Source organism: Balaenoptera borealis, assembly GCF_965194805.1.
Source record: "Balaenoptera borealis genome assembly, chromosome: 20".
Taxonomy (NCBI): domain Eukaryota; kingdom Metazoa; phylum Chordata; class Mammalia; order Artiodactyla; family Balaenopteridae; genus Balaenoptera; species Balaenoptera borealis.
This window is the reverse complement of record NC_138879.1, coordinates 31114577-32268009: the sequence shown is the minus strand read 5'-3', so window position 1 is coordinate 32268009 and position 1153433 is coordinate 31114577. Positions and strand designations below refer to the sequence as shown.

Here is a 1153433-nt window from a genome sequence, read left to right as displayed (position 1 = left end):
TATGCAAACTTATTTTTAAGGTGTTTTCCTTTTTCTATCCTATTTTATTTTATGCCCTTCTTTGAAATAAAACAATTCAATCTGACAATCTGTCTTATAACTGACGAATTTAGTCCATTTAATCCATTGTAATTATTGATATATTAAGACTTCTTTATATCTTATTTTGTGCTTATTATTTTTACCATTTTCCTATGCTTTTTTTTTCTGATGAACAAAACACATGATTTCAATATCCTTTCCAGCTCTAACATTCTATGATATTGTAAAGTAGATAAAACTAAATGAAAACCAGTATGGTTCAAGCTGTATATTTAGTAGCCACCAATGTGAGGGAGAGAAGTCAGGAATTACTGCACTTGAAATCTTTCTTGAAGGATAGACTCTATCTGAATAAGCAGAAAGACAAAGATTAACAGTAGGAAACAAGATGAAGGATATACATTGCAAAAGAAGTTTACAACTTTGGGAGTAGATAATAAACAGGAGGTCAGGGAAGAGAGATGTTAGGTCATGTCTACCAGAAGAAAAAGACTTGCAACAGAAAAGGAAGGTGAAAGGGGAGAGGAAGACTGGGTGGAAAGCTGATTATAACAAGAAGCACAAGAAATATTACAAACATATCTTGTAGATGTTTACTCCAGAGATTGGAGAAACAGCTTCACATCTTGCAGTGGGCTGTCCATAGTCTCAGAGTGGTCATGCGAAAGAATCTTTCCTGTCTTTTTGATACAGGAGAAGCAGGTTGGAAGTCAATTGTTTCTGGTAGCCTTGGGTGCAGGGAAACCACAGGTGTTATTTTTGACCATTGAAATCCTGTTTCCATAAGAATGGTGACACATATCATTGGAAGTGACATCCAAGTTGTCACAACACGCCAAGGTCCCCAAATGCTGTCAATCTGTGGACTTTTCCTTTGGGAGAGATGACCTTTTCTGAAATGTTTATTAGAAAGCTCAGAAAGTAAACTTGACTTCCTAGCACCATTTATAGTTTTTGTAAGTGTAAGGGCAAAGGCTATCTTACACAGTGTCATAGAAAATGTTTGTAATTTTGGAGGAAGGGAATAGAAAATACTAGTAAATAAATCTCATTGTAAGAGAGCAAGATTTGTGTGCCCTCATTTACATTCCAGCCTAGGAAATGATCTTTCATTGGATGATAAGAAAAAGACAGAAGCTTGTTCATGACCCTTCTATTAAAACCAAATTTATGAGTAAAAGGGAAATAATTGAAAATTTTCAGGAATTGTGAGGGAAGAATTGAGGCGTGTGTACTGCAGCTTTCGCTCTTGCTATCTCTAAAAAATCTGCACTGCCCAATTGCTACTCTTATCCCAGGGAGCTGAATGATGATGATAAGATATCTCTCCCACATGAGCAATCTGAACAGTGTAATAAAATGTCACTTTGCTGAAGATTAGATGTCAGCAGGGGGTCAAAAAAGCAAATGCAAGAGTCAGTTCCACAAAAACTCCCTTACTTCTTGTACCAGCTAAAGGAAACATGCTATTAGGGCTGAAATTTGTGTAACCTCCTTTAGGCTGCATTTGGTGTTTTGTCATCAGTGTTTTTAAAAGGTCACAATAAGGGAAGCTGAACAATTTTGTGATGCTCAGCTGTCAAAACTCTTTTCCATAAAGTCCCAATTATTAAGAGCATGCTACTGGCACAGAGGTAGACAGAATGATCAATGAACAGGCTAGATGACCCAGACCCTCAAATTTGTAAACACTTAATATACAGTTAAATCCTCATTTCACATCATGTATCTATAAAAGTGTTAGATTTTAATATAATGAACTACACAGCATTATAAGAAACTGTCATTGATTACTCCCCTGATCTCTGCACTGGAATAAAGTTTGTAGGGTGAATGCAGGCAGTATAGAATACTTTGATTAAGAGCATGGCTCTGGAGTCAGCAACCTGTGATTTAATTCTAGCTAGCAATTTACTAGCTTTTTCACTTCGGCAAATTGCCTAATCTTTCCAAATTCACAGTTCTGCAATCTGTAAAATGGGAGTGACAGTAGAAACTATCTTGGGCAAATTACATTTCCTCATCTCAAATAGTAGTAAAATAATAAAGATTGTCACAGTATATAGTAACTGGAATAATAATAAAACCTAGTTTGTTTTTGCCAGGACAAAATGAAATAGTAAGTAAAACTATAGCATAATAATTGTCTCGTAATCACATCCTTTGTCATCTAGTATCATTGTTAATTTATGCATTGGAACAAAGAAGGGAAAGATATGGCTATGTAAAATAGCAACAATTTTATAAAAGAAACTTAAAGGGAAACAGCAAGCAAAAATACTTTTAAAAATCTGTCTAATATATAAACTTCCTTTGGATCCAATTTTTTTGGTATAATTTCTAGTGGGTCTATTGGCAATACATTTTCGTGGCTTCCTTTTTTTTTTTTTCTGAAAGCATCTTTATTTTTTTCATTTTTGAAGGTTATTTTCACTGGATATAGAACTCCAGGTTGACAATTCTATTCTTTCAGATCTTATGTATATCATTCTATTATTTTCTGGCCTAAATTGTTTTTGATATGAAGTCAACTGTCATTTTTTTCATTATTCCCCTGCATGTAATGATTTTTTTCTCCTGGGGTTATTTTTAAGATCTTTATTTTTGTTTTCCAGAAGTTAAACTCTGATGAACATAGGTGTGATTTTCTTTGTATTTATCCTGATTGGAGTTCAATGATATTTTTGGATTTGCTAATATATTTTTGATCAATTTTAGAAAAAAGTTGGCCAAATTTTTTTCTACCCCATTCCCTCTCTTTCCTTCCAAGGCTTTAATTACATGGATATTAGAGTACTTGATACTGATTCAGATGTAACTGAAGTTTTGTTAGCTTTTTTCCCCCCAGTTTTTTTTTTTCTCTTTATGCTTCAGTTTGGATGATTTTCATTGACTTGCCTTCAAGTTCACTGCTCTTTTTTTTTGTTGTGTGTAATTTGCTATCAATCTCATCCAGTGATTTTTTTCAAAAAAAAAGTAAAATTTGATTTCAGATATTGTATTATTTAGTTCTTAGATTTACAGTTGCCCCTTGAAAACATGGATTTGAACTGTGCAGGTCCACTTATACACAGATTTTTTCAATAAATATGTATTAAAGTACTACATGACCCACAGTTGGTTGAATCCAGGGATGCAGAACTGTGGATATGGTGGGCTGACTGTAAAGCTATATGTGGATTTTCAACTGTGTGGGGATTGGTGCCGCAACCCCTGTGTTATTCAAGGGTCAATTGTATTTTTTTTATTATAATGTTGAAATCTCTTATTAAATTCTCAATATATACACTTATATCTATATCTTTTTATATAACTGTGTATTATTTTTATCAATATCTTAGTTATTTTAAAATCCTATCTGAAAATAGCAAATCTGGATTGTTCTGAGTATGTTTTTCTTGAATGACGTTTCTCTTGACCGTTAGTTACATGTTCCTGTCTTTCCCCTGTGGTCCTTCCTTCCCCACCAGGCTCGTAAATTTTCATTGACTACTGGATATTTTGAATGACACTTTATAGAGACTGGGTTCTGTTATCTTCCACTAGAGGACGTTTAGTTTTGTTTTAGAAGGCAGTTAAATTACTGACTGCTCATCCTGAACCTGTGAAGGCTTAGTTCTATAATCTGCAAGACCAGGTCCCCTTTCTTGCCATAATTCCTAGGGCAAATTCTTTAGTTGTGAAATGTTTCCTTTACTCCTTAAGTGGTTTTTCTGTGTTTCCATGAAAAGCTTGAGGCGTTTTCCAAGTTCCTCCAATTTTGAAGTCTAGAATTACACATTTTCCCCTTATTCATCTCTTTTAGGTTTCCAGCTACTGTTTTCACTCTGGTATCCTTGGCATCTCTCTCATGTATGTGCAGTTTAGAGAGTAGACAAGCATTTGAGGGAAAGCTCACATACAAAGTTGGGTCCTTATGGATTTCTTTTTTATCTGCAATTTTCCCCTTTAATTTCCAACCACTCTTGCAGTTCCAAACTCCTTTTCCTGATTCCTTAGGTCAAAACCAAACCAAACCAAACCAATCTGTGCCTTGCTTTGCAAGTTTTAGCCACTCCATGCTATGGAGTGCCCTCATGGAACAAATTATATAAACATATGTGATTTTCAGGAGTCAAATCCCTTCCATTTTCTGTTTGATTTTGGTTGCTTTCCTGTGCCTTCAAGCAGTTATTTAAAGAAATTTTGTCCAGAGTTTGTAATTGTTATTTGCAAGAGGGTTAGTCTGATATAGAAGTTCTTCCATTATTTACTGGAATCCTGCTTATAAATCATTACATATGTCCAAAATATTCAGAGGTGGAAGCATTTAGATAAAAAAAGAAAAAGTTCACTTGTAAAGAGTGCAGGAGAGTCAGACTTCAGGAGGACTGGCTCATGAAATACAGAACACAAAAAGCATTTTAGGGAATCAAAGTGCAAAACTGCATGGTTACCAAGTTTATGTTGGTCTTCTCATAGTGAAAGATGACAACTCTGTCACAATTATGAAATTCAGAAAGGTTATGACATGTTCTCAGACAGCAGCATAGCAAAAACCTAAGAAAATAATTTGTTAGAGCCCAGATTTACAAGAAATATTCAAGGTTTTATTATTTTAGAGACCAGAATCAGTCAGAGTAAATTTTGCTTGTTTTTTTGTTTGTTGTTTGCTTTTTATCTTAGAGTGAAAAGTGTTGATTATTCTTATGTTCTTTTTTGAATGATATTTGGTTATTGAGACATAGAGATTTGATCTTTGAGAGACAGAGATTTTATGAGTCTGTCTCATTTCTCATCATTAGGCCATGTGTAATATTCTTTTTAGGAAATTGAAAATATGCATCAAGTTCCTTAAAGCTGTTCATATTCTTTTGTCAATAATTCTAATATACAAAAAGCTCACACAAATTGTTGAGAAAAACATTAAAATTTGAATGGAAGAATAGGCATACATGAATCAGACAATTAACAGAGGAAATATAAATGAAAAACATGGGAAAATGTTCCAAATCATCAAACATCAAACAAATTTGAAGTAAAAAAATAACATCCAATTTTCCTGGTATTACATTAATGAAGAATATAATACTTAATATTCACAAGGATACCGTTAAATGGATAGTCTCATGTACTACTGGTATAAATATAACTTGACAAAACTTTTTTTTTTAATTAATTAATTTATTTATTATTAGCTGTGTTGGGTCTTCGTTTCTGTGCGAGGGCTTTCTCTAGTTGCGGCAAGTGGGGGACACTCTTCATCGCGGTGTGCAAGCCTCTTACTATCGCGGCCTCTCTTGTTGCAGAGCACAAGCTCCAGACGCGCAGGCTCAGTAATTGTGGCTCACGGGCCTAGTTGCTCCACGGCATGTGGGATCTTCCCAGACCAGGGCTCGAACCCGTGTACCCTGCATTGGCAGGCAGACTCTCAACCACTGCGCCACCAGGGAAGCCCCGACAAAACTTTTTTGAAAACCATTTGTTTATATGTTTGAAAACCTTAAATATTCATAAATTTTGACCCAGTTATTCTCTTTCCAAAGTGCTATTTTAAGAAAATAATCAAAATTCAGAAAAGAGATATATTTATATGGAAGTTAATTAAGAAATTTTTATTTAGTGCTAGTTAATTATATATATGCTAAAATGTTTGGAGATGAGGCTTATTGTTATCTACAGATAACTCCAAAATGCATCAAAATTTATTGATGGGTGTATAGAGGAAGAATAAATGGATGGATATATTCTAAGCTAAATATAGTCAAACATTAATTAGTTAATGTTTAATTAATAGTAAACCTAGGTGGTTGGTATATTGTTGTTCACAGAATGATTCTTTCAACTTTTCTATATATTGAAAGTTTTTAAGTTAAAATGTTGGGATAGTGCTTCCCTGGTGGCACAGTGGTTAAGAATCTGCCTGCCAATGCAGGGGACACAGGTTGGAGCCCTGGTCTGGGAAGATCCCACATGCTGCAGAGCAGCTAAGCCTGTGCGCCACAACTACTGAGCCTGCGCTCTGGAGCTCGCAAGCCACAACTACACTACTGAGCCCACGTGCCACAACTACTGAAGCCTGCATGCCTAGAGCCCATGCTCCACAACAAGAGAAGCCACTGCAATGAGAAGCCTGCACATCACAACAAAGAGTAGGCCCCGCTAGCCGCAACTAGAGAAAGCCCGCATGCAGCAGCAAAGACCCAACACAGCCAAAAATAAATAAATAAATTTATTAAAAAAAAAAAGTTGGGATAAAGAAAAGAATAATTAATAACCACAAATATTTGAAAATAGTCTTATGTATAATTAATTATAGTGCATACAAATGATATATTAATGAAATAGTTATTCAAATAATGTTTTAAATGAGTTTTTAACAAAGCTTGTTTAATGAGTTTAATATTAGGAGGGAAGTAGAGGATTCAGTGAACCCTTAATTTAAAAAAAAAACTGTATATATTATCATTTTTAAAAAGCTAGCTAGAGAGAAAGGTATCGACATTTTAATGTTTTTAAAAAGTTCTGGATGCTAGTGTTATGGATGCCTACTTTCTTTGTGCCTTTTTCCATATTCCAGATGCTCTGTAGATCACATGTATTCGTTTTTTATTGTTGGTGTAATGTATTACTACAAAGGTAGTGGCCTAAAACAACATACATTTGTTATGTTTCAGTTATCTTACAGTTTTAGACTGTAGACTCTGAGTCTGATGTGGGTCACTATGGGCTAAAATTACTGGGCTGTGTCCCTTTCTGGAGAATCAAAGGGAGAATTTATTTTCCTGTCTTTTCCAGCTTCTAGAGGCCTAAAACTTGGCGTGTGCCTCCTTCCTCCACCTTCAAAGTCAGCAAAGTTGCATCTCTCTGACTCTTCTCCCCTAGTCACATCCTTAGGTGTCATTATTCTGCCTACCACAGCGTGTATTACTCCTGTAAGCAAAAAAATATGTAAAGTTAAAAACCACCTTAAATTATTTCTAAAGTAGTTCACTTACAGGACACAATCTTAAGAAATAATAACAAATATAATCCATGGTTTATATAGAAGATTATTCATTGCATTTTTAATAATAATGGTGAAAAATGACAAATAATTACAATTCCCCAAAACAGATGACAATAAAATAGTTTCATAGAGTAGTATACCTCTAGTTGTTATCCTATGCAGTCATTAAAAATGTTTATGACTATTTCTATCTGCTTGGGAAATTCTCAGTTAAAATGTTGTATATAAAAAGCAGAATAAAAAATTTATGTACAGTTTGATTTCTACAGTGGAAATGTAGAATATATTGGATGGATGGATGTGTAATCTCTCTCTCTCTCTCTCATATGTATATGTATGACAGAGATGGAAGGCAGCACAATACAGCAAAATGTTAACAGTGGTGTCTTTCTTGGTGGTGGGGTTGCAGGTGATCAAGACTATCTCCCTCTTAGTTGTGTACTAGAAAATGAATTATTTTAAAAACATATACTTGAGTGTGTGTGCGCATATACATGCATGTACAGTTGACCCTTGAACATCATAGGTTTGAACTATGCAGGTCCACCTCTATGGGGATTTTTTTTCAGTAGTAAATACTACAGTACTATGTGATCCTCAGTTGGTTGAATCCAAAGATGCAAAGGGCCGACTATAAGTTATATGTGAATTTTCGACTGCATGAAAAATTAGCACCCCTAACCCTTACATTGTTCAAGGATAAACTTTATGTATATATGTGTACATACACACACACACACATATATATATATATATACACCAAATAATATATCAAATAATTAAGGTGGGATTCTCACTGTTCATTTTCTAATGAGGTATTTAGCTTCCCAATAGAGATAGGACTTCTTATTTTCTACTTAAGAATGCTGTGATTTGTTTATCCATTTATTTTATATTTATAGAGCTCCCATGATGTAAACTACATTGTGAGGGTCCAATAGAGCTGTTAGATTTGTCTTTATCAATTTATGTCTTTGATGAGCAAAGAAAATTCTATGTCTGTTTCTTCTCTCTGTTCTCTTTTTTCTTTTTTATCCTAAAAGTATATTTTAAAACATTGATATGTTTCTAAACAGAAAGTAACTTTCACACTTCTCAAAATAGCTTTCTACTAGCACTTGAAATTCGGGTGTTTATTGGAATTTTCATAGGATGATCCCCTTAACAACTTCGGCAAGAACACTATATTTTTCAAATAGTTTCTAATGCAAGCCATAATAGCAAGAGGGTATTTCAGAACTCATTCTAAAAGAACTCTATCCCCATTAGAATGAAACACTGTATAACATTTAAAGATGATGTTTAAAAAAGCTTGAATTTAATTTTTGAAGACAGTATAAAAAGAAGACAAACACAGAACCTCAGGTGCTTATAATCAAGATAATAAAACAACACTGATACACATAAAATATTTAGATACTATGATAATATTTTATTAATATACGTATTATTAACTATGACTGGCTCATCTCTGGGTGATGTAGCTTCATCTCACTAAGGCTGAAAGAGAAGGAGGTGAGGCTGTGGGTGGGGAAGAGGAACCCTTTTAATTTATCACAGCTCAATGGATTATTTTAATCCCTTAATGAGGCGTGGGAGTCCTTGAGTTCACGTTGACTTCTTTCCCATATGTCTCCTCTGCTTTTTTCCCTATGTACATTTTAAATTGTTCTAATTTTCTATTGAAAGTATAAAACTCCAAGTGGCCAGTTAACAAGATTCCAACAATTTTTAGAGGAGCAGTTGAGAAGCAGGTTTTGGCATCTGAGAGATCTTTATTCAGATCCAAGCTCTGCTGTTCTGTGCACACGCTTCAAACTTAAATTTCTTCGTCAGTAACAATACGAATAAAATAACAAAATAATTTAGTATTTTCTTGTGAAATAACAAGTAATAGTTATTTTTACTTGTAAAAGTAAATAAATTAATGAAAGTCTTAGAGTCCATTTACCTATTAGGTTCTGAACTTTTTCTGAGAAACCAACCTTATGTGGTACGCAAATTTATTTCTTGGGAAGGATAGATATGGGAAGTGAAGCTGTCCACAAAAAAGGATATACATGTGTTCACAGAATTAAGGGTACTATTGATTAGCTGCAAGGATACTCAACAATTTCCAACTACCTGTCCATGTACTCCATGTTAATAGAGCAAGGGTCACACCTTGTCTGTTTTACTGTTTTCTGTATCCCTCTCCTCTCTAAGTCTATCACACCTAATTCCTTTTTGTAGATTTAGGCTTACACCATCCAATACCAGAAGTTTGATCTGAGGCAGAAGGAATCAACCAGTTCTCACCTCACAGTCTCAGCATAATTTCTTCTAGGTATTGACACATAGGCCTGGGATTGTGTTTTTATCTTTATTTCTTTTTTTTTCAAATCATTTTCCTGTAAGCCATCTATGACAAGGGGCTAATTTTTGACCTTACTGGTCCTCCTGTAAACCAGAGTCCTTCTTCTGAAACTTTATCCAATGGATGTAGCTCTTCTATTCTTAGATGGAACATCCTAATTCTACTTACCTGTTTGGACTTGAGAGTATTGTCTGCCTTGAATACTTTCCTGCTTTGTGCCGTTCACTTGTGGGCAAGCTCGTGCATGATACTAACTTTTCACCGGAATTGATATAGTAGAGCTTACTAAAGAATGTTTGTTAGCCAGACCAAACCTCCTGTGCTATTTTATTCTGAGTTCTTTGAACAAATATTTATTGAACTTTCTCTGTATGCCAGGATCCCAGACTATGGAGTTGACTACTACTGAGAAATTCTGATGTATAGCACTGACTACTCACAGCAAGAATAAAACAACTGCTTGTTAAAACTTGAATGAGGGAAGGGAGTCTCTAAGGGAAGGGGTGTATTTGTGTGTGTGTGTGCAGGTACTATTTATCATGACCGACCAAGGGGAGCCTCGCCAAAATATTTGGAATTGGCTGATGGCCAACATCTCATTTGCTTTCCCCATGAAACCAGAGGACCTTCATTCCTAGGCTGCTAGAGTGACACTTTCTGAGGTCAGCTCATGAGCCCAGTGCTGGGAAATGGCATTTAGCACAGCTGGCATGTTCCTGAGGCAACAGTTACCTACTGAGAGCAGTGGTGGAGGCAAATTGCTTCTCAGTTTTATACGACGTTGACTCATCAACCCAGTGGATGCATTTCTTTATCTGGGACTTTGCTGAGGATTAGTCTGGACAGTGTATTGAGGCAAATCTGCCTATCAAAGCAATACTAGAGGGTTTTATTTATTTATTAAACCTTTTTCTCTTCTATCATAAAGAAAATTAAAAGCAGGAGAAAAAGAAAAAGTACAACTAAAAATGTTGGTAAAAATTAGAAAAAAAGAGAAAATGTAAACTGTCAGAGCAGTCCATTTTGTAGATATCTAGAACAATTTCAGTGGTCACTCCTTTGCCCTGGGAAGGGATTCATGTGTTATAGAGTGATGAGCTTCCCTATTCTCTTTCCTTCCATTTCCCTCTGGTTATGACTGCAAAGGAAGGATATTTTTGTGATCCATTCCACCATTTTAAGATATCAGGGTTTCTGAATTCTATACCCGTTTGGCCCCATTCTCTTAAGGATTGTGTCACGTAAGCACCAGGACCTGAACCCTTACAGCACCCTCCTTAATCATTAATCCAAGAATCCAGGAAAAACTGTATTCCTATCCACTCATGCACCAGAAGAGGAGGTTTTGGAAACTACTTCAAAAAAGTTTTGAGAACACTCTAAATAATAGTGGTTTTCAACTTTTTCTTAGTTCTGGAGCCCTTTGTTAAAATTAAAGTTTTCAAAAACGTGGTGGAAATGGATGGAGACTTAATTCCTCACTTACTACACTCTAGTCTGGACCCTTCAAGTAGCTCCTTGAACCAGTGCCTTAAAGCCGTCTGAATATGTTAAATGTAACTCATGCTTATTATGGAAAACTTGGAACGTTCAAAAAAGGAAATCACATCACACAATAACTACCTTTAAACATATCATGTATGTGTGCCTGCCTATGTGTGTTTGCTTTTAAAGTTTTGAAAACACATAATTTTATATCCCATACTTTATTTGGAATTTTAATATGAATAATATCTATTCTTCAAAAATACTTTATTTAATGCTATATCACTTGGCTCTGCCCTTTCCCTAGTGTTGTATATATAAGTTTTTTTCCCCAAATTTGTCTATTATTTTGACTAGTATTATGACAGATGTCTTTTTGTATATGTCCCAAGGATAGATCACAGAAGTGAAAAAATCTGTGGTCTCAGTAAAATCTTTTTATGAGAAAGAAAGAGTAAACCAAGCCTCATGTATGTCTGTATGTCCAGTGTTCTGGAGGGAGCCTCAGCCACCCCTCTGATTGGATATAGGCTTGATTGTTAAACCCAAGGGGTTTAACAGAAGCAGAAGTGAGCTGGTTGAGTAAGAAGGAAGTGCCCCTGCCTCTCTGCGTGCTTCTCAGCCTTTTCCTTGCTTTTCCACAGAGAGGGTAATTAGTAAATCTGAGTGCTCAGAGCAGGGCTTAGCAAACTTTTTTTGTAAATGCCAAAGATAAATATTTCAGGCTTTGAAGGCCAGATGATATTTTTAGCCACTATTCAACTCTACTGTCATAGAGTCAAAGTAGACATAGATAAGATGTAAGAAAATGGGCACGTGCTCATTTAAAACTGTGTTTGCATAAAACTTTATTTACAAAGACAGACAAATAGAAGGTGGGTTGGATTTGGCCTGAAGTCTATAGTTTGCTGACCCATGACTTCAAGCCTGGGGTACTGATTGGAGGTTCATGAGTGGGCAGGTTCACTGTAAATATGAGTACAGTTTACTCAGTCTGGTTACCACTTCTCCAGGCCTTGCAACTAGTAAACTGAGAAGGGCCAGCTAACAGGGCTGGCCATCTTCTTTTTTCTTTTTCCCCCTGAACACTGGTCATTGTGTTGGGTCCTGGGGTGGTAAAAGTTGGAACCAGGCTTGCATGTGAGAAGCAGGTGACCCTGCATAGGGCTTAAAACTAAGCTGCGTGTTATAACCCAATATTATCAGTACTTTTCTTTAAGGAGTATTTGGCAAAGCTCAGCTAAATACAAAGAGAGATTTTATAAATCGTGTGCTATAATTTCTTCTGTGTTAAGTTTCTCTGGAAATCTCGCTTGGTAAGAGGGTAATGGGGCATGTTTGCAAATTCTTGGGTCCTCTGGTTAGATACCATCAAAAATTCACCCCATAATTTTCATGGAAACAATACCTTTTCTGCATTCACTGTTAACAGGACATTTCAACACAACAGGCTATATTTTCTTCCCTGGCTAAAACTAAAAAATGTCACTCGAGTGTCCATCTGCATGTGCCTGTTGTTCAGAGAACAACATTTAGAGATGGCAGGAGGCCAGATGGACTAATCTGATTGCACGTGGAGCAGGGGCTTCTGGCCTGTCCCATGGGATCTTCTGTGAGGAAACTCTAATGAAAAATAGATTAGATTTTTACCAAGTGGAGCGTCGGGTGTCAAATGCCTAAATTGTACCATTTCCCATCCTCATTACAATTACTGTCATAAGAATTGATTCACATTGTGCTATCTTCTTTTTTTGTCCTTACTGCAATTTTACTAGAAAAAATAAGACCCAGGAGTGCATTATCTGCATGGCCCTGGGAACCACCAGTCCTTGTAATTATGAGGTTTATTTTCTTGCTCAGGCAATCTGTATGTGGAATTGTTTTATGAAAACTCATGTTCTCAGCTGGGAAAAACATGCCATGGGATGTGGAAGAGGGAGAACTTGTTTGAAGGAGAGAAAATAGAGTCAGCAGCAGAAACTGAGGCCTAATTTAAACACACAAAATGGTAGAGGTAGTGTGCTGGAGAAGCATTTTAAAAGGAAATAAGGATAACAACTAATAATAATAACCAAGGGAGCAAAAAGCAAAATGATAAAAGGATTCTGTAGTTATTTTTATAAGATCAAGGTATTTGAATAATGCTACCTCCAAGGGAATAATTTCAAAAAGGATGAATATTGAGAGGGATGTGGAGACTTTCTAGTCCATTTTCTGCATTGTGCAGAAGGGGACAGGGTTACAAAGCTCAGTATGATAAAAAATGTGGACCTGGAGGGGAGGGGCAAGATGGCGGAAGAGTAAGATGCGGAGATCACCTTCCTTCCCACAGATACAGTAGAAATACATCTACACGTGGAACTGCTCCTATAGAACACCCACTGGATGCTGGCAGAAGACGTCAGACCTCCCAAAAGGCAAGAAAATCCCTACATACTTGGGTAGGGCAAAAGAAAAAAGAAATAACAGAGACAAAAGAATAGGGACGGGACCTGCACCAGTGGGAGGGAGCTGTGAAGGAGGAAAGGTTTCCACACACTAGGAAGCCCCTTCGTGGGCAGAGACTGTGGGTGGCAGAGGGGGTAGCTTCGGAGCCACGGAGGAGAGCGCAGCCACAGGGGTGCGGAGGGCAAAGCGGAGAGATTCCCATACAGAGGATTGGTGCTGAGTAGCACTCACCAGCCCGAGAGGCTTGTCTGCTCAGTTGCCGGGGCGGGCGGGGCTGGGAGCTGAGGTTCGGGCTTCGGTGCTAGCTGGGAGGGAGTCCGGGAAAAAGTCTGCAGCTGCCGAAGAGGCAAGAGACTTTTTCTTGCCTCTTTGTTTCACGGTGTGCAAGGAGAGGGGATTCAGAGTGCCACCTAAACGAACTCCAGAGATGGGCGTGAGCTGCAGCTATCAGCGCGGACCCCAGAGGTGGGCGCGAGCCGTGGCTATCAGCGCGAATCCCACAGCAACAGGGGCGCAGAGGGAAAAACGGAGAGATTCCCGCACAGAGGGTCGGCGCCGAGCAGCGCTCACCAGCCTGAGAGGCTTGTCTGCTCACCCGCTGGGGCGGGCGGGGGCTGGGAGCTGAGGCTGGGGCTTCGGTGCTAACTGGGAGGGAGTCCGGGAAAAAGTTTGCAGCTGCCAAAGAGGCAAGAGACTTTTTCTTGCCTCTTTGTTTCATGGTGCGCAAGGAGAGGGGATTCAGAGCGCCGCCTAAACGAACTCCAGAGACGGGCGCGAGCCACGGTTATCAGCGCGGACCCCAGAGATGGGCAGGAGACGCTAAGGCTGCTGCTGCCGCCACCAAGAAGCCTGTGTGCGAGCACAGGTCACTCTCCACACCGCCCCTCCCAGGAGCCTGTGCAGCCCGCCACTGCCAGGGTCCCGTGATCCAGGGACAACTTCACCAGGAGAACGCACGGCATGCCTCAGGCTGCTGCAACGTCACGCCGGCCTCTGCCGCCGCAGGCTCGTCCCGCATCCGTGCCCCTCCCTCCCCCCAGCCTAAGTGAGCCAGAGCCCCCGTAGCAGCTGCTCCTTTAACCCCATTCTGTCTGGGCGGGGAACAGACGCCCTCAGGCGACCTACACGCACAGGTGGGTCCAAATCCAAAGCTGAACCCCGGGAGCTGTACGAACAAAGAAGGGAAAGGGAAATCTCTCCCAGCAGCCTCAGAAGCAGCGGATTAAAGCTCCACAAAAGACCTCATGTGCCTGCATCTGTGGAATACCTGAATAGACAATGAATCATCCCAAATTCAAGAGGTGGACTTTGGGAGCAGGATATATTAATTTTCCCCCTTTTCCTTTTTTTGTGAGTGTATATGTGTATGCTTCTGGGTGAGATTTTGTCTGTATAGCTTTGCTTTCACCATTAGTCCTAGGGTTAGGCCCGTCCGGGTTTTTTTTTTTTTTTTTAACTCAAAAAAAATTTTTTTTTTCCTAATAAATGTTTTCTTAATAATTTTTCCTTATTTTCTATTTTTAGAAATTAGGAAAAATTTTTAATAAGTTTTTTCATATTTTTTATTTTAAAAAATTAAAAATTTTTTTCTTAATGACTTTTTTCTTAATAATTTTTTTTATTTTTTACTATAAAAAGTTAATAAATCTATTTTTTAAATATTAAAAAAAATTTTTTTCTGAATACGTTTATTCTTAATAATTTTTTTCTTATTTTTTATTATAATAGCTTTATTTTATTTTATTTTATTTTATCCTCTTTCTTTCTTTCTATTTTTATCTCCCTTTTATTCTGAGCCGTGTGGACGAAAGGCTCTTGGTGCTCCAGCCAGGCATCAGGGCTGTGCCCCTGAGGTGGGAGAGCCAACGTCAGGACACTGGTCCACAAGAGACCTGCCAGCTCCACGTAATACCAAACGGTAAAAATCTCTCAGAGGTCTCCATCTCAACATCAAGACCCAGCCTCACTCAACGACCAGCAAGCTACAGTGCTGGACACCCTATGCCAAACAACTAGCAAGATAGGAACACAGCCCCATCCATTAGCAGAGAGGCTGCCTAAAATCATAGTAAGGCCACAGACACCCCAAAACACACCACCAGATGTGGACATGCCCACCAGAAAGACAAGATCCAACCTAATCCACCAGAACACAGGCACGAGTCCCCTCCACCAGGAAGCCTACACAAGCCACTGAACCAACCTTAGCCAGTGGGGACAGATACCAAAAACAACGGGAACTACGAACCTGCAGCCTGTGAAAAGGAGACCCCAAACACAGTAAGATAAGCAAAATGAGAAGACAAAAAACCACACAGCAGGTGAAGGAGCAGGGTCAAAACACACCAGACCTAACAAATGAAGAGGAAATAGGCAGTCTACCTGAAAAAGAATTCAGAATAATGATAGTAAAGATGATCCAAAATCATGGAAATAGAATAGACAAAATGCAAGAAACATTTAACAAGGATGTAGAAGAACTAAAGAGGAACCAAGCAACGATGAAAAACATAATAAATGAAATTAAAAATACTCTAGACGGGATCAATAGCAGAATAACTGAGGCAGAAGAACGGATAAGTGACCTGGAAGATAAAATAGTGGAAATAACTACTGCAGACCAGAATAAAGAAAAAAGAATGAAAAGAACTGAGGACAGTCTCAGAGACCTCTGGGACAACATTAAACGCACCAACATTCAAATTATAGGGGTCCCAGAAGAAGAAGAGAAAAAGAAAGGGACTGAGAAAATATTTGAAGAGATTCTAGTTGAAAACTTCCCTAATATGGAAAAGGAAATAGTTAATCAAGTTCTGGAAGCACAGAGAGTCCCATACAGGATAAATCCAAGGAGAAACACGCCAAGACACATATTAATCAAACTGTCAAAAATTAAACATAAAGAAAACATATTAAAAGCAGCAAGGGAAAAACAACAAATAACACACAAGGGAATCCCCATAAGGTTAACATCTGATCTTTCAGCAGAAACTCTGCAAGCCAGAAGGGAGTGGCAGGATATACTTAAAGTGATGAAGGAGAAAAACCTACAACCAAGGCTACTCTACCCAGCAAGGATCTCATTCAGATTTGATGGAGAAATTAAAACCTTTACAGACAAGCAAAAGCTGAGAGAGTTCAGCACCAACAAACCAGCTTTACAACAAATGCTAAAGGAACTTCTCTAGGCAAGAAACACAAGAGAAGGAAAACACCTACAATAACAAACATAAAATATTTAAGAAAATGGGAATAGGAACATACATATAGATAATTACCTTAAATGTAAATGGATTAAATGCTCCCACCAAAAGACACAGACTGGATGAATGGATACAAAAACAAGACCCATATATATGCTGTCTACAAGAGACCCACTTCAGACCTAGAGACACATACAGACTGAAAGTGAGGGGATGGAAAAAGATATTCCATGCAAATGGAAATCAAAAGAAAGCTGGAGTAGCAATTCTCATATCAGACAAAATAGACTTTAAAATAAAGACTATTACAAGAGACAAAGAAGGACACTATATAATGATCAAGGGATCGATCCAAGAAGAAGATATAACAATTGTAAATATTTATGCACCCAACATAGGAGCACCTCAATACATAAGGCAAATACTAACAGACATAAAAGGGGAAATCGACAGTAACACAATCATAGTAGGGGACTTTAACACCCCACTTTCATCAATGGACAGATCATCCAAAATGAAAACAAATAAGGAAACACAAGCTTTAAATGATACATTAAACAAGATGGACTTAATTGATATTTATAGGACATTCCACCCAAAAACAACAGAATACACATTTTTCTCAAGTGCTCATGGAACATTCTCCAGGATAGATCATATCTTGGGTCACAAATCAAGCCTTGGTAAATTTAAGAACATTGAAATCGTATCAAGTATCTTTTCCGACCACAACGCTATGAGACTAGATATCAATTACAGGAAAGGATCTGTAAAAAATACAAACACATGGAGGCTACACAATACACTACTTAATAACGAAGTGATCACTGAAGAAATCAAAGGGGAAATCAAAAAATACCTAGAAACAAATGACAATGGAGACACGACCACCCAAAACCTATGGGATGCAGCAAAAGCAGTGCTAAGAGGGAAGTTTATAGCAATACAAGCCTACCTCAAGAAACAGGAAACATCTCGAATAAACAACCTAACCTTGCACCTAAAGCAATTAGAGAAAGAAGAGCAAAAAAACCCCAAAGCTAGCAGAAGGAAAGAAATCATAAAGATCAGATCAGAAATAAATGAAAAAGAAATGAAGGAAACAATAGCAAAAATCAATGAAACTAAAAGCTGGTTCTTCGAGAAGATAAACAAAATTGATAAACCATTAGCCAGACTCATCAAGAGAAAAAGGGAGAAGACTCAAATCAATAGAATTAGAAATGAAAAAGGAGAAGTAACCACTGACACTGCAGAAATACAAACGATCATGAGAGATTACTACAAGTAACTCTATGCCAATAAAATGGACAACCTGGAAGAAATGGACAGATTCTTAGAAATGCATAACCTACCGAGACTGAACCAGGAAGAAATAGAAAATATGAACAGACCAAACACAAGCAGTGAAATTGAAACTGATTAAAAATCTTCCAACAAACAAAAGCCCAGGACCAGATGGCTTCACAGGCGAATTCTATCAAACATTTAGAGAAGAGCTAACACCTATCCTTCTCAAACTCTTCCAAAATATTGCAGAGGGAGGAACACTCCCCAACTCATTCTACGAGGCTACCATCACCCTGATACCAAAACCAGACAAAGATGTCACAAAGAAAGAAAACTACAGGCCAATATCACTGATGAACATAGATGCAAAAATCCTCAACAAAATACTAGCAAACAGAATCCAACAGCACATTAAAAGGATTATACACCATGATCAAGTGGGGTTTATTCCAGGAATGCAAGGATTCTTCAATATACGCAAATCAATCAACGTGATACATCATATTAACAAATTGAAGGAGAAAAACCATATGATCATCTCAATAGATGCAGAGAAAGCTTTCGACAAAATTCAACACCCATTTATGATAAAAGCCCTGCAGAAAGTAGGCATAGAGGGAACTTTCCTCAACATAATAAAGGCCATATATGACAAACCCACAGCCAACATTGTCCTCAATGGTGAAAAACTGAAACCATTTCCACTAAGATCGGGAACAAGACAAGGTTGCCCACTCTCACCACTATTATTCAACATAGTTTTGGAAGTGTTAGCCGCAGCAATCAGAGAAGAAACAGAAATAAAAGGGATCCAAATCGGAAAAGAAGAAGTAAAGCTCTCACTGCTTGCAGATGACATGATACTATACATAGAGAATCCTAAAACTGCCATGAGAAAACTACTAGAGCTAATCAATGAATTTGGTAAAGTAGCAGGATACAAAATTAATGCACAGAAATCTCTTGCATTCCTATATACTAATGATGAAAAATCTGAATGTGAAATTAAGAAAACACTCCCATTTACCATTGCAACAAAAAGAATAAAATATCTAGGAATAAACCTACCTAAGGAGACAAAAGACCTGTATGCAGAAAATTATAGGACACTGATGAAAGAAATTAAAGATGATACAAATAGATGGAGAGATAGAGATATACCATGTTCTTGGATTGGAAGAATCAACATTGTGAAAATGACTCTACTACCCAAAGCAATCTACAGATTCAATGCAATCCCTATCAAACTACCACTGGCATTTTTCACAGAACTAGAACAAAAAATTTCACAATTGGTATGGAGACACAAAAGACCCCGAATAGCCAAAGCAATCTTGAGAACGAAAAATGGAGCTGGGGGAATCAGGCTCCCTGACTTCAGACTATATTACAAACCTACAGTAATCAAGACAGTTTGGTACTGGCAGAAAAACAGAAATATAGATCAATGGAACAGGATAGAAAGCCCAGAGATAAACCCACGCACATATGGTCACCTTATCTTTGATAAAGGAGGCAAGCATATACAGTGGAGAAAAGACAGCCTCTTCAATAAGTGGTGCTGGGAAAATTGGACAGGTACATGTAAAAGTATGAAATTAGAACACTCCCTGACACCATGCACAAAAATAAACTCAAAATGGATTAAAGACCTAAGTGTAAGGCCAGACACTATCAAACTCTTAGAGGAAAACATAGGCAGAACACTCTATGACATAAATCACAGCAAGATCCTTTTTGACCCAGCTCCTAGAAAAATGGACATAAGAACACAAATAAACAAATGGGACCTAATGAAACTTAAAAGCTTTTGCACAGCAAAGGAAACCATAAACAAGACGAAAAGACCACCCTCAGAATGGGAGAAAATATTTGCAAATGAAGCAACTGACAAAGGATTAATCTCCAAGATTTACAAGCAGCTCATGCAGCTCAATAACAAAAAAAAACAAGCAACCCAATCCAAAAATGGGCAGAAGACCTAAATAGACATTTCTCCAAAGAAGATATACAGAATGCCAACAGACACATGAAAGAATGCTCAACATCATTAATCATTAGAGAAATGCAAATCAAAACTACAATGAGGTATCATCTCACACTGGTCAGAATGGCCATCATCAAAAAATCTAGAAACGATAAATGCTGGAGAGGGTGTGGAGAAAAGGGAACACTCTTGCACTGTTGGTGGGAATGTAAATTGATACAGTCCCTATGGAGAACAGTATGGAGTTTCCTTAAAAAACTACAAATAGAACTACCATACGACCCAGCAATCTCACTACTGGGCATATACCCTGAGAAAACCATAATTCAAAAAGAGTCATGTACCAAAATGTTCATTGCAGCTCTATTTACAATAGCCAGGACATGGAAGCAGCCTAAATGTCCATCATCGTATGAATGGATAAAGAAGATGTGGCACATATATACTATCGAATATTACTCAGCCATAAAAAGAAATGAAATGGAGGTATTTGTAATGAGGTGGATGGAGTTAGAGTCTGTCATACAGAGTGAAGTAAGTCAGAAAGAGAAAAACAAATACAGTATGCTAACACATATATATGGAATCTAAGGAAAAAAAAAAAAAAAGGTCATGAAGAACCTAGTGGGAAGATGGGAATAAAGACACAGACCTACTAAAGAATGGACTTGAGGATATGGGAGGAAGAGGGGTGAGATGTGACAGGATGAGAGAGTGTCATGGACATATATACACTACCAAATGTAAAATAGATAGCTAGTGGGAAGCAGCCGCATAGCACAGGGAGATCAGCACGGTGCTTTGTGACCGCCTGGGGGGGTGGGATGGGGAGGGTGGGAGGGAGGGAGATGCGGGAGGGAGGAGATATGGGAACGTGTGTATATCTGTAGCTGATTCACTTTGTTATAAAGCAGAAACTAACACACCATTGTGAAGCAATTATACTTCAATAAAGATGTTTAAAAAAAAAAAAAAATGTGGACCTGACCCCAGATCTCTGACTCTTGAACTCTTGTCTTCCTTTCGTCTATAATTTTCTGTCTTGACGAGCAAATGGTTTTGGGCTCACTTCTCATTCAGATCTGAGCTTTGCATTACTTTTCCTTGAGTGGAGATGGGTCAGCATTTTATTAGGTATTCTAAAGAATACTAGTCTTAAGAGATGATCCATGGAGGAAAAGAGTTTCTCGGTTGAATATATTTGGGAGATAGTTGGGAGAAGCTGCTTCCTACATCGCTCTCTTGGATGGAAAGACTCACATTAAAGAGCCTGCTTAACTTTATTTAACCCAGAGTGTCGAGAAAGTAGTTTGCTCTGGAGCCCATTTTTGGTGTGTGTGTGTTAATAAGACATTACAGAATACAATTTGGGAAACTGATTTGGATGGGACTGTTTCCATACTCTTGCTCCATGAGGGGCCTGGCCTCATTAAGAGTGCTAGTAGTAGCACTGATTTAAATTGCTGTTCCAGAAAGAAGAGTGAACTAGTAATATTTATTGGGATTCCATGATGTGACTTGCAATGCTCTTTATTTTATAATCATTGTTTCCTTTTTGTCCGCTCATAACCCCATACAGTAGATTTTATATTCTTTACACAAGGAGCTTGAGATTCTGAGAGACAAAGTGGGGTTTCCAAGGTATCTCATAAATTAGTTGTACAAAAGAGATAACCAACCCAGGTTATTTTTCTCCAAAGAACAGACTCCTTGAAATAGACTGTAGAAGGCAAAGGCAGGTAATCATTTCCTGGTAGAGTGAGAAACATCCTAGATTTTCAGTGCTAAAACCAAGAGAATCTCAGGGTAACTGAGGGTGAAACGTTGGTCACTCTTCGTTTCTTCCTCTTACCCCCAGAATAAATACAGATAAGCCATCCCAGCACTACTTTCTGCTGAGGCTGCATATGGCCTCAGCATCTTGACACTGTGTTCCAGGCGGCCACTACCAGTCAACTGAAACAGGGTGTGTGTGGAGGGGTGGGAGGAGGGCTGAGGTGAGGGTATTTTTCATCTCCACCCTATATTACTTTGGCTCATATGAAACCTTTTGCCTCTCAGAAGCCTGAGTGCTAGGGGAGGGCAGCTGCTCTGGTTCTGTATTTCAGACTCTAAGTTTTATCCACCACAGAATGAGTTAACATTTAGTGATTTTTATTTCCCTTCAGGCTGGTAGCTTTCATTTGTGACCCAAATCCATCCTTCTCAGTTCCCTAACCCATTAAATCTGGACTAGTCTTGTTCTTGTATTTTGTTTTAGTCTCAGCTCTTGGTCCTCAGAAGGTGCCTTAAGCAAGTGATCTACTTACTTAATATCAAAGAGCGTGATTCTACCAATTTGAAATCAGAGTCAATTTACTGAAGCTTTATTTTGTGTGTGTGGAGTAGAAATATGTTTCTTCTCTCCTTAATCAACATAAAATCTTAATTAGTTATATCATAGATCAAAATAAATATTAAAATGTATATGACAAACTAAACAACGTAGTCCTTCAAATCCCAGGTTATATGTTACCTAAGAGAACATTTTCTGATATCCAAAGCTAAAAACCAACCCTAATCCTCCAGTCCTATACAGTTTTTTTAAAAAAAATAAATTTATTTATTCATTTGTGTTTTTTTTGTTTTTTGGGGTTGTTTTGGCTGTGTTTGATCTTCGTTGCTGTGCATGGGCTTTCTCTAGTTGGCAAGCAGTGGCTACTCTTCATGCGGTGCACGGGCTTCTCATTGTCGTGGCTTCTCTTGTTGCAGACCACAGGCTCTAGAGTGCAGGCTCAGTAGTTGTGGCGCACGGGCTTAGTTGCTCCGCGGCATGTGGGATCTTCCCAGGCCAGGGACTGAACCCATGTCCCCTGCATTGGCAGGCGGATTCTGAACCACTGTGCCACCAGGGAAGCCCCCCTACACAGTTTTTAAGTAAGCTTCTAAAATAGAGCATACATGACAAAAAGAAACAAATCATAAATGTACAGCTTGATGCATTTCACAAAGGGAACACATTCTTGTAATCATTACCCAGATTAAGAAATAGAATACTATCAGTACCCTGGAAGTCCTCCCTGTGCTCTCAGCCTCTGCCCTCCTCCCCAAATCAGCCATTCTCCTGATTTGAATCACTGTGGAATAGGTTTATTTGTTTCTGAGCTTTATATAAAGGGAGTCTTTTGTGTCTGGCTTCTTTCATTTACTATTATGCTTGTCACAGGCATTCAGATTGTTGCGTGTAGCAATATTTCATTCTTCCTCATTACTGTATAGTATCTATTATTAGGTCACAGTGCATTTATGCATTCTACTGTTGAGGGGCATTTGTTTAAGTTCCAGTTTTGGCTAGTATAAACAGTGTCACAATGAACATTCTGTCACATGCCTTTTTGATGTATACATATAGCATTTCTATTGGGTGTGTACTTAGGAGTAGAATTGCTGAGTTATGGTGGTGGGTCCATAGGTTCAGCTTTAGTAGATCATATCAAACAATTTTCCAAAGCAGTTGTGTTCATTTACACTCCTAGCAGCAGTTATATGAGAGTCCCAAGCACTCCACAGCTTTCTCAACAGCTAGGAATTATTACAGTAAAGGAAGTATTTTTCTTCAGTCTTAGGAAAATCTTTGTGGAAGTTGATCCCCTCATTGATGCCTCTTGCTTATCTCCTTTTATCTCTTTTTCAGAAAATTCTCTACTGCTTTAAATCTCCCCTTTCTCATTCTGCATTTTCTTTCCTACTCTTTGTTAGAAACATTCTATCTGCCTTTGCAAAGAGGGCAAATGTAATGGTAACAAGAAAAATGAATCACTGGAATTTTAGACATCAGTATTGTGTGTGTATAATTTTTTTAAAGATTTCAGTTTTTAGAGCAGTTTTAGGTTCACAGCAAAATTGAGAGGAAGGTAAGAGAGATCCCATATACTCCCTGCTCCCACTCATGCATCGCCTCCCCATTAGCAACATCCTCCACCAGAGCACTACATGTGTTACAATTGATGAAACTACATCATTATCATCCAAAGTCCATAGTTTACATTAGGGTTCACACTTGGTGTTGAACTTTCTGTGGGTCTGGGCAAATGTGTAATAATATGTGTCCACCATTATGGTATCATAGACAGTAATTTCACTACCCTGAAAATCCACTGTGTTCCATCTGTTCATCCTTTCCTCTCCCCAACCCCTGGCAACCACTGATCTTTTTATTCTTTTCATAGTTTTTGCCTTTTCCAGAATATTTTATATATATATACGTATTATATACATATATATATAGTCATATGACACGTAGCCTTTTCAGATTGGCTTCTTTCACTTAGTAACGTGCATTTAAGGTTCCTCCATGTCTTTTCATGGCTTGTTAACCCCATTTCCTTTAAGTGCTGAATAATATCCCATTGTCTGGATGTACCACAGTTTATCCATTCACCTACTGAAGGACATCTTGATTGCCTCCAAGCTTCGGCAATTATGAATAAAGTTTCTGTGAACATTTGGGTGCAGGTTTTTTGTGTGGACTTAAGTTTTCAGCTCTTTGAATACCAAGGAACACAATTGCTAGATCCTATGGTAAGAATATCTGCAAGACTTTTGATTGTCCTATCCATGGCCTGTTCCACTCACTTCCTGACCCCCCATCTTTATACCAGATATTTCCACACAAATATTCTTCAAATCCTTTAAACTCAACAAATCTAACATTGAAATCATTATCTGCCCAGCCCTACTCCTGTCAAACTAGCTCAACTTCTGGATTCTTTCTTTTGTTTTTGATAACCTCCATTCTCCCATGGCTACCAGGCTTAGCAATGCCTCGTCATCTTCCTACCTCTCCCTTTCCCTCCGTACACCATTAGTAACCAAATTCTCCAACTTCTTTCATTCCAAGTTCTCCTTTTCCACTGCCACTGTCCTACTTCAGTACCTCATTTTTGCTTAAGCTATTACAATATCCTCTTCCTTGTTTCTAAGCTTCCAATTATTCCATTAATCTAATCCATTTTGTAAATTCCTATTTGCTAAATAATTCTTCATAAGTAATACTTTGATTTTATTGAAAAATTATCAGTTGTTTCCTAGTCCCTGGTGATTAAATTCAAAACTCACTCATATCTTGTCAGTCAAGACCCTCTATATTCTGGCTTCTACCTTCCTCTCTTGACTGATTTTTCTCTCTCCCCTGATATACTTTGTGACTTCCTGCCTTTGTGCTTAGCTCAACTTGTTCTATTTTAGAATGTTCCCCACACCTACATTTATCTCTTATTTGTTCCTCAAAACCAGATGAATAGCTATGACTTTCCTAATTGTGTACTGATCATTCCATGTATAAATTGTCTCACTCTCCAGCTAAACTACAATCTCTCTAATTGGAGCTCTCTCAAATTTGACTAATTATAAGAATCATCTGAGCTTTGTAAAGATATACAGATTCTTAGGTATACGGCAAGCCTGCTGAATCCTAATCTCTATGGAACATCAGGTAGGTGTGTGAAACATCATCTAATCATATAAAAGACACTGGTGTTCCTTTTCACATGTTGTCTATGGTGCCTTAATGTTTTTTTGCGTATAACACGATATTTTCTACTAGGTTACAAGACTGCTTAGGGCTCAGGACAGATCATTATCTCTGTATGCCTTGCATTTCTCAGCACAGTTATTTGCACACACTAGGTGCTTAATGAGTATAGACTGAATATCTGTTCTTGGCCTTGCCATCTCTTTCTAAAATGTCTTTTATCACACTCTGATCTCTTCTTTTGGCTGACAGGCCTATATTTCCAGGATCAGTCTTAGGTTCAAACATCTTCCAGAAAACTGGGAAAACAATTAATCCTGTGTCAATATCTCTTATGTCTGGGAAACCCTATGCCTGAATCAATGCAGGTACACTATTTTTGATGGGGAAAGGAGAATATTATTCACTCTAATAGAACTATGAGCCTAGAGTATGATAAGAAAATCATGAGTATAAAATTATCTTCCCCCTATGTGTGAAGACAGAAAGATATCGAAATGCCCTGGGTAGTTTGTTCTTACAATTGCTCATGGTGATTTATTCAACTTCAAATCCCTTCTAAGTTTTTCTGAAGAAAGATAAGGCCAAATTACCTGCTGGTGCCTACTCTTTCAGTACAATTACTTAAGAGAACACTTTGGGGCAGTTTTGTGCTTGATGATATTATGGTGCATTCACGATTTAACAATGGTGAGATGATTGTCATTTATGGGACCCATCCTCACTGCACAAGTGTTTCTGATTAGGATAAGACCGAAATTGTTGCTGATTAGAGTAACGCACTGCGGTTGGCTGTTAGTGCCCCATATCTCCTTAGAAAAAGGTGGCACCTGTAACAATCAATAATGCATGAGTTGAGAAAGCTCTGAGATGGCATTTCTGTTAAGTCCAGAAGGAAAGACAGAATCACTTTCTCAGCCTCCAAGTTTCTCATTTTACTCACATCAAAGGGTTTATATGGAACACCTGTGTTGTGCTTTTTACTCTGCCGGCTGTTGTGGGTTAGCCAAGAGAAATATGTCATTATTGTTACCCTCAAGTAGTTTATGATTTTATTAGGTGAGACAAGACATTTAAACATATGCAATTAAAAGGCAATACAAGGCAGTATGTGGACAGGTTGCAAAGCATGTTATGTAAGGAGAGAATGGGATCAGATTTAGAAGAGAGAGAAGGAAATGGGCCATCCTTAAGGAGAGTTGGATTTAAGAATGTTCCTGATTTTATGTGAGAGTAAAATGAAATAAGTAAGTAAGGAACAAAACCACTGATAGAGCTGAATATCTTTCATCTTTTAGGCAGGGGGTTGAGCACTGAGTAGGAAATCTATGAATTTTTAAGTGGACAACTTGGGTAATTCTTAATGTCTTGTATTCATTACCCTTGAAAGTGCCAGAACATAAACAACCTTTTTCTAATGGGGGTGTCTCATTTTGCATTTTAAAGTGATTTTATTTACAACTGGTCTAATCATTATCTTCATCAGTGGCAGCCTTTGAGCCATTCATTTGCAGTCTTTGCATTCTGGTATTTTCCTGCTATTTCTCTTTGTGAGTGTACTTCTCTCTCTGCAGTGATCTATGGTGCTCAGGAAAGGATTTTTAAACTGACAGCCTGAAAGATACCAGCACTGAGAGAGTTTATTAAACCCACAGCCAATGAACTTGGCTCAGCCAATGCCTTTAAAAGAATGAGTGTCTGAGAAACTGCAGGGTACTATATCGTTTTAGCACTGAAAAATGAGACGGAGATTTTGAACAGTGTGAAATGGACATTTTGTTCTGTAGTCGAAAATGTGTGTGAGAGAGGAAAGAGATTTTGCCAGTGGAAGAATGAAGAAAGTATGAACAGGGAAAAATTTATGTAAGTGGCAGTTTTCCAGGGACTCTTGGGAGTCTGTTCTCTCAAGGGTCAGGGCAAGGGAGCAGGATTCTTCTGGATAGAAACCAGAAATTCTGAAAAGGCAATCTTTGCTGCTTCTTTCTTTTCCTGTTTTAAGGGGAAAAAATGAAGCTTTAAATGAAGCCGAAAATGCCATGGATTATTTAGACACTCACTTACTTTTCTGTAGGCATGGATTGTACCAGATGGTCCTGGAGACTTTGTCCAGCCCCTGATTTTGAGAGTCTCTGTCTCCTGAGAAAGCAGTTTGTGTTTAACTTAGACATAAAATATAAACTGTTGAATATTCTAGAACATTGGCCAATCAGCTCAAATAATAATGCAGTGAATTGTGCCCAGTATGTTACCTGGATTACAGCTCCCAATTCCTGCTTTCATCTGTCTGTTCAGTCTCACTTATTAAGCACCTATACATGACACGAGACCAGGATACAATCAATGAGAGAGAGGCCCCTGACCTTAGGGAGCTTTGAGCCCAATAGGAAAATTACCAAATGTAATTTGTGGTGGAAACACAGACTTGGAGGTCAGAAAATGATTCCAGAACTGAGCTGAGTTTTGATGCCTTTTAAGAGTTAGCTAGGTAAAATGTGGAAAGGCCAATAGATTATGTATCACAGAGCTTTAATTAGAGAGTTAAATTCATATGATATCAGAATATTTTGTAAATTGCACTCGACTGTAATTGCTATACAAAAGTTACCTACATGTATATAATAATAATTATTATAAAAAACTGAAAGAAAATGCCCAAAGGAAAAATGATTCAGTTAGCCATGTATAGTTTGATTATGTCACATATATTCAAAACAACAATTTTATCTGTAATGAGCTAAACTCTGACCGAAAGGATACTGTATTACATTGTCCTGGCCACTTACTTACAAGAGACTCAGAAAGACTGAATACTAGCTCTACTGATACATATGTTCTCAAATGTTTAGTTGTTTCCTCTGGTTGCCTTTTGGGGTGAGGAGTGGAGCTGCTTGAATTAGTAAGTTTTAGTGGTTATCTGAAACAGGCGTATGAAGAGAAATTATATATTTTGTGGGCTTTTAACACGTGTTCTGGTGGCTTCAAATGTATAACATATTTCTTAATGTGTGACTTTGGTCACAACACTTATTGTACCCTCTCCATCTATTAAATAGGGCAAAATAACATCTTTTCTTCTTTATAGGGTTGCAGTGAGGATCAAAGCCATGTGTGTAAATGTCCTTCATAGACTAAAAACTTGCCACATTCTGTTTTGCGGTCAGAAGTATCAAGTTAAGCCCTCTCTGGAAAATTCTGACCTTTCAAACTATTCCACACTGCTCTTGATTTTCAGTTTTCCATCTTCTTACTTTATATATAAAATTAATAATTCTGGAATTCACTATATATGTATACAAACATGGAAGAGAACTGGATTTTAGTTATACATTCTCAGAATGTTCTTTTTTTTCTTTTTCCATCTTCTTATCAAGCCACCTTTCATATAAAATTAAATGACCACTTACGATTAACTGTTCAGGCCTAGCAGGCCACCTTCTCTTCTGAGAATTCTCCTATATAAATTGCTGCTCTGAGATCTCTCTCACTGTCATGTCATTAATTGCAGAGCTAATTTGTTTGCTCCCTTGCCCAAGTTTATTATCATTAAAGACTCTCTGTGAATTGTTGGAGAGTCTGGGGGCTGAATTGCTATAGGGAAAATGTTGTAAGTGTGAAACCTGCATGAGCTTAGAGTCAGTCAAACTCAGATCTGACAATACATCAGGAAAATATAAGGTGCAATTCTAGTTCAATGTCCTTCATGGGAATCATGATGTTTTTAAGCATGGAAGGGATCTTAGGGAGAACTTACTTCAGCCATATCTCTTCCTCCTGTTCTGGAAATGATGCTGAAATGAATGAAGTGCTTTGGCCCAGGTTGCACCTCAAGCACCAGAACTCACGTCTCTCAGCTTAGAGCTCTTTCCATGACATGCTTCTCCTTCCCCTTTTTGGTATTGTAAATTTCAGGGCCCAGGCGCTTCATAGTCGGATGCAGGATTTGTCAGGGCTATACAGTAAGAGTGTTGCTTTTGGTTCATATTATTCAATTTAGGGTTTCATCCTAATAGGCAAGAAAATGGATTTTAATTTAATTTTTCAGTATCATAATCTTAAAAAATTGTTTAGATGAAAACATTTAGCTCTTTATGTGGGTATGGTGGGCTCTATTGACATAAGTTAATGTAGCTTATAAATTAAGTACACATATGTGGCGTAGGATTTAGAAAACCTGGATTCTATTTCTCCTCTCTCTACCATTTGGCTGTGAGACTATCAGCATTTCAATGTTTCAGAATCTTAATTTACTTTTCTGCAAAATGAGAAGACAACTGTCTACTACATAAGATTGCCATCTGGTTTAAAATAATTTGTGAATGTGAAAGCTCATGTTGTCTGTAAAATATAATGCAAATACATTAATATTATTACTTAACTGTGTGCTCCAGAGCCCTCCAGCTTTGCTGCCTCCTATATGTGGTTGAATCAAGTCATATACAATCCCCGCACTAGGTAGCTCCATAGGAAGTATCAAGGGTCTTCCTTAAAGGTTTTTAATTCTGATCATCGATTATCTTCCTTGTTGAATTTTAGTCATATATGAATTCTAATCATTCAGAGCTTTGACTCTGGAAATGAACAATGTCAGGGAAAAGTCATTTATGTTAAAAAAAAAAATCACAAATTAAGAGAGATAACAAGGAAACTGAGGCGATTAAATGATAGAAGGCTTAGTATTCTAAGCCTTAAAAGAAACTATAGTTTATTTTGAATGTTCATTTTGAAGCAGAATTTTTGTGACTTTCCCCCATGCTCCATGTCCCTGCTAATGTTAACAGATGTCCCACCTTCCAAAACAGAGAGGCAAGCTTGGCACCTCTTCTCAGCAACAAATTTAATTATGACTGCAAATATGATAATGGAGCAACCTTTCCAAGTTTTAATTGGATCTGCACTTGGCAGAAGCAACCTTCGTTTTTCCACCATATGGGTAACAGTGGTGCAAGGTGCTGTCTTGTGCCCTTGCTGTGAATTAGTCAACTCTTGATTATCTGCAGAGGAACCAGCCATGTAGTGGATCAGTCATGGCTCTTTTATAACCCCATCCAGTTCTCCCTGAACCTAATAGGTAGCTGGACTGCCTCACCACATTGTCACTTGGTTTAGTCTTGAGAACTGTAAACTTATTTTAATATTTATTTGACAGAAAACCACATATTAATTCTATGTCAGCTTATTCATCACTCGTTGCCATCAGATTCCATTCTAAATGTAATATTCCCATGATCTTAGATGTGTACTGTGTTTTATGATTTGCAGAATATAGTACAAATTGTGTCATCCAGACACCAGTCCTATGGCTAGGAAGGGTAAACATTGCAGGTGAAGAAACTGAGTTTCAGAAAGTTTGAGTGACACCTCCAGGGTCATCTTATAAGTAAGAAGTGTGACTTCAGTCTTATGTCTCTAAAGTCAGAGCTCTTGCTTCTGTATGACACTTTCCCCAAAAGGACAAGAGGGTTATTTAGATGATCTACTATTTGGAACTATGTATACTATAGCTTCCCTTTATTAGTGCAGGTAATGGAGAGTTTGAGCTTGAATAAAGATGGGAAAAGATGGATATGTAGGTAAAGAAGCAGGGAAATCTTGTTATGGTTATGATATCCATTATCTTTCTAAACATTCCTCTCTGTCCCCCTTAGAACTATTGTCCTCTCGTAGTTTCAGGCAGGTCTATGGAGGTTCTTGGACATGAGGTACAAATGGAGAAGAAATAAGGTTTTTAGTATAAACAGTGCCCGAGGGCATTGAAATGGTTATCATGGACATGTAAAATTTTAATCCAACAACATATATATTGAGTAACGATTAGGTCCTTGCCAGGTACTTGATTAGGCTTCGGGGATAAAAAGATAACTAAAATATATTGTCTTTAAGACACTTATTGGCTAGAGGGAAAGGAAGACACAAATGATTTTGACACCTAGTAAACGTAAAGTTAAAAGGAAGTTTGAAGTGCTGTGGGAACCCAGAGGGTGGAAAAACTAATTCAGTGTGCTGGTGAATTTCAAGCCTTCCTGGCTTAATTTGCACATATGGGAGAGCTGAGACCTTTAATAATCATGAAATTAAAAAAAATCTCTTGAGTCAAATGAAGCTATAATTCCAAATTAAGGCTGAGTGTATAGAAATACTTAACCTTGTAACGTTAAGGCTAAATCTTTTATCATCAACTCTTTAGAGCCATATCTGTAAGGAGTCTTTTCGCTCATAGCGTGTATAGTCAGCATAAAAGCATGACGCAGAATAAAGCAGAGAAAGCGCTCTCAGTAGCAAAGCAGCATAGATCATTGTGTGAGAGGTGGGGTGCAAACCCAAATAACTGAAGGCCCTCGATTTAAAAATTTTGCTTTGATCACAGCAACAGTCTGGATGATTTCAAGGCATGTTGAAATAACAATGTTCCAAGGCATCACACGGTTCCAGGGAGGGCTCTCAACCATGTGGTCCAGGCTGGGCTGCGGGAGTGGAAGGAATGAAGCCACTTTACAAAATGCTACGTGCTGTCTAGGTACAGGGCAAGGAGGTGGTCTCTCCAATTTGTCAAAAACTCATTTTCAAGCTGCTAGGTCTCCTAGCAGCAGAATGGTTTCTGGAGCCTGCTTTCTCTTTCTTGGGCCAAAATAGGAGTATTTAGCCAGATGCAAAAGATGAAAAATAATGACATTAAAAAAGATTCGAGTGCTTAAAAATATGGACTTAATTAAGCATTTCTGTCATTTGGGGTGGAGGGGTTCTGATTTGGAGGTACATGTAAGATACAACTTCTGTCTTTTCACTGCCTCTGGAACCATGGTCCTAATAGGCCACTCCTTGGCCTTTCTCTTGGTCAAGTGGGTAGATAACATGGAAATGATCCTCTATTTTTGTTTTTTTGCTAAATATTACTTAGTTAAAACATTCCTCCTCTGGTACAAAAAAGAAGTGCTGTACGTGGGTGTGTGTGTGTGTCTGTGCATGTGCAGAATGCAGCAGAAATAGTGGACATTGCAGTAATTCAGTTTATTTTTTAATTTAAAAATTTTTTTTAGTAATTCAGTTTAGAGTAATATTCTTTCCCCATAAGTAGCCATTAGGGTGGTATGGGTACAATGTGAAGTAATTTGGCAGAATGATATTCTGAAAAAGGACTGGATCTTAAGACAGAGAAGTGAATTTGAATCCCACTCCTGTTGCTTACTAGGTGGTGAAATGTCCTGCTCCTGCTGAGATTGTTTTCTCCCCTGTTCTCATTTTACAGAATCATAGTCTCTTTCAAAGCTTCCCCTAGTTACCTCTGGGAGGCCTCAGGTTTTGGGCACTTGCACACATGTGCTCTGGGACAAGTTTGACCATGTTCTTTGGCTCTGCTTTCTTGTTGAGGCTCCTGATGTGGCTCTGCAGCTGCCCCACCCCCACACTCATCACAGTACGGCTTCAGCAGGTTAGCTGTCATCCAGGGTGGGAGGGATTCAAAGTACACTGGGTTTGTGGCAGTGGAACATGGATTTGGGGATGGGCTTGGTGTGATGAAAAATGGCTCTCACTCTGATTCTGTCTCACTTCATAAAATGTCCTGAAGAAGCACAATTTGTTCCCAGAATCTCACATATCCTTGATCAGACCTTATCTTGTAGCTTCTGGCCTTAATTTCTCTCTCTACAGGACTTTGAAACCAGTCCTTCTGGCCAGCAGGGAGATAGATGTCAAGCAATTCCCTCCCAAATCTAATTCTCCCCTCTATCTTTGACTCAAGCCTCCCTGTATTAAATTCTTCCCCCGCACTTCAACCCTGCACCATAAAGTCATACGAATAAATACCCAGCAGTGTCACCAGCCTGCCAGATCCACAAACAGCTCAGCTCTGAATCTCAGGTTTGAATCTTTGCAACCCAAAGAAACAGAAAAGAAAACAGTCAAGCTCTGTTGGTAACTGGAAGGTTTCATGACTTAGTAGTCTGTTACAGTAATAATTCAAGAAAGTAGTAATTCTGATACGTATCAGATCCATTTCAATGACAGATGAATATAATGTACTTGGTCAGTGAAAACTGAGTTTTTATAAGTATATACTGGATTCATCCTGTTATAAGGACAGAACAACAAAATTATAATTTGGCAAATAATAATGCTTGGAAATATACAGTACCTTTTAAAACACTTCCAGAACCATCTTGCTTTTAAAAACTATTTTCTAAATGTTTATTTGAAATACACCTTGATTCAGGCATATCACTTACCATATCTTTATTGTACTTGACAATAAAAGTAATAAGTATAATAGATAACATTTATTAGATATTTACTGAGATCAGGCACAGTTCTAAACATTTTACATATATTAATACATTTAATCCTCTTTACAACCCTATGAGACGGCTATTGTTATTATTAAACTTTTACAGATGAGGAAACTGAGGATCAGAGAGGTTAAGTAGTTTGTCAAAGACAGCCAGTGAGTGGTGAAGCTGAGATTTTTTTAAACCTTGGCAGTTTATTAAATTTCTTCATCTTTCTTCTATACTCCTTTTTCCTTTTATACTCTTTTATAAACTATTGCACTGCTTAGTAGGTATTTGTTTAGTTTATTTCTTTCCCCACTAGATGCTCCCTGATAGAAAGGGCTATAACTTAATGAAGCTCAGTGTTACACCTGGCACATGGTCAGGACTAAAACGTCTGCTGAACATAGAAAGGATTCATCAGTGAACCTTAGGACTATTTATCTATTTCTGTTTTGTGTATGGAAAAGGTTGTTAGAGAGAAATAACAAAGAACACATGGGCCATATTCTCATATTGTTCCCCACCAATTTGAGGAGAAAATCTCTTCCCAGATGAAGAGTGATGTGACAATCTGAAAGATGACACTAATACAAGACAACAAGCTGGTACAGCTAATGTGTGAGAAAGTCCCAAATGAATGACAAGTAAGGAAGGGAGAGCAGCCCTGGGATCTACCAAGTTGCTCAAAAACATAGAGTGAGTTAGCATTCAATCAAGGACTAACACTGGAGTCTTTCATCTGCCAGGTTATCAGGTTACTAGCTGTTAGATAAAACAATTGGATCAATGTGGGTCAGTTAGATCTGGGTGGATTAGAGCCCAAAACCTACAAGAGGATAAGAGGATAGAAAAGAACTAAAGTTACTGATTTCCAAATGCTTGAATGATCCAAATAGCAAATTCACTTGATTTATAAAACTCTGTAGCTTGTTAGTTCACTAAGTTATTCACTTATTCATTCATTCACTCACTCACTCACTCTTACTCACTCACCCATCACATTTATAATTAGTGCTTACTATGTTTTAGTCATGGATGTCTCTGGGTTTGAAAGAGAAAAGTAGAAAGCCCTAAGTTTCAGAATAACTTTTCTGGCTAGGCAACCATTTCTTGGCAGCAACGTGGCATTGTGGGAGGCGTTTAAGAAACCGCTGCTGATTTTGGACATGAATCAGGTGGAATCAGGCACCTGACTAGTTTTATGAATTCAACTAGCATATTTTGAGTACCCACTATATTTAAGCATTGTGAGAATAAAGTGACAAAAAGTTCCTGCAGTTAAGTGGCTTGCAGTATATTTAATTAGTTTGTACAGAGGGTCTATAAACCAGAAGCTGTGGGAGTACATAGATGAAGAGGATCTTTTCATGTAATATAAGCTGAAGAATTGCCTAAGTTCATTAATGCCTTGGCTGAGTGTCTGTATCTAGTGCTCACAACTATCCATGTTCTGCTCTCCCTCCTGGGTACCAAAGCTTACCATTTCCAGATCCTTTTTGTAGTTAGCTACGACAATGTGATTGGGTGCTGTACAACAGAATGTGAGCAGAAGTGTTGTACATCTGCCCCATCTGCCCATAAAATTCTCTCCTGGACTGTGCCTACTCTATTTCTTCACCAGCTGGTGGAAAGGAGAGGTCTCTATGAACCTAGAGTTGGGGGGAGTCATGAGATGCAAGAAGCTGGGATGAAAAATCACCTGCTGATGCATAATGGGGTGTGACATGAGTAAGAAATTATGATAAGCCATGATAAACCAGTGTGATTTGGGGGCTGTTGCTTGCAGCAGTTAGACTACCTGAATTACTCAGCATCAGTGCTTGACTTACACAGTGCCAAATCCTAAAAGCCAGGACACTAAGTCCAGGCATAGGAGGGGCAAAAATAAAACCTGTAATCATGAACTGTGTTCAAATTTACAAAACACTTTCATGTACAGTAGTTAGTTTTGTCATTGTGTCACATAATAACCAAAGGAAACAGGGCAAGTAGTATTATGTCTGTTTTTCCAATAGGGAAACTAGGTTGTTTGTGTTAGTTAGGCTACTTGGAAATATAGGACTATCAAAATAAACTTTAGTTCAGTTAGGAAAATGCTGCTCTTTAGGACTATCATCTATGAACTAGGATTTTTTCCTAACACAGAGTTTTACTCAAAAATTTTTCACAGCCTCTGCCTTCCTGCTTTAACCAGATACATGAACATGGGATGAAGGGAGAAGAACATGAGAGAGGTGGGATCATCCCCCTATGGGGGACCCCATTGACTGTCCTGGGACTGCTGTGAACTCCAGGAGCACAATTCCCATGGTAGCCTCCATAGTACGGCAGAACTGGGCCTTTTCCCTGCCTGGATCACTATAATTATTTGAGGGCATCCGGATTCTTTAAATATAGCTTCTGACAGAATACCCTTTCTCTTTTCACTCCTTATCCGGTACAGGCAATTCTATCCTCCCCAGAGCATCAAACCTTCCTGCAGCCTTTGGCATACCTTATCTTATTTTAGACTTTGTCGATATAATTGTGCATTTTATTCTTTCTTATAAAAGGAGAATTTTCTCATGCAACATTTTTACATAGCCTACAGAGACTCTGTACTGGCAATAACTCACTTCAACTCCTCCCACTCAGGGGATTTTTCTAATTCAATTTAACTTCATTATTTTATGCAACTAATACACCTAGCATTTTACTAGGGATGGGGCATATAAAGAGACTACAGTATGATTCCCACTGTTAAGTGGATATTTTTCACAGGAATAGTTTTTTAAAATATTTAAACCAATCAGTATTAATATTCATTTGGAATGACCTTATAAATATATGTTATACACCTTCAATAGACACCTGATTATACTGCGTTGTTCTTGTGAGAATAGAACACATGACAGCAAAGGAGCTCTGAGGATGAAAGAGCAGATTCTACTCAGGCTTGTCTATGTCTGCAAGACTAGATAAACCTACTGTTGTGGGTCAGGTACTGTATTAGTCTAGACTCTTTTGGTAACAAGTTATAGAAAATGCAATTCAAATTGTTTTGAGCCAAAGTGAATTTATTGGCTCCTATGTCTGAAACATCTAGGCCATAAATCTGTGTATTAGTGGGATTAGAAACAAATCTTCCAGTTTCAGAGGTTGGAATTAGAACAAGTTCTTTTCCTTCTAGATAAACAGGCCTTTACACACACAGAAATAGAATCACTTAATGTAGATAAAACAAAAACAAGCTTTAGGGCAACTATCTATCTTTCTTAGATACAGTAGGAAACAAAATAAAGCATTCCAGCAAGAGGACAGTTAAAAGTTAACAGATTCTCACCAATATGGCCAAGTAGATGGTATAGATGTCCTGATAGCCTATGGTCCTAAATCTTCAAAATAGTTGGATCATAAGATGAGAAAACACTTGTCTAGTCAGTGACTTCCAGCAGGTATAGTAGCAGAAGGACAGGCTGGTGTGTGTCCTCCTACCTTGGGCTCCCAGAAGAGATGGACCCTCTTTTTTATAGCCTCATCTCTGTATGAGTTAGATAACTCAAGCACACCAGGTTTTGCCAAGGCATTTAGGCAATGGGGCTGAATGCAAAAAAATTATAAATCTTTTAAATATTTAATTAAAAACCACCTACACATTATCATTTTAAATGTAGCAGTTGTACCTGAATTCAAATTGCCATGGTATTGTCAAATTGGACTAGCCACCTTTGTATCAGTGGCCAAAATCTTTTAGTGATGCTATTGAACTATCTAGATATCAAAGAAAGAAATTCTTTTTACAAAGAATTTAAAGGGCTTCAATGTCTTGTACCAAGATAATACTCAGGCCTGGCTGGATCCAAGTTCTCAAACAAAGGGTCATTCTCCTCATTTCTCAGCTATCCTTTCCTCTGTGTTGATTCCTTCTCAGGCAGATTCTCTGTTTAATGTGCAGATTGCTGCTCCAGTGTTATGTTTCATCCCCTCATTAACCAATAGAAAGAGAGAGTCTTTCTTCCCCAAAATTGAAACAAAAGTCCTAGAGTTGAGTTACTGAATCCGCTTAGGTCATGAGCCTATCCTGAAATAATCACTTCCAATGAGTCTCTAGGTTTTGATGATTCAGTTGGCCAGCCTGGGTCACATGCCTCCCAAGCCACATGGATTGGGATAACCAGGAGTTGTTGAATCAACCGCTGAGCATTACATTATAGGCTTCCCAGCTCAGAATCATGGGAGGGCCCTGCTCCTACTTTAGACCAGTTCCTCACTTCAGGAATTTTTACTTGTACCATTCTCCTTCCTAATACCTATTTCTTTTTGATTCAAAATTCTTCTGATTACAAGAAACAGAAAGCAAATTATGGCTACTAAGGCCACACACAAAAAACAGAAAACCCACAGACAATTATTGGAAGGATCCTTGGATATCTCACAGTATCAGGAAGAGTTAAGTATGCCGATGGAGGAGCAAGAAAGAAACAGTCCTTATTTCTCAGATGCAGGAGTTTATGGTATTTTCTCTAGAACAATGATATCAGTGTTACTCCACTCCAAAGACTTTCAATCTTTGTCTCTCAATTAAAAATGTCCAAATTCTCAGAAGAGAGCATTTGATTAGCCCATCTTGTGTCAAATGTAAACCTCTGGATCATTCAGCCATTGCTGGGAGACTGAGCCATGTAATACAACATGAAAAAAAAATACTATCACCTGTTTTTAAAGGTGAGAAAATTAGGTTCATGGAAATGAAATTTTCCGATGTTGCATAGCTAATAACAGCAGAGCCAGTATTTTCATTTAGTTCTGATTAAATGGTTTTTTTAATATTCTGTATGTAGTACCATGCCTGTTAAACTAAGTGTAATAGGATTCTAAGCCTATAATTGTTAAATGTGATGATTCTGTTTTTACATTTGTGTGCCCTCTTTGTGCTTTGTTAATTCTTTAGTTTTAATCATGTCACACTTAAATATTCCAGTCTTTCCCAATGAGGCAATGTCCCTAGGGAGTGCATATGGCTGGCATCAGGATTAAGAGTAGGATGTGTTCATCAAAGGCAAAACTCCCTTGGACAACTGTCCTTCCTCTTTCAGTGATTCCTTCTCAGAGCTCTTCCCTTCTTACTTGTAGAATTTTGAGTTTAGTTTTTTTTTTAAGAAATAATTCTCTTATCACACCACCCTACCCCCCATGAACATCCGTGATTTGAAAATTCCAAACTCTAACAGTTTCTGCTCACAATATGTGGAAGGAAGAGTCAGAAGCACATTTCACAGTAAGCACAAAATGTGGCAAAACTAGACAGAAAAACACCCAGTGATGGCACAATTCTGTTAAGAGCAATGGGGCTCTTTCCTTTACCAGGCAGCAAAACTTATTTTAGAAGCATACCTATATATCTATAAAACAAATTTAATTCTATACAATGTGGTTTTGTATGTTTATTTTTTAAGATGTGATTCTAAGGTTAACTTCTAACCCTCTTCACTAAAGAAAAGTTAAAGTGCTTATGGTGACCCTATTTGGCTTCTCTTCTTTCACTATTCTTTTTCATGGATGGGTTTCTCCTGATTTCAGGCAGCTCTTATCCCATACAGTTCATGCTGGGTTAGTCACTTCTTACTATTACAGAATATTACAGTACATAAGATTCAGGGTCTCTCAGATGACAGTTGTTCATATTTCACTATTAAGACACAAAGTCCTTGTCTTTGTCTACACATTCTGGAAGCTTCCCATTGCCACTGTACAATGTTTCAGTTTTCTGCTTGCTCTCTTTGATTTGTAGGACTGAATAAAACCATTTCCAAGTTGGGATAGCTTGAGGAAAGCTCCAATTCTACAGAAGTAAATTGACTCTGGCATAGCATCATCTAATATTCCTTTTTTCATTAAACTCCTTGATCCCCTTCTTTTCCCCCTGTCTCCTCTCTCCTCCTCCCCTGGTTATATGGATAAGTGGAGCGTTGTTGCTCTAAGAATTTCAGGCCAACATCAGTGTAGGCTACAAAAGCACATATGGACGTGGTCTGCAGACAGTACTGTGGAAGGCAATAAACTTACCAGAAGATGTTGAGGATAATACATACCTCTGATGTCTGACCCTATCCAGGGCAATCTGGCTCAAAGGAGAGTAGGGTCATGTTCATGAGATAACTTTCCTTTTCTGTACTGGGAAAGTCATCAGGCCAACAAATAACAGATTAGCATCTTACAGTCTACAAAGCATTTCTACATGCATTAGCTCCTTTAATCCTCACAACTCTGAGGTAAGTGTTATTATGATCCCCCTTTTCAGACAAGGCTCAGATTCAAAATTCAGAGCCAGAGTTGTGTCTGAATCAAGATCTTTTAGCTCTGAATCTCCTCTCTTTCCCTCATGCTTCATAGCTGTACCAGAAAAGGGTGTAGTTTTTGTGCCTTTTTAACACAGAAACATACCTTGCATTGCCTTTTGTGTGAGTATGGTGAGGTACAGGTCTGTTAAATGATTCACTTAAAGAGGGACCCAACAGGCAAGAAGGGACCTACTTATAGGGCAAATGCAAGGAAATTTGCTTTAGATAAAGGATCAAGAATAAGCTGTAGATGAAGATCAAATGATCAGGAATGGGGCAAAGAGGGGCTATTTTTTTCTGTAATCTAGGAATCCACGCAACTTGTACTTACTTTAACAAATAGAGGCAAATAAACTGCATTCTTCTGCATGAGAATAGTCTGTTTATTCAAAATTATGAAAATCAGTATTTTAAAAAGAATTGAAATATTACGTCTATTGAAAAAACTCTTGAAATTCTTTAGAATAAGTCAGCTAGCAGAGGTTATGACTAGCAAAGGCAAAACAGAAAAGAGGAGGATTTTTCTTGCCAAGAGAAACTGCTGCAGCAGCCAGAGAAGTCCCTTCACATGCACTGTGAAAGGAAGCCCAGTCTGTGCTTGTCTTAGGTGATAAAGGAGGAGGCTTGCTAAGGCCTTTTCTCCCTTTAAGGTTTTTGATTCTATAGAGGTGAAATAAATTCCGGACATTTAAAGACAAGCCTAAAATGTAGAAAGCAGCCAAGGCTCCTTTTCTCAGTGTGAAAGTGTTGCTGACACACAGCTGGAGATTGATTTATCTTCACATTTAAGGAAAGCCTTTAAGAAACTACAACACATATGGACATTAGGCAGTTCCTTTCCCCTGCATAAAACAAAGCGATAAATGGTGTGTGAATTTTTTTGTGTGTGTGTGTGAATTTTAAAGACATAAATTCTCCAGTAAAAACACTAAAACATGTGAACTAAAATATCTGAGAATTGCTAGTGATTCCTCCATTTCAAATGTACAAGGTGACTCATAGGAGAGGATTGAGAAAATTTAGTTGAAATCTATTAGTCTCTTATTTCAATGCTAGTCTTACATGACACTTTCCGTGCCTCACATTTATAAAATGCACTGTGATTTTCCTTTAGAAGACTAAGGTGGGTTGGATTTATTGTCAGTCTACCCCCTCTGCATGTCTATGATACCCAGCTTTTATTGTTGACAATTAAATTAGGATGATTTAAAGTCGACCAGATCAGAAGCAGACCTTTAATCTTTTTTTTTTTTTTTTAATTTTTAAATTTATTTTTGGCTGCATTGGGTTTTCGTTGCTGCGCGTGGGCTTTCTCTAGTTGTGGCGAGTGGGGGCTACTCTTCATTGCTGTGCGTGTGCTTCTCATTGAGGTGGCTTTTCTTGTTGTGGAGCACGAGGTCTAGGCACGTGGGCTTCAGTAGTTGTGGCATGTGGTCTCAGTAATTGTGGCTTGTGGCTCTAGAGCGCAGGCTCAGTAGTTGTGGTGCACGGGCTTAGTTGCTCTGCGGCATGTGGGATCTTCCCGGACCAGGGCTCGAGCCCATGTCCCCTGAATTGGCAGGCAGATTCTTAACCACTGCGGCACCACGGAAGCCCCAGACCCTTAATTTTTAAATCTTTGAATTTTATGGGAGTCAAGAAGACCAACTCAAGAGAAAGGTCCAGGAATATGTCAAAGTTTTATATGGCATCTGTCAACAATGCATCTACGGTAACCCAATTACCTCCAATTCACACACGTCTTCTTCTTTGGACATTTCAGTTTGATCCCCTTAGGAGTCTAAGTAGTCAGCTTGGCATCAACATCTAGACCAGGGGTTAGTAAATTAAATCCCTGGCCAAAATCAGCCCACTTCCTGCTTTTATGAATAAAGTTTTATTAGAACACAGCCAAGCCCATTTTTGTTGTCTATGGCTGCTCTCACACCACAATGGCAGAGTTGACTAGTTGTGATAGTTTGAGCCTAAAAAACCTAAAATCATTACTAACTGGCGCTGAATGTAAGTAGTTTGCTGACCCCTGGTCTAGTCCCATTCAGGCAAGTGTTATAGGGCTGCAAAAGGGATTTTTATCCTTCCTGATTCTTTGATTTATAGAAAACTTAATTTTTTTCAATTAAGTATCTATTATTTGAAAATTCATCAGACCTGGCTGTAGACCAGATTCCATTCTTTACATTCAGATGACCATTAGACCTGGCAGACATTTCTCAGTCTGTGGTTCTCTATTTTACCATTTAAAAATACTTTCAATAGAAAGCATATTTAATGGAAAGATTAAAAAAACATTTCTTGTCTACTTAGCTAGCTTACAAATCTCCGTAGTCCCTGAAAATATCCGCAGAAATCTCCAAGTGATTTTTTTCAGTGACTTGAAACCACTGTGTCCACTGCTCTCTGCCCCACCCCCCATCCCCACTCTAACCATGTCTTCAATGGTCAGAGTGCATGGTCCCAACAGAAATACGCAGGAGACACATAGGGCCCTTTCACGTAAAACAGCTTTAATTTTCACAGTTTTCCTTGTTGCAGGAATTGAGATTCCCATAAGGAAATAACATTCTCTCTAGTGGGTTTGAGTTGGATCCTGAAACTATAAAGTTTCCTCCAAACAGTCTGCTCATAAATCCTTTTAAGCATGTAGCCCTTAGCACAAGTTCCTACTAAATTAAATATCAAGCAGCGCTAGGAAAGAACTGGTAGGTACATTTGATTATTTTATAAGGTTGGGAGAGAGAAAGTGGCACAGGAGTTTGAAATTATGATTGCTGTTTTTCCCTTGTCACTTTTCTCATTTCCTGAAGAATCGTAAGAAGTTCCAAGCTCGTGCTCTCCTGGCCATGCATGGTCAGTCTTGTCCTCAGGTCTGATACCAAGTGCCAAAAGTGCTTACCCAGAGGACATAGGGAATTCAGGGTAGTTTTCCTTTGTATTGTTGAGATTCTTCCTTTAAACAAGGAATATGCATTATTGGGGCACTCCACCACATCATCTGAGGCAATAAAACAATTCACTAGTGACTCAGCAACTTTTAATTTTCTCTCCCATATACCTCAAGTCTCAATAATTCTGCAAGCCAGAAGTGAAATTCTCCAAATTTCCCCTCCTCCTAATATTAAAGAGGAAGATAAAAATCATATTATCAAAAGAGAACTAGAAGCGTGAGTATATCCCACAACACGAGGCACTTACGTTATTTGGATAATATGCAATCATTGAGTTCTAATCCTTGGGCTGCCTTTAATTAGTCATACAACCTGAGGGAGTCCTTTCATATCACTGGGTTCGTAAATGTAAAAAAGGAGAGAGATTAGGACATGATTTTTAAAGTCCTTCTGGCTTATATATTCAGATTAAACTCAAATTCTGAACTGTGAGGGCTGTCAATCTCAAACAGTTTTTTAGTGAATGGCAGTCTTGGAAAATTTACTGTCCTATGTCATCCTCTCTCTGGCCCTAAATAAACCTATTTAGAACTCGCACTGAGAAAGTACAAATCCTTGAATACCCTTGGTAAGATAAGTGGGCCTTCTGCTTGGAAGATTGTGCTTCTTGACCAAATGTGCATCTTTGGCAAGGGCCCAAGTAGAATGATGAGAAAAAGAGGAAGTAGCTGCCTTTCCCACCAGATCACCTGAAACCACTGTGACCCTTAGAGATGTGTTACAGATGGCCTCCACATACCAAAGGGAATTGCAGCATTTTACATATTGTCTCATCTAGAGCCAAGGGAATAGAGAATAAGCTATGCAACTTCCTTCCTAGGCCTATAAATATATGATTTTCTTAAGTCTACAATTGAAACCTTGATAAGCACACATTTTTATTGAAATGAATCTTGCCTTAAGAGCTGCAGGTGGGACATACTTTATTAGGGACCTCTATATTAAGGATTACATGTAATCCTCCCTTAGTTTTTATAGAAAAAGATCTCGACAGTAACACTAATATTTGACCTTAATAACTGCACCTGGAGTCATTCACCAAGAATACCAGAGGAATTTTGCCAACAAATTTAGCTCTGCACATTAACAGTAAATCACATTCATCTGCACTTTTTAGGAGGTTCTAAAGCAACTAAGTTAGCCTTGATGAATTAGTTCTTTCTCTGAAACAGGGAATCACATAACTTATTATTAGCACATTTTATGGAAGCGACACTAATCCAAATTGTTAGTAATTTAAGATGCATATTTCAAAAGTGCATGATTTAATTCAGTGGAATGAATGAAATTAAGAGTAAATTTCCTCCCACTTCTTGTCATGAAATACACGGAGATGTTATAATGCATAGGAAGCAGATTTGGTAATACAGCATGCTTGGGGACTTAAATCAAAAGATGTCTTTTTACCCTGGCATTCCACTCAGTGGTCCTATGTAGAAGTAGACTGCTGTCTGCCCCTGGAGACCAGTGATTCTTCTGCACTCTTTCTTTCTAAGTCTACAACCACTTAGAATGCATCATCCTTGAGACCATTCAGGAAAGAAATGTCTGTTGAGGAACAGGAAGAAAAAGAAAGAAAATCCACATTGTCCAAGCCCTAGAAAAAATGCGCAAACACCTTTCTTCTTACACCTTGAACCCTGATATATGAGTAATGTGTTTAAGATCAATCTTTTAGGAGGTCAGAATAAGACCTTTAACCCAAATGCCTCACCTACGAGAAAGTTGTCCATCTTCACTGCCCTGCCCTAGGTCAAGACCCTTAATATTTTCACCTGGAAATGTACTGCAATAGCACTGTTAACTGATTTCTTTGCAGCCAGTTTTGCCTCTGGCCCACATGCTTTCCACATTGTTAACGGAGTCATCTTGTTGAAATAGAATTTAGATCCAATCACTCCCATGCTTAAAAATCCATCAGTGTCTCCCATGACCCACAACCATCATGATAAAATCCAGATTAGTCAGTACTGGAGCCAGGCTCCTTCCGCATGATCTGGGCTAGATCTGTACCCCCAGAAGGATGCTCTGCTCCAGTCTACTCAATCTAAGTGCAGTCTTCCAAATGGTTCCGGGTTTTCATGCCCTTGATTTTTTTGTACATGCCATTCACTTCTCATTTAAGCTGAAACTGGAAGAATGAGAAATGACAGCCAAATTTGTTGGGCACTTAATTATGAGCCAGATAGAATTCTGAGGGTTTTCATTTATTAATGCATTCAGTACAGTCAGCAACAGCACGAGTAGGTACCCTTATTATCCTCACTTTATAAAGGAAGGACCTGAAGCACTTGCCTGACTTTACACAGGGAGGAAGAGTCAGATCTGGGAATCCACACCACATGCTCATGACGGCAGTGCTCTGCTGCTTCCAGGTCTCAGGAAGCATTCACTCACCCTTCACCATGCAGATCAGAGGTGATTCTCTGGGAAGCTCCTATGATGCCCCTGATCTGAAGACAGTGTTGTGTATCTGTGCTTTGTATCCTGTCCCCCTGTTGTAACTTGTCACACAACTTGCTAAGTTCCGGGAGAGACAGGCATCTTGACAGTATCTCCTGCCTTTTTATGCTTAGTACTTCATAAATATTTGTGGAATGGAGAAAAACTCATTGTTTCCTACCATAAACTATTTCTTTTTGTTTCAAGATTTTCTATATTTCTAGTGAATAAGTTAGCCCCTAGCAGACAGGAGGTATTCAGTAAATGTTGGGTGATGAAATTAAAGAACAAATGAGTTTATGGGCTATTTCTTGGTGCCCATAGGAAGTAGGAGATCAGCTTCTATAATGGCAGTTCCCTTAGTTTTCTTTATCACTTTTTTGCCACTCCCTTAATTATAAACACCCCTACTCCACACATCTATGAACTGTAAAGAAAATATTCTCTTGTGTAGAAACTAGAAACTTCTCTTGTGTTACCTTTGACTTATAGGGTATAAGTATATTTTTAATTTTAACACAAAAATAAAAAATTACAACAGAATGTGTTCAAGACTGCTATTTGCTATAGCAATTAAAGTGAAGGGAACCCCTACTATATGCCAGGTCCTAGTGTAAACATTTTATATGATTTTATTTAATCATCATAGCATTTTTTAGGATAAACATTATTACTCCCATTTTGCAAATGAGAAAACTGAGGTGGAGAGTGATTAACTATCTTACCAGCAGTGACACTAAGAGTAATCTGCAGAGTATAAACCCAAACCCAGATCTGCCTGACTCCAAAGTATCGCTCCGATTTAAAGTCTATTCAGTGGCCTGGTGTCTGAGGCCAGGGGGTGCCTATGTAACTGGCTACCCTTTGGGATTACAAATTCAAGTAAATTCACCTATGTTACAAACCTATGCACTTCATTCTGCAGTGGCAGGCTCTGCATTGAGTTTGCAGTGTAGTAGGAAGAAGGCATCATTTCCTAGTGATAAAGAGAAAAATTCTGGTGCTAGATTGCTGGTTTGAATCCCTGCTCGCTTGTTGTGTGTCTGGGCAAGTGGTTGAACTTCTCTGTACCCAGTTTTTCCACCTGAAAAACAGGTAATAACAATAAATGAAACAGTTTACAATAATAAAACCTACCTTCTGGGGTTGTTGGACTCTGGCTCCTGATCTCTGATTTAAGTTACAACTTCCCTGACAGCATTCCAGTGCCAGATAAGCCGGCATCTCCATGCCTCCTTAGTTTAGTGCTCTGTTGTCTGCTTTTTTCTGACTCTAATATGCCGTTCCTCATTCCAGGCTCTGCCGCAGGAGGGAAGCATGTGGTCATGAATGCAAACAATCCTTTTGCTAATGTATTTTCCCCAAGAAATGATGAAAATTTCTTGCTTCAGCTCTAACAGTCTTGCAGTTTATGTATACACTCTGCTATATTAATTGTAGTCAATTACTTAAGGTTAGCACCTGAAATTCCCAGTAGTAGTAAAGAAGCTAGCCATTTGTAAGTCATCTGCAGTAATCTTTAGTAACCGATGATTAGACACTCATTAGCTCATTTGCTTAGTGTTGTTTTTACTTAGTAAGACAGTTAATGAGCTAATTACAAGAAAAAGAATGGTAATTAAATGACAATAAAAGGGTTTTATATATAAGTAAACTACATTGTTTTAAATAACAACGTTTAAAACTAAAACAATGGGCTAAATGATTTAAGGTAATGTGATAAGAATTGTTCTATCCCTTATTACTGATTTTCATGGTGCATTAGTCTTGCTTGGTGTGCAAAAGACTAAGCAAATCTCAGGTTATCAGAGTTTTTCAACCTCAGCCTTATTGACATTTTGAGCCAGATAATTCTTTGTTGTGGGGACTGTCTTATGCATCATTGGATGTTTAGCAGCATCCTATTCCTCTACCCACTAGATGTCAGTAGTACTCTCCCATTTGTGACAAAAAAATGTCTCCAGTCATTGCCAAATGTCCCCTGGGGGGCGAAAACGCCCTACTTGAGAAGCACTGGGTTATATTAAATATCTCTTCCTATTTTTTTTTTCTTTTCCTCAAAGGTATTTTATTTTCACTACTTACCTGAAGCTGATTTTTTAATGCTCACTGTAACATCTATGGGCTCCACTAAGAATTAACTGATAAAGGGGCAAGAGCACTAAATTTGGTACCTGAAGCCTGACTCATAGTAAGTGTTCTACTTACACAGTGAGTAATGAAGCATTTTTGAATATTAGTTTCCTCATCTCTATAAGAAGGATAAGAGAATCATCTTTAGTTTTCAAATAGGGTTTAAGAGTTTGAAGCCAAAAAATGCTTTGCAATATGACATTTAACCTTTGGTCCTAAGGATCATCTAGAGCCTTCCCTGACCCACTGTCTATTTTTTTCTTTTATTGAAACATACTTATTGAGTGCTTTCTATATGCCAGGCACTGGGGATACAGAAGTGAACAAAACAGACAAATGTATGTTGTGTTAGAGTGAGAGCATGAAGACAAATAAGCAGAGATTGGGGATGGAGAATTCAGTGTTTAGTAGGGTGGTCTGAGAAGTTCCAACTTAGAAGGAGCCAAGACTTGAAGGAGAAGGGGAAGTGAATCATGTGGATATCTGAGGGAAGAGTATTCAAGACAGAGGGAACAGTCAGTACAAAACCTGTTTCTTTTTTTCTTATACAAAATTTGAAAAGTTCATGAAACTAAATAGACATCGTTACTGATCTTGTTGCTTATAAAATTAAAATTGGGCATTTTGTTACAAGCATCTCAGAATTTTTCCTTTTAAAAGTTATTAATGTACATTTTCAGGATACTTAAAATATGCATAATTATACCTTTATATTATAATATTGGGATAATTTGAAGAAATAAGTAATATCTTTTTTTTTCTTAAACATCTTTATTGAAGTATAATTGCCTTACAATGGTGTGTTAGCTTCTGCTTTATAACAAAGTTAATCAGTTATACATATACAATATGTTCCCATATCTCTTCCCTCTTGCATCTCCCTCCCTCCCACCCTCCGCATCCCACCTCTCTAGGTGGTCACAAAGCACCGAGCTGATCTCCCTGTGCTATGCGGCTGCTTCCCACTAGCTATCTATTTTACATTTGGTAGTGGATATATGTCCATGACACTCTCTCACCCTGTCACATCTCACCCCACCACCTCCCCATATCCTCAAGTGCATTCTCTAGTAGGTCTGTGTCTTTATTTCCGTCTTGCCACTAGGTTCTTCATGGCCTTTTTTTTTTTTTTTCCTTAGATTCCGTATATATGTGTTAGCATACTGTATTTGTTTTTCTGTTTCTGACTTACTTCACTCTGTATGACAGACTCTAACTCCATCCACCTCATTACAAATACCTCCATTTCATTTCTTCTTATGGCTGAGTAATATTCCATTGTATATATGTGCCACATCTTCTTTATCCATTCATCTGTCGATGGACATTTAGGTTGCTTCCATGTCCTGGCTATTGTAAATAGAGCTGCAATGAACATTTTGGTACATGACTCTTTTTGAACTATGGTTTTCTCAGGGTATATGCCCAGTAGTGGGATTGCTGGATCGTATGGTAGTTCTATTTGTAGTTTTTTAAGGAACCTCCATACTGTTCTCCATAGTGGCTGTATCAATTTACATTCCCACCAACAGTGCAAGAGAGTTCCCTTTCCTCCACACCCTCTCCAGCATTTATTGTTTCTAGATTTTTTGATGATGGCCATTCTGACCGGTGTGAGATGATATCTCATTGTAGTTTTGATTTGCATTTCTCTAATGATTAATGATGTTGAGCATTCTTTCATGTGTCTGTAGGCCATCTGTATATCTTCTTTGGAGAAATGTCTATTTAGGTCTTCTGCCCATTTTTGGATTGGGTTGTTCGTTTTCTTGTTATTGAGCTGCATGAGCTGCTTGTAAATCTTGGAGATGAATCCTTTGTCAGTTGCTTCATTTGCAAATATTTTCTCCCATTCTGATGGTTGTGTTTTGGTCTTGTTTATGGTTTCCTTTGCTGTGCAAAAGCTTTTCAGTTTCATTAGGTCCCATTTGTTTATTTGTGTTCTTATTTCCATTTCTCTGGGAGCTGGGTCAAAAAAAATCTTGCTGTGATGTATGTCATAGAGTGTTCTGCCTATGTTTTCCTCTAAGAGTTTGATAGTGTCTGGCTTTACACTTAGGTCTTTAATCCATTTTGAGTTTATTTTTGTGCATGGTGTCAGGGAGTGTTCTAATTTCATACTTTTACATGTATCTGTCCAATTTTCCCAGCACCACTTATTGAAGAGGCTGTCTTTTCTCCACTGTATATGCTTGCCTCCTTTATCAAAGATAAGGTGACCATATGTGCGTGGGTTTATCTCTGGGCTTTCTATCCTGTTCCATTGATCTATATTTCTGTTTTTGTGCCAGTACCAAACTGTCTTGATTACTGTAGCTTTGTAATATAGTCTGAAGTCAGGGAGCCTGATTCCCCCAGCTCCATTTTTCGTTCTCAAGATTGCTTTGGCTATTCGGGGTCTTTTGTGTTTCCATACAAATTGTGAAATTTTTTGTTCTAGTTCTGTGAAAAATGCCAGTGGTAGTTTGATAGGGATTGCATTGAATCTGTAGATTGCTTTGGGTAGTAGAGTCATTTTCACAATGTTGATTCTTCCAATCCAGGAACATGGTATATCTTTCCATCTATTTGTATCATCTTTAATTTCTTTCATCAGTGTCTTATAATTTTCTGCATACAGGTCTTTTGTCTCCTTAGGTAGGTTTATTCCTAGATATTTTATTCTTTTTGTTGCAATGGTAAATGGGAGTGTTTTCTTAATTTCACTTTCAGATTTTTCATCATTAGTGTATAGAAATGCAAGAGATTTCTGTGCATTAATTTTGTATCCTGCTACTTTACCAAATTCATTGATTATCTCTAGGAGTTTTCTGGTAGCATCTTTAGGATTCTCTATATATAGTATCATGTCATCTGCAAACAGTGACAGCTTTACTTCTTCTTTTCTGATTTGGATTCCTTTTATTTCTTTGTCTTCTCTGATTGCTGTGGCTAACACTTTCAAAACTATGTTGAATAATAGTGGTGAGAGTGGGCAACCTTGTCTTGTTCCTGATCTTAGTGGAAATGGTTTCAGTTTTTCACCATTGAGGACAATGTTGGCTGTGGGTTTGTCATATATGGCCTTTATTATGTTGAGGAAAGTTCCCTCTATGCCTACTTTCTGCAGGGCTTTTATCATAAATGGGTGTTGAATTTTGTCGAAAGCTTTCTCTGCATCTATTGAGATGATCATATGGTTTTTCTCCTTCAATTTGTTAATATGGTGTATCACATTGATTGATTTGCGTATATTGAAGAATCCTTGCATTCCTGGGATAAACCCCACTTGATCATGGTGTATGATCCTTTTAATGTGCTGTTGGATTCTGTTTGCGAGTATTTTGTTGAGGATTTTTGCATCTATGTTCATCAGTGATATTGGCCTGTAGTTTTCTTTCTTTGTGACATCTTTGTCTGGTTTTGGTATCAGGGTGATGGTGACCTCGTAGAATGAGTTTGGGAGTGTTCCTCCCTCTGCAATATTTTGGAAGAGTTTGAGAAGGATAGGTGTTAGCTCTTCTCTAAATGTTTGATAAAATTCATCTGTGAAGCCATCTGGTCCTGGGTTTTTGTTTGTTGGAAGGTTTTTAATCACAGTTTCAATTTCAGTGCTTGTGATTGGTCTGTTCATATTTTCTATTTCTTCCAGGTTCAGTCTCGGCAGTTTGTGCATTTCTAAGAATCTGTCCATTTCTTCCAGGTTGTCCATTTTATTGGCATAGAGTTGCTTGTAGTAATCTCTCATGATCTTTTGTATTTCTGCAGTGTCAGTGGTTACTTCTCCTTTTTCATTTGTAATTCTATTGATTTGAGTCTTCTCCCTTTTTCTCTTGATGAGTCTGGCTAATGGTTTATCAATTTTGTTTATCTTCTCAAAGAACCAGCTTTTAGTTTTATTGATTTTTGCTATTGTTTCCTTCATTTCTTTTTCATTTATTTCTGACCTGATCTTTATGATTTCTTTCCTTCTGCTAGCTTTGGGGTTTTTTTGCTCTTCTTTCTCTAATTGCTTTAGGTGCAAGGTTAGGTTGTTTATTCGAGATGTTTCCTGTTTCTTGAGGTAGGCTTGTATTGCTATAAACTTCCCTCTTAGCACTGCTTTTGCTGCGTCCCATAGGTTTTGGGTCGTCGTATCTCCATTGTCATTTGTTTCTAGGTAGTTTTTGATTTCCCCTTTGATTTCTTCAGTGATCACTTCGTTATTAAGTAGTGTATTGTGTAGCCTCCATGTGTTTGTATTTTTTACAGATCTTTTCCTGTAATTGATATCTAGTCTCATAGCATTATGGTCAGAAAAGATACTTGATACGATTTCAATTTTCTTAAATTTACCAAGGCTTGATTTGTGACCCAAGATATGATCTATCCTGGAGAATGTTCCATGAGCACTTGAGAAAAATGTGTATTCTGTTGTTTTTGGGTGGAATGTCCTATAAATATCAATTAAGTCCATCTTGTTTAATGTATCATTCAAAGCTTGTGTTTCCTTATTTATTTTCATTTTGGATGATCTGTCCATTGGTGAAAGTGGGGTGTTCAAGTCCCCTACTATGATTGTGTTGCTGTCGATTTCCCCTTTTATGGCTGTTAGTATTTGCCTTATGTATTGAGGTGCTCCTATGTTGGGTGCATAAATATTTACAATTGTTATACCTTCCTCTTGGATCGATCCCTTGATCATTATATAGTGTCCTTCTTTGTCTCTTATAATATTCTTTATTTTAAAGTCTATTTTGTCTGATATGAGAATTGCTACTCCAGCTTTCTTTTGATTTCCATTTGCATGGAATATCTTTTTCCATCCCCTCACTTTCAGTCTGTATGTTCTAGGTCTCTAGGTCTCTAGGTCTGAAGTGGGTCTCTTGTAGACAGCATATATATGGGTCTTGTTTTTGTATCCATTCAGCCAGTCTGTGTCTTTTGGTGGGAGCATTTAATCCATTTACATTCAAGGTAATTATCGATATGTATGTTCCTATTCCCATTTTCTTAAATGTTTTGGGTTTGTTATTGTAGGTGTTTTCCTTCTCTTTTGTTTCTTGCCTAGAGAAGTTCCTTTAGCATTTGTTGTAAAGCTGGTTTGGTGGTGCTGAACTCTCTCAGCTTTTGCTTGTCTGTAAAGGTTTTAATTTCTCCATCACATCTGAATGAGATCCTTGCTGGGTAGAGTAACCTTGGTTGTAGGTTTTTCTCCTTCATCACTTTAAGTATATCCTGCCACTCCCTTCTGGCTTGCAGAGTTTCTGCTGAAAGATCAGATGTTAACCTTATGGGGATTCCCTTGTGTGTTATTTGTTGTTTTTCCCTTGCTGCTTTTAATATGTTTTCTTTATATTTAATTTTTGACAGTTTGATTAATATGTGTCTTGGCGTGTTTCTCCTTGGGTTTATCCTGTATGGGACTCTCTGTGCTTCCTGGACTTGATTAACTATTTCCTTTCCCATATTAGGGAAGTTTTCAACTATAATCTCTTCAAATATTTTCTCAGTCCCTTTCTTTTTCTCTTCTTCTTCTGGGACCCCTATAATTCGAATGTTGGTGCGTTTCATGTTGTCCCAGAGGTCTCTGAGACTGTCCTCAGTTCTTTTCATTCTTTTTTCTTTATCCTGCTCTGCAGTAGTTATTTCCACCATTTTATCTTCCAGGTCACTTATACTTTCTTCTGCCTCAGTTATTCTGCTATTGATCCCATCTAGAGTATTTTTAATTTCATTTATTGTGTTTTTCATCGTTGCTTGGTTCCTCTTTAGTTCTTCTACGTCCTTGTTAAATGTTTCTTGCATTTTGTCTATTCTATTTCCAAGATTTTGGATCATCCTTACTATCATTATTCTGAATTCTTTTTCAGGTAGACTACCTATTTCCTCTTCATTTGTTAGGTCTGGTGTGTTTTGACCCTGCTCCTTCATCTGCTGTGTGTTTTTCTGTCATCTCATTTTGCTTATCTTACTGTGTTTGGGGTCTCCTTTTCACAGGCTGCAGGTTCGTAGTTCCCGTTGTTTTTGGTATCTGTCCCCAGTGGGTAAGGTTGGTTCAGTGGGTTGTGTAGGCTTCCTGGTGCAGGGGACTATTGCCTGTGTTCTGGTGGATGAGGTTGAATCTTGTCTTTCTGGTGGGCACGTCCACGTCTGGTGGTGTGTTTTGGGGTGTCTGTGGCCTTATGATTTTAGGCAGCCTCCCTGCTAATGGATGGGGCTGTGTTCCTGTCTTGCTAGTTGTTTGGCATAGGGTGTCCAGCCCTGTAGCTTGCTGGTCGTTGAGTGAAGCTGGGTCTTGATGTTGAGATGGAGATCTCTGAGAGATTTTTGCCGTTTGGTATTACGTGGAGCTGGTAGGTCTCTTGTGGACCAGTGTCCTGAAGTTGGCTCTCCCACCTCAGAGGTACAGCCCTGATGCCTGGCTGGAGCACCAAGAACCTTTCATCCACACAGCTCAGAATATAAGGGAGAAAAAAAAATAGAAAGAAAAAAAGAGGATAAAATAAAATAAAATAAAGCTATTATAATAAAAAATAAGAAAAAAAATTATTAAGAATAAATGTATTCAGAAAAAATTTTTTTTAATTTTTAAAAGTAGATTTATTAATTTTTTATAGTAAAAAATAAGAAAAAAATTTTTAAGAAAAAAATTTATTAAGAAAAAAAATTTAATTTTTTAAAATAAAAAATATGAAAAAACTTATTAAAAAATTTTTTAATTTCTAAAAATAGAAAATATGGAAAAAAAATTATTAAGAAAACATATATTAGGAAAAAAAATTTTTTTAAGTAAAAAAAAAAAAAAAATGGACGGACCTAACCCTAGATCTAATGGTGAAAGCAAAGCTATACAGACAAAATCTCACCCAGAAGCATACACATATACACTCACAAAAAAAAGGAAAAGGGGAAATTAATGTATCCTGCTCCTAAAGTCCACCTTTTGAATTTGGGATGATTCGTTGTCTATTCAGGTATTCAACAGATGCAGGCACATCAAGTTGTTTGTGGAGCTTTAATCCGCTGCTTCTGAGGCTGCTGGGAGAGATTTCCCTTTCTCTTCTTTGTTCCTACAGCTCCCAGGGTTCAGCTTTGGATTTGGACCCGCCTCTGCATGTACCTCGCCTGAGGGCGTCCGTTCCCCGCCCAGACAGAACGGGGTTAAAGGAGCAGCTGCTTCAGGGGCTCTGGCTCACTCAGGCCGGGGGAGGGAGCGGTACGGAGAAGGCGGGGCGAGCCTGCGGGCGTCAGAGGCGTCGTGACGTTGCAGCAGCCTGAGGCGAGCCATGTGTTCTCCCGGGGAAGTTGTCCCTGGATCACGGGAGCCTGGCAGTGGCGAGCTGCACCGGCTCCCGGGAGGGGCGGTGTGGAGAGTGACCTGTGCTCGCACACAGGCTTTTTGGTGGCGGCAGCAGCAGCTTTAGCGTCTCCTACCAGTCTCTGGGGTCCGCGCTGATGGCCGCGGCTCGCACCCATCTCTGGGGTCCGCTCTGTTAGCCGCGGCTCGCGCCCGCCTCTGGAGTTCGTCTAGGCGGCGCTCTGAATCCCCTCTCCTTGCGCACCGCGAAACAAAGAGGCAAGAAAAAGTCTCTTGCCTCTTCGGCGGCTGCAGACCTCCTCTTCGGCTCCCTCCCGGCTCACCGCGGCACGCCAACCCCTTCAGGCTGTGTTCACGCCGCCAACCCCAGTCCTCTCCCTGCGATCCGACCAAAGCCCGCGCCTCAGCTCCCAGCCCCGCCCGCCCCGGCGGGTGAGCAGACAAGCCTCTCGGGCTGGTGAGCGCTGCTCGGCGCTGAGCCTCTGTGCGGGAATCTCTCCGTTTTTCCCTCTGTGCCCCTGTTGCTGTGGGATCCGCGCTGATAGCCGCAGCTCGCACCCGTCTCTGGATTTCGTTTAGGCAGCGCTCTGAATCCCCTCTCCTTGCGCACCGCGAAACAAAGAGGCAAGAAAAAGTCTCTTGCCTCTTCGGCAGCTGCAGACTTTTTCCCGGACTCCCTCCCGGCTAGCACCAAAGCCCGAGCCTCAGCTCCCAGCCCCCGCCCGCCCCGGCGGGTGAGCAGACAAGCCTCTTGGGCTGGTGAGTGCTGGTTGGCACCGAGCCTCTGTGCGGGAGTCTCTCCACTTTGCCCTCCGCACCCCTGTGGCTGCGCTCTCCTCCGCGGCTCCGAAGCTTCCCCCCTCTGCCACCCGCAGTCTCTGCCCGCAAAGGGGCTTCCTAGTGCCTGGAAATCTTTCCTCCTTCACAGCTCCCTCCCACTGGCGCAGGTCCCGTCCCTATTCTTTTGTCTCTGTTATTTCTTTTTTCTTTTACCCTACCCAAGTACGTGGGGATTTTCTTGCCTTTTGGGAGGTCTGACGTCTTCTGCCAGCATTCAGTCGGTGTTCTGTAGGAGCAGTTCCACGTGTAGATGTATTTCTACTGTATCTGTGGGAAGGAAGGTGATCTCCGCGTCTTACTCTTCCGCCATCTTGCCCCCTCTCTCAAGTAATATCTTTGTATATTCCAACTAAGGATAGTGAAAGTAAAATTTTATTGAGAGTCAGTTAAAAAATAGACAAGCACTGTTGTGTTACTGTCTTTTAGTAACATTAATTAGTTGCTCTTGTCAATTTGAGTCTATTGACAAGAACTCGGCATGACATTAAGAAGTCATACTATGACCTATACAATTTGAAATCCTCAGGATACCTATAAAAGCACCTCTCATTTTAATTAGAAAACCTAATAAAGTAGATAAATATTGGTTTTAGAATCTTAACCACACAATACAAATCAGTCATAACTATAATAAAGACCATGTGCTCTTACTGCTAGATTTTCATATTCTTTGCAGGCCACAAAGTTCAAGGGTAGATCATAGATCTTCATTTCGTATTTGGAAGCATAGAGGTTGATTTTTTAAAGTGATATTTCCATCAGTTAACACTATGGTTAATTGTATGTTGGGCTGACAATCTCAGTCATTATCGGGGTCTCATAGGCTATCCGTTCTGGAACTCTACCAGTCTACCAGTCTTTATGTCAGTGTTTCTTGGATCATTTAGAATGTATTATTCTCTAGTAATTCTTCAGGAAAGGCACAAAGAAACTATATAGTCCTCAAATCCTTGCATGCTCATAATAGTTTATATGTGGGCTTTATACTTAAAAGTCAGTTTGCTGGTGTGTAGAATTCTTGGCTCAGATTTTCTTTCCCTTAGTAACTTAACATGTTATTCCATTGTTATTTGGAATAACACACTGGAGTAAAAATATGATGACACTTTTATTTTCCTTATAAGTGAATTGGTTGGTTTGCATGAATGTCTAAAGGATTTTTTTTTTTTTTCCTCAACAGTCCTGTAGCTTTTCTAGAATAGATCTCAGTTTGGGTCCTTCTGTGTTGATTTTCCCAGATAGATTGTGTACCCTTACAGAATATAATGTCAACTCTTTTTTTTTTTTTCTTTTAGTTAAAACTTATAGGAAAGTTTTATTCAGGTAAAGTTTGTGTATTTGTTCTGCTCCATTGCTTTGGTTTACTTCCTCAGGGATCCTATTAGAAGTTTTGTGTCAGATTGTAGTTTTCCAAAGATGGTCACACTCACCTACTTATTCCACCCACATGCTCTTCTGCCATTATGGCTGATACACTTCTCACAGAGAGGTGAGTCTCAGTTCCCTCTTCTTGAATCTGGATCATGCCTTGGAACTACCTTGACCAATGGATGACGAAAGAAGTGACACTATATAACTTCTGAGTCTAGGTCATAAGAATAATGCAGCCTCCTCCTGATTGTTTCTTGAGATACTTGCCCTTGGGACCCTGCCCTCATGCTGTGAGGAGCCCAGGCCACCTGGAGAGGCCACATTCCAGTGCTCCAGCTGTTACCAACCAGGGTTCTTGGCCTCCTTAATCAATAGAAATTGATCAGAAGCCAGACAAGAAATTCGGGCAAGGCTTTATTGGGGCCCCTGCTGCAGCAGAGGGGAGCGAGAATGAACAACAGGTTCCCTTGCTGGCTTGCTCCCTGAGTGGGGGCAAGCTTGTTCCTTATATGGGGTGAGGGTAGGAGTATGTCCAGGGGTCACCACCCCTTAGGTGGTGTTGTGTGCAGGGGGCATATGCAGGGGGCATGCACAGTACCTTGCTTTTGCTCCTGACCCCCTGCTTTTGCTCCAGGCTCTTCAAAAGTGGCAGTTTGATTTTTGGTCTCTTTGTATCTTTTGGGTGCAGAATTTGCCCCAACTGCACATGCGTGCAGTTATTTTTAGTACCATATAGTTGCTTTGTGTTTTCTTGCTTGAGGAGCGGTGTGTCCATGTGCAAGCATTGCAGCGCTGCAGCAAAGGGTCCCAGGTCCCAGCCTGTCTCACAGCCCTAGCCAGGCTCTCAGAAAAGAACCAACAATGACTGCCAGGCATATGAGAGAACAAGGGTTTAGATGATTCCAGCCCCCAAGTCTTCCAGCTGAGGCCCCAGACATCATAGAGTAGGAATAATCTCTCCTACTTATGTTCTGTCTGACGCTCAGAAACCAAGAGAGTAATATATGGTTGTAGGTTTGGGGAATATTTGATACATAGCAACAGAAAGCTAACACAGGTGTGTTGGTTCTTCATTTTTTAAAAAATTTCTATATCTGCTACTTTTTCAACTTCCATGGTCTTTTGTGTTTATTCACTTCTGTGTTCCTTCTAGTTTAGTCATTTAGTCTTCATTTCTGAAATGATTTTTAGCAATGTATTTTAAAATTTTCTTGAGCTCTGTTCTCTTATTTCACCTATTTTTATGCTGTACTCTGTGTCTTATATCAAATTCATGTGCTTTATAGCTTATTTGAGGAAGTAGGTCACCGTTTTGATTCGTTTTGTGGACCTGTCTTTCTGGTGTATTTTCATTATTTGTAGTGGTATTAGTTTGTCCCTCTTGTCTATTTTGCTTATGAGAACTTTGTAGGTCATATTACCTCCATCCTTTTTGGTTGCTCACTTTTATGTGAAACTAGTTTTCCTGAATGTTTAGGAGAAAGGGTTGGGTTGCAGTGGTCATTCTGGTTTCCTGTCTCTTGAGCTCCTTCTTTTATTCTTTTTCTTGAAGTTGTTCTGAGAGCTGCCCCTCAGGGATGCCCCCGCTCTACCTCTATCGGTGTCTCTTTCTCCCTGTGTGCCCACCGTCCCTGCCCTGTCCAGTGGGGATTCTCCTTCCATCAGCTTTTCCTCCGTGAGGGCCTTTGTCCTTGAAGGGGAGTTTATTAGTTTTGAGAGTTCTTAGGGGCATATTTTTCAGCACTTTCAGATCTCTCCACAGATTCCTTGTACCTGGATGGCTACAAGGAGGTGTTCAAACTCCTCCCAGGGTTTGCTGCTGTCCTCATTTGGCTTGCGATGTGTGCTGTCCAGTGTGCCCCTGTTAACAATTTTGGGGTTCCCTGTTCTCAGGTGTATGTGATGCCCTTTGGCTTCATTCCACATAGATGCTGATATCACAAGGGCCTTTTGGCTCTAAGTGGTCATTCCCCACCTGTTTATATTCTGGGGTTCATAGGAGTACCTTTGTTACCTGGTGTTGTCATGGGTGTTGTCTGTGTGAGTTTTGTTTTGCTATTTTAGTTGCTTTATATGTTTTAATGGGGGAATTCAGGAAGAATCATCACCATTGCTATGGTTCCAGTATTCCATCTATGTATTTTAATCTCACTCTCTTGTATGTGTTTCTGAGGCCACCTCAGAGCTGCTTGTCTATAAAGAGAGGATATAAATGAATTTAGAGAAAAGTCTGTGGCATGCCACCTCTGCCTTCCTAATAGTCAGCCTCCAGGAAGGTGGCAGGCAATGGAGCCATTATTGGCTCCCATTAGAGTGCCCTGTACATGCAGAGTGCCCATTAGAGTGCCCTGTACATGCAGAGTTTCTTTCCTTGACACAATTTCTTACAGTCAAAGCACTCTTTGTCGACATTTCCTCTCAAGATTTCAGAAACTTGACAACTATTTGGAATGTGAAGGGATGGGGTAGGAGGTGAAGTGAAGGAAAGGAAAATGGTGGGGATCATGCCAGCACTGGGTTCTTGTGTCCCATTATTTTCACAAGAGAACATACTGATAAGTTTCTTCTCTATGTTGACTTTTGCCCAACAGTTTAGCCCTTAACAGCTGGAAATAGCAGCTGGAAATAGAATAACTCCCATCAAGAACTGGTGGGGGGAAAAACCCTGGAGAAAATGAGTGGTAGATGTAATATCATGAGACCTTGCCCTTAAGCCCCTATCTTATAGATTCTCCAAAGGCTGGTGGAGTTATCAGAGTCCTCAATTCAAAAATCTGCCCGAGTTTCCTGATCTTCCCAAGCGCATGCTGAGTAGTCAGCTGAAACCCAGCTGCTTTTGACTTCACCTTACATTTAAGGTGTTAAGGGAGATTAGACTTAAATTACATTTGGGAAAAAAATCTCTACTTTACTACTATGAAGCAAATAAATCTTTAGTGGTATTAGAACGGCACTATAAGGTTTCTTTCTGCCTTTTCTTCCCCCACCAAATCTTACTTTCTAAACAACATATTGCCGACTTAAGTGTAAACCAATCAGTAGCATATGGCTTAATCTTCTCTCAAATCCCCTTTGGGCTCAAGGAATTAATTGACAAACTTAGCAGCAAAAGCTTCCTTGTAGTATTTGGAACCCCAAACTCAGGCAGCATGCCTGGAATCACTTAGAGACTCCAATTTCAGTTAATGCCCTTTTCTCTATTAAAAAGTCTTAGAGGGCTAATGGGAATGCAGACTTCATAGCTGACTACCTCAAGCTCCTGTGTTACACTTTCCCCTCTGCCTTTTTTTCTCTAAGATCTTATTAGGAAACAAGCATCTGTTAAGTTCAAACCAAAGGGCCTGTTGCTCTTGTGCAGTGAGGCGGTCAAGCAAGGGCAAATGCAGAAGCTGGGAAATTTGAGCTGTGCCGTTTATTTCCTGTCAACTGTTTCAGAAGTCCCCTGAATTCTAAACATCCCACAGAGAACTCAGAATGAGATAAAAGGGAGTAGGTTCATGTTTAATAACCCAAGATTATTTCTTAAAGTTTCGCACTACAGGCAAATGTTAATTAAGATTCTTCTGTGTTTGCCAGGGCTTAAATAGGAAAGTCAGCTGGTACGCAGGAAAGACCATGGACTTTGGAGTATTGAAAGACTGGAGTTCCAATCTCCTCTCTGCCTCTCACTGGTTACCTGGCTGGTTACAAAAGCTGAGCTGAAGTGGCAGGTGCATGACGGGGGCTGTTGGGAACCCCAATCAGCTCCTGCCTGAGGTCTGGCTGGGGATGAGCTCTAAGGCTGGGAGAGTTTGCGCTAAGAAGGCAACATCAATTAAGACCACGCGCATTAGATTCTGACCAATGTTAGAGTTGCTTCAGACATGGGGAATGTGTATAGTAATTAAGAACAATAGAAATCAGACTATCAGGGACCCAAAGGCAATCTGCATTCTACTTTTTGGTAACCTCACTCCCACCACTTAAGACACAAATAATTGCCCTCGGGCCTCTAAAATAATTCATTTTGCTCTTGCCTAATAGGGTACACTCTCCCTGTTAGCAGGAGAAAGGGGAGAAGCTGTTATCTATGCTGTGCATGTGGGGACTCAGAGACATGCTGGACTAGTCTTTTTGGCTACGGGTCTCAACCTCATAGTATCCACTTCTTCATCTGTAACATGGGCATGGTAACATGTACCTCATAGTATTGCAGTGAGAAGTCACTAAAGTACTGTCTATAATATGCTCAATGCAGTAAATGCCACATCATAGGGACTCATTGCTAGATCTCTTACAATCTGCTATCTCCTAGTTTATGAAGTGCTGTACATCAATGGCAAGGATTACCATATCCTGAAGGTGATAGGACAGGTGATTGTGAAGTTCAGGGGGTTCTGCTTGTGTATAATTTGATTGAAAGTTTTAGGAGTTGGAATGAATCTTGGAAAGGTTATTCCCAAAAGCCCTTTAAAAGACATAGCTATCAAAAGCAAGGTGCCCCTGAAACCTCAAGCTGCTGTTTTGTGACACTGTTACATGTGGGAATGGACCATCCCTTCCCCAAATAACCACAAATTCAATCAGTGTAATTACAGAAATCACAGCTGACTCATATTTCTTCTGCTTTTTTATGTTGCCTTATTATGTCTGTCACTAGTTGCTTTATAGCTGTTTTATTACCCTCATAATGTTTTGAGACATCAAACTTCAAATAACTTTTTTTTTAATTTGGGGGAAAAAAATGAAATAGAAAAAAACATGGAGAATAATATTACTAACACCTATGTACCCACCACAGAAAATGAATAAATGTGAAATTGATAAATTTCTTTTTACTTCTGATCTTTCTTTTAAGTTGAAGTCTCTATCTCACTAATCCTGTTCTCCTTACTCAGAGTCAGTCCTTAATATACCTTTTGTGTGAATCCTCCTAGCCCATGTTTTTGAAAATTTTTCACTATATACAAAAGCTTAAAACCTATGTGTATTTTGTATTTTTAAAAAATTATGTGAATGTTTTGAAACTCCCTGTTTCATTCAATGACATTTTAGAGAGTGAGCCACATTGATTGACACATGCAGATCTATTAATTCACAGTAACCACTGAATTATATTTTATTGTGTGACTGTGCCAGGAGACTGTTTATCTCTTATTGATGTCTATTGAGTATTTCTTAACTTTTTGCTATTTATTTCCCAAAATGCTTTAGTAGTTTAACAACATGTAAACTTACAAAGCTGCAAGATAAATAAAGCATTTTTTTTTTTTGTAACATAACCAGGAACAAACCATCACTTTCAGGACAGAATTCTGTAAGATGAAGCTTTGCCCACTTGGAGCACCAGAATCTTGACTTTAATGAAATTGGTTCAATATGTTTGTTTTATATCTGTGGTTCTCAAATTTATTTTTTGTTAGAATCACCCAATTTGTGTCTTTAAACAAACTCTCTAGCTTTTCCTTGGTTTATATTTCAGGAAACCCTGTCTTTAAAGACACGAGTTGGGTGTCTAGCATACAGAAATACAACTGAGTTTTTTAAATTGTGCTTTTATCCTGAAATTTTGCCAACCTCAGTAGTTCTGGTAGCTTGTTTGCAGACTCTGTATGACTTTCTACATATCATGGCATCTGCAAATAAAGACAATTCTAATTCTTCCATTCCAATCTAGGTGCCTTTATTTCTTGTCTTGACTTATTGCACCAAAGACAAATAAAATGAGTACAGGGAGTGAGTAAAGATACCATTTGCCGTGTTCCTGGTCTCAGGGGGAAAACACTCCATATTTCAACACTAAATATGATGATAGCTGTAGGTTTTTCATAGATGACCTTTATCAGGTTGGAGGAAGTATCGTTTATTCCTAGTTTGCTGAGAGTTTTCATTAGGAATGGATGTTGGATTTTGTCAAATGTTTTTCTGCTTCTCTTCAGATGATCATGGTCTTTGTTTTTAACTTGTTAACATGGTTAATGACATTGATTTATCTTTAAATATTAAACCAATCATATTTATGGGATAAACTCACTTGGTCATTATGCATTTTTTTAAAAAATATTGTTAGATTTGATTTGCTAATACTTTGTTAAGGTTTTTTGTATTTTTCATGAGGGATATTGTTCTGCGGCTGTCTTTTCTTTTAATGTCTTTATTTCATTTTGGTATAAAGATAATTATGGCCTCATAAAATCAATTAGGAAGTGTTCTCATGTATTCAATTTTCTGGAACAGTTTGCGTAGAATTGTATGATTTTGTTTTAAAGTATTTTATAGAGTTCACCAGTGAAATCATCTGAACTTTGAATTCCTTTTGTGGAGACATTTTTAAACTGCAAATTCAATATGTTTAATAGGTGTAGGGCTCTACAGATTATCTAATTATTCTTGAAGGAGTTTTAGTTATGCTTATCTTTCAAGGAATTTGTCCATTTCATCTAATTCATCAGATTATTTAGACATAAAGTTTCTGACATTCCCTTATTACCCTTTTAATATCTGTTAGGATCTGTAGTTATAGCTTCTCTTTCTTTCAGGTGTGTCTCCTCTCTTTGGGCTCGCTAGACGTTTATTACTTTTATTTACTCAAAGAACAAGATCTTGGTTTTATTGATTCTCACAATTGCTTTTGTGTTTTCTGTTTCACTGATTTCTGCTTGATCTTTATTTCCTTTTCTCTGCTCACTTTGGGCTTAGTTTTGTCTACTCACTAATTTTGATATTTTGTTTTTATTTTTTTAAATTCCAAATACTTTCTAATTTCTCTTTTGATTTCTTCTTTTGGATTTATTTTGGAATGTGGTTACATTACATAGAAACTATTTAATATTTTCTAGCCTTGCTTTAAAATTTTTAAGGTGGAATTAGAGCAGCCGTTAGTCTACAGCTTAGCTTTCTCCATCTTTCACAGTGGAGAAAGATACCCTTCTGAATACCCAAATGTCTGATGCATTACAAGGTTCTTCCACTCTGCCTGGTGGGAACACAAACTATTCTTGGTCCCATGTGGGCTCTGGAGACTGTTCCCTCTAGTCCTTTTGAATTGTTCTTTCCCTGACTTTTGGGTAGTGTTCTTAGTTGCGTACACTAAGTTCTCAGCTGGAGCCTGGAGGGGAACTCTCCACAGACCTCCAGAGCTTTCTGTCTGTGCAGCTCTTCTCTTTTCTCTGGCACTTTGCTCTGAGAGCTCTTGCCACCTTGACTTGTCTGGACTCCCCCATTCAGCTTCTTGACTCATTGCTCTGGAAACTCTGCAGATGGTAAGCTGGAGCAATTGTAGGGCTCCCCTTATTTGTTTCTCTTCTCTCGAGAATCATTACCCTGTGCTATCTAACATACAATGTCTGAAAATCTTTGTTTCACATATTTCACCCAGTTTTTAAATTATTTCAAGCAGGAGTCAATCTAGTGATTCTTACTTCATCTTGTCATGCAGTAATTTTTTTAAAAAAGTGAATATGACCCTAGATTTCCTTGCTGTACATACAGTATGCTGAGCAACTGAGGTACATACTCTCATACTACTTGGAACTGGTTAGACAACACCCAAAATATTATGCTTAATATCCATTTGAAGAAATTCATGAGTGACCTAGACTATAGCCCAAAGACTGTGATTAGAATGGAAATGTGTTTAGAGTGGGGGATGATGACTGTCTTCAGGAATCTATTCTCCAGGCAGCAGTCAGAAGTGATTCTGTTAAATCAGAAGTCCAATTATATTTCTAATCTTCTTAAGACCCTCCCATGATTTTTCATTATACGAGAATAAAATCTAAACTCCACACAAAAACCTATAAGGCCCTGCATGATCTGGCAAGAGCTGCTTTTCTGAGTTTCTCTCCTAACAGTGTATCCCACAACCTCTGAGCGTCACTCACGCTGACTTTCTTGTTGTTCTTCAAGAATATTAGGCTTGTTGCTACCTTAGGGCCTTAATTCTTGCTGTCCCCTCCACCTGGACCATCTTTCTCCATATGTCTCCAAGGTCAGTGTTTTAAAAAATCATTCATATTAGTATTCATATGTTACCTCTTCAGAGAAGCCCTCTCTACTCTATTTAAATAGCCAATCCCCACCCTACATTATGTTTTTCAGAGCACTCACCACTGTTTTTCTCTGATTATATTTTGTATTTATTTGTTTACTTATTTGTCACTATCTTTTTCCCCCAGCATGTAAGCTTCATGAGGGAAGGGACTTTATTTTTCCTGTTTGCCATTACATGCCCAGTCTCTAGAATGGTATCTGGCATAGTGTAGACATGCAATAAATTCTCATTTAACGTGTGAAGAAATGAAGACTAGATTTTTATGTGCGCTCCAGATTTAATTATATGCTCCAGAATATAATTATATTCTTCTAATTATACCAGAGATAGAAGAGAAAATGATCATTATTGAGCACCCATTAAACACAAGTCACTTTACATATATCATCTCACTGAACAGGGACAAAATAAAAATCATTTTATAGACCTCAGATAAGGTTCAGAAGGGTTACTTTTTTTGTCTAGTTAATAGAGGAGCAGAGATGTAAATCTCAGTCTGATTTTCTCCAAATGCCATCATCTTTCTATCATATTCCAGTACAGATCCTCAGCTTGATCAATAGAACACTAGTGAGTTCATTAACTTCATCTAAAGGAACCAGTCATGTAGGTCACATGGCATACTGTGGGAATGAAACAAGAGATGTTTTTGCTTTGTGGTGGTTGACTCAGTGCAGGTGAAATAACTGAGACCCACATGGGTAAAGTATGTGCATATCCCACCTCATTGTTTCTTGTCCCTCTTCTCTCTCTTTTTTTTCATCCTTTATACTCTCAAGACAGATTTAAAATCCCATCTTGAATTCCAAGAGACTTTCTAGGGAGAAATCGGTACAGCTAGTAGGAGATATTTGTTGTTGATGTTTAAGACTTTTTTTCCTGGAAGGCTCTCTAGTGAGGTAGAAAAGCCTTCTAAGAATAATTACTTCTCAAAGTCTTCAGCTAAAACATTTGTAAAAATTGACAAGCACTGAATTTATCACTGGGGACAGCTGCAGCCCAGTGGGTTTTCTTCAGGGTCATGGTTCTTAAGGGCAGGGCAAGTAACATGGTTACATTAGCACAACTTCTCATGTCCTGGATACACAATTGCAGGAATGCTGTGGATTGATCTTATAGTCAGTGTGGCACCTCCAAATGGGCTGAGTGACCATCCCAGGAGCATTTGAGCAGAAAAATAATGAGGAAGAATGTTGCATAAATATATTGGGCTGGGTAGTGGATATTTGATGCTTGTTCAGCAACTCAGTATCCATTACTCCATCCACCACCTGTTGCTTTGTAATAGTATTGCAAGTAACTTTTGAGCAATAATTTCTCTGTGATTGTGTGTCATCCTGGTAGCACTGTACATCAGTATGGTCTCCTCTCCCCTATCCAAGGAGTGGGCATATGTTCTAATGTTGACTAATCAAGTCAATATTAGATAGTGATGTTAGTCAACATTGACTAATATCAGTCAATTAGTGATATTAGACAACATTGACTAATGTCAGTCAATTAGTGATATTAGTCAACATTGACTAATATCACTATCTTGTGATATTGGAGGTGCTGTAAAGCATGGAAAAATACTTAGAGCTTCTTTATTCTAACGTGAGCACTTTGATCAATGTCTCACCGAGAATTCCTTCTCAGCGTCTACTTCTCCAGCCTTTCCATGGACTATGTCGCTATTCAAGATCTTTCCAATAAATGATCATGTTCTCTTTAAGCTTGTCAGAGTTCATTTCTTATAATTTATGAAAATAAATAAAGAAAACCTCATATAAAATAGAGTCAGGAAGCCCTGAAGCGGGAGCTCTTACACATTCATTTCAGGAAGAAGGAAGATAAGAATTATTTTGACAAGTGAGGACATGAATCACATGGGAATTTTATTTCCTGCTTTTAAGAAAAAGAAGGAAGAACTCTCCTGCCCCAGCAACAAAGCTTTAACTCCTGAGTGCAGCCAATGAGAAAACATCAAAATCTCAAACTCTTGCTCTTCTCCAAGGAAATTTTGTTCAAAACAACACTCCCCAGTTTCCTCCTAAAACCTAACAAAAACTGACCTTCCCTTTGTCCCTTTGGACTTGCCTATGTTTCATCATAGCTTGCTTGTCCTGAACTGCAATTTTCTGCTTTTCCCAAATAAATCCATTTTGCTGGTAAAATAACTACTGTTTTATTTTTAAGGCTGACAAATCAAAGAAGCTGTCTGCAGTGGGTCTGTGAATATGTTTTGGATGTTGAAGGCATTTTCCTAATTATGGCACCCTGATTTTGACAGAGAAATGAATGGAACAGTGAAATAAGTTATTGTGGGTTAGCAAGGAGTTTCCTTATATGGTAGTTGGTAGACCCTTGAGTGATGCTTTGACCTTTCACTAAGCTAATGACTCTGGGTTATTGAAACTTTGTGTGTTTGTAGATCACAAAGCTTTGGGGTCTCCCTGAGGAAAAAGAAAGTATTGTCAAGGTGTCTCCACTTTCTTGCATTTTAATTTCATGTATCCTTTTACACTGATCATTTGCTGATTTTGTAGCAAACTGAAGTGGTAGCAACCATGAACTAGATCTAAGTTATCATTCTCATACTCTTTGGAATTGAACTAGCCCTTTGTTATGTGACCTGGTTCAGCTTGTTTTCTCCTTGGCAATCAGCTTAAGACACGGCCTTGAGAATGGAGCTTTCATATTAAGAATGTGATTTATGCTATTTCTTCTTCAGCAAGAACACAGGGCACAGGAATCTACCTCAAATTCCAGGAAAGTTACAGACTTCCGGCAATACTTCCTTTACAGAAGTCATTTAGGGACATTCAGATTTTCAGCAAACCAGAAGTAATTTAAAAGCTCAGTACCCTGGGTTGTTTCTCATCAAATCTGGTCTAGGTGTCCCATTCCTTATAAGAACTGAACAGAAAAAGAAAAAAAGATTTTGTATTCTACCTTAATTCTGGGATACCTATTGCTTGAAACTAGATTTATATTTCAAAGTAAAATGGCTCTAGAAGGCAATGGAATCTAAGAAATGCAAATCAGAAACAAAGGAGCACGACTTGTAATTGCATTTCTGAAAGACTTCAGTGTAGTGTGTAGGATCTAGACTCAAAGATCTGGTAAGAGTGGGAACAAAAATGAATCAGGTTAGGTAGAGAGACACATTTGAGACATCATCAAGTGAAAAATATTACTAGATCTTTTCAGGTAACTGGCAGTAAGCAGTGGAGATTGCAATTATTACAAATATTTTTTCTTCCATCCATGCCCATTGTTTATTGGACCATGCTAATGCTATATAATAATATATTCAAAGACTCATAGAATTAAGAACACTCATTCTTGAATGGGGTAGGTGCTGTACTGATACTCAGTCAAGAGACATGGTGTGTGAATTTTCTTTATTTCTGCTCACTGCCCCTTTGAAGAGTGATTAAATCCTCTTCTCAGATTTACAGCTCAAGGAGAGTTTGAGGTGCACAGCTTCCAGCCCAGCTTCCAGTTTCTATCAGAGATTTATCTGGTTTGGTCTTGCTATACTGAGTTGAGATCTGATCTTACTCCCCAGTGGCTGTTCATGATACTCTGAACTACGAGAGAACATATAAGCAACATCAGCAATAACACAAATGAATCCAGAGAAAAACAAAAAGCTTTATACTCTGGCTTCAGCCTGAAGTTTCATGAGTGTTTTCTCTATTCCTTGCTGCCTCTGCTAATGGTTTGCTTGTGGGAATGTAAGGTAAACTGGAAGGCCACTGCTTTTCAACCCTCAAATTCTTTTTCTCTTTCTTCCTCCACTTTCCCCAAAGGATATCAGCCCCAATTTGGACATGGAAAGCTGTCTTCTTCAAATATAAGTACCTGGTCAGGAGCAAGGTAGGTGTTCAGTTTCTGGCTGGCAGCAACCGCAGGTGTCTGAGTAGGAGGGGTAGAGTGGGGGTATAAAGAACAATGTGTTTTCTTGCTTTGTTTGAACAGGATTTCATTTGCGGAATCAAAGTATGAGTAAACCATCAGCCTTATTTTTTTTAGGTTTTCGAGACAGTTGTACGGTTTTGATGTTTCCTATGTGTCACAAGTGAATATCTATTCATTAAACAGAAAATCAGGAAAGTCTATTTCAGAGCCCATTAGCCAGAGAAAATCTAAAAGTGTTGGTCAGATTGAAGCAATGGGTATGACCGTGCTTTGGATATTAAAAAGAGCAACCCTATGAAAGGCCTTGGTTCCTCATTTCATCTTTATCCAAAAATATGCACATTTGGGCATGCCTATTATCTTCTGATTTCCAAAAATGGAATTCAGGAAGGGACCTCTTGATTTTAAATATTAATACATGTATATGCAGTGATTTATTCCTGAGCACATGAGAATTTTTATAGTCTTTTATTCATAAATGGATTAGCTACATTTTACAATCACAAATTGATAACACTCTTCTCCTCAGAAAGCTTTGAGATGCTGTAGCTTCTCTCATGAGTCAGTGTATACCCAGTGTGTCATATGTACATTCATGTCTGCAAATATAATTAAGGAAATTCTGTTCCTTAAAAATGCTATATCCCAAAACCTTACAGGAATATTTTTGATTATTCCCTTCTTTGCATTAGTCTCCACTATACCCCTTTTCAGGGTGAGAGTTAGCTACCTTTACGGGAAGCTTAATCCTTCTATTTTTTAGGCAAATGGGGTCAGAAATAATTTAAATCACCTCAAAGGACCATGTGTTAACTCTTGGGAAATGCTAATCCCTGAGTTTATGAACTGGCTTTTTGATAGTTATGTGAACCAACCCAGCATATTTATTTCTTTTCTTTTCCCAGAACTATTTTAAATATAAAATCTAAGTGATTCTTTGGTGGGGGCCTGGATAGAAAAAAATTAAGCTCTTTTTCATGTTGATTACTTTCTTTTCAGAATGACAGCATCATAGGTTCCAGCTTGACACCAGACGCAATAAGCAAGCTATAAAGTGCTCCCCTTCCCAGATGCATTTTTTAGCAGCCCTTCAGACAGCCTTTCTGCTGTTTAAAGGTGTTGGAGATTTTCTGTTGGATTGGCAACTTTGAGGCCTGGTGAGGGTGGAAGGGTAGAAAAAGCTAGTAAAAGGGAAGAGCTTTGTTTACCTGCATCAAACTAATTCTCCAAGGTTTAGTTTACTCACTGCACTTCAGAAAATGCAGTAAGAGAGAAAGAACTCCAAATCCCTTGATTGCCCATCTGTTTCACCTAAAAATCAGGCTATCCTCCCCTGGCCACTATAATATTTCACCTTGCCTTCTGACTTTAGGACTTCAGTTCACATAAAGTAGTCAAGAACAGTATTTATAACAGAAAAGCTTAATAAAACCAAAAGAGGCAGAAAATGGGTCACTGATGGACAGTTACTATTTGTTCATGGATTTTTTTCTTTTCTGTTATTGTTGTTGGATTTTTTGTTTTGTTTTGTTTTTAGTTAGAGGGTAAAATTCAAGTCTTAGGAAGTATGTTGTGAAATCTGCTACAGTGGGACCATTAGACTCCTCCCCACAGACATGCTGCCTGAATGACTCACCCACATTTCCTAGATGGAAAACATGGAAAAAAATTATTGAAGCTAAAAGTGACTTTCACTTGGAATTAATCATTTTTTTAGTTACCCGTTTTCTTTCTCCCTCTTTAGGATCAGCATAAGAAGATAAGCAGGCTGGCTTTGTGGGCATGCAACATATGTAGTCACAAAGTCCCCATGCCCAGAAGGGCCTCTTGATTTGTTTAATGGTCTTCTGCCCCCTTCTTAAAATTCTTAACATTTGTTGTAAATTATGTAATTGGTCCTGAGGCTAAATTAGAGGTAATGCTTATTTTGATGGTGAACTAAGAATAATAACAGAAGCACCAGACTGGAGGGTCTCACCTAGGAGGTATCACTAATTAGCAGTCTAACCACTGGCAGTTAACCTTTTAATCTATCTGGTGAATTCTGTTAGTGAGTGGGCCTAGACTGGTAGTTTAAGGTACATGGTATATTCGCCTTGAGGTATCATGATTTTTGCTGCAGGGCAATGGGAGAGAGTGAGTGGACTGGCCTCTGGGTCCCTGTTCTTGCTTCAATGTGAATAGTGGGTCTTTAATCTCTTCCATGTTCCAAAGATCTCTTCAGGGTCAAGATTCTATGAATAGTGTTCTCAGAGGTTAGGACTTGTGATTGGGGATGAGGTAAAAACAGAGAAACATAGAGGCCAGTGATTTTCCAGGATGAAAGATTTGGATTGGGAGGGGCCAGATGCCAAGAAAATTATGATGGCAAATTAAACTTCTCTTTATTTGCCAGCTGAAATACTATCTTCACAAGGAATTCTTCCTTGACTCACCTAGCTTCTTGTGACATTTCTTGCTTCTGAACTCCCATAGGCCTTAAGATCTTATCACTCATTTGACACAAACTTATGCTGCTTTAAATAATATTTTGGAATAAAAATGCTAATATTAGCATTGCAGTACCATATATATATTTTTTAAAATTAATTTATTTATTTAATTTTTGGCTGTGTTGGGTCTTCGTTTCTGTGCGAGGACTTTCTCTAGTTGTGGCGAGCGGGGGCCACTCTTCATCGCAGTGCGCTGGCCTCTCACCGTCGCGGCCTCTCTTGTTGCGGAGCACAGGCTCCAGACGCGCAGGCTCAGTGGTCATGGCTCACGGGCCCAGTTGCTCCGCAGCATGTGGGATCTTCCCAAACCAGGGCTCGAACCCGTGTCCCCTGCACTGGCAGGCAGAGTCTCAACCACTGCACCACCAGGGAAGCCTGCAGTACCATATTTTTTGTTTCTGGTAGAAAAAAAGTTTCATTTGTGTGGCCTGCCTCCCCAGCCAGTTATAACTTAGCACATGGTAATCTATCAAAAATAGTTCTGAATGCATTTATGGAATGGATAAATAGATTATCCTTGAAGAGAGACAAAATTAATTTGGAGTTCATGTTTTTCTCTCAAGACCTAGCAGGAGATTATATTCTGCTATATATTCATAACCACTGATACTGGTTATGAAGTGATTTAACAGTTGCTTCCCTGGAATGTTGCCTGGGGAAAGTTTTATGAAGGTACACAGAAAGTATCAGTATACTATAAAATAGCAAGTTTATATTCATTTTAATTTCCTGGAGGAAACTGATTTTTCTTACAAAATATCTCAAATAAATAAACAAATAAAAAAGAAATGTAAAAGAGAAGAAAAGAAAAAAAAGCATTTCCTTCCATTTCCTAGCACAGTGACTTATGTGTACAGAAAACCCTAATCCTTCAGAGGGAAGTTATCCAGATGGAAATTATCCTCTAAAACAGTCCCACTTTCAGTGCTCAGGCTGTAGAGACACAGACCAGCAGCATCACGAAACCACAGCCAGGATTTTGCAGATCATACTGGAAGAAAAGAAAATTTCCCTTAGAAATCATTTGATTCACATTCAGTCCTTAAAGACTATATTTTGACCGAACATATAAACCAAGAATTAAAGCTTAACACCCATATATACACTACCAAACGTAAAATAGATAGCTAGTGGGAAGCAGCCGCATAGCACAGGGAGATCAGCTTGGTGCTTTGTGACCACCTAGAGGGGTGGGATACAGAGGGTGGAAGGGAGGGAGGCGCAAGAGGGAAGAGATATGGGAACATATGTATATGTATAACTGATTCACTTTGTTATAAAGCAGAAACTAACACACAATCGTAAAGCAATTATACTCCAATAAAGATGTTAAAAAAAAAAAAGTGCCAACAGAATGAGTCAACCCACCGTACATTCCATAAAAGCTTCCCTAGGACCAAGAAAAATTTGACCAGAGCTAGGCAACTAGACACCACGCTAATTAAGAATTAACAGTTCCAGTTCAAGATGGCCATAAAGGAGGAGCCTACACCCACCTCCTCCCACAGACATCCCGAATCTAGAGCTACATATGGAAAAATATCCTTTGGAAAAAAAAAACAACACACAAAACAAACTAGCTGAGCAACTCCTACACTTTGGGTGAAGAAGAAAAAAACCAAATCCAAGAAGGTAGGAGGGACTGAAACACAATATTGCCAGAAGCCTCACACCTGGTGCACGGTGACTCACAGTTGGGAGGGAAGTCAAATTCCTGAGCTTCTCTGTAAGGAGTGAAGTGATTTCACCCCCACATCTGGAACCCTAGCTTTTAAGACTTGCACCTGGGAAACAAGCCCCCAAAACATCTAGCTTTGAAGCCAACAAGACTATAGCAAACTGAGAAACAGTCCATAAAGGGCTTGGGTGGACTCAGCCACCCTCGATCCCAGCACAGAGGCAGTTGACTGAAAAACACCCAGTCTCTGTGGAAGAGGCTTATCTTAAAGCATTGGCCTGAGAGGCAGGCATCTAATTTAACACACATCCAGGGGCCTACGGAAATACCCTCCAAAGACAGAGGCTGATGGGTGCCATCTTTGTGTTCTCCCTATATCTATGAGGTTTTCTTTTTTTTTTTAATTTAATTTTTTTTTTGTTGGGCAAGAATCTTTTATTTTAACTAGAGATCAAATAAGTATTACCTTAATAAAGACAGACAGGCAGCCAAGTTGTAAAAATAAAACAAAATGAAAAAAGTTTATTATAAATAAATGTCTATTTTTCTTTGAGAATTTATCTTAGTAATAATTACTGAATGCATTAGTCATGGTGAAAATTATATTCTATTTTACATATACTTCTCTACTGCTACAGAAGAATGAAACTGGCTATGGTCACCACATGATACTGCTTTTGATAGTCCCAAGTTAGACGAGCCACTGGTTTTGTTATTGGCAGGAAATGTCCCATCGTAATTGTGAAACTCCTGCTGAAAAAAAGAAACAATACTGTTTGTAAAGCCACTGCAAAATAGAAATACTAAATAGAAAAAAAAAATCTTATAATTTGGTACCATCTGGTAATGATTTTCTTTTCAATTTCCACAAGAAAAGAAATAATTTGATGCTAATTGTTTGAAGAGGTTGAGAGAGGTGTTAACGACCAGTGTCAGTTAGTTGTCTCTTGGTAAGAAAATCACACACATAATACTTTAGATAAGGGAGAAAACCTCATGGTAAAATTGTGCTGGATGAGAGGACAATTGTTCTATCAGGTTTAAGAGTTTTTGGTCTATGGAGATAGGATTCACTATTGTTATATTAGATGAATTTCTTTTAATAGACTTCAGTAAGTTAACTTAATCAGTATGCATCTTATAGCAAGAGACACACTTTCCTTGCTATAGTATTTGGGGCATGGCTCTAGGGACCCCATTTAGCTTTTTTTTTAAACATCTTTATTGGAGTATAATTGCTTTACAATGGTGTGTTAGTTTCTGCTTTATAACAAAGTGAATCAGCTATACATATACATATATCCCCATAGTTCTTCCCTCTTGCGTCTCCTTCCCATCCTCCCTATGCGACCCCTCTAGGTGGTCACAAAGCATGGAGTGGATCTCCCTGTGCTATGTGGCTGCTTCCCACTAGCTATCGATTTCACATTTGGTAGTGTATATATTTCCATGCCACGGTCTCACTTTGTCCCAGCTTACCCTTCCTCCTCCCCGTGTCCTCAAGTCCATTCTCTACATCTGCGTCTTTATTCCTCTCCTGACCTAGGTTCTTCAGAACCAGTTTTTTTTGTTATTTTTTTTTTAGATTCCATATATATGTGTTAGCATAAGGTATTTGTTTTTCTCTTTCTGACTTACTTCACTCTGTATGACAGACTCTAAGTCCATCCACCTCACTACAAATAACTCAGTTTCATTTCTTTTTGTGGCTGAGTAATATTCCATTGTATATATGTGCCACATCTCCTCTATCCATTCATTTGTCGATGGACACTTAGGTTGCTTCCATGTACTGGCTTTTGTAAATAGAGCTGCAATGAGCATTGTGGTACATGACTCTTTTTGAATTATGGTTTTCTCAGGGTATATGCACAGTAGTGGGATTGCTGGGTCGTATGGTAGTTCTATTTTTAGTTTTTTAAGGAACCTCCATACTGTTCTCCATAGTTGCTGTATCAATTTACATTCCCACCAACAGTGCAAGAGGGTTCCCATTTCTCCACACCCTCTCTAGCATTTATTGTTTGTAGAGTTTCTGATGATGGCCATTCTGACCGGTGTGAGGTGATACCTCATTGTAGTTTTGATTTGCATTTCTCTGATGATTAGTGATGTTGAGCATTCTTTCATGTGTTTGTTGGCAATCTGTATATCTTCTTTGGAGAAATGTCTATTTAGGTCTTCTACCCATTTTTGGACTGGGTTGTTTGTGTTTTTGATATTGAGCTGCATGAGCTGCTTGTAAATTTTGGAGATTTATCCTCTGTCATTTGCTTCATTTGCAAATACTTTCTCCCACTCTAAGGGTTGTCTTTTGGTCTTGTTTATGGTTTCCTTTCCTGTGCAAAAGATTTTAAGTTTCATTAGATCTCATTTGTTTATTTTTGTTTTTATTTCCATTTCTCTAGGAGGTGGGTCAAAAAGGATCTTGCTGTGATTTATGTCATAGAGTGTTCTGCCTATGTTTTCCTTTAAGAGTTTTATACTGTCTGGACTTATATTTAGGTCTTTAATCCATTTTGAGTTTATTTTTGAGTATGGTGTTAGGGAGTGTTCTAATTTCATTCTTTTACATGTAGCTGTCCAGTTTTCCAAGCACCACTTATTGAAGAGGCTGTCTTTTCTACATTGTATATTCTTGCTCCTTTATCAAAAATAAGGTGAGTATAGGTGCGTGGGTTTATCTCTGGGCTTTCTATCCTGCTCCATTGATCTATATTTCTGTTTTTGTGTCAGTATCACACTTTTTTGATTACTGTAGCTTTGTAGTATAGTCTGAAGTCCAAGAGCCTGATTCCTCCCACTCCATTTTTCTTTCTCAAGATTGCATTGGCTAATCGGGGTCTTTTGTGTTTCCATACAAATTGTGAAAATTTTTGTTCTAGTTCTGTGAAAAATGCCATTGCTAGTTTGATAGGGATTGCATTGAATCTGTTGATTGCTTTGGGTAGTAGAGTCATTTTCACAATGTTGGTCTTCCAATCGAGGAACATGGTATATCTCTCCACCTGTTTGTGTCATCTTTAATTACTTTCATCAGTGTCTTATAGTTTTCTGCATACAGGTCTTTTGTCTCCCTAGGTAGGTTTATTCCTAGATATTTTATTCTTTTTGTTGCAATGGTAAACGGGAGTGTTTCTTTAATTTCTCTTTCAGATTTTTCATCATTAGTGTATAGGAATGCCAGAGATTTCTGTGCATTAACTTTGTATCCTGCTACTTTACCAAATTCATTGATTAGCTCTAGTAGTTTTCTGGTAACATCTTTAGGTTTCTCTATGTATAGTATCATGTCATCTGCAAACAGTGACAGCTTTACGTCTTCTTTTCCTATTTGGATTCCTTTTATTTCTTTTTCTTCTGTGATTGCTGTGACTAAAACTTCCAAAACTATGTTGAATAATAGTGGTGGGAGTGGGCAACCTTGTCTTGTTCCTGATCTTAGAGGAAATGGTTTCAGTTTTTCACCACTGAGAACGATGTTTGCTGTGGGTTTGTCATATATGGCCTTTATTATGTTGAGGTAAGTTCCTTCAATGCTTACTTTCTGGAGGGTTTATATCATAAATGGGTGTTGAATTTTGTCAACACTTTTTCTTCATCTATTGAAATGATCATATGGTTTTTCTCCTTCAATTGGTTTATATGTTTTTTCTCATTGATTGATTTGCGTATATTGAAGAATCCTTGCATTCCTGGAATAAACCCCACTTGATCATGGTGTATGATCCTTTTAATGTGCTGTTGGATTCTGTTTGCTAGTATTTTGTTGAGGATCTTTGCATCTATGTTCATCAGTGATATTGGCCTGTAATTTTCTTTCTTTGTGACATCTTTGTCTGGTTTTGGTATCAGGGTGATGGTGGTCTCGTAGAATGAGTTGGGGAGTGTTCCTCCCTCTGCTATATTTTGGAAGAGTTTGAGAAGGATAGGGGTTGGCTCTTCTCTAAATGTTTGATAGAATTCATCTGTGAAGCCATCTGGTCCCGGGCTTTTGTTTGTTGGAAGATTTTTATTCACAGTCTTGTGATTGGTCTGTTTATATTTTCTATTTCTTCCTGGTTCAGTCTTGGAAGGTTGTGCTTTTCTAAGAATTTGTCCATTTCTTCCAGGTTGTCCATTTTATTGGCATAGAGTTGCTTGTACTAATCTCTCATGATCCTTTGTATTTCTGCAGTGTCAGTTGTTACTTCTTTTTCATTTCTAATTGTATTGATTTGAATCTTCTTTTTTTCTTGATGAGTCTGGCTAATGGTTTATCAATTTTGTTTATCTTCTCAAAGAACCACCTTTTAGTTTTATTGATCTTTGCTCTTGTTTCCTTCATTTCTTTTTCATTTATTTCTGATCTGATCTTTATGATTTCTTTTCTTCTGCTAACTTTGGGGGATTTTGTTCTTCTTTCTCTAATTCCTTTAGGTGTAACATTAGGTTGTTTATTTGAGATGTTTCTTATTTCTTGAGGTAGGTTTGTATTGCTATAAACTTCCCTCTTAGAACTGCTTTTGCTGCATCCCATAGGTTTTGGATTGTCGTGTTTTCATTGTCATTTGTCTCTAGGTATTTTTTGATTTCCTCTTTGATTTCTTCAGTGATCTCTTGGTTATTTAGTAGTGTATTGTTTAGCCTTCATGTATTTGTATTTTTTTAAGATTTTTTTCCTGTAATTGATATCTAGTCTCATAGCTTTGTGGTCAGAAAAGATACTTGATAAGATTTCAATTCTCTTAAATTTACTGAGGCTTGATTTGTGACCCAATGTCAGTCGCTGTTAGACTGAGGAACAAGTCCTGAGAGGAGGTGAGGGGATTAAGAAGAGATGGGGTCAGTAGGGTGGTGTACAAGCACACACACACTTTATTTACCATCAAACCTCTTTTTATATATTGCAGTAGGCAATACATGTTTTTGTTAAAATCACCAGACAGATTCATCAGACAGTATTTCCTTAATGTTGAAGTTATAGTACAAAACATTCTGTGAACCAGAATACAAACATGCATGAGAACAGACTGTTACTACTGAAGCATGCCAAGGACAAACTATAGTTAGAGAAACCACAAGCAACCTCACGGGCCAAGACTCATATCTTCTCTAATAACTCTTTCGGGTCCTGTCAAGAATTAAGCAGGACTTTGCCATGCTTTAAGCTGCAAAAACTGTGTCAGCTTGCAGCTGTTTCCTGACAACCCAAGATATGATCTATCCTGGAGAATGTTCCATGAGCACTTGAGAAGAAGTTGTATTCTGTTGTTTTTGGATGGAATGTCTTATAAATATCAATTAAGTCCATCTTGTTTAATATATCATTTAAAGCTCGTATTTCCTTATTTATTTTCATTTTGGATGATCTGTCCATTGGTGAAAGTGGGGTGTTAAATTTCCCTACTATGATTGTGTTACTGTCAATTTCCCCTTTATGGCTGTTAACGTTCACCTTATGTATTGAGGTGCTCCTATGTTGGGTGCATAAATATTTATAATTGTTATATCTTCTTCTTGGATTGATCCCTTGATCATTATGTAGTGTCCTCTTTTTCTCTTGTAATTGTCTTTATTTTAAAGTATATATTGTCTGATATGAGAATTGCTACTCCAGCTTTCTTTTGATTTCCATTTGCATGGAATATCTTTTCCCATCCCCTCACTTTCAGTCTGTATGTCTCACTAGGTCTGAAGTGGGTGTCTTGTAGACAGCATATATACAGGTCTTATTTTTGTATCCATTCAGGCAGTCTATGTCTTTTGGTTGGAGCATTTAATCCATTTATATTTAAGGTAGTTATCAGTATATATGTTCCTATTACCATTTTCTTAACTGTTTTGGGTTTGTTATTGTAGGTCTTTTCCTTCTCTTGTGTTTCCTGCCTAGAGAAGTTCCTTTAGCATTTGCTGTAAACCTGGTTTGGTGGTGCTGAATTCTCTTAGCTTTTTCTTGTCTGTAAAGGTTTTAATTTCTATGTTGAATCTGAATGAGATCCTTGCTGGGTAGAGTAATCGTGGTTGTAGGTTTTCCCCTTTCATCACTTTAAATATGTCCTGCCACTCCCTTCTGGTTGCAGAGTTTCTGCTGAAAGATCAGCTGTTAACCTTATGGGGATTCCCTTGTATGTTATTTGTTGTTTTTCCCTTGCTGCTTTTAATATTTTTTCTCTGTACTTAATTTTTGATAGCTTGATTAATATGTGTCTTGGTGTGTTTCTCCTTGGATTTTTCCTGTATGGGACTCCCTGTGCTTCCTGGACTTGATAGACTATTTTCTTTTCCATATTAAGGAAGTTTTCAACTATAATCTCTTCAAATATTTTCTCAGTCCCTTTCTTTTTCTCTTCCTGTCTGGGACCCCTATAATTCGAATGTTGGTGCATTTAAATGTTTTCCCAGAGGTCTCTGAGACTGTCCTCAATCCTTTTTATTCTTTATTTCTTTATTCTGCTCTGTGGTAGTTATTTCCACTATTTTATCTTCCAGGTCACTTATCCATTCTTCTGCCTCAGTTATTCTGCTATTGATTCTTTTTAGAGAATTTTTAATTTCATTTATTGTGTTGTTCATCATTGTTTGTTTGCTCTTTAGTTCTTCTAGTTCCTTGTTAAACATTTCTTGTATTATCTCCATTCTATTTCCAAGATTTTGGATCATCTTTACTAACATTACTCTGAATTCTTTTTCAAGTAGACTGCCTATTTCCTCTTCATTTATTTGGTCTGGTGGGTTTTTACCTTGTTCCTTCATCTATTGTGTGTTTCTCTGTCTTCTCATTTTCCTTATCTTACTGTGTTTGGGGTCTCCTTTTTGCAGGCTTCAGGTTTGTAGTTCCTGTTGTTTTTGGTGTCTGTCCCCAGTGGCTAAGGTTGGTTCAGTGGGTTGTGTAGGCTTCCTGGTGGAGGGGACTAGTGCCTGTGTTCTGGTGGATGAGGCTGGATCTTGTCTTTCTGGTGGGCAGGACCACGTTCAGTGGTGTGTTTTGGTGTGTCTGTGACCTTATTATGATTTTAGGCAGCCTCTCTGCTAATGGGTGGGTTTGTGTTCCTGTCTTGCTAGTTGTTTGGCATAGGGTGTCCAGTACTGTAGCTTGCTTGTCATTGAGTGGAGCTGGGTCTTAGCGTTGAGATGGAGATCTCTGGGTGAGCTTTCACTGTTTGATATTACATGGAGCTGGGAGGTCTCTGGTGGACCAATGTCTTGAACTCAGCTCTCCCACCTCAGAGTCACAGGCCTGACACCCAGCCGGAGCACAAAGACCCTGTCAGCCACACGGCTCAGAAGAAAAGGGTGAAAAAAAGAAAGAAAGAAAGAAAGAAGAGAGTAACCAAACCAAAAAACAAATCCACCAATGATAACAAGCACTGAAAACTATACTAAAAAAAAAAGGACAGCGAGAACCCTAGGACAAATGGTAAAATCAAAGGTATACAGACAAAATTACACAAAGAAGCATACACAGTCACAAAAATAGAAAAAGGAAATAAATATATATATCTATATTTAAAAAGAAAGGAAGAGAGCAAGCAAATCAATAAACAAATCTACCAATGAGAATAAACTCTAAATACTGAACTAAGATAAACATAAGAGCAGAAAGAAATTAGATGCAGAAAGCAAACCCCAAGTCTACAGTTGTTCCCAAAGTCCACAGTCTCAATTTTGTGATGATTTGTTGTCTATTCAGGTATTCCAGAGATGCAGGGTACATCAAGTTGATTGTGGCGATTTCATCCACTGCTCCTGAGGCTGCTGGGAGAGATTTCCCTTTCTCTTCTTTGTTCGCACAGCTCCTGGGGTTCAGCTTTGGATTTGGACCTGCCTCTGCGTGTAGGTCACCTGATGGTGTCTGTTCTTTGCTCAGACAGTACAGGGTGAAAGTAGCAGCTGATTAGGGGGCTCTGGCTCACTCGGGTTGTGGGGAGGGAGGGGTACGGAATGTGGACGAACCTGCGGCAGCAGAGGCCATCATGACATTGCAACAGCTTGAGGCACACCGTGTGTTCTCCCAGGGAAGTTGTCCCTGGATCACGGGACCCTGGCAGTGGCAGGCTGTACAGGCTCCCAGGAGGGGAGGTGTGGATAGTGACTTGTGCTTGCGCACTGGTTTCTTGGTGGCTGCAGCAGCAGCCTTAGTGTTTTATGCCTGTCTCTGGTGTCCACGCTGATAGCCACAGCTCGCTTCTGTCTCTGGACCTCGTTTAGGAGGTGCTCTGAATCCTCCCTTCTCATGCATCCCAACACAATGGTCTCTTGCCTCTTAGGCAGGTTCAGACTTTTTCCTGGACTCCCTCCCCACTAGCTGTGGCGCACTAGGCCCCTTCAGGCTGTGTTCACGCAGCCAACCCCAGTCCTCTCCCTGGGATCTGAACTCCGAAGCCCGAGCCTCAGCTCCCAGTCCCCACCCACACCAGCGGGTGAGCAGACAAGCCTCTTGGGCTGATGAATGCTGGTCCTCACTGATCCTCTGTGCAGGGATCTTTCCACTTTGCCCTCTGCACCCCTATTGCTTCGCTCTTCTCTGTGGCTCTGAAGCTTCCCCCCCACCACTCCCCGTCTCCGCCAGTGAAGGGGCTTCCTAGAGTGTGGAAACTTTTCCTCCTTCACAGCTCCCTCCCAGAGGTGCAGGTCCCATCCCTATTCTTTTGTCTCTGTTTTTACTTTTTCCTTCTGCCCTACCCAGGTATGTGGGGAGTTTCTTGCCTTTTGGAAAGTCTGAGGGCTTCTGCCAACATTCAGTAAGTGTTCTGTAGGAGTTGTTCCACATGTAGATGTATTTCTGATGTATTTGTGGGGAGAAAGGTGATCTCCACGTCTTACTGCTCCACCATCTTGAAGGTCTCCCCTTTTTTAATTTTAGATTCCACATATAAATGAGATCACACAGTATTTGTCTTTCTCTGTCTGACTTGTTTTACTCAGCTTGATGCCTTCAAGTTTCACCCATATTGTCACAGTGGCAGAATTTTCTTCTTTCTGTGGCTGAATAATATTCCATTTTATATATATACCACATTTTCTTTATCCATTCATCCATCCACGGGCACTAAGGTTGTTTCCATGTCTTAGTTATTGTAAATAATACTGCAAGGAAAATGCAGGTTCAGATATCTCTTTGAGATAGTTATTTCATTTCCTTCAGATATATACCCAAAAGTAGAATTGCTGGATCATACAGTAATTCTATTTTTAATATTTTTGAGGAAACTCCAAATTTTTTTCCATAGTGGCTGTACCAAGGTACATTCCCACCAACAGTGCACAAGGGTTCCCTTTTCTCTACATCTTTTCCAGCATTTATCTCTTTTCTTTTGGAGAGTAACCATTTTAACAGGTTTTCATTTCTAACTGTGGTTTTCATTTCTGTTTCCCTGATGATTAGTGTAGTTGTGTACCTTTTGGCCATTTGCATATCCTCTTTGGAGAAATGTCTATTCAAGTCCTTTGTCCATTTTAAAATCAGATTTTTTTTTTGTTGTTGTTGCTATCAAGTTGTCTGAGTTCTTTATATATTTTGGATATTAACCCATTATGAGATATATGATTTGCAAATATTTTCTCCCACTTCTCTCAGTTTTATGGAAGAGTTTGAGAGGATCATCTCTGGTTGTACAAGATCAGGGGTTTGTTCCCTGGCAGGGCTGCAAACTGGGCTCCACAATCACTTCTGGTCAAATGGGGTCTCAGGCTGTGCTCCCGGACTGCATGGTGCTGCTGGCTGAGCTCTGTGTTTAGGTGAGACTGTAGGTAGGGCTTCATGATTGGAAGGGCCTTAGGCTGCACTTCGTGAGCAGGTAGGTGCCTGGCTGTGCCTGGCTGTTAGGTGAGGTCGCTGGCCAGGCTCTTTGGTTGAGCAGGGTCACTGGCTGAGCTCCCTGCCTGGGCAAGGCACAGACTGTTTTCAGTAGTCTGGTGGGGCTGTAGGCTGGGCTTTGTGGCTTGGGTGGTACTGAGGCTTTGCAGGGTCACTGTTCAGGCTCCCTGGCTGTGCCGGGCCAGTGGCTATGCTCAACATTTGGGCAGGGCTGTGGGTTTGACATCCTGCACAAGTGGAGCTGTAGAATGGGATCTGTGGCTGCCCATGCGTGACAGGAGGCTATGCTCAGCAGCTGAACAGACCTGCAACTTTGATTGCTTGCTTAAGTTCTGTGGGTTTTGGCAGTATTGAATTGACATGCATACTCTAAAATATCTCACTATGGTCAACACAGGCTCAGACAATGTTCCACAACCATTTCAGTTAAAATCTAAGTTAAAATATGAACTTATTTTAATAATTAAAATACTTGATCAAGAGCCACACAGCAATTAGACATTGAATCTGGAATTCAAACCTCTTCTATGTCTGATTTTAAACCCTGTTTTACTCCCAGATGTTGAGATATAGTAGTGCATGGAGCATTAATGTGTTTTGTTTGGGTTTCACAGTGTTTTATTAAAAATGTTTTAAATTATATATACCTAGGATATATATATACATAGGATATATATATATATATGTAGGATATATATCCTAGGATATATATATACATAGGATATATATATATATGTAGGATATATATATATATATATATATATATATATATATACACATACATATCCTTTACATAAATATATGGATTTTCAGATTTTGGAAGATGAAAAATAAAATGTCTGAGATGAAATACACACTGGGTGGGTTTAAGGGAAGATTAGATGGAGCAGAAAAATAGATTAATGAACTTGAAAACATATCCAGAATAGAACACAACAGAGAAAAAAGACTAAACAAAAAATAGAGTGTCAGCGAGTGAAGAGATAATGTCAAATGGCCACATAATTATGAAACTGGAGTCCTTGGGGAGACACACTGGCCATTAACACTATAGCACTATAGCATGTAGCAAGGAACTGTGGAGGGGTGAGGCCACTACGTCTGGTTAGGTGCAGTACAACAGAGGGCCCACATTTGTGTCCATCCTTTAGCAAGGAGGCTTCAGTGGCCATGCCAAGGTTGCAGGTGCTACTTCCATGAGACTAAGCATGAAGGGAAGCTACATGTGGAGGGTCACAGGCTCAGGGCCTTTAAGGACCTCTGTTTCAAAGAGAACCCAGTATGTAGTCAGCAATTACCACTTAATGGCACATAGTATGGGACCAAGGAAGAGGGCAGCTTCTTATCTGAGAATCCCATGGACAGCTTATGGCCATCATAGGTGGTCCAGAGACTCTGGGACACAGAAAGGAGTTTGCTAAAGTCTCTGGAATGAAGGAGTTTCTGGAGAGCCCTAAGGAGAGTACCTACTGTTTTGTAATTTGGATAGATTCTACAGACTTCCTTTGGAGGGAGCCCCATTCAAAGTGGGAAGATTTGCAAATAATGGCATTAAAGGGCTTAAGTAAAAATTTGTATATGCTTCTAGAACCCTCCAAAGCCTGAAAGATGTTGGGCTTGTTTTATAGCTGTAGATGTTGAAAGAGTCAATAGCTGTTTCCTGACAGCGTCAGGGATGGAGTGGCCTTTGGTTTACCAAATAATTTTAAGGAATTTAATTGAGGCTTTGAATCATGTTTGGGGCAATGGCTCATCCCCCTTTTTTGAGCTCTTTTATGAGTGTTTGTATGTATAACAAGTGTATTAAATGAGTCATCTTGGAAGAGAATATTATCAATGTAATGTCATATCTGTGCCCCAGGAGAAAGCTGAATGCAGTTAAGATGTTGCCTGTAAAGATTATGTGTGATTAAAAAGCTGTTGAGGTACCCAATGGCTAGCTGGGTATAGGTCTATTATGTCACTTCAGAAATGATGGCAAACTGCAGTTGAGAGACTGTTGAAAAAGGCACTGAACAGAACATAGCCAAATTAATAAATGATGAATATTTACCAGTTCCTGATTAGATAGAGTCAATAATTTCAATAATATGCCTTAATGGTGGGAACATGGCATTAAATTTGAAGTAATCTACTGCGAAGCACCATTCACTCCTACCAAGTTTAAGAATAGACCAAATTGAGCTGTTAAATGGAGAAGCAATGGGGATAATCATCCCTTATGAAATAGATGTCACTCTTTGAAAGCCCTGTTTTAATTTACTCTGGGCCATATTAATTGCACAGTCCCTACTGGGCTTACTTGTTTCCATTTACGTTAGCTGGCTGGATCCTTTAGGCGTTTATATACTACGCTGCTGGAAGCCGGCCATTTGTATGAGTTAAACATCCCCCCCCGCCCCGCAAACATACTAGCCTTCCTAAAGGAACTTCCATGTCACCTGTTTTTTTCAGATTCTCCATAGCAAACGGGATTCTTCTAGACACATGGCTGGCATGCAATCGATATGTTGAGTTTGAAACATACAGTTCCCTAACATCCTTCTGTGAAGTAAGCCAGTTTGGGAGACACTGTAATATAAAGGTCATAAAGGTTAGTATCTGAACTGGGTTTGGTTTTTGGCTTTTCTGCTTATTAACATTGCAAAAAGAGCAAGTCAGTTTCCTCCCTAAGCTTCTCATTTATAAAATAGAGGTGTAATAACATGTATTCTAAAGTTACCACGTGTATTCAATGAAATCTAGTTTATTGACTACAAAGTGGTTAATCAATGTGTAGCCTCCAGGGCATCCCCCTTTCCACACTATTTCAAAGGAATGTTCTCATCTTAGACATTGTTGTAACCAATTAATTACATTTTGATTGCTTGTGGGATGTCCAGAAGGGGCCTCTCCTCTTTAGGCTGACTCTGTCAGAGCTGCTTATAACTTAGTCGGCTTTACTTATACTGTGTTTAGCTACCTTGATCAGTTATTTCTAGAATTTCCTCTGATTTTCAAGTGGATAGTTTGAAGTAGAAATCTGAACTTGCTTCTACCTTAGGAAATTCATCTCCTGTGACAGTGCATGTGGCAGATGGCATCCTCTGATCCTTCTGCTATACTCTGAAGGGTGAAGGTGGTTTGCAGTTTTTTCTTTCTTGATGATACTATTTCTTGTGAATGAAGAACTTGAAAATAGAATTCACTGCCTACTCTACTTCTGTTTAGAAAACTGTCCTTCAGCTTTGCTCATCTGCATCTGTCCTTTAAACCTTTCCACAGCCCACTTCTCTTCCTCCCCTAAGGCAGCTGTACTCCCGCTTTCCATCTGACAACACATCTCCCACACACCTTATATAATACCGGAAAAGAAGGGACCTTACACATCACTGAGTCTAATTTTTTGAATTATTATTTTTCAGACTAAATTTGCTCAATTTACCTTAGCCATAAGTGAAAGGAGGATTAGAACTTCATAAGCCAACATTAAAGCAGGCATATATATCTAAATATTAGTCACTTAAATACAAATAATAGATGCAAACTATTATATATGGAATGGATAAACAACAAGGTCCTACTGTATAGTACAGAGAACTATATTCAATATCCTGTGACAAACCATAATGGAAGAGAAGAAAAAATATAAATACAAATAATACATGCCTGATGTACTAATTTAAACATTATGAAAGTATTTAGATTAAAATTAATAGTGTTTTTTCTCAAGCTCCAATTCTGCCCTCTTCAATGTATCCACTGTTAAACATACAATTCTTATCATTCTATATATTTTTATTTGTTTATGCAAGATTACATCAATTGTATACATATATAATTTTATTATAAAACCAGGATCACAGTATGTGTTACTCTGGAATTTTTTTCACTTCACTCTATTTCATGAATACTTTTTCAAGTCAGCACTCAAAAATATAACTCAGTTTTTAAAATGAATGCATTATATCCCATATTAAGAATGTACATCATTTACTCAACCATTCTCATATTGAGAGATGCTCCAATTTTCCCAGGATTTTGCTAATAGAATAATGTTTTTATATACATTCATATGTCTATATTTTATTTTTATTTTTAAAATAAATTCCTGGAGGTAGGATTTCTTGGTTAAAGGATATCTGCATTATAAATTTTAATCCATATTGCCAGAAGGCTATTCAAAAATTGTTGCAAGTTAAGCCTTTCAACAATGCATGAGTAGACTTCTTTACTTACTTCCTTGCTTCATGAAATGTTGTTAAACTTTTCCAATTGGAAGGAAAACTTTTACCTTTTAAAAATTTGTATTTATTTTGTGTTTTGTCAACTATTCTGTTTGAGAGTATTTTCATATTGGCCTTTTGCATGTCATTTTTTGTGATTGCTTCTTCAGATACTTTTGCTCATTTTTATTGGTTTATTTATCCTTTCTTAACCAGTTTGAAGGAGCTCTTTGTAAATTAATGATAATTATTCTTTGTCTTCATACATATTGCAAATAGTTTGTATTTTCCCAAGTTTATCTTTTATTCTTTGGTTTTGTATATAGTATCTTTTGCCATAAAAGCTTTTTTAAGTTTTACTGAATTAAATCATTTATAAAACACTCCCAGGCTTTCTGCTTTCCTTTAGAAAACTTTCACAAGGAGTGGGTATTTTAAATAGAAATGCATACAAGTTCTCATATTTTTTTCATTTTTAAGAACTCATTCAGACTTAAAAGCCTTAGGCTAGATTTTCAATGCACATGAAGAATTTTCTTACAGTGCGTTTTAATTTTTCTGGAAGCGTGTCCTCATGAATCACATCTTTAAATTGACTGTACCAGTTATGAATTTATTGCCTCTTAGCCTGAAATATACTCTTCTTCACTGTGCTTTGGATACTGGAGCTGGGCCCTGTAGACATTTCTTCTTTCCAGCTGGCACAATGTTTGTCTTTGATAATAAAGTGTGCTGGAGTGATTCTGCAAGGCCAGAGCAGGAAGAAGGGATTTCTTTTCCTTCTTCCAGTCTGCTGTGATAGCCACATGTTGGTTTGTGTGTGTGTGTGTGTGTGTGTGTGTGTGTGTGTGTGTGTGTGCACGTGCGTGCAGGTAATAGTGGGAAACATGCTCACCCCTGCAGCCCTCATGGTTTGTTTGCAGCCTTCACTCTTCAGCAAATATGTCCTCCATTCAACAGCTGTCTACCCCTGTAATCTAGCTGTAGTGGCTGCCCTTTGGCAAGCTGATTTTCCACTATTGGCTGGGTGTTCCCGTAGCTGCCATACCTTTCCTTAGAGATCTGAATCTCAGCTTGTGGGAAGGGCTGCTATAAGTTTCTAAATTCCTTTCTTGTTTGTTCTCCCTTAGTCCTAGGAATAGTGCTGCTTCCTGCCATTGCTGCTTCAATTGCTACTATGTCTTAGAATCCTCTCTTACTGCTTTTAGTATTAACCATTCTTTATTCATTAATAATTCTTTATATTAAATTTTCCTTGTTAAATTACTAGTGTGGTGTTTGTCTCCTGACTTGGTCCTATTTGAAATGTAAGCATAATTTTAAGGTTTCTGGGAGAAAACGTCTACTGTGCATCAATAAGGATTGGTATGTAGATTTACCTTAAAAGATGAAGTTACAAATGTTGACCACAGTGACAAATGAAGGCAACATGATAGGTAGATAAAACTCCCAAATATAGAACCTGTAGTAATTTCCCAATCTGTAGTAGTTTGTGTTTTGCCTTATAGTGTTTGCCATAACTATGGATCAACTGTGCTTTTATTTATTAATATTTTTCCTTCAACCAAACCATATTTAATTGTCTTTATTTTTAATACAGTTTTAGATTTACAGACAAATTAAGCAGATGGTGCAGATCAACCCATTTTAACTTAAATAACTTGTTTAAAAATTAACTTTATAAAATGGTAGGTAGTAATAATATATATTTGCCATAAAGTGTCAACTGATAAAAAGTATTTAATTATTAAAATAAAGTGTTCACATATGAACTAAAATCATATCTTGTAACATTGTATGTTCTATGTTTGAGAAAGAGTAGACCAGAATATCTCTGAGGGAAGTCTCTGTCTCTAAGCTATGGGCACACTATGTTCATGCACTTTTTGTTTGTTTCAGGAGAGTGTGAAGATCAATTGTTCCAAATACTATCTTTTATAAAGAACAAAAATACCTAACCATATATATATATATATATATCTACATTTGCATTTGTGTATGTATCCACAAATCTTTCTGAATATATGGCTAATATCTATGTCTGAAATATCTTAATCTATATACCATCATTTCCTTTTTCTTTGGAATTTGTTCACTTACTTGATGTACTGGCATAAATCAGACCCATCATTATCCCTCAGGTGTTCTTGACATTTTTATTTAAATCATAACCTTGAAAGGGCAAAAGCAAATTGCTTTCTCTATACTCTGTAACCCTATAGCAATCAAATAGTGCTATTCATGATTCATCAGCCATCAGGAAATGTTTTCAATGAAGATGATAAGGAAGAAATTTCAAGGATTTTCTATTGTTTATTGAGGTCAAACAAAGCACGTGGGGTTGCTGTTGCCACAGTAACAGATCTGTCTGCACTAGTTCATAGCTTTGTCTTTAATAATAAGAAACTGGGTTCTTTGTGTGTGTGTGTATGCATGAATGTTTGTGTACTTCTATTCCACTTTACATTAGATTTGTGACCTTTATTGTAAAGGCATATGCACATACAGATCCATTTAAGGACTAAACAGTCTTTTTTTAGACTCCTTCTGAGGCATAGACTGTTCCCTCTTTTTACTAATAGCAATAATATTGCAATGAACATACATGTACATATCTCCTTGAACATGGAAAAAAATCTTTAGAGAGCTTAAAGTGAAATTTCTGAGTTAAGGTTAGTATTATATTATAAATGTACAAGGAATATATGTTTCTATTTTCCCACATTGTTTCCAGAAGTTAATTTCATGAATCTTATTAATTTCATTCAGTTAAATGAATGTGTGAAATTGTATCACATTTTAAATCTACATGTTCTCAGGACTTCCCTGGTGGCACAGTGGTTAAGACTCCGTGCTCCCAATGCAGGGGGCCTGGGTTCAATCCCTGATCAGGGAACTAGATCCCACATGCATGCTGCAACTAAAAGTTCGCATGTCACAACTAAGGAGCCTGCAGGCCACAACTAAGGAGCACACCTGCTGCAACTAAGACCTGGTGCAACCAAATAAATAAAAATAAATAAATCTACATTTCTTATTTGGTAGTGAAATATAATATTTTTTCATATATTTATTGTCCATTTGTGTTTTTTTGTTTGTAAACTGCTATTACAATATCCTTTGCTCATTTTTATGATCTCATGTCAGCCTGAGGTATGTCTTTTCTATCTATTTATGGCAGTTCTATTTTTCCTACAAGGAAGTTCATCAGTAAGCCTACGCTGGGTTCTGCTGTATTAACAACCTTCAAATCTCAATGGCTTCATGCAACAAAGATTTATCTTTTTCACAGGAAGTCTACTGTGGGTTCAGATATCTCTTCAGGAAAGCTGTCCTCCACGTAAACACTCAGCAATCTAGACCACTCTGACTTTTCAGCACAAATTCTCCTCCACAATTCCTGTGCAGGAAAAGAGAGCTGAAAGGTTTCACACTGGCAATTAAGTCCTTATGTCTAGAAATGACACAACTCATTGGCCAGAACCAGTCACATGGCTTAGCTTAATTGCAAGGGGCAGGGAAGTGTAATCCTCCTACATGCCTGAAAGGAGAACAGGGCCACTTAACGATGATCACTAGACATTGTTATCAAAGGAAGATTTAAACCATTGTGGGCATTTATTCTTCCTGATGAACTTTAAAATTATTTTAAGTTCTCCCCCCAAATAGCATTGGGATTTTAATTAATATTGCCATATGACTTCAGAGTAATTGGTGACAAAGAGGGAGGAGGGGAACTGACATCTTCCACTATTAAGCCTTTCTATTCATAAGCATCTTCGTGTCTCCAAATATTTAAACTTCATTTATATCTTACAGGGAAGATTTACAGCTTTAGCCATATTTAGTGTCTCTAGTCTTTAGTTAATTTCTAGGCACTTTATATTCTATGTTGCAATTATAAACAAGGTTTTTTTTTTCTAATTGGTTGATTCTCATTTACAAAAGGACATTTAGGTGTATTTATTTTGTATATTACAACCTTAAGAACACTCCTTTTAGTTTGAATAGGTTTTAATGGATTCTTTTAGATTTTTCCAGGTAATAATATTGAATATAATGTATTCAATAATAATATTGAAAACAACAATACTTTTACTTTTACCCAGTTCTTTCTCACGTCTATATATTTTTCATATAAATAAATATTATTTTTCTGTTTAAATAACAATAGTTTCAAATAGTAGTAATAATCACATGCAACATTACCTTGCTACTATAAAGAGAATGACTTTAGAATTTTACAATTAAGAATGACATTTATTACCAGCTTGAGCAAGTCTCACTCTTTACATGATTAAGGTACTAACTAAGATGATTAGGAATGGATATTAAGTTTTATCAATCATCTTTTCAGTATCAAGATAATCACATGATTTATCTATTTTGACCTACCAATATGATGAATTATATTTAAAAATTTTCCTATTAAGCTCCTTTGCATTATATAACAAAGCCAACTTGCTCATACTATATTATACTTTTAATTATGTTTATGGACTCATTTTACAATTATTTAGAATTTTCCTGTGTTTTTAAATAATAATTGGCCTAAACTTTAGTTCTCTTTGTGCTATGTTACGTCTTGCTGTCAAGATTATGCTAGCTTTGTGTAATGAATTGCAGAGATACATTTTTTTTTTTTTTTTTTTACAATTATCACACTTTAAATTTATTTTTTTACTTATTTATGGCTGTGTTGGGCCTTCGTTTCTGTGCGAGGGCTTTCTCTAGTTGTGGCAAGCAGAGGCCACTCTTCATCGCGGTGCGCGGGCCTCTCACTATCGCGGCCTCTCTTGTTGCGGAGCACAGGCTCCAGACGCGCAGGCTCAGTAATTGTGGCTCATGGGCCCAGTTGCTCCGTGGCATGTGGGATCTTCCCAGACCAGGGCTCGAACCGGTGTCCCCTGCATTGGCAGGCAGATTCTCAACCAGTGCGCCACCAGGGAAGCCCTTGAGATACATCTTTTTTATTTGCACTACAATAGTTTAAGTGGCATCTGGATTTTCTGATAATTAAAAATTTGCAAGCAATCACTTATAACAATCTTTGGTACTGGAATTCATTTTTGACTATATTTCTCAATTCCTTCTTCATTCATTTTTTTGTTAAAACATCTTTATTGGAGTATAATTGCTTTACAATGGTGTGTTAGTTTCTGCTTTATAACAAAGTGAATCAGTTATACATATACATATGTTCCCATATCTCTTCCCTCTTGCATCTCCCTCCCTCCCACCATCCCTATCCCACCCCTCTAGGTGGTCACAAAGCACAGAGCTGATCTCCCTGTGCTATGTGGTTACTTCCCACTAGCTATCTATTTTACGTTGAGTAGTGTATATATGTCCATGCCACTCTCTCACTTTGTCACAGCTTACCCTTCCCCCTCCCCATATCCTCAAGTCCATTGTCTAGTAGGTCTGTGTCTTTATTCCAGTCTTGCCACTAGGTTCTTCATGACTTTTTTTTTTTCCCCTTAGATTCCATATATATGTGTTAGCATAGTGTATTTGTTTTTCTCTTTCTGACTTACTTCACTCTGTATGACAGACTCTCACTCCATCCACTTCACTACAAATAACTCAATTTTGTTTCTTTTTATGGCTGAGTAATATTCCATTGTATATATGTGCCACATCTTCTTTATCCATTCATCCAATGATGGACACTTAGGTTGCTTCCATGTCCTGGCTATTGTAAATAGAGCTGCAATGAACATTTTGGTACACGACTCTTTTTGAATTATGGTTTTCTCAGGGTATATGCCCAGTAGTGGGATTGCTGGGTCGTATGGTAGTTCTATTTTTAGTTTTTTAAAGAACCTCCATACTGTTCTCCATAGTGGCTGTATCAATTTACATTGTCACCAACAGTGCAAGAGTGTTCCCTTTTCTCCACACCCTCTCCAGCATTTATTGTTTGCGATTTTCTGATGATGGCCATTCTGACTGGTGTGAGATGATATCTCATTGTAGTTTTGATTCACATTTCTCTAATGATTAATGATGTTGAGCATTCTTTCATGTGTTTGTTGGCAATCTGTATATCTTCTTTGGAGAAATGTCTATTTAGGTCTTCTGCCCATTTTTAGATTGGGTTGTTTGTTTTTTTGTTATTGAGCTGCATGAGCTGCTTGTAAATTTTGGAGATTAATCCTTTGTCAGTTGCTTCATTTGCAAATATTTTCTCCCATTCTGAGGGTTGTCTTTTGGTCATTTTTTTATTAAGTTTTCTTATCCTTCTTGGGACAATTTTGGTCATTTTTGTTTTCTTAGAAAATACCCATTTTATCATAATTTTCAAATACATAAGCACAGAATTGTAGACTATATTCAACTATTTAAAATATACCTCTGCATTGACGGTTATGTTCCTTTCTATACTACTTTTGGGGGTTTATATTCTCTTTATATCATAACCTTATTATTTCTTTCTTCCTGCCACTCTTAGTCTAATTTGTTGTTAGTTTTTATAAATTACTGTGCTGAATACTTAATTTATTTTTAATCTCATTTAATGATAACACCAATTATAGTGTAAAATTTCATCACAATAAATTAGTCCATATCTCATAAGTTTTGACATAAACTATTCCCTTTCCTATTGTTATATATTTTGTCTTATAAAATCAGCTTTAATTTCTGCTCTTGCCCAACTGTTATCTTAAAAAGTCTTTTCTATTTTTAAATAGTTGATTTTTTGGTTGGCAATTTTGTTTTTATTTCAAGTTTATTGCATTATTAATAAAGTCTTTTTATGTTTTTTTCTTTTTTTTTACTTTGAAATATTTTGAAGTTTCTTTAGCTTGTTCTAGTATGTGCTGATTTTATTGTGTTCTAGGGAAATTTGAAGTATGTGTTGTTCCTAGGGTACAGAGATTGCTATACATCCTTCTAATTTGTGTCTCTATTCCCATTGTTGACCCCATGCAATCCATGCTCCATGCTGCTGTTGGGGAGGATTAAGGAGGAGTGTTGAGCTATAATTAAGCACAAGGATAAGGATCAAATGTCTGTGGTTAACTGAGACATCAGAATTGCCTCAACATATCTCTTTTTTATTTCCTTGTACATGCCTTAGCGTTCTGCACTTTTCATTATATCCTGAATTCCCTTCATCATAGAATGTTTTACATATTAAAAAATAGTGGGTACTAGTTAAAGAGTTGGAGGCATGGTCCTTACTCTTCTTATATTTGTTAGGTTTGTTTTATTTGTTGAAATGTGCATTGAGACATTGGGGAGAACCTTTATACTTCTGAACTGTTTCCCTGATGCCACTGAAGTCAGTGCATTTTCATCAAAATTGGGGTGTTCTTAGTTATGATTGGCCAAGGATATCAGTTTCCTGAAGACAAACACTTGAGAATTAGGAGACTGGTACATAATTAACCATCAACAAATATTTTTTGAGTAAATAAGTTTGGGGGGGTACTTTTTTAATAAATAAAATTAAAATTTAAAGTTCAAGTGAAAGGTTCTTCATTGTAAGGCTCATAAATGGTAAGACTTGGATTTGAGCCTAGGTCTTCTGACATTGGGTCAGATTTTCCCAGTGAAGTGTTTCTTAAAATTTTGCAAATTTCTCTTGCAACCCAGACAAGAACAAGCATAAAGGTAAAATTCTGCAAAATCTGGTTTTTTTTTGGGTTTTGCCAGTTTTGTCAGCAGAATATTGTCATTTGGGTTCTATCTCACATACATTAAGTTTTTGTAAAACAATTATACACACACACACACACACGTGCATACCTATATGAAATCTAAACAGTAATTAACTCAGTATTTTAAAACACAACAAAGGATTAACAAAGAATTACTGAATGGGAGAGAAATATATGCAGGTTACTAGTGAGTTAATCTATGCATGCTTATATAAGAAACAACCAAAAAATAATGTAAAGTTTTGTTCAAGGATGAACTTTTATTCTTTTCTTACAGAAGAGTTGGTTAAACCAAAAGTAGGAGACAGCAAAAGGCAATGTCTCTCTTGGTTTTATTTGGATAGCTTTAAAAATATTATTCTCATTCTATATTTTCCATTGATTCTTTTCTGCATTCTGTGCTATGTATATCCTATACCAACTTTTTTTTACAACTTCTTTTTTAAAGGGTTCTTAGTACTAAAACTAGAGAATTTTCAATATTTTTTCTCAGTCTGTAATTGCTGAAAGTTCAGACTTTAGAGAGTCATCACTGATTGTATCCCTGGATCTTCCCATCTCTATTCCTGTTTATAAAGAAGTTGAGGAGATTTTCTCTTCTCTCACATTCACAGCACACACACACACACACACACACACACACACACATTTCTAGAAGCTCTGTGTGGAGAAGCAGAATGTCTGCTTATTCACTGCTGCATATTTCTGCAGGCTCAACACAATGCCTAACACGGAGCCAGTGCTCAACATCTGTCCAAGGTCTCTCTGGCCTATGCTCTCTGTTTCTCTTTCTGAATCTTCTCTCTCTGATCTGGGCTAAAGCAGGAGGTGGGGATGAAAGTAAAGAGTGTTCAGGTTGGATACATCTTGAAAACAGCTTCCTTCTAGAACTCGTTGACTCTCTCTTATTTCCGTTGTATACTATTCAAAATCTCACATGTCCGCAACTGCACAGGGTTTTTCTATTAACCACTCATGTTTTCTGTATGCGAGCCAATGCTTCCATGTGGACACATTGTTTTAGTCTAATTTCTGATACGAAAACACAAAACAATATCACAGTTTGTTTTGAAAAATGGAAACTATCATATAAAATCCCATCACTCTATCACAATGTCCACTTTTGAGTATTCTTTGTTTTCCACATGTATCTCAGTCTTTCCAAAGTAGCCATCATCCTGCACATATTACTTTGTATACTCATTTAACACAACGTTGCAACATTTATTATTATTTTTTAATTGGCATATACTTGCTTTACAATATTGTGTTAGTTTCTGCCACACAGCCAAGTGAATCAGCCCTATGCATACACGCATCCCCTCCCTCTTGGACCTCCCTTCCCCTCCCCATCCCACACAACTAGACCATTACAGAGCACCGAGCTGAGCTCCTTGTGCCGTACAGCATGTTCCCACTAGCCATCTATCTTACACATGGTAGTATATTTATGTCAAACCTAATCTCCCACTTCATCCCACCCACCCCTTCCCCACTGTGTCCACACGTCGGTTCTCCATGTCTGCCTTTCTATTCCTGCCCTGCAAATAGGTTCATTTGTACCATTTTTCTAGATTCTACATATATGCTTTAATATACTATATTTGTTTTTCTCTTTCTGACTTACTCCACTCTGTATGACAGACTCTAGGTCCATCCACGTCTCTACAAATGAACCAATTTCGTATCTTTTCATGGCTGAGTAATATTCCATTGTATATATGTACCACATCTTCTTTATCCATTCATCTGTCGATGGACATTTAGGTTGATTCCATGTCCTGGCTATTGCAAATAGTGCTGCAATGAACATTGGGGTACATGTGTCTTTTTGAATTATGGTTTTCTCAGGGTATATGCCCAGTAGTGGGATTGCTGGGTCATATGGTATTTCTATTTTTAGTTTTTTAAGGAACCTCCATACTGTTCTCCACAATGGCTGTATTAATTGCCCATTCCCACCAACAGTGCAAAAGGGTTCCCTTTTCTCCACACCCTCTCCAGCATTTATTGTTTGTAGATTTTCTGATGATGGCCATTCTGACCGCTGTGAGGTGATACCTCATTGTAGTTTTGATTTGCATTTCTCTAATAATTAGTGCTGTTGAGCATCTTTTCATGTGCCTCTTGGCCATCTGTATGTCTTCTTTGCTGAAATGTCTATTTAGGTCTTCTGCCCATTTTTGGATTGGGTTTTTTTTTTTTTTTGATATTAAGCTGCATGAGCTGTTTGTATATTTTGGAGATTAATCCTTTGTCTGTTGCTTCATTTGCAAATATTTTCTCCCATTCCATGGGTTGGCTTTTCATCTTGTTTATGGTATCCTTTGCTGTGCAAAATATTTTAAGTTTAATTAGGTCCCATTCACTTATTTTTGTTTTTATTTTCATTACTCTAGGAGGTGGGTCATAAAAGATCTTGCTGTGGTTTATGTCAAAGAGTGTTTTTCCTATGTTTTCCTCTAAGAGTTTTATAGTGTCCAGTCTTACATTTAGGTCTTTTATGTATTTATTTATTTTAAAAATATATTTTATTTATTTATTTATTTTTGGCTGTGTTGGGTCTTCCTTGCTGTGGCTTTCTCTAGTTGTGGCGAGCAGGGGCTACTTTTCACTGTGGTGCGCGGGCTTCTCATTGCGGTGGCTTGCTGTGGAGCTTGGGTCTAGGTGTGTGGGATTCAGTAGTTGTGGCTCACAGGCTCAGTAGTTGCGGCTCGTGGACTCTAGAGCACAGGTTCAGTAGTTGTGGTGCACAGGCTTAGTTGCTCCATGGCATGTGGAATCTTCCCAGACTAGAGCTCGAACCCATATCCCCTGCACGGGCAGGTGGATTCTTAACCACCTTACCACCAGGGAAGCCCTACATTTAAGTCTTTAATCCATTTTGAGTTTATTTTTGTGTATGGTGTTAGGTAGTGTTCTAATTTCATTATTTTACATATAAACCATGATCAAAGTGGGATTTATCCCAGGGATGCAAGGATTCTTCAGTATACACAAAACAATCAATGTAATACACCATATTAACAAATTAAAGAGTAAAAACCATATGATCATCTCAATAGATGCAGAAAAAGCTTTTGACAAAATTCAACACCCATTCATGATAAAAACTCTCCAGAAGGTGGGAACCTACCTCAACATAAGAAAGGCCATATATGACAAACCCACAGCAAACTTCATTCTCAATGGTGAAAAACTGAAAGCATTTCCTTTTAGATGAGGTAGAAGACAAGGATGTCCACTCTTGCCACTATTATTCCACATAGTATTGGAAGTCCTAGCCACAGCAATCAGAGAAGAAAAAGAAATAAAAGGAATACAAATTGGAAAAGAAAAATTAAAACTGTCACTGTTTGCAGATGACATGATGCTATACATAGAACATCATAAAGGTGCCACCAGAAAACTACTAGAACTAATCAATGAATTTGGTAAGGTTGCAGGATACAAAATTAATACACAGAAATCTCTTGCATTCCTATACACTAACAATGAAAGATCAGTAAGAGAAATTAAGGAAACAATTCCATTTACCATTACAATAAAAAGAATAAAATACCTAGGAATAAACCTACCTAAGGAGGCAAAAGACCTGTACTCAGAAAACTATAAAACACTGATGAAAGAAATCAAAGATGACACAAATCGACAGAGAGATATACCATGCTCCTGGCTTGGAAGAATCAATATTGTGAAAATGACTATACTACCCAAAGTAATCTACAGGTTCAATGCAATCCCTATCAAATTACCAATCGCATTTTTCACAGAATTAGAACCAAAAATTATACAATTTGTATGGAAACATGAAAGACCCCGAATAGCCAAAGCAATCTTGAGAAAGAAAAATGGAGCTGGAGGAATCAGGCTCCCCGACTTCAGACTACACTGCAAAGCTACAGTAATCAAGACAGTATGGTACTGGCACAAAAACAGAAATATAGATCAGTGGAAAAGGATAGAAAGCCTAGAGATAAACCCACACACCTATGATTACCTAATCTATGACAAAGGAGACAAGAACATACAATGGAGACAAGACAGCCTCTTTAGTAAGTGGTGCTGAGAAAACTAGCAACATTTATTCTTGCATGTACATGGCAGTTATAAGTTTTTACCTTTAAGAATTTATAGTGTTACATCAAAATCAACATGGCTCTGAGCCTTGAAAGAAATGGAGAGGATATTTTCCTAATAAGTAAAATATTCAGTATACATATTGGGACAATATCACAAATTTAGTGTATGACTTAACTAGTTCTCCAACCCATGTTTTCCGACACCAAATCTAGAGCTTACTCCATTATACCACCTAATAGCTTCTCTGGATAAGAGGCATCAAAACACTTGCCTTCCATACACCACTATATTTGTTTGCCCCTTTAGTTTGTAAGAGTTGTAGCACTTTATCTGTACAGAGTGAGGATATAGAAATGTCTCTGTTCTAGTGCTTAGTTGTTCTGATAATGGCTCCTGAATTTCCTTCAGGAGTGCCTGCTTTGCTTTCTACCTTTCACCTTTAGTCTCCCTAGGTAAGTTGGGTTGGTTAACCACCATCCAAAGTGGGCCATTTTTCTCAGGTGGTCATAGTTGGGAAATTCTCCTTAAACCATGCCTGTCACAGAATACTTTTTGAGTATTAGTTTAGCAAGATTTTTTGAGGCTTCTCATCCCTTGCATCCCACCTCCTACCTACCGGGTCATACAGCTTCCTTCATGGTGATTATACAGCTCCAAGGATGCTCTGTCCTAGCACTGTAAAATGTCCTTGTGTAGCCACTTGAAGTCACATCCAGTTATTCCATCCAGAGGCAATGCTGTAGTCTTCCTTAAAAAAACTATTTTTGTCTCAAAGTTCACAATATCTCCTGGTTCTCTCATAATTCCATCTTAATATTCTACTCTTCTGTATAAAATGGCACACAATCACTAACACTTTCTGATTGTGGAGCAAAATTGCAATATTAGTAAGCTAAGCAAAAAAAATGCAAGTAGAATTCCTCTATAGAATAAAGGTCTACTAAAGATGACAAAAGAAAACAGAGTATATCTCAAATTTAAATACTCTGACAGTGAGCAAGAAAAGGAAATTTAAAACATAGCTTTTATTTGTGTAAGAGATTAGAGTCAGAATAGTTCCTGGAACAAAGCAGATGCTCAGTATATGTGCTGAACAAATGAATGAGTAAACAGCTGGTACATACAGCTTCCCTCGTTGTTCATTGATTCACAGAAGCCTTTAGCCATCAGTCCTAGAAAATGGGTTCTTTTCCTACTGAATGATCCTAACCTTCTTTTCTGAGAGATCTAAGCCCTAATTAGTTTTCTATTTATCTTTGCTGTTGGTTACAGTTTTATAGACGTTTCCTGGGCTCTAAAACCACTGTTCCAGCTCCAAGGAACAACAAAATCCTATCTCCCCTTTAGAATTAAGGTCGTTCCCATTGCATTGAAACCTTTATATTGTCACTTTCTGGATACCTTGTTAGGATGCTTTTTCTGGGCACTAAAACCTCTAAAGAAGCAAGGCCTAGGGGAATGGGTTTGGGGAGCAAAATATATTAAAATGAGTCAATAGATACACTTCTAATTAGATACACCTCCACATTCGTCAGCAGCTTGCTGACCTCTCCCTCACTTCCTATGCAGCTCCCATTTGGAGTTTCTACCAGAGTGTTCTCTGGGGCTAGGTGACATCATTCCTGCTCTTTGACTTACAGGCCAAGTAGGTGTACAAATGAGGCTAAGACCATACATGGCTTAGTTAACAGCACTTAGATGTGTCATTATATCCCTACCCCTTGCCATATTATACATCACTAATTGCAGGAAAGGAGTAGAGTAGGACAGAAAATCCTTATTCAATAATAAAAATTGAAAACATATGCCTTGATGCTCCAGTAGGTCATTCTTTGTATAAAAAAGGGAATCTAAAGATAATGATGACTTTTTCATTGTTTACTATTATATGCTTATCTTTACATAAATTCTGTTTTCAACACAGTTTTGCTTCTTTCTTTCTTTCCCCTTTCTCCCTTCCTTCCTTCCTTCCTTTCTTCTTACTATGTATGGGTCCTAATTTCTCTTTGCAGGGGTTGTAATTCCCGTTCCTCCTGCCATCACCCCTCTCACCTGTCTATGGTAAATACTCAATAACTATGTGCTTCTGTCAATGCTTTCAGGCTGATCTATCTCATTCTCCAAGTGGGGCTACATCATCTCCCAATAAGTAGATGGGATGAACTAATTAAACGTCAGACTCGGGCCGTTAGAGAACTGTGTACCTAGACTGCATTATTTTGACTCTTTATAAACTGTCTTTACTGAGCTAGGTTTGGAATGACACCAAGGTTAGTATTGAAGGATGTTGTACAGAAAACAGCTGTGTGAATCTTGCAGCTGCATGTCTTGTAGGCATGGTATTAAGGCTTTACAGTCTGTTGTATTATATAGCTTCTTCTATGTAAGGATGCAGAAGAAATTCCGTTCATGTCCGAAGCCCAGAAAGGCTGGACTTCCCCTCAACAATATTGTAAATCTAGTAATTAATCTTAATATTGTCACTACTTTTTGCCCAGAGAAATCAGATATAAATATGCACCTCCTTTTGTGAAAATGTATCACCTGTTACAAATCTTGTATCAGTCTTATCTTTGACTTATTTTTTGACTTCGTTACCTTTTCACACCAATTAGCTCACTTATTTCAAGATTTTATATTATTCAATTGTTCACTTTTCTGTAAGCTGCCTCAAATTCTTCCCCATTTTTTTTGAATGAGTCAGATAAGCATCTATAATAAAGTTTTTATAAGCACCCATAAATAAATTTTAATATTCAGTAGTTGGTTCAATTAGTTTAAAAAACTTTATAAGAATAAAATTGAATTTAAAACTGATTATAAAACACTTTTGATGTTAAACTCTTAAAAGACATGAAAATTATATTGTTTTAAATTTATATCCTGTTAATCCAAACATATATATTTTTCTACCATTAATTGCTTCTGAATTAATTTTTCCAAGCCATGTATTTTTAAATTATTTTAACTTTTTATCATTGGATTATTATTGCATTTTCAAATTACTTATGGAGATTCATTCTGGAAATATACAGATGAGATTTTATGTTTCTTGTTCACTTTTGATTTTTTATATTTAGGAATTTTCACATCTATATCATCTGTACCTTGAGACGGAAACCTCTTCAAGTTCAGGGCCGAAAATGACTCTATTGTTTATTATTAGTCACTAATAAACTGCCTTCACTACTTACTACCTCTGTGACCTTGAACAAATGGCATCTCAGCTCTGAGCCTCAGTTTCCTCATTGATAAAACGTGGATAATTATAATAACCATTTCATAATGTTGTTGTGGTTGATTTAAAGGGTTAATCACATCAGGAATTTGTAACTAGTGCTTTGGGTATATTAGTAATGGCAAAGTAGCTCCTTAGCTGACAACTCCCCAAATCTCTGTTGTTTTACAACATAGAAGTTTATTTTTCACTCCATAAATGAGAGCGGGTACTCCACACAGTAATTCAGGGGCCCAGGCTGATGGAGGCTCTGCCATCATCAACATGTAACTTTTAAGTTTTTACTGGATGATCTATTATCTATCTGCCCTATCTATCTATCTATCTATCTATCTACCTGTCATCTATTTCAGGTGGCAGTGGTGGGATATATGCCTGGAGAGGAGAAGGGTTAATGGAGAATATCAGAAAAACATCACTTCTGCCCACATTCCATATGGTCTTCCTTATATTTGACTGTGACTGGGAAATGTAGTACCTATGTGGGCAGCTTCTTCCCAGCAGTAACTCTTCCCTTCAGAAGAGGAGCATGAATCTTTGATAGACAGCTTGATATGACTACCTCACAGATACATGGGAAGTAATTGGTACATGTTGGGTATTGTTTATATATCTTTATATACCACTCAACACAATGTATCATACTTAAAATTTCCTTGTTAGACTCTCCAATTAGGCAGGAGTCCTTTGAAGTCACACAGGGACTATATCTTGCACAGAGTCCCTGATTGTTAGCAGAATTGAAGAACAATATAAGTTCTTAACAAATGTTTGGTGAATGGATGTCTGTGGATGGCACTCACTTAAGAAATAAATAAATATCTGATCTGTTGTTGAATATACAATCATATTCACCATTAGTATTAACTGAAAATTACAAATAGCTCCTCTACATTGGAAGTTTAAAGTTCCAAAAAAGTGAACTAGTCTCATTGCTTGGCCTCACTGAGTATCAACAATCTGAAGAAAAATAAGCCATCTGGGTGTGGATGGATTTGAAGAATAATAGATGCTGTCATGGCAGTTAATGACAACATGGTCACCCCTTTGAAGTATTGTATAATGGTTGCCACTGACTTCCCATTTCTCCACACATTTTTTGGGAAATACTCAATAAACCTAGATGTGTAGTACAATTTATCAATGATTTTGTAATCTAAAATCAATATCTAGAGTTATGAGAATCTGCTTAGATTGACTAAGCTTTCCTCCACTGCTCCAGTTATGTTAACACCTGCTTTTCCAATTAGATGACATTTAATCTAATGGGGAATGGGCTGTTGAACACAGTGTCACATTCCCTCACAATTTGGTCCTCATTACTTCTATTAGAATCACAAAAGAGGACTCCAGTAAGAGGTGAGTAACTTGTAATCTAACCTTTGCATTCTCAGAGCCTTATATCCATGTCTCTCATGATGTGCAATACTTTCTCTCCTCTAAAAAGGCGATATCTCAGAATGCTAGAGCTACAGAGGTAAAAATTGGCATGGACGGTTGTGTCACTATTCCTCTGGAACTTTCACATATCCTCCCCCTTTTTCTGGTTCTTCTGAGATCACGACAAAAGGAGGGTTCTAGTTGGTAGGAGAAAAGTTTTTTTTTCAGTTGTTTGTATTTCTCTTGTGGTTGTACATGCACTGTCTCATGGCAGGCATCCAGATATTGGCTCTTCTGTGGGTGTATCAATGAGTTCTCTAAAGGATCCTATGGGTACATCTCTCATGAACAGACCCCTGATATGGATGCACCCTCTGGTTGGACCTGCTGATACCGCCCAAAAGCTTTTGCCTGTAGCAGAAATCCCTATAGCTTCTTACTACTTGCTTGTCCTATGCCAGCAGGGCATCCTCTTTGGTAGAAGCCCAACAAGACAATTCAAACATGGTTACTTGGCCCCTAGGACATACATCCTTATCCTGCCAAATCATGGAAGAGCAGTTTCCCCAAATTCTAATAGACCTCTTTTAAATGTGTAGACAAAGGCTGATCCAGCCAGCCTCTCACCTTCAGATTTCCCCAGTGACTACTATTTGTGTTCATTTGTGCCCGCAAACTCCTGGGGATACATAGCAGGCTCTTCAAATATCTCTCCCCATAGCTTCACTTTGGCTCCACAGAGACTTGGGACAGGCCTATGAATTTTTCTTGCTCAAAGGTCATTAAACTAGTATTAACCTCACTTCTTTTCTGATATCACCTTAATCTTTAAGCTTTCTTTCTCTTGGCATGATAGAGGGGAGACACCACTCTTCCAAATCTTTTCCTAAGGGGGTAGGAAAAGAAAAAGAATTCTTCACTTGTATGAAAATTCTTCGACCAATTCTATTTAATAACCATTTGAATTTCTAGTCTTATAAGACGGAAGCAGAAGATGATGGAAGGTTTCATAGTCACTGATTTGATGTGTTTATGTTTTAGCACAGCATGGATTCGTCTTATATACAATAATTATCTGATAAAAATTGCCACAGATCAAGCCATTTCAGGGTCTTTAATTATTTTAAATTCCAAAATCCCATACCAAATTCAACTTTTCAGTTCCCCTGACTCTCTACTATATTCTTATTTTTGTGTGTTTTTATGTTTTGCTGCACGCTTGCACCATTTTTCTTTTCTTACAAGCCATGTCTTGTAAGTCTCTGTTTGGATTTAATTTTCTTGCATAACCCAAGGGATATATATCATGAAAATCTGTTGTTTTGCCACTAAGTGGTTCTGATTCTGAAAATAAATATAGTAACTTGTATAATTATGTGTATATTGGCTAGATTTTTCTGTGTTTATAAGTTAGGTATGTTGTCTTCTGAGGTTGAATGGCAACTATTACCACTTGTCTCTCCTGAATCAGTCAATCCATCATTAATTTCCTAGTCCATTGTGTCATTCATGGTGGTGCTTGGATATTTAGCCCTGCAGGGAGAAAAAAATAATCCAGAAATATGTTTTATTGTTTTCTGTGTTAGAGTTTCAGCCAAAATCCTGAGATAATAACAAATGTTCCATTTAATATACTGTTACTCTAATAGGAAATTTTAATGGCATATTTTCTTTTTTGTAAAGTATGAAAAAAAATCTTAACTAACCTACTTGAGACTTTTGACACATATTATCACTCACATGGCAGTTAGTTGATAACCATAAAGCTGAGTGAGATGCAGTTGCTGGGAGGTTGGGCTAAGTGTTCCTTTTCCCCACACCAGACTGACAGTACACACTTTCCAGCCTTCTCCTCAGCAAAACTGCAAATAGCCACACATCTTGAACCTTCAGAGTGACTTACAAATATTCAAAAATCTCCCATTGTTAAATAGTCAGATGCTGAGGGTCTGCTAAGTGGAAGTAATAGGTTGTTTCAAGGATTAAAAGCAATTAAATTTTTTTCTGACCCTGGCATCCTAAATATCTTCCCTGCTTGACTGAAACCTTTCTGAGGACTAGGGTTCACTTACTTATCTCTATCCTCTTCCACCATCCCAGTGGGGTTGAACATATGATCTTTAGAGTGTTGCCAACTTGGATTTTGCTCTGGAACTTAATGGGATCCTGAATCACCCTATGGTTCAGGAAACTAGCCAGTGGTTTGATTCCTTTGTCAGGGTTTTCTCCCTTTTATAGAGAAATTCCTCAAAACCAGATGTCTATATTTGCTGTTTCCATTTCCTCTACTCTCAGTCTCTTTTGAACCCATATTAATTGGTGTTTTGTTCCCTCTTCCACTGAAAGAGCAATTCTATAGTCCTTGATGATCACCATGGTACCAAATCCAGTAGGTGACTATTATTCTTCATCATATTAGGTCTATCAACAACATTAGGAAGAGTTGATCATTCTCTTCTTCTTGAAACACTTTCTTCACTTTGCTTCCAGGAAGTACCCTGGCTGAGTTTTCCTTCTATTTTGCTTGTTACCCTTCCTCAATCTCCTCTGTTTGTTCTTCCTCATCTCCCTGAAGCGCATTCTTCAGACCTCTTCTCCTCTGGTTCTATACTCACTCCCTAAGCTCTCTCTCCCAGTTTCAGGGTTTTAAAAGCCATATGAACTCCGAAAACTCCTAAATTTATATCTACAACCCACATGCCTCTCCCGAAATCATTCTCATACATCCAACTGCCTACTCAACACATCCCCCTTGATGTAAAGTTGTCATCTCAGACTTAATATGGCTAAAACATAACTCTTGATTTCTAAGCTCCCAATCTGCTTCTCCCACAGGGTTATCTTAGTGATTGGCAGCTCCATCCCAGTCACCCGAACCAAGAATCTTGGATTCAACTCGAGTTTCCTCTTTCTCTTGTAAAATTCTTTCAGTGGTACCTTCAAAACATATCCTGAATCCAATCATTTCTCAAGACCTTCTTTACTACCTATTTTATCTAAAACAATATTGTCATTCACTTGGATTATTATAACCTCCTAATTTCCCCTGTCCACCCCGACACTTGGCAAAAGTAAGCATTCCAATAATATGAATTAACTAAATTCATATTAAATTTGAATTCAGATTTTTGCTAAGGGAATGAATGAATCGTTGCTTATTGTTACTGGGTGGCTGTTTGGAGGTCATGTCCCCCAGGCTCGCCCTCAGGATTTGAGATCGCTTTGAGACTCCCTCACCAATCAACACGTATGTGTGCACGTCTGTGTACACAGTTCTCACTTCTCTTATCTCTTAATAGGCTTTAAAGACTGCCTTTTAACTCTTGGTAAGGTTATTCCAGTAAGGCAGTGAATGCCCCTTTAGGTAGAGGAAGGTGAGCTCCACCTTAGAGCAAATTATGGGGCTAAGCTGGCAAGACATCCAAAGGGTAGAAGTGAGAGCTTTTTTAATTTGAAGACTAAGATTCTTTTATAATAGATGATGGAGTAGGAAATTAACAATGAGTGGAATCTGGCAAAACTGCCTATCTAGGTGGGATCTTAAATCAGATATAATCGGCCTCTGACTTCCCAGTGACAGGAACAACTTCAAGATCAATGACCACTGGTAGACATTTTCTTCCTAAAAAGAGCCCAAATCAGCATTTATGCTGGCTTGGTTTATTTCTCACTCACTCTGACCCATTCCATTATTTATTGCCAGAGGTCTGAGGCTTGAATATTATCTCAGCCCTGATTTTCTCATTGCCCTACTTTTAGGCTTCATGCTATGTGGACTTGCTCTGCCTTTGGCTATTAGGTTCATCAAAAATGTTCAGTTTTCAATAATAACTTCTAGTTCTTTGTGCCAGGTGCCCTAGGGCCTTTGGATCCATAGCCAAATCACAAAAATGAACAAAAACAACTTTTCTACTTTCACTAATAGGAGTGCAAACTTCTCATCGCATTTTCAGCAGAATTGTCCTTTCATCAAAGTCTCTTATTTGGGGTGATTGGGTCTAAGATTTAATCAAAGGACATTTGGCTCAGACAGAAAGGTGTGGAATTGTTAACACTTCACTTCAACCCTGCTTTGAGTATTCAGATAATAATAATAATTATAGCTACAGTTAATACTGCTTACCTTGTGCTAGGCAATGTGTTGTAATTTTTACTTTTAACTCTACTGACAGCCTTATGAAATATGTACTATTTTTTAATCTCTTTTCTATATATGAAGATATGAGGTTTAGAAAGGTTAAGTGACTTGCCAAAAGTCACAGAAGAGACAAATTGCAAAATGGATACTCACAAATGTACTCCTAATGCCAAAGGCTATTATTTTAAAAAACTTCACACTACTATCTCCCTTCGAACAAGGAGTAGTGACTATGAGGCAAGGCATGTTGCTTTCTCCTCTTTCTGTAAGAGAAAAGGCCCAACACGTGAGTCCTCTCCAATTATTTTCATTTCTGTCCTGAAAGAATAAGGTAACAGAGTCATTTAGATGCACCTTTGGTGCCCAAGTTGAGACAAATGATTTCCTAATGTCCCCTACTTGATAGAAGCTTAAGGAAGCTACTGGCTCAATTATGTCATTGAACAAAACATGAGATCAGGATATTTTCTGTCCTGGCAGATTCTGAAAAAAATGGAGCCAGAAACCTTTTGGAGGAAAAAAGCCACATTTGAGAAGCATTCTCTGGCATTATCCTGTCCCAAGGCATCCACTTTCTGTGACTTATTAAAAGTAGCTTTGACTCAAATGTTAATGTTTAAATTAGATTTTTAGTATATCAATTTCACTATTTTTTAGAAAAGGGCTGTAATTCTACCCCTGGGCCTTTTTTAGCTACATTAATAAGGCCCAAACCTATATAAATAACTTTTGATTGTCTGAAAGTGAAAATACTTCATGAATCAGGCTGACAAAAACAAGGAAACCCAAACTCATTTAAACCAATAATTGGATCATTCCTACTTTTGGCACTTCCTTATATATTTCCGAATAAATTAACATGATTGCACTTGAGACCAGAGAACATCAATTTTCACTTTAAATTAAAGAGAAAGTGCTTTGATTGATCGTTTATCTGACCAGCAAGAGGTCTCTATAGACTCCAGGAACTCATTAATATATTGAGCTTTGAAGTTTTTGATTTGGTAGAATATCTATGTTGAGTCAGTATTAAGTGTTATAATGCTCAAATTCCTTCTCAGCTAGTTAGCTCCATGGGTTAGAAAATGCTGCTAGCAAAGCCATTTATTCTTTGTAGAGTAGAGAAAGTCGCTGTTCTGAACTATTGGTTGGATTCTTAACTCCAGCTTGTAAATATTTGCAGTGTTTCACAAGGCAGGAACCAGGGACAATCGAACCATGGCATTCATTAGGGCCTTTTGTACTTTGCTAAGCTTGATCTCATCACTAAAGGAAAACAAACAGTGTTGCTTTCCTTCTACCCCCAAGAATCTCATCTTGCTTTGTCAAATCCACACCACTTTTTAAAAGATAAAGCAGAAGGCTCTTTGGGTTATACCTAAGGGCATCAACATTGGGAGTGGCCTAGCCAGGGCAAATTACTTTATATCAAGGACCATTTTGTCAGTTACTCGATTGTATAGGAGAGACTCTTGTGACATCTGAGCAAGCATGGTTAGAGGAAAGAGTGGTTGAACTCTTGGCTTCCACCATCATGTGATTGTTTACTCAACATCTCCACTCAATAAATTCAGACAAGTCTCATATTTAACATGTAAAAATGGAACTCTGGTTTTCCCTTTGTGGACAGTTGAATGGTGCCCTTTCCAAAAGATATTTCTACCTGGAATCTGTGAATATGACTTTATTTGGAAAAAGAACTTTGCAGATGTAATTAGGTTAAGGATCTTGAGATGAGATATTCTGGATTATCCAGGGAGGTCCTAAATCTAATGACAAGTGTTTTTATAAGAGACAGAAGAGAAGATACACAGAGGAGGAGAAGGTCATGTGAAGACAAAGGCAGAGATTGTGGTCATACAACTCTAAGCCAAGAAATGCCACCAGAAGCTGAAAAGGCAAGGGAAGATGCTCCCCTAGAGCCTTTGGAGGGAGTACGATCCTGCTGACACTTTGATTTTGGACTTCTGTGCTCTAGAACTATGAGAGAGACTAATTTCTGTTGTTTTAAGCCATCAAGTTTGTGGCACTTTGTTACAGTCTACTACCTCCCTCTTCAAATCTGCTTCAGCCCCAGCCTTCAGATGATAGTAGCTCTGGTCTTCCAGCTCAGGCCAAAACCCTGGCAGTGGGGGAGGTCATCCTTGACTCCTTTCCTCTCATCTAATCCATCAGCAAATCCTGTTCCTCTACTTTCAAAATATTCCAAGAAGTCAATTATTTCTTATTATTTCCAATGCTACAGTCATCATCTCTTGCCTACCGTATTACAAAACCCTACTAACTCATCTCCCTGCTTTGATCGTGTCCTACTACAGTTCATTTTCAACAGAACAGCAGGAGGGAGACTTTAAAAACCAAATCAGATCATGACATTTCTCCATTTAAATAATGTCAGTGGTTTCCTATTTTACTGAGTAAAACCCAAAGTTCTTACAATGTCTCTAAAGCCCCAAGTCAACTGCTTCTTACCCTTAACTCGTTGTAAGAACTGCCCAAAACACCTTTTCAAAATGTGAAACTCCTCCCCTTAAACATGTCCCATTCCCCTTACCCTGATTAATCTCTCCCATGACACTTAACTTTCTAACTATGTGATTAACTTTTTAGTTAAGCATATTGACAGTCTTCTCCCATTAGAATGTAAGCACCATGAGGGCGGTGTTGTTTCTTTGGTTTTTTGTTTTTCCTATTTTTACCACTGCTGTATCCTAAGGTCCTAGAATAGTAGGCAGCAAATTCTTTCTACAAAGGGCCAGGGAGAAAATATTTTATGCTCTGTGGTCCATATGGTCTTTGTTGCTGCTATTTAATTTTACCATTGTATCAATAGTATGAAAGCAGCCATAGACTGGGTGTGGCTATGGTCTGATAAAATTTTATTTGCAAAAATAGGCATTGGGCAGGATTTAGCCTGTGACCTATAGCTTGTCAATCTCTGTTCTAGAACAATATCTAGCACATAATATTTGTTGAGTGAGTCAATACACGAAACTCACAAAAGTGGGAAGATTATTAATCCTCTGGGAGCCTCATTATATTTAGCTATCAAATCAGGATATTAATGTAATTCTCCTAGGGGTGTTTTAAGGTTTAAATGAGAAAAGATATGTGAGAAAACCTGGATGAGTGTCACATGCATGAAATTCATAACAGGGCTTTCTCCCTCTGCCATGTAGAGAGTAGGAAAATGTAAAATGGGTTATTAAAAAGCATTGTCTTAGTCCACTTGCCTTCAACAGTAAACAGTTATTTCTCCCACTTCTGAAGGCTGGAAGTCTGAGATCAGGGTGCCAGCGTGGTCGGGTTCTTGGTTTGGGACCTCTTACTGGTTTACAGACCACCATCTTCTCATTGTATCCGCACAGGGCAGAGAACAGAGAGTAAGGAAGCTCTCTCACTCTCTTATAAGGATGCTAATCCCTTCATGAGGGTTCCGTCCTCATGAAGCAAACAAGGCTCCACCTCTTAATTCCATCATGTTGGAGATTAAAGTTTCAATATATGAATTTTAGGGGGACACAAACATTTAGTTTATAGGAAGCATCTTGTATTTGTACATTATTTTAAATTCTGGGCATTTCACATGTATTACTTTAGTGGATCCTCACAGAAACCCTCTGATGGAGTTGGGACCCTCATACTCATAGAGCTTATGTGATTTCAAAATCCCTCAGTTGGGGGCAGGGCAGCATGAGAATCTTAGCTTGGGATCCTGATCTCTGATCATGTGCTATTCCCATCATGATGGCCTCAATCATTTAAAAGTGATTCTTCTTGAAAATAGTGCAGTTCTTCTAAAATATCAAGTTCAGTTTTGTTCCAGTACCACAGTCTTCCCACCGCATGCCCCAGATCTGAGTTATATAGAACAAAGACTTAGAGGATTCTCTCTATGTGGTGCCTGCAACACATCTAGCTGTACTTATTTGCTGAATAGTTGCCACAGTGGGCTATATTTCTAAGATTTTTTTCCCTTCACTGTTGATTCAGAGCAATGAGAAATAGAGAGGAATAATCAGCATAGGAAAAGCACCTCATAAGATGCAGAGGGGGCACTGAGATATGCTAGGAGTGAAAATTTTGATTACATAGAGAGCTCTGGCCAGAGGGAGTTGGAGGAAGTTTCTGCTGGGAATCCCCTTCTCCCACTTTTACTTGGCTGCACAGCACATTTGGATACCAGGCATCAAGAATGTTCTTCCTACTCACTGCGGGGATTTCTGGGAAGTCAGCTTGTCAATATGGGGCAAGAAAAATCATCATGAGGCCTGATGGCATGGAACCAGGAAGACTGCCCCAAAGAATGTATCTGTGGCTGTGTTTCCCTCATCCTTTGTGTGCATCCCATTTCCACAAAGAGAAAGCAAACACATCACTTTGCTTCTTAGTCTTTTTACTCCTCTGGCCAACTGTCAAAAAAAACCTAACCAATAAGACCTGTGTATTTCTATTTTGCGAGTATTATGTCTTAAGTATTATTTCTTAAGATCATTTCTCTCAACCCCTTTCTTGCTTTGTTCCTTTTTCAACCAAAAGAAATGCTAATTTCATTAGTTTTTGTAACCATAGTGGAGAGGTCCTTCATGATTCATGGATCATTGCTCCAACCCAGCCTCATTAATTTTCTGTGTCACATAAGTCATGAGGTCCATTAATCTCAGAATTATTGAAAAGAGGATGCAGTCACTTTTTAACATATTAATGCTGTTTAAATGGGCCTTTGTTTACTAATTTGGATTTAGTAAACGTAGTTAGGATTGGGAAGAAAAAGATGAAAGGGACACTGTGACTAAAAAGACAGTGTTAGCCAGGAGCTACATTGGTAATAAGATCATTTGAACATATTTTGATAATGTGCAGGCGCCAAAAATATTTGAAAAGCAGGATGAAGAGAAAGGATAATATTGGAAATGGCAGGGGAATGATTTTCTACTGTATCTCAGCTCTGCCAACAAGGCAACCAGAGAAGAGAAGGGTTGAATAAACACAAAATTTTGGTTGCTGCACAAAATAGGATCAAAGAAAAGGGAAGAATAATCAGAGGTAATGATGGTAAATTGCTTTTTAGTTCAGAGATAATTGACCCACACTGAAGACATAATTATGGTACCTTGAGGAGATTAAAAGAAAGACAAAGGCAAAAGCATGGAGTGACAACAAACATGATTCAAGATCCTATAATTATGATGTTTTTATAACCACAATATTTTGATAGTAGCCTTTCAACCTACAAAATGCAGGAACAGCAGAAAACCAAGCAGATTCCATTTCAGTTGTCAGATATGTTTTCTTTTTTTTAATTTCTATTTCTTCTCCTTTTCAGTTTCTTCTAACAGCTGCCGGTACTTGAATGGTATCTGCTAGTAGTAAAGATGTGGAAAAGTGGAGAGAAATGATGGTGTATTTAGATGAGAAGGGTGAGTCTGCAATGAGAATTCTCCACTTCTGCCTTTTCATCCAGCTCAAGCTAGGGTATTTTGGGCTCAGTCTGAAATTCTAGCAGCTTTCAGCTGGACTTTCTATTAGATGTGAATTTCCCAAAGTGTGACTTAGGCACATAAGATGAATTTAGGTCATGTGCAAACAATATTTTTGTTGTTGCATCAGTTATGGATTTGAATGAGCATTTAAAAAGTTATTCATCCCTTAAATCTGTGTTACCATGGTTGTTATTTGCTTAGGATGAGGCCAAGTAAACATAGCAAGTCAATTTAAAGGATAATACAATTAAATAATTGTATTAATGGTGCATGACTTTGGTACAAATCATGATAGAGGCTATCATAAATTACTGACATTTGCAAAATGCTGGTTAGTTCCTCCCTTTCCTTCTTCCCACGGAGCTGTCCCATCACTGCCCCATGGTGATACAGTGAGAGAGAGGTGGGATAGCAGTTCTGAAATACCATCAGAATGGAAATTGTACTGTTATATACTGACCACATTGGTGTTAGTCAAGGTAATCTGTAATCTCCAGAAATCTGGACTTGAATTATGTAATGAGTCAACTACTCACTGTTGGCAGGTTAGCTTTTTTTTTTTTTTTTAACATCTTTATTGGAGTATAATTGCTTTACAATGGTGTGTTAGTTTCTGCTTTATAACAAAGTGAATCAGTTATACATATACATATACCCCATATCTCCTCCCTCTTGCATCTCCCTCCCTTCCACCCTCCCTATCCCACCCCTCTAGGTGGTCACAAAGCACAGAGCTGATCTCCCTGTGCTATGCGTTTGCTTCCCACTAGCTAGCTATTTTACGCAGGTTAGCTATTAATCTAGAGAGTATGCACAGAGAAACCCATAGGTGCCACCAAAGCTGCATGGTGTAGCAGGGGTACATGTGTTTCCTGTCTCAATGTGTGTGTGTACGTGTGTGGTGACAGGTTGACTGCAGGTGGAATGTGCCTCAGTGTGGAACAGGTGGTGTGCTTTCCAGAACCAAGGAGACTCTTCAATCAAAATGGGATCTGTCAAGAATAACATACAGAACCCATTATAAGAAATTCAGTTTTTCCCAACTCAGTTCTCTCCTTACCTAGCTTCTCCTATTACACAAATGAAGACACACACCTTTTCTTTGATCCAGGGCTCAATCCATCATTTTTGGAAGTGCAATTCACTGCTTGCTTAGTTTTTTAGGAGGCTAGTATTCACCACTCATTGTACTTTCTAACTGAACTTCTAAAAATCTTTTCAATTACACAAAAACTAGAACTGACACCCAAACTACTTGCTCAGAAGGAAGTGAGACAATTTTTCTAAGTACACGAGGTGAGCCAAGTGGGTTGCAAAGTCTAGAACAAAAATGGTCTCCAGGTTGGGAAAAATAAGCATAAGAAATACAAGGAAAATTAGTTATGAATTCTTCTTAGATGGAAATATCTTACCAGGTAGACCTCAGAAATGCTATTTAAAATTTTTTCAAGATTAGGTACACAATCCTCACATACCATTCTCTTTATGGCAAAGGTTTCTGTTTTGAAAGTTCCCATCTACTGCTCTCTCTCATTTGGAACATCCTACAGGACTTGGTGTTCAGCTCACCAAGTCTACCCTTTGCTCATGTCTCCTATTGTGAGTATTCGTCTTCCCTAAAACTCTTGCAGGACATTTTCCTCATCCAATTCCTACATAGTCACCTTTGGTAGGGGGCGTTATTCAGCCTACAACATGTGATTTTCAACTCATTTGCCTTTCAGAACTCATGTCATAGAAATGTTTAAGGTTGAACAAAGGAAAAAGTCACTGGAAGTTTATATTTAACTTCAATTAACCATTTTATTTAATGTCCTTGCAAATTACATAAATTCTTAATTATCTGTCATGTGTAGCACACCTATCTGTCTATCTATCTATCTACCTATCTACCTATCTATCTATATTTGTAGTGTGTGGTATACTGGGTACCAGTTTCTTCACTGCAGTTGTCAGTCATACCCATATTCAGTTATCATTAATTAACAACATTTAGAGTGTCTAACTGGACCTTTCACCTTGAGCATCTTCCTCTCCATTCTCAGCTTCCATTTCAGGCTTGTGTAAAGGGCTCCCTTCCTCTCTATATCTTTGTCTCATAGAATTTCTCCAGATTCTTACCCTTGAACTCTCTTGCTATTTGCTTGACCAGTGTTATCAATCTTTTGCTTCAGATTCATTTCCTCCATCTTTTTTGACTTGATGCTTCATTTAAAAAATTATTTCTTCCTTACTCAGAATACAATCTTGACTCATCCACTTTGTTCCCATAAGAGTTTTTTTTTTTTTTTTTTCTTCCGTATAGTAATATCATTGGACGGGAAGGTGAATTTTGTCTAACAATAAACCTTTCCTTACAAGTCTACAACATTTTAACTTATTAACTACACTGAACATGGCCCCACACAGAAACAAATACAACAGATCTCTGCCATACCCAACAGTTTAGTTTACAGCCAACACCTGGCATTTGTGTTGGCATTTTCAACCCACACCTCTCTGGCCAGACTAGATTGTGATACTCTTTAGTTTTAGCCTAGAAATGGCCTCTCAACATGGTGCTTGAGACAACCATCACTAATCGTCAAAGGGAAACTTATATGCATCCTTGGAATAAATCCATGGAAGGAAACTTGGTAGAATCATATGGGCATTTGTAGAAGGAAATAATATATCATGTAATAATTTCACTTGCCCCCTTACTTCACAGGGCATTTTTGGTAGTTTTAATAAGTATTATTTTTCAAGTACTTTGTAACCCAGGTGCAAGTGCCTAGGTACATTAGTCTGTTTGAGGTCTGTAGGGAAAAAGTCAATATTAAACCTTCTAAGCTTGACAGCTCCATTTCAGACATGCCCAATTTACCACACTTCAGCTTTAAGCAACCTGGGTCAGCATGAAGGCTGTCTTCTGCTCCTGTTTGACACCTTCTGAGAATCCATTGTCAGCTTTAACAAGCTGTGTATTGACATTATTCAGTATACCTTATCTGCCAAGATGCATTCTAGCCATTAAACTAGGGTGTACTTTTAAACTGGCAATGGGAATGACTAGTATAATGCTTACAGTGTCAAAACTTGAGCACACAATGTCACTCATTGGCTAATAGGTGTAGGGAAGATACAAGATGCAACTTTTTAGTTTCCAGGAATTTTACAAGGAAAAGGTAAGGACCTCCAAATCTTTTAATCAGTTCTTTCTTTCAAAAGGAATTACTGGAAAAACAAACTATCTATCTATCTATCCATCTTTTATTTGTACTTATATACTTGTATATATGAATGTGTGTATATGTAGATATATATTGTGTGTGTATATATACATATATTTCTGCTATTCATTCTATTTCTGCACCTCCTCTTCTATTCAGTAGTGAGGGTTAGTTTCATATTCTTTTTGAGTCATGGGTTATTCATGGAATCACTGCTCCTTAAGGTCATGTGTTCTATATCTCACTCTGCTGAACACCACTTGTATCTCCCACATACACCCCCTTCCGTAGTATGCTTGGGCACCAGAAAATCACACTAGCCTTTACTCCCCATTTTTCTTGTTGTCCAAAACACCACTATGCAAGCCTTCATGGGTATAACCAACATTTTTAAAAGATTGGAGTCTAAAGGAAATTACAATATAATAAGGGAAGAACAGTCAATGGGAAATACAACTATTCCCATAGTGGAAAGCATCCAAGAATTTCAACTTTGGAGGGATAATGGTTGATTTTGAGTGTGGGGGATATCTTTGGAATGTTTTCTGTTCCTTACTCTGTGTCACTGTTCTCATATGCATCTCTTTCTGGGACCACCACCTTCTTCTACTTGCTGTGCTTCAGGCTACCCATGCTATTCCCTACCCACATGGAGGACATATGACAACGTTTTAATTATTTGTTTAAGTAATATTTAGAATAATGGTTCTGAGATCTCCAGCACAACAGAACCCCTGGCCCCTTTCACTTCAATCCCACTGAATAATGTGTTAAAGAGTAATGGGGTCTGGAGGACTTTATTACTCAAAACCCACACAAAAGTACAGGATGGTGTAAGGCAATTCCCTTTGAGCTTTTTCCACCAGTGGGAGTTGCAGATTCATTTCTTCATTATTTTGGTTGTCCAGTAGCTAACTATAAAATCAAACAAAGAGAAATACTTACCTTTCAAAAAGAAACAACTTTTAGGATAAGTATATTCTAAAGCAGAGGTAACAAACTCAGTTGCTTAGATGGCCAGGTAAGGAAATTTATTGATTGTATAGGGTAGGGGTTGCGTCAAACTGAAGACTATGTATTTCTTTTAAAGGTGTATTTCATAGATATCAGGACCTCAGAAGTTGCTCAGTTCCAGGGAGTAACACATTTGTATCATATAAGTACAACTCCATTGTATTAATTTTGCTTAGGTTACAAGCTAAGTGGTGCTCTTTGAATTTGTAAGACAACATGGCCCTGTGACATTATATTTGATTTTTAGTCTGTGGAAATTCAAGCTTAGAGTTGTCAGGACTTTCTTTCTTTCTTCCTGAGAAAACACAATTCTATGTGTGAAATCTCCAATTTAATATTTTTGCAAGTAATTCAAATAAAAAACAACTCTGTGTAATCCAACAAAATGTCTGCTGGCCAAATTTGTACTATAAGCAAAGCTACTGCAGTCCATCTAAATCCTTAAGGCAAGAGAAACATTTTCCTAACTTCCCTAATAAGTTGAGAGATTGTTTTTCTTACAGTGGGGATAGTATTTCACATTTTAATCAGAATGACTGTACCCCATGTTTTGCCTGAGGCTGTCCTGGTTTATGGCAATAATCATGGTATCCAGTTTCATTTAGCATTTGTCCTAGATTTTTCATTTTTTTGAGCATAATGTCATTATAGATAACTGCATTAAGATAAGCAGTGTGCCTTTGGTTGATTTCATTTCTACTTCTAGTTTCTGCCATCTTGAGTGTCAGATGCATGTGCAGTGAAAAGAGTTCTTACTTTAACATGTAGTTAAATATGAAAAATGGGCTAGTGATGACCTATTTCTCTTTTCTGACTCTTTCCAAATGTAAGGTAGCTAACACCCTAAATTCTTCCTTTGAATGATAGCATTAAGATGTTTGCTGGTGAACTCAAGTGCACTCTAGAGAAGCTAGGGACAGCTAACACTTACTTTTAGGCAGAAAAGGGAGAATTGTTTATTGCTGCTGTTTCTGCTGGCCAGTTGGTGAATTGCTGTGGGCCTGCCTTGAGGTGCTAGACACACAAAGCACCAATCACAGACAGTGGGAAACTAACAAAATTATAGGTTAGATATATGTGAAACATGTTTGAGAAATATTTATTGGAATGCTGTTGCTACAGTGATTTTTGTCATTTATTCTATGGTTTATCTACAACGATTTATTTATTTTACCGTTTCATTATGCATTTTTAAATTTTATAATAAATTATTGCTGCAATGAGCTAAAGCAAAAAAGTGTATAATTAATAAGAGATTAGAAATGAATTTTTGCTTCTTAAGAACACTTTAATGAATGTGAAGCTTTCATAAAATTTTATTGACAATTATTATTCACTAAGGAGGTTGTCATGATATTGATGACCGCATAAAAACCAGGAGTCAAAAATATACTAAATAAATAAAATATTAAAGAAGCATCATCATCTATTTTGAAAGTTAGTAGTTACTTTAAGAATACTATCTCGTTGGCAATGACTAAAAACGTACAGCTACAGAAAGTGCACTTACATTTCATCTTGTGAAGAATGACTTTTCATTTAGATCAAATGATGGCTTCAAATTAATTTCTTTTATTGTTGATTCCAACTTTCCTTGTGAGCATAATAAAAGTAGAGTAATTGTTGCTAATATGGTAATTTCATTAGCAGAAGAACTTTGTAAAGATTTAAATGATACCAGTTTTTTTTTCCCTCAGGGTAAACAAATAATTCAAGTAGAAAATAAATTTAGATAAATTCAACAATAGTGAATTTTTAAGTCCCAATTAATGGAATCAAAATCATTCTGTCGAAATTACAACATCTGACAGTATTGTGAATACTGTTATAAATTTAGTTAAATATGTCAACATTTAATATAAAATATTTATTATGTGGAGAAAAGAGGAATATAGATTTTGGTGGAGTATGGTGGTAAAAATAATGTTCTTATTAAAATAAGAGGCCATGGAGCAGAAATGTACTTGAAGTTGGTTGTGGTACACACATTATTTATAATTGCATCTAAACCAAACATATTATTTTACCGATCAAAATGGAAGCTGTAGAGATCAAAATAACAAATGTTGTCATATATATCCACTTAGAATAAATAAACTACAACTTTTTTTTTGGTAATGAAGATGGTATTAAATTTTAAAAAATACTTCAGCATGGCAGTACATGCTTACTGCTCTTAGTTATCCAGCATTAGTCAGAAATGTTGGATTTGTGATGAGAAACTTTAGAAAATAAACTAAATGTTTTATGATGCTTTTTTTTTAAGTAACTCCTTTACTTTTGATTGCATTTTGTTCAAAATTAATTGGAAATCTTTAATCAAAATATTTAACACATGAATGCTAAAAAACTGTAGCTTTTGAAGTATTTAGCAAGCTTGCAAACAGGAAGACAGTGAATTTGGTCTCTCAAAAAGGAAAGGAGAAACTGAACAAATAAAACAATAAAAACCTAGATTGTAACTTTACTATTCAAACTGTGTTCCCAGGCAGCATTGGCATCACCTGGGAACTTGTTAGAAATGCAAACTCTCACCCACCCCAGGATTACTGAATCAGAATCTTTGTTTTAACATGATTCATGGGGCTTTTGTATTTACATTATAATTTGATAAACACTGGTGTAAAAGGTTTCATTTAGAAATTTGGTAATTACACTTCGGAATACCTTGACAAATAAGAAGAATACTTTGATGACACTTTTTTATTAATTGGAAAAATTATTATTCTCTGCTAGGATGACATGAAATTGAAAAAGCCTATGAAGCTGGTATAATTTGGCAAAATATACAAAATAATCATAGAGAAAAAATCATAAATAGAGATTTGATGATTTTTTATTAAAGAAAATATCTAAATGGAAGCAAAAGTAAGAGTATCCATAAAAATATTTGTTCTGAAATATTTACACATTAAAAAAACCAAATAATTAGGATTGAGAAAAACATCCATTTATGAGACATTGCTCTGAGCTTGTCAGATACCTCAGTGTCTCTGGGAATGATTTTCTCAATTAAAGACATTTTGGTCTACAGAGAAAGGTCAACTGGAGGTGTCAACAATTTTAAATCTATTACATATAAAATGCAATGTTGAGGGTGATGTGTGACATTTAATTTTAAAAATTAAAAAATAACATTTTGAAAAAAGCAACTTTAAGAAGAATACTAGTGATAAGAGATTAGAGGTAGATATGGCTAAGAAAGTAAAGTAAATTAATCCATACCAAAATAAGTATTCTACTTATGTTATTTATACTTTTTTGCTATAACATCAATAATCAAACAGTAAAGTTTCATAATAATCAGTACAATACTGTTTTATTTGCAGCTACATGGATATATATTATTGTAATTTAGAGAAAGAATTTTATTTTGAAAATAATTTTTAATTCAATTATTTTAAGGTCCAGCAATATATTTGATAGTCAATAAATTATTTCAAAAATTATATAATTTTAAATTATCCCTCAGAAGTGTTTGGACAGTATATCATAATGCAGAACTGTGTTAGTTTCTCTCCATTTGTTTCTTTCACCTTACCCTTTCCAAATTATTCCTCTGCTGACCTGTTTAAAGAAAAAAAAAGGTAGCTTTAAATTACCTATTTTCTTAAGTGTGAAAAATCTGGTTAAAGCCTTGAAATTGTCACTTTTAAGGGCTCAACTAAATTAAATTCTCAGGCAAGAACAATAATCCTCTTCAGTTTTGAGGGGTGGGAAAAAGAATAAAGATGGGTAGTTTCAGAACTGCAGTTACATCTAAATTCATTTAAAGTGATTTTAGTAACTATGCATTTACATTGACATTATGCCTAATACGGCTATTATACCACATTAATATGTAGTACCTGCTATCACTACTGTCACTATCCAGGTCCAAATCACCATCTATTACAGGGATTATTGAGGTAGCCTTCAAATAATACATCTCCTCTTGCCCTATTACAGTTAAACGTTAATATAACAGCCACGCTTTTTTTTTTTTTTTTTTTTGAGACGGGCTAAAGTCTTTTTTTTTTTAAATTATTATTTATTTATTTATTTATTTTTTGGCTGTGTTGGGTCTTCGTTTCTGTGCGAGGGCTTCCTCTAGTTGTGGCAAGCGGGGGCCACTCTTCATCGCGGTGCGCGGGCCTCTCACTGTCGCGGCCTCTCTTGTTGCGGAGCACAGGCTCCAGACGCGCAGGCTCAGTAATTGTGGCTCACGGGCCCAGCCGCTCCGCGGCACATGGGATCCTCCCAGACCAGGGCTCGAACCCGTGTCCCCTGCATTGGCAGGCAGATTCTCAACCACTGCGCCACCCGGGAAGCCCAACAGCCACACTTTTTAAAGTCCACTTTATAACACTTTTCTGCTCAAACTTCTGGTGGCTTCCAAATTCATTCATAATAAAAGCCAAAGTTCTTACAAAGTCCTATAAACCCCCTCATGTTTGCTTTCATCTGGATTGTACATACCACAGTGAATGTAATAATGTGATGACTTACATTTTATTTGGTCTTATTTCAGAGATACTTGATTAGGATTTCTCTACGTAGGGACATCGTCTTTGCCAGAACTACCGTTGTTGCTCCACATCTCATGCTCTGCTATCTTTTCTCTCTCCCACCATGAGACTCATCCCACTCAGTCTCTAATTCTACCTGCTCCTCTTTTAGAGAGAGTTCCATTTAGCCAACTAGGCTTCCCCTAGAATTCTGGAAAATACATTTTTTCTTTCCTATTTTACTGCATGAGATTATTAGCCAGTGATCTATTTCTCCGGTAGACTGATTTTTGACAAGCATTTGTTCCCAGTTAGACTTCATCTTTCTAATTTAGGACTTGCCTTTCTGGCTACCAATCAATGACTATTAGAGCAATACAGATCTGCTTGAATATGAGAATGAGCAAAATGCACTAAGGCAGTAGTTTTGCTGAGTCTCAAAAATCATCCAATATCTATTCAAAGCCCACAATGTCTTTTGTTCTGACCTTCTCAATTAACTCTGTTGTGAATCATCCATGTGTATATTTGAGAACTGATCTGCTACAAAGATAGTTTTCCAAGAACGATATAGCTTGTGGCAGTCTCTCTATATTTTGATCTCTAAAAGAAACTATTTTCTGTACCATGCATTTGGACAATAGAATATACACTGCATTTTCTAATGTATAATTGTTTCACTCATTTAATAGTGCATTTCTACTAGGTGCTGAGCACACTTAAGTTTCAGAGCTATTTTCAGGGCACCATTAGTCAAATGGCAAATTTGTGCCAATTTAAAAAAAGGCAGCCTTTGTCTTAGAAGACATATTCCTTTGTCCTTGAGGAATTTCAGTACGGTTGGAAATTTCTGGAGGAGCTGGCCTCTTGTTTGATCTTTTTTATTCCCACTTATACCTAGAAGAAAGACCTGAACACATAGTAAGCTCCTGATAAATACTTATAGGGGTGAAATATCTAACTTACTAGAAATAATGGGATAGTATAGTCTAAAAATCAGCATGTGTGTTTTCACCAGCTTTTTTCTAGCTGCTGTGAAACTTTTAATTTTGACTGAAAGGGGAATATAAAAAAATTAGAAAGAGCATGAGAGAGAGGGAGAAAGAGGAAGATGAAACAAGTATCCTTACTTGATGAATTGAATTGCAAATGGGTTTTTGTTGTCAATATTAAAATAATATATAATTTCATTTGGAGAATACAGTAACTCTTTGATTGCTTTCAGAGGTATAAATCCCTGTGCATATAATAATGAAATACATTCTTTGAAATATGGGTGATGATAAAGATTCTTTGATTTCAGATGTCTATTCAGCCTCTTTTCACCTCTCTCTGCAGAGCAGCGGTTATTCTTGTTAGCAGAGATGTCAGAGGATCCATTTGAATTTTACAGATATCTTTTTAACACCCTACTCAACCAACCCTGGACAGATCCTTGTCTATCAATTATACAAAAAGAGATGTAACTTGAAGTAAAACCAATATCTCAGAACAGAGTCATACCAATTCCAGTTCCTGACATCTTCTCTCCTTTAGTGAGACTTAAGAACAGTTCTCTTGAGTAACTTTATCACTTGTTTATCATCCTTATATTTGCAATTGAAACACACTGGTGTACCAGAATGTCCATGACTTCCCGGTGAACGTAGTACCTGTTCATACCAGCTTTTCTCTAGGGGGCTTGTGGCAGTCATGAGAATGCTCCTTGCACACTATCAATTATGGGAGGTGTAATTGAACAGGAGCCCCAGCTGCTGTGTTCTGAAATCTACTGCCACATTTGTACCTAGTCCATGCTTCCCATGGCTACTTCCAGCCAATGACTGAGCTTGGCCGGGATACTAAGGCAGACCCATTCCTGGGAGATTTGGGACTGCTCTGATGGATATTTTGGCTCAAGCACTCTCTCAAGACCTTGTCAAACCTTCTTCTGAGAACATGGTGGTCTAGAACACTTCTATCAAACATTGGGGCATCAGACTGGCATCATGGTCTGATGGCTCATCCAGCATTTCCCATATCATTTTTCTATTTTTTCTCATACAGGTATTTCCCTAATAACTCCTTGTAAATTTAATCCCATCTTGGCACCCAGTTCTTGGATAGCCTGGAATAACACAGAACCTGACTCTTAGCAGCATATGCCCAGAATTCTACTTGGAAAAAAGGCATAGAGTCAACTGCCTTTGTTCTACCTCAGGTAGAATGTTGGTAACTCATTGAATGATAATCCCCATTTTCATAGTTTAATCTCATTTCTTCATCTGTTGCTTTTCACCCATTTAAACTAACCCCTGAGTCATAGCTGTACTCTAGAAAACCACATCTGTTCATACCTGTCTGTTGGGTCATTTGGTCACTGACTCTGTATGTGAGGCCCTAAATTCAAGTCCATGTGGTTGAACTTCCTAACTGCAGTCTGTCACGTGACCTTAATCTTGTCTATATCCTTGACTGGGATGAAACTGTAGGTTTGCCTCAGGGACCACAGAATCTCTGCTCAAAGGTAAATTTGTTAAAGGAGGAAAATAAAACTTCTATAATATTTTAAAATGGAAACCTTTACTAAAATCTTTATATACCACTTTATTCATATGTTCCAGGCACTCTGCTAATTAATATGCATGCATTATCTCTACTAATCCATATTAACCCCTTTAGGCTGGCATGATTACTGCTCCATCTTACAGATAATCAGCCTACCAGAGGTCTCACGCTAATGAGTGGTGGATCCAGGGAGTGTGACCACAGAAATTTGTTCTTGATTTTAATGTCTATATGCCATTTCTTCACCATTAAAAGCTGTGTGACCTTGACTAATTCACTTGTGGTAAGCCTATTACACATATGTAAGAGGAAGATAATAATACTACTGACCCTTTATTGAGTTTCTCTTTTTTTTGTCATTTTAGGTAATGTATTATCTTAGTCCTCATTACAGTCCTAGAAGGTAGGCATTGTTCTTGTACCTATTGCTGTGTAACAAAACATTGCAAAACTTAGTGGTATAAAACAATAATATTTTATTATTTCTCATGATTCTGGGCATGTACAATCTGGGTGGTTCTTTTCCTGGTCTCACTGGAAATAATTCATGTGGTTGCTGTCATCTAATGGCTCCACTGGGACTGGAGTTTCCAAGAGGGCCTCAGTCACATATCTGGCAGTTGAAGGGAAAGAGGCTTTTCAGTTCTTCTACCTGTAGCCTTTTAACCGTCACTGAGCTAGACTGACCTTCACAGCATCATGGCCTAAGGATTCCAAGGAAGTGAAATTGAAAAGTATAAAATAACTTAAAGCTTAGGTATCACACTTGTAAATATTGCTTTTGCTGGTCAGGGTAAGTCACAAGGCCAGTCCTGATGAGAAGAGCAGCAATGCCACATTCCAAAGTGGACATTATTACATACACTGGGAGTCATTATTACTATAAACCTCATTTTAAAGGTGACAAACTAAATAGAAAAGTCAGAATTAAAATCCAGATCTGTATTCTCGCCTCTTTGGTCTGCCATGCTATCTGTAGTACCTCCTTCTCCACAGTTTTGGTATTAGGACTAGATGAGACTGATACTAGGGAAGCAGTCTGCAAACTCAACTGTGTCATTCAGAGTCCTCTCAGGTCTATGTATTGAGTTTTTATTCTAGCACATATTTATTAAATGTAAGACACTGTTTCAGGGCATGGAGTTATAACCCAATGATAAAGTAGGATTGGAACTTGAACATGGATCCTCTGAATACCAATTCATTACTCTTTTTATCATATCAAGGGATGATAAATGCATGGAACTTATGCTGCCACTACCATTCTCCCATGTCCCTGGTACCATTAACTGATCAAAGTTAACAGTCAAGATGAAAGATTTTTAATATATAAAATGGGGAAATAGTAGTCTCAAATAGTGCTGGGGAAACTGGATATTCATATGCAAAAGAATTAAACTGCACCCTTATCTCACACCTCTCACCCAAAGTGACAGGAAATAGATTAAGGACTTAAATTTAAGACCTGAAACCATAAAACTCCTGGAAGAAAACATAAGGATTATGCTCCTTGTCATCGGTCTTGGCAATGATTTTTTGGATTTGACACCAAAAGCAAAGGCAACAAGAACAAAAATAAACAACTGAGACTACATCAAATTAAAAAAATTCTGCACAGCAAAGGAAACCAGCAATAAAATGAAAAGGCGACCTATGTAATGAAATAAAATATTTGCAAGCCATATATCTGACAAGTGGTTAACAATCAAAATATACAAAGAAGTCACACAACTCAATAGAAAAAAAAATATGATTAAAAAATAGGCAGAGGAATGGAACAGACATTTTTCCAAAGAAGACATATGAATGGTCATCAGGCACATGAAAATGTTCTCAACAGCGCTAATCATCAAGGAAATGCAAATCAGAGCCATAATAAGATATTACCTCATACCTGTCAGAATGGCTATCATCTTCCACAATATATGAAAATCAAACCATCATGCTGTACACCTTAAACGTATACAGTGATATATGTCAATAATTAATAAAACTGGAAAAATAACATCATGTAAAAAGGAATGACTATTCTCAGAAAGATAAGAGATAACAAGTGTTGGCAAGGCTGTGGAGAAAAGGGAAACCAGGTGCACTGATGGTGAAAATGTAAATTGATGCAGCCACTGTGGAAAACATCATGGAGGTTTCTAAAAAATTGAAAATAGAACTGCTGTATGATCCAGCAATCCTACTTCCATGTATGTATCCAAAAGAAATGAAAACACTATCTCAGAGAGATATCTGCACTCCCAAGTTCATTGCAGCGTATTCACAAGAGACAAGATATAGAAACAATCTGTGTTCATCAATGGATGAATGGATAAAGAAGTTGTGGTATATTACATACAATGGAATATTATTCAGCCGTGAGAAAGAATAAAATCCTGCCATTTGCAACAACATGGATGGGCCTTGAAGGCACTATGTTGAGTGAAATAAACCAGACACAGAAAGACAAATACTGTGTGGTATCACTTATATATGTAATCTATTTTTAAAAGCCAAACTCATAGATACAGAGAGTAGAAAAGTAGTTTGCTAGGAGATGAGGGATAGGGGACATAGAGATTGGTAAAAGGATACAAACTTTCAGCTATAAAATGAGTAAGATCTGAGGGTCTAACGTACAGTGTGGTGACTATAGTTGATAACACTGTATTATATAATTGAAACTTGCTAAGAGACTGGAAATTAAATGTTTTTCCCTCCCTCCCTCCCTATCTATCTATCTATCTATCTATCTATCTATCTAAATATGTGAGGTGATGGATGTGTTAATTTTATGGGAGGAATCGTTTCACAATGTATACTTATATCAAACCATCACAATGTACACTTTAAATATCTTACAATTTTATTTGTCAATTATACCTCAATAAAGCTGGAAAAAATAAAGATTGGTCCTACTTGAAATTTATCTATCTTTTCAGATAACACACAGGCAGATATACAGTAAAATCATTGGTCATTTTCTTCTTAAAGGATGGAACTGCCCAACTCAGGTTCCTAAAATATCTAAGACAGGGTACTTTGCAGTCAAAAGAACACTTTCTTTTTTTTCCCTTTTTAAATTAGGTATTTCCTTTCCTGGTGAGCTGGGCATGGAAATACTTGGGTCCTCTTTACCACTATTCCACAAATCCTTTTCTGATGGTTCCTTCTTTTCCTCAGCCCCCACCTTCCTTTTTTCATCATTTCCTCTCTTTCTCTCTCTTTTCTTCTTCTTCCATCTTTCTCTGTCTCTGCCAAAGGCATAATTAGCACATCTTGCATTTAGAAATGAAATCCTGCAGAGTGCACTGTTATACTACGAGTAATGACTACACCCTAATTGCAGTAAAATTGCCATTTGGAATAAGAAGTTTAATGCTCTGCACATCTGCAATGAATAAATCAAAGGAAACCATTGCTGATTTTGTTTCATGATTCCTGCAACAAATACCAATTTTGATCAAAGCAGTTGCTTAAATGTTTCCTTTTCAGCAGTACCTCACTGCAATAATGAATGCAAGCATTAGAATGATGGCCACTGTTTTTCACCATGCAAATGGAGACATTTCTCTGAGTTCCAGAGATCTGTTTGTATACAGTCGCTGCTGACTTCAAACAATTTAAGAATGCTGAAATCATGAAGGCGTCTGAAAGAAAATTAAAATTCTCAATGGTCAGAAAGTTTATCTGGACAAAATTGACCTCATATGTGAGTATTTATATGATAAACTGGATGTAACTAATCAGGCAATCTAAATTTAGTCACAAATCTATTTCTAATCTATGATTTTTTTGTCTGAATGAAAGTGAAAATTTACTTCCCTTACTATTGTTTTGAAATTTTAGAAATGGAAGTGAATTCTGAGGATCGTTTTGTCTAGTTTCCTGTTTCTAGAACTTCATTCAAAAAACTTTTATTAAGCCTCTATCATATATCAGATCCTGGTAGTTACAGGGACATTTCAGGATGAATAGAATACAGTATCCATTTTTACTAACTATACCACGTAAGTCAGGAGGGTATTTCTACTTATAGGCATCTTTAGGAATAAAAATTCCATTAACTCCTCACGTTATCCAAATGATCAAAGCAAGCAATTCTACTTCACTTATATTTCTATGCAACTCTAATTACTACTAGAGGATTAGAGGGGAAAAGAAACCCTTAGCTCTCAGCTTATACACAAAGAAATTAATTGTTATTTTCCTTTGCAACCAAGGAAAATAGCCTACTGAACTAGTGAAAAGAATTAAAATGCATTTGTTTCACAGTTGCTTGGCATGAAATCTATTTGGCATAAATTCAATTAGTCATTTATTTGAGAGAAATGCATTTCCATCTGTGGCCATGTCAGCTGAATCAGCTACTGGGAGTCCACTTACTGTGATGCTCCATCTATAATTATTTTTGTTTTTTCAACCCAGGTGGGATTTAACATACTCCAGTTAGTTGCTATATAGTTTTACGGTTATTTGTTTGCTTTTCCCCCAAAGATCTTAGTATTTTGTACTCTCTAAAATAAATAAATGTTGTGTATACTTTTACCTAATCTAAAATCACACACACATGAAACTATCATAGTGGTTTAAGCAATGAATTCTATGTGTATCACAAAGTGAAGCATGAGTAAAAATGAAAAAAGTGGAACCTAATTGTCCAGTTTACAGAATAGTCAGGGAATGCTGCCCACTGGTCCTTTCTGTGGAAGATGCGCTGGCAGCAAGCATAGAACTACCATTTAATTTGCTTTTTTTTTTTTTTTTAACATTTTTATTGGAGTATAATTGCTTTACAATGGTGTGTTAGTTTCTGCTTTATAACAAAGTGAATCAGTTTACATATACATATGTCCCCGTATCTCTTCCCTCTTGCATCTCCCTCCATCCACCCTCCCTATCCCACCCCTCTAGGTGGTCACAAAGCACGGAGCTGATCTCCCTGTGCTATGCAGCTGCTTCCCACTAGCTATCTATTTTACATTTAGTAGTGTGTATATGTCAATGCCACTTTCTCACTTTGTCACAGCTTACCCTTCCCCCTCCCCATATCCTCAAGTCCATTCTCTAGGAAGTCTGTCTTTGTTCCCGTTTGCCCTCAGGTTCTTCATGACTATTTTTTTTTACATTCCATATATATGTGTTAGCATACGGTATTTGTTTTTCTCTTTCTGACTTACTTCACTCTGTATGACAGACTCTAGGTCCATCCACCTCACTACAAATAACTCAATTTCATTTCTTCTTATGGCTGAGTAATATTCCATTGTATATATGTGCCACATCCTCTTTATCTATTCATCTGTTGATGGACACTTAGGTTGATTCCGTGTCCTGGCTATTGTAAATAGAGCTGCAATGAACATTTTGGTACATGACTCTTTTTGAATTATGGTTTTCTCAGGGTATATGCCCGGTAGTGGGATTGCTGTGTCGTATGGTAGTTCTATTTTTAGTTTTTTAAGGAACCTCCATACTGTTCTCCATAGTGGCTGTATCAATTTACATTCCCACCAACAGTGCAAGAGGGTCCCTTATTCTCCACACCCTCTCCAGCAATTATTGTTTGTAGATTTTTTGATGATAGCCATTTTGACTGGTATGAGATGATATCTCATTGTAGTTTTGATTTGCATTTCTCTAAAGATTAATGATGTTGAGCATTCTTTCATGTGTTTGTTGCCAATCTGTATATCTTCTTTGGAGAAATGTCTATTTAGGTCTTCTGCCCATTTTTGGATTGGGTTGTTTGTTTTTTTGATATTGAGCTGCATGAGCTGCTTGTAAATTTTGGAGATTAGTCCTTTGTTAGTTGCTTAATTTGCAAATATTATCTCCCATTCAGAGGGTTGCCTTCTCGTCTTGTTTATGGTTTCCTTTGCTGTGCAAAAGCTTTGAAGTTACATTACGTCCCATTTGTTTATTTTTGTTTTTATTTCCCTTCCTCTAGGACGTGGGTCAAAAAGGATCTTGCTGTGATTTATGTCATCAAGTGTTCTGCCTATATTTTCCTCTAAGAGTTTTATAGTGTCTGGCCTTACATTTAGGTCTTTAATCTATTTTGAGTTTATTTTTGTGTATGGTGTTAGGAAGTGTTCTAATTTCATTCTTTTACATGTAGCTGTCCAGTTTTCCGAGCACTACTTATTGAAGAGGCTGTCTTTTCTCCACTTTATATTCTTGCCTCCTTTATCAAAGATAAGGTGACCATATGTGCGTGGGTTTATCTCTGGGCTTTCTATCCTGTTCCATTGATCTATATTTCTGTTTTTGTATCAGTACCATACTGCCTTGATTACTGTTGTTTTGTAGTATAGTCTGAAGTCAGGGAGCCTGATTCCTCCAGCTCCGTTTTTCTTTCTCAAGATCGCTCTGGCTATTCGGGGTCTTTTGTGTTTCCATACAAATTGTGAAATTTTTTGTTCTAGTTCTGTGAAAAATGCCATTGCTAGTTTGATAGGGATTGCACTGAATCTGTAGATTGCTTTGGGTAGTAGAGTCATTTTCACAATGTTGATTCTTCCAATCAAAGAACATGGTATATCTCTCCATCTATTTGTGTCATCTTTAATTTCTTTCACCAGTGTCTTATAATTTTCTGCATACAAGTCTTTTGTCTCCTTAGGTAGATTTATTCCTAGATATTTTATTCTTTTTGTTGCAATGGCAAATGTGAGTGTTTTCTTAATTTCACTTTCAGATTTTTCATCGTTAGTGTCTAGGAATGCAAGAGATTTCTGTGCATTAATTTTGTATCCTGCTACTTTACCAAATTCATTGATTAGCTCTAGTAGTTTTCTGGTAGCATCTTTAGGTTTCTCTATGTATAGTATCATGTCATCTGCAAACAGTGACAGCTTTACGTCTTCTTTTTGGATTTGGATTCCTTTTATTTCTTTTTCTTCTGTGATTGCTGTGGCTAAAACTTCCAAAACTATGTTGGATAATAGTGGTGAGAGTGGGCAAACTTGTCTTGTTCCTAATCTTAGTGGAAATGGTTTCAGTTTTTCACCATTGAGGATGATGTTGGCTGTGGGTTTGTCATATATGACCTTTATTATGTTAAGGAAAGTTCCCTCTATGCCTACTTTCTGGAGGGTTTTTATCATAAACGGGTGTTGAATTTTGTCAAAAGCTTTCTCTGCATCTATTGAGATGATCATATGGTTTTTCTCCTTCAATTTGTTAATATGGTGTATCACATTGATTGATTTGCGTATATTGAAGAATCCTTGCATTACTGGGATAAAACCCACTTGATCATGGTGTATGATCCTTTTAATGTGCTGTTGGATTCTGTTTGCTAGTATTTTGTTGAGGATTTTTGCATCTATGTTCATCAGTGATATTGGCCTGTAGTTTTCTTTCTTTGTGACATCTTTGTCTGGTTTTGGTATCAGGGTGATGGTGGCCTCGTAGAATGAGTTTGGGGGTGTTCCTCCCTCTGCTATATTTTGGAAGAGTTTGAGAAGGGTAGTTGTTAGCTCTTCTCTGAATATTTGATAGAATTCGCCTGTAAAGCCATCTGGTCCTGGGCTTTTTTTTGTTGGAAGATGTTTAATCACAGTTTCAATTTCAGTGCTTGTGATTGATCTGTTCATATTTTCTATTTCCTCCTGGTTCAGTCTCGGAAGGTTGTGCATTTCTAAGAATTTGTCCGTTTCTTCCAGGTTGTCCATTTCATTGTCTTATAGTTGCTTGTAGTAATCTCTCATGATCCTTTATATTTCTGCAGTATCAGTTGTTACTTCTCCTTTTTCATTTCTAATTCTACTGATTTGAGTCTTCTCCCTTTTTTTCTTGATGAGTCTGGCTAATGGTTTATCAATTTTGTTTATCTTCTCAAAGAACCAGCTTTTAGTTTTATTGATCTTTGCTATCATTTCCTTCATTTCTTTTTCATTTATTTCTGACCTGGTCTTTATGATTTCTTTCCTTCTGCTAACTTTGGGGTTTTTTTGTTCTTCTTTCTCTAATTGCTTTAGGTGTAAGGTTAGGTTGTTTGAGATGTTTCTTGTTTCTTAAGGTAGGATTGTATTGCTATAAACTTCCCTCTTAGAACTGATTTTCCTGCAGCCATAGGTTTTGGGTCGTCGCGTTTTCATTATCATTTGTTTCTAAGTATTTTTTGATTTCCTCTTTGATTTCTTCAGTGATCTCTTGGTTATTAAGTAGTGTATTGTTTAGCCTCCATGTGTTTGTATTTTTTACAGATTTTTTCCTGTAACTGATATCTAGTCTCATAGCGTTGTAATCGGAAAAGATACTTGATACAATTTCAATTTTCTTAAATTTACCAAGGCTTGATTTGTGACCCAAGATATTATCTATCCTGGAGAATGTTCCTTGAGCCCTTGAGAAGAATGTGTGTTCTGTTGTTTTTGGATGGAATGTCTTATAAATATCAATTAAGTCCATCTTGTCTTATGTATAATTTAAAGCTTCTGTTTCCTTATTTATTTTCATTTTGGATGATCTGTCCATTGGTGAAAGTAGGGTGTTAAAGTCCTCTACTATGACTGTGTTACTGTTTATTACCCCTATGATGGCTGTTAGTATTTGCCTTATGTACTGAGGTACTCCTATGTTGGGTGCATAAATATTTACAATTGTTATATCTTCTTCCCTTGATCATTATGTAGTGTCCTTCTTTGTCTCTTGTAATAGTCTTTGTGTTAAAGTCTATTTTGTCTGATATGAGAATTGCTACTCCAGCTTTCTTTTGATTTCCATTTGCATAGAATATCTTTTTCCATCCCCTCACTTTCAGTCTGTATGTGTCCCTAGGTCTGAGGTGGGTCTGTTGTAGACAGCATATATACAGGTCTTGGTTTTGTATCCTTTCAGCCAATCTATGACTTTTGGCTGGAGTATTTAATCCATTTACATTTAAGGTAATTATCAATATGTATGTTCCTATTCCCATTTTCTTAATTGTTTTGGGCTTGTTATTGTAGGTGTTTTCCTTCTTTTGTGTTTCTTGCCTGGAGAAGTTCCTTTAGCATTTGTTTTAAAGCTGGTTTGGTGGTGCTGAATTCTCTTAGCTTTTGCTTGTCTGTAAAGCTTTTAATTTCTCCATCAAATCTGAATGAGATCCTTGCTGGGTAGAGTAATCTTGGTTGTAGGCTTTTCTCCTTCATCACTTTAAATATGTCCTGCCACTCCCTTCTGGCTTGCAGAGTTTCTGCTGAAAGATCAGCTTTTAACCTTATGGGGATTCCCTTGTGTGTTATTTGTTGTTTTTCCCTTGCTGCTTTTAATATGTTTTCTTTATATTTAATTTTTGATAGTTTGATTAATATGTGTCTTGGCATGTGTCTCCTTGGATTTATCCTGTATGGGACTCTCTGTGCTTCCAGGACTTGATTAACTATTTCCTTTCCCATATTAGGGAAGTTTTCAACTATAATCTCTTCAAATATTTTCTCAGTCCCTTTCTTTTTCTCTTCTTCTTCTGGGACCCCTATAATTCGAATATTTGTGTGTTTAATGTTGTCCCAGAGGTCTCTGAAACTGTCCTCAGTTCTTTTCATTCTTTTTTCTTTATTCTGCATTGTTGTAGTTTTTTCCAGTATTTTATCTTCCAGGTCATTTATCCGTTCTTCTGCCTCAGTTATTTTGCTATTGATCCCTTCTAGAGAATTTTTAATTTCATTTATTGTGTTGTTCATCACTGTTTGTTTGCTCTTTAGTTCTTCTAGGTCCTTGTTAAACGTTTATTGTATTTTCTCCATTCTATTTCCAAGATTTTGGATCATTTTTACTATCATTATTCTGAAATCTTTTTCAGGTAGACTGCCTATTTCCTCTTCATTTGTTAGGTCTGGTGTGTTTTGACCCTGCTCCTTCACCTGCTGTGTGGTTTTTTGTCTTCTCATGTTGCTTAACTTACTGTGTTTGGGGTCTCCTTTTCGCAGGCTGCAGATTCATAGTTCCCATTGTTTTTGGTGTCTGTCCCCAGTGGCTAAGGTTGGTTCAGTGGATTGTGTAGGCTTCCTGGTGGAGGGGAGTAGTGCCTGTGTTCTGGTGGATGAGGCTGGATCTTGTTTTTCTGGTGGGCAGGTCCACATCTGGTTGTGTGTTTTGGGGTGTCTGTGGCCTTATTATGGGTTTAGGCAGCCTCTCTGCTAATGGATGGGGTTGTGTTCCTGTCTTGCTAGTTGTTTGGCATAGGGTGTCCAGCACTGTAGCTTGCTGGCCATTGAGTGGAGCTGGGTCTTGGCATTGAGATGGAGATCTCTGGGATATTTTCACCATTTGATATTACGTGGAGCTGGGAGGTGTCTTGTGGACCAGTGTCATGAACTTGGCTCTTCCACCTCAGAGGCACAGCCCTGACGCCTGGCTGGAGCACCAAGATCCTGTCATCCACATGGCTCAGAATAAAATGGAGAAAAAAAAGAAAGAAAGAAAGAAGAAGATAAAATAAAATAAAATAAAATAAAGTAAAATAAATAGTCATTAAAATAAAAAATAATTATTACAAAAATTATTTTTAAGTAATAAAAAAATTTAAAAAAAGAAAGAAAGAAAGAAGAGAGCAACCAAACTAAAAAACAAATCCACCAATGATAACAAGTGCTGAAGACTATACTTAAAATTAAAAAAAAAAAAAGGGACAGACAGAACCCTAGGACAAATGGTGAAAGCAAAGCTATACAGACAAAATCACACACAGAAGCATACACATACACACCACAAAAAAAGAAAAAGGGAAAAAAAATATATATATATATCGTTGCTCCCAAAATCCACCTCCTCAATTTGGGATGATTCGTTGTCTATTCAGGTATTCCAGAGATGCAGGGTACATCAAGTTGACTGTGGAGATTTAATCTGCTGCTCCTGAGGCTGCTAGGAGAGATTTCCCTTTCTCTTCTTTGTTCGCACAGCTCCCAGGGTTCAGCTTTGGATTTGGCCCCACCTCTGCCTGTAGGTCACCTGAGGGCATCTGTTCTTCACTCACACAGGATGGGGTTAAAGAGCAGCTGATTCGGGGGCTCTGGCTCACTCAGGCCAGGGGGAGGGAGGGGTATGGATGCAGGGCGAGCCTGCGGTGGCAGAGGCCGGCGTGACATTGCACCAGCCTGAGGTGCGCTGTGTGTTCTCCCGGGGAAGTTGTCCCTGGATCACGGGACCCTGGCAGTGGCGGGCTGCACAGGCTCCCGGGAGGGGTGGTGTGGATAGTGACCTGTGCTTGCACACAGGCTTCTTGGTGGCAGCAGCAGCAGCCTTAGCATCCCATGCCCATCTCTGGGGTCCGCGCTGATAGCCACGGCTCACACTCGTCTCTGAAGCTCCTTTAAGTGGTGCTCTGAATCCCCTCTCCTCGCGCACCAGGAAACAAAGAGGCAAGAAAAAGTCTCTTGCCTCTTCAGCAGCTCCAGACCTTTTCCTGGACTCCCTCCCAGCTAGCCGGGGTGCACTAGCCCCCTTCAGGCTGTGCTCACGCAGCCAACCTCAGTCCTCTCCCTGGGATCCGACCTCCAAAGCCCGAGCTTCAGCTCCCAGCCCCCACCCATCCCGGCGGGTGAGCAGACAAGCCTCTCGAGCTGGTGAGTGCTGGTCGGCACCGATCCTCTGTGCTGGAATCTCTCTGCTTTGCCCTCTGCACCCCTGTGGCTGTTCCTTCCTCCATGACTCCGAAGCTTCGCCCCTCTGCCCCCTGCAGTCTCTGCACGTGAAGGGGCTTCCTAGTGTGTGGAAACCTTTCCTCCTTCACAGCTCCCTCCCACTGGTGCAGATCCTGTCCCTATTCTTTTGTCTCTGTTTTTTCTTTTTTCTTTTGCCCTACCCAGGTACGTGGGGAGTTTCTTGCCTTTTGGGAGGTCTGAGGTCTTCTGCCAGCGTTCAGTAGGTGTTCTGTAGGAGTTGTTCCACATGTAGATGTATTTCTGATGTATATGTGGGGAGGAAGGTGATCTCCACGTCTTACTCTTCCACCATCTTGAAGCTCCCCGGTCTAATTTGCATTTTATAAATTTCAAAGTAACTGAAAATATACCTCAAAGAAGTGTATCTCTGTGAAGTTTTCAGCCAGTATAATGCACAAAGAGAAACACAGGGTCACAAAAGTTCTCATGTACTCTAAATTGAAGCATAGAATCAGACAAACAGGAAGGTGAGTCAAAATTATCTGTCTTACATGGGTAATACAAGCCACTCAAATCCCTACAGTTCTGTCTTTTTGAAGGTATTTGAGACCACAAGAGAGTCTGCCCAACCCCCTTTTCTTTTCCACTTACCCATCACACATGGGCTCCATTATTCAGCATGCTTGCCTTCTTAAAGACTGATCAGATTACCAATGCACAGGCTTTCTCTGTTATAACTGGTGCCATCTCCATTGATACATATGATCATATTAATGTTCCCTTCATTGTTGGTCAAAGGAACAAATTCACCCACCATTGAGAAGTGGTGATGTAAAAAGAAATTCAAATAAATATAAATGTGCAATCTGATATACATGACTCAATCCACTTAGAAAGTGTATCTTTATGTTTTTGAGAAGTGGTAAATGTTTATTTTTTCCTCTTCTTTTTCTCCTGCAACATCTGTTGGCTTATGCTTGGCATCCTTTGTAATGCACCTGTGTAGGAAATGAAAATTTCAATAGAGAAGGGAGAAAGGTGGGCAGGAATAGGGAAGAAATGGGAAAGGCATTTAAAATGTTATCAATTTATGAATGCCAGCGTTTCATCTTGTTATACAAAAAAGTAAATGCATGTGTGAGTGTGTCTGTGTATATTGTCTTCGATTCACTTGCTCTTCTAATTAGGTAAACACAAGATTATTTTTAAATTGTGTGTCACAGCCAAAAGCACAATTGATGTTTAAAGTACAGGCTTAGTTCTGTATGACTCCCTCTGTCCCTCTTCCTTCTTGCTCTCTGAGCAAACACCCATTCTTCTGGAAGAATAGTTCCTCAGGGAGTAGATTTATTCCCTCTCTTCTATGTCCTTTGAGTACTTTGAATCCTCTCAAATTGCTGCCTTTTTTAGGGCTTTGTATGAGGATCAAGGATTCTCAGTGAGTCCTCTAGGGATATGTACATACAAACCAGATAAGTGCCCTTTCCAGGTCACCACTTGGCCAGTAAGTTGGTCTGATTGCTTTTGGTGCTGCATGTTGGGAGTCCTTGAATAGTATGGCAACAAATTAAGGATGCAGAAGAGTTGTTGGTGGCAGGGGAAGAGGCAGGTACTACTCTTGACTCCCACCTTAAAAAAAACCCTCCTGGTCCCCACAGGGAATTGTTGGTTGTAAACCTTGGCACCCTTAAGTTTTTCTTTTATATAGGGGTAGGCAACATCTGTACTTTAAGCACTTTATAGAATAACTATAAAATAAAAGAGAGCCTAAAATTAATAAAATACATAATGTGAAGGCATAGCAGGCATATTAGAATGTGCCACCTTAATCCTCACAATGTCCCTATAACCTCATTTTACAGATCAGGGAACTGAGCCACAAAAAGTTTAAGTACCTCACCCAAGTTCACACAGTAAGTTGTAGAGCTGGGATTTGATCTAAGAGTCAAATATTCACTACCCAAGAGAGAATCTTATAAGCCTGAAGCCGAAAAAGCAGTAAAAATAAACTGATATAAATACATAAATATTTAAAACCTGTATTCATCAAAAATTATAAACAAAATTGGAAATCAACAAACTGGAGAAAAATGCCATTGCACTGTATGGCAATATGTTTTGTAAAAGAGTAAAGTGCATTTTAATATTTGATTTGTACTGAAAAAGAGGAAGCTAAATTCTATTTCTTTTGCATATTTAGAAAATAAAAGAAACAACTTCTAATGATTATAGTTAATATCATTTTAAAGGAATTAAAATTTGGTGGTTCTAGAGATTATGTAGGGAGACCTATAAGAAAATATAAAATAGAGAAATCTAGCATATTAGAATAAGGAGAGACTAAGGATATTAAATGAAGCCAGAAATTAAACAAAAAAATTCAGACCATAGACTATTTTATCCTTGTAAATGGGCTACGAACAGCCTTCTCAAAATATTTATATCATTACAGCAATGACTTTCAAAAAGCTTGTTCCCACACAGTCCCTGTATATAGCTGATAGCATCTCAACAGAACACAATTCCATAAATGCACATCTACATTGTATAGGAATGAATATGAAAATTCTTTTAGGTACAAGGTAAATGTACAAAATCAGTAATAATTACAAACAACTCAACCATTTACAGAATGTAATGGATGAAAAAAATCCTTATTTCACAATTGCAATGAAGAAGATAAAAACCCAGCAATAATTTTAACTTAGACTACATGGCATCTATATCAAGGAAATCTATAAACACTACTGAGAGACGTTAAAAAAAGACTAAACTCTAACCAACATTGTAAGTTAACTATGATTCAATAAAAAAGGGTTATAAAATAAATAAATAAATACTAAGGAAAAAAAGACTAAACTATGGAAAGTCAATCTAAATTAATAGAAAGTTCCAATATGATAAAATAACATGCCAATAAATGTATTTGTTAAAATATAGTTCTCATTAAGGTGTGTGTATATATATATATACACACACACCTTAATTCAACATTTTATCATATATACATAAGATTTTGGTAATTTGTCTAAGTGATTCTAAAGTTAAATTGAAGAATACATATATATCACTATCTGGGAGAGAATTTTATCAACCTAAAGCCAATAAAGCAGTAAAAAATCAATTAATAAAAATACATAATTATTTAAAACATATATACATAAAACATTTATAAACAAAATGGGAATATCAACAAACTGGATAAAATATACCAAAAATATAATTGTGATAAATTGTAAAAATAGGTATTGAAGAAAAGGGAAGCTGGATCCACCAGTTCCAGTGTCTCACTGATTGAGGATTGCCCTTGGGAAGGTTGAATCCATGGCACTTTGGGGCGACCGCAAGCTCCCATGAACCTGGAGAGAGTCTTCAAGCAGAAAAACAGAGATGCTGATAATGGAGATAGGAAGCTGTCAGCCTGTCTGGGAGCTGTCCATGTGACTGCAGGTGAACTCAGGGAGGGTGGAGGCAATATGGGGCAGGGGAAATTCAGCAGTATCTCTACAAAGGAGAAGTGTCTTGATTATAGAATTTAATGAAAAATGCTGGAGAAAAACTGTATGTATGGAGAACAATGACCATTATGTAAGAAAAGTGCATAGGTTAAAGACTGGAAGGAAGCATGGCAAAACATTAAAAGTGAATGTCTTGGATTCTAGAACTATCACCAAATTTCATTTATAATTGTAGTAGCAATAATACAGAAATAAAGAGTTGTCATAATTATTGTTGTTAATTTTGTTTCGTTTAGAGCAGGTGTTGGCAACTACAACTCAGTTTCTATTTTTGCAAAAAGAGTTTTATTGGATGCATAGCCACACCCATTCATTTACATATTTTCTATGGCTGATTTTGCTACAACTAAAGAGTTGAGTCGTTGCCACAAAGACTGAAAACCTAATATATTTATTTTCTGAATTTTTTTTTTTTAATAAATTTATTTATTTATTTTATTTTTTGGCTGTGTTGGGTCTTCGTTTCTGTGCGAGGGCTTTCTCTAGCTGCAGCAAGCAGGGGCCACTCTTCATCGTGGTGCGCGGGCCTCTCACTATTGAGGTCTCTCTTGTTGCGGAGCACAGGATCCAGACGCGCAGGCTCAGTAGTTGTGGCTCACGGGCCCAGTTGCTCTGCGGCATGTGGGATCCTCCCAGACCAGGGCTCGAACCCACGTCCCCTGCATTGGCAGGCGGATTCTCAACCACGGCACCACCAGGGAAGCCCCTATTTTCTGAATTTTTAAAGAAAAGTTTTGCTGATCCCTAGTTTAGAACAATATACTGAACTAATAAGATAATTTGTGCACAATTTGAATATTTAGGGGGAAAGAAAATGGACAGGGCAGTAAAGTACTGTATTTATGTAATGCACATTGTGACATAAATTTAAGAAGCACAAAGGTAGGGACATAAACTACTCATAATAGCCTCTCAGGTAATAATCAAATTCAACTATTCTATCCTATATTTTGGCTGTTAATCTTTTATAGCACAGACTGGGAAAATTTGAGAACATCAACCATTCCTCTTGAAAGAGTTCAATCAGTGCTTGAGTTTCAAATCAATACCATCTTGAAATTATGTGAAGATAATGAAGTGGCCCACTAGCAAATTGCCTTTAAAATTGGGTTTGAAAAGCTTCAATTAAATGGCTTCATTAAGAAAAGTGAGACCCTAAATACCCAATAAAAGGGAGCAGGACTCTTTTGAGCAATGGGTAATTCCAGGACTGAGGCAGAGAATATACAAGGTGAACCTAGGAATATTTTAGTGCCTGAAAGTAAGAAAGTGTTCAAAAACTATTGAGAACATGTCAAGTGGATACAAGAGCTAAACTGATGAGTCTGGCTAAATTTGAGACAATTTGAGCATAAAAAATAATGATGGCAATGGAGTATAATACAAGTAAAAAAAATAACATGAACTTATAACAATACCAAAAAATGGGAGAGGGGGATGAATGCTTTTCTTCATAGAAGAATGCCAGCTAGTACATGTGGAAGAAATGATAATTTTAGAATATAACCATTTAGATACCACCAATATAATAATTCAGGCAAGGATCATCAAGGATGCTAAAATTACTTGGTGAAATAGGGAGCAGCATATTTCATGGTCTCAAAATATCACCCTAGTGATTGCTTGTTAAATGACAGAGAAAGGGTACTTTCATAATGAAAATATTGGGCACTAATCTGACCTGAATCAAATATTTAAACTTGGACCCTCATTAATAGAACAAATGTGACTCAGGAATTTACACAACATCACCTATGCAGTATTCTTACCAAAATGTTTACTCTGAATTTAATCATGAAAAATCAGGCAAATCCAGAATATGGGACATTGTACTAGCCAGCTGACCAAAATTATTAGGAGATTGTTCTAGGTTGAAGGTGATTATTTTGGTTTAATAGGAACCAAATGCAGTACATGTACTCTGGATTCTGGACAGGGGGAAAAACAGATATAAAGGACATTTGGGAAAATTTGAAGATGAATTTTATATTAGACAACATTATTAAATCCATGTTAAATTTCTTGACATTGTAATAACATTGTGGTTATATAGGATAATGCTCTTGTTCATAGGAGATAGACGCTGAGGTATTTAGAGGTGAAGTGTCATGGTTTCTGCTATGTACTGCACATAGTTCAGAAACCAGAGGGGAGTGAGGAAATGTAGCAAAAATGCTAACTAATATTTATTCAAAATTATCTTTATTCAAATTACTTTTTATTATTTAAATTGCATTTGTTTTGTTTTGTAATAACATTATTGCAAACATTTATCGTACAACTACTACGTCTAAAGACCTTTGCTAAGTATTAGATCACTAAGAGGCATAAACCGTAGAATCCAGTTCTCAAGAAGGCATCTATTTGCATGGCAAACATTTCCCAATTACTATATGTTAGATGCTAAATAGATAACTCCAGAAATAGGTACTGGAAGAGTTCAGAGGAGAAAGCAGTTTCTTGAGCTGAACTAATTTGATATGCTACAAGTAGTAAGTGAGTCCTGAAGGAATTACCACCATTTACTATGCTTAAAACTCCAACTAAAAACTTATACTCACCTTTCATGGTAAAATCTCTGAAATCCAAATTCTGATGAGCTCACCCTTACAAAATTCCAAATGTATTGTTTTATTCCTAAAATATTCTATCATACTTTCTCTGATCAAATATAGAAAGAATAAAAGTAAAGAGTGAGTCTTCTAATCCATTGGTGTCTGGATAACCCTCACAAATGGACTTATTTCCCATCTGGTAAGAGATATGCAGCAGGTTGTTCTGACACTCTGTTGGATCTTAGCAACATTTCCTCCCGTCTGTGCTTTCCCTTTATCACGAGAGACTAGAAGCCTACAAACTGCATTTCTCTGATTCCCTTGCCATCTGGCTTCTAATTAGGTTGTTCCAATAGAAGACACTGAAGGCATATTGGAGGGCTGGAGAAAAGAAGTCAGTCCCCCTGGTTGATTCCTCAGACAACAGAAGTCCAGGCTCTTGAGGTCCTGCTCAGGTAGAGTTCCACATGGTGCAGTGGCAGCAAAGACACAGCAGCCTCCACAGCACGGGGCTACCTGCTCTGGTTCTGGTAGGGGTGGCATGGCAGCTGTAGACACCAATGCCTCAGTAGCATAGCCCTGTGGCCTTGGGCTCCGACAGTGTCTGTGATGATAATAGCTGAGTATGTCTTTGGACTTACAGCAGCAACAACAGAAGAGCAGTGTCTTAGCTTTCTGCCAAGTAGCAGAAATGGGGTTCCAATAATGGCAGTGGATGCTCCAGCAACCTCAGTGACACAGCAGGGGCTTTGGGTACCACAATTTACCCTTTTGCTCCTTCAGTCCTATTAGAAAATAGAGGCTTCCTATCATTACCAATATCTGAACAAACTAAACTTTTATTTTTCTCCTCTAGTCAGTCCAACACTTTGGAAATGCTGTATTAAATTCTCCCTACTTGGAATTCCCAGAGCCATTCCTGCTTCGTTTTTGATTTGGACTGAACATTGACTGACACATCAGTGACTTTAAGGATTTGTGTATAATTGGGCTTCAGGACTTGGGGTCCTGGGAGCAGCAGATTTTAGGTTTAATCTAATACATTTATCTTTATGACTGCCTCTTAAATGTGTTTAAGAAATTGAAATTTGATTCACTCATTTAGATGGTTTCCTGATACCTTTTCTGCTGATGGCAGCAACAGCATGAGGTATCAGGAAAGCTTTGAAGCATGGGAGCAGCAGAAGTGGTGGTGGTTGATTTTGCTGGATGATACCCGTATAACTTTGGGAATTACTCCTGACAACATGTATTTAGCACCTCCAAAGTGCCAATACTGAACTACATGACTTCACATGTGTTACCTCATTTGTCCTCCCCGGCCCCGTGCCAAAAAACCCCTCAAATCCCTAGTCTAATGAGTATTATCATTTCCTCCTTAGGAGAAAGATATTTTGGCCACCCGCATTAGAATATCTTGGGGTGCCTATTAACAATCAGGTTCCAGGAACTTACACTACACTTACTAATCAAGAATCTCTGTGGGTGGCACCTGGGTGTCCTAGGTGATTCTTATGCATCCCCCAAATTTGAGAAGCACCATCAGAGAGAAGTAACTTGCTCAAGGTCAGAGTATTAGAGATAACATTTGAACTTGTTGGTCTGACTTGAAATCCGACGTTTATCCCACTCACCCCACTTACATAGTCCCATCATCTAAGGGACAGAATTGTTGAGCAAAGATGAGAGGCCACATTCTCTCAACTATTATATTAATGTTCTACATTTGATGAATATTTTGAGGTTCTGAGGTATGTTCATCCAGCTTTCCCATTTAACAAAGCATAATATGATTTGATTAAACAAAGTCTTTTTCTTCAAATTTATTCCGAGTACTGTTTCATATTTCTCCTCTCTTGGCAAGTGATGAAACAGCTCAAATTATCTATCATTAAATATATTATGAGAATATACCCCATGTCAATTTACTACATTTACTGGTTCTGAAATGGAGGGCAATTTACCTCTGTCTTCTTTATTTCTCCAACAATCTGCTTGTTATTTGTTGCTTTGACTTTTCTTCTAGTATCTCATCTAATTTAACAACCTTGATTCATTTCAATTCAGCAGGCATTTATTGACAGCCTATGTTTTTCACACTGTCTTAGGCCCTGTGGGAGATAAAGACTCTGCCCCCAATGGAGCATGTTCTCCAAAGCTCCTCTTGGCGTGGCCTCATATCCATGCTATGCTGCTTTTGGAGTGAAATCAATAAAAATCACCCTTTCATCTTTAAAATTATCCAGATTGACAGCATATGGCTCAGCTATTTGTCAATTAAGAGGTCATTGAGGGCTTCCCTGGTGGCGCAGTGGTTAAGTATCCACCTGCCAATGCAGGGGATACAGGTTCAATCCCTGGTCCGGGAAGATCCCACATGCCACGGAGCAACTAAGCCCGTGCGGCACAATTACTGAGCCTGTGCTCTAGAGCCTGCGAGCCACAACTACTGAAGCCTGCGCGCTTAGAGCCTGTGTTCTGCAACAAGAGGAGCCACTACAATGAGAAGCCCATGCACCGCAACGAAGAGTAGCCCCCACTCGCCGCAACTAAAGAAAGCCCGCACGCAACGAAGCAGCCAAAAAAAAAAAAAAAAAGAGGTCAGTGAAAATGTCATAAAATATGCTAGGAAAGGAAGTTGAAGTTTCCAATGTTAAATGTAATTGATGTTGAAGATGTTGCAAAACAAATTTCTTCTTAAGACATATTTCCCAGGAGTGGGACCACAAGCTGATTCACTTCACTTTCCAGTGTGTTAAGGTAAGCAGTCTTTTCCAAATCAGAAATTCCCATTTTAAAGGAAAGTCTCATTTTGAAAGAAGAGATTTCAACAGTACCTTACCTTCTAGAGCTGTTGGGATGATTAAAAGAGGTTTTGCATTAAAAATGCTCGGGATAGTTTCCACCTAAAAGTAAGAGCTCAGTAAGTGTGAGTGAGTTACTTTAAAATTGAGGGCTGTGCTTGATAGGAAGCATTTTTAAAATGCAGGAACAAACTTATAAAACATTTAGTACACGTTTCAACACACATTTATGGAATGTGCTTATGGGAGAGAATAAAAATAAGACCTGGTTTTAACTTACTATCAAGTTGCTTACCATCTAGATTTATACAAATATATACATAAATATTACCTAAAGCATTATTTTTAATGATCGTAAATGAGGACATGTCCAAATAGTGATGATGATGATAAAGATGATGATGATGATAAACAAAACAAGGACAATATATTTTTATATGGCTTTATAGCTTAAAGTGCTTTCACAAACATTTTCTCACTTAATCCCCACAATAATTGTGTGAGACAAATATTCTTTAATTGAGATAACTGAGCATTGATGAATTGATTTGTCTGTGGTTCAGAGCTTTGAGGGGACAGAGCTAGGACAAAAATCCAGTTTATTCCAAGGTTAAATCTGGACAAATAATATGAGAGAGAGGTATGAACTGTCCCTTGGAATTTAAGGGACAGTTCTAAGAAAAAAATGGAGTCCATTTGTTCAGATTAAAGAGTTAGGCTTTTTAATTTGCCAAAGGATGTACATACAAAGAAGTGATCTTGTTCTCTGGGCTTTTTACATCATCTAACAAATCATCCTACACTGCTTGTTAATAAACCAACATAAAATTCCTAACTCATATTCAAGTGTGATTGATGGTTGTGTGATATTATTATGAAAACAGTAAGTTAATATCATTAATTAGTCCATAATATCTCAACTCAGTCTACTAATTGGAAAATGAGCTTGGAAATGTTGGTCAAAAATAAATTACACCAATACAGTCATACAGTTTTGGACCTAGTTAAAAGAATTAAACATTTAAATCATTATATTTTCTAATTAAGCATCATCCTAGGACACCCTTAGAGAAAACACTGAAAGGAAGGAAACGCTGTTTGACTTTCAAGCCAATAGTATTTAAACTATGGCTAGGAAAGAGGGAGGGAGGAGGGGGAGAGAGAGAGAGAGAGGAAGAGATAGAGGTAGATTGAGGAGGGGATGGAGGGAGAGGGAGAGAAGGAAAGAGAGAGAAAATATTTAGCTTTTAAAGTCATATTCCATGATGCCTATGATGTAGATGTTTAAGACTGAGTTTCTGGAGAAAACATACAACTAAATAATAGTACCATGGCTTTTACTTTAAACTAGTAGAGAACTTCTGTAAAAATATTACAGAGAATAGATGGCATTTTTAATTCTCCCCTATGTTTAGCCTACCTGAAACAATAGAAGAATAAACAGTTAACCTCCCTTCACAATAAAATTAAGAAATAATTATAAATTCACCAACTATGAAGACAATTTGCCAATAATGGACACAGCAGCTAAAAACTGATATATGATTCAAATGTAAGTTAAAACCCATGTGATCCAGCCTTCGAGCAGTATCTCAGTCTAGCAGCCAGAAACAATTAAAAATTAATTCATTACTAAACTATTTTCTTTCAGAAAAGTCTAGCTCTTCCATTTGTAATCTGAATTTCTTTAATCCCTTCTAAACTCTTAGAAGACTTCAGTTCTACAGTTGGCTCCTCTCTTTCCTGCATCCCCATCTCTAATGGGATAAATCTAGTAAGCATATGAACAAGTTAGTGCTAACATCTTAACATGCTCTTGATCCCACAGCCCTCTCCAACTGTGCCTCATTTCTTCACTTTTCTCCTAGAAACATTATTTTCTTAGTTTTCCTCACACCCCATCTTTACTGAGATATAATTGGCATATGACATCATGTAAGTTTAAAGTGTACAAGGTGATAATTTGATACACATATATTGTGAAATGTTTACAACAATAAGGTCAGTTAACACATTCTTCACATAGTTACCATTTTGTTATTGTTGTTATGGTGAGAATATTAAAGCTCTACTTTCAAAGCAACTTTCAAGAAAATAATACATATTGTTAACTATAGTCACCATGCTGTACGGTATTGGTAACTATAGCCACCATGCTGCACCTGGGACTTAATCATCTTATAATTGAAAATGTTTACCCTTTGACTAATATTTCCCCATTCCCTCCAATCCTCATCCCCTAGCAACCACAGTTCTACAATCTGCTTCTATGAGTTCAACTTTTTAGATTCCACAGATAAGTGCGATCATACAGTGTTTGTCTTTGTGTGACTTGTTTCACTTAGCATAATGTGCTCAAATTCCATCCATATTGTCACAAATGGCAGGATTTCCTTCCTTTTTATGGATGAATAATATTTCATTGTGTATATATTACTGTTACTGAAACGCAAGTCCATGTGCCCAGTGCACAGTGAGGCCAAACAATACCAAAACGTCAGAGTTTGGAACAGAGAAAAGTTTATTGCAGGGCCATGCAAGGAGATGGGTGGCTCATGCCTTAAAAACCCCAAACTCCCTGAGAGCTTTCAGCAAAGCCCTTTTATAAGAAAAGTGAGAGAGGGGAGTGGTTAGTTGTTGCAGACTTCTTGATGTCAGATCCTTTGTTCTTGAGTTCAGGTCATGGTCAGGTAATGATGTTCCTGTAAATCTTCACCAAGCAAATGTTATTCTCTGTTCTGACAAGAAAGGGCAAGGTTCCAAGGCACAACTTTCACCCTCCAAGGTCCAGATCCTGGCTGAAGAGGCAGATCTCAGCTGGCGGCTCCCTCAGGGCCAGGTCCCCAGACCCTGCCCAGCCACCATCACTGAGGGAGCCAGGTGCCCAGGACCCAACCAGCCCTCAGGCTCCCCAGGCCACCCAAATGGCGAGGGCCAGGTCCCACAGACTGCATCCTATGCAAACTGCCACTGTCATTAGCTCGCAGAGGCAGGGATGGGGGATAGGTTCACTGCCCCCTCAAGGCCTGGGCCCGGCCAGTGGGCGGCCTTGGCGAGGGCTCTGGAGCCCTGCAGGACACAGCCCCCAGCCTGTTCCCTGGGCCCCACTAGCTCACCCACCGGCCCGAGGCCAGGTGAGCTGGAGGGCTCCAGGGAGAAGGCCGGGATCTGTCTCTTACCTCACTCTCTGCCTGACAACCACCACTCCACCGACCGTTGGCTGAACAGGCCCACAAACTGTTGCTCACTGACAGTTGCTTGCTTGGGGGAGAGGCCCACTGCAGCACTGACCAATGGCTGAGCAATGATTAGTGGTCTTGAGGTAACCATTACCTGGTAACGGTGTGCGGGGTATCGGCACACAGCAACAGCTGCCTGCTAAGGGCTGTACATGGCTGCGCTCTATTATATTACCACATCTTCTTTATCCATTCACCCATCAACAGGCACTTAGGTTGTTTTGATGCCTTGGCTATTATGAATAAAGCTGCAATGAACATGGGGGTAAAGATATCTCTTTGAGATAGTGATTTCACTTCCTTGGAATATATACCCAGACATGGGATTGCTGGATCATATGGTAGTTTTATTTTCAATTTTTGAGGAACCTCCATATTGCTTTCCATAGTGGCTGCACCAATTTACATTCCCACCAATAGTGCACCATAGGCTAGTCAGCACTTTTTATCTCTTGTGCTTTTGATGATAGCCATTCTAACAGGTGTTAAGTGATATCTCATTATGGCTTTGATTTGCATTTCCCCAAGGATTAGTGATGTTGAGCACCTTTCCATATACCTGTTGGCTATTTGTATGTCTTCTCTGGAAAAAATGTCTATTCAGTTCCTCTGCTCATATTTTAATAGGATCTTTTTTTTTTTTTTTTTTTTTTTTTACTATTGAGTTGTGTGAGTTCTTTATATATTTTGGATATTAATCCTTATAAGATATATGGTTTGCAAACATTTTTCCCATTCTGTAAGTTGCCTTTTCGTTTTGTTGATGGTTTCTTTTGCTGTGCAGAAGCTTTTAGTTTGATGCAGTCCCAGTTGTTTATTTTTATTTTTATTGCCTTTGCTTTTGGTGTCAAATCCAAAAACCCATTGCCAAGACCAATGTAAAGTAGCTTACCCTATGGTCTCTTCTAGGAATTTTATGGTTTTAGGTCTTAAAGTCCTTAATCCATTTCCAGTTAATTTTTGTGAGTGGTATGAGTTAGTGTCCAATTTAATTCTTTTGCATGTGAATATCCAGTTTTCCCAGCACCGCTTGTTGAAGAGACTATCCTATCTGCATTGATTATTCTTGGCTACCCTGTCAAATGTTATTTGAACATATATGCATGGGTTTATTTTGAGGCTCTTGATTCCGTTCCATTGGTCTATGTGTCTTTTTCTATGCCAGTACCATACTGTTTTGATTACTATGGCTTCATAATACAATTTGAAATTGGGAAGCTTGATATCTCTAGATTTGTCTTTCTCAAGATTGCTTTGGCTATTTGGGGTCTTTTTTGATTCCACACAAATTTTAGGATTGTTTTTTCTATATCTGTGAAAAATGCCATTGGACTTTTGATAGAAATTGCATTGAATCTATAGATGGCTTTGAGTAGTATGACATTTTAATAATATTTACTTTCTGATCCATGAACATGAGATTTTTTTTGTGGAGTCTTTAGGACTTTCTATATGCAAGATCATGTCATCAGCAAACAGACAATTTTACTTGTTCCTTTTCAGTTTAAATGACTTTTACTTCTTTTTCGTTCCTAATTCCTCTGACTAGGACTTCCAGTACTATGTTGAATAGGAGTGGTGAGAGTAGACACCCTTTTCTTTTGATCTTAGAGGAAAAGGTTTCAACATTTTACCATTTGGTATGATGTTAGCTGTGGGTTTGTCATACAATATATGGCCTTTATTATGTAGGAGTACATTCCTTCCATATCCAATTTTTTGAGAATTTTATCATGAAAACATGTTGAATTTTGTCAAATATTTTTTTCCTGCATCTATTGACATGATTATATGATTCTTGTCTTTCATTCTATTAATGTGGTGCATTATATTTATTGATTCATGTATGTTGAACCATCCTTGCATCCAAGGATAAATCCCCCTTAATGAACTCTTGAATTTGGCTTGCTAGTATTTTGTTGAGAATTTTTGCATCTATATCCATCAGGGATATTGGCCTGTAGTTTTCTTTTCTTGTAGTATCCTTATCTGGTTTTGGTATCAGGGTATCAGGGTGCTGGCCTTGTAAAATAAGTTTGGGAGTTTCCCTCCTCTTCAGTTTTTGGAAACAGTTTGAGAAGGGTAAGTATTAATTCTTTAAGTTTCTGGTAGAATTCACCTGTGAGACCATCTGATCCTGGACTTTTCTTTGTTTATATGCTCCTGGATTGATCCCATTAAAGGGCAGGGGTGGGGGACACATGATGTAGGAAAGAGAGGGTAACTGTAGGACTGAAGTTTTCAAAGAAGATAGAGGGGATTAGAGAAGTTCAGATTACAAACAGAGGAGCTAGACTTTTCTGAAAGAAAAAAGTTTAATTGAATTAATTATTGATTGTTTCTGGATGCTGGACTGAGATGCTACTTCAAGGCTGGGCCACATGGACTTGAGCTTCACCATCTGGCCTCTGCTCCCTCTCCCACTCACCTTGTGCTACTCTGCCCTCACCTCTTTGTCCACCCGGCCACACTGAGACATTCCTCATACCAGTTCACTACTCAGATGAGGCAAGTTACTTCCTGTTTTAGGGTTCATGCCCTCTGACAGGAACACCCCTTACCTAGCTTTACAAAAGGAAGCTTTCTTTAATCCTTCAGGCTGCAGTTCAAATGTTACTTTTTCCAAGAGTACTTCATTGACCCCCTCAACTGCCCTCCATCTCATCACTTCCATCTTACCATCTTGTTTATTTCCTTTTTAGAATTTACCACAAGCTGAAGCTAGTGTTGTTTGTTTGTATGTTTGTTTATTTATTAACTATCTTCACCAACTAGAATGTGAGCTTGAGGAAGGAAACTTGATGAATATGTTTACTGCTCTACCCTGCAGTGTCTAATATATAGAAGATACGTATAGAAGATAATAGATATTTGACAAACAAATAAATGGAAGAAAAACACATCCTTTGTGACACTTTGTAAAATCACCTTTGCTGGTTTCTCTCCTCCCATTTTCTTCCTTCTGTTACCACATTTTCAGTCTGGCTGATTTCTTCTATTCTCTTGTTGCTCATTATGGACATGTAGAAATTGGTCTAGCAAAAATCAGACTCTTTACTGGACTGAATGTCAATACTATGACATAGTATGAGTGTGTTTCATGTTTGGTAATTGCAATCATTGTTGCTTTTGTTGTGGTCATCCATGTACAATGCTTGGTGTCAGTCGATTTATCTCTTGTAAAAATAAAATACAGTGTATGTGTGAAAAAAAAAAAAAAATCAGACTCTACTCAAAGTGCAGGAAATCAGGGGTCGGGGTGGACCTGTGTTTGGAAGGGAGCTTGAACATGTTAATCAATTGACTCCCTTCATAGACTCATATTTTTTTAAACCTAAACAATGGTAAAAAATTCCTAAACACAGTGAGCTTGTCCTAAAAGCTCTAAAGAAAGAGTCTCTGACTAGGAATGAGGATGATCAGAGTGTGAGTCGGCCTAAGGAGAAGCAGGAAACACATCCTTAGGATCCCAGTTTCATACCATTAGAAATACATGCCATCTTCCCTTTTCTTGAGATAGCCTCTGATCCAAGATACATGAACTGGGGTGAGGCAGAGTAGAAGAGAGGGAGAAGCAGCAATCAGCTTTTTATTATAAGTTCCCTTCAGATTCAGCTGAACAGAGATAAATAACACTAAACTACAAAGAGGGCCTGGGAGCTTTGAATAATCTTCTTAACTCTAAAAGAGGGAATTTGGAAAACTGAGGAATGATATTCCCCTAAGAAAGAGGACACTGTTCTAAGCTCATCCATGACCCCAACTGCTATTTTTAGCAAATAATAGGACCAGAGAGAAATGCCTACATTCAGGGATAAATAATAATCTACACATAAGATGGGAATATATCTCATTACTATAAACAGTAACAGGGGAAGGACTGACCAAAGCCAAGAGAAAAGAGAAAGAAATGAGGGAAAAAGATTTAATAGAAGGAGGGAATTCATCATTATCTTTAGATGATGTAGTGGGATGAATAATGACAACCCTCTGTGTTACTTTACTTGGCAAAAGGGACTTTGCAGACATGAGTAAGTTAAGGATTATGAGATGCAGAGATTATATTAGATTACCCAGGTGGGCCTAAGTAATCACAAGGGTCCTTAAAAGAGGGATGCAATACAGGTAAGGAAAACATGTAAAGATGGAAGTAGAGGTCAGAGAGGAAGAAAGATGCTATACTGTCGGCTTTGAAGATGGAGGAAAGGGCCATGAGCACGGAATGTAGGTGGCCTCTAGAAGCTGGAAAAGGCAAGGAAACAAATCCTTCCCTTGAGCCCTCAAAAGGAATGCAGCCCTGTGGGCTTCTGTGCTCCAGAACTGCTAAAATTTTTGTTGCTTTAAGCCACTAAGTTTACGGTAATTGGTTACAGGGGCAATAGGAAACTAATACAGATGATGTGTTTATAAACCTGGAAAGCCCAAGATGATTAATTTTCAGACTCTCTTAGAGATGAAAAAGTTCATTAAAATATTTCTACTTATAAATCAATGTGCAGAAATCAATAGCTTTTCTATATATCAACAGTAGCCACTTAGAAAATATAATGGAAGAACAGATCTGATTTACTACATCCACAGGGGGAAAAAAAAGTTCCTTGAAATAAACAGTCTAGAAATGGGATACCTCAGTGGTTCTTAATCTTGGCTGCATATTATTATAATAATCTGGGAGAATTAAAAAATCCTGATGTTCAGACTGTACCCCAGACAAATAAATCGGAATTTCTAGGAGAGAGTCTTGACATTGATATGTTCCTAAAAGCTCCCCAGAGATTTCAATGTGCAGCCAGATTTAAAAACCATTGGTAAACTGTATTTTGGCTTGGGGGTAGGGGTTGCATGGAGTTATAGTCAATTAGGATAGAATAGTCAATTCCACACTTGAGGATTGAGCATCTGGACTGAGATGCTGATCATAGCAATAAAAGGAGATGAATTCAATAGGTGCTTTGCAGGCAACACTGAAAGGACTTGGCAACAAATTCAATGTGGAAAATGAAGAAGAAGGCTAATTCAATGATTATTCAAAGGCTTCACAATGGGCAGAATTTTATGTCACTAATTCAAACAACTATGTATGGGGATAGATGTCCAGATTGAAAGAAGAAAACATGCTGACATGTGGAAACTGAAGCGACGGTGAGGAAAACACGTTCATTCTTTAAGCAACTGACAATAGGCATTTGAGATCTCAGGAAAATCGGCAAGCCTAGAGACAAAAATTTGGGCATCACTAGCTCAGACATGAAACAGCAAGAGAGGGAGAAAAACAGCTTCACAGGAAAGCCTGTAAGAAAAGAAAGAGGAAACATAACCAAAAGAGAAAAATGAGTAGAAATAATAGAAGGTATGCTACTGCTACATAGAAGTGCTATAACTAAAAGAAAATATGATTTTGGAAAGAGGTGTCTTTCAGGTTCAAAAATCAAAAATTAAAATAAATTTTAAAAAGGAAAGGAGGCTAGGGAAAGTCCTTTGGATCCACCACTAGCAAAGCTACAAGTTAAGTGACATTAAGAATAGATGAGAATGTGAAATCTATCTACTGAAAGTACAAAGCATATTTGGAAATATTGATGATTTTAGCCAATTGAATCTAAGTTAAGAGAAATGATGCTCCTTCCTAATTGACCAATTAAATTCAATAAATATGTATTGAGCATGAAACACAGTGCTTAGTGCTATGGAAAATACTGAATTTTGAAAGCATCATTCACGATGCCATAAAGCACTTATATTTTGGAATGCGATATTTCAGTTGCTTTGATGGATATTTTGGTGGCTTTGTAGGTCACTAGTCACTTTGAATAAATGTCAGTGGGAAAGTGCTGGCATGTGCCAAAAGCCCAAATGTAATCAAAATTCTGTCTCATCTGTTGCATCCTAAAACTACCTCAAGACATGCAATATTTATTTTCTTTGAAATAACAACTTTTTTGACCATAGTTTAAAAATGCACTTTTAGTATTTCTGAAGATGTTTTCTGTGGGCATGTCTAACAAATTTATACTCTTGGCAGATAAAATTAGGGCTAGAAAGATTAGATGACTTTGCTAGGGTCAAGTAGCATTTGGGAAGAGAAACATCAGATTCCCAGACCTTTTAATTGGCCTAAAAATGGTTCTTATATTTTGGTAATACATCAAGAAATACATAACATTCAGAGACCCCATCCCAATTTATAATGGTCCAAACCCAGTAAAAGTTTATTTTTTCTCATGAGAAAGCCAAAGGTAGGTATGCTTGGTCAGTAGGAGTCTGACCTCCCTGTTGATGACTCAGGGACCCAGGCTCCTTCCAAATTGTGACTTCCCCATTCTGCAGGTCCTATGGTCATGCTATCTTCTGTATTCAGTTGATGGAAGGGGAAGCAGAGTGGTAAGCAGGCACACCCATTTCCAAAAAGCCTTGCCTGGAAAGTGATATAAATCACTTCTTACCACATTCCTTTGATGATAATTATTTACATGGCCACAACTCGATGCAAGGTGGGCTTTGTGAGAGAATGGATTTTAAGAATAAAGGGCAGCTTCTCCCATATGTTACAAATGAGACTTTAAAAATCAATAATTTAATTCAACATTTTAATAGTAATTCTGAGTCGACACATCTAGAAGCTAGTTGCTAAGGGAGATCATTGCATGATCACTAAGCCCCTCTGGTTGTTTGGTTTCATTTTACAAATATAATGAAACCTGATTTTTTTTTTTTAGTGGCACTTCTAGCCTAGTATCTAATTTATTGATATGCACAATTACTCACTGTTTGAATACAGTATACAAACATAGTAACATAAATTCTGCAAGTGTCATATCACTACTGTAATTACTTGTCATATTCTCACCTTTTCCTTAGCCTGTCAATGCTTTAATCATGCAAGAGAGATATTTGTGTTGAAATTTTATGTAAGCAGTTTCATTAACAATAATAAAATACATCTCTCATCCGATTTGTTTTGGATAGGGGAGGACCAGCATGGATTTTCTATAGCTGGTAAAGTGTAGGTCTGAAGGACAAGTGGCAGAGACCGACACTGAGGCTATTGAACAAGCGTCTGTGTATCTGTGCTGTCATTGGCCCCGGGTGCTTGGCTCTGCAGTTCTGCATTGTGACACAGTAGATGCCAATTTTAATAAGGAAAAGAAAGACAAGTAGTACTAATGTGCAAATATCTGAAGCATTCTAGTGGAGCTGAGCTGATTAAATTGCTTATTATACTGAAGACTGAAGCAGAAGGAAGAGAGAAGCAAGAAATATTCCCCAAAGCAGATCTCATCATAGACTTACAGCCTCCAGGTAGAATATATATCCCGAGTACTTTTTCCAAGCAGGAGTAGATACTGCTGGGTTTTATCCTTGCATGTCGGCAACTGCAGAGTGAGGGGGGATACTCATGTTTGCTCCCCACGGGTGGGGGAAAAAATATTCATTATGATTCCCCTTTTCACTGCATCTATGCTGATGTATTTAATTTAGCAGAATGAAATGAGTTGAAAGGAAAATAGAAATTGTGATAAAAATATTTTGGTATTACATGACAGCCTTTATTTTCAGAGAATTGTAGCCTCTCAGGAACTCTGAACTTGATTTCTTCTCTCAGTCAGAGAATGTGACTGTGAGGGCTGGAAAGGAAATATTTTGAGCATATCCTTTGGCCTACTAGATTCCTTGTCCATAAAATGAAAATAATAGTGTTGAGAAAGTTCATGGAGGAGAGTTATAATAGAGAAGAGGATGAGCAATATTGAATTTCCAGTTTTAAGGTAGAACCTGAGGCCAGCTATAATCTGATTTTTCTTATTTTTCCAGGGGTTTAAAAAAAATTTCTCCTTAACATTCTGCATTTCATTGTGCTTTAGAGCGTATTCCAGTCATCAACTTGTTGCCCCTAAGTTCCAAATCCACCTTTCTTTGTCTTCAGTAATACCTGGCAACCCTGGGCTGGTATATTGTATACATTCCTCCTTTGCCCGCTGGAACAAAGCTAGCGCTTGTCAGTAGAGGGCGCTGGAGGAACGCTGCAAGATGAAGGGGGTGTTCATTGATTCTGGTGCTTTTCTTACTCCTATGGCAGTGGGCAGCTTGTCAGTGAATCTCAGCACAGCCACCACCCTGAAGAGCTTCTCAGGAAGTCCCGCTGGTACTTACGCAGGCACTTCCTACTTGCTAACATTGACCAGTATCACCTCAGCAAACATCTTCCCACTCCAAGGAGCCACAGTCACACTGCTCCAAGGAGATCTGGCTCTTAACCTTGGGGGAGGCAGGACCTTTCCATTGTTCCTTCCTCGAGTGCTCTCTCAGCCTAAGGTAGTGGCTGTTTCTTAGGTTTGCCGTTCATTTATTCTTTAGCATTTACTTTCCCCCTATTAATAGTTAATCCCCTTTCACGTGATCAAAGTTCTTGTTATTAGTTTTTTTTCTGTGCAAATCACTCATGTAACTTTTGTCTTCTGACAGACCCTGACAGATACAGAGTGCTTCTAGAATTTTCTTTTGTGACTAGGGTTGTCTGAGCAGGGACTTTGGGATGTGCTTAGGATACTGGGAAAAGCACATGCAGTTGGTTCTAAATTCTATCCTTGTCACCAAGATGCCTTGGTACCTGGATCTAGTGGCAGGACCGTTTGATGTTGATGAATGGGTCTTATGCATTATTAAATATTAAGAACCTATCAGGAGGAGGTTAAGAAAAAAAACCCCACTGGATAAGATGGCAGGGGAAAATTTTATATCTAGGCTTGCACTTCTCAACTCTCTTGTCAAATGTCCCTGCTGCTCTATGTCATGTGGTGCATAGCGACAGGAAGAAAGTGAAATGGGGATAGAGAAAGATGTTGCAATGAATATATTTTGTTCCTTCTTTTTGAGTTAAGCCTGTTCATCCCATTATCTCCTTCCATTGAACTGGTGAACACTCCAAACAATCTGAAATACAGAGTGTTCCCTGTCGTCACTGTTTATCCTGATGACAACTAGGTGACCCAAGTCATGTAATTTGCCCTCAAGATCGAGCATTACAGCAAAGATAGTGCAGTATCTGAAATGTATAGCGGAGTGATTTTTGTAAATGACATGACATAGTGACATTCTATCTTTTCAAGGTATTGCAAGCAAAAAAAGTCAAATACCAAAGAATGGATTTACTAAGAAGTATAGATCACATTTGTGAGGAAAGCATAAAACTATTATCTATTTCTGTATAAAAATTATCCCAAATCTTAGCAGCTTAAATCTGTAACAATTATTAATTACCTAACAGTTTCCGAGGGCCAGGAATTTTGGAGAAGCTCAGCTGGATGTTTCTGGCTTGGGGTTTCTTATGAGGTTACATTTAAGATGTTGGCTGGGGTCATAGTTATTTAAAGGCTTCACTGGGGTTAAAAGATCTGATTCCAAGATGGCTCATTGCATGACTGGCAAGTTGATGTAGGTTGTTGACAGGAGGCCACGGTTCCTCATTAACTGGACCTCTCCATAGGCTACTGTAGTGTCCTCACAACATGATGACTGGCTTCCCTCAGAATAAGTAATCCAAGAGAGAGCAAGGATAAAGCCTTTGAAGTTACATACTGTCACCTCTGCTGTATTCTGGGGTCACTCAGAACAACCCTGGTAAAATGTGGGAGAGAGCTGTACCAAGGCATTAATTCCAGGAGGTGCAGATCATTAGCGACATATCTTAGAGGGTGTTTACCAATGGTATTTAAAGAAGAGATGAACACATTAAGAAAATTACAATGTTTCTGCATGGGAAGACCAATACTCTTCAAAATGTCAATTCTCCTTATATTCATATATTAAGTTAATGCTATTACAATCAAATTGTTTCTTTTTGGTCAAAGATTTTGACAAATTGGATATACTAGTTCATCTGGAAAAGTAAATGCATTAGACATATAGTTTTTAAATTCTGAAAAAAGGATAATTTGGTGGGCATTTGCTCTATTAAGCTGTTAAGTTTTTAAAAAGGTACAGTAATTAAAACATTGTATGGATCAGGACATGCTGGACGTTAAAACATGCTGGATCAGGAATGATTTAATAACCTGGTTAAAACTGTAATAAGGGGTCTGACTCTGTTTCTGATGTTTGCAGACAGTTTGAAGCCCCACCAATCTCTTCTCCCCTTCTGCCTTACATCTAGGCAAACTGATAAGAGAGCCCAGGTGTTCCCTTCTTTGGCATCAGCATGAAGTTGAGACCACAGAAGATTCTGCCTGTCCATGGGAAACCCTCACCCTGGCCCCATCCCTAACCACCATAAAAACCATCGTTATGTACTGAATTGCATCCCCTCTACCAAATTTGTGTATTAATATCCTAAACCCTACTACCTCAGAATGTGAACTTGCTTGGAGATAGGTTTTTTTTACAGAGGTAATCAAGTTAAAATAAGGTTATTAGAGTGGGCTTTAATCTACCATGACTGGTGTCCCTATAAGAAGGAGAAATTTAGACTCAGACAGACAGAGAGAATGCCATGTGAAGATGAATATGGCCATCCACAAGCCCAGGAGAGAGGCCTGGAACAGATCCTGCCCTCAAGGCCCTCAGAAGAAACCCACCCTGCCGACATCTTGATCTCAGACTTCTAGCCTCCAGAAATATGACACAATACATTTCTGTTGTTTAAGCCAAGGTCCCCAACCTTTTTGGCACCAGGGACCGGTTTCGTGGAAGACAATTTTTCCACGGACCAGGGGGGTGTGGGGGGATGGTTTTGGGATGATTCAAGCACATTACATTTATTGTGCACTTTATTTCTATTATTATTACATTGTAATATATAATGAAATAATTATATAACTCACCATATTGCTGACAGGAGGCGGAGCTCAGGAGGTAATGCAAGTGATGGGAAGCAGCTGTAAATACAGATGAGGCTTCACTCACTCGCCTGCCACTCACCTCCTGCTGTATGGCCTGGTTCCTAACAGGCCACGGACCAACAGCAGTCCGTGGCCTAGGGGTTGGGGACCCCTGGTTTAAGCCACCCAGTGTGTGGTGCTTTGTTACAGCACATGTAGCAAACTAATACAGACTTACTGCCAGCACCATTTCCCTGTTCCTGAGGCCATCGTTGGACCTGCTTTGGACCCTATTGTGCTCTCTCCAGAAAGCTTCATTGTGTAAATAGTAAATCTTTTCCTATCCTCTTGAGGAGTGTGTGTGTGTGTCTGTTATCATCAGTCTCAGCTTATGAATCACGTTTTGGATGTATGTTGCAGGGAGGGTCTTCCCACTTCTGAAATGACCACAGCAGGAGTCCAATTAAAGGCTCACATGTTGGCAGAGGCAGCATAATAGAGTGGTTTAGAACTTGCCCCACAGCCAAATGCCTAGGTTCAAATCCAGTTCTACCAGTTACTAACTCCATGACTGAGTAATTCAGTAATCCTTATAGGCTGCAGTTTTCTGGGCTTTATAATGGGAATAATAAGAGTAATACTCCATAGGGTTGTTTGGAAATAAAGTAGTTTAACTTTAAGTGTTAAAAAAGTACCTGGCATATAGTTAGCATTTAAATGAATTTGTTAAATAATATATACACTACCAAATGTAAAATAGATAGCTACTGGGAAGCAGCTTCATCGCACAGGGAGATCAGCTCAGTGCTTTGTGACCACCTACAGGAGTGGATAGGGAGGGTGGGAGGGAGATGCAAGAGGGAGGGGATATGGGGATATATGCATACATATAGCTGATTCACTTTGTTATACAGCAGAAATTAACACACCATTGTAAAGCAATTATACTCCAATAAAGATGTTAAAAGAAAAAAAAAAGTTAGCATTTAATTGAATTTGTTAAATAAATCTATGAAAATTTAATGAATGATAAATGAAACATTTCAAATCAGTAAATAAAAAAAGGATTATTTAATGTTTATTTTTTTAACAAATTTCACATTGTATATACCTCCTTATACAAAAAGAAGTTCCAGATGGATTCAATGTGTAATATTAAAAATAAAACCATAAAAGTAATAGAAGAGAGCCAGTAAATATTTTTATTCATATAGTTCCATTCTTTCATAAATAATACATGTGTATGAAATATGTATGAAACTAAATGTATGGAAGTAAAGCAATAGATATGTATTGTTTTATATTGTCAGGGGATGTGGTAAACTGGCTAGATGCTCTCAAGTCCTGTTTCCTTTTCTTGGAGATGCAGAGAGCCTAAATTTCTCAGTCTCCTTTATATCTGACTGGGATCTTGTGACTATGTTCTGGTCAATGGGATCTGTGAAAAAGGGATATAGACTATTTGAAGGCCTGACCATAACTGTTTGTGCAGTCTCCCATAGTCTTTCATTCTCCTGTTTATCTGCCTACAAGCAAAGGACTCTGGCAAGGCAAAAGCTACACAATGAGCAACCATTTCAAGCAGAGCCACTCAGAACTGTATTGTTCTGTGACGTGAATGAGAAATAAACTTTCATGGTGGTAAGCCACTGATACTTTGGGGTTGTTTGGAACAGCAAGTAGCATTACATAGCCTAACTAATTTGGGGGGGTGGCGGGGGTCCATTCAAATACAGGGAAAAATGTTGCCTTATAGAACCAATCTTTGTTAAAGCAAAACAGAGTAAAATAGTAATTAATTGCAGAAACACTACTGCAAGGTTAAAGATAGCTATGTTGTTGAAGCTGACCTTGGCTAGTAGGGAGTACAAACATACAATAATTAAAATGGAATGTTTATGACCTAATTTCATAAACACTGAATGTCTAAATATCTGAGTTCATTATTGGCAAGTTGGTTTGGGGACAGCAGTGTAGTATAGGGAACTCCAGCTTGTGTGAAAATTAAGCATATGAAGGTCAAGGGCTATCTATAATTTTAGTTGGGGAAGACCCCAAGTCAGAAGCCATCAAAGAATAGACTACAAGATTTTACCATACAATATTTTTAAAGCCTGCATGGCAAAATCATCATAGCAAGATTAAAAAAAAACTGACAAACTGGGAAAATAATTACATAGTATATAACTAGGTATTTTAGTAGATAAAAATGCTTATAAATAGCTAAGAAAAAATTAGTAGCTTAATGGAAAGGTTGATAAAAAAACAAGAAAAAGTATTTCACATACACTTACATACAAAAATGCTATTGACCAACAAACATGGGCTAAAATGTTTACTCTCATTTAGTATCAAAGAAATATAAATTTAAATAATAAACTGAAGATTAAAAATGAATAAAGCTCAGTGTTGACATGGATGTTGGGAAGTAAGCACTCCATACATATATTTTTGGAGGTCTGGTTGTAACTATCCAATATTTTTGGAGGGCAATTTGTGCATATCCTTTCATCTGTCAGGTTTACTTCTACCATTTACACATTTATTTTAAGGAACCCAGTAATTATGTGTAAAATTGTTTACAATAGTGAAAACTAGAAAAAAATCAGGTGATTAAATAAGTTATGGGGGATTCTTACAAGAGACTGTCATTCAAATGTCAAACAAAATGAGGTAGGTATTTGTGACTTGATGTAGAAATGTTCCCATAATACATTGTTCACAGATTGGGGAGGGGCACAAGCAGGCTACAAAACATTTTGGAAATAAATATATATATATGATGTACATATATTTCGTCTCCCTTTCTTTCTAGAGTTGCTTTCCTATAATGTTTTGGGAGTGGGATTCTTATCTTCCATTCACTCCTGAGGTATCAGGATACAACAGTGCTTCTCCACTGTTACCTGGCTCATGCCTTCTTTCCAATCTCTTTTGAAGTATCGTCCCCACTTGGGGATCACAATGTTTCTCCAGTATGATATTGTTGCCATCACATGCTGGCCTCAACATAGGGGCAGTGTTGGAAAAGAACTGAATGTTCCACACTAAGAACAATACTGTTAAAAGAAATTCAAAGAAGAAAATGACAGCATTTAAGTCAGTGTAGAGAAAGAAGGTAGTACACACTTGTCATTATGTGTGTTAAACGGAACAAGGAAAGGGGCATTTGCTTCTTGACAAACTGGCTTGAAATGTCCTTACTACAGGAGAGTGAAAAGAGAGGTGGAATGTTTTCCAGGGGAGGGCTCAATCCTTTACCTGAGGTCTCTCCAGTCTCCCTGGCTGGGTTGGTTCCAACATCTCCTCCCCTCTGCTAAAACCTACTTTGACTCTTGGCAAGAGTGTCATTAGTGGAGGGGAGACAAACTTGGTCTGACAGATTTTAGAGTTAATGGTACCATTAAAATAGCTGTCAAAGTAAACCCTGCCAGAATTCATGGCACTCATGAAATAAGAGAGTAATTTGTTCAAAATCTTATTATCCCAGGAGCATGTATATTAGGAAAAGGAAGATGAGGTGCTGCTTAATGTTCCTTGTAACTGAGTATATCTCTTCCCCTAATTCTAACTCATGGCCTTAGGGAGTTGACTTTCAACTGAAATGGGCAGCAGGATGTTCTTTATGGGGAAAAATAAATCATAAAAAAATATGTTTTTTTGTTTCCTCAGTTTTTCCTTACGGGAAGCCACACACATATGTTTAGAGAACACCACGATGCTCTTGTAGAACTAAGTCAACTCCTAGTCTTGGCTCTGTGTTAGACTAGGCGTGACTCGGTGGTTAGTGATGTACTGCCTAGTTAGGGTACATTGATGGAAAGAGAAATCACACAATAGAGGATGCTGTTGGGTGATGCCTTTCAATCACTGGAACTGTTGTATGATAAATATTGTATTCAACAGTATGTATTATTCATGCTTTCTGCAAAATGTCTGCAAACTAATCTCTGACAAGCACAGATGACAGGAAATACTTAATGCAGGGCATTGGCAGCTTGTAGACATGCTGAAATTCAGTGTAGGCAGAAGCTCCCTTACAGACAGAGAGATGAAGCGCTTCACAAATGGGATAATAATAGTCCTCAGTGCCCAGTGCATTTTTATTTATCCAAGAAACTGAAATGCTTCCCAAAGGTTGTCCTATTCCTCAGTGTTTAAATCTGAGCAGAGAGAGTTTAAATGCTTTTCCACCATCTGCCAGCAAATCTAATGTAAGTGAGAGTCCTGACATTATATGCACAAACACTCCAGTAGGCACCTGGCAATTTCTGTGCCCCCCTAACCTACATCAGAGGAGTTATGGGGGTATTTAAGTGTTGATTATAAATGTCAAGATGTTTGTAGGCGTGGATTTGAAATGGTCTAGGTGACATAGAATATTTGTAGAAGTCATGCTCTGAGCAGCAAAAGTGAAAATGAAAATGTGTTTCCCTGAGAAATAGGAGAGATGGGGAGGGTGTCAGGGAAGGATGAGGCTTGTCATCAGACCAGATCTTTGAGACCTAAAATTTTATCAGCTCTGAATTCACACCCAAAGGGGAGCCGAGAACTGAACAGGAAGGATTCAAGTACTTATACACTCTAGGGCTCTGAAAACTATTGAAAAAAATCAGAAGACAAATATCATTGATTCAGAGGGCTGGAAAAACACTGGGGATTGTCTCCCTTAAGCCACTGCCCCCTTTTCCTTTTACAAATGAAGAAATGGAAATCTCATAAGCCATAGTGATAAAGCGACTTACCTAAAATCATCCTATGGGTTAGCACGGAACCAGGAAAGAACCAATCCAGTTCTCTCTTTCTGCTTCTTGGACATTTATAGGAGTTAAGGAGACTAGATTGTTTTTAAACCAACTCTTCCTTGGAAATATAGAGAGGAGGTATCAAAGCTATCATTTCTTTGAACATTCTTTCAGACCTACTCTCTATCTCTTCTCCTTCTGGAATTCCAATAACAAGAATATTGGATTTTTCATCATTGTCCCACAGGTTTCCAAAAGTTCTACTCATTTTTTTCCTGTCTCTTTTCTCTGTTGTTCTGATTGGATATGCTCTTTTATCTGTCCTCAGTTCACTGGTTCTATCCTTTGTCATCTCCACCCTATTATTCAGTTCATTCAATGAGTTTTTTTAAATTTATGTTATCATATTTTTCACTTCTATAATTTCCATTAGATTCTTCTTTGTAACTCCTATTTATTAAAATTGAGTTTTGCTATTTTTAGCTTGCTTCAGAGAATTTATAATTAACTGTTTAAGTGTTTTTATGATGGCCGCTTTAAAATTCTGGCCACATAATTCCAACATCTAATTTGTCTCAGCCTTGGCATCAGTCGATTGTCTTTTCTCCTCCAAGTTGTGATTTTCCTAGTTCTTGGTATGATGAGTTTTTATCTACTGTAGTCTGGACATTTTGCCTATAACCTCAGGACACTCTGGGTCCTATTTAAATCTTTTATTTAACAGACAGTCACACCATTTAAGGTTTAAGCATGCAACTCCTGGCCTACTTTTATGGGCTGTGTCTCCAATGAGAGTTCCATAGTCAGAGTTTTTGCCATGTCATTTTGTCCTGTTTAGTGTATCTGGTGCCCCTGGGGCTCCATTGTTCCCTGCTGGTGCTGCCTGAGGGGACAGTAGGGACTTCTCCAGGCTGTGCCCCTTAGGTGTCTCTCAGTTGAAAAAGGGAGTCTCAGGACCACGGACAAAGGGGCTTCCTGGGCTCGACCACTTGTGGTGGTGGGAAAGGGGGATCCCCTTGCTAATGACTGGCTGCTGCTTCTTAGCTGGGCTCCCTAATGAGAAGTGGTGCCCAACTCTTCTGGTGCATGCAGGGGACTCCCGTTTGATACTAGAAGAGGAACGAGCCTGCCTGGACTGCCTTCTGTTGCTCAGTCAGGGGTCAATAACTCTCGTGCTTGGTTGCTTTCTTCTGTTGGGATGCACTGGTAGGGTGTCCTAAGACTGTTGTTGTGTTGTTCCTACAGTCATGGGGCTCCAAACAAGTTTGTCTTCCTCTAACCGCCTTTCAGAACTCTCCTTTGGTCACCACTGGCTTTATTTCCAGGGGTTATTGTATTTAATGGGGAAGAGCATGGAAAAACAGGTCTATGCCAACATGTCTGGATCAGAATCTGCTAGTTTCATTTTTATTACCATTTTATTCTTACTTATGGTGTGTGTGTGTGTGTGCGTGTGTGTGTGCGTGCACGTGAAAATTAGCAACAAAAAGAAGAGAAGCTGGGTGGAGTTGTGGTGACCTAAAGAACGGTATTATCCCTTTGGCCTTAGTCTGTCAGATCCTCAGGTAAACTCCACTACATTTGCTACAGTAAACCTAGAAAGCATAACTGAGTCACTGTTTTTGGGGATTGGGGTGTGGGGAAAGTGGTGACAACTCTGCAATGAAACAGTCACTCTGTGAGAATGTGATATGATTTCAGAGACTTTTGAACCCAGACATCAAAGAAGCTCAGAAATGAGACCATAGTGTTTCCTTATAACCAGAACTCTACCTTTCTCATATGAAGACTTCTGATAATTTTACGAAAGGGCTTGCAGTCACTTCTTTGTCCTGTATCATTCAAGGTTTCAAAAAAAAAAGTGTTTCAAGCGGGAAGTCAGATCTAGAGAGGTTTCACCCTAAAATTTAATATCTTTTTGGAATAATCTTATATTTACAGAAAAGTTGAAAGTACAGTACAAAGAGCTCCCCTTTTCTCCAAACGATTTGAGGGAAAATTACTATCACCTGCAAATGCTGCAGTATGTATTCCCTACACAAGAATATTTTCCTATATAACTAAATATAATTATAAAAATTAGGAATTTATCACTGATACATTGCAACCATCATATTCTCAGCCCTTTTTCAAGTTTTGCCATTTGTCCCAATAATATCTTTTCTGGCAAAAGGATTCAGTGCAGAATACTGCATCGCATTTGGTTGTCAGGTCTCTTTTGCCTTCAGTTGGGAGCAGTTCCTAAGTCTTCCCTTAACTTTGGAGACCTTGACTCTTTTGAAAAGGCCAGGCAGGGGCAGCTTCATGTGTGTGTGAGCTGTGTAGTCATACAGGACCCCATGCTTAGAAAGACCCTGTACTTTGTTTAGTGTTCTAATGTTACTTCTTAAAAGTGTTGATAAGTTTTGCACAAGTGTCCCTGCCTTTTCAGTGCGCACTGGGTTCCACAAATCACGTAGCTGGTCCTGAGTCTAGTTGTTTTACTGAATGTCCCTCAGCTTGTCTGATACTTTCTTAGGATTAGATTCAGGTTATACACCTTTGGTAGAATATCATAGACATGATACAGCATTCTTACTGCCTCCTTTCAGGGGGCACAACATTTTAATTTGTCACATTACTGACGATATTAACTTTGATGACTTAAGTTGGTGTCTGCCAGGATTCTTCAATTTGTAATTAATATGTATTTTGTGGGGGATATTTTGAGACTATGTAAATATACCATTCTTCATTACACTCTCAATTTATTTGTTGCTTTTTTTATATCAGTGTGGACTTGTAGATTCCAGTTTTATTCAATGATTATAATCAATTATTATTATTATTTTAATAGTCAAACTGTCTCAGATTTGACCAGTGGTGCCCCTGCAAAATGACTCTATGTCCTTTTGAGAAATCTGCATTATTTTGGCGGTGTTGTCTTATTTTCAGGTATAAGAAGATATTCCAGGCTCAGCTTGTATCTTCCCAGCCATCTTTCCAAAAAGTCCTGATCTCTATAGGTGGAGAATGGTATTTAAAATCACGATCTGGATGCTAAGTATGCTTCTTGGTATTGAGTGTTACTGTCAGTAGACAGAGCTAAGGACAAACACACACACCCACACCATATCTATACATACATGCATGCATACATACATACACATACACACATTTATCATCTCTCTATCTATATCTATCTATCTATCTATCTATCTATCATCTATCCATCCATCTATCCATTTTGAAAACCATGAGTTCACACTGATATCTACAACTCAAATCCTACACCACAAAATACATTCCAGTTTTCTCTCTTTCCATACTTGTAACTCCCTTCTCTGACAAAGAGAAACTTTGCTCTCATTATCTTTAATATATTCACTTATTTGATCTATTCCCTAATCTCCTGTTGCTGCTGCCTGCTACACACCCCTCTCCCCCTTCACTAGGATGCCATCAGTTTGTCCCCTGTGTGGGTGCTTCCTCTCTTTACTGGAGTCCCAAATCCTGGACCACTGCTGCTGCATCCCCCATGTGGATCCCCTCCTTTCCTCACTTTGGTTTCAACACCCATACCAGGGTCTACCTTATTCTGCTTCCAACATGATGCCTACCTGTTGAATTCTACCTAATAGCATTTTTTTGGATCTCGAGGTCTTTACTCTGAGTGAAAAAAGGGAACTCTCAAAGGTTACATACTATAAAATTCTATCCATATAACACTTTTGAAATGAGATAATTATATAGATGGAAAACGTATTACTGGTCGCCATGGTTTAGGGATGATGCATAAAGAGGGTGGATGTGCCTATAGATAGGTAGCATAAGATAGAACTTTGTGAGGATAGAACAGTTCTGAATCTTGATTTTGGTGGTGGTTACAGAAATCTACATGTGTGATAAAATGACATAGAACTATACACACAAACATTGTACTAATGTCCTTTTCCTTTTTTTAATATATATATATTTATTGGAGTATAATTGCTTTATAATGTTGTGTTAGTTTCTGCTATTTGACTGAATTGTTTTGGAAGGAAAAGAAGGGGAAGGAAAAGAAAAAGAGGAGGAGACTTAAGTTCAATCTTAATGAAAATTCCAATTATTTTCAAGTTCTGTTTCACTTCAAAATGTTACTAGCAGCCAAATATAAAAGAAATTTGTTATTTAAATTTTGAAAATTCCATTTTAATGCAGGAAAAGTTAATCCTCTTTCCAGCATCTTAGGTCTTTAAGAGAATTAAGGTTTGTTTCTCCTCATTTTCTACTTCTTATAGGAAATTTGGACAAAGACATTTCAGGTTTGTTTCTTCTGAGTTCTACTACTCGACAAGTTACAAAGTAAAAAAGTTCTGTCATAAAATCAACATCCAATGACAAATCAAGAAATTTTCAAAGAAAGAAAACATAAGTAAATGCATATTTAGTCTGTATCTGAGAATAAATGGTTATTCCAAGTTTCTTATATCTATTCAGGAGTATTGAGTTTGTTGATCACACCCTACCAAGCTTAGTACTACTCTTAGTAGGATATAAAAGAGTCTCATTACTTTCCTCTCCATTAGAAAATACTGTCTGGCTTCTCTGCCTGACTTCTATAAACTGCCTAATCCCAAGAAGGGTATTATAATTTAACTGACTCTCTACCTTACCTTAAGAAGTCATCAGGGGGCTTCCCTGGTGGCGCAGTGGTTGAGAATCTGCCTGCTAATGCAGGGGACACGGGTTCGAACCCTGGTCTGGGAGGATCCCACATGCCACGGAGCAACTGGGCCCGTGAGCCACAACTACTGAGCCTGCGCGTCTGGAGCCTGTGCTCCGCAACAAGAGAGGCCGCGATAGTGAGAGACCTGCGCACCGTGATGAAGAGTGGCCCCCGCTTGCCGCAACTAGAGAAAGCCCTAGCACAGAAACGAAGACCCAACATAGCAATCAATCAATCAATAAATAAAATCTTAAAAAAAAAAAAAAAGAAGTCATCAGGATTAACCTCATCATGATGTGTGTGCCCATCCATAATTACCAGGCCAACAATAATACTCTCAATATAAGAGAAACTGAAATACATATAATTTATATATATATTTGTATATATTATATATTTATGACTTATCAATACATATCTTATATGTATAAATTTAAAATTTACAGATATTTATAGACATTTCAGTTTCTCTTATATTGAGTGTGCTCATTTAAAAGAAGAGTATATCCAGTCTCCAGGAGTTTGATTGTGATTCCATCTGTGTAACTGCTAAATTTGAGGCTACAGAGTAATACTGACTTCATATGAATAAGAATTAGTACAGACTTCTCTGATTCCACTGGGCAACATCTGCCCGCATATACACATGTAAACACATGGCTCACATGCTACTCTACTTGTTAGAAAGACAGCGTGGTGGCATGCAGGAGAAGCTGGAGGTGACAAAGGAGTGAGTACCCGGAGGAGTATTGATTTTTTCAATGCTGGCCTTGGTTGTCTCTGATGAATTCCAGGTTGCTCTACAAAATAAAAGAATAGCTTTAGAACAGCTATAACTGAATACAAAATAGAGTTGAAGGTGAATCATTTATATGTTTGTTCAAAAAACTCTCCCTTTCTGAAGTGAGCCTGTGTGGATTTGTATGGCACAGGTGAGAACTACACACCCATTTGTTTTATGGCTAGCCACTCACCACTCCTCCAGTACCCTTCACATATTGGATTTCTCTTGAGGACTCAGCCCAGAAACACTGTTATTCCTTGAGGAAAGACACAAAGGAATGTAAATACAAAGTTTCATGGTATTAATAATACCATCAGACTGCTTGCAAGGAAGCAGCTGTCAGGCAGGTTAAAATATTACACAATATGTTCAGAATTAAAATTTGGAATTCATTTTAATAAATGAATTAATGTTTTAAAAACTATTCAAAAGGTCTAGAATGAGAATATATAAAAGCACGTATTATTGCAAGATGCATAATTAGGTAATAATGCATATCCTGAAATGTCTTAGTTATAGCAGTGCTCTATAAACTTTGTGTTGTTACCCCAAAAGACCCATTAAAATGAATAAAGGTTTGTCTTTTTCGACTCTGTTGGTACTATTGAATTCAGAGTAAAATTAAAGTGTATTGGAATGGAGGAAGAGAAACAGGAACCTGAAAAACCCTGAAATGCAACAGTCTGTCCTAAGGGGATTTGGGTAGAAGTACCTAGAACAGTGCTGGCTCTTGATAAATATTTGTTGAATAAATGGATGGAATATGAAAAAAATTAAAGCATTACATTCTACTGTGGTGAATCTAAACAACAGATGGAAAACAATCAATTTAAGGGGCATATTTTCCCTTAAATCATGCTTAATCTTATCTAACATGGAATCACTTAAGTATCATTTTAATAGTTTATATTTGGGTTTGTTTAAATTTAATGAAATTCATTTCATTAAACTTTCTAGAGCCTCAATATATTTTGTCTACCAAGTGAATGAGGTGAGAACACAGAAACTCACATTGATCCTGTACCTTTCCAGTATAAAATTATCATATTTTAAATAAAGATTTGTGTAAAAGATACTAACCATAATGCACTGTGATTGTTGCTGGTGAGGATGTGGCTGTGTAGGATATAGACATGAGTTAGCTTAGCTCCTTCCTTCAATGATCTCACACTCTGGTTTCAGAAACAAACAAAAAATTTGTTACTATAATATAGAGTTGAACAAACATTTTGGAGAGGTAAAAGCCACATGTTGTAGGGAGAATAAAGAGAAAGGGATCAAGTCCAGTTTCATGGATAAGGATGTATGTCAAGGTGATGGTGCTAAAGCATGCATAGGATTTTGATGGATAAAGAGAGCAATGAGAAACAGACAATTTTCATCTGGAACAGACATAATCATTTAGAGATGAAAAAGCAAAAGACCTGTTAAGGAAACCCAGAGAATATTCTTCCAGTTTGGATGGGACACAAGATACATACAAAGAAGTAAGTTCAAAATGTAGCTTGAAGTCACACTGTGGAAACCTTAACAGTCAAATTAGAATTCAACTTGATACAGTAGGCAAAAAATAAGGACATTCATCTGTTATGGACACTTAGGCTGACTGCATATCTTGGCTATTGTAAGAATGCTGCAGTGAACATTGGATGCATGTAACTTTTTGAATTAATGTTTTCATTTTCTTCAGGTATATACCCAGGAGTGGAATTGCTGGATTATGTGGTAGTTCTATTTTTTATTCTTTGAGAAACCTCCATACTGTTTTCCACAGTGGCTGCACCAATTTACATTCCCACCAACATTGTACATGAGTTCCCTTTTCTCCACATCCTTGCCAACATTTGTTATTTGTGCTCTTTTTGATGACAGAAGATGTGGCATATATACACAATGGAATACTACTCAGCCATAAAAAAGTATGAAATATTGCCATTTGCAGCACCATGGATGGACCTAGATAATATCATACCAAGAGAAGTAAGTCAGACAGAGAAAGATGAATACTATATGACATCACTTATATGTGGAATCTAAAAAATAATACAAATGAATCTATATACAAAATAGAAACAGACCAACAGACATAGAAAATAAACTTATAGTTACAAAGGAGAAAGGGGGGGAGGGATAAATTAGGAGTATGGGATTAATAGATACAAACTACTCTATGTAAAATAGATAAGCAACAGGGATTTACTGTATAACAAAGGAAACAATATTCAATATATTATAATAACCTATAATGGAAAATAATCTGAAATATATAAATATATAACTGAATCACTTTGCTGTTCACCTAAAACTAACACAATATTGTAAATCAACTATACTTCAATTAAAAAAAAATCATCCCCAAGATTGAATGTCAAGGAAAAAATCTACTCCAGAGTACAAAGTAGAGGAAACAGATCTTAGAATAAAGGGAAAAATAATCTGTGGAAAAGACGTAATTTGGAATATCTGAGTTTAAAATTTGGCCTTGTCTTTCTTTGATTTGTTTTATCATTGGAGGAATTTCTTTAACTTCTTTAGGCATCAGGTTGATTATTTTTAAAGTAATAATTACTCACCTTCTTATAATGCTTATTATTCTTCAATGCCAAGACTTTTATTTTACAGTCAATTAAAAATGTTCATAAAGAAAATACTGGAAGACTTCTCAAAACAATTGCTGAAAATATGCTCCACAGTATTGCCCAAACTTGTTGTGTGGGAAGCCATGGATGAAATGATTCTCAGCATGCAGTGCTAGCTTGTCTCTCTCTCCTCTGATGACTGGCTAGAACTCCTTCCACATTCAAGCAGAACCCAGTATACTCCCCGTTGTTGAAATTTTCTCTGGACTCATTTATAGTGCTTTTACTAGCATTCTAAAGTCGTCGCACCATTATTAAACTTAAATTATACCCCTCTACTTAAAAATAAAATGACATAGCATGGTTGAATGGATTTAAAAAAACCAAGATTCATATTTATGCTGACTACAAGAAACTCACTTCAGATTCAAAGACATACACAGACTAAAAGTGAGGGGTCGCAAAAAGATAGTCAATGAAAATGGAAACAAACAAATAAAAAGCTGGGGTAGCTTTCCTTAAATCAGAAAAAAAGACATTAAAACAAAGACTGTGACAAGAGACAAAGAAGGACATTACATAATGATAATGGGTTCAATCCAACAAGAAGATATAACATTTGTAAATATATATGCACCCAATACAGGAGCACTTAAATATATAAAGCAACTATTAGCAAACATACAGGGAGAACTTGACAGTAACACAATAATAGTAGGAAACCTTAACACCCCACTTCAATGGACACATTATTCAGAGAGAAAATCAATAACAAAACACTGGCCTTAAATGACACATTAGGTCAGATGAACTTAGTAGATATATACAGAATATTCCACCCTAAAACAGCAGAGTGCACATTCATTTCAAGTGCACATGGAATATTCTCTATGATAGATCACATGTTAGGCCAAAAAACAAGTCTCAATTAATATAAGAAGACTGAAATCATATCAAGCAACTTTTCTAACCACAAATGTATGAAACAGTTATAAGAAGAAAACTTGAAAAAACACAATCATGTAGAGATAAATGGCATGCTACTAAACAACCAATGGATCAATGAAGAAATTTAAAAGAAACGTTTAGACAAAGGAAAATGGAAACACAGCTTTCCAAAATCTATGGGAAAAGCAGTTCTAAGAGGGAAGGTTATAAGATACAGGCTTACCTCAAGGAACAAGAAAAATCTCAAACAATCTAACCTTATACCTAAAGGAACTAGAAAAAGAAAAAATAAACAACACACAAAGTTAGTGGAAAGAAGGGAATAATAAAGATTACAGCAGAGATAAATGAAATAGAGACCAAAGAAAACAGTACAAAAGATTAATGAAACTAAGAGCTGGGTTCTTTGAAAAGATAATAAAATTGATAAACCTTCAACCAGACTCTTCAGAAAAAAAAAGAGACCTCCCCCAAAATCAGAAATAAAAAAAGAGAATTTACAACTAACACCACAGAAATAAAAAGGACCATAAAAATTACTATGAACAATTATATACTGCTTGGACAACCTAGAAGAAATGGACAAATTCCTACAAATGTAAAATCTCCCAAGGTTGAATCAGGAAGAAATTGAAAATATGAGCAGATCAATTACTAGTAATGAAATTGAATCAGTAAGAAAAAAACTTCCAACAAAAAAAAGTCCAGGACCAGATGGATTCACATGTGAATTCTATCACATATTTAAGAAAGAGATAACACCTATCCTTCTCAAACTACTTCAAAAATTGAAGAGGAAGGTATTGCTTCCAAACTCATTCTACAAGTCCAGCAATACCTTAATATAACATACTCCACAATCAAGTGGGGTTTATTCCAGGGATGCAAGGATGGTTCAATCAATAAATGTGATATAACATACTAACAAAAGAAAGGATAAAAATCACACAAAAAATCTCAATATATGCAGACAAAGCTTTTGAAAAATTCAACACTCATTTATCATAAAAACTCTCAACAAAGTGAGTATAGAGGGAGCATATCTAAACATAATAAAGGTCATATATGATAGGCCTATAGCAACATCATACTCAACAGTGAAAAAGTGAAAACATTTCCTCTAAGATCAGGAAGAAGACAAGGATGACCACTCTTGCCACTTTTATTCAGCACAGTATTGGAAATCCTAGCCAATCAGACAATAAAAAGAAATAAAAGGAATCCAAATTGGAAAGGAAGCAGTAAAATTCTCACTGTTTGCAGGTGACGTGATACTATATATAGAAAATCCTATAGACAACACAAAAAACTGTTAGAACAAGTAGCTTTAATATAATAAAGAATAATAATAAATACATTCAGTAAATTTGCAGGATACAAAATTGATATACAAAAACCTGTTTTATTTCTATACACTAATAATGAACTATCAGAAAGAGAAATTAAAAAGAAAACAATTCTATTTACAACTGTACCAAAAAGAATAAAATTGCTAGAAATACATTTAACCAAGGAGATGAAGAACCTGTACTCTAAAAACTATAACATATTGATGAAAGAAATTGAAGATGACACAAATAATGGAAAGATATACCATGCTCATGAATTGGAAGAATTAATATTTTTAAAATGTCCATACTACAGAAGGGGATATACAGATTCAATGCAATCCCAATCAGAATATCAATGACATTTTTCACAGAACTAGAAAAAATAATCCTAAAATTTGTATGAAACCAAAAAAGGTCCCAAAGAGCCAAAGCCAATTTCATGTTGAATATAATACAGACAAATTATATTCATTAATTTAAAAAAAATATTCATTTAACTCAGCGGAAAAATAGAAGATGACTTTGCTATGCACTTTTTGAGGATAAGCCTTATTTCAATACTTGAAATAAGAAAAGAGTGTTAGGCTCTGAGTGAACAATAGTAAAATTTGACATAAATTTCATCTAAACCAAGAAAGGATGCTTTACAAAGGATTCTTAGTGGCTGATAGTTATAATATCTTGGTGAGATAATAACATTTTTTTGTTGCTTGACTTGTATGCATGCCTTAGGCTGTAAGGAATATAAAACAATCTCTAAGTTATGACTTTAAGCAGATTTCTCTAAATGTTGTTTATGGTGCAATTTCCTAGTAGTTTTCTCAAAGTAGGGTCCATGGGTTGATGAATGATCATCTCTAGGAGGAGTGGATTTCTGCTTCCAGTAGCAAAATACCTTTGCTCCCATGGTAACATGAGGCAAAAACAGATAATATAAGGATCATGCTTTTTTAAAAAAGATCAGGTTACAAAGTAGAGAAGGATGCCTTGATGAACTGAATTCTTGAGTGGGGTTCCTTACAGATGAGCAGAAAGTTTCATACCTGAGGGAAAGTGTCTGGTTTAGATATGTCCAAGTGGAGCAATTGATCTGATTTACATGAGATTTTTCAGGGATGAGGAGAAACCAGCTGAGTATTTAAATGAGAGTATTGTGCAATAAATTGAAATCTATACATATTCAGACTCAGTCTGAAAATAGCATTGCTACACCATCTTCCCACCAAAATTTTATGTATAGAGAATGTATAGACAAAGGGTTAGAAGGCAGATTTTGTGTGTGTGTGTGCAGGCTTGCACGTTTTCACAGTATTTAGATTCTATAGCTCTTGTGCATTTGAATCAAATGATGAATCAAAACTATCTGAAAATGTGGCCAAGTACCCCTCCCATTTCAAACACTGTCAAAATCAAAGGGATTGATCCCTGATCTTCCTAGCTGTTGCAGGAAGTTGTCAGTGGGGCTAATGGGGTAAAGTTAATGTATTTAAAACTGCAGCTCAGCCCCAACTAAACTCAACTCTTGAAGTAATGTGAATGCCCAGCCATCCAACATATCCTTCAGACATTCATTTTCTGAAAACAAAACAAAATGATATGATATTTCAATTCCCATTCTTCTTCTATATACAATGTCCAGAATACAGTTAAAAATTACTAGATATGTGAAGAAGTAAGCCTGGGCCTGGACCCCACCTAGATCAGCTAAATCAGACCCTATGGAATAACTAGTTGGAAGAGAATGCTTAAATGGAAGAGGTTTCATGTAACATAAAAGAAGGAACATAATAGGTGTGAAAGAACAAAGATTGCTTTCTGTCATGAATGCTGGGGAGGTGAAATGATTTAAGAAAGGAAGTGAAAAGCATCATATGTTGCATAAGAGAAGCTATAAACCAGATGAAATCATATTGGTTTCTTTATTCCTTAACAATAGTCTCCTCTTTTGTCCACCAGAAGTAGAATTTATTAAAACTCACAACTCAATCCATGGAAGTTCAAATTTGCTGTTACAAGCTTATAAGAATAACTTTATATTTCAAAGGTTGCTTTTCTTAAAAGCTTTATGCTTGTAAGATAAGAAATTTCTAATCAAAAAAGAGAAAGCACAAATTATATCTTGCGGCTAATTGTACTTTATCAAGCTATTAATTTTAATCAGAAAGCCAATATGGTAGGCTACAAGGAATGGAGAATTAACCAGATGCTCATTGATAAATTAGAAGAGAAAATTCTATGTGAAAAAGCAATGAATGCTTTCTCTGTTATCCTATTTAAACAGATGTTCTGCCTAATCTGCATTCACTTTACTTACTATCTTATCTTTGACCTTTTCTTTGAAGGTATTCATGGAAGAGAATGTCAGTATTTACCTACCTGCTGTGTTTCCATCTGTCTAAGCAGTGCATGGGTACACACAAATTATATTTTCTTTGTATGACTTTGAATGACAGAATATAACCAAGACTTCATAGACATAGAATGGTCAAATATTATCTCTTTAGTCCCAGGATAAACTATAATATCATCTTACATCTGAATAGTTTATGTTAGGAACAGGTGCTTTCAAACACTTCAAACTAGAAATCCTGATTTCCAGATTCCTCAGAGGCCTCTCAAAACAAATTTTTGTTGGCCTGCACATTTGGCCATTTTGTTATTAATTTTCTCTGCTTGGACAGGTGGGCTAGGGTAGAAAGAACAACAGTAATTATTTGTGATATGTGTTGATTATTTTAACTGCCCAGTCAAATAAGCTCTCATGTTTGCAGTCTCAGGTGTTCATTGATGGTCTGGGGTTAAAAGCTCAATCTGAAAAGAGCTTGGGCTATTTGGGATTTGTTTCATTGTTCGAATGGCTTGGTACTTTTCCAAGTGTACAGGGACCTGAAACAGATAAAAGTATCTCTGATAAGATGTCTTCCCATATATCTTAAATAAAAATGTATTTCTTGCCCATAAGGGGATTTAGATATCAGTTTCTTAGTTGGAATAGGGGAGGAGACATTGCAGATATAAATTGTTCAAACAAGAGACCTTAAAAAGTCAAGGATTCTCTTAAAGGTGATATCTTGGTATTCTGGACAAGAAAATATATTAACATTATGAAAATATTTCCAAGATGGTCTAATGATATAGCTCATGGCATAAATAAATTTAAGTTCTTAACACATACCTTATCTCTGACAAGTATATTGGGGATAGAGACTTTCTCCATCAGAAAAGGCCAAAATAAATTTGGGCTGGTGTTTATTGATACCATTTTTACATAATTTGGGCATAATCTTCTTGAAGTCTGATTTACTTTATAAAAGTGATACAATGAAATAAATCCCTGACATCTTCCCATCCTAATGCATCTGTCTCTGAAAAAACTAGCATTGATAGCAATGCATAAGAAATTATATCACAACTCAGTGTCTTAAAACAACAAACATCTCACGTATTCTGAGGAATCTGGGAACATCTTAGATTGTAATGGTTCATAGTCTCTCATAAGTTTCACTCAAGATGTTGGCTGGAACTTCTGTCATCTGAAGGCATGGCTGGAGCTGAAGGGCTCACTTCTAGGAGGGAAATTTTAGAACTGAAAAATATAATACATGAAATAAAAAACTCACTGGATGGACTCTATAGCAGACTGGAGAAGACAGAGATTGATAGAATCTGTCTAAAAAATATGACCCAATTATATGATATCTTTAAGAAACTGACTTATAATAATGTAGGTAGGTTGAACATAAAAGAATGGAAAAAGATACACAATGCAAACACTAATTAGAAGAAACCTGGAATAGCTATACTAAAATACTTTTTCTCCCACAAAGTAGATTTCAGAGCAAAGAAAATTACTGGGACAAAGAGGGGCATCAAATAATGATAAAAGGTCAATTTACAAGAGGATATAACAATCCTAAATGTATGAGTACTAAACAACAGGGCCTCAAAATTCATGAAACAAATGATAGAACAAAGGAAAAATAGACAAATCTACAATTGTTTTGGGGACTTCAACATCCCTGTGTCAATAACTGGTAGAACTATTAGTAAATCAGCAAAGATACAGAAGAACTAAACACCAAAAACTATAGGATGTAACTAGTATTTAAGGTACATACCATCCAACATTGGCATACACATTTTTTTCAAGTGCCTATGGAATATTTACTAAGACAGATCACTTCCTGGGCTATCAAAAAAAAAGAAAACCTTAAATTAAAAAAGTGAAATAATTAAAAAATATTCTCTTACAATAATGGACTCAAACTAGAAATCTATACCAGAAAGATAAAAGAAAAATCCTAAAAGCCCTAAATTTGGAAATTAAAAGGCATACTTCTAAATGTTCCATAGGTCAAACAAGATGTCTCAAAGGAAATCAATTCAATAGGTCTGGAGTAGATTCAACAATTTGCACTTCTTATAAGTTTCTGGTTGACACTTATGCTGCTGGTCTATTGTAGGTGTAGGGGTGGAGCAGTGGGGGACCACATTTTGAAACCTGCTGAGATAGAGCATTGGAAATGCAGAGCTCCTATTCCAGAGGTATTTATGCTGTGCATACAGACCACTATGCCAGGTCAAGCACTCCTCTTTATGGAATGATAAGAGCTTATGATCATGTGCTTCCTACTTGTAAATTTTTCTCTAATAAAGCTTAATTTACATTTATACCCCCATGACACTAGTGAACACCATGCCCCTTTGCCTGGCATCCTAGTTACTTAACATGTTTGTTACCTGTTCAGCCCCTGAAGACCTGCTTGTTATTCCTGTTTAGACAGTGTAATTGAATGATGGCACATAGAATGTATAATGTAATATTAGCCCTTACTTGATATGTTTGAAGTGAGAAAACCAGCAAACATATAATTTGCTCCTACCTCAGCACCATATTCACAATTAAGCTAACTTCTACTTAAATTTACGGTGGTGCCTGGTTTGGGTGGTTCAAATAGCTAGATGGGTAACTGAGAGTGATGGAGTATTGATTGCACAATCCCCATGCAGTTGAGCCTTTTCTTAAGAAAAAGGAAAAGAAGAAAAAAGAAAAAGAAAAAGAAAAAAAAAGAAGAAAGGAAAGAAAACAACAACCAAAAATCCTGTTTGTTAAAATTATAAGCAAATATGCAGCTATTCACGAGTGTCTTATATACCTTTAAAATTTAATAAAAGGCTCTGTGTAAGACAGGTACCAATCTACAAATGGCACAGATAAATTCAATAAATGGTTATTATGTCCCTATGTGTGGCAGACATTACATTTAAAATGTATATTCTGGTCTATGATAACCATACTATATTCACTAATTTTATAATGCTTTTATTTCAAATATTTTGATCCATGGAAAAATAATAATCTTGTATAATTTAGTAAATCATGTTCTATGGTTAGCTGGATCAAATCAGTTTTAGCTGCAGGGAAAAAGATCTCAGATTATGATTTTTAAAACTATTTTATGATTTTTAAAACATCTACAAGAATAAAAATTAACAGTGATTTAAGTTCTTTTTATCAATGTTAACAAATCACTAGTTATAACCAATAGAAGAGCAAGAATTAAAGAAGTAAAAACCAAATGAAGTTGAAATTGAGAGGAGAAATTTTTTACCCAAACCTTGTTTCCTTGTATCACATTTAAAGAGAAACCTTAAACTCTTCTTTTCTGTTGAGGTTTTAGGGCCTCCAAACTTCTTGCCCATGACTAGCCAATGAGAGCAGAAAAATACAGGCTTCAGTCTATAAGTCAGAAACATTTAAATTCCTGCTTGCACCTATGGGTTTTTAAGAACAAATGTAGCTACAGCTATGTTCAGGAGTAGAACCAGTGATGATGACTGCCAAAACAGGATTCTGAGAATGTCTTTTTAAAAGTCTTGTCAATTAATTTTAATGACAATAAGTATAGAAATTAACTGACTTCATTAAGTGACTCCCTCTGCTAAACGAATAACTTAATCAGTGTTGGCCAACTATTAGGTTTACTCTTTAAGAAACACATACGTAATACACACACATGTAGTCCATTTAATTACACATTAAGATAATTTTCAATTTCATGACAGAGAATACCGTTTTCCACTTCTTAGACATAAGTTTTAGTTTCATTTTTTTTCTGGCATTATTGGAATAAGACTGAATGAATGCATCTGTTTTTCCTTTAGCTAACAATCATTAAGCACCCACACTGTTTAGGCACTGGATCTTAATTACTCTGCAGCCCTTTTTCCATATAAACTGTGCAGGTTACATCATCCAAGAGGATGATGTAAGGCTTCATCATCTTGCTCATCACATTAGCACCTACTAGACGGATTTTCCAAGAGTGCATTGGAGCCTGTAACTCAGTGACCAGGATAAGATTAAGTGTTAAAATTTTCTGAAACCTTGATGGCTAGAAGGGAAGGTGGTTGGGACTACTATTTTAAAGTCTGAGGAAGTTTTTCTTTATCACTAAAGAAAGAGGCTTAAATTTGTTTAAATAAACTTTTTAAAAATTTTAGGATAGTTTTAAAGTTACAGAAAAAATTATGATGATAGTACAGAGAGTTCCCATATACCCTATACCCAGTTCCCTTATTATTAATAGTTACATTTGTAGTTCATTTGTTACAATTAATGAACAAATATTGATACATTATCATTATCGAAAGTCCATATTTTATTGACTCCTCAGCTTTTACCTAATTTCCTTATAATGTTCCAGACTCTCATCTAGGAAACCATATTATAATTAATTGTCATGTCTCCTCAGGTTCTTCTTGGCTGTTGCAGTTTCTCACGTCTTCCTTGTTTTTGCTAACCTTGATGGTTTTCAGAAGAAGTGATCAGATATTTTGCAGAATAGCCCTCAGTTGAGATTTGTCTGATGTTTTTCTCATGATTAGACTGGAGTTACAGGTATTGGAGAGGAATAACCACAGGGGTAAAATGCCATTTCCATCACATCATATTAAGGGGACATACTATCAACATGATTTATCACTGTTGATATTATCCTGATCAAACTTTGCAATATTTAACAATTTTGTCCATTTTAAAGTTATTCTCCACTCCCACCCCCCTTTTTCTATACTGTACTCTTAGGAAGCCAGTCACTATGCACAACCCACACTTAAGGAGTGGAAAGTTATGTTCCATCATTTAAAGAATGAGTATCTATATAAATTATGTGGAATTTCTCTGCATGGGATATTTGTCTATTCTCCCCCATTTATTTATTTATTCAATCGTTTATTTACATCAGTATGGACTAATGGGTACTTATTTTATTCTTTGTGTTATAATCCTATACTACTTTAATTGTCCTGCTTTAGAGATTGAGAGCTCTTTCATTTGGCTCTTTGACATAACATAATTCCTGTCCTTGTGTGTGTGTGTGTGTGTGTGTTTGTGTGTGTGTGCATGTGTATTTAATTCGACTTTCTTACTTTTTCTTACTTTTCTTATTTTCTGCCCCTATCTTAGAATCAGCCACTTCTCCAAAGAGTCTTGGTTACTTTTTTAGAGAATGACATTGGACATCAAGATCTTGATTCTAGGTATGCTTGTTGCTGCTAGAGAGTCATTGTTTCTAGACTCTCTCTGCTGACAGAGAAAGGAAATATATATATGTTTGTGTACTAACTGGTATATATGCATGTATTTGTAGATATCTCTATATGTAACCATCTATATCTATGTTAACTAAACATGAGCTCATATTGATGTCTCAATCTCTGATCCATTAACACATGGATTATTCTTGCCTTTTCTCCTTGCTTTTCTGTAATCCCTGACTCCGACACTGATATTCTGAATCTTTTCATCTGCTAACCATTTACTTGTTTAATTCTAGTGTACACATATAGCGGTTTCAGAATTGTTAACCTGTACCTCTGGGAACCAACTTTATCAATTAGAATATAGTGCTCACTACAACTCCTTTTTAAATCTAGTCTTACAGACTACGTTATTTTCCTGCCTGATTGATCTGTTAATTACTGATTGACACAGGACTGTTGATGTCTCCAACTATAATAGTGTGTTTTTCCATTTCTCCTTCAGTTCTATTAGTTTTTACCTCACATATTTTGAGATTCTATTGTTAGGAGGATGACCATTTAGGTCTGTTATGTCTGCTTATACAATTGACCCCTTTATAATATGTAATACTCCTCTTTATCCCTAATACACTCCCTTGTTCCAAAGTCTGCTTTGTCTGAAATCACCAATCTTTTAATTAGTGTTTGCATGGTGTAGCTTTCTCCAACCTTTTTACATTTAATGTACTTGAGTAACTGTATTAAAATGGGTTTGGTATAGACAATATACAGTTGATGTTTGTTTTTAAATTCAGTCTGACAGTCTCTGATCTGGTGATTTTAAACCATTTACATTTAAAGACGTTCCAGAAATTGATATAGATGTATTAATATCCATCATATATTTAACTGTTTTGTGGTTAACTTAAATGCATATATAACTGCATTTATTGTTTGTTTCTTTTTATTTCTGTTTTACCCCTGTTTTTCCTCTAGAATCAAAAAACACCAAAACCCAACTGGATAAGATTGAGAAATTAGATTAATTTCTTTGGCTCAGGTGAGTTTGTGTTGTTTTCATCTCTTGATGAAAAAGTGTCATTCAATCATACTTTCTCTTTCATTTATGATGTGCAGAGGACAGGAGCAATATAATGTTATTTGAAAGTGGACTTAGGTTAGGTTAGGTAAAGATGTATATTGTTAACTTTAGAACAATCACTAAAAATTTTTAAGAGAAGTATAATTGACACACTGAGAGGAGATAAAATGAAATAGTATAAAATGTTCAATTAAAACCAGAGAAGTTGTGTTGTTTGCATGGTGGTCATATCCTCATCTGTATTAAAATACAGTTGAGTTAATTTGCATATTTGATGGTAGGAAAACTCAGATCCCCAAAGAACGCGAAGTGACTTCTCAGCTACAATCTTTAGTACACCCAAAGGGAAGTCCTTCAGGATCATTCATTTTTAGTAGGCAAACGTTTTTATTTGCTCCCAGGTGAGTGGCCCTGAGGCTGTGCAGCTCCTCTATCAAGGACAGGCAGAACAGAAACTAGAAAGGGTAGATTAAAGAAAAAGGGAAAAGTTAATAGAGGTTACCAATATAATTGATACAAATGAGATTGAAAGGGTTTCAGGATTTCCATTATGCCAAAAAGATAGAAAAGTTCAGCTATTTTTTTATTTCCTGCTGTGATCTGAAATAAAGAGGTTAAAAGTGACCTTCACTAAATTAGGATAGTTTTGTATTGCCACTGGGAATACTAAAAAAAATTTAACAACATGTTTTGATTTCATGTTGTTTGAAATATGCCAGGCAAAGAAAATTAGGTAAACCATACAAGCTGAGATATTTGTAGACTGTTTTATAGGCTAACATTTGCCAGCTGTCTATGGTGTAGAAAGCATGAGATGGGTGTGTTGATTTCCCACAGGGTCTGTTTTATTGGAAGCCATTGCTCTACATACTCAGAATGTCTGTGCTGGAACTCCTTGGCCTTTTCATGTCCAATGACATGATACTGGCTCATTCTTAAGAGTGGTTCACGGTGATGCAGCCAGAGAGCTGAGGTTCTATCCCTGGAACATTGTGCTTGCTCCTCTACTTCTCAGGCAGCATTCACTGGTGTATTTCATGAATGGCAACATTAGCATTCCTCTCACCCTGCTCTGGTGTCCTGTGGAAACTTTTCAGAGACTTGTTTCCAGTAGCAATTTAGAATTTTCCCTATTACACTGATTAATTTATTATTTCATCTAGAACTTTGAAAATGGATAAATCAAAACTGTGAGCTTTGAGCCCTACTTTGTATAAGAAAGAACTTATTTTTAAAAAATATTGCATATGTGTTTTTTTTTTTTTTTTTTGGCTGTGTTGGGTCTTCGTTTCTGTGCGAGGGCTTTCTCTAGTTGCGGCCAACGGGGACCACTCTTCATCGTGGTGCGCGGGCCTCTCACTATCGCAGCCTCTCTTGTTGTGGAGCACAGGCTCCAGGCGCGCAGGCTCAGTAGTTGTGGCTCACGGGCCCAGTTGCTCCGTGGCATGTGGGATCTTCCCAGACCAGGGCTCGAACCCGTGTCCCCTGCATTGGCAGGCAGATTCTCAACCACTGCGCCACCAGGGAAGCCCCATTGCATATGTTTTTATGTCTGACTTCACATATTTTCTAATCAAGAAAGATCACTCAAATAAAAGTTTATATGGATTATGAAAGGGCCCCATTACATCACACCAATTAACACTATTTACAAAATTCTAAATATTTTGGCAAAAATTTTTGTTACCAGGGAGAAAATTTACCTATATATCTCCCTAAGCTAAGTGTTCTCTCTCTCTCTCACTCTTCCTCCCCTCTTTTCTTCTCTCCCTGTCACTCTCCTTTCTATGCTCTTCAACATTATTCTATTGTTTATAAGAGCTAAGCATCTTCATTGTCTTGATTTTTTTCCTAGATCTCATTTAGGTATCATTTAAGCAGCAGTTATATAGGTTATATGGTTATATGTTGTCAATATGGAGCTTAGTTTAAGATGGTGATTCCAGGTCTTATTTTCCTGAATTCTGTTTACCAGATGCACTTTTTATATTCTCTCTACCCAGCATTCTTTGAACACTTTTACTATATTTGGGGTATTTCCAGTCAAATTCAATCTTTCAGGTTTCATTAAGTTCCTTTGTATCTAGTTCCCAGGCATATGTCCTAGACTTCACCTGCTGATGCCTGCCTGCTGTGGATTGAATTGTGTCCTCTTCAAATCCACATGTGGAAGCCCTAATCCCCAGTGTGACTGTATTTGGAGATAGAGTCTTTAAAAAGTAATTAAAGTTAAGTGAGGTCATGAGGGTGGGGCCCTAATCCTATAGGACTGGTGGCCTATCAGTTTTCTCATCTCTTTTTTTATTGATTAGTGTGTCATTTTGATATATTAACAAAACTTGTCTTTTGTCTGTAATAGGTGTTTCAAACTTTTTTTCAAGTTTATTGTTTGCCTTTTAATTCTTTAGTGTTTATTCAGAAATTTTCTTTTTATTGTATAAACATTCAACCCTTTCCTTTAATGTTTCAATATTTCTTTGCATGCTCTGAAAAACTTTATTCTTGAAGATTTTAAAATTACTTTTTAAAATGTTTTATAGAAGTTTTAAATTATTATTTTTATATTTAAATTGTGATTCATGATGGATTCAGAAAAAAAAATAGATGCAGGATTTTACTTTTACTAATGATTGAATAATTGTCCCATGTATTGAATAATCTATTTTTCTCCCACCAATGTAAAATGCCACATCTATCGCACTCAGTTTCCTTAAGTTTTTATGCCCATTTTGGACAACCATTCCACTATGTTGATCTGTCTGTTTAATCCTCTGTCTGTAGCTTCTCTGAGTGTTTCTCTTACTTTTTAACTCTAAGGGCACTAGACTTTTCCTCAGAACAATGTTTCCCTGAAGCACTCTGAAGTGCTTTTCTCTCCCATGCTCCTCATGTCACAGAACTAGGGGGTAGAAGGTTTTCATGCTCCTCATTACTGCTTTCAGACTATTCTCCATTTTCTTCCTCTCTAAAGATACCCAAATTTAAGTCTGAAGTCTTCAAACTGATCTTTGAGTCACTCCCATTCAATCTTTGAAGATCTTAATTCTCTCTCCCTGTTGGTTTTAATATAATCTTGGTGGCTTCCATATCTATGTAGATGATCTCTGTGTCTGAACTTTCTCTTCTCTAGTGAGCTTATCCCACTAATTCCCACAATCATGTACTGGTCCTCTTCGTTTCCGCAATAGCAACATTCCTTTCCTCCAGTGATCTTCTTTTGCAGGTACATAAGTCAGTATTTCCACAGCCATGTGCTAGCCTTGTTAGTACCAGAACTACTGACCTCTTCATTATCTCAATTTAAATATTCCACTCTTCAACTAGCACCTCCTATTTTTCTAGCTCACTTCCTCTTGTCCCCCATCTCTAACATTCCTTCACACACTTGTGCTTAAAACCCATCAGTCATACCACCTTTTTACTGTCTCTCACCCTACTCCATACTGCATCTTCTTATCCCAATATTGGAATCTCTCCCTTGCATGCATTCTCTCTTTATCATACTGACTTGCTAAACTGATTAACTCCAACTCTCCATGGATTCTGCCCCTGCACAGGATTGAACTCAGCTGGCGAAAGCACATAGCCATTCTAACCATTAAAAGGTCTCCTTTTTTAATTCATGATTGTGGTTTCATGTAGGCTTTTAATACTGCCTAGCAGACGGACTATATTTCCTTGGTCTATTCAGTCTCTCACTCCCCTAGATGACCATTTCATCCATTCTTTTCTCTCCTCAAATCCCCCCAAGACCTTTTCCTACATCCTCACTCTCAGCTAAGAACCTTGTTTCATATTTCACTGAGAAAACAGAAGCAGCCAAAAAGAAATTCCCAAGCTTCCACCACCTCCTCAGTTCAGCTGCCTGCACCATTTCCTTTGCTTTCTCTTCTGGTTCTATGGATTTCCATCCATGTTCCTAATCAAAGCCAAGTCTTCAACTTGTGTGCATCCTTTGTTCATTCCTTCCTAGTGTCCCTTATTAGTTTCAGTTCATCTCCTCAGTCTCTAAGTATTTTAGTGCCCATGGCTATAACTTTTGGATCTCTTTTCTCTTTTTCTATCCACAGTCACCATTTGGTGATCTCACCTGATTTCTTGGCTTTTAATATTATCTACTTTTGCATGACTCCCAAATTTATGTCTCCAACCCAGAACTTTCTTCCAGACATCAGATTTGTATATCCAACTATCTCTATGAGGATAGATGTTATAGACTGATACATCCTCTGAAGTTCATGTGTTGAAGCCCTAATCCCTTTGTTACCTACTCTAATGGCTGAGGCATGTCTGTAGAATTCTAGGAATTTCATGAATCACCATTTGAAAGTCATAACTGTAATCAGTAAAGGATTTTTGACTAGGTAAGGAAGACAGCTTAGTCTCCTAGAACTTTCAAAACTTACCAATGCTAAAATGCTTATATTTTAAAAATAAACTTAGGTTTCATCATTTAGTGACTTTGAATGCCATTTCTTGCTGAGACGAGTACTAGAGTTTGGCAGATTATTTTGCATAGACTTTCCCAATTCACTTTCCTAGGATTCTGGGAGAGTTAGAAACTATTGAAGGGTATTAAGCCTTTAAGTTAAGTCCAAGATATGGCCAGTGACAAAAACTTTATATACAACCTATTTTTTTTTTTTTAAAGAATGTCTAATTCTATTCCACTCTATTTATATCCAAAATAGAGAAAGCTTCAGGGGAAAGTGTCAAACCACAGTATAAAGCCAACTCAAGTAGCTACAAAGAAAAGGGTTTTCTGCATGTGTTGAAAGTTATTTTGACATTTCTATAAATAAGCTCATCTCACATTTCTGTGCACTTCCTTCACTTAATAAGAATTTTAAAAGTCTATTAGCAGAGTTTGCTCTTTTATACATTATCTAAATTTCAGTTAACTTATTTTTTACTTTTAGATGAAAACTGGGTGGAAATATTGTTACTGAATTTCTACACTCATTAAAATAGTTTAAAGTGTAACTCTATCTCTTTGAAAAAGCAACTTGTCACTAAGGTGTCTATTTGAAAATACGTTTGATTAATTTTATACAGCTGCCCAATATAAATTGTCAAGGGTGCAGACTGAAATCTGCAATAAGACTGAAATCATGTAAACCAGAACATATTTATTCTGTTTGAAATTATTAGAATTTCATGATTAGACAACATGACAGAATTATCTGGTAATGTTCCAGGGGTCTATCTGATTGTTTCATAGAAAATAAGGAGCTAAGGAAAGAGAAACGTACAATCATAGGTGTTTCTAATGTCTGCAGTAATTTTCTAATTTAGAGTAGAGGAGATTATTTTCATGGTGTAAGCAAATGGGTTCTGTGTGTGTTAGGGTAAACAATCCTTTCATCAATTTTAAAATAAAAAGAGAAACAATACAGCAAAAAGATAAATGAAAGAAATGTGTGCACCATCTATCTAATCACCTCAGTTACTTCATATTTTTCTCCTGTAGTTAATGAGTATTTATTAAGTACCCACCACATCTCAGGAAGTATGACAGGTGCTGGGAACATAGCAAAAATCCAGGACAGGATTTCCCTCTGCATTCATGAAGCCTAAAGGGTGAGAAAAACACAAAGTGAACAATTACAAGTATGATGAATTCCATCTGGGAGGTGTGTGCACAAAGATCTAATTTGGCCTATGAAGACTTCCTTGAAAATTGAATTTTACTGAAGCTTGAAAAAATGAAGCGCAGGAGTCTGAGGAGAAAGGAAGGGAATATTCCAGAGTTTTACCTGCAACAGGAGAGAAATTTTCTTATTCCAGATACATAGAAAGTTCCAATGTAACTGCATACAATAAAGGGAATAAGAGTGTATGAGGTAAGCCTAGAGGAACTACCAGGAATCAGGGACTCATGTTATTTGATCCAAATCCATAGAATAATTCTAAGTGGAGAGGGGTAAGCATGACAAGATTTGCATTTTAAAAGATCCCTTTAACTGTTTGAGTAAAGAATAATGATTCCCAAAAGAGAATGGCAGCAGAGAAAGAGAGGGGTGGTTGAGTTTTGAGCTTTTTAGGAATCAGCCTCCATTAGATTTAGTAATGATTAAGCAGAGGTGAGAAGTGGAGGAGAAGAGGACAGGTGTGAATCTTAGGTTTCTGGTGTGGGCAAGTAGGTAGGCCAATTAATGGGATGAGGAAGACAGAGGAAGAACAGATTTGGGGGCTGAGAAACAAAGAATTCACATGCGTGGTTCTAAAGCTCAAATGACAATTTGAATCTGGAGATTTACATTTGGAGACCATAAGTGCTTAGATGGCATGGAAAATAATAAGAGTGGATAAGTTTGCCTGGGGAAGAAAAAAATGAAATGAGGAAGTGTGTGGGGTTTTTCAAAAGTATGGTGGGGATAAGTAGCATGAAAGCCTGAGGTAGGAAACAGGTGTGGGAAAGGGGAGCTTTATGTAGAGGAGACCGAGACTAGGAATTGAGAAATGTTGGTAGAGGAAACTATGTGGAGGGGTTTATTTTTGTGCTTTTCTCAGGAAAATGATGACCGTAATACCTAGCTTTTTTTTTTTCATATTCTCCTCCGACATTATAAATTCATGTTTACTGTCAAGTAGCTGAAATAACCTCTAAAGTTAGATGTACCTGTCTTTCTTTGCATGGTAGTGTGGAGGACTGAGGGTCATGATGACAACGACAAGTATGAACTGCCCCAAATGCACAACAGTTGACATTAAAAGATAAAAGTCACATGTGCACAAAGATAATCAGGGAGTACAATGTTAGGATCAGACAAGACTGAATGCACGGTAGAGCTTTAAAGGAGACAAACTGGGGCACTTTCTGATGAAAAAGATGTAATCCACAAAGAACATATAAGTGTCACAAGTCTTTGTATAGCTACTAAAATACCATCACAATACATAAAGCAAAAAAACAAAAACAAGCAAAAACAAAAATAGGACAAGAAATGAACATAACACATCTCTCAGCCAGCTATGGATAAAATAGACAGACAAAAAAATGAATATGGCTAAGGAGGATAAATAAGAGGATAAATAAGTCAATGATATAAATCTATATTCCAGACTCTATGATGCTAACAGAGAATGTCCCTTCAATTTAATCAACCCAGAGTGTTCGTACACATTCACACACACAGACATGCACACTCATACACACATATTATTTTGCTTTTTGGGGAGATATACATGTATATTTCTCTTTATATATGTTTATACATATGTAAATCATTGTTCTGCTTAGTTTATATATACACGTCTTTATCCTAAAAAGCATAATCACTTCCAAAAGTTATTGATATGATCATAAGCTATATAATAAAGGTTATATTCTCTAAGCTGAGTACATTGAAACTAGAAATTACTAATAAAATAGAAAAGTAACACAAAAACAACTACTTAGAAATATAAGGCACACAAAATAACTGGTTAAAATGTGAATTAAAGTAGTCTAAAATGTAAAAATAATAAAAACATAAATCACAATATAAATAATATTGCTGAAAATTGTACTCAGAAAAACTCATTTCTTAGACACTTGTGTTATTAAATAATATAATACAAAAAGAATTAATTATTAACTGAACCTAAGTTGGAAGAAAGATTTTTAAAAACTTAAGGAAAATTAAATGAGGAAATAAAGATAAAAGAAGAGGTTAGTGAGATAGAAAACAGAAAATAAATAGAACAAAGGACTAAATCTAAAAGCTGGTTCTTTGCAGGGCATGACAAACTACTTTCTGACCTATTGTAAACTGACCTATGACAATTTAGTTCTTTTTAATACACAAAGGTAGCTTCCAAAATAGTAAAATACGGTAGATAAAAGTAGCTTCTAAAACCTCATTACCAGTTATTGATGACAAGTCTCAGACTAAAATTTGTCATGAATATCAACATTTATTTTTTTTTAAATTTTACATGTGAAACAGAACATTTCAAACATTTGGCACTATAAATGATTTCATGTGCACTTGCATTTATTGGGTGAAGTGATCTATATATGTCTGTTATATCTAGTTGATTTATAGTGCTGTTCACATCCTCTATTTTCCTATTTAACTTTGGTATAGATATTCTATCAATTATTTAAGAAATCTCCAACCGTTAATGTGAAGTTGTCTATTTCCCCCTTCAGTTCTGTAGTTTTTGCTTCATACATTTTGGAGACCTGTTGTTTGGTGCTTATGTTTGGATTATTATACCTTCTTGATGAATTGACCCTTTTATCAATATATGGTATGCTTCTTTGTCTCTTATAAGAGTTTTTTACTTGAAGTCTATTTTGTCTGATATTAGTATAGCTACCCCAGCTCTCTTTTGCTTGTATTTGCATGAAATATCATTTTCTATCCTTTCACTTTTAATCTATTTGTGTCATTGGATCTAAAATGAGTCTCTTATAGACAAAATACAGTTTTTTTAATCCAGTCTGCCAATCTCTGACTTTTGATTGGAGAATTTAATCCATTTACTTTTAAAGCAATTGCTGACAGGAAGGACTTACTTCTGCCATTTTGATATTTGTTTTCAGTATGTCATACCTTTTTTGTCCTTCATTTTCTCCATTATTGCCTTCTTTTGTGCCTTCTTTTAGTTGATTCTTTGTAGTGTACCACTTTGATTCACTCTCAATTCCTTTTGTGTATATATTTTTAGATATTTTCTTAGTGTTTTCCATAGGAATTACAGTTACCATACTAAATTTATAACAATTTATTTTTAATTGATATTATCATTGCTTCAATAGTATACAAAACTCTTCTACAATACAGCTCTATCCCCCCTTTATACTGTTATTGTCACAAATATATCTTTATACATTTTGTATTCAACAACGTAGGCTTATAATAATTGTTCCATGCATTTTTCTTTTAAATAATGTAGGAAATAAGAGGAGGAATTGCAAATCAAAAGTATAATAATACAATTTTTATATTTACTTATAGAGTTACCTTTACTGGAGTTCTCTATTTCTTCATATGGCTTTGAATTACTGTGTATTTCAGCCTGAATGACGTCCTTTAGCATTTCTTGTAGGCCAGGGCCAGTCAGCTTTTGATGAACTCCCTCAGCTTTTGTTTATGCAGGGATTCTTGATTTCTCCTTCATTCTTCATGTATAATTTTGTTGAGTATGGAATTCTTGGTAGAGAGTTTTTGGTTTTTTTTTTCCCCTTGTAGCACTTAAAAAAAACATCATCCCGCTCTTTTCTGGCCTATTCAAGTCTTTTGCCCTTTAAAAAGTTAGATTGTTTAATTTTTGTTGTTTAGCTGTAGGAGTTCTTTACATATTTGGATATTAAACCCTCTTCAGATATATGACTTGCAAATATTTCCTCCCATTTCATAGGTTTTCTTTTCTCTGTGTTGATTGTGTCCTTTGCTGCACAGAACATTTTAAGTTTTTTTTAGTCCAATTTATCTATTTTTCTCTTGTCACCTGTGCTTTGGATATTATATTCAGAAATCATTGCCAAATCTGATGTAATAAGCTTTCTTTTTATGTTTTTTCCTAAGAATTTTAGTTTTAGCTCTTATATTTAGGTCTTTTATCCATTTTGAATTAATTTTTGTATATGGTGTAAGGTAAAGATCCAACTACATTCTTTTCCTTGAAGATATCCAGTTTTCCCAGCATCATTTGTTGAAAAGACAGTCCTATTCCCTTTGAATGATCTTGGTATCCATTTTAAAAAGCATTTGACTATATATGAGAGGTATACTTCTGGGCTCTTTATTCCTTGGTCTATATGTCTGTCTTTATGTTAATTTCAAACCTGCTTAGATTTCTGTAGCTTTGAAGTAAGTTTTGAAATCAGGAAGCGTAAAAACTCCAACTTTGCTCTTCTTTTTCAAGATTGTTTGGACTGTTTTGGATTCCATATGGATTTTAAAATGGATTTTTCTATTCCTGCAAAAAAAAAAATCACCTTTGAGATTTTGACAGAGATTGCATTGAATCTATAGGTTGCTTTGGGTAATATTGACATCTTAATAATATTGTCTTCCAATCCATGAACATGGGGTGTATTTTCATTTACTTGGGTCTTATTTGATTTTTATAGGCAACATTTTGTAATTTTCAGCTTACAAGTTTTTGCATCCTTGGTTTAGCTTATTCCTAAGTATTTTATTCTTTTTGATGCTATTGTTAAGATTTGGTTTCTTAATGTCCTTTTTGGATTGGTCATTGTTACTGTTTAAAAATGAAACTGATGCTGGCCGTCTTTGAAGATGATCTCTCAGGGAGGGCAATATTTTAAATATGTTGTAGCTAATCTATATGTATTGAGTGTAACCCATCTCTCCAGGAAGAGTCCACTATAACATTTATTGTACAGATAAATAACTCACTAATTTTATTGGTGAAAATTCATTTCTGATATTAACTATGCTAATTTACAAAGCTTCTGGTGTAACTGATATATCAATAGCTGAAGCACTTATATTAATCACATTTGAAACATAGACTTCCTGAATAGTATGCTAGCTGGGTCATGAATTTATAATTAGGCCTACGGTTTCTTTTTACCTTAAGTGTAACTTAGACTAATACATACATAGTATCATACTGTCTATGTTGATGTATATTGAAAGTAAGTTGCCAATTCTAATTAAGAAAAAAATGAGAGTAAGCAGAAACACACAGAGTTAGAACTGAAGAGTGAACCATTCACAGATACAGAGAACATTTTTAAAAATATGAGAGAACACTTTTTATCACATTATGCAAATGAATTTAAAACTTGGGAAAAATACTATTTTTAAAGGAAAATATATATCATCAAAACTGTCTTTAAGTAGTAAGAGAAAATAGGACAATAGCCATGGAAATACCTGAGAAAGTTATTGGAGAACTATCTTCTAAAATGAAAAGAGAAGAAAATAATGAACAACTAGCCTTATATGTTTCACTGGTTAATTCTCCAGAGAATTCATTAATCTGATGTGATTTGTCAGGTTCAGGGGCATGGAGAAAAAAGATAGACATCAAAATTCTTCTTATTTTTTGGAAGACAGTCAATTTAATACAGGATGCATAAAAAGAAAAATACATATAGAATTTAATTTATTAATCTTGATGAAAATATTCTAAATTAATAAATAAGTTCATAGAGTCTAGCTGTAAATTAAAAGAATACTGTGGCATGACAAAACAGGGTTCATTATAAAAATATAAGGATGGTGAAAATAACAATCTATTAATTAAAAGCATAACAGAAATAAAACCTTGTGATCATTTCAAAAAGTGTCAGTCTTATGTTTAATATGAAATACTAGAAACATTTCTATTAAATTTACAAACAAGACAAGGAGCCCACAGTCACTTTTAACACTGAGTGGAAAAACTAGCTTATTTTCATTAGATAAGAACACAAAATAAGAGATATGAATAGCAGCAAAGAGGGAGTAAAACCTTTACTTTCAGTTGACAAAACCAAAGAGAATTGATTAAAAACTATTTTGAAACAATAAGTATACTGACTAGTTTGAAAGTAATATATAAAAATATTACTTTCCTATAAACAAATGTAGTTTATACCTGGAGAAGTGAGTCTTCAAGCTTTTAGTGGATGAAACTGCTTCTGCTTCTTGGATTGGGAAGGTGGAATTTTGAAATATGCCTTTTTACCTCTTCTGAAAACACTTTAGAGGAACCCTTTGGTTACCCTAATTAAGGTAAAAACCCCTAACTGTTGAGAAAGGCTGTAGCAGAACTCCATATGGCCTGGCAAAAGGCCTCCCTAAACACTCCTCCATACTGAGTGCTGGTTCATGGGAATAAGCTGGGTACATTTTCATAATAGTCATGTAACCTGTTGGGAGGAACCCAACTATATTGAGACCCCAGTTTTTTTTTTTTTTTTTCTTTTGAAGCACAGTGTCATTAGAACTTACTGATGGAGTCAGAGTGTTGTGAATTCTGACTGGAAGTGACAGCTTAGCCTAATGTGGGTATAACTTTTGAGAAAAGCGTCTAGACCAGAGTCAGGGTGTAACACCCAGGTCTAGACTAGAGGCTCATAAGGAAAGGCTGGTTCTAACACAGCAAGGGGCTGAGACTAAAATCCCTAAGCTGACCCAGACATCAGACCACAGTAGCCCTGATTTGGGAATAACTGAGATTGTGAATGCAAATGTAAATGTGTAGCTCAATCTTGGAATCACCTAGTAGATACACATCTGCTAGCATTTCTAGTAGATACACATCTACTAGCATATCTAGTAGATACACATCAATAGGACCAGCTTTCAACAAAAGGGCGCTTTGAAGAGGCAGGAGAAATGGCAGTCGGGGTCTAATTGTACACTCTAGTTTCCCTACACCTGGCATCTGAAGGGAAAACAGATGTCTAAGTAAACCACCTGTATACCTAGATATTTCAATGGGGAAACTTCAAGAGGGAAAGAAGGATATTTCCTGCCAAGATGGGCAATGACAGCAATATACTGGAAAAATAACAACAGGGAATAACATTTTTAAGGTTATTGTCTTGCTGGATACATAAACAATACCCAGTGGATCATGGCACATTTATTCAGTGGGATATATATTAAAAAGATGAGGTAAAAAGGATAAGGCAGTTTTTTACATACAAATTTGGAAGGGAATTAGAAGTATGTATCAAGGAAAGAAACACATCTATAAGAGGATTCCATTTGAGGAAAGTCTGATCTCATCCCCTGCATGACCATACACACATACATATGAATAAACACACATTTGCTTATTGATAGACTACATGAATATATTCATTCTCAACACTGTTTACCATGATTTCCTCTAAAGAATGGAAATTGAGTAGCAAATAGGAATTTTATTTTTTATTCTCTATATTTCTAAGCTCTTCACATTTCTGTATAATAGCATGTGTTAGTTTTATGATAAAAGCAATGGATAATTTTTAAATATATTTTTTAAAATCTGAGAGTAGTCAGTAATGCTCAACTAGTATGAAAACTTAGTAATGGGAAGCATTCAGTATATTTAACAGAATGGAAGTCTTATTAAAAATTATTTCCTCTTAGTAGGAAAATGTACTCAGTTTAACAATTCTAGCAATGCCTATCATAATTTAGTAAGCATTTATTAATTTAATTTTAAAAATAAAGAATTTACAAATCCAAAAATTTTGAATTACACATATGTCTAATATTGTTCAGAGGGAAACATAACTTCATGGGATTTTAGAAAGGAAGGTTGACCGTTGCTTCAAAGATCATTTCAGTTTATGGAAGAGCATATCAAAGTGAATTTGATAGATTTTCTTATTGATTAAGACAGCCAACAAATAGATGCCTGAGAGGATAGACTTTTGAGGAAAAGGACTCATGATAGAAAATGAATAATGATAGTAAATTAATAGTGGTATAAATTCTTATAAATCCTATTAAATCAGTACAGCAAAAGTCTTACCTAAATAGCTGAGGTACCTTGAGGTTTAAATAACATTATAAATTGCTAGATTGACCAAAATTCTGTGGCAATGAGAAGAATTTTAAATAAAATTGTGTTTATCTATTTGATTTCCTTTGAGTCAGAAGTTACAGTCGTATTTCCCACTAAGAATCAATCTTTGGAGGAAGACAGCTTTTATTCAAGACCTTTGGAGAAAATAGATGGTGGTATGAGATGCTGATACAGTAGATTCTCATTATCATGATAGTTATATTCTATAAAGTTACCATGAGCACTGGATTAATTAATACTGAACCACTTCTCCCATATTGAAATATAGGGTTAAGTTCTTTCAAGTCTTTGGTCCCATTTTTTGTGAATTGATCAATACATAACTTGGTTTTGTGTGTGTGTCTGTGTCAAGACACCTTACTTAATATATATTGTGCATTCACAAACACTAAACTTCCAGTCAACAGCATCATGACTCATGTCTTAACTATAGTGTATATTTTCTCCATAGGGCACATCAAAGCCTCCTTGGATTTAGAAACACTAGGCAGCACTTTGACACTGTGCTTGGGGGCCATTTTAAACAGTAAAATCACCAATAAAAAGCACAAAAATGCAAAAATAAAAAAAAAAACCCAAAAATATGCCACTGAATAGAAAACAGAAAGGATACTTGCTAACACTATGAGAACTGAAACAAGAAGGTAGAGTTTTACCATGTTCAGCCTCAGCTTGGAATGAGCATGTTGGAAGGCTTAAATTTTCTGCTGTGCTGGGAATATCCAAAAGTGACCACAAAGGCACCATGGATATTGACTCAGAAGTTATAAATAATTGTTAGTGAGTGGGCAAATTTGCAAAACTCAAATCAGCAAATAATTAGGATGGACTGTATCTTCCAACCAAGATCCATGGTTAAAATCTAGATAACAACTTGAAGTCCAAGTTGTCATGCTTTAATCTGTAAGCTTTAAGTATGTATTTTCCTATTTTCTTTCCTCTTTCTTTGGAGTCAAATTAACTTTCATTTTATTATTCATAAAGCCCTTGTTCTTTGTATTGATTTTTGCCTCCTTAGTCATTTCAGCTATGAGTAAAACACCTGGCTAGATTTTAATTATGTGTTAATAAAAGACTGAAATTAACCAACATTTGGGTTTGTATACATTTTCCTTTGGGACCCTTATATCTAGTTTCCCTTTGTGCCACTTGGTATGGATCTTGTTTTCCTAAATAACTTGACTTGACAATTAAGAGGCTTTTTAGATTGCATATACTACAATGGGTCAGACAGCAAGAAATATAAAATTTAGAAATCTAAAATTTTCATACCTGGTTAGAGAGGTTCCTATCTCTACCAAGAACAGGGTCCTGCTGTGGGAGGTCGCTTTTGTAACTGAACCTTCACAGACACAGAACTTGAAAAAGGACTAGGGAATAGAAGGTGCCTATTTGGAGGCTGCTAACTTCCACAGACCTCACAAGTCAGATATGCTGGTTAAATTCAACTTAAAGCTCTTTTGATTTAGACTTACCTAATGCTCTCTTTATTATAAATTTCATTCAAAACTATTTGATAGCCATATATATATATATGGAAAATACATCATTAGTTGACTTTAGATGACTGTCATTTGATTGTGGTACAAAAGTCAACTGGTTATATTACCTGCAAACTAGAAATGGATTTGTCAATTTAGTAGATGGAATACCTGCCTTTAGGATAGTCCCTGATATCACTCGGGTTACTTTTAAATCCATGTTTGCCTTTGCTGAAGAAGAGATAATTAGATTCTTAATTCAAAGCAGAAAACAAATAAACTAACCTGAGCCTTGATTTGAAGACTGAAACTCCAGACTCTTAAGGGGAATTCTGGATCACTTTCTTTTATCCTCAAGCTTCTTTACTTCATGCTTTATAAATAGCCCAGAGAGTAGAGGACTCCAATGGGTTATGATTCAAAGAATGTGTGAGGAACAAGACAATGCCACCAAGACTATAGAACTCCTCACTAGAGAGGGTCATGAAATTGATCAGGTGTCAGTTTAGAACAGAAGCTCTTTGGATATAATTTGTCCTCTCACTGGGGAACATATGCTATTTTAAAGGAAGAATGTTATGCTTATACTTCTCCAGGATCTTTAATATTATAAAAATTACCCACAAAGCAAATAGTAAAGAAATTATATAATATAGCTAATAACCCCATTTCTGGTCTGGGTTTTTTCAGATTAGGGCTTGGATATTTCCTCTTGACTTACTTAGAGCATTCTTAGCTCCTGGTTGAGAATTACACTGCATACAAACTCTGATCATAATCCTTCTCTTAGTATTCATTTGTTATGTTCAGCTCTCTGATCTCCATGGTCTTAAATGCTGATGCATTGCTGTTATCCCCTAGCCACTGTCCCACCAAATGATCCAACAAAGGAGTACAGGAAAACCTGATACTTTTTAGAAGTTAAAATGGCCATCCACTAAAACTTCATGTGCAATCATGACAACTCACACAGTGGTGAAATTAGGATTGCCTTTGTTCCCATATTTAATGGTATATCCATCAGGGTATCCTGAAGAGTAACCACAAGGGGGGTCTGAGAACTGAAACCATTTACAATGGCAGAGCTAATTTACTATCCCAGGAAATTCCTGCCCAGGAAGACGAAGTTGAAAATATCTTTTTGTTGTTTCAAGAGCTTACTGCAAATCCATTTGTCCAAATAATAGACTAATCAACCAGCTCTTGTCAGCATAAATACCCCCTCTTCAGGACAATAGATAGTTCAACCAGGCTCGTCAAACCTCAGGCCTCCCCTTTGTGTCCACCTGTCCTGTACTATGTCACAGATTTGCTCTATCCCTATCATTCACCACACTGAAAGACACACCTTAAAACAGATTGTCCCCCACCAGGACTTCTCTGGAGGTCCAATGGTTAAGACTCTGCCCTTCCACTGCAGAGGCCGTGGGTTCGAGCCTTGGTTCCTGGTTGGGGAACAAAGATCCCACATGCCACATGGCCAAAAAACAAAACAAAACCAAAACCAAAAACAAATAAACAAACAAGAAAACAGACTCCTTCCCAAATCTTATAAATGCCTTGCCTTCCCCCCCCCCCCGCCCGCCTCCACCAAGACAGGACTAAGACTCTGTTCTTGCTTCCTTTAGTGAAGATAAGCAAAAATTCCAGTTCTGCTTAATCATCAGAGTTTACTTTGTTGGTATTTTTGGAGAGTTGGCAGCTTGCAAATGAGAAACTGAGACACACGGAGAAACTTACTTACCAAATACCACATAGCTAGTAAGGGTTACTTCAGAGGCTGTAAAAGGGTAGATGCAGGCAGTAGATTAATTTTGTTTGGTTTCATTCATTTAAAAAGTTGGAATTAGTAGCTAACACTTAGAAACTTGAAGATTTCATATAAAATCTGAATTTCTGACTTTTTTCAAATATTGAATTTGGTAAGCTGTGCCTGCTTTTTTCTGCATGGTAATAATTATTAGGTCCTTCAGATGTAATGAACCCTTGTTGGTTCACCACAGTCCCTGCCATTTGCTATTGTTTATTTCTGGCCAACTCGCTTACTTCAGGGGTCAAATAGTAAATGTTTTTGGCTTCAAGGACCATATGGTCACTGTCTCACTTTCTCAACTCTGTTGTTGTAGCAGGAAAATAGTAAAAGACAATGCATAGATGAATGAGTGTGGCTGTGTTCCAGTAAAACTTTATTTATGAAAACAGTCCTGAAGGCATCATTGTGACCTCTGAGTTGTGTAATATGCCTAGCCACAGTTGGCATTTGAATTTGGAACCACTGTTATGAAGGAACTTGGTCTGGCTTCGAGGAAGTGCCCATGGATTCTGAGGAAAAAGAAGCTGCAAGGTAAAACTAAAAATGTATCAGAAAGGTTTAAAACAAACTTATTGTTGGACTTCCCTCTCCTAAAAAATAACCCAAGAAAGGAAATCTATTGTCCTGACGGCTGGAGAGAAAAGTGAGTACAAGAGGTCAAAGTGGGTGAGCCTGGCTTTATGTGTTGTTGACATGGAAAACCAGCAGTTTAAGGAATGTTCAAGTTGCATTTCTAAGTGTTGTATACATATGCACAGCTGGTTGCTTCTAAATATGCATGAGAAAATATAGAATTGTTTAAAATTAATGTTAAATTTGGATGTAGCTAGGAAATAGACTTGCTTTAGATAGCAAACTTTCTTGGCACATATAAATTATGTTTAGATTTGTGAAACTTCAGTTTTTGATGACTTTTTTTTTTTGCAACAACTCTTCTAGCAACAAATTTGGGACCCAGAGCAACACGAAGTTTTATCTGAAAATACCGTATCTTGAAACTTTGTTTAAATATCGAACTTATTGCAATCATCATAACCAAAAAAAAAGATTTATTGTTACTCTGATCCTGTAAGACATTATAAAATTCTGTGAAATTTGCCTAAATAAAATAGAAATCTAGATAGTGAACATCAAGATATAAATTTTTAAAAATTTGTTAATTAACACTTCACTAATTCACTCTTGAAAATTCTGAGAACAGCTGGGATGAAATCATATTTGACTATGTATGAAAACGACTTGGCAGGAAATGCTTGTGTATTTACAAGTCTATGTACAATCCTCTTTAATTGCACTGGCAATTTTGTAGTCTTCTTAAATAAGAGGCACATTTTTTTGCTATTTCAATTTCTTCACCAATTTCCCATGTAGGCTCTTGAAAAGTAGTTTCTATTTCCATCATTCTATTGAAACTCTTCTCAAGAAGGCCATTTTCTAAATTTCTTATTTGCACATTTGTTAACCTTTTTTTCATTTTTCATTTTTCATTTTCCGAGACCTCTCTGCTGGGTCCTTGAAGTTTTTACCACCTTAACCTTTTACAACCAGAATGTTGCTGTTATTCTTTTATCATTTCAATGTCTCTTTCTGCTGACTCTATTGTTCCTCCTATAAACTAGTGAGTGAAGTATTCTTCTAGTGTCTATCTTTGGCTGCTGGTCTTGGTTCTTTCTTATTCTTGTCCTTGGAAATATCAAAGACTTCAAATCTTCTATGCCGACAGTACTAACCTCTTGCATAGACTACATTCCTTTACTTTTGCTTCCTGGAAATTTCCATTATTGTTACTATGGAGGATATTTTTGTTAAAGTCCCTCCATTGTGTCTGATACCAGCCATATGACATTTTCCTTCTTCTTTCTTTATAAGAATGGCGGATATTGAAATTATCCACTGTTCCTAAACAAGATAGTAAAACAAAATGATACAGCCCTTTTTTACTGAATGATGTTTTCCCTGTTTGCGCTACAGAAGGTAAATATAATTTATAGGTTACCTGTTTGAAATTATTTTGTGTAGAGACCTTACTGTTAATATATTTGTTTATCTAGGGTATAATAGGACTAGGCTTTACCTAAAGATGCACTTTTTTTTTTATCCCTGAAAAGATTATAAAGATGTTTATCACAGCCTTTGGGGCTGATGACCTAGAAATTCCTGCAGAGCATCAAATGCTGACTGCAGGAGTGTTCCTTTGTTAATCCGCCCGTTTGGGACTCAGGTAGTTAAGAACTGTAGATGATTTCAACTTCAGTCAGAGAGTGATGTGAAATACAGCTTTTACATCGTATTTAATAGAGAATGATATAGTTTTTTTTTTTAACATTGCGTTTAATAAGGAATAAAAAGACATGTCAATTTAAAAGATTAAAATCTGAAAAATGTTACTGAGTCCAAGCTCGTACTCCTCACCACAATAAATGGAGAGAGAAGTTGTTGGGGCAAGAAATAGTGACTTTATTCAGAAAGCCAGCAGACCTAGAAGTTGGTGTCTTAAAGAACCATCTTACCTCAGTTAGAATTCAGGCTTCTTTTACACTTAAAGGGGTGGGGGTCTGGCTGGTTGTTGCAGACTTCTTGGTTCTTCCAAGACCCCAGAGGGGATGTGATAATCCTTTGTTCTTGCAGCTGTCCATGTAGGTCTGGTCACTATGTTCCTGTAAACCTTCAACAAGACAAATGTTATTTTCTGTTCTGCAGCTTTTTATCTCTATGTGACTGAAAAAGTGTTATGGCTTTAAAGGTCAAGCCTGGGAGGCAGAGCCTTGAGAAAGGGCTACTATGTATATTTCGGGCTATAGGCAACATTCCTTTACAAAGGTGCAGAGCCAGCATGACTAAGCACAGACAACAGAGCACGAAGGTTAGAGCTAAAGGAGTAGATCCAATATGGAGTTGGGTTTGTTCTTCTTGTTACATTACTATGAGGCATAAACCTTATCTCCTCCCTGCAATTAGGTCAATTACTCCTACTAATATAGTAAGTCCAATATTTTACTGCTAATATACTGAGCCCCTAATGACCAGATGGCAGGTATAATGTTAGGTCTAGTGAAATCCTTACTTTGGTCCTAGTAGAATGTTACTCCAGGAACCATGACTGCTAATGAACCTATAGTAGTGATGACAAATTTAAGATTATTTAAAAATCAAAATGGAGTAACTATGGTTCAGGCATCCAAAATGGAGCCAGGTGGCCATTGTAGATAGGGTTTCAGACATGTTCCTACATTTCTGAGAACTTGAATTTTCTCTGAACTGTGTCAAACTCAAGGACACCATTAGCCCTTTTTCAAAACAGTATCTGCTAGTAGCTGCTAGCTGCAACCTTGTAGTTTCAAAGTCCCCCCACCTTTGCAACTATGTATTATTTCTGACCCCAACCAAACCTTGCTTAACAAGCACCCTTACTTCTTGCCATCTCCAATCCTAATTCTCGACAATTTATGTAACCTTGTGGGGTTTTGCCTTATAAAGCTCCCTCATTTTGTAGTCCAGTGGAACACAATTCAAGTGTTTTTTTTGGATTCGTGCTTCCCAGGCTGTAATACTAACAACCCCCAAATAAACACTTTTTTTTTTTTTTTTTTGCCTCAACCAGGTCTCTGTTCTTGGAATTCTTGGTTAACAGATGCATTGCCAATATAACAGTCTCATCGTAACTAAAAGCCAACTCACCGATTTTTTTCCAAAATCCTATCTCTGTATCACCTCCCCATAACTATAACACAACTATTCTTTTTTTCCAAACAAAGCAGAGAATAATAGTAACAAAAGCACTTAATAAATGCATGCTCTTTTCTGGGCACTGTTCTAAGTACTTACTTCTGACCATAACCCTTTGAGGTGGGGACTATTTTTATTCCTACTTAACAAATCACATATAAGTTGAAGTGATATGCCCCAAATAAAATGGGTATTAAATGACGGAGCTGAGATATGAACCCAGCCAGTCTTACTCCAGACCCATGCATGCTATTAACCATTTTATTATATAAACTCTCAAAACTTGAGATTACCTTGGAAGACCACTAAGTGAGTTGGAAAGGTCATGTGCATACTATCTAGATCAACTTGAGTTAAGCTCTATCTCCATCATTTTTGTGCTGTGTGACTTCAAGAAAGCTCGTTAACCTTCTTAAACTTCAGGTTCATTATCTGTTAAATGCAACTAATTATTCCAGCTTTATGGGTATCTTCAAAATCAGAATTAAATCAGGTAATATTTTTAAAGTACTTTAAACAAGGGTCTTGGAACATAAACCACTTAATTAGTTGCCAAGTTCTGTTGAATATTTAAGTCTTTAAATTCTCTTTCATATTCACTTATTCTTTTCAACCACTATCCTCATCACAAATGAAATAAAGCATATCTTTAATTGTTCTTCATTCTGGACAATACAGACTCCATATTCTGACATTCAATTTTTCTCATCGTCTGGTCTTCAATTATTGCACCACCCTAGAGTTCCCCCAGTGAACCCACTAGTCTATTTGGACTGGTCTTTCCACCACTGTCTAAGTGTGCTTTTGTTATTTCCACCTCAAAGCCTAGTTCACATTGTGGCCCCTGTTTCCTGCATCCTGGAAACAGTAGTGTATACAAGACATTAGGGAGAAAGAAGAGTGTTTTTCTCCTAATTTCTACTTATAAACCTTTTGTTGGGGACTTGGAAGTTCTTACTATGGTTTCAGATTTTAGAAGAAAAGCCACTGAGAAACTAAATCAACCAAGGTGTTAATTAGGTTTTAATATCTAGTAAACAAGTTGGTTCTATTTCTCACATCAGAATCTACAGATCTTCTTCAGCTTAAAGCCATTTTAAGACACAAAGCTGTAATGGAAGGGAAGAGAATGGCAGAGTAGAATACCAGACAGTATTCTTTCACACCTCAGTCTTTATTTTAAGGTAAACACACAGAAAAATAATGGAGTGGATTATGCAAGGAAATTAAAGAATGTAACTGTATATAAAAATATATTCCCACAATTCAAATTTTCACAAGTTGCGATTAGCCTTCCTCCCAATTAAATAAATGCTCCTGATTTGTTGTGGTATGAATGGTGAGAGGGTGGGGGGAGCTGATAGCCATGTCCTGGCAGAGGGGGCATAAAGCAGTGGTTCATGGAAATATTAGATCTGTTCAAAATATTAAGGCAAATTCAGGCATTAAGAAAAAACACCAAAAAACAAAATGAACACACAAACAAAAACCCACAGCTGGGTCTGTGTAGGTGTAGCTTGCTTCAGAAATATTCACAAGTTGTGCAAATTTGGGAATAACTAAATATTAATCAATCTAATCACCATATTTTGAATTTTCTTGTTTTAAACTAATTTTTATTGGCATATAGTTGATTTACAATGTTGTGTTAGTTTCTGCCGTACAGCAGAGTGTATCAGTTATATATATAGACATATCCAGTCTTTTTTAGATTCTTTTCCCATATAGGTCATTACAGAGTACTGAGTAGAGTTCCCTGTGTTATACAGTAGGTTCTTATTAGTTATCTATTTTATATATAGTAGTGTGTATATGTCAATCCCAATCTCCCAATTTATCCCTCCTCCCTCTCCCCCTTGGTAACCATAAGTTTGTTTTCTACATCTGCAAATCTATTTCGGTTTTGTTGAAAAACTTAAGATATCAAGACATTCGGATGTAATCTTTTTAAAGGCCAGTCTTTTCATAAAGCAAAGTCGTTGTGCAGAATTTTCTATGCACAAGTGTAGGTTTCTAGTTATTGGCTCTGCTCCAAGAAAGTTACTGTAGTTCAAGAATCTGTCACTTTTTTCAGAGTGATGTCAAATTGGAAGTTTGGCCACTTCAAAAAGAAAATGTACTTGAACCTGAGCAGGGTTCTCCCCACTTGTGGTGAGAGGCTATAAGCAACCAATGTATTCATAGTGGAAACATCACCTTTCAGTGACCCAGGGTGATGCAAACATTATTGCTCAGGCTTTTTCTTCTCTCTCCAAGTTCTTTCTTCACTGGATTACAAAGCAGAATAACATTACCTATAACAGCAGATTGCCAGGAATGATAGAATCTAGCAAATGGAGAACTGAGTGTTTGGTAATTATGTTAACTTCAAAGTCAAAAAGTTATAGCAAATGAGTATGATATGAAGTCTCCTATCCAGTCCCACTTTAAAGCTGGAATTAAAATAGATGTTTCTAAAAGCACAAGTACTGAGAGTATGGATTACAGAAAATGATGTCTGAGATGAAGTTTTTAATGTTTAAAGAATATGACTGCTACTAAGGGCCATGTAAATACATTTTTAAAGTCAGGTAGTTAATTTAGTGTAGATACGGCTGCTGTGAGACTCTTTGAACTATTCACATCTGAGAATCAGAAGAGATTTTAAAACAGTGGACACAAGTCCAAGTCCTGATCCCAAGACCTCTTAGCTGCAGGGATATTGGACAAGTTATTATGCTTCTTTAAGCCTCAGGTTTCCAAGGGAGTAATAATATTGCCTGCTTTACAGGGTTACGGGGAATGTTTAAATTGTAAAGTATGTAGAAAGGGGTTTTGTAAACTCTAAGGAATATTATTAGATTTTTCATGAATAAAATAGTTTAGGACTTATTTTAGGTACATCATCACCAAATAGCAGTAAATGTCTTGATTGCATTTGTAATCTCTTGCTTAGAGAAGATTCTCTTACTTGCTCCCTTGCTTCTAGTTTGCCCCGTTCCAGTTCATCCCTTACTCTGCTCTCAGGGTAGTCTCTCTTTCCCATCCCCTATTCTGCCTCCTCCTTCTCATCCTAACTTCCCTGCTTGTACCATCTCCTTCTCCCTCTTCTTCCCTTTCTTTCTTCTCTTTCGCCATCTAATATGAATACATAGACGGTTAAAGAGAATAATATAACGAAGACTTGTGTTTCCCTACTTAGTTTAATCAATTCTTAACATTTTATCATATTTTCCCCAGAATTTTAATGAAATTAAACATTTCAGTTGAATCCTTCTGTATACTTCCCTGGATCCCACTTTCCTCAGAGGTAACTATTACCATGTCCTGGTTAAGAGCAGGGTTAAAATTCCAGCATTTTATTGTTTACTAGCTATATAACAAGGACAAATTATTAATCTCCATGTCCCTCAGTTTTCTTATCTATAAACTTGGAATAATAATGGTATATATCTTATAAGGTTGTTATGGTGATTAAATGATAGAATTAAATATCTGTAAATCATTTGCAGCAACACATGACACTAATTCCACTCTCAAAAAAATGTTATAAACTAACACAACAATGTAAAGCAATTATACTCCAATAAAGATGTTAAAAAAAGGGACTTCCCTGGTGGTGCAGTGGTTAAGAATCTGCCTGTCAATTCAAGGGACACGGGTTCTAGCCCTGGTCTGGGAAGATCCCACATTCCATGGTGCAACTAAGCCTGTGCGCCGCAAGTAAGCCCATGCGCCACTACTACTGAGCCTGAGCACCACAACTACTGAGCCCACACGCCTAGAGCTGGTGCTCCACAACAAAAGAAGCCACCGCAATGAGAAGCCCATGCACCACAGTGAAAAGTAGCCCCCACTTGCCGCAACTAGAGAAAACCTGTGCGCAGCAACGAAGACTCAACGCAGCCATAAATAAATAAATAAATTTATTTTAAAAAAAGATGTTTAAAAAATGTTATAATTACTTACTGGTAGCTGATGAGGTAGAAGTATCATGAATTTTGGTATTTATCATTCCCATATATGCTTTTGCATATTATTACATATTTATGTATTCTACATAGTAAAAATATTCATGTTTTAAAAGTGTATATAGGGCTTTCCTGGTGGCACAGTGGTTGAGAATCTGCCTGCCAGTGCAGGGGACACGGGTTCGAGCCCTGGTCTGGGAAAATCCCACATGCCGCGGAGCAACTAGACCCGTGAGCCACAATTACTGAGCCTGCGCGTCTGGAGTCTGTGCTCCGCAACAAGAGAGGCCGCGACGGTGAGAGGCCCACGCACCGCGATGAAGAGTGGCCCCGCTTGCTGCAACTAGAGAAAGCCCTTGCACAGAAAAAAACGAAGACCCAACACAGCCATAAATAAATAAATAAATAAATAAATAAATAATTAAAAAAAAAAACCTGTATATAATTGGTATCACATATACATATCATCTTACAATGTACTTATTTTGTTTAACTGTAGGTTTTTGAGATTTTTTTCATGTTGTTAAGTACATTTTCAGTTCATTTGTTTTAATTGCTTTATACTGCTTAAGAGATTACATAAATGCACCACAATTCATTTATTGTCCTGTAAATGGATATTTGAGATGTTTTTAATATTTTTGCTGATGCAAATCAGATTACAAAAGAATAGCATTTTTTGTGAAGCATTTATTCCATGTATTAACATTGTCTTAAGGGCTACACTCACAGGTGGAGATGCTGGGTAAGAGGACATACACCTTTTCTGCTCCATGAGTATGACCAGGTTGTCCTTGGTGGTGGTTGTAGCAACATTTACTCTCTCCAGTAATATGTGAGAATTCCTGTTTTTTCAAAAATAGGAGGAATTGTTATACTTCTAAAATTTTATCTATTAGAATGGATATTAAGTGGAACTTACTTACTTCATTGTGGATTTAATTTGCATTTGCCAAATTACCAGTGAAGATGAGAGTATTTTTAAATCTTTATTGCCCACTTTGGGTTCCTTTTCTGTGAAATGCCTATCCAAATCTTTTGTCCATTTGCCTTTTGGGTTGTCTTCTTACTGATTTGTAGTTCTTCATAATTCTGGATACTAGTCCTTTGTCAGTTACATGTATCTCAAATGTATCTCTCACAGACACTGCCTTGTCTTTTAGATTTATTTTCAGGGCTTTTGTTTGAACAGAGGTTTGACATTTTATTGTAGTCAAATTTATCAGTCTTTTTCCTTTTCATTTCTTAGAAACGTATACCCTTCCCTAAGGTCTTAAATGCATTCTTCTATATATTCTTTGGACATTTAAAGATTTTTCTTTTCATACTTTGTTCTTTAATCTACCTGAAATTTATTTTTGTCTAAATATTAATGGGAATCCAATTTCCTTCTTTTTCCTACCTGATTAACCAGTTGTTCAAACACCATCTATTAAAAAATTCACACTTTCTTCCCAAATACTCTAAAACATAATTATGATCATGACAATGCTGTAAAATATATATTTGAAATATATTTATAATATATGCACACACAGGTGTATATCACATATACATATACTATATATACACATAATATATACACATATATATGCAAATATATATTTATATGTGTGTAGATATATACATGAAACCTAACCTATCACCTACATACTTAAAACCCTTCATTGTCTCCCTTCTTGTTTAAAAGATGAAATTAAAATTTCTCAACAGTGGAGATAAGTTTCTCCATGATTGTTTCCTTCTTTCCTATACTTCTTAATCTCTTGTCATTGATATCTATGCCCCTTACACTTCAGCTAAAAAGAATAATCTGTAGGTTTTGAACTTGTCTTGCTGTTTTACAGCTTCAAACTTATTTGCATGACATTCGCATACCTGGAGTTCCTGATCCTTCAACGTACACTTGGCATATGCCTTTCTAGTCTTTGAGATTCGGTCTGAGTCCTTTTACTCTGTGAAACCCACTCAAGCAGCCTTAATGATTTCCCCCTTTTCACTTAGCATATTTTCAATGAAATTATTTTTTAACTTGCCACACACATATATACACATCTTATTCAGTGCGAGGGTTTGTCTTGAGGCAAGAGTGCCTGGAACCCATGCATATGTTTCCATAAAAGCCTGTATGCACAACAAGTATTATAATTATATTTGTCAATCCTCCTACTACACTGGGAGCACTTTTATTTTTGGATCAGCACCGTGCTTGATACCTGATAAGTTCTCATTAATATTTGTTGAATGAATGAATAAATGCATTTTTATAGGCTGTGCATTAAAAACGTGAAATGTCCTTAGGATGCTGTTTCTAGTTAGCCACTTTATAGGAGAATAGAAATTTCATATTTGACTTTAAAACTGTAGGATTTATGACTTAGACTAGATTTTCTTGAGAAATAACATCAGATCCAAATTGGAATTTAAGCTCTGAGATCTGGTTATCTTATGAAGTATCAGGTGAGGCAAATGAATGATTAAGCCTTTCACAGTCAAACAGAAGTGAGGCTTCACAACATGGGCAGATTTCCTAATAAATCTGACAGATATTCTTAATATTCAGAGCCAGTTTATGTGTATACTCAAAGAGCTCCCAGCATTAATGAGCTTTGCTACAAACTTTCTAGCTTGTCATCTGCTACAATGATTTTGTCAGTTTTTAGTTTTTTGTTTGTTTTGGTTTGTTATTTTGAGCAAGACAGAGCCAGGAGAGAAAACTGGAAATCCAAGAAAAGATAATCTGGTGGCACTGTATGAAAAATCATAAATAGTATCTACATAGCACTGAAGGAATTTCTCATCTCTGGTCTTCAGCTGCCTCATCAAATGAAATGAAGAACCTGGATTTGTCAGTCTCTAGCATTCTCTATTTTTAAATATTCTATAATTTTAGGATGAAAAGTATTATGTTGAGTCAGTTTCCTGACCCTGGAGTGTTTATGCATAGTTTGAATGACCAGGTCAAGATGTTCAACTGTGGATTCAAGCATGTGGTGGGGATTCAAACATGTGGTGGGGATTCAGGCTTAAGTGATTTGTTAAATCTCTTCTCTCATTTGAAAGAGGGACAGAGAGCTGGAGTAGTGGGTGATAAGCAAACAGCAACTATTTTACTCTGCTCTTCATAGTACCCCCTGGGAGTATCAACAGAACTCCCATCAGTTATTTAGCACTTTAGGCTACCCCAAAAGTAGAAGTTGGTGATGCTATTCAATTACTATCATAAAAATCAAGAGCTCCTGGATTATAAGGAAGCCTTTTTTGATAAGAGTAGGCTTGATCTTTCAAACATAAAATAAGCATCATATACTTGAGATTAAATTTAGAAGGCTGGGCTAAAAAGGCAAATTAAGTACAAAGAACTAAGTAGATTTTCTATACTGATATTTGTGGGGGGAAAAAGGACCAAGTGTATATCAAAGAAGTGATTGACTTCTATCTAATGCACTACAGTCTAGGCAGTATTTACCTTTATACAGGATGAAGGGGGACATGTTGATGGGAAAAATATTTTCATCCTTATAACTGAATTTATTATAAGATTGAAAAGATGCATGTACCTTAACACTTAGCTTGGTCTGTTGGATCACAAAAAAAACTGTCTTAGGTAGGACCCCCTGGAAATGACTCCTGAGATAAGAATTCCTGTACAAGGGAATTATTGGGAGAGTGCTCACAGGAGAAGGGGAGTAAGGGAAGAGCAGGGTAAGAAGAACTAAGCAAGAGGTGTTGTCAGCTGGAGACTAGCTTCCATCTGATCCCTTGGGGAAAGTCTGGAGCACAGATTGCACCCCGGAGTATGCCCGATCTTGAGGCAAGGGGAATATGCTTTTCCTAACTTCAATCAGTTATTGGTCAAGATCTGGGAGTATACACAGAATGTATCAAGGAGGAAGTTCCCCTTTAAACAAATTATCTAATTCTCTAGAGAAAACGGGAGCTGTAAATTGTCATCAGCCAGCACTTTCATCAGACAGGGGTTTGGTGGGGTCTCAACAGCATCCTCTTCTCTGACAAATATTTCCCAGATGATGATCACGACTTTTTTGTGTTCCAGTCCTACTCTATATGTAATTTAGTTCTTGTCATAAAATTTTGTTATCTGTTTAGTTATGCTTCTGCCATCAACTGTGAGAGTCTTACATGAGGAAATATGCTTTCAATCTCATGCCCCAGAATTCAACACAAGTGCTCTTTTGGGGGGGAAATACAATTATTTTCTTTCTAATTGTTTCTCCTAGGAATTCCAAAACCCTAGGTATTAGTTTCCACCCTAAATTTTAAGTCACTAAAAATGTGTGTCCTGTGAACTCTCTGAACTAGTTTGAATAGATGATTATAATGTTTCACATTTTATTTTTTTAACTCTTGGCTACAGTTCATTGTATTAAAAATATGTTAATCGCATCCCATGGCAGCCATTAAGAAAAATATACATGGGATTTGTTTTTTTTTGTTTTTTTTTTTTACATCCCATCTGTTATTGAGCACTTGGTAAAATGGCAGGATTCCAGTAGGACTGTCATAGTCCTCTAGGTTTTCATGTGCTCTATGTCACCCAAAACTCCTTGGCCTACTTTTTCACCATATGGAATTCATGCCACATTCTTCTGATATTAGTGGAATGTGTGATTGAGATATATTTGCCCTGTTGCCAATATTCTAATGTGAACTCAATCTGAAGTCAGGCAGGAGCTGGTCTTTTCTGCCTGGTGCCTCATAAACCACCCATATCAAAACTGAACCAACTAATTAGAGCCATAATTTGTGTATGGCCAACTAAAGAGTTTTTAATGGCTCATAACATATTTGTCAGCTCTAAGAACAATTCAGTGAAAACCAGATGGCCCATAGTATTCTCCTTTTGTTGGTACAACCTACCTGTTTTCTAAAGCTCACAGTCAAGATTAGCTCCTCTTGGTACTATAATATTTTTTAAATTGTAATTTTCTTTCATTGTCAACATTACAACATGAACCATAAAGTAGGAGCCAAGTAGTTAAGATAAAGTGACAACCCTCGTGTCAATACGTCACTACAGGGAATTTTTGAAAGAAAGGTGATCGACAAGTTCCCTTTACAATGATTTATTTTAGATGTGGTTATGTAGGGAAAAAAATCAATAACCTGATAAAAATGGTCAAAGAATATGAGTGTTCAACATACAGAAGAACTATAAATCACTAATATGTGTATAAAAGAGTCAATTTTTCCAATATTCAAAGATATTTTATTCATGAAAATTGGGAGCATGCACTAAATGCTATTTTGCAATATTTTTTCTAGGTCACTAACAATCTATCACCAAAAAGGGTACACTTGTTCTCTATCAATTAACAGCACCACATTTGTTGTCACTTTATTATTTGTGTTCATTAAAATGAAACATTTGATGCAGGAAGTACCCATCGTTATTTGGTATTAATAATAGCTATTATTTGTTGAAAACTTCCTACATGATAGACATTATACTTTGTGCTTATACAAACATTATTTTACGTAATCCTTATAACAATTTTATTGTTTTACATATAAGAAAAATAAGGCTTATTTATTTAAGCTTAATAAGGCTTATGAAGAAAAATAAAGTTATTCTGAGATTTTTTTCGAAAATGATATAGTTGAAAATGGTGAAGCTCGGATTTTAAACTCTGTTATGTCTGTCTTCAAAGCACCTACATTAAGTCCGCTACATATGAACCTTCAAACTGTGAACTTTCAAAGATGCAAACGTGCATTCACATGTCCAGTCACGTAAGTTAGTTCACATGTCTGGCGTACATTGTCATGTGCATGCATCCTCTACAGGTGGTTGTGCTTTTGTGTACTTTACTGTACAATACTGTAGCTGTGCAACACGAGGAGCTTACTAATGAAGACCTGATGGAATTGGAGGCCCAGAGAAAGGACAAAGAGAGACAAGAGGAAGAAGTAGCTAAAAAACCAAAGAGATTCATGACACAGGAAATGGCAAGGGGATTTTCTTTATTTGAGGAGGCACTGTTAGTTTTTGAGGCATAGGACCCAAACATAGAACAGTACACAAAGGTTGAAGCAGCCATTCAGAATGCAATCCAGGGCTACCGTGTCATCAATGATGAGAAAAAAAGAGCTACTACCCAGACATCACTGGATTGTTTTTTCAAGAGGATAGATAGAATTGAATCCAGCAAGAAACCAGAACCTGTGCCAACAGTGTCAGCCATGAGTGAAATTGCAGCTTGCCCTCCATCTCCTATTGCTGACGATCCTTCAGCTCTACCATCTCCCACCTCCTCTCCCTCCTCCAGTCAGTAACTCTTCTTGCCTGTTCACTCGATGCCAGCCACTCTATGCCAGCTGTTGTACTGTACTACTGTACCTTTCAAGGTACTGTACTGTAAGATTAAAAATGTTTTCTTTATTTTTTGTGTTTGTTTGTTTTTTATGTATTATTTGTGTGAAAAGTATTATAAACCTATTACAGCACAGTACTATATAGCCAACTGTGTTAGCTGGGTATCTAGACTAACTTTGTTGGATTTACGAACAAATTGGACTTACAAACGCACTCTCAGAATGGAACTCATCCATATGTAGGATACTTACTATACTCTTTACAAGAAACTAAGCTCCCTCCTTAATTTGAGATGAGATTGCTTTTTGTTGAGTACATTTTTTGACTCTATATAAGGATATTGCTGTAAATTCATTCAGTTTGCTGAGTCAAGTGACCTATTGTCTCTACTAGAAATAAAGGGAGAGATTGAGAAAGAGGAGAGCAGTGGCCAAAGACAGAGAGATGAGGTTCTGAATGAGAGAAAATTTGTCCTTGACTACTGTACCTGAGTTGGGTCATGGTGTTCTCCTGTTGAACATAAATAAATTCACAGGACCCAGTATCAGAAAAGGTCACTCTGACCATCCTGGAACAAGTCAAAACAGTACCACTCTGTCATCTGAGTCACAGACAAAAACAACACTGTCCAAACTACAGCAATGATCAAACATCTCCCTGTTCAGCTAATATGAGTGACTGCTGCTTCTTTATCTATGGTTTTGCTCTGCTCCATCCCCCTTACCTTTTAGATAAAAGTTGGTAAAATATTGTGATGGTTAATTTTAAGTGTCAACTTGACTGGTTACAGGGGCTCAGATTAAACATTATTTCTGGATGTTTCTGTGAGGATATCTATGGATGAGATTAGCATTTGAATTGGTGGACACTGTAAAGCAGATTGCCCTCCCCAGTATGGATGGGCACCATTCAATCTGTTTCTCTGGAGAAGTTTGACTAATACAGATAACCAATCAGATTTTTTTCCCACTTTCTGACAGCTCCTAATACACAGCAAAACTATACGGTCTTAAACCCCCCCTCCCCAAATCACCTAACACATGCACAAATCCTACAACAAGCCCCTTCTAGTACTCTCTTTCTGAGACACCTTACAGTTTCCATGCTGTGTTCTCTTTCTTGCTGCAATGAGCCAAGAAATACAACTTTCCTTGACTACGGGTGTGTTGTTATTTGTCCTTAGTGGGAAGGTATTGAAAAGCTCCTTTTCTAATGAAGCTCTTGGATTTAAGTATGGCTTTGATACAGCTGCCCTCTTTGATTACCTCTCAAGGAAAGACTTCTGGTTTGACTAGAGGTTAGCAAACTTTTTCTATAAGAGGCTAGTTATTATTTTCATCTTTTCCCACCATACAGCCTCTGTTGCAACTACTCATCTTTGCCCTTATAGCACAAAAGTAGCATAGACAGTATGTAAACAAATGAATGTGATAGGGATAGAGTAGGATAATTAAATAGTCAGTTTAGAAATCCCACTAGGGGATTAAAAACAGAAAGGGAATTTTAAGGGAGTTTGGGAGATTGTTGTAAGCTAATGACCGCTCAAGAAAATAATCTAGTAACCAAGCAACAATCTATACTACCTTGAAGGAAGACCAGGTGCATCCAATTGCCAGACACACTCAAGCCACAAACCCAGATATTTAAAACATAAGACAATAACTATGGGGTCTGAATCTTGTTACATGAATTCAGAGAGTTAATAGTCCTTGAAGAGTATCATTTCTGCATGTAGCCAAGACAGAAATATAGGTGAAAGGGAAAAAAAGCTAGGTGAAAGGGGACATTATACTGAAACCTGAGATAAATTACCATATTTTAGTATACATTACCACCCTTTTGTTAATATGCAGATGATTTAAATAACACCATGACAGTCCTGGTTAAACCATATAGGGCCAAAGGAGGAACTAATGATGTAAGCATTGACATGTGCCCAAGAATGAGGAAGAAAGTGATCTTCTCCCCTCCCCACTTTTTCTTTGATTATAAGAACATGGCCCTCTCTGTTCTTGGGGCTGTTGCACTTCCTTGCCAGCCCACTCGTATCGCTCACAAGCATCCTATGTTAATAAACTCACTCTTTGCCTGCTGCTTTGCCTCACGCTGAATTTTTTCTGTGACAAGACAAAAGAACCTGAGCTTCAGTAAGTCCTGACACCAGGTGAGCAGTTTTAATCAAAAGACAGTGGGTTTGAGTCCCCTCCTAGTCAGGGATCGTGGGTTCAAGTTCCAATCTGAGGTGTGAGTCCCACCGAGGAGTGCTATTTCAAGTGCGGCTGAATTTGGCCTGCCCAATGGCTGTGTTTAGGTCCCTGGGTTTGGCTGGTTTGACTGGGGTAAATGTTAGACTCACACTGACACATTTTCTCTCAAGAACTACTCTTTCAATTGTCTTTATTTTCTTAATTAGAACCTGATTATTCTGTATAAACTTCTCCCCTTATGATTGTCATATAAAATGTCCTTTCATATAGGTAGAATTCTAAATTATATAACATCTATAGAATTAGCTTTGCACATTTGAGTGGTTCCACAGTGTTCCCTGCAAAATGAATCAATGTAGTCATTTGATTAAAAAATATTTTTAAGCCACAACTCTGCCCTGCATACTCTTTTAGGCACAGAAGGTAGGAAGATAATCATCTCCTTTAGGAACTCAGAGTATAGTTGGAAATTCAACCACACAGACAATTAATTATGAAGAATACATTTTAAAAGGCTAAAAGTTTGAACCAAATGCTAACAGAAACCCAGAGAGGGAATGAACAGTTCTGTTAGCCTAAGAGTGAAGAAGGAAGTTAGGAATTTACAGGTTTTGAAACCAGAAAGATCTGGGTTCTGGCCAAACCCTGACTCAGCTACTGATTTGCTGTGAATTTGGGCAACTTATTTAATCTCTTTTCTTCCTCTGTTTAAGGATGTTAGTACCCATTTTAGAAGATTGTTATGAGAATTGGAGATATTTAACATAAGGCCACCTATGCAACACTCAGCAAGGAGTTATAGTAGACATTACTACTATTCACCAATATTCAGTTGTCTGCTACCTTAGATACATTGAGTTGTTTTTCTCCATTCCATTAAAGTTAAGGCTAGCTATGTGGCTCTCTATAGCCAGTGGAATATTGTGGGCATGTGATATATATCACTTCTGAGTGGAAGTTTAAAATTTTCTGTACTCTTCTTCTTAGTGATAATGATGAAAGCTGTGTTGAAATGGAAGTGCTATAAAATCAAAGTAACCTGGAATGTTAAGCCAATACTTAGAGAGAAACCCATACCTGCAGTGGGTTTTATGCCAGTGAAAAAATGAACTTTTTTTGTTAAGTTTTTAGGGTCACTGGTGGCTGCAGCATATTCTAACCATTTTGATTAATACAATAGTAGATACTTTAAAAAATTGTACTTATTATTATTAGGCAGAGATGCAGGAGAGGAGGGACAGTGAAATAAATGAGAACTTGGATTCACACAACAATTGAATCAAATTAAAGGGAGGAGATTATAGAAATATTTTTGTTCCTTAACTCCTTCTCCATAGAAGAATTAGGAAAAAATGTAAGGAAGTATTAACTTTCATGATATATATTTCAAGTGACTTGGAAATTTAAGAAGTGCTATATGCTTGAATATTTGAGAAGGTAATACTTGAAAGGTCACAGGGACTATTTAGGGTAGCACTGTCTAATATAACATAAGCCAAAAATGTGGTCATTTGTATAACTTAAAATTTTCCAGTAGCCACAAAATAAATATTAAAAAGAGACAGAAAAAATTAATTTAATGATATATTTTATTTAACTTTATCTAAGACATTATAACTTTAACATGTGATCAACATAAAATATCAACAATATATCTTCCATTCATATTTTCATATTAAGTCTTTGAAATCTTGTGTATACTGTGCACTTCATGGCAGATATCAATTTGGACTACTCACTTTTCAAGTGCTCCATAGCCACATGTCACTAGTGACTCTCATATTGGATGGTGCAGATTTAGAGACTGGGTAAGGAGAGATGTAGGGAGAAGAGGAAAGATGTAGAAATAAACACAGTCTACAAATACACTTGTACATTCTAGTGAGTGAATGGGGAAAGTTCTCTTACTTTTCTGGGTCTTAGTTTACTCCCCTATAAAATGGTGATGATACTTAATGAGGTATTTTAAGGATCACACAATATTGTGCATATAAAAATACCTCATAAGGCACACCTACACAAAATTGTAAATCAACTATACTCCAATAAAATTAATTAATAAAAATATAACAATTAACTTTTAAAAATCTGTATTTTCCAAAATAAAAAAAAAAAAAATAGAATCTAAAAAAAAAAAATATGTTCTCAATAAATGGTATAGACATTCATTCATTTATCAGACAAGTGTTTATTTAAGGTCTAATGCTGTGTTGGTCACTGTTGAGGGGAACATGAAGTGAGTGCCCTGACTTCAGTCAGCTCTCTGTATCAAACATTTACAAAATGAAATTGAATAGGTAGAGAAGATACTGGACAATTCAGTGAGATAATAAAGGGGGATATATGGTGTGGGGAAATGGGTTCATGACACCTGGTTTCAAGATCCATCTTTGCCAATGACTGGCTGTGAGACATTCAGCAGGTCCCTTACACTTTATGCGCTTGCTTACTACTCTGTAAAACTGGACATAACAAATAGTAATTTTACAGGATTGTTCTAGTGTCTAAATGAGGATATATGAGGGAAAGTAATTTATCATCTGTGAAGAGTTACAGAAATTTGAGAAAGTATTAAGAGCTTTCATGGAGGAATTTTAAGTTTGTCAGTATTATCATTTATCCACAATTCAAGCAAACACAAAATGTGAGTGTTCCTGAGTTGAGGGATTTCTTCTGTCCTATGACTTGTCACATGTGCTTTTTCTTTTTCTTTTACATCTTTATTGGAGTATAATTGCTTTACAATGTGGTGTTAGTGTCTGCTGTATAACAAAGTGAATCAGCTATATGTATACGTATATCCTCATATCCCCTCCCTCTTGCACCTCCCTCCATCCTTCCTTATCTCACCCCTCTAGGTGGTCACAAAGAACCGAGCTGATCTCCCTGTGCTGTGCAGCTTCTTCCCACTAGCTATCTATTTTACATTAAGTAGTATATATGTGTCAATGCTACTCTCTCACTTCATCCCAGCTTACCCTTCCCCTGCAACCCATGTCCTCAAGTCCATTCTCTACATCTGCATCTTTATTACTGTCCTGTCCCTAGGTTCATCAGAATCATTTTTTTTTTTTTTTTAGATTCCATATAGATGTGTTAGCATACGACATTGATTTTCTCTTTCTGACTTACTTAACTCTGTATGACAGACTCTATGTCCAACCACCTCACTACAAATAACTCAATTTTGCTTCTTCTTATGGCCGAGTAATATGCCACTGTACATATGTGCCACATCCTCTTTATCCTTTCATCTGTGGATGGACACTTAGGTTGCTTCCATGTCCTGGCTCTTATAAATTGTGCTGCAATGAACACTGGGATAAGTCTCTTTTTTTTTTTTTTTTTTTTTTTTAAGTTTTTTTTTTTTTTTTTTTTTTTTTTTTTTTTTTAATGGCTGTGTTGGGTCTTCATTTCTGTACGAGGGCTTTCTCCAATTGCGGCAAGCGGGGGCCACTCTTCATCGCGGTGCGCAGGCCTCTCACCATCGCGGCCTCTCTTGTTGCGGAGCACAGGCTCCAGACGCGCAGGCTCAGTAATTGTGGCTCACGGGCCCAGTTGCTCCGCGGCATGTGGGATCCTCCCAGACCAGGGCTCGAACCCGTGTCCCCTGCATTGGCAGGCAGACTCTCAACCACTGCGCCACCAGGGAAGCCCCTAAGTCTCTTTTTGAATTATGGTTTCCTGTGGGTATATGCCCAGTAGTGGGATTGCTGGGTATTATGGTAGTTCTATTTTTAGTTTTTTAAGGAACCTCCATACTGTTCTCCATAGTGCCTGTATCAATTTACATTCCTACCAACAGTGCAAGAGGGTTCCCATTTCTCCACACCCTCTCCAGCACTTATTGTTTATAGATTTTTTGATGATGGCCATTCTGACCAGTGTGAGAGGATATCTCATTACAGTTTTGATTTGCATTTCTCTAATGATTAGTGATGTTGAGCAACCTTTCATGTGTTTGTTGGCAATCTGTATATCTTCTTTGGAGAAATGTCTGTTTAGGTCTTCCACCTATTTTTGGATTGGGTTGTTTGTTTTTTTGATATTGAGCTGCATGAGCTGCTTGTATATTTTGGAGATTAATCCTTTGTCAGTTGCTTCATTTGCAAATACGTTCTCTCATTCTGCGGGTTGTCTTTTTGTCTTGTTTATGGTTTCCTTTGCTGTGCAAAAGCTTGTAAGTTTCATTAAGTCCCATATGTTTTTTTTTGTTTTTATTTCCATTAATCTAGGAGGTAGGTCAAAAAGGATCTTCCTGTGATTTATGTCATAGAGTGTTCTGCCTATGTTTTCCTCTAAGAGTTTGATAGTGTCTGGTCTTACATATAGGTCTTTAATCCATTTTGAGTTTATTTTTCTGTATGGTGTTAGGAAGTGTTCTAATTTCATTCTTTTACATGTAGCTGTCCAGTTTTCCCAGCACCACTTATTGAAGAGGCTGTCTTTTCTCCATTTTATAACCTTGCCTCCTCTGTCAAAGATGTAGTGACCATATGTGCGTGGGTTTATCTCTGGGCCGTCTATCCTATTCCATTGATCTATATTTCTGTTTTTGTGCCAGTACCATACTGTCTTGATTACTGTAGCTTTGTAGTATAGTCTGAAGTCAGGGAGCCTGATCCCTCCAGCTCCTTTTTTCTGTCTCAAGTTTGCTTTGACTATTTGAGGTCTTTTGTGTTTCCATACAAATTGTAAATTTTTTTGTTCTAGTTTTGTGAAAAATGCCATTGGTAGTTTGATCGGAATTGCATGGAATCTGTAGACTGCTTTGGGTAGTATAGTCATTTTCACAATGTTGATTCTTCCAATCCAAGAACATGGTATATGTCTCCATCTGTTTGTATCATCTTTGTTTTCTTTCATCAGTCTCTTACAGTTTTCTGCATACAGGTCTTTTGTCTCCTTGGGTAGGTTTAGCCCTAGGTATTTTATTCTTTTTGTTGCAGTGTTAAATGGTAGTGTTTCCTTAATTTCTCTTTCAGATTTTTCATTGTTAGTGTATAGGAATGCAAGAGATTTCTGTGTATTAATTTTGTATCCTGCTACCTTACCAAATTCACTGATTAGCTCTAGTAGTTTTCTGGTAGCATCTTTAGTATTCTCTATGTATAGTATCATGTCACCTGCAAACAGAGACAGTTTTACTTCTTCTTTTCTGATTTGATTCCTTTTATTTCCTTTTCTTCTCTGATGGCTGTGGCTAAACTTCCAAAGCTATGTTGAATGATAGTGGTGAGAATGGGTACCCTTGTTTTGTTCCTGATCTTAGAGGAAATGGTTTCAGTTTTTCATGATTGAGAATGATGTTGGCTGTGGATTTGTCATATATGGTCTTTATTATGTTGAGGTAGGTTCCCTCTATGCCCACTTTCTGGAGAGTTTTTAACATAAATGGGTGTTGAATTTTGTTCAAACATTTTTCTGCATCTATTAAGATTATCATATGGTTTTTATTCTTCAGTTTGTTAATATGGTGTATCACATTGATTGATTTGCCTATACTGAAGAATCCTTGCATTCCTGGGATAAACCCCATTTGATCATGGTGTATAATCCTTTTAATGTGCTGTTGGATATTGCTGCTAGTATTTTGTTGAGGATTTTTGCATCTCTGTTCATCAGTGATATTGGCCTGTAGTTCTCTTTTTGTGTGATATGTTTGTCTGGTTTTGGAATCAGGATGATGATACCTTGAACAATAAGTTTGGGAGTGTTACTCCCTCTGCCATATTTTGGAAGAGTTTGAGAAGGATTGGTGTTAGCTCCTCTCTAAATGTTTTATAGAGTTCACCTGTGAAGCCATTTGGCCCTGGGCTTTTGATTGTTGGAAGATTTTTAATCACTGTTTCAATTTCAGTGCTTGTGATTGGTCTGTTCATATTTTCTATTTCTTCCTGGTTCAGTCTTGGAAGGTTGTATTTTTCAAAGAATTTGTCCACTTCTTCCAGTTTGTCCATGTTATTGGCATAGAGTTGCTTGTAGTAGTGTCTCATGATCCTTTGTGTTTCTGCAGTGTCAGTTGTTATTTATTTTTCATTTCTAATTCTGTTGATTTGGGTCTCCTCCCTTTTTTCTTGATGAGTCTGGCTAATGGTTTATCAATTTTATTTATCTTCTCAAAGCACCAGCTTTTAGTTCTATTGATCTTTGCTGTTGTTTCCTTCATTTCTTTTTCATTTATTTCTGATCTGATCTTTATGATTTCTTTCTTTCTGCTAACTATGGGGTTTTTGTTCTTGTTGTTGTTCTTTCTCTAATTGCTTTAGGTGTAAGGTTAGGTTGTTTCTTTGAGATGTTTCTTGTTTCTTGAGGTAGGATTGTATTACTATAAAATTCCCTTTTAGAACTGCTTTTGCTGCATCCCATAGGTTTTGGGTTGTCCTGATTTCATTGTCATTTGTTTCTAGGTATTTTTTTATTTCTCTTTGATTTCTTCAGTGATCTCTTGGTTATTTAGAAGTGTATTTGTTTAGCCTCCATGTGTTTGTATTTTTTACAGATTTTTTCCTGTAATTCATATCTAGTCTCATAGCATTGTGGTTGGAAAAGATACTTGATACGATTTCCATTTTCTTAAATTTGCTGAGGCTTGATTTGTGACCCAAGCTATGATCTATCCTGGAGAATGTTCAATGTGCACTTGCAAAGAAAGTGTATTCTGTTGTTTTTGGATGGAATGTCCTAGAAATATCAATTAAGTCCATCTGACCTAGTGTTTCATTTAAAGCTTGTGTTTCCTTATTTATTTTCATTTTAGATGATCTATCCATTGGTGAAAGTGGGGTGTTAAAGTCCCCTACTATGATTGTGTTACTGTCGATTTCCCCTTTTATGGCTGTTAGCATTTGCTTTATGTATTGAGGTGCTCCTATGTTGGATGCATACATATTTACAATTGTTATATCTTCTTCTTGGATTGATCCCTAGATCATTATGTAGTGTCCTTTATCTCTTATAATAGTCTTTATTTAAAAGTCTATTCTGTTTGATATGAGTATTGTTACTCTAACTTTCTTTTGATTTCCATTTTCATGGAATATCATTTTCTACCCCCTGACTTTCAGTCTGTATGTGTGTCTAGGTCTGAAGTGGGTCTCTTGTAGACAGCATATATAGAGGTCTTGTTCTTGTATCCATTCAGCCAGTCTATGTCTTTTGGTTCGAGTGTTTAATCCATTCCCATTTAAGGTAATTATCAATATGTATGTTTCTATTACTATTTTTAAAAATTGTTTTGGTTTTGGTTTTTAGGTCTTTTCCTTCTCTTGTGTTTTCCACTTAGAGAAGTTCCTTTAGCATGTCTTGTATAGCTGGTTTGGTGGTGCTGAATTCTCTTAAATTTTGCTTGTCTGTAAAGGTTTTAATTTCTCCATTGAATCTGAGTGATATTCTTGCTGGGTAGAGTAATCTTGGTTGTAGGTTTTTCCCTTTCATCCCTTTAAATATGTCCTGCCACTCCCTTCTGGCTTGCAGAGTTTCTGCTGAAAGATCTGCTGTTCACCTTATGGGGATTCCCTTGTATGTTATTTGTTGCTTTTTCCTTGCTGCTTTTAATATTTTTTCTTTGTATTTAGTTTTCGATAGTTTGATTAATACATTTCTTGACATGTTTCTCCTTGAGTTTATTCTGTTTCTGACTCTCAGCACTTCCTGGACTTGAATGACTATTTCCTTTCCCATGTTAGGGAAGTTTTTAACTATAATCTCTTCAAATACTTTCTCAGTCCCTTTCTTTTTCTTCTGGGACCCCTATAATTCGAATGTTGGTGCATTTAATGTTGTCCCAGAGGTCTCTGAGACTGTCCTCAATTCTTTTCATTCTTTTTTCTTTATTCTGCTCTGTGGCAGTTATTTCCACTATTCTATCTTCCAGATCACTTATCCATTCTTCTGCCTCACTTATTCTACTATTGATTCCTTCTAGAGTATATTTAATTTCATTTATTGTGTTGTTCATCATGGTTTGTTTGCTCTTTAGTTCTTCTAGGTCCTTGTTAAACGTTTCTTGTATTTTCTCCATTCTGTTTCTGAGATTTTGCATCATCTTTACGATCATTATCTGAATTCTTTTTCAGGTAGACTGCCTATTTCCTCTACATTTGTTTGCTCCTTCATCTACTGCATATTTCTTTGTCTTCTCATTTTGTTTAACTTACTGTGTTTGTGGTCTCCTTTTCACAGGCTGCAGGTTTGTAGTTCCTGTTTTTTTGCTGTCTACCCCCAGGGGGTGATATTGGTTCAGTGGCTTGTGTAGGCTTCCTCGTGGTGGGAACTGGTGCCTGTGTTCTGGTGGGTGCGGCTGGATCTTGTACCTCTGGTGGGCAGGGCTGTATTCGGTGGTGTGTTTTGGGGTGTCTGTGAACTTAGTATGAGTTTAGGCAGTCTGTTTGCTAATTGGTGGGGTTGTGTTCCTATCTTGCTATTTGTTTGGCATGAGGTGTCCAGCACTTGAGCTTGCTGGTCTTAGTGGAGCTGGGTCTTAGGGTTGAGATGGAGATCTCTGGGAGAGCTCTCACCAATTAGTATTGCATGGGGTCGGGAGTTTTCTGGTGCTCCAGTGTCCTGGACTCGGCTCTCCCACCTTAGAGGCTCAGGCCAAACCCCTGGCTGGAACACCAAGACACTTCCAGCTGCACAGCATGGAGGAAAAGGAAGAAAAAAAAAAAAAAGGAGCAGACAGAACTCGAAAACAAATGGTAACAGCAAAACTAAACGGACAAAATCACACCAAGAAACATACACACACACTCACAACAAAAAAAAGAAACAAAAAAAGAACAGGCAGAACCTTAAGACAAATGGTAAAAGCAAATCTAAACAGACAAGTTCACACAAAGAAACATACACACACACACTGACAAAAAGAGAATTAAAGAAAAGGAAGATAGCAACTAAACCAATAAACAAACCTATTAATGAAAACAAGCACTAAAAACTATACTAAGATAAACATAAATCCAAAAACAAATCAAACACAGAAAGCAAACCCCAAGTCTACATTTGCTCCCAAAGTCCCCCACCTCAATTTTGGGAACATTCATTTTCAGTTCAGGTATTCCACCAATGCAGTGTTTTATCAAGTTGATTGTGGGGATTTAATCTGCTGCTCCTGAGGTTGCAAGGAGAAATTTCCCTTTCTCTTCTTTGTTTGCACAGCTCCTGGTGTTGAGCTTTGATTTTGGCCCTGCCTCTGTGTGTAGGCTGCCCTCTGGTGTCTTTTCCCCACCCAGACAGGAGCGGGTTAAAGCAGTGGCTGATTAGGGCACTCTTGCTCACTCAGGCCAGAGAGAGGGAGGGGTACAGTAGTCATGAATGCGGGGTGAGCCTGCAGCGGCAGAGGCCAGCATGACAGTGCAGCAGCCTGTGGCACACTGTGTTCTCCCAGGGAAGTTGGTCCTGGATCACGGGACCCTGGCAATGGCGTGCTGCACAGGTTCTCGGGGTGGTGTGGGTAGTGACCTGCACTTGCACACAGGATTCTTGGTGGAAGTGATGGCAGTGTTAGTGGTCCGTGCCTGCCTCTGGGGTCCGAGTTGATAGCCACAGCTTGCGCCTGTCTCTGGAGCTCGCTTAGGCACTGATCTGCCTACTGTGGGCACACGGGAAAGGAATCCCCTCTCCTTGCACACCCCGAAACAATGGTCTCTTGCCTCTTAGACAGGTCCAGACTTTTTCCTGGACTCCCTTCTGGCTAGCTGTGGCTCACTAGCGCCTCAGACTGTCTTCACACAGCCAACCCCAGTCCTCTCCCTGGGGTCTGACCTCTGAATCCCGAGCTTCAGCTCCCAGCCCCCACCAACCCCGGCAGGTGAGCAGACAAGCATCTCAGTCTGGTGAGTGCTAGTCAGCACCAATCCTCTGTGTGGGAGTCTGTCAGCTTTGCCCTCTGCACCCCTGTTTGCTGCCCTCTCCTCTGTGGCTTTGAAGCTTCCCTCTGCCTGTCTCCTCCAGTGAAGTGGCTTCCTAGTGTGTGAAAACTTTCCCTCCTTCACAGCTCCCTCCCAGAGGTGCAGGTCCCATCCCTATTCTTTTGTCTCTGTTTTTTCTTTTTTCTTTTGCCCTACCCAGGTACGTGGGAATTTTCTTGATTTTTGGGAAGTCTGAGGTCTTCTGCCAGCATTCAGTAGGTGTTCTGTAAGAGTTGTTCCACATGTAGGTGAATTTTTAATGTATTTGTGGAGAGGAAGGTGATCTCCACGTCTTACTCCTCCGTCATCTTGAAGGTCTCCCCTCAGATCACTCCACATGTGATTCTTCTGAGGCTTATTTTCTCTGGGCAAGTACAAAGTTGATTGGGAAAATAAATAAAAAATAAATAAATAATAATGTTTGGATTCAACTTACAATCTTTTTTGGGCTCTGGGGAGGAAATTGGTTATGTAAAAGTAATTATTGGATTCTCTTTGCAAGTCTGAGTCAATTTTTTGGTCCCTTCTAGGACAACTGCACACTTCTCCTTTGAAGACTCACATTCTGTAACTGAAATGAAGTTCACCAAGGCTCCCTTCCCTTCCTCTCCCTGCAGTGCCCCTGTAGTCACTCTCAGCCCAAGTCAGAACCAGCACCCAGCCAAAACTCCTTTAGAGAAATTTTGCTGATAAACTTTAAAAATTGTCCTCAATCCTCAATTCTCAACTTCCCTTTTATCAGAAGTAATAAGTAAGGTTGGTGACTCTGATGACAATCCAAAAGCTCTGGAGAAAAACAAAAAAAGCATATTTTTCAGACTAGGTAACTTCCCTCATCCTTCATCCTGAAAGCAAGCCTTTTCCTTTCTTCTCTAATTAAACAGTTAAGATAGCAGTGATTATTCAACCAAAAGACACACAGACCTGTCAAACTCTCCCACCGTCCCTTCCCTTCCAGGCAGATTGTTGTGATTTGTGAGAAACGTGTCAGGAGCAGATGTTTGCTGGGCTTGGAGGTGGAGGTTGTTCTTCCAAAGTCTCCTTAGGGAGTCCTATTTCTTCAGCACCTCCACTTGTTCAGCAACGCATTTGGGTCAAGATTTGAGCTGGTGTAATTGCTGAATCCAAAAGAGGGTTATGTTATTAAAACTGCCAACAAGGAGGGCAGGTATTCTGTATTATTTTCAGACTAATGGAAGAAATGTTAAATGGAATTTTACCTCTTTTCTCTGGCTGCTAACAGGGGTCCAAAACGTGGGATAAAGGTGCATCAGGTACCAAACATTCTAAGGAGAGAGGTGAGAAGGAGTCACAAGAACTGGGGCCACACATGCCCCTCAGGCTTTGTTAAGAACCAGATTAAATTGCTCTCCTTTTTTCCTGCCCTCAGGTCACATAAGAAGGAGGAGAAGAGCAGGAATGAGATGTGTGTGTGAGTAGGGAATCTCATGGGTGGTGTATACATCCTGCTTTTAGGAGAAACTTGAGAGTCATTTATAGAGAATGGGGGACACCTATAAGAAGGAGGGAAAACTGGCATCACATTGTCTAGAAGAACACAGTGTTGACAACAGATTTGCATCTCTGCCCATATCTGCCCATTTGTAGAATGGAAGATGAGAATTAGAATAAGGAGAGGGAGAAGGGAGGGACAGTGAGGGAGCATCCTGTATGCCTACTGTTTTGATGGCAAGGATGCATGCAGGCTCTTCCTACCTAGAGCATTAGACTAGGTGGTCTATAATTCAGTGTGTTGAATTTTCTTTGTCCTTAATTGTGGATCTCTTAGTTCCATTAAAACAGAAACAATGTGACCATGTTGTCTTCCAACTTCACTCCTCACAAAAAAAGAGAAATAGAGTAGAAATCACCCCACACCATGAGGACTCTTAAAGCAAAGCATGCTAAATTTAAGAAGGGTTTGCTAATCACCATGCTTGGCACTTTCTAATCAAAAGCATATTCTTGACCTTGCCCTTCTTAGAATGGAGAAAAATCCCTAAAGTAATTCAGGGCTGTGTCACTTCAGGCTTGTCATAGAACTAATTCTGAGTCTTGGATCAGAATCCTGAAGTGCTCCACATCACTGACATTAAAAGCTTCAAGAAGTCAAATTCTGGGACCCTCTTGTCTTTCCCAGTCCTAAGCATGCACCTCTTCTCATCATTCAGTTGGCTAATGATCCCCTTCCAGCAGGTGTAAATGAGTTTTCACATTCCAACCTGGCTTTTGTCAAGGCTTTAATGTAAGTAGTTAATGAGTGCTATTGCTCTGAGTTTTCTCCTGTGAAAGAAGGGTATGTCTAACTAGTGATATAATGACAAATGCACGCTAATGTTATTCTGTTCGGTGGTGCTGAAGAGCACTGAGAATTTAAGAAAGATGAATCCCTCAAACAAAGGCAGACTAAAAACATATTAAGCAGAGCTGTGCTGACAGCCTAATTCCATTACTTCTACACGATCTTGAATCCACTCAAGCATAGCAAAGATATCTCAGAGGCGAGAGAGAAGGAAGCAATATCCTCATTAAAAATGCAAGCAGAGCCTAGAGGCAGGCCCAGCATGGTAAATTGGCCTGACTGGTGAGGAGAGACCAAGGAGGTGAAAATTGATCAAACCAAACATTGTGACTTCAGTGTTTCTGGGAACAGAAATACACAGAGATTTGACATCCTGCCAAATAGGACTGCAAATGAACAATCTTCTCCAGGACTCTTGATGTTCCTGCTGTTCACCTCTCCCTGAACAATAGGTTTTTATTTTGATGATCAACTACCAGAGCTTTGGAAAGTGCTAAGCCCAACAAAACAGTTTTATTCTCTTTGCAGCTAGCACGTGATAGTCATGTTTCAAATGTGATGGTGTGCATTTTAAATAACACAGGTAATACTTTTGGAGAGAAATATTTTTAAAATCTCTGTTACAATTTCCCCTGTGATCCTTATAAATTACTTGAAGCACAAGTTGTTCACTTCATTCAGTAATGGGTGGCAGGGATTGGATGCTATAGTATTTCTCTTTCCGTGTTAGGAAGTAAAGTTCCCCAACTCACTTAGAGTTTCCCTGGTATTTTTTAAAACATCTCTAGTGTTGTTTTTCTGTATCTTCCAGATAGGATTATGCTTTGTTCATCTATGTAGCCCTGGCAGCTTGTGCTGGCTGGCACAGAGCAGTTACTCATTGATGTTTGTTAAATAAATAGATGAATAAATGAGTGAATGAATGAAGTAATTGGTTAATCCAAAAGTCAAAGAAGAGACTCTTATGAAAGTATACATATATACTTTGTTTTATTTTAACCAAAGGAAATAAATTCCCATTTATTTGCCAGTCCTTTGATATAGGGTCAAGGGCTTTCTTTGGGTATCATTACACCCAATGAAGTCCCTTGTTTACTTGGTTTTTTCTTGCATAAAACACACCAGTAGTGCATCTTTCAAAATTTCAAATTTTGTTATCTTTGAAGGGAACAAGAACTTAAAGACAAATATCAAGCAATTTGAGTACAGATTTTTTTTTAGATTTTCATGATTTCTCCCCAAATGTTTTACATTTTCCCTCATACACCTAATTCAACAGCATTTTTAAAGCTATTGTACTAGTTTTTGAAGAATCTTTTGCTTTTCTAATTAAAAAACCAATAATAACAATAACAAAAAACCAAAATAAGACAATGTAATTAGTATTACCCTTACCCCTTTTTTTCTCCTTCTTTTTTCCTAGCATGATAAGGAAGACATGGACATGATAGCTGGAGTTTCAGCAAACATTTTGTGACACAAAGGAGAGACCAGTGCAATCCCATGTTCTTAACTGTGGGATCTTGAGTTACTGAACTGTAACTGCCTACCTCTGACTTCTCGTAAAGTGAGAAAAACAATTCCCTGGGGCTTTCTGATTCTTACTGACAAATATATTCCTAATTGATCTAATGGTTTCACAAATGCATGGACACACTAGAGAACTGCCTATTAGCTATGAGTATTTAACTGTCACGAGCATCAGTCAGTGGGTATTACAGAGGGATTGGAATGAGAGTTTACAGGCATGTTGGTTAAGTGGAGGTCACTTAGGGAACAGTCTAGTGTTCACTGAATGTACTATTGCAAAACAGTGTAAAGCACAGTTGCCTTTCATGTCAAGATTTTATGTCTATGGCTGGAAACTGTCATTTTTAATCAGGTTAAATTCCAATATTTAAAACAGTGTAGTATGTGTGTTTTGGTTAAATAGAGCCTTTGATGAGACTTCTAGATGTCCTAAATGGTAGCGAGGTCTACCTCCTGGCTCTTCATTCAATGTCCTGGAAGTGCTGAAACTATATGTTGTCCCTAAAATACCCTATGCTGGTTCATAATTATATCCCTTCAGATGTATTGTTCCCTCTACCCACAATGCCCCTCTTCCCTTGACAATGTGGAAATTGCCTATTTAACACTTCACTTTTCAGGTATACCTCCTCTGTGAAGCCCTTCCTTATCCCAAGATCCAGGACATCCTCGGCCCTCCTCCCCATAGAGCAAATCAGTTAATCACTGCTGAGCTACCTTCTGACCTTGGATATACTTTTACCATTATCCTTGCACAAACCTCTTCACATGCCTGCTTCTACTTCGAAAGAGTTGGGATCATGTTTGGTGCATTCATATTTGTAACTCCAGCATCTAACACAGTTCCTCATATATAGTGGTCCCTCAATACATTTTTAAACTAAATTAACTGTCCCTTCTTTCCTTTCCTCCCTCCCTCCTTCCCTCCCTCACTGCTTCCTTCCTTCCTTCCTTCTTCTCTCATTTACTTTTTTAATAGCAAGGAAGTACAGTATACCAGGACTTGCTCTGAAGTCCATCTGCTTGGTTTGAACCTGGCTGGGCCACTCACAAGTTTAGTGAGCTTGGAAAAATTACTTGAGATTTATAACCTTAGTTTCCTCACCTGCATAATGAGGACTAAAGTAATCTGCTCCATAGAGTTTTTAGGAGGTTATAAATGTAATTCATGATTATATGTATCTGTGTAGCATAATGACAGTCACACAGTATGTTAATGATTATTTATGTGTTGTCTTCCTTTAAGGTACTCAGTTTCACTTATCTTTCTTCCCTAGGACCTCTCTCACCTTTTTTTGTGGTCCCTAAGGTACCTTTAAGGAAACCTACACTCTGTGAATCTCAGTGTTTACCCAAAATCATAAAGCAAGTGACTGTAAAAATAGCACTAGCAATTAGTGAACGTTTTTATGGGTCAGGGATCTTGCTAAGAGGTTTATGTGGATTATTTTATTTAATTCTCATTTAAAGACAGAGAGAATGGGCTCAGAGCAATTTGATAATTTGATCAGTGTTAGTTACAGGGCGCTGGGTGATGTAGCTGGGATGAGAATCCAGGGCTCAGTTGGGTGCTCTTTCTTGGGACCATCATACCGTCCCTTCATTTCCATTCATATCCCATTCTCCTAGTTCAGAACTATGTCATTCTTTATAGCTCCTAGTTTGGCATGAGACACATCAAAGGTGCTAAATAAATACATGTTAATTGACTGATCAACTAATTCCTCCCCATTACTTAAAGGCCTTTATTGATACCTCTTTTAAAACTATTTATGTTTCTCATAGAAACTATGAAATTTGTGGCATATTTGGAAACAACATAAATTCAGTTAAGTTGGACATTAGATAGAATTGAATATGGCATTTAAAATGATGTTAACAAAAACCCTATTCCAACGTGCAAAAATATTAAAGTATTTTCAATGACAATAAACCCCCAGGATTTAAAACTGTACATGTAAGATAATCTGAACTAACTTAAATTACACTGCCATGCTAAAAGTTATTGATTCTGGATGGTGGGATTAGCGTGATTAACTTTTTTTTTCTTGTTTTATATGTATATACATTGGTTATAATTTTATAACTAGTAGAAAAACGTTTTAAAGAAGTATGCAGGAAGGAAATAGTCAATATGAAATTCTAATGATGTCTAAAAAATTAAAATGAGGTGACAGTCTTTTATCAATACTTAATTGCCTAAGAAAAGGTTGATTAATTTTATTGATCTCTAGCTAAGTCAGAAAATTTTAAAACCCTTTAAGGCTTTTTTAGTAGCATAACAACTGCAGCTTTTTAGGACACCTAACGTTAGGCCGCATGGAAATGCGTGATCCTCAACTATGGTTTCTGTCTATACATGATTGAAGTCTTCATTTACACTCTTAACAACTGATTTCTCTAACCAGTTTTTCAAGGAGTTGCTCACCATTTTGTAGAGGAAAGATTACAGTTCTTGTTAACAGAAGAATAAACTAATTTGGGGACTCTCAGGAAGTTGCTTGTATTTATGTAATTTTTAAGCTTATAGGTTGGAAGACTTACATAAAAGTGTTATGCTCACTTATCAGATATAGGTCCTACTCATCTTTTCGGGGGAATTTAAACAACCTATATCAAAGAAGTATTCCTGTCTTAATGAATTTCCTCATATGAATCTTTAAGAATTGTTATAGCATATCAGAAAGAGCTTGGGTTTCAGAGTTAGAGCAAAGTTATCATACTATATGCTTCATGCAACCCAGTAATTAAATATACCTACAGCAACAAACAAGTAAACAAATATACACAATGGCACACATTGCTTGTATTATTACCAAGATGTGGACATCTTCTTTACCTTGAATTCTAAAAATAATAATCTATTCTACTTGAATTGAGATTTCAGATGACTGCAGGAATCATAACTGTGCTGATACAGAAATTAACCCTTTAAAATTTAAAGAATCATATTTCCAAGTGTTACAAACCTTCTTGCCTTACTGAATTAAGAACATTGAATATAATTTATCCTTTCTTGATGATGTTCTGTCTAGGATTTCCAATACTATGCTGAAAAAGAGTGGTGAGAGTGGGCATCCTTGTCCTGTTCATAAAAGAGGGATAGCTTTCAGTTTTTCATCACTGAGTATCATGTTAGCTGTGGGTTTGTCATATATGCCCTTTATTGTGTTGGGGTGTGTTCCATCTATACCAATTTTATTGGGAGTTTTAATTATAAATGGATGTTGAATCTTAACTGCTTTTTCTGCATCTATTGAGATGATCATATACTGTTTTTCCTTTATTTTTTTAATGTGCTGTATTACATTGATTGATTTGTAGATGTTGAACCATCCTTGCGTCCCTGGAATAAATCCCATTTTATTATGGCGTATGATCCTTTTAATGTATTGTTGTGTTTTTGGTTTGTTAATATTTTGTTAAGGATTTTTGCATCAATGTTCATCAAACTTATTGGCTTATAATTTTTGTTTGTGTGTTGTCTTTGTCTGGTTTTCGTATCAGGGTAATGTTGGTCTCATAAAATGAATTAGGAAGTGGTCCCTCCCTTCAATTTTTGGAAGAGTTTGAGAAGGATATATTAAATCTTCTTCATTGTTTGGTAGAATTCATGTGTGAAGCCATCTGGTTCTGGATTTTTGTTTCTTGGGAGGTTTTTGATTGCCCTTTCAATCCCTTTATTAGTGGCTGGTCTATTCATATTTTCTATTTCTTTTTTACTCAGCCCTGGGAGGTTATATGTTTCTAGGAATTTGCTGATATATAGCTGTCATAATATTCTTTTATAATCCTTTGTATTTCTCTGTATTTGTTTCTCCTCTTTCATTTCTGACTTTATCAGAGCCTTCCCTCTTTTTTCTTAGTGAGTCTAGCTAAAGGTTTGTCAATTTTGTTTATCTTTTCGAAGAATCAGCTCTTAATTTCATTGATCTTTCTATTGTGTTTTTAGTTTCTATTTCACTTATTTCTGCTATGATCTTTATTATTTCCTTCCTTCAACTGACTTTGGGCTTTGCTTGTTCTTCTATTTCTAGTTCTGTTAGGTGTAAAGTTAAATGGTTTATTTAAGACTTTTTCTTGTTTTTTTTGAGGTAGACCTGTTTTGCTATAAAATTCCCTCTAAATACCACTTTTGTTGCATCTCATAAAGTTTAGTTTGTTGTATTTTCATTTTCATATGTCTTCAGGTATTTTAAATTTCTCCCTTGATTTCTTTGTTGACCCAATAGCTATTCAGTAGCATACTCAATCTTTACATATTTGTGATTTTTCCAACTTTCTTCTTGTAGTTGACTTCTAGTTTTACACCACTGTGATCAGAAAAGATGCTTGAAATAATTTCTATCCTCTTAAATTTATTGAGGCTTGTTTTGTAGCCTGGTATGAGGTCTGTCCTAGAGAATGTTACATGCATGCTTGGAAAGAATGTGTATTCTGATGCATTTGGAAAAAATGTTCTATATAAATCTATTAAGTCCATCTGGTCTAATGTTCACTTATGGGCACTATTTCCTTATTGATTTTCTCTCTGGATAATCTGTCCATTGACATAAGTGAAGTGTTAAAGTCCCCTACTATTAACATGTTGCTGTCAATTTCTCCCTTTAGTTCTGTTAGTAATTGCTTTAGATGGTTTTTTCCTCCTATGTTAGGTACATATATATTAATAACTGTTATGTCTTACTGATGAATTGTCCCCTTTATCATTATGAAATGTCCATCTTTGTCTCCTGTCACCTTTTTTGGCTTGAAGTCTATTTTGTCTGATATGAGTATGGCTACATGTGTTTTTTTGGAGGGCTGTCATTTGCTTGGAGTAATCATTCTCCATCCCTTTACTTTGAGCTCATGTTTGTCTTTAGAGCTGAGATGAGTCTTCTGGAGGGAACATATAGGTGGGTCTTGATTTTTAATCCATTCAGCCACTCTGACTTCTGAGTGGTGAATTCGATCTATTTACAGTTAGAGTGATTATTAATAGATAAGGATGTAGTATTGCCATTTTACCTTTTGTTTTCTGGTTGCTCTATATCTCTGTTATTTCTTTTTTACCCCCTGTGCTATACAGTAGGCCCTCACCAACCATCTACTTAATACAAAGTAGTGTGTATATGTCAATCCCAATCTCCAAATCCATCCCATCCCTTTCCTTCCTTGGTGTCCATACATTTGTGCTCTACATCTGTGTCTCTATTTCTGCTTTGCAAATAGGTTCATCTCTGCCATTTTTCTAAATTTCACATATATGTGTTAATATACGTTTGTTTTTCTCTTTCTGACTTACTTTACTCTGTATGATAGTCTCTAGGTCCATCCACGTCTCTGCAAATGGCATGATTTTGTTCACTTTTATGGCTGAGTAATATTCCATTGTATATATGTACCACATCTTCTTTTTTTTTTTTTTAACATCTTTATTGAAGTATAATTGCCCTACAATAGTGTGCTATCTAGCTTCTGCCCTACAACAAAGTGAATCAGCTATACATATACAATATGTTCCCATTTCTCTTCCCTCTTGCATCTCCCTCCCTCCCACCCTCCCCATCCCACCCCCCCAGGTGGTCACAAAGCACCGAGCTGATCTCCCTGTGCCATGCGGCTGCTTCCCACTAGCCATCCACTTCACACTTGGTAGTGTATATATGTCCATGACACTCTCTTACCCTGTCACATCTAACCCCACCCCCTCCCCATATCCTCAAGTCCATTCTCTAGTAGGTCTGTGTCTTTATTCCCGTCTTGCCACTAGGTTCTTCATGGCCTTTTTTTTTTTTTTTTCCTTAGATTCCATATATATGTGTTAGCATACTGTATTTGTTTTTCTCTTTCTGACTTACTTCACTCTGTATGACAGACTCTAACTCCATCCACCTCATTACAAATACCTCCATTTCATTTCTTTTTATGGCTGAGTAATATTCCATTGTATATATGTGCCACATCTTCTTTATCCATTCATCTGTCGATGGACATTTAGGTTGCTTCCAGGTCCTGGCTATTGTAAATAGAGCTGCAATGAACATTGTGGTACATGACACTTTTTGTCCTATGGTTTTCTCAGGGTATATGCCCAGTAGTGGGATTGCTGGGTCGTATGGTAGATCTATTTGTAGTTTTTTAAGGAACCTCCATACTGTTCTCCATAGTGGCTGTATCAATTAACATTCCCACCAACAGTACAAGAGTGTTCCCTTTCCTCCACACCCTCTCCAGCATTTATTGTTTCTAGATTTTTTGATGATGGCCATTCTGACCGGTGTGAGATGATATCTCATTGTAGTTTTGATTTGCATTTCTCTAATGATTAATGATGTTGAGCATTCTTTCATGTGTCTGTAGGCCATCTGTATATCTTCTTTGGAGAAATGTCTATTTGGGTCTTCTGCCCATTTTTGGATTGGGTTGTTCGTTTTTTTGTTATTGAGCTGCATGAGCTGCTTGTAAATCTTGGAGATGAATCCTTTGTCAGTTGCTTCATTTGCAAATATTTTCTCCCATTCTAAGGGTTGTCTTTTGGTCTTGTTTATGGTTTCCTTTGCTGTGCAAAAGCTTTTAAGTTTCATTAGGTCCCATTTGTTTATTTGTGTTCTTATTTCCATTTCTCTGGGAGCTGGGTCAAAAAGAATCTTGCTGTGATGTATGTCATAGAGTGTTCTGCCTATGTTTTCCTCTAAGAGTTTGATAGTGTCTGGCCTTACACTTAGGTCTTTAATCCATTTTGAGTTTATTTTTGTGCATGGTGTCAGGGAGTGTTCTAATTTCATACTTTTACATGTACCTGTCCAATTTTCCCAGCACCACTTATTGAAGAGGCTGTCTTTTCTCCACTGTATATGCTTGCCTCCTTTATCAAAGATAAGGTGACCATATGTGTGTGGGTTTATCTCTGGGCTTTCTATCCTGTTCCATTGATCTATATTTCTGTTTTTGTGCCAGTACCAAACTGTCTTGATTACTGAAGCTTTGTAGTATAGTCTGAAGTCAGGGAGCCTGATTCCCCCAGCTCCATTTTTCATTCTCAAGATTGCTTTGGCTATTCGGGGTCTTTTGTGTTTCCATACAAATTGTGAAATTTTTTGTTCTAGTTCTGTGAAAAATGCCAGTGGTAGTTTGATAGGGATTGCATTGAATCTGTAGATTGCTTTGGGTAGTAGAGTCATTTTCACAATGTTGATTCTTCCAATCCAGGAACATGGTATATCTCTCCATCTATTTGTATCATCTTTAATTTCTTTCATCAGTGTCTTATAATTTTCTGCATACAGGTCGTTTGTCTCCTTAGGTAGCTTTATTCCTAGATATCTTATTCTTTTTGTTGCAATGGTAAACGGGAGTGTTTTCTTAATTTCACTTTCAGATTTTTCGTCATTAGTGTATAGAAATGCAAGCGATTTCTGTGCATTAATTTTGTATCCTGCTACTTTACCAAATTCATTGATTAGCTCTAGGAGTTTTCTGGTAGCCTCTTTAGGATTCTCTATGTATAGTATCATGTCATCTGCAAATAGTGACAGCTTTACTTCTTCTTTTCCGATTTGGATTCCTTTTATTTCTTTGTCTTCTCTGATTGCTGTGGCTAACACTTCCAAAACTATGTTGAATAATAGTGGTGAGAGTGGGCAACCTTGTCTTGTTCCTGATCTTAGTGGAAATGGTTTCAGTTTTTCACCATTGAGGACAATGTTGGCTGTGGGTTTGTCATATATGGCCTTTATTATGTTGAGGAAAGTTCCCTCTATGCCTACTTTCTGCAGGGCTTTTATCATAAATGGGTGTTGAATTTTGTCGAAAGCTTTCTCTGCATCTATTGAGATGATCATATGGTTTTTCTCCTTCAATTTGTTAATATGGTGTATCACATTGATTGATTTGCGTATATTGAAGAATCCTTGCATTCCTGGGATAAACCCCACTTGATCATGGTGTATGATCCTTTTAATGTGCTGTTGGATTCTGTTTGCTAGTATTTTGTTGAGGATTTTTGCATCTATGTTCATCAGTGATATTGGCCTGTAGTTTTCTTTCTTTGTGACATCTTTGTCTGGTTTTGGTATCAGGGTGATGGTGGCCTCGTAGAATGAGTTTGGGAGTGTTCCTCCCTCTGCAATATTTTGGAAGAGTTTGAGAAGGATAGGTGTTAGCTCTTCTCTAAATGTTTGATAGAATTCACCTGTGAAGCCATCTGGTCCTGGGCTTTTGTTTGTTGGAAGGTTTTTAATCACAGTTTCAATTTCAGTGCTTGTGATTGGTCTGTTCATATTTTCTATTTCTTCCTGGTTCAGTCTCGGCAGTTTGTGCATTTCTAAGAATCTGTCCATTTCTTCCAGGTTGTCCATTTTATTGGCATAGACTTGCTTGTAGTAATCTCTCATGATCTTTTGTATTTCTGCAGTGTCAGTGGTTATTTCTCCTTTTTCATTTCTAATTCTATTGATCTGAGTCTTCTCCCTTTTTCTCTTGATGAGTCTGGCTAATGGTTTATCAATTTTGTTTATCTTCTCAAAGAACCAACTTTTAGTTTCATTGATTTTTGCTATTGTTTCCTTCATTTCTTTTTCATTTATTTCTGACCTGATCTTTATAATTTCTTTCCTTCTGCTGGCTTTGGGGTTTTTTTGTTCTTCTTTCTCTAATTGCTTTAGGTGCAAGGTTAGGTTGTTTATTCGAGATGTTTCCTGTTTCTTGAGGTAGGCTTGTATTGCTATAAACTTCCCTCTTAGCACTGCTTTTGCTGCGTCCCATAGGTTTTGGGTCGTCGTATCTCCATTGTCATTTATTTCTAGGTATTTTTTGATTTCCCCTTTGATTTCTTCAGTAATCACTTCATTATTAAGTAATGTATTGTGTAGCCTCCATGTGTTTGTATTTTTTACAGATCTTTTCCTGTAATTGATATCTAGTCTCATAGCGTTGTGGTCGGAAAAGATACTTGATACGATTTCAATTTTCTTAAATTTACCAAGGTTTGATTTGTGACCCAAGATATGATCTATCCTGGAGAATGTTCCATGAGCACTTGAGAAAAATGTGTATTCTGTTGTTTTTGGGTGGAATGTCCTATAAATATCAATTAAGTCCATCTTGCTTAATGTATCATTTAAAGCTTGTGTTTCCTTATTTATTTTCATTTTGGATGATCTGTCCATTGGTGCAAGTGGGGTGTTAAAGTCCCCTACTATGATTGTGTTGCTGTCGATTTCCCCTTTTATGGCTGTTAGTACTTGCCTTATGTATTGAGGTGCTCCTATGTTGGGTGCATAAATATTTACAATTGTTATACCTTCCTCTTGGATCGATCCCTTGATCATTATATAGTGTCCTTCTTTGTCTCTTGTGATAGTCTTTATTTTAAAGTCTATTTTGTCTGATATGAGAATTGCTACTCCAGCTTTCTTTTGATTTCCATTTGCATGGAATATCTTTTTCCATCCCCTCACTTTCAGTCTGTATGTGTCTCTAGGTCTGAAGTGGGTCTCTTGTAGACAGCATATATATGGGTCTTGTTTTTGTATCCATTCAGCCAGCCTGTGTCTTTTGGTGGGAGCATTTAATCCATTTACATTCAAGGTAATTATCGATATGTATGTTCCTATTCCCATTTTCTTAAATGTTTTGGGTTTGTTATTGTAGGTGTTTTCCTTCTCTTGTGTTTCTTGCCTAGAGAAGTTCCTTTAGCATTTGTTGTAAAGCTGGTTTGGTAGTGCTGAACTCTCTCAGCTTTTGCTTGTCTGTAAAGGTTTTAATTTCTCCATCACATTTGAATGAGATCCTTGCTGGGTAGAGTAATCTTGGTTGTAGGTTTTTCTCCTTCATCACTTTAAGTATATCCTGCCACTCCCTTCTGGCTTGCAGAGTTTCTGCTGAAAGATCAGATGTTAACCTTATGGGGATTCCCTTGTGTGTTATTTGTTTTTTTTCCCTTGCTGCCTTTAATATGTTTTCCTTATATTTAATTTTTGACAGTTTGATTAATATGTGTCTTGGCGTGTTTCTCCTTGGGTTTATCCTGTATGGGACTCTCTGTGCTTCCTGGACTTGATTAACTATTTCCTTTCCCATATTGGGGAAGTTTTCAACTATAATCTCTTCAAATATTTTCTCAGTCCCTTTCTTTTTCTCTTCTTCTTCTGGGACCCCTATAATTCGAATGTTGGTGCGTTTAATGTTGTCCCAGAGGTCTCTGAGACTGTCCTCAGTTCTTTTCATTCTTTTTTCTTTATCCTGCTCTGCAGTAGTTATTTCCACCATTTTATCTTCCGGGTCACTTATCCTTTCTTCTGCCTCAGTTATTCTGCTATTGATCCCATCTAGAGTATTTTTAATTTCATTTATTGTGTTTTTCATCATTGCTTGATTCCTCTTTAGTTCTTCTACGTCCTTGTTAAATGCTTCTTGCATTTTGTCTATTCTATTTCCAAGATTTTGGATCATCCTTACTATCATTATTCTGAATTCTTTTTCAGGTAGACTACCTATTTCCTCTTCATTTGTTAAGTCTAGTGTGTTTTGACCCTGCTCCTTCATCTGCTGTGTGTTTTTCTGTCGTCTCATTTTGCTTATCTTACTGTGTTTGGGGTCTCCTTATCACAGGTTGCAGGTTTGTAGTTCCCGTTGTTTTTGGTATCTGTCCCCAGTGGCTAAGGTTGGTTCAGTGGGTTGTGTAGGCTTCCTGGTGGAGGGAACTAGTGCCTGAGCTCTGGTGGATGTGGCTGGATCTTGTCTTTCTGGTGGGCACGTCCACGTCTGGTGGTGTATTTTGGGGTGTCTGTGGCCTTATTATGATTTTAGGCAGCCTCTCTGCTAATGGATGAGGCTGTGTTCCTGTCTTGCTAGTTGTTTGGCATAGGGTGTTCAGCACTGTAGCTTGCTGGTCATTGAGTGATGCTGGGTCTTGATGTTGAGATGGAGATCTCTGAGAGATTTTTGCCGTTTGGTATTACGTGGAGCTGGGAGGTCTCTTGTGGACCAGTGTCCTGAAGTTGGCTCTCCCACCTCCGAGGTACGGCCCTGATGCCTGGCTGAAGCACCAAGAGCCTTTCGTCCACACGGCTCAGAGTAAAAGGGAGAAAAAATAGAAAGAAAGAAAGAAAGAAAGAAAGAAAGAAAGAAAGAAAGAAAGAAAGGAAGGAAGGAAGGAAGGAGGAAGGAAGGAAGGAAGGAAGGAAAGAAAGAAAGAAAGAAAGAAAGAAAAGAAAGAAAGAATCTATAATATAGTGAAGTAAAATAAAGCTATTGTAAAGCAAAGCTATACAGACAAAATCTCCCCCAGAAGCATATACATATACACTCACAAAAAAAAAAGGAAAAGGGGAAAAATTAATATATCCTGCTCCCAAAGTCCACCTCCTGAATTTGGGATGATTCGTTGTCTATTCAGGTATTCAACAGATGCAGGCACATCAAGTTGTTTGTGGAGTTTTAATCCGCTTCTTCTGAGGCTACTGGGACAGATTTCCCCTCCTCTTCTCTGTTCGCACAGCTCCTGGGGATCAGCTTTGGATTTGGACCCGCCTCTGCGTGTAGGTCGCCTGAGGGCGTCTGTTCCCCGCCCAGACAGGACGGGGTTAAAGGAGCAGCTGCTTCGGGGACTCTGGCTCACCCAGGCCGCGGGGAGGGAGGGGTACAGTGGAGGCGGGGCGAGCCTGCAGCGTCAGAGGCCGGCGTGACGTTGCAGCAGCCTGAGGCGCGCAGTGCGTTCTCCCGGGGGATGTTGTCCCTGGATCACGGGACCCTGGCAGTGGCGGGCTGCACGGGCTCCCGGGAGGGGCGGTGTGGAGAGTGACCTGTGCTCACACACAGGCTTCCTGGTGGCGGCAGCAGCAGCCTTAGCGTCTCACGCCCGTCTCTGGGGTCCGTGCTGGTAGCCGCGGCTCGCGCCAGTTTCTGGAGTTCGTTTAGGCGGCGCTCTGAATCCCCTCTCCTTGCGCGCCGCGAAACAAAGAGGCAAGAAAAAGTCTCTTGCCTCTTCGGCAGCTGCAGACTTTTCCCCGGTCTCCCTCCCAGCCAGCTGTGGTGCGCTAACCCCTTCAGGCTGTGTTCACGCCGCCAACCCCAGTCCTCTCCCTGCGATCCGACCGAAGCCTGAGCCTCCGCTCCCAGCCCCGCCCGCCCCGGCGGGGGAGCAGACAAGCCTCTCGGGCTGGTGAGCGCTGCTCGGCGCCGAGCCTCTGTGCGGGAGTCTCTCCGTTTTTCCCTCTGCGCCCCTGTTGCTATGGGATCCGCGCTGTTAGCTGCGGCTCGCGCCCGTCTCTGAAGTTCGTTTAGGCGGCGCTCTGAATCCCCTCTCCTCGCGCACCAGGAAACAGGGAAGAAAAAGTCTCTTGCCTCTTCGGCAGCTGCAGACTTTTTCCCGGACTCCCTCCCGGCTAGCTGTGGTGCACTAACCCCTTCAGGCTGTGTTCACGCCGCCAACCCCAGTCCTCTCCCTGCCACCGAAGCCCGAGCCTCAGCTCCCAGCCCCGCCCGCCCTGGCGGCTGAGCAGACAAGCCTCTCGGGCTGGTGAGTGCTGGTCAGCGCCGAGCCTCCATGCGGGAAGTGCGGGAATCTCTCCGCTGTGCCCTCCTCACCCCTGTGGCTGCGCTCTCCTCCGTGGCTCCGAAGCTTCCCCCCTCTGCCACCTGCAGTCTCTGCCCGCGAAGGGGCTCCTAGTGCGTGGAAATCTTTCCTCCTTCACAGCTCCCTCCCACTGGTGCAGGTGCCGTCCCTATTCTTTTGTCTCTGTTATTTCTTTTTTCTTTTGCCCTACCCAAGTACGGGGGGAGTTTCTTGCCTTTTGGGAGGTCTGACGTTTTCTGCCAGCGTTCAGTGGGTGTTCTGTAGGAGCAGTTCCACGTGTAGATGTATTTCTACTGTATCTGTGGGAAGGAAGGTGATCTCCGTGTCTTACTCTTCCGCCATCTTCTCTCCTCCTCCCACATCTTCTTTATTCATTCCTCTGTTGATGGACATTTAGGTTGCTTCCATGTCCTGGCTATTATAAATAGTGCTGCAATGAATATTGGGGTGCATGTATCTTTTGGAATTATGGCTTTCTCCAGGTATATGCCCAGGATTGTGATTACTGGGTCATAAGGTAGTTCTATTTTTATTTTTTTAAGGAACCTCCATACTGTTCCCCATTGTGGCTGTATCAATTTACATTCCCACCAACAGTGTAAGAGGGTTCCCTTTTCTCCACACCCTCTCCAGCATTTATTGTTTGTAGATTTTTTGATGATGGCTATTCTGACTGGTATGTGGTGGTACCTCATTGTAGTTTTGATTTGCATTTCTCTGATAATTAGTGATGTTGAGCATCTTTTCATGTGCCTCTTGGCAATTTGTATGTCTTCTTTGGAGAAAAGTCGATTTAGGACTTCTGTCCATTTTTTGATTGGGTTGTTTGTTTTTTTGATATTGAGCTGCATGAGCTGTTTGTATATTTTGGAGATTAATCCTTTGTTAGTTGCTTCATTTGCAAATATTTCCATTATTTCTTTTCCTTGAATTTCTGTCTGCTATTTTGGTTCCATGGTTTTCTATGATGTTTTTCTGATTCCTCTTTTCTTTGTTTCATGTCTCTGCTCTAGTTTATGTTTTGTGGTTACCATGGCATTTGTATAAGATGAATCACAGATAAAATCGTGCTTTTTTTGCTGATATCATCTTACCTTTATTTGCCTATACAAGGTCTGTCCTTTTCCTCTTCTCCTTTTATATTTTTGTTGTCCTAAATTATATCTTTTTATGTTGTGAGTTTGTTATCAAATTGAAGTAGCCATAGTTATTTTTTCATACTTTCCCACCCTTTCACCATTATGCTATAATAAAGTGTTTTAAAATCTATTCTGACAGAGTTGCAGTTCTCTGATTCTGTCTGTCTATTTATCATGTTACTCAAAGTTTTGTGTATTTTTGAATTTTGGTTCTAGTAGAAGAGATCCTTTCAACATTTCTTGTAAGGTGGATCTAGTGATAATTAACTCCCTCAGTTTTTGTTTGTCTCAGAAAGTATTTCTCCTTTGTATCTGAATGATAGAGTATCCTTTGGTGACAATTTTTATGTTTTAGTATTTTGAGTGAGAATGTCATTCTAATCTCTCCTGTCCTATAGAGTTTCTGCTGAGAAATCTTCTCATAGCCTAATGAGGGTTCTTTGTAGGTTCCTTTTGCCCTTGCTGCTTTTAAACTTCTTTCTTTTTCATTGATTTTTGACAGGTTTAATATAATGTGTCTTAGAGAAGGTCTTTTTCATTGTGGTAATTAGGTGTTCTCTTAGCTTTATGGACTTGTATATCCAGTTCCTTCCCAGGTTTGGGAAGTTTTAAGCTATTGTTTCTTTAAATAAACTCTCTGCTCCCTTCTCCTTCTCTTTTCCTTCTGGTATAGACATTACCTTAATGTCGCCTTTCCTAAAAGAGTCAGATAGCTCTCATAGAATTTTCTCATTTTTAAAATATCTTATTTCTCTTTCCTCTTCTACTTGTATCATTTCTAGATTTCTATCTTCAAGCTTGCTAATTCTCTCTTCCATATGATCTCCTCTATTTCCAGTGTTTTCTAATGCATTCATCATCTTGTTTTTCAGCTCCAGAATTTATGTTTGTTTCTTTTTTAGAGTTTAAGTGTCTTTGGTAAAGTGTTTCTTCTGTTCATTCATTTTATTCCTGAGCTCGTGAACTGTCTTTCTGAGTTTTCTTGTAGCTCATTGAATTTCTTCATGACAGTTATTTTAAATTCTCTATTTGTTAGATCACAATATTCTATGACTGTAAGTTTGGTTTCTGAAGAATTCTCATTTCTTTCTGTGATACAGTTTTACTGTGGTTCTTCATGGCATTTGATGGCACCATGACTGTCACATGTGAAGTAAAGGTTGTCCGTTCTTCTTTAGATAAAGCTTTTTTTTTTTTTTCTTCCACTTGAGTCTAATGTTTCCTGTTAGAAATTAGGGTCTTCTTTTATTTTCCATTAGGTGGCTCTTTAGTGCAAGTTTCTGGTGTCTCTTTCCTGAACTGCCTCTGGCTATGTTTGAGAGTTGGCACTTTCCTCTGTCAGAGTGTTTGTTGCTCAGTACCCTTGATATCACTGCTGTGCTTCCAGGGTTGTTGGTGTCTTGCCACAGCAGGTGTCATTGGTTTTGCTGACTGGAGCACCAGGATGGTGGGTGCCTCTGCAATGTCCAGGATGTCCTGAGTCACAGGCTGTCACTGTAGGGGGAGTGGGGGAGGGGAGCCAGGGTGCTGGACTCCTGTGCCATGTCTTGTGTTGTTGGGTTCATGAGCTCCATCACTGCAGGGAGGGGGTGGGGGTCCAGAGTCTTGGGTGCCTCCACAGCTGGTGAGACAGGGTCACAGGCCCACTGCCTCTGCTGCCCAGTTATCTGTGACCATGGGTGCTTCTGTGGTCTGGAGTAGAGAGTCATTTGTGCTGCCTCCCCTGCTTCTACTGGGTTCTCTGGAACTGTGGGCTCAGCCACTGTGGCAAGGGAATTGGGCTTGCAGGCACTGCCTCCACTGTCCTCCCGGTTCTGACTCCTCTATGTGTTCCAGCCCACATAACTTTAGATGTACAGATATGGAGAATACTCTGCCATCCTGGTGTGTGGGGCAGAAGCACCTTTGTTGAGTTGTAGATGTTTTATTGGTTGTATGTTAAAAGGGGAGAGACAAAGGGAGCATCTCCCTCCAGTATGATGTTGATGTCACACCCTGATTTACATTTATTTAAATAGAAAATATAAATGGCATCTATATCAATATAGATAAATAAATAATATATATTCAATTTTATATATAATTTATAGATAAATTTATTATAATTTATTTATTTATATATACATAAAAGAGTAATTTTATAAAGTGCCAATCAATACATGCATAGCATATACTAAAAAATAAGAATTACATGTCAGTTTGTTAAACTTTTATTTCAATTTCTTATATGGTTTTGTAAGTATAGTTATGTGCTGGGCCATATATATACTAATATTTTTTGCTATGGAATGATCCGACATATTTGAAAGCCACTGCTCTTATACCACAGTGACTTGAGCAACAGAAGGGTCTATACAATCAGCAGAAAAGGCCAATAAAAGAACAACCACTCTTTCTGCTTTGCACAAACACAGAGTGATAACTCCTCAATGCCAGGCTATAATCACTCTTTGACAGGCTCATACTTGTTGCCTTGTCTTTTTAGATTTGTAGTCAGGCAGCAATCTTTGTTTAAAAGAACATCTCCCTTTTCTTATAACGACTTGCAAGGCTGGGAATTCTGGTCTTGGCTTCCAAGATGTTCATAGCACTGCCATCAGTTTAGAAGTTGTCATCCCATCTTTCAAATCTTTATTCTGCTTACTCAACTTAGAGCAGCCCTCTTCAGGAATAATGTGAGGATCCTACTGTCCTCGCCTATTCTACCATCCTTAATCTAACAGAGCAATTAAGAGTATCAACCTATAGACACAAGTGAATTTCATACTGTAATTTCCAAAAAATATATGGCTTATTTTAACTATATTATGTAGAAGGAATTTATGTTCATTTAACTTAATGCATAAGCAATTATGCTATCCTCTAAGAGTAAATCTGTAATTATTCTTATATCATTTCTTTTCTAGATAAGCTTTGTAAGTTTTTGAAATTGAGAAAATAACATTTAAACTAATAAAGTTGAAAGTCTCAGCAAAAAAAGTTGTTTTTTTTTTAAAATAAAACTACTAAAAATAATAAAGACAAAAAATGACTGTATATGAAAAGTAGGATATGTGTTTTCTGTAAAAGACAGTATGAGTAATGGAGATGCATTTTTTGTTGTCATTGTTGTTGAGGAAATAAAATAATGTTGCTCTAAACTAAGACGATTGCCAGAATAAGAGGGAAAAAATAAGATAGGACAATGAAAACAGTAAGTTATAGGACATTTATGAGAAAGGAGTCTTTAAAGAGGAATTTTCATATATGTTCAGTCTTGAGAAAGAAAAATGGAGCTAGAGGAATCATGCTCCTTGACTTCAGACTATATTACAAAGCTACAGTAATCAAGACAGTATGGTACTTGCACAAAAACAGAAATATAGATTAATGGAATAGGATAGAAAGCCCAGAGATAAACCCACACACCTATGTTCACCTAATCTATGACAAAGGAGACAAGAATATACAATGGAGAAAAGACAGCCTCTTCAATAAGAAGTGCTGGGAAAACTGGACAGCTACATGTAAAAGAATAATATTAAAACACTCTAACACCTACACAAAAATAAACTTAAAATGGACTAAAGACCTAAATATAGGCACAGACACCATAAAAGTCTTAGAGGAAAACATAGGAAGAACACTCTTTGACATAAATCACAGCAAAATCTTTTTTGACCCACCTCCTAGAGTAATGAAAATAAAAACAAAAATAAACAAATGGGATCTAACTAAACTTAAAAGCTTTTGCACAGCAAAGGAAACCTTAAACAAGATGAAAAGGCAACCCTCAGAATGGGAGAAAATATTTGCAAATGAAGCAACTGACAAAGGATTAATCTCCAAAATATACAAACAGCTCATGCAGCTCAATATCAAAGAAACAAACAGCCCAATCAAAAAATGGGCAGAAGACCTAAATAGATATTTCTGCAAAGAAGACATACAGATGGGCAAGAGGCACATGAAAATATGCTCAACATCACTAATTATTAAAGAAATGCAAATAAAACTACAATGAGGTATCACCTCACACCAGTCAGAATGGCCATTGTCAAAAAAATCTACAAACAATAAATGCTGGAGAGGAAATGGAGAAAAGGGAACCCTCTTACACTGTTGGTGGGAATGTAAATTGATACAGCCACTATGGAGAACAGTATGGAGGTTCCTTAAAAAAACTAAAAAATGGAACTACCATGTGACCCAGAAATCCAACTGCTGGGCATATACCCAAAGAAAACCATAATTTGAAAAGACACATGCCGCCTAGAGGGGTGAGATAGGGAGGGTAGAAGGGAGACTCAAGAGGGAGGAGATATGGGGATATATGATTATGTATAGCTGATTCACTTTGTTATACAGCAGAAACTAACACACCATTATAAAGCAATTATACTCCAATAAAGATGTTAAAAAAAAAAGGAAAAAAACCCAAAAAACGACACATGCACCCCAATGTTCATTGCAGCACTATTTACAATAGCCAGGACATGGAAGCAACCTAAATGTCCATCAACAGAGAAATGGATAAAGAAGAATTGATACATATATACAATGGAATATTACTCAGCCATAAAAAGGAATGAAATTGGGTCATTTGTAGAGACAAGGATGGACCTAGAGACTGTCATACAGAGTGAAGTAAGTCAGAAATATAAAAACAAATATTGTATATTAATGTGTATATGTGGACTCTAGAAAAATGATATAGATGATCTTATTTGCAGAGCAGAAGTAGAGACACAGACGTAGAGAACAAACGTATGTATATCAAGGGGGAAGGGGGGTGGGATGAATTGGGAGATTAAGATTGACCTATATAAACTATTGATACTATGTATAAAATAGATAACTGATAAGAACCTACTGTATAACACAGGGCACTCTACTCAGTGCTCTGTGGTGACCTAAGTGGGAAGGAAATCCAAAAAAGAGGGCATATATGTATAGTTATAGCTGATTCACTTTGCCGTACAGTAGAAATCAGCACAACATTGTAAAGCAACTATACTCAAATAAAAATTAATTAAAAACCTCATAATTTGAAATCGTTGATCTTAAAAAATAAAATAATCAGACCTTTAGCTTGCCAAGATGAGTTTACTTGGGAATAGCAGAGGAATTGCAATTCAGGACAAACCAACTAAAATGAACCATAGGCAAGTTCAAGGAGACCAAGGGACAGTCAGCTTTTATTATATTTTAGAAGGAAACTGGGGAGAGCTGTGGCAGTTTCTTATTGGCTGCAATTATAGGCAGCTCGTTGTTGCTGTCAGAAGGTACTCTTTCTTCGCCTGGGGCCTGAAATATGCAGTGAATGATGTGTGTGTTAGAGCCCTCTCTTCATGGTTTCCTCACTCCATTTTTTTTTTTTCCTCACTCCATTTTGATTTAGGTTTCCTTTGTGCATTTTCACAAGATTATAATTTCAATAAATTAAGTACAGACATACCTCAAAAAAATCATAACAGTGAACTGGGTAAATTTTTTAAAAAACTTTAATGGAAAACTCATTGATTCATAAAGTTGCTAACACAAGATCCACATTGAGAAGAATTAATTACAGAAGACTAAGGATGATTATAATTTTTATGACTTCTTATGCAGGTTCTCTAACGTTTTACTTTTCCAGATTTAAGGAAACTTTTCTTAAACATCTATGACTTACAGCAATTTGATAAAATATATATTTTTAAATAAAGATGAAACATTTATCTATCTGTTTTCCCTACCTGATCCCTCCAAAAATTGGGAACTCTCATTAAATATTCTTAGTTTTTGACAATATATGTATTTGCATAAGTTCAATAAGAATCTGCTCTCATTGTAACAGGAAACAATTGGAAATGTTGGTTATATTACCAAGGCTTGACTCAATTATTATATTCAAGAGAGGTGGACATAGACTCAGATATGACCAGGCAGCTTTAAGAAACTGTTTGAAAAAATTGGTCAAGATTCCAGCAAAGCAATCTTAAAAAAAGAGCTTATATGATCAATAACCATTCTTGCTGCATTTATCTAAATAATCAGGCCAAGTTTAATACAGACAAATTAACTTTGCTGTGATTATCTTTGATAAAATGGAGAATAATTATGGAGAGAAATTATGTTTGCACCTATATAGATATTAGATTCTTGTTCTGTTAATTGTCTTTAAGGTTTTATTATACACATGTAAACTGGACTGGGTCCTAGACTCTTCTAGTTTCTCCAGATATCTGACTATAAATCTCTAAACTAATATTTCCAATTTTCTCCCACCCATCTGATTTGAAATCATTAAGAACAAAGACTGCCCTTATATCTCCCTGGAAGGGACCATACCAGGTTCTCCTCACTACCCAAATGGCAGCCAAACTTCAGAGACTCCAGTCTTAAGTACACATCTCACAGGTAAAGAAGAGTCCATCTGACACCTGTTTCTATACAAGCCATGGAAATCTCTGAATCAAACTGACTAGGAATTGAAGCAGATGACAATTGAGCAAGACAGCTTTCTCAAGATGATCAGACCAGACCTGTATATCTTTTTCCTTCTGATAATTTTTACCTTATCCTCTTCCTCTTTTTCTTGGAAAGGCAATGCTCTTATGCACATTTTTCAATCTATTGCAAAAGGGGAAAACTTACCTAATTTTTGGGTTTGCCACCAGAAATTGTGATCTGTTCATGACAGTGGTGACTCTTTAGTCCACAATGCAACAATTTTTTTCACTTGTCCCAAGTGCCACTGCTGATTACACCTGGTGTCTCCTTGACATCAGCTACAGAGTAAGACTCTTGAAGCCTGTCATTGGTCCACTCTATTAAGCCTCCATGGCCTCTTAGAATTTCCAGGAGGCATACATGACTCCAAGTTTGCCTCCATAGGGAAAGTCCTCCTCCTTTGGGTTGGAATAAGTGCCAATTAATGCTTGATCAGGAATCTCTCCCTAACATTAGGAGAGGTGGCTGATTCCACAGCCAAGGCAATAGCGACCCAATGATGATCATTGGCTAAAGTAATTTTGGGCAATCACATGGCCCTCAGTTATCTACTTGCTGAACAAAGAGGCATTTATGAAATAGCAAACAACACCTGTTGCACAAGGATAAGTGTCTCTGGAGAAATTTAAAAATTACACAAAATCAGGAAACAATCACATTGGTTACAACAAATTTCACCCAATGACCTCTGGTCTTTTCACCTATTTAGCTGGTCACCCTCAGGTTTGGGCTCCTAGTTTAGAATCATCATACAAACTGAACTTGTCATATTACTTTTAACTCTGCTTTGCATAATCATTTTTGAGTTTTGTACCTGTTGCCTGTCAAATCTTTATAAAAAGGATGAACCCAATAGGGCGATGCTGGCTCAGCACTTTGAGATGATCTTCAGTGCTTATGACCTTGATAAGATATAGACTTTAGATGAGAAATGCCTGAACATTCTCCCTCCCACTCTTCCTTGTTACTCAAATGAGGCCTCAATGGTTTCCAGTCTGAACTTTCCCTCTGACATGGGACATGACAACTAGGAAATGTCCTTCCTCACATTGAGGGACAAAACCACTACATGCAGAATATCCAACTCTTGATCAGTGATGCTTTCAAGGAAAGATCTTGATCAAAAGAGGGAAATGTGAAAATAAAGGAAACCTCATTTAAAATGGAGGCTTGAAGGCCTGAAGGTGGAACTCTCAAGCACATACCACTCATTGCAGCCTGGATAAACAGCAGGAAAAAGGAATATAAGAATTATTTTGACTAAGGAGGATATATTTCACCTGAGAATTTTATCTGCTTCTTTTAAGAAAGACAAGGAAGATCCCTCCTACCCCAGCAGCAACACTCTAATCACTGCTTGCAGCCAGTGAGAAACCACGACAATTCCTGCTCTTCTCCAATAAACTTTTGTTTAAAATAGCTCTCGCCAATTTTCTCCTGAAACCTAATAAAAGCTGACCTTCCCTCTGTCTCTTTGGACTTGCCTATATTTCACTATAGCTTGAATGTCCTGAATTGCAATTCTCTGCTATTCCCAAATAAACCTGTTTTGAAGATCAATAAGCTTTAGAATATTTATCATAGTTTGTGTGTGCATATGTGTATGTGTGTGTGTGTACATATACACATATGCCTAATATTTGGTTCTTGGTCATGTTCCAGTTAGATGAGTTTGATCAATAATGTGAACTTCCAATAAGTGATACATTACTAAATATATATTTTCATGACAACACATGTTTTCATGAAAATAATATATTGAGGTCATTTAAAATACTTTACAGGTGATTTTGAGAGTAGTAAACTGTATTTAGAATATAGTATTCAATGTTTGGAGACTGGTGCAAGATACCATATATTCTATGGTATTTTGTTATGGCAACCAAGCTAGGACATCTCCCTGTTTAGATGGCCAGTTACTTGAGGGCAGTAATTGGATCTCATTCCTTCCTGCATCTCTAGCGTGGTGATTCAGAATCCTGGATGCACATCACAGAGTATTTTAAATATATCAGCATCTTGGTCCCATTCCAGATAATTGAATTTGATTCTCTGAGGTGAGGGCCCAGGCACCTTGTACTTAAAAATACTACCCAATTTGTTCTTATGTGTAGACAAAGATGAGAAAGACTGTTCTAGCAACTAGTAGAGTGCCATCACATCGTAGGCACTTGATACATACTTTGGGATTAAATTACTGCTCAAAACAGTGACTAGAAAACAAAATATTTAATTTTTCATTTATAAATGCTTTTCAATTTGGGAGCAAATGGCAAAAATATCTTCGTTTTTTTAACATTTATTTTATGTGGTATTTTACAGAGAATAAAGGAGTAAACTTTAATAGGAAATAATAATTAGAATGCACCATTTTTCAAATCCAAATGTACTGCATTCTTTCCCTCAGACGTAGTTATTGCATTGTTTTTATACATAATGCAAGAATTACTACCATATTAAATAATAATTTAAAGTTAGGCTTTTCGAGAAACAAGTCAGCCACTGAAATAATTATAAGCCTTGATAGGTAGTGAATGGATTACCCGACACTCCAAGACACTTTCAGAGGAGACTGTCTGGGAAGCTGGAAAGATCACTTTGAATATGTTCTCTGACAAGTTGTCTCTGAGCTGAAATAAGACAATTTACTGCTTACATGCAAAGCAACTTAAGAGGGAAACAGAACAGGGGCATGATCTTCCATAAAGAAAGAAGATAATTTATTTCTTGAAAAATAGGCAGAGGGACAAACTACCAGACTACTGCCAGAGCGTTTTGCAATTCAGAGAATGGCTATAGTTGGTTTATAATGAGTTTTTCAGGGAAGCAGTGTAGAGCTACTCTCTGGAACTTTGCAATATTAGTCTAGCCCTCAACCAGCTTTAAAAATGATAAATCTTTGTCCCTGAAATAGCATCTTTTATGTTTAATTTATTTTCTTTAGCTTGAACAAAGCCTCCCTATTTATTTTCTGTGGCCCTGGGGGTTAACAATTCATTTTCTTCAGCCTCAAGAATGTCGTCTTCATTTATTTTCCACAGTTCAAGGAGGAAACTTTTTAGATGCAGATCAAATGGTACCACTGACCATATAAGCTAAGGGACAGAGCAAATATGGAAGTTTATTCCTCTGTCCTTGTTATGCATTTTTCTACATCTGACAGCACACATTAGGTTTAATTGTGTGTAGTGATGTAGGCAGCTGCAGTTACAGATTTCTGTGACAATGTAATAAATTGCCATTTGTTATGAAGACTCCATACTGGTGTGCTAGACCTGGCTGACACCGTCTCATGAAAGTTGATTTGTGAACCTCTTCCCAACACTATGATCATTGATATCTTGTTCGTAGCTTGAAATTGACTGCAGTGGTAGCATTTACATCAAGAAATTGGCAAATCTCACAAATCAGGTCTTTTGTTTCTTTAGAAAGCTAGTATTAAACATGTTCCAACACATTACTCTCCCTACATGTGTATATCTGTGTATCAAGTATAATTGAACAACTTTATTCTGCTTCTATATGTAGCAGAGATTAAAGTCATAGCTTCAGAGATACTTTGTTTTTTTAGTCAGTTAATTATCCAGAAGTATTAACGTGAAACTAATTGCCATGAAGTGCCTATACTTTACTGCTCCCTCAGGTCTTTAACCGGTCAACTTTATGTTTGTTTTTAGTTGCTATGACTTAAGGAACTTTTGAATATTAGGCATTCACAATTTATTATTCTATTCTTATTTGTTTAGCACAGTGTCTCCAAACATCCATTCAATACAGAATCCCCAAATCAATCTATTTTCCTATCATTCTATCTCCCCATCTTCTCTCCATCCTAACTACCGCTCCAACTTCCACTGCAACCTCAGACAGGAAAATAAGAACTTCTGAGACTGACAAACAATATTTGTATTTATGGCTAAAACAAAATAGTTTAAAGCATATTCCCTAGGGAAAACAAAAATAAATACAGAGTGTCCAAACATTAATATTTGCCTTGAAGATATACCTAGAATAACTTATATTTCATTTCCAACTAGCATATTCAGAAGAGAGAGATCAAGTTTGGTAAACCACTTATAACCATGCCACATGAGAGAAAGTTGAATGAAAGGACATACTAATTCAGATGATGTAGTAGATACCAATTCAATGTCCTTCCAGCCACAATATGCTAGATATGGGACACTCATCCAAAAATTGTATAGTCTATGCTCAGAAGCAGGAACAATAGTTTGGAATTTTACCTACCTTTTCTAAACAAATGGAGATTTTGACATTACTTAATTCTTGCTAAAATATTAGCAAAGAAAAAACTACTTAAAAATAAAATCATCTTAAATGATTAAAGTTAAATTGAGTGGGAGTGGATTCTGGTATAAAAAGTAAATATGACCCAATGTTGATAAGAGTTTAGGTGAATGGACAAATTCATTTATGGCTGGTGGAAGATGAAACTGAGAGATACTTTGGCCAGACACCCCCAAATCTTAAATGTCAGCATACTTTTGGACATTATTCTATGTATTTTACGCTGTATGTGTGTGGGGGAGCTGATATGCATGAAGATTTAGATATAGGGGTGTTGATCAAAGCACTTTTCATCAAAGGTTAGAATAATACAGGTGTTCAGAAATAGATAACCATGTAAATAGTGGTATAGCTATTGTCAGAATGCTAACTATTTGAGCTTGAGTAACTTAAATCCCTCTGAACCTATCTTGCATTTGTAAAATGAGTGAAATACTAGTAGTTGACACTTATATAGTGCTGATTGTATGCAGCCACTGTTCTAAGTATTTTACATATATTAGCTCATTTACTACTCACAAACTCTGAAGTGGGTACTTTTATTATCTGAAGTGCCTAGAGAATGAGTGACTTGCCTACAATTACACAGCTAGTAAATGGCATAACCAGGCTTCTAACCCAAATTACTGGCTTTGCCTCTTCTCTGTGTTGCATAACTTTCCCTATGTACCTCACAGAACTGGAAGGAGTGTGTGAGATAGGAATATAGACTGCCAAACATTTGGAAAATGCTCAATAATACTTTCCATTAAAAAAATAGAACTAATATAAGCTAGTTGAACTTGGTCAAGTCTAAAGAGACAGATCAGAGGCAATGCAACTGTAAAGGGGATCTGAGTAAATTGGAAAATTCTTCCAGGAAATGTGTGAACAGGTAGGCAAATGGACCCAGCAAAGCACTCCTGGACAGATTTGGAATTGTCTTACAGTTGCTGTAAAGACTTGTAATATAGAACTTTTGAGGACTAGAAAGCAAGAACAGAAATTACTAGAGTACAAGAAGGAGGAAACAATTGTAAGAAATACCACAGGTAGTTAAAAAGTGCTGCATAGCTGCATAGCTGAGACAGAAGGGATTGAATTTGGAGCAACTACCATTGTCTATGAAAAGTGAAACAGCGGTCAGGAGGCTGCCCACTGGGCAGGGAAGACAGGACACTGATAATTCATTCAAGGCACAAGAAGTTCCAGGGCAGAATTGGGAAATCTGGTATCAAAGACTGGCTTCTCTGGATCTCAACACCACTACACTGGTTGGTAGTGTAGATATTCAGTAAGTGCCCATAAAAAGAGGGAAAAAACCAAGCCAATTACATTGCCAAGCCTTTTTTTGTTTTTGTTTTTTTTTTGCCGTGCCGCGCAGCTTGTGGGATCTTAGTTCCCCAACCGGGTCCACAGCAGTGGAAGCCCGCATTCTAACCACTGAACTGTCACGGAATTCCCTGCCAAGCCATTCTTGATTGAGGTTTTACTAATTTGAATTCTGAAATCTTAGTAATTAATACTTGACGAACACTAAATTGGTCAACTTCTTGTATCTAATAGGAACTTTTCAAATTACTTATGTGTTAATGTTTCTTGGGTCCTGGATAGATCTTATTCAACTTAATTTTTATTTAAGTTGAAAAATTTTGGTGTGTACCCACACAAAAGCACTTATACATACACATAGATTTTTCTGTGGGATATTAAACCCTGTAAGATATAAGCCTCTTTTTCACAAGCCTTAAATAACAGCATGTTTTTTCCTCTTTCAAACTATATGTTCCTTAGTAATATTCATCCAGTTCCACCATTAACCTAGCTTTATTCATGCCAAAATATACTACGAATTCTATTTTGTATACATATTTTTTATTTTTCTATATTTTAAATTTAATTACCTCTTGAATGCATGCTTGTTAATAAAGAAAATCAAAATACACAGAGGTTTTTCAGGTTTTATACCTGAAAATCCCTCTTCAGTGTGACCCATGTACTTAGTACTCAAAAGTAAGTTCTGACTCTTACACATATTCTCTGGGACAACAAATTTACATACTCATGTTTTAATATTTATATTTTAAAATATTTACTTAATAATATATTTTCTATTAAAAATAATATAGGCACTTTTTTCTCAATAGGAAATTTCAAGTCAACAAGGCTTAAATGTGTTATCTGATAGGTCATTAGCAACTTGCCAGTAACTCCCAAATATATTTGTTTGCTTCTAACTTCAATCATAAAAAATCAGTATTTTTATTTTTTAAACTTACTTTATGTCATTCTATTCTTTCAGGTGTCATGTTCTTTATATAAACATGTGGTAATATATCCTAGATGCTCTGAGTCAGATCTGGGCACCATGTGCTATGACTATTTACCTAAACAATTCACTTTTTGTGTTTCTTGAACTATATCAACAAGTCAACCTAGAAACATTTCAATAAAAGTACATATGGATGGCAGAGTTTCAGCATCCATTTTTTTCCTCCAGGCCAAGTTCTATTCATAAATTTACATTAAATTTATCATTTTATTTCTGGCCTCACTTCTTCTACTAAAGAGGAAAAAAAAGTTTTTTGGGGCATTCTCTCTTCCCTCATTTTTCTTCCACCATCACTCACTTTTGCCTCACAGCCACACAGCACGATCACTACCACTGCTTTTTACTATTAACTTACCTCACTCCCCCCAAAGGTGTTTGCATTTCATAACTGTTAATTTCCTGTTTCTCAAGTCCCTTGTAATTAGTTTTTTATGTGTATGTGCTAGCTTGCTTCAACAGGCCCTCTAGCCTAGGAGACTGTCATTCCTTTGGGATCTATGCTGGGTTGCAAAATAACCCGAAGTGCCCACCCAACCTTCAGTTGCCAAATGCCTTATCCTGATGGCATGGTTTGTGTTTTGTATGCCACTTCCAACATATGGTTGTTAGATGCCTGGGACTTTTTAATTTCATGTCAAGTGGATTGTTCAAATGTTCTCAGGGGTAGGGATATAGCTTTTATTGGGCTCTATATTGCTTCAAGCCTAATGTAGAATTTTCTACTCCAGAAAACTTTGCTATATTCTTGAGGCATAGAAAATAATGCAACTGTAATGTTTTCTACTATTATATGAATTTATCAGTTCCTACATGCAATTCTGTCAGATATGCTATTAGGTATATTCTACTTAAAATTGTAGACTCTTTCTAGTGAGCTTTTCATTACCAATTTTTAAAGACCATCATTAGCCTTATTAATAATTTTTTAATTTTTTTTTAATTTTTTTTACCTTTTGACTCCTTTCACCCATTTTTCCCAACCCCCACCCTCAATTCTGGCAACCACCAATCTGTCCTCTGTATCTATGAGTTTGTTTTTGTTTGTTTGTCTGTTTGTACATTTTGTTTTGTTTTGTATTTTAATTCTACATATAAGAGAGATCATACAGTATTTGTGTTTCTCTGTCTGACTTATTTCATTTAGCATCGTGCCCTTGAGGTCCATCCATGTTGTTGCAAATGGCAAGATTTCCTTCTTTTTTTATGGCTAAAAAATATTCCAATATATTTAATATAAATTTCTTTATTCATTCATCCATTGATGGACACTTATGCTGTTTCTGTATCTCTGCTATTGTAAATAGTGTTCTAATAAATGGCGGGTTGCATAGCTCTTTTTGAATTAGTGTTTTCTTATTTTTTTCTTTTTAGATAAGTATCCAGAAGTGGAATTGTTGGATCATATAGTAGTTCTATCTTTAATTTTTTGAGGAAATTCCCTACTTTTTTTCATAGTGGCTACACCAATTTTCATTCCCACCAACAGTATTCTCCACATCCTCTCCAACACTTGTTATTTCTTGCTTTTTGATAATAACCATAATGACAGGTGTGAAGTGATATTTCATTGTGATTTTGATTTGTATTTCCATGTTGATTAATGTTGAGCATCTTTTCATGTACTTGTTCAGCATCTGTGTGTCTTCTTTGGAAAAATGTCTTTCAGATCTTCCGGCCAATTTTTAATTTGATTGTTTTTTTGCTGTTGGATTATTAAAAATTAAATTAAAAATTATTTAATTTCTTCAGATATTTTGGATATTAGTCCCTTATCAGATTATGATTTGCAAATATTTTTTCCCACTCAGTATGTTGCCTTTTCACCTTGTTGATGGTTTCCATTGCTGTGCAGAAGTTTTTAGTTTAATGTAGTTCTAGTTGTTTATTTTTGCTTTGTTGCTTTTGCTTTTGGTGTCCTATTTAAAAATCATCACCAAGACTTATGTCAAGGAGCTTACCACCTGTGTTTTCTTCTAGGAATTTTATGGTTTCAGGTCTTATGTTCAAGTCCTCAATCTTTTTTAAGTTAATTTTTGTGTGTGGTGTAAGATAGTGGTCCAGTTTCATTGTTTTGCATATGACTGTCCAGTTATCCCAGCACCATTTATTGAAGAGACTGTCCTTTCCCCATTGTATATTTTGGCTTTTTTGTCTTAAATTAATTCACCATATATACATTAGTTTATTTCAGGGCTTTATATTCTCTTTTATTGATCTATGTGTCTGTTTTTATGCCAATACCATACAGTGTTAATTATTATAGTTTGTAATATACTTTGAAATCAGGGCACATGATGCCTCCAGCTTTGTTATTCTTTCTCAAGAGTGCTTTGGCTATTTGGGGTCTTTTGTGGTTACATACAAATTTTAGGATTAATTGTTCTAGTTCTGTGAAAAACGCCTTTGGAATTTTGATAGGGATTGCATCATATCTATAGATTGCTTTGGGTAGTATAGACTTTTTTTTAAATTTAATTTTATTTATTTTTTTATACAGCAGGTTCTTATTAGTCATCAATTTTATACACATCAGTGTATACATCTCAATCCCAATCGCCCAATTCATCACACCACCACCCCCACCCGCTGGCCGCTTTCCCCCCTTGGTGCCCATAGGTTTGTTCTCTACATCTGTCTCTAAATTTCTGCTCTGCAAACCGGTTCACCTGTACCATTTTTCTAGGTTCCACATACATGCTTAATATACAATATTTGTTTTTCTCTTTCTGACTTACTTCACTCTGTATGGCAGTTTCTAGATTGATCCACGTCTCAACAAATGACCCAATTTCGTTCCTTTCTATGGCTGAGTAACATTCCATTGTTTATATGTACAACATCTTCTTTATCCATTCACCTGTCAATGGGCATTTAGGTTGCTTCCATGACCCGGCTATTGTAAATACTACTGTAACAAACATTGGGGTGCATGTGTCTCTTTGAATTATGGTTTTCTCTGGGTATATGCTAAGTAGTGGGGTTGCTGGATCATATGGTAATTCTATTTTTAGTTTTTTAAGGAATCTCCATACTCTTCTCCATAGTGGCTGTATCAATTTACATTCCCACCAACAGTGCAAGAGGGTTCCCTTTTCTCCACAACCTCTCCAGCATTTGTAGTTTGTAGATTTTCTGATGATGCCCATTATTACTGGTGTGAGGTGATACCTCATTGTAGTTTTGATTTGCATTTCCCTAATAATTAGTGATGTTGAGAAGCTTTTATGTGCTTCTTGGCCATCTCTATGTCTTATTTGGAGAAATGTCTATTTATGTCTTCTGCCAATTTTTGGAGTGGGTTGTTTGCTTTTTAATGTTGACCTGCATGAGCTGTTTATATATTTTAGAGATTAATCCTTTGTCCATTGATTCGTTTGCAAATATTTTCTCCCATTCTAAGGGTTGTCTTTTTGTCTTGTTTATGGTTTCCTTTTCTGTGCAAAAGCTTTGAAGTTTCATTAGATCCCATTTGTTTATTTTTGTTTTTATTTCCATTACTCTAGGAGATGGATCAAAAAAGATCTTGCTGCGATTTATGTCAAAGAGTGTTCTTCCTATGTTTTCCTCTAAGAGTTTTATAGTGTCCGGTCTTACATTTAGGTCTCTAATCCATTTTGAGTTTATTTTTGTGTATGGCATTAGGGAGTGTTCTAATCTCATTCTTTTACATGTAGCTGTCCAGTTTTCCCAGCACCACTTATTGAAAAGACTGTCTTTTGTCCATTGTATATCCTTGGCTCCTTTGTCATAGATTAGTTGACCATAGGTGCGTGGGTTTATCTCTGGGCTTTCTATCCTGTTCCAATGATCTATGTTTCTGTTTCTGTGCCAGTACCATATTGTCTTGATTACTGTAGCTTTATAGTATAGTCTGAAGTCAGGGAGTCTGATTCTGCAAGCTCCTTTTTTTTCCCTCAAGACTGCTTTGGCTATTCGGGGTCATTTGTGCCTCCATACAAATTTTAAGATTTTTTGTTCTAGTTCTGTAAAAAAATGCCATTGGTAAGTTGATAGGGATTGCATTGAATCTGTAGATTGCTTTGGGTAGTAGAGTCATTTTCACAATATTGATTCTTCCAATCCCAGAACATGGTATATCTCTCCATCTATTGGTATCATCTTTAATTTCTTTCATCAGTGTCTTATAGTTTTCTGCATACAGGTCTTTTGTCTCCCTAGATAGGTTTATTCCTAGGTATTTTATTCTCTTTGTTGCAATGGTAAATGGGAGTGTTTCCTTAATTTCTCTTTGAGATTTTTCAACATTAGTGTATAGGAATGCAAGAGATTTCTGTGCATTAATTTTGTATCCTGTTACTTTACCAAATTCATTGATTAGCTCTAGTAGTTTTCTGGTGGCCTCTTTAGGATTCTCTATGTATAGTATCATGTCATCTGCAGACAGTTACAGTTTTACTTCTTCTTTTCCAATTTGTATTCCTTTTATTTCTTTTTCTTCTCTGATTGCTGTGGTTAAGACTTCCAAAACTATGTTGAATAATAGTGGTGAGAGTGGACAACCTTGTCTTATTCCTGTTCTTAGAGGAAATGCTTTCAGTTTTTCACCATTGAGAACGATGTTTGCTTTGGTTTGTCATATATAGCCTTTATTATGTTGATGTAGGTTCCCTCTATGCCGACTTTCTGGAGAGTTTTTATCATAAATCGGTGTTGAATTTTGTCCAAAGCTTTTTCTGCATCTATTGAGATGATCATATGGTTTTTCTCCTTCAATTTGTTAATATGGTGTATTACATTGATTGATTTGCGTATATTGAAGAATCCTTGCATCCCTGAGATAAATCCCACTTGATCATGGTGTATGATCCTTTTAATGTGTTGTTGGATTCTGTTTGCTAGTATTGTGTTGAGGATTTTTGCATCTATATTCATCAGTGATATTGGTCTGTAATTTTCATTTTTTGTAGTATCTTTGTCTGGTTTTGGTATCAGGGTGATGGTGGCCTCATAGAATGAGTTTGGGAGTGTTCCTTCCTCTGCAAGTTTTTGGAAGAGTTTGAGAAGGCTGGCTGTTAGCTCTTCTCTAAATGTTTGATAGAATTCACCTGTGAAGCCATCTGTTCCTGGACTTTTGTTTGTTGGAAGATTTTTAATCAGAGTTTCAATTTCATTACTTGTGATTGGTCTGTTCATATTTTCTATTTCTTCCTGGTTCAGTCTTGGAAGGTTATACCTTTCTAAGAATTTGTCCATTTCTTCCAGGTTGTCCATTTTATTGACATAGAGTTGTTTGTAGTAGTCTCTTAGGATGCTTTGTATTTCTGTGGTGTCTGTTGTAACTTCTCCTTTTTCATTTCAAATTTTATTGATTTGAGTCCTCTCCCTCTTTTTCTTGATGAGTCTGGCTAATGGTTTATCAATTTTGTTTATCTTCTCAAAGAACCAGCTTTTAGTTTTATTGAACTTTGCTACTGTTTTCTTTGTTTCTATTTCATTTATTTCTACTCTGATCTTTATGATTTCTTTCCTTCTGCTAACTTTGGGTTTTGTTTGTTCTTCTTTCTCCAGTTCCTTTAGGTGTAGGGTTAGATTGTTTATTTGAGATTTTTCTTGTTTCTTGAGGTAAGCTTGTATAGCTGTAAACTTCCCTCTTAGAAATGTTTTGCTGCATCCCATAGGTTTTGGATCGTCGTGTTTTCATTGTCATTTGTTTCTAGGTATTTTTTGATTTCCTCTTTGATTTCTTCAGTGATCTCTTGGTTATTTAGTAAGGTATTGTTTAGCCTCCATGTGTTTGTATTTTAATGTTTTTTTCCCTGTAATTCAATTCTAATCTCATAGCATTGTGGTCAGAAAAGATGCTTGATATGATTTCAATTTTCTTAAGTTTACTGAGGCTTGATTTGTGACCCAAGGTGTGATCTATCCTGGAGAATGTTCTGTGAGCACTTGAGCAGAAAGTGTAATCTGCTGTTTTTGGATGGAATGTCCTATAAATATCAATTAAATCTATCTGGTCTATTGTGTCATTTAAAGCTTCTGTTTCCTTATTTATTTTCATTTTGGATGATCTGCCCATTGGTGTAAATGAGGTGTTAAAGTCCCCCACTATTATTGTGTTACTGTCGATTTCCTCATTTATAGCTGTTAGCAGTTGCCTTATGTATTGTGGTCCTCCTATGTTGGGTGCATATATATTTATAATTGTTATATCTTCTTCTTGGATTGATTCCTTTATCATTTTGTAGTGTCCTTCCTTGTCTCTTGTAACATTCTTTATTTTAAAGTCTATCTTATCTGATATGAGTATTGCTACTCCAGCTTTCTTTTGATTTCCATTTGCATGGAGTATCTTTTGCCATCCCCTCACTTTCAGTCTGTATGTGTCCCTAGGTCTGAAGTGTGTCTCTTGTAGACAGCATACATATGGGTCTTGTTTTTGTATCCATTCAGCAAGCCTGTGTCTTTTGGTTGGAACATTTAACCCATTCATGTTTAAGGTAATTATTGATATGTATGTTCCTATGACCATTTTCTTAATTGTTTTGGGTTTGTTTTTGTAGGTCCTTTTCTTCTCTCGTGTTTCCCATTTACAGAAGTTCCTTTAGCATTTGTCGTAGAGCTGGTTTGGTGGTGCTGAATTCTCTTAGCTTTTGCTTGTCTGTAAAGCTTTTGATTTCTCCATCGAACCTGAATGAGATCCTTGCTGGGTAGAGTAATCTTGGTTGTAAGTTCTTCTCTTTCATTACTTTAAGTATATCATGCCACTCCCTTCTGGCTTATAGAGTTTGTGCTGAGAAATCAGCTGTTAACCTTATGGGAGTTCCCTTGTATGTTATTTGTCATTTTTCCCTTGCTGCTTTCAATAATTTTTCTTTGTCTTTAATTTTTGCCATTTTGATTACTATGTGTCTCGGCATGTTTCTCCTTGGGTCTATCCTGTATGGGACTCTCTGCACTTATGGGACTTGGGTGGCTATTTCCTTTCCCATGTTAAGGAAGTTTTCGACTATAATGTCTTCAAATATTTTTCTATGGTCCTTTTCTCTCTCTTCTCTTTCTGGGACCCCTATAATGTGAATGTTGTTGCATTTAATGTTGTCCAAGAGGTCTCTTAGGCTGTCTTTATTTCTTTTCATTCTTTTTTCTTTATTCTGTTCCGCAGCAGTGAATTCCACCATTCTGTCTTCCAGGTCACTCATCCGTTCTTCAGCCTCAGTTATTCTTCTATTGATTCCTTCTAGTGTAGTTTTCATTTCAGTTTTTGTATTGTTCATCTCTGTTTGTTTGTTCTTTGGTTCTTCTAGTCTTTGTTAAACATTTCTTGCATCTCCTCGATCTTTGCCTCCATTCTTTTTCCGAGGTCCTGGATCATCTTCACTATCATTATTCTGAATTCTTTTTTCTGGAAGGTTGCCTATCTCCACTTCATTTAGTTGTTTTTTTGGGTTTTATCTTGTTCCTTTATCTGGTACATAGCCCTCTGCCTTTTCATCTTCTCTCTCTTTCTGTGAATGTTATTTTTGTTCCACAGGCTGCAGGATGGTAGTTCTTCTTGCTTCTGCTGTCTGCCCTGTGGTGGATGAGACGATCTAAGAGGCTTATGCAAGTTTCCTAATGGGAGGGACTGGTGGTGGGTAGAGCTGACAGCTGCTCTGGTGGGCGGAGCTCAGTAAAACTTTAATCCACTTGACTGCTGATGGGTGGGGCTGGGTTCCCTCCCTGTTGGCTGTTTGTCCTGAGGCAACCCAACACTGGAGCCTACCTGGGCTCTTTGGTGGGGCTAATGGCGGACGCTGGGAGGGCTCATGCCAAGGAGTACTTCCCAGAACTTCTGCTGCCAGTGTCCTCATCCCCACAGTGAGCCACAGCCAGCCCCCACCTCTGCCGGAGACCCTCCAACACCAGCAGGTAGGTCTGGCTTAGTCTCCCCTGGGGTCACTGCTCCTTTCCTTGGGTCCCTATGCACACACTACTTTGTGTGTGCCTTCCAGGAGTGGAGTCTCTGTTTCCCCCAGTTCTGTCGACGTCCTGCAATCAAATCCCAGTAGCCTTCAAAGTCTGATTCTCTAGGAATTCCTCCTCCTGTTGCCGGACCCCCAGGTTGGGAAGCCTGACCTGGGGCTCAGAACCTTCACTCCAGTGGGTGGACTTCTGGGGTATAAGTGTTCTCTAGTCTGTGAGTCACCCACCCAGCAGTTATGGGATTTGATTTTACTGTGATTGTGCTCCTCTTACCGTCTCATTGTGGTTTCTCCTTTGTCTTTGGATGGGGGCTATCATTTTCATGAGTTCTAGTGTCTTCCTGTTGATGATTGTTCAGCAGCTAGCTTTGATTCTCGTGTTCTCTCAAGAGGGAGTGAGAACACGTCCTTCTACTCTGCCATCTTGGTTCCAATCAGTATAGACATTTTAACAATATTAATATTTACTATCCATTAGCATGGAATGTCTTTCATTTATTTGTGTATTCTTCAATTTCTTTCATTAATGTCTTACAGTTTTCAATATACAGGTCTTCAGTGTGCAGTGTTTCAGCAGGCTCCTAGATATGTGTGTTAAATTAGATGCCTGCCCCTCAGGCAGGTGCTTTAATATAAGCAGGTGATCCTCCTTCACTTTAAGTCTGGGAACGATTGGCTGCTTCTGAGCTGGGCCACAGGCCAGGTGAGTATGAGTGCACAAGTGCTTTAAGAGCCATTTCTTAGATCACTACAGTGTTGTGGTTCTCAGGACACAGGCCCTGTTGTTTCACAAAATTAGATGGTTTGGGGGCTCATCTCTCAGGTGCAGGTATTAAAAGCTGAGGTGCGAAATCTGGGATTTGAACATTCACTTCCCTGGGAAAAGCTCTCAGTTCTGAATTTTCCCCTGATCACTGTGCTGGGGTTACTGTGTTGAGGAGGTAGGGTGGGGTTTATGGCAATATTGTGTCCCAGCTTCTCCTACCAGCTTTGATGTGGTTTTCTTCTGTCTGATGTGCAGTCATCACTCATCCAGGCTTTAGATTTCTTTTAAGAGGAAATTATTCCATATGTAGCTGCTGACTCAGTGTGTCCATTGGAGGAGGTGAGTTCAGTATCTTCCTACATCACCATCTTGAAATGGAACAGATTATTCCATCCAAAAGCAACAGTACACACATATTTCTCAAGTGCACATTGAAAATTTTCCAGGATAGATTATATATTAGGCCACAAAACAAGTCTTAATAAACCTAAATGGAGAAACAGACAGCAATACAATAATAATATGGGAAACTTAACACCCCACTTACATCAATGGATAGATCATCCAGACAGAAAATCAATAAGGAAACATTGGCCTTAAATGACACATTAGACCAGATGGACTTAACAGATAAATACATGCACTTTTTAGACAGTACAAAATGATTTATTATTAAAAGCAAACAATGGCATCAAGTTAAAGATGATAATTTGAATGCATGCCTTTATCTGCTATCTCCTGAAATTCCACCAAAATGGTAGGTTATAAAAAATGTCAATGACAAGCTTGAAGAATTACACAGAAAACAATACCAACAAACTTCTGGAAGCAGGACAGTAGGAAGACAAGTTGTAACTGAATTAGTCAACTTGAGAAAACTGAAATCTAAGATGGCATTATTATAAGCTCACTAACAAATTAATTTGCTTTGTAAAACTTCGTAACTGAAATCAGGCACCTCTAAAAAATAATGGTGAAGATAAGGAGTTTAAAAAGTTCTAATTGAGAGATTCTTTAAAGCTTACTTAATTGCCAGATTCTCTCCCTATTATTGGCTCTCACCCAGGCTGGCAAAGAACTGGAGGTTTATCCTCTGGAAAACTTCAAACAGAGATTCTAGGGACCACAGGAATCTGTGCGCAATTGATGGTAGGGATAATGTACTAAAATACAAGGACACTAAAAGCCAAAATTACATCTGTAGGAAGGGGAATGGAAGTCTCCCTTGAAGAATATCACCATCCTCAGAGAAAAGAAAAAAAATCACCTTATAGTGAAACCCAGAGTAAACAATTCCCAGTCATATCCTCAAACTTCCAAAGATCTTTTTATTGCCAAATTATTTAATATGAGCTGACAGCCAAAGATCATGTTGTCAGAAATTTGAAAAAAGTCTTTAACGTGAAAGACAGAAACCAATATAAACAAAACCAACAATGAAACTGGAGAAATCAGAGATTATGCAGGGAGTTTAAAAACTAGAATTTGAATGATTTTTGAAAATCATTAATATCTTCAGAAAGATAAAAGATAATTTTCCTTTCATGAAACAAGAAAAACATGCTATAAAAAGTATCTTTCAGAGAACAAGTAAATTTAAAATATGATAGTAAAACTTAAAACATCAATAGAAATCTTGGATGATAAAGTAAAGGATCTCTTCCAGAAAGTAAGGTAAAAAGACAAACAGATGTAAAATGGGAAAGGAAATATAAAGCAAAGGAATAGTCTGAATCCACATCCATGTAAGAGAATTAAAAAAAGAGAAAACAATAAAAATGGAATGGAAGAAATTATAAATAAATAATTAAAAAATAAATTCTTGAATTTAAAGAATATATCTCTTAATTAAAAGGGTTTTAAAATGACTGAACAAAGGATGAGAAAAGATCTTTCCAAGGCACATCATCTTGAAATTTCAAAAGATTAGGGACAAACAAAAAAAAAAAGGGAAGCTTTCAGAAGAAAGGCAAAACATAATGAAGCAATAACAATGAGTGAGAAGAGGAATCAAAATTGAGTTGAAATTCTCAATAGCAAAGTCTCTGTTATACTGTCAGGAAATTATTTCCAATCTGGACATCCATAAACAACCAAATCATCAATCAAAACCTGAGAGTAGAACTTCTGTTCACAGTAATGAGAGAGTAGGTTATATCAGGCCAATCCTCCTACTAAAAACAAGCAAAAAAACTGGCTAAGATACTTTTTCAAAATCTGTGTGAAGGCATTAGAAAGCTATCAGGGTGGGGAGGACCTGAAAATTCCATATCCTGGTGGAAAAGGAAGTCCAAAGAGGGATGCCTGACATCTGACTCTGTTTTCTCCTGACCCATTTCCTACATCTAAAGCAGTGCCCTTAGAGGCTGGAACACTGACTCTGCCATCCAAAGTGCCTAAAGTGAACTGTGTATTATTTAATTCACTGAACCATAAAATTAGATATGCACAGCCACAATCCATTACTAAATGTAAATGGTAAATGGGCTTGAACAAGTCTGGGTAAAAAATAAGAGGGTATGTTGAGGAGTGAAAGGGGTAGACAGATGGATGTCTTCTACTTGCCCCTCCAGATCCTCTTTCCACCATTTTCAACTTTTTAAATCTGGAATGGTCTGGCTCTCAGTTGGGTTTGGCCAACAGGAGGCACCAGCAGCAGATCAGAGGAGGGATGAGGACTGAGGTTTGGTTCCTCTGGCTCTCTCCTTGTTGGCCTGCTGGTTGACAATGACTATTTCTCTTCTGTAGGGCACCCTGCCTGCCTGGAGGCCCTCTCCTGTAGCTACTAAGGAAACAGTTCAATCCCCAGCTTCCAGACTCCCTTCTCTTTGACCTTCAGACTTAGGATGGTAAAGGATCTCACTGTTTCTAGCAAAATGGTGCTTCTCTATTCTTACTAATTTCCCTTAATTCAGCTCATACCCTTGAAAATATTTCCTTTATTAAAATTTCTTCAATTACCTCATTTCACAGTGCCATCTGTTTCCTGTCAAGACCCTCTTGATATAATTTCTAATTTAAAATGCAAACTTTATCATAGTATTTACTTATCATATATATGAGTCTCTTTCTGGACTCTATTCTCTTCATTGATGTGCTTAAATGTTCTTGCACCAACAACACACTGGTTTAATTAATCAAACATTATAGTATAGTTTTATCTCTGATAGGGCAAGCAGTTCTTGCATGTTTTGGTTTCAGTATGCCCTTGCACTCTTAAAAATTGTTGAGGAGCCCAAAGAGCTTTTGTTTATTAGAGACAAAGTACCAAATTTTCCCATACTAGAATTAAAATGAAGATATTTAAAAGTATTTTATAGGGCTTCCCTGGTGGCGCAGTGGTTGAGACTCTGCCTGCCAATGCAGGGCACACGGGTTCGAGCCCTGGTCTGGGAAGATCCCACATGCCGCGGAGCAACTAGGCCCGTGAGCCACAACTACTGCACCTGCGCGTCTGGAGCCTGTGCTCCACAACAAGAGAGGCCGTGATAGTGAGAGGCCCGCGCACCGCGATGAAGAGTGGCCCCCGCTTGCCGCAACTAGAGGAAGCCCTCGCACAGAAACGAAGACCCAACACAGCCAATAAATAAATAAAATTAAAAAGAAAAAAGAGGAGTCTCTTTAAAAAAAATAAATAAATAACATTGCATTTAAAAAAAAGTATTTTATAATTCATATAATAATAATAATAAATCTATTACATGTTAACATAATATATTTTATGGAAAAATATTTATATTTTCCCCCCAAATTAATGAGAAGTATTTTATTGTTTGAAATTGCTTCAAATATTTTTAATATCTGGCTTAATAGAAAAGATTTGTATTAGCTCATCTGCATTTACACTGAATTTGTTGTAGCATGTTGTTTTCCTTGAACTATATGAAGCAAATTTCACCTCATACATATCGGTAGTTGGAAAAGGAAGGAATATTTTAATAGCCTTTTCAGACAATTGTGGATATTTTTCTTTGATCATATACACAAGTTTCACAAACTCGTTTCTTAGAGATTATTTTTAATGTGGAATATGAAACCACATCAATGAACTTCTTAAATTTAAAATTCATTGGTCTATCTCTCGCTTGAAATGGATCTTGGTCTCAAATATGATTTTGTAATATCATGTATTGGTCATTTGGAAAATATTGATTTTTTTAAGATATGCAGATCTTCCAAATGTTGAGATAATTTATTAGACAATGTCAAAAAGAATCACATTAATCAATATTACTAAGGATGTCATCAGAAAAGTCTCAACCATTGGGAAGGTCTCAAGCTCATGGTGGCAGATACAAGTTCCTCAAAATTTTAATTTTCACTTGAAAACGCAAATTTTATCATTGACAACAAATAATGGCAACTGTTTTTCTTGATGTGACAGGCTCAATTTATTTATTTTTGAGAAAACATCTGTCAAATATTTCAAGTTTGAATAGTCAGAGTTTGTCTGTTTATCACTCTTTGAAGTAAAAATGGTGGCTAGTTCAGTCCACAATTCAAACAATTTCACAATTCTGTTTCTCAAGGGTATTATTGTACTTCAATACACAATAGAGGTGCTTTAGTTGTACTTTCTATTTTTTCATACAGAATATTAAAAATGTATATTCTCAAAGGTCAAGATTTAATAACACTAGCAACATATACTTCTTCACCAAGGACATTCTAAGTAAAACTGTCTCATTTTTTTCACTGTTTATGTGTGGCAGTGAAACCATAACTTCTCGTACAGTTTTGTCTCCCTGTCTTGATTCGTGCAAAGGTGTCAACAGTTTACCCACCACTGCTTCCACACCATCAGTATAAATAGCAACACAAAAAATAGCAAATTACATCTTAGTATTGTTATGAAAAGAGTTTTGCATTTGTGGATCCTTAAAAAAGATCTTAGGAAACCCCAGGGTCTACGGACCATAATTTGAGAAAAACTTTAATGGGATAACTATTCTCTGCAATGCTAGAGGTAATATATAGAATAATGTTAGAATCTGGGTATCTTAAAGTGAGATTGTTTTGGAACCAAATTCTGACTTGACCACTTATTTTGGACCTTCTGACCACTCCCACTCTATGAGTTACAATAATTCTGACTCCCTGGAATGCACGGAAGCAGATGCCCAGTAAATTTGAATTAATGAATAAAAAAGGGTAAAAAGATGATATGTCTATATAGTTAATTATAGAGCAAAAGGGTCCAGTTATCTCAAAGTGAAGAAAAGTATACTTCCTTATGTGAAGGTTTTTTTAGTCCTCCTCTCAACCTCAAGATATAATCATTTCCAGTATTTTCAAAGTATTTTGAATATGTTCCTATTTAAATAATTTTGTTTTGTTTTGTTTTGATTCATAATGTTTCTCTCTCCCCCTTAAGTTTAGCTCCTTGAAACCACGAAAGGTATTATAATTATTATTTGGTTTGTTTATTTGCTTTGTTTTGTTTTTTGTTTGTTTTATTTATTCTATTTCCAAACACAGCCCAAGCTCTGACAAAGGGTGAGCATTTAGTAAATGGTGATTAAAATAATGATTGAATGGCAAAATCAGAGTTGACCCTGAAATCTTTTTTTTTTTTTTTTTGATTCCTTTTACACACATTCTTTTTAGAATTAGGTTAGGAAGGGGATATGGTAGATTTCTTTGTTTCTTAAAGACAAACTTAATTTGGTGATGGAATTATATACAGTGGCATCTGTTCCCCTGAGTGCAGAACACCAACAATACATACTTAGGTATCTGAAAGAAGGTTATTTTTTGTTGTTAGTTTCCTTTATCACATTTTTAGACTTTTGCCAAAAAGTAATTAGACAACAGAGGATAGAGCCATGGCATCTTCCTGGAGAAAGATGATCAACTATCCAGTGAGGAAATGTACTCATTTCTTCTGGTTCTTATTTTCCATAAGAATAAAAAAGTTTCTTTTTTCAAACAACATATAAGACGATTAAAGAGAAGAATCTGAAATTCTACTCTAAGATCAAAGAATAAGAAATGTTCTATGTACTATTCTGATTCATCCTTTAGGGTCAGTTGGGCCACAATAAGAACAATAACAGTGATCCAGAAAGAGAAAATGTAGATCTTTAAGGCCCACATGGAAGTGTTTCTACAGGAAGTTATGCTCAGTGGAGGTAGAGGTGGAGAGCCCCATTCTCATTACTATTGCAGTAAAAGAGCACAGGGTGACTATGCTGTAGGGCTTTTATTCTGCTTTCTCTTTTCTTTTCTTTTAGGAATAAACTATTTATAATCTTCAAGGGCAGGCTCATATCTAAATAAATAAGAAGGTAAATAAATAACTGCCTTTTTCTTGTAGCACATGATGAGTCCAACTGGGAAATGCCTCTCTTCAGTCAGCTGCCCTGTTCTTTGGGAGGCCTGATGCTGCAGAATATAATACATACTACTGCTACTCTAGCTCTTAGCATTTTTGTGATCTTTTCAGGTAACGTCAGTGTCTATTGATATTCATTCTTCCAATTTAGAAAAAGTAGTTTAAAAACTTTAGTGATTTAAAGGACGTAGTTTTTCTTTTTCTTTTCTTTTCTTTTCTTTTTTTTTGCATGGCCCATGTCACTGAATTTATAGGATTCAAATCGACATATAATAACTTCTCCAGTCTGTGTCCTCTACATGTTCTTGAAATCTCATTCAATCAGGAAACAATTTCATATTTCAATCATACAAAACATTTTTTTTTTCTTTTTTAAATGAGGGTAAGCTCTGAATTCTGGATGAAGTGTTAAAACATGAAGTGTAAACATGAGTTAAACTTTTCAAATGTCAGAAATGGAGGAACTTTAGAGATTGTTCAGTTCAATAACCAATTTGAAGATGAGAAAACTTTCTTTGAGAGGTGAACAATACCTATCATTATGGTCTATGTACTGGGAGCTAAAGATTGTGTTAAACACGGTGCATGTTTTATCTCCTCTGATTCTAACACCTTTGTTACTGGAAGGTGGACCCCCTCCCAGGGCTGGAGAGTGGGCTCTTGTCTAACACTCAGAAATGAAGTGTCTGAGACACATGTGCTAACAAGGCAAAAGACTTTATTGGGAAGGGGCACGCAGGCAGAGAGCAGCAGTGTAAGGGAACCCAGGAGAACTGCTCTGCCATGTGGCTCACAGTCTCAGGTTTTATGGTGATGGGGTTAGTTTCTGGGTTGTCTCTGGCCAATCATCTTGCCTGTGCCCATATTTGGTCTGACCTAGGGTCCTTTTTGGTGGAGCATGCATCTCTCAGCCAAGATGGATTCTAGCATGAGCTAGAATCTGGGAGGTTGGCGGGACATATTATGGGCTTGCATCTCCTGCCTCCTTTTGACCACTCCCAAATTCTCCCAGTTACTTTTCGGCAGCCGCACCATGTTCCTTATGGGGACCTTCTATTGTGAGACAACTCATGCAAGTGGTTATTGCTGTGCCTGGCCAAAGTGTGTGGTTTCAGTCAATGGTTTCCTAATACCTTTACAGACAGGTAAACCATCTCCAGCCTATAGAATTGGAATCTAAGGCTCAAAGAGGCTAAATAATTCACCTATGTGTCATATCTAGTAAGAAAGAGTCAGGGTGAGGATTTGAATCCAAGTTTTTCTGCTTGACATTCTAACTCAAGTCAGAGCTCCAAGGGCTTGTGCTGAGAAACTTCAGAAGGAGAAGGTCATAGCTCAGTGGAGACAGTGCCTTTAAGGTTATCACTTAGTTTCTGGGAATTGGTAGATTTACGATGTCAGCTAGTGAGGTGATAATTGAATTTTTAGCTCAACTCAGAATGACTTGGAGAATGTGATTTATTTTTCAGTACCTACGGGAATTTTAAGGTTCTATATTGAGCAGCAGCCCTAGCAGTTCTCTCTAACATGCTATAAACTGTATGGGTTGGGGGAATGTTGCTAAGGCATCTTCCATCCTAACAGTAATATCAGTGACATGTATTCCTCAGATTCATAGCCTCTGTCACGATTTGCTGTGTGATTTGGGCATATCATTTCACCTTAATATCACTTTTCTCATCGGTAATTTGGTGACAATAAGAACTGCTTAACAACTTAATGGTACTGTTGTGAAGATTTAGCAGAATAATGTATATACAAGAAAATTTTAAATGTGGTACAAATTTAAATATCATTGTGATAAAAGTCACCAGGTTTTTGTTAAGCAGGTTTGATTAGTGAAGTCAGCTCATGCAGAAACTGTATGTGCTGTAGATTAGCACACTAACTTCTTAATGTGGATAGGAATCACCTGGGGAGCCTGTTAAAATGTAGATTCAGATTAATTAGGTCTGAGTGGGGCTTAAAAGTTCCCATCTCTACAAAGCTCCCGGAGTATGCCAGTGTTGCTGGTCCACAGATACATTTTAATAGCCAGGGTCTAGATTACAAAATTTCAGTATTAATGTACCTTATGGAGTTGAAAATTTTGGCTGAAGTACCAGATATTTTTAAATAAAATTCTAAAAATGTTGGGGTAATAAAAACTGAAACTGAAATTATTTAGAAAAAGGATAGTTTTATTTAACTCCCTCATTTTTGTAAAAGAGGAAAATGGACACACACACACACACACATACACAAAGGTAGAGTTCCTTTCTGAATGCCTTCCCCATCCCCTACCCCCCATCTAGCTGGTGGAAGAGGCCAGGTCACCTGGCTTGAGGATGGTGCTCTCTCCACTGGGCTAGACTTCTACAACTGAACATCCTTCACACACTGCATCTAATTATCATGGACCCCAAGCATTTCTCAATTTTATGCAAAACTGGAAGGCAGTAGTGGGGGTGACCCTTCTCAGTCTGTAAGAGCTCTAGGAAGTGTACCATCTCTCTTTAGATAGAAACTGCAAGCCCCAGCTCCTAATTTTCAGTCTAGACTTCATGCAGCATCACTAACACAGCTCTTTCTTTCCGTGAGATTACATTCCAGTTCAGGGTGACAAGTGCTGGCAGTAATAAGACAAGCTGCTTCTTTCAAATGATTCTTCAAATTATACCTCTATCTACACACAATTCTGAAATATTCTAAAAATACAGAAAAGCTAAAAAGATGATATACCAAATATCTGTATTTCCATTTTCCCAAATTAACGACTGTTAACATTGTGCCACCTATGCTTTTAGTCTTTTTTACTTCATTCTTCTTTATTGGCTATGTGATCCATGTTGGATACTGTCCTGGGTACCTGGGATAATGCTGTGAAAAAGATGAACAATGTCTCTGCTCATGAACTTGCATCTAAGTGGGGAAAATGGAAATATAAACATTAAAAACAAAGGGAAAATATCAGAGTGTTATGTGCTATGCAGAGAATTCAAGCAGTGACATGACAGGGAGAGACTGGGTGATTATTAAAGATTGGGTGGTCAAGGATGGCCGCACTGCAGAGCTAATATTTAACCTAATGTTTAAATGGAAGTTCAAGCATGTGGAGATATGGCAAAAGAAGCATTCTGAGCAAAGGGGACCACTCTGACAAAGGCTTTAGAGGGAAGCAAGCCTGCTGTTAAAAATAGAGAAAGAATGTTGGAATGTAGAAGACAATGCAGAATGGTAGAGAAGAGGTCAAAGAGCTGGGCAGGGGCCAGTTACTTTGTGGTGAAGAGCTTGGTTTTTACTTTATATGAAGTCAGAAGCCATTGGAGGCTTTTAAGTAAGGGAGTAACATCATTTGATTTATCATTTATCACTGAGAACATGATTACTCAGCTTGCTTTGTGTGTAGAATGAATAATTGGAAGCTGGAACAGATAAGTTAGGGGTCTATGGAACAATTCAGGCAAGAGATGACAGTAATTTGCAGAAAAGGGCACAGATAGGAAATATGTTTGCATGTAGAGTTGATGGAACTTGTTTATGGATTAGATGTTAGGAATGAGGGAAGGCAACGTGTGAATGATTGTTCCTTTTATTGGGAGAGAAAATATTGGGCAAGCAGCAGGTCTGGAGGAGGAAATCAAGAGTTTGTTTTTGGCCACGTTAATTTTGCAATACCTATTGGATGGATCAACCTGTTCCCTGGAGTTCTAGAAAGAGATCAAGGCTGGAGATCTGAGAGTCTTTAGTGTTTATATAATATTTAAAACCCTGGAATAGGCAGCTGTCTGCTGGAGAGAACATGTTGACAGAGAAGTGGGTCCTGGGCACACTAACATTTTGGAAGCCAGACAGAGGAAGAGGAGCCGACAAAGAAACTGAATGGTTGTGGCCAACAAAGTGGGAAGGAGTGTGCATTACTCAGGAGTCTGCAGAAAAACAGAATAGTTTATATCCTATTGTGTGTGTATGTGTGTGTGTATGTGTGAGATAGAGAGAGAGAGAGAGAGAGGAGAGAGAGAGAGAGAGAGAGAGAGAATGTGGATATGTGGAGGCTGGCAAGTCCAAAGCCAGCAGGTTGAAGACCCAAGGAAAGAGTTGATATTCCCGCTTGAGTCTGAAGGCAGTTTTTTGGCAGAATTTCCTCCTCCTTAGGAGAACTTCATTTTTTTTTTCTCAAGGCCTTCAACTAATTGGATGACACCCACCTGCATTATGGAGAGTGACGTGTTTTACTCAAAATCTACTGATTTATATATTAATCTCAAATCTACTGATTTATATATGAATTTCATCTAAAAATACCTTTACAGCAACATGTGGACTTGTCTTACCAAATAAATATCAGGGCACCATGGCCTAGCCATATTGACATGTAAAATTAACCATCACAGGATGTTACCACAGAAACCCAGAAAAGAATATGTTTAAAGAAGGAGAGGGTGGCCAAATATGTTGACTACTGCCAATAAATTAAGTAGGATAAAAGATCTCACCTTTAGGATTCGATGTGTAGGAAGTTATTATTGTCCTAGACAAGAACAGTATCTAAGTGATAGGTACAGAGGCCCAATTGCAGTACGCTGAGAAGAAATAATATGCCTACAAATTTTTTTTCTTTTTTTTCTCAATCTTTGAGAAATAATGAAAGATAAAGTCACTTTTTAACACATCCCATTCCCCTCTCTCCTCTCCATTTACAGAACATCTTGACTAAAGTTATAAAGTTGGAATCCTGGAGATTATTTAGGTAGACTCCAAATCTCTTTTTCTAATGACAGAGCAAATGAAAATAAGCCATAATTGTCTCAGCTATTTTAAATCTTGGCATCCTATGTATATTTTTTTTTTCTGTAAACAGACAACTTCTTTTTAGAATGAATTAAGGTAGAAATAAAGCATAGTGAAACTACTATTTATTATAGTACATTGATCAAGTGAAATATTATATAATTTATACTAAAAAGTTCATATAATGGAATTAATGAATAGAAGTTAAATACCTTTTAAAATCAAGTCATAGTCTTCCCACAAAACTCATACAAAGACCTTATTTTTGCCATTGCATATCACCTACTAGATTTTGTACACACTCATGCTTTAAAAAGAAAATCACTGTTCTTAGGCCAAGGCGACTGAGTTCTGGTATGGGACCAGACACTAACTCTTTGTATGACCTTAGCAAGTAAGTCCCCATCTTTGGGGTTTGTTTTTTTAGCCATAAAATAAATGATGAGGTTCAATTAACTGATCCCTAATGTTTCCTGCAACTGGGACAAACTATGCTTCTATGCAGCTACAGCGCTAGGATTTTAAAAAAGGGAGACAGGTATAAGATTGAATAAGATCAAATTTTCTTTCTTTAAGTGTGACACATACATTAAATAATATCACAAGAAAGTTCTGCTGCTTTGTCATCAAAGGCATTAAATAATAAAACATATCAGATTAAAGTAATAAATCATGAGTTCCTAGAAAATATACTTGGGTAGAACTCTACCAATTTATTGAGCATAAAAATCATCTGGAGAGCTTGTTTAAAATGAAGATTTTTGAGTTTCTTCCTCAAGGATTCTACTAGACTATGCTATGGCCAGGCTAAAGTTTAAGTACCTACATTTTTAATGTTTCAGGTTCCAATTGGTTTTGATGTGAATGAGTCCAAAGACAACATTTGAGAAACAATGAGTTAGAAAAAGAATCAAACTAAGGTTAAAAAAACTCATGTCCCTCTCATGTGGGGAAGATAATGAGTTATAGGAAGAATTCCTCATTTGAGTAAGTTGAAATGCGGAGCAATATTTTTTTCTTTTCCAATCATATTCTGTTTAGGTAAAAACTATTTTATTCCCTAAGAAACTACAAATGTATGGCATTTGTTTGGATGGGTTAACGTGCTACATCAAATGATCTACGATATGGGCAAGCAACTAGGGCAAAGGATACACAACATTCCAAGTGTAAAGAACCCTTTATTAGTATGGACAAGATATGATACCTGACTTTAGAGACTTTCTCAGGATTAATGTCAATGATTGAATATCTCCTTGTCCCAGTCGGTGGGAGTTTAGTCTAGTCTCTGCCACTAGTTATTCTACTTTGTGCAAGTTAATTATCATCTCTGGATTCAGTTATTTTAGTTGTGTTATGATGACCAAGATGGTTTCCTAATTTTATTTCTGTTTGAAAGACAGTTATCTTCTAATACTAACATGCAGATGTTAAACAACTCCCAATAGGTTTTGAAGTACAATAAAGTTATTTGCTCTAAAACAATGGCCAAACTCATGGCCCTGGTCAATATAATATACCACACATGTTCATTAAATTTTTTTTTTGAAATGTATCATATATGCAGAAGTATACATAAAACACATATGCTCAGTGTAAGATCTTAGAAGAACTCCATGTGTCCAGAAAAAAACACCCTTCCTACGCCTAGAGGTAAGCACTATCCTGGCTTCTATTATAATCATTTTCCTGTTTTTCTTCATAGTTTTTAATCATTTACACATACTTACCTAAAAAATATTGTTTAGTTTGTCAGTTATCAAGCTATATAAATGGAACAGTTATATATTCTTTTGATTCTTTTTTCTTTCACTCAATATTTTTTTGTGAGACACATTCATATTGTTATGTGAGCTGCTTTCACATGTCTTTGTTATGTAATATCCCACTGTCTGAAAACATCATTATTTATCTATTCTACTGTTGATGAATATTATGAACAGTAATGCTGCTAATATTCTTTTATATATATATCCTCATGAGAGACTTTTATTGGAACATATTTCTAAAGAGTAGAAATGTGTAATTATAAGGTATTCACATCTTTAACTTTATTAGATAATTCCAAATAGTTCCAAAGTGATTCTGCTAATTTATAATGCCTTTGCACTATCTCATTGTCAACACTTCATTTTGTCAGATTTTTAGCTTCTTTTTGCCAATCTGATGAGTTTGTACTGATATAATTTATATTTTAATTATTGGCCTGATTGTTAATGCAGATGAGTACTGTTTTATATATTTATACTACTTGGCAGTACATCAGCATGTTGTTCCCCTAATGTTAGTTTATCAGTAGTTTTTCATATATACTGGATACCCTGTGGCTTGTCTTCTCTTTATGGTGTCCTAACTAAAAGTTCTTTTTTATTTTTTTAACATTTTTATTGGAGTATAATTGTTTTACAATGTTGGGTTAGTTTCTGCTGGATAACAAAGGGAATCATCTATATGTATACATATATCCCCATATCCCCTCCCTCTTGAGCCTCTCTCTCGCCCTCCCTATCCCACCACTTTAGGTGTTCAAAAAGCACACAGCTGATCTCCCTGTGCTATGCAGCTGCTTCCCACTAGCTATCTATTTTACATTTTGTAGTGTATATAAGTCAATGCTACTCTCTTACTTCGTCCCAGCTTCCCCTTCCCCCACTCCATGTCCTCAAGTCCATTCTTTACATCTGCGTCTTTATTACTGTCCTGCCACTAGGCTCATCAGAACCATTTTGTTTTAGGTTCCATGTATATGCATTAGCATACAGTATTTTTTTTTCTCTTTCTGACTTACTTCACTCTGTATGACAGACACTAGGTCCATCCACCTCACTACAAATAACTGAATTTCGTTTCCTTTTATGGCGAATAATATTCCATTGTATATATGAGCCACATCTTCTTTAACCATTCATCTGTTGATGGACATTTAGCTTGCTTTCATGTCCTGGCTATTGTAAATAGTGCTGCAATGAACATTGGGATACATGTCTCTTTTTGAATTATGGTTTTCTCAGGGTATATGCCCAGTAGCGGGATTGCTGGGTCATATGGTAGTTCTATTTTTAGCTTTTTAAGGAACCTCCATACTGTTCTCCATAGTGACTGTATCAATTTACATTCCCACCAACAGTGCAAGATGGTTCCCTTTTCTCCACACCCTCTCCAGCATTTGCTGTTTTTAGATATTTAGATGAAGGCCATTCTGACCGGTGTGAGGTGATACCTCACTGTGGTTTCAATTTGCATTTTTCTAATGATTAGTGATGTTGAGCATCCTTTCATGTGTTTTTTGGCAATCTGTATATCTTCTTTGGAGAAAGGTCTATTTAGGTCTTCTGCCCATTTTTGGATTGGGCTGTTTGTTTTTTTGATATTGAGCTGCATGAGCTGCTTGTAAATTTTGGAGATTAATCCTTTGTCAGTTGCTTCATTTGCAAATATTTTCTCCCATTCTGAGGGCTGTCTTTTCATCTTGTTTATGGTTTCCTTTGCTGTGCAAAAGCTTTTAAGTTTCATTTGGTCCCATTTCTTTATTTTAGTTTTTATTTACATTAATCTAGGAGGTGGGTCAAAAAGGATCTTGCTGTGATTTATGTCATAGAGTGTTGTCCTCTAAGAGTTTATAGTGTCTGACATTACATTTAGGTTTTTAATCCATTTTGAGTTTATTTTTGTGTATGGTGTTAGGAAGTGTTCTAACTTCATTCTTTTACATGTAGCTGTCCAGTTTTCCCAGCACCACTTATTGAAGAGGCTGTCTTTTCTCCATTGTATATTCTTTCCTCCTTTGTCAAAGATAAAGTGACCATATGTGCGTGGGTTTATCTCTGGGCTTTCTATCCTGTTCCGTTGATCTATATTTCTGTTTTTGTGACAGTATCATACTGTCTTGATCACTGTAGCTTTGTAGTATAGTCTGAAGTCAGGGAGCCTGATTCTTCCAGCTCCGTTTTTCTTTCTCAAGATTGCTTTGGCTCTACAGGGTCTTTTGTGTTTCCATATAAACTGTAAAATGTTTTGTTCTAGTTCTGTGAAAAATGTCACTGGTAGTTTGATAGAGTTTGCATTAAATCTGTAGATTGCTTTGTGTAGTATAGTCATTTTCACAATGTTGATTCTTCCAATCCAAGAATATGGTATATCTCTCCATCTGTTTGTATCATCTTTAATTACTTTCATCAGTGTCATAGTTTTCTGCATACAGGTCTTTTGTCTCCTTAGGTAGGTTTATTCCTAGGTATTTTACTCTTTTTGTTGCAATGGTAAATGGGAGAGTTTCCTTAATTTCTCTTTTGGAATTTTTGTTGTTAGTGTATAGGAATGCAAGAGATTTCTGTGCACTAATTTTGTATCCTGCTACTTTACCAAATTCATTGATGAGCTCTAGTAGTCTTCTGGTAGCATTGGTAAGATTCTCTATATATAGTATCATGTCATCTGCAGACAGGGACAGTTTTACTTCACCTTTTCTGATTTGGATTACATTTATCTCTTTTTCTTCTCTGATGGCTGTGGCTATAACTTCCAAAATTATGTTGAATAATAGTGGTGAGAGTGAGCACCCTTGTCTTGTTCTTGATCTTAGAGGAAATGGTTTCCATTTTTGACCATTGAGAATTATGTTGGCTGTGGGTTTCTCATATATGGCATTTATTATGTTGATGTATGTTCCCTCTATGCCCACTTTCTGGAGGATTTTATCATAAATGGGTGTTGAATTTTGTGCAAAGGTTGTCTGCATCTTTTGAGATTATCATATGGTTTTTATTCTTCAATTTGTTAATATGGTGTATCACATTGATTGATTTGCATATATTGAAGAATCCTTGCATTCCTGGGATAAATCCCACTTGATCATGATGTAGGATCCTTTTCATGTGCTTTTGGGTTCTGCTAGCTAGTATTTTGTTGAGGATTTTTGCATCTATGTTCATCAGTGATATTGGCCTATAGTTTTCTTTTTCTGTGACATCTTTGTCTGGTTTTGGTATCAGGGTAATGGTGGCCTCGTAGAATGAGTTTGGGAGTGTTCCTCCTTCTGCTATATTTTGGAAGAGTTTGAGAAGGATTGGCGTTAACTCTTCTCTAAATGTTTGATTGAATTCACCTGTGAAGACAACTGGTCCTGGGTTTTTGGTTGTTGGAAGATTATTTTTTTTTATGTTCCAATCAAATTTTATTAATCTGCAGTAATATCCAAATTTTATATAATTTTTAAGGTTCACACAATAGGATGTATCTTTTGATTTTATTTCAATATTATTTTATTTTTGTATACAGCAGGTTCTTACTAGTTATCCATTTTATACATATTAGTGTATATATGTCAATCCCAATCTCCAAATTCATCACAGCACAACCACACCCCCCTGCTGCTTTCACCCCTTGGTGTCCATACGTTTGTACTCTACATCTGTGTCTCAATTTCTGCCATGCAAACCGGTTCATCTGTACCATTTTTCTAGGTTCCACGTATATGCGTTAATATACGATATTTGTTTTTCTCTTTCTGACTTACTTCACTCTGTATGATAGTCTCTAGATTCATCCACGTCTCTACAAATGACCCAATTTCGTTCCTTTTTATGGCTGAGTAATATTCCATTGTGTATATGTAAAACATCTTCTTTATCCATTCATCTGTCGATGGGCATTTAGGTTGCTTCCATGACCTGGCTATTGTAAACTGTGCTGCAGTGAACATTGGGGTGCATGTGTCTTTTTGAATTATGGTTTTCTCTGGGTATATGCTCAGTAGTGGGATTGCTGGGTCATATGATAATTCTATTTTTAGTTTTTAAAGCAACCTCCATACTGTTCTCCATAGTGGCTGTATCAATTTGCATTCTGGCCAACAGTGCAAGAGGGTTTGCTTTTCTCTACACCCTCTCCAGCATTTGTTGTTTGTAGATTTTCTGATGACACCCATTCTAACTGGTGTGAGGTGATATCTCATTGTAGTTTTGATTTGCATTTCTCTAATAATTAGGGATGTTGAGCAACTTTTCATATGCTTCTTGGCAATCTGTATGCCTTCTTTGTGAAATGTCTGTTTAGGTCTTCTGCTCATTTTTGGATTAGGTTGTTTGTTTTTTTTGATATTGAGCTACATGTGCTGTTTATATATTTTGGAGATTAATCCTTTGTCTGTTGATTCATATGCAAATATTTTCTCCCATTCTGAAGATTGTCTTTTTGTCTTGTTTGTAGTTTCCTTTGTTTTGCAAAAGTTTTTACCTTTCATTAATTCCAATTTGTTTATTTTTGTTTTTATTTCCATTACTCTAGGAGGTGGATCAAAAAAGATCTTGCTGTGATTTATGTCAAAGAGTGTTCTTCCTATGTTTTCCTCTAAGAGATTTATAGTATCCAGTCTTACATTTAGGTCTCTAATCCATTTTGAGTTTATTTTTGTGTATGGTGTTACGGAGTGTTCTAATCTCATTCTTTTACATGTAGCTGTCCAGTTTTCCCAGAACAATTTATTCTAGAGACTGTCTTTTCTCCATTGTATATCCTTGCCTCCTTTTTCATAGATTAGTGGACCATAGTTGTGTGGATTTATCTCTGGGCTTTCTATCCTATTCCATTGAGCTGCATCTCTGTTTTTGTGCCAGTACCATATTGTCTTGATTACTGTAGTATAGTCTGAAGTCAGGGAGTCTGATTCCTCCAGCTCCGTTTTTTTCCCCTCAGGACTGCTTTGGCTATTCGGGGTCTTTTGTGTCTCCATACAAATTTAAGATTTTTTGTTCTAGTACTGTAAAAAATGCCATTGGCCATTTGATAGGGATTGCATAGAATCAGTAGATTGCTTTGGGTAGTAGAGTCATTTTCACAATGTTTATTCTTCCAATTCAAGAACATGGTATATCTCTCCATCTGTCTGTATCATCTTTAATTTCTTTCATCAGTGTCTTATAGTTTTCTGCCTACAGGTCTTTTGTCTCCCTAAGTAGGTTTATTCCTAGGTATTTTATTCTTTTTTTTGCAGTGGTAAATGGGAGTGTTTCCTTTATTTCTCTTTCAGATTTTTCGTCATTAGTGTATAGGAATGCAAGAGATTTCTGTGCATTAATTTTGTATCCTGCAACTTTTCCAAATTCATTGATTAGTTCTAGTAGTTTTCTGGTAGCCTCTTTAGGATTCTCTATGTATAGTATCATGTCATCTGCAAACAGTGACAGTTTTACTTCTTCTTTTCCAATTTGTATTATTTTTATTTCTTTTTCTTCTCTGATTGCCGTAGCTAGGACTTCCAATACTATGCTGAATAATAGTGGTGAGAGTGGACATCCTTGTCTTGTTCCTGATCTTACACGAAATGCTTTCCGTTTTTCACCATTGAGAATGATGTTTGCTGTGTGTTTGTTGTATGTCACCTTTATTATGTTGAGGTAGGTTCCCTCTATGCCCACAGTTTTTATTATAAACTGTTGTTGAATTTTGTCAAAAGATTTTTCTGCATCTATTGAGATGATCATATGGTTTTTCTTCTTCAAATTGTTAATATGGTATTTCACATTGATTTATTTCATATTTTAAAGAGTCCTTGCATCCTTGGGATAAATCCCACTTAATCATGGTGTATGATCCTTTTAATGTGTTGTTGGATTCTGCTTGCTAGTATTTGGTTGAGGATTTTTGCATCTATATTTATCAGTGATATTCGCCTGTAATTTTCTTTTTTGTGGTATCTTTGTCTGCTTTTGGTATCAGGGTGATGTGGCCTCATAGAATGAGTTTGGGAGTGTTCCTTCCTCTGCAAGTTTTTGGAAGAGTTTGAGAAGGCTGGCTGTTAGCTCTTCTCTAAATTTTTGATAGAATTCCCCTGTGAAGCCATCTGTTTCTGGACTTTTGTTTGTTGGAAGATTTTTAATCACATTTTCAATTTCATTACTTGTGATTTGTCTGTTCATATTTTCTATTTCTTCCTGGTTCAGTCTTGGAAGTTTTTACCTTTCTAAAAATTTGTCCATTTCTTCCAGGTTGTCCATTTTATTGGCATAGTGTTGCTTGTAGCAGTCTCTTAGAATGTTTTGTATTTCTGTGGTGTCTGTTGGAACTTCTCCTTTTTCATTTCAAATTTTATTGATCTGAGTCCTTTCCCTCTTTTTCTTGATGAGTCTGGCTAATGGTTTATCAATTTTTTTTATCTTCTCAAAGAACCAGCTTTTAATTTTATTGATCCTTGATATTGTTTTCTTTGTTTCCATTTCATTTATTTATGCTCTGACTTTTATGATTTCTTTCCTTCTAATAACTTTGTGTTTTGTTTTTTCTTCTTTCTCTAGTTCCTTTAGGTGTAACATTAGATTGTTTATTTGAGATTTTTCTTGTTTCTTGAGGTAGGATTGTATTGCTCTAACCTTCCCTCTTAGAACTGCTTTTGCTCCATCCCATAGGTTTTGGGTTGTCGTGATTTCACTGTCATTTTTTTCTAGGTTTTTAAAATTTCTCTTTGGTTTCTTCAGTGATCTCTTGTTTATTTAGTAGCGTGTTGTTTAGCCTCCATGCTTTTGTATTTTTTACAGATTTTTTCATGTAATTGATATCTAGTCTCATAGCGCTGTGGTTGGAAAAGATACTTGATATGATTTCCGTTTTCTTAAGTTTTCCAAGGCTTGATTTGTGACCCAAGATATGATCTATCTTGGAGAATGTTTCATATGCACTTGAGAGAAAATTGTATTCTGGTGATTTTGGATGGAATGTCCTACAAATATCAACTAAGTCCATCTGGCCTAATGTGTCATTTAAAGCTTGTGTTTCCTTATTTGTTTTCATTTTGGATGATCTGTCCACTGGTGTAATGGGGTGTTAAAATCTCCTACTATTATTTTGTTACTGTCAATTTCCCATTTTATGGCTGTTAGCATTTGCCTTATGTCTTGAGGTTCTCCTCTGTTGTATGCATACATATGTACAATTGTCATATCTTCTTCTTGGATTGATCCCTTGATCATTATGTAGTGTCCTTCTTTGTCTCTTGTAATAGTCTTTTTTTAAAAATTCTATTTTGTCTGATATGAGTACTGCTGCTCCAGGTTTCTTCTGATTTCCATTTTCATGGAATATCTTTTTCCATCCCCTCACTTTAAGTCTGTATGTGTCCCTAGTTCTGAAGTGGGTCTCTTTTGACAGCATATATACGGGTCTCGTTTTTGTATCCATTCAGCCAGTCTATGTATTTTGGTGGAAGCTTTTAATCTATTTACATTAAAGGTAATTATCGTTATGTATCTTCCCATTAACATTGTTAAAATTGTTTTGTGTTTGTTCTTGTAAGTCTTTTCCTTCTCTTGTGTTTCCTGCCTAGAGAAGTTCCTTTATCATTTGTTGTAAAGCTGGTTTTGTGGTGCTCAATTCTCTTAATTTTGCTTGTCTGTAAAGGTTTTAATTTCTCCTTCAAATCTGAATGAGATCCTTTCTGGGTAGAGTAATCTTGGTTGTAGGGTCTTCCCTTTCATCACTTTAAATATGTTATGCCACTCTCTTCTGGCTTGCAGTGTTTCTTCTGAAAGTTCAGTTGTTAACCTTATGGGGATTCCCTTGTATGTTATTTGTTGGTTTTCCCTTGCTGCTTTTAATATTTTTTCTTTTTAATTTTCATTAATTTGATTAATATGTGTCTTGGCCTGTTTCTCCTTGGGTTTATCCTGTATGGGACTCTCTGTGTTTCCTGGACTTGAGTGACTATTTCCTTTCCCTTGTTAAGGCAGTTTTCCTTTCCCATGTTAAGGAAGTTTTCGACTATATTCTCTTCAAATATTTTCTCAGACCCTTTCTTTTTCTCTTCTTCTTCTGGGACCCCTATAATTCGAAAGTTGGTGCATTTAATGTTGTCCCAGAGTTCTCTGAAACTGTCCTCAAATCTCTTCCTTCTTTTTTCTTTATTCTGCTCTGTGGTAGTTATTTCCACTATTCTATCTTTCAGGTCACTTATCCATTCTTCTGACTCACTTATTCTACTATTGTTTCCTTCTATAGTATTTTAAATTTCATTTATTGTGTTGTTCATTGTTTGTTTGCTCTTTAGTTCTTCAAGGTCCTTGTTAATGCTTTCTTGTATTTTCTCCATTCTATTTTAGAAATTTTGGATCATCTTTACTATCATTACTCTGAATTTTTTTCAGGTAGACTGCCTATTTCCTCTTCTTTTGTTTGGTCTGTTGGGTTTTTGCCTTGCTCTTTCATCTGCTGCATATTTCTCTGTCTTCCCATTTTTTTTTTTAACTTACTGTGTTTATGATCTCCTTTTTGCAGGCTGCAGGTTCTTAGTTCCCCTTATTTTTGATGTGTGCCTCCAGTGAATGAGGTTGGTTCGGTGGCTTGTGTAGGCTTCCTGGTGGGGGCTGGGCTGGTTGCCTGTGTACTGGTGTGTGGGGCTGCATCATATCTCTCTGCTGCACAGGGCCATGTCCAGTAGTGTGTTTTGGGGTGTCTGTGAACTTAGTATGAATTTAGGCAGCCTGTCTGCTAATGGGTGTGGTTGTGTTCCTGTCTTGCTAGTTGTTTGGCATGGGGCGTCCAGTACTGGAGCTTGCTGGCCGTTGGGTGGAGCTTGGTCTAAGTGTTGAGATGGAGATCTCTGGGAGCATTCATGCCGATTATTAATACATGGGGCTGGTAAGTCTCTTTTGGTCCAATGTCCTGGACTCAGCTCTCCCACATTGGAGGCTCAGGCCCAACATCTGCCCAGAGCACCAAGACCCTGTCAGTTGCATGGCACAGAAGAAAAGGAAGAAAAAAAAAAAAAAAAGAACAGACGGAACCCTAAAATAAATGGTAAAAGCAAAACTAAACAGACAAAATCACACAAAGAAACATATACACACACACTCACAGAAAGAGAGAGAGGAAAAAGGAAGAGACCAACCAAACCAATAAACAAACCTAAAAATGAAAACAAACACTAAAATCTAAACTAAGATAAACATAAAAACAAAAACAAATCAAAGGCAGAAAGGAAACCCCAAGTCCACAGTTGCCCCCAAAGTCCACTGCCTCAATTTTGGGAACACTTGTCTATTCAGGTATTCCACAGATGCTGGGTTTACCAAGCCAATTTCAGGGATTTAATCCACTGCTCCTGAGGCTGCATGCAGAGATTTCCCTTTCTCTTCTTTGTTAACACAGCTCCTGCAGTTCTGTGTTGTTTTTGGCTCCATCTCTGTGTGTAGGCTGCCCTCAGATGTCTGTTCACCACCCAGACAGGAAGGGGTTTAAGTAGCGGCTGATTAGGGCTCTTTTGCTCACTCAGGCAAGGGAGAGGGGCATACAGCAGTTACAGTTGGGATGTGTGGGCAGTGTGTGTGGCGGCAGAGGTCGGTGTGAAATTACAACAGCCTGAGGTGTGCCATATGTTCTCCCAGGGAAGTTCGCCCTTGATCATGGGACCCTGGCAGTGGCGTGCTGCACAGGCTCCTGGGAGAGTTGGGGTAGTGACCTGCACTCGCACACAGAACCCTTAGTGGCAGCAGCGGCAGTGGTAGTGGTCTGTGCCCGCCTCTGGGGTTGAAGATGATAGCCGTAGCTCTCACCCATCTCTGGGCCTCACTTAGGTGGTGCTCTGCCACCTGTGGGCACATGGAGCAGGAAGCCCCCCTCCTTGTGCATCCCGAAATAATGGTCTCTTGCCTGTCCAGCAAGTCTAGATTTTTCCCAGAATCCCTCCCATCTAGATGTAGCACACTAACCCCCTTAAGGCTGCCTTCATGCAACCAATCCCAGTCCTCTCCCTGGAGTCTGACCTCTGATGCCTGAGCCTCAGCTCCCAGCCCCCACCTGCCCCAGCGGGTGAGCAGACAAGCCTCTTGGGCTGGTGAGTGCTGGTTGGCACTGATCTTCTGTGTCTAAATCTCTCCACTTTGCCCTCTGCAACCCTGTTGCTGCACTCTCCTCCATAGCTCTGCAGCTTTCCCCCCACCCACCTCCCGTCCCCACCAGTGAAGGGGTTTCCTAGCGTGTGGAAACTTTTCCTCCTTCACAGGTCCCTCCCAGAGGTGCAGGTCTTGTCCTTATTCCTTTGTTTGTTGTTGTTTTTTTTCTTTTTTCTTTTGTCTTACCTTGGTCTGTGGGGATTTTCTTGCCATTTTGGAAGTCTGAGGTCTTCTGCCAATGTTCAGTAGGTGCTCTGTAGGAGTTGTTCCACATGTAGATGTATTTTTTATGTATTTTTGGGGAGGGAGGTGATCTCCACGTTTTACTCTACTGCCATCTTGAAGGTCTTCCTGACTAGATGTTCTTAATTTAAGGGGAACACATTTATCATCTCTCCTTTTATGGTTATTTTTTTTTTGTCCTTTCCTACTCTGAGGTCATGAAAATATTTTCAAAAACTCTAAAAATTTACCTTTCCTTTATTAACTAATTTTTATATATGAGATAGAAGTTGAAATTTATTTTTAATTTTTTAAAATTAAGCTAAAATTTATTCACAGTAAAACAAAAATATTGCATGTACAATTCAATACATTTTGAGAAATGTAATCAACACACCAAACAAGATGTTATAACATTTCCCTTATCCTAGAAATGTTCCTCTTGTCCCCTCTAGGCAACCACCATCCCCACAAGCTTCTTTTACTCAATGTATTTCAACTTACCCTTGCCTCACCTCTTCATTCCTTCCTGTAGATCAGAGTTTCTGTCTAGTATCATTTCTACTCAGCCTCAGGATTTTTTTTTTTTAGTATTTCTTATACTATAGGCCAATTTCAATAAATTCTCACAGCTTTATTTCATTAAAATGTCTGTATTTTGCCCTCATTTTTGAAGAGAATTTTTCCTGGATATAGATTTCTGGGTTGGCAGTTGTTTTTATTAAATATATTTACTGATGATGTTGAATTTTACCTAGTCCTGTACTCCTGGAAAACAGTGGTTAAAGGAATCTCCCCAGTGTTCTGTGTTCAGGAAGATGGCTTATTGCACAGAACACTCTTTCTCATATGACCTAGGTAAGACTCATGAATATCCCCCCTTTACCTATGATAATGACAGTCCTGGATCCTCCAAATTCCTGCTTTCTGCTTCATGAATGATTAACTAAACTGTTTGTCCCCACTGATCAATCATAACAAAATGCTTGTTAACTAAACTTGGGTAAGATTCTCTAATTCCCCCACGTCCCTGTACCAGCATATAGTCTCTTCTTAAGAGCTTGGGAAACAGGCTGGCCTCAGGGTAAATCATTATCTGATCATACCACTCTTCCATACCAAGTCCCTACACCCTGTTCTTTCTAGCCTGTTTACTCCTCTCTATAAAAGAAAAATCTTTTTTACCTGACCATTGAGATGCTTGCAGATCTTATGGTCAAAGTATTCTCTCTATTGCAATAGTCTCTCCCTCCTCTCCTTGCAATAATCATTTTGAATAAAGTGTCTCCCTACTAAGTCCATATTTGTTTTTTATTTGACACTGTGTAACAAACAACCGTGAAACATAGGCCTTTTAAAAGAAAAGCATTTTATTATATTTCATGATTTTGTGGGTTGACTGGAATCATCTGGGTGGTTCTTCTGCTCCATGTGAGGTCAGACAGAGATACACTAGTCTGGGTGCACAAATGGGTTGAAAAATCCAAGATAACTCACTTTCATGGCTGGCTGTTGTTGTTGGCTTTGTGCTGGGAGCTCAGCTGGGGCTGCTGACTGGAGTGTTTACACATGACCTCCATTTCAGCTTGGGCTTTTCACTGCATGGCAGCTGGGTTCCGAAGGGGAGCAAATGTTCCAGGAAAAGAAGGCACAAGCTGCCAATCCTCTTAAAGGCTAGACCCAGAACTCGCACAGCATCACGTCAGGCATATTGTATTGGCTAAGCAGGCACAGAGCCAGCACACCTTCAAGGGTAATTGAAATAAACTCCATCTCTCCTTGAAAGGGGTGATCAAGATACGGCCATCTTCCATCCAACATTCTTTCAACTACTTTAAAATATTTTTTCATTGTTTTCTGACCTCCATTGTTTATGATGAGAAACCAGACATCATGATTATCATTGTTCCTCTGTATGTATTTGTTTGCCCACCCCCCGACACTGTTTCTTTTAAGACTGTATCTTTCATTTTCAGCAATCTGACTATAACGTGCCTGGATGTGGTTTTGTTTATATTTATCCTGCTTGGGCTTCACTGAGCTTCTTGGATTGTAGGTTCCTGTTTTTCACCAATTTGGAAGGTTTTTCAGTCATTATTTCTATTTTTTTCTCCTTTTTTCTCCTATACTCACATACTACTTGATTTGATGGAGAAGGGAAAGCCTCAGGCCTTGTTCATGGATTTAGGAGCATGGTAGTTGGTGTGGGTTGAAAATGGACTGCCACTGCACTGCAGCCTGACTAAGGTAGTGCTGAAAGGTGATGATGAGGGAAGGGAATCTTCCCAGTGTGCAGAGCTTCAAGAAATGGACTTAGGCATCAATTAATTTAGAGAAAAGTGGACTGAAGAAAGTATATGCATGGACTCCTTGGCAATGGTAAATGGCTTGATTGGTTAGGCAGGGGCTTAGAGGAACATGATTAGAAATTCAGAGATGGAGAAGTCTGGGGAAGAAGAATGTGTATAAACCTTCCATAGGCCCAACCTGAATCTGTTTGTCTCATGTAAATACCTATTAGAGAAGATGCACTTTGGGCATGGCATCAAACAATCAGCTGGATATTAGTCACCCAGTGAATGCACAGTGAGTCCATGAATGGAGTAGCTATGTTTTCTAGGCTATAGTTTATTCATGGACTAAACAGCTTGGGTTCCCTCTCAGAGACTGATCGAGCTGACTGAGTCTGAGCTCATAGTATCATACCATCCATTGAAGAGACATCAAACAGCCATTTGGTTTCAATCTGATTGCAATGAAACACTTCCAAACTGGAGGTGACAGCAGTTTATCCTTACCAAAATTGATGCATAGTCTGAGGATAAGTTATTTATTCCTATCTGCAATGCCTTAACCTACTATTTGAGGACTCAGACAATGTCTGTTTTACTGACATAGGATCTCACATAATACCTCTATGGGCAATTGACCTGCTTAATAACAAAGAAGGGATAGTAGTGGGCATATGGCCATGTCATCCACTAGTCCTGCCATATACTTTAGCACGCTGAAGCTTCCAAGCCTGACAGAAAATTGGAAAGAGCTCTTAAATGCACACTTACATGCTTAAATGCAATACCATGTGGGGCTGGAGTGCTGTTCTCTAAGATGTGGTATTTGAGTCAACAGCCATTGTGTGCTGTTGTGCTCTGAGAGGTAGAGAATTCAAGGGTTGGTAGTAGGAGTGGTCCCTCTCATTACCACTTTCAGGGATCTTTTGAGAACAAACTGTGCACCCTTTCTTCACTGGTGTTAACCAAGAATGCTAAGAACAGAGACCTGGTTGAGGCAAACAATGTGTTTACTTGATGTTTGTTAGGATTGCAGCCCAGGAGACACAGATCCAAGAAGCACTTGAATTGTGCTCTGCTGGACTAAAAAATGGGGGAGGTTTGTAAAGGCAAAAAACCGCGAGAATTAGGTTTGTCAAGAATTAGGATTGGAGCTGGCAAGAAGTAAGGGTGCTTGTTAAGAAAGGATCAATTGGGGTCAGAAATAATTACGTAGTTGAAAGGGTGGGGGCAAGGACTTGGAGACTACAAGGTTGCAGCTAGCAGCTGTTAGCAGATATTGTTTTGAAAAAGGCCTGGTGGTGTCCTTGAGTTTGATACAGTTCAGAGAAAATTCAAGTTCTCAGTAATTTTGGAATGTGTCTGAAACCATATCCACAATGGCACTCAGATTCATTTTGGATGCCTGAACCACAGTTACTCCATTTTGATTTTTAAATGATCTTAAATATGTCGTCACTACTATAGGTTCATTAGCGGCCATAGTTCCTGGAGGACCATTCTACTAGGACCACAGTAAGGATTTCACTAGACCTAATGCTATAGCTGCCATCTGGTCATTTGGGGTTCTTTAGTCCAGTATATTAGCAGTAAAATATTGGAGTTACTATATTAGTAAGAGTAATTGACCTAATTCTAGGGAGGAGATAATGTTGACACCTCATAGTAATGTAACAAGAAGACCAAATCTGACTCCATATTGGATCAACTCCTTTAGCTCTAACCTTCGTGTTCTGTTGTCTGTGCTTAGTCATGCTGGCTCTGCACCTTTGTAAAGGAATGTTGCCTATAGCCTGAAATATACATAGTAGCCCTTTCTCAAGGCTCTGCCTCCCAGGCTTGACCTTTAAAGGCATAACACTTTTTCACTCACATAGAGAAAAAAAAGCTGCATTACAGAAAATAATGTTTGTCTTGGAGGTTTACAGGAACATAGTGACCAGACCTATGTGGATAGTTGCAAGAACAAAGGATTATCACACCCCTTCTGGGGTCTGGCCAGCATCAAGAAGTCTGCAACAACCTGCCACACCCTCTTCCCCTTTTAGTGTAAAAGAAGCCTGAATTCTAACTCAGGTAAGATTGTTCTTTGGGACACTAGTTCACCATCTTCTTGGTCTGCTGACTTTCTGAATAAAGTCGCTATTCTTTGCCCCAACACCTTGTCTCTCAACTTATTGGCCTGTCGTGCAATGAGCAGTGCAAACTTGGATTCAGTAACAGTAACGGTCTCACTGAACACAAGTTCATGTGTCCAGTGCACAGTTGAGGCCAAACAAATTAAAACGTTGGAGTTTGGAACAAAGAAAAGTTTGTTAGTCTGGGCGGCGCCAACCCGGAAGATAGGAGACCTAGGCTTGTCTCAAATATATCTTGCTGGCTATACTGGGGTGCAGGGTTTTTAAAGGCAGAAAGGGTAAAGGGGAGGGGTTCTTTGTGATTTTCGCTTCCTGATAAGACCTCAGTTGCAGACTCCCTGGATACATCTTGTGAGTCAATGTGTCATCGGTGATTGTAATTGATCTTGTTCCTGCAAAGCAAACTAGTAAATCATGGTCTGGTGATCCCTTAACTTCTTTCTAGGAGATGCAAAAAGAATGGTTAAGGAATATTATTATTTACTTAGAGGCTTCGTGATGGTTCAGGAGTTTCAGTTCTTTTTTTTTTTTTTTAATTTAGTGCTATTTTTATTAATCTCAATATTAGCTCCAACTTCAGTGTGACAGATTTTTTTTTTGACATCTTTATTGGAGTATAATTCCTTTACAATGGTGTGTTAGTTTCTGCTTTATAACAAAGTGAATCAGTTATACAGATACATATGTTCCCATATCTATTCCCTCTTGCATCTCCCTCCCTCCCACCCTCTCTATCCCACCCCTCTAGGTGGTCACAAAGCACAGAGCTGATCTCCCTGTGCTATGCGGTTGCATCCCACTAGCTATCTATTTTACGTTTGGTAGTGTATATATGTCCATGCCACTCTCTCACTTTGTCACAGCTTACCCTTCCCCCTCCCCATATCCTCAAGTCCATTCTCTAGTAGGTCTGTGTGTTTATTCCCGTCTTGCCATTAGGTTCTTCATGACCTTTTTTTTTTTTTCCCCTTAGGTTCCATATATATGTGTTAGCATACTGTATTTGTTTCTCTTTTTGACTTACTTCACTCTGTATGACAGACTCTAACTCCATCCACCTCACTACAAACACCTCCATTTCATTTCTTTTTATGGCTGAGTAATATTCCATTGTATATATGTGCCACATCTTCTTTATCCATTCATCCAATGATGGACATTTAGGTTGCTTCCCTGTCCTGGCTATTGTAAATAGTGCTGCAATGAACATTTTGGCACATGACTCTTTTTGAATTATGGTTTTCTCAGGGTATATGCCTGGTAGTGGGATTGCTGGGTCATATGGTAGTTCTACTTTTAGTTTTTTAAGGAACCTCCATACTGTTCTCCATAGTGGCTGTATCAATTTACATTCCCACCAACAGAGCAAGAGGGTTCCCTTTTCTCCACACCCTCTCCAGCATTTACTGTTTCTAGATTTTTTGATGATGGCCATTCTGACCGATGTGAGATGATATCTCATTTTAGTTTTGATTTGCATTTCTCTAATGATTAATGATGTTGAACATTCTTTCATGTGTTTGTTGGCAATCTGTATATCTTCTTTGGAGAAATGTCTATTTAGGTCTTCTGCCCATTTTTGGATTGGGTTGTTTGTTTTTTTGTTATTGAGCTGCATGAGCTGCTTGTAAATCTTGGAGATTAATCCTTTGTCAGTTGCTTCATTTGCAAATATTTTCTCCCATTCTGAAGGTTGTCTTTTCGCCTTGTTTATGGTTTCCTTTGCTGTGCAAAAGCTTTTAAGTTTCATTAGGTCCCATTTGTTTCTTTTTGTTTTTATTTCCATTCCTCTAAGAGGTGGGTCAAAAAGGATCTTGCTGTGTTGTATGTCAGAGTGTTCTGCCTATGTTTTCCTCTAAGAGTTTGATAGTGTCTGGCCTTACATTTAGGTCTTTAATCCATTTTGAGTTTATTTTTGTGTATGGTGTTAGGGAGTGTTCTAATTTCATACTTTTACATGTAGCTGTCCAGTTTCCCCAGCACCACTTATTGAAGAGGCTGTCTTTTCTACACTGTATATTCTTGCCTCCTTTATCAAAGATAAGGTGATCATATGTGCATGGGTTTATCTCTGGGCTTTCTATCCTGTTCCATTGATCTATGTTTCCGTTTTTGTGCCAGTACCATACTGTCTTGATTACTATAGTTTTGTAGTATAGTCTGAAGCCAGGGAGCCTGATTCCTCCAGCTCCATTTTTCGTTCTCAATATTGCTTTGGCTTCGGGGTCTTTTGTGTTTACATACAAATTGTGAAATTTTTTGTTCTACTTCTGTGAAAAATGCCAGTGGTAGTTTGATAGGGATTGCATTGAATCTGTAGATTGCTTTGGGTAGTAGAGTCATTTTCACAATGTTGATTCTTCCAATCCAAGAACATGGTATATCTCTCCATCTATTTGTATCATCTTTAATTTCTTTCATCAGTGTCTTATAATTTTCTGCATACATAAATGGGAGTGTTTTCTTAATTGCACTTTCAGATTTTTCATTATTAGTGTAAAAGAATGCAAGAGATTTCTGTGCATTAATTTTGTATCCTGCTACTTTACCAAATTTATTGATTAGCTCTAGTAGTTTTCTGGTAGCATCTTTAGGATTCTCTATGTAGAGTATCATGTCATCTGCAAACAGTGACAGCTTTACTTCTTGTTTTCCGATTTGGATTCCTTTTATTTCTTTTTCTTCTCTGATTGCTGTGTCTAAAACATCCAAAACTATGTTTAATAAATGTGGTGAGAGTGGGCAACCTTGTCTTGTTCCTGATCTTAGTGGAAATGGTTTCAGTTTTTCACCATTGAGGATGATGTTTGCTGTGGGTTTGTCATATATAGCCTTTATTATGTTGAGGAAAGTTCCCTCTATGCCTACTTTCTTCAGGGCTTTTATCATAAATGGATGTTGAATTTTGTTGAAAGCTTTCTCTGCATCTATTGAGATGATCATATGGTTTTTCTCCTTCAATTTGTTAATATGGTGTATCACGTTGATTGATTTGTGTATATTGAAGAATCCTTGCATTCCTGGAATAAACCCCACTTGATCATGGTTTATCATATGCTTTTAATGTGCTGTTGGATTCTGTTTGCTAGTATTTTGTTGAGGATTTTTGCATCTATGTTCATCAGTGATATTAGCCTGTAGTTTTCTTTCTTTGTGACATCTTTGTCTGGTTTTGGTATCAGGGTGATGGTGGCCTCGTAGAATGAGTTGGGGAGTGTTCCTCCCTCTGCAATATTTTGGAAGAGTTTGAGAAGGATAGGTGTTAGCTCTTCTCTAAATGTTTGATAGAATTCGCCTGTGAATCCATCTGGTCCTGGGCTTTTGTTTGTTGAAAGATTTTAATCACAGTTTCAATTTCAGTGCTTGTGATTGGTCTGTTCATATTTTCTATTTCTTCGTGGTTCAGTCTCGGCAGTTGTGCATTTCTAAGAATTTGTCCATTTCTTCCAGGTTGTCCATTTTATTGATATAGAGTTGCTTGTAGTAATCTCTCATGATCGTTTGTATTTCTGCAGTGTCAGTGGTTACTTCTTTTTCATTTCTAATTCTATTGATTTGTGTCTTCTCCCTTTTTCTCTTGATGAGTCTGGCTAATGGTTTTTCAATTTCGTTTATCTTCTCAAAGAACCAGATTTTAGTTTTATTGTTCTTTGCTATTGTCTCCTTCATTTCTTTTTCATTTATTTCTGATCTGATCTTTATGATTTCTTTCTTTCCTTCTGCTAACTTTGGGGATTTTTTGTTTTTCTTTGTCTAATTGCTTTAGGTGCAAGGTTAGGTTGTTTATTCGAGATATTTCCTGTTTCTTGAGGTAGGCTAGTATTGCTATAAACTTCCCTCTTAGAACTGCTTTTGCTGCATCCCATAGGTTTTGGGTGGTCGTGTCTCCCTTGTCATTTGTTTCTAAGTGCTTTTTGATTTCCCCTTTGATTTCTTCAGTGATCACTTCGTTATTAAGTAGTGTATTGTGTAGCCTCCATGTGTTTGTATTTTTTACAGATCTTTTCCTGTAATTGATATCTAGTCTCATAGCTTTGTGGTTGGAAAAGACACTTGATACGATTTTCATTTTCTTAAATTTACCAAGACTTGATTTGTGACCCAAGATATGATCTATCCTGTAGAATGTTCCATGAGCACTTGAGAAAAATGTGTATTCTGTTGTTTTTGGGTGGAATGTCCTATAAGTATCAATTAAGTCCATCTTGTTTAACGTATCATTTAAACCCGTGTTTCCTTATTTATTTTCATTTTGGATGATCTGTCCATTGGTGAAAGTGGGGTGTTAAAGTCCCCTACTATGATTGTGTTACTGTCAATTTCCCCTTTTATGGCTGTTAGTATTTGCCTTATGTATTGAGGTGCTCCTATGTTGGGTGCATAAATATTTACAATTGTTATATATTCTTCTTGAATCGATCACTTGATCATTATATAGTGTCCTTCTTTGTCTCTTGTAATAGTCTTTATTTTAAAGTCTATTTTGTCTGATATGAGTATTGCTACTCCAGCTTTCTTTTGATTTCCATTTGCATGGAATATCTTTTTCCATCCCCCCACTTTCAGTCTGTATGTGTCTCTAGGTCTGAAATGGGTCTCTTGTAGACAACTTATATATGGGTCTTGTTTTTGTATCCATTCAGCCAGTCTGTGTCTTTTGGTGGGAGCATTTAATCCATTTACATTCAAGGTAATTATCGATATATATGTTCCTATTCCCATTTTCTTAAATGTTTTGGGTTTGTTATTGTAAGTGTTTTCTTTCTCTTGTGTTTCCTGCCTAGAGAAGTTCCTTTAGCATTTGTTGTAAAGCTGGTTTGGTGTTGCTGAACTCTCTCAGCTTTTGCTTGTTTGTAAAGGTTTTGATTTCTCCATCACATCTGAATGAGATCCTTGCTGGGTAGAGTAATCTTGGTTGTAGGTTTTTCTCCTTCATCACTTTAAGTATGTCCTGCCACTCCCTTCTGGCTTGCAGGGTTTCTGCTGAAAGATCAGCTGTTAACTTTATGGGGATTCCCTTGTGTGTTATTTGTTGTTTTTCTCTTGTTGCTTTTAATATGTTTTCCTTATATTTAATTTTTGATAGTTTGGTTAATATGTGTCTTGGCATGTTTCTCCTTGGATTTATCCTGTATGGGACTGTCTGTGCTTCCAGGACTTGATTAACTATTTCCTGTCCCATATTAGGGAAGTTTTCAACTATAATCTCTTCAAATAGTTTCTCAGTCCCTTTCTTTTTCTCTTCTTCTTCTGGGACCCCTATACTTCAAATGTTGGTGCATTTAATGTTGTCCCAGAGGTCTCTGAGTCTATCCTCACTTCTTTTCATTTTTTTTTCTTTATTCTGCTCTGCAGTAGTTATTTCCACTATTTTATCTTCCTGGTCACTTATCCATTCTTCTGCCTCAGTTATTCTGCTATTGATCCCTTCTAGAGTATTTTTAATGTCATTTGTTTTTTTTTTTTCATTGTTGCTTGGTTCCTCTTTTGTTCTTCTACGTCCTTGTTAAATGTTTCTTGCATTTTGTCTATTCTACTTCCAAGATTTTGGATCATCTTTACTATCATTATTCTGAATTCTTTTTCAGGTAGCCTGCCTATTTTCTCTTCATTTGTTAGGTCTGGTGTGTCTTTACCTTGATCCTTCATCTGCTGTGTGTTTTTCTGTCTTCTCATCTTGCTTATCTTACTGCATTTGGGGTCTCCTTTTTGCAGGCTGCAGGTTAGTAGTTCCTGTTGGTTTTGGTATCTGTTCCCAGTGGCTAAGTTTGGTTCAGTGGGTTGTGTAGGCCTCCTGGTGGAGGGGACTAGTGCCTGTGTTCTGGTGGATGAGGCTGGATCTTTTTTTTCTTGTGGGCAGGTCCACGTCTGGTGGTGTGTTTTGGGGTGTCTGTGGCCTTACTATGATTTTAGGCAGCCTCTCTGCTAATGGATGGGGCTGTGTTCCTGTCTTGCTAATTGTTTGACATAGGGTGTCCCGCACTATAGCTTGCTGGTCATTGAGTGAAGCTTGGTCTTGGTGTTGAGAGAGACCTCTTGGAGGTCTCTGGGAGATTTTTGTCATTTGGTATTATGTGGAGCTGGAAGGTCTCTTGTGGACCAGTGTCCTGAAGTTGGCTCTCCCATCTCAGAGGCACAGCCCTGATGCTGGCTGGAGCACCAAGAGCCTTTCATCCACACGGCTCAGAATAAAAGGGAGGAAAAATAGAAAGAAAAAAAAAGAGGATAAAATAAAATAAAGATAAAATAAAATAAAGTTATTAGAATAAAAAAGTAAAAAATAATTATTAAGAAAAAAAGAAAAAAAATTTTAAGTAAAAAAAACAAAACAAACAAACAAAAAAAACGGACCGACAGAACCCTAGGACAAATGGTGAAAGCAAAGCTATACAGACACAATCTCACACAGAAGTATACACATACACGCTCAGAAAAAGAGGAAAAGGGGAAAAAATAATATATCTTGCTCCCAAAGTCCACCTCCTCAATTTGGGATGATTCGTTGTCATTCAGGTGTTCCACAGATGCAGGTACATCAAGTTGTTTGTGGAGATTTAATCTGCTGCTCCTGAGGCTGCTGGGAGAGATTTCCTTTTCTCTTCTTTGTTCGCAGAGCTCCCGGGGCTCAGCCTTGGATTTGGACCTGCCTCTGCCTGTAGGTCGCCTTAGGGCATCTGTTCTTTGCTCACATAGGACGGGGTTAAAGGAGCAGCTGCTTCGGGGGCTCTGGCTCACTCAGTCTGGGGGAAGGGAGGGGTACGGATGCAGGGTGAGCCTGTGGCAGCAGAGGCCGGCATGAAGTTGCAGCAGCCTGAGGCACGCTGTGCGTTTTCCTGGGGAAGTTGTCCCTGGATCACGGGACCCTGGCAGTGGCGGGCTGCACAGGCTCCCAGGAGGGGTGGTTTGGATAGTGACCTGTGCTCGCACACAGGCTTCTTGGTGGTGGCAGCAGTAGCCTTAGTGTCTCATGCCCGTCTCTGGGGTCCACGCTGATAGCCACGGCTTGCGCCCGTCTCTGGAGCTCGTTTAGGCAGCACTCTGAATCCCCTCTCCTTGTGCACCAGGAAACAAAGAGGCAAGAAGAAGTCTCTTGCCTGTTCGGCAGCTCCAGACCTTTTCCCAGACTCCCTCCCAGCTAGCTGTGGTGCGCTAACCCCTTCAGGCTGTGTTCACGTTGCCAAACCCTGCCCACTCCCTGCTATCCAGTTGCCAAACCCTGCCCACTCCCTGCTATCCGACTGAAGCCTGAGCCTCAGCTACCAGCCCCCACCCGCCCCGGCGGTTGAGCAGACAAGCCTCTTGGACTGGTGAGTGCTGGTCGGCACTGGTCCTCTGTGCGGGAATCTCTCTGCTTTTCCCTCCACACCCCTGTGGTTGCGCTCACCTCTGCGGCTCTGAAGCTTCCCCCATCTGCCACTCGCAGTCTCCACCCGTGAAGGGGCTTCCTAGTGTGTGGAAACCTTTCCTCCTTCACAGCTCCCTCCCACTGGTGCAGGTCCCGTCCCTATTCTTTTGTCTCTGTTGTTGCTTTTTTTTTTTGCCCTACCCAGGTACGTGGGGAGTTTCTTGCCTTTTGGGAGGTCTGAGGTCTTCTGCCAGCGTTCAGTGGGTGTTCTATAGGAGCAGTTCCACGTGTAGATGTATTTCTGATGTATCTGTGGGGAGGAAGGTGACCTCCGTGTCTTACTCTTCCGCCATCTTCTCCCGGTCTCCCCTCAGTTCTTAATTGACCTTCCTGATGTCATCAATTTTAAGTCCACTTGGGGCCAGCTGTTTGAAGCCACAGGACATTATCTCAATAGTTTAGGGTCATAAATCAAGGCATTAGTTTAAGTTAACAATCATGGGAAAGATTATGTTGGGCTTGCTTTTCCTTTGCTTCTACATTCCCTCACTTTACTCTTTAGTAACTGCTTGAATCTGCTCTTTGGAACTCAGGGAAGATCTAGGATCCTTTTCTACAAACAAGAAATGAGGAACACGGAAAGGCTTTTGTACCCGGGAAGGCAATGCAGAGTCCCGCTTGGTTTTGACAGCAGGGAGGAGTATGACTGGAACTTAGGAGATTTACTTGGCTGCCTCTTGATGCTTCAATGCATATTGATATCCAGGAACAGGAAATTGAAGTAAACATAGCTTAACAAATGTACAGTAACCAGCGACTTGGACATATCAGGACCAAAATATGTGTGTTATCCCTTTGGGCAAGTAACCAAGACTAGCACATGAGCCAGCCAAGGGTGTGGGAAACATATAATGGGCAGGAGAGAAGAGAGGCAATAAATATCAGTGCTGCCTCAAGACTTTCTACAACAGTGGGAACTGTAGCTCATTCATTCTCGTTTCATAAGCCTTCATTTTTAGAAATCATAACCAGGTCATGGGACAGAGTGAACTTCACATGAGGCATGTGTGGATCTGAGCAGTGCAAGGCATTGTCTGGAGCAAAAGTTCTGCTCTGCTCATATCCCACCAGCCCTGACCATATCAGTGTACACTAATACAACCTCCGAATGCCAGTACCTGCATGTCTTCTCCAGAGGGCTTTCTCTGGCCACCAGATTCTGCTTTATCAATGCACGCAGCAGGCCAGAGCAGCATGGGATTAATGTCCTCTGGAAGGATCTGTTAGCCAGTAACTGGCAGGAGTGGCTACATAAATATTCCACTTCCTTCATCACTTGGGTGGATGTGTACGTTTTACACCATATCCCAAATTTCACTGGTTCGATTAAGCTCCAGTTACCAATAGTAGTTAATTGTTTGAAAAACTGTATCATTATTTCTTGCCTCCCTCTTCCCTTTTTTCCCTCTACTCTGCCAGTGTTTTCTGACACCATCTCCCAAATAAACTGCCTTCACACTCAAAACCTCAGGGTCTCAGGGTCTGCTTCTGGGGGAAATCCAAACAAAGTTGACTTCTGAGTCTACCATTTTGTGGTGCTTCAGGATTCTAGAGATTTCTTGAGAAAAAAACTGTGTGTTAGGTTCAGTTCTGTCTCTTCTTCTCATTTGAGGGGACCTTGGCTCCATAAATCTATTTTGTCTCTTCAACCCAGTGAGACTGCCAAAACACTCTGCTGGTTTTTCTGCCTAAAGCTACACACTCCCCACACCAATTCTTTGCTTCCCTCTTCCCATCTACATCAGCAAATGGCTCCAGTAGAACAATAGCTGCCAAATATTATCTATTTTCTCTGCAATTTCTTACTCTCTGGAATCTTATTCCCTCTCATCCTAGTAGTATCAGCAACTCCCCAGTGTCTTTATACAGATGTTCAAATTTTATCTGGTTGTATCTATTCATTCCTAATTAGATCATTGTTCTATCATAAGCTACTTCAACATAGTTGGAAGCCTATTCATCAAATAATTATTATTTTTAATTCTAGAAATTCTACTTGATTCTTTTTCAAATCTTTTACAAATCTCATTTGTAGTTTGCTGTTTCCTGCAACATTTTCAAATTTGTTTTTAATTTGCTTTGATCATATAAAACGAGGCTATTTAGTAATGTTTATCTGTGAATTATAGGATCTAAATTCTTGGTACACATGTTTCAGGATTTTATATTGGTGCTTGCACATGGTGTTTTGTTTCCTTGTGTGCTCAGTGATTTTCTTTAATCTGAAGGGCTCATTTTCCTTGGAAAATTATCTATTTACCTGAGAAATTTTTGAAATCTGTTTAAGGTTCATTCTTCTAGAAAGGATTTACTTGTTTTTAGCCAAGTACTTGGAACATTACTAATCTGGACAGCTGGTGCTCATGGTTTGAAGTTTTTTGGGCCACACGAGTAAAGTGAATTTGAATAGAAATCTGCATTAAGGCTGACTTCTGCTTACAATTTCCCAAGGATAATGACTTCTGCTTGTCACCAAGGCACTTTCCCCTGGGTTCACAGAGGGAATAGAACTCTGGAGTCTCATTTTCATAGGGGAAGTTTCTCCTTTTGGACTTGAGTTTTGTCTTCTGCTGTCCACCCTTCTCTTAACCTTGAAAGTTGCAATCATGTTCCTCATATTTGACAAATGTCTTTAGGGTAAAAGTGACATATGGGCTCTCTTACTTTTTACTTTCATATATATTTTGGTGTGATAAATTACTTATTTATTAGTAGTTCTTATGTGGTTTTAAGAATATTTTCTAAAAATATAATTTATTCGACATTTTAAATTGCTTTCTTTTAGAAGGTAGGATCAGATGTCTAATACCTAATACCCTAATAAACATAGACTCACTTTTTAAAGAAGATTTTGAAATGTGTAGTATAATCTCCACTTGGTGAATCCTGATAAAAAGAAAAAATAAAATTTAGGTCAGTAATTGGACTGAGACAAATTCTCACTATAACATTTACTACTTTATTTAAATTCATCTAGCTAGTTTTCCATTCTATGGCCTCACTCATCCATTCTATGGCCTCATCTCAAAATTTTTTCATTGAAACATATTCTAAGAAGATGAGAAAATAAGAACACTATTGTTTTAGTCAGATATTATTCACCTAAATTGACTTGGGTTTCAAGCTTTGATCCACCTGCTTGGGCAAATAGCATCAAGTCTTTTGAACACAAATTTCTTCCTGAAAATGAAGATATCATCTTCCTGAAAATGAAAGAATATCTTACAGAACTATTTTGAAGAATAAATGGGAAAACTCAGTAATTTATAAATATTTATTGGGCAATGACAACATATTAGGTCCTGTGATTGTTACCAAGTCCAAGTTTGTACTGCTCGCCACAGTAAATCAAGAGGCAAGGTGTTAAGGCAAGGAATAAAAAACCATCTTACCTGAGTTAGAATTTAGGCTTCTTTTATACTAAAAGGGGAAGAGGGTGTGGTTGGTTGTTGCAGACTTCTTGGTGCCAGCCAGATCCCAGAGAGGATGTGATAATCCTTTGTTCTTGCAACTATCCACATAGGTCTGGTCACTATGTTCCTGTAAACCTCCAAGACAAATATTATTTTCTGTTCTGCAATTTTTTTTTCTCTATGTGAATGAAAAAGTGTTATGGCTTTAAAGGTCAAACCTGGGAGGCAGAACCTTGAGAAAGGGCTATTATGTGTATTTCAAGCTATAGGCAGCATTCTTTTACAAAGATGCAGAGTCAGCATGACTAAGCACAGACAACAGGGCACAAAGGTTAGAGCTAAAGGAGTAGATCCAATAAGGATTCAGGTTTTTTCTCTGTTACATGATGGTTAATTTAACTGAAATATTAGTTCTTCTTGGGCCCCAAGCCTGCCAGTATTTGGCTTTCCTGGCTCTTAGTCCTTCAGACTCAGACTGAAACTAAACCTTTGGCTCTCCTGGGTCTCCAGCTCACTCTGAAGATCATGGGATTTACCCATCTCCATAATCACATGAACCAATTCCTTAATATAAGTAAGTCTCTTTCAATATAGTAGACATCCTACTGGTTCTGTTTCTCTGGAAAACTTTGACTAACACACGGCCTAAGCTAAGCACCAAAGATATCCAGATACCTGACAGCATCTGCAGCTGATTAGCCTGTCATTTGTGGGCTTATGAGAAAGTATTTGTCACTGAGTAGATGGTCATAATTAGTTTTATTTTCCTTAAGCATGCTAATTAAATATGGATATAGAGGGACATTAAAATATTTAAAATGCAGAAAAAATTAAAGAATTAACCTCTTATATATACAATATATATATTTTTAACACCTAAATATTAGAGAAAATGAGTGATAATCATCAAAGAATTGCAAAAGAATGTGACCTCACAGGCCAAATACCAATGAGCTACTGAAAATGAAATAGAAAAACATTGATTTCGATACAGACAAATAATGTTTAGCTAAAGAAAATGAGAAGGGGAAATCACAGTTTACTAAATGCAACAATAACAGTAGCAAAAAAATCCTCTATCCCTGAACTCCATTTACTCATTTACTAGATTGTTGCAAAAACCAATCTGTATCCCTGAATCCTGTTAATCTGAATAATATTATTCATTAGAAAAGGTTATCTGAGAAGACTGAGGATCCTAAATATCCTGATCTGTTATTTTGAAAGAGACTGAAAGAGATTTACTCCCCAGACCCCTGTTTGTTAGCTTCCCTAAAAGTTACTGTAGAAATGTAGTGTTTTCAATTGTTATTAATTCTCATACATTTTATGTATATTTTCCAACTGAATGGCCTTCACTTCTATTGTGTGTTCTATCTTCTTTGTCCTGATGAGAAATTATTTTAAGGACATTTTACTCTCGTCTATAAAAACAATTAGGGAAAAATTATCTCCAAATAGTAACAAACACTAAATTTGTTTCATTCAGTCCAGCATTTAGTAGCATCTTCCAGCTGACATCCTATGTAATGAAAGAAAGCAAATTCCATAGTAAAGAGAAACAGCTGCTTCTTCCGACATTATGAGTCTTGTAAATCCCTTCTTGTGAACAAAATGTAATCATCCCCTTTATTTCCAAAGGTAGGGGAGATTAGCTCCAAATAATGACAGTCAGAAACAAAGGTGACTAACAATCTCATTCAAACAACAGGAATATATATATGACCCATGGCTCTCGATTTCCCAGTTCTCCTTTGGAAGAGAATTATGGGAAGCTGGTTACAATAAGAATAATATTCTTTCAAATGAGGATCTCAGATTTTGAAAAGTTCTTTCTTGGGATGTCAGCACTGAAGAATAGGTTCAAATTGTCAAAGCTTATTTGCAATTGATAATGCAAATAAGTTTTAACAATAGGGAAATCAGTTTGTGTCAAAGCAACTTAAGCCATAGTGACTACCATTTTCTCCATCTGTCAAACAAATAACATTGAACCTCTTTTGAACAGCTGTTCAAACTATCATGAGCTCACAGGCCTGAGGTCTAAATATGTAATTTGGCTGGCCCTAATAGTAATTGGGCTTTACCAAGTGAGTGTTCTTGAAAATACATTTTGTCATTTGTTTCTAACGTTTTCTTGACCATTTATGCCATTTTTTCTACTTTTGCAACTTGTGATGATATCTTTATTCTTTTATTTATGCATTTTCTTCTTTATTATCAGTTTTAACTCAGATCTTAAGCCCATTTTTACAACCCCTACTCATAATGGCTTAGATAAAATAGTGTATTAGATTTTTTTAATATTAGTTTTTCTATAATAAAGACAAACTCAAGTTGCCTGCAGCAAAAAGCTGGCATATTGGCTTCTTGGGAATGTTTGCTCGAGGCCCACACTCTCTATTCTCAACTTTTATACAGAAAACCAAAGGAGAACCATCTCAAGGGCAAAAATCAGAAACAAAGCTTATGGCATCAGACCCAAGCCACCACTTACTGCCTCCTGTTGGACCCCACTCTATATCTCGGGTGAGGAGATCTCTCTCTTCATGCACGGACAATATATGAAGATCATGAATCTGAAAAGATAAATAAGAAACCTTGAGAGTGAAGACAGGAAAAGAGAGGCAAGTTGGGGAGAGAAGAAATAGGGGACAGTTCTAAGAAAACTGGAAGATGCAAAGCTTTTATATCTCCCATCAACCCATCAATCAAATTTTTACACTCTAGATCCCTGAGAAGGGTCTCAAATACTCCAGGACTTACAGTGAAGTTAGAACTATAACATACAATGTTTGGGCTCCAGGGACATGGGGAAATTCTATAGAAATTGCGGCAGATATTTCTAGTAATTACAGTGTTGTAATGGTTGCTAAACAAATCAACGAATTTGTACTAGTAGTAGAACATTTAAGTAAAATAAATCAATATACTCATGCTGGTTATGGGAAATTTAAGTTGAAAGAATAAATCTTTAAATGGATACACTGATGACTTCCAAATGTTGATTTCTAGCATAGACTTTTCCACTTTAAAAATAGCACCAGGAAGAGTTAAACAGGCAAGAAGACTTTACTCAAGACTATTGCAATAGGCCCTCTGTGTTTGCTAATTGGTGCTTGTCAAAGTTAAGTTCCTCCCCTCCCACGGAAACTGGGAGACGGGGTGCTATCTTTCTTGATGATTACATTTCAGAAGGATGGCTCCCAGGAGAAAGACATTCATGGGTTGTAAAACTGGCAAGAGGCTGGGAGAAGATTTACATCTCAAAGCTGCAGAAAGAATTTACAATTGCAAGTTTTCTAAAGTAAATGCTCTAAGAAAAGGAAGCTTATAATCAGGAGGAAACCTGTCTAAGGATTAGTCAAGCTGAGGGGAATGTTAGGGCCACGTTGATTACCCCTGAATTGCATTTTTTACAACATTACCATTGGATGTCTAACTGGCACCTAAAACTTAACATGTCCAAACTGATCTCCAGCTATTCCTCCACAGAACCGTTCCTCCCACAGTCTCCCATCCTCAGAAATGATCAATCATCCTGGTCTCCACTTAAAAAGTGTCCAGAATCTGACAATTCCTTACCATCTCCACTACGGATGCTACATATGGATTATTAAAATAGGTCAGAAGTGGTCTCCCTGCTTCTGATCTTGGCTCCCTTTCATTTATTTTAAACCCAGAAGTCAGAATGATCCTTTGAGAGTATAAGTCTAATTATGTTACTCTGCCCAAAACCTTCCAATGGCTTCCATCCCACTGAGGATATAATACAAAATTCTTACAACGGCCCCCAAGGCCCTCCTTCCCTCACCTCACGTTCTCTCTCTCAGCTCTCCTCTTACAGCTCTCTCTCCCCTGCTCTTCTCCAGTCACACTGGCCTCCTTGCGTTTCCGGAAACACACCAGGACCTAGTCACTTGCTATTCCCTCTGAGTAGATTACTGTCCCAGGATATCCTGATGGTTTTCGTCCTCACCAATTTTAGGTCTTGACTCAAATGTGCCTTTTTCAGTGAAGGTTTCCATACCACACCATCTAAAGGACACTCCCTCTCCACTTCCCTCCTTTATTTTTCTCTCTAGCACTAATGGCTGCCTGTCGGTTAGCTGACAGTACTACAAACCAGAGGGCTGACGCTGCTGCATCATTTTATATAAGGGACTTCAGCATCCATGGATTTGGGTATCCTCAGTAGTTCCTGGAAACAATCCCCTGTGGATACCAAGAGATGACAGGTATGTTACATTTGTCCTGTTTATTATCTGTCTCCCTCATCTAGACCCTATACACCTCCTGTTGACTGCTGTGTTCCCACTGCCTAACATAATGCCTGACATATGTCAGATGCTCTATAAATAGTTATTGAGCATTGAATGAATTATTGTCTCTAACACACACACGCACGCACACACACACTCAAAGAGAAAATTCAGACCCAATATACCAGTTCAGCATCATTTGTACACCTTCTAAATTCTTCCCTGTATCCCTTCCCAGTAGAATCTAGGTTGATTCTGCCAATAAGAGGCAGTTAAGAGCAAAAGAGAAGAGAGCAAAAGAGAGCTTTTGGAGAGTAAAATAGAAGGCATTATCTTCCTCTACCTGCAGTGGACCAACAGGTAGGACAGAGCAGATGCGAGGTTTGTAGTCCGTCCTGGGCATTCTCCTGTGACTCATGTGTCTTAGAATCAAGGTAGCAGCCTCTCTACCTCTTGAAAGCACATGGCTGTTTTCTTTGACATGCAGTAGTTTGATAAGCCCCAATCTTCTTTATTAAATCCCTTCCTGTTCAATTTTCTTACCTGACCAAACTCTGAATAATACACCAAACTTACAAGTATGAATGCATCAATACGAATACATAGAAAAATACACAATTAAAAAAATCTTCAGGGCTTCCCTCGTGGCGCAGTGGTTGAGAGTCTGCCTGCCAATGCGGGGGACGCGGGTTCGAGCCCTGGTCTGGGAGGGTCCCACATGCCGCGGAGCAACTGGGCCTGTGAGCCACAACTGCTGAGCCTGTGCGTCTGGAGCCTGTGCTCCGCAGCAGGAGAGGCCGCGATAGTGAGAGGCCCGCGCGCTGCGATGAAGAGTGGCCCCCGCTTGCCGCAGCTGGGGAAAGCCCTCGCACAGAGACGAGGACCCAACACAGCCATAAATAAATAAATTAAAAAAAAAAAAAAATCTTCACCTACAACCATGACTCTCAGTCCCCAGGCTAAAGTTCCTTTCTGATCTTTAGTTCTATCATTTAATTGCCCTCCAGAAAGACTGCACCAATTACATTAGAATCAGCAATATAAGAAGAATGCTGGAAACTACTAATTTGGATGCTCTCACTCTCTTTTATCAGTTTGATAAGTCAAAAATAGTATATCTTTAAAAAATCTTGTCATTTAATTTATGGTGCATTTTTACTCAGAGGTTTATATTTTTATGCCATTCATATGTGGTTTTTTTTTATGGTTTGCCCTTAGAAAGGTATTTTCCCCCCAGGCTTATATAGGTTTTTTTCACTATATTTTCTTCTATCATTTTCTCCCTTATTTCAAATATCACCATTATTTTTCTCTAAAATATGGATATTTTTATTCCACTTCTGATCCCTCAGTTCAAGTCCACTGAACTGAGTATATATTCTGTTGCTAATTACTGTTTCAATTACTCTTGCATTAGAGTTTATACTAATTTCATAAGGATTTATGGATTTATTTCATCCTTCGCAAGTGAAAAATGGACTTTTCTGTAAGAACGCTGGAGAAAAACTGCACCCCTCCTGCCTATTCTCCTATTGGAACACCTGTGTTCTGGTCAGGCCCCTGTCTTACATTTCACACGTTGGGCTTTTCTAATAAGGTACTGATCTTGATTGGCAATGGGTGTGGGCTCCTATCTGATGCATTGTCATGGATTTAAGCACAGTTATTAGCTCTGTAAGTCTTGGGTAGATAAAGAAAAACCTCTCAATCCCACAGCCATTGCCAAAAAGCAGGAGGATCTGTAGCACTAGAATTGCATGACTGATTTTTCAATTGCATTAGTTTCTCCTGCTTTAAATCTGTTTCAGAGGTACAAGAAAACCCTACCAAAATTTACATCTTACATGTTTATTAGTTTGCTAGAGCTGCCATAACAGCTCTACAGCCACAGACTGGGTAGTTTAAACAAAAGAAATTTGTTTTCTCACAGTTCTGGAGGCTAGAAGTCTAAGATCAAGGTTTCGTTTGGCAGATTTGGTTTTTCCTAAGGCTTCTTTTCTTGGCTTGTTGATGGCCACCTTCTTGCTTTGTCCTCACATGACCTCTTCTCTGTGTATGCATCTCCATCACTTCTTATAAGGATACCAGCTTTATTGGATTATGGCCCACCCATATGACCCTGTTTAACCTTATTTATCCCTATAAAAATGCTGTCTCCAAATACAGTGACATTCTACAGCTTTGGAGGTTTATAAGTTCAACATATGAATTTTGGAGGACACAATTCAGTCTGTAACACCACGGCCAGTGGAAATATCATAATGCTCTATTTAAAGGAGCCAATATGTGTAAGGTGTTCAGAACAGTTCCCAGCACATAATTAGGGCTCAGTCATTACTGGTGGTGAGAGTTACTATTACTGTTCATGTTGTGGCAGTGATTGTTTTTATTAATTATTACTAGTATTTAGCAAACTAAGGCCATACAAATATCAACCTAAGGTAAAACTCTTTTTTACAACCATGTGTTGTTAGCCTCCAAGCAATAGCTGTCTTATGTGAGGTGCTATTTAATATTACAAAACCCAAGCCAGTGGAAGCATTTGGACAGAGTAGAAGAGGCAGTTTGGAAAAAGTGAAGGCTTTGGAATAAGAAGACCCATGTTCAAACTCCAACTCTGCAAAGCACTGGCAGAATCACTTGAAGCAAATCCTTTAACTTCCCTACCTGTCATTCTCTACATCTGAAAAACAAAATAACTAGTTTGTATTTGTATTGCAAAGATCAAGGAAGATAACATATTTGGAATTTTGGAAAGGCAATAATTTTATGTGTCAATTTGCCTGGGTTAAGGAGTGCCTGCATAGCTGGTAAAGCATTATTTCTGGGTGTGTCTGTGAGGGTGTTTTAGGAAGAGATTAGTATTTGAATCAGTAGACTTAGTAAAGAAGATCACCCTCACCAATAGGGGTGGGCATCACCTAATCTGTTAGGGTCTGAATAGAACAAAAAGGTGGAGGAAAGGTGAACTTGCTCTTTGCTTGAGCTGGGACATCCATTTTCACCTGGCCTCAGACATCAGTGCTCTTTGTTTAGACTTGGACTGGGACTTACACCACTGGCTCCCTTGGTTTCTCACACCTTAGGGTTTGGACTGGAACTACACCACTGGATTTCCTGGGCCTCCAGCTTGCAGATGGCAGATTATGGGACTTCTCAGGCTCCATAATTGTGTGAACCAATCCATCACAATAAATCTCTTTCTGTTTAACTCTATATATCCTATTGATTCTGTTTCTCTGGAGAACCCTGACTAGCAAAACAGCTTTGTCCTGAACCATAATTCTAACCATTGTTCAGTGCTAAAAGCAATGCAGATGGCAGATGAACACCCATTTTACCAAAAATAGAAAAAAAAACTACAATTGTGAAAAAATTGGCATCACCATCTTGACTCTTTTAGACATTGTAATTAGGAAGCAAGAGACTTTTCACTTATATTGTATGTTTATGGACACTTTTTCCTGAAGGGAAAATACTTTAATCATAAGGCAGGTAAACATGAAAGAGTGAAACAAACTCCATAAATGCTTAGAGCTGAGAGGGATGATAGAGGTTGTCTAATTCTACTATCTTATTTTTGGAGATGAAGGCAGTGAGGCCACAAAAAAGGAAGAAATTTGTCCAAGGTCACACAGTGAATTTGTGGCAGAATTGAGTCTGAAGTCCATTTTTCCTGGCTTTAAATTTACTGCTCTTCCTATAGAGTCACACTGTTTCTCTCTAGCTTTCACCAGTTACAGGCCTGAATATAATGGCCAAGAAGATACTTCTGTTAGGAGAATGTGTTTTATCTGTATACTGAATTTGTAGTCTGTGACTTGGTGCAATTTGAGGTTTCACTGATTTGTCACGGTAGCATTTGGGTACCTTTCCTATAAGAGTGAAATATAGATGACCTTTAGTCATTTGGTAGCATGGATTCACTTCCTCGACATGGCAGCTCATCTGATGCTGGATCTAAGGGAAAGGGAAGCAGGGACACAAGGAAGGGTTTTAAAGCCTTGAGACAAAGATTGATCATGGCTTGCATGGATTGCTATATTCATAAGAGTGGGGATAGATGTCTGAACATATAGGAGGTCTTCATTTCTAGGTAGCTGGGACTCAATACAACGACTCTTGATTCAAACAGGGAGTTAGGAAAAGAGGTGGCAGGGTCTCAGATAGAAGCTTCAAGAAGTTTTAAATTTGATGTGAGCCCACATCCAGTGTTTTTTTATGGGTATCCCTGGGCTCCTTGTTAAAATGGAGAGACAGCTAAATATCTTTTTGCTTGAGGATTACTGTGAAGGTTCTTTTGATGTTTCTAGGCACTTGCTATCCAGAGTTATAGACACTTTGAATATTTTATAAGAGAGCCGCAGATATTAATAGCATTTGGGAGGCTTTCATAATATGCACTTTTAGCAAAAAGTATTATTTTCCATGTCGCACTATTGTTTGCAGATTTTCTTATTTTTTATGTTTATTGAAAACAGAAAAAAATGAATGATATCCAACAGAAACTATCTTACCTATGGAGCACCAAGACTTTTGTACTTATTTTCTCTTCCTCTTAAGCATACGCCTTTGAAGTACAAAAGGCCAGAGAACCTAAAGAACAAAGGAATGATGTCAGTAACTAAGGATGGATAATGTCCTGTTAGAACGAACCCGTGGCTCCTGATGCTTACTTAAATTGGCAAACATTAAATGGAAAGTTCTGTAACTTTAGTGGGCATTAGAATTGCCTGGGACTTTATAAAATGCTGATTTCAAGGTTCCTTCTCAAGAGAGCCTGGATAGCATCCCTTGGATTGAGCTCAGAAATCTGCATTTTGTTTCATTTTATTTTTTCTACTTAAAACTTTTAAAACTACATCGATTATGATTATAAAGAAAAGTATGAACAAGCACCAAGAGTACCAGAATTATTTTTTTAACATTTTAATTTTTATTTATTTATTTATTTATTTTATTTTTGGCTGTGTTGGGTCTTTGTTTCTGTGTGCGGGATTTCTCAAGCTGTGGTGAGCCGGGGCTGCTCTACCTTGCAGTGCATGGGCTTCTCATTGCCGTGGCTTCTCTTGTTGTGGAGCACAGGCTCTAGGCATGCAGGCTTCAATAGTTGCAGCGCATGGGCTCAGTAGTTGTGGTGCACGGTCTTAGTTGCTCCGGGGCGTGTGGGATCTTCCCAGACCACGGATCGAACCCGTGTCCCCTGCATTGGCAGGTGGGTTCTTAACCACTGCACCAGCAAGGAAGTCCTTAACATTTTTATTGAAGTATAGTTGATTTACAATGTTGTGTTAGTTTCAGGTGTACAACAAAAGTGATTCAGTTATACACTTATATATATAAACATATATATATATATATATATATATATATATATATATTCTTTTTCAGATTCTTTTCCATTATAGGTTATTACAAGGTACTGAGTATAGTTCCCTTTGCTATACAGTAGGTCCTTGTTGGTAGAAATCTGCATTTTAAGTAATTGTTTAAGGTGATTCTGATGGTGGTGGTCTAAATAATACTCCTGCTAACAGTGGGAATGCCTCTAATTCTTTCACTCCAGCAAGAAATCTCAAAGACTCATAAATCATAGAATTTCAAAACTAGAATGCACCTTATGAATTATCTCACTAGTCCGTCATCTCTTTTTTAAGGTCTGTCCAGAACATCCCCGTTGGAAGTTGCTTTGTTTTACAAAGTTTCTTTTTGTACTGAATCAAAGTCTTTCTCCATGTGCCTTATAGTCACTCTCCTTCTACTTTTAAGACTGTGTGTAAAAAGTTCAGTTCCTTATTCATATATTAGAAGATAATCTTCCATACCCCTTTGACACTTTCATTCCCTGTGCAAAACATTCCAAGTTGTAAAGCATTCAGAATTTTTACCATGATATCACATTTCGAGACCTGAAAAATAGTTTAGCAGGTATTTCTTCTGGCTGCTCCAAGCCTGCATGTCCATTTGGGATGCAAGATAATTTTTTTTAATGAACTAGTTATTCAATTGCTGTGCCTGTACTAGTTGAATTGCCTCTAACTGCCCTATTCCAAGCCCTTCCTTATAGGTCAAGTTGGGCAGTGCAATTATGAGATACATTTCACCAATTTCCACTTCACCCATTTTCCTAAAGATGTATTCTCCAAGTGTTGATGAGATACTCCTGATGTGTCTGGCTATAATGTGTCAAGCACTGTGTTTGGTGTCACTGATGTGGTGTCAGTTGCGGTGATAGACAATTAGGATATCTCACTCTCTAATTCTCCTGTGGAGTGGCCTTCTTAACTGATTCCCTCTGCATTTCTCATAAGTTAGAGGGAGGAGTAAAAAGGACATGGAGCACCTTTATTTGCACTATTTCTTCTAAGAAGTTATTTCCTTTGCTTTTATTCCAGAGAACTAGGTCCCTCAGGCTTTAAGAAACTTAGGTCAGAGTTGTTATGAGATTTTTCCCAAAAGGACTGGGACATGATAAGCAGGACCAGAGGCATAGATAGAAGACAGATGGAGGAGAGAAGATGGGAAGATATTTCAGATAAAGCATATAATGAAAAAAATCAGGAAGCCAGCCTACGTGATTGTGTGATGGGAAGTGTATGCATGTGTGTGTATGTGGTGGGGGAGGGTCACAATTCAAGGACCTCAACCTAGAATACCACGTTCACTTTAGGGGACAACAGAAGGTAAATAGCATGCACAGTAGAGATAGGGAACTCTTCTCAAATGTCTGGCAAAAATGATTAAACTTTATGCTGAGGCAATGTGGACTTAATATGCTGATGCCCCATCTAACATCCTGAGAATGAGCTCGTCATATGACTGTCGACACTTTAGGAAAACCCAACTAGAAGTTAATGTGGCATAAATTTAGTTGCTTAGTCTGGTATTATCCTCTGTTGAAGGAAAGTTAGGGGTCAGCTTCTCTGAAAGACAGAACATTGACAAGAGGACAAATATGACTGGTGTCTCATCTAAATTAGGACATTCTAATTTGGTAGATAAGCTCAGGGAAAAATAGCATCTGAGACACTGACATTTATATTAGCAGAGCCATATATAAAAATATCACAAAAATTGGGATATGTACAACAATTATGGTAAAACTAAACCCAGATTAGATATCTGTTATTCAGTCTTCACTGGTAGCATAAATTCCTATGACTTGAGTATAAATGAGTATGTGTGCTAAAAAACTGTAATATATGTGTGTATTGCTTTAAATAGATTTGCTCCTAGAAAGCAGTAGTATATCTTTATAGATTGATGTCATATTTAAATAATATTTAAATCAATAAGGGAAATTTAATAATATTTTTTGAGCCAGCAAGATTAGTGGTACAAGTAAAAAAAAAAAAGAAAAGGCTATCAGGAACTGCATTAATTCAAATAGAGTTTCCAGATTAGGAGAGGTGATAGTTCAGTGGACTCTGCACTAGTATGATCACACACATTGTATTGTGTTAAATTCTAATCACAGCCTTTTAAAAAGGAAATAGATAAGAATGAGTTCTTATGTAAGAAAATTATTATGTGTTAAGAAAGGTCTGAATGTAACTTCATACGGAAAGGATAATTATTTTAAAGTTTAAATAGCTGTAACATGAAAGGGAGACTTCATTTTCATGTTTTCTTGCAGCTAGACTTAAGGCTAAATAGTGAAATTTAGGAAGGGAGTTTCTAGCTCAATATAGAAAGAGTATTATAAAAATCAAAACTTCCTAATACAGAGTAATCTAATGTAATGTCTGAATGATTATACACCTATGATATTACAGAAAGGCTTCCTATGCAAAATTTCATGGGAGATAGAATTAGAAGCCCTCAATGTCCTATTTTATAGAATTAGAAACCCTCAATGTCCTTTTTTATTATACATTTCGTTATACATTCTCTTATACATTCTATTACACATGTTATTCTGTAATTTTTATAACAGTAGCTTGAATCTTTTAATAAAAAGATAAAATTCATGGGAGCAAAACAAATAAAAATATTTGTTTTTACTCCTACTTAAAGTTTTATGTAACTATAATATTTACTTATATTGGTATCAAAAATTAATAGAGTTCAGAATCTGAGCAAAGTTATTATGAAAACAATATAATACTATGTTATAAAATCCTGCAGCCTGTGCAACAAAAACCACATTCACAGAAAGATAGACAAGATGAAAAGGCAGAGGGCTATGTACCAGATGAAGGAACAAGATAAAATCCCAGAAAAACAACTAAATGAAGTGGAGATAGGAAAACTTCCAGAAAAAGAATTCAGAATAATGATGGTGAAGATGATCCAGGACCTCGGAAGAAGAATGGAGGCAAAGAACGAGAAGATGCAAGAAATGTTTAACAAAGATCTAGAAGAATTAAAGAACAAACAAACAGAGATGAACAACACAATAACTGAAATGAAAAATACACTAGAAGGAATCAATAGCAGAATAACTGAAGCAGAAGAACAGATAAGTGACCGTTGGAATGGTGGAATTCACGGCCACAGAACAGAATAAAGAAAAAAGAATGAAAAGACATAAGACAGCCTAAGAGACCTCGGGGACAACATTAAACAAAACAACATCTGCATTATAGGGGTTACAGAAGGAGAAGAGAGCGAAAGGACGTGAGAAAATATTTGAAGGGATGATAGTCGAAACTTCGCTAACGTGGGAAAGGAAAAAGCCACCCAAGTCCAGGAAGTGCAGAGAGCCCCATACAGGATAAACCCAAGGAGAAGCATGCCGAGACACATAGTAATCAAACTGGCAAAAATTAAAGACAAAGAAAAATTATTGAAAGCAGCAAGGGAAAAATCGACAAATAACATACAAGGGAACTCCCATAAGGTTAACAGCTGATTTCTCAGCACAAACTCTACAAGCCAGAAGGGAGTGTCATGATATACTTAAAGTGATGAAAGGGAAGAGCCTACAACCAAGATTTCCCTACACAGCAAGGATCTCAGTCAGATTCCATGGAAAAATCAAAAGCTTTACAGACAAGCAAAAGCAAAGAGAATTCAGCACCACCAAACCAGCTTTACAACAAATGCTAAAGGAACTTCTCTAAATGGGAAACACAAGAGAAGAAAAGGACCTACAAAAACAAACCCAAAACAATTAAGAAAATGGTAATAGGAACATACATATCAATAATTACCTTAAATGTGAATGGATTAAATGCTCCAACCAAAAGACACAAGCTTGCTGAATGGATACAAAAACAAGACCCATATATGCTGTCTACAAGAGACCCACTTCAGACCTAGGGACACATTCAGACTGAAAGTGAGGGGAAGGAAAAAGATATTCCATGCAAATTGAAATCAAAAGAAAGCTGGAGTAGCAATACTCATATCAGATAAAATAGACTTTAAAATAAAGACTGTTACAAGAGACAAGGAAGGACACTACATAATTATCAATGGATCAATCCAAGAAGAAGATATAACAATTATAAATATATATGCACCCAACATAGGAGCACCTCAATACATAAGGCAACTGCTAACAGCTATAAAAGAGGAAATCAACAGTAACACGGTAATAGTGGGGGACTTTAACACCTCACTTACAACAATGGACAGATCATCCAAACAGAAAATTAATAAGGAAACACAAGCTTTAAATGCCACAAGAGGCCAGATAGATTTAATTGATATTTATAGGACATTCCATCCAAAAACAGCAGATTACACTTTCTTCTCAAGTGCGCACAGAACATTCCCCAGGATAGATCACATCTTGGGTCACAAATCAAGTCTCAGTAAATTTAAGAAAACTGAAATCATATCAAGCATCTTTTCTGACCACAACCCTTTGAGACTAGAAATGAATTACAGGGAAAAAACCATATAAAACACAAACACAGGGAGGCTAAGCAATACGATACTAAATAACAAAGAGATCACTGAAGAAATCAAAGAGGAAATCAAAAAATACCTGGAAACAAATGATAGTGAAAACACAATGATCCAAAACCTATGGGATGCAGCAAAAGCAGTTCTAAGAGGGAAGTTTATAGCTATACAAGCCTACCTCAAGAAACAAGAAAAATCTCAAATAAACAATCTTAGCTTACACCTAAAGGAACTAGAGAAAGAAGAACAAGCAAAACCCAATGTTAGCAGAGAGAAAGAAATCTTAAAGATCAGAGCAGAAATAAATGAAATAGAAACAAAGAAAACAATAGCAAAGATCAATAAAACTAAAAGCTGGTTCTTTGAGAAGATAAACAAAATTGATAAACCATTAGCCAGACTCATCAAGAAAAAGAGGGAGAGGACTCAAATCAATAAAATTAGAAATGAAAAAGGAGAAGTTAAAACAGACACTGCAGAAATACAAAGCATCCTAAGAGACTACTACAAGCAACTCTATGCTAATAAAATGGACAAGCTGGAAGGAATGGACAAATTCTTGGAAAGGTATAAACTTCCAAGACTGAACATGGAAGAAATAGAAAATATGAACAGACCAACCACAAGTAATGAAATTGATACTCTGATTAAAAATCTTCCAACAGGGGCTTCCCTGGTGGCGCAGTGGTTGGGGGTCTGCCTGCCAGTGCGGGGGGCGTGGGTTCGGGCCCTGGTCTGGGAGGATCCCGCGTGCCGCGGAGCAGCTGGGCCCGTGGGCCACAGCTGCTGAGCCTGTGCGTCTGGAGCCTGTGCTCCACGGCGGGGGAGGCCGCGATGGTGAGAGACCCGCGCAACGTGATGGGGAGTGGGTCCCGCTTGCCGCAGCTGGAGAGGGCCCTCACACAGAAACGAAGACCAGCACAGACATAAATAAATAAATAATAAATAAATTTTTTAAAAAATTAAAAAAAAAAAATCTTCCAACAAACAAAAGTCCAGGACCAGATGGCTTCACAGGTGAATTCTGTCAAACATTTAGAGAATAGCTAACAACCAGCCTTCTCAAACTCTTCCAAAAAATTGCAGAGGAAGGAACACTCCCAAACTCATTCTATGAGGCCACCATCACCCTGATACCAAAAGCAGACAAAGACACAACAGAAAAAGAATATTACAGACAAATACCACTGATGAATATAGATGCAAAAATCGTCAACCAAACACTAGCAAACACAATCCAACAATACATTAAAAGGATCATACACCATGATCAAGTGGGATTTCTCCCAGGGATGCAAGGATCCTTCAATATATGCAAATCAATCAATGTCATACACCATATTAACAAATTGAAGAAGGAAAACCATATGATCATCTCAACAGATGCAGAAAAAGCTTTTGACAAAATTCAACACCAATTTTTGATAAAAACTCTCCAGAAGGTGGGCATAGAAGGAACCTACCTCAACATAATGAAGGCCATATATGACAAACCCACAGCAAACATCATTCTCAATGGTGAAAAACTGAAAGCATTCCCTCTAAAATCAGGAAGAAGGCAAGGATGTCCACTCTCACCACTCTTATTCAACATAGATTTGGAAGTCCTAGCCATGGCAATCAGAGAAGAAAAAGAAATAAAAGGAATTCAAATTGGAAAAGAAGAAGTAAAACTGTCACTGTTTGCAGATGACATAATACTATGCATAGAGAATCCTAAATAGGCCACCAGAAAACTACTAGAGCTAAGGAATGAATTTGGTAAAGTTGCAGGATACAAAATTAATGCACAGAAATCTCTTGCATTCCTATACACTAATGATGAAAAATCTGAAAGAGAAATAAAGGAAACACTCCCATTTACCATTGCAACTAAATGAATAAAATACCTAAGAATAAACTTACCTAGGGAGACAAAAGACCTGTATGCAGAAAACTATAAGACACTGATGAAAGAAATTAAAGATGATACCAACAGATGGAGAGATACATCATGTTCTTGGATTGGAAGAATCAATATTGTGAAAATGACTATACTACCCAAAGCAATCTACAGATTCAATGCAATCCCTATCAAATTACCAATGGCATTTTTTACAGAACTAGAACAAAAAATCTTAAAATTTGTATGGAGACGCAAAAGACCCTGAATAGCCAAAGCAGTCTTGAGGGAAAAAAAACGGAGCTGGAGGAATCAGACTCCCTGACTTCAGACTATACTACAAAGCTACAATAATCAAGACAATATGGTACTGGCACAAAAACAGAAATATAGATCAATGGAACAGGATAGAAAGCCCAGAGGTTAACCCACGCACCTATGGTCAACTAATCTATGACAAAGGAGGCAACGATATACAATGGAGAAAAGACAGTCTCTTCAAAAAGTGGTACTGGGAAAACTGGACAGCTACATGTAAAAGAATGAAAGTAGAACACTCCCTAACACCATAAACAAAAATAAACTCAAAATGGATTAGAGACCTAAATGTAAGGCCCGCCACTATAAAACTCTTAGAGGAAAATGTAGGAAGAACACTCTGACATAAATCACAGCAAGATCTTTTTTGATCCACCTCCTAGAGTAATGGAAATAAAACCAAAAATAAACAAATGGGACCTAATGAAACGTAAAAGCTTTTGCACAGCAAAGGAAACTACAAACAAGATGAAAAGACAACCCTCAGAATGGGAGAAAATATTTGCAAATGAATCAACAGATCAAGAATTAATCTCCAAAATATATGAACAGCTCATGCAGCTCAATATTAGAAAAACCAACAACCCAATGCAAAAATGAGCAGAAGACCTAAATAGACTTTTCTCCAAAGAAAACATACAGATGGCCAAGAAGCACATGAAAAGCTGCTCAAAATCACCTATTATTAGAGAAATGCAAATCAAAAATACAATGAGGTATCACCTCACACCAGTTAGAATGGGCATCATCAGAAAAGCTACAAACAACAAATGCTGGAGAGGGTGTGGAGAAAAGGGTACCCTCTTGCACTGTTTGTGGGGATGTAAATTGATACAGCCACTATGGAGAACAGTATGGAGGTTCCTTAAAGAACTAAAAATAGAATTACTACATGACCCAGCAATCCCACTACTGGGTATATACCCAGAGAAAACCATAATTCAAAAAGACACATGCACCTCAATATTCATTGCAGCACTATTTACAATAACTAGGTCATGGAGGCAAGCTAAATGCCCATCAACAGACAAATGGATAAAGAAGATGTGGTACATATATACAATGGAATATTACTCAGCCATAAAAAGGAAAGAAATTGGGTCATTTGTGGAGACGTGGATGAATCTAGAGACTCTCATACAGAGTGAAGTAAGTCAGAACGAGAAAAACAAATATCACATATTAATGCATATATGTGGAACCTAGAAAAATGGTACAGATGAACCGGTTTGTAGGGCAGAAATTGAGACACAGATGTAGAGAATGAACGTATGGACATCAAGGGGGGAATGTGGCCCGGGGGGTGGGGTGGTGTGATGAATTGGGAGATTGGGATTGACATGTATACACCGATGTGTATAAAATGGATGACTAATAAGAACTTGCTGTATACAAAAATAAATAAAATTTAAAAAATACTATGTTATAAGAAAAGTTACGTGGGTGGTATTTATGTACTTATTTGTATGATTCAGCAGCAATGTCTTTTGTGAGATTCAAACAAACAAACAAAAATCCAAAGAGTTGATGATTCAGAACAAACTTTAAATCTTCTAAATATATAATAGATTTTTTAGTACAATTAATCATAGGAGTTACAAGACAATTTTAGTTGGCTGAGCAAAAGCCAGATAAAATCTCCTTCCCCCTTTTCCCAGTGTCTATTCATATCAGTTAATAATGTGTGAACTTTGAGGCCATGGGGAGATTCAGGAGAACAGCATAATGTTTGTCCTCCAACCAGCTACATGGACTGCATATAAAACAAAAGAATAATTACATGGGTTCTGGAGCCAGAATGCGTGACTCAAAATCCTAGTTTTATTTCTTCAAAGCTAAGTGAACTCGGGCAACTAATTCAAGCATTTATTATCTCAGTTTCCTCATTTATAAAATATAAAAAGAAAAGAAAATCTATCTTAAAGGATTGTTCAATATAATTACATTAACAGCTAATATTTATTAAGTGATGACTATGTACCAGGCACAATTCTGTGTACATTGAGTGTATTAACTCATTTAACCCTCATAACACTATAAAGTTGATCAATTTTTTTCTCATTTTTCTAGATGGGAAACTGAAGCACAAAGAGATTCAGCACCTTACTCAAAGTAATGACATTAACCCAAGCAATCTGGCTTAAGAGATCAAGTCCTGTAGTATTACTCTCTAACTATATCAAATAGATCCTAGAACAAAGTACAGAATTTGATGAATTATAGTTATTATTATTATTAGAGTGAAGACATGTTTTATATTCCTCAGATACTGAACTCTATTAATATTTGATTGCCATATTTTAGAAATAAAGATGAGATCTGGTTAAAGAGATCATGCTGGAATCTGGCAACACAGATTTAATGAGATGCGTTGTGAGACTCCAGACACAAATGGAGCTACTTTAGATTCTAAGTAAAGAACTAGAAAAGGCCATCTCTCTGCCTCTGTTCAGAACTTGTTTAGGGGCAACACAGCAACCAGTGGAAATGGTGAGACTTCACCAAAGACTTTGCAGTCAGTGAACACACACAATGGGGAAGAGGGTGAAAATTGTATGGCAAAAGTGGTCAATACACTGGTTTGTAGGCATGTTTAAGGTACCCCTTTTATGACGTCTTATAATAGCCAAAGAATACACTGAGGTGAATCAGTTTTCACCAGATATGCCAGGGGCATCTGAAGTTACCATAATTTGATTATTAAAAATAAATGTGGGTTCCATTTCTAGTGATAACTCAGAAAGATCCTGTTATACTGATTCACCCTGATATAACAAATATGAAATCTAAAAATATATGTATTGTAGGTGTGGTTAATACCTACAATACATATGAGTGAGTTTCCCACTTTAACTGTTTCCTGCCTGAGGAGAGGCCCTAATCTGCACATGTGGGGTAGTAAAACTTAGAAAGAAAATCTGCCATCATTTTGATTTGAAGCAACAGAAGACAGAGATGAGGGCAACCACAGTTACAGGAAAACATAGTGGGGATCCGGGGGAGACACCTGTGGAGGGAAAGTCCAATAATTAGTGTATAAACTCTTCTCAAATATCTGGGTGACACGTGAACCACACCTGTGTGTGGTCAACTTCAAGCTTTTAGCACAGCAAAGCTAAAAGGACAAAATTAAGATCAGAACTGCTGCCCAAGAGACAGAGTGTGCACTTTGAATTTAACCAAAACAACCTGATAAGACAATCAAATCAACACTGTATGGGGCAATGTAAGAGAATCCAGAGTCTCCACAACATTAAATGTGTAAGTCTAGGATACAATCCAGAATTACTCAACATAAGAAACATGAAGATGTGAATCATTCTTTTAGTAGAAAAGATCAGTAAGAAAAAACTGCCTCTGAAATAAGCCAGGTGTTGGAATTGTCAAACAAAGATTTTAAAGCAGATGTTATAAATGCTCAATGATATGAGAAAATATGATTGTAATGAATGAAAACAATAGAACATTTCAGTTGAGAAATGGAAAATATTAAAAATGGAAGTTTTAGAAGTGGGAAATACAATATCTGAAAGAAAAAAATACCTCCTGGATGAGCAAAATGTAGATGACAAAGAAAAATGTCAGTAAATTTGATGATAGAACAAGAAAGAGTATTTAATCTGGAGATGGAGAGAAAAAAGATTAAAAAATAAACAGAGACTCAAAGACATAAAATTTGTTTTAACATGTAAAATTTGAGTTCATGGAGGAAGATAGAAAAATATTTGAAGCCATGATGTCCCCCAAATTCCCAAACTTGACAAAAAGATAAATTTACAGATTCAAAAAGCTAAAAACCTCCAAGCAAGATAAATACAAACAAAACAATGCCTAGGCACATTATAATCAAACTTCTGAAAAACAAAGATAAAGAGAAAATCTTTCTATGGACAGAAGAAAAAAGACACATTATATACAGGGGAACAAAACATTGTTCTGAGCAAGGGAACCAGATGCAAAAGAGTACATGCTGTGTGATTTTATGTAAAATTCAAGAAGGAATGAAACTGATCAGTAGTGACAGAAAGCACGTCAGTGGTTACCTGGGACTGAGGGTGGGGATGACCTCAAAGGGACATGAGGAACCTTTCTGAGGTACTGGGCATGTTTTATATCTTGATTGTAGTGGTGTTTATGTGATTGCATATATTTATCAAATTTGTTGAATTGTACACTTAAAATGGGTGCATTTTATTTTCATAAGTTATAACTCAATAAAGTCGATTTAAATAAATGAAAGCAGTGTTTGTAAAACATCCCCCTAAAATGTAGCTGCATATCGACAATCCTAAGGGCCAACCTATGCTATTGCCTAATAGGTGTGGCTAAAAAGTATTAGCCATCTACGTATTAGCCAACATAGATTTGAGAATACGTCAAATGAAATGACAAGGGGTGCACAAAACAACTTCAGAGAGCACAAGTTTAGCAGGGCAGCAAATTTTCTGATTTGGTTTCTATCAGCTTGTTCAGATATTTAGAATTTTTTTTTGTTTTCAACCATCCTAAGTTGTTTATTATTACTATCAATTAAAACTTCCAGAAATCATGCCGTATTTTTTTTTTAACATCTTCATTGGAGTATAATTGCTTTACAATGGTGTGTTAGTTTCTGCTTTATAACAAAGTGAATCAGCTATACATATACATATACATATATTCCCATATCTCCTCCCTCTTGTGTATCCCTCCCACCCTCCCTATCCCACCTCTCTAGGTGGTCACAAAGCACTGAGCTGATCTCCCTGTGCTATGTGGCTGCTTCCCACTAGCTATCTATTTTACACTTGGTAGTATATATAAGTCCATGCCACTCTCTCACTTTGTCCCAGCTTACCCTTCCCCCTCCCCGTGTCCTCAAGTCCATTCTCTACATCTGAATCGTTATTCCTGTCCTGACTATAGGTCCTTCAGAACCTTTTTTTTTTTTTTTTTAGATCCCATAAATATGTAATAGCATATGGTATTTATTTTTCTCTTTCTGACTTACTTCACTCTGTATGACAGTCTCTAGGTCCATCCACTTCACTACGAATAACTCAATTTTGTTTCTTTATATGGCTGAGTAATATTCTATTGTATATATGTGCCACATCTTCTTTACCCATTCATCAGCTGATGGACACTTAGGTTGCTTCCATGTCCTGGCTATTGTAAATAGTGCTGCAATGCACATGGTGGTACATGTCTCTTTGAATTATGGTTTTCTCAGGGTATATGCCCAGTAGTGGGATTTCTGGGTCATATGGTAGTTCTATTTTTAGTATCTTAAGGAACCTCCATACAGTTCTCCATAGTGGCTGTATCAATTTACATTCCCACCAACAGTGCAAGAGTGTTTCCTTTTCTCCACACCCTCTCTAGCATTTATTGTTTCTAGATTTTTGGATGATGGCCATTCCAACCAGTGTGAGGTGATACCTCACTGTCGTTTTGATTTGCATTTCTCTAATGATTAGTGACGCTGAGCATCCTTTCATGTGTTTGTTGGCAATCTGTATATCTTCTTTGGAGAAATGTCTATTTAGGTCTTCTGCCCATTTTTGGATTGGGTTGTTTGTTTTTTTGATATGGAGCTGCATGGGCTGCTTGTAAATTTTGGAGATTAATCCTTTGTCATTTGCTTCATTTGAAAATATTTTCTCCCATTCTGAGGGTTGTCTTTTCATCTTGTTTATGGTTTCCTTTGCTGTGCAAAAGCTTTTCAGTTTCATTAAGTCCCATATGTTTATTTTTGTTTTTATTTCCATTTCTCTAGGAGTTGGGTTAAAAAGGATCTTGCTGTGATTTATGTCATAGGGTGTTCTGCCTATGTTTTCCTCTAAGAGTTTTATAGTGTCTGGCCTTACATTTGGGTCTATAATGAATTTTGAGTTTATTTTTGTGTATGGTGTCACAGAGTATTCTAATTTCACTCTTTTACATGTAGCTGTCCAGTTTTCCCAGCACCACTTATTGAAGAGGCTCTCATTTCCCCACTGTATATTCTTGCTTCCTTTTCAAAAATAAGGTGACCATATGTGCATGCGTTTATCTCAGGGCTTTCTATCCTGTTCCATTGATCTATATTTCTGTTTTTGTGCCAGTACCACACTGTCTTGATTACTGTAGCTTTGTAGTATAGTCTGAAGTCAGGGAGCCTGATTCTTCCAGCTCCGTTTTTCTTTCTCAAGATTGCTTTGGCTATTCAGGGTCTTTTGTGTTTCCATACAAATTGTGAAAGTTTTTGTTCTAGTTCTGTGAAAAATGTCACTGGTAGTTTGATAGAGATTGCATTAAATCTGTGGATTGCTTTGTGTAGTATAGTCATTTTCACAATGTTGATTCTTCCAACACAAGAACATGGTATATCTCTCCATCGGTTGGTATCATCTTTAATTTCTTTCATCAGTGTCTTATAGTTTTCTGCATACAGGTCTTTAGTCTCCTTAGGTGGGTTTATTCCTAGGTATTTTATTCATTTTGTTGCAATGGTAAATGGTAGTGTTTCCATAATTTCTCTTTCAGATTTTTCATCATTAGTGTATAGGAATGCAAGAGATTTCTGTGCATTAATTTTGTATCCTGCTACTTTACCAAATTCATTCATTAGCTCTAGTAGTTTTCTGGTAGCCTCTTTAGGATTCTCTATGTATAGTATCATGTCATCTGCATACAGTGACAGCTTTACTTCTTCTTTTCCAATTTGGATTCCTTTTATTTCTTTTTCTTCTCTGATTGCTGTGGCTAAAATGTCCAAAACTATGTTGAATAATAGTGGTGAGAATGGACAACCTTGTCTTGTTCCTGATCTTAGAGGAAATGATTTCAGTTTTTCACCATTGAGAACAATGTTGGCTGTGGGTTTGTCATATATGGCCTTTGTTATGTTGAGGTAAGTTCCTTCCATGCCTACTTTCTGCAGGGCTTTTATCATAAATGGGTGTTGAATTTTGTCAAAAGGTTTTTCTGCATCTATTGAGATGATCATATGACTTTTCCCCTTCAGTTTGTTAATATGGTTTGTTACATTGATTGATTTGCGTGTATTGAACAATCTTTGCATTCCTGAGATAAACCCCAAATGGTCATGGTGTATGATCCTCTTAATGGGCTGTTGGATTCTGTTTGCTAGTATTTTGTTGAGGATTTTTGTATCTATGTTCATCAGTGATATCGACCTATAGTTGTCTTTCTTTGTGACATCTTTGTCTGGTTTTGGTATCAGGGTGATGGTGGCCTCATACAATGAATTTGGGAGTGGTCCACCCTCTGCTATATTTTGGAAGAGTTTGAGAAGGATAAGTGTTAGCTCTTCTCTAAATGTTTGATAGAATTCGCCTGTGAAGCCATCTGGTCCTGGACATTTTTTTGTTGGAAAATTTTTAATCACAGTCTCAATTTCAGTGCTTTTGATTCGTCTGTTTATACTTTCTATTTCTTCCTGGTTCAGTCTCGGCAGGTTGTGCCTTTCTAAGAATTTGTCCATTTCTTCCAGGTTGTCCATTTTATTGGCATAGAGTTGCTTGTAGTAATCTCTCATGATCCTTTGTATTTCTGCAGTGTCAGTTGTTACTTCTCCTTTTTCATTTCTAATTTTATTGATATGAGTCTTCTCCCTTTTTTTCTTGGTGAGTCTGAGTAATGGTTTATCAATTTTGTTTATCTTCTCAAAGAACCAGCTTTCAGTTTTATTGATCTTTGCTATTGTTTCCATCATTTCTTTTTCATTTATTTCTGATCTGATATTTATGATTTCTTACTTTCTGCTAACTTTGGGGTGTTTTTTTTTTTGTTCTTCTTTCTCTAATTGCTTTAGGTGTAAGGTTAGGTTGTTTCTTTGAGATGTTTCTTGTTTCTTGAGGTAGGATTGTATTGCTATAAACTTCCCTCTTAGAGCTGCTTTTGCTGCATCCCATAGGTTTTGGGTCATCGTTGTTTCATTGTCATTTGTTTCTAGGTATATTTTGATTTCCTCTTTGATTTCTTTGGTGATCTCTTGGTTATTAAGTAGTGTATTGTTTAGTCTCCATGTGTTTTTATTTTTTACAGATTTTTTCCTGTAATTGATATCTAGTCTCATAGCATTGTGGTCAGAAAAGATATTTGATACAATTTTCATTTTCTTAAATTTACCAAGGCTTGATATGTGATCCAAGATATGATCTATCCTGGAGAATATTTCATGAGCACTTGAGAAGAGATTTTATTGTGTTGTTTTTGGATGGAATGTCCTATAAATATCAATTAAATCCATCTTGTTTAATATATCATTTAAAGCTTGTGTTTCCTTATTTATTTTCATTTTGGATGATCTGTCCATTGGTGAAAGTGGGGTGTTAAAGTCCCCTACTATGATTGTGTTACTGTCGATTTCCCCTTCTATGGCTCTCAGCATTTGCCTTATGTATTGAGGTGCTCCTATGTTGGGTGCATATATATTTACACTTGTTATATCTTCTTCTTGGATTGATCCGTTGATCATTATGTAGTGTCCTTCCTTGTCTCTTGTAATAGTCTTTATTTTAAAGTGAATTTTATCTGATATGAGTATTGCTACTCCAGCTTTCTTTTGATTTCCATTTGCATGGAATATCTTTTTCCATCCCCTCACTTTCAGTCTGTATGTGTCCCTAGTTCTGAAGTGGGTCTCTTGTAGACAGCATTTATACAGGTCTTGTTTTTGTATCCATTCAGCCAGTCTATGTCTTTTGACGTGAGCATTTAATCTATTTACATTTAAGGTAATTATCAATATGTATGTTCCTCTGACCACTTTCTTAATTGTTTTGGGTTTGTTATTTTATGTCTTTTCCTTCTCTTGCGTTTCCTGCCCACAGAAGTTCATTTAGCATTTGTTGTAAGGCTGGATTGGTGGTACTGAATTCTCTTAACTTTTGTTTGTCTGAAAAGCTTTTAATTTCTCTGTAGAATCTGAATGAGATCCTTGCCAGGTAGAGTAATCTTGGTTGTAGGTTTTTCCCTTTCATCACTTTAAATATGTCTTGCCACTCCCTTCTGGCTTGCAGAGTTTCTGATGAAAGATCAGCTGTTAACTTTATGGGGATTCCCTTGTATGTTTTTTGTTGTTTTTCCCTTGCTGCTTTTAATATTTTTTCTTTGTATTTCATTTTTGATAGTTTCATTAATGTGTGTCATGGCATGTTTCTCCTTTGATTTATCCTGTATAGGACTCTCTGTGCTTCCTGGACTTGAGTGATCAGTTAGGGAACTTTTCAACATAATCTCTTCAAATATTTTCTCAGACCCTTTCTTTTTCCCTTCTTCTTCCGGGACCCCTATAATTCCAATGTTGGTGCAATCAATGTTGTCCCAGAAGTCTGCAAAACTGTCCTCAATTCTTTTCAATTTCTTTTTCTTTATTCAGCTCTGCAGTAGTTATTTCCACTATTTTATCTTCCAGGTCACTTACCCATTCTGCTGCCTCAGTTATTCTGCTATTGATTCCTTCTAGAGAATTTTAAATTTCATTTATTGTGTTGTTCATCATTGTTTGTTTGTTCTTTAGTTCTTCTAGGTCCTTGTTAAATGTTTCTTGTATTTTCTCCATTCTATTTCCAAGATTTTTGATCATCTTTAGTATCATTACTATGAATTCTTTTTCAGGTAGACTGCCTATTTCCTCTTCATTTGTTTGTTCTGGTGGGTTTTTACCTTGCTCCTTCATCTGCTGTGTGTTTCTCTGTCTTCTCACTTTGCTTAACTTACTGTGTTTGGGGTCTCCTTTTCACAGGCTGCAGGTCTGTAGTTCCTCTTATTTTTGGTGTGTGTCCCCAGTTGCTAAGGTTGGTTCAGTGGGTTGTGTAGGCTTCCTTGTGGAGGGGCCTAGTGCTTGTGTTCTGATGGATGAGGCTGGATCTTGTGTTTGTGGTGGGCATGACTGCATCCCGTGATGTTTCTTGGGGTGTCTGCAACCTTATTATGATTTTAGGCAGCCTCTCTGCTAATGGGTGTGGTTCTGTTCCTGTCTTGCTAGTTGTTTGGCATAGGGTGTTCAGCACTGTAGCTTACTGGTTGTTGAGTGCAGCTGGGTCTTAGAGTTGAGACAGAGATCTCTGGGAGAGCTTTCACCATTTGCTATTACATGGAGCTGGGAGGTCTCTGGTGGACCAATGTCCTGGACTCGGCTCTCCCATCTTAGAGGCACAGCTCTTTTCCTCCTTCACAGCTCCCTCCCCAAGGTGCAGGTCCCGTCCCTATTCTTTTGTCTCTGTTTTTTCTTTTTGCTTTTGCCCTACCCAGGTATGTGGGGGAGTTTTTTGCCTTTTGGGAAGTCTGAGGTCTTCTGCCAGCATTCAGGTGTTCTGTAGGAGTTGTTCCACACGTAGATGTATTTCTGATGTATCTGTGGGGAGGAAGGTGATCTCCACGTCTTACTCCTCCGCCATCTTGAAGGTCTCCCCAGTCCTGCAGTATTGAGTTACAAGTCTTTTTGAAACTTAATTCCTATGCCAGTATCCTATCAAAAATACAAAATTCTTAGATTTTACGTGCCAAAATACCCAGGATAATATTTACATTGTAGAGAAACACTTATTCTTAATATCTCCAGGCAAAAAAAGCCATAAAGCATATAGATGCTGTGGTGAGCAAGAGAGCATCTCTGACCTCAGGAAGCAGATGATTTTATAGGGAGAATAAAGGAAGTAGCATAGTATCAAGTAGGGTTTGATAAATGCCACAGAAATTGTTCTATATCACTCAATACACTTCCCAATGCTTACTTTGGTGTCTGAGTACATAATATGATACCAGTGACCAGGACTGATTTCTAACATAGTCATCTCTGTTTCTTACAGGTATTGTCATTCCTCCATTATCTCTTAACCCTTCTGGTTTTCATGGTGCCCTTTTGTCTAAACCATATACAAAAGAAAAAAGAAAACAAAAGACAGTTTTCCCATTAAAGTTTTGAGTAAAGGAAAGACAAGTGCTTTGAATTGGTAGCTCTTTAACAAAGACATGATCTAGTTGAAATTAGCAACTCATCTAGAAATGCTTTATTGCTATTGCTGCTATTTGTTCAAGTTCCATTGAGCCAGCTTATATAAATTATCCCTTAATATGTTCTGGACAGTTTGGTTTGGTGAGGATGCTCACTTTCCCCAAGGAGCTAATGAAAATTCAGTGTTTGCCTATTCCCTTTACCTCATGACAAAAATCAATGCCTGAAATACAATAGCCACATTACAATGATCTGTGCTTTTGGTGCCTTCACAGAGCTGAAAATTATAGCTTGAAAAGCAATCTTTCCTTCTCTCTTCTGAAAACTTTAGATTCACACATCTGCTGCCTTCTTGACCCTGAGCTTTCTATCTTCTTACCAGACAAGAATGTTTTCTCCTTCTTTGTGTGTGTGGAAAGTGCTGACTTTTTCTGGAAGCTAGTCTCAGGGGGTTGCTACTTACCACCCACCTGTGATAGATTTGAAATTTCTGTAGTATGCCAGATCGAAGAACTGTGCAAACTGAAAATTACAGAGTAGCCTTCTGACTTTTTAGCAGTAAATTTTATTTGCTAGGGTGAAAACACCAGAGAAGTACTGTTCACTAGGTCAACAAAACCAAGGGATTTGTTTCTTTTATTGGAGTTTGTGGAGTTAGAATATTTGCTGAGGAAGAATGGAAAATAAGATTGGGCAAAAGAGGATATAATTTGGGTCCTATCTCTTTAATTTCTTTAAAATTGGAGTTTTAAACTTGAGGTCCAGGTAGGCTTACTGAGGATCTGAGATCAAGGATAGGGTTTCAGGGGTGTTTAAATCTATGTACAGGGTTATGAACTTATATGAATTTAGGAAGAGGTTGATTCCATCAAATTTCAAACGGTTATTGCCTCAAGGCATTTGATTATCATATGATTTTGTTTAAAAATATAGCAGTAACTGTGTGATCTTGAGAAATCCACTTACCTGAGATTCAGTTTTAAGAAACACACAATAGGAATAACAGAAATATCTCACAAAGCTCTGAAAAAATGCTTATAATGCATGAGATCACCACTGATATAAGTGATTATTGTTTATTTTCATTTTGTATAGGATAGTCCTAAAGACAACTAATAATTACTAGCCTGGTGAAGGGAAGTTTAAAAAGGAACCTGATATTTATTTTCCAATATATTAAGAGCTATATGGATGAAAGATGAGTCTTATTTTGAATATCCCCAAGAAGGAGAAATTGAACTAATGAATAAAATTGTATCAAGATGGCTTTATAAAGAACATCCTAGCATGCCAGTGTCCAAACATGGAATAGTCTGTTTCTGTTAAAAATGGATTTCCTGTCACTGGAGGTGCAAAACAACTTTGAGTAACTCAGAAAGGTTGAAAAACTTGCTCAAGTTCATGTACTTCATAAAGCCAGAGTTAGGATTAAAATTTTATTGTCATCTGAAAGCCCTGGCCAAATTTACCAGAGATGGTGATTCTCTCCTGACACACTTCTGGCACTCCATTAAAGGAGCACATGTTTGCCTGCAGGTGGCACTGTTGAACAATTTGTTAAATGACAACTGCTAAATTAAATAAGTATGTGTATTCTCTCAGCATCATTAAATTTATCTTAGATTCTAAAAACCCTAATGTACTTTACTTGAACCTGTTCAGGATAATGCATAATATTCCTTAAAGGCAAGCACCAACAGTTGTTCTAATTCCCATCATGGTTGCTACTTATTTGGCCGATTCAACCCCCGTGTTTTAAACAAATAGAAGTACAAAAGACCCACCCCCAATGCTCTCATTAGCTGAAGGAATGTTACAGGTTCTCCTTAATGAAAGACATTGTTCCTTCCTCACATTCTTCTGTTTCTCCCTGTGGTGTTTGAGAACAGACAGCAGGGTATCTAATCAACTGCTGCTTTGACTGAATTACCCTTATGTCCTGGTTCCCTGCTTATCAGCCAGCTGGAGGGAACTCCTTTGTTGTCATGCAGAGGTGGGTGGATTGCTTTCTTCAGTTCACGTTTGTGATGTTAAGCAATTATAGCATCTAATTCGACTGTATGTAACAAACCTCCTGTTTCACCTCAGCAAAGGCTCATTATGTCTTGTAAGTGTGCTACATGTTGAATTTGCACCTTTGGTAATTAGTATGACTGCTCTGCCAGCCCTCCTTCCTGCTTTTGCCAACATTTTCAGTGTTAGCAAACAAGCATCAATCACCAACCTGATGAGTAAAATTAAGGCTTCTCTGTGCAACTCGGTGCACAGACTGGACTGAAATTCCAGGTTGAAGAATTCATCTTTGCCAATATTGCAACAATATATAATAAAAGTAACAATAGTTCATATAACAGTAATCATGGCTAACTTTTATTGAGGACTACTATGTGCCAGACACTGTTTTAAATGCCTTCCATGGATTATTTCACATAATCTTAACAAGAAGCCTAAGAGATAGGTGTTGTGTTTGCCACTTTACAAATAAAAAATTGAGGCACAGAGGAGATAAATAACGTGCCCCAAGCCATAGAGCTATAAAGTGTTGGAGCCAGAATAAGATAAGCATCATCTTCCAGTTCAACATGGGAAAGTTAATTCTGAAACCGAGTCCCCCTAAAATTGATTTCCTCTGCTGAGTTTATGATTAACCTCTCTATTCAAAACATTATTTCCTTTCTTGTCCAATACCTGTTCCCCTCAAGATTGAGGAGTATTAAAGAAAATGGGGGACTGAAACCAAGCAGGACCCTGTGGGGCCTTACCAGGCACAAAAGCTTTTCCGTGTCCCTCATTTCTTGTTTGTACGAAAAAGGTTTCTGTGTCCTAGACCTTCCCTGAGTTGCCAAGGGCAGATTCAATTACTAATTAGAGGAGTGAGGGAACACAGAAACAAAGGAAAGGCAGTCAAAAAACAATAGTGCTGTGATGGGGCAGGGTCCTAGTTCCTTTTCAAGGGATATACATAACAATCTGATACATATCTTTGAGTTCTTCTACAGGAACTGAGGCCCCCGCCCAGGTGGAGGATGGTAAGTAACTTCAGGCTGAGGACAAGCATGTGGACCCCAAACTGATTGGAACCAGAGGCTGACGATTGAGATTCCTGGAACATCCCCTGTTAACCTCCCCACCAACCAATAAGAGGAAGGTCACACACCCTGCAGACCTCCCACAAATTTTGCCTATAAAAACTGTTCCCCCAAGACCATCAGAGAGTTCAGGGTCTTTGAGCATTAGCTGCCCAGACTCCTTGTCTGGTGCCTTAGAGTAAATGCTGCACTTTCTTTCACCACAAGCTGGTGTCAGTAGATTGACTTTACTGCACAGGTGTGAGCAGACCCAAGTTTGGCTTGGTAACAATTCTAACCCTTTGGAATAACAGTTCAGATTCTCTGATCCAAGGCTGGACAAGTTACTTCTGAATCAGACATTATTAACTCAGAAAAAGTCTGTGGTGATTACAATTATTAGATAAGCCTAAACAAGTTGGAAAGCACTGGTATCAAAAGTCAAGAAGACATGGAACATTTCCCAAAGTCTTGAAGACATTCTGAAAGGGGTTCAGATGAATATGGAAGCATAGCAGAGTTAGAGAAAAGGAATAGAGACTTCTTTTTTTAACAGTTGCTGTCATTTGAATTGATCTCCATGCTGGGATGAATTCCCCTGAAGGGTGTGTGTGTGTGTGTGTGTGTGTGTTATTGTTGCTATTGTTGTTACAGGGTGGGGATAGTGTAAAACTTAAGGGGAGTAAGTGAGTGTTTACCAATCATTGCCAAACAAGCTTTGCCACTGAACAAGCCTCTGATATGCAGCTCTACTTTCAGTGACTGGGTTTCTTTTTGTTCTTGGGACCACGTGCTGCTGATATCCTTTTTTTCGCCTCTTAGTGTTTGTAGTGTCCTTTCTGTGCCAAATTTGCTATCCCAAACCATTTTCACTGGTTGTTGGAAAAATAACAATGATTAGAGAAATTTTGCTAAAGCTAATTTTATTAAATTTAAAAGATGGACATTCATTTTGAGATTATGCTCTTACTTTTTGTTTCCCTGATGCTAATTTATGACTTTCCTACCGACCCACTTGGTGAATGTTTTAAGTTTTAGATTCCCAATAGCCATCGTCCACATGCTTTTTTTAATTAAGAAATATATTTTCTTGTTACTGAAGCACTCTAATGTCAATGACAACTATAGTTACTGCTATTTTCTAAGCAATCATTAAAATAGGCTGCTGAAATCTAGTACCTGGCACGACAATATTTAGAGTGATAAAACACTATAGTTGGACCATTGGGAGTAAAAACCTCCAAGCCTAAACATGCTATCTCTGGAAACTTGAGAAATGTACTTAATCTCTCTAAACCTCAACTTTAACATCTGTAAAATGGGAATACTAGTACCTATATCATAAGGTTTTCATGAAGATTAAATCAGACAATCCATAATTCATTTAGCACAACCTAGGATCATAGTAAGCACTCTTAATTGAAAACACTGGTATTATTTTAAGGTAAGTCATGTTGAAGTCCTTGGACCCCAATGAGTTAAAATTTTGAATAGAATCATCACAGATTATGCATGCACATTTAAACATCATTATGGTATCTATTAATAAAGAAACAAAGTTGTTCTTGAATTCAGCTTATTAGGGCCTCTGTGACAGAATGCAAAATTATCAGCATGTTCTGGAATCCACACTCCATGTTGTGATACTTCCTAACCTAACTTTAAAGCAAAACATTAAGACAAAAACATGTTCTCTGCATAAATAATTTTTAAAAATCATCCAACAAATTTGAACAAGGTTCTTTGTTGGAACTACTTAGGGTCTTTAAAATGCAAATGTGCATTGTGAATAGCCAAGAAGGGGATTTGTATTTGCAACATTACACATGTGTTTTTGACCAGACCATTGTGTTTTCAAAGCAGTCATGGAAGCTAGTTTGGGAGTGCAGATTGAGTCCCATAAGTCCTAGTTGGTGTGTCTATTTCCAGGTCGGACCCATCTTAGCCAGGGCTAGTCTATAACACTTAAATCTTTTGTTCTGGGTTATTTCCCCAAACATGAATATATAGACTACATTAAGATCTCAGAATTATTTATTTCAATTCAGAAACTGAATGTTAGAAAGGATAATTCTTTGATACTTTATGGGTCAGTAGGTAATATTACAGGTTAGTGAATGCACCTATGTGTTGATGGAAAAGAAATCCTAGAGTGATCCTTATTTGGAAGTCATAGTACTAGATCATAGGCCATCAGAGTTGAAGGATACCATTCCCTGTACTTTTTCTTCCTTCTAATTAAAATTTTATAAAAAATGTCTATCTGCCTTTAGGCTGCCTCATTTATCTCCAAAACCAATTCAATCCAGAAGGCCAGGTAGCAGTATCTCTTGACTCAATAACTTGTCTTCTTGTTTGACCACCATCTGCCTGGTTATCTTAGGAGGCTGGGCTTCCAATGCTCTGGGGAATGTCCTATCTTGAACTCAACTTTACAACATAGGTGGTGCTTTCCTGCTTTGCTCTGTGCCAAAGAACCAGGGGTTAGGTAATAACAACCTTAACACAAATATACTTAAAGCCTCCAACTGAGAATCTATTATTTGCCAAAAAACATATGAAAATTTGCATATGATCACCAGTAATCAGAGAAATGAAAATCAAAACATCAGTTTGGCAAAAATTAAAAAGATTGATTGTAGCCAGTGCTGATCAATTTGTGGTGAAAGGGGCATCCTTATATATTGTAATAGGAATGTAAATTGCTGCAAAAGTGATCCAGGGTCTGTCTTTTATATGTGTATATCTTTTGACTAATGATTCAAGAAGCTTCAGTACATAAAAAAATTTGTAGTAGGATATTTTTGGCCGTGTTGTTTTTATTGCTGTCCTCTGGGCCTGGAGAGTTCTTGGCCCAGATAGATGCATCTCTTGCTGGCTCTTTTCCTTCAGTTGTTGGCTTACACACCTTCCCCAATCATTTATGTAAAAGGGCAAGCCTCTCCCATACCCCTTTTCTCTGGAATCCCCTACAACACTCAATACCATGTGACAGGCTGTTATTTTATTTCTTTATGTGTTTATTGTCTGTCTCCCACATTAGAATGCAAATTCCGTGAAAGCAAGGATTTTGTCTGTTTTGTTCACCTGAATGTCTAAAGCAGATATCTATAGACAGTCATAATAAATATGATGAGTGAATTAATATATAAATTTAAAAGAATGAGTTATATTTGTATGTAATGACCCAGAGGGAAGAATAGGATATCCTGTTGACAGAGAGCAAGTTTTATAGAAAAGTTGTATAGGATGACCCAATTTTCATAAAAACATGAAATACATATGTGTGTGTATATACCTTTTCTGTCTATCTATCATCTCCCTATATTTCTAAGAGCACAGAAATATCAATAGGTACAGAGGATATATACCAAATTGCAAATTAACATAGGTTGCTCTGGGATGTTGGAGGTAGACTGGAGGGTTAAATAAAAACTGTTAATTTTTTAATATTTTCATATTGTTTTCCTTGTGACTACAAGCATTGTATTACTTTTCTAATAAAAAAAGAATACCCAATAAAATAAATGCAATCACAAACACATAAAATGACTCTGGGCTGTTTCTTTAACTGTAATATAGCAGATGATATTATTTTATTCTTGCACAGTTGGGCTGCTTTGCATCTCCATGATACCAATGTCTGCAGGCTTGTAACAAATAGGTAATTAGCTTCATTGTGGTTTACTAGAGTCTCAGGTTCCCATGAATGTGTAATTGTTGGCTAAAGCTTAGCCAAGAGGGCTACCTTGAACTTTAGCTCTTAATTGTCTGAGTCTTTGATAGAAGAAGACAATAGTCATGCAAAGGAATTTTTGTACCTCTCAAAAACAGTTTTGTACTTGAGGAAAGACAGAAATAGGGGTCAGTCTGGAGTGCAGACATATTGAGGATACATTGTCTGTAGACAATTAAAATCAATAATAAACAACTGAGTTCATCTACTTTTTATTATCACCTCGTGCTAGCAATTCTAAATAATACCTGTGTTAAAATTCTCCTCTGAAAATTTTCAGCCCAATTTTTAAATAATTGCTGCAGTTACTGATAAGCCAAGATGGACTCTACCATCCTCGATATATCACTACTCATATAATTTCCGGTTTTAATAATGAAAGGTAATATCTTAGTTTTATTAAGCATCTATCATATATTTAATGCACTGCTAGGGAATAGAAATAGAAAGATGAATAATATATAGCTCCCACACTCATGAAGCTCACAATCTAGAGAGAAAACAGGTGTAGATGTAACTAGATAAAATATGGAACATGTATTTTAATGAAGCAGTCTCTAAAGTGCTAGGAGGATACAGAAGAAAACAGAAGAGGAAGTGATCCGTTCTGCCTGGGGAATTCGCTCAGTAACTTGTTCACACATGTTTACTGAATGAATTGTCTACACTGGGCCAGGCACAGTGGACACGACACAAGATTCCTGTGTCACTGGAGCTTATTTTCAGGTAGGACAGTACAGGTCCCAGCGCGAGTAAGCAAGGTAAATTTAGGCAGAGAAAGGTGCTTGAGGGTGCCTCCTGAGGAGGTACCTTTTGGGCTGAGACTGAATGATGGCATGGAGACAGCAGTACAAAGATCAGGAGGAGTAAGTGCTATGAAAGTCAGAGGTGGCACAGGCCAGACCACATAGAATGGAGGTTCACAAACCTGTCTGCCCTGAGAATCACCTGGCGAGTGATACATCCTCCATAGTAATCTGGTGTGGGGTCCAGGCTTTGTTATCTTGTAAAATCTCTACAAGAGAGTCTCATGTGCAGCCAGGGCTGAGATTCTACAGGGTGTGATAGGAGAAGTATGGTGAAGACCATGGGAGGGTTTTAAGAAAAGAGATTGGCATGATCTAATTTATATTTTAAAAAATACTGTGTGCAAATGATATGGCCGATAAAGTGTTAATATTCAACAACTATAAACAGCTCACACAACTCAACATCAAGAAAACAAACAACGCAATTAAAAAATGAGCAGAAGAACCGAATAGACATTTTTCCAAAGGTGAAATGTAGATGGACAACAGGCATATGAAAAGATGCTCAACATCACTAATCATCAGGGAAACATAAGTCAAAACAAAAATGAGATAACACCTCACATCTGTCAGAATGGCTATCATCAAAAAGAAAACAAATAACAAATGTTGGCAAGGACGTGGAGAAAAGAGAACCCTTGTACACTGCTGGTGGGAATGTAGATTGGTGCAGCCACTGTGGAAAGCAGTATGGAGGTTTCTCAAAAAACTAAAAATAGAACTACCATATGACCCAGCAATTCCACTCCTGGATATATATCTGAAAAAACTGCACTAATTCAAAAAGATACATGCACCCTAATGTTCATAGCAACATTATTTACAGTTGCCAGTATATGGGGGCAACCTAGGGGTCCATCAACAGCTGAATGGATAAAAAAGATGTGGTATATGTACATAAAGGAATACTACTCAGTCATAAAAAGGAATAAAATTTTGCCATTAGTGGCAACATGGATGGATTTGGAGGGTATTATGCTTAGAGAAATAAGTCAAACAGAGAAAGAAAAATACTGTATGATATCACTTATATGTGGAATCTAAAAAATACAACAAACTAATGAACAAAACAAAAAAGAAGCAGACTCACAGATACAGAGAACAAACTAGTGGTTACCAGTGGGGAGAGGGAAGAGGGGAGGGGCAATATAGGGGAAAAAAGGTGTTATTGTGGGATTATGTGAAATTATGAGTGTGAAATTTTTGAAAATTGTAAAGCACTATAGAATTCAAAGAGTCCTTCATTCAATAAAAAAATTTTAAAATATCATTTTGATTGCTACATGCAAGAGTGATCACATGGAAGGCAAGCATTAAAGCAGGGAAACAAATTAGAAGGTTCTTACAGCCGTCCAGTGGAGAAATATTGATGGCTTGGACCAAGGTGGAGACGATGGAGGCTGTGAGAGAAATGTAATCAGAAAAGCCTTCATGGTTTTCTGAGGGGTCTTGAAGAAAGAGGAGTAAGATTTTTACTTTTGATGGAAGAGTGGGAACAAGGGCCCAGAAAAGGAATGAAAAGTGATGTGGATGTGTCATGGGAAGGAGTCATGGACTCTGGGTGACACAGGTGTAGACAGATGTGGGAAATAGCATATAGGAGCTGCTAAGTATATAAACCTCTTAAAAGTTACTCAATTACAGAAAAGTTAAGGTTTTGCCTTAGGTAAATTGTTAAGTGCAACAATAATCTTTGATTCTTCCTGGTCTTCCCCTTGGGGGGATCTCTAACCTCTTTCAGAATCCCTCTCTCATTGTCCATGTTAAAAGGCTTCCCACCCTGGAGTGCTATTTTCTTTGGTAGGCTTGCAGTTTTTTGAAAACTTTTCCTGTAGAGGTTGCAGTGATTTTAATGACTGCTCCTGTTTTCTGCCTGCAGTATCCATTGCTGTAGAGTAGCAGTGATGAAACATACAGTGAGTTCTGGAGCCTTCTGAAGTGGGCTTTCACCTAAGTCTCAGTGTGCTAATATACCACTGACGCCATTTGCTGTAAGACATTCCCAGGCTCCTGGTGCCGAGGTTCTCAATTCCCAGGTCAACAGCCCGATTAAATGTCTTTCTTGGACTCTCCTGCACTGCGACGACTTTATTATCCTGGAGACTGTGCTATGTTGGCACCAAATCTTGATCCCACATGCTATGACATCTCTCTGCCTCTCTTCAGTGGGGCAATGGTGGGACTTCACAAGGTAGAGCCATGAAAACAGGGCTGTATTACAGGGAGAAACTGTCTAATTTTAAGATTTCTGAGCTTGAGACATATACTTCCCAAAATGAGTGAGAGCTGACATGTCTGTTTTTTCCTAGCTTAGCAACCCATTGTTGTCAGGCTAACCTCTTTTTTCCTCAGAGAATGTGCTATCTGTGCCTATCTCTATGGGGAAACTAATGATTAACCGAGAATATAGGCTGTGGAGTCAGACATACTTGTCTTCCAGTCATGGTTTTACCACTTACTTAACCAGTCTGATTTGATGTCCTCATCTGGAACCTTGCCACTCAATAGGATATCCTTGACCAGCAGCATCAGGGTCACCTGGAGACAGCAAGAAATGTAGAATCTCAAGTCCCAGCCCAGACCTACAGAATCAGAATCTTCATTTTTAACAAGATCCTCAAGTGATTGCATGCACATTAGGGTTTGAGAAGCAATGATACAGAAAAATCCTTGCTGTGTATTAAACATTACCTGTGGGTAAAAATATCTATTCCTGAAAAATGTCAACAGAGGAAAACTTGGTAGTTGCAATTTTCAGTATAGAGGGAGTTTTTAAGGAGCTTATTTGAGAAAGATAGAAACAATGGAGGGAAAAGGATAAATCACTTTATATTTGGGAAGGCAGACAGGCCTTTAGTTACCCCCTCAAATTATGATATCCCAGTGGCCACTCAATTTGTCTATGACCTGAATTAGCATTCAAAAACATAGCGAAGGCAAAATTCTATTGTGAAGCCTCAAATCACATTTCTGAGGCTTTTCACTTTATTTAGAATTGCCACCACCCAGCTCATCTTGGAATACTCACTATTCTTGATAGAACTCATAGGAAAAAGAGCTTTATAACCAGTGCTGAATATATACACAAATATAACAAGCTTAGACATTTCATAAATTGCCGATTTTTATTGGCTTTATAACTGTATCTATTTTTACCTAGTTGGGAGAAGGAACAAGTAAGAAACAATACTGTTTCTAGAAGTTTCTAGAGTCATTCTTAATGATAACCACACTTGCCCTATCATCATCTTTTGTCTCCTACTTACAGGTATTTTATTAATCTTTTAACTATGGCTGTTTCATTCCCAGCACAGCTTGGACCACTAAAGAAAATGCTTTTCTATTTCTTCAACCCACCACTATTAATATTTTTCTCTTTTTAATTTTTTTTTTAAACATCTTTATTGAAGTATAATTGCCTTACAATGGTGTGTTAGCTTCTGCTTTATAACAAAGTGAATCAGTTATACATATAAAATATGTTCCCATTTCTCTTCCCTCTTGCATCTCCCTCCCTCCCACCCTCCCCATCCCACCCCTCTAGGTGGTCACAAAGCACCGAGCTGATCTCCCTGTGCTATGCGGCTGCTTCCCACTAGCTATCTATTTTACATTTGGTAGTGGATATATGTCCATAACACTCTCTTACCCTGTCACATCTCACCCCACCCCCTACCCATAACCTCAAGTCCATTCTCTAGTAGGTCTGTGTCTTTATTCCCGTCTTGCCACTAGGTTCTTCATGGCCTTTTTTTTTTTTTTTTCCTTAGATTCCGTATATATGTGTTAGCATACTGTATTTGTTTTTCTCTTTCTGACTTACTTCACTCTGTATGACAGACTCTGACTCCATCCACCTCATTACAAATACCTCCATTTCATTTCTTTTTATGGCTGAGTAATATTCCATTGTATATATGTGCCACATCTTCTTTATCCATTCATCTGTCGATGGACATTTAGGTTGCTCCCATGTCCTGGCTATTGTAAATAGAGCTGCAATGAACATTTTGGTACATGACTCTTTTTGACTTATGGTTTTCTCAGGGTATATGCCCAGTAGTGGGATTGCTGGGTCGTATGGTAGTTCTATTTGTAGTTTTTTAAGGAACCTCCATACTGTTCTCCATAGTGGCTGTATCAATTTACATTCCCACCAACAGTGCAAGAGTGTTCCCTTTCCTCCACACCCTCTCCAGCATTTATTGTTTCTAGATTTTTTGATGATGGCCATTCTGACCGGTGTGAGATGATATCTCATTGTAGTTTTGATTTGCATTTCTCTAATGATTAATGATGTTGAGCATTCTTTCATGTGTCTGTAGGCCATCTGTATATCTTCTTTGGAGAAATGTCTATTTAGGTCTTCTGCCCATTTTTGGATTGGGTTGTTCGTTTTTTTGTTATTGAGCTGCATGAGCTGCTTGTAAATCTTGGAGATTAATCCTTTGTCAGTTGCTTCATTTGCCAATATTTTCTCCCATTCTGATGGTTGTCTTTTATTCTTGTTTATGGTTTCCTTTGCTGTGCAAAAGCTTTTAAGTTTCATTAGGTCCCATTTGTTTATTTGTGTTCTTATTTCCATTTCTCTGGGAGCTGGGTCAAAAAGAATCTTGCTGTGATGTATGTCATAGAGTGTTCTGCCTATGTTTTCCTCTAAGAGTTTGATAGTGTCTGCCCTTACACTTAGGTCTTTAATCCATTTTGAGTTTATTTTTGTGCATGGTGTCAGGGAGCGTTCTAATTTCATACTTCTACATGTACCTGTCCAATTTTCCCAGCACCACTTATTGAAGAGGCTGTCTTTTCTCCACTGTATATGCTTGCCTCCTTTATCAAAGATAAGGTGACCATATGTGTGTGGGTTTATCTCTGGGCTTTCTATCCTGTTCCATTGATCTATATTTCTGTTTTTGTGCCAGTACCAAACTGTCTTGATTACTGAAGCTTTGTAATATAGTCTGAAGTCAGGGAGCCTGATTCCCCCAGCTCCATTTTTTGTTCTCAAGATTGCTTTGGCAATTCGGGGTCTTTTGTGTTTCCATACAAATTGTGAAATTTTTTGTTCTAGTTCTGTGAAAAATGCCAGTGGTAGTTTGATAGGGATTGCATTGAATCTGTAGATTGCTTTGGGTAGTAGAGTCATTTTCACAATGTTGATTCTTCCACTCCAGGAACATGGTATATCTCTCCATCTATTTGTATCATCTTTAATTACTTTCATCAGTGTCTTATAATTTTCTGCATACAGGTCTTTTGTCTCCTTAGGTAGGTTTATTCCTAGATATTTTATTCTTTTTGTTGCAATGGTAAACGGGAGTGTTTTCTTAATTTCACTTTCAGATTTTTCGTCATTAGTGTATAGAAATGCAAGAGATTTCTGTGCATTAATTTTGTATCCTGCTACTTTACCAAATTCATTGATTAGCTCTAGGAGTTTTCTGGTAGCATCTTTAGGATTCTCTATGTATAGTATCATGTCATCTGCAAATAGTGACAGCTTTACTTCTTCTTTTCCGATTTGGATTCCTTTTATTTCTTTGTCTTCTCTGATTGCTCTGGCTAACACTTCCAAAACTATGTTGAATAATAGTGGTGAGAGTGGGCAACCTTGTCTTGTTCCTGATCTTAGTGGAAATGGTTTCAGTTTTTCACCATTGAGGACAATGTTGGCTGTGGGTTTGTCATATATGGTCTTTATTATGTTGAGGAAAGTTCCCTCTATGCCTACTTTCTGCAGGGCTTTTATCATAAATGGGTGTTGAATTTTGTTGAAAGCTTTCTCTGCATCTATTGAGATGATCATATGGTTTTTCTCCTTCAATTTGTTAATATGGTGTATCACATTGATTGATTTGCGTATATTGAAGAATCCTTGCATTCCTGGGATAAACCCCACTTGATCATGGTGTATGATCCTTTTAATGTGCTGTTGGATTCTGTTTGCTAGTATTTTGTTGAGGATTTTTGCATCTATGTTCATCAGTGATATTGGCCTGTAGTTTTCTTTCTTTGTGACATCTTTGTCTGGTTTTGGTATCAGGGTGATGGTGGCCTTGTAGAATGAGTTTGGGAGTGTTCCTCCCTCTGCAATATTTTGCAAGAGTTTGAGAAGGATAGGTGTTAGCTCTTCTCTAAATGTTTGATAGAATTCACCTGTGAAGCCATCTGGTCCTGGGCTTTTGTTTGTTGGAAGGTTTTTAATCACAGTTTCAATTTTAGTGCTTGTGATTGGTCTGTTCATATTTTCTATTTCTTCCTGGTTCAGTCTCGGCAGTTTGTGCATTTCTAAGAATCTGTCCATTTCTTCCAGGTTGTCCATTTTATTGGCATAGACTTGCTTGTAGTAATCTCTCATGATCGTTTGTATTTCTGCAGTGTCAGTGGTTACTTATCCTTTTTCATTTCTAATTCTATTGATTTGAGTCTTCTCCCTTTTTCTCTTGATGAGTCTGGCTAATGGTTTATCAATTTTGTTTATCTTCTCAAAGAACCAGCTTTTAGTTTCATTGATTTTTGCTATTGTTTCCTTCATTTCTTTTTCATTTATTTCTGACTTAAGCTTTATGATTTCTTTCCTTCTGCTGGCTTTGGGGTTTTTTTGTTCTTCTTTCTCTAATTGCTTTAGGTGCAAGGTTAGGTTGTTTATTCGAGATGTTTCCTGTTTCTTGAGGTAGGCTTGTATTGCCGTAAACTTCCCTCTTAGCACTGCTTTTGCTGCGTCCCATAGGTTTTGGGTCATCGTATCTCCATTGTCATTTGTTTCTAGGTATTTTTTGATTTCCCCTTTGATTTCTTCAGTGATCACTTCGTTATTAAGTAGTGTATTGTGTAGCCTCCATGTGTTTGTATTTTTTACAGATCTTTTCCTGTCATTGATATCTAGTCTCATAGCGTTATGGTAGGAAAAGATACTTGATACGATTTCAATGTTCTTAAATTTACCAAGGCTTGATTTGTGACCCAAGATATGATCTATCCTGGAGAATGTTCCATGAGCACTTGAGAAAAATGTGTATTCTGTTGTTTTTGGGTGGAATGTCCTATAAATATCAATTAAGTCCATCTTGTTTAATGTATCATTTAAAGCTTGTGTTTCCTTATTTATTTTCATTTTGGATGATCTGTCCATTGGTGAAAGTGGGGTGTTAAAGTCCCCTACTATGATTGTGTTGCTGTCGATTTCCCCTTTTATGGCTGTTAGTATTTGCCTTATGTATTGAGGTGCTCCTATGTTGGGTGCATAAATATTTACAATTGTTATACCTTCCTCTTGGATCGATCCCTTGATCATTATATAGTGTCCTTCTTTGTCTCTTGTAATAGTCTTTATTTTAAAGTCTATTTTGTCTGATATGAGAATTGCTACTCCAGCTTTCTTCTGATTTCCATTTGCATGGAATATCTTTTTCCATCCCCTCACTTTCAGTCTGTATGTGTCCCTAGGTCTGAAGTGGGTCTCTTGTAGACAGCATATATATGGGTCTTGTTTTTGTATCCATTCAGCCAGCCTGTGTCTTTTGGTGGGAGCATTTAATCCATTTACATTTAAGGTAATTATCGATATGTATGTTCCTATCCCCATTTTCTTAAATGTTTTGGGTTTGTTATTGTAGGTGTTTTCCTTCTCTTGTGTTTCTTGCCTAGAGAAGTTCCTTTAGCATTTGTTGTAAAGCTGGTTTGGTGGTGCTGAACTCTCTCAGCTTTTGCTTGTCTGTAAAGGTTTTAATTTCTCCATCACATCTGAAAGAGATCCTTGCTGGGTAGATTAATCTTGGTTGTAGGTTTTTCTCCTTCATCACTTTAAATATGTCCTGCCACTCCCTTCTGGCTTGCAGAGTTTCTGCTGAAAGATCAGATGTTAACCTTATGATGATTCCCTTGTGTGTCATTTGCTGTTTTTCCCTTGCTGCTTTTAATATGTTTTCTTTATTTTTAATTTTTGATAGTTTGATTAATATGTGTCTTGGCGTGTTTCTCCTTGGATTTATCTTGTATGGGACTCTCTGTGCTTCCAGGACTTGATTAACTATTTCCTTTCCCATATTAGGGAAGTTTTCAACTAGAATCTCTTCAAATATTTTCTCAGTCCCTTTCTTTTTCTCTTCTTCTTCTGGGACCCCTATAATTCGAATGTTGGTGTGTTTAATGTTGTCCCAGAGGTCTCTGAGACTGTCCTCAGTTCTTTTCATTCTTTTTTCTTTATCCTGCTCTGCAGTAGTTATTTCCACCATTTTATCTTCCAGGTCACTTATCCTTTCTTCTGCCTCAGTTATTCTGCTATTGATCCCATCTAGAGTATTTTTAATTTCATTTATTGTGTTTTTCATCATTGCTTGGTTCCTCTTTAGTTCTTCTACGTCCTTGTTAAATGATTCTTGCATTTTGTCTATTCTATTTCCAAGATTTTGGATCATCCTTACTATCATTATTCTGAATTCTTTTTCAGGTAGACTACCTATTTCCTCTTCATTTGTTAAGTATAGTGTGTTTTGACCCTGCTCCTTCATCTGCTGTGTGTTTTTCTGTCATCTCATTTTGCTTATCTTACTGTGTTTGGGGTCTCCTTATCACAGGTTGCAGGTTCGTAGCTCCCGTTGTTTTTGGTATCTGTCCCCAGTGGCTAAGGTTGGTTCAGTGGGTTGTGTAGGCTTCCTGGTGGAGGGAACTAGTGCCTGATCTCTGGTGGATGAGGCTGGATCTTGTCTTTCTGGTGGGCACGTCCACGTCTGGTGGTGTATTTTGGGGTGTCTGTGGCCTTATTATGATTTTAGGCAGCCTCTCTGCTAATGGATGGGGCTGTCTTCCTGTCTTGCTAGTTGTTTGGCATAGGGTGTTCAGCACTGTAGCTTGCTGGTCATTGAGTGATGCTGGGTCTTGATGTTGAGATGGAGATCTCTGAGAGATTTTTGCCGTTTGGTATTACATGGAGCTGGGAGGTCTCTTGTGGACCAGTGTCCTGAAGTTGGCTCTCCCACCTCAGAGGTACGGCCCTGATGCCTGGCTGGAGCACCAAGAGCCTTTCGTCCACACGGCTCAGAGTAAAAGGGAGAAAAAATAGAAAGAAAGAAAGAAAGAAAGAGGCTATAATATAGTGAAGTAAAATAAAGCTATTATAAAGCAAAGCTATACAGACAAAATCTCCCCCAGAAGCATATACATATACACTCACAAGAAAAAAGGAAAAGGGGAAAAATTAATATATCCTGCTCCCAAAGTCCACCTCCTGAATTTGGGATTATTCGTTGTCTATTCAGGTATTCAACAGATGCAGGCACATCAACTTGTTTGTGGAGTTTTAATCCGCTGCTTCTGAGGCTGCTGGGAGAGATTACCCCTCCTCGTCTCTGTTCGCGCAGCTCCTGGGGATCAGCTTTGGATTTGGACCCGCCTCTGCGTGTAGGTCGCCTGAGGGTGTCTATTCCCCGCCCAGACAGGACGGGGTTAAAGGAGCAGCTGCTTTGGGGGCTCTGGCTCACCCAGGCCGTGGGGAGGGAGGGATAGAGAGGAGGCGGGGCGAGCCTGCAGCGTCAGAGGCCGGCGTGACCTTGCACCAGCCTGAGGTGCGCAGTGCGTTCTCCCGGGGAAGTTGTCCCTGGATCACAGGACGCTGGCAGTGGCAGGCTGCACGGGCTCCCGGGAGGGGCGGTGTGGAGAGTGACCTGTGCTCACACACAGGCTTTTTGGAGGTGGCAGCAGCAGCCCCAGTGTCTCACGCCCGTCTCTGGGGTCCGCGCTGATCTCCGCGATTCGCGCCAGTCTCTGGAGTTCGTTTAGGCGGCGCTCTGAATCCCCTCTCGTTGCGCGCCGCGAAACAAAGAGGCAAGAAAAAGTCTCTTGCCTCTTCGGCAGCTGCAGACTTTTTCCCGGTCTCCCTCCCAGCCAGCTGTGGTGCGCCAACCCCTTCAGGCTGTGTTCACGCCGCCAACCCCAGTCCTCTCCCTGCGATCCAACCGAAGCCCGAGCCTCAGCTCCCAGCCCCGCCCGCCCCGGCGGCTGAGCAGACAAGCCTCTCTGGCTGGTGAGCGCTGCTCGGCGCCGAGCCTCCGTGCGGGAATCTCTCCGCTTTGCCCTCCGCACCCCTGTGGCTGCGCTCTCCTCCATGGCTCCGAAGCTTCCCCCCTCTGCCACCCGCAGTCTCTGCCCGCAAAGGGGCTTCCTAGTGCGTGGAAATCTTTCCTCCTTCACAGCTCCCTCCCACTGGTGCAGATGCCATCCCTATTCTTTTGTCTCTGTTATTTCTTTTTTCTTTTGCCCTACCCAAGTACGGGGGGAGTTTCTTGCCTTTTGGGAGGTCTGACGTTTTCTGCCAGCGTTCAGTGGGTGTTCTGTAGGAGCAGTTCCACGTGTAGATGTATTTCTACTGTATCTGTGGGAAGGAAGGTGATCTCAGCGTCTTACTCTTCCGCCATCTTCTCTCCTCCCCCCCTCTTTTTAATTTTTAACATAAACACCACATGTTTCACTCTTCTCTTGCTCCTCACTGCCCTCACCACCTAGAAAGTAGCCTGTGAATGTTTTGGCACATATTTTGGATATAACTCTCCATAGTGGTAATTCATGGATGACCCTCAGTTCCTTTGTGTTATATTGTATTTCCCATAGGCAGGTGGTAGACAGTAAAAGTTCTTGCTCTTCCGTGTTAGGAAAAATTGATTACGATAAAAATGACTATAATCCTCTTTATTAGCCAGAGCTATCAGTCGGTATAAAGCAGCCAGTGTAAAGCATCAAGATAGTAAACTGTTTTGTTGAAAGTTTTACTTTCGTTTTAGGTTCGAAGGATTTGTTAACAAAAAGACACCAGTTGTCACACAAATAAACAGTTTTAGCTCAATTTTAGTAGGAAATCATCAAAAAGAAAGACATATAAAAGAGAGAGAGGGAAGTAAAACATTTACATCATCAAATTGGGCCGACACCTACATCCAGACTCGAACAGTGCTGGGAAGTCCTGGAAACAGCAATCTGGAGTCCCAGTTGGGAAAGGTCCCAGGCAGTGTGTCCACTCCATCGGTGAGACTTCAGATTGTACTCTAGGAGAGTCCGCTTCTAATCCCAGGCTGCAAACTGATATCATCAGTTTGCGTGCAAATATGCAGCTCTGGTTTTCTTCAACAATGCTGTTTGTTTTACCTTGTGAATCACAAGATTTTCCAGACCCTGGGTAACTGGCCAGGTTCTCAGGGCTCAAGAAATTCCAAGACCCACTCCCTTTCTTTATCTTAAGAGACTCCAGACTTCCTGATAGCAGCTTATGAGCAAGCATGTAGTCCAGACAAGGTCACGAATTGGTCAGAGGCCTAGTATTGCCTCTGAAGCCTGAAAAAGACTATTTCCATTTCAGTTTTCCTAAATAGACTCAGTGATTCAGATCCATCGTCCAATTAACATTCAACTATTTTATCATACTATGTAAAGAGCTTGCATGAGAAGGGGGAAAAAGTAGAAGTCAAAAATATACAGCTCAGGATAGTCTTGGCTATTCTGTGGTAACAAGCAACTCCCAAATCACAGTGACTTAACCTCCCAAAATATCATAAGAATTTAAATTATATGTCCAGTGTGAGTTGATATTGGTGCCCTTCTCATTATCGATACTCAGGGATGAGATTAAGAAGGGTCCATTTGACACATGCTTCCTCCATAACCATGGAAGATGGCAAGGAATGGTGGCTCTCAAAGTTTTTTCCCAGAAGTAATATGTCATTTTCACCCATGTGACATTGGCCAAAGCATGTCACACAGTCTATCTTCAAATGGGGTGAGGAAGTGCAAGCCTACTGTGTCCAGAAATACTTGAGGACCAGCACTGATGACTATCTGAGACTGTTACATGCACAGATATTGTGGGTTTGAGCTTTCCTACTTTATCACACACTAGTTTTATAACCTTGGTAAAACTTGACTTTCTCAACAGTAAAATAGATATAATATCACCTACCTTACTTACCTCATTGGGTTATTTTGAGGGCCAAATTCCCTAATGTGTGTAAAAGCACTCTGAATGTGTGAAGGATTCTCACCAGCAAAATTTTTAGTTCCTGATACATGACTTTATTTCCATCTGTGCTCTATTATGTTGGTTAAGCAATGGATGATTTGTTCTTAATATATCTGAATGTTCTTATATAATCCTAATATGAGATAATTAAAATATCAATAAGATTATTTATGTATTATAAAAAGGCAGACATAAAATCTGAAAATGCAATTAGTTTTGTTCTCTATATAGTGTAAGAATGTGAAATATTATTCTGTTTCTCAGAAAGCCAATATCACCACTGCTACCTTTCCTGTGACTCTACATACCCCAAAAGATTTGTCCTGTAAATCAATAGTTTAGTATGGAGGGAGGCCTCCAGGAGCACAAAGTCCCCAGGATAATGATTGCATAACTGTGAAACTGCTTTCTAAAAAGAAGGGATTTGAAAGGCTATGTGGAGAAGGGAAAAGGAAAAGAAGAGAAATTGAATAAATGGCTGGCTGCCAGAGAGAAAGTTTGGGGATGAGCAAGTGTATTTAGTCAGAAATTTTAAGTTTTTTTGTGGAGCTTATGATTTGAATCTTCTTTCATGTCTCTATACACATTTTACAGAATAGCTATAACACCCACTAAAGTTTTGTGGAAGTGAACCTTTGTTTTGTTAACTTTTTATTTTTCTTTTGAGAGGATGGTTTATTAAATGCTGAGTATGGGCTCAAGGTGGACACTGGTTGAGAACCCAGTCTTATTTTTGAGAAATCCACTAAAATGAGTGATATCAAGAATGATGAGAATGGGAAAAGCAGTCTTTCAGGCAAGACTCAAAACCAGCTAGCCAATTATTTGTGTCTTCCAAAATAGAATTTAGAAGTTTATACATTCTATAGTCCCTCTACTTATTTATCATTTGATTATATAAATAACATTTTTGATGACTCACCCCCATTAGGAAGTATACTTAGCCATTCAGTTTCCCAGGGCCAGAGCAGTGATCACTGTAAACAGGCCAGAGGACTGGTAACAAGTTCAAGATGGAAAGTGAATATACAACAGATCCTCTAAACTAGAGGCATTGGAGGAGAAAACAAGGAACAAGCATAGAAATGAAGCAGATTGGAACAGGTTAAATGGGAGGTAATCTAAGTTTATGCTGAAAACTGGACTCAGTGCATCTATACTGGCCAGCTTAGCCCTCTCCAAGTTGCTAGAACAGAACAGACACTAGATATATATTGGTCCTTTGGATTTCGCTCACCATTAACTTTTCAACAGGTTTTTAATTCACAAAGCATCTGGGTTTGTGCAATTGCTTACCTAATAGTGTGCATTACATGGTTGGTTGGTAACCAGGACAGAGATAAACTAGGGAATATAGAGTGTTCTTCAAAATATCTCAAGTGGTGGTGTAGAAAAATATGGTTTAGTGAAATGTTCAGTAAAATAGCAATTTCATGGCTTAAAGTCTCAGTCCTGTTACTTCTAAACTGTGTGACCCAAGCCAAGTCACTTCACCTCTCTGAGCAGCAGTTTTCCCATATGTAAACTGGATAGTAATAATAAACTCACTGCCTACATCACGTGGCTATTGGACAATGTACCAATTAATCATTTAAGTTCTTTTTTTTTTAAACATCTTTATTGAAGTATAATTTCTTTACAATGGTGTGTTAGTTTCTGCTTTATAACAAAGTGAATCAGCTATACATATACATATATCCTCATATCTTCTCCCTCTTGTGTCTCCCTCCCACCCTCCCTATCCCACCCCTCTGTGTGGTCAAAAAGCACCGAGTTAATCTCCCTGTGCTATGCGGCTGCTTCCCACTAGCTATCTATTTTACACTTGGTAGTATATATAAGTCCATGCCACTCTCTCACTTTGTTCCAGCTTACCCTTCCCCCTCCCCATGTCCTCAAGTCCATTCTCTGTGTCTTTATTCCTGTCCTGCTCCTAGGTTCTTCAGAACCATTTTTTTTTTTTTTTTTTTAGATTCCATATATATGTGTTAGCATACGGTATTTGTTTTTCTCTTTCTGACTCACTTCACTCTGTATGACAGACTCTAGGTCCATCCACCTCACTATGCAAATACCATACTCTCCTATATTCATGCTTCTTCATGGGTGTTTCCTTTGCACAGGCTTCACCGCCAAACTGCTGCATATGCTAACCCCTAAAGGCTCTTCATGCCTAAACTCCAGTGGCCTTCTCTGGCCAATGCCTTCATCCTCAGTTTGGTAAGATGTTCTTCCTCTATCCATTATAGTGTAAATTATACTGTATCATCATTTCCTAATGTCATTTTCATGATGGCAAGTCAGTCTCAATTTATTAAAGAATGAGCTCTATTCTCTATTGTCTTTTTCAAAAGAACACTTGATGACTATCATTGCTTAAAAAGTCAACATGAAGACAAAGATAGACAAAGACAAAAATGGCTAATTATTACCATTTTGTCACTAGTTTATGCCTTCTTAACATCAACCAAATGCTTACTAACTCAGTCAAGGTCAAGCTAGAACCCGCTCCCTTAGATCAAACATAAACATAAGAAAAAGCAAGGACACATAAACTGTGGATCTGTACTTGATTATAAATTTGTCACCTAGACAATCGAAACTATGCTTATACTTAATACTTTAAAGTATAATCATCAAAGTAAATACACACTCAACTCTCATAGAGATTTTCCTAATCCATAGAATATGTCTTTGGACACCCAAGGGCAACCCAAGGGACACCCAGTTGCAGAAAAATTGTCCTGGAGATTGGATGGAACAGAGTGTTACTGAGCTGAACTCAGGTCTGCTTGCCTGACACACAGCAAAATCAATCTACTGACACTGTTACCGAACTCAGGTTCAACTGCTCACCACTTGAAAGCCAATACTTGAGAGATGAGTGTTGGCTGGAAAGAAAAGTTTGCTTTATTCAGGAGGTTGGGAACCTGGGGAGAAGGCAGACTCATGTCTAAAAACCAATTCTGAAGATTCTGCTCAACCATGAAAGTTTTTAAGGGGAGAATCATTTGTGGAGGGGGTGAGAGTTTATCTTCCACTGTGTGCAGATTTTCTTCTAATTGATTGGTGGTGAGGTAATACAATGATGTTTTGGAAATCTTAACTATTAACCTTCTGTTTCTAACCAGTCTGGAGTCTATATGCTTGTGGTCAGCATGTAGTGACCATCCTCTACTGGGTGAGGGGTCTTAGTTTCTGCAGAACTCAAAGATATGCATCATATTGTTATCTATATTCCTTCAGAAGGAACTAGAAGTCCTGTGAGTCTATTGTTCTAATTATTAACTGCTTGTGTCTGCTCACTGGAACTCAGGGAAGGCCAGACAAGAAGCAAGGAACATGGAGGGGCTTGTACTAGAAGGCCCCACAGGTCTCATTCAGTTTCATTCCCCCCCCCCTTTTTTTTTTTTTTTGATAGTCTTCAATCTTGAGGGGAACAGGGGTGAGACAAGAAAGTGAATAAAGTTTTGGATAGAGAGGTTAATCATAAACTTGGCAGAGAAACTCAGTTTTAGGGGGACTCGGTTTCCAGAGTACAAATGGTGAGAACAGAGAGCTAAATAACTCACCTGAAATATAATATTTTAACAGAATTCTGAACCAAAGTTATGAAGAGATAATGGTTGGCAGACAATTTGTAGAAAAACTCAAAATATACTGGACATAAAAAGATTTATTCTGGAATGCAAGTAGAAGCCAACCAGAAAATCAAGACAGATATAATTAACACAAACTGAAGAAGACACAGAGAAGGAAAAGTAATTTCTTGGGCAAAGGATTATTGCTTGAAATTTCTTTACTGCTAGGCAACGCTGGACACTGATTTGATTTTTATTGCAATGCAGTGATAACAAAGTCACATATCATTACGTTTCCTCAGAGGATATTAAAAGGAACAGTCTCTCTCATTCTGTTATTTAAACACTGATCTTTAGCCTGGGTCAAGAGATTCCTTAACCCAATAACTGGCTTTCCCAAAGCATCCAGACTGGTGTCGACTAAGAATGCTGCCTGGGACCTCCAGGGCTTGAAGTTCTCAGAAAGTCCGCTGAATAAAACATAATTCTCAAATTTTAAGTTTTATATTTTTTTTCATTTGACAGTGGTCTCTCTAGGAAGTGCATCTGGAGGGAGATAGGAGGGTGAGTGTGGTTTGACAGCACTAACATTTGTGATTTCCTTAACAATGGAACACTTAGAGTTTCAAGAAATTCACAGAAGTGAATTCAGAGAAAGAACAATGGTTATCCCTGGGAGGGATATATGAGGTGCACCCAAGCATGGGCACGTTTGATGAATCCCCCTCATCCTTTCCTTTTTCACTTCTGTTTGTTTGATTAATTTTTAATATAACACAGAGGCAGTACTTTGTAATTAAAGCAAAAACATGAAGGATCACCAAAGTAATTCTAAAATCCTTTGATATCCTTCCTCTATTTTCTTCTGGAATAGTAGTAGTTATTACAATGGAAGAAATGACGTTGCTTAATACCTTGTTGAGCAAGAAGACACCTTATTTGTAAAGGACTATATTTCCATAACTTCAAAATCAGCTACTGCTTGACCACTGGGGAAGATTACTTTTAATACTTTTCCCAAGAGGGCTTCTCATTAAAATAACTCTGTGTTAGGAGCTAATGTAGAAACTCATTTTGCTCCTTAATTACTTCATGGGTAGAAATTGCTTCCTAAGCTTTAATTGGAACTGAGTTTTTTCCCCCTTAACTTAATTTCCCTTCATTCACCAGGTTCAATTGCCTGTGATAAATACAAAGAATAAAAACTCAGTCTGTCACCTGAAGTTCTCCAGCAACAAAAATTGTATTTCTCAATTATATCTGTTATGAACCACCTTTTCTATTCTATGTAAAGATGTGCAACCCATCTTGAAACTGCAGGCCTTTTATTTTCTCTCTGAGCCTGGACATTGTTAGGCCTATTTTAATTCAAGCACTGTTAGTGTCTCAGATTTCAGTAATGCAGTGAGCAAAATAATCTATGAGAGGTGAAATAGAAATGTATTCAGGCTGACCTGAACTTATCACATCTGATCATCATAAATAGCTTGACACTGTAGCGTGTCTTTTCCAGTTCCTACCTCAGAGAAATTTATGTTGAATTGGATGCTCAATTTTGCTACCTACCACTAAGAAAAGTCAGATGGAGCTCAGATAAAGTAACTTAACTTGGCAGGAGTTCCACAAATGCCACTTGCCTCCCTCTTTGGTGAGGAATAGATATTGCCTTTCAGAGTAGGCTTGAGTATGGATTCTTGATTCAAGCAGATCTACACAGCTCCTCTTGACCTTTATTTTTTTAATTTTTTATTTATTTATTTTTTTAAACATCTTTATTGGAGTATAATTGTTTTACAATGGTGTGTTAGTTTCTGCTTTATAACAAAGTGAATCAGTTATACATATACATATGTTCCCATATCTCTTCCCTCTTGAGTCTCCCTCCCTCCCACCCTCCTTATCCCACCCCTCTAGGTGGTCACAAACCACCGAGTTAATCTCCCTGTGCTATGCGGCTGCTTCCCACTAGCTATCTATTTTACGTTTGTTAGTGTATATATGTCCATGCCACTCTCTCACTTTGTCACAGCTTACCCTTCCCCCTCCCCATATCCTCAAGTCTATTCTCTAGTAGGTCTGTGTCTTTATTCCTGCTGACCTTTATTTTTGACATAGGTCTAGCCAGATGAAAAACTTGATTCTAACAATTTATTTTTAGAGAAAGAGGAAGACTTATTTAGAAGGAGAGAGAGAGCCAAGCGACATAGGGAATTGGGGGTTTCTTTAGAAACTTTCCTTTTGATGAGTAGTATTCTTTTCTTTATCAAATGCCTAATATACATTAATGCTAATGAAATGAGCAGAAGTTTATTTACATAAAAACTTTATTAAATCCAAAATTTAAATACAAATCAGTACACCTACCACATAAAAATACCACTCAATCTAAATGTATATTTACATACAAAACATTATCTTTTGTAACTAGTATGTTGATGATGATTGAATTATGAATGTTATCTTTCCAATACATAGCTTGCCTTTGAAGCTCATTAAATTCATTCCCTTAACTTGATAGGTACCATTGCTATGAATTACTTAATTATAAAAGATACAATTTTGTTTTTATAAACAAAACAATAAATTCTTTGGGAAAATATATATGGCTTATACATATCTGAAAAATACTTGACTTCTTTAGTAATCAGAAATAAAAATTAAATCAACAGTAGACATTCTCCACTTAATTGACTCACCAGATTAAGCCCCTCCATTTCCATTGTAAAACACAATTAATTAATGATTGTGTTTAATTTAATTGATTAATTAATGGGAAGGACAACTGAACACTATAGCAAGTGACAGTGTACTTCTGCTCTTAGCAGTTGAGCCCCATACTTACTGTGAATCAGTTGTGGTTGTACTCAAACCATTTTAAAATAGCAATACTTGTCATCACAATCACATAATTTAGTTATGTTAATTAACTATATACAACTAAAGAAGAAAGTGTTACTTCTATGTTGAGTGTGTTAGAAAGTCTCACTAAAAATGAGTTAGGAAAAAAATTGCTGGTATTGAATTAGATATATACATTTATATAGATGAGATAACTGTAAGAAAAATGAAATCAATAAGAATCTAGGACTGTGCATTTGGAGCACTTTAGATTTTCCTTCCACTTTATAATAGAAAATGGAAATCATAGAAGACCAATTAAAGGAGTGATTTATGCAAGAAAATCCAATCATGTACCTGAAAAAGGAAAAAAAAAAGGTTCCAATCCTGAAAGAAGTCAAAGTTATGTCATCTAGCATTTCTAATGATGTACTTCAGCAATTTATGTTCAGCCAGTTTGAAGCAGCACTTTGTTGGTGATGTCTGTACTAATTTGCAGTGTATCTGAATAACTGGTCCATCTTTGATGTTAACATTTCATCTAACATACTGATTGTATGTTTGGCAATTACTCACCCACACCTCTTCCCCTCCATAGAAGAGTTTATTTCCCCACCCCACTGACTTGGGCTTGCCCATGTGACTTATTTTAGCCACTAGAAAGGGATGGAAGTGACAATGTGTCAATTCTGAGCTAAGGCTTTATGAGGTTTGGCCAACTTCTGGGAGTCCTCTGGAGCCTCTGACATCCACCATGAGAAGATCATGCTCCAGACTGAAGCTCTTCCTTTAGCCTGAGTCTCAAAATGGAGGAAACCTGAATCTGACCAGCAGCATGGAATCAGGAGATTAGCTCAGCTAAGCTGGGTCAAGTTGAAGTTGAGTTGCAGCTAACCCATGAACTGTGATGCGAGAGACTTAACTAGGTGTTGTTGAAGGCATTGAGTTTTGTTCTGTGTTTTACCACATGATTATTGGGGCGAAAGCAGACTAACCCAGCTTTTAACCAATTTTATGACTAGTCTTACTTTTTAAACAGACATTCCTTTTTAATACTTTGTCTATAACATGTACGTAGTATCTCTTTTTCCTCACTGAAGATGACCCTTGCTCATAAATAAATATTTGAACTGGTATTATTTGGAACTATTTATTTCACAGCAAGTCCTAAACAATACTGTGAAATGTGTTTGTAATTCACTTGGGAAGTTTGCCTTAACAGACACATGCCCAAAATAGAAATGGCTTTGGCTGTACATCAAAATTTGAAGAATCAATGCATCTTAATATATTTTAAGTAAATTTAAATGTTTGAGACTCATGTATTATATATACGATTTCTTGTTTTATCTAAACCTTTTATGTTAGCCTACAACTACTAGATACAGTAGCATTTTATGAGTATATTATTATTGGCAAAGAACACATGCCTGGCATTTGAGAGAGTGTGAGGAAATGGGCAGTCTCTATATACTCTAATAGTTGAAGTATGTACCCTTTGGACGTGGTAAGCAAAGTGCCTCTGGTCACACCATAAGGTATGTGGAAGGAGTCATTCTGTCCTTATTGTGTGCTATACCCAGAAGAGGACTTGGCACATATTTGGCAATCGGCAAATATTTAATGAATGGAAAGATGTATATGCCTAAATCCTGGCATGGATACAACCCTCTGAGACTGGTTTTATTGACTTTCTACTCCTCCCCCCTTGCTTGCTTCCTCATGGGAGTATAATTGCACCCATAAATATACTACAGGCAGAAAAATGTGTCAAGAATAATGAAACGAAGAGAGTTGGTGACTCACTGATTGACTAGTCTTTTTATGGACTATTGATTGAATATCTAATAATATGCATAAAAATTGGAAATGTGCATGCAATTTGCAATGGTACAATCAGAATATTTCCAAAGACATTGTCTCTTCTCTAGTGTGTCTGTTTCTATCAGTTGAGTTGTAGGCTTACAAGGATATTCATTGTAGGCTTGATTATAGTAGTGAATAATTATAAACATAAAATGTCTGATTATAGAGAATTGGTTAAATCTATCATGGGGTATACATGCAATGAAATACAGCATGTCTTCATTTAGTAGGAACTCAGTAAATATTGTTGACTCACTGACTGCAGCCTTTAAAAACAAGGATGTAAATATATATTTTATTGACAATGAAAAAAGTCCACAATATATTAAGACTAACAGGTTACCAAGTGGCATGTATAATGTAGTTCTAATTCTGGGGCGGTGGGAGGGAACACCATACATATCTATCTGTCATCTCTCTCACTCTCTCTACATCTTCCTATCTATCTATCTATCTATCTACATAGAAATGTTAAAGGATTCTTACCTGAGTATTAAAAGTTGTTATCTCAAGGGGTAAAAATTTGTGTTATTTTTCTCTTCTTAGCTTAATGTTTTAATTATCTTCTGATTTATTTTATAATTATAAAAGGAGAAAGACAATACAATTTTGAAAAAAAAATAATTATGTATGTAAAGTATTTGGGGATGGACTTTGGTATAAAACCAAAGCAGCTGTTCAGCAGGTAAAGGATATTCATTATCTCAATTCCCATGTGTTTGGTTTGTCATGGCATTTATGGGTGAATTGACAAGTGTTGTAAATGGATGAGGGGTTGGAAAACTTAGGTTTTTCTACCAGATCCACATTCTACCTTCACACGTAGTAACAGTTGATCACTTATTCTATAGAACAAGGCAGAAGGTAATTTTGGACCATATTCCTTAGACCATTAATCGAAAATAAATACCAGAAAGAGACAGGTAAAGCACTGTTTAAAACTAAATTAGTTCTCCATTCTTCAAATACTTTCCCAAGAAATCTCAATGTCTGGAGAATACGCAGATGTGTGGTGTATGGGACATACTTATAATAAAATATTATTTGCTGTTTATCTAAAATTTAAATGTAACTAGGTGCCCTATATTTTATCTTTGATCAATCTAGCAACCTATTGACAACCCATATGTTTGGCCTTTCTCGTCGAATAGGAAATAAGCAAATCTGCCTTCAAGGTTATAGTGCCAGATGTAGTATATCTTTCTTTTACTTTCCCTCTCAGCTCCTGGCCCCTGACTGCATTGGCTCATCCAGTCCTAGCATTGACAGCTGTAGTGACTATGTTTTCCTATAATGCAGAGATAAGGCCCTATGAACCCATCCTCATTCTATACCTGATAGAGAAGAATAAATACTAGTACATTTGTTATGTAGAACAACAACAAAAATGCCCTAGTTTTCTCTTTCTCTCCCTTTCCTCCCCTACCAGCCAAGAAAGCATTAATGATATGGTTCTAATAATCTCCTTTATTATCTCCTAGTATGAAAGGATGTCCATTGTTGCAGATAAGTTACCTGCTGCCAAAATAGTACTGCATAACCAACCATCTCAAAAGATAATCACTTAGAGGGGGCAGTTTGAGATGGTAGCTGAAGATCCTGAACTCACATCTTCTCATGGATACAACAAATGTGTAGCTACATATGGGTCAGTTCCCTCTGAAAATGACCTGAAAACTAGTTGAAGAGCTCCTCCACAACAAAGGATAGAAGAAATACATTAAGATGAGTAGAAGAGGCAGAGACACAGTCCTGCCAAGAACCCCATATCCACAATTAGGAGAGATTTCACAAATATGAAACTTCTCCCTGAGGACTTCTGGGGGAGTATGTGTGTGTGCCCAACATCAGGCACAGATATTTATGATACTAGCATAAAACAAACACAGAGATCAGTGGAACAGAATAGAGACCCCAGAAATAAACCCACACATATATGGTCAATTAATCTATGACAAAGGAGGCAAGAGTATACAATGGGGAAAGAAGTTTCTTCAATAAATGGTGTTGGGAAAACTGGAAAGCCACATGCAAAAGAATAAAATGGGACCACTCTCTTATACCATGTACAAAAGTTAACTCAAAGTGAATGTAAGACCAGAAACCATAAAACTCCTAGAAAACAACATAGGCAGAAAGCTCCAGAATGTAATGACTTAAACAATAAGATTAATTTAGCTCACAAGTTTGCAGGTGAGTTTTTTTTTGGATAAACTTCAGTTTATTTTATTTTATTTTTTAACATCTTTATTAGAGTATAATTGCTTTACAATGGTGTGTTAGTTTCTGCTTTATAACAAAGTGAATCAGCTATACATATACATATATCCCCACATCTCCTCCTTCTTGTGTCTCCCTCCAACCCTCCCTATCGCACCCCTATAGGTGGTCACAAAGCACCGAGCTATCTCCCTGTGCTATGCGGCTGCTTCCCACTAGCTACCTATTTTACATTTGGTAGTGTATATATGTCCATGCCATTCTATCACTTCGTCCCAGCTTACCCATCCCCCTCCCCATGTCCTCAAGGCAATTCTCTACATCTGCGTTTTATTCCTGTCCTGCCGCTATGTTCTTTAGACCCTTTTTTTTTTTTTCTGGTTCCACACATGTGTATTAGCATACGGTATTTGTTTTTCTCTTTCTGACTTACTTTACTCAGTATGATGGACTCTAGGTCCATCCACCTCAATACAAATAACTCAATTTCATTTCTTTTTATGGCTGAGTAATATTCCATTGTATATATGTGCCACATCTTCTTTATCCATTCATCTGTCAATAGACACTTAGGTTGCTTCCATGTCCTGGCTATTGTAAAGAGAGCTGCAGTGAACATTGTGGTACATGACTCTTTTTGAATTATAGTTTTCTCAGGATATATGTTCAGTAGTGGGATTGCTGGGTCGTATGGTAGTTCTATTTTTAGTTTTTGAAGGAACGTCCATACTGTTCTCCATAGTGGCTGTATCAATTTACAATCCCACCAACAGTGCAAGAGGGTTTCCTTTTCTTGATATTCTCTCCAGCATTTATTTTTTGTAGACTTTTTGATGATGGCCATTCTGACCGGTATGGTGATACCTCATTGTAGTTTTGAATTGCATTTCTCTAATGATTAGTGATGTTGAGTGTCTTTTCATGTGTTTGTTGGCAATCTGTATATCTTCTCTGGAGAAATGGTTATTTAGGTCTTCTGCCTATTTTTGGATTGGGTTGTTTGATTTTTGATATTGAGCTGCAAGAGCTGCTTATAAATTTTGGAGAGTAATCCTTTGTCAGTTGCTTCATTTGCAAATATTTTCTCCCATTCTGAGGGTTGTCTTTTCATTTTGTTTGTGGTTTCCTTTGCTGTGCAAAAGATTTTAACTTTCATTAGGTCCCATTTGTATATTTTTGTTTTTATTTCCATTTCTCTAGGAGTTGGGTCAAAAAGGATCTTGCTGTGATTTATATCATAGGGTGTTCTGCCTATGTTTTCCTCTAAGAGTTTTATAGTGCCTGGCCTTATATTTAGGTTTTTAATCCATTTTGAGTTTATTTTTGTTTATGGTATTAGGGAGTGTTCTAATTTCATTCTTTTACATGTAGCTGTCCAGTTTTCCCAGCACCACTTATTGAGAAGGCTGTCTTTTCTCCATTATATGTAATTGCCTCCTTTACCAAAAATAAGGTGACCATATGTGCGTGGGTTTATCTCTAGCCTTTCTATCCTGTTCCGTTGATCTATTTTTCTGTTTTTGTGCCAGTACGATACTGTATTGATTACTGTAGCTTTGTAGTATTGTATGAAGTCAGGGAGTCTGATTCCTTCAGATCCATTTTTCTTTCTCAAAATTGCTTTGGCTATTCAGGGTCTTTTGTGTTTCCATACAAATTGTGAAATTTTTTGTTCTAGTTCTGTGAAAAACACCATTGGTAGTTTGATAGGGATTGCACTGAATCTGTAGATTGCTTTGGGTGGTACAGTCATTTTCACAATGTTGATTCTTCCAATCCAAGAATATGGTATATCTCTCCACCTGTTTGTATCATCTTTAATTACTTTCATCAGTGTCAAAGTTTTCTGCATACAGGTATTTTGTCTCCTTAGGTAGGTTTATTCCTAGGTATTTTACTCTCTTTGTTGCAGTGGTAAATGGGAGTCTTTCCTTAATTTCTCTTTCAGATTTTTCATCATTAGTGTATAGGAATACAAGAGATTTCTGTGCATTAATTTTGTATCCTGCTACTTTATCAAATTCATTGATTAGCTCTAGTAGTTTTCTGGTAGAATCTTTAGGATTCTCGATGTATAGTATTGTGTCATCTGCATAGAGTGACAGCTTTACTTCTGATTTTCTGATTTGGGTTCCTTTTATTACTTTTTCTTCTCTGATTGCTGTGGCTAAAACGTCCAAGACTATGTTGAATAATAGTGGTTAGAATGGACAACCTTGTCTTGTTCCTGATCTTAGAGGAAATGGTTTCAGTTTTTCACCATTGAGGACAATGTTGGCTGTGGGTTTGTCATATATGGCCTTTATTATGTTGAGGAAAGTTCCCTCTTTGCTTACTTTCTGGAGGGTCTTATCATAAATGGGTGTTGAATTTTGTCGAAAGCTTTCTCTGCATCTATTGAGATGATCATACTTTTTCTCCTTCAATTTGTTAATATGGTGTATCACATTGATTGATTTGCATATATTGAAGAATCCTTGCATTCCTGGGATAAACCCCACTTGATCATGGTGTATGATCCTTTAAATGTGCTGTTGGACTCTTTTTGCTAGTATTTTGTGGAGGATTTTTGTAACTATGTTCATCAGTGATATTGGCCTGTAGTTTTCTTTCTTTGTGACATCTTTGTCTGGTTTTGGCATCAGGATGATGGTGGCCACATAGAATGAGTTTGGGAGTGTTCCTCCCTCTGATATATTTTGGAAGAGTTTGAAAGGGATAGGTGTTAACTCTTTTCTAAATATTTGTTAGAATTCGCCTGTGAAGCCATCTGGTCCTGGGATTTTATTTGTTGCAAGATTTTTAATCACAGTCTCAATTTCAGTGCTTGTGATTCGTCAGTTTATATTTTCTATTCCTTCCTGGTTCAGTCATGGAAGGTTGTGCTTTTCTAAGAATTTGTCCATTTCTTCCAGGTTGTTCACTTTATTGACTTACAGTTGCTTGTAGTAATCTCTCATGATCTTTTGTATTTCTGCAGTGTCAGTTGTTACTTCTCCTTTTTCATTTCTAATTCTATTGATATGAGTCTTCTCCCTTTTTTTCTTGATGAGTCTGGTTAATGGTTTATCAATTTTGTTTATCTTCTCAAAGAACCTGCTTTCAGTTTTATTGATCTTTGCTATTGTTGCCTTCATTTCTTTTTCATTTATTTCTGATCTGATCTTTATGATTTCTTTCCTTCAGCTAACTTTGGGGTCTTTTTGTTCTTTTTTCCCTAATTGCTTTAGGTGTAAGGTTAGGTTGTTTATTTGAGATGTTTCTTGTTTCTTGAGGTAGGATTGTATTGCTATATACTTCCCTCTTAGAACTGCTTTTCTGCATCCTATAGATTTTGGGTCGTCGTGTTTTCATTGTCATTTGTTCCTAGGTATTTTTTGATTTCCTCTTTGATTTCTTCAGTGATCTCTTGGTTATTTAGTAGTGTATTGTTTAGCCTCCATGTGTTTGTATTTTTTACAGTTTTTTTCCTGTAATTGATATCTAGTTTTATAGCATTGTGTTCGGAAAAGATACTTGATATGATTTCAGTTTTCTTAAATTTACCGAGGCTTGATTTGTGACCCAAGGTATGATCTGTACTGGAGAATGTTCCATGAGCACTTGAGAAGAGAGTGTATTCTGTTGTTTTTGGTTGGAATGTCCTATAAATATCAATTAAATCCATCTTGTTTAATATATCATTTAAAGCTTGTGTTTCCTTATTTATTTTCATTTTGGATGATTTGTCCATTGGTGAAAGTGGGGTGTTAAAGTCCCCTTTTATGATTGTGTCACTGTCAATTTCCCTTTTTATGGCTGTGAGCATTTGCCTTATGTATTGTGGTGCTCCTATGTTGAGTGCATGTATATTTACAATGGTTATATGTTCTTCTTGGGTTGATCCCTTGATCATTATATAGTGTCTTTCTTTGTCTCTTGTAATTGTCTTTATTTTAAAGTCTATTTTGTCTGATATGAGAATTGCTACTCCAGTTTTCTTTTGATTTCCATTTGCTTGGAATATCTTTTTCCATCCCCTCACTTTCAGTCTATATGTGTCCCTAGGCCTCAAGTGGGTCTCTTGTAGACAGCATATATATGGGTTTTGTTTTTTATCCATTCAGCCAGTCTATGTCTTTTGGTGGGATAATTAATCCGTTTACATTTAAGGTAGTTATCAATATGTATGTTCCTCTGTCCATTTTCTTAATTGTTTTGGCTTTGTCATTGTAGGTCTTTTCCTTCTCTTGTGTTTCCTGCCTGGAGAAGTCCCTTTAGCGTTTGTTGCAAGGCTGGTTTGGTGGTGCTGAATTCTCTTAGCTTTTGCTTTTCTGTAAACAATTTAATTTCTCCAGTGAATCTGAATAAGATCCTTGCTGGGTAGAGTAATCTTTGTTGTAGGTTTTTCCCTTTCTTCACTTTAAATATATCTTGTCACTCCCTTCTGGCTTGCAGATTTTCTGGTGAAAGATCAGCTGTCAACCTTTTGGGGATTCCCTTGTATGTTTTTTGTTTTTTTTCCCTTGCTACTTTTAATATTTTTCTTTGTATTTAATTTTTGATAGTTTGATTAATATGTGTCTTGGCGTTTTTCTCCTTGGATTTATCCTGTATGAGACTCTCTATGCTTCCTGGACTTGATTGACTATTTCCTTTCCCATATTAGGGAAGTTTTCAACTATAATCTCTTCAAATATTTTCTCAGACCCTTTCTTTTATTCTTCTTCTTCTGGGACCCCTATAATTCAAATGTTGGTGCATTTAATGTTGTCCCAGAGGTCTCTGAGACTGTCCTCAATTCTTTTCATTCTTTTTTCTTTTTTCTGCTCTGCAGTAGTTATTTCCACTATTTTATCTTCCAGGTCACTTATCCATTCTTCTGCCTCAGATATTCTGCTATTGATTCCTTCCAGAGAATTTTTAATTTCATTTATTGTGTTGTTCATCATTGTTAGTTTGCTTTTTAGTTCTTCTAGGTCTTTGTTAAATGTTTCTTGTATTTTCTCCATTCAATTTCAAGATTCTGGATACCTTTTCTATCATTACTCTGAATTCTTTTTCAGGTAGATTGTCTATTTCCTCTTCATTTGTTTGGTCTGGTGGGGTTTTACCTTGTTCCTTCATCTGCTGTGTGTTTCTCTGTCTTCTCATTTTGCTTAACTTACTGTGTTTGGGGTCTCCTTTTTGCAGGCTGTAGGCTCGTAGTTCCCGTTGTTTTTGGTGTCTGTCCCCAGTGGCTAAGGTTGGTTCAGTAGGTTGTGTAGGCTTCCTGGTGAAGAAGACTGGTGTCTGTATTCTGGTGGATGAGGCTGGATCTTGTCTTTCTGTTGGGCAGGATCACGTCCGGTGGTGTGTTTCGGGGTGTCTGTGACGTTATTAGGATTTTGGGCAGCCTCTCTGCTAATAGGTGTGGTTTTGTTCCTGTCTTGATAGTTGTTTAGCATAGGGTGTTCAGCATTGTAGCTTGCTTGTTGTTGAGTGGAGCTGGGTCTTAGCATTGCGATGGAGAACTCTGGGAGAGCTTACACCATTTGATATTACAGGGAGCCAGGCTGTCTCTGGTGGACCAATGTCCTGGACTCAGCTCTCCTACCTCAGAACCACAGGCCTGACACCCAGTCGGAGCACTGAGACCCTGTCAGCTACATGGCTCAGAGGGAAAGGGAGTAACAATGAAAGAAAGAAAGAAGAAAATAAAATAAAATAAATTTATTAAAATAAAAAAATTTAAAAATTATTTAAAAGTAATAAGAAAAAAAAAGAAGAGAGTTACCAAACCAAACACAAATCCACCAATGATAACAAGTGCTAAAATGTATACCAAAAAAAAAAAAAAAAAATGGACAGACAGAACAGTAGGACCAATAATAAAAGCAAATCTATACAGATAAAATCACACAAAGAAGCATACACATACACACTCCCAAAAAGAGAAGAAGGAAAGAAAAAAAAAATATATATATATATATATATACATAAAGAAAAAGGAGGGCTTCCCTGGTGGTGCAGTGGTTGAGAATCTGCCTGCTAATGCAGGGGACACGGGTTCGAGCCCTGGTCTGGGAAGATCCCACATGCCGTGGAGCAACTGGGCCCGTGAGCCACAACTGTTGAGCCTGCGCGTCTGAAGCCTGTGCCCTGCAACGGGAGGGGCCGTGATAGTGAGAGGCCCGCGCACCACGATGAAGAGTGGCCCCCGCACCACGATGAAGAGTGGCCTCCGCTTGCCGCAAATAGAGAAAGCCCTCGCACGAAACAAAGACCCAACACAGCTAAAAATAAATAAATAAATAAATAAATAAATAAATAGAGTAGCTGTTAATTTAAAAAAAAAAAAGAAAAAGGAAGAGAGGAACAAAATCAATAAACAAATCTACTTATGATAATAAATTCTAAATACTAAACTAAGATAAACATGGAACTAGAAACAAATTAGATGCAGAAAGAAAACCCCTAGTCTACAGTTGCTCCCAAAGTCCACCACCTCAATTTTCGGATGATTCGTTGTCTATTCAGGCATTCCAGAGATGCAGCACACATCAAGTTGATTGTGGAGATTTGATTTGCTGCTCCTGAGGCTGCTGGGAGAAATATCCTGTTCTTTTCTTTGTTTGCACAACTCCTTGGGTTCAGCTTTGGAATTGGCTCCGTCTTTGTGTGTAGGTCCCCTGAGTGCGTGCAGGTGAGTTTTTAAGGCTGAGCTTGCCTGGACAGTTCTTCTGTTTTCAGCTGGGATCACTGACACGTCTGTAACATGACTGACTGGGGCAACAGAGGTCACTGGGTCCTGCATTCTTCATCTTCCAGCAGGCCAACTTGGGCAGAGACAAAGATGTAAGAGCACAAGTGGAAATATGTGAGCCCTGTTTTTAAGTCTTGGTTTGTGTATCATTTGATAACATCTTTTTATCTATACTAGTCATATGTCCAACTAAAATCAAAGAACAGGGAAACATAATCCATCCTTTGGTGGGAGAATGTATAAATTCACATGACAAAGGGCATGGGTATGTGAAAGATTGAAGGTGTCATTAAAAAATTGATATATCACAAAATTCATGTGATAATAATTAAAGTAAATAATGATTATTAGCCTTTACTAAATACTTGAACAGTTCTTTGGCACAGTATAAAATTAGTGAGGTCTCTCTACTAATGCTGAATAAATCTGCTGGCTCAACATGAGATTCTCATAACTGTTATATGCTAGGAATAACATCTTCTTAGGCATCCTGGAGACACCTGTGAAAAGAATAGGCCAGCGCCTCCCTAAGGAAGGTCTAGCAATAGTTCTGCTTAAAACTGAGCACGGTTTGCATTTTAAACTCACAAATTGATTTTCAGTCTGACCAGGCAACTATGGCACTGTTCCTTACTGAGTCCATCAAAATTATAAATCTATTTAACCTTTTTTCTCTAAACTTCTATTAAATACACAATATGCACTGCACAGATAATGTAACACAGAATGAAATGGAAAATAAGGTCTTCATCCATCCCTAATCTAATTGTAGCAACTTGCTGATAACTAATGAAAGGACCAGAAGGTAATCATTTCCTCTTTTGAATGAAGAAGAGTTTTGCAGCTTGACTGTAACTGTGAATTTTAAGCTCCATTTGCTGAAACTAACATGAAAACAGTATGTTTTACTCTTTTGGAATCATCATGCAAAATTGTTTGGAGACTACTGCAGAATTTTATATTCATTTTCAACTTCTCATAATCATTATGTCCCATCATACTTTATAATGAAATAAATATCCTGGATTTTATAAAATTAAGGCAGAATAAAATTGAATTATAAAGCATTTTCCCTGATGTTACTGGCAATTAACATTTAAATGAAGATTTAAACCATCTATAGCATAAAATTGAGGAAAACTATTACATTTAATTAAATGTATTGTTCACAATGATTAAAATAGAAACTTAAAAATTATTGACAACTAATTTCATTCTTAAAGATCAAATGGAAATTTTAATATTTTAATTATTTTTCTGTGTATACATGACATTTACTCAAATAACTAGAATCACAAATCAAAGAGGATTTACCCTATTTTCTGAATTTATGTGTATGGTCTTCAAGGAATGTATTACTAAACATATATAATGTGGGGATTGTTAATGTAGTCAATGGAATTGCAATGTTGTTACTGAAAACGCGTACATTTGAAAATTTACCTTGAATTCTGTGAACTGCCTCTGTAGACCAACTAAACATGTAGAATAATCAGAATAGTATTTTTTTTTCTCCCAGTATGGGCATATAGATTATACTGTAAATAACCCTCATAAAGAAAGCCAGTTGTGATAGAGTAAAAAGAGTATTAGACTCAGCATCATGTGTCCTAGCTTTGAGTCTCCAACAGTTATTATCTATATGACCTTGGGCAAATTTCACCTGAGCTTTACGTTTTTCTGCTAAGTTTCAGTTGTGATAAACCAATGGCACACTTCAAAAACACAACTTACAGAACAGCTGGAAGAAGAAGTACACAGAAAGAAAATAAAAGATGAGGCTCCTATCTACTTTTTCTGTAGTCAATTGACCTTTACTGGAGTTAGGCATAAAGAAGGTCAATAATTCCTCTGTTCAATAATATGGATAAGCAACAAATATTATGGACTTTATGAAAATGCTTTTGTGAAACTATGGCTCTAAATATAATGACACTATTCATCAAAGCTATGTCTAAAATGTAGATGAGAGTTTTTTTCAAAAACAACCTATAAGCTCATATAAACACCCTGATAATTATATAATTATCATTGTTATTAGTGTTTCTAAACTTTTAGAGGGTGTGGACACTTTAAGAATTTGCCAAAGCTTTGGGCTTCTTATACAAAACAAAGTATCCGTACATAAAGATTTAGAAATTTTGTGCACAGTTTCAGCAGGATTTATTAGACTGTCTGAAGCTACATAGACTTATGATTTTAAAGCCAGATATTGGCTCATCCTTAAATTTCAAGCAATTTGTTGGTTTAACCTTAGGAGTAATTTGGATTTTAACTTTTCCTCATTAATGCTATGGTGGGGTTGAAAACCAACTGAAAACTTATTCAAGAAGAACAGTATTAAAGGTTCATATTTATATAAGATGGATAAACAAAATGTGTCCTTTTAAATTAAGAAAAAATTTCTTAGTCTAGTGGAAACAAGATAAGAATGGATTCAATGTCAAAGAAAAGTAAAATTGCACAATGCATGGTTGCCCAAACAGGACTAGTGGTCTATATAAGGAAAAAGCCACTTCCTTTGCCTCTTCCTGAGGTAGCTACAGTTAGATATTTGACAGCCTTTTTCCTTGCCGGCAGAGTCCATTTAGCATTATGGAGGCTAAAAATGCTGGATGCTTATTGTCCTAATCTTCCTTGCAGCCAAGGCACAGGCAAGTGATACAATGATGGCCAGTGAGACAGGAAAGCAGTTTACTGAAGACTTGCAGGAAATATTTATTTCTTCTTGAATAAAGACTGTTCATGAAAAAGAAACCACTGCTCCTTCCTTCTTACTTTTGTATATTGTCCTATGAAGGTGTTATTGAGCTACTGTAGCCATTTTGTGACCATGAGTTCAAGGCCAGAGAAGCTGACATAGAGTCCTGACAACTGCTTAGTCACTTAACCAACCCTGATCTGCATATCTACAGACTCATTGTTATTAGGGAAAAAATTAACCCATATTGTTTATATACCCACTTTTAGTCAGATATACTGTTACCTGAGTCCATAAGTACTCTAATGAACTTCCTATCTCCCAAAATTTTCTCACTGCTAAACACAGTGAGAGGAAAGATACATTTTTATGTTATGGGAGACAGTGAAAAACAATGATATTTCTAAAATCACAAATACCATGGTGGGGGTTCTTATCTTGACTTTAAGTAGTGCAAGAGATAGTCTCTGATGCCATTGTGTTGATTCCAATATGAAAACTCTTTTTAAGATCAGTTAAGAAAACAGGCCAGAGAGACACACAGAGAGAGAATACCACAACACCACAGATAATAAAAGCTAAAATAGCAGGTCAGAGTAGGTGAAATATGCTATGATCTGAATGAATTCTGAAGTCTTGATTTTCATGTGTCCCCTCAGTGCATGTTTGTGTGACTGTGTTGGGTTTCTTTAAAAGCTTTATATAGAAGAGGATGACAATCCTGACAGTAATTTGGCTAAAAAACTCTCCAAAAATGAAAAACAAAACCAAAGTAATCAGGCATGCTATTGCCTATTGCTGAGGAGGAGGTAAATACAGGCTATATTTTGTTTTCCATTTCATACCTCATTTAGAACTTACTGCAGTGATTCCACAAAGTCAGGAGGCTTTAAAAAGTTAATGAGAAATATATAAGAAAAAACCGGTTGTGTGTTATTTTGGAATACCCTGTAATGTCCAGGTTTTGTTACACAAGAAAGCAAGGCTATTTTAATGGCTTCCATTTTTATTGCACTATATTTGCTGGGATCACCCTAAACCTTCTAAGTTAATAAATAAAAAAATACTGTGACCTTTACTTGGTTGGCAAATAACATTGTTTCAGGATTGGGATTTTCAAAGCTTGTTCTTCTGTAGTTTTAACCTTGAAGACTTTGTATTCATTGTTGCAAATTATAATGCTAATTAAATTAAACCCTGGCATTGGTTTTGGTCTTCTGATGCCATGGTACACTTGATCACAAAGGACTGGGTAATTAGTTTTACCCTTTAATCATGACTTCTTTTGTGTTAGAGTCTTAAAGTGAGTTTAACTGTATATTCCATTTTAACTTAATGTGAATATATTTTTCTCTTTGACTTATTTTTAAAAAGTCCCTGGAAGATAGAGACTCTATTATATCATTCAGTTTCTTCCAGAGCACAATTATTTAATATACGTCACATGGAAAACAACTTCCTTTGGATGTCAATAGGTATAAAATGAAAAAAAAGTTATCTTCTAAATAAGGTAGGAAAATCTTGGCTTAGAAAAAGGAAAGCAAGTCTTTCGTGTATAACATTCAAAACGTTTAAAATCCTAACACATCCCATGTCCCCAAGCTGGGGACATGTATGTAGGAAATCCCAAATATATTTGAACATAAACTTTTCATTTTTTTGAGGGGGGGGGGGGGACGTGTTTTAAAGGGATAAAATACCTCTAAAAAGAAACACACATTGAGAAATTCTGTTCTACATTACATAGTCTAGTATTATGAACGTGGTTTATGTCATATCCAGACATAGAGATTCTTTTATTGGTTTTAACAAAATTCTTTCATGAGGGATGATATTTACTTATTTTTCCAATCTGGGAAAAATAATTTTAGCATTATAGTTAAGTAAGTTATCTTATATAAACAGGTACAGGTTTCGCCAGCTATCTGAAAGTAGAGCGTTCCTATGAAGACTTTTGTAAGCCAAAATGGCATAAAACAAAGAAGCAATTACCTTAGGACACATCTTGCTAATGAATACACAAAATAAATGGAGATAAGGCATAGATGCTCGCACAAAGTTCAAAGCTGTGGTGGCTTGAAGCTGAGATGCTGTGTGTGGTTCCTGGGGAAAGAGCTTGGCGGTGCCACTCTGGCTGCTCCGGGTGCAGCTGCCTCTATAATGGCTCCCTGCAAAACAAACACTGAACACTATTTTCACTTTTTGGCTTTTTTTGTAAAAGTGAAAGTCCTCTTTGGATTTCTTTTGGTTAGTGAAAACAGGTACTAATGAGGGTCTCTTGTAAAAACAAAGTGGTGTAAAGAGAAATTTTGAAACGTGGAGGATACCTGTATCTTGATTAAGTGTTTCAAGAAATATTTAATTTTGTGGCTTTATAAAAGAAAGAAACAAAGTTTTTGGAAATAGCTGAATCCACATTTAATCATGCATTATTTAAAGCTTATGTAATGTGTTTATACACAAGGATTTATGGCAGATAGTCTGTAAATATCGGGACATCTACTTCCAGTACAGCCGTAGTTTATATCATCCAAACTTCTTCCAAGCAAGGTGGTTGAGAGGCCGAATCACTGAATAGAATTTTTAGCAAGTTTGTAGTGCTTGGGAGGCAAAATATTGGAGTTAAGGACCTGTCAAAGTGGATGGGGACTAAAATGCCCATCTTTCAGCTGGGACCTCTGAAGGGCTATACCACTAAGTAATAGCAATCTAGAATAGACCAGCCCTCATAAAGACTTTTAACTGTGAATCAGTTCAATCTCTGAATGACTTAAAGTGATCTGCCTCTCACCTAACTGCTTGCCAAAGGCAGAGTAAATCCTTTCTGGAAAAAGGTAACATCATCCAGTACTTCGGATTACCTCTACAATGTCAGGTAGTCAACCAAAAAATAACAAGGCATATGGAGAAAGAGGAGGAAAGTCTGAAATAACATGACAGAAACTTACCCACAGAAGAGCCATAGTTATCAGACATGGCCTTGGGAAAACTGAATAACATGTTCAAGAGAACTAGAATATATAAGAAGAGTCAAGTTGAAATTCTAGAAAAATTTCAGGAGAAAATGTTTAACTCATTCATTAATTGAATAACATTTATTAGCCGCCTAATATAAATGAAAAAGGACAAAGAGAAGAAAAGAGAACAAAAGAGAAAGAAATTTTACCCTTATGGCACTTATATTCGGTATATAAGAAGAGAAAATAAGCAATAAATGTAAATGAACAAATACTATATTATAATGTTGTAAGTACAATAGAGAAAATAAATAGATATGACATTTCAGTTAGGGAAGTAATGGATGGGGTGAGTGGGTACAATTTAAATACAGTTGATAGGCAGGCTTCATTTAGAAGGTGACATTGTAACAAAGCCTTGAGGGAGATAAACCAGACTGATATCTTTGGGGAAAACATTTCAGGCAGAGAGAAGAGCCAGTTGTAAGGTCCTAAACAAGGAAATTAACCGATAAATTCAAGGAACAGCAGGGATATTAGTATAGATAGAGGGGAGCAAGCTAGAGGGAGAGCACTGGGGGTAGGGGGTAGGGAGGAGGGGTTAAATCGTATTGAACCTTATTGACCAAAAGGACTTTGACTTTTACTCTGAGGGATAGGGGAAGACATCAGAAAATTCTGAGCAGAAAGGGCTATAATCTAATGTACATTTTTAAAGGATTCTTCTACAGCAACAAGAACAAAAAGTGTAAAAGGCAGTAGTGGAAGCAGTGAGAGCAGTTAGGAATGATTGCAGAAAACCAGGAGAGACGTTAATACGGTTCAGACAGAGCTGAAATCGAATACATAGGGAGAAGTGTTTGAATTCTGTACATGTTTTGAATGTGGAGCCAATACCAATTCCATATAGATTGAATATTGGGTATGGAAAGTAATTATTAATAGAACCCTCTTTTACTTTCAAAAAGGTTTTGTTTGGACAATAAATTGTATGATCTCCTTAGTTAAATCAGGATAAAACACTCTAGGTCATGGTGCATTATTATTTTAACACACTGCTTGTGTCTAAGTTATAATAACTTATATAGGATCTTATCATCAACATTCATACGAGTGCTTTGTCTTTCTTAATGCTTTGGAAAAGTTTAAACACCATAAAAATGCTTTGGAAAAGTTTAAACATCTTTATATTCGATAAAGATGTTTTTAAAAATTCAGTCTTGAATCTGTCTTGGTCTGATGGTCTTTAAAGAAGTAGCTGTACTTGTTTTGGGGCAGTGGTCATCTTTCTTAATTCTTTGTCTCATTTTAGTAATTTGGAAAGGACATATTCTGTTCTAAGTTCCAGTTAGGATTCACCTTTCTAATTTTCACTAATATACTCACACTTATATTTCTCAAGTTATCAACCCAGAAATGAAACTTTCTGTTGAAATTATACCACTTAAACTATCACTCACAACAGCTTGCAGTTACCTATGGGCTTTGTTGGAGTTACTAGTTACTTTTTTTTTTTTTTTTTTTTGTCACAGCCCATCATAAAGGGATTTTCTTTTCAATCATTTTACAGTTTTATATAAAAATACATAATAGTTTTATAACTATACATATTTATTTAATCTGATATTTATGTTCATTGGATTAAGGGCTTACATTTGGTGATATATTTATTCAATCAACAAACATTTATTGAGGTCTTGCCATTTGCTAGGCATTGTGCTTAGCAGTGAGGATATGCAGTGGACTGAATGTGTGTCCCCTTCAAATTCATATGTTGAAGTCCTAACCTCCAAACTGCTAGTATTAGGAGTTGGAGCCTTTGGGAGGTATTTAGGGCATGGAAGTGGGGCCCCTCATGAATGGGAATTAGTATCCCCAGAGAATTCTCTTACCCTCTTTCTGCCATGTGAGTATACAACAAGAATTCTGCAACACAGAAGAGGGCCTTCACCAGAACTTCACCATGCTGGCACCCTGATCTCGGAATTCCAGCTCCAGAATGGTGAGATATAAATTTCTGTTGTTTACAAGCCACCAAGTCTATGGTACTTTGTTAAAGCTGTCCAAAGATGGGATACAGTGAAGAACATGAAGGTATATGGTCTCAGCCCTCACCATGAGAGACAATAATAAACAAGTACATGCATATATCAATAAAGTAACCATACTCCATGGAAATAAAAAAAGATGCTTTGTGAAAAATAAGGGAAATGAGACTATTTTAGATAAAATGGTTAGAGAAGAATTTTCAGAGATGTGCCGCTGAAGTTAAAGGATGAGTAAAAGCCCACCACTTCCTGGAAATAGCATTCTAGAAAGAGAATAGCATGGTTGTGCCCCCGAAAGTGCAAAGAATTTGGCATGTTTAAGAAGCTGAAAAATGACCAGTGTGACTGCAGGAGAGGGAGGGACCTCAAATGAAGCTGAGGCTGGATATGCTTCCCTCACCTTAAGTTTCCGGTTTTTCTTGAATTCCAGAAAATGTTCAGCTATTATCTTATCATTTATTGTATCTTGCCCCTTCTCTCCATTATCTCCTTCAAGAATTCTAATCGGTCTTTTATTAGAATTTCACACTGAGTAGTATAAATAGCATAAATAGCAAGAAGTATAAATTCAGACTGCACAATGGGGCATGGTGCACTGCATTCTTAGGGCTTCCAAGGACAATTGATTGTGATTCCTAAGTCCCCTTTCAACAATCAAGACAGATAGGGGCTGTTTTCTGTGTAAAACAGGACCGTAACTTGATACCCTCTTTTCTAGTGGTATTTGTTAAAACTGTAAATATTAGATATCTAACAATTAATGTCAAGAACTGCTAAGAATATAATATTTTCACCCTATTTGCAAGGTAGTAAACCTTCCATAGTCTTGTGGATGTTAACAGAAGACATGAGATATCTTGGTCAGAGACAAAGGAGATTATTACACACAGCAGAGAAGGCAGCACGAGCTTCATGTTTGTATCATTCCTCCTGGTCCCCCAAGTCTCATGGAAGACATGCAGCATGCAGAAAATTTTGTTTCACAGCTGAAGAACCTAAACTTCAGTAACTTGAATCTTTTATAATGAATAGTAAGCAGACCTGCCTGATGATTTTTCTAGAAGGAGAAATTATTATATTGAACACTAAGCAAACATGTCCCCTGTTCCAGGGAGAGATATCATCTCTAATTTACAAGGCTATTTTTCTATACACACATCCTTGGAAAGATATTTTAGAGCAAAAGGGCATTAATGCCCCCACTCATTAGACACACAGAAATTTAGAGACTCGGAGAGAATTTTCTCTCAACAATTAATCTCTACGAGAGATTTTGCTTTCCTATAAGCGAGTGTGTAAATACTGTTTTTCTGTTTTGCATATAACTTCTGGAGTGGCTGTACACTGCTGAAAACTCTGTGTATGCTTTTTTAGTATGCTTTTGGCAGCTATACTAGCATTCTCTACGGACTGTTATTTCGTGCTTAATATCCTGTGAATTACTATGGAATTGAGCTTTAGTAAATATTTACTTAATAAATCAATTTCTATCTGTTCTCAACAAACATTATGCTCAAGCCTGCTTACAGAATATTGTGCATGCTTATTTCAAAAGACCACTATGATGAAAATAAGAGTATTAATAAACATTTGGCTGCTAACTGAATTTTGAAAAACTAAAGTTTATTAGATAGTGAACTGTTCCAAGAAATATTCCAAGAAAAATTCCTTCAAACTAATAAAATTTTTATTTTATTTTAGTGGATAGCCAAATAGGGAATAGTTTCACACAGTGGGTTAATTTATCTCTTTTAAAAGATATCAAATTTGAAGCTAAACAAAACAAAATAAACAAAAAAGGAATTATAGGATTTAATTTTCATCTCAGGTGGGATACTAAATGGATTTCCTATAGTCATGAAGGTTCTTTTTCCATTGAAATGATTGGCTCTGGGAATATAATCACGTAGAAGTGGAGTTTAGGGACATAGACTACCCAGTGGAGTTTAAGAATCCTCTCCTTGAAGAATAAGGACACAGAAGTTCTGTTTTCCCACAAAAAAAAGGCAATGGATGGTGTAGAAATACAGCACTATCATAAACCATAGAAGGAACTCACATTTAGTCTTTTATCAGCCATCTAGATTGGTAAGTCCTAAAGAGCATGGATGCTCAATTTTACAGGTCTATAAAAATAAAATAGTTGATAGACCATGGTATGCTTTGAAAGTCATTAAATAATAGAAAATGATAAATTTAAGCTAAAGCTACATTATACTTTTATCCTTTTCTGAGATTTTTTTTCATGGTAAGGAAAATGGTAATGGTGGTCTATTTTCAAAACACACATTAAAAGGATGGGAGTGGGAAAGTGAGAAATGTATCAGAAGCTCTTGAAGGCTTTTGGACAAGTGATTAATAGATTTGTTTTTAAAAGACCACCTTGGTTGCAGTGTGGTAAATATACTGTAAGGGATGGGACAGCAGCAGAAATGTGGAGAGAGAAGACTCTGGAAGAAGTTTCCATTAACCGAGGCAGGGAAGGGATTGAATTGAAAACTTGAGGGGCCCCAGAGGAGGAAGGCAGGAAGAGACTTCCACTTGGTCCCTCTGTGTGCTCTTCTCTGAGAGATGCAGGACAAGGCCTGCCTTAAGCCTCTCTTGATCCACAACTTCCAGATGGTTCAGGCATAAATTCATCTGTGACCATTCAAAATCAGGCAGCACAGCAGCATAATATTCTTCACCTCATTAAGGATGAATAAACAAACACAAATCAATAGGAGGCAATGAAAGTACTCTCTGCAGAAAAGAATATATTTGTAAATTAGAAAGCAATTTGAGAAAGCACATACTTTCTGTTCTCAACAAAGTACCAGAAACATGGAATGAGAGGTGCAATGGGAGGAGAATTTCCTACAGTCACGTGGTCATGTGGACAGGTGATTTCTTTAATAAGTGGGTGTTTGTTACTTTTGTTTGTGTGTTTTGTTTTTAGATTGAGGAAGGCTTTATAATTTAGGCACTTGAAACTTGAGGACTGACCATTTAACATGAAGTACTGGAGTCAGAAAGACCAGAATACATGTTCTCCCATCACCTGCACTTACTACCTATGTAATTTTGGACAAGTCACTTGACTTATTTTTTCTTTACTCACTCAACTGTAAAATAAGAATTATATTAACCACTATGCAAGTACACGGAATTTTGTAAAGATCAATGGGATCATGTGACTGAAAGCTTTCTCTATTGTAAAAAAAAAAAAAAAAAAATTGCTGCCTGTCAATATTATCACCTCCATCATTATAATTAATTCTAGGATTAATCATCTTAATGAGTATGAAAATTAAAAATTCAAAACTACAATGAGGTATCACCTCACACCAGTCAGAATGGCCATTATCAAAAAATCTACAAACAATAAATGCTGGAGAAGGTGTGGAGAAAAGGAAACTCCTGCACTGCTGGTGGGAATGTAAATTGGTACAGCCACTATGGGAAACAGAATGGAGGTTCCTTAAAAAACTAAAAATAGAGCTAATATATGATCCAGCAATCCCACTCCTGGACATATATCTGGAGAAAATCATAATTCAAAAAGATACATGCACCCCAATGTTCATTGCAGCACCATTTACAATAGCCAGGACATGGAAGCAACCTAAATGTCCATTGACAATGAATGGATAAAAAAGATGTGGTACATATATACAATGGAATATTACTCAGCCATATAAAAGAACAAAATAATGCCATTTGCAGTGGAGTGGATGGATCTAAAGATTGCCATACTGAGTAAAGTAAGTCAGAGAAAGACAAATATTATATGATATCACTTACACGTGAAATCTAAAAAAAATGAACTTATTTACAAAACAGAACTAGAGTCACAGATGTAGAAAACAAATTTATGGTTACCAAGGGGAAAAGTGGGGGAGAGATAAATTGGGAGATTGGCATTGACATATACACACTACTATATATAAAATAGATAACTAATAAGAACCTATTGTATAGCACAGGGAACTCTACTCAATACTCTGTAATGACCTATATGGGAAAAGAATCTAAAAACAAATGGATATATGTATATTTATAACTGATTTGCTTTGCTGTACAGCAGAAACTAACACAACATTGCAAATCAACTATACTCCAATAAAAATTAATTTTTAAAAAAGTAACATTGATGCAAATCATCTGGATGAACCAGCCAAGGTAACCAAAAACACTTTACATTTGTGTTTCTTCTGGAATGGATTTGAAAAAGTATATTTTTAGAAAAGTACTTTGCAAATAAGAGAACTTAGATGAAAATCATTTATGCATTCCAAAAACACTACTGAGTGAATACTGGGTGCTGGACACCATGCTAGGAAAGTAATAGTCACCAAGAAAAAACAAGTGAGGATTCTTTATGATAGGGTGTACTCTGGTAGAGAGGTTGAGATATGTACATGAAAGAACAACATATAAGACATTGATGGTTGCCCTAAGTGAGGTACTGATATGAGTTATGCAGTAAGGTCCCATTGAATTGTGGCTAATTACAGACATTAGTACACACAGTGGGTCAAATACTATTCTTTGAAGTATGCTGTCTTCATAATTAACATGAAATTAATAAAATATATTAGTCCTTTTTCCTAATGCCTGCAGTTTGTTATTATATCACAGAAGACTCAGTAATGCTTGTTTGAGGACCTCAACATTGGTATTTTAACATATGTCATTTTCCCTATTACCATAGATTAGTGAAGACTCATTAGGACACACATACAATAAAAGAGTGATGAAAAGAACCAAAAATAAATAGATACCATGTGAAAAATGGATAATAATTTGAATAAAATATAGTTTTTTGAATGAAAACATCTAAAAAATTACAGATGTTTTTGCTTTCCTCCAATTTCCTCCAACTTCATCATCTTTTATGAGGTATGTCATCTTTTTCTCCACTAACTGAAATTCTGATCCCACAATCAAAAATAATAAAAATGTTTATTGACTTCAGCATTTAATGGTAGAGAAGGAAACTCTAAACTGAATAAGTGGTGAATTGGAGGCTCACTGCTTCTTACAACAGAAAATAATGATAATGGCTCCTGAAGTTTCAAACTTTTAAAAAAATTTCCTTTAATATGAAGGTGGTCATCTGAATGGAAGTTTTTCATTCTCTACTAAATCATCTTTAGATAGAAAAGTCAAGAGAACTCACAGAGAACTTTCTTTCCACTCTATTTTAGAACTGATAGGCACATACAAGACATCCTACTCTTGGCAGAAATCTCATTTATCAAGGCATCTACTACAAGCAATCAGAATATCAACTATTTCTTTCAGATCCTTCTCTTTCCTTGGATAAGAAGACATCCCAGGTACACGGAATTATGCTTTTTCTAGGGGCTTGGCCTTTTGTTCATCAGTTCCAGGTTCTCAGATCATCGTAATTAAAGTTAGGCATAAACAAATTCAGAACACCAGTATCATGAAGAGAGGACTATTCTTATTTGACTATTGCTAGTCACAAGTTGGCTTTGCTCACCAATCACCAGAGCTCTTGAATAGCTCAAAATGGAATAAAACCTATTTCTCACAGAGGGAAATTTTGCATTTTGACTGTTTTTTTATTCTGACTATGGAACATAACTCAGTTTTTGTTTCCTAACCATTAAATTTTCTAAGCTTTAGAAATTGGAATTTCACATTGCCTGAGAATACACAATTTTGATAATGTGCAGAGAGTTGCTGTTGTCTCTCTTTTTCATTTTTTGTAATTTCTAATTTTGTTCCCTCACTTTCCAAGCACAGCTGATTTAAGATTTGGGTTTGTCTGTCTAATGGGCCAATACATCTAGTTTGCACTGAAGCTAGATTTGAAAGTTAATATGAAGATGGTATGGAATAGTAGGTGTATCCAAATAAGAACCTTCTTAGAGGGCAAGCATAAGTGTAAATTAATGTATAGAATTACTACTAGTTGTTTTTAACCAGAAAAAGCAAAAGAAATAACATTTTAAATGCATCATAAGAACTTTTTATGACATTGAATATTTTCCTAAGATAGAGGGCAAAATTCCCATATTTATTTCACTTAAATTTTCAGGACTTATGATTTGAAGATGATTAAGTAAAGAAAGACATTTTTACTATTTCTACAAACTTCTCTCAAAAATTACCCAAATCCAACAGAGAATGATAAACAAGAACAGCCTAATCTTCAGTGAAACTGAGGTAAGAGGTAGATGGGCCCCTGGGCTGAGCAGCTGGAGTTTGTCAAGCTGAGCAAATTGGAACTTGTCTCTCCCTGACATTTCAAGGAAAAGTTAATGGCAGGAGGAGAGAGGAACTAAGCTCTGCTGGAGTAAAAAGATAAGATGACCACATCTATCATTCTTGAGGTAAAGGAAACCTCCCTGATTGCACATGCAAAGAAAAGATTCTCAGGTAAAAATGGAGGGGGCATTATCCCATAATATGTGCTGTTAATCTCCCAGAGACCCTCATGCTGGAATCCATCTTGGTTAAAAGATGCATGTGCATATTGGGAAGGGCCCTGGGTCCAATCAGATATGGGGAATGAAACAAGATGATTGGCCAGAGGAAAACAAAGACCCGGAAAAACTGCTCTTATACAAATGACTTAACCACTTCTCTAGCATACTCCTCATTAGCAAGAGTGCCCACCCTCTTCTCTGGGTGTGTATTTCTGCTTTGCTTCTGTTTAAAATAAACTGCTTCTCTGTGTGCTCTCCCACAGGTGCTGTGCTTCTAATAATAAATTCTGTACATGTTTTACAGCTTTGGTCTCTTTGTAAAGAATTGTTTTTTCAAAGAAGATAAGAGCCAGGGCTCTGCTTCTAGCCATTCACCACTGGTGGACTAGTGGTTAGGATTCCAGGTTTTCACCCAGGTGGCCAAGGTTCGATTCCCAAGCAGGGAACTGAGATCTCGTTTCAAGCCACTCTTCACTGCTGTCACCCTGAGATCAAAACTTGGAGATATTGGTAAATCTGAAAGACAGTGTATGAAGATGGAAAGTACTTCGAGGAATGATAAATGATTTAAGAGGGAAAAAATGTTAAAATATAATGCTTGTAATGATGAGAAATTCACATTGTAGCATCCGAGGACAAACTTAGGAATTGGAGGTACCTTGTAATTGAAGACTTGGATATAGATGGGGCTGGGGTTAAAAACAGGAAGACTGCAGATAAAGTTCCCTTGTGTGATCCAGGCTGCCAAGTGACTTTTCTTTCCTCACCAGAGGTTTTCCAGAGGGAGGTCAGACCCAGCAGAAGGTGAGTTGGTGCCACTGTACTTAAACAAAAGAATGAGGTGAAAATCTGTATTCTGAGAGCTGATACACACAGCATCAATTTTAATTTATGGAAGCAGGCTGATTTTCTCCAAATAGTTTGATAGGTTAATATAGTGAGAAGCCCATCTTAATGTGGATTCTCCTTTAGGAAGTTGCTTCCATGCTCTAGAAGAAATACTCAAGATTCTTTGGTCCAGGTGACACAGCAGTTGTTATGGTAACTACACTGCATTGAATGACAGGCAGTAAGTACACAGATCTAGCTTTGGGCAGATCCACCTGTTTTCTTTTCCCCCAAACAAATGATCAACTTTCTTAAGTAAATAAATACATTTTTTTTCACTAGAAAAATGCAAAATACACAAATAAAATCCACTTTCAGTTCAAAAATTTTCAGCAGGCTGAGTCTAAAAGCCTTCCAGAAGGGAATATTTAGTGAAACTTGGTTTGAATAAAAATACAATGTTCATAACCTATCAAACTCAATTTTTATCAATATTCACCAATGTCCAATGTCCTCATCTACTCTGCAAATATTTACTGAGCACCTACTCTGTATCAGGCATGACATATGCACATTCAGAGAAAATTGAGGCCAGGGGAAAGAAAGAGAATTCCTTTTTGCAATATTTAGACTATAGCTACAAATGTCAGATAAATCTGCTTAATATTGTCTTAATCAGTTCATCATTAAAAATTTCATACTGATACTACATTAGTGACTAGAGCTTTTTATTAATTTATTTGAAATGCTTTATCTGTTTAATGTTTAATGAGATTTCAAGCAATCATACCAGCCAGATGATATTTTTTCAGTTCTTTATTATTTTATCAAAGAAACACAATCTTTGCTCTTTTGTGTAAACTTCTGTGTTTCCACAATTTTAGGATAAGAAAAATGGATTATGGGCCAGACGTAAGAGATCTTCTTAATGGAATCCACAAGATGCTGCACTGGGGATACCTTCATGGTGTGATGAGTCCTTAAGCACTTTCTTCAGTTTCATCTCTGACCTTTTCAGATTGTGATAAATTCTGATGGTTTATATTTTTTTATAAGGTAACATTTCCATCCTGAGAAAAATAAAGAAGAAGGAAGATAATTGATTTGAAAAGCACATCTTTCATCAAACCTGGAAATGCGTTGTGGCAAGGATAACTCAGAAAAACTGATGTGTCACAGGAAAGAGGTTATATCACAGCTTCCAAACACAAAACAAATGTCAAAAAATGCTGAGCCAAAATGTTAAATTGTCAAAAGAATGGTTTTGCTCTATGTATTTGAACCACGGGGAAAGCAGGCGCATTGACAACTACTGGTAGATAACATTATCTTAAACTATTAATTATAAGCTACAAAAGAGATAAGAGTTTTAGCAGTTGATGGCTAGGAAATTTCTTATAATTTTGTAGGGGCACTGAAGGATATTTTCTGTAGGTGAATCAGAGTATTTTCAGACCCCAGTTTACTCTAAAAATGCCTAACACATGACACAGTAAATCATGCCCAATTCTTTCTCTTTCCTCTCACCTCCCCACACATAGGAATAAGCATCGTTAACATTTAGTGTAAACTGAGCTTGCCTGAATCCAAAGAGTACTTGAATCCTTTTCTAAGTCAGTGGTTATCCTAAAGTGTGGTCCTTGGACCATTAGCAGTAATATCATCTGGGAACTTGTCAGACGTTCCCAGAATCTCCTGGGAACTCAGGCTGCACACCAGAGTTTTACAATCAGAACACATGGGGTGGGATCCAGAAATCACCCCGAGGTGATTCAGGGTTATGCTAGTGTTTGAAAACTACCATCTAGAGAACTTGAGAATGAGCAAAAATATAAAGGGGGAACACAATTCAGCAATTCCAACTGAGACTCTGTCTCAGTCAGTGATCTTTGCAGCTCTCAGAATATTCATTTCCATGGCCTAAAAAAGTTATAATTGATCAATAATTAACTACATTGATTGGATAATTGAACACTACCTTTGAGTAAATTTTTCATAGAATTTATAGACTCTTAGACATGAACAACAGGAAAGAGCTCATTTAAGTTAACCCATTTCATTTATACGGTGTCCCATTTTTAGTGGTTCCAAATACCTTAGTACTTGCTTTACAGAGACTTTCATCCAAGCAAGGGAAATTGTCATGTTTCTATCCATTCTTAGTGTTGAATCTACATAGGAATTTGGTTTTAAAACACTGTATAAGTTTCTAAAATCATCTTGTAAATTGAAAACTCAGATGTAAAACTTATGCTTAAATATCTTTTATGAAAGTACAGCAATGGAGTTCAACAGTCCATCTCAGAATATTCCCAGCACAGCCAGTTTTTCCTCCATCATTAATGAAAATTTTGTTTGGACACTGGCTGACGCATTTGGCTGGAAGCCATGTTGTATGAAAACTAAACATATTTAATGCAATTTAACACAGCTAGATGCTTAGATTATAAGAGTATAAGAAAATTGATGCTAACAAAGAAACTAGGATATTGGCATTTCCATCATGCTTGTTTCAGGGAATATATTTATTGATTGAATAAATTCTTTCCTAGTGGGAAGAATTTATAACACAATTGAAACTATTATTTTTCTCTCTTTTCCATTTTAAACTGAGTGTGTATAGTTTAATTCAAATAAATAAACTGCCCATATGATATATCATTTTGGCCATATTATTTAACTATATGATATATTGAGTAAAATCTCTTATTAAGAATAGCTTACAAATTAAAAAAAAAACCCTGAGACCCTGGGAAACTAGTGATAATTATAGTTTGAACAACATAACTAGCTCCATGATTTGGGACAACATAAGGCCTCAATTTTCTCATTTATATTCTTCTACGAATGAATCTTGAGAACTGGTTTGGAGGTCAGTGTAGTGTGTGTGTGTGTGTATAAAAGATTGTTCTCAGTGTAGAAAGGTTTTAGTCTTGCAAGAACATGAGCTCTGTTTTAGGAAGGATGTAATGTCTAACAGTGATTGGAGTTGGAGTCAAGTCATTTTCATATAACTTGTTTTGTGTACGAAAGATAGAGCCAGGATGATTCAACTAAATGACATCTGATGTATAACCTTCCATTTTTTTTATAAAAACAAAAAGAAACTAATCATCTAGATAGTGTGAATTCATGATATAGAGCATCCTGGTATTTGCACATCTCTTAACAATTTGCTAAATATTTTCAACTGAATACTTGGTATTCTAGAGATCTTGAATTAAATTAATCAGATTTCAATTTAACATGCATTTGTTGAGCACCTATGAAATGACAGATTATATACTAAGTTCTGGGATTAAAGTGCTACAGGAGATAGAAATAGATTCCTAACTTCTTGGAGTTTGAATTCTAGCAGTTCAAGCAGACACTAAATCAATAATAACCAAATGGGTTAATTTTTAATTTAGATAAGAATCTGTAAAAAACGAATTAATAAAAAATTCCACTTTCCAGACACACAAGATTGAGAGGAGTATCCGTCATATGCATCCTCAAATACCCTTAATTTATGCCATTATAACACTTACCACAAAGTATTACAGTCTCCTGTTTATTGGTATGTATGTCTCTCTCACTAGATTAAATGTCTTTGAAGGTAAACTCAAATGTCCTATTCATTCTTTGCTTTATAGGCTTTTTGTTTCCAGCTTTTATTGTAGTTACTGGTGAGATACTGAAAATATAATACTAGTAAATATTTATGTACACAGAAAGAAATAATGAAAAAAAAAAAAAAAGAAGAAGAAAAATTGTCTTATCCCTATGTATCTACCCATACAATGAATTCTTGCAACCATCAAAAGTGCTTTTTTGAAGGGGGTCAAAAGGTAAAAACAAAGCAAAAACAAACCAAAAATCTGCTTCCTTGGTGATCAGATCTTACTATGTTTCTGTTTCTTGGGGTTCTACTCTCAATGGCACTAACTGGCTTAATGTTAATGGAAATAGTAAAAGTACCAGAAATGGAGGTCAATGACCACATCTTTCTAGCCAAAGGCAAAATGAAGACAGTATTAGAGTGTGAGACACAGGAAGGACTTTTTCCTTTCATTTCAGTTTTTCTCTGTCTATAAGTTTTTAGCTCTGAATTCAGAGGACAAGGAAGATGATGAAATGGGAATGAGAAAGGAGGTGAGGGGTAGGAGAAAAAAATGAGTAAAAGTAAGATTTTTAAGGAAAAAAAAAACATAATAATTATAAACCAGTTAAGGAAAATGAAAGCATGAAGAAGTGGTCTACAGAATTCATGGAGATGGCCAACAGAACCCAAGCTGGTGACTTGAAATAATTAATCAATTAGAAAAACTCTAGGAATATGAAGTCAGAAAAAAGCAGATGGTGTTTCAAAAATTAGAAGTTAGAGTACACAATAAACAAACTGTTTTTTTAATTGTTTAAGTTAAATCTTGGGAATGCCACAAACAACTTTAGCACAATACATACAAGAATTTAGAACACATGAATCAAAATGGTGAAATCAACTTCAGAAGTAGAAATACTGAATAAGTCAATTATCATTGAATTAGTACTCCAAGCCTTTCTCAAAGGGATAAGAAAGTTTTACAAACATTTAAGTAACAAAAAATCCTTTATCATAACTGCTTCAGAGAACAAAGAAAGAAGGAATACTACCCAACTTACTTTATGAAGCTAATAGAAACTTGATAGCATAATTGATCAAAAGCAGTGCAAGGAAAGTATAAACCAATTATATATATGAAATGTATAGATGTAAAATTCTTAAATGCAAAATGAGTGAATTAAATTTATGCATAAACTAAAAAAAATCCTGACAAGCAAGGTTTATACAAAGAATATGATCATTGAATTTTTGAAAATATATTTTCATATTAACATCACATTAACAGTTAAAAGTAAACAGGAAAATTTGCTTGCCTAAATACATGCAGAAAAATTATTTAATAAAAATTCTTAACAAATTGGGAATAGAAAAAAAAAGCCATTTTGGTTTTTAACCTTATAAAGCGTTTCTGTGCAGGAAAAATGATAGCAAATATAAACTGGTAAAACTTTGAAGTACCTCAAGTAAAAAGACAAATATATCCACCATTATTTCTAATATTAATATTGTACTAAAGGTTTTAGACAATGAAAAAGACAAGAAAGATACAAAAGAAAAAGAATGGAAAAAATGGAAAGTTGTAAAAATCTTCTTATTTTCAAATAATGAAGTTGTATACATAAAAATTCTAGAGAATTTGTAGGCAAATTATTACAAATAATATCAAGATCTTCATATACTAGATCTACATACAAAAACTAAAAGTATTCCTAATTCCAGTAAAGTGTAATAGTTAAAAACATTCTCATTCACAATAATAATAAAAACTTAAAAAAACAAACCTAGGAATACACCTCGCAAATGATTTATATGGAGGGAAAATCACAAAATAGTGCTAAAAGAGACAAGAAAGAACTAAAGAAATTGAGACATACTATGTTCATATATGGGAATCCTCAATATCACAATGATATTAATTATCCCAAACTTAATCCATAATTTACTGCTATTCTGATAAAAATCCCAAAACAATTTTTGTGGAACTTGACAGAGTCATGAAAATTTTGAAAAAAGAAAATGTATAGGAAATCGTTGTGACCAATATCAAGATTATTATAAATCTATAGTAATTAAGAAAGTATTATAAGTGACACAGAAATGGATAATTAGACAAATAGAACAGAGTAGAAAGCCCAGAAAAAGACCCAGACATATGTGGAACGTGATATATGGCAGCAATAGTATTTTACATAGTGGGAAAATATGGGTTACTCAAAAAATGGCCCTAGGACAGTTTGTTATTCATCTGGAAAAATATTTCAAAATCAGATTGATACTGCATATCACAATACAGTTATAAATATAAAAAGCAAAATTTTATATATTCTGGAATAATACAGCAAAATTTTTTATTAGTACAGATTAAGAAAACATTTCTTAAAGTAAAGAGAATAAATCAGATATGAAAACACTGCAAGTTTTGAAAAATTAAAACAAAATTTCCATACAAATTACCATAAACAATGTGAAAATATGTCAACGACTAGAAAAAATACTTGTATATGGAGAATATACTAATAATTCCTAAAACTTATTAAGAAAAACACAATAGAAAACTGGGCAAAAGATATGAAGAGAAAATGTGATTTCCTATCCTCCTCCACGAAAAAGAAAATCTCAAAGAAAATATTCATGTCTGATTCTCATGATACTGACAAAATTAAATGCTTAGCTACATAAATTCTTGGTAAGAATATGACATAAAAAGAACTCTTTATACATTCTAGTTGGGATAAACATTGTTGTAGTCACTTTGGAGAACAATTTAGCAATATTTAATACATTTTAAAAAATGTACATGCATTCAACAACCTACAATGGATCACCACATGGAAGTAGAAATGGGTGAATGAGACCCATGTGTACTAACAAGGACAACTCTCACAAACATTAAATGAAAAGAAAGCTATATTTTGTTTAGGAACACATAATTATGTGGAGAAAATATAAGGAAACATGTGGGAATAAAACAATCTAATGGGGAGAGGATGTAGTCACCTTTGAAAACCCCTCTGTGTCATTATCAGACCCCCTGCCTCCAATCTCACTTCTCTCCAAACAATTCCAAACACCAGAGCCAGACCCATCTTCCTGAAACTGTTCTTTCCTCCTTAAAAACCTTCCACATTTTCCCTCTGACTCAAAATAATGCAGAAGCCACTGCACTGTAAAGTTATTGGGGGCAGAGACAGTCAAATTCTCTCTGCGTTCCCAGCCCTTAAAACAGTTGCATACATGCAGCAAATGCATTATGATTAAAAAGCCCTGAAATGATTGGGTTTTGCTCAAATTATTCAGTTTTTGAGTTTTTTCAACAGTAAATCTAACTTGAATTGTTTTTTGCAAATAACGTCAAATGCTTTGGAGGAAAATTAAAGTTATATCTTAAATTTAGCAAGATTAGATACAGAACATGAAGCATGAAGTAAGGCTAAAAGTATAATTTAAAAATTCCATATCTTATATGAGTATGTGGTTTAACACAATGTGTTCTACCAATAATGTACTAAGAGACTAGTCAGAATTGCCACAGGGAAATAAATAAAATGAAATAACATTTGAATAGCTATAGCAGACAAGATACATTAATTATAACATCAATTAAAAAGAAAGAACACTTGATGAACTTGGGATAAAAGTATTTTTCTCTTCCAACAGTATAAAGTAGCTTATATCCCATTAATGGATTACCAACTTTTGAATGAATTTTTTCCAGAATGAGACAGACTTGTGGAGAAGTGACCTTCATCTTCCAGATGTGTGGGGATTCCAAGAGCAAAGCCAGAGACTTCTTGGGTCTGCTCCCTTCAAAGGATCTGGCAATTCAGAATCATCTTCCCTGGCAGTGATATATTCATTTGACTATAAGGTGCATACAGAATGCAGAGGAGATATTTCCTGGTTGTTAGAATGGCATAGTAATGTAGGTGGTAAGAATCACAGGTGTGCAAGACACAAAACTTTAAAAAACTTTCATTAACTCAACTTCTTTTTTGACTAAAAGTCTCTATTAAGCTAGACCTTCAGAAAGTTGTCTCTGGGGATGTCAGTTCTTTCTGGGGTTTCTTCCTCCACCTTATAATCGTGCCAGAGTTCTAACACTTTAACCATTTGTCCTAGGAGGATAGGGGAAGAAATACGCAAAATAGCTCTTAATATACCAGTTGTGGCTGAGATATCCGGTCATCTTTACCCATCGTCTTTCAGCTCCCAGGAGCTTCTGCTCTCTGTGCTAAGCTGGAAGTACAGGAATCGTTTGCCATATTGCCTATGGTTTGGTCAAGCTGGATACATAAAGCAGACATACCTGTCTTGAGTCAGAAAATATCGTGGCAGCAAAACTTCCAGGAAAGGAAGAAGGTCCTCTCAGTCCCCTGGATCCACAGACTTCTCTTTCTGTCTTGTCGAAACACTACAGATTCTCATTCTATTTAGCCACTCTCCCTATTGCCTGAATAGCCTTGTTACCTCCTCCTGAGCATTTCTCACATTCTCCTACAAGCTCAGGCATGGGGAACTTAGAATCCTAATGACTCGCAGGCTTTTTCTCCTTTCTTCTCTGCACATCACTCCCCTGAGGTAATGAACCCAGAGCATTCTACCTTCTTGAATGAGAGAAAGGAAATGTGGCAAAAAAAAAGGAGAGAAATATAAAGAGTAATAGGTTAAAATAGTATCCTTTAAAAATACAGCATGAGACAGATATGAATTTGCTCACCAGTTCCAGTGATGTAGACAACTTGCCATACAGCAGTAATTCTCAACAATTATTGCACATTAGAATCACCCAGGGAGCTTTGGGGAAAAAAATGCTATTGCCAGACCCAGATTAATTAAGTCAATATATCTGGCAAGTGGAGACCAGAAAATAAGGATATTAAAAGTGTTCTGGGTGATTCTAACATGCAGACAGACTTGAGAACTATGGCCTTTGAACCATGCTACTCAAAATGTGGTCCCCAAAGTAGCAGCTCAACATCACCCAGGAGCTTTTTAGTAATGCAGAATCTGAGGTCCACCTCAGACCTACTGAATCAGAATCTCTGTGCTTCAACAAATTCTCCAGGTGATTCTTATGTACATTCAAGATGAGAATCTTTTCATATTATTTGTATTTTTAGATTTATTTTTTATTTTTTTATTAAAAAAATTTTATTTTATATTACAGTTGATTAACAATATTGTGTTATTTTCAGGTGTACAGGAAAGTGACACAGAATATTGAGCAGTGTTCTCTGTGCTATATAGTAGGTCTTTTTTGGTTATCTATCTTAAATATAACAGTGTGTAAATGTTAATCCCAAACTCCCAATCTATTGCTCCCCCTCTCTTCTCCCCTGGTAACCATAGTTCATTCTCTAAGTCTGTGAGTCTGTTTCTGTTTTGTAAATAAGTTCATTTGTACCATCTCTTTAGATTCCTCATATAAGTGATATCGTATGATATTTGTCTTTCTCTGACTTACTTTATTCAGTATGATAATCTCCAGGTTGACCCATGTTGCTGCAAATGGCATTATTTCATTCTTTTTAATGGCTGAGTAATATTCCATCATATATATGTACCACATCTTCTTTATGCATTCCTCTGTTGATGGACATTTAGGTTGCTTCCATGTCTTGGCTATTGTAAATAGTGCTGTAATGAACATTGGGGTGCATGTATGGTTTTCTCCAGATATATATCCAGGAGTGGGATTGCTGGATCATACGGTAGCTCTATTTTTAGTTTTTTTATGGAACCTCCATACTGTTCTCCATAGTGGCTGTACCAATTTACATTCCCACCAACAGTGTAGGAGGGTTCCCTTTTGCCCACACCCTCTCGAGCATGTATCATTTGTAGACTTTTTGATGAAGGCCATTCTTACTGGTGTGAGGTGATATCTCATTGTAGTTTTGATTTGCATTTCTCTAATAATTAAGGATGTTGAGCATCTTTCCATGTGCCTCTTGGCCATCTGTACGTCTTCCTTGGAGAAATGTCTATTTAGGTCTTCTACATATTTTCCGATTAGGTTGTTTTCTAATGCTGAGTGGCATGAGCTGTTTGTAAATTTTGGAGATTAATCCCTTGTTGGTCTCATCATTTATAAATATTTTCTTCCATTATGTGGGTTGTCTTTTTGTTTTGTTTATGGTTTACTTTGCTGTGCAAAAGCTTTTGAGTTTAATTAGGTCCCATTTGTTTATTTGTGTTTTTATTTCCATTATTCTGGGAGATAGATCAAAAAAAGATATTGCTGCGATTTATGTCAAAGAGTGTTCTGCCTAGGTTTTCCTCTAAGAGTTTTAGAGTGTCCGGCCATACATTTAGGTCTTTAATCCATTTTGAGTTTATTTTTGTGTATGGTGTTAGGAAGTGTTCTAATTTCATTCTTTTACATGTAGCTGTACAGTTTTCCCAGGACCATTTATTGAAGACACTGTCTTTTCTCCACTGTATATTCTTGCCTCCTTTTCATAGATTTGGTGACTATAGGTGTGTGGATTTATCTGGGGCTTTCTATCCTGTTTCATTGATCTGTATTTCTGTTTTTGCACCAGTACCATACTGTTTTGATGACTGTAGCTTTGTAGTATAGTCTGAAGTCAGGGCGCCTCTAGCTCCATTTTTCTTGCTCAAGATTGTTTTAGCTATTTGGGATCTTTTGTGTCTCCATACAAATTTTAAGATTTTTTGTTCTAGTTTTGTGAAAAATGCCATTGGTACTTTGATAGAGATTGCATTGAATCTGTAGATTGCCTTGGGCAGTATAGTCATTTTGACAATATTGATTTTTCAAATCCAAGATCATGGTATATCTTTCCATCTGTTTGTGTTATCTCTGATATCTTTCATCAATGTCTTATAGATTTCAGTGTACAGGTCTTTTGCCTCCTCAGGTAGGTTTATTTCTAGGCACTTTATTCTTTTTGATGCAATGGTAAATGGGATAGTTTCTTTAACTTCTCTTTCTTATCTTTTGTTCTTATTATATAGAAATGCAACAGTTTTCTGTGTATTAATTTTGTATCCTGCAACTTTACCAAATTCATTGATTAGCTCTAGTAGTTTTCTGGCAGCATCTTTATGATTTTCTGTGTATAGTGTCATGTCATCTGCGAACAGTGACAGTTTTACTTCTTCTTTTCCAATTTGGATTCCTTTTATTTCTTTTTCTTCTCAGATTGCTGTGGGTAGGACTCCCAAATCTATGTGGAATAAAAGTGGCAAGTGTGGACATCCTTGTCTTGTTCCTGATCTTAGAGAAAATGCTTTCAGCTTTTCACCATTGAGTATGTTGTTAGCTGTAGTTTTGTCATATATGGACTTTATTATGTTGAGGTAAGTTCCCTCTATGCCCACTTTCTGGAGAGTTTTTATCATAAATGGGTGTTGAATTTTCTCAAAAGCTTTTTCTGCATCTATTGAGATGATCATATGGTTTTTATACTTCAATTTGTTGATGTGATATACTTCACTGGTTGATTTGGGGATACTGAAAAGTCCTTGCATCCCTGGGATAAATCCCATTTGATCATGGTGTATGATCCTTTTAATGTATTGTTAAATTCTGTCTGCTAGTATTTTGTTGAGGATTTTTGTGTCCATGTTCATCAATGATATTTGCCTGTAAGTTTTTTTGTGTGTATGGTATCTTTGTCTGGTTTTGGTATCAGGGTGATTGTGGCATCATAGAATGAGCTTGGGAGTGTTCCTTCCTCTGTAATCTTTTGGAAGAGATTTGAAAGGATAGGTGTCAACTCTTCTCTAAATGTTTGATAGAATTTGCCTTTGAAGCCATCTGGTCCTGGACTTCTGTTAGTTGGGATTTTTTTAATAACAGTTTTAATTTCAGTACTTGTTATTGGTCTGTTCATATTTTCTGTTTCTTCCTGATTCAGTCTAGGGAGATGGTACCTTTCTAAGAATTCATCCATTTCTTCTAGGTTGTCCATTTTATTTGTATATAGTTGCTTGTAGTAGTCTCTTATGATCCTTTGTATTTCTGTGGTGTCCATTGTAACTTCTCCTTTTTACTTTCTAATTTTATTGAGTTGGGCCCTTGCCCTTTTTTTCTTGATGAGTCTGGCTAAAGTTTTTTTCAATTTTGTTTATCTTCTCAAAGAAACAGTCTTTAGTTTCATTGATCTTTGCTATTGTTTTCTTTGTTTCTATTTCATTTATTTCTGCTCTGATTTTTATAATTTTTTCCTTCTACTAAGTTTGGGTTTTGTTTGTTCTTCTTTCTCTAGTTACTTTATGTATAAGTTTAGGTTGTTTTTGTGATTTTTCTTGTATCCTGAGGTAAGATTGTATTGCTATAAGCTTCCCTGTTAGAACTGCTTTTGCTGTGTCCTATAGGTTTTGATCGTTGTGCTTTCATTTTCATTTGTCTCTAGGTATTATTTTGATTTCCTTTTTGATTTCTTCAGTGATCCACTGGTTGTTTAGTAGCATACTGCTTAGCATCCACGTATTTGTGTTTTTTACAGTTTCTTTTTCTTGTAGTTGATTTCTAATCTCGTAGTGTTATGGTCAGAAAAGATGTTTGATATGATTTCAATTTTCTTAAATTTATGGAGGCTCGCTTTGTGGCCTAACATGTGATCAGTCCTGGAGAATGTTCCATGTGCACTTGAGAAGAATGTGTATTCTGCTGCTTTCAGATGGAATGGTCTATAAATAACAATTAAGTCCATCTGGTCTAATGTGTCATTTAAGGCCTGTGTTTCCTTTTTGATTTTCTGTCTGGATGATCTGTCCATTGATGAAAGTAGAGTGTTAAAGTCCCCTACTATTATTGTATTACTGTCAATTTCTCCTTTTATGGTTGATAGTATTTGCCTTATATATTGAGGTGCTCTAATGTCAGGTACATATATATTAACAATTGTTATATCTGTTTCTTGGATTAATCTCTTGATCATTATATAGTGTCCTTCTTTTCTCTTGTAACAATCTTTATTTTAAAGTCTATTTTGTCTGATATCTGTATTACTACTCTAGCTTTCTTTTGATTTCCATTTCCATGAAATACCTTTTTTCCATCTCTTCACTGTCAGTCTGTATTAGCCCTTAGATCTGAAGTGGGTCTCTTGTAGACAGCATACGTATGGGTCCTGTTTTTGTATCCATTCAGCCAGTCTATGTCTTTTGGTTGGAGCACTTAATCCCTTTATGGTTAAGGTAATTATCAGTATGTATGTTCTTAATGCCATTTTGTTAATTGTTTTGGATTTGCTTTTGAAGGTCTTTTTTCTTCCCTTCCTCTTTTGTTCTCTTCTCTTGTGATTTGATGATGACTAACTTTAGTGTTGTGTTGGAATTCCTTTTTCTTTTTGGTGTGTGTATCTATTGTAGATTCTTGGTTTGCAGTTACCATGAGGTTTGATATAGCAGTCTATATATAAACTAGATTGTTTTAAGTTGTTGGTCTTTAATTTCTAATGCATTTCCAATATCCTGCATTGGTGCTCTCCTAACAATTGCTGGTTTGGATATCATATTTGTGTGTGGATGATTTCCTACCTTTATTGTATGCTTGCCTTTACCAGATGGCTTTTCCATTTGTAATTTTCTTGTTTCTAGTTGTGGCCTTTTCTTTTCCACCTAGAGAAGTTGCTTTAGCATTTGTTGCAAAACTGGTGTGGTAGGGCTGAATTCGCTTAGCTTTTGCTTGTCTGATTTCTCCACTTAATCTTGATGAGAGCCTAGCTGGGTAGAGTATTCTTTGTTGTAGGTTCTTCTCTTTCATCACTTTAAATATATTGTGCCACTCCTTTCTGGCCTACAGAGTTTCTGCTGAGAAATCAGCTGATAACCTTCTGGGAGTTCCCTTGTATGTTATTTGTTGCTTTTCCCTTGCTGTTTTTAATATTTTTCTTTGTCTTTAATTTTTGTCAATTTGATTACTATGTGTTTCAGTGTGTTCCTCCTTGGGTTTATCCTGCTTGGGACTCTCTTCACTTACTGGACTTGGGTGACTATTTCCTTTCCCATGTTAGGGAAATTTTCAGCTATTATCTCTTCAAATATTTTCTCAGGTCCTTTCTCTCTCTCTTCTCCTTCTGGGACCCCTATAATGTAAATGTTGGTATTTAATGTTGTCCCAGAGGTCTCTTAGACTGTCCTCATTTCTTTTCATTCTCTTTTTCTTTATTCTGTTTCATGGCAGTTATTTCCACCATTCTATCTTCCAGCTCACTTATTCATTCTTCTGCCTCAGTTATTCTGCTCTTGATTCCTTCTAGTATATTTTTCATTTCAGTTATTGTATTGTTAATCTCTGTTTGTTTGTTCTTTAGTTCTTCTAGGTCGTTGTTAAACATTTCTTTTATCTTCTCAATCTGTGCCTCCATTCCTTTTCTGAGATCTTGGATCATCTTTACTATCATTATTCTGAATTCTTTTTCAGGTAGATTGCCTTTCTCCACTTCACTTAGTTGTTTTTCTGGGATTTTACCTTATTCCTTCATCTGAGATATATTCCTCTGTCATCTCATTTTGTCTAAGTTTCTGTGCTTGTGGTTTCCATTCTGCAGGCTACAGGATTTCAGTTCTTGCTTCTGCTGTCTGCCCCCTGGTGGATGACATTGTCTAAGAGGCTTTTGCAGGCTTCCTCGTGGGATGGAATTGTTCCTGCACCCTGGTCAGTGGAGCTGGTTCTTGTCCTTCTGGTGGGCAGGGCTGAGCCAAGGGGCATGTTTACAGGGCTCTGGGCTCAGGAAGACTTTATGCAGTCTGTCCTGCTGATGGTTGATGCTGTGTTCCTGCCCTGTTGGTTGTTTGGCCTGAGGTGTCCCAGCACTGGAGCCCACAGGCTGTTGGATGGGGCCAGGTCTTGGTAAGAAAATTGCAGCCTCCTTGAGGGCTCACACCAATGAGTACTCCCCAGAACTGCTGCCCCCATTGTCTTTGTCCCTGCAGTGAGGCACAGCTCCAACCTGCCTCCACAGGAGACTCTCCAATACTAGCAGGTAAGTCTGGCTCAGTCTCTTATGTGGTCACTGCTATTTTCCCTACATCTTGGTGCACACGAGACCTTATGTGTGCCTTCCAAGGTGGAGTTTCTGTTTCCTCCAGTCCTGTGGAATTCCTGCGATCAAACCCCACTGGCCTTCAAAGCCAGATTCTCTGGGGGCTCCTCCTCCTGCTGCCAGACCCCCAGTCTGGGGAGCCTGTGTGGGGCTCAGAACTCTCACTGTTGTGGGAGAAATTCTGGGGTATAATTATTTTCCAGTTTGTGGGTTGCCCGCTGGCACGTATGGGATTTGATTTTATCATGATTGCACCCCTCCTACCATATTGTTGTGGCTTCTTCTTTGTCTTTGCATGTAGGGTATTTTTTTGGTAGGTTCCAGCATTTTTTTTTTTTTTTTGTCAATGGTTTCAGCAGCTAGTTGTAAGTTTGGTGTTTCCATAAGAAGAGATGAGCTCACGTCCTTCTACTCTGCCATCTGGTCTCCATCTCAAAATTGAGAATCTTGATCACTGAGGAAGTTAACAGAGGTCAGATGTACAGCTATTACTTCCCTTGCGATTGATTTAGAGTCATGCATAAGGGTGTGATCAAAATGATAAAGAACGTGATTGACATAATCTTGTGTGGTTAGAGATATTTAGTAGCACAAAAGTGTTCCAGAGTTAGGTAAACTTTAAACTTTCTTGGATGCCTCATTCTTCCTCACAGATTTTTCATACTGTGCATCTAATGTTCTTCCATTACCTAGGTATGAATTCCTAGCAATAAGCAGTGTTCGCAACTGCAGCAACTAGTGTTGAGATAAGATATTTCCAATATCCCAGCTGTCACTTAGCAATTATGCATTTTGTCTCATAATAATGTCTCCTTACTTTCCCCTTACATTTCCTAGTGCTCTACGGTATAAGTTGCTCTGTATACATGATCTCATCTAAGCCTCAATACATCACTTAATAGATATTGGAACTGAGGCTATAAGAATCTAGTGACTCAACTTATCTAAGACCTAGTAGTTGGTAAGACTCAACTTCTGAATCTAATTATAGAATTTTATCCCCCTCAACATACAAAAGTATTTTTGAGTTTAGCTAATTTCAGTTGATTCCTCTTGTTCCATTTTTATGGAATGAAAAAAATCTTAAGTAAGGCATTCTTAGGCTGTATTGTTCATACAAAATACAGATATTTAGTGGAGTCCCACCTGATGAAGCCACTGAAAACAAATAAGCTTTCATTACATGAAGAGCTCCGAACAAGGCAGCTTTGTTTTGTTTTGCTTTTAAAATGGTGGGAGCTTTGAGGGGGAAAGGGTTTGCCAGAAAAAGAAGAGGGAGCAGCATAAAATAGGCAAAATAGGTAAAAACAGGCAAAATAATTTTGAGATGAATAATTTTTAAAATTGAAATTGAGACTTATATACAAACATATGGAAAGAAGACCTGAGAATATTTCAAACCAAATATTAAACAGTGTCAATTAATACTATAGAACAGTACTACTAAGGTGTATTTAACAATAGGACAAAACAAAGAGTTTTCCCCAAAGTAGTATACACTCCCATGAAAGCTACCTTTTCCAGGTAAAAAAGCTCTATACATACTTGAGAGTAGAAAAAAGAAAGAAAAATACATTTTCGGGTTGGGAAGTCATTAGGATACCACTTGCTAAACTACTTCATATGAATTATTAACCTTAGGACACAGCTTTGAGCTTTTTCCACACAGAATATTGCATGTTAGATCTTTTCTTCAGGTCATTCACTTCAACTATATATTTGTTTTCTTTTTAAATTCACTGCCTTTGACAACTTTATATATTACTTGATTATTAAACTAGTATAGAGCATACAGTAGAAAGATATTGTGTTCTCTATCATTTGTTAATTTCTACTGTGCAGCTTGGGTACTTTAAATCCTTCTAGCCTGAGGAATCTTCTTGGTTCTGTGTTACACAGGCACTTTCATAAAAATATAAAACCTTACAGGTTTTCAGAAAGCAGGTGTGTCAGAAGATAATATGCTGCCCAAAAGTACCTTAAATCACCCATCAGCTTAACTTTTAAAAATGTACTATACATTCACACATCAGGATATTTTATGATCTAAGACAGCAACTTTAATATTTAAAATGTTACTTTTACTCTGGGAAGTCTAATCTAGTGTGGTGTGTTACTTCTTATTGCAGTGTTTCAAATTGTGTGTGAGTAGGGGACTAAATTTTCAGTTTGATTTATTATCTTGTGAGTCAAGTACTTTTAATTGCTCTCCTATAAGATAAAGGTTTACTCGTTTCATCTTCACAAATAATTCATGAGGGCTCATGAATATGCATATCCTGTCTTATGTAACATAACATTATTAATCAGCTTTTTCCTTAGATGAGAGTAATAGATTAAATAAAATGTGATTTAGAGTGAATAATGGATTATAAACAAAATGATTTACAGAAAATAACTTTCATCTTACTTGATTGTTTTAGAAAACACATTCTGATTGTCAAAAGAATGGTCAATTCTCTAACCTTAGGCATACTATATTATTATCCATCATTTTTCCCAACAGTACTTGTTGATTTGTGTACATGATAAGACTAAAGATATAAAATGATCAAATATATGAGCCTAGAAGAAAATGAACACATTTATTAAACATAATATTATTTAAACATCTCTTTGTTTCATCTAAAATATACTACTACTCTCCAAGGCATCTATATTTACTACAGTATTAACATGTGTTTGTATTTCTAAAATGCATATTTGGAACTCAAAATTCACTTTTGAGTGAATTAAGTCAAACTGACACTTGTAATTATAACATAAAACTCTTGCTTAGAGATAAAATTTGAATAATTTTTAGTGGAAAAATTTATTTTGGTGTTCTCTTGTGCCCTCACTGACTGTTCAGAGGTAAACAGTAGTAGAAAATTATTTTAGTTATTTTGCTTACTATTAGTTCTAGATACACCAACTTAAATGCACATAATAACATACAGACAGATTTGTTCAACAGTGCTATTATTATACTTCAATAATTAGGAGAGTATAAAAATATTTCAATCTAATTTTCTGAGATGATAATTATATGAAGTTTATTTTATCTATGTTGGTGACCTTAATTTATTACCTTCTTTGAAGAACACTGCATTAATATCTTCTGTTCTGTCATAGGATAATGTAGTTGTGTTATTTATAGAAAACCCATTACCAGTTTACTTCTTAAGAAGTTAGTCTGTTTTACTAATTGGCCAAAATGGAATTATGCAACTCAAAGGAGCTATCTTATATCTGTTTGTTCCTGAAATGAGAGAAATTTACCAGATAACATCAGCCATTTGGCCCTTCTCCTAATTTTTACCAGGCAAAGGAAGTTCTCCCAGTATATAACCCCTCTGTATGCAATGGTTAATAAGAAATTCCAAGCAGAATTGCTGCCTGAGAACCTTAAAGGGCTAAACTCTCAGGATTCTTCAAAGTCTAAGATAAATAGGAACATAGAATTTTGTTTACATAACTAGTAAAATAAGGACCCTGTAGATAAATACACATGCACAACTTTCTTTTACTTTTTCCCTTCCCTTCTCCCTTCCTTTCAATCTTTCTTTTGTAAATTTCTCAAAAAACCATCAAAGGGTCACACATTAAAAAGCTGTTGCTTAATAAATGTCTTTAGGATTTTTTTAAAAGCATGGATTTTTTTTTTTTTTTTTCTGAACTTCCCTGGAATCTTTCTATGTTTTAGGATACAAGTAGTGATTAAGCCAGTAGGTATTATTTTCAGGAAACCTTGAATACTAATGGCCTGTTAGAGGATTTTAAAAATCTGTGATGAGTCTACATTCAATATGTACTAGAGTCCTGGGTATTTATGTAAGAGTAAAAACAACCTTTGAAAAATGTATTTAAAACACAAAAATAAGGCACACAGAGATTTAGAATAACAAGTATTAAGGAGTCAGTTTGTGGGAAAAAATAGCAAAGTCATCATTAAACTGAGGAATGCACAAAACCCAGAAATGAATTCCTATATTCAAAGAGAATAACTATATTATTAAATAAATATCATATTAGAATTTTAGAACTGAAAGGGAACTTAAAGATTATCTGACCCTTAATTCTGGTCCTTGGAACACAAATTCTGCAGGGTTTGCTATTCAATTTGAAAAATATTGGCTTAAGAAAAAGCTAAAAAAAGTGTTTTTCTTTTGTTTCATTTTGTTTTGTTTAAGCTGTGGGACTCCTTAGCATCTGTAAGTTTCTCACAAGCATTGTGAATTAACAGAGTAAATACTTCACTAGTTGAAGATGGATAAATCTTTTATGAAACATCTCATAGGTCCTGTTAAATTTTCCTCCCACAGAACACTAGTTTGCTTGTTAATTAAGTCTAAATTCTCCTTGTACTTTTTTCTTTTTTTTTTTTTTTTTGAGATTTTGTCATTTTCAATTTGAATCTCCAAAACCTTCTAGATAATATGGTCAATGTGCAGAGATAATAAATAAAATCTAATGTCTTCTCAGTTGACCATACTTTAGACAAGTTTCCTCCAGATCATAGGCCTCTGACCTCCCTCTTCTTAGTGCATTACTTTAGAAAACCTGCAGTTGTGATTTCTTTCTCTGCCCCTTTAAGATGTAAATATTCTCTTGCCAGTTTTACAACACAGAAATGTCTTTATCAGGGACCTTGGAGCCATCTCCTTGAAATTTAATCATTAAGAAAGATAGCAACGCTATCCTCCAGTCTCTGAAGAGGGTCGGAACCTACATTTGACACGAGTCAAAGAACAAACACAGATGCCCTAACCACATGGACCAACCTCCTCCATACTGTTCTTCCTTACTCTTCCCACTAGCTCACCACGGTGGTTAAAACTCTTCCACTTTTCGCTTCAATGGATTTGAGTTAAATTTCTCTCCCCTATTGCAATAGTCTTGCCACTCACTGCAATAGTATTAAATAAAAGTCTTCCTTGCCTGTTTAACTTGTCCAATGCAATCTTCTTTGACAGTCCTTGAGGATCACACAAAAACATGCACAGCCATGACTAGACATTAAGATTCCTGAATACCAATGTCATGCTTTTCTTCTTAAATGGGTTAATATGAATGGTGCATCAGTTTGCTAAGAAAGAAACATTAAAGATGACAGTGGTTTCTCATATGTTTGGTTCAAGAACTTTTGCTCTATTCATTAATTTCCTGTGAAGAGGGAGAGATGGAGAGGAGGAGAGGTGTATACTAGCAGAATACAATACCTGAATGCTTTATTCACATAATTATATTCATTAGAACTGTTTTAAAACTCAGCCTTAGAAAGGTTCTCTCATGCCTTTTGTAGTAAAGAAAGGTTTGTTTCATTTTGTTTCTTAGTATATGGTCTGTTGAGAAACAGAAACAGTTTTAAAGTAATTGTCCAATTAAAATCAGAAACGAACCCTGAAGGCACACAGCCATACATTTGATTTCAATAAATGGTCGTCTCTAGTTTAACAAGCAACTTCATGTTTTCTGCAGCTATTTTCTTTTTATGACCTAATTGGACTATTTACTCAAATTCATTCTCCCTAAATCAGAGTTTTATTATCAGCCCTGTTTGGAGCATTGTAGAAATTTTCATTCAAAGACACTGAACTTCTTGACTGTATTACTTATAACTTCTGCAAACAAGAAAACTAAGTGATTACTAGGTGATTATGATAAATCATAGAATACCTTGGAGATACTTAAAATTAATACATTTCATTGTTTTACTTTTATTATTATGCCCTTACAAAACTATGTTGATATTCTGCCCTTGATTTTTAAAAATAAATTTGAGAAATTTTTAAATTGGCCATTCATAGAGGAAAAATGAGAAGTTGGATCTCTCTCTTTTATAACATACTAAGCATCCAATTGCTAAGTATGTATTATGTGAAATTTTATTATCCTGTTATTATACATACTAAACTATGGTTTAGTTGATACTTTACATGATGAAACATTGAAGAATTCATAATCTGTGAGGTGGGACACAACTTTTTTTTTTCCATTTTCTAAATGAAGAAACTAAGTCTTCATAGAGTTGAATTTCCTAGGATTATTCAGGCAGTGCCATCATCCAAAGGCAATCCTCCAACTCTGCATTCTTTCCATGTTCGATTATTTCCTTATGAAGTTCTATGACAATTTATTAGTGCAGTTCCATAAATTATTGAAAATTGCTAAGCATCTTCTTCAAATTTTAAGGTTGGGAAAAATTACAGAATGGCTTACCTCACCTTCATCACTTTGGTATAAACATATTTATTTATTTATCTATTCATTTAATAAACTGTTGCTACCACTCAACGTTTTTGAATGTAAGTGGAATAGTAATGTAATGCATGGGAGAAAAATAAAATGGAAATAGAAAATGTGTGTGTGTGAGTGGGGGAAGAGGAATAAGTTTATATCTTCTAAGGATTTTATGTTCCAGAATAAATAGATTCAAAACCAAGGCCATCAAAGAAAATGCGAGGGCCTTCTGTTCCTGAGTAATAGATATTGGAAATGCCTTCACATTGTAACAAAAGAGAAAACTGGACACGAGGCAGCACAGGACTGTAATTCCTGACAGAAAGGAAACAAATGAAGAAACCTGTAAGATCAGCCCAGCATTCCTAAAACAGGCACACCTTGGAGATATTGTAGGTTCAGTACCAGACAATCTCAATAAACCAAATGTGACAATAAAGCAATTTTTTTGACTTCCCAGTGCATAGAAAAGTTATGTTCACACTACATATGTAGAAACTATATGTTTATTAAGTGTGCAATAGTGTTATGTCTAAATATATCTATATATCTATATATATCTTAATTAAAAGGTACTTTATTGCTAAAGAATTCTAACCATCATCTGAGCCTTCAGTGAGTCATAATCTTTTTGCTGGTAGAAGGTCTTGCCTCAGTGTTGATGGCTGCTGACTGATCAGGGTGGTGGCTGCTGAAGGTTGGGGTGGCCGTGGCACTTTCTTAAAATAAGATGACAATGAAATTTTCTGCATTGATTGACTCTTCCTTTCACAAACAAGTTCTCTGTAGCATGCAATGCAGTTTGATAGCATTTTACCCACAGTAGAACTTCTTTCAAATTTGAAGTCAATTTTTTTAAACCCTGCTGCTGCTTTGTCAACTAAGTTTATGTAATATTCTAAATCCTTTTTTGTTATTTCAACAATTTTCAAGCATCTTTACCTGGAGTAGATCTCACCTCAAGAACCACATTCTTTGTTCATCTGTAAGAAGCAACTCCTCCTTCTTTAAAGTTTTATCATGAGATTGCAGCAATTCATTCACATCTTCAGGCTCCACTTCTAATCTAGTTCTCTTGCTGTTTCTACCACATCTGCAGTTACACTCTCAATGAGGTCTTGAACCCCTCAAACTCATCCATGAGGGTTGGAATCAATTTCCCCAAAACTTCTGTTAATATTTTGACTTCTTCCCATAAATCACAAATATTTTTAATGGAATCTAGAATGGTGAATACTGTCCAGAAAGTTTTCAATTTACTTTTCCAGATCTCTCAGAGGAATCACTGTCTGTGGCAACGTTAGTCTTAAGAAATGTTTTTCTTAAATCATAAGAATTAAAAGTCAAAATGACTCCTTGATCCATGAGCTACAGAATGGACGTTGTGTTAGCAGGCATGAAAATAACATTAGTCTCGTCGTACATCTCCATCAGAGCTCTTGGGTAACCAGGTGCCTTGTCAATGAGCAGTAATATTTTGAGAGGAATCTTTCTTTTTTTTTCCCTCTGAGCAGTAGGTCTCAACAATTGGCTTAAAATGTCCAGTAAACCATTTTGTAAACAGATGTGTTATTATCCAGGCTTTGTTTTTCCGTTTATAGAGCACAGGCAGAGCAGATTTAGCATAATTCTTTAGGGCCCTAGTATTTTCAGAATGGTAAATCAGCGTTGGCCTCAACTTAAAGTCACCAGCTGCATTAGCCCCTAACAAGAGAGTCAGCCTCTTCTTTGTAGCTGTGAAGCCAGGCCTTGACTTCTCTCTAGCTATGAATGTCCTAGATGACATCTTCTTCCAATAGAACGCTGTTTCATCTACATTGAAAATCTATTGTTTAGTGTAGCTGCCTTCATTAATTATCTTAGTTAGGTCTTCTGGATAACTTGTTGGAGCTTCTACATCAGCAATGGCTGCTTCACCTTACACCTTTATGATATTGATAGGATTCTCTTTCCTTAAACCTCATGAACCAAGCTTTGATTGGTTTCAAACTTTTCTTTTGTAGCTTCCTCACCTCTCTCAGTCTTCAGAGAGTTGAAGAGAGTTAGGGCCTTTCTCTGGATTAGGCTTTGGCTTAAGGGGATGCTGTCACTGGTTTTATTTTCTGTCCAGACCACTCAAACTTTCTCCATTATCGGCAATAAGCCTGTTTTGCTTTCTTATCGTTCCTGTGTTTACTAGAGTCACACTATCAATTTCTTTCAAGAACGTTTCCTTTTCATTCACAACTTGGCTAACTGGTGCTTAGTTTTCAGCCTATCTGGGCTTTCGAAATGTCTTCCTCACTAAACATAATGCTTTCTAGCTTTTGATTTAAAGTGAGATATGTGTGACTCTCACTTGAACACTCAGAGGCCCTTGTGGGGTTATTAATCGGCCAAATTTCATTATCGTGTCTCATAAAATAAGGAGGGAGACAGGGGAATGGTTGGTCGATGGAGCAGTCAGAACACACATAACATTTATTGATTAAGTTCACTTTCACATGAACTGTGGTGCCCTAAAATAATTACGATAGTAACATCAAAATTCACTGTTCACAGATCACCATAATAAATATAATGATAATGAGAAAAGTTTGAAATATTGTGAGACTTACCAAAATGTGACACAGTGAAATAAAGTGAGAAAATGCTTTTGGAAAGGTGGCACTGATGGACTTGCTTGATGCAAAGTTGCCACAAACCTTCAATTTGTAAAAAATGCAATAGCTGCAAAGTGCAGTAAAGTGAAGTGCAACAAAATGAGGTGTGCCTATAAAAGCACTTTCTAGATTGAAGCACTAGGAAGGGGAATACCGGTGCAACATTACGGTTCTACTGAGTTGAGGACACAAATATCAGAGTTCAGGGAGTCTGCTGTGGCTGTAATCTGGAGGGAAGACTAACACAGTGGGCAACTGAGCAGAGAAACAGCACCTGTCTTTGGCTGAATACTAAGCTGAATATGAATAGAGTAAGACTCGGGGAGGCCACACGAGGTCAGACAAAGCAAAAGTGCTGGGAAAGAATAACTTCTGGTAGATTATAAACTGAAAAGTTCCCAGAGATTATACAGGGCTGGGAGATAGTGAAGTACTCACCAGTCAGAAAGACTTTATCGAACAGTTAGGGAATTTAGTAGATTAGATATTGCAGAGCAAAATATCAATAGAAATCCAAACTGAAGAACAGAGAACAAAAAATTTAAAATAAATAAACAGAGCTTCAGTGACCTGGGACTTTAGCAACTGGTTTAACATATGTATAATTAGAGCTATATAAGGAGGCAAACTATGGCACAAAATATGTTTGAATGTATAATGACTAAAATTTTTCTTAATTTGACAAAAAGTATAAACCCACAGATCCAATAAACTCAACCAAACTCAAGAATGGAAATAAAATGAAAACCATACCAATATACAATCTAATCAACTTGCTAACAACCAATGACAGAAGTAAAATCTTATAAGTGATTGGAAATTCTGATCACACTGCAATGATCAGAATTATCACTGAGTATCTAAAAAAAGACAATGAATTGACATCTTTAAGTGCCAAAAGAAAAAAAAAAGCTTGGAATTCTATATCCAATTAAAGCAAAATACATTGTCAGACAAACATAAGTTGAGATAATTCTTTTGCAGAAGATCTACATATATTAATCACATTTCTATTTAAAAATTTTATTGGAGTATAGTTGATTTACAACGTTGTGTTAGTTTCAGGTGTATAGGAAAGTGATTCAGCTATATACATATATTCATACTTTTTCAGATTCTTTTGTCACATAAGTTATCACAGAATATTGAGTAGAGTTCCCTGTGCTATACAGTAGGTCCTTGTTGGTTATCTACCTTATATATAGTGGTGTGTGTATGTTAATCCCAAGCTCTTGATTTATCCTTCCCCACCATGTTTCCCCTTTGGTAACCATAAGTTTGTTTTCAATATGTGTAAGTCTGTTTCTCTTTTGTAAATAAGTTCATTTGTATCATTTTTTACAATTAGATTTCATATATGAGTGATACGATATATTTGTCTTTCTCTTATCTGACTTACTTCACTTAGTATGATAATCTCTAGGTCAATCCATGTTGCTGCAAATGGCATTATTTCATGCTTTTTTTATTGTTGAGTAATATTCCATTTTATTTATGTACCACATCTCTTTATCCATTCATCTGTCGATGGACATTTAGGTTGCTCCCATGTCTTGGCTATTGTAAACAGTGCTGCAATGAATATTGGGGTGCAGGTAAGTTTTTGAATTAGAGTTTTCTCTGGATATATGCACAGGAGTGGGATTGCTGGATCATATGGTAGTTTTATTTTTAGTTTTTTAAAGAACCTCCATACTGTTCCCATAGTGGTTGTATCGATTTACATTCCCATCAACAGTGTAACAGGGTTCCCTTTTCTCCACACCCTCGCAAGCATTTATTGTTTGTAGGCTTTTTTTTTTTAACATCTTTATTGGAGTATAATTGCTTTACAATGGTGTGTTAGTTTCTGCTTTATAAAAAAGTGAATCAGTTATACATATACATATGTTCCCATATCTCTTCCCTCTTGCATCTCCCTCCCTCCCACCTTCCTTATCCCACCCCTCTAGGTGGTCACAATGCACCGAGCTGATCTCCCTGTGCTATGCGGTTGCTTCCCACTAGCTATCTATTTTACGTTTGGTAGTGTATATATGTCCATGCCACTCTCTCACTTTGTCACAGCTTACCCTTCCCCCACCCCATATCCTCAATTCCATTCTCTAGTAGGTCTGTGTCTTTATTCCCATCTTACCACTAGGTTCTTCATGACCTTTATTTTATTTTATTTTTTTCCCTTAGATTCCATATATATGTGTCAGCATACTGTATTTGTTTTTCTCTTTCTGACTTACTTCACTCTGTATGACAGACTCTAACTCCATCCACCTCACTACAAATAACTCCATTTTGTTTCTTTTTATGGTTGAGTAATATTCCATTGTATATATGTGCCACATCTTCTTTATCCATTCGTCTGATGACAGACACTTAGGTTGCTTCCATGTCCTGGCTGTTTTAGATAGAGCTGCAATGAATATTTTGGTACATGACTCTTTTTGAACTATGGTTTTCTCAGGGTATATGCCCAGTAGTGGGATTGCTGGGTCGTATGGTAGTTCTATTTTTAGTTTTTAAAGGAACCTCCATACTGTTCTCCATAGTGGCTGTATCAATTTACATTACCACCAACAGTGCAAGAGTGTTCCCTTTTCTCCACACCCTCTCCAGCATTTATTGTTTGCAGATTTTCTGATGATGGCCATTCTGACCAGTGTGAGGTGATACCTCAATGTAGTTTTGATTTGCATTTCTCTAAAGATTAGTGATGTTGAGCATTCTTTCATGTGTTTGTTGGCAATCTGTATATCTTCCTTGGAGAAAGGTCTATTTAGGTCTTCTGCCCATTTTTGGATTGGGTTGTTTGTTTTTTTGATATTGAGCTGCATGAGCTACTTGTAAATCTTGGAGATTAATCCTTTGTCAGTTGCTTCATTTGCAACTATTTTCTCCCATTCTGAGGGTTGTCTTTTGGACTTGTTTATGGTTTCCTTTGCTGTGCAAAAGCTTTTAAGTTTCATTAGGTTCCATTTGTTTCTTTTTGTTTTTATTTCCATTTCTCTAGGAGGTGGGTCAAAAAGGATCTTGCTGTGATTTATGTCATAGAGTGTTCTGCCTATGTTTTCCTCTGAGTTTTACAGTGTCTGGCATTACATTTAGGTCTTTAATCCATTTGGAGTTTATTTTTGTGTATAGTGTTAGGGAGTGTTCTAATTTCATAATTCTACATGTACCTGTCCAGTTTCCCCAGCACCACTTATTGAAGAGGCTGTCTTTTCCCCACTGTATATGCTTGCCTCCTTTATCAAAGATAAGGTGACCATATGTGCATGGGTTTATCTCTGGGCTTTCTATCCTGTTCCATTGATCTATATTTCTGTTTTTGTGCCAGTACCATACTGTCTTGATTATTGTAGCTTTGTAGTATAGTCTGAAGTCAGGGAGCCTGATTCCTCCAGCTCCATTTTTCGTTCTGAAGATGGCTTTGGGTATTCGGGGTCTTTTGTGTTTCCATAAAAATTGTGAAATTTTTTGTTCTACTTCTGTGAAAAATGCCAGTGGTAGTTTGATAGGGATTGCAGTGAATCTGTAGATTGCTTTGGGTAGTAGAGTCATTTTCACAATGTTGATTCTTCCAATCCAAGGACATGGTATGTCTCTCCATCTATTTGTATCATCTTTAACTTCTTTCATCAGTGTCTTATAATTTTCTGCATACAGGTCTTTTGTCTCCTTTGGTAAGTTTATTCCTAGATATTTTATTCTTTTTGTTGCAATGGTAAACAGGAGTGTTTTCTTAATTTCACTTTCAGATATTTCATCATTAGTGTATAAGAATGGAAGAGATTTCTGTGCATTAATTTAATATCCTGCTACTTTACCAAATTCATAGATTAGCTCCAGTAGTTTTCTGGTAGCATCTTTAGGATTCTCTATGTATAGTATCATGTCATCTGCAAACAGTGACAGCTTTACTTCTTTTCCAATTTGGATTCCTTTTATTTCTTTTTCTTCTCTGATTGCTGTGGCTAAAACTTCCAAAACTATGTTGAATAACAGTGGTGAGAGTGGGCAACCTTGTCTTGTTCCTTATCTTAGTGGAAATGGTTTCAGTTTTTCACCATTGTGGACGATGTTGGCTGTGGGTTTGTCATATATGGCCTTTATTATGTTGAGGAAAGTTCCTCTATGCCTTCTTTCTGCAGGGCTTTTATCATATATGGGTGTTGAATCTCTCGAAAGCTTTCTCTGCATCTATTGAGATGATCATGTGGTTTTTCTCCTTCAATTTGTTAATATGGTGTATCACGTTGATTGATTTGCGTATTTTGAAGAATCCTTGCATTCCTGGAATAAACCCCACTTGATCATGGTGTATGATCCTTTTAATGTGCTGTTGGATTCTGTTTGCTAATATTCTGTTGAGGATCTTTGCATCTATATTCATCAGTGATATTGGCCTGTAGTTTTCTTTCTTTGTGACATCTTTGTCTGGTTTTGGTATCAGGGTGATTGTGGCCTCGTAGCATGAGTTGGGGAGTGTTCCTCCCTCTGCAATATTTCGGAAGCATTTGAGAAGAATAGGTGATAGCTCTTCTCTAAATGTTTGATAGAATTCGCCTGTGAAGCCATCTGGTCCTGGGCTTTTGTTTGTTGGAAGATTTTTAATCACAGTTTCAATTTCAGTGCTTGTGATCGGTCTGTTCATATTTTCTATTTCTTCCTGGTTCAGTCTTGGCAGGTTGTGCATTTCTAAGAATTTGTCCATTTCTTCCAGGTTGTCCAATTTATTGGCATAGAGTTGCTTGTAGTAATCTCTCATGATCGTTTGTATTTCTGCAGTGTCAGTGGTTACTTCTCCTTTTTCATTTCTAATTTTATAGATTTGAGTCTTCTCCCTTTTTTTCTTGATGAGTCTGGCTAATGGTTTATCAATTTTGTTTATCTTCTCAAAGAACCAGCTTTTAGTTTTATTGATCTTTGCTATCGTTTCCTTCATTTCTTTTTCATTTATTTCTGCTCTGATCTTTATGATTTCTTTCTTCTGCTAACTTTGGGGGTTTTTTGTTCTTTCTCTAATTGTTTTTGGTGCAAGGTTAAGTTGTTTATCTGAGATGTTTCCTGTTTCTTAAAATAGGATTGTATTGCTATAAACTTCCCTCTTAGAACTGCTTTTGCTACATACCATAGGTTTTTGGTTGTCGAGTCTCCATTGTCATTTGTTTCTAGGTATATTTTGATTTCCCCTTTGATTTCTTCAGTGATCACTTGGTTATTAAGTAGTGTATTGATTAGCCTCCATGTGTTTATATTTTTTACACATCTTTTCCTGTAATTGATATCTAGTTTCACAGCATTGTGGTTGGAAAAGATACTTCATATGATTTCAATTTTCTTAAATTTACCAAGGCTTGATTTGTGACCCAAGATATGATCTATCCTGGAGAATGTTCCAAGAGCACTTGAGAAAAATATATACCCTGTTGTTTTTGGGTGGAATGTCCTGTAAATATCAATTAAGTCCATCTTGTTTAATGTTCATTTAAAGCTTGTGTTTCCTTATTTATTTTCATTTTGGATGATCTGTCCATTGGTGAAAGTGGGGTGTTAAAGTCCCCTACTATGATTGTGTTACTGTCGATTTCCCCTCTTATGGCTGTTAGTATTTGCCTTATGTATTGAGGTTCTCCTATTTTGGGTGCATATATATTTACAATTGTTATATCTTCTTCTTGGATCGATCCCTTGATCATCATGTAGTATCCATCTTTGTCTGTTGTAATAGTCTTTATTTTAAAGTCTATTTTGCCTGATATGAGTATTGCTACTCCAGCTTTCTTTTGATTTCCATTTGCATGGAATTTCTTTTTCTATCCCCTCACTTTCAGTCTGTATGTGTCCCTAGGTCTGAAGTGGGTTTCTTGTAGACAACATATATATGGGTCTTGTTTTTGTATCCATTCAGCCAGTCTGTGTCTTTTGGTGGGAGCATTTAATCCATTTACATTTAACGTAATTATCAATATGCCTGTTCCTATCCCTATTTTTTTTAAAGTTTTGGGTTTGTTATTGTAGGTGTTTTCCTTCTCTTGTGTTTCTTGCCTAGAGAAGTTCCTTTAGCATTTGTTGTAAAGCTGGTTTGGTGGTGCTGAACTCTCTCAGCTTTTGCTTGTCTGTAAAGGTTTTAATTTCTCCATCACATCTGAAAGAGATCCTTGCTGGGTAGATTAATCTTGGTTGTAGGTTTTTCTCCTTCATCACTTTAAATATGTCCTGCCACTCCCTTCTGGCTTGCAGAGTTTCTGCTGAAAGATCAGATGTTAACCTTATGATGATTCCCTTGTGTGTCATTTGCTGTTTTTCCCTTGCTGCTTTTAATATGTTTTCTTTATTTTTAATTTTTGATAGTTTGATTAATATGTGTCTTGGCGTGTTTCTCCTTGGATTTATCTTGTATGGGACTGTCTGTGCTTCCAGGACTTGATTAACTATTTCCTTTCCCATATTAGGGAAGTTTTCAACTAGAATCTCTTCAAATATTTTCTCAGTCCCTTTCTTTTTCTTTTCTTCTTCTGGGACCCCTATAATTTGAATGTTGGTGCGTTTAATGTTGTCCCAGAGGTCTCTGAGACTGTCCTCAGTTCTTTTCATTCTTTTTTCTTTATTCTGCTCTGCACTAGTTATTTCCACTATTTTATCTTCCAGGTCACTTATCTGTTCTTCTGCCTCAGTTATTCTGCTATTGATCCCGTCTAGAGTATTTTTAATTTCATTTATTGTGTTGTTCATCTTTGTTTGTTTCCTCTTTAGTTCTTCTAGGTCCTTGTTAAATGTTTCTTGCATTTTGTCTATTCTATTTCCAAGATTTTGGATCATCTTTACTATCATTATTCTGAATTCTTTTTCAGGTAGCCTGCCTATTTCCTCTTCATTTGTTAGGTGTGGTGTGTCTTTACCTTGCTCCTTCATCTGCTGTGTGTTTTTCTGTCTTCTCATCTTGCTTATCTTACTGCGTTTGGGGTCTCCTTCTTGCAGGCTGCAGGTTAGTGGTTCTGTTGGTTTTGGTATCTGTCCCCAGTGGCTAAGGTTGGTTCAGTGGGTTGTGTATGCTTCCTGTTGGAGGGGAGTAGTGCCTGTGTTCTGGTGGATGAGGCTGGATCTTGTCTTTCTGGTGGGCAGGTCCACGTCTGGTGGTGTGTTTTGGGGTGTCTGTGGCCTTATTATGATTTTAGGCAGCTTCTCTGCTAATGGATGGGGTTGTGTTCCTGTCTTGCTAGTTGTTTGGCATAAGGTGTCCAGCACTGTAGCTTGCTGGTTATTGAGTGAAGCTGGGTCTTGGTGTTGAGATGGAGATCTCTGGGAGATTTTCACCGTTTGGTATTACGTGGAGCTGGGAGGTCTCTTGTGGACCAGTGTCCTGCAGTTGGGTCTCCCCCCTCAGAGGCACAGCCCTTATGCCTGGCTGCAGCCCCAAGAGCCTTTCATCCACACGGCTCAGAATAAAAGGGAGAAAAAATAGAAAGAAAGAAAGAAAGAAAGAAAGAAAGAAAGAAAGAAAGAAAGAAAGAGGACAAAATAAAATAAAATAAGATAAACTAAAATAGTTACTAAATAAAAATTTATTATTGGAAAAAAAATTTTTTTAAGTAAAAAAAATAAAAAATCAAAAAATGGATGGACAGAACCCTAGGACAAATGGTGAAAGCAAAGCTATACAGACACAATCTCACACAGAAGCATACACATACACACTCACAAAAAGAGGAAAACGGGAAAAAATAATATATCTTGCTCCCAAAGTAAACTTCCTCAATTTGGGATGATTCATTGTCTATTCAGGTATTTCACAGATGCAGGGTACATCAAGTTGATTGTGGAGCTTTAATCCACTGCTTCTGAGGCTGCTGGGAGAAATTTCCCTTTCTCTTCTTTTTTCACACAGCTCCCGGGGTTCAGCTTTGGATTTGGACCCGCCTCTGTGTGTAGGTCGCCTGAGGGCGTCTGTTCTTCACTCAGACAGGACGGGGTTAAAGGAGCAGCTGATTCGGGCACTCTGGCTCACTCAGGCTGCGGGGAGGGAGGGGTCCGGATGTGGGGCGGGTGGCAGAGGCAGGCTTGATGTTGCACCAGTCTGCGGCGCCGTGCGTTCTCCCGGGGAAGTTGTCCCTGGATCAAGGGACCCTGGCAGTGGCAGGTTGCACAGGCTTTCAGGAAGGGGGGTGTGGATAATGACTTGTGCTCGCACACAGGCTTTTTGGTGGCAGCAACAGCAGCCTTAGCATCTCATGCCCGTCTCTGGGGTCCGTGCTGATAGCCACAGCTCTCGCCTGTCTCTGTAGCTCCTTTAAGCAGTGCTCTCAATACCCTCTCCTCGTGCACCAGGAAACAAAGAGGGAAGAAAGAGTCTCTTGCCTCCAGCAGGTCCAGACTTTTTCTCGGACTCCCTCCTGGCTAGCTGTGGCACACTAGCCCCCCTTCAGGCTGTGTTCATGCAGCCAACCCCAGTCCTCTCCCTGCGTTCTGACCTCCAAACCCCGAGCCTCAACTCCCAGCCCCCACCCATCCTGGCAGGTGAGCAAACAAGCCTCTCGGGCTGGTGAGTGCTGATTGGCACTGCTCCTCTGTGCGGGAATCTCTCCACTTTGCCCTCTGCACCCCTGTTGCTGCGTTCTCCTCCGTGGCTCCAAAGCTTCCCCCCTCCGCCACCCGCAGTCTCCGCCCACGAAGGGGCTTCTAGTGTGTGGAAACCTTTCCTCCTTCACAGCTCCCTCCCACGGGTGCAGGTCCCATCCCTATTCTTTTGTCTCTGTTTTTTTCCTTTTTCTTTTTCCCTACCCAGGTATGTGGGGAGTTTCCTGCCTTTTGGGGGTCTGAGGTCTTCTGCCAGCGTTCAGTGGGTGTTCTATAGGAGCAGTTCCACATGTAGATGTATTTCTGATGTATCTGTGGGGAGGAAGGTGATCTCCGCGTCTTACTCTTCCGCCATCTGCTCCTCCTGTTTGTAGACTTTTTGATGATGGCCATTCTGATTGGTATGAGGTGATACCTCATTGTAGTTTTGATTTGCATTTCTCTGATAATTAGTGATGTGGAGCATCTTTTCATGTGCTTTTTGTCCATCTGTATGTCTTCTTTGGAGAAAAGTCTATTTAGATCTTCTGCCCATTTTTTGATTAGGTTGTTTGTTTTTTTGATATAGGGCTGCATGAGCTGTTTGTATATCTTGGAGATAAATGCCTTGGTGGTTGCTTCATTTGCAAATATTTTCTCCCATTCTGTGGGTTGTCTTTTCATTTTGTTTATGGTTTCCTTTGCTATGTAGAAGCTTTTAAGTGAAATTAGGTCACATTTGTTTATTTTTGGTTTTATTTTTATTACTCTAGGAGGTGGATCCAAGAAGATATTGCTGCGATTTATGTCAAAAGGAGGTCTGCCTATGTTTTCCTCTAAGAGTTTTATAGTGTCTGCCCTACATTTAAGTCTTAGGTCCATTATGAGTTTATTTCTGTCTATGGTGTTAGGAAATGTTCTAATTTCTTCTTTTTTTTTTTTTTTTTTACTTGTAGCTGTCCAGTTTCTCCAGCACCACTCATTGAAGAGACTGTTTTTTTCTCCATTGTATATTCTTTTCTCCTTTGTCATATATTAACTGACCATAGGAATATGAATTTATTTCTGGGCTTTCTATCCTGTTTCATTGATATATATTTCTATCCTTGCACAAGTACCATACTGTTTTGAAAATTGAAACAGTGATTTAAAAGCTTCCAACTAACAAAAGCCCAGGACCAGATGGCTTCACAAGTGAATTCTGGCAAACATTTAGAGAAAAGTTAACACCTATACTTCTGAATCTCTTCCAAAAATTTTCAGAGGAAGGAACACTCCCAAGCTCATTCTATGAGACCACAATCACCCTGATACCAAAACCAGACAAAGATACCACACACACATACACAAAAAATACAGGCCAATATCATCAATGAACATAGACACAAAAATCCTCAACAAAATATTAGCAAATAGAATCCAACAATACATTAAAAGGATCATACACCATGATCAAGTGGGATTTATCCCAGGGATGCAAGGATTCTTCAATATACCCAAATCAATCAGTGTGATGCATTACATTAACTAACTGAAGAATAAAAACCATATGATCATCTCAATAGATGCAGGAAAAGCTTTTGAGAAAATTCAACACCCATTTATGATAAAAACTCTCCAGAAAGTGGGAATAGAGGGAACTTACCTCAACATAATAAAGGCCATATATGACAAACCCACAGCTTACATCATTCTCAATGGTGAAATGCTCAAGGCATTCTGTCTAAGATTAGGAATAAGACAAGGATGCCCACTGCAACCACTTTTACTCAACATAGATTTGGAAGTCCTAGCCATGGCAATCAGAGAAGAAAAGAAATAAAAGGAATCCAAATTGGAAAAGAAGTAAAACTGTCACTGTTTGCAGATGACATGATACTACACATAGAAAACCTTAAAGGTGCTACCAGAAAATTACTAGAGCTCATCAATGAATTCGGTAAGGTTGCAGGATACAAAATTAATACACAAAAATCTCTTGCATCTCTTTACACTAACAATGAAATATCAGAAATAGAAATTAGGGAAACAATCCCATTTACCATCACATCAAAAAGAATAAAATACCTAGGAATAAACCTACCTAAGGAGACAAAAGACCTGTACTCTGAAAACCATAAGATGCTGATGAGAGAAATTAAAGATGATACAAGCAGATAGAAAGGTATACCATTATCTTGGACTGTAAGAATCAATATTGTCAAAATGACTATACTACCCAAGGCAATCTACAGATTCAATGCAATCCCTAACAAATTACCAATGTCACTTTTCACAGAACTAGAACAAAAAATTTAAAAATTTGTATGGAAACACAAAAGGCTATGAATAGCCAAAGCAATCCTGAGAAGGAAAAATGGAGCTGGAGGCTCCCTGACTTCAGACCCTACTACAAAGCTATAGTCATCAAAACAGTATGGTACTGGTGCAATGATAGACATATTAAATCACTTTCTTACTTACTGTGTTTTATGATGCTTTGATATCTTGAGCCTTGCAGACCCAGGGAGAGATCACCCCTCCCAGGGGTTAGCTAATTCCTATAGATAGAAAATAACTCGCCTGTAGCACACCTTTGATGTGCAAACCCTCCTATGCCCACCTTGTTTTTATCTGGCATGAGCAGTCCAGAACACTATCCCCCTTTCCTAGGTCCATGCACTGAACAACTAGTGACCATTCCTGCAGCCCAGACCACACCAAAACTTTCCAAACTATCCAATGCTAAACCTGCTCAGCTTTGTACTCTGCCTCATCCATTTCTTCCTGCAAAAACTACAAAAAAGGTTTTTGCCCACACTTTCCCCTCACTCATTCCACCTTCTGACTGACCCTGGTGCTACATGCCCCTGCATGGTATTGTGCCCCTTCCTCTTAGGAACTGAGTAACTATCTTTATAATGGCAGTCATCTCCTGCTCTGTTGTCCTCACCACAATCTAAATAAAAATGAAATCCTGGGTATGTTTTAAAGTACTATAAGAAATTCTAAGGTAATCTCAAAAAGTATGAAGAAAATGTTTCCAGATGAGCCCTCTGATCTATAAAAAGGAATAAAAAATATACCAAAAATGGTATGTGTGGGTATATATAAAATAAGCTTTATGTTTTAAATTTTATTTTAAAGATATTTGACTCTTTAAACATAAATAATAACAATGTATTCTGTGGTTTATAGCATATGTGGAAGTAAATGTTTGATGGATATAGCATAAAAGGAGGGTGATATGAAAGTATCTTACATTATACATGAAGTAGTATAATATTCATTTAAAAGTAGATTACGATGAGTTAGGGATGTATACTGTAAATCTGAGAACAAGCATTAAATAAAATTAAAATGAAGATGCACATCTAATAAGCCATTGGAGAAGATAAGATGGAATCTTTAAAACATATTCAATTAATAGATAAAAAGGAGGGAAATGAGGAACAAGAGGATAAAAAAATGAAATTATCAAAAATAAATAGCATAATGTTGGAAGTAAACCCAACCACACAAAAATTTATTTTAAATGTTAAAGATTTAAGTCCTATTAATAGGCAGGAATTATTAGACTGGATATAAATACCAAATCTCAACTTATTTCATTTAATAAGCTCTAAACAAAAAGATAAAGGTAGGCTAAAAATGAAAAAAAATCATTCAAAAACTAATATAAGAAAGACAGTATCACTATTTTAATAACAAATAATATATAATTCAGGACAAGGAATATTTCTAGGGGTAAAGTGAGATACTTTGTAATAATAAAAATATTCAACGTATCAAGAGGACGTGACAACCCTAAATGTAGACACACTTAAAAAGAGTTTCAAATATATCAAGAACTTTCAGAAAAGAAAAAAAAAAAAAAACAGAAATAGATGCAAGATTTCAATACAACTCTCTCCCTAATAGAAAGAACAAGTGGAAAATTAATGCATATGTAGAAGATTTCGATAACACACTCATTTATAGAACACTACAGACAATAACAACAGAATACACGTTCTTTTCAAATGTACATGAAACATTCACTAAGATCACATTTAGAGATTTAAAAAGTCACAATGTATTTAATAAGATTGAAAATGTAAGAATTATGTTCCCTTACCAAATGGAATTGAATTAGTAATCAATAACAAAATTAGGTCTTAAAAAACCCAAATATTTGGAATTTAAGGTCAAAGAAGACACCATAAAAACATTAGAAAATTGTTTGAACTAAATTATAATGATAATACAACATATCAAAATTATGGAATGCTGCTTAAGTAGTGCCAAGAGGGAAATTTATAGTTTTAAGGCTTATACTAGAAAAGAAAAAAGGCAAAAAAATATAATGATATGGGTATACTTCTGCTTCTGGGAAGATAGAGTAGACCTACTTTTTCCTATTATTCCTACTAGTAATACCTAAGATCCCTGGATATTATATATAAAATAAAAATAAGAATACTCTATTAGGTGGGGAGAAGGCAGATTAGCTAGGGAATTTGGGACCCAAATAACAACTTGGTGTAGTTCTCTGGGTTTCATTTCACCTTATATATCTCAGAGTTGATGCTGAAGAAGACAGCAAATCAAAGTCTCAAAGAGCACAGAAGGAAAAATCTGCAAGATGAGACTGCTCTCTCTAGCCAAAGGACCAGAAAGTAGCAACCTAACAAAACAGAAATCTTTAGACAATAACCACTCTACTCAAGCCAAATATCATAGGAAAAAAATATGTTGTCAAATACCCATCCATGCCAGCTAAGGTAGAATGGGTAGCCTAGATAGACTTCTACCCATGCAAGACTGTATGGAGGTACCTATCCCAACACACCTGTAGGGGTTGTGTCAGAAAAGGCCAAGGAGGAAGCTGAGATTTTCATTCCCTACTGACCTTTAAAGAGGCTCCCTGATTACAGTGTCAATGAAGACCAGATGAGGAGCCTGAACATGAACCCACACTCAGCAGTAACAAGGTGTCCCTCTACCTTCCTTCTGGAGTGGTATTGGAGGAGGCTACTTGGAGGGAGAGTCAGGACTTTACCATTGTCTGGTTGGAATAAGACCTCCTCCATAAGAGTTTCAGTGGAGACAACATGAAAAATTAAGACTCTCATCCCCACGTGGCAGTAACAAGTAGTGGCCAAGCCTCAGGTGTCAATAGAAGCCAAAAGGTGAACCTGAACTTCTACCTCTACCAGGTACAAGATGGTGCCCCTCTTCCCCTACTGGAATGGTGTCAGAGAGAATCAGTTAAAGCAGGTGTAAATAAGATCCAGAATCCAACACAATGCAAATACGACCAGTTTTATTGAAATCATTTTTCTTACCAAGAACCAGAAAGATCTCAAATTGACAGTCATTGGATGACAATACCAGGATGACAGAGATATTGGAATTATCTGATAAGTATCTTAAAGAAGTAATCATGAAAATGTTACAATAAGCAAATGTTTTTGAGACAATCAAAAAAAAAATTGAATGTCTTAGGGGAAAAAAAAGAGGATATAAAGAAAAACCAAATGGAAATTTTAGAATTGAAAAATACAATAATACAAATAAAAAGCTCAGTGGATAAGCTCCACAGCAGAATAGAGGAGACAAAGGAAAGAGTCAGTGAACAAGAAGATAAAACAATAGAAATCCCTAATATGAACAGTAGAAAAAAATAAACTGAAAAGAAATGAATGGAACCTTAGGGGCCTGAGAGACTATAATAATATATGTAACATTTATGTCATCATTTCAGGAAAAAGAGGGCAGGCTTTTAAAAGTATTCTAAAAAAAATAATGGCTGAAAATTTCTCCAAATTGGAAAAACACATAAACTTAAGGATTCAAAAGCCGAGAACATCCTAAATAGGATTAACAGAGAAATCCATGCCAAGACACAACATAATTACACTTCTGAAAACTAAAGAGAAAAGAAAAATCTTGAAATCAGCCAGAGAAAAATCTTGCCCATAGGAGAAAATAATTCAAATGACAGTGGGTTTTTCATCATAGACCATGGAAGCCAGAAGGAAATGACACAATATTTTTCAAGTGATAAAAGAAAATAACTCTCAAACTAGAGTTTATACAAAACAAAAATATCCTGCAGGAATGAAAGAGAAATTATAACATCTTTAAACGAAAGTAACCTAAGAGAATTTGTTATCAGCAGACCTACCCTAAAAGAACGCATAAGGGAAGCTCTCTAAACAGAAGAGAAATGATAAAAGAAGGACCATCAAAACATCAGGAAGGAAGAAAGAAGATAGTAAGCAAAAACATGGTAAATAAAATAGAATTTCCTTCTCCTCTTGAGTTTTTCTAAACTATGTTTGAGGGTTGAAGCAAAATTACAACACTGTCTTCTTGCCTCTAAATATATGCAGAAGAAATATTTAAAACAAATATATTATAAATGGAAAGTGAAATGGACATAAATAAGGTTAAGATTTCTGCGTTTCACTCAGGGTAGTAAAAAGATCATAGCATACTCTGATAATTTATGTATCAATAACATAATACCTAGAGAAACCACTAAAAAGCTATACAAAGATATATACATTAACAATAGTATATAAAAATGAAAATTGAATTTTTAAAAATGTTCAAATAACACACAGAAAAGTAGGGATAAAAACAGAAATGGAAAACAGTGAATAAGCAGGAAATTAAAATAAAATGGCAGAATTCAGCCTTATTATACCAATAATTAAATTAAATTAAGTATAAATGATATAAATAGAGATAGAGTGAATTTTTTAAATTACACAACTATATGCTATCTATAAGAAATTCACCTCAAATAAAAAGATATAGGCAGATTGAAAGTACAAGGATAAAAAAATGTATATCTTTGTAAGTATTAATCAAAGGAAAGCAGGATTGGCTATATTACAATCAGATAAAGTAGACTTTAGAGCATAGAAAACTACGATAGACAGAAAGGGACATTATATAATAACGGATTTGTCAACCACCAAAATGACATAGTAATTCTTTATGTGCCTGCACCAAACAACAGAGTTGCAAGTGAAGCAAAAAGTAATACAAATGAAAGGAGAAATAGACAAATTCACAATTTTATCTGAGCACTTCAGCAACACTCAACATTTGACAGAACAACTACACAGGAAATCATTGAAAATGTAGAAGGACTCAACACCACCACCAGTAGGATCTAATCAATATTTATAAAACATTCCACCCAGTAATAGTAAAATACACATTCTTTCCAAGTTCCGCCAGAACAAATATGTCAAGATCAACCATATCCTGGGCCATAAAACTTTTAAGAAGACTTAAAAGAATTGAAATTGTATGAAGTATATTCTTTAAACACAATGGAATCAAATTAGAAATCAATGAAAGAAAGATAACAGAAAAATCTGCTAACACTTGCAATAAATACCACAGTTCTATTCCATGAGTTTATGACAATGTCTCAAGGGAAATTAAAATATAGTTTGAACTAAATGAAAATGAAAATAAAGCATATCGAAATTGTGGGGCACAGTTAAAACTTTCCTGAGCACTAAATGCATGCATTAGAAAAGAGAAAATGCTCAAATCAATAATCTGAGCTCAAGGACCTAGAAAAAGGACCTGAAAATGGACCTAGAAAAAGAAGAGCAAAATAAAGCTAAAGCAAGCAGAAGGAAGGATATATTAAAATAAGAGCAGGGAACAATGAAATTGAAAACAAAAAATAGAGAAAATAGATAAAACCAAGAGCTGGTTCTTTGAAAAGTTCAATACAATTGACAAACCTCTAGAAGGACTGACAAAGGGGAAAAAAAAGAAGTCACAAATTCCAGTATCAGGAATGAAATATGAGATAACACTAAAGGCTCTGCATATATCAAAAGAACAACAAAGGAATACTGTGAACAACTCTACACATCTACACATAGAAATTTGACAATTTAGATGTAGACTAATTCCTCAAAAATCACAAACTATCACAATTCACCCAATATGTAATAGAATATTTAAATAGCCCTATGACTATTATGAAAATTGAATTCCTTATTTAAAAACTCACACAAAAAGAAAATGATGAACCCAGATAGTTTCACTGAATTTTATGAAATGTTAAAGAATTAACATTTGTTCTACCCAATCTTTTCCAGAAAATAGAAGAGGGAACAATTTTTAATTTATTTTGTGAGGCTAGTGTTACCATGATTCCAAATTTAGACAAAAAAAATACAAAGAAAGAATATTAAAACAAATATCTCTCATGAACACAGATGCATGTCCATAACAAAATATTAGCAAATAGAATTCAGTAACATATAAAAAGAATTATACATTATGATCAAATGAGATTTATTCCAGGCACATAAATTTGGCTCAGTATTTAAAAAATGAATCAATGTAATTTACCATTATAAAAGAGACTGTAGAAGAAAAATCATATGGTTATAGCAATTGATGTAGAAAGAGCGCTTGACGAAACTGAAGACATTCATGATTAAGTTTCTTGAAAAAATAGAAATGGAAACTTCCTCAGTTTGATAAAGAACATCTAAAAATATTTACAATTAACATATTTAATTGTGAATACTCAATCGATTTTTCCAAAGATTGTGGAGAAGGCAAGGATGTTCACTCTCACCACTCTTTTTCAGCATAGTGCTGGAAGTTGTAGCCAGTGCAATAAAGTAAGAAATAGAAAGAAAGTCATACTGATAGGAAAAGAAGAAATAAAACCATCCTTATTTGCAGATAATTGTTGTCTATGTAGAAAACTCTAAGGAATCAACTACAACAACTAAAAAAAACCACCAAGAATTAATAAATGAATTCAGCAAGATGGCAGGATACAAGATAAATATACAAAAATCAACTATATTTCTATAAACTAGCAATAAACAGTATACTATAGATTTAAAAATACAGTATTGGGCTTCCCTGGTGGCGCAGTGGTTGAGAATCTGCCTGCTAATGCAGGGGACACGGGTTCGAGCCATGGTCTGGGAAGATCCCACATGCCGCGGAGCAACTAGGCCCGTGAGCCACAACTACTGAGCCTGCGTGTCTGGAGCCTGTGCTCCGCAATAAGAGAGGCCACGATAGTGAGAGGCCCGCGCACCGTGATGAAGAGTGGCCCCCACTTGCCGCAACTAGAGAAAGCCGTCGCACAGAAACGAAGACTCAACACAGCCAAAAATAAATAAATTAATTAATTAATTTAAAAAAATAAAAATAAAAATACAGTATTGCTTACAGTTGCAAAAAATAGAAATATTTATGTGTTTATCTAACAAAAGCATGTTATAAGCTTTATGCTGAAAACTCTATGATGCTCATAAAAGAAATCAAAGAAGCTCTCAATAATAGAGGAGACATACCAGTTTAAGGACTGTAAGATTCAACATAGTAAAAGTGTTAATTCTCCTCAAATTTATATACAGCTTTAATGCAATATCTATCAAAATACTAGAAAGTATTTTTGTAGATATCAACAAAGTATGTGCAAGATCTGTACACTAAAAACCACAAAACACTGTTGAGAAGAAATAAAGAAATCTTAAATAAATGGAGAGACATGCCATAGTCATGGATTGGCAGGCTTAATCATTTGTAGATACCAATTCTTCCCAAGTTGATCTATAGATTCAGTACAACCCTCTTTTGCAGTTCTATCCCTGGCATGATCAGAGCATTAATGGTGATAGTGGGTATCAATATCTTATTTCTGATCTTTTAAGAAATATTTATATTTCACCATAAAATATGATGTTTGCTGTAGATTTTAGTAAATACATTTATCATGTTAAAGACTTCTCCTTTTATTCCAAGTATAAGAGTTCTTATAATAAATTGAATGTTTAATTTTATTAAATGATTTCTATTCATTATGTAATCAAATGCTATTTCTTCATTAATCAGTCAATGTGGCTAATTATATTAATGGATTTCCTTATCTTAAACCATTTTTGTATTTCTGAGTATTACAGGTTGAGTTCTCATGGGAGTAGACTTTTAGAAATAGTGTTTAAGATATTTATTAGGGAGTAGCCTTGGGACCAACACCTATGGAAGGGATGGAGAATCATCAGGATTGGTGAAGGGATAACTCAAGCTTTCATGTAAATCTCATAGTTTCGGCTGTCCATGAGATATAGGCCATTCCTGTAAAGGCATGACCTTACAAGATGTCTCTCTGAAACGGGGTCAATTCCTGAAGGGAATGCCAGGTGAAGGATGTCTACTGACAATACTCCAAACAGCTGTAGAGCAACAAGTTTTTTCTTGAAAGGCAATGTGGGCTTCATACTTCTAGGTTCACCATGCTGAGGTATATCTGGTCATGACAAGTTTTTTTTTTTTTTTTTTTTTTTTTTTAATACATGGCTGGATTAATTTACTAATATTTTATTTGGAATTTTTGCTTATGTAGTCATGAGTGAACTTGTTCATTAATTTTCATTTCTTATACTATACTTGTCTGTTTTTAGTAATTGAGGTTATACTATCCTCATTAAATAAGTTACAGAGTATTTCAGTTTTAAAAATATATTTTCTGAGATAATTTGTGTAAGAGAGATCTGTTCCTTAACTGTTTGCTAGAAATTACTGATCAACATGTGGCAGAGACTGCCAGTTGCACTCCAATTTTCTCCTTCTTTAAAGGAGCCTAATTCCTGACAATGACTAACTCCAGCTAAATGCCTTCATTTCAGTGTCCCTTACTTCTACGAGTGGCAGTTATCACTCAATTATGGCCAAAGATTGAGTGGAAGTGTTATGCGGAATCCTGTGGAAGTTTTCTTATGAAAGCAAGGCTTTGTGTGCCTTCTTTTCTCCTGCTGCCTGAAATGTAGGTATATTGCAGGCAGAAGCATGGTATGGCAAATCAGCAAGATAGAAAGAGACTAGATTTTTACGTGAGAGAACAGGCCAATATGAGCTTAAGACCACTGTAGCTGGGTTTTCTAACTGATGTCAATGTTGGCTTATATTTATCTTTGTATTCAACTAACTCTTTGCTCTACCTATTTGGCTCCCACATATTGTTTTGGAGTCCATTTCTTCAATCTTGAAACTGATCCTTTTTACATTACTTTAATGAGAGTTTATTGTTAGTATAGTCTCAGTATTTGTTTAAAAACATGAAAATACCTTTCTCTTTTTTTTGAGAGAGAGTTTTATTAGCTAGGCATACACTTCTAGGTTGGTAGCTATGTTTCTCTCAGCACTTTAGGGATGTTATTCCATTCTCTTTGCTCTTTGGATGCCTTTGTTGCCTTTATGAATCTTCTATCTACCCTTTTGTAGAGAAAATGTGCTTTTCTGCAGTTGCATTAAGAACTCCACTTTGTTCTTGGTATTCTGTGGCTTTATATGATGTGCCTAGGTGTAGATTTATTTTTATGTAGCTTGTTTGGTATTTATTGCATTTTCTGAATCTGAGAGTTCACATTTTTATTAATTTCTGAAAATTCTTAGCCATTGTTTCTTCAAATCCTGCCTCTCTCATTCTCTCTCGTCTCTCTTCTGGAACTCAAAATATAGGTGCATGTGAGACTTCCTCACTCAGTCTTCCATGGCTTTTAATCTCTCATATGTGAAAGATGATACCTCTTGTGTCTCTTGACAGCTTTTGAGTAATATCTTTATATCTTTCTCCTAGTTTCCTGCTTATCTCTTCAATTCTGTTATTCAATTCATCCTGTGTATGTGTGCATGCATGCATGCATGCTTGCATGTGTGTGTGTTTTAATTTCAACAATACTAGTTTTCATTTGAGGAAGTTCTATTTTGGTTCTCTTTCATATCTTCCTGGTCATTTTCTATAATCTTGTCTTCTTCACTCATTATTTTAACTCATTTTATTTCTATAAATTTTAAAATATGCTTAATATTCTATCTTTTTAATCCTACTGTCCATACTTCCTGGGGGTCCTGTTCTGTTTTGTTTCTGCAAACTTTCTTTCTGTGACTTGTTTCCTGTATACACAGTGATTTATTTATTGTGATATCATATTTGTCTGGTCTTCATGTTAGGAATCTTAATGGACTTGGATCCAATGCATACTAATGCAGAGAGGATTTGCATTTACTTCACTAATAGCTCTGAGCTGCTATGAATATGAAGGCACCTAACTAATTTGTCAGGTTAAAGTTTCTTGAACCATGCAGGTACTATAAATGCAAACCCCAAATCCACATGACAGCAGGATTATAATTGTGTGTTCTTAAAATAAAATCTCTCCTCAGTCCCCCAACCCAAATTTCTCTTGTACCTTTCTTTTGTTTGTAGACAGATTTTGTCCTAGTCTATCCTTTCACTTAGGATGTATAAAACTTAAGTTTTTCCTTTGTAGGAACAACTGCAAGTTTATGGGTCCTAGCTGAAACTTCTCATTTTAATCAGAGCCTTGTTTCCTATCCCAACAGGAGGTCATGAAAAACTGAGGCTTCGAGAATCAACAGATATCCCTAAGGCAGCCTGTGGCTCTGCTGGTGCTACCTATACTCCACATGAACTTTCCTTAATTTTGCATAAGCGTAGCTTTGCATTTGAATGGAGGTTTCCAGAATTTCTGGGTATTTGTACAGTTCTCTAGAACATAAAATTTTTCTAGAATATAAAATTGTCTAAATTTCCAGAAGTAATCCACTTTGACTTATATTACAGTCTCTATGTCCCATATTGCCCTACATATTCTACCATTTCACTTATCATATTTCATTCTTTTTATTTATTTATTTTTTGTGTTATAATTTCTGTGTTGTTTTCTCCCCTGTTACACTGTGAACTAATTCAAGGAGTGAAATTTGAAATCTGTTTCCATATCCCTCAGTTTATTGATATTTTCAGTGAAGAAGATAAGAAATCTACGCAAACTCTCTTTTCCTACAAGCCCTAACTAAGGGATGGTCAAGGGATCCCTAGTGAAGGGATGGCTAAGGATTGGCATGAGTATAGATCCACACTGAACCTGTTGCCTCTCTTCGTCTGTCCAGCTCCTGTAATAGTGTGCATGCCAGCTCTAGAAACATTGCTGTGTTCAATGAGATTAAGCACACGGCAGAATGAGGAAAGGGTAGCAGATGGTATATATTTCCTGGGTAAAGTTTATTTCTGCCTGACTTGTTCAGCTCTTCCCTTGTCCTGTTTCCCCAATCAATTTTGTTCATTTACTCTCTGTAAGCCTGATGGCAAGAGTTGTGAAAAGATATGAAAACCAACCATCTGCATCCAACTGAATAATGAAACAATATCTGCTCTGGCAGGATAAGTAGAGTTTGTAAGGGCCTTAAAAAAAGCCATGCCTGGAAATTGTCAGTGAGTATATTAGCAGACATAAGTTAAATCCCTGCGAAGTGTTGTGTACTCTTTGGTGTCTAACAAAACATTTATATTCCTATTTTTAAAAATTATATAAAATTTTAGTTTTTGAAAACTAAGTTGGATTAACAGCCTTACTCCATTTAGGAATTGATTTCATGTGACTGCCACTGACTAGCAAGAGACATAATTTGATTGAAATGAAAAGGAGAGGATTAACATTTTTGAATACTTAGTGTGTGCCCATATTCTCCTAAGCATTTTGCATACTTTACCTTAATATCTTCACAACTTTGTCAGTTGCTATGTATTATTATCCTATTACAAATTGGGGAAAGTGAAAATCTGATATATTAAGAAACTTTCTAGGATCCCACACCTTACATATGAGATGTTTTATTCCCAAGTTGATACTTGTATTACCCTATTATGAGATTTCCATCTGGTGGTTTGTGAAATCTCTTTGCATGAACTGAGACAATTCGTTCTGAATCTTCCTATTCAGTCACGTACAGCCATGTGGAAAATCACAGCCCATAAAATCTGTCATTTTATTTTTTCTTTTTGCTTCCTTCCACTGTCCATTCTTTCCTTCTTCTCTCAGGCCTCCCTACCTGCACCCTTAGAAAGCTCATAATAACAACTTAATAATTATCCTTACAAATTTTTGGTTATAGTCCTATGATAACATGTAAATGTAAATTATTCATACACAGACATGGAGGTTATTGTTTTTTTTCAATATGAGACTGTAAGTAAAAGTTCTGCACTCTGCTTTTTAATCACTCAAGAATAACTCATGGAAAGTCCTTCAAGTCAACAGTTACAATCCTCATTTCTGTCTTTTTATTGCTGCATAGTATTTCATTTCTCACTCTCACCAATACTCTAATAGTATATTTATATTTGAATACTTGTGTTTTTATTTTTGTAGATATAATCCTTGAAGGGGCATTGATAGCTCAAATGGTATATTGATTTTTAATTTTAATAGATGTTGCCTGATTGCTTTCCAGAAAAGCTGTAAACAATTCCAGTTTTATTTCTTCCTGTGAGGGCATCTTTACCAGCATCCCCTCCAACAATGTGCTATTGCTCTTTTTTAAGGTGTGGCTATTTAATGGTGGTAAAGTGATATCTCAGTTTTAATTAATTTGCATTTCCCCAACTATCAGTGAGTTTGAATATATATTTCTTGACCTTGGGATTTGCTTTTGAGGAATTTGTTTTCTCATATCTCTTGCCCATATTTTGGGGGTTATTTGCTTTTTTCTTGTCAATATTTAAGTGCTTTGCCTTTTGTTAAAGAAAAATTATGAATGTCAAAAATTTCTATGTCAAAAACATGTACATAGAGGTAACTCAGTCTATGCAGCATGAATCTTTGTAGAAGAAGTTTTATAGAGAACAAGGAGAAATAACATTAAGCTTTTAAACAAGTTATAGGACTGAATGCTTCATAATTAATTAAATGTTACATTGACCTAACTGGTCATGGGCTTTGTGCTCAGACTCTAAAGACAGCGTACATTCACACTGTTCTGTGGTTGTGGTTTAGGACTTGTTAGTTAAGTATATATTAAGTATGGATTATGGGAAATTATTTTACTTTTGCAAAATTCTTTCCCAACTTAATGATAGCAAATCTTTTTCTGTTGAACATTTTTACAATTTTCTTTCCAATCCAGTATTTATCTATTGCCTTGGCTTTTAGCACCTTTGGCCATACAAATGTTTAAAATATTTTATAGGCAGGAATGGCTACCTTTTATTAGTACATTCTGCTTTCCTATCTTGGTTAAGAAGGTATGCTTCTCCTCACCACCAAGGTATTGGACATGTCTCACAAATATTTCTTTAACATTTAAACCTATTTTTCATGTGTAATTTTATTTTGCATATGGCATAATATTAGGGCACAATTTTACTTTTTTTCGAAGAGCCAGTGTGACACAATCTTATAAATAATTTATTTTTTCATTATACTGAAATATCAGTATCAGTATATAAGAAATTCTCATGTGTACTCATGCCCATTTCTTTCTTCTGCATGCTATTTCACTCATCCATGCATCTATTTTTATGCTAATGACATATTGATCTAATTTATAGGAATTTTTTTTTGTTCTTTGACAAGCAATAGTTTCTTTTTTTTAAAAAAATTATTGAGGTATAATTGACATTAATATTATATTGATTCAACATTTATATATATTGTGAAAGGATCACCATGATAAGCCTAGTTAACATCCATCACCACACACAGTTACAATTTTTTTTTTCTTGTGATGAGAACTTTTAAGATCTACTCTGTTGGCAACTTTCAAATTTTTGATATATCCTGACATCTGTTAAGGCAACTCCCTCTTCATTATTTTCACTGTCTTTCTTTTTCTTAATCTTAGATAGTTCTTTTTTTTTTTCCACGTGAACTTTAGGATCTGTTAATAAAATTCAACTTAAACATCTGTTAGCATTCCAATTGGAATTGCATTAAACTGCTATTAATTTAAGGAGAATAAGTTTGTGATAGCAAATTCTCTCTTAAAGAGTATGGTATGTGTTTCCATTTGTTCAGATATAATTTTATCTTCTACAATAGATTTTATTGTTTTTCTCATATAATTCATGTTTCTTTCTTGTTTTATTTCTAAGTATTTTAAAGTTTTCAGTGTATAGTGAATGAAGTATGTTTCCCATTTCCATTTTCAGATTTATATTTACTTTAGTTCTGATACACACGTTTCTATGATGAGTTTACGGATATAATACATTTTTTCCTTTGTGAAATACATGAAAGGATGAAAGTGGAAACCAAAGTATACTTTTGCTTTTAAAAACTAGATAAAGTAATTTTAAGAGTGTATTTTTATTTTCTCACTAAAGGACAAACCTACAATTTTAACTTACTTATGTAAGTGTGACAACCTTTATGATGTCTTTCCTCCATACTTTTGTTTTTTGTATGTTCACATACACATGCAGAAATACTCATAAACACACCTCTATTTTAACTATAGCTCTTTATCAAGATTTCAAAATGGTAGCCTAGTTTGAAATTTTCAATAATATACAGAACGTTGTAAATAAAATCCTCTAACATGCATCTCTGCACATTCTTCCAAGTATTTCTCTAGGATAATTTCGAAAAGTAGAATTCCTGGGTTAAAAGGAATGCAATAATATTAATAGCTAAGTTTATTGCATGATTCCTCTGTGTAAGGGAGAGATTCCCAGTGCTCCTGCAAATCTGCTTCTCCTTTCCATCCTAAGTCCAAAGATGACGATATTTCCCAGACTCCTTGCTTGTACATGGAGTAATGGCCAATGGGCTGTGAGCAAATGGTTTGTGTCATTCTGGTCAGTGAATATCTTTCTGACACTCCATGTCACAAAGACACTGGAGGAAAAGTGTGGAGATAGTGAAGCCAGGAGATGCTGGACTCTCATCATTTGGCAGGAGAGTCAAACCTTGGAGAAATTCTGGGCTACAGGAGATTTTCCAGTGAGGGTAGACATAACTTGCCTACGTTTACACAATTTGTAAGCTGACATGCCATGATTCAAACCCAAGCAGTCTTGCTCCAGAACCCATTCTGTGAATTCCTACATTATTCAGTCTCACATTATGTTTCATGGTTAATGTTTAGAATATCCTTTAGAAGTATTATCCCAAACTATAGCCTCACCACAATTTTCAGAGAGTGTCCAGTTCTCTACTCAAACTCTGATAATAGGTATTATTATTAAGTTTAAGGGTCTAAGAGACCAGATGTCTAGGGGATTTCCTGAACGGTGATCTTGGTATCCTTCCACTGAATCTGAACCAAGATTAAGATTTGATATAGAAGGGATTCAAAGAGAATTACCAAGCTCATATCAATCTACAGGCCCTATGTGCATTTTTCAGTTCTAGAGAGTCCATTTGACTGATAATCATAGATTCCAGTTCTTTGGTGAAGTTCCTTACCATGACATCTATGTTTCTGAATATATCAATCACATTTATTTCAATATCTGTTTCTGAAAACTCTGATTTCTGTATTATCCATAAATCTGCTTCTATTTTCTCTTGTTCTTTCTCATAATATGCTTGAATTTATTTTGATTGAATGGACATTTAATGTACACAGTGTATTAAGAGCTCTGAATTAGCTGTTAGTTTCTGCCAGGAAATTAAAGCAAAGGCAAATAACAAGATTCCAAACTAAAATCCTGGGGTGTTTATCATAGTCTTTCTTCCTTGGCAAATCATAAGCTCCAATTTTTCTCTCTTTAGCACCGTGAGACTGCCAAAAGTTCATTTAGGTCTTCACTCTCTTCACTGCCATTTTTTCCTTGGCTTCTCTCTGCCCTCATTGATTACCTATGAATCATTAATACTTTAGACAAGAAAATCAGTTCAGACTGTCTGGCTCACTTCTCTACACTTTTCTTCTCCATGGAATGTTGGCTCTTAAGTTTTTGTTATTATTAGCCCTGAAATCCAGTTTTTATCTAGGTCCCATGGAATTGCCAAAAGTTCTGCACATAATCTCAACCTCTTCAAATTCTCTTTCTGCTTAACTTTCCAGTCTCTCTCAAATCAGGAATTGGTGAATGTTTTAAGGGAAAAGGCCATAGAATGTCAGGTTACTGCAATGAGTTTCCCATTTATCCATGATTTTGCTCCCTTAAATCCTGGCTATCTCCTTGAAGTCATCAAAAGATTTTCTTGTTTTTTTTTTTGTTTGTTTTGGTTTTGGTTTGTTTGTTTCTTGAATCCAGATGGTCTAGTTGTTCTTTGTGGAAGATTTGGTCTGCTACAAGTTATTTTACCGTTATCAGAAATGAAACTCCTATTCATTGACATTTAAAACAAAATTTCCAACTAATCTTGTGAACCAGGTTTCTGTATTTAGAAAGGATTGCTTGGAGTATTGCTAGTTTCCTTTTTTTATCAAGGGTCAGATTTGGAGACCTGGTTCAAAATTTTTACAGGTTAGGTCCAGACAGGAGGAGGAAGAAGAAATTCAGGCCCTTTTCTGGCTAATTGGTGTGGGAAAGGAAAGAAAGAGCTGGAGAGAGGGAAGCAGGGGAAGCCACAGAAATTTCTTCCAGTTTCTCCTCTCTTATCTTATCTCCTCTCTTATCTGGCAGCAAGGAACTCTTGCCCACTCCCCATTTAGGACTGAAGTAAAAGTGTACCTTGCAATGGCTTTGTCACTGCAAAGTTAACTTGAAAGTATAATGTTTCCAGGAAAGGAGGAACCCTGAGGTGCTTGTTTCCCTGGCAGCCCCTTGTTTCCCTAAATCCTATATAGGACTCCAAAGTAGCCAAGGAGCTTGCCAGAAGAGTATAGTATTCATGGCAAAGAATACTATGTAGTGAAAGCTGAAGAAGAGATTTCTCTAGGCAGAAACAATTGGAAGTCAAAGTAGGACTTTGATCCATAGTATCCAAAGAGCCAGGGTCAGGAGAGGTTAGCCAGGGATGCATGGCAAAAATGGTTTGATGCATCAGAGAATAGATAAAAAATAGACTTTATCTCACAAAGGTATTGGGACAAGCAGAAACCGTGTGGGTAAGGGACAGTGCCTCAGAGACTAGAGGATATCAAACTCAAACACTGGCCTAAACCAGAAAGTCCCTCCCTCCAATGATGCAAAAAGGGTCAACTAGGATTCTACAACATATATAAATAGATGACTCTTTTGGGAAAGAAGCAAAGGGAGGGGGGATTCCTAAGAGATAAAACATTGTCATCCAAAGAAGAGCTTGACTTTGCCTAAAGCAATTGCTTCAATTATCAGTTCAGGTTATGTTTTAAATCATATTGGACATTTAATTAAAAGTCATACCTACTGACTAGTGGATGGGCATGCAAGAGGAAGATGAGAAGAGCTACAAATTCCCTGGACATTGGGTAGATAGTTCCACAGAATGATTGCATGAATGAACGAACCAATGAATGAAACCAAATATTCTCATTAAATCAAAGAATACGGAGCTAAGACTAAGGCAGAGAGAAACAGAATGCAGAAAAGTCTATTTAAGCTTTGTATGGCCTTTCTGCATTTTTTCAGGATCAAGCTGGTCTTTTAAATTTTCTCTTATTGTGCAGTTGAGTCTTAGACTTCTCTACTCTCCCTTTAGCTTCATACTCTAGGTAAACTGGAAGTCTATACGTGGAATTAGCTAATAGTGGGGCACAATGCATATTGCATGTGACAAACAATGAGGTTCCTGATTTGGGGGCAGCTTCTTTATGATCAACTTCATTAGGTTATGGCAGAAAATGTTCCCAGAGGTTCTTATTAATAAGTAGCTTCCTATGAGATCTCTCAGATGTATATTTAAAAATCACTATCTACTACTTAAAATTATGTCCTTGATAGATTTTGAAATGTTACAGTGCTCCCCATTCTTAAATAAAGTCATTTATCTATAGGAGGCAGACACTGAAGTAATGAAAACAGAAATCTCCTCCAACTCCCAATGAAATGCTTATAATAATGCTCCTAATTATTGGCAGGAGATTACAAGTTTCTGCCTTGTGCTTCATGAGTGGGCTGACTGGCCACCAAAAAATGCGGCAATAACTGATTCCACTTGACTCAGAAAGCCACAGCAGCAAGAACCAGTACAAGACAAGGCAGAAACAAAGTAGGTCAGAACTTCCTTTGAAGACCTGTGCATTCTGCAGCATGCCTAACCATATGTCTCACAGGTGTCTGTACCTCTGTAGGAGGAAATCTCCTGCTGGGCTCAGCATATTGCTTAATAAATGCAATTTGAAGCTGTTTTCCTTAGAACAGTTTTGAAGGTTTATTTCCTTCCCCCCACAAATACCATATATATTTTAAGGTATCAGGTAATTAGATCTCTGTATTAATTGTTTTGGGCTTGGGGAGTTTATTTTTTCTTTTGACTTTAAAAAATCAACTACAAAGGCAGGGGATATGAAAAAGAGAATGCAATCGCAAAGCCCCTCACCAACATCAGTCCATTAGGACCATATAGTCACACAGCCTAAGAAAAAATGTCCTTTAAGCAAAAGGGCCAGAATACCTAATGAAGCTAATAGAAAATCAGTGCTGTAAATTATATCATAGTGAACAGTGTGAGAAAGCAAAGTCATTCCAGAAAAAAGCAAATGAATATATAATTATAACAATAAAACTGTTCCAGCAATTGTATTATTTTTTCAATGTGACACTGACGGACAGCAAATGTCAATGTGGCAGAAATTCTAACAAAGTAATCCAAGCACCCAGGTCAGTCACCTTTTGTTCTGTAGCTCAGGTGTCAGCATTTTCTCATTTTTGTGAGATTTGATTCAAGAATTCTGCGCTTACCCTGTAATGTCTGGGATGCTGAAATAAGCACTTGGTTAAGTTACGCTAAGGCACTCACTCACATTGAAAGCTATAGTGAACAATGAAAAATCCTTCTCTTCCTTTTTTCCTCCCTTCCTTTGGTTTCCTTCCTTTCCTTCTTTCTTTTATTTGAATAGATAAAGCATTTAATGCTCAAAAATTCAAGACATGGTGATGTCATGGAAGATGGTGGAGTAGGAAGTTCCAGGATTTGGTCTCCCCACTAAAACAATTATTGAGTTGGCAAAACCTGTCAGAATCAATTATTTCAGAGTTGAGTCAGATTCTTGCAGCAGTCAGGGTAGTGCCTGGTGAAGAAAGAGGCTGGTAAATTTTGGTATTTTATATAGTGACTATAAAGTAGTGACTATAACAGATAACTCTGAGGATGGTGGTACACAACTGTGGAGTTTCTTCCTGGTGCCAGGGTGGGTGATAGTGCCCTTGTCCTCCAAAAATTAAGGTTTTGATCAACCTGACAGATTGCTGAGGGGCTAGCACAGGACCTGACGATTGTTTGAATTCTCACAGACAGAAGTAGCTTCCCAACACTGTCAGTTGAGGGTACTTAGAGATATAAAATCATTTTTTCTTACTTTATTATTGGCATTTAAGGAAGTTTCTGTCAGGTCACTGGCTGACTGTGTAGATAACAGAACAGAGACTTCAATGGTCACACATGGCAAGGAATATAGTCCTGCAAAAATAGTTTGGAAGAAATCAATAAACAAGGGGATGGCTGAGGTCTTCATTAAGCAACAACAGCAATTACTGGAGAGGGAGAAGAATTTGATTTCCTGGTTTACCACATTATAATATTTAAAATGTCCAGTTCTCAATAAAAAATTACAAAGTATACAAAGCAACAGGAAAGCATGGCTCATTCATAGGCAAATAAGAAAGAAATTGACAAAAACCATCAATGAAGAAGCCCAGATATTGGATTTAATAGACAAAGACTTTAAATTAGCTGCCTTAAATATGCTCAAAGAGCTGAAGAAAACCATGACCAAAGAACTAAAAGAAATCAGGAAAATGGTGTATGAATAAGTAGGGAATATCAATAAAGAGATAGAAACTAAGTAGAAATTCTGGAGCTGAAAAGTACAATACCTGAAATAAAAATCCAGTAGGGGGTGTAATAGTAGAATCAAACTGGAACAAGAATGAATCAGTATTGTGATGAGCAGAAAGAGAAAATAATGAAGAAAGGAGAACAGAACCTAAGGGACCTACAGGGCACTATCAAGCTGACCAGCATACATGTTATTGGAGTCCTAGGAAAAAAAGAAAAAATCAAAGAAATGATGGCTAAAATCATCTCAAGTTTGATGAAAAACATGAATCTACACATTCAAGTATCTCAACAAACTCCAAGCAGAATAAACTTGAAAAAGAGATCTATACAGAGACATGTTATAATCAAACTATAAAAAGACAGAGAATCTTGAAAGCAACAAGAACAAAGTGACTTTTTACATACATAGGATCCTAAAAAAGATAACAGCCTCTTATTATCAATAACCATAACAACAAAAACTAAGGAAGTTCAGTGCTTGTAGACTTGTCCTATAAGTGCTAAAGGAAAAGAAAAGAAAATGCTAAAAGGAGTTCTTCAGAAGATGGTAACTTGAAGCCATAGACAGAAATAAGGATCATTAGTAAAGATAACTACACAGGTAAAGGTAAAGTCCCATATTACTGTATTTTGGTGTGGAACTCCTCTTTTGTTTCCTATGTGATTTAAAAGACAAATGCATAAAACAATATTTATAAATCTTTGTTACTGGGCACACAATGTATAAAGATATAATTTGTGACAGTTACTCCATAAAAGAGAATGAAGTTAAATAGGTGCAGGATTAATTGTATGCTATTGAAGCTAAACTGTTATCAATTCAAACTGGATTGCTATAAATTTAGGATTTTAAATGTAATCTCCTTGGTAACCATTAAGAAACTAATTAAAAATATACAAAAAGGGAAATGAAAAGGGAATCAAAGTGGTAACTAGAAAAAATCAAACATAAAAGAAAACAGTACTGGAGGAATTGAGGAACCAAAAAGATATATATATATACACACATATATGTATATTATATATGTAAAAGATATATATATATGTATATGTATACGTATATGTATATATATGTAAAAGCACAATGGCAAAAATATGTCTTTTATTCTCAAAAATCACTTTAAATGTGAAGGGATTAAGTTTACCAATTAAAGGCAAAGATTAGTAAAATTAAGTAAAAAATAAAAAATATGATCCAACTATATGCTGTTTACAAGAGCCTCCCTTTAGATCCAAAGACACAAATCAGTTGAAAATGGAAGGATGGGAAAAGATAACCTATGCATGTAGTAAACAGAAGAAAGCCTCATCTGACTCAGAGGTCATCCTTCCTGACTTCCTCCTTTTCCCAAGGAATGAGGTATCACATTTCTTGAATTCCCTCTTTGGTTATTTTCTCCTATCTCTGCCCTGTTGTTTACACTGGGAGAGCATTTTGTCCACCTCCCTAGGATACTACTCCCAGGCCCTGTCCATCACTCTAATAGTCAGAGGCTTCTGTGCTCTATGAGTCTTGGGGAATGTATACCTATCACTTGTTTTCATAGAACAGCATCAGGGTTCAAGAGTGATAACAGAAGGTAAAATTGCCAGTCTTGTTTACAAGAAAAACTTGTGGCTTGAGATGACATTGTGGATTTGTTCTCTACAAAAGTCACAACAAATAGGTGAATATATATATATGTATGTATGTATTCCTAAATTTATTGAAAGTTGTGTGATAGGTGTAAACAAATGTGGTAAGAAACCTAATAAGTTTGTTGATCCAATAAATAAAAGAAGTGATATAAGTATTAGAGTGCAGGTCTGTCCTTTATAGTTACAAATAGCCATTATTTGACGTGAGTTGAACCAATCACTGCTGAATAGAAATTAAACATTTATTAATCAATTGATTAGTTTAAGGGAATGGAATACTTGGGAATATATATATATATATATATATATATATATATATATATATATATGAACTTGAAACACTGTGATTATAAAGGTAAATGGCATGAGGGTTGGCCATGGGTCTGAGCATCCCACTTTTCAGGGCATATTTAGTAAGGGACTCCTTAGACATCTCACTGAAGATCTTGTCCTTAATGAATTGTGCTTATATGAACCTCCAAATCATTTATTCTCCACTTAATAGTACTCAAGAATTAGCTAAGTGTTTGTGAAGATATAGATCCTTGGTTTTTAGAGATTTTGCATTAGTGTGGCTAGAATGACACTTATCAATCATTATCTCAAACACCCACAGCTGGTGGCAGTGGTCTGGAGTCACACTTTAGCAAGTACTGTCTCAACCTATTGGAGTGTAACAGCCTCTGATTAGTTAGGAAGGTCTAAATATGAAATAATTGATTTTCACTAGGGCAGTGCAAGCTGCGGCCATAGAAGAAAATAAAACAGTGGGGCTTTGGTGCCTTTGAAACTTCAGACACCCTAAAGCCGTAAGGGGAAGCCCTGAAAGACTTTTGACCTTAAAGTCAGAAGAGCAGAGTTGGTTACAAAAGAACATTACAAAAGATGTTAGTTCTGAAAACACATTGATTGGCACTTAGCAGATAATAAATATTAATTTCCTTCCTTTCTACTCAGAAATCATTAATAGTTCTTTATTTCTGAACAAATTCACTTCAAACTATCAAGTGATAAATTTCAGACCTCTTACCTTTATCACTTCAGATCAGAAATATCTCTGCTTGAGGGTGTTATTTGTTTGAAATACTCATTCTGTCCCTCTGGAAAATGCTCTTTCTCTCTGACATGGGATGCTTGTTATGAAAATGAAAGATGATTGAACTGAGAGATGACTGGAAACAATTGTACAATGGGAAAAAGATCTTTTTTTAACCATATAAATTTGACTAAAAACATGCTTTTCAAAGTATATTTGAGATATTACAATGATTGCTCCCATGAAGCTGGTGGGAATCATGAAGCTAGTAAATCCCCTTTACATTTGTGTTGATCTGACAGATCCTGGCCTTTTTTATGTTACCCAGAGAGCCCAGGGCAATTATAGCTCCTAAGTGAGGTATCTTGGTGGTGATAAAATCTATTTGGTAAATAATGACAAGAAGATGATAAAAAAGGATAAGAACAAATGATAACTCATATCTCAAGTGCTCTCTTCTGCTGAATTTACATCTGGTTTGTTAGTCAATGTTTTCAATTTTCATAGAAAGAGTTTTTATTCTAGAAATTCTTTATCTCATATAAACTCTTATGTGGCTATGCAAAGCACCTTTGGAGCTTTATTTAAAAAGATACATACCCTGATTTTACCAGCAACTGAGGATGGGGATGAAAAAATGAAATAGTCCTAGGTCAATGCCATCAAGAAGCTGACACCTGTCTAAAAGACAAAGCTATATAAAATATCAGACAGCATAAAAATGTTGGCATGAACAAAGTTCTGTAAGAACACAGAAAAGAGAACAAGTGACTTCGGGGTAAGAACACAGAAAAGAGAACAAGTGACTTCGGGGATATCAATGAAGGACTTAGTGTGAAGGTAATATCCAACTTGAACTTAAAGGGTGAGAAATATTTCACCAGGCAGAGATAGGAATAGGAGAATGGATTCTTAGAACAGATTAAACTCTTGGGAACGATCTTGTTTTCTACCAGTCATTTATTGTGCTACCATGTGAAATGTGAAAAAGTAACCATTTGGGGTAATTTTTTTACTTTATAAGGACAACTTTGTACACCCAAGACCTTCAATATGATCTGAAATTTTATTAGAGAAGATTCTCAAGTATTCTTATGCTGAACACCTACACGGTAGATTCTGTGAAGCACATTTTAATTTTCAAGTTGCATTTACTTGTTCAGTACCTGGTCCACAAATGCCAATTATTCAACCAACATATAATTTGAGGCTATCTGCAACCTGAGCACAGTCAGTATATGTTAGGACAGCAATTCTGAATTGGGAGATGAAGTGAAAAGGGCACAGCAGAACATTAGGGGCAGGTGCGGCTTGAAAGAGAATATTTAATATTTTAACATAATTTTATGTCTGAAAAACGAAAAAGAAATTTCTTGTTTGTATAATGCAAATTACAAAGAGCATATCTCTCTTTGAGTAATCATAGCTGGCAGGCATACTTAGAACATAGAGTAAGAAAGAATTCAGAGTGAGCAGTATAGGATACATGTTAGTTACCTGAAATGTTTTCCAATGTATTCAGTATAATTTATACTGTCATTTCTATTGCATATCTTGCATATGTAAATACATTCTTTCTGAAACCATACATTTATTTTATTTAAAAATAAGTTTCATGTGTTGGCTATGAGTTAGATGGAGTAAGCACAGTCCATTCTGTCTCTACCAATGAATACAGATATAAAACCAGGACAAAAGGCATGGAGAGGCTATCTGATGACTTTGAGAAGTAAACAGTAGCAGATGGATTGGGGAGGAATACCAGAATTCAACGTACCGGCAAACTGCAGGTAAATTTAATGCTTTTTTTCTTCAGGTCTCCCACTGCTTGTTCACAGGCAGAGTTGCAGTTGAAGATGTGTGTGGAAGATTAGGGTAAATACTGGCTGGAGGACTGAAAAGGATTCCGTGGGTAAGTGGGAAGTACTGGGATATCACAGAGGGGAAGAAACTTGGGAAGGTGATTTCATAAAACTGTTTATGAACTCTTGGGCACAGCTGAAGCTGTCATGCCTGGGTCTAATTCTAATAAGCCTACCAAAGACACTGAGGACCTAAATAACAGATAGAGCACCATCCAGGTCCCAGACTGAACACTCATGGCACAGATCATTCTTTTTGTACTCATGGGAGTACATTCTTTTGAAGAGATTTTGGCCTTACTTGTTGGAGCATTGCTATAACATGTATCCAAGTCTTTGTCAGATAATTCCAACATCTTTAACATCTTGGCTTTGGTGTCTATTAATTATTACCTTTTCTCTTGTGAGTTGAGACTTCTATGGTTCTTCATTTGTCAAGCAATTTTCTATCGTATCCCAGACATTTTGATTATGTTATGAGATTTTGGTTTTGCATAAATCTTATGAAAAATATTGATATTTTTGTTTTAGCAAGCAACTATTGTGGTTAATTTAAGTTTAGGTTACAAATTTTGACCCATTTTCTGCTGTGGTTCTAGTATCAGTTCAGTTTTCAAAAGAATGAAAAGAAAGCAAGTTTCAGTAAAGAGAAAAAATGAAGAACGAATGGGAAATTTCAGAAATGAAAAAAGTAATTATCCCTCCACCCAAAAAAAGAAATTCACTGGATATACTCCAGAGCAGAATGGAGATGAGAGAGGATACAGTCACTGAGCTTGAAGCTACATCAATAGAAATTATTCTATGTGAATAATAGAGAAATAAATAATTTAAAAATATGGACAGGTCATGCAGATGCTTGTGGGACAATTTTAAAAATTCTAAGATTTTAGTCAGAGTTTCAGAAGAAGAGGAGAAAGAGTGAAGAGTGTGGTGCTGAAAAAATATTTGAAGAAATGTGGCTCAAAACTACCCAAATTTGGCAAAGACCTATAAATTCGAGAAGCTCAGTGAAGCCCAACCAGGTGGAGGAGAAAAGAAATAAATTCATGCTCAGGCAATCAAGCTGCTAAAAACTAAAAACAAACAAGCAAAAATGGAATAAAATCTAGAAAGCAATGATATTACTTACAGGGAAGCAATGATGCGAATGAGTTCAGTTTCCAAATCAGAAACCATAGAGACAAGAAGGAAGTTCCACACATTAAAGTGCTGTAACAGAGGAAGAACAGAACTGACACCATGTTGGAACTGCCTCCCTCATTCTTTATATTATGTACTCTATTACTCTAGCCCTGCACATAAGGAGTTAAATATTAGAGAAATGCTGCTTGTGCCCAAATAGCTCATTAAGTTCCCTGAAGTCAGTTCCCTGAAGAAAGTTCCCATCCCATGGTCCCGAGCTAGTTATGGTTACTACTTGTTATAGACAAGTTTGCTTTCAGCCCAGAAACCCTACTAATAAGCAGAGCTAAGAATGGCAGAATAAAAATAACTGTTAACAATTTGAATTTTTTGCAAATTTGCGATCCAGCCTACACGAGCAAGAAGAAGAACAAGGAAATGTTATGCTTCCCTTGAAGCATAACATTGGAGCCTGGTGGCTCCAAGAAGTCTGCACTGAGCTTTACCATTTAATCTTGAACCCTCCCATTTCCCCTTTCCTTTAACATAAAAGAAAGCTGAATTTTATTCTGAGTTAAAATTGTTTTTAGGACACTAGTCTGCCATCTTCTCAGTTTCCTGGCTTTCGGAATAAAGTCGCTATTCCTTGCCCAAACACCTTGTCTCTCCACTCATCCACCTGTTGTGTGGCGAGCAGTATGAGCTTGGACTCAGTAAAAGTGATGGGAGAAAAAAATTATTAACTCAGAAGGCTATGCTCAGTGAAGCTATCCTTCATGCATGCAAGTGAAATAATGACATTCTCCAATGAAGGAAAATTCAGAGAAACTGTTGCCAGCATCAGTGCCTCTTGGGCATCAGCATGGGTTCCTGTTCCAGAGCACCAGAATTGGACATGGACAGAGAAATGAGCCCTGAAATGTTTAAACGCCTTTGCATAATGCCACTGGCTCATGGACTCCAAGTGCATGGAGACACCTTTGAAGTGCCATTTGCATGAACCCAAGCAGATTTGCAGAGGGGAGTTTCCATCTCTTACCAGGGAATTGTTTGCTGTCATCGATAGTGCCAGTACCCGAGGTCCTGCTTGTGACAGTCAGCCAGACTGGCTGCAGCTTCTGGCTGGTGGTAGCTGGAATGTCACTGTGCTGGGTAAAGAGCTCCCTGTGGTGCCAAGCAGGTGTGGTGTAGAAAATGGGGCAGAAGAGACTGGGGCCAGTTGCTGAGAGGACATAAATGCTGTGGCTGCTTTGTGGGTTCTGTTACTCAGCACAAAACAATAGCCTTGTCAGACTGAAGATACATGTACAGAAAAAGTGCAGCTGTAAGCATGCACTCCAGCCTCAAAGCCTCAGCTTCATCCGGTGTTAAGCTTGCTTAGGCTCCAGTGCTGGCTGGCTTTGCTGCTGGAGGGAAGTCTGGCTTGCAGGGCAGCTCTCAGACCTGCCACGACCAGTGATCTGAAAGAGCCATCCCTGCCTGCCCACCTGCCTTGAGGCAACCACCACTTTGGTGACAGTGTTGTGCTATGACATTTAGTTCCCCTCCTTTTTTATTTTCCAAGATTACAGGAGAAAAGTGGGCTACAACTATTTAAAGAGGTAAAGGGTGAGTCAATTCTCATTTGATTTGTAAAGGAAACTACAGAAGGACGACTAACTCAGGTCCTAAAATGTAATGCACATAACCACCCACCTTGAGGGCTTGCCTTCTTTTCACTAAAGTGACTCAGAGCTTCCTCCCAGCCTAGGACTTCTACCGATTCTAGCTGTTCTTAATCTCTGAGAAGTTTTCTTGTTGTATTTCCTCTCTGCAATTGCCACCCAAGCCTCTTGCAGGAGGACAAAATGGAATCAGTCACATCGTTTCTTATCTTCCATTTCTTTTCAACAACAAGGCCACTGACTTGGCCTACAATGTGGATAAAACTCAAAATTTGAACAGCTCATGAGAGCAGGCCAGCACAGATCAGCTGCTTGTTGGGGTCTGGTGGAAGGGGTGGCTCTGGGTCCCCTAGCGGGGGGCAGATCTCACCCTCTGCCAGGCCCACCTGCCTCACCACCTCTATGCACTGACTACAAAACACACCAGTAACCCCTAGACCTTAACCACATTATAAGGGCATCAATTAGGTGAAGAAATGTTCACTGCAAACCAGATATTTGCCTTGCTCTCTGAAGATCTGAATGCACTCATGAAGTATTTTTCTTGTACTGAGGTTCTTCAGTTGTCAACAGGAGACAGCCTGGCTGCTGGATTTAAAAGTTGAAACATCTTTTCCCTTTTGTTTCCTAAAACCAGGAAGTGCTAAGTTGAAGACTAAGTGTCTCAATTATGAAAAAAGTATAACTTTCAGCAAAGCTTGGTATAGTTTTCTGACATACTGAAGTTTTGAATACATTATATCTGAAACACAAGCATTATTTCTCTTTATGATTTACCTTGAACATACAGAGTCAGAATCCAGCAAATTGTCTCTTAAAATGCCTCATCATTTTCTTGTCTTAATGAAGCTTACAAAGACAAGGCTCTTAAAAGCTATTTCAAAGAGAATATCCAAATCCAATCTCTGCAGGATGAATTCAGGCAATATTTTCCTGATGTTGTTCCTGAAAATGCCATTTAGAGGGTTATGAGGAAGACTTTTCTTACTAATGTTGAGTCACTGTCAGATTTTAAGAAGGGTTTTAGAATTCAAATTTGATATAACTGTCAAAAAGAATATATGGAACGTCACTTTGGAGATTTTTGGGTGCAAAATATCTCTCTGTAACAAGAGAAGATCATTTGAATGCCATCTATTTTCATCAGCATACATTTGCAAAGTTTTTTTTTTTTTTTTTTCTGTACTTCTGCCTCTAAAAACAAAGTGGCTCAGGGGTGGCCATTAAGGTCATTGCCAAATACTTCTGGTTCCCTGTTTTTCAACACCTGATAGGATTACAATTCCTGACTCACTTTAGCTTGTGTGGGGCTGTGTGAATAGTTTTGGTTAGTAAGTTATGAGTGGGAAGGAGACATGCCACTTCCAGCTTAACATTTAGACACTCCAGAACTCTCTTTCCCATGGCCTCAGTCACCTGCCATTTACATTTTCTAGGGCTGCCATAACAAATTACTACAGAATGGGTGGCTTAAAACAACAGGAATTTATTATCTCACAGTTTAGGAGGCCAGAAATACAAAGTCAAGGAGTCAGCAGGGTTCATTCATTCTGGAGACTCTAACAGAGAAACCATTCCGTCTATGCTTATTGCTTAGCTCCTGGTGGTTATTGGCAATCCTTGGCAATTTTTGCTCATAGACGCATCACTCCAAGCTCTGCCTCCATCGTCACATCACCGTCTCTGTGTCTATGTGTTCTCTCCTCTTCTTATAAGGGCACCAGGAATTGAATTTAGGGCCCAGACTAAATCCAGCATGATTTTATCTCAGTATTCTTAACTAGTTTCATCTGCAAAGGCCCTATTTCCAAATATGGTCACATTCTGAAGTTCCAGGTGGACATGAATTTTGGAGAACACGATTATACCACTACCCCAGCCATGGTCCAGAAACTTGATGTTCCATCAATCTGGGATCCAGAGTGAAGATCGCATGGAACAGAGCCTCAGCTAACTTACAATGTGCTGAGAGGATAAGTGAGAAAGAAATCTGTACCACTGGAAGCTCCTGAGATTTCAGGGATGTTTGTTACCAAGCATCCCTGGACAGACACGAGATTGGTGTTGAAAGTGAATCTTTTAAGTGTTCAGTCTTCCATCCTTCCTGGTGTGAAAAAGTCTGTTTTAAGCAAATGGACTCAGTGGTCACAATAACATCAAATGATTAAGATACAAACACATATTTTTGGAATAATATGTATATATACACAAACATATATATATATATACACTTTTCTTCTAAAATTCCTCTTGCTTTGATATTTTTGTCACAATGTTTACTTTGACATTCAAGTAATTCAGGTAAATGAATTTGTTATTCAAATGTCAATCTATCATTTTAAATAAAATGTCAGTCAAAATGCAAGTAATTTTTTTAAATATAAAAACATGACACACAGTTCATTATACAAAAAGTAGAAGAGCCATGACAGTACGGGTACCTCATATTGGCCTGTAGTTTTCTGTGTTCTCTTTTTAGGGTTTTGCTTATGCTTTCCTCACTGAATAAATTAGATAACTTTTTTCCAGTGCCTTGTAATAGTTTCAACATCACAGGAAATGCGTTGTTTTAAAGTTTGGTGAAAATATTCTGTACCACATCTGTATATGGTCTTTATCATAGGTGGTGTTATTCCACAAATTTGTTAATTCATATTGCTCTATTGATCTATTTAGATTTTACTTTCTTAAGCCAGTTTTGGTAATATAGCATTTTCCTTGGAAATAGAGCTTTTTCAGTAAGATTTTAACATGACCATGAATTTTTATATAATATGTATATATTTTAATATGTTATAGAATTATGATCAATATCACTAGGGTATTTTCCTTATTTTCTTTTTGTCTTGAATTTTTGAATTTTATTTTATTTATTTATTTATACAGCAGGTTCTTACTAGTTATCCATTTTATACACAATAGTGTATATATGTCAATCCCAATCTCCCAGTTCCTCACACCACCAACCCCCCCACTGCTTTCCCGTTTTGGTGTTCATACGTTTGTTCTCTACACCTGTGTCTCTACTTCTGCCCTGCAAACTGGTTCATCTGTTCCATTTTTCTAGGTTCCACACATATGCATTAATATACCATATTTGTTTTTATCTGACTTATTTCACTCTGTATGACAGTCTCTAGATCCATCCACGTCTCTGCAAATGACCCAATTTGATTCCTTTTTATGCCTGAGTAATATTCCATTGTATATATGTACCACAAATTCTTTATCCATTCGTCTGTCAATGGTCATTTAGGTTGCTTCCATGACATAGCTATTGTACATAGTGCTGCAATGAACATTGGGGTGCATGTGTCTTTTTGAATTATAGTTTTCTCTGGGAATATGCCCAGTAGTGGGATTGCTGGGTCATATGGTAATTCCATTTTTAGTTTTTTAAAGAACCTCCATACTGTTCTCCATAGTGGCTGTATCAATTTACATTCTCACCAACAGTGCAAGAGGGTTCCCTTTTCCCCACACTCTCTCCAGCATTTGTTGTTTGTAGATTTTCTGATGATGCCCATTCTAACTGGTGTGAGGAGATACCTCATTGTAGTTTTGATTTGCATTTCTCTAATAATTAGTGATGTTGAGCAGCTTTTCATGAGCTTCTTGGCCATCTGTATGTCTTCTTTGGAGAAATGTCTATTTAGGTCTTCTGCCCATTTTTTCATTGGGTTGTTTTTTTTTTTTAATATAGAGTTGCATGAGCTGTTTATATGTTTTGGAGATTAATCCTTTGTCTGTTGATTCATTTGCAAATATTTTCTCCCATTCCGAGGGTTGTCGTTTTGTCTTGTTTGTAGTTTCCTTTGCTGTGCAAAAGCTTTAAGTTTCATTAGGTCCCATTTATTTATTTTTGTTTTTATTTCCATTATTTTGGGAGATGGATCAAAAAAGGTCTTGCTGTGATTTATGTCATAGAGTGTTCTTCCTATGTTTTCCTCTAAGAGTTTTAGAATATCCAGTCTTACATTTAGGTCTCAAAACCATTTGAGTTTATTTTTGTGTATGGTGTTAGGGAGTGTTCTAATTTCATTCTTTTGCATGTAGCTGTCCAGTTTTCCCAGCACCACTTATTGAAGAGACTGTCTTTTCTCCACTGTATATCCTTGCATCCTTTGTCAGAGATTAGTTGACCATAGGTGTGTGGGTTTATCTCTGGGCTTTCTATCCTGTTCCATTGATCTATATTTCTCTTTTTGTGCCAGTACCATATTGTCTTGATTACTGTAGATTTGTAGTATAGCCTGAAGTCAGGGGGTCTGATTCCTCTAGCTACATTCTTTTCCTTCAAGACTGCCTTGGCTATTCGGGGTCTTTTGTGTCTCCATACAAATTTTAAGATTTTTTGTTCTAGTTCTGTAAAAAATGCCATTGGTAGTTTGATAGGGATGCACTGAATCTGTAGATTGCTTTGGGTAGTATAGTCATTTTCACAATATTGATTCTTCCAATCCAAGAATATGGTATATCTCTCCATCTGTTTTTATCATCTTTAGTTTCTTTCATCAGTGTCTTATAGTTTCCTGCATACAGGTCTTTTGTCTCCCTAGGTATGTTTATTCCTAGGTATTTTATTCTTTTTGTTGCAATGGTAAATGAGAGTGTTTCCTTAATTTCTCTTTCAGATTTTTCATCATTAGTGTATAGGAATGCAAGAGATTTCTGTGTATTAATTTTGTATCCTGCAACTTTACCAAATTTATTGATTAGCTCTAGCAGTTTTCTGGTGGAATCTTTAGGATTCTCTATGTATAGTATCATGTCATCTGCAAACAGTGAAAGTTTTACTTCTTTTCCAATTAGTATTACTTTTATTTCTTTTTCTTCTCTGATTGCTGTGGCTAGGACTTCCAAAACTATGTTGAATAAGAGTGGTGAGAGTGGACATCCTTGTCTTTTTCCTGATCTTAGAGGAAATGCTTTCAGTTTTTCACCATTGAGAATGATATTTGCTTTGGGTTTGTCATATATGGCCTTTATTATGTTGAGGTAGGTTCCCTCTATGCCCACTTTCTGGAGAGTTTTTATCATAAACTGGTATGAATTTTGTCAAAAGCTTTTTCTGCATCTATTGAGGTGATCATATGTTTTTTATTCTTCAGTTTGTTAATATGGTGTATCATATTGTTTGATTTGCATATACTGAAGAATCCTTGCACCCCTGGGAGAAATCCTACTTGATCATGTTGTATGATCCTTTTAATGTGTTGTTGGATTCTGTAGCATTTTGTTGAGGATTTTTGCATCTATTTTAACCAGTGTTATTGGTCTGTACTATTCTTTTTTTGTAGTATCTTTGTCTGGTTTTGGTATCAGGGTGATGGTGGCCTCAAAGAATGAGTTTGAGTGTTCCTTCCTCCACAGTTTTTTGGAAGAATTTGAGAAGGATGGGTGTTAGCTCTTCTCTAAATGTTTGATAGAATTCACCTGTGAAGCCATCTGGTCCTGGACTTTTGTTTGTTGGAAGATTTTTAATCACAGTTTCAATTTCATTACTTGTGATTGGTCTGATCATATTTTCTATTTCTTCCTGGTTCAGTCTTGGAAGGTTATACCTTTCTAAGAATTTGTCCATTTCTTCCAGGTTGTCCATTTTATTGGCATAGAGTTGCTTGTAGTAGTGTCTTGGGTTGCTTTGTATTTCTGCAGTGTCAGTTGTAACTTCTCCTTTTTCATTTCTAATTTTATTGATTTGAGTCCTCTCCCTCTTTTTCTTGATGAGACTGGCTAATGGTTTATCCATTTTGTTTATCTTCTCAAAGAACCAGCTTTTAGTTTTATTGATCTTTGCTATTGTTTTCTTTGTTTCTATTTCATTTATTTCTGCTCTGATCTTTATTATTTCTTTCCTTCTGCTAACTTTGGGTTTTGTCTGTTCTTCTTTCTCTAGTTCCTTTAGGTGTAAAGTTCGACTGTTTATATGAGTTTTTTCTTGTTTCTTGAGGTAGACTTCTATAGCTATATACTTCCCTCTTAGAACTGCTTTTGCTGCATCCCATAGGTTTTGGATCATCGTGTTTTCATTGTAATTTGTCTCTAGGTATCGTTTGATTTCCTCTTTGATTTCTTCAGTGATCTCTTGGTTATTAAGTAATGTATTGTTTAGCCTCCATTTCTTTGTGTTTTTTATATTTTATTCCCTGTAATTGATTTCTAATCTCATAGCATTTTGGTCAGAAAAGATGCTTGATATACTTTCAATTTTCTTAAGTTTACTGAGGCTTGATTTGTGACCCAAGATGTGATCTTTCCTGGAGAATGTTCCATGTGCACTTGAGAAGAAAGTGTAATCTGCTGTTTTTGGATGGAATGTCTTACAAATATCAATTAAATATAGCTGGTCTATTTTGTCATTTAAAGCTTGTGTTTCCTTATTAATTTTCTGTTTGTATGATCTGTCCATTGGTGTAAGTGAGGTGTTAAAGTCCCCCACTATTATTGTGTTAGTGTCGATTTCCTCTTTGTAGCTGTTATCAGTTGCTTTATGTATTGAGGTGCTCCTATGTTGGGTGCATATACATTTATAATTGTGATATCTTCTTCTTGGATTGATCCCTTGATCACTATGTAGTGTCCTTCCTTGTCCTTTTAACAGTCTTTATTTTAAAGTCTATTTTTTCTGATATGAGTATTGCTACTCCAGCTTTCTTTTGATTTCCATTTGCATGGAATATCTTTTTCCATCCCCTCACTTTCAGTCTGTACATGTCCCTAAGTCTGAAGTAGGTCTCTTGTAGACAGCATATATATGGGTCCTGTTTTTGTATGCATTCAGCGAGCCTGTGTCTTCTGGTTGGAGCATTTAATCCATTCACGTTTAAGGTAATTATCGATATGTATGTTCCTATGACCATTTTCTTAATTGTTCTGGGTTTGTTTTTGTCGGTCCTTTTCTTCTCTTGTGTTTCCCACTTAGAGAAGTTCCTTTAGCATTTGTTGTAGAGCTGGTTTGGTGGTGCTGAATTCTCTTAGCTTTTGCTTGTCTGTAAAGCTTTTGATTTCTCCATCAAATCTAAATGAGATCCTTGCCGGGTAGAGTAATCTTGGTTGTAGGCTCTTCCCTTTCATCACTTTAAATATATCATGTCACTCCCTTCTGGCTTGTAGAGTTTGTGCTGAGAATCAGCTGTTAACCTTATGGGAGTTCCCTTGTATGTTATTTGTCGTTTTTCCCTTGTTGCTTTCAATAATTTTTCTTTGTCGTTATTGTTTGTCAATTTGATTACTATGTGTCTCGGCATGTTTCTCCTTGGGTTTATCCTGCCTGGTACTCTCTGCGCTTCCTGGACTTAGGTGGCTATTTCCTTTCCCATGTTAGGGAAATTTTGGAGTATAATCTCTTCAAATATTTTCTTGGGTCCTTTTGCTCTCTCTTCTCCTTCTTGGACCCCTATAATGTGAATGTTGTTGCATTTAATGTTGTCCCAGAGTCTCTTAGGCTGTCTTCATTTTTTTTCATTCTTTATTCTTTATTCTGTTCCATGGCAGTGAATTCTACCATTCTGTCTTCCAGGTCACTTATCCATTGTTCTGTCTCAGTTATTCTGCTATTGATTCCTTCTAGTGAATTTTTCATTTCACTTATTATATTGTTCATCTCTGTTTGTTTGTTGTTTAATTCTTCTAGGTGTTTGTTCTTTAATTCTTCTAGGTCTTTGTTAAATATTTCTTGCATCTTCCCGTTCTTTGCCTCCATTCTTTTTCCAAGGTCCTGGATCATCTTCACTATCATTATTCTGAATTCTTTTTCTGGAAGGTTGCCTATCTCTACTTTATGTAATTGTTTTTCTGGGTTTTTTTCTTGTTCCTTCATCTGGTACATAGCCCTCTGCCTTTTCATCTTGTCTATCTTTCTGTGAATGTGGTTTTTTCCCCACAGGCTATAGGATTGTAGCTCTTCTTGATTCTGCTGTCTGCACTGTGGTGGATGAGGCTATTTAAGAGGCTTGTGTAAGTTTCCTGATGGGAGGGACTGGTGGTGGGTAGAGCTGGGTATTGCCCTGTTGGGCAGAGCTCAGTAAAACTTTAATCTGCTTGTCTGCTGATGGGTAGGGCTGGGTTTCCTCCCTGTTGGTTGTTTGGCCTGAGGTGACCCAACACTGGAGCCTACCCAGCTCTTTGGTGGGGTTAATGGCAGACTCTGGGAGGGCTCACACCAAGGAGTACTTCCCAGAATTTCTGCTCCAGTGTCCTTGTCCTCACGGTGAGACACAGCCACCCCCTGCCTCTGCAGGACACCCTCCAACACTAGTAGGTAGGTCTGGTTCAGTTTCCCCTGGGGTCACTGCTCCTTCCCCTGGGTCCCGATGCACACACTACTTTGTGTGTGCCTTCCAAGAGTTTAGTCTCTATTTTCCCTAGACCTGTCGAAGTCCTGCAATCAAATACTGCTAGCCTTCAAAGTCTGGTTCTCTAGGAATTCCTCCTCCCATTGCCAGACCCCCAGGTTGGGAAGCCTGACGTGGGGCTCAGAACCTTCACTCCAGTGGGTGGACTTCTGCAGTATAAGTGTGCTCCAGTTTGTGAGTCACCCACCCAGCAGTTATGGGATTTGATTTTATTGTGATTGTGCCCCTCCTACTGTCTCATTTTGGCTTCTCCTTTGTCTTTGGATGTGGGGTATATTTTTTGGTGAGTTTCAGTGTCTTTCTCTTGATGATTGTGCAGCAATTAGTTGTGAGTCTGGTGCTCTTGCAAGAGTGAGTGAGCTCACGTCCTTCTACTCTGCCATCTTGAACCAATTTTCCTTATATTCTTTATATCCCATTTCTTACTTTGAATGATACAAATTCTTATTTTAAATTATTTCTTAGTTTTTAGTTTAATAATGGTTTCTTTTCTAACCTCCTCTACTCTTTTCTTTCTTTCTTCAGATAGAGATATGTGTATGTAAATGTATGTTTGTGTACATAAATATATGAGGTAGAGAGAGCAAGTGCAGCAGCTCATCACTCTGACTTTGATTGTGTTGAGACCTTCTCCTGGGGTCTCTTTAATAAACATTTAGTTTTCTATTTGCATCCAGTGATTTGGAGGTTGGAAAACTTTCCTTTCATGTCTGTTCTATTTCTACCAAAATTTTATAGTTCTCTGACATTTTCTCCTTCCTGATGTTGATAAAACTTACTCATTAGAAGGGGCCATGGGTAAAAGGGACAAGAGAGTTAAACACATAGGCTGAACTCACTATTCTAAATCAGAACACTCTTTCCTTGATTTTGAATAATTTCTTGTTTCTCATGATTCCAGCCAAGTGCCTGGTACATAGTAAACCATTAAGAAATAAGTATTGATTGATTTTCAGTAGGTTGAAATTATCACTTTCTGCAAGAGAGTGAATCTATTAGAATTTAGAAATAGAACCTGAAATTTAAAGATTATTCTACTTTATAGTTTATTATTTTTTCTCATTTACCAAACATATATGAGGTGTACCTCATTTCGGCCAATATATGGAGCACAGAATAATACAATGGCATGATTCCTGTCATTGCGGTTCTTATAGGCTTCTAAGTCTCCACTTTGTATTCAGTGCCTAATGCCATCCTTCTTAATATAGTAGATATTATTGTACATCCTTATAGTTTAGAGTCATAAAACCCTTGATACTTTCCAAGGTACTTTCTCAGATTATGGTATCTCATTTGGTCCACACAACAACCTTCACAGGTTATTTTGGTTTTACTGGTTATGAAAAGGAGGCTCAGGGAGTTAAAAAAATATTGTCGAAGTTTATACAGACAGCAAAATGTGATGAAAAGGAATCTAAATTCAAGGTAGTCACATGTTATCATCTCTCTCTTTAATCAAGATTAAAAACACCAAAGATGTTATTAACCTGGGAAAGTTACTGAGCCTTTGGAGCTCTGAATACAGTGCATTATACTGGGCAGCTACATTGAGACCCCAAAATCACAAGAAGAGCTCTGAATGAACACCAACATCAATTATATGCGGGGAAGTGTGTTAAGTTTATCAATTGCTTAGATCCTCAAATGACATAAATCTTATGAAGGAAGGAGGATGAAACTCTGGCAGAACAGTAAGGGATGCTGTGATGCTGAAAGAAAAATCAGTACGCCCAATGGCCGTTATCACAGATAAATCAGAAGGGGAATTAGAACAGTGAAAGAGACAAAATATGGGAATAAAAGGTATAAAAACTGGAATAAAAGTGAAATTCAGTGACCCATTCACCTCTTTGGGCATTCCTGAATGACTGGCATTTAGTAGCTCTCCAGATGGACAAGAAAGGTGTTAACCTGTCACCAGGCTTTTAGCATCCTGTAGACAGTGGCCTACATGCCATTTTGTGGAAAAGTTAAATTAAAGCTAAACCATTCTTAACTGCCAGCATAATCAACTAATATTTGCCACTAAGCATAAAATGAAATGCAGTCCTTGAGGATTTTTCATTCAGTTACTTTGGGTTTTTTAAAAAATGAAAAATGAGTTTCTGAGAAGATGCTAAATTTATTTGTAACTGTGTAAAAACTCATCACCCTTTACAGAAGGGTGAGGAAAAGATTAATTTCGGGATACCAGAGAAGTTGGAACACTTGGGCTTTATGCAACATGGGACCTTCTTTTTTTTTTTTTTTTAACATCTTTATTGGAGTATAATTGCTTTACAATGGTGTGTTAGTTTCTGCTTTATAACAAAGTGAATCAGTTATACATATACGTATGTTCCCTTATCTCTTCCCTCTTGCATCTCCCTCCCTCCCACCCTCCCTATCACAGCCCTCTAGGTGGTCACAAAGCACCGAGCTGATCTCCCTGTGCTACGTGGTTGCTTCCCACTAGCTATCTATTTTACGTTTGGTAGTGTATATATGTCCATGCCACACTCTCACCCTTTCATATCTTACCCCTCCCCCTTCCCACATCCTCAAGTCCATTCTCTAGTAAGTCTGTGTATTTATTCCCGTCTTGCCACTAGGTTCTTCATGACCTTTTTTTTTTTTCCCTTAGATTCCATATATATGTGTTAGTATACTGTATTTGTTTTTCCCTTTCTGACTTACTTCAGTTTGTATGACAGACTCTAACTCCATCCACCTCACTACAAATACCTCCATTTCATTTCTTTTTATGGTTGAGTAATATTCCATTGTATATATGTGCCACATCTTCTTTATCCATTCTTCCGATGATGGACACTTAGGTTGCTTCCATGTCCTGGCTATTGTAAATAGAGCTGCAGTGAACATTTTGGTACATGACTCTTTTTGAATTATGGTTTTCTCAGGGTATATGCCCAGTAGTGGGATTGCTGGGTCGTATGGTAGTTCTATTTTTAGTTTTTTAAGGAACCTCCATACTGTTCTCCATAGTGGCTGTATCAATTTACATTCCCACCAACAGTGCAAGAGTGTTCCCTTTTCTCCACACCCTCTCCAGCATTTATTGTTTGTAGATTTTTTGATGATGGCCATTCTGACCGGTGTGAGATGATAGCTCATTGTAGTTTTGATTTGCATTTCTCTAATGATTAATGATGTTGAGCATTCTTTCATGTGTTTGTTGGCAATCTGTATATCTTCTTTTCAGAAACGTCTATTTAGATCTTCTGCCCATTTTTGGATTGGGTTGTTTGTTTTTTTGTTATTGAGCTGCATGTGCTGCTTGTAAATCTTGGAGATTAATCCTTTGTCAGTTGCTTCATTTGCAAATATTTTCTGCCATTCTAATGGTTGTCTTTTGGTCTTGTTTATGATTTCCTTTGCTGTGCAAAAGCTTTTAAGTTTCATTAGGTCCCATTTGTTTCTTTTTGTTTTTATTTCCATTTCTCTAGGAGGTGGGTCAAAAAGGATCTTGCTGTGATTTATGTCATAGAGTGTTCTGCCTATGTTTTCCTCTAAGAGTTTGATAGTGTCTGGTCTTACATTTTAGTCTTTAATACATTTTGAGTTTATTTTTGTGTATGATGTTAGGGAGTCTTCTAATTTCATACTATTACATGTACCTGTCCAGTTTTCCCAGCACCACTTATTGAAGAGGCTGTCTTTTCTCCACTGTATATGCTTGCCTCCTTTATCAAAGATAAGGTGACCATATGTGTGTGGGTTTACCTCTGGGCTTTCTATCCTGTTCCATTGATCTATATTTCTGTTTTTGTGCCAGTACCATACTGTCTTGATTACTGTAGCTTTGTAATATAGTCTGAAGGCAGGGAGCCTGATTCCTCCAGCTCAGTTTTTCTTTCTCAAGATTGCTTTGGCTATTCCGGATCTTTGTGTTTCCATACAAATTGTGAAATTTTTTGTTCTAGTTCTGTGAAAAATGCCAGTGGTAGTTTGATAAGGATTGCATTGAATCTGTAGATTGCTTTGGATAGTAGAGTCATTTTCACAATGTTGAGTCTTCCAATCTAAGAACACGGTATATCTCTCCATCTATTTGTATCATCTTTAATTTCTTTCATCAGTGTCATAATTTTCTGCATACAGGCCTTTTGTCTCCTTAGGTAGGTTTATTCCTAGATATTTTGTTCTTTTTGTTGCAGTAGTAAACGGGAGTGTTTTCTTAATTTCACTTTCGGATTTTTCATCATTAGTGTATAGGAATACAAGAGATTTCTGTGCATTCATTTTGTACCCTGCTACTTTGCCAAATTCATTGATTAGCTCTAGTAGTTTTCTGGTAGCATCTTTAGGATTCTCTATGTATAGTATCATGTCATCTGCAAACAGTGACAGCTTTACTTCTTCTTTTCCGATTTGGATTCCTTTTATTTCTTTTTCTCTCTGATTGCTGTGGCTAAAACTCCAAAACTATGTTGAATAATAATGGTGAGAGTGGGCAACCTTTTCTTGTTCCTGATCTTAGTGGAAATGGTTTTAGTTTTTCACCATTGAGGACAATGTTGGCTGTGGGTTTGTCATATATGGCCTTTATTATGTTGAGGAAAGTTCCCTCTATGCCTACTTTCTGCAGGGCTTTTATCATAAATGGGTGTTGAATTTTGTCGAAAGCTTTCTCTGCATCTATTGAGATGATCATATGGTTTTTCTCCTTCAATTTGTTAATATGGTGTATCACGTTGATTGATTTGCGTATATTGAAGAAACCTTGCAATCCTGGAATAAACTCCACTTGATCATGGTGTATGATCCTTTTAATGTGTTGTTGGATTCTGTTTGCTAGTATTTTGTTGAGGATTTTTGCATCTATGTTCATCAGTGATATTGGCCTGTAGTTTTCTTTCTTTGCAACATCTTTGTCTAATTTTGGTATAAGGGTGATGGTGGCCTCGTAGAATGAGTTGGAGAGTGTTCCTCCCTCTGCAATATTTTGGAAGAGTTTGAGAAGGATATGTGTTAGCTCTTCTCTAAATGTTTGATAGAATTCACCTGTGAAGCCATCTGGTCCTGGGCTTTTGTTTGTTGGAAGATTTTTAATCACAGTCTCAATTTCAGTGCTTGTGATTGGTCTGTTCATATTTTCTATTTCTTCCTGGTTCAGTCGTGGCAGGTTGTGCATTTCTAAATATTTGTCCATTTCTTCCAGGTTGTCCATTTTATTGGCGTAGTGTTGCTTGTAGTAATCTCTCATGATCGATTGTATTTCTGCAGTGTCAGTGGTTACTTCTCCTTTTTCATTTGTAATTCTATTGATTTGAGTCTTCTCCCTTTTTCTCTTGATGAGTCTGGCTAATGGTTTATCAATTTTGTTTATCTTCTCGAAGAACCAGCTTTTAGTTTCATTGATTTTTGCTATTGTTTCCTTCATTTCTTCCTCATTTATTTCTGATCTGATCTTTATGATTTCTTTCCTTCTGCTATCTTTGGAGTTTTTTTTGACCTTCTTTCTCTAATTGCTTTAGGTGCAAAATTAGGTTGTTTATTCAAGATGTTTCCTGTTTCTTGATGTAGGCTTGTATTGCTATAAACTTCCCTCTTAGAACTGCTTTTGCTGAATCCCATAGGTTTTGGGTCGTCGTGTCTCCATTGTCATTTCTTTCTAGGTATTTTTTAATTTCCCCTTTGATTTCTTCAGTGATCACTTCGTTATTAAGTAGTGTATTGTGTAGCCTGCATGTGTTTGTATTTTTTACCGATCTTTTCCTGTAATTGATATCTATCTCATAGCGTTGTGGTCGGAAAAGATACTTGATACGATTTCAATTTTCTTAAATTTACCAAGGCTTGATTTGTGACCCAAGATATGATCTATCCTGGAGAATATTCCATGAGCACTTGAGAAAAATGTTTATTCTGTTGTTTTTGGGTGGAATGTCCTGTAAATATCAATTAAGTCCATCTGGTTTAATGTATCATTTAAAGCTTGTGTTTCCTTATTCATTTTCATTTTGGATGATCTGTCCATTGGTGAAAGTGGGGTGTTAAAGTCCCCTACTATGATTGTGTTGCTGTCGATTTCCCCTTTTATGGCTGTTAGTATTTGCCTTATGTATTGAGGTGCTCCTATGCTGGGTGCATAAATATTTACAATTGTTATATCTTCTTCTTGAATCAATCCCTTGATCATTATATAGTGTCCTTCTTTGTCTCTTGTAATAGTCTTGTTACTTGTTACTTGTAAAAGTAACCACTAAATTAATTTGATGATTATCAATTATTTCCTTACCTTTTAGAAAATAGTTTACTACCTATGATCACAACTATAACAATATATTACTTTGTTTTGCCTCTTCTTGAGCTCGATATAAATGGATATTTTACATGATTCTTCTGTGACTTGCTTCTTTGACTCAACAACATATTTATGTTTCAACCTCACTGATATCTGTGTGTAGTTGTGATTCATTCCTTTTCCCTGCTGGATAATAATCCACTTTATACATTTGTCATTATTTTTTAGTCAATTACTGTTGAAAAGCATTTGGATTGCCTCCATCTTTTAAATTTGTTTTATGAATAGTGCTGTTATGAATACTTTTATAATAATACATGATGCACATGTGAAAAACATTCCCCTTTGCTGTACACCTAGGAGTAATATGTTCATGTGTTCCACTTTCCTAGGGTACGCCAAAGTACTTGTACCAATTTATACTCCCCCTACAAGTGTATAAAAGACTGCGTTGCTTTGTATTTTGCCATTTTACCTAGATGGTCAAAGTTGCAAATTCTAATCTTGTATATATATATATATATATATATATAAAATTATTTCATCACGCTTTTTTTTTTTTTAAACATCTTTATTGAAGTATAATTGCCTTACAATGGTGTGTTAGCTTCTGCTTTATAACAAAGTTAATCAATTATACATATAAAATATTTTCCCATATCTCTTCCCTCTTGCATCTCCCTCCCTCCCACCCTCCCTGTACCACCCCTCTAGGTGGTCACAAAGCACCGAGCTGATCTCCCTGTGCTATGCGGCTGCTTCCCACTAGCTATCTATTTTACATTTGGTAGTGTATATATGTCCATGACACTCTCTCACCCTGTCACATCTCACCCCACCCCCTCCCCATATCGTCAAGTCCATTCTCTAGTAGGTCTGTGTCTTTATTCCCGTCTTGCCACTAGGTTCTTCATGGCTTTTTTTTTCCTTAGATTCCGTATATATGTGTTAGCATACTGTATTTGTTTTTCTCTTTCTGACTTACTTCACGCTGTATGACAGACTCTAACTCCATCCACCTCATTACAAATACCTCCATTTCATTTCTTTTTATGGCTGAGTAATATTCCATTGTATATATGTGCCACATCTTCTTTATCCATTCATCTGTCGATGGACATTTAGGTTGCTTCCATGTCCTGGCTATTGTAAATAGAGCTGCAATGAACATTTTGGTACATGACTCTTTTTGAACTATGGTTTTCTCAGGGTATATGCCCAGTAGTGGGATTACTGGATCGTATGGTAGTTCTATTTGTAGTTTTTTAAGGAACCTCCATACTGTTCTCCATAGTGGCTGTATCAATTTACATTCCCACCAACAGTGCAAGAGAGTTCCCTTTCCTCCACACCCTCTCCAGCATTTATTGTTTCTAGATTTTTTGATGATGGCCATTCTGACCGGTGTGAGATGATATCTCATTGTAGTTTTGATTTGCATTTCTCTAATGATTAATGATGTTGAGCATTCTTTCATGTGTCTGTAGGCCATCTGTATATCTTCTTTGGAGAAATGTCTATTTAGGTCTTCTGCCCATTTTTGGATTGGTTTGTTCGTTTTTTTGTTATTGAGCTGCATGAGCTGCTTGTAAATCTTGGAGATTAATCCTTTGTCAGTTGCTTCATTTGCCAATATTTTCTCCCATTCTGATGGTTGTCTTTTATTCTTGTTTATGGTTTCCTTTGCTGTGCAAAAGCTTTTAAGTTTCATTAGGTCCCATTTGTTTATTTGTGTTCTTATTTCCATTTCTCTGGGAGCTGGGTTAAAAAGAATCTTGCTGTGATGTATGTCATAGAGTGTTCTGCCTATGTTTTCCTCTAAGAGTTTGATAGTGTCTGGTCTTACACTTAGGTCTTTAATCCATTTTGAGTTTATTTTTGTGCATGGTGTCAGGGAGTGTTCTAATTTCATACTTTTACATGTATCTGTCCAATTTTCCCAGCACCACTTATTGAAGAGGCTGTCTTTTCTCCACTGTATATGCTTGCCTCCTTTATCAAAGATAAGGTGACCATATGTGCGTGGGTTTATCTCTGGGCTTTCTATCCTGTTCCATTGATTTATATTTCTGTTTTTGTGCCAGTACCAAACTGTCTTGATTACTGTAGCTTTGTAATATAGTCTGAAGTCAGGGAGCCTGATTCCCCCAGCTCCAATTTTCGTTCTCAAGATTGCTTTGGCTATTCGGGGTCTTTTGTGTTTCCATACAAATTGTGAAATTTTTTGTTCTAGTTCTGTGAAAAATGCCAGTGGTAGTTTGATAGGGATTGCATTGAATCTGTAGATTGCTTTGGGTAGTAGAGTCATTTTCACAATGTTGATTCTTCCAATCCAGGAACATGGTATATCTTTCCATCTATTTGTATCATCTATAATTTCTTTCATCAGTGTCTTATAATTTTCTGCATACAGGTCTTTTGTCTCCTTAGGTATGTTTATTCCTAGATATTTTATTCTTTTTGTTGCAATGGTAAACGGGAGTGTTTTCTTAATTTCACTTTCAGATTTTTCGTCATTAGTGTATAGAAATGCAAGAGATTTCTGTGCATTAATTTTGTATCCTGCTACTTTACCAAATTCATTGATTAGCTCTAGGAGTTTTCTGGTAGCATCTTTAGGATTCTCTATGTATAGTATCATGTCATCTGCAAACAGTGACAGCTTTACTTCTTCTTTTCCAATTTGGATTCCTTTTATTTCTTTGTCTTCTCTGATTGCTGTGGCTAACACTTCCAAAACTATGTTGAATAATAGTGGTGAGAGTGGGCAACCTTGTCTTGTTCCTGATCTTAGTGGAAATGGTTTCAGTTTTTCACCATTGAGGACGATGTTGGCTGTGGGTTTGTCATATATGGCCTTTATTATGTTGAGGAAAGTTCCCTCTATGCCTACTTTCTGCAGGGCTTTTATCATAAATGGGTGTTGAATTTTGTCGAAAGCTTTCTCTGCATCTATTGAGGTGATCATATGGTTTTTCTCCTTCAATTTGTTAATATGGTGTATCACATTGATTGATTTATGTATATTGAAGAATCCTTGCATTCCTGGGATAAACCCCACTTGATCATGGTGTATGATCCTTTTAATGTGCTGTTGGATTCTGTTTGCTAGTATTTTGTTGAGGATTTTTGCATCTATGTTCATCAGTGATATTGGCCTGTAGTTTTCTTTCTTTGTGACATCTTTGTCTGGTTTTGGTATCAGGGTGATGGTGGCCTCGTAGAATGAGTTGGGGAGTGTTCCTCCCTCTGCAATATTTTGGAAGAGTTTGAGAAGGATAGGTGTTAGCTCTTCTCTAAATGTTTGATAGAATTCACCTGTGAAGCCATCTGGTCCTGGGCTTTTGTTTGTTGGAAGGTTTTTAATCACAGTTTCAATTTCAGTGCTTGTGATTGGTCTGTTCATATTTTCTATTTCTTCCTGGTTCAGTCTCGGCAGTTTGTGCATTTCTAAGAATCTGTCCATTTCTTCCAGGTTGTCCATTTTATTGGCGTAGAGTTGCTTGTAGTAATCTCTCATGATCTTTTGTATTTCTGTAGTGTCAGTGGTTACTTCTCCTTTTTCATTTCTAATTCTATTGATTTGAGTCTTCTCCCTTTTTCTCTTGATGAGTCTGGCTAATGGTTTATCAATTTTGTTTATCTTCTCAAAGAACCAGCTTTTAGTTTTATTGATTTTTGCTATTGTTTCCTTCATTTCTTTTTCATTTATTTCTGACCTGATCTTTATGATTTCTTTCCTTCTGCTAGCTTTGGGGTTTTTTTGTTCTTCTTTCTCTAATTGCTTTAGGTGCAAGGTTAGGTTGTTTCTTCGAGATGTTTCCTGTTTCTTGAGGTAGGCTTGTATTGCTAGAAACTTCCCTCTTAGCACTGCTTTTGCTGCGTCCCATAGGTTTTGGGTCGTCGTATCTCCATTGTCATTTGTTTCTAGGTATTTTTTGATTTCCCCTTCGATTTCTTCAGTGATCACTTCGTTATTAAGTAGTGTATTGTGTAGCCTGCATGTGTTTGTATTTTTTACACATCTTTTCCTGTAATTGATATCTAGTCTCATAGCGTTGTGGTCGGAAAAGATACTTGATACGATTTCAATTTTCTTAAATTTACCAAGGTTTGATTTGTGACCCAAGATATGATCTATCCTGGAGAATGTTCCATGAGCACTTGAGAAAAATGTTTATTCTGTTGTTTTTGGGTGGAATGTCCTATAAATATCAATTAAGTCCATCTTGTTTAATGTATCATTTAAAGCTTGTGTTTCCTTATTTATTTTCATTTTGGATGATCTGTCCATTGGTGAAAGTGGGGTGTTAAAGTCCCCTACTATGATTGTGTTGCTGTCGATTTCCCCTTTTATGGCTGTTAGTATTTGCCTTATGTATTGAGGTGCTCCTATGTTGGGTGCATAAATATTTACAATTGTTATACCTTCCTCTTGGATCAATCCCTTGATCATTATATAGTGTCCTTCTTTGTCTCTTATAATATTCTTTATTTTAAAGTCTATTTTGTCTGATATGAGAATTGCTACTCCAGCTTTCTTTTGATTTCCATTTGCATGGAATATCTTTTTCCATTCCCTCACTTTCAGTCTGTATGTGTCCCTAGGTCTGATGTGGGTCTCTTGTAGACAGCATATATATGGGTCTTGTTTTTGTATCCATTCAGCCAGCCTGTGTCTTTTGGTGGGAGCATTTAATCCATTTATTTTTAAGGTAATTATCAATATGTATGTTCCTATTCCCATTTTCTTAAATGTTTTGGGTTTGTTATTGTAGGGGTTTTCCTTCTCTTGTGTTTCTTGCCTAGAGAAGTTCCTTTAGCATTTGTTGTAAAGCTGGTTTGGTGGTGCTGAACTCTCTCAGCTATTGCTTGTCTGTAAAGGTTTTAATTTCTCCATCAAATCTGAATGAGATCCTTGCTGGGTAGAGAAATCTTGGTTGTAGGTTTTTCTCCTTCATCACTTTAAGTATATCCTGCCACTCCCTTCTGGCTTGCAGAGTTTCTGCTGAAAGATCAGCTGTTAACTATGGGGATTCCCTTGTGAGTTATTTGTTGTTTTTCCCTTGCTGCCTTTAATAGGTTTTCTTTATATTTAATTTTTGATAGTTTGATTAATATATATCTTGACGTGTTTCTCCCTGGATTTATCCTGTATGGGACTGTCTGTGCTTCCAGGACTTGATTGACTATTTCCTTTCCCATATTAGGGAAGTTTTCAACTAGAACCTCTTCAAATATTTTCTCAGTCCCTTTCTTTTTCTCTTCTTCTTCTGGGACCCCTATAAGTTGAATGTTGGTGCGTTTAATTTTGTCCCATAGGTCTCTGAGACTGTCCTCAGTTCTTTTCATTCTTTTTTCTTTATTCTGCTCTGCAGTAGTTATTTCCACTATTTTATCTTCCAGGTCACTTATCCATTCTTCTGCCTCAGATATTCTGCTACTGATCTCTTCTAGAGAATTTTAAATTTCATTTGTTGTGTGATTCATCGTTGCTTGGTTCCTCTTTAGTTCTTCTACGTCCTTGTTAAATGTTTCTTGAATTTTGTCTATTCTATTTCCAAGATTTTGGATCATCTTTACTATCATTATTCTGACTTCTTTTTCAGGTAGACTGCCTATTTCCTCTTCATTTGTTAGGCCTGGTGTGTTTTTACCTTACTCCTTCATCTGCTGTGTGTTGTTCTGTCTTCTCATTTTGCTTATCTTACTGTGGTTGGGGTCTCCTTTTCACAGGCTGCTGGTTCGTAGTTCCTGTTGTTTTTGGTATCTGCCCCCAGTGGCTAAGGTTGGTTCAGTGAGTTGTGTAGGCTTCCTGATGGAGAGGACTAGTGCCTGTGTTCTGGTGCATGAGGCTGGATCTTGTCTTTCTGGTGGGCAGGTCCACGTCTGGTGATGTGTTTTGGGGTGTCTGTGGCCTTATTATGATTTTAGGCAGCCTCTCTGCTAATGGTTGGGGCTGTGTTCCTGTCTTGCTAGTTGTTTGACATAGGGTGTCCAGCACTGTAGCTTGCTGGTCGTTGAGTGAAGCTGGGTCTTGATGTTGAGATGGAGATCTCTGAGAGGTTTTCACCATTTGGTATTACGTGGAGCTGGGAGGTCTCTTGTGGACCAGTGTCCTGAAGTTGGCTCTCCCACCTCAGAGGCACAGGCCTGATGCCTGGCTGGAGCTCCAAGAGGCTTTCATCCACATGGCTCAGATTAAAAGACAGAAAAAATAGAAAGAAAGAAAGAGGATAAAATAAAATAAAATAAAATAAAGCTATTACAATAAAAAATAAGGAAAAAAATTATTAAGAAAACATTTATTAAGAAAAAACTTTTTTAATTTTTTAAAATAGTTTAAAAAAATTTTATAATAAAAAATTTAAAAATTATTGAAAATTTATTAAGAAAAAACTTTTCTTAATTTTTTAAAATAAAAAAAATTAAGAAAAAAAATTTTTAATTTTTTAGAATAAAAATAAGAAAATAATTATTAAGAAAAAATCTTTTTAAGAAAAAAAATTTTTAAGTAAAAAAAAAATTTTTAAGTAAAAAAAAAATTTTTCAGTAAAAAAAAAAATTTTTAAGTAAAAAAAAAAAAAATTGGACGGATCCAACCCTAGGACAAATGGTGACAGCAAAACTATACAGACAAAATCTCACCCATAAGCATACACATACACACTCACAAAAAGAGGAAATAGGGGAAAAATTAATATATCCTGCTCCCCAAATCCACCTCCTCAATTTGGGATAATTCATTGTCTTTTCAGGTATTCAACAGATGCAGGTACATCAAGTTGTTTGTGGAGCTTTAATCCGCTGCTTCTGAGGCTGCTGTGAGAAATTTCCCTTTCTCTTCTTTGTTCCTACAGCTCCCAGGGTTCAGCTTTGGATTTGGACCCGCCTCTGCATGTAGGTTGCCTGAGGGCGTCTGTTCCCCACCCAGACAGGACGGAGTTAAAGGAGCAGCTGACTTGGGGGCTCTGGCTCACTCAGGCTGGGGGGAAGGAGGGGTACGGATTTGGGGCGAGCCTGCGGCGGCAGAGGCCAGCGTGACATTGCACCAGCCTGAAGCGCGTTGTGCGTTCTCCTGGGGAAGTTGTCCCTGGATCACGGGAGCCTGGCAGTGGCAGGCTGCACAGGCTCCCAGGAGGGGAGGTGTGGATAGTGACCTGTGCTCGCACACAGGCTTCTTGGTGGCAGCAGCAGCAACCTTAGCATCCCATGCCCGTCTCTGGGGTCCATGCTGTTAGCCGCGGCTCACGCCCGTCTCTGGAACTCCTTTAAGCTGTGCTCTGAATCCCCTCTCCTCGCGCACCAGGAAACAAAAAGGCAAGAAAAAGTCTCTTGCCTGTTTGGAAGCTCCAGACTTTTTCCCGGACTCCCTCCCGGCTAGCTGTGGTGCACTAGCCCCCTTCAGGCTGTGTTCACGCAGCCAACCCCAGTCCTCTCCCTGGGATCCGACCTCCGAAGCCCGAGCCTCAGCTCCCAGCCCCCGCCCGCCCCGGCGGGTGAGCAGACAAGCCTCTCGGGCTGGTGAGTGCTGATCGGCACCGCTCCTCTGTGCGGGAATCTCTCCACTTTGCCCTCCGCACCCCTGTGGCTGTGCTCTCCTCCGTGGCTGCGCTCTCCTCCGTGGCTCCGAAGCTTCCCTGCTCCACCACCCGCAGTCTTCGCCCGTGAAGGGGCTTCCTAGTGTGTGGAAACCTTTCCTTCTTCACAGCTCCCTCCAACTGGTACAGGTCCCATCCCTATTCTTTTTCTCTGTTATTTCTTTTTTCTTTTGTCCTACCCAAGTACGTGGGGAGTTTCTTGCCTTTTGGGAGGTCTGACATCTTCTGCCAGCATTCAGTGGGTGTTCTATAGGAGCAGTTCCACGTGTAGGTGTATTTCTGATGTATCTGTGGGGAGGAAGGTGATCTCCACGTCTTACTCTTCCACCATCTTGCCCAGACCCCGGGACCTTCTTTTGAATCCAGAGGGTTAACTTATAATCCATCTGAAAGAGCTTGAAGCCTAATTGAAAAAAAAAAAAAAAAGAATTACGAATGTGGAATAAGGAATAGTATGGAGGACTAGGGAATGTTCTAATGGTCACCTTTTCTGCCACATGGAAAATAGGGAATCATGTAGTCTTATTGTGCAGAGCATAGGTTTTACAGAGAACCCACGTGAACAAAATGAAAGTGGAGAAAGAGCCTCTTGTTCCTCATCTCTTCTTAACAAGTGATTTTCGAATCTCCACTCTAATGCTTTGTCATAATGAATAATAAAGAGATTAAAAATAAATCAATATCTTTTCTGATTCTACTCAGGGATTGACATGTCTAGATTCCAAACATGCACCTGTTTTTTCAAAGTGCCAAAAATAAACATGAGAGCTAACACTATTAATCAAATATTATGTGCCAGGTACTGTTCTAAGCAATTTACACAGATTATCTCAGGAAATCATTTCCCCCAAATCTACTATACAACCTTTCTGGTCCAGCTAGATTCTGTATCTTTCATGCTTCTTGCTGTGCACAATCAGTATAAACAAATGGCTGAATAAATACTCCCCAGTGACTCTTTTTTTCTCAGATACTTTCACATAAGCTATTTTGTTTAGTATTCACTATAATCCTCTGTAGAATGTGCTATTATTCCCATTTTTGCAGATGAGGAAACGGGCTCAGAGAGCTGGAGTAAATTGCTTATGGCTTCACAGCACAGAACTGATGAAGACAGGATTTGAACCTGAGCAGTCTGTCTCCAGAACTGGTACCCTTAAGACTACACTAAATTGCTTATATGCTGCCAAGGGGGATTATTGCCAATATTCATTCTCAAAATTATCCACTACAAGATCAAAGTGAGGCAAGCAGAACACTTGTCATAATAACTCCATTGAGCTCAGGATCAGTCACAAAAATCATTAAAACAGCAGCCTCTGTGTTCACACCTCATCCACTTAACTGCCCCTGAGGTTCCAAATGTCCACTATCTAGTAGAAGTGATATTTCATAGGATAGTGTGTATTTAGCTGAGCTTTTAAAGAAACTTCAGCTGGTTTATTTAAAGGAACAAACAGCATTGCATCTTTAAATAGAGAATATTAACACATTTCACCAGCATAAATATAACTGCTACTCTATTGTATGATCAAAATACTTCTAAAAAGTGTTATTAGTTGGCTATCTCAAAAGTGACAGAAAGACCTGGCAACAAAAGTGAGATTATAAATAAAAATTATCATTCTTACAAATCATCTGGGCAAATCCTCTCTGGAGGAGAAAGGGCAAAAAAACTTGTGATGATTCCTTCTCATTCCACCTCATTATGTGGTCTTAGTGCAACACTCAGTGAGGATCAAAGATTAATTTCACTGTTCAGAACCTTGGAAACAACACTACCCAAAACATGTATGCTCTGCTGAGCAGTATTATAGGGAAGCACCTCACTTACCCAACATTATATTATGGGGAGACAACATAAAACCCAAACTAGCGTATCTTAAATTACTTTCATATGCACTGATTTGGGGAGTATTTTTTAATATAAAGAACTTAATATATATTTTCTTTTAATTTTTTTCTTTTTATTGAGACATAACATATACAGTAAATGTGCAATCTGAAGTGAACAGACTGATGATATTTTAAATTTGTATACATTCACGAGACTACTCAGGTCAAGATGTGCAACATTTTCAGCACACCAGAAGGTTTTCTTATGCCAGTCCCCCTCATTACCAATCAACCTCCCCCAGCAGTAACCACTGTTCTGACATCCAACACCCAAAGTTAATTTTGCCTCTTACTGAACTTCATATAGTTTGAATCACACATTTTCACTTTCATGTCTGGCTTCTTTCACTCAACATCAAGCTTCTGAGATTCATGTTTTTCATGTATCAGTAGTTCTTTTCTTGTGTTGTGTGGTACATCATTGCACAAAGAAGCCAACATGTATTTGTCCATTTTCCTATTGATAGACATTTGGTTTGTTTTTAGTTTTGCCTGTGATTAATAAAGCCATTATGTATAATCTTGTGCATGTTTTTTGGTGGACATATGCACTCATCTCTTTTCTCTTGTGTACATACCTAGCAGCAGAGCTGATATGTCTTAGGGCAGCTGTGTTTAGCTTTAGCAGTAGATACTGCTGAATCATTTTCTTAAGTAGCTTAACCAGTTCATACTCCCATCAACAATGTATGAGAATTCCGATTGTTTCATATCTCCGCAAAACTTGTTATTGTCATTCTTTAAATTTTAGTCATTTTGCCGGCTTTGTAGAGGCATAGAATTATGGTTTTAAAATACATTTCCATGATTACTAATGATGTTGCACAGCTTTTCATGTGCTTATGGATTATTTAAATGGATTAAGACAAAATTTGTCAAACTGGGTTTTAAACAGATTCATCTATATTCTGTTTATAAGAAACAGACTTGCAATAAAAATGCAAATAGGTTAAACATAAAAGGACAGAAAAGATATATCAAGAAAACACTAAGCACAAGAATGCTGGTGTGACTACAAGACTATCAGACAAACTAGATAGATATTTCATAATATAAATAAACAAACAAATAAATAAATACATACATGTTTTTTCAAGGGAATATATAACAATCTTACATTTGTATATATCTATTTGCTTAGCTTCAAATATATAAAGAAAATCTGACAGAACCAAAAGAAGATATAGACAAATCCACATTGTCTGAAATTCTAATACTTCCCTCACAGTAACTTATAGAACAAGCAGATCAATCAGCATAAAGAAACTTTGAACAATGTCATGAAACAATCTGAACTTATTGTCATTTATAGGACAACACAATCAAAATGGAAGAAAAAAATTATTTTCAAGTGCTAATGGTACAGCTACCAAAAAGTATCATATGTTGACCGTTTTAAAACTGTTTCATAAAATTAAGGAACTTTCAGCTAAAAAAAATTCTCAAACTCTAATAGTTGAAATGTTATTACATATTTTTCCAAATTTTTTTCTTTACACACATATATATAATATGAATGAATATATGTGTGTGTTAATTCATATATAAACACGTATATACTCAACATGTACTTAAAAGTATGATATATATACATATATATATTTGTAGCATTGTGAATATTCATCTATATTACTAAATACAGATCTTCTTTGTGAATTTCTTTCCATATCCCTTGTCTATGTTTCTAGAATTGTTTTATTTTGTTGTTGATCTATAGAAATTCTTTATTCACTATGGATATCTATACTTTGTCTATATTGACCGTTTTGTCACCAATGTGAAAAATTGTGTATCTTTTATATTTCTTCATAGTATTTTTTCTATACAGAGTTTCTAATTTTTACATAATTAAATTTGTTCTCTTTTAGAGTTTCTGATTTTTTTGCTTTGCTTAAGGGACTCCACTCACCAATATTATGCAAGTAGCTTTTTTTTTTTTAACATCTTTATTGGAGTATAATTGCTTTACCATGGTGTGTTAGTTTCAGCTGTATAACAAAGTGAATCAGCTATGCATATACATATATCCCCATATCCCCTCCCACCCTCCCTATCTTACCCCTCTAGGTGGTCACAAAACACTGAGCTGATCTCCCTGTGCTATGCAGCTGCTTCCCATTAGCTATCTATTTTACATTTGGTAGTATATATAAGTCCATGCCACTCTCTCACTTCTTCCCAGCTTACCCTTCCCTTTCCCCGTGTCCTCAAGTCCATTCTCTATGTCTGCATCTTTATTCCTGTTCTACCCCTGGGTTCTTCAGAACCATTTTTTTGTTTTTAGTTTCCGTATATATGTGTTAGCATATGGCATTTGATTTTCTCTTTCTGACTTACTTCACTCTGTATGACAGACTCTAGGTCCATCCACCTCACTACACATAACTCAATTTCATTTCTTTTTATGGCTGAGTAATATTCCATTGTATATATGTGTCACATCTTCTTTATCCTTTCATCTGTTGATGGACACTTAGGTTGCTTCCATGTCCTGGCTATTGTAAATAGAGCTGCAATGAACATTGTGGTGCATGACTCTTTTTGAATTATGGTTTTCTCAGGGTATATGGCCAGTAATGGGATTGCTGGGTCGAATGGTAGTTCTATTTTTAGTTTTTTAAGGAGCCTCCATACGGTTTCCATAGTGGCTGTATCAATTTACATTCCCACCAGCAGTGCAAGAGGGTAAATGCAAATAGATTTTTTATTTGCTTCTCAAAATTTATCTGTCTCAGGCAAGATGAATCAGGTGATGTTGTAGTGAAAAACAACTCATACATCTCAACAGGGTGATACAACAAAAGGTTTTGCTCATGTTACATGTCAGGGCAAGTCAGGAAGGGATCTCTGTCTACTATAAGATGATGAAGGTTTCAATTCCACAAATACTATCTTCCCTATTTCAATTTCCATATGGCTTATTCTCACAATATTTTAAATTACAATGTGTTCCCTTCCCATGCTACACACACAGTCCAATCTATCCTCCTTACCTTGTGAATGTTTTTTAAAAAAATTTTTATGAATAAAATTTATTAACTTATAACATGCAATTTATGTATGTATGTATGTATCTATCTATCTATCTCTTTATTTATTTATATTGCCTGTTTCCCCTCTTTTACTACCACAAACACTATACTGTCAGGTCTGTAAGAGCAGAGACTATTTTGTTTGGGAGGTGTGTGTGTGTGTGTTTTCAGTTGATGCATCCTGAGTACCTAGACCAGGGCCTGAAACATAGAAAGTGCCCAATAAGTGTTTCTATAATTAACAATGTTTTTTTAACTTTGGGTTTTATTTATTTATTTATTTATTTATTTATTTATTTATGGCTGTGTTGGGTCTTCGTTTCTCTGCGAGGGCTTTCTCTAGTTGCGGCAAGTGGGGGCCACTCTTCATCGCGGTGTGCTGGCCTTTCATTATTGCGGCCTCTCTTGTTGCGGAGCACAGGATCCAGATGCACAGGCTCAGTAATTGTGGCTCACAGGCCTAGTTGCTCCACGGCATGTGGGATCTCCCCAGACCAGGGCTTGAACCCATGTCCCCTGCATTGGCAGGCAGATTCTCAACCACTGCACCACCAGGGAAGCCCTAGAATTAATAATTTAATGAAATCTTATAAATCATTAATAAAAATGGACAGGCTAATAGAAAAATTGGTAAAAATTTGAATAGGAAATTCACAAAAAAGGAAACCCAAATGACTAATAAACCAAAAAAGACACTTTGCCTCATTTTTAATCAAATAAATTCAAATTAAAAGCATGATGGGAGGAGTAGGGGCAAGATGGCGGAAGAGTAAGACGCGGAGATCACCTTCCTTCCCACAGATACAGTAGAAATACATCTACACGTGGAACTGCTCCTACAGAACACCCACTGAACGCTGGCAGAAGACGTCAGACCTCCCAAAAGGCAAGAAAATCCCCACGTACTTGGGTAGGGTAAAGGAAAAAAGAAATAACAGAGACAAAAGAATAGGGACGGGACCTGCGCCAGTGGGAGGGAGCCGTGAAGGAGGAAAGGTTTCCAGGCACTAGGAAGCCCCTTTGCGGGCAGAGACTGCGGGTGGCAGAGGGGGGAGGCTTCGGAGCCGCAGAGGAGAGCGCAGCCACAGGGGTGCAGAGGGCAAAGCAGAGAGACTCCCGCACAGAGGCTCGGCGCCGAGCAGCACTCACCAGCCCGAGAGGCTTGTCTGCTCACCCGCCTGGGCGGGCGGGGGCTGGGAGCTGAGGCTCGGGCTTTGGTGCTAGCCGAGAGGGAGTCTGGGAAAAAGTCTGCAGCTGCCGAAGAGGCAGGAGACTTTTTCTTGCCTCTTTGTTTCACGGCGCACAGGGAGAGGGGATTCAGAGCGCTGCCTAAACGAAATCCAGAGACAGGTGCGAGCCGCGGCTATCAGCGCGGATCCCACAGCAACAGGGGCGCAGAGGGAAAAACGGAGAGATTCCCGCACAGAGGCTCAGCACCGAGCAGCGCTCACCAGCCCGAGAGGCTTGTCTGCTCACCCACTGGGGCGGGCGGGGCTGGGAGCTGAGGCGCGGGCTTCGGTCGGATCGCAGGGAGAGGACTGGGGTTGGCGGCGTGAACACAGCCTGAAGGGGTTGGCGTGCCGCGGCGAGCCGGGAGGGAGCCGGAGAGGAGGTCTGCAGCCGCCGAAGAGGCAAGAGAATTTTTCTTGCCTCTTTGTTTCACAGCGCGCAAGGAGAGGGGATTCAGAGCGCTGCCTAGATGAACTCCAGAGGCGGGCGCGAGACGCGGCTAACAGAGCGGACCCCAGAGACGGGCGCGAGCCGCGGCCATCAGCGCGGACCCCAGAGACTGGTAGGAAACGCTAAGGCTGCTGCTGCCGCCACCAAGAAGCCTGTGTGCGAGCACAGGTCACTCTCCACACTGCCCCTCCCGGGAGTCGGTGCAGCTCGCCACTGCCAGGCTCCCGTGATCCGGGGACAACTTCCCAGGTAAAACACACGGCGTGCCTCAGGCTGCTGCAATGTCATGACGCCTCTGAGGCCGCAGGCTCGCCCCGCCTCCTCCGTACCGCTCCCTCCCCCGGCCTGAGTGAGCCATAGCCCCCGAAGCAGCTGCTCCTTTAACCCCGTTCTGTCTGGGCGGGGAACGGACGCCCTCAGGCGACGTACATGCAGAGGCGGGTCCAAATCCAAAGCTGAACGCTGGGAGCTGTATGAACAAAGAAGAGAATGGGAAATCTCCCCCAGCAGCCTCAGAAGCAGCAGATTAAAGCTCCACAAACAACTTGATGTGTCTGCATCTGTTGAATACCTGAATAGACAATAAATCATCCCAAATTCAAAAGGTGGACTTTAGGAGCAGGATATATTAATTTCCCCTATTCCTTTTTTTGTGAGTGTATATGTGTATGCTTCTGGGTGAGATTTTGTCTGTATAGCTTTGCTTCCACCATCAGTCCTAGGGTTAGGTCCGTCCATTTTTTTTTTTTTTTTTTTTACTTAAAAAAACTTTTTTTCCTAATATATGTTTTCTTAATAATTTTTTCCGTATTTTCTATTTTTAGAAATTAAAAAATTTGTTAATAAGTTTTTTCATATTTTTTATTTTAAAAAATTAAAATTTTTTTCTAAAAAAATTTTTTCTTAAAAATTTTATTCTTATTTTTTACTATAAAAAATTAATAAATCTATTTTTAAAAATTAAAAAAAAATTTTCTGAATACATTTACTCTTAATAATTTTTTTTCTTATTTTTTATTATAATAGCTTTATTTTATTTTATTTTATCCTCTTTTTTTCTTTCTATTTTTTTCTCCCTTATATTCTGAGCTGTGTGGATGAAAGGCTCTTGGTGCTCCAGCCAGGCATCAGGGCTGTGCCTCTGAGGTGGGAGAGCCAACTTCAGGACACTGGTCCACAAGAGACCTACCAGCTCCATGTAATACCAAACGGCAAAAATCTCTCAGAGATCTCCATCTCAACATCAAGACCCAGCTTCACTCAACGACCAGCAAGCTACAGGGCTGGACACCCTATGCCAAACAACTAGCAAGACAGGAACACAGCCCCATCCATTAGCAGGGAGGCTGCCTAAAATCATAAGGCCACAGACACCCCAAAACACACCACCAGACGTGGACGTGCCCACCAGAAAGACTAGATTCAACCTCATCCACCAGAACACAGGCAATAGTCCCCTCCACCAGGAAGCCTACACAACCCACTGAACCAACCTTACCCACTGGGGACAGATACCAAAAACAACGGGAACTACGAACCTGCAACCTGTGAAAAGGAGACACCAAATACAGTAAGATAAGCAAAATGAGATGACAGAAAAACACACAGCAGATGAAGGAGCAGGGTCAAAACACACCAGACCTAACAAATGAAGAGGAAATAGGTAGTCTACCTGAAAAAGAATTCAGAATAATGATAGTAAGGATGATCCAAAATCTTGGAAATAGAATAGACAAAATGCAAGAAACATTTAACAAGGACGTAGAAGAACTAAAGAGGAACCAAGCAATGAGGAAAAACACAATAAATGAAATTAAAAATACTCTAGATGGGATCAATAGCAGAATAACTGAGGCAGAAGAAAGGATAAGTGACCTGGAAGATAAAATGGTGGAAATAACTACTGCAGAGCAGGATAAAGAAAAAAGAATGAAAAGAACTGAGAACAGTCTCAGAGACCTCTGGGACAACATAAAACGCACCAACATTCGAATTATAGGGGTCCCAGAAGAAGAAGAGAAAAAGAAAGGGACTGAGAAAATATTTGAAGAGATTCTAGTTGAAAACTTCCCTAATATGGGAAAGGAAATAGTTAATCAAGTCCTGGAAGCACAGAGAGTCCCATACAGGATAAACCCAAGGAGAAACACGCCAAGACACATATTAATCAAACTGTCAAAAATTAAATATAAAGAAAACATATTAAAAGCAGCAAGGGAAAAACAGCAAATAACACACAAGGGAATCCCCATAAGGTTAACATCTGATCTTTCAGCAGAAACTCTGCAAGCCAGAAGGGAGTGGCAGGATATACTTAAAGTGATGAAGGAGAAAAACCTACAACCAAGATTACTCTACCCAGCAAGGATCTCATTCAGATGTGATGGAGAAATTAAAACCTTTACAGACAAGCAAAAGCTGAGAGAGTTCAGCACCACCAAACCAGCTTTACAACAAATGCTAAAGGAACTTCTCTAGGCAAGAAACACAAGAGAAGGAAAACCCCTACAATAACAAACCCAAAACATTTAAGAAAATGGGAATAGGAACATACATATCGATAATTACCTTGAATGTAAATGGATTAAATGCTCCCACCAAAAGACACAGACTTTCTGAATGGATACAAAAACAAGACCCAAATATATGCTGTCTACAAGAGACCCACTTCAGACCTAGAGACACATACAGACTGAAAGTGAGGGGATGGAAAAAGATATTCCATGCAAATGGAAATCAAAAGAAAGCTGGAGTAGCAATTCTCATATCAGACAAAATAGACTTTAAAATAAAGAATATTATAAGAGACAAAGAAGGACACTATATAATGATCAAGGGATTGATCCAAGAGGAAGGTATAACAATTGTAAATATTTATGCACCCAACATAGGAGCACCTCAATACATAAGGCAAATACTAACAGCCATAAAAGGGGAAATCGACAGCAACACAATCATAGTAGGGGACTTTAACACCCCACTTTCACCAATGGACAGATCATCCAAAATGAAAATAAATAAGGAAACACAAGCTTTAAATGATACATTAAACAAGATGGACTTAATTGATATTTATAGGACATTCCACCCAAAAACAACAGAATAAACATTTTTCTCAAGTGCGCATGGAACATTCTCCAGGATAGATCATATCTTGGGTCACAAATCAAACCTTGGTAAATTTAAGAAAATTGAAATCGTATCAAGTATCTTTTCCGACCACAACGCTATGAGACTAGATATCAATTACAGGAAAAGATGTGTAAAAAATACAAACACATGCAGGCTACACAATACACTACTTAATAACGAAGTGATCACTGAAGAAATCAAAGGGGAAATCAAAAAATACCTAGAAACAAATGACAATGGAGATACGACGACCCAAAACCTATGGGACGCAGCAAAAGCAGTGCTAAGAGGGAAGTTTCTAGCAATACAAGCCTACCTCAAGAAACAGGAAACATCTCGAAGAAACAACCTAACCTTGCACCTAAAGCAATTAGAGAAAGAAGAACAAAAAAACCCCAAAGCTAGCAGAAGGAAAGAAATCATAAAGATCAGGTCAGAAATAAATGAAAAAGAAATGAAGGAAACAATAGCAAAAATCAATAAAACTAAAAGCTGGTTCTTTGAGAAGATAAACAAAATTGATAAACCATTAGCCAGACTCATCAAGAGAAAAAGGGAGAAGACTCAAATCAATAGAATTAGAAATGAAAAAGGAGAAGTAACCACTGACACTACAGAAATACAAAAGAACATGAGAGATTACTACAAGCAACTCTACGCCAATAAAATGGACAACCTGGAAGAAACGGACAGATTCTTAGAAATGCACAAACTGCCGAGACTGAACCAGGAAGAAATAGAAAATATGAACAGACCAATCACAAGCACTGAAATTGAAACTGTGATTAAAAACCTTCCAACAAACAAAAGCCCAGGACCAGATGGCTTCACAGGTGAATTCTATCAAACATTTAGAGAAGAGCTAACACCTATCCTTCTCAAACTCTTCCAAAATATTGCAGAGGGAGGAACACTCCCCAACTCATTCTACGAGGCCACCATCACCCTGATACCAAAACCAGACAAAGATGTCACAAAGAAAGAAAACTACAGGCCAATATCACTGATGAACATAGATGCAAAAATCCTCAACAAAATACTAGCAAACAGAATCCAACAGCACATTAAAAGGATCATACACCATGATCAAGTGGGGTTTATCCCAGGAATGCAAGGATTCTTCAATATACATAAATCAATCAATGTGATACACCATATTAACAAATTGAAGGAGAAAAACCATATGATCACCTCAATAGATGCAGAGAAAGCTTTCGACAAAATTCAACACCCATTTATGATAAAAGCCCTGCAGAAAGTAGGCATAGAGGGAACTTTCCTCAACATAATAAAGGCCATATATGACAAACCCACAGCCAACATCGTCCTCAATGGTGAAAAACTGAAACCATTTCCACTAAGATCAGGAACAAGACAAGGTTGCCCACTCTCACCACTATTATTCAACATAGTTTTGGAAGTGTTAGCCACAGCAATCAGAGAAGACAAAGAAATAAAAGGAATCCAAATTGGAAAAGAAGAAGTAAAGCTGTCACTGTTTGCAGATGACATGATACTATACATAGAGAATCCTAAAGATGCTACCAGAAAACTCCTAGAGCTAATCAATGAATTTGGTAAAGTAGCAGGATACAAAATTAATGCACAGAAATCTCTTGCATTTCTATACACTAATGACGAAAAATCTGAAAGTGAAATTAAGAAAACACTCCCGTTTACCATTGCAACAAAAAGAATAAAATATCTAGGAATAAACATACCTAAGGAGACAAAAGACCTGTATGCAGAAAATTATAAGACACTGATGAAAGAAATTATAGATGATACAAATAGATGGAAAGATATACCATGTTCCTGGATTGGAAGAATCAACATTGTGAAAATGACTCTACTACCCAAAGCAATCTACAGATTCAATGCAATCCCTATCAAACTACCACTGGCATTTTTCACAGAACTAGAACAAAAAATTTCACAATTTGTATGGAAACACAAAAGACCCCGAATAGCCAAAGCAATCTTGAGAACGAAAATTGGAGCTGGGGGAATCAGGCTCCCTGACTTCAGACTATATTACAAAGCTACAGTAATCAAGACAGTTTGGTACTGGCACAAAAACAGAAATATAAATCAATGGAACAGGATAGAAAGCCCAGAGATAAACCCACGCACATATGGTCACCTTATCTTTGATAAAGGAGGCAAGCATATACAGTGGAGAAAAGACAGCCTCTTCAATAAGTGGTGCTGGGAAAATTGGACAGATACATGTAAAAGTATGAAATTAGAACACTCCCTGACACCATGCACAAAAATAAACTCAAAATGGATTAAAGACCTAAGTGTAAGACCAGACACTATCAAACTCTTAGAGGAAAACATAGGCAGAACACTCTATGACATACATCACAGCAAGATTCTTTTTAACCCAGCTCCCAGAGAAATGGAAATAAGAACACAAATAAACAAATGGGACCTAATGAAACTTAAAAGCTTTTGCACAGCAAAGGAAACCATAAACAAGAATAAAAGACAACCATCAGAATGGGAGAAAATATTGGCAAATGAAGCAACTGACAAAGATTAATCTCTAAGATTTACAAGCAGCTCATGCAGCTCAATAACAAAAAAACGAACAACCCAATCCAAAAATGGGCAGAAGACCTAAACAGACATTTCTCCAAAGAAGATATACAGATGGCCTACAGACACATGAAAGAATGCTCAACATCATTAATCATTAGAGAAATGCAAATCAAAACTACAATGAGATATCATCTCACACCGGTCAGAATGGCCATCATCAAAAAATCTAGAAAAAATAAATGCTGGAGAGGGTGTGGAGGAAAGGGAACTCTCTTGCACTGTTGGTGGGAATGTAAATTGATACAGCCGCTATGGAGAACAGTATGGAGGTTCCTTAAAAAACTACAAATAGAACTACCATACGATCCAGTAATCCCACTACTGGGCATATACCCTGAGAAAACCATAGTTCAAAAAGAGTCATGTACCAAAATGTTCATTGCAGCTCTATTTACAATAGCCAGGACATGGAAGCAACCTAAATGTCCATCGACAGATGAATGGATAAAGAAGATGTGGCACATATATACAATGGAATATTACTCAGCCATAAAAAGAAATGAAATGGAGGTATTTGTAATGAGGTGGATGGAGTTAGAGTCTGTCATACAGCGTGAAGTAAGTCAGAAAGAGAAAAACAAATACAGTATGCTAACACATATATACGGAATCTAAGGAAAAAAAAAGCCATGAAGAACCTAGTGGCAAGACGGGAATAAAGACACAGACCTACTAGAGAATGGACTTGACGATATGGGGAGGGGGTGGGGTGAGATGTGACAGGGTGAGAGAGTGTCATGGACATATATACACTACCAAATGTAAAATAGATAGCTAGTGGGAAGCAGCCGCATAGCACAGGGAGATCAGCTCGGTGCTTTGTGACCACCTAGAGGGGTGGTACGGGGAGGGTGGGAGGGAGGGAGATGCAAGAGGGAAGAGATATGGGAAAATATTTTATATGTATAATTGATTAACTTTGTTATAAAGCAGAAGCTAACACACCATTGTAAGGCAATTATACTTCAATAAAGATGTTTAAAAAAAAAAAAGCGTGATGAAATAATTTTATATATATATATATATATATATATATATACAAGATTAGAATTTGCAACTTTGACCATCTAGGTAAAATGGCAAAATACAAAGCAACGCAGTCTTTTATACACTTGTAGGGGGAGTATAAATTGGTACAAGTACTTTGGCGTACCCTAGGAAAGTGGAACACATGAACATATTACTCCTAGGTGTACAGCAAAGGGGAATGTTTTTCACATGTGCATCATGTATTATTATAAAAGTATTCATAACAGCACTATTCATAAAACAAATTTAAAAGATGGAGGCAATCCAAATGCTTTTCAACAGTAATTGACTAAAAAATAATGACAAATGTATAAAGTGGATTATTATCCAGCAGGGAAAAGGAATGAATCACAACTACACACAGATATCAGTGAGGTTGAAACATAAATATGTTGTTGAGTCAAAGAAGCAAGTCACAGAAGAATCATGTAAAATATCCATTTATATCGAGCTCAAGAAGAGGCAAAACAAAGTAATATATTGTTATAGTTGTGATCATAGGTAGTAAACTATTTTCTAAAAGGTAAGGAAATAATTGATAATCATCAAATTAATTTAGTGGTTAATTTTAGTGCAGAAGAAAATGAGATTTACCCGGAGAGGAATTCTAAAGTACTAGCAATGTTCTGTTCTTAACTGGGGTGCTGAATGCATAAGTATTCACTTGTAATTCTTAAACTGTTCTTGTGTATTTTATACGTTCTTTTTCTATAAAACAAATTTGTTCTCATTATCTTCCCAGCACTTTGTTGTTATTACTCCATTTTTCTCCTAGTGCCCTCATATTGCCAGATGGTTTGGGTGCCAAAGTCAGAGTAGCAGTTTTGCAGTCCTTTAATTAATTACTTGCTGAATTCCCCCTTCTGGCTCTTGCTATTTTCTGCTACCTTTTATCTTTTGTTATTCCAGGATTTTATGGGTGAAAATTTACTTTTTCATTGACCACATCTTAAGCATGCATACGTCTCAGTTTCTTTATCACATCTACTTGAATTTTCCAGAAATTCCTTATTATTTTGGCATGTGGACAGAAGTCTCCTCAGTGTCCTAGTACTGCTATGAATTTATAACCCCCATTATTTTTTTTGGATTTTGAGGAAGAAGGGAGGTAATGATCATTCTCAGACATCTTAATTTAGAAGCCTCTTATTGTCTTGGAGGAAAATTTTAAAACACTTTAGAATATCTTTACTTTCATTCTAAGATAATCTTTAAAAAGCAATGATTCTGAATTTTAGCTTTACATTTTTCCACCAACACAAATAATCCATTGAGGAGTCTGATTAGTAGTTAATGACATTTTAATGTGCTGTGAAAATTTTAACTCTGATTACACATTGCAATTACCTAGAAAAGTTTAAAAATTATTAGTGGCCAGGGTCCAACCCAGACAAATTAAGTCACAATTTCTATAGGTAGAGTCCTAGAATATCTATTTATTTTTAAAAAATGAAACAAAACAAAACTTTGCAGTTTATTTAATGTGCACTGGGATTGAAAACCACTAATCTAGTTGGTGAGATAAAATTTATGCAAAAAGATAATTATAAGATAAAATACCATTTGATCAGTATTTAGGGTCCTCACTACATAAACCAGTAGGACTGGATATTAATACTTATGCTAAAGACAGGCATTCCAACACTTCTGTAATGAGTCAATAACCCCTGTTCCCATCTTATATATCCAGGGGAGAAAAAGTCTCTTTTTTTTCCATTCATTTGGACATCTAAGGTTTCTCTGTTCTCATGGGGCATTGGTTATTTGAAAGGAATCTCTGCTATGTAACTTACTATTGAATGAGATCTTTTTCTCGTATTTTTACCTCAAGATTCATTTTCTGGAGATTAGGTTTTACTCTTATTTGGACAAAATTCTTATAATTATCTTGGCTCTGGCTTACAAACTTAAATTTTTCCATTCTAGAATTTCCAAATTGTGTTTATGCTCCTATAATCCAATTGGAATGGGTCTTCCCTTCAAACTCTAACTCAGGGATAAAAGCAGACTAAATAATTCTTACAGACTACTGATGGTCATTTCAGCTTTGCACCAACTCCTTCTATTCCTTTTTTTGTCCTCTTTTGTTTCCAGCCTCTAACATAAGCCCTTCCAGAGGAGCAGCTGTGACTTGCCTCATTAAAATGTAGTCAGCCTTTAAATTCAGCTCATAACTCACCTCCTTCAGTCCTTACCTGATGCTTTGGGCTTGGATTCCTAAACCCATGCTTAGTGACACCCCTGCCCTTTGACCTATCATTCACCTTGATTTTTCTGGTTTGATTCTCTACACAGAAGAGTAATTACTTCTCAGTCTCATCCCTCAAACCTTTTCTATATGTTTTAGGATCTCTATAACCAACTTTGGCCCTCTAGGATCCAATCCGTGATACTGGCTGGCACTAACAATGCCCTAACAAGACCACCTCTGATTCATCTCAAGGAGGGTAGTCTTCTCCTGTTCTCTGAGAAAGGAGACTTGCTGCATAGAAGCCCCAGGAATTTCTTGCCCAAGCATAGATGTGCCCCCTTTCACCAGCCATTTCCCCATTATTCTCCATTCTTAAAGAATGGATACCTTTCATACACTTCTCCTTATCATATTTACCTCTGTTTCATGAGTATCTCACATGTTAAATTTTTAGTAAACATTTGTCAAGCACACTACTGAATGAATGAATGAATGAATGAATGATTTAGGGTGTCAACTCATGTTTGCCTCCATATCCTACTCAATTTATATATCCTGTTCTTCTCCAGAGGTCAACTGTCAGGGTCAAGTGACATATTTTCTCTGAAAAGCCTCCTCCAACACTCAGAATGAACAGTACTTTGTTTACTTATGCTTCACATTAGAGTTAGTTGCGTCAGTATCTCCTTCGCCAAACATCAATGACTCAGCAGAAATCATACCTTTGTTGTCTTTGTACTTCCCGGTTCTTGGTAAAAATACCTTGTATGCTTTTTGAATATAATCGATGTATACAAAAGTGAATTTAAGGGTTAAATTATTTCTAAAATTCTTTCCTGCTTTATTTCTCATTGATTCAATAAACATTAATTAAACACCTCGATATCCTATCAAAAATATGCTTGACACCAGAAGTAACAAGATAAAAATGTCATGATCCTTCCTCTGGGGGAAATTCACAATAGAGTAGTAAAAACAGAAAAGAAAATACATGAGCCCCAATGTCCCAGGCCTTACCTGTCTGTAACTACATAATAAGATCACAATTCTTTTTCATACTCAAATCTCTGTCTCTATTTCTCTGTCTCTGTGTCTCTGTCTCTCCTTTTAGATGCAGCCATCCCCTGCTAGCGATAGCTACTACCCCATCCACCCTTCTCTACTGTAAAGGAGGGAACACTACTCAGTTATGGGGGAATTGTTCTCCTCTGCATCACTTTTCCCACAGATGACCACAGGGCTTCTCTAATTTTCTACATGTCACTAAGACCAGGCAATAACCATTAATAACATTTTACCAAACAATCAGGTATAATGTAAGGACAGTACAACAACACATAGAATAACCACTATACAAATGCAGAGCCATCCTAGAATCCTTTCTAGGCTGCTTTGTGATGTCTTTCTGATATGTTTCTGTAAGGCTTAACCCTGTAAATTGATACGCTCTAGAACTCTCTTTGGCCAAGAATTTAGGTCATATTGAACTCACATCTAAGGCTTATTTACCTACAGCTTCATTTCTTGACACAAGATTCACTTTTTATAAAGATAATACCTTCATTCATTTGACAGACACATATTTAGTGCCTACTTCTGATATGTACCAGACACTGAATTAAACAGATGTCAGAGGTTCTCAAATAAGTTCTAGCAAAGTGGAACAACAAAGATAAAGCCCTTATTCACTGTTAGCCAGAAGGTTAGAATGAAAGGGAGACCATCACTCTCTTTTGGTACCTACAGAGGATACAGCCACTTATGTTAGTTATGAAGAAAAAAATGGGCAAGAGACAGGAAAGTGAGGTGGGAATAAGGCTGAAATTAGTTAACAGTTCTCAGAAGTAGATGACCTAAGAGTGAAAATGTTTGGGAAAATATACTCTGTGGGATCTATTTCAACAAGGAGAAATGAAAGTTTAAGTAAGTCCAGAGAAACCTATTCTAAGGTTTTAGGTCTGGTGCTCATGTGTGTATGGAAACACACAGACACACAACACAGTCCACTTTAGTCTTGGGGTTTGCACCCCTGGTATAGAATTGCAAAAAAGATCTTAACACCTTACACAAACTAATTTTGTGTTCTCATGAGCTTGCACCCTATCGGTGATTAACAGTGGAAGTTTCAGTGCTCAGCAAGGACAACAACCCTGTGGTCTGAGCCTGTGATCCTGAAAAGAAAATTTCTAAATACTGTCACCTGGTACACTTCTCAAAGTCTGTATTATCCTGGTCACTTCAGTATGTAAAGGAAGGAACAACACTATAACAGAGGCTTTTCAAAGGGCGATTGGAATTCAGACAAGAGATTCTAAATCTGCCTGGAGAGGTCAAGAAAGAATGTAGAGGAATTGTAATAGCTGACTTTGGTCTTGAAAGATTGAGAAGACATTTTCTGGGCAAGGAAGGGGAGAAAGTCTATTTAGGAAGAGAAAATGACATTATCAGACCTTTGTTTTAGAAAGAAAATGTGAGGAATTATTTAGAAAAGGAAGTGACAGGATGTGGGAAGAAAAATGAGACAGCTACTGGGCCAGTCCAAGGAAAAAGAGACAGGAGGCTTGAAGGAAAGCATTAGCAATGGTGATAAAGAGAAGCAAACAGATTTGAATGACTTTTCAGAGATAGACTTGACAGGTTCTAGCTTAAGAGGGGGTTTTTAAAAGAGAAAAGAAGCAAAGATGGATCTGAGATGTAGGTGAGGATAAAAACTGAGAAGAAAAGCAGATTTAGATGTGTCAGAAGAAAGTAGTTCTGTTTTTAATGCCAAGGTACTGGTGGGATCCCCAAATAAGAGATGCAGTGGGCTATACAGCTGGGATCATGGAAGAAAAATCAAGGTTAGAGATAAAGATATGGGAGTCACCGACATAGAGGTAGTTGATGCCACATCAGAAGATGTTATTGTGTAAAGATAACTTACTGACTGAAAGGATAAGACGAGTACATTGCAACTAAAAAAGAAAATTGAAGTGCATGAATAACAAAAAACAATGACAATACAGAAGAGGTCCTTTGAACCAAGATTTGTCACATGGTTCTTTCATCTCTGTGGGTTAATTTATAGAAGGGAATTTGAAGATTGCATCAAAATGTGGTTGTTACTTTCGACTCTTGCAGGAAGTTGGATCAGGCCCTCTGCAATTTCTAATATAGGACATATCTGTGCTTGTCAATTAGCCAGAGCCCCTCACCAAACTTGGAGCTTAATAACCCTGCATTGATGTTATCCATCTGCCTGATGATGCTGTCTTGTTTTTAAGAGGTAACTTTAATATACTCATGATTGCCAGTTAACAACTGACCTGAATGTCACACCAGTATTTAACACATTTTATAGAAAAAAATCTTCAAAAAATGTGGAAAGATGTAGTGGGGTCTATTAATATAAAATGAATGAAAGTGTGTTATTGAAGTCTATGACAATCAGCACATCCTCATTTCATGGCAAATCACCAGTTCCTATCAGAGAAGATCACACATGCTATTCAATTAATACAGAATGAAAGGAAAGCTGTAAGAAATGAAGCTATGCATTGATAGAGGATTCCAAAGTCCATATGAAATTTATACACTAGCACATCTTTATTAATGCCTATAATACTCTTTTTAAAACAGTTTTCCTTATTCAGTATTTAAATAGAGAAGTAACATGGTGTAATAAAAATAGCAAATGAATAAATAAGCTATAGTGTTTGACTCAGAAGATCTGGGATCAAATGCAAATTTAAGGGCTTTGATGTTGGTAACTGCATCCTAACCAGAGTGTCACAAATGCCTCACAGGTGTGCTACCACATTTTGATCCATATTAAAATTAATTTTCCCCAGTGATCTACACATGCTGACATTGTGATCTTTCAAATGAAATGTTGAGCTGAGTGGGTTTGCAATGCTTATGCGGACAGGGTCTCACTTCTAGGAGATAAGAGAATATCCAACCAACATTGAAAAAGTTGTAAATTATCTCACTGCAGCCAGATTGTGATTTAGGTTTGTATTCAACCTGTTTCTCATGTTTAGGATGCCTCTTTCTGTGGTGTGATGGATAAATACTGAATATGTCATCAGATTTGGGTTTTTAGTCTGTTGTCATTTATGCATTACATAATAAAAAATCTTGGGGAATAATTTAACTGTTCTCTCCCCACTTTTTCTATATACAATATAGAGAGTGATATAGATAATCTATATTATAGAGTGATGTAGATTAAATGAAATCATCCTGGTGAAAATTTGCAATAAGAAATTACTCTGAAATGGAAAAATGTTCTATTAGCACGTTATTGTCATAGATCCACATTACAGAAACATCCGTAACTTCTTCATGGTGATCCACATAATAATAATAGCAACAATGCTTAACACAAACATGGTATCTACTCTGTATTTGGCATTACTGTAAGTGATTTCTATATATTAACTAATTTAATCCTTACAACAACCCTATGATCTGAGTCCTATTATTTTCCCCATTTTACAGATTAATCATGGTAGATCAGGATTTGAACACCAAAAATCTGCTGCCAAAAGTTGTACACTTGACCCTGCTGCCTACTGTAAATCTATATGTGAGTAGTTGTATGAATTTCTATTGATAATGTGTGAACTCTATACTTGGTATCCGCATCACTCTGACATTAGTTAAGAGTAATAACGTTTAGGGTTTGCTGGTTTAAAAAGCAATGCATTTCAAAGGCCTAAATTGCTTTTGAGTGTAATTTCAGGTGAAGTGAAGTTAATTTTGACCTGGTCTAGAATGCATGCAACTTCAATGCAAACTGGAAAAAAAAAAAGGTTGTTCACTATTATTTAAATTTATGTTGCTTCATTTTGTTGTAAATCATTTTAAAGAAGATGGCAAAAGCAAATATAACTGCTGGCAAGTGTTTCATTAAGAAATGAGGTTAGTAGCATACTGACACAAAATGGAGGAGACAACTAATATGCACTGAATGAACACAAACTGCCAGACTCTATGATTGGTTCCTTATACATATTGTACAGTTTAGACCTCAACAAGAAAGTGAAGTATTTCACAGATCAAGAAAATGGGAATTAGAGGTTAAGTTCGGAAGGGTGACAATTTGTTTATTACTGAAGGAAGATGGAAATACCTTAAAAGACAAAAAAGACCCCCTCTCTAGTCCACCTTCACCTATTTAGTCTTCATTCAACAAATATTTACCAAACTCTTTCAGAATCTTATACTAAACTATGTCCCGTGACTATAGCTCTAATGACAGTATGCACAGTTTTGTTTTCAGCAGCTTGTGGACAAATGGAACAAACAGAGAAATAAGAAGGCCACGCTTTCCTGCCATAGGGATAAACCAGTGTGCTAGAGAATGTGTAGGAGGGAGGATTTATCCTGTCTTGGGCAAAGAGGAAATTTTTAGAAGATATAATGCCAGATTTGGAGAGAAAGGCATTGGCCAGCATGAGATCAAAGGTGTCTGCAATTTTCTTTTTTTTTTCTGATGAGAATTTATTTTGACTTTGCTGAAACCTTATGACTATTGGCAGAGAGGAGATGGAGGTGAAGGGTTTTGAGTAAATCACTACATACCTTTGGGAAACACTGATTTATAAGTTGTTTCCAAGATTCGATGCTGAAAATTTCTTTGGAGCTGTGTCTTTTTATTTTTCTCATCTGTCTCTCTCTGGACACACATTGTCTTATTCCTCCTAACCCCTCTTGAACATCCTTTTCTTGTTCACCATGAGCTGATTGGTGAACTGATTCCAACTGTGTTTTCTATTGTGGGTGATGGATTCCCAATTAGCTAGTCCCCTGCTGACAATAATAATGCAGGCTGTTCTTTTAAATCCACTAAACTCTGCTCAAGATATTAAGTTGCTCGTTTTAAAAATTAAAACCCTGGCACTTTTATGTGATATCTTTCTCCATGGAATTTATTTAGACAATATATTCTCCAAGTTTTCCCTAGAGACCTTTTGACCCACTTTGAAAGTAGCTCAACATGCTTGAGCTAAATTCACTTATTCAATTTCAATAATTTCTTTGGTAATATGTAGAAAGGGAGGCAACTACCATTTATTGAATGGTTTGTCTGTACCAGTTCACTTTACCTATATTTTTCATTGACTCTGTGAGGTAGATAATTTGATCAGACTATAAGCTATTTGTCCAAGTCCACTCTTCTAAGAGTATAGAAACTGGGTCTGAGACCCACATCTGTCTGTTAAAAACCATTGCTCTCTCCTTTGATCAATAAATTCATCATCCAGCTAGACATCTGCTTTTGTAAATAAAATTTTATTAGGACTCAGCAATGACCATTTATTTATGGCTGTTTTGAGGCTACAATGGCAGAATTGAGCAACTGTGACAGAGACTATGTGGCTTGCCAAGCCAAAAATATTCATTATTTGGCCCTTCACATAAAAGATTTGTCAATCTCTGAATATACAAAGCTAACTTAATAACTTCTAATAATTAATGATAATTTTTTTACTTGCAAAGTCTTCCTGATTTTACTATTATTCCTGAGGTATTAGAGCTAAGAATTTTATGACTCATTCAAGGCATTAGGATAGTGTGTTTTTAAAAACACACAGAAAAGAACTGATTGTATTAGAGTTCCCAGAAATTTTGTTAAATTAAATTATTGTCTTGGATTTTGATTGGTGATTGTTCTCTCTTACATAAAGCTTTGGGTTTATTTATGATCACTCTCATATGTACATAGGTTCATACAAATAGTCTAACTCAGTGTCTATTCATTTTGGAGTGTATGAAAAACTAAAGTACACTGAAGTTTTTCTATTTGCCTCTGTGGAACCACTTTCCATCTTTCTTCATCCTGCCCTTGCCCCAGGAGGCTGAGCCACATGCACTTGAACTTCATCAACAACCTCCCTTGCTTTCTGACTTTCAGGTAGGGTTTGGCACAGGACGACCTGACAGCAGATTGGAAGGAGGAAGGGGAGAGAGGATGGGGATTTTATCATCCCAGTTCCTTCCCAGCAAGGTTGTCATGGGTTGGCTGGGTCACTTAACAAAAGGTCTCACATCTAGGGACAGCCCTCTGCACAAGTCCCCTCTGTGGGTGCTGGAGCCCACACAATCTCTTCACCTTTTCTGTCCTAAGAGTATAGGGAACTGAGTTGCTACTGAACCAGATACTGCACCATCCCTTGAGGTTCCCCTACACTTTCCCTACACCTTTTAAAATTGTCTTTTTATTAAATTTTCCTTGAATTCTCCTGATTTGAATGTGCCATCTGCTTCCTGCTGGGACTCAGATCACGAACAACAGTTCATAGCAGTAAACCAAAGCAGAACTCAATGAAAACAGCTACACAGTTTGCTTGTATGTTTGCTTTTCCTGCTTTCCCTTTAAACATGGTATAACTTGAGAAAATCAGGTGTGGACTAAATGAATATAGAAGCATGGAAGAAAGTTTAAGTGGACTTGGAACCTAAGAAAGTAAATTTCTTGGCTTCTATTTCTTGCCACTATGATTTACTGGTAAGAATATTCACATTCTCTGGGACAATAATTTCTATGACTGGAAGGATAACTCAAAGTACAAAATGCACTGGGATGATAATGATTCATTCATTCATTCAGTAAATATTTATTATGCATTTACTTTGGGCAAGAATAAGAATTTAGACTAACAATAAATCTGGTGACTGAATTACCAGTTTTATTAAAATATTTCTATTATTTCTTACCTATAGTATAAACCCCTTTAAAAGGAATCCTTAAAAGGGAAATACTTGAGGCTCTGTTGTTATGAAGAAATCAACAATTGTCCTTCTCAGCTGTCTTTTCAAATAGTTATATTCATGAGGCCATCTTAAGAAAATACATACTTCTATATTAAGATGAAACCCAGAATTTCTAAGGTATAATTCAAAAAAGAAAAATGTTCTGGTAACAGTAGTAATCAAAGTGAGAGAATCACAAAAAAATGTGAAAAGCAGGGCAACAGAGTAAGGGCCTTTCCCCCTCAAGGGATATTCCTTCCACAGAGAAACTGTGAACTTCTTGGGTTTATCTCATTGAAGAGTACCTCACAGATAGTAAAGGCCTTTTTATAATGAGGAGAATAAGTCTAATAAAACCTAATAAATAGAAGGAATCTCAAGATATTGAAACATACCAATATTTCACAGAGACCCTACCTAAAAATCAAATTTATTCCTGCCACCTTATTATTCAGTGAATGTGCATGAGCAATGGCTCTTAAGTGCTATAGTGAAATAATGACCAAACATGGACCCTGGAGCAAGGCTAACAGGCTTCACAGCCTGGCTCTACTACCTTCTTACAATGTGAACTTAGGCAAATTACTAACTGTAGTAGATTGGGAGATGTTCCATCCAGATGCCCCTTTGAGGGAGGACTAGATGCCCAACTGCAGAAGGTGTGGTTTAAAGATAGCCTTTAGCTCTCAGCTCCTTCAGGGTCAGCTGCAAGCTGTGGGGTCCATTTTGCATTTCCTGGGTCAGTCTGTACCTTGTGACTGGGCAGGGAAGGGTTATAAAGGGCTGGCCATTCTTGCCCAACGTGGGACACTCTGATGGGCATTATTCGGTTTAGAATTCCCTGCCAAGCTGGTGAAGGCTTTGTCAAGACTGCCTCATAAGTCAACTTATTTTTCTGTTCAATCCTGCTACTTCCCTATTCCCTTCACTGGTGTTGATCTCTAACAAGTTTTTGACACTCTAAACTCTGTCTCAAGCTCTGCTTCTGGAGAACCTGATCTGTGACTGTACTGGAAGTGGTCTGAGAAAGCAAGCGGGATGATAATGGGGTTTGGGAGCCCGATGCTAACACCTGGCTAACAATGAGGACCTCCCCCCACCAACCACCACCAACCACCACCAATCAACGATGGAGAACAGGGGGCTCTGTCTCAAGGCAGTGGTCTATTAAAATATTCAGCAGTGGCGAAATAGGAGGGAATATAATGGATGGAAATGCACTAGCAGCTATAATATATGAGACAATTGAGATATATGGAGAAAATTATTGATATAAGGATAATAGGATTAGAGAGTTATTGCTAAGCATCACTGATGCACTTCTGCAGTAGTTCTCAAACTCTAGTATGCGTCAGAATCACTAAGAGAGCTTGTTAAAACAAACTGCTTTTTCCCAACACTAGAGTTTGTGATTTGGTCAGTCTGAGGTAGAGCCCAAGAAATTGCATTTCTAACGAGTTCCCAGGTGATGCTAATTCTGCTGGTCCACAAACACTCTTTAAGAACCTCTGCCCACAGAAAGATAATAAAGAGCTAAGAACAAGTTACAGGCAATTGAAAGCCAAAAATGAAAGCCAGAGGACCTCTTTGCTTCCAAACAAAGTAGTTCTCACTTCCTCCAGCCAGAGGACTTAACAGTCAGAATAGCTGAACTTCAAAGATGGTTAAACACTCAACGAAGGCAGGTCATTATGTCAAGATCAGGTCCCTTGTTAGGAAAACCTGAAATCCTTACACTGGGAGCATCTGATGGGTGCCTTGAAGACTTTGCCTCTCTGAACTCCTCTGAATCTTCTGAGTCTGTAGTTGTGCCCCATCCCTTCCCTTTAAGAGTTAGCACTTCCCACTCCACCCTCACTCCTGTGGTAATACAGATGCAGAAACCTCTTCCACAGGCAACATGTGGCTCCCTCAGCACCCATCTACATGTCTATAGCACACTCTTCCAGTTTATCAGAATCTAGCCCTAGTCAATGCCTTTGAGATATTTTGAAATTCTGCAAATTGTAACTGATGAGAGGCAAACTCTGTCTAGTAGAAATTTAATTGACTTTCTCTTCTTCTTCATCAAAATAAACCCCCACAATTTTGGTACCTACCTGATAAATCCTGTTACCTTGCTCAAATTGTCAATCCTTTCCAAATTTTCAATTATTCCAGTTTTATTGAGTATCTGGATACAATTTCTCTGAACTCATTTTTCCAATTATTCACCTTCCTGCCCAACTTGGCATCAACAAAAACTATAACCCAACAGCCCAGAACCCTAGGGACTCTGGGTTGCCTTGCAGCTGGTCCCTTTCCCCAGAATCTAAAGAAGCCTATGAACTAAAGCCCCAAGACTTGATGTAAATTTTGAAGGACTCACCCTCCCAGCTGACCATGCATGGACCGAATTCTCCTTGGGCAATCCAGTCTTCATCACTAATGAAGTCAGGCAAACTGTTCAGGTCATGCCTGCCCTTATAGGAGAGGTAACCAAGACTATGGACTACATCACCTAGAGCATCAACATCCTAGCTTGAGAGCTTCAAGAAACTCAATGAGTGGTATTGGATGACCAGTTTTCCTCCACAGACTTCCTGGAATCCATCCACTAGACTGGTTACTCTCAGGGTTCAATTCCTGGTACTTTATTTGAATTCAACCTTTTATATGAATATTTTTCTTTATTATTTTAGGCATCTCTTTTTTTAAGATGCATGATCTCCAGGACTCTAAAACAACTGATCTTTGTCATTACCTGGTTCCACTGGGTTTGCAGAGACACGATAAGAAAGAGTCCCTGAGAGACCATTTCTTAGATTCTGCTTCACCTCATTCAAGGTTTATTATTGCCTCACAGTTGTTCAGCTATGAATGATATTCATTCATTTCGAACTGACAATGTTGAACTTTACCTGAGTCCTATGCTCACAGAAAACAACAACAGTTAAGAAATATCCCCAACATTTTGTTTTCCAAAATCCTCCCACCCTTTTGTATTTTGAGAAATGGCTAATCTCAAAAGGAACACCCTGCTCTCCCATATTCTGAGATAAGACCCACCTCCACCCTTCCTCAGTGATGATCTTGTTTTATAAAACCAAGTTGCCTCCCTCTTATTTGAGACATTTCTTATTAATGAATGTTCTCCCTATTAGGATAGCCTTAACAAAACCATTTCCTTAATTGTCCATTGCATTTTGTCTTTGCACCTGCTTTTTCTTTCCTCTACCTTTCACATTTTGTCCCCCAAACCCTATTTCAGTGTCTGCCCTTGAGGAAGCCACACTATGACACTAATTTCTGTGTTTCAATTCCCTCACCTATAAATAGAGATAATAGTAGTACCTGTCCTTACTCACCGATTTTTTTGTGTGAGAATTTCTGCTATGGAATTACCTTTTCCACCAATATTAATGTGTTGAAGCCCTAACCCTCAATGTGACTGTGTTTGGAGTTAGAGAGTTTAGGGCACGATTAAGGTTAAATTAGGTCATAAGTGTGGGGGTCTAATCTGATAGGATTGGTGGCTTTCAGACACACACAAAGAGGTCATGTGAGCACACAACAAGATGGTGGCCACCTACAAGCCAAGAAAAGAGGCTTCAGAATGAAACCAATTTTTCAGCACCTTAATCTTAGACTTTTCAGCCTCCAGGACTGTGAGAAATAAATTTCTATTGTTTAAGCCACCTAGTCTATGGGATTTTGTTTTGGCAGTCTGAACAGACTAGTAAAATCTCTTAATTTAATACATATAAAGTACTTAAAATTATGTCTAGCACATAATAAGTACTAAATAAATGTTAGTTACTAGCATCATTGAAAAATATGCAATGGGAGAAGGTATAAAAGTCACTTAGAAACTATGCAAAATCTCTCTACACACCTCTGCTTCTATACACCACTAATTAATCACATGGTAATGTCCCTTACCTTAGAGCAAAAACACAGGTAAAACACCTTTGATCAACTAGAAGTAGTACAGGCTTACTAACAGGGCATGCAGCCTTCTCCATGATAAAGCTGCTGCCTGCTTTCCCACCTTCATCCTCCCCTTGTCCCTACCACAATCTGCCCTCTAATAATTACAAAGGATTTTCAGTTTTTTACACACATGTCAGGATCTTGGTTCATGTCTTCATGATGCTAGAAATGATTCTCTGCCTATTTTTAGGGGTTCACTAAATCCTACTTTATAAAATCTTTTGCACCCTGCTCCTGCCCAGACAGAAGCACATACACTCATACACACTGGGCAAAAAACTGAAGTACTTCTTTTTTGTGTTTCTACAGCACCCTAGGTATATTTCCAACATTGCATTTGCCATATTGTAAATGGTATTGAAATTTCTTATTTATGTGTATTTCTTCCTCACCATACCATTAGTTTCTAGAGAGCAGGAAATATTTTGCATTTGTGGTGCTTTGTATACTGATGATACCCAATAAATATATTTTGAATTATTGCACTTAAGTGTAGGGTGGTCTATGCACTTTTAAATAACTAAGTATTTCACAGATCTTATAATTTTTTTTTTATTTCAAAACTACTGGTGGTGAGATCAAGAACATCCACAGGTGCGTACATACATGCGCAGACACACACACACACACTTTATATTATTTATTTTCAAAAATATTTCTTGCATTTTTGTTAAAAATCCAGGCATGGAGATGCTATAACTCTACATGTTCTTTTTAGTAATACATAGTCTCTCAAAATAAACATTTTAGCACTTTAAACAGAGAATTCTAAATGTTCAAGGAATAATGTGTAGAAGGTTTAATTTTATTAATTACATACATGAAAATGTACCAATGGGCTGGAGGAGGAGAAAACAAAGATATCTTTCTTTACCTTATGAAGTGGAATTTCACAGGCCAAATATTACTGAAAGAATTTTAATGTTGAAATGTTGATATTATCCTAAGAGGAGCCACAATTAAAGCATATGCCACAATTTTATCTCTTAACCTTCCTTTAAAATAAATAAAATTCTCACAGCAAACAGCATCGATTTCCTTATTTAATGTTTCCTGACTGAGTTTTTAATCTGTGACAGGTAATACACGAAGGGGTGGGTTATAGCTATAAATCAGGTAGGAGTTTAAAGTCCAGTGGAGAAGACAGGCAGGTAAACATTAATTAGAATTCAGGGAGACAAGTGCTAAGAGATAAAGTATGGGATGCTACCAGTGCATATGCTAAGATTACTTCCCCTCATGATGGGGACCAGGAATGGAAAAGGATGGGTGTAGAGAATGCTGTTTCCAGAGTGTTCCTCCTTTGCCTCAGCTGTCTCTTGCCCTTGCTGTTAGGCTATCTTCTTTTAGATCCTAATTTACTTTCTCTTCATATATTCGTATTCTAAACCTTCAGTGAGTTCACAAAATTCCCAAGGTCATGAGGCAGATTTCCCCTTCAATTCCTGGCAGTCCTAAAGCTTCTGCACAGAGTGGGTGCTCAATAAATGCCACCAACCAACACGAACCAGTAATCAGCTCTTGCCCACATTTTCCCAGAATCTTGCCACACAACTAACTAGGTGTCATCACCACTGGCTTACACTCAAAGCTACCTGGGAGGGCATAGGGGGAACCATTCCAGAGCTTCTCAGTAGTACCATCATTGTTAATAAGATTTACAGAGGTAATCTGCCTGGCATAGTAGAGAAACCCTGCCATTAAAATAGAAAGGGCAACACCTTCAGAACAGAACAAAGTCAAGTGTTTTACCTTCTAAGACATGAACATGATAATGTCACTGTTCCTTTAAGGTGCCTGGATTGCTAATAAATATGCAGGTGCCATTCAGAGAGACACAGATGGGCAGACTATTAGGATGAAATGTTTATATTCTATTGCTTGAGAGTGAAATAGGCTTTCTCCCTTCATCCTTTTTTTTCAGAACTATATTCTTATAACTATATCCAAGGGCCAGGTCTCTGGAAGTTCAGTAAAGCATAGAAGCAAAAAAGTTGAGATCTAAGTAATAGTGAGTAGTTTCCAAGAGGCCTGAAATTAGGACACCTGAAAAGGAGTAATGAAGTACTGCTGGAAATGAAAGTAGTGGTAAGAACTGAGGAACTTGCATACTTTTTGCCAAAGAATTTTGATTTTCCTGTAGGTCCTTTGTTTTCTGAAAGATTTTAAGCAGGGGAGAGTCCTGGATGGAGATGTGCTTCTGGAAGGTTAAACTAGAGTGAATGTGTTGGAATGATTCTAGATCCTCATTATTATTATTATTATTATTATTATTTCTTAATATGAATTTTCTCTGAAAAATCACTTATCCTATAAACTCTAACTACAATCAGATTATATTAATCTCCTCCTCAGAGTTCATTGCTGTATGGGAGGTGTGTGGTGACTTATGGTAGAAGGTGATTCTGGTTAACATCAGCAGTATCAATGTATCAAAAGAAAAGCTGAAGTGTCAGGACCCATAGAGAGCAAGAGTCAGAGCAGTGATAGAGATCCAAGAATCAGGACTTATCTAGAACTCTACATTTGAATTACTCAGCTCCAGTCATAATCAGTCCCTGTAAGGCTCTGCCCAAAATGTACATTTCTAGGCCAGGGCACCTGGTTTTAATTTGAGTTGCATGACTACTACTGGGGTTAGCAGATGGGTTCTCATGACTAAAAATCTAACAGAATGCCATGGCATAGGGAACAAATGTTGTGCAAAAAAAACTCATGAAAAACAATGAAAACTACACAGCAAAACAAATGCCAGGTCCACTACAAGAACATCCCAACACAACAAAGTTCACAGTCTTTAGCAGGACAATCAAGGCTCTCCATGAGAAGTCCCTATCCTACCTTTCAAATCTTATTTGTTAGTCTTAGTATATCCAGCCCTACATAAAATAATTCAAACCCATCAGATTACTTACTGCTTAAACTTGCCACGTGTTTTCACAAAAAGACTTATATTTGATTGTAATACTCTCTCAATCTTTATTGTCCACCTTTCCCTTCTCTAAAACCAAAATCTTACTCATCCTTACCAGCTTAATTTAAATATTATTTCCACAATCAGCTGTACTCAAATGACACTTTACTTGTATCTCTACTATGTCACTTATTTTCTTTTGCCTTATGATAATTTATTAATGATACTATTATTATAAGCAACTAACAACTGTAGAGAAGCTTACAATTTGAAAGAATTATTACCTACATTATTTCATTTGACCCTGGTAGTGCTCTGTTTGATCATACTCTATCTTTTATAGGTTAAGAAATGTTAGCTAGAAAGACAGCCTAACTCATTCATCTAGTAACTGGCAAGGTTTTATCTAAATCCAAACTGTTGTCGTTCATGCTTCCTTAGGTTATTTGAATTTATGCTGCCTCAAGATTTCAAGTTCCAAAGGCAGAGGCTTTTGTCTCTGTCTGTCTGCCGTGGTGACTACTAAAGGTTGGCAATAGCAGGTGATCTTATTGATGTGTGCTGAATAAAAGAATGAAAGAATAAAATGTTAACATTTATTATCAAATTTTAAGTAGTTCTGGATTCAGAAAAAAAGAGATCAATGAAGGCTAGATAGTGAAATGAGCCTTCCTCTTACAGGTAAGATTTGAGTCAAACCTCTAAAATTAGTATTTGGAAAGACAGGGAAATGGTAATGAGAATCCATGATAGCAGAAGTCTGTGGGCTGAGCCTTTTTCATTATCTGGAATGGTACATTTTCTTTGATGTTTAGCTTACAAAGACAAAATCCTTTCCAATGGGATGCTGAGCTGTTTATGGGATGAGAGGAATACGAGGCAAAGATGCCCTAAACAGTGATTTATTGTCCACTCCCCTATCCTCCTTATCAGGCTGATTCATCAGGCAGCTGTCAGGTCTAGCTCTGTGATCTGTGACAGACTTTAAGCTTCAGGCTTCCTCAGGCAAATTAAATTTGACATTCAATTTAAAATCTGGGATATAGTTTGACCAACTCTAACTGTAAGGGTGAATATAGCAAAAGGCATTCTGTTTAACCTGGGGGTTCCTACAGCTTCCTGGGTCTTATCCACAATGATAGAGCATTTAATTTATATTTCACAGAATCATACGCTTTTAGAACAGAAGTCTTACAAATGCTTGAGGGAAAAGTGTATCTTGCAATTCTTGTAACATGCATAGTGACTAATGTCTTACCTTACTGTGGGGGATCTTGTGTATAACAGCTAGAGTCCAGGATTTTGACCTGACATAGAGATTTATTTCATCTGTAACTCTGCTACTGACATCCTGGGTGAAACTTAAATTAACCTATTTAAGTTTCAGGTTCCCTCTCTCTAAATTGAGACTAATACCTACCTCATAAGTTATTGTAAAGATTCGCCAAACTAGCATATATTTTATGCTCTGCACATAGTAAGCCCTTAAAACATGTTGGGTCCACTTCATTTATACATAGGTGCTCAATAAATATTTAGTAATTTGGGTTAAAATGATTTTTCCAATGGCATAGAAATGCAATCCTGTACTAATCTGTGATTTGATTCCTCCTGGAAGTGGACATTGAGGTGGAGTGTAAGAACTTTATTGAGCAGAGAAATCCTTATGATCATAAAGCAGATCTGAAACCAGTGAAAGGAAAGGGGAAGAGAAGTGAGATTGGGCAGGGAGAGGCTCAGCTTCGAGCAGATCTGACAGTGTCAGCCAACCCACAGGACAGTTCTAGAACAAAGATGGTGTGTAAGAGGATTCCAGGTTTGGAGGAATGACGCTCAATTATTGGCAGAATGCTGCCTGGGAAGAGTGCGGGCTTGGCTCAAAAGGTGAGGCAGCTCCAGAAGGTGCTAAGAGCCGAAGGCTACCAGCTAACTACTTCCTTGCAGCTGAATGACAAGTTCTTTCTTGAAGAGAGGTCTGAGTGGCACAACCCAACGCTGCCACAAGTAGTAGCATAATGTTCAATTAGATCTAAGAGAAGTTATAACCTTTAAAGGTTCATATAATTCAAAGTTAAAAAAGACTTGGTAACTAAAAGATAAATTTTTTAAAAATGGAATGAAAATTTTGATGTATACGTCCAAACTGTGTCCAGAAGAGTATGGGACTGAAGAAGCAAAAATCCCTATATTTCAAGACTCAAACAGATCAGAAAGACCAGTAAAAAAAATCTTGGATGAATATTAATGTATAGACAGAGAAGAAATGAGAACATAGGAGACAAAAAGAAAAAAAGTTAACTAAATTATTTCTTTCTAATGGTGATGTAATATAAAGGAGACAGCATGATCTAGGGAGTCAGATAAATTGTGAGTTCATTCCCAGTTCTGGTAATTGATAGGTGTTCAACCTTGGGCAAGTTATTCAATAACTCTGAGCAAGTTTAGTTATACAACCCATTCAGCCAATCATACATCAAATATTTAATGAATGTCTTCTATATTTGACATTATAGATGCTAGAGTCTGCTATGCTGAAAAAAGCAGGTATGATTCTTCATATTAAACACATAATCACACAAATAAAATTCTGAGTGTAAATTTTGATAATTATAAAGAAAAAACCGAATAACACAGGAGGTTATGAGAGAATAGAATTGAGATGGGGCACTAGGACTGGGAGGTGAGGAAATATTTTATTTGTGGGAATGGCAATTAAATTGAACTTGGAGGGTGAAAATGCTTAAGTCAGATTAAAAATGTGGAGAATCTACTTTTCCAGAAAGAGGCGGAAGTATGTTTGAAGATCTTAAAGCAGAAGGAGGAAGCCATGTTTCAGGAATTGAAAGCAGACAAGTATGACCAGGAGTAGAGAGACATGAGATGGGGCATAAGCATGAGGGAGAGAAAATGGTAGTGCTCCTATCTGACTGCTTGTATTGTCTCTGTGAAGGTCAAGGTAAGTTCATCAGTAGAGAGAGGTTTATAGTGACTAGAAATAAAATTAGTAACAACAGGAAAATAAGCTTACTGAGAAACATAGTAAGATTGCTGATAGGTGTTTTGTGGCCATTAGAATTGACAATTACAAGTTTATATTCATAAACTTCATTCATAATATATATTATATTCCATACGCCTCCCTCCCCCCAGCCTGAGAGAGTCAGAGACCCCTAATCAGTTGCTCTGTTAACCCCCTCCTGTCTGAGTGAAGAATAGGTGCCAGAGGGCAACCTACATGAAGAGGCAGGGCCAAATCCAAAGCTGAACCCCAGGAGCTGTGTGAACAAAGAAGAGAAAGGGAAATTTTTCTGCGAAGCCTCAGGAGCAGCAGATTAAATCTCCACAATCAACTTGATGTACCCTGCCAATGTGGAATACCTGAAAAGACAACAAATCATCCCAAAATTGAGGCGATGGGCTTTGGGAGCAACTGTAGACTTGGGGTTTTTCTGTATGCAACTAACTCATTTCTGATTTATATGTTTATCTTAGTTTAGTTCTTAACACTTGTTATCATTGGTGGATTTGTTTATTGGTTTGGTTGCTCTCTCTTTTTTCTAATTAATTTTTTTATTTTAATAACATTAACAAAATTTTTTTATTTTAATAACATTTATTTTATTTTATTTTTCTCCCTTTTCTTCTGAGCCATGTGGCTGACAGGGTCATGGTTCTCCAGCCTGGTGTCAGGCCTGAGCCTCAGAGGTGGGAGAGTCAAGTTCAGGACATTGGACCACCAGAGACCTCCCGGCCCCATGTAATATGAATCAGCGAGAGCTCTCCCAGAGATCTCTGTCTCAACACTAAGACCCAGCTCCACTCAGCAGTCAGCAAGCTCCAGTACTGGACACACCATGCCAAACAACTAGCAAGAGAGGAACACAGCCCCATACATTAACAAAGAGGCTTCCTAAAATCATGATAAGGTCACAGACACCCCAAAACATACCACTGGACTCTGTGCTGCCCACCAGAAAGAAAAGATCCAGCCTCATCCACCAGAGCACAGGCACTGGTCCCCTCCACCAGGAAGGTTACACAACCCACTGAACCAACCTTACCCACTGGGGGCAGACACCAAAAACAATGGGAACTAGGAGCATGCAGCTTGCCAAAAGGAGACCTCAAACACAGCAAGTTAAGCAAAATGAGAAGACAGAGAAATAAGCAGCAGATGAAGGAATAGGTAAAAACCAACCAGACAAAACAAATGAAGACAAAATAGGCAGTCTACCTGAAAAATAATTAAGAGTAATGTTGGGCTTCCCTGGTGGCGCAGTGGTTGAGAATCTGCCTGCCAATGCAGGGGACACGGGTTCGAGTCCTGGTCTGGGAAGATCCCACATGCCGCGGAACAACTGGGCCCGTGAGCCACAATTACTGAGCCTGCGCATCTGGAGCCTGTGCTCCGCAACAAGAGAGGCCGTGATAGTGAGAGGCCTGCACACCACGATGAAGAGTGGCCCCCGCTTGCCACAACTAGACAAAGCCCTCGCACAGAGATGAAGACCCAACTCAGCCATAAATAAATAAATAAATAAATAATTTAAAAAAAAAGAGGAATACTTATTAAAAGAAAAAAAAAAGAGTAATGTTAGTAGAGATCATCTAAAATCTTGCAAATAGAATGGAGAAAATACAAGAAACGTTCAACAAGGACCTAGAAGAATTAAAGAGCAAAGAAACAATGATGAACAACACAATAAATGAAATTAAATATTCTCTGGAAGGAATCAATAGCAGAATAACTGAGGCAGAAGAATGGATAAATGACATGGAAGATAAAATAGGGGAAATAACTACCACAGAGCAAAATAAAGAAAAAGGAATGAAAAGAATTGAGGACAGTCTCAGAGACTTCTGGGACAACATTGAATGCACCAACATTCTAATTATAGGGGTCCCAGAGAAAAAGAGAAAAAAAAAGGTACTGAGAAAATATTTAAAGAGATTATAGTCGAAAACTTCCCTAATGAGGGAAAGGAAATAGTCAATAAAGCCCTGGAAGTGCAGACAGTCTCATACAGGATAAATCCAAGGAGAAACAGGTGAAGATGCACATTAATCAAACTATCAAAAATTAAATACAAAGAAAAAATATTAAAAGCAGCAAGGGAGAAACAACAAATAACATACAGGGGAATCCCCATAAGGTTAACAGCTGATCTTTCAGGAGAAACTCTGCAAGACAGAAGGGAGTGGCAGGACAAATTTAAAGTGATGAAAGGGAGAAACCTAAAACCAAGATTACTCTACCCAGCAAGGATCTTATTCAGATTCGACAGAGAAATTAAAACCTTTACAGACAAGCAAAAGTTAAGAGAATTCTGCACTACCAAACCAGCTTTATAACAAATGCTAAAGGAACTTCTCTAGGCAGGAAAGCCAAGAGAAGGGAAAGACCTACAATAACAAACCCAAAACAATTAAGAAAATGGTAATAGGAACATATATATCGATAATTACCTTAAATCTAAATGGATTAAATGCTCCAACCAAAAGACATAGACAGGCTGAATGGATACAAATACAAGACCCATGTATAGGCTGTCTACAAGAGACCCCCTTCAGACCTAGGGACACAAACAGACTGAAAGAGAGGGGATGGAAAAAGATATTCCATGCAAATGGAAATCAAAAGAAAGCTGGAGTAACAATTCTCATAACAAAAAAATAGACTAAAATAAAGACGATTACAAGAGACAAAGGACACAACATAGTGATCAAGGGATCAATCCAAGATGATCTAACAATTGTAAATATTTATGCACCCAATATAGGAGCACCTCATTGCATAAGGCAAATGGTAACAGCCATAAAAGGGGAAGTCAACATTAACACAATAACAGTAGGGGACTTTAACACCCCACTTTCACCAATGGACAGATCAACCAAAATGAAAATAAATAAGGAAACATAAGCTTTATATGACACATTAAACAAGATAGACTTAATTGATATTTATAGGACATTCCATCCAAAACAACAGAATACACTTTCTTCTCAAGTGCTCATGGAACATTCTCCAGAATAGATCATATCTTGGGTCACAAATCATGCCTTGGTAAATCTAAGAAAACTGAAATCATATCAAGTATCTTTACCGGCCACAATGCTGTGAGACTAGATATCAATTACAGGAAAAAAAAAAATGTAAAAAATACAAACACTTGAAGACTAAACAATAAGCTACTAAATAACCAAGAGATCACTGAAGAAATCAAAGGGGAAAACAAAAAATATCTAGAAACAAATGACAATGAAAACATGATGGCTCAAAAACTATGGGATGCAGCAAAAGCAGTTCTAAGAGGGAGTTTATAGCAACACAATCCTACCTCAATAAAAAAGAAAAATCTCAAATAAACAATGTAAACTTACACCTAAAGCAATTAGAGAAAAAAGAACAAAAAACCCCCAAAGTTAGCAGACAGAAATCATAAAGATCAGATCAGAAATAAATGAAAAAGAAATGAAGGAAATGATAGCAAAGATCAATAAAACTAAAAGCTGGTTCTTTAAGAAGATAAACAAATTGATAAACCATTAGCCAGACTCATCAAGAAAAAAAGGGAGAAGATTCAAATCAACAGAATTAGAAATGAAAAAGGAGAAGTAACAACTGACACTGCAGAAATACAAAGGATCAAGAGAGTACTACAAGCAACTCTATGCCAATAAAATGGACAGCCTGGAAGAAATGGACAGATTCTTAGAAATGCACAAACTGCCAAGACTGAACCAGGAAGGAATAGAAAATATGAACAGACCAATCACAAGCACTGAAATTGAGACTGTGATTAAAAATCTTCCAACAAACAAAAGCCCAGGACCAGATGAATTCACAGACGAATTCTACCAAACATTTAGAGAAGAACTAACACCTATCCTTCTCAAACTCTTCCAAACTATAGCAGAAGGAGGAACACTCCCAAACTCATTCTACGAGGCCACCATCACCCTGATACCAAAACCAGACAAAGATGTCACAAAGAAAGAAAACTACAGGCCAATATCACTGATGAACATAGATGAGAAAATCTTCAACAAAATACTATCAAATGGAATCCAGCAGCACATTAAAAGGATCATACACAATGATCATGTGGGGTTTGTCCCAGGAATGCAAGGATTCTTCAATATAGGCAAATCAATCAATGTGACACACCTTATTAACAGATTGAATGATAAAAAACATATGATAATCTCAATAGATGCAGAAAAAGCTTTTAACAAAATTCAACACCCATTTGTGACAAAAACCCTCCAGAAAGTAGGCATAGAGAGAACTTACCTCAACATAATAAAGGCCATATATGACAAACCCACAGCAAACATCATTCTCAATGGTGAAAAACTGAAACCATTTCCACTAAGATCAGGAGCAAGAGAAGGTTGCCCACTCTCACCACTATTATTCAACATAGTTTTGGAAGTTTTAGCCACAGCAATCAGAGAATAAAAAGTAATAAAAGGAACCCAAATCAGAAAAGAAGAAGTAAAACTGTCACTGTATGCAGATGACACAATACTATACATAGAGAATCCTAAAGATTCTATCAGAAAACTACTAGAGGTAATCAATGAATTTGATAAAGTAGTAGGATACAAAATTAATGCACAGAAATCTCTTGCATTCCTATATACTAATGATGAAAAATCTGAAAGAGAAATTAAGGAAAAGTTCCTACTTACCATTGCAACAAAAAGAATAAAATATCTAGGAATAAACCTACCTAAGGAGACAAAAGACCTGTATGCAGAAAACTATAAGAAACTGATGAAAGAAATTAAACATGATACAAACAGATGGAGAGATATACCATGTTCTTGGATTGGAAGAACCAACATTGTGAAAATGACTCCACTACCCAAAGCAATCTACAGATTCAATGCAATCCCTATCAAACTACCAATGGCATTTTTCACAGAACTGGAACAAAAAATTGCACAATTTGTATTAGACACAGAAGACCCCAAATAGCCAAAGCAGTCTTGAGAAAGAAAAACGGAGTTGGAGGAATCAGGCTCCCTGACTTTAGACTATACTACAAAGCTACAGTAATCAAGAGAGTATGGTACTGGCACAAAAACAGAAATATAGATCAATGGAACAGTATAGAAAGCCCAGAGATAAACCCACACACTTATGGTCACCTTATCTTTGATAAAGGAGGCAAGAATATCAATGGAGAAAAGACAGTGTCTTCAATAAGTGTTGCTGGGAAAACTGGACAGCTACATACATGTAAAAGAATGAAATTAGAACACTCCCTAACACCATACACAAAAATAAACTCAAAATGGATTGAAGACCTAAATGTAAGGCCAGACTCTATAAAACTCTTAGAGGAAAACATAGGCAGAACACTCTATGGTATAAATCACAGCAAGATCCTTTTTGACCCACCTCCTAGAGAAATGGAAAAAGAAACAAAAATAAACAAATGGGACCTAATGAAACTTAAAAGCTTTTGCACAGCAAAGGAAACCATAAACAAAATGAAAAGACAACCCTCAGAATGAGAGAAAATATTTGCAAATGAAGAAACTGACAAAGGATTAATCTCCAAAATATACAGGCAGCACATGCAGCTCAATATCAAAAAAACAAAAAACCCAATCCAAAAATGGGCAGAAGATCTAAATAGCCTTTTCTCCAAAGAAGATATACAGATTGCCAGCAAACACATGAAAGGATGCTCAACCTCACTAATCATTAGAGAAATGCAAATCAAAACTACAATGAGGTATCACCTCACACCTGTTAGAGTGACCATCATCAAAAAATCTACAAACAGTAAATTCTGGCAAGGAAATGGAGAAAAAGGGACCCTCTTGCACTGTTGGTGGGAATGTGAATTGATACAGCCACTATGGAGAACAGTATGGAAGTTCCTTAAAAAACTAAAAATAGAACTACCATATGACCCAGCAATCCCACTATTGGGCATATACCCTGAGAAAACCATAATTCAAAATGAGTCATGTACCACAATGTTCATTTCAGCTCTATTTACAATAGCCAGGACATGGAACAACCTAAGTGTCCATCGACAGATGAATGGTGAAAGAAAATGTGTCACATATATACAATGGAATATTACTCAGCCATAAAAAGAAACGAAATTGAATTATTTGTAGTGAGGTGGATGGACCTAGAGTCTGTCATACAGAGTGAAGTAAGTCAGAAAGAGAATAACAAATACTGTATGTTAACACATATATATGGAATCTAAAAAAAAAAAAAAAGTTGGTTCTGAAGAACCTAGGGGCAGGAAAGGAATAAGACTTAGATTTAGAGAATGGACTTGAGGACATTGGAATGGGAAAGGGTAAGCTGGGAAGAAGTGAGAGAGTAGCATTGACATATATACAGTACCAAATGTAAAATAGATAACTAGCGGGAAGCAGTCATAAAGCACAGGGAGATCAGTTCGGTTCTTTGTGACCACCTAGAGGGGTGGGATAGGAAGGGTGGGAGGGAGACACAAGAGGGAGGGGATATGGGGATATATGAACACAACAATGTAAAGCAATTATGCTCCAATAAAGATGTTAAAGAAAAACAAAAAAACAATATCTTTGAGTTCTTCTGCAGGAACTAAGGCTCCCCCTGAGTTGGAGGATGGTAACTTCGGGATGATTACAAGATTCCTGGAACACTGCCCTGTTATCTCACCACCAACCAATCAGACATAAGTCATGCACCTTATAGCTCTTACCTCAAAATTTGCCGCTAAAAACTTCTCCCTGAAAACCATCAGGGAATATGGGACTTCTGAACTGGAGCCACCCGTTCTGCTTGCTTGGTCCTGAAATAAACATTTCTCTGCTCCAAACTCCAACTTTTCAGTTTGTTTGGCCTCACTGTGCATCAGGCACAAGAACTTGTGTTTAATAACAAACAGATAGTAAGCGTTGGACGATTTGAATCCAGGCAATCTGACTCCAAAATTTGTGTTGACAGACACTTCCTTACATCAACTATAATATTTATTTGTATATATTTTTATCTTTTTAAAGGAGCAGCTAGTTAACCACTAGCATACTACCTGGTATGTGCTCAAGAAATATTTGTTGAATTTAACTTCAGTGATCTTTTAGATGGATTTTAAATCACAGTTGTTCTTTGTCAGATGGCAAAGGTAGAGTGAAGTGTCCTTATTCAAGTTCTTGAATTGGAAGAGAATCCTAGAGCTAAAAAATTACACCTGTTGTAAGAAATATACCTTCAATTTGTTATGAAGAGTATTTTACATTTCCTAAAGTACTTTTGGTCAACTCCTAATATATAATAAGCTCCCTTTGAGACTGACAGACAAACAAATATAAATAAGAAATAAATTTAAAGGGGTCAAAACAAAATAACAAGGACATTTTGAAACCTACAGTGCCTAGGATAGTTTTCTTCTTAGCCTCAGCATGACAAAGGGTTCTACTGCATCAGAGGACCATGCATGCAATCAGTGATGAGAGTTAAAGTTTTACAGGTTTGCCCAAGTGATGACAACAGTACATGAAAGGTAAGTCAATTCATGTTTCCCTGAAACAGCATTATTGTTTCTCAATTGTAGGTGTATTAGCAAGTTCCCTTTAGAGTGTAGGTTATTAAACAATTAAATAAATGTTGCTCATCTGTGCACCAGCAATTTAAATGACTTACGGTACAGTTAATCGGTAATGCTTAACCAGTGTGTCAATGGTTACCCACTTAGCTTAGGGGCACAGACGTTTTATTTGTGCTGGGAATTGCAGAAATGAAGTTGGATGAAATAATTTCTTCATGGAACAAAGACAGCCAGAGATCAAGGCATTTTGTCTTGTTTAATGTGAAGAATATGTAGGGTTTTTTATTTGTTCGTTTGTTTATTTGTTTCTGTAACATTTACCACAACCTAGACCATAGATTAAAAATGTGCATGACAAACATCTGGCCATTTTTCTCCAGGGTGTTGTCAGGTTTTCTCAGCATCCCATTTGACTCTGTCTGTAAAAACACTGTGCATTTACATTATACCTTTACCTGATGATATCAAGGAAGTGAAAATAATAATTACTATGTAAACCTGGGAAGGAATAGAAATTCTTATGCACATCTGTAATACTAAAAAAAATACTTTATTAATGTTGCCTTATTATCTGAAATTCCATATTCATTACAGTAATAAGGGATTTACTGCCAGTAACAACATCTTGCAGCCTTTTTCTTCTCAAAGGTGCCAAAATATTGGTGCTTAGGTACATTGATGGTATGCTAGAAGGCAGCACACTCTTTCTGCTTCACTCCAAGGATGCACGGGAAGATAAGCTGGGAGCTCTTTCCAGATGACAAAACTGTTTACTCAAAACAACCATTGCCCTTCATCAAAGACTTTATTATCAAGAGACTGATGTTAAAAAAAAAAAAAATTATTTCAAAGGAAAAGAAGAGAGGAGGTATAGAGTTCGAGAAAACAGAAGGGAAGTAAAGTGAGTGGCAGAGCATGAATCTGCTTTGATAAAGGTAATATATGTATATTAAAATTAATTTTAAATGCATGTGCAGGAAACTCAAAATATCTTTGATTTAGACCAAAGTTAAGAGCTATTTCTCTCTCACGTAAAAGTTTGGAGCTATTCAGTCTAGGGGTCATCTGCCAGCACTACTCTACTTTGTTCTCAAAGGTCCTAGCTACTTCCTGGTTCTACTTTCTCTAGTCTGTGGCTTTCATTCTTATGTTCCAAGGCAGCATTCAGGTTTCTGCTTCAGGGAACAAGGAAGAGGAGTATGTGTAGTAAAAAGGGGTAAAAAGGACACACTGGATATCTCTTATGATGGTTTTTCAAAGTTGCCACACATTTCTGAGCATATCTCCTTGACCAGAGTCTAGCAACAGGACCACATATCAGTACAATGGAAACTGAAAAGTGTTGTCTCTTTTGGATGGCCATGTACTCTACTAGGTATCAAAAAAATCTATGTCCATGGAAATAATATTTTTAAAATATGGTAAAGTAAAATTTTTGTATACTCCACGACTCTCATTCCACTCCACAAGGGTAATTCCTTTTGACCATTTCTGTTGGGTTCTTCTAGAAGTTATTTGCATAACTGTAAACTATTTGTGAATTCCTTTATTTATTTATCAATCATAAACTCTTCCCAGAGTAGGAGGAATTATTGTAAACTCTGTTTGTCTGGGTTAATTTGATTTCAAAAGTAGAGAGAGAGAAGGCAAGCAGTCTGAGTATCTACCTAAATGCTAAAATGAGGAGGGCCATTCCCTGAAAACCAATCCTCTCAATAAGAACTCTGAGTTAAGGAGGTCCCCAACTCCACCCTCAGGTTCAGTAATTTACTAGAAGGACCCCAAATTCAGCAAAGCTGTTATACTCACAGTTATAGTTTATTATAGTGAAAGTATACCGATTGAAATCAGCAATGGGAAAAGGCATTTAGCACAGAGTGCATGAGCGACCAGGTGTGAAGCCTACTGGAGTCATGTGCACAACACTTATTTCTCCCAGTAACAGCATGTGACAATATGCATGGAATGAACCCAGAAAGCTCACATGAGCCTTGGGGATTTTTATTGGGATTTGGCTACATAGACAAGATTGACCTTCCATGTGGCTGACCTTAGCATCCAGCTCCCCCAGAGCTCAAGCTGATACTACATGGCCCAAGGCCTTCACCATAAATCATATTATTAGTATAAACTATATGGAGTAGCCCATAGTCCCCAGGCAAACAAATACACTCTTTTCAGCAGGATATCTCAGGGCTTAGAGGTTATCTCTCAGTAGCTAAGGGCAAAGGGTCAAACTTTTCATTGGGCAAGGTTAATCCTTTACTGCACAGAGCCTTAATGCTCTTAGACAGATTACTCAGCTTCTCTAAAGAGCAGCTCTTTTGTTCATCCTGGGGACAAACATACACCCATACATGCAAGAAGGAGTAAAACCATTTAGGCTCTGCTCTCCTTGTTGTTATGACTTTCCTTTTCTTTCTACTACAAGTCTGGAGGTCCCCTGCAGGCTCCACCTGCATCATTCCTTTAGTATACTGTGCACTGATTCTATTTCTGTTTAGTTTGTCTATCAGTATGATGTCATGCACCTTCCATATTTAGGAAGTACATCAACTTACCTGGTACTCTAATGATCTTTCTTGCCTCATCTGCACTTTTATGAATGTATTCCCTTTTGAAATTTACCATGATTTCAATAGGGTTTAGGAAGAATTTGAGATAAATATGCTCAGAGCTCAGGTCACTGTGCCAAACTGGGAGTTCAAACATGAATTCTTGCATACATAATAACTTTGGAACAGTTTTTTAAAAATAACTTGTTCCAAAACACTTTACTTCTTGAAACTGCATTTCTGCCTTGTGTGTGTGTGTGTGTGTGTGTGTGTGTGTTGGGGGAGGAGTTGGGGGGCTGCCATGTAAGTGAAAGCCTGTGTAAGCAAAACCCTATGAGGCCTTACTTAAACAGACTTTCCCCCACCCCCCTCATCCGTCCTCTGCCTGCCTCTTGTTTGTAGAAAAGATTTAGTCTCCCAGGCCTCTCCTGAGTCACAAAAGCCTGGGTCAAGAATTAATGATTAAAAGAATGTGAACACGTAGTAACAAAAAATAGCAGTTGGGCCAGGAGAACTGGTAACAGTTTGAATAATAAATCAGCCATACTGCAGTCACAGAATCTTTGGTTCTTCCCTAAAGGACATAGATAACAGTGTCTGATGCACATTTCTGAGTTTTTATGCAGATACTAAACCCCCCACCAAATGGAAGAAGTTAACTACATGATGACCATGAGCATGTAGCCCCCAGACTTGTTGGAACCAGAGGCTGATGATTGAGATTCCTGGAGCACCACACTGTTACCTCACCACCAACCAATTAGAAGAAAGTGACACACACTGTAGCACTCCCTTCAAATTTGCCTTTAAAAACTCTTCCTTGAAATCCATAAGAGTTTGGGTCTTTTGAGCATGATCTGCCCATTTTCCTTGCTTGGTCCTTATGATAAACCTTTCTCCACTCCAAAGTCTGACGTTTCAGTTTGTTTGGCCTCACTGTGCATTGGGCACGTGAACTTGGGTTCAGTAACACCTATGTGAAGTCATGTCATGGAATCCTGCTAAGATCTTCCAGGTTCTGGTACATCATCATGGTGGATATAAGGTTCTTTAGCAGATTAAATATGGCCACAAATTATTTGACACTCCTCTCATTGAGAGAGAAGTCTATGTCCTCTTCCCTTGAATCTTGGCATATTTTGACCAATAAAATAAGGTGGAATTGTTGCCATGCAAATTTCCTAGTCCAGGCCTTAACATACTGGCAGTTTCCCCATGCTGTGTTTTGGAAATGTTCAGTCTTATAGAAGCAAGCCATTGCATAAGATTACTAATAATATGATGCTTTGTGGAAGCCCAAGCCAGACAAGGCTGCATGGAAAAAAAAAAAAAAAGAAGAAAGAGAGAGATGTCCATCCAATTCCAGCTGTTCCAACCATCCTAGTTAATGTATAAGGCATGTGAGTGAAGAAGCCACCTGAGACATTCCATCCCCAGAAAATGAAATATGCAGAAGAACCAAAGAAACTAGTTGACAGCCAGAACTGAAGCTCCAGAAACATGACCTTAATCCAACTCTCTCAGCAACCTTCATCCATTTAAGTCATGTCAGCTGAGGTCCTAGTTATCTTGGAGCAGAGGCAAGCTATCTTCTCTATGCTCTTCTCAAATTCCTGACCCACACAATTGTGAGCATGATAAAATATTTGTCTTTTTACTCCAAACAGATTTGAGGTGGTTTGTTATGCACCAATAGATAACTAGAACAGGTTCTGTAAGCCAGGGTTTTTCATTTTTGACTATGCTATTAGTGATATAAAGCTAACTATTTCCATTGCTCCCCACCTCCCCTTTCTGGAGAAGAGTACTGGAGGTTGGAGCTAAGGAAGGCATTTTCCAAATATGAGACTTTATTCCTTTTCATTCACTGAAGCTTATTATCTTTGTAGTCCAATAGATAGTTCATGTTATAAGATTTATATTTAGTTTATCAATCAATGGATTAGGATATTACTTCATTTATAACATGTTAAATGATGCATAAATGTAATACAATACAAATGAAACATGATAAACTGTAGAAACATATATACAAATTTGATTCAATATGTTCACAGTTTCTTTTGCCCTCTGTCCGTGTGATTGCCTTTGCATAATCCATGTCTCTAATTATCCTTTCTCCTGCTTTGCATATAAATAGCTAATTAAGTAGTGTTCCTGTCAGCTATGAAGTATATAATATCCAAAGACATACTCCTTTAGAAATTTAATTTTGGGAGAACAGATTGTGCTAACCAATTAAAACACAAGATTCAAGTCTGGTGAATCATTTGATGATTTAATTTGAAGTCAGAAATGTCACATATGAATCAAAATATTGTTCCAAGAAATGTACTTATTTTGAAAAATTCTACTTTGTGCTTAAGATTTTCCATTTCTTCTTCTTGCTTTATATGAATTCAATGTGTGGTAACATAAGCAATGATATTAAAGTTAAATTTTTTTCCTTAAAAGAATGGAATTTAAGAAAATTACCAAGTGGAGGAAAAAGGGGAGAACTAAATCTTACTCCTCAAGTGTAAGGATCAGCAGGTTTTATTTGTCAGTAGTATTGTAATCATTTATAATATGTGGAGCTTTCACTGAATTCAGTTTTTTATAGACACAACTCCATCCAAGAATTAGTAATTTTAAGAAATAACTGCCAAATATGGTGTACCCAGTGCTAGGGGTAGAAGAGGATGCCAGGCTATCAGTAAACTCTGTCAGAAACACTGTGATGGGAAATCTCCAAGATCTCTAAAAATAAGAATACACACTGCCTTTCCTTGTGGAAAGGACCGGAGTGAGCTTCTTCAATAAAATTGCATAGCTTGGAAGCCAGCTGTATCTTGTTCATATGCAGGGGTACTAGTTGTATTCTTGGCTGAAAATATCAGAAGTTTAATTTGGTTTATTTAGGCAGAAAAGGGATTTATAAGAAGGGTTTGTGGGAAGTGCTCATATTGGAAGTTTTGTGCATGCAACTTAAGTAGGAACCAGGAGAGGTCAAGCACAGCCAAACTCTAAGTCTGCTCAGGAAGCTGATCCAGGAACTGTCACCACTGGTCATGCATTTCCCCCTATCAAAATTGACTGCCCTGAACACTCATTGCCATACTCTTGATTTTGTGGATGAATTCCACTTGACCTTGAGCCTTTGCATCACTACTCCACTCTTCAAAGTCCCTGGTGAGAGTGTCTGAAAGGTTGTACATATCATTTAACCAAATTCTAGATACCAGGCAAGGAGAGAATCTGCTTCTCTTCAGATTTCCTAGTGGGGAGGCAGGAAATTCCCCAGCTATTAGAAGTCCTCAACTCCATAAACAGAGCTCAAGCAGGGGTCCTGGGCACTCAGCTTTAATAAGCCCTATATAGTACTTAGTCAAGAGTAAGCCCCCAAATTGAGACCTCAGCCCCCATCACTTCTACCTTTATTGTCTAAGATCAAGAGTAACACTTGGCTTCCCCTAGGATAACTCCATTCCATCATCTTGGTTGGGAGTGGGGTTCACCAAGCTCCAAGTACATTTTGTTCATCTCTGACAGGCACTGGGACTAACATCCCACTCTCTCAGACACTCAACCCAATATTGGCAGGGATCATGAGAGAGCCCCACAACCGCCATTCCCATCTTCCTACAGTTTTACCCTCATTAACACTATCTTCCTTGAGAATACCAGAAATCGTGTAATTTTGCTCTTTCTCCTTTATTGCCATTTTATGTTATCACAGCCTCAGACACCTTATCTCCTATGCTTTGAACTATATATGATCTGTACATTTCCTTTTCATCCATCTTCCACTCATCCTCAACTCCTCAGCTTCTCCACTGAGACCAATGGAATTCATTTTTATCACCAGTGAACTCCTCTATGTCTTCAATCTCTTCCTTGGTTGCACCCTGTCTCTTCTTGTGCCATCGTAAACCTGGAACTTTCCTGGGGTATTGCTTTCCCTGCAGCCCTCCTAAGTGGTAGTTGTTTATTTCCATCTATTTTATTTCTATCCCTTTTACCACTGAGCCTAGAGGTCTGTCATTCCAGATCTCTCTTCCTCTTTTTTCCTTACAAACCTTCAGCTTAAAATCTCAAGCTTTTTACATTATGTTACCCATTATTCCTCATTATTGGTATAATTTACCTACCTCCTCTCCTTGACCTATCATAATTCTTGTTGATTTCAGTATGTATATAGGTAACACTTGCAATGTTAATAATTCTCAGTTACTTGATCTCCTATTTTCTAATTATCTTGTCGTCCACCATTCTACCTAAGTCACACCCAGATCTTATCATTACTCCAAATTTCAACCGATCCATAATTTCAATTTTGTACAGAACCTCACTTTTCAACTCACTTTTCTATTTTTTTAAAGTTTATTTTTTAATTTAATTTTTATTTTATATTGGGCTATAGTTGATTTACAGTGTTGTGTTAGTTTCAGGTGTACAGCAAAGTGATTCAGTTATACATATGCATATATCCATTCTTTTTCAGATTCTTTTCCCATGTATGCTGTTACAGAATATTAAGTAGAGTTCCCTGTGCTATACAGTAGGTCTTCGTTGATTATCTATTTTATATATAGTAGCATGTATATCCTTCTATTACTCCAATTTCAACAATCCCTTTACTCAAATGAGACCTCCAATCTATTTGTCTTGATACCTTTTCTGTTCTCCAGTGTATTTCTTGATGTCCTTTCTTCTCTCCTTATCCAACTTCAATTCTGTGGCCAATTATTTTATTCACTTGTTTAAATGTATTATTTATTCCATTGCCCTTATTCTCAATTTTACAATTCACTTGACAAAATCACAACTCAGGTAAATCCAGCTCTCTGCCAACTCTGCACCTGTATCAATGCAAATAAGTATGGCTTCTTAAAAGTACTAAAGCATACTGATGGATCTCATTTTAAATTTATGACCACAGTGCCAGGTGTGCTCTTAATGCTGCTGCACAATCATAAAATATCTCCCTGGTCCATTCACTTTGCAGTGCTTTAGAAGTTTATTCACATCTTGGTTTTCCTCCTCAAACCACCAATACCTACTCCACCAGCCATATTCTCTAGCACTTGTTTATTCTTAGACTGATGTTGTTATTTTTAATAGTTGATATAGCAATAGGTCATGCTAATTTTTTTAAAAAAATATTTTCTACTTGATTGTTTCTGGCATATACCTATATACCAGTTTATTTTGCGTATTCTTTTTAAACTCAACTGCTTTACTACATCGTCTATATCTCCAATAGTCCAATTTTGTGGACTATTTGGAAATTTATAGAAAAACAAAAATATCACATACAAATGTGAATTAAATCCTTTTCTTTTCAATATTATAAATCCTATTTCTTTTTTAGTGGTTTGGTTGCAATGTTCTAAAAGTTTTTGCTATTTGTTGTAAGTTAAGTTCTGGTTAGTTAAGGAATTTTCTATCTATTCCTAGGTTGATAACTTTTTTTAATAGAAAAAAATCATATCTAAGAGCACACATTTAAAAAGCTAACTGGAAGTTAAATACACACGACAGGGATTTTTCTGCTTGTTGGCTCAGCTTTAGAATGTTGAGACTGGAAGTTGTCCATTTTCTACAGAATCACCAAATGCCTTTATGCTAAGTTGTTTTTTCCTAAGGCTATTCAAATGGGGAGGGGAGGGCTTCCCTGGTGGCGCAGTGGTTGAGAGTCTGCCTGCTAATGCAGGGGACATGGGTTCGAGCCCTGGTCTGGGAGGATCCCACATGCTGCGGAGCGGCTGGCCCTGTGAGCCACAACTACTGAGCCTGCGCGTCTGGAGCCTGTGCTCTGCAACAAGAGAGGCCGCGATAGTGAGAGGCCGGCGCACCGCGATGGAGAGTGGCCCCCGCTTGCCGCAACTGGAGGAAGCCCTCGCGCAGAGACGAAGACCCAACACAGCCAAATAAATAAATAAATAATAATTAAAGGTGCTAATAATTTAAAAAAAAAAAAAAATGGGGAGGGGAAAATCAATAATTGATCTGCATCTGTGATGTAAATGCCCATTTGCTGGCATTTTGTATGTGATAGAGAAGTTGAAATCTATCTGCATATTATATATACTTACGCTTAATCTCCAATTTTCAAGTTTTATTAGAGTCCTGAGTTTTTGCTGATAAATTTCCCTCAGAATAAACCTCTGATTTTGTACCTAAAGAGAGAGCCAGAGTAATAGCTGGCTGGAGTGAGAGGGTTAGACTGTTGTATACTGACTTCTAAATGAGCCCCTATGATTTCAGCCTGTCACCGCTTTTCAGCCTTCTTTTATACAGAATTTCTGAATTCTGAAATGTGGGATTTTTTCAAGGCTACTACTGTATTTCTTTTCTTTGTATATCCTCCACAGCATGTACTCTAGTCTGTGAATTCCTCTATCACTGTAAATATTTCTATTCCTTTATTTGCTTTCAACCTTTAAAAATTTTTGTTAAATTCTCCAATACGTAGATGCTCCTATTTCCATTCTCTTTTCCTTGTGTACTGATGATGCCTTTTATTTTTATTTATTACAGTCTTAGTGAGTTCTCTGGAGAAATGAGAGACACAGCATGTTTGGTTAGTCTGCCATTTTAAACTGAAGTTTTTTCCATTTTATAAATTTCATAACTGAACTATATATATAGTTTGGAGTTAATTATGCATTTTACTATTAATATGTTCTTTTGTTCTCTTCTTTCTTGGACTCAGTCTTTTTTTTTTTTTTTTTCTGGAGCACATACTTTAATAATTAATCAAGGAGAAGGAATTAATTTTAAGCCTCATTTCTTGAACTTGTGAAAATGTATTTCTTTTGCTTTTACATTTGAATATAATTTGGATAAGTTAAAAATATTTTTCATAAATACATTGTAGGCATCTTGGAATGTTTTCTAGAATACTGGAAATTTTAATTTTTCTCTCATTATTTTTCTGTTAGCTTATGGAATTTTCCATTTGTTGTTGAGAAGTAACAAATGTCACCACAATGTTACTAAGTGTCTTCTTCAATAATAATTTAAGCTTTCACTGACTCTATATGAGAACTCAAAAGTTTCTTCAGATTAGGGATTTTAAAAAATTATATTTCCTTATTATTTCTTTGACTCTTTCTTATCCATTCATCTCTTACATCTATTCTCTACATCTCTTAACTTTCAAAAAATATATATACTATTTCCTTCTTACTTTTCTTTTGTCTTGTGTTTTGAGAAAATTCCTGCCTTGACTTTAGGTCATTAATTTGATTTTTCACCAGGAGCCATTCTACTATTTGACCTTCAAATAAGTTCCCAACAGCCTCTCTGCCTCCCCAGCAACCTTATGACTTATCAATTACAGCATAAAAAATTTCTCCAAAACTTAGTGGCTTAAGAAAGTAAACTATCTTATAGTTTCTGAGTGTCTGGAGTCCAGCTAAGGATTAACTGTATTCCTCTGTTTCAAGGCTTCTCACAAGATTCCAATCAAGATTTTGTCCAGGGATGAAGTCTCATCTGAAGATTTGATTGAGGGAATATCTACTTTCAAGTTCACTCATGTGATTGTTGGCAATATGCAATTTTTCAGGGCTGTTGGACAAAGGGACTCAGTTTCTTACTAATCATTGCCTGTAGGACTCCCTCAGTTCATTGTTATGGGGGCTTCTCCTTATGTCAGCTCACAATGTGGCAGCTGACTTCCATCTGAGTGAGCAAGCATGAGAACAAAAGGATAGAAAGATGGAAGCCATAGTCTCCTTGCAACTTAATCTTTGAAGTGCTATCCATCAGTTTTGCCATATTCTATGTGTTAGAAGAAAGTCACTAGCTCCAACCCATATACAAAGATAAAGAATTAAGACATGAATACCAGAAGGTAGGGCTTGCTGGGAGCCATCTTGAAGGTTACCTAACAAGCACCTCCTACCCATTACATTGATTTTAATAGTTAAAAATTCTCATTGCTTTTTAAATAGTGATGAGCTAATTTTTAATAAATGTTAAATCCTTCTGAATCTTTTGGAGGATGCTAATTATAATTAATTTGAACATCTCTTCTGATTCCTGCAACAACCATTTTGTTCAGTGGTCAGTTCTTCCAGTTGTTTTGTCTGTTGATGATTATTGTATACCTTCACACATTTATAATTAAAAGACTGCTTTGATCAGTATTGAATGTACTCAACAGGAGAAAAATATGTATTCTGCTGGTAGTGAATACAGATTCCAATTTTAAGATTCTGGCTTGTGTGGTCATGCAGAGAGGGTCTGAGTGAAGACAGAGTTTGGTTGGTCCACATAACATTTGTCTCCTGAGCACAGTAGAAAAGTTATTTGAGAAACTCCTCTTTTTCTCTCTAGAACCAAGGCTCATGCTGGGTTTTTTGTGCTTCTAAATAGAGAAACCTATTTGAGATTTAACCTGAGGGCAGCTACTCTGAGAGGAGCCTCATGCAGCTATTTCTGTGGTCTTTAATTACACCAAACCTGCCCCATGGCTCACTGAATTTTTCAACCCTGCAGGCTTTGATTTGAGGTTAGGCCATGGCTTTTCCAGGAAAAACTTCTTTATGAGGTTCTGTGTCTCTTTCCTGTAGAGATTATCAGAGTGCTCTCTCTGTTGGGTTTTCTGATAAATCTCAATATATCTCCTTTTGTTATCCAGAGTCTCTTTAAATCTTGGTCTTTTAATAAGATACTTTCTGGATTTCTAGTGACCAAGATGGAGTTAATAGTCCCCTCAGCTTGACTAAGCTTTAGACAGGCTTCTTACTGACTCTGGGCCCTGAATCTACCTTTTCATAGAGCTATTACTTGCCATGCTCCCCAAACTGCACACACACATGATATTTGTGTGTATGATAAGCATCATTGAAGGCTTCTGGCAATAGAAGGCTTTTACATTAAAGCAAAACAAATTTTAAAATTTATTGTCAAATATTTACTTCCATAAAATTCTTTAGACTCCTGACCAGCTAGAATTTTTCATAAAATATTTTAATCTGCTGACTTTAACTCTCTGTCATTTTGCTGCACCCCACTTTGTCTCTCAATACCCTTCTTACAATTTTTGTTTTTCTGAGTTTGCATTCCTTCTTGTCACCATCTTCCTCAACCCCATTTCCAGAGAAATTTAGCTCTCAATTCATTGTACAGTTCCAGAATAAATTTTGCATACCCAAGACCCTATGTTCTCTGTACAGAAGACTGCCAGCTTGAAGGCTTATCCTTTACTTAGGACAGAAGAACTAATCAGGGTTTTGTAATTCTGGTTTCCCATTCTACTTTTGAAACTAAGCAGTTATGGTTAGTTTGTATTATAAATGTTATTTCATTATACTACAATTGAAATTGTCTAAATATTTTTATAAAATCATTTTTTAAATGCCTGAGACTATAACTAAAGACCAGAGAATATTTCAGCCTTAGTTTTCCTGAAAATTACTCTGTTATTGAAAATGTTATGTTGTGACAGAATTGATAGAATAGTATACTAAACTCCTTTTTCTCTCTTATGGATTTTCTTTGCTTTTATTTTTATATGGATAAGTCCAGGATGTTTGACGAAGCTATTTCCATATACTTTTCAAACAGAAAAATATATTAAATACATTTAGAAATTAGTTTGTTTCTATTATGTCTTAAAATAAATGGAGAAGAAACAAGGAGTCCAAGCTGGTGGTGTAGGAAGACCTTGAACTCACCTCCTCTCACAGACACAGCATATTTACAGCTACATGTAGAACAGTTTTTCCTCTGAAAAGGACCTGAGAACTAGATAAACAGCACCTCCACAACAAAAGGCAAAAGAGGCACATGGAGAAGGGTAGGAGAGGCAGAGACACGGCCTCACCTGGGACCCCACCCCAGATGTAGTGACCCCACAATCAGGAGGGATCCCCAAAATACAAAACTCTAACTCAAGGAGTGAAGGGATTGTGCCCCACATCAGGCACCCTGACCCTGGGAGCTAGCACTGGAAAGATGAGCCCCCAAAACGTCGGGTTTGGAAAATTAATGGGGATTAACACCAGGAAGACCATAGAACTGCAAGGAACGGTGATCCTACTCTTGAAAGACTCCTGCACAAACTCTCTGGCACTGAGAACCAGCACAAAATCAACAGATTAAAAAGTGCAGAGATTGATTTTAAAGCAGCTCTAGGAGAGGCAGGAACCTGCAGGGACTTGCTGGTGATGGAGCCTACAGGCGCCATTTTTGGTTCCCTCTCTCTAACCTGCTACTCTGGAGGGTGTGCTCTGCCCACCCATGCTATAGCAAGGCTGGGGGAGCACTCTGTGTCCCACCCACCCCCCACAAGCACCCAAGTCACAATTTGGCCAGGCAAGCCATCGGAGCCCCATCCACCCTCTGCAGGGACCAAGCTGCAACCAGAATGGGTGACAGTCCCAAGCCCCATCCTCCTTGTCCTGTTGCCAAGTGACAACTGGGCTCAGTGAGCACCGTGAACCCCACCCTCCCTGTGAAGCAGCCAAACTGCAACCATACTGGGCAGATGAGCCCCCTGAGCCCCACCTTTCCAGCGCAAAAGCTAGACCACAACTGGGCTAGGTAAGAGTCCTTAGTCCTACCCTCCCCATGCAGCAGCCAAGCCACAATCTACCCTGAGCTCCTCCCACTTGCCACAGTGCTTGAGTCACAACTGGGAGAGGCAAGAAACTCAAAGTTGCCCTTTCCACACAGTGGCCAAGCCACAATGGGGTGGGCAAACACCCTGAGCCCTGCCCTCCCTGGGCAGCAGCCATGGCCCTATTATAGCTGGTGAGCTCATGCAGCCCACACAAAAGATGCCCAAAGAGTGTCTGGCTCTGGTGGCCAGGGGAGACTGCACTTCTGGGCTACACAGAACAGCTCCTACACAAGACCACTCTTTCAAGACTGAGGGAGGTAGTTGATTAGCCTAACACATACGGACAAACACAAGCAAAATGAGGAGACGAGGAATTCTGTTCCAAACTAAAGAACAAGAAAAATCCCTAGAAAAAGATCTTAATGAAACAGAGATAAACAACCTACTTGAAAAAGAGTTCAAAATAATGGTTATAAAAAAGCTCACTGATCTTGGAAGAAGAATGTATGAATATTGAACTTCAAGAAGGAGATAGAAAATATAAGAAGTACCAAACAAAAGTTATAACTGGACTAAAAAATACACTAGAGGGGTTCAACAGCAGAGTGGATGAGGTAGAAGAAAAATCAGTGAGCTGGAAAACAAAGCAGTGGAACTCACCCAGACAGAGCAACAAAGTGAAAAAAGAATTAAAAGAAGTAAAAATACCTTTACAGAGTTGTAGGACAACATCAAGCAACATATTGTTCACATTATAGGGGTTCCAAAGGAGAAGAGAGAGATAAAGGGTCAGAAAAATCATTTGAAAAAGTAATGGCTGAAAACTTCCATAATATGAGGAAGGAAACAGACATCCAGGTTTCGGAAGCCCAGAGAGTTTCAAATAAGATGAACTAGAGGCAAGATACTTGTATTCAATACTTTGAAAACTATAAGACATTGATGAAAGAAACTAAAGACAACACAAACAAATAAAAGATATATTGTGCTCATGGATTGAAAGAATTAATATTGTTAAAATGTGCATACTACACAAAGCAATCTACAGATTCAAAGGCAATTCCTATCAAAATACCATGGAATTGTCCCTAGAACTAGATCAAGTAATCCTAAAATTTGTATGGAACCACAGAAAGACCTCAAATAGCCAAAGCTATCTTGAGAAAGAAGAACAAAGCTGGAGGTACCACACTCCCTGATTTCAAACTACTACAAAATTACAGTAATCAAAAAATATAGTGGCACAAAAACAGACACATAAATCAATGGAACAGAATAGAGAGCCCAGAAATAAATTCACACTCATTTGGTCAATTAATCTATGACAAAGGAGGCAAGGATATACAATGGGGAAGAGACAGTCTCTTCAATAAATGGTGTTGGGGGAACTGGACAGCTACATTCAAAAGAATGAAACTGGACAACTTTCTTACACCATATACACAAATAAACTGAAAACTGATTAAAGGCTTAAATATAAGACCTGAAACTATAATATTCCTAGAAGAAAATATAGGTTGTGAGATTTTTGACATAAGTTTTAGCAATATTTTTTTGGATATATCTCCTCAGGCAAGAGAAACAAAAGCAAAAATAAACAAATGGGACTATATCAAACTAAAAGCCTGCACAGCAAAAGAAACTATCAACAAAACAAAAAGACAACCTACTGAATGGGAGAAGATATTTGCAAATGATATATATGATAAGGGGTTGTTATCCAAAATATATAAAACGAACTACCATACAATCCAGCAATTCCACTTCTGGGTACTTATCCGAAGAAAACAAAAATAAGAATTCAAAACAATATATGTACCCCCTATGTTCATTGTAGCATTATTTACAGCAGACAAGATATGGAAGCAACCTAAATGTCCACTGGAAGATGAATAAAGAAGATGTTATTTGTGTATGCTTATACTATATATATATATATATATATATGTATATATATATATATATATATATACATATATATATATATATATATATAAAGGAATATTACTCAGCCATAAAAAAGAATGAAATCTTGACATTTGCAACAGCATGAATGGACTTAGAGAGTATTATGCTAAGTGAAATAAGTCAGACGGAGGACAAATAACTTATGATCTCACTTACATGTGGCATTTAAAAAACAAATAAGATAAACAGAAACAACTCATAGATACAGAGAAGAAACTGGTGGTTGCCAGAGGGGAGGGGTTGAGGGGGATGGACAAAATAGGTGGTGGTGATTAAGAGGTATGAACTTCCAGTTATAAAATAAATAAGTCCTGGAGGTGTAATATACAGCATAAGAAATATAGTCAATAATACTGTAGTATCTTTGTATGGTGACAGATGGTAGGTAACTAGATTTATTGTGGTGATCACTTTGTAATGTAAAAAATATCAAATCACTATGTTATACACCTGAATCTAACATAATATTGTATGTCAATTATAACTCAATAAAAATAATAAACCAATACCTAAATATATTTTTTAAATACTATATATTTTGAAAAGTAAAAGACTGAAAATTAATTAATTAAACATTTATTTCAGGTGCTCAGGAAGGAAAAAAAAATACAACAAAAGAAACCTAAGGAAAAAGAAAAAAGTAAAGATAAAAACTGAAAGTTATAAAATTTAATAAAGAAAAAGAATCAAAGATATTGTACTCAAGGAAATTGAAGTAAGTAGAGAAAACCTGACACTAGTGAAAGAGAAAAAAGAAAAAGGATGAATTAGTAAATAAACTCATAAGCTAGTTCTTTTGGAAAAGATACAGTTGATAAAAGATCATTATTTTAATCAAAGAAAGGAGAAAACAGAAACATAATGAGAAATAGGAATGAGAATTTAATTATAAATTATAAGATGTTATTCTGCTCAAATATACACAAGTATATTGAAAACCTGCATGAAATAGGTAATTTTGTAGAAAAAAAATTTATAAATTTATGATTAAAAATCATAAATTATTTCATACTTCAGGGATGAGGAGGACCTTTCTCAGCAAGAAATAAGCCTCAAAAGCTGAAAGGAAAATATTGATATGCTTGTCTACTTTATAAGCTTTTGACAGTAGGATAGAGAAATTCAAAAGACTAATGACCAACTGGAGAAGGAATACTTGCAACCAATATATAAAAAAAAAAAAATACTTCACTGGGGAAAAAATACTTGCAACCTAAGGAAACAATTTTCTTTAATATAAGAAAAAGTCATTTAATCAATGAGAAAAAGAACATCAACCCTATAGAAAAATGGACAAAGAAAACAAACTGGTAGTATACAAAAGATAAATGGCAGGTAAAAATAAAATCAATCTATGAATTAAATGCAATCCATTTTTCATCTATGAGATTGATAAATAAGACAATTACTTAACAAATCACAATATGGAGAGTTTGGGAAACAGAAAATTTAGTGAAATGTGTATGAGATTGTAAATTCTCAACTGTCATTGCAATTTGCAATATTTATCAAAATTGAGAAGACATGTCCTTTGGCCCAACCAACTCCAATAACTAAATAATGATCTTCAGAGATATTGACACATTTGAGTAAAGGCATGTATACAACGTAGTTCATGGCAGCATAATAACAGAATACTGATAGCAGCTTAAATGTCTATCATTGTAGAACTGATTAAATACAGAATGCTATCTTTATAGAGTGGAATATTGTATGGTAATGTGAAATAGTATACTAATATGAAATCACATTTAGGATATATTATTAAATACAAATTCAACTTACTGTTTATCTAATTCTCCCATACTTGTGGAAAATTTGTCTATAAAAACATATATGCTTGTATAAATGGAATATTTCTGGAAGGATACAGAAGAGATTGATGATACCAGTTACATCTAGAAAGGGAGTTTGAGGGGGTTTTAATGGTGGCAGTAAGATTAAATTTTCACTATAGTCCTTTGGTTTTGGTTGGCTGTTTTCTATTTGTGTGTGTGTGTGTGTGTGTGTGTGTGTGTGTGTGTGTCTGTGTGTATATATATATATATATATATGTATCTACATACAAACACATAAACACCTATGTATATATATATATTTAAAATAAAGATTAATTAATGAGACAAAGCCAAAATGAAAAAAAATAGTAGAAAATATATGGAACATATTTTACATCATATTCTTGTGCAGTGTTTAACACTATGGATTCCATATTTACTAAAAAAAAATAGCTAAGAACTTGTTTTTAGCCCCCATTTCTGTATTTATCAACTTTACTCAATAGAAATCCAATTAAATTCCTCTTAATCTAACTCAGGGAATCAAATATCTTGAATGTTTTAAAAGAGGAATCCTGTCATTTGTCATTTAGTTTTATCAGTTAGGTTTGATCTTATCTTAGTAATTCATTTTGCTTGGCAGTGTGCTAGGGCTGGTATGTCATATTTTAAGTCAGGTTTAATTTATGTGGTCATGTTTATTAATTAAAATGAAATTTTAGGTCTGTTAGAATCCAAAATATATAAAACTTATGAAAATATTTTAGTTCACATGAAACATTCTAATGAGGGATATTTGGGGCTTGAATACTGGACTTCACCAACTTGAGTACAAATGGGGTTATATTCCTGTCCTAGATATGTTAATGATTTCATCATATATGAGTTCTAAGTACACTGTGAATTGGCCTTAAGCAAAATTGTGAAGTATAGAGTTTGTCCTCATCACATTGCTCATTTGAGTTTCACATTCACATTCATACATATAGTGAATCTTACCTAACTGTTCCAGATATTCTTCCAATTTCTATCCTTCTAACAAGTCAAACTAGTGGAAAAATAGCTCACTGTAATAGTAAAATCTAACATTTATTGAACACTTTAATATATGCCAAGGGCTGCACTAGGTGCATTTCTTACATTATCTTGTTTAACCACAGCAACTATTTTTTTTTTCTTTCCTATTGTCTTTTATTTTTTATTGACTTTTTTTTTTAACATCTTTATTGGAGTATAATTGCTTTACAATGATGTGTTAGTTTCCACTTTATAACAAAGTGAATCAGTTATACATATACATATGTTCCCATATCTCTTCCCTCTTGCATCTCCCTCCCTCCCACCCTCCCTATCCCACCCCTCTAGGTGGTCACAAAGCACAGAGCTGATCTCCCTGTGCTATGCAGTTGCTTCCCACTAGCCATCTATTTTACCTTTGGTAGTGTATCTATGTCCATGCCACTCTCTCACTTTGTCACATCTTACCCTTCCCCCTCCCCATATCCTCAAGTCCATTCTCTAGTAGGTCTGTGTCTCTATTCCCATCTTGCCACTAGGTTCTTCATGAACTTTTCTTTTTTTTCTTAGATTCCATATATATGTGTTAGCATACTGTATTTGTTTTTCTCTTTCTGACTTACTTCACTCTGTATGACAGACTCTAAGTCCATCTGCCTCACTACAAATAACTCAATTTCATTTCTTTTTATGGCTGAGTAATATTCCACTGTATATATGTGCCACATCTTCTTTATCCATTCATCTGTTGATGGACACTTAGGTTGCTTCCATGTCCTGGTTATCGTAAATAGAGCTGCAATGAATATTTCGGTACATGACTCTTTCTGAATTATGGTTTTCTCAGGATATATACCCAGTAGTGCGATTGCTGGGTCGTATGGTAGTTCTAGTTTTAGTTTTTTAAGGAACCTCCATACTGTTCTCCATAGTGGCTATATCAATTTACATTCTCAACAACAGTGAAAGAGGGTTCCCTTTTCTCCACACCCTCTCCAGCATTTATTGTTTGTACATTTTTTATGATGACCATTCTGACTGGTGTGAGATGATACCTCATTGTCATTTTGATTTGCATTTCTCTAATGATTAATGATGTTGAGCATCCTTTCATGTGTTTGTTGGCAATCTGTATATCTTCTTTGGAGAAATGTCTATTTAGGTCTTCTGCCCATTTGTGGATTGGGTTGTTTGTTTTTTTGATATTGAGCTGCATGAGTTGCTTGTAAATTTTGGAGATTAATCCTTTGTCAATTGCTTCATTTGCAAATATTTTCTCCCATCCTGAGGGTTGTCTTTTCATCTTGTTTATGGTTTCCTTTGCACGGCAACTATTTCACCCTGAGGGGAGTGTAAATTGGTTAGGTCATTTTGGCAGTATATATTAAAAATAAAAATGTCTTTAGCTTATTCCACCAAGCTCTTTTCTTTGCTTTTACTTTAGAAGAACACTTTTATACCTGCATATTGAGACTTGTGAATATGGAAATATTATAGAATAGTTCAAAAAAATAATATTACTTTACATGTACTAATCTGGATACAACTCCAGAAAATATGCTGAATGAAAAAGCAAGTTAAAGAACATTATGTAGAGTATAATATTATCTGTATATAAAAAAGAAATATATGTGACTAAACTATCTACAAAATTGGTTATAACTGTACAGTAGAAGTTCTGGAATAAAATACCAAAAAAATCAATAAAAGTAACTACTGCTCAGATCAAACTAGGGCTGGGGGCAGTTGTCAAAGAAAATTTCTATCTGCAATGTTTAAAAGTTTTCAAAAGTAACATTTTTGCAAATGTTATTGAAGTTTTTCAAATTTTAAAAAGATTTTTTTGAGAGTTGCTTTTCACATAAAAAGAAAGACTATTTTTATTTTTGAAAACTATTGTTAAAGACACAAAATTTCCCCCTTTTGTCTTGGCTGCTTGGGACCTTCAGAATAAATTTAGTGTAGAATTAGATTTCACTTGCAGGAGGAAGTGGCATAGTCTAGACAGCAAGGAGCAACTCTATATACCAGGTTCTTTTCATCTCTAAGTCTATTTAATCTAAATAGCAAACCTGCCAACAAAGTGTGATTATTACTAATTTTATAGATCAATAAACTAAGAATTAGAAAGGTTATACAGTTTGCCCAAGATCCCATTTCTTGTTAGTGTGAGTATATAAGAGTAAAACATTGTTGTGGAATAAAGCTTCTAGCATATTGTACAGGCTTATGCTGTTAACAGAAAACTCTAGATTTCAGGAAATCAGGCTAATTTGTTGCTAGTCTCTCTTTCTCAAATGTTCTTGCTGTCCCTTGTCCATCGTCCTAAGTGATTACTCTTTTACTTTAATCCTTTGATTAAAAGCACATATGTTTGGAAAAGGTGTCCTCTTAAAGACAGCATTTTTTTTTATGTTGTGAACAGATCTAAGGTGATCTCCAGTGACCCTCGCCTCCTAGTGTCCATGCCTTTGTATGATTCCCTTCCATTGATTTATGACTTTCTTCTGACCAACAGAATACGGCAAGGATGAAAGGAAACTGCCATGATCACAATACCTTACCTGAGGCTCCATCTTGCTGGCTGATATGCTCTAGAGACTTTCCTTTCTGGTAGCCATGTTGGAGAATTCTATACGACAAGAAACAGAAAGTGGTCTAGGTGCTCGGGGAAGCCTCCCAGCAACAGCCAACAAAAAACTGAAGCTCTTAATCCTATAGCTACAAGGAAATTAATTCTATCAACCTGAGTGAGCTTAGAAGCAAATTCTTTCCCCAACAAGAATGAAGCCTGGCCAACACACTGTTTGCAGCCTTGTGAAACCCTAAGCAGAGGACCTAGTGGAGCCTGATGCCCAGAAACTGTGAAGTAATAAATGTGTATTGTTTCAAGCTGCTAGGTTTGTGGTAATTTGTTACACAGCAGTTGATAACTAATATAAACAATCAGGCATAAATTACCTTGAGGGAGTTTAAAATCTCCTGTGAATTCAGCTTAGTGATATTAAAGGACAGGAGAAAAGGGTATCTAGGAGTGTCAACAGAGCTGCCCCTAAGAGAGAGTGTAATATGTGTGGAAAGAAGAGATTGACTAAAGGTTTCTGATGATGATTCATGCTGGCTGCATGATTTTGTCCAAGACCATGTAGAGAATATTTATTGATTGGATATTCCAATTCTATTTTTTTTTAATATGAATAAAAGCCTCCACAAAATGTTTTTTCTAGGCAAGCATTAAATCCCTATATTAGTTCAAGCCAAATGAGTCAAGATGGACGGCTAAAGGTTATTAGAAGCATTTGCTTTTGAGCCTCTTGTTAAGATACTACAAATCTGATGTGAGTTACAATCGCTAAGGGATACCATGGCCTATTGGTCAAAACTTTAGTTATTTTCTGGTATCACACTGACCCTGACCATTCTGTCCCTTCTAAGCTGATGTCTCTGCTCTGGGATAATTAGCTGTCACTGTGGATTTTCAGAACTGCTTCATTGACTCTCTTTCTCAGTGATGACAGGGAAATTATAGTTCTCCTAAACATTCCTCTCTATCATGCCACAGCGTACTGCTACTGGTGAATTTTTCCATATCCTATTAAATGTCAGATAATCAACAGTCTCATCCTACCAAGCATCTTAAGGTTTAAACTCTCGGGTTTTATGGTTCTAGTTCTCTGCATAATTTCTTTAATTTTTAAGTAACACAAAAGTAATTATTCTTGCACCTGGTACAAGAAATGTTTGTGTCATTTGAATTTAGTAAATACATGAAGTGCAGATTGAATAATTCTTTCCTATATGAGTCTGCATCTATTAGCTTAAAGGAGTGTCAGGAAGAAAGAACAGGGAATTTGGAGTAAGGCAGACCAGGAATTGAATATTGGTTCTGCCACTTGCTTTCTGGCTATGATCTCCTTAGACCTCAGTTTTCTCATGAATGATGATAATATCTACCTCATACATTGTGAGTGAGGATCACATAAGGCATAAATATTAATAATGTAGGTGACTAGTTGTAGTTCAAATGAGGCCTTAGAGTAAAATAGAATGGGATTGAACAGAACTGAATGTCAGAAGATTCTGAAATCTCTGTCCTTTCCCTTCTTCTCTAAATCCTGAATTGAAATTCTCATAAAGAGTTAATCTTACTCGAAACATAATAAACATTATCCACTTCTGGCTTCTATTTAAAATCCTATGTGATGCAGAGTAACTTCCTCCACATATTACATTTTTCTTTATCTCAAAGTGGCATCTGATAGAAAACAGAAGGGTCTTTTATTTAACAAATAAAAATGTGCAACTTTACATTTTTTATGTGTATGTACTAGATGATGGGAGAACTCAAGGACTTGAAACATTATGATGATGGGGAGTGAGGAATCTGGAATAGTTTGAGATTATAGCTTAGCTGAAGTTGTTTTAAATCATAAAATGGAATATTAAAAAAAAGGAGAGAGAGAGGGAAGAAGGAAGGAAGGAAGGCAGGAAGGAAGGAAGGAGGAAGGTAGAAAGGAAGAAAAGGAGGGAGGGACGGAGGAAGGAAAGAAGGAAGGAAGGAAGGTAGAAAGGAAAGAAAGAAGGAAGAAAGAAAAAGAATAAAACCTTGGAAGGCAAATGTGACAAACACTCTTTTCTCTTTGGATGAAGGCTGTAGTTCCACATAGAATGTGGAATGCTGTCTAGTGGCTGGGTGGTGGGAGGGTGCATGAAATTAAAGGAGATAGTAGATCAAACGTGCAAGGGCTGATTCATAAAATCTCTGTTGGTTATCCTCCCTTGGGCCCCAGATCTATTCTCTGCCCTTCCTGCTCTTTCTGTGCACTGATGTCAACTGAGGTTGGTGTTTGTATGCTGCATGACCTGGGCTCCCCAGTGCAATGCTTAATACATGCTGGTCCCTTTCTTCTCCTCTCCCTGGTCTAGTTTTTCCACTGTCAAGAAGTAGTACATTTTTTCCAATAAGTCAATAATCTCTTGTGAAAGGAGTCTTTGCTTAACAATGAGAACCCAATATGTGTCCATGACTCACTTATTCACTAGCTTCCACATCTGTGGTGTCACACACACATTTCAGGTTGAGTGAACATTTATTTTTGTGTATTAATAAATAGCCTGTCATTTTAGCTTTAATGGGCTCTGCTGTGTTTAATGAACGGAGGATCCAATCAGCCTCTTTCTAGAAAAAAGTTAGCAGGATGTAACTTACCATATCTGGAGCCATATAGCAGCACAAAACATTCATAAAACCTTGTCATGCTGTGAAGTGCTTTGATACCACGTGAAGCTACATTCCGGTTGTTTTATTTTTTATTTTTTAAAATCTTTCAGGTATATCATATGAATGCCTCTTCAGATAATGAGAGATGATGCTTTAATACAAACATACAGAGAGCCAGACAAACAGACTCATGCACACACATTCAGGGACATACAAATGCAATCAAATAAAGCCTGGAGGGAACTGTTACAATGTATCTTGGTGTCTGAGACATCATGTTAATTGTGTTGAGTGAGACCTGGGCAAAAGCAAAGACAAAGAGGAGGTCATGCTCTATAACACTGAGCAGATGAAATAACATTTTGTGTCTGGTATGGACCAGGCAGTTTCAAATATGTGTGATTTAGTTCTCCTGGAAACGCTCAAAAATAAGTATTATTTTGTGCTTTTCCAGAGAAGGGGAAGAAATTCAGGGAAGCTAAATGATTTGGCCAACACCACGCAGTGAACATATCACAGAGCTCATATCTGAATTCAAGTCCTCTGACTTGGTGCCCATTGCTTTTAATATAACACTCATCTGTCTGCTTCCAGAGCTTTTAATAACCACGCATCTACATCCTTAGGACTCAAAGTAGGCTTGGGGTTCATTCATTATCCTTCTTGCTCTGATAGTGATGTCTTTGGAAGGCAGTAATTACATTACCTTCACTCACGGAGTCCTCATAACTCCTGTAATCAAGGAGAAGGTAGATGAAAATATAATGAGAATGAAGAGGTTGATTTAAAAACTGCCCAATGGGGAGGACAGGAAAGAAATTTGTCTTCAAGAAAATTACACAGGTTTATCCCCAAATATGATAGAAAGAACCAGAAGATCTAGACTGAAGTTGTCACTCCTTGTGGGCCACAGTGAGGCTCCCCAGAACATATACATGCAGAAAATATGACTGTAGCTAAAATTCAACTGCAAAACAAACAGAATCTATGAAAGTAAAAACATATAAATTTAATTTAAAGACTGAAAATGGCTTCTATAATTGAGATTTGGTGGCAACCTGCTTGTCTGTTGGGGATTAATCAGCCATGGAATGTTGAAAAAGGAGAGTCAGAGGGTGTATTAGATCCCTGTGAACCTACTCAGGTTCCTTCAACTCTACCTACCCCTTGGACCATGTGGACCCTATCAGGGACTGACCATCCACTTGTCTAGGGAGTACTGGGCCCTCTTGTGTCGCTCAGCTGCACAGCTGTGATGACCTCCCTCAGGTCAGGGTTTCTGGCTCCTCCCACCAGTTCCACATTTGGATGAAGCACACACTGCAGGATGTGGGATCCGGCATCCCAAATGGCCTCCAAAATGGCCAGATGGTAGAACTCAGTAATGCAGGAGATTCTTTCTGGGGAGAGCTTTGACTAAAGGGAAATAGACAGTGGGAAGAAACCAGGCAGACATATTCTCTCTTATTTCTCCTTCCCATGGTGTCTCAAGACATGGTTACTACAAATACATGCTCCAGGACATACGCTGCCCTGCCATCAGATGGGTTCCCAAACCCCTGATCCTCTTACTGCTGTTCCCCCTCAGCCCACCTAACTATTGGAGGACTGTTGCTGTGGCCACGCTGACATGCCCCCCAGGACAGATGCTACCCTCCTGCGATCAGGCTCCACACACCTGACTTCTTCTGCATGCCTGCCTGGCAGCCTCAGTTTGTTTCTACCTTGGAGAGGTGTTTTCTGATGACTGTGGACCAAGTCTGGCTTGTGGAAGCCAGTGAACTTCTACACCATCCAATGGATTATAACCACATCTTTTCCAGAATCCCAGGCTTGGAGGGGGGTCTCCCTGCCAAGTGGCCCTTTTTTTGGGTACTCTCCTTCAGCCATAGGGTATTCTTAATAGTTATCTCTATCTTTATAGTTACCTCTTTGGTATAGTTACTGATTCTCTATATTAAATTTTTTTCTGTTCAAATTACTGTGTAATTTCTATCTCCTGATTGGACCTTGGTTCACCAGGTAAATGGTGACCCAAAACCATGACCCAATATCATCATGGGACAAAAGGGGAATATAAACCTATTTGAACTTCCCTCTTTCAGGCTAAGTCTTAATACTCTCCTCTGTAAAATGGGAATAATAATGTACCTAATAATGTACCCAATAATGTACCTAATAATAATGTACCTAATGTAAGAATTAAGGGAGATGATATATACATAAGCTTTACAAATTTCAAAGTACTCTATTATATTCTGGGGAAAGCTCGATCTTTTAATGGAAATGAGACTCTTAACTCTTTACTCAGTTAACTCTTGTTTATCCTTCATGTCTCTTGTATATTTCACCATTCATGAAACCTTTCTTCAGTCATCAGAATTGGTTTAGGTGCCCCAAGGGCTTATCCTTATCACACCACTAAGGACGTCTCTCTATTATAGCACTCAGTCTTCTGCACTGTATTTGCCTGTTTGATAAATTTTATAGAGGTCAGGGCATCTGTTCACTGTAGAGTCTCTAGCTTTTAATGTCCAATAGAGAAAAAGCATCTTATAAATATTTGTTGAATGAATAAAATACATCTGACTGGGCAAATCAGTGTGTCACTGGGGGGAAAAAAGCTAGTTTAGAAGAATTAATGTAATTTTTCCAAGAGAAAAAAAAATTTAAATGTTATTTTAAGCACTGAGAATATTGTAAATGGTGGCATCAAAGTGCATGCCCTTTTGGCAAATTGTGGAGTAGTCCATTGTGCCCAGAGCTTATTGTACTTGGGAGGAGGTAGGGATGTTGGTGGGAAGTGATGTAAGAAAAATAAACTGAGGTCAGGCTAAATGCTGAGCTACTCAGCCTAGACTTAATTATCAGGCCTTGGAGAACAATCAAAGACTTAAACCTAGGCATGACATGAGAAAAAAGGGGAATATGATCCACTTGGTAACTCTTGCAGTGCATAACAATTTTCTATGGAATAGAGAAAGAAAAGGGCTTTAAATGGAAAATGATTGATCTGCTTTTTTTGGCGTATAATCCAAAGGGTTGCCATCCTTTTCTATGCACTAAATCAAGAAACCATAAGAAATAGTGACATCCTTCAAGACCTCAGTGACAGTCAAAAGAGAATAAAGTCATGACATGAATGAGCTGCACCTCAGTGCTAGAATCCTGGGATGAAATAGTCATAATTATATCATACTCGCCCTGGAGATGCCTATGCATTTGGGTCTTGAGCAGTATTCAAACAGAATAAAATATGAGTGGTGTCGTACAGAGCTGCAAAATCTAGTATCCCTGGGCCTCACAGAAACAGGATTTTAGGATTTTATTCATTTTCTTTAGAATGTTTTGTTATAATATAAATATTAACCAGATCTAGTCTTTTTGTTGTTGTTGCTTGCCAGATACCATGAAAATGTATGGTATTTTGGCAACTGCTGAGCTCTGAGATGAACTGATGACAAACTTGCATACGAGAGAGTCATTTGGAAATTTTAGTAGAGTCAAATTATCTCTCTTTAAGGCACTAATCTGCAATTTTTAAAATGAACTATTTTGAGATGTCCTATTTATGAGACCAGCAGAGTGTCTAAAAATTCCTACAGATTTCAATCTATTGAAATTTAATTTTGAGAGAGCCTATTTCATGGTCTCTTTTTATCACAGGAACAATCTACAAGATGGAAAGTGAACAGAATTGCTATGTTACATCTTGCTTTGCACCCTAAAATGTGACATTTAAAGCTAAAGGACTTTCAATAATTTGTAATTAATGTTAAATTCTGGCATTGAGAAGAGGACATCTGTGCTTAATCAGAATTTTGGGGGGGTTTGTTTTTGTTTGTTTGTTTTGTTTTGTGTGTGTGTGGTGCACAAGGAAAAAGCAGATCTTTGAACTTGTAAAAATGTTGATGTTATTACAGCAATAAATAGACAACAGGGTATGAATTACTAGCTCATTAATTCAGGCTTCTTGATTAAAGTCAATTTGATTCTACCATTATGACTTATCACATGCCTGAGGCACACATTAAAGAATCCAAATCACACATGTCTAGACTTGTTTTATTGTTTAATTATTTATAACTATTATTGCTTGATGTAACAAAGCACTCAATAAAATTTAATGGAAATTTTCTATTTTCATGATATAAAGTTTTCCTTCTTAAACTTAATCTGGGCAGCTACCTACTCTCTGCCACTCACCAAATTATAATCTCACAAACAAACTACACTAGCTAAGAAAAATGATGATACAACTTTTCATATGTATACACTCACTCAGAGTCTCAAAGCAATTTACAAACATTGATTATGTTTCAATGCATGCCCCTGGGTTACATAGCTGCTAATTTTTTTCATCTGTCAAATAGGATGTATGGAACTTGTTTAGACAACTTTTTTTATTCTCAATTTTTGCCCTTGGCTACTTAGAGTCTGTAGTCCTGTGGAGTTAAAAGGAGTTAAGAAGAAGATCATGTTTACTAAGAGAGAGAAAATGTCTGGATACAATTATACAACTAGGATGAAGTGAATTTTTGAAAAAATATGAAAAAAATATAAAATGCTCTAATTCCAAGTCCTAGGGTAATCCTTTTCAAAATATCATGCTTTTAAAAAGTCTACCTAACTTTACGCTTGCTATTGTTTCTTTCTTCTTCCCCCTCACTCCAATCCTCTATTAACTCAGTCTTTTAGACCCTTAGCAAAAAATTACTCCAGAGTGAAATTTTCTCACTTCTGTCCCCTTAAGCAGATTAATGATTGTTTTTTTCCTACACCAACTATACCTGTATAACTTAGTTTATAGCACTTACCTTAATGTACTGCATCTATGTTATATCAATGAATGTCCAGTCAGGAAAACAGAAATAGAAAGTGACTTAAATAAGGAATTGGAATTGGAAGAGCAAAAGGGAGAAAAGGATTTCTCCAGAGATGGGAACTTTGCCACAGTTCCTACTGTAGCCCATAAACCTGCCCTGGCTGCTGGATTGAAGGAATCCTCACTGTCATTTCTACTACTACAGTTTGAGTCACTGTTGTTGATTCTACAGGGAGCATCACTGAGCAGGAACTGTCCCCGCTGATGTTTGTATCACCAATGACACTGAAGCCACTAATGATGCTGGAGCCCTTGGTTACCTGAAATCTCTTCCTGCTGCTGCTGCAGGAACCAGAAGCAGAGAACATATATTCTCTCTTTTTCCAAACTGGTAAAATACCGCCAGTGCCTCTTATTGGCGTATCTCAACAAGAGCACAATTAGCCAAAGGGACTTAGAGTTGTAGTTTTCATGCTTTCAGCTCAGCAACAGAATGGTGAATATAGAACAAGTTCAAGTCTAAGAGCCAACAGACAAATCACGGACATTTGTTTGCATTTGGACACAGGATGATTCTTGCTGCTTCTTGCTAATACAATATAAGAGGGCAAGTCAAGAGAAGAACTATAACAATAATTTAGCAAGAGATTTTTGTGACTTGAAAGTAGTGGAGGTGGTGATGCCAACAGTGTCAGGCATGAGTGAAATTGCAGCTTGCCCTCCATCTCCTATTGCTGATGATCCTTCAACTCTACCATCTCCCACCTCCTCTCCCTCCTCCAGTCAGTAACTCTTTTTGACTGTTCACTCAATGCCAGTCCCTGTATGCCAGCTGTTGTACTGTACTGTACTACTGTATTTTTTAAGGTACTGCACTGTAAGATTAAAATTGCTTACTTTTGTGTTTGTTTTTTATGTATTATTTGTGTGAAAAGTATTATAAACCTATTACAGTACAGTACCATATAGCCAATTGTGTTAGTTGAGTACCTAGGCTAACTTTGTTGGACTTATGAACAAATTGGACTTATGAACGTGCTCTCGGAATGGAACCTGTTTGTATGTAGGGGACTTACTGTATCTGTAGCTAAAGAAAGTTTAGGGGGTATATCTTTTCTTTCTAATTATTATTACCTACTGTACCCAGGACCTAAGACAGAGAATAATAGTGAGTTTTACTTAAGGCAGTGTAGGTGACTAGGAAATGGAGATCCTAGAACCAGGGTAACATATTGCTTTTAAAACATAAAAAGAGAAACTTCCCACTTAATTAAATCATGGGAAGTTTACTTGTTTTACAAGCATCTTGAATGATTACAATGCACACACCAGCTCTTCTGTTTAAACATGGCTTATTCAGCCTGCGATTGGTATTGCAGAAACTCAGGTTGGTATCTTGTACTGACAGAATGTCAAGCAAGTTTGACAGCCAACTGCAATTTCCAAGGGAACTTCTTCACCTACGTCCTAGAGCAGGATTATAAAAAGTGTGACTTAAAACCTAAATTGAGTATAGTCACTTTTACTCTCTGATTTAGGTATCTAGTGTGAGAATTGCACCTCATCATTGCAACCTCCCACATAGAGTGACTTAGGTGGGAGGAAGGAAGGATTGATGAATTTTTCAAAGCCTTTGACAGCTCCTCAGACCTAACAAAAAGGAAATCTGGATATATGGCTTTTATTTTTGCAGAGTACATTACAGAATCTTTGGATATGCAAAGGTAGGTAGAATAATGGATGGAAAGCAAAATTATTCTGCAGATTTGTAGTGAAAATTGTGTTATGAGGATGGACAGTGAGAATATGACCAATTAAATGGCCATTGAGAAATTCTGTACTGTGGGGTGATTAAAGAACTCTTTTTTTTTTTTTTAAACATCTTTATTGAAGTATAATTGCCTTACAATGGTGTGTTAGCTTCTGCTTTATAATAAAGTGAATCAGTTATACACATACAATATGTTCCCATATCTCTTCCCTCTTGCATCTCCCTCCCTCCCACCCTCCCCATCCCACCCCTCTAGGTGGTCACAAAGCACCGAGCTGATCTCCCTGTGCTATGTGGCTGCTTCCCACTAGCTATCTATTTTACATTTGGTAGTGTATATATGTCCATGACACTCTCTTACCCTGTCACATCTCACCCCACCCCCTCCCCATATCCTCAAGTCCATTCTCTAGTAGGTCTGTGTCTTTATTCCCGTCTTGCCACTAGGTTCTTCATGGCTTTTTTTTTTTTTTTCCTTAGATTCCGTATATATGTGTTAGCATACTGTATTTGTTTTTCTCTTTCTGACTTACTTCACTCTGTATGACAGACTCTAACTCCATCCACCTCATTACAAATACCTCCATTTCATTTCTTTTTATGGCTGAGTAATATTCCATTGTATATATGTGCCACATCTTCTTTATCCATTCATCTGTCGATGGACATTTAGGTTGCTTCCATGTCCTGGCTATTGTAAATAGAGCTGCAATGAACATTTTGGTACATGACTCTTTTTGAACTATGGTTTTCTCAGGGTATATGCCCAGTAGTGGGATTGCTGGGTTGTATGGTAGTTCTATTTGTAGTATTTTAAGGAACCTCCATACTGTTCTCCATAGTGGCTGTATCAATTTACATTCCCACCAACAGTGCAAGAGTGTTCCCTTTCCTCCACACCCTCTCCAGCATTTATTGTTTCTAGATTTTTTGATGATGGCCATTCTGACCGGTGTGAGATGATATCTCATTGTAGTTTTGATTTGCATTTCTCTAATGATTAATGATGTTGAGCATTCTTTCATGTGTCTGTTGGCAATCTGTATATCTTCTTTGGAGAAATGTCTATTTAGGTCTTCTGCCCATTTTTGGATTGGGTTGTTCGTTTTTTTGTTATTGAGCTGCATGAGCTGCTTGTAAATCTTGGAGATTAATCCTTTGTCAGTTGCTTCATTTGCAACTATTTTCTCCCATTCTGAGGGTTGTCTTTTGGTCTTGTTTATGGTTTCCTTTGCTGTGCAAAAGCTTTGAAGTTTCATTAGGTCCCATTTGTTTATTTGTGTTCTTATTTCCATTTCTCTAGGAGCTGGGTCAAAAAGAATCTTGCTGTGATGTATGTCATAGAGTGTTCTGCCTATGTTTTCCTCTAAGAGTTTTATAGTGTCTGGTCTTACACTTAGGTCTTTAATCCATTTTGAGTTTATTTTTGTGCATGGTGTCAGGGAGTGTTCTAATTTCATACTTTTACATGTATCTGTCCAATTTTCCCAGCACCACTTATTGAAGAGGCTGTCTTTTCTCCACTGTATATGCTTGCCTCCTTTATCAAAGATAAGGTGACCATATGTGCGTGGGTTTATCTCTGGGCTTTCTATCCTGTTCCATTGATCTATATTTCTGTTTTTGTGCCAGTACCAAACTGTCTTGATTACTGAAGCTTTGTAATATAGTCTGAAGTCAGGGAGCCTAATTCCCCCAGCTCCATTTTTCGTTCTCAAGATTGCTTTGGCTATTCGGGGTCTTTTGTGTTTCCATACACATTGTGAAATTTTTTGTTCTAGTTCTGTGAAAAATACCAGTGGTAGTTTGATAGGGATTGCATTGAATCTGTAGATTGCTTTGGGTAGTAGAGTCATTTTCACAGTGTTGATTCTTCCAATCCAGGAACACGGTATATCTCTCCATCTATCTGTATCATCTTTAATTTCTTTCATCAGTGTCTTATAATTTTCTGCATACAGGTCCTTTGTCTCCTTAGGTAGGTTTATTCCTAGATATTTTATTCTTTTTGTTGCAATGGTAAACGGGAGTGCTTTCTTAATTTCACTTTCAGATTTTTCATCATTAGTGTACAGAAATGCAAGAGATTTCTGTGCATTAATTTTGTATCCTGCTACTTTACCAAATTCATTGATTAGCTCTAGGAGTTTTCTGGTAGCATCTTTAGGATTCTCTATGTATAGTATCATGTCATCTGCAAATAGTGACAGCTTTACTTCTTCTTTTCCGATTTGGATTCCTTTTATTTCTTTGTCTTCTCTGATTGCTGTGGCTAACACTTCCAAAACTATGTTGAATAATAGTGGGGAGAGTGGGCAACCTTGTCTTGTTCCTGATCTTAGTGGAAATGGTTTCAGTTTTTCACCATTGAGGACAGTGTTGGCTGTGGGTTTGTCATATATGGCCTTTATTATGTTGAGGAAAGTTCCCTCTATGCCTACTTTCTGCAGGGCTTTTATCATAAATGGGTGTTGAATTTTGTCGGAAGCTTTCTCTGCATCTATTGAGATGATCATATGGTTTTTCTCCTTCAATTTGTTAATATGGTGTACCACATTGATTGATTTGCGTATATTGAAGAATCCTTGCATTCCTGGAATAAACCCCACTTGATCATGGTGTATAATCCTTTTAATGTGCTGTTGGATTCTGTTTGCTAGTATTTTGTTGAGGATTTTTGCATCTATGTTCATCAGTGATATTGGCCTGTAGTTTTCTTTCTTTGTGACATCTTTGTCTGGTTTTGGTATCAGGGTGATGGTGGCCTCGTAGAATGAGTTGGGGAGTGTTCCTCCCTCTGCAATATTTTGGAAGAGTTTGAGAAGGATAGGTGTTAGCTCTTCTCTAAAGGTTTGATAGAATTCACCTGTGAAGCCATCTGGTCCTGGGCTTTTGTTTGTTGGAAGGTTTTTAATCACAGTTTCAATTTCATTACTTGTGATTGGTCTGTTCATATTTTCTATTTCTTCCTGGTTCAGTCTCGGCAGTTTGTGCATTTCTAAGAATCTGTCCGTTTCTTCCAAGTTGTCCATTTTATTGGCATAGAGTTGCTTGTAGTAATCTCTCATGATCTTTTGTATTTCTGCAGTGTCAGTGGTTACTTCTCCTTTTTCATTTCTAATTCTATTGATTTGAGTCTTCTCCCTTTTTCTCTTGATGAGTCTGGCTAATGGTTTATCAATTTTGTTTATCTTCTCAAAGAACCAACTTTTAGTTTCATTGATTTTTGCTATTGTTTCCTTCATTTCTTTTTCATTTATTTCTGACCTGATCTTTATAATTTCTTTCCTTCTGCTGGCTTTGGGGTTTTTTTGTTCTTCTTTCTCTAATTGCTTTAGGTGCAAGGTTAGGTTGTTTATTCGAGATGTTTCCTGTTTCTTGAGGTAGGCTTGTATTGCTAGAAACTTCCCTCTTAGCACTGCTTTTGCTGCGTCCCATAGGTTTTGGGTCGTCGTATCTCCATTGTCATTTGTTTCTAGGTATTTTTTGATTTCCCCTTTGATTTCTTCAGTGATCACTTCGTTATTAAGCAGTGTATTGTGTAGCCTCCATGTGTTTGTATTTTTTACAGATCTTTTCCTGTAATTGATATCTAGTCTCATAGCGTTGTGGTTGGAAAAGATACTTGATACGATTTCAATTTTCTTAAATTTACCAAGGCTTGATTTGTGACCCAAGATATGATCTATCCTGGAGAATGTTCCATGAGCACTTGAGAAAAATGTGTATTCTGTTGTTTTTGGGTGGAATGTCCTATAAATATCAATTAAGTCCATCTTGTTTAATGTATCATTTAAAGCTGTGTTTCCTTATTTATTTTCATTTTGGATGATCTGTCCATTGGTGAAAGTGGGGTGTTAAAGTCCCCTACTATGATTGTGTTGCTGTCGATTTCCCCTTTTATGGCTGTTAGTATTTGCCTTATGTATTGAGGTGCTCCTATGCTGGGTGCATAAATATTTGCAATTGTTATATCTTCTTCTTGAATCGATCCCTTGATCATTATATAGTGTCCTTCTTTGTCTCTTGTAATAGTCTTTATTTTAAAGTCTATTTTGTCTGATATGAGAATTGCTACTCCAGCTTTCTTTTGATTTCCATTTGCATGGAATATCTTTTTCCATCCCCTCACTTTCAGTCTATATGTGTCTCTAGGTCTGAAGTGGGTCTCTTGTAGACAGCATATATATGGGTCTTGTTTTTGTATCCATTCAGCCAGCCTGTGTCTTTTGGTGGGAGCATTTAATCCATTTATATTTAAGGTAATTATCGATATGTATGTTCCTATTCCCATTTTCTTAAATGTTTTGGGTTTGTTATTGTAGGTGTTTTCCTTCTCTTGTGTTTCTTGCCTAGAGAAGTTCCTTTAGCATTTGTTGTAAAGCTGGTTTGGTGGTGCTGAACTCTCTCAGCTTTTGCTTGTCTGTAAAGGTTTTAATTTCTCCATCACATCTGAATGAGATCCTTGCTGGGTAGATTAATCTTGGTTGTAGGTTTTTCTCCTTCATCACTTTAAGTATATCCTGCCACTCCCTTCTGGCTTGCAGAGTTTCTGCTGAAAGATCAGATGTTAACCTTATGGGGATTCCCTTGTGTGTTATTTGCTGTTTTTCCCTTGCTGCCTTTAATATGTTTTCCTTATATTTAATTTTTGACAGTTTGATTAATATGTGTCTTGGCGTGTTTCTCCTTGGGTTTATCCTGTATGGGACTCTCTGTGCTTCCAGGACTTGATTAACTATTTCCTTTCCCATATTAGGGAAGTTTTCAACTAGAATCTCTTCAAATATTTTCTCAGTCCCTTTCTTTTTCTCTTCTTCTTCTGGGACCCCTATAATTCGAATGTTGGTGTGTTTAATGTTGTCCCAGAGGTCTCTGAGACTGTCCTCAGTTCTTTTCATTCTTTTTTCTTTATCCTGCTCTGCAGTAGTTATTTCCACCATTTTATCTTCCAGGTCACTTATCATTTCTTCTGCCTCAGTTATTCTGCTATTGATCCCATCTAGGGTATTTTTAATTTCATTTATTGTGTTTTTCATCGTTGCTTGGTTCCTCTTTAGTTCTTCTACGTCCTTGTTAAATGTTTCTTGCATTTTGTCTATTCTATTTCCAAGATTTTGGATCATCCTTACTATCATTATTCTGAATTCTTTTTCAGGTAGACTACCTATTTCCTCTTTATTTGTTAAATCTGGCGTGTTTTGACCCTGCTCCTTCATCTGCTGTGTGTTTTTCTGTCTTCTCATTTTTCTTATCTTACTGTCCTTGGGGTCTCCTTTTCATAGGCTGCAGGTTCTTAGTTCCCGTTGTTTTTGGTATCTGTCCCCAGTGGCTAAGGTTGGTTCAGTGGGTTGTGTAGGCTTCCTGGTGGAGGGAACTAGTGCCTGAGTTCTGGTGGATGAGGCTGGATCTTGTCTTTCTGGTGGGCACGTCCACGTCTGGTGGTGTATTTTGGGGTGTCTGTGGCCTTATTATGATGTTAGGCAGCCTCTCTGCTAATGGATGGGGCTGTGTTCCTGTCTTGCTAGTTGTTTGGCATAGGGTGTCCAGCACTGTAGCTTGCTGGTCGTTGAGTGAAGCTGGGTCTTGATGTTGAGAGGGAGATCTCTGAGAGATTTTTGCCGTTTGGTATTACGTGGAGCTGGGAGGTCTCTTGTGGACCAGTGTCCTGAAGTTGGCTCTCCCACCTCAGAGGCTCGGCCCTGATGCCTGGCTGGAGCACCAAGAGCCTTTCGTCCACACGGTTCAGAGTAAAAGGGAGAAAAAATAGAAAGAAAGAAAGAAAGAGGCTATAATATAGTGAAGTAAGATAAAGCTATTATAAAGCAGAGCTATACAGACAAAATCTCACCCAGAAGCATATACATATACACTCACAAAAAAAAGGAAAAGGGGAAAAATTAATATATCCTGCTCCCAAAGTCCACCTCCTGAATTTGGGATGATTCGTTGTCTATTCAGGTATTCAACAGATGCAGGCACATCCAGTTGTTTGTGGAGTTTTAATCCGCTGCTTCTGAGGCTGCTGGGAGAGATTTCCCTTTCTCTTCTCTGTTCGCACAGCTCCTGGGGTTCAGCTTTGGATTTGGACCCGCCTCTGCGTGTAGGTCACCTGAGGGCGTCTGTTCCCCGCCCAGACAGGACGGGGTTAAAGGAGCAGCTGCTTCGGGGGCTCTGGCTCACTCAGGCGGGGGGAGGGAGGGGTACAGATGCGGGGCGAGCCTGCGGCAGCAGAGGCCGGCGTGACATTACAGCAGCCTGAGGCGCGCCGTGCGTTCTCCCCGGGGAAGTTGTCCCAGGATCACGGGAGCCTGGCGGTGGCAGGCTGCACAGGCTCCTGGGAGGGGCGGTGTGGAGAGTGACCTGTGCTCGCACACAGGCTTTTTGGAGGCGGCAGCAGCAGCCCCAGCGTCTCACGCCCGTCTCTGGGGCCCGCGCTGATCGCTGCGGCTCGCGCCCGTCTGTGTAGCTTGTTTAGGCGGCGCTCTGAATCCCCTCTCCCTGCGCGCCGTGAAACAAAGAGGCAAGAAAAAAGTCTCTTGCCTCTTCGGCAGCTCCAGACCTTTTCCCGGACTCCCTCCCGGCTAGCTGTGGTGCACTAGCCCCTTCAGGCTGTGTTCACGCCACCAGCCCCAGTCCTCTCCCTGCGATCCAACCGAAGCTGAGCCTCAGCTCCCAGCCCCACCCGCCCCGGCGGCTGAGCAGACAATCCTCTTGGGCTAGTGAGCGCTGCTCGGCGCCGAGCCTCTGTGCGGGAATATCTCCATTTTTTCCTCTGCGCCTCCTTGCTGTGGGGTCTGCGCTGATAGCCGCAGCTCGCGCCCTTCTCCAGAGCTCGTTTAGGCGGCGCTCTGAATCCCCTCTCCTTGCGCGCCGCGAAACAAAGAGGCAAGAAAAAGTCTCTTGCCTCTTCGGCAGCTGCAGACCTTTTCCCGGACTCCCTCCCGGCTAGCTGTGGTGCACTAACCCCTTCAGGCTGTGTTCACACCGCCAACCCCAGCCCTCTCCCTGGGATCCGACCAAAGCCCGAGCCTCAGCTCCCAGCCCCGCCCGCCCCGGCGGCTGAGCAGACAAGCCTCTCGGGCTGGTGAGTGCTGCTCGTTGCCGAGCCTCTGTGCGGGAATCTCTCCGCTTTGCCCTCCGCATCCCTGTGGCTGCGCTCTCTTCCGTGGCTCCGAAGCTTCCCCCCTCTGCCACCCGCAGTCTCTGCCCGCGAAGGGGCTTCCTAGTGCGTGGAAATCTTTCCTCCTTCACAGCTCCCTCCCACTGGTGCAGGTGCCGTCCCTATTCTTTTGTCTCTGTTATTTCTTTTTTCTTTTGCCCTACCCAAGTACGGGGGGAGTTTCTTGCCTGTTTAGAGGTCGGACGTTTTCTGTCAGCGCTCAGTGGGTGTTCTGTAGGAGCAGTTCCACGTGTAGATGTATTTCTACTGTATCTGTGGGAAGGAAGGTGATCTCCGCGTCTTACTCTTCCGCCATCTTCTCTCCTCCCTCCAAGAACTCTTTTTAATAGCTATTGCTAATATTTTAAGCAATACACTTTTCTGTGATGTAAACCCTTCCAATCACACAAAATCTTCAGTAAACTTTGCTGCTCATAAGTGTTTTACTGAAGAGCATTTTTGGAAAATTAAAGAAAAAAGGGCTGAGTGTTCCATCTGGGTTGGTACAGAACAGACAGAAGAGAATGGCTGATGGAGGTGATAGGTGAGTGAAATCAATCATCAGAGAGAGTGGAAAATCAGGCCATGAAAACTAAGCCCTTGGTAATTTACAGAAATGTTGCTGTCCAGAACAACAATATTGATTAAAGGACAAAGAACAGGGTGATAAGAGTTGACATCTGGATATAGACAATAATCCTAAAGTGGTGTGTGTGTGTGTGTGTGTGTGTGTGTGTGTGTGTGTGTGGTTTATATGTGTCGACTGTGCTTGGTGGTTTGGAGTTGGGAATAAGATAAAGTGATCTTTCCCCAGCATAATATGGACCGTCATAATTGTGTGATGTCTGACCTGGGAGTTAGGATAACAGGTTTTAAGTCTCAGTTAGTTAATTAACTGAATGAGTTATTCTTTTAAGTCTTTCCCTGCAGGGGGTATATGTTTCCTCAATTGAATAATCATGAAATTGGAGCTTGTTAAGTGATATATAAGAATTTATGTAAGTCAAATCCTATGACTTGCAATTTAAGCTATTTTGGTACAAGTACTTCCCCTGGGAAAATATATAACGTAGTTAAATCAATCATTTTCATTTTAGTTATGAAAGTATTTTTTTAAATTCTGAGGCATTACATAAATGTAAAGGTTACTATGGTTTTACTGGTTAATCAACTGCTCCCACCTCACAGAATCCCTCCTTAGAATAATGTTGGGAAGAAAAACACAACAGAACAAAATAGTTGGTTATCTTAGTCCAATTGGGCTGTGATAAGAAAAATACCATAGACTGGATGGCTTAAACAACAAACATTTATTTCTCACATTCTGGAGGCTAGGAAATCCATCAAAGTGCCAGCAGATTCAGTGTCTGGTGAGAATGGCTTTATGGCTCATAAATGGCCATCTTCTTGCTGTATCCTCACATGGAGGAAGGGGCAGGGACTCTCTAGGGTCTCTTTTATAAGGCCATTAATCACATTAATGAAGGCTCCATCCTCATGACCTAATAACCTCCCAGAGGCCCCATCTCCTAATACCACTACACTGGAAGTTAAGTTTCAACATGTGAATTTTGGAGAGACACAAACCCTCAGCCTATAGCAATTTCTGACACCCTAGCTGGATACAAGTCTAACTGCCAGAGCTCATACGGCGTAAGTGTGATTATTTTGAGATTCTTTCAATTAGAGTCAAGAGGCTTGGCCGAGGACTCAAAAGACCCATTCTGACTACTAACTTAGTCATTAACAAACTCTGAGACCTTAAGCAAGTTTTTCTTAAACTTTCTAAGGCTTGGTTATCTGATCCATAGAAGAAGTTAGAAAATATCTGCACTGCTGACTCACAAGTTTATAGTGACTTTAAAAGTTAGAATGTGAACTTGAAAGCACTTTGTAAACTAGAAAGTACTACATAAATGTAAGAAATTATTATAATATTTCTGTGTTAATTGCTGACTTATTTCCCTCTAACTATTGCTTACTCTATTGATTGGTGATATAGAAATACTGCTAAATATGAAGATGGCTTAGAACAAGATGAGTATATCTGTTTGTAAATGAGATTTATAGCATTCTTTGATTTCATAATGCTAATAAGTACAGCCCTTGACAGTTGTGGTTTTCCTCGTGGCTTCTTTATATGGATTGACTGACTCTTTTATGAAGATTTATGTCTGTGTGAGCAAGCTCCCTGTGCCACAATCATAGTTTCCATAAATCCCCAGTGTATTCACTGTGACAGTAGCCACAACTCCTGCGTCCTTAAGAGACAACAGAGGGATGTCTTAGATGCCATGTTTCCTGTGGTTGGTGAAGATTTCAGAGTTTGGCTGTGTTTGCAGGGAAGGCAGAGTTTTTGGGGAAAAACTGAATGCGCTAAATTAAAGTCAATCCCAGTGCATATGCTGATAAAAGCCAAATGGTCCTTCATGATGATTCCTTGCACAGTTGGGACCTGAAAAAGTCAGAGGGATGTCTGCTGCTTCCTCTCCTTCCCTATGACTTAGAATCCTGGATGCCAAATTAAAGAATAAAAGTCACTCAGCTTTTGCTGTAAGAACAAGGTTTGGACCCAACAGCAAGCATTGCACCAAGAAAACCATTTCAATGTGTGGTGATATAAAGGGTAAATCAATTAAATTCTCAAACTTGAGCCAGTGCTTTGGAAAAAAACACAAGTGGGCCCTTTGACTTTTATGTCTGACAGGTTAACCCAGGGAGTAACTGTAACATCATATTCCTTAAAAATAACTCAATTATTTAGGGAATACATTCCAAAGTCTTTGACAGTGTGGGCTCAGCCAACCTTTCCAGTTTAATTTTAAGCCGATCACTTCACATAACCTGTAAACTGGCAATGTCTAATTACTTCATACTTTATAAAACCTATCGTTCCATTTCTTGCCTCCATTCCTTTTTCCACATGCTATTCCCTCTACCTGAAATATGTTTCCTTCTTGTCTTCCTTGAAAATTCTTATTTATCTTTTAACATTCAGATTAAATATTTATTAAGCAACTTTGCTACACACACACACACACACACACACCAAATTCAGGGGTTTCCAATGATAAGCATTTGTTCTCATGTTCACAGGTCTATAGTTCAAGTGATCCAGACTGGACTTAGTTTAGCATCTCTGCTTCAGGCTGTCTGCCAGCTGGACTTGGTTCTGGACTGCCAATTTGCTCTGAAACCACAGCTGAAGTGACAGCATCTCTCCAGGGTATATTCTTCTGGAGTGTAATGGCAAGCTCAAATCTGCGGGCAAGTTTTACACTTCTGCTAGTCTTATGTCCACTAACGTTCCCTTGCCTGAAGTAAATAACATGGCCAATTTCAACGTTAAGGAGTAGTGAGTACACTCCACCCATCATGAGGTATTCATAGTGTATATATATTATTTTATCATAGTGAACTCTGATTGGGTACAGTTATTCAATTTAGCATAAATGTGAAGCTCTTCTTAGGCAGACTCAGAAATCTCCTCTTCAGTGTTCTCTAAATACATTTTATAACTGATCACACTGAATTGTTCTTACTTAATAACATTTGTTTCTTCCAAATATGTGGAAAAATGTAAAGAGTTTTTGAATTTTTTTTTTAGCATATAACACTGTATTTTGGTACAATAGAAGATCAATAAATGTTTGTTGGAGTAGGTGAATGAATGATCTATATCACAAGCTGTTATATGAATCCTCTCTATAGAATCTTTCTATTGGTTTCAAACAGATTTCATGCTTTCTAGGAAATACAGGAGAAACCAAATGTGAAAATTTCATATTATACTAGTTTTCTCTTTATTAAGGACGTCTCCGACATCACAAGAAACAATCTAGTCCAACCACAGAGTCTAGGATCATTTCATATGTGACTATATGACATCAATTTTCAAACTCACACTTCAGTATTTTAACTGAGCCATAAGTTATTTTATTGCTTTAGTCCACTAGGTATGTGGTTCTGGCAGTAAGTGTAATAGTTTGCAAGATTAATATTTACCCATACACTTCACGTCTGAGCTCATAAAATATAATATTCACTGGTTGGTTTTAAGCCAATGAGAAATGCTAGCATGAAATGAGAATATTCTTTCTATGGCAATTTAAAGCAAATTAACAGTGACAGTGATGCCATTTTGGTTGGCAAAACACTTTTTCATCCTTTTTGTCAATGACTTTCTAAAATTTTCAAGTTTAAACTGATTTTGAGTCTTTTATAGGGGGAAGGAGGTGAATAAATACATTTTTCATCCTTTTATTTTCAACTTCAGTGGAAGTATAAAAGAAACACTTGTATTCAAAAGCCCAACTTTTACAAAACTACCAATGAAAAATGACAGATAGTATATTATATCTATATTAAAGCTAGAACTACTTACCTTCAGTAAAGCAAGGAAACCAATTTACAATGGAAACCTGCTCCTAATCCCTTTCAAGGAAGAATCTTGGAATAAAAGATTCCAATTCATAGTTTTCTAATAAGATTAGAAAAAACTAAAAATCTAAACAACTGCCATATTAATTAATCCAATTTGGGGAATTACTGTTAAATATAGGTTTTGTGAAAGAACATGTCTGATATAATTTTAAAGTACCAAGTGATCCTAATTCAGATTTTTCTTAAAAGAACAGGGGTTTACTTTCTGAATAAGATATTTTTATTTTCCCCCTATACTTCCCTCTTTAAATTTACTCACTCTTCCCCATGCATCCTGCAACCCATATATACTGCATTCTCACCCATCCAAACCAAAACTATACCAAGTTATTTGCTGGTCTAGAAACATGTCTCCATGCTTTTACAAATGAGGTGGGTTTTTTGTTTGTTTTTGCTTTGCCTGAAAACCTATTCCCCACTCCTGCACTAATGCCTCCAACCACAATTCCAACTTCTCTGAGTAGATTAAGGCACTCTGCTTTCTGCTCCCATTGACCTTTATCTATTGTACTTTCAGCACAGCACTTATGGCAATTATGGGACCGCATCTGCATGCCTGTCACCCTTATGCCTTGCCCAAAGCCTATCATATACAAGCACTGAATAAAATTTTTGAATAAATAAAGATTAGAAAGACAAACTATGTTATTCCTAGGATGAATCTCATACTCTTTTAGGGTTGCAATACTCTTTTAGGGCCTAAAAAGAAAAACCTGTGATGTCAGCCAACTGTTTTTTCTCCTAATTCTCTCTCAGTGCTCTTCAGAATGGTGAATTTTCTCTTCCTATTTACCAAGTTTAAAAATAAGATCTGTGTGGAAGCCTTTGCTTGTCTTAGTTAAGCATGGTGAGAGTCTCAGTAATTAGTGCTTGTAAAACACTGCAAGGTTCTCAGATGAATTAAAGTGTGAAATCTTATTACAAGCAGTATATTGCTGGAGTAACAAACAGACATGGCAAATTATGCCATTTCCTAGTCTCTATTGCTTTTAAGGAACAACACAATTCATAATGATCCACAAGTATTGACTCGTTTGCCTCCTGTAATCTTTACTCACAAGATTAGCTCTCCTCCCTGCACTTGGTTGCCTGGTGGGGCTGTAGGAAAGTTTCTTCTTCTAAATGATATTTTATTTGGCAGCCTCAGATGTTCATGTCTGTAGAAAAAGCTTTCTGCACAAACACAAAGAAATTATTGTGCCCTGCAGAGACAAAATAGTTTAAAATGATACAGAATCTCTCTAATTACCGTCAGTGAGTACCTGTGGGTTCACAGCAGCAATAGCTATTTTAGGCTACCTCCTCACCTCCAGAGTGAGGGGCTCTAGTAATTTTTGCTTCCAGTAAGCAATTTGCCATATTAAAACTACACACCATCCAAACACTCTGTAAGACAGCAACAGAAAAATTAGCTCTGAACTGAGCTTTGCTGTTAGATTGGGCTGGGAGGTAGGTGGATACAGGAATGTGGAGCAAATCAACTTGACTTTGCACACCAACCAACACAAATGCTGAAGCTTTAGCTATATAAAGATTTAATTTGTATCTCATGCTGTGGAAGTAAAAAGAAAAAAGATATCTCTAAAACTCAGCAATAATGGGTAAATTAATTTAGTAATTACTGTCAAGCACATCAAGCTTGTAATGATTAATAGTCATAAAGACTTGTATTTCCCTTTGCACAAGTAACCACCTTATGTCAACAAATTTGGTAACAGCTATATTATCAAAGAGTGAAGTTTCTTGGATTTCATCTGCTTTTCTTTGACTCCCAGTAGTCATAATTAATATAATAAAATGCCCATTATAAAATCATTAGTGTAAATGTGAATAAGGTCTTGCATCGTTAATGCCCCCACCAGGTCCTTAATCACTTGAAGTGTCATGCTGCATTAACTACAACATCGATTACATAATGATAAAAACATGCAATGCAAAAAATATTAAAGTGGTATTTTCAAGTTGTTATCTAGAGCAGAAGGGGTTTAAAAATTAATTTCTTTTTGGAACTCTGAACACTTTAGAGGCTAAAGACCTTATTAATTTACCAGCAAAAGCCTTGGGTCCCCAAAAGACCTTTGGCCTTTTCTCATTTTCCTAGCTGTATCCCTCATACCTTATCCATTCCTTCTTCTTTCCGTTTTAGAAGTTTCTCTCATTGAGTGATAAATGTTTGGAGGGAAATTTCTACAGCATTTTAATGATTCTAAAGTAGCTTAATCTTGAAGATATATTCCAAATGCCTTACTTTTTAATATTCTTTAATTGAGGGAGTAGACGAAGGTGTGTTTTCAGACGTGACAGTGACTGAAGTTGTTGCAAAAATGTGATGACAATTGTTCTTCTAGAGTGAGTAAAGAATGCTGATAGTAAAGAAGCAACACATATGCTGCACTAAAAGAAATTACTTATAATTATAAAACATAGTAGAATTTACCCAGCACTGCCTCTACATTATCTTATTCAACCACCAGTTAGGTAAATCAAAACACTGAACATTTAAGTGTTTAACTAGCTTTTCTTAAATTCATTGAAAAGTCATTCACTTTGTTAGGGAAATTCCAATGATTCTGGTCCATAAACATGCAATTAGTTGTATCCGGTGGAATGCAATTTTACTTTACTTCTTTTTGTAAATTGCCAATTTACTTCTATTTGTAAATTCATTTCAGCATTCCTCATATGCCTATTATGTGTGGTACTTTCAATTCTCCTTTGAACCTATTCTAACATCTGACTGGTTCCATCATTAATTAATGAGTTAAATAAAATGCTTGATAGTATTATTTTATGTTTGTATGTGAGTAATGATTATATCTTTAAAAAGTAATCCTTTAACATCATATTCAGACTGGAGAGCACACTTATGAAATTCCAAGGAAGCTTTAAATCTTTAACTTATACTCTCCCCTGGTCCCATATTCCTTTGTTTTTCACCAGTGTTGCTGTAGAAAGCCAGCAGTGAATTTCATCCCCCATTACCCCCCTTTGTATTTCCATGTCTATAAAACTCTCTAGATACCAGATAACCTAAAGAAATGCTTAGAATATCATGGTGGGGCTGCTGTCAGGAATTTAGAGATTTGCTGTCAGGGATTTAAAGATTCTACCTCACCAAAAAGCCCATCACTTGCCTCCCTACATCTTTAGTAATCAGAGTTGTGTTTGTGCTTTGTCGGGGCTCAATGACTTCGACAGCAGTGATAACAGAATGCCAGAAGGTAGATTCAAATGACATTCTGCTTGGCACTTCTTTTTATTTCCTTGGTTTCATAAAATTTAAGTCTATCATTTGACCTGGTATTATCTAAAATTCTTGTAGCTCTTCTGTGGAAAGCACAAAGGCAAGAGAGAGAATAGATAAAAACTTGCTTTCTTCAAAAATGGGAGAAGCCATTTTCAGGGGATTTTCAAGGGAAAGAAAAATGATAGAATTGGAGCCCTCAACTTCCTTTCAGGACATATTAATAGATTAGACTTTTGTACATAGATGTGTCCATCCTTTGCAGGCCTTTATAAGGAATGGACAACCATTGCATGGCTTAGGTAAATTGTTTCCTACATAAACATAAAGCTTCACTGAGATATTGGTATACTATAGGTCCTATACTAGGAACAAAGGTGCACATTTCAATCTAGCAGATAAGAACCATGTCAGAGACATCATTCTAGGTATACTTTTCACAAAGATGAGATTTCCTCAGACTGGAAATCAGAACTGAAAGTGCTGGATGAGTAAGAGAGATCTCTTACCCAGTTTTTTGCTTTTTGACTGAGAAGGTGTCAGGATGTTTAAGTTGTGTCATCCTATAGGTGAGTTACTGCCCAACTTATAACGTTGAAGACTAGACAAAAGAGTAACACTCTTTCCTGGAAACCAGCTAGCTAATAAAAAAGAATCCTATAATTTGTAAACCAAGTGGTTTAGAGCCCTTGGAGTCATTGAGTTTATTTAACTTTTGTTATCCCTTGGTGTTTAGATGTCTTTTAGAAACCTCCAGTCTGTATTAGCTGTAATAAGAGGAATCAAGAAAAGAGATCTGGTTAGGTTCAATCAAAGTATTAAAGGGACTGAAGTAAACCCTAGGGCCAATATACAATGGCAGCAATTGAAACAGAAAAAAATCTCATGGGAAAGGGAAAGTCAGGATGATAGAGTGAATATCTATTTGACAGCCATTTCTTCCTACAAAAATTTTCTCCTACTTGTTAAAATACTGAATTCATTGAGTTAAGGAGGTCCTTCTTAACTATAGTATCTCTATCAGAACAAAATAGGGGGGATGGATGGACAGAGAAATGTATAGTAAGTTTTTATGATAAAACTTTTTTAAAGAGAGAATGAAAAAATTTTAAGTACATTTCATCAATCTTGAGCATTTTCCCTTTGCAACATACATGCAATTCATGTAGGCATGAATTAGAACAAATAAATTGGCCATGGTGCTGTTCCTGGTCAGGAAATGATAGTGTTACAACACAGGAGATTCCATGAGGGCTCTGGACTGTTGGGTGAAGAAGGTTCTACAAAGACGTAATTACCTTTCTTAAGAGCATTTTCCTCTTAAGGAAGAAAGGAAGGAAGGAAGGGCGGAAGGAAGGGCAGAGGGAAGGAATGGAAGAGAGAAAATATTACTTAGAGGAGAAAGTTGCTATATAAAGTGGAAGGTACTTCAATTTTTTTTAGTTATTCAGCTGTAAGATTCTATGATGAAGAGCAGTTTGCCCAGTAATCTGGGAAAACAAAAGAATATGCCTGAGGGGCAGAGTTCACTGTGGGTGTTAAAACATTTTGCAAATGAAGCATTTCATTAAGTCCTCAAAAAGCAGTTAGAAAGATACCCCAATTTTTCAGCACCAAAAGCAAGATGAAGGAAATTCAAAAGTATGGAATGTGGTGACCCAGAAATTTCCAGCTTTTATATATCTTCTACAAGTTATTTATTTCCCATACTTTTCAAATGTTGCATTTACTCTAAGCTAAAAGACTTGAACAAAACATTCCTATATCATGTATCAAATTTTTTTTTTTCAAATATTTTTATAGTTTGGGAGAAGTCACAAATAAAGGCAATATTTTAAGAGGTACGGTACCATGAAAACTCTTAGAAGAATGCATGACACTCAACACCCACTGCCTTTGGTTTGAAGTGATTATATGCTTATCTGTGTGCCCTACTACATTATGAATGCTTTGAGAAAACAGACCAAATTTTATTCTAGCACCTTTTGACGTATTGGTGACAATATTGTTAACAGTATTGTGCATGAAAATGTCTTAGCAAGTTTTTATTAGAATAAAAAACATATATTTTGCATCAACTTTATTGTAGTATAAATATATACAATATACCCATTTTAAGTGTACAGTTTGATGGGTTCAACAAATGGACATACCCCATAACTACTTCAACAATCACAATGTAGAACATTTCCTTTACAGCAGAAAGTTTTCTTATGCCCCTTCTCAGTCAATCACCTCACTCGCATCCTGTTGAATTTCTACCACCTTAGAAGTAAGTTGACTTTCCAGAGTTGTTTATAAGTAGAAACATGCAGTTCATACTCTTTTGTGTCTAACTCCTTATGTCTAGCATAATGTTTTTAATAGTCAGCTCTGTTATTGTTATTTTTTATCAGTAATTTGTTTCCTTGTATTTCTCAGAAGTACCCCTTTGTATAAATATACCACAATTTGCTTACTCATTCATCTGTAATAGAAATTTGGCTTGTTTTAGTTTTTATTTAGTACAGATAATGTTCTTATCAACCTTCAAGTACAAGTCTTTTATATGGAACGATGCTTCATTTCTGTTGGTACATGTTTAAGAACGGAATGGCAGCATAATACTTGTATGTTTAACTTTTTACTAACCTGCCAAAGTATTTTGAAAAGAAGTTGTAGTGCTTTGCTTTATATATTTTGAAGCTCTGTTATTGGGTACATGCACCCAGGATTGTTATCTTGATGAACTGACCCTCTGTCATTATGAAATGTTCTTTATACCTGTGTGGTCTTAAATATTATTCACAACCTAAAAGTTGAGAGCTATGTTTTATTCGATGGGAATTTTTAGGACTTCAAGCCTGGGAGACAGCATCTCAAGTAACCCTGAGAGAACTGCTCCAAGGAGGCAAGAGGTGGGGGGAAGCCAGGTTATATAGACGTTTTGTAACAAAGGACAGGCAGTCCGGAACATTAAAAGATTACTGTTAATTAAAGAAAACCACATATCCCAAGTTAAGGAATTTAGTGCTTTTCTATATTTGGGGAGATGCAAGAGTCTGGGCTCACTGAAATCATTCCTTTGATATGCACCTTAGCTATCTGGGGCCAGTATCCTGTATTTTCACATCCTGAGTTTCCTCAGGGCTCACCCTAGGGAGTGACTGCAGTCTGATGGCTGCTAGATGACAGGTATTATTTCCCTCCTGAGTTCCCTCAGGGCTCACCAGCTCACCGTGGAGGGTTGCAAGCGCGCTGATGATTGTGACATTCTTTGTTTACTTATATGGCAGGAAATATTCCATTTCTCAGATCCTCCTCTTGGTCCGGAATTCGACCAATATTTGGGAGACATTTCCTGACCAATTTTGTTGTTGTTGTTCCATGGCACCTGGAGGCTCATCCCAGATCAGGCGGAAATTCTTGTTGATATGTCATTCTGGGTGCTAATTTTTGGATAAGGCCCTGTTGATAATTAAAGTTTCTCTGGATCCTCTGTCTTAATAGCCTACTATGATCCAGAAAATGTTTTCCCCTTTTGCCTCTTCCCTTACCTAGAATCACACTATTACAATTATTCTATAAGAATCATAAATGTGATCTGTTTTTCAAGATGTTGAGCCATCATCAGTTTTTTTGGTGACCTGGTTACTCACTGGGTACTGCAAGAGACAAAAATCTTATAAAATAGACAGGATATAAGTAATGTAGCTAGTAACATTGACAAATTCATAGTGTAGCAGGGAGACACAAATCATAAACAGTTTGGAAACAAAGAACAAATTAAAACAATGATTAGTATAACAGTTGTAATCCAGTTGCAATAAACCATCAAGTCCACAGGATAGCCAGCTGGAGAAGCCAAATTCTGGCAGGATCAGGTAGAGGGAAAAGATAAATGTTTCATCTTTGTTTACAAAGACATACTTTATCAACTTGTTGTAGGTCATAGCATAAGAGAAAATGTTTTTCTGAAAAACAAAGATTAAAATTAGTATATTTTCCAAAGTCATAAAGTTATAAATCATATTCATCAGTTCATTCAGTCCCATGTAATTAATTCCTGTTGATCTGGATGAAGTGATCAGGTTTTCCATTAGAGTTTTGTCATTCGTTGCCCAGTTCAGTGATATTATCTAAAGGCCATCAGAAATTTATATTTGTTTTTTATGAGTCTTCTTGAAGACCTTCGTTTTGTAAAAGCATCAGGACAAAACTTAAAATAGCATGGTTAAAGATGTGAGTACAGCGCAATTAGCAGGAAACTTGGAGATTTCTGTGACATACAACATTTTAAGATAGTAACTAGAATTATGACTGATGCCATTATATCAAAACATATCAGATGTTAAGGATTCTACAAAAATTTTGGAATATCTATATTAATAACATTTATCCTTACACTATAACCTAAGGTTCATCTCCAATCACTTGACAATGTTTCTGAAGTAATTAAACATACAATACACTTAGTTGGTTTAATATTTATCTCATTTGAATATTTATGCTCCTTTGAAGCATCCCAGAGTCAGCTGGAGGCTAAAAGAGCTTTAGTTAGATTTTGATATTTGGGAAGTTTGTTAAAAATATCAAAAAGGTTTTAAAACAAAACAGGATCATAGGTCACTGTGAAACAATACTTATTCATTTAAACAAAGTTACAAAATTATTAAAAGAAAACAACAAATACGGATGACTTAAGGGCACAGAAACTCACACAATCTGTTTCATATATCTGTATGGTGCCTATTTCTCATGTGGAATTGTCTGGAAACAAAAAGTACAGGGTAAATGTAACCACTCAACAATGTCATCAGGAAATAAAGTCCTATGTGTTTTCTGACATCACTTCTGACATCACAATTATAACTTTCAGGATAGAGGCAGGAACACAGAGCCACTAGATATATTATAAGAAGACGTTCACTACACAAATTAGACCCAACACAAATATGGTAAAAACTGGAGAAAAGAGAGAATGTCAGAGATGGTCATTAACCAAGAAAGTATAAAATTAATGGTGTGGGTGTACATGTTGGAGCTTGCAGGAAATCCAAACTGTAGACTGGAAATAATGATAATTAGAAACAAAACTATCTAACATGCCAATAGTTACATATTTTAAAATACACTTCAGGGGGACTTTCCTGGACGGAAACCATTTTAAACAACACTGTCATTAGACAAGGCCACTGGGTGTGACGCAGTAAGGCACAAGCAAGAGCACCCTGTGATCATGTCATCACACAGGAGCAAAAGAGAAGTATGTAATCACAAAAATGATAAAATATTCTCCTAGTCTAGCTAACAAAACTGACTTATTTCCTTACAAGTTAATTTTAGCTACACGCTCTTCTTTTTGCCATCCAAATAAACCAACCAGTTCTAAGACATACTTTCTTTGCCCTCAATAAAATGTAATTTCATTCCTTATAGCTTCTTTACTGAAAACACACATTCTACTTTCCTACTGTACACTGAAATGTTTCTGTATTATTCCTATTAGTTTTAATTACATGTTTAAATTAGAACCCTCAACTCTTAAAAACCTAAGTTTCTAGTGAGAACTAAGAAGTAAACAATTATGAATTGTCTTTTACATTAGCATTCTGTAGATTGGCAAACATAAATACCAGTGATAATTTCTAAAAACACTTGTTTTCTTATAGAGAACACCTCAGGGTGGCACCAAACATTTTCAATAATAGTCTTAAATACCTTTAGTTTTTTAATTTAGTAATTGATGTCTCCGTATCTTAATTTTTGGGAAATCATCTAGCTATTCAATAAACTTCCATCACTTAAATTAATACAACTCTAGAATTTTGAGTTACCAAATATCTGTAAAGATCATTTTAAGTAGACATTTCTAAAATATAATTATTTTTAAAGAGTTTACCCAAAAGTTCTTATCTCATTTACATTTGAAGTCTCATCATATCAAGTTATTTTCCTTGCAACAGATATAATAAGGTCTTATTTGACTTCTATTAAACCTAGGTACAATACAGTATTATACTTAATGATGATGACTGTAATGACATGTCTATATTAATTAGGTCAACAAACTTTAATACCAGGTATCAACATAATATTGAATATTTCCCAGTTCACGTGAACCTGAAAGTCAATTTGGTCAGTTTTTTTAATATTTAAATTTTAAGCACTTCCTTTTAAATTGAATAGAGGTCTTTATAAATTCAATTTTGATCATACTTTTCAAAGTTAAGGATATCTCATCGTATAATGTGTACACAGACATATAAACAGGCAAAACGAGATCTCATGGCTTTACTTAAAACTTAGTTATGAATCAGGTATTACAATATAAACTTACTAGTTTACAAAGAACAGTTGGAATACATTAAAGTTGCTTGCTCAGATGACTAAGGCTTTACTATTTGTAATGTTTGGCTAAGGGAGCATTTCCAGTCGTTTGAATTTTAAAACTGCCACTTTTTTTTCCCTTGATTTCAGGTCTTGCCTGATTGAGGTAGTTAGGCTCAGTCTCAGGTCCTTGTGGCCTGTATTTACATTTCTGGTTTGTAGAGATTTGCAAGAGAAAGACAGTTGTTTTTAGTTCCCTAAAGAACAGGTCTGTCACCTAAAAGGTACTACAAGATTTTATCAGTGACAAGATTTCTTACTAAACTGAACTTTATTTTATGAGTTCTATGTTCTAGAACTTTAGAGTTTAATTTATTATGCCTTCAAAGGTTTGTCTAAGGCTTCAGCAAAGACCTTTTTTCTGAGTTCACAAGTTAAGCCCAGATCAAAATCATTATTTTTATTTTTTATTAGCCCTTGGATGTTTATTCCCAGTTTTTACTTATTTGTATGGCTCAGGTAGCCCTATTGGTTTCTTTTAGTATGCTTAATATTTCCTGAGGGGCAATCTATATGCCTTGTCTTGTAATACCACGCAGGGGAAGCATTCCCCAGTGAAACATGCCTATCCCACAATATAATTAAACAAAAGAGATGTAACCGCCTTATATAAAGCCCATTTAAATATACAGATTTTATATACGTTCATCTCAATTTCATCAGCTTTATACCCTTAACCTTAGTTTTTGTTAGGATTCAATCAACAACCTTTGATCTTACAGAAGGAGTTCTAGAAGTTTTTTTTTTTTCTTTCTGTTCCCTGTCCATTTTATCTATTTTTATATAAAAGGCCCTGGGATCCCCAGAGGGGGCTTGAGCTGAGGAGCTCAGGCCCTTTGGCATAACTGATGCCCCAAATAATTGCTGGTCATGTACTGATCTCAGTGTAAATTTTTTTTCTAGCCCCTTAAATGTATATTTTAAAACTGGGGTAAATAGAACGGACTTGTTTGGCTTTTAATGTTGGGGACCAGTAGGGGGTCCCTTTTGGCCCATGTAACCTTAGGTAGTGTAGTAATATCAAAACCTTGTGTTTTAATCACATAAATGTCCATTTTATTTATCCCATTTTAAATAACCATCTAAAGGTTTCTTTATTCATTTGAGATAATTCTTTTTAAAATTTCTACCTTGTTGGAAATAGTATCTAGATTTTCCTTACAGGATTTTTCCTGTTAACATTAATTATTCTAATGTTTTATTAGCATCTGTGAGACCCATTGAGGGGAAGCAAAGACCACAAATGAAGCTTCCCAAAACAGGTTTTCTTGTTTTAAACTAAAGAAGTTCTTAGGTTAACCATTAGATATATCTATTGTTTTTTTCACCTTTAGTTTGCTTTTTGTCTTATAGGTACTAATAAAACAGCTGTTTATAATGAGAATGCTCTGGATTCACCAATTTGTTAGTTTCTCCAATTTAAAATGATCCATCATTTGGCCATTAATAAAAATATATATTAATAGCGATTCAAACCAGTAAGACACAAGAGGCTTTCCCATAAGAGAGTGGAGGATGTCGCGTAAGTAAAATCCAGAGAGTTTACTCTCAAAAATAGTATGACAGGTCAAGTTTTCAAAACACATACACACACATTCACACAGAACATCCTACGAAGATCAGGTAGAACATTTATATCTCAAAGACACAGAAAAGTGCAAGCTCCCCCTAGAAGGACTTTGTTTAAAGTCAGAATTCTGAAAGGATTTTTTTACCAAGCCGGCTTTTTAACCTTAATTTAACTTAACTGTGTATGCAATAAAAGAGCCCTCATTTTTAGGGCGAAATTTCCTTTAATTTCCAATTAAGTAAATACTTGTGAGTTTTGTACGTACATTAACCTGGGTGGGGTATTAATTGGAGGCTAGTAATCTGTCGTTCCTTTTTCTTTTATTTTGAAACCTTTATTTCCCATTCTGAAGTTGCTTTGTCGAAATAAAATTGCTAGTGATGATCGTGTAGTGGGCTAGAGTGCTGCTTGAGAGCTTAACTCCTCTAGGTTTGGCCCCAGAGTTCTTTCAGCCTCCTCTTACGTGTCTGAGGTTCTCCGGGTGGCGGTGGCGTGTAAGACTACCATGGATGCTCAGAACTCAGAACGGCCAGTTCTTATTCACATCCCCAGTTGGTTGAGCAGGTTGTTAATTAAATGAGTGGGTTTCCCTATAGGGTCAGCTGAAGGGCATGAGATCTTGCCTCCACCACTCCTGTACGTTTCTCAGTCACCTAAGAAAGCCGTTGCCGGCCAAGAGGGGAGTCTCTTCTTCGGAGCTCAGAAGCTCTCATAAGATTTCAGTTTTTATTGCGACAAACTCTATTAATTCAAGGAAAAACGACAGTGCGGTCTTCCCCCTAATAACTCAGTCCCACCTTACTCAGTGTTTAACTGAGCAGTCTTCCCAGTCTCTAGACTGAGGATAACCACTCAGTATCCAAACTGAGTCTTCCCACTGTGTTTTACAGAGGATAACCCGCTTGAGCAAAATCTGCCCAGTCCTTCGACTGAGGATAACCCAGGTACCTCTTTTTGAAATAACCTATTCCCCCACCGAATAAAACTTAAGATCATCAAACCAATTACGGGAGATCCTAGAACCAGGAGAGACTCACCCAAATTCATCTGGACTCCCTGAGGAGGTGGTTGGGCACAAGAGACCTCTGCTGGCATCAAGGCTCCAGATCCTCGCAGAGTTCAGGCGAAAGACAGGAATCTGCTCTGGTCCCTTCATGGTCACAATAACTGTGGACTTAAAAATTATTCACAGTCTAAAAGTTGAGAGTTATGTTTTATTCGATGGGAATTTTTAGGACTTCAAGCCCAGGAGACAGCATCTCAAGTAACCCTGAGAGAACTGCTCCAGGAAGGCAAGGGGTGGGGAGCCAGGTTATACAGACATTTTGTAACAAAGGGCAGGCAGTCGGGAACATCAAAAGATCATTGTTAATTAAAGAAAACCAGATATCGCAAGGTAAGGAATTTAGTGCTTTTCTTTGTATGGGAAGATGCAAGAGTCTGGGCTCACTGAAATCCTTCCTTTGATATGCACCTCAGCTATCTGGGGCCAGTATCCTGTGTTTTCACATCCTGAGTTTCCTCAGGGCTCACCCTAGGGAGTGATTGCAGTCCAATGGCTGCTAGATGACAGGTATTATTTCCCTCCTGAGTTCCCTCAGGGCTCGCCAGCTCACCTTGAAGGGCTGCAAGCACCACTGATGACTGTGACATCCTTTGTTTACTGATATGGCAGGAAATACTCCATTTCTCGCTGGTAATAATTCACTTTAAATTCTTTCAATTGATTGATCTACTTTTCTGCAGTCTACTATTAATTTCACTAAGTGGAATTTTAATTTCAGGTATTTGGTTCTTTTTTATATTTTACTTCTCTTCTTATTGAGTCTATGTGCTCCTTAGATATTTAGGCACACTGAACCTATTTACAATAATTGATTTTAAGTCATATCTAAATTCTATCATCTCTTTAATTTTGAGTTTTGTTTCTATTGGCTGATTTTTTCCCCAGGTGATGCTATATTTTCCTATTTCTTGACACATCTAGAAATTTTTATTGGATTCCAGACTTTATGAATATTGCACTGCTTTGTGTCTGGATTTTGTTGTCTTCCTCTTAAATATGTTATGCTTTGTTTTGACAGACAGTTAAATTACTTGCAGATTAGCTGGATCTATTCAAGGCTCATTTTAAGCTTTATCAGAGGAAGTCTACACTAGTTTTTATTCTAGAGATAAGTTAGTTCTACTACTATGGCATGACTAGTCTGGGGTATCACTTGAATATTCCAGGTGTTGAAAGAGAATGCGTCCTTCTGGCTGCTCAGAGCTAAATTGTCTTCATGTCCTGTGTAAGCTTTGGAAATTGTTCAGGATATAATCTCCCAGTTGGACTTTGCCCAGATTCAAGGAGTTTCATGTTATGCATATGCATATGTAGTTTTATTTATTTTTTTCTTTCTTTTTTTTTGAACATCTTTATTGGAGTATAATTGCTTTACATTGCTGTGTTAGTTGCTGCTGTATAACAAAGTGAATCAGCTATACGTATACATATATCCCCATATCTCCTCCCTCTTGCGACTCCCTCCCACCCTCCCTACCACACCCCTCTAGGTGGTCACAAAGCACAGAGCTGATCTCCCTGTGCTCTGCGGCTGCTTCCCACTAGCTATCTATTTTACATTTGGTAGTGTATATATGTCCATGCCACTCTCTCACTGCATATGAAGTTTTCAGCAAAAATTCAAGGAAACCCCTGTGGAGATTTTTGGAGCTTTAAAAAAATTTTTATAAACTTAAATTTAATGTTATATTTTTCCCTGTGTGGCTCCCCCCTCTCCAGAATCCTGCCCAGCAAATTCCCGCTGCCTTGCCATATAATCTCTTGTCTCCTCCAGAGAGCAAGCCCAATGTGCCAGCGTGGACCCTACTCTTCACACTGCAGTCTGGACTGTGCCTCCGGGTAGAAAGCCAGAGCAATGGGCTTACTTTTTCACTTGTTTCCCATATATGAATGATCACAGTCGTAAACTACCTGTTGTCTAATCTCTGAAAACATTTGTTTTATATTTTTTCCAGCTCTTTAATTGTTTACAGTGGGATGACAACTTTTCTTCTTATTATTCCATCATGAATGGGATACATTTTGTGAATAATAATAAGAAAATATGAGGATGATTTGAACATATTGATAAAGATTATAATTTGGTGGTGGTCCTAGTATTTTAACTTTCCTATTGCAAATATGGCTGGAAATGATATAAAAATAGAAATTTAGAAGACGACAGCATATTTGTTTTTTATTCAGCAGAATTTTAGTTTACATAGTTTTCTAGATTGAGAGTAGGGTTAGTAGAGGGGATGGGGGCAATAATACCTTAATTTTTGCATATTAGGTACAATTAAGGCAATAGGGAAGAGTGGTAAGAGCAGCTTTTGGTGTCAGATAGAAGTGACTTACACCCCAGCTTAGGTGTTTATTAGCCGTGAAATTTCATTCAATTTCTCTAAGTCTCAGTTTAATTGTATATAATATTGATACAAAAATACTTTTATTATATAGCTGTTAGAAGGTCTACTTGAGAATTTATATAAATGACCTCCAAGAGTTCTTGAAAGTGTTGTAAAATGCTACTTTCCTTCTATTGGCCTGACTGAAGAGATATATTAAAGTGTATTAAACTTTGCGGAGACAATTTCTTTCAAAGCAGGGAAAAATGAAATTTAAGAAAGAGAAACATGTTTCTATACAGTGTTTCAGAGAATCATGGACTGTCAGAGTTAAAACAGTTCCGGGAAATAATCTGCAGAGATTTTATGCTTTTCTTTTTCCCAATAAATTCCTTTTAAAAAACTAAATCTTACTTGGCACTTCTGTAGGTTATTCTCCATTTGACTTCCCCCCGTCATCCTCTACCCTGCTCTGCCCCCAGAGGGCTAAACCCTGTGGGATGTAACCCTCAGTTTCCTTGCTCTCTGCTTCTGCTTGTCTTTGGACAGTGAGAGGAACCACCAAGCACCTGGAGGACAAGGAGGAGAAGGAGAGACCAGTGCGTTTTCTGCATTTCTGCTCTGGTTCCCTTGCTGCTTTGACCTTGCATTTCCTCAGTGCTGGTGTACCTCTACAGCAACCTCTTGGTAGTTCCTCCTGCATTGCTTCAGCTCTTTTAGCCCTGTAAAAATAAAGTTGTTTCTTCCTTTTGTGTCTTTAGGTCTAGAAGTGGCAAAGATTCCTTCTTGCTGTTGCTTATCCCCGAGTCCTTCAGTCTTGCCCATACCTGCCGCAGACCGGCTGCAGAAAGCTAGAAGTTCCTGGTGGTGAGGGGTAAGGAACTGAAAAGCACCAGTATGGGGTCAGAAGGGCCAAGACAACTGATGGTTGCAAGGCAAGTTTATTCAAAGAGCATGAATGTATATATAGGTTCAGCACGGAACGAACACTAGGCAACAAATCAGTAAACCTTGTATTTCCACATAATTCTGTCGCCACTATCTATGCGCCACTATCTATGCACCACTATCTATGCACCACTATCTATGCACCACTATCTATGCACCACTATCTATGCACCACTATCTATGCACCACTATCTATGCGTCAGCATGCCTTATGGGCTGTTCTTTGGAGATACAGACTTCCCCCTCAGGGCAGCACGTCCTTCTTCTGGGGAACAACCAGGGGCTCTTAGACCCAGAGCAGGCACCTGGAACGAAACTGGCCGCAAGCCATTTTCCTTTTTTACGCTCAATACCGCAGCGTCAGGAGTGCATACCAAGAAAGAGACAAGCAGTTCTCCGGAAAGCAGAAAGCTGAATAAGCTTACAGCTTGGGGGCCACCACATTTCCCCCTTTTTTATTATTTTTTAAAGCTTGATAATGTAGTTTTAAGCCATGAACATCCTGACGCAAGACAGCGAAGCGCCCCATTACAAATCTAACAACACAAGGTAATAAACCGATCACCAATAAAAGTAGTACACAAATTGATATCAGGCCTGAGAGCCCTCCATGAATCCATTGTATCGGATTTAGCCCTTGTAGTTGATCTAATAATCCTTGAATCAAATTCTGGGGTCCATCTTCGTCCAGGTGGGCCTCTTGAATAGCTTGTATTTCGGCATTTAACTTCTGAATATCAAGGCTAATGTGTCCATCAGTCCATACACTTAATATATGCATTTTTACTTTTTCCCAATCCCATTGTGAATCATTATATAAATGTTGAGTTACACAAATCCAGGTATATTTGGCATGACAAATCAAACGCATTTTTAATTTTAAAGCCATAACTTGATTCCCTATTCCTATTAGAACATTTTTTAATTCATCTACTTCCGTTTTTAGTTGGGTATCAATATGACTTTGTAGGGCTAATGCTACACTAGTATTTTTAGATAACTGATTAACATAATGAGCCTGGTGAATAGTTTGTGAAAGAGCAATCCCAGCAGTGGCCGCAGTAGCAGTTAAAGCTGCTAAGGCTAGGATTGCACATATTAGAACACCTATAAATCTCTTTGGTCGTTTTAATGCTTCAGTCAATTCCAGCCAGGCTTGCATGCCAGTGTTATGATACCATGGTTCAGACAAATTAACAGGTAACATTATATAAGAAGGTTGCTTTATAATCATAACAGATGTAGGTCCTTTAACGGGCAAAACACAACTACTAAAGATACAATTAACACAAGTAATATTATAACCTATAGGATTCATAGTGTTTTCTACAATTAAATCTCCAATCAATAAAGCATAAGGAGGAGCGACGCAAGTAATCACCGGTCTATAAGAAAAGGATAAGGCAAGTTTCCAGAATTCCCATTGCTCGTAAAAAACAAGGCTGTTATTATTAACGGGGACAGAAGAAACTAGTATGGTGCCATTATCATAATCTAAAGTACACCAGACAGAGGCTTTAGTCCATGTATCATTACAAACAGGAAAATCAAACTGCGGGAATTCAGAAGCCATAAAAGCAGGAAATTGTAGTCCTGTGACAGTCTTTACGACCGTAATTTGATGTCCAGCTAATAACGTCCCTTGATTACCTATGGTAGTTTCAATACACAAATAATGTCCAGTATCTTCAATCCTCAAGCGATATATGCATAGAGAATGATCCAACGAAGTATTAGAAGCAAGCTTAGTTACTCTAGCATTCATGTGAATGGGAACGTTATCCTTATACCAAAATACAAAGGTGGATAAATCTTCTCGTCTAGGAACAGTCTGTTTGCAAGGAAGACAAATATTAGATCCCACAGCTTTATAATTTTTACGTAAATGAGTAAAAAATTGAGAATTTACAGTGGTTTGGTAAGAAATAGAATGTTCTAAAGCAACAGCCTTAACACAACCAGAATTGGTACTCATAGGACTTAAACAAACAGGGGGAGTATTAAACCAATTAGAGTAATTAACAGAAGTATTAGTAATAGGCAAATTTCCTAGCACTCTTCCAAAAGTAGAATCATTATAGAAAATTGGAAGGTCAGCTTCAGACCATGTAACAGGTTGTAATAAAGGAGGATCGGGTACATAAGCCCAATAAGATTTAGCCTGTATAGGTGGGGCTGCCAATACAGCTATCATGGCTAAAAAAAAGGTAAGAGGAGAGCGAGGATGAGCACTCTCCTCCATAATCCTACGTGCTTGAAATACTAAACATTGCAATTGATACCAAGTAATTTGATTTCGATCTCCCCTCGCCTCCCTGACAAGTTGTCTCCTACTCCGTCGCCGCATTCTTCTCGTCCGCCGGGGGAACCGGTTGGGGTGTGCTGTGGTCGATTGCGAGAGCCTCAGGCGACGCATTCTTCGAGTCAGGGTGTTTATTGGTGACGGCATGATAATGTCGAACCAAGCGCTCCGGGAGCCACCGAGGAGAGTCTGCCTCCCTAGGGAAAACACAAACATGGCCTCGGCCCCATACTAAAACAGGGTCTGGTCCATGCCAAAGGTTAGTCATGGGATCTTTCCATTTAACAAGCGCTTTTTCAGGAGGGGTTCCAGAAAGACCTGTAAACAATCGTTCATAAGGCGTGTGACTAAATGCATCTAAAGTTAAAAAATTTAAAATAAATAAAGCATGATTAAGCATAATCTGAGGAGATCTATCATATTCCCCCTTTTTTATTTTTTGTAATGTAATTTTTAATTGTTGGTTGGCACGTTCTACAATACCTTGACCCTGAGGATTGTAGGGAATGCCTGTTTTATGTGAAACATGGAAAGTTGCACAAAAATTGGCAAAAGTTTTACTCGTATATCCTGGAGCATTATCTGTTTTTAAAGCTTTAGGAATTCCCATAGATGCAAAACAATGAAATAAATGACTAATTACATATTTAGTAGATTCCCCAGCCAAAGGCGTAGCACATATAAAATTAGAGTAAGTATCAACAGTTACATGAACAAATTGTAATTTACCAAAAGAGGGAATATGAGTAACATCCATTTGCCAAAGATGATGAGGGAGTAAACCCCGAGGATTGACTCCAAATTGTGGAACAGGAAGGTGGGGTAAACATTTAGAGCAGGACTTAACAATGTATCGGGCTGTTTCTCTAGAAATAGAGAATTGTTTTTGAAGCATAGCAGCAGATTGATGATGTAAATTATGTGACTGAGTAGCAAGATCCTGAGGTTGAGATAAACTTAAGCCTATAATCTTTGTATTTTTGTCAGCCAATTGATTTCCCAAAGACAATGGGCCAGGGAGACCTGAATGGGCTCGAATATGTAATATGGCTACAGGAAAGTCATGCTGACGAATAATCTTTTGTAGTTGAAAGAAAGTCTGAAACAATTGAGAATCAACAGTATTGCCAATTATAGCAGTTTCTATGTTACGCAAAATAGTAACCAAATAATGGCTATCTGTATAGAGATTAAAAGAACAATGTGAAAAGATTTGAAAAGCCAAGGAAATCGCATGTAATTCAACTCGTTGGGCAGAGGTATGATCTGTTTGTTCCTTATGAAGTAAGTCATCAGAAATAACCACAGCGATGCCATTGGCAGAACCATCAGTAAAAACATTTGGGGCATTGAGAATAGGAGTTGAACAGATAGTTTTAGGAAAAATAAATAGATGTTGAGTAGCAAAATGAAGGAGCTTATTAGAAGGATAATGATTATCAATAATTCCTGAATATCCAGCAAAAGCAAGAGCCCAAGAATCAGAGACAAATAATAGCCAAGAATATTGATAAGTAGTATAAGGTATAATAATAGAATTTGGTTCATATCCTACCAACTGAATATTTCTTCTACGACCCAATTGAACAAGGGTTGCTATTAACTCATAATAAGGTGTAATGACTTTATTAGGCGTATTTTTCATATGAATCCATTCAAGAATTCCTGTTTCTTGCCATAATAAGGCGGTAGGGGTATGTGACGTAGCACAGATTATTAATAGTATAGGTAAAGAAGGCTCAATTCTAGTTAGCTGAGCAGATTGTATTGCTTTGTTTACAAGCTTGAGTGCTTGTTGAGCTTCAGAAGTTAAAATACGAGGGGAAGAAGGATCAGGACTTCCCTTTAGGATATTAAAAAGAGGCTGTAACTGACCCGTAGTTAATTTTAAAGAAGGGCGCAGCCAATTAATATCTCCTAATAACTTTTGAAAATCATTTAAAGTTTTAAGAACGTCAGTCCGTATCTCTATCTTCTGAGGTGTAATATTATAATTTGTGATATACTTACCAAGATATGAGAAAGGTGGGTTCATCTGTACTTTGTCAGCAGCAATGACTAGTCCTGATCGTGACAAATGACTTTGAAGGGAATTATAAGCCTTAAGTAAAATATGTTTATCAGAATAAGCAAGTAATAAGTGATCCATATAATGAATAAAATATATCTGAGGGAACTGTTTACGAACAGGGGCAATAACTTGAGGTACAAACTGTTGACATAAAGTAGGACTATTAGCCATACCCTGAGGCAGCATTTTCCATTGATAACGTTGCATAGGTTCTATAAAATTTAAAGAGGGTAAGCTAAAAGCAAATCGCAACTTATCAGCCGGAAATAGAGGAATAGTAAACAAGCAATCCTTAAGATCAATAATAATAATCATATAATTTTTAGGTATGGCTGCAGGAGAAGGCAAACCTGGTTGCAGAGCTCCCATAATTACCATAGTTTGATTAACAGCACGTAAATCTTGCAATAAACGATATTTTCCCGATTTTTTCTTTATAACAAATATAGGAGTATTCCAAGGGCTATTAGACTTTTCTAGTCTGCCCAAAGCAAGCTGTTCATTAATTATATTATGAGCCGCCATTAATTTCTCCTTAGAAAGGGGCCATTGGTCCACCCAGACAGGATTATCAGAAATCCAAGTTATAGGGTCAGCATGTGGTGGAGGAGAATCCAAGGCCCCTAGAAAAAACCCAAGCCTGTTTTATCCCGTTTATTATCAGTCTGTAAGGGTAATTTATTTTCCTGTTGATTTTTTCCCAAACCATTCCTAGGATCATACCCTTGATTTAACAATATATTAGTTACAGTAGGGTTGGGACTAAGCAATAGGATTCCCATTTGTTGTAATATATCTCTTCCCCAAAGGTTAACTAGCAATCCGGGCAATACGTAGGGTTTGAATATTCCTTGATTACCTTCAGCATCCTGCCAATGTAGGTATTGCGAACTTTGTTGTGGAGAATTAGATTGGCCAATACCTTGCAACTGTGTAATGGTTTGGTGCACGGGCCAATTTTTTGGCCAATGTATAAACGAAATAACAGAAACATCAGCACCAGTATCTAATAACCCAGAAAAAGGCCTTCCATTTATTTTTAATACCAATTGTGGTCTTTCCCTACCAATTTGTTGAATCCAGTAAACTGCATCAGAGGAACCGAAAGCCCCAGTTCCTCTTTTGTTATGTTGGAAAATTTTTCCTTCTGGTATGAATGGAATTAATAGAAGCTGAGCTATTCGCATACTGGGTGTGATAAGAAAAGATCCTTTTGATGTTTGAACCATAACCTTTAATTCCCCTTCATAATCAGCATCAATCACCCCAGGAATAATAGTTAAGCCTTTCATAGACATACTACTTCTTCCAAGGATTATACCAACCGTTCCCTGGGGTAAAGGCCCAAAAGTTCCCGTAGTAAGGGCTTGGGGTCCCATATCCGAGGTTAATAAGAATTGGGTGGAGGCACAGAGGTCCAGTCCTGCACTATTTGGCGTGGCCCTTTGAAGGGAGGAGATTCCATTCCCTGAGGAACAAAGGTCTGAGCTGGAGGCGGTGGAGCAGGTTGTGAGGGGATTATTGACATTGCTCCAATTGTTTGATGGGGCCGGAGCAGGCCCCACCGGAAGTTTCCCGACAAGGGAGTTCCATCTTTATGAATCACTGATCGACATTCTTTAGCCCAATGCCGTCCTCTTTGGCATCGGGGACAAATTGTGGGAGGAGGAGATTTACCTTGAGGCACAGAATTTATGACAGGCATATTAGGAGTATCAACAGTACAATTTTTTGTAAAATGACCTGGCTTCCCACATTTAAAATAGTTTTTACTTTTAGCATTTGGGCCAAATCCTGCCTTAGTTAGGGCTGCAGCTATAGCTGCTCCCTGTAAGTAAGATGATCCAATATCAGAACAAACTCGAATATAAACCTCTAAATTTCCTTTCCTTTTCCATGGACGTATAGCTGCTTGACAAATATTATTAGCATTTTCGAAAGCCAATTGTTTGACGATAATTGCTCCAGAAGGACCATCAGAAATAATTCTATTAACAGCCTGTAATAATCTAGCCACAAAATCAGCATAAGGTTCATCTGCCCCTTGCCTTATTTTAGCAAGGTCTTCAGTCCTAGTGGAGGCAGGTAAATGTTTCCATGCATGTAGAGCTATATGATTGATCTGAGCATAAGCCACAAAAGGGAAGGCTAATTGATCCTGTAATAACTGATGTTGTCCTTCCCCAATCAACATCTCATAATTTACTAGCACATTATGTGCAGTATTTCTTTCAGCTTGTTCAGCAGCCTTTTCATAATATTCTGATTTCCAAAGTAAATAGTCGCCACCAGTGAGACAAGCACGAGCAATAGATTTCCAGTCTGCTGGAGGCAATGCTTCTGTTGCAATAGTATCCAACATAGTAATAGTGAAAGGGGCTATAGGCCCATATTGTGCACAGGCTGCTTTTAAATCTTTCAAAACCTTAAAGGAGAGAGGCTGATATTCCCGATTATTTTGTTGTGGATTTTGAGGATTGGGTCGTTCCACCACCGGGCAGCAGAATAAAGGATCCTCCCCTCTATTAAGAGCTCCCCGTATTGCTTGTTGTAAAGGACTAAGCTTAGGAGGGATAGGGACAGAGACATGTAATTGCTGTAACCGCGGAAGAATATTTTCATCAGGATATTTTTCAGCCTCATATTTGGCTTCTTCACCCGCTAAATCAAAAGAAAAGTCATCATCATCAAGTGAAGTAACACTCTTTATCCTCGGTGGCAACGGAGGAGCAGTAGCTACTGCAGCAATATGTTCTACAGATTTAGCTGTTAATTTTGGAACTGAATCATAAATTGGATTAAAACAATCTCTTATTAAATTCCACAAGCTAAAAATGGAAACTGAAACAGAAGATGGTCCATGAGCTTCATGATATTTAGATAATTCATCTCCTACACGAGTCCAAATTGCTAAGTCCACTGATCCTCCTTCAGGGAACCAAGGACAAGCATCATATACTAATTGCAAAAATTCCAGAAGTTGTGAGGTAGTTACCTTAGTTCCACGGGCTTTTAACATTGAAAGCAAAACCTGAGCAAATAAATCACGTTCCTTAGAGCCCTTTTGTCCCATATTATTTTACTTCTGACTCTTTCTCGAGTTACCCTCCTAAAAACGAAATTATTTCTTGTGGCCACACTATCTCACTCGAGAGTTCTACTTACCTGAAATCTTCCGAAATGCCTCACGCACTCAGGTCCCTGTGCGGGCGCCACTTGCCGCAGACCGGCTGCAGAAAGCTAGAAGTTCCTGGTGGTGAGGGGTAAGGAACTGAAAAGCACCAGTATGGGGTCAGAAGGGCCAAGACAACTGATGGTTGCAAGGCAAGTTTATTCAAAGAGCATGAATGTATATATAGGTTCAGCACGGAACGAACACTAGGCAACAAATCAGTAAACCTTGTATTTCCACATAATTCTGTCGCCACTATCTATGCGCCACTATCTATGCACCACTATCTATGCACCACTATCTATGCACCACTATCTATGCACCACTATCTATGCACCACTATCTATGCACCACTATCTATGCGTCAGCATGCCTTATGGGCTGTTCTTTGGAGATACAGACTTCCCCCTCAGGGCAGCACGTCCTTCTTCTGGGGAACAACCAGGGGCTCTTAGATCCAGAGCAGGCACCTGGAACGAAACTGGCCGCAAGCCATTTTCCTTTTTTACGCTCAATACCGCAGCGTCAGGAGTGCATACCAAGAAAGAGACAAGCAGTTCTCCGGAAAGCAGAAAGCTGAATAAGCTTACAGCTTGGGGGCCACCACACATACCTCTCTCAAAAGTGCCTTCATGAAATTCTCTTCCCTATAACCATTTTGAGTAGAACTTCAATACCAGCTACACCCTGACTATACTCATTTCCTATGGCCATTGAAACAGATTACCACAAACTGGGTATTTTAAGCAACAGAAATGTATTCTCTTACAGTTCTGGAGTCTAGAAGTCTGAAATCCAGGTGTCTACAGGACCATGCTTTATCTGAAGGCTCTAGGGGACAATCTTCCCTTGCGTCTTCATGATTCTGATGGTTCCAGGAGTTCTTTGGCTTGTAGCTACCTTTTTCCAGCCTCTGCCTTTGTCCTCACATGGCATCTTCCTCAGTCTTCTGTCTTTTTAAGGGCACTGGCTACTGGATTTTGAGTCTACCAGGGTAATCCAGGAAGATCTCATCTCAAGATCTTTAACTATATAGCCACCGTTCAACCCACTACACTCACTCATACAAGCTACTAATACTTAAAGCAGAAAATAGCTAACCTGCTCTAAATGAAAGGAGGGTAACTGGACCATACCCTTCCCCACACCTATGTTATATATAAGGAAACAGAAGCCCAGTGATCAGAAGTTACTTACCTAGTATCACAAACCTAATTAGTAGGACTTCTAGACAGTGGCTTTCTTCATGAAACCTTCACATTCCTGGTATTTGGGTAGCTGAGAGGCTAATCATGTGGTCAATATCATTTACTATGCTAGTAAGAAAATCAGGCATTTGTGGCAAGGTTAATTCTTGCCTTCCTGGTATTTTCTGTTTAGCAGGGGAGAATATTATGATTAATGCCTCTTAACCTAATGGGTTTTTTTAAAGCTATGACTAAAGAAATATGGAAGATTATCTTGAGCTGAATTACTATCAAATAAAGACAGTTAAACACATTACTTTTTCCCCTCAGAGTTCTGTAAATTAAAGTAAATTGAAGTTAAGAATATCAGAGCAACTTCTAAATGTGTTTTGTCAACAGACATCAGGGCTTCCAAAGTTATATGAAAGAAGTACCCTCTCCTTGTTTGACTGAGTGATTCTTAACATATGGTGTTTGTTATTTCCAGTGGGATTTCCAAAACTTAAAATCAGAGAAAGCAGCAGTTTTCAAGACTGTCAAGCTGGCTCAGGTATGAAAAAGAATTGTTTCCACATCTGGAATAATGTATCTGAAATAGGGAGGTGGAAAATTCTTATTAGTCTCCCCTTAGTTTGCCTCCCAGCAGTGTCACTTGTTTATCTATCCCAGAATGTTTGAATCAACTTTCTGGATCATGGTCTAGTAATCTAGGCAAAAACAAATATGCTTGTTTACCCAAAGGAATTGTCAAATAGCTTGGACTGCACTCCTAGGACTTCATAGCCTCCTCATTATGTTTCAAAGTCTGCCAGGCTAGCGTTTCTTGATCTTCAGTGCCCTGGTTTTTTTTTTTTTTTTTTTTTTTTTTGATGTGCTTTGGCTCAATAACACTTTCTATCAGACAGTGCAGATGAAAACTCCTTAGTTAAAATATTCAGGAGAGAAGAGAGAATTAAGCCTACAATAGCATTTTCCAAGCAGACTAGAAAATGCTAAGAACAAAATTTTGTTGTGTTTTTGCTCCTGGTAATTTTATTTGGAGTTTATGGGGAATAAAACAACACTTAATTGAATCTGCAGGCCATTGTTTTATTTAGGCACTTCACCTTAATCCATTCATTTCACAAAGGATTATTGAGAGTCTGTTATATACAAAATCACATTCTAGGTTCTGGGTTTCCTGTGGTAATCTAAAGAGACATAGCCTTTGCTGTCATGGAAATTACTTTCTAGAAGTAATAAAAAGAAAATAAGGCATAAATAATTAAGTAAGAGAGAAGAAATGAACAGGTAATGTTATAAAATAAAACAGGTTAGCAGGTTAATTGTGCCTGGGTGGCATGAGTCAGGAATATACTATGTGGTTCCTTAAAAAGAGGGATTTGAGGTCTTTTGGGTCAGGCTCCCAATGCAACATGCTGTTTCTGTTTCACCTGGTATAACCTGATGACCCAAATCCTAGTCTTCCCTCAACGACAGAAGGAAGAAATCAATTGCTTGGGGATCCAATAGACTGTTGGAACAAAAGATTGCATAGCACGCATTATATTCTATGAATGGTGAGATTGGTTTTCTCTTTATTCTATATTTTATCCTTTTCTTTCTCACTAGATTTTAGGAGTAGAGGAGGCAGAATTAAAGTTTTGCTCGTTTCACCCATAGGTTGTGAATGTATGTTTTTCCTCTGAGCAGATAGTCTTTAAAGTGCTTGCTACATGCTTACTTACCTCTTCTCTTAGGCAGATTTTTTTTATTGCAATTTAAATATAAAAACTTGTTCTTTAATAGGACTAATATGCCTATGCATCCTAAGAAGGATCACCTAAACAATTAGAACAATTGAGCTGATGCAATCAGCCCAGTCCTATAAATGTGCATCTCCACATTGATAAATGTTCTCTATGTAATTAAAATATATTGATCATGGCACATTTATCTTTATCAGAATGACCATGCACGGTCTTTTGAGGAATTATTGTTTATTGGTTTGAGAAACAAATAGGCAGCTTTAAAAGAATGTGTAGGCTTTCAAATTTATTTTCTGTCTTCTAAGTAGTTACATATTGCTCTTAGTTAAAATATGCTGTTTTGCCTGCTTAAAGCTTCCCTTAGAAGATATGTAGGTTGTAATAAACACTAATTCGTTCGTGTCACCATTCAGCAAACTGCTTGAGAAGACTCCAGTGATTTGCTGTACAAATATCACCTCTTTAATGGAACGTCTGATGTGAAGTGATTACAGATTTATAAAGGATGTAGACTTAAACCAAAGTTATAAGTCTCTTGTGATCAATTCACCTAATGTCATGGAGAAAACAATTTAAGGAGATGTTGTCTTAAATTAATATGTTAACATAGATCACACTGGAACTTGCAACTGTACTTGGGGGTATAGTTCACTCATTAAATGGAAACTTGCTAACAAGAAGGAAATTATAATTCACTTTTAAAAACAATTCTGAATAAAAATGCACTACAAACATATTTTTTGAACACTTTAGTATTTAGCTTGAATTTTCAAATCTCAAATGAAACAACTATCTAGTGCAATATCTAAGCTATATAGAGTAAATATTTTAGGGCATATTATACATGTGTGGTGGAGCTGTAAAAAACTCAAACCCTAAACCATGACCAATTCTTAGTGTCTACTCCAAAGCACTATCTAAGAAACATCCCAGTTTTAAACTGGACCTTCTTAAATAAGTATACATTGTAACTGTGATAAAGACTATGGAAAACAACCTTGGGATGCTGTTAGAACAGATAAGAGGGGGCTCTGACACACCCTGGAGGGTCAAGGAAGATGTCTTTAGAAAGTAACACTTGATTTGAGAGATGAAGCATCTCAATACCCCAGCCAAGTAACTCTCCACCTTAGTCTTACGTAGAAGTTACTCTTTACTGACTACCTAAAACCCATTTAGAATCCCTTTTCCCTTGCCGAAGGTGGTCCGTGCAGCTCAGGTCTGGCCTAAGTGAAAAGAACAGAAATCTGGGAAGATTTGCTTTCTCAATCAAAAGAAGAAAATGCAGTTGGAGAGGTCTCCTTCCTTCTAGCTTCCTACTTTTAATATGGCAGCAGGACAGCTATCTTGGTGTCCTGAAGCAACATGTAGGAGGTTATAGCCAAGGAAATCACGGAGATGTTGGCTAGAAGATTGTCAAGCCACGAAAACAACAGCAGGAACTGCTGGAGTCTATGAAATAGTGGGAATTAATGTTCTCTTGGGGCTTCCTAGAAACTTAGTTTGTGGAGAAGAGCAGACGTGTTTTACCCTCACAACATCTGAGATTTTCCTCAGGGCAGTTGAATCTTTTAAAGAGCTTGACACGTGCTTATTTACCATTTTTCCCAGGTTGATTTTTTTTTCCCCATTGCAATCTTCCATTGTAAAGCAAGAGAAAGTTGATGAGGCCGTTTAATTTGTCAAAAATCAATCTAAAAAGTAGGAATTGAAAACACATCTGCTGAAAATGCACATAGAACAATTTAATTAAAGTAAATCATTGTGTGATGAATCCTTTACATTTTGGGGGAGGTAGATTCTAATACCGAGCTTGGCAATATCTCAATATGATTTACTCACAGATTTAACTTCTGAGGCTTTATTATAAAGAAACGTCAAATCAATCATTTTACACTTTTACACTTTTTAATTTTACAGTGTCTGTTTTTCTTCTGTGAACATTTATTTCTTGATATGTAACACATAAGGCATTATTGATAAATAATTAAAATTAAATATTCCATCCTCAAAAGCTCACCATAAGTAGAAAAAATAAACTAAAACAACCCCTGATTATATTTTCAATAATAAAATTTTAAAGGATGTAAATATAATATGTATAATCTTCTTTGCAGGACAATCTCCTTTGGAGGTGGGCAGGGTGATATGCTGGAGGATCTTGAAAGCCATCTTGAAGGAGATGCTACCTGAGCAAAGTTTTGAAAGGTGGATAAATATTTTCCAGACAGCAGAGGTTGAAAGAAAGGCATTGAATGGGCGTATACAAAGGTGTGGAGGAACTAAATTGTAACACCAGTTTTGGAAACCATAGTCAGTTGAGACCTGAGAAACCAAGATGAATTAGAGGAGAAAGTGACAGCAAACGAGGTTGAAGAAGCAGACAGAGCCTCAAGAACAAATATGCAAATCTGTACTGATCTTTCTGTACTTACAGTGGATAGTCCAATGAAGTCAGCTCTGTTAAGCTCAGGCTCAGAGTGAGATGCTAACTCCAGGTAAACTGCATTGGGGAGTACTCAGGTACAAGCCCTTGATCGTTTAAACCCCAAATGAGCTTATAGGATATGTGTGTGTGTGATTTTTATTTCATTTAAGAATGAATCTTAAAAATATTTTATTGTTATAAATTTGCATCCAAATCAACATTTATCAACATGTAGAGTTGTCCCTCGGTATCCTGGCGGGATTCTTCCAGGACTGCCCCTCCCATGCCAAAATCCGAGGATGCTCAAACCCCTTATATGAAATGGTGTAGTACAGTCGGCTGTCTGTAACCGGCAGCTGGTTGAATCCGTGGAGGTGGAACCCGTGGATATGAAGGGCCGACTGTATAACAACTGTGGGGTTTTCCATTGTAATGGATGCCCTACAGTTTATTTAATCCCCCACTGTTGGCAAGGTTATTAAAATTTGCACAATGATGTGATATGTGCTTTCCAATTTACATAAATTTTTCAGGGTACATTTTTAGAAGTAAATTGCTGTCATAGAAATTCAAGATTTTTATAATACTGAAAAATTGCCACCCATTTATATTATATATAACTTATATGCCTGCCAGCAAATATACCTAATAGGATTTATGGAATTTTTTTCTTTCCAAAGTGAATCATTGAGCGATATGTGTTTCTCAATCAATAAACTAAATTTGTGTGTGTGTATACATATATATAGCCATGTAACATTAATATCAAATTAACAAATGAATTTTAAGAGGTGGCAGTCAAATGTATTGAGGAGAAACATTTCAAATTTTACATTTCAATTATTTTATCTTGAATAGTGAATACTTGCCCATGGCACAACACTCAAAAGTGACAAGAAGTGTGTAAAATTATGCATGTCTCTTTTACTCTTGTCGCCTCTCTCATACAATTCCCTTCCTAAGGGGCAGCAGTGTTACTGCACCTTGCTCATTGCTCCAGAAATTATCTTTATAAATATAGGAAAAGCAGATATATATAGTCCACGCTTTTAAGCCCAAATTATAGTAGCATATTATAAACATTGTTTGGTATTTTGCTTTATTCTATTAAAATATGTCTGTGGGTTTTTTTTTTTTTTTTTTTTATAGCAGTACGCAAGCTCTTCCTCATTTTTTTAAAACAGTGTTATACTGAACGGCATTTAAGATATTTTGAGTATTTTGCTATACAGAAAAAGCGTTGCAATTAATAACTCTGTATATGTATCATTCTATATATGTGCTAGTATATTGTTAAGATCCCAAGAAATAGAATTTCTGTGTCAAAAGGTGTGTACCAAATTGCCATTCACAAGAGCTGTAGTAATTTATAACACCTAAACCTACAGTATAAGAAATGCTTATTTCCCATCTCTCCCATCTTTTTTTTTTTAATTTTTGCCACTCTAAAAGGTGAAAAAGGTGTCTTTTGACGTGCATTATTGAGTGAAACTGAGCATCTTTTCATATATTTCAAAACAATTTATATTTTCTTTTCTCTTAACTTTCTGTTTAGATCCTTTGTCTACTTATGTATTGGACTACTGGTGTTTTCTTACTGACTTATAAGAGCAATCTTTGTATAGTAAGGAAAACAATTCTTTGTGATATAAATTCCAAATATTTTTTCTCAGCTTGTAATTTGCCTTGGTACTATTTTAATGTTTTTTCCATGTCAAAAAAATTTTTTTTTTATGTAGGTAGATCAGCAACATCAGAAACACCTCTAAATTCTTACCTTCTCCTTTCACCATGGATAGGATATGAAAAAATAAGCATGACTTACAAATGCAAGAGATTTGAATTAGAGATAAAGAAGTTTTAAGTAAAGGGTTATCATTTGAACTGATTTTTCAGGTTAGTGAGTACCTTTCTCCGGAGATAGACATTTTAGATTATGATTAAAGAATGGTCTTAGTCTTTGAGTATATCCAGGCTGAAATCAGCTAGATTATGTGCTGTTTTCTGATAAGATGTGGGTCTATGGGTGGAATGGTACTCAAAAAGTATTGAATAATATAGCACACTCCCAAAGTTCCACAGAGATCATTTGGTTTATTTTCCCCAATATCCCTATTAGGAAATGGGGAATAAGAGATGAAGCAACTTGTCAAGCTTCTCACAGTGAATAACTGGCAGCATTGGGGCCAGTTCTCCAAGACTTGGCCACACTGCCAATCTCATCAGTAATATCTTTTCTCTCTTCCCCATAAAGAGTGACTTCTCTCAAGCTGAAATCAGCAGTAAACTAAACAATAACAAACTAAACAAAATCACATCTGCTGAAGCCCAACTAGACTGGAAACTTACTCTGTTAAAGTTTCATGTGATTTGTCCTTTCACAACATTCAAATCAACAAAAGAAATACTTATATACAATGAACTTGAAAAGTGTGCTTTAGAGGAAAAGGTCTCCGAGCAACATATTAGTGTTTTCACAGCATTTATCTGTCCTTTTTGGCTAATTAGCTGGCTTAGATAAGAAAACACTTCTAATAAAAATGTGTGAATAGAAAATAAAACAACAACAACAAAAAGTTAAAACACTTCAGGGCTTCATTTACTTCTAGAATATAAATCAAATCAATATCTTAAAAACTACATGGGTTGAAATTCCTGAAATGAACACATGTGTACTTATATAAGCTTGTACATATCTTTAAAAATATCCATTAAAGGCCCTCCCCTCCCCCTCTGTGCTGGGGCCTCTGAGGTGCCTGCCAGTGGCTGGAGCAGATCTGAGCTGCAGCTGGGGTTTCATGATCCACTTCCTGGGTGCCAAGGGGCTGTTGAGCTGAGGCCAAGGTGGGCAGCAGCCCTCAGAGACTGTGGCACAGAGATGTTTCTGCCAGTTAGCACGGTTGGAGGGAAAACTGAGAATTGAGAAGAAGAACAGGGATTTCATATGATAATTCAGAGAAAACAATGATTTAAAATGTTGTGGAGATCGAGTATTTTTGGTGTCAGGAGCAGAAAGGTGCTTCAGTCTGGTGAGCCAACAAAACTGGGCATAGGAAAACCCAAGCACCAGCAGAGGCTGTAAATGTTGGAGTTTACAAGAAAGCACCATGAGAGGAACAAGGAAGGCCATTAAAATCATTTGCATGTAAGAGGGCAGACAGCAGAAGCAAGAAGAACTACAATCCTGCAGCCTGTGGAACAAAAACCACATTCACAGAAAGATAGACAAGAGAAAAGACAGAGGGCTATGTAGCAGATGGAAGGAAAAAGATAAAACCCCAGAAAAACAATTAAATGAAGTGGAGATAGGCAACCTTCCAGAAAAAGAATTCTGAAAAATGATGGTGAAGATGATCCAGGACCTCGGAAAAAGAATGGAGGCAAAGATCAAGAAGATGCAAGAAATGTTTAACAAAGGTATAGAAGAATTAAAGAACAAACAAACAGAGATGAAAAACACAATAACTGAAATGAAAAATACACTAGAAGGAATCAATACCAGAAAAACTGAGGCAGAAGAACGGATAAGTGACCTGGAAGACAGAATGGTGGAATTCACTTCTGCAGAACAGAATAAACAAAACAGAATGAAAAGAAATGAAGACAGCCTAAGAGACCTCTGGGACAACATTAAACACAACAACATTCACATTATAGGGGTAAAGAAGGAGAACAGAGAGAGAAAGGACCCGAGAAAATATTTGAAGAGATTATAGTTGAAAACTTCCCTAACATGGGAAAAGAAATACCCACCCAACTCCAGGAAGTGCAGAGTCCCATACAGGATAAACCCAAGGAGAAACACGCCGAGACACATAGTAATCAAGTTGGCAAAAATTAAAGACAAAGAAAAATTATTGAAAGCAGGAAGGGAAAAACAACAAATAACATACAAGGGAACTCTCATAAGGTTAACAGCTGATTTCTCAGCAGAAACTCTACAAGCCAGAAGGGAGTGGCATGATATACTTAAAGTGATGAAAGGCAAGAACCTACAAACAAGATTACCTGGCAAGGATCTCATTCAGATTCGATGGAGAAATCAAAAGCTTTACAGAAAAGCAAAAGCTAAGAGAATTCAGCACCACCAAACCAGCTCTACAACAAATGCTAAAGGAACTTCTCTAAGTGGGAAACACAAGAGAAGGAAAGGACCTACAAAAACAAACCCAAAACAATTAAGAAAATGGTAAGAGGAACATACATATTGATAATTACCTTAAATGTGAATGGATTAAATGCTCCAACCAAAAGACACAGGCTTGATGAATGGATAAAAAAGCAAGACCCATATATATGCTGTCTACAAAAGACCCACTTCAGACCTAGGGACACATACAGACTGAAAGTGAGGGTATGGAAAAAGATATTCCATGCAAATGGAAATCAAAAGAAAGCTGGAGTAGCAATACTCATATCAGATAAAATAGACTTTAAAATAAATACTGTTACAAGAGACAAGGAAGGACACTACATAATGATCAAGGGAACAATCCAAGAAGAAGATATAAGAATTATAAATATATATGCACCCAACATAGGAGAACCTCAAAACGTAAGGCAACTGCTAACAGCTCTAAAAGAGGAAATAGACAGTAAGACAATAATAGTGGGGGACGTTAACACCTCACTTACACCAATGGACAGATCAACCAAAATGAAAATAAATAAGGAAACAGAAGCTTTAAATGACACAATAGACCAGATAGATTTAACTGATATTTATAGGACATTCCATCCAAAAACAGCAGATTACACTTTCTTCTCAAGTGTGCATGGAACATTCTTCAAGATAGATCACCTCTTGGGTCACAAATCAAGCCTCAGTAAATTTAAGAAAACTGAAATCACATCAAGCATCTTTTCTGACCACAATGCTATGAGATTAGAAATGAATTACAGGGGAAAAAAACGTAAAAAACACAAACACATGGAGGCTAAACAATACGTTACCAAATAACCAAGAGATCACTGAAGAAATCAAAGAGGAAATCAAAAACTACCTAGAGACAAATGATAATGAAAACATGAGGATCCAAAACCTATAGGATGCAGCAAAAGCAGTTCTAAGAGGGAAGTTTATAGCTATAGAAGCCTACCTCAAGAAACAAGAAAAATCTCATATAAACAATCTAACCTTACACCTAAAGGAACTAGAGAAAGAAGACCAAACAAAACCCAAAGTTAGCAGAAGGAAAGAAATCATAAAGATCAGAGCAGAAATAAATGAAATAGAAACAAAGAAAACAATAGCACAGATCAATAAAACTAAAAACTGCTTCTTTGAGAAGATAAACAAAATTGATAAACCATTAGCCAGACTCATCAAGGAAAACAGGGAGAGAACTCAAATCAACAAAATTAGAAATGAAAGAGAAGTTACAACAGACACCATAGAAATACAAAGCATCCTAAGAGACTACTACAACCAACTCTATGCCAATAAAATGGACAACCTGGAAGAAATGGACAAATTCTTAGAAAGGTATAACCTTCCAAGACTGAACCAGGAAGAAATAGAAAATATGATCAGACCAATCACAAGTAATGAAATTGAAACTGTGATTAAAAATCTTCCAACAGGCAAAAGTCCAGGACCAGATGGCTTCACAGGTGAATTCTATCAAACACTTAGAGAACAGCTAACACCCATCCCTCTCAAAATCTTCCAAAAACTTGCAGAGGAAGAAACACTCCCAAACTCATTCTATGAGGCCACCATCACCCTGATACCAAAACCAGACAAAGATACTACAAAAAAAGAAAATTACAGACCAATATCACTGATGAATATAGATGCAAAAGTCTTCAACAAAATACTAGCAAACAGAATCCAACAACACATTAAAAGGATCATATGCCACGATCAAGTGGGATTTCTCCCAGGGATGCAAGGATTCTTCAATATACGCAAATCAATCAATGTGATACACCAATTAACAAATAGAAGAAGAAAAACCATATGATCATTTCAATAAATGCAGAAAAAGCTTTTGACAGAATTCAACACCCATTTATGATAAAAACTCTCCAGAAAGTGGGCATACAGGGAAACTACCTCAACATAATAAAGGCCATATATGACAAACTCACAGCAAACATCATTCTCAGTGGTGAAAAACAGAAAGCATTTCCTCTAAGATCAGGAACAAGACAAGGATGTCCACTCTCACCACTATTATTCAACATAGTTTTGGAAGTCCTAGCCACAGCAATCAGAGAAGAAAAAGAAATAAAAGGAATACAAATTGGAAAAGAAGAAGTAAAACTGTCACTGTTTGCAGATGACATGATACTATACATAGAGAATCCTAAAGATGCCACCAGAAAACTGCTAGAGCTAATCAATGAATGTTGTAAAGTTGCAGGATACAAAATTAATGCACAGAAATCTCTTGCATTCCTGTATACTGATGATGAAATATCTGAAAGAGAAATTAAGGAAACACTCCCATTTACCATTGCAACAAAAAGAATAAAATACCTAGGAATTAACCTACCTAGGGCGACAAAAGACCTGTCTGCAGAAAATTATAAGACACTGATGAAAGAATTAAAGATGGTACCAACAGATGGAGAGATATACCATGTTCTTGGATTGGAAGAATCAATGTTGTGAAAATGACTATACTACCCAAAGCAATCTACAGATTCAACGGAATCCCTATCAAATTACCAATGGCAGTTTTTACAGAACTGAACAAAAAAATCTTAAAATTTGTATGGTGAAAGGAAAGACCCCTAATAGCCAAAGCAGTCTTGACTGAAAAAAATGGAGGTGGAAGAATCAGACTCCCTGACTTCAGACTACACTACAAAGCTACAGTAATCAAGATAATATGGTACTGGCACGAAAACAGAAATATAGATCTATGGAACAGGATAGAAAGCCCAGAGATAAACCCACGCATCTATGGTCAACTAATCTATGACAAAGGAGGCAAGTATATACAATGGAGAAAAGACAGTCTCTTCAATAAGTGTTGCTGGGAAAACTGGACAGCCACATGTAAAAGAATGAAATTAGAACACTTCCTAACACCATACACAAAAATAAACTCAAAATGGATTAGAGACCTAAATGTAAGACTGGACACCATAAAACTCTTAGAGGAAAACGTAGGAAGAACATTCTTTGACATAAATCACAGTAAATCTTTTTTGATCCACCTTCTAGAGTAATGGAAATAAAAACAAAAATAAACAAATGGGACCTAATGAAACTTAAAAGCTTTTGCACAGCAAAGGAAACCATAAACAAGACGAAAAGACAACCCACAGAATGTGAGAAAATATTTGCAAACACATCAACAGACAAAGGATTAATCTCCATATACATAAACAGCTCATGCAGCTCAATATTAAAAAACAAACAATCCGATCAAAAAATGGGCAGAAGACCTAAATAGACATTTCTCCAAAGAAGACATACAGATGGCCAAGAACCACATGAAAAGCTGCTCAACATCATTAATTTTTAGGGAAATGCAAATCAAAACTCCAGTGAGGTACCAGCTCACACCAGTTAGAATGGGCATGATCAGAAAATCTACAAACAACAAATGCTGGAGAGGGTGTGGAGTAAAGGGAACCCTCTTGCACTGTTGGTGGGGATGTAAATTGATACAGCCACTATGCAGAACAGTATGGAGGTTCCTTAAAAAACTAAAAATAGAATTACCATGTGACCCAGCAATCCCACTGCTGGGCATGTACCCAGAGAAAACCATAATTCAAAAAGACACACGCACCCCAATGTTCATTGCAGCACTATTTACAATAGCCACGTCATGGAAGCAACCTAAATGCCCATCAACAGATGAATGGATAAAGAAGATGTTGTACATATATACAATGGAATATTACTCAGACATAAAAAGGAACGAAATTGGGTCATTTGTAGAGACATGGATTAATCTAGAGACTGTCAGAGTGAAGTAAGTCAGAAAGAGAAAAACAAATATTGCATATTAACGCATATATGTGGAATCTAGAAAAATGGTACAGATGAACCAGTTTGCAGGGCAGAAATTGAGACACAGATGTAGAGAACAAATGTATGGACACCAAGGGGGGAAAGTGGCATGGGGTGTGGTGTGGTGTGATGAATTGGGAGATTGGGATTGACATGTATACACTGATGTGTATAAAATGGATGACTAAAAGGAACCTGCTGTATAAAAAAATAAAATACAATAAAATAACACAAAATGTTGTGGAGAAAAAAAATACCCATTAAAGATTACATACTTGATAATAACTAGAATAATATCACTAACACTACTTTAGGACAAGAGCTACCCTTAAGCTGCACACATTCATACTCTAATACTTATTCTAAAGTCAGAAATGTATTAGAAATGACTGGTGGGGAAGAGCCTCACAATTAATTTTATAAGTCTTAGGCATACCAGGAATCTTACAACAAACATTAACGAAAACCTTCACTTTTTTATACAGAATTTGTTTAACCACTGAGAATAATCAAGAATGCCCATAAAATTTTAGCCCTTGGTCAAGGCGGCCAGATTCTTGAAAAATATTAAGTAAAAATATGGAAATAGATAAATATGATGATTCAGTGGACAGAAGGAGGAATGGAAGACATTGAACAGAATGAAACCATAACAGATGGTTAGTAAGAGATGTTCTGGTAAAAAAATTGGAACAAGTATAATTGGAAGTTGACTGGTGGAGAATGGGTAGTACATAGGAGTTTTTAAAAAATGGAAAAAAATTTTAAAGCCCAAGCCAAAAGAGACTTTAGTACCATGGCCATACATGCCAGTAAAAGCCAGAGTAACAGAGGGCAGGTCGAGTGTTGGGATACGTGTGTATGTGAAAGTATGAATGAGAGGAAGGGGGCTTACAGGGCTTTGCAGTCTACTCTCCTTTCTTCACGACAGACACCACCAATTTAGTTTTCCAAATTCAAGTTCTGTTCTTTGCTGCCTACAATGCATCTTTTGTATTCTACTATTGCATTTTTATTTTCTTACAATTATTTTTTATCTAATGTAGTCTCTTGGCTTATCTGACTATATACTTCATAAAAATTTCTCTTCATATTTGATGAAGCCACTTTGTTTAAGAAAAAAGTTTTAATATTGAACTTATATTAAGGGATATTATCTTCCTCTCATTCTTAAGAATGATGAGGGATTTTTCTTTTTCTATTTCTATTTCACAAGCCTAATGCTGAACGTTTGTTTGTTCATCATCCAATAAGAAGTGATCTTTTTAGACTCAATGGCCAACGTTTGAAAGAGTACATGGATTAGTGTTTAACTTCCTAAGTAATCAAGGGAATGTAAATTAAAGCCACAGCAAAGTATCATTACACGCCATCAAAATAACAATTTAAAAGCCTGACAATGTCAAGTATTGATGAGAATATGGAATAATGGGAACTCTTTAATACTGTTAATGGCAGTACAAATAGGTATAGTTACCTCTGCCAATAGGTATTTTCTGACAATGCTGAATATATGATCAAGAACCCAGTACTTACATTTTTAAAAATTTATTTATTTTATTTATTTATTTTTGGCTGCACTGGGTCTTCATTGTTGCTCTCAGGCTCTCTCTAGTTGCGGCAAGCAGGAACCACTCTTCGCTGTGGCACACAGGCTTCTCATTGCGGTGGCCTCTCCTGTTGCGGAGCACAGGCTCTAGGCACACGGGCCTCTGCAGTTGTGTCACATGGGCTCAGTAGTTGTGGCTCGCTGGCTCCAGAGCACAGGCTCAGCAGCTGTGGTGCACGGGCCCAGCTGCTCCGCGGCATGTGGGATCTTCCCAGACCAGGGCTCGAACCCACATCCTGTGCACTGGCAGGCGGGCTCTCAACCACTGCACCACCAGGGAAGCCCTACATTCTTAAATATAGAGAAATTTATGTACCAGGTTATGCATCAGGTTATGACTGAAAGAATATTTATGGCTGTATTCATAATTGTCCCAGATTTGAAACAACTCAAATGTCCTTTAACAGGAGAATAGATAAATACATCAAAGTATATCCCAACCATAGAATATTTTACATCAATGACATGAACAAACTACACTCATGATCAACAACATTAATAAATCGTACAAATAATGTTGAATAAAAGAAGCAAGAGAAAAAAGCATAGCATACACTATGACTTCATTAATATAAAAAACAGGAAAATGAACAACTTTTCAGTGATGATAAGTGATAAATTGGTGATAAATCTTTGAAAAAGTTTTAAAAAATGACACATTATAATTTTGTGAAAATTGTTATTTCTGTAGGGATGAGGAGTGGGAAGCCTGAAGAATTTTGGAGAACTAGCAATGTTCTATTTCTTTATAAAAGTTATGGGAAACATCAGTGCTTACATTTTTCATTAAACTGATATTATGCCTTATGAACTTTTAAATATATAAGCTATACTGAAAGAGAGATACAGCTAAATACCTATTAGAATGGTCAAAATCTGAAACACTGACAAAACCAAATGCTGGTGAGGAAAACAGGAACTCTCATACTTACCTGGTGGGAATGCAAAATGGTACAGTCACTTAGGAAGGTAATTTGGTGGTTTCTTACAAAACTAAACATACTTTTACCATATGATCAAGCAACCATGCTCCCCAAGGAGTTTTAAAACACAAAATCCTGCACATGGATATTTATAGAAGCTTTATTCATAATTTCCAGATATTGGAAGCAACCAAGATGTCCTTCAGTAGGTGGATGGATAAATAAGCTGTGGTACGTCCACACAATGGAGTATTATTTGGTGCTAAAAAAGAAATGAGCTACCAAATCATGAAAAGACATAGAGGAAACTTAAATACATATTACTAAGAGAAAGAAACCAATCTGAAAAGGATACGTACTGTATGAGTCTAAGTATATGACAGTCTGGAAAAGGAAAACTATGGAGAGAATAAAAAGATCAGTGGTTGCCTAAGGTGAGGGTAGGAAGAGATGAGTAGGCAGAACACAGAGAATTTTTAGGGCAGTGAAAATACTCTATATGATATTTTAATGATGGATATATGACATTTTATTTTTGTCCAAACCCATAGAACGTACAACACCAAGAACGAACTCTAAGGTAAACAATGGACTTTGAGTAATTATGATGTGTCAATGTAGATTCATCCTTGGTAAAAAAAATACGCCATTCTGGTGAGTGATGTTAATAATGGGGGAGCTATACATGTGTGGGGACAGGAGGTATATAAGACATTTCTGTACCTTCCTCTCAATTTTTTTTGTAAACCTAAAACTGCTCTAAAAGGATACAACTTTAAAAAATAAAATTAAATTAAAAGTGCATATTTTTCTTTGGTCCCATTCATTGTCAACTTAGACGAGCTTGAACAGATAAATCAAAAAAGAAAGAGCAACGAGCAATGCAATACATGGTAATTATTTGTTGATACATTCAGCAGACACTGACTAGCATTCAGTTTGATTCATGTATGCAACCCAGTGCCTAGCCTGGGCCTCGGAATGACCAATATTCAAAAATATGTGGTAAAAGTATGTGTGAATGAATAAGTGACTTATGGCAGAATTCTCTATGGTCAGCTACTATGAAACTTAGAAAGTCTGTGTGTGTGTGTGTGTGTGTGTGTGTGTGTGTGTGTGTGTGTGTGTGTGTGTATGAAAGATAAAGGAGAGGCTTGTTACTTCTGTATTGATAACATGATCTAATTTATGGTATAATAATAGCCTACAGAGTAAGTCACTGCTAAAGTGTCAGCAAGCCTGATGTAACATGGAAAGGCAGTGTTTTACATGCATCAATAAACAAGTTCTATTACATACATGTAGAAGTAGGATAGATGGAGATGTCAGGTAAATGGACACACCCAGAAATAAACTGAAAATGAAAGCATAAAGCTACTTGTGGATAAGGAGAATTTTGGGAGTCAGCTGCAAAACTGGGAAGTAAAGATGTGCAAAGCAAAAGGGAGCTTATGCTCAGCTGGACAAGTTTAGAATCGTTTTCTGCTAAGAAGCTTACAAATCCCAAGTGGATAGCTTTGGACCCATGTAGACGAGAGTTTAATAAAGACTTCCTTCTGAGGAGAGGCAGAGTATAGTGGTAATTGTTCTAATTTCACTGGCTTCTGGACAACATGTCCCATATTAATTGGTTCTATTTGTAAATAATATGTCTGTATTAAGTTATTCTAAGTACTCGGGAACATTCTGGAATAATATTCAAAATATTAATTACATTTCTCTTATCCTTTCCTGAACATATTCCTCTTCTTTCTTTCTGAACAACTGCACCCTGAATTCAGTGGGTGGAGCTGAGCAAAGTAGACAGAACTTAGGGTGGGGAGGAACACAATGGCTTGGAACAGTGGAGGGGGGGATCAATACTGGAGGGCGGCTTGGCAAGGAAGTCAGAGCTGTAGTAGGAGATCATCCCCTCAGGGAAACAATTTGGTGTTGGGGGTCAGAGTGCAAATAGGGTGAGGAAGGCAGTTCTGCAGATGAGAGTCTGAGCTTGGTGTCAGACCCCAAGCAAGGTGGGGAGAGGGTCCATGTGGAATGGTGGCCAATCATGTTACGTCAGGGACGTGCAGCTTGAGGAGGGCATCTGAATCAAGTCATAAGAAAACAGACAAGCTCAAATTGAGGGACGTACTACAAAATAACTGGTCTATTTAAGAATGTCAAGGACATGAAAGTCAAGGAAAGACTGAGGAACTGCTCCAAACAGAAGGGTACTAAAGTGACATGACAACAAAATGGAACATATAAGTTTGAATAGTATCCTATTATTGTAAAGCACATTATTGGGACATCTGGTGAAACTTGGAGTCTGAGGATGAGATGATAATTTATCATTGTTAATTTCCTGCTTTTGATGATTATGTGTGGTTGTGTTGGTTGCCTTTATTTATAAGAAATATACAGTATAGTATTGGGGCTGATAAGGCATCACGTCAGTATATGTGCTGCTGCTGAAACTCAAGCTAAGTTCGATAACTACACAGCTAGTGGATGAGGTGGGATTTGAACCTTCAGCTGTTGAATTATTTTCATTTATCTCCCTTGCTTCTCTTTGCTGGGTACCTTGTAGCCACTCTGCATCTCAATTTTTCCAACTGGGAGGTTCACCATAGAGAAAAGCTGAAGATAAAACATGAGATTACTGTAGGGAAATTTACAAAATGGCACTCCTCATTTGGTATAACCAGGCTCAGCACAAATTGTGACCACCTCAGAGAGATCTCCTCTGGTGTCTGTTGGGTATAAACTCCATGATAGCTGACACTGTCTGTTCAGTTATATCTTCCACAGCCAGCATGGTGCCTGGCAGAGAGGAGGTCCTCAATTAAACTTGTTGAATGAAGATAAAAGAAAGTGAGTACAGTTTATTCCAAGAGCTATCCCATAATTCTCCAGGCATCCCCATTTTGAAGGCATCCAATATCAAATAACCATTTACCAGCAGTCTTCTGGGAATGCTTGAAATTATGTGCACCTTCCCTGTCAGAAACCCCCGATTAGCCTGCCATTGACCCTATCATTTCAGAGTCTCGAATTGGGGAAATTGTCTTCCTCTGGCTCTTCCTCAAACTGGTGTAAGAATAAAGCTAAATATGTTATCACATGCATTTCTGGTAATAGCAGCAACTCTCTTTGGTCCTGGCTGACCTACATTATGCCTCAACACAGTGATGGGAAGGGTAGAGGTGGAAGTGAGACAGATAGAGCAGTCCAGCTATTAACACTCCTTTCTACAAGGTTAACTGTGTTCTCATTTGCAGACTGAAGAAAAGAGACAAAAAAGAGAGTCTCTTATTTAGCTGGATTCACAAAGAAGTTGAATTACTGGATTTTGTGAGAGCATAATTGTTGTCATAGCAACAGAACTCTGTCTATGTTGGTGATTTCACTATTGCATCAAATATTCACATACGGTTTTTATTTATTTTTTGGAAGGTGACATATCCTTATTCCAATATCTACATTGGAATCAAATAAAAGGAAAAATTCAAAAGTTAGTGATGAGGTAACAGACGTTTTAAACTCAATGTTCTCTCTTGTTAGCGCCAGTGAGAAAGTTGCTGTCGTTTAAGGTTTAATTTTGAAGCTTTCCTTTTCTCACATTCTGATGTGGTAAATGGCTGCATGCTATTTCTATCAGACTGACATGATCAGTCAGCCTTCAGATCACAAACATGTTTGCAAACCATCTGTTACATTTACTAACAGAGTGAAACAAAAGATCTGGCACTTGACAGTGTTTCACATATTAAATTTGAAGCCTAATGAATGTGTTTAAATCTGCTGGTATGCTACACTCAACTATCTACATCCCAGAAACTTGCACAGACCTCTACCTAAAGCCCAGTTATTATTTTCCTAAATGCTATCATTATAAAGAAGAAGGCAATCTGCAACCAGCCCGTTGCCTTTAACATAGAACCGTGTATTACTCTTGGAAAGGGAAATGGATTTGTAAATATTTTGTTATATTCTTCTTGAACATAAACATTCAATTATTCAAATCCACTCCTTTTCCTTGTACACTTGAACTGTGCTATTTGCCAGAGATCCATAAAGTGATGTCAGATGAATAGAATTAGGAGATTGGAGGATAAATAGCATTTAGCAGTAATTTGGGGGTAGATGATACTTTGTGTTTAGCTAATGGGTTCTCTAGAGTATGGCAGAAAATATTGCTCTGGTTGAAAAGAGATGAGCAACTGGGCAAAGCTTTTCATCATTTTAGGACTGTTTCTTTGCCAGAGAGTCCAACTGAGTAAAGTGTAGGATAAATATATTGTCAGCATGGTGTGGCCATGAGTTATGATGGTACCAAACCCATACATTTGTATAGTGTGCCACTATTTACAAAGTATTCCATTTACATTATTATGCATATTCCTTTCAAAGACACTGTGGAGGGTAGAACAGTCTTCTACTTTCTAAAGATGAGGAAGTAGACTTAGAAACAAGTGATAAGTTTCACTTGAAATCCCAAAGTTAATAAGAGGGAGAGCTGGAAGTAGGGTGACCAACCACTCTCCTTTTCCTGGGCAGACAAGTCTTCTGATATATGGGGCTTCAGTTTTAACACTGGGACCAAGGGGATTCCTGGGTCGTGAGACTTTCAGTGTTAAAACTAGAAAAGTCCTGGACAAACCAGGACAAATTGGTCGCCGCAGCTGGAGGAACTTGAATCAAAGAATTCTGAGCACAATCCTCTTTTCTTTCTTTATACTTCAGAGTTTCGCTGGTACTTTTCAATGGTTCAATTTACTCAATGTACGTTTGATCTCTCAGACTGCAAAACTAAAGTTTCTTGCCATGGGTTTCACTGGTTTACTTGTTTTAGACTATGCACAACAAACCAGGATTCATACCCAGGCTTTTGAATTGCATTCTTCCTTCACAAGAAACCTCAGGAGATGTGCAGGGAAACATTGCACCTTAGAACCTATAGTAAAATTCTTAATTTAATCAGAGAAAAGAAGTAATTTGTTATACACAACTTCCATTTAGAAACAAACCACTTTATCTACACATTGTTCTGTCTCAATGAAATATTTGTGTTGTCACAAGGCTATTGCATATCAATAGTTTACACTGTGAGCTACAAATTAATTCCAGTAGGAGCCCTGATGTATAGATTCTCATTTTTCACTGCCAAGTATAATTTTAATGTCAAAAGCTCTGCATCTAAACCACCACTTTCCATTAGAATGCTATCCTAGCACAAGGTGACATAATCAGGAGCCTTGAAAAATACGAAGGTCTGGTTTAGCATACAAGTAGGACAAAGAAAATTATATATCACAAGACACAAGACTTTGGACTCCGCTAGTGCTACTGGAAGGCATCCTCTGATGAAAAAGAATGGGAAGGGGCGAACTTTGCCAAACTCACTTAATTTGCAGCCTTTGGTTTCTCTGATTCTGTCAATTATATCAGCAATTTTTGACACGTTCCATTCAGAAGATATTGTTTCTAAATGGTAAACACATGATTTTAAAAAATTTAACAAAAAGTCCAAGTAGTAAACACTGAATATATAGAAGCATAGAGGCAAGAATGATTTGATGTCTGCTCAATAAAGAAATAAAGATTTTTATTGCATTCTGTTTTTTAAGAAAGATATGCAGGTGTAAATCTAACAAGACATATATAAAAATCATATGCTAAAATGAGTGATGAGAAAAAATTTTTAAAGATCTAAATAAATGGAGAGACAAACCGTTTTCATGGAATAAAAGCTTTAACATAGTAAAGATATCAATTCTCTCCAACTTGATATACAGGTCCAGTGCAATTACTATCAAAATCCCAGCAAGAAATTTTATAGATATAGACAAGATTATTATAAAATGTATATGGAAATGCAAAGGAATAAGAATAGCTAAAATAATTTTGAAAAAGAATAAAGTGGTATAAATCATTCTACTAGACTTTATGACTTACTATGTAGCTACGTTAATCAAGACATATTGGTGGAGGGATAGACACATAGATAAATGGAATAGAGTAGAGAACCCAGAAATAGATCTACACAAATATGTCCTACTGATTTTTGACATAGGGACAAAAGTAATTTAATGGAAGAAAGATAGCTTTTACAACAAATGGTGCTATAGCAACTGGACATCCATAAGCAAAACAAAACAAACAAGCAAAAAACCTTGACCTAAACTTCATAACTTATTAAAACAAACAAATAAACAAAACCTCTAAATGGACCACGGACTTAAGTGTAAAAGTAAATCTAGAAAACGTCTAGAAAAAAAGTAAGAGAAAATCTTTGGGTATGTATGGCTAGGTAAAAAGTTCTTAAACTCAACATGAAAAACACAATCTATAAAAGAAAAAATGATAAATTGACCTTTGTAAAAATAAAATAAAACAAAAAGTTTTGCTCTGAGAATGACCCAGTTAAAAGGATGAAAGATAAGGTACAGACTGGGGGAAAATATCTGCAAACCACACATCCAACAAAGGACTAGTATCTAGAATATATAAAGAAGTCACAAAATTCAACAGGAAAAAAATCAAGCAATTCAATTACAAACTGGGCAAAAGATTTGAGGAAATTTTTCAATGAAGAAGATGTACAGATGTCAAATAAACTCATGAAAAGATATTCAACATCATTAGTCATTAGGGAAATGCAAGTGAAAACCACAATGAGATATCACTATACCCCATCAGAATGGTTAAAATAATAACGACAATACTAAATGCTATCAAGAATGCAGAGAAATTGGATGTCTCATACATTGCTAGAAGGAATGTAAAATGGTACAGTCACTCTGCAAAACAGTTTGACAGTTTCTTAACAAATTAAATATGCAACTACTTTGGGGCCCAACAATTATACTCCTTTGTGTTATCCCAGAGAAATAAAAACTTATCTTCCCACAAAACCTGTACACAAATATTTATATCAGTTTTATTTCTAACAAACAGCCAGAACCAGAAACAATCCAGATGTCCTTTAATAGGTGAATGGTTCAACAATCCATACCATGGAATACTATTCAGCAATAAAACTATTGGTACATGCAACAACTTATATGAATCTTCAGAGAACTATGCACATGACTAAGTCAATCCCCAAGGGTCATGAAACATTATTTCATTTATATAACATTCCTGAAATGACAAAATTATAAAAATAGAGAACATATTAGTGTTTTCAAGCAGTCAAGTAAGCAGTAGGGGCATGGCTATAAAAGGGAAACATGAGTGATCCTTGTGGTAATGGAAATGTTCTGTATCTTAACTATATCAATGTTAATATCCTGGCTGTGATACTGTATTATAGTTTTGAAAGATGTTACCATTGGGGGAAACTGGGTAAAGTATACATAGAATTTCTCTGTATTTTTCTTATCACTATGTGTGAATTTATTATTTTGTCAAAATGAAAAAAGGAATTGCAGAAAAAAATCCAGCTATAATCTTATAGGATAGCATAACAAGGTGATTGCTGCTTCAGGTGATTTTAGGCACCCAGAATATCCCAGGTAGGTGTCTGGACTTCTATGTGAGATTTTGCTTACCTCCAGATGACAATGATAGAAGAGAATCAGTGCTGACTGGGAAACCGTGATGTTTAATTTTACATGTTAACTTGATTGGGCAATGATGCCCAGTCATTATTCAGACACCAGTCTAGATTTTGTTGTGAGGTATTTTTTAGATGTGACTAACATTTAAATCAGTAGACTTTGAGTAAAGCAGATTACCTTCTGTAATGTGGGTGGGCCTCATCCAATCAGTTGATGACCTTATGAGAACAGATAGAAAATCCCAAAGAAGGACTTTTACTTCCAGATCACTTTCAGCCTCAAGATTGCAGCATCAAATCTTCCCTGGGTTTCCAATATGCTGACCTGTTCTGTGGATTTTGGATTCACTAACCCCCACAATCACATGAAGCAATTTCTTAAAATAAATCTCCTCTTTCTCTCTCTCTCTCTCTCTCTCTCTCTCTCATTCCTATGGTTCCATTTCTCTGGAGAACCCTAATTAATACAGAAGCAGCCTAAGGGAAACTTTTATAAAAAAAATATCTTGAACCCCCTCAAATACCTATCTGGTCACAATGTCTGTTGTTTCTCTAAGGCTTCCCTCCCCTAGTGCAAATTTTCACTTGCAAGTGACTTCATTTGGGTCAGGGAGCAGTCCTCTCCGAGGGATTTGATCATCTACAGCCAACACTTCCATTCTATAATGGAGATATGGAGAAGGCTAGTTATTCTTAAGACCTTAATCTTTTTGTTAGTTTTCCTAAACAACTTTCTGAGTTCAGTGAAGTTTCTTTATGGGAAGAGTAAATCCTCTAAATAATCAAAAAGTTGCAGGAGGAATTATTTTGACAGTATCTAAGGCAGAAAGGTGGAATGGGGAAGATCTACTGCAAACGAGCAGAGACAGAAAAACCCACCAGTCATGTGTTTCTTTTAAGACATGCACATGCACACTCTCATGAGCTTGTGTGCACACACACCTTCACATGTACACAGTGTGGAAATCCAGGAAGAGATGCTATACAGTTAGCTATAGCCTGAGGAAGATCTATTGTTAAAATGAAGGACACTCCTATCTGAAGGAGAGAAAAACAGGACGATATATACAAACTAAAACCAAGAGCTCCGATAAGTGTGTATCGTTTAAATGCTGAGGATCTCTCCTCTCTAGTACGTGGCAGTAAAGTTTATGTTTTTATCTATATAAACCAAATGTTGCTAAGAAACATCTTGTTTCCAGAACATCTTGCCAGTTGGTTCTTTAAAAAAAAGGCAGCTTTGGAAGAGTGGGTAAGAGAACAAAAACAATAAGGACTTTATCCATGAAGTAATGTGAATTTTATAAATACACATTAGAGAACTTATGCATCCATATGAATATTGTCCTTTGAGCTGGCTGCTTTGTGTATAAGGATGAGGAATAGAGGAATAAATTATTGTGCAGAATATGTTTTGGCTTCTCTTTGGGAATCACAGCTTCAGGCAGTTTTCAAACCATGCAAGAATGGTGGTCACATAATTTATTGTGTGATGTACTACAAAAAGCACAGGCTTTGGAAATTGTTTAACCTCTATTGATCTTCATTTCCTCATCTGTAAAACGGATCTAACACCTAATCTTAAGATGTTATTGTGATGGTCGTGGATGATAATAGTAACTATCATTTTTGAGGGCTTACTTCAGGCACTAGTCTCAGTACCTTATTAAACCTCATAAGCAACCCCATGAAGTAGGTGTTATTAATTATCTACACTTAACAACCTAGGAAACTGAGGCTTTGTGAGGGTAATTTATCCAAAATCACAATTTAGTAATTGGCAGAGACAAGAGTTAGTTCCAGTTTTCTCTGACTCCCATCCTAAGTCCATATTCTTAGCCACTATATTATAATACTTATTAATAATTAAATTGGCCAAGAGACGTCTGTTACACTATATACATATAGTACATATTGAAAATTGATACATACCATCCCATCCATCTCTGCTCTCTTTTAGAAGTTCAAGGATGGTTGACTTGATTTATGAATGGTTCTTTTCAAATGTAAAAATGACTGGAAGCCATTAGGTAAATTTCTGTGTGACTCTGAAAACAAAATACTCAGGCCATTAAGGCAATTCAAACAGCACACAACTAAACATAGACAGGTGAGTCTACTTGGCTTTCCAGCTACCTGCTGTTGTAAACAAAGATGGAAAGATACTCCTTGTTTCAGGTCCTCTCATAGGAGTTTGACAAGTATGATAATTTTCTACTCTGAGAGGGTCAGTCTACCCACTGCAACATGTAATTGGTTCCCTTCATGTATTGGACTGGTGCCTGGCATTATGCATTTGTTACCTTGGTTAGCTAGAGGTGATTCCTTTGTGTATCTCTGAATATCAAGAAGGAAGATACTAAAGTCACATCTTTCAGAAAGTGAAGTCACTTCATCTATGATAGGAGATGGTGGTGGGTGGTGGGTCGTATTTATATCTTAGAATCTGGATTGTTTGCACTATTATTCAAAGACATTGCAAGAGGAAATTCTGGGATAGCTGATGTGATTTGCATACAAAATAAGGAGTACTTCCCAGGGAATTGATGCCTCATCACTTGAAAAAGACATCAGGCTAGAATAAGACCCTATTCACCTTACAGGAAGGGCTGATAGTCAACAGGTAACCTAGATATGGCTACACCAGTTGTTTTTTATTTTTATGGCCAACAACCCCCTGTTAATCAGTACCTATGCCTTACCAGTTGTTAAATGTTTTGAATATGAGTGAATACTGATGGTGCTCCTGGAGCCAAAGACAGAATTAAACCCAGATGAGAGTAGACTACTGGCTATGAAGAGGTTGTTGAGCTATAAAATACGAGGATTCCCAAGAAGATAATAAATACATCTGACCTGTTATTTTATTTCTATTCTGTTAAAGGAGATACAGTCCCTACTTAGATCAGGAAAACAACTCCCAAAGTCCCCTTGTTCTCACAGTATGGAGAGAAAACGGTTGCTATTTATGGTCAAATGAAAAAAGACACAGTTCAGGAAGCAGTCACCAGCACCAGCATAGCAGACAACTAGCAGAGTGGGAGCCCTGCTAGAGGAGGGAGGGAAGCAACACACACTGTATGAGACACAGGGAAAAGAGAAGAATCACACAGCTGTGAGGGCTGCAATAGGTGATTCCTGTAATTTTTCTCCAAACAAAATCAGAAAGTGACTGTGAGGAGTTTATTCTCAGGTCATTTGGGGACTTTAGAATGTATATGTTTCAGAATAGCTAATATTTACAGCTCTTTTATTGCAATAAAACTTATTTTTAAACCAATATGGTTTAAATTGGGGCTGCTGTAATCAGCAAAGTAGGCTGTCCACAAGGGTGATTTTCTGAGTATTCAAAGCCATTAAAACATGTCATCTCATAAAGTAACGTGGGCAATAGTCATGCATTCTGCCAAAATCCTGCACTGTAAAGCCAGTCCAACTCATTTAAAAATCCTGTGTTACATGGCCAGGATAAACTAATAGTGATATATCAGCCTTTGTCTTGGCATCATCCTGGAAATTACATAATTCCTCTCAACTCTTCTCCCTCTTTTCTAGTTCTTCTCTTTTCATTTCCACTGATATCCTTCATGTTTATATGCTGATCATTGTATTCTTTTATAACAGAAACCTAAGATTGTGTATGGAATAACATGAATCACTTACTAGATATGGAGTACCTACTAAATACCTCAAACTGTTCTAAATGTGGTGGAACTATGAAACAAAAACAAAAACAGAAACAAGAAAACGTTTAACAGTGGTGTCTAGCATAGGCAGTCTAGAGTAATGGAAAGTGGGGGCTTTGGGATCAATTAGACAGTCAGCTAGACCTCATGCTGTTACATTTGTAACTTTGTAAAGAAGATTACAATGTTGTGAAGATGAAAGGAAACCAGGCCTGCCCCTGAAGCTCAGGGGACAGGGTCTGGCACATAGTAAGTGGTCAACAAATGAGACCTATTCAAAGATGATCAAATCTTACTTATCGAAAAAATCATGAAACACTTGTTTTAGTTTAGTTCTTCAAAGACTCTCACTGAACACTTAACATGTCACTTATGGATTAATTTTCTCTTCTGTAAATACTTGGTACAATTAACCAGTTGAAACTGGGGTTTATGAGTCTAGTAACTATGACTATGAACTACTTCCCTCTGTGAAATACAGAATTAATATCAGAGGAACCTTGGAACAATAGAGAATTCTGAGATGATGGACAGAACCTAGAAATGGGACCAACAAGAGTTGTGGAGATATTTTGAAGCCCAATAATATAAAGAATTAGTGCAAATGTGCTTGTGATTAGAAGGCTGAACCAAGAGACGACGAAGAGTAACAGGATTGCACGCAAGAACGTTTTCCTACTTTCCAGACTCTGCTTTCTACTTGTAAACTTTGATTCAGATGTCATGATTTTTAGTGGTCCAAACAAACTCCTTAACAATATGTAGTCACAGCAAGAGCAAACAAACAAAATCTATAGAGAAAAGATAATTTCTTCAAGAGGCTCCCATTACTTACTTGAAACTTACAATCCAAAAAAAGGCACTCTATTCATTCATTCATTCAACAAATATGTATTGATTAATTACTGTGAGCTAGGCACAGTTCCAGGTGTAGAGAATATTGTAATGAACCAGATAACCATTTATTCTGATACATAAATCTTGGTCCAGTTAGGGTTACAGAGGAGATCACAAACAACTAAATCCAATACAATAAGTACTGTGAAAGGAGAAATCAAGCATGGCATGAGAGATGCAGGAAAATCACATCATCTAGATCAGCAGTTCTCAGCCAGGAGTGATTCTGCCTTCCTAGGGATTTTGGCAATATATGTGGACATATTTGGTTGCCATAGTTGGAGGAGGAGATGTTACTGGCATCTAGTGGGTAGAGGCCAGAGATGTTGCTAAACAGCCTCCAGTATACAGACATCCCCCACATCAGATGATTATTCATCCTAAAATGTTAATAGTACCAAGATGGAGAAATTCTGATCTAGATGTAAAGGGTTAGGAAGACTTCCTAAAGGAAGTGATGTTTGATCTGAGAGTTGAAGGTTGAGTAGGTGTTAACAATCCATTGAATTTAGCAAGAAGGAGATTGTTATTGTTAGTGACCTTGGTAGGGAACAGTTGGAAATAGTTTGAGGAATGAGTGGGAAGTGAGAATGTGGAGAGCCAGAAACAACTCTTTTAGAAAGCTTAGCTGGGAAGGAAACAGTGCAGAAACTGAAGTAGGGTGGGACGCTGATGGATAATTAAATTTTGTTTAATTTGGTTTAAAGATGGGCAAGATTTGAACATATGTGATGCTTATGAGAAAGAACAAGTGGAGGAAGAGATATTAAAAACTCAGGGGGTAGAGGGAAAGTTGAGTGAGGCCTCCGTATAGTGTACAATTCCATTTATATGAAATGTTCCCAGACAGACAAATCTATAGACAGGGAAAATAGATTATTGATTGCCTAGGGTTGGGAGGTGGAGGTGAATGGGTCAGGGTAATGGGGAATGACATCTAGTGGGTAAGGTTATTTTGGAAAGGGGTGACATTTTTCTAATATTGATTGTGGTGACAGTTGCACAACTGTGTAAATATACTAAAAATCACCAAATGGTACACTTTGATTAAGTTGGTGTGTGGAATGTGAATTATGTGGGGTTTTTTTTAAAATTTTTATTTATTTATTTATTGATTTATTGATTTATTGATTTATGGCTGTGTTGGGTCTTCGTTTCTGTGGGAGGGCTCTCTGCAGTTGTGGCAAGCGGGGGCCACTCTTCATCGCGGTGTGCGGGCCTCTCACTATCGCGGCCTCTCTTGTTGCGGAGCACAGGCTCCAGACACGCAGGCTCAGTAATTGTGGCTCACGGGCCTAGTTGCTCCTCGGCATGTGGGATCTTCCCAGACCAGGGCTCGAACCTATGTTCTCTGCATTGTCAGGCAGACTCTCAACCACTGCGCCACCAGGGAAGCCCGTGAATTATGTTTTAATAAAGCTGTTATTTAAAAAATAGAGCGAGAAGGTAGGGTTGGGAAAATATGATTCATTGGGGGGGCGGGGATGATTTTTAGGTAGGAGAAGGGACAGCTTTTAAGTGACATTAAAGAAGGGAGTACCTGATGGGTCCGGGTGAAGACTAAGCCTTAAGGTGGCAGGAAGTTGAAGGAGCTCAATGCCTCTTTGGGTGTGTGTGAAGCAAATGTGTAGAATAGATGATCAGTTGGGAGTGAGTGAGGAGCTGGTGAGATGGGAGAGTTGAGAAGAGTGCACAGTTGCTGCCACAAGGAGCAGAGAATGATGAGTAAGAAGTCAAAAGTCTTGTCAGGGAGCATCAGGAGACTAACTGAGTTTGGAGACCATGATTCTATAGTGGCTCCACTCTGCAGGTCGTGTTATTTCCACCAGCCAGCTTGCATATGTGGTAGTCAGAGGACAGGCAATGGCTATAAATGATTCAGACTCCAGGTCTCGTCAGTACAGCACCATGGAAAGACAGTGGGAAGGGTCTGCCGAGGATAATGAGAAGAGTGAGGCTGAAGCATAGACCGCAAATCTTAGCTGTGAAGAAAGAATGATGGGACAGTGCTGAATTTCATTTTTACAGTAGACCAATATTTTATGGCATATTGTGTACTACTGCAGCAAATAAAGTCATAACAGTTCAGGTTTACATGGTGCATTACAATTTGTAGAGCATGTTTGCATGTTTTGTTTTGTCTTTCCCTAATGGTGATGTCTGTTATGTTTTATGTCTGTCATTATTTATGCATGTAGCTAAAACCATGGGTTAAATCACCTACCTTAATTAATTAAGGTTATTTTTAGACTTGCATGCCCTACAAACTGCACAGTCTAAACAATAAGATGTTTGCCCAAGTTATTTTCCAGGAATTTGGGGTCAGCTGTGTCCAGTTTAAACTGAGTTCCTTAAGACTGGATAGGACCACTGACCCTTCAACTGGGCATGCACAAGTGTCCACTCAGTGACCTTTTGACATCAGAGGATTGAAAATTCCACCCCTTAGAACATGCAGAGGCCTGTAGCCTAGATACACCTGCGCAGAACCAGGATTACTGCACCTTTACCCAATCACCTTTCTCCACACTCCCCACGCCTTAGAGTGCCCTGCTTCTTTGTTCATTATCCCATAAGTACCCTGAGCCCCTTGCCTTTGGGGAGGAGAATTTGAGATTTGTTCTCCCATCTCCTCACTTGGCTGCCTTAAGAATAAACCTTGTTTTTGCTGAAAACCTCTTTGTCTCAGCCTTTTGGTTTGCTGTGCATCGGGCAAAATGAACCTGGTTCAGTAACACAACCATTATGAAATACGGAAAAGGACTCTATCCTTTTGCCCCTGTGTATCCGCTCTCCTAACACATACACACAGAGTCATGTCCACAGTAGGCATTTCATAAATGAAATACAACAGTTTTGCTAAGTGTATTTGACTTAAGCTCAGAATATGGTATCAAAATCATCTACATTCAAGTACCAGTTATAGCTCTTCAAGTTGTGTAGATTAGGGCAAATTATCTAATCACTCCCAATCTTGATTTATTATTTATAAGGTTATGTCACTTATCCTAACTTCTATTTATTCGTAAGTCTTTCCCAGTAGGATTGCTATTCAGAAGCAAAGGCCACTCTTGTATCCTCCTGTTAGCTGATGCCTTACCATGTTGTCTAGCCCCTCGGCTTCAAGCACAGTATTTGATCTCTTTGTGTTTTTTCTAAAGGCAAAAAATATTTATTCCAATCACCTGTTACTTAAACAAAAGGAGATGCATTATTTTTTAACTAAAAGGAATCTGTATAGCATTAAGATACACATTAAGTGAACAAGTCCCAGCTGAGCACTTCTTAGATCACCAGTCTTCCCCTAAAGACCTTATTTTCTCTGCAGTAACTGATGCACAGCTGTCAATGGCCCAGAATCAGGCCTCCAGCATGAAGCCAAGAAAGGAAGTCAGAAGCTTGTGCTCTGTCGATGAGGTGATATATTAGGCTGTACACCCTGGTCCTGATTTCTCTGACCTGTTTCTTTGTAGCAGTTTTACAGTGTGGGTAGAAATGGAATGTGCCCCAGGGTCTTCGCTGGTGAGTCCAGGCTTGTAATATCATTGCCCTTTTGATCAAGGGAGAGAAAGATAAGGGTGGTAAGCTCAGCTCTGAGCATGGCTTTGGAAAGCAAGGTCAGAAAGGGGTTAGCTGCTGCCTGGGGAAGGATACTGGTCAGCATTCTAAGCAGGCGGCTTGGTCTTTAACAGGGAGCCAAAATGACATGTCGCAACCACAGTGCAGAGTGAAGAAAAATATATCATCACTTGTTGTCTTTACTAAAGCTGCTTTCCAAATTCTTTGCACTAAAAACTAGGTTATAAAAGCCCTCGTTCTAAAAACCCACTTTTGTAGCTATAGGGTAGATACATCTTCTTAGGTATTTAAAATAACAAATGACAACACTTTGTGTCCGCGTGTGGGTTTATGTGTGCGTTAGAAGGTTGAGAGTCCTCCTAGAATACAGTATGTGAAAACACTTTGTAAAAGACAAAGCACTATAAACTTGTAATGGATTATTATTTCTTTAATTGAATTGACTCTTCCAAACATCGACTTCACTTTCTTTATGCCATCCTCCCCATCCCAGTGCTTAACTAATTGTCATAATCTTCCCTAATGTGTTAACTAATAATAGCTAGAGGTATTATCTTTCCCTGGGGTGTCTGGATATATATTCTCATATTTATTTAATTATAATTATTATTCTTTTAAAATAATGAAAGTAATACATGCTCATTATAAAAATTGGAAAATACATAAAATAATGAAGAAAATAAAATTATCTGTCATTCCTCCACATTGAGATAATCATTTTTATGTCATTTTTTTCAATCCTGTTACTATAGACACTAGGGTATAAAACATTTATATTTTACACTTTGTGATCATTCTGTGTATTAGTTATGAATATTGCTTTTTCATTTTAAAATATATGAAGAGATTTTTATCTCATGATTATATGTTCTTCAAAAATTACTTTAAAGCCTTCATAAGAGTTCATCATATGAACATAAATTATTTTAAAGCTAATTCTCATATCAATGGATATTTTTACTGTTCCAAATTTTATTATTATTTTTTTAAAGTTAACATTTTGACACAAATTTTTTGATTTGTTTTCTTAAATTTCTACTTATCTTTTCAGGATCATGCCTCCAAATGGTATTACAAGTTAATGGGGTGTCGAATGTGTGCATATTTAGTAAACCACTCTTTAAGGTACAAATCTTAATCTGGAATGTAAATTTTAGACATTTTGTCAAGAGCGGTGATGACAAGGACATGTAGTAATGAATGTTTCCTATACTGATCTATTATAGAAAGCATGATATGCATCCTTGGCATCTCTAAGTTTATCTGATTTAGCTGAAAGTTTTATACGTGTTCTTCAATGACCTGTACATTTGACATCCAATCCCTCCACAACTGGGAGCATATGAACTTGTATTATTTACTATTTGTAGCTTGCACTATATACTCTCAGACTTATGGCTCCTAAAGGAGATAGAATGTGTTACTTGTCTATGGTAATTGCCTCTGTGTAGGCTTAGAAGCTACATATCAAGAGTAAATATTATTTTCAAAGCATCTTTATGAGTATTATATCTAAATTTTGATATTATGCTGATGATTTTCAATTGTCCAAGATCAAAGAGCTGTATCCCCTCCTCTCCCCATGCATTCCTGACTGCTCATCTCTCCCCAACACAGATTATTTTATATAACATAAATATAAGTAAATAAAATGTGGGAAAATGATAATACTGGCATTCTTAATCTGTTTTTATTTTAAGATGACTCTACCCATGTAATATTGTTAGGGTCTGGTGGCTAAAGCTTGCTGGCCCTTGACCAAACACTATATCTAACGTTTTGGCTGACATTTTCTCCTTTTCCTAGGCTGGTTCTGCTACTGAACTCAGCAGGTTAATCATGCTTTACCTATCCATGCATAGGTAAAATATGATTAAAGTCATTGGTGGAGTAGGGGTACACATACCTCAGACATGACAGTAGTGATGTTCTCTCCATGAGATATGTTGCAGCTAAACAAAAATTTTGATATTGTTTCTATATTGTCTCAAATAGAACACTGATTTATGTTTCACAATTTGGTTAGCTAATTACATATACTTTTGACAATTCTATCTTACTTTAGTCAGTTATAATGCCTTTTCCCTAATGAGCCATTGGATTGTTCCATAAGAATGTTAACTGGAAAATGAGAAAGCCAAGGGCCCAAGGGCCCAAGAAGACAGCATCTCACTCAACTTTTATGGGTGCAGAGCATCTTCTATTGTGTTTACCTGGGCATTTGAATTTAGATGTTTGCTGGCCTCTCCAAAACTGATTCTATGTTCCAAGGTATATATTCCTACTCTGGGTTTGATAATTCAATAGCTGCTGGTCCTTGTCCTGTCTCAGTCCTTGGAATATTGCAGGATTACAAAGACCAGTCATGCTGATCCTGGGAAGGCATGTCCAATATTAGAGTTTTAGCCCAGGTTAGTAACAGAAGGACTTTAGAGAATCACTAAAGTCCTGTCCATGACATGAATCAAAGTTGGAGTTAGGCACAGAATCAAACGGCAAGATATGGCAAATCTGAGCAAGACTGTGTGTGAGGATGAATATCCATGGGTAACGCTGAAGTCCTAACTTGCAGGGGTTGACCAAAAAGTAAATATGCTGAATTAGGAAGATCCCAGGGACAGATTTAAGCCATGGTTCTTGGATTGTTCCTTGTTGAGGTGGAACCTATGAATTTTGAAGTCTCATGCTCTGTCCAAGTCCTCAGCTGGTCTTGAAGGCACACTATTTTGAAAACAATGCCTGTCAGTCTTAAGCCTAGTATTTCCACTTTGAGTAAATAGCAGAATCAAAGCAGCAGATGGAATGCTATGGTGGCTTCCATCTTCCAAACTGGTCTGGTTAAAGCTTGGCCTCCAAAGCTTTATCTAAGTTTGAAAAAACAAACAAACAAACAAAACTAAAGGGTTATAGAAATACATGAAGACAACCCAAATGAGAAGAGAGGCTATTTGAAGTTTGCTATAGCAAGCAAGTCAACTACCAACACCTGTGTTTAGAAGACTCAAAGACAGGCAAGAGAGTGGGAAAGGTTTATAGTGAAAAAAAAGAGACTTCAGGTATGTTTTTACTGGTGGTTACTGGCATGGGAAAGCTGAAGTCATGCTAAATAGATGCTAACAGGGCATCCTATGTGATTGGCTTGTAGAGCATATATAGCTTTCTTTGTTGGTCCTGAGTTGGAAGCATGAACAAAAACTAGGGAAACTGACAGTCATTTGCCAAGTCTTGGCTGTTTTGGACCAATTGCGACAGAGGTGGTGCTTTGGATTCCTGAGCTGATTGCTGCAGAGTTTTATTGTCATATATGGTCTGGTCATTGTCCATTTATATATTCAGTCTCTCAAAGTATATATATTCTAAATTCTTGTCAGGCAATTTTTGTGTATCCATATCTTAACACGAATTAATTCCAGTTACACTAGTTCAATGCTAAGGACAATATCTGCTTTCAGATATTGATTCAGATTAGAGTTTATAATCTAGCAAGGGAATAAATTAGCACTATTGGTAAGTTCCACAAGAAAAAATACTCTAGGAATCCAAGTATGAGCTATTATACCTAGTTTTGTTGAGTGGATAAATTTTCAAAGGGCTTCAGTTAGAATTTGAGCTGAGCCTTTGTGAATGTAAGAACAGCTCTTTATAGTGGGGAAAGAGAGTTGGGGAGATGGCCTTAGGGTTGAGAACAGTTAAGTAGAGAAGAGCCCAAAGATAAATTAACTGACTTCACTAGTTTGTATTGATCTGAGCAATTCCTTGTTCTGAATCCTGTTATTGATTCTTAACTCCTATACTACAAGTTCTTGTTCTGGATTCCATTCCCCCCTCATGTTATTCAGCTCTGATCCCAGTCATCACTTGCCACTTTTTCTATGAAAGTATGCTAAATGGTAAGGTTTAAATATACCTAATATTTTTTAGGTATATTCTTACCAAACTTCCTAAAAAGAACCTAAAGAAGAAGTCTTCAAAGCATTCCATTAGTGCAAGGGTCAGCATAAATCTTCTGTAAAGGTCCAGATAGCAAATATTTTTGGCTTTGTAGGCCACACAGTTCCTGTTACAACTACTGAACTTTGCCATTATACTACAAAAGCTCCAACAAATGGCTGTGGACATATTTGGCACCACCTGTGACTGAATTTAGCCTGAGGCCTGGGCTGTAGCTTGCTGATCCCTGTATTAGTGGATGGAAAATTTCCAAGAGAATAGCTTTGTTAATGCAGAAGTGGAAATTGAGAGAATGCCATAGCTTTGGAGGCATTCCAGAAAGATTCCAACTGCCCTTAATGGAACCTTATCTCAACTTCCTTTTACTAAAAAAATACACAGTTCCTTATTAAGAAATTAAGAGTATTCTTTTCTTATGAAAGATACACTTAATTCAATTACATGTAACAAATGTTTACTGGGCCCCTACTGCTGTTGTGGGTATGAAGAACAGACATAGCCCTGCCTTTAAGGATCTTACAGATTAATAGTGGAATAAGACAAGCACCAGGATTGAAGTACGAACACAGTTTATGGACATTTACAGTAAGGAGATACTAGGCAAATGTACCACACCATTCTTTTCCTTTTGAGATGAAATTTGAAGATAAGATAGAATTAATGAGTGAAAACATGTGAACATTAAAGGTTTAAACAAGAAAGTCAGGACATTTGGAGGGAAATAGTATATGATCTGCCTTAAATTCCTCTCAGGCCTCTTAATTTTTCATGTCCCAAATGTCAAACATGTCCCATGTCTGTTTCTTTGCCTCTAATGTAGGTATAATATTATATCCTTCCTCTTAATTTTTTACTGTACTTGATTTTTCCTCTTTTACCAATATACTTAATTTTGCTTAGGTATAGTCTCACTAAGCTGTTCCCAGAATGAACCTGAACAAAAGACGTTTCACCATCTTATCAGTTGTTCAAACTAGAAGCCTAATATGTCTCTTCTCTTCAGTGCATCAATTTGTTTTCTCTAAAATCCAAGAAATATATGTTTAATCTCTGTTTTTCTCCATCTGTACTCCATCAGGTCCCAGGCACAGTTATCTCATGCTTGGACTCCTGAAAAAGTCATCTAATGATTCTTTCTACTTCCACTCTTGCTCGGTTCTGATGTCTTGCTCACATAGCAGTCAGAATATTTTTTAAATCATAAAATGGAGTATTTTAAGGCCCTACTTGAAGTTCTTTAGGAGATTCCAGTTATGTCCAGGCACAGAGGCAAACGTTTAGTTCTTAAAATCTGCATCAGTCTTCCCTGCTTGAGGGTCTTCCTTTTCTTTGGACCACTTTTATTCTCACTCTTTGCATGGTTGATTCTTTTGCATCTTTCAGGCCTCAACTTAATTTTTAACTCCTCAGAGACTCCTTCCTTGCTTACTTTGTCACTAAACCCTGTTTGTTCATGGATTTCCTAATAGAGTGTATTGCTCAACTCTTTATTAGCCTGAGAGTCTCTGAAGGCAGAAAAAGGCTGTTTGGCTCATTGTAGATATCCAAAACTGAATACAGTGCCTGGAACTTAGTAGGTATTTATTTAAACAGTATTTCCATAACTATTTGTTGAGAATATATAAGACTACAAATGCAGTTTAAGGTTGTGAGATATTGAGGAGAGATAGGTGTAAGTTTGGTAGTCACTTCCATAGAGATGATTGATGGTTGAGACTATGAAAGTGAAAAAAATCATTGAAGGAGATGAGAAAAAGTTGAGAAACATTTAGGGTGCTTTGGGTGACTTTGAGCAAGTTACTTAACCACTTTGTCTTTCTGTTTCTTTGCCTCTAATGTAGGTATAATATTATATCCCCTGCAGGCTTGAATTGAAGGTACTTTCATGGGACTTGACATAGTAGGGCTTCATTTTATATCATGTCCCATTCCCTTCTCATATATAAATTACCCTACTCCATGAAATGTAAATAAAACTAAACATAAGATTCCATTTATATCGTTTAAGGAAAAGAAAATCTTCTCCAGTAAATACTTATTCAACTAGTACTAATTTATCATCTACTATGAATATCAGGTTTTGTGCCAACTTCTGAGAATATTTAAGAAGTAAAAAGGAGTTTACCATTTGGAGAAGCTTACAGACTTTGGGGAGAAATAAAAGACACTTATAATATGACAAACACAAGGAGAAGGGGGCAATACGAACACACAGAAAAGTGTTTTGCTCTTTTTAAGAATTTGGATAAACTTTTGGATTCAGTGTGATCTTGTCAGGAACTTGAATCTTTCCTTAGGCATTCACTAGGATGTGGCAGGGTACAATTTACTTAACTTCTCTGAACTTCACTTACTCACCTGTAGAGTGAAGATAATAAGAATCACATCCTTCATGTTTGTTAGGTATCAAATAGGTTAAGGCAAATGACTTGGTATTAGAATATACCAAGGCTTTAGCCAAGGATTTACCAATGTAAGTCAAAGGAAATTCTTTAGAATAAAGCAACTGCATTTGGCACAGGAATTATCAAACACTGTCAGCCCAACAGAGGAGTTATAGAATTATCCTTGCTTACCCATATTACTTAAGGCTCCTACCGTCATGAAAGTGCTTGTGTTTATATAAAATCATAGCCTTGATTAACTGGAATCCTCAATTAAATGGAATTTTTAGGCATGTTATTCTTTAGAGAATGAAGATAGTGATAAAAAGCAAGCTGATAATAGGGAATCAGCAAGGAAAATAACTCCAGGCTGTCTTGGTTGAAAATAGTTCATATTCAGAACAATCTTTCATATCTTGTTTTTAATATTTCCATGCTATACACACAGAGCATATTAATATGGTGACCCGGGCTTCCCTGGTGGTGCAGTGGTTGAGAGTCTGCCTGCCAATGCAGGGGACAAGGGTTCGAGCCCTGGTCTGGGAAGATCCCACATGCTGCGGAGCGGCTGGGCCCGTGAGCCACAATTACTGAGCCTGTGCGTCTGGAGCCTGTGCTCCGCAACAAGAGAGGCCACGATAGTGAGAGGCCCGTGCACCGCGATGAAGAGTGGCCCCCGCTTGCCACAACTGCAGAGAGCCCTCGCACAGAAACGAAGACCCAACACAGCCATAAATAAAATAAATAAATAAAACTAAAAAAAAAAAAAAGAAAAAAGAAAATGCTCCCTATTAAAAAAAAAAAAAAAATGGTGACCCTTAGGCAACCTAAAAGCATCATCAAAGAACATGTCCTTCATGTTCACTCTACACACAGTACAGCAAAGGCAGGAAAATGGATAGCTATATTTAGCACAGACTTTTGAACAACACAGCCAGGGGGAAAATACTATGCTAATCATCTTTCAGCTAAATTCTTTGATTTATCAGCACCCAGAATTGTAGGTAATAAGTTTTAACGGAGATTGATTTCAGACATCTTAGAAGAGGAGAAAAAAAATCTGCATCACTTGATCCCAAATTAGATCTACTGTTTTTCCTTTAATGCTAGTAGGTTTTTTTTAAAAAAATACATCATATTAATGAAAATATTATCATTTAAATAAGTTGCCATTTAAGTATGATACCTGGGTAAAACAATTATTAGGCTGAACATCCTTGACAAATTAAAGAGAAATAATCTTGAAACAGTAGATAACGTAATTTTAACAATTTCACTGGTGTCTTTGGAACTTCTCCATTAACTATTTTATTTTCACATTTCAATCACATATTAATGTTCAATGAATATTTCCTTTCCTTCCTTTCCTGAAGACTTCTGCCTTCTTTTGTAATAATGCTGTCTTTGTCATTTCCAAGTTTAGCTGGAAAGTTTTTGTGAAAGATATGTATATTTAGTGTAAAGAAATCTGAATTTGACAAATTCATAATTGAATTAATATTAAGTGAATTTATATTTTTTGCAACCATGGCAGCAAAACCCAGCTAGTTATTCCAGTAGGTGGCTCCCTAGTACTGCCTACTGATTTATGACTTTGTGTTTAAATGACTGTCAATATAAGTGATAAAAATTCAAATGGAGATTTTTAAATGTGCCTGAGTTCCCCAGCCGCTCAGATCTTAATGAATTGCAGCCCAAATGCCAGTTTGCCACCTGGTTTCACTGTTGATACAGTCTCTTCATTTAAGAAGCAAATGACACAAAGAAGTCTGCTAACAATGCAACAAAATTACAATTAAATAACTACCTTTGTGATTGTTTGGGGGTACTTAATTGACATTACATGTTGCATAAATAGGGATAATAAATGGCCTGGGGATATTTTTCCTCCTGCTTTCTTATTCAAGGATCAAAGATATTTTCAATAATTTGCATTGTTATGAATCATTAAGAGGAAAACAGAAATGAGAGAAACAGGATTGGAGATTGTACTTTTTTCTTTATCTGTTACTTCTGATGAGTAATTTTCTCTGGCCTGAAATCCATTAATAAAGAAATTTGAGGTAATAGAATGTACTTGTACTTTGGTAATTTCCTCATTGTTTCAAGGGAGACAACATGGTAGGGTGGAGAGAAGCGGAGAGACAAAGATAAGGATTTCATTTCAAGTCCAGCAATTATTAACTGTATGACCAGAGAAACATATTAAACTTGCAAAGTGGAGTTTACAAATATCAGTCTGGGGGATTGTTGAAAAGATCAGAGACCATTTCTGTAAAATATCTGGGATAGGTTAGATGTTCAACAAATTATAGTTATTATTCTCAGAGCAAACTTATTTAATCCTCACTATAATCCCATTTTCCTGAAATTTATTATTTCAATTAGCTTTGAAATGTGCAGAGCCAGGCATTATTAATTCCATTTGCTGATGAGAAAAAATTAGTTTGAGACTCACTTCTTCTCTTTTTTTTTTTTTGTCTTATTAGTCATCAATTTAATACACATCAGTGAATACATCTCAATCTCAATCACCCAATTCATCACACCACCACCCACACACCCCCTGCCGCTTTCCCCCCTTGGTGTCCATACGTTTGTTTTCTACATCTGTGTCTCAATTTCTGCCCTGCAAACCAGTTCATCAGCACCGTTTTTCTAGGTTCCACGTATATGCATTAATATACGATATTTGTTTTTTCTCTTTCTGACTTACTTCACTCTGTGTGACAGTCTCTAGATCCATCCACATCTCAACAAATGATCCAATTTCGTTCCTTTTTATGGCTGAGTAATATTCCATTGTATATATGTACAACATCTTCTTTATCCATTCATCTGTCAATGAGCATTTAGGTTGCTTCTATGACATGGATATGGTAAATAGTGCTGCAATGAACATTGGGGTGCATGTGTCTTTTTGAATTATGGTTTTCTCTGGGTATATGCCCAGTAGTGGGACTGCTGGGTCATATGGTAATTCTATTTTTAGTTCTTTAAGGAACCTCCACACTGTTCTCCATAGTGGCTGTATACATTTACATTCCCACCAACAGTGCAAGAGGGTTCCCTTTTCTCCACACCCTCTCCAGCATTTGTTGTTTGTAGATTTTCTGATGATGCCCATTCTAACTGGGGTGAGGTGATACCTCACTTTAGTTTTGATTTGAATTTCTTTAATAATTAGTGATGTTGAGCAGCTTTTCATGTGCTTCTTGGCCATCTGTATGTCTTCTTTGGAGAAATGTCTATTTAGGTCTTCTGCCCATTTTTGTATTGGGTTGTTTGTTTTTTTAATATTGAGCTGCATGAGCTGTTTATATAATTTGGAGATTAATCCTTTGTCCATTGATTTGTTTGCAAATATTTTCTCCCATTCTGAAGGTTGTCTTTTCATCTTGTTAATGGTTTCCTTTGTTGTGCAAATGCTTTTAAGTTTCATTAGGTCCCATTTGTTTATTTTTGTTTTTATTTCCATTACTCTAGGAGGTGGATCAAAAAAGATCTTGCTGTGATTTATGTCTAAGTGTGTTTTTCCTACGTTTTCCTCTAAGAGTTTTATAGTGTCCGGTCTTACATTTAGGTCTCTAATCCATTTTGAGTTTATTTTTGTGTATGGTGTTAAGGAGTGTTCTAATTTCATTCTTTTACATGTAGCTGTCCAGTTTTCCCAGCACCACTTATTGAAGAGACTGTCTTTTCTCCATTGTATATCCTTGCCTCCTTTGTCATAGATTAGTTGACCATAGGTGCATGGCTTTATCTCTGGGCTTTCTATCTTGTTCCATTGATCTATGTTTCTGTTTTTGTGCCACTACCATGTTGTCTTGATTACTGTAGCTTTGTAGTATAGTCTGAAGTCAGGGAGTCTGATTCCTCCAGCTCCATTTTTTTCCCTCAAGACTGCCTTGGCTATTCAGGGTCTTTTGTTTCTCCATACAAATTTTAAGATTTTTTGTTCTAGTTCTGTACAAAATGCCATTGGTAATTTGATAGGGATTCCATTGAATCTGTAGATTGATTTGGGTAGTATAGTCTTTTTCACAATATTGATTCTTCCAATCCAAGAACATGGTACATCTCTCCATCTGTTGGTATCATCTTTAATTTCTTTCATCACTGTCTTATACTTTTCTGCAGACAGGTCTTTTGTCTCGCTAGGTAGGTTTATTCCTAGGTATTTCATTCTTTTGGTTGCAATGGTAAAGGGGAGTGTTTCCTTAATTTCTCTTTCAGATTTTTCATCATTAGTATATAGGAATGCAAGAGATTTCTGTGCATTAATTTTGTATCCTGCAACTTTACCAAATTCATTGATTAGCTCTAGTAGTTTTCTGGTGGCATCTTTAGGATTCTCTATGTATAGTATCATGTCATCTGCAAACAGTGACAGTTTTACTTCTTCTTTTCCAATTTGTATTCCTTTTATTTCTTTTTCTTCTCTGATTGCTGTGGCTAGGACTTCCAAAGCTCTGTTGAATAATAGTGGTGAGAGTGGACATCCTTGTCTTGTTCCTGATCTTAGAGGAAATGCTTTCAGTTTTTCACCATTGAGAAAGATGTTTGCTATGGGTTCGTCATATATGACCTTTATTATGTTGAGGTAGGTTCCCTCTATGCCCAATTTCTGGAGAGTTTTTATCATAAACTGGTGTTGAATTTTGTTGAAAGCTTTTTCTGCATCTATTGTGATGATCATATGGTTTTTATTCTTCAATATGTTAATAAGATGTATCACATTGATTTATTTGCATATATTGAAGAATCCTTGCATCCCTGGGATACATCCCACTTAATCATGGTGTGTGATGCTTTTAATGTGTTGTTGGATTTTGTTTGCTAGTATTTTGTTGAGGATTTTTACATTTATATTCATCAGTGATATTGGTCTGTAATTTTCTTTTTTGTAGTACCTTTGTCTGGTTTTGGTATCAGGGTGATGGTGGCTTCATAGAATGAGTTTGGGAGTGTTCCTTCCTCTGCAAACTTTTGGAAGAGTTTGAGAAGGATGGGTGTTAGCTGTTCTCTAAATGTTTGATAGAATTCACCTGTGAAGCCATCTGGTCCTGAACTTTTGTTTGTTGGAAGATTTTGAATCATAGTTTCAATTTCATTACTTGTGATTGGTCTGATCATATTTTCTATTTCTTCCTGGTTCAGTCTTGGAAGGTTATACCTTTCTAAGAATTTGTCCATTTCTTCCAGTTTGTCCGTTTTATTGGCATAGAGTTGCTTGTAGTAGTCTCTTAGGATGTTTTGTATTTCTGTGGTGTCTGTTGTAACTTCTCCTTTTTCATTTCTAATTTTATTGATTTGAGTCCTCTCCCTCTTTTTCTTGATGAGTCTGGCCAATAGTTTATCCATTTTGTTTATCTTCTCAAAGAACCAGCTTTTAGTTTTATTGATCTTTGCTATTGTTTTGTTTGTTTCTATTTCATTTATTTCTGCTCTGATCTTTATGATTTCGTTCCTTCTGCTAACTTTGGGTTTTGTTTGTTCTTATTTCTCTAGTTCCTTTAGGTGTAAGGTTAGATTGTTTATTTGAGATTTTTCTTGTTTCTTGAGGTAGGCTTCTATAGCTATAATCTTCCCTCTTAGATCTGCTTTTGCTGCATCCCATAGGTTTTGGATCCTCGTGTTTTCATTGTCATTTGTCTCTAGGTAGTTTTTGATTTCCTCTTTGATTTCTTCAGTGATCTCTTGGTTATTTAGTAACGTATTGTTTAGCTTCCATGTGTTTGTGTTTTTACGTTTTTTTCCTCTGTAATTCATTTCTAATCTCATAGCGTTGTGGTAAGAAAAGATGCTTGATATGATTTCAGTTTCCTTAAATTTACTGAGGCTTGATTTGTGACCCAAGAGGTGATCTATCCTGGAGAATGTTCCATGCACACTTGAGAAGAAAGTGTAATCTGCTGTTTTTGGATGGAATGTCCTATAAATATCAATTAAATCTATCTGGTCTGTTGTATCATTTAAAGCTTCTGTTTCCTTATTTATTTTCATTTTGGATGATCTTACCATTGGTGTAAGTGAGGTGTTAAAGTCCCTCACTATTATTCTGTTACTGTCTTTTTCCTCTTTTAGACCTGTTTGCAGTTGCCTTATGTATTGAGGTGTTCCTCTGTTGGGTGCATATATATTTATAATTGTTATATCTTCTTCTTGGATTGATCCCTTGATCATTATGTAGTGTCCTTCCTTGTCTCTTGTAATATTCTTTATTTTAAAGTCTATTTTACCTGATATGAGTATTGCTACTCCAGCTTTCTTTTGATTTCCATTTGCATGGAATATCTTTTTCCATCCCCTCACTTTCAGTCTGTATGTGTCCCTACGTTTGAAGTGGGTGTCTTGTAGACAGCATATATATGTGTCTTGTTTTTGTATCCTTTAAGCAAACCTGTGTCTTTTGGTTGGAGCATTTAATCCATTCACGTTTAAGGTAATTATCGATATGTATCTTCCTATGACCATTTTCTTTATTGTTTTGGGTTTGTTTTTGTAGGTTCTTTTCTTCTCTTGTGTTTCCCACTTACAGAAGTTCCTTTAGCATTTGTTGTAAAGCTAGTTTGGTGGTGCTGAATTCTCTTAGCTTTTGCTTGTCTGTAAAGCTTTTGATTTCTCCATTGAATCTGAATGAGAATCTTGCCGGGTAGAGTAAACTTGTTTGTAGGTTCTTCCCTTCCATCACTTTAAGTATATCATGCCACCCCCTTCTGGCTTGTAGAGTTTCTGCTGAGAAATCAGCTGTTAACCTTATGGAGTTCCCTTGTATGTTATTTGTCATTTTTCCCTTGCTGCTTTCAATCATTTTTGTTTGTCTTATTTTTTGCCAGTTTGATTACTATGTATCTTGGTGTATTTCTCCTTGGGTTTAACCTGTATGGGAATCTCTGCACTTCCTGGACTTAGGTGGCTATTTTCTTTCTCATGTTAGGGAAGTTTTCGACTATAATCTCTTCAAATATTTTTCTATGGTCCTTTTCTCTCTCTTCTCCTTCTGGGACCCCTATAATGCGAATGTTGTTGCCTTTAATGTTGTCCAAGAGGTCTCTTAGGCTGTCTTCATTTCTTTTCATTCTTTTTTCTTTATTCTGTTCCGCAGCAGTGAATTCCACCATTCTGTCTTCCAGGAAACTTATCCGTTCTTCTGCCTCAGTTATTCTGCTATTGATTCCTTCTAGTGTATTTTTCATTTCAGTTATTGTATTGTTCATCTCTGTTTGTTTGTTCTTTAATTCTTCTAAGTCTTTGTTAAACATTTCTTCCATCTTCTCAATCTTTGCCTTCATTCTTTTTCTGAGGTCCTGGATCATCTTCACTATCATTATTCTGAATTCTTTTTCCAGAAGGTTGCCTACCTCCACTTCATTTAGTTGTTTTTCTGGGGTTTTATCTTGTTCCTTCATCTGGTACATAGCCCTCTGCATTTTCGTCTTGTCTAACTTTCTGTAAATGTGGTTTTTGTTCCACAGTCTGCAGGATTGTAGTTCTTCTTGCTTCTGTTGTCTGCCCTAAGAGACTCACTTCTAACCACACAACTAATTTGTCTGTGGTCCATTATTGGGTTACTTTTGAGCAGAAACCGGCAACTCTGGAGATGAACACTGGGTCAGCTGCTTTGTTTTTAACCTAAGAGCTTGTTTGGTTTTTCATCTAGTAATCATAGGAATATTTAAGAAAATAAACTTTAGCATTTGGGACAAAGAAAGTGACATAAAATATTTCTCATAATGATAAGTTTTTAGAATTCCCATTTTTGATTTGCTAGCTATCTTTTTGAGTGTATTGGACATTGCTGAAACAACTCAGTCATGAGCTACCGTCCATAGTATTATAACACCCTCAATAGAGGATTTTGTGCTATAAATTATATCTAAGGTAGCTGTTCCTCCAAAAAGAAATATAAGAGCATGTAAGTATACAATATTTTTTAATGATAATCGTGTCTTGAAGAGAGTTTTCTCAATCACCATTTTGTTAACAGAGGTATATTTATTTATTTATCTATTTTTTAACATCTTTATTGGAGTATAGTTGCTTTACAATGTTGTGTTAGTTTCTGCTTTATAGCAAAGTGAATCAGCTATATGTATACATATATCCCCATATCTTCTCCCACTTGCCTCTCCCTCCCAACCTCCCTATCCCACCCCTCTAGGTGGACACAAAGCACCAAGCTGATCTCCCTGTGCTATGTGTCTGCTTCCCACTAGCTATCTATTTTACATTTGGTAGTGTATATATGTCAATGCTACTCTCTCACTTCATCCCAGCTTACCCTTCCCCCTCCTCGTGTCCTCAAGTCCATTCTCTACATCTATGTCTTTATTCCTGTCCTGCCCCTAGGTTCATCAGAACCTTTTTTTTTTTTTTTTAGGTTCCATATATATGTGTTAGCATACGGTATTTGTTTTTCTCTTTCCGACTTACTTCACTCAGTATGACAGACTCTAGGTCCATCCACCTCACTACAAATAACTCAATTTCCTTTCTTTTTATGGCTGAGTAATATTACATTGTATATATGTGCCATAGCTTCTTTATCATTTCATCTGTTGATGGACACTTAGGTTGCTTCCATGTCCTGGCTATTGTAAATAGTGCTACAGTGAACATTGGGGTACATGTCTCTTTTTGAATTATGGTTTTCTCAGAGTATATGCTCAGTAGTGGGATTGCTGGGTCATATGGTAGTCTTATTTTTAGTTTTTTAAGGAACCTCCATACTGTTCTCGATAGTGGCTGTATCAATTTACATTCCCACCAACAGTGCAAGAGGGTTCCCTTTTCTCATAATTCTCTCCAGCATTTATTGTTTGTAGATATTTTGATGATGGCCATTCTGACCAGTGTGAGATGATACCTCATGGTAGTTTTGATTTGCATGTCTCTAATGATTAGTGATGTTGAGCACCCCTTCATATGTTTGTTGGGAATCTGTATATCTTCTTTGGAGAAATGTCTATTTAGGTCTTTGGCCCATTTTTGGACTGGGTTGGGTTTTTCTGATATTGAGCTGCATGAGCTGCTTGTTAATTTTGGAGATTAATTCTTTGTCAGTTGCTTCATTTGCAAATATTTTCTCCCATTCTGAGGGTTGTCTTTTAGTCTTGTTTATCATTTCCTTTGCTGTGCAAAAGCTTTTACGTTTCATTAGGTCCCATTTGTGTACCTTTGTTTTTATTTCCATTTCTCTAGGAGGTGGGTCAAAAAGTATCTTGCTGTGATTTATGTCATAGAGTGTTCTGCCTATGTTTTCCTCTAAGAGTTTTATGCTGTCTGACCTTACATTTCAGTCTTTAATCCATTTTGAGTTTATTTTTGTGTATGGTGTTAGGAAGTGTTCGAATTTCATTCTTTTACATGTAGCTGTCCAGTTTTCCCAGCACCACTTATTGAAGAGGCTGTCTTTTCTCCATTGTATATTCTTGCCTCCTTTATCAAAAATAAGGTGACTGTATGTGCATAGGTTTTTCTCTGGGCTTTCTATCCTGTTCCAATAATCTATATTTCTGTTTTTGTGCCAGTAGCATAATGTCTTGATTACTGTAGCTTTGTAGTATAGTCTGAAGTCATGGTGTCTGATTCCTCCAGCTGTGTTTTTCTTTCGCAAGATTGCTTTGGCTATTCGGGGTCTTTTGTGTTTCCGTACAAATTGTGAAATTTTTTCTTCTAGTTCTGTGAAAAATGCCACTGGTAGTTTGATAGGGATTGCACTGAATTTGAAGATTGCTTTGGGTAGTATAGTCATTTTCACAATGTTGATTGTTCCAATCCAAGAACTTGGTATATCTCTCCTTTTGTTTGTATCGTCTTTAATTTCTTTCATCAGTGTATTATAGTTTTCTGCATACAGGTCTTTCATCTCCTTAGGTAGGTTTATCCCTAGGTATTTTATTCTTTCTGTTACAATGGTAAATGGGAGTTTTTCCTTAAATTCTCTTTCAGATTTTTTGTCATTAGTGTACAGGAATGGAAGAGATTTCAGTGCATTCGTCTTCTATCCTGCTACCTTACCAAATTCATTGATTAGCTCTAGCAGTTATCTGCTAAAATCATTAGGATTCTCTATGTATAGTATCATGTCATCTGCAAACAGTGACAGCCTTACTTCTTCTTTTCTGATTTGGATTCATTTTATTTCTTTTGCTTCTCTGATTGCTGTGGCTAAAACTTCCAAAACCATGTTGAACAATAGTGGTGAGAGTGGGCCACCTTGTCTTGTTCCTGATCTTAGAGGAAATGGTTTCAGTTTTTCACCATTGAAAATGATGTTGGCTGTTGTTTTGTCATATATGGCCTTTATTATGTTGAGGTATGTTCCCTCTATGCCTACTTTCTGGAGAGTTTTTATCATAAACTGGTGTTGAATTTTGTCAAAAGCTTTCTCTGTATCTATTGAGATGATCACATGGTTTTTCTCCTTCAATTTGTTAATATTGTGTATATGTTGATTGATTTGCATATATTGAGGAATCCTTGCATTCCTGGAATAAACCCCACTTGATCATGGTGTATGATCCTTTTAATGTGCTGTTGGATTCTGTTTGCTAGTATTTTGTTGAGGATTTTTGCATCTATGTTCAATAGTGATATTGGCCTGTAGTTTTCTTTCTTTGTTTCATCTTTGTCTGGTTTTGGTATCTGGGTGATGGTGGCCTCATAGAATGAGTTGGGGAGTGTTCCTTCCTCTGCAATATTTTGGAAGAGTTTGAGAAGGATAGGTGTTAGCTCTTCTCTAAATGTTTGATAGAATTCGCCTGTGAAGCCATCTGGTCCTGGACTTATGTATGTTGGATGATTTTTAATCAGTTTCAACTTCAGTGCTTGTGATTTGTCTGTTTATATTTTGTATTTCTTCCTGGTTCAGTCTCGGAAGGTTGTGCTTTTCTACGAATTTGTCCATTTCTTCCAGGTTGTCCATTTTATTGGCATAGAATTGCTTGTAATAATCTCTCATGATTCTTTGTGTTTGTGCAGTGTCAGGTGTTACTTCTTTTTCATTTCTAATTCTGTTGATTTGAGTCTTCTCCCTTTTTTTCTTGATGTCCTAATGGTTTATCAATTTTGTTTATCTTCTCAAAGAACCAGCTTTTAGTTTTATTGATCTTTGCTACTGTTTCCTTCATTTCTTTTTTATTTATTTCTGGTCTGATTTTATGATTTCTTTCCTTCTGCTAACTTTGATTTTTTTCTTTTTCATTCTTCTTTCTCTAATTACTATTTGTAAGGTTAAGTTGTTTATTTGAGATTTTTCTTGTTTCTTGAGGTAGGATTGTATTGCTATAAACTTCCCTCTTAGAACTGCTTTTGTTTTATCCCATTGGTATTGGGTCATTGTGTTTTAATTAACATTTGTTTCTTGGATGTTTTTGATTTCTTCTCTGATTTCTTCAGTGATCTCTTGGTTATTTTAGTAGCATATTGCTTAGGCGCCATGTGTTTGTATTTTTTACAGTTTTTTCCTGTAATTGATATCTAGTCTCACAGCATTTTAGTCGAAAAAGATACTTGATATGATTTCAATTTTTCTTAAATTTACCAAGGCTTGTTTTGTGACCCAAGATATGATCTATTTTGGAGAATGTTCCAAGAGCACTTGAGGAAAAAGTGTATTCTGTTGTTTTTGGATGGAATGTCCTGTAAATAACAATGAACTCCACCTTGTCTAATGTGTCATTTAAAGCTTGTGTTTCCTTATTTATTTTCATGTTGGATGATCTGTCCATTGGTGAAAGTAAGGTGTTAAAGTCCCCTACTATTATTGTGTTACTGTTGATTTCCCTTTTTATGGCTGTTAGCATTTGCCTTATGTATTGAGGTGCTCCTATATTGGGTGCATAAATATTTACAATTGTTATATCTTCTTCTTGGATTGATCCCTTGATCGTTATGTAGTGTCCTTCTTTGTTTCTTGTAATAGTCTTTATTTTAAAGTCTATTTTGTCTGATATGAGAATTGTCCAACTTTCTTTTGATTTCCATTTGCATGGAATGTGTTTTTCCATCCCCTCACTTTCAGTCTGTATGTGTCCCTTGGTATGAAGTGGGCCTCTTGTGGACAACATATAAATGGGTCTTGTTTTTGTATCCATTCAGCCAGTCTATGTCTTTTGGTTGGAGTATTTAATCCATACCCATTTAAGGTAATTATTGATATGTATTTTCCTATTACCATTTTCTTAATTGTTTTTGGTTTGTTTTTGTAGGTCTTTTCCTTCTCTTGTGTTTGCTAGAGAAGTTTTTTTAGCATTTGTTCTAAAGCTGGTTTGGTGGTGCTGAATTCTCTTAACTTTTGCTTGTCTGTAAAGGTTTTAATTTCTCCATCGAATCTGAATGAGATCCTTGCTGGGTAGAGTAATCGTGGTTGTAGGATGTTCCCTTTCATCACTTTAAATATGTCCTGCCCCTCCCTTCTGCCCTGCAGCGTTTCTGCTGAAAAATCAGCTAAAAACCTTATGGGGATTCCCTTGTATGATATTTGTTGCTTTTCCTTTGCTGCTTTTAACATTTTTTCTTCGTATTTAATTTTTGATAGTTTGATTGATATGTTTCTTGGCCTGTTTCTCCTTGGATTTATCCTGTATGAGACCGTCTGCACTTCCAGGGCTTGGTTGACTATTTCCTTTCTGACATTAGGGAAGTTTTCAACTGTAACCTCTTCAAATATTTTCTCAGACACTTTCTTTTCCTCTTCTTCTTCTGGGACCCCTATAATTTGAATGTTGGTGCATTTAATGCTGTCCCAGAGGTCTCTGAGATTGTCCCTAATTCTTTTCATTCTTTTATCTTTATTCTGCTCTGTGGTAGTTATTTCCACTATTTTATCTTCCAGGTCACTTATCCGTTCTTCTGCCTCAGTTATTCTGCTATTGATCCTTCTAGTGAATTTTTAATTTCTTTTATTGTGTTGTTCATCATTGTTTGCTCTTTAGTTCTTCTAGGTCCTTGTTAAACATTTCTTTTATTTTCTGCGTTCTATTTCCAAGATTTTGGATCATCTTTACTCTCATTACTCTGAATTATTTTTCAGGTAGACTGCCTATTTCTTCTTCATTTTTTTGGTCTGGTGGGTTTTTCCTTTGCTCCTCATCTGCTGCATATTTCTCTATCTTCTCATTTTGTTTAACTTACTCTGTTTGTGGTCTCTTTTTTGCAGGCTGCATGTTCGTAGTTCACATTGTTTTTGGTGCCTGCCCCCAGTGGGTGAGGTTGGTTCAGTCTCTTGTGTAGGCTTCCTGGTGGAGGGAACTGGTGCCTGTGTTCTGGTGGATGATGTTGGATCTTTTCTTTCTGGCGGGCAGCACAGAGTCCAGTGGTGTGTTTTGGGGTGTCTGTGACCTTATCATGATTTTAGGAAGCCTCTCTGCCAATGGGTGGGGTTGTGGTCCTGTCTTGCTAGTTGTTTGGCATGGTGTATCCAGTACTGGAGCTTGCTGGCCGCTGAGTGGTCTTAGCATTGAGAAAGAGATCTCTGGGAGAGTTCTCACTGATTCATATTACATGGGGCCGGGAGGTCTCTGGTGGTCCAATGTCCTGAACTCGACTCTCCCACCTCAGAGGCTCAGGCCTGACACCAGGCCAGAACACCAAGACCCTGTCAGTTACATGGCTCAGAAGAAAGGGAGAGAAAAAGAGAGAAAAAAAAAAATTTTTTAACCTAAAAATATAATAACAATTTTAAAAAATAAAAAAAGAAAAGAACAACCAAACCAATAAAGAAATCTACCACTGATAGCAAGCACTAAAAACTAAACTAAGATAAACATAAATATCAGAAAGAAATCAGTCAAAGACAGCAAACCCCAAGTCTACAGTTGCTCCTAAAGTCACCAGCTTCAATTTTGGGAACACTTGTTTTCTATTCAGGTATTCCACAGTTGAGGGTACCTCAAGTTGATTGTGGAGATTTAATCTGTTGCTCCTGAAGCTGCATGGAGAAATTTCCCTTTCTCTTTGTTCACACAGCTCCTGGGTTTCAGCTTTTGTTTTGGCCCCACCTCTGCCTATACGTCACCCTAAGGCATCTGTTCGCTACCCTGACAAGAGGGGGTTAAAGCAGTGGCTGATTAGGGGGCTCTGGCTCACTCAGGCCGGGGGGAGGGAGGGGTACAGTAGTCATAATTGGAATGTGGGGTAAGCCTGCAGCGGCACAGGCCAGCATGATGTTACAACAGCCTGAGGCGCACTGTACTTTCTCCCAGGGAAGTTGTGTCTGGATCACAGGACCCTGGCAGTGGCAGCTGCACAGTTTCTTGGGGGAGTGGTGTGTGTGTGGATAGTGACCTGTGTTTGCACACAGGATTTTTGGTAGCAGCCTTAGCATTTCATGCCCGTTTCTGGGGTCCAAGCTGATAGCTATGGCTCATGCCCATCTCTGGACCTTGCTTAGGTGGTCCTCTGCCTACTGTGGGAACATGGGAAAGGAATTCCCTCTCCTCGTGCACCCACCCCAAAACAATGGTCTCTTGCCACTTAGGCAGGTCCAGGCTTTTTCCCCAGACTCCCTCCCCACTAGCTGTGGTGCACTAGCCACCTTCAGGCTGTGTTCACGCAGCCAATCCCAGTCCTCTCCCTGGGATTTGACCTCCAAAGCCCGAGCCTCAGCTCCCAGACCCCACCTGCCCTGGCGTGTGAGCAGACCAGCCTCTCAGGCTGGTGAGTGCTGGTTGGCACCAATCCTCTGTGCAGGAATCTCTCCACTTTGCCCTCTGCACCCCTGTTGCTGCGCTCTCTGCCATGGCTCCAAAGCTTCCCCCCTGCCCACCCCCCCATCTCCGCCAGTGAAGTGGCTTCCTAGTGTGTGGAAACTTTTCCTCCTTCACAGCTCCCTCCCAGGTGTGCAGGTCCCATCCCTATTCTTTTGTCTCTGTTTTTTTTTCTTTTTCCCTACCCAGGTACGTGGGGAGTTTCTTGCCTTTTGGGAAGTCTGAGGTCTGAGGTCTTCTGCCAGCATTCAGTAGGTGTTCTGCAGGAGCTGTTCCACATGTAGATGTATTTTTGATGTATTTGTGGGGAGGAAGGTGATCTCCATGTCCTATTTCCCTGCCATCTTGATGGTCCCCCAAAGTATTTTTATTTTTATTTTTTCCTCTTCAACATTTTCATTTTTACAATATTTTTAATAATATTTTTTAAGTTTACAGTTACAAAATTAAAGCAAATGGGACTTGGGGGTTCAGAGAACATTTCTTTTTACTTTAAAAAAATTTTGCTATGGAAAATGTCAAACATACAAAAAAATTGAGGGAAGAGTAAAATGAACCCACAAATACACTTCATATAGCTTCAATGCCTTGCAGCATTTTATCAGTTTTCTTTCTTTCTTGATGATGATTTATTTGGGTTTTATATATATTTCTTATGTGATAGAATATTTGAATTTGCAAGTCAGCATATGATCAATGATCATAACAAAAATAGACAATTAAGTCTCCTGTTTAAGACTGTGATCAATGAAAAAAGTTGCCTGCCATATCAGTATACAAAGGATGTTGCAGCCATCAAGCCATCACCCTATAGCTGCCTGGACATTGAGCTGTGAGGGAACTCAGAGTAGAAATAGAATGCCCTGCCATCTAGCAGTCAACCACTGCAGGCACCCCCAGCAGTGTACCCTGAGGAGACTCAGGATGAGAAAGCACAGGATGCTGGCTCCAGAGAGCTGAGGTGCATATCAAAGGAATGATTTCAGTGACCCCAGACTCTTGCATCTTCCCATACATAGAAAGCACTACATTCCTTAACTTGAGATATCTGGTTTTCTTTAATTAACAGTAATCTTTTGATGTTCCAACTACCTGGTCTTGTTGCAAAAATCCCTATATATCCTGGTTCCTCCCTTTCCTCTTCAGAGTAGTACCTTAGAGCTATCTGAGATGCTGTGTCTTGGGCTTAAGTCTTCAGTTTTGTCTGCCAAATAAAACATAATTCTCAACTTTTAGGTTGTGCATTTTTTTTTTTTTCAGTTGACACAATGCATATTAAATCCTTTGGATTCATTGAGAACATTTTCCATGGTATTTTGTCTCCAGTCTTAGCATCTCACCTGGAAGAGAATCAAACACTGTATTTTCCATGACAATGATCAAGCTGTGTCTTGTCCAATTAATCCTAAAGTGTGCTTTCTCTTTAAATGTCACAGGCTTCTTTAGAACAAGTCCTCTTTTAAATAGAAGGATTGTACTGTTAATTCAGAGTAATACTGCCTGTTTTCAGAAGGTAGCATATTTTCCCAGGAAACATCCCAGAGCCATTAGTCTATACTGGATAAAGGCTGTTTCTTATTAATTGGGTTATGCTAAGTGTACAGTATGTGAATAATTTATATTTTTGCTGCTCTTAACAGCAACAAGTTCCCTTTATAAACGAATACTCTGTATGGAAACATTTATTTTTTCTTCTACCTGGTACATTAAGGGGGAAAAAGGAGTTGTTACCCCTTTGTATTACTAGCTGTGATAAATATCTTCCTTACGTACATTGAGACAGAGTAGTATAATGCGTTAAGTTTGGTTTTAGAGTTAGAAGACCTAGATTTATATCTAAGCTCTGATACTTATTTACTACTTTGGTTAAGATCTTCCATCTTCTATGTCTAATTGTGATTCTCTGTATATGGGAATATACCCATTAGCTTATGTAACTCACAACTTGCCTACAAAGGAAAAATAAAATATATATATATATATATATATATATATAGATTGATTGAAAGGACTTTGGGAATGGGGAATAAGGAAGTAGCAAAAGGGCTGTGCCTACTGTTTATGAATAAACATGGCTTAACTCAGGATCTAAAAGCAGGAAGCAGGACAACCTGCAGAGAGCGAAGCAAAGAGACATCAAAATCATACAGTAAGTCCCCTACATATGAATGAGAGTGAGTTCGTAAGTCCAATTTGTTCATAAGTCCAACAAAGTTAGCCTAGGTACCCAGCTAACAATAATTGGCTATATAGTACTGTATTGTAATAGGTTTATAATTCTTTTCATATAAATAATACATAAAAAACAAACACCAAAAATAAAGAAAACATTTTTAACCTTTTAGTACAGTACCTTGAAAAGTAAGTAGTATAGTACAGCAGTTGGCATGCAGGGTCTGGCATCAAGTGAACAGGCAAGAAGAGTTACTGACTGGAGGAGGGAGAGGAGTTGGGAGATGGTAGAGCTGAAGGATCGTCAGCAATAGGAGATGGATGGCAAGCTGCAATTTCACTCACACCTGACGTTGATAGCACAGGTTCTGGTTCCTTGCTGGATTCAATTCTATTTACCTCGTGAAAAAACTATCCAGTGATGTCTGGGTAGTAGCTCTTTTTTTCTCATCATAGATGACATGGTTGTACTGGATTGCATTCTGAAAGGCTGCTGCAACCTTCGTGGACCATTCTACGTTTGGGTCCTGTGCCTCCTCAAATAAAGACAATCTCCTTGCCATTTCCTGCATCGTGAATCTCTTCTGTTCTTCAGTTACTTCTTCCTCTGGTCTCTCTTGGTCTTTTCTCTGGGTCACCAATTCCATTAGGCCTTCATTAGTAAGCTCCTCTTATTGGGCAGCAAGGAGATCAGTGAAGTCATCCTCTTGCAGGTCTAGCTCCATCTTCTCATTGAGGGTAATTAAGTTGTTGAAGATCTCTTTGGACTCCTCATCACATTCTCAAATCCACGAAAATGGTAGACAAACTGTGGGCAAAGGTTCTTCCAAACCCCACTCATGGTGATGGCTGTAACCTCACACAACGCAAAGTCGATGTTTTTTATGGTCTTGTAGATGTTATAGTCCTTCCAAAATTATTGCAATTTTGTTCCTTATTCATCACTCGCCTTTACTGCCTGACAAAGTGTGATATTAATAATATTTCTTGAAAGTCACTATAACTCCCTTGTCCATAAGTTGAATGAATGACATAGTATTCGGTGGCAGATGAACTACTTTGACACTGAGATGAAAGTCGTCCATGAATGGGGGGTGGCTCAGAGCATTGTTGAGCAGCAAAAGAATGTTGAATGGAATGTCCTTTGCCAAGTAATGTTTCTCTACCTCCAGGATAAAGTGGCAGAAAAACCAGTCCTGGAAAATGGTCTGTGTAACCCAGGCTTTGGGGTTACTCTTCCACACAACAGGAAGAGAGCCTTTGGCTATGTTTTTAAGGGCTCTTGGGTCCTCTGAATGATAAACTAAGAAAGGCTTCAGCTTCATATCACCAGAAGCATTGCCACCAAACAGCAGAGTTAGCCTATCCTTTGCTGCTTTATAGTCTGGCATCAACTTTTCCTCTTTACTGATGTAACTTTGGTCTGGCATCCTCTTACAGAATAGTCCTGTCTCATCCACATTAAAAACGTGCTCAGGTAAATATATGTTTTCATCAATAATTTCTTGAAGTGTCTCAGAAAATTCCCGGACAGCTACCGTATCTGCACTCGCTGTCTCACTACTTACTTTTATGTTGTGAAAGTTGGCTCTAGACTTGAACCAATGAAACCAGCCATGCTGGCATTAAAAGATGTGCCCTCTGATTCTTCGCTATGTTTCTTCTTCAAGTCTTCATAAAGGCTTTTAGCTTTCTCTTGAATCAGCATTATTAAGCTGAGCAGACTCGATGCTGATGTTGATCTTGCACGTCTCCTCCATCACTTTTCCAGCTTCTAAGATATTACTGTCAACATCATCAGCACAGCAGACTTCACATGTTCCATGATCTTGTCCTTGTTTTTAGAATCATGGTTGAACAGTTCATGTTATATGAACAAGCAACGTCTACCATATTTTTGCCTCACGCCACTCTCTCAGTTATTTTCATTTTTGTTTCTATTGTTATCACTTGGTGCTTCTTAGTACCAGCTACATCACTGCTGCTTTTACTCTTGCTTCTGGACATCCTGGGCTTGAAATAAAGATACTGTACTACTGTATTCTATACACTACTGTACTGTAAAGTACACAAAAGCATAACTACTTGTAGAGGATGCACACTCATAACAATGTATGCCAGACATATGAACTAACTTATATGATTGGATATGCAAAAACACATTCACATCTTTGAAAGTTCACAGCTTGAAGGTTCGTAGGTAGGGGACTTACTGTATTCAGGAAGGGAACTGGAATCAGGATTTGGAAACTTAACCCAAGATGTAGGTATGAGCAGCCTGGGTATTGGTTTGGTTGCAGTGTTAATTATGTAATTCCTCCCTAACATCTTTCTTCTCCCTGGAGGTTATTTTGGGATTGAAACACACATAGTCTTTTTTTTTTTTTTCAGAGTTTTGAGGGTAATGTTCAATCTTTGACACAATGTAGAGTGCTAAATGACTGCTAATGATTTTTTTTTTTTACTCAATATTTGTAATTGTCTGTATATTCTGATGAATAGAATTACTAAGATGATTAAAATGCACGTTCATTGCATGCAGGAATCACATCTTTATATTGTAGGGTAAGAAAAAATAATTTTCCCTTTACCCTTCTAGATTCTTGGCTGAGACCCCACTGTAACAACAACAAAAAAACATATTAGTAGGAGACAAATAGAAGTTTAATAATATTTATACCTCCTTTTTACATGGGAGATACTGAAATGGCCCAAGCCATCACCTAAAAACAATCTTAAGCTAAAGACAAAAGAAAGATTTTGGGAGTGAGGAGAGTCAGTTATGGGAGATTATCAGGCAAAGCGCAGTAAACAGGGTAAGGTTGGTATTGTAGATTTAGGTCTTTGCTTCTCAAATGATAAGAGTTTCTAGAGTTTAGTCATCCTCCTCTTCCTGGTACAGAAAGGAAGACACCCTCACAAATGGAAATTTTTCTTATAAATGTCTCTTACAAAAGGGTAATTTATACTAAGTTTTTAGAGCTTTTCCTGTGTCTGCATTTTCTTAAAAATAATCAGACTAAAATAATGTTTTTGCCAAAAAGGCATATTTTGGGGTGGCAAATTCTGCTCCCCTTAATGTTCTTTTGAATCTCAATTATTTTTCTACCTCACATCATTTTTCACTTTCCTTCCGTGACTTCAGTACAAAAGAGTAAGTATCAAAATATCATTTATTGGGGGGCCTACTGAGGCTGTGCCCTCTACCAGGTTATTTATATATATTTTCTAAACTTGCAGGTGAGGAAAAGGATTCCTTGAGACTATTCCTTGACTATGAACCATATCTGAGATACCTGGTAAGAGTGGGAACCTCACTTCAGGTCCAAATCTCTCTGGCTCCAAATTCCAAGTGTAACCAAGCAGGAACCTATGGGGTCTTGCCGGGACATACCCCTCTCCCATATCCTCTGTTTTAGCTCCTCTCTGAAGTACCTAGATAACAGTATCTGATGCAAATTTCCTGAGTTGTACAGATGCTAAAACCCCCACCAAAAGGAAAACATTAACATTAGACATTAACTACTTGATGACCATGAGCACATAGCCCCCAGGCCTACTGAAGCATAAGGATTGATGATGTTTACCCCTGTGATACTTCCCTGTTACGTCACCATCAACCAATCAATTGTGCATGAGCTGATCACATACCCTGAGAACCCCACTCCCTAACCTGGCCTTTAAAAATGCCTTGCTGAAACCCATTGGGGAGTTCTGGGTTTCTGAGCATGAGCCACCCATTTTCCTTATAATAAATGCTGCCCTTTCCTTCACTACAACCCGGTGTCATTAGATTGAGCATGGGTGAACAGACCCAAGTTTGGTTCTGTAACACATATGCCTTCTTCTGCAAAGCTTATAGGATAAAGAAAGCAAGATTATGAACATTAATGAAATAGTGTCAGACAATCAAATTGAAAATTGAATGTCTACAACTCTAAGAATTTGTTTGAATACATTCTTGGAATTTTCCAAGTAAGCTTGCTTTACTAAAAGATAACCTGTGTAAGTAAAATGGCAATTCACATGAAAGTAGTTGCAGCTCTCTAGTAGCTGGGATCTTTTACCTAAGCTGGTCAGAGTATTTGGTATATATTTTTCCATTGATGTCTCAAAGGAAGTAATGATTATCACCACCTTATTTTTTAAATTTAGTATTAAGCCACCACAAGTCCTTAGCACTATTTTTATCAGGGGGACACCTGGAATTGAATAACTCCTGGCAGATTGTTCACAAGAAACTGAACAAATCAGATCACTTGATCCTAAGCATCTCAGTTGCTCAGTAAGTACCAGTTACAATTATCTGATACAGTTTGCATCACATTAGACACAAGAAGGCTCACTCTCAGATGTCACATCATGTGTGAAGAAAAAGAATAAAGCAGGAAAGAAGTGGCTCATGTCAGCTATGCACTTCTATGTAAAGGAAGTTGTAGTTCTTTGAAAAACTTAACTCTTGGTCTGAGTTCAGAACCCAAAGCAGTATGTTTTTCCTTTTCTGACACCAGGCTTTCTTTTTTTAATCACCAGAGCTAATTCTAGAGCATCCAAGAGAATGATTAAATAAGAAGAGACAAAAATGTAAAATAAAATTAAATCCAAAACATTTTGCATCTTCTGCTTAGATGAACTTTCCACACTTTTATTACACAAATACCTTTGCATTCTCTATTTCTGATCTTATTTACAACCTGTTCTCTGGTTTTAAATGCTTTATATTGAAGTTCTGTTTCAGTGTACAGCTGTATTCTGGGGAAAGATATTAAAGTCACTCAATGGTAACATATCTAAATACCTTCTTGAATATATATACAGTTGCTAATATAGAACCAGGGAAATATTGTTACCTTTTCTAGAAGATCTTCAATGTCTGTGCTCTGCAGGTCAAAGTATACATAGGACACCTAATATAAATAGTTTTCAACTTAAAATACCGTGCAAAGCAATCAATTAATTGACTTTATCAGTGTGTTAAGGGTTCAAAAATCATTACTGCAGTGCAACTGAGACTGGAGGAAAAGGGGCAGGACACAAACACTAGATAATGAAGAAAGTGTGCAGCTGTTGAGATGTGATAGAGCCAGGCTGGAACCAGCTGAAACCAAGGTGGCTTTGAGAATAGTCTGGTCATTGACCTTTAGCTAATTATACCTTCATTGTAATACTAAAAATCACTTCCCCTCATGCCATGACAGTGCCAGGATGGACCATAAAAGGCCAAAATGTGGACAGTGGTCCAATTCCTGAGAAATTCCACTTGACCCCTGAAGTAGCCTATAAAATTACTTAACCCATAAATACCTAGGACCTCATGCCCTGGGGCCGCTCTCACTTTCTGAGATGGTCCACATTCTGCTTATGGAATATGTATCTCTCTAAATAAACTTGCTTTTCCTTTACTCTGGCTCACTCTTGAATTCTTTCCTGCTCAAAGCCAAGAACCCTCACTTGGAGGTCTGTCCTAAGGACTCCTGCAGGTCCCAGGATGTGACATTTCCCTCTACTGCATTGTAATGATAAGGACATAGGTTTTAGTGTCAAACAGATTAGTGGCAAATTTGGTAGCTAAGTAATTTGATGCCAGTGACTTAATCTCTCTGAGTTTCCTCATGCAAAGTATTGACATAATAATATCAATTTCAATAGATGTAGTTAGAATTAAATAAGATAATTTATGAAAAGTGCTCTGATTATGACAAACACACAGTGAACACTTAATGATGTTTGATGTCTTTGCTATTCTTGGCTAATATAGGCTACCTGCTTTTGAGACTTTCATATATCATCTGGGGAAACAGATATATAACCACAGATAATTAGTATATAATGTGATAATTATATATGCCATCTGCCATGGAGAAGGTAAAAAGATGGATATGTTTCCTTTTTCAGCTTTATTGAGGTATCATTGACAACATTGTAAGATATTTAAAATGTACAACATGATGATTTGATAGACATATACATTGTGAAAGGATTCCCCCCACTGAGTTAAATAACACATGGATCACCTCACGTATATACCTTTTATTTGATGAAAACATTTAAGTTCTACTCTTTTAGTAAATTTCAATTATACAGCACAGTGTTATCAACTATAGGCGATACGTCCAACATTAGATCCTCAGACCTTATTCATCTTATAACTGAAAGTTTGTACTCTTTTACTACCTCTCCCTATTTCTCCCACCAACACCCACCCCTGCCTGCCTCAGCCCCTGGCAACCACTTTTCAATTCTCTGTTCCTATGAGCTTGATTTTTTTTTTAAGATTCCACACATAAGTGATACCATACAGTATTTGTCCTTCCTCTGTCTGGCTTATTTCACCTGCCCTTCAGGTTTATTCATGTTGTTGCAAATGGAAGGATTTTCTCCTGTTTTAAGGCTGAATAATGTTGTGTACATGTGTGTGAGTGTATACATACACTGATAAATGAATAAAGAAAATGTGATATATATATATGTGCACATGTATATATATATATATATATATATATATATATATATATATATATATATATATATATATATATCACATTTTCTTTTTCCATTTATTCGTTTATGGACACTTAGATTGTTTCCATACCTTGGTTATTGTGAATAACCTACAATGAACATGGGAATACAAAAATCCTTTGGATATACACCCAGAAGTGAAATTGCTAGATCATATGGTAGTTCTATTTTTAATTTTTGAGGAACCACCATATTACTTTCCACAGTGGCTATACCAGTTTACAATCCTACCAACAGTGTACAAGTGTTCTGTTTTCTCCACATCTTCACCAGCATTTGTTATCTCTTGACTTTTTTCTCCTACCAACAGTGTACAAGTGTTCCCTTTTCTCCACATCCTCACCAGCATTTGTTATCTCTTGACTCTTTGGTAATAGACATCCTAATAGGTGTGAAGTATAATTAATTGTTGTTTTGATTTGCATTTCCCTCATGATTAGTGATATTGAGAACCTTTCCATGTACCTTTTGGCCATTTACATGTCTTCTCTGAAAAAAAAATGTCAATTCAGGTCTTTTGCCCAATTTTTATTTGCTTTTTTGCTCTTGTGTTGTATGCGTTTCTTGTATGTTTTAGATACCCTTATTGGATATGTGGTTTGCAGATATTTTTCTGCTATTCCATATGTTGCTTTTAATTTTTTTGATGGTTTCTTTTGCTGTGCAGTGGCTTTTTTGTTTGATGTAGTCCCACTTGTTTATTTTTGCTTTTGTGCCTTGCTTATGGTGTTAAATCCCCAAAGTCATTGTCAAGACCAATGTCAAAGAATTTACCTCTATGTTTTCTTCTAGCAGTTTTATGGTTTCAGGTCTTATGTTCAAATTTTTTACCCATTTTGAGCTGATTTTTGTGTATGGTGCAAGATAGGGGTCCAGTTTTATTATTTTACATATGGCTGTCCTGTTTTCCCAACACTGTTTATTGAAGAGACTCTCCATTCCACATTGTATAGTCTTGTCTCCTTTGTCAAAAATTGATCATATATGCATGGGTTTATTTAGGGGCTCTCTATTCTGCTCCCTTGATCTGTGTGTCTGTTTTAATGCCAATAACATACTGCTTTGATTACTACAGCTATAACTCAGGCTTTGTTCTTCTTTCTCAAGATTGTTTTGGCTAATTGGGGTGTTTCGTGGTTCCACACAAATTTTAGGATTGTGTTTTCTATTTCTGTGGAAAATGCCATTAGAGTTTTCATAAGGATATCATTGAATTTATAGATCCCTTTGGGTAGTATCGGTGTTTTAACAATATTTTTCCAATTCATGAATACAAAATATCTTTTCATTTAATTGTGTCATTTTCTATTTCTTTCATCATAGTCTTATAGTTTTCAGTGTACAGATATTTTATCTCTTTAGTTAAATTTATTCCCCAGTATTTTATTCCTTTTGATGTTATTTTAAATTGAATTGTCTTAATTTCTTTCTGATAGTTCATTGTTAGTATAAAAACACAACTGATTTTTGCATATCAATTTTGTAATATGCAAATATACTGCATTTGTTTATTATTTTTAACAGTTTTTTAGGTGGATTCTTTAGGGTTTTCTACCTATAGGATTATGTCGCTGTAAACAGAGATAATTTTATCTCTTCCTTTCCAATCTGTATGCCTTTCTTTTGGATTTCTTTCTTTTACTTGCCCGATTGCTCTAGTGAGGACTTCCAGTACTATGTTGAATAAAAGTGGTGAGAATGGGCATCCGTGTCCTGTTGTCAATCTTAGAGAAAACTTTTTACTGTTGAGTTTAATGTTAGCTGTGGGCTTGTCATTTATCGCCTTTATTAGTTGAGGTATGTTCCCTCTATAACCAGTTTAGTGAGAGGTTTTATCATGAAAAGATGTTGAATTTTGTCAAATGCTTTCTCTATATCTATTGAAATTATTATATGAGTTTTATCCCTTGTTTTGTTAATGTGGTGTATCAGATTTATTGATTTGCCGATGCTGAACCATCTTTGCATCCCTGGAATAAATTCCACTTGATAATGGTGTATGATCCTTTTAATGTACCATTGAATTCAATTCATTAATATTTTGTTGAGGATTTTTACATCTATGTTCATCAGGGTTAGTGGCAGGAGAAATGTCCACCAGCTTTCCCAGTCTTGGGAGGATCACAGCCAGCCAGCCACACAGATGAGTGCTAAATTAGAATCCAGACCCTCAGGCAGCAGTTGTAGAGTATGTAGTCAGAACCCTTTGAGGGAAATAATGGCAGTTGGGTGTTTCTGCCTGCTCCTCTGTGCTGAGCATTGGGGGGATATCCCCATGAGTGCTTATACTCTTAAACAACTGCTTCTTTGTTTGCAGCTGCCCTTTAGGATTCATAATTGCAAGTCCTATAGGCTATCAGAGCAAGACTATCTGCGGGCCCATCCCTTTAGCAGCCACAAAAGCTGGGGCACCAGATGTATGCACAAGCTCTTATCAGGGAGATACCAGCAACTTGATTTTTATTGTTGGAGTGGGTCAGAGGGAGAGGGTAGGGAAATGCCTGCCAGCTTCCCCAGTGCCTAGGAAATATTGCAGCCAGCACCTAGATGCTATTAAATTAGAAACTGGACCCTCAGGCAGCAGCTGTAAAGTATGGAGATGGATCCCTTTCAGGGAGACACTGGGAGTTGCTATTTCTGCCTGCTCTTTCTGTGCCAAGCCCTGGGAATAGCCTTGGAGAGTGCTCTATGCCGGTACTCCTTAGAAAGTGTTCCTTTGTTTTCTACAGTCATATGGAACTTGTGGACACAAGCCCTACTGACTTTCAGAGGGTGTTTGAGGGGCCCATGCCTCAGGTGGGAGCTATAAAAATTGTGGTGCTAGGGGTGCAGTCCAAACCCTTCACAGCTCAGGGAAGCTGGGAGTTGGAGATTCCCTTCTGATTATATGGCACTGTCCTGGGGATGGGGTTTGTGGCTAGAGTGTGTCTTAGTCTTTCCTACCTATTTTGATGTGGGTATTTTCTCATTCACCTGATGTGTAGGAGTTGCTCAGTTAGTTTATGGATTTCTTTCTGAGAGACTTGCTGCATGGGTAGTTGTACATCTGGTGCATCTGTGGAGGAAGTGATTTTGGGAACCACCTATGTTACCCTCTTGGTCAACTCTAGATCTCTTCCTTCTTGAAATATAACATTGAGATGGAGACATTTGTGCAACTTCTTGAAGTTTCAGAAGTATTTTAGGAGAGAAATGCCAAACAAATATTTCAAGTAGAAGGTATGGAACACAGTCTGCTATTTTGAGCTGTCATTACACTTTCTACATAAATCTCTTATAGCAGTTGTCCATACTATATGGTGCCGCAGACCGGCTGCAGAAAGCTAGAAGTTCCTGGCGGTGAGGGGTAAGGAACTGAAAAGCACCAGTATGGGGTCAGAAGGGCCAAGACAACTGATGGTTGCAAGGCAAGTTTATTCAAAGAGCATGAATGTATATATAGGTTCAGCACGGAACGAACACTAGGCAACAAATCAGTAAACCTTGTATTTCCACATAATTCTGTCGCCACTATCTATGCGCCACTATCTATGCGCCACTATCTATGCACCACTATCTATGCACCACTATCTATGCACCACTATCTATGCGTCAGCATGCCTTATGGGCCGTTCTTTGGAGATACAGACTTCCCCCTCAGGGCAGCGCGTCCTTCTGGGGAACAACCAGGGGCTCTTAGATCCAGAGCAGGCACCTGGAACGAAACTGGCCGCAAGCCATTTTCCTTTTTTACGCTCAATACCGCAGCGTCAGGAGTGCATACCAAGAAAGAGACAAGCAGTTCTCTGGAAAGCAGAAAGCTGAATAAGCTTACAGCTTGGGGGGCCACCACAATATGGCATGTTTCTTAAAATACCTCTGTTTGATATCTGTTAGTCTTCTTAAGGTAAGGATTCTGGCTTATCCATTTTTATATTTCCAGCACCTAGCATAGCATATTTCACATAGAATATATTGTCAAATATTTTGCTGTGGAGATAATTATCCCCAAATCATGAAGGTCTGAAGATACAGGTTGTGTTCAAGAAACACTGATAGTGCCGTTGACCAAGTGGTTGAGGCAAGAGGCCAAACAGACATGTCATCAATTCTATGCTAGAAATAGAAAATCGATCTTGTAGGCATTGACTGGCCATTGGCAATTTTTATCCTGATGGGACAAAAAGCTTTATTAAACAAAGAAAGTAAACACCACAATCCTTCGTTTTATTAAATTGCTACTTTATTGAATTTAAGGATATATTGGATCATTATACAAAACTTTGCATTGATATTTTAGTTTTTTAAATAACAGTGTTAAAATGCTCCAATCTTGTTTAGTTCTTTTAATTTGTATCAAGTCTAGGGTGGCTGTCTTGGACTAATTTCTACACAGGACAAGTATAACTGATGAAGGAGCACAGATCTAAACTGGAGTCTAATTAGGAGGAAAGGAATGAAGGGACAAAATGCACCTTTGAGACATCATCCCAGGTGGACTTTAATCATACTCTTTGCTCATATCAAGGCACATTGCTGATAATTTGCCTCCTGCACTCTAAATCCATCAGGTATTCTCAGGGTACATGTAACTAAGAAATCTGGAACACATCTCTGAAAAATCTATCATATTCCTTCTGGGCCCAGAAGAGAATTTTAGCAACACTTCTGGATGTCTTTTTATTTCTTAAAGAGAAAAAAGTTGGTAAAATTCCCCTAATCTGGAAGATATTATTTTTTATACTATTTGTGATATAAATCACTATTTGTAATTTTATTTTTATACTACTTTATAGTATAGGCATTATTATAATTTTGGTAGTACAGACACATTGCAGCTATTTAGTACTTCTGACATTTTAAGACATCTATGCATGCACAATGAATTGGACAGTTTTATAGGTATTATGATCTGATTAAATAAAATTATTTTTAAGGCAGGACAAGAAAATTCTTAAATTCTCTGCCCATTTGAGCCACTACCCCCTCCCACTTAATGTGCACTGTATATCTGTATTATACATTATCTAGATCCCCATGGAAGACACAGGAATGCCTACTTGCAAAAACAAAGAAACAAAAAAAAACAAAGAAAAAAAGAAAGAAAAGAAGAAGGCAATTTCCTTTTGGCACCAGCAAGGTAACTCCTCCTTAGGAGATAACATTTGTTTCTCAATCTTGTAAGGGATCATGATGACACACTACTCGCCTTGTTGGATTATAAACTGTCAGTATGTTACTTTGATGTACAAACTGTCTACTGAAGAAAAACACACAACCTAAAAATTGCGAGTTAAGTTTTACTTGGAGATCTTACTGAGGACTATATCCCAGGAGACAGCCTCTCAGGTCACTCTCAAGAACTGCTCCAAAGAGGTAAGGGAGAAGTCAGGATATATAGGAGTATTTTTGCTGCAAAAAACATGTAGTAGAACATCAAAAGATTACTGTTAATCACAAAAAAAACCAGACAACTCAAGTTAATTATTTTAGCATTTTTCTATACCTGGGAAGATACAAGGATCTGGATTCCTTGAAGTTATTCCTTAGATATGCATCTTAACTATTAAGAACCAGTGTTCAAAGCACAGAATGCTTCCTGTTTTTCTCCATCTTGAATTCCCCTCAGGGTGCACCATCAGTGGGCAACTGCTGTGGCTGATGGCTTGATCCTTATAGAACCGGGGTGCCAGGCAACATTCTTTGTTTGCTGGAATGTCAGGCAACATTCCTAGTCCACAAACCCTTTGTCTCAAAACCTTATATGACTGTGCTTTGACCTCTAACAGGCAGAACAGTCCTCAGAGCTTTCTGAAAGACTATCTCCCGGGTTATAATCCTTAGGTTGGCTGGAATAAAATTTTCCATTTCTTTCTTCAATTGACTATTGATTAATTTTTTCATTGACGGGTCTATAATTAGAAAATGTCACATATGAAAATGGGTATGGTTATTTATTTTCTATCGGGTTTCTGGATCAAGTCCAAGATGGGAGAGATTGGGGCTTTCCCCACACAAACAGCAAACAATCCTCCAGACACCAGCTAGGTATTCTACAATTCAACTCAATTCTGAAACTATTTACCTGGAGATAACATCATATCCACCACTCCCCACCACACTTCAGGTACCACCTTACTTGGGCTTTTGACCGACTGGCTATGAATCAGAGGTGCATTTGGTTTGATTAATTTGCTAGAGCAGCTCATATACCTCACAGAAAGAGTTTACTTACTAGATTATGGATTTATTATAAAGGGTATAACTTAGGAACAGCCAGTTGAAAGAGATATAGGGCAAGATATGGGGAAAGAACAGTTTCCATGCCCTCTCCAGGTGTGCCACTCCCTCTGAACCTCCACGTGTTGTTCCCCCACCCAGAAGCTCTCTGAACCCCATTATTTTGTGTTTTTATGGAGGCTTCCTTACATAGGCATGGCTGATTTAATCATTGGTCATTGGTGATTGATTCAACCCCTAGTCCCTCTCCCCTCTCCGGAGGTTGAGGGAGTGAAACTGAAAGTTTCAACCCATCAATCACTTAGTTGGCTCCACCTGCAAAGAGCCCCCATCCTTAGGTGGAGTCCAAAAGTTACCTCATTGACATAACCAAAGACACCTTTACGGATCTCATCACTTAGGAAATTCTAAGGGTTTTAGGAGCTCTGTGCCAAAAATAGTGATGAAGACCAAATATATATTTTTTATTATAAATCACAAAATCACATATTTATAACCAGATCATTTAGAGAGAACAGCTCAGTTTCATTCCAAAAAGTTGGGTGTCAACACATTCTGAAAAGGGTTATTACTAATGCTATGGAAGTTTTTTTTCTACATCTAGTCACTTGCAGATCTTAAAACAATGAAACTGTTAAGAGTATGAGAAATGGGAGTCTTGAAAGACAATGAAAGAGTAGAAGAAGGTGTTACTTGAATACATATATTTTTGTTTTAAGATCTAAAGTCCTAAGAGTTTGGGTTCTAAATAGTTGCTCCAATTTGAGAGTGGTAAAGCGGACAAAATATTTGCAGGTGTAGAAATATATAATTACATAATAATATTCCTGGAAGACATATTTGAGACCAAATTCAAATTTCGTACTAATACAGGTTTTGCATTGAGAGTCTTTATAACATTTGGACATCCAGCTGACTATGATGGAGGAAATCACCTCCATCACCTCATGGGGCAGTTTATTTTATTTGGGGGAAAGTCTAGTGATGAAGAAATTAATTTAACAGTCTGGAGGGATACACATCAAACCCACGACAGTGGTTATTTTTGGCAAGGGGTAAGGTAAGGGCAGAAATTGAATATGTTGCATAAAAGGAACTCTTGTTTTACCTGTAATGCTTAATCTTTTCAATTTACTGGTTTTATGTGCTTATTATCTAATTGAAATAGATTTTAAATATATTATTTCTTTGGTTAATCAAAACTATTCTCCATTTATTTCCTATGGTTTACATCTTTAAAAAAACACAAAATAAGTATATACCTATCTAAAAATGATAGCTTTTAAAATAGATGAAAGCAGTTATATCTCCCCTAGATAACCCTTCCAGGAGAAATATTTTCATTTAACCATTCTTCACATTCACTGAAACAAATATTTGTTGAATAAGAATAAGACATTGTCTTGGGGAGATCGACATAGGAACAAAAAGGAACAAACACATATTATTTATTTGTAATAAATATTCCAAAATCTGTTACAGAAATCTGTCAAAAGACCAAGTCCAAAGACCAAGGCAATCATCTGCCTGGGAGAATCAGAAAAGGCTTCAGCAAGAAGACGACATTTACGAAAGTTGGCAAAGTTAGACAAGAGCTGTGAAAATAGGGGAGAAATATAACAGATTCAAAAGATGGTTCTAAGACAGAATCGACAGAATTTTGTGTTGATTAAACAAAGATGACTGAAAAGAAGAGAAAGGTGTTAGTAGTGAATGATATCAAGATTAGTATCTTATGTGGAGCAGCTTGGACAGAAATTTTTAATTAATTGCACTTTGAATGGGAAGAACATTTGCATGGTACAAATCCAAAAATTTTAAAAGGGAGCACAGTAAAAATCTCCCTTCGTTCTCATTTTCATAGGCAGGGGGAATGTTTTTACATTTACTTTTAAAATCTTTTTTGAGGTTAATTGATATAGAAGCTTAGAATACATTACACAGCCGGACAAGTTTGACATATACATGTACTTATAAAATCATCACCACAATCAAGATAAACATAAAATCACCCCCAACACTTTCCTTGGACCACTTCATATTCTCTCCTTGCTCCCCTTTCTTGAACATTTCTGGGCTCCAGCAATCCCTATTCTGCTTTCTGTAACTATGGATTGGCATTTATTTTAAATAATTTTGTAAAAATGGGATTATATACAATGTGTTCTTTTTTATCTGGCTTCTTTCACTCAGCATAATAGTTTTAAGATTTATCTATATTGTTGTATGCAACCATTCTTCATACTTTCTTATTGCTGAATGGTATTTTGTTATATGAATACATCACAATTTATCTATTAACCTTTTTATAGATATTGTATTGTTTATAGATTTGGACATTATAAATATAGATTCAATAAACATCCCTGTACATGTTTTTATATGGACATTTGCCTTCATTTCTCATGAGTAAATACCTAAGAGTAGAATGGCTGAGTCTGATGGTAGGTGTATGTATAATTTTTTAAGAAAGTGTCAAACTGTTTATCAAACAGGTTGTATCACATTACATCCCTATCAGCAGTGTATGGAGTTTCAGTTGTCTTCACATCTTTGCCAACAGTTGATATGGTCAATCTTTCAAATTTTAGCCAGTTCAGTAGTTATTTCACGATACCTCATTGCAGTTTGAATTTGCATTTTCCTGATGACTAATGATATTGAGTAACTCTCCATTTACTTATGTGCTAATTGTACATCTTTCTTAGTGAAATTTCTCTTTATGTCTTGTGCTCATTTGCTATTGAGTTGTGTACATTTATTATTGAGTTTTGAGAGTCTTCTTTCCATTAAAAAATATTCTGAATATAAAGCCTTGATCAAATATGTAATTTTAAAATATTTTCTCCAAGCCTATGGCTTGTCTTTTAATTCTCTTAAGTGTCTTTTGAAGAGCAGAGGTTCTCAATTTTGATGAAATGTTATTTATTAATTTCAATTAGATCTTGCTTTTGGTGTCATATATATCATTGACTAAAGTTTTCTCCTGTTGCTTTTGGAAGATTTAATTTTTGTTCTTGAAATTATGTTTATTATATACCATAAGATAATTTTTGTAAATCATGCAAAGAATGGATTGAAATTCACTTTTTATTTTTAATATGGACTTCTAAATAATCATAACAATATTTATAGAAAAGACTATTCTTTCTCTACTGAATGGCCTTTGCAACTTTGTTAAAAAACAATTGACCTCATTTGTGTGGGACTATTTCTGGACTATCCATGCTGTTTCCTGGATTCATTTGTATCTCTTGATGTCAATACTGCACAGCCTTATCTACTTAAGCTTTAAAATAACTCTTGAAATCAGGTAATATAAGTCTTCCAATTTTTTTCTTTGTCAAATTTGTTTTTCCTACTGTAGGTCCTTTGCATTTCTAGACGCCTTCTGGGATTAGCTCTCCATTTTTTTACACAAAAATATATCTGCTTTGATCAGAATGGCATTGGAGCTATAGATCAACTTGAGGAAAATGACATCTTAAAAGCACTGAATTTCTCAAAAGATGAACGAATTGTCTCTCTCCACTCTCCATTTATTTACATGTCTTTCAGTTTCTTTCTGTGGTATTTTGTAGTTTTCAGTGTACAGGTCTTGCATATCTTTTGTCAGATTTATCACTAAGTATTACATATTATTTTAATATTTTACCACTTCTAGTTATTATTAGTGGATGGGTTGGTCTGTATTATCTTATCCTCTATGGCCAGAAGAAGTCCTATGGTCACTTATTTTTCCTCATCTTACTTAACCTCTCGGCAATACCTCACTTAGCTGATCACTTCTTCATTCTTGAAACCATCTCTTGTCTTGGCCTCTGTAGCACCATATTCTCCTGATTTTTTTCTCTTATTCCTCCTTCTCAAACTGCTTTACTGGTCCTTACTTCTCTGTTTGACCTCAAAATATTAAAATGTCACAGGGCTTAACCCTATTTCTTCCATTTTTCTACTCCTACAGTTTCTCATTATGTATTCTTCAATGGCATTGTCCCATCTATTTGCTGACATCTACAGAATCTGTATCATTGGATCTGACCTCTCCAATGAGCTTAATTTGTACTGAGTACATTAATATTGAATGATCTATTTAAAAACTACATTTGAATACCCAAATGATTTCTTAAATTTAACGTATGCCTACCCTATATTTCCCTGATTTAAGTAAATTCTACCACAATTTACCTCGTTCTTTAATCCCTATAACCAAGTGTCACTCTTGAGTCTTCTCTGCATCCTCATGTTTAATTTCTCACTCACTCTGTTTGGTTCACCCTCAGATTACATTCTAAATCCATTCAATTATTTTCATTTCCATTGACACCATTCTGGTCTAAGTCACAATTATCTCACCAGGATTACTCTTAATAAATTTCACTGTGTCAACTCTTGGCCTCTCACTGTCCTTTTCTCTGCAGAGAAACTGGGATGATCTGTCAAATGGATCCAATATAATCATATTACTTTCTTACTCAAGATGCTCTAGGAATTTCCCATTTCACTTGGGATAAAATCAGATTTCTTTTTTATGACTTGTAAAATTCTTAAATGATCTTACTCTGCACAATCATTGTTATCTTTTTATTCTACCACTTGCCACTTGCTTGACTTGGCCAAGCTCATCCTCCCCTACCTAAGGTGTTCACATATGATGTTTTCTCTGCCTTAAAACTTTAAATCCTGATTTTCCTATATCTGGATCCTTCCTTTTAGTATTCTGAGATCAAATACCATATCCTCAGTGGGCATTCCTGACCTAGCCTAAATTAGTCCTCAACACTACTTCTAGTCAAAATACTTTGAATCTTATTTCTATTTGAAATTATCTTGTTTATTTATTTGTTAATCTTATGCTACAACCTATTAAAATGTAAGCTCTAGAAGAAAAAAGTCTTTATTTTTCTGATTCACTATTATATTTCCAGTACCCAGAATAGGACATGGTGATAAATATTTATTAAATGAGTGAATGAAAATAAAAATTGTGAATAAATCAATCCTCCAGACATTTTTTTCATAGGACCTGCTATGAAACCAGATTTTGCATAATGGGCTGTGTAAGATTTCTTAGATTATTTTTATATATCTTTAATCATTATCTTGTTGATTTTGGTTGGAGGGACTTTAGCTGTTCGAGAACATCACTCTAACAAATCTTTGCAGTTTTAGATATCTAACTGATATTAAAAATTACTATCTGATTTGAAAATCATTTTTCTCATCCAGTCAATGATTAAGTGGTACCAAATAGAGTCAGAAAACTACAGTGCTGTAATTGAGGCTTTATTCAGCATGATCTATAGCCATTAATCAATACTTAAGTAATCCTCTTAAGAGTAATATTACTGGGGGACTTCCCTGGTGGTCCAGTGGTTAAGAATCCACCTTCCAATGCAGAGGACATGGGTTCAATCCCTGGTCAAGGAACTAAGATCCCACATGCTGTGGGGGTACTAAGCCCATGCACTCCAACTACTGAGCCCATGCACTCTGGAGCCCTAGTGCCACAATTAGAGAAGCCCACATGCTACAACAAAGAGCCTGCCCACCACAATGAAAGATCCCACGTGCCGCAACTGGGACCCAACGCAGCCAAAATAAATAAATAAATAAATTTAAAAAGAGTGAAAGATCCCACGTGCTGCAACTGGGACCCAACACAGCCAAAATTAATTAATTAATAAGAGTGTTATTAAAGTTAATATTTATTACTTTATTTCCAAGGGTATTATATGATACTTTTCTTTGTTGAAATTAATACATCATCTTGGCAGTGATTTGCTGATCAGTAACATTAAAAATTTATCAGAGAAAGAACATTATGTAACTTCCCCCCCCACACTGGAAAATAATTTTATTGAGATTCTACCAGCTGTGCAATCTGTTCTGACATTAGGCCCTTTCTTCCTTTGCAATTCTGTCCTTCTTAAGGGGTCCCATGAATACTTTCTTCTCCTCCACAGTCTGGAAGCAACCATGGCCAAATTTGGAGGTGGTGTCAATAAACTTGAGGTCAGTCTTCTTCAAGGCCCGCAGTTGGGTCTGCACCAGCAAGGACTCACGCAGGGTGAGCACTTGCTTCTTGTTTCCTACCACGCAGCCTTTGAGCATGACAAAGCCATTGGTCACTTCACCGCAGTGGACAAGGCCACACAGAGGTTTGATGCTCTTGTCAGACAGATCGTAATCAGTAGAGACATTTTTCTTGATCAGTTTGTGGTCCTTGATGAGGTAGCCCTGGCCAATCTTGTGGATCTTCTTGTTGATCTCGATGCAGTGATGGTAGCCTTTCTGTCTAGCCTGAGCCAGAGAGAAGGCCACCCGGGCAGGATGTCACGCCCTAATACAGGCAACTTTATGCAGCCCTCGGTGGGTCTTATGGGGCAGCTTCTTGGTGTGCCAATGGCTGGTGACCCTTATGTAGCCTTTGCCCTTGGTCACCCCAATGACAGCAATCATCTCATCCTGCCCAAACACTTGAATCATAGGGACCTGTCACTATAGCCTCTTGTCAGCCCAGTCCAGTTTTTCGGCCACAGTGCCTCTGTTCACCTGGATCTCCATGAGGTGGACCTTCTTCTGGTTTATAGGAAGCAGGCACCTCTGGGTGTGGGCAATGACACAGATGACCTGATAGTACTTCATGCTGCTGAAGTCCCTCTCCAGCTGCTTCTTGCCATTATGTCCTACCACTTCTTGCAGTATTTGGTAAAGGCCTTCATCTTACATTTATGCCAGTTTTTATAGAAGTGCCTTTTGCATTCATTGCTGAAATGCTCAGCAAAGATGGTCTTAAAGGTCTGGAGGCCTCGAGGTGTTTCCACATAGCCCACAATGCCCACAGTCACCACAGGCAGCGGCTCCACAATGGTCACAGCCTCCACAACTTCCTTCTTCTTCACCTTGCACCCTGGCCTATCGACCTCCCTCACCATGTGTGTCATGCCAGTCTTGTAGCCAAGGAAGGCTGTGAGGTGTACAGGCTTGGAAGAGTCATCCTTGGGGAAGCTCTTCACCTTCCCGTGGTGCCAGCTGCTGTGAGCTTCTGAGGCAGGAAACCCAGGGACCCATGCCTGGGAGGGGAGAACTTCCAGGGAGACATCCTGCCATAGGATGCTGCCGGTAGAGCAACATTATGTTACTTTGGATTAATTTCCTCCCAGGGAACTCATGTTGATTCTCAATTATCCTCACTTTTTATCCTACATGGTCATTGCCCATTACTTTAACAATCAGTTCTCAAGTTTTTTAAAAATAGCACATTACTTTCCAGAATCTGCCATTTTGGAAATGGAATTGTGTATCTGTCTTTGGTCATAATATCATTCGCATTTCCATTGTTTTCCAAGAATAATGATAGTGGCCATGAAATTGTATCTTGAAATTCACTATTCTGAAAAGCAATTAGTCAAGACTGGAATGAATGGATTAATTTAAAGCCGACAAGTGATTTCTTATGAGTTCTCAACTTACTTTGAGCTAGAATCCCCTCTTTTTGATGTTTACTTTTTCACTCCTGTTAAAAAAGCTAGGCTGTAGCATGCCATAAATCTTCAAAGTGAAAATACTGGCATGGATGCTATACAGATCGTATTTTGAACTTTGCTTTAAATTAGATTTCACGTTTCATTGAAAGCAGAGAATTTGAGGAAATGGGATACGTTAAAGACAGTATATTTCATATGTGAATTATCTGCAACTTTAAACATCACAGGGCAATTATGAAAGATGTTGAGAGCAGTGAAACAGGATAAGCTGTTTGTTTTGATAAGTAGTTGTGAAATCAGAGAAGAGGCACTAAGAACATAGAATAGAAAATAATGTTAAGGGATTAACGCTGATTCATTGATCAGGGGACACATTGACTAAGTTGGCAAGAATAATTAACAATGAATTATCTAAATAAAAAAAATTTCAAGTTAAGAATTTTCTTTGAACTTTGGAAAATATTCACATAAACAAGCGTTTTAAACTATTTATGGGAAATTTTTGTTGGTAAAGAAATAAAATATATATGAACAAATCCGTTAACAGTGAATGTAACCCTTACCTCCAAACAAACAAAGTCCAGTGACTGTAGATAACACCAGATTGTGATTGACTAACACTCAAAGAACAATTAAAAAATGTTTTCTTTTAAATAAATAATTTTATGCTTTTTATTCTTTTGACTATTCATTTCCTATAAATATCTAATGTACTGAAATATTTTCTTTGGTTATGAAACATTTTCTTAGACACTAACCTTCATGATAATTCCTTCTTTCTTCAGTTATGAGACAAGATTCATTCATTAAGAATAAAGTGTACACTAAAATTAACATGTATAAGAATGAACCCTGGAAAGGTAGACTCAAACATGGTAAATGTATGCAAGATTTTCTAATAAAAATTCCTAAGAAATATTTTTGTTTGTTAGAATTTACTATGGATTACGTTTTGAGAAGTTTTCCCCATACATCTGGTTTTCAGTTCATGCATGATAAATTTATGCAAAGTCTAAGAATTACTATATTATTTATTTATAAAACTTTTCATGCTTATCTCTAAGCGAATTTGGTAAAGCTCAAGATATACATAAAATAAAACTGATAAACAAATCATAGATTGTAAAAAATGTGGAGAGAGGCAGGTTAATATACTAAAAACTGTAGTTGAAGATTCAAATAAGATTTTTTGTCTCCTGGAAGTATTACAGAACATCTGTCCAACCCAGAGTCAGTTCTCACACAATGATAAAATATCAAAATTTTAAAACTCCTGGATGTCTAGTGTAAGACTGGGCTTATGTCAACCGAGTAAGATAAACTGTTATAAGTATTTCCTGCAAAAATCCCTATTGTAAATGTGGAGGGGATATTTTGTTTAGAATAATTTACACTGATTGCATATGCCAATTAAATTTATGAGATAATTCCTTTTTTTACTTTTGCCAAGGTTGAAAGAGTCTTAATTTTCCTATCCTTATTATTAAGCCTTGCTGAGAAGGCTCACTCTCTACCTTCTGACCCTTGAGTTGCCACTTAATGGAAAGGTTGACAAGGCTAAATCTCTTAAACAGGAAGAGGAGTAGAAAACCATAACTCCATGAATTCAATATTGAGAATGCAATCTGGAGCTTGAGAGAATAATTTGGCAAGGCTGTTAGAAGGAATATCCTGTTAACATTTGAAAAAATAAAATAAATAAATGAAAACAAATGTGGTCCTGAATTTTAAAATTCTATTTGTATCAGAGATTCAGAGAATGACATACAAACTAGAATGAAAGCTTGCCCTATGACTGTCAGAATTCTAACGGCTTTCTAAGCTGCCACATTGTGACATATATTCATCATAGAGTGAACAATAAATGCTATCAATAGGGAAAGATAAGAAAAATCAGAAGACACAAGAAAATTGGCTGGTTCTGCATGTTAATATCTTTCATTTGTATAGCATTTATTTACAAAATGCTTCTACATAAAGATTTTCAGTGTGTTCAGCTTGCAAGAAGCCTCATACAGCATCTTCTGCACTTAAACCACAACTGTGACCAGCCTCTCTAAAGAGCCACAGCTCTGAGCAGTCATTAAAAAGTCATTTTCTTTTGGTAAGAATTTTTTTCAGGTTCTACTTTCCATTCTTTATTTTGAATCATTTGTCCATAAACTATACCATGTGTCAATGGGAAGGCATTATGAGATTTTTAGTTAAGGGGGCACAGGATCTAGTTCAGAGTGCCTTCAAGCTGCTGGATATTATTAAGGTACTGAGGTGTGATAGGCAGAATTCTAAAAATGATCTGCAAGATTCCCTGAACAGTGTCTGGCACATGGTAAGTGGAATGAATGGATGAACAGAATTAATATTCTTGCTTTAATCTGGTGTTCTGATTTTCATCACTTGGCTTTGTATAATGATTATCGCTCTCTTCCTAGGCCTTTAGGATGATCCTTTTGGATCAAGATATTACCTCAAATTCTGCCAAAAACTTCTTTTCTCTGTTACTTTCTGCTTATTAGCATAAAATTCTCTGCAGCCAAGCCCAACTCAGCATTTCCTGTATCATCACCCAATACAGATACAGACCATTGCTTCCATTTCTTTGGTAATCTCTCAATACAATTGGTTCAGTAAAGTCAAGACAATATGAAGAACCAAGCTGGGGAAATAGCAAGAACAGAAGTCTACTGCCTCTAGAGAAGCTATATAGGAAATTACAGTTCAGGATGGGAGGACTGGAAGGTTAAACCACGAGAAACTGGCAATTTTGAGGTAGGAGATAGAAGGACCCCTGTGCTGGACAGCTGGTGTTTGTCAAGTGGAGTAAAATTTAAGCTTTGTTCTCACCTGGACACTCCAAGGACAAAGCTAGTGGCAGAAGCTGAGCTCTGCTGAAGTAAAGAGATAAGATGACCACTCCTGAGGTCAAGGGAAACTTATCTGTCTGCACATACACAGGAAGGCTCCTTGGGGGTCAAAAAGGGAGGGGGCCACCACCCCATAATCAGTGTGGATATGCACCCACAGGCCTCTGAAGTGGGATCCATCTTAGCGAAAAGTTGTGCACGCGTGTTGGGGAGAGTCCTGGGACCAGTCAGGTGTGGAAAAAGAAACAAGATAATTGGCCAAAGGTAAACAAAGACCCGGAAGGACTGTCCTATATAAGTGCTTTAAATCACCTCCTTACTGCACTCCTCATTCAGGATGGCCGCACTACTCTCCCAGTGTGTATTTCTGCCTAGCTTCTGACTTAAAAAAATAAACTTTTTCTCTGCGTGCTCTCCCATACTTTGTGCTGTGTCTCTAACAATAAACTTTGTACCTATTTTTACAGTTTTTACCTCCTTGAAACATTCTTGCTTTCAAATGGGGGAAACAGCCAGGGCCATTTTGCTTCTAGCCTCTAGCCCCTGGTGGTCTAGCAGCTAGGATTTCTGGTTTTCATCCAGGTTACCCCGGTTCAATTTCTGGGCAGGGAACTAAGATCTCTCTTCAGGACCACTCACTGCTGTCTCTCCGAGATAATTTGAGTAGATCTAAGGAGATACAAAGCCATAGACAGAAGAAAAGTGTTTTTAGCAAGAAATGGATTATAAGTGGGAGAAAGTGTGGTTGACATTAAAATTAGTCAGAATGTGAGAATGTACAGAATGAGGAATGTAAACAAGTAAAGGTCCAAATAGTGTCCTTTATCTGAGCACGCTCTGCCTGCAGACTCCTGTGCCCCAATTCATAATTTGAAATATCATTAATGTAGAAAGCACTTTATAAAATTTAACGTTTCTATTTCCAGGTGAAATTTGAAGTCTTCATTGGAGTAAATTAACTTCAATTTAACTTTGTACAGATTTTATTTTTTATTTTTATTTTCCTTAAAGGCAATAAGAATGGCACAACCTTACCTCTTCTTAGAAGAATATATTGCTTACATGTGTTAGAAGATCTTAAAGAATTCTCCTGTCACTTAGGGACATTTTAAGTTAAATAAGGTAAAGCTACCTATGGGGGGTTTATTAATTCTGATAAATAAGATCTTCTCTAAGACAATTTTCAATTTCTTCAAGATCCATTGAAGAGTCTATGAAGAAACATTACTGTAATACCTGAAATAGCTCCCATCTCTTCATTTTAGGACAGCTTCTCTAATGCTCTCAAATGTGACATGAAAAAAAAATTACCTAGAATGCCCTTTTCTCAGTTTCACTTCCTTCTTTCTTTCTGGGTAAAAATTCCCTTTCTGCTGAAAGCATCACCTGCTTAATTCCATTAAATTTGAATTTTATTTTGCCTTTCCTTAGTTTTTATGTCATTGCTTGGTGCTATATTAATTAATATTTATTACAGAGTGTGCTGTAAATGTAAAATATGTAATTGGTAATGTAAATGAAGTTATCATAGGTTTATTTTGTGCTATCTATGGAATTGCATGCTACAGTGAAAAGAGAGCTTTTGATTTTATATTCAAAATTATCTAGAATTGACTTACCTTCTCTGAGCCCTTGTATTCACATTTGCTTGAAGGTCAAGTAATGCATGGGCTTTTAAGAGTCAAGATGGCTTATTAAGTTCCCAGCTCTAATCTTTACTAGCTGTTTTAATTTGACCAATTAATCTAATCTTTTGGGATCTCAATTTTTCATCTGTAAATTAGAGATTATAATAATGTTATCCTTATAGGAATTTTTGTGAGGCTTAAGTGAGATATTGCATGCTGAAAGTGTGACACGTTTCTAGCTTTTATTAAGATTGATGTTATTATCTATAAAGTGGGGAATTCTAGTAATTGTCTTAATAAGCTGGTATAAGGAGTCAGTATGGCAGAATATCTAAACAAGAAAGTTTGGATAATATTAGCATTTGAATGTTCCTTTTTAAACTGATCCTTCCCTCCTAATCCCCAATGCATGCAAATACATATTTGTTGTTTTTAAAATATAACAGGACAAAATTGATCCAGCAGTGCATTTTACCTCCTTAGTGGAATTCTACTACGGAATAGCACATGGACATAGCAGTAGCCTTCGTTGATTTGTCCTCATAATAAAAACATAAATCTGTTATTTTTAGTGCACACTTGCTGAAAACTATGGCAGGAAGTTCTACTTCTATAGTCATTGACCATTATTATGTTTTCTTTAACTCACATAAAATAGTATTACTCAAGGCATAGGAATGTATCCAATAGTTGCACTCACACCACCTTTATGATTTCCACCCTAAATCTCCTAAACTGGTGCAGGTATTTGTTCAGAAGGAATGCTGGAGGCAGGTGCTATAAGCAGTCCACTCCTGGGAACTTGTTCCCTTAGTGGCAGGGAAGTCCTCATGTAGTATCATCAATGGAGGCTTTAGGAAGACGTATGGACAGACCTCTTATTGCCTTAGGAGCTAAAAATTTCACTTTTGGAGATGTGATCACAACCAACCCCTTCTGATTAGTTTGAAGGGATTGCACTATTTTTCCTGAAGCTAGTGAAAGGGGAAGACTCAGAACCTCTATTTATGTACCCATCTTTGCAGTGTGTAGCAGGGGGAACAAATAACATTTACCCAATTTAATTGCTCACTGTTATAATTCAAGTACAGTACTCTATACTCTGAACATTTATCATTTCAAAATCAATTGAAAATGAATATTATTGTGTCTCTCCTAAAACTTTAAAGCCAATTAAAACTGCTGCATTCCAATATTTGAACAATGCCTGGAAGTACAAAATTCAGCTAGTCTTTTAACAAAAGATGTAAAAATAAGGTTTATAAATCTGTTAATTGACCTTAAAACTGCTGCCTAGGAGAGCATTACAAATTTCCTCTCAAGAGCATATCAGATCATCAAGAAGAGCCTATGGTCAAACAACTCATGTGATACCACAAGCTAAAATTTATTGACTTTCCCAAGGTATGCCCTGCTTGTTACACACACATGCATATATAATTAAGTAGCATGTGTGAAATAATAGGCTATGAGACCTTAATCATTTACTTTCTCTAAATGCCACCAGGGTTCTTGCTAATAGGCTTGGATCAGTTGATAATTACAACAGAAGGAGAATGTTATTAATTAAACAGGCACCATAGCATAATCATTAATAATTGGTTAACTCTGTGGGTTTTAGTGTCAGACAAATCAGTGATTGGGATGCCCATTTATAATAGTGTCACCTTCTGTAAATTACTTAACATCTCTGAGCTTTAAATTTTTTCACCTATAAACTGAGAATAATACCTTTGTGTGGGGTTATTATAAAGTTTAAATAATATTACATCGTAAAAGCTCAGTGTATTCTTGTTATTTTTATTAATCATAGTAGAATTTGGAGCCATGCAAAATCTGTTCCACTAAAATTACACTAAGAAACTAAGCATTGTAAAGTATTGTTTACAAAAGTAAAATAGGTCTGGATTCCCTGATTTCCAGTAATATTGAAAATTTGAATTTCTCAGCAGAAAAGGGAAATGTATATTTGATGAAAGAGATTAGGTTCTGAAACTGATTTAGAAATATCAGTATGGATATGTATTCTGGATGTATTTTATGCTTATGGAGAAAAACATATTTCTTCACTCTGTACACTGAAAAGGTCAATTATCAACTCAGTAGAAATGAGCAACCTTAGTACACATGCTGTGGTCTCTAAATATCATTTCCCACTAAAAAGGAACTAAGGCTCATTAGAAGTCTGGCACACAAAATGTACAAAAAAAACCCTGGATTATTTTGTAATGACCAGAATGCAAGAAGATTATCACAGACGCTATGATTGTATTAAAAAGATTTTAAGAGAACTAGGGAAGCTTCCACTGGTCAAGAATGGGACAAATTGCACATTAATAAGCATAGTAAACCTAATGGATAAAAGACATCAAATATATTAAAACCCACGAGATCATAATGATATTAAAAAGAGAAGTGAAATTGGTTAAGAGTGATATCACTTATTTTAAAATTGCCAAATAAAGTTAAAGTATCAAGCTCTTTTCCTGACTTTTTATATGTACTCTTCCACTGGAAACCAAATGGTAGATGAGATTTTTATCTTTATGGAAGTATTCTAGCTAATAAAAGAAGAAGAGATGATGGTACTAGAATATCACCATTTCACAGCCCTAATGGATGAATGGATTGAGACATCTATTAGTGATGGCTGCTGCTACCACAAAAAGAGAAACAATCAGACGTGTGTACCTTCTGATGAAGGGACACAGCACTGTCTATGCAATACCCTTGCCAAAAATAATTCCATGAACAACTAAAACTTGGATTTGATGAAACTCTAGATCCAATTTACAGGGAATACAGAGACTCTGGTAGAACACCACCTCGGTGCCATAAGGAAGTATCAAACAAGACCCAGAATATGGGACACTTAAGATGAACAACCTGGTTTCCTTAACAAATAAATGACAAAGTTAGAGAGATAAAGGGATGGAGAGAGAAGAGAGGAAGAGGGGACATCTGTAGACTAAAGAGACATAAGAGCTTTATCAACCAATAAAAATGAACAGACCTTATTTGGATTCTGATTTTAAACAACAAATGATGAAAAAAAAAAAAAAGAATGTCATTTATGTGACAATTGGCAATTTGAACACTGGGTAGCCATTGGGCAATATATTAAGAGATGTGTTAATATTTTTATATGTGATAATGTATTATGGTGGTTCTATCAAAAATAGTAATTATCTTTTGAAATTGCTGTGACATATTTTCAGATAAAGTGATAAAAAACATAGTCTTCCTATAGAGACTTATTTGGCATGTGTTTTTCAGGTGCTCTTTTCACTTAAATTTATTTTTTAAATAATAAAAATATTTACTAAGCTTTTTTAAAATGTGGAACTAGCCTTCAGATTATGTAGCTATAATTGAAACAAGTCAACATTTCTGCCTTAAACCTTTCCTCAACTAGACTATTAGCTCCCCAAGGACAAGGACTGTGGCTCATTAACTCTCTATCCTGAGTGCATAGAATAATGCTGGTTATAGTTGGTGCTGAAGAAATATTTATCTGAACTGCTGTTGAACTCAACTATATATTAATCATATTATCACAGACAATAAAGATTCTTCCATATGAGCGAAGCACACACTGGTTTTTCCCATTCATTTGGTCACAGGACAAGAGGCTTTACAAAAGCATTGAGGATCATCATCCACTGGACTCTGAGTACTCCTATAAACAGGATTTCTGTGGAATACTTTCCTTTTGCAATAGTCACAACACAGCAAGCTTCGACCCCCACTACTCACTTATCCACAGAGACCAGTTGCCTTATTTAGATTGAATAAGGTATAGCTTGATCAGATATGTGATTTTTAAGACAATAAAGAAGCAATACATTCCATTTCTCTAAACTTTTCTGTCTGATTTTGGTAACATTGAAGAAAGAAGGTATCTGAAACTATCATCTTAAGATTCTCTGAGCTCCAAGGCAGATGTAGCCCTTTTCCAGATTTAAGAACACATTCCTACATTGCTTGACTGGGCTACAAAGTTTGAACATCATAGAAGTAGGAATGCCCTCACTTGTTACATGCTTGGGAAATAAATTGTGACATTCTCCATTCTAGATGGTACAAACTTTGAAAACAATTGGTTGGTTTCTTTTTCAAAAGTCAATTATTTCTTTGTTTTTTTAACTTGAGGAGTACTCAGGTAGAAAATAGAGCCAAACATAAGTTTTACTATAAGAAAATTTATTTCAATTGTGTGGCTGGATTAGACTTAATTTCGTGTTGTGTATTTTTCAGGACAAGAAAAGGAAACTGGAAAGAAGATTCACTTAATACTTTCTATATGCTGGGCACTTTGCATGTTATTATCATTTAATCCTCAGAGCAACCAGGAGTGGGGGACATTTTATACATTTTACAGTGGAGGAAGTGATAGCGTCAGGAGGGTGTATCAGTGAGGTTAATAGACTTTTAAACTTACCTCAAGAGTTATGAAGTAGATTCATACTGATTTGTCTGATTCCAGTACCTATATATGCTCCATTCAATTATAGTAAACAATATCTCTTGGAATAGGGAGGTAGGTGACTATTCTCATTGTGGTAGCCAAAAGGATCCAATAACTGTCTTTCATGTCATATTAAATATCTATGCATGATACAGATCCTAGGAAAACTTGGGTTGTGTTTCAAAGGAAATCTCTCCAGAGAGAAGTTGAAGGTGATTCTATATTCAGGTAATTTATAGCCACGGTGGACCAGGATATCATCTTTTCTGAAGTATTTTTTAAAATCACAAATACAAACAAAATTAGGAAAATGTATATAAGGCCTTTTATGAATATAAGAAAGTGGGTATACTGATCTCTTAAGGTCAACTGTGTCATAAATTAGTTGAAAGTATGATCTTACAGAGAAGCCTATATTTAAAAGCTATATTTTATAATAAATACCTAACCTATTCACGAGATAGCCAACCTTATCATTTGAACACAGTTCTCTAGCCAAACATTGCATCATTTATTAATTATACTAACTTTTACTTTGCCTTGCTTGCAAAGAATTTGGAATGCATTTATTAAATTCTACAGTACTCTCTCATGGCAGATAAAACAGTTTGTGGTGTTATCTTCCTGAGGCAATGTTGATTGTTATAAAGATGTCTCTATATTAAATTCCTTTTATATAAGTTAGCTCTACGGTATATCTAAAGGTTTTATTTACACCTATTTTTGTTCTTTGTCCATTTCTCTATGGCACCATTAGGAAATGCAATATGATTACAGTATGTTCCCAATTTTGGTGTTTCTACACAAAGAAATACCCTAGTTTCCTTTTAACGTGCACTTAACAGTAACATTGTTATTTGCTGAATGTCTCAGCTTGAGCAAAAAAGTATAGTTCATAGTGCAATAAAAGCAATATTCTTTTTTTTTTTTTTTTTTTTTAACAATAAGGACTTAAAATCCTTCATGGGTTAGGTTTTTTTTTTTTTTTAAAGCGCTCCTGACATTTATTTATTTATTTATTTTATTTTTTTGGCTGTGTTGGGTCTTCGCCTCTGTGCGAGGGCTTCCCCCGGCTGCGGCAAGCGGGGGCCACTCTTCACCGCGGTGCGTGGGCCTCTCACCATCGCGGCCCCTCTCGTTGCGGAGCACAGGCTCCAGACGCACAAGCTCAGCAGCTGCGGCCCACGGGCCCAGCCGCTCCGCGGCATGTGGGATCCTCCCAGACCAGGGCTCGAACCTGTGTCCCCTGCACTGGCAGGCAGACTCCCAACCACTGAGCCACCAGGGAAGCCCAAAAGCAATATTCTTAATCTGAATCAGAGGTCCCTGGGGTGGTGTGTTACTGTTATCATTTCTGGATACAACTTTAAAAGCTATGTTTTTTTTTTTCTCAAGCATTATTCTTTTTGGTATATGTTAAAAGATCTGATTTTCCTGAAGAGAATAATCCCACATCATGGTTCAAATAAGATAATGCATGCTGTGAAAATTTCATAATAAATAATTTGTAATTTCAAGTGGCTGTTCCACCTTTAGAAAAGCTTCTATACCTCAATCTGTGGATTGAGCCTTGGCTCAGGTAGAATTGTAGGAAATGCCATACCAAGTTGTCAAAGGAAACAAGGTCTAAAAACTGGAGAAAGTCAGTCAGTACTAAAGATGACTTACCTAAATGTTAAGAAGTAATTGTTAATTAAAAAGGATTAATTGCTTAATAGTATGGATTTGTTTGAATTCAATTTAAAAATGTGACTTTTCTATATAACTTGGTATTTTCTTTTAAAAGCAAAAATCTTTCTTCACAAAGCTGATATATACTAGTATCACACCATAATCACTCTCAAGGTCAGTGCCACAGTGTCTACATTTGAGGGACACTAACTTCTATAGAGATTTTTCTGTAGTTAATTGTGACAACTTGACTCACTGGGGAGATTTGGCTGTTATACCCATATCTGCGTTTTGGTGCTCCAAAGAAGTTTGGTATTAAAAGCATCCTAGAATTCCTTGTGCTACTACATTTAACTTATACAGCAAAACACAGGTTTTGTATTTTAAACAGCTTGCACCAAAATTCCTCTTGAGGAGAGGACTATCTTTGTCTATGAACATACCTTGGCTAGGTTTTGAAATTGTGAGCACCATAGTACCGAAAGCATGATCTAAAGAAAGACAGCACTAAAAGAGGTAATTGAACACTCTGCATAAGTGGTTAACAGAAATATTGGGCTTGGTAGATCAACAAGAGAGCAGAGCAGAAAAGATGGAAAGTAAGGTGGTGAGAGTGGGAGGGAGGAAATAAACTGCATGACAGATCATTAGAGCTTATAGAGAAATGCAGCTAAGGGAGAAGCCCTATGCAGGGTGGATGCTGATACTTTTAGGGCAGGAATGTCTTCTTTTCTGGGTGGCAATTTAATCTTTCTCCACTGAACAAAATTTTTAGTAAAATTTGCTACACAGGACCATTTTTGAATCAGGAGTATATTAAGGGGATACCATCAGGGCAATTGCCAGGAGGCTGATTCAGAGATGAGAGGAGTGATTCATACACAAAAAGAAATTCATTTATTCCTGCAGCAAATATTTATTTATTTGTCAAGCACTTTTCTAAGTTCTGGAGACGTAGTAGTGAATAAAATCAATGAAAATCTCTGTCCTTCAGAGGAGCTTATATTCTAGTGGAAAGACAAAAAGTAAACATGTTGATCAATAAGTAAGTTATCTTATTAACTTAATCGGTAAGTTATCTGGTAATGCTATGAATAGAAATAAAATAGTATGGATAATTGGAGATGGAAAAGAGAGGGGGATACATTTTTAAATTGTGTAATCAGATGAGGCATCTCAGAGAAGGTGAAGTTTGAGAGAAGATTTTAAGGAGGATGAGAGTGAGCCACCCTACTTCAGGTGAGGAGAACAACTGCGGTCCCTTAGACAGGATGTGTTTCCGGGCAGCAAAAAACCAGCGTGGTTGCAGTGGAAGGAGTGAGATGAAGTAGAGCAGTAATGGGACCAGATTGTACACTAGGGTTTCTAGGTTCTTGGAAGAACTTGGGTTTTTACTCTGAATGAAATGGGATGCTAGCAAAGGATTTTGAGTAGAAAACTACCTTTTCTGGTTGTCCCACCGTCCTTGGATATTCTGCTCTTTTTTTTTTTTTTTTATGTCTTTGCTCTGCTTTTTGGTTTTTGAGGATTCTATTGATACAGCCTCTAGCTCAGAGATTCTTTCCTCAGCCATATCCAGTGTACTAATGAACCCACCAAAGGTATTCTTCATTTCTTTTTTTTTTTATTGGAGTATAATTGCTTTATAATATTGTGTTAGCTTCTGCTGTACATTGAAGTGAATCAGCTATATGTATACATATATCTGCTGCTTCTTGGACCTCCCTCCCACCCCACCCCCATCCCACCCATCCAGGTCAACACAGAGCACCGAGCTGATCTTCCTGCGCTACATTGCAGGTTGCTACTAGCTATCTATTTTACACATAGTAGTGTATATTTGTCAATTCTAATCTCCCAGTTCATTCCACCCTCCCCTTCCCCCACTGTGTCCACCCGTCCGTTCTCTACATCTGCGTTTCTATTCCTACCCTACGAATAGGTTCATTTGTACCGTTTTTCTATATTCCGCATATATGCATTAATATACGATATTTGTTTTTCTCCATTTCTGTTACAGTGTCTTTTTTTATCTCTAGCATTTCTTTTTGATTCTTTCTGAAGATTTCCATCTCTCTGCTTATATGGCCCTTCTGTTCCTGCATTCAGTCTACTTTATCCATTAGAGCCCTTACTATATTAATCATAGTTGTTTTAAATTCCCTGCCTGATAATTCCATGTCCGGTTATGATGTTTGCTCCATGTCTGGTTATGATGTTTGCTCTGTCTGTTCAAATAGTGTTTTTTGCCTTTTGATATGCCTGGTAATTTTTTCTTGATAGTCAGACATGATGTACTGGCCCAAATGAATTGCTGTAATAGGCCTTCAGTAATGTTGTGGTGAGGGGTAGGGGGAAGGGAAGCCTTCTATAGTCCTATGGTTAGGTCTCAGTCTTTTAGTGACCCTATGCCTTTGGAATGTGAACTTCACAATGTTTCTCGGTTTTTTCTCCCCCTCTTAGGTGAGACAGAATGGCTAGAGTGGGCTGGAGCTGGGTATTTTCCTTCTCCTACATGAAAGCCTAGAATCAGCTGCAGCTGAGTATTTCCCTTGCCCCATGTCAGTTAGGCTCTGCTAATATGCCCACAGATTAGTATAGTTACAACTATAGTATGGCTAACTAGTTCCCCTGAGGTTGGACCTTGTTAAGAAGAGTGTTCTGGCATATTTTTAAATGGTTACTTTTCTTCTCTCCCTATTGGAAGCACAAGGGGATTTTTCTCTGATGTTTCTGTGGCACCTGGTCAAGCTCCTGGAAGTAAATCTCAATATTGTGGGGCTCCCCTCATGACTGGGTCCCTCTGGGGTTTTAACTCTCAGACTTGTCCATACTGAGCCTCCAGCAAATTGTCAATTACAGTTCAGGTTTTTCTACTCAGGAACTGGTTTGCACGGTGGTCTCTGCTGGCACGTCTGTGCTCCTGTAAGCTAGGACTGTCTGTATTTGCTCCCATATAAATTTTAGAATTTTTTTCTATTTCCGTGAAAAGTGCTATTGACGTTTTGAAAGAGATTACATTGCATCTGTAGATTGATTTGGGTAGAATGGACATTTTAACAGTGTTAATTTTTCCAATCTATAAACATGGGGTATCTTTTCATTTATTTGTGTCTTCTTCAATTTCTTTCATCAGTTTTATTGTTTTTGTGTACAGATCTGTCATTTTTTTGTTTATTCCTAGGTATTTTATTCTTTTTGCTTCTATGATAAATGGTATTGTCTGCAACAATTATGGTATTTGTCTTAAATATATTTTGAAGTGAGATCATATATGTATTCTGAATAGATTGGATAAAGGGTTTGAGAAAGAGAAGACTCAACATCACCCTAAGATTTGAATTCTGAAAAAGTTGACAGTTTGAATTATCACTAGGGGAGATGTGGAAGAATGAGGCTAAAGCTGGAGGTTTGAGGGAGAAGTTTATGAATAGAGTCTTGGCTATGTTAATTTTAATATAACTATTAGGTATTCAAGTGGAGATGCAAGTAAGCATTGGATAAAAGTCTGGAGTTCAGGGAGAGGAATGAGATAGAGATATAAATTTGGGGGCATGGGTGTGCATATGCTATTTAAAGCTTTGAGACTGTATAAGATCCCAAGGGAGTGTAAATAGAGAAAGAGGAAATCCAGGGTAACTCAAGGTTAAGAGATCAAGAATTTTGTAAAATCAGAAAGAATGAGAAATGGTCACTACAATTTACAGCCCTGGGAAAGAATAGCTTGACAAGAATATTGGAATTCAAGAAAAAGAGAATGGGAGGTTTGAGCCAAATCTCATAGACATGGTGACCTTATATGATTTCTTGACCCTATGAGAATACTATGTGAATTTGTTGCTGGAGTTTCTTTCTACAGTAATCATTTGAATTCAACACCGGTGAGATGAATACAAGTGTTTTTTTGCATTAGTAATCCTGCCTAAAATGCAGGGTTGTATGAATTTGTCAGAGACAGCAGTGGTAAAATCCCCAAATGCCAGTTGCCTAGAATTTTGGACATGTTTCTTGTTTCATCAGAATAGCCAAAGATGTAATTTACTCAGGGATCCAGAGAACATAACTTGCTCTTGATATGGGTTAGGGATAGATAATTCCATCAATTTGTTGCTATATCAGTTTCAGAGTCAAATGGCAAGGAATTGGCGGGCGGGGGGGGCGTCCAGGCATGTTGTTTCATATAATAAATGAGCCCTACTAGGTCTCACAGTTTTATAGAGTGATGAGGTGCCCCTGATTATATTAAAGTTTGTTGTCATTATTTTAGCATTAACTCAAAATTTTATAATTTATGATTCTTAGGAGGAAAAGGAATAACTGTGCTTTATACAGCTTGTGTGAATTTATCAATAATCCAACTATCATTCAACTCTGGCAATTATAGAATTTTAAACAAAAGTTTTGTTTTATTTATTTTAATTCATCTGCAGGACCTTATTACTCTTTAGTATGAAAAAGATAAAATCATATATTTTTGGAATAAGGCAAGTTTCTGGACTAAATATACAATATGGAAAAAAAAGTTTTAGTGCTTGGGTATCAATATTCTTCTGTTAGGCAGAGGAATAAGTTAAAACTATCCTGGGGTGGACATAACTGATTTGAATAAAATCAGCGCTTTTTGTTCATCACACACTCTCAACTTAAATCGCTTAAATATTCCCCTAATTGCCCAAAGGAAACCTATGGACAGGACCAATATTAGTTTCCAATATTATGAAGCTAAAAATAAACACTTTTTACTGTTTTATATTTCCTTAGTGTGTTACATCTATTTGATTTTTAAAAATACACTATCTTGTGTAGATTTTAGCTTGAAATTGTTTTCTACTAACATGTTTTGACACACATTCATACATACATATTTTCTCTGATTGCTTAAATTTGTTCAAGGAGCATGTCAGGCAGATTGGGAAGATGGAAATCTCATTGAAATATTCACCCAGCTTTATCTTATCCAAATCTTCCCTTTGCAGATTACTGGAATGATTCCATCAGATATGGATCAGAGGGATGAAGTTGGGCTCTGAAGAATTAAAATATCCTCCTAAAGAATCTGAAATTGGGACAAATCAAGAGAGGCGACTACAAGCCAGTGTTTTTAGAGAGAAATTAATGTCATTTACAGGGCAGTTTGAAGACTGTAAAAGGTTATGTCAATCTTTTAAAACTCTATTTCCAGGTGTCTGGCACCTACTATACGGTCAATAAGTATTTGCTGATAAATGAGTGGATGAATGAATGGAAGAATAAATACCATGTCACTAAATCCAAGGAACAGTAAATGAAACCTCTGTGGAAGTTAGAGACAAGAGCCAAAACTAAACATAAAATCAAATCAGAAAATGTACTGGGGACTGCCATGAAAACCACAGGGATAACCATGGTTTGTTTTACTGGTACATATATATTATATCAGACATGCTTAAAGGAAGAGGGCCAATATAATTAAATTATGTTACTTGTTTTCTATACTCTTTTCCCTTGTGATGTTAAGTCATTTCAGTACAGAGATGATTTGAAATAAGTTTTTGGTATGCTTATGATACTATCAGATACATTAGCATTATAAGTACTGAAAACAAAATACTAAAGTATAAATGCTGCTGTGAATTAAAAAATATACTCCTTTAAAGAATTAAAACTTGTGCATGGATCTTTAGTTCTTATTATGAAAAAATTTCAGACTTACAGAAAAGTTGCAAAATTAGTACAAAGAATTCTCGCATACACTTCACCCAGATTACCTAAATATTTTACCATAATTTCTTCTCTTAATCTCACATATACTGTCTCCTTACCTCTAAGTACTCCAGTATATTTAACCTAACCACAGTACAATTGTCAAAATCAGGAAATTAACAAAGACATAATGCTGTTATTGCAGGCCTTATTTAAATTTCACCAATTGTTATTAGTGTCCTTAAAAAAAAAAGATTTTTTTTTCTGGCCTAGAACTTAATCCAGATCATACTTGGCATGTATTTGTCATGTGTCTATAGTCTCCTTTAACTGAATAGCTCAATACTTATCTTTGTCTTTCATGACCTTGTTATTATTGAAGATAATAATTATTGTTTGGTAGAATGTTCCTCAATTTGGGTTAGCTAATGTCTTCTCATGGTTAGATTTAGGTTATACATTTTTGGCAGAACACCAAAGAACAAATACTTCTTGCTATTTCATATCAGGAGACACAGGATGTCCTCTTGTCCAATACTATGTGTAACAGTGACTTGGATTGGTCCCTTACTTTGCATCCTTTAGTGTGGTCATGTTATGTATGTGAAATACAGTTAGGTTCATTTGTTTCTGCTGTATTTCATTTTGGGTATAACCCCCCATTCATTTTCTTATTTTTAGAATATAATACATTTGAAAACTATACAAAAGTCAGAACTACACAAGAATCTACAAGTCAAGGAAATGATGCGAAGACTCTGCCAATGAGTCATGGGCCAGGGCTCTATTCATCAGCTGACTTGATATGCACACATTTCTATTATAACTATAGGAGCATCAGCTTGAACCTATATCCAACAACACTGAAAAGATCTGGTTTCCCCCTTCTCCAGGGCTTGGCTACCTGACTTAAAAGTCATAGGTCCTTTGGGGGAAATTACTACTGCATGCTCTTACCATGGTTTTGTAGAGTCTTTTCTCACTGGAATGCAGCCATGTTTTCAACCAGTTTGCCCTGAGTCTGAGGACTGCTCAGGGCTGGAAATTGGGCAGGGGACTGTGGCTTTCTATTGGGCCACTGACCTCAGCTTTCTGCACAACTATTATTGATTTCTTTGTATTCTATATATTAAAAAATGCCCTTGTTGGCTATTTATCTATCATGCTCCCAAGAACACCGTGTTCTATTAACCATCTTCATACATCTCTGTAGGTTAGGCCTTCCTGCTGCCATAATGATCTTTACCATTATAATTATGCTCACCTTGATTCTAATGGTTAAGTGTTGTCACCTGGCCTCTGTTTTCTTCACATTTTGTCATACCCACTGTTATTAGAGGGTGCTCTTTGTGGTAGTATCTCCTGCTGTCAGTACTGCTTACATAGCCCAGCCACCCCAGCCCTCTAAATGTTGCTGGAACCTCTCTCCTCAGAACATTCCTTATCACCTTTGTAAATAGAATGGAATGTACTCTGAACCCTAATGAGAAATGTAGTTAGCTAATGCTTTTTGGTTTTGTTTTTTTGGTCTTAGACACTAGACTTATTTTAAAAGACCCACTTTCTGAGCCTCATGATCTTTTTCTTTTTCTTCATGGTCTGCTATTGGTAGTTCTGGCATCTGTACTTCTACTTGTTCCAAGCTTCCAAAAGCCATTCCAGCAGCATATTAGAATCTCCTCCTGGGGCTCTTGCTGGGATGTTAAATTCTCTGTCATAATATAGGCCTACCTCAGAGATGTTGCCAGTTTTGTTCCAGAACACCACAATAAAGCAAAAATTGCAACAAAGTGAGTCATATGATTTTTTTTTTGTTTCCCAGGCATATAAAAGTTATGTTTATACTATGTTGTAGTCTATTAAGTGCAATAGCATTATGTCTAAAAAAAAAACCAATTTACATACCTTTGTTAAAAAATATTTTTGCTAAAAGATGCTAACAATCATTTGATAATACAGGGTTGCCACAAACCTTCAATTTGTGAAAAATGCAGTATCTGCAAAGTACAATAAAATAAGGTACAATAAAAAGAGCTACACCTGTCCCATATTACCAAACTCTTCCTTATCCTGTTATATGTTTTAATCTCCATGATCCAACACTCTCAGAATCCATCCCTAGATAGAATATCTTGGTTCTTCCCAGTATATTAGCCAGGTCCTGAAGCTCATGTGCTTATATTCACTCTTATCCTTTAGCAGACCCAAGTAATTCTGAGATTTGATAGCATCCTGAGGAGGGCAAGTATTATGCTATAAGGCACCTGTGTAATCTAAGGCTTCTGTATAATCATTTAGCAAGAGACAAGGGCTTTATTTTCCAACAAAAAGCAGTGGGAGGCAGGATCAAGATGGCAGAATAGGAAGACACTGAGCTTACTTCTTCCCACAAACACATTAAACTTACAACTACATATAGAGCAACTCTTGCTGGAAATGATCAAAAGACTCACAGAACTGCTTTTCTACAACTAAGGATACATCATCCAGACAGGAAAATCAATAAAGATACAGAAAATACAGAAGACACAATAAGGAAACATTGGCCTTAAATGGCACATTATAGCATATGGTCCTAATAGATATCTGTAGAACATTCCGTTCAAAAACAGCTTTGTGACCACCTAGAGGGGTGGGCTATGGAGGGTGGGAGGGAGGGAGATGCAAGAGGGAAGAGATATTATTAATTAAAAACAAAAAAACAAACAAAAAACCCAGCAGAATACACATTATTTTCTAGTGCAAGTGAAACTTTCTCCAGGATAGAACACATCCAAGGTCACAAAACAAGCCTCAATAATTTTAAGAAGATTGAAATTATATTATGCTTCTTTTCCAACCATAACGGTATGAAATAGAAATCAATCACAGGAAGTAAAATGGAAAAAACACAAACAAGTGGAGACTAAACAACATGCTACTAAAAATCAACTGGTCAACAAATAAATCAAAGAGGAAATCAAAAAATGCCTTGAAATGAATGAAAATAGAAATACAACTTTGCAAAATCTACAGGACATAGCAAAGGCCTTTTTAAGAGGGAAGTTTATAATGATACAGGCCTACCTCAAAAGCAAGAAAAATCTCAGATAAACAATGTAACATTCCACCTAAAGGAACTCGAAAAAGAAGAACAAACAAAGCTCAAAGTCAGCAGAAGGAAGGAAATAGTAAAGACAAGAGTGGAAATAAATAAAATAGAGACACCAATAAAATGGACAACTTAGAAAAAATGGACAAATTCCTAGAAATGTGTAATCTCCAAAATCTGAACCAAAAAGGAACAGAACAGACCAATTACTAGTAATGAAATTGAATCAGTAATTAAAAAACAAAACAAAACAAAAACAACTCCCAACAAACAAAATTTCAGGCTTCACAGGGTAATTCTACCAAAACTTTTAAAGAAGGGTTAATACTTATCTTTCTCAAACTACTCTGAAAAATTGAAGAGAAAGGGATACTTCCAAACTCATTCTATGAGGTCAGCACTACCCTGATGTCAAAACCAAAGATCCTACAAAAAAGAAACTTACAGGTCAATGTTTCTGATGAACATAAATGCAAAACTCCTCAATAAAATATTAGCAAAACTAATTCAATCACATATAAAAAGGATCATATATCATGATCAAGTGGGATTTATTCCAGTGATGCAAGCATGTCAATGTCTGCAAATCAATGTGATACACCATATTATGAAAACAAAGCATAAAAGTCACCTGATCATTTCAATAGATGCAGAAAAAGCATTTGACAAAATTTAAATCCATTCATGGTAATAACTCTCAACAAAGTTGGTATAGAGGGAACATACAACACAGTAAATGCCATTTATGACAAACCCACAGCTAACATTATACTCAGTGATAAAAAACTGAATGCTTTTCCTCTAAGATGAGGAGCAAAACAAGGATGCCATTCACCACTTCTATTTAACATAGTATTGGAAGTCCTAGCCACAGCAACCAGATGATAAAAAGAAATAAAATGCATCCAAATTGGAGGAGGAAAAATAAAGCTGTCACTATTTGCAGATGACATAATAACATATATTGAAAACCCTAAAGACACTACCAAAAAACTGTTAGAACTAATAAATAAATTTGGTTAAGTTACAAGATATAAAATTAATATACAGAAATCAGTTGCATTTCTATACACTAATAATGAACTACCTGAAAGAGAAATCAAAAAAACAATCCCATTTACAATCAAACCAAAAAGAATAAAATGTCTTAGAATACATTTAACCAAGGAGGTAGAAGACCTGTACTCTGAAAACTATAAAACATCAATGAAGGAAATTGAAGATGATACAAATAGATGAAAAGATACCTTATGTTTATGGATTAGAAGAATTGATATTGTTAAAATGTCCATACTACCCAAAGCAATCTACAGATTCATTGCAATCCCTATCAAAATACAGCATTTTTCACAGAACTAGAACAAATAATCCTAAAATTTGCATGGAAACACAAAAGACCCTGAATAGCCAAAGTAATCTTGAGGAAAAAAGGAACAAAGCTGGAGGTATCACACTCCCTGACTTCAGACTATATTACAAAGCTACAATATGGTACTGGTACACATAACAGACATGTTCAATGCAATAGAAAAGAGAGCCCAGAAATAAACCCACATACATATGGTCAATTAATCTATGCAAAGAAGGCAAGAATATACAATGGGGAAAAGACAGTTTCCTCAATAAGTGGTGTTGGGAAAATTGGACAGCTACGTGCAAAAGAATGAAACTAGAATGTTTTCTCATACCATAAAAAAATGAACTCAAAATGGATTAAAGTCTTTAAATGTAAGACCTGAAACCATGAAACTCTTAGAAGAAAATATAGGCAGTGTGCTCTTTGGTAGTCTTAACAATACTTTTTTGAATCTGTCTCCTCAGGCAAGGGAAACAAGAGTAAAAATAAACAAATGGAACCTAATCAAACTAAAAAGCTTTTGTACAGCAAAGAAACCATCAACAAATGAAAAGGTAACCTGCTAAATGGGAGAAGATACTTGCCAGTGATATATCTCATAAGGGCTTAATATCCAAAATATATAAAAACTCATACAACTCAATATCAAAAAAAAAAATCCAAATAAAATGTGGGCAGAGGACTTGAATAGGCATTTTTCCAAAGAAGACATATGATGGCCAAGAGACACATGAAATGGTGCTCAACATCACTAATCATCAGAGAAATGCAAATGAAAGCTACAATGAGATATCACCTCACACCTATTAGAATGTCTATTACCAAAAAGACAAGAAATAACAAATGCTGGTGAGGATGTGGAGAAAAAGGAACCCTAGTACACTGTTGCTGGGAATGTGAATTGGTGCAGCCACTATGGAACACAGTATGGAGTTTCCTCAAAAAATTAAAAAATTGAACTACCATATGATTCAGGAATTCCACTCCTGAGTATTTATCTGAAGACAATTTGAAAAGATATATGCACCCTGATGTTCATAGCAGCACTATTTACATTAGCCAATTCATAGAAGCAATCTAAGTCCCTGATGTTCATAGCAGCACTATTTACATTAGCCAATTCATAGAAGCAATCTAAGTCCATCAACAGATGAATCTATAGAGAAGATGTGGTGTGTGTGTGTGTGTGTGTGTGTGTATGTACACATACATATATAGAGAACATATATATGTAGTACATATGTGTAAATCTATTGCAATATTACTCTGCCATAAAAAGGAATGAAACCGTGCCATTGGTGACAACATGAATGGACCTGGAGGGTATTACACTTAGTGAAATAAGTCACATGGAGAAAGACAAATACCCTATGTTTTACACTTATATGTGGAATCTAAAATACAAACAAACAAAAACTGAACAAATATAACAAAACAGAAACAGACTCACAGATACAGAGAACAAACAAGTGGTTACCAGAGGGGAGAAGGGTTGAGGGAAGGGTGAAATAGGTGAAAGGGATTTAGAGGTACAAACTACCAGTTACAAAATAAATGTTACAAGGATGTAATGTGCAGCACAAGGAATGTAGTCAATAATATAACTTCATATGGTATATAATATATAAAATTTTTGAATTACTATATTGTACACCTGAAACTTTAAGTAAGTCAACTACACTTCAATTAAAATAAAAACATATGGTACAACTGAAGAAAAGGGGGCAGGGGGTGAGGAGTGGCTCACTTCTGCAGACACAGCATTATCAGAGTAATCAGGGGATTCAAATTTAAGTGTATCTACACACCCTGTTTCAATACCCTAACCCTTCCCTATCCAGGATCTGACTTTAGCATAAGAGGCTTACTGAGGCTGAAAGTTCAGCCTTCTCTGAGGTTCTTTCACTCTTATAATGACGTCTTGTGCCTAATCTTTAGCCCTGATTATCCACCAACTACAAGAGATGGGGATCTCTATAATGAAGCCAAAGAGACCTTCTGAACTTCACAGTGTGCTTTATATTGGTGATCACTAGATTTGAGCTTGTCATTTGCACTTTAAATGAATCAATAATACTTAACAGCACACATCCAGTACCATAGTCCTTATATTCTTTTCTCTATACTCCTCAGATGTAAGAGACATTCCCTGGATAGTGCATTCCCTCCACCTTTTCCAGTCTCTTTCCACCAGAGATGAAATCTTAAAAATTGCACAACTACAACATGCCACAGCCCATCAATACCTCACCTATCACCAGTAATGGGGTTCTCATTACAAGATATCCAAACTCATCTTTAGGATCTACTCTTTAAGATTTGTCCTGGTATTAATAGCATTGGGTCAAATTCCTTAGCCACGCCTGAGACAGGGATTCTTGGGCAATCAATTTATTGAGAGAGTGGTCTTAAGAGAAAGGTGAAAGTGCAAAGAAGAAAAGAACAAGGAAGATAAAAGCTAAGCAACTGTGTGGCTTCAGCTGGAGAGAATCTTCAATCTGATCCTGCAGGGAGCTCTGGAATACTAATTACCCCACAGAGTTGATTCCACCTGAGGGAAGGAGGGGGAAAGTTTTTAATTCCACTTAAGACAGTGATTGCCTTTTGGCTGCCCCTGGGGGCACAGGCATAATTTCCTTGGTAAGGTTACTCCCATTTTGTCAAGGCCAATTCTGCAGACAAGGGGCAGCTGTTAGCAACCAATATAACAACCAGGGTATGGAGACACTATTTCAGTAAAGAGGATCCAGGAGGCATGCCTACAGATTCCACTACTTAGAGGGACACATCCAATACATGGTAAGCAGGAGAAAGGCAAATGGGGAACAAATGGCTTAATATTACTTTCACCATTCCATCTTCTGTCAGTGCCTCCCATTAGCTCAATGCAGCTAGATGCAGAGGGAGAGCATGCCTGTTGATACCTTCTGTAAAGGGTAGTGGGCCATGGCACAGAGCATGGAGGTAGAGCAGAGAAAAGCGATTCTGGAGGGGAAAATGAAAAATGTCTACTACTCAACATTTCAATCAATAACAACTTGAATATATGTTTTATCCTAGTAATCACATATATGAAAATTAAAAACAAAATTTAAGTATCTTTATTCAGCCTTCAAACTGTCAACAGTATTAGGATGGGTTTGAGAATTCTTATACATTGTTGATGGGAGGTAAAGTTAAAAAAAAAAATTTCCTGGATGAAAATTTGGCAATCCATTTCAAATGTTTTAAAATTACATATATCATTTAACTTAGAAATTATACAAACAAAAATTTATCATATGAAAATGTTATGGAATTTCAGAAATATTTATAGAAATCCAGTCTAAGAAAAATATCATAGAATTTGACAAAAATTTAACTTCAAGAGGAGTCATATTATTGTTTATAGTAGAAAAATACTTCACAGTAGATGTTTAAGAGAACAAAGCAAGCTTTAAACAGTCAGCATAGAATTATCAAATTTTATTAATTTTTAAACATTTTTTAAATAAGATTTTTAAGAAGCTAATGTTAGGCTTACCTTTACAAATGGGGAAGGTAAATTGAATTTCAGTGTGCAAACTTAAATTCAAGTATTAGGAGGAAAAAAGATAAATAACCCTGACAGAAAATAAATCAAAACACAATTTTTGAGGCAACTCATGCTAAAAATTTGAACTTTTGATCAATTCTCTCTCACAACATAAGACTTAAAAAGAAGCCCCAATCTACAGGAGGCTTCATATATAGGAGTATCCTCATCAAGATAAGAGCAAAAATTACTTTCTAATTTCAGAAGCCTGCAAAATGCCTTTAGCTCTTTCAGGTTTTCAAGACATCACAAGAGCAGTGACATTTATATGTTACCCAGGACTATTTTCCCAGCTTTGCTCAGAAAGCAGTTACACTTCTGTTCTGTGTCCCCTGACCTCCTTGACTCTGCTATTTGTCTAGTGGAGACTGCTTGACAACAATCATATGATCTTTAATCAGAACTGTTTTTTACCAGTGATATCCCAACAATTTGACATGAAAACTTAAGATCCACCTGGTCTCCATTTATCCAATTCCACATATATTTAATAAATATCAGCTAGTTCAAGTCACTGTCAAAATATTATGAAAATTTGGAAATGACAAAAGAGATTATTGGGTGTTCTTTCAATGCAGTGCTGAGTTTGTCCTTTTGATTGACTTTCTATTGACTAGCATATTTTATAACTCTGGAGGGGCACAGATTAACTTGTACATTTATGCAGGGTAGAGGTGCAAATAATTTTTTCCACTAGAAAAGATACCACAAAAGTTATAGTTTAGTAACATATTGTACATTAATCAGTTTTGTATCTCATCCAGCAATCTTATCCTAACATTCCTTTATTAAAATTTCTATAAGTAGCTCTTTAAATTCTCAACTGAACCAGTTTTAACATTGCTTCATTAACTAGTTAAATGATATCTTTGCCATGTTCATTTTACATTTTTATGAGAGATATGTTATTACCTTTAGAAAGTTATACATTAGCAATGCTTTCCTAGGTTCTATGTCTCCAACCCTTTATTGAAACTGAGAACAAATTAGAAGCTCTGAGTGAAAACGAAGAACAACCTATCATCATGTTGAAGATGATGATAGTGGTGGTGGTGATGGTATTTGCATGTAAGAAGAAAAAAGAGAGAAACCAAAATGATAATTGATACAGGTTTAAAGAAAATATTACAGATTGGAAAAAGTAGTGCACGCAGCAACGAAGACCCAACACAACCAAAAATAAATAAAATAAATAAATAAATATAAATTTAAAAAAAAAGAGAATAAAACCCAACTTTGAAGAAAAAAAAAAAGTAGTGCATCTCTCTCATTACCATTTTTAATGGTTATTATTTTTATATTGCATATATAAACAGTTTTTTCAGTTATTTTTGAACTTTTACAAATTCTACCTTATGTTTATTCTTACAAATTTTCCTGTTGCTGTTTTCCTCAAAATCTTTAAAAGGATGTGGGAAGAGTAATTACATCTGCTATGGATGAGCAAACTAATGCAATGATATAAGGTGTTTCTCCCACCCACACAAAGGAAAATGCTATAAAAGGATCATATTCTCTTTAAGTCAACACAATTCATGGTGACAAAAGAAGTTTTCACAATGAAATTTCTCGATGGGAAGTTATTAAATTACTAGCTAATTTTTAAAGCAACAAAATTAAAACTCTAACCATTGAAATCAATTCTGTGTAATAAGTGCTTACATAGCTCTCTATCTAATGTGAGATAACAAAATTATGCACCCAAAACTGATGATGCCTGAATCTCCATTAGAGGTAACAGAGTGAATTTAATGCAAAGGATTTTACTACGTCGTCAACCTGTCCTTTCTGTCAAGTGTATAATACTAAAGATTTTTCCATAGAGTGATTACATCTGTGTTTCAAATTTAGATTTCTGTTTCTGGATAGTTAACTATCACAATTGCTTTTAATTTAATGACCTGCCAATGCCTGGATACTACATTTGTTCTTCTCCTTGAGGAGTAGGGTACATCTATATATATTGGCTCTTTTTTTAATTTTAATAATTATTTCAGCACAAGATACCTGCAAACGTTTGCCTGAAGATGTGCTCATTTATACTATTTTCAAAATTCTTATTTGGTAAAGGTTTTTTTTTTTTTTTTTGGCAATTTACTCACCTCTTCCTCTTCAACAACTCTTTAAGTAACAGCCTTTAAATTTAAAACATCTCAAATGTGATATGATCAACCAGGATATTTTGACATAAACATTTAATAATTTTCTTCTGTGTATCTAGTTTAGGCTTCAGAGGCTAACAATTCAGTTTTAGGACTAATCTTGCAGATTATAATATTATGCTTTTAAGAGAATACTGCCTTTTTTTGTGAGATCTTTTCCCCTTAGCTACCATTTCAGACATTTGGTGAAAGTGGATGTTGACTGACTGACAATTACAATTGTGAAAAGAAAAATGTCATTGATGAAGGCATGATGCCTTCTACAAACAGAGGGTGAATAAGAGACATTTGGGAGACAACTGTTATCAGATGCTTTTCTGGAAGTTTTTCAGTTATAAGAAAAGCTGTCAGGGTAAAAAAGTGATTGTTTAGTTTTTCACATTTAAACTTTGCATTTCAGAACAATCCTGAGAAAATGTTTGCTATTTGCAAAACATCTGGAATTGGCTCATCCTGTCCTCTGGTCATGTTAAATAATTAACCTCGATAAGGTAGAAAAGAATGATAAGTTTTTGGAATCCTGTGTCTTTTTTAAAAAAATTTTTTTGGCAATCACACTCCAAATTGTACTCTTTGAAGATATGCCATCACTCATGCTTTTATGGAAGTAGAAAATATTCCAATGATTTGTGATAGTTCTAATATAATCTCACACTTAAAAATCAAAATTTCAAGGTTAAACTTAAAGAGCGCACCTTACGCGATGTTTGGATACCAAGTAAAATATCTCAAACACTACTTTATTTCAGGCAGTCATTCCTTTGAACCAAAATCTATTTCCTTATTAATTCTATTCTGCCTTTTCCATATGCATTCACAACTGTACCTGAGTTGTGAATCACAGTGCTTTCTAGGTTCATAGCACCTTTTAAAGTAAGTTACATCACATATATATTTACTAAGGAGGTTATATAGATGATTTCATCTTTTATTAATTATTTATTCATTTATTTATTGAAGTATAGTGGATGTACAAAATCGTATAAGTCTACAGTATAGTGATTCACAATTTAAAGGTTATACTCCATTTATACTTATAAAATATTGGCTATATTTTGAACCTTTAAATGTTTGCATACTTGATCACTAGGCAACCAACTCAAAGGCTAAACCGTCAGTTTTGGTATGATCTTGTGCCAAAAGATGAGTTAGGTCAATGACATTCTTACTCTGGGATACTTCAATTGTGAATTATAAAATAGCTGGAATAAAATGGTAGTGGAATAAAAATGAAAATGCCCTACCTACAGAGCAAGGGTGAAACAGAGTGGATGTCATAATGAGTTTAAGTAAGGAAAAGGAAGATAATCTGAGTAAGCAGAACCTTGAGGATGGAGAACCACAGTACAGAATAGAGGACAACAGAGCTAGTTGATGGTGAAATAAGTATCAAGAAGAAGCTGAAAGGGAATAAAAAAAGGTACAGGGAATAGTGATAGTAACAGTAGTAAAGCATAGATTTAAGGGCAATGAAACCATGTTCCAGTTTCTGGACTTCTCTTCTTGGATGATTTCCTGTCTACCATATTGATTGTTATAATAACCACCATCCCTATTTTACTCTAATTTGTTTGAGAAAGGCTCTGTTGTTTTTAATAACAAAGACCTAACTAAAACAACATGAATGCTACTATAATGTTGGACACTAGTTTTCATGTCCCCATGGATATTCTCTATCCCATACTAAATATTTCATGGCACTCTAATCCTTAAAGACAGTTGGATATTCACTGAAATGGTCCCTCATGGGTACTGTTTGAGAATACCAATGTAAGCATTGTAACAAACACATTAAAACATGGCACTTCATGTGACATACCACAGAACTTTCTGCTCCTTGATGACTAAATTCTTACATGCAATTATAATACACAAATAAAAGACATTCTGAAAAACAAAAGAAAAATACAATTATTTTGAAGGTATGGTATATGGAGTAAGGTAACCTGCTAATTAGACCAAGAAAATCCAATTGTAAAATTAATCAATTATCAAGTGTCTTTATTTTTAGCCAAGGTGGCATAGTGGAGACCCAACTTATCCACCCACCTCAAGCAATCAAAACATTGGACAAGATATGTAAAACAATGGTTTTCTGACATGAGATATCAGGCAACATAGGACAGTGATAACTGACGGAGGGGAAATGAATGAGATGAGTAATATGATTGCCCCTGATTACAGGGAGGGGGAATGTGGGCAGAATATAAGGTCTCCTTGAGTTGAGGAGGCAGAGCTTTAGGAGTTCAGATAGTTCAAGGCAGGTCAAGGTCACAGAATACTGATTTGAAGAGAAGAGAGCTGCACAAAGAACTTCAGAGATCCACATAATGTCTCATTAGAGTCCTCACTGAGTGTTGCTCTGTGCTGATGTATGATGGAATGGTCCAAGACTCTGAGGAGAGAACCATCCACAAGAAGAGGGAACAACTCTCAGAGCTCACACAGTATCAGTGTTCTCACCAGCCAGAGTTGAAATCTCATTAATCCAGTTTCTCTGATGTCACCAAAAAAGCTTAAAAGCAAACTTTGGAATAATCGAATTGATTCCATGTGACTTAACGATGTCTCAAATAAAGCTAAGGATATTTATAGGACTATGAAATAATGAGCACACAAAAAGGTGAAAATCTCAATGTTTTTGTCATCCAGTCACAAATGTCCAGGCACAAAAATAAGCAGGAAAATGTGACACATAATGGGAAAATTTAATCAGTAGAAAAAATGCAGAAAGACACAGATGATAGAAATAGTAGATAAAGACATTTAAATAGTTATTATAATTTTAGATATCAAAAAGGTAAAAGAAAGATTGAACTTGTTAGAAACATAGAAGATTAAGAAAACCTTACTAATACTTCTAGAAATGAAAACTACAATGGTCAAAGTAAAAAATGCCTTGGAAGGTATTAATTAATGCCTTAGAAGGTATTAATTTTAAACATGTAGATGAAAGCTTAATGGACTTGAAGAAAAATTGGTAAAGACTATCCAAAATGAAAAATATAAATAAATTTTTAAAAACTAAAATATGAACACTCCACTTAACAAAAACATAATATACATTATTTTCAATGGCATATGGAACATTTACCAAAATAGACCATATTCAGAGCCATAAAATGAGTCTCATTCAGTTTAAAAGGATTTAAAGCATACAAAGCATGCTCAATGACCAAAAAAACAACAACCAACATATATTTAGAAAATACTTAAATGTTTGGAAACTAAAGAGCACATGTCTAAGTAACCCATGAGTCAAAGGGAAATCAAAGGGTAAGTACAGAGTATTTTGAAATGAATGAAAATGAAAACAATACATCAAATTTTGTGAGATGAAGATAAAGTAATATCTACAAAGAAATTTACAGACTAAATGCCTCTATTAAAAAAGGAAGATTTTAAGTGACCTGAACTTCATCTTAAGAAACCAGAAAAACTGAACTCAAATTAAGCAGTAGAAAGTAAATTTGGACAGAAATCAATGCAGCCAAAAATGAGAAACAATAGAGAAAAAAAATAATGAAATTTAAAAAGGGTATCTTTGAGAGGGCCAGTAACATTTATAAATCCTAGTCAGACAGACTGGGAAAAAATGAGAGAAAACACAAGTTACCAAATATTAGAAATGAGAAGTGTGTTATCACTGTAGATTCTGTACATATTAGAAGAATTCTAGGGAAATATTATAAACAACTTTATGTCAATAAACTTGACAACTTAGATGAATGGGAAAATTCCTTGAAAGATGCAAATAACCTGGAGGACATTATACTAAGTGAAATAAGCCAGATAAAGACAAATATTGTATGGTATCACTTTTACATGTGGAAACTTTAAAAAAGAAAAGGGGCGGGGGGAGAAAAAAAAAGTAAAGTTGAATTCAGAAACAGAGTAGAATGGAGGTTGCCAGGGGCTGAGGCATGAGGGAAATGAGGAGATGGTCAAAGAGTATAAGATGAATAAATTCTGAAAATCTATTGTGCACCAAGACCACCATAGTTAATAATACTATACTGGAAATTTACTAAGAGAGTAAATCTTAAGCATTCTGATCAAAAAGAAAAAAAAAAACTTTATGTTTCACGATGGATGTGTTAATTAACTTGATTGTAGGAATCATTTCACAGTGTATATGTATATCAAATCAGTACCTTGTATGTTTAAAATACATTATAATTTTGTCAATTGCACCTTAATAAAAGCTGCCAGAAAAATAATAGATAGCTTGAATATACATGTTTGAAATTGAATTTGTACTTAAAAACCTTCACAGCAGGAGTATTCCATACCCAGAGGCATCATTAGTGAATTCTCGATTGGTTTCAGGGAGGTAGACATATGTCAAAAATTCTCATATTGTACATACTAAATTTGTACAGTTTTTGTATGCCAATTATACTTCAATAAAGTTGTAAAAAAGAATCAACCATTTCTAAAAACAGAAAATTAAAGATTATACTCAGGTTCAGGTAATTATTTTTACTTTTGGTAATTATGAGAATAGCTTTTCCTTTGTAGGTTTCTCAATATGCCTTTTCCCCTAGGTTATGCATTCTTACATTTTTGCAATGTATTTAAATCTTCAAAACCACCACATTTTCTGTAGTAGGCACTCAATAAATATTTGTTGAATGAATGGATGATTGAATGAATGAATATTAAACTGGAGAAAAAAGTATCCATTATGTATCTTTATTTCAAATATTGTCCTTTTTTCTTCAGTATTCTCTCAGTTCAGATTTTAGAATTTTACTCTGTAATATCTTTTCTTATTTGTCAAGTCTGGGCATATCTCCATGGCTTATCCTTAAAATGTTCTATTCCACTGGTTTCAGGTTACCAGACGATCTTGCATAGGTTTATGTCTCAGCTGCTGTAGAAAAGCAAATGCGCACTTGGATTTTTCATGATAAATAAGTTATGTCTCATTCCCATGTAAACCCTAGAGAACCAAAGGAATTTTAAAAACAATTTTTTCTTGCTTTCTGACTTACTTCTCTTGTGGCTTTGACATAGGGAGCATGACTTTTAGAAGTTTCAATCTGCCTGAAAATGGTATGAGCAGTGTTGTTTGAGAAAAATGTGAAATAATATTTAAGTGACAATGAAATAGTAAAAAATATTCAGAGATAGTACTTTCATAGAAAGGCTGTAGTGGATATTTCATTTGAACAAGCAACTACATGTGCAGGAAACTGTACATAAAGAAAGATCTTTTCATTGGCCTTGAAGACTAGAGATCCATCGGGGTTCAATGAATGATAAAATGAGGTTGCATGGCAGAATGGAATCAACCCAGGTTTTGAGGTTAGAAGACCTGGGTTTGAGTCACAGCTCAAGGATTCAAACATATGTTTATTTTTAGAATCGATGTGCTTTACAGTAAACGTGATAGGAATCCCCACTGAACTGTGACACTGTTGCAAGGGATGTCATCTTTCCTTTCCACGGAGGGGGAAGTGAAACACCAGTAGGGAACCAGCACAGGAGAATGGAAGTAAAATTGATCTCAGAAGCCTCAGTCTGTGAATAAGCTTTGGACATTTACAGTGTACCTAACCCCAGCCCGTTTTTGTAGGTCAGAGCAGAGGCAGTGAAGCAGCTTCATGCTCTTTATTGTTTGACTGTGTTATTTGAGGTGGGGTGGGGGTGGGGGTAGTGAAAAGAGCAGAAGGGAGGAAGACTAAGTCTAGCTAATAATTTTATTACATAAGGAAATGAGATTAATAAGTCATGCTGTTATAGCTGAATTTTGGATTCATTGTAAATTTTAAGCTGAAACATATTCATTATAGATTCTAAACTAGAAATTATGCTTCACTGATTTCATCTCATCCACAAGGTTAAATAACCACAAACAGAGAAAATATCTTTAATACATACCTTCTATGTTTACTTGCCTCCCTGAGAAAACATGAAGCTCTATGAGGCCAGTAAACCTGTCTATCCTGCTGACATTTTAACATCAATTCTTGTCAGGGTACCTCAGAGTAGAAACTCAGTAACTGTGTTGCTTTAACAAATAAATGGTTAAAATGAAGAATGAATGGAGTAATATAATGTTAAAAGAACTTCACAAATTTCATTGTTCCACACCAACATTATTAAAAGTACTAAATTATTGGGGAATAAAACCAAAACACTTTACAAATGAGATATTTCAGCTGTTCTTGAAGATGTAGATGGAATTTGGATAGGAATAAAAGGAGAGGAAAGATGACAAATTCTGACCGCGAGAACAGAAAAGGCACAGTGAGGAGGTGTGAAAGCTGTAATGAGAGAGTCCTGAGGGTCCTAATATATCAAAATATTTGTTCCCAGAAACATCAAATTCCATAATTGACACTTAGTCTCTTAATGTCTCTAACTTGGATTCATTGCTGAAATTGAGAGAGAAAATTTTATTTGCTATCAGATTACATTTTTTTTTTCAGAGTAAATGCTATATATGGTCAGAAAGACAAATCATTTTAAAAAGACTTATAAAGAATTAAAACATTTTCGGGCTTCCCTGGTGGCGCAGTGGTTGAGAATCTGCCTGCCAATGCAGGGGACATGGGTTCGAGCCCTGGTCTAGGAAGATCCCACATGCCACGGAGCGACTAGGCCTGTGAGCCACAATTACTGAGCCTGCGCGTCTGGAGCCTGTGCTCTGCAACAAGAGAGGCCGCGATAATGAGAGGCCCACACGCCGCGATGAAGAGTGGCCCCCACTTGCCGCAACTAGAGAAAGCCCTCGCACAGAAACGAAGACCCAACACAGCCATAAATAAATAAATAAATAAACCCAAAGTTAAAAAAAAAAAAACTTTATAAAAAAAAGAATTAAAACATTTTCCTGTAACATCCCACAAGCCCACTCCCCAAAACCGACTGAGTTTAATTTTGCATTTCTTCTTGTATCTACCCTATTTTCTTATAAGTAATGTGCTTATATTATAACTTTTTGATTTGTCATTTTTAGATATTATCAATTTGGTATTATCCAGAATGTACAGTCTATTGGTGAAAACGTGTATAAACATTTAGCTCCTTTACCCACCTCTAACCTGAATTTCCCTTTTCTGTTTTTCCAATGTAGTTGCCTTTCAATATTTTGTTGTATAGAAATCAGTTTCTATATTATTATCACTGTTGTTTTTCTGTTAAGCCGAAATGTATGCTATAAACACCTTTCCTTTCATTTCCTTAAAATTCCTGCAACACAGTGATAGACCCTCATTTTGAGTGGATTTGGTCGTATATTTTAGTAAAAAATCTGTTAATGTTTCTGAACTCAAACATACTTAGAGATTGGTGAATTGAGATTCTTACTAGCTTCATTCTTTTCTGTGCTTTTGATTTTTCTTTTTTCTTTTATCTTTTTATTGAAGTATAGTTGACTTAAATATTATTTTAGTTTCAGGTATACAACATAATGATTCAGTATTTTTACAGATTGTATTCCATTAAAAGTTATTACAAGATAATGGCTATATTTCCCTGTGCTATATAATATATCATTGTTGCTTATCTATTTTATACATAGGAATTTGTGTCTCTTAATCCCATACCCCTAATTCGCCCCTCCCCCCTTTCCTCTCCCATTTGGTAACCACTAATTTGTTTTCTATATCTGTGAGTCTGTTTCTGCTTTACATATACATTCATTTTATTATTTTTTAGATTCCAAATATAAGTGATATTACACAGTATTTTGATTTTTCTTAATATGATGCTAAGTAAGGAAGTATACAATGTAACCTTCTAAAAGTCAATAATTGTTGATGCTCATGAATTAGCCTCTCTTGTGCGGCTTTCTGAGAAGTATCATTGCAGCTATGATTAACATAGCTAGAAATGTTACAAACAGCTGTGCAACTATTACAACCACCGATTAAAGTGTAGCTCCAGACGTTCCATACTCAGAACTACAGCTCTACAAGGTGGCTGGTGCATGGAGTTGGTTACATCACAGCTGTCAGTTTTAACATATGAGTGCTTATACTAGGCAACAATTAGCTCTCACATACTTACAATGTTGAGGTCCAAGATAATTGCGATCATAGGTCACATAGCCCAGAAAAGAGGCAAAGGGGATTTTTAATGGATCCACGCTTTACTGAGGCTTATAAGGATTTTCAGTAAAGATGGGGAAGCAGCTGGAAGCAGTCTTTCAAGTCACCTGATGTGTTTCCTGAACATTGCACCCTCCTTTCTGGCCAATTACTGTCATGATTTCAGAAAATAAGCAAACTACTCATCAGGAAAAATTTGTCAGCATTCTGTTTTTATCAAAAAGAATATTCACTTACAGAATTTGAGAGGATATATACAATATTCTCACATATACCCTCCTCTAAAGTCGGGTGACTATGGGTTTGTTGGCCAGAAATTTATATGGCCTAAGAAGAGAACAATGTTAATTGGCAAACTTTTGCCCAATATTTACGCAAACATCAGTGGATACACATTCTGATACCAATAAGTCCCAGAGCCCAGCCTCAAATTCAGAAAATTAATAAAGAGATCCAGAAGATGATGTGTGCTTGCTGGCCTTGGAAGGGCATTGAGAGTTCTCTGGATAATACTATAAACTATGATTCCTATTGTGAACAGGGGTCTGAGTATATATGGCATTGGTAAAAATCATTATTTTTCTGGATGCAGATTGCACAGTCACTGAGAATTAATATTTGCTGTTCAAGAGCTATTTTTATGTTTAATTAAATATTTACCCATTGGAAAAGCAGGAAGAATCCTCATTTTTCACTTCCAAGGTGTCAGAGCTTTGCTTGCTAATGTCCACCCTGGACTGTTCTGCTGAAGCCTAGGAACCCCCACCCTCTCCTACCACCTTCCATGGTATAAGTACTGGTCAATAATTTAAATTTGCTTTACACTGGGGTTCATCCATGCTCTGAGGTGGGGCTGGATGTTGGAGATATTGAGGGTGAGGAAGTAACTAAAGTAGAGCAGAGATTTATTCTGTGTTAGTTTGAAAAGGAGGAATGTGTTACCCTTCCAGAGATAAGTAAAATAAGGCTAAGAATTGGGATTTGTTTATAAAAGGACTTACAAAAGTTAGTGTTTTATTTTTTCTTATAACCCTGAGGAGGACTCAGGGTCCTCCTGAGTAAGGTAAGTACTCAATTAAATGGTTTTAAATATGTCTTTTGTTACTACTTCATAGAGAAATCTGACATACTGACATATCCTCTGTGCTGTGGGAAAAAAAAAATATCTGAGCTATAAAAAAGAGAGATGACTGCCCCCATATACCATAGTCTCTGTCCCACTGATGCCCATCTGAAGTAAACTATACCCTATAAAGGGGGCAGATTTATAGCAGATCTAGGTAACTTGAGAAATGACCCTCAGTGGAGCTGAGTCAATAAGGAGGTACAATTTGCTGTGATGTTTTCTGTATCTAGTGAAACCAGAAACAATCCCACTTCTCCTTCTGCACTGTGGACCAACGTCATCCCTGGAACACAAATACAGCCCATGGTGAAAGCTGTGAGGTGTTAGAAAAGCTGGGTGTTTCCAGAAAGTAGAGTGCCAGTTTCTGGAAAGGGGAAGCTTGAAATTTTCTATTTCTATTATTTTAGTAGTTGCTTAAGTTAAAATGTCTAAGTTTGATCAATTTCTCCTCCTCCCCGAGATGGAATTCTTTATCTCACAGGTCTGTGCATGATGACTTGGGGGAAGAAGGAGGATCCTGGAATGGATTAATATAATTTTTGATGACTTCTTTTTTGCTGTAATATAATACAATATAGAAAATGAAGTAATCTGTATGCTCCTAAGGTTAGAATAATCAGTCATAGAATAAGAAACCTGCACACTCATGCTAAGGACTTACCACTGCTCCTGCTTTCTCAATGGCTGCAATCATATTTGTTTCACAAGTCACTTTCAGGAAGAACTCACACCATTTCTGATCATTTTCTCCACCCTAAGTGTTCCAAAATCACTTTGTATTAGTTCTCTGTTGCCACTGTAAAAAAATATGACCACAGACTTACCGGTTTAGAGAACACAAATTTATGATCTTACAATTTCTGTAGGTTAAATATCTGATCTAGGTCTCACTGAACTAAAATTAAGCTGTTGACAACTGTGTTCCTTTCTGAAGCCTCTAGGGGATAAATCTTTTTCTTTGCCTTTTCCAGCTTCTACAAAGCCCACATTCCTTGGCTTGAGATCCCCTTCCTTATCTTCAAAGCCTTCAATGGCTAGTTGAGTCCTTTTTATATCATATAACTCCAACAACCTCTCCTGCCTTCCTTTATCATTGAGGACCTTTGTGATTACATTGAACCCACCCAGGTAATCCAGGATAATCTCCCTATTTAAAATTCAGCTGATTATCAACCTTAATTACATCTCCAAATTTCATTTTTTTTTGCTGTGTAATCTAACATATCCACTGGTTTGGGGCATTAGGATATGGATATCACTAAGTGTTCACTATTCTGTCTGCCACATACTCTATCATCCCTACCTCTTTCCTAGGCCCCAGATGCACATATTCAACTGCTTAAAGGATAACTTAACCAAGATGTTTCACCAACTCCTTGAACTCAACTCATGTTCTTTCCCAAGAAGAACTTTTTTTCATAGAGATTTTGTTTGTTGATGATTTTTCTCTTACTCACTTGGGCTTAAGGTTTCAGAATCATGGTAGAGTATTATTTTTTCTCCATTTTCTACCAAAATCAAGTGAGAAATCAATTTTGTCTACTTCTATAGTGTTTCTGAAATCTCTCTTTATTTCAAGTCCAATTGTCAGAACTAGAATTTGGATCCTCATTATATCTTAACCTACTTTAATAAACTCTTAACTGATTTCCCAGTCTTTACCCCTGCTCTCCACATTCTAGTTTATCCTATACCTGCTTCTAGGTTGGGCCACTCTCTCATACTCCTTCTTAGAAGTCTTTAGCCACATCCTTTCCGTATGATAGTCACATTTTTCCACAATACGGTCACAGCCTATATTCTACAACATTTGCACTCTCATTTAATCCTCAAAACAACAGTGTTAGTCGGGACTTTGCAAAACTATTTGAAGATCAGAGAGATCAAGTACCTTGATCAAGGTCATCCAGTACATCAGTAGCAGAATTGAGACTTGGATCTCTTGATCCCAAGTTCATTGCTGTTTTCATGACTACCTTGGTAACTTTATTTCCTGCTACTCCCCTAACGTGCAGACCATGATGGACTTTCATTTTTCCCCAACCTTTTCCAAGTTCTCAGTGTTTTGTTGTTGCTTAAGATATCTATTCTTTCTAGATTCCTTTATCTTCAAACCATCCCTGCCTACTAAAATTAAATCCATCCTTAAGGCCCATTTTATAAATTGTGACCTCCATGAAGCCTTTGCCATTGTTCCTTACTTTGATCTTTCTTTCCATATTGTTTTGCCAAAACTTATTGAGACTTGTACTAAAGTTATTTGGCCCCTTGACTTAAACCACAGTCTCCTTCTTGGCATGTAGTCTAAAGGTTAGTACATGTGTTACCAGGTCCAAACTTGTACTGCTTGCCTCATGCAAGCCAATAAATCAAGAGATGCAGTATTGGGGTAAAGAATAGCTACTTTATTCAGAAAACCAGCAGAAAGAGAAGTTGGTGAACTAGTGTTCCAAAGAACCATCTTACTGGAGTTAGAATTCAAGCTTCTTTTGTACCAAAAGGGGAGAGGGTGTGGCTGGTTGTTGCAGACTTCTTGGTGCTGCCAGGACCCCAGAAGGGATGTGATAATCCTTTGTTCTTGCAGCTGTCCACTTAAGTCTGGTCACTATGTACCTGTAAAGTTTTACCAAGACAAGTGTTATTTTATGTTCTGCAACTTTTTATCTTTATGTGTATGAAAAGTATTATGGTTTTAAAAGTCAAGCCTTGGAGGCAGAGGCTTGAGAAAAGGCTATTAAGAATATTTTCGGCTATAGGGAACCTTCTTGTACTCTTTGACTAGACAAAGGTGCAGAGCCAGCATGACTAAGCACAGGCAAAAGAACACAAGGGTTAGAGCTACTCAGGTTTGTTCTGCTCTATTAAACATGGACTTTGGAGCCAGACTTTCTGGATTTAAATCCTGACTTTGCTCTTATTGATTGTGCGACCTTCATAAAATTAATCAATATTTCTGTGCCTCATCGGTAAAATGGGATTGGTTAATAGACTTTTACAAGGATCAAGTGAATTGATATTCCTAAGGCACTTGGAACTATCTATCTGTCTCAAAGTCAGTACTCAATAATTTTAGCATATGATTGTGGTTATTACTTTCTTAGTTTTTGCATTACATCCTTCCCCAGCACACAGAACAGTGTTTTCCATATGGCAACTGAAAGGTAAAAATACATGTTTATGTTCTCATTTCATATGAAGCATGAATGTGATTTTTAAAATCTATTTCAATATAATTTGAAAGTAGGTGGGGATATTTGTCCAAGTGGAAAAAATATAAATTAAAATTGTATAATTTTGTCCTTTATATTGATTTCTTTACAACTATGTTGCTATTGTATTCCAATATCCTTGACTCAATCTTTGTTTGCTTTTCAGATCAGTTCCCTTTCTACTGTTACACGACTATAACTCTATCAGAGTTTTATGATGTTGATGGAGATACAAAAGCACCTATCATTTTTGCATATGATACTGAGGTAGGAAGAGTTACCAATATGATAGAAAAATCAATCAAGGTTTAAACTTATCATCAAATAAGAATGCGGGTCAGAATCAAATAAGATTTTTTATCAAGTAATTCAAAACCTTACAATTTTTATTCCAAGATATTTTATTCAATTTTTATTCCAAATTATATACACACAGGATGGGAGGCCTTGGCTCAGCAGAAGTTCATGTAAAAATGATTAAATTAGAATGACTACTGAGGTAGGCACTTTTGGTTAACAACGCCAACACCCATTCCCAATCATTTCTCCTTGGCCATGCTTTGTTAACCACCCTTTCTGCTATTGGTCGATATTTGACAGATTTCTGGCTTGTAAAATGTGAGTTGATATCTGTTAGGGCAGGAGGTTTCTCAGAAAGCTTTTCTTTTATTAAATCAATAGGACAGCTGTTGATTGTGACATCTATTTCTCTTTCATGCCTCAATGTTTATGATGCCTAGAATTGTGGCACTAATATTGTGAGAATGAGAAAAAAAGCTAAGAGAATCAGAGATGTGAGGCTGATATTTTAGAGATAGTGAGTCAATGCTAGGAGCTGTCTATTTTCAGAGTGCTTGCTATATAAGAGAGGAAAAAAATCTCTCTTTTTAAAGTCACACTTATTTGGATTCTACAGTTACTTGCTGCTGAAAAATATCCCTAATCAACACTACTTTTAAACTCAGAACTAACAGTTATCAGCTGCTGAAAATCAAACACGACCTTAGGTTGTGCTGCTGGAAGTAGAATGTACAGACCTTTGAAATTAATACTATAATAGTCACAACTTCCTATCATCTGCAACATTTAAAAAATGGAATATCAGTTTCCACATCAAAAGAGGTAACAGTAGGAAGTCAAGGACTTGTGTTTGAACTTAGAATTGAAGTTAGAATATTTCCTTCTCTTGCTTAATTTTCAGAATGAGATTTTCATCAAATAACTTTTTTAAACAACCAGATGTTATGTGGTTATATTCTGTCACACACACAAAAAGAGAGTCAATTTATATTTTTAAATTCTTCTAAGACCTTTGCATGTCCAAAGGAACATGTTTATACTAAAACATGTTCTAAAAGTGTCATGTTTGAAGTCATATAGGATGGACTTAAATATTGATGTCAGCATTTTCAAACTATGTGACTTAGTGTAAGTTATCTATTTTCTATGAAACAGTTTTCTCATCTATGAAATGGGAATACTAATAGTAGTAAACTCACACCATGGATGTGGAGATTAACTGAAATATGACAGTAGAATACTTAGCGCAGTAAAATCTTATTAGGTGTTGGTTAATAAGATTATTAACCCTCTCATGTTTTAGACAACATTTTCATACCTCTTCCTCTCTCCTTAAACCCCTACACATCTTCTGTACTCTCAGCTAAAGACACTTGCTTCTTACTTCACTGAGAACATAGAACTGATTTGAAGAGAATTTTATAAACTCCTATCAGCACATCTATCCACCCTCCAGCATCTGATTTTACATACTCTGTCTTCTTGACTGTTAACATAAATGAACTATCCATGCTCTTGTTTAAAGCTACTCCACCTTTTATATTTGATGTCATTGCTTTTTGCATCTTCCAGAACATTGTACCAGAAATGTTCCCTTCTCTCCTATTTTCTCAAATTTTCACTCTCTATGGGGTCATTTCCAAAAATATATACACATGATATTTTTCTACATCTTAAAACAAACTTTTTGTGATGCCTCTTCCAGTGCCAGATACCATTCTGATTCCTTACTTCTCTTGGCAGCTATGGTCCTTGTCTTTAAATCCTCTTCTCCCTTCTCTCTGAATGCATTCCCATCAGGTATTTATCACCCTTCACAAAAACCAATCTGGTGATGGTCACCAATGACTTTCATATTGCCACATCCAATGACTGATTATCAGTCATCATTCTACTTGATGTATCAGCAAGATTTGAACCAAATGCCCACCACATCTTCCTTGAGATATTTTCTTCATTTAGCTGGCAGGCCATCATGCTCTCCTAGATTTTTACTCCTCACTATCTCTCTTCTTCTTTTTCTAGTTAGGAATCACCTACCTAGAAGGAATCTTGAAGTAAGAATCACCATAGACTTAGTAGTTTATTATTTAATTCCATATTTTTGCCAATGAAACATATATAAGCTCTTATGTTTAAATCAAAACTTGACACTTAGCAGATGTGTAATTTCTCAGGAAGTCACTTCGATATATTCTGTAAAATTGGAATAATGAGGACAGATTTGAGAGTCAAATGAGGTAATGTATGTGAAAATATCCTATGTATCATAGACAATCTATTGTTTGTATTTTTTTTTTTACATGTCATCACAGTACAAGGCAATGCTCATGAGACCTAGTTTGGTAAGTTCTACTAGAGTTCAGAGGAAGGAGCTCAGGGGAGTAGTATTTGGGTTAAGCCTTGGAGGATAGGTAGAGTTTTGATTGTGAAGAATAAAGGGGAGAATTTCCCACATAAAGAGAATAAATGGCAGAGTGGAAAAATAATAGATTTTGTATTCAGACATACATGTCTTGAGTCTAGACTCTGCCACTTAGTGGCTATGTGACTTCAGGCAAAGTTTTTAATCTTGTAGTACCTCAGTTTTCTCATCTGTGAAATAGTTAAAGTAGGTAATTTGCAGTATTGTAGTGAGATGCTCTTTATTAACATCTGAAGTAGTATTGACCCTCAGAGGAATGTTGGAAGAGTCAGCAAGATGTAAAGGATAAAGGTCCTGGCTTTGAGTTAGACTTGGAATCACATACTAGTTGTATCTCTATAGGCTTTTGATAAATTATTCAATCTATATCTGTTTCCACATGGATAATTATCTCATTTCACTAAGGGTTAAATTAACGATATTATGTGTGAAATACTAAGTATGGTGATAGGCACACAAAAATAACTACAACTTCAAAATATTATTTAATATTTAAATATTATTTAATTATTATACCCTCAAGGTATAAAAGTGAGAAACAAGCAAACAAACAAGATGGCATTAATGTTCTTTAAGGTATAGACAATGGACTTGACACTTTTGGTAATAGTGTCCATGAAATGTTTGGGGTAGGGGAAGGAAGTGATGACTTTCCTGCTAATAAATGGAAGATGTGAAGAAAAAAAGAGAACTTAATTCCATTTGGGATACATAAATCTGGAAAGAACACATATGGTTCAGCTCTGAAACATTTGACACAAAAGCCATTCATTCAGATTGGAAATGTCTGATTATTTCACCCAGAACTCACTGTTACAACTATGTCATTCAAAATTAGTTATCTTTGGAGAGGAAATCTCACCAGATGATATGATTAAGCCTAATTAGTACAAGTGCCAAACATTTGGAACATATTAAAGATGACATTTCCACTTATTTTATAGCATAAATGTTTGTCTTCTGGCATTTCTCAAATATGAGCATTCAAAGGAAGTCTTTGAAACAGCATTTTAGGATGGAAGGTTAATGATAAAGAGCAAACTAAACACAGGTTACATGATGTAAGAAAACCTTGTTTTAACAATTACTTTTTGATGTCTCAAACAGTGACTTATACCTTAGTGCAAAGTCATTTCCAAATACCAATCTTTCTACCTGAAAGGCAGAAAGCAAGGAATTAAAGTCTACAATATCTTGACCAATCTTTAAAGGAATGTAATTACCGCTCTCATTATGAGAGAACTAGAAATTGGAGTTGACAGTGCTTGACAGGATGTGATGGAGAGAAGAGACCAAGATAACATACGGGATTTTTAACTCAGATACAAAATAGATGACCATATTATACAAATCCAGGGGGGCACCTTTTAAGTGGGATATTATATAAATTGCCCTCCCTTGCTTACTGCAAAATGAATGGTGGCCCCTGGAGTTCTTCACTGGCCATGCTATGCAATGTTGAGCTAAGGAATATATGACCAGCTCAGGGAAGCAGAAGATGAGTTAAATTTTATATGTGCCAAATCTAAGATTCCTGTAGAGATTTTAGGAGCTGAATAGATCTGGTACTCAGGAGCCAGGTTTCAGCTGAAGACCAAGATTCATAAATAATCATCAAGTGTATTAAAAGAATAGGGGTAATGAGATCAGGGAGACTTAGAAGAGAATTCTGGAGAACCTGACATTTAAGACTTTTAAAAACACTTAAAATAAAATTTTAAAAAGGAAACATGCAAAATATAGTAAGAAGAAATACCCAAAGGGTAGAAGAAAACCCAGAGTGTGACTTCACAGAAATAAAAAGAATAGAATGTTATAGGAGGTAAAAATGATCAGCAATGTCAAATACTGCCTAAAGTCAGGAAAGGTAAAGACAGAAATACCTGTTGGATTGAATAAATGTCTTAGCAAGAACATTTCACCAAATGTTTGACACAGCTGCCAGATTGCTGAGTGCTGAGATGGAGATAAGAAAGTAAATGCAACTTGCATTAACAGTCTTCTCAGGAAGTTTGGCTTAATTAATAATAACAAGGATTATTATATCCAATATTTATTAAGCATTTTATCTTCGAAGCATTTACAAATGCTTCATATATATTAGCATTTAGTCTATCCTATGAGGTAGGTATTACAGAGGAAGAAACCACAGCAGGGCAAATGAGTTGCTCAATATTACATTAATTGTAACTAACTAAAAAGTGGCAAATCTGGGATGTACACTGAGATAGTCTGCCTCTATAGCCTCTCTATGAGCTAGAGGAAAGAAATAGTATAGTGTTAGAGGGAACTGAGTTCAAGAGAGACTTATGGGAACAGAGACTTGAATATATTTAGATGCTAACATAAAGAAGTCACTAGAGGGAGAATATTTGAAGAGACAGAGATATCAAGAATGCATATCATGGGTAGGATGAGAAAACTTGGGTAGAAGGGACACATTCCACTGTCAGAGGAGAGATGGGCAGGATGAGTGCTAATATTGGCAGTTTGGTAGGAGGAATTGAAAGATTCATTAGTTGATGACTGCCATTCAGAGAAGGACATTGACTGAGAATGAGACAGTGAGTGAGTCAGGTATATGAAGAAAGTAAATATATTTGATATAGTTTCTGTGGTAAATGGGAAAGGAACATAACAAAAGAAATACAGGAGTGTTGTGACAAATTGAAGCCTCATGGGAAGTTGTGAATCATAAACAAATTTCAGTGTCACTAATCTGAGTAAGGTGCTATTTTTGTTCAATGTTTAGCAGCCTACAACAGAGAAGGTGAGTAGATGGAAACTGAGTATCATGTTTTGTTTTGTTTTGGTAGGGCAGGGTGCAAGGAGTTAAGTAAATGTGGTTGCTGAAGGTCTTGGCAAGAATGTTGTTGAAATGGAATTGGATGCACAGCAAAAGAAATCAAGTCAGAAGGAAATGGTAGGGAGACAGTGGATATAAATATGTATATGTTAGAAGTCCTAAGGAAGTGAAATGATTGAAGATCTGGGAGTAGCTTAGTAAAAGAACAGAAGGCTGTGTTTGAAGACGTAGATTTCTGAATTTATTATTTAAGAGGTAAAATATATTTCAAGTGATGGCAAAATCCAGAGAGTAACTATAAAAATGAGTCAGAGACCTGAAGGAGAATAAAAAGCTTTTGAAGAAAAACAAATTAAAGAACTGAGGATCAGGATGTTTTATGTCACTAGATGGACACTGATGTCTCTTGAGATATTGGTAACACAGGAGGTAAATAAGATATCTATAAACTAAGGGCTAAATCTTTCAATAAGTGAACATTAAACACCAGGAAATTGTCTATTGACTGTGATTGGGAGGTGTTATGTATAACAAAATGACTCAAACATAAAAGGAACAAGGGATTTTATACTTTACAAAGGTTCTGAGATAAGTAGGGTGAAAGAGCAGCTTTAATACTTCTCTAAGCCATGACCAAGCTCCTGGTTCCAGATTAGTTCTTCCACCATAATTAACAAAAAAATTTGGGCACAATATATGAAGCAACTGGTTTCAGACATTGAGCAATAGACAGCATAGGTCTGTGATTCCAGAGGCAAGGAAAACACATGGGGTTAGGGCTACAATTGCATTGATTTTCTGCCTGCAGGAACTTCTGGACCTCAGTGCAGGGAAGTGGAGCCTATGTTAAGCAGAACATCTTACTGAGCTAAGAAGACAGAGATCAGAATTTGGAGTTACTGAGAAGAATGGATATCTAGCTTTTGGGCAGACTAACAGAAAGGAGGAAGCTGCACAGGGAAGGGGATCCAGAAATCTGCATAGGAATTGTCTTGATTCTTCCATGAAGTATTAAGCAGTTAATGTTCAGGATGATTCTCTGTCTATAGATTTTGCAAATAATAGATAATGGGGAGCTGTGAGATGAACTAAGATTCTAAGTTGAACTGAGAGTCCAGCTAAGACATTGGAATTCTAACAAACCTGAAAAATAAGACCAAACAATGAAGCTGATGTGCTAATAAAGTAGTTTTCTAACAAATCAAAATTTAAATCTTTAAAACAAGGCAACAAAATCTATATTATCAACAATGTAGCATATGCAATGTGTATCATATGATCAAATGTTACTAGACATGTGAAAAAGCAGGGAAATATGACTCAAAACCAGGATAAAAAAATCTATGGAAACATATAGCAAGAAGACAGAGATCTTGCAATTATGACAAAGACTTTAGAATGATTATAATTATATTCTAAAATTTTATAGAAATATGAGAACATGGGACTTCCCTGGTGGTCCAGTGGCTAAGACTCCACACTCCCAATGCAGGGGTCCCAGGATCAATCCCCAGTCAGGGAACTAGATCCCACATGCAACAACTAAGAGTTCGCATGCCACAACTAAAAAGATCCTACATGCCGCAACTAAGACCCAGAGTAGCCAAATGAATAAATAAATAAATATTTAAAAAAAGAACTATATGAACATAGTAAGTAGATAGGAGGATATATATATATATATATATATATATATATATATATATATAGTATAATTGGGGTTACAGAATAAAAGAAGAGAGACATTGGAACAGAAAAATATTTGAAAAAAATGGCAGAAAAGTTTCTGAATATTATGAAAAATGTCAATTCTCAAAACCGTGAAGCAGAGCAACATCAATCAGGATAAAAACAAAGAAAACCACACTTATGGTAGTTCTTTTGCTGAGAACCAAAAACAAAGAGAAAAATTTGAAAGCAACGAGGAAAAAAAGATACATTATTATGATTCCAGTGGGGAGTGATAAGAATGGCCACTGGTTTCTCATCAGAATACAATCCATAAGTCAATGGATCATTTTTTTTTTTATGTTGAAAGAAAATAAATTCTCAAATTAGAATTCTATATACAGAATTGTTATTTTAAAAATAAAGGTGAAATAAAGTCATTTTCAGATGAAAGCTATGAGAATTAATAACCAGAATACCTGAACCATAAGAATAGCTAAAGGGGGTCCTTGATATTGGTGAAACATGATTTGCACAAAGGAATGAAGAGAGGCAGGACTGGTGAATATGTGGTAGATTAAAAAAGGCATATTTTTTGTTTTTTAAATTATTTAAATAAGGGATATTTATTTATTTATTTTTGTTGGGTAAACTTGCTTTACAATGTTGTGTAAGTTTCTGCTGTACAGCGAAGTGAATCACACATGTATGATATACATACATGTACACCATGTTTGTATATCATACATGTATCCCCGCTTTTTCTGGATTTCCTTCCCATTTAGGTCACCACAGAGCATTGAGTGGAGTTCCCTGTACTATACAGCAGGTTCTCATTAGTTATCTATTTTATACATATTGGTGTATATATTTATTTTATACATATTAGTGTATATATGTCAATCCAAATCTCCCAGTTCATCCCACCACCTCTTTCCCCCCTTGATGTCCATACGTTTGTTTTGTACGTCTCTGTCTCTATTTCTGTCTTGCAAATAGGTTCATCAGCACATTTTTTCTAGATTCCACATATATGCATTAATATACAATATTTGTTTTTCTCTTTTGACTTACTTCACTCTGTATGACAGTCTCTAGATATATCAACGTCTCGACGAATGACCCAATTTCATTCCTTTTTATGGCTGAGTAATCTTCCATTGTATATATGTACCACATCTTCCTTATCCATTCACCTATCATTGGACATTTAGGTTGCTTCCATGACCTGGCTATTTTAAATAGTGCTGCAATGAACATTGGAGTGTATGTGTATTTTGAATTATGTTTTTCTCTGGGTATATGCCCAGTAGTGGGATTGCTGGGTCGTATGATAGTTCTATTTTTAGTTTTTTAAGGAACCTCCATACTGTTCTCCATAGTGGCTGTATCAATTTCCATTCTCACAACAGTGCAAGAGGGTTTCCTTTACTCCACACCCTCTCCAGCATTTACTGTTTGTAGATTTTTTGATGATGGCCATTCTGACCAGTGTGAGGTGATACCTCATTGTAATTTTGATGTGCATTTCTCTAATAATTAGTGATGTTGAACATCTTTTCATGTGCCTCTTGGCCATCTGTATGTCTTCTTTGGAGAAATGTCTATTTAGGTCTTCTGCCCATTTTTTGATTGGGTTGTTTTTTTGATATTGAGCTGTGTGAGCTGTTTGTATATTTTGGAGATTAATCCCTTGTCTGTTGCTTCATTTGCAAACATTTCTCCCATTCTGAATGTTGTCTTTTCATCATGTTTATGGTTTCCTTTGCTGTGCAAAAGCTTTTAAGTTTCATTAGGTCCCATTTGTTTATTTTCGTTTTCATTTTCATTACTCTAGGAGGTGGGTCAAAAAAGATCTCGCTGTGATTTACGTCAAAGACTGTTCTGTCTAGGTTTTCCTCTAAGAGTTTGATAGTCTCTGCCCTTACACTTAGGTCTTTAATCCATTTTGAGTTTATTTTTGTGTATGGTGTTAGAGAGTGGTCTACTTTCATTCTTTTACATGTAGCTGTCCAGTTTTCCCAGCACCACTTACGGAAGAGACTGTCTTTTCTCCATTGTATATTCTTGCCTCCTTTTCCATAGATTAGTTGACTATAGGTGCGTGGGTTTATCTCTGGGCTTTCTATCCTGTTCCACTGATCTATATTTCTGTTTTTATGGTAGTACCATACTCTCTTGATTACTGTAGCTTTGTAGTATAGTCTGAGACATGGATCCTGATTCCTCCAGTTCTGTTTTTTTTTTTTTTTTCTCAAGATTGCTTTGGTTATTTGGGGTCTTTTGTGTTTCCATAGAAATTTTAAGATTTTTGTTCTAGTTCTGTGAAAAACACCATTGGTACTTTGATAGGGATTGCATTGAATCTGTAGTTTGCTTTGGGTAGTATATTCATTTTGACCATGTTGATTCTTCCAATGCAAGAACATGGGATATCTCACATCTGTTTGTGTCACCTTTGATTTCTTTCGTCCAATAGTTTTCTGAGTACAGGTCTTTAACCTCCTTAGATAGTTTTATTCCTAGGTATTTTTTTCTTTTTGTTGCAATAGTGAATGGGATTGTTTCCTAAATTCCTTTTCTGATCTTTCATTGTTAGTGTATAGGAATGCAAGAGATTTCTGTGCATTGATTTTGTATCTTGAAACTTTAGCAAATTCATTGATTAGCTCTAGTAGTTTTCTTGTGGCATCTTTAGGATTTTCTAAGTATAGTAGCATGTCATCTGCAAACAGTGACAATTTTACTTCTTCTTTTCCAATTTGGATTCCTTTTATATCTTTTTCTTCTCTGATTTCCATGGCTAGGACTTCCAAAACTATGTTGAATAACAGTGGTGAGAGTGGACATCCTTGTCTCATTCCTGATCTTAGAGGAAATGCTTTCAGTTTTTCACCATTGAGAATGATGTTTGCTGTGGGTTTGTCATATATGGCTTTTATTATGTTGAGGTAGGTTCCCCCTATGCCCACTTTCTGGAGAGTTTTTATCATAAATGGGTGTTGAATTTTGTTGAAAGACTTTTCTGCATCTATTGAGATGATCATATGGTTTTTATTCTTCAATTAGTTAATATGGTGTATCACATTGATTGATTTGCGTATATTGAAGAATCCTTGCATCCCTAGGATAAATCCCACTTGATCATGATGTATGCTCCTTTTAATGTGTTGTTGGATTCTGTTTGCTAATATTTTGTTGAGGATTTTTGCACGTATGTTCATCAGTGATATTGGTCTATAATTTTCTTTTTTTGTAGTATCTTTGTCTGGTTTTGGTGTCAGGGTGATGGTGGCCTTGTAGAATGAGCTTGGGAGTGTTCCTTCCTCTACAATTTTTTGGAAGAGTTTGAGAAAGATGGGTGTTAGGTTGTCTCTAAATTTTGATAGAATTCGTCTGTGAAGGCATCTGGTGGTGGACTTTTGTTTGTTGGAAGATTTTTGATCACAGTTTCGTTACTTGTGACTAACCTGTTTACATTTTCTATTTCTTCCTGGTTCAGTCTTGGAAAGTTATACCTTTCTAAGAATTTGTCCATTTCTTGCAGGTTGTTCATTTTACTGGCATACAGTTGCTTGCAGTAGTCTCTTATGATCCTTTGTATTTCTGCGATGTCTGTTGTAACTTCTACTTTTTCACTTCTAATTTTATTTATTTGAGTCCTCTCCTTCATTTTCTTGATGAGTCTGGCTAAAGTTTTATCAATTTTGTTTATCTTCTCAAAGAACCATCTTTCATTTTATTGATTTTTGCTATTGCTTTCTTTGTTTCTATTTCTGCACTGATTTTTATTTTTTCTTTCATTTCATTAACTGGGTTTTTTGTTGTTGTTCTTCTTTCCCTAGTTGCTTTAGGTGTAAGGTAATGGTTGCTTATGTGAGATTTTTCTTGTTTCTTGAGTTAGGATTTTATTGCTATAAACTTCCCTCTTAGAACTTCTTTTGCTGCATCCCATAGGTTTTTGAGTCATCATGTTTTTGTTGTCATTTGTCTCTAGGTATTTTTTATGTCCTCCTTGATTTTTTCAGTGATCTCTTGGTTATTTAGTAGCATATTGTTTAGTCTCCATGTGTTTATGTTTTCTACAGATTTTTTCCAATAATTGATTTCTAATCTCATAGCATTGTGGTCAGAAATGATGCTTGATATGATTTCAATTTTCTTAAATTTACTGAGGCTTGATTTGTGACCAAAGATATGATCTATCCTGGAGAATGTTCCTTGTGCACTTGAGAAGAAATTGTATTCTGCTGTTTTCAGATTGCATATCCTATAATTATCAGTTAAACCTCTCTGGTCTATTGTGTCATTTAAAATTTGCCTTTCCTTATTAATGTTCTGTCTGGATGATCTATTCATTGTAGTAAGTGAAGTATTAAAGTTCCCTACTATTGTTTTACTGTTGATTTCCCCTTTTGTGTCTGTTAGCATTTGCCATATGCATTGTGGTGTTCCTATGTTGGGTGCATATATATTTATTAGTAGTATATCTTCTTCTTGGATTTATCCCTTGATCATTATGTAGTGTCCTTCCTTGTCTCTTGTAACAGTCTTTATTTTATACTCTATTTTGTCTGATATAAGTATTGCTACTCCAGCTTTCTTTTGATTTCCATTTTCATGGAATATCTTTTTCTCTCCCCTCACTTTCAGTCTGTATGTGTCCCTAGGTCTACAGTTGGTCTCTTGTAGACAGCATATATATGGGTCTTGTTTTTGAATCCATTCAGATAGTCTGTGTCTTTTGGCTAGAGCATTTAATCCATTCACATTTAAGGTCATTATCAATATATATGTTCCTATTACCATTTTCTTAATTGTTTTGGGTTTGCTTTTGTAGGTCTTTTTCTGCTCTTGTTTATCCAGCTTACAGAAATTCCTTTAACATTTGTTGTAGAGCTGGTTTGGTGGTGCTGAATTCTCTTAGCTTTTGCATGTCTGTAAAACTTTTGATTTCTCCATCAAATCTGAGATCCTTGCTGTGTAGAGTAGTCTTTGTTGTAGGTTTTTCCCTTCATCACTTTAAATGTATCCTGACATTCCCTTCTGTCCTGCAGAGTTTCTGCTGAAAAAGTTAGCTGATAACATTATGGGGATTCCCTTGTATGTTATTTGTTGCTTTTCCCTTGCTGCTTTTATTATTTTTTATTTGTGTTTAATTTTTTTTTTGGTGTGATTAATATGTGTCTCAGCTTGTTTCTCCTTGTTTTTATCCTGAATGGGATTCTCTCTGCTTCCCGGACTTGGGTTGCTATTTCCTTTCCCATGTTAGGGAAGTTTTAGGCTATAATTTCTTCAAATATTTTCTCAGACCCTTTCTTTTTCTCTTCTTCTTCCAGGACCCCTGTGATTCAAATATTGGTGCATTCACTGTTGTCCCAGATGTCTCTGAGACTGTCCTCAATTCTTTTCATTCTTTTTTCTTTATTCTGCTCTGTGGCAGTTATTTCCACCATTCTATCTTCCTGCTCAATTATCTGTTCTTCTGCCTCACTTATTCTGCTATTGATTGCTTCTAGAGTATTTTAAATTTCAGTTATTTTGTTGTGCATCACTGCTTGTTCTTTAGTTCTTCTAGGTCCTTGTTAAAAGTTTCTAGTATTTTCTCCATTCTATTTCCGAGTTTTGGATTACCTTGTGTTTTTACCTTGCTCTTTCATCTGCTTCATATTTCTCTGTCCTCTCATTTTGTTTAACTTACTCTTTTTAAGGTCTCCTTTCTGCAGGCTGCAGAGTCATAGTTCCTCTTGCTTGTGGTGTCCACCCGTAGTGGGTGAGGTTGTTCTAGTGGCCTGTGTAGGCTTCCTGGTGGGGGGTTTGATACCTGTGTTCTGGTAGGTGAGCTGGATCTTGTCCCTCTGATGGGCAAGGCCCCATCAGGTGGTGTGTTTTGGGGTGTCTGTGAGCTTAGTATGACTTTAGGCAGCCTGTCTGCTAATGGGTGGGGTTGTGTTCATGTCTTGCTAGTTGTTTAACTCTAGGTGTCCAGCACTGGAACTTGCTGGTCATTGGGTGGAGCCGGGTCTTGCTGTTGCGATGGAGACCTCTGGGAGAGCTCTTGCCAATTAATATTCCCTGGGCTGTGAGTTCTCTGGTGGTCCAGCATCCTGGACTTGGCTCTCCCACCTCAGACACTCAGGCCTGGTCCCTGGCCAGAGAACGAAGACCCTGCAAGCTGCGTGGCATGGAAGAAAAAAAAAAAAAAAAGAAAAAGTAAATGAACAGATAAACAAAACCCCAAGACAAATGGTAGAAGTGAAACCAAGCAGACAAAAACACACAAAGAAACAGACACACACACAAAACAGAGAAAAAAAAGAAAATAGCAACCAAACAAATAAATGAACCTCAAAATTAAAACAAACAATAAAAACTAAACTAACAAAAACAGAAAACAAAAAAACAAATGAAAAGCAGAAAGCAAACCAGTTACATGGAGATTTTCTTGCCTTTTTGGAAGTCTGAGGTCTTCTGCCAGTGTTCAATAGATGTTCTGTGGGAGTTGTTCCACATGTAGATGTATTTTTGATGTATTTGTGGGGAGAAGGTGAACTCCGCATCTTACTCCTCTGCCATCTTGAAGGTTCCCCAGGGATACTTATTTAAAGTGAAAATAATAATGTACTGTTGGATTTAAAACATATGTATAAGGTAAATGTATTTCAAAGTAGCACAAAAGATGGTGTGGAGATATTAAATTTAATTATACTGTTGAAATAGTCACAAGTTGTTAGTGAAATGATATTAATTTGTAGTAGACAGTGATAATTTAAAGTAAAATATTGTCATCTCTAGAGCAAACAGGAACAAAAAAGTAAATCATGGAGATAAAATAGAACATGAAATAAAGGCACACAGTCAAAGACAAAGCAGGAAAGGAGGAAACATGGAACAAAGAACAGAAATAGTTCAAATAGAAAACAATTAGCCAGACAGTAGTCTTATAGTCAACAACAAACTAGTTATATTACTTTTAAATAGATAAAATTGTCTAATTAAAAGGCAGAGATTATCAGATTTTATAACAAAGTAAGACCCAACTAATTATATGCTGTTTCCAAAAGATAGTCATTATATATAACATCACAGATATCTTAAAAAGATAGGAGAATATTGTCATGAAAACACTAATTATAAAAAAAGAGTGTCTTTATTAACATCTGAGAAAATAGATGTTAAACATGAAGTATTTCCAGAAGTAAACATAAGCATTTCATAATGCTGAAACAGTCAATTCATCATGGAGACAAAATAATCCTAAATGTGTATATGTCTAAAAATATATCTTCAATATGCACAAAGTAAAAACTGACAGGAATAAAGGGAGAAATAAACATATAGTTGGAAATATTAACAATTCTCCCAATAAATGATAAAACAGATAGACAAAAAAAACCCAATAGGGTTATGGAATATTCAAACATTTTCAACCAAATTAACCTATTTGACATTTATAGAGTACAGTATCAACAGCTGCAGAATACCAGTGTACATGGTACATGCAGCAAGATAAGACCATATGTTGAACCAGAAAAGGCAGCTTTGGCTTGAAAAGTTTCAATATAAGTGACAACCTTTGAGGAGAACCAAGTTTCACATAAAGCAGTGTGAATGAGCTAATATTCTGGGAATAGGTTGTTTTTGTTATGTTTTTGTACTGTCATAAGAGGGTTCCAGATATCACTAGATGTATTAACATGAAGCAGAAGAGTAGGAGACTGGGTCTAGGAAGGAAACCTCAAAATAATAAAGTATCAGAGGGTATACATTATAATAAAATATCAGATGAGACACCATGTTAAGCAGTGACCAAGGATAGCTGGGATGTATAGTATGGTGAAATGTAAGATGCAGCAGGCATTTCAAGCAAGGCTGATTAAGTCTTTCATTGTTACTTTAAAATCCAGACTCAAAAGCATCAGGTGACCACTGCCCCCAACAATGCCGCCATATGATCTCATCTTCCTGGTCCTGAAGTATTTGCAGCATTCTCTGATTTTCATCAGACCTATGGCTACTCCTAGGTTTATCTCTCAACTCAAACTTTCTTTCTGACACCTGGATCTTTGTTCTGATGTCCATTTGTTTCCAAAATTATTCTACACATCAGACTTTTCTGAATACGTTAGATAAAAGGTTGCTTGTCTTCAGTACTATGTCCAGCGTTAACCCAGTCCTAAGAGATTAGCCCACATTCAAGTGAGAAAGAATGGCTCCCCCTCCCCCCCCCCAAAAAAAAAACTGTATAATTACTGGGAGTGGTGACTACTTGGGTCAGAATATTTCATTACTACTGTAATGATACACACAATGATATGTAGTGTGAAATGATACACACTACTCCTCAGCCCCTACACACTGGGGCTGAGGAGTAGTGTGTATCATTCAGTAATAGAAAAAATGATAAATACATTCCAATTCAAGATAGTACCCTCAGCATACAAGTTTAATCTATCTTCGTATTATCCTTAGGAAGAAAATGTCAAAATTGAAATGTCAGAAAAAAGATATGTGAGAAAGAATAATTTCATAACAGTGCTGAAACACAGGGAAGAGAAGAGCTGACAGGAAATTTTGAAATATATCTGTAAAATAGCAGCTTTGATCTGATTAAAATAATAATGATAATATATTTTAACACTAATAGAAGCAACACATATAATATATACTATATGTCAAGTAATGTTCTAAATCTTTGCTATACATTAAGATTAAATTAGTTACAACTTTATGAAGTAGGTAAAATTTCCTCATTTTAAAGTTGAGGAAACGAAGGCACAGGGAGATTAAACTACTTTAAAAACAGTAATAATAGAGATTGAGGAGAAGGTTCAATGATATTTGATTTTTTTCCTTTCCTTGTCACTGACATTTAATCTGTCAGGAAGTCCCATTTGTTGTATTCTAAAATATATCTAAATGTGCTCTATTTCCTGCCCTCTGCAATGTCACTCTTCTGACTTGTATTGCTTGAACAAGCTAATGGAAAAGCATACTACCTCATCCCTCTGCTTCATTCTTATTTCCCTAAAACTCAACCTCCATAAAATAGCCAGAGATACATTTTTAAAACAGAATTCAGGTTGTAACATACTCCCACTCCCCTTAAAAATCCTTTGATATCTTCCTCTTGCACTTAGAATAAAGTCAGCTCATTATCATAGCCTGATTGATTTGATCTCTGTAGACCTTTGCCATCTTACCTAATGCTCTTTTTCCTCTTTTCTCTTATTCTTTTATTTCATAAGCCTTCTACACTTCTAAGAACATGCCAAGTGTTTGTGACTTTGTAGGGACTTTGCATCTGCTGTACCCTAGGTATTGGAAAGGCCCTCTCCTCAACTATTTGCATAACTGATTCCACCTTATTTTTCAGATCTTAATCTAAAAGTTACCCCCTCTTCTGACAACCTTATCTAGTGTCAGTCCTCCTGATATCTTTACCACAATCTCTGATTGCTCACATAATTTAAAAAAATCTGTTAATATTTTGTTTCTTTACTTGTTTCTTATCTGTTTCCCCTATGATAATTTAATCTCTCAGTGGACAAGGATTTGATCTCATTCTCTGTCTCTCCAGCCCTTTGCACAGTGTTGGGCTTTAGTGAATACACAATGAATTAAATGGAAAAATACTTTGGGAGGGGGGAGAAATACTCTTCTCAGAAGGATTCTGGAGAAATTAACACATTAAAAAGGGCCATCTCTCATACTGTGGTGGGGAGCTTTGTAATTAGAAGTAGTTCTGGTAAAGCAACATTCATTAACAGGTAATATAAGATGTTTTGCAAAGTAATTCATTACTAGGAGGACGGAAATTCTCTCTTATCATAAAAAGGCCAAGGAAATTAGTACACAGGAAAAAGGATCATAGTGACTTTAATTAGAGGAGTAGAACTTTTTGTTGTAGAGAAGATGTGAATTATCTGAAGGATATTTAGCTTCTTTTTGGCACGATGCCTGCTTTTAGAAACTCTCAGGGAAACTGGCCACAGAGCTGTGTGAAAGTTCTCTCCCAAGGTCCCTAAGGAATGAGCTCCCTCCATTTCTGCACACTTTAGTGTGTGTGAGGGGATAGCTGTGTGAGTCACAAGCAGGAAGAGTGCATTCACTATTTTCCATTACAATGAACGCCCTCCTCCATCTAGAACAGCAGATCTAGGTGAGAGTAAGTCATTGGTATTCATGATATTCAGGGAACTGCTTTGTCTGTGGAGTCTTCAAGAATCAACAAGAGATTAGATGAGGAGTAAAAGAAAACCAGAAAACAAAGAGAAGGGAGGAGTTGGAAGAACTGAGGTAGGGATGAACAGTAAAGAAATGAGACTGTCCTCATGAGGTGTCCTCATGAGATGTCCTCATAGGTCAGAGGAATTTCCAAGAGGGACATCACTTTCTTTCACCCTGGTCTCAGGTACTGAACCTTGTGCTGTCTAAGACACAGAGTAGGCAGACGGGTCACAGGAACTGGTTCCTTCTTGTTCCAACTCCCGCACATTCCTTATACTTTGGAATATGTATCAAGGTCCCCAGAGATGAGCTAATTAAATTTTTATAGTCATCCAGAGGGGTTTCAGTCTGGAGAGAGGTAGCCCAGACAGAGGCAGAATAGTTAAGGATTTGCTCCTGAGCATTGACAGAACCTCATCATGGACAACTGACCTCAGACAATACTCAGCTTTAGAAACAAGGTGATCTGCCTCTCGCGCCCACGCACTTTCTTCTTCCTAAAGCTATTAGTGACAAACGTGAGGCATGTAGGGAGACAAAACACTTCCACAGTTTAAGGACCACCTGCTACATAGCCAGTGAACCATGCCCCACGCGTTCCTGAATACATAGAATGTGGAGTCCACCCAGGACTGAGACAATGAGAGTTTCCTAAATAAATAAATACCTCTCTGGAGGGGTCCATAGCATTAGGTTTAAAGACTAAACAAAATAAAAACAGAGCAAATATCAAAATACATACCAGAATTCGACAAAGTTAACTCTGCTGAGAAGTTAAATACCTTAAGCATTTTACCCCCAGAACAGAATGTCTCTAAGCTGACAATAAAATTGAACCCTATGTTGCCTATATACTCTCCACCAATGCAACTTAGAAGGAGAGCTGCCTGCCTGAATATGTCTGGGTCATTTACAAAGAGTTCACAGCCCTCCAATTTTGGGAGGCTTGCTGTGGAAACCAGCGTTACAACTGTCAAGGCAACACAGACCTATAATAATCAACCTGGAACTTCATTTATAAATACAATCAGAGAAGTTCAGGATCACCATATAATTTAGAGAAAACAACTTGAATGAACAAAAGAAGAGGAAAGAAATATTAAAGAATATCTCTTAGCATTGCCTTTAAAAGTAAATATCTTAATTACATATCATCTTTAATATTTTTAGTAGACAAGATGATTAATTTAGAAATGGACACATGATTCAAGCCAGGTCAGGGGAAAAAACCGTCCTTGAGATTTTTTCTGGAAATATTGGGGGAAAAGGGGTTACTTATGCATTAACAAGTTGTAAGGGTATGCTGGGGAACGTATTTTCCAGGATTTGAAAAAATAAAGATAAGAAAACTACCCCAAGAGTGAGGACAAAGCAGAAGAAATTGAAGTCTAGCAATGGGGAGAGGGAGTGGGAGAATCTTGATGACATGGTTTGAACTGCTGAATATAATTGTTTTGAGTAATAGGCCCCCTGCAACTTTTCTGACTTTTGTTGGGGGTAGCAATGGGGCTTGGAAACTAGGTTCAATCAGTTTTCTGCTATTTGTAACAAAAACAGAACTTAGTGTACAAATATCCCTTTACTGCAGAGGCTGTTTCCAACCACCCTTGAAAATCAACATTCTTTACTCCTGTTTCTCTCTACACCCCTTAATCTGTTATAGTTTTTTTGTAGAAGGGATCTCCACTGGACATATTCTGATTGTTATTGACTGTGTCCACTCACTAGAATGTGAGCCCCATAAGGGCGGTGATCATATCTGGTCAGTCCCTGCTGTGTCCCTGATGCCTATAGCAGTGTTTAGTTCATGCAGTAGTATGATGAATACCTATTGAATGAACTGTCTATTGGATTCACACAACTGTCTTATTGTGTAAGAATCACAGTACAGGTTTTACAAGACAGAAAACTGAGATTTTAGAAAAGTTTCCATAATGTGGTGTGAGGTTACACATTAGCACATTGTACGTTCAGAATTAGAATCTGGATTTGTGGATGCCAAGTATAACATATTTCCATTACTCCATATCCATGCAAAATGGACAAAACAGATTTGAGTTGAGATAAAATTATGAAATAAAAAAAATTAAAAATGAGTTTCTTGAGTGAAAAGATTTCTGATATTCAAAAGGCTTCACACAATTTTGCTTTAGATTTAATTACATTTTAGCTGAAGATAAGAATTACTTCTTAATGAGTGATGACCCAGCTCAACCCTTTCCATGTTGCACCACAACCTATAGTGGTGCCCTCACTTCTATAGTCCTTACCATGCTTCCCAAATCAAAAAGAAAGAGATTAATTTAAATTGCTCTTATTAATGATGGATGAGTGCAGACTAAAGTTATGTGGCTTATCAATCAGTACTAAAAATTGAAAATGAGGTGTGAAATGAAAAATAGGAGGAGACAGAAAAAAACCTGTATTACAAGTTTAAGCCTGACTGCTGTGTTATTCTTAAGCCTGTGACACCATGCCCCATTTTTATGAGACCCATAAGCTATGCTTGTCCCTCCAAATTTCATGTTTAAATAAACAAAAATAGAATTTATATTTTGAAAATACAGACTTATTTTCTCATTTCTTCCTGAACTGTCAGAATTTTAAATTTTACTTTAACATACTTCCTCCCACCTCAAATATTAACTACCATCACTCTTTTTGTTGTCAAAACCAAAAAAAAAAAAAAAAAATTGAGTGTGCATATTTTAATCTTATCATCTAAATTTTGCCTGTTTGCTATTCCCATAAGTAATAACATCTATTAAGCATATAATATAGCACATATAACTTTAAAAAGGTTTGAAAACCACTGATCTGGTCCCATTTCCTCAATGTAAGCATGAAGACAGTAAAGGTCAGAGAAACTGTGACTTGTTCCAAGTCACACAACTGGTTTGTGAAGGGTAGATCTTCATGTGGGTTCTCCTGTCTCTTGTGCAGTTGCATTCTTACTCAGTCATTCTATATTCCTAGCCTCTTACTTCGTGAGGTTGAAAGAAAAAACTTGAGTCATGATCACTTGGTAAGGCTCAGAGAAATGAATACCCATTCATGTTCTCAAGTATATCTCTTATTGTTGAACTGAAAAGTAATCGCTTGAACAGAGAAATAAAGTATCAAGCAGGCACAACCTGAAGGCCAAGGGCCTTCATAGCCTCCAAGTACTAGAGTCACCTTGTCTTTTAAGATTTAAGTAGAAGTGGTTTGAACTTGAATATCACCTAAGGTAGAACCTTGACATTACTCCAAATAACTCCAGGGACAAATGGAGGACTTCTCACTTCAAAAACTTATATTCTGATTATTTTGTTTGCTGCTTCTGCTAAATTGTTGTTTTCCCTCAAGTCTCTCCTCTCAGCAGATCTCCATTCTTCGTCTCAGCATGAACCTCACCCGAACCCACTCTGGCAATAAAGTGCCCTGGCCTCCTGCAGTTTGCAGAGCATCTCTCTCCCTTTGTCCTCCTCTCTTTCTCTTCCTAGCAGCTGTTCCAAGCCTCCCCAATCATTTGCGAAACTTAACCCACCATAAATCATCAATCCACTTCCCTGAACATTGTGCTATCAGCCTTATATTAATATATTATTTTCCTAGCAGACAGTTTTTCCACAGTCAATTTAACAGTTATTTTTTTTCCTTCCCTACATTAATAAAGTAGTTCTTCAAGACTCCATTTCCTCTGTCTGCTTTCTGCCCCCATCTTTCTATTTTGAGCCCTTTACACTCGAAAGTGCTTTCCTCCCATGGGATATTTATTTTGCAATATGGATCAAGGGTTTAAATTTAAAAGGATAAAACTAGATGAGTACAGGTAGATGGGATGGCAGTAGGGCTGTTTAAAGGTTTGGGCTCTTCTAAGATCCTGAGCTCATAATAGATACATAAAATGACAATATGTATAGTTTTACAATATATGATTCCTAAATGGCAACTTCCCAATCATAGTGATCTGTGCACTTTATGAGGAAGGACTCCAATAGAAGTTCAATCATGTCTATGGTCAGGTTAATAAAAACATTAAATTGAATTTTTTCTTGGAATTGAATCTTCTCTGAAAAGTAAATTTGCTTTTAAAGTTGTAAAGAAACTGGAAAATTCAAGCAAATTTTTTAAGCTCTAATGATTTTCAAGATTTGTCCCATTTTAGTCGAACATATCTTCTTTAACTGTTTCCTTTGGCCATGCTGAATTCAGCTTTTAATTCAACTATGCCATTGCTGTGACTGTACACAGACCTTGTAACCTATTATGATCATGAATTCCTCATCTGTAAAACTAAAGGGTTGAATGAAATTACCTCTATGGTCTTTTCTAACTATACAAAGTTTATAATTATATAATAATGTATCTATTTTTTCTGTGTTTTGGATGGGATTTATTCTGTTAATAATAATAATCTTACGGTTTAATTCTTGAAAGTCCATTGGAAATATTTCACAAGTTTAACACTTTAGAGTTTACAAAAATCTGCAGACACTATTTAATATTTGTAGTAACTGTAAAGCAGAAAGTAATACTGTAAAGTTTCAAATAGAAATTTGTTTCTGAAATTTTGGCAGACTTACAAGAGCTTACACAACTAGCTAGTAAGTGGCACAGCTGGAACTCAGAGTCTGGTCTGCTGATGTATCCAGTACCCGTTCTAAAACCTCATGCTTCACTCTCCAACCTAAGTAGACTACCATAAAACCTGTACTGTAATATGCCATCGCCACAATCCAGTGAGGAAGAGAGTCAAACAAACAAATCACCGCAACGTACTTCGGTGGATACTATCACAGGCATATGCTGCAGGTGCTATGGGAATAAAGAGGTGAGAGATTATTCTGGAAATTGACAAAGGCATCAGGGAGACAAAGATGTCTGAATAAGAAATCAAGATAGGGAAGGGCATGCTAGGCCCAGAGATCAGCAGAAACCAGAGGAATAAGAGCTACATCCTGGGAAGTCAGGTGTTTTACCATGTCTGGAGGGCAGAGGTACATGCGGCACAGTGGTTTGGTATATAAATTGGGAGAGATCTTTTGAAATTTGATGATAAAAGTCCATTGATGTCATGCTAATAATTTAAACTTCACTGAGTACATTCTGAAAGCTTTCAGCATAATGGTGACAGTGACAAGGTTACACTCCAGGAAGATCACCTTCCACGGTGAACAATTACTCCATGGTAGAGCTTGTATTGGGTCAAACACTTGGACACAGGGATACTAGTTAGACAATCATCATAGTAACTTAGAACCAGATAATATGCCACACAAAGATCTGCATGCAAATATTTATAGAAGCTTTACTTATAGTCTCCAAGCACTAGAAGCAACCAAAATATCCCTCAATAGGTGAATGAATAGACAGACTTTAGTACATCCATGCAATGGAAAATTATTCAGAAATGAAAAGAAATGAGTTATTAAGCCACAAAAGAATGGAGGAATGTGTATTGCTAAGTGAAAGAAGCCAGTATAATTCCAACTATATGACATTTGGGAAAAGAGAAAACTATAGAAACAACAGGATCAGTAGTTACTGGGGTTAGGGGAGAAAGAGGATGAATTGATGGAGCACAGGAGATTTTAGGATACTGAAACTATTTTTTAAAATATTGTAATAGTATATACATGAAAATATGCATTTGTCAAAAACCATAGACTGTACAACAGAAAGAGTAAGCTTTAATTTTTTAAAGTAAATGATCTTTTTATTGTGTGTCCATGAAAACAAGGTCAGGGTGGCCCTTGGTTAATCCCCCCATGGAGGTGAGAGTGAAGGGGAGTCATGCATTGACAACAACAACAACCATGTTCTTCTCTCCAGAAGAAGGGTCTTGCCCTCATAGGCCCTAAGGGTTAGAGGCAAACAGGGCCAGGAGGCTCCAGAGGAAGGCCTTCCCAGGCCCACCAGAACTTTACTTAATAATAAGGTATCAATATTTGTTAATTAATTGTAACAAATAAGCCACATTAATGCAAGAGGTTAATAACACAGGAAACTTTGTGGGGAAGGGGGAGATGTGAGAACTCTGTGTGCTATCTGCTTAAAAATATATATACATGGGCCAAATATAGGGGAATAGTAATATAAGGAAGAACTGGATTTCAGTAGACAGAGAAAGAGGATTATTGAAAAGGGAGGATAATCAGTTTATTATTCATACCATCAATTAAAACTGTGCAAGAAAATAAATGAAAATCATAGACAAATCAGTATTGAACTGAGGTGAGGCACAGTGATAATCTATTTCTTAGCTATACTTTCCTATGATAATTTATCCTAATTGGATATAATATCTGTTGCTGTTTCTGTTAAGAATCTATGATATAGTATTTTTTAGATTACAATATAATGTCTTATCTTATTGTTTTATGAAGAAATGGTCATATGTATAGAGAAAGTATTATCCTTGAAACAATATCCACAGTATACTTGCTTTGGAATAATCTCAATTACATGTTAGAAATTCAAAGGTACAGGGCCCATTATAGACTTTTGATATTAATTTTCAGTGTTGGGATTAAGAATATACATTTAAGCCTATATGAAAGATCTTTCCTATGCACATTACGTTCATTATTCACTGAAAGTGTTTTAGGATCTGTATATATACCTGTGAACAAGACGGCAAAAACTTTCTGCTTTTATGGTGAATATTATACAAGTAAGATGAATAATAAATGCACAGATAGACATATAAGGTAATTTTAGACAATGGAAAGCACTGGTGATGGTGTGTAGGGAGGTTACTTTGGGCAAGGTGATTAGGGGCAAACCTCTCTTAGGAGGAGCTAAATGGCCATCAAAGATCAGTAAGTAGATATCTACACATAGGTGGATGTTGTATACAGAAAGTGTTCTAGGCAGAAGTCACAGCAAGAGTAAAGGTCCCTAGACAGGAAAACCCTTTCATAGTCCAGGTGCCAAAGGAAGTCAGGGTATCTAGAGAATAACAAATGAGAGAGAGTCAAAGAGGTAGACTGATCTGGTTATTTATGGCTGCATAACAAAGAATCCTAAAGCAAGTGGTATACAACAATAAGCATTATTTTATGCTCATAGATTGGTAGGTCAATGTTTTGTCCAGGAGATAGCAGAGATGGCTTATTTCTGCTCCACCATGTCTGGGGCTTCATTTTAGAATCATCTGGATGCTTCTTTACTCCCAAGCCTGGAAGCTGGACTGGGAAGAATTAGACCCCGCTGAGACTACTGATTAAAGCATATTCATATGCCCTCTCCTTGTGGCTTGGGCATCCCACAGCATGGAGGCTGATTTCTAAGGAGGGTCCCAAAAGGGAACATCCAGAGAGTAAGCATTTCAAAAAATCTAAGCAGAAGTGGTACGGCCTTTGATAACCCAGCCTTTGAGGTCAGGTAGCATCATTTCAGTACTCTGTTATTTGAAGAAGTCATTCAGATTCAAGGGAAGGAGATATTGACCCTGCCACTCATTGGGAGAAGTATCAAATAATGTGGAGCCATTTTTAAAAACTTATACAAAGCCAGGAGCCAGAAAATAAAGGGCCTTTTAGACCACTATAAAAAGTTGGGTTTTAATATAATCTCTAATCTAATCACCTTATATAATTAATGAAGTGATCAAAGATTAATTAACCTAGTTAGTCAAAATTATAAATATAATCAAATCTATAAATATAATTTTGCCAACAGACATCAGTTAAAGGAGAGGAAGCTCACATTATTTCTTAATGTTTTTTTCAAAGAGCATTCCATAATAGGTTTTTTAACTTGTTTTATCACAGAATTTTAAAGGATAGAAAGGACCTTAATACTATCTAGTAAAGCTAGATGAGAAAAATGTGATAAAGAGAGGTGACTGACTTGCTAAATGCTACATAGCCAATCATTGGAAGATTCTGGTCTAGGATTACCTAGAATGAGACACTTGAGTAGGGAGTGGTGGAACAGCACTTAGGTATCATGCTCTAATACTGTAATAATGCAATTTCCCCCTACTGTTTTCCTAGTTATAAAGAATTTTCTTGTGTGTTATTTGATTGTGTTCTCATTACTCTATAAAATAGTAAAGATTGGTATTAATGTCTCCACTTTATAGATTAGGCAACAAAGGTTTAGAGAGGTCACAGAGCTAATTATATAGAAGAGGATGGATCACGCATGTAGGCCGCCTGCTCTTCAGGATTTTTACTGAAATGGAGAGAAAGGTGATATATTTATGAAAATAAAGGAAAGTAGTTATAAGGTCTCTACTCAGTGCCTAACATTCTGATGTTAAAGCAAAGCAATTTTCCAAGGATTCAAATGTTTCCAAGTATGCATATACTTGATATTTTATATACTAAGCATGGAGAAAATTGGCTACTTTCTCCCTTTCAATTAGACTTTCTGGCATCTTATTAACACATTTATATCAATATGCAACAAAAAGTTAGAAACATTGATATCCACATGGGGGAAAGTTCATATTCTTTGCAGAGGATTACTACTTGACCTTTTGTTTTACTTCAAACACTCTGCATCTGCTTTGGTGAATACAAAGCATCTGCTCTGTCCTAGATTCTCAACAGATGTCATAAATGAGTGAAGCAAAGATTTTGCAAAGAAGAAAATGGCACATCCATTATGAATGTTTGTTGAAAGTGTCTTAATGGTTATTCCTTATCTGTCACATTTGGCCAACTCCCATGTTTTACCAATTTTTATTCTCAACTCTTTTAAGCCACATAATCTATTAAACTGATGGTCTTGGGCTCCTTAGTTGAAAAATCAAAATATTAGAAGAAATAGTAAATTATTTTGAGGTAAATGAAAAGTTAATGAATATCTCATTTTGCATATTTTTATAAATAAAATCATGAAAAATAATATACAATATTTTATGGAAGAATAATTTGACATACATTTAAAAGACTCAAGGAAAACTACTGATAAAACATAAAATAAAGAGCTCTAGTCCTCAAGACATTTGCTTCTAATTAGGGAAAAAAGATAAACTTTAAAGAAGTGGTTAAATAAGATCCTAGTGAGTTTAAGATTAAGAGCAACAGTATGTGCTGCAGTGAATAGGTACTGTCTGAATTGAGGAAAATCAGTAGCAGACAACTCTCTTGAAAACAATTTGGATATAAGCGATTTGGGCTGGAGCCACAGTCATTTTCATTCAGAGTAATAAGAAACACGTGAACAAAAAGTAGAGCTTATGCTAAGCATTGAAGGATGAGCAAATCTCACTTGCAGAGAGAATTTAAAGGAAAGTTCATGTAACTCTCTGTCTAAAGCTTTAATACTAGGGAGTGGTGGAGAACAAGGTTAAGTGGCACAAACTGGGGAAGAACATTTTGTCAATTTTAATGGTTTAAGCTTCTTCCTAAATTAGTGGGGAGTTGAAAAGTTTTATCAATCAAACAGTGTCCTAACAGCAAAGTTATTTCCTCTTTTAACAAAGTGTAGTAGAGAATATTTTGCAGTTCCACCCATCTATTGAAAAATTTGATTCTCTACCTTTTGAATCGGGGTTTGTCCATAGGGCTTACTTTGGCCAATGGGGTGTTAGTAAATTTCATATAAGCAGAGGCTTAAATAGTTCTTGCAAACTTGGCCTTGCTCTCTCTTGCTGTTGGGAATCTGTAGGCTGCCATATGAACAAGCCTAAGCTAGCCTATTAGAAGATCAGAGACCAGTCATTTTAGATGCTCTAGCAAACCTAGTTGAAGGTCCTGACATGTGCATAAGGCCACCCCAGAGTGCCTATCCCCAGACAAGCTGACTGCTGGCAGCAGTTGAGACAAGCTGCTCAAGACCAGAAGAACCACCTAGTTGACCAATAGAATTGTGAGCAAATAAATGGTTGTTGTTTCAAGTCCCTAAATCTTGAGGTGGTATGTTGCACAGCAAAAGTTTACTGACACACAAATAATCATGGAAATGGTAAACATGTTAAACTTTACCTAGACACTGGCAAAGTATATAATTTAAAGAACTGTCAGCAAGATTTTTGACCAGACAACCTCCATTCTTAGACTCGGTAAAGCACCAGTCTTCCGAACTCTTATTGCTCTTATCATACTGTGTTGTTATTTCCTTTCATTGGTCTTCCCCCACTATAAACTCTGAGGGGCAGAGATCATTTATAACTTGATTCCTGCTGTATCCCATTATTTTTCACAATACCTGCCAATAGCAGGTATTCAATAAATGTTTGATGGATGAAATGACTTAGATAACTGCCATAATCTAAGAAGATAGCAAAAGACGTACATGATTTCTGCAGATATCTTAAAATTAGCCCAGAATCCTAACTATATAGATGACTGCCACAGGACCATCAAGTAGGACTTGCATCCCACCACTGTATAATAATCTGACACCTGTCATTGTCTTGCCAGCTGCAATCTTGACTTCTTAAGTGAGATGAATCCAGGACTCTATTTTGTTTAAGCCATCTTAAGCTTGATCTGATAACTCTCTTTCAGGTTTGACCCACCTGGACACTAATAGCTGTCAATGAGCTCATGGACAAAAACTGGATATTAATTTTTGTGCAATGTAATTGCATTAAAATGAATATTAGTATCCTTAACTATTTTCTGAATTTTTGTCTTTGCTCCATAACCAGTTTTTATTATTTCCAAAACACCTTGTGAACGACATGTTGAGCTTAATTTTTTATCAATTATAATGAACATCTTTTCAACATAAACAAGAAAACATCTCATTCCATTCAATAGCAACATAATACCAAAAAGAAGTCTACCCGATTTAATTTTACTAAAATCTCATTTCTACTACTTTGTTTTTTTCAGTGATGGATTCATTTTTGACTTTCATTTATGTAACCTCCTAAGGAAAAGTCAGTTAAGTAGGCTTAAAACTATGTTTCTACTTGGATAACTTGAAGAAAATATTCAGACCCACATTTTTTTTCTTTTAGTTTAAAGAAAAATCTTTAGTCAGTTAATGATAATAAACATGAAATTGGAAAACACATTTCCTCAATTCTATAGCCTGGAATGTCATTTGTTCTCTGTGATTTCAGGTTTCTTATTACTTTGAACTGATTTCGAATGTGTCCCAGATGTAATTGCCCTGCTTTGGCTCCTACCAGATGAAGCTGAACTTCAGCAGTTTTCGAAAACAACTCTACATCATCATCTTTTCTGCTCAGGGGCAGACCATTCCCTGAAGACAGTGTGGATACCTCCTTCTCATTTGTATGCACAGCTTTTAGAGGGAAGCAGCAATATAGGCTCTTATCTGAATACCATACATTTTTTCTTTTTTTCTTTTCATAGCTATACTACATTTGATTTACAGCTACTTCAGCAAACTGTCATTCTCATTATCATTGTAAGCTAAGGCACTTATATCCTTCTGATTTTCATATGCCCTGTACTATTGCAACTTTTAAGAGACTCTAGTGATATATCATTGACAAAATCAGGACTGCATTAAATTTTTCAGTCTGTAATTATTCCACACTGGATATAAAAGATGTCATGTCTCAATGCTGCCAAGGTACTCAGACTATACTGATAAAATTCTTAAGAATTAATTTAAACAAGAGTTAGGCAAGTGTTATCCTAACAAGTTTAATGCCAAATGCACACTGTCTAAAATATTTCATGTACTAATGCTAGGAGTAAAACTGTATATCTGGAATACCTGCCTACAAAAACATTGATCTAAGAGTTAGAGAAATATCTGTATTGACAAGAGAAATGGCTTCATTAATTAGATGGTGTGTTTACATTTCATTAACTGAAATGGTCAAAGTTAAGCAACTAGGAAACCCAGAGATGAATTCATTCATGTACCAAATGGTCTATGGAATCTTAGGAAAAGCTGATTTACTATTTTAAATTATCTCACCTTGCCTACTCAATTTATAAGCAAAACCACAAATCCACTGAATAGATGGATTGATTCAGAGAGCTAAGTTTTTTTATCATGTGTTCAGACAAAAGAACAGCCATTCTTCAATAAGTTTCAGGGGACTATTGTACAGCATAGTGACTATACTTAACAATACTGTATTGTATACTTGAAAGTTGCTATGACAGTAGAACTTTAATTTTCTCATCATGACAATAACAACAACAAAATGGTAATTATATGAGGTAAAGGATGTGTTAACTAACATTATTGTGGTAAACATTTCACAACATATACATGAACCAAATCATCACATTATATACCTTAAACGTCAATAATGTTATATGTCAACTATATCTCAATAAAGGTGGGAAAAAAGAGCATCCCTTCCATCCAGTCTGTGTGTTTCTGAATTTAGAATATTTCTAGAAGTTAAATGGGTAAATACTCCAATATTAGTATTGTAATTTCAGTATTTTAAAAAATTTTATTGATATATAATTGACATATAATGAATTAGTTTCAGGTGAAAACATAATGAGCCAATATTTACATATATTGCAAAATGATCAACACAGTAAGTCTAGTTAACATCCACCACCACACATAGTTATAATTATTTTTTTTTGTGATGAGAACTTTTAAGACCTACTCTCAACATTAATTTGACAACTTATTATCAAGTTCTCACTGTGTTATTACATGGCACTACAGTTTACAGTGAATATTAAGTGGAGAGCTGATGGCAGGTGCTCTTATTTTAGGAGCTGACTACAGAATTCTTTTGTGGGATAGAAATATTCAGGTATACAGGTTTGTGGGTCTATTTGGTTATAATGTGGAGCACCCTGGGATATCCATAATGGTTTTACATTTGGCATACCGGTATGGGGATCTACATAAAGACATGCACACATTGGGAGGATGCGTGGCAGAGAAAAAGGTGGTGCAAGGAGAACCTGGTGCTATGGGAATTCATAGGAATCCAGGCCAGCAGCATTTAGAGAAAATTCTGCCAATAGTATTTGTCTGAGGAAAATTTTCCAAGATTACAATGTCCATTTGATTTAACCTTGAGTTATGTCATATCATGCTTCAGTGAAATCACCCCTTCTCCACCTCAGTGCTGTTTATTTCAAATTTTATTTAAACGTTGTGCACACCTAAATGGCTGTGAGTGCTGTTGGGAATGGGGAGGGAGGGATAAAGGAAGATGGTCTGGGGACCACCTGGCAACTTAAGAGAGACAGGAAAAAGGAGCATCTGGAAATGTTTCTTTTAAAAATATTTTTCTTAAGGCTGAAAAAAAGCAAACTTTCAGAAATGTGGTATATACAAGGAAAACTTTATTTCTGGAACATCTGTGCATAAGTTGCAATATTATTTGATTGCACTGGAATATTTAGTGCATATTTTCCATAAACAGAGGCATTCTCTCAAATTACCCAATACAAACATCAAAGTCAGGACATTAACACTGATGTACTGTCACCAAATACTCCCTAGACCTCATTCAAGTTTTGCCAGTTTTCACAACAATGTCCTTTATAGCACAAAGATCTAGTTAAGCATCACATGTTGCATTTAGTTGCCATGTTGCTTTAATCTCCTTCAATCTGGGACAGTTTTTCAGTCTTCTCTTTACTTTTTTTTAAATCTCTGAAACTTTTGACGAATAGAAGCTATTTTGTACACTGTACCTCAGTTTGGTTTGTCTGATGTTGTTTCACAATTATATTTATTTATTTATTTAATTTTATTTTATTATTTTTTTAAATTTTTTTTTATTTTTTTAAACATCTTTATTGAAGTATAATTGCCTTACAATGGTGTGTTAGCTTCTGCTTTATAACAAAGTGAATCAGTTATACATATACAATATGTTCCCATTTCTCTTCCCTCTTGCATCTCCCTCCCTCCCACCCTCCCCACCCCACCCCTCTAGGTGGTCACAAAGCACCGAGCTGATCTCCCTGTGCTATGCGGCTGCTTCCCACTAGCTATCTATTTTACATTTGGTAGTGTATATATGTCCATGACACTCTCTTACCCTGTCACATCTCACCCCACCCCCTCCCCATATCCTCAAGTCCATTCTCTAGTAGGTCTGTGTCTTTATTCCCGTCTTGCCACTAGGTTCTTCATGGCCTTTTTTTTTTTCTCCTTAGATTCCGTATATATGTGTTAGCATACTGTATTTGTTTTTCTCTTTCTGACTTACTTCACTCTGTATGAAAGACTCTAACTCCATCCACCTCATTACAAATACCTCCATTTCATTTCTTTTTATGGCTGAGTAATATTCCATTGTATATATGTGCCACATCTTCTTTATCCATTCATCTGTCGATGGACATTTAGGTTGCTTCCATGTCCTGGCTATTGTAAATAGAGCTGCAATGAACATTTTGGTACATGACTCTTTTTGACCTAGGGTTTTCTCAGGGTATATGCCCAGTATTGGGATTGCTGGGTCGTATGGTAGTTCTATTTGTAGGTTTTTAAGGAACCTCCATACTGTTCTCCATAGTGGCTGTATCAATTTACATTCCCACCAACAGTGCAAGAGTGTTCCCTTTCCTCCACACCCTCTCCAGCATTTATTGTTTCTAGATTTTTTGATGATGGCCATTCTGACCGGTGTGAGATGATATCTCATTGTAGTTTTGATTTACATTTCTCTAATGACTAATGATGTTGAGCATTCTTTCATGTGTCTGTAGGCCATCTGTATATCTTCTTTGGAGAAATGTCTATTTAGGTCTTCTGCCCATTTTTGGATTGGGTTGTTCGTTTTTTTGTTATTGAGCTGCATGAGCTGCTTGTAAATTTTGGAGATTAATCCTTTGTCAGTTGCTTCATTTGCAAATATTTTCTCCCATTCTGATGGTTGTCTTTTGGTCTTGTTTATGGTTTCCTTTGCTGTGCAAAAGCTTTTAAGTTTCATTAGGTCCCATTTGTTTATTTGTGTTCTTATTTCCATTTCTCTGGGAGCTGGGTCAAAAAGAATCTTGCTGTGATGTATGTCATAGAGTGTTCTGCCTATGTTTTCCTCTAAGAGTTTGATAGTGTCTGCCCTTACACTTAGGTCTTTAATCCATTTTGAGTTTATTTTTGTGCATGGTGTCAGGGAGCATTCTAATTTCATACTTTTACATGTACCTGTCCAATTTTCCCAGCACCACTTATTGAAGAGGCTGTCTTTTCTCCACTGTATATGCTTGCCTCCTTTATCAAAGATAAGGTGACCATATGTGTGTGGGTTTACCTCTGGGCTTTCTATCCTGTTCCATTGATCTATATTTCTGTTTTTGTGCCAGTACCAAACTGTCTTGATTACTGAAGCTTTGTAATATAGTCTGAAGTCAGGGAGCCTGATTCCCCCAGCTCCATTTTTCGTTCTCAAGATTGCTTTGGCTATACGGGGTCTTTTGTGTTTCCATACAAATTGTGAAATTTTTTGTTCTAGTTCTGTGAAAAATGCCAGTGGTACTTTGATAGGGATTGCATTGAATCTGTAGATTGCTTTGGGTAGTAGAGTCATTTTCACAATGTTGATTCTTCCAATCCAGAAACATGGTATATCTCTCCATCTATTTGTATCATCTTTAATTTCTTTCATCAGTGTCTTATAATTTTCTGCATACAGGTCTTTTGTCTCCTTAGGTAGGTTTATTCCTAGATATTTTATTATTTTTGTTGCAATGGTAAACGGGAGTGTTTTCTTAATTTCACTTTCAGATTTTTCGTCATTAGTGTATAGAAATGCAAGAGATTTCTGTGCATTAATTTTGTATCCTGCTACTTTACCAAATTCATTGATTAGCTCTAGGAGTTTTCTGGTAGCATCTTTAGGATTCTCTATGTATAGTATCATGTCATCTGCAAATAGTGACAGCTTTACTTCTTCTTTTCCGATTTGGATTCCTTTTATTTCTTTGTCTTCTCTGATTGCTGTGGCTAACATTTCCAAAACTATGTTGAATAATATTGGGGAGAGTGGGCAACCTTGTCTTGTTCCTGATCTTAGTGGAAATGGTTTCAGTTTTTCACCATTGAGGACAATGTTGGCTGTGGGTTTGTCATATATGGCCCTTATTATGTTGAGGAAAGTTCCCTCTATGCCTACTTTCTTCAGGGCTTTTATCATAAATGGGTGTTGAATTTTGTCAAAAGCTTTCTCTGCATCTATTGAGATGATCATATGGTTTTTCTCCTTCAATTTGTTAATATGGTGTATCACATTGATTGATTTGCGTATATTGAAGAATCCTTGCATTCCCGGGATAAACCCCACTTGATCATGGTGTATGATCCTTTTAATGTGCTGTTGGATTCTGTTTGCTAGTATTTTGTTGAGGATTTTTGCATCTATGTTCATCAGTGATATTGGCCTGTAGTTTTCTTTCTTTGTGACATCTTTGGTTTTGGTATCAGGGTGATGGCGGCCTCGTAGAATGAGTTTGGGAGTGTTCCTCCCTCTGCAATATTTTGGAAGAGTTTGAGAAGGATAGGTGTTAGCTCTTCTCTAAATGTTTGATAGAATTCACCTGTGAAGCCATCTGGTCCTGGGCTTTTGTTTGTTGGAAGGTTTTTAATCACAGTTTCAATTTCAGTGCTTGTGATTGGTCTGTTCATATTTTCTATTTCTTCCTGGTTCAGTCTTGGCAGTTTGTGCATTTCTAAGAATCTGTCCATTTCTTCCAGGTTGTCCAATTTATTGGCATAGAGTTGCTTGTAGTAATCTCTCATGATCTTTTGTATTTCTGCAGTGTCAGTGGTTACTTCTCCTTTTTCATTTCTAATTCTATTGATTTGAGTCTTCTCCCTTTTTCTCTTGATGAGTCTGGCCAATGGTTTATCAATTTTGTTTATCTTCTCAAAGAACCAGCTTTTAGTTTCATTGATTTTTGCTATTGTTTCCTTCATTTCTTTTTCATTTATTTCTGACCTGATCTTTATAATTTCTTTCCTTCTGCTAGCTTTGGGGTTTTTTTGTTCTTCTTTCTCTAATTGCTTTAGGTGCAAGGTTAGGTTGTTTATTCGAGATGTTTCCTGTTTCTTGAGGTAGGCTTGTATTGCTAGAAACTTCCCTCTTAGCACTGCTTTTGCTGCGTCCCATAGGTTTTGGGTCGTCGTGTCTCCATTGTCATTTGTTTCTAGGTATTTTTTGATTTCCCCTTTGATTTCTTCAGTGATCACTTCGTTATTAAGTAGTGTATTATGTAGCCTCCATGTGTTTGTATTTTTTACAGATCTTTTCCTGTAATTGATATCTAGTCTCATAGCATTGTGGTCGGAAATGATACTTGATACCATTTAAATTTTCTTAAATTTACCAAGGCTTAATTTGTGACCCAAGATATGATCTATCCTGGAGAATGTTCCATGAGCACTTGAGAAAACTGTGTATTCTGTTGTTTTTGGGTGGAATGTCCTATAAATATCAATTAAGTCCATCTTGTTTAATGTATCATTTAAAGCTTGTGTTTCCTTATTTATTTTCATTTTGGATGATCTGTCCATTGGTGAAAGTGGGGTGTTAAAGTCCCCTACTATGATTGTGTTGCTGTCGATTTCCCCTTTTATGGCTGTTAGTATTTGCCTTATGTATTGAGGTGCTCCTATGTTGGGTGCATAAATATTTACAATTGTTATACCTTCCTCTTGGATCGATCCCTTGATCATTATATAGTGTCCTTCTTTGTCTCTTGTAATAGTCTTTATTTTAAAGTCTATTTTGTCTGATATGAGAATTGCTACTCCAGCTTTCTTTTGATTTCCATTTGCATGGAATATCTTTTTCCATCCCCTCACTTTCAGTCTGTATGTGTCTCTAGGTCTGAAGTGGGTCTCTTGTAGACAGCATATATATGGGTCTTGTTTTTGTATCCATTCAGCCAGCCTGTGTCTTTTGGTGGGAGCATTTAATCCATTTACATTCAAGGTAATTATCGATATGTATGTTCCTATTCCCATTTTCTTAAATGTTTTGGGTTTGTTATTGTAGGGGTTTTCCTTCTCTTGTGTTTCTTGCCTAGAGAAGTTCCTTTAGCATTTGTTGTAAAGCTGGTTTGGTGGTGCTGAACTCTCTCAGCTTTTGCTTGTCTGTAAAGGTTTTAATTTCTCCATCACATCTGAATGAGATCCTTGCTGGGTAGAGTAATCTTGGTTGTAGGTTTTTCTCCTTCATCACTTTAAGTATATCCTGCCACTCCCTTCTGGCTTGCAGAGTTTCTGCTGAAAGATCAGATGTTAACCTTATGGGGATTCCCTTGTGAATTATTTGTTGTTTTTCCCTTGCTGCCTTTAATATGTTTTCCTTATATTTAATTTTTGACAGTTTGATTAATATGTGTCTTGGCATGTTTCTCCTTGGGTTTATCCTGTATGGGACTCTCTGTGCTTCCAGCACTTGATTAACTATTTCCTTTCCCATATTAGGGAAGTTTTCAACTAGAATCTCTTCAAATATTTTCTCAGTCCCTTTCTTTTTCTCTTCTTCTTCTGGGACCCCTATAATTCGAATGTTGGTGTGTTTAATGTTGTCCCAGAGGTCTCTGAGACTGTCCTCAGTTCTTTTCATTCTTTTTTCTTTATCCTGCTCTGCAGTAGTTTTTTCCACCATTTTATCTTCCACCATTTTATCTTCCAGGTCACTTATCCTTTCTTCTGCCTCAGTTATTCTGCTATTGATCCCATCTAGAGTATTTTTAATTTCATTTATTGTGTTTTTCATCATTGCTTGGTTCCTCTTTTGTTCTTCTACGTCCTTGTTAAATGTTTCTTGCATTTTGTCTATTCTATTTCCAAGATTTTGGATCATCCTTACTATCATTATTCTGAATTCTTTTTCAGGTAGACTACCTATTTCCTCTTCATTTGTTAAGTATAGTGTGTTTTGACCCTGCTCCTTCATCTGCTGTCTGTTTTTCTGTCGTCTCATTTTGCTTATCTTACTGTGTTTGGGGTCTCCTTATCACAGGTTGCAGGTTCGTAGTTCCCGTTGTTTTTGGTATGTGTCCCCAGTGGCTAAGGTTGGTTCAGTGGGTTGTGTAGGCTTCCTGGTGGAGGGAACTAGTGCCTGAGCTCTGGTGGATGAGGCTGGATCTTGTCTTTCTGGTGGGCATGTCCACGTCTGGTGGTGTATTTTGGGGTGTCTGTGGCCTTATTATGATTTCAGGCAGCCTCTCTGCTAATGGATGGGGCTGTCTTCCTGTCTTGCTAGTTGTTTGGCATAGGGTGTTCAGCACTGTAGCTTGCTGGTCATTGAGTTATGCTGGGTCTTGATGTTGAGATGGAGATCTCTGAGAGATTTTTGCCGTTTGGTATTACGTGGAGCTGGGAGGTCTCTTGTGGACCAGTGTCCGGAAGTTGGCTCTCCCACCTCAGAGGTATGGCCCTGATGCCTGGCTGAAGCAACAAGAGCCTTTCGTCCACACGGCTCAGGGTAAAAGGGAGAAAAAATAGAAAGAAAGAAAGAAAGAAAGAAAGAGGCTATAATATAGTGAAGTAAAATAAAGCTATTATATAGCAAAGCTATACAGACAAAATCTCACCCAGAAGCATATACATATACACTCACAAAAAAAAAGGAAAAGGGGAAAAATTAATATATCCTGCTCCCAAAGTCCACCTCCTGAATTTGGGATGATTCGTTGTCTATTCAGGTAATCAACAGATGCAGGCACATCAAGTTGTTTGTGGAGTTTTAATCCGCTGCTTCTGAGGCTGCTGGGAGAGATTTCTCCTCCTCGTCTCTGTTCGCACAGCTCCTGGGGATCAGCTTTGGATTTGGACCCGCCTCTGCGTGTAGGTCGCCTGAGGGCGTCTGTTCCCCGCCCAGACAGGACGGGGTTAAAGGAGCAGCTGCTTCGGGGGCTCTGGCTCACCCAGGCCACGGGGAGGGAGGGGTACAGAGGAGGCGGGGCAAGCCTGCGGCATCAGAGCCCGGCGTGATGATGCACCAGCCTGAGGTGCGCAGTGCGTTCTCCCGGGGAAGTTATCCCTGGATCACGGGACACTGGCAGTGGCGGGCTGCACGGGCTCCCGGGAGGGGCGGTGTGGAGAGTGACCTGTGCTCGCACACAGGCTTTTTGGAGGCGGCAGCAGCAGCCCCAGCGTCTCACGCCCGTCTCTGGGGTCCGCGCTGATAGCCGCGGCTCGTGCCAGTCTCTGGAGTTCGTTTAGGCGGCGCTCTGAATCCCCTCTCCTTGCGCGCCGCGAAACAAAGAGGCAAGAAAAAGTCTCTTGCCCCTCCGGCAGCTGCAGACTTTTTCCCGGTCTCCCTCCCAGCCAGCTGTGGTGCGCTAACCCCTTCAGGCTGTGTTCACGCCGCCAGCCCCAGTCCTCTCCCTGCGATCCGACCAATGCAGAGCCTCTGCTCCCAGGCCCGCCCTCCCCGGCGGGGGAGCAGACAAGCCTCTCGGGCTGGTGAGCGCTGCTCGGCGCTGAGTCTCTGTGCGGGAATCTCTCCGTTTTTCCCTCTGCGCCCCTGTTGCTGTGGGATCCGCGCTGTTAGCCGCGGCTCGCGCCCGTCTCTGAAGTTCGTTTAGGCGGTGCTCTGAATCCCCTCTCCTCGCGCACCAGGAAACAGGGAAGAAAAAGTCTCTTGCCTCTTCGGCAGCTGCAGACTTTTTCCCGGACTCGCTCCCGGCTAGCTGTGGTGCACTAACCCCTTCAGGCTGTGTTCACGCCGCCAACCCCAGTCCTCTCCCTGCGATCCGACCAAAGCCCGAGCCTCAGCTCCCAGCCCCGCCCGCCCCTGTGGCTGAGCAGACAAGCCTCTCGGGCTGGTGAGTGCTGGTCAGCGCCGAGCCTCCGTGCGGGAATCTCTCCGCTTTGCCCTCCGCACCCCTGTGGCTGCGCTCTCCTCCGTGGCTCCGAAGCTTCCCCCCTCTGCCACCCGCAGTCTCTGCCCGCGAAGGGGCTTCCTAGTGCGTGGAAATCTTTCCTCCTTCACAGCTCCCTCCCACTGGTGCAGGTGCCATCCCTATTCTTTTGTCTCTGTTATTTCTTTTTTCTTTTGCCCTACCCAAGTACGGGGGGAGTTTCTTGCCTTTTGGTAGGTCTGACGTTTTCTGCCAGCGTTCAGTGGGTGTTCTGTAGGAGCAGTTCCACGTGTAGATGTATTTCTACTGTATCTGTGGGAAGGAAGGTGATCTCCGCGTCTTACTCTTCTGCCATCTTCTCTCCTCTCCCCTATTTTATTATTTTTTTTAAACATCTTTATTGGAGTATAATTGCTTTACAATGATGTGTTAGTTTCTGCTTTATAACAAAGTGAATCAGTTATACATATACATATGTTCCCATAACTCTTCCCTCTTGCGTCTCCCTCCCTCCCACCCTCCCTATCCTACCCCTCTAGGCGGTCACAAAGCACCGACATGATCTCCCTGTACTATGCGGCTGCTTCCCACTACCTATCTATTTTACATTTGGTAGTGTATATATACCTATGCCAATCTCTCATCCTGTCACAACTTACCACTCTCCCTCCCCATATCCTCAAGTCCATTCTCTAGGTCTGTGTCTTTATTCCCGTCTTGCCACTAGGTTCTTCATGGCCTTTTTTTTTTTTTTTCCCTTAGATTCAATATATATGTGTTAGCATACTGTATTTGTTTTTCTCTTTCTGACTTACTTCACTCTGTATGACAGACTCTAACTCCATCCACCTCACTACAAACACCTCCATTTCCTTTCTTTTTATGGCTGAGTAATATTCCATTGTATATATGTGCCACATCTTCTTTATCCATTCATCTGATGATGGACACATAGGTTGCTTCCATGTCCTGGCTATTGTAAATAGAGCTGCAATGAACATTTTGGTACATTACACTTTTTGAATTATGGTTTTCTCAGGGTATATGCCCAGTAGTGGGATTGCTGGGTCGTATGGTAGTTCTATTTGTAGTTTTTTAAGGAACCTCCATACTGTTCTCCATAGTGGCTGTATCAATTTACATTCCCACCAACAGTGCAAGAGTGTTCCCTTTCCTCCACACCCTCTCCAGCATTTATTGTTTGCGATTTTCTGATGATGGCCATTCTGACCGGTGTGAGATGATATCTCATTGTAGTTTTGATTTGCATTTCTCTGATTAATGATGTTGAGCATTCTTTCATGTGTTTGTTGGCCATCTGTATATCTTCTTTGGAGAAATGTTTATTTAGGTCTTCTGTCCATTTTTGGATTGGGTTGTTTGTTTTTTTGTTATTGAGCTGCATGAGCTGCTTGAAAATTTTGGAGATTAATCCTTTGTCAGTTGCTTCATTTGCAAATATTTCCTCCATTCTGAGGGTTGTCTTTTGGTCTTGTTTATGGTTTCCTTTTCTGTGCAAAAGCTTTTAAGTTTCATTAGGTCCCATTTGTTTATTTTTGTTTTTATTTCCATTTCTCTAGGAACTGGGTCAAAAACGATCTTGCTGTGATTTATGTCATAGAGTGTTCTGCTTATGTTTTCCTCTAAGAGTTTGATAGTCTCTGCCCTTACACTTAGGTCTTTAATCCATTTTGAGTTTATTTTTGTGCATGGTGTCAGGGAGTGTTCTAATTTCATACTTTTATATGTACCTGTCCAGTTTTCCCAGCACCACTTATTGAAGAGGCTGTCTTTTCTCCACTGTATATGCTTGCCTCCTTTATCAAAGATAAGGTGACCATATGTGTGTGGGTTTATCTCTGGGCTTTCTATCCTGTTCCATTGATCTATGTTTCTGTTTTTGTGCCAGTACCAAACTCTCTTGATTACTGTAGCTTTGTAATATAGTCTGAAGTCAGGGAGGGTGATTCTTCCAGCTCCATTTTTCGTTCTCAAGATTGCTTTGGCTATTTGGGATCTTTTGTGTCTCCATACAAATTGTGAAATTTTTTGTTCTAGTTCTGTGAAAAATGCCAGTGGTAGTTTGATAGGGATTGCATTGAATCTGTAGATTGCTTTGGGTAGTAGAGTCATTTTCACGATGTTGATTCTTCCAATCCAAGAACATGGTATATCTCTCCATCTATTTGTATCATCTTTAATTACTTTCATCAGTGTCTTATAATTTTCTGCATACAGGTCTTTTGTCTCCTTAGGTAGGTTTATTCCTAGATATTTTATTCTTTTTGTTGCAATGGTAAACGGGAGTGTTTTCTTAATTTCACATTCAGATTTTTCATCCTTAGTGTATAGGAATGCAAGAGATTTCTGTGCAGTAATTTTGTATCCTGCTACTTTACCAAATTCATTGATTAGCTCTAGTAGTTTTCTGGTAGCATCTTTAGGATTCTCTATGTATAGTATCATGTCATCTGCAAACAGTGACAGCTTTACTTCTTCTTTTCCGATTTGGATTCCTTTTATTTCTTTTTCTTCTCTGATTGCTGTGGCTAACACTTCCAAAACTATGTTGAATAATAGTGGGGAGAGTGGGCAACCTTGTCTTGTTCCTGATCTTAGTGGAAATGGTTTCAGTTTTTCACCATTGAGGACAATGCTGGCTGTGGGTTTGTCATATATGGCCTTTATTATGTTGAGGAAAGTTCCCTGTATGCCTACTTTCTGCAGAGCTTTTATCATAAATGGGTGTTGAATTTTGTCGAAAGCTTTCTCTGCATCTATTGAGATGATCATATGGTTTTCTCCTTCAATTTGTTAATATGATGTATCACGTTGATTGATTTGCGTATATTGAAGAATCCTTGTATTCCTGGAATAAACCCCACTTGATCATGGTGTATGATCCTTTTAATGTGCTGTTGGATTCTGTTTGCTAGTATTTTGTTGCGGATTTTTGCATCTATGTTCATCAGTGATATTGGCCTGTAGTTTTCTTTTCTTGTAACATCTTTGTCTGGTTTTGGTATCAGGGTGATGGTGGCCTCATAGTATGAGTTTGGGAGTGTTCCTCCCTCTGTAATATTTTGGAAGAGTTTGAGAAGGATAGGTGTTAGCTCTTCTTTAAATGTTTGATAGAATTTGCCTGTATCTGGTGCTGGGTTTTTGTTTGTTGGAAGATTTTTATTCATGGTTTCAATTGCAGTGCTTGTGATTTGTCTGTTCATATTTTCTATTTCTTCCTGGTTCAGTCTCGGCAGTTTGTGCATCTCTAAGAATCTGTCCATTTCTTCCAGGTTGTCCATTTTATTGGCATAGAGTTGCTTGTAGTAATCTCTCATGATCCTGTGTATTTCTGCAGTGTCAGTGGTTACTTCTCCTTTTACATTTCTAATTCTATTGATCTGAGTCTTCTTCCTTTTTCTCTGGATGAGTCTGTCTAATGGTTTATCCATTTTGTTTATCTTCTCAAATAACAAGCTTTTAGTTCTGTTGACCTTTGTTATTGTTTCCTTCATTTCTTTTTCATTTATTTCTGATCTGATCTTTATGATTTCTTTCCTTCTGTTAGCTTTGGGTTTTTTTTTGTTCTTCTTTCTCTAATTGCTTTAGGTGCAAGGTTAGGTTGTTTATTCGAGATGTTTCCTGTTTCTTGATGTAGGGCTTTATTGCTGTAAACTTCCCTCTTAGCACTGCTTTTGCTGCGTCCCATAGGTTTTGGGTCGTCGTGTCTCCATTGTCATTTGTTTCTAGGTATTTTTTGATTTCCCCTTTGATTTCTTCACTGATCGCTTGGTTATTTAGTAGTGTATTGTATAGCCTCCATGTGTTTGTATTTTTTACAGATCTTTTCCTGTAATTGATATCTAGTCTCATAGCATTGTGGTCGGAAATGATACTTGATACCATTTAAATTTTCTTAAATTTACCAAGGCTTAATTTGTGACCCAAGATATGATCTATCCTGGAGAATGTTCCATGAGCACTTGAGAAAACTGTGTATTCTGTTGTCTTTGGTGGAATGTCCTATAAATATCAATTAAGTCCATCTTGTTTAATGTATCATTTAAAGCTTGTGTTTCCTTATTTATTTTCATTTTGGATGATCTTGGTGAAAGTGGAGTGTTAAAGTCACCTACTATGATTGTGTTACTGTCGATTTCCCCTTTTATGGCTGTTAGTATTTGCCTTATGTATTGAGGTGCTCCTATGTTGGGTGCATAAATATTTACAATTGTTATACCTTCCTCTTGGATCGATCCCTTGATCATTATATAGTGTCTTTCTTTGTCTCTTGTAATAGTCTTTATTTTAAAGTCTATTTTGTCTGATATGAGAATTGCTACTCCAGCTTTCTTTTGATTTCCATTTGCATGGAATATCTTTTTCCATCCCCTCACTTTCAGTCTGTATGTGTCTCTATGTCTGAAGTGGGTCTCTTGTAGACAGCATATATATGGGTCTTGTTTTTGTATCCATTCAGCCAGCCTGTGTCTTTTGGTGGGAGCATTTAATCCATTTACATTCAAGGTAATTATCGATATGTATGTTCCTATTCCCATTTTCTTAAATGTTTTGGGTTTGTTATTGTAGGGGTTTTCCTTCTCTTGTGTTTCTTGCCTAGAGAAGTTCCTTTAGCATTTGTTGTAAAGCTGGTTTGGTGGTGCTGAACTCTCTCAGCTTTTGCTTGTCTGTAAAGGTTTTAATTTCTCCATCACATCTGAATGAGATCCTTGCTGGGTAGAGTAATCTTGGTTGTAGGTTTTTCTCCTTCATCACTTTAAGTATATCCTGCCACTCCCTTCTGGCTTGCAGAGTTTCTGCTGAAAGATCAGATGTTAACCTTATGGGGATTCCCTTGTGAATTATTTGTTGTTTTTCCCTTGCTGCCTTTAATATGTTTTCCTTATATTTAATTTTTGACAGTTTGATTAATATGTGTCTTGGCGTGTTTCTCCTTGGGTTTATCCTGTATGGGACTCTCTGTGCTTCCAGCACTTGATTAACTATTTCCTTTCCCATATTAGGGAAGTTTTCAACTAGAATCTCTTCAAATATTTTCTCAGTCCCTTTCTTTTTCTCTTCTTCTTCTGGGACCCCTATAATTCGAATGTTGGTGTGTTTAATGTTGTCCCAGAGGTCTCTGAGACTGTCCTCAGTTCTTTTCATTCTTTTTTCTTTATCTTGCTCTGCAGTAGTTATTTCCACCATTTTATCTTCCAGGTCACTTATCCTTTCTTCTGCCTCAGTTATTCTGCTATTGATCCCATCTAGAGTATTTTTAATTTCATTTATTGTGTTTTTCATCATTGCTTGGTTCCTCTTTAGTTCTTCTACGTCCTTGTTAAATGTTTCTTGCATTTTGTCTATTCTATTTCCAAGATTTTGGATCATCCTTACTATCATTATTCTGAATTCTTTTTCAGGTAGACTACCTATTTCCTCTTCATTTGTTAAGTCTGGTGTGTTTTGACCCTGCTCCTTCATCTGCTGTGTGTTTTTCTGTCGTCTCATTTTGCTTATCTTACTGTGTTTGGTGTCTCCTTTTCACAGGCTGCAGGTTCGTAGTTCCCGTTGTTTTTGGTATGTGTCCCCAGTGGCTAAGGTTGGTTCAGTGGGTTGTGTAGGCTTCCTGGTGGAGGGAACTAGTGCCTGAGTTCTGGTGGATGAGGCTGGATCTTGTCTTTCTGGTGGGCATGTCCACGTCTGGTGGTGTATTTTGGGGTGTCTGTGGCCTTATTATGATTTCAGGCAGCCTCTCTGCTAATGGATGGGGCTGTCTTCCTGTCTTGCTAGTTGTTTGGCGTAGGGTGTCCAGCACTGTAGCTTGCTGGTCGTTGAGTGAAGCTGGGTCTTGGTGTTGAGATGGAGATCTCTGAGAGATTTTCACCATTTGGTATTACATGGAGCTGGGAGGTCTCTTGTGGACCAGTGTCCTGAAGTTGGCTCTCCCACCTCAGAGGCACAGCCCTGATGCCTGGCTGGAGCACCAAGAGCCTTTCATCCACACAGCTCAGAATAAAAGGGAGAAAAAATAGAAAGAAAGAGGATAATATAAAATAAACCTATTATAATGAAAAAAAAGAAAAAAATTATTAAGAAAAAATTATTAAGAAAAAAATTTTTTTAAATTTTTTAAAAGAAATTTATTAATTTTTTATAATAAAAAATAAAAAAATTACTAAGTAACAAATTTATTAAGAAGAAAAATTTTTAGTTTTTTAAAATAAAAAAATATGAAAAAACTTATTATGAAAAACTTTTTTTAATTTTTAAAAATAGAAAATAAGGAAAAAATTATTAAGAAAACATTTATTAAGAAAAAAAAAATTTTAAGTACAAAGAACAAAAAACCAAAAATGGATGGAATGAACCCTAGGACAAATGGTGAAAGCAAAGCTATACAGACAAAATCTCACCCAGAAGTATACCCATATACACTCACAAAAAAAGGAAAAGGGGAAAAATTAATATATCCTGCTCCGAAAGTCCACCTCCTCAATTTGGGATGATTCGTTGTCTATTCAGGTATTCAACAGATGCAGGCACATCAAGTTGTTTGTGGAGTTTTAATCCGCTGCTTCTGAGGCTGCTGGGAGAGATTTCCCCTTCTCTTCTCTGTTCGCACATCTCCTGGGGTTCAGCTTTGGATTTGGACCCGCCTCTGCGTGTAGGTCACCTGAGGGCGTCTGTTCCCCGCCCAGACAGGACGGGGTTAAAGGAGCAGCTGCTTCGGGGGCTCTGGCTCACTCAAGCGGGGGGAGGGAGGGGTACGGATGCGGGGCGAGCCTGCGGCGGCAGAGGCCGGCGTGACATTGCAGCAGCCTGAGGCGCGCTGTGCGTTCTCCCGGGGAAGTTGTCCCTGGATCACAGGAGTCTGGCAGTGGCGGGCTGCACAGGCTCCTGGGAGGGGCGGTGTGGATAGTGACGTGTGTTCGCACACAGGATTCTTGGTGGCGGCAGCAGCAGCCTTAGCATCTCATGCCCGTCTCTGGGGTCCGCGCTGATAGCCGCGACTTGCACCCGTCTCTGGAGCTCATTTAGGCGGCGCTCTGAATACCCTCTCCTTGCGAACCACGAAACATAGAGGCAAGAAAAAGTCTCTTGCCTCTTCGGCAGCTGCAGACCTTTTCCCGGACTCGCTCCCGGCTATCTGTGGTGCGCTAACCCCTTCAGGCTGTGTTCACGCTGCCAACCCCAGTCCTCTCCCTGTGATCCGACCAAAGCCCGAGCCTCAGCTCCCAGCCCCCGCCCGCCCCGGCGGGTGAGCAGACAAGCCTCTCGGGCTGGTGAGTGCTGCTCGGCGCCGAGCCTCTGTGTGGGAATCTCTCTGCTTTGCCCTCCGCACCCCTGTGGCTGTGCTCTCCTCTGTGGCTCCGAAGCTTCCCCCCTTTGCCCCCCCGCAGTCTCTGCCCACGAAGGGGCTTCCTAGTGTGTGGAAACCTTTCCTCCTTCACAGCTCCCTCCCACTGGTGCAGGTCCCGTCCCTATTGTTTTGTCTCTGTTGTTTCTTTTTTCTTTTGCCCTACCCAAGTACGTGGGGAGTTTCTTGCCTTTTGGGAGGTCTGACGTCTTCTGCCAGCATTCAGTGGGTGTTCTGTAGGAGCAGTTCCACGTGTAGATGTATTTCTAATGCATCTGTGGGAAGGAAGGTGATCTCCGCGTCTTACTCTTCCGCCATCTTGCCCAGACCCCCCCACAATTATATTTAGATTATACAACTCTGGCAGAAATAGCACTATAGTGATGTTGTGTTTTGTTGTGTTTGCTTTGTTTTTGTTTTTTTTTTTTTAGTTCCTATCATGTGTCACACAATTTGTGTGTCGCATTATTGGTGATATTAACTTTGATTATTAATCTAAGATAGAGTCAGCCCATCTTATCTACATAAAGCTATTCATTTTCTGTTTGAAATTATAAGCATTTTGTGTGAAATAAATTGAAAATATGTAAACATCTTGTTTCTCACCAAAATTTTAATATATTAATATGTTTATGTCTGTATGGAGTCATGGATTCCTATTTTATTCAATGGATTATAATTGTTATTTATTTTGATGCCAAAATGTCTTAGATTTGTCTAGCAGAAGCCCCTTCATCCTGGTTCCTGTGTCTTTAGGCATGCTCACAACAATATTTGAGAACCTTATTTTCTGGCACAATAAGATGTTTCAGGATCATGTTCTATTTTATTTACCCTAGACCTGGAATCAGCCATTTTTACAAAAGCCTTGCTTCATTTTAGGTAGATCATGATATTTAGAAAATATCTGGTGCTAGATGTGCTTATTGATATTGGGATATCACTGCATGTGGTCCCTGTGAGTGTACAGAGCCAGGGTGTCTATGTATATATATGCACACTCACCTATCTATCTATGTATCTATCTATCTATCTATGTATCTATCTATCTATCTATCATCTATCTACTCTCTCTCTCTCTCTCTCTCTCTCTCTCTCTCTCTCTATATATATATATATATATATGCACACACACACAGATATTTCCAATTTAAAACCAACACCAGATTTCTTGTGGTGCATTCTAGTTTTCCCCTTTCTATATTTGTAACTTCCTTCAACAGTGAGAAAGTTGACTCCTATTATCCCTAATTTACTTACCTATTTGCACACTCTACCAGTACATAATCAATCTCCTATTGCTAATTCCAAATCCCCACCCCGACCCTCATGTGGACACACCCTTCACCCTACTCTGAGCTACTATGGCTCCATCTCACCTTCCCATGAGCTCTTATCTAATGGATTTAAGACAACTGTTCAAGAAAGAAAGGGAAGGGAAAGAAGAGAAAGTCTAAGAGAAAAAAATCAGATAATGAGGTCAAAATTAACTGAATGGTAAATCATCATGAGAGGGGATCAGGTAAGCAGAAGCTTTTTGGCAGTTTCTCACAAGATATGAGTTTGGAAGAAATCCAAAAACACAGTAAGTAAGATGTGAATTAAAGTTAGAGCCAAAAAATTTCTATAAGGATGCATTCTCTGAAGCAATGGAACAATTAGATATTATCCCCGACATACCTCTATATACAAATACGAATGAGACAAAGGTTATTTTGAGCACATTTCATTTATTTATTCACGCACTCACTTAATCATTCATATATTCATTCAAGTATTTGAGTGCTTATGATTTGTCAGACATATCACAAGACATGAGGAATACAAAGATAGTGATTGGTTTTCTGGCCTTTCTTCCCCTTCTAATTATTTTCCCTTCAGCCTATTCCCATCTCAATAACTTATTGTTGATGTATCTCTCTGGTCAAAAAGAGCAAGGTTTAATAAATTGATCATATCTTGGTGAACGATATATTAGTGATTTACCTATCCCAGATGTGTTTAAATTTTATAATATGACAGCAGGAGGAGAATACAGGGAGATTGTGAAATATCAGCCACCATAGTATCACTGTTATTATTGAAAATATTTACCAATTAGCACTACAGAAAACCAATAAAAACAGATGGCAGTTATCAACAACTGGTACATCCATAAGGCATACTGACCAAGTATTAAATCTGGATTTGCAGTAATTGAGAAAGGAAAGCAAAAATTTAGAATGCAGTATAGATTGGAGACTGAAGTCTGAATCTGTGAATACATGACTACAGAGAGCACTGTTTGGGTTTGGAAAAAGCCAAAGAGTTTAGAACAAGAGTTCTAAGACACAACAGGTAGATGAATTAAGGACGTCTAGTGGTGGAAGTGTTTGTCCAGCTGAGGAGATAAGATTTGGGGCTCAGATAGTAAAAATTCCACCTGTGTAGTAACAGAGTAAAAAACAGATATTGAAGTTTGGAGTCAAGGAGAAGTTTTTCTTTCCTTTTTTTAAGCTTTATTGAGTTATACTTAATATACAAAAATTTCACATATTCAATGTATATATTTTGATGAGTTTGGACGTATGCATATACCTGTGAGTCCCTCACCATAATCAAGGTAATAAACATATCCATATCCATCACCTCCAAAAGATTCTTGTGTCCCTTCATCCGTTTTTCTTTGTTTGTTTGGTGAATAGAACACTTTACATGAGATCTACCCTCTTAACAATTTTTCAGGTACACAAGGCTGTTACCTACAGGCACTATGTTGTATAGCAGATCTCTAGAGCTTATTTATCTTGTATAACTGTAATCGATATTTCTATGAGTGGTGGTTGCCAGGAGATGAAGGAAGGGGGATGAGGAAAGGGGAACTTTTGTCCAAAGGGAGAATGTTTTCTACATATAATTTCCAATTGTGTTAATAAATTGCTTCCTATTAATTAAATCTCTTCCTAAAACTCCTATTGAGTTTTCTAGCAGGGAAAATAATATCCATTGCCCTGAATACTATGATTCCCACATGCTGTGGGTGGTGTCAGTGCTGAGATGCATGATAACTTTCCAAAGAGTTTCTAGGGTCTTGTGGGCAGACGCTTATCTACCTTATATAAAAAAATGTTGAATTCATCTATTCATTCAACAGAGATTTTTGAGTGTATATTCTGTGCTAGGCTAAGGGGTATATGCACAGACTTCAGGGAAGATAGTGACCAGATCTGTTTGAATATTGGATTCTCTCTGTTTCCAACTCCCACCAGCCTTCCACACCTAGAAAGAGGTTGCTGAGATCGGCAGGCAGCTGGCTGAGAGAGGAGTGCCTCTGGGACAGCTTGGGTGGGGAGTATTACTGGTTTGCCTAAAACTATTCTGATTTTAACACTGTAAGTTCCACGTCTCAGGAAATTTCTCAGCAGTCCCAGGCAAACCAAGACAGTTGTCCACTGCAGTGGAGAGCACTGGGCAGCCCTTTCCCCCTGTGGGCCAGGTTGGAGCCTGGAAGGTGGTGTAAAGAGTCTCCTGGATGAAGCTCTGCATACGTACATGGAGAAGAGCCTAGCCTGCAGAGATCAGTGTACTTCCATAGGTAAGGCTGACATAGTTCTCTTTATAAAGATTAAAAAACTTTTCATGCTCAAAATATTATACAAAAAGTTCACAGACAAATATTAGTCTTGAGAAAGCTGTATTTCCAATTAGGTGCCAAAGGGTTATATGCTCAGCTCTGGTAATACAATATTTACCATGTAGGTAGCTCCCAGACCAGTCAGAGAGAGTGAAATAGTCATGTAATATTAATTACATGAGTTCAAAACTCTGAGAACTCATATGAACGAAACATCTGGGGAGCTATGTGACTAGATGGTTCAGTCTGGGGTGTTAGGTAGGGCTTCTCTGAAGAGGTAACTTATGAGTTGATCTCAAGGATAAGTCAGAAGGACTCTAGTGAAAATTTCTGGAGTGGGGTGGGGAAAAGCAAGAAGAAAAGAGTCCAGGGTGATGAAAAAGCATAATCTGAGGCCCACAGAATCCTACTTTTTTAATAATAAAATATATAAAAGAATACAATTTGGTGACTTTATGAATGTATAAATATATTTAAATCATCAAAAATGAATTTTAAATACATGCAGTTTATTGTAGATCAATTATACCTGAATGAAGTTATAAAAAACATCATTCGGATTGGATCATAGGTTATCCGGGAGAATGGTTTGCAATAAAGCTTTGGGTTTAAACCAAAAACACTGAGGAACTACCAGACACTTTTAAGTAGAGGGAAGATCTAACTACATTTGTGAACATATAGTACATATGCTATATTTTCACTCATGCAAATTATCTGCCACAGACTATTCTAAGTACTAAGTTAATTCCTTTAGTTCCTTACAACCCTAGGAAGTTCTATACCCTCATTTTCATTTAGAGAAACTGAGACAAAGAGAGGTTATGAAGCTTATTAAGGGTCATTCTGATTTCAGAGCGCATATGCTCAACCATTGTGTCCCCACTTTTTCAACCCTATATTAGCTGCTGAGGGCAGAATAAAATTCCCATGTACAAAGCGTACAACACTTTACAAGATGCTTTTACAACATGATCTCATTTAATGCTTCTGATGACATGATAAGGTGGGAATTTTTTGTACTCCTTTTACAGTTGTACCAATTAAAGAGCAGAAATATTTAGCAGTTTTCCTGGCGGTCACATGACTTGAATCTTGGTCTTGTGACTTTAAACATACTACTCTCTTTGCAACCCATGCTTGCAAATGTCAAAGAAAAATTGCACTGAGTGGAGCAAATAGGCAAAGAAAATTTTATTCAAGACTATTGAAATAGGAGAGAAAGACTAAACTCAGCTCCACTGAAACAAAAGGCAGGAGAGGTTTTTAAGCACTGGGGTAAGCTAGTGGAAGAGTACTATAGGGAATTAAGGGAGGGTGGTCAATATAATTAGGCCATCTGGGTTTGCTAAATGGCACTTAATAGAAGTTAGTCTCCTTCCCTCACACAGAGACTAGGAGATAGGGGCACTGTCTTTCTTGATGATTCAAAAAGATGACTCCCAGGTCTTTGAGAAAGACATTGCTGGTTTGTAAAACTGACAAGTGACTGGGAGAAATTTATATTTCCCCTATATTTCAAGGGGAGCAGAAATGCTCTAAGAAGAGGGAGCTCAGCGGCCTATAGTTAGGAAGAAACTTATCTAAAGTTTAGTCAAACTAAAGGGAGCATTAAGTCCATCTTGTTCACTAAGTCTATTGCCTATACTGTAGTTAAGGATATTCACATTCAATGATGCTAAATAACAGTCAGAGAAGTTTATAAGACACCACCCACATAAGTACATACTCTAGGAGTCTTTTCCTTTTCTTTCTAGATCCTGCTTAATTATCTTTCTCTAGGAAACCTTCCCAGTCTTACATTGTAAAGTGCACTTGTAGTAGCCTCATTCCTTTCAAAATAGCACATATGCAATTAGTTGTTTTATGACTGCCGTCCTGTTAGGCTGTCACCTCTCACATGTGTGCCTGGGAAGATGTGGTCCACTGCTTAGAACTATGCCTGACACTTAGTAACTGAGCCATTCATGTTTCATTAATGAACAGATAAGCAAGTGAGTCAAGGAGGGATAAATGTGAGAAAAAGCAGAGAAGAAATTAAGGATATATTGTAGTAGACTTTCAGCTAAACTATTAAAGATTTCTTTTAGTCCAAATTTAATTCTTTCTATAAACCTGTGCTCTTGGTATATGTCATCACTAGCAGACTGGGGGTTCTAATGAGGTAGGAACTACACTTTTCCCATCAGACATTATCCCTCCTTATCAGACTCTGGGTAAGCAATCTATAAACATGGACAAATTTTAAGTTATATCACTGAATGGATTTTTAATGATGAATGCATGATATAGATGTTTGTATCATTTATAAGGTTGCCTTTCCATCCCTTTTGAGAAACTTAGTTCTTCATGAAAATATTTTCCAGTGAGAAGGTAAAATATACCAGAATCTTGTGTTGGGGTCATTCTCTAAAGAACACTTCTGGAAAGCAAAACTGTAGAGGGCTGATATCAAAACATCACATCCCTATTGAGTGTCTTATAGGTTAATCCAATGATGTTACTATTAGTGACAGCCCAAGTCATAAAAATCCAGGCTTCTGAATCACAATAACAAATACTTATTTACTCTCTAGGATATTCCAAGCAGTATACCATTGATGAAAGAATTCATAGAGTAACAAGATCGGAGTGACAAGTAACAAGCCTTTTCTCATTAAAAAGCCCAACTTTCCAAATGTTCCACTGAGTCTGGAGGGCATTTAAGAACTTCTTCAAATATTTCTAGTGTGTGACTGGCACAGGGAGTGGTGCCTCAGGTCAAGGAGCTCAGAACTGTGAGCACTTCACTTTTTCCATTCTCCTCCCATTCCCCACCCACAACACTCAGCAGTTCACAGAGTCAGCTGAACAATTCAACACCTCTTCACAGACACAGAACTTTCTCAGTGCTTGAACATGATATGAGGTGTAATAAGATAAAAACAGCTAATTAGGGAAAACTATGACAAAACCGCCACATCACAATTGACATCTGGCACTTTAATGGTTGTCAGGTGTCAGCTAAGGAAAGGGAGTTTTATATACCAGTTTCAAAAATAGCAGTAGTAGAGGTACTTCTTATTAGTTCAGAAAAGACACTTTTCATAAAATGACCTCATTTCTTCTTCCCATTATCTTCCCATTAAATAAAACTACTATTGCAATTTATCAAGAATGATCAAGTAACCATAATTAAGAAACCTAAGGGACACTTTCATGCCCTTTAGTTTCAATCTAGGATATTTAAAGCAAGTTGACTAGACACAGATTTAAATTGAGATAACTGGAAGCAATATATTTTATAGTATTTTATTTTTGTAAGTATTAATGAGGATGTTCAGTAGGAGATTTGAGGTTTCTAATAATAGAATATCCAACTGATGTTGGCTTTGAAACTATGAATACTTATATCATGTAACAATCATTCTGGTAGTAGATGACTGCAGAGTTCATGGATTTTGTAGTGTAATGTTATGGAGGATATTGGTCAGCTTCTGTGACAGTGCCTTGGTTTTCCCTTCATGATCTCACCATGACAGTTATAGCACCAACTATTGTTGATTCTATATGACAAGAGCAAGGACGGTTGTGCCATCTTATCCAATTATATTTACCAGGGAAGAAAAATGTTTATTCTATAGAAATCTCAAGTTTTTTGCCCTCCCTTAATTCACCAGGTCTCTTATAGTGCACACCCATGGATAACACATTCACTGGAGAAGAAAGACCATGACTGGCTTACTTACCCATCATCACTTACTTGCAGGGACTATGGAGAGACTACCTTCCTTGATCATATTGGAAAAAATGTGGTTGTAATATGAAGAAAGAAAGGACAAAGGATATTAACTATTAAATAGGCAAGAAAAACAGGTGTTTCTGGGAGTATCAAATAAGATAATATATGAAGATATGTATTAAAATGTAAGTCTACTTACAAATCCATAGTCATATTATTAATAACCTGAACCAGCTAACAGATAACCAGAATCAGTAGTGTTTTACTAGGCATGTGCATACAAATAACGAAATTATATAAAACTATAATGTTCAGATCTTACAGGATATGAAAAACTTCCCCATGTGATTCTGATGTGTATCCTTTCTTAAGAAATATTGATTTAGATGATAGTGATAGAGAAAGAGATAGAGAAGGCATGTGTTCTGGCTAAATATAGCAAATTATACAGCAGATTAAACACGCATCTTTCTCTGTTCTCTTTTGAAGCCCCAGATAAAATGAATATATATAAACAGACAAATAAAAAAGAGAAGTATTTAGTAGATGAGAGATTTCTACAACATTTGGTACAATGGAAAGCAGATGGGGGGGAAAAAAAGAGCAGGGAGTGTTGTAAAACCCTTACCTACAGCTCATCTATGAAATGTCACAAAGATACAAGGACATTTACAAAACAGAACCATGAAAAGGCTGAAGAATTAGAAATACCATGCAGTGCTGAAGTTAGGAGTGATGAAAAATGGGTCCAAAAGTTAGATGCAGGTTTTTATAAAGAAAAATTAAGTGCTCAAATCTTGTCCCACTGAAGCCAGGCAACTGTCTCTCTCAACCTGACAGAAGAATGGATGAACATTCTCTGGTTAACCATAGAGGCTCTGGGAACACCAGGCAAAGTGTAACTAATGAAGCAATACAGTATTAGAAACAAGCAGATTAATTGAAACTCTAAATAAGGAATAGTGATATGCCAAGTTTCCCTTATCCTGTCAGCCACCAAAATGCTGCTCTCCATGTTACTGCCTTCCACCACTACCCCACCTCAAACAGGAGACTGGAGGATTGTTCTCTGAGAAAAGAGGCCAGCCTAAGAAAATGTAAAGAGATATGGACAACACGGGTTCAGCACTCACTCACTCATTGGTGCAGTCTTCCCATTGACCAAGTTCACTCCAAAACACATAGAGATCCATAGCAGCTTTTCTGTTTCTCACTCCTAAGTCTCATTCTTAGTCATGAGCAGGAGCCAATGATCACAAGCCATTTAAATAAAGAATTTTATGAGAAAAAGATCAAAGCAAAAAAACATACAACTAAACAAAAGTTGAAATCAGAGGAAACAAGGTCAATGCATGGGGCAGAGCCAAATTAAAAAAAAAAAAAAAAAAGGCTATGGAGAAATAAGAAACACTGTAGCCATGAAACAAGGATAAAGTGTCATATTTTATATTATCTATTAGAAAACAAACAAAAAAGGTTCTTAGAAATTATATACTAATATATGTATTAACCCAAGTAAAGGAATATAATAGTAGAAAGGTTAAAGATAAAGTTGAGACAGTATCATAGAAAGTAAAAAAATAAATAGATAGAAAATAGGAAAAAAATAATTAGATGTTCTCCAAAGAGGTTCATATGTAACTGAAAGAAGTTTCAAAAAGATGGAAGAGCAAAAGAAGAATGCACAAAATATATTATAAGAAAATTGCACTGTCCTGAAAGAGAATCATTCCTAAATTGAAAGTTTTCACAAAATGTTTAGCACATGGAATGAAAAGAGATCCACATAAATTTACATGATAGTAAATGCAAAACACCAAAATACTGAAAGCTTCTTGAGAGAACACAATTACCACCACCACAACAAAAAGAACAAAAAAGCATGTAAAAGATCTCAAAACAGATTGTATCAGGTTTCTCAATTACATATTGGAAACTAGAATGGAACACTGTATTTAGAAACTGATCGAAGATAATATCCAACCTATACTTTTATAAGTCATCAAGCACATGTGATGAAAAAATGAAGAATGATTCCACAATGATTGTGAAAATAATATCCAGAATTACAGCTACATAGTAGGCCTAGAGAGAAACCACATCAGACTGGAACAGAATGACACAGATCTAAGAGAGTACTCTCAAGGAAAAGATGTATTTTGTAAATTACCTGATATATTTGATTATATTTAAAGGTAGTATTTTACAATTCTATTGGAGATCTTGGGTAAAGAATTAGTGATAGGTACAAAGTAAAGTTAATGAAATGGGGGGGGGGAAGATGATAATATATTTAAAAATCAATACTGATACTTTTATATGGAACATGGAAGAAATTATTTAAATTGAAGGCAGCTCTTTTACCCCTTTTCTGTTTACCTATTTCTGTCCCCATCTAATCTTAAACACCTAATTATAGGAATGAGATCACTAAGCAATTGAAACTAACTACTGACTTATGCTTTCCTGAATGAACACCATGCCTTGCCTAACTTGTCAATTATTTTCCTAAATAAAAAGAAGAAAGAATAATTAGCTCTCTACACCCAGCAGCCGCCTAAGGAATCCTGCAAGCAGATCATGCGGGCAAGATAACATCTGAAGGGAGAGTCACCCAGTTTGCACACAATGGAGAATAATGCAGAACCCAACCTCCTGCCTGAGTGATTCACTGAAATCCTTTCCCCGCATTTTTCCCTCTAAGAATCGTCATGCCTGAGCAGAATCTTTGGAGTTGCTCTCTGGACACGAGTCCACTTTCTCCCCAGATTGCCAGCTTTTCTGATTAAAGCACTTTTCCTTTCTACTGGCACTTGACTCTTGAATTATTGGCTTTTGAGTGGCCAGCAGCCAAACTTGAGTTTGGTAATGATATGGGAAAGGAAAAATAAAAGCAGTGATTTCATTTTATGTTCCTTTATGTACAGCTGATTAACAGCAGATGTGATTTATGAACTATCACTCTCTCCTACCCTAGTCATACTATATGACTTTGCTCAATTTTCTAAAACATTTTTTAGTAATTTTGGCTTTCACATAAACTTAGATATTTACATTTCAGAAGGATAATGACAGGTTTTAAAGTAAAATAATTTGATACCAATCCTTTGTATATTTGTGTGTGTATATATGTCACTTATTCTGTGGAAAAGAGAAGAGTCAAATTTAACTTCTCTGATAAGTTTGACTTATTAATGCCTTTTCTAACCATTTCAGTGGGTGTCTGCTTGGTTTATAGGCCATAAATTCAGCTTTCTTATAAAGACAAAAATGGAATATTCAAAGCCCAGCACTAAAACTGATTTGCTTCTTAAAAAGAGAATCACATTTCTGATTTTGTACTTTTCTTTCTGAAAGGACTTATATTGTTTCCACACAGAGTATTAATTCAATAAGTATCTAAAATTGAAAATAATGAATTAGTATTAAGCAAAAATATATAGGCAAATATGTGCATAGAATAATTAAAGTGGTTAGCTCTGGACTGCTGTTTTTTCTACATAAGAGTTGTGAATGATATGTTTTCTTTAAGTGTTGTATATATAAATTAAATTTAATAAATTTACAGATACAAAAATAAAATTAAAAATCGAAAAATATATAGGCAATTTCAAGGTGAAAAGCAAAAAATTATAATACTACCATATAGAGACAACATCTTGAAGCACTTTGACATTTTACATTTGTATACTTTTTTTACAAAAATAAGATCATAATACATATTTGATTCTAGTGTTTCAGTTCTTATATTTTGAACATTTTCCTTGGCATTATTTATAAAATATATGATAACTCATGGAAATTAGCTCCTTCCTGACTTACATAGGAAGGTTCATTTCTTTTGTGTATTCATTCATTTAACAAATTGTTTAATCTCTTACAAAATGCAAAGCACTGTGCTTTGCTCTGGGGATAGAGCCAAAAACAAGAAAGCTGTGGTCTGAGCTCTCAGAATTCTTACAATCTACTGAAGAAAACAAATTATATAAATCATTATCCAAGTATTATTGGTATTTGTATTTATTCAAAGCAAGCATATAATATTAATTATATTATAGGTTATTTATTAATAAATAAATTAATTAACATCTAACCTGGTTTGAGAGATCAGAGATCTCCTAAAGGAATTCATTATAAGGGGGATGAAGTCAAGATGGCAGAGTAGGAGGACATGGAGTTTGCGTTTACTCACAAGTACAACAAGAATGCATTGGAGAAATTCTTGTAGAACACGTACTGGGTGCTAGTGGGGGACCTTGGATACCTAAGTGGTTGGGAGGAATCCCCAAGTGACCAGGCCAGGGGTCAGGCATCAGCTCCTGTGGTGGGAATGCCAACTCCAGGCTGCTGGACTAATTGAGAACTTTAGGTCCCACAGAATATTAATCAGTGTGAGCTCTCCTGGTGGTCCTCATCTCAACAACAGGACCCAGCTCCACCCAACTGCCTGCACACTCCAGTGCTGGACGCCTCAGGCCAAATAACCAGCAAGACAGGAACATAGCCCCACCCATCAAAAAAATGAGATGACAAAAAAATATGTTACAGATGGAAGAGAAAGGTAAAAACCTACAAGACCAAATAAATGAAGAGGAAATAGGCAACCTACCTGAAAAATAATTCAAAGTAATGATAGTAAAGAAGATCCAAAATCTCAGAAATAAAATGGAGGCTCGGATCAAGATTATACAAGAAATGTTTAACAAGGACCTAGAAGAGCTAAAGAACAGAGATGAACAACACAATAACTGAAATGAAATATACTCTAGAAGGAATCAAAAGCAGAATAACTGAGGCAGAAGAATGAATAAGTGAGCTGGAAGATAGAATGGTGGAAATAACTGTGGAGGAGCAGAATAAAGAAAAAAAAAAGAATGTAAATAAATGAAGACAGTATCAGAGACCTCTGGAACAACATTAAACACACCAACATTAGAATTATAGGGGTTCCAGAAGAAGAAAAGAAAGAGACAGGGTCTGAGAAAATATTTGAAGAAATGGTAGTTGAAAACTTCCCTAACATGAGAAAGGAAATAGCCACCCAAGTCGAGGAAGCAAAGAGTCCCACTCAGGATAAACCTAAGGAGAAACATACTGAGACACATACTAATCAAAGTAACAAAAATTAAATCAAAGAAAAAATATTAAGAGAAGCATGGGAAAAGCAACAAATAACATACAAGGGAATTCCCATAAGGTTATCAGCTGATTTTTCAGCAGAAACTCTGCAGGCCAGAAGGAAGTGGCAGGATATATTTAAAGTGATGAAAGGGAAAAAAACCTACAACAAAAATTACTCTACCCAGCTAGGATCTCATTCAGATTCGACAGAGAAATCAAAAGCTTTACAGACAAGCAAAAGCTAAGAGAATTCAGCACCACCTAACAGCTCTACAACAAATACTAAAGGAACTTTTCTAGGCAGCAAACACAAGAGAAGAAAAGAACCTACAAAAACAAACCTAAAACAATTAAGAAAATGGTAATAGGAACATACATATTGATAATTACCTTAAATGTATTATAAATGGGTTAAATGTTCTAACCAAAACACATAGAGTGTCTGAATAGATACAAAAACAAGACCCATATATATGCTGTCTACAAGAGACCCACTTCAGACCTAAGGATACATACAGACTGAAAGTGTGCAGATGGAAAAAGATATTCCATGCAAATGGAAGTCAAAAGAAAGCTGGAGTAGCAATACTTACATCAGATAAAATAGATTTGAAAATAAGGACTGTTACAAGAGACAAAGAAGGACACTATATAATGATCAAGGGATCGATCCAAGAAGAAGATATAACAATTTAAAATATGTATGCCTCCAACATAGGAGCACCTCAATACATAAGGCAAATGCTAACAGCCATAAAAGTGGAAATCAACAGTAATACAATAATAGTGGGGGACTTTAACATCCCACTTACACCAATGAACAGATTATCTAGACAGAAAATAAAAAAGGAAACACAAGCTTTAAATGACACAATAGACCAGATAGACTTAATTGATATTTATAGTACATTTCATCCAAAAACGGCAGAATAAACTTTCTTCTTAAGTGCACATGGAATGTTCTCCAGGATACATCACATCTTGGGTCACAAATCAAGTCTTGGCAAATTTAAGAAAATTGAAATCATATCAAACATCTTTTCCAACAACAACACTATGAGATTAGAAATCAATTACAGGAAAAAAAAACTGTAAAAAACAAAAACACGTAGAGGCTAAATAATATGCTACTAAATAACCAAGAGATCACTGATGAAATCACACAGGAAATCAAAAGATATATAGAAACAAATGACAATGAAATTACGATGACCCAAAAGCTATTGGATGCAGCAAAAGCAGTTCTAAGAGGGAAGGTTATAGCAATACAATCCTACCACAAGAAGCAAGAAAAATCTCAAATAAACAACCATTACCTTACACTTAAAGTAACTAGAGAAAGAAGAAGAAGAACAACAACAAAAAAACAGAAGTTAGTAGAAGGAAAGAAAACATAAAAATCACAGAAGAAATAAAAGAAATAGAAACAAAGAAAGCAATAGCAAAAATCAATAAAATGAAAGCTGGTTCTTTGAGAAGATAAACAAAATTGATAAACCATTAGCCAGACTCATCAAGAAAAAGAGGAAGAGGACTCAAATCAATAAAATTAGAAATGAAAAAGGAGAAGTTACAACAGACACTGCAGAAATACAAAGGAGCATAAGAGACTATTACAAGTAACTCTATGCTAATAAAATGGACAACATGCAAGAAATTGACAAATTCTTAGAAGCTATAACCTTCCAAGACTGAACCAGGAAGAAATAGAAAATATAAACAGGTCAATCATAAGTAATGAAATTGAAACTGTAAATAAAAATCTTCCCAAAAAAAGTCCACCACCAGATGGCTTCACAGATGAATTCTATCAAACTTTTAGAGAAGAGCTAACACCCATCCTTCTCAAACTCTTCCAAAAAATTGCAGAGGAAGGAACACTCCCCAGCTCACTCTACAAGGCCACCATCACCCTAATACCAAAACCAGACAAAGATATCACAAAAAAGAAAATTATAGACCAATATTACTGATGAACATGGAAGCAAAAATCCTCAACAAAATACTAGCAAACAGAAACCAGCAACACATTAAAAGGATCGTACACCATGATCAACTGGGATTTTTTCCAGGGACGCAAAGATTCTTCAACGTATGCAAATCATTCAATGTGATACACCATATTACCAAATTGAAGAAGAAAAACCATATGATCATCTCAATAGATGCAGAAAAAGCTTTTGACAAAATTCAACACCCATTTATGATAAAAACTCTCCAGAAAGTAGGCATAGAGGGAACCTACCTCAACATAATAAAGGCCATATATGACAAACCCACAGTAAACATCATTCTCAATGGTGAAAAACTGAAAGCATTTCCTCTAAGATCAGGAACAAGACAAGGATGTCCATTCTCACCACTATTATTCAACATAGTTTTGGAAGTCCTAGCCATGGCAATCAGAGAAGAAAAAGAAATAAAAGGAATCCAAATTTGAAAAGAAGAAGTAAAACTGTCACTGTTTACAGATGACATGATACTATACTTAGAAAACCCTAAAGATGTACCAGAAAACTACTAGAACTAATCAATGAATTTGGTAAAGTTGCAGGATACAAAATTAATGCACAGAAATCTCTTGCATTCCTATACACTAACAATGAAAGATTAGAAAGAGAAATTTAGGAAACAATCCCATTCACCATTGCCACAAAAGAAATAAAATAACTAGGAATAAACCTACCTAAGGAAGTGAAAGATCTGTACTCAGAAAACTCTAAGACACTGATGAAAGAAATCAAAGATGACACAGATTGAGAGACATACCATGTTCTTGCTTTGAAAGAATCAATATTGTGAAAATGACTATACTACCCAAAGCAATCTACAGATTAAATGCAATCCCTATCAAAGTATCAAATGGTGTTTTTCACAGAACTAGAAAAATGTCTTAAAATTTGTATGGAAACATGAAAGACCCCAAATAGCCAAAGCAATCCTGAGAAAGATAAACAGAGACGGAGGAATCAGGCTCCCTGACTCAGACTATATTACAAAGCTACAGTAATCAAGAAAGTATGGTACTGACATAAAAACAGAAATATAGATCAATGGAACAAGATAGAAAGCCCAGAGATAAACCCATGCACCTATGGTCAACTAATCTATGGAAAAGGAGGCAAGAATATACAATGGAGAAAAGACAGTCTCTTCCATGAGTGGTGCTGGGAAAACTGGACAGCTACTTGTAAAAGAATGTAATTAGAACACTCCTTAACACCATACACAAAAATAAACTCAAAATGGATTAAAGACCTAAATGTAAGACTGGACACTATAAAAGTCTTAGAGGAAGACATAGGAAGAACACTCTTTGACATAAATCCCAGCAAGATCTTTTTTGACCCACCTCCTAGAATAAGAAAATGAAAACAAAATCAAACAAATGTGACCTAATTAAACTTAAAAGCTTTTGCATAGCAATGGAAATTATAAATAAGATGAAAAGACAACCCTCAGAATGGGAGAAAATATTTGCAAATGAAGCAATGGACAAGGGATTAATCTCCACAACATAGAAACAGCTCATGCAGCTCAATATCCAAAAAAAACCAAACAACCCAATCCAAAAATGGGCAGAAGACCTAAATAGACATTTCTCCAAAGAAGACATACAGATTGCCAAGAGGCACATGAAAAGATGCTCAACATCGCTAATTATTGGAGAAATGCAAGTCAAAACTACAATGAGGTATCACTTCACTCCAGTCAGAATGGCCATCATCAAAAATCTGCCAACATCAAATGCTGGAGAGGGTGTGGAGAAAAGGGAACACTCTTGCACTGTTGGTGGGAATGTGAATTGGTACAGTCACTATGGAGGGTCCTTAAAAAACTGAAAATAAAACTACCATATGACCCAGCAATCCCACTACCGGGCATATACCCTGAGAAAACCATAATTCAAAAAGAGTCATGTACCAAAATGTTCATTGCAGCTCTATTTACAATAGCCAGGACATGGAAGCAACCTAAAGGTCTATCAACAGATGAATGGATAAAGAAGATGTGGTACACATACACAATGAAATATTACTCAGCCATTACAAGGAATGAAATTGGTTCATTTGTAAAGATGTGGATGGACCTAGAGACTGTCATACAGAGTGAAGTAAGTGAGAAAGAGCAAAACAAATATCATGTATTTAATGCATATATGTGGAATCTAGAAAAATGGTACAGATGAACCTATTTGCAAAGCAGAAATAGAGCCACAGACGTAGAGAACAAACGTATGGACACCAAGGGGGGAAAGGGGGGTGGGTTGAATTGGGAGATTGGTATTGACATGTATACACTGCTATGAATGGAATAGATAACTAGTGAGAGCCTGCTGTATAGTGTGGGGAAATCTACTCAGTGCTCTGTGGTGACCTAGATGAGAGGGAAATCCAGAAGGTAGAGGATATGTGTATACATATGTCTGATTCACTTTGCTGTACAGCAGAAACTAGCACAACATTGTGAAGCAGCTATACACCAATTTAAAAAATAAAAAAAGAAATTCATTTTATTTGAGACTTGAAAGAGGAGTCTGGACACAGAAAACAGCATGGTTTATTGTTTATGATCCAAATATTTAAAACAAAACAATTATTTGAAGTGATTCTAAAAAAGTCATAAATTATGTATACATGATCTGAATTATGCATGAGAGTTGCCCTTGCAATTTAACTGATACCCCATCTTCTCCTATAGCCTTGTCTCAAGATGCTGGCTGGTTAATTAATAATCTGGGTTATTATAGAACTAAGTAAATTTATAAATAATTAATTATAGATCCAATTAAACTTATAAATACATTTTAATTTACATTGCTAGACATAGGTTAGGTAATGTGAGGGATTAAGAGTTAAATATCATATGTTTCCTGACTTTAAGGAGCTTGAAATCATGCTTTCTAACCAAAAGAGATGTAATCCTAGAGAGTCACCCCAGAGTTTAAATCAGACATAACAATTTGTGAATTTTTATTTTACTCTTGTGGTTATTCTATTGATTATCTTAAAAGACGCAGCATATCTTACCATAATGAGAACATTTTGTCGCAATCATGTTTCTCTCACTACATTTCTCACACATTCAGATGAATTTATACTCAGTATTAAAGAATAATTAATAACTGAGATTTACAAATGAAAATCAGGTACATACTTGTCATAATCAAGTGAATTAGTCCACTTTAACAGAAGACAAAATAAAGAAACTAATTTTGCTTATTGCAGTTTCAGTGCTAAATATTATAAAAGAAATATAAAATATTAATTCAATTGATTTGCTATTTGGATCTTTAAAAATGTTTTCTCATAAATAAGCAACTTTAATTAGCATTCTGTTTTTACCAGTAAACTTAGATTTTAAACATGTGGAATTTCACTTAGTTCAGGCTGACAGCTGGTCCAATTACTTTACAAAGATTCATTGTGTAGACTGTAAAGAACAAATCATTATTTGCCGTCTTGAAGAGGAATGCATGCAAGCTTCTTGAACAGAGGGCCAAGTCTTCTGCCTCCTTTTTATTCCTCTGAGTAACTTGGATAGCGAAATGGTTAAATATAAAACCTCAGACAATGAAATCCTGGTGGAATATTTAACAGTGGGCCCATAATGTAAATATATTTCCTGGTTTATTCTCTTCTTCTTTCTCCTATTCTTTTTCCCCTCCTTTTCATTCTCCTCTTCTTTTTTTTGCTTCCTCTCCTTCTTCCAATACTTATTGTAGTAGTAGTAATTTTAGAAGATAAGTTGGTGTAGTATTTAGCCTGAAAATATGTCTCTTTCCTCCTAAAAGCCATGCCAGCCTCAGTCATCACAGGAACAGGAGGCAGAGGTGAGAGGAGTAGAAGGGAAGCCATTCTTGAGCATTAAGAGGTAATCAGAGCAGGCAATTTTGTATTGTACACTTTAAAGAAAATGAGCCAAAACTGCTTTTGGCAATATAGTATGTGTAGATAAAAATATACAACAAAGTAGATGTAGCAGATATAGATCTGAAGGTTACACAAACTCAGGTTTTTATTAAAATAATTTTTATTATTTTTTTCTAAGATATACTTTGTACGTGGTTATACTTTTACTGCCAGTTCAAACTGACTAAAAATGACTTAAATGATGATGAACTTACTATTTCCCACTTCAAGAAGCCTAGAGACATGTGGTCCCAGAGTTGATGAATTCAGAGGCTGAATGATGCTCTCACGCTCTTTCCTTATTTTTCCATCATGTTTAGAGTTGGCATTCGTCCTTAGGCTTTCTAAGCGGAAAACCCTTTAACATTTCAAGTAGAGAAAGAGTAGTTTCTTTTTACATGTCGTTTCTCAGCAGAGAGGTGAACTGTCCCCAGACTTTAGAGACAGTTGTGTACATTACCTATCATTTATGTATAAGTATAATCTTCCTGAGGAAGGAAGCTCAAATGGTGCTTACTTTGTGCCCTTACACTTCCCTTGCCTCTTGTTTAATATATGACCCTTTTGAGGAAGAGGAACATCATACCCACTCTACATGGGAGGATCAGTGTTCTGCGTCTTCCCTCAACCAATTAAATCCTGCATGGTTAAATACTGACTCATCACATACTCAGTAGTAAATCAGAGTAATGTTCATATACTGCACTTCTGTTAATTACAATAACTACAATGGGTCAAATTTCTAGAAGAGTACAAATATAATGATTATTATGGAGATAAGTAAGGTCCTTCCTATATATTATCTTGTTCTGATATATGACATCAAGTTGGGAATAAAGAAAACATGAGTTAATCAAATAAGGGTACATAATGATTTGTTTGATATTTGGAAAGATAAGCTGAGTAACTTCCTCTAACGAATTTATGTTGAAAACCAAAAAAGAACTTGAGAGAACAAACTTCCTGAAAGAATTTAAAAGTGACTTCAGTTATTCTTTTTTCCATTATTACTGGTTTTGTTTTCCAACCATAAACAGATTAAAATGTTGTCTATAGTTTTGATGACTTTGTAAATTGTAAAGTACTATAGAAGTATATCATTATTACTATATTAAACTATATATAAAATTGCTCTTTTTGTAAATCTTCCCCTTCCTTTAGCATAAAATGATGTTTTACTTCCCTTCATCTCAATAAGATTTAACCATTTTATTATACATTACATTACCCCTTTCATATTTTTAAAGCCCTAATGACTGAGTTTCTGTCCACCTTATAACTGGAGAGCAATTGAGGCATAAAGGAGATTATCTGACAGTGTTCCATTTCTTAACATGTTTTTAACTCTGCTAGGCTACAAATACACATACAAATTGCATTTCTGATGAGAATTTAGAAACCTGTTGCTTCTCAAGTCTGAGGAAAGTGGTGGGTGCTCAGTAAATGTTTGTTGAAAGAATGAGAATCAAAAATCTCATAAGCAAATAGAGTATATTGTATAAGTGTGGAAGCTAGGTATGAAGAGTGGCAGTATACATGGGGAATAAAGGGCATGAGAGGTGGAAGATATGGCTGTGTACCAATGCTGGTTATTCTCTTTACTATTTGTATGACACTAGGAAAATTAATTACCTATTTGAACTTCCATTTTTTTAGCTTAAAACAACAACCATTTTATTATAATTTCTCACATATTTCTGGATCAGGAATTTAGACATAACAGCAAGGGGAGACTTATCTCTGCTCTAGGATGTCTGGAGACACAGCTGGGGGTCGAAACAGCGGGATGGTATCTCTCTCTCTCTCCTCTCTCATGCCTCTAGCATGGCAGTCTCAGGGGAATTGCACTTCTTACTTGGTGGCTCAAGACTAAAATAAGTGTTCCAAGAGGCCCCAGGCTGCAAGGCTTTCTATGACCTAACCTCAGAAATCCTGGAACATCCTTTCCATCACATTCTATTGGTCAAGCAAGTCTTTGAAACCAGCCCAGATCCACTGGTTGCATAATTAGATTCCACTTTTCAGTGGAAGGAATATCAAATACTTTTTGGTTATCTTGAATTCACCACAAAAATTTAATACCATGTTCGTATATATTAAGTTAATAGTCTATTTGACAACTGAAAACTTCCAAAGAAGTTAGTAAATTTAGTAAAAACAAAAAAGTTAAGCAACTCAATTTCTGCTTTGTTTTTATATTGAAAATGTCTTGGTATTTTGAATTTATAGTCTACATCAAGGGACTAGAGGAAACATGTAGACGTTGTCAGATGAGTTAAAACAAACTCCACCTACAGTTTGATCTTTGTTAACGAAGTGAGGCTAATGTGGCCTTTGTTCTAATGATGTTTTCAGAGAAGAATTTTTTTAGAACTGTCCAGCCATTTACTATTTCACAAACTTTCCCCACATTTAAGAAATACCAAGTATGCAATTGTGATAGATCTACATGTGTAAAAGTTAAATCTGAGTAATCTCTGGAGTGAATGAGATTGTGAAATTGTCCGCTCACCTGAATTTATGTGATACTAGGAGAAGAGCACACACATGCTAATATTCTTTGTATTCCTGTGCGTATTTTTTGCAGGCTTAGAGTTTTAAATGCCATCTTCTTAATCCAAACAAAGAAAAATTTTGTTTTCAAACTAACTCTTTCATCTAACTAGTCTTTGTAAAATGCCAATTCTGGCATGTCATCTGTATTGTGTATTTTTTTTTTAAGACTATATTTTCAGAGAAATTTTAGGTTTACAGCAAAAGTGAGAGGAAGGTACAGATATTTCTCATATACCCTTTGCCCCCACACATGCACAGCCTTTCCCATTATAAACATCACTCACCAGAGTGGTACATTTGCTACAACTGATGAGCCTACGTTGACACCTCATATCACTCAAAGTCCATAGTTTACCTGAGGGTTCACTCCTGGTGTTGCACATTCTATGCATTTGGACAAATGCATAATGACAGACATCCATCATTGTGGTATCAGGCAGAGTATTTTCAGGGATACTAAAAATCCTCTGTACTCTACTTAATCACCCCTTGCCTCTCTCCAGCTTCCATTTTTAACAAAATCTACAAAATGAGTATAATTACAACTGTCTTACAGGGTTTCCCATGAGGATTAGCTATAATTTGTAAGGCACACTATAGGCATTTAACAATGGAGTTGTTATTATTATTGTTATTCAATAAGCAAGCTTGATCAGTTTTCTATTATTCCAACTTAGAACATTTAATTTCATTCACCAAATGGAGATCAGAGAAAGACAGAGTTGAGGATTAGAATTAAAGATTGGTAATGCCAGCAAGCATTTGAGAGATCACCCATCTGTCCAATCTGAGCCCATTTAATCAGATAAAGAGACTGAAACCCAAACTTTTAAAAAGTGTCTTGCTCTAGATATACATAGAAAAATATTACTTACAAACTTCATTTCATACAAGGAACACATTGTAATAAAATAACATTATAATATTAATAACATTTTAATTTATTAAAATAATAATTATATGTTTATCATCATAAAGATGATCAGTGAGAAACAGGAACAGAACTTAGTCCTTGAATCTTTCATTTCAGATTTCTTTGCACATGAATAAAACTACTTAAATAGGCATAAGACTTAACATTCCCAAAATATGAACTCCAAATTAGCGAAGATAGTATTTACCTACCCTCTCATATAGAGCTCTTCGTGAATTTAAATACATGAAAAATAAATTTTGTTCAAATTGTTTAAATTTCATACCTACCTAAAGTATATATTATATATTCTCCTAGGAATGTGTTCTACAGAAAGGGAAACTAGTGTCAACCCCATGATTTTAGCAAATTTAGGAAGAAAATACTTGCTCCAATTTTTTTATGACATACACTTGTATCATAAATGCATTTGGTAGGTTTGCATTTTTGGTTCCCTAAAATAAAACTCTGCTAGAGTAAAGTAGAAATCATTAGACCAAGCAACTTGTTTCCATGGTCTTTCATTCGAACTTAGTGTTCCTGTAAATCTGCATTCCAATTCAAGAATCATTGTGTGGGGCTTAGAATAAGTCATGTGCATATCTGAAGAGTACAGTTTTTCACAATCATTTCCTCAGGTAACTGATAGACTTAGTTCCATCCTAGGTGTATCTTAGGTGCAGTCAACAGTCTTGAGCCTGAAAAGGGGGAAATTTACACCCTTTTATTCTTGTCAACTGATAGAAAATTTTCTGTAGAAAGTCATCTGCTAATATGCTTAGCAGTATCTAAATATCCAGAACAGCAGAGAAGACCCCTGCCAAATGTAGCTTGCTTGCCTTTGATGTATCCCAGCTTTTTTTTCTTCAAATAAACCTGCTAATAGAAAAGTAGAATAAATAAAATTGAGGGCCATGTAGTTATGTCAACTACAAATTGGCACTTGCCATCTACCTCTACAAGGATTAAATTATGAGCCATTGCAGCTGCTGACCTTTAATATCTCCTGAAAGGAGTTCAGGGTGGAGATCAGGTGAGGCACTCTGTGCTCTGGGAAAAACTGGCAGAACAGGTCTTCAGACGGTTGGATATTTTCAGGAGAAGATTTTATGAGCTCAATTCTTGCATCTCCTTGTAGCTAGAAAAGTACTAAAATCCTTCATGGTGATATCTGCTCCTCATGACTAGCAGTAACCTTCAGGAGACTAGCAGCAAACTTCTGCAAAAAATATGTGCTTGATTGCATGTACATCCCCTTCACCAAAATCACATATATACTGACCTTCCCCTCTACCTCTTTGAAGCAGTTTCTCAGAGCTATCTAAAATGCTGTCTCCTGGGCTATAGTCCTCATTTTGCCCCCAATAAAACTTAACTCACAACTCTCACATTGTGCATTTTTTTTCAGTCAACAGTTGATTTGTACATAAATTCTCATAATCTATGAAAATTGGAGTTCCATAAAGGTGAATCACTCTACTATACAAATGCATATGTAAGAATGACTCTAATTAGAAAATAACCAAAAAAGAAGTCAGAAAAGATATATTTTTCCTTTATTTTATATGTGTGTTTATGGGAGAGATCAATACTAAAAAAATATGGATAATAATATTTTAAGAAATATATGAAGCATTAACAAAATAATATTATACTTTTCCATGGATGCATACAAATGTAATAAATAGGATCCATAGTAAATTTATGATATTGGTTTCCTCAAGAGAAAAAAGGGTCTGGAAAAGTGAGAAAAGAGAATTTCAACTTAATTGTATTTTATATTTTATTTTATGTGAAAATATATGAAGCAAATATATTTTGTTAGACAGTTTCTAGAAAAACTGATAAAGATTATCTAATTATTTTTGTGGTCTTTTTCATTTTGAGGGAAGACTTAAAGTTTCATGCCTTTCTTTTTTCTTTAGCAAGAAATTTTTCCATAGCTTTCTTTTTTGAATTTTATTTCTTGAAACTAACCAACCAACTAGAGAAAAGAAATTTCTTTGCTGTCTATCTATCTATCTATATCATCATTTATTTTTATCTATCTATTCACTTATTCATTTAATATATTTTTACATGTATGCTTTTATTCTTTTAAATCTCATCTGTCTTTCTTTTATTGGGGCATAGAGCAGCTCTTCATTCACTTATAAAGCAGAACTAATTGAGTTTTCTTGAGGGAGAAAAAAGCCCAAAAGGATATTGGAATATGTATCACTTTCACTTCACCCATGTCCAGTGGATGAGCTGAAGGAATAAGACCTAATTCAATTGTTCCTATTGTCACTACAGGCACTGCTGAAAATTAGTTCCTATTGAGTTATTTATATCAAGAATAAGTAAATGGGAACACCCCCTCCGCACACACACACACATACACAAAATTGCTTATCTGGGTAAATTGAGAAGTTAAAGAGATCAGTTAGATCCCAAGAAGGCCTCCTACTCCTCATAATCTACTTGGCTGAAATACTTGTAACTGAAGTATCTCTTCATTTAATTAACAAGCTGCTTTTAACAAGTGAACATGATTAACTGACTTAATACAACTCAAGTCATCCATGTACATGGTAGTGTGAATTGTATAATTTAGATCACATTTTCTTAATCCAATAGATGAGATTAGCCACCCTGTGGAGGTGGGCATTGTGGGGGGGGGGGCAGGGGGAGGCAGGAAGAATGAGAAGGAAAGTAACTCTGTTCAAATGTTTACATCCTGTCCATATTTTATAAATCTCCCGCCTCATCCCAACACTTTAAAATCTGATAAGAAACAATGATCTTGAAGGGTAATTTGGAGAGGATATTTGAAATCTGGTCTGCCGTCCCAAACCCAGGATAGTCAATGAAAGTATAGGACAATAGTTCTCAAAGTGTGGTATCTGGACCAGCAGCATTGGCATCACTGGAAACCTGTTAGAAATGCAGGCTCTTGATCCAGAGTCTCTGGGATAGGCCCAGCAATTTGTGTTTTAGCAAGGTGATGCGGATGTTAAGGCCAAATTTGAAAACCACTGGTATGGTGTGCTCTGCTGTGGGTGGGAAGACCTGAGTGCATAGTGGACCATAAATAATAAAAGGAGCTCAGTATTGAGATTAGAAGAGAGAAGACATATTGAAATTTGAGGCAAGGCATAAGGGAGGTGGGTGCACATGTATTTTGTTTTTAACTTCGGGGCCTAGTAACTGGATCAAAATAACGAATCTTTGTATATATCCTAGATCTGCTGCTTCTGTTGCATTATCAAGCCATTTATCCCATTTTTTTTCATTTTTGTAATATAATAATTATATATTTTGGTTAGAGAGTAAAGATTAAATCATAATTTTTAAGTTCTTGGATTATTTTAAGGATCTGTGATTTGAGATGAATGTGAAATGCCAGTGCTGCCTTTTGAGGGCTTTTTCTTCTTTTTTCTAGCCCAAGACATACATATTAATGAATTTTTACTGATACATCCAAAATTTTGAGAGTGACTAGGGATGTGTATCTATTAATACTGAGCTAGAAGTGCAATTTGACACTATGAAGCAAAGTGAGGAAAATGGTCACAGGTTGAACACAGTAATCTGAACTCATTAGCACTATGCTCTATTCGATAAGGACAACTAGAAAGAATGATGGAAACATAGGTTATAAGTAGATTGTTATGTTTTGGGAAAGTGCTTATAGTGGCAATAGGAATCCTGCCAGACTTATTTCTTTTGCTACCCTATTATCCGATGCAATCACATGGATTTTTACCAACTGGACACCCACACTTTCTTGCCAGTACTAAAAACAAAACACAAAAACCAACATGCAGAAAATAAGTAAGAGGAGAATTTAAAACTGAATTGTAGTGTGATATATTTGGGGGGACAAAGTATTTTGTGTTTTTTAAAAGATGTGACGATTCATCTTCAAATTTTCTGAACAAGTCCACAGCAAACAGAAGAGGCCTGTCAAATGTTGAACACAACCCATGTCCCTATGCATATAAGCTGCTAATGCTAATGGGGGAATTATATTTAATGTATATGCAAAGTTTTTGAGATTTTCTTAAGATCAGAAGTCCTACTGTGAGTTCTTGTGACCAGGAGAGCTGTGATAATTAGCAGGCTAGATGATTGGAAATGCAAAAAGGTTAATTTATGAAGGTAAAATGTTTCCCATGTTAATTGTAATGCTATTTTAGACTTGAGGCGGATTTGCTTTTTGTAAATAAGTATTTTATTTTCATTTACTTTTGACTACTAATGAACCTTAAAAGGTAAATTGTTAAAATGTCTGCTATAGGACCTTTTGAATTTTCTTTCAAATTAAAAGGAATCATTCCATTACACTAAGAAATGAAACAAGGAATGTGTTATGACCAAGAGGAAGTGCATATGTCAATACTATCTATTAGGTAAACATAATGCATAAGGCAAATAGGCCTATTTGATGTGCTGAAATACAATTGCTGTAGTTAGTTTATATTATAAAAACCCAAACTGTGATTTTTAGCATTTAAGAATATTAATGTTCATGCAAGAATCTGTAGCTTTTTTCCCCAAGGGTAAAGATAAGGAAGAAACAGGATGAGTCTAGTGAATCATAAGAATGGTCAATGAAAAATCATGAAGAAAATCATGTATTTGATGAATGACAGAACAAAGAAGGTTGAATCCAAGCTTCAGTAATGACTTTCAATATTTTTTGGCTACTAATATTCCCTGTATCATCCTCAATTTGGTTTTGAAATTGGTAATATTATGGAAGTATATTTGTTCTCTGATAGATATATTTTAATCTACTTGCAACGTCAACCCAACTATTTCACAGGTCTCCAGGAGTTTTCAGATTCATTGGTCCAGGTACAGTATGAAAAAGTAATATATTTCCTCTTAAGATCCATTTTCCCATTCTCATCAAAGTCAGATCGCAAAAATAAACAAACAAACAAATAAATAATTAATTAAAAGGTGGAGGAGAAGAAAATTGAATATTTAAAGTTTCTATAAAACTGGTTCGGAGAGAGAAGATGGCGGAAAAGTAAGATGCGGAGATCACCTTCCTTCCCACAGATACAGTAGAAATACATCTACACGTGGAACTGCTCCTACAGAACACCCACTGAACGCTGGCAGAAAACGTCAGACCTCCCAAAAGGCAAGAAACTCCCCCCGTATTTGGGTAGGGCAAAAGAAAAAAGAAATAACAGAGACAAAAGAATAAGGACGGGACCTGCACCAGTGGGAGGGAACCGTGAAGGAGGAAAGATTTCCACGCACTAGGAAGCCCCTTCGCGGGCAGAGACTGCGGGTGGCAGAGGGGGGAAGCTTCGGAGCCACGGAGAAGAGCACAGCCACAGGGGTGCGGAGGGCAAAGCGGAGAGATTCCCGCACAGAGGATCAGTGCCGAGCAGCACTCACCAGCCCGAGAGGCTTGTCTGATCACCAGCCGGGGCGGGCGGGGCTGGGAGCTGAGGCTCGAGTCGGATTGCAGGGAGAGGACTCGGGTTGGCGGCGTGAACACAGCCTGAAGGGGTTAGCGCACCACAGCTGGCTGGGAGGGAGACCGGGAAAAAGTCTGCAGCTGCCGAAGAGGCAAGAGACTTTTTCTTGCCTCTTTGTTTCGTGGCGCGCAAGGAGAGGGGATTCAGAGCGCCGCCTAAACGAACTCCAGAGACCGGCGTGAGATGCTGGGGCTGCTGCTGCCACCTGCAAAAATCCTGTGTGCGAGCACAGGTCACTCTCCACACCGCCCCTCCCGGGAGCCTGTGCAGCCCGCCACTGCCAGGGTCCCGTGATCCAGGGACAACTTCCCCGGGAGAACGCACTGCGTGCCTCAGGCTGGTGCAATGTCACGCCGGCCTCTGACGCCGCAGGCTCGCCCCGCCTCCTCTGTACCCCTCCCTCCCCATGGCCTGGGTGAGCCAGAGCCCCCGAAGCATCTGCTCCTTTAACCCCGTCCTGTCTGGGCGGGGAACAGACGCCCTCAGGCAACCTACACGCAGAGGCGGGTCCAAATCCAAAGCTGATCCCCAGGAGCTGTGCGAACAGAGAAGAGAAGGGGAAATCTCTCCCAGCAGCCTCAGAAGCAGCGGATTAAAACTCCACAAACAGCTTGATGTGATGCATCTGTTGAATACCGGAATAGACAATGAATCATCCCAAATTCAGGAGGTGGACTTTGGGAGCAGGATATATTAATTTTTCCCCTTTTCCTTTTTTTGTGAGTGTATATGTATATGCTTCTGGGTGAGATTTTGTCTGTATAGCTTTGCTTTATAATAGCTTTATTTTACTTCACTATATTATAGTCTCTTTCTTTCTTTCTTTCTATTTTTTCTCCCTTTTACTCTGAGCCGTGTGGACAAAAGGCTCTTGGTGCTCCAGCCAGGCATCAGGGCCATACCTCTGAGGTGGGAGAGCCAACTTCAGGACACTGGTCCACAAGAGACCTCCCAGCTCCATGTAATACCAAATGGCAAAAATCTCTCAGAGATCTCCATCTCAACATCAAGACCCAGCATCACTCAATGACTGGCAAACTACAGTGCTGAACACCCTATGCCAAACAACTAGCAAGACAGGAACACAGCCCCATCCATTAGCAGAGAGGCTGCCTAAAATCATAATAAGGCCACAGACACCCCAAAATACACCACCAGATGTGGACGTGCCCACCAGAAAGACAAGATCCAGCCTCATCCACCAGAACTCAGGCACTAGTTCCCTCCACCAGGAAGCCTACACAACCCACTGAACCAACCTTAGCCACTGGGGACAGATACCAAAAACAACGGGAACTACGAACCTGCAGCCTGTGAAAAGGAGACCCCAAACACAGTAAGATAAGCAAAATGAGATGACAGAAAAACACACAGCAGATGAAGGAGCAGGGTCAAAACACACCAGACTTAACAAATGAAGAGGAAATAGGTAGTCTACCTGAAAAAGAATTCAGAATAATGATAGTAAGGATGATCCAAAATCTTGGAAATAGAATAGACAAAATGCAAGAAACATTTAACAAGGACGTAGAAGAACTAAAGAGGAACCAAGCAATGATGAAAAACACAATAAATGAAATTAAAAATACTCTAGATGGGATCAATAGCAGAATAACTGAGGCAGAAGAAAGGATAAGTGACCTGGAAGATAAAATGGTGGAAATAACTACTGCAGAGCAGGATAAAGAAAAAAGAATGAAAAGAACTGAGGACAGTCTCAGAGACCTCTGGGACAACATTAAACGCACCAACATTCGAATTATAGGGGCCCCAGAAGAAGAGAAAAAGAAAGGGACTGAGAAAATATTTGAAGAGATTATAGTTGAAAACTTCCCTAATATGGGAAAGGAAATAGTTAATCAAGTGCTGGAAGCACAGAGAGTCCCATACAGGATAAAACCGAGAAACACGCCAAGACACATATTAATCAAACTGTCAAAAATTAAATATAAGGAAAACATATTAAAAGCAGCAAGGGAAAAACAGCAAATAACACACAAGGGAATCCCCATAAAGTTAACAGCTGATCTTTCAGCAGAAACTCTGCAAGCCAGAAGGGAGTGGCAGGATATACTTAAAGTGATGAAAGAGAAAAACCTACAACCAAGATTACTCTACCCAGCAAGGATCTCATTCAGATGTGATGGAGAAATTAAAACCTTTACAGACAAGCAAAAGCTGAGAGAGTTCAGCACCACCAAACCAGCTTTACAACAAATGCTAAAGGAACTTCTCTAGGCAAGAAACACAAGAGAAGGAAAACACCTACAATAACAAACCCAAAACATTTAAGAAAATGGGAATAGGAACATACATATCGATAATTACCTTGAATGTAAATGGATTAAATGCTCCCACCAAAAGACACAGGCTGGCTGAATGGATACAAAAACAAGACCCATATATATGCTGTCTACAAGAGACCCACTTCAGACCTAGAGACACATACAGACTGAAAGTGAGGGGGTGGAATAAGATATTCCATGCAAATGGAAATCAAAAGAAAGCTGGAGTAGCAATTCTCATATCAGACAAAATAGACTTTAAAATAAAGACTATTACAAGAGACAAAGAAGGACACTATATAATGATCAAGGGATCGATCCAAGAGGAAGGTATAACAATTGTAAATATTTATGCACCCAACATAGGAGCACCTCAATACATAAGGCAAATACTAACAGCCATAAAAGGGGAAATCGACAGCAACACAATCATAGTAGGGGACTTTAACACCCCACTTTCACCAATGGACAGATCATCCAAAATGAAAATAAATAAGGAAACACAAGCTTTAAATGATACATTAAACAAGATGGACTTAATTGATATTTATAGGACATTCCACCTAAAAACAACAGAATACACATTTTTCTCAAGTGCTCATGGAACATTCTCCAGGATAGATCATATCTTGGGTCACAAATCAAGCCTTGGTAAATTTAAGAACATTGAAATCGTATCAAGTATCTTTTCCTACCATAACGCTATGAGACTAGATATCAATGACAGGAAAAGATCTGTAAAAAATACAAACACATGGAGGCTACACAATACACTACTTAATAACGAAGTGATCACTGAAGAAATCAAAGGGGAAATCAAAAAATATCTAGAAACAAATGACAATGGAGATACGACGACCCAAAACCAATGGGACGTAGCAAAAGCAGTGCTAAGAGGGAAGTTTATAGCAATACAAGCCTACTTCAAGAAACAGGAAACATCTCGAATAAACAACCTAACCTTGCACCTAAAGCAATTAGAGAAAGAAGAACAAAAAAACCCCAAAGCCAGCAGAAGGAAAGAAATCATAAAGTTTAGGTCAGAAATAAATGAAAAAGAAATGAAGGAAACAATAGCAAAAATCAATGAAACTAAAAGCTGGTTCTTTGAGAAGATAAACAAAATTGATAAACCATTGGCCAGACTCATCAAGAGAAAAAGGGAGAAGACTCAAATCAATAGAATTAGAAATGAAAAAGGAGAAGTAACCACTGACACTGCAGAAATACAAAAGATCATGAGAGATTACTACAAGCAACTCTATGCCAATAAAATGGACAACCTGGAAGAAATGGACAGATTCTTAGAAATGCACAAACTGCCAAGACTGAACCAGGAAGAAATAGAAAATATGAACAGACCAATCACAAGCACTGAAATTGAAACTGTGATTAAAAACCTTCCAACAAACAAAAGCCCAGGACCAGATGGCTTCACAGGTGAATTCTATCAAACATTTAGAGAAGAGCTAACACCTATCCTTCTCAAACTCTTCCAAAATATTGCAGAGGGAGGAACACTCCCCAACTCATTCTACGAGGCCACCATCACCCTGATACCAAAACCAGACAAAGATGTCACAAAGAAAGAAAACTATAGGCCAATATCACTGATGAACATAGATGCAAAAATCCTCAACAAAATACTAGCAAACAGAATCCAACAGCACATTAAAAGGATCATACACCATGATCAAGTGGGGTTTATCCCAGGAATGCAAGGATTCTTCAATATACGCAAATCAATCAATGTGATACACCATATTAACAAATTGAAGGAGAAAAACCATATGATCATCTCAATAGATGCAGAGAAAGCTTTCGACAAAATTCAACACCCATTTATGATAAAAGCCCTGAAGAAAGTAGGCATAGAGGGAACTTTCCTCAACATAATAAGGGCCATATATGACAAACCCACAGCCAACATTGTCCTCAATGGTCCAAAACTGAAACCATTTCCACTAAGATCAGGAACAAGACAAGGTTGCCCACTCTCACCACTATTATTCAACATAGTTTTGGAAGTGTTAGCCACAGCAATCAGAGAAGACAAAGAAATAAAAGGAATCCAAATCAGAAAAGAAGAATTAAAGCTGTCACTATTTGCAGATGACATGAGAACAAACACAGAGAGTCCTAAAGATGCTACCAGAAAACTCCTAGAGCTATTCAATGAATTTGGTAAAGTAACAGGATACAAAATTAATGCACAGAAATCTCTTGCATTTCTATACACTAATGACAAAAAATCTGAAAGTGAAATTAAGAAAACACTCCCGTTTACCATTGCAACAAAAATAATAAAATATCTAGGAATAAACCTACCTAAGGAGACAAAAGATCTGTATGCAGAAAATTATAAGACACTGTTGAAAGAAATTAAAGATGATACAAATAGATGGAGAGATATACCATGTTCCTGGATTGGAAGAATCAACATTATGAAAATGACTCTACTACCCAAAGCGACCTACAGATTCAATGCAATCCCTATCAAAGTACCACTGGCATTTTTCACAGAACTAGAACAAAAAATTTTAGAATTTGTATGGAAACACAAAAGACCCCAAATAGCCAAAGCAATCTTGAGAACGAAAAATGGAGCTGGGGGAATCAGGCTCCCTGACTTCAGACTATACTACAAAGCTTCAGTAATCAAGACAGTTTGGTACTGGCACAAAAACAGAAATATAGATCAATGGAACAGGATAGAAAGCCCAGAGATAAACCCACACACATATGGTCACCTTATCTTTGATAAAGGAGGCAAGCATATACAGTGGAGAAAAGACAGCCTCTTCAATAAGTGGTGCTGGGAAAACTGGACAGGTACATATAAAAGTATGAAATTAGAACAGTCCCTGACACCATGCACAAAAATAAACTCAAAATGGATTAAAGACCTAAGTGTAAGGGCAGACACTATCAAACTCTTAGAGGAAAACATAGGCAGAACACTCTATGACATACATCACAGCAAGATTCTTTTTGACCCAGCTCCCAGAGAAATGGAAATAAGAACACAAATAAACAAATGGGACCTAATGAAACTTAAAAGCTTTTGCATAGCAAAGGAAACCGTAAACAAGACCAAAAGACAACCATCAGAATGGGAGAAAATATTTGCAAATGAAGCAACTGACAAAGGATTAATCTCCAAGATTTACAAGCAGCTCATGCAGCTCAATAACAAAAAAACGAACAACCCAATCCAAAAATGGGCAGAAGACCTAAATAGACATTTCTCCAAAGAAGATATACAGATGGCCAACAAACACATGAAAGAATGCTCAACATCATTAATCATTAGAGAAATGCAAATCAAAACTACAATGAGATATTATCTCACACCAGTCAGAATGGCCATCATCAAAAAATCTAGAAACAATAAATGCTGGAGAGGGTGTGGAGGAAAGGGAACACTCTTGCACTGTTGGTGGGAATGTAAATTGATACAGCCACTATGGAGAACAGTATGGAGGTTCCTTAAAAACCTACAAATAGAACTACCATACGACCCAGCAATCCCAATACTGGGCATATACCCTGAGAAAACCCTAGGTCAAAAAGAGTCATGTACCAAAATGTTCATTGCAGCTCTATTTACAATAGCCAGGACATGGAAGCAACCTAAATGTCCATCGACAGATGAATGGATAAAGAAGATGTGGCACATATATACAATGGAATATTACTCAGCCATAAAAAGAAATGAAATGGAGGTATTTGTAATGAGATGAATGGAGTTAGAGTCTGTCATACAGAGTGAAGTAAGTCAGAAAGAGAAAAACAAATACAGTATGCTAACACATATATACGGAATCTAAGGAAAAAAAAAAAAAAGGCCATGAAGAACCTAGTGGCAAGACAGGAATAAAGACACAGACCTACTAGAGAATGGACTTGAGGATATGGGTAGGGGGTGGGGTGGGATGTGACAGGGTAAGAGAGTGTCATGGACATATATACACTACCAAATGTAAAATAGATAGCTAGTGGGAAGCAGCCGCATAGCACAGGGAGATCAGCTCGGTGCTTTGTGACCACCTAGAGGGGTGGGATGGGGAGGGTGGGAGGGAGGGAGATGCAAGAGGGAAGAGATATGGGAACATATTGTATATGTATAACTGATTCACTTTGTTATAAAGCAGAAGCTAACATACCATTGTAAGGCAATTATACTTCAATAAAGATGTTAAAAAAAAAAAACTGGTTCAAAAACTGGGTAGAACTTGTAGACAATTCTAACTTCTTGTTATGTAGTTAATCTATCCCCAGGGCAATTTTTTTTGAGACACAGAATTCTTTTCCCTGCCTTGGCTCTTACAGTATGTTTTAGCCAAGTATATTTCTTGTTACCACTGTTCAACTATTAACTGGCAGACGAAGTGTCAAATACTTGATGAAAATGTCATCATTCATTAGAATTTGCTGGGTTCATCATATGCAAATTTCACTCTGGTGTCTTTGAAAACCATTTATGTATCTGCTAGAATCCTGTTTTTAAACGAAAGGAAACTGAGTTCTCAGTGGAACTTGACTATAGTTTTAATCTGCTTCCTTGGGCCTTGCACGTTTGAGATAGAGGTATTTGGAATAGCTTTAGGCCTCCAAAAACAGCAGCTCTCCAGACAAAATACTGTATTCTAGACTTGCCACTATTAAAATATTTAGCTAAATTGTTGAAAATTCTTTAACAAAAGTCAACATAATAAAAATACAGTTGAAAATCACCCTAAATGAGAAGTGAAAGGGTACCCTTAATATACTACAGTAACATTTCCTTATCAATTACGTTCTGGGTGATTTATTTGAACAACAAAGCCAAAAAGTCCTTTCTTGGCTCAGAGACAGTAAAATATCAGGCTCAGAGAAGATATAGTTAAGTTAGAAAAGCTTCCTCCAAAGAGCAATTTGTATTTGTCTGGAAACAATGGATTTGCAATAGTGAAATGTTTGGCCTCAGGGTGGAAGAAGTGGAGAATGAAACAGAAGTTTTAGAAATACCCACAGAAACTTTGAGTCTGACTGCTCTGTCAATGGTGTAATATTTGTTATAAAATTCTGTGAAGTGGTGATGGCTAGTTTGTGTTTTAGAGGTCATGGGCAGCAATACACATGAGTACAGAAAAAGTTTTCCAAATAAATGCGTGCTTCCTTCAGTATTAGTTTGCTCAAGGGAAACCGAGGCTGCTCACCAGATACATCTATTGCTTCCCAGTCCTAGCTACCACATCAGTCTCTTATCAGCTGCAGCAGGCTTTAACCCAGAACTTGCCTGCATATTTCATTTATACATTATTGTCCTCTTTGGAACAGGCATTTCCTGTTTTATTGTCCTGGCAAATAGTTCTACTTTTGTCATATGAATTAAGTTTTGGATTCCTGTCTGCAATCTCTTAGCATCCAAACGCTTGCTTGTACATTTTTCTTCTTTGTCTTTCTTCTCTCATCTCCATCCTGACTGTTTCTCTCAAGCCTGGTCTCCCTGGTAGGTGAGATAAAGCGTGAAGGAGGTGCCTTTAATGTCAATGATACAAACAAATTGAGGAGACTGATGGATGAGGAAAGCTTCATGGAAGTGGATATCATCACCTAATAGAATTTCTCCAGACCCCCAGGTTGTTAAGGTGACTGCAGCTCTGTGTGGAAATAAAAATGAGATGCTGGAGAGGTGAGGGTTTCAGGCTTTCTATTAGTTTTCTCTGGTGACAGCATTTCTGTTGGGGGCAGGGTCATTCTAAGGAAGCATTTAGGACAACAAGGTAGTTTGCATAATGTTGTACTAAATAGAAAATAAATGTCAGTGTACTTTTTTTTTTTGAAGCTCAAATCTAACTACAGTGCTTCATTTGTTATAAAACAAAAATTAAGTATACTGTATAATTATTCTGAATGCTAATTATATTTTTCAAGGTATCCAGAGGCTCTAAATACTGATTTTTTAGCAAGAATAACTTCAAATTCCTGCTATTCTGCTTGTTTAGTTCACTTTGAATTAAATCTGTCCAATTAGATGACTGGGCCTAATAGCACACCAAAATAATGAGCAGGGGAAAAATAAAGGGATAGACCATTTCAACTATAAATGAAAAAGGTCAAACCAAACCAAATAAAAATGAACATGTAAATACAGAGAACAGAGTAGAGGTTTCCAGAGGGGAAGAGGCAGGGAGAGGGTGAAATGGGTAAAAGGAATCAACTGTATGGTGACAAATAGAAACTAAATTTTGGTGGTGAGCATGTTGTAGGGTATACAGAGGTAGAAATATAATGTTGTACATGTGAAACATATAATGTTATAAACCAATGTTATTTCAATCTAAAAAATAAATCTAAAATAAAAAAAGAAAGAAAGAGAATGGCCTTGAGATTTCTTTCCCCTCTGTGGAAGCTGGTGTCCATTGTTTACATCTGCCCAAACCTTGCTATCTTTTAAAGAAACTGTAAGCATTTGTAACATGGCTGACTGCATGGGTAGGAGGACTGTAACTTTGGCTTCCTCTTTACATCACTCTACAATCAAGTTTTCAAGAAGGAAACTCTTCCAAGTGACTTTAGAGAAACTGCCCAGGATATTTAAAAACACAAAATCAATAAATGCCTTGGTAATTTCTGTGAGTGTGTAGTGAGTGTGTTTGATAAGAAAGAGAAATACAACATCACATATAATTTAAGGATGACTGGTAATCAATCAGTCCCAACAAACAGAACAATACAAAAAGACAAGAACATCTCTAATGCAATGTATATCCTAGGAAGGGAAGAAGTGTAGTTTTATATTGTGGAGTAAAAAAACAAGAGATTTTCTAATGTCATCCTCACAATGGCCACAATTTTTTCAAAAGTCTAGACGTTTTGCTAACCTTAATGTAGTTCAGTTCAGTTCAACACATACTTACTAAAAATCAACTAATGGATTAGGTACTAGGAGAGGTACTAGTTATACAAACATGAAAAATGTATGATTTCTGCCCGGAAGAAGTTTAAAGTGGGGATATGATACAAAACACCCAGCAAATAAATTAATTAGCATTGGATTTCAGGGGGAATATAGAAGCAAGGAAGAGGCACTCAACATGAATGGTTATTCTAGGCAGTTTTATTTACTTCATCACCCAGTACAGTGTTCAGTGTCCATTCAGGCTTCCAAAGGGCCAGTGGTCGAAGAAAGCTGTTGTGGCTGGTGTCCAGCATTGCAGACCAGAAACCATGACGTCCTCTTCACTGTGTGGGGTGTGAGGTCACTGCCGCAAGGTGAATATGCAATGTGCTCAAATGGAAGCAACCATCATTGACACAATTTCTTTCTCTAGTTAATTATCCAAGTGTAGTTCGTGGGTTGAATGGTGGCCTCTAAAAAAGAGATATTCATGTCTTAATTCCCAGAACCTGTGAAGCTTGTATGACAAAAGAGTAAATATTATCTTAAAATGGCAAAAGATGTCCTTGAGATAAGGATTTTGAGAGAAGCAGCTCAATTATCTTAAACGCAGTACTATGTATCTTTATAAGACAGGCAGAAGTCGTATTGAGAGAGAAAAGGAAGCAAGATGCACACTGAGGCAGAAGTTGGAGTGACACAGTCATAAGCTCAGAGACACCTGAGCCACCAGAACCTGGGAAGAGGCAATGAGCAGATTTTCTCTAGGAGGGAGCATGGCCCTGCCGATACTGTGATTTTGGGATTTGATTTCCAGAACTGTGAGAGAATAAACTTCTGTTGTTCAGCCCACCAGTTTGCAATTTGTTACAGCAACCCTAAGAAACCAATACACCAAGCAAGGGTGAACCAACCATTAACGGAAGGAAAAGTTACCAAAGAGAAAGGAAGGGTGTGCTCCTTCTCTTGGCTTAGTCAGATGTCATTCCTTAATTGTAGGGGAAGTGTGAGACGCTCTCGATTTTAGTGTACCTCAAGGTTTGTGGCAGGAGGAGAAGGATGAAGGTTTTTTTTATTAGACTTTGGGGGTCAGTTTTTACTAGTGATTCCATGACAGTGGCTAAATGTGTTTGAGCCCTATCTTTAAAGTCTGCTGGTTCTACACATTGAACTTGTGTCCTAACTCATATTTTCTGCCTGTTTCTATCCATATTCTCTAGTCATATCACCATCTCTTACAGTCTGAACTGGAAGAGACTGATGTAATTCATGGTGAGATTTTTCTCCCTCTTACTAGAATCCTTATAAATTACATATTTCTTTTCCAACCAAGTCTTGGACTGCAATGTAGCAAAACCTTATAGTTTTCATTAAAACTAGATTAATTAAAGTGAAAATTTTAACTGTGCTACGTGAATGTCAAACATTAATGAATTTATTTTACGTTTGAATTTAATTCATGCTAACAAATAATTCCAGAACACATCTTTCATTTGAAGAAAAAGACTCCTTGATTGTCTTGGAAAAGAACAGAATTTCTTTCCTCCCTGACCCAGGCCAAGCTTAATCTCTGGCAGTGGGACCTCAAGTAGGAAGGGAGCAGGCATGAGAATTGGGTTTTATTTATATTCATTTGTGTACTTTTTGTTAAAACCCTCAAAGGAAAGTTATGACACAACCACCACTGTGCATTAACAACTTTGTGACAGATCAGAGCCTTCTTCTGTAGAATTCAAGTTTCCATTCTCATATATTTAATTCTAATCAAACTTTTCCTTCACCAATTCATTCAGCCATCGATATTTATCAAACATCTACTTGAAGATGCAAATTATATTAATTAGGCTTAGAGAGCTCACAGTTTAAGAGTGGGCTAAAGTTATAGACAATTTTAATACTTGGCAAAAAAAACCTGTAGGAATATGCTCAGTAAACAGTAATATATAGAAAAAAGGAGTTCCTATGTTTGGGAAATTAAGGAGATGTTTTATGGGCTGGGGATGCCATTACAGTTTATTATGAAAATAAAGGAAGAATAAAAGACTCCCAGTTAGATAAGTGGGATTGAGCATTCAAGATGGAGGAATGAGGTTTCCAAAGCACAGTCATAGAAGAAAGAATAACTTATTTTATAAATGCCAGTAATTCAGTATGGCTGGAACTAGGTGTATGTAGGAGATGGTGACAGGAATTGAGCTAAACTTATTGTCGGTGGTGGAGCCAGAGGCTGAATGCAAGGAGCTGTCATCATGAGCATATTTGATTTTTGAAAGTTTGCTCTGCAGCAGTATTGGGTAATCCTATATTTATATGTGATAATTAATATTTTAATGTCTGGTTTGCTCAGTAGATTATAAATCCTCACCCATTTTTTTTTCTTTTGTCTCTACAACCTAGCATCGTGTCTGGTATGTAGCAGGGATACAAGAATTTGCTGACTTCTTAACAAAAATAAGGGGAAGAGTTCATAAGAGAAGGGGAAAAGAAGATGAGAGAAGGAATTGATTAAAACAGTTTTTACCTGACTGATATCAAAGGATGACATTGATGTGTTAGGCTAAAGAGAGGGTGATTCTCCAGATTTCTGGCATATAAAACTTTATTCATAGATGACTACCTGTAAGGCTCATTTTTCACTTAAATTTTTAATGTTCTTCGTGTTTATGGTTTACCTCAGCGCCCACCCAGTCTGTAAGCTCCTCATGGAGCTTATTATTATGTTGGATCTCTAATGCAGCAAACACAACAGGCACACCCACTTCATTTTACGTTCACAAACTAATGAATCAATGAATGAGTTAACTCCAACCACTGGCATATGACTGAATGTGGAGAGAGGGGTACCTACAACATGGCTGAATTTCAAAATTTCAACTTCAAATATAACTGCTAATACATGATACTGAATAGTGAAAGGAATTTGGACTTTTATTTTCCTTCTACTAAAGAGGATTGATTTATTTATATACTTTTTCCATCATATATCCTAAGTGGGAAGTTTGAGAATTAAAGTTAAAAAGGGATGCTTAGGAGTGGAAGACATATGGTGAGTTTTCCAGTATCACAGATTTTATTTTTTACAGCCTAAAGTGTGAGGCTTCTCCAAACTGTTTCCATTAAAAAACAGAAGGAGCAGGTGTTTACCTAAAGTTGGTCATATGACCAAATGTGATTCACTTGCACAAATTTACATTTGTCACACTCACAATAGACATCTGAGGTCTGCCGCTATGTTCCCAGATGAAACAGCCTAATTCTAATGAGTATTTCAATGAATTCTCTTACTGAAAGACTCCAAGGTCAGAGCTCCATTCTCCATGCTGTCTAGGTTCAAACCTTATAAAATTAGTAGGGAATTGTTAGGGATGGAAGTGCCATGTGGGGACTTTATGTAGTTCCTGTTGCCAGGGCTCTCTTTGTTTTCATTGAGACTCTTTTCTTTGAAAGAGTCAACTCTTTCAATGACTTTGTTTCCATTCAAAGCTGCAGCTTTATTTGAAGCCTGGGTCTCAGGTACACTGGAAGCAGTTACAATATCAGAAAGAAAAGAAAGAAACTAGATTTTGAGAAAACATTTTTTAAACAAAACCAAAACTATTACTTCAGTGGACCTTCTTTTTTTTAAAATTTCTTCACAGAGGAAACTTAGATTCCTTTTTCCTCCAAATGTATTTATAAAATAAAGACTAGAAATTTTTGTGAAATTTATACACACATTTTTCCCCCATTACAATATTGAACAATATTGAACAATAATGTCAATTTATGATGACAATTTCAGGGAAGATTTTGAACCCTTTCTGAAACTTCAAGATATTGCCTATAAATCTCAAAAATTTTGGGGTTTTGAAATTTAAAGGAAGATGAAGTTTATATGAAGATCAATTGACTGCCTATGGGGGATGGGACAACATAAGTGGAGAGGTGTTTTAGTCTAGAAGACAGCTAGTTGAAAACTGGATCAGGACTGCTTAGGGATGAAGGAGATCTAAGCTGTAGCCCCATCTGTCAACTACTTCCTGTGAATCCCTGTAAATGAGATTCAGTTTTTGTGAGTGTGGTTTTCTTTTTTGAAACATTATCTTGGACAAGACCATGTTGTTTGGACCATTAAGAGGAACACACACAAACACGTGCACACACACATGGTTAAATTTGAGAAATGGCAACTGAAGCGTTTTATGACGTTTACGATGTGTCAGATACTGTGTGTTTCGATATATATTAAGTCATTTAAATTCTCACAAGAATAGTATTTGAAGTAGGCATTATTACAATCTTTATTAAGGAAGCAGACACTGAGAGGTTAAGAAACCATCTCAAGTTCACAAAACTACTAAGAAGCAAAGCTGGGCTTCCCCCATGAAATTTAGTTCTAGAGTCCATGGTCTTTTAAACTATCATGTGTATTTCCTTTCAAAATTAAATACATTTCCTCATTACAAGATTTCCCATTTCTTTGATATGTCTACTATTTTATAAATCTTCAATACAGAGACAAATATTATGCAGAGTTTCTCAAATGCATTAACCACTGGATATTTTTTCCACAGAGTATTATAAGGGACAGTGGAAGATACTCCGAGAAATGTTGGGCTGGACAATCCATGTTGCTTGCATTTCTAACATAAGATGATTCTGAGAATAAGCAGAGAATTTCACACTTTGCAGGGCTCTAAATTGTTTGCCTCTAAAATTAGCATTTTATTAAGAATTTTAAAAATATTAAATTAAGAATTTGAAATTTTATGAATGATTTGTAGTCACCTTACTCCCATATTTATTAATTTTATTCATTTTCTAGAATTTTTTTCAGGCCATGTTATTTAGAACTTTTTTATTAATCCAAAACTTCCAAGTGAATTCAACTATGAATCAATAAAAACAAGAAAGAAGATCAATTTGTTTTTTCTATAAAAACATATTCTTTAGACAAATATAAATATATTTATATTATCCATTCTTTCCTATTTACTGCAGAACTTTTGCACCAGGTAACTAAGAATGAGCATTGATAACTTAGATTGAATGAATCTGGGGAGAATGTATGAGATAAATTAATAAGATGATTATTTTTAAAGAAATCCTTTAGTAGAAAATGCCCCTAGTCTTGAGATTCTGGTCTTGATCTCTAGGACTGCTGCTGACCATAAATGCCTTGCTGTGTATGTGAGTGAACTACCTATATGTACTCAGGCTATTGCCTCAGTCAAGTTTCTGTTACTCATAAAAGAGCCTGCCTGAGATTTCAGGGCATAAAAGGTTAAATAATGCTATAGGCTGACATATCTTAAGTATCTAAGGTATTATAATGAACATTTTTATACACTTAGATTGGAGACTGGGTATATGTGTCCCTAGACTAGTAATCCCAATAACTATTGATCTTAACTTTAAGCCAGATACAATACTGTTTTATAGTTGACTCTCTTATTCAATGTCTCTTTCTGTCTTTCTGAGTCTTATTTAGACTGTAAGCATTTCTATTTCTCCATTGTCACCACCATATGGAACTTAGTACCTTCTCTGTATTAGACATTACTCAGAAATATCTGTGGATCAAGTTCATCTTCACTACAGTAGTCCTCTTACCTAAAAGAGGACACTTGTAAAATTGCTGACTTAAAGAAGAAATATATGCTTAGACTATGAAGTATAATTTGTCTGTGGATAATGCCAACATGCACAGGACTGTACTAGAATCTTGCTAAAATTAGAGCTATCTCTCAGACCTAGGCTAAGCTTTCACCTGATTGAGACAAAAGTTTCTAGAGTTTGAGAATATCAAGAGACTGAGACCAGCCAAAATTTTTAATTTGTTTTGTTTCTTTATTTTTATTTTTTTAACATTTCAATGTATTTCACATATAATAAAAGTTATCTTTAGATATTACTTCCACTGTTCCAATTCTCCATGGATTTCTTTCTGAATGGTCCTGAACCTCAAATTTGTAAGTACCATTTTGTGATGCTGTATGAACACAGAGATTCTGTTCTCAGAGCAGGGTCCAGTTCTATATGGGTAAATAAGCTACTGGTACAGGATTTGGGGTGAGAATTAAATGGTGTGACCCACTTATTACTTGCTCAGAACAGAAGCTGTGGCACAAATGTGGCATGAAACCATAGCCCTCCTAATTAAATTGCAATAAGTTCAATACAGCTACAATGTAATGACATTCAGCTACAAGTTATCAATTTAATTTAGAACTTTACTGAGTAATTTTCTTTCTATTCTCAAAATATAAACTTGGAAAGCAAGGTAGTATAAACTCCAAACAAAGAGGTTTTGAGCTAGGAAATTTTCATTTTCTCTTCCTTTAAAGTGATTTTAAAGTGATTTTAAGGATGTAGAGATCTTGTTATATTTTATTAACTCTTGAGAAGGAAATATAATTTCATTATGCTATGGTAATGTCTCATAACACTGGTTGGTTTGAATATTAAAATTTGGGACAAAGATAAATGCCACAAACCATGAGAGAGACCTGACCTAATCAAAATAGAACACCCATATTTGAAATTCTTAATTATTTATCTGGATAATAAAGGTAATCAATCTTGGGCTTAATTTCTGGTATATGTAAGAAAAGAGAAAATTAAACTCTAAAGGATTTGGCCTTTCATTCATGAAAAACAACCTTTCTGCTGTACAACATCACCAATATTTGCCAAATATTTCTTAAAAATTCAACAACAACAAGGAAGCATTAGCTCACCAAATATTTCCTGTATGTTCACTACTTATCACAGAATGTGGAAGATAAGGGGAAGGAGGCTGGATTTAGAGCAGCTGAATAGTGATTGCTATAAATACATGTGGCAAATGCACAAGATTTGATTGTCATTGTGAAAATGCTTTGCAGGTAACATTTCTTGGTCTGAAATTATTATCTTTGCCCTATAGTATGGCTTTACAAAAGTTAAATTTGCCATAACTGATTTGTGGACATTTTCACTTAGTAACTCATTAAGCTCATCATCACTGTAATGCAGTCAACTTTTAAGTGAAACACAATATTGGGTTTCTAGTTCAGTTTCCATTGATTTTATAGCAAAGATACTTGGACCTTGATGTGATCAATTAAGATCTTTCAATCATTTATTTTTCTTTCATTGATCCATATTAGGATCATATCCAAGGTATGCCTGTCTGATAGGACTAGACATTGAATCTGAATGCTGTGCTTTACTAAAAAAAAAATTAAAAATTACATAAAATAAAACTTCTCCTGGAAACTGGCTTAAACCGTAAGTATGACTCCAGGTCAGTTTCTAACTATACAGTTATCAAAACCTTACAGCTCTGGCATAAGTGGATTTTTGTTAATAAAACTAGAATAAATTACCATGTGTGCAATGTAACATCACTTATTGAATTTTTTAAAATTCATAACATTGCTCAAAAATTCAAAAACAATAGCTTGAATTAAAGAAATAGTTCTTGTGAAATATAATATTCACAGTTTTTTTTATTATTTTCTTTAGATGTGAACAATAAAAACATCAGAAAAGCCATATGAGCATATTGCCTTTGGTTTATGCCTAAGTTAAAAGGAGCCAAATAAATGAGTTCAAAATTGGTAAGAAAATTGCTTTAACATGAGAGTGGAATAATTCTGAAGGAAAGAGAAAATAATGGTCACTTTTGCCTAATGGATGATAGTGTGAAGTGTTTCTTCTGCTGACCTCTGAAATTAAGGAAGTAGCATTCCATCACAGTGGTTGTTGAGAAACATCAGCTCTTCCCATTTTAAGCAACTGTTTTGCAGGAGAAATGGACTGTGATTCAGCAACAGTGATGAATCAAAAGATGCTTGTGATAATTCCTTTAAGTTTCTAAGCCTGACATATGACTCCAGTTAAATTAATTTGTCTCATTTAAGTGATATGCATTAGTTAATTTTACCTTTTATATTATGAGTCTGAATCTGTAGATTTAACTCTCTAATAAGGTCAGTTTTTTTTTTTCTTTTTTATATTTCAAATATCAATTTGGTTTTGGTGCTATTTTTTTCATAAAATACACCGATTATCCATGTGTTGTCTCTCCATTTTATTTCTTTTAAAACTTTTGTCTCATGATCTTCATCTCTTTATTTCCCTCCCTTCCTATACTCTTAAAGTGTTTCCCAAGTGTTAATCATCTTCATCTTTTATTTGATTTTCTTCAGATTCAGCTTAAAACTTCATGCTTTAAAGTGTCATTTTGAATTCTAATATGGCAGGTTTTGTTTGTTTTCTCACTTTTTACAAAATTTTTACTCTGTCAAACTTCTTTATCTCTCTATTATATGGGCATCCCATGTTTCCTGCTTATATTAGAGAATCCATGCTGTTTTTCCTTTGTTTAATTGCATGCTTTAGAAAAGGGTAGAGTCTTTTGTGGTATGCAGAATTTAGAAATATACTTTTTAAACTTCTTAAAAATTCTTGTGTGTTTATTTCCTTCTTCTTTAATTCTACTGACTTTTTTGGTAGGACCAATTATTTGCTTAATGTTTACTTAGATTTTTATTCTTTATTGACAAGAGGCCTTTCCTGGCCCAATTTTTCTTTAATTTGGAGAGAGGACTTGTAGATATGTGAAGTGTTTCTGAAACATGGCTGTTGTTCTAAGTCAGAGCTATACAACATGCACATGACTAGCTGGAGGAAAGAGGCAAGCGTTGGATATGGCCATCTTGGATTGGCTTCAGTGGAGACTGCAGGCTGCACCAGGAAGAACCAGCATGAGACAGACAGAGACTTACTGAGACACTGTGCGAAGAGTCACGTTTACTCACTTTTATAGAGAACTTGATTGAAGAATGAAGACAAGCCTCATAGGACACAAACTTCTTTATTTGTTTGTCCAGCTCTCCTTTTGTTACTATTCTTGCTGCTAAGACTTTTTAAAATAACCTTTTTCCAAATGTGAAAAAAATGTATATACAGAAAAGTTTTACTCCCTACTCATCACTTGTACCCTGATCCCATGCCCCACTTCTTCTTTCCTACCTATCGCTAATGCTAAATAGTCTCAGTTTCTGGTTAGTCCATCCTGTATCTATTTTTTCAAAAGTAATCAGCTATGTGGGTTGCTTTTTATGTCCTCCCTTCTCTTATATGAAAATAAGATGCTATAATCCTTTTTTGTGCTTTGCTTTTTTATTTAACAGTGTGTCCTATAAATTACTCCAATCATAAAGATCTTTCTCATTATTTTTTACAACTGTATAGTTCTCACTGTGTGGATGTATTATACTTTATTCAAATATATATATATGCACATACATCTAGATTATTTCCAGTATTTTACATCTACAAGCATTTTTGCAATAAATAACCTAGAGCATATGTATTTTTATAATATTGTAGGTGTAGTTTCATGATAGATTCCCAGAAGTGAGACTGCTGAATCAAAACATTGGGATATATGTAGTCTTGTTAGACATTGACAAGTTTCATACCAAAAGCATTGTACAATTCCCTCTTGAGGGTGTATGTTTTCCAACATTCTCACCCACAGAATGTATTGTCATATATTTTTTAAAAGTTTTGCTAGTCTTATAGGTAAGAAATGGTATGTGTTATTTTAAGTTGAATTCTTTTATATATGAGTGAGTTTGAACATATTTTCATATGTCTAAGGGCCATTCTTATGTTTCTCATGTAAATTGTCTATCAGTGACTTTTCCTTATTTTTCTTCAGGTTCTTAAACCTGTGTCTCAATTCTTAGGAATTTTTGATTAAAAATAAAATGGGTATATTCTCTCTGGCTCTGACAATCTTATTCTCTCACTTTAGATGGAGGATTAGATGTTCTAATCAGTGAGTAACCAAGAAGACAGAGGGTTGGAGCAAGGAGGAGGGGCCTTGGTCCAAGAGGATACCTATCCCTCAGAATGGTGTCCTTTATAGTATGCTGATTCTTTGTGTTTGATAAGACTTCCATGCCAGAGGCCAATTTTTATTATCTAATTGTCAATTTAACTAGCCACCACTCAAGAAGATGTGGCTGTGTTTGCTTTCCTGATAAGTGCCTTTGTCTTCTTTGCCAAGAAGAGCATTGGGGAGAGAAGCCATCATGTTAGGGAAATCTCAGAACACCACAAAGTTCATGATTTTTTCCCACTTCTCTTTTCAAAATGAAAGTATCTTTGACATACATTTTAATTCAGGAAGAAATACTAATGATTAAATGATTTCAGATTAAACATCTATATCTACGTTCCTTCCCTACGAAATTATATTACAAAAAAGAAATTTAAAAGGATAAATAGTAATAGCAATAGAAAATAAGAAAAAGACATGATCAATGGTTATATATTTTGAAAATTCCTGAAAGATAAAAAGCAAATGAGAACGGATTGATAGATAAATAAGGGTAGAGGAAATCCAAACTCAAACATACATAGGAAAGATGAATTACAAAGGATTAAAAAATACCCAAAGTAGAAGGTGGTTTTTGGGCAATTGTCATAGCAACTAATTAAAAGAAAGCATTCTGAATATCTGGGTCACATGGGCTGCTCTCCCATGAATATCATCACTACGCAGTAAAGAGTTGCACTTTGTAAGCACATTGATTGCACTTAGTACGAATATGGGCTGGAAACAGAGGCCAAAGAAAGTCTTAAGAAACATCATAACAACTATGGAGAAAGAAGGCAGGAAAAGAAACCAACTTCAGACTTTATTAAAGGTAAAGACTTATTGCCATTTTGTTCATTGTTTTCTGGGTGTTTTGTAGATCCTTTGTTCCTTTCTCCTCTCTTCTGTCTTCTTTTGTGATTTGATGATCTTCAGTAGTGGTATGTTTTGATTACTTTATCTTCTGTGTATATACTATAAGTTTTTTCATTGTGTTTACCATGAGGCTTACATGAAATATCTTATACTTATAACAGTCTATTTTAAGCTGGTAACAACTTAACTTTGTTTGCACACAAAAGCGCTACACTTTTACTCACCCTAACGTTTATGTTTTTGATATCACAATTTACATCCTTTTACGTTGTGTATCCATGAACAAATTACTGTTGCTATAATTCTTTTTTTTTGTCTTTTAACCTTTATAGTACAATCATCAGTTACTTACACACCACTATTACAGTATTAGTGCCTTCTGAATGTGACTAAATATTTACCTTAGCAGTGTGTTTTTTACTTTCATATGATTTCATATTACTAAATGCCTTTACATCTTTCTTCAATTTTGAAGGATAACATTATTATTTAAAGTATTCTTGGTTGACAGCTTTTTTTTTTCTTTCAGCACTTTGAATATATCATCTCACTCTCTCCTGGTCTGCAAGGTTTCTGCTGAGAAATCTACTGATAGCTTTGGGGGAGAGGTCCCTTACATGTGATGAGTTTCTTTTACCTTCCTGCTTTCAAGATTCTCTCTTTGTCTTTGATTTTTGACAGTTATAGAAAATATGTCTCAGCAAAGTCTTCTTTGGGTTGAAACTTATTGGGGTATTTTGAGCTTCATGTACCTGGATGTTCACATCTTTCCCCAGATTAGGAAAGTTTTCAGCCGGTATTGTTTTAAATAAACTTTCTGCCCCTTTCTCTCTTCTCCTTCTGGGATTCACATAATGCAAATATTGTTTCACTTGATGGAGTCCTTTAAGCCCAATGAAGGCTTTCTTCATTTCTTTTCACTCTTTTTCTCCTTTTGACTGGATAATTTCAAGTGACTTATCATTGAGTTCACTGATTCTTTCTTCTGCTTAATTGAGTCTGCTGTTGAAGTACTCCACTGCATTTTTTTAATTCAGTCACTGTATTCTTCAGCTCCAAAATTGTTTGCTTCTTTTTTATGTTTTCTATTTCTTTGTTGAACTTCTTATTTTGTTCTTGTATTGTTTTAGATTGTTTATCTGTGTTCTCTTGTAGCTCTCTGAGCTTATTTTGACCAATTATTTTGAATTATTTGTCAAGCAGTTCAAAGATCTCCATTTCTTTGGGGTAAGTTACTGGAAGTTTACTGCATTCCTTTGGTGTTGTCATGTTTCCCTGATTCTTTGTAAGCCCCGTTGCTTTGTGTAGTTTTCTCACATTTGAAGAAGCAGTCATCTCTTCTAGATTTTATGGACTTTGATAAGGAAAGATATTTACTTGTGAGTGGGAGAATGCTGGAGTGTACTCTTGTTCTGGGCTTAGTCATGTGGTACGCCATATATAGGGGCAAATGTTGGCTCTGGATCTGAGGCGTCATGGTGTTTTGTTGGTTCAGGCCACTGGGGTCCATGACATCAGTAACTGCATGATCCTGTGGTGAGAGTTGCAGCAGGTCCACGGTGGCTGCAAGGGCTATTGAAGCTCAGGTGGCAATGGTGGATAAAACTGGTGGTGTGCATACACTTCACTGTGGGGGCTGGCTGTAGCTGCCCATGTGGTGGCAGGGGATGGCTGCATGCACATATGCAGTAGTGAGTGCCAGGGCCAACTGTGGTGGAGGTCAGGGCTAAGTGTATGTGCATGAGCAGCTATGATGACCCAAGCCATTGGTGTGCACTTGTGCAGCAGCAGAGGCTAGCTGCATGCATGCATGGTGGTGTTAAGTCTATGAAAGTTCTTGGAACTAGCTCCTGGCACACGATTAGCTATGGGTTCTTTGACTGTCAGCATGCACTCATGCGGGCACAAGGGCTAGTCATGAGTGTGTGCGTGACAGTGGAGGCTGGTGATAAGAGTTGGGGCTGGAAATATGTAGGTGTACTACTGCAAGGATAGCTGTAGGCATGCCTGGCAGTGAAGGCCAGTGAGAGGAGTTGGGGCTGGCTCTGGGTTCTTGCACAGCTTTGGGGGCCTGGGCTGTTAGTATGCACTTGTGTGGCTGCAGGACTGGATGCAGGTTCATGCATGGCTGTGGGGGTTGACCACAGAGGCTTGGACTAGCATTGTACACTTGTGTAGCCACAGAGGCCAGGGCTGTCTGCTGACATGGATCCCAGGACCCAGGGCATCCATAGTACTGCTGGCTAGAATAACTCTGGCAGGTGGGGTGGGGAGAGACTCAAACATATGGGGTCTGTGAACACAAAAACATGTGGAGCCCTCAGTGGTGAAATCTTTAGGAAGTCTGCAGCAGCTGTGCTGGCCATTGGTTTCCTCAGTGGCAAAAGCTGCTGGGGTCCTCTGCAGAGCAGTATACTGGGTTCTACAACAGGATCCTCAGTGATGTAAGCTGTGGAGTCCACAGCATTGCCAAAGGTCGTTGAGATCCTCAACAGCAAAGGCTTTTGTGGTCCTCTGCAGAGTAGGCCATTGGGAATCATGGTCACTCCACCACATGCCTGATGCTGGTAACCCCTGCCTTTCTTCCTTGTCCCCATCAGTCTCTAGATGTCTCAGCTGGTCTCTGGGTGTGGTGAACTGAGTCAGGTTCTTTGTGCAGTGCCCCAGAAAGCTGAAGAAACTGGTCACTCACCCCATTCTCCTTTTCCCAGTGAGGGGAATTTCCATCTTGCCCTGAGTAGTGCCTGCCTGAGGATGGCATGATGCTAAAGAACTTTTTCTTCCCACTCTTTTTGTGTGGTAAGTCACAAGTGTTTTGTTTGTTTGTTTTTGTTTTTGTTTTTCCCTTTTGGCTCCACTGTGCTGCTGAACCTTCTTAAGTGGACTCCTGAGTTAGCCCAGAGCTATTTTTGTTCATGGATAGATGTTTAATTGTTTTTCTTTCTTGGGGGATAGAGGCTGGGATCATTTACTCCACAATTTTGGTGATGTCACTCTTTTAAGTTGCATTCTAAGTAAAATGAAAGCTAGAAGATAGTGGGGATATAACTTTTAAGGTTATGAGAAAAATAATTTGTACTTAGAATTATATAAGCACCTAAACTAGATCTCAAGTGGAACAGAAAAAGAAAAACAAAACACAAACAAACACAAATAAACAACAACAAAAACCTTAGACATAAGAATAACCCAGACGGTTGACCTCTATAGAACATTTTTGAAAAAAATGACTAAATGAGGTTTTCTAAAAATAAACAAATAAATAAATAAGTAAATAAAATTTTTGATTTGCAAAATTGATGCCAGAACTACTAATTTTTTCTTTGTAGATTTTTTTTGCTTTTCTTCTAAAAACTATTAGAATTTTTCTTTATTCTTCAAATTCAGGAATTTTACCCAGACAACCTGCCCAGAATTTGGTATATCCTTTATAAAACTGTAGATTCTTATGTTTCCTCAACTTAGAGAAGTTTCTGTCTTACATTTGTTTAATAATACTCTTCTGTGATACTTTTTTTTTTTTTTTTGGTCAATTAGGTTTTCTTCAAATGCATCCAAGTATCTGACTCTTTTTCCTTATTATTTCTATTACTTTGCATTTATGCTATCTTTGAGATATTTCTTCCATTTTGTCTTCTAGGCTGCTAACTCAGGTTTTAGTAGTGAATATTCCCTCCTTTATATCATCAATTGTATTTTAAATTATAAATATATAACAATGTATTTCCAGAAATCAACTCTATGCTCTGATTAACTTTCTCTTGTTTTTTCTTTTGTGTTTGTTTGTTCCAGTTGCTCTCTGCTCTCTCTAGGAGCTCTATCTTTCTATATATTGATTCTATTTGAATTTCCTTCCTCTAATGGCTGAGCCCATTCATAAGTCTTGGCTCACTGGGGTTTACTTACCAGAAAACTCTGACAGTAGTGCTGCAATTAATGGAGGATGTAGAATTCACTATTACCGCGTGGTAATGGTCAGTTACCAAGGTATAGCTCCTTGACTCTTCGGCCTCCCTACATTCTCTGTGGTTGATTAAATTCTTGTTGACAATTCTTTCTCCTTTCCTGTATTAGAATACATCACTCTCCTTTGCCTTTGCCTTTGCACTGCCCTTAAATATTTAATAGTGGAGAAAACTTTTTTAAAAAGAAATTTAAATAAGATTTCTCAATTACAAAAGAGGGAAAGAGGCAGTAGCTTGTGGTGGTCACTACTGCAGAACATATATTCCACTGGACTTGGATAGTGTTGTGAACAATGGGGCTAGAAGTTTTTGGATGATGGACCACTGCTAATAACCTTTCCTGTATCTGTAGTGTGCTGTCTGGTGAGCCAAAGTGGCTGTCCCAGATCCTGCCTCCTGGGCTGGAAACTTTGTGTGCTATCATTGTTTTCACACATCAGGAGGTTTGGTCGTTTATTTCCCAGAGCAGTACTATCCAATAGAAACAGATGTTAGAAATATTCTTTGGCACTAACCGATGTGTTAGCCACCAATGACATATATACTTGAAATGTAACTATTGTGACTGAGGAACAGAACCTTTAATATTTTAAATTTTAATAAATTTAAATTTAATAGCCACAAGTGGTTAGTAGATATCATATTAGTATTTACCCCCAAAGCATGCTCTATGGATCCATTAGACCTATTCCTCTGATGAGCATAGAGAAGTCTGGGTATTGCCTTGGTCTGGGGGAGAACAGTCATATGCATATCTTGACATGTTTGAGGTTTTCTAGCAATCCAACCCTCTCAAACCCAACTTAAATGTGAGATGATTTCATTGTGTGAGTTTTGGCTGGCAGATGACAAATTACAAAATATTGCTTAGCCATAATCTTTTATCTTGACTGTCTTTATCTCATTCACTCTTTGAAATAGTAACAGGTCCCGGGAAATTGCCTGAGTCCTTATGGCCTTGGCTTAAGATGTTTTTCTCTTTGCCTCAGCCTCTGCTTCTGCCTTGAGTAGGATACTGACACAGAACTAGAGTGCTCTCTGCCCCTAGTCTGCATCCAGTTCTATCAGTGCAGTTTACAGTGAGACATTATTACCTCTGCCTGGCAGGAGATGCTTGGTAGATGTCTGCTGAGATCAGGCTTTGCCAAATCCTCTGGCTCTTTGGTATCTGCACTTCTGAATACCACATCCATTTAGAATGTAGAAGGGGATTTGGCACATGTAATTTAATAGGCACACAATTCTTTGATGTTAGTTGGTCTGGCAACTATAGTCTGAAAAGTGAGCAAAATTGTTCTCCTGCTCTTTTCTGTCTGCCTTCAGTAGTGCTAGCTTGTCTTTCCCATACTAAAGGACAGAAGAAGGCGCCAACAGACTCCAACATCTGACATTTTTCTACCAAATACTTTGAGGCTTCAGCTACAATGAACCCAATGTCTGAATCCTTGTAATAATTGATGATAGTAGTCTCAATAATGATTTTACCGTTGCATATCATAGATTCCCCAGGATGGATGTATCACTTGCAATACTTCTTTTTGCAGGTATCCATTTTTATATTAGTTAGGATTTTTTGTGGTTGAGATGAATAAGAAATTATCATTGACTTAGCAAAAAATTGAGGTCTATTTTTTCGTATAAACAAACCTCATGAAAGGTGGGGGTCCTTGAACTATGGACTGAATGCTGTCAGGACTCCATCTTCATTCTTCATCCTGCTTCTCCTGCCTTGTCAGCCTCATTCTCTCAAGTCAGTTTTATTAATGAGCCTGTCAGTTCACACTTTTCAACTCTGTTGCTATGGGAAAAATATTTAAAAATTTATTCTAATTTAAAAATTTCTGAGAAAATACTCCACTTGAATCATATCCTCCCACTATCATTCCCTTCCTCTCTCCTAATATCACCAAACATCCTGTGACCTCAGAAGGTGTTGCAACTCTTACTAAAACTGCTTATTTTTAGTTGGAGAAGAGATGCAATTTCCCCAAATGAAGGATTCAATCCCTAGAAAGAAGAGAGGTTTTCACACAAAATTTATTGAGAAATAAGAAGACCGAATCTAGACTATTTGCTCTACTAGAGCTCAATCAGGTGTCCCAGGACTCTGCAAAAAAAAAGGGGGGGAGGCTTCTATTTAAATCAGACATCTAGAACTTTTTGTGAACTTATCCTTTCCCTTAGTTGAAAACCTAAAGAATGGAATGGATTTAGGATATAAATATAAATCCATTTAGGATATAAATCTAGTGTAATCTGTCTCATTTAGCCACCTAAAAACATGTCTTCTCAGGCATTTTTGGAAGCAATGGGGGAATTTTTGCCCTTTGTTCAAAGTCATCGTGAAGTTTCTAGAAAATACTTTTATTTAAAACGAATGTGTAAAGAATTATTGAACTTGCTCTCTTACACGTCCTTTTTTTTCCCCACTCCTGTTTTGTTCCTGCTCTTACATTTGCAAACTGAATCCTATCCGCCTTAGCCACTTGGAGACTTAGTCTTTGCAATTACCCCTGCTCTCTCCAGCATCATTTTTTCCTCTTGCATCAGCTCATTTCCATGAGCATTAAAGATGTTGCAGTGTCTACCATCTTACCATGTTCTTCTCTGTTCTCCTTGAGAGGACATGCCTCAAAAACTACACCCTCTGAGTCTATTCCTAATGATCATTTTAATCCACTTCAATCAGGTTTTGTTCCCATCATTCCACTAACTGTCAAGGTCATTGTGCCCTACAGCTTGTCAAATCCACTGTTCAATTCTCACTTCTCATAATACTTGAAGGTTCATGAGCATTTTATGTGGTCAATCACTTTATCCTTTTGGAAACATTTTTGTTTACTTGACTTCTGGAACACCAGGTTTATATGGTGTTTCTCTTTCTCCACTGTCTTCTCCTTTTAAGTCTCTTTGCTAGCTCTAAGTCTACCTTGTCTTCAAGATTTTGAAGCGTTGAGAGGACTCAATGCTTTACTTGTCTCTTTCTGGTCTATATTCTCTTTACTAAGTGATATCATCTACTTCCATGGTTTAAACAAATGAGTAAACATATATCAATATATTGACGACTTCCAAATTTATATTTTCTATTGATTTATCCAACTTTGTATTTCACATCACATCACAGATATCCATTAGGCATGTTGAATTTACATATCCAAAAACATACCTCCCAGTATGCTTTTCCCTATTCTTCCCCATTTCACTAAATGATATCACCATTCTCAGTTGTTCAGACCAAAAATCTAGGAAGCATTTTATGCCATTTCTGTCCTCATACCCATGTCCAATCCAACAGCATTAGGATATTTTTAGATTATTTTCTTAATTTAACCAATTTTCACCCATTTCCCAGCTAACACACTAAGCGAAGCCTCTCTTGTTATTCACCTGGACTAATATACTAGGCATCTAACCAATCTCTTTGCTTTTACACCTGATCTCTTAAACAGTCTTGATCCAAAAGTCATATTGATCTTTTAATTTATAAATAAAATCACTCTACTCCCCTGCTCAAAACACTCTAATGGCTTGATATTACACATAAATAAACTCCTACTATCTTACTATCACCTCTGATGTCTGAATGATCTGGCTCCTGACCGCCTCTCTGGCCTCTCCTTTTAACCTCTATCAAGTTCCCACTGCTCACACCTCTCTAGCTCCATAGTCTTTGTTCTGTCCCTAACTTGCAGAACTCCTTTCCCCAGGAACAAGATCCTCTTTCTTTGTTTGAAACACTATTCCTCAGATGATTTTTTTTCAGGACTTGCTTCCTTCATTAAAGTCTCTATTCAAATGTTATGTATCCAGAGGTTTCACCTGATCACCAACTCCCAATCCATTCATTTACCAGAGAATTTTCCAGTCTTTGGGACACAAATTGTAACAGTTGCCAAGTATAGATCCCCTTACCTCTCGCGATAGGCAGGCAATGCCTGGGGAGACTATGTCTTCTGTCCCCAAGCCACCACCAGTTCCTTCTGACTAGGAGCAGCCTTAGCTCACTTAACTCAATGTGCTATTAAATATTGTTATTATTTATTATTTGCCATCACATGAATGAGTTTGGAAAGCACACTGATTTAGCCAGCCTTACTTCTTTCTTATTGCACTCATTACTATAAATGACTGAGCCAAATGAAATTATATCAATCAGCCAAATGAAATTGTATTATGTGTTTACATATTTACTTGACTATTGTCTGCTTTCTCCAGTGTCATTTGTACTCTAAAATAACAGGGACCTTGTCTGCTTTGTATATCTCTGCAGTTCAAATGAGAATTTGTTTTTACTTGTTTTTATTGTACAGTAAAATTCAATATCTTTGGTGTACAATTCTATGAGTTTTGATAAATACATAAAGTCATATAACAAACATTACAATCAACCTTAGACGAGGCTGTGGTCAGATCCTCTCTCCACCTCAAGTCTCTGGCAACAACTAATCCTTTTTCTGTTCCAGTAATTCTGCCTTCTCCAGAAGGTCATATAAATGGAATCTTAGTGATTTGCAAATATCCTCCTTCCACTCTGTGGCTTGTCTTCATTCTCTTAATAATATCTTTTGAAGAGTTCAAAATGTTTTGATGAAGTCCAATTTATAATTTATTTATTTTATGAGTTGTGCTTTTGGTGTTGTATCCAATGTATCTAACCCAAGGCCACAACATTTTCTCTAAATTTTCATCTGGAAGTTTTACATGGTTTACATTACTCAGGTTATCTATTTCTTTTTGAGTGAGATTTGGCAGTTTGTATCTTTCAAGGAATTTTTTCATTTTATCTATATTGGTAGATTTTTAACATGCAGATACTCATAATACTCCCTTTTCTTATAATGTCTGTATTTATTCCAGATCAGAATGGTTAGACTTTTAAAAAAATTTTATTGATCTTTTCAAAGGTACAGCTTTTGATTTTATTTTTTTCTATTTTCTGAAATTGTAATTTTTGTTCCTTTGTATGTGTATGTTTCTTTGTTTTTTGCTTTTTACTGGCTGCCTTTCACAGGCTGTTATTGGGAGAGGGGGCTTTTGGTTCAGTCTAGTCAGAAGAGCTAGGTTTGGGTTTTATTGTTACTATTGGTTATCTCCAGTGTGGCACCCATTTCAAATTTCTCTATCTTTACCTTGTGTTTAAAGCATCGGATGGTTTGTCAGAAGAATTTTCTCAATGGTTTTGTTCCACCCTCAGCTTTAAGGCTTTCCTGTGTGCCTGTGCTTCTGAGAGGGCCTCTCTCCTTTGTCTCACCCTTCACAGCATTACAGTTCTGTTACTTGTTACTCCGTATTTGATAGCCTGGTGTGGGGTGGGTAACAGATGTGTGTTACAGTCGTTCTGGCTGAGCTTTGTCTTAGCCCCTGTATTCCTGGTTCTCAATGATCTTTCTCCTTCCTTAGTGGTAAGAGACTTCTAACTGTCTATGCCCAGAACTAGTTTCCTCCAAAAGGGAGGGGAAAGATGATTTCCTCCTCCTCCCTCTCTTTCCTTTACTTTTCCCTACTGCAACGGGTATTTGCCTTGGGAATGACAGAATTGGCTGTCTCACCAATTTGCTCAAGTTTTTTTTTTTTTTTTTTTCCTCCTTAGGGGACAAAAGTTTATGTGGGATTATATGTTTCTTTCAGGCCTGAACCACGGAAGGAGGATTTCTCTGGTCTTCTCCCCTGTCCCCACTCTTTCTCCTGAACAATTCATGAAGATCTATGGAGAAGAATCTCCTAGTGGTTGTGTATTCCCCTTGTCTTTGAATCTTCCAGGCTCTATTTCTTCATTCCAGCCCACACTTGGCCTTTAGCAATTCATTAAAAACTGTAGCTGAATTGTTCTCACCAGTTATATGCTGGCCTCAACTTTCCCCCATGCTCTTCTAGAGGTAAGCCAGTAGTTTCGTCCGTCCCTTCATAGAGGTGCTTATAGATCTTTACATTTCAGGCAAGTTGTTTGTCCTGAAACCCTAACTCCTGGACAGGTTCAAGGAAAGTTATGAGTTTTAGATTATTTTGCTTTTTAAATTTAGTTAGGCAAGAGCAACTTTTCAACTTTCTACATCCTGGGTGGAATCTTTCAATGAAGGTATTTCTTGAATGAATGAATTAAGTTTAATCTAGCTACTGTTATATTTTTTTTCTGGCCAAACACCCTTTCTCCTATTTGGGATACTGTTGTAGTTATTTATCCATACTAGGTCCTCAAGAGTCAGGGGGAAATGAGCATTTGAAAATCTATAAACAGAGATTTCTATATTTTGTAATGTTGCAGAAATGATTCTAGACTAGCCCTCCTATGTGGGTTTCCTATTCCTTCTGTAATAAATTACCACAAACTTAGGTGACAATGCAAATTTATTATCTTTTCATTCTGGGGTCAGAAGTTCAAAATGGGTCAGTTAAGTCTGCATTCTTTCTGAAAGCTCTATAGGAGAATCTGTTCCCTTGCCTTTTCCAGTTTCTAGTAGCAGCCCATACTCCTTGGCTCAGGGTCCTGCACCACTCCAGCCTCTGCATCCTTTGTCACATTTCTGTCTCTTGTACTCTCGCACTCTGACCTTCCTTTTTTTCCTCTCATAAAGACCCTGACATTATATTGTGCCCGCCAAGATAATGCAGGATATCCTCCCTATCATCTCCAGATAATTAATTTATTCACATCTGCAAATTCCCTTTTGTCATGTGAGGTAATATATTCAAAGTTCCCAGGATTAGTTCACAGACATATTTGGGGAAACATTATTCAGCTTATCACACCATAAATGGCTATGAAACTTTGTAAAGTATATGATCCAACTGTCAACTACAAATTGACACTTGCCATATGCACTTGCCCTCTGCTTCTACAAGAATTAAATCAGGTGCCGCTGCAGCTACTGACCTTCTACATCCCCTGAAAGGAATTCAGGGTGGAGATCAGGAACTGAGGCCCTCTGTGCTCTGAGAACAACTGGCAGAACAGGTCTTCAGATAGTTAGATATTTTCAGGAGCTGATTTTATGAGCCCAATTCTTGCATCTCTTCATATCTAGAAAAGCACTAAATTCCTTCATGGTAACATCTGCTCCTTGTGACTTGCAGTAACCCTCATGAGACCTTCTGCAAAAATATGTGCTTGATTGCATGTACTCCCCCTTCACCAAAATCACATATATATTGACCTTCCCCGCCTACCTCTTTGGAGCAGTATCTCAGAGTTATCTGAAATGCTGTCTCCTGGGCTGCAATCCTCATTTTGCTCCAAATAAAACTTAACTCACAGCTCTCATGTTGTGCGTTTTTTAAGTTGACACAACCAAATGCAGATACTATGCAAGAGGCAAGGCAGGACTAGACCTCTGAGTGAGGTCTCATAGATGTACATTCTGCACAGAGGCAGAGGGAGGGAGAACCCAAGCAGAACTGAACTGAAAGAAGAGAGAACCGGATTTAGGGAGACTGAGGTCTTCTTCTTCCTTGTTTCTTATCCATCTTCTTTCTTTCATCTGTTAATGTCCCTTTGCCTAATTGTATGTGTTTCTATCTCAATCTGTATCCAGTTACCTAACATTCTTTCTCATTACAGGCCTTATATTGCACCAAAGTATATATTTTAGGGCTTGTCTCATTTATAACTGAAGGATGTATTGCATGTTCTAAATATTCAAAGTAAGCACAGTGAAGATGTTACTTCTATATGTTTAAAAGTTAATCTAAATGAATCTACTTCTTAACTTTGTTGTAGCCCTCAATTGATATTCCTCTCCTTAGGTCTATGGTCTTGATAGGTGAAAAAAAGAAATCTACCTGGTTAAAAAAGGTTTTAAATATACACGTGAGACCAATCTGGTTTTAACAAGTGGTTAATTTTTGCCAAATTTAATAAGATCAATTTCATCAGCTCAGGCTGTGTTTAATGTACTGTATGTAAATCATATATAAATACAGGCTAGCATTAATATTGAATGTAAATTTAAGAATATAAAACCCATTAACTAAATTTATTCTGTCAGGAATTAAAATATAAAAACAATTTTTTCAGGATTTGCTCAATTGCATAAATTATACTACTTCTTTGTAATATGCCTGTAATGATTTTGATTTTTGTAGTGCTATTTCTGGGTTCCCATAAAAAGGACTAACTTTGAATTATCCTTCTCTTAGCAAATTTTCTAAGCCAGTTAGAAATCATTCACAGACCCTATAGCTGTCATTTGCTTTTCACCAATGGAGATTTCATTAACATACTCAATTTCCTGTGAATCTTTTTTTTTCCCCATGAAAATACTTAGCATTCCCTTAATACCTCCAGTAATGCTTAAATGCGCAGGATCTGGAGCCAGACTGTCTGAGTTTTAAACCTCATTCCAAACCTTTCTAGCTTTGTAATCTTGGGCATGTTATTTAAACTCATTCTGCCTCAGTTTCTTCATCTATTTCTTAACTATTTATCTGTTTATGAGGTGGCTGTAAGGATTAAATGACTAACTCTTGTAAACAACTTAGAACCATATCTCATACATAATAAAAAGTCAACAAATGTTAGATATCGCTATTGTTACTCCTGTGACCACTACTGATATCACTGTGACCACCAACAATTCTCCTTTGCATCAAGATTTCTAATCACTACACTTCTATCCAGTATTGTTTATTTCCACTTGAAAAAGAGGCAACTAAGTATCAAAGATGTTAAATAACTTTACTGAACTGCAAGAACACTGTCAGGTTGAGATTTGAATACAGCTCTATCCACATTTTTCTACCAAGACTTGCTATCCCTTCGATATTAATGAACAGATAGATGTACTTGAAAGTTTAAATATCTCCTTCATTCCCAGGAAGTGTAAAGAAAGATTTGAAAAGGGGCCTCTACTGCTTAAAAGGCAAGGGTAGGTCTTCGAACATAGGAGGACAACCTGATGGCAGATTCTTCCCTAAACTCGGACACTCTTGGCAGAGGTAACAAAAGGTGGGGACAGTGCACAGCAGCTGTTTTGACAGCCTGGGGAGAGATTCTGGTGCCATATGCCAAGACTTGGGGTACAAGCACAGCCTCTTTGGTTGCCTGTATTCATATCCATCTGTTGTTGGTGGCATTTTGCCGACTCCTAATGAAGGAACCAACCAAAGAGGATTTTCTGAAAAAGAAGGTTTTTATTTTTCCCCTCAGAATGTGACCATCTGCCTGGGGCCTGGAGGCACCCTGGTTATATAGAGCCTGCTTATAAAGTCACATGGAACTTTTATTTCACAGAAATATCTGATTGATGAGTATTTCTGGAAGATACATAGCTTCAATTAATTTTCAGATGTTTCAAAATATTTGCTTTAAAATAGAAAGGCAAGGAATTAATGTATTTAAAGTCTGTTAAATACTAAGCTATTTGCATATATTATTTAATCTTCCCAATGATTTTAAGAGTCAGGAACTAATATCTTCTTTTATAGATAAGGAATCTCAGACTCAGAGAAGTCCATTTACATGGCCAGGGTCATCACATAGCTATGAGTGGTAGAGTTGGGACTGGAATGCAGGCTTTTATGATCTTTAGGAGTACACTGATTACCTTAGCTATGATGGCTCTCCACAGCTGCATCCACAAGGAACTATATCTATATTTTTCCAGAGCCTTGTTTCTTACTTTTTCTGCTATAGCTTTCCTCACAAGCTCAATTTCCCATAAGACTTGCTAGTATTTATAGCTATTTTAGAAGATAAATTTACTGAATAAAAGTTGGTCCTGACTCTAATAGCTTTTTTCAAAATAGACAGGAGTGAAAACCCTTGCTGCCTAGATACCGTAAGACATCCTTCGAAGTTTATGGATTGTTTTCAACTTTAAGACTGTGTGTTTCTATATAAACATGTTGGGAAGTAAGATGGACGGGTGTGTGTTATGTGTGTATAAGGTAAATATTTTTCAATGAGAATCAATGAAATAAATCCATATAATCTTGTATCCTAATTAGATTCATAAGCCAGAACAATGGTGAAAAACTGGCCTGAGACATACTTTGTCTGGCTTGAATAATTCAAGTCTCTGTAAGAAGGTAAAGCAGACAGTGCTCAAACTATAGAACTGCCACTGTCTGATATATCCAATACAAGTGGAATATTGAAATTTAAATTAACTGAAACTAAATACAATTTTAAAACTCATTTCCTCAGCTGCACTATCCATATTTCAAACACTTAATAGTCATATATTGGACAGTGTAGGTATAGACTATTTTCCACATTGCAGAAAGTTATATTGGACAGTACTGCTGTAGATTGTCAGATTGTTTAGACTTTATGAAGTAAATATATTAGCTTCTTGGTGGTTATTGAGGGGTAATATTGGAGCAGTGGATCATTCTCATACAGTACAAAAATGAAGATGCTACTTAAAGATTATTCTGCCTTAGCAGTTTTCAGGGCAATTCTGTTCCATCCTTACTGCTCCGAGTTAAAAAAAAAAAAAAAAAGACTACAGGGATATTAAAGACTGCTTTCTTCTTTCTCTATTAGCTAAATAAAATAAAAATGATTAAAATATGTTATATGACAACATAGACTGATTTATCTCTTTCCTAAAGACAAACGTTTATTTATCATGTCCTTTAGATGAGACCAACAAAGCAATGGAATCCAATGGTATCTTAGTTCTATCTTCTATAACAGATCACAATAGACTGGGTGACCTAAACAACATTAATTTGTTTCTCACAGTTCTGGAGACTGGGAAGTCTAAGATCAAAGTGCCAGCAGATCCAGTGTCTGTTTAGGGCCCATGTCCTGGTTGCAGAAGTCCATTTCTCCTTGTATCCTCACATGGTGGAGAGCAGAAAGAGAAACCAAGCTCTGTTGTGTCTCTTCATATAAGGGCATTAACACCATAATAAAAGCCCTCATGATTGTCTGGCATACTTGTGAAATCATTACACATGACTTTCCATTTGCTCACTTTGCCTCCCTGCCCCTAAGCTTTTCTAATATCTGGATCCCACATGTCAGTTCCTATAATCTGTCCAGGTCCTTTGCACTGTCGAGGGAATTTGTGTTTTACCAGTTGAACTTGACCATTTTAATGCAACTTGATCCTAAATTGAACTTCATAATCAAGAAGAAGAGGTATGCTACCATAAACCCACTTAGACCCAATAAGTGATGTGTCCCAGCCTGTCCACCCTTTCTTAAGACCCCCACTTGACATGGAAGATGAATGGGACACATAATTCAATCTCTGCAACTATGGAAATAGAAGACAAAGGACTTGATTTGGGGAGAAAATTGAATGTCAGCAAAGGAAACAAACTTAGAGATTATAGATTTAACCTGTAATTGTTGACTGCAATGAACTTGAGTGAAAGGACATGCTGTCAGCAGTCATAAAATGGAGCTAAATAAATATTTCTCTGACGTCATTTGCCTGTGGTTTACCCGAGGCAGCTCTTTTTCCTTCACTTGTCTAGTTATGCCACTTTTAAATTAGACAATTAGCCACTGAGCCTCATTAGACAATAAGCAATGGAAGGAGATGCCCAAGACATTTCCCCTGACTAGAAAAGATGCATTAACATCATGACTATGCAAAACCAAGCAGGAAAGGGTGCCTGATGCACAGTCAGTTTTTAGGTTGATATTCCCAATGATGATTTCTCTCAACTTTATTTCAGAGATTAGTTGAGCAATATAAATTTTCCTGGGAGCACTGAATCTAATAAAGAAGCTGGAATTCAAAATAGCCTTGGTCCCATAGTGAGAGCAATGAGGGCGTCAAATGAAATGACTTCTTTATCTATTACCATTAGGTGAAGTTTCCCACATCTAAATGAGCATCACTGAAAAGCTCAAGGAAGACATGTGGTCCTGCTAGACTGTTGAAGACTATTGTTCAATAGACCTTTTGAGTCTCTCCCATGTGCTGCACAATTTTCTAGGGTACCTGTGCTTAAAGGGCTTTTGGTGTGTGCACCATTACAGCCTTCAAAGATTTTTAATGGTTAAAAGACAAACAAACAGCAAAGTATTCATTGTGATGTTGTAAGTTGAAAATTAAATTTTTCTACAAATATTATCTTCTGGGAATAGGTAATAAAAAAAACAAGGAGAGATTAGTCTTCCTAGTGAATCTCCTTATGATATTACTTGTGTGACTTTCATTTATTTTGACACAGGAAAATATCAGTGCTAAACACAGCCAAAATGGTAAAAGAAAGACTTACAAAAAACTAAATAATTTAAAAGATTGAGTAACAGAAAGGACTGCTCAGATGAGTTAGATAGGTGGTAGCTTTAAATGCAAACTTCCTAAATATATAGTCAGTGTACATTCATTGTTCATCACCATATGAAAAGTCTGAGACATGGAGTAGCTTGACATTTTGTACATCTTGCAAATTTTTTGCTCCTTTGAATAAAAGCTTGCTGTTCTCCTGGTTTTGGGCCTATTCTAACTTCAGCAGGAACGATTAGCAATCAATGAAACAATATCTGTTTATGAAAGCGATGTTGGAGAGCTATGTGAATAACTCACAGGCTAAGCAGCTCCAGAGTCACAATCAGTGGCAAGGGTGATTTACTATTTCTGTAAAATGCTCTAACTGCATTAATCTTTGCTTGAAACTGAATCACTGCAGAAAGTGACACAAGATATAAGTAGCTTCAGTCAGACACCGGAATAGAGTACTGTCAGACAACTTCGAGAGGCTATGATGAATCATCTTGCTACTTATTTTGAGCAGCCCCACAAATACAACAAGAAGGTAAGAAGAAATTCAGTGCCTTGGTGGCAGGTCTTGGACTCATTTAGACTTTTAGTGTTTGTTTTGTTTTGTTTGTTTTGTTTTTCACTTGTACCTATAACATTGTCATCCTTAAAATAAGACAGGTCAAGAAAGAGAAAGAGATAGGAGTGACTGATGTCATCTAAGGGTTCTGCTAAGACCACCGCATTGCACAGCTCAAGGGACAACACTCCTCCTGGGTTGGGCAACATGGAGTTTTACAATAGGTTGTCCCTACTGATGTGGCATTCTGACACTCTACCACACCATGTCCTTGAACTTACCTTTTTATCTTGTCCTGCAGACCCACCTGTTTCTCTCAAATCTGTCCTAACTTTTCATGTTTCTGTACTTTTCATTGATAAGTGTGTAGGTGTATTTGTTCACGTGCACTTGCATGTAAGAGGTGGGGAAGGTATCCTTAACACTCTCTGCTTACATTTCCACTCTAATGGATGGAAAATTACAGAAGAAACACTTCTGACATATCTTCATCTCTTACTCCTCTCTGTCTTGCTGAGAGTGAGGGAGTGTCATGCAAGAGGTTGGAATGGATTATATAATTTAACATAGCATAAATTATGGAATAGACTATATTGGAAAATGATCTCTCATAAGCCAGGGACAGAGTTGTAGGAAATTCTCACTCTCCCCATTATCCCAATAAGGGGCATGCCAACCCAGGTATCAACTAAACCCAGAATGAGTTCTGCTCCAGTGGAACAATACCCCCAACCCCATGAATGCATCTTTAGGATAAGCAAGAGAAAGTGGCCTTGTCAGTGGAGAAACACACAGATTACTTGTCACTATGAATTCTGGATTTATCCTGCTTGCTGTTTACAATATTGTCTGGAAAATCCAGGTACCCTGCACCTGGAACTTGAGGTCTGTGGAATGATGCAGTCTCTTAGATCATGAAAAGGCTGGTTCTGGTTCCATGGGAATTTAAACGTGAAGGTTTCTCCTTTAGCTGGGAGAAGGGTGAGCTCCCAAATTCTAGCAAGCTTGTTGTCCAAACAACATAGTGTCATATTTGGACAATTCTACTTCTTAAATAATTCTTTCTGGGGGAAAAGGTAATGTTTATCTAATTGGTGAATTTGGGAAATAGGAGCAGGGACTTGTGGCTCAGTATGTTGTTTTTTGTTTTACTACAGACTCAGTCTCTCCTTGGATATAGGGATTCTCTCCTCATACATGAACTTTATTTTTCAGGTGAGACTGTGCTTTCTAGAATTTTTTAGTTAACTATTCCTACCTAATAACTTATTTCCAAACTTAGTGACTTAACATTTACTATCTCACAATTTCATGGATCAGCAATCCAGATTTGGCTTATCCTCTGCTTCACTATCTCTCAAGGGTTGAAATCAAGGTACTGTCTAGGGCTGCAGTCATCTCAAGGCTAACTGGGGAAGGATCCACTTCCCAGCTTACTCATGTCATTATTGGCTGTTGGCCAGAAGCTACTCTCAGGTCCTTTCTACGTGTGTCTCTCCACAGGGCAGCTCTCAACAAGGCAGCTTTTTTCATCAGAGCAAGCAAGCAGAGTAGAGCCAGGAAGAGAAAGATTAGAGGAAGAGCAGATGCAAGTCAGAGCTTCATTATAACTCAGTCTAAAAAGTGATATCTTATTCTTGCTGTACTCTACCTGTTAGAGGCAAGCCACTTGTCCAGGCCATGTTCAAGGAGAGGGGATTACACAAAGGCATGAAAATCAGGAATATACTGGAGCATACCAGCACCACTGGGAGACAAGTCAGATGTTGTCTACCGCATGAGCGTATCAGAAAGTGTTTTGTCATCACACATCTACATCATTTCCTTCAGAACAGCCTTCATCAGGAATAAAGCTGATATTTCTATTTCCATCTGCTCATCTCCAAGTCTTTCTCTCAGTCTAATTTGTATTCAGAGTGGAAGACAGCACCTTTGTCTATATCTTTTCCTTTTCCTAGGTCTTTTCTTCCTCACTCACATTGATAAAACTTATTAGTTTTTTCAAGATTTAGCCTTATCATCAGTGTCTTTAAGAAACTTTTTTAAGGCTGTAAGGAGCCAATATGAACACACACATCAGTTTCTGGCAGTATTATCTAAGGATGAAAGAAAAGATAACTAGGGTTATTTTCCTTCAACCTCAATAAAGAAACACTTAGAGATTAGAGGTATGTCTTTTCAGTAAACTCCACCCCTAACTTAGTTCCTGAAGTTGAAACCCAAGGTACTCTCCTGTTTATATCTACTCTTCATTTAGCTTATCTTTTTTCCAGCTTTATTGAGATATAATTAACATAACATTCTGTAAGTTTAAGCTGTACAACATGATGATTTGATACATGTAATATTTTGAAATGATTACCACAATAAAGTCAGTTAACACATCCATCACCTTACGTAGTTTCTTTTTTGTATGTGAGTGTATAGTAAGCTCTTAAGATCTACTCTTTTAGCAACCATCAAGTAGACAATCCGATATTATTAATTATAGTCAATATGCTGTAGCTTAGGTCCTCACAATATATTTATCTTGTAGATGGAAGTTTGTACTCTTTGACCAATATTTTCCCCACCCTTCCCCCAGCCCCTGGCAATTACCATTCTACTTTCTATTTCTATGAGTTCAGATTTTTTAGGTTCCACATATAATCGAGATCACACGGTTTTTGTCATTCTCTGTCAGACTTATCTTACTACCAAAGTCCATGTCTCTCTTTCAGGGTAACTTCATTCCTTTATGAAAAAGTGGTTGTATGTGCCATCCCCTCCTCCTTCCATCCACACGGTGAAGCCTTGTAGTCTAAAGGGGTGCTCCAGCTTTTGTGGGATGAGCAGTGATGCTTGTCACCCCCAATTGCACCAATTTTGGAGGTGGATGGGGATAAGGATGGGTTCTAATTAATGTGCAAGATCTTTTTTATGTAGCATACATATCAAGAAAATAGTGTTCATTAAGTGAAACCTACTAAGATCCTAAGAGTTCAGTGGGACATAATTACTGTATTGTGGTGTCTTTGATTTCTTTTCTGCTCAAATTGGAACCAATTAAAATAATAACAAACTTCATTAGCTTTTTAATATTTATATTTGTTATTTCCATGAATGTGTGTCTTGATTTAGCCTTTGGATTTAGCAGTTCCATTCTGATGAATGAAGTGTGTGTGTCTAAAATACATTGCAAATTTCTCCTACCATATTAGTAAACAAAAAATTTTTAAATAAATAAGCTAAGTATTCAATAAAATAGGTAAAGAGAGAATATCAAAGAGACTAGAAGGAAGATACTCTTCATAAAGGGGAAAAACATGATATTGTAGGCAAAAAGATGAAAATAAAGTTAAAAACACTTATATGAATTTAAATCCAAAAATCTAGACACCTAGATTAAATGATAAATAATTGAACGAAATAACTCAAGCCATATGATTAAATAAATAACCAGAAAACAAAATTGAAAAGTTTTAGTTCTAAACATCACCCTGCAAACAGTGTTATTAGTACTTTTCCATCAAGCCTACAAGGAACTGTTGATTTTTATGATGACAGAATTCCAGAGCATAGGAAAAGAAGTAACGTTTCCAAAATTATTTACTGTAGTTTACATTGCATGCATTCCAAAATCAAACATAAATAAAATACATACAGAAGAAGACCAGAGGAAGGAAGTTTCCAGATTGATATAAGCACAAGTTATGAATAGTAGCTTGTTACTATGATGCTATTCCTAACTGCCAGTGACTAGAAAAGAATGAGAAGACTCTTTGGACTCTGGCTAAGGAGAAGACTTTTTATTCAAATTTTGACTGTGATATTGAAAAAGAATGTGCTATGTAATTACGTAGATAAACACATTCCTTTGGCAGCTAGTTTATTTTATAAAAGAAAATATGTCTATTTAATTCAGTCCTGTCCATTCCCCCACATGAAAAAGAAAAGTTGTTATTCATCCACAGTGCATCTTACAATAGAAGTCATCTTAGAATCTAAGAAAAATGGCAACAGAAGTGGTAGAGTCAAAGAGAAAGTTCAAAAGAAGCAGCCTTGGAGAACTAATTAAAATCATACAAACATAAGTGAAGTAAAACTTCGAGTAGGAATGCTTGCTTGAAGGAAGGTTTGAAGGATTCATTAAAATCTCACAAACTGGGTTAAACATCACTTCAATTAGGCATGAATGACATAGAGCACAGGCTGCAGAAGGCTAAGGTTTTACCTAAGGAGTACTGACAGAAAAGAACCAGAAGGAACATTCACATGAGAAACAGAGACCAAGTTGAGGAAGGGTAATTATTTCATGTAAAAGATTGGGTTTTAGTTGTTCCTATTAGTTAAATGAAGAAAAATATATCAGGATGGATTTGTTCATTACTTGTAATGTACAGGGAAAGATACAAGATTGGGAACGAGGAGATACTATGACTACCATTAAGGTTAGGGTGACAATTAGATATGAGGCTCTATCTTCTGAAAGAAATGTTATAAGAAATATGTTTCAGCCATGGCACACCTCTCCTGAACACAAGAAACTAAGAAAACAAATTTCTGCAAGTGTGATGGTTAATTTATGTGTAAACTTGGCTGGGCCATGAGGTACCCAGATATTGGTCAAACATTATTGTGGGTGTTTTCAGATGAGATTAACATTTAAATCTGTGTACGTTGAGTAAAGCAGATGCTCTCCAGGATGTGAATGGGTCTCATCCAATCAGTTGAAGGCCTGAGTAGAACAAAAGGTTTGACTTCCCCTGAGGAAGAGACTCCAGCAGACTTCCTTCAGACTTCATTTACAACATCTGCTCTTCCTGATTGTACAACAGACAACCTTCAGAAACAAACTGGAACTGTGGCTTTTCTGTGTCTTCAGCCTGCTGGTCCACTCTGTGGATTTTGGACTTAACCAGCCTCCATAATCACGTGAACCAATTCCTTATAATAAATCTCTTTGTACACACACATACACACCCTACAGGTTCTGTTTTTCTGGAGAACCCTGACTAATACATGAGATAGATAAGCAAAAAATTACTTATGATGTTAGAAGCTTGGATATAGCCAGTGAGATTATAGGAACGAAGGTTTATTTATTGGTTTATTTATTTGCTTGTTTGTTTACTTTTCTTGTTCATACATGTTAAAATGCAAGTCTAAAAATGGAAAGTAGTGGTAAAAATTATCACATTTTTTCTACTCAATATAATTTTGAGATTTTTAAAACACATAACACAACAATATAAATTGTTTATAGATCATATCTATATTTTAAATGTCAAAAAGCAAGCATGAGAATTATATACACCAACATCAGGACATTTGCCCTGGAAAGGGAGGGAAGGAGGAAAGGAGGAATGAAGGCTTTAATCATATTTATAATGTTTCATTTATTTTAAACTAAGGAGATGTGAAAAGCAAAGAGTACAAACTATTAAAATCTCTTTAATCTCAGAAGGAGATGCATGAATGATTGTACTTTGTGGTTGATTATAATTAAAATGAAAATTAAGTAAAATGAACAAGAATGCAACCAGAGTGGAAAATAGATTTGAATTTTTGTTTTCCTTCTGAGGAACAGCTACAAAGAGAGGTATCCATTGACCAGCTATGAAGTACTCTAAGTTATGCTAAGTGTTAGAGATACAATCAACTGGCAAGACCAGTCTCTTATACTCAGAGGCCCAGTCTAGACAGTGAGACAGAGACACATAGTAAAAGAGATATTCATAAACCAGAGTCATCAGACAATTGAGGAAATAATTTTGTCTGAGAGTAAGGGCAGGTAGGGCCTCATAGAAGTAATATCTGAGCATGAGTTTTAAAAATGAATGAGAATTTCCTGTAGTCAAGTCTTAGAAGAGGGTTCCTGAACATGAGTGAGTTAAGGGAAAGAAATTGCAATTTCACCATAGAATAAAATACAGATTGCATTATAATAGTAACCAAAGTTAATTTCTGAAGAGTTCAAAATTTGGCAGAGGTAGAACCAGTGCAAACCAGAATTAAAACCAGAAAAAAAAAAAAAAAAAAAAAAAAGAAAATGCCAAATGGATGTCTAATAGGAGAGAAGGATGTCTAATAGGAGAAGCCACTGCAGGATCGGTCTGTCAATTTATGATGTGAAGAGAAATTTAAGTATATAGAGTAAAGCCAAAGACTGAAACAAAATAATAACTATAAATAACAAAGTCATTAATGGAGGAACAAACTTTACAAAAGAAATTAAAACAACAGTAGAGAAAATCAAAAAATAAATAAGGGAAAAAACAACTTTCAAGGGAAAACCAAATTAATGAGGGGAAAACTGAAAGGTCAAGCAGAAATGAATTCACTACCAAATAAACTGTTGAATATTATGAGGATTATTATGCAAATTGTGCTAGATCTACTTCCTGTACTGTTATGAAGCCATTATAAAGAGGGCTAGGAAATCCTCGCACTATAACATAAATATTTATGGTATATCAGGGGACACAATTGTTTGCACACCATGATTACAATTTGTGACTAATATGGAAGGGACAGCCCTGGGATGTGCAGACCCTGGATACATTTTTTTTTTGTGGGTCCTCGTCTATATAAATAATTTTATTTTAAACACTTTTACAAAATTCAACTGTTCATGTGATATATAGTGGTTAATTGATGAAGATTTAGGATAATGGGTAGAGAAGATGTTGCTACATATTTGTAATTGTGTGATCAGTGCATGTCCAGCTACCCCATCTCTTCCCATTCAGGTTCCAGGAACTATATCTTTTTTCATTATCAAATTCACTCTTCTGGCTACTTTCCCATCTCATCTTGTGAGGAAAAGGTAACAATGCTGTTATCGCTCACAATGCCTGGTGTGGTGGTAGACCCTCAGTATCACAGAGCTCTGGTCTCATTGTGTGATAGCATAAGAAAGTATAAAACTCATTGGTAAAGGTAAATATCTAGACAAATACAGAATACTGTGCTACTGTAATGGTAGTGGGTACATAACTTTTAATTCTAGTATAAAAGGTTAAAAGACAAAAGTATTAAAAATAACCATAACTAAATTATGTTAATGAATACACAAAATAATTAGATGTAAATTGTGACATCAATAACATATAATGTGAGCAGAGAAAGAAAAATGTACAGTTTTTGTATGCAAGTGAAATTGAGTTGTTATCAGCTTAAAATAGGCTACTGTAACAATAAGTTATTTTCTGTAAGCCCCATGGTGATCTTTGTCCTTTATAATTTTCTTTAGTTTTTTTTCTTGCAAGGCTTTGACATTTTGTATCATACAGTACCCACACATATGACCTTTGGAGGGTTTCTCAAAATCTCCAAATCAATGTAATTTCTTGGATTTCCCTCATGTTTACAGTTAACAGAATGATAGATACTAAAATTACATGGATCTTACATGTTCTATAGGGGGAAAGATTCATTCATTCAGTCTACATTCACTATTCTAGATATGATGAATACACCAAGGAAAACATTTTAAAAAACAAACAAATTTGTGTGTGCCTGAAACTTATGTTCTATATAGAGAGAGTGATGGGCCTTAAACATAAAATATTTTGACATGCAGACTCTGCACTGAGGAGACTTGCAGGGACACTGTGACTATTTTTGACTTGAGGTTTCTGAATGTGGGAAGCTTGATGGAATAACACAAGAGAAGGGAAGATGATGTGGGCAAAATCCCTTCTAATTCAAGGTCTCTGGGCCTTTGGAAGCCATTGAAAAGAACCTGAGCAGTTTGTGTAGCTCCGTGTAAGAGAACACTTGTCTGCCTAGGAAGTCATCAGTACAGGAAAGTGAATCTTCTACCCAAAGGACTGCTATTGGGTGAGAAACATGATGGTGATCCACCAGTGATAGGCCAATGATCAAGGGATATTTCTTCAAATCATATGAATTGATATTTGCAAACATCTCTTTAAATTTGGAATAGTACTATAAAGCACAGAGACAAAAATTCTTACCCCAGTTTTAAATAAATCAATGGTAAAAGTATAAAGAAATTTTATTTCTCAAGCTCCCCATTTTTATAGCAGGATAAAACTGGTGTCAGATTTCTTTTCAAGTTCTGAAGCCAAAAACAAAGGGAAACTTAAAACAAACAAACAAATAAACAGCAAAAACAAGGGTAGCAACAAAAACTTCCACTTGCTCCCATCTTTCAAAAACTTCTCAGAAAGAAAACAAAGGCATACCTAAATTTGTCTTATTTATTGCTAGCTGTTCACGATATTATTCAAATATGAATCAAATATATTACACTGTCTGTTGTATAAAGCATGATTGAGGTAAGAGCTGATTTTTAACAATAAAATTGAAACTTATGTGGTCAATTGAATGTTTACCCAGCCAAATAGTGTTTTGCAAGTGTTGTTTCTGAAATTCAGAATAATTTTGAAAATGCATTTTGGAAGTCCTTCTTGAGTCTGAAGAAAACTTTTAAGGAAATAAATTTACGACAATTTTTTTAACCTAGGAGAATGAACTTGACTTTGGTAAGCAGTTGAAAGTGACTTTTAATCATATGGTTAAAGAGGTCAGTGATCAAGATGAATATACTATCTTTGAATAATTCTTCTTTGGGAAGCACTAATAATGGTGATGATGATGGTGATGATGTGCTTCCCAGAAGAAAGCTCTGAGCCAAACTCTATATACATTATTTCACTTACTACCTTTGATAAAACCTAGATTAGGTATTTTGTCATTATCCTTAGTTTGTTGCAGATGAAATTAAAATCTAAGGAAGCCATTGTGGCTGGACTCAGTGAATAAGGGACAAACTAATAGGAAATAAATCATAGAAGTAAAGCAAGGGATAGGAGGGGCAGATTTTATAGGGCATCATAGCCCACAGTAAGAACTTTGGCTTTTTGTTCTTTTCTCTGAATAGAAACACAATTATGACTTATGTTTTTAAGGAGATAAATGTGGCTACTGTCAACTGAAAAAAAATGCACAACGTAGAAGTAGATCATTATGTTTTATTTGGGGCATCACTGAGGACTTACACCTGGAAGACAGCCTCTCAGATAGCTCTGAGGGACTGTTTCAAAGAGGTAAGGGAGGACCCAGAATACAGAGGAGGAGTTTTTGCCAAAAACACACAGATAGTCGAACATCAAAAAATTACTTCTAATTAAAGAAAAAACAGACACTTTTCTATGTATGGGAAAATGCAAGAGCCTCAGCTTAATGAAATTATTCCTTTGATATGCACCTTAACTATCTAGGGCCAGTTTCCTGTTCTTCTTCATTTTGAATTCCCTCAGGGTGCACAGTTAGGGGTGGTTACAGTTGTTGGTGGCTTGATGGCTACAACATCCTTTGTTTACTGATATGCAGGCAACAATCTTTGTTCACACTACTGTTTTGAGTACAGGCTTCAGGGACTACAATGACAGAAGCAGGGAGATCAGTAAGACCCTATTGCAATAATCATGGTGAGAAGTGATAGTGGCTTAGATCAGCGTGATGGCAGTAGGGATGGTGGGAAATGGTCAAATGATAAATATTTGGAAAATTAGATATGACAAAATTTGCTGATGAACCAGTTGAAGAGTTTGAAAAAAAGTGAAGGATTAAAGATGACATCAAATATTTGGTGTAAGAAATTAGAAGAATGGAGTAGGCATTAATAAATGTGGAACAGTCCATAAAAAGTTATTTTTATGGGGGAGGAACTCCTCTGGAGCTCAATTTTGGACATGCTGAGTTTGCCAAGTCTACTAGATGTCCAAATGGAGATGTAAAGCAGGCAACTGGATGCACAGAACTGTAGTTCAGAGAAGTAGTTTGGGCTAAACGTGTAAAACTATGAGTCATCAGAGTGTAGATTATACGTGCTTTCAGTTTAGGTGTTAAATAACTTGTTCAACGCCCAAGTGGTGGAGCTGTCTGACTCTGAAGCTCATGATCTTTCCATTAAACCATGATACTACTATGGTAATCTTAATATTTTTATTTGCAAATTCACCCACTCTGTTAAATCATTCATTCAACAAGTATTTACTAGACCCTCCTGTGTGCTGGACACTCTGCCAGTTGCTGAGGATGAAGTGATGAAAACAAGCTGTGTGAATCCTTGTCTTAAAACTTGTACAGTCTAGTTGAGAGGCAGTCTCAGGCAATTTGAGAAGATCATAGTTTAAAAGAGTCAATAAGCTCCTATTGTCTCAATGACAAAGAAGGCAGAAAAGAAGTGATTTTAGGCTAGCTGTTGTATTTTTGCATCAGGATGTAAAATTAAAATTCAACACTTGTTTTGATTGAATCAAATAGATAAATTCCTAGCTGTGAATTGCTTTTGGAAAATAACCAAGCTATCATTAAATTTTACGTTAACTATTAAAACACAATGGTCATTCCTGAGTGAGATCCCTAACAAATACGAATATCAATATTTATTAGGTTAAAATAAACAGTTTTATCCATGAAAGGAGAATTTTCTTTGTTTTTGGATTAGTTCTGGGCCTTGGCATCTGGCCGAAACCTGTCTTCTCTCATGCCCACTTTCTAGTTCTGTTCCTACTTCCCTCCTACTCACTCTCAGGGACTCTTAAACTCACATTGGCTCTAGCTGCCCTCTTTCTATCAAAATCTGTTCCAAAGAGATGATGAACATTTATAATAAATACCTTAAAGTGCATTTAAGTCAGCTCTTCCTTCCTTGGGGCTATATTTAGTTTGTAATGTGGCATTTCTGCGCCATTGAACAACTGTTAGGATATAATGTATATGAGTGGTAGCTTTGAAATGTGTTAACTTGGCTATGCTTTCCAGAATTCCCTTCCTTGTATGCTTCTCTTTAGGGTAGATCATAGGCAGGTGAGATTCTTGCCTGAGATTTGGAAGGTAGAAGTAGAGCGGCAGCTGTATTGTAACAATGTATTGCAACAATAGTTCATGCCTGTTGTCACTTACCTACTGGCTCACCTCATTGACACAGAGCAGCAGAAGGGCCTGAAACTGCCCCCCTTCCTCAGGATCCTCCTCCAGCTTCTCTGACTCCTGAGCATGTGTCTGTCCCTCCATGGTGAAGACCTAACCACACATGGTCTGGACACACATGCCAACAAGGTCAAAGGCAACGAGGACTGACACAAGTCTCAGTCCATCTTTGTGGGCCACAGTTCATGCTGTAGGTTCTATATCATTCTTTCTTTTTTTAAATAAACTTTTAATTTTAGAATGCTTTCAGATTTTCAAAATTATTGTGAAGTTAGGATTTCTATATACCACACACCCAATTTTCCCAATTATTATCTTACATTAGTATCATATATTTGTCACAGTTAATAAACCAATATTGATACATTATATTAACTGAAATGCATACTTTATTCAGATTTCTTCACTTTTTTCCCTAGTGTTCTCATTTTGCTTCCTGTTTGCAACCAGAATTCCACAATTACACTTAGTAGTGATAAATCCTTAGGCTCCTCTTGTTTATAACAGTTCTTCAAATTATCCTTGTTTTTGGTAACTTTAACAGTTTTGAGGATTATTGGTCAGGAATTTTGTAGAAAGTCCTGCTATTTGAATTTTCTGATTTTTCTTTCTCATAATTATTCTAGAGTAACGGGATCTGGGGAAGAAGAACACAGAAGTAAAGTAGCATTCTCATCACATGATTTCAAGCATACAGACTTATCAACTGTTGTTAGCTTTTATCTCCTGGCTTGTGGTAGTATTTGTCAAGCTTGTCCACTGTAAAGTTACTCTTTTTCCTTCTCCCTTCTACACTGTATTCTTTGAAAGAAGGCCACTAGTCTCAGCTCAGCTTAGGAGTGCTAGTTAGGCTCTACCTCTTTAAATGCAGAAGAGCAACATCTATTATTTGGGATCCTTCTACATGAGAGATTTGTCTATTCTCCCCCATTTGTTTTTTGTTCAATAATTTACTTGTATTAGTATGGACTCATAAATATTTATTTTATTTTTGGGGTTATAATTAAATACCACTTCATTTTGTTGCCCAAAGTGTTCCAATGTTGTCTACCAGGAGCTCTTTCAGTGGCTCCTATATCTCTTTAACATATCCCCAACAGAGTGATTTTTGGGGAGAACTTTCTCATTTTTTGGAGTTAAAAGATACTTCAGGCTTGTATTGTATATTTTCTGCCCTGGTCCTAGAATAAGCCATTTTTCCAAGGAGCTCTGGTTACTTTTATTAGAGAATGGTACTAGAAACAAAGATCTGGTCCCTAGGTGCCCTCCTTGTTACTGAGGTGTTTTTGCTTCTTGGCCCTCACAACTGATTGGGCCAGAAGAGATTTGTGTATATACTAACCAGTGTGTAGAGTCATATCTATAAATATTTCTATATGTAACCATCGGTATCTATATTAAGCTAAACATGAGTTCATATTGCTGTCACCAATTATCAGCTTGCTCTTGCTCTCACCCACTTTTCTTTCCCAACTGCCTGCCCTATGCACTTCAAGATCCAGCATCAGATGGGCAGATAACAGCATTACAGAGACTATTAAACCAGTTTTCATAATTGTGCAAGGTCAAATACCTATAACAAAAATAAATTCATCTATCTATCTATATCCATATCTATCTTTCTGTATATATGCAGTTGACCCTTAAACAATGTGGGAGTTAGGAGCACCAACCATCTGTGCAGTAGAAAATCTGCAGATTCAACCAAACTTTTAGTACATATTTACTGAAAAAACTCCACATATAAATGGACCTGTACTGTTCAAGTGTCAATTGTATATCTATGTAGAGAGAGAATGTATAGTCAATGCTCTTCAGCCAAAGACCACAGGAATATCTAATTTGAAGAAGTGTTTATTACTCATTGAAGTGAGAGAGACTATATACCATGGAGAAATGTGGGGTATCTCAGTAAGAAGATATTAGAAATATCTATTGCAGGATTTGGGTTTTGGTTGAGTAAACTTGGGGAGGGTCTAAAGAAGCAGAGGTTCAAAATAAATTGGATGTTATTGGAAGGCAGAAGCAATTTTGGGGTGTATACAAAAGGAGGGATTAAGCTCTCCTTGGTAAAGAAGTAGTAGTCACTCATTTAATGAGAGGGGAATGTTTGATATTTTGTGTTACAGAGTGACCTTGTTTGAAGTAGGTGTTCTGTGAGATTATGTCCAACATAACAATATGATTTAATTATAACCATCAGATCAGTTTGTAATAACATTGAGGTTTAGCTATGAATGTCAGATCAGTTCCAAAAAATCAGGTTGCTTTAAAAGATTCTATTTGTCCTCTATCTATATCTAGCTATCTAGCTAGCTAGCTATCATGTTTCTGCTTCTTGAATTGAAACTTGACTGCTATAATGTGAAAAGGAAAATCCCTGGACTCCTAGGCATTATACTCTTCAGGTTTCCTGAGCTCCCTGCATTTCCCTGATGAAGGACAAAACTAAACACAGACTACATGCAGAAAAATCTTGTGAGGGCAACAACTTAGAGCAGGAGGTTTTGTAACCCAGCTCAAAAGCGTATCAACCAGTGGCCAGGATTGGAATGGAGGCCCAGAAATCTCTCCTTGGCAAGTACATTGTGACACTACATTAGCATGGCGTGTTCTACCACAGAACCAATATAAGAAAACATTTGTTCTCTTGTTTATTGGGATAGAGGGACAACTAAAAGCATTCATTCTTGCAGCTCTGAAAGCTTTGGTTTTGAGACACCTGCTGGGTATCATCTGACAGGTTTTGCCCATGCAAAGAGGAAGTTTGAGTGTTTTTAATTAGTGTGGAACTATGTGGCAAATCAGGTTTTCTGGGGGACATAATGTCATTTAGCAGAGAGACGGCTGGGCTGAGAATTGCAAGAGGTAAAGATTAACTTTCACTCTCCCCAGCACTGTGTGAGAGATTATTTGAGCTCTCTGCACTTCTGTTGCCCTCAGCTCTAATGTGAAGAGGCTTGGATCATTTCTCACTTAGGTCTCTCTGACTCTGATTTTCTTGGTGCTTTTCATATTGCCACAACTTATCAACTATAAAAAGAAAATAAATATTCTAGATTTCATTTTATCTGTGGAGGAAGAAGCAGAATTTTAAGGTTAAAAACAAAAATATCAATATCAGGGTCATTCTAAGATGTTTGGTAGGAAACTTAAAATTCTCATATTCCTAAAAAAGAATATTTGGGATTCCTAGCTACATCTCTATCATATAAAACATTTTCAAGATGATTTTTATCCTTATAGGAAATATGAAAAGGGGGTAGGAAGTAGGAGAAGAGGATTGTTTATCCTTATGTTTTGTTTACAACTAATATATGCATTCTGTTGAAAAATTAGAATATACTCATAAATTGAAAATACACTTTTTATCAGTCTGTAACACTACCACCTATTTAATGTATATTCATACATACACACACACACAAATACACATAGACCTTTACACATTCAAATATATACTTTTTACTAAATATATACTACATAAATATTATGATTGTCTACTTTTCCCCCAAGATTTATTGTAGCTCTCTCTCCACATCAACAAATATAGAATTGGGTCATATTTTTAATGTCTGCTTAGCATTCAATCACATAGATGTGTGTGGTAACTTGGGTTCATAGCTAATCTTCACTTGTTACTATCTGTGATATCTTGGACAAATTTATTAACCTCCCTAAGTTTCAGTTATTTCATCTGCTAAAATAGGAATACTTCTTTCATTAAGAACTGTTGTAAAGATTAAATGAGTTCTTGTCAAATATGTGTAGTACTTACCAAACTGGTTTTTAGGAAAATGCTAGGGGAAAACTCTTAAGGATCTTAATGGGTATAGTAAGGCAAAATGAAAAAAAAGTCTATCCATGTGCAAATATATTTAACCATACTTTAACTGTGTATATTTCACTGTAGACATTCCTCAGAACTTTTATTATGTCAATGTGTTTTAGTAATGAGTGCTTCTAAGCTTGCTTATCAGGGAATTATTTTTTTAAAACACAATTTTTGATATATAATTCACATACCAAACAATTAACTGACTTATGTTCACTGGTTTTTAGCATATGCACAGATGTGCACCCATCACCACAACTGATGTTAGAGCATTTTCATTATCCCAAAAAGAAACCCCACAACAATGAGCAACCAGCCCCCACTACCCCTGCCAATGTCGCCATCTCCCCTGGCAATCACTAATCTACTTTCTGTCTTTCTAGATTTGTTTCTTCTGGACCTCTCTTATAAATAGAATCATACAATATGTGCACCAGAGAATCCTTTGGACACTGAGAACAAATTAAAGCCTTTCAAAATAGTGATGGACAGGACACATTTTCATAAACCCTACCTTAGGATCTCTAACATCTGATGTGTAGCAGCATTTAATAAATACAACTTTCTAACATATGTTAGAGACTTAAATTGTTAGGCAATGGTCAACAGTAGATACATAAAATTATTTTTGTCTCTGAAAAATATGAAAGAAAGCTCTTTGTAAGAGGGGAGAGATGAGAGGAAAGAGGGATCTAATTAACCTTTGTTAAGAACTTACTAGGCAAGTGATAAGAAGATGGGAAAGGAGCATCTGAACTGGTGCCTTAGGAGCCACGCAGCACCTTAGCCTTTCATTAGGAAGAGCTCTTTTGAGTGAAACATTAATGCTTCTTATGACCTGGCCATCCTGTCACATTTAAAGTTTTGATAGGCATAGGAATATGCAATATAAGAAATGGATAAGAGGAATCTTTGTGGATAGGGCACAGTTTGAACCAGCAAGCACATTACCCAGAAATGGACAAACAATATCCATTCCATTGACTGTGAAGGACTATCTTCCCAAAAGACAGTAAAACTGTGAGAATTAATGGCAGTTTATGATTCTTTATTTCTCTCTGCTTGCCTAGTGTTTGGATATATCACTAGACTGAGAAATGCCAAAAAGGAAAGTGTGGACAATTTTCTAATGAAAGCAAATAGATATGTAATCAATTAAGTAGAAGAATAAAGAGATTAAATTGTTGTTATGCCATAATTTGTTAGTCATTGAACTAAATTATTGTGTGTATTACCTAATTTTGTAATTAAACAATTTCTTTTACTCTACAAATTATTATCCAATACCCACTGCATTATGGCAGGCAATGTTCTAGGCATTCGGAATGTATAAGTGAAGAAAAGAGACACAGATCTTTACTTTCAAAGAGATTACATTCCAGCAAAGTCATCTTGGATTTCTTCTTTCCTCACTCCACATTCAAACTTTTAGATATAGCTTGTATTCATTATCAAGAGGTTCAAGACAAATCAGGGCTTCTTCACCCCATTTATGCTTGACAGTCACCTCTGAGGCTTTAATAAGTATATACACCAGGCCCTCTCTCTGCTGATTGTGACTGAGTAGGTGCGGCTGGTGTGGGTTTAAACATTTTCATGATTTTAATGTTCCCCCAGAACTTCTGAAGTGCAGCTGTGGTGAGGCCACTGTCATAAACATTGCCACTGGCTCACCAGTGAAATCATAAAGGAACAGGGCTGTTATATTTTTCTTCTATTCCTCCCTAATACCATGAGCATGGTCTTTCAAATGTAACTTGTCTATTCTCCATATCAGCATGTATTCAACAAACATTTATTAAGTATATACAATGTGTTAAATACCCTGTTGGTAATTACATGCTGCTTTAAGTGTGGTGTGCAAACATATTTTAAACTAGCTGGCTCAGATTTTGATTTAATGATTACTAGAAATTATTGAAAAAATTCTGTCTGCTTTACCAATGTAATAAGTAATGCAGGCTTTTTAAATGAAAGATATATATCATCTTTATTCTTCACCAAGGTTCCTAAATTTCTGATAAGAATGGAGTCATTACATCAAACTAACACACCATATCTTCCCCGCCTATAGATAGACAATTGTGCTGGACATCATCTTTTTGTCCCTTCAAATCCACCATTTTCACCCTGTTCTGTGCCCTGGGAGGCTGACCTCTGTGGACCATATGGGCTACCCTGACCTCTGGCATTTGATTGAATGTCCATTTGAGAAGTAAGGAAATAAAGGAAGGGAGTCCAAGATAGCCCTGGCCACTCTCTCTGGACTCATTCAAGTTGACAGTGTCCCTTATATGAAGGGGCTCTTATCAAGCAACTCTGTAGACATAGTCATTTCTGAATCTGGGTTCCTCTAACCACTCATTCCCTTTCCTGTCTGGGCCTAGGGTTAGTGACACTTCCTCCTGATTTTACTAACTCCTGGAACTTCATTAATCCTTTGTAAATAGTCACTTTATCAACCTTTCCTCAAATTACCCAATTTAAGTGTGCCATCTATTTTATGGCAGTGCTGCGAATGATATGGCAATTCACATGGCTCTAGAATCCATCAACTTTCACGGAGCACAAAAAAGCAGACCAGAGATAAAAAAACTATCTGGAATAGACAGAACTGTCTTTGATTCTCGGTCTGGCACTCTCTAGATGTGACCTCTGCCAAATTATTTAATTCTTGGAAGCATAAGTTTCTTTGTAAAACTGAGATAATGATGGACTCTAATCCACAGGTTTGTTGTGGCTATTAAAGGTGATAACAGGGTAGAGGGGATTATAGATAAACAGATCAGATATATGTTGATAATTGTTTATGCTGAGTGATAGATATATAAGGATTCATTACAACCATTCTCTCTACGTTTTTTAATTTTTTGAATTGTTCATATATTTAAAAAGGAGGCAGTATATTCTTTTTACAAAAATATTACTGGGACACTCTAAGAGCTGAGGTTGACCAAGTATAGAAAAGTCGTCATTACAAAACTTTGGTTCAGTCTTTGTGTAACCAGAAGATGTCCATCAAAGCAGAGATGGCTTATCTGCTTGAGCATGCATATTAGAGAGTGTAACATCACATTAGGCTTCTGGATGCTATTTGGCAGCAAAAAGATGAATAAGCTCATGGTAAGTTTTAATCACCATATAGTGTAACTCACCATTAAATAGCATGAACAGTGCTATTCATACTGTTCACAGAGACTCTGTGGGGGTTATATTGTACTTAGGGACTGTTTCTCTTCCATCATATAAAATTGTCATGAATTGTATTCAATGTTCCACGTCTTGCAAGTTTTGCTAGTGTAAATCATTTTACAGTACTTGATCAACTTCAGAATTTTGGAAAGACTGAATCTAAGCCTTATCAACAGTGAGCATGACCTTGGGAAATGTGGATTCATTTGCCCATGTGGCCAGCCAGTCTTTCCCTATTGATTTCCTTGGTCTTTCACTGTGCTATTCTTTTTCCATTAGGAACTTCCCATTTTATAAACCATTCAAGTAAGTCTCAAAGAATTTAAGTGGCACATCAAAAGCCCTTCAGCTGGCAAGTGGGGAAGCAAAAAATGCTTGTCTATCTTAGATTTGAGTGGAGACCATTCTTAGAAATAAAACCAGTCATCTGACTTGATTGAGTGAGTAGAAGTTCAGATGCTTCACCTTTGGAGTCACTAAATCTGCCACCTGCAGGTGATCAGTTAAATAATAATAAGTGGGTCCAAGATTAGAATACTTTAATAGTCTCACTGTATTATCAAAATGTTGAGAGAATGGGAAATTCAAATGGCCTGGAATAGATAGTTTCAGTGATGGATAATAGGGAAAGTTCAGCTTTCCTCTTGTCAAGTAAAATATGGGTCTCAATATTGTCATTTTTACTGCACGCTATAATACAAAAAAATAAGCAGAGAATTGCTCATGAGTTACAAATGATGGCTTCTTATTTACACTCAACTTGTTTGACCATGTAGTGATAATTTTAGAATGAAGTCCCTCATATTGTCATTAATGTCACTATAATTATGTCATTACTGATACTATTACCATAACATAATTTTATTAGTTTTTCCTTCAGATCCAATGATGTCCCAGCGTCACAGAGCATAATAGCTTAGTATAACGACTTTGAAACATAATTTTTGTTAATATGCTTCATTGAAACGTCAAGAATGTGCTGAATACAATGACCTCATTTATTTCATGAGAATTTAAAATCCACACCTGTATATTAATTTAGGTTTGTGTTCCTTTGAAATGAATTGATAATACTTAAAAAATGAAAGTCTAAATTCCAGTATACTCAAGGATAGAAAATAGAAATCACTCTATCTGCTCCAACCCCCATCACTCTCAGTTCACGACATAACCCTGAGAAAGGGGTAACATGCAACGATGATTGAAAAAGTGCTGAGTGACAAGGACGAAGACCAAGACACATCGTGTTATGCCATTTCTTAGTTGTATGACTGCAGGCTCATCCAGGGCAACCAGCTGTCAAGAGTCTCAGTCTCGTGGCCTGGATCACATTCTGAAGGCTGAATTCAGAAGGCATATCTGTATTACTCATTTTTAAAATTTGATTCTGAGTACCTGTCTGTGATATAGGCTCTCTTCAGTTAATTACATTTCCTACCACTGCTTTTTCTCTGACCCTTGAAAGCATTTAAGATTTGTGAGCCCTGAGTCTTTTGCAGCCATGGAAAGTTAGGAATTTTGGTTCCTGCTAGGACAACATATATTTTTCAACCTTTCTATATTTAAGCTTTAAATGTCTGAACACTCTGTTTTCCTCTGTTAGCTTTATAGTAGATTTTTTCTCAGAAGGCCTGCACTCTCTTTATGGTAATATTTACCTCTTTTATTCTCATGATGCTACGTAACTACCTCTGCTTTTATGTAATAAATATTGACATAACGTACGCTTTTAGATTGTTAATACATTTTAGGGCTTATGATCTTCAAATGGACTCACTTCCACATCTTCCACAGCCGTCTTTGTTAAGTAGATATTACTTCATCACAGGCACATCTTTAGAACTTCCTACAACAGGCAGATACTATTGCAAAAACGTTTCATTTTGTTGATTTTGGTCTCTTGCTTCAGCTTACTCACAATCATCTCCAGGAACTATTGTTCACAGCAGCTCATGTGTCACACATGTGTTACCTCTCCACTGAGCTCCCAAACACACAAATATTAATTATTTAGAGGCTTCATTTCCACAACAATTCTGAGTACTCATTCCATACTTTATGATAACTATAGCCTAAATTAGTAGTGGCAGTAGTTATACAGTACTTTTGCCTATGTTGCCTTTTCTACCCTTCTCTCTAATGCCAAAGCCTTGTTTTCTGATGCTTAGATAAATAATAATCCCATTACAAACTCTTTCTTAGCTCTGTCTTTTAAAAAACTGTGTGTATTTAAAAGTTCTCTTTCATATAGAATATCTGAAACATGCAGACAATTTAAAAGATAACTGTAAAGCATAAAGACTAATTAGAAATCATTCAAGTATCTAACACCTATCTTAAGAGCTAGGATATGCCCATTGCATATAAACTCTCTGTGCACATCATTCTGCCTTCTTAATAGAGATCGTCAATGGCCTGGTCTTTGTGAGAACCAGTGTTATCTTGTATGTATATAACCTTAAAAATAGCTTGATTTTGCCTCCTTTAAAATTTTATGTAACTGAATCACTCTGGGTTATTTTGTGATCTGCTTTTTTCATTTAATGTTGTTTGTGAAATGCACTGATGATAAGACGTTAGTCATGGTGTATTTATTTTAATTCTATATAGTATCCCATTGCATGGATGTATCACACTTTTTGTATTTATCAAGTCTATTATTGATGTATACTTATGTTGTCCAATTTTGGATTATTACAAATAATACTTCTATCAACATACTTGTATATCTCACCCAATAAAGTTTTTCAAGAGTATCTCTCAGGGATATCCTAGAAGAGGAATTGTTGCATCCTAAGGCATGTGTCCCCTCAATTTTTCTAGATTATGGAAAATTGATTCTACATCTAAGTAGAATCAATTCTACATAGAACTGCATTTCTCTGAGTATTAATGAGGCAGCATGTTTAAAAGACGTTCTAGTCATCCAGCTGGGAAATCTCCTGTTCCTTGGAACTTTGACAGCACATGTTCTACAATGTGCTGTTTTACTGTTTTCTTTTTCTGTCTTGTAATATACTTATTTGCTGAATGGTATGATTCCTGAGAGCAAAATGCAGGCTTTGCTCTCTTTGTATCCTCTGCAGTTTCTAACACTCCCCAGTGGTGGGCTGTTATCTGCTGAATGAATCAATGAATGTCTGAAGGTATGGATTGCAGAGCAGACATGGGATGGGGCTGACAATACAGGTTTTAACATCAGAGAGATTGGGGATACTAGCTCTTCCACTTACTAGCTGTCTGATCTGGGAAATGTTATTCCATCTGAATAAATACAGTTTACCTTCTGTGAATTCTAGATAACAGTAATGACATCCTTATAAGACTGTTGAAAAAATTAAACAGATAGTTTATGTAAATCATAATAGTACTTGCTCAATCTCTGGTAGCTGCTATTATTATTATTATTATTGTTCAGATCTTGTTATAAAGCTGTAGCTTAGAAATGTGAAATGTTTGATGTGTCCATTCTTTTAGTGTTGGAGGTCAGTCAAGATATCTTCCTTCTCTGATAGCCTTACATGAAGTGGGAACAAATAGCAGAACGTGTGTGGAAACGGAATGGAGGAAAGAATTTAGATCAGTCTTCTTTTCCATTATTCAAAAGTATATGGGGAAGGGGTTGGCAGGGATATAAAAGGACAGGAAAATGGACTGGGGAGGAAGAACTATGCTAGACTTTTATCATCCTTTTCCTGCTAACACACCTGAGAGGATGTGAGATGCCATCACTTCAACATACAAAGGCAGAGGATCAAAATCTCCCAAACCACTTCATAAAAGGTAGCCAACTGCCACCTTTTAGAACCTAGTTGGGAGAGAAATATCAAAAATGTTTGAGGGGACCTCAGAACACTTTGAAGTCAGAGAATATGTTGAAGAAAATGAATCAAACACTCAAATGAATATGCAAAAAATAATTGGATAGAGCAATAGCAGTGACGGGAACTGCATAATTCTAACAGCGTTTTAGAGAGAAATGTAAACCAAAGCCTCTAGTGCCTTGTTAAGCCAGTCAGTAAAACGTAAGCCTTAGTAAATGAGCTATGTGTTTGCCAGTGATGGAATCATTGCAAACACTCAGAAAGAGGTTAACACTTAGGAATCTGGATTTTGATGTAAACGTATATGCTTTAAAATATTCCACAGCAGTATTTGTAAAATGTTTTCAAAGTAGTTGCATTGATAGCACTGGTATCATATAATTTACATGTACTTTTCCAAAAAAAATCTCTTGATGTGCAAATGTAAATAGCAAATTAGAAGCAGAGGTTTACCCCAACAACCATTTCAAGACATATGTAAAAATAAGCAGAATTTGTGGAGGTAGATTACCTCTCAGTTTAAAATGCTTCAAGCGTTCTCTTGTAACTTGCAGAATAAAGTCCAAATGCTTCAACATTAGCATAAACTCCTTCCAAGACACACTCTCATTCTTCAACTAAGTTCCCAATCATTCTGCATGGACTTCACATATTATGCTTTAGTAACAACAATCTGATTGTAGTTTTGCCTACTTTATAGTTTATGCAATTCCCTCAATTGAAAAAATCCACTCCAACTTTATTTGGCTAATTCTTACTTAATTTTCATAAATATACATTTTTAATGTGTATTTCTGTGAAACTTACTGAAAGCATCCAAATTTAGCTAATGATGCCTTGTACTCCATAATACCCAACATGGGCTCTTATCTCTCTATTTAACTGTGTTGCATTTATAGTAACTGTTTATGTGTAAGGCTCTTCCTCGAGTTTCTCTGCTCATCAAGACCAATCAGTTTGTCTATTCATCTGTGTAACCTGTGAGCCTGATGCATAGTAGGCACATTATAAATTATATACTTATACTGAGTCTTCACATGTCATTCCTAACTCAAATGTTTGAAATTATTTCTTCACTGTTATCAGTACAGAATGGCACACTCAAAATTGGGCCTTTTCATATTGAGAACCTTCAGGGGTGAGGCATTAATGGATTTGAGAATAGAGCTTGTGAGAAGGTCGAGGTGAGCAGGACCCTGAAGAGACCCCACTGCCAAAGCAAAACTGCTCACTCAGCTATATTGTTCAAGGAAGGACTCACTGCCACAGACTCGAGTTTGTGCAGAGGTTAGGATGATTAATATGGGGACCCAGCAATCTTCCCTGAACACCCATATTCCCAGGGGAGGCATGGGGTTATTTTCTAAGATCTGCCAGATGGAAAAGGGGAGGAAGCAGAGTTACTATGAATATATGTTCTACCTCTGCTGAAATTGCCTGAGGCCAACATTTGGTTGGGAGCAGAGTCTGTGAAAGGATGTGATCAGGAAACTGTAGGTTCTTTTATGAGCAGTATAAGGGTGCAAGGGCAAGAGAAATCAGGCCAAGATCAATGAAGGTTAATCTACTCTGCAAGTTGAGAAAATTTAAGCCCGTACTCTAATACTTCCAAGGCCACTCAGCTTGATAGCTTTTCATTTTCCAAAACACGCTAACAACAATTACCTAATTTGAGCCAAACAATCCTGTGAATTAGATTTAGAGAATTTTGAGCTAGATACGACCTCAGAGTTCAGTGCTTTAAAATATATTTGGCTGTAATAGAATCTCACACAAAGATCCAATATGAAATCATAAGATGCTGTGGGTGAAGTGAGGAAGACTGCTCAGGACCTTGTTGCATGTTAACTACACTTCCTCCCACCCCCCATCCCCTGAGCCTACTTTGCACTTGAGGGTTCTGATTCAGAGTAGAGATTGAAAACCACTGATCCAGTAACATAATCCCAATTTTTAAGATGAAGATATTGAGGACCCAAGGGGAAGTGATCCATCCAGGGTCCCACAGAGAATATACAGCCAAGAAAGCAATCTTTTTGAACTGAATTGACTATGGAAACAGAGGCAACATATTATTAACACCATTTTTCAGTGAAAACCCTAAACCTTGGGGCAACTATATGACTGCCTAAGGTCACAGGCTAATAAGTTCTTGGATGAGAATCAAGTCATCTGAAGTTACATGTAATAGACCTATATGACAATCAATATTTATGAATTTATAATGGCAATTATATTACACTGCAGTTCATAACCAATTAATCAGAATCAGCTGGAAGTTTTGTTTTCCACATGTGCATGTTAAGGTCCAGTCATACTTACACAAAGGCAAACTTTCCAGTGTTGGAACTTGAGTATGTGTGAGTTGAAAAGCTCCCTGAGCTATTCAGATACAACCTCATGATAAGAAGACTCAGTACACAGAGGTTTAGTGTCTGTTTCATAAAGAAAGCTTGGCTTTCAGAGAAGATGTTAGAGGGTAGTATGGACCAACACTTATAGAGGATTTTGCATGTATGTGCCATCTCAGTGCTGACTACCTTGGGCATAGAAGTGGAGAGCTGTGGACCACACACCATATTTTTATCCTCCCTCCCTCTTACCTTCAGCTGATTAGCAATGTTATAAAGTCTGCAATCAATATCTGGTCATCTGTATCAGTAGGCAACAAAATACTCATATTCTGACTGGAATCAATCATAATAAATTTGAATATATTCCCATTCTCAAAGAAAAGGGATCTCCTTTGCAATAAGGTCTCCAATATTGAAGTCCTTATTTTACAGAATATTTCATAGAACTTGTCATTCTATTAAATGTTAATTTATACTAAATTCATATTAACTATTGATATAAAATTTAATATTACACATTAAAATTATAAGTTAATTATATAAAGTTAAAATATTATAGAACAAGTGGATATTACTTTGACCACCAACCTCAATCCCACTCTCTTTCCCAGAGATAACCACTATTATCAGTGAGGTACATTATCCTTCCAGATTTTTCTATGCATTATGAAAATTCAGTGCTGATGATAAACTGTGAAACATAGATGGCTCCTTGTTAGGAACTGTTGCCAATAGAGAATACTAATTTTTCACAAGCTCCTCATTAATTCATTTATGCTAAAATTCCCTCTCAGATTTTGGGACACACGCAAAAAACATGCAAGAACAAGGTGGCAAGGCTGGGGCTCAATTATAGACTTTGTAGCCTTTGCCTGAGAGTTGGAGGAATCAGAAGCCACCCTGACAGGCCCCAAGACAATTCAGCTTCAGAAGCAGATGGCTTGTTGGCCTGAGGCTGACAGTGGAGAGGAAAGGCAGAGAGAGGTAACAAGCTGGCTGTTCCCGTTTAAGAATTAGAGGAAAAACTTGGTCTTTATCTTACAGGGTTTCCAGCCCACAGGTAAAAAATTTGAAGGACGGCAAAAGTAGAAATTCAAAAGGATTTCTCTTTCAAATGTTGAGAATCCTACTAGAGCCCCACTTATCTGAATTTTCCTAAAATGAAGGATATCAATATGTATTACTAGTTAATATTTATGATGAGGTACCAAAGAATAAAACCTTTCTTTGTGAAGCAGAGAAACATTTTTGATAGCATTTGTCCCTGCTCTCTGAACCATCAGTATAGGAAAATAGAATTTCAGAAAATCAGTACATTCTATACCCTTTTGGATTATTTTTTTGGTCATGCATAATTCACATAGTTCAGCTCATATTTAATCCTCCATCCTACTCAAAACTATTTTTCAGGGATTGCCTAGATGTCAATGGTGATTTTGCACATTTTACAGTCACTTGCATAAAGTGGTAAATGGGAAAAAAATATATTTTCTGGCAGGTTTTATTTTTTCACTTCATTTGCAAAAATGTCCAAATCCAAAACTCACACTTTAGAGGTGCAATTTTTGGTTCTAGCTGTATTTTTAAGAATTTACAGATGGAGTTAGTTGCTCATTCTATCCTTTCATTTTCTCTAAAGCAATATACTTTCTGGAGTGTGAATGAGAAGTATTGGAGAGACCTGGTGAAAGAAATAAATTCAGTTAAAATTTGTCCTCTTGAGTGTAAATTATATATTGTTATTCTGGTATTCTACTAACATTAACACAACCAATGCACAATTCTAAATGTATATGTTCCTCTGCCCTTTCATCTTAAAATCTTCTGAGGGAAGAAACTGCTATTTGATGGTCTACAGACTTGCAGGTCTCTACAAATCAAATTGCTCATCAAATTGACCAATGCAGCTTTTAAAAATATATTGATACCAGATCCCATCTACAAATTCCTGACTTGGGTATCTCATGTTTAAAATTGTGTCCAGTGATTATAATACATAAAATATCATTAGTTTGTATAACAAGGGCAAGTAAAAGTGTTAACTACACTGAGCCCTTCGTAGGAGAAGCATTATTTGATGGAACACTTGAATAATAAACCACATAATCCATTAAACTGAGATTCTTTGTACTTATTTTTAAGGTTGTAGGCTAGAATATGTACAACTCAAGGTCCCCTCCAAATATAACATTTGTAATTTTTCCCTGTCAAATGTCAGCACTTGTGACATTCAACTGCAATATTGATTGAGAAATCCAGGAACCTAGACTTGTGGATTAAGTATTCTCTATAACTGAAATGCTTTCAAGTTGTTTGGGATATATGAGAGACATTGAACGAATCACTAAGAATATTCAAAATGGAAAATAAATCTTTCTTCCCTCCAACTAGAATAATGCTTCTGGATATATATTAATGCATCAAGTTGCATAAACTTGATGACAAAGTTATTATCATTATTTTCTTACTTATCTCCTGACTCTTCCTTTATGAATATATTACACTACAGGAATTCTATTTAATAGTAACCTAGCAACAACATGCCTGAAGGAGGTTGTTATTTCACTGAAGATAGGAAGCTTTGCAATGGATAGACGGTGTAAGACTCACATTCTCTATGCACTAGAAGATCTCGTGGAAAAATCTTATCATCTCCCCCTCCTCAAAAAAGAGTTAGGCTAGCTATGGAAAAGATCTCAGTTCCCTCCATTTTACTATTTTGTTAATAATTTTGAAACATATGTGATAAAAATTCCAATTTAAAAAATTTAAGAAAACAACAATGAGCAACTGTTGTAGATTTTATTTTTATTTGTGAAAAACCAGATGGAAAAACCTAGTATGTGGATTTTGGTTACTTTCTGGGGTCAGTCTCTCCCTGACTCAAGCTCTGATTGACATGACTCCTGAAAAGTTCACAATTCTTGAGATTTTGACTTTCTATGGTAAATAATTGAAGTGCATGGCTGGGTGGGTGAAAATATAGTTATTGTCTTCCAATCCTGAGACAATTCGCTAAGACAGGAGGTTGAATAATTCCTGCATTTATTATTAGTTGGAACATTTTATTGATCTTTATGATAAAATGTGCAATAAGAATGTAAAGTGTTATTGAAATAATACATCATTTTTTTCTTTTGTGACTTTATTTTTAAGCTTGATACACCAGGGCTGTTTTATTTTTTCACAAGATAAATATAACTTGATATCACCTTTAATATATAGTGACCCAAGCAGAAAATCATCTCCAGAGAAACTTTGTTATTAACATACATATGGGATATGCAAAGACAAAAAAATTATTTACACAAAACTTTCTTTAAGGATTTAAAGAACCTATTTTCTACTAAGTCTTTAACACAGTCCTGAGATGTGGGGGAGATGCTTTATTTGTTCATTCAAAAGGTCTTTATTGGGAGACCTTCAAGATGGCAGAAGAGTAAGACGTGGAGATCACCTTCCTCCCCACAAATACATCAGAAATACATCTACATGTGGAAAATCTCCTACAGAACACCTACTGAATGCTGGCAGAAGACCTCAGACTTCCCAAAAGGCAAGAGACTCCCCATGTACCTGGGTAGGGCAAAAGAAAAAAGGAAAAAATGAGACAAAAGAATAGGGATGGGACCTGCATCTCTGGGAGGGAGCTGTGAAGGAGGAAAACTTTCCACACACTAGGAAGCCACTTCACTGGTGGAGATGGGGGGTGGTGGTGGGGAAGCTTCTGAGCCATGACGGAGAGTGCAGGAATAGGGGTGCAGAGGGCAAAGTGGAGAGATTCCCACACAGAAGATTGGTGCTGACCAGCACTCACCAGCCTGAGAGGCTTGTCTGCTCACCCGCTGGTATGGGTGGGAGTTGGGAGCTGAGGCTCAGGCTTCAGAGGTCAGACCCCAGGGAGAGGACTGGGGTTGGCTGTGTGAACACAGCCTGAAGGGGGCTAGTGCACCACAGCTAGCAGGGAGGGAGTCCAGGAAAATGTCTGGAACTGTCTAAGAGACAAGAGACCATTGTTTCAGGGTGCGCAAGGAGAGGGGATTCAGAGCACCACCTAAATGAGCTCCAGAGAAGGTCGTGAGCCATGGCTATCAGTGCAGACACCAGAGACGGACATGAAATGTTAAGGCTGCTGCTGCAGTCACCAAGAAGCCTTTGTGCAAGCACAAGTCACTATCTACACCTCTCCTCCTGGGAACCTGTGCAAACTGCCACTGCCAGGGTCCTGTGATCCAGGGACAGCTTCCCCGGGAGAACACACTGCATGCCTCAGGCTGTGGCAACATCATGCTGGCCTCTGCTGCTGCAAGCTTCCCAGCATTCTGTACCCCTCACTCCCCCCGGCCTGAGTGAGCTGGAGCCCCCTAATCAGCTGATCCTTTAAACCCATCCTATCGGGGTGGGGAACAGACACCCTCAGGCAACCTACATGCAGAGGCGGGGCCAAATCCAAAGCTGAACCCCAGGAGCTGAGTGAAAAAAGAGAGGAAAGGAATTTCTCCCAGCAGCCTCAGTAGCAGTGGATTAAATCTCCACAATCAACTTGATGTACCCTGAATCTCTGGAATGCCTGAATAGACAACAAATTATCCCAAAATTGAGGCGATGGACTTTCTGAACAACTGTAGATTTGGGGTTTGCTTTCTGCATCTAATTTGTTTCTGGTTTTATGTTTATCTTAGCTTAGTATTTAGAGTTTATTATCATTGGTAGATTTGTTTATTGATTGGGTTGCTCTCTTCCTTTTTATGTATATATATAGATGTATATATACATATATTTCCTTTTTCTCTTTTTGAAAGTGTGTATGTGTATGCTTCTTTGTGTGATTTTGTCTGTATAGCTTTGCTTTTACCATTTGTCCTAGGGATCTGTCTGTCCATTTTTTTGTTTTGTTTTGTTTTTGTAGTATAGATTTCAATGCTTGTTATCATTGGTAGATTTGTTTTTTGGTTTGGTGACTCTCTTCCTTCCTTCTTTTTTTTTTTTCTTTTTTCTTTTTTTTTATTAATTTTTTTTTCTTTTAATACTTATTTTTATTTTAAAAACTTTTCTTTCTTTCTTTCTTTCTTTCTTTCTTTCTTTCTTTCTTTCTTTCTTTTTTTTTTTTCCTCACTTTTCTTCTGAGCCTTGTGTCTGACAGGGCCTTGATGCTCTGGCCGGGTGTCAGGCCTGTGATTCTGAGGTGGGAAAGCCAAGTTCAGGACATTGGTCCACCAGAGACCTCCAATCTCTATGTAATATCAAAAGGCGAAAGCTCTCTCAGAGATTTCCATCTCAATGCTAAGAAGCAGCTCCACTCAATGACCAGTAAGCTACAGTTTTAGAAACCCTATGCCAAACAACAAGCAAGACAGGAACACAACCCCACCCATTAGCAGAGAGACTGCCCAAAATCATAATAAGGTCACAGTCACCCCAAAACAAACCACCAGACGTGGTCCTGTCCACCAGAAAGAAAAGATCCAGCCTCATCCACCAGAACACAGGCACTAGTCCACTCCACCAGGAAGCCTACACAACCCACTGAACCAATCATACCCACTGGGGGCAGACACCAAAAACAATGGGAACAATGAACTTGTAGCCTGAGTAAAGGAGACCCCAAACATAGTAAGTTAAGCAAAATGAGAAGAAACACAAAGCAGATGAAGGAGCAAGGTAAAAACCCACCAGACCTAACAAATGAAGAGGAAATAGGCAGTCTACCTGAAAAAGAATTCAGAGCAATGATAGTAAAGATGATGCAAAATCGTGGAAATAGAATGGAGAAAATACAAGAAATGTTTAACAAGGACCAGAAGAACTAAAGAGCAAACAAACAATGATGAGCAACACAACAAATGAAATTAAAAATTCTCTGGAAGGAATCAATAGCAGAATAACTGAGACAGAAGAATGGATAAGTGACCTGGAAGATAAAATAATGAAAATAACTGCCACAGAGCATAATAACAAAAAAAGAATGGAAAGAGTTGAGGACAGTCTCAGAGACCTCTGGGACAATATTAAATGCACCAACGTTCGAATTATAGGGGTCCCAGAAGAAGAAGGGGAAAAGAAGGGGACTGAGAAAATATTTGAAGAGATTATAGTTGAAAACTTGCCTAATATGGGAAAGGAAATAGTCAATCAACTCCAGGAAGCACACAGAGTCCCATACAGGATAAATCCAAGGAGCAACACACTAAGACACATATTAATCAAACTATCAAATATTAAATACAAAGAAAAAATATTAAAAGCATCAAGGGAAAAACAACAAATAACATACAAGGGAATCCCCATAAGGTTAACACCTGATCTTTCAGTAGAAACTCTGCAAGCCAGAAGGGAGTGGCAGGACATATTTAAAGTGATGAAAGGGAAAAAACTACAACCAAGATAAAGCTAAGAGAATTCAGCACCACTAAACCAGCTTTACAACAAATGTTAAAGAAACTTCTCTAGGCAGGAAACTCAAGAGAAGGAAAAGACCTACAATAACAAGCTCCAAACAATTAAGAAAACGGTAATAGAACATACATATTGCTAATTACCTTAAATGTAAATGGATTAAATGCTCCAACCAAAAGACATAGACTGGCTGAATGGATACAAAAACAATAGCTATATATATGCTGTCTACAACACACCCACTTCAGACCTAGGGACACATACAGACTGAAAGTGAGGGGGTGGAAAAAAGATATTCCATGCAAATGGAAATCAAAAGAAAGCTGGAGTAGCAATTCTCATATAAGAAAAAATAGACTTTAAAATAAACACTATTACAAGAGACAAAGAAGGACACTACATAATGATCAAGGGATCAGTCCAAGAAGAAGATATAACTATTGTAAATCTTTATGCACCCAACATAGGAGCACCTCAATACATAAGGCAAATGCTAACAGCCTTAAAAGGGGAAATCGACAGTAACACAATCATAGTAGGGCACTTTAACACCCATGTTCAACAATGGACAGATCATCCAAAATGAAAATAAATAAGGAAACACAGGCTTTAAATGATACATTAAACAAGATGGACTGAATGGAAATTTATAGGACATTCCATCCAAAAACAACAGAATATACTTTCTTCTCAACTGTTCATGGAATAATCTCCAGGATAGATCATATCTTGGGTCACAAATCAAGACTCTGTAAATTTAAGAAAATTGAAATCATATCAAGTATCTCTTCTGACCACAACGCTATGAGACTAGATATCAATTACAGGAAAAAATCTGTAAAAAATACAAACACATGGAGGTTAAACTATACACTACTAAATAACCAAGAGATCAGTGAAGAAATCAAAGAGGAAATCAAAAAATACCTATAAACAAATAACAATGAAAACACAATGAATCAAAACCTATGGGGTGTAGCAAAAGCAGTTCTAAGAGGGAAGTTTATAGCAATACAATTGTACTTCAAGAAACAAGAAACATTGCAAAAAAAACAACCTAACCTTACACCTAAAGCAGTTAGAGACAGAAGAACAAAAAAACCCCAAAGTCAGCAGAAGGAAAGTAATCATAAAAATCAGATCATAAATAAATGAAAAAGAAATGAAAGAAACAATAGCAAAGATCAATAAACCTAAAAGCTGGTTCTTTGAGAAGATAAAAAAAATTAATAAACCATTAGCCAGACTCATCAAGAAAAAAAAGAAGACTCAAATCAATAGAATTAGAAATGAAAAAGGAGAAGTAACAACTGATACTGCAGAAATACAAAGGATCATGAGAGATTACTACAAGCAACTCTATGCCAATAAAATGGACAACCTGGAAGAAATGGACAAATTCTTAGAAAAGCACAACCTTCCAAGACTGAACCAGGAAGAAATAGAAAATATAAACAGATCAATCACAAGACTGTGAATAAAAATCTTCCAACAAACAAAAGCCCAGGACCAGATGGCTTCACAGGTGAATTCTATCAAACATTTAGAGAAGAGCTAACACCTATCCTTCTCAAACTCTTCCAAAATATTGCAGAGGGAGGAACATTCCCAAACTCATTCTATGAGACCACCATGACCCTGATATCAAAACCAGACAAAGATACTACAAAAAAAGAAAATTCCAGACCAATATCACTGATGAATATAGATGCGAAAATTCTCAACAAAATTCTAGCGAACAGCTTCCAACAACACATGAAAAGGAACACACACCATGATCAATTGGGGTTTATCCCAGGAATGCAAGGATTCTTCAATATACACAAATCAAACAAATTGATAAACCATATTAACAAATTGAAGGAGAAAACCATATGATCTTCTCAATACATGCAGAAAAAGTTTTTGACAAAATTCAACACCCATTTATGATAAAAACCCTCCAGAAAGTAGGCATAGAGGGAACGTACCTCAACATAATAACGGCCATATATGACAAACCCACAGCCAGCATTGCTCTCAATGGTGAATAATTGAAACCATTTCCTCTAAGATCAGCAACAAGACAAGGTTGTCTACTCTCACGACTATTATTCAACATAGTTTTGGAAGTTTTAGCTACAGCAATCAGAGAAGAAAAAGTAATTAAAGGAATCCAAATGGGAAAAGAAGAAATAAAGCTGTCACTGTTTGCAGATGACATGATACTATGCATAGAGAATCCTAAAAATCCTATCAGAAAACTATTAGAGCTAATCAATGAAATTGGTAAAGTAGCAGGATACAAAATTAAGGCACAGAAATCTATTGCATTGCTATACACTAATGATGAAAAATCTGAAAGAGAAATTAAGAAAACACTCCCGTTTACCATTGCAACATAAAGAATAAAATACCTAGGAATAAACCTACCTAAGGAGACAAAAGACCTGCCTGCAGAAAACTATAAGACACTGATGAAAGTAATTAAAGGTGATATCAACAAATGGAGAGATATACCATGTTCTTGGATTGGAAGAATCAACATTGTGAAAATGACTGTACTACCCAAAGCAAACTACAGATTCAATGCAATCCTTTTCAAACTACCAATGGCATTTTCACAGAACTAGAACAAAAAATTTCATGATTTGTATGGAAACACAAAAGACCCTGAATAGTCAAATCAACCTTGAGAAAGTAAAACGGAGCTGGAGGAATCAGGCTTTCGGACTTCAGACTATACTACAAAGCTACAGTAATCAAGACAGTATGGTACTGGCATAAAAACAGAAATATCGATTATTGGAAGAGGATAGACAGCCCAGAGATAAACCCACTCACATATGGTCACCTTATTTTTGATAAAGGAGGCGAGAATTACAATGGAGAAAAGACAGCCTCTTTAATAAGTGGTGCTGGGAAAACTGGACAGCTACATGTAAAAGAATGAAATTAGAACACTCCCTAACACCATACACAAAAATAAACTCAAAATGGGTTAAGACCTAAATGTAAGGTTAGACACTATACAACTCTTAGAGGAAAACATAGAAGAACACTGTTTAACATAAAACACAGCAAGATATTTTTTGATCCACCTCCTAGAGTAATGGAGATAAAAACAAAAATAAACAAATGGGACCTAATGAATCTTAAAAGCTTTTGCACAGCAAAGCAAACCATAAACAAGACGAAAAGATAACCCTCAGAATGGGAGAAAATACTTGCAAACAAAGCAACTGACAAAGGATTACTCTCCAAAATGTACAAGCAGCTCATACAGCTCAATATCAAGAAACAAACATCCCAATCTAAAAATGGGCAGAAAACCTAAATAGACATTTCTCCAAAGAAGATATACAGATTGCCAACAAACACAGAAAGTATGCTCAACATCACTAATCATTAGAGAAATGCAAATCAAAACTACAATGAGGTATCACCTTACACCAGTCAGAATGGCTATCATCCAAAAATCTACAAACAATAAATCCTGGAGAGGGTGTGGAGAAAAGCGAACTCTCTTGCACTGTTGGTAAGAATGTAAATTGATAAAGCCACTATGGAGAACATTATGGAGGTTCCTTGAAAAACTAAAATTAGAACTATCATACGACCCAGCAATCCCACTACTGGTCATATACCCTGAGGAAACCATAATTCAAAAAGTGTCACATACCACAATGTTCATTGCAAGTCTATGTACAATAGCCAGGACATGGAAGCAACCTAATTGTCCATCAACAGAAGAATGGATAAAGATGTGGCACATATATACAATGGAATATTACTCAGCCATAAAGAGAAACGAAACTGAGTTATTTGTAGTGAGGTGAGTGGACCTAGAGTCTGTCATACAGAGTGAAGTAAGTCAGAAAGAGAAAAACACATACTGTATGCTAATACATATATATGGAATCTAAAAAAAAAAAGGGGGGGTTATGAAGAACCAGGAGCAGGACAGGAATAAAGATGCAGACATAGAGAATGGACTTGAGGACAAGGGGAGTGAGAAGGGTAAGCTGGGACGAAGTGAGAGAGTGGCATGGACGTCTATACACTACCAAATGTAAAAGATAGCTAGTGGGAAGCAGCCACATAGCACAGGGAGATCAACTCAGTGCTTTGTGACCACCTGGGGGGTAGGATTGGGAGGGTCAGAGGGAGATGCAAGAGGGAGGAGATATGGGGATATATGTATATGTAGAGCTGATTCACTTTATTATAAAGCAGAAACTAACACACCATTGTAAAGCAATTGTACTCCAATAAAGATTTTTAAAAACCCAAAAAACAATAGGTCCTTATTATTTTTGATTATCAATTGAGAGACCTATTAGTATTAAACACTATTAACTTTTTTTAGGTTTTCAGAGGAATTTATATAATTATGTACATTTATATATGACATATATATGTATCATACATTTAATATGAATACAAGTATATAACATAGTATATATATGTAAACATGCATCTCATTATCCTATGTATATGTGTTAATATTTGTTGAAGAATTATTTTTTGTGGCTTACTTAGACATTACATTATATTATCTCTAGACCATAAGATGATTCAAATGAATTGAATAATATTTCATGCAGAGCATTTGAAAAGATATGAAACTGTTGATTTTAGTTTAGGTTAGTTTAGGAAAGAGAATATGTTCCTCAATCATAAATTAAAATAAATACTGACCTCAGAGTAGAAGGCTCTTTTGAATGGGGCTTTTCATCAAGATAGATGTGGCTTGCCAGAGTCAATAGCCACTTTGGGGTTTTGATCACTTGAAAGGATTCTCTTCTTTCCTTCCCCAGAAAGTGCTGGAAAATTAGGGTCGGGTCTCAAGGTGTCATCTGAAAGGGATAGAAATTACATCAACTATAACAGCCTAGCTTGTAGATGAAGTTAAAGACCTCTTACCTGGGAAAGAAGAAACAGCTGGTTACTGGCTTCTCTTACACAGCCTAGTACATCAAAAGTGGCATGGTTATCCAAAGTGTCTGAATGTTTTCCATTTAAGTTTGAGAAGAAGGGAAGGATATTTGTGTTTACCACTCCTCTCCCACATACTACTGTTGTTCTTAACCAGTGCAATGAGGCAAAGCAAAGAAATAAAAGACATGTAGATTAGAAGGGAAGAAATAAAATTATTTCTACTTATAGTCACCATGATTATATATGTAGGAAATCCCAGGGACTGTATTTTTAAAAAAACCCTCCTAGAACTAACAAGTGAATTTAGCAAGGTCAAAGGATATAAAATCAACACAAAACAGTCAATTGTATTTCTATACACTAATGTACAAATAGAAAGCAAATTTTAAAAGAAAAAATAAAACCAATTACAACTCCAGGAAATGAAATATGTACATATCTCACAAAACACGTGCAGAATTTGTATGTTACAAACTAAAAAAATCCTGATGTAAGAAATCAAAAAGACCTCAACAGAGACACCATATTTATGGATTTGAATGTTCAACATAGTAAACATGTCAGTTCTCTTCAAATTGATCCATACATTTAACACAATACTAATCAAAACTTCAGGAGATGATTTTGTAGATATTCACCTGGTGATTGTAAAATTTATATAGAAAGGCAAAAGAACTGCAACAGCTACAGTAATTTAGGAATAGAAGAAGTATGTGGGAAGAATCATATTACCAATTTTAAGACTTAATATAAAGGGCTACAATAATCAAAATATTGTGGTATTGCCAAAGGAATAAAGACGTAGATGAATGGAAGAGAATATTCTAGAAATACACCCAAACAAATATGAACAGTTTATTTTTGACAAAGGTGCAAAAACAAATCAATAAAGAAAGGTTAGTTTTATTTTTTAACAAATGGTGTTGGACCAACTGATCATACATATGTAAAAAATAAACCTCAAATTAAACCACACGCCTATACAAAAATTAACTCAAAATTGATTATAAATATAAAACATAAGAATATAAAACACCTAGAAAGAGATTTAGGAGAAAAATCTTTGTGACTTAGGCTGAGGCAAAAAGTTCTTAGATAACCAAAAGTATAGTCCATAAAAAATGATAAATTAGATTTCATCAAAATCAAATATTTTTCTTTGCAGAAAACACGTCTAAAGAATGAAGACAAGTGACAAAATCAGAGAAAATATTTACACATATCCAGCAAAAGACTTGTATGAAAAATATATAAAGACAAATGGAGCTCAACAATAAGAAAATAACCAACCATATGGAAAACTAAGTGAAGGATTTTAGCAAAAACTTCACCACAGAGAATATAAGAATAGTAAATACACACATGAAAAGATGTTCAGCATTATTCATCTTTACAAAAATACAAATTACAGCCAGAATGAGAAACCATTGTATTTCCTACTGGAATGGCTAAAATTGAAAAAATACTGACAATAATTTCTAGTGATATGTGGAATAACTGATTTCTCACATATGGCTATTGAGAGTTTAACATTTCACAGCTATTCTGGAAGATAACTAGATGGTTTCTTATAAGTTTAAACATACACCATTTATATAATCTAACAATCCTACTCTTAGGCATTTACCTTAGAGAAATGAAAACTTACACTCACAATAAAAAACTGCATATTAATGTTTACAGCAGCTTTATTCATATTGCCAAAACTGGAAACAACTCAATGTCCTTCAATGAGAGAATGAGTAAATATATTGTGAAAAATTGATAAAATGGAATACTATTTTATTAAAAAGAATGAGCAATAAAAAGAAATGAACTATTTTTTTTATCATTTTTCTTCTCCCATTTATTTATTTACTTAAATTTTATGAGATTATAGTTAATTTACAATGTTTTCTTAGTGTCCAGTGTACAGCAAAGTAATTCAGTTATACATATACATATATTCAAGGAATGAACTATTGATACATGCAAGTGGATGAAACTTAAAGGTATTAGGATGAATGAAAGAAGTCAGTCTTAAAAAGCTAAATGGGATGTGCTTCCATTTATGTAACATTCTCAAACATACAAATCTCTAGTGAGGGAGAACATCATTGTTCTAGGGGTTGGGTTTGAGGGAAGAGTATGACCATAAAGAGGTAGCCCAAGAGAGTTTTAGGAGTGATGGAACACCTTTCTGTCCTATTATGGGCATAGCTACATGTATCTATACATGTGTTAAAATTCATAAAACTGTACATCAAAAGAGAAAGTGAATTGTATGTGATGTTTAAAACATAAAATTTAAAAACATCGAAGTCATCAAATTTCATAGTTGTATTTCTAAAATGTCTCTTTACTGGTGTTTCACAAATATATGCCAACACCCTATGAATATAAAAACAAAACAAAATAAAATAGAACACAATAACAATGAAAAGCAAAAGAGCAACAAAGCATTTATAAATGAACTGCACTGAAACAAATAACGTATTGTTGGAATTCCGTAATTATGACACACAATACCAATCTTTATCAAAATATCCTTCTCTTAGGTTTATTGTTAAGAAACTTGGCTCTGTGTAACCACTTGACCTTCTTTTCTTTAATGTTGATATTTTGATTAATAAGTTTTTACTCCAGGGATGTATTCACCAGTTACTTCTGAAACCTTTCTTTGAGTTTTATAGACTACCCATATGCATAGTAACACTTGAATATTAATGTACTCTCTAAAGATTATCCAAAAGCACTTAATGAATACTCTGGTTCATGTAATATGATGTTGCTATTCACACCTTGGGGTTCCAGAGCACATACATATTGAATAGGAATTAATATTTATGGTTATTCCCATAATTATTCTAAAACATGAGGAATCTATGAAGATATTATCTTATTATTGACCTAACAAGATCCAACCCCAAATGTATTTACTTCACAAATTTAAGAGCAATGGCCTCATTAACAAGGAAGGTACAATTTACAAACACTTCACATGTTTGATACAACTAAGACTAAACACTCTACTTACAAACATTTGAATCTTTGAAATCATCCATAGATTTTAGCCTCAAGATTTACCTCTTTTGCTTCTCTGGCTGAAAAGTTTACTGGATTGTCCTTTCTTGAGGTGTTCATTTAAAAGACCTACCTGAACCTTTCAGAGAAAACTTGGCTGTTTAATATTTAAAAGCCAAAATCACTACATTTTTACTGGAAGTACAGTTTTTGAGAAGCTGTTTTGCAGGATTTCATCAAAAGTGGTTTGTTCCTCATTTCTTTTAACTGAACAAAGAAATATTGCATTAAATAATTCATGTCTTTTATAAATATCTTATTTTAAAATAAAAACACCTGTTATGTACCAGGTTCTGAGAAATGCACTGGTAATATAATGGTGTTATGGACTGAATTATACCCCTCCCCCAAAGAAGTCCTAAAGTCCAGGACTGCAGAAAGTGACTGCATTTTGGAGATAGGGTCTTTAAAGAGGTAATTAAGTTAAAATGAAATTTTTAGGATGGGTCCTAATCCAATATGACTGATGTCCTTATAGAAAGAGGAGATTAAGACACAAACACACACACAGAGAAGACCATAGACAGCTACAGGGAGAACACAGCTATCTACAAGCCAAGCAGGGAGCTCTTGGAAGAAACCAGTCCTGCGGGCACCTTGATCTCAATTCCCAGCCTCAGTAATTGTTTCAGCCATTCAATCTCTGGTACTTTGTTATGGCAGCCCTAGGAAACTAATACAAAATGGCAAAGAAAATAGTTACAATATGTGCCCTACAAATAAATCAAGTAAGGGGGCAGAAACAAAGACACTACAGAGGCAAAAATTAATACAGATTCTATCTAAGAAAATTATGGATGCTACAAATGAGTAAAACAGGGATACTCTATTTTTCAGGAACATGGAGGTGATATTTTAAAGTGAGTCATTCAGCTAAATAAAAGGAAAATTATTTCAGCCAGTGAAAACTGTATGAGCAATACCAGTGTAACTGGAATTCTCTGAATGAGTGGGAGAGCAGTGGGTGGTAGATAGAGAGGCAGGCAGGGTGGAGCAAGCAGAGCATCTTAAGATTCCCTTTAGAATCTTCAGCTTTTTTTTTTTTTTTTTTTTTTTTTTACACTTAATCTCACCCTTAGCCTTTGAGAGCTTCTGGGACACAACTTCTGGTCTTTCTCCTCTGGATTTACTTTTTAGGACTGCTGCTTAGTGGTGCCCTGTTTTTGTGTTCTAAATGTTGTCTGGATCTACATTTTATTAAGTTCTAGAAAAGAGTAAAATATTAAAGCGAGTATTTCAAATCCCTTTTGACCTTAATATTCTGACTCTATGAATTTTGTCTATTAATTATTATATATTGCTTTGAACTTTGGATACACACTCAGCAGCAAGACAGGTTAAAAAATATATTTGCTATAAGACTTAAGCTATGGCTCTTTACAAAAGAGGATTTGAAGTGTGCTTTTATTAGTATGGATTGTATGTATGTATGTATGTATGAATTTACTTATTTATTTATTTATATCTGATCATTCACTTACCAATTGTTTATTTTTTTACTTTTTTTAAAAACATCTTTATTAGAGTATAATTGCTTTACAATGGTGTGTCAGTTTCTGCTTTATAACAAAGTGAATCAGTTATAAATACACATGTCCCCATATCTCTTCCCTCTTGCATCTCCCTCCCTCCCACCCTCCCTATCCCACCCCTCTACGTGGTCAGAAAGCACTGAGCAGATCTCTCTGTGCTATGCGGCTGCTTCCCACTAGCTATCTATTTTACGTTTGGTAGTGTATATATGTCCATGCCACTCTCTCACTTTGTCACATCTCACCCTACCCCCTCCCCATATCCTCAAGTCCATTCTCTAGTAGGTCTGTGTCTTTATTCCCGTATTGCCCCTAGGTTCTTCTGACCATTATCTTTTTTTGTTTTTTTTTTTGTTTGTTTTTTTAGATTCCATATATATGTGTTAGCATACGGTATTTGTTTTTCTCTTTCTGACTTACTTCACTCTGTATGACAGGCTCTAGGTCCATCCACCTCACTACAAATAACTCAGTTCCATTCCTTTATATGGCTGAGTAATATTCTATTATATATATGTACCACCTCTTCTTTATCCATTCATCTGTTGAGGGACACTTAGGTTGCTACCATGTCCTGGCTATTGTAAATAGAGCTGCAATGAACATTTTGGTACATTACTCTTTTTGAATTATGGTTTTCTCAGGATATATGCCCAGTAGTGGGATTGTTGGGTCGTATGGTAGTTCTATTTTTAGTTTTTTAAGGAACCTCCATACTGTTCTCCATAGTGGCTGTATCAATTTGCATTCCCACCAACAGTGCAAGAGGCTTCCCTTTTCTCCACACCCTCTCCAGCATTTATTGTTTCTACATTTTTTGGTGAGAGCCATTCTGACTGGTGTGAGATGATATCTCATTGTAGTTTTGATTTGCATTTCTCTAATGATTAATGATGTTGAGCATTCTTTCATGTGTTTGTTGGCAATCTGTATATCTTCTTTGGAGAAATGTCTATTTAGATCTTCTGCCCATTTTTGGATTGGGTTGTTTGCTTTTTTCATATTGAGCTGCATGAGTTGCTTGTATGTTTTGGAAATTAATCCTTTGTCACTTGCTTCATTTGCAATTATTTTCTCCTATTCTGAGGGTGGTCTTTTCGTCTTGTATATGGTTTCCTTTGCTGTGCAAAAGCTTTTAAGTTTCATTAGGTCCCGTTTGTTTCTTTTTGTTTTTATTTTTATTAGTCTGGGAGGTGGGTGTAAAGGATCTTGCTGTGATTTATGTCATAGAGTGTTCTGCCTATGTTTCCCTCTAAGAGTTTGATGGTGTCTGGGCTTACATTTAGGTCTTTAATCTATTTTTAGTTTATTTTTGTGTATGGTGTCAGGGAGTGTGCTAATTTCATTCTTTTACATGTAGCTGTCCAGTTTTCCCAGCACCACTTATTGAAGAGGCTGTCTTTTCTCCACTGTATATTCTTGCCTCCTTTATCAAAGATAAGGTGACCATATGTGCGTGGGTCTTTCTCTGGGCTTTCTATACTGTTCCATTGATCTATATTTCTGTTTTCGTGCCAGTACCATACTCTTTTTTTTTTCTTACATCTTTATTGGACTATAATTGCTTTACATTAGTGTGTTAGTTTCTGCTTTATAACAAAGTGAATCAGCTACACATATACATATGTTCCCATATCTCTTCGCTCTTGCATCTCTCTGCCTCCCACCATCCCTATCCCACCTCTCTAGGTGGTCACAAAGCACAGAGCTGATTTCCCTGTGCTATGCAGTTGCTTCCCACTAGCTATCTATTTTATGTTTGGTAGTGTATATATGTCCATGCCACTCTCTCACTTTGTCACATCTCACCCAACCCCCTCCCCATATCCTCAAGTCCATTCTCTAGTAGGTCTCTGTCTTTATTCCTGTCTTGCCACTAGGTTCTTCATGACCTGTTTTTTTTTTTTTCCTTAGATTCCATATATATATGTGTTAGCATACTGTATTTGTTTTTCTCTTTCTGACTTACTTCACTCTGTATGACAGACTCTAACTCCATCCACCTCACTACAAATAACTCCAATTTGCTTATTTTTATGGCTGAGTAATATTCCATTGTGTATATGTGCCACATCTTCTTTATCCATTCATCTGATGATGGCCACATAGGTTGCTTCCATGTCCTGGCTATTGTAAATAGAGCTGCAATGAACATTTTGGTATATTACTCTTTTTGAATTATGGTTTTCTCAGGGTATATGCCCAGTAGAGGGATTGCTGGATTGCTGGGTCGTATGGTAGTTCTGTTTTTAGTTTTTTAAGGAACCTCCATACTGTTCTCCATAGTGGCTGTATCAGTTTGCATTCCCACCAACAGTGCAAGAGACTTCCCTTTTCTCCACACCCTTTCCAGCATTTATTGTTTCTAGATTTTATGATGAGGGCCATTCTGACTGGTGTGAGATGATATCTCATTGTAGTTTTGATTTGCATTTCTCTAATGATTAATGACGTTGAGCATTCTTTCATGTGTTTGTTGGCAATCTGTATATCTTCTTTGGAGAAATGTCTATTTAGGTCTTCTGCCCATTTTTGGATTGGGTTGTTTGTTTTTTTGTTATTGAGCTGAATGAGCTGCTTATAAATTTTGGAGATTAATCTTTTGTCAGTTGCTTCATTTGCAAATATTTTCTCCCATTCTGAGGGTTGTCTTTTGTTCTTGTTTATGGTTTCCTTTGCTATGCAAAAGCTTTTAAGTTTCATTAGGTCCCATTTGTTTTTATTTCCATTTCTCTAGGAAGTGGGTCAAATAGAATCTTGCTGTGATTTATGTCATAGAGTGTTCTGCCTATGTTTTCCTCTAAGAGTTTGATAGTGTCTGGCCTTACATTTAAGTCTTTAATCCATTTTGAGTTTAGTTTTGTGTATGGTGTTAAGGAGTGTTCTAATTTCATATTTTACATGTACCTGTCCAGTTTTCCCAGCACCACTTATTGAAGAGGCTGTCTTTTCTCCACTGTATATTCTTGCCTCCTTTATCAAAGATAAGGTGACCATATGTGCGTGGGTTTATTTCTGGGCTTTCGATCCTGTTCCATTGATCTATGTTTCTGTTTTTGTGCCAGTACCATACTGTCTTGATTACTGTAGCTTTGTACTATAGTCTGAAGTCAGGGAGCCTGATTCCTTCAGCTCCGTTTTTTTTTTCTCAAGATTGATTTGGCTATTCGGGGTCTTTTGTGTTTAATACAAATTGTGAATTTTTTTGTTCTAGTTCTGTGAAAAATGCCAGTGGTAGTTTGATAGGGATTGCACTGTATCTGTAGATTGCTTTGGGTAGTACACTCATTTTCACAGTGTTGATTCTTCCAATCCAAGAACATGGTATATCTCTCCATCTGTTTGTATCATCTTTAATTTCTTTCATCAGTGTCTTATAATTTTCTGCAGGCAGGTCTTTTGTCTCCTTAGGTAGGTTTATTCCTATATATTTTATTCTTTTTGTTGCAATGGTAAATGAGAGTGTTTTCTTAATTTCACGTTCAGGTTTTTCATAATTAGTGTATAGAAATGCAAGAGATTTCTGTGCATTAATTTTGTATCCTGCTACTTTACCAAATTCATTGATTAGCTCTAGTAGTTTTCTGGTAGCATCTTTAGGACTCTCTGTGTTTGTTCTCATGTCATCTGCAAACAGTGACAGCTTTACTTCTTTTCCAATTTGGATTCCTTTTATTTCTTTTTCTGTCTGATTGCTGTGGCTAAAACTTCCAAAGTTATGTTGAATTATAGTGGTGAGAATGGGCAACCTTGTCTTCTTTCTGATCTTAATGGAAATAGTATCAGTTTTTCACCATTGAGGATGATGTTGGTTGTGGGTTTGTCATGTATGGCCTTTATTATGTTGAGGAAACTTCCCTCTGTGCCTACTTTCGGGAGGCTTTTTATTATAAATCAGTGTTGAATTTTGTCGAAATCTTTCTCTGCATCTATTGAGATGATCATATGGTTTTTCTCCTTCAATTTGTTAATATGGTGTATCACAATGGTTGATTTGCATATATTGAAGAATCCTTGCATTCCTGGGATAAACCCCACTTGATCATGGTGTATGATCCTTTTGATGTGCTGTTGGATTCTGTTTGCTAGTATTTTGTTGAGGATTTTTACATCGATGTTCATCAGTGATATTGGCCTGTAGTTTTCTTTCTTTGTGACATCTTTGTCTGGATTTGGTATCAGGGTGATGGTGGCCTCGTAGAATGAGTTTGGGAATGTTCCTCCTTCTGCTATATTTTGGAAGAGTTTGAAAAGAATAGGTGTTAGTTCTTCTCTAAATGTTTGATACAATTCGCCTGTGAAGCCATCTGGTCCTGGGCTTTTGTTTGTTGGAAGATTTTTAATCACAGTTTCAATTTCAGTGCTTGTGATTGATCTGTTCATATTTTCTATTTCTTCCTGGTTCAGTCTCGGAGGGTTGTGCATTTCTAAGAATTTGTCCATTTCATCAAGGTTGTCCATTTTATTGGCATATAGTTGCTTGTAGTAATCTCTCATGCTCCTTTGTATTTCTTCAGTATCAGTTGTTACTTCTCCTTTTTCATTTCTAATTCTAATGATTTGAGTCTTCTCCCATTTTTTCTTGATAAGTCTGGCTAATGGTTTATCATTTCTGTTTATCTTCTCAAAGAACCAGCTTTTAGTTTTATTGATCTTTGCTATCGTTTCCTTCATTTCTTTCTGATCCATTCTTTATGATTTCTTTCCTTCTGCTAATTTTGGGTTTTGTTTGTTCTTTTTTTTCTAATTGCTTTAGGTTTAAGGTTAGGTTGTTTATTTGAGGTGTTTCTTGTTTCTTAAGGTAAGCTTGTATAGCTGTAAACTTCCCTCTTAGAACTGCTTTTGCTGTATCCCATAGGTTTTGGGTCATTGTGTTTTCATTGTCATATGTTTCTAGGTATTTTTTGATTTCCTCTTTGATTTCTTTGGTGATCTCTTGGTTATTAAGTAGTGTGTTGTTTAGTCTCCAATTTGTTTGTATTTCTTACTGATTTTTTCCTGTAATTGATATCTAGTCTCATAGCATTGTGGTCAGAAAAGATACTTGATACGATTTCAATTTTCTTAAATTTACCAATGCATGACTTGTGACCCAAGATATGATCTATCCTGGAGAATGTTCCATGAGACCTTGAGAAGAATGTGTATTCTGTTGTTTTTGGATGGAATGTCCTATAAATATCAATTAAGTCCATCTTGTTTAATATATTATTTAAAGCTTGTGTTTCCTTATTTATTTTCATTTTGGATGATCTGTGCATTGGTGAAAGTGGGGTGTTAAAGTTCCCTACTATGATTGTGTTACTGTCGATTTCCCCTTTTATGGCTGTTAGTATTTGCCTTACATTGAGGTGCTCCTATGTTGGGTGCATAAATATTTACAGTTGTTATATTTTCTTCTTTGATTTATCCCTTGATCATTATGTAGTGTCCTTCTTTGCCTTTTATAATAGTCTTTGTTTTAAAGTCTATTTTGTCTGATATGAGAATTGTTACTCCATCTTACTTTTGTTTTCCATTTGCATGAAATATCTTTTTCCATCTCCTCACTTTCAGTCTGTATGTGTCCCTAGGTCTGAAGTGGGTGTGTTGTAGACAGCATATATATAGGTATTGTTTTTGTATCCATTCAGCCAGTCTATGTCTTTTGGTTGGAGCATTTAATCCATTTACATTTAAGGTAATTATCAATATGTACGTTCCTAGTAACATTTTCTTAATTGTTTTGGGTTTGTTATTGTAGGTCTTTTCCTTCTCTTTTGTTTCCTGCCTAGAGAAGTTCCTTTAGCATTTGTTTTAAAGCTGGTTTGGTGGTGCTGAATTCTCTTAGCTTTTGCTTGTCTGTAAAGGTTTTCATTTCTTTGTCAAATCTGAATGAGATCCTTGCTGGTTAATCTTGGTTGTAGGTTTTTGTATTTCATCACTTTAAATATGTCCTGCTGCTCCCTTCTGGCTTGCAGAGTTTCTGCTGAATGTTCAGCTGTTAACCTTATGGGGATTCCCTTATGTGTTATTTGTTGTTTTTCCCTTGCTGCTTTTAATACTTTATCTTTGTATTTAATTTTTGATAATGTGATTAGTATGTGTCTTGGCATGTTTCTCCTTGCATTTATCCTGTATGGGACCATCTGTGCTTCCTGGACTTGATTAACTATTTCCTTTCCCATATTAGGGTAGTTTCAACTATAATCTCTTCAAATATTTTCTCAGTCCCTTTCTTTTTCTCTCCTTCTTCTGAGACCCCTATAATTCGAATATTTTTGCATTTAATATTGCCCAAGAGGTCTCTGAGACTGTCCTCAATTTTTTTCATCCCTTTTTCTTTTTTCTGCTCACAGTAGTTAGTTCCACTATTTTATCTTTCAGGTCACTTATCCGTTCTTCTGCCTCAGTTATTTTTCTATTGATCCCTTCTAGAGAATTTTAAATTTCATTTACTGTGTTATTCATCTCTGTTTGTTTGCTCTTTAGTTCTTCTAGGTCCTTGTTAAAACTTTCTTATATTTTCTCAATTCTTTTTCCACGATTTTGGATCATCTTTACTATCATTATTCTGAATTCTTTTTCAGGTAGACTGCCTATTTCCTCTTCATTTGTTAGGTCTGGTGGGTTTTTGCCTTGCTCCTTCATCTGCTGTATTTTTCTGTCTTCTCATTTTGCTTAACTTACTGTGTTTGGGGTCTCCTTTTCGCAGGCTGCAGGTTCGTAGTTCCCGTTGTTTTTGGTGTCTGCCCCCAGTGGGTAAGGTTGATTCAGTGGGTTGTGTAGGCTTCCTGGTGGAGGGTACTAGTGCCTGTGTTCTGGTGGATGAGGCTGGATCTTGTCTCTCTCGTGGGCAGGTCCATGTCTGGTGGTGTGTTTTGGGGTGTCTGTGGCCTTATTACGATTTTAGGCAGCCTCTGTGCTAATGGATGGGGTTGTGTTCCTTTTTTGCTAGTTGTTTGGCATAGGGTGTCCTGCACTGTAGCTTGCTGGTCGTTGAGTGGATCTGGGTCTTGGTGTTGAGATGATCTGGGTCTTGGTGTTGAGATGGAGATCTCTGGGAGATTTTCACTGTTTGATATATACGTGGAGCTGGAGGTCTCTTGTGGACCAGTGTCCTGAACTTGGCTCTCCCTCCTCAGTGGCACAGCCCAGATGCCTGGCTGGAGCACAAGAGCCTGTCCTCCACACGGCTCACATTCACTTCACTCAAAGGGCATCTTCTCAGTACTCAGGAATCACTCTGTAAGAAAAACTTTTAGAAGAGAGTTTTTCTTAACCTTCTTGGATTACTTTCCAAAGAATCCAGTTTTCCGCTTGGAGGGTTCCCAATTGTTTATTGACTATGCACTATAGGCTAACTTTCTCCTAGATTCTAAGTTGTATGTTAATACTATCCCTCTTTCTAGGTTCTCAGCATCCAGAGAGGGAGACAGACATTAAGAAGCCCAATAAATAAATATGCAATTACAAATTGTGATGCATGCTTAGAAAGAAACAGACTGGGTACAGAAATTAAAAAGTAATTAATGAGGAGAAAATCTATTAAGGTGGAACATTTTCATCCTTGAAAGATGGGAAAGAATCAGCTATAGGAAGTGTGGACAAAAACATCCCGGGTATAGGGAATTGCAAATTCAGAGACTCTGAAGTGGGAATGATGTGTATTCTAGGAACTAGAAAACAACCATAATGGGGGGAGTATAATGTGGCACCAGATGAAGTTACAAAGGTAAGTATGAAACAGATAATGTCTTTGTAGTATATGGCCAGGCATTTGGATTTTATTTAAAGTTAAGTGGGAAGCCAGTGAATGCTAGCAGGGTGGTTAGTGAGTTAAATCAAAAGTTACAACAGAAAAGGGATAAAAATTGTCAGTAGTCTAGATTTCAGATTCTTTTTTTGTCCTTAATAAAACTTTTAATATTGTGTATTTCCCTTTATTTTCTGTATTTTAACTGTAAGTGCATGATTAATTTGATTCTTTGTCCAAGCTAAATTTTATTTAAGCTACTATGTTTGTTTCATTCAGTTTAATTTAAGGGATTTTAGAGCAATATTATATATTACATGGGAAAAGAGAACATATTTTCCTTCATAGAAATACCTTTAATAAAAGAATAGAGTAAAAATTGGGAGAATGATTGTATGTGTGCATTAATATCTAAAAAAATAGAGTGACTGACCTTCATCATACCAAATCTGATTCAAAAAGCCTAAACTCAAACTTTGCTATAGGACAAGTTTCAATAAAACTCAACTCTATTTTGGTTTCTTTACGTATAAGTAAAGAAAAATTCTTTTAACAAGTAGAATTAAACTGAAGAACAACAAATCCATTGTGCTGTGGATTTCTTTTGAAGTTTCAGCAGTGGTATAATTAAAGTAGGATTTCTATAGGCAGCACACAGGAGAAAGAGGAACAAATCAGCTGATATGAAAGGGAGTACCTTAAAAAAACAGCAAAAAGTATTAAGATTTAAATTATTTAAGAAGCACAAACCAGTACTGCATATAGAGAATGTTGATTTCTTTGAGCTCTTGAAATTACCTTTCAAAAGCCAGGGGAAGAAGTTAATAAAAGGAAAAATATAGGATGAAGAATAGGAATAGTTTTTTGATAGTACAAGGTAAACAAAATAAAACAAAACACTGGAAACACTTGCAGCTAAAACAATGAAAGTTCTTATCATTTGAGATATTAAAAATAGATTGATGGGCTTCCCTGGTGGTGCAGTGGTTGAGAATCTGCCTGCCAATGCAGGGGACACGGGTTCGAGCCCTGGTCTGGGAAGATCCCACATGCCGCGGAGCAACTAAGCCCGTGAGCCACAACTACTGAGCCTGCGCATCTGGAGCCTGTGCTCCACAACAAGAGAGGTTGCGACAGTGAGAGGCCCGCGCACCGCGATGAAGAGTGGCCCCCGCTCGCCGCAACTGGAGAAAGCCCTCGCACAGAAATGAAGACCCAACACAGCCAAAAATAAATAAATAAATTTATAAAAAAAAAAAAAAAATAGATTGAAACACAACCACATGACATAAGATGTCCTATAGTTTGAGAACCATTCTTTCCCCCAATGAAATCACAGTTATATAAACATTTTTCCATTAAAAGTGGAGATATTAAAGAATATCCTGTGCCTTCTACTTTCTTAGTACTTTTTAATCTTTTTCTCTTGTTTTGTAAGATCTGTTTATGTATGAAGGATTTTAACTGTATGTCTGTGGCAATGCTTTTTAAACATTTTTGTTGATTAATTTTTAATTTTCTTTCACTGTTTTATTACATTGAGAAGTGTTTAATGTTTAGATATTAAGATTTATCATTATTTATCTTTATGACTTCTTTCCTTTTTTTACCACTCTTTGGACAGCTTGTTAAAGTCTAAAATCTACTAAATATTCACAAATTTGTCTCCTAGATCTTCTTACAGTTTTGATATTTTTAAACAGTTAATACTTCTTATTTATGAATGTATTAATTACACAGTTATTAAGTAATTATACTTTTATTGAAAATGGTTCAAGAAATATCTAAATCTTGAGAAAATATGATAGTTTTGCCTTGCTTCCTCCCCATTTTCTTTCCTCTTCCAAAGTCATAAAATTAACATGTGGTGTATATCATAAGTGTTTTTCTAAGTATCTGTAAATATACATGTTCACACATATATACACAAATACATATTTATGTAAATTATATTATATTACATTAATGTTTTCTTTCTTGCTTTTTTATTTAATAGCACTCTCAGATATATTTCTTTATCAAGAAATAATTTTCATTATTTTTAACAGCTGCATAACATTCTACAATATGGAAGTAAGATAAATTAACTCTTCCCACATTAAAGGATATTTATATTGTTTGTATTTAGTTTTGTTAAAATTTTTTATAATGAACATTGTTTTATAAACATCTTTGTAAATATATGTAAAACTTCTGCAAGTCTTTAATTAAGACTATTAGACAATTGTAATTGCTGTGTCAAATGGTCATGCTTTAAATTTTGATATATACTGCATGCCTTCCTCAGGAAGGATTTAACACATTTCAGTTCCACTGTTATGGTCACTACCCCTGGCTACTTTGTACATTGTCAAACAAAATGATTTCCAACTTGATGAGTGAGAAATGATATCTCCTTGTTGAATGAATTTGAATTGTTCTGATTGCTAATGAATTTTAACATTTTTTGCATTATTTGTGTTAATTCCTTTTATGTAATCACTTGTGCATGTGTATCAGTTATCTACTGTAAAAATTGTGCTGCATAACAAACAACAACAAACCCAGTGGCTTAAAAGAATAATCATTTATTTAGCTCATAATTCTGGGCTGGCTGGTGATCTTTTTAGTCTAGGTTTACTCAGGCATCCGCATTTGTGAGGAGGCGTTGCTGATCTTGCCTGGGCTGTCTCAAGTGTTGGAGGGTTGGTTGACTGTCACCTGCTCAGGGATGACATTGGCTGTGATAATGAGGTTAACTCAGTTCTGCTCCTTATGCCTCATCCTCCAGAAGGCTTCTCTGGGCATTTTTTTCATGGAGAAAGCAGAAAAACAAGAGAGAGAATAGGAGCTTGTATGCACTTTTAAAGGCTCTAGTTATGTTATGTTTGCCAACATACCACTGACCAAAGCAAGTTACATGGTTGGACCCAGAAACAAGAGGAGGAGGCCAGGACGGTGGAGACCCTGCCCAGAATGGGAGAACACTGCAAAATTACATAACAAAGGACATGTATACTGTATATTGGAGAAAAAGGAAAATTAGGGCCATTTTTGCAACCCATAAACCATACCATGTTTCTAATGGTATGTATGATGTTTTCTTGTTGATTTTAAGGATTTCTCTGTTTTTGCATCCAGAATACAACAACATCTGCAAGTCAATAAGAAAAGGCAAGCTCCATCCCTCTAACAAAATTTTAAAAAGATGGCAAACATCCTGAACAGAGTTCACCAAAGAAGATATCCAAATGGTCAATAAGTATATGAAAATGTGCTCAGTGTTATTATATATTTGGGACATGCAAATGAAAACCAAGTATGATATTATTTTGAAACCACCAAAATGTTGCCCAGGATGTGAGGCAGAAGGATTTTCATGGACTGTTGCTATAAAATGGTAAACCACTTTGGAAAACTATTTAGTAGTTTCTTATGCAATTAAATAGACACCTCTCCTGTAACCCCAAAATTCCACCTCTAGGCATATATCCAAGATACAGTAGTGAGTTACAAGCATTAATATCTATCATAATAGTAATGAAAGCTGAGATCCTTAAAATATATATTGATTAATTAAAAAATAATGATAAACCCATTACATGTAAACACAAATATTGCCATTTTTAATGAAAACTAACTATATTTTGAAAATGAAAAAATAATTAACAAGAAAATTGAGTTTGTTTCCCTCTTTTCACATTTAAATATTAGCTATAGTCTTAAGATAGATATGTTTCCTTTGTTATGAAGATATCTTTGTTTTTCTCATTCTAAGAGTTATTATCAGAAGCAGTTTACATTAGTTTTACATAATACTACTACAGCCTTTGCAAGATAAAATTTACCATCCATATATTGATATAATGTACTATTTTCAAATTTTAAACTATAGCTACGTTCTTGGAATTAACCTTACTTGGTCATACTGTTTTATTTTATTTCTGGGTCTATTTTGCTTGGTTTTGATTTTTTGAAATTTGGATGCAAACTTTTTTGCATCTGTATTTGTAAATTATATGGTTTTATAATTTTCTTTATTTTGTACTGCCTTTGTAATTTTTTTGTTAATGTTGAGGCTATATGATCTCAGTAAGATGAATTAGAAAGATTTTCATTTCTAAATATTCTGGAAGAGTTTAAGTAGCTTGGGAATTTTCTGTCCCTTAAAAATTTGAAAGAAAGTATGTGTACAATAGCTTCTGCCTGGTGCCTTTATTAACAGTAATATTCTTTTCTAATTTGATTTAATGACAATTGGTGATTTTTTATTTCCTAGATTTTTGGATTTTTTATATTCAGAAAATGAGTCAATGTTATAGCTCTTCTTCTATGTATTGTTTATTTGTAAATGTGTTTTATATTTAGCTATGACATATACAAATTTATTTTTGTCTTTGAAAGCAAATGTGGATTAAGTGTTAACTTGTTACTTGTACTACATTCCAACAGGATGACCTAATTTTTCTTTTCCTGTCTTCTCAAGATAGAGCTGAATCTCATCTAATTTATGATAAAAACTTTTTTTTTTCTGAAAATGTCACCAGGTTTTTATTTGATTTTTACTATACACATTTTTACTTTTCTCTCTTCTTTATTTGAAAGCATATATCTTTGTTTTAGTTACCAAGATAGGTCTTCCATTCTATTTTTTGTTTTCCTTATTAAAAATAGTTTATAAAACTCAACAGTGTTGCAGTATAATATTTGTAGTATTTTACATATTAAAATTGCTTTGAAGCTTGTGTGCTTTATGTAGTCTTAATATTAGGAATCTTATCATTTTTAGTTTACTGCTGAAGTAAACACACAATATATGAGATATTGAATGGGGCAGGTTTCTAACTAAATTACCCTTCAGGGTGTAGCTGGAGACTCTGTCTTCATTGACTCAGTCTGATCTCAGGTGGCCTCAGCCTGCAGTGGCTTGAAGCAGGGTTTCAGTTCCTGGCCAGTAATTGAGGTCTGGTTGTGGCCGTGAGAGCACCGAATCCTAGCCACTAGACCAGTGGTCAGTGACAAGGCCCTGACCCTATGGCTTTGCAGAAAAGAATTCCCACAAAGACAGAAAGTAGTGAAACAAATAAAGTATTAGGAAAAAAAAAAAGAAGTATAATATGTGTGGATAGACACATGGGTGGGCTCAGAGCGAGAGTTGCGCCCTCGTGGCAGTTTGAGTCACTTTTATGGGCCATTTCTTCCGTGTTCCCTTTGACCAATCATTTTAATTTGCCTGGTTCAGAGTCCACATTTGGTGTATCTCAGGATTTTCCCATATGTGTGCGCACATCTCTTAGCCAAGATGGATTCCACCAAAGAGGCCTATGGGTAGGTTTGGCCACTAGCATCATGCCCCTTTTGACCTCCAAGGAGGCTTTTTGTGTATGGGTAGTCGGGAAGGTCTCCTGACTTCAAGAATGAGGAATATGTGGTCTCATCTTCAATCTGGGCAGGGCCCAGTCTCCTGTCTCAATTGTCCTGTTATTCCAGTCTTGGAATATCGGTCCACAAGGAACAAACTCAAACCGTTAGCCCTGGGGTCCCATCTGTCTCCTGCCTCAAGTCCACTGCCACATAAAGTAATATAATTATACACCAATAAGATGACAATAACAGATGGAAAATCTATTAGTGAGAGCATCAGAGACTAAAATACTAGTGCCAGTGGTGTGGTGTTGCCAATCCTGCAGTCTGATCAATGCTAAGGAAAATAATACAATTTCAAAGTTTTGTCTCAACCAGAACTCTGGGGTTAAGACAAGTAGGATATTAATATTTAAAAGTGGAAGAAAATTGAAACATATTCCAGAAACTTAACAGCAGCTGAACCTTTCTTGGTTCCATTACTGAAATGAAATAACTCTGAGGATGAGGTGCTGCCCACCCATAAGAAAGCGAGGATAGGCAGTAGTTTTAGCAAAGTATAGCAGAGATGCTTCGAGAGAAACTTAAAGAGAAACAGCTCTGACAGAGCTGGAGGGCCATCTAATTCCCATCCTTTTCTAGCTGGGTGGTTCTCAGCATTATCAAACCATTTAAATTAGGAAGCTAGGAGGTTAGAATTTTGACCCACACAATTCACTTTAAAAGGCATCATGTAGCCCTGGTTTGATGTATAGTTTTATGAAATGGTTCTTAACAGAAATTTTAGGATTTGGTGTACAGCATTAAAACTACTCTTACAAGCAAGATTAACTTAACATTTTTCTTAAAACTGTAATTTTTTTTTGTTTGCTTTAATGAAATTTTACTGACTGTTTAAAATATATTTTAGTAATCTGATTACTGTGCTTTTCATTGCAAATGAGAAAATTCAGTCATAGGTAAATCAAGAGAGAATTTTACTGGTGAAGCTAAATCCATTCTATAGAGGATTCTGGATTCTTACTGTGTTAATAAATGTTTAGGGAATAAACTTTTTTTCCCCAATATAAAAAATGTAAAATTTACTATTATGCTATTGGAATAGGAAATGTTGAATAAATTTGTGTTTGTTTGTTTGAATGAATGAATAAACAAGTGACTTGCTAAGTGAAGTGTATGGTTTGTGTGGCCTGAAAAAGCCGTGAGAGCTGAGATTGGGGTTGATTCTGATTTGAAAAACTTTTCATTCCTTATATTTCAAAGAGAAGCCAAACCTCAGATAACCTGATGCTACTGAGTTTAGGGAATGTTCAAAGACAGAAGTTTTGCAGTTTTGTCCATAGACATCTTTTCTGGAAGCTCTACTCTTGGCATAATATGTGGGCTTCAGTGAAACAAATTTGGAAACTATCTAGAGTACTCACAACAATAAAAACCTTTGCAAAAAAATCTTCATCATTCAGGATTTGATAACGGAAATGTGAAAATCCCATTTTCTGGGTCTGTGCCTTCTTATATAACTAACTACCATCTTATTTGGCATGTAAATATTTTCCCATAGCCCCAGAGACTCCCATTGATGAATTTATTAAACTTGTCTTATCCAGAATGTAAACGTTTTTGTAAATCTTCACCATCTGTTGTACCATATAATTGCAAATGTGGAGCAAACATAATTCATGGTTTTATCATAATAAATTTAGATAAGTTATTTAAATGCACTTGACTATTGTATATTCAAAGCAATTTTCAGCCTTTCCTTCCCTCTTAGGAACTGTTGTGAAGCTGTCCTTTCCTGTATTCTGTACGGCAAAGGGGTTTTCTTGAAAAAGACACTCTCTTCTCTAGACCTGCTAGACTACTTGGTCCAAGTGTAACAGACAGTAAATGAGATGCCATTAGGTTAAACTGAGCTTCCTCCTAAGAAACATGAATAATTGAAATCCTTCACATACATATTTATTTCTTCCTCTCTGCTTGTCAGTCACTCATCAGGGGCCACTACTGGAAATATACCTGTCTAAGATTCAAATGTGTTTTTTGACTTTCACCTTGTCAGCTTTATTTCAAACGTAAGAGGATTTTACACTGCCTATTTTTTTAAAATTACATACAATTTCTTATTATCATTATAAGAAAATCACCTTTGAGTTAGTTGTCAAAATATTTCCACAATGCTATTATTAAATCACAAGCTTATATTTTCTATATTTCTGAAGTTGACTCTGTACTTGATTTGATATGTGTGTCATTTAATAGGTAGAGTATAATTTAAAAAATAAAGAGTTGTTTCCATGAAGTGAACTGTTCATTGAGAAATAAGTGGACAGATGTTCTAAACCTTGAAATGAAAATCTATCCGTAACAATGTTGAGCTGCTAAGCCCTTTTGGAATCCAACATCAAATTCTTGAGCCAGATTCTGCCATTCTCTTAGGCTTTAAGCAGTCTGCTTGAGTGGACTGCAAATTAGGTCATCCGATGTCATGGGCTGTTTCATAGGGGGATTATGATCATCAGGCTTCTAGCTCTCTGGGCTCTACTCAAACCTTTTATGCCAACACTGCAGAAGTAATGGCACTCTATCAGATTTCTATTCTCTTTATTCCCTAGAATAGGGACTACCAGAGGTGGGATTGTGCCTTTTCTTTCTGAATTCTCAGGGGCTAGCATAGGAAAGAAATGCAGGTGGATGAACAGCAAAAGCTTATTCAATTACTGAATTAGATTGGTAAACCACAATGAATGTATGTTGAATGAATGAATAAATAGAAAATGTCTCTGATGAGAAAAGAAAGGATAACTTTTCCAAGTGAGTTTTTGTTTTTTTGTTTTTTGTTTTTAGATTGATGAAAACTAAGGCGGTATCAGCTCATCTAGTCAGAGTGTATAAATATGTACCTATAGAAAAACACTGATGAAGAAATGGTAGAAAGAGAACACCTTAAAGGGCTGGTGGGTTTCTTGTGAATATCTTCACATGGGAGGATGTTCCAATGGTGTCCTGTGGGTCTTAAATCCTAATCTAAACAGTAAAGGCTGTTTGGAGGTGTTTGTGATTCTGTGGCATGTTGCTTACACACTTGGCTCCCCAGTGAATGAAGCAACCAGATTTAACTGGATTTTATTCAACTTTGAAAACATTCCATTTGAAAACACTCCAGGTCAGTTGATTCACCTAGATATTTTCAGGTAAGTGTATATGTGGAACATGCAGTATCTTTCAATGTATCAGATTTTTAAAAGATATTTTAGTAACGAGAGAAGATGAGTATAAAACCTTCAAACAAATAGCTCAGCATTGAAATGCGGTATACCTTATTACAGTTTTGATGTATGAGTACAGAATCTAGTTATACCTAGAAAATTATTTTTCTAATTCTTTTACTAAGTTATTTTGTTTAACTGTGTATGCTAATAATACTTGATATTCATATGTTCAGGGAGAGTTATTAGAAAAAGCAGAATAAAGTGAAGAAGCTTGCTCACTCTCCTGAGTTCCAAAGAATCAGCACCCACACGTTATCTAATCTGGAGCCGTTGCCTCCGGATGCCTCAGCCATGCACCAAATGGCCAGTTCTCAATAAAACTGAGTGCTCCTTGACCACCTCTGTTCACGGTTGAACACTTGGTCCTTCTTTATATGTCCCTACATTGTTCTGTATTGCATCTGGTTATCCTACATTTCCTCTGCTTTAGAAGCTATTTACTAAGGAGATAAAAGGGGATGGAGGTTGTTTCTCCTCTTGTTTTTGACCTTGGATTTGATGACTGCAATCAGAGTGATCTTTCTGAAATGCAATTCCGCTAATGTCATTCAAGTCCTTCTCCAGTGGCCCATAAAGAGTTCTGTTCGGGGCTTCCCTGGTGGCGCAGTGGTTGAGAATCTGCCTTCCAATGCAGGGGACACGGGTTCGAGCCCTGGTCTGGGAAGATCCCACATGCCGCGGAGCAACTAGGCCCGTGACCCACAACTACTGAGCCTGCGCGTCTGGAGCCTGTGCTCCACAAGAGAGGCCACGATATGAAAGGCCCGCATACCGCGATGAAGAGTGGCCCCCGCTTGCCGCAACTAGAGAAAGCCCTAGCAGCAGAAACGAAGACCCAACACAGCCAAAAATAAATAAATTAATTAATTAATAATTTTTTAAAAAAAGAGTTCTGTTCAAAAACCTGAGTGTCCTCTCAGAACTCCTATGGGCTGCTAGGGAATTAGGTTCTGGTTTTAGGATTTGACCTATTCCCTTATCTTCAGACTATGTGAGTTTAATTTTCTTCTTTGTGAATGTGTCATAAACAAAAATAATAAGTTAAACACTAAGTTTTAGAACAAGGCATTTTAAATATTACATTTATGTTAAAAGTTATTTATTGCAAGAATATGATATGATGCATAGATTCAGTCACAGCTAAATAGATTTTCTAACATTCCTCTTCCCAGAGAGGAAGCCCGCTTCAGTTCTTGCTACACATTTGTCATTGATAATATCCACTATTTTCTGATAATAGGTAAAACCGTAGCCAAAAACAATACTTTTCTGCTTGACCTGCAAGCACAGTAAGGGTAAAGAACTGTGAGAAAGGAGGAGTAAGACAATTGTCTGTAGTTTATTGTTTTATCACAAAATTGATTGATTTATCACAAAAATCATTAAAAACTCAAGATAACTTAAAATTTTAGCAGAAGTTTCCATTATTATTTAGGCATAACCAGAGTAATCCCATGAAAACAAAAGTCTCAGTGCCTCATCTCAGCTGATGTCATCTTCAGGTACCCATAAAGGTGGGCTTAAAATAACCAACACAGAATGAAGAGTAGATAGGAACTAGCATTTATTGAGAATCTTCTTTGTGGAAAGATAATTTTTTAATTATAACAGACTAAGTTTTTTTTTTTTTTATCAGTTTATCACTGAGGAAGAATTGAAAAGATATCTTACTTATAGGTAGCTCCATACATTTATATGAATATCAATTTGGGAGTAAGCTGTACTTTATTTTCATCTCAACTGTGAGCTCAACCATTCTTATCTAATTTTTTCATTGTTTGCATAAAGTTTTGAATTAAAACAAAGAAAAATATCATTTTGGATCTAAATTGGATGTACTTATCTCACTAGTATAGCTAAAATTTTAGAAACAAGAGTAGGGCAATCCAATAAAAAAATACTATATAGTAAACATATATAGAGAGAGAATATTTATTTATTTATGCACATGCATACATATACACAGTAAAGTTATATGTGGATTTTGACTGCACAGAGGGTTGGTGCCTCTAACCCCCCACATTGTTCAAAGGTCAACCATATATATAGTTATATAATTTACTTTAATAAGATAGATTTATATTTATGTCAACTAACCAGTGTTTTGCAAACTATAGTCTATAATCTGGTAGTAGGTCATGAAATTAATGAGATAACACCAACGCTCTTTTAATTGAAAAATAATAGAGTAGAAATATGAGTGCAGCACACATAGAAATGTAAGTATTGTTTCTTGAAGCTTTTGTTTCACATAGAAACGTTTCATACAGTAAAGTACATACATATATGCATAAACACACATAGATGTGTTTATTAATATAGATAAAATGTGTTTATTGTGAGTGTCAGTTAAAAATTTTGGAAAAACTGGGCTATATAATACAAGGATGCATAAACTGGTTAAAGACCCAAAATATCTCTTCTACTAAAATAACAGGAAGAAAAGGAAAGAGATTGTAAGTGACACAATCTTTCTCTGAGATAAAGATTTAAAGCTCTTTTGGTGTGGTTTCTTTCCCTCAGTTATTATTATTATTTTTTTGATCATCTAACATTGTTTTATTTAATAAAGTCCCCCTCGGCTTAATGACATCCCCAGACACCTCCCTTCACCTTACCGCCATTCCTAAAGCTTGCAGAAGAGCTACTACATCGTTCAAAACCTGGTCTACAAACAGTCATATTCTCCATTCCCTCCTTATTTCTTGTTGGCAGTTTGACAAAATATTTAGGGGCAGTTGGAGGAACCACTAGTGTTTAAGCCCCTACTTCACTCAAAGCCTCGACTCTTGAGTTCTATTCCTTTCAGGACCTTAGGAAGTCACAGTCAATACTTTACCTTGGAACTCAGCCACTAACATGATCTCAAGGCTAAGGGTTAGACACTAGATTCACTTCACAGGTCAGCTTGCCACATCTGATTTAGGAAAGTTTTCTCTGCAAACAGTTGTAGCTCATTCTTCTCAGAGACAATTCCTGCTTGTTCCCAGTACCTAAACTTATTAAAATCAAAATATCTCAGAACCTTCCCAGCAATTGGTAAATCTACACTGGAGGAGGATTGGTAGAGACATGTTAAATGCACTTGACAGCAATGCCCATTTATTTCATTCAGTATTTAATGGATATTTACTATGCACCTAGTATAAGTATAGAACTGTCTCAACACTGGAGATACAGCAAGAAAACTATCGCTGCTTCCTGGAACTTGTCGAGAAAAATAGGAAACAAGACTCAAAGGCTTTCAAATGGAGCTTCAGTTGGGTCAAATCAAAAGAAGTTAAAGAAGTCTAAGTGAAAGTCTTCAATTATATTTAGAATAATTTGCTGAACCCCAGGTGTAGAAATTTCAGTGATTGTAAGATAGTTTCAGTAAAACCCAACCTTTTATTTATTTATTTATTTTCACAAGGAAAAAAATTTGTATTTTATTTTACTTCTTTTTAACATCTTTATTGGATTATAATTGCTTTACAGTGTTGTGTTAGTTTCTGCTGTATAACAAAGTGAATCAGCTATATGTATACATATATCACCATATCCCCTCCCTCTTGAGCCTCCCTCCTGCATTCCCTATCTCATCCCTCTAAATGGTCACAAAGCACTGAGCTGATCTCCCTGTGCTATGCAGCTTCTTCCCACTAGATATCTATTTTACATTTGGTAGTGTATATATGTCAATGCTACTCTCTCACTTCGTCTCAGCTAACCCTTCCCCATCTCCGTGTCCTCAAGTCCATTCTCTACATCTGCATCTTTATTCCTGTCCTGCCCCTACGTTCAGCAGAACCTTTTTCTTTTTTTCAGATTCCATATAGATGTGCTAACATATGGTATTTGTTTTTCTCTTTCTGATTTACTTCACTCTGTATGACACACTCTAGGTCCATCTGCCTCACTACAAATAACTCAATTTCATTTCTTTTTACAGTGAGTAATATTCCATTGTATATATGTGCCACATCTTCTTTATCCATTCATCTGTTGATGGACACTTAGATTGCTTCCATGCCCTGGCTATTGTAAATAGTGCTGCAATGAACATTGGGGTACATGACACTTTTTGAATTATGGTTTTCTCTGGGTATATGCCCAGTAGTGGGATTGCTGGGTCATATGGTAGTTCTATTTTCAGTTTTTTAAGGAACCTCCATACTGTTCTCCATAGTGGCTGTATCAATTTACATTCCCGCCAACAGTGCAAGAGGGTTCTCTTTTCACCAGCATTTGTTGTTTGTAGATTTTCTAATGATGGCCATTCTGAACAGTGTGAGGTGATACTTCATTGTAGTTTTGATTTGCATTTCTCTAATGATTAGTGATATTGAGCATCATTACATGTGTTTGTTGGCAATCTGTATATCTTCTTTGGAGAAATGTCTATTTAGCTTTACTGCCCATTTTTAGATTAGGTTGTTTGTTTTTTTGATATTGAGCTGCATGAGCTGCTTGTATATTTTGGAGATTAATCCTTTGTCAGTTGCTTTGTTTGCAAATACTTTCTCCCATTCTTTTCATCTTGTTTATGGTTTCCTTTGCTGTGCAAAAGCTTTTAACATTCATTAGGTCCCATTTGTTTATTTTTATTTCCATTTCCCTAAGAGGTGGGTCAAAAAGGATCTTGCTGTGATTTATGTCAAAGAGTGTTCTTCCTATGTTTTCCTCTAAGAGTTTTATAGTGTCTGACCTTACATTTAGGTCTTTAAACCATTTTGAGTTTATTTTTGTGTATGGTGTTAGGAAGTGTTCTAATTTCATTCTTTTACATGTAGCTGTCCAGTTTTCCCAGCACCACTTATAGAAGAGGGTATCTTTTCTCCATTATACATTCTTGCCTCCTTTATCAAAGATAAGGTGACCATATGTGCATGGGTTTATCTCTGGCTTTCTATCCTGTTCCGTTGATCTATATTTCTGTTTTTGTGCCACCATCATACTCTCTTGATTACTGTAGATTTGTAGTATAGTCTTCAGTCAGGGAGCCTGATTCCTCCAGCTTCATTTTTCTTTCTCAAGGTGCTTCGGCTATTCGGGTCTTTGGTGTTTCCATACAAATTGTGAAATATTTTGTTCTAGTTCTGCAAAAAATGCCGTTGGTAGTTTGAAAAGGATTGCATTGAATCTGTAAATTGCTTTGGGTAGTATAGTCATTTTCACAATGTTGATTCTTCCAGGCCAAGAACATGGTATATCTCTCCATCTGTTGGTATCACCTCTAATTTCTTTCATCAGTGTTTTATAGTTTTCTGCATACAGGTCTTTTGTCTCCCTAGGTCGGTGTATTCCTAGGTATTTTATTCTTTGTGTTGCAGTGGTAAATGGGAGTGTTTCCTTAATTTCTCCTTCAGATTTTTCATCATTAGTGTATAGCAATGCAAGAGATTTTTGTGTTTCTGTGCATTAATTTTGTATCGTGCTATTTTACCAAATTCATTGATTAGCTCTAGTAGTTTTTTGGTAGCATCTTTAGGATTCTCTATGTATAGTATCATGTCATCTGCAAACAGTGACAGTTTTACTTCTTCTTTTATGATTTAGATTCCTTTTATTTCTTTTTTTTCTCTGATTGCTGTGGCTAAAACTTCCAAAACTATGTTGAATAATAGCAGTGAGAGTGGGCAACTCTGTCTTGTTCCTGATCTAAGAGGAAATGGTTTCAGTTTTTCACTGTTGAGAATGATGTTGGCTGTAGGCTTGTCATCTATGGCCTTTATTATGTTGAGGTAGGTTCCCTCTATGCCTACTTTCTGGAGAGTTTTTATCATAAATGGGTGTTGAATTTTGTCACAAGCTTTTTCTGCATCTATTGAGATTATCATATGGTATTTATCCTTCAATTTGTTAATATGATGTATCACATTGTTTTGCGTATATTGAAGAATCCTTGCATTCCTGAGATAAACCCCATTTGATTTATATATGATTCTTTTAATGTGCTGTTGGATTCTGTTTGCTAGTATTTTGTTGAGGATTTTTTCATTTATGTTCATCAGTGATATTGGCCTGTAGTTTTCATTTTTGGGACATCTTTGTCTGGTTTTGGTATCAGGCTGATGGTGGCCTTGTAGAATGAGTTTGGGAGTGTTCTTCCCTCTGCTTGATTTTGGAAGAGTTTGAGAAGGATAGGTGTTAGTTCTTCTCAAAATATTTGATAGAATTTGCCTGTGAAACCATCTGGTCCTGGGCTTTTGTTTGTTGGAAGATTTTTAATCACAGTTTCAACTTCAGTGCTTGTGATTCATCTGTTTATATATTTTATTTCTTCCTAGTTCAGTCTCGGAGGGTTGTGCTTTTCTAAGAATTTGTCATTTCTTCCAAGTTGTCCATTTTATTGGCATAGAGTAGCTTGTAGTAATCTCTCTTGATCCTTTGTATTTCTGCAGTGTCAGTTGTTACTTCTCCTTTTTCATTTCTAATTCTGTTGATTTGAATCTTCTCCCTTTTTTTCTTGATGAGCCTGGCTAATGATTTATCAATTTTGTTTATCTTCTCAAAGAAGCAGCTTTTAGTTTTATTGACCTTTGCTATCGTTTCCTTCATTTCTTTTTCATTTATTTCTGATCTTATCTTTATGATTTCTTTCCTTCCACTAACTTTGGGTTTTTTTGTTCTTCTTTCTCTAATAGCTTTAGGTGTAAGGTTAGGTTGTTTATTTGAGATTTTTCTTGTCTCTTGAGGTACAATTGTATTGCTGTAAACTTCCCTCTTAGAACTGAACTGCTTTTCCTCCATCCCATAGGTTTTGGGTCATCATATTTTCATTTTCATTTGTTTTCAGGTATTTTTTGATTTCCTCTTTGATGTCTTCAGTGATCTCTTGGTTATTTAGTAAACATATTGTTTAGCCTCCATGTGTTTGTATTTTTTAAAGTTTTTTTTTCCTGTAATTGATATCTAGTCTCATAGCGTTGTGGTCAGAAAAGATAGTTGATACAATTTCAATTTTTTAAAATTTACTGAGGCTTGATTTGTGTCCCAAGATATGATCTATTCTGGAGAATGTTCCATGAGCACTTGAGAAGAAAATGTATTCTCTTATTTTTGGTTGGAATGTCCAATAAATATCTATTAAGTCAAATAAATAAAATAACATTTTAAAAATTGTTAAAATATAAAATATTATAAAAATATAAAAATTTAAAAGTAATAATAATAACACAAAAAGAGAGCAACCAAACCAGTAAACAAACCCACCAATGATAACAAGCACTAAAAACTATACTAAGATAAACATAAAAAATCAGTCACGGACAGCAAACCCCAAGTCTACAGGTGCTCCCAAAGTCCACCGCTTCAATTTTAGGATGATCCATTGTCTATTCAGGTATTCCACAGATGCAGGGTACATCAAGTTGATTGTGGGGATTTAATTCACTGCTCCTGAGGCTGCACAGAGAAATTTCTTTTTCTCTTTTTTGTTCACACAGCCCCTGGGCTTCAGCTTTGGTTTTGGCCCCACCTCTGCATGTAGGTCACCCTCAGGCATCAGTTCCCCACCCAGACACGAGGGGGTTAAATTAGTAGTTGATTAGGAGGTTCTGACTCACTCAGGCTGGGGGAAGGGAGGGATACAGTAGTTATAATTGGAATGTGGGGTGAGCCTGTGGCAGCAGAGGCCAGCGTGATGTTGCAACAGCCTGAGGCATGCCATGTGTTCTCCTGGGGAAGTTGTCCATGGATCACAGGACCCTGGCAGTGGTGGGCTGTACAGGCTCCCTCTAGGGCAGGTGTGGATAGTGACCTGTGCTTGTACACAGACTTCTTGGTGGCTGCAGCAGCAGCATTAGCATTTCATGCCTGTCTCTGGTATCCAAGCTGGTAGCGATGGCTCACGCCCATCTCTGGAGCTCATTTAAGTGGTGCTCTGTCTTCTGTGGGCAGACCAGGAAAGAATCCCCTCTCCTCACACACCCCAAAACAATGGTCTCTTTTCTGTTAGACAGGTCCAGACTTTTTCCCAGACTCCTTCCCAGCTAGCTGTGGTGCACTAACCTCCTTCAAGCTGTTTTCACATAGCCAACTCTAATCCTCTCCCTGGGGTCTGACCTCTGAAGAACAAGCCTCAGCTACCAGCTCCCACCTGCCCAGGTGGGTGAGCAGACAAGCCTCTCAGGCTGGTGAGTGCTGGTCAGAACCACTCCTCTGTGTGGGAATCTCTCCACTTTGCCCTCTGCACCCCTCTTGCTGCACTGTCCTCCATGGCTCTGAAGCTTCCCCCCCCGTTCACCCCCATCTCTTCCAGTGAGGGAGCTTCTTAGTGTGTGGAAAGTTTCCCTCCTTCACAGCTCCCTCCCAGAGGTGCAGGTCCCATCCCTATTCTTTTGCCTCTGTTTTTTCTTTTTTCTTTTGCCCTACCCAGTATGTGGGGAGTTTCTTGACTTTTGGGAAGTCTGAGGTCTTCTGCCAGCATTCTGTAGGTGTTCTGTAGGAGTTGTTCCACATGTAGATGTATTTTTGATGTATTTGTGGGGAGGAAGGTGATCTCCACATCTTACTCCTCTGCCATCTTGAAGGTCCCCCTGCCCAGTTATTAATGTTTAGGAAATATATCTATAATCATAATGGGTATTAATTAAAAACCAAATTCAGAGTTTGTAATAAGGGTTTGTTTCTCTAGTGAAAGTGCAGTGCAGATTACACCAAATTCACATCCTGACGCAACATGGATGATTTTGTTTGGTTTTACCCACCAACACAGATCAGTTTTAGTCCCACGCAACCATCTCTTAAACCATATCCACCAAGAAGAGTCAAGTGATAGTCTTAAAACAATCAGAATATTTCTATCTAGAGATATTTCCATTTCTATCTAGAAATAGAGATAGATACTAAGGAAAAGGCAGCCAGTGACAAAAGCAGAGGAATATATAAAATCAAGAAGGTTACATGAAGATAAAAATGAAGAGCAAGAGCAAAACCATTTTCCAGTGGTTGAAATCATCCTCCCCACACCTTTCCGAGTCACAGAAGCAGCTTTAGACCCTAATTCACCTTATCAGGGGAAAGTTGAATAAGGGAAAACCTGAAGAGTTAGGATTAAACATAAAACCCATCAACACTGCACTTTCAATTTCAGAGTTGGGTTTGCTCCCAGGTAGGAGCCTCTCCTCAGACTCCTCCTAATTCCAGTCTCATTGAAGAAAAACCTTCCTGAGTACAGTGTACCTCCAGAGGAGCTTAAGCATTTCACTCCTGTCCTCAACACAGTTAAAATTCCAAACACAGTCACAATGGCTAAAAAATATCTTTGTCTTACGATCCTTGTGCTCTTTTACACTTGAAAAAAAAATGAACTAGAAGGAGAATCAGCCTTATCTTCCTTTTCTTTTGACCCTTAAGCACATTCACACTTAAAAATTTAATTAGGAGAAGCACCGCCTATGATCTTACCCTAATTTAGAAGTGTTCCTGGGCCATAATATTTTCATTGCTCGAGTTTTGTGAATTGATTACTTCTCTGTAGTTAGTTTACTTTCTCTGAGCTTTCTATTGGCTTTTACTGCTTTTCAGCTGAATAATTTCAAAGAGCAATTATCTTTCATGTGCAGGAAGCTAAATACTTGTATGATTTTTGAACTCTAAAATATTTACTGAGCAACTTCCAAGTACTTGTACAGATGAAATGCATATATATATGTATTGGGGAGAAAAGTTCTTTTTTTTTTTTGTAAGCCTTTTTACTTCTTACAGAAACTTTTCTGGCACATAAGTGTCAGTTGTTATTATCAAGGACTGTTCTGAAGGACGTTGAAGATCACTTAGAGACCAATATCTGCTAGGAAATTAAGGGGGAGCAATTCACAAAGAGTTTGGGTTGTCTTTATTTTGAAATAGAAAAAAGATTTCAAACATTAAGTATAAAAAGTAAAATAATAGACAACTATGAACTGCCAAGAAATAAAACAGATTATAACCATATTAATTTCAGATGTCTCATCCTCTTTGTTTTCTTCTTTTTTCTTTTTTAATAATAAGTGAGTCCCTCTCCAGCCTCCCCATAATATTCATTCTCACCTCCCTTCCTCCCCATGAGTAAACTCACCATAAGGTTGATGTGCTTCCTTCCAGGGATTTTTTCTTTCTCTTTTATTAAATAGTTACACAATTTCCCTGCCCTCAGTGTCCTCTATAAAAATGAGTGTAATAATATATCTACCTCATTGGACTATTTTGAGGATTAAATAAGTTAGTACATGTAAAACACTTGTAACAATGCTTGACACATTATATGGTCAAGAAATTTATTTAGCTAGTAGGTTGTTAGCTAGCTACCAAAACAATATTCACAAACAATATACATTATGCTTTAAATCATTTTAAATTAGATTAGGTTGAACCCTATGAAACTGATGATAGTTGACCTTATTTGATCTATAGAAAACCAATTTTAGCTAATTCAACCTGCTATATAATGGTTTCATTTGTATGTACATATAACTTTTCAAATCCAAAATTATTTTTAAGATTATTATTAGATCTGCATTATTAATATTTAGTGCTTTTCAGAATTCTATTTTGCCATCATATAGCAATTTATTTAGGTTTTTTCTACTGAGGTTCACTATGTTACTTCCACATTTTCACCATTAAAAACAGAGTAGCAATGAACATGAATGCATATGCTTCCTTGTGCATGAATTAGCTCATATAAAGTAAAACCTAAAAGTAAAATTCTTAAGTTGAATGATATGCAGGTCTTTGACTTCACTAGGAATGACCAAATTATCTACTAAAGTGGTTGAACCAATATATATTCTTTTTTTTTTTTACTATTTTTTTAAACATCTTTATTGGAGTATAATTGCTTTACAATGGTGTGCTAGTTTCTGCTTTATAACAAAGTGAATCAGCTATACATATACATATATCCCCATATCTCCTCCCTCTTGCATCTCCCTCCCACCCTCCCTATACAATATATATTCTTACTAGCAATTTATTCATAGCTTCATATCCTCAAATACAAGGAAGCTTATTTTTTTGCAAACAAAATAGCTCTGAATTAGAACTCACTTTTGTATTAATTTACATTTTCCCAATTCCTAATGAAGTATAATATATTTTTATAAATTTATTTTCCATTTGGGTTTTCTTCTCTGTGAATATGCTATTGTACTACAACCCACTTATTTTATCAGTTTACTTACTTTTTACCACTAATCTGTGGAAGGATTTTTATATATTCTGTATATTAATTCATTTTTAGTCATATGCATTGCAACTAACTTTACTAGACTGACTTGTCTTTACACTGTGTTTATGATGTCTTTTTATTGATACAAAAAGCTTCTTTTTTTATATATGCATATACATATACCTATTCTTTTTCAGATTCTTTTCCCATATAGGTTATTTCAGATTATTGAGTAGAATTTCCTGTGCTATACAATAGGTCCTTGTTGATTATCTATTTTATATATAGTAGTGTATATATGTTCATCCCAACCTCCTAATTTAATCCTCCCCCTGACCTTTCCCCTTTGGTAACCATCAGTTTGATTTTTAAGTCTGTGAGTCTGTTTCTGTTTTGAAAGTAAGTTCATTTGTATCATTTTTTTAGATTCCATATATAAGTGATATCACATGATATTTGTCTTTCTCTGACTTACTTCACTTAGTATGATAATCGCCAGGTCCATCCATGTTGCTGCAAATGACATTATTTCTTTCTTTTTATGACTGAGTAATACTCCAATGTATATATGTACCATATCTTCTTTATCCATTCATCTGCTGATGAACATTTAGGTTGCTTCCATGTCTTGGCTATTGTAAATAGTACTGCAATGAACTTTGGAGTCCATATATCTTTTCAAATTATGGTTTTTCTCTGATATATGCCCAACAGTGAGATTGCTAGATCATATGGTAACTCTATTTTTAGTTTTTTATGGAAACTCCATAGTGTCCTTCATATAAACAATCAATTGGATTGGTCTTTTCCTTGGTCAACTGTTCTTACTGTGCCTTGTTTAAGAAATCCTGCCTTAAGAAGCTCATAAACATATTCTCCTGTGTTTTATACTAAAAGTTTTAAGTGTTTGCTTGTTGATTTTGACTTTCAAATCAAATAAGGCCATCGTTAGACTTCTTGGTTAAGCAAAGCTAACTTTATTATTCCTATTGTAATAAGGGAAAAAGCCATTTCAGCAGAGTCCTAAAGGTGTCTCTGAAAGAGAAACTCAGGGGACGATGTTCCAGAAGAGAAGTGTAACTTCTGTGAAAGAATCAAATTAAAATGTTAGAAATGAACACAATACAGAATACCTGAGATCTGGGCCCAGGATCTGAAAACAGCGAATTTGTCAAAAAAAAATGGAATTGATTGACATTGGGCAAGTTTGTTAAGGCAATGACATGCATTCTGAGTACACTTCATTGTTGCTTTATATAAGTATAAATTTCTGTCTGAGATTATGTTCCTTCTGCTTGAAGAGCTATCTCTAATATTTCTTGGAGAGTAGATGAGTTGGCAATGAATTCCCTCATTATTTGTTTATCTGAGAAAGACTATATTTCCCCTTCATTTTTAAAAAAAAAGACATTTTCACTGGATACGGAAGTCTTGGCTGACAAATTTTTCTACAGGCACTTTAAAATTTTTGGTCCTTGTCTTTTAGCTTGAATGGCTTCTGAAGAGAAGTTTGACATGATTCTTATCTCTGTTCATCTGCAATGTGTCTTTTTTCATCTGACTTTCTTCAAGAATTTGTATTTTGTTTAACAGTTTGAATATGATAATATGATACATCTATGTGTGTTGGCTTTTCTCTTTTTTTTTTTTTTTGAGGAAATTGGGTTTGTTGTCTGTCATTAATTTTGGAAAAAAATCAAACTATTATTTCTTCAAATTTTATTCTGTCTTATCCCTCTTCTTCGGGAATTATAATTATGTACATGCCAGAAAGTTTGATATTGTCCAACATTCTTGAATGCTTTGTACATTTTTTATTCTTCTTCTACTCTTTTTTTCTCTTTGTGGTGAAGTTTGGATAATTTCTATTTACCTATCTTTAAGTTCCCTAATTCTTTCCCTGGCTATATTGAGTCTACTGATAAGCTTATTTCAGAAGTATTCTATACTATCTTATTTTATTTAATTCTGGTGTTTTCCTTTTATTTTTTATAGTTTCAATCTCTGCTGAAGTGATCCATCTCATCTAACATGTTTCCCAACTTTCTTATTAGAACTTTCAATATTCTAATCATAATAATTTTAAAATAGTAGTTTCAACATCTGTCATATGTGGATATGGTTTTAACAATTCTTTTGTCTCTTGGTTGTGTTTTTTTCTTGCTTTTTTATTGAAAACCAGTCATATTATGTAGGAAAGTAGAGACTGAGGTAAATATGTTTTACTCCTGAAAATAAATACACCTTTCTTTTTGCTAGTCCTTTGTGTGGGATTTTAGTTAATCTACTTAGGAGTTGAGTTGGGTTTGAATGGTTTCTATAGTTACTTTCAGTTTACCACAGGCTTCAAAATCTCTGGGGGTACGTACTTTTTGTTTAGAGTGGGGGCTGGTTTGCCAGAGGGATATTTTCAGTGGTTGCTCCATCCTCAGATGTAGGTCTCCCCTTTAACACACATTCAGAGAGGGTATATTTTTTGTAGTTAACTTGTTATTTGATACTTGTTAGTCTTGGATTGGGAACATTTTCTCCCCCTTATTCTCTTCTCCTGGGTGCAACAGGTCTTCACCAGTACCCTAACTGGCACCATGTTCGTTGCATTTCCTCTTCTTTCACAAATTAAAGCTTTGTTTCATAGGGGATTTAGAGAAGAAGGATCCCAGTAGAAGAAATTCATGCCTTCCTGCAGTGGCTGTTTTTATTCCCCTCCCTAATGTATGTAACATTAAGAAGACTTTTGTGGGGCTTTTCTAATTATTTTAATGAGTTGGATTCATGGAGAAAAGTCTGCAAGAGCCTGTGGACTCCTCCTATGCTTGCCATTCCTAGAGGTGTCACCCACTCTTGCTACTGTGCACTCAGACTACGATAATATACCAAACTCCCTTACTACACTATTCTTACAGTTGTTTCTGCATCTCACCCAATTAAGCCAGAACTTATGTCTTCTCTCCTTCAGGTGCTTGTCTCTTCTTCACTCTTAGTCCAGTTCATTGGCCTACTACCTCACTCTGAGGAGTTCAGAAAAAGCATGAGCTTGTCATTTGTCCATTTCTTTGTTTTTTTTTATGTTTAGGAACAACAGTCTTTCCAGATCCATAGATTCCTTATTGAAAACTCTACAAAGTTAATTTTAGATCACAAACTCTGTGCTCATGTTTATGTTCCCAAAGAAGAAGTTTTGTTCCTGAAGCCTTGCTTAAACCAAAGCGATTTGTCAATTTCAGAAAAATATTAGAAACTCATTACCTACAGTAGCTCATGAGACCAAGGAATTCTTTTAATTTTCTCTTAGTAACTGATGTATGACAGTTTTACATGACTTTTAAACTGTCAAGAGTAAGTTGACTCCTGTTCACGTTTAGTTAGTGCACATTTATTGATTAAATTATAATTTCTTGTAGAGAATATTTATATCCTTTTTGAACTAAAATGGTATGTAAATAAAAGGAATTCATCTTTAAGTTCAAGTCTTTCTTACTACGTGGCCAAAGGTGATCCACATGTTGAATAACAATAGAATCAAAAGGATATGTAAGGTTGTCAAGGCCCTGGTAAAGAACTTGTGAAAAGTAAGAAGGTGGGTTAGTAAATCCTGAAGCATAAATGCTCAGGTATACTGTTGACCTTGCAAGGAGAAGGCCAAGAGGTATGGATTGTCTTGATCCAAAGGGACAATAAAGAAAGCAGAATACCAATCTATGACTGTAAAAAGACCTCCTGTGACAACAAGTATAAAACTGTCTTTGTTTTTGACTCCACAGGGAAGTTGGGAATAACTATTTTATCTGTGGCCTTATGAGCCTGAAACAATTCTGTATCTTTGTTTGTTGGGTTTCTTGACTTGAAGGATAAAAATATTACAATAACTGCTATGGGTATAATGTATCATTTCTTTTCTAGGTTTTCATCTATTGATTTGGTCTTTTTTTAGTTCTAGTTTTAGAGACTGTTCTAAAAACTTTGATAGAGGTTTGAATGGGTCTGTCTGAACTTTCATGGGTTCAGCCTCAATAATTCTGCTAATATCAGTGGACATTTTAATGCAGAGAGATTCTAGTTCTTCATGAAATTCTTCAATTTGAATTAGATTTAGACTCAAGTAAGTCAATGTTCAAATTATCTATGACCATATTATGAATAAGAAAGTCCTGAAGAATTTAAAATAAGGGGCTATCAGGAGAACATTGACTCTGGCAATTTGAATGGTATACCCCTCTCTATGAATTTAGCAGCTGTGCTGTCACAAAGGAGGAAATATCAGTTAAACATAGGAGAGTGAGTATCTGACGGTCGACACACTTACCCCGGGAGCAGTTTGTTGGCTTTAAAGCAGATGTTGTATAACAATGCAAAACTTTATGCTTAGTTATTTTATTATGTGTCAATCAAAAATATACAAAGTTGTCCTTAAATATTTCAATAAATTTCTTCTTGTAAGTTTAAAAATAAAACAGAAATTTGAACATTTGACTCTTCCTTATGTGACCTTTACTGATTGCCTACTTTATTTTGTTTTCTTTTATTTTCTTAGTTAACATTGGACAACTGTAATTTTTCCCAATGTCATTTTTGTTTATGGTATATGCATTGGTGTCCTAAGAAGAGATTTCTTCTTATGATCCTTAAAATGACTGAGATTGGAACATTTATTTGTTTTATTTGTAAGGACATTGGTTTATCCTAGGTATTATTCTATTTTTGTTCTACAGCTTCATAAAAATATTCAATGGGCAGAATATTTTACAAAGGGACTATTTTCCATTTGACTTTTGTTTGCATACTAAATCTTGTATTTTTGCTTAAGACTTTTCACAAAAAAAAAAAAAAAAGTGAGGAGAAAGCTATGTTCACATTTGCTTCAGGATACACTCCTGAGTATTATCTGAAGTTGTTAAAGAGCTTATCATTAATGTCTCCAGTGGACTTATCCTTTTCTTGCTTGCAGGATTTGATTAGAGTCAATTTATTTTCATCAGAAAGATTTTGGAGATAGTCATCAAAATCCTTTTTCAACATACAAAGCTTTTCTAAGCCCCTCTGATTTTCTGTGCAATTTGGCAACTCTTTAGTGTTCAGAGTTTTTCTAACTCTGCCTTTTCCATCCCAATTTATGTATATGATATTCTTTCCATTATGAACTAATTGATACAGCTCTGGGAGCCCTGTCATAAATGAATAAGTGAAAAGTGTTTGTCTTAATCTTTACAGAAAATTTTAGAAAATACGAGTCACCTAGTAGGAGTTAGGAAAGGAGGAATAAGACAACCAAAAATTGATGGAACATATAGAAAACAAATCACAAGACAGGAGGCTTAAATGCATCAATGTTTACAGTAAATGTAAATAGATTAAACTCTATTTAAAAAGCAGGTACTGGGCTTCCCTGGTGGCGCAGTTGTTGAGAATCTGCCTGCCAATGCAGGGGACACGGGTTTGAGCCCTGGTCTGGGAGGATCTCACATGCCGCAGAGCAACTAAGCCCGTTAGCCACAATTACTGAGCCTGCGCGTCTGGAGCCTGTGCTCCGCAACAAGAGAGGCCACGACAGTGAGAGGCCCGTGTACCACGATGAAGAGTGGCCCCCACTTGCCGCAACTGGAGAAAGCCCTCGCACAGAAACGAAGACCCAACACAGCCATAAATAAATAAATAAATAAATAAATAAAATTAAAAAAAAAAGAGAATAGAGTCATAGAGACTTTCAAATTAAAAAAAAAAAAAAAGCAGGTACTGACAGTTTTGATAAAAATTCAAGACCAAGCTGTATGATGTTTATAAGAAATATACACTTTGAATATAAAGATACAGAAATTTGAAGGTAAATAATTGGAAAATGATATTCCATGCAAATACTGAGGATATGTAAGCTGGTGTACAAAGTAGATTTCACTACAAGACATATTGTCAGAAATAAAATGTAATATTTTATAATAAAAAAAGAGTCAATTCATAAAGAAGACAATTTCTAGAAATTGTATTTGTTTTGTCCTTCAATTTGGCCCATTTTATTTCTATTCTGTTATTATTTCCTTGAACATTTAATCAACATATACACATTTAAGTACAGTAGTCTCTTTCAGAGTTATATTCTTTATGCACTTGGGACCCTAATTCTTTTTTCTACATTTCTATTTTATTACATTTTAAATGTTTTTCATGACTGCTGATTTCTCATTTCTGATGGATAATATTCTTCATTTCTCAGGGATGTTTTCGTCATCCAGCCTTACTTAGATTTGTATTTGTACTGGCTCATTAGGACTCTCATTTCAACTTCAGCATCTTACCTCTTAAGAATCCAAATCCTTATTTTCCTCTTTCCTGTGGCCATGGAAGGCAAAGTCCATAGCTTACCCAGTTTGATAACCAGTTCCTGCTAGGTTCCTCTACAGTCCTCCTCCCACCAAGTTCACTCTGAATAAGATGAACTAAGTAGAAAAATATATAAAACGTGACACTATAAAAGGACTTCAGACTAAAACTTGTGGCATCTCAAATTTAAAGTGAGGGAGATGAGAATGAACAAAGGAGAGAGGAAAAAACTAGAGAGTGTCATCTTCTCCTAAGACTATTCCTTTCATTTTTTTGCCCTCAATCTCACGGTTTTCTACCTTTTCCAGAAAGTCACAGTATCGGTTATCGTTTCTTGTGTTGGCCACCTCTTCTATAATTTAGTGTTTTCCCTCAATATATAAATAAGCTTAAATTCCCCCCAACATTTAGTATACTTACCATTCACAGAACTAGAGAAGTAACAATGGAACACAGATCTGAAGATAAGATGGAATGAAATGGAGGAAGGGCAGAGACTGTAGGAGGGATCATCTCAGACCTTGTCTACAGGCCTTGCAGTGGGAGGGGATATCATTCATTTCAAAGAACTGAAAGCAGAGCAGCATGGCTGGAATGGTGAGGTCAAGAGGACAGCTGCATTCTATGAAATTAGAGAAATATATATAGGATGGATCATCAGGGCCTAGTTGGTCAGATTATGGATTTTGCTGTTTAAAATCATGGAAGCATTTTAAGGAGATTGGCATATTTCCTACTAGAATTACAAAATCATGTTTGAAATGGGAGATTCCAAAGCAGATCCCCTCATTGTATATTCTCTGTATAGGTCCTTGAACTTTTAAAATTAGTTTCTTGAGATTACCCTGGTGGTCCAGTGGTTAAGACTCCACACTCCCAATGCAGGCATCCGGGGTTTGATCCCTGGTCGAGGAACTAGATCCCGCATGCCGCAACTAAGAACCAGCATGCCTAAAAGAGCACAACTAAAAGAGCCCACATGCCACAATGAAGATCCCACGTGCTGCAACTAAGACCTGACAAAGCCAAATAAATAAATAAAAATAAATATTAAAATATAATAAAATAAAATAAAACAAAATTAGTTTCTTTTTGCTGCTATCACAAACTTTTGTGGCTTAAAACAACACATATTTAAGTCTAAAATGGGTTTTACTGCATTGAAGTCAAAGTATCAGCAGGGCTGCACTCTCTCTGAAGGTTCTTGGGAAGAATCTGTTTCCTTGCCTTTTCCAGCTTCTGCAGTTGCCTGCATTCCTTAGCTCATGGCCCCGTCCTCCATCTTCAAAGCCAGCAGCATCTTCAAATCTCTCTTTGATTCTCACCCTCTGTTTTCATTATCCCATCTTCTTCTCTGACTCTGACCCTCCTTCCCCCCTCTTTTAAGGACCCTTGTGATCACACTGTGTTCGTATGGATACCATCCCATGATTCTTAATCATATCTGCTAAGTCATATAAGGTAACGTGTTCATAGGTTCTAGGCATTAGTATGTGAACATCTTTTGAAGGGAAGGGGCATTTTTCTGTCTACTACATCTTTCTTCACAGGTTTTATCACATTTTGTAGTTATAGGTTTTTATGATTATTTAACATTTGTCTCTTCCTCTACACTATAAATTACAGAGGCTGTGTTTTTTACAATTATATCCTCAGCACTTACTAGCAGAGTGTCTGGATCTAAATAGCTGTTCAGTAAACACAGTTTGAATAAATAAATTAATAGTGTATTAAGGTAAGATTAGTTCACCCTGGAAGCAATGGATACTTTTATTCAAATACAGTAAGTCCCCTACATACAAACGAGTTCCATTCTGAGAGTGTGCTTGTAAGTCCAATTTGTTCATAAGTCCAACAAAGTTAGCTTAGGTACACAACTAATGCAATTGGCTATATAGTAGTGTACTGAAATAGGTTTATAATACTTTTCACACAAATAATACATAAAAAACAAACAAACACAAAAAATAAAGAAAACATTTTTAATCTTACAGTACAGTAAAGTACATAAAAGCACAACCACTTGTAGTGGATGCACGCACGTGACAGTGTACACCAGACACGTTAACTGACTTACATGATTGGACATGCTAACGCATGTTTGCATCTTTGAAAGTTTGCAACTTGAAGATTCGTATGTAGGGGACTTACTGTATTTTTATACTTCCCTATGGAGTGTTATTTACTCACATAAGCATATTTGTAGTTGACCTTACTTATTTTAGTCCTATGTTTACCTACAGTCTAAATTCAACTGATTACGTGTAACAGTATTGATTACCTATTTTGAGACTTTGGGTTTCTGGCTCTATGCCATGAGAAATAGAACTAGTTGTCTAACTTTAATTCATGCAATATTATGTATTATAAAGTGGCATTGACTGAAACTATTATTCTGGCTCTGTAGCTAAACCAAGTGTTCCATGGTCTGTAAATTATATAGTACAATTATAGGCACTGCAGAAATTGCTAGCTTGACAATTTCTAACACAAAGTATATTTTTCAGATGCCAAATACAGTATCTGATTCAGAATCACAACATTAAGTCTAATATTTGTTGATTTGGTTTAAAACATCATGCCAACCTGAACATTTCTAGAATGTAACCTATATTTCCAACCTTTATGAAAGACTCTACCGTATACTCTATCACCCAAGTAAGAAACATGAAGCGTCATCACTATTTTTCCTTTTCTTCTCACCTCCATATATGATCAATCACCCAGTTCCTTTAAACATCTCTCACACCATTTCATTCTTTATATCCCTCTGGTTTATAATCTAATTCTCTCATATCAGAGTGTTGTAATCTTCTATGAACTGGCTTCCTGAATCATTGAGATGCAATACTATATAACCTTTCTTTACATAATGTAGCTTGATTTTTTTTTCCTTTTTATGAAAGGAAAAAGGAAGCAAGAGGAAATTTATTATTTTTAATTAGAAACACTTTTACAAAACAAGAAAACATTTGAGGCCAAATAGAAATTGATTCCAGTTTGCCGTGGTCTCAGCCCACTTCTAGGTTCCTAAAGAGCATATCCCAGTCTTGTTACTTTATAGTAGGAAACACCAAGCTTTGATATGTATGTAAGACTATGTGCTTATTACTTGTGAGCTAAGTATTTGAAACAGGATATTAAGACCTTCACATTTCCACAAACTTATCTTTTCCCTCTCTTTCTCCATAGCACTTTCTGAGTGGTATTTATAAAGTATAAATCTGATTTTATACAACCTTTTAATAAAACTCTTCAAGAGATTTGGTAAGTAATTCAAACTCTCTGGTTCCTGTTTACTTTTCTGACAAGATGTAAGTATCTAAATCTCCCAAATCTTTTTTCTTTTCCCTTCTTATATCACCACATAAAATTTCCTCGACTTAGAATTCCATTTCTTTTATTGTCTATAATGAATGTGTATTTCTCCTTAAAATTCTAGCTCAGTTTTGGCTCCTCCTCTAAAAGTCTTCCCAGACTGACACTTTGCAGACAGGCCCAAGGAGTATTGGTCATGATTTCCTTTCTGCCAACATTGTACCTTATAACACAGATCACACTCTATTGTATCTTTGTGTTGGTTTTCCTAATAGACTCTGATGCACTTGGTTATTGAAGCCACACATATATGTTCTTGTGTCCCAGTATCTAGCCCAGTGTTTTGCACACAGACAGTGCCTAGTAAAGATCTCCTGAACAAATGAACTCTCACTTGGGTCTAGGCTGACTATAGTACCTTTTTAAGGGATACCTTCAGTAGGGCATTGAAGTATTACAAGTGTAAGTGAGAGGACTTTTTGAGGACCGGGATATTTCCTGATAGTTATGAAAATCAATAATATATAGCGGTAATTAGTTCAGTCAATGATCTTTATTTAGATAATAACCTAAAATATTTTTAAAGGCTTATATTTTACAGGTTGAGTAAAGTCAGCATATAGGAATGTTTGATGGAGATGGAGATATTTTTCTCCCCAGAGGGAAGAAAGTTCTGATAAGTGGACTTCACCGTGGATGAATATAAAAAAGACCTGTTTCTCTAAAACCAAGATGCTCTAAATGTGGGCCTTTTATTTCAAGGAAGCGTGGGTCCATTGTAACTCCACGTCTGATTGTAAAGTGATTAATTGATGCTTATGACACACCCTCCTCATCAGAGTGGCGAGCATCTCTGCCCTGTTCCCTTTGTCTACAGAGTCATATATTGCACAAAATTCTCCAAGCATGTTCATTTTCCCATGGAGGAATCAATTATCTTCTTGTTTTAGTGCAGGTGGATTCACTAGAGCTTTTTGCCTGGAATCAGATTGAGTGTTAGACCCTAGTTGGCACAAATAATAGGATGAGTGTTTTTTATTTTATTCATATAGGTGCTCTTTCTCCCGGTAAAAGTCTTACTCATTCAAAAACAAAGCAATACAATTAATAGTCAAATTTTAAAAGCTTTTCACAAAAACATCTCAAATATTTAAAAGAATTAGAGAAACTTGGCAGTTTTCTGTTACTGAAATTAGTTTTTTTTTTCTTGGTATTCAGGCCTAACAATAAGAAAATGTATTTATATATATTGCCTTAATTGTAGATGGCAAATATGTTACAAGAGAAACGAGCCTAAACTTAAAATTAGAAGTCTCAAGTTTGAATCCAAAGCCTTCTGTCAACTGGTTGTGTAATTTGCTTATGTGTATGTTGCTTATGCACTGATTTTCAGTTCTCTTATCTGTAAACTGGTTGATAATGATGGAATTGTTATAAAATTATATGTACGTAAAAGCACTATTTTAAAGTTGATGTCTTACACAACTATTAGTTACTACTGTATCATTAGTAGAATATTCATAAAATGTTAAAAATTCAAAATTATAGATCAGAGCTGAGGTGCAGCATGTATTATTGTTTGCTAGAGCCCATTCTAAATACTGAGTATGCAGGCCATGCAGATTGTTAAATACTTTTAATATCAGCCTCCTTATAGGGTTCTCCTTCAAGTTATACTTACAAATGTTCATTTAGAGGTAATTGAGAGTAGCTTTTCTTCAATATAAAGCCAAATTAGATTACTATAAATTAAATGAGCTACATTCAGAGATTCTTAAAACCTATGCTGGTAGTAGTCAGAATTCCACTGGATTTATGGTAAACCATAAGAGTAAATGAGGTATGTGGGTCCTCTGACAATCTGGAAAGAGATATACAGTTATGTGTGTGTGTATTTGGTGAATGAAAATTCCTGTATAAAAATCATGTTTATATTAATGTATAACATTAGCTATAATATATCTTTATTTTAGATTGATCTTTAACTAGCAGTAATTCTGTTTTCAACTAGTTATATTCAAAGAAGTATCTTCAAATAGCTGTTCCAGTTGGTTAACCCTGTCAATACAAAACATACCACAGCCAAGATTTCACTGAGATTTCTCTGCAATGTTTACAGGTCATACGATTGAAATACAAGATGAATGAAATACTGAGAAAGAATGCCCTCCACGACTTAAGGAAAGAAAGATTTCAAGCCTCTGGTTTTGAAATGTCAGTACAGACATAGCTTGAGTGTGTGCAGAATGTAAAGACTTACCTTCATAAAGCTTTGCTCAATTGCCCAAGTGATATATTTCAACAACTTAAAATTATTTTAAAATATTTTAAATTTCATAAATGGTTACAAACATGTTGGAATAAGCTAGACTTTTTTTTTTTTTCCTTTGCGTGATTTGTAAATTTTCCTTGATCCTGAATAATGTTATGGATTTAGTAAAAACTTCTATTCTGGTCTATAGAAGTTAAATAGAAAATAATTTTTATTTTGGGGTCACAAGCCTAGAAAAAGTTCAAGACATGACAGAACTGTTAGTAGGAATAGGGACTGAAGAAAACATACTCACTGAAATCACATCTAGGTAAAGAAATTAGAGAAATTTTATCTTATATGGGATGTGATGGCAAAATATAGTTACTTACCATATGCTGAACATTAGAATACATGGTATACATGTGTTATTTTATACAGCTGTCACTATAGCCCTGTGAAGTAGTATAATTAGCTTCATTTTATAATTGAGAAAAGATTAAAAATATAAGTAATTTTTCTAAAAATCTTATAGACATTAAGTGGCAGTACAACTTCTTTATATCCATTATCTCTCTTTTCCCAGAATTTTTTATCCTTGCTTTCAGTAATGTGGCCCATTATCATAAATGATATCTTTCAAATACTCACAACTCTGTTGATTTTTCCTTCCATGCCACTGCAACTTGATGAACCTAATGGCTTAATTTATTAAATCCTGAATTTAAAAAGCTGAACTTCTGAACTAAACAGGGAAATTTTAAATCACTGTAAACATTTTCTTGAATCCCTGATGCTATCAGTTCTGAGACCTTCCACTGTTTTGTGTACTGCTAAGAAAGAAAAAAAAAAAAAGGTCAATTAAACACTGACACACTTTTAATTTCCTCTTGCTGTATAACAAATTCTCAAAAATGTAGGGGCTTAAAACAGCACAAAATTATTATCTCACAGGATCCATGAGTCAGGAGTCTGGACACAGGTTAGCAAAATCATCTGCTCAGGTCAGGATCTCACCAGGTTGAAAGAAAGGGATCCAGGTGCTGCCTCGGCTACCTGCTATGGTCACTTTCACAAAACTGGAGTTTGTTTCTGCCGCCATTTCCTCCTATACTTCACTGCCCCCTTTGCTCTTTGTGTCACTAGCTCCTGATTCAAGATACAAAATAAACGCATCTGATTGTTGACTCTAATTTGTGTGTCTCTGCCTTTGCTGCAAAGGAGGTTGGAAAAGCTGGCTTATGGGCTGAGCTATTTGCTATACACAAAAGTCCCTCCGGCTTGTTTAAACAAAGAGGAATTAAATAATATTAAGTTACTCTCAGAAATCTTAGGAGGGCCAGAAGAACCAGATGTGGGTGTTATATGGTCAGAAAATAAAATCAATGAATTATTTCTGGTGAGATATTTCTGCTGAAGCACACTGTTACAGAATGCTGCATAACACTTCTCTCCATTAGTACTGGAAACCAGATGCACCACCAAAGTCTACATATAATGCCTCTGCCACCAGGCTTATGAAAGTATCTGATCACTACACAGCTGGCCTTCACTTCATGTGCATCCAAGTCTTCTATGAAGCTGTAAGGCTTGTAGAACCTAGGTTATGTGCCTGCTCAGTAGTTGCAAGGAAATATGAGGGAATACGTTTTTTAGTTTCCTAGGTTCTAAAATAAAGGAAGACAATATATAAGCCCATCAGAATGGATATGGAGTGAACCAACCTACTGCATCCACCCTATACATAGTTGGCATTTTCTGGTCAGTAATGAAAGGTGGGCTCTGCTTCCCACCGAGACATGTGAGGTACAGTGTTTTCTGAACATAAAAATAGGATTCAAATGCTGGACAGATACACAATGATTAGTGTTGACCAGGGCGAGGTTAGTGAAGCACTCATCTTGGGTGCACAATTTTAGGGAGTACCAAACAACTCAGTGATCAAGAGCAATAATATTTTAATGTCATATTTTGGGGAAAAAAGCAAAATGAATGCAAAAACAGTCATAAGGAACTAAAGGTCAAAATTTTAAATAAAAGATCCATATCCATGCTATATGAGCCCTATTGGAGGCTGAGACAAAAGGAAAGTCAGTAATATGGATCCTGCCTTAAATCCTGTGCCTGAGGCAAGTGTCCTGCTGGCCTTGTTCACTATATTTGTTTTTAAATGGCTGCCAGCCGCACTCTGCTTACATATCCCCAATTTAGCCACTTCAGTGTAAAAGAGCTTTTCTTTTCTAGCATGTATCCTTGAAATCCACAGAATATGCTGACTGAGTCATTGCCTCTTTGTGAGCCAAGCGCTCTAACTAGAGAGATGGGGATACTCTGAGTAAACACCTTTGGGCACCAAGACTAAGAATCTCCTCCAGGATGTGTGGACGGGGAGAATAAATTTCCCAAAGGAACTGGGAGAATAGAAATGCAAAAGCATAGCGGGCAAGCAGTAACATGACTGGTTAATGTGTCCAGATTTCTATAAATCCTCTCTCCTGACCTTTCCCCTTCCATTCCTGCCTCCTATGCTCTAATCACTGTGTAGTACCCAGGTCAGTCTTTAAAATGCAAACCTGATCATATTTTTCAGCTGGAAACCCCTCAATAGCTTCTCAGTGCACCTAGAATATACCAAACCTTTGCATGTTTTACTAAACTCTGCATTACCTTGCTTCAGTCTTACTCCAGTTTTATTTTATCCCACACTTCTCCTTACTTACTATGCTCCAACCCTAGTGCCTTTACAATGTTCTAGTACCCTGACTTATTTCACATTTCAGGGAGTTCACACATGCTTCTCACCTGGATAACTATGCATTCTTCACATCTAAGTTTAAATGTCACCTCCTCAGTTGTCATGCTGATTTAAAATTCCGTTATTTCTCTCTCATAGCACCTTGCATAACACTTACCACATTTCATAATTACATAAGTGCCTTTGGGACTATTTCATATACATTCCCTCTACATCTACCCCTGTTAGACTCTGAGAGAAATAAAGGCAGACACATAACTATTTTATTCAATTCTCTTTCTTCAGTTCCCAGGCTTGTACAGTGTCTGATACATAGTCAGTGATTAGTATACTTTTGGTGAATTAAAAGAGAGACTTGATTGAACATAAAACTGCTTTCTTTCCTGCTTACTTCCAAGGTTAATTTTCTATTTTTTCTTTTATAGGCCAACAACATTCTTCCAATAAATTATCTTTTTAAATTAGTTAGAGTTGGTTTTTACTGCTTGTAACCAAAGAAGCAACCTTAAATGTTACAATCCCTAGCAGGAAACTGAGATATTTAGGAGCACCTTGGAGGCAGTAGGGAGCCATTTGTCTTTCTAGGCATTCTTTTTGGTTCCTCAATCTCTGCTTTCACTTGATTTGCCAATCTTTCTCTGGAATATCTCCACCTGCTGCCTTACACAAAAGCCCAAATGAATTCTGAAGGAGACAAGAAGAATTTCACATCCTCAGCCCTCTGATCCCCAACTCTCAAACCCAAATGGACTAAAGGCAACTTTCAAAATGTGCCATACGATCTCAGCCCTGTAGGCATCAGCACATTTCACTCCTTCTGTTTGGAAAAACCTTCCACTGCTACAGACCTCACCCACTTCTCTCCTTCCATTGGTTCACCTTTCTATCATCTCTTGAGTCTCAGATAAGGCATCACCTCCTCCAAGAGGAGGTGTCTGCATCGAAGATTGTGTTAGGTGTCCTTCTATGTGTCCAATGGTCCCTTGTACTTACCCCAACTATAGTACTTCCAAACTGTGTAATTGTCTTCTCCTACTGTCTTCTGTGGACACTACACCATACACCTTATATTTCTTAATAGCCTAGTACATTATAAACATCCAATAAATATCTATAGCATACACAAAGGAGAAAAAAATTTTTCAAAATTCCTCATTGCCTACAAACCTACTTGAACTCTCATTTTCTGCAACACACACATGCACACATACACACCACACACACCCTGCACAACTTAAACATGTCACTATTGGCCTGGACTATGCTTTTCTTCCCCTTGCCCCCTGCTTCTCCATGGTCAGCTGCTGGTGGAGAGATAATTTCTCATATACTCTACCAATCAAATAGATGGGTATTCTCAGAGATTCCAACTCCTGCCTAATACACATGCTTTACCTGCCATAGTGATGCGGTAAAGACCTATATAACATGGTTGGGAATGAGGATGGGGTGAAATGAACTTAAAGTTCAGAAGAGAAGATTTAGGTGAGAGTTTCAGATGAATTGAGGAGGAAAATAATTTAATGTAGAAAGGTCCATGAAAGGAGGAGTTGCAGGGTACAGTGGTATTATGTGTGCACCAACCTAATAAAAAGGGTAATAAATGCCCATATTTCAACCTTTCACCCAGAACATCTTTGTATTCTTGCAAGATCTTCATTAAGAGATTTCTCTGTATTACAAAACTGCCTCCCAATGTGTCCACTTTAGTTCAAGGTCTCTCTGAAAGTAATTGAAGATTTGTTAGGATGCCATTTTAGTAGCATGTCCCTTGCCCTGTATTTCTTAGTCCTGGATTGTAATAACTTTCTCATAAAATGTATTTCTCAAACTTCAGTATTAATCCAGGATTATTTCATTTATTTTTTATTAAAACAATGTAATTAAAGGACCTATTGGAAATGTCACTTTTATTAGTGAAACTATTAAATATTAATTTTTGAAAAATGCTTTTGCTGGTATATTGATCTAAAATGGGCTTAGCTCTAACTTATCTAATAGTTCAGAAAATCTCATTCTTTATTTTTTTTCAAGAAATGGAAAATAAGAATATTGAATGAAAAAATCTGCCTAATCCTTCCTGTCATCAAAATATGATAACAAGGTATATTTTTAATAGGAGTCCTGAGAATTATTTTAAATCTGTTTTATTTGGATTTTAGTCACTTAAAACATATTATTAATTTTGAATATTTCATTCCCTTAACTTGCCTATGCTAGTTAAGGCATAGACAAGTTATGAAGGTGTGTTCTAAGTTAAAAAATTACAGTGAGATCCATGGTCTACATTTTAGACAAAGGAAAGCATTTCCAACTTTCCTCTTGATCAAAGGAGGCTGCAGTGAAGTACTTTGAATCCCCTCACTTTCTAAACCCTCTATTTTATCCTTGGGACCAGTTACATATTTTGCAGTGTTGAAATCTTTTTAAAATAGGAAAATGTGTCAGATCTGCAGTAATGTAGAAATACCTTAAAAATATATATTCTAAGTAAAATACACAATGTAATTTCCATATTTTCAAAGCCATTTCCACTCTATTTCATGTTGGTAAAAAGAATAAGGGTATAAAGTATCCTATCTTGTACCATTAATCTTACAAATAGACTCTGAGTGAATAGTATGCTATTAGTGTTATATGCTAACAGATATCAGAGCTGGCCATCTACTTAAATAGCTTCCAGCTAATTATCATTTTAAGGCATTTCTCTTTGCTTTCCCAGAATATACAGCTTTTTTACTGAAAGTGTAATAAGTAAGATAAAAACAATGAGAATGACCACGTATTCTTTTCAAGTACTATGACTTCTAAAGAGTTGATATAGGCTTCCAGATTATTGCAAATTTTCTCCCTTTCCCCTACTTTTGAGCAAGGAGAATCAACCTTAAATACAGGGAGACTCAATATGTCAAAAAGCCTCATAATATTTTCACTGTTTTCTATGTCTATGGCCTAATTCCTAGGCCAGTGTTTTTCAACTCAATCAACCACTTTACAACAGCATCACATTTACAGCAGTCAATGAGTTTGGGATAGAAGAGTAATAATACAGATGCTTCACAATGTTTCATCATGGTGAGTTCTATAAGATGTTATAAGGAATGCATTCCTGATAAAGTGACACTGCAATTATGACAAGAGAAACTTCTTTGAGGAATTGCCTGGAAGGAATATAACTTACATTCAAATTTACCACAGCACAACTTCTGGCAGAACGATATTCCATGTGCTTGCTTTGGAAACTAGTGGAGCTATATTGCCCACTGAATCATCTGGAACTTGGTAATTTTGAGTTTCTTTGTTTTTAATGAGAATGGATTTGGGTATCATATTTGTTGAATATTTGTAAGCAGGATGCTGACTTTGTGAAGAGATTAGTTGAGATAATTGTGTGTGTGTGTGTGTGTGTGTGTGTGTGTGTGTGTGTGTGTGTGTGATGACAAGAGACTAAACTAAAACTTTGGAAATAGTTTTGAGACAATAGATATCATAATTAAATCTTGAGAATACACACTATCTCAGGCTCTATTGTAAGTGCCTTACAAACATATGACTCCATGGGGTAGACAGCATAATTATACTTATTTCACAGGAGAAGAAATGGAGGACTTAAGGGACCAAACTCCATGCCCAATGTCATCTGATTAGTTGTAAATCTCAGGCTGAACTGATAGAGTCTGATTTTAGTGCTGAGGCTCTTAAGCTCTATGTTAGAATATTAAGCTGTGCATTGTGCTGTGTTTTACAGTGGAAATATTGCAGACTAGAAATTCAGTTTAAAAACTTAGAATTCAGAAACAAGAGCAACATTTTTTTACAAAGAATCTCCAGGTTAGGAATTACTAACAGGATGAAAGTGTCTATTCATTCCAGTAGTAATTCCTAACCTTTTCCTTTCCTACTTCATTTGCTTATGATATTGTGTCATAGCAAAGAGCAGCACTTAGCCAAGTTTGGATCCGATGCCTGCTCTGACGTGTGCCAGAGAGTGAGAAGGATCTTCCATTGAGAGAGTCATGTACCTTAGTTATCACCCACTAAGATAATATGTAGTATTTGGTGAGATAATTTTCCAAAAGCAAACCAAGGTATTAGAGAGGAGACATGCATGTTAGTTGGTTAAAAACCAACAAATGTTTAGTATGCTGGTCATCTTTCTACTGCCTATAAGCTCTGCATCAGCTGTCTAAATGTCTAAAATTAAAATCTCCTACCTACCAAGATAGTTCACTCTCTTAAATTCAAATCAAAGTTTATTACTCTTTTGAAACATTAACTGACTAAGCAAAATGTAGTTTACTGAGTAACTAACATGCCATAAGGTTAACAGGCAAAGAAGCAAGGAAATCTATAGTCTACATCAGCAAGTATTTGGTCTCAAAGTCTCCCACATTTCTCAACAATGTTCTGCCTTTATCTATGACCATTTAGTTCTCTGGCTAAAGTATCAATAGGCTTTAATATCCCATTACTACTATTTCAACTTACCACTGTTTAGCAATAACTGATCCGATAAGAAGTGCCAGCCTCCAGGTTGTTCATAGGCAGTAGCAGTAGAAACAGCTTGTGAGAGATAAAGAGGGACGGGGTGAAACAACACCAAGAAAAGGATCAAATGGAACATTCAAACTGCACAGTGCACTACTGAAATAAAAATTCTAAATTGTTTAATTAATGGAAGATACAAAAGTACCAATTCATACACAATGCATGTGCCACCTATATTTATAACCAGCCTACACATACATAAGTTATTATTAATTGTCTACATATTTATTTTCAAGCACATCCATCTCTTTGTTAATCCTTCTGAATTGCTGTATAATAACAGTATAAATTGCTGTCATTAGAAGCGTGCATTTTACTTCATTATAATTTGCAATGTCAAATGAAAAGAGCTTGGATAAGAAGAAGGCAGTGATGATCAGGAAATGCAACTGGTGCTATTTCTAATAGCACCTCAAGTCTTTAAAAAGAATATGGCAGGCCCAAGTCTAGCTCAAACAACAGAAATATAAGGAGAGAAATAAAAATGTATGTCATTTTGGAAAGATAAAGAAATAGTTGAAGGATGGCTACAAAAAAAAGGCGACGATATAGATATGTAGTTGGATATCTAGAACACTATAGTGGAAAAGAAAAGGAGTGCTTGGCAAAATAAATTCAACCATGACAGTCTTATAAAAATAAGCCTCAAAAACATGGACATCTGTGATAGATTTGCAAGGAATAACAATGTATCTAGCAGCTCTGCTTCAATTCCCATTATATCATTTTAGGACCCTGGGCCTGAAAATTTCATGCATCTTACCTTTGCAATGATTCTTTTTTGGGAATTCCCTCTAAATGCATGAGAAAGAATGTACTCACTTTCCAGGTAATTGTTTTGTTATAGGTTTTCTTTTGGGTGGTTTTCTTTCTATTTGAGAACTTCAATAGGAAGTACAACACATTTATTAAATGACAGTAATGCTTTCTTCTTCATGCACGAAGATGAAATATTCCCCCTTTGCCAGTCTGTGTCTCACCAATTCAGAAGCAGAACAGGAATAGAGAGTCAAGTTTTAAAAGTTATGGCAAAATCACTCTTGCAGAAAGTAGTGAGTCCAGGTTAGTCATAAGTCAAGTTTAAAGGTTATAAAGTTTTGTTGATAGGTGGAGGGAGAAGAGATTGGTATATGAATAGAGACCAAAACCCAGGCTGTCAAAGTGAATTAGAAAAAAGCAATAATACAAGTTCAAGAAGGCAAACAGAGTTAAAAGCCTAGGATACCCAAAATATTAGAGGCATGAAAGTTGGTGCCTTGCATGTAAATAAGTCTATTCCACACTTCAGGTATTTGTGAAACCAGCCACAGATGAGCTAGTAAACAGGGCTTTGTCCTCTGATCTAAGGGTAGAGGTTGTTCTCCTTTGGTTTCCACACTTCTCTATAGCACAAAGATGGGAAAGGGATGACAAATGTGTATTTACAGACAAGGACATACAGAAAGACCAATTGCTACTAAGAGATTTTGATTATGCAGTAGTAGTGTCTAAACCAAGCCTATAAACAAAGGTTGAAGACAAAATGACTATAGAGTCCATGTAGGTAACAAAAGCATGAAGCCAGATGGAGCACACACGCCCTTTCTTAAAGGGGATAGCTCTGAACAAGTTTCTGCTTATTACTGTCAAAAGGAAGGTGGGTTTAGTTTCTCAGGCCCTTTGCTTGTTCAAGCAAATCCAAAACTCTGTATTTTTATTATAAAATTATCCACATTTATGTCAGGTAATAATTCAATTTGTCTATGTAATAAGGTAGTTTAAATATTACTTGTGGTTAGTGTGGAAATATCCAATGCCCTGATAATATATAGTCCAGATGAACAATAAAAACATCAATAACATGTCCAATGGTTAGTCTGAACAACACAGAACTTTGTCAAAGTTATCACTGAATCTTAAAAGGCCACAACAAGAGGCTGAGGGCTATGGACATCAATAAACATGATTCAGAGAAAATAAAAATAAAATAATGCTTAAAATGACTAAAAGAAGCAAAAGGTTAGTAAAACTGACATCAAATAAAGTCAACTGCAATTCAAAAAATCAAAGTATAATTGGTATCTAACAGTACACCATCAATATTTGTATTGAGCCCTTCTCAAAATTTTGACAGAAACACAACTGTTACAGGAATGTTTAACATACCACTACTGTTCCATGACAAGTAAAGAGAATAAAAAGTTTTAAAAGACTGTAAAGGATTTGAATCATATAATTAATAAAGGTGAAATGAAAGATAGATATTAAAAATTGTCTCTGAAAGAAATATTTACCTTCCTATTAACTTTTTTCTTATTATTGACAAAAAGTTACCCTACAATATTATGTTAGTTTCAGGTGTATAACATAATAATTTGACATTTACACACACTATTAAATGATCACCACAATAAGTCTAACAACCATCTCTCCCCATGCAAAGTTATTACAGTATTATTGACCATATACCTTATATTGTAAGTCATCTCTGTAACTTATTTATTATATAACTTAAAGTTTATATCTCTTAATCTTGTATATCTTTCAAATACCTCTTCCAACCACCTTCCTTCTGGCATCTACCCATTTGTTCTCTGTATCTAAGAATCTGTTTTCATTTTGTTTTGTTTGTTTGTTTCTTTCTTTTTTTTAGATTCCACATATAGGTGAAATGATGCAGTATTTGTCTTTCTCTGTCTGACTTATTTTACTTAGCATAATACTTTCTAGATCCATCCATGTTTTTGCAAATGGCAAGATTTCATTTTTCTTTTATGGCTGAAAAATATTCCATTGTGTGTGTGTGTGTATATATATATATACCACATCTTCTTTATCCATTCATCTATAAATAGGCACTTAGGTTGCTTCCATATCTTGTCTATTGTGAATAATGCTGCAATGAACATAGGGGAGTGTATCTTTTGGAATTAGTGTTCCTGTTTTCTTCAGATAAATACCCAGAAGTAAAATTGCTGGATCATATGGCAGTTCTATTTTTAATTTTTTGAGGAACCTTCATACTGTTTTCCAAGGTGACTGCACCAATTTACAATCCCACCAACGACGAACGAGGATTCCCTTTTCTTTACATCTTCACCAATGCTTTTTATTTGTTGTCTTTTTGGTGATACCCATTCTGACAGGTGTGAATTGCTGTCTCATTGTGGTTTTGATTTGCAATTCCCTGATGATTAGTGATGTTGTACATCTTTTCACGTCTCTATTAGTCATCTGTATGTCTTCTTTGGGAAAATGTGTATTCGGGTCCTCGGCACATTTGTTAATTGGGTTGTTTGCTTTTTTGATGCTGAGTTGTATGTGTTCTTTGAATATTTTGGATATTAACCCCTTATCAGATACATCATTTGCAAATATCTTCTACCATTCTCTAGGCTGCCTTTTTGTTTAATTGATAGTTTCCTTTGTTGTATGAAAGGTTTTTAATTTGTTATAGAACCTTTTGTATATTTTTGCTTTTGTTGCCCTTGCCTGAAGAGACAGATCCAAAAAATTTCCTAGAACTGAGGTCAAAAAACATGCTGCCTATGTTATTTCTAGGAGTTTTATGGTTTCAGATCTTACATTTAAGTCTTTAATGCATTTTGAGTTTATTTTTGTATATGGTGTGAGAAAGTAGCCTAGTTTTATTTTGCATGTAGCTGTCCAATTTTTCCAATACCATTTATTGAAGAGACTGTTTCTTCCCCATTATATTCTTGCCTTCTTTATCACAGATTAACTGACCATATAAGTGTGGGTTTATTTCTGGGTTCTCTATTCTGTTCCATTGATCTGTGTGTTTGTTTTTGTACCAGTACCATAAATTTTGGTGACTGTAGCTTTGCAGTATACTTTGAAATGAAGAATACCTCTGGCTGATACATCCAGTGTTTCAGTGGTGCTGAATTCCTTTCACTTTTGCTTATTTGTAAAACTCTTTATCTCTCCTTCAAATCTGAATGATAGCCTTGCCAGGTAGAGTATTCTTGAGTGTAGATTTTTCCCTTTTAACACTTTGAATATATCATGCCACTCCACTCTGGTCCTCAAAATTTCTGCTGAAAAGTCAGCTGGTTGTCTTGTGGGAGTTCCTTACACATAACTAGTTGCTTTTCTCTTGCTGCTTTTAAAATTCTCTCTCAATCTTTAATTTTTGTCATTTAATTATAATGAGTCTTGTTGTGGACTTCTTTGGGTTCATATTGGTTGGGAGTCTGTGTTTCCTGGATCTGACTGTCTGTTTCCTTCCCCTGGTTAGGAAAGTTTTCAGCTATTATTTTTTCAAATAAATTCTCTGCCCCTTTCTCTTCTGTTTCTGGGACCCCTATAATGCAAGTGTTAGTACACTTGATGTTGTCTAAGAGGACTCATGAACTATGTTCATTTTTTAAAATTCTTTTTTTCTTTTTTTGGTTCAGCTTGTGGGATATCCACTACTCTATCATCCAATTCACTGAATGTGCAGTTTTCTGTATCTACTGTATCTAATCTACTGTTGATTCTTTCTAGTGTATTTTTTATTTCAGTTATTGTATTCTTCAGCTCTGTTTGGTTCTTCTTTATATTTTCTAACTCGTTGTTCAACTTCTCACTGTTTTCATCCATTTTATGTTAATCAAACATCTTTGTGGTTATTACCTTAAAGTCTTTGTCAGGTAGATTGCTTATCTCCACTCCTTTTAATTCTTTTTCTGAGGTTTTGCCTTATTCCTCTGTTTCCTCATTTTGCCTAATTCTCTGTGTTTGTTTCTATGTATTAGATAGGTCATTTAAGTTTCCTGATCTTGAAGAGGAGGCATTATGTAGGAGACATACTATGGGGCCTGGTAACACACTCCCCTCTGGTCTCCAGAGTTATACAGTGCCAGCCTGCTGGTGGGTGGGGCCAGGTCCCACCAATGTGGCTGTGTGGCCCAAGTTGTCCTGGGACTGGTGCCAGCTCACTGGTGGTGGGTAAGCTCCTGGCACTAATTGGAGGGAAGCAGGACTCCAAAATGGTGCTTGCTAGCATCAGTGTCTTCATAGTAGAATGAACTCCCGAAAATGGCTGCAGCCAGCATTTATAGTTGCCTCCAGCCTCTCTGGGAGGTTCTCCAAGATTAGCATGTGGGTCTGACCCTGACGTATTTCAAATTACTGCCTCTGCACTGAGATTTGGAACATGTGAGATTTTGCCTATGCCCTTGAAGAACAGAATCTTTGTTTTCCACTGCCCTCTAGCACTCTCAAATTGCAAGCCCCACTGGTCTTCAAAGCTAGATGTCCTGGGGGCTTGTCTTCCTAATGAAGGACTTCCAGGCTTGAACCCCTTGTTGTTTGGAAAGAACATCTGAAATTGTGATTATTCGTCCTTTGGTGAGTTGCCTACCTGACAGTGTGGATCTTGGCTATACTCGTCTCCATCTTTCCTACCCATCTTATGGTTCCTTCTTTACATCTTCAGTTGTGAAAAGTCTTTCCTGCTAGTCTTCATGCCATTCTTATACATAGTTGCTCCGTAAATAGCTGTAATTTTGGTGTGCCTATGGGAGGAGGTAAACTCTGCCATCATGGCCACACCTCCTGTTAAATTGTATATACTAACTATAAAATCCATTATGTACTTTTCTAAAAACAAAAAAGAAAACTTAGCTCCAGAAAAGGAAGACATTACCTGATTCACATTCTCTGATCAGAATATCATTAAAAAAGGAATTGAAAATATCTTATGAAACAAATAGATTAAAACAGAATCATCAGTTGAACAGATGAAAAATACTCTTCTAAATAACTACTAATCCCAAATAAAAGTACAATTTCAGTATATTTAGAATATATTAAACATGGGAATTTTGCTTGCCAAAGTATGGATTCCTTAAAGCTCTCCTCAGATGTAAAACTATATTCTTAATCTTTTTCGTTATAACATAAATGAACATTCAATTCAGAGGTTAGGGAACAAAACAGCAACTCTAGTGTAACCAAGAGGAAAGAATTAAGCAAAGATATTATTCAATAAAAATATATAAAATAAAATTTTTCAAAAGTAGAATGAAAAATATGCTTCTTTAAAAATAAAATAGAATGATGTTAGCAAATCTAATAAAAAAATGTGGAAAGTGAAAATAAGAGAAATAAGAAAACTACTGAAAATGTAAAAAGAGTAAATATAGATATGTATATAAATATACATACATCAAATATTCTATAATTAGCTTATATTGATTTTATGATTAGACACATAAATATTATTTTTCAAAAGGAAAACATAGCCACTTAATTTTACAAATATGAAATTAAAAATTTCCTTGTGTTCTTTATACCTCAATAAAGATTAAAAAAACATGAGAAAATATGAAATCATTAAGGACCTTCAGCAGAGCAGTTTTAGAGGAATGGGATGGGGGACTAAGGTTGTAAGCCATACCTTGGTTAAAGTATGAGTGGGTGATGAGAAAATGAAGACAGTACATAGAGACTTAATACCTTGGCTGTAAAGTTCAGCGTATTACTAAAAAATTACATATATATGATTGAGGAAAAATACATTGATTTAATATGGAAGAGGCCATTGTTTGCTTAAAATTTATAGATGGAGGGAAATGGTTGAAGTTAAAGAAATTGTGTAATTGATAGAAAAGTTCTTGGAGGAGGCTGAGTAGGATAATATTCATGGCAGAGATGAGAAACAGTTTTAGCAAGATGGCTGAGTATTTCGTGGAGTTAGGAAGTTTTGACAAAAACAATAAACGATCAATGATAAGATTTTATGTGATCCAAACTGAGGACCATAGCCTGGAAGCCAGCTTCCCAGATTACTCTGAGAAACTGCTCGGGAGAAGCACAGTTTTCAGTACAGTTTTATATCTTGTCAGAACAAAGAACATTAAACAGGGATACATTTCTTCAAAGTTTCAAAAGAAAAACAAAAAAAAACATGAACAGCACGTACACAGTGAGTCAGTATGGCCTTGGCTCCTGGGAAAGGAGTCCTAATCATCAAAGGAGGACCAGAATTGGCGTCCCAGGAAGGGAGATATTTAATCTTTATTTTTAGCATGGACATGGTTTATTTCTGGTCAATGTGCCCTTTTCTTTAATAATTAAAGAAAATATACAACATATGATAAGCCACAAACAAGCTGTTTTAGTTAGCATAAAATTCAAGTTTACTCATGTATAAGCCAGAATGACTTCCCCACACTTCGAAATGTGAAAATTTCTTTTATCAAAAGGAAGGAGAGATGGAAATGCCATTGAGTTAAAGTGGAGGTGGGGGAAAATGAAGTAAAGTAAGTTGAGGAAGCACATCACTTTTCTTAGTTATATAGGCAGTTAAGAGAAAGGACTGGACGTGGTGTGATGGTGGGAATGGTGATGATAATAGGGCAAGAAATTGGAACAGAGTTGTGACAATTTAAAATATTGAAGTGTCATATGCCCTGTGATCTAGACTGGGTAGAAAATGGACTATGGGATTGGGGAAGTATAAAAACCATAAGTTTTATATTAAATCTGAGAATTAAAACAAAAACACACTCAGAAAAAAAAAGAAAATATTATTTCCCATATATAGTGTCATAGCTCTTCAAACTGACATGAATTTTAGCATGAACTAATCACTATCTCTTTGATGACCTTTCAGCATGGCTCCAATGAAGCAGGATGCCAATAAGCAAAAACGTGCCTTTCAATTTCAGCCACTCATGTTCCAAAGTATCTCTTCCCAGCTTAAGGAAAAGTAAACATCTAGATTTCAAGAACCCTTGCTATAATAAAATTTAAACTTACAAAACATATGAATCAGAAGACTATTACCCATATCCATATCACAAAAAATCCCAACAACAATAAAAAACAACCACACAATATTTTCTTATTAAACTCAATCTTCCTAGTAGAATGTCATACTAATGAGTATCTTTGAGGGTTGTTTTGTTCGTTTGTTTATTTTTACAGAAACACTTCTGTGTTCTGTGATAGAAGAGCATAAAAATATGGCAAAATCTGGATTCTTTAAAGTTCCAAAACAGTTTAGAATTATAAAATTTCACTGGTTTAGTGATTTTGCCTATTCACTTAGCTTATGTTTCTCTATTTCTCTCTGAGTGGATGAAGGTGTCAATTTCCAACTATTGGAGAAAACTATGTGTTATTTTGATTTTCAGTATTAGCAGCTATAAAATGATCTGAACCACAGGAATTCACAAACTGTAAGCTATGTAGCAACATGCAGTTGTAAAAAATCCATAACTTAAAGAGCTAACAGGCTACAGTTTGTATACCAGCTCAATCAGTTACCTAGTAAATTTAGGCAAGCCCTTCAACTAGTTAAATCTTAGTTTCTTTACCTGTAAAATGGAGACAATAATATTTCTTACCTAAAGTGCTGTGAATTGTTATGAGAAACAAGATACATAAGATTATTTTTGGAAACTCAAAAGCCCTTGATAAATACAGTGTTACTGCATTTCATAGCTGTATTCCATGGGCTCGGGCAACTTGCAAAATCACAAATCAACAATTATAAAATCAGGAAGGAATTGTTGGCAGGCAAGGTCATCTAATACAGTCACCTGAAAATATAATGGATTCTTTATTTTTTTTTGTTTTTGTTTTTGTTTTTTTCAACCTTGACAGCCGCTGGACAAAAAAGGGTCACCTTTATACTTAGTTAATTGAATAATCTGGCACAGGCTGGCACCCATGTCAGCTTCTTCCTGCAAGGGCTAAAGTGACAAAGAATTCTATCAAAGGCTGAGCTTAATAACAAAAAAACTGAGTCATTTAGATTTTTATTTACATTAAACCTTCAGGCCAAACCAAAATTCTCACTTCCTGTCAGCAGTGTCGGTTATACAGAGGAAAATATTCCAACTACAGTTGCTATTGTTCACACTATTTCATTATTTTAAAGAGTCATTCTGGCAGGGACTCAGACAAAAGATAGGAGAAATGATGTCTAAAACAATAATCATAAATAAAACATGAAATCTACAAAATAGGGTGTTTGATGCATATCTGATCTGAATACTGCATCAACCTTAAGAAATACAGTTGGATCACAAAGCAAGCAAATGCTTCACAGAGGTCTAGTCAACACATGAAATGGAGAAAGGTAAATTGGAGACAGATTACTATTGTTCCCACTTGCAAGTTTTTCAGTTATACAATTTCTACAATGAGAAAGTTTTCACAAAATTTTAGAACTTATCTTCAAGAGTGCTGGTAGTATAAGGGCTGTTAGATTTATATATTTAAAGCAGGTATTTCTATTTTTATTTAGTGTATTGCAGTTTAGGTTAAAATATATTAAATATTAAAATATAAAGCTATACACTTGTACATAAAGAGAAACCACTGCCAAGACTATGTGGATGATTTTCATCATTTGTGTGTGTATGTGTATTTCTGCATATTTTTTTTTATTTCTTTCAATATGTATGTGAGATATCTATATATACATATATGTATATATAGAGAGAGAGACTGACATCTATATTGACGTATTTATGTTGACATACATATATATATATATATCCTATTTAGCATGGTTTGTAAAGATTATTTTTAATGGCTGCTTAAATCATTGTGTAGATCTACCAAATTTTAATCAATTGTTTCCTTCTGTAAGGCATTCTTTTATGTATTAATTATTTTTAAAGTGTTGCAAAAATATCCTTTTACATGGGAACAGACTTTTACTTCCTTAGGATGAAGTTCCTAGAAATATATATATTGAGATGAACTCTTTTAAGGCTCTTGATACAATTTATTTTGGTTAAGACAAGTAGAGTCAGCTAAATCAATTAGGCAGGAAGGACATTATCAATACTGGGAGCAACATCTGATCCTGTAAGGAAGAAACAGAGAGGATTTTTAAACGCTTCCCTTCTCTTTGAGATAGAGAATCCTGAAAATGCTACAGTCCAGAAGGTCTGCTTTCTAAAGAAGGTCTATGGACATGTTCCTAACTGATACTTCAAAGCAATAGAAAATTTATGTTTATCATCTGGATATATAAATGAACATAAAAGTACGCAAATTTTTCAGAACAAAGCTTAGAGAGTCCAAAGTTATAGATTCTGAATATATAGTGTATTAATCATGATCATGACAGGAAACATATCATGCACTCAGAAGAAATGATCAAAAAAGACTTCAGTGAAGTAACTATTTCCAGAGGTTGGGCAGAGGTAAGGGAATCAACAAGGGCTGAGAAAGCTCTCAGGCACTAGCAAAAATGAGACACATTATAACTCAGGATGCGAAGATTCATGGAGAAAAACTCATGTTGCCTGAACCCAACTCAGAGCTACAACTGCGGGAGATGAGGTAAGGATTGTCTAAGGATACAGCTACTGTCAAAACCACAGCTCAAAAGAGTGGGATTGAGAAGAAGATATGGGAGTATACCTTGATGTCTTTCTCTTGCTCTCTTATTTCCTGCTGGTCTTTTCTATTGGTGGAATCTATCCAGAAGCTGGAGTGCAATTGATACTATCTGTAGTGTTGAGCTGTCTTGAGCATGGATTGGGGCAAAGAAAAGTCAAAAAATGATGGGTGGTGGTGGTGTATGTAAGGGTATAGGGGTAGGTGTTAATGAAAATAACAGCACATGTGGAAAAGTAAGAAGGTAATTTATATCAGTGCTTCTTAAACTTTAATGTGAATACAAATCATCGGAGAATTTTGTTAATGTGCAGATCCTGATTCAGTAAATCTGCAGTAGGCCTGAGATTCTGTATGTTGAATAATTTTCCAGGTTGCTAGTCCTTGGACTGCACTTTGAGAAGTAAAGAGTCATAACATTATCAACATCTTTTTCTCTTAGGCATTTAAATTGTAGATTTCAGAAATTTTCTGAGCAATTACTAAAAATCAGGCATCATACAATGTCCATTTGCATAAAGCATCACATTTGATCTATGTAACAGTCCCATGAAATAGGGGGATCCTGTCACAGATGTAGGGTCTCTTTTATAGGGGCTACATTCCTTTGGGGTGATGGGACCATGCAGATAATATACAGCCCAGTCCTTGTCCAGGTTCTCAGGAGATATGCTTGATGGAAACCTTGACAGCAAGGCTTGAAGGAACACATTCCCAGATCAAAGGAGTACATCTAGAATAAGGTTTGTAAGAGCCACAGAAATATACCCAACTTTCTCTCATCATCATTAATAATCCACATTTAAAGACAATAAGCAGAGATTTCACCAGGTGATATGGGAGAATCCAAGCTCCTAAAGAGGTCTCTATTTGGTTCTTAGAAATTTCTAGGTAGATTTATCTAAGTTCATATTTCTGCGCCAGTGGAATTCTTGAGTTCTCTGTCAATAGATAAAAGAATATAAAAAGCATGTACATAGTTAACGTTATTGTACCAATGTTAATTTATTGGTTTTGACAAATGTGTGTGGTTATATAAGATGTTAATATTAAGGGAATTAGTGAATGAAATGTGGGAGCACTATACTATCTTTGTACCTTTGTTGTTTCAAGGTAAAAGTTTTAAAATTATATACACCCACACCTCAGAGATATTGAAGGTTCAGTTCCAGGCCACCACAGTAAAGGGAATATTGCAACAGAGCAAGTCGCACAATTTTTTTCATTTCCCAGTGCATATAAAAGTTATGTTCACACTATAAGGTAGTCTATTAAATAACAATAGCATTATGTCTGTAAAAACAATTTACATACCTTAATTAAAATACTTTATTGTTAAAAATGCTAACCATCATCTATAACTTCAGTGACATTAATTTCATTGTACATCTCCATCAATTTATAAAATAAGACAACAATGAAGCTTGCCACATTGATTGATTCTTCTTTTCATGAATGATTTTTCTGTAGCATGCGATACTGTTTGATAGCATTTTACCCACAATAGAACTTCTTTCAAAACTGGAGTCAATCCTCTCAAACCTTGCCCCACTGCCTTATCAACTAAGTTTACATAATATTATAAGCCCATTGTTGTTATTTCAACAATACCATCTTTGCAGTATTCCAGGAGTAGATTCCATCTCAAGAAACCATTTTCTTTCCTCATCCGTAAGAAGTAATGTCTCATTCATTCAAGTTTTATGTGAGATTGTAGCAGTTCAGTCACATCTTCGGGCTCCAACCTCCACTGAAGTCTTGAACCCCTCAAACTCATCCATGAGGGTTGGAATCAACTTCTTCCAAACTCCTGTTAATGTTGATATTTTGACCTCTTACCATGAATCATGAATGGTCTTCATTGCATCTAGAATGATGAATTCTTTCCAGAAGGTTTTCATTTTACTTTGTATAGATCCATCGGAAGAATTACTATCTATGGCACTATTGCCTTACAGAATGTATTTTTTAAGTAGTAAGACTTGAAAGTTAAAATTACTCCTTGATCCAAGAGCTGCAGAATGGATGTTGTGTTAGCAGGCATGAAAGCATTAATCTCTTTGTACTCCTCCATCAGAACTCTTGGGGGTGACTAGATACATTGTCAATGAGCAGTAATATTTTGAGAGAAGTCTTTTTTTCTGAGCAGTAGGTATCAACAGTGGGCTTAAAATATTCAGTAAACCATGTTGTAAACAGATATACTGACATCCAAGCTTTGTTGTTCCATTTATAGACCACAAGCAGAGCAAATTTGCATAATACTTAAGAACCCTAGGATTTTCAAAACAGTAAATGAACATTGGCTTCAAATTCAAGTCACCAGCTGCATTAGCCCCTAACAAGAAAGTCAGTCTTTCAATCTTCGAAGCCAGGCATTGACTTCTCTTCTTTAGCTATGAAAGTCCTAGTGGCATCATCTTCCAATAGAAGGCTATTTTGTCTATGTGGAAAATCTGTTGTTTAGTGTATCTACCTCCACTAATTATCTTAGCTAGATCTTCAGGATAACTGCGGTAGCTTCTACATCAGCTGCTTCTACTTTTATGTTATAGAAACGGTTTTTTTTTTCTTAAACCTAATGAAACAACCACTGCTCACTTCAAACTTCTGCAGCTTTCTCACCTCTCCCAGCCTTCATAGAATTGAAGAGAGTTAGGATCTTGCTATGATTTAGGCTTTGGCTTAAGGGAATGTCATGGCTAGTTCGATCTTCTATCCGGACCACTAAAACTTTCTTCATATCAGCAATACGGCTGTTTTTACCTTCTTATCATTCGTGTGTTCACTGGAGTAGCACTTTTAATTTCCTCCAACTTTTTATTTGCATTCACAACTTGTTTAACTGTCTGGCACAAGAGGTCTAGTTTTTGTCCTATCTTGGCTTTCAGCATGCCTTCTTCACTAAGTTTAATTATTTCTAGCTATAGACTTAAAGTGAGAGATATGTTACTCTTCCTATCACTCGAATACTTAGAGGCCATTGTAGAATCATTAATTGGCCTTATTTCAATATTATTGTGTCTCAGGGAATAAGAAGGCCAGAGGAGAGGGAGAGAGATGGGGAAAAGGGGGTGGGTGGAGCAGTCAGAACACACAACATTTATCGATTAAGTTCACTGTCATATCTGGGTGCAGCTTGTGGTCCCCCCCCCAAACAAGTACAGTAGTAACACCAAAGATCACTGATTACAGCTTATCATAACAAGTATAATAATAATGTAAAAGCTTGAAATATTGTGAGAATTACCAAAATGTGACACAGAGACCTGAAGTGAACAAATACTGTTGGAAAAATGGTGCCCAAAGACTTGCTTGACACTGGGTTGCCTCAAACCTTCAATGTATAAAATATGCAATATCTGAAAGCACAATAAAGAGTAGTGCAATAGAATGAAGTGAGCCTGTAGATAGTATATGTCAGCCAAGGGAAAAGGAAGAGTGAAACACTCTATGACAAAAAAAAAATGTAATTTATTCTTCTGTCTACTTATAAAGAAATGCAGCTTAAAGAGGATTATAAAAGGTTTGAAAAACAAAAAATATGTGCCCAAAAGAAGGCACTAATGTGTAGATTCTGGAATCAGATTGCTTGGGTTCAAATGTCTGCTATCCACTGACATGTAGACCTTGGGAAAGTTACTTAGTCACTCTGTGTCTCAGTTTCCTCACCTATAAATTGGCAATAATATTAGTACAAACTTCTTAAGCGCTATTGTGATCTGTAATAATAAATTTGTATTTGGTCTTTGACCCCATGTCCTGACAAACAGATCCTAAAACGATTTGAATCTCTGAGATGATGTTTCTTTCTGTGAGCTAATGAGGTGACTGGTGACTTGGGGCTCCTGGATCACCTCATGATTAAGTCTGGTTGCTGGGAAAATCAGTCATGTGATTAGAGGGTTGGAACTTTCAGTCCAACCCCCGACCTCTGGTGAGGGAAGAGTAGAGGAGCTGAATGTGGATGTTGAGTTAATCACTAATGGCCAAAGACTTAATCACATGCCTACACAATAAAACCTCCATAAAAATCTGAAAGCTATGAGGTTTGGAGATCATCCAGGATGCTAAACATTGGAGGTGCTGGGAGGGTGACATGGCTAGAGAAGGCACAGAAGCTCTGCAGCCCACCTCTCTTACCTTACCCTGTGCATCTCTTCTATCTGGCTGTTACTGAATTGCATCCTTTGTAATAAATTGGTAATCTAGTTAATGAACCGTTTTCCTGAGTTCTGTAAGCCTTTCTAGCAAGTGATTAAACTCCAGGAGGGAGTCATGGGAACCTCCCATTTATAGATGGTCAGTCAGAAAAACAAGTGACATTCTGGACTTGTGATTGGTATCTGAAGTGGAGAAAGTCTTGTGGGTCTGAGACCTTAACCATGGGATCTGACACGAACTCCAGGTAAATAGTTTCAGAATTGAGTTAAATTGGAGGACACTCAACTGGTATCAGAGAATTGCTTAGTGTGGGGGAAAAAACCCCACACATTTGGTGACTGGAAGTAAAGTATGAGTGTTGTGTGAGGAGAGGGAAAACAAAGGAGTTTTCCCTTTACAGCTGTCATGAGACTAAAAAAAGTCATGTATTTAAAGCATACCATAGTGCTGATAATAATGAATGCAATAAACCTACTATTTTTATTATTAATAATGTTATTTTTATTATCCTGTGTTTTTCACTGGATCCCTACATCTTAAGTAGAGGAGCTTATATATTTCTCCTGATCTGGCTAAAAACAGTATTAAAGTTTGGCATTATTATCAGAACTTCACAAATGAGACAACTCAAATTGAGAGTTTACATTTGCTGCCCACAATAACCAACCTAAGTCAGAATAGTGGGGACAAGACCCCAAACCAATTGCTCTGACTAAGTTTCAGTACTCTTCCTATGGTCATGCTCTCTTTTCTAGTAAATTCTTGACCTTTGTGAATTGTAGGGAAAAAATCTTATTCCACATAAAAATATTACCCAATACTTCTTGGACGTCCCCATCACTTCCAGAGACCTATTTCTGGAGGCTCACTGATTCTCTGGCTGCCTACTCAAGACTACATAGAACACAGTTTCACACACTCTCTGCAGAGCCTTAGGCAGAGAAAACAGATTACTTCTGAGCTAAAGGGCTCTTGAGTATTAGGGGAGGGGACTCTCTCTCCTCTCCACTATTCTATTAATAAAGTGCACCGGGCATAGCACCTAGGCAAATTAGCCATGCTCTAAGACCTGCACGCCACTTTGCTTAATCATCAGACTATAGTACCCAAGGGGGATGAAAAGAGGGCCTTGATACTTAGCAATCTTGTTATCCAATGCCAATCCAAGGCTAACAGGAAAATTCCCCACAGCTGTTCAGATGGCTGGTGGTTCATTCGCTGACAGCAATTCTTGCCACCAAGTGAAGAGCTGAGCTCTAGGGTGTGTTGACAAAATACTGTTTATAGATCCTTAGTTAGACTGAGAGAAGATTCCCAACAATTCCTTCCACTTGTCTGCCAGATGGTCTATTTATTATCCTTCATCTGAGTCTCCCCTCCCACCCCTGATGCCAAGTTTTTATCACTGTCACTTGTAAGTCTTTGTTTATCCTCGTGGAGAGCAGTGCATTGATACTTCTTCAATTTATGATGTGTGATATGATACTTGTTGGTTATGAGAAATGGTCCGTTACCTGGTAACCAAGGTGTCTGCTACCAGGAAAAGAAAAACTTATTAAACAAGGCACCTGTTTTTGACAGTATTACAAACAAATCGGCTACTTTTTTTTCTTAGATGTTTCAGGTAGTGGAGCCCCTTGGAACTAGACCCATATCTTCTGACAAGACCAAAGCAATGAAATTGAAGATGGGAAATAAGAATATAATTAACTTTCCAGTGAATATAGTTTTCTTTTATTGATGCTATGGTGCTGGGAAAGAGGAAAAGAAGACATCTCATGTACTCAAGTCCCTATGTCTGATTTCATCACTCTAATTGATACAGTCAGGGTCCATTAAAACACTTGATGTCAGCCACATAGCCAATGCAGAGCTCAGAAAATTTGTAAAACCCCAATTTTGCACCAGTTTAATCCTTAAGCTAGTACAGTGATCTTACACAGTTTCAATAACTATTCCACATAATCAAGAACCTGTCTACTAAGAAGTTCCAATAACTATCTCTGGTTTGCAGCTCCCTGTTTTGTATACTTTAATTTCCTATTTGTTACATTAAGTAAATGCCAGATTTTATTGTGATTGTGCCCCTCCTGCCATCTCATTGTAGCTTCTCCTTTGTCTTTGGATGTGGGGTATCTTTTTTGGTGAGTTCCACTGTCTTCCTGTTGATGATTGTTCAGCAGTAAGTTGTGATTCCAGTGGTCTCACAAGAAGGAGTGAGGGCACGTCCTTCTACTCCATCATCTTGAACCAATCTTGACCAATGAGTGAGCAGAAGTGTCAGTTCTGGATGGAGGCTTTAAGGGCCAACACCTTCCTCACCATGTTCTCCTTTCCATCTGCCAAAACTACTGGCAATGTTCCAGAGAGAGGCTGCTCTGACACCTTGGGTCCCAGAGAGAAGATGATATGGAATAGAACCAGGGTCAACCTGCTAGTGTTGGGCATAACCTCTGGGTGGGTGACTCACAAACTGGAGAACAATTATACAACAGAAGCCCACCCACTAGAGTGAAGGTTCTGAGCCCCACGTCAGGCTTACCAACCTGGGCATCCGGCAATAGGAGAATGAATTTCCAGAGAATCAGACTTCGAAGCCTAGCAGTATTTGATTACAGGACTTCAACAGGACTGGGGGAAAAAGAGACTTCACTCTTGGAGGGCACACACAAAGTAGTGTGTGCATCAGAACCCATGGGGAAGGAGCAGCAACCCCAGAGGAGACTGAACCAGACCTACCTGCTAGTGTTGGAGGGTATCCTGCAGAGGTAGGGGGTGGCTGTGGCTCACTGTGGGGACAAGGACACTGGCAGCAGAAGTTCTGTGAAGTACTCCTTGGCATGAGCCCTCCCAGAGTCCGCCATTAGCCCCAACAAAGAGCCTGGAGCCTCCAATGCTGGGTCGCCTCAGGTCAAACAACCAACAGGGAGGGAACTCAGCCTCACCCATCAGCTGACAAGTGGTTTAAAGTTTCACTGGGCTTTACCCACTAGAGAAACAACCAGCTGTACCCACCACTAGTCCCTCCCATCAGGAAACTTGCACAAGCCTCTTAGATAGCCTCATCCACCAGAGGGCAGACAGCAGAAGCAAGAAGAGCTACAATCCTGCAGCCTGTGGAACAAAAACCACATTCACAGAAAGATAAACAAAATGAAAAGGCACAGGGCTATGTAGCAAATGAAGGAACAAGATAAAAACCCAGAAAAACAACTAAATGAAATGGAGACAGGCAACCTTCCAGAAAAAGAATTCAGAATAATGATAGTGAAGATGAGCCAGGTCTCAGAAAAAGAATGGAGGCAAAGATCAAGGAGATGCAAGAAATGTTTAACAAAGGCCTAGAAGAATTAAAGAACAAACAAAGAGAGATGAACAATAAAATAACTGAAATGAAAAATACACTAGAAGGAATCAATAGCAGAATAACTGAAGCAGAACAACGGATAAGTGACCTGGAAGACAGATGGTGGAATTCACTGCCATTGAAGAGAATAAAGAAAAAAGAATGAAAAGAAATGAAGACAGCCTAAGAGACCTCTGGGACAACATTAAATGGAACAATGTTTGCATTATAGGGGTTCCAGAAGGAGAAAAGAGTGAGAAAGGACCTGAGAAAATATTTGAAGAGATTACAGTCAAAAATTCCCTAACATGGGAAAGGAAATAGCCACCCAAATCCAGGGAGCACAGAGAGTCCCAGGCAGGATAAACCCAAGGAGATACACGCTGAAATACATAGTAATCAAACTGACAAAAATTAAAGACAAAGAAAAATTATTAAAAGCAACAAGGGAAAAATGACAAATAACATACAAGGGAATCCCCATAAAGGTAACAGCTGATTTCTCAGCAGAAACTCTACAAGCCAGAAGGGAGTGGCATGATATATTTAAAGTAATGAAAGGGAAGAACTTACAACCAAGATTACTCTACCCAGCAAGGGTCTCATTCAGATTCGATGGATAAATCAAAAGCTTTACAGACACACAAAAGCTAAGAGAATTCAGCACCACCAAACCAGCTCTACAACAAATGCTAAAGGAACTTCTCTAAGTGGGAAACACAAGAGAAGAAAAGGACCTACAAAAACGAACCCAAAACAATTAAGAAAATGGTAATAGGAACATACATATCAATAATTACCTTAAATGTGAATGGATTAAATGCTCCAAGCAAAAGACACAGGCTTGCTGAATGGATACAAAAACAAGACCCATATGCATGCTGTCTACAAGAGATCCCCTTCAGACCTAGGGGCACATACAGACTGAAAATGAGGGAATGGAAAGGGATATTCCATGCAAATAGAAATCAACAGAAAGCTAGAGTAGCAATACTCATATCAGATAAAATAGACTTTAAAATAAAGAATGTTACAAGAGACAAAGAAGGACACTACATAATGATCGAGGGATCAATCCAAGAAGAAGACATAAGAATTATAAATATATATGCAGCCAACATAGGAGCACCTCAGTACATAAGGCAAATGTTAACAGCTATAAAAGAGGAAATCGACAGTAACACAATAATAGTGGGGGACTTTAACACCTCACTTACACCAATGGACAGATCATCCAGACAGAAAATTAATAAGGAGACAAAAGCTTTAAATGCCACAATAGACCAGATAGATTTAATTGATATTTATAGGACATTCCATCTGAAAGCAGCGGATTACACTTTCTTCTCAAACGCACACAGAACATTCTCCAGGATAGATCACATCTTGGGTCACAAATCAAGTCTTGGTAAATTCAAGAAAATTGAAATCATATCAAGCATCATCTTCTTTGACCACAACGCTATGACATTAGAGATAAATTTCAGGGAAAAAAAACGTAAAAAACCACAAACACATGGAGGTAAATTCCAGAAACACTACAGGTACTAAAAATAAAAGAAATAAGAAATTCGCTGTAGATGTGTGTACGTGCATGGGGAGGTACATAAGTGTATACATATATTCATTCAATTTTATATCCATATAGCTATTCTTTAGTTTATTTGGCATGATTAATGACTGCATAATATGTATAGTAAGTGTAAAAAATGTGAGGATAAACAAGATAGAGAGAGGTCCTGCCCACACAGAATTTAAACATCTAGAGAATGGCAGGAAAAGTAAAGAGGCAATTATTACACAGTATAATGAATACTGAAGTATATATTGATAATAAATAGAGGCAGCTATGAAAACACATGGATCAGATTTCAGGCTTGAATGGTCAAGAAATCTTAGTTGAAAGCCATTTGATTATTTGGCCATGTAACTTGGGACCTAAAGATGAGGAAGGGGGTAATTAGGGGAAGAGAGGAGTGATGGGTGAGATTTCCAGGGAGAGAGAGAGAAATACAAAATTTTCCTAGTCAGCACTGAGAAATCTTTTAACAGTACTAAATTTATTTTGTGATTTTCTTCTGAATATTTTATCACCTGAACATATACAATGGAGAGAACTTTGCTCTTGTTATATGCTTTGCTGAGATGCTTTCCTGTATTCTCTGTCTGATCCTTTTATCATTGTCCAACTATTTTGTGCTACAGCAAGCTTTCTCTGGCCCTGCCCCTTCTTGGTGCTCCCGTGTAATCTGAGTTGTACTGTGACTGTTTCCCTATGAATCTGTCAACTTTTGAGGGCAGGGATATGTTAACTTTAGAGCACAGTTCTTGAAAAACCAACATTGATCTGAATGGCAGCTTGTCAAATCCTAAACCTGACTAACGTTATCATTCAAGATTTTTCCAGCTGTGTTATGGGAGCCCAAAAAAACCAAACCCAAAACAAAACAAAACAACTGACTTCTCCTGTCAGGAGATCCACCGGAGCAGTCTTCCAGAGGAACTCTGCACTCAAATGTAGTGCTTTCTGGATCGAGACCAATGGTTAGTCAATCTTTGTTACCAGACTTGCTTAGACCAATGCTTCTTTCCTGAGGAATGACTTCACTGAACAGTTGTAAGAAGAGAGTTCATTTCTGGGCTCAAGCAAACCTTTTAATGATATCAGTAAGAATGGAAAAGGAAAACTGAAAAATTACTCCTGAAGAAACTTTGACTTATGATCACATTGAGAAGGAGCGATTTTAAACTAATGTCTGAAGTTGGTGAAACTGAAGTTCCAAGATATAAAATAAGTTACAACTAATTTAGTGTTCAGGTTGTTACGGATGAAGAGCTGTCTGACTCCAAAGCTTCATCTTCTTTGACCAGAAAAACTGCCTCCCAAATCAATTAGCTTAGCCACCTGCTAACTAAGGAACTGCTTCAGCATTACAGCCTGATGTGCTCAGCTTGAGGTCTTGGCAGGCAGCAGAACACGGAGTCTCCTGACTGAAGTCCTAATCTGTGGGAACTATGTGTGCACACACAGGCATGTATGTATATGTGGATGGATTTAAGGGATCCCATGAGAGCTTTGGGGTGTTTCATTCTTTTGCTTCTCCTGCATATTTTATAAATAACTTTAAAGATAATAAGTAGCAATATTTTCTTTCTTTATGAGACTCTCAAGTGTGTAAGTGTCACTGCCTGGTTCAAACATGTTTAATCTGTATTTGCTGAATAAGTAATAATCTTATGCCTCCTCCTTACTAAATCTTCCCTTTAATCTCTTTAGAAAAAGGGTACAGGTTTAGGAGGAGATATAACCAAACTATTATTTATAATATTCTCTTCAAGATAATGGGAAGAAATCTCTCGGAACAAAATCTAGTAATTTGAGTAAAACTAGTATTGGCATTAATAAATTAATAAGTTAAGAAGATTGAATGGTAATATTTACCCAAAGACTAACTGGTATTATATTAACTCATGTTGAATGTTTCTCTTTTACATGCTACCTAGAAGTTATCAGGGAAAAGCAAATGCCAATATTTAAGGACCAAACTCTAGAATTGTCATTTGTAAGGGACCAGTGGCAATTGTTGAGTAATTAAATATTGGACAACACATATATTTTCCCCATCATTATCCTGGGCTATCAGAAGGCATAATAACTCATTAATTAAATGTTAGCACTTTCGTGGTAAATTAATAAATGGATTAAACTTAAAACAGTGAATATGTGTTTTGTAAGCTTTTAACCAGTAAGTCTGTAAGTCTGTACTGAGAGTTAGTATAATTATTAAAGAAATAACCTTGTCATATGTATATGTGTCATACCTATATGTGTGAGTATGTATGTTACAATTTTTGTATATAGAGAAGTAAGTAAAACTAGTTTTTCTAATTTCATTTAGGAAAACACAGAAGAGCTTAAAAAATTTGAGAATGGCTTCAAACAAAATGGTTACATTTTAAAATGGCACTCAACGAAAGAGAAATCATGTATTTGAAAAACTCATGTAGTTTACATGATGTTACTTCTACTGTACTATGACATCATAATATCTGCAGTGTCCATTGAACGATTAAGTATTATATTTGTCTTTTAACCAAAATATCCAAGGGTTTTGTACTTTTATACTATTTCTTCAACCATCAATTCCTTTGCAGCTGTTGGTCTCTCCAACTTCATCCCTTCTGTTACCTAACTTTCTCATTTGCTTAAATGAAGAACTGAATGTGTTTCCATAGAAGTTCTGCAGAGCAAAGTTCATGGATTTGATGACTTTGCTCCTTAGAATCCTTTCCTGTTCACCTCCTTCTTAGTTTACAGCCATGCTATTAAATGTTTGTATTGGTTGAGTTCAGATGTATACATAAACTCTCAATATGAATGTAAATAATGTCTTTAATCCTTATCTTTAAATCCTCATGAAAATCTGGATCACTCTGCACTAAAACATTTCCTCCATGGTGAAGGAGGATCAGTACAGTACAAGGTTTTCCAGTCTTGGCACTATTGACATTTGGAGGCTTTTTCCATTTGTTGTAGGGTGCTGTGCTGAGCACTGTGGAATGTTTAGCAGCATCCCTTGCTCCTATCCACTAGATTCCAGTAGCAATCCCTGCCCAGTTGTGGCAAATAAAAATGTCTTCAAACATTGCTGAATATGCCTTGGCAGGGGGCAGCAAAGTCACCCCCCGCCCAACAGAGAATCACTGAAAATCCTGGAATAAACAAATATTTCATGATTAGTTATTTGCCTGAGACTTGTACCATTAAAAGTGATCTACCTTCACGTTTATGAATCAAACATCAGAACATGCAAATCATGGTTATGTACACTATTGTTGATTATCCAGAACTCTCTTTATGTTTAAAGTTACTGTTTTCATTACATTTCTGCCCAGCTCTTGACATTTGACTTTGTTTCCTATTTTCAATCCTAATCGAATGTTTGTCAAGTTTCTCTAACAGTATGTATGGATTTATTGCATTGATGACGTGAATTGATGGCCTCCTTAAATCCACACTCCTTGCAATGCAAGTTTACAGCTCCCCCTAACAAAAAGTAGAGTCTATTTTCTCTTCCCTTGAATCTGGATTGGACTTGTGACTTGTTTGGCCTACAGAATGTGGCAGAATAGATAGTGTGTCAATTTTGAGTCCAGGCCTCAAAGTGCCTTGTGTCGCTTCCTCTCCATCTGTTTTCATTTGAACCCCAATCCTGACATCTAAACATATCTGGACTTACATGCTGAAAGGATGTGAGAGACCACATGTAGGAGGGACAAGCCATCCAAGCAGAGGACATCTGAGACCCTACAGCCTTCAGTCAACTGCCTGCTGACAGAAAAATCATAAAATAGTTCTGAGATCATTCAAGTCCAGATCGGCAGAATCACCCAGCCAATCCTCAGAACTTTGGAGGTAAATAAATGCTGATCATTTTAAGCCACTAAGTTTTGGTGCTGGTTGTTGTTCAGAATTACTGTCAGTTGATTTTATCTACTGTCTTGATTTCTCATATTTCTAAAACTTTGGACCAGACTTACTCGTTTTGCTCTTTCTGCTCCAGCCACTCCAAATAGGATTAATTATTGATTTTGCTTTTGTCCCTGTCTCAAACTCTAGGCAGTCCCACTCGGTGAGAACCCCCATAAATCTTTTTCCAAGCCCTGAAAGGGACAGTATTGTTCAGTGATGGACTTTATTTTTTTATATTCTTCAAAACTGCCTATCTTAGTTTAGAATAATTATTGTTTGATTCATTTCATCATTTGAAAAGAACTTTATAATATCTAGTAATAATACTTATATAGACATGTCAGATTTCAAAGAAATAAATTGGACAACCGTTAAATTAATAATTGAGACTTGCCCAGACTTTCCATGAGGATTTAAAACTTGAAATCTCTTCATTTCAATGCACAGAAACCACCTGGGTATTCATGTATTCCAATTCATTTTGGCATTGTTCTAGCCTTGTATACTGTAAATCCAATGTTTAAATATGCTGGCCTTACTGGTATCTTCAAAAATGTAACATGTCTGATTAAATTTCCTAAGTACCTTAGTGTTATTTCCCTCCTTAAAAGTGGGATAGTTTGTGTAATTTGGCTGATAAATAGCCCACAGATGTACAGGGTATAAGCAAGACTGTAACATAAAATTTGTATGGAGTATCCTATGGGACTAGGTTCAGAAACTAATGGCAAATGATCTATTTTGGGATTTATGAGTCTATTGAATGTACATTTTATTCATTATTTATATCTATTATGCTATTTAAATACTATTTAATATTTGATTGACTATCATTGGGAGAAATGTACTCACTTTTAAACTTTTGGACATTTATCTAATTAAAACATTAATATATCAAAGAAGATGAGAAATGGGAAACACTTGTGACCTTAGGATTGAGACATGTGCATGTACAATTAAATAATTATCAGAGGTTATTGTCAGAGCACCATAAAGAAAACCTTATTTGGTGGAAAACACAAATGGTAACAATTAGAAGAGTTGTTAATGATGTAATTAAAGAATCAACCAATTGTTCAGATATTAATTTCAACAGTGGGTTTAATGATACTTCTATTATATCATCATCTACTCAAAGACAGGAGATAGGCTTTCTAGTTCCATTCCTGACACTTACTTATTATGTAAACTAGAGCTGTACACTTACGGTCTCTGAGTTCCATGTACCCTCTGTGACTTCTCTATGTTCTAAAATTTGATCATCTGTGTCTTCAATAGTCTATACTGTATAGTGATGGGAGAATTAATGAAGGCCTAAAATGCAGTTCTAAGATTATTTTAGAAAATAAGCATGTAACAATATATCTGATCTGAGTAATAATCACAAACTAGCAAACTGTGGCTGACAGCCTGAACATTCTGCTGTTAATAACAAACTGCCAGGTGACATCATATAATTATTTTATTTAGTGGGAACATTTAGTCTGTAAATAAATTTATATTTATATAGGAGAAATACAGGAGTTTCAAAATAAAGTCAATTTCTGGTAAGTGGTGTCATCTCACACTACTTTCATGTTTATTAAGAAATCATACACATTTCACGTTCTGTAAAGCTATGGAAGAACATATTGTAGCACGCTTAACTCCTCATCAGGAAAATTCTGTGCCTCCAATAGATATTTGCAATTTACTTGACATAGTTTCCTTTGTTGTACCTCTTTGTGGACCTGTCACTTCTATTTTGTGGTGTCTTCTGCCCTCCCAGTAACAACATCTTTCCTTACGTAACACCCTATCTCAACTGTTTCAATTCCTTTTGGGAAGGATAGGCATCTTTATTGTAGCATAAGTCTAAGGCAACACAGATGGCGCATTTCATTCTAAGTAATGGTTTACTCATACCACCCGTAAGTTGATGACCCAGAAACCTATGTGTCTAGACCAAGTCATCTTCCAACTTCCAGATTTTTATATTTACTTGCTTATTGGTCATTCCACCTGGAAATCTGATGGACAGTTCAAATTCAACCCACCCACGTTTAAATTTGCCCAAACATCCCTTTCCTCCATTGTTCTTAATATATTTTTGACATCTCACTACCAGACACCAAAGTCAGAAACCCTGGAAGTAATAGGTGCATTACTCTCTCTTATGTCCCTTTGCTGGCCCTTTCCCAAACATTATCAATCTACTTTTTCATTAAAAAAAATCTAGCCCATTTATTTTTCACCCCCATTGCCATTGCCTTCTTAAAGGCTTTAGGCATCTTTGTTTTGATAGCATCACCATGCAGCCTTCTGACCCATTCTAGACCATCTATTCTATTCCCTCCAGTGACTTTTATAAACCTTGCATTTAATCATGGAATTTCCTTGCTTAAACACTTCTCATTTAGTAAAACAGGATGGCAAATGCTTACATAGGTCAACCAGGTAAATAATTTAATGAAAAAAAGCAGCAAGCGGACTCTGGCTACCTGGAAAGCAGGGTTCCACTTAAAGAAGACAGTAATTACTCAGCTCCAGCAATTGTAGTAGTACAGAAATGTGGGCCCAATATAGCCAGATGGTCTGATATTTCAATAAAAGCCAGAAATTTTTGTGAAGTCTCCCAATTCTTAAATGATTGTAGTGATTTAATTTTAATATGTCTGGCCTAAAGAATGAAGTTAAAACTCTCTAGCATGTGAAAAAGACCTTTATGATTTGGTAGTACTCTTCAAATTTCCTTTTTCAGTGTTGTTCTCACAATTTACTCTTCAGTTAATCAGTACCATTTGCTGATGCCACATAGTTCCAGTCAATTTTGTGTTTCCTTGAGAATCCGCACTCCTTCCAGCTGTCTGCTATCTGTGTATTCTTTATACTCAGATGGGACCACTTCTCTTCAGCCCCTTGAACATTTACTACTCCCTAAAGTGTGCTATCTCTGTATCTTTTATCATAACACTTGCAATCCTATAATTGCAATTATATGTTTACATTTCCTTCTCCCCATGGCACTGTGAACTCCTTGGAGAGAGAAACTGGGTCTTACTCTTCTTGTATCTCCAGCTTTAACATAATTCCTGACACATTAGAGGTACCCAATGGATGTTGAGTAAAGGAACTGTCAAAATTAATAATGTGACTATTTTCTAGGCTCTACTTAGAAAATATGTTTTTTAGGGAAGAATCCAAAGAGAAAATTGTATCTCAAATGTTTTTGTATTAATCAGAGTCCTACTGAGAAACAAAAGTCACACTGATTATTTGAGTGGGAATAAAATTGTTAAACAGGCATTGAAAAAGATAAAAAGAAAACTGCAAGGGATCACAGCAGCAGTGTTCCCAGGAAGCAGCTACCACTCCTAAGGCTGCAGAAGCAAACAAAAGAGGCTGAAATTATTAAAACCTAGCAGCATGGAGGAGGAGGATTCCCATGGAGTAAAACTCAGACCTTTGGCAGAGCTAGTGCTAGAGCCTCTGAGCTGGAGGAGGGTCCCCTGGACTTGGGGCCCAGACCTCTGAGAGGGAGGGTCCTAGACTGGAGCTGGTGCATGTGAGTGGGGCATAATGAGGCCTGGTTCTGTGAGATTTAGAAACATTGTAACATGGATTCAACTGTTGCTTCTGCAAAGGACTGTTACTGGGGAGTAAAGAAGAGAAGATGAGGTGATGCTGCCAAGAAGGGGAGGAAAACAGGAAGGAGAGGTCCCTTTTGCTTCCTCCAGCTTTTAGAGTCTTCCTCCAGTACTTCTTTTTGAAAGAATCAAACATGGGATCAGCTGGCAAAGGAGAAATAAGGTTTGCAGAGTCCCAGCCCCAATATCAAAATGCTGAGTATATAGGGGTGAGTTTAAAGCTGAGAGAAGATATCTGGTATAAAGTCGTGAAAAACTGAGGAAAAACTGAGAGGAAGAAAGTAAGCAATTTACATTGAGTAACAGACAAGCAAAGACACAGCTAAAGATTGACTTTCTGCTTTACTCATTTTATTGCATTTAATTATCACAAATTCCCCTATAATAAATATTATTATTATTACTTTATGGGTGAAGAAGCTGAGGATGAAAGATGTTTCCCCAGCATCATTATGTTAATAGGTGATGGGAGTCTGAATTTGAACTGAGACCTCTTTTATGCCAAAATCCACACTCTTGATTCTAAACGTGGGTCTTTAGGAGCAAGATGTAGGCTTCCTGCTGAAGGATTAGGCTTGTGTTTTATCCCACAGGTCTTAGAGAAGTCAGAGTGTAATATGGAAGAACAAATCTGACTCTGTACTGGACGTTTCTTTTACTTCAACCTTTGTATTCTGTTGCTTTTGCTACAAGTTAAGAATATTGCCTATAGCCTGAAATATACAGGATAACCCATTCTCCAGGCTCTCACCTTTAAAGGTAAAACACTTTTCCTTTCATACAGAGATAAAAAGTTGCAAAACAGAGAATAACATTTGTCTTTTTGAAAGTTTACAGGAACAATTGTGACCCAAACTATGTGGACAGCTGCAGGAAAAAAGGATTCCAAGGGCACCAAGAACAAGGGCACCAAGAAATTCGCAGCAACAAACCACGCCCTCTCCCCTTTTAGTATAAAAGAACCCTGAATTCTAACTTGGGTAAGGTGGTTCTTTGGAGCACCAGTCCACCATCTCCTTGGTCTGCTGGCTTTCTGAATAAAATCATTATTCCTTGCCCCAACAACTCGTCTCTTGATTTATCCGCCTGTCATATGGCAAGCAGTAAGAGTTTGGACTCAGTAGCAAAAGTGAGTGGGGGCAGGCTGCTTCCACCAGTTACTGATCTGAAAGAATTACACTAGCACCAAAATGCAATTGAGATTATACATCAGCACCACTGCACCTTGGGAGAAGTGGAATTTGCACTTTGATATATTTTCTCTGAACAGTTCTAATAAGCTCTGTGATCTGTTTATTTAATACCTAAGTACTATGGACAAGGTCATTAGCACCTACTCTATTCTCTTAATATTCTACGTGTGCTATTAATATAACACTCATCTGAGTATAAAGTTTCTACCTTTACAGGCTTCTCTCTATAGTTTTGACTATGAGTTAATCTACTAGGGCAGAAATTGTTCTTCATTCCCTCCTATTTCTAGTACCTAACTCAATTCCTTACACATAGGAAATCAATTACTGTTTGTTGAGCAAGTGGGCAAAACCACTATAATGTCGTCATACAATCTACTAGAAAACATTTATGAAATGCTTTGTGAACTTCAGATAGCTATTATAGTGGAGGTGAGCAAACTAAAGTGTAATCAGACCTATTGCTTGTTTTTGTAAATAGTTTTATTAGAACACAAGCTAACCTGCTCATTCATTTACATATTGGCTATAGCTATTTTGCATTACAATAGCAGAATTGAGTAGTAGCTAAAGAGAAAATATGTATCACAAAGCTGGAAATGTTTGCTACGTGACTCTTCATAGAAAAGGTTTGTCCACCTTTGTATTAGGTGCTAATTGTTTAGGAGCAATACATTTGATAGTTTTATTTTTGGATGCCAGAAAAGGAAAAACTGAGACTAAAGATATTCTACAATAGTCCAAGCAAAATTAATGATAACTTATTTCCATCAGAGCTGAATAAAAGGAAATGCATTTTTATTCATTTAACAATATTTACTCAGTACCTACAATGTTTTGATTACTATTCCAGGCATTCAACAAGCTTATTCAATAAATGTTTATTGACCTACTATGTTCAAGCCCCATTTCTGTTCTTTTAGAGCTTAAGTTCAACAAAATTAGGTGACAGATTGGATATAGTGGTTGCCAACCTTAAAAATAAAACTTATTTTACCATCAAAAATGGGTTTATTTGACAATGGCCAAGAATTACAATTCAGGACAAGCAAGCCAGGGCAAAAACCAAAGGGCAAGTCCAACAAACAAGAGAGAGGAATGTTATTTTATAGAGAAAAAGGAGGAAGCTGGAATAGATTGTTTTGAATGAAAGTTCACTGGAGAAAAGTGAGAGTCCAGGGTGATGATGATTTCTCACTGAGTTGCTGGGGTATTCAATTTCTTGTAGGAGATGCAATGTGCATCTTTTCCTGTTGGGTCCTGTGATTGATGATTCTTCTGTTGGAGTTTGGAATTAACAATGTTTCCTATAATTGACCTCCAGTGATAATGCCTGAGAGCTCCCCTTTCTGGCCTGACTCCATTTTAGTGAGGTTTCTCTTTATTAATTTTCACAGGATTAAAGGGCTGAAGAGTCTTATATATTACTATCATAACACGTAACATGTTAAGCTATATTATATCACATGACTGTCTCCCTCTATTTTGTTATAAGATTCCTGAGGGCAGTTCACCTGCAAATTTGTCTTTATAGCTCCAAACTTGGGACAATACCTGGCCAAAAAAAAAAAAAAAAAAATACTTATTGAAATGAAGTAAATGCTTGGGAAACTAGAGCTAAAATTCAGCTTACAAAGGAAGATTATGAGGCTGGAATATGTTGTTTGAGGAAGTACTGTAATAAATCCAAGACAATATGCACTCTGTACAAGTGTAGACAGAGAAGATAAAGTAAAAACTCAAATCGCAAGAGGCAGAGCCCATATTTTCTGATTCCTGGATCAGTACTCAGTCCTTACCATGCATTAACCCAGTGAGCAGCAGTCAGCACAAATGCTTACTTCTAAGTGGTTGGGAAGCTGATCTAAATTCTCATTAGCATAAAAGGTACAATCATTAAAGTTGCATTATTTAGATAACATGGGAATTATGAGGTATTAGGGCTACAACTTCCCTAATGTTGCCTCTGTCCTTACAACCCAGTCCATTGGCCTTAGTGATTCATTGCCAACATCTTGAAAATCTTTCCACTGCCTTTGGTAATGACAGGAAACATAACTGTCATTGAGAGTCACTCTTGAAAAATACTATTATTTGCAGATTGTATGCACGTCCACGCTGAAATCAACATCACAACACACAACTTGTTGAAACCAAGATATTATTTTTTCAGTCCAGTCAAGTTTTGGTGAATATCAATAGGGTAATGGCTATGCAGTTTTTGTCAATTAGTATACATTTCTTCTGTTGGAATTCACACAATTTTTCTTAATTAATCCTGACCTTTCATCCTGTATTTCATAAGCTTCTTAAGAAGTTAGAAATAAATAATTCAGTCCACATATTTTCTGAAAAGAGACAAGCTGTTTTACTCTATCCCCAGAGAATAAATTAGATAGCTATTCTGATTAAGCTCATGGAAAATTGTATAAACAAATACAAAATTCATACATCTTCTGCATGAAGCACATAGATTGAGGCTTTCTGCTGCTGAAGGAGGCCAAGCAGATTTCCATAAATTTGGAGAAAGACAGTGTTATGGGAGGTATTTTCTTGTTTTGTGTGTTGAGGAGGGCATCTAGCTTTTAGGGACTATAAACTTTAATGTTCATAGTCAGTGTTTGAAATTTAAATCACATTCTTTCATATTTCCATGATGTTACCCTCCATAAAAGAAATATAAAAGGCACATGTCACTAAATTCTTTGCAATTTTTCACTATATTACAAAAATGCATATCTTCTTCTCCATTATGATTGCATGATCTCTTAACAATATTCAATTTTTTCAGTAGTGTTAAACATAAAGATCTTTTCATATCAGTCTCATGCATTTAAAAGTTCAGAGTCTCCTATTGCCACTGAATGATTTTATCATACCTCACCTTTTCAGTCTTATCCCATATTATCTCCCTTTATAAATTCTCTTCAAGGGAATATGTAAATTTCTGCTGTTTACCAAGATATTACTTTTCCTAGGGCTAATCCCTCTGACAGAAATCTCTTCTACCATGTAATCCTTTCTCTCCATTCCCATCCCTCCTCATACTTCTCTCTGACTGGTGAAAAATTATCCTTTATTCAGGGCCTGGGTCTTCAAGAAAGCCTTATATAATTCCTTCAGTCAAACATGTTCCCTTCTACCACTGTACATAGATTTCTCATGGAATTTAACTTACACTACACTGATTTATAAATTTTTATGAGTATACAATCTATCCAACATTTATCTAAAAAAGTATTTACTTAAAAGCACTACTGAAGACAAGAGGATGTTTCCCTACTTTTTATCAAAGTACCTGTCACATTAGATGAGTTTAGTAAAAGTTAGTTCAGTGAGTAAGGGAATCTCTACCTATGTTAAACAAAAGCTTGCTAAAAAGCAGGAAGAATTTTATATATCTAAGAGTTAGTTCTTTAACATTCTAGATATATCTTGCCCAAGAAAACCCCTTTAAATAATATTTTTAAGTGAAGATAATACACTTGTTTTTTTTTAATTTTTAATTTAATTTAACTTTTTTTTAATACAGCAGGTTCTTATTAGTTATCCATTTTATACATATTAGTGTATATATGTCAATCACAATCTCCCAATTCATCACACTGCCACCCCCACCCCCCATCACTTTCCCCCCTTGGTATCCACACATTTGTTCTCTACATCTGTGTCTCTATTTCTGCCCTGCAAACAGGTTCATCTGTACCATTTTTCTAGGTTCCACATATATGTATTAGCATATGATATTTGTTTTTCTCTTTCTGGCTTACTTCACTCTATATAACAGTTTCTAGGTCTATCCACATCTCTACAAATGACCCAATTTCATTCCTTTTTATGGCTGAGTAATATTCCATTGTATATATGTACCACATCTTCTTTATCCATTCGTCTGTTGATGGACATTTAGATTGCTTCCATGACATGGCTATTGTAAATAGTGCTGCAATGAACATTGGGGTGCATGTATCTTTTTGAATTATGGTTTTCTCTGGGTATATGCCCAGTAGTGGGATGGCTGGATCATATGGTAATTCTATTATTAGCTGTTTAAGGAACCTCCATACTGTTCTCCATAGTGGCTGTATCAATTTACATTCCCACCAACAGTGCAAGAGGGTTCCCTTTTCTCCACACCCTCTCCAGCATTCGTTGTTGCTAGATTTTCTGATGATGCCCATTCTAACTGGTGTGAAGTGATAGCTCATTACAGTTTTGATTTGTATTTCTCTAATAATTAATGATGTTGAGAAGCTTTTCATGTGCTTCTTGCCCATCTGTAGGTCTTCTTTGCAGAAATGTCTATTTAGGTCTTCTGCCCATTTTTGGATTGGGTTGTTTGTTTTTTTAATATTGAGCTGCATGAGCTGTTTATATATTTTGGAGATTAATCCTTTGTCCATCAATTCATTTGCAAATATTTTCTCCCATTCTGAGGGTTGTCTTTTCATCTTATTTATGGTTTCCTTTGCTGTGCAAAAGCTTTTAAGTTTCATTAGGTCACATTTGTTTATTTTTTTTTAATTTCCATTTCTCTAGGAGGTGGGTCAAAAGGATTTTGTTGTGATATATGTCAAAGAGTGTTCTTCCTATGTTTTCCTCTAAGGGTTTTATAGTGTCTACTCTTACATTTAGGTCTCTAATGCATTTTGAGTTTATTTTTGTGTATGGTGTTGGGGTGTGTTCTGATTTCATTCTTTTACGTGTAGCTATCAGGTTTTCCAAGCACCACTTACTGAAGAGGTTGTCTTTTCTCCATTGTATATCCTTGCCTCCTTTGTCATAGATTAGTTGACCATAGGTGCGTGGGTTTATCTCTGGCTTTGTATCCTGTTCCATTGATCTATATTTCTGTTTTTGTGCCACTACCATATTGGCTTGATTACTGTAGCTTTGTAGTATAGTCTGAAGTCAGGGAATCTGATTCCTCCAGCTCCATTTTTTTCACTCAAGACTCCTTTGGCTATTCCGAGTCTTATGTGTCTCCATAAAAATTTTAAGATTTTTGTTCTAGTTGTGTAAAAAATGCCATTGGTAATTTGATAGGGATTGCATTGAATCTGTAGATTGCTTTGGGTAGTATAGTCATTTTCACAATATTGATTCTTCCAATCCAAGAACATGGTATATCTCCCCATCTGTTGGTATCATCTTTAATTTCTTTCATCAGTGTCTTATAGTTTTCTGCATACAGGTCTTTTGTCTCCCTAGGTAGGTTTATTCCTAGGTATTTTATTCTTTTTGTTGCAGTGGTAAATGGGAGTGTTTCCTTAATTTCTCTTTCAGATTTTTCATCATTGGTGTATAGGAATACAAGAGATTTCTGTGCATTAATTTTGTATCCTGCAACTTTACCAAATTCATTGGTTAGCTCTAGTAGTTTTCTGATGGCATCTTTAGGATTCTCTATCTATAGTATCATGTCATTGGCAAACAGTGACAGTTTTACTTCTTCTTTTCCAATTTGTATTCCTTTTATTTCTTTTTCTTCTCTGATTGCCATGACTAGGACTTCCAAAACTGTGTTGAATAATAGTGGTGAGAGTGGACATCCTTGTCTTGTTACTGATCTTAGAGGAAATGCTTTCAATTTTTCACCATTGAGAATGATGTTTGCTGTGGCTTTGTCATATATGGCCTTTATTATATTGAGGTAGGTTTCCTCTATGCCCACTTTCTGTAGAGTTTTTATCATAAATGCGTGCTGAATTTTGTCAAAAGCATTTTCTGCATCTATGGAGATGATCATATGGATTTTTTTCTTCAATTTGTTAATATGGTGTATCACATTGATTTGCATATATTGAAGAATCCTTGCATCCCTGGATAAATCTCACTTTATCATGGTGTATGATCCTTTTAATGTGTTGTTGCATTCTTTTTGCTAGTATTCTGTTGAGGATTTTTGCACCTATATTCATCAGTGATATTAGTCTGTAATTTTCTTTTTCTGTAGTAAGTTTGTCTGGTTTTGGTATCAGGGTGATGGTGGCCTCATAGAATGAGTTTGGGAGTGCTCCTGCCTCTGCAATTTTTTGGAAGACTTTGAGAAGTACAAATGTTAGCTCTTCTCTAAATGTTTTCTTGAATTCACCCGTGAAGCCATCTGGTCCTGGACTTTTGTTTGTTAGAAGAGTTTTAACCACAGTTTCAATTTCATTACTTGTGATTGGTCTGTTCATATTTTCTATTTCTTCCTGGTTTAGTCTTGGAAGGTTATACCTTTCTAAGAATTTGTCCATTTCTTCCAGGTAGTCGATTTTATTGGTATAGAGTTGCTTGTAGTAGTCTCTTACGATGTTTTTTATTTCTGCGGTGTCTGTTGTAACTTCCCCTTTTTCATTTCTAATTTTATTCATTTGAGTCTTCTCCCCTTTTTCTTGTGAGTCTGGCTAATGGTTTATCAATTTTTTTTATCTTCTCAAAGAACCAGCTTTTAGTTTTATTGATACTTTCTAATGTTTTCTTTGTTTCTATTTCACTTATTTCTGCTCTGATCTTTATGATTTTTTTCCCTTCTACTAACTTTGGGTTTTGTTTATTCTTCTTTTTCCAGTTCCTTTAGGTGTAAGGTTATATTGTTTATTTGAGATTTTTCTTGTTTCTTGAGGTAGGCTTGTATAGCTGTAAACTTCCCTCTTAGAACTGCTTTTACTGCTTCCCATAGGTTTTGGATCATCGTGTTTTCATTGTCATTTGTCTCTAGGTATTTTTTGATTTCCTCTTTGATTATTTCAGTGATCCTTTGGTTATTTAGTAACATATTGTTTAGCTTCCATGTGTTTGTGTTTTTTACGTTTTTTTCCCTGTAATTGATTTCTAAGCTCATAACATTGTAGTCAGAAAAGATGCTTGATATGTTTTCAATTTTCTTAAATTTACTGAGGCTTGATTGTGATCCAAGACGTGATATATCCTGGGGAAGGTTCCATGCGCAGTTGGGAAGAAAGTGTAATCTGCTGTTTTTGGATGGAATGTCCTATGAATATCAATTAAACCTCTCTTGTCTGTTGTGTCATTTAAAGCTTCTGTTTCCTTATTAGTTTTCTGTTTGGATGATCTGTCCATTGGCATAAGTGAGGTGTTAAAGTCCCTCACTATTATTGTGTTTCTGTTGATTTCCTCTTTTATAGCTGTTAGCAGTTACCTTATGTATTGAGGTACTCTTATGTTGGGAGCATATATATTTATAATTGTTATATATTCTTCTTGGATTGATACCTTGATCATTATGTAGTGTCCTTCCTTGTCTCTTGTAACATTCTTTATTTTAAAGTCCATTTTATCTGATATGACTATTGCTACTCCAGCTTTCTTTTGATATCCATTTGCATGGAATATCTTTTTCCACCCCCTCACTTTCAGTCTGTATGTGCCCCTAGGTCTGAAGTAGGTCTCTTGTAGACAGCATATATGTGGGTCTTGTTTTTTTATCCGTTCAGCAAGCCTGTGTCTTTTGGTTGGAGCATTTAATCCATTCACCTTTAAGGTAATTATCAATATGTATGTTCCTATTACCAGTTTCTTAATTGTTATGGGTTTGTTTTTGTAGGTCCTTTTCTTCTTTTGTGTTTCCCACTTAGCGAAGTTCCTTTAGCATTTGTTGTAGAGCTGGTTTGGTGGTGCTGAATTCTCTTAGCTTTTGCTTGTCTGTAAAGCTTTTGATTTCTCCATTAAATCTAAATGAGATCCTTGCTGGATAGAGTAATCTTTGTTGTAGGTTCTTCTCTTTCATCACTTTAAATATATCATGCCACTCCCTTCTGGCAGAAACTTCAGGGTTTCTGCTGAGAAATCCGCTATTAACATTATGGGAGTTCTCTTGTATGTTATTTGTCATTTTTCCCTTGCTGTTTTCAATAATTTTTCTTTGTCTTTAATTTTTGTCAGTTTGATTACTATATGTCTCAGCATGTTTCTCCTTGGTTTTATCCTGCCTGAGACTCTCTGTGCTCCCTGGATTTGTGTGGCTCTTTCCTTTACCATGTTAGGGAAGTCTTTGAGTGTAATCTCTTCAAATATTTTCTCGTGTTCTTTCTCTCTCTCTTCTGCTTCTGGGACTCTTATAATGCAAATGTTGTGGCATGTAATGTTGTCCCAGAGATCTCTTAGGCTGTCGTCTTTTCTTTCCATTCTTTTTTCTTTATTCTGTTCCACAGCAGTGAATTCCGCCATTCTGTTTTCCAGGTCACTTATCCGTTGTTCTGCTTCCGTTATTCTGCAATTGATTCCTTCTAGTGTAGTTTTCATTTCAGTTATTGTATTGGTCATCTCTGCTTGTTTGTTCTTTAATTCTTCTAGGCCTTTGTTGAACATTTCTTGCATCTCCTCGATCTTTGCCTCCATTCTTTTTCTGAGGTCCTGCATCATCTTCACTGTCATTATTCTGAATTCTTTTTCTGGAAGGTTGCGTGTCTCCACTTCACTTAGTTGTTTTTCTGTGGTTTTATCTTGTTCATTCATCTGGTACACAGCCCTGTGCCTTTTCCTTTTTTTTTATCTTTCTGTGAATGTGGTTTTTGTTCCACAGGCTGCCAGATTGTAGCTCTTCTTGCTTCTGCTCTCTGCCCTCTGGTGGATGAGGCTATCTAAGAGGCTTGTGCAAGTTTCCTGATGGGAGATACTAGTGGTGGGCACAGCTGGTTGTTGCTCTGGTGGGCAAAGCCAAGTAAAATTTTAAACCACTTGTCAGCTGATGGGTGGGGCTGGGTTCCCTCCCTGTTGGTTGTTTGACCTGAGGCGACCCAGCATTGGAGTCTCCAGGCTCTTTGTTGGGGCTAATGGCGGACTCTGGGAGGGCTTATGCCAAGGAGTACTTCCCAGAACTTTTGCTGCCAGTGTCCTTGTCCCCACAGTGAGCCACAGCCATCCCCTGCCTCTGCAGGAGACCCTCCAACAGTAGCAGGTAAGTCTGGTTTAGTCTCTTATGGGGTCACTGCTCCTTCCCCTGTGTCCCAATGCACACATTACTTTGTGTGTGCCCTCCAAGGGTGAAGTCTCTTTTTCCCCAGTCCTTTTGAAGTCCTGCAATCAAACTCCGCTAGACCTCAAAATCTGATTCTCCTGGAATTCCTCCTCCCGTTTTTGGCCCCCCAGGTTGGTAAGCCTGACGTGGGGCTCAGAACCTTCACTTTTTGTGGAATAAGTGTTCTCCAGTTTGTGAATCATCCACCCAACAGTTATGGGATTTGATTTTATTGTGATTGCGCCCCTCCCACAATCTCATTGTGGCTTCTCCCTTGTCTTTGGATGTGGGGTATCTTTTTTGGTGAGTTCCAGCGTCTTTCTGTTGATGATTGTTCAGCAGTTAGTTGTGATTCTGGTGCTCTCACAAGAGAGAGTGAGAGCACGTCCTTCTTCTCCTCCATCTTGAAGCAATCTGAGTAGCTTCTTGATGATACACTTCTGGTGAATTAAAATAATTTGGTTATTGATGCTTTACTTATGTAATCTTTAGTGAAATAATATAAAATGTTATGAGGTAAAGATTGTTAAAAATAATTAAATTAATTTTGGTGTTGAGTGTTATTAAATGACTTGCCCAATACTTCATGTGTTAGGGGTTGAGTAAGGAGTATAATCTTGACTTTTTATCTTCTCATTTAATTTGTAAGGACTATCAGCCAACAATCTTGTCAAAGAAATATATTTTGACTGCTAACTCTGAAGAGGGATGAGAAGAAAATTGGAAAATATATATACTGAATATATGGAGAATATTTGCTCAGGTACTAAAATTGATTTTCCCATATCAAATTCTTTACTTTTTGTATTTTCCCAGTAAACTCATAGTATGAAGATTCTAGCCTCATTTCAAATGGCTACACAGTTTATTTAATAAATTAGTGTTTTCTATATTCTTTGATTATTGAGCTTTATTAGCTCAACAATTAGTTTAAATAACCCCCCCATCCCTTAGCTATTATTACTTTTCTTGTAATTTTTTTTGGTTCAACAATGTTTGTTTTTGTTAGCAAGATGATTTGAGAATACATTCATGTCTCTCCCTCTGTCATTTAGTATGACTGAAGAAGCTAGTTTTTTTTTATTTTTCAATATTTTCTTGTACTTTCATTGACTTTTATTGGAAACAGTTCTATCAATATTTTAAAAGCAGAGCCCTGCTTCCAATTTTCCAGACAGTATCATTGTGTTACTATATTTTAGAATGATATGTTTTGCTATTTGCTCAAAATTATTTGATAGAAAAAGTCCTAAAATAGACATTTATTTATTATTTACCTTAAAAGACAATGTACCAGAGACTGTGATCTGCAAATTGTTTAAAAAATCTGAGCTCCAGTTTAATTTCTAGTCCTGTGTTCATACATAAATTGGTGATGTCATCATCACTGGCTAATATCTTCAAAATTTTAAAAGCAAAGACACGTGTTTTTAAAGTCCATCTATACCATAAGTCATCATAGTTTCAACTAAATAGGATGTTTGCTTATCTCTAGATTGAAGCAAGTGGAACATGTCAGAACTCTGAATGAAAGTGTTTGAATAAGAGAAAGACTTTGGCCTAATTCATCTGGACCTTTATTACATCTAATGTGTAATAACCATGGTCACAAAGAGTGTTTTAGTCTACTGCTTTTTCAGCCTGAGGTGACCAACAGAACACCTTATGGATAATAAATTATTATTTTGCCCTTTGCTTAGGACTGGCCAACTTTGGCCAATACTGAGTTCAAAATTGTACTCTCTCCTGAGTACCATGTTAGCTTTCATTTGGAAAAAAAGTGAATTCTATATCATCTGCTTCATTCAACATTTTTTTTGTTAGTTTAATCATCTGGCTTTTGTCTTCATGATGACTTTAGAATGTTGGCTCTCAAGAGAAAAGTACTGCTCCTTAGGGAACAATTTAGACATCTCTGGAAGACTCTGAGTTGTCACAATTATTGGAAAACTTCACTAACCCTTATTAGGAAGGGACCAGCGTTGCTAGATCCCCTTCAATGTAAGAGACAGTGAACATAATGAAGAATGTTCTGTATGACTTTCAGTTGTTCTATTGGCCAACCATGTAGTTTACAAATGTAATAACAGCTATCTGAGCCCAGAACCTAACTCATTTTTACATATAAATCCAGATATTTTTGCTAGTTTTTTAATATATATTGCATTTTTCAGATACTTAACAAGTGTGAAAATCAAGGGAAGAATATGTTTTATTTATATTTTTGTAAATTTATACCAATAATTATTTGATATTTTGGAAAACATTTTACTGAGAACAATGCATTGAAATTTAGGTCACATGTGCCCAGAAGATTACTGGTTTTTATTTGTAGCTGACATATGAATGGCCACTTTTTATTTATGGTGGAAACATCCAGTAGTTAATTAAATCTTCTATTATAATCAGTTCCAAGCACTTAGACATAAAAAAATACATATTATTAGAATGCATAAGTGATCTGGAAGATAGAATAAAGGAAATCACCCAAATAGAACAACAGACACAAAGACAAATGAAACAAAAAACTAGTGCATCATATGAGATTTCTGGGATAATATCAAATGTGCCAACATTTGCATTATAGAGGTTCCAGAAGGAGAAGAGAGAGAGGGTATCAAAAATATATTTGAAAAAATTATGGCTAAAAACTTCCCAAACCTAAAGAATGAAACAACTATACAGGTAGAGGAAGCACAGAGGGTCCCAAACAAGATGAATACAAACAGACCCACACCAAGACATATCATAATTAAAATGCCAGAAGTAAAAGATAAAGAGAGAATTCTAAAGGCAGCAAGAGAAAAACAAACAGTCATATACAAGGGAATCCTCATAAGACTCTCAGCTGATTTCTCTGCAGAAACTTTACAGGTCAGAAGAGAGTGGCATAATATAGCCAAAGTGCTGAAAGTGAAAAACTTGCAACCTAGGATTCTCTATCCAGCAAGATTATCATTTAGAATAGAAGGAGAGATACAGAACTTCTCAGACAAGAATAAACTAAAAGAATTCAGCAACACAAAACCCACCATAAAAGAAATGTTGAAAGGTCATCTTTAAATGGAAAAGAAGCAAAAAATCTATAGGAAAAATCCCAGTAGGAAAGGCAAATATATAGTAAGGACTGAAGATCACTTAAATAAACCAGTGACATAGATTAAAAGACAAAAAATTGTTATGGCAACTATAACTACAATAATCAGTAAAGGGAATAGGGAATAAGCATGAAGATATAAAATATGACATCGTAAATACAAAATGTGGGGGGAAAGAGTAAAAATGTAGATCTTTTAGAATATGTTTGAATGTAAATAACTAATAGTTTAAATAAAGTAGATAAAATTATGGGTCAACATATATGAACCCCACTGTGACCATAACTTAAAAACCTACAGTAGATAGACCAAAAAAAAAAAAAAAAGAAAGAAAGAAAGGAACCCAAGCCTACCACAAAAGAAAATCATCAACCCACAATGAAAGAAACAAAAAATTAAATGAACAGTGAAGAACTACAAAAACAACTGGAAAACAAGTAATAAAATGACAACACGTACATATCTATCAATAATTACTTTAAATGTCAGTGGACTAAATGCTCTGATCAAAAGATTTAGGGTGGCTAATTGGATTAAAAAAAAAAAAAAAAAAAAGACCTTTCAATATGGTGTCTACAAGAGACTCCCTAAGGGCTAAAGACACACACAGACTGAAAGTGAGAGGATAGGAAAAAAGATATTTCATGCAAATGGAAAAGAAAAGAAAGTGAGAGTAGTAATACTTATATCAGACAAAACAGACTTTGAAACAAAAGCCAAAACAAAAGACAAAGAAGAGCAATATATAATGATAAAGAGATCAATACAAGAAGAGGATATTACACTCCTTAACATATACAGGAGCACATAAATATATAAAGCAAACACTAACAGACGTAAAGGGAGATATCAGCAATAATACAATAGTAGTAGGAGACTTTAACACCACACGGACAGCAATGGACAGATCAACAAGACAGAAAATTAATAAGGCAACAGTGGTCTTAAATGACAATATACCAGTTGGACATAATTGATATACAGGACATTACATCCAAATCTAGCAGAATACACATTCTTTTCCAGTGCACATGAAACGTCCTCTAGGACAGATCACATACAAGGTCACAAAACAAGCCTCAACAAATTTAAGAGAATAGAAATTATATCAAGCATTTTTCTGACCATGATGGTATGAAACTAGAAATCAACAACAAAAAAACTGTGAAAAGAGCAAATATGTGGAAACTAAACAATATGTTACTAAAAAAACAATGGGTCAACAATGAAATCAAAGAGAAAATCAGAAAATACCTTGAGGCAAATGAAAATGGAAACACAAGTTTCCAAAATGTATGAGAACTAGCCAATGAAGTTCTAAGAGAGAAGCTCATAGTAATACAGGCCTTCCTCAAGAAACACGAAAAATCTCAAATAAACAACCTAACCTACAACCTAAAATGATTAGAAAAAGAAGAACAAACAAAACCCGAAGTCAGCAGAAGGAAGGAAATAATAAAGATCAGAGAGGAATAAATAAAATAAAGATTAAAAAAAACAACAGAAAAGAGCAATGAAACCAAGAGCTGTTTTCTAAGAAGAGAAGGGACCCAAATAAGCAAAATAAGAAATGAAAGAGGAGAAATATAACTGATACTATAGAGATACAAAAAATCATAAGGGAATACCATGAGCAGTTATATGATGACAAATTGGACAACCTGGAAGAAATAGATGTATTTCTAGAAACATACAGTCTGCCAAGACTGAGTCAACAAGGTACAGACAATTTGAAGAGATTGATCATTAGAAATGAAATTGAGTTCATAATGCAAAAACTCCCAGCAAACAAAAGCCCAGGACCAGATGTTTTCACAGGGGAAGTCTGCCAAACATATAAAGAAAAACAAATACCTATCTTCCTCAAACTATTCCAAAGAAATTAAAGTGGAGGGAGTACATCCAAATTTATTCTACAGTCCATCATTATCCTGATATCAAAACCAGACAAGGGCACTAAAAAAAATAAAATTATAGGCCAATATCTCTGATAAATATAGATGCAAAAATCCTCAACAAAATATTAGCAAACTGAAATTAACAGTACATAAAAAGGATCATGCACCATGATCAAGTTGGATTTATTCCAGGGTCACAAGAATGGTTCAACACTCACAAATTAATCAATATGATATATCACATTAACAAAAGTAAGTATAAAAATCACATGATCATTTCAGTAGATGCAGAAACAGCATTTGAAAAATTTCAACATCCATTCATGATAAAAAATATCATCATAGTGGCTATAGAGTGAACATATCTCAACATAATAAAGGCCATTTATGACAAATCCACAGCCAACCTAATACTCATTGATAAAAAGCTGAAAGTCTTCCTGCTAAATTCAGGAACAATACAGTGATGGTCACTCTTGCTACTTCTATTTAACATAGTATTAGAAGTCCTGGCCACAGCAATCAGATAAGGAAAAGAAATAAAGTTATTCAAATTGGAAGGGAAGAGGTAAAACTGTCACTATTTGCAGATGACATAACACAATATATAGAGAATTCTAAAGTCTCCACCCAGAAACAATTAGAACTAATAGATGAATTCAACAAGGTTGCAGAAAATAATATTAATATACAGAATCTGTTGCACTTATGTACACTAATAATGAAATATCAGAAAGAGAAAGTAAAAAATACTTCCATTTAAAATTGCATCAAAAAATAAAATACCTAGCGATAAATTTAATCAAGGAGGTGAAAAACCTATACTCTGAAAACTAAAATATTGAGGAAGGAAATTGAAGATGATGCAAAGAAATGGAAAAATATCCCGTGCTTTTTGATTGAAAGAATTAATATTGTTAAAATGGCCATACTACCTAAAGAAATCTACAGACTTAGTGCAATCCCTATCAAAATATCCATGACATTTTTCACAGAACTAGAACCAATAATTCTAAAATTTCTATGGAAACACAAAAGACCCTGAATTGCCAAATCAATCTTGAGAAAAAAATGAAAAAAGAGAAAAAATGAAAAAAATGAATAAAGCTGGAAGTATAACCCTCCCAGACTTCAGACTAATACTACAAATCTAGAGTAATCAAAACAGCATGGTACTGGCACAAAAACAAACAAATAGATCAATGGAACAGAGTAGAGAGCCCAGAAATAAACCCACATACCTATTGTCAATTAATCTATGACAAAAGAGGCAAGGCTATACAATGGAGTAAAACAGTCTCTCAACAAGTGGTGCTGGGAAAACTGGACAACCACAGGTAAAACAATGAGATTAGAACGTTCCCACCATATACAAAAATAAACTCAAAATGGTTTAAAGACCTAAGTGTAAGACCTGAAACCATAAAACTCCTAGAAAACAACATAGGCAGAAAACTCCTTTGCATAAATCTTAGCAATATTTTCTTGGATCAGTCTCCTAAGGCAAAATAAATAGAAGCAGAAATAAACAAATGGGATGCAATTAAACTTAAAAGCTTTTGCACATCAAAGGAAAGCATTGAGAAGATGAAAAGACAACATACGGAATGGAAGAAAAAAATTGCAAATGATGAGACCAATGGAGAGTTAATATCCAAAATATACAAACATCTCATACAACTCAATATCAAAAAAAACAAGCAATCTAATAAAAAATGAGCAAAGACCTGAATAGGCATTCCTCCTAAGAAGACAAACAAATGGCTAACAGGTACATGAAAAGACGGTCAACATTGCTAATTATTAGAAAAATGCAAATCAAAACAACAATGAGATATCACCTCACACCTGTCAGAATAGCTATCATCAAAAAGTCTACAAATGACAAAAGTTGGAGAGGATGTGGAGAAAAGGGAACCCTGGTATATGGTTGGTGGGATGTTAATTGGTACAGTCACTGTGGAAAACAGTATGGAGATTCCTCAAAAAACTAAAAAATAAGACTACCATATGATGCAACAATTCCACTCCTGGGTATGTATCTGGAAAAATGAAAACACTAATTTGAAAAGATATATGCACCCCAATATTCATAGCAGCACTATTTACAATAGCTGAGACATATAAGCAACCCAAAGTGCCCATCAACAAATACATGGCTTAAAAAGATATATATATATATATATATAATACATATTATTTAATGATAAGTTAGTATATATATATAATTGTGTGTATATATATATATACACACAATGGAATATTACTCAACCATAAAAAATAATGAAATACTGCCATTTGCAGCAATGTGAATGGACTCAGAGAATATTATGCTTCGTGAAATAAGTCTGACAAAGACAAATACTGTATGATATCACTTACCTAAAAAATAATACAAATGAATGTATATGCAAAACAGAAACAGAGCCATAGATATAGAAAACAAACTTGTGGTTACCAAAAGAGAGAAGGAAAAGGGGGAGAGCCAAATTAGGGGTACGGAATTAACAGATATACATTACTATATATAAAATATATCAGCAACAAGGATATAATGTACAGCACAGGGAATTATATCCATTATCTTGTAATAGTTTATAATGGAGTATAATCTGCAAAAATACTGAATCACTATGCCATACACCTGAAACTAACAAAATATTGTAAATCAACTCTAATTCAATAAAAAAGAAAAACATATTAGTTAACTATAAGTTAGTTTTCTCTTCTCTCTCCTGTATGTTGGAGTTAAGACTTTATACTGATTATATTATAACTTACATGTGTTGCTATGTGATAGTACCCTAAGAATTTTATTCCAGGATAATAGAGATAGTGTTAGAACTATTGTTAAAGGGAACTTTGGGTGTCATGAGGTTGCAAGTTACTGCTTTCGTCAGAGTGGACTCACTTTGACAGAAGTTAGAACAACATTAAAGAATTTTGAAATCTTCCACTCTCATTTTTAGTACATGCCAACATTCAAAAGGAAAAAAAAAAACCCAAAAAACAAAAAAACAAACCACCAAAAAAACCCTCATTTGCTTTAAAAGAAACTATTTCTTGTGATTGAATTGAAAAACATTTACAGTTCAGGGAAACATTAGTTTAATTTAGAGACCCTAAACTCAAGACCCACAAATTAAATCCTATTCTTTTAAAGTTTGGTTTGGCCAGCATCATAGTTCAAAATTGTTTTAATTTAAATGACTAGATGAGTACATACTTTAAGCTGTACCAACCCTGCTGGCATATACCAAAGGAATAAAATGGCACCTCAAGTGTAACAGGAGTATGTATTTTGTAACTTGTACAAAATTGGCTCCCACTGAAAAAAAAATGGGGTTGGCTGAAGGGTTGGTCAGTTACCAGAATTTAGAAATTAGGAGACTGTATGTGAAACATCCTGATTTCTGGCTGAGCATGAAAACTGGAAGATCTAGCAACAGTGGATCTTTATTCCCCTGCAGCAACAATAATCTGGGTCTGAGAAGTGGCTTCCTCCTTTACACAGGCAGCAACTTTACAGAGAGGTTCAGTTCTTTACTGGCTTTCTCATCTGTTCTGATTCATTGATTTATATTATCTGCCAGAACCCTATGTTTGTGACCTCTGGTTTAACTGGATATAAAACTACATACATGAAGAAAAATAAAATATTCAAAATAATCAGAAATGTGTAGCATGCTATAAAATATCAGGTCTTTTTTATTATAAGGTTATATGTTAATTATGAAAATAAATAACACTATCATGCAACATGATGAAAGGTGGGGAGGAAGGGAACAGCAAGAGAAACATAGGATTTACAACCAGGGTCTTGTATTATCTGTTTTACACTTTTACCTGTGGATGTCTGTATGTAAATCATATTTCCTTTATGAACTTCCGTTTTCTAATCTTTTAGCATGACAGTAAAATCTGACTGTGGTGTACAATGTTTGTGTTCCACTCATATATCTTTGGCTCAATTTTTTAAATACTGTTTTGAAGGCCCCCTCCCCACTCCCAGCTTCTGTGTGCATTTGCTTATAGCAGTGAGCAAAAGGCTGCCCTTGGGCTACTGAAATCTATCTTGCTCACAAATGGTGAGGAGACAGTTACCTGGAAAATTACATTCCCCTTGAAGATGCCTAGTCATTGTTGGAGGCAGTGGGCATAAGGAAGTTCAGATCCTTTACCTCAAGTTAGTAGAATTCTGAGGCATAACTGATACTCTAAAATGCCTGTGCAGGTGACATCTGTGTCTACCCTCAACCATTTTTTTTTTTTCCAGATATTACAACATTGCTCAGCTTCTTTCACTTCCTTGGGATATTTTCCTTACTTTATATTTTGTATACAAAATCACATCTCAGGATCTGATTCTGGGGAAGTCTGACTAAAACAATTACTAACGAACCTCATAGTACTAGTGTAAGATATAATGTGATGCATGATATGGAATTTTAAAATAATATTATAAAATGCTTTTCTTAAAAATTCTGGTTGAATTGTCAAGGCAAAATCACAATCTTTTCCCATGCCCAAAACATACTGAAAGAATTAATTTAATAGAAAATATTATGAGAACAACCTATCCAAATCTTTTACATAATGAGAAAGTCAAAACCTCAGTAGAAGTCAAGAAGTGGTGTTTTACACAAGCCTCTTAGATAGCCTCATCCACCAGAGGGCAGACAGCAGAAGTAAGAAGAACTACAATCCTGCAGCCTGTGGAACAAAAACCACATTCACAGAAAGATAGACAAGATGAAAAGGCAGAGGGCTATGTACCACATGAAAGAACAAGGTAAAACCCCAGAAAAACAACTAAATGAAGTGGAGATAGGCAACCTTCCAGAAAAAGAATTCAGATTAATGATAGTGAAGATGATCCAGGACCTCAGAAAAAGAATGGAGGCAAAGATCGAGGAGATGCAAGAAATGTTTAACAAAGACCTAGAAGAATTAAAGAACAAACAAACAGAGATGAACAATAAAATAACTGAAATGAAAACTACATTAGAAGGAATCAATAGCAGAATAACAGAGGCAGAAGAACAGATAAGTGATCTGGAAGACAGAATGGTGGAATTCACTGCTGCAGAAAAGAATAAAGAAAAAAGAATGAAAAGAAATGAAGACAGCCTAAGAGACCTCTGGGACAACATTAAATGCCAAAACATTTGCATCATAGTGGTCCCAGAAGGAGAAGAGAGAGAGAAAGAACCCGAGAAAATATTTGAAGAGATTGTAGTTGAAAACTTCCCTAACATGGGAAAGGAAATAGCTACCCAAATCCAGCAAGTGCAGCGAGTGCCATACAGGATAAATCCAAGGAGAAACATGCTGAGACACATAGTAATCAAATTGGCAAAAAATTACGACAAAGAAATATTATTGAAAGCAGCAAAGGAAAAATGACAAATAACATACAAGGGAACTCCCATAATGTTAACAGCAGATTTCTCAGCAGAAACTCTACAAGCCAGAAGGGAGTGGCATGATATACTTAAAGTGATGAAAGGGAAGAACCTACAACCAAGATTACTCTACCCAGCAAGGATCTCATTCAGATTCGATGGGGAAATGAAAAGCTTTTACAGACAAGCAAAAGCTAAGAGAATTCAGCACCACCAAACCAGCTTTACAACAAATGCTAAAGGAACTTTTCTAAGTGGGAAACACAAGAGAAGAAAAGGACCTACAATAACAAACCCAAAACAATTAAGAAAATGGTAATAGGAACATACATATTGATAATTACCTTAAATGTGAATGGATTAAATGCTCCAACCAAAAGACACAGGCTTGCTGAATGGATATAAAAATAAGACTCATATATATGTTATCCACAAGAAACTACTTCAGACCTAGGGACACATATAGACTGAAAGTGAGGGGATGGAAAAAAATACTCCATGCAAATGGAAATCAATAGAAAGCTGGAGTAGCAGTACTCATATCAGATAAAATAGACTTTAAAATAAAGAATGTTACAAGAGACAAGGAAGGAAACTACATAATGATCAAGGGATCAATCCAAGAAGAAGACATAACAATTATAAATATATATGCACCCAACATAGGAGCACCTCAATACATAAGGCAACTGCTAACAGCTATAAAAGAGGAAATCGACAGTAACACAATAATAGTGGGGGACTTTAACACCTCACTTACACCAATGGACAGATTGTGCAGACAGAAAATTAATAAGGAGACACAAGCTTTAAATGCCACAATAGATCAGATAGATTTAATTGATATTTATAGGACATTCCATCCAAAAACAGCAGATTACACTTTCTTCTCAACTGCGCATGGAACATTCTCCAGGATAGATCACATCTTGGTTCACAAATTAAGCCTCAATAAATTTAAGAAAATTGAAATCATATCAAGCATCTTTTCTGACCACAATGCTATTAGATTAGAAATGAACTACAGGAAAAAAATGAAATTAAGGTAACACTCCCATTTACCATTGCAACAAAAAGAATAAAATACATAGGAATAAACCTACCTAGGGAGACAAAATACCTGTATGCAGAAAACTATAAGACACTGATGAAAGAAATGAAAGATGATACCAACAGATGGAGAGATATACCATGTTCTTGGATTGGAAGAATCAATATTGTGAAAATGACTATACTACCCAAAGCAATCTACAGATTCAATGCAATCCCTATCAAATTACCCATGGCATTTTTTTTACGGAACTAGAACAAAAATCTTAAAACTTGTATGGAGACACAAAAGACCTCATATAGCCAAAGCAGTCTTGAGGGGAAAAAACGGAGCTGGAGGAATCAGACTCCCTGGCGTCAGACTACACTACAAAGCTACAGTAATCCAGACAATATGGTACTGGCACAAAAACAGAAACATAGATCAATGGAAAGAGATAGAAATCCCAGAGGTAAGGCCACACACGGATGGCCAACTAATCTATGACAAAGGAGGCAAGGATATACAATGGAGAAAAGACAGTTGTCTTCAATAAGTGGTGCTGGGAAAACTGGACAGCTACATGTAAAAGAATGAAATTAGAACACTCCCTAACACCATGCACAAAAATAAACTCAAAATGGATTAGAGACCTAAATATAAGACTGGATATTATAAAACTCTTAGAGGAAAACATAGGAAGAACACTTTTTGACATAAATCACGACAAGATGTTTTTTGATCCACCTCCTAGAGTAGCGGGAATAAAAACAAAAATAAACAAATGGGACCTAATGAAACGTCAAAGCATTTGCACAGCAAAGGAAACCATAAACAAGATGAAAAGACAACACTCAGAACGGGAGAAAATATTTGCAAACGAATCAACAGACAAAGGATTAATCTCCAAATATATAAACAGCTCATGCCGCTCAATATTAAGAAACAAACAACCTAATCCAAAAATGGGCCGAAGACCTAAATAGACATTTATCCAAAGAAGACATACAGATGGCCAAGAAGCACATGAAAAGATGCTCAATATCACTAATTATTAGAGAAATGCAAATCAAATCTACAATGAGGTATCACCTCACACCAGTTAGAATGGGCCTCATCAGAAAATATACAAACAACAGATGCTGGAGAGGGGGTGGAGAAAAGGGAACCCTCTTGCACTGTTGGTGGGAATGTATACAGCCACTATGGAGAACCATATGGAGGTTCCTTAAAAAACTAAAAATAGAACTACCATATGACTTAGCAATCCCACTACTGGGCATATACCCAGAGAAAACCATAATTCAAAAAGACACATGCCCCCCAATGTTCATTGCAGCACTATTTACAATAGCCAGGTCATGGAACCAACCTAAATGCCCATCGACAGACGAATGGATAAAGAAGATGATGTACATATATACAATGGAATATTACTCAGCCATAAAAAGTAACGAAATGGGGTCATTTGTTGAGATGTGGATGGATCTAGAGACTGTCATACAGAGTGAAGTAAGTCAGAAAGAGAAAAACAAATATCATATATTAACGCATGTATGTGGAACCTAGAAAAATGGTACAGATGAACCAGTTTGCAGGGCAGAAGTTGAGACACAGATGTAGAGAACAAACGTATGGACACCAAGGGGGGAAAGACGTGGGGGGGTGGGGATAGTGGTGTGATGAATTGGGCGATTGGGATTGACATGTATACACTGATGTGTATAAAATTGATGACTAGTAAGAACCTACTGTATAAAAAATAAAATAAAATTCCAAAAAAAAAATCAGTTCAAGATTTGTCTGCCTAGTTTTCTGGAGTCTCAGTTAAGATATATCTGCTTGAGGTCCTGCTTTTGTATATGCAAATTCTTTCATACCTTAAGCATTAAAAACAGAAAAAGAACTTCCCTGGTGGCGCAGTGGTTAAGAATCTGCCTGCTAATGAAGGGAACACGGGTTCGAGCCCTGGTCTAGGAAGATCCCACATGCTGTGGAGCAACTAAGCCCGTGAGCCACAACTACTGAGCCTGCACGTCTGGAGCCTGTGCTCCACAACGGGAGAGGCCGCGACAGTGAGACGCCCACACACCGCAATGAAGAGTGGCCCCCGCTCGCCACAACTGGGAAAAGCCCTCGCACAGAAATGAAGACCCAACACAGCCAAAAATAAATAAATAAATTAATTAATTAATTAAAGCACTCCATTGCTTACACCCTCACACCATATAAAAAAAAAAAAAAGAAGTGGTGTTTTGATGACAGCTACATTGCTTCTGTAACCAGTTTTATTTGACCCTGTGACAACAATAAGGAATAACATGGCATTATGCTGTGTTTTTCATTTATTTATTCATCTATTTATTCATTTGTTTATTTATTTTGTGTTGCATTGGGTCTTAGTTGCTGCACACGGGATTTTTCATTGTGATGTGCAGGCTCTTGGTTGTGGTGTGTGGGCTCAGTAGCTGTGGCACGTGGGCTTAATTGCCCCATGGCATGTGTGATCTTAGTTCTCAGACCAGGGATCGAACCCATGTCCCCTGTGTTGGAAGGCCGATTCTTAACCACTGGACCACCAGGGAAGTAAGTATGCTTTTCTTTTTGCTCTAATTTTTAACTCAAATTTTGGATTCTTTTTTGGAGTAAAACAGGATCTTCACTGTTTACAAGGTTATTTCTGAGTTGCAAAAATTCTCTCTCCATATTTTTCCTTGTATTACCATGTTTTTCTCTATAGTCTCCTATCCAATCTTGGCTGCCCAATCAGACAAACAGGAAGTGTGAGGACATTTTCTTTTTGCATCAGTAGTGGAAACCTTGGCAGTAGACAGTAACTGCACCAGGTCTGCCACATAGATGCATTCTATAATTTTTATCATGTATTCTACGTAGCCAATATTGTCTTCCTATGAAAATCTTGCTATTGCCTTATGGCATTCACTGTGTTTCATTACAATATTTAACTATCCTCAAAGTTAGAATCTTCTTTCATTTACAAAATCTGAGAACCAAATTTTCAGTTCTCCAGTAGGTGTGAATTTAAGTTGGCTAAAAAGAGACACATTAAGCCTAAACTAAACATTTTGCAACTGTTCTGTTAATTTGATTGTTATGATGGTCAATCATAAAGTGAATGGTAAATTTTTTTTATTTTTTTAATTGGGGTATAGTTGCTTTACAATGTTGTGTTAGTTTCTGCTGTACAGCGAAGTGAATCAGGTATATGTATGCATATATCCCCCCTTTTTTGGATTTCCTTCCCATTTAGGTCACCACAGAGCACTGAGTAGAGTTCCCTGTACTATACAGTAGGTTCTCATTAGTTATCTATTTTATACTTAGCAGTGTATATATGTTGATCCCAATCTCCCAATTCATCCCATCCCCTGTTACCCACTTGGTGTCCATATGTTTGTTCTCTACATCTGTGTCTCTCTTTCAGCTTTGCAAATAGGTTTGTCTGCACCATTTTCTAGATTCCACATATATGCGTTAATATATAATATTTGTTTTTCTCTTTCTGACTTACTTCACTCTGTATAACAGTCTCTAGGTCCATCCACGTCTTTGCAAATGGCACAATTTTGTTCCTTTTTATGACTGAGTAATATTCCATTGTATATATGTACCACACCTTCTTTATCCATTCCTCTGTTGATGGATATTTAGGTTGCTTCTATGTCCTGGTTATTGTAAATAGTGCTGCAATGAACATTGGGGTGCATGTATATTTTAGAATCATAGCTTTCTCAGGGTATATACCCAGTAGTGAGATTACTGGGTCATATGGTAGTTTTATTTTTAGTTTTTTAAGGAAGCTCCATACTGTTCTCCATAGTGGCTGTACCAATTTACATTCCCACCAACAGTGTAAAAGGGTTACCTTTTCTGGACACCCTCTCAGTATTTATTGTTTGTAGATTTTTTTTGATGGTGACCATTCTGACCAGTGTGAGGTAATACCTCATTGTAGTTTTGATTTGCATTTCTCTAATAATTAGTGATGTTGAGCATCTTTTCATGTGCCTCTTCACCATCTGTATGTCTTCTTTGGAGAAATATCTGTTTAGGTCTTCTGCCCATTATCTGATTGGGTTGATTGGGTTGATATTGAGCTGCATGAGCTGTTTGTATATTCTGGAGATTAATCCCTTGTAAGTTGCTTCATTTGCAAATATTTTCTACAGTTCTGAGGGTTGTCTGTGAATGATAAATTTTTTAAATAAGGGACAAGGAGATACCTGGATGCGAAGCCAGAAACTACATATATCCTGTGCTTCAGGTAGATCTGTGCTGCCCAACTTCTGACCTCAAATGCTCTTTACACACATGGGCATGTCAATGGGGACTTGACTACTTGGCTGTTGAGTCTCCCTCTCTTCTGTTTTATAGGATTTATAATATTTCCCTGGTCAAATGACTCAGCAGAGGGTGAAGAGATGTCATGAGACTGTGAGATGTTTCCTCTACATGATCTCAGAGCAGGAAATAGTAGCCTTGGCATATACTTTCATATTTGCATGTGAGCAGAAAGAAACAACCACACTCAACTGAGTGCTGTAATGTTAGACAAGCTCAAAATATTTATAGAAAAAATGAACGTATAGATTTCTATTTTAATTTAAAGAGAAAGCTTTAAGAGAGTAAGGAGACTAAATAAAAGCTTGTTTTATTGTTATTCTCTAATATTACACTTTGTGAGTCTCACATTTTCAAAGGATGCTTTTTCCCCAAGATGATTATCAGTTTGATGACTTTTATTATTTTAGAAATTTATTAAAAGTACAATAGTTGATGGTAGAAGAAAATACTGCTTTCAAGGGCCAGGACTCCAGGTAACATTGGGCAGCATCCGATTTTTCCTTCTCCATTAGCAATCCCTAGGGCTTCAGGCGAACAGAGCATCTCACAATCTATATTGATTCACTGCTCAGAAGCTCTTTGAAATCACATTAGGATTTTGGTTTCTAGTGCTTTGGAACATTATCTGTTATATCGTGCACTGGAAAATGCTTATAGTGTCATGTTCAGGTTCCTTTAAAGGGCCATATTTTGGGGGTTTTTCTTTTGTTATAGGTTGATGACAACTGAGCTTATTATTAATGTTGTATTCACACATGATCAAAAGTGTAATCATTTTCATTGAATTGGCCAATTATTTTTTAAAATATATTTAATAAATGTCTCTTCACAAAATTAAACTCTTTTCTTCCCTAAATCATCTCAATTTTTACGACTCCCTTTAGAAAGAGACTTATTTAGATAGAGACTCACTTTTAAAAATTTTGCTTAATCAAATGGTGGTGAATGACATTTAGAGAAAAGTAAGAGCTAGAAGGAAACTGATCACCTTCAGGTAAAGCCCCATACTTTTATAGAGAATAAACTTTAGCTAAGATGGTAAACAACCTTTCTAAATACATAGATTTAGTTGACAACAGATGAAACATGAGAACAGAAACATGCCCTGAATTCAGCATTCAGCTTGGGCTTTCACAGATTTCAATAGTGTGTATTTGAGTGATTTGTGGGGAGAAAAACACATCTATTGTACAATGCAGGCAACTTTAAGAATTGTATTCCATATTTTTATTGTCTTATTTCTCTCTCCCTGTTTTTAGCAACTAGACAGATCCTGGACCTTTTGAATAGTGATTAAATGTTGGAACTCCTAAAGAATCAGCTGGATTTGATTTTAAATTAAAAATAAATTCCTAGATACCACCAGTTTAAAACAGTAAATTTAAGAAAGTTATTATTTTGTAGCTAATCATGTAAAAAAGATAGCATATTTTCTGATTTTTAAATTCCATTTTATATAACATTGAACAATAGATGTCACTGTTTGGCCAATAAAAATAACTATAGAATTATTTAATTTGATTATTTTTCTTCATAAACAATCCTTGTGCTGAACAGATAAGTTACAGGGTTCTGGTAGAAAAATCTCAAACAGTGGCAGCATCTTTTAAATATTAATATCTAGTTGTGTTTTCTCTAAAAAACACATTAATACATTAAATCCATTACTTTCTGAATCATTTTATATATAGCTAATTTAAAGCTGTTCATTTTATGCCTTTATATTAATGTTTTTACAATTAGGTGTCATTACAAAGAGAGTTAGAATAAGGTTATTTGAGGAGTATAGGCTCAGGTCAAGAAAGAAACCTCTCAGAGTATGATTAATTGTATTTTAAGTCCATGTAATGTCTAGTAAGCTAACTTGATTGACAGGGAATCTATACAAAATGGAAATTAAGGGTAGAGAAGTCAAGAAAGAAGAGATATTGAAAGTAATGCAATTGGATCCAATTGTGAGGGATGGAGAAGTGATGGACTCTGATCCAGATTTCATGGATGGAGTCAAGGCCATATTCAAATTTATATTAATTTTGTGTAAACAAATCAGAAGTTTTCAATAAGCTAAGGTGAAGTTGCTAAGCAGCTGGCAACAGGAAGGTGACTTGGAAGAAAGAGTAGGGAGCGTTTGGAGATTGTTTAATGATAGTGTATTTTTTTTTTTTACACCTGAGGCATATTATAGAAAAAAAATTAGTTTAAGGTACAAGAAAACTGTTAAAATTTAACATCTGCTTCCTTAAGTTTTCCATAACATATTCTGCCAAAGTCCTAGGAAGTGTGTGCCTGATGCCAAAAAAAAAAAAGAAAAAAAAAGAATTCAGAAAGTTTGGTGAATGAGCAACAACCAGGCCCTAAATCTAACAAGCTGTATATCCTAATTGCATTTGTAAAGTGGTTTAGGATTTATGAAGCACTTTCACACTTTCACACTAATTATCCAGGCTGCTCTCTGACTCCTCAACCCATTGCAAAATGACTTCTGGAACAACCATTTCACTCAAGCTGATCTCTCAAATGTTATTAATGACCCACAAATTGTCAAAAACCACCAACCTACTCTTAAGTCCTTATTCTATTCAATCACTGCTTTTTCTTTTTTTTTTAAATATGGTAAAGTACTCTCTCTCCTTTAATTTCTCTCTTCCCATGCTTTCTGTACCACTTTTTTCCCCTGGTTTTTCTTCTACCTTTCTGACCTCTTCTTATTTTTCTTCTCTGACAATTTTCCACTATCCTGTCCCTTAAATATTTGTGTTCTCAGATTTCTGCCTCTGACCCTTTTCTCTCTGAATGCTTTTCTGAATGATTATGTTGGTGGGGAACATTTGAGCTACCTTCTGTACAATTGTTATTCAACAAATAATAATTTCCCCTATGTACTGGGTACTGTTTCAGGTGCTGGGGACACAGGAATCACTGGAAGTGTTATTGTCTCTTCCCTCAGTCCTTTAGTCTTTTAGTTCATTAGTTAGGGAAAGGGCATGTGTGGGAATATATTGAGTAATTGACTGATGTATCTACAACTTCTCCTTCAAGGCCCTCACCCTTCAAGTACATTTTCTTGTGCTCTCAGTCCCTACCCTAGCAGTTAGGAAATTATGGGATCACACATTTGAGGAGAGGGTTATTAACATCGAAATTCAGGGGAAAAGAAATGGGTCAAAATACTATTTTCAAGTATTAAATAGACTTTTGGAACTGGCAATAAAAGAGATGGTCTTGCAAGAAAAGGATTTTAGAAGTGCAAGAGGGCAAGTGTTTGGTTTTCTAAAGCATAAAGTAAATTCTGTAACAACAGAGTTGTTCCTGCCTGCCTGCCCAAATAAGATCCCAAGGGCTATTGAATAGGAGGAAACAAGAGAGACAGAGGCATGATCTGTGTCCTCTTCCCTTTGAGTCATTTCCTAAAGGGTAGTGGTAAAACACTGCAATGATTTAAGCACCCAAGGAGCGAGGTAACCTATGTTCAGATTGCTGGTTGGATTCCTAGATTCTGACAACTCTTCTACAAGTATAGAGAGAGCTGCATGTGGCCAAGTAATGGCTGAATCCAAACTTACAGAGCCTCAGGGCAGGTCTCTGGTAGGTGGCAGCTAAGAGTCAAGTATTTTCCTGTAGGGCTGAGGGTGGCAGAGATGTGACAGTGATGCCAAAGCACCTGGGGGAGCCCTGTGGCTAAGACAAATGAATAGCATTAACAGGTGTGCCATGGAGTTTCTTTCTAGATGTCAGGGTGGAAAGCTGAGGCCAGGTAGGTGCCAGAGTGAAGAGATGACCCCTTCCCTAGAACAACTCTTTGCCAGCTCAAGCAAATGCTGAAAACCAGGCATTCACTTGTGGTGACTGCTCACACAAAAATTTTACTTTCTGCCATTGGACAGAGTGATTTCTCAAAATAGATTTTTTAAACAAAGATAGCTGTACTTTCCTCCTATTCTAGCTATGTGAAATTGATGGACAAATAGAAATATCTGCATGTGAGTGTTGAGTACATACAAAGCATCAAGGATCCTGGGAGATGTTAATGATATAAGCTAAATAAGAACTTGTCCCTGCCCTCAAGGAGCCTACATTTTATTGAAAAAGACAATGTTGAGCCAGCTTCTGGCTGATTTTCTTTTTATTACACCAAAGTATTCAGCATATTTACTGCTTTGAATGTCCCATCCTTTCATTTTGAGTCTACCAGGCTTCTCCTTTCTCATTCGAGACTTAGGGATGAATCATTTTGTGAAGTTTTCCCCTGCCCTTTTGGCTAAATTAACTATCAACTACTATATTCCCATAGCACTTTTTATATAGGATAGCACATTTTAAAATATATTTCTCAGTTGTACAAGGCTTTGTCTCCTCATTTAAATGATAAGCTCCTTAAAGACAGGGACAGTTATATACCTATTTTTTTCTGTCTTTAGCATCTAGTACATAGAAGATTATGAATAAAATCTTATTTTATTGAAAATTTTTATTCTGATTCTCCAGAATCACTCTGTATGATTAGTGTTGTATTCTTTAGACTTTTGTTTTTTTAACAGATTTGAAAATAATGAAGGATGCAGACAGTCAAATTACTTGTTTGAAGTCACATAGCTATGAGGTGGCAAAGCTTTGAACAAACAAAAAATATCTGACTCTAAATCTGCATTGTTACTCACTTAGCTCACTTGGTTCCAGTCTTGGCATTTAGAACTGTGTCCAGATAGTTGTATAAGATTAACAATTTAAATTTACTCATGTGGCCCAAAGCAGTCTTCTCTTTCTTGTCCTCACAAACCTCATGACAAACCTAAACCTCAACATGCTATATTAACTGGTTACATGTTGTAACTTTTATTTTCAATTAATTATTTCAGAGTAAAACCCTCTGTACTTGTTGCTTTGATGTCTTCTTCCATTTTCCTACCCTGACTATTTCATTCATTTCTTCCATTGCTATTTAAGCCCTTGTATTCTAGCTCTGACATGTTCAGTATCACCTCAAACACACAGGTACAGAAGGCTGCCTGGGTCTGTCCAATTTTTATGGTCAATTATTGATTTGGTTCAATATCTTCTATAAAGCATTACCTTCTTTTTAATTTCTGAGATTACTTTTATTTAAGATTAGAAAGGAAATGCCTTAAATATGGAAAAAAAAAAAACATTTCAGAAAAAAAGCCATGTTAAGATTTTCTATCAGCAGTTGCTCTTTTGGAGAATAGAAAGAATTGCACAAAATATTCATAAGTGACAGGTTTATTCTGAGGATAATATTCTACACTTTGAATAACAATTTTACATTTTTTTTAGTATCAACACATGCTAGAAACTGTGTTTCTTCTATTAGAATGATATTTTAAATCAGTAATCAAATTGAAAAATCATTCATTCATTCATTTAACCAGCACATAAATATTTATCTACGACTCTCATACTATTTTATTATGTAGATTGTTAAAAATAACTTTACTGAGAAAATCAATAGAATAATAGTGTAAAACCTTACTATCACAGATTAATTGTGCAAAGGAGAATTTGAAATTATGTATTTAATTATTATGTTTTTTAAAAACAGTTTTATTAAGTGCAAGTTCATGCAGCAATTCAAAATAAGTTTGTCCACTACAAGAATGGACAAACAAGAAAAGCTACTTTAATTACAAGATAAAAATAGCTTGTAATTAGCATGTCAACTTTTTTGTGTGCAAATGAATGTTTCCAAAGAACTGAAAGTATTTACTTTTCTCACTTTAGAAGCTCTGACATTTTCTGAACAATCTTATTAAAGCATTAATTTACAATCCTCCTTTTTAACTTCAGGGCATCTGTGTGAACCGTTAGCAATTCTCTTTTAGTGGACCCCAATTAATTTACTTTCTGAGTGTTTTCATTTATATAAGATCTTCTTTTCTAATGTTCCTATTAAATTTTATGCTATGTGTTTTGAGATCATTTCAAGTACCATGTATATTCTCAGAAAAAAATTAATGTCAATGGAAATATAATGGTGCACTTGTTAAGGAAGAATGTCAACTCAACAGAAACAATTATGTTAAGACTAGTTAGCAAGCAAGTGTTTTTTTTTACTAAAAGAGAGATTTTAAGTTGTGTTCTGCAGATGTAAAAATCCATGGGAAAAATACATAACTATATTTGTAAAACTGTGTGTATATATGTATGTACATGTACACAAACGTAAATAAGTTTGTTTATACAGCCTTTACAATGGAAGAGCTAAGAAAATCTACCTGTGAATTGCTCTCAGAACTTACCATTTGTGCCCAATTTCCAAATCTGTAACAGACAAGCAAAAACTAGATAAAAAGCCACTAATAACATATATATGTGTATATATATATATATACACACTTGTGTGTGTATATGTGTGTGTGTGTGTATATATATATATGTGTATATATATATATGTGGCAAATGATACATTCAATATTATCCTGTAGTCTTTGTACCCACTTTTCAGCAATGGGTGCCATTAATTACCTATGTTGATATGCTGCTCTTCCTTACTTGCTAAGCTTAACATAGAATAAAAGTCTCCTTAATTTGGTTGAGATTGATTAGAATTTATTATAAGAAATGTTATAGATATGTAGTTTTTCTACAAAGTCATGTATAAAATGCATAAATCATTGTTTATGTTATTTATATTAACAAATCATCAAAATAGAGTAGCAAGCTATCTTACTAAGGGCGTGACAAAGTTAAATAAAACACCCAAATTCAACAGTCTAGGGAAGGGTCAAAAAACAAAAGGAAGTCAGGACATAAATAGTCAGAGAGCTATAGAGATAGAATGCATTGCCTAGGGCTGGGGAATGGGGGGATTAAGGGATGATGCCTAGGGGGTGCAGGGTTTCTTTTGGGGGTAATGAAATGTTTTAAAATTAATTGTGGTGATGGATGCACAACTCTGAATATACTAAAAACCAAAGATAGTTTTTAAAAAAGTTCTTAGAGAAAACAACTACATTTAGATGGTCATTACATTCACTGCACTTCTGTTGGGACATTTACGTATTTCTGAGTGTGAAAAGTAAGCCCAAACAAACAGTAGTCAAGTAAATATTGGTGCAGTCTCATAAGGACAGAGGCTCATAGGAGCCCAAGATTGATGTTCAGGCCTACTAAAGCCAACAGGGCTCATTTTGGAGAAAGGAGAGCCATAGAGAAGTGAGACATACATTCTGTGTGCAGATTCTTCCTCAGATATTTGCTAATTCTAAAGTTGTGCATACATAGAAGAATATTCAAAAGGAAAAAAACGTAAAGCAGTATAAAAGAGATTTAAAAACTTAGCAGATAATTTAGCAAGCTCATAGTTATGGGAACACGAGTTTTCATAAAGGTGGAGAATTTCACTTAAGATGTCAAACATATTATACTCTAAAATTAAGGATAAACCAGAAATATGGATCAATGTGATATACACTTACTTTATGAGTCTTCAGAAAGAAAAAGAATTCCTCTTTGAAGGAACATAACATCATCCAGAATTTCCACATTACCTCATAAATAATGTCCAGTATTCAATCAAAACTTACTAGACATGCTACCAAAAAGCACCAAATAACTGAAATCAACAAGAGAAAAAGATATTTAAAAGGCCACAAGTAAGCCAGATGTCACCAAAGATCAGAGATATATTTTTCAAAGAGTCAAATGGAAATCCTAGAAATGAGAATAAAAGCTGAAATTTTAAAATTCAATGCATATGTTTAATAGTTGAGGAATAGAGGATTAGTGAAATGAAGGTCATTAGATAATGTTCAAATTGAATGAATAAAAACTAGATAAATAGTATGAGATACGTAAAACACAGTGAAAACTACTAACATATTTGTAATTAAAGCCCAAATAGGAAAGAGATAGAAAGAGACAAAAGTAGATATTTGGGGGGGGGGAAAGGTTAATAATTTTCCAAAACTGACCCCCCAAAAATGACAGATTAAAAAGTTCTACAAAACATAAGAAAGAGAAATAAAAAAGAAAACCACATCTTGTCACATCATAGAAAAAACAAAGCTGATAATCAAAGACAAGCAGGAAAACTTAAGAGTTCCTTCAAAGGAGAGTTAATTTTTACTAGAAATGGCAGAATGTGTAAAACAAAACAAAAAAATAACATCTTTTAAATGCAAAAAATTTAAAAATAGAATAATAGCCAACCAAAACTTCTACAAACAACAAAAAATACATTTCAAAAATGAAGGTGAAATAATGACTAAATATTTAGTCTGAGAGCAAAAATCACCAACAGACCTACTCTTATGTTCATATATATGAATTATTCTAGAAGAGAAATGATCTCAAGTGGATGCATGGTAAAGGACTGAAGAATTAAGAACACCAGAAAAAATAAACAAATGAATAATTTAAATGAATGCTCGCTGTTTATATTCATTTATTAAAAGCATAGAAATATATGTACAATTAAATGACAAAAAGTAAAGCTGAGAAAAAATGAGTTAAAGCATTTTAAAATAGTTCCATTTCTAGAAGGAAATATTTTAAAACACCACTTAATAAGAAGGATGTATGCTATAATTTCCAAGATGACCATAAGTGAAGAGCTCAGAATATATGTCACAAACAATTAGAGGGAAAATAATTAAAAAATAATAATAAAAATAACTTGATTAATACAAAGGAAAGAAGTGGGAAAAATAATTAAATACAGAGTGGATATAGAGGAAACAAATAATACTCTCATATCCATAAACTTAAAGATATCAGAAGTTACATTAAATGTGAATGGAGGAGATATTCTAATTAAAAGACAAAGATTACAATCTGGATTAAAATAAAACAAAATGAATTAGAACCCACTATATATTGCTTATAAAAAATGAACATTAACTATAAAGAACAGAAAGATTCAAAAGAAAAGAATGGTAAAATACAGACCATGGAAATACAAACTTAAGAAAAACTATTGTACCTATACTAATATTAGAAAGTGCAGAATTTCAGGCAGAGAAAATTACAAGGGACAAAGAAGGAATTCAACAGGAATATATAATAACCTTAAACTTATATGTACTAATAACATAGCCTCAAAATATATAAACTGATGTCTCTCATAACTAAAAGGAGACATAGATAAATCTACAATCAAAGTTTAAAATTTTAATATATTTTTTGGTAATAAAACTCACTAAGAGTTACAGAAGATTTGAACAACATGATTTACAAACTTGACCTAAAAATCATAGGGATATAGCAATCTCTATAATTATAACACATTGGTAAAAATAAAAATAAGAAAAAAAAGAACATTTAGACTATTTGAGTATTTAATTTTCTGATTAATAAAGTATAACATTATAATATAGATGAATTAGTTTTTGGAAGAAAATTTATAATTCTAAATTCTTGAGCTCAAAAAATTGGAAATAAAAGTGGAAGTTAAACAAAATAAGGAAAATGGAATTAATAAAAAAGAAAGCAAGTATACAATAGAGAAAGCAAATATACAATAGAGAAAATAAAATTGTTTCTTTGAAAAGACCATATAATTTATAAACATATCATAAGTCCGATTAAGGGGAAAAAAAAGAAAAGGCACAACTTAGTATCAGGAATGAAAAATTCAAAACCAATAATATGGACATTAAAGATAATGAGTACACTATAGTTCTAACAATAAATTAATACCACTTATTAAAGCTGGTATAAGAAAAAGCACTAAATCTAAATCTGAATAATCTTACATACACTAAATATGTTGAATCTGTAAAATCTTCCCATAAAGCGAACTCAGAGTGAGATAGGAGTCATTGGGTGAGCAAGATGTTGCTCCCAATAAACAATGATTTGACAGCCATCTACAGACAAAACACCTTTGTGGGAGATTTGTAAAACTCCAGTAAAGCCCAAGACTAAGCACAGTCACTTTGAGAAGGCAGGACAATGACCTGGTGGCAGGTTTGCCCCAAATTGTCCCTGTTGCAGTCTGAAAGAAGTCCTATATTCCCATGGATTTAGTTCCACTTGACCCTGGTCCTGCAACTAGCCCCATCTGCTGCTGACCCTGAAGGCATGCAGGTGAGCAGGCTCTGGCTCCAATCAGAGTCAAGAGAATAATCTTTAGAAGATAACAGAGAATACCTTTATGATTTGGAGTAGATAGAAATTTATTAAATAGGGTCTAATCATTAAATAAAAAATTGATAGGCTGAACTTCATTCATCTATAAGCATTCCAGACTGGAAGAAGATATCTGCAATACATATATCTAAAGAAGAATTCAAGACAATACATATATTGTACAAAAAAGAATGGCTAAATAACCAGTAAGCATATGTAAAGATGTTAGCATTAGCCATTAAGAGAAAAAAAACAACAAAAAATTAAAACCATAATGAGGTACCTTTGCACACACATCAGAAAGTGTAAAATTAAAGTTTTAAAAATAACAATACTAAGTGTAGGCAAACATATGGAGGACCCATAAAATGCTGGTGGTTGTATAAAATTGGAACAAATCCTTTGGAAAACTCTTTGGCATGACCTATGATGCTGAATATACACATATTATGGATCCAAGAATTCCATTCCTAGGCCTACTTAACATATAAATGTGCACCAAAGGACACATGTAAGAATGTTCATAGCATCATTAGTAACTGTTTAAAACAGAAATAACTATTTTCTTCAAGAGTAAATTTTATAAATTATGAGTTATTTATGCAGTGGAACATTATAGAATAATGTAAAAAAAACAGGTCACATATAATTTTGATTAAAAGAAAAAAAAAGAAAAACAGAGATGCAAGAGTACCTAGTATATGATCCCATTCATATGAAGAAAAGAACACTTTTTCCCTAAAGAGGCAAACTTATCTATGATGATTTTGATCAGAATAGTCCTTACCTTTGATGCAGGGAATGAGTGAAATGAGGCAGGAACGAGGCTTCTGGAACAATGGTTATGTTCTGTATCTGGATAAGTGTGGTCATTATATAGGAGTATTCACTTTGTAAATATTCATGGAACTGTATAGTTAAGATTTGTGCACTTCACTGTATGTTATACTCTTTAAAAATAAAATACAAAAAAATTGATATTATTGGTATTAGAATGTTGAAACTCCTAGTAGGCTACCCAAACTTTTGTGTGTGGCAGGAGTGGTGGAGGGCAGGGGGAGATGTGAGGGTGGTAATAGAACAACAAGGGCAATGACAATAATATGAATAATAAATGAGCACTAGTCTTTGGCATAAAAGATGGGAGAGCAGGAAGAAAATAAAGCCACCCTCCAATCTTTTGAAGTAGGTGATATAATTACCCTGGTTCATATAGAAGGAAACAGCTCAGTGGAGCTGTTACTTGCCTAAAATTACAGATGTCTATATAATAGAACTGGGACTGGATTCATAAGACCAGTCTTAAGTTCTTATTCTTAACTGGGATAAGGTTCTTAACCCCATACTTTTTCATTGCTTACAAAAATACTGATTAAAAACATCTTGTTTTGAAGGGAAGACTATCATTTGCTGAAGGAGGACAGAATTCCAAAGTTCTGTTTGGTTTAATAATAATAATATATAGCTTTACCTGCATAGATAAAGCAGCAGTGGGAAAAATATTTAAAGGCCATAATATTGACTAATTACTAAAGACCATATGTTTCCAATGATCCTGATGAAACCAGGATGAAACCTGATGGCTTTTCTATGGTAGAGTTATGTGTTAGTTTCCCTTTGTACCAATGAGGCTTTTGCAACTTAGGAGGAAAAATTTGAAAAGAATAGGCATGTCTGCCAAAGGTAGTAACAAATTTGGGCACAATTTTTGTGTCTTCAAGTTTCCCCAATCCACCATTCACTTTCTTTGCAAATCATTCCACTTTTTTCCTCAAAAAAAGAGTTTGGAACTGCTAGACTTGGAACCAAAAGATCCTTATTTATTTTATTATAGCATTTCATAAATAGGTTTGCTGAAGGTAGATGTGTATTAAATTATTTATTATATTTATATTTGCATATCAGATTAGCTGCTTCTTTCTTCTTTTTGCAAAAGAATGGACTTTGTGATCCTTGAATCAGGAAAATATTCTCCTTATACAATTAATCTCAGGCATTGATATTTATCACATTCTCTATGAGGTCTTTATGGGATGTGCCCCACTTCAGGACAGAACTTTTCTACTACTTTGCTGACTTATTCCCTACTCTAATTTCATAATTTGATCGGGGAAATCTTTTTATGTGAATCATGTAAGCACGAAATTTGGTAAAGAGCATGAGAAGAAAAAAAAAAAAGCTTAAAGACACCATAGTTAGCAACGCAATGCTTTTGCAACACACACACTTTATTTTATCACTCTCAGGAAGCACAGTGCTTTGCAATTTCGACTCAAAGATTAAAAATAAAATTCTTCTCAATTCTAGGCTCTCATACAAAGTTTCTTAAATAAAACCTTTCCCTTCTCCACTCTCACCTCCACAGTATGTCTAGAGCTTAGAAACCATTTGAATGTACACACAAATGCAGCAGAAAAAGACTCATGAGTGGGTATCATTAGATTTACTCAATTGTGCACCCCTTGGTGTGTTCCAACTCTAGTCCTAAAGGGACTGCAATATTTTTCCTTCTTAGCCACAAATTTAGGGAATCTGGTTTCATCACAGCTAGGTTCTTCTAAAGCAGGGTTTCTCAACCTCAGTACTATTGATATTTTCAACCAGATAATTAGTTGTTGTAGGAGGCTATTCTGTATATTGTAGGATGTTTAACAGCATCTCTGGCCCTCTACCCACTACATGCCAGTATCACCACTCCCCTCACACCCAATTCTGACAAATGAAAATGTTTCCAGACATTGCCAAATGTCCCTAGGAGGTAAAATGGTTCCAAGTTGAGAACCACTGTCCTACAGAATAAAAACAAATTACAGAAATACAAAGGAAGAAGAAAGAGGACAGTTCTGAAAACCATATTTTAAGAGGTTTTAAACTTTCCAGGAGGATCTTTATATCTAGATAATTTAGGCAACTTTCCTTTATAAGAGACTTAGGAACTGCAGCACTGTATCCATCATTTCAGGTCTGATCTCTCACCATTGGCTTCACTATACTTGCTCTTCTTTTGAAGGTCAGCTCGTAATAATTTCAGTTTCCTTTGAATCTCAGTCAGAAAACCTATTTTCTGCTCCAAAATGGACAATAACTGGGCAATGCAAAAATCAGCATCACAGTTTACCCCATCAGCTGTCTCCTGGATGTTATTCCCTGGCCGTTGGCTTCATTCCTTCCAGGAGATTGCTGTATCCTCCATTAATGGAGAGGATGGTGCTTTGATTTCTTTAGTCTCTTCCTCCTTCTCACTCTGCATACAAGGCATTTTAATAAATTCGTTCCCTTGAAGGGACATTTGTGAATTTCTAATGTGATTTTCCAACATCCTTGGCACCTCACGTTCAGCGGGATAAAGACAACGATGGTGAGGCCTTAAATCTAGAGTTATTTCTTTTACTCTGTTGGCATATCTTCAGGTGTTGAGGGTGTTTTCGCAAGAGGCCATCCCTGGATAGATAGTAGCAATCATGCAAGTGGAGGAGTTCTGGCCTATAAAGGAGTCCCGGAGCACCTGTGTGAGCTTGCTGGCTCTGAATGGGGTATGAGACTTGTTCTGACCCAAAGCCCGGAGGCATTCTTTGAGTGCGAGGAGACTCTTATTAATCTCTGCTCCTTCCAGCTGTCTTTTCCGGTTGGCCTTGGCAGTATCAGCTCCCCTTTCATTCCCAGCTAAGTCAACAAGGGAAAACTTACCATGCAGTTTCCCTCGAGACTTTAAAATGATCTGGAACACTGTGTGGCTCCTGGAAGAGTGGGCATTGACTGATGTCTGTCCTGAAGTCCGGCAGCTGTTCCCGAGTTCCGCAAGGTTCAGCATGTCCTCCACACAGCACACCTCTTGTTCCTGCAGCCCGACCACCTGGATTTGCTGACTGCCATCCTCAAGGACTTGCAGTGTCTTCTTCCAGTTCAACAAGTCATACACCTTTCCCCCATAAATCTCAAAAAATGTCCCATAGACTTTGAGGTCCAGCTTCTTATAAGCAGAAGTTTTGAGCAGGAGGAAGACATCCTGTGCCACCATGGCATAAATGCCTTTAGAACAATCTTGGTCCCTTCCTGAAAAGGCTCCACCTATGGTGTGCGTTTTCCCACTGCCCGTCTGCCCATAGGCAAAGCAGGTAACCATGCCTTTGTGGAAGATGGACTCAACCAGTGGCGGTGAACTGGTACACCAACTCGTTGGAGGCAGTGTTGTCAAAGGCGTGGTCGAAGCAGAAGGTCTGGTTCTCCAGGTAGCGAGTAAGGTCCACCTTTTGTTTGGACTCGTGCACCATGACCACTTTGTCCGAGGGGATGGTGATGATATCCAGGTCCTTCATGGTGGTCTCCCGCTGGTTGAGAGGCCGCTTCCTCACGCAGACGCAGATGCGGTGGTCCTCCAGTGGCTTCGGGCCCGACAACTGGCTGCAGTCCAGGTGCCTGCGGCATTCCTCGATCATGCTCTGAATCTCGTAGTTGGGGTTTCCTGTGTTGACAGCCAGGGCGCGCTGAGCTCGGATCTCCAGCTGCAGCCGTCTGTGCTTCTCTCGCTGCTTTTGCAGTTTCTCAATTTCCCGTAGGCAGGGAGACTTTTTCTGCTTCATCAGGCAAAGACTGCTGGGAACTCTCACATCCGGACTGTCCCCCGAGGGCGTTTCGTTTATCTGGGGGATCCTCGCACTCCACCGCGTGGCCGCCCGCTGGTTCCCGATGGCCGAAGAGGGCGCTAGAGACAAGGAGGGCAACGCCCTGGCCGGCGTGGGGTGCTCAGCAGAGGCCAGCGCTGGATTCAGCAGGAATATGGCCTCTAGATCAATCTTTTTGCCTTTTTTGACTCCTTTTTCGACCCATTCTACCGTGACCCAAGCGTTTTGTGTTTTGACCTCTGTGACCACCACGAGGTGGATCCGCCCATCGCTGCGCTGGATCGCCACACAGATGCCCACTTGGATGTTTCCAAAGTGCGGCTTCAAGGGCTTCACGGAAGAGAGGCGCGGGGAGACAGGGAGGCATAACTGGCCGGCCATGGTGAGTGATGGAGGGGTCAGGGCTCGCCTCCAGGGTCCCTTGGGTTTGGAGCAGCAGGACCTGAGCCCAAGCCAGACTGAAGCGCCCAGAGCACTGAGTGCACTCCGGGTTTGCACCTACCTTTGTGAGCACTAGGGCTTGGCCTGGGGCCATTCTCGTCACAAAGCACTGGGGAAAAGAGGCGGCAGAGCCTAGGGCCTCTGGATGAGAGGTGGTGGGAAAAAATTCACGTCGTTCGTGATGCTAGGTGCTAGGTACAGAAGCAGCTGGAATAGAGAAATTGTTCTCTGCACTGAGAGCATAGGGATAAGTGTTGGGAATGGGGTGTGTGTTCCACGGACACTTGTGCCTAAGCTTCAGAAATATCCATTCTCCCCTGCAGTCTTGACGGGCAATCTCAAAGCTAAGTGTTTTAGTTTGAGAACCAGTGAATGCTACCTTAAACTTCACAATACTCCAGTGATCAATGGGAACAAGGAAGGTAGAGCTGCCTGCAAATTACAGGCTTCAAGGAGAGGATCCCAGAAAAATTCCCTCAAACTTTCCATCTTTTTTCTGTCCCTCCCCTGCTTCACAACATGTTTAACAGTCACAACTTAAAGTTATTCCTCTTTAATGGGATTTCTCATTACGAAATCAAAATGAGTTGACTGTAAGGGGTTCTTGTGGTAATTTGCTAATATGGAACTTCGTTTGATGCAGCATTTGGGTTTGCAAACATAAGCTCTTTATCACATTCCAAGTGGCTCTGACAGCTATAAAGTGAGTCGTTGTATTCACTGCAGTCACCACTATTTTTGAGATTATTTCAGCAATTACCTCTCCAAACTCCTTCAGTAATTACACTTCTGGCCTCATTATCCATAATTTGGAGAGGAATGATGTTTGGTAGAAAGAGATAATTCATCTTATACCCCCTCTTTATCCTGCAATGTGTGTGTGTCCTTAAGAAGTTGGTGTGGGTGGGTGGAGGGAGGGGGGCTTGGGGAATGGGAGATGGAAAGGCCGCTAAAATGATCAGAGGCAGTATATTCTGGCAAGTTTGCAATTTTTTCTGTAGGATGATTTACAAAAAACAACAAAGATTATATCAACTGCCAGAGAGGACAACATGAGGATTAAGGTGACACTTTAAGTTGATCTATCTTTTCCCCCAAGTACTACACTGTCTTTTGGGCTGTGAGTCTGGGGGTAATTGCAGTGACAGCTCCATAGTAGCATGAAGTATCATGGTGTCCTTACAACCCTCCCTAGGATCAGGTAACATATGGAAATAAGTTCTTAACTATAAACTGACTTTTTAAAAAATTTATTTATTTTTGGCTGCGTTGGGTCTTCATTGCTGCTCGCGGGCTTTTCTCTAGTTGTGGCGAGCAGGGTCTACTCTTCGTTTTGGTGAGCAGGCGTCTTATTGAGGTGGCTTCTCTTGTTGCAGAGCACAGGCTCTAGGTGTGCGGGCTTCAGTAGCTGTGCCAGGCGGGCTCAGTAGTTGTGGCACACAGGCTTAGTTACTCCGCGGCATGTGGGATCTTCCCAGACCAAGGCTCAAACCCGTGTTCCCTGCATTGACAGGTGGATTCTTAACCACTGCACCACCAGGGAAGTCCCAACTGACTTCTTTTAAATGGAAAGTTTACTTAAAAATTTAGTTAAGCTTACATTTTGAAAAGAAGTTTGGAGAGGGTGGTATTGGATAAGTATGTAGTGCTCACTTCAGGGAGATGTTGAATGTCAGCAGAGGGATTGGAGAAAGGGCTTTACCTAGTTGTGTTTTTACGATTATTAATTTTATTTGCCAAATTATCGATATATAAAGTTGTACTATAAATCAGTTTTTTCTTAGTTTTTAATTATTATTCTTATTTTTTAATTAATTAATTTATTTTTATGGCTGTGTTGGGTCTTCGTTTCTGTGCAAGGGCTTTCTCTAGTTGTGGCAAGCAGGGGCCACTCTTCATCGTGGTGCATGGGCCTCTCACTATCGTGGCCTCTCTTGTTGCAGAGCACAGGCTCCAGACGCGCAGGCTCAGTAATTGTGGCTCACGGGCCCAGCTGCTCCACGGCATATGGGATCTTCCGAGACCAGGGGTCGAGCCCGTGTCCCCTGCATTGGCAGGCAGATTCTCAACCACTGTGCCACCAGGGAAGCCCAGTTTTTTCTTAGTTTTAAGAGCATTAGGGAAATGTTTTAATCCTTCTGTTTTTTAAGTTAAATTATATTTTTGAAAACATTGCTGCTTTAAGGTGCTTAATAGTTGTTGTTGTTTTTTTAAACCTTTACCTTTGAAAAAGCTAGCCTGCTCTCAAAATTATGCAAACTAGGGCTTTGCCCAGTTAACCATATTTTTACAACTAAGCCAATAATTTTGTAGATGACTAGGTCTGTGGTGACAGTGCAACAGTCAGAGACTAAAGTTTATTTTGCTGCCCAGCATACCCATAAAGGTCTTTTAAGATATTTCAGGGTTTTTTCCCCCTTTAGTTCTATTTTCTCTTAAATAGTTCCTTAAGAGGTCTCATTTGTTTCCAAGTTTAATTTGTTTTATTTGGAGATACATACATATAGAGAGAGAGTGGGAAGGAGAGAGACAAACCTCTCAGGTGTTTTTCTTTTCTTTTAATTTTTAAATTTAATTTTATTAATTTTTTTATACAGCAGGTTCTTATTAGTTATACATTTTATACATATTAGTGTATATATGTCAAACCCAATCTCCCAATTCATCACACCACTACCCCCACCCCCAGACGCTTTCCCACCTTGGTATCCATACATTTGTTCTCTACATCTCTGTCTCAATTTCTGCCCTGCATACCGATTCATCTGTAACATTTTTCTAGGTTCCACATATATGCGTTAATATACGATATTTGTTTTTCTCTTTCTGACTTACTTCACTCTGTATGACAGGTTCTAGGTCTATCCACGTCTCTACAAATGACCCAATTTCATTCCTTTTTATGGCTGAGTAATATTCCATTGTATATATGTACCACATCTTCTTTATCCATTCGTCTGTTGATGGACATTTAGATTGCTTCCATGACATGGCTATTGTAAATAGTGCTGCAATGAACATTGGGGCGCATGTATCTTTTTGAATTATGGTTTTCTCTGGGTATATACCCAGTAGTGGAATTCCTGGGTCATATGGTAATTCTATTTTTAGTTTTTTAATGAACCTCCATACTGTTCTCCATAGTGACTGTATCAATTTACATTCCCACTAACAGTGCAAGAGGGTTCCCTTTCTCCACACCCTCTCCAGCATTTGTTGTTTGTAGATTTTCTGATGATGCCCATTCTAACTGGTGTGAGGTGATACCTCATTGTAGTTTTGATTTGCATTTCTCTAATAATTAGTGATGTTGAGCATCTTTTCGTGTGCTTCTTGGCCATCTGTATGTCTTCTTTGGAGAAATGTCTACTTAGGTCTTCTGCCCATCCTTGGATTGGGTTGTATGATTTTTTAATATTGAGCTGCATGAGCTGTTTATATATTTTGGAGATTAATCCTTTGTATGTCGATTCATTTGCAAATATTTTCTCCCATTCTGAGTGTTCTCTTTTCATCTTGTTTATGGTTTCCTTTGCTATGCAAAAGCTTTTAAGTTTCATTAGGTCCCATTTGTTTATTGTTCTTTTTATTTCCATTACTTTAGGAGGTGGATCAAAAAAGATCTTGTTGTGAATTATGTGAAACAGGGTTCTTCCTATATTTTCCTCTAAGAGTTTTAGAGTGTCCAGTCTTACATTTAGGTCTCTAATCCATTTTGAGTTTACTTTTGTGTATGGTGTTAGGGAGTGTTCTAGTTTCATTCTTTTACATGTAGCTGTCCAGTTTTCCCAGCACCACTTATTGAAGAGGCTGTCTTTTCTCCATTGTATATCCTTGCCTCCTTTGTTATAGCTTAGCTGACCATAGGTGTGTGGGTTTATCTCTGGACTTTCTATCCTGTTCCATTGATCTGTATCTCCGGTTTTGTGCCAGTACCATATTGTCTGTATTACTGTAGCTTTGTAGTGTAGTCTGAGGTCAGGGAGTCTGATTCCCCCAGCTCCGTTTTTCCCCTCAAGACTGCTTTAGCTATTTGGGATCTTTTCTGTCTCCATACAAATTTTAAGATTTTTTGTTCTAGTTGTGTAAAAAATGCCAATGGTAATTTGGTAGGGATTGCATTGAAACTGTAGATTGCTTTGGGTAGTATAGTCATTTTCACAATATTGATTCTTCCAATCCAAGAACATGGTATATCTCTCCATCTGTTTCTATCATCTTTAATTTCTTTCATCAATGCCTTATAGTTTTCTGCATACAGGCCTTTTGTCTACCCAGGTAGGTTTATTCCTAAGTATTTTATTCTTTTTGTTGCAATGGTAAATGGGAGTGTTTCATTAATTTCTCTTTCAGATTTTTCATCATTAGTGTATAGGAATGCAAGAGATTTCTGTGTATTAATTTTGTATGTTGTAACTTTACCAAATTCATTGATTAGCTCTAGTAGTTTTCTGGTGGCATCATTAGGATTCTCTACGTATAGTATTATGTCATCTGCAAACAGTGACAATTTTACTTCTTCTTTTCCAAATTGTATTCCTTTTATTTCTTTTTCTTCTCTGAATGCTGTGGCTAAAACTTCCAAAACTATGTTGAATAATAGTGGTGAGGGTGGACATCCTTGTCTTGTTACTGATCTTAGAGGAAATGCTTTCAGTTTTTCACCATTGAGAATGATGTTTGCTGTGGGTTTGTCATATATGGCCTTTACTATGTTGAGGTAGGTTCCCTCTATACCCAGTTTCTGGAGAGTTTTTATCATAAATGGGTGTTGAATTTTCTCAAAAGCTTTTTCTGCATCTACTGAGATGATCATATGGTTTTTCTCCTTCAATTTGTTAATATGGGGTATCACATTGATTGATATGCATATACTAAAGAATCCTTGCCTCCCTAGGATAAATCCCCCTTGATCACGGTGTATGATCCTTTTAATGTGTTGTTGGATTCTGTTTGCTAGTATTCTGTCGAGGGTTTTTCAATCTATATTCATCAGTGATATTAGTCTGTAATTTTCTTTTTTTGTAGTATGTTTGTCTGATTTTGGTATCAGGGTGATGGTGGCCTCATAGAATGAGTTTGGGAGTGTTCCTGCCTCTGCAAATTTTTGAAACAGTTTGAGAAGGATGGGTGTTAGCTCTTCTCTAAATGTTTGATAGCATTCACCTGTGAAGCTATCTGGTCCTGGACTTTTGATTGTTGGAAGATTTTTAATCACAATTTCAATTTCATTTCTTGTGATTGGTCTGTTCATATTTTCTATTTCTTCCTGGTTCAGTCTTGGAAGGTTATACCTTTCTAAGGATCTGTCCATTTCTTCCAGGTTGTCCATTTTATTGGCATAGAGTTGCTTGTAGTAGTCTCTTAGGATGCTTTGTATTTCTGCAGTGTCTGTTTTAACTTCTCCTTTTTCATTTCTATTTTTCTTGATTTGAGTCCTCTCCCTCTTTCTCTTGATGAGTCTGGCTAATGGTTTATCAATTTTGTTTATCCTCTCAAGGAACCAGCTTTTAGTTTTACTGATCTTTGCTATTGTTTTCTTTGTTTCTATTTCATTTATTTCAGCTCTGATCTTTATGATTTCTTTCCTTCTGCTAACTTTGGGTTTTGTTTGTTCTTCTTTCTCTAGTTCCTTTAGGTGTAAGGTTAGATTGTTTATTTGAGATTTTTCTTGTTTCTTGAGGTAGGCTTGTATTGCTATAAACTTCCCTCTTAGAACTGCTTTTGCTGCTTCCCATAGGTTTTGGATCATCGTGTTTTCATTGTCATTTGTCTCTAGGTATTTTTTGGTTTCCTCTGATTATTTCAGTGATCTCTTGGTTATTGGGTAACGTTTTATTTAAGCTCCATGTGTTTGTGTTTTTCACACATATTTCCCTGTAATTGATTTTTAATCTCTTAGCATTGTAGTCAGAAAAGATGCTTGATATGACTTCAGTTCTCTTAAATTTACTGAGGCTTGATTTGTGACCAAAGATGTGATCTATCCTGGAGAACGTTCTGTGCATAGTTGAGAAGAAAGTGTAATCTGCTGCTTTCAGATGGAATGTCCTATAAATATCAATTAAATCTATGTAGTCTATTTTGACATTTAAAGCTTGTGTTTCCTTATTAATTTTCTGTTTGGATGATCTGTCCATTGGTGCAATTGAGGTGTTACAGTCCCCCACTATTATTGTGTTAATGTCGATTTCCTCTTTTAGAGCTGTTAGCAGTTGCCTTATGTATTGAGATGCTCCTAATTTGGGTACATATGTCTTTATAATTGTTATATCTTCTTCTTGGATTGATCCCTTGATCATTATGTAGTGTCCTTCCTTGTCTCTTGTAACATTCTTTATTTTAAAGACTATTTTATCTGATATGACTATTGCTACTCCAGCTTTCTTTTGATTTCCATTTGCATGGAATATCTTTTTCCATCCCCTCACTTTCAGTCTTTATGTGTCCCTAGGTCTGAAGTAGATCTCTTGTAGACAGCATATATATGGGTCTTGTTTTTGTATCCATTCAGCAAACCTGTGTCTTTTGGTTGGAGCATTTAATCCATTCACGTTTAAGGTAATTATCAATATGTATGTTCCTATGACCATTTTCTTAATTGTTTTGGGTTTGTTTTTGTAGGTCTTTTTCTTCTCTTGTGTTTCCCACTTAGAGAAGTTCCTTTAGCATTTGTTGTAGAGCTAGTTTGGTGGTGCTGAATTCTCTTAGCTTTTGCTTGTCTGTAAAGCTTTTGATTTCTCCATTAAATCTAAATGAAATTCTTGCCAGGTAGAGTAATCTTTGTTGTAGGTTCTTCCCTTTCATCACTTTAAATATATCATGCCACTCCCTTTGGCAGAAACTTCAGAGTTTCTGCTGTTAAATCAGCTGTTAGCCTTATGGGAGTTCTCCTTATGGGAGTTCCCATGTATGTTATTTGTCATTTTTCCCTTGCTGCTTTCAATAATTTTTCTTTGTCTTTTTTAATTTTTGTCAGTTTGATTACTATGGGTCCCAGCATGTTTCTCCTTGGGTTTATCCTGCCTGGGACTCTCTGCGCTCCCTGGACTTGGGTGGCTATTCCCTTTCCCATGTTAGGGAAGTTTTCGACTATAATCTCTTCAAATATTTTCTCGGGTCCTTTCTCTCTCTCTTCTCCTTCTGGGACCCCTATAGTGAGAATGCTGCTGGGTTTAATGTTGTCCCAGAGGTCTCTTAGGCTGTCTTCATTTCTTTTCATTCTTTTCTCTTTATTCTGTTCCGCAGCAGTGAATCCCACCATTCTGCCTTCCAGGTCACCTATCCGTTCTTCTGCCTCAGTTATTCTGCTACTGATTCCTTCTAGTGTAGTTTTCATTTCAGTTATTGTATTGGTCATCTCTGTTTGTTTGTTCTTTAATTCTTCTAGGGTTTTGTTAAACATTTCTTGCATCTTCTCAATCTTTGTCTCCATTCTTTTTCCGAGGTCCTGTATCATCTTCACTATCATTAATTTGAATTCTTTTTCTGGAAGGTTGCCTATCTCCACTTCATTTAGTTGTTTTTACAGGGTTTTATCTTGTTCCTTCATCTGGCACCCTGCCCTCTGCCTTTTCATCTTGTCTATCTTTCTGTGAATATGGTTTTTGTTCCACAGGCTGCAGGATTGTAGTTCTTCTTGCTTCCGCTCTCTGCCCTCTGGTTGATGAGGCTCTCTAAGAGACTTGTGCAAGTTTCCTGATGGGAGGGACTGGTGGTGGGTAGAGCTGGGTGTTGCTCTGGTGGGCAGAGCTCAGTAAAACTTTCATCTGCTTGACTGCTGATGAGTTGGGCTTGGTTCCCTCCCTGTTGGTTTTTTGGCCTGAGGTGACACAACACTGGAGCCCACTGGGCTCTTTGGTGGGGCTAATGGAGGACTCTGGGAGGGCTCACACTAAGGAGTACTTCCCAGAACTTCTGCTGCCAGTTTCCTTGTCCTCATGGTGAGACAGGGCCACCCCCCTGCCTCTGCAGGAGACCCTCCAACACTAGTAGGTAGGTCTGGTTCAGTCTCCTATGGGGTCACTGCTCCTTCCCCTGGATCCCAATGTGCACACTACTTTGTGTGTGTCCTTCAAGAGTGGAATCTCTGTTTCCCCTGGTCCTGTTGAAGTCCTGCAGTCAAATCCCGCTAGCTTTCAAAGTCTGATTCTCTAGGAATTCCTCCTCAAGTTGCCAGACCCCCAGGTTGGGAAGCCTGGTGGGGCTCAGAACCTTCACTCCAGTGGGTGGACTTCTGTGTTATAAGTGTTCTCCAGTTTGTGAGTCACCCACCCAGCAATTATGGGATTTGATTTTATTGTGATTGTGCCCCTCCTACCATCTCACTGTGGCTTCTCCTTTGTCTTTGGATATGGGGTGTGTTTTTTGGTGCATTCCAGTGTCTTCCTGTCATTGATTGTTCAGCAGTTAGTTGTGATTCCGGTGTTCTCGCAAGAGCGAGTGAGAGCACATCCTTCTATTCCGTCATCTAGAACCAATCTGTCTCAGGTGTTTTTAATTGCCTTTAGTAGCTTCAACATCTACCCACTAACAAAAGCCTGAAACAGATCTTTGACTTGCCCCCCCCTCTCTGCCCATCCTGATTTGGAGTTAGGTAATCCTTTTCCAGCCTCTAGAAGTCTTCTGTAACTGTGACATGTTTTAATCTCCCAACCAATTATTACCTTGCTTCATTGGGCAACCTCATCCAGTCAGGAACTCAGCTTATTTCTCACATTGCCCTTAGAATTATTTTAATGGATAATTTCTTATTAATTCCCTGCTTACAGATGTTTTAGTAGCTCTCCATCATTCTAATTGATATAGTACAAATTCCACAAGTGGGTACATCATGCACTTTGTCATCTTGCCTTACTTTTTCATCCTCAAACTTTACCACTATCCACACGTAGTCTGAAGTTGAGCAGTACTGAAGAACTTGAGGTCCTTCAAACACAGCATTTTCTTTCAGATTACTAACATCTAGTCCAGTGGTTCTCACTATTAAGGTACATGAAACTCACCTTTAGAGCTTGTTAGAACACAGATTGCTGGACCCCACCCCAGAGATTCTGATTCAGTGAGTCTGAGGTGTGGGACTGAGAATTTGCATGTCTGACAAGTTCCCAAGTGAAGCTGATGCTACTGGTTCTGGGACACAAACATTGAGAATTACTTTTTCAGTGCTCTGACTAGAATAGCCTCTCTCTACCTCCTCGTTTCCTTGAACTCTTCAGTACCTATCTCAAATATGACAACCTGAAAAAGTTTCTCTGACCCTGTTGATGATAATCAGGCAAAATAACATTAAACTGAGACATCTTCCTAAGAGATAGTATCTATTACTAGTTGGGTTTGTTTGATCAGGGAAACCCAAAATCTTCATTTTCAGTAGTGACTACAGAAAAAATTCCCATAGGTTAACATAACAATAAACTGTAGAGAGTCATTTGAGTGCTTTTACAATTTTGATAATCTGGAACTTCAATTGCAGTAATATCTTTTTTTAATCTACTAATACAAAATTCAGAATTCAGATACTATGTATATAACCCACTCATTTTATGGAGTTTATTCTAATGGAACAGTCCGCCTAAGAAAACGCTGTGAATCTTTAGTAATAAGATAAATATAGCATTTGTCAAAGTGTGAAGACCTAGATATGAATCATGGTATCATTGTTGGCCATGGCCTCAATGGCCATTTATTTGGTAGATGAGCAGTTCTTCTACATTAGAGACTGAAGCCACCATGATATTTTTTTTAACTGAAAATAATCAAGCAGTAAGTATATGTGAAACGCTTACCACATTCTGTTTCCTATGCCAAAGGAATCCTATCCTCAAGGAAGTTACTACTTTCACATTTTGTTCTATGTATTTACTAAGAAGCCCATGCCTTAACAAGCAACTGATATATCGTGACTTCATTTCAAATCCCCCTTATTCAAAAGCTGTACGTATATAGAGAAGTATAGGGTAGTGTGGAAGGAAGCAAGCATGGGAGATGAGTTTAGTATTTTCACTATTAATTACAAGCATATTCCCAGGTTGGGGCCTGCCAGAGTTACTTTACAGTAGGGAATATGATTTCTAGTCTCATTTTAGATACAAACCGCCCAGGAGAAATGCATCAAATAAGTGCCTTTCTTGCACTGTTTTAATGGACATCTAGCAGCTGTTGTGTTTGTTTGATCACCTTGGGGGTCTGTACTTTTCCAGTAGATGGATGCAATCTGAGTTTGATTTTAGTTCTTCAGAGGAGCTCAGTAGATTTTCCCAAATCTCTTTGAAAAAATGTAATTTGTCATTTCCAATTTAAAAGTTCTTGTTTTCTTCTTTGAAGAGTGGAGAGATACCTTACTAAGTGTATGCCTTTAGAAAACAAGGGGAAAATTAACTTAAAATGAGAATAGTATTTTACCACTGCAGCTATTATCTCTGCCTTCTGACATTTCAACATTTTTCCCATGCACTACACTTAACCAGAACAGAAAAGTCCACATTTTTCTAGCCATCTCACTGATTTAATAGGCAGGAATTGTTTCTATGACAATGGCATCAACTCCAAGCTATCTTTCCCCAGCTTATTAAATAGCACTGCTTACCCGGAGATATTTATTTGATTCCTACATATCTGTTGATTGTGGAAGTTATTCTATGAAGTTAGCCAAGATGGTAAGACTAACAATTGTCATTGTCTCATTTTAAATCCATTTGTGTTGGTCATCTTGAAGCTTTCAATTTGATTTAGGATGCTGAGGGAGTAGGCTTGGGATTTGCTGATGGTCTGTATATCAGTGCTTGTTTGTAACTCACACTGTAACTACAGAAATCATGTTACTCATGAATATAGTAGGTGCCTTTGGAGTTCAGCTACAGCTCTTTTACTTGAAAGCCATGTGCTATATTCCTTGCCTTCAGAGTCTTCTTTAGATTATGCAAGTCAGGATATTTAAATTAATTTGCTATGGAACAAAAACATTTTTCCATATGTTTTGAACAAAAAACAAAACAAAAAATACTATAGTTTTGTGAGAAATAATTGTAGGAACTTGGATATTTGTCCTAGAAAATGTTTGAGAGACAGACTTCTCTATACTTAAAAGGTTACCTATAGAAGAAGAATATAATTTGTTCTATTTAATTTAATGTGTGTGAATGTTCAATAATTCAAGTGCTAAGCCATCAAGACTCAACTTAGCATCACTTGTCTTGAAAAACATTCCTTGACATCTATTGCTGTCTTTCTTCTAAATCAATCACAGGTAGATTTGTTGCCTTCCTCTTAATTCCCACCTTTATTTCATATTTATTATGACATTACACTTAACCATTTTTGATTAAAAGTATCTGCATCTGCCTTTCTAGGTAAATAATTAAGGACCTTGAGAGAAGGGAAGAGTGTACTTTGTGTTTTTATACTCAGTGTCTAGAGTATGGATTTTTCAAGTTTCCTGAAATTATAAAAACTAGCACAGGAGATGGATGCTTTAGAGAGACATAAGGTCAAACTAATGAAGGACCTCATTCAATCAGATATGCACTCAGCAAACCTTAATGACTGCCTCCTAAATGTCAAGGTCTGAGCTAAGTGCTAGATATGAAATAGTAAAGCAAATAGCCCTAGACTCCGTTCTCAGGCAGCTTACAGCATTGTTTTTAGAGACATATATTAACAAACAGCTACACATGTGTGTATAAGATATATATATGTATAAATATATATAAATAATATGGATGACATTCTAATAACTACAGCTATCTAAGAGTCAGGGTCCTATTCTCATATTCTAAAGTGTATTAAAGCAGAGACTAAATGGTAAATGACAGCTTGTTAGGAAAGAGAGCATATGGTCTATATTTAAATTACAGATGCAGGTGTTGGGCTAAATTTGTGTTCTCAAACCTGGCTATATATTGGAATCATCTGAGAATCTTATACAAAGTACACATTGCCTGGCTTCACCCAGACCTGCTGAATCAATCTCTAGTGGCCAGTGCCTGGGAATCTATGTTACTAAAAAGCACCCCAGGTTATTCTTCTGTTACTGTGAATCCAGAAAGCACTGGATTGAATACCCTGTAGGTCTCTTTCTATTCAGAGATTTTATGAACCTGTGGTTCTGTGAATAAAATGATGAATGATCCTTTCATACATCTGTGGCCATTGAAATTTCTTTTTTAGTCTTTTGAATGTTTGAAGATACTCCTGCTTCAACAAATGTGACACAATGCAGTTTTACTGGGAAAGCTACTTTTAGGTTTCTGCAAAATGTTTACTGCAAAATGTAATCTTTGGTATTATTCTCTAACAACATGAAGTAAAATTGCATGATATCAAAACCTCATGTCATTAAAGGAATTTTATAAGCATGAAGGCATACCATTTATTTTTGTAACTTCCATAGTGTTTTAGAATAGCACCTTGTACATAGTAGATATTTAATAAATGTTTGTTAAATTGAACTCTTGGATAGCATGAAGGAAATATATGATGTTTCAGAGTACTCATGCTTTTTGATTGCTTTTTCCTATTTGCTAAGTGTATAAGGTGAATGTTATACCAAGACTGAAAACCCTTAGGTTTGTGCTATGTCTCAGTATAATCTCTGAAGGTAGTATTACAAGCACTACTTATCATTGTTGGAGCCTAGTATCCGCCTGTCAGAGTAATGTATATTTACCATTTTGCAACAATTTTTTATGTTCTTACCTGGAAATACAAAGCAAGAAGACTAAAATTCTAAGGAATAGTACATGATGTCAAAATAACCAGTTGGTTCTGGGGAAAAAGTATTTCCTTTAAACAACCGGTTGACTTAATGGAGATGACATGCTGATTAGTTTATATTTCAAGTACATGTGTTAGCGTTGTATAAGCCGCTAAGATTCAGGAATTACTGGGAAACCTCTAGATAAAATCATTTGCTATTAGTGAATATATATTTAGTTTGGTAAATAAGGGATATTGCTGGGATAGGAAATTTGGGGTGAGATTGTGTGCTAACATTAGCACTTTGCAATTTCTTGTTAAGTAAATGAATTAATGGATAAATGAAGAAAGAAATGATTGTCAAATCATTTGTCAAATCTCAATATGGATTTTCTAGCCAGAGTGAACTTAAGACAAATGTAATTCAGATCATGTTATAGATATGTTTTAAAAAAATATTCAATGGCTTTCCATTTCAGTGCTTAAAAACTCAACCTTTTATTCATGGCATTCAAGGCCCTGCATAATTTGCCCTTTGCCACTCTTCCCCCTCTTATCTCGTGTCACTCTTTCTCCCTTTTAAAAATGATATTCCAGCCACATCGGTCTTCTCTTAGTGTTTTGATGCACCCAGCTTTTTCCTGACTCAAGAATTTTGCATACCTTGCTTTACTGGGAACTGGCTCCTTCTTAATCTTGTCCTGCACTTAATAGCTGTGTGACTTTGTCTCTTTTTGGGTTTGAATCCTGACTCCACTGCTTCCTAGTTCTATGACTGTGAACAAATTACTCAATCTCTCTATGCCTCAGATTTATTCATCTGTAAAAGCTACCAGTAGTATCCACCTCAGAGGGGTGTATGAGGAATGCATACAAATTAATGAAAAAAGTGCTTAGAATGATGCCTGGCACACACTAAGAACTTAGTAAATGTTTCTTTTTATTACCATATTTTGGAATTACTCTATTTACTTGCTTATTTATTGTTTATTCTCTGTTTCTCCTATTAGACTGTCATTGTGTGAGGGAAGAGTACCAACAAGCCACAGAGCTTTAATATGAAGAACCTTAGAACTGAAGTAAAGAGATCTAGGTTTGTCAGCTCAGACATTGATACTTATTTGATCTTCAGCACGAAACACCACTTTTCTGAAATTCCATTTCTTCATCTGCAGAAAGAAAGAAGGAAGGAAGGAAGGAAAGAAGGAAGGAAGGAGGGAGGGAGGGAAGGAGGGAAGGAGGGAGGGAAGGAGGGAAGGAAAGAAAGAAAGAAAGAAAGAGAGGTTGGACCAAATCTCTCAATTCTTCTCTGACACTTAAGTAAGAATGTTTCTAATTTGCAAACAGTTAAGCCTCATTCCAAAGGAGATACAAGTAAATTTTGGTTTGTCTGGTTAATAATGAGAATTCTTTGCTGAATTATGATAGAGAAGCAATGATTATAGGTTGTTTGAGAAAGTACGTAGGTTTAATGGACACCTCTACAGCTGCCCATTCACACTTAAACGATGCTGGAGGAAGAATTTATGGTAAAATACAGTCCTGTGAAAAACAGAATAAAGAGTTTGGTTTCCACCTGGATTTGGGCCCCTTGGCTTATTTTTGTTTCACCAAGATGAATGTATTGGACTTATCTATAAAGTATTATATTTTTAATCAGAATAAGAAACTTGTATATTGAGTATAGATGTGTGTGTGTGTAATCAAATTATTCTCATAGCCTTCTTTTTTTAAAACTGTAAGTAACATGATAAATGGTCCCAACTACTAGAGAAATATAGTAGATGATTCATTAAATATTTCCAGAAAATGCTGATTGAATTTCATTGAAAATTTACCTCTGGGGGAGAGAATATTTGAAAGTGAAAAATACATTGAATGGCGAGAAGTTGTCCTAGCATATTTCTACACTGTAAATTGGACCTATGAGATGTGCCTTATTTCTTATTTCATTAGAACATAATATTATATAAAATAACTATCTCAAATAGTATAGGAGAAAACATTCTCAATTTTATCAGGTTTTATTTTGAGTTATAATTACTGGTCTCATTAATTAAATAGATAAATTTTATCAAACCAATAAAAATTAGCCATTATAATGATTTACCAAAGACTGAAAGTACTATATTATCTATGTGATGCTTTAATGAGGCACAATCAATTTTTATTAATTTTGTATGTAAGAAAAGTGTTAAAATATGTCTCTAGTTTATGGCCTAAGTGTTGTAGTGAAAGAAACTTCTGTTATGAAAAGGAATGGAAGAAAATAGAATATAGTATACTCTGACAAGTTTAGAAGATGACAACATATATTCAAGAAATAAAAAGTAATAACAGATGTTCAGGACTGATAAAAGTTGAAATGGTTGAAAAGGATACTGGATCTTTCTGCTTTGTATGTCCCACAACATGTGATTTATCTCTAGACATCTATAGGCTTTATTTACAGATTGTCTTTTAATTTGTTTTTTCTAGGATTTTTCACTTGTGAAAAAATGATTTTGTAGAGTTATATATTTGGAAGAAATGTGATTCTTGATATTCCTCATAGTAGAATCACAGAATTTTAGATTTGAGAGAAATTAATAATTCATATTGTCTTTCACTTTGTCTTGTTTTGAGTACTAAAAGTAGATTTTTCTTGTTGAAACAGATGGATTTTGAGAACCTGCCTGGTCAGTAGAACTGAGAGCTATCATTTATTCAATGCACATTCATTGGGCACATATTATGTGCAGGAACATACTAGGCATACCATTAACATTATAACCTTGAATGTGGCATGCACTTTGCCTGGAAAAAGTGTTTATATGAAATATATTACAATTAATATAGTTATATTTTTAAAACAGGGTATTTTCTCTTGTGTGGGAAACATTTATGCATATAAAAGGATGACGATTAGATCTATTACTTTAGAGATTAGTTTAAAAGATTCCTACAATATTTTTCTTGGCTGGGAGAATAATGACAAATGTAATTCACATCTGTATCTGACAAAATGCTGAATGGTGAAACTGGAACTAGGATATACATGATAGTAGCTTAGTAAAGGCAAAAAGAACCAGAAACAGAGTGAGAAAAAAAATCTATTATGTATTGAATGGCTCTGATGTACTAAACATCTTACACAGTTTTGCCTTCAAAAGTTGTTTCTCCTCTACACCTAGCTCTTCTCGTACTTCCTGTTCCCCTCATTTAGTTATTCATTATGTTCTGTCAATTCTACTTTCATGGAAACCTCTTGAATCACATATTACTGTTACTTCTGTTACTCTCTTAATTTGGCCACCATTGTCTCATATAACTTACAGCAACAACCTTCTAACTGGTTCCTCTTCTTCCAGACTTGTCTTCAAACCAGCCAACTCCATGCACTAAGCCACCCTAAGTCTTTTCTAAACCGCATATCTAAGGCACTGTCTCCTCTTCCGTGAAGTCCCACCAGCAATGCCTTTCTAGGCACTGTTGCCTCCATCCTTTCCTTTCCAACCTTCTTACCACTTGTCCAACTCTGTGCTCCACCCTATGATGTGCTAGACCCAAATATGCTATGACATTATAATAAGCAGCCCATGCATTAGTCAGGTAGACAGAGTATTGGTTCAATAATGATTGGTTGCTGATCTTGAGGTTTAAATGAGATATGCAAATCACTTAGTATGGTGTGTGACCCATAGAAAGCTCTCTAAAAAGGCTAATTGTTATTTACTTTGCTTATGTGTCCCCTCTACATAGAATTCCATACCTCCCTTATCTCATCTCCCCTGTTTCTCTTGATTACCTTCTTTGTGTGCTTCAGGTATTTTATAACTTACATGTTATTTTACATAAGAAGGTTCCCCTTAGCTCTTAAGATTGCAGTGATAATTCTCCTATGTGTATCATTCTTTAACTCTGGGGAAGCACTATCCTGAATTTGCCACTTGCATGTTTTCTACAATACAAAATAAACTTCAGGGCAGTGACTACATTGTTTACTATATTATCTCCAGTATATCACATAGGTGCCACTAAATATTTGTGAATGAACAATGAATAAAATTAATAATGATAGATATAAAATTAATAATGATAGATACTATTTATGGAGGTTTTATTATGTGCCAGACCCTGGGCTAAGTTCTCAAGTTCTCAAGTATTTTTCTTACTTTCTCTCTCTGTCTAGGCATGTATGTCTCTCTCTCTCTCCCTCTCTCTCTCTCTCTCTCTCTATATATATATATATATATATATATATGGATATATAAAATAAATGTATATAGTCACACTCATGTACATACATACACACATATGTATTTGTATGAATATATTTACATATTTATGTAAATAATGTAAATAATGATTATTTATATATACATGTGTGTAAAATATATAAATATTTTATATAAAATTTTGTGTATACCATATATTATATATATTTAATTTTTTTTTGTTTGTTTGTTTTTTTGTTTTTTTTTTAAACATCTTTATTGAAGTATAATTGCCTTACAATGGTGTGTTAGCTTCTGCTTTATAACAAAGTGAATCAGTTATACATATACACTATGTTCCCATTTCTCTTCCCTCTTGCATCTCCCTCCCTCCCACCCTCCCCATCCCACCCTTCTAGGTGGTCACAAAGCACGGAGCTGACCTCCCTGTGCTATGCGGCTGCTTCCCACTAGTTATCTATTTTACATTTGGTAGTGTATATATGTCCATGACACTCTCTTACCCTGTCACATCTCACCCCACCCCCTCTCCATATCCTCAAGTCCATTCTCTAGTAGGTCTGTGTCTTTATTCCCGTCTTGCCACTAGGTTCTTCATGGCCTTTTTTTTTTTTTTTCCCTTAGATTCCGTATATATGTGTTAGAACACTGTATTTGTTTTTCTCTTTCTGACTTACTTCACTCTGTATGACAGACTCTAACTCCATCCACCTCATTACAAATACCTCCATTTCATTTCTTTTTATGGCTGAGTAATATTCCATTGTATATATGTGCCACATCTTCTATATCCATTCATCTGTCGATGGACATTTAGGTTGCTTCCATGTCCTGGCTATTGTAAATAGAGCTGCAATGAACATTTTGGTACATGACTCTTTTTGACCTATGGTTTTCTCAGGGTATATGCCCAGTATTGGGATTGCTGGGTCGTATGGTAGTTCTATTTGTAGTTTTTTAAAGAACCTCCATAATGTTCTCCATAGTGGCTGTATCAATTTACATTCCCACCAACAGTGCAAGACTGTTCCCTTTCCTCCACACCCTCTCCAGCATTTATTGATTCTAGATTTTTTGATGATGGCCATTCTGACCGGTGTGAGATAATATCTCATTGTAGTTTTGATTTGCATTTCTCTAATGATTAATGATGTTGAGCATTCTTTCATGTGTCTGTAGGCCATCTGTATATCTTCTTTGGAGAAATGTCTATTTAGGTCTTCTGCCCATTTTTGGATTGGGTTGTTCGTTTTTTTGTTATTGAGCTGCATGAGCTGCTTGTAAATCTTGGAGATTAATCCTTTGTCAGTTGCTTCATTTGCAAATATTTTCTCCCATTCTGAGGGTTGTCTTTTCGTCTTGTTTATGGTTTCCTTTGCTGTGCAAAAGCTTTTAAGTTTCATTAGGTCCCATTTGTTTATTTGTGTTCTTATTTCCATTTCTCTGGGAGCTGGGTCAAAAAGGATCTTGCTGTGATGTATGTCATAGAGTGTTCTGCCTATGTTTTCCTCTAAGAGTTTGATAGTGTCTGCCCTTACACTTAGGTCTTTAATCCATTTTGAGTTTATTTTTGTGCATGGTGTCAGGGAGCGTTCTAATTTCATACTTTTACATGTACCTGTCCAATTTTCCCAACACCACTTATTGAAGAGGCTGTCTTTTCTCCACTGTATATGCTTGCCCCCTTTAACAAAGATAAGGTGACCATATGTGTGTGGGTTTATCTCTGGGCTTTCTATCCTGTTCCATTGATCTATATTTCTGTTTTTGTGCCAGTACCAAACTGTCTTGATTACTGAAGCTTTGTAATATAGTCTGAAGTCAGGGAGCCTGATTCCCCCAGCTCCGTTTTTCGTTCTCAAGATTGCTTTGGCTATTCGGGGTCTTTTGTGTTTCCATACAAATTGTGAAATTTTTTGTTCTAGTTCTGTGAAATGTGCCAGTGGTAGTTTGATAGGGATTGCGTTGAATCTGTAGATTGCTTTGGGTAGTAGAGTCATTTTCACAATGTTGATTCTTCCAATCCAGGAACATGGTATATCTCTCCATCTATTTGTATCATCTTTAATTTCTTTCATCAGTGTCTTATAATTTTCTGCATACAGGTCTTTTGTCTCCTTAGGTAGGTTTATTCCTAGATATTTTATTCTTTTTGTTGCAATGGTAAATGGGAGTGTTTTCTTAATTTCGCTTTCAGATTTTTTGTCATTAGTGTATAGAAATGCAAGAGATTTCTGTGCATTAATTTTGTATCCTGCTACTTTACCAAATTCATTGATTAGCTCTAGGAGTTTTCTGGTAGCATCTTTAGGATTCTCTATGTATAGTATCATGTCATCTGCAAATAGTGACAGCTTTACTTCTTCTTTTCCGATTTGGATTCCTTTTATTTCTTTGTCTTCTCTGATTGCTGTGGCTAACACTTCCAAAACTATGTTGAATAACAGTGGTGAGAGTGGGCAACCTTGTCTTGTTCCTGATCTTAGTGGAAATGGTTTCAGTTTTTCACCATTGAGGACAATGTTGGCTGTGGGTTTGTCATATATGGCCTTTATTATGTTGAGGAAAGTTCCCTCTATGCCTACTTTCTGCAGGGCTTTTATCATAAATGGGTGTTGAATTTTGTCAAAAGCTTTCTCTGCATCTATTGAGATGATCATATGGTTTTTCTCCTTCAATTTGTTAATATGGTGTATCACATTGATTGATTTGCGTATATTGAAGAATCCTTGCATTCCTGGGATAAACCCCACTTGATCATGGTGTATGATCCTTTTAATGTGCTGTTGGATTCTGTTTGCTAGTATTTTGTTGAGGATTTTTGCATCTATGTTCATCAGTGATATTGGCCTGGAGTTTTCTTTCTTTGTGACATCTTTGTCTGGTTTTGGTATCAGGGTGATGGTGGCCTCGTAGGATGAGTTTGAGAGTGTTCCTCCCTCTGCAATATTTTGGAAGAGTTTGAGAAGGATAGGTGTTAGCTCTTCTCTAAATGTTTGATAGAATTCACCTGTGAAGCCATCTGGTCCTGGGCTTTTGTTTGTTGGAAGGTTTTTAATCACAGTTTCAATTTCAGTGCTTGTGATTGGTCTGTTCATATTTTCTATTTCTTCCTGGTTCGGTCTCGGCAGTTTGTGCATTTCTAAGAATCTGTCCATTTCTTCCAGGTTGTCCATTTTATTGGCATAGAGTTGCTTGTAGTAATCTCTCATGATCTTTTGTATTTCTGCAGTGTCAGTGGTTACTTCTCCTTTTTCATTTCTAATTCTATTGATCTGAGTCTTCTCCCTTTTTCTCTTGATGAGTCTGGCTAATGATTTATCAATTTTGTTTATCTTCTCAAAGAACCAGCTTTTAGTTTCATTGATTTTTGCTATTGTTTCCTTCATTTCTTTTTCATTTATTTCTGACCTGATCTTTATAATTTCTTTCCTTCTGCTGGCTTTGGGATTTTTTTGTTCTTCTTTCTCTAATTGCTTTAGGTGCAAGGTTAGGTTGTTTATTCGAGATGTTTCCTGTTTCTTGAGGTAGGCTTGTATTGCTATAAACTTCCCTCTTAGCACTGCTTTTGCTGTGTCCCATAGGTTTTGGGTCGTCGTATCTCCATTGTCATTTGTTTCTAGGTATTTTTTGATTTCCCCTTTGATTTCTTCAGTAATCACTTCGTTATTAAGTAATGTATTCTGTAGCCTCCATGTGTTTGTATTTTTTACAGATCTTTTCCTGTTATTGATATCTAGTCTCATAGCGTTGTGGTCAGAAAAGATACTTGATACGATTTCAATGTTCTTAAATTTACCAAGGCTTGATTTGTGACCCAAGATATGATCTATCCTGGAGAATGTTCCATGAGCACTTGAGAAAAATGTGTATTCTGATGTTTTTGGGTGGAATGTCCTATAAATATCAATTAAGTCCATCTTGTTTAATGTATCATTTAAAGCTTGTGTTTCCTTATTTATTTTCATTTTGGATGATCTGTCCATTGGTGAAAGTGGGGTGTTAAAGTCCCCTACTATGATTGTGTTGCTGTCGATTTCTCCTTTTATGGCTGTTAGTATTTGCCTTATGTATTGAGGTGCTCCTATGTTGGGTGCATAAATATTTACAATTGTTATACCTTCCTCTTGGATCGATCCCTTGATCATTATATAGTGTCCTTCTTTGCCTCTTGTAATAGTCTTTATTTTAAGGTCTATTTTGTCTGATATGAGAATTGCTACTCCAGCTTTCTTTTGATTTCCATTTGCATGGAATATCTTTTTCCATCCCCTCACTTTCAGTCTGTATGTGTCTCTAGGTCTGAAGTGGGTCTCTTGTAGACAGCATATATATGGGTCTTGTTTTTGTATCCATTCAGCCAGCCTGTGTCTTTTGGTGGGAGCATTTAACCCATTTACATTCAAGGTAATTATCGATATGTATGTTCCTATTCCCATTTTCTTAAATGTTTTGGGTTTGTTATTGTAGGTGTTTTCCTTCTCTTGTGTTTCTTACCTAGAGAAGTTCCTTTAGCATTTGTTGTAAAGCTGGTTTGGTGGTGCTGAACTCTCTCAGCTTTTGCTTGTCTGTAAAGGTTTTAATTTCTCCATCACATCTGAATGAGATCCTTGCTGGGTAGAGTAATCTTGGTTGTAGGTTTTTCTCCTTCATCACTTTAAGTATATCCTGCCACTCCCTTCTGGCTTGCAGAGTTTCTGCTGAAAGATCAGATGTTAACCTTATGGGGATTCCCTTGTGAATTATTTGTTGTTTTTCCCTTGCTGCCTTTAATATGTTTTCCTTATATTTAATTTTTGACAGTTTGATTAATATGTGTCTTGGCGTGTTTCTCCTTCGGTTTATCCTGTATGGGACTCTCTGTGCTTCCAGCACTTGATTAACTATTTCCTTTCCCATATTAGGGAAGTTTTCAACTATAATCTCTTCAAATATTTTCTCAGTCCCTTTCTTTTTCTCTTCTTCTTCTGGGACCCCTATAATTCGAATGTTGGTGCATTTAATATTGTCCCAGAGGTCTCTGAGACTGTCCTCAGTTCTTTTCATTCTTTTTTCTTTATCCTGCTCTGTAGTAGTTATTTCCACCATTTTATCTTCCAGGTCACTTATCCTTTCTTCTGCCTCAGTTATTCTGCTATTGATCCCATCTAGGGTATTTTTAATTTCATTTATTGTGTTTTTCATCATTGCTTGGTTCCTCTTTAGTTCTTCTACGTCCTTGTTAAATGTTTCTTGCATTTTGTTTATTCTATTTCCAAGATTTTGGATCATCCTTACTATCATTATTCTGAATTCTTTTTCAGGTAGACTACCTATTTCCTCTTCATTTGTTAAGTCTGGTGTGTTTTGACCCTGCTCCTTCATCTGCTGTGTGTTTTTCTGTCGTCTCATTTTGCTTATCTTACTGTGTTTGGGGTCTCCTTTTCACAGGCTGCAGGTTTGTAGTTCCCGTTGTTTTTGGTATCTGTCCCCAGTGGCTAAGGTTGGTTCAGTGGGTTGTGTAGGCTTCCTGGTGGAGGGAACTAGTGCCTGAGCTCTGGTGGATGAGGCTGGATCTTGTCTTTCTGGTGGGCACGTCCACGTCTGGTGGTGTATTTTGGGGTGTCTGTGGCCTTATTATGATTTTAGGCAGCCTCTCTGCTAATGGATGGGGCTGTGTTCCTGTCTTGCTAGTTGTTTGACATAGGGTGTCCAGCACTGTAGCTTGCTCGTCATTGAGTGCAGCTGGGTCTTGATGTTGAGATGGAGATCTCTGAGAGATTTTTGCCGTTTGGTATTATGTGGAGCTGGGAGGTCTCTTGTGGACCAGTGTCCTGATGTTGGCTCTCCCACCTCAGAGGCATGGCCCTGATGCCTGGCTGGAGCACCAAGAGCCTTTCGTCCACACGGCTCAGAGTAAAAGGGAGAAAAAATAGAAAGAAAGAAAGAAAGAGGCTATAATATAGTGAAGTAAAATAAAGCTATTGTAAAGCAAAGCTATACAGACAAAATCTCACCCAGAAGCATATGCATATACACTCACAAGAAAAAGGAAAAGGGGAAAAATTAATATATCCTGCTCCCAAAGTCCGCCTCCTGAATTTGGGATGATTCGTTGTCTATTCAGGTATTCAACAGATGCAGGCACATCAAGTTGTTTGTGGAGTTTTTATCCGCTGCTTCTGAGGCTGCTGGGAGAGATTTCCCCTTCTCTTCCCTGTTCGCACAGCTCCTGGGGTTCAGCTTTGGATTTGGACCCGCCTCTGTGTGTAGGTCACCTGAGGGCGTCTATTCCCCACCCAGACAAGTAGGGGTTAAAGGAGCAGCTGCTTCGGGGGCTCTGGCTCACCCAGGCCGTGGGGAGGGAGGGGTACAGAGGAGGCGGGGCGAGCCTGCGGCGGCCGAGGCCGGCATGACATTGCAGCAGCCTGAGGCGTGCAGTGCGTTCTCCCGGGGAAGTTGTCCCCGGATCACGGGACCCTGGCAGTGGCGGACTGCACAGGCTACCGGGAGGGGCAGTGTGGAGAGTGACCTGTGCTCACACACAGGCTTTTTGGAGGCGGCAGCAGCAGCCCCAGCATCTCACGCCCGTCTCTGGGGTCCGCGCTGATCGCCGCGGCTTGCGCCCTTCTCTGGAGTTCGTTTAGGCGGCGCTCTGAATCCCCTCTCCTTGTGCGCAGCGAAACAAAGAAGCAAGAAAATGTCTCTTGCCTCTTCGGCAGCTGCAGACCTTTTCCCGGTCTCCCTCCCAGCCAGCTGTGGTGCGCCAACCCCTTCAGGCTGTGTTCACGCTGCCAGCCCCAGTCCTCTCCCTGTGATCCGACTGAAGCCGAGCCTCAGCTCCCAGCCCCGCCCGCCCCGGCGGGGGAGCAGACAAGCCTCTCGGGCTGGTGAGTGCTGGTCAGCACTGATCCTCCGTGCGGGAGTCTCTCCGCTTTGCCCTCCGCACCCCTGTGGCTGCGCTCTCCTCCATGGCTCCGAAGCTTCCCCCCTCTGCCACCCGCAGTCTCCGCCCGCGAAGGGGCTTCCTAGTGCGTGGAAATCTTTCCTCCTTCACAGCTCCTTCCCACTGGTGCAGGTGCCGTCCCTATTCTTTTGTCTCTGTTATTTCTTTTTTCTTTTGCCCTACCCAAGTACAGGGGGAGTTTCTTGCCTTTTTGGAGGTCGGACGTTTTCTGCCAGCGTTCAGTGGGTGCTCTGTAGGAGCAGTTCCACGTGTAGATGTATTTCTGACGTATCTGTGGGAAGAAAGGTGATCTCCGCGTCTTACTCTTCCGCCATCTTCTCTCCTCCCCCCATTGTGGTCTATATTTAATTTTTAAAACAACTTTATAACTCTCTGAGGCATTACTATCTTCATTTAACTGATAAGAAATTTAAGGCTCTGAGACAATAATTCTTCACTGCTAGCAGTGGCTGGGATTTGAGCTTACATACAACTCTAAATGTGTTTTTTGCCATACCATATGTCTCTAGTTTATGCCCTAAGTGTTGTAGTGAAAGAAACTTCTGTTATGAAAAAGAATGGAAGAAAATAGAATATAGTATACCCTGACAAGTTTGGAAGATGACAACAGAATGATATTTACTGGGGTCTCATTATTGTTCAAAAGTGTCAGTAACTGATATTTTTAATTCACAGAAATGAAAGATAATAACAGGTAGGACTTGTGCTGCCATCCTTTGGGTCATGTGGTTCTGAGATGGGATCTGGCATGGCAGCCTTCTCTGATCTTCCTCTTCATGCACCTCAATGGGTCCATGGATTTTAGCCTTCCCTTCCTTGCTTGTAGCTAATGTGTTTTTCTGTACACTCTCACAGACACTACTAGAGTCTCTGAGCAAAATTCTGCTAAAGAACACATGCAGCAGTACTGGAAGTGTGTTCTCTAACTGGGAAACTGTTTCACTCACCTGAAAGAAAATTAACCTTTTTGCTGAGTGCAGCCAGCTCTCATTCTGAAGTTGGAAGTGTGACTCCATGTGGAGCTAAGGTTACAAGACCTCCTCTGTTCTTGCCTGGAGTTTGATCTTTCTCCCTTCTGAATTTGTAAACAAAACCTTCTCTCTAGGCCTGAAAATTCTTACAGTGAGTCTCTCGCCAAAAGAAAATGATTCTTTCAAAGTGTGGAGAATAATTGGCCAGGTTTAAGAGTGTTTTGGACTAAAAGTGACAACTGTGTGCCAAAATCATAAAGAACATACACATCTCCCCTGCTTGTACTTATTTGCACATAAATTACAGATTGTGTGTCTGTGAATCAGTTGTACAAACAGAGGTAAGGCATAGCTTCTCTGGCACTTTGTGTAAGAGGCTAGTTGCTCACTTTACAGTGGCTAGATTTTATACAGAAGAATTTCCCTTCACATTTTGCAGTTTATCTACAGCATTTTACATATCAAAACACACAATCATTTTGAAACCATTCCGTATCACCACTAATAATCGTTCTTTGTTTCTTACACTGAAGTTCAAACTCCTATTTAATGAGATTCCACAAACTGGTTGATTATATATCAAGGTAAAAAGACAGAATGGTTTCAGTTTTGACACATGGTCTTTTCACTAATAAAGAAAAACCCCAAAATAACAATCTTTGGCAAACCATTATCAAGACATCTGAAAACAAATTTTATAAAATTTATAAAATTTGTGTTATATTTGTATAGTGCTTTTAACTCACAAAATTCAGTTACATTTATTCACTCTAGTTTAATAATTTGGATTAGGCTAACAATTTTGAGTGTCTACTTTTTAGTATCATTGAACTAGGCTCATGTAATCTTCACTACAATTATGTGAGGCAGGCTGTATTATTTCTTGTTCTGTGAAGAGGAAAATGAGGTTGAGAAGTTCAATTGTATGATCCAAAGTCACACACAGCTAATCATTGTTAAAAACAATTTTATTCAAAATTTGATACCTGTTTTTTGACATTTTACCTCTATTCTACAACTAGACATAACTCCCTTAGGAATTAATGCCCCTCTTAACTACACCCAAATTATTTAGTAACACTGCAAAAAATAATCACTCCTAAGTAGATCTAAGAATTTCTCCAAATCAGCTATTTGAAAAATTTCCAAATTATTTCTAACTGCTGTATATTGAGCAATAAAAGAAATTGCTTTCTTATATTTTTTGCCCTTTGTGTTTGTGTACCTGCTCACAAAAATACTCTCATACATAATGCAAGGTAATAAACTGTATCTTGTAATGACTACAAAGCCTTGCCTAGGTGGAAATAGAACTGGAAATCCATTACTAGCAACATAGCCTTCAAATGCAATTCAGGTTTGACAAACATTAAACAATTTGGCAGGCACTTGCAACTAGTCTTTCCTCTGAGTACTTTTTAGGTGTCTCATCATCATGAGAGGCCCGCGCACCGCGATGAAGAGTGGCCCCCGCTTGCCGCAACTAGAGAAAGCCCTCGCACAGAAACAAAGACCCAACACAGCCAACCATAAATAAATAAATAAATAAATAAATTAATTAATTAAAAAAAATATTAGCCATGCTATAATTCTAAAATGCTCAGAAGATTTAATGATTTCCTTCAGGTAAATCACAGTGGATTGAAATGCCACACAGGAGTAACCATTGCCCATTTTCTTGAAGGGAAGATAATGTGAGCTCCGTATTCACAAGCTGTTTGTTTGTTTTTTTAATGCTGGATCTGTTGAAATTCCATTTGCTTTATGACTCCTAAAACTATGTTGCCATCTGATTATAATTTCAAATAATATTGGTATTTTTCTCTACAAAACAAGCACATCCTCACTTACTTATGAAAACATGCTCAATGGCTCTGTTTCCTTGGGTATGAAACAAAATATTTTGTAGCTACCAAAGGATTTGAGGAGACTTCCTTTGCCAAGAAATATCTCACCTAACTAAAGTACCTTGCTCACACAGAGTAGTTTTAAGCTCATTAAGAGTCATTCTTGGGGAGAATCTAAACACATCTGTTTTTGACGTCTTCTCAGGTCTTCCTTGCTGTGTCAGAGGGGAAGAAGTTCTTAGAATCTATCATTTATTTCTTAGAAAAAAAAGGTGTCATAATTCACACATTTTTATCTTTGAAATGCATATTGAGGGACCTTAGTTTTTACCACTGTTACCACGGTGAGATGAAAAAAATTTTGACTTGTGTACATGGCATAAGTAGGGAGACTCAAGCAAAGGACTATATAACACCATCTCAAAAGTATCCACCTCTTAACCACATTTACTTCTGTTTGGTGAGAATAATTTTTCCCTCCCTCCCAGTCATTGCTCTGTAGTGTTTTCCACATTCTAGATTTTGCCAATTACTTCCTTGTGATTTGTTTAATATCTTCTTTTGCCCCTTTATTTACTGTAGATTGGTAGTTTGATATAGAGGCTGGGTTAGAGTACTTCAGAGGTTTTGTTGCCTACTTTTTATTTGATTACATCAGGAGACACATGTCTGGTTGTCTCTCTTTTTTAGTGATGTAGTGGATCCTATTATTGTTCAACAAATAATCTCTCTCCTCACACTTTCTTCTCCCCATCCCTCATAAAAAGAGTGTACCTCTCCACCCCATTTAGCCATTTGACTTGCTTTAGCATGTGGAATGTGAATGGATACGATGTACTCCACATCTTTTCCAAGGCTTCAAAGGTATTTGCAACGTCTGGCTTAACCTTCTAGAATTCCTGTCCCCTGCCAAATAGAGGCTGCTTCGTTAATCTCTGATTACAGATTGTGAAGACAGAATAGACCTGAAACCAATATACAGTTTGGAGTTTAAAGCTTAGCTTAACATCAGCTGACCCGCAGATCCAATCTTTTAATAACCAAGAAAGAAATGTTTGTTGCTGTATGCTACTGAGTTTTGCAATAATTTTTAAAATATTATTGCAGCAAAAGCTTAATGATATGGACATAATATTGATCAGTGGATTGAATTGTTACCAGATTGCTCGGGCATTTTTTTAATTTAATGGCTTTGGCAACCATTGATGATTATTGCTTACACCCTTTATTTTATTGTGGTCTGCAAAGTAGTGAAGTTCTGTTATTCCTTGTTTATGTATTACTCCCAGAAGAATTCCTGAGGAGGTGCTCTGAGATAGTTTATAAAAGAACATCAGATAATTTTTAAAATTCTTTTACTTTATTTGCTAACTTTTAAGAATAATGGAATGGTTCCCTAGCATCATCCAAAGGTGACTAATGAGATTTTGTTTTATTTTGTTTTAAGTGTTATATACTCATGAATTTCATTGCTAAAAATATACATCAAACACTATTTGATGTACTTCCACCAATTGGTAATATTAATCCATTTTAGGCTCATATTGTCTATTCTTAAAATGTTATTTCTATTTAAATCCAATATTGATAAGCCTCTTAAACCATAGAACTGGAACCCTTCACTTTTATTTTTCTAGAGGAGCTACTTTTCCTTTCTCTAAAGCTTAGAAATCACCATTAGCGCTGAGGGAGGCAGGAAAATTGCTGACAGTAAAGTTCCTTAATGGAATGAGTCAAAGGCAGTGGTTGTGATTGTTAGGGAATCCCCAGAGTGGGGTGCAAGAATATATGAAAGCACATATTTCAGAGACACATCATCTAAGATTTAGGAATCTTACAATTCATGAAGTTCCATTGGTAAGGGATCCCTGACATAAAGATGGCATCCCAGTTAAGTGATCTTCTGTAAATGACAAATAAAGGATTAACTGCCTGGAGCATTAGTCTCACTAATTCAGTATTTATAGCCATTCAAGTTATTAGCTTTTTAATTAACGCTGAAAGATCTTAAAGTACCTAATTGTATTCCATTCTAATTATATTAACAAATTATACCCATGAAAATTAAAATTGTTTTTGTAATATTCTCTTTAAGAATGTGCAAATAGAGTTGATATTTTCTTAATAAATGTCTCAACTGTTATTGTGTTTCTAAACAGAATAGAAAAAGATGCAAGTTAATAGTGCTCATTTTAGTATGTTGCATCCAGTTGGGATTATAGAATTTAAACAGGCTTTACACAAGAGTGTTAGAGATATACCAAATCAATTTATTTAATTCACTGTAATGATAATCTGCTCATTGAATTATTTAACACATCTTTTTATAAAGAGCTTTGTGAATTCCAGTTTGAATTTGAGCAGATTAGATTGTTACATTTATTTGCTATAAGACAAAAGCAACTGGAAGAGCTATTCCAGAACCTATAGGATAAATATGATATAAAGGAAAGTAAATACAAATTTGAGAAGAGTAAGATTCTACTCCTGACTCCCAGATTGCTCACTTGGGTTCAACTTTAATGAAGTTGGCTTAGGAACCTTACTGAGTGAAACCTCTAATCCTGAAATCTTTCAGTTCTGTTATTGAAACATAGAGACAGATTCTTGTTTTAAGGTTTTTCTTTGTAGTTTATTTTATATCTTCAGGATACAAGCTGTTTGTGCTGGTAATAAACTCTAATAAATATTTGTTATAATAATCCAAATATTGGGTCAACTCCAGTGTGTAAGAACTGGGGGCAGTTTTCTGTTTTGAAATAGTTTGTCAGCCCAAGAGGATTTGCTTTGACATGTGTCTGTCTGGTCTGAAGAGATGTGGCAGGATAATATACAGGTGTTAATTGTGTTGCCCTGCCACACCAGACTTAAAAACTTTTTCTGCTCTCCATCCCCATCTGAGATGACATAAGAAGTCTGCACTTCTCCATGGTGAGCAAGTAGCAGTCACATAATTAGAGAAGAAGTAATTAATGTTTTAAAATTCAGAATCTTCATTCTCATGAAAGACAGAACCACTTGGGAAGAATCATTGTAGAGGTAGTCATCCCAACATTTCTTCAGCTACATTCATAATTTCTATGCTGAGAAGTAGGAAATGAGACGGAGGCAGAGGTCTTACAATCCTATATGTTCCTTAAAGAGAGCCCGACACCTTGCCTTCCTCACCCAGTAAAGTATGTTATTAGTAGTTGCAATCATTTTAAATTCCTTGTTGCTGCAAAACAAACCCCCAAATTAGTGGCATAATACAACCACCAACTTATCATCAATGATTATTTCTCATTATTCTATACATTGAGTAGGTTTAGCTGGATAGTTTTTATGTTCCATATGATATTGATTGGGGCTGAAATTATATGGGAGTTCAAGTGGGCTGAAACATTCAAGACGGTTTGTTCACATCACTGGTGTACTGACGGACAGCCACAAGATTAGGCTGAGCTAGGCTAGGACACTAGGATAGCTAGGTCTCTCTCTCTCTCCCCCCAGGTAGTCCCAGGGTCTCTTCCTCTTCGTGGTTTCTCATTGTGCCTTTTTCCCCCAGCAAGTTAGCTGGGCTTCTATCATGGCAACTCAAGGCTGCTAAGAGGATGAAAGTAGAGATTTCTAGTCCTTCTTAAAGCTTAGGCCCAGAACTTTCACAAAGACACTTTTGTATCCATGTACAGATTCAACATTGAAAAGGAATTCTACAAGGGCAAGGATGTGATGCAATGCATTGGGGTCAACTTTGAATAGTAGTTACCATGAGAATGAAGTCACCTTTAAATTTATGGTCTGAAAATAGAAAGGATATTGCAGGTTTTTTCTTGGTTGCCCTTGGAGGTGGCAGTCCTCACACTGTTTCCAGCCATTTCACAGCCTGAGAATATACAACCCAGATTTATGGGTTTACTGGGCAAATGGACCTGAGATGACAGCATGAATTTGGCCTCAAAGGGAGTCACTGAACTAGAAGAGGCTTGCAATCTTGGTGAAGAGATGCTGGATGCTGCATCTGACAAATAAGGATTTATACAGACAAGTTCCTTATGCCTTGGTAGAAAACTCATAGGTTATAAATGCCTATGAAAAACCCTGTGTTCTATCACTTTAGAAGCAGAACTGTTCTTATCACTGGCCATTGAGAAAATGATGTTCTATAACTTGATCTATTGGGTTGGCCAAAAAGTTCGTTCAGTTTTTTCCATAAGATGGCTCTAGTAGCACTTAGTTGTCTTTAACTTCATTTGAAACAGTTTTGTTAGATTGTATTGTGACAGCTGTCATATCAGCATGCATTAAAAAAAAAAGAAAACATCAAAACTGATGAATTTTTGTATAGCCATTTTGAAGATGGAAGAAAAAAAGCAACATTTCAGGCATATTATGCTTTATTTCAAGAATGGTAAAAACGCAACTGAAATGCAAAAAAAAAAGATTTGTGTAGTGTAGGAAAAGGTGCTGTGACTGATAGAATGTGTCAAAAGTGGTTTGCGAAGAGATTTGCTGGAGATTTGCTGGAGATTTCTCGCTGGATGATGCTCCATGGTCGGGCAAACAATTGAAGTTGATAGTGATCAAATTGAGACATTAGAGAACACTCAACCTTATACCACGTGGGAGATAGCCAACATACTCAAAATATCCAAATCTAGTGTTGAAAATCATTTGCATCAGCTTGGTTATGTTCATTGCTTTGATGTTTGGGCTCCACATAAGTTAAGTGAAAAAAACCTTCTTGACCATATTTGCACATGTGATTCTCTACTAAAACATAACCAAAATGTAACATTTTTAAAGCAAATTGTGACAGGCAATGAAAAGTGGATACTGTACAATAATGTGGAATGGAAGGGATTTTGGGCAAGTGAAATGAAACACCACCAACCATACCAAAGCCAGTCTTCAACCAAAGAAAGTGATGTTGTGTATATGGTGGGATTGGAATGGAGTCCTCTATTATGAGTTCCTTCTGGAAAACCAAATGATGAATTCCAACAAGTACTGCTCCCATTTACACCAACTGAAAGCAGAACTTGATGAAAAGAGTCCAGAATTAGTCAACAGAAAATGCATAATCTTCCATCAGTATAATGCAAGACCGCATGTTTCTTTGATAACCAGGCAAAAACTGTTACAGCTTGGCTGAGTAGTTCTGATTCATCCGCCATATTCATCAGTCATTGCACCTTTGGATTTCTATTTATTTTGGTCTTTACAAAATTCTATTAGTGGAAATATTTTTAATTCCCTGGAAGGCTGTAAAAGGCACCTGGAACAGTTTTTTGCTCAAAAAGATAAATAGTTTTGGGAAGATGGAATTATGAAGTTGCCTGAAAAATGGCAGAAGGTAGTGGAACAAAACAATGAATACGTTGTTCAATAAACTTCTTGGTGAAAATGAAAAATGTGTCTTTTATTTTTACTTAAAAACTGAAGGAGGGGGTCTGGGCAAGATGACGGAAGAGTAAGACGCGGAGATCACCTTCCTCCCCACAGATACGTCAGAAATACATCTACACGTGGAACTGCTCCTATAGAACACCCACTGAACGCTGGCAGAAGACGTCAGACCTCCCAAAAGGCAAGAAACACCCCACGTACCTGGGTAGGGCAAAAGAAAAAAGAAATAACAGAGACAAAAGAATAGGGACGGGACCTGCACCCAGTGGGAGGGAGCTGTGAAGGAGGAAAGGTTTCCACACACTAGGAAGCCCCTTCGTGGGCGGAGACTGCAGGTGGCAGAGGGGGGAAGCTTCGGAGCCATGGAGGAGAGCGCAGCCACAGGGGTGCGGAGGGCAAAGCGGAGAAATTCCTGCACAGAGGATCGGTGCCAACCAGCACTCATGAGCCTGAGAGGCTTGTCTGCTCCCCCGCTGGGGCGGGCGGGGGCTGGGAGCTGAGGCTCGGGCTTCAGTCGGATCCCAGGGAGAGGACTGGGGTTGGCGGAGTGAACACAGCCTGAAGGGGTTAGCGCACCACTAGCTAGCTGGGAGGGAGTCAGGGAAAAGGTCTGGAGCAGCTGAATAGGCAAGAGACTTTTTCTTGCCTCTTTGTTTCCTGGTGCGCGAAGAGAGGGGATTCAGAGCGCCGCCTAAATGAGCTCCAGAGACGGTCGCAAGCCGTGGCTATCAGCGCGGACCCCAGAGACGGGCATGAGATGCTAAGGCTGCTGCTGCTGCCACCAAGAAGCCTGTGTGCGAGCACAGGTCACTATCCACACCGCCTCTCCCGGGAGCCTATGCAGCCCGCCACTGCCAGGGTCCCGTGATCCAGGGGCAGCTTTCCTGGAAGAATGCACAGCGCGCCTCAGGCTGCTGCAACATCACGATGGCCTCTGCCACCGCAGGCTCGCTCCACATCCGTACTCCTCCGTCCCCCTGGCCTGAGTGAGCCAGAGCTCCTGAAGCAGCTGCTCCTTTAACCCCGTCCTGTGTGAGTGAAGAACAGATGCCCTCAGGCGACCTATACGCAGAGGCCAGTCCAAATCCAAAGCTGAACCCTGGGAGCTGTACGAACAAAGAAGAGAAAGGCAAATTTCTCCCAGCAGCCTCAGAAGCAGCGGATTAAAGCTCCACAAACAACTTAATGTACCTGCATCTGTTCAATACCTGAATAGACAACGAATCATCCCAAATTGAGGAGGTGGACTTTGGGAGCAGGATATATCATTTTTTTCCCCTTTTCCTCTTTTTGTGAGTGTATGCCTCTGTGTGAGATTTTGTCTGTATACCTTTGCTTTCACCATTTGTCCTAGGGTTCGGTCCATCCACATTTTGTTGTTTTTTTTTTAATTAAAAAATTTTTTTTCTTAATAAATATTTTCTTAAAAATTTTTTATTTTAAAAAATTTAAAAAAAATTTTTCTTAATAAATTTTTTCTTAATAATTTTTTTCTTATTTTTATTATAATACCTTTATTTTATTTTATCTTAATTTACTTTATTTTATTTTATCCTCTTTCTTTCTAATTTTTCTCCCTTTTTTTCTGAGCCATGTGGATGAAAGGCTCTTGGTGCTCCACCCAGGCATCAGCGCTGTGCCTCTGAGGTGGGAGAGCCAACTTCAGGACACTGGTCCACAAGAGACCTCCCAGCTCCATGTAATACCAAACAGTGAAAATCTCTCAGAGATCTCCATCTCAACACCAAGACCCAGCTTCACTCAAAGACCAGCAAGCTACAGTGCTGGACACCCTATGCCAAACAACTAGCAAGACAGGAACACAGCCCCATCCATTAGCAGAGAGGGTGCCTAAAATCATAATAAGGCCACAGACATCCCAAAACACAGCACCAGACATGGACGTGCCCACCAGAAAGACAAGATCCAGCCTCATCCACCAGAACACAGTCACTAGTCCCCTCCACCAGGAAGCCTACACAACCCACTGAACCAACCTTAGCCACTGGGAACAGATACCAAAAACAAGAGGAACTACGAACCTGCAGCCTGTGAAACGGAGACCCCAAACACAGTAAGATAAGCAAAATGAGAAGACAGAAAAACACACAGCACATGAAGGAGCAAGGTAAAAACACACCAGACCTAACAAATGAACAGGAAATAGGCAGTCTACCTGAAAAAGAATTCAGAATAATGATAGTAAAGATGATCCAAAATCTTGGAAATAGAATAGACAAAATGCAAGAAACATTTAACAAGGACGTAGAAGAACTAAAGAGGAACCAAGCAATGATGAAAAACACAATAAATGAAATTAAAAATACCCTAGATGGGATCAATAGCAGAATAACTGAGGCAGAAGAAAGGATAAGTGACCTGGAAGATAAAATGGTGGAAATAACTACTACAGAGCAGGATAAAGAAAAAAGAATGAAAAGAAATGAGGACAGTCTAAGAGACCTCTGGGAAAACATTAAACGCACCAACATTCGAATTATAGGGGTCCCAGAAGAAGAAGAGAAAAAGAAAGGGACTGAGAAAATATTTGAAGAGATTATAGTTGAAAACTTCCCTAATATGGGAAAGGAAATAGTTAATCAAGTCCTAGAAGCCCAGAGAGTCCCATACAGGATAAATCCAAGGAGAAACATGCCAAGACACATATTAATCAAACTATCAAAAATTAAATATAAAGAAAACATATTAAAAGCAGCAAGAGAAAAACAACAAAGAACACACAAGGGAATCCCCATAAGGTTAACATCTGATCTTTCAGCAGAAACTCTGCAAGCCAGAAGGGAGTGGCAGGATATACTTAAAGTGATGAAGGAGAAAAACCTACAACCAAGATTACTCTACCCAGCAAGGATCTCATTCAGATTCGATGGAGAAATTAAAACCTTTACAGACAAGCAAAAGCTGAGAGAGTTCAGCACCACCAAACCAGCTTTACAACAAATGCTATAGGAACTTCTCTAGGCAAAGAAACACAAGAGAAGGAAAACCCAAAACATTTAAGAAAATGGGAATAGGAACATACATATCGATAATTACCTTGAATGTAAATGGATTAAATGCTCCCACCAAAAGACACAGGCTGGCAGAATGGATACAAAAACAAGACCTGTATATATGCTGTCTACAAGAGACCCACTTCAGACCTAGGGACACATACAGACTGAAAGTGAGGGGATGGAAGAAGATATTCCAGGCAAATGGAAATCAAAAGAAAGCTAGAGTAGCATTTCTCGTATCAGAAAAAATAGACTTTAAAATAAAGACTATTACAAGAGACAAAGAAGGACACTATATAATGATCAAGGAATCGATCCAAGAAGAAGATATAAGAATTGTAAATATTTATGCACCCAACATAGGAGCACCTAAATACATAAGGCAAATACTAACAGCCATAAAAGGGGAAAACGACAGTAACACAATCATAGTAGGAGACTTTAACACCCCACTTTCACCAATGGACAGATCATCCAAAATGAAAATAAATAAGGAAACACAAGCTTTAAATGATACATTAAACAAGATGGACTTAATTGATATTTATAGGATATTCCACATAAAAACAACAGAATACACATTTTTCTCAAGTGCTCATGGAACATTCTCTAGGATAGATCATATCTTGGGTCACAAATCAAGCCTTGGTAAATTTAAGAAAATTGAAATTGTATCAAGCATCTTTTCCAACCACAATGCTATGAGACTAGATATCAGTTACAGGAAAAGATCTGTAAAAAATAAAAACACATGGAGGCTACACAATACACTACTTAATAACGAAGTGATCACTGAAGAAATCAAAGGGGAAATCAAAAAATACCTAGAAACAAATGACAATGGAGACACGATGACCGAAAACCTATGGGATGCAGCAAAAGCAGTTCTAAGAGGGAAGTCTATAGCAATACAAGCCTACCTCAAAACCAGGAAACATCTCGAATAAACAACCTAACCTTGCACCTAAAGCAATTAGAGAAAGAAGAACAAAAAAACCCCAAAGAGAGCAGAAGGAAAGAAATCATAAAGATCAAATCACAAATAAATGAAAAAGAAATAAAGGAAACAACAGCAAAGATCAATAAAACTAAAAGCTGGTTCTTTGAGAAGATAAACAAAATTGATACACCATTAGCCAGACTCATCAAGAAAAAAAGGGAGAAGACTCAAATCAATAGAATTAGAAATGAAAAAGGAGAACTAACAACTGACACTGCAGAAATACAAACGATCATGAGAGATTACTACAAGCAACTCTATGCCAATAAAATGGACAACCTGGAAGAAACGGACAAATTCTTAGAAATGCACAACTTGCCAAGACTGAACCAGGAAGAAATAGAAAATATGAACAGACCAATCACAAGCACTGAAATTGAAACTGTGATTAAAAGTCTTCCAACAGACAAAAGCCCAGGACCAGATGGCTTCATAGGCAAATTCTATCAAACATTTAGAGAAGAGCTAACACCTATCCTTCTGAAACTCTTCCAAAATATTGCAGAGGGAGGAACACTCCCCACCTCATTCTACAAGGCCACCACCACCCTGATACCAAAACCAGACAAAGATGTCACAAAGAAAGAAAACTCCAGGCCAATATCACTGATGAACATAGATGCAAAAATCCTCAACAAAATACTAGCAAACAGAATCCAACAGCACGTTAAATGGATCATACACCATGATCAAGTGGGGTTTATTCCAGGAATGCAAGGATTCTTCAATATATGCAAATCAATCAACATGATACACCATAATAACAAATTGAAGGAGAAAAACTATATGATCATCTCAATAGATGCAGAGAAAGCTTTTGACAAAATTCAACGCCCATTTATGATCAAAGCCCTGCAGGAAGTAGGCATAGAGGGAACTTTCCTCAACATAATAAAGGCCATATATGACAAACCCACAGCCAACGTTGTCCTCAATGGTGAAAAACTGAAACCATTTCCACTAAGATTAGGAACAAAACAAGGTTACCCACTCTCCCCACTATTATTCAACATAGTTTTGGAAGTGTTAGCCACAGCAATCAGAGAAGAAAAGGAAATAAAAGGAATCCAAACTGGATAAGAAGAAGTAAAGCTGTCACTCTTTGCAGATGACATGATATTATACCTCCAGAATCCTAAAAATGCTACCAGAAAACTACTAGAGCTAATCAATGAATTTGGTAAGGTAGCAGGATACAAAATTAATGCACAGAAATCTCTTGCATTCCTATACACTAATGATGAAAAATCTGGAAGTGGAATTAAGAAAACACTCCCATTTACCATTGCAACAAAAAGAATAAAATATCTAGGAATAAACCTACCTAAGGAGACAAAAGACCTGCCTGCAGAAAATTATAAGACACTGATGAAAGAAATTAAAGATGTTACAAATAGATGGAGAGATATACCATGTTCTTGGATTGGAAGAATCAACATTGTGAAAATGACTCTACTACCCAAAGTAATGTACAGATTCAATGCAATCCCTATCAAACTACCACTGGCATTTTTCACATTTAGAACAAAAAAATTTCACAATTTGTATGGAAACACAAAAGACCCCGAATAGCTAAAGCAATCTTGAGAACGAAAAATGGAGCTGGAGGAATCAGGCTCCTTGACTCCAGACTATACTACAAAGCTACAGTAATCAAGACAGTTTGGTACTGGCACAAAAACGGAAACATAGATCAATGGAACAAGATAGGAAGCCCAGAGATAAACCCACACACCTATGGTCAACTAATCTTTGACAAAGAAGGCAAAGATATACAAGGGAGAAAAGACAGCCTCTTCATTAAGTGGTGCTGGGAAAACTGGACAGGTTCATGTAAAAGTATGAAATTAGAACACTCCCTAACACCATACACAAAAATAAACTCAAAATGGATTAAAGTTCTAAATGTAAAGCCAGACACTTTCAAACTCTTAAAGGAAAACATAGACAGAACACCGTATGACATAAATCACAGCAAGATCCTTTTTGTCCCATCTCCTAGAGAAATGGAAATAAAAACAAAAAGAAACAAATCGGACCTAATGAAACTTAAAAGCTTTTGCACAACAAAGGAAACCATAAACAAGATGAAAAGACAACCCTCAGAATGTGAGAAAATATTTGCTAATGAAGCAACTGACAAAGGATTAGTCTACATAATTTACAAGCAGCTCATGCAGCTCAATATCAAAAAAACAAACAGCTGAATCCAAAAATGGGCAGAAGACCTAAACAGACATTTCTCCAAAGAAGATATACAGATTGCCAACAAACACATGAAAGGATGCTCAACATCACTAATCATTAGAGAAATGAATATCAAAACTACAGTGAGGTATCACCTCACACCAGTCAGAATGGCCATCATCAAAAAATCTACAAACAATAAATGCTGGAGAGAGTGTGGAGAAAAGGGGAACCCTCTTGCACTGTTGGTGGGAATGTAGATTGATACAGCCACTATGGAGAATGGTATGGCGGTTCCTTAAAAAACTAAAAATAGAACTACCATGTGATCCAGCAATCCCACTACTGGGCATATATCCTGAGAAAACCATAATTCAAAAAGAGTCATGTACCACAATGTTCATTGCAGCTCTATTTACAATAGCCAGGACATGGAAGCAACCTAAGTGTCCATCGACAGATGAATTGGTAAAGAAGATGTGGCACATATATACAATGGATTATTGCTCAGCCATAAAAGGAAACAAAATTGAGTTATTTGTAGTGAGGTGGATGGACCTAGAGTCTGTCATACAGAGTGAAGTAAGTCAGAAAGAGAAAAACAAATACGGTATGCTAACACATATATATAGAATCTAAAAAAAAAATTTTAAGGAATGGTTCTGAAGAACCTAGGAGCAGGACAGGAATAAAGACGCAGATGTAGAGAATGGACCTGAGGACACTGGGCTGGGAAATCCTAAACTGGGATGAAGTGAGAGAGTGGCATGGACTTATCTATATTACCAAATGTAAAATAGATAACTAGTGGCAAGCAGCCGCATAGCACAGGGAGACATGTGACCACCTAGAGGGGTGGGATAGGGAAGGTGGGAGGGAGACGCAAGTGGGAGGAGACTTGGGGATATATTTATGTGTATAGCTGATTCACTTTGTTGTAAAGCAGAAACTAATACACCATTGTAAAGCAATTATACTCCAATAAAAATGTTTAAAAAATCTTCATTTTTTGTGTTTTTTACTTATTATTTGTGTGAAAATTAGTATAAACCTATCACAGTACAGTACAATATAGCCCATTGTGTTAGTTGGGTACCTAGTGCAAACAAATTGGACTTACAAATGCACTCTTGGAAGGGAACTCGTTCGTATGTAGGGGGCTTACTATATTTCTTTCTACAGATTTTCTCTTAGCTCAATTTAGAGTTTGTTTGTTTGTTTACAAGTCAGAAGGACTCTAAACTTTACTGTATCTTGTATCTTCATACTTATTTGCATGGTGAAGGCCCTGTGCCTAGAGAAGATGGAAAGAACTGTTAGATTTGGATTAGGACTCTACTTTTAACAATGGCCGCTTGGTCCAAAGCCTAGCCAGCAAAAATCTAATAACTGGTTGATGTGGGGATACAGAGGTCTGGCTCCCTTGATGGAAACTAAGGCTAGTCTAAAGGACCATCATCCTAGGTGGGGCTGGCTGAGGCCTCATCCTGTTTCCTTCCCCTCTCCCACAGGTGTTGTTTGAGAGAACACACTCCAGTAAGCTTCCTATACACTAATCACCACCTCAGATGCCATTTTCCTGTGAAACTGAACTGCAACAAAGTGTCATATCTTTTCATCCCTCTTATTGACATCAGTGTCCTGCTCAGATTCATAATCTGATGTCAGTTTCACAACTCAAAATCACATGGTAGTATATTCATACAATGGAAGACTGTATGGCCATCAGAATAAACAAATGATGGCTATATAAAACAACCGATATGAATCTCGTGAACCTATTATCGAAAGACAGAAGCCAGACACAAAAGAAAATATCTCTACGATGCTGAGTGAAAAGTGCATTTTATATAAAGTTAAAAAGCAGGAAAAACTAATGTAAAGTGTCAGCACACAGGATTGTAATTACACTTGGAGGGGGAAGTAATGGCAACGTTCTTTTTCTTGATCTGGGTGCTGGCTACACAAGAGTGCTCATTTTGTGAATATTGATCAAATTGTACACTCATGACTGTGCAGTTTTTAGCAGGTGGATTATTTTCCACTAAACTTTTATTAAAAACAGAACAAAACTTGGTAATATAGCCTTTAATAAAATGAAGTGACTCCAAAATTTAAGGCTATACAGGCATTTTAAGAAGCTCAGAAATAGAATATCCCTGCTGCTTATTGTAAGCCAGGCCATCATCACATCAAACATGAACAGATCTGTACACTGCAGAATCTTTTAAATATATATGCTACAAAAATATTTCCTCCTTCTTCATGATGACAAATTATCATGACTGGACAAATGACCACCACTGGAATATTTGGAAAGGACTTAAGATGGAGAAAAATCCAACAAACAACATTTGAAATCCATTCAAAGAAAATTGCTCTCCAAATAGCTGAAAAGCAAAGAGGGCAATTGATGGCAACTTATGACACAACAAAATCAATTATCTTGTTATTGGATTAGCTTGCTTTTAGAATGAATGGGTTGAAGACAACAACACACTCAGTTAACTCCTTTCTATCTGTCCAGTATGACAAGTAGAAGTCATGTAAAGTTGTGGCTCTGCAAAGAATGAAAGTTGCTAAGAGTTGTCTTCATTAAGATGCTTTTTGGGTAGTAAAAATAACCCACTATAAACTAGAGTAAGCAAAACTGGAAAGTTATCTAAAGTATACTGGTACACCCAAGAGATTAAAATACACACACACACACACACACAAATATATAGGTGAACAACGAGAAACATGGAAACATGGGAACCAGGAGCTGGAACCAAGGTGCCTTTTCTCTCAGATAAATAAATACATAAATAAGACTCATGACATTCTAAAGTACCAGTAAAATGTAGAACTTTAGTCTCACATATTTCCACATAAGTTAATAAATAAAATAAGTATATAAAACCCATTATAGCTTATATACATACCCTATAAGTATTTAGATCGAGTTATAATATTTTTGTTTCTTTGAATTTATTCCCATGCAATGAAACTTTCTTTAAAATTCTGAGATATGTTGAGGACTTAGCTGGGGCAAACCTGATGTCCTTCCACTTTATAGGATGTATGAAAATACATGACTAGAGGTTTGGGAAATTTTTCTACCCTAGCAAACATCCCACACTCATCTTAAAATGTACATCAGAGAACATCACTCCTCTCTCCATATAACTCACAGTAAAATTCAAGACCCTGTAGTGGCCTAGAAAGCCAACCTTTCTCAACTGGGATTCCCTGAACAAATTGAGTTATTATAAGTTATTCACTGCATATAACAAATTTACTTATTTTTTTATGCATCTGGAATATATTAGCTCTGTACCATTCTAGAAATAATTGATCAAAAATGTCACTCAAATCATTTTTATCTGGTATAGCTCTCTTGCAGAGTTGAGAAACTCTGCCAGACTCTTTACTGTCCAACCAAGTTCTCCTTTACTTCTCTTAACTCATCCTTTTCTATTTTCTCCTCTTTGCTCATCTTAGCCCAGCTTTAAGGGCTTTCTTGTGTTCCAAAAACAAGCTGCATGTGTTCTACCTTAGGATCCCTGCACTTGCTGTTACCACTACCTGCAATGCCCTTCCCTCTGGATATCTACACAGTTTGTTCCCCTCCCTCCTGCACATTCTCAGCAAGGTGTATTCAACTGTCCCCACTGCTACCCTCCCACACACATACACTGTAATATTTTTCCTCCTTTAATTTTCACAAATCACACACATTATATATTTATTTTATTTTTTATTGTCTGTCTCATCTCTTGCATCAGAAAAGAAGCCTAATGAAAGCCGAGCTTTAGTAAACAGTTTGCATTTGCTGTGTCTCCTAAAACAGTGCCTAAGTTCTCCATGGATTTGTTGGATGAATAAATGAATTTTTATAGAAAACAATTTTAATGATTACATTTTGCAGCATGTTGAAATAGAAAAAAAAAAAGTACATTATCAAGAAATTGTGATTAACCTTATCTTGAGTTGGCCAAAAAGTTCATTCAGTTTTTTTTTTTTTAACATCTTTATTGGAGTATAATTGCTTTACAATGGTGTGTTAGTTTCTGCTTTATAACAAAGTGAATCAGTTATACATATACATATGTTCCCATATCTCTTCCCTCTTGTATCTCCCTCCCTCCCACCCTCCCTATCCCACCCCTCTAGGTGGTCACAAAGCACAGAGCTGATCTCCCTGTGCTATGCAGTTGCTTCCCACTAGTTATCTATTTTACGTTTGGTAGTGTATGTATGTACATGCCACTCTCTCTTTTTGTCACATCTTACCCTTACCCCTCCCCATATCCTCAAGTCCATTCTCTAGTAGGCCTGTGTCTTTATTCCCGTCTTGCCACTAGGTTCTTCATGACCTTTTTTTTTTTCCCTTAGATTCCATATATATGTGTTAACATACTATATTTGTTTTTCTCTTTCTGGGTTACTTCACTCTGTACGACAGACTCTAGGTCCACTCACCTCACTACAAGTAACTCCATTTTGTTTCTTTTTATGGCTGAGTAATATTCCATTGTATCTATGTGCCACATCTTCTTTATCCATTCATCCAATGATGGAAACTTAGGTTGCTTCCATGTCCTGGCTATTGTAAATAGAGCTGCAATGAATATTGTGATACATGACTCTTTTTGAATTATGGTTTTCTCAGGATATATGCCCAGTAGTGGGATTGCTGGATCACATGGTAGTTCTATTTTTAGTTTTTAAGGAACCTCCATACCGTTCTCCATAGTGGCTGTATCAATCTACATTCCCACCATCAGTGCAAGAGGGTTCCCTTTTCTCCACACCCTCTCCAGCATTTATTGTTTGTAGATTTTTTGATGATGGCCATTCTGACTGGTGTGAGGTGATACCTCACTGTAGTTTTGATATTCATTTCTCTAATGATTAGTGATGTTGAACATCCTTTCATGTGTTTGTTGGCAATCTGTATATCTTCTTTGGAGAAATGTCTGTTTAGGTCTTCTGCCCATTTTTGGATTCGGCTGTTTGTTTTTTTGATATTGAGCTGCATGAGCTGCTTGTAAATTTTGGAGATTAATCCTTGGTCAGTTGCTTCATTTGCAAATATTTTCTCACATTCTGAGGGTTGTCTTTTGGTCTTGTTTATGGTTTCCTTTGTTGTGCAAAAGCTTTTAAGTTTCATTAGGTCCGATTTGTTTCTTTTCGTTTTTATTTCCATTTCTCTAGGAAGTGGGTCAAAAAGGATTTTGCTGTGATTTATGTCATAGAATGTTCTGCCTAGGCTTTCCTCTAAGAGTTTTATAGTGTGTAGCCTTACATTTACGTCTTTAATCCATTTTGAGTTTATTTTTGTGTATGGTGTTAGGGAATGTTCTAATATCATTCTTTCAAATGTAGCTGTCCTATTTTCCCAGCACCACTTATTGAAGAGGTTGTCATTTCTCCATTGTATATCCTTGCCCCCTTTATCAAAGATAAGGTGACCATATGTGCGTGGGTTTAACTCTGGGCTTTCAGTCTGGTTGCATTGATCTATATTTCTGCTTTTGTGCCAGCACCATACTGTCTTGCTTAATGTAGCTTTGAAGTATAGTCTGAAGTCTGGGAGCCTGATTCCTCCAGCTCCGTTTTTCTTTTTCAAGATTGCTTTGGCTATTCAGGGTCTTTTGTGTTTCCATACAAATTGTGAAAATTTTTGTTCTAGTTCTGTGAAAAATGCCATTGCTAGTTTGATACGGGTTGCATTGAATCTGTAGATTGCTTTGGGTAGTAGAGTCATTTTCACAATGTTGATTCTTCCAATCCAAGAACATGGTATATCTCTCCATCTGTTGTTATCATCTTTAATTTCTTTCATCAGTGTCTTATTGTTTTCTGCATACAGGTCGTTTGTCTCCTTAGGTGAGTTTATTCCTAGGTATTTTATTCTTTTGGTTACAATGGTAAAAGGGAGTGTTTCCCTAATTTCTCTTTGGGATTTTTCAACATTAGTGTATAAGAATGCAAGAGATTTCTGTGCATTAATTTTGTATCCTGCTACTTTACCAAATTCATTGATTAGCCCTAGTAATTTTCTGGTAGCATCTTTAGGATTCTCTGGGTATAGTACCATGTCTTTTGCAAATACTGACCGCTTTACTTCTTTTCCGATTTGGATTCCTTTTGTTTCTTTTTCTTCTCTGATGGCTGTGGCAAAAGCTTCCAAAAGTATGTTGAACAAAAGTGGTGAGAATAGGCAAACTTGTCTTGCTCCTGATCTTAGTGGAAATGGTTTCAGTTTTTCACCATTGAGAATGATGTTGGCTGTGGATTTGTCATATATGGCCTTCATTATGTTGACGTAAGTTCCTTCTTTGCTTACTTTCTGGAGGGTTTTTATCATAAATTGGTGTTGGATTTTGATGAAAGTGTTTTCTGCATCAATTGAGATGACCATATGATTTTTCTCCTTCAGTTTGTTAATATGGTTTATCACATTGATTGATTTGCATATATTGAAGAATCCTTGCATTCCTGGGACAAATCTCAGTTGATCATGGTGTACGAGACTTTTAATGTGCTGTTGGATTTTGTTTGCTAGTATTTTGTTGAGTATATGTGCATCTATGTTCATCAGTGATATTGGCCTGTAGGTTTATTTCTTTGTGACATCTTTTTCTGGTTTTGGTGTCAGGGTGATGGTGGCCTCATAGAATGAGATGAGGAGTGTTCCTCCCTCTGCTGTATTTTGGAAGAGTTTGAGAAGGATAGGTGTTAGCTCTTCTCTAAATGATGGATAGAATTCCCTTGTGAAACCATCTGGTCCTGGGTTTTTGTTTGTTGGAAGATTTTTATTCAGTTTCAATTTCAGTGCTTGTGATTGTCTGTTCATATTTTCTATTTCTTCCTGGTTCAGTCTTGGAAGGTTGTGCATTTCTAAGAATTTGTCCATTTCTTCCAGGTTGTCCATTTTGTTGGCATACTGTTTCTTGTAGTAATCTCTCATGATCCTTTGAATTTCTGCAGTGTCAGTTGTTACTTCTCTTTTTCATTTCTAAATCTTTTGATTTGAGTCTTCTGCCTTTTTTTCATGATGAGTCTGGCTAATGGTGTATCACTTTTGTTTATCTTCTCAAAGAACCAGCTTTTACTTTTATTTATCTTTGCTATTGTTTTCTTCATTTCTTTTTCATTTATTTCTGTTCTGATCTTTATGATTTCTTTCCTTCTACTAAGTTGGAGGGTTTTTTGTTCTTCTTTCTCCAATTGCTTTAGGTGTAAGTTTAGCTTGTTTATTTGAGATGTTTCTTGTTTCTTGAGGTAGGATTGTATTGCTATAAACTTCCCTTTTGAACTGCTTTTGCTGCATCCCAAAGGTTTTGGGTCATCATGATTTCATTGTCATTTGTTTCTAGGTATTATTTGATTTTCTCCTTGATTTCTTCAGTGATCTCTTGGTTATTAACTAGTGTATTGTTTAGCCTCCATGTGTTTGTATTTTTTACAGATTTTTTCCTGTAATTGATATCTAGTCTCACAGCATTGTGGTCAGAAAGGATACTTGATATGATTTCTATTTTCTTAAATTTGCCAAGGCTTGATTTGTGACCCAAGATATGATCTATCCTGGATAATGTTCCATGAGCACTTGAGAAGAATGTGTATTCTGTTGTTTTTGGATGGAATGTCCTATAAATATTAATTAAGTCCATCTTGTTTAGTGTACTATTTAAAGCTGTTTCCTTATTTATTTTCATTTTGGGTGATCTGTCCATTGGTGAAAGTGGGATGTTAAAGTCCCCTACTATGATTGTGTTACTCTTGATTTCCCCTTTTATGGCTGTTAGCATTTGCCTTGTGTATTGTGGTGCTCCTTTGTTGGGTGCATAAAGATTTACAATTGTTATATCTTTTTCTTGGATTGATCCCTTGATCATTATGTAGTGTCCTTCCTTGTCTCTTGTAACATTCTTTATTTTAAAGTCTATTTTATCTAATATGAGAATTGCTACTCCAGCTTTCTTTTGATATCCATTTGCATGGAATACCTTTTTCCATCCCCACACTTGCAGTCTTTATGTGTCTCTAGGTCTGAAGTGGGTCTCTTGTAGATGGCATACTTATGTGTCTTGTTTTTGTACCCATTCAGCCAGTCTATGCCTTTTGATTGGAGCATTTATTCCATTTATACTTAAGGTAATTATTGATATGTATGTTCCTATTACCATTTTCTTAATTGTTTGGGTTTGTTATTGTAGGTCTTTTCCTTCTCTTGTCTTTCCTGCCTAGAGAAGTTCCTTTAACATTTGTTGTAAAGCTGGTTTGGTGGCACTGAATTCTCTTAGCTTTTGCTTGTCTTTAAAAGTTTTATTTTCTCTGTTGTATCTGAATGAGATCCTTCCTCAGTGGAGTAATCTTGATTGTAGCTTTTTCCCTTTCATCACTTTAAATATGTCCTGCCACTCCATTCTGGATTGCAGAGTTTCTGATGAAAGAACAGCTGTTAGCCTTATGGGGATTCCCTTGTATGTTATTTGTTGTTTTTCCCTTGCTGCTTTTATCATTTTTTCTTAGTGTTTAATTTTTGATAGTTTGATTACTATGTATCTTGGCATGTTTCTCCTTGGATTAATCCTGTATGGGACTCTCTGAATTTCCAGGACTTGATTGACTATTTCTTTTCCCATATTAGGGAAGTTTTCACCTATAATCTCTTCAAACATTTTCTCAGTCCCTTTCTTTTTCTCTTCTTCTTCTGGGACCCATATAATTCAAATGTTGGTGCATTTAATAGTGTCCCAGAGGTCTCTTAGACTGTCCTCAATTCTTTTCATTCCTTTTTCTTTATTCGGCTCTGCAGTAGTTATTTCTACTCTTTTATCTTCCGGGTCACTTACGCATTCTTCTGCCTTAGTTATTCTGATAGATTCCTTCTAGAGAATTTGTAATTTCATTTATTGATTTGTTCATCTCTGTTTGTTTGCTCTTTAGTTCTTCTAGGTCCCTGTTAAACATTTCTTGTGTTTTCTCCATTCTTTTTCCAAGATTTTTGATTATCTTTACTGTCATTACTCTGAGTTCTTTTTCAGAGAGACTGCCTATTTCCTCTTCATTTGTTTGGTCTGGTGGGTTTTTACCTTGCTCGTTCATCTGCTGTGTGTTTCCATGTCTTCTCATTTTGTTTCACTTACTGTGTTTGGGATCTCCTTTTCACAGGCTGCTGGTTCATAGTTCCCGTTGATTTTGGTGCCTGTCCCCAGTGGCTAAGTTTGGTTCAGTGGGTTGTTTAGGTTTCCTGGTGGAGGGGACTAGTGCTTGTGTTGTGGTGGATGAGGTTGGGTCTTGTCTTTCTGTTGGGCAGGACAGCATCCAGTGATATGTTTTGCAGTGTCTGTGACCTTATTATGATTTCAGACAGCCTCTCTGCTAGTGGGTGTGGTTGTGTTCCTGTCTTGCTAGTTGTTTCGCATAGGGGGTCCAGCACTGTAGCTTGCTGTTCGGTGAGTGGAGTTGGGTCTTATCATTGAGAAGGCGATCTCTGGGAAAGCTTCCACCGTTTGATATTATGTGGAACCAGGAGGTCTCTGATGGACCAATGTCCTGAACTTAGCTCTCCCAAATCAGAGGCACAGGCCTGATACCCGGCCGGAGCACCAAGACCCTGTCAGGCACATGGATCAGAAGAAAATGGAGAAAAAATAGAAAGAAAGAAAGAAAAAATAAACTAAAGTAATTAAAATAAGAAATAAAAAATAATCATTGACCAGTCCCTACATCAGGCAACTTGCACAAGCCTCTTAGATAGCCTCATCCATCAGAAGGCAGACAGCAGAAGCAAGAAGAACTACATTCCTGCAGCCTTTGGAATAAAAACACAATTCACAGAAAAATAGAAAAGAAGAAAAGGCTGAGGGCTATGTACCAGATGAAGGAACAATATAAAACCCCAGAAAAAAAATAAACAAAAACTAAATGTAGTGGAGATAGGCAAACTTCCAGAAAAAGAATTCAAAATAATGATGGTGAAGATGATCCAGGACCTCGGGAAAAGAATGGAGGCAAAGATTGAGAAGATGCAAGAAATGTTTAACAAAGACCTAGAATAATTAAAGAACAAACAAAGAGAGATGAACAATACAATAACTGAAATGAAAACTACACTAGAAGGAATCAGTATAAGAATAACTGAGGCAGAAGAAAGGATTAGTGACCTGGAAGACAGAATGATGGAATTCACTGCTGCAGAACAAAATAAAGAAAAAAGAATGAAAAGAAATGAAGACAGCCAAAGAGATCTCTGGGACAACATTAAACGCAGCAACATTCACATCATAGGCGTCCCAGAAGGAGAAGAGAGAGAGAAAGGACCAGAGAAAATATTTGTAGAGATTATAGTGGAAAACTTCCCTGACATGGAAAGGGAATAGCCACCCAAGTCCAGGAAGTGCAGAGAGTCCCAGGCAGGATAAACCCAAGGAGAAACACGCCAAGACACATAATAATCAAATTGGGAAAAATTAAAGACAAAGAAAAATTATTGAAAGCAGGAAGGGAAAAATGACAAATAAAATACAAGGGAACTCCCATAAGGTTAACAACTGATTTCTCAGCAGAAACTCTACAAGCCAGAAGGGAGTGGCATGATATACTTAAAGTGATGAAAGGGAAGAACCTAAAACCAAGAGCACTCTACCTGGCAAGGAGCTCATTCAGATTCGACGGAGAAATGAAAAGCTTTACAGACAAGCAAAAGCTAAGAGAATTCAGCACCACCTTCCAGCTCTACAACAAATGCTAAAGGAACTTTTCTAAGTGGGAAACACAAGAGAAGAAAAGGACCTACAAAAACAAACCCAAAACAATTAAGAAAATGGTCATAGGAACATACATATCGATAATTACCTTAAAAGTGAATGGATTAAATGCTCCAACCAAAAGACACAGGCTTGCTGGTTACAAAAACAAGACCCAAATATATGCTGTCTACAAGAGACCCACTTCAGACCTAGGGACACATAAAGACCGAAAGTAAGGGGATGGAAAAAGATATTCTATGCAATTGGAAATTAAAAGAAAGCCGGAGTAGCAATACTCATTTCAGATAAATAGACTTTAAAATAAAGTATGTTACAAGAGACAAGGAAGGACACTACATAATGATCAAGGGATCAACCCAAGAAGAAGATATAACAATTATAAATATATATGCACCCAACATAGGAGCACCTCAATACATAAGGCAACTGATAACAGCTATAAAAGAGGAAATCGACAGTAACAAAATAATAGTGGGGGACTTTAACACCTCACTGACACCAATGGACAGATCACCAAAAATGAAAATAAATAAGGAAACACAAGCTTTAAATGACACAATAGACCAGATAGATTTAATTGATATTTATAGGGCATTCCATCCAAAAACAGCACATTACACTTTCTTCGAAAGTGCTCACAGAACATTCTACAGGATAAATCATATCTTAGGTCACAAATCAAGCCCAAGTAAATTTAAGAAAATAGAAATCATATCAAGTATCTTTTCTGACTACAACACTATTAGATTGGAAATGAATTACAGGGAAAAAATGTTAAAAGCAAAAACACATGGAGGCTAAACAATACGTTACCAAATCACCAAGAGATCACTGAAGAAATCAAAGAGGAAATCAAAAAATACCTAGAGACAAATGACAATGAAATCATGATGATCCAAAACCTATGGGCTGCAGCAAAAGCAGTTCTAAGAGGTAAGTTTATAGCTATACAAGCCTACCTAAAGAAACAAGAAAAATCTCAAATAAACAATCTAACCTTACACCTAAAGGAACTAGAGAAAGAAGAACAAACAAAACCCAAAGTTAGCAGAAGGAAAGAAATCATAAAGGTCAGAGCAGAAATAAATGAAATAGAAACAAAGAAAAAAATAGGAAAGATCAATAAAACTAAAAGCTGGTTCTTTTAGAAGATAAACAAAATTGATAAACCACTAGCCAGACTCATCAAGAAAAAGAGGGAGAGGACTCAAATCAAAAAAATTAGAAATGAAAAAGGAGAAGTTACAACAGGCACTGCAGAAATACAAAGCATCCTAGGAGACTACTACAAGCAACTTGATGCCTATAAAATGGACAACGTGGAAGAAATGGACAAATTTTTAGAAAGGTGTAACCTTCCAACATTGAACCAGGAAGAAATAGAAAATATGAACAGACCAAGCACAAGTAATGAAATTGAAACTGTGATTAAAAATCTTCCAACAAACAAAAGTCCAGGACCAGATGGCTTCACAGGTGAATTCTATCAAACATTTAGAGAAGAGCTAACACCCATCCTTCTCAAACTCTTCCAAAAAATTACAGAAGAAGGAACGCTCCCAAACTCATTCTATGAGGCTACCACCACCCTGATACAAAAAGCAGCCAAATATACTACAAAAAAAGAAAATTACAGACCAATAACACTGATGAATATAGATGCAAAAATCCTCAACAAAATACTAGCAAACAGAATGCAACAACACATTAAGAGTATCATACACCATGATCAAGTGGGATGTATCCCAGCGATGCAAGGATTCTTCAATATACAGAAATCAATCAATGTGATACACTATATTAACAAACTGAAAAATAAAACCCATATGATCATCTAAATTGATGCAGAAAAAGATTTTGAAAAAATTCAACACCCATTTTTGATTAAAAACTCTCCAGAAAGTGGCCATAGAGGGAACCTACCTCAACATAATAAAGGCCATATATGACAAAGCCACAGCAAACATCATTCTTAATGGTGAAAAACTGAAAGCATTTCCTCTACAATCAGGAACAGGACAAGGGTGTCCACTCTCACCACTATTATTCAACACAGTTTTGGAAGTCCTAGCCACAGCAATCAAAGAAAAAAAAGAAATAAAAGAAATGCAAATTGGAAAAGAAGAAGTAAAACTCTCACTGTTTGCAGATGACATGATACTATATATAGAGAATCCTAAAGATGCCACCAGAAAACGACTAGAGCTAATCAATGAATTTGATAACATTGCAGGAAACAAAATTAATGCACAGAAATCTCTTGCATTCCTTTACACTAATGATGAAAAATCTGAAAGAGAAATTAAGTAAACACTCTCATTTACCATTGCTACCAAAAGAATAAAATACCTAAGAATAAACCTGCCTAAGGAGACAAAAGACCTGTATGCAGAAAACTATAGGACACTGATGAAAAAAATTAAAGATGATACCAACCGATGGAGAGATATTCCATGTTCTTGTGTTGGAAGAATCAATATTTTGAAAGTGACTATACTACCTAAAGCAATCTACAGATTCAATGCAATCCCTATCAAATTACCCATGGCATTTTTTTACACAAGTAGAACAAAAAATCTTAAAATTTGTATGGAGACAAAAAAGACCCTGAATAGCCAAAACAGTCTTGAGGGAAAAAATCGGAGCTGGAGGAATCAGACTCGCTGACTTCAGACTATACTACAAAGCTATAGTAACCAAGACAATATGGTACTGGCACAAAAACAGAAACATAGACTAATGGAACAAGATAGAAAGACCAGAGATAAACCCACGCACCTATGGTCAACTAATCTATGACAAAGGAGGAAAGGATATACAATGGAGAAAAGACAGTGTCTTCAATAAGTGGTGCTGGGAAAACTGGACAGCCACATGTAAAAGAATGAAATTAGTACACTCCCTAACACCATACACAAAAATAAGCTCAAAATGGATTAGAAGCCTAAATGTAAGAGCGGACACTATAAAACTCTTAGAGGAAAACATAGGAAGAACACTCTTTGACATAAATCACAGCAAGATCTTTTTTGATCCACTTCCTTGAGTAATGGAAATAAAAAGAAAAATAAACAAATGGGACCTAATGAAACATCAAAGCTTTTGCACAGCAAAGGAGACCATAAACAGGATGAAAAGACAACCCTCAGAATGGGAGAAAATATTTGCAAACAGATCAATGGACAAAGGATTAATCTCCAAATTATATAAACAACTCATGCAGCTCAATATTAAAAAAACAAACAACCCAATCCAAAAATGGGCAGAAGACCTAAACAGACATTTCTCCAAAGAAGACATACAGATGGCCAAGAAGCACATACAAAGCTGCTCAACATCACTAATTATTAGAGAAATGCAAATCAAAACTACAATGATGTATCACCTCACACCAGTTAGAATGGGCATCATCAGAAAATCTACAAACAACAAATGCTGGAGAGGGTGTGGAGAAAAGGGAACCCTCTTGCACTGTTGGTGGGAATGGAAATTGATACTGCCACTATGGAGAACAGTATGGAAGTCCCATAAAAAAAACTAAAAATAGAATTACCATATAATCCAGCAATGCCACTACTTGGCAGATACCCAGAGAAAACCATAATTCAAAAAAGACACTTGCACCCCAATGTTCATTGCAGCACTCTTTACAATAGCCAGGTCATGGAAGCAACCTAAATGCCCATCTACAGATGGCTGGATAAAGAAGATGTGGTACATATACACAGTGGAATATTACTCAACCATAAAAAGCAACGAAATTGGGTCATTTGCTAAGACGTGGATGGATTTAGAGACTGTCATACAGAGTGAAGTAAGTCAGAAAGAGAAAAAGAAATATAGTATATTAACGCATATATGTGGAATCTAGAAAAATGGTACAGATGAACCACTTTTCAGGGCAGAAATTGAGACAGAGATGTAGAGAACAAACGTATGGACACCAAGAGGGGAAAGCAGTGGTGGGTTGTGGGTGGTGGTGTGATGAATTGGGTGATTGGGATTGACATGTATACACTGATGTGTGTAAAATTGATGAGTAATAAGAACCTGGCGTATAAAAAAATAAAGTAAAATTCAAAAATTAAAAAAAAAAATTATTAAAATAAAAAAAATATATATAATAAATAATGAAAAAAACAAAAGAGAGAAAGAAAGAAGAGAGCAACCAAACCAAAAAACAAATCCACCAATGATAAGAAAAAATCTTTAATAAAAAAAACAAAAACAAACAACAGCAAACAAACAAAAAAAACCGGACACACAGAACCCTAGGACAAATGGTAAAAGCAAAGCTATACAGACAAAATCCCACAAAGAAGCCTACACATACACACTCACAAAAAGAGAACAAGGAAAAATATGTATATATCATTGCTCCCAAAGTCCACCGCCTCAATTTTGGGATGATTCATTGTCTATTCAGGTATTCCAGTGATGCAGGGTACATCAAGTTGATTGTGGAGATTTAATCTGCTGCTCCTGAGGCTGCTGGGAGAGCTTTCCCTTTCTCTTCTTTGTTCACACATCTCCTGGGGTTCAGCTTTGGATTTGGCCCCACCTCTGCATGTAGGTCGCCTGAGGGAGTCTCTTCTTCCCTCACACAGGACAGGGTTAAAGTAGCAGCTGATTAGATGGCTCTGGCTCACTCAGGCCGGGGGAGAGGGAGGCGTCCATAATGCGGTGGAGCCTGTGGCAGCAGAGGTCAGTGTGATGTTGCAACAGCCTGAGGCATGCTGTGTGTTCTCCTGGGGAAGTTGTCCCTGGATCACGGGACCCTGGCCGTGGTTGGGTGCACAGGCTCCTGGGAAGGGAGGCGTGGGTAGTGACCTGTGCTTGCACACAGACTTCTTGGTGGCTGCAGCAGCAGCCTTAGTGTTTCATGTCCGTCTCTGGTGTTCACACTGATAGCCGCGGCTCCCGCCCATCTCTGGAGCTCATTTAGGCGGCGCTCTTAATCCCCTCTCCTCGGGCACCCCGAAACAATGGTCTCTTGCCTCTTACGCAGGTCCAGACTTTTTCCCGGACTCCCTCCTGGTTAGTTGTGGGGCACCAGCCCCCTTCAGGCTGTGTTCACACAGCCAACCCCAGTCCTCTCCCTGGGATCTGTCCTCTGAAGCCGGAGCCTCAGCTCCCAGACCCCGCCCGCCTAGGTGGGTAAGCAGACAAGCCTCTCGGGCTGGTGAGTGCTGTTTGGCACTGATCCTCTGTGTGGGAATCTCTCCGCTTTGCCCTCTGCACCTGCGTTGCTGCAGTCTCCTCCATGGCTCCAAAGCTTCCCCACTGCCCCCACTCCCGTCTCTGCCAGTAAAGGGGCTTTCTAGTGTATGGAAACTTTTCCCTCTTCCCAGCTACCCCGCAGTGGTTCAGGTTCCCTCCCTATTCTTTTGTCTCTGTTTTTTCTTTTTTCTTTTGCCCTACCCAGGTACTTGGGGATTTTCTTGCATTTTGGGAAGTCTGAGGTCTTCTGCCAGTGTTCAGTAGGTGTTCTGTAGGAGTTGTTCCACAAGTAGGTATATTTCTGATGTATTTGTGGGGAGGAAGGTGATCTCCATGTCTTACTCTTCAGCCATCTTGAACGTATCTGCAAAATAAACATTTTTATTCTTACAGTACAGTACCTTGAAAAGCACAGTAGTAGAGTACAGTACAATAGCTGGCATACAGGGGCTGGCATCGAGTGAACAGGCAAGAAGAGTACTGCCTGGAGGAGGGAGAGGAGGTGGGAGATGGTAGAGCTGAAATATTGTCAGCAATAGGAGATGGAGGGAAAGCTGCAAGTTCACTCATGCCTGATGTTGATGGAACACACATTCACATCTTTGAAAGCTTGCAACTTGAAGGTTTGTATGTAAGAGAGTTACTGTACTTAAAATTAAATAACTATTTTGTGTTGAATACCATGCTCTCATGTCTCTTAGGGACTTCACAGTCTACCCATTGGGCTTATGACAAAGGAAAAAGAAAGAAATTTAATCAAATTGCCCTACCTTCAGCACCTCACAGCTGATGGTGAAAATGACCATCATCAAAAATCTGCAAATAATAAATGCTGGAGAGGGTGTGAAGAAAAGGGAACCCTTTTACCCTGTTGGTAGGAATGTAAATTGATACAGCCACTATGGAGAACAGTATGGAGCTTCCTTAAAAAACTAAAAACAGAACTACCATATGCTCAGCAATTCCAGTACTGGGCATATACCCTGAGAAAACCATAATTCAAAAGGACACAGGTACCCCAGTGTTCATTGCAGCACTATTTACAATAGCCAGGACATGGAAACAACCTAAATGTCCAACAACAGATGAATGGATAAAGAAGATGATGTACATATATACAATGGAATATTACTCAGCCATAAAAGGAAAGAAATTGGGTCATTTGTAGAGATGTGGATGGATCTAGAGAGTGAAGTAAGCCAGAAAGAGAAAAACAAATATTGTATATTACCGCATATATGTGGAATCTAGAAAAGTGGTACAGATGAACCTATTTGCAGTGCAAGAATAGAGACACAGACGTAGAGAACAGACATGTGGACACAGTGGGGGAAGGGGAGGGTGGGACGAATTGGGATATTAGGATTGGCATATATACACTACCATGTGTAAAATAGATTGCTAGTCGGAACATGCTATAAAGCACAGGAAGCTCAGCTTGGTGCTCTGTGACGACCTAGATGGGTAGAATTGGGGGTTGGGGAGGGAGGTCCCAGAGGGAAGGGATATAGTTATACATATAGCTGATTCACTTCATTGTACAGCAGAAACTAACACAACATTGTAAAGCAATTATACTCCAATAAAAAAATTAAAAATAAAAAAAGGAAAACTATGGAGTTGTAGCATCATCCAAGGTCACACACTTATGACTTAGATTTTTTCAATGTAAAGAACACTTTTAAAAATAGGAGGTAACTTTCAGTTTCTTTCTGTCTCTCTCTGCTTTCTCATCCTTTCCCTTTTCCCTCCATCACTTTGATAAAAAAAAAAAAATATGGTGGGAATAACTTCTGAGAGAATAAAACACCAAAGGAGTCAGACAGAGGCTCTGAAACTGGAGGGGAAAGTGAGGGCCAGTTGTGGTAACGTTTCCAGGGGTGGCAGACAAGGAGTAGCAGCCAGGGGAGAATTTATTTATAGTTAAAGTGGAGTGAATAAAAGCCCCCTTGTGAAGATGTTTGCTGTGAATTTTTGTTTTAAGCAAGTGGAATAAATAATATACATAACCCAAACAGGAGAGGACTGAACTTGGAAAATCTCTTTGATAACCAAAAAAAAAAGAGTTGTGAAATTGTGCTGCCTGGCACTTTGCTGTTGGGAGGTTTCTTTGCAGCAGAAAAGTAATTGAATCCCAAGTATTTCTGCTTTGGGGCATTTGCAAGGACCTCATAAATATCAAATTAATTTGCCTGCAGCCATTGCCTTATAGTAAAGAAAAGTGATGTCACTGATCCTCCACTACTGGATCATCAGAAAAGACAGAAAACTGACCATTACTAAAAAGAGGTTTATTTGCTTTCCTTCTTTAAGGTTTAAGGCCAAGTTCAGTAGCTAGCTAGTCACCGTACCTGCTAAGTTTTCTCATGCCTGGAAACTGGAGTTGACCTAGCTTAGCACACTACTCCCTCCAATGTTTCACTAGCCTATGCTCAGACCCTTTCAGGGCTGGAAATCCACTACATTTTTGGACAGCTTTGACAGTCAGGGGGTTTAGTTTATATTAAGCAGAAGTCTGTTTTCTTGAAAGTAATTAACCTACTGGTTCTAGTTCTGTCTTCTAGAAAATTTGTAAGAAGATTAATTCCATTTCCAAAAACTAGTCTTTAAAATTATCAGGGTCAGCTCTTCTTTAGGCTAAATGGCTAAATACTCTTCAGTTGCTTTAACCATTTCAAGAATGATAAGGACCATGCTATTCTGAAAAGTCATCTGTTAGCACCATTTAAAAATTTTGGCACTCAGGTATAAATGCAGTGTCAGAGTTGGTCTAGGCAAGTTGTCTACACATCTTTTTGCATGTATATCGCATAAAATATTATTTTAAATAACTATTTACCCCTTCACGCATTTAAGTTGACATCTAATTTTATGTTTGCTGTTGTGACTTTATTAAATTAACATTCTTAAATAGAGCCCCAGGATGTCTAATGGTGAGTCAGGGTTCAGCAAAAGACAACACAGGGAATTGAAATGGAGAAGTTTATTTCTCACAAGTCCTGGAGAAAGTACATGACATGTCTGTAGGGGGATCACACAAGAAGGTCAAGGCAGGGTGCAGGCAGAGAGAGTGGAAGGACCTAGGGCACATGCCTTTATTAGCGTTCCCTGGGCTAACACTGGATTTGCCAATTCGCACCAAAAGGAGTGGGATTTTGTTAAGCTCCTCGGGGGAGGGGGTGCACAAAGGGAAAACCCTGGGAAGGAGAGACACTGTTTATCACAGGGGTCATTAGTGAAGTCATATGAGGAACTTACATTTACCTGTGATTGTACAAGGTGTCATCTAAGACATGTGCTTGCATGAGGGCTAATGTCAGTTTAAGGCCTCCAAAGGCCACTTGGCCAAACAGATTGATGCTGAGGAAGCAATACCATGGAGTAGATTACCTAATTCTCAATAATTACAAATTGTAATGTTTAATTCCCAGCATACTTTTTATATTTGTTAAATACATCTTTCTTAAAACTTTGAACTGTACACTTCCCTCATTCAGTTTATGGAAATAATTACCATATTAATCCAAAGGGGGAAAAAAAGCCAAACCTCATTGGCCAACCATTCAGCCAAATCAGAGTCATTTTCTGACTATGTTCAATTTTCAAGGCAGATATATGTGTCAATATGCATCTCCTTTTGACAATTACTTTACCACTCAATTTTAACTAGAAGAGAGGTAGGTAGATAAGACCTAGATTCTTGCCATATACTTACCACTTGGCTGAAATAAGATACTACCTTTGGAGTATTTCTTACCTGAACTCATTTTGCTGCATTGGGAATAACTCTCAGGAGTGTGTATTCTTGAATTTTCTCATTGTTTTGGGTCCACAGGTTTTCCCTCCCAGGGCAGTGCCCCACAGTGGATATCAGAATGTGTGAGAGGAATAGCTCTTTTTGCTGAATATCTGTGTGTGTGTGTGTGTGTGTGTGTGTGTGTGTGTGTGTGTGTGTGGTGGCTGTCTGGAAAGGGAAGCCTCTTCAGCAGATTTCAGGGTATAACCATATTCCGTGGCAGTTTTCCATGTGTGCTCTTATTTAGCTGTGATGAGAGGACAAATAGGGGAAAAAAGGAGGAAAGTGTCCTCATATTCCTGCAACCTGGATAGTAGGGAAATGTCTTGTTGGTTCCATCTATAGGAAACAAATTGTTCTTTGAATGCTTGGAGGCTTCACATAACAAGTCTTCAGTGTTTAAGTAACATTGATTTATGTGCCAGGCTCTAAGGAGCCAAATATGAACGTGACACATTCTTTCTTTTGAAGATGCTCAGAGTCTAGGGGTAAAGAAAGGGTTCTAAGAAGTAGTTTGTTAGAGTTGGGACTATGAAGAGTGTGGGGAGATCACAGAATCTGGAATAACTTGATATAACAAACTTGAGTTCCCCTCTTCTGCTTGTCTGGCCTTAAGAATATTTCTTTACATTTATAGGCTTCTATTTCTTCATATATAAAATGAGGGTAATAAATATTTTGTTAAGTTGCTATGAGGGCTAAATGAACATGTTAAGTCCCTGGAATGCACTATTAATGTGCTTGATTAATAGAAATTACCTAGAGCTATGATCGAGGTATGGGCCATATGCTATGTAGTAAGTTCTTCCCAACAGATTTCGCATGGCTGGTCTCATATAAAATGACCATCTTTCTGTGACCTGCTGGAGTAAAAGTCATCCGGCTGCCTCAGGGGCTGAGGGCGGTCTGTATCTAGGCACATCTGGGACCAATTTGGGTCAGACCAGAGTGTCATAGTACACTGTTTGGGAAGAAAGGTAAAGAATAGTATATGGTAAATCTCTATTTGCCTCACTGACACTCAAAAACATCCAGTTCCTTATTTTCAGACTCCTTTTTTACTTACACACCCACTAAACCAAGGAAATAGTCCAGAGAAGTGGCTACAACAGCCTTGCCCCTCCCCTCTCCAGTCCAGCTCAGACTCTGCCCAAGACACAACTCAGGGTAGGACCTGGGGGAAAGGATGCCAGAAAATCTGATGCTCTGGGGCATATTGTGTGCTCACCTCCCTCCCTGGTGGTAGGCACCTTTCTAAACTCATTAAATGTGTTTCACAAGGAGGACTGTGGTGGAAGATTTCATTGTTTTTCTTCTCATTGTCTCTCCCTGCCCCCACCGCCCCATGTCCATACACAGGTATTTTCCTGGGATTCTCACCACATTTTAAGCTCCTTTTTCTTTTTGAATCTCACAAAACTATTTGTTCCAGTGACTGTTTAAAAATGCAATGTCTCGTAGAATATGTGAAGATAATAACAGTTTAGTTGATTTGGCAGGTGGGATTACAAATGTGTTTTGGGAAGAATGAGAGGTAGTAGGAGAAAAAAGGAGTTCCATTAGTGTTTGCTTTAATAGGAAAACACTTTTTTTTCAAAAGGCAGATTCTACTTAACACAGAAGATTTTGTCCCTTTCTTCCCCAACGCTTTAAATCTAAAAGTCCAAACTTTTCAGATTCCTGAGATTCAGTTGATAGTGATTGATAAGCTAGGTAATCTTTCCACTGGTATTTTAGTTTCATCACTGGATCAGAAACGTGATTAAAAACCATGCCTCTATGAATCTTTCTGCCTTCTTAGGGATTCAAACATAAATAGATCTCCCCTTTTATTCTTGTATCTGAACATTTAAGACTCAGGTACTTTTTTATCTAAGAAACATTTAAAACCAAAACATCTTAGACAAGTTTAAAAAACCTGTCTTGACTCTTAAGGAAAACAAGAGTGTTAATCATCTCTCTAGATTTTAAATTCCCAGCTCTAAGATTTAACTAAGAATATTTTAGTCTATAGCACCTTTGACTTGCTCTGTAATAAGGCAAAAACAAGGTTTAAGGCCTCATTCCATTCCCAAACTATATAATCTTTCAAATGTGTCCTAGAATTCTTAATAGTAAAAGTATAGGAATTGAAATAATCAGCCTTTTCTGGCGAGGTGAGTAGGGGGTAGAGGTCACTTGACTAGGGAAATTTATGAAAATTTATATATTCTTTGACTTTATGAAAAGATAACACTTGAAGGACACTGCCAATGCCAATACATGACATTTAGTTTAAGTAGGGAATTTGCCTTTCTCTGGTTTTAGCTTTGATCTGAGTTGATACTAACTAAAATTCCTCCTATAAGATAAATGTATTCAACTTGGTGATATAAGTGAATCATCCCAGACAAGTTTTGAGTAGGATTCATGGAATCAACCAACAGTGGCATGCTACAAGGAATAAAAGGCTGGGCTCTGGAATCATTAATGCTAGATTTGAATACAAACCCTATGGCACTGGGCATGATCACTTCTGTAGATTCAGTTTCTTCATCTGTAAAACATTAAGCATTAAAATACCTACTGCTTAGGATAATTAGAAATATTAAATTAAATATATGCCTGGTCTATAACAAACACAGAAAATGTTAACTATTATTAGCCTAGCATTTGAAGAAGTGCATAGTACATGAGAAACTCAATGTAACTACAATAAAAAGAAAGTTATCTAACATTTATTGAATACTTACTGTGATCCAGACACTATTCTAAGCATTTTATATGTAATAACTCATTTAATTGATTAAATGAATTAAATAAAAATATATTAATTTATATTAACAAAGTATTCTTCTTACATGTGAACTGTTCTTAAGGTCTCTATGATGCTCCAGGAATCCATGGATGGTTTTCAAGAAAAATACCAACTCCTTGAAATTTATGTAGTTTTTCAACTATAGGTGCCTGTCCTCATTTTCTAGAAAAGAAGGAGGTAATACAGTCAGATTTTCAAAGAGATTCTTCAAATCTCAAAGTGGATAAGAATCACTGATACAGATTATTGCTTTGATGGCCTCTCCCAACTGTGTGGGACAAGATGCGTGAAGTTCAGAAAATGGTTAATAACTCTTAAACATCATTAGTTTCCTGGTTTCTGTAACACCACAGAACATGAAAACTCATCTCTGAAGATTTTTCTCTCATTATAAACGGGTTAGTATTCACCCAAGAGGTTTTTTCACATATCTACCTCAATGTCTATATAAAGTGCGTGCTGTTGGGAAGAAAAGAAAAATAAATATTTCATTTTCCTTAGCATTTGCATTAAGAATGGAAAGTTGTATGAAAAGTTATGACATGTCAATTCAATATGTTTTCCAATCTAGTTCTTCATCTTTGACCCTTTTTACAAGGACCATTTGGGGGAAGAACCTAGTGGTTGCTCATACTGTTTTTTATCTCACACAGTTCTTGTCACATAGTAGCTGCATTATTATTATTATTATTATTTTATTTTTAAAATCTCTTGGTCACACAGCGCAGCATGCGGAATCTTACTTCCCCGACCAGGGATTGAACTCCCATCCCCTGCAGTGGAAGCATGGAGTCTTAACCACTGTACCACCAGGGAAGTCCTCAAGAATTATTTATTGAAGAAATGAATGACTAAATAAGCCCTTAAATTTTAGTAACCCCATATAAACCTCAATATAGCATATACCATACCATATGGGGGCAGATCAAGGATTTATACAACTTTCTACTTTGTTGTTAATAAGAACCAGTGCCAGCTAAAAAGAATTGAAATAGGGTTTTAAAGTTTTTACTTTTTGAGGCCATGTATGGTATTGGTCAGATACATATATATGAATTTCTAAGTGACCTGGTTTTAGCTGTTTTTTCCACCTTCTAATGAAACCTGCCTTATCATTCATTTCTGATTTTGTTCATTGTAAAAATAAATAATCTATACAGAAATGTAAAAAATAAAAATAAAAATCACTTGAAATTCAATTAAGTAGCCTCCATTAACACTAAAAATTGAGATAGAATTCACATACCATAAAATTAATCCCTTTAAAGTATGTAATTCATTGGCTTTTAGTATATTTATAAGGCTGTACAACAATCACCACTATATAATTCCAGAATATTTTCATCACCTCCACAAAATTCTGTACTCATTAATCTTCACCCCCCCCATCTCCTTACCCCCAGACTCTAGCAAACACTAATCTACTTTCCGTCTCTATGGGTTTACCTATTGTAGACACTTCATATAAGTGAGATCATATTATATGTGGCCTTTGGGTCTGGCTTCTTTCTCTTAGCATAATTTTTTCAAGGTTCATCCATGTTGTAGCACTTCATTAACATTTAAGTGACGTATTTTAAAGGCATCTCTCTGAGCCTAGATGCATCCCCTGTTTTAATTGGCCTTTGCAATAGATAAAACAAAGTAGGACATTGTAAGTGTGAATTAATGAAAAGACCATCACTGACCATTCTACCTGACAGCTCAAGAGAACAAAGATCGATAGTGTTAAACATACTGAATGGTGTGTATTGTCTGCTTAAGTGAATTTACCAGTCTTTTTGGCTCAGAAACCTAATACGACCTTCTCATGAAAAGTGGACCCATTTCTCAGGCAAAGGCTCAACTGAACTCATAAAAATTACCTATTGAGACATAATGAAAATGTGTTCATTTATAATGAGAAAAGACTGTCAAAGGGTCAGAATCATTTTGATTTGCATGATTCACACATTTTCTCACTGTGAACACACCTATAAGTAAAACTAAATTATGACCAGAATCCTGCTTAAAGAGAATCAGAGTAAAAGGAATTAGGTATATTGATTGTTTAGTAGTTTAATACACCCATCTCACTAAAAAGATGGTCTTGTAAAATTTGCTAGCTAACTTTTTATCTTCTCCTGGATGGATTTGGGGTAGACACTGAGATCTTAATTTCTCTGTGGCTTTCTTTGAGGTAAGCTAGCCTCCTCTTCTGACTGACACATTTGAAGAACAAATGATTAAAGTCATCATATTATTGAGGAGTCTCTGACTTGTGAGTTCTTCTGTCTCTTTAAGCTGGTTTTTGCATATCTTTATCTTTGCTCACTGCCCATTGCTTGACAGAGTGCAATCTGAGTTTTAAGTACTTAAGAGGGCATCTCCCTGTACCTTCAAAGTACCATGTCTACAACAGATATCTGTCACAGAGGTGAACAACTCAAACCTGTAATTGCAAAGCATTTTTCTTCCAATTGTAGCATCTCTGTGGCTGCTGGGGGAAAATATAGTACATGTCTGAGAAGTATTGTAAAAGATCTGAAATAAACATCTCTGGTGGTGCTGGTGTCGTTGTAGTTACACATTCTAAAAAAACTCATTTTGACTCTAAAATGTGTTAAATTACACTAAAGTTATGTCAAAAGTTAGTTGACACAAAGTAGACTTTTTAAATTGAATTTTTTAAAATAATAAATGAGATTTTTTTTGCTAGGGACATCTTTAACTCCATTAGCTTCCACTAACAATCCTCTGATCTTTTGTGATTTGTTAGCTCTCTGCCAGCAAGGATTAGGTTTCAGTCAAATCTATATCTGCAGCACTAAGCCCAGTGCCTGAAATACTATACATTCATATATGAATAAATTAAACTATAAACCAGTCTTTCATGCTTGAGATGTCATCAAGTAAAGGAACCCTCCTGATTTTTTTTTTATGAAGAAATGTTGTTTATCTGTTTACGAATCTAGATTTTCGTAAAGAAACTCTGTTATCCACTCTGATATTGGAAAGAGTAGTTCCCCAGTATTTAGGTAAAAGAAGAATTAGTATATATTCTACAATAAATTTGCTAATTTTCAAAATAAGAATAAGAAAGGATTTAATGTAGAAGTTATACAAAATAATCATGCTTTGATCTCCAAGAGGACATTTTATGATTTTGCAGTCATTAATATCAGCATCTATTATGATTATATTATGGACACCCCTATTCAAAGACAGTTCTAAAAACTAGAATGCGGATCAAAAGAACATTAAAAGGATAACCAAGAAAATAAACAAATGATTCCCAAATGTGGATTACATCAGAATCTCTTTAAGAAACTTTATCAGTCTTGTTCTTCTGAAATGGAATGTTCATGATGGAGAGCACATTCACTTTTTGAAATGTTCATCAAGTGCACTTAGGAAGCATGTCAATTAACAAATATTTCCAAAATGGAAATGGATCTAACAATTAAAAAACTAGAAAAAATATATGAAATTGTTTTCAGGCATTGAGCCACAGGCATTGGAGGATACAGATCCTTGAAAGAAGGGATACAAAGGTGAGCCCTGTTATCGTCCCAACTTACTGCCTGGAGTTTTCCAAGGCACAGCACAGGGAAGAAGGAAGCTGAATAAAGCCTGGTGGTCTGGCTGAGTTAAGAAAACAGAAGTTGGAATTTTGGCAGGCCAAGGCTGCTAGAATTTGTAGACAAAATCACCAGAGAAGAAAACTCTGGAGAGTTTCACAGAGAGAAATAGAGAGTGCTGGAGATATGCAGAGGGTTGCCCTTGAGTCTCTGAGAACCAATGTGCACATGTAAGTGGAACAACCATCAGAGCTCACACTGGGCTGGGAAGAGTTCCTAATTTCATCGTCCAGAATAGAAAGAACTCCTTTTACACTGGGCATTTGACTCCTCAGAAGAGTGTTACTTAGTAAAGGACCAAATTAACCGTGGACTAGAATCTGCTCTGGACCAGTTCTAGCAGAGCTGAAAAACAAGCCTTAACATGATCCAAATGATTTGAAATATATGCCCCTCCCACCAAAAAAAGGCCAATAATATTTTTTTTAAAAATCCAACACCCAAACATGTAAAATTAATAATGTGTGTATCCAATCAAATTTACCAGGCATTCAGAGAAGCAGAAAATATGATCCATAACCAGAAAATAAAAATCCAAACAGTAGAAACTGATCCGGAAGGGACAGAGATGATAGAATTAACAGACAAGAGCATTAAAATAGCTGCCATTTCAGGCATCTAATTATACTTGGCCTTGATGAATTGTAGAGATAACAAATCATAGATGAGACCAACTATAGACTTAAGAGAAGTTGCCAGCATCAGCAGGGCAAGCAGTACCAAGGTAGATAAGAGCAATTATCTCTAGGCCAGAAGACATCGAAGATATCAAACCTGAGGATTTTGACTCCTCTTTACTACTGTATGTTATTCAAGAAAACATATCCTTTTTCCACTTCATGAGAATATTTATATTCCAGAGACTGAACACTACCTGAAAGGGACTATTACAATTTGGGGTCTTAATGGAGAACTTTTTTTTTTAATAGCAATTTACTTTTACTTTTTATTTTATATTGGAGTATAGTTGATTAACAGTGTTGTGATAGTTTCAGGTGTACAGCAAAGTGATTCAGTTATACATATACATGTATCTATTCTTTTTCAAATTCTTTTCCCATTTAGGTTGTTGCATAATATTGAACAGAGTTCCCTGTGATATACAAAAGGTCCTTGTTGGTTATATAGCAGTGTGTACATGTCAATCCCAAACTCCCTAACTATCCCTTCCCCCCACACTTCCCCCCTGGTTTCTGTTTTGCAAATAAGTTCATTTGTATCATTTCTTTTTAGATTCCTCGTGTAAGTGGTATCATTTATTTCTCTTTCTCTGTCTGACTTACTTCACTCAGTAAGGCAATCTCTAGGTCCATCCATTTTGCTGCAAATGGCATTATTTGATTGTTTTTAATGAGTAAGTAATATTCAATTGTATATATGTACAACACCTTCTTTATCCATTCCTCTGCTGATGGACATTTAGGTTGCTTCCATGTCTTGGCTATTGTAAACAGTGCTGCAATTAACATTGGGGTACATGTATCCTTTCAGACTATGTTTTTCTCCAGATATGTGCCCAGGAGCAGGATTGCAAGATAATATGTTAGCTCTATTTTTAGGTTTTTAAGGAACCTCCACACTGTTCTCCATACTGGCTCTACCAATTTACATTCCCACCATCACTGTAGGAGGGTTCCCTTCTCTCCACACCCTCTCCAGCATTTATTGTTTGTGGATATTTTGATGATAGCCATTTTGATTGGTGTGAGGTGATATCTCATTGTAGTTTTGATTTGCATATAATCAAATAATTAACAATGCTGAACATCTTTTCCTGTGCCCCTTGCCCATCTGTATATCTCCCTTGGAGAAATGTCTATTTAGGTTTTCTGCCCATTTTTTGATTGGATTGTTTGTTTTGATGATATTAAGCCACATGAGCTGTTTGTAAATTTAGAGGACTAATCCCTTGTTGGTCACATCATTTGCAAATATTTCTCCCATTCTGTGGGTTGACTTTTCATTTTGTTTATGGTTTCTTTTGCTATGCAAAAGCTTTTGTGTTTAATTAGGTCCCATTTTTAAATTTTTGTTTTTATTACCATTACTCTGGGAGATGGATTGAAAAAGATATTGCTGTGATTTATGTCTATGTTTTCATCTAAGAGTTTTACAGTGTCTGGTCTCACATTTAGGTCTTTAATCCATTTTGAGCTTATTTTTATGTATGGTGTTAAAGAATGTTCTAACTTCATTTTTTTGCATGTATCTGCCCAATTTTCCCAGCACTATTTATTGAAAAGACTGTTTTTCCTCCATTGTATAGTCTTGCCTCCTTTGTCATAGATTAATTGACCATAGGCATGTGGGTTTATCTCTGGGCTTTCTATTCTGTTCCATTGATGTATATTTCTACTTTTGTGCCAGTACCATACTGTTTTGATGACTATACTTTTGTAGTATACTGTAGTCTGAAGTCAGGGAGCTTGATTCCTCCAGCTCCGTTTTTTCCTTCTCAAGATTGCTTTGGTTATTTGGGGTCTTTTGTCTCCATGCAAATTTAAAAATTTTTTGTTCTGGTTCTGTGAAAAATGCCATTGGTAATTTGATAGGGATTTCGTTGAATCTGTAGATTGCCTTGGGTAGTATATTCATTTTGACAACATTCATTCTTCCAGTCCAAGAACATGGTATATCTTTCTATCTGTTTGTGTTATCTTCGATTTCTTTCATCAGCATCTTATAGATTTTGGAATACAGGTCTTTTGTTTTTTTTATGTAAGTTTATTCCTAGATATTTTATTCTTTTTGATGAGATAGTAAATGGCACTGTTTCTTGAATTTCTCTTTCTGATCTTTCATTGTTAGTGTATAGAAACACAACAGATATATGTGTATAAATTTTGTAACCTGCAACATTACCAAGTTCATTGATGATCTCTAGTAGTTTTCTGATAGCATCTTTAGGATTTTCTGTGTATAGTATCATGCCACCTGCAAACAGTGACTGATTAACTTCTTCTTTTCCAATTTTGATTCCTTTTATTTCTTTTTCTTCTCTGATTGCTGTAGCTGGGACTTCCAAACCAATGTTGAATAAAAATGGCGAGAGTGGACAGCCTTGTCTTGTTCCTGATCTTAAAGGAAATGCTTTTAGATTTTCACCACTGAGTATGATGTTAGCTGTATGTTTGTCATGTATGGTCTTTATTATGTTGAGTTATGTTCCCTCCATGCCTACTTTCTGGAGAGTTTTTATCATAAATCGTTGCTGAATTTTGTCAAAAGCTTTTTCTGTATCTATTGAGATGATCATATAGTTTTTATTCTTCAATCCGTTGATGTGGTATATCACACTGACTGATTTGGGGATAATGAAAAGTACTTGCATCCCTAGGGTAAATCCCACTTGATCATGGCGTATGATCCTTTTAATGTATTGCTGGATTCTGATTGCTAGTATTTTGTTGAGGACTTTTACATCTATGTTCATCAGTGATATTGGCCTGTAGTTTTCTTTCTTTGTGACATCTTTGTCTGGTTTTGGTATCAGGATGATGGTGGCCTCGTAGAATGAGCTTGGGAGTGTTCCTCCCTCTGCTATATTTTGGAAGAGTTTGAGAAGGATAGGTGTTAGCTCTTCTCTAAATGTTTGATAGAATTCACCCGTGAAGCCATCTGGTCCTGGGCTTTTGTTTGTTGGAAGATTTTTAATCACAGTTTCAATTCCAGTGCTTGTGATTGGTCTGTTTATATTTTCTATTTCTTCCTGGTTCGGTCTCAGAAGGTTGTGCTTTTCTAAGAATTTGTCCATTTCTTCCAGGTTGTCCATTTTATTGGCATATAGTTGCTTGTAGTAATCTCTCATGATCGTTTGTATTTCTGCAGTGTCAGTCGTTACTTCTCCTTTTGCATTTCTAATTCTGTTGATTTGCGTCTTCTCCCTTTTTTTCTTGATGAGTTTGGCTAAAGGTTTATCAATTTTGTTTACCTTTTCAAAGAACCAACTCTTAGTTTCACTGATCTTTGCTACTGTTTTCTTTGTCTCTATTTCATTTATTTCTGCTCTGATCTTTATGATTTCTTTCCTTCTACTGACTTTGGGTTTTGTTTGTTCTTCTTTCTCTAGTTGCTTTAGGTGTAAGGTTATGTTGTTTATTTGAAAATTTTGTTTCCTGAGGTAAGATTTTATTGCTATAAATTTCCCTCTTAGAATGGCTTTTGCTGCATCCCATAGGTTTTGGATCATTGTGCTTTCATTCTCATTTGTCTTTAGGTTTTTTTTTTTTTTAATTTCCTCTTTGATATCTTCAGTGATCCATTGATTGTTTAGTAGCATAATGTTTAGCATCCACGTTTGTGTTTTTTACTTTTTTTCTTGTAGTTTATTTCTAATCTCATAATGTTGTGGTCATAAAAGATGCTTGAAATGATTTCAATTTTCTTAAATTTACTGAGGCTCACTTTGTGGCCCAGCATGTGGTCCATCCTGAAGAATGTCCCATGTGCACCTGATAAGAATGCGTATTCTGCTGCTTTTGGGTGGAATGTTCTATAAATATCAATTAAGTCCATCTGCTCTAATGTGGCACTTAAGGCCTGTGTTTCCTTATTGATTTTCTGTCTGGATGATCTGTTCATTGATGAAATTGTGGTGTTAATGTCCCTGACTATTACTGTGTTACTGTAAGTTTTACCCTTTATGGCTGTTAATATTTGACTTGTACACTGAAGTGCTCCTATGTTGGGTTCATATATATTTACAATTGTTATATGTTTTTCTTCGATTGTTCCTTCACCACCATGTAGTGTCCTTTGTCTCTTATATCAGTCTTTATTTCAAAGTCTATTTTGTCTGATATGAGTATTGCTACTCCAGCTTACTTTGGATTTCCATTTTCATGGAACACCTTTATCCATCCCCTCACTTTCAGTCTGTATGTGTCCCTAGGTCTGAAGTGGGTCTCTTGCAGGTAACATAAGTATGGGTCTTGTTTTTGTATCCATTCAGCCAGTCTATGTCTTTTGGTTGGAGCATTTAATCCATTTACATTTTTGGTTATTATTGATATGTATGTTCCTATTGCCATTTTCTTAATTGTTTTGGATTAGTTTTTGTAGGTCTTTTTCCTTCCCTTTGGCTTTTGTTCTCTTCTCATGTGGTTTGATGACCATCTTTAGTGTTTTGTTTGGGTTGCTTTTTCTTTTTTATGTGTGTATCTATTGTAGCTTTTGGGTTTGCTGTTCCCATGAGGTTTTGATATAGTAGTCTATATATGTACAAGGTTGTTTTAAGTTGCTGGTCTCTTTCCCACCTAGAGGAGTTCCTTTACCATTTGTTGCAAAGCTTGTCTGGTGGTGCTGAATTCTCTTAGCTTTTGCTTGTCTGTAAAGCTTTTAGTTTCTCTGTCAAATCTAAATGAGAGCCTTGCTGGGTAGAGTAGTCTTGGTTGTAGCTTCTTCCCTTTCATCACTTTGAATGTATTATGCCACTCCCTTCTGGCCTGCAGAATTTCTGCTGAGAAATCAGCTGATAACATTATGGGAGGTCCCTTGCATGTTGTCTTTTTTCTCTTATTGATTTTAATATTTTTTCTTTGTCTTTATTTTTTGTCATTTTCATTACTATGTGTCTCAGCATGTTCCTCCTTGGGTTTATCCTTCCTGGGACTCTGTGCTTCCTGGACTTGGGTGACTCTTTCCTCTCCCACATTAGAGAATTTTTCAGCTATTATCTCTTCAAATATTTTCTCATGTCACTTCTCTCTCGCTTCTCCTTCTGGAACCCCTATAATGCGAATGTTGGTGTATTTAATGTTGTCCCAGAGGTCTCTGAGACTGTCCTCGTTTCTTTTCATTATCCTTTTCTTTATTCTATTCAACGGCAGTGACTTCCACCATTCTGTCTTCCAGGTCATTTATCTGTTCTTCTATCTCAGTTAGTCTGCTATTGATTCCTTCTAGTGTATTTTTAATTTCAGTTATTGTATTGTTCATCTCTGTTTGTATGTTCTTTAGTTCTTCTAGTTCTTTGTTAAACATTTCTTGCATCTTCTTGATCCTTGCCTCTATTCTTTTTCCATGATCCTGGATCATCTTCACTATCATTATTCTGAATTCTTTTTCCTGAAGCTTGCCTGTCTCTGCTTCACTTAGTTGCTGTTCTGGGGTTTTATCTTGTTCTGTCATCTGGGACATAATCCTCCACCATTTCTTTTTGTCTAACTTTCTGTGATTGTGTTTTCTGTTCCACAAACTGCAGGACTGTAGGTCTTCTTGCTTCTACCTTCTGCTCTCTTGTGGATGAAGCTATATAAGAGGCTTGTGCAAGCTTCCTGGTGGGAGGGACTGGTGCTGGGTAGAGCTGAGTTTTATCCCTCTGGTGTTGGAGTTCTGTTTTTTTTTAAATTGAATTATAATCAACATACAACATCATATTAGTTTCAAATGTACAAAACAGTGATTCGATATTTGCATATATTGCAAAATGATCACCACAATAAGTTTAGTTAACGTCCATCACCATACTTATTCACATTTTTTTTCTTGTGATGAGAACTCAAGATCTACTCTCATAGATGGAACTTTAAATTGTTTAGGATACTTATTGCATCCCCTTCCCTTGAGATAATCTTTGCGAGAGTAGTTGTGAGAATGCCCAGCTTAGTTGCAGGAGAGAAACAAAAGAGCTGTACTTTATCATCATTTCCATTCAGAATGACTCTCTGCTTTGATGTTTTGTTGGTGGATCTTCCTTGAAATTTTTTCTACTTCATCTCAGTTGTTTATGTTCCCCTCTGATCTACCATTATTAAATTGAATATTGCTCTTTGTCCACTTTGCTATAACTTCAGTATCCTATGGTTTGTGGTGTTGTGAAGGGGAAGAAAGAAGAGGAGCTAGACCTATATTTTGTGAAATATTCTATACCATGTTTCATCCCACCTCCCTCCCCAGCTGTGGGTTTATCTTACTCCAGGAGGCAGGGATATTTGTGTTTGTTATAGTTCACAAGTTCAAAGCAGTTTCCTGGAAAATTCTGAGCATTTGTTTTCATACTACTTACTGGAATCTATAGTTAGTACCTGTTTCCCTTGAAATCAAGGCCAGTAGTAGGAATTTTCATGATTTTTGCCTCAAATTTTATTTTCCTGTATTTCTTTTGGACTGTGATATTAGGATTAAGAAACTTTTCAGAATCTTCTGTTTCTTTCCTTGGCCACCATTTTTGAATTTATGGCAGAGACTGAGTCCCTTTTCTTGTTTCACAGCCACTAATAAATAACTTTTTGTGTTTCACTATTTTTTATTTACTTTATTATAGAATGATTAACTTTCATTCTTCTATCTTTACCTAGAATCTCTATTCTGCTATCTTTGTTTAAATGGAAGGGAACTAAGAGTTCTTCAGGTATAACTTTTTTTTATATATTCCAAAAATCATTTTGACAAAAGCTATGATAGATGTTCATACAACATCTGCTTTAACACATGAAACACATACATGCTCTTTGCTGTATAAAACAAAACAGAAAATGCTTCTGCAATAGTTGTGTTCTATGTAAAATTGCCTTGAACACTGAATTAGCCAATACTGAATCATTGCTTCTAGGTGAAATATAGGGTTAGGTTTCCACAAGCCTCTGGTCACACTTTTACTGATTGATTAATACATATGTAACCTTGTTTTATGTGTGTTCTTGTTTAAAGACACCTTATTTAATATACATTCTTGATTCATTAACATTGAACTCATGGTCCAAAACACTATTACTCAGGCCTGAACAAAACTCATTTGGCACACATATTTTCTCCTAATAGGAACCAAGAAGACAAATCACAGCCTTCTTAGGCTTAGGAAGCGTTTTAAACAGTGAAATCACCAATTAAAAGCAAAAAAAAAAAAAAAAGAGGGAAAAAGTTGACACAAAATAGACTTAATAGGCAAAAAAGGTACTCATTTTACTGTGTGAGGATTGAAACAAGAAGGCAGAGCTTTGCCTTGTTGATGTCATCTGGGAGGGAACTTGCACCTCAGGTGGCTCAAATTTTCACTATTTTGTGGAATGTGCATGCATGTCTAGGAATGGCTGCAAAAAACAGTTAGTATTGATTTTGAGATTACAAATAAATTTTCACAAGTAAGCCTATCTGCAAATACAGAATCTGCAAATCAGCATTGATTGTGTTTATATATGCAACTAGATGAATACTGAAGGCTAGAATTGAGAACAGCTTTAGTTTTTTAAAATATTTATGATTTGATAAATTTTTTAAAAAATAAACAACAGATTGTGCTTACTTATTTAAATATATTGATGTTTATTGGTTTGTTCTATAATATAATTAATATATAAAATATATCTCTAATTATATAATTTTGCCTTTTAATTTTAATACATTGACTAGATAAAATAACTTCTTAGAAGATGTGTATGAAAATAAATTTAATTTTATAATTTTTTACATTTGTTATATTTGAATAACATACGTTAAATTTTGTACACTTTTAATACAGTTCCATTTAACATTTTTTATTTCTTATCTAACATTGTGAATAAGTTGAAATCATGCGTAAAATGAAAACACAAAAGAGGGCTTCAGAAAAGAATTTTTAAAGAACAAAAGATAAGTGCATTCTTACTGTTGTCAATGTAGGCATATAGAACATATTTTATTTAATATTAGTTTGTTAGCTTGATTTATAACTTTTAAATAGACAAAAATATGAAGTCTCCATTTGTACTCTTGTTCTGGGCCCCACACAATTTAGTGGTTGATCTGCAGCTAGGAGAAAGGTGATGGTAATAAAGAGAGTAGCAACATCCAGAATATCCACCAGCAACTATCCTCCCTGTATATGGCGACTACTGTACCTGAAACTTGTGTGGGGGCCATGGGCATAGGGAGGGATGCAAATCAGGAAAATGGACATATATGGAGGAAGGCTTCTAGAAAGAGGGGAGATTTGGAAGAAACAAAGGGAAGGGACTTGAGAGAAGCTCATATAATTATGCAAATGAGTTATAAATTTAAATGCCTCATTATTGGGATTCAAAAGGAAACACTCAGAGAAATTCTACTCCAATTGCAGGGGCATGTTATTTATGATGCACTGTTTAGATTAGGAGAGCCATGGCACAGAGCTTGTTTTCATCGAATGCTAATGAGTGATAATTGCTATCATAAGTAATACTACTCTTCATAATGGCACAATAGAATTCCTCTTTATCACATCTATTTATGATATCAGTGGACAGAATATAATGGGAAAAAATTTTATGGGGAGGCAAGAACACATAAACTTTTCAAGTGAACTGTCACAGTAGTGATAGAAATAAAACCATATGAGGGACTTCCCTGGTGGCGCAGTGGTTAAGGATCCGCCTGCCAATGTAGGGGACACGGGTTCAAGCCCTGGTCTGGGAAGATTCCACATGCCGCTGAGCAACTAAGCCCGCGTGCCACAACTACTGCAGCCCGCGTGCCACAACTACTGCAGTCCGCGTGCCTAGAGCCTGTTCTCCACAACAAAGAGAAGCCACCGCATTGAAAAGCCTGAACACTGCAACAAAGAGTGCCCCCGCTCGCCGCAACTAGAGAAAGCCTGCACACAGCAACAAAGACCCAACGCAGCCAAAAAATAAATAAATAAATTTATTTAAAAAAAGAAAAAGAAATAAAACCATATGAATAGCAATGGAGATTTTGCCCACAGATATACCTGAGATTGGCTCCTAAGAATGACGTTTATTAGTGAGGAAATTTATTCAACCTTTGTGAGACTTAGTTTCTTCATTTGTAAAAATGGGGATAATAAAAGCTATTTTGAGTGTTATAAGAATGAAATGACGTACATAAAACACTTATTATAATGTCAAGAACAGATTAACAGTAAATTGAGTTAATTTTTGTGTTATTAATCTGTTAAAATAAAAATCAGATCATGTCACTCCTTTGCTCAAAAGTCTCTAAGGATGCAAGTGCCCCATCTCAATTAAAGGAAAAGCCAAAGTTCTGACAATGCTAAGAGATCTCTTACACTTTGTTTACCCTGATCTCTGCCCCACTCCCTTTTCTTTCTGAAATCATCTCCCATTCACTGCTATGGTCACACAGGCCTCCTCACTGTTCCTCAGCAAGGCCAGGACACCTGCATTTGCCCCGTCTCTCTTGGATCATGCTTCCCCTGCATGTCCTCTCAATGAGGTCTTCCAAGATCACTTTATTTAAAATTGCAACCCTCCTCCTGAGAAGTCTCTATCCCTTTTGACTGCTTTATCTTTCTCAGTGCTGTTCATTGTGCCATTTACCATGACACATTTCCTATTACATTCACTTTTTGTCTCTCCTCAATGGAAAATAAGCTCCATGTAGTGGAGGATTGGGGTTTGTTTTTGAAAGCTGTTATATTCATAGTTCCTAGAATGCAGTCTGGCCCATACTTGGCACTCATTAAATATTTATTGGATGAAGATGATATGTTTGATGATAAAGATGAAAACAAATATATAGCCACAGCATCTACCGCACTTGTAATTACATCTTTTTTGGGGGGTGAAAGGGAGAAACTAATGTTCCTGAATATTTGTTAAGGCAAAGTGGAAAGCAAAAAGAGGCAGATAGCCTGAACTTCAGCCTCAGTGATGCTATTAGGTAATTATGTGCCTTGCACATCCATCACCACTTCTGGATTTCGAGTGCCACATTGGTGAGTAAGATTGGAGACCATAAGCCTTAGAGTCCTTTCATTCACCAACATAATGTGAACCTATTTTTTCACTGTCTTGCCTTTTTATTGGCAAAAATATGTATTTTAGTATTTAAATTTTTTAAATAACATTTTTTTTGTACTCATCCTGCTTCTTAAATTCCTCACCTCAATCTTTTTTTTTTTTTCTTTTCTTTCACGTTCCTGTGGGAAATTATTTTAGCTTAAATCCTTAGAAATCAGGTGTGTAGAAAACTGCTCCCTGTCCCTTCAGTATTCATTCTCCTTTTTCTTTCTATAGTAATAGAATTTTTATCTTGGCACATGGCTGCCCAGGGAAGGAATACATTTCCCCCTGTTCTTTGCTGGTAGCCATGGCCATGGAACTAGGTCTAAATTCTGGGCAGCGGAATGTTAATGAAATTGATATGTGCCACTTCTGGGTCCTGGCCTTAGAAGGGAAGTGCTCATGTAAGTGGGATTATGGATGAGAGTGATTTACTTTGTAAACAGCATTCCAGGTTTACAGCAAGTGCAAGGCCCCATTGCAGAAGGGAGCATGGTGAGAATTAGTGATTAAAAGAAGGTTTCTGTGGCTAGACCACTGTGAGCAAGACTGTGGTGGGAGACGAAACTGGAGAAATAAAGACCTATCTCTACAGAGCCATAAATGGGATAGTAAAGAAGTGTATCTTTGATTAATTGAAATGTTTTAAGAAAGGATTGTTCTGGTATAAGGGTGAGTGTGAGATAATAGAATATAGTTGACCCTTGAACTGCACAGGTTTGAGCTGCATGAGTCCACTTAAATGCAGATTTTTTCAATAAATATATACTATGGTACTATGCAATCCAAAGTTGGTTGAATTTGTGGGTACAGACCACAGATATCGAGGGCCGACTCTAAAGTTACATGCAGACTATCGACTGTGTGGAAATTGGTGCTCCTAACCCTGGCACTGTTCAAGGGTTAACTGCATATGTTGGTCTCTGCCCCAGGTTCTTGGCAGAGAGCTCCTAAAACTCTTGTAATTTCCTAAGTGGTAAGAACACAAAGAGGATATCTTGTTCCAGTGTTTGGTCTTTGACCTTGTCACTAACACAGGGCTACTTAAACTTTGTACATTCCTAAGTGATGAGAGCAAGAGGAGCATCTTTTTTCTGTGTGGGCTCCTGGATGGGGGCTGATCACAGAGAAATTCAAGCCATGATTAGAAGCTTGGGATTTTCAGCTCCAACCCTCATCCTCAAGAGAGAGGAGAAGGGCTAGAAATAGAGTCAGTTATTGATCATGCTTATGTGAAGAAGTTTCTATAAAATCCCAACAGTACAGGGTATGGACAGCTTCCAGTCTGGTGAACACATCCACACTAGGAAGTGACACACCCCAACTCTATGGTGACAGAAGATCCTGTGCTTGGGACCCTCCCAGACCTCACCTCATATATCTCTTCACATGGCTGATCACCTGTATCCTTTATCATATCCTTTGATAAACTGGTAAACATAAGTAAGTTTCCCTGAGTTCTGTGAGCTACTCCAGGAAATTAATCAAACCTGAGGAGGGAATCATGGGAACCTCTGATTTGTAACCAAATTGGACAGTTGTGGGTAACCTGGGAACCTACCACTTGCATTTGGCTTCTGAAGTAGGGTGGGAGCAGTCTGGGGGACTGATCCCTTACCTGTGGGATCTGACACTATCTCCAATTAAATAGTGTGAGAATTGAGTTAAAATTTAGAACATCCAGTTGGTGTCACAGAACATTGCTTAGTGTAAGGAAAAAAACCCACACATTTAGTGACCAGAAGAAAAGTGTGTGTTTTATATGAGTAAGGAAGGAAATACATGGTAGGGAAATTAGGTTTTTCCTTATATAGGAAGGAAAAACTAAGTTTTTCCTTCACAGGTGAGATAATGGATTTTAGGGGTAAGTAGCATGTTAGGAGACTTATTGAAATAAGAAAACATATGATGGTAACTTGGATTAACATATTCTCAGTGGATATGAAGAAAAGAGGACAGATAAAAGATAATCAGGAAGCAAATTGAGACAACTTGATGAAGGCCTGGGAACTTTGCTTTTGGAGCATCTTATATTATTTACAACATAAATAATAGACCATAATAAACAACACAAGTTGGCGATATATAGAATCATAAAAATGTGATAGGCATATTCACTGCTTACCATTAATTCTGAATAGGGATAAAGAAAAGATCATAAGAGTTGTTTGCATTTGAACTGAATTTTGAAGGATGTAGAATTTTGTTGCTTGTCAGGGCAAGAAAGATACCTGCCCACTAAATGCTCCTCTTTGAGAAATCCATAGTAGCTGCCATATTGCTTTTTTTCCTTCTTTGCCTGTAGGTTACCATGTTTAGTATACTATAAACCTCCTACCTTGACCAAAGGTGACTACATCCAAGAGCCTGATGCAAAGACCACCTGTAATGGCTTTCTTCTAGTGTCTGGCCAACAGCATATAAATCGATCTGGTGCCATGTTCTGTCTAGTTCTGCATGAAAATTGGTTTAACCAATCAAAATATCTCAATCAATTAGTCACTACTGGCTGGAACATAGAGGTAAGTTGGAAAATACCTCAGTCATTTTAATGGTGGAGTTTTAGGGCAAGGGATGCCTATTATTATTATTAGTGACAGACTAGATAGCCAGGACATGAGAACAAACCTGGGTCCTCCATAACATTTCAGCTCTCCATGAAAACTAATTCTGTAGTGCTTCAGAATTTTTCCCACCTCGCTTGACTTCCTGACCTAAGCGATCTAGTCCTTGGAGCAAAGTGACTGAGTCAACTCTGAATATCTAGTTTTTCAACATTTTAATAATGTCACTTCTTTTCCAGAAAATGCAAGATATTAGAAGCTTTAAAAATGTCAAAAATACTAATTTCATGCTTTTATTAAGTAGATACATTTCAATATTTTAAAATTCAATAATATATAAATGGATTTTAACATCAGCATTATCATAAAGTTTCAGAAATGATTTGCACATGTGAGAATGCTGATATTTGATTTTTTTCCTAAGAATCCCTTGGTTATGATGTTCAATAGCTTGAACGATGATAGAAGGAATCTGTATCCTCTAATCTGTTCAGTGCTTTGATGTTATACATTTCAGTGAGACTACCTAGCTTTCAAATGTGAATTCAAATATTTTATTAAATATTTTAAGAAGATAACATTTTTTAAAATAAATCTTTGTTCACATATAATTAATCCTCTATGAAGTATAATGTTTTCTTTAAAATTAGTGCTAAATACTTCTAATTTTACCAGAAGTTAGCATTATATATTTTCAGATAGGGGAAAATCTGAAAATTATAGGAGTAAAAAATTTCTTGTTGCTAATAATAACCAAAAGTTATTTTCTATATTAGATTTCTTAATTGACCAATATTTTCACTAAGATATAGTGAGATAATAATTGATATTCTGTTGATCTTCTGAGGGCTGCAAGTTATCGAGACTTATTGTGAATGAGCACAAGGAGTAAATCTCAGAATCTTACCGTGGTCTCATGCAGTCTACATCAATTCAGGATGTTAGGAGCTGAGTTTAACAAACTAAGTCCTTTATTTGTCAGTCAATTTTGTTATTAGTGGGTTATTATTTTGTTTGTATTTTATCTATCTAGATTTTCTTCCATTTATAGAAAAATATGTAAAGAATCTCCCTTATTACCAAGTATTTGTTAGGAAATTTTTTGAAAGTTTCTGATAGATAAGAAGTCCTTTTTTACACATTATTTATATTTCCTCATAAGTTTTCTTTAAATTTTTTTCCCTGTACTAAATTCATCCATATACATGGCTTAAAAGTTCAGCTAGACATTTAAATAATGGCACTTTCCTGCCCAACCCCTTCCAAGCCCCAATTTCTGCCCATTCCCTAGCAGCCACTTTCTTCTTTTAATTATTGTTTTGACTATTTATGTCTATAATTTCTAGATAATATATTCATATTATTATTCCTTCATTTTCTTTTCAATTATAAATAGTATCTCTTGCCAGCCTTCCACAGAAGGAAGGATTTTGCATTCACATACAAACATTAAACACTCTTGCCTATATGCAGGCATTTCCTTTCCTTCACTTCCCCAGTATAGTTCTATGACAGTTTATGGTTTAATCAATAGTTTCCTAAGAAGATATTACATACAGTTGTGTCACATAGTGTACCAAGATTATATAATTCTTCAAAACAAAAATCTTTTTGTTTTTCCTAGAGTTGATAATTACTTTTTTTGTTGCTTAGTTTTCTATGGCCCTATCATTAATTCTTCTCTTAAATTCTTTGCCAAAAATGTAAAGTTTATCTCAATATAGTCAAGTACATCAGATATTCTATTACTTTATTTTCCTCTTGGAGATACCACTCCTGGAGCCCTGCACACCCTTGCTCCAAACTAGGTAGATTAGCTTCTGTGTAGCTATCCTGGGACCTGCTTTCACTTTCATCATAGAATTGTGTTCACTGTCTTTTATGCAAACTGCAAACCTTGACCTTATTTCATACCACATACACAAATTAACTTTAAATGGATCATAGACTTACATGTAAGTGTTAAAACTGTAACTTTTCTGGAAGACAACATTAAAAAAAGTAATAGTGACTTTGAGTACGGCAAAGCATTTCTTATATGTAACCTGTTACAAACAAGAAAATAAACTAAAATTCATCAAAAATTTTTAAAAAGTTCTTCAAAAGATAGAGTTAAGAGAATTAAAAGGCAAACAGACTGGGACAAAGTATTTGCAAAATATGTATTCCGTATGTATTTGCAGTATGTATTGCAAAATATGTATTCCGAAAATATAAGGAATTCTTGATACTAAATAATAAGAAGACAAATCAATTAAAAACAGAGGACACAGAAGATTTGAAGAGACACTTCACCAAAGAAGATACAGAGTTGACAAAAGAAAAATTGTTCAACATCATTAGTCATTAGAAAAATGCAAATTAAAACCACAATAAATACCACTACTGTGCCAGTTATTATTTATTACCTCTCAGAATCAGATTTACCCTTCAATACCTGCTCTTCAATATTGGGTTGTATTCCTATAGTATTCCTGCTCTTCAGTGAGCAGGATGTTAGACTTTTTTGGTAGAGGGATATAGAGGTAACCGCAAGAGAAGGGAGCTTGTTTTGCTGGTTCTAGCTGCTACACTGTTGTTCAGTGGTGCAATGTGTGGACATTCTGTGGTACTCTGCCCCAGCCCTGTGCCCAGAATTTGTGGTCCCTAAACAGACCTGGAAATGTGTATCAAAGTCAGTTACAAACACAAGGGAGGCCAAGATAAATATTGGGGTCTGGACCAAGAGGAGCAAGAGCTAGGATAAAAACAAGTACCTTCTACAGGAGTGCAAAATCTCAGAAATTACCAGATGTAAGAGATTTTTGTCCCTAATAGATTCTTGCATGTTTCTGACTATTTAAGTGAGCCAAAACTATTTAAAGATCGTGGGTCAAATAAGACAGCTTAAGTAACTCACTTAGATTCCTGAAGCTAGTATGTGGTAGAAATTGGATTTGAACCTAAGTCTAGTAGTCTATGAAATCTGCCAACATCACACAGCATTCTCCAAACTATATTTTACCACACACTTTTTTACTCAATGACAACAGTTATTATATGACAGAGAGGGAGATATCATGAACAGTTAAGTTTAGGAAATGCTGATAATATAGCTATCTTTACTGTGGAACTTTTTCAGGAATATACTAGTTATTAAAGAGGACATGTGTGCAACATACATTTCAACCCTTAACTGCTTTCATTAAAGGAGCATCTCGGGACTGGTGTTCTGCAGAACATAATTTGGAAACATTGTTGCCTCAAAACTTGCAACCCACAATGATGTCATAATAATTTAATTCTCCTTTCATGCAATATATTCTCAAAACAATTTCTATAATAAAACCACAATTTACTTATTTTGAGCATAGCAGATGTAATTGTATTTTACTTCTGTGTGGTTTTATAATACTCCAGCCTCCCATTAACAGGCAGGTGAATCAGAGTAATAGTCACTTAAAAAAGAATATCTACATTGCTGATGGTTACTTGAGCATTTGCTAATTACTATCCCTTGTGTAGCTTTCCAGGATGCTTTATAAGACATATACCAAATGCCGTAGATCTTTCTATCATTATTGGTGCTTTATAACTGACAGTTTCAGATAATTCTGAGGATTTATAGGTCCCCTCCACTTCCAGTAAACATTTTTTTTTTTTAAACAGCCACCTTCTAAAGGTTCTCCACAGTAGTTACTTAAGCTGGCTTTTCTATTTACCTCTCAGTAATTTCCAAGCACTTAGAGATGAAATCTTTAACTCATAAAATCCTTTCAAAAAGTAATAGGTTTCAAGAGAGCTGGTAGCCCAATGAAAGTGTTAAGGAACAGCTCCAGAGAATATAAACTATATCTGATGGAGAAGGTAGTGATAGTACTTCAGCAATTTTTAAACTATTTTTCATTATATAAAAATAATATAAACACATTGGAAGCAATTCAGGAAATAGAGGAAAAATATATAATTTCATTATTTTGCGCCAATCATGATTAGTGTCTTGGAGTAATTCCTTTTTCCCTGTGCAGTTTTACCCTCATTCTTGCCTGAGAACAGTATTGCATTCTGCTGTTTCACTTATGAGAACATAAACATTTTTCTGTGATATTTCATGCTCTTCATAACCAGAATTTTAATGAGTCAAAACTATTTCAGTAATTTACTTAATTATTCCCTTTTGGAAGCATATTCCGATTATTTTCTATTTTTCTCTGTAAATACTTCTGCAATAAGCTTATGGGGCATAAAGCTTTCCCCCCCTATTTTGAATTCTTTATGATAGTTTCTCAAGTGAAATTACTGGGTCAATGGACATGAACATTTTTATAGTCTTATGCTTATTATCAAGTTACTTTCTAAGAGATTATACCAATGTATAGTGCTACTAAGTATGTGTAGAACTCAGTTATTTAAGGATAATCACTATTAAGGCAACAGTCAAGGATGCTAGTTTATGCATCTTTGTATTTCCACATTTTATTCATATTATGTGTAATAGGGGATAGTTAAAATATCAGTAAATAGATCTTGTAATCTACTTTTTTTCTTTCCAAGTCTGTAAAATAAATACATTTAAAAGCATAGCATTTAATTGCCACCTCTTACACACTCTTCCAAATGTGGGGTAAGTGTATGTTATATAGTATAATAGACATGCTTTGGAGGTACTTGCCCAGCCTTTATTGATTCTCTGAGAGCTGCCACACTCAAGCCTTAGGTAAACAGGTAGGTTCTTCAAGTCATGTTTTGTTACACTAGCTGTCTCCTCCCCAGCCAAAGGTCATGGAAGCAGAGATTGCTACCTGACCCAGTCAGATTCCCTCTTTCAAGACCTTGAACTAAGAGACCCAGAAGCCTTCAGTCAGTCAGCATTTTCTTGGAAGTGACAGTTCATGAAGACTTAAGAAGGAGACTAGTTGTTTGGAGGTCCAAATAGCAGATGAGCAGCAAGAAGAGTGTTTCTTTAGGAAGAGACAGAGATGCTGGGGAAAGAGACAGAAGATGAAAGTTTGCTTTGGTTTATTTTGGCTTTCTAGTTTCCATATTCAGTCGCTCGTATAACCAGGCTATTATGCCTATCTAGTGTTCCATGACACAGTCACATAGTAGTTTAATAAAATGTTTTTGGTTAAAAAAGTTTGTTTATTTATTTTGGTTAAACAGGTTTATTATTTGTGACCAAACAAGTGATCTTTGACTCAGGCAGGCAGATAATAAACTCTGAAAGAAAGAGGATTCTTCTGCCAAGTCAAGTTGCTTCCCACAGAGTTGAAAGAGGAAGGAAAGGAACAGGGCACAGCAGCTAAAAGAATGAGGAGGGGGACACAGCCCTCCAGAAACACTGACTGGAATCAGCTAAAACCAAGACTGCATCGAGATGGCCATTATACCTTCATTATAATACTAAAAGTCACTCGTCCTCGTGCCAGTGCCATGACAGTTTCAAGGATGACCATAAAGGGCAAAAATGAGTCCTGCCTCAATTCCTGAAAATCTCCCCCTTCCCCCAAATAATAAAATATTCCTGGGCTTCCCTGGTGGCGCAGTGGTTGAGAATCTGCCTGCCAATGCAGGGGACAGGGGTTCGAGCCCTGGTCTGGGAGGATCCCACATGCCGCGGAGCGGCTGGGCCCGTGAGCCACAACTGCTGAGCCTGCGCGTCTGGAGCCTGTGCTCCGCAACAAGAGGGGCCGCGATAGTGAGAGGCCCGCGCACCGTGATGAAGAGTGGCCCCCACTTGCCGCAACTAGAGAAAGCCCTCGCACAGAAACGAAGACCCAATACAGCCAATAAATAAATAAATAAATAAATAAATAAATAAATAAATAAATAAATAAAAATCAACCCTATAAAAAAAAAAAATATTCCTCCCACTCACTAGAATATGAAATTACCGACCCCATAAAAACTAACCACCCCCATACCCTGGGGGCATTCTCACCCTTCAAGAAGGCCTGCACTCTGCTTTTGGAAAGTGTATCTGCCTTTCAGTAAACCCATTTTCACTTTAGTTGGCTTGCTCTTGAATTCTTCCTTGAGCTAAGCGAAGGACCCTCACTCGGCAGTCAGTCCCCGGGATTCACCCACACCTGGGGTGTGACCATCCTCTCGATCCTCCTTCTCCTGCCACAGAGTCAGTCTCCCATCCATACCCCAGCACTGCAGCCTGCAGCCAATGACTGCCTGGTGTTCCCTCGCCTCCGGGGGACACACATTCTGGGATATAGCTCCCTGTGGGATGGAGCTGAGGATGAAACTTCCTCTGACATTGCACATTTTCTTGGCTTACTCCCCATTTATAACCTGCTTCTCCCCCACCCTTACCATCCTTATCCTTCTTCTAGGAGCATTTACTTTATAAATCACTAGCACTCAAATCCTTGGCTCAAGGTCTGCATCTGGGATAATTCATCCTAAAACAATGGCCTGTCTTGCAAAGGCTAGGGACAGAGTAGATAATTATACACAGTAAAGTGAGTGAACTGCTAACTATCATTATGTACCATTTGAAGTTTTCAGGGATGAATTACCTCATTCTAAAGCTCACCTTGGAAGAAAAGCAATTAAAGCTTTATTACACCTTTTAATCTGAAAACCAGATTAAATCTGATGTATTAACTGTAAACCAGCTTTCTTACTAATAAGTAAATTCTGTGTTATGTGTTTGCATTGAAACATGTGTCTCCTTTGGGACCAGAATAATGTTTGATAAATGACACACCCTAGGCTCTGGTTTAACCTGTTATACAATAATTGTAATGTTATCCATACTCTGGGTAGAGATAATATAAATAATCAAGTAACAAAGGGGTAGCTAAGTTATTGAACTATATATTAGACTATTCATAACAAAACATTATATATTGGTGTATACTTTTTAAAGTACTCTCTCTTATGTCATCACAACTCTGTATTGTAAATTACTTTTTGAAATCATAGATTACTGAATAACTGCTAGAAAGCAGAACCTAAATATTTTGAATTTAAACTCTTGGATCATGTCTCTAAGCAATGATACAAATTAATAAACTTATTCTTTCCTGTTGTAGGTGTTGTATCACAAATAATGGGTTCATCAGGGAAGAACATTGTTGAAGGTCTCAAGGTAAGTGGATGATACACGAAAAAGGGGGCATGCTCCTTGCCTTGAGCAACTTAAAGTATAATGAAGATAGAAATTTTATTCATCTTAGTTGTATTTATTTATATGTTCATTTACACCCCAAGGAATCTCAAATCTTCCTTTGGGTAGCTTTTTCTCAAGAAATGAGAATCTGCAGTAGTAAGATTTAGAAGACATATTCCTGTATTAATACTACTGTTAGGCATTGGCATTTGATTACTCTGGGTTTATACTTGCTTCCTTAGTAAAATAACCATAGTTATATTCAAGATTTTTATACTGCCTTAATCTCATAAGTAACTGTTGTAACATTCCCTCCAGAGTCAGAATAGTGAGTAAACCTAAGCTAAATAAGTATTTAACAAAATCTTAAATGTACACTCCATCTAGAAAAAGCTGAGCTTCTAGAGAAGTCTGATTTTCAATAAGTTTTCAGACTTTCTAGCTGAGTCTTTACTTGCAAAGCTTTAAAGACCTGTGAATAAGTACTTCAGGGTTTCATGAAAATATAACTGGTGAAAAGTACCAACCTTCACCCATATTAAGAGAAGATGACACTTTAAGCCAAGAGCCTATTTCCTCTTCAAATCTCTCTCTGCTTTATTCTTTAACTGCAGTTGCATCCTCTCTCTTAATGTATCTTCCTCCACTTAATCTCTATTCCACCTCTGGGCTATCACTTTGAAATATACAGTACCTGGAAAAAAATGGCCTCAAGAGAAGATATGATTCCTCAACACACTTTATGGGTGAATCTACAGTAGGAAGAATAAAAATTTTTTAAAGCCCAAGATTTAATGAAAAAGGGAACAAATCATAGTGGAATGCAGTTCCAGTTATGAGCTACCAGCACATTAAGGGACACTGAAGTTGAGTGTGCTCTATATTCCTAATGTCTTAAGCACACTGTGATTTAAAGTGGCCATTAGAGATTATGCAAAATGTGCAAAATTAATGTACATTGAAATTCCTTTTGGTGGATCTCCTTTTTTATTTTGCTGTCCTCTGCCTTCTTGCCTTAATTTATCTGCCCTGTCAGTTATCTTGAGTTCAGAAATAGCAAAGTCAACTTATTTGACCTTATGATGGTCTAGCGTAACTCATTAACAGAAACCACATGGCAGAATGAAAAGCAATAGAGACTTTGAAATCATAAAGAAAGGGGTTCAAGTTGTGTGGTTGCCAAAAGGGAAGGGGATGGGAGAGGGATGGATTGGGAGTTTGGGATTAGCAGATACAAACTATTATATACAGAATGGATAAAAAACAAGGTCTTACTGTATAGCACAGGGAACTATATTCAATATCCTATAATAAACCATAATGGAAAAGAATATGAAAAAGAATATATGTATATCTTAATTACTTTGCTGTACAGCAAAAATTAATACAACACTGTAAATCAACTATACTTCAATAAAATAAATTTAAAAAAAGAAAAGAAATGGGTTTAAATTCTAGCTCTATTACATACTGTTTTTGCTTATACAAGTCATTCAACTCTTTGGTTCCTCAGGTTTTCATAGATAAGTAGAAATAATATCCACTTGTTTGTTAGCAGTTATTTTGAGTTGTGAGATAATGCATGCAAATCACGTGAAATGCCTTGCACAATGCCTGGAATATAAAGTATGAATGTCCTTTAACATTAAAACATAGTTTTTAGTAATCTTCATAATTCAATTACTTATAATTCCAAGTAAAATATTTGTTTTCAAAAATCTATATAATTTACAAAATATGCATTTCAAGCAAATTAAGGGAAAAGACTGCATTTTCCTTTGCACCTATCTCTTCTCAATTCCTCAGAGTGGCTTAGTCATATTTTAGGTGCCTGGTAAATAAGTATTGAACAGATTCTGAATGATGAAAAGCAATCATAAACTGGAGATTGTTGGATTTTTTGTATTTTAACATTTAGCTTTGGAAAAATGATACATAAAATTAACAATTTGAGTCATAGCAAAACAGTATAAAGTAAAAACGTAATCTCATAGTAAAAGGACATTAGTGAAAAAAACTAGTGAAATCTGAGTAAAATAGAGTTTAGTTAATAGTAATGTACTGATTTTGGTTTCTTTGTTGTGACAAATGTACCATGGTGATGAAAGATGTTAAAAATAAGGGCCTATCAAAAAACAGGAAGTAAAAAGTGTTGGCAAGGATGTGAAGAAATCAGAATCCTTGTGAATTGCTGGTGGGAATATAAAATTGTGCAGGGCTTCCCTGGTGGTGCAGTGGTTGAGAATCTGCCTGCCAATGCAGGGGGACACGGGTTCGAGCCCTGGTCTGGGAAGATCCCACATGCCGTGGAGCAACTGGGCCCGTGAGCCACAGCTACTGAGCCTGTGCGTCTGGAGCCTGTGCTCCACAACAATAGAGGCCACGACAGTGAGAGGCCCGCACACCGCAATGAAGAGTGACCCCCGCTCGCTGCAACTAGAGAGAGTCCTCGCACAGAAACGAAGACCCAACACAGCCAAAAATAAATAAATATATAAATAAATTTATTAAAATTGTGCAGTCGCTGTGGAAAACAGTTGTGGTAATTCTTCAAAAATTTTAAAATAGAATTACCATATGATCTAACAATTCAACTTCTTGGTAAATAACCAAAAGAATAGAAAGTGGGAACCCTAAGAATAGAAAGCAGGAACCCTAAGAGTTATTTGTATGCCCATGTTCATAGCAGCATTATTCACAATAACTAAAACGTGGATGCAACCCGTGTCCATCAAAGGATGAACGGATAAGCAAAATGAGGCATATAAATATAATGGAATATTATTTAGCCTTAAAAAGGAAGGACATTCTGACATATGTTACAATATGTTACAATATTGTATGAGTCCACTTATATGAGATACCTAGAGCAGTGACATTCACAGAGACAGAAAGTAGAATGGTAGTTGCCAGGAACTGGGGAGATGAGGGAATGGGGGTTTCAATTTTACAAGATGAAGAGAGTTATGGAGATGGATGGTAGTGATGGTTGCACAACACTATGAGTGCATTTAATTCCACTGAACTGTATACTTAGAAATGATTTAAATGGTAATTTTGCATTATGCACAGTTTGCCACAATTAAAAAGAATTGGAAAAAAAAGGGGAAACTGGAGGGGTATATGAAAACTTTGTATTATCTTTGCTACTTTTCCATAAATCTGACACTATTGCAAAATAAAAAGTTGATTGTAAAAAAGTAGTCTCCTTCACAAACAAAACCTTAAATTCTTAGGCCCACTCCACAGAAGCAACTACTGGAAACATTTCCACAAACAACACACACACACACACAGAGTGAAAATTCTCAAGAAAATTCCCAAGTGGGGCTGAGAAACTAACCCTTTCATATTGCCAAACAGCCACACAATGGTGTTTCCTTCTGTAGACAGTGATGAGAGGGAGATAGAGTATGATCACTGCTCCTAAGCAAGATATGCCAAACAAGTTTGCTGGACACTTTCCTCTGAGTCATCTGCATAATGACATGAAGACGATTGAAGTGCATCTTCAAACCCTAGGGTTTATTTTTGTTTGTTTGTTTTAAGAATCCTGCTTCCTTGTTCTTTTTTATCTTTATGTCTTACTAAATAGGACCAAACTCACCCTTCTGAAGACAAAATTAAACCCGGGCAAGTTGTAATGGAATTCAGCATAGAGGGGGTGTGATTGAATTTTGCCTGAGGCCACCTACTCTAATCCACGGAAAGTCCAGGATATTGACTGGACAACCACCAGCATCACCTACCCGCATTGTGCTGGGACCAGATCCAGTCAAGCCCTCTGGTGACTTGATTTAGTTATAAGCTATGGGTACCAGTTCTGTCATGTGTCATCAGGGATGAATACCAAATTAAAAGCCCAAGAACAATGAAATGATTGATCTTCTCATCAATAGAAAGAAGCCAAGAAGTAGAGTTGGTAATATCTATTTTTTTGTTTTATGCATTTGATAGAAAATAAAGTTTCCATGAAATCCTTTGAAAGTATTCTATCTCTTGCTGTCCTGAAATTTTCATCTCATTGTGATTTAAGCATCAAAATAAAGTTTACCCCAGAAAGAGGAGCACTTCCCCTACCTTTGGCCAACCTAAAACAAACAGAAAAAACCCACACCCACACACATATACATAACCACACCCACACCCCCACACACATTCAATATCACAGACAGATGATTATAAAAATTGTTCTTTAACTTGGTTCTCCTTTTCACTAAACACAGTGTTCAGACCACCAGCAAAGAAAGACAAATGCTCTTTAATGGATGCATGGTTTGCCATTATGCAGATGTACCATCATTTATAGAATGTCAGCTCTTTTCATTGATATATCTCCAGAGCCCAAAATAGTGCTTAGCACATAGTAATGCATGAGAAATATGGTTTCAACCATTCCCTACTGGTGAATCTTTACATTGTTTTTTTGTCTTTGGTTATTTAAACAATGCTTTGATGAACATCCCTCTATATATCTTTAAATATATGTGTAATTTTTTCTTTTTTTTTTTGAAAATGAACTCCTAGAAGAATTACTGTATATAAGGAGACATGCATTTCTATTTTGATAAGTTTTGATAAATAGTTAGTTTAATAACTTAATTATCTCTGAAAAACTTGATGAATTTTAAGAGAAAGATTTTTAGACCTGGCTCTAAAAACTCCACTAGTAAGTTGAATTTGGAATTGGATAATGGAAAGGGTGAATAACCCCTACACAATTTGTTTGGATTTGAGATCTTTTTGTTCACAGATATGGATGGATCTTTTTTTTTTAAGAACCAGTAGCAGTTCAGCCAAATATAAATATTACCTAGGTAAGACCTAACTCTAGGTAACCTGGTAAATGGCTCAACTACCTACTCAAAAATTTTTCCCGCAAGCCATGTGATATCATGATTTAATATCATTCAATCTGTTCATGATATTCATCATGATATCATGATAGTAAGCTTTGCTTCCTACCTTAATGTAAAGCACCAGATTCATCAGAGGTAGGATGTTTTATTTACTTAGCTTTTTCTTTAAGTAAATGTTGTTTAGCCTAATAGCTAAGATCATGGGTTTTGAATAGGTCAAACTTGAGATGGAATCTCATCTTTGTCACATAACTAGCTATATGATCTTGAAATTTACTTAATTTCTTTAAGCCTAAATTTCTTCATCTTCAAAATACTCTTTACCTCATAGTTTTAAGGTGAGGAGTAAATGAGACTGTATATTTTTTCAGTATCCATAAGGTCTTTTATATACAAGAGTACACTTTTTGTTTCTCCAACAAAACACCTCAGAGTTTGGGATCACCTTAAGTGTCTTGGGGCTATCATCATAAATATTCAGTAAATCTTTTCCACCAACCAAAAAGCTTAAGTTTCTCTGAGTTATTTTCTTCTGGACTAAGCAATTGTTTTTGTTTGTTTGTTTAGAAAAAACAAAGGCAGGAATCACAGAAAGAACCTATCTTCCAGATATGCTCACCATTTGAACAAAGAAATTTGAACATTGGTGTTGAATTTTCCTACTGAGATAAAAAAAATACACAAACAGAAAACAGAGTTAGAAAATTTGAGGAACTGCTGAAGGTCACTTCACAAGTTAGTACCATGTGGATAAGACTCTCTTTAGGATTAGTACAACAAGTGCAAACTCCACAAGAACAATCTGGGAAAAGTGGAGAGCTTAGTAGCTTAGTAGATGGTGAAGGGCTAGAGTATCCTCCCCACACACCTTGAACTGTTTCAGACCTAATACCTGTGTGATGCTGAAAAACAAACTGTGAGGTACACCTCAAAATTAGGACTCTATCTGATACCCAGACCATTCTTCTAGATCAGGACTCTTTCCAACCTGTGCTTAATTTAGAGCCTCAGCCTAGAAGCTCTTTTCTTGGGTTTTGCTTGTTTGTTTGTTTGTTGTCTCTTTTTAATATATAGTCCCATAAGAGGCAATCTTCTCTTGCTTGTAATAGAAAATAGATGCCTCCACCCAACCCTGGGAATTCTCTAAAAGTTAAAATCCTCTGAAATATATAGATAAACATTTACTTATACCAGATGTATTTATCCTTTCCTAAGATAGATAACAATACCATATATGTGCAAAAGAGTATGGATTTGTCAAAGCATTTTCTAATGCTTAAATATCTAATTTCTTCCATGGTAGTCTCAAGACACTAAAAAGTTATTATTTTTTGTATTTGACAAAAGAGTAAAACTGAAGATTTTAGAGAATGAATTAACTTACCCTAATTCATACAGTGCATAATAATGATAATGCTCTCACATTCTGTTTCTTTTTAAAGTGCTTTCATCCATTATTTATTTTATTCTTGTTTTAATCCTTTTTTGGTAGTTAGTTACGAAATACATTCTCTATTATATGATTCTGTGTTTAGGTTCTAGACTCATCATTTTTCATCTGCCCTACTCCCCCACCACCAGAACTCTCTGCTAATCCATACTGAACTATTGACACAGGTAGAAATATGCAATAATCAGAAGTCTTTGTGCCTATGTTTTTGCACATTGTGTTTTCCTGGCTTGGGGAATCCTTCCATTGCTGAACAAAGTCACTTTTGTGACCTTTCCACTGAACACCTGGTTTAGAATTGTAAGCACCTCTCCCCTAAGCACTTAAGTTATGTCAATTACTTAATTGAGTTGTGGTCCAAAGTTCTAAGGTAACCTTACTCTGTTAACCATTATATTATACCTTTCTTATCAGTTAGGTCTCATCCTATTCTATACAATTTCAAATAATGTCTCAAGAACACGGAAATGGATGAGGTGGCCATATCCTGAAAACCAGCATTAAATAAGTAAGAATTGTATGTTTAATTTGCTGAGATGTGAGGAGAAATATTAGAAGACATTTTTCATTCTTGTTCTTCATGCTTATATGTGGTCTTGGGAAGGCCCAAATTCAGGGAGTTAATATGTAAGTTTTGAGTCATTGTGAATAAAGACTAGTTCAACCCCATGTAGTCCAGGTCAGGGTACCTATCACTTTAACAATGACACTCTTAAGACCTGGACCTCAGAAAACTTCTTTGTGATGAATTGTTGCCCTCTGTTTCTTTATCATGTACCTAACTTTGGATTCAAGCTTTCCTTTTTAAAAACTTTTTTCAAGGTTTTGTGGTCAAACTTTCAATGTCTTTGGTGCTTCAAAACTCTTTTCCTTGTGGCATAAACTTTAATCATCTTTAGTGATGTTTCCTTTATCAACCATGACACACTTAGCTCCCCATACTCAACAAGGGACTCTAAAATATTAATTTCAAACAACCAGAGAGAAGGACACCTAACTGTCACCTTGTAGCCCTCTATCATTCTTTGCTAACTGTGACTAGTCTTTGGAGCTAATCATTTAGACCCCAACACTTCTGGGGATTAAGAGCCAATAGTCAGAATAAAGAAGCATCCTTATAATAACTGATATAGTATAATGCACAATACTTCCACGTGCCTTGGTTATGCCATTTTTATAACAACCCTAGCTAACTGATAAGTAAATAGTCTTGAGGGTAAAGTGATTTGCTGGCAGAGATTGCTATAGGTAAGACACTCTAGCCACAGCCCAAATGGTCCTTGTCCTCCACCCTTAGAGATAGTGCTTTCTTCCTATCAGAACCTGCTCTTAGGGAAGGTGATATTATTGTTTTGAATATCTGTGTGTCCCTCCTCTAAGAGATATTTGAATTTTAATCTGTTCATTTATTCATTTAACAAAATATTTGCTCATTATAGGCAAGCAATCATGATAGATGCAGGAATACAGCAGTAAACAAAACAGGCAGGTTTTTCCCATCTGAAGTGTTGAAAATCCACGTCTGCAATTGCAGAAAAGACTACAAAGGGGGAAATGATTAGGATGACGTAAAAGGGTACAATATGAGATTCTATTCTTGACTCAGTGGTCAGAGAATACCATTTCAAGGATGTAATATTTAGGTTGTGACTTAAAATAGATGTAAATATTTATTAAGCAAAGTAGGATGTGAAGGATAAAGAGATGTCCCATTAAGGCATGGGAATGTTGGGATTAGAGCCCCTTGAAATATGTCTTATATACTAGTTTGCATTCACTTCACATGTGTGTGTCTTAGGCAATGTATCCTTTCCTTGGAGATAGCACTTTCTACTCACCTCAAAATTACATGCCTGTCTCTTTCCAGAGCTTTGAGCAGAAGTAAAGGGTGACATTTTTGATACAATCTGTACCAAAAATTGGAAATATACCATCTGTTCAGGAACAGGAATCCAGATATAAGGAAGCAAACATGTCAAATGGAAGAAAAATGCATAGGCAAGGCACATAGGTAACTCATACTGGAATGTTAGGACTCAAACATTGAGCCCAGCAGCTTCTAGATATTACTCCATTAAACTCCAAGATGACCATTATGACTCATTAATCAGTCAGACCTAGGACCCACCCTAAGGCTGCTTGACTCATTGCTGTGATCTAGCGATAGCAATGTCACATGAATATAGAACAAGGCTCATCTGAAGTCCCCAAATCTACCAACAACTGTTGCCATGCTTGGGAAAATTTCTATCCAGACAAAGCACATGCAACGGCAAGAAGGCATTGGAATATTCCAGGAAGAGGAGACTGGAGCAGAGAAAGAGTATAATGAGTGAATTAAGAAATTATTCAAGGAATCCAAGAAGTAGTAAGTAGGTAAGGGAAGTAATTAATGGATAGTCATCTTTTCTGAAAGCTTTGGCATTTCATTTCATAGGTTGTGGTCTTCTGTGACTGTGGGCAAGTCTGATTTGCTGCAGGAGGGCAATTTGCAGTTTCTGTGACTTTAATTTAAGAGCACATGTCACCAAATCATTTTTGCCTTCGAACAGACTTGAGGCCCCTGAAGTTTCAGATTTCTGGTCTAGAATCAATGTTGTAACGTGCTTTAATCACTTTTTATTAGTGTTGTGTTTTCGCCTTAAGTGAAGTAAAATCAAGCCCCAGTCTCTGAAAAGAAGTGTTTTGTTTTCTTTTCACTCTCAGATTCTCCTTACCTCTTACCTGAAATATTGTTTACTGCTGTCACCAAAGAATTTTTCATGCCTGACAATTCAGCAGATAATGTTATTTCTTTGTAACGAATGAAAGGTAGTGTGTTCTGGGCTCAGACCTCTAACACCAGCCAGTCATTTCCACATGAAATGGAGTATTGTAAACTGGAAAGGCCAGGAAATCCCCAGGCCACTGCCTCGGATGGTCCAACAAGGGGATCTGTTGTTTGTATTCATTGTTGTGGGGCCATTTTACAGAGTGACAGATCTCTGATAAAGGTCAGAATCCAGTGACCTTCTTCTCTGCTGCCATCAATCACGTGCACTAGAGTTAGGTGGCAATTCCATTCCACAGGCATGGTGAGCAGACACTGCTAAAGGATTTTGGCACTGTGCTGTAGCCACCAGAATCACTGAATATGACAAACATTTGAGCTGTGTGAGTTAAAGGGAAAAATCTACCCATGTGAATAACCCATGTTTTTCTCCTCTCTACTGTAGATAGTTTGCTAATTTCCTAAGCACAAAGCAAGTTTAATTAAAGCCAGTGGAGCAAGGGAATGCTACAGTCGAATGAGTTTTTATGTAGCTCACATAGCCGGAGCCAGGCAAAATATGAAAATGTGATGATATAAGCTTTGTTTGGTAAACAGTCTCACTCACTCCAGGCACTTCCCTCAATCCCTGGGGCACTTAAAGTATTTACTGAGAAGTGCTCCAGCTCTTCCTCCTCTTTGTGACCCCCAGTCCTTCTGATGTGTTAACAACCACACTCCGCTTCCAGGAAGCATAAGGCAGTAGCTAAACTCAACAGGGAAAATGCCTCTGCATTTGCCTTTGGCACAATTCTGGGCTTTGTCTGTTCCAGCAGCCCCTTCTCTCCCACTTGAGTAGACAGGTGATTTCAGAGACTCAGTTAGGAGATTCTCACACCTGCTTTGGAGCCTGGGCAAAAGCACTGGCTCATTTACAAAAGGTCTTTTTTTTTTTTTTTTTTTTTCTCAGAAGTACCTATCCAACTGGAAAGAAAAGTGTTTTTTTAATGTTAGAAAATAATAATGCAAGTTTGTGCTTAATCTTACAGAATTCCATAGAATAGAATGGCTTGAAAAGAGAAAATGTAATGGAAGTTTTCCATTTATCATTATCTTTTTTTCATATTCTATACTATTTATTTTTACCGTTAAATACATTTTCTAGTTATTAATAGCATTGTAATTTTACATGAATTCAGACGTTTTATTAATAACTTATTTTTAATTGGATTTGGGAATGAGCAGATTTTTGCACATCTACTCCATATTCAGAAACCAACTAATTCAGACACTGATGACTTCAATTTTCAGCAGATATTTACTGAATGCTAACTATGTGCTAGGCACTACTCTGGACTCTGGAGATTCAGCAGTTAATAAAGGTCCTCATGGAGTTTATATTCTAATTAGAAGAGACAGATGATAAAATAATAAGTGCTATGGAGGGAATTGAATGGAGGGGGGATGTGGGTTCAAGGGCTGGGAGTTTTAAAAAGTTGGGCAGACAACTTCTGGATAAAATGGTATATTCATAAAGCCTTAATGAGTTTTGAAATGGATAGAGATATCTAGAGGAAGTGTTTTTCAGGAAGATAGAAATGAGGCAGGAGATAGATGGGCTCCAGGCTAGGCGTTTACAACTGGCCTCCTGTTCACACCTCCTTGGGTGAGAAGAAGATCAGCTCTAGGCTGGACATTCATTACCAGCCTCCTGTTTGCATTTCCTGAGGTGAGAGACAAATGGGCTCCAAGACTACATATTTATGAGTGGACTCCTGTCTATATTTTGAGATCTGCACCTTGATATAAAAACAGGAACAGGAATAGGGTAAGTAACCGCACTTCGGGCACTTCCATGGCAGGGACAGGGAGGGGCTAAACCCTGTTAAAAGATCAAGAGGTCATACATTTCCCATTACTGGGGCAAGGGAGACTACGCATGCGCAAAAGCCTTCATGGGGTCAAAATGGCAGGGGAAGCCAGACCGTAGTTAAGTCCTGCTATCTCCCTCCCAGAGGCCTTTGCTATGAAATCCATCTTGATTGAGGGGTATGTGCACACCCAGGGGCGGGTCCAGAGGCAAATTGGCCATGGGATCAAAACAATACGATTGGCCAAGAAGAAGACAAAGACCCGGAAAACTACCCCCTTAAAAAGGATTTAAACTTCCCAAAGGTGCGACTCTTGAGACTCTCTCACTGAGTTTGCCCGTGTGTCTTTCTGCATGTACTCTGCTTTTCTAATAAACATACCTTCTGTCACCTTGTCAGATTCTTCCTTTCAAGGTAGACAAAGGACTGGGGACTTGGTTTCTGGCCACTTGCCCTGTGGTCTAGTGGTTAAGATCCTGGTTTCCGTTCAGGTTACCTGGGTTCGATTCCCGGTCAGGGAGCTAATGTTTTGCTTCCAGCTACTGCTCGCTGCTGCTTGCTGCAAGCTATAGCTTACTGTTGCCTGAGTCCCAAACCAGAAACATACATTTCTGGGCCTGAGGCAGGAACACTCCAGACATAAGCTCTGGGACTTGCATGAAGGCTAGTGGGTCTGTGCAGAGTGAGTATTACGGGCTGAATTGTGTTCCCCCCTCCAAAATAATATGTTGAAGTCCTACTCTCTACTACCCAAGAAGGTGATTTTGTTTGGAGATATAGTCTTTAAAGAGGTAATTAAGTTAAAATCAAATCATTAGGGTGGGCCCTGATCCAGTGTGACTGGTATTCTTATATGAAGAGTAGATTAGGGCACAGACACACACAGAGGGAAGACTATGAAAAGACACTGGAAGAAGACAGCCATCTCCAAGTCAAGGAGAGAGGCCTCAGTAGACATCATCCTTGTTGACTTCTGTCAACCTCTTGATCTCAGACTTTGAGCCTCAAGAGCTGTGAGAAAATAAATTTCTGTTGTGTAAGCCACTCAGTCTGTGGTGCTTTGTTATGGTAGCCATAGTAAACTAATACAATGAACAAAGGTTTATGTGGTAAGAAATGAAATCCAAGAGCTCAGGGGGATGTGGATCAGGTCAGGCTTTATGGACCATTGCCTGTCAGGAATTTGTGCCACATGCTGCAGATATAACATAGAGCTTATGGGAGATAGTCTTACAGGCAGAGAATTAGCAGAGTCCTCATACTGCCCTGAACTCTCATTATTTCAAAACATGGGCCTAGTATAGATGTTCTGTATGCACCAAGGTCCCAGCAGAAAGGGCCTGCCTTAGCAAACAGGCTGGATGTGAATCTGAGAGTTTTGAAAGTGAGAAGGGACCTCAACCCCACAGCTTGTTATATATTTATAGATTAGTTTAAGAGAGGCTAGGGAATACATATTTTCTCTAGGTAACGAGGAGCTTCCTGGCCAGGAACAATTCTAGGGATTGTGTATGCAAAGTGACAAGGTCTGCACATTAAGGACCTTGGAATAGCCTTAGGTGCCAGGAATAACATCAGACGGTTTCAGTCCCAGTGAGTTAGCTGTCTGCTGAACTACTACCAAAAGTTAGAAGGAAATGAGCTTCTAGAACCATTTGGACTTGTCTCTTACCAGAGTCAAGGATGAACCAAGGGTTTTCTTATGAACCACTAGAAATATAAATTTGGTATTAGATCAAGATTTGTTTTGGATGTGGTAGATGTAAAATATTTGGTTAGGCATCCAAGTGGAGATAGGAGTTAAATATAACAGTATAGATTTGGGGGAGAGGTTTGGGTTGGAGATTAAATTTGGGGAGTCATCAGCTAAGAGATGATATTTAAGTCATAAGATGGTAGAAAAATCATCACAAAAATGTGTGCAGATAAAGGAGACAAGAGGTTCAAGGGCTGAGCTTTGGGCCACTCCATCACTAGGAAGTCAGAGAGATGAGGGAAATCAGCAATGGAGACTGGGAAGGAACAGCCTGTGAGTAGGAGGCAAAGGAGAATATGAGGTCCTGAGAGCCAAGTTAGTAAGATGTTGTAAGAAAGAAACAGTGATCAATGTTGTCTAAGATTAAAGATCTGGAATTGACTATTGACATTCCAGTGAGTATGTCATAGGTGGCATTGACAGGGGTGGGTTCAGAAGAGAGGTGAAAGGGACCTTATTAGAGAAAGTTTAAGAAATATGGGAGGGAAGTACCTCGAGACAGAGAGTACAGAGTACTCTTTCTAGGAGTTTTGCTATACGAAGAGGAGCAGAGCAATGGAGTGGTAGTTGGTGGGAAAGTGAGTCAAGAGATGTTTTATATGTCTTTACACGTTTATGACCATGATCCAGGAGAGGAAGGAAAAAATGATGACGAAGAAGAGAGAGAGAAATGCTGAAGTGATGTCCTTAATAGATGAAAAGGGCTGTGATTTGGTGCATAATTGGAGAAACATGGATATTTCATTCATGGCCAGTGTTGTATCTCTAGAAAAAAGATCTAATGATCAACCTATTTTAGATGTGGAGGGAAGAAAAACAACTTTTAGTCCACTTAAAGTAAACAATATTAGCCTTTAAAAATAGATATCAGAATTATTGCTTTTTAAAATATAAGTTAGCATTTATTGAAGCAGGTACAACATAATAGTTAACAGCACAGTTCAGCAATCAACAGCTGTATGATTTTTGGCAATATTGTATAAGACTTTAAGCATAGTGGTTTGAATATATAAGATGATTATTTATTTTGTGCAACAAAAAACATGGGAGTAGGCAGTCTCGTTTTGTCAAGAAATGAGGCTTCTTTTACCTCGCTGCTCCTCCATCCTTATTATGTAACTGTTATGAATACAGTATAGCTGCTGGGCCTCCAGACATTGCCTCCATATCCCAGATAGGACAAAAAGGAATGATGAAGAGTTAAGGGCAAAGGACTGAGGGGAATATGCTTGCCCAATCTTTTCTTTTTTTCCAAAGCTTTCCTAGAAGCACCTCTGAGTAACTTCTACTTACATCTTACTGAGTAGAACTGAGTAACATGGTCAATTTTACCTGCAAGGAAAACAGGGAAGGTAATTTTTTTTCTGTGTACATTGCCTTCTTTAAAAATTGGAGTTCTGATTATAAGGGAAAAAGGGAGAATGACTATTAGCAGAGTCTACCATGCTCTTTTCTTCTCAAAGAAGATGATAATGCTAAAAAGGGTTCTCAGAATTCAATGAGATAATGCAGATAAAATATGTCTTGAATTGTCTAGTACACAGTAAGTACTCAGTAAATGCTAGTTGTTAGTGTTAATGTTATTTGCATTTCAAAGTCAGAGCATACTCATTACTGAAGTGAGGCAAACAAATTTTGAATTATCAAGGAGTACCCTGGGCACCCTGTGTTTATATGGACACCTTACTCTGTGAGCCTAGCCTTGGAAAGTGGACTTTTTCATATCCAGTCTGAAATCTGACCCCACTGGCTGCTTCCTCTTTACTGCCAAATAACAAAAGCGTTTTGTGTAAACTCTACTGCATAGAAAGACCCCCAAATAGCATATTTTAGTTATATTTATTAAACATTTATATGTAGCCACACGATAAAAACCTAACACCTAGCATAATGGCTTTCTTTTTTTTTTTTTTTTTTTTTTTTTATAAGGTTTTGATTTATTTATTTATGGCTGTGTTGGGTCTTCGTTTCTGTGCGAGGGCTTTATCCAGTTGCGGCAAGTGGGGGCCACTCTTCATCACGGTGCACGGGCCTCTCACTATTAATGGCTTTCTTAATAAAGCATGTATGAAACCATTTTCCAAAGCCTTCTCTTTCCCTCAAAGGACACTTTGAAAGACAAAGTTATATGTTTAATTACTCAAGTAGTTGTTTTTTCCATTTAAAAGGGTTAATAATAAGTAATTGATTTTTTTTTCAGGTTAGTTTAGAAACAGTTTGTTAGTCCCCTGAGTGTAGGGAGTGTGTCTTTTTAATCCTTCATGTTCCCTTACTAGTGTGATTCTATGTGGAAGCTCAAGAGTTTCTTGATAGTAAGGGTAATATCTTCTTCATCTTGGTTTTATAAGCACCAGCATCCAGACTGATACATAGTGTCTCATAAATATTTCCATATAAAATTGAGAAAGTAGAAAGAAGGAAGGAAACTACCACTTACTGAGGATATATTACGTTCCTAACAAGCCTCTGAACATTTAACATTCTCTTTTACTTAATTAACAGAAGGCCACCAGCAGAAAAATAAATGGCAAATGCTTCCTCAGGAAATGATGGATGATGCACCAGTCACCAGAGGCAATACTACTTTCTCCACTAAAATCTTTATGCCATACGCCTCGGTCTTCCTTTACACAGGCTCTGAGGATTAAACTGCTTTACCCTTACTATGATTTAAAGTAGTTATCATTTTCCCATTTCCTGATTTCTACATTTCCTAAAATCTGCCCTTCACTGACACCCAAACAACCATATGTCCATAGGTTCTATGTGTATAAGGGGTTTTATTACTGAACCCTAATAACAGTAAGTATTACGGTAATAGTCCTAGCAATAGTGACAATAGCTAAAATTCATTTACTGTTTTTTATGTGTCAGGTACAGTGTTGGTTGCTTTAAAGGTATCATTTAATTGCATCTTTACAACAGCCTTATGAGTTAAGTACTGTTATTATCTCCCTTTGACAAATTAGAGATCTGAGTCTTAGAGGCATTAGTCACATGTGCATGGTTACACAGCCAGTCATTTGTCTAACTCGAGGGTCCATGTTCTTAAAAGTGGGAAAAGTTCTAGGGCATAATAAAAACAGTTCTTAACGTGGGAAAAATTCTAAGGCATAATAAAAACAACCAACATGGAAAATGGCCACGGATTCAAATCCCCAACAGGTTTACACTGCATTATGCCTGGAAAAAAAGATGTAGATTGCTTTTTATTAAAAAAAAAATTAAATAATTTTAGATTTAAGGTAGATAGCACAGAAAATTGTCGTATATTCTTCCCCAGCTTCTCCTAATATTAAAACCTACATAATCTTGATACATTTATCAAAAGTACAAAGTTAACATTGGTATATTGCTATTAATTAAATTACAGACTTTATTTGTATTTTACCAGTATTCCCAAGAGTGCCCTTTTCTGTTCCAGCCTCCAATCCAGAGCATCGTGCTGCATTTAGTCATCATATCCCCCTGTTTCCTCCAACTTGTGACAATTTCTGTTTTTTCATGACATATTTGAAAAGTACTGATCATATATTTTATATAATGACCCACAATTTGAGTTTATCTAATTGGGTTTTCTCATGATTAGACTGAAATTATGGATTTTGAGGGAAAATACCACAGAGGTGAAATGTCCTTCCATCTCATTCTATTAGGGAGTACATGATATCAACACAACTAATTACAGGTGATATTAACCTTGATTACTTGGCTAAAATAGTGGCTGCCAGATTTTTCCATTGTAAAGTCACTCTTGTCCTCTTTCCATACTCTATTTGTCATTAAGTCTAGTTCACTCTTAAGAGAATGACAATTACAGTCCAAATCCTGGAGGAAGAAATATGAAGAACTTGTGGACTTAATGTTAACACCACCATAGTCATCAAAAACTATTTTGTGGGAGATGCTTAGAGGTTATGTAATAGTCCTATTTTCCTTCAAGTGTTACCCATTAATTTTAGCATTTATTGATGGGATTTGTTTGGAGCAGTTACTACTGTAGCATTCTAATGGTGATTTTCTGTTTCTCTTATTCTTGTTATATTATTTGGAATTCTTCTTTATGGGAGATTTGTGCCCTCCCTCCCATTTCTTTCTTTAGTTATTTATTTATATGTGTATGGACTCATTAAATTGGTTTTATTCTTTGGGTTATAATCCAGGATTACCATTATGTATTTTGCCATTCAAATTGTTCCAGCTTTGGCCATTGGGAGCTCATTCAGGTTAGGTTCTGTATCTTTATGACATGACCCCATAAATATATTTTTTTTCATTAGCTTATCTTTTGGCACTATATGATACTCTATGTTTGTCTTGTATTTTCCCTGCTCCAACTCTAGAAATAGCCATTTCCCTAAGGAGTCTCAGTTCCCATTTTTGGAAAATAGTATTTAGAAATTAAGATCAAGGTGCTGGGTATACTCATTACTACTGTGGTATCATCATTTCTAGGCCCTTTCAGTGAATAGAACCAGGAAATATATGCATGCTTACTAACTTATGTATATGCACATATCTGTATTTATTTCTTTATATATCTGTTCATAACTATTATCTCCAACTCTATTACAGCCCTCAAAATTTCATTCCAGTTTCTCCCCTTGCTCACTTTGTAACTTCTTTGTCTTATAGCAAGAAAGCTATCTTTCATTATCTATAACTTATTTACTTATTTTTGTAACCTTATATACATTTAAAGTAGTTTCACAATTGCTAACCCTGAGAAAAACAAACTTTCCAACTGGAGTATGGTGTTTACATATTTTTATACTTAGCCTAAAAATATCCAGTCAAACACTGTTTTCCAAAGTTATTTAGACCAGCTTTTTCCCCTACCTCCTTCAACCAAAAGAAATCTCCTTTTCCTTTTTCCCCCACCTCCTTTTTTTTTTTTCCTCCTATATTGAACTCCATGGGGTGGGGGTGCCTGCTGACCTGGATCAGGGTCCGGTCCAGGTTAGTGGAGCATTATTTTAATCTCAATGAGATCTTCAAACCCACTGACTACGCCTTTTCATTATCCATCATTCTCATGTCCAATTTCCTTCCTTAACCCAGCCAAGAGTCAATAGTCTGATTTTCCTCCTGTTCCAATGGATTAATTATAACTGCTCCTATTATAGGTAAACTTAGGCTCTGAATTTTAATCCCTCTCCCTTTCTCAAGGATTTCTCATCTATAATAATTTTTTTTCCTATTGTGTCATCAATTCCCCCCTTTTTCTTGGATGACTCCTATAAACATTAAAACATGCCTCAGAAATTTTCATTTAGGAAATAATAAACGCTTTCATTAGCCTCACATTGCCCTTGTAACTACAATATGACTTTTCCACTTGGGTTCACAGCAACTTTTCCTAGAATTGTTTATAGTCACTTTCTCTACTTTGTCACAACCCACATTCATTCCCCAGTGTATTCAGTTTGAGTTTCTGTTCATATAATCTTTTGATAATTGCTCTCATTAAGGTCACTAATGAACTCCATAATGCCAAATCCCGCAGTCATTTCTCTTTCTTCTTATATAATCTCTCAGTAACAATTGATACAATTTATCTAGAACACTTTTTCCCCCTGTCTTTCAACATATATATTCACCTGGTTTTCCTCTGTCCTCATTGTTGCTCCTTTTCAGTATTCTAAACACAGGTGGGTCATAGAGCTCAGTGAAAGATTATTTCTTCTGGTCTACATACTTTCTCACTCAGGACACACTCATTCCCTAGATAGTGTCATTTGGCCCCATAGTTTTACACATATTTTTGTAGTCCCTTCGTTTATTCTCCAATCATAATTTCTTCCCTTCATTTTCAGATGGTCACTATCTAATTGCCAGCTTGTTATCTTTTCTCAAATGTCAAATTGGTATTTCAAATTTAACATATTTGAAACAAAGCTTTATCTTTACAGCATCTATTTTCTCAACCCAAAATTTCATCTCCCTCAGTTATCTCCATATCAGTAAATGAGTAACCACTACTCTGTTGCTTAAGCCAACAATCAATGAATCATCCTTGAGTTCTGCCTCAACCACTAGTTCCAGTTCTTTATAGAATCCTGTTGAATTTATTTCCAAAATGGGTCGTCTCTCTCCATCTCTATCCCTACTACTCTATCTCTTGGACTATTGTAATAACCCTTTAATTGGTCTGTAGCCTTCCTTTCTTAACCCCTTTTGTTATTCTGTGCAGAATTAACAGTAGGTTAAAAATAAAATTAATTCCAGTCAAGTGACAACACCCCTTAAAATCTCTCAGTGACTTCTCACGGCACAGAAAATGAAATCACAACTTTACATTGAAGTGCTGAGTAATGAGGTGTGGATAATAATGAGGAGGAATTAGTCAAAATCGTCCAGAGAAAAAGAACCACTAGGATATGTATAGATATATAAGAGGAGGTCTATTATGAGAATTGGCTCATGCAATTATGGAGGCTATGAAGCCTCACAATCTTCCATCTGTAAGCTGGAGAACCAGGAAAGCTGGTGGTATAATTCAGTCCAGGTCTGAAATTCTGAGAACCAAGAACTCTGATGTGCAAGGGCAGTAGAAATGAAAGTCTCAACTCAAGAAAAAAGAGTGAGAGTTTGCCCTTCCCCTAACTGTTTGTTCTATTTGGGTCCACAAGTTTTAACTTGTCTTAACTATGTTCTTAACTATGCTATGATCTTTCCTGCTTAAGGCCTTTGTAATTATGATTCTCTTTGCTTGAAAACAAGATTCCCCAAGATCTTTGCAAGGGTGCCATTAATGTCTTTGCTTAAAAAGAGTCTGGAAAGAACTTCATGACCAAAAGAAGCAACTAGACAGTAGACGTTCAATATGCTATCTCCCATTTTATTTTCTTTTTAGCACTTAACACTACATGGTATTTTCTTTTTTTTTAATTAATTTATTTATTTATTTTTATTTACCATCTTTATTGGAGTATAATTGCCTTACAATGTTGTGTTAGTTTCTGCTTTATAACAAAGTGAATCAGCTATACATATACATATACCCCATATCTCCTCTCTCTTGTGTCTCCCTCCCACCCTCCCTATCCCACCCCTCAAGGTGGCCACAAAGCACCAAGCTGATATCCCAGTGCTATGCAGCTGCTTCCCACTAGCTACCTATTTTATTTTATTTTATTTTTTTTAACGTTTTTATTGGAGTATAATTGCTTCACAATGGTATGTTAGTTTCTGCTTTTTAACAAAGTGATTCAGCTATACATATACATATATTGCCATATCTCCTCCCTCTGGCATCTCCCTCCCACCCTCCCTAACCAAACCCTCTAGGTGGACACAAAGCACTGAGCTGATCTCCCTGTGCTATGTGACTGCTTCCCACTAGCTATCTATTTTACATTTGATAGTGTATATATGTCCATGGCACTCTCTCACTTCATCCCAGCTTACCCTTCCCGCTCCCCATGTTCACAAGTCCATTTTCTACATCTGAATATTTATTCCTGTCCTGCCCTTAGGTTCTTCAGAAAAAAAATTTTCTTTTTGATTCAATATATACGTGTTAGCATATGGTATTTGTTTTTCTGTTTCTGACTTGCTTCACTCTGTATGATGGTCTCTAGGTCTATCCACCTCACTACAAATAACTCAATTTCGTTTCTTTTTATGGCTGAGTAATATTCCATTGTATATAAGTGCCACATCTTATTTATCCATTCATCTGTCTGTGGACACTTAGGTTGATTCCATGTCCTGGCTATTGTAAACACAGCTGCAATGAACATTGTGGTACATGACTCTTTTTGAATTATGGTTTTCTCAGGGTATATGTCCAGTAGCGGGATTGATGGTTCGTATGGTAGTTCTATTTTTATTTTTTTAAGGAACGTCCATTCTGTTCTCCAGAGTGCCTGTATCAATTTACATTCCCACCAACAGTGCAAGAAGGTTCTCTTTCTCCACACCCTCTCCAGCATTTATTGTTTGTAGATTTTTGATGATGGCCATTCTGACTGGTGTGAGGTGATATCCCATTGTAGTTTTGATTTGCATTTCTCTAATGATTAGTGATGTTGAGCCTCCTTTCATGAGTTTGTTAGCAATCTGTATATCTTCTTTGGAGAAATGTCTAATTAGGTCTTCAACTATGTTGAATAGTAGTGGTGAGAGTGGACAACCTTGTCTTTTCCTGATCTTAGAGGAAATGGTTTCAGTTTTTCACCATTGAGAATGATGTTCGCTGTGAGTTTGTCATATATGGCCTTTATTATGTTGAGGTAAGTTCCCTCATGCCTACTTTCTGGAGAGTTTTTATCATAAATGGCTATTGAATTTTGTCAAAAGCTTTTTCTGAATCAATTAAGATGATCATATGGTTTTTCTCCTTCAATTTGTTAATATGGTGTATCACATTGGTTGATTATTGTATATTGAAGAATCCTTGCATTCCTCAAATAAGCCCCACTTGATCATGGTGTATGATCCTTTTAATGTGCTCTTGGAATCTGTTTGCTAGTATTTTGTTGAGGATTTTTGCATCTATGTTCATCAGTGATATTTGTCTGTAGTTTTCTTTTTCTGTGACATCTTTGTCTGGTTTTGGTATCAAGGTGATGGTGGCATCGTAGAATGAGTTTGGGAGTGTTCCTCCCTCTGCAATATTTTGGAAGAGTTTGAGAAGGATAGGTGTTAGCTCTTCTCTAAATGTTTGATAGAATTCGCCTGTGAAGCCATCTGGTCCTGGGCTTTTGTTTGTTGGAAGGTTTTTAATCACAGTCTCAATTTCAGTGCTTGTGATTGTTCTGTTTATATTTTCTATTACTTCCTGGTTCAGTCTCGAAAGGTTGTGCTTTTCTAAGATTCCGTCCATTTCTTCCAGGTTGTCCATTTTATTGGCATAGTGTTGCTTTTAGTAATCTCTCATGATCCTTTGCATTTCTGCCGTGTCAGTTGTTACTTCTCCTTTTTCATTTCTAATTTTAGGGATCTGAGTCTTCTCCCTTTTTGTTTGATGAGTCTGTCTAATGGTTTATCAATTGTGTTTATCTTCTCAAAGGACTAGCTATTAGTTTTATTGATCTTTGCTATTGTTTCCTTCATTTCTTTTCCATTTATTTCTGATCTAACTTTATGATTTCTGTCCTTCTGCTAACTTTGGGGTTTTCTGTTCTTCTGTCTCTAGTTGCTTTAGGTGTAATGTTAGGTTCTTTATGTGAGATGTTTCTTGTTCCTTGAGGTAGGATTGTATTCCTCTAAACTTCCCTCTTTGAACTGCTTTGGGTGCATCCCATGGGTTTTGGATCGTCATGATTTCATTGTCATTTGTTTTTAGGTATTTTTTAATTTCTTCTTTGATTCCTTCAGTGATCTGTTGGGTATTTAGTAGTGAATTGTATAGCCTCCATGTGTTTGTATTTTTTACAGATTTTCTCCTGTAATTGATATCTAGTCTCATAGTGTTGTGGTCAGAAAAGATACCTGATATGATTTCAATTTTCTTAAATTTACCAAGGCTTGATTTGTGACCCAAGATATGATATTTCCTGGAGAATGTTCCACGAGCACTGAGAAGAAAGTGCATTCTGTTGTTTTGGGATGGAATGTCCTATAAATATCAATTAAGTCCATCTTGTTTAATATGTCATTTAAAGCTTGTGTTTCCTTATTTATTTTCATTTTGGATGATCTGTCCATTGGTGAAAGTGGGGTGTTAAAGTCCCCTACTATGATTGTGTTACTGTCGATTTCCCCTTTTATGGCTGTTAGCATTTGCCTATGTATTGAGGTTCTCCTATGATGGGTGCATAAATATTTACAATTGTTATGTCTTCTTTTGGATTCATTCCTTGATCATCATGTAGTGTCCTTCTTTGTCTCTTGTAATAGTCTCTATTTTAAAGTCTATTTTGTCTGATATGAGAATTGCTACTCCAGCTTTCTTTTGATTTCCATTTGCATGGAATATCTTTTTCCATCCCCTCACTTTCAGTCTGTATGTGTCCCTAGGTCTGAAGTGGGTCTCCTGTAGACAGCATATATGTGGGTCTTGTTTTTGTATCCATTCAGCCAGTCTATGTCTTTTGGTTGGAGCATTTAATCCATTTACATTTAAGGTAGTTATTGATATGTACGTTCCTATGACCATTTTCTTAATTGTTTTGGGTATGTTATTGTAGGTCTTTTCCTTCTCTTGTGTTTCCTGTCTAGAGAAATTCCTTTAGCATTTTTTATAAAGCTGATGTGGTGGTGATGAATTCTCTTAGCTTTTGCTTGTCTTAAAGTTATTAATTTCTCTTTCAAATCTGAATGAGATCCTTGCTGTGTAGAGTTATCTTGGTTGTAGTTTTTTCCCTTTCATCACTTTAAGTATGTCCTGCCACTCCCTTCTGGCTTGCAGAGTTTCTGCTGAAAGTTCAGCTGTATGTTATTTGTTGTTTTTCCCTTGCTGTTTCTAATATTATTTCTTTGTATTTTATTTTGATAGTTTGATTAATATGTGTCTTGGCGTGTTTCTCCTTGGATTTGTCCTGTATGGGACTCTCTGCACTTCCTGGACTTGATTGACTCTTTCCTTTCCCATATTAGGGAATTTTTCACCTATAATCTCTTCAAATATTTTCTCAGTCCCTTTCTTTTTCTCTTCTTATTCTGGGACCCCTATAATTCAAATATTGGTACGTTTAATGTTTTCCCAGAGTTCTCTGAGAGTGTCCTGAATTCTTTTCATTCTTTGTTCTTTACTCTGCTCTGTGGTACTTATTTCCACTATTTTATCTTCCAGGTCACTTATCTGTTCTTCTGCCTCAGTTATTCTGCTACTGATTCCTTCTAGAGAATTTTAAATTTCATTTATTGTGTTGTTCATGATTGTTTGTTTACTCTTTAGTTCTTCTAGGTCCTTCTTAAACGTTTCTTGTGTTTTCTCCATTCTATTTCCAAATTTGGATCATCTTTACTATCATTACTCTGAATTCTTTTTCAGGTAGACTCCCTATTTCCTTTTCATTTTTTGGTCTGCTGTGTTTTTACCTTGCTCCTTCATCTTCTGTGTGTTTCTCTGTCTGGTCATTTTGCTTAACTTACTGTGTTTGGCGTCTCCTTTTTGCAGTCTGCAGGTTCGTAGCTCCCATTGTTTTTGGTGTCTGCCCCCAGTGGCTAAAGTTGGTTCAGTGGGGTGTGTAGGCTTCTTGGTGGAGGGGACTAGTGCCTGTGTTCTGGTGAATGAGGCTGGATCTTTTCTTTCTGGTGGGCAGGACCACGTCCGTTGGTGTGTTTTGGGTGTCTGTGACCTTATTATGATTTTAGGCAGCCTCTCTGTAATGGGTGTGGTTGTGTTCCTGTCTTGCTAGTTGTTTGGCAGAGGGTGTCCAGCACTGTAGCTTGCTGGTTGTTGAGTGGAGCTGGGTCTTAGCGTTGAGATGGAGATCTCTGGGAGAATTTTCACCATTTGATATTATGTGGAGCCGGGAGGTCTCTGGTGGACTAATATCCTGGACTCAGAGGTCCCACCACAGAGGCACAGGCCTGACACCTGGCAGGAACACCAAGACCCTGTCAGCCACACAGCTCAGAAGAAAAGGGAAAAAATAAAATAAAATAGTTATTAAAATAAAAAATTATTAAAAATAAAACAAGTAATTAAAAATTTAAAAAAGTAATTAAGAAAAAGAAAGAAAGAAAGAAGAAAGCAACCAAACCAAAAAACAAGTCCATCAATGATAACAAGTGGTAGAAACTATACTAAAAAAAACCATAAACAAATAAAAAAAAAACGGACCGACAGAACCCTAGGGCAAATGGTAAAAGCAAAGCAATAAAGACAAACTCACACAAAGAAGCATACACATGCTCATTCAGAAAAAGAGGAAAAGGAAATGAATATAAATATCTATATATTAAAAAAAAGGAAGAGAGCAGCCAAATTAATAAAACAATATGCCAATGATAATAAACTCTAAATACTAAACTAAGATAAACATAAAATCAGAAACAAATTAGATGTAAAAGCAACCCCAAGTGTACAGTTGCTCCCAAAGTCCACCACCTCAATTTTGGGATGATTCATTGTCTATTCAGGTATTCCAGAGATGCAGGGTATATCAAGTTGATTGTGGAGATTTAATCCACTGCTCCTGAGGCTGCTGGGAGAACTTTCCCTTTCTCTTCTTTGTTCGCCCAGCTCCTGGAGTTCAGCTTTGGATTTGGCCCTGCCTCTGTGAGTAGGTCACCTGAGTGCATCTGTTCCCTGCCCAGACAGGACAGGTTTATAGTAGCAGCTGATTAGGGGGCTCTGGCTCACTCAGGCTGGGGGGAAGGAGGTGTACAGAATGTGGGGCAAGCCTGCAGCAGCAGAGGCCAACGTGACGTTGCAAACAGCCTGAGGCATGCCATGTGTTCTCCCTGGGAAGTTTCCCCTGGATCACGGGACTCTGGCAGTGGCAGGCTGCACAGGCTCCCCGAAGGGGAGGTGTGGATAGTGACCTGTGCTTGCACACGGGCTTCTTGGTGGCTGCAGTAGCAGCCTTAGTGTCTCATGTCCGTCTGGTGTCTGCACTGATAGCCACAGCTTGCACCCTTCTCTGGAGCTCATTTAAGTGGTGCTCTGAATCCCCTCTCCTCGCATACCTCGAAACAATGGTCTCTTGCCTCTTAGGCAGTCCCAGACATTTTCCCAGACTCCCTTCCAGCTAACTGTTGTACACTAACCCCCTCAGTCTGTGTTCACACAGCCAACCCCTGTCCTCTCCCTGGGGTCTGACTTCCGAAGCTGAAGCCAGAGCCTCAGCTCCCAGCCCCCAACTGCCCCAGCGGGTGGCAGACAAGTGTCTCAGGCTGATGACTGCTGGTCAGCACCCATCCTCTGTGCGGGAATCTCTCCGCTTTGCCCTCTGCACCCATGTTGCTGTGCTGTCCTCCATGGCTCCAAACCTACCCCCCCTACACACCCCACATCTCTGCCAGTGAAGGGGCTTCCTAGTGTGTGGAAACTTTTCCTCCTTCACAACTCACCCCCAGAGGTGCAGGTCCTATCCCTATTCTTTTGTCTCTGTTTTTCCTTTTTTCTTTTGCCCTACCCAGGTACGTAGGGAGTTTCTTGCTTTTTTGGAAGTCAGAGGTCTTCTGCCAGCATTCTGTAGGTGTTCTGCTGGAGTTGTTCCACATGTAGATGTATTTTTGATGTATTTGTGGGGAGGAAATACACCTCTACATCTTACACCTCTGCCATCTTGAAGGTCCCCCAATATTTTCTTTTTAATTTATTAGTTGTATTCTGTCTCCCTCCTGTTAGAAAGTTTGCTTTATGATAGCATGAACCACGTCTGTCTTGGTTTCATAAATTCTCAGACCTTCCAGTGCTGTCTGACATATTGTAATCACTCAATATATATTTACTGAATGAATAATTGAATAAATTAATAAATGAATGAATTCTCAGAGCCAAAAGAACTAGGCACTAATTCTAGCTGCTAAATTACTCTTATACAGGGAATCTATTTTTTTTCCACTGCTGAGGCAAAACCCAATTTTTGTAATGTATATTACTGGTCTTCTTATGTGTTGTACAGTTTGCATGTGTTTTTTTTTTTTTAAATGTATATCTTTATTGGAGTATAATTGCTTTACAATGTTGTGTTAGTTTCTGCTGTACAACAAAGTGAATCAGTTACATGTATACATATATCCCCATATCCCCTCCTTCTTGAGTCTCCCTCCCACCTTCCTTATCCCACCCCTCTAGGTGGTCACAAAGCACCAAACTGATCTCCCTGTGTTATGCAGCAGCTTCCCACTAGCCATCCATTTTACATTTAGTAGTATATATATATGTCAATGCTACTCTCTCACTTCATCCCAGCTTCCCCTTCCCACCCTGTGTCCTCAAGTCCCTTCTCTATGTCTGCATCTTTATTTCTGCCCTGCCCCTAGGTTCATCAGTACCATTTTTTTAGATTCCTTATGTGTGCATTAGCATCCAGTATTTGTTTTTCTCTTTCTGACTTCCATCACTCTGTATGACAGACTCTAGGTCCATCCACCTCAATACAAATAACTCAATTTCATTCCTTTTTAAGTTTGCATGTTTTTTAAAATTTTATTTCCAGGCTTTGGAGCAAAACAAAAAATTTCTCTTCCTATATAAGGTAGAGATCTGAGACTACCCACCTAAAGCTCATTTCATTATAGAGTTGATAAATTATGTTGAAATTTTCCTGGTGGATCTAAAGAAAATTAACTTATTTTTATATCACACACAAACACACACATGGACAACACAAAATGTTGTACTTGCACATTTCATATGAATGAAATCAAATCTCTAATATGATAAAATTGTAACCTGTTATAAATCAAACAAAAACACTCTATCAGATTTAGTTTATCTATATTCTTTTGAACTTAGAGATTTCTTTTTTCTTAAAGTTTTTTTTTAACATCTTTATTGCAGTATAATTGCTTTACAATGGTGTATTAGTTTCTGCTTTATAACAAAGTGAATCAGTTATACATATACATATGTTCCCATATCTCTTCCCTCTTGCATCTCCCTCCTTCCCACCCTCCCTATCCCACCCATCTAGGTGGTCACAAAGCACAGAGCTGATCTCCCTGTGCTATGCAGTTGCTTCCCACTAACTATCTATTTTATGTTTGGTAGTGTATATATGTCCATGCCACTCTCTCACTTTGTCCCAGCTTACCCTTCCCCTTCCCCATATCCTCAAGTCCATTCTCTAGTAGGTCTGTGTCTTTATTCCCGTCTTGCCACTAGGTTCTTCATGACCTTTTTTTTTTTTCTTTCTTATTCCATATATATGTGTTAGCATACTGTATTTGTTTTTCTCTTTCTGACTTACTTCACTCTGTATGACAGACTCTTTAAGAATAGTTGTATTCTAAGTAATTTTCAAATCTGTTTCTTATTTGGCAAACAAACTGAGGTGTGGTTAGAGATGCTCTTCTGTAAAGCAATGAGGAATTTCTATAATTCCATTTATTTGCTTCAAGAATGCAAAAAAAATCCCTATTATTTCTCTTCCTTCACAGATGCTCTCTTCACAGCACCTGATATCTACCTTCAAGAAATATGTGACTCCAGATACCCATGTGTTATGTGTCCTTAAGCCCCATTGTAATGGTTGGGGCATGGTAGGTTATACTGCAGAAAGTTCACTACAATCTCAAAGCTTAACATAACAAAATGTGTTTCTTTTCCATACAGAGTTCACTGCATATCAGGGTGAGTGTCCAGGAAAACCTCTGTCCATGTAGCAACTCAACAGTCCAGGCTACTTCAACCCTATGGTTCTACCATCTCATCAATAGTTCTCTTAGGTTGCTCAGGCAGGAAAGAGGTCATCACAGAGTTAAGCCCTGGTTAGTCTGTAATTTGGCTTGGAAGTCACACATACAGTTTCTCCCTACAGCCCACTGACCTTAACCAAGCACATCTCCCTGCCTAGCTGCAAGGAGATTGGGGAGAGTGATCTTGCCCTGTGCCCAAGAAAAGAGGAAAACTAAATAGGGTTCAGAACAAGAATTTCCTACTGCATCTTCCCAATTTCCTCTTCTCTTCCTGCCACTAGCCTCTTATACTTACCTGTTCTAGTTCAGATCTAGGTGGGCCTTAAACTTTCACCCTGCTTCCTCTCTTCCCTGCTCCCAAAACCTGTGTACACATTGGCTACTAGGCTGAAAGACTTACAAGGGCAGGGATACTGTCTGTTCTATTCACCAGCGTGTTCCCAGCACCTAGCACCATGTCTGAAGTTTGAGTCTCTCAATAAAATTTGCTTAAATTAAGAAATATGCTTTCTTTTATGACATTGTCTAATAATATAACAGCATAAACATCTGTTAAATTGTTCAACACTTCCAACTTCTGCTGAAGCATTCACCTGATGCTCCAGTGTAGGAGAAGGAAGCACAAATTGTAATAAAAAGAGCCTATTTTTGTGTGTAGTGTTAAGGAGTGTTCTAATTTCATTCTTTTACGTGTAGTTGTCCAGTTTTCCCAGCACCATTTATTGAAGAGACTGTCTTCTCCATTTTGTATTCTTACCTCCTTTGTCATAGCTTTGTAGAGACGTGGATGGACCTAGAGACTGTCATAAAGAGTGAAGTAAGTCAGAAAGAGAAAAAAAATATCATATATTAACACATGTCTGTCTAGAAAAATGGTACAGATGAACCTATTTGCAGGGCAGGAATAGAGACACAGACATATGGAACGAATGCGTGGACACAGGGGAGGGAAGGGGGAGTGGGATGAATTGGGAGATTGGGATTGACATATATACACTACCATGTGTAAGACAGGTAGCTAGTGGGAGCCTGCTATATAGCACAGGGAGCACTGTTCGGTGGGTGGGATGGTGGGAGGGGGGTCCAAGAGGGAGGGGATATATGTATACATAAAGCTGATTCACTTCGTTGTGCAGCAGAAATTAACACAACATTGTAAAGCATCTATACCCCAATAAAAAAAAAAAAAAAAATAGAAAGAGCCATGATCTAATATTTGGTTCTTATGTGATTTTTCTTTGAGTGAAGGATGGTATACATAGTGGCCTGCATCTCTGATGCTAGTTATCAAGCTACTTTGCAAACTCTACTTTTATTATTCCCAAAGGGTCTGAAAAGTGTATTTATTTGATGTGCAGAAGCCCCAGTTTTGTCCACCCCAGGAAGGAATTTGTATACTTGAGAAAGAAGTCTAATGCTGTGCATTCCTCTCCTGGTTTTGAACTTGCCTTCTCCTTGCCTGTTTTCTACCTCCCACCTCTGGCCCCTTTGTCATAGCTTTGAGAGCATCTCCAGTTACCTCAAGGTGTTTTGAATTTCCAAAACAATTTTCAACATAAAATTAAATTTTAATTCGTTTCAACTAGCCAAAAATAAATAAAACACCAGCAGTGTTGCAAAATTGAACAAGAGGCTATCACACCACTCAAAGGGCAAAGGGGGAAGATTCTAAGTCTTGATGATATTTCTCCAGTTGATTACACTGTCCCTGTATTTGGAAGGCAACCTTCTGATTAAGCATCTTGGTATTCCTGGGTCACCATTTGTAGACATTCAGAGGCAAAACTTTACATAAAGTTTTTAATAAGAAAAAAAAAAACAGGTAGGAAATACAAAGGGAAAAGTGATAAATAAATTTTTGTTGAGAATATTCCATTATCTATACAAGATATCTTTTCAAAATTTTCTTACACGGATGTATATATACATATGTGTGTGTGGATGTGTGTGTGTAAAACGTCAACAGAAATCTGTCTTCTTAGCTTCAACTTACACTTAAAGCATGTTTAATTTTAAATTCGGTTTTAAAAACTTCATATTCTCCATTATCTTAGTAAGTCTCCCTGACATAACATAAACAAAGTAAGCAGAAAGCAACTTAATACAGCCTCCTAATGCGAATTTCATCTCTTATTTCCATTTTTGCTTTGGCCTACTTCGACCTCCCCTGTGCCTTAATATAAGTAAGAATAGCTATGTCAGAGTAAGCCTTCAGTAACCAGCCATTTATTATCCTTAAGTTCAAGTCACTAAAGTGTTTCTGAAGCAGAAGGTTCACTACACTGGAAAAAAATCAATAAGACTCTCCCACTTTGTATGGAAGATTCATATCCTTTTGCTTCAAGTGAGAACTTCATATAGTCTGAGACCCTAACCTGTCACCCCACCTCTGTAAGAGCTGAATAAATTTGTCATCCCCATTACCACATATACTTTTTTTTGGAGGGGGGAGAGGGTGAGTGCGCAAGATTTACTGATTCTGAGTTTCTATTCCACTCTTAACTCAAGAATCAATATTTAAATAAAGATGTGTTTGTTTTTTTTTTTTTTCTTTCTTTTTCCTTTCTCAATTGGAATATTAAATTTCTGAGATGTCAGTAACGCCTTGATGGGCTAAGGAATCACCTGGAAAGTTTAAATTGTAACTTAGCTCCAGGCTCTCAGTGGGAAAAGTGACCCAAGATAGTGGGCTATGCTGAGATAGGTGGAAATACTGACCCCAGAGAAGCAGAGAAGTCAGGAAAAGGCTAAGGAATGAGACAAAGGGCTCTAAGAAAGAAGACCCGGAAGGGGCTGCTTGCTATCAAAAAATGTGAAGGGCCTGATGTTTGTAACTTACTTGCAAACTAAGAAGGAATAAGCTCTGCTCTGAAGGGAGAAATTCTCTTGATTACACTGGACAGTATACAAAACACCCTCTGCTCCAGAGAGAGACACGATCTCCATCTTCCAAGACTTTTTTCTATACAAGCGTCCTTGGAAAGAGAGTTCAGAAACAAAGAAGGAGAAGAGCCTCTGCTCCCAAGACTTGATGGAACATGAGAGACCAGTGAAGAATTGTCTCCCAAAGGTGTGTGTGCAGCATCTGAGAGAGATCACACTGGACACAATCTTATTTCAGTATTTCTCCCATATTTTCATTACATTTTCAGAAATGTAGATGTTGTATACGTCTGCATATGGTAGATGCTTCCATCCTGTGTTAATGATAATATCATAAGAATACATGCACAAACATATACACTCTTGTGCACACACTTGTATACACATGCACAGATTTTTTCTTTATGATATCCCTGCATTCAACTCACTGTAGTTCAAAATCAGGATTGATTAAGAAAACGTATTCCCTCTTTCAGTAATTGTTAAAGTTCAACACAGGCTCAGCTAGTCCAGTAAAAGTACCGTATTCAGTTCTCTCTGATAAAGTGTTTTTGTTTTTGTTTTTTTCCCAAAACTGTTTATTAAGGCATGGTTCACTTAAAAAAGCTGTACATATTTAATGAATACAACTTGATGGTTTAGAGATACGTATACAGCCATGAAACCATCACCACCATCAGGGCCATAAACATATTTGTCACCTCCTAAAGTTTCCTTTTGGCTCTTTATTTTTATTATCATTATTTGTGTGTGTGTGTGGTAAGAACACTTAGCATAAGATCTACCCTCTAATAAATCTTAAATATGTAATATATTATTGTTAGTTATAGAGACTGTGTTGTGTAGCAGATCTCTGGAATTTACTTATCTTTCATAACTGAAACTCTGCACCCTTTGACCATCACCTCCCCATCCCACCCTCCCACCAGCCCCTGGTAACCACTATTCTAGTCTCTGCTTCTATGAATTTGACTATTTTAGATTCCACACTTAAGATCATATAGTATTTGTTTTTCTGTGTCTGACTTATTTAGCTTAGCATAACGTCCTCCAGGTTCATCCATTGTTGTCACAAATGGCAAGATTTCCTTATTTTTTAAGGCTGAATAATATTTCACTTTATGCATATACAATATTTTCTTTATTCTTTCATCTGTCAATAGACATTTAGATTTTGTTCATATTTTGGCTACTGTGAATATTGCTGCAATAAACATGGGATTGTAGGTATCGCTATGAGATCCTGATTAAAATTCCTTTGGGTGGATACCCAGAAGTGGGATTGCTGGATCTCATGGTAGTTTGATTTTAATTTTTTGAGGAACCACCATACTGTTTCCCATAATGGCTACACCGAATTACATTCCCACCAGTAATATAAAAGGATTACTTTTTCTCTACATCCTTGTCAACACGTTATCTTTTGTTTGTTCTTTGATTATAACCATCCTAAAACGTGTGAGGCGATATCTCATTGTGGTTTCGATTTGCATTTCTCTGATTATTAGTGATGTTGAGCAACTTTTTATATTAACTTTTGGTGTCACCAACCTACATATGAATTTATGTAAAGCTAAGGAGCCTCTTTTTGGACAAAGGCAAACACACAGGTAATGTTACGTACAGTGTCAGAGATTACAGACTCCAAGAGTCATATTCACAGGTGCTTTCATCTCAAAATCATTGGTTTTGTAAGAAGAAAATATACATGTCAAGTGTAGGAAAAATTAGATTAATTGGCATTTGCTGAGAGTGTCATATTCAAATTTAGGAATTTTCTATATAATAAGAAGATAGCAACATTTGTTGCACCTTTATATGCAGAATTTTTTTAAATAATAATAATTTACTTTTCTGCCTTTGGTCATAACATTTTATTGGAGCTTCAGATTCTGTCCTTGGTGTTATAACTAGGAAATAGATTCACTTTGTATTAATATCAAGTTAGCTATGCATATTTTAGGACAGGGATCACAGACTATCTCTACAATGATCAGGCAGATAAAGTAAATAATAAAACAGAGTACCTGGCATACAAAGAATACTGTGGTATAAGTAGAAGAGAATAGTGTGTGACGATAAAGATAAGTGATACTCAGCTTCAGTGTGAGGTGGTAATAAGGAGTAGTGGGGACTGTGGCAAACCAGAGAGTGCATGAAAGTAGGTACTGCTATCAGCTATGGCAAATCACTGGCCACATTAAATGCTGTCTCTGTATTATAAGATATTCCTTTTATTTTTCAAGATAAGATGCAAATACATGTTTTTACATGAAATCTCTAATTTTAAACATGTTTTAAAAACATTTTAAACGTATTTTTAAAACAGTATATGGATTAAATTATGTCCATCCATTCATCATATTTGGCCCATATTTGGACATTGCTGTTTAGGAGATTAAGATGAACATGTTTTGTCCCAGAATCTACTTTAATGGCATTTTTTAAATGAAATATATATAGACTACATTTTAAAATTTCAGTTATTCAAGAATAATGATTAAAATAAGGTTTTACTGACACTTTACATTTAGTGTTTTCTAATTTGAAAAGTGTTTTCCTACACCTTAGCTCACTTGGACCTTTGAACATCCAGTAAAATATTCAGAGCAGTAAAAGAATATCCCTGTTTGTACATAAGAAATCTGAAGTTCAAAGGAAAGTTGGAGTTCAAACATCGCACGGCTAGAGAAGTACAGAGAGAGAATAAGAAATGGAGTCTTAAGACTTCTTCTCAAGCATCATTTCGTCTGTTTCACTCTGTCTCATATAGTAGATGTTTCCACCCTCTGTTCACTATTCAAGGGGATATAACATTTATTGAACACCTACTTCACGTTAGACACTGTGCTAGGCATAACAAATCTATGTGCTAGTTGATATGTTCCCATTTAACATGCAAAGAAACTGAGGCATAGATATAAGAAATTCAACCAAAGCACACATAGAAGAAGTGGCAGAGTCATTCTTGGAACACAGATCTGTCTGAATTTAGAGTCTCTTCTCTGGCTGGAGAGTTCAGCAAGCTCATAGTAATGGTTGATGGCATAAACTCCAGAAGACGGAATGCGTACAGGAGTGATGTAACTTACCACCTCCTCTGTCTCTGTTAAGTTTTGGTAAATGGAGCCATGCACTTGACTAGAGCTGTAAGCTATAACTTGATTATGACCAGTCATGGGGCTTTTGATCCCATCCTATGTATTAGGAGCATAAAAGGAGAAGATGGCAGTCTGAGCTCAGGATTTACATTTGACCCTTTCTAGCCTTCATCTTTTCTCTCTACACCAGAAACAGCAATCATTCCCACCCTGCCCACATCCCCAGTGTTAGACAGTTTGCATGTCCCAAGCTCCAATGGGGCAGTGTTAGTACTCCCTGATCCTGATCCCTGGCCAAGGATGATTGTCCTGGGGGAGGGAATCTAAAAAAGTGGGCCAATTGGGTTCTTTTTTTGTGGAATTGGGAGAAGAAAAGCAAAACAAAACATTACGGAAGCAGAGTTGATCAGTGTAAGGTGTGCTTGAGCTGAAAGGCCATGTGAACTCTGGGCTTGAGACCACCAATTAGGTCAGTGTTAATGCACCTTGTGAAAATGGGAGTGAGAAAGAGAGTTTGCAAAAAGAGAAAGGAGATGGTGAACGTGTTTATATTGTTTACTACTTTCCAGGTGTTGTTCAAATTATTTTACATGTCTACTCCCAACAAAAGTTTGATTTTATGAATAAGATAATAGAGGACCAGAGAGGGTAAGTGACTTGCCTGACATCACACAGCTAGCAAGTAGTAGAGCAAGGGTACAGACCCAAAATATGTATACATAATCCCTATGCTCTCTTCTCTGTCTAATCAGACACTCTAGTCCTTTCTAAGTTCTCATCTTCTTTGACCCTTGCAGCATCAGAGATGATAACCTCTTCTCCCTTGACTTTCTTAATTATTCATTAACCTGGTTGTCCTCTTGTTTTCCTCCTCCAGCTTCCAAAGGCTGTGTGTACCCAAGGTCTTGACTTATTTCTCTTCTCACAACTCTCTACATGATCTATATCTACTTTCTCCTAAAGCATTATTACTTTATGAGGTCATAAAGCACTGGCTTCCTGTCCTATCAAAGTGTTAGTTCTTATCTCTGGATTTGAACATTTTGAGTGTATGGCTCCAATCTTTATCCTCTAATTTGGTTATTAATTTCCATGTCTGATCTAAAAATCAATATATAAATATATAGAATACTCATCTTTCTAGCCCCAAATCATCTATCATGTGCTGATTTTCCTGTGTTGTTTGTTTTGGTTTTACTGCTAATTATATTACCAACCTCTAGTCACTATTCTTTAAAAAAATATTTAAAAACTCAGTGGTTCATCCCCTGATCCCCCAGTTTCCTTGTTTGTTTATCTACACTATTTCGTTTGTCTTGAATTTTTATTCTCAGGTTATTTCCATCTGCAAAACCTTATTCATTCTTCCATTCAAGTGTCATTTTTTCTATGTAAATTTCTCTCTGCAAGAAGGGAGTAAACTTTTTTCCACCTAAGCACCCACAGTGTCCCTTAGTATGCATTGCCATCATTGTTTTGCTGTATACATTTGTTTGCATATGTGCACTGTGAACTTGGGTAAGTTCCTTGAGGATAAGGAATAAGGACTTTGTTAAGGCTGTAGCTACATCCCTTGCTGTGCTTAGCATAATGCCTTATACAAGTTGGTACTTTTTACTATCATCATCTACTTGGCTTAAAGCACTCACAACCTTTAGGTAAATAAAGTGAAAAAGAAAATAAAAAGGGGGAAAGGAAAGAAGGGAAGAAGGAAGGAAGGAAAGAAGGAAGGAAGGAAGCAGGGGAAAAAAGAAAGAAGGGAGGGAGGAAAGACAGGAGGGAGGGAAGGAAGAAAGAAATAAGAAAAAACTGAATAAAGCAAAAAACTAACAAAGATTTAATACTCATTGAATTTAACTTGTCTTGGTGAATAAATCCCATGTTTTAAAAAGTGAACATTTAAACACTATGGGATTATGATTTTCCTGCTCAGGACCCAGATGACACATCATAAGCAGTGCACCAATGATCACATGATCATTGTGCGATCCATGGCTTCCATAAATACTGCTTATGAAACATCCACTGGCCATCACTGTACTTTCAGTATATATCAGGATGAAGTAACACTGTGGACCCTTCACATGAGAGTTGTTAAAGTACATCTGGGAGTGGGTTGGACAGTGGTATCTTGACTGAAGCCAAAATGCCCATAAGGAGCCAAAGGAGTCTCATGCACACCTAAGTCACTTGCTTGCAGTGCCATGGTCTGACTGTAAAGATCTGTGGCAGATGTCAACCAGTGTTAACGATATATAGAAGCAATCCATAACGGCTTCTTCTGTAGTGCCACCAGGTAATTTTGCCCCAGAAAATTCATCCACAAATAAACACTTTTGCCTTCACTTCAGATCTGCAAAAAATACATAGACCAAGTCCTCTCTCAGAGGTGTTTCTCTACAAATAAGAGGTGCCATCAAGGGGTAAGAGAGATGAACATTTCAATCAAATGGCCCCAGTTACCTGTTTGTTTAACATAGTAACATTGCCTCAACAACAGCCAATGTCACTCATTGAACCTAGTTCCCTGGTGAAGACCTGCACTGGGCCTGGGCGTGCTTGCTTTGTAGGGGGAGGCTTCATCACTTCTTAGATAATCACACTCCACTCCCAAGGCCCCAGGAAGAAATTAGAAGTGAGACCAATTCAGGGAATCTCTGTAAACCCTTTTGGGGGTTGATCATGCCCTGCTCTTCTTAATGTTTAAGTTTCTGTTGCCTAAAAAAACTTAACTATGAGAATTTATTGCTCCTTGGTTAAGAATTTTACAATAGTCTCCAGTTCTTTAGCCAAGAGGAACTTCACTGATTAGGTTAGATTTTAGCCTCTGATCCTTTATCATTTTCCTTCTTTGGCTTAAGCAATGAGAATGAAAATTGCATAAAACTCTAGTAATTTTTTATCTTATATCAAATGATCTGGAAATGGGTTGATTTGTTACCCTCTCTGAAGTGTGAATTGTAATTGATAGTAGAAAGTCTCTAAATTGGGAGTTCTCTAGTGGTGCAGTGGTTAAGAATCCACCTGCCAATGCAGGGGACACAGGTTTGAGCCCTGGTCTGGGAAGATCCCACATGCCACGGAGCAACTAAGCCCATGAGCCACAATGGCTGAGCCCACATGCCACAACTACTGAGGCCCACATGCCTAGAGCCCATGCTCCACAACAAGAGAAGCCACTGCAATGAGAAGCCTGTGCACCACAACAAAGAGTGGCCCTCACTCGCTGCAACTAGAGATAGACAGCATGCAGCAATGAAGACCCAACACAGCCAACGATAAATAAATAAATTTATTTTAAAAAAAAAGTTTCTCTTTAAAAATAAAAAAAGGAAAGTCTCTAAATTGAGAACATGACTGAATGACATTAACTTCACACAATCTGCCTTCTCAAATTATTTTAGTATTAGCTGTGGTGCCTCAGACATTGTCAGGATAAAAATGGTTCAGTATTTTCTCCCCACTTATAAAGCTGGAATTAATGGATGCTGTGCTCGTTTACAAAGCCTCTCTTGCACTCAACTATCTCAAGTGGAAACAGAGAATTTCGAAGACAGGTAATATGAATCTCAAGTGCTGACTATAAACACTTGACTGAAATATCAAAAAACCTTCATGAAACATATATTTTAAAAAAGGAAGCCAGTGGCAAGCAGAACTGATGGGAAGTGGTCTAAAGGAAAGGATGGAATGAAAGAAAAAGCAAGTATTTATTCATCACTTACAGTATACCAGGCACTGTGCTTTGTACTAAACACATCATTGCATTAATCTTCTCAACATCAATATACAATAACTATTGTCACATTCCTCTTCAATAAGGAAATATCAGGTCCAGAAAGGTAAAATAAGTTGCTTAAGATCACACAGTAACTCAGTGTAAGGGCAGGAAACAGAGTTCTGATGGCCTAGGCTCCAAACCCCAAGCAGTTTTATTTTCTCCTTCTCCCTCAGTTATCAATATTATATATTTTCTTAAGATATATTTTTATCTCCATAGTTTTACTGTGAAGAAAAGATAGTAAAACAAAATAATAATGTAGGTAAAATAAAGTTATTGACCTGGCAAGTCACTGTCACATGGCTCTTCATTACACCTAATAGCTCCCTCCGACACCAGTTTTTTTGACATTTGTTGAAGCAGACTTAGCCATTTATCTTTTCTCCCTCTTCTCCGTCCCTCTCTGCCCCAGGATAGCTTCCCTCTACTTCCCTTTAACTTTAAAATGTACTTGAGCCTTATAAACAATACATTTTCAATCTAGTCCCTCAATAGAGAAATAATTTGACATAGATTGAAAAATAACAGAAGAGAGTTTTGTTTTGTTTTGTTTTTATTACATAAAGTAAAATGAGACTGATGTTTAATAGACTATTTGGGCAAAAATTAGTTTGTCTGATGTTTTTTACCAGCATGCCTTGACTTTCTTCAATTGCTAACATATCTAGTCACTTTATGGGTTATTTTACATTTATTTTTCACCTGAAACAGGGATAACTTGTGTCCCTCTATCACAGTCTTCTATGCCTCCTTGGTCTCAGACACAGGAATTGGCTTGAAAAGCACATTTCTGAAATAAAGCAGGCCTATCCATAATGCCCATTAATGCAGTGTCCTCAGCCAGACAGCATCATTTATAACCCTGAGAGTGAGGCTGGAACAGCTCCATATCTGCAGTTTCAGCTCACCACCAATTTATGCAGCCAGAGCCAATGACTCAGGCAGTCAGAAATCTCACAAGGAGCAGTAAACACACACTCACACACACAGAAAAAAGAGATGTAGATAGAGGTGTTCATATAATGAGAATCAGATCAATGAGGGTATAATCAACTTGAGAAATAAAACTCCAGGAAAACAATCAGGTCAGGTCATGATTTAGTGTTTGAAGGACAAGAGAGAAACAAAATGTTTCATAAGATTTTGGTGGCAAATTCTTTTTTTAAAAAAATTATTTATTTATTTATTTATTTATTTTGGCTGTGTTGGGTCTTTGTTGCTATGCATGGGCTTTCTCTAGTTGTGGCAAACAGGGGCTACTCTTCATTGCAGTGTGTGGGCTTCTCATTGCAGTGGCTGCTTTTGCTGTGGAACATGGGTTGTAGGTGCACGGGCTTCAATAGATGTGGTGGATGGGCTCAGTAGTTGTGGATTTCCCAGACCAGGGATCGAACCCATGTCCCCTGCATTGGCAGGCAGATTCTTAACCACTGTGCCACCAGGGAAGTCCGGTGGCAAATTCTTAAAGAGGCCTTTACTTCCTCATACCATATGTACTCAGCATGTACATTTACACAGAATTCTTACCCAACTAGGGGTTTGTACAAAATGAATCTTTGATAAAATTGTGTCAAATTAATAAAAGGGGGTGATATGTCACTGGGTGTTCATTGGCTAGTTAGCCCTTGAGAGATTTAACGCAGAGAGGGAGTGTTGAGTGAGAGAAGCCTTAACTTATCCCTTAAGGAAAGTATTTGATGGAAATTAATGGCTATAAATAATTATGCACAATGAACGATTAAGAAGGATTTGTTAAGGCATAAAAGTGGGGGCAAAGCTGTGGAAGTTTTAATTACAACTGACTAGACATCTACTACCATCTTCAGAGAAGACTCTTTCTCAACACTCTACTGATTCTTGATGTTCTGATTTCTTGGTAAAGACTTAAGTCTTCAGATGAAAGGGGTCTGGCAGAAGCTGAGCAAAAGAAAAAGAGACACTCACATCTAAATTTATTCTGGTGAAACTTTTGAACCTCAACTATGATGCAAATAAAATCTTTAAATTTTCCAGAAAGAAAAGGTAAAACCTACAGCAAAAACTACTTACTTACAATGGACTGAGATTCAGACCATCTTAGATTTGTAACAGAATGAAGAAAAGCAGCAAAGCAGTGTCTGCAACAGAATGAAGAAAAACAGCAAAGCAGTGTCTGCAAAGATAGGAGGAGAAATGAGATTGATACCTAAATATAATAGCATTCAATTAAGGGGAGGGAATGAATGCTTTTTTCAGATATTTAATGGCCAATAAAATGTATCTGGGGAAAAAATGGAGCATGCACTCCAAAAGAACAAAAAGTAAATTCCAAAAAGAGAAGGAAATGATGTATAGGGAATAGTGGGACTCAAATTTAAGAATCATGGAAGGAAAAGGTGGAGATAATAAGTGAAAAAGGTCTAAGGGTTTTGTTTTGTTTCAGGGTTGAGAGTAGATAGAAAAACATACCACTTAATAGATGTTTATTAAAAATTTAAGGGAAACCAATAGAAGAGTTTTGAAGAAAGTATAATTTCCAAACCACTAAGTAGTAAAAAGGAATTAATTAAAGGTTTTTGATCCAGCAAAACTCTGAAATGGGAAAAAGAAAAGTAACTGTAAAAATGAATGATAAATAGTAAAAAATAAATTTATTTAGATTAAATTTCCCCATGAAACTCCTCCATGGTTATAAAGAAATTTAGCTACATGCTGTTTTCTCAAGACACGCTACAAATAAAATGATACAAAAATAAATAAATAAATAAATAATTTTTAAAAAAGGGCAAAATCACAACAGGAAAATGCTACCAAAATAAATCAATGGTGTATTAATGAGATAATTTAGAATTATAGAAGGAAGCAATAAATAGGATAAGGTAGACTATTTTATATCAGTTAGAGCTAGTATTAGCTAAGCAATTTAATGATAGTTCCATTTAGCCCTTATGAACAATCCTGTAAAATTGGTATTATTATAATTTCATTTTTGCAGACTCATCTGTGAAAATTGGAGGCTCAGCGAGTTTAAGAAATGTATCCAAGATCACAAAACTGATGAATGGTAGAGCCAAAGATCTGTGACTCCAAAGTTTATATAATTAATCATTGGATTATGTCTTATTTAAAGGGAAAATTTGGAATCCTCTAAGAATATTTTATTGTGATTTATTGCTCATTCTGGTGGTGACTAGGCAGGGAAGAGACTGTCACCCATCCTTGCTCCAGGAACCAATAACATCTGAGCATGGAGATTTGATCCCTTGGAGAGCATTGGTCTACCATGTGTTATGTGCCAGGTCCAAGGAAAGGGGCTATTGCCTTCCCAGACCCTGCTAGGACATGGCACATAGGTCTGGCAAGTGGTAAGAGGTAGGAGGGGAACCCAGATGGTGGTGGGCCATGAAAGTGCTGCATACAGAATCATGGAGCTGACCCTGGTTGCCTCTGAATTTCTTTACGTACCCTGCAAACATCCCCTTGCTGGAGGGAGTGTGACATTAAATAGCAAATAAAAACTACCTTGAAGGAGGGAGAGAAAAGAAAGAGACAGAGAGACTGTGGAAAAAGGAAAATTTTATATATTTAGTTCCTTTCACAGCACATTTTGCCAGGTTTTGAACAAGGGTCCTCTCACTTTAATTTTGCACACGTCCTCACAAATTATGTAGCTGACCCTACTTCAAACATATATTATGTATGTTAATATATATGTTATTACATTATGGGTGTGTGTTATAGTTTTAAGGATAACAAATGGAAAAGTGCCAAAGATTGTGCAATATTTTCTTTGAGAAAAATGTACATGTGAGCAAGGAAAGGAAATGGGAAGTGTAAAGGAACAAGAGAAGTGATGAACTGGAGAGATGTTGGAGCTGAAATCAAGTGACTTCGTGACCCACTAGCAATGAGGAGAGAGTAAGGAATCTGAGAGGGCTCCCAGGTTTTCAACTTTGATAAGCCAGGACAAAAAGTATTAGAGGAAGAGTGAAGATGGTGATCTTTCTTTTGGGTACGATGGGTGGGAGGTGCCCGAAGGCAATATTGGATTCAATTGATCAGTAGTTTTTATCTGGAACTCAGTTGAGAGATTTGGGTTAAAGATGTAGGTTTGGGATTTATCACCATAGAGGAAGTAACTGGAACTATAAGAGGTGATCACTCATATCTAGTTTAAGAGAACAAAATTTGAATATTATAACAATATGAGTTATCATTATTTTAACTAACATATATGGAGCTATATGTCAGCAACTATGCTAATTGCATTTCTACATTTAACCTATTTGCCTTATCTCTTTTCCACTGGCCACTGTTAATATTTTTACAATGATAATAGAAACTGGGCATTACTTATTTGCTTTATTGGAAGGCTCTCAAATAAACAATATTAATAATATAGTGACAACTATATTGTTTGGTGTATTGAAAAAATAGCACTCTTTGAATGCAGAAAGTGCGTTCCAACTCAAGCTGATGCTGATACCTCCAAAGTGATGCGTTCCCTGTGTCTGCTCAGACCTGATGAAAAGGCTATGCCAGTTGAAGTTGATAGCTAGAAAAATAACCAGGCCCATTTTACCCTGTGTTCTTAACTGAAATCCATATAGACATGAAGCCAAAAGCAGTCATGAAAACATGACACAGAAATAATAGAGATTTTCTTTCTTTCTTTTTTTCTTTTTCTCTTTTTAATATGGCCATCTTCCCTTCCTCCCTTCCCCAAACTTGACAGTTTTCTAGGAAAAATGCAGCAAACAGAGCTTGTTTCTGAGCCATAGCAATGAAACATTGTTTGTGAATATAAGCTATTGATCTCTGTGTGTAATAAAAAGATCTCTTGTCAGGCAAAATCTGAGGACATTTTGCAAGGTAAAATAGTAATCCAAACCCATGTCTTTGTACATTTATAGGCATGGTACCAAGCCTGCTGGGCACAAATATCACTGTATTTCTTCTGCAGCCTCACCCAACTCTTCGTATAATAGCTGAGCATCATGAGAAGCCAGAAGACTTCTACTCCTTGTGGATGAGCCATAAACATGCCAGGCAGGCCTAGGTCAGTGAGCTCTGAATAGTAAAAACCCTACATAACAAATGTTTTCTCTGGTTGCTGTAAGGAACGTTCCTAATTATGTTCAGTTTGCACTATAGGGAGGAGAGGAGATTTAATATTCACTCTCTATAACTAAAGGCAGAGGACTTTAATCAGTATGTACTCATCACCTTGGCTCACTGTCTCAAACACCCCAATTACTTCTATGGGAAAAAAATCCATCCACATATTCAAATTTTCCACTGGAATCAAACAGCACATGAAAGGGCATGAGATTGGAGAGACCTTCAAGATGGCAGAGGAGTAAGACGTGGAGATCACCTTTCTCCCCACAAATACATCAGAAATTCATCTACATGTGGAACAACTCCTACAGAACACCTACTGAACGCTGGCAGAAGACCTCAGACTTCCCAAAAAACAAGAAACTCCCCACGTGACTGGGTAGGCCAAAAGAAAAAAGAAAAAAATGGAGACGAAAGAATAGGGGTGGGACCTGCACCTCTGGGAGGGAGGTGTGAAGGAGGAAAAGTTTCCACACACTAGGAAGCTCCTTCACTGGCAGAGACAGGGGAGGGTAGTGGGGAGGAAGCTTTGGAGCCATGGAGGAGAGCACAGCAAAAGGGGTGCAGAGTGCAAAGTAGGAACATTCCCACACAGAGGATCAGTGTTGACCAGCACTCACCAGCCTGAGAGGCTTGTCTGCTGACTCACCAGGGCGGATGGGGGCTCGGAGCTGAGGCTTCGGCTTTGGCTTCGGAGGTCAGACCCCAGGGAGAGGACAGGGGTTGGCTGTGTGAACACAGACTGAGGGGGTTAGTGTACCACAGCTAGCTGGAAGGGAGTTTGGGAAAAAGGCTGGGACTGCCTAAGAGGCAAGAGACCATTGTTTCGAGGTGCGCAAGGAGAGGGGATTCAGAGCACCACCTAAATGAGCTCCAGAGAAGGGTGTGAGCTGCAGCTATCAGTGCAGACACCAGAGATGGACATGAGACACTAAGGTTGCTGCTGCAGCCACCAAGAAGCCTGTGTGCAAGCACAGGTCACTATCCACACCTCCCCTTCTGGGAGCCTGTGCAGCCTGCCACTGCCAGAGTCCCGTGATCCAGGGACAACTTCCCCGGGAGAACACATGGCATGCCTCAGGCTGTTTGCAACGTCACATTGGCCTCTGCTGCTGCAGGCTTGCCCCACATTCTGTACACCTCCTTCCCCCCAGCCTGAGTGAGCCAGAGCCCCCTAATCAGCTGCTACTATAAACCTGTCCTGTCTGGGCAGGGAACAGATGCACTCAGGTGACCTACTCACAGAGGCAGGGCCAAATCCAAAGCTGAACTCCAGGAGCTGGGCGAACAAAGAAGAGAAAGGGAAAGTTCTCCCAGCAGCCTCAGGAGCAGTGGATTAAATCTCCACAATCAACTTGATATACCCTGCATCTCTGGAATACCTGAATAGACAATGAATCATCCCAAAATTGAGGTGGTGGACTTTGGGAGCAACTGTACACTTGGGGTTGCTTTTGCATCTAATTTGTTTCTGGTTTTATGTTTATCTTAGTTTAGTATTTAGAGTTTATTATCATTGGTATATTGTTTTATTTATTTGGCTGCTCTCTTCCTTTTTCTTTAATATATAGATATATATTTTTCTCTCCTTTTTCTCTTTTTCTGAGTGTGCATGTATATGCTTCTTTATGTGAGTTTGTCTTTATTGCTTTGCTTTTACCATTTGTCCTAGGGTTTTGTTGGTCCGTTTTTTTTTGTTTTGTTTTTTTTTTTTTAGTATAGTTTCTACCACTTGTTATCATTGATGGACTTGTTTCTTGGTTTGGTTGCTTTCTTTTTTCTTTTTCCCTTTTTTAATTACTTTTTAAATTTTTTTTAAAAATAATTTTTATTTTAATAACTATTTTATTTTATTTTATTTTTTTTCCCTTTTCTTCTGAGCTGTGTGGCTGACAGGGTCTTGGTGTTCCTGCCAGGTGTCAGGCCTGTGCCTCTGTGGTGGGACCTCTGAGTCCAGGATATTAGTCCACCAGAGACCTCCCGGCTCCACATAATATCAAATGGTGAAAATTCTCCCAGAGATCTCCATCTCAACGCTAAGACCCAGCTCCACTCAACAACCAGCAAGCTACAGTGCTGGACACCCTCTGCCAAACAACTAGCAAGACAGGAACACAACCACACCCATTACAGAGAGGCTGCCTAAAATCATAATAAGGTCACAGACACCCAAAACACACCAACGGACGTGGTCCTGCCCACCAGAAAGAAAAGATCCAGCCTCATTCACCAGAACACAGGCACTAGTCCCCTCCACCAAGAAGCCTACACACCCCACTGAACCAACTTTAGCCACTGGGGGCAGACACCAAAAACAATGGGAGCTACGAACCTGCAGACTGCAAAAAGGAGACGCCAAACACAGTAAGTTAAGCAAAATGACCAGACAGAGAAACACACAGAAGATGAAGGAGCAAGGTAAAAACACAGCAGACCAAAAAATGAAAAGGAAATAGGGAGTCTACCTGAAAAAGAATTCAGAGTAATGATAGTAAAGATGATCCAAATTTGGAAATAGAATGGAGAAAACACAAGAAACGTTTAAGAAGGACCTAGAAGAACTAAAGAGTAAACAAACAATCATGAACAACACAATAAATGAAATTTAAAATTCTCTAGAAGGAATCAGTAGCAGAATAACTGAGGCAGAAGAACAGATAAGTGACCTGGAAGATAAAATAGTGGAAATAAGTACCACAGAGCAGAGTAAAGAACAAAGAATGAAAAGAATTCAGGACACTCTCAGAGAACTCTGGGAAAACATTAAATGTACCAATATTTGAATTATAGGGGTCCCAGAATAAGAAGAGAAAAAGAAAGGGACTGAGAAAATATTTGAAGAGATTATAGGTGAAAAATTCCCTAATATGGGAAAGGAAAGAGTCAATCAAGTCCAGGAAGTGCAGAGAGTCCCATACAGGACAAATCCAAGGAGAAACACGCCAAGACACATATTAATCAAACTATCAAAATAAAATACAAAGAAATAATATTAGAAACAGCAAGGGAAAAACAACAAATAACATACAGCTGAACTTTCAGCAGAAACTCTGCAAGCCAGAAGGGAGTGGCAGGACATACTTAAAGTGATGAAAGGGAAAAAACTACAACCAAGATAACTCTACACAGCAAGGATCTCATTCAGATTTGAAAGAGAAATTAATAACTTTAAGACAAGCAAAAGCTAAGAGAATTCATCACCACCACATCAGCTTTATAAAAAATGCTAAAGGAATTTCTCTAGACAGGAAACACAAGAGAAGGAAAAGACCTACAATAACATACCCAAAACAATTAAGAAAATGGTCATAGGAACGTACATATCAATAACTACCTTAAATGTAAATGGATTAAATGCTCCAACCAAAAGACATAGACTGGCTGAATGGATACAAAAACAAGACCCACATATATGCTGTCTACAGGAGACCCACTTCAGACCTAGGGACACATACAGACTGAAAGTGAGGGGATGGAAAAAGATATTCCATGCAAATGGAAATCAAAAGAAAGCTGGAGTAGCAATTCTCATATCAGACAAAATAGACTTTAAAATAGAGACTATTACAAGAGACAAAGAAGGACACTACATGATGATCAAGGAATGAATCCAAAAGAAGACATAACAATTGTAAATATTTATGCACCCATCATAGGAGAACCTCAATACATAGGCAAATGCTAACAGCCATAAAAGGGGAAATCGACAGTAACACAATCATAGTAGGGGACTTTAACACCCCACTTTCACCAATGGACAGATCATCCAAAATGAAAATAAATAAGGAAACACAAGCTTTAAATGACATATTAAACAAGATGGACTTAATTGATATTTATAGGACATTCCATCCCAAAACAACAGAATGCACTTTCTTCTCAGTGCTCGTGGAACATTCTCCAGGAAATATCATATCTTGGGTCACAAATCAAGCCTTGGTAAATTTAAGAAAATTGAAATCATATCAGGTATCTTTTCTGACCACAACACTATGAGACTAGATATCAATTACAGGAGAAAATCTGTAAAAAATACAAACACATGGAGGCTATACAATTCACTACTAAATACCCAACAGATCACTGAAGGAATCAAAGAGGAAATTAAAAAATACCTAAAAACAAATGACAATGAAATCATGACGATCCAAAACCCATGGGATGCACCCAAAGCAGTTCAAAGAGGGAAGTTTAGAGGAATACAATCCTACCTCAAGGAACAAGAAACATCTCACATAAAGAACCTAACATTACACCTAAAGCAACTAGAGACAGAAGAACAGAAAACCCCAAAGTTAGCAGAAGGACAGAAATCATAAAGTTAGATCAGAAATAAATGGAAAAGAAATGAAGGAAACAATAGCAAAGATCAATAAAACTAATAGCTAGTCCTTTGAGAAGATAAACACAATTGATAAACCATTAGACAGACTCATCAAACAAAAAGGGAGAAGACTCAGATCCCTAAAATTAGAAATGAAAAAGGAGAAGTAACAACTGACACGGCAGAAATGAAAAGGATCATGAGAGATTACTAAAAGCAACACTATGCCAATAAAATGGACAACCTGGAAGAAATGGACGGAATCTTAGAAAAGCACAACCTTTCGAGACTGAACCAGGAAGTAATAGAAAATATAAACAGAACAATCACAAGCACTGAAATTGAGACTGTGATTAAAAACCTTCCAACAAACAAAAGCCCAGGACCAGATGGCTTCACAGGCGAATTCTATCAAACATTTAGAGAAGAGCTAACACCTATCCTTCTCAAACTCTTCCAAAATATTGCAGAGGGAGGAACACTCCCAAACTCATTCTACGAGGCCACCATCACTTTGATACCAAAACCAGACAAAGATGTCACAAAAAAAGAAAATTACTGGCCAATATCACTGATGAACACAGATGCAAAATCCTCAACAAAATACTAACAAACAGAATCCAAGAGCACAAGAACTCATTAAAAGTATCATACACCATGATCAAGTGGGTTTTATCCCAGTAATGCAAGGATTCTTCAATATACACAAGTCAATCAACATGATACACCATATTAACAAATTGAAGGAGAAAAATCATATGATCATCTCAATAGATGCAGAAAAAGTGTTGACAAAATTCAACGCCAGTTTATGATATAAACTCTCCAGAAAGTAGGCATTGAAGGAACTTACCTCAAAATAATAAAGGCCATATATGACAAACCCACAGCCAACATCATTCTTAATGGTAAAAAACTGAAACCATTTCCTTTATGATGAGGAACAAGACAAGGTTTCCCAGTCTCACAACTATTATTCAACATAGTTTTGGAAGTTTTTGCCACAGCAATCAGAGAAGAAAAAGTAATAAAAGGAATCCAAATCAGAAAAGAAGAATTAAAGCTGTCACTGTTTGCAGATGACATGATACTATACCTAGAGAATCCTAGTGATGCTACCAGAAAACTACTAAAGCTAATCAGTGAATTTGGTAAAGTAGCAGTATACAAAATTAATGCACAGAAATCTCCTGCATTCCTATACACTAATGATGGAAAATCTGAAAGAGAAATTACGGAAACACTCCATTTACCATTCCAACAAAAAGAATAAAATATCTAGGAATAAACCTACCTAAGGAGACAAAATACCTGTATGAAGACAACTATAAGACACTGAAGAAAGTAATTAAATATGATACAAACAGATGGAGAGATATACCATGTTCTTGGATTGGAAGAATCAACATTGTGAAAATGACTCTACTACCCAAAGCAATCTACAGATTCAATACAATCCTTATCAAACTACCAATGGTATTTTTCACAAAACTAGAACAAAAAATTTCACAATTTGTATGGAAACACAAAAGACCCCCAATAGCCAAATCAAGCTTGAGAAAGAAAAACGGAGCTGGAAGAACCAGGCTCCTGGACTTCAGACTATACTACAAAGCTACAGTAATCAAGACATCATGGTTCTGGCACAAAAACCAAAACATAGATCAATGGAACAGGATAGAAAGCCCAGAGTTAAACCCATATACATATGGTCACCTTATTTTTGATAAAGGAGGGAAGTATATACAATGGAGAAAAGACAGCCTCTTCAATAAGTGGTGCTAGGAAAACTGGACAGCTACATGTAAAAGAATGAAATTAGAACAGTCTCTAATACCATACATACAAATAAACTCAAAATTGATTAAAGATCTAAATATACAGCCAGACACTATAAAATTCCTAGAGGAAAACATAGGCTGAACACTTTATGACATAAATCACAGCAAGATCCTTTTTGACCCACCTCCTAGACAAATGGAAATAAAAACATAAATAAACAAATGGGACTTAATGAAACTTAAAAGTTTTTGCACAGCAAAGGAAACTATAAACAAGATGAAAAGACAGCCCTCAGAATGGGAGAACATACTTGCAAATGAAGCAACTGACAAAGGATTAATCTCCAAAATATACAAGCAACTCATGCAGCTCAATATCAAAAAACAAACAACCCAATCCACAAATGGGTGGAAGACCTAAATAGACATTTCTCCAAAGAAAATATACAGATTGCCAACAAATACATGAAAGGGTGTTCAACATCACTAATCATTAGAGTAAAGCAAATCAAAACTACAATGAGGTATCACCTCATACCAGTCAGAATTGACATAATCAAAAAATCTACCAACAATAAATGCTGGAGAGGGTGTGGAGAAAAGGGAATCCTATTGCACTGTTGGTGGGAATGTAAATTGATATAGCCACTATGGAGAACAGTATGGAGGTTCCTTAAGAAACTAAAAATAGAACTACCATACAATCCAGCAATCCCACCACTGAGCATGTACCCTGAGAAAACCATAATTCAAAAAGAGTCATGTTCTATGACCCAGCAATCCCACTACTGGGCATATACCCAGAGAAAACCATAATTCAAAAAGACACCTGCACCCCAATGTTCATTGCAGCACTATTTACAATAGCCGGGTCATGGAAGCAACCTAAATGCCCATCGACAGATGAATGGATAAAGAAGATGTGGTACATATATACAATGGAATATTACTCAGCCATAAAAAGGAACAAAACTGAGTCATTTGTTGAGACGTGGATGGATCTAGAGACTGTCATACAGAGTGAAGTAAGTCAGAAAGAGAAAAACAAATATCGTATATTAATGCATGTATGTGGAACCTAGAAAAATGGTACAGATGAACCGGGTTGCAGGGCAGAAGTTGAGACACAGATGTAGAGAACAAACGTATGGACACCAAGGGGGGAAAACTGCGGCAGGGTGGGGATGGTGGTGTGTTGAATTGGGCGATTGGGATTGACATGTATACAGTGATGTGTATAAAATTGATGACTGATTAAAAAAAAAAAAAAAGAGTCATGTTCCACAGTGCTCATTGCAGCACTATTTACAATAGCCAAGATATGGAAGCAACCTAAGTGTCCATTGACAGATGAATGGATAAAGAAGATGTGGCACATATATACAATGGAATATTACTCAGCCATAAAGAGTAACAAAATTGAGTTATTTGTAGTGAGGTGGACGGACCTAGAGTCTGTCATACAGAGTGAAGTAAGTCAGAAAGAGAAAAACAAATACCGTTATGCTAACACATATATATGGAATCTAAAAAACAAAGAAAATGGTTCTGAAGAACCTAGGGGCAGGGCAGGAATAAAGATGCAGACGTAGAGAATGGACTTGAGGACACAGTGAGGGGGAAGTGTAAGCTGGGACGAAGTGAGAGAGTGGCATAGACATATATACACTACCAAAGGTAAAACAGATAGCTAGTGGGAAGCAGCCACATAGCACAGGGAGATCAGCTTGATGCTTTGTGACCACCTAGAGGGGTGGGATAGGGAGGGTGGGAGGGAGACGCAAGAGGGAGGAGATATGGGGATGTATGTATATGTATAGCTGATTCACTTTGTTATAGAGCAGAAACTAACACACCATTGTATAGAAATTATACTCCAATAAAGATGTTTAAAAAAAATGGCATGAGATTAAAGGGCAAAAATGTGTAAAGTAGATGAAATAATATATTGTTTCTTTTTTAGACTAAGTTCACATTTTTTGCTTTCACTTGATGATTTACTACTTAGGGGCAAGGGATTATCAGAAAAGATTGATTGATTGATTAATCAAGTTATAATAAATTCTATCATATATTCAGCAACTCATCACATACTGTGCTTTCTTTGGTTCCTGACTAGGATAGTTGCTAAATTGGGGGAAAGATGTTCTTTCTCTAATTTCTATGCAGTTTGAGATAGAAATTTGTGACTGATAATTCACTGTCGACGAAGTCCACTACAACTGAACAATTTGATGTCCTGGAGAATTTTATTTGAATGAATACTATAAGGATTTTGAAATAAGGAAAACCACTAAAGATAATTGGTGAGTGAGAGTCAGCATTAAGAAGCAAGGCTTAGAAACAGGTACTGCAAACTAATTCCATTTATTTCTAAACCAAGGTCAGGTTTTATGCTTGGAAATTGATTTTAAAGGTGATTGCTGGGTATGTGAGAAGAAGGCCCTGGACTTTTATCCTTTCATTCTCTTGGCTTTTGTAAGAATGCCTGATGGCCAAGGGCAGGCACCTATGTTTTTGTAATGTTTTTGTGGCTTGTGATTGTGCATTCTTTATGGCAGTAACGACAATAATGCTAATAAAATAACTAACCATGTGCTAAGCACTTAACTTATAATAACCTGTTTAATTTTTTCAACAACATTCTAATGCAGGTACTACTATCATCTCCAGAAAGAATGTAATTTCCTCAAGCTTACAAAGCTGTTTAGTAAATAATATCAGCTAGTTTCTGGTATGCTAGTGATTAAAAATAAGACAAGTCTTTATAAATTAAGTAAGAGGTTACATGTTGGAAGGATAATTGGGCTCAGGGAGTGGATAGGAGTGCTTCTAGGGAGCCTAGAAGCAGGAAGCAGAGCAGTAAGCATCTGGTCAGGGTCATTCTAAAAAAAAAGAAGTTTCCAGTTGTCATACATCTGCCCCATAGTTGTACTCGGATAGGGAGAGAAGAGATTTGGAGCCAAACACTCTTGGAGCTGGAACTAGGTGTCTGGATTTACCATCCTGCCAAAAGAGGTAACTACACAAAGAAGAAGACATATTTATGAAAAGGTGATCAGGCTGTTTTTAGGAAAAGGGGGAATGAACACTATGTGGCCACACCAGATAATGTTTCACACAATGGTGGGCCACATTTGGTCCCTTTGCTTAAGCACTTCCAGAATTTATATGAACATACCGTTTATAGCTCAATAGTAAATGCTACTGTCATTATATCACTAAAAATTATATCATTTACCATAAAAACATTAGAAAGGTTTTCATCTCAGGATAGAAGATTTGTGACTTCCCTGGTGGTGCAGTGGTTAAGAATCTGCCTGCCAATGCAGGGGACATGGGTTTGAGCCCTGGTCTGGGAAGATCCCACATGCCGCAGAGCAACTAAGCCCGTGTGCCACAAATACTGAGCCTATGCTCTAGAGCCCGCGAGCCACAACTACTGAGCCTGTGTGCCATGACTACTGAAGCCCATGCACCTAGAGCCTGTGCTCTGCAACAAGATAAGCCACCACAAAGAGAAGCCTGCACACTGCAACAAAGAGTAGCCCCTACTCAACGCAACTAAAGAGAGCCCGCACACAGCAATAAAGACCCAATGCAGCCAAAAATAAATAAATTAATTAATTAATTTAAAAAAAAGAAGTTGAGGATAGACAATTTATTTTAAGCTTTAGCTCTTTGAAGACATTTACTTCTTTGAAGAATATAAATGAATTTATACTCATTTTTATCATGAGCCATTTACCATTTCATCATAGACCTGGAAAAATCTGAGTGTCTGAACTGGTCCATAGACCAGTCTTTGGGAACCACTCCAGGTTACTCAGACACTGGAGTGCCAAGCAATTTTATTTCCCTCTATATATCTGCTCCTGACCTACTTCTCCAAGCATTCTCTTTTCTAAAAAACACACAGTTACTCAGAGACCTATGAAGTATGAAGTGTGTTCTGCTCTCCACTCCTCAAATCCACATTCTTCCAAGCTCATTCTATGAAGCCAGCATTACCCTGATACCAAAACCAGACAAAGACAATACAAGAAAACTATAGACCAATATCCCTGATAAAGGTTGACACAAAAATTCTCCACCAAATACTATCAAACTAAATTCAAAAATACATTAAAAAGATTACACACCATGATCATGTGGGACTATTCCTGTAATGCAAAGATGGTTCAACATACAAAAATCAATCAATGTAATACATTGCTCTAACAGATAAAGGGGAAAAAAAATCACTCACACACACCATCATCACAATTGATGTAAATCTAAAATCTAAAACTATAAACTCTTAGAAGAAAATATAAGGGGAAAAATCATAACATTGGACTTAGCCATGATTTCTTGAATATGGTACTAAAATCAGAGATAACAAAAACAAAAATCTACAAATGAGACCACATCAAACTTTAGAGATACTTTTGTGCACCAAAGGACACAATCAATAGAGTAAAAAAGCAACCTATGAAATAAGAGAAAACATTGGTAAATCATATATCTGATAAGGAGTTAATATCCAGAATATATAAATACCTCCTACGACTCAACAAGAAAAGTCAAATAACCGAATTAAAATATGGGCAAAGGACATTTGGCTAACAAGCATATGAAAAGATGCTCAACATCACTAATCATCAGAGAAAAGCCAATCAAAACAATAATTAGATATCACTTCACACCCATTAGGATTGCTACTGTCAAACAAACAAACACAAAATAAGTTTTGGTGAAGATGTAGAGAAATTGAAACACACTGTTGATAGGATTGTAAAATGGTGCAACTGCTTGGAAAACAGTTCTGGGTATATACACAGATAAACTGAAAGCATGGTCTTGAAGAGGTATTTTTACATCCATGTTCATAGCAGCCCTAATCACAATAACCAAGAGATGGATACAATGCAAATGTCCATCAGTGAATGAATGGACAAACAAATGTGTTATATAATAAGAATGTTATTCAATCTTAACAAAAAGAAAGGAAATTTTGTCACATGCTACACATGGATAAACCTTGAGAACATTATTCTAAGTGAAATAAGCCAGTCAAAAAAAGACACATACTGTATGATTCTATTTATTTGAGGTGTCTAAAGTAGAATGGTGGTTACTAGAGGCTGGAGGGAGGAAGGAGAAGGGGAGTTGTTGTTTAATGGGTATAGAGTTTCAAATCTGCAAGATGAAACAGTTCTAGAGATCTGTTTCTCAACAATGTGGATATAGTTAACACTATTGAACAGTATACTTAAAAATAGTTAAGATGGTTAAGTTTTATGTTATTTGTTTTCTACAATTGGGAAAAAAAAAGTCATTCAGATCTTTCCTTTAGGAAGAAGGCTATATTTCATTATAAATGCCTATATCCTTGATGACTCAGTTAAGATGAAGGTCCAATCCAGGGTATACCTAAAGTTGAATGATGTACTATTAATATACAGGTAAAGGTGCTTTGCAATTTCAGGTAAAAGTGCATCAAAAAATGCCAAGGTAATAAAAAAAAAAAATGCCAAGGTGATACAAAACATTATGCTTTATCTGTTACACTCCATTTTTCAATTCTTTCCTCAAAATCATATTAAACATGGTATACTAAATATGACATACTCTAGAGCATTATGTCTTCCCTTTTAATGTTTTCAAAGTTGACTTTAATTACCTCTTCAATGCCCAATGTAGGACTTATTGCTAAATTAGGAAATCAGGAAAAGTATTTTGTTAAAATCTGTTTTTTTTTTAATTCATTTTTTTTCTTATTTGAGCACAGAGGAGTCTCAAACATTCCATAGGCTGTAATTTGAGAGCCTGCCAGAAACATTATTCTTCTACCTCAAGCCTTTGAGAGTCTGGGCTGATTCTGCCTCTCTTAAACAGAGCTTCACTCTACAATACTGTGTATATACGGCACTGTAACGCTCCTCCGCCAGCCATTCATTCCCAATTTCAAAGCATATGTAATGCTTAGTAGCCAAATTACATTTCCATTTGTAATTTAAACAGGAACAAGCTGGATATTTACTTGATCATTCCAAATCAGCAGAGACCACCAAATAGTGATGGATTTTAAGAAGCATCTTCTTGAATATAAAGAATTTGATTTTTATTAAGATTGAAACATAGGGAAAAATGAAACCAATATTTGTTATCCTGTCCAGTCAAAGCAGCGGCTCTTATAAGAATATGAGATTTTTATATCCCAGCAAGAGACTGAAATAAGGGTAAGACTGTGAAACTATTCATAATGATATATTAATAAATACCAAATTGTCATTAGGAAAGAGATATGGTTCCTTTAGGAGGAGGCTTGTTGCTTATTTGAACAAATAAAACAATACTATGAGTTTAAATATATTTCTTCCTTACAAAATAAAGTAAGCAGCAGAGCAGGTCCCAGGCAGGAGGCCTTCAAATTTACTAGGTTCTGCTGATGTTCCTCGCCATCCTTCTGTCAAAGACTTGCACCACACTGACAGGTATTTAAAGTTATGGTCAAATTGCAGCTGTCCTGTTGTTGCACAATCTAAGGTGAGGAAATGAAGACTTTGTGTAACTCTTTGCCCTTAGGCTCTTGCCAACTAGAAAAGAAAACTAATTCAGGGGATACAACCTAGTATCCAGACGTTATTAGGCAGAATTTAATTGGACTGACAGAACGGTTGGCTTTTTTTCTCCCCGGAATGTTGCTTTCTCTTGGCTTCCAATAGCATCAAGCATTACTTAGCTTGTAAACGGCCATCTTCTCCCTTCCTCTCTTTATATCACTTTCCCTTTGTGTGTATCTGTGTCCAAATTTCCCCTTTTTTATAAGAACACTAGCTGTGTTAGATTAGGGCTCACCCTAATGACCTCATTTAACTTGATTATCTCTGTAAAGACTCTATTTACAAATAAGGTCACATACTGAGGTACTGAGGGTTAGGACTTAAACATATCTATTTTGGAGGGACACAATTCAACCTTAAACTTCAAGTCACTAGAGTTTGAGGAGATAATACACAATTGTTTTAGCAAAGTACATTCTATGTGGTCAGTGTGTAAATTTAGAATTGATATACAATATATACAATCTTAATTCTGATTTTGCATCATGTAAATCAGGGGTCTGGGCAAACTATGGCCTGCAGGACAAATATGGACTGCAACTTGCCTTTGTAAATAAAGTTTTATTGTAATACAGCCATGCTCATTTGTTCATATTTTGTCTATGGCTGCTTTCACTTTGCAATAGTAGAGCTGAGTAGTTGCAGCAGAAACTTGATGATCTGTAAAGCATAAAATAGCTGTTCCTTTAAAGAAGTTTGCAGACCCCTGATTCAAATAATAATTCTCTCTTATTTAATGTTTGTTTTGCCATGCACCAGCTCTGTGCTCTATGTTTTACATACCGTAAGTCATTTATGGACTTCCCTGGTGACACAGTGGTTAAGAATCCTCCTGCCAATGCTGGGGACACAGGTTCGAGCTCTGGTCCAGGAAGATCCCACATGCTGTGGAGCAACTAAGCCTGTACACCACAACTACTGAACCTGCCCTCTATAGCCCAGGTGCCACAACTACTGAGCCCACATGCCACAACTACCGAAGCCTGTGTGCCTAGACCCCATGCCCCGCAGCAAGAGAAGCCACCACAATGAGAGAACCACGCACCGCAACAAAGAGCAACTCCCGTTTGCTACAACTAGAGAAAGCCCACGTGTAGCAACAAAGACCCAAAACAGCCAAAAATAAATAAAAAAATATTAAAAAAAAATTTAAAGTCATTTATCTCTGCTTACTCCCTTTTTAATAAATGAATACCAAGCACTAAACAGTTTAAAAATTTTGCCCAAGATCATATAGCTAGTAAGGAATGGGACTGGAACTTGAATCCTTATGGATTCCAACCACTCACTTTTTTTCTATGAAATTATATTTCCACAGTAATAAGTTCCTTGTCATTGTTGTACAATAAGAAAGATAGTTGGCCTTTATCCTCGGTTCCTGGAACCTTTAGAGCTCCTAAAACCCTTGGAATTCCCTGAGTGATCAGATGATCAAGGTATCTTTTGTTCTAATAAGGTGACTCTTGCTGGGTTCTTAGATAGCTTCAGACTGAGGGCTGGTCACCAGAAAGAACAAGCCTTGATTAGAAGCTTGAACTTTCAGAGAAACTAGAGATTGAGTTAATCACCAATGATTACAATCATGCCTACGTAATAAAACCTCCATTAAAGACACTCAAATGACAAGGTTTAATATGCTTATGAATTGACAAACACATCTACATTCCTGGAGGGTGGCACACCCCAACTGCAGGAGAAAGATGTTCCTGTGCTCAAGACACTCTGGACCTCTTCCTATATAAGTCTTAACCTGGCTGTTCATTTGTATCAACTATAATAAGCTATAAGAGCTAAGTATAGCATTTTCCTGAGTTCTATGAATCATTCTAGCAAATTTTTGAACCTGTGGGTGGTACCTCCAGCTTTGTAGCCAAGTAGGACAGAAGTGTGGGTAACCTGAGGACCTGATATTTGCAACTGGTGTCTGAAGTAAGGACAGTTGTTTTGGGACTGGAGTCTTAAACCTGTAGGATCTCATGGTAAATCTGTGTAGTTAGTGTCAGAATTAAATTGAATTGTACGACACCCTATTGATATTGAAGAATTGGAAAATTGGTTGGTGTGAGGGAAAAAAAAAAAAAAAACACCTCTCTTCATCTGAAATAAAATGTCACACTTAACCTACTTATTTGCCCTTTATACTCTGCAACAACTGTTTTAAATATCTTGAGATACACCCAATTGTGTCATTTCCTTTTTTTTCCTTTTTATTAGAAACACTGATGAAATGTTCTGAACATCTCACCTCCCAAACATATGAAAATGAAGCCTTCTATGTGTGAGCACATGAAACCCAAACATGTAGCTTAGACAAAAAAAAAAAAAAAAAAAAAATACCTCAGTGGACAATTATTCAATCAGTAACTTGTCTGTCATGCTACTGTAAGGATAATCAGTTATGAGAACATAAGTAATATCTTATTCACAAATGCAAACTGTTGTTCTTTAAAATGTTTACTCTTTTATTTAACAAAGATTGAGGGACCAAAATATGCCGGATATATTTTTTAGGTCCTGAGTACCCAAAGACAAATGCAACTTTGTCCTCCCAGAATTCAGAGTCCATTTGGAGATATAGAAGTAGAGAAGCATCTCTACGTATTATCCAGTACTTATGTTCATTTGATCTTAATTTGGCCCACTTTGTCTATTGGATTCTGAACCTGGATACAAGCTATGAATAGGTGGCTTCTTGGCTAGCCACCAGCTTATTCTTGACTCTCTGATGGCAAAATGTGGCTCCCCATTCTTGCCTTCCTTTTTCCACTAGTATAGTTCTGTATTAGTAAAACTATCAAGACAAGGGAATTCCCTGGCAATCCAGTTGTTTGGACTTTGCGTTTCCACTGCAGGGGACATGTGTTTGATCTCTGGCTGGGGAACTAAGATCCTGCAAGCCATGTGGTATGGCCAAAAAAGAAAAAAAAAAATCTATTAAGACAAAATAATGAGATAATAGCTCATATATGAAAAGAATATTAATGATGTTATTTGCATCATTTATAAATTTATATTCTGTATTTATAATTCTCTTGTTCTTCCTCATGTAGAGTAGCAAAATTTGTCACTCCAAAATGTCTCTTTGTCATAAGGATTATTTCAAGCTGAAAACAATCAAGGCCTTTAAGATTCAGGAAGAAACTTTGATCTTCCCCTTAACTGCCTGAAGAATTTAGACAGACGGTTTGTTATAGGAATAGAGCTATCACCAGAGATACCTGCAAAAAATACAGGCTGGGTGTAGTAGGGGAAACTCTTAGAGATCAGAGTCCACTCTTCGACCTGGCCTAGCAAACATTTATTTATCAAACATTTGCTTTTCCATCTCCATATGAATTGCCTTCCTCCCCTTTGAAGTCCGAAATCACTACCCTCAACATCCCCTTTTGTCTTTAGCTAAAGATGGTATTTAAGGTGAGGATTTTCAGCCTTTTGGGTGAGTTACTTAGTTTTCCTGGGTCTCTCCCATGTATAAATGTTATTAAAGTTTTTTGATTTTCTCCTGTCAACCTGCCTTATGTCATTTTAATTGCGAGGCAAAAGAACTGAGAGGGAAAAGGGGAAATTTCCCCTCTCCCACACTAAGTATATAAACGTTTGAATTTAGTTTTTTTGTTTTATTTCATTATTATTGCCTTCCAGTAAATGACACTGTTTTTATTCTCAAAAAAACATACTTGAATTTCATAACTTTCAATTTTTATGACACAGACTTAAGGAAGTTATCTCGTTAGCTATTTTAATTAAAGCAGAATTTAAAAAACAATGTGCCCCTTCCCCCAAAAAAATTGGTACACATTTTTGTTTTTATTATTTACGTCTAGAGATTTAGAATCATATAATAAATTTACCTCATTTACTGGTAAAAGCTATTTCCATACATGCCATACATTAGAATATCTCAACATAATTACCGAAGGAAGCTATCAACCTTACTTCAGAAACTTTTAGAAACCAAATTATAACCAAAGGAAACTGATGTATTCATTATCTTTTCTTACATTATTTGTGGCTCTACTAAGGATTTTCTACAAAATGTGGGTGCTGTGCTTTTGCATAATTTCTCAGAATTCAATTGTTTTATAAGATGTTCCTTTTTTGCATGTTTATTCTTTTTATAGGCAAATGTAGTTGAAATGTAGAGTTCAAGAAAGATTTCTAATTTAAACACTCCACAAAGGTACTAAATATCACTGAATATGACATATATTTATGTGAATTTCTGTGCTAGAATTTGAGCATAAAGTCAGTATATATTTCACTTATTAGCATCTCTTTATGGGAGTAAAGTGGTGGACCATCCAGCAAAGAGAGACTGACTGCAATTCTGAGACATTTTCTCCATCTTTAATGCCCAATCTCTCACAATCTACTGTTCTAAAATGGCAAAGTTTCCCTGAGGTAATGAAACCAAGTGGGGCCCCATGGGGCTCCCCGGCACGGAGGCCTTTTTGTCCCCCATTTCTTGTAGGCAAGACTCCAGCTTCCATGACCTTCCCTGAGTTCCAAAGGGCAGATATAAACAGTTGAAAATCAAGGGAGGAGCAGCCAGGAAACCACCTGAGGCAAGATTAAAGTGACCAGAGAAGCTCATCAAGATTAGGAGACTGCCCACCTGAGACCCTGCACAGGCCTTAATCTTGTCAGCAACCCCACCCTTCTGAAACTCTGCAGAAGAAAGAAGAATGCAGGACTGTTACTGCCTTGATCCTTATCGCATACCCTTGACCACAAGCCCTGACTATAGAACCTCTCCCTATTCCCCAGGGAGGGGGACACAGTTCTTGAGGTGCTAGCGTGGCTGTGTTCCCCTCTTTGCCTGGCAAAGAATTAAGCCATCCTTTCTTTCTCCAAAACTCTGTCTCTGTATCTCATTTTGGCATCAGTGTACAGGGAGCCAAGATTTTGGCAACAGCAATGCCCCTTTCTAAATGTATATAGAGACAACTAGTAAATCCAACAGAAATATAAGAGGGAAAAATAAACACTATTTCATTTGGTAGATTTAGAGAGGGTAATCACACCAAATAATTACAATTACACTGTGTTATAATTTTAAATGAACAATGTGTGGAACTGAGGAACTTGAGTACGTATGCCTGAAGATGTCAGAGACTTTATGGAGGACATGACATTTTATCTTTGAAAAATCTCAGCCTTTATTCTGATAAGAATTTTCAATCACTTCTTATATGAATTTTTTAAGTTATTGCATTTTACATTTACTGGAGAACAACGCCAGTGAAAGGAAATGAGAGATATCAGGATGGGGCAGGGGGCCTGTCAGCAAAGAAGATCCACCAAATCTCTGCCAGTCCATTGGGAGCTCTGGATCACACATTGTCTATGTTGACTGAAAAAAATGCACAACCTAAAAGTTGAGAATTATGTTTTACCTGGCAGACAAAACTGAGGACTTAAGCCTAGGACACAGCATCTCAGATAGCTCTGAGAGACTGCTCCATAGAGTTAAGGGAAGAGCCAGGATATATAAGAGTTTTTGCAACAAAGACCAGGTAGTCAGAACATCAAAAGATTACTGTTAGTTAAAGAAAACCAGATATCTCAAGTTAAGGAATTTAGTGCTTTTTTATATGTGGAAAGATACAAACGTCTGGGCTCACTGAAACCATTCCTTTTGATGCCAAAAGCTCAGCCTATGTACACCAGTGCCACATTGAATCTTGGACACAAACTTTTGGGTAAAGTAGAAGAGAATAGCTTTATTGCTTTGTCAGGCAGACTCCTGCCCTCAAAAACTGTGTGTCCCAACCCAACGGAGTTTGGTGAGGAGTTCTTTTTTTTTTTTTACTGTTATATATATATATTTCCACATCTTTATATGGTGAGGAGTTTTATGGCAACAGTTCAAGGGTGGGGTTGCTGATAAGATTAACATGTGTGCAGGGCCTCCACTCCTCTAATCTGGTCTCAGGTAATCTTGATGAGCTTCTCCAGTTCCTTTAATGTAGCCTCAGGTGGTCTTTCTCTGGTATGAGGAATGCTGATCTCTTAAAAGAGCTTAAAGACACTGTTATGTGTATCCCTTAGTGTGGAACAAGGACCCTGTTCCAAGGCTGCACTATTGTTTCCTGGCTGCCTCTCGCTTGTCTTTGCATTCCTTCCCTTCCTGGATTAGCAACTATTTGAAGTTGACATTTGGAACTCAGGGAAGCTCATGGAGGCTGGTGTCAAGAAACAGGGGACAGAAAGGCTTCTGTGTCCAGAAGCCCCACATGGTCCTGGTCAGTTTCAATTTGATATGTTTTCCTCAGCTATCTGGAGCCAGTATCCTGTTCTTTTCCAAACCTGAGTCCCCCACAGGGTGCACAATTGGGGGTGGCTGCAGTGGCTAAGGGCTTGGCAGTGGACAGCCCATTTGTCTCCATGCTGAGTTCCCTCAGATCTCATCATCCAGGATGGCTGTAGTGGCTTGATGGCTCCAACACGCTTTGTTTACTGCTATGGCAGGCAACATTTTTCATTCCCACCTGGTAGAAGAGTCTTGCACTGGGAGAAAATGTCGAGGCCCTTGTATCACAACTTTGCTCAGTCATTAGTGCCTCCAAAATAGCATGCCCTAGGCTGCCACTTTTACTGAACACAAGTTTGTGTGTTCAAAGTACAGTGAGACCAAACAAACTGAAATGCCAGAGTTTGGAGCAGAGAAAATTTTATTGCAAGGCCAAGCAAGGAGAATGGGTGGCTCACACTCAAAAACCCCAAACTCCCTGATGGTTTTTGGGGAAAAGTTTTTATAGGCAAAATTTGGGGTGAGGGCAGCAGGATGTGTGGCTTTCTTCTGATTGGTTGCTGGTGAGGTAACAAAGAAATGTCCTAGAAATCTTGTCCTCAGCCTGAAGTTACCATCCTCCACCTGGGTGGGGACCTTAGTTCCTGCAGAAGAGCTCAAAGATATTGTTATATATATTTCTTGAGGAGGAACTGGGACTTTTCCCCAAGGCTGCAGTATTGTTTCTTGACTGCTCTTCCTTTGTTTCTGCATTCGCTCCCTTCCCTGATTAGCAACTGTTTGAACCTGCCCTTTGGAACTCAGGGAAGGTCAGGAGGCTGAATGAAGCCTATTTCCTACAAACAAGAAATGGGGGACACAGGAAGGCTTTTGTGCCCAAGAGGACCCCAAAGCATCCTGCTCAATTTCACCAGTACCTCTCTTAGTCATTGGCCAGAAGCCATCCCTACAATGTGACCTTATCTTGAAATCTGAGGCCAACAGCTACCAGCTGGAGGCTGTCAGCTAAACCCCTTTCCCCAGTTCTGGGAAGTGTGTCCTTTCTTGAAGGGGACTCTGAGTATCCTGACTGCATATCTGCCACAGAACCTAAAGGAGTAGTTAAATTTGTATAATGCAAAATCCATCAATCATTGCAGTCCATTTGGTTAATATGTTAATAATTATTCTATAGTGAAAGGGAGCAGAATTGCCACCCCAAAATATGTCTCTTTGGCATTAGGATTATCTTGATCTGGTTATTTTTAAGAAAAAAACAAACACAGGAGATAACCAATAGAATTTACCCTTTTGTAAGAGACATTTACGTTTATATGGAAAATCTCCATTTGTGAGGGTTTCTTCCTACCCATACCAGGTAGAGGAGGGTGACTAAAACTCTAGAAACTCTTATCAATGGAGAGGGCAATGACCTAAATGTGCATAACAACCATACCCTTGTTAACTGTGCTTCCTCTTCAAACATACCCTTGTTAACTGTGATAACTTACCATAACTGGTTCCCCCTGCCCCACCAGCATCTTTTGCTTTTGGCTGGAGGTGGTATTTAAATTGTGGTGGGTTGGGCCATTTAAGGGAGTTACTTAGTTTTCCTGGGTATCTTCCATGTATACAAGATGTATATATAGTATTATAATTCTGTTTGTTTTTCTACTGTTAATCTATATTTTATTACAGGAGGTGTCTCAGCCAAAAATCTATATGGGTAAAGGGAAAATTATTTTTCCTCCCCTACAATAGTATAACATAAAACATCATTTACTTGACTATATTTTAACTATTTGGTTAGCGTTGGTTGTTATTGTTTTTTCATTACAAAACTGATTTTACTTTGGATTTGTAAAATCATTTATGAACTCAACTTGGACCCAGGTAAAGAAGGTAATGGGTTTGGGACAGGCCACTCAAAAATAATGCCATATTGGCATATTGATTATTTTGAATTAAACTTAAGAAACAGCAAATGCAAGAGGAACACATTTGTTCTCATGAAGGCAGGAAATAAATCTCCCATGTGAAAGGTACTTGCCCTGTACTAACCAGGAGGTAGAGACATCCTCATAACCAGAGATAGAGAATTTAGGGCTGAGAAGGCTGTATAAACAAACCTTGTTATTTCTACACTAATTTACTATCCCAAGCCCAAACTTCTTTGTCTTGTCAATTGTCTTGTACACAAATATTTTGTTCCTTTGTCTAAATGATGTAAAATTGCCTGTGTTAGAGCAGGCAGATAGCTACATATGAGCAGAGAAAGGGGGACATGGGTCAAATGACAGGAACCATACATCTTGTGAACAACGGGGGTCCTTGGGCAGACAAACAAAAGCAGGAACCTCAGAAAGACAGGAAACCACACATTTTAGGGTGATGAGGGTCCTGGAGGCAGACAAAGAAAGGTGGGAAAAGGGAATCTCTGGCATCAGAATGTAACCATTTGCCCATTATGCCCTCATTACAATAAAATTAACCTTTCAGATAAGAAGTTCCCATCATGCACCAATGCCATGACACTTCTAATCAAGACTAAATAAGTCCAACAAGAAGATATAACAATTATAAATATATATACACCCAACATAGGAGCACCTCAATACATAAGACAAATGTTAACAGCTATAAAAGAGGAAATCGACAGTAACACAATAATAGTGGGGGACTTTAACACCTCACTTACACCAATGAACAGATCATCCAGACAGAAAATTAATAAGGAAACACAGCTTTAAATGACACAATAGACCAAATACATTTAATCGATATTTATAGGACATTCCATCCAAAAACAGCAGATTACACTTTCTTCTCAAGTGTACATGGAACATTCTCCAGGATAGATCACAACCTGGGTCACAAATCAAGCCTCAATAAACTTAAGAAAATAGAAATCATATCAAGCATCTTTTCCAACCACAACGTCATAAGATTAGAAATAAATTACAGGAAAAAAAAAGTAAAAAACACAAACACATGGAGGCTAAACAATACATTACTAAATAACCAAGATATCACGGAATAAATCAAAGAGGAAATCAAAAAATAATTAGCGACAAACAAAAATGAAAAAATGACGATCCAAAACCTATGGGATGCAGCCAAAGCAGTTCTAAGAAAGAAGTTTATAGCAATACAATTCTTCCTCAAGAAACAAGAAAAATCTCAAATAAACAATCTAACATAACACCTAAAGAAACTAGAGAAAGAAGAATAAACAAAACCCAAACTTAGTAGAAGGAAAGAAATCATAAAGGTCAGAGCAGAAATAAATGAAATAGAAACAAAGAAAACAATAGCAAAGCTCAATAAACTAAAAACTTGTTCTTTGAGAAGATAAACAAAATTTATAGACCTTTAGCCAGACTCATCAAGAAAAAGAGGGAGAGGAATCAAATCAATAAAATTAGAAATGAAAAAGGAGAAGTTACAGTGGACACAGCAGAAATACAAAGCATCATAAGGATCATACACCATGATCTAGTGGGATTTATCCCAGGGATGCGAGGATTCTTCAATATACTCAAATCAATCGATGTGATACACCATATTACCAAATTGAAGAATAAAAACCATATGATTATCTCAATAGAGACAGAAAAAGCTTTCACCAAAATTCAACACCCACTTATGGTAAAAACTCTCCAGAAAGTGGGCATAGAGGGAACCTACCTCAACATATTAAAGGCCATATATGACAAACCCACAGCAAACGTCATTCTCAATGGTGAAAAACTGAAAGCATTTCCTCTAAGATCAGGAACAAGACAAAGATGTCCACTCTGGCCCCTATTATTCAACATAGTTTTGGAAGTCCTAGCCACGGAAATCAGAGAAGGAAACGAAATAAAAGGAATACAAATTGGAAAAGAAGAAATAAAACTGTCACTGTTTGCAGATGCCATGATACTATACCTAGAAAATCCCTAAGATACCACCAGAAAACTACTAGAGTTAATCAATTAATTTGGTAAAGTTGCAGGATACAAAATTAATGAACAGAAATCTCTGGCATTCCTATACACTAACAATGAAACATCAGAAAGAGAAATTAAAGAAACAATATTATTCACCAACACAATAAACAGAATAAAATACCTAGGAATAAACCTACCTAAGGAAGTATAAGACCTGTACTCAGAAAACTACAAGACACTGATGAAAGAAATCAAAAATGACACAAACAGATGGAGAGATATACCATGTTCTTGGATTGGAAGAATCAACATTGTGAAAATGACTATACTACCCAAAGCAATCTGCAGATTCAGTGCAATCCCTATCAAATTACTAATGACATTTTTTACAGAACTAGAACAAAAAATCTTAAAATTTGTATGGAGACACAAAAGACCCCAAATAGCCAAAGCAATCTTGAGGGAAAGAAGTGGACCTGGAGGAATCAGACTCCCTGACTTCAGACTATACTACAAAGCTACAGAAATCAAGACAATATTGTACTGGCACAAAAACAGAAATATAGATCAATGGAACAGTATAGAAAGCTCAGAGATAAACTCATGCACCTCTGGTCAACTAATCTTTGACAAAGGAGGCAAGGATATGCAATGGAGAAAAGACAGTCTCTTCAATAAGTGGAGCTGGGAAAACCAGACAGCTACATGTAAAAGAATGAAATTAGAACACTCCATAACACCATACACAAAAATAAACTCAAAATGGATTAAAGACCTAAATGTAAGACCAGACACTATAAAACTCTTAGAGGAAAACACTCTTTGACTTAAACCACAGCAAGATCTTTTTTGACCCACCACCTAGAGTAAAAGAAATAAAAACAAAAATAAACAAATGGGACCTAATGAAACTTAAAAGATTTTGCACAGCAAAGGAAACTATAAACAAATGAAAAAACAACCCTCAGAATGGGAGAAAAATTTGCAAATGAAGCAACTGACAAAGGATTAATCTCCAAAATTTACAAGCAGCCTATGAAGCTCAGTATCAAAGAAACAAACAACCCAATCCAAAAATGGGCAGAAGACCTAAATAGACATTTCTCCAAAGAAGACATACAGATGGGCAAGAGGCACGTGAAAAGCTGCTCAACATCACTAAGTATTAAAGAAATGTAAATCAAAACTACAGTGAGGTATCACCTCATATCAGTGAGAATGGACATCACCAGAAAATCTACAAACAATAAATGCTGGAGAGGGTTTGGAGAAAGGGAACCCTCTTGCGCTGTTGGTGGGGATGTAAATTGATATGGACACTATGGAGAACAGTATGGAGGTTCCTTAAAAAACTAAAAATAGAATTACCATATGACCCAGCAATCCCACTACTGGGCATATACCCTAGAAAACCATAATTCAAAAAGACACATGAACCACAATATTCATTGCAGCACAATTTACAATAGCCAGGTCATGGAAACAACCTAGTTGCCCATCAACAGATGAATGGATAAAGAAGTTGTGGTACATATATACAATGGAATATCACTCAGCCATACAAAGGAATGAAATTGGGTCATTTGTATAGATGCGGATGGACCTAGAGACTGTCATACAGAATGAAGTAAGTCAGAAAGGGAAAAAGAAATATTGTATATTTACACATATATGTGGAATCTAGAAAAATGGTACAGATGAACTGGTTTGCAAGGCAGAAATAGCGACACAGTTGTAGAGAACAAATGTATGGACACAAGCCGGGGCAAGTGGGGGGCAGTTGGTGGTGGTGGGGTGAATTGGGAGATTGGGATTGACATATATACACTAATATGTATAAAATAGATAACTAATAAGAACCTGCTGTATTAAATAAATTAATTAAATAAAATTCAAAAAGAACAGAAAAGAATAAATAAGGGCAAAAATCCCTCCTGCCCTCGGGAAGGTGGAACTGGGATGAAAATCAGGAAATATGAAACATACCCTCCCTCCTCATTGAATATTCTGCCCATTCATTTTCATGCCTTATATAACCAGCTTGTGAAAGAAGCTCATGGCAGCCACTCACCTGAGTTTGCCCACTCTCGCCTTGAGAGTGTATATAGCTTAATAAATACTTGCTTTGCTTTCCTTACTTCATTTCTCATCTCTGAATTCTTTCTGTGACAAGACAAGAACCTACTCTCAGGTAACATCTGCTCTGGTCACTTCTTTGAGCCCCATATTACTATGAGCTCCCCTAGGTCCAAATTAAATTTGTTTTTCTCCTATTAATGTGTTTCATGTCAATTTAATTATTAGACCAGACAAAGAATCTAGACGAGGAAAAAGGAAACTTTTTCCTCCCCTACACAGGTGACTTGGTTTCCACTGAAAAATAAAAACATTCTACTGTGGCCTTTGTTATCATAGAGTTATAATATCATTATCAGTAAGCTGTACTTATTTTTAACTTAGTGAAATCCTATCATATCCTTCCCTTACCCTTGACTAAATAGAGTTAGATGGTACAAGTAAGAGCCATATAATGTATGTGGGACATGGGTGATATCTCAGCAACATTAATCCCTAGCTTTCTGCCAACAGAAAAACCTGAGGACACATAAGTAGCCATGAGGGAAACAGATTTATGAGACAGTTGAACTAGAATTCCTTGCAGTTAAATCCAGATTAAAGTTACAATCATCTCCTTGAGAAAAGGGAGTAGCAATCTTTCCAAAATGCCCTTACACCTTCTTCCAGAATTTTCCATTGGCCAAGAACTGTTTCAGTGTCAGCCTGGATAAGTCCTAGCTGTGATATGATAGAAAAGCACAAGGCATGGAGTCATAAGACCTGCATTCAAACTCATCTTTGTGGCTAAATAGCTATATGACTGCGAATAAATCAGGTAAAATGTTTGAGCCTCAATTTTCTCGTAGATAAAATGTTAACAATATCTCACAGGGCAATTGTGTTAGTCAAAAGACCTAATATATGTGAAAGCGTCTTGGAAATACTCATTCTTGCTTAAAAATATAAGATATTAATGAGAATACCTTGCTGAGAGGGATACTAAAACCTTTGCTGCAGTATCGTTAGGGGAAAAATGATTAGAGATTTGCCCTCTACTACCTTCTATGAAATAGAGTAGAAATATTCTACTATCCAAGCTTGTTCCCTCCAGTAGAGTTGTTCTCTCTGAAATTTACATTCTTTGAGATACAGCACAAGTCCCTCTTCCTCTGTAAAACTTCTCTGATCATCTAAAGCTCTGTCCCCTTATTAATTTCCTAAATCTTTATGTTAATTCATTACCTTATATTATTAGTTTATTTTTATCAACTGTAATTGAATGACACAAGGGCAAAATACAATAGTACTCTACTTGGAATCAGGAGAGAAGGGTTTTTGTCCCAGTTCATAATTTTTTATGTTTTATTCTTTGCTATAAAAACAGAATAACTTCTAAGATACCTTTCTGCCAGTAAAAAGAAATGCATATGTATTATTCTACTGCTTAGTGTTTCCTCCTGGAGAAAAATTCTAAGTGTGTGTGTGTGTGTGTGTGTGTGTGTGTTTCCCCTGAAATGCTCTTGGGGTCATATTTTCAGACTCACACGCTGTTTTTTAACCCCTGCAATCAAGCTAAAAAGTAAAAATAAATCTCTTTATTAGCAAAGTGCTCCTGCTTGAGGGTAAATTCTGTGACTCCCCTTAAAGACTCAAACCATTTCCCCATGCCTTATGTGAGTCAGCTATTTAACTTTATTAATATTTTATTAAGTTCCACTCAAAATTATTGAAGCATATTGATTATAAAAATTTTAGGGCACTTCATTTTCTCTGACTCACAGAATGTGAACATAATGATCAAAATTGTGAGTCAAAATGAATAGATTATGTAATTCTTATAATGGGTTCCAGGCTACTATAATTTAATTTTTTTTAATCTAAGTTAAAGTAATTAAATATGGGTTGCTAATTTTAACCTGCCTTAGGGTTCATCAGGTACTTAATACACATGCACTCCATCTCAGCAACGTTCACTAGAATGTCTCACCCCTTTAATCTTTTCTGGACTTCATGGGCCAATCCCAAATTTTAGGGCAATCCCACTATACACATTCTCTGTCTTGTTTCACCCTTAGTACAGTTAGAGATTCTGGTTTTGTTATAGCCATTGGAAATTTAAAGTCTCCCCTTAGAGTTGTTCTCTAATTTCTATATGTATAGAAACAAGAGTAAACATAACACCTATCAACGTTTCCAACCACTTTGCTCTAACTTCATTCTTATGATTTTGCTAGTGAGGCATTTGACTATTAATATCTAACTCCAATAGGAAAATCTACATTCCCTGTGCTTCTTATCCTTTTGTCTATGAAATGCTATGTAGGTATTGTCTCCAATATATGTGTAGACATTAATAAGGTTTGTTTATGTTTATGAACATCATCTTCATTTTATCTTCTGTAATCATTAATTATATACTAATTTCTTCCCATAGTTATGATCCCAAGCCTAAAAGTCAGCCAACTATTTATTTGCATTAGATGGGTACCTAAATTCATAGTTGATTAAATTAGATCATTCTGCTTTATCATACTTGAACAGTTATTTACCCATCCATTAGGCATTTTTCATTCCTTCTTTCCTTTTTCCTCTTTTTAATTTTTTTCTTTAAATTTCCATCTATACAAATTTATTAATTCATTTGAGAAGCAAAGAGGCATATAATTTCTTGGCATTCAATCTAAGCTTAGAGCATTTTGACCTTGAATTCTGCCAAGACTTTCCCAAGTGCCTTGGGTCCAGGTGTGGTTGCTAAGATACATGTTATTAATCTTCTAGTAAAAAATATAGGGGTCAGGGTGTAAAGAAGTATGTTTACTAAGGAGTCTTGGTAATTAATTTTGCTTGGAATTTAGAACACTTCATGTGATTAGAAAATATTTTAACTTTTTCAATTGTTTTCCTTTTTGTTTTTCATATGATAAAAAAAAATCCTCAATTCAAGGAGGGAAACCTGCACATTTTTATAAATTGGAGTACACCATTTTTAAAATTATTTTATTCCACAACTATTTACATGATATAGCATATTCTTTCCAAAAATTGATATGACTTTTAATAAAAATTGTATTACCACAAAGAATACATTTTTAAAACACAAAAGATGAGTAAAAATAAGAACATAGAAATGTTAGGCTAATATAAGCAATGTAATTCATCATTAACTTTGACCCCCAGCTTCCTGAATCCTGAAACATAAAGGTAAACTTGTTAAATTATATCATTCCAATGGTTTCATAAAAGAAATCTTACTGTTTATCAAGAAATGCATACATTTTCATGAAAATTAATCTCAATTTTTGTTTGAGAGGGGAAATATTGAATGTCATAATGGACAATATATCCAATAATTTTGTGGCTAGTATAAGCAGTGGCCCACATTGAATTCTACCTGTCCACACAGGAGACACTCCTTAAATATTTGCTGAACTGATTTCAGTTCCTAATCTCAATGCCTGCTCCTGGCTCAGCACAGTAGCTTTGTACTCTCACCAACTCTTCTTGGTGTGTTTACAACTGTTTATTAATAGTCTCTAGTCTTACAGCATACTCCAGCCTACTATCACAATGGAGAGAGCACACTTTTTTTTTTTTTTTTGAGTCCAATAAGACCTGGTTTTGAGTCCTAGAACCACCATTTACTAGTTCTCTACCTTGGGCAAGTTAGTTATCTTCTTTACTCTTTATTAATCTATAAACAGGCCTAGTAATAGTCCCTATCTCATAGAACATGAACATTAAATTTAATTATATAATGTATATGAAATATACAGCATTGTACCCAACTCACAATAAACACTAGATAAATGTTAAATCTCAATACTGTAGTTTTTCTAAAATTCAAATCTGAACACATTGCTCCATTATTTAAATGCCAATAATTTTCAACTCCCCACAGAATGAAATATCAACTTCTAAGAATGACATGCAGAGTTCTCCATGGGCAAGTTACTGCTTACTGCTCAGAGTACCTGCTCCCTGCATTCTCTTCATATTAATCACACAAACATTGTCGTTCATAGTCCCTAATTCCATGCCATTTGGATGTGGCAGACTCAGCCTTAAATATCTGCAGATCTCATTCATCTTTTCCAATCTTTCAACCTGAAGGTGGACAATTCATTTTTCATAAAACACAAGTATGATCACCAGGAGGTAGTGTTCCCTAAACATCCAGGCTTAAGAGACTTGTCTTCTTCTCTAGCACTCTCTACTTTATGTATTTATGTAATCATACTTTTCATACTTAATTAGATTTCTTTATACTATGATCTCAGTTATATCATGTGCCTGCATTAGTATAATTTTTAAATTTTTCTAATATATGAACTTTTTTATTTCTCAAAAATATTTATGTACAACTCTCTATATATACATATTTGCACTATATAAAATATGCACAAAATAGACATTAAAAAGGATGAGATAAACATATAAAGAGAAGTGTGAATATTTTCTCAATGTCAAACCCTGTTCTGGAAATCATTGATTTATTTAACTGTAAAGTCCTGGAGAAAAGAGACTTTGTTTTTAACCTCAGTGCTCTGCACAGTGTTCAGCTTTGTTGTAAATATTGTTTGTAGAGTGACTGAATTAATGAATAATATTTATTTATATTGATCATAATAAAGAACAAAGTATTTCAGTGGGGATGCATAAAATGACCACTGGTTTATTGCTTTATGGCTCTTTAAGTTGTTCAAAGGTTAAAGCCCAGAGTATGTAGATAGGTGGATAATTAATAATAAAATGAGTAATATGTGATATTTATTGAGGAACTCTTATAGAATGGTCTCATGGAGTAGATAGGCAGCATATCTTTTAATTCATCCTTTTTGATTAACAACATTTTTTTTTTCCACAGTGAAATTTTTTATAGAAACTGAAGAAAAGGAATTTAAGTTAAAAAATCCTGGAATGCAGATATTCTTATTTCTTCATTGAAGGGTGATCCAAATACTATATGCACTGGGAATTCCCTGACAGTCCAGTGGTTAGGGCTTCACACTCTCACTGCCGAAGGCCTGGGTTCTATCCCTGGTCAGGGAACTAAGATCTCACAAGAAGCTCTGCATGGGCAAAAACAGACAAACAAACAAACAAAAACCAAAATACTGTATGTACAGATTTACAGATAATGACATTAATACTACTACTACTACTAAAACTCCATCACCAAATGTTTACTGATTACTTCCTTTATACCAAGCACTGTTCTGAATCATTTTACATCCATTAATTACCATAATCCTGACCCAAATTTATGGGTTAATATTTTCTCCTTTTTACAGATAAAAAATCAAAGCATAAAACGTCTTAATATATTGTTCAAGATTATAGAGCTAGAAAGTGATGTAGCTAAGATTTGAATCCAGATATTCTTGGCTATGGCACCTATCCTTTTAATGATTATTTCATACTGCCTTGAACATGTCTTATTCAAATACTTCTATATTCATTCCTCTGTCAATGGACATTTAAGGGAGGAATGGATAAAGAGGATGTGGAACATATATACAATGGAACATTACTCAGCCATAAAAAAGAATGAAATAATGCCATTTGCAGCAACATGGTTGGAACTAGAGATTGTCACACTGAGTGAAATAAGTCAGACAGAGAAAGACATATATCATATGATATTGCTTATAGGTGAAATCTAAATAAATTGTGCAAATGAACATATTTACAAAACAGAAATAGAGTCACAGATGTAGAAAACAAACATGGTTACTGGGGTGGGGGGGAGGGATAAATTGGGAGAGTGGGATTGACAAATACACACTACTATATATAAAATAACTAACTAATAAGGACCTACTGTATAGCACAGGGAACTATTCTGAATACTCTGTAATGACCTATATGGGAAAAGAATCTATAAAAGACTAGATATATGTATATGTATAACTGATACACTTTGCTGTACAGCAGAAACTAACACAACATTGTAAATCAATTATACTCTAATAAAAATTTAAAAAATACTTCCAGAATTAATTAATGGTATGGAAAAGCAAAATAAGGGCAATCTGTTGTCAATTATAGAGATCTGAATTTTAAGTGACTGAGTATATTTGCTGAGTGCCATAATATTGTAGAGCATTTTATAATTGAAACATACAATTAGTTTCTTGTGTTTTAAAGATTTAGATGAGAATATAAAGTGGGTAAAAACATGTATGCATGTTCAAAGCATCTTTCTTTTTTTACAGTTGATAGCTGATAGAATAGTTGAAATTACTGCTAAAGTATCTATGTAATGACTTTATCAAATAATATATCCCTTTGCTGTGATAATTATTATTATGAGACCTTGAAACTTAATTAATTGAGGTTTTTTTTGCTATTTTATTGGCAGTCAGATAAAGTTCTCTATTACTGTGAATGGTAACACACTATGACATTACATTACAACTGAAAAGTAATTATCTTTATTGGACAGTATATCAAGTGAAAGGTCAATGGCATGTAAACTTTTTTATTGGAATGTAAAATGTCCCTTTTTATTGCACTATGTGTATACAGCACCTTTAGCTGAGCTTTGCACTTTAGATAGAATATAAATTAATAAATAATAATTTGCTATTAAAAGTATAAGAAATATAATTGTAAAGATGTTAGATTCCTACCAAAGTTGAAATATATGTTGAATTTTTTCTGCTAAATAGTTATGAAATATTCCATACCCTTAAAAATGCAGCAAACTTTACCCATGAGTAGTTTACTTATCTATTGACTCTTACAATTTATAAGACTTGAGGTCAAAACTCATATTGGCTTGACCTTTCAGGAGACTATGGATCCATTGGCCTGGTAAGCTATGATGTCTCTCATCCGGGTAAAATATAAGTCAGGTTTCTCAATTTTAATAAGTGGTATGCTGAACTAAGTGAAAACAAATGCAAAGAAGCAGATGAGGCTGAAGGTAGGGTATAAGCTCTCCTTTCATAAATAACAAAATATAGTTCTGCTGGCATGCTATTTTATAATATGCACCTCAGAATTGCTTTGATTAAGAAAGTTATTCAAGAAATTATAACCTCTTCAGGAATTTCCCTGGTGGTCCAGTGGTAAAGAATCTGCCTTCCAATGCAGGGGACGTGGGTTCAGTCCCTGGTAGGGGAACTAAGATCCCACATGCTGAGGGGTAACTAAGCCCAGGCCACAACTACTGAGCCTGTGCACCTCAACTAGAGAGAGAAAACCCGCATGCCACAAATAGAGAGAAGCCTGTGTGCCACAACGAATAGCCCGCATGCTGCAACTAAGACCTGACACAGCCAAGAATAAAATAAATAAATAAATAAATAAATAATAAAAAAGAAAGTATGACCTCTTCCAACCTCCAATGGATACAAAAACAGTATTCTAGACCTGCACTGTCTAATAAGTATGTCCGGGCACACATGTCTTATGAGCACTGAGAGTGTGGCTCGTCAGAACTAAGATGTGCTCTAAGTATTAAATATGTGTTGGATTTCAAAGATTTAATAAAGAAAACCAAGATAAGATTTTTTTCATACTTTTTATATTGATTACATGTAGAAATGATAATAGTTTGAATATATTAGGTTGAATAAACTATATTAACAAATTTAATGTCACCTAATTTTTTATTTTTAATGTGGCTATTAGGAAATTTAAAATTACACATGTGGTTTCTATTCTATTCTATTCTATTCTATTCTATTCTATTCTATTCTATTCTATTCTATTCTATTCTATTCTATTGAAAAGCTCTGCTCTAGACCTTAGAAGAGTAGCACCTGGAGCCTCTGGGTCTGTAAACAAAATTCTCAGCACTTTGACTAACCTACTGCCTAAGGGTCATAGCCTGTTTCACAGTTTGTCAATACAAGAGCAAGTCAGAGAAGGTATCATGAGAAACAGTGAGACAGATAACATGCCCCTCCTGGGAAGGGATGTTTAACAAAGCAAGGAGAAAAGCAGCAAGTAAACTGCAGGCTCCCCTTGCTTCTTCATGAAAAGCCTCCTTGTCTATTTACCATATGAGAGAGAAGTGTATAAAACATGACATCACTCTGAGCTAATGCAACCTTACTCCTATTTTCAGTTAGGTGCTCCCCAAATAGCAAATGTGAACAATGGTACATCTTCCTAGGACCAGGGAGTGGTGTCACACCCAAGGCACTGGTATGCATTACAATAGATCATTTAGTTTTGAAGAACATGGAATTTCTTCTATTATTAAATGCCTAGGGAAAAATTAAAATGAAAAATAAAATTCCATTATTTTTCATAAATTTGAATCTGTAATAACTAAATTCCAAATTTTTCTATTCCCAGTTCTTGTTCTGCATTCTCTCATTCGAGTGGCCCTTAGACAGTTCAGACAGTTGATTAGATTTTAAATTTCTTCTGGAGCAAATGCCACCTGGCCAATATTAAATTGGATCTTTTTTCCTTCCCTATACTAGGATTATGCTTCTCTGCTCACAGTCATGTGATTTGCATATGTGTTCTGTAGGCAGATTACACAGCCCAGCTTCATTGACTTAGGGTTTTGCCATAACATGTGATGTGGTCAATTGAATATAAGGAAATAATGATGCTTTCCATTAACAAGTGGAAGTTTAAGGGTGAATATATGTTTAAATTAAGCTGTTTTCCATTCTTGATCGCTGGCATGAGAATGGCATGTTCCAGTTAGGAACCAATCAGCTTGGCCTCAGAATGAAAATAAACATCTTGTTTTGAATGGGGCAGAGACAAGCAAAGTCAAAGCTTATGTAATAGGAGAGAGGAACATTTATTGCTTTCAACCATTGATTACTTACGTTATTTGTTACCACAGCAATTTTGCCTGAAGCAACAATTGTAAGCTGGTATGTTGTTTATGTTATATAATTATGGATTTAATGATAATTGGGCAAAATTTGATTCTAAAACCCAGGGCACAGTACAATGCAAACCCATATACTCTTACCAAACTAAGACCATATTAGAGACTTGGTAACATGTGAGGAGGAGGAGGTTAAAAAAAAAAGATAAATTGTCAGGAAACTCAAAAGTATCTTTGCCTCATCCTCTCAGTTTGCCAATAACCTTGTATCAATTGTTCAGAGTTCTTCCATAGGAGGACTGGATATGTGAAATGAAGAGAAGAATCTGTAATATTCCCCTTCTGGTCCTCTTTCCTCCTAGATACTGGTACAGTATTGTTCCCTCTGAGTAAATATGTCATAGGATAATAAGTATCACTCTATCAATCACCAAAAAGGTTAATTTGACTACATCATGAAAATCAAAATCAAGATATACACAACTCAACTAGATGGTTAGTGTTCATTGAAATATAACATGCCATCCCTGTTATATTTGATTGCCAAGTTTTCCATCATGTTTTCTATATTTTGTTATTAACAAATTTGTGCCATGACATTAAAAGAAAGCACAAAGTTATAAATAACAGTGCTATATGATATCTATATAGCACTTGATAATTACCAGATTACTTTCAAATACATGATTACATGATTATGTTTCACACTATATCTGAAAAGTTACAGATGCCAATTATTATCATATAAATTTTAAGTGTGAGGAAAGGATATTCAGGGAGACTTGAGAATTCAGCCACGATTATGTAACTAGAAAGTTTCTGAGTTATACCTGGATTCCATGGCTTCTGTCTTTTATTTGGTGCTTTCTATACTATGCTCTTTATAACAAAGGCTTTGTTGATGCCCCACAAAAATCTTCCCTGCTCCCCAACCACTTACATAAACATGTAAAATCTGAGTTAAGTGTATGCTGTTCTAGACTTCTCTTTATCATAACAATCATAGTACTTTTTGGGGTTTTCCCCACTAGTTTGACAAGTAAGCCCTAAATTCCATGACAATAGGAACTATACTTTTTTTTTTTTAATTTGCTCCAGCCCCACTTACTTTATTAAGTCCCATACATGCTGCCTTTTAAGTGAGCCACTAGAAAATTAACATTTTAATAATCTGAGAGCATCTCTCTTCTGTAAAAGTAAGGATAGGTTTAATAATAATAATACATTATATTGATTGAATCAAATAAATAATTATTAACTTATCTCAGGCAAATAGATCCCTCTCAAGAAGAATATGACTGACCTTGCACACCCCATAGCCCCAACTTTAGGTATAGCAACCTATCATGCTGGCATTCTTGCTACCCCCTTTCTAAGATAAACCCAGATGATGCGACTTAGTCATACAGTTGGTCAAGGGAAAAGAAATGATACAGATATAGGCTCTAAAACAGTGATTCTTAATCTTTGCTACATATTAGAATCACCTGGGGGAATTCTTAAACTAACAAGTCCATAGACATTCTATTTTAATTCGACCGGAGTGGGGCCTGCACATCAGTATTCAAAAACAAAAATTTCTGAAATCTAATGCATAACCAGGATTTAAAATCAGCTTCTTAAAATTATGTTGTACCAGTCCCTAAAAATGATAAGGACAGTGTAAATGGGCAAAGTAGGTTGGATTGTTAATCCAACTAGGGGATTGTAAGTAAAGAAAAAATAGGGGAGATTGCTGTAAGTTAATGATCACTCAAGAAAACAGGTTTATTTAACCACAAAACCAAGCAGGCTTGCCTAGCAACAAAACCAAGTGACAGAAGCACGAGACATGCCCCAAAACAATAAAACAATAGTGGCATGAGACCTACATCCTGCCCAGTGAGCTCAGTAAGTTAATGATCCCTAGGACATGCTCTCAGCACACATGAAAAACAATAATTTATGAAAAGGTGCTCATTGTACAGAGATCTGAAATAATTTTTACAGTCCTGGCTTGACCATGTAGGGACAAAAAAACTCCCCTCCCCAACCTGGAGGAGGAGCTGATGATGGAAGCATGATGACTACTCAAACAAGACAAAGAAGGTCTTTTTCCCCTCCCCACTTTTCCTTTGATTATAAAACTGTAGCCCACTAAGTTCTCAGGGCAGCACCCTCTCACCCACCCGCTTGTAAGCCTCACAAGCATTCTATTCTAACAAATCACTTCTTATCTATCACTTTGCCTCTTGCTGAATTCTTTCTGTGCTGAGACATAAAGGACCGGCTCCTAGGACCCCCTCCAAAGTGACACTTATCAGTTTCAATAAGTCTTACATTTACAGATTTCAGGAAATTCATTGGATGGCAGCATGCAGAACTCTGGCTGTAGTGCTCACTTTCATTCAAGAATTGCCTAGGACAGTAGACTAAATAAAGAGGGATGTATTACATTACTAGACAATATGTCAGCTGGAGAGGGAAATCAGGCTCTTGTTAAATTTGATTGTTACTTAAAAATTAGTAATACAGCCATTTACCTATCACAAACTCTTCCTGTATTAGTTACTTCTATACAGATAATTAGAATTCTACTCAGTTACACAGCCTGGCTTGGCCAGGGTACCACACACTTTCAAGTATAACATGGACTGTTGGTTGGGTGATCATGAGGAAGTTGCTGGATGCTGCAGTCACACTCATCTTACCCTGACTCAGAGAGTATTTTAAGCCAAAGAGCTCAAAAGACTCCAAATGAGAGTAGTTATGACATTTAGGCAAGGTGTGGTTATATCCCAATAAATCATAGTCACACAAACAGAACAAGCATAAAAATAAGCAAGAAAAGTCATTTCCTTTGACAGCAAAATTTTTACTCTGTAACTTCATCAGGTTGTATCTTCCTTTATATCTCTTTCAAGCAAGTGAACTTCCTATACTGGCAAATGAAAAAAAATGCCAATTTTCTTTGTACAGATTTTAATAATTTAAACAGATAATGATAAAAATATCTGACCCATCTTAGTTTTACATATACCACCGTTTGCAAATATATCATCAGACTAGGAACAAGAGGAATTTGTTAACTTCAGTAATTAAAGACAAGGGAAACAATATCCAGAGCCAATGTTCCCATTTGAAAGACACAAATGGTAATGAAACTGAGCAGGACCCTGTGGGGCCCTCCTGGGTACAATTCTTTCCATGTTCCCTCTTTCTTGTTAATAGGAAATAGGCTTCAGTCAGCCTCCTTGACATTCCCTGAGTTCCAAAGAGCAGATTCAAACAGTTGTTAATCAGGGGAGGAAAGGAATCAGAAACAAAGGAGAAGCAGTCAAGAAACAATAGTGCAGGATGGGGTAGCGTCCTGGTTCCTCCTCAGGGAATATGTATAACAATATCTTTGAGTTTTTCTGCAGGAACTAAGGCTGTCACCCAGGTGGAGGATGGTAACTTCAGGCTGAGCACAAGATTCCTGGAACTCTGCCCTCCCTGTTGCCTCACCAGCAAACAATCAGCAGAAAGTCTGCACACTGTGGAAGATAATAAACACTCTGATCCCCTCCTCGAATGATTCTCCCTTTAAAAACTTTCATGGTAGAGCAGAATCTTCAGAGTTGTTTCTTGGACACAGGTCTGCCTTCTCCCCAGGTTGCCAACCTCCTGAATAAAGCAACTTTTCTTTTCCAACCAACACTTGTCTCTCAAATATTGACTACTGAGCAGCAAACAGCCAAATCTGAGTTCTGTAACAGTAAGAATGGGAAAATTTTAATTTACAGAAAAATCAAACATGTAATAAGATTCAGAATGCCCGACTATGAACAATATCAAATAAGAAAGTTTTTTTTCAGTAAAAAATAAAATGGTCACAGATAAGTAACACATTGATTGCTGCAAAAAACAAAACATTAAAAAAACAAATCAAGAAATCTTTCTCACATTCAAAAGAAAAGGAAGAGATAAGAGACTAGAAGACAGAGCCAGAAGATGTAGAATTAGAGATGAGAGCAGACTAAAAGTGACACAATAAAGAAAAATAATCAGTGAACACAAACTTCGCTATACCTTTGGAGACAAAAGAAAGATATTCTAAGATATCCTAATGATTTACATTTTTCTTTGTCGTCCTTACAGAATGTGGAGCCTGTTCAGCCTCGAGAGCTAATATAGTTCTGTCAGGTATTGTTCTTCTCTTTTCTGTCTAATATATTTTTCTCAGATTTATATAATTTTTCCTGAGAAAGGTAGGAAGAGAAAAGTTTCAGTGAATAACAGGTACTAATACAGAGCAAGGCCTTATGGGGCTCCTGGGCACAAAACCTTTCTGTGTCTCCTATTTCTTTGATTACAGGAAATAGCCTTTATTCAGCCTCCATGACCTTCCCTGAGTTCCAAGTGGCAGATTCAAGCAGTTGTTAATTAGGGAAAGGAGGGAATGCAAGACAAGGGAGAAATAGTCAAGAGTAAAAAGAGTGCAGCCTTGGAGCAAGGTCCTGGTTCCCCATCAATGCACACAACAATATCTGTGAGCTGTTTTGCAGATACTGAAACCTCCTCCAGGTGGGAGAAGTTAATGATTAATGATGGTATGCTGCCCACAAGCATGTAGACCCCAGACCAGTTGGAACCAGAAGGTTGATGATGCTGACTCCTACTTACCTCACCACCAACCAATCACAAGAATGTCCATGAGCTGATCATGCCCTCTTTGAAACATTACTATAAAACTTCTCACTACCCTCTCCAAGTTGGGACACACGATTTTGAGGGTATTAGCTGGCTGTGGGCCCCTTTGCCTGGCAAAGCAATAAAACTATTCTTTTCTACTTCACCCAAAACTCTGTCTCCAAGATTTAATTCAGTGTCAGGGTACAGAGGCCAGATTTGGCTTCAGTACTATGGATTAGAAGAGACTAGGTAAACATAGATATACGCAGGTGAAACTTTTTACTTTAAAGCAAAAACAAAAATTCTAAATCTTACATGCAGAAACAAACAAAAAGTCTTAAAGAAAAGAGAAAAAAAGTGTTGGCATCAGGTTCTCCATCTTCATAACTCTGAAAGCTAGACTATACAGGCACAATTTCTGGAGTATTGAGAGGGAAAGCCTGTGAATGGAAAAAATCTTTATGCAATATATATTTTGTAAAAGTGATGGTGATGGTAGAATATTTTTGGAATATTTCCAAATTTTCCCCATAAAAAGGCAGAATACCCAGATATACAGACTGTATCTTAAATAAAAATTGACAAGTTTTGTTAGTGATCTAAACTTGGGTGCCCTCACTCATGCTCAGTAAAGCCAATCTACTGATATTAGGTTGTGGTGAAGGGAAGGATGCAGGATGCCAAGCAAGGAGTCCAGAACAGTATTAATGCTCAAAAGCCTGAACTCCCTGATGGATTTCAGGGAGGCATTTTTAAAGGCAAGGTGAGGGAGGGGAGTTGCAGGGTATGTGATCAGCTCCTGTACAATTCTCTGATGGGTTGATGGTGAGGTAGCAGGGTGCTGTCACAATGGTTAACATTATCAATCTTCAGGCTCCAGTAAGTCTGGGGGCTATGTGCTCATGGTCATTAAGTAGTTAACTTCTTCCATTTGGTGGAGGTTTTAGTATCTGTAAAACAACTCAGGAATGTGCATCAGATACTGTTATCTAGATACTTCAGGGAGGCATCAAAGGAGAGGACCTTGACAGAGGGTTCTGTCCTGGGAAGGTCCCATAAGCCCTGATCTGTTATAGTTTCCCCCCTCAACTCCAAAGTGTGAGTGAGTGGGAACAAGGCACTGACAGCCACAAGCCCTTTATATTCTCAGGGAATCAATGGGACATCTGAGGGATCACAGAAGGTGAGAACCCTCAAAGAGCCAACAGACTTCATGGGAAACACAGTAGGACAATTTGAGAAGAGCATTTAACACTGGGTTGTGTCTTACATACTTTAACATATGGGTTTATGCAAGTGGTCCAGAGTGAAATATATAAGGTCTGGAGTAACCAGAACACTATGAGCTCTCAAAACTAACCAGAAGGTTCTCTCTTCCACTGGAGAGAAATTGTTGGGAGTTGGATAAATTAAGGAGAATAGAGAGAATAGTAGAAAAGAAATGAAAGAAAAATGCAGAAAATACAGAATACACAGAAAAGAGAAGGGGCACAGAGCCAGGAGATCAAAGAAACTGTAAGGTAATATTTCTAAACTCATCACAGAAACAAGAGAAGGACTAGTAGAGCAGAAGAGCTAGAAAATCTCTTCTCACCTCTCAGAGTCTTAGAAAGCTAATTTAATGTATACATAAACAACATTGTTATTGTACCAAAAGAAAGGATAGGGGGTGGAATATTATCCCTATAGACAATGAGATCATGCAACAAATATATGCATATAAAATATAAAGTTCTAATCTAATATTTCAAAACAAATGAAAAGTGATCCAAAACATGAAATAATAATGTAAATCAGAATTAGAAAAACTCATAAAGTGATAGAATTCTAGAAAGACAAGAAATAAAAGAAAAATTCATTTCAGAAATAAACACTAAACTAAAAGAAAAACAAGAGTGAATGCCTTAAGATAAAAAGAAAGACTATTTAAACACCAAGAAAAAATAAAATAAAATATTGAAATGAAGTGACAGATAAAGAACATAATTAAAGTGAATTGAGCATATATATGTGTCACCAAAGAAGAAAGTGAAATTGATGAAACAAGACAAATACTATAACATGAATTCAGAAAAATGTTACTAAAATTTTAAAAAGAAATAAAACCCTCAAAATTACATATTGAAAGGACAGTATCTCTTAGCGAAAATGTTGCCAGAATGCTTCTTTTGAAATGAAGCCCTGAAAGAAAAATAAACCACCAAAAAATTGGACAAAATATCAAAATAATTAAGTCATTTAAAAGACAAAGAAAATAAGATGGTGATCAGATTTTTATTGATAATAACACAATGCCAGAGATAATGAATATTTTTGATATTCAGGGAGAGAAAATGTGAGGCAAATGTCATATATCTATCTAAATGCACAGATAAGTTTCACACACAAACTGTCATAAACTTGCAAAATTACTTTAGAAAGTACTCCTGAAATAATAGAGTAAGGGCCTTCTAAAATCCATAAAAGCAAAAGGAACAAAAGCAAAAATTGTCAAAAAAAAAAAAAAAAAAAGCAAAAATTGTCAAAGTCAATTATTTTGGAAATCTGGAAATTAACCATAGGTTTGCAACAATGTAAGGAGTGTTTATTCAAGAAAACTGGCTGAATTTCATTAAGAACAACAAGCTTTATGAAATCTTAATTGGCTCTATACCCATCATCCTCTCCCAAGCTCTGCAAGTAGCTTTGAAAAACAAAAGCTACACAATAAGTCATGATAGCTCTGAAAATCAGAAGGCCAGCAGCTGCTGGAGAAGACAACACAGGATAGACTCAGAGCTTGCTCTATGTAAACAACACTATCCTCAGGGCATTTGTGAAAAACCATCATAAGAATTATTTATAATCACAGCTGCCTGAGGCAGCAATATCATTTGTGGCTAATAAGAGGCTGATCAAAATATTTAAAGGGAAAAACTAGGAAATAAGTTCCTTTAGGAAGTTCCAAAAAGCTCTAGAATATTCTCGGTGATCAAGAAGACCACAAACATGCACAAGACTGTGTGCATGCCCAGGAAAGGCACAAGAACATTCTGATCTCACCTCTGCCTGACTTTGTAGCTGGTGCAAGCAGGAAGTGAAGATTAAGACAACATTTTTGGAGATTAGAGAGACACCCCAACACACATACAGGCCCTTCTGCAAGGACTGGGAGACTTACTGGTTCAAGGCATTTAAGGGAATCTCTGTCTGGTCCTCAGCTGATCACTAAGCTAACCATGCAGAGACTTCATGACCATACAAAACATGAATGTAGAATTTACCAAATTAGTGCAGAAAAGACACTTAGACAAACAGCAATAATAACAAAAACAACAGCAAACAAATGGTAACAAACAGAACAACAACAAAACTCAGAAGAGGGGGAAATCTGACTTCCAGAGTTGCCACATTGTAATATTCAAAATGTCCTGTTTTCAACAACAAAAAATTATGTTGAAAAACAATTTTCAACAACAACAAAAAACAATAAACAAGAACACGACACCTACACAGAAAAGAAAAACAAAGAAATGAATAAAAACTGTCCCTGGAGAGCCCCAGACATTGGGCTTATTAGCCAAAGACTTTAAACCAACTATTTTACATATGCTGAAGAGTTTAAGGAAATCATGTGCAAAGAAACCATGAAAATGACATCTCACCAAATAGAGGATGCCAATAAAGAGATAGGAATTGTGAAAAGAAAAAAAAAGGAATTCTGGAATTGAAAATTTAACTAGAGGGGTTCAACATAAAATTTGAATGGGAAGAAGGAAGAATCAGTGCACTTGAAAATGGGGCAATTTAGATTATTCAGTTTGATGTACAGAAAGAAAAAACAGTAAAGAAAAAACTAATACAGCCTTAGAGGCCTGTGGGATTCCATCTAGCAAACCAACATGCGTGTAGTGGGAGTTCCAGAAAGAAAATAGACAGAGAAAAGAACAGGAAGAATATTTGAACAAATAGTGGCCAAAAATCATGAAAACATTAATCTCACATCTGAGAAGCTCAGAAAACTCTAAGTAGAATAATTTCAAAGAGGTCCACACTGAGACACATGGTCAAACTAACAAAAGCAAAAGGTAAAGAATCTTGAAAAAAGCAAGAGAAAATGACTCATCACAGGCAAGGGAGCTTCAGTAGCTGACTAATAACTGCTTGATTATCATAAACCATGAATGCTAGAACACAGTGGGATGACACATATAAAGTGTTGAAAGAAAAAGGCTGTCAACCAATAATTCTATATCAAGCAAAACTATCCTTCAAAATCAAGGAGAAATTAAGATATTCCTAGATAAACAAAAACCAAGACTATTTGTTTCTAGCAAAATTTCCTTATAAAAACATGAAAGGGAATACTTCAGACTGAAATGAAACAAGTACAGAGCACTAGTAAAATTAACTACATAAATAAATATAAAATACAGTACAGGTGCGTTTTTTATTTGCAACACTTTTTTTTCTACCTAATTTAAATGACAATAACCTAAAGCAATAATTATAAAGCTGTGGGGATGGACTTATAGTATACAAAGATATAATTTGTATGACAATTATAGCACAAGGGAGGAGGGAGGATGTGGTATTATAGAGGAGCAAATATTTTGTATACTTTTGAAATTAAGATGATTTTTACATGAACTAAATTGTAAATTAATATGCTAATTGTAACTCAGGGAAACTACTAAGGACACAACTCAAAAGCAAAATTTAAAAAAAGCAAAGGAATTAAAACAGTATACTAGAAAAATTTATATATATATATAACACAAAAGGAAGAATAGAGGAACAAAAAAGTCATAATACATAAGGAAAACAAATAGCAAAATGATGGTTACTGGGCTGAATGGACACCTACCCTAACAACTGAACTGTTAACATTTTTTAAAACACATATATGATTTTTATTAAGGTTCTGAAAAAGCAGGAATTTGCATGGCCTTCCCCCCAAAAAAGTAGCTTCTTTCCATTAATAAGTCTGTTGATTATTAACAGGCTTTTACCAATTTATTTTCTTATCTTCAAAAAAAAAAATCTCTGCTCACTGTTCCTATTAGAATTTCATGATTTGTTAGTATCAATAAAATATTTTCTATGTTTTCAACATTAAGAAAAAAAGGATGCTCAGACCCCTTTTTATACAACCTGAATGTTTTCCATCTCACTTGTCCTGTATCTTGATAGAATATGAAGAAATATCACTAATTACCTCAAGAAGTTGCTTTTGGGTTTCATGTATGGCTTGGTCAAACACCGGCAAACTCAACATCTTACGCATTTTATCAAAAAAGTGCACTATTTCATTTTGCACACTATCTATAATGTGCAACTTTAAAACAGAATTCCAGACACAATCACCTTTAAAATATATCTTTATTTTATAACAAGATTGAAAACTCTGAGAGTGCTTGAATGATTGGTCAATTTTCTCTAGGAATCTTTGATATAATAGCACAAAACCCTTTGAATAATACTCAATTCCTTTAGTTGCATCAGTGGGGAAAAACTTCAGGTTAAAAAGATGGTAAAATTATTCTCAGAAAATAAAGTTTATAGTTTAAGTTACAATTACCTAAAGGTAAAAATTTTAGGAATATTCTCAAGAAATATTTTAATGCTGATTTGATCTTCTACTGGAACAAAAAATGGATGGTTATATTACTAGACCACAAAATATGGAAATATAATTTATATTGTCTACAAATAATTCATATAAAATTAGTAGCAAAACTTAGTTTTTTTCTTTTTTTTTGTCCCCAAACAGATTTATCTCCAGCTACTTTAAGCATGCAGACAATTGTGAAAAAAAAAGAGAAAACAACATTAAAGGAAAGATAATTTGAATAATGACTAATACAATGACAGGCAACTTTCAGCTCAAAAGATACTATTTTTCAACTTGAATTTGGGCTCTTATTATTAAAAAAGAATAAAATTCCTATTATATAAAACATTTCCACCATAAGGAAACAAATTGAGAACCTGAAGTCTGACATTTGTTGATACATAATACAGGAAGTTTTAAAACTTTTAAGCTGTTGGACGCAAGTATTAGTTCTTATGAATTTATCCTAAGGAAATTAGATGAACTGCTTAACTTTGCTCACAAAGATATTCATCACAGAAAGTATGCCTAAAATAGAAGATTGAGCACATAAATTATAGGATACTATACATTGAAATGTTAATTTGATGAGAAAGAATATTTAATGGGATGAGAAATGTTTATGCTGTACAATTAAGTGAAAAAATAGGTTGTGGCACATGTACAGTTTGTGTATCATTGTATAAAAATATGCACAATTATACCTAGAAAAATGATAGAAAGGTATAAGCTAAAATGGTAATTATGGTTATTTCTAATAAGGGTAATTACATGCATTTTTGTTTTCCTATTTTGTCAATTTGCCATATTGCTGTAATAAAAATATATTCTTTTTATAATAAAAAAAGTATTTACAAAATAACACATGATGACACTTTCTCTCATCTTTACCTCTGAAAGAAAAAAAAAAAAAAAACTTAAGAAAAGCTGAGACTTTGTAGTGGGTGCTTTGATCTTTCAGAAGATTTTCGTTTAAAACATTGGAAATACTGAGTCAAATTATACAACCATATTGTAAGCTATTAATTATATTCCTTCAAAACTTGTAGTTTGAGGTTATATCAATTTGTAACTGCTAACTTATTAAAATATATTTTTATTTTAAATACTTTGTGTGGGTTTTTAAAAGATGTTATATATGTTTCAAATATATTTTCAATAGGCAAAGTGCAAGAGAAGAATTAGAGAGAGGTTTTGTGGCATCCATTCAGAGATCATAGCATGTGTCCTTTGCAACAAAAAGAAGAGAGCAAAATGATGTCTGTTTCCCCCTAGGAAATCCAAAGGGCTAGAAATGAGCTGTCTAGATAGTTTGATGGCTGAGTTAAGGAAAGATGGTTAGCCTCTCAGAATTAATGGGAGCAAAGAATGTTTGAGTGCTTCCTATGATTCAGATACCAGCCACTTACAACTTGTCTTAGGTCCTATCCAAAAAGACTACCTGGAGGGGCAAAGCAAAATCAGCAGAGATAAACTGAAGGTAGTTCTGTATTACTACAAGCCAAGGAAGGAGTAACTTCCAGCCAGAAGTGAGATGCATTCACCCATATCAAAGAAGCTGTAACAGAGATATCCCCAAAGATGGAAAGCAGATCTCTGAAGAAACCATGACTGAAATGATTAGTCAGTTTTGAACATATTTTAAGAGGGATATTGCTAATAACCAACACAGTATCAGTCAAATCTGTCAAGTCTTCTTACCTATTCCTCTTCCTCAAGCTGCAACCCTGGAGCAGCTAGAAACTATTGGTGTGGAGTAGGACCTGTTGGGAAAACAGCAGATTTAAAGGACAGTAAGAGACAAATATAAAGCTGTTTTATGATTACATCCCATAGATTGTGCTTCTTCAGGTAAACATTATTCACTGGGAAAAGAGTAGGATTGTTAGAAAAATACATGAATCCTTGTAAAATTTAGATTTAATATAAACAATGTATAATTTTTAAGTAGTGTTAAAATGTTGCATGGAATATTAGTATAGTAAAATATTCACTGTTTAAATTCAAATTTAACTGAGATTTCAGTATTTTCATTTGCTAAATCTGTCATTCTTACATTCTTTGTACTACTTAATGCTTTTTGGACTGAAGGTCTTGTTTGATATCAGAAGCATTTCCCTTGCTTTTTTTTTTTTTTTTAAGGATTTTTAAACATTTTATTTTGATTTATTTATTTATTTTTGGCTCCGTTGGGTCTTCGTTGCTGCACGCAGGCTTTCTCTAGTTGAGGTGAGCGGGGGATACTCTTCGTTGGGGTGCGTGGGCTTCTCACAGCGGTGACTTCTCTTGTTGCGGAGCAGGGACTCTAAGTGCGCGGGCTTCAGTAGTTGTGGTTTGCGGGCTCTAGAGCACAGGCTCAGTAGGTGTGGCACATGGGCTTAGTTGTTCTGCAGCATGTGGGATCTTCCTGGATCAGGACTTGAACCCGTGTCTCCTTGGCAGGCGGATTGTTAACTACTGTGCCACCAAGGAAGTCTTCCCTTGCTTTCTTTCTATCATTTTCCTGGTATATTTTCCCATCCATTTCTCTTTAGCCATCTGGATCACTATATTTCATGTACATAGTAAAGAACTGAGTTTTGATTTGTGTATTCCAATCAGACAAGTCTTTTCTTACTGGGTTAAACTCATTTAGATTTATTAATATGGTTACTATGCTTGGTCTCAATTCTGCCATATCATGTTATCATTATGTGTTAATATAAAGTTATTTCACACTGTTGGTTGGTCTTTTTCCTTTTTTTTGGTATTTTCTCAGTAAATAGAGAGGATTATATTTTTATTCTAAAAGACCATTATATTGATTATTCTTTGGTTTACTCCCTATGGGGTTGCCATGGACTTTCTGCTGCTCTTAGCCATTAGCTAATACCAGGTGGCCCACTCCACATGGTTCTGGCTCCAGGTTTTGGTAACTGCTGCTTCACTTCAGGTGGGGTAGGGGAATAGCAAATTGCTGTTATTAGTGCCAGAGAACCGACTTTTCCTTGTACTTTACTTATACCCAGATCAAACATGTGTCCCTTTTTAAAACTTTTCCTAAACATATCAGATTTGAGAATGCCATACATTTCCTGCCAACCCTGACTGATACACAAAATAATTCATTAAAAACAAACAAAACAAAAGTCATCATAATGGGGACTACAAAGAGAAAGAAGAAAGATCATTGAATATAGAAGATAATTCTGAAATACTTCCCAAAACTCAAAGGAGAAGTTAGAGATAAAAATAAGAAAAGATAAAATATAGGGTATGTAGATCATAGAGATGTGTTATGTATAAAATCTGTATTTTCAAAGGAAAGAACAGAGATGGTAAAAAAAGTCAGTCATGAAAGAAATAGTAGGAAAGCTGACTTGAAGAAAAAAGAAATTGCAAATTGAAATGGACACAAAGATCTAGAAAAAATCTAGGAAAAATCTTTCCTTAACTTGCACTGGAAAATACTCAGCAGCCCTGACACATTATAGTGACTGATCATGGAACTCTTTTCCCAACAAATTCAAGGTCAATATAATAATTCTTCAACATACCCCAAGAGCCGGCCTATTAGAAATTAGAAGATTGGATGAAATCTTCTTGCCAACACTGAATTTAACATAAACTTTAAGGATTAGAAGACAAGGAAATATTATTTCTCCAAATATGTAGCCTGAATAAATGTAGCTGTCTATAAAATGTAGCCTCTATGTGACAAAAAAGTCTATAAGGGTAATAACCCTGCCACCTTGGTTACTGTTTGCCAGCACCTAGCACCCTGTGAATGCTCAATAAATGTTCGTTGGAGGGAGGAAAAAAACAGAAATGAGGCTGGCCTCAGAAATCTCAGTGACACTAAAATGTCAGAAGAAGATTGAGTAACATTCATGAAGGAAAAATAAACATGACCTAGTCATTCTGTAGAAAAAATATTTCTCAGACATGGCAGGTTCAGAAAAGGCCTTATCTAAATACCCTTCCTAAAGAAAAAAATCATAAAAATATTTTATGCAAACAAAAATGTTTCAGATTAAAAATATATGTGTCAGCTCAGAGTATTGTATGTTATGATAGTAGTATAATTGTTGATCTCAGATTAATAAGCACAAAATGTTTTATCCTAAGGAAATACTCACTGGTGAGCATGATGTTCAAGAAAGCACTAATTAGTATACAGAAAAAAATAAGAACAATGACTAGACACCTTATTAATAAATATGGCATACTCATATAATAGATTAATATGAAGTCATTATAAATGTATTTTCAAAGACTATTTAGTTGCCTACAAAAAATATTATAGTTTGATGTTAAGTGAAATGAGGATACGAAAACAACTAGGTGAGTTTTGGTTTCAGACTCTGCAGCATACCATCCTTCATTAGTTCCAAGGTATTTAGATTTTCACACTTTAATATCCTGCAAGAGACATACATTTCACAGTTGATGGTATCTTATAATGATTTAAATATAATAATTTATTTATGACAATTTGAAAATAATAGAATTTGTTTACTTAAAGTCATTGATCAGATCTTAGTGATATTTGTAACCTTTCCTCCACACACATGAAATGCCATTAAATTTATAGTACTCAGTATGTAATGTTATTGCTGAATGACTGAAATAATTTGTGAATGAACATTCATTCCATCACATTTTTATGCTTCAAGAAATAACAAGTACTTCAGCATCCTAATGCATTTTTTCACAATCACAAACTAGAATTTTAATGATAAAAAATTACTAAAATTTTGAGAAAAAAATAAGGAAAGTGAAAACAACATAGAATGATTTCCTGGAGAGAATGCTGTAAGCTTTGCCTTTAAAAAATGTAGGTGAACTGAAGAAGACTGTATTCATCCATTTGACTCCAAATTTCACTGATTTTTGTATTTAGTCAGAGATATGGACCCAAATCTTTCAGAGACCATCAATATTATTAATTCTCATGTTCTTTTTTACTGCTGACTTTTCCTGCACTATGCTAAGTTTACAGCTATTGATTAACAGAACTATAGGGAAGATTAAAAAGAATTTTTAAAACCTAAATCTTGTGCTGTTTTGGAGAGAACTTGTGTCTCTGAAGTTTAAAAGAATACTAATGCAAAGTAATGTCTTTTTATACTAAATCACAGTTTTTTTACTATACTTTAAAATCTGGAAACAATGTTACAATCAAATATATTAGAATATATTACCTTCTTCCTATTTAATTGGGGGGAAAAAGCCATAAGTATCCTCAGCTACAAAGTCACATATAGTTTTGATCAATATTTTGAGTGGAAACCTGTGGACCTAATTAGTTTGCCCTAAATGCATATAATATAAAAATCAATATTAGCATCTTGACATCTAACCATCAGGTCAGATTTATTTTGAATTTACATTAAAAACATGTTGACAAGAATGATTTGTTTAGTTTTAGGTAAAAGAATATTATCTTCACCAACCTGCTCAAAAAATACATGATGGCATATGACGTTTGATATGGAGTGGGTAGTAACTTCTCTATACTGTGTATACTACCTTATTTAAAATAAGACTGCAATATTAAAGCTAATTCTAGCACATATAACTGTTTTCATGTTTAAGATACATAACATTCTTCAAATGGAGGAATTAACCTCTTAAGACCCAGACATGTCAACATGCTTTTATTACAGAAGACGTCCTGATGGAAGAGAAACAACAAGAGTTTCAGAGTTGATCAGACATGAGTTATGTACCCATGGGAAATTTATGCAGTCATTTTTAGTCTTGATTTCTTCATTTACCATCTAGAGATGATTATACTTGCTCATTGATTAGGGGTTGAAAATTAAATAAAGCCAAATAGGTAAAATGCCTTTTGGCATGCTAGACCTATAGTACATGCTTAAGCACCTTTTGTTTTTTTTAACATCTTTATTGAGGTATAATTGCTTTACAACGTTGTGTTAGTTTCTGCTGTATAACAAAGTCTATCAGCTATATGTATACTTATATTCCCATATCCCGTCCTTCTTGCCTCTTCCTCCCACCCTCCTTATCCCACCCCTCTAGGTGGTCACAAAGCACTGAGCTGATCTCCCTATGCTATGCAGCTGCTTCCCACTAGCTATTTTACATTTGGTAGTGTATATATGTCAATGCTACTCTCTCACTTCATCCCAGCTTACACTACCTCATCCCTGTGTCCTCAAGTCTAACCTCTACATCTGCATCTTTATTACTGTCCTGCACCTGGCTTCATCAGAACCATTTTCTTTGTTTTTTAGATTCCATATATATGTGTTAGCATATGGTATTTGTTTTTCTCTTTCAGACTTACTTCAGTCTGTATGACAGACTCTAGGTTCACCCACCTCACTACAAATAACTCAAATTCAATTCTTTTAATGGCTGAGTAATATTCCATTGTATATATGTGCCACATCTTCTTTATCCATTCATCTGTCAATGGAAACTTAGGTTGCTTCCATGTCCTGGCTATTGTAAATAGTGCTGCAATGAACATTGGGGTACATGTCTCTTTTTGAATTATGGTTTTCTCAGGGTATATGCCCAGTAGTGGGATTGCTGGGTCATATGGTAGTTCTATTTTTAGTTTTCTAAGGAACCTCCATGCTGTTCTCCATAGTGGCTGTATCAATTTACATTCCCACCAACAGTGCAAGAGGGGTCCCTTTTCTCCACACCCTTTCCAGCATTTATTGTTTCTAGATTTTTTGATGATGGCCATTCTGACTGGTGTGAGATGATATCTCATTGTAGTTTTTTTTTTTAATTAATTAATTTATTTATTTATTTTTGGCTGTGTTGGGTCTTCATTTTTTTTTCTTTTTTTTTTTTTTGTGCAAGGGCTTTCTCTAGTTGCGGCAAGCGGGGGCCACTCTTCATCGCAGTGCATGGGCCTCTCACTATCGCAGCCTCTCTTGTTGTGGAGCACAGGCTCCAGACGCGCAGGCTCAGCAACTGTGGCTCATGGGCCCAGCCGCTCCATGGCACGTGGGATCTTCCCAGACCAGGGCCCGAACCCGTGTCCCCTGCATTGGCAGGCGGATTCCCAACCACTGCGCAACCAGGGAAGCCTCATTGTAGTTTTGATTTGCATTTCTCTAATGATTAATGATGTTGAGCATTCTTTCATGTGTTTGTTGGCAATCTGTATATCTTCTTTGGAGAAATGTTTATTTAGGTCTTCTGCCCATTTCTGGATTGGGTTGTTTGTTTTTTTGATATTGAGCTGCATGAGCTGCTTGTAAATTTTGGAGATTAATCCTTTGTCAGTTTCTTCATTTGCAAATTTTTCTCCCATTCTGAGGGTTGTCTTTTCATCTTGTTTATTGTTTCCTTTGTTGTGCAAAAGCTTTTAAGTTTCATTAGGTCTCATTTGTTTATTTTTGTTTTTTTTCCATTTCTCTACAAGGTGGGTCAAAAAGGATCTTGCTATGATTTATGTCATAGAGTGTTCTGCCTATGTTTTCTGCTAAGAGTTTTATAGTGTCTGGCCTTACATTTGTGTATAGTGTTAAGAAGTGTTCTAATTTCATTCTTTTACATGTAGCTCTCTGGTTTTCCCAGCACCACTTATTGAAGAGGCTGTTTTCTCCATTGTATATTCTTGCCTCCTATATCAAAGATAAGGTGACCATGTGTGCATGGGTTTATCCCTGGGCTTTATGTCCTGTTCCATTGATCTATATTTCTGTTTTTGTGCCAGCACTGTACTGTCTTGATTACTGTAACTTTGTAGTATAGTCTGAAGTCAGGGAGCCTGGTTCCTCCAGCTCCATTTTTCTTTCTCAAGACTGCTTTTGCTATTCAGGGTCTTTTGTGTTTCCATACAAATTGTAAAGTTTTTTGTTCTAGTTGTGTGAAAAATGTCATTGGTAGTTTGATAGGGATTGCACTGAATCTTTAGATTGCTTTGGGTAGTATAATCATTTTCACAATGTTGATTCTTCCAATCCAAGAACATTGTATATTTCTCCATCTGTTTGTAACATCTTTAATTTCTTTCATCAGTGCCTTATAGTTTAAAACCAAGCAAAGATGTCACAGAAAAGGAAAACTACAGACCAATATCACTGATGAACATAGATACAAATATGTTCAACAAAATACTAGCAAACAGAATCCAACAGCACATTAAAAGGATGATACACCATGATCAATTGGGGTTTATCCCCGGAATGCAAGGATTCTTCAATATACGCAAATCAATCAATGTGATATACTATATTAACAAACTGAAAGGTTAAAACCATATGAGAATCTCAATAGATGCAGAAAAAGCTTTGGACAAAATTCAACACCATTTATGGTAAAAACTCTCCAGAAAGTAGGCATAGAGGGAACCTACCTCAACATAATAAAGGTCATATATGACAAACCCACAGCCAACATCGTTCTCAAGGATGAAAAACTAATGCAATTTCCTCTAAGATCAGGAACAAGAAAAGGTTGCCCACTCTCACCACTGTTATTCAACATAGTTTTGGAAGTTTTAGCAATGGCAATCAGAGAAGTAAAAGAAATAAAACGAATCCATATTGGAAAAGAAGAGGTAAAACTGTCACTGTTTGCAGATGACATGATACTATACCTAGAGAATCCTAAAGTTGCTACCAGAAAACTACTAGAGATAATCAATGAATTTGGTAAAGTAGTAGGATACAAATTAATGCACAGAAATCTCTTGCATTCCTATACACTATCGACGAAAAATCTGAAAGAGAAATTAAGGAAACACTTCCATTTACCACTGCAACAAAAAGAATAAAATACCTAGGAATAAACCTACTTACGGAGACAAAAGACCTGTATGCAGAATGCTATAAGACACTGATAAAAGAAATTAAGCACCTTTAGATTTCTTTTTTTTGTGAATACAGAGACATTCAATTTGGAATAAAATTTCCTTAATTTGTGGCCTTTTCTTCAGAAACAAATTGTTTGTATTTTATCTAGATATTTAAGAGAAAGCTAAAAATTCAAACACAGTCCATTCAATGAACATAAACAGCCTAGAAAGCTCAGATTTAATCTGACAGTTCTTCCTGCAGTTACAAAGTTGTTGCACCACAAATGAATATCATAGTGCTCCACAAAATGAACATTTAAATTAGAAACGTGTGCTTTGACAAAATTGTAAAGCTAAGGTTTGTCTTAATTCTACAGAGTTTGGGTTCTACGTGGTCACCTTTTTGTTTCCTTAGAAATTCTGCAGTTGCAGGTCCAAAATATGCCACTACTGTGAACAGCAACTTTGGTTTATGCTCTTAGTTTGACAAATGGGCTTTGCACAGATCTCTGTTTCTGAGAACTGGTGGGATAGCTTTCCTAGTTTTTCAGGCCCCTCTGAGAAATGGAGCTCTGCCTGGCTTTTGCCAGTCTTGTCTCTGAATCCCAACTTGATGGATACTGGAGTCCTGATACCTTCTGACAGAATCCACCAATCTTGGTTAACAAATTACCTGCTTAGTTTTTCTACTATCAAACTCCCCAGATTACCTGTCACAGTGTAATGCAACACTGGGAAGACAGCTGATCATCTTGGGCCTGGAGTCTCGACTTTTGCTGCAAACTGAAGTTGGTAGTGTTGTATTGGCATAGCTGATGTCCTGTCAGTTGGTTGTCAGGCTACTATAATTCCCAAGTTAATACAAAAGCTTTCCTGATAGCTTCATACAAATACCATAAAAATATTATTTAACAAATCTCACCACATGATTTATAAAAATGTATAGGCAGAGAGGAAAATTACAAATTAAGGGAAGACATAGGTTCCAGGGAAGAATGGAAGGTCCTAAAAATTGACAAACTATCTTAGGAAATCAAATTGATTAGTGAGTATCAAAATATGTTTAGTTTATTTTTACATTAAAAAAAGAGGAAAGTCTTTAACTAAAACTTGATTGGGAAATAGTGAATGAGTTGTTGAAGTATGTTAAAGCTCTTCATGTGTTTGAATGAGAAATAGAAATGTTGAATCTTTTAAACATTTCTAGGGGGAAAAATATATATATATGTCTACTAAAGTATATATAAAGTGTAGCTTCCAAAGGAGGGAATCTGAATATATTACTTCTAATATATCATTAAAAAGAAAAAGAATTTTAAAAATTATATCAGTTCAGCAGAGGTAAGGGAAGACTAAAAATAGAGCCAAGAAAAACACGTGTCTCATTAAGTACCTGCCCTATTACAGTAAAAAAAATTATATAATAATTTAAAAAATAGGCATGTTTAATACAAAACCACTCAGAAAGTTTGGAAGTAAAGAGATAGAATACATTGAATTGGTAATCAAAGGTTTCATGACCTGAGACATCCCAGGTCCAGCTGATTTCATGGGCAGTTTAAATCAAATGAATTCAAACTTTACAGAACTGATAATTTTTACTCATAAAAGTATTTCAGAGAAATAACCTATCTTATTTTTTTGTATAATAAGTACAACAAATACCGTATTAATCATGAGGCTTTTGAAGTTTCTTTAGTCACTACATGATAAAGTTACTGTCTTCACTCACTGCTGTTCAGCATTGTCCTAGAAGAACAAGAAGAGATAAAGAAGAGAAAGAAGGAAAGATGGGAAGGAAAGAAAGAAGGAAGGAAGGAAGAAGGGAAAGAAGGAAGGGAGGAAGGAAATGTGAAATGAGAAAAATAAAAAATGGAAAGGCAAGATGAAAATTTTTTATGTATACATAGTATTGTTATCTATATAGAAAATACAAGACCATCAATGGTCAGACCATCAGTCAGGCAAAATTAATAGGAATTCAGCAAATTTACTAGGTAGAAAATAAGAATCCTTACATAAACATAGGTAAATAAAAATGAAAGTCCTTAAAATATATCAAAAATAAACATTTAGAAAATAAAAAAATCTATTCATATCAGCAATAAAATCTATATGAAAACTAGAAATAAATTTAACAAAATTATACCTAAGGAGTAAAAAAAAATATCAATATACATAAAAATAGACATAAATCAAAACAGAGCTATAGCATATCCATAGTTAGAAGATGCCAAACTATAAAAGAAACACCAAAAAAACCCCCAAAAATCAAGTATTAAACTGAAGAAACTGGACATAGGAATAAACAAAAATGAAGGAGAAAGAAGAGACTTAGACAGATAAAAGCTGATATTATTCCATTAAGATATAATCCCTCCACATCATAAACAAAAATAAAATTTACAATACAATGGCCAGTATTTTAGAAAAAAAGTTATCTTTGAAAATTGACTAAAGGAGGAGTAGAAAAATTGAATAGAATATAACTAGAATAACTTGAAAATTTAGTGAATGATTTATTCTCTTCAAAAGTCATCAGAAAATTGCAACAAATATATCATTTCTGTCATCAAAATTCTTTGGTATCCTGAAAAAGAAAAACTTCTTAACAAATTAGCACAAGTTTAGGGTACTTGGATACACAGTCCTCACAAAAATAACACAAAAAAGAAAATTACAGGGTTTTCCCTGGTGGTCTGGTGGTAAAGAATCTGCCTTCCAATGCAGGGGACTCGAGTTTGATCCCTGGTCAGGGAACTAAGTAAGATCCCACATTCCACAGGGCAACTAAGCCTGAGCGCCACAACTACTGAGCTCATGCACATTACTATAGAGCCTGCGTGCCACGAACTACAGAGCCCATGTGCTCTGGAAACTGCACCACAACTACAGAGCCCATGCGCCCTGGAGCCTGCACACCACAACTAGAGAAGAGAAAACCCGCACATCACAACTAGAGAGAAACCCACGTGCTACAGTGAAGAGCTTGTGCACTGCAACGAAGTATCCTGCCTGCCTCAACAAAGATCCTGCGTGCTGCAACTAAGACCCGACACAGCCAAAAATAAATAAATAAATAATAATTAAATCTTAGGGGAAAAAAAAGAAAATTACAGACCTGTGTTTTTCAATTATACAATCTACTCACCTCAGAACCATCTGAAGGTTTATTTTTAAAATTCTTATTTCTAGACTCTAACTCACTTCTGCAGAATCAGAATCTTTGAGATGAGTGAGAGTGAGTATGTGGGCATGTAAGAGGCTAGGTAAGTTTTGCCCTTAATAGGCTTGATTTGTGATTCTGATGCATGCATATTGAATTTTAGAACCACGCTATAAACCAATTTAAGTAATGATTATAGCAATACATATTCTATAAAATGTAAGAAAACCAAATACAGAATAGAAACAGCTCTGAAATAACACATAAAAACATAAACAATGATTATCTCTGGACAGTACTTTGAGAGATTCCCAAAAAACTCTAAGAAATCATCCATGTTTTGCATGAAGTACAATATTAATATAATTCATAATTTTATTATTAGCCAGTCATAAGTTAAGACCTAGAAAATACATTTTTATATTGTTTTCTTGCATTTCAACAAACTGAAGTTATATAGGGGAGAAAAAATATTGGCATTGTGGACCTTAAAATATGCCACATGTGATTTTTTTCATTCCTATTTTGTAGAACTAGAATCAATAATGATTTATGTAAACTGAATTAAGTCAATTCTGTAGCAGGGGAATAACCAAAATGACATTTAAATGCCTCTTCCAGTTCCAATTTTAAAATTTTCCCATTATGTTTAAAGTCAAATGAGAAATTTGTATATATTATTGTTCGGATTGAATTTTTTTGTAATGAAGTGAAACATTTTACATTCTCAAATGCTATGAAGTACTGTGAAATAACTACGCTGAATATTTCCCTGATCAATAATTTCGAATTCTGCTTCATGTGTCTCCAATGTAGATTTTATGTGTGAATATGCTTATAGAGTCTGATGATTCAGACAATAGCTGAAGCTGTTATAAGAAGAATTGTTAATGTTCTCTAAAGTATCTGCAACATGCCATTTTATATCAACTGGGCATAAGTTAGCCAAAATTGTATTCACTTTTCTTATTACCCCATTATTCTTTGTTAACTGAGTAGCATATTTTATTGAAGCATTTGCACACTTTGCTAATAGACTTGCATATAAATTTCCCCTTTCTAGCAGATTATAATCACCTGTTGTGATTAACCTAGTTTGTGAATCGTCATCTTTACAATAAGGGCTAAAAAAGCTTGTAATTAGGGTGGGGTCAGTGGAGGGTGCAGGATTGGGGGATAAAGGATATGTTTGTTCTAAAATCGTAAAGATATTTGGAATATTATAAAGCGTAGTAAAAATTATCAATATCACTTTGACTAGACAAATGGCTTGTTGGTATTACAATTCCTTATAAGAATGATTATGTTGGCAATTGTAAATAAGAAAATGAGGACATGAAGGGTTGTGAAGAAAAAAGGATTGGTATTGCCTTAGGAAATAGGAAGAGACATTATTTTAGAAAGAGGCTATGGATATAAGAGAGATAAAAATGACAATGCTAAGTAAGATTGCTCTAAAGGGCATGACTTGGTATTATCTTTAGGAGCAGAGATAAGGTTACATAACCCTGTATATTGGTGAAAGATCTGCAGAAAAAGTCTCTAGAGTATACATGGGCTTCCTCCCTATTACACTGGACTGAGTGTGTTTATATGTGTAATTCTCTCCTTTCCTTCTCTCAAATATCCAACACAGTCTTCATCTAAAGTGCCGTGAAGCTACTGAGGAGAGGCAGATATCAACACAGTCAGTGAGGATTGACTAATAATATGCTCATCTAATGAGATGGTAGGTGCCAGTGTATTAGAGTTACATGTATGGCATCATTGAAATTAATAGATTAGCAGTAGTCAGGAAGGTGTAAATTACTATAAACCAGGCATTTTACATAAATTTTCTCTGACTCTTATAACAATGCTAAAATGTAAGAATTATTTTCTAAATTTTATAGACATGATCAGGGAGGCTAAGTAACCTGCTTAAGGTCACACAGACAATAAGTGGTAGGATTCAAATCCATATCTGTCTTTTATCAACATCTACATGTGTTCCATTTCTTCACACTGGCTCACCACATTAAGTAAATTATTCCACCAATCACATATTTAGTATTTAAGCTTCTTGGTATTTAATAAACTTATCAAGTGCCTGCAATATCATTCAATTCTAATATAACAACTGTCATATATTTCAGCATCTGAAATGAACTGCCACAGAATTATTAGCAGTCATTTAAAGCAATGCATTTCAAAGTATATAATAGATTGCTTATAATTCAAAATAATGCTTTCCATTAAAAGACTATTATAGGCAATGAAAATAATCAACATTGGTCTTTTGAAGCTAACATGCATAAATATAAAATAAACATCATAAGACCACTGTCAGATGGAGAATACAATCTTAGTGAATATAACTGAAGAACAGAGCAATGTTCAAGCCACATATGATCTTGTAAATCAACCAATTTCATGATTTTCCTAATTTTTTAACCACATGCATATAGTCAATCACACATGTCACAATTCTGATTTTCAAAGGTAACCCATTTCCATCTATACTATCAAACCCAAATCTTGAAAATTAGGGTTAGACCTTCATTAATCCTCAATTCACATGTGAGAATGTAAATACTTTGTTTTTCTCATGTTACCATATATGTCTAGGCATTAAACCAGTTGAGCTGGGGGATATGTGTGACATTGGTTAAGTTATGAAAAGGAATGATACCCCAGATATCTGGTTTCAAGAAAAGTTTTGTATTTGTTTTAATCATCTGTTTTCCTGATTATAATTATTATATTATTTATAAAAATTAAGAAAAAACAAAACAGAAAATAAAAATAATCTATAATCCTATTCCCAAAGATAATTTTCCATGTGATGTTTTTCATTTATGCATCTCAATGCACAATGCTGCTTTTATAAATAATATACAATAACATTGTTCTAAAATCGTTGTCTCAAAATTACAAAAGATTAAATGATGGAATTGGATCTCAGAGTCGGTGGAGATGGAAACAACTGGATAGATGTAGGTTTATTGTGGGAGTAGAAAGGCAAGATTTACTAGTGACTTAGAGGATAAAGGAAAAAAAATGAATCAAGTATAAACCTCAGGTTTCTGCTTTAACCAAAGTATGTTTATGGTACTATCACTTACCAGGAAGGGGAAATCTGAATTAAGTGGTAAAAAGTAGGTGCTAGAATAGAAATTTAGATATCAGATCTAAAAGTTGAAAGGTATAAAGTAGGAAATATGAGTTTAGGGCTCAGAGAAGAGAAATAGGTTCAAGATGTAAATTTGGTAGTCATCTGCATTTGGATGGCATGAAATTGTGAAAAATAAATGATATTAACTTGGGTAAGAATGTAGAGAAAAGAAGAAGTGAAATTGGCAAAAAAAAAAAAAAACTGAGAAAGATGGGCGGGTGAAAAAGAATAAAAATTGGAAGCAAGTATTTTCATTAAAGCAAGGAAAGGAGTGTTTCAAGAAGGAACAAAAGAAGGCCAAAGCCTTTGAATACTGTCCATTCCTCATGTGAAGGAGAACAGAGTAGTCCTGATCAGATTTAACAACACAGCGCTTGTAATTAACGTTCCAGTACACGCAGTCTCAGTGTGGTGGACACTACATTGGTGTGACTGAAGAATGAATGAGCAATTTTAATTTTAGCCACATTGTAAACTAGATAACCCAAAACCATTCCTTCTTCTGAGAGCTATGAAGGAAAGCCTTCAGCTACAGGTGGGTGTGAGGGCCCTGCTGCATGGGGTGCTGTGGTTCTGGCTTGGGGTGTGTACAGCAGCTTAGTCTCCATGCAACTCCATCAGCTAAGGTCAGTATTGGTGAAGATTGCAGGGATCTTCAGTGGCCAAGGCTGTGGAAAAGGACTGTTGGGCTTGTTGGTGGCAAAGGCTGCTGGGGTCCTCCTGATCTCTTTTTCTCTCATGGGAAAATTCATGGCTGAGGGACTCCCTCTGTACACCTGGACTGGTTCACAGACACACTAGTGGTGGTTGTGGCATGAGTGTCTGATGCACAGACATCCATGGAGTGGCCGCGGAATCAGGGTCTAGAGTGAGGATGGATGCCTGTGGAGCAGTTGCAGAGCCCCAGTCTGGATCGCAGGTGTGCATGGAGCTACAGTGGCTCTGGGGGCCAGGGTGTGGCTGCTGTCACTACAGTGGTGGCTCCACTGACCTACAGAGGCACTCGGGAGCTGCTGTGGAGCCTGAGTCTGCAGAGCATGTGTGCCCCTCTTAAGATTCTTAAAATCATATCTGTAAAATTTCTGTTATGTAATATACCAATTTTGAGGACTAAGAAGGATATGGACATTAATCTGTCTTCCAAGTTATTTGATTTAGTTTCATATTCATATTCATGAATTATCTGTGATGTTTTAAATTCTTACTGTTCTTGTCTGATTTTGGTTTCAAGTTTACAGTGGCCTCACGTTAGACAATCTTCTCATTTTCTATTACATAGATGATGTATACATTGAAATGATCTGTATCTTTAAAGTTTCTTAAAAATAGAAATTACTTGTAAAGTTCTCAGTGAGATGTTACTTTTGTAAAAATATTTTTGACTTTTTATTACTTCAGGCTTTATATTTATTCTGCCTCTATATTTCTTCTTGAGTTAGTTACAGGAAGTAAAATTTTCTAGGAATTCATACACTTTTATCTAATTTTTAGAACTTAAGTGTAAAAGTTGTTCTTTGTGGTAACTTATTATCTTTCTAATCATTGGCATATTTCTAGTTATGTGCTCTTTCTCATTATTTATGTACTTATACTCCTTCACTTTTATTCTTAATAAATTTTACCACTGTTTCACTTATTTTGTTAGTCTTTCAAATAACCACTTTTTAACTTTGTTCATTCTCTCTATTACATACTCTTTTTGTTTTCTTCAGTTTTGCTCATAATTTTAATGTGTCTTTACTTTTGATTTCTGTAGGTTTATTCTGTATTTTTCCTAAAATCTCAGTCCAGACATATTTAGCTTATTAGTTTTCTGTATTCTTTTTAAATATAAACATTTCATGCTATGAATTTCCTTCTAAGCTACACTTCATTACATATCATGATTATTTTATTTACCTAAAAATGATAAGTATTATTTTTAAAATATAACTTTGCTAGTAAAGAATTCCAGGTTGATAGTGACTTTCACTCGTAAATGCGAAGATTGGATTCTATTGCCTATTTGTTTCTTTTTGCTATTAAGAAGTCAGTTGACAGTCTAATTGTCATTGCTTTGTAGGTGATCTGATTTTTTTGTTATTTGTCCCTCTTCCTCTCTGGCTTCAAGTTTAGATTTTTCCATTCGTCTCTGATGCTTTGCATTTTTAATGGAATATTTTTTGGAATGATTTTTCTATGTATTTTGCTTATATTATGGTCTTATTATATATATATATAATATATATTTATTTTTTGATAAAGGTACTTCACTAGTTTTAAACAAATAAAGTAAAACTCAACATCTCTTCTTATATTCTGAGATTGCATGATGATTAGAACTTTTATTCTGCATCTTTTACATTTATTTTTATATTTTACATCTTCCTGACTAATGCATTCCTAGTAGTAATTCTCTGTAGTCTAGTTCACTAATTCCCTTTTTAGCTTAACTTATCTGTTGTTAACCCATCCATTTATTGCTTCATATTAATAATCATATTTTCTTCCAAAAGTTGTATTTGATTATTTTTCAAATATCTTTGTTCATTAATTGTAGACTCTTGCTGCTTCATCACTTTTGGTATTTCTCCTTTCATATTGCAAATAACTCTGAACCCATTTATTTTGTATTTTAATCTGAAATCTGTTGTATTTTAAATGAGTTTGTATCCTGAGTCTCAGTATACTTATTTTCCTGTTGAATCTCACTCACTCGTTTCCTTGCTTTTTCCTATTTTTTTTTAAATTGTTAGTGCAAATTTGGTTCATTAAAACTCATGGGAATCCCTGCGGCCTAAATGATGCTCTTAACCCTTTGCTTCTTCTAAGATTCATGGTGTTGCTACTGAAGTGGGGACCATTTTAGGGTCCTTGTAGTTTCCCCAGTTTAGTGGAAGAAGAGAAGTTTTAAGTACAGTTGTCCCATTTTGCCACTGACTTATAGCTCAGTCTTTGAATAACAGTAGGTATTATATAAATATTTTCCCTCAAGATTACCTAACTGCTTGTATTTACTGCTCCCTGCTCAGATACCATTCCCCAGCCCTCTGGGGAAGGAAGGTTGATACTTTACTTCCTGCAAGCCGTAATATGTAATAAAACTATGCTTCATGTAGGATCTAATTCCACATTTGAAGTGAAAAAGACTAAGAGTGCCATATAATCAGAAGTACGAAAACTTTGTTTTTAATTATTTACTCTCTAGAAAATCCATTCTTTTTTATTAATATACCTTAATTAATATGACTATTTAGATTACACCATTCTTTTCCAAATCTTAAATAAGTCACAAGATGTCTTAAGTTTTAGACGTAGAATTTGTTTCAAAGACGTTTTAGTTGGTATTTCAGCTATGAGACCATAGAAATCTTTTCTTTTAAACCTCGTTTACTGATACCAAAAGTTTTTTTATTAATCATATTTCAATTAATTAGTTTTATATTGTCTTTGACTAAGGCAAATTGATTTTTATTCTTAAGGCGATATAAATAGTTGTAACTTTTTGTTCTTTACCATGTTAAAATTATTGAAACAGTAGAAAATTAGACTTTATGGTTGGGTGTTATGTGTTAAAGGGTAATGGAGGACTTAAATTAAATATCATATAAAATATAGACTGTCATTTCTTCAATTCAGTGACCATGGATTTGCTGGTATAAAATTTCATGGAGATATATATTTTGTAGATTTTATATTTCCTTTTAAAGTCCTCTTGATAAATTTGAAAATGTTCATTAGCTCCTATAGAGAACAAAATCAATGTAGACAATATATTTATAACATCTGATAATAGACTGATATGCTGGTACTCCATCATTCTTTTATCTAATTCTACCTTTGAGGAAAATAAATTATCTTGGGTGCCAAAATACTTGATCATGGCTAAATTTGCTTTTCTGGTTCTGTAAAATATGCAGCACTTACATTGAGACTATGACTAAGTATTTGTGCACTGAAGATAAAAAGAACATGCCCAAAATATTTGAATTGAGTAAAATACACAGATTTTTAGAGATTTTAGGCTCATTAAACTTCCAAAATTCGTGTTTTTTTCTTTCTTTTTGAGCACTTTCCTATTGTTAACCCCATCATTTAATACAATTTGAGACTGTAAGAGAAGAATTTGACATCAGGATGACTTCCATTTGTCTCTCACTGATATTAAGATTTTGAGTCATGACATAAAATGTAGCTGCTTTTAGAATTTTCCTCTAGATAAAAATACCAAGGAAGAGTGTCTCAATCACACAGAAACCATACTCATTCATTATTTTGTAAAGCAAGCATAAGCAGCAACTGTTTCTAATGTGACTTCATAGACAGCATTTTGTTTTCCCATATCCAGGATATCATGAAAAAGAAAAAAAAATGCCTTAAGTATTTAACACTTAAACAATATTTAAATTGAAAGCTCTAATGTATTTCTAAATTATTATTCATCTTAAGAAAATTAAGAAGCAATTTGGAATCATAAGAAACCTGAAAAAATCCATGAAAACTGAGGGAATGAATTTTAAGAGATTATTCAAGACAGTTGATTTATATTTTCAAGATACATAGTTGCTTAAAGCACTTACAAGTTACTAAGTAGAAGTCTTTCCTTAGATATAATAGACTTTCATGTGGAATATTTCTTTGAATACAAATAATTTGTATGCTGAAATTCTAAAAGGCAGTATACACGAAGTGGTCATTTCTTCCATAAATTAGTTTACCCTATTAATTTGCTTAGAATAATTCTTATTCCTAAGATGAGGGTGAAAGCATGTGTGTGTGTGTGTGTGTGTGTGTGTGTGTAAGAGCATGTGTGATTGTGTAAATTTTAGTTCAGTTGTGGTCAAACAATTATAGATGCTGGAGTTTGAACCAATATATTATATGTCATTTTTTTAACATGACATATAATAATATTGTGTATTTTAATAATAACCTACCCCAGAGGTTGCAGATTGACAGGAGGTGTTTCTGAAACTATTACAGTGTTATTTATTATACCAAAGTTAACATAAAAGTTTTATTGAATTATATATGTTTATTGCCCTTTGAAAATTGAAACCCTGTAAATTCATCACAGAATTTATAGCTAAAAATTAAACTAGTTGACTCTCAGGATTTTTATTTAAAAGTATATCTTTTAAATTCAATACAAAAATAGAAAATTTTGTTCTGAATGAAAGTCCTTATATTTTGCAACAAAACAAGAAAATAATTATAATTATTTGGCTATTCTTTATTTCCAAAAATTTTTTTTTAGTTTCTTATTGGCATAGAGGACTTATGTCTACATAAATACTGTGGCAAACATACACTGGCATGTATAGCTATTTCATGTTCTTTTCTTATGGAGTAAAAGGGGAAAAAAAAAGAGGAACTTTGTTCTTTAATGTATTTTATCTCTAGTTTAGTAATTAACAGTGTGTAGAATTTCGGAATTCTGATTTCCCGAGTCCTCTAACTGATTGTAGACTCAAGAATTCTATACATTTTAATTCCTGCTCAGACAGAACTGACATTCAAATTCAGAGGCTCTGAGCTTGTCTCTTATTGTATCTGTGGGCTGCAGAGAGAAAAAAAATGCCCAGAATGAGGATTTGCATTCTTGCGCTCTATTACTCCTTATACTGATTCAGATTTTCTGGAAATTTTCCCAACATCTTTAATTAAGACCTCTTATGATTTTTTGCCTTAATTTTCTTAACATAATATTCTTTTTCTTTAGTTTTTCAGGTCTTTCTAAGTTTATCAAAGTCCTGGTTTTGATGCTACCCACCTTGCTCCTGCATTACACTGTGTCTTTGTGTCTTCTTTCATACTCCTCTTCCTCATTTCTGTATTTTTAAAAGAAAAATACCTTGATTGCTTTTGTCTTAGCATAATGTCGGGGAACTTAGGGTTATATTCTGGCTTGTTGTGACTTAGGACAACTGGTTTTACATCTAAGAGATTTAACGTCTTTATGAATAAAGTGAAAGAATTGGACTAGTTTCTACAGTGTTCCTTAGGTTCTTCAAACAACCTTGTCTGATGATTTCCACTTCTTTTTACAAATATGTTTTCTTTTAATAGTTTGCAAAAAATCAACACGTATGTTAAGTTTACATTTTTGCACTTATCAGAGCAATTTCTTTGCAGTATGGAATTAATTTAAATAAACATTTTAGTGTTCATTTTGCTTAAGCCTAGCATAACTATATTTCAGAATAGGTCTTTGTACTTTTACAGTTTGTACTTTAGAGAAGTTTTTCATTGACCTATATATTCTATTATGTTTGATTAACTTGCCTGAGCCATTGCCCAAATATATCTCGCCTTTCTCTCTTCAAGATCTTTTATAAGAGCCACAACATTTAGAGGATTGAGTCCAATACTCATCTCTGAGCTTTTCAAGATTTTTTCTTACTCTCATTTCTGGAGAAAGAGTAATAAGGTAGGGTCAGTGAATTGAGAGGAACTTGATTTCTAGGTCTGGGAGTATTAGCATGCCTGAGTATCACTCAGGTGAGAAGTAGAGACCAACTGGCTTCTAAGACCCCTGTTAGCATGAAAAGTCTATGATGGCAAAATAAAACTGATGCCATTATGAGTGTATAGGCCTTAATCTTACATCAAACACAGGAAGAACAAACCACTTGTATATGAATGAATTATCCAAAAAAAGGAAAAGTGAGGTCCTCGATAATCAATATTTTGGAGCTCCTGGGGCCACAGTTCTCTTCTAGACCCCATGCCAGACTTTCTATTCTAATAGGAGGATAATGACTTGGGCCTTGAGTGTAGCATTTATGAGCAGCACTTCTTAACAATTAGAGAGAGCAGCAAGTGTCAGAGGATAAATGTCTCATTTAGGGATACATTTTTTCAAAAATTATTGAGAGTATGGATTATTTTTGCATGAAACGTTCCCTAGTCCAGTAGGTCAGAGAATCTGTGTACTACTTACTTCTCTGATTACAGAGAATCTTACCCTTTTGACCTTGATTCCTCAGGAGAGGATATGATGTCCCAGAAGAAGCCAAACATTATTTCTGCTGATCTCAGCATTTCTTTCTCTCTGACCCATCCCCACTAGCTTATACCATCCATCTGCATGCACAATTGATCTTCTGCATTACCTAAATTTAGCTACTCTCTTTCCCTTATCATCTGGCCCAACAGTTCCAGGTCTAGAGGTCATTCACTTGAATAGGCTCACAATGATCCTAAAAAGACCAGAACAAGACCTTCCAAATATTTAGCAGTCAATGCTTTGTGGAAAGTCTTTCACATAATTAAATAATACTTTTTCTTTACAAACTCTTTTTTTCTATCATTATAATTCATACAGTTTCCCCAAAGGTCGTGTGTTAGAACTTTGCTTTAACAGCTATCCTACAACTATGTCACTAGCGAGAAGTTAAAAAAATCAATTTAACATAAATGATGTGCAATAATTCTACTTCTTATAATGCCAATACCATAATTTTGAGCGCATCTGCATTATTAAAAATTGCTTACTTTAGAATATTAGCTTCTTGTATCTGTCTGATGATGGTTAGATACAGTATATTCATTAGCATTGCACAAAAGCTCTCTAATAGCACTTAATATGTTTTCTAAGTAAACTTTAATTATAAATTCTCACAGTGTGTGAGATAGTCTAGTTTTCCCAAAGCAGAGGAGATTTAAAATGTTTAGCATGATGAAAAGGAGGAATCTTTAAAAGCTTGCAAGACAGTTGATAAGCTCAGTCCTGTAATAGCTGGTGAGTTCAGCAGTGTCTCTCTCTATATAGAACTGTTTATAAAAAGTCATCATTTATATATTTTACTAAAATACATTACAATGCGTATTTGAAACCTTCACACAGGATTACAATACATCAAGTTTATTTTAAGATTAATCTAGCAAGGAATATTGTCATTGTGAAAGATGTGTGGAACTAAGACCTATTTTAATGTTTTATGAAAACATTATTAAAAAATCCATCATTAGTTGCATTCTCCCTCAGGTCTCCAAGCTCAGTTAAAATACATTAAACTTATTTTAAAATCAATACGGAATTTTAAAAGCTTTTTTTTTTTTTTTTTCCTGGCACAAAGCAAAAGTGGGATATGTTTATTTTAATCTCCCTAACCCAATACCTAATATATCTTTTGGGCCCATGTACTGCCCCCCAAATATTATTTTATTGAATAAATAAGCATTTCAAATTTTATGTTTCAATTATTTCCTTGACTTAATAGGAAAATCTTGCTACTTGGATACTACTTGGGTTTATTTGGTATTGTTTTATATCTCAAGGGTGTATATTTATTTTCATACCTGTTCTAAGGATGCATATGTACCCAAATTTTATCAGTCACTGGAAAAGCACACAACTCACAAAATCTATAGATACATAAAAGGACAAATGTTGCATGACTCCACTCCTATGAAGTATCTAAAGTAGTCAAAATCATGGAAACAGAAAGTAGAAATGTAGTTGCCAAGGTCTTGGCAGGGGGAGGGGTAAATAGTGTTTAATGAGTATAGAGTTTCAGTTTTGCAAGGTGAAAAAGTTCTAGAGTTATGTTGCAAACAATGTAAAATACTTAACACTACTGAACTGTATACTTAAAAATGGTTAAGATGGAAAATTTAATGTTGTGTGGGTTTTTATTCCACAATTAGAAAAGAAAGGAAGAATGGACATGAGGAAGGGAGAAAGGGAGGGTGGAAAGAAAGGAAGGACAGAAGGAAAGGAGAAGGAAAGAAAAAGAAAGAAAGAAAGAAAGAAAGAAAGAAAGAAAGAAAGAAAGAAAGAAAGAAAGAAAGAAAGAAAGAAAGAAAGAAAAAGAAAGAAAAAAAGAAAGAAAGAAAGAAAGATGGAAGGAAGGAAGGAAGGAAGGAAGGAAGTTTCTGCTTGTTGATTCTATTTTCTTCTCATTGTCTACTGACTTTTTTCTCTTCTACTCTTCATATCAAGTACCACTCCATAGTGTCTGTTTCCTCATTGCTTTGGTGTATCACAATTATTAATAGCCCCAATTCAATTCATTGTCCTCTCTCTGGAATTTTTAGTTCATGTTGTTAATTTCTTAAAAATTTCTGATTTTCCTAATATAATTCCAAGGAGAGAATATGGTTGTCTCAGCTCATTCTTTTTCATTGTTCGCATCATATTTAGTTGGCTATCTTATTGAGTAACTACACTTGGCTCAGGTGGCAAACTCTGATTTAATAAACAGTATTCAAGTGAAATGATTTGAATAATCATTGTAGGGTTGTGCCTTAAGCAGTGAGTACCAATGTTTCTCTTAGAATATGTTGTAGTTGCAGTGGCCTTATAATTGACAGATTGAGTTCATCTGCTCTTTTCTCTTTGATCCTCTTAGTCAGCTTCATTTGTTTTCATCTCATTCCCACATTTTTTTTTATAACTCAGTGCTTCCCATTATTCCTCAATTATCCATTTTCTTCTCCCTTTCATATATTATTTACAAATATTCAGATAAATATGTAAGTTTAAGGTCAAAAACTGTGCACTTTTCACTCATAGTATTTATGGTGCCTAACCCAACACAGAAAATGCTTGATAAATATTTGTTGAATATCTGTCCATTGCAAAGTCATTGAATGAAAATATAATTGGTAAGGAGATCCTATATATGGGAGAACTGTGATTTTTCTTTAGTCTCTAACAGTCACTGTGGTGATTTCTGGAATTTTACCAGTTGTATTGGGTCACAATAATTCACAAAACAATGTCTTTAGGAAGGGGTCTGTGGGTAACTCCTTTGTTTATTTCTCATGCCATAAGTGATAGCTCTGAGTTCATCATCATGAATATATTAATTAGTTTACCTTTCAAATGTGTCTTCTATTTGCCAGTATTGCAGATTTTCTCCAACCATTTTAAAAATAAATTTATATATTTATCTATGTATTTATTTTTGGCTGTGTTCAGTCTTCATTGCTGCATACGGGTTTTCTCTAGTTGCGGCAAGTGGGGGCTACTCATCATTGCAATTCACAGGCTTCTTATTGCAGTGGCTTCTCTTGTTGTGGAGCATGGGATCTAGGCATGCAGGGCTCAGTAGTTGTGGCACGTGGGTTCGGCAGTTGTGGCTCACGGGCTTAGTTGCTCCGTGGCATGTGGGATCCTCCTGGACAAAGGCTCAAACCCATGTCCCCTGCAATGGCAGGCGGATTCTTAACCACTGTGCCACCAGGAAAGTCCCTCTCCAACCATTTTTTTATATCTTCATGGAGAATCATGAAATCCTTCTGCCTTTTACCCCATTGGATTTTATTTTACTCTCTGTGGTAACTAAGAGCCACCTTAGTGGCTTAGTGGAGAGAGTTTGTTCTTTCTTTATTAACATGATAAATATGTCTGCTTGTAGTTGAAAGTCCACTGTTGCCAGTCCAGAGAAACGAGACGTTTTTCTTATCTTTATCATAAAGCCAGTTACCAGTCAATGACAATCCCTGTTCATCCCCCACAAGCAAAATGCAGCCTATTTTTTCTGAAGCTAAGTCCCACATAAATGTACTTTTAAAAAAATTCATACAACAGTTTTCAAAGTTTAATTAATTTAGAGAAAAAGTTGTAAGTTTCTAGTCCTCCTTATACCATAATTAGACGTGTAAACTTGAACAAGCTATTTCACCACTCTGTTCCCATTTATGCATTTTTAAAATTAACCCCCAAAAGAATTTCGCTGTTGACCTTTCCAACAAGTGAAAATACAAAATTCTCTGGTATTGACAGTCCAACACTACTTTTGATTGCAAATTATAGAATCCTCTTCTACTTCATAAAATCATCAATTTTCTGGGCCAAAAGTCTGGGCAAAAAGACTGGAAACAATTTTCACTCTAGACCAAAAGAGATTTGCAATTGAGAAGTATCTAATAGGAAATTAAACTAAATTATTTATCCTCTTGTATTTGTACACCTTAATGGCTATTGTATAAACTTGCCCAAGAGATACCAGTTTTCATTGGAATTCAATCTAAAAACCCCTCTACCCAGAGGTGGGAGCTCATTCTATATTGATACAATTTGTGCTTTGACAGGATGTAGACTTGGTTTTCTATCCATCCAATGAAGTATCTGTCTTTTTGAGCTCAATATCCCATTAGATATTAATACTGACTTTCACCTGGCAGAGATGAATCTTAACCTGGTTTATTTTTATGTGTTTAACACACTTTCTCTTTCAAGAGAAAATTTCTACTTGACCCCCTAGACAAATAATGAAAACACCAAAAAGCGTAATATAATATGTGTTCTGCTTACTAACAGTTGCTCAAAATTGAGTATATGCAGCACACTTGGATAAGCTAAATGCATTTTTTAACTTCTATGGTGACCTGTCACTCTAAATACTGTATTTCAGTTGTTTTTATCCATAGTATCCCCCACACTTAGTCTCTGTAAATGAGATTCATATTTCAGTGTGGTCTCTGAAGCAATTTCCCATGGTTTCGCACAGACCCCCAAGCTCCAAACATTATGAAGATTTTTCCATATACATTATAAACCTCTCTGCAGCATGGCTGTGAATCATTATAATTTTGTTATGTCAAATCCGCAGGTGGTAGAAACAATAAAAAATAAACCAAGAAAAGGCTCACGGTACATTTTAGCAAATTATTTCTGACCAGTTTGACATCTCTGTAAAATTTTAAGGAATGTGTTCATTCTCTTCTCACACGCTTTTGCCATTGCCCTTTATCTCACATAGTAAGTGAGTATAGTGAAAAAACCACCTGGAACCTCTGCTCTCTTCCTGTGTCTATGTCACCCTTATCAGACTTATACAACACTATTAGGGAGAACTTGGCAAATGAGAGGAGCCCACATGATACCACAATCTTAACACAATCATTGTTTTTACTTTTGTATCAGTTGTCTTCTAGACTTTATATGAATAACTATTTTGGCATAGTCAAAAATAGAATATTCATATGCTTATTTTTGGCATCTTTGCTGGACATTCATTGTATGCATGTTTTAAATTGTATTATATTCATAATTATCTTTTACAATAACTTAACTTCTTTGATTATTAATTTAATGCAATTCTAATAAACTGCTTAGGCAAAACATATGACTTGTTTCATGGATTTTGAAATACATGGCAAATTTCTTTCCAAAAATGTCACAAAATTTTTTATTGCCACGTGCTGAGCTACATATGACAATAGCAAATTCATGTATCCTCACCAGCACTAAGAATTGGATTTTCCATATTTAGTGACAATAAATTATATCTTATTTAAATGCACATTTATTTCATTAAAATAGGGTTAATAGTTTACAGAAATCTTCTTCAAATTTATTATATATTCTCATCGTTTTTTTTTCTTTTTTCTTGCTTATTTAAACATTCATTTCTTAATATTATTGTGTAATACTTTTGTGTATCTTTTATGTAATCATTATGTTAAACTTTTGCCACATTTCTTGAAATAATTTTCCTTGACTGTTTGTTTTTGAACAACAGGACAATTATCTTAGAATAATTTTATATTTTAAGTAGTTGATCAGGATTTTCATTTTTAATCTTTCAGTGCCTCTTAGAAACATAGTTTAATTTTATTTTGTCAACAAATTTTGCTAAATCTAAGATACTGTAAGACAAATCGCTGATTGGAGGGAACTTGGAGTTTCTATAACAAAATATCTTAATGTTTAAGAAATATTCTGGAGCTAATGATACAACTGAATCCTTTAATTTTCTCTCTATTTTGAATTGCTACCTAATGATGTCTTTTCAGATATTGGTAACTGAGGACATTATTATTTCTTATTGGAATTCAAGAAGTCATTTATATAAACTGATATTTGCATAAGCTTGTGCTAATTAAAATTATTGCTTTAAACCAAAGAATTTCTGCCTAATGAGTGCCACTGTTTGGCATAACACTAACATTTCTCTCTTTTCAGTAGCCCATACAAAAATACTATGCCCATGCAGAAGGTTAAAGAACCCTATCCTGTAGAATTTCACCCCCTTCAAAAACCAGGCTATGTATCTTAAATATATCCTCTGGCCAATAACATCCATTTCAAAATGAAAACACCACCTCCTGACCCAAATCTTCTTGGAGAGAATCTTAAGTAATGGTGAATGGTGTGTGACGGGAATTTTTATTTGAGTTTTAAAATAAATAATAAAGAAAGACAATATCATAATAAATTAGAATCTTCACTAGTGAGGTCTTACATCTGTGTGTTTTTCACAAAAAGCTCTTTAGATGAGTCTGATGGGAAGTTCTAGTAAAGAATGATGACTACAAAAAGAATCGATACATGTATATGTATAACTGAATCACTTTGCTGTATACCTGAAACAAATACAACGTTGTTCATCAACAATGCTCCAATATAAAATAAAAATTTTAAAATAAAGAATGATGACTACAGCATATAGTGAAATAGAGCCGTATGTATAAAAAAATCTTTTAAACTCCTAAGTTAATTCTAAAAATACTCTGATTATTGAATGTCTTGCTTCATTCAAACTCCTGCTCCCCTTGACCCAGCCTCCAAATTTCTCCTGGATTTAATCTTTAATCCCACCCCCATGATTTGGGGGGCCATTTCACCTTTCTCCAGTTAATGTGGGTTGTGATTAAGTTAAATGAAAATAGAATGATTTTTTGTAAGAAAACCTTACAATATATTTAAACTTAAAATTTCATTTTACTTAAGAGGAAACTGGACCCCAGAATGTAAAATTGTGTGTCCAAAATCACCATTGATGACCACCTAAGGTGGGACATATACCCATAATATTCATATTACAACAACAGTGATAAGCTACTTCTCTATATCCTCACAGATATGCCCCTAAGGAAAGATATACCATGCAGGTTTGCTAGGAAATGTTTATAGCGTAACTTATAATTTGAGTAAGAGTTTATACAGGAAATATCAGGGATAGATTTGGCAACATTTAAGAAAATCTATTTATCACGTATTTCCTGGATAGTAGTGCAGATTTCCTTCATTTTGTTACTGACCAGAGTTCTTGGCCTTCCTTAATTCATAGAAATTGATAAGTGGCCAGACGAGAAATTCAGGCAAGGGGCCCCTGCTGCAGCAGGGGGGAGCAAAAACAAGTAACACGTTCCCTTGCTTGCTCCCCGAGGGGGGCGAGCTGGTTCCTTATATGGGGTGAGGGAGGGGTGTGTCCAGGGGGTGGGCCAGAGGGGTGGCTTAGGTGGTCTGCCCACCCCTTTGGTGGTGTTGAGTTCAGGGGGCATGTGCAGTACTCTGCTTTTACTCCCAACACCCTGTTTTTTCAGAAGTGGCAGTTGGGTTTTTGGTCTTTTTGTATATAGTTGTCCATAATTTGCCCCAACTGTGCATGCATGCAGTCATTTTTAGTCCCTCATAACTTCTTTGTATTTTGTTACTCAAGGAGATATTGGTTTATGTGCAAGCACTGCAGCAAATAGTCCCAGGTCCCAGTCCCCAGCCTCTCATTTTGATTCACTTAATACCGTAAGTCCCCTACATATGAACCTTCAAGTTGTGAACTTTCAAAGATGCGAATGTGCGTTTTCATGTTTTATGTTTCACATTTCTGACATACATTTTATATTGTCATGTGCTTGTATCCTCTACAAAGTGGTTTTGCTTTTGTGTACAGTACTGTATGGATTACAGTAGTACAGTATCTTTATTTCAAGCCCAGGATGTCCAGAAGCAAGCATAAAAGCAATGGTGATGTAGCTGGTACTGCTAGGAAGCACCAACTGATAATGATGGAGACAAAAGTGAAAATAATTGAAAGAGTGGAGTAAGACAAAAAGATGGTAGATTTTACTCATTCTTAAAATATTGAGCTCCTTGCTGTGCAACACAAGGAGCTTACTAGTAAAGACCTGATGGAATTGGAGGCCCAGAGAAAGGATGAAGAGAGACAAGAGGAAGAAGAAGTAACTGAAGAACAGAAGAGATTCATGATGCAGGAAATGGCAAGGGGATTGTCTTTATTTGAGGAGGCACATGACCTGAACGTAGAATGGTACATAAAGGTTGCAGCAGCCGTTCAGAGTGCAATCCAGTGCTACTGTGTCATCCATGATGAGAAAAAAAGAGCTACTACCCAGACATCACTGGATCGTTTTTTCAAGAGTGTAGATAGAATTGAACCCAGCAAGGAATGAGAACCTGTGCCATCAACATCAAGCATGAGTGAAATTGCAGCTTGCCCTCCATCTCCTGTTGCTGATGATCCTTCAGCTCTACCATCTCCCACCTCCTTTCCCTCCTCCAGTCAGTAACTCTTCTTGCCTATTCACTTGATGACAGCCCTTGTATGCCAGCTGTTGTACTGTACTACTGTACTTTTCAAGGTTCTGTACTGTAAGATTAAAAATGTTTTCTTTTTATTTTGTGTGTATCTTCTATATATTATTTGTGTGAAAAGTATTATAAACCTATTACAGTACAGTACTATACAGCTGATTATGTTAGTTGGGTACCTAGGCTAACTTTGTTGGACTTACAAACAAATTGTACTGACGAACGTGCTCTTGGAACGGAACTCGTTCGTATGTAGGGGACTTAATGTATCAGTTTGTCAAACAAATTTCTTTTCTGGTTACTCTTTAGAATGGTATTAGTTAGTTGCTTGTGGTGACCTGAAAATTTCTCCTTTAACTAACATCTGTATTTCTCCCCACCCACAGACATACACACCCTCCAGTGAATTTTTTATCTCTACTTCTTCCCTTTTCCATATCCTGACTCCTCATCCTCAACTAAACCCACTCTCACCATCACAGAGCATCCCCAACCTCTGCATCTACCTGGTCTTTATCTCACTTTCTTTCCTGAGAAAGTCTGGATTAGGAAATTCATATTAATTTGTGATCACAATAAATGCATGGATGCCTCTGTGTCTTAGTGTGGGCTGCTATAACAGAATGTCATAGACTGGGCATCTTAAACAACAAGTATTTATTTCTTATAGTTCTAGAGGCTAGAAGTCTGAGATCAGGATGCCAGCATGGTTGGGTTCTAGTGAAAGCCCTCTTCCTGGTTCACAGATGGCCACATTTTTTCTATGCCCTCACATGGCGGAGAAGGACATCATATTTCTTGTGTCACTTCTTATATAAGGGCACTGATCCCATTCATGATATGATGGTCTAATTAATTTTCAAAGGCTGCATTTCCAAATACCATGACATTGGGATTCTACATATGAATTTTAGGAGGGCCCAAACATTCAACAGCACCATGACTCTTCTCAGATGAGTTAGGTCTGACTTGATAATAAGCAAGCAATTAGGAAGTTATACTAACCTCAAACTCAAAAGGTAAATACAGCTTTATGGTTGTTATTCTTGCTATTTCTTCTATTGCTGAATGAGTTTTATTTTTTTTTCTACTACTAAATAGCACTGGACAAAAATCAAAGGCCTATTACATAAAACAGACAGAAATTTAATTCCAGGCCTTGGCACTTAGTAGCTTATGACCTTGAGTAAGTTCATCTCTTTTAGACTCTTTTTGCTTAACTTACAAAATGAACAAAACTATTGCCTTCATAAAGTTATGAAGATGAAAATTATAGTGTATTCATAATTTCCTAGTGCAAAGTCTGGCATATGAGAGGTGCTCATTAAGTATTACTTCCCTTTCACTGGAATATGGTTAGATAGATTGTAAATACAAAATGTCCAATACCTGAATCTCTCTTTGATGCTCTAGAATCATTTGTTTTTATTAAATAAGTGTATTTGATGTGTTATATATGCCAGACACTGTGCAAGATCTAGGGGGATATGTGTATAAAAATAACCACCAGGAGATATGGTTGATGTTTCCTTGTAGCTTACAGTTCAATTCAGACAGACACTAAATAAACAACCACATGAGTCTGTTCTGATTAAAACCATCATAATCTCTAACATGAGAACATAGTAAAGGGACATTTCCATTTGGTTCATTTTTCTAATTTCTATCGTTTTAGTGATATTCTCTATCTGATAAGACATTGTCATCATGTTTTTTGTTTGTTTGTTTGTTTTTTTTACTTCATTAAGCATGGTTTTCTTTAGTTCCTTGGATGTTTACTGACTTGAAGTCTTTGTCTTATTAATCTGATGTCTGGACTCTCTCACAGGCAGTATCTGTCAATTGTTTTGTTTCCCCTGTTGATGGATAACCCTTCCCTTTTCTTTGCATTTCTCATGTTTCTGTTGTTGTTGTAAACTTATTATTTCAAGGAGTATATTGTAGCAACTCTGGATACTGATCCTCCCAAACTCTGGGATTTGGTTTTGTTGTTGTTTGCTCATTTACTTGTTTAGTGACATGGCTGGACTATTTCATTGAAATTTATTGTCTGTCTCCTCAATGTTAAGCATCTGACATCACTCCACAAAGGGCACACTCAGGCATGCACGCAGTCATGCTGGGATGGCAGTGGTTTTAGTAGGACTCTCTTTGGTTCTCTTTTTCCCTGATATCTCTATTAAACCAATTTCCTTTTCTGGTATCACCCCAGCTTTTAGGCTGTATTAATTGCCTCTTGAAAGCTCCATTTTTTGTTATGAAGTCATAAATTACTTCAAGTTTGATCCAATAAAACTGGGGTCCATATAGAGAGGTATATCTTTAGGTAAGTCGTTTCAACTTGTTCTGAATGCAGGAGGGCTATTCTTAGCTGTCTCTTTCCTTTGTTCTCTCTGGTAAATTAGTTGACCTTTGGTTTAGCTTGTTGCTTTTAATTGCATACTACCAAAATATCTATTGTTTCCGAATGTACCCTTAGGCTTGAAATACTCCACACTGTTTCAAATAATGCTGGGTCTTTTAGGGAGAGCTTCAAACACTTTTTTTGGTAGTAGATTTTCTCCTATCAAAATCTGTGAACCCCTACTCTAGAGCTGAGTATGGGGACTGTGGCCTCTTCTCTTGGAGTGAGGCCCTTGACTTATTAAGCAGAACACTGGGATGGGACA

At 36.8% G+C, this 1153433-nt stretch overlaps 1 protein-coding gene, 5 long non-coding RNA genes and 1 pseudogene across 9 annotated transcripts; 2 read left to right on the top strand and 5 right to left on the bottom strand.

The window, feature by feature from the left end:
- Positions 1-263484: 263484 nt before the first annotated feature.
- On the top strand, positions 263485-323692 carry LOC309618326. Its single transcript, XR_014238414.1, has 3 exons — positions 263485-263880; positions 307237-307389; positions 321539-323692. It is a non-coding gene; the product is annotated as an uncharacterized lncRNA (long non-coding RNA).
- LOC309618328 lies at positions 293340-967283 on the bottom strand. The gene is made up of 2 exons (XR_014238417.1): positions 966308-967283; positions 293340-293506 (listed from the first exon to the last, which is right to left on the bottom strand). It is a non-coding gene; the product is annotated as an uncharacterized lncRNA (long non-coding RNA).
- LOC309618325 lies at positions 377540-390315 on the bottom strand. Of its 3 annotated transcripts, none has more exons than XR_014238412.1 (4): positions 390126-390303; positions 383024-383303; positions 382064-382223; positions 377540-377652 (listed from the first exon to the last, which is right to left on the bottom strand). It is a non-coding gene; the product is annotated as an uncharacterized lncRNA (long non-coding RNA). The 3 variants fall into 3 exon arrangements; XR_014238411.1 differs by lacking the exon at positions 377540-377652 and adding an exon at positions 381136-381921 and having other exon boundaries at positions 382064-382228; positions 390126-390315; XR_014238413.1 differs by lacking the exon at positions 377540-377652 and adding an exon at positions 381136-381921.
- Positions 464331-464516, top strand: LOC309617916. Its single transcript, XR_014238192.1, has 2 exons — positions 464331-464429; positions 464470-464516. It is a non-coding gene; the product is annotated as an uncharacterized lncRNA (long non-coding RNA).
- On the bottom strand, positions 635789-667481 carry LOC309618268 (large ribosomal subunit protein uL3 pseudogene; annotated as a pseudogene). Its single transcript has one exon. The product of its transcript is annotated as a large ribosomal subunit protein uL3 pseudogene (transcript).
- On the bottom strand, positions 932817-965500 carry KIF2B (kinesin family member 2B). Its single transcript, XM_082371879.1, is given in 4 exon segments — positions 932817-946844; positions 946848-947090; positions 947094-947838; positions 947840-965500. Coding segments are annotated over 4 exon segments (2043 nt in total). The 5' UTR covers positions 948688-965500; the 3' UTR covers positions 932817-946637.
- Positions 967284-1094926: 127643 nt separating the features above from the next.
- Positions 1094927-1117831, bottom strand: LOC309618329. Its single transcript, XR_014238418.1, has 2 exons — positions 1114257-1117831; positions 1094927-1113888 (listed from the first exon to the last, which is right to left on the bottom strand). It is a non-coding gene; the product is annotated as an uncharacterized lncRNA (long non-coding RNA).
- Positions 1117832-1153433: the final 35602 nt, after the last annotated feature.